This window comes from Chelonus insularis, unplaced genomic scaffold (genome assembly GCF_013357705.1).
Source record: "Chelonus insularis isolate UGA/USDA-ARS -01 unplaced genomic scaffold, ASM1335770v1 contig_139_pilon, whole genome shotgun sequence".
Lineage (NCBI taxonomy): Eukaryota > Metazoa > Arthropoda > Insecta > Hymenoptera > Braconidae > Chelonus > Chelonus insularis.
Window position 1 is genome coordinate 1,328,313 of NW_023276379.1, and position 966,479 is coordinate 2,294,791.

Below are 966,479 nucleotides of genomic sequence, written 5' to 3' on the forward strand. Positions count from 1 at the left end.
ATTTAACCATTTTATTCTTTTTTATAGTATTAAAATAGAAGAAGACCCAAGTTCAATGAGAAGAAGAACGAATTGATAATAGTGATAAAAAAATTATCATAATTATGAAAATGCCTAAAAAATTTTTCAAATTAATTAACTATTGTCATATAAATTAAGCAAAATTGTTTTAAAAGTCTTGATCTTATTATTAAACTCTTATATGAATGTTAATTCTATAAAAATATATAATTCATTGTCTATTTGGAACGACAAAATATGAGTGAACGATTTTTCTTGCGTAAATAGTAAAATATGAATTAGTGATATTGAATTGTTTTATAAAATATTTATCACACAATATAATAATTGACACAATTTTTGTCATATAATTATTAATATCTGTGGATATAAAATATTTTATAAATAACATTTCTTTTTTAATTATTTTCATCTTGTGAAATTTAAAATTTCTTTGCATTGACATATTCTTTGCTATTGAATAATTCTTTAATAACAATTGACTGAAATATAGTAAAAATTTTGCTTAATGAAGAAAAATTAGTTAAATATATAAATCGGGAAACCGCGATGGTAGAGACGTCATGTATACAGTAAAAAAAATTTATGCTTTATTTTCGAAATGACTTTAATTAATGTTAGAAATTATTAAATTGAAAAATTAGATTCAAAAATATTGACAATTAAGAAAGATGAAAATAATAGACACAAGGACAGAAGAAAATAAGACATGAGAGTGATAGAGAACGAAGAGTGCATATGAATATGGAAGAATGGGAATAAAATGCAAGTTTTATTAATTACTAGTTATGAATAATTATTATTATTAAGTGAATTAATGCGATATTACAACTTAAATATATTATGAAAATAGAAATACCAATAGCATTCAGTTATGAATTATGGACGACTTTTCAAATAAATGATAAAAATTTTGCTAATTGATGATAGAAATAATTGATAATCAATAATTCATTATTAATAACCCATACTATTAATAGCAGAAATTAATAAAAATATATATTTTAAGAACAAAACATATCGTTTCAGTCTGTTTTTAAGTCTGAATTCAATTTTTTTTTTTTTAATTTTAATCACGCAATTATTTTTCGTTAATTTTTATAAACTATTTGTAACTACCATCGCGGCTGAGTGCCAATTGTATCCAGAAATATTTTTTACAATTGTACAAGAAAATCTAAACATTAAAAAAATCTTCACATCAAAAACTTCATTGAATGCGATGCCAGCAGCGAAAAATTGTGGTAGGCAAAGAGAGAACTATCGTTTTTAGTTACTATGAAAATAGTATATAACCATTTAGTGTAACATCAGATTATAAATGATCATCAATTGATGAAATTAATCTGAGTTGAATGAAACATTTTTTAATAATTAATTATGAAATTTGTAAATTATTTCATAAAATACTTATAAATTGGAAAAAATGTTGAAATTTAATCGTTAAATTGATGAAAAAAAATTCCAAATGAATTGGGTAAAATTACAAAATGCAATAGGAATAAAATCTGATTAAATATAAACAAATGATGATACATTACATATTACACGTACATGTACACAGAGAGTTATACATTTCTATATAGCTGCATACATTTTAATTAAAGAAAAGGAAAAAATTTACGATTGCTGCTGAATTCGATGGTCTGTAATTTATTATTAAATAGAAAAAATTCGAGATCGGGTAATTTTATTTACCGTCGATGAAATTAGTCATCTGAAAGATTATTTATTGAGCATTGTATATCAATCGTTATTTATAAAAAATTAATTCAAAAATTTCCATTAAATTTGTTAAAATTAACAACAGGCCAACCTTTCTCAGCACTCTCGTATCAGATACGTAACCTTAGAGAACCTTATACATAATTTTTCTTTTTTTTTGTCAAGAATATTATTACTTACGGATACATCATTATGCGTATGCATATATATATATTAGAGACAGAGTGGTATATATATATGAATATATATATATAAATATTAAAGTAAAGAATGAGTGGATAAGAATGCATGTGTGAAAATATGGATGATTAAAAAAAAGTTCTAAGCTGTGAGAGTAAATGATGATAATGTTCTCATAGATTTAATTTTTTGAAGAGAAGCAAATTAATGTGGAGACGATGACGATGATATTGAAGTAATTGTAAAACCTCTCCTATAATTTACTACTAAACATCCAATATATCACAAGAGGCCTCCTTCCTCCTCTTCTTTAAAAAAATGAAACTCTAGTGTTTTCCAAACTTCAGAATGAGTACGAAAGGTTACGAATGAAAACAAAAATCCTAAAATATATTCAGTTTCATTTTATCCCATTTTTTTTTTAAGTTTGATATCAACACTTTATTCGATATGCATGTATATAATGTATGTGAAAAGTTAAGCATGTTTTATATACATGTACACCTATTCTTCTCGATGAATGTGGCGTGAAAAAATTTCTTCAGTGAAAGGGAAAATTTGAGTAAAGAACAAAGAAAAATAAAAAAACTAAGAAATTGAAGAACTCAACAAAATAAAATAAAAAGCAGAACAATTAGAAAAATTATGGTGATCTGAAGATAAAAAAAGATATGATAAAAAAAAAAACAAACTGAGGAAAATATTTAAAAAAATTAACGAGACGATAAAATATGATGAAATCGTGGTGCAAACCGCAACATTAATATTAATTATAATTAATAATAATATCTATTATAATAAATACAATATTTGTACAATAATCAACGGTGCTGTGGTGATCAATGTTGCGGGCTTCTGGAACCATTCTTTTCATTTTCATAATAATTCATTCTCCTTTTTCACCTTTTATACAAAACAATTCGTATGATTTTTTTTGTTATTAATTAAATTCGGTAAATGAATAACTCTTATATTTTCTTTGAATTACTCTCATTTGAGATGACAATTGTATACATAATTAAACTTCAATAATTTTAATTTCGAAAAAATTATTTTTATCAAGAATTACTCTATAACAATGTTTTCAATCAAAATGAATATTTTTATTTTTCTTATCAATTGTTCATTTACCGATATTTTTATCCTGTCATTATCATAACAATTTTTTTCATTAGGCATTAATTAATTTACTCTTTTTTTAATTTTTCATTAATTAAAACATTCCTCAATCAATTAAATATCTGCATAATAATATTCATAATATAAATAATTATAAATTAATATTTTAAATACTACAACAATATTATTTTTTTTTTTTTTTCAGATAAAAAAAAATTATTTTATTTAACTAAATTATGATTATGTCAATTTTGTATTTTTGGCACCGACTGATCGATGAAGAAAAAGGCTCAACAAGCGATGTTTTATTTTCATTTGTTATTCATTTATAATTAATTTTACTTTAAGAATTAATTTAATTTCATTCTCTTCGTTGAAAGGTAAATAGTTTAATAATTAAACCTAGAATTTTCGTTGTAAACTCGATCCAAGTCGGATAAATGGAACCCGACTACAGAAATGTAGTGGAAGTGGTGGTGATAAAGATGTAGTTATGCTATTAATTGACCAATCCTTAGAATGTCACGTCAAAGAACCACCATGAACCCTCATGTGCCTGTTGAGATTACCACTCTGACTAAAACGGAGTAAGCATAACTTGCACTGGTATGGTTTCTCTCCAGAGTGAATTCGTAAATGTTTTGTCAAAGTTGAACTATCGGAAAAGGCTTTCTTACAGAATCGACATCTAAAAATAGATTAATTATTCATTCAATTTTCGTTGCTAATTTTTCAATAACCCAATTTTGTAATGAACAATTTTTTATTCACTTTTGTATTGAATAAAGTAACAAGAATTGAAATTTTTAATTCATAATTTAGTTAATAAATAATTAATAGATACCGATAAGGACGTTCTCCAGAGTGAGTTCTCATGTGCGTCGTAACTGAACTACTCTGAGAAAATCTTCTGTCACAAACTGGACATCTAAATGGCTTTTCTCCGGAGTGTGTTCTTGCATGAGCAGTTAAATTTGCTGCTTGACTAAATGCTTTCGAGCAAGCATGACATCTGTAATTTTATTCAAAATAAGTATTATAAATATAATAAATAAAATGAAAGTTTCTTATTAAACAGTGTTTTTAATCATTTAAAGTCATCAAATTCCAAAATCCTTTTACTCCATTTCTTCCAGTCAAATTAGTGATATTAATAATTGAAGTAATAGTCAACTGAAATATATCTTTAATAATGTGCAGATAGATTAAAATAAAATTATAAAACATTTAATTTTTTAGTACCTAAAAGGCTTCTCGCCTGAATGAGTCCTTAAATGCGTCTTTAAAGTGCTCGGTCTTGCATAAGTTTTACCACAGATTCTGCACAGGTTTGGTCTGCCATTGTCTTCTTGAATAACATTAGATGGAGTGGATTCAGTGGAAATGCAGAGCGCATGATCACTCGAGGATTGTAGTCGTGCTTGGGGGTGAGAATGAGGGGTGTGTGTTCCAATAATGCTATTGGCTGGAGCTTGATTTACCCTTGTTTGTGGTTCTGGTACAGGGTTGTATTGAGGGGCGGGACTGAGAAGAGGTTCCACGCCCCACGCGGATGCATAGCTCTGCTCATATCTGGTAATCAATCAAGGAATATTAAATACTTTCAATAATTCAATTACCATTAACATAAATAAATCTATCATTGAAGGCTAAAAAACCTGCGTAATTTATAATCATAAATATTTCATTTTTTACTTTTACTTACCCTGGATGCATATTCATATTCATCGTCATGTTCATGGATACATTGACAGACATGGCAGGTCCACTGGTGTAGTGGCTTGGTGTAACCGGCGTTGGAGCTAAATTTTGTCCATAGTCTTGAGCATAATGATGGTTTGTTGTTGGAGAATTGTAGTATCCTCCAGTAGGGCTTCCTGGATGTACTACTGCATGTTTTAGAGACAAAAGGACATCGGCTACACCTTCTCCATTTGGATTTGTTGTTCTTGGAACACATTCTGATCTGGTGCAGCCCCAGCTTATTTGAAATGTAGATAAAACAAATTAATACTTGTCGTTAATGACTGAAAATAATAAATGGTAAGAATACTGATCAATTGATCCAATAAAATATTATAAATTCATGAGGTAACGTATAGGAACAACATTGGGTCATCAAATTATTTTTACTCCAAAATTAAATATTCTATTTATTACTCAAAACAGTAAACGAAGTATTCAAATAGTAAAATTTTTATTTCAATAACAAACAAATACACATGGTAATTCATTAAATCTTCAATTGTTCCTATATTTATAAGATAAAAATTGTACTGTATTGAATGATAAATTTCTTCGATTTAATATTTGCTTAGCAGAATGCAGAAAAATAATGAAAACTTACTTATATGTTGCTGAACATGGACTAAACAGTCCTGGAGGCAATGGATCCAGGTCAAGAGGTGGAAGAGGAAAGCCAGCCATGTCGTCAACCCAAAAGCTTGCTCCGAATTCTCCTACAACTTGAGCTTGGCCAGAATTCTGAATATGATGAGTCTGATCGTTGATATCGTCACCAGGAGTTTGAAGCTCTTGCAAGCTACCTAGCGCGATTGCAGCCACAGTCGCGTCTTCATTTTGGTGGTGATTTTCAGCTAAAGCTTCTTCACCACCAAGGACACTTAAGGTATTGGTAGAGCAAAGACTAGGAATGCTAGCTTCGATGCTACCAACTGATCCTACTCCAAAGAACAAAATTTAATAAAATTTTTTAGACTTTGAGTCATTTTAAAATCTTCAAGTAATTTTTAGTGATTTAAGAAATGGAATCTTTATCTGTTTACCTGCACTAAGGGTATAACTAGGCTCTGTAGAGCTGTTGGCTGAATGATGGCTCTGCAGAAACTCCATCTCGATAAATTTCTGGGCCGTTTATTACCCCGGAAACACCTCTTGACCCCTCGACCACCTTCTCTTGTACCAAGCTTTTCTGAGTCTCCCTTCCGCTGATGCGGATGCTGCGTGGTCCAACCCCTCGGCGTCGTCCTGGCAACGCCGCGTCAAATCTCGCTGTTCCAAGGGTTGTGTAATTTTAACTTTTAAATAAATTTCATTCTTACATATCTCCATCCCCTCTTAACAAAAAAATATTGTATAAATATTCCAATCAACAAATATTCATAATTATGTGATCAAAAGCAATGATGATTTCGTTTGGAGTAACTGATAGGAATTTTTTTTTTCATCAAAGGTTTCTCTTATAACCGCGAGATCTTTTCGGTTTAAAACCCATGCGTTTTCCACGTGTCCTTGGATATAATTGAAAATAGCAAAAATTACCTGGACTTTTTCAGAGATCATAATTATCCTAAGAGTCACATCTTGAATTGGAGCACTCACTGATAATATTAAATTACACTCAAGTAACAAACTAATGAATTTATTCACTTTATCCTAGATTGATTCTTCCAATGTCCACTTCACTTTTTGATTTCTCACCAAACATCTTCAACAACATCACCAATTAATTCCAAATTAATCAACATTATCTATTATTAGGCTGATGAATTTAATTAAGTACCACCACTTGGAGTCTCTTTCGCACCCCTTGACGAACTGACAAGTTTAACTTGACTACCTATCGTCCAGTCATTACCCCACTACTACTCTCCATCGTCTCCCGCTTCTCCAATGACGCTTCTTCTTTCTTTGTCTTTCACACAAACACATCAGTGACAAATTTTTTTATTTTTTATTTTCTATAGTCTCTCTTCTTCCGCAGGGTCATGCCGAGGATATAACACGCGTCGCAGCTCGCCCTCGAGGACATGGGATATTAATCGTTCATTCAATGATCAACGATCCCAGGGAGATCCATAGGGATAACATTACGACACCCAGCTATCTTGGTGGTCCTGCCTCATCGAGGTCCTGTCAACCATCAGGATCATTCGCTTGTAATGCCTTCCCTTTACCATTAAACTTTCTCCAATTATTACCAACAAATAGTCAACATCATCAACAAATTTGGTTCAAATCAAGAATAAGACTTGCCGTCACTTTATCATTCTTTAAACGACTTTTTTCTAGAGCAATTACTACGTTAATGAGAAGTCACTTTGAATTAGAGTATTTTAGTTGACTAAGTGTAATATAAAGAGACTCTATACAGGTCTTGGATGAAATAAAACAAAAAGAAAAGATGAAAAGCTAAAAAAAAATGATGCTGAAATAAAAAAATAAAAACATTTAATAATGATGATATAAATAGCTAAATGTTAGATAGCATTTTCATCCATCTAAGTTGACAAGGATGGTGTTGAAAAGGACATGTGGATATAAGATTATTATGAGCCGGACACCTGACTGTAGTTCCGATATGAAACAGCTAGGAGACAGGAAGAGGAAGTCGACCACATCAGGCATGAATTTCAGGATCAAGTTGACTAAATGAGATATTGGCCAATAGAACCATTGACGCGACATCATTGAACTCATTTCGTGCCTTACCTGTATATAAATACATGTATACACATCATACATTTACATTATATACATATTATGGTCATATAGATCTTACAGCCCAACGGATAGCTCCCACGATCAAGTATTGGCTTACACTTTCAGTCGATTGGATCTACGGTATTTACGCGAAGCTCCAGACATATAACATTCACCATTTTCTCTTCAACATCATTTTTCTCTTTACTTTAGAAGCTGATTCCACTGCATTTCAAGGTAACATTCTTCATTTAATATAAAATCAACGCCTTTATTATTCAAAATAATTTATATCATCAATTAGATTACCTTAGTCTTTGATAGTTTTGATGATCTTATTTTAGTCATGATTGAATATTTCTTGATTATACTTCAAAGTTATTCTTAAAACAAACTTTAATAGAAACAATTTAATCCTCTGTTGAAGGGTAATACCACCAAGTAACTATATTACAATGTTTGATTACCGGGGTGATTATTTGACCGAGATGCTGAGGGTTGATGAGATGTGTTTCATTTTATAGTTTAGCAACACCTGTGTTTGCTTACACCTGAAATCAAAAGGGATGGTGATTGATATTGATCTGAACATAAAAGGCTACTGGTGGGTGGACTAGGCCAGATAATTGTTCATAGCAGACTTAGGTAAATGAAAAAATGATTCAATGAATGATTGGTTGGGAAAATTGGATGACAGTGGTGGTATTGTATTTGCCACTGAAGATCCCACTAAGTGATTGCGTTCCGGATAATCCAGCCACGTGATAAACGTTGCCGAATCGCGAATAAAAGGAAAGTAATTATATTTGCGGGAGCATCTGATCATCCCTCGTAGAAAAAGAGACATCCTTCATTTCTGTTTGACTCGATTACTGATGTTTGATAGATAATGTTTAAGCGTTAAACGACTGACACGATGATGAAGATCAATCCCCAATGAATTTACACTAGTAATTGTAATGAAAAGATTGGTTAAGATTAGTTTGCTATGGATAAAGTATAGTTTTTGATGGGTAGATTCGTTGATCCGTAACCAGACAGAATGGTCGAACGATGGTTGAGCCGGCTTGGCACGCGCCCCATGTAATTCAATCGGCTATTTTTACTAAGAACATCAAGACACATTGCAACTTAGACTAAATAATCCTATAGAGAGATATATTTTATTTATTTAGTCCTCTGAATTCTTGAGCAGATGTTTTATTAAGCTTCAAGAAATAAAATTTCTTCCACCCTTTCTTTCTCCACTTTAAGATGAAATCCGATCTCCTTGAACTAATTATCTTTGTTTTTTTGTTAATGTTTAAAATGAGTGTTTATTTTATTTTTAAAAACTTCTTCTCACTCTTTAGAGTTGTGAGGAATTCAATAAAATGGGAGGATAAAAGTGCGTATGAAGATAAGTAAAAAAAGTAGAAGGGTAAAATAAATTGAGAATTGCATGAGTTTCAAAGTTCGACGAAGAGCGATACACAACCCCCAAGATGGCTGCTTTCTGCTGCTGCTAGTATCGACGTTTGGTATTTAGAGGGTTTCCCGGAGGTAAGCTCATCGGAAATTGCGGGTCTTCCTTCCCCTAGAGTAGCCCCTCTCGGCCCTCTTGGCCTTTGAAAACAAAGAAATTCATGTAATTAAATTTTTTTTTGAAACTCAAACCAATATTCCAAATAAATCTACCACTTATATACCTACTAAACTCCATTCGTCATTTCTATTTGTCTATTGTAACTATTTTTAATTTTTTCTTTCGAGTTTTCGGTGTCAAACTTTAAAATTTAAAAGAAATAAAACTTTCAAATTCATTTATAAGTTTGGGATAATTATTCAATATTTAATCAATATAAAATTTTAATTAAACTGATTATTATTAAATTATTTGTCATGGAATTATAAATTTTTATTTATTGTTTTTTTTTTTGATTCATTAATTATAATTTAACAGTTGGAATGATAAAAAATTAATTTATCCAGAAAAAACATTACGTAAATAAGTAAATGAGATATGATTTAAATATTTTTCCATTATATATTTGTAACAATTTATAAATTTACATTTTTCTACAATAATAAATTCGTTAACTTGACACAATTTTCGATTCTACAATACTGTCCAGATTCAAGTATCCACATTCAATTTGTTTTCTTTAAACAAATTGAATATCAATTCATCAATATCGATATAGTTTCAATAATATAAAAATATATAATATAACATTTTCCCCTATAAACATAATGTAAAATTAAAATTTTTCGTAAGAATAATAGTTAACAATAAATATTCACGATATATATGTTATTTTTTCGATTATTAAATCACTTTCTAATCACATTTTCTGTTTAATTCAACTGATTCCGTTGTACTGCTGAGTATCTTCACCAACTAGTTCTCGAATTTCCTAAAGTTTTTGAAAGAAATCATTTTTTTAAGGTTCTAAATTAGTTACAACACTTAATACAGGTATTAGCTTACCTGTAACTTATGATTATGAGCTTCTTGTTCTTTCCTAACATTGCCATTCATTGGTTTCAGAAGAGAGTTATCGTTGTGATCAAGTAAACCAAAGGTCCATCCTCCCTCTCCATCAAAACGAAGTACATATCGGTGGTATTTGGATAATGACGAGATCCGGTGAGTTATTGTCAATAATGTAATTCCTTTTTGTTTCGCCGTTTCATACATAGATCCTTCTACTTCTAAACTTACAGCACTTGTACATTCATCTAATAGAGCGTAATGAGGTGCATGATAAAATAATCGAGACATTGCAAGTCTTTGTTTTTCTCCACCAGATAAAGTTGAATCCCAATCTCCCATTGCGTCTAAACCTCCTGTCTCTCGTTCTGCTAAAGAACGCAAGTCTACAAGGTCTAGAAGAGCTAAAAGTTGCTCATCAGTACAGTCAGCACTTTGGCTATCAGCTGGATATGTTATTTGTTCCCTCAAACATCCCACAGTCATGTAAGGTTTTTGGGGAATATAAAACATAGCTGGTCTGCCTGTTTTCTTAGACCAAGCATCTGAAGGTCTTGTAAGAATACCTCCATAAACTGGCCAGAGACCGGAAATTACTCTAAATAAAGAACTTTTTCCACAGCCATTAGGTCCAGTTATTAATAAATGATCTCCTGGTTTTATCTGTTAAAAAATATAAGAGTAATTAACGTTAAAAACTTTTTTAAAATTATATTTCTGGTGATTAGTTACTTACTTGAAGAGTTAAACTGGTAACAATTACTTCACAATTAGGAGTAACAATAGGAACATCATTAAGAGCAATGCTTCCATCAAGACTTTCGCGTACGATACCTTTGATGACTGGTACACCATCTTCGAATTCAAGTATTCTTTCAGGAGACGGTGTGATACTACCGTTAGCTCCACGAGTTTGTTGACTTGTTACTACTGTTCTTTGATATTTACAAAGTGCAGCGTCCTTGAACACATCAAACATTTCACTTACTCTATTGACATATCCTGCAAGTGCGACTAATTCCTGTTAAAAAATAAAACAATAGAATTATTAAAATATTATTTGCATCTGTAGTCAAATTTATATAATAGAATTTGAATATATTTAACCTTGTATGATGACATAAGTCGTTCAACAGCATCAGCACCAGAAACTAGAAGATTCTTTGATGTAGTTATATATCGTGTTCGTTCACTTACAGCACCTATGAATAGAATTATAATGTATGATTAAATGAACTAATAGTGCTTAATTTGAATTGACTGATTAATTTTTCATTGTTCGTATTTTCCGATCTTAACAACTTTTTAATTAGTTTGTACTATTAAAAATCAACGGAAATAATCGATAATTTAATTATTTAGTTATTCATTGAAAAATTATATTCATATTTATTTATGATGAAAATAATAGAGACCAATCATTGACATTGTGAATAAATATTCTAACTACCTTTTTTGCAAAAATTTATTTTCTTCTTGTTATATAATTAGTCAATAAAATTTATTATGCTAATTTTTAGAATTAAAAAACTAGAAACATTTCATGAAATAAATATTACCCCTATGTGATAACATTTGTTGAATGATAGAAAAGATTTACTGGATTTGAAGGTCATAAATGATGTGACAACTATTAGATAATATTAAATATATGAATGAATAATTAGTCATGAATAGTAATTAATTATAATATTTAAAAAATTTAATAAATATATGATAAACATTTCTCAAATGAGTAAATTATTCTTGAATAATTTTAATTAAATCGTTAAAATCTTTGTTACTAAATAAAAAAAAGTGATAATAATTCCTCAATATTTATTCACAAATTAATTATTAATATGCACTAAAACGATATTAGCAATTTTTTGTGGGAATGATGACTTCAAGTCCAATTAATGATACTTTTCCACAATACTTTTCAAGTGATTTTAATATAATAATTATTATAATTATAATAATGAATGAATTTTTAATATTTTGACGTTCTGATTGACATACCATCACTATCTCCGCTTATACTACTTGAGGATGCCTTGGAATTGGAGTAGAGTAAAGGCATTGCAATCATCAGTAATCCGGTTCCAGACCACACATACTTCATTAGAAATTGTTCCAGCATAATGTACCAAAGTTTAAGAGCGAGAACTTTACGTAAATGGACAACCAATGATCTGTATGCTGTATTCAAGTATCGGTGCTCAGTATTGTGACCACCATAAAATGCTATTTCTTCGGCGTGCGCACTAATTCGAGCGTGCGCTTCACGTAGTCTTCCTCGGCGTGAGGCTTCCTCTGTTACAAGTTGGCCAAATCTTGGAGATGCTAAACGAAGTACCTGACCAGTAATAGCAACGACTGCAGCCGCTAACATTGGACCTACATAAATAAACCAGTTATTATTTAGTGAAGTAAATTTTCTATTTTTTATGAAAATAATTAAATTTATATTTTTATTATTGTAACGATTTTTATTTAAAACGATCAGATAAACAAGTTGTCAATCAAGAAAAACCTAATCAATTATTGCATGTATAAGATTGGAAAAAAAACACGTTGAAAGTTATGATAAAAAATTCTCAATGATGAATTTGCGAATTTCATAGATTAACAAAAAATACTTTAATTATTCATTATCAGTTAATTATGAATGAATTGATTATTTTACCTGGAATTGTTTTTGAACCCATTTTCGATGAAAAAGATATAAGTGTAATACCAACTAAGGAACAATCTAAAAGAGGTTTCGTCAGATGTGAATAAAGATGAGCAACAGAGCTTGCTAATTCTGATAAATCATCCGTCAGTCTTTGTTCTGCTCCTCCTAACCGATTGTCTAAAGCTGATACTCTATAGTAAGTTTGTTGACTCAAGTACATTTTATAAGCATACCGAACAAGTCTTTCTCTGTAACAAAGAAATGGATATTTTATTTCAAAGTTAAATATTATATTATACTTAAGTTTATCTTACCTGAAGGCAAGTGCCAATCTTCCTTCCAAGTATCTGATAGCAGAATTAACAAAGGTAGCGGGAAATGCAATAGCAAACCATCTGGCTAGATATAGTAGAAATTGTTTAACATCTTTAAGAACAATTCTCTTGACAATTTGGCCTTCAAGTGTAGCAACGTAAACAGATAAAAATGTTCTTGCAAGTAACGTTATTGTAGCACAATATAATAATCCTGCTTCTTTAGATCTCCATCCAGGTATCATAATTCTCAATAATTGAATAAGTTGTTTTGCAAATTTCTGATCTAATCCAACTTGATTGGGTTTGTTTTGTTTGAACGAATTTGAGTTCCATTGTTTATTATTATTTACTATTTCTACACTTGTGTCATTTTTCAAATTTTTTTCTATCCGCTGTTTAACTTTAATAATACGTGGGTATGTGAGTTTGATTATATATAAAGTTGTGACAACACCGACAACTCCACGGGCTAGAGTTTCGCGATGTATACCACATGTAGCTGACGTTTTGTCTAAAAGTCTTGAGAACACCGACATACTTGCAATTATTCCTAATAATCATCTGGAGAAACAATTGATTATTGTTGATAAGTACTCAGAAAATGATTAAAACGATGAAAATAATAAATAAAATTTTTTTGTAATGGCTTGTAGTACTTCATGCTGTAAAAGTCAGACGCGTGATTATTTCACGTCCGGTGTATGAACGACACGCACGAATTGACGACCAGCTGGCAACTGTACTGGTATCGCTTCTCTGCTTCCCTCTTCTCTCTTTCTACAAGTAAGTCATTCTCCTCTTACTCCGCTTACCTCTCACTCAATCTACTATACTATTCCTACGCGATTCAACGATACGATCCAACACTTACATCCTCCCGATTTGCGCTCCATTCTCTTTACTTGACAAATAAAATGTGATGGCTTGCTTCTGACTGATGCCAACTGGACTTGGACCCAAGTATCATCTTTATTTGCCCTCGTCCTCGCCCTCTCTGCTTTTTTCAAATATTTATATCGATCTTATTAACAGATCATGATCCGTCATGATAACATACACTCACTCTATAATACACAAGTAAGTGTTTATATCAAAATTCAATATAACCCCTCAATGCAACGGTTTATCAAGCATTACACTATTGATGAAAATTATCAGCTCACAAATTTTTAAAATATTTCCAGAGAAAGTTTACTAGCTTTGTTGCAAAATTTTTTTATTTATCAATAAGTAATTACGATTTTTAACTTAATTATTATACTCTAAATTAAATTGTAATTATAATCAAAAAAGGTAAAGTAATTTGATATTTCAAAATATACTTAAAGACAATATTATGTGATTTTCAGAGATTTGTTGAAGATAATTTGAATATGTATTTTCTTTCAAAATGCATTCATGATGAGAAAAACTTTTTTGATTAATATTTAATATATTCCATAATTTTTCTTCAATGTTAATGTCGATTAATTTATTATTTTCCTGTTGTAGATTTTTTATCAGCTTAAATTAAAAAACTGATAATATGAGGAATTTCTACATTATTATTTTTAATATTTTATACAAATTTATAGTATGAATTATTTACACTGACTAAAGCAAATTTTTTCTTTCCCTTTTAATTATTATTATTTTTTATTTTAGACAAAAACTAGAACTAGTTACGTTTAATTCTAGGTTCAAACTAGTACATCTTGTAAAAACGAAAGTAACAATAAAAGGTCCAAGTTTTTTTTATTATAATAGTTCTCTTAACTTTCGATTTAAAGGCAATAATGAATGTAGGGAAAGTAGTGGTCTCCTTTCGGCAATGCACTTCTCTCAAACGTTTCGCATTTTGTACCAAGTCACAAGTGAGAAAGTAAAAGTCGTTTTAGTAAAAAGACCAAATACTTATACCTAATATATAAAAAACATTTAGTTACAAGTAAAATTTATCTTTCTATTGATTAATAATTAAAATACTTTTTTTCTGATATACAATTTACTAAAAATATTTTATTATTAGTATTTTTTATAAAATTTAATATAAATTAAAATCATTCAATTATATAATTTAATCAAAGTTGAGTAGTAAATCAATCTGTCTTTAAATAATATGAGAAATTTGATTAATTAAGTTACACTGATCGCTATAAAATACGATAGAATTGAAAGTAAATACTTTTATAATAATATATATATATATACATATATATTAACTGTAATAATTTATAAATAGGTGTCTTATTGTCAGTGATCCAATGTCAATGTCAAAACAATAAAAGTAAGGTTTACTGATTAATGGTATACTGTGATGGGTTCTCAGAATGCCACAATCTATGTTCATATGCGAATACAAGAAAACTTGTATTTATACTTTTATATGTGTAATGCGGTTTATCGTTTTCTCGAATAATCATGCAGCCATGAACGAGCATAAGACATCAGGAAGTCAGTCGTCATAGAAGCACGCAACTTCTTTCAATCGCGGAATTAAGAAACAAATTATTGCACTTTTTATGCATTTTTTCTTACGAACTTATTAAAAACATTTTTTCCACATTTCTCATTTTATTTAGGATTTTTATTCGCATAATTACAATTATTATAATATTATTTACACGCTTTCTTTAACATTATTATCTTTGTTGCTTCAATTAATTCACTCTGTACAATTATTAAAAAATCAATACTCAATAATGATTTTCAACTGATCTCATTCTCTTAAATTTAACAAACAAAATATATATTTTTATTATATTCTATAATATATTGTTTAATATAGTTTTGACAATTTCTCTTTCAGAAGTTATTTACAAGAAACACGACTGAATAACAATTAGAAGATGGCCATTAGCACTTTTTATGTTAATTATTCTACAACAGACGATAGTAAATTTGATAGTTTTTTACGTAAAAAAAGTGAAGAGCATAAAGGTTTTGCACTTGGTGGCCTTTTGCTTACATCAACAGAGTTGTTAACTGTTAATTAATAAGTATTAAATAATCATAAATTCTTTTATGCGTATAATAATAACAATTGACTCTGCAATACACTCTCTGTTTTATTATCAAATTGTTATGCCAAATCAATATTGCAAAGATCATTAAGAGAGAGAAGAATTAAGATCCAATAAATTTTTCTCCTTGTCAAGAAGGCGTACGAGATTCAGGAGAACCAAGTGGATATGAGGGCAATGCTTCTAAAATTCGTGGAGGAGGGATTTTTTTAACAGAACTCAGAGAAGTAGAATTAAGAGGAGAATGAAGTGGTTTTGTGGCGTCCGGCGTCGTCCAAGCATTGAAAGCTCCAACTGGTCTGCCAGAATTTAACGATTTTAGAGGTATTTTTGTTGAGAGCTCACTAATTGTTGGAGCACTTCCTTGCAAATTAAGTGAGTTTAATTGCTGATATCCACTTGAAGAGTCATCAGAGCCTCCAGATTTACTCAATCGGCCATTTGTTTCTAAATCAAAAAAATATATTTTTATTAATATAATTAATGGTTATTAATAATGAGCAACTGTAAAGATTTTTTAAATTGTTTCAGAACAAAGCCTTGTCATGTTCGTAATATAAAATTAGAATAATTTAAAAAATAAATTAATAAAAAATGATGTAAGTACATGAGTAAATTTAAATTATATACTTAGATTTGCAACGTAATAATTTCAAGAAATGGTATAAAAAAATGTATCTTATGACTGCATTAATAAGATCGTAAAACTTGAACCATCACTTCTATACTTGGATACAGAATATTTATTTGCAGTAAAAATTATCAAAATATCATCCATTTCCTTTATGAAAATTCTCCGTCATAATTAATGACAATCTATTTATGTAATATGCTCGACAAAAAACCTTTTATTCTATTATTAAAAAGTCGAATTATGAATTAGGAAACAACTTAAATGCCATAGATCGACACTCACTCGAATATATTATGGTAATCTTGAACTGAATATTTAAAAAAATTTGAATGAATCAAAAAAATTAGCACATCATAAAAAAAAATAAAAATAAGTTCATTAGTAAAGAAGAAATAATCTAAAACTTTTAATAGTTATTTCATTAATCAGTAATGTGCATAAATGTCGTATTCCCAAAAAAAGCGAATGTACACTCTTCATTATTTTATGACTCATTCAAATTATTGCGATAGTCTACTGCTGCAAAAAATATTACTTAACCGCGATTACGGGGTTAAATAGCTACGGTCGATGAAACAATCATTAATATAAATTTCATTGAGAAATAAATATTATTTAATTAATAACCATCACTGATACTGAAATACGATTAAATGTTAATTATTTCGTACTCATAACACATTGGAAAAAATGATAATTAACTCTAATAATGAACTTACCAAAAGTTTTAGCTTCACGAGCACGAGCAAGTAATTGATCAATTCTATTTCTGCGAAAGTAAGTACCAGCAATATCATATAACTGGGAGCTCTTGGCCTCATTTGCACGAGAATCATCATCACTGCTCCGATCATCATTGTTATTATTATGATCAGGTTTAAGCCTTAAATTATCTCGATTTATTGGCGGAGCTGGTGGAAGGGGTATACGAGATGAAAAATCAGGTAATCTCCATCGATTTAATTCATCACACCAAGTGGCTGCAGATCGAATGGATGTAAGGTCACGGAATGGGCATCCAGGACGTAGATAGGGAACCATTGCTTCACATATCTGCGTCGCCAAGAGCTCACGGCGAAGAAGTTCTCGACGTTCCGCATCCCAGGATGCCTACGAATCAAGGATAACGGTAAAACTTTTAATGCTTTTGTATTGTACATGCTAGTTTAATTCACGTAACGGTTTACTTTCTTAAGTAGAGAATCTTTACCTGAAGATCTAGGGCCTCTGCTTCCAGTTGCTTTGTGCGCTTTGCCATTCTTTTAAGAGCATCTTCAGTTGTTTTTAATTGTCCATAAACTTCAAAAGCACTTTCACTACCATCCTGTGCACTAGCTTCAAGGGCAGCCGCTAAAATTTGCAATCTTCTTCTTCTTCTTTCTCTTCTTCTTTTCAATTCTGTATTCCCTTGAGCTTCACCACCAATAGTCAGTCTTTCTAATCGTCGCATAACTTCTCTTTGTGCCGCTTCGCGTTTTTTCCTTCTTCTTTCGTCAACTTCTCGCGTCATTGACGTCCAAACTAAATTTTTATCCGAAGGCTCATTAATTTCTCGGTTATTTTCATAACGATTTCTTAAGCATTCCAGTTCTTCTCGTAATTTTTGCGAAGACAAATTAGTCTCCTCACACTCTCTCTTTAATTTTTCTACTTGAGAAGACCTTTCTCCATCCTCTCGCTCTTCATCCTCCTCTATGTCGTCATCAGTCTTCGGCGAACTCTCCAAAAGCTTACGTAAACGTTGCAATTCAAGCTGATATTGTCGTAAAAGTGCATCTTTCGGATCTTCATTTACGATAGGTTTATTCTTTATACATCGTGCACGAGCTGCATATCGTAAAGTACTCAAAGTTTCTTCAGCATCCACATCACAAGGACTTATGCAAGCAATCATCAAAGTCCTTGCGTTACCACCTAAACTATCACGTAATAATCGAGTAAGTTTACTATCTCTGTAAGGCACATGTCTTCCATTACCAGCAGCTAAGGCACTGATAACATTTCCTAATGCTGATAAACTTAAATTAATACTAGCTGCTTCCTTCAGTCTTTCACCAGTGGCTCCAGTTCGAGCTTGTCTTTCTGAGCCCGCTAAATCTACTAAATGTAAACGCCCTCTTCTTACAGCACCTCCTTGTTGAGAAGTCCCTTCATTCATAGCTAAAGCTTCAAGGGATATTGTAAGAACCGCATGACTTCTTGAACTTGATGCATTCATTTTGGTAAAAGCTGCTACTCTTCTTTTATCTCCTTGTTTTACTAATGATGAACACTCAACAGCATCTTTTACGGTAACTTCTCTTAACCCTGCTACGTAAGTACCTCGAACTGGATCTTCTTTAAGCTGAAGAGATCCATCATCATCTTGTAAAAGGTCTCTTATACGTTCATTGTAGATTTCTAGATAACTTAAAAGAGCCAAATAACGTGTATCTGAGCTAGCTGTTGATGTAGCTTCAAAAATATGCTCCAATGTTCTTTCAATGAATCCATGCATCGTATGGGATTTTCCACACCCTGTTTGACCATAAGCAAATACTGTTCCATTATATCCTTCAAGAACTGCTTCAACCACCACGGATCCAACATCATCGTAGACTTTTTCTGTGGAACATGTTGATCCAAAAGCTGCATCAAATTGATAGACTTTACCGGTATTTCCATCTCCTTCTAACGTACAGCTTTTTGAATGTGGATCGATGGTGACAACACTCTAAAAATAATAGTGAATAAGGTAAATATAATATTTACTATGTTATTACTATCTTAGAATAATAGATGTGGATTTTATATGACGATTAATATCATAGTTTTTTCAATCGTAATTATTTCTCAGAATTCAACAATCTACATATAAAAACTCTTTACTCGTGATTGATAAAAATATTACTACTATTATTATGTGCCATTCTGAAATTAATTGTATACATTATTTTATTACTATGTGTGCGGTAAAACATTAGTATGTAACATTTTATTTAAATTTTATGCAGTTTCTTCTAGTCCATACTAATCTTGTTTTATCAATGTTTTTTAATTACCTTTCGATAGATTAAATATACATAGATAATTTTATAGCCAATAAATATTTATTCATTACTTTATGAAAATATTTTTTAGAAATTTCTAGAAAATATTATTGCATACTAGTTAAAATATAATAAACATATATAACTACTACAACTATAAACTATAAATATAGTCAGCATTTGGAAAATTACATTTTTGATCTTATCAAAATAAAAGTGACCAAATGGGTAGTCAATTTATTTATTGATTTTCTATACATTTTCTATGTTATTTATTCATAAGACAGATAGTTATGATAATTATCTTTGTGACAATCGATTGAGTTTATTTGTGTGTATGACTGCGGATTCTTCTTTACGTCATATAAAAAATTACTTTAATTAATATTTCCTCTATTTAATACTGGATGCATATGAATTTGAACTTTCTCTAGAGTATGTTTGCAATCAATTGTCATACATGCGTGACCCTGAATAAATTCGCAAACAATAATAATAAATCATCAATAGATGCTAAAATTATGATGGTTTTTTTTTTTGATAGTCATCAAATCTGATCAAACTAGTGAATTGCAAAGTTTAGTAAATAAATTGTGCGCTACTGTAAACAGAGGAACAGAAACGTTAATGTTCATAGATAAAAGTGCAACGTTGCTCATACATAAGCGTGTTTTGATTGTTAGGTCGCTAGGTTACACTCGCTCGATAAAATAATGACGATTTTCTATATAATTGCTTAATAAATTAAATTATGTTGGACTAGACAATTTAACTAAATTAATGTAATTAAACTTATTTATGAAAGCCTAGTTTTCGACAATTAGATCTGTTTCTTTGATTACTTAATCATCAATTTTGTTTTCTCATCAGAATGATTTATTAATTAAATATGGTCTAAACTCTTGAATTTCTCATAATTAATTTAATAAATCATATTTAGTATTATATATAGTGTTTATTTTATTTCAATGCTCTCACCTGACATCCTTCTGCTAATTCTTTCTGAGATATTGGCCTGCATCTTACAGCAACTTTTACCGATTCACTCATCTAAAACATGAAGGAAAATATTTATTTTATCTATTTCAACAATGTAAATAATTTCATCTGACACTTGTCTTTTTTTTTAGCATGTTTATGGATAAATAAATTATTCATTTAATAATTGATTTATGAAAAAATATTTACATTCACAATACTTGTTATTAATGAATGTAATGATTGCCTGTTGGACTATCAACAAAATAATGTTTAATAAATTGAATAAAAGAGAATAACGCTTAGGCAAATGAATTGTTTATTACAATTTAATCATAGACATGGAATAATAGGGGAAAAAGCTACTCTTCACAATGTCATTTTGACCTTGAGGTAGCTGGAGACATTGAAATGTTTATAGTTATGACTATAATGTCTATAAGTATTTATATACTATATACCAAAGCGTCAAAAAGAGCTAAAGGAGTATAAATTTATAAAACTATTATAAGGCAAATCCTAATGTCGCACTCACGCTATTTTATCGCTGTGAAGATAACGAGGGTAGATAGAACGCCGACCGCGTGACCGAGTGTCCCTCTGGAGTTTGACCTAGTACAGCTAGCCATACATCACCATTTCGTCTTTTTTGAGGTAAACTACTTGAAACTTTCTATCAGTCTGTAAGTATTTTTTGAAGTCAGTAAACTATTATCCTGAAAAAATAATGAATAAATTATTCGAGCATGTTAAAGTTAATTGAAATTTACTTGTTGATCATCAATCATGATATCAAAATACATGATTAAAAAAATTGTTTATAACTAGCATTCACATTCTTACCTTTAACCGTGATGCTTCTCTAGTTTCTCGTTGCATTGTATGGAAAAATGTGTCCCACTTGCAGGTTATTGCGAAAAAATTCCCAGGATCAATTATCGTCGTTTACATCAGCGTTCCCACACGAAAGTAGAACACAAACATTATGTTGACTATGCTTCCTTTGAACTACCCTTGTTGAACAATTCCTACCCCTTGTTGAATACCTGCGCGCGGTTTTATTAGCTTCTAACGCATGCGTTCATCAGAATCTCATAGCTCCAAAACATGTAGTGGACTTACAGCTGGTAAAGTAAATGTGATGCAATCAAAATGTGGTTGAATCATGTGTGAGCATACGCGTGATCCAAAAAAGTAGAAAAATATATTTATTGTAAATTAATTTGGAAAGTAAATTGTGACAGTTATGGCATATAATTTCAAAAATCCTGAAGATGTTGAAGCGTATCTTAAAAATATTTACCTCGAGTACAGATTCAGTTGTGAAGGCGAAAAAGATCCAAAAGGTAGGTTATGTTTATCCATTATTTTTGGAAACGATTCTTAGTGAATAATGATTTATATAATCAATGTATTTTTAGCCTGTCATCTATTAGGTGAATATGAAGATGCTATAAAAACAGACCGTGAAAAATCAGTAAATATTTTCAAAGAAAATTGTGACGAAAGAAATTGGGCGCCAAGTTGCTTGAAGTATGCCGGAATGCGAGCTCATGGTAAGTAAACACTTTGCTTTTCCTACAGCTAATCAATCATTATCGACAGAGTTGAATTGTTTTTTAATCGTTAGATAACACAAAAATATAAAAATTTATGCTAATATAAAAGAGATTTAACTTTCTCTTATTTTTTAATTTTCTAATGATTCACCATTTTCATTAACATAAAATTTCTGTAACAATCAACGAGATGTTTTTTTTTGTGCAATTCATTTATAACTCAATTATTTATAATTACATTATTATATTTTTAATTAATAGGAGCAGGTTCAGAGAAAGATTTAACTACTGCATATAATTACATGAAGAAAACTTGCGACTTGGGAAATGGTACAGGTTGTGTACGAGGAGGAATAATACTGTTGATGAAAGAATTTAAATTAATGACTGATAGAGCAGAACAAATTAAACTTGGGATGGAAATGATATCTAAAGCATGCTATAAGCATGATGTAGAAGAAGGATGTTTTCAATTGGCAAGCATTTATCTAGGAGGATTAAAGCAAAATGTACAACCAAACTTTGAAGAAGCTCATAAATTATTTTTAAAAAGTTGCGAGCAAAAGAATCCCTATGCATGTGCTAATTTATCACGTATGTATTTATTGGGTGATGGTATTCCAAAAAATGAAGTCCTAAGTGAGGCATTTAAACGCAAAGCAGAAGTTCTTATGCGTGAAATGAAAGAATATAGCAAACAAGTAGAATTTGGAGTAACCAATTAGCTGTTGATATTGATAGTGAATAGGTAATTTAATTCTTCTTTATAATAAAAACATGTTTTCGGCTGACTAAAATATTGAAATAATTTATAATTTTTTAGTGATGTTTTTTTATTAATCTTGTATATAAATATATATGTTATTAAATATGACCAAAAAGGTGGCATTATTTATCTAGCTTTTTTTACTCATCTAAGTCTATTTTTGTAAAAAACTTCTTCTCTAAAAATAGCATCACAACACTCGATTGGGCATATATCTAATTTGATGCTTTGATAAATTCTATCGAACACATTGATTCTTCAAATCTGATAATAATATTTATTTTTCTAAAGTGTAGTTATTATCTAAATCGATTGACTACCGTAAAAATTTGGTAAAGTGCTTATTATTTAGTAAATATTTAAAAACAAGTCCAAAGTGTACATTTAAACGAAAACCGGTCTCATGGGATTAATTATCAGTATAATAGATTTGTATACTGACAATGTTAGCAAACCTTGGTAAACCAATGCCCAAAGCAACTTGTTTTGCCCCACTCTTTCTGAATCCCACCACATTTTTATATTACCTCTCTCCTCCTGCAATCAACAACTCAGGAGAGATCTGCCCAGGTATTTAATACAGGAGAGAGTGTTGAAGTCAACTTTTGTACACCGTACACTGCTTTGAAAGCACTAGTTTCCAATCAGCTAGACAAGTCATCTACAATAACATAATTATGGGTTCATCAACAGTCCTTGGCACATTTGTGGGTTTTATATTTATTTTTTCTTATAATGCTGTAAGTATAAAATTAAATATTATCAAATTTCATTATTTATTAATAATATGGAAATTAAATAAATCATATAGTATATTTATTAACACAAATTGTTTATGTTTCTTTAGGTGAATGCTTGTAAGGCTTCATCATGCATTGGCGTTACTCTGTATTATGAATCTTTATGCGGAGACAGCATGAATTTTGTAAAGAGACAATTATTACCAAATTATGATAGTCTGAAGGATCACTTAGACATCACTTTCATTCCTTATGGCAAAGCCTCGGTAATATTAATATTAAATAGATATTCTAATATTATAAATAATCCAATTTTAATTAAATCTATTGTATAAATCAGCACCAAGTTGATGAAACTGGTAAATGGAGTTTCGCATGCCAACACGGACCTGATGAATGTGAAGGAAACAAAGCCCAAGCCTGTGGACTTTATGCCATTGACAAGGTAGAAAGTTCAGAAGACCGAGCACATCTTTCTGTTAAGTTCGTTGGTTGCGCCATGGCTCATGAGAATCTAGGAGAGCCCATAGAACAGGTATATAAATATTTATATTTGTTTCTTTCTCGTACCTTTTATCAATAGATAATTTTTTTTTTTTTATTTTTAACGGATAATTATTTAAATTTAACATTTTTTCTCGTCATCGTAAATAATCATATCTAATGCTATAATGCTTCTATGAATAATTTGAAGTTAAATGATGCTAATGATGATGATAGTGACGTAATTATTATTTATAACTGAAAATGATTGTATTTACAGTGTGCTACGACTGCAGGATTGAGCAGCAAAGCAAAGGAGATGCTTAAAGAATGCGCAACATCACAGTTTGGTGATGATCTCTTCGCTGCTCACGGCGACAGAACACATAATTTAACCCCATCATTGTCATTTGTTCCTACAATAGTGATTAATGAACAATATTCTTCTAAAAATCAACAAGCTGCATTGAGTAATTTTAAAGGCCTTATTTGCGGTCTTTTACCTCAGGAAAATAAACCTTCATCTTGCGGTAATTAATTAGTAAATAAGATTTTATATTTCTTTTTCATTTGTTAAATTTATGATATATACACTTTTATGTACAAAAATAAAGGTTTTTATGATTAAAGTAAGTTGTTAAAAATAGCTTACTAGTACAATTTATAAATGTTAGGCTTCGTTGCTTATTTAATTGATAATTTTTTTTATAAATTTTATTTGAGATCATATAATATCGAAAAATTATTTTAGATTATAGATAAATTCTTTCAATCTCAGTTACAATTTATCAATTGTTTCTTGAGCTTTTTATTGTAATATGAATTTAATATTCTCAATTGCTTATCAATTAATTCTTAAAGATAATGTATACCTAAATTTCTTATATTCGGAATATTGTGGATAGTTATTTACAATAAAAAATATTTAAAAACAGATTCATTTAAAACTAATCACATGAATATGTAAAAAAGAATGGATTAAAAATTGATTCCAACACTTAAAGTGTTGTGAAATTTTGGAAATAAAAAGTTTCAACTAATTCTTATCACGTTCATTACCTCATTATTGATAATTGTTATCACTGATCATATGTTTTTTTTTTTGATCGCTTAAAGTATAATAAAAAAAATTTAGACTAAAGAATAAAAAATTTTGTATAACCATTTTATGATAAAAAATTAAAAATGTAAAAAAATTCTCCTTAATAAGAATAAAATTATCCTACGATGAATTCAGATTGATCCAAGTTGCTTAGATCTAGGAATTGATGTTCCATTTCAGTACTAAATTCTTGAAACTCAGCAATACCACTGTCATAAGCTGTAACAAATTGAATAATTACAATGATTAATAAAATAAAATATTATGTTTATATAATTGATAATAATGGAACAAATGACAAAATAAAATGAAAATAAAAAAGTAATTGAATGGAAAGATTAATCAAATGAGCGCGTGCGACACACGTGGTTACAGTCATCATCATTCTACATAATACTGGCGCGTGCTTTTATAACACAAGAGTATGCTAGTACATCAACTCCAAAAAAGTAACGAATATTATTTTAAGACTCGGTGTGTGGTAGAAGCGTAAAGCCGCGGGCAACCTCCTCTGAGATTGAGTAAATGAACGGTCGAATGCCAGAGTAATACATTACTATGAGTATATTAAATGAAGGGAAACGAAACAAAAATAAGTACTAATCGTGTTAACTATTCAAGTTAAAAAAATTATATATAGCTTATGTTTATTTTTAATTCATTCCAAAAAATATGTACTCCAACTAGAAAACCAACTTATTAAAAATCTAGTGTTAAATGAGTACAAATTTGTGGATTTAAAGTACAAAAATTAATAAGGTGAATTTGAATTTTACCTATACTTTCAAGATTTCCACAGCTTTCTTCTTCTCCAAAAAATCGGCCAACTGTTTCAAAGGGTACGAACTCTGGTTGATTCTCATCAAGAATATCAAGTCCAGACCAATTGTTGACATTCATCAATTTTTCTTCTTCATAAATTTCTTCACTTTTGGATTGTTTACAATCTAATGAGTTAGAGTGACTTGGTGGAGTAGTAATGTTTGTTGATATTTTGGCAACCGGTGTTTGTTTTAACAATGATGAGTTGTTGAACGTCGATACTGATGTTGGTGTTTCAACATGATTTTTCACATGTTTACGAAGACTTGATGGATCAGTGTATCGTTTTCCACAACCAGCCACTTGGCAAGCATAAGGCTTCTGTAAAGTGAAAAAAATAATTGAGTTTTGTACTTATGTAGATTCTAAATAAAATTATAAATAGCGAGAGAAAATATTACAGGTAAAAATAGTGTTATTTAATAAAGGTTTAATGAATTAAAACTTACTGTGTCATAATGAGTTCTCTGATGCTTGGCACGATCACTGCTATTGCTGAAAGCTTTGGTACATCCTCGATGTTGACAAGCATAAGGTCTTTCACCTGTATGAGATCGTTGATGAATCTTCAGATTTTCTAAGCGTGAAAATGCTTTTTTACATCCTGCAAACTACATAAAAATGCACACTTTAATAATCATGTTAATTTACCCTATTTTCAGGTGTTATAAATACTTTGTAAACATTCAATGATTTATAAAATTGACCAGTTTTTAGATGAATATGTTGATAACTTACTGGGCATTTGTTTGGCTTTTCTCCACTGTGAACCCGCATATGAATGAGTAATTTATATCTCGCATTAAAGGGCCGAGCTCTCGGACACCCTTGCCAGTGACATGAGAACTCGTCTTGACTTGAATTATTCGAACCAACTGTGTCTTTATCTTTATCCCTGTGGGATCTTTTGCTTCCGCCATGAGTATTATTGGCAGAAGATTCGATGTGGTGTTTTTCTATATGTTTGACTAAACCTTCTTGTTCAGTAAACGCACATCCACAATTAATCCAACGACATTGATAATTTGTACCTGTAAATTGGCCAATAAATATTATTAGAGAGATGTTTAAAAAAATTATACAATCATTACAGAATTATTTATTTGAATTGAAAAACAAGAATAGTTACCATTTGAATTATTACGTTTATCCATATGTAATCCCTCTTTTTGTGATAAAACCACTTGGTTCAATTCATCCTGAGGTTCCGGAATTGTTTTATAATTTGAATTATTATTTGTAGGCTGTTCATACAAAAGATGACCCACAGGGTATTTTTGATAGTCACAATTGTCTTGTCTATTGTTAATAAAAGTTGGAAGAACTTCATTGTTCAGAAGTGTTGTAGGATCTCCACGAATTAAACTAAGATCAAATTCATCAACTGCCTGAAGAGAATTCAAATCAAGTGAATCATCACCTTGAGATTCAAGATTCGAATTCACTGGAAAAGTAAATCGAATTTCTTCTCCATAAGAACAGTCCTGATAGTCATGATAATCATTGGTTAAATCTTGATATCGTAATGGATCCACTTCTGGTTCTTCAGCAAAGCCACTGCAAAAATTGCGTGAAAAAGAAAATGCAGTGCTCATTGATGGTAATCTTCCACTAGTCCAAGTGCTATCAGTTTCATCATTAGATTGTTCACCATAATCATTGCCATGGAAGCTACCAGTCCAAGAAGTTGGAGTCAAAACTTCACTTCCAGTGCTACCTGGTGAATTAATGCCCATAGAAAAGGGTGTTACTCTTGTAGGTGGATATTCAAATACATTTCTTGGTAAATGATCCCAAGTTTCTCCAGTATTTCCTTCTAGTCTTGATGACATATCCCAAAAGCTAGCATCATTTGATACAGTTGGAGTACTTGGATCCATGTCAAAGCTTTGACTGAAGTCTTCAGTATCGTCCATCGGTGGTAATGTCAATAAATCTTTAATCTCTGAAGTCTTTTGATAAAGTTCTTCTAATTGCATATTACAATGTGAACTTTGAAAAAATTTAAATGTACGCTTGAGTTTAAAAAATATTATAAGGTCACATGAAACACTTTGAGTTCACAATCGATGACTGAGAGATGATGATCGACCCGATGTTGCGAGTCTACTGACCCGAGATAAGTCAGTGACTTTGAAAGAAACTAAGAAGACAAATTCTAAGTTGATTTTCGCCCCCTCTATCTTTTCAGGAGCAAGAAGAAGGCCCAAAGGGAAAGCAGGGCTGAAAGAAGCACCGCCCACTCGCGTGGCTGACGCTATGGCACTCAAGCTTTAGATTTTAAGTTTGCTTCTGAACGTTTGAAGTACTTTGGAGTGGAAAGATGGAAGTTATCAGAACCTTGATGCATTTGGCACAACTAGGGGTCCAATGGGGACCAAGGGTAACTCTCGCTACCGCACATCTGTGAGATGCTCAGTCATTCTCTATCTCTTGTCTTCTAGACCCTTCACAATTTATTTGATTTTTTATCATCATTTTCTTGCAATTCATATTTGCTTTCAAGTTAATGACTCAAGTGCGATGTCCTCTTATAAGTAAGTGTACACTTGAGTTAATAATTTTATTAATTCATTAATTATCTTATTTTTCATTCATCTAAATAAATGTTATTGATTTTTGCTTTTTTATCAATATTAATAAAAATTATTTCTTATATTATAAAAATAACACAACATGTTTATGTTTTATCCTGTCAAAAAAAAAAAAACAATAATTATAAGACATTTATTATAAAATAGATTGGTAAGATATCTGATGTTAAGTAGAGATGTGAAAATTATATAATGTAAATGAGTCAACTATCACAGATGATATCTTTTTTATAATATTTTTTAATCGAATTTCTCCTTTAATTTCCTGTTTAATTTTTTGTTTATCATTTTTTAGTAATATCTAATTTTAATTTCTAATTTAGTGATGTAGGATTGTATTATTTTGGTTGACAAAAGTGACAAAGTTATTAACTTTTTCCCACATTCTTTTTAAGGTAGCGGAAAAAATTCATTTTCCATCAGTAATATTACCCTAAAAATTTCGGGATTTTTCAGTTGTCAATCATTTTCACAATTTCTGCCTTCCATTAGGAGCTTTTGAAAAGCATAAATCATATTTAATGAATATAATATGCCTGGGAAAATTTTTAATATTCAAAAAGAGTCCTTTTCTTTCTCTCAAAATATGTTTTGAACCGAAAAATTGCAATTTCAGTAATCAATTTACTGTTAATTCAAGTTTACATTAGTTGAAAAAAGTTTTATTATGAGATTAATGTTACAATTGCTTATGTTATCGTTGAGATTAATGAACCTGTTGAAGATGAAGGCAAGTCTTTTTTTAATCTCACTATAATTATCAATGACCATAAATGGGGTTTATCCTTCATTTTTTGTGACAGTTTGTGGATAAAAAAAATTTTGAAAGTCAACACGAAGCCATAGGGGGCTAGTAAGGCCCTCGACCTGTCGGCCTTTCGTCACTCGAGACCCAGAGAAATTTTTCGATGCACTTGAGACGTGTAAAAAAATGTCAAAGCAGCTGTCGCACACGCGTCACTTATTAACAACAGTTTCTTCTTACATACTTGCATCTAAAATGTTTTTCTTCATTTTATGCATATATTATTTCTTTTTTTCATTTTTATAAGACATTCAATTCTTTAAGTTTTTTTTTTCATCCGCCGTACTTTTTTTTTCATTGACTCATAGCACAATTTAAAATTCATCTGAATAAAATTACAGTTTTTTTTTTTTAAACTTGAAGAATTTTTTATATCTAAAGCCTGCCAGTTTTACAAAAATATTGAAGAGCAACATTTCAATTCAAATTCTGTTCTATAAAACACTTGAAGAAGAAAAAACTCAAAAGAAGATTTCATTTAAATGAGGATTAATTATAAAATATTAAAATAATTTTAAAAGAGTTGAAAATAAAATGTATGTATAATGAAAAAGAAATAAAATATTAAATCTTTTTGGAGTAATGTTATCAGAAAAGATATCAATGTGTATTGATATAGGTAGCAATTATCAATGATACGTCAAGTAGATGAGCCATAAAATTAATTATAGATGTCAATAAGCATAAACATAATGTGTGAAACAATATATCAAGTTGTTCTCCTGACCCTTTAGCAAAAGTTTTATTATGCACTCGTGTTTCTCCCACTCAATCTCTTTGAATATATGCATATGCTCGCACATTAAATAAAATTTCTTTGCACCATCACATACATATTGTGGACCAATGTGAGATATACATATACTGTTCGTAGTTAAGTGATAGAGTAACACATGTGGTCTGCCAGCCCTCTCTGCTTACATTATGCTTACTATGCTCGGGATCGTCCCAACTTTTTGTCAAGGCACCTGTCAACCTCGTTCATACCATAGTCTCCGCATGTGTATCTTCGTCGTTGAAATAATATACTGATTCCGATCGTTTTACACATGCGGGTGAGAATGCAATATAAAAAACGAGGTTTATGGTAAAAAAAATTCATCGCGCATATTACGGTGTTTGGCGAGTTATTAAGCTAAAAAAGTCAATGTTTCTTCGTAGTAGTTTTGTTTCAGACAGTGTAAAAAAATGTGAAAAAAATATATCTAAAAAAATGTGATATACATTAATGTTTGAAAGGGTACAACACGCGCGTCAACGTTTAGCTTACGGTCAAGTGGCGTAAAAATAGAAAGTCCTACGCTCTGCATGTGACTTCGTATAATTAGATACGTAGTCGTCAAGACATATCGTTCCTCATGTATATTATGATAAACTTTTCGAGAGTCAGAACGTCTCATAAATTCAACAAATCTTAAATAAATTCTTCAAAACCATCATCAGGTGTATTTAAATCGATTTCAACTGTGATATGTAATTTAAACATTTTTTATGTTTCGTTATATATACATTCATAATTAATATTATTAATATTTTGATAAATAATAAGTTCATTTAAGCAGTGCTTATTTAAAAATCTATCTTTCAAGTGTTTTCTACAATATTGTAAGAATTTTTTAAAAGTTTATCTATTTTTTGACTTGTATCAAAATTTATTATACAAATTTTTACAAAACTAGAAGTCTTTTATAAAATTATATACTTTTTCAAAGAATAATTTAACACTATAATATAATACAGATATATGTATAGTAGTGATAATAGCTACTTAACGACAAGTTATTGAAGGTGAAACTTTTTCAATAATAGGAAATTGTTGAACACGCCCACTACTCCAAGCAATAGTTAGGCATGCTTTTTGTTGACCTGTTTCTAAATATTGATGAAACTGTAAACAGTTTGGAATTTCACCAGGAACGCCGTTGATTAGACAAGCGGGTACAACTTCTGTCAAACGAGACATAGTGCCAACTTTCGTTTTAAATACAGCCACTGATGGACTGTCTTGAAATAATATTGCAAGATATTTCCCAGAAAGATCCCAGTCCATAGCTATAACTCTTCCACCTAGAGTTATGCCTTCATTATCTCCGAGAGGAAAATAAGCTTTTGAAAGATCAACCAAAGGAATTGCAACTCTAGTATCATTAGTGGAAGATGCTCTTAAATCAAAGATATTGTCTTGAAGAGGCAGAGAGAATAGTGTTGCCGGGTCTTCTGTTGATACAAATAAAAGCGTTTGATGCGGTCCAAAACAAGCAGCAGCAATACGACCATTAGGGACAGTCCATCTTTCAGTTGTCCATGGTTTTCCGGTACCAGTATTCCACACCCTATTTTTGTAAATAAGAGAAAGTAATTCATTTTTTTTTCTTTCAAAATAAATAAAAAAAATTCCCATACCTGAAGACAGTCCGACATGTGGCCGCAAGAAGTTTAGCGCCGCATGGAGACCATCGAAGAATACATTGACCTCCACCCCCAAGTCTTCGGAGGGATACTCCCGTCTCTTTTTCGACATCCCATACGATAATATTCAGATCGTTGGGCGAACATGATACTAATAAATCACCCTGTGGATGCCAAGCTACCCCCGTAACAGGAGCATGATTTCTTTGACGTAGAAGAGTAGCGTGACTAAGAGAATTGCTGGCAGCTCCCAACTCTACAGTCCATACCAAAACTCCTCCACAGCAGGCAGCGGCTAATTGTCTTCCTGCATTCGGTCGCCAGCTCATTGCACACACAGACTTTTGACTTCCATGTCGAAGAACTGCAACACCTTGAATTCCACTTGAAAATATTCTAATCCTATCATCACGAGTAGCTAAAGCTAATCTTATGCAATGAGGATGCCACGCTAGACATCGAATTAAAGCTGTGGGCCAGTCTCTCGTAGCTGCAATGTCTGCTACTGAACCTGACCCTACAGAAGATAATCCCTCAGATGGTGATGATGTTTTTTTTTCAATAAAGTTCAGGACCAACGTAATCCTAAGAAAATAAAAATTATAACTTAATTTATTATTGTTTATTGAAGTATTGAACAGGCGGATGACGGCGTGAGATTGTAAGAGAAATTTGATCATTTTCTGTTTTCACAGACAAACTTGTCACATTTGATAAATGGCTGGATATATTATTAACAGGTGTTAAAAATAAATATAAAACAATTTAAATTCTTATTTGCGTGAGTCATGCCATTTTAACGATGTTAAACTTTCATTACAGTAAAATAAAAATTTAATGAGAGCATTATTAAAGTAATAAAAAAATAAATATACCTTGTAGCTATCCAATGGACAATTTTTGTAATTTTTCTTGGATCTTCAGCAGCAGCACATCTGATAGCTTCTGCAATTCCTTTTTCGCGCCAAACACTAGCAATTTTTTTTAATGCACTATCTTCAACTGGTAAAAATAAATCACCAGCGCAAATAGTGCGAGAAGATTCCCGAGTTGCCAGCATCTCGGGAGTGATATTTACTTCAGGATAATGCCTGATGTATAAAGCAAAAGGTTGAGTTTCTTCATGGAGATGTTTTTTATCACAGTAAATTGGTCGATTGTCAATGAGACCAGCAGTAACTTCATTGACATCATGAATAGAAATTTCAAAATCACTCAACGATGTTAATTTTAACATTGTTATGATATTTTATCAAAATGACAACGCTATTTTACAAGTATTTTTAGGTTAGAAGTGGTTGGATGAATTTCAAGTGGTTTATATTAAATAATAAAATTATTTCAAACACCACAAACTAATGTAACAAGTTATTTTTACACTTTCGTCGTAGGCAATGTTAATAAAAATAGAAAAAGATAAAAAAATAAATACGTAACAGTTGGATTCAACAATAAACTTCCACAGTAGATGCCGCGAGGAATGTAGATAGTACCGGCCGGCACAATTTGCGCGGGTCATCAGTGATTTAAATGAATTCTGTTGTCATGGAAACGGCGCTAGCGTCGATTAGTCATGCGCAAAATGTGAGCAAAATAAATTCAAAATTGAGATATATTAATTAGACCATAAAAATTAACAACAAAATGACAGTTATTTATTTTTGACTCATCGGAATGAATAGACCAAGATTTTGAAATTGAAATATAAAAAAAAAAGAGACTAGAAATAAATTGCAAGAGAAATGAACATGATTACGTCATATCAAGTCTACTCGCGCATTGAAGGTGGGGAAGAGATATCTAGTAAAGGGTGGGGATCGCAGTATGTGATCGCAATTCGCTAGACACGGGTGCATAGCTCTTATCGTCGTCGTGTACTTCGTCAGGGTTTAGAGAAAGAGAGCCACAGAAGAATCTGGAATTTTATAAGAATAAATTAAAAAAGTATCATATAGAAAGAAAAAATATGAAACAAAGTAGGTAGTGAGTGGTTTATCAATGATGATGTACGACATGGGGTTACCGCCCTGGTAAAATTCTGTCCTTGATTACTTGGTCATCGTGCAGGTCCAAGTGACAACGGAGAAAGAGACCATTCCGGTCTTAGGCTCCACGAGATATGGGCAAAGGTTACAAACGTAAAACAAGATGGAGAACTTTGAACATCGCCGGTGAGTTAAATATTCACCCAAAAAAGTTTTGTATGATTTGAAATACAAATGCCCCACTCTCCTGTATATTTAATCTCCCAAGCAATTTACAATTCCATGTTGCGCTCGTTAATATTACGTCAGAGTGGAACAATTATTTAGTGTCCGCTTAATTCATATCAAATCTATATATTCCAATGATTTTATGCTTTTCAAAGCATGCTCAATCATAAAGTTTAGTCGTCTAGGCTTCTAATTCTTTACGGTTGCTATGTCCGCGTGAAATATGGACATTGAAAAAACCAGGAGCGTACGTTGTCCTCACTAGACTAGTGAATATTGTCCTAGTGGCTTCATAATAAAACATACTTCGTCATTTTTTATTCTTCTTTACAATTATATCTTTCTCCTCGTGTTTTCCGCCTCTTTTCTAGAGGCCAAGTCATCGATCCACACAAACACACACATACTTGCGGCCTCCGACTTTTTCACCTGCTTCAGTTGCTGTTTCTCTGTCTTTATCATTTTATAGAAGTGTCAAATAAATTCTTCATTATGTTGTTGACAGAAATCTTGTATGAGATAGTAACAATCTCATTTCATATCATCACGCAATTGTTCAAATAAACATTCAACAAATACACTTGATCAATTAATATTTACTTCTTTTGTCATCCATACTGGATATTAAATCTCCCTACAACTGTAATTAACCATCAACTACGTTGGCATATTTACTCGTCGATTGTATAATAGTAATTTTGTTAAAATATCACCGACCGAAGTAAACTGGAGTCATGGGGCGAATCGATACGCGACTTAGACTCGATAATGTGTACTGGGAAAGTCTTATAAAGGGGTTAATCAAATAGAAAATTATAAGAACCTGAATTCTACTAGATTGCACTTTTCCATAGATTAATAAATATCATATACGTATGGAGATGGATAATGATAGGTAATAAACATTTCTATCACTACGTCTTGAATGTTCACAGCAGCCGTAAAGCAAGAGCGATTGCGTAACCATCGCTAATTTTTCTTGCCTGTTCATGTTCGAGTTCCAGATACAGTTTTTTTTTTCTAACCATTATGTTTTTTTTACAGAAATGTTACTTCTATAATTGCGTTAGAAAAGTCAATAGTGTACGCAATCATTGAAAAATAGCAGAATACTTGGAAGATATGGATTGTAAGTAGGGTGTGCCTTAGTGCGTGTCTGAAGAGTCTCGTGACGCATCCAAATAGTCCGAAAGTTGGATGAAGAGCATGTGACGAGCCTCGTGGTAACGTTCACGTGCTATTCATAACTAGCATAGGTTATGCGTGCGAGCAATAATTTTGTACTCGTTATTTGGCCAATGTACATAGATTACAGCATATGACGAGTATGTATCATGAAGACTAGAGAAGAACGTAATTCATGTCAAGACTTGCACAATCCTATTGTCTTGATAGTTGACGTAGATAATGTCACAGTAATAAAAATAATATCGTAAAGACTCGGTTGGGTCAAGAACCTGAGCTTTAGAAAACTAAAAAAAAGTAGAATCAAGTGTAGGACTCTTCAAGGGCATCAGTGTGTCTATTGAGAGATATTTTATGACCGCATGTTTTCGACAATGTATCTAGAGACTGTTCTAAAATGGTCGAGAGATGTTCCAAATTGGTTTCTGGCTTTAGACATCACCTTTACTTCGCAAGTGGATGATGAAGACGAAGTTGATATTCCTCATGCCTATAAGATACTCTACTTGCGCCTTGATTTATCGGATTATCTCTTTGTCTAATCTGTTCAATTATACAGAATGCAGGTGGATTCAATGATTGATTTGTGACTTTACTTTCTGTTATTGTAGTTTCCAAGCTAAAGAGTTTTGATGATGCGCAGTCGCATGTTCTCCCACTGCTGCTCGATATTCGTATAATAATGTTGCTGGTGAAAAGGAACGAGAAGTAAAGGGTGTGCAAACCCGGTAGTCTAGTCATCCCTAGTTGAAAATCGAAGTGGTTCTCTTAGTTGACGTCGATGTAATATTTGAATTAGTGATGATTAGTGTATAGGTGCTAAATGCCGATGCAGGTTCGGTCTTTAACCTTATTCTTGTAGATTTTTTCAGTATGTAGCTTAAAAATCATATACATAATCGTGTTACATTTTTATTTTTAATTCTGATGTACCACGTTGCCATGAAATTCCAGTTGATACCATCTAGATGGAGACTGAACGTGTATTGATATTCCATGACGGAAAGCTACACCAGAAAATTCATAACTTCAAGACGAAACTAAATTTCTTCTTCTACCGGGAGTGCTATTCTGATTCTAGGACTATTCTAGTCCCGGCACGTCGTGCGCTCCTGCATGAGCAGTCTTATTTCGCGCATTGCCCACAGCAGATTACATTGCTCTCACTTCTAAACTGTTGTCTGTCTCTCTTTTCCCCCTTACGGCTTCCTGTCATTCCACTTAGGACGTTTCATGCTCGACCGTTCAACTCGCTATCCAGTATTTTCTGAGTAGACTTTGCTGGGGAGAAAGAGAAGACACAAAAGAGGTCTGCGACACAGTGAAAATATGCAGTGGCGTCGCCAGAAGAAAGTCAACCACGTGATAGGCTCAGCCCATCATGTTCTTCTAATAGCGAGGTACCAATACGGTACGGCTCAACAACAATATTCAATGTCTATCAATCTGCAACTATTAGCTATGATTTATTTTAGTCGAGCAGCTTCTTCACATTTATCTTAGCATTTAATTACATAATAAACATTCAACTTATATACTACTCAATGAATTTTCATTTTCTCCTTTCTTTTTTATCTTTAGATTGCCCATCAGCTCCACCAGCCGATGAAGATGATGAAGATGGGATACGAAGAACTCGCGAAAATATCACAAAAAATTCATCAACTACTCATAAGTCTCATCGTTCAAGATCAGAACAAAAAAATGAAAATGGCATTAGTGACTCTTCAGGATCGTTACCATCACGATCACAACCAAAAATCCTATTTGATGAAAATGAATATACACGAATTACGGCGCCAAGACAGGATATGCTATTTAAAAAAGGTTACTTAGCAAAAAAAAAAGTTTGGTCTGGTAATAATGCTAGTACTAGTGCAACACCATCTACTACTGAAAGCCAGTCTGCTTCTCACTCGACAGCAGGTACATTAGTAGATAGTAAATTGATTTCTAATAAGTTCAATATGTAATTCAATTTATTAATGTTCTTACCACTAATAGACGGCAGTGAGACAGCTGAAGACCAGCAATTGCTTGATTATCGCGAAAATGGTGTAGAAGAGTATCCTCCAGTTGAATTAGCACCTCATATGAATTATGGAACATACTATGACCATGCTAGTGGATATTATTATGAATACCCGGTAATGGTTGTGGGGCCACCGGTACCGGGACCACCAATGCACAATCTTTTAGCAGCAATGCCATGTGAGGCTGTTCCCTTGAGACCAATTGAATGGGTGAATCCTGCTTTTATGCCAAAATATGAACAACCCTACTGTCTCGTCAATTACCAGGTTTTATAATGATTTACTGTATTAAATTATTTATTGATTACTTTAAGATTGATTTATTAACTAAGTGACTGTTTAATTTTAGAATCCGCCATTAGACCAACAGTTGCCAGTAGGCCTAGATGAAAATGAAATCACTGTGACAGCTACGGAGCATACAAATGGAACTGAGGAACCGTTAGAAAATGGAAATAATAGTAATTGGACTGAAACTAATGATGTAGAAAAACAAAATTATGAAGAACAGTCGAGTCAAGAACCTCAAGAACCAATAAACCTTGTGGATTATGAAGAAGAAGTAGTGGACAATAGCTTTTCAAATGAACCGTGTCTTGAGACCGTCCTGGCACAACAATTGCACGTGTCTCCTCACGTGATACCTCCCGTGCCACAGCCGTACATGTATCCCGGTCACTACATGTTTGGTCCTGCGCTGGTTAATGTAAACGGTTTGTTATTAATTTCATAACGCGATGTATTTTTTTTTTATTTTTAATTTAATTTTTTGATTTCGAGACCTTATTATGATGCACCATTTCGTTTTTAAGAAATTATTTTCCAAGAAAAAAAAAAGAATGAATGAAAACTCACGATGTTAATTGGAAAATAGACATTGAACGAGAGAAGTGTAATATTGTTGGCCAAGCTTTCGCAACATGATTATTGTATCATAATAATTTGTCTGTTGGGTTAGTGAATAGTAATGTAGAATAAAATATACGGGCGACAATCACGACCCCGTTTAAAATGTTTGCATGTTGCTTAAGCAATGGGCAAATGCGTCCAACGGTTACTCCTTCTCTCATTGCAATGTCGAACCGGTCCAATCCGCTTGATTGTACCTCTTTCTAATGTTAAACGAGAGCAGCAACGTGTGGACGCGCTGTAAAGGGGAAAGGGTTTGTCCAGATACACAACTGCTGTCCCGTTCATCGTCGTCCTTGCCGTATTATAGACATCTCACCTCTTCTCCGGTCAAGGTAAAAAAAATAATCGACAAGTCGCTCGTGAGACGTGTCGTTTTTGATACAATTTTGTATCTATGCCTCCACGTGCATTCATGTTTGCACATGTGTAGGTTCATCGAAAACACATCATCACTTTTATTGCAAGAAGACATTGACTGATAAGATAAATGAGAAATTAATCTAAATTAAGGATTCAATTAAGATTTATTTATACGTTTTTGTTTTTAAAATAAATTTTTCCGACTGTTTTCTTTATTTTGAGAATTTATTTTTGGAATAATTGAAGATTTTAGTGGCACCACATTATCATTCACTCACTTTTCGGACTCATTGATTTAGACTATCTGTAAAACATAATGACTCTTGTTGCTCCGACATTTGAATGTTGAAAATATTCCATTGGCCGTTCGAGGCCGAGAACTATGCTTGGCAAGCGACGCGAATTGCTGGGGTCATAAATAGAAATCAGTAAAAATAACTAAAGAGAGTGAGATAGTAACAAAGAAGAAGAGATACTCTTCAGAGGTACACATATAAGTCGCTATCATGATTAGTTTCTTTTTGTTGTCTTCATGTTTTTTCGATTATTTTTCATTCTCATGTATCTAATCAACTCTTCTCTGTCTCTTTCTTAAAGGTATGACAATACAGTGCGGACCGATGATGAGGACAAGCGAAATACCTATCTTAACATCAACGTTTGCTCGACGAAAAAAGAAGAAGAAATTGAGCAAAAGAAAAATGAGACGACCTCTTGGTCAGGTAAAGCTCATTAAAAATAAAAAAAATCAATTAAACACAGTATTTCGAAATGCTAATTATATACGGTTGATAGTTTAAATAAATATTATTATAAAATACAAAAAACAATCATGATTTTTGATAAAATCTTCAGATATATTCAATAAGCTAAAATATTAGATAAGAATAGATTAAAATAATCAGATTCTTTCTTTAGATTTCAATCTATTTTAATTAAAATCTAAAATTAAATCTTCTTTGAAAGGTCAATTTTTTAAAATAATATTAGAATCGCATGATAAAAAAATAGAATTTAGATTTATCAATAACGTATCATGGGAATATTATTATAGAGTAAATAAGCTATAAAAGTGTATAAATATTAAATAATTTATATTACATTTTTTTTTTGTAGGAGAATATTGAAAATGGTGCTCCTGAAGAGGAAGAAGAAGAAGAAGAGGAAGACTATAATTCCGAAACAGAGAATACTATTGCTCAATCTTCTGTAACCTCGAATAATTTGGTTTCCAACAGTCGTCCATTAAATCCTAACTGTAAAGAATTCGAGTTTAGACCTAATAGTCTCACAAGCCAGAGTACCGGAAGCGTCACGTCACTCAACAAATCAGCCTCAATGTCTGCAGTCATTTCTGAAAATCACGTGGTTAAAGATACACATTCTTCCAATTTGAAATTAAGAAATTCCATAGATATATCATGTACAGTAACTCCTAATACTCATGAATCACCAATAGAGTCTTCAGATGTGGTCACAAATGTTGAGTTTGCAATGGAAGCGATTGCAAATGAATCTAACCAAACTAATGGCCATAAGGAAATTTTAGTAACTGAAGTGGGAGTGGACGTCACATGCGAAGAATTTAACAACATTATAGAGAAAATTGAGGACAAGTTTACAGAAATACCTATTCAAAATCCATTAGAGATGACTGTGCCAAATGGGAACGAAGACTGTGATCGATTGTCTAATGGTACTGCAACATCTGGAGGAACAAATGAGTCTCGTGACTCATCTGTGATTCAGAGAATACCAAACCAAGAAATTTTATCAAAGAATTTGCCTAGAAAAAAGTACAAAAATACAAAAGTGATTCGGGAGTCAACGCCAAGACCGGAAAGTGATGAACAATCATTAGATATGTTGGAAACGGAGCTGAAAACACATGTTCAAGGTGTTGTAATGGGTGTTGATGCAATAGAAGCTCAATTAAATGCTGATGCATCCAATGAAGATTCAGGCTTCGAAAGTCAAACACGATATTCTGATCATCCAATTACCAATGCCGTAACCGAATGGCTACGACGCGCTAATTCGCCGGAAATGTTTGTCACATCGACGTTAAATGATGAAGAAGGTGAAACTGAAGATGATGAACTGGACGATAGCGAGCCGCCAAAAAACTTGCAAGGCAACCCCATGCCTGCACTATCTGCTAATAGCTGCGTGAATGACACGACGTCATTACGTCCGGCTAGCTACGACGAATTCGCAAGAGCCAACTGCTTAAAGAACGAAGCAAATCCATCAAAGAAAAAGACGCGCTCAAAAAATAAGAAAAGATCTCAAAAAAATAAAAATACTGCAACGGCTTTAAAAACAGATAAATCGAATCATCAGCGTAAGAAAAATCGTAAGCCTCGTAAAGCAAAAGAGCTTATTCAAAGCACTTGCGAATTCACGGAAAAGGATAGCGATGTGGGTATGAGGGTTGCCGAAAACTCTCGGATAATCTCGAAAACAAATGAGTCAATAACGTGTGTGCTGAAAGGGTCTGATTCTAGTCGAAGGGTGAATACAAATGTTGATGTTAATCAAGTTAAGACTTTTGAAAAAGGCGAAATTGTTGTTTCAATTGATGGTAAATTATTGTCTACAACTATTTATGGGACATTATGTGCTGAAGATGATGGAGAAGATATAAAAGAAGAGAAGTCAGTAAATACAAGTGCAAGAAATTCTTTGGGAAGTATTGAAGAACCAGACATGCTTGAATGTTGGGATGTAGAAACTGTTGAACCATTAGAACGAGGTGTTATAAAGTTAGAAGAAATTAACGACAAGTCTGCTAATAAAACTGATAATGCCAGCTTGGAGATAGTTCGGAAGTATTATACATTAGCACGAGGAAGTGTTCAAAGTATTTCAAGCATTGAAGATGGATTTAGTGAGTCAACAAAACAATCTGATAAACAATATCAATCAAGACTCATCAGCCCAGAACAGTTAAGAACATTTGCAAATGATTGCTCAATAATTTTAAACAATCAAAAAGATGAAGAATTTCTTATAGATGAAGGAATCGAAATATACGAGAGTTGTTATAATGGGAAACCTCCGATCATCTTCAATCCAAATTTATATAAATCCCATTCTCTCTATGGTCATGACGAAGATAGACCTATACCATGTCGAGTAACTTGTTGTATTGTTCAATGATATTTCTGACCGTCCACAACAATATGGGACAATGTTCTAACAAAAAGCACTACCATCATCGTTAATATCATCAACAACGTTATCATTATCATCATCATCATCATCATTGTTATCCTCATTAATTCCTCATCATTGTTCACCCCACCGACACATCATGTAACAAATAAAGTAAGAATTAGCTATAACGAAGAAAAATATCACATATGCGAGCAACAAAAAATAAACGCGAGCTTTCACGTTCCATAAATGTTTTTCCTTGTAAATAGTTATTAAGTTCTTGTTTTAAAAACGTACAAACAATGTACGGCATCAGGCATTGCGTTTGTCAATGGTGAAAATGAGGAAAAAATAATCATTGAATGAATTAATGTAATGTAACGATTAAGTATGAAACAAAGAGTTGATAAGCAAGATAATAGTCATGTATTCATAATGGTTGTTGATATACCATTGATATTATTATTTTTATTATTAACTAATTGATAATAATTATTACTGTTACTATGACATTTATTATTATTTTTTTTTTTTTTTTGAATATTTAATTTACTTGAAAGACATAAAGAGGGCTACGATAAATCGCCCTTGCATTGCATTGTTATTATCATTCTTTTCACCGTCATTATTTGTTACAATTAATTATTAATTATTATACTTATTAATATTGTTATAATAATTGTTATTATTCTTATTATTACTAAAGATATTTTTATCACATTATTATGTAAGATCTACTACGATCAGAGAGAAGATGATGTCATTACATCGATTATTATTGAGGCATATTTTTAAATGGAAAATGGCCGTCGCTCAGGAATAATCTGATGACTGCTCTTACAAATCTTACAAGTAAAAAAAAAAAGCTGTCAACAGCTTATGGATTTATGACTTATTTAGATTATTCTTGCTACTATGGATTCAATAATAGGCATAATGAAAATTGGATGTTGGCGACTAAATTTACCTTTAGCTGTTATATAATTCATTTGGGTTATAGAAATTTGTGTTGGTTGATAGTTTTTTTAATTAATTATGCAAGTAGGGATACGGTAGATCATTTAATTATATCATAATTGAATGAACAAGTTAATTAATAATAATGAAACAAGAAAGATTGTAGAGGAAAAAATAATAACAAATGAGAAGCATAATTCCGCAAGCTAAGTAGATTAAGGGTAGTTATTATATTATAATTATATGAGTATGACAATGTACGATGTTACAATAGACGAAGCCGAAAAGCTTAATAATGATCAGTGAGAAAATTATTATCGAAACAATAATATGTTATAGAAACAAGTTGATAATATTATTGAAAAATATTTAAAAGATTATATTAACGTCATTAGATTCATTAATACTTGGTCTTTTAGGGTCTATATAAACATCACTTGTGTTAATAATGCAAAGATATACACTATGCTATTAGCCAAAAATTGAGTTAATTATAATCGTAGTAATTAACCCATATCTTTTAATTAATTACGCTGGGCAACAAAAAAAAAATATTTCTCACACGGATGTGAAAATATTTTTTATAAAAATAAAATGAATAATTCATTTAAAATGTTGCATTGAATTAATATTTCAACATAAATACATTGTTTTAATTAATTTTTATAATTTCAGTACAATATTGCTCAGAAATAATCAGCTATTATTTCTTTTTCACTATAAATAATTTATTTTTATCACTATTACTCGTAAATTAAGAATTCCTTAACTGCATAATAAATATCTAGCGTTGCCTAGTGTTACAGGTTTTTAACCCATATCGACAGAATAAAAAATTGCAAGACATACCTCATAAGACGATGTAAATAATCCGCCATAAAATTATTCCTAACATTGGGAAAAAAGAATAAGGATTAAAATGTTCAAAGCTGTTTGTTATTTCTACTCAAAGTGCTTCGTATTTATTATTTTCGTATATGAAGATAATTCCAATAAATAATTTGCAATTGTGCCATTACAAATGTTCGATCCGTACTTTAATTAATACAAAAAAAAATGATAATAAAATATATTGGCACAGCGAATTATTGGCTATAAATTATTGATTATATGTTATAAAATATATTGTAAATTATATCGCTATTACGACGTGCGCATTGCATCAATTGTGTGCCTTATTCTGTGGCGGCCATTTTCGTGAAATAGAAAATCCTATCTGGAAAAGAAAATAATAGATCAATGTGACAAAATGATACAAAAAGGACAAAAGAGAAACCAAGGACAGTTTTTGAAGTATTTCATTTTTAATAATGATTCAATTACACAACATTTATAATACTTAAACTTATTTTATTATTTATCTCTGAATACCAAAAATTGTGTATATGAAATACATAAATGATTATTAATAATTTTGTGTATACAAAAAAAAAAACACCTATTATGAAAAGTTACGTTAAATCTAAGATTACACTTTAGATGTATGGGTACAAATATGCATATGTAAAATGTACTTCGATTTAATGGTGTTATTGCTTTTAAAATAAGAATAAATGATAGGTTCAATTACAATTTTAATGAATTAAATTATTTAATCAGAAATAAAAATTAATTTTCATTTATACTGTTGTACATTTGAATTAATCTATTTTCACAAGAAATATATTACAACGCCATCTTTAAAATAATTTGAACTGTTAAGCGGCAAAGTTGATTTCACTTATTGATGATAACGCGCAAAAGAAAGAAAGAAGAAAGTAACAAGTATACCTAGAGCAGATAAAGATAGCACGATTTAGCGAAAGTATGTCGGTTTAGTGTGATTGGCTGGATCATGGATGTAGAATTTGCGGATATGTGAATGTTGCATGACTGGGGGACGTGGGGGAAAATTGGCGAAGGGCGAAGCGCTCACGAGCAATGAGAAGATCGGTGCGGCGAGGAGCAAGACGAAAAGTGGAGTGCTAGCAAACGAGTCGAGCAAGCAAGGAATCGAGAGTCGGAGCAGAACGAGCGTGCGGTAAGAGAGAGCGAGGTAGGAGCGCGGTGGTGAGGGTGACGACTGGTGCCGTGGACGGTCGGCGGGTCGGACGACCGTGGAGTGAAGCGAAAAAAAACGCGAGTCGGTGGTTTGGTTTGGATTTGGGTCTGTCAATCTTGAGAAGGAAAAAACACATCAATTGTGAATAGTCAATGAAAAGACGGTAGCTGTTTTCGAAGAACAAAGACAGAAAGATTGACAGAAGAGCGAGTGAGAGAGTGATACATAGACGAAGAGGGAGAAAAGAGGGAGAGAGAACTGGGTGTCGAGGTTGGTGAGCGCGGAGGACAAGTGCCGGGAGCTCTTTCGGAGCTCCTCTTGTGTTGTGACGTCGGTAACAGACGTGAAAAGCAAAGGTGAACCATAGAAAAGCCGTGGAATCATGTCCGACAGGGAGAGCTTGGACGACCAACCGCAAAGTAAGCGAGACACATAGTGCAATAGATAGCCGTGTCACCAAAATATATACCATGTACAACCGACATCTTTTTCCAAAGTGCTAACTATCCTCCTGGTAGTACAACAGAAGGATTCATTCTATTTGTTTTATTCTTAATCCTAAAAAAATGTTAATTTTTTCAAAATTTAATGTCATTGAATTCGAGTGCTATTTACTTTTATTTAAATCCTCGTGGCGTTCTGTCAGATGCCGAAAAAATTTCTATTTTTCAACGGCTTCAAGATCCAAGATGGCCGTCAACATATCGGCCAAGAGAGCCCTCTCTATCTTTGGCCCATTGTCCATCTCTTTCCTTACTCCTTTATACACATTTTGCCTTTTCATTCTCCATTCCGTTCGTTTACTTACTCCAAAAATTGCAACTCGCCTGAGGTCCATTTATCAAACGTACTTCTACATATTGTTTCTATCCCGTATACATACAAATAAAAACCACCACTCGATATCATTTTATTTTTCCAGGCTTTATTCATATCCTCAAGGTCGAACGCGCGTTTTGCTTCCTTACATTTACGAGTTGTCGTTAGCAATGCGTTTAATGACGTAATCGATTTGATTGTGCTACTATAGACTAAGCATAATAAGTATGATTGAACATAACCTTCATTAATATCTTTACCAGCTTTTCATTAAATACATTATCAAATTCACATTATTTTTATCACTACTTATCGTCGTTTGCAACATAAGAGTTCAATATTCCTGTCTTATCCTATTTTCCGATTATGCTCTTCTGATATTATTAACAGACTTATTCATTAAATTTATTTGTTCAGTCATCTTATTTAATTATTTAAACACCATAATATTTGCTCATTTTAAATAGCTGTTAGAATTGTGTCAACATCAATTTGATCTAAAAGAATTTCAACTAATTTAAATATGTTACTTTACAGAATATGGGAACCCTGGAGGTATGGATGCTGGAGGAGCTGATTTTGATGCTGGTAAATAAAATTATTTCAAACCACTGATTTATTTTAAATATAATTTATAACTGGCTTGAAAATAATCTATCAAATGACTGAAATAATCAGGAATGAAGATAAAGGTAGAATGTCAAAAATGGAGTAAAGTTATAATTTTTAATATCTCAACAATAGTAAGTAAATAGTCATGTGTTTTTTAGTATTTTTACGAAAATTTTTATTAATATAACAGTCTAATGTGTAAATTTTCTATAAATTTATTGTGCCCATGAAATTGGAGCTTGTGAGTTGTAATTGGATCAAAATCATATGTTATTTATTTTTAAATTACTTTATTGATGAATAATGATCAATTACAGAAAAACATAAAATTAATAGATTTATGATGTCCAAATGTAATCTAGTAATTTCACTCTCTTAACATATTGGGTTTAAATACCCCGCCAGACAGACTAGACCACCACCATACAATCAAATGAGCCTACGCTGGAATTGATCTCTCTTTTTTTATTTTTACACGAGAGTTCTAAAAATAAAAATACCAACGGATTGTACAAGTGCCATTTATAATAATTAACTAAGTATTAATAGTTGAAGAATTTTTTAATGTTCTTTTTAAAAATAAATATTATTAAAATAGAATCACAGGATGACACTTTGATTACTCCAATTCAATTGTTTTATCAACTCTTATCATAGAGCACAACAGATTAATTTCAACGAGAAGTTAGAATGAATGTAATACAGAATTAATGATGATAGAAATGAAAGTCATATTGGACGAATGGAGTTTTTGGAGAAAATTTTCTCGATAGTCAGCTGTCTCAGTGACGTCATGAGTTTGCAGAGAAATAAAGTGGGAGACGGTCACATGGCTTGAACGGTTGCGGCGTCACGTGGCGTTCCCGAGAGCAAAACCAAAGAGGAGCTAAAGGCGCATGACGGTTCGCGCGCTTGGTATCGGTGATTCGCACGATGTACGCATTCCACAGGCATGACGATGGACTCCATGAATGACCAGCACGTCACCGGTGCGATTTTGTATTTGACGGCATAGCATTCGAGCAGCTACGGTTACTCGAGTACACGAGAATCGACACACAAGGAAAAGAAGCAGAATATATGTATCACAAACGCGATGTGTCATCGCTGACTACGCGGCCATGCTTCACCACGATATGATTCTGAGTCTCAAGAGTTTAGTATTCTTGTTAACGTCTTTGTGACTGTGTCATTTTACAATGAAGTTACTAAGATACCAACCACTAGGATAGTACATTTATCAAACACCCTTTGATGATTCACATTCAAACCATATGGAATCATCAGAAAATTCTACTTTGTCAAAAATTGAAGGGGTTAATGGATTGATTAGTACTATGGAAAAGATTCAACACTGGGAACCTGAAGGTGATTTTTTTTACAGCTGTTACATTTTTCTTGTTTTATAATAATAAATGATAAAAGTATAAAGATGAAATTTAAATATCCATTTATCAACTTTCTAAAAGACTAAAATTCAAAATTTCATTATTCTAGACTAGATTAGTTTCACTATTTCACATTGGTTGTTACTTAAACTTGGTGAATTTAAATTTCAATCAATCAATTATTCAAACTAATTTGAGTTGTCGATCAAAGTCTGTATTGTAATATGGTTACAAATAAATTGGAAAGAAGGTAAAATGATAAAACCAAGAAGTCTCGTGGTTTTCTAGCCGCGTGGTGGCGTCGGCGCAGCAATGCAATCGAGTGCGGTGGCTCCTCTTAGGAGAATTTTCTTGGGGATGCAGTTATCATTGAGGCAGGTCACGGTGCAGCCAAGTCGCGCAGCACGTAATCAATGCACTCGTACGTCAGTCTGTACGGGTGTCTTTTGTTCATTATTGCGCGTTAAATATTAAAATTAATTATCGTGAAAATTTACAACAATATATTAAATATTAGTGGATGTGAAGTAAGATGAGAAGATGACTGAACTTGGCTGACGCGTTGAGTTAATCTCCTCATGTTGAGGAGAATTAAATTATGTCTTTTCTAGCCCAAATTATTTTAAGATGGTGACCTAAGGAATCCTGTGGAGAGGATGTCTGTAGAACGGTCATGTAAGGATGAGTTTTGGGAGAAATCGTATGAGAGTTGACACACATGATGAACGACTTGGGAAGAGAGATCAACTGTATGAAAAATGAGACTTTTCAAAGCGTAAAGCGATTTATATCGCTAAGAAGTAAACTGATACTATGATATTTGGAAAACTTGAGAAAAGACGAAGAGAAAAGTCTTAAAGAAAATACATGGATTATCACAACATTGAGAAGATGTTTAAGAGCAGGATTTTTCAGGGCGATTTAAGCCCTGTACCCATTCCTGGTAGTCTACACCAGTCAAGTACGTATAGGATGCAATATATTATAAGGTTTATAGATTTGTGGAATTAGCAAGATGGTGGTCTAAGTGTGAAGAAAATGATGAAAAAGGAATATTGGGCTAAGAGGGTGGCGTAGAGATCCCGGAGAGTCATTGACCCCAGGTCGCAGCTGTTATTGATCGCACAACTAGTAACATGACTACGTCCTATTATTGAGATGCCTGTCCTACCTCAAGCAATCATTCGACTCTATTTATTTTCTAGGCCAATTTGAGTCTCGATAAAATTGAATATTTATTACATCAGTTTTTCATCTTTATTGAAATCTTATTTCCTTTCTAGGTCAGCATGGTCAACAGGGTGAACAGGAATTGGCAACTAAAATGCTTCAAATTCAAAGTAAGCGATTCTACCTTGATGTCAAACAAAATCGACGCGGGAGGTTTATTAAAGTTGCAGAGGTTTGTTTATAAAAAATTATCAAAATTTCACTAATGGATAATTTCTTTTGTTGTTTGATTAACACTTTTCTTTGTACATTTTAAAGATTGGAGCGGATGGCAGACGTAGTCAAATATTTCTAGCCTTAAGTACAGCATCAGAATTTCGTGATCATCTTTCAACGTTTAGTGATTTTTATGCATCACTAGGTAAGATGTCGTAAACCATAAAAAACGTATGTTGTTTTTAGAAATGGTTACTAAATTTTATTTAATGAGATAGGTCCACCAAATCCAGAAAATGTCCCGGAAGATGGAAAACTCAAATCTGAAATGATGGTGAAAGACAATAGACGATACTATTTGGATCTCAAAGAAAATACCCGTGGCCGTTTCCTGCGGGTGAGTCACCCTGTATGTACCAACACTTATATGTTTTTTTTTTCATGAAAAATCAGGGGAGACAATTTAAATCTGGTGTGAAATTGTTTACACATAATGTTTTTTTTGTAATATGACTTAATTATAATTTTATAAATTGTAAATTTCCAGGTATCTCAAACAATAACACGAGGTGGTCCAAGAACACAGATTGCAATACCAGCACAGGGAATGATTGAATTTCGCGATGCATTAACGGACTTATTAGAAGAATTTGGTGTTGTTGATGGTGGTTTTAAAGGTGATTTACCTGAAGGTCGTTATATGCGTGTGGATAATAAAAAGTTTTATTTCGATATTGGACAAAACAATCGTGGTATTTACATGAGAATTTCAGAGGTTTGTATATTTTTTATTTTTATTGAATATATAAAAAACAAATTAAGAAACTTTATTTAAAAGCAGTGATAATTTTTTATAATGATTTTAAATAAAAATTATAGGTAAAGACAAACTTTAGAACGGCCATAACTGTGCCAGAAACATCCTGGTCGCGGTTTCGTGATATATTTGCGAATTACTGTGAAAAGATGAAGGAAGGCGCAGGCGCCAACGTTGCTAGTATTGGTGCCGAAGGTTTATCAGAAGTAACTAAGGGTACCGTAGGATCAGGTCCGCAGGTATCATCGCCATCTTCCACTTCTCAACAGCCTAACCCGAATCCGAATTTAGATTCTAACTTGATCAAGTGAAAAAGGCTTTAACTGAAACTCGAACATTGGGATTACAACTCTAACTCGTTTTCACGTCGTTGAACGTACTAATGCAACTTGTCAGTACATATATCATCATCGTCGCGCCGTCGCCGTCATCATCGTCATCATCATTACCATTTGTTATAGGTGCCGTCGTATTATCATAGTCATCAACTATCTCTATAATCAGTCACACTCGTATTTTTAAAAACTCATTGCATAATTAATTCAATTTTTTCGTTAACTATTTTTGTTTTTATTGAATAATAGCATAATATTGACATTTAGATTTATATAAAATTTGAAAGTAATCTTTTTTATTTAATAATCAATTACTTATGAGTCGTTTGACTTAATTTATATTTTCAATGAAATTTTTTCTCCTATTTAGACGCTTATAGACGTCGAAATGTTAATTATTATTCATGTAGAATTAATTCTATCTTAAAATATGTTATGTTATAATTGAATTTGATCGTTCAGATTTTATGGATACATAATTAATTGTTATGTAAGTATATGAAAAAAATTTAGGATTGTTTTTTTATATATATATAACACGCAGCTTAGAACAAAGCATAGAAATTAGAATAATAACAGATGAACATACAACGAGGAAACAATTGATGTCCTCGAAAGTGGTCTTCTACCTCGACATTGCATTCAGTAGAAATAATTATTTTAATTTCTACTTAAAAATAATTATTTCAATTTATTTTTGTCATACTTTCGTTATTTTTATGTCAATGACTATCGTTTTTTCATGTTAAAAATATCAACAAAATAATAATAATAATAGTAATGGTTGTCTTTGCAAACCGCACTTACGTCAAACATTTTTCTTGTTATACACAAAAATGATATATATAAATATATAATCATAATTGTGAAAAAAAAAATTAATAAAGTAATCAAATACATCAAAAAGTAGTCAAAGACATTGATGTAATTGTAAATTATATGATGTTGATTAATGAAAAATTAATTTCTTAACATAATAAATCTATAAATGAAGACATTCAATGATATTTAATCGGAAAATTTAAATGGAACCAAGAGAATTTTAAACTAATTTCAACAATTTATAAAATTGTAGAAATGATAAGTGAAATGGATTAATGCAGTATATCATTATATTTCATCTTAATAATTGACTAATGATAAATCATGTGAAAAGTAATCTTCAAATTATTAAAAAAAAAATTATGCGGTTCGTATTTTTTGTGTAATACTATGATTGCGCGACGGCCGATTTAAAATATATTTGCATCTTAGATATGTAAAGTACATAAAAATGCATATTAGGTATTTATATAGATTCTATATATAATTATAACTGTGTAATTATAATAAAATGCCAGTCTCGGGACCTGATTAATAGCAAAGATTTGACTGTGAGCTAATAAAAAAGACCGAAGTTATTAAGATTGAATGGAAAAATAGATGAAAAGTAAATTTGCTGTCAATTAGGTCCTCAGTCGGCGTAGGAAGCGACGTAGGGAAATATTAAATTAATGGCAAGATTACAAAATACGAGTTATACGTAAAAGAAATGAGTTATTAGGTCAAGAGATTATAAAAGTTCGAGTTGATTGCCCCTACCCCTCAAGCCAGAGAATCTTGATACGCTTTCATTCTGCAACGCTGTGCTAATATCAACAATTCAATCAAGAAAAAATAACTAACTAATAAATATGTATTTACGTTTATCTTATCTATTAAAAATGAAATAGATAACGCGTCATTTCGCACTGGTGCGGAATAAAATCTATTATATTAATTAAACGAGGTGTATTATACATACATGCATAATTAAAAAGTGCTATTTAATTTCATTAAATGACCTAGAGTCATTTTATACCTCGTAGCACGTTGAAACAACGGAGTTATAATGCAAAAAAAAATTATTATTATTATTATCATCACTATTAACTATTAATAATGATAATGAAATATTAATTGAAAAACAGACGATGATAATATGATGGTAAAAAAGATAAAATTATTTATGATTTAGCAATGTTCAATTATTATCTATACCAATTAGATATTCAATTTTTTCAATTCACTTGTTTTAAATTAACAATTTCGGCTGGTCTGAATTTATCTAGAATTATATATAGGAATCCAATAATATTAAATCTCACAATAGAAATTTTTGATGTTTAATGAATACTGATCATGGCTTTAATAGTGAGATTCGATTTTTTGTTCACTTTTTGAAAAAAGAAAATTTACTATTAATTTTTGCTCATTGATTAAATGAGTTGAATTTAAATGAACAACGTGATTCTAAAAATCTAACTATATTTAGAAAATTCTCAATGTTAAAAATTTATACATACTTTAAAAAAAAAGAACATCATCTATCATAATTTTTTTATACATCATAATCAATTTTAAATAACTATTGAAAAATATATATTTTTTTCGTGAAATTACGTTGTTAACTCGAAATCAAACCCATTTTTTTAATCTAACGAATTAGCATAATAATAATATATAAAAAAAAAAAACAAATTAATTTCCAGCCAATAGTTAAGTTAAATTAATACAATCAATGATTTATTTTTCAAACTCGGTATATCGTATTATTAATAAAATGAATAAATGAGAATATTCTTGAATAAATACAAATATGAAATTGGATCAAAAATTATATGACTTATAATAACGTAAAGCCAAGAGACGCTCGAAAGATAACAGAAAGGAAAATTGTCAGGATATCTAATAGGAGATAGAAAAAAAGGTATAGAGATAAAAAAAGAAAAAATTGTTCACTGGCGCAGATGGTATGACACATTGTGATCTATATAAATTACAAAGCATCAACAAGTAGTAAATATTTAAGGTATATGTATATGTTACTAATTTAATTAATTGAAAATAAAAAAAAATTAAAAACACTGAATGGTACACAAGTACGTTACATATACACATGCGGTCTAGGGATCTCGCTGATAACACTATTAATTATAATTAATTCAATAATACACTATAAAATACACTTGATTGCGAGTAGAATAAACGTACACATGCCCTTTAAAAATAATTAAGTACGAGAGTATGCCTGTGGATAGTAAGAAAAAAAATTTTATTTCAAAAAATAAAAATTAAATGAGTTTAAGAAAAAAAAAAAATTGTTTATCAAAAATATATATTATAACAACACTTCAAGGTATTGTTATTTTCATAAAAATCGTTATTCAAAATTATCATTTTGTTACTTATAAAAAATGTCTTAAAATTAAATAAAAATCTTGTTTTAAATGAATATTCGATTATCAATTATTCATGTTTATTTTATATCATTAAAAGAACTCTTATTATGTTATTATGTTACATTAAAATTTAAAGTTAACGAGAATCATTGATGCCAATTAAAACCTTGTTCATTAATATTAAAACGATATCCTATATTAATTGATTATTAAATTAATTTGTTATGAAGAAGATAGATAAAATTTTAAAAACTATCAATAAGGTAGTAATTTTGTTGAGTCAAATTATATTACTTTTTTTTTAAGGAAAAATTATCTCTAACTTAAAAAAAACTTAAAGTTCAATAAATTTTAAACGGGTGAACAACCACACACGTACCTTTGATGAAATTAATAAAGGGCAAAAAGTTAAATTATTGCGTACATTCGACACGTAATTATAAATTCAAAGTAAAAATGATATAAAAAAATGAACTCGTTAAATATACATACTAATGTCAAAAGAAAAAACAAAATTAATATTTAAAAATGAAAATTAAGCAAAAAAATGCGATGCTCCTGCCACGCAGCGAGTTCTTAGACAGCTTTAAGATAATATTAATAAATTATAAATAATAATTATATTAAATAAATTAATAAATAATAACAATAAACTTTCTATATGTTGAATCGTGTCTAGTAAGAAAATCATAAACAAGAAAAAGATGAAATATAATTAATTATAAAAATTAAAATAAAAAAAAAAATAAATTTATGTCGATTTATATAGATGTGTATATTTATATGTATATATTATAAATTATATAAATATATACATATATAATTACATAAATAAATATTAATTAATAATTCTTTCAATGAAAATATTATTTTTATTATTATCGTTTGAATTTTTCTTTTCAAATATATTGTTTTTTCTATTTACTTTAATTATCACCATTAATCAATTAATTTAGTTATTAGTTTTTAAAAATAAGATGCAAAAATATCGAGTTAAATTGTAAGAAAGTCGAGATCAAAATTAGTTGAGCAATTATTAATTTGTATAGGCTGTTTTCCATATCGTTGTATGATTAATAATTCAAGTAATACCATCAATGATTGCAACAAATGTTACATCATACAAATTAAATAACAACAAATTATTGTGTTTATTAATATGTTTCAGTCTTTTATACACGCGTGAAATTCAATTAAGTGATAAAAACAATCGAATATTACAAGTCAAAAAAAAAACAAAACATTCTTTATTCTCTTTACCCAATTATTGTTACTGTTGCCACACTAATAATACTTTTATCTATTTTACATATATGATGTCATAATAAATTAGCTATAAAATTATCCAATTAATAAGTAATAAATGATTTGTGTGATATTTCATTGGAATGAATTGAGTGAACAATATATTTTCAAAAATAAAATTCAAAACCATATTCTTCACATGGAAATGAATTATTGTATTACCACGCGTATTTCAACTGTATAAAAACGAAATTTCATTGTATAAATAGTTAGTTGATTAACGCTAATAAATTAATTATATATTCGTTAGCATCGCATATTCTTTTTGCTCTATGAATTTTACGAATATTACTCCAATTTCTATTGTATCAATTATTATATATCATCATGATTTATGTTTCTTACAAATAATAATACAATTTGTCTAAGATTCAATTCATTTATTACTATTACAGCTATTATTATTAATTCATTTAATTATATTTTTTCGAAAATTAACTCTCTTTGTGCTTGAATTATCATGAATAGCATATTATTTATTTCCTAATTTATATAATTATCTAGTCCTGAATGAATTGACACTTTTTTTGTTATTATTATTTCAATTGAGAATTTTTTATTTGTTTTATTATTTTTGAAAAACAACATTATTTGTATAATTATGATAAAATGATTAAAATTGTAATATAGTTAATAATTTAAATACAGATTTATTAAGATGACTAATATATGAATGAATATGTGTACATGTAAATAAAAGCATTTAAGCTATTATATACATGTACATATACACAATTAATAATATAATAATATAGATATAAATATTTTCTTTTTACAGTTATGCAATGAATTGTACGCAATAGCTGGCATACAAAATGAAAAATTAAAAACATATTGAACACGTTGTCTTAATACTTTAAATCATTATTAGAGTGTTTAAAAAATAGTTGTTAATTAAAGTAAACAAAAAAATAAAAAATAAAAAATAGTTTAATTCATTATTTGAGTATCAGAGTAAAAACATTTTTAGACGTATTGAAGTATTTCTACGTTGTATATTTTGCTTCTTATCTTTGATAAATATCTTGTAGTTCATGTAAGAAAAATTTTTAATAGAACAAAATTTATGAAAATTAAAAAAGATCATTTTTGATTGATTGTCTATTTTTACTATTTACAAAAATCTGAAAAATAATTATTGTAATTGAAAAGATACAAAAAAAATGTATAATGAATTAATTGATAGATAATTGTTAAGACAGAATATTTTCTTCTATTTATGCATTGCCCATGCAACCTTTAATTATATAAAAATTAAAATTTGCTCACAATACTTGTATTATCTCAATGTTATCAAAGAAAACGTGCCCCTTAAAAAATTTGTTCTACATTCGTTTGAGAATTTGATTGTTAAGTAGTGTAGAAGAATAATTTAAGAGTATCCTAAGTTGCTTTGACTCTTTTTGATTAGTTATATACACGGCGGTGCATGATTACAATAATTCAGTATGAATTTTTAGGAAAGAAGATAATTATTAATAAATGAAGTCTCTAATTAACAGACTAGATTCAATATGAAAATAACATGGATGAAGAAATAAGTAAAAAACACATCACTGCCATGTTATTAAAAAAAACTCATTGATAGACATTATTGCCCCATTTTTTCATGCTGAATAAATGGGTCTACGTAGGTACATATGTATATTCATTTATTCATACATACAATGTATTTGAAATTGGGTGGAAATAAAAAAATAAGTTAATGATTCCATGATCTCCAAACATTTTATCCCACACCATTTTACTTTCATTTTGTTTAATTTATTATTATTTACATAAATATCTCAATATAAAATATCTATTCTACTATTTAAATAGACAGATAATTCGTTTACCCATTTTGGAAAGTGTAGCATAAGCATTAACACTTTTTCCTTGTTATTAGTGTATATATCTTCTAAAAAATGTAAAATAAAGTCTTTCGTTTTCGGAGTATGATTGTTGGGATCAATTTTCAATAAAAATATACAAAATTGAAATTTTATAGGATATAAATCAACTAAATATTTTTTTCTGTCTGATTGATTGCACGAAATCGCATTAAGGATAAATTGTACATAACTCGAAACTAAAAATGAATATTTACAATGCTTAAAAATTGCTATCAATATACCACAAGCTCTTTGAAATAATATTGAAGATTGGGATATTTTTGTTATTAAACTATCGAATGTCGAAGTTTTACAAAAAAATTCATTGACTAATTGTTCGTTATGTACATTCTTCAACTTTTCGTCATGATTTAAACTATGATATTTTTTTAAATTTTCACAAAAACAGTCGATCAAAGGTTCTTCTATTAATTTTTCACTTTGAGCAAGATATAATTTTTCTATAGCAGTGAATTCTAATTTCAGTTCTTGTTCATGATGTAATATTAATTCTACAAGATCATAACTATCATGAATAATATCTGATTCAATAATATGTTTAATCATTTTTTTTAAGTGATAATTATATGAAGAGTTGGAAGTTGATAAATTGATTAAACTCCTAAATAATGTAATCAAGTGACTAGGCGAAATATTATTATTTAAAAACTGATGAGGATAGCGTGAATATTTTTTGAGAATATTATTGCATAATTTAGAAACTCTGTTACTTTGGCAGAATGTTGGATAAATAGCTAAGCCCATAGGCGGTCTTACCCATTCTCGAAGCGTATCCTTAAAAAAAACACTTGATCAGAAAGAATATTCAAACCATATATATCATTATTACAAGGACTCACAATTACTCGGATGCGAGCAGCATATTTTTGATGAGCTTCTGAAGATACTTTGAATGCAATTAAATCAGTAAATGATATTGCTAATCCTTCAGTAATAACAGAATCAATTGCTGGTACTCGGTTGACTAACTCTTCGATTTTTCCACCATCTAATAATGATTCCGTGAATTTTTCACTACTACATAAAATAGCTCGAACAATATCTCGATCCATTTTTTATAATAAAATAACAATTAATGACTCTCATCATTTCTGAAAGATCAAATAATTTTTTTAATAAGTGATTTAATAGAAATATATTATATTTAAACGTACATGTTAACGTTAAAAAAGATAATTTGTATTTTCTTTTACCATGTTTCTGTCATGTTTTAAAAATTTTTAAAAAACTTCATTGTTGTTTATTGCCATGTGATATAATAACCTAATTGTCATTCGCAATAATAATGCGTATGTATAAAAGGAATTATTCAATTCAATTGTATATTTATATAAATCAATTTAAATATAAATTAAATATTTTTCGCAATTAAATAATAACTTTTAGCTCTCTGTTTTATTTTTTGTAAAAAATATAAAATATAAAAAAGTAGACATCTTCATTATCGATGCAGATATACTAAAGTTTGAATTTATTTTACGCCCTCGCATTTTGCGGCGAAATAAGAAAGCTCGATGTCATTAAGTAGAATATTGCAAAAATCTCCTAAAACACGTGGAATTATTTTCTATTCAAGTTTTATGTTCACAGACTTTGCTTTTTAATTTTTTAATTTGAGTTTTGAGTGGAGTAAATACAAATAATAAGTTGCAAATATTTTGAGATGTTTCAAATTTATAATAAAGAGACTCTCTCCTCTGTTTAATTTAGACCAATTTTAGTGTGAAGGTTAATCACAGTACATATTTTCAAGTATGGATACTGAACCTCCAATGGTTCATGTTAGTGAACTACAACACAATAGTTTATATGAAGAAAATGTTAACTTAGAAAATAAAAAGAAATTAAAATCTAATATAGAGTATAAATGTTCATATGATGGCTGCAATAAAAGTTTTAACAAAAAATCACTATTAATTCGGCATACTCGAGCACACACTGGAGAAGTATGTATTTTGATTGCTAACTCAAATAATAAATTTTATTAATTTTCAAAAAAATACTATCCTTTTTAATTTTTACAGAAGCCGTATAAATGTACTTTCGAAAATTGTAAGGGAGCTTTTGGAACATCTTTTCTCTTAAAAAGACATCTTCGTTCTCATGATGTAATTGTCTCATATATCCAGGAAATATTAAATATATTATTCTATATAATTATAATTAAAATACATATTTTTATTCGTAGCTTTCAAGTATGGATATCGAACTGTTAATGATTTATATGGATGAAGAAGACAATAAATCAGATGAAGAAAAAGTCAAATTAGAATATAAATGTCCATATGATGGCTGTAATAAAAGTTTTAATAAGCCATCACGATTAACTTGGCATATTCGGACACATACAGGAGAAGTATGTATTTAAACATGTTAGTTAACTCATACAATAAATTTTTACTTTGAAGAGCATACTATAAGTTTTAATTTTTACAGAAGCCATATAAATGTACTTTCCAAAATTGTGATCGAGCTTATGCAACATCATCTCACCTAAAAAGACATCTTCGTTCTCACGATGTGATCGACTCATATGTTCAGTAAATATGAAACATATTACATTATTTGATAAAATTATAAATAATATTATTTGTTATTTAATATTATGATTTGAAAATATTTTTTGCAGATGTAATGATTGTAAATTAATGTTCAAAAGTAGAATGAATTTATTAAGACATCATCGACGAGTTCATGAAAATAAAGACAGATTAAATTGTCAAATATGTGGGATTACGTTTCGTAAAAAAATATTATTTGAAGATCATAAACGATCACATAATAAAGAAATTTTTAATTGCGATAAATGTGACAAGTCATATGAATCTTTGAGAAAGTATAGAAGACATAAAGAAGTTCATAGGATAAAATTTTATTGTAAAATACCCGATTGTGGTGAAAGATTTGCAAACATTACACTTTATAAAAAACACTGTGAGACACATAAAGGTAAGTAGCATGTGAAAAAAATTAGAAACGTATTCAATTGTCAGTACATTATTTTAATATTATTTTTATTGATACAGATCTTAATGAAGAACGTGAAAAAAAATTACGATTAAGACTTTCTGCACACAACCGTGATAATAATACAATATTAATACCTTGCCCTTATGATCAATGTCACAGGGTTTATTATTATCAATCAAATTTAACACATCATATAAAAACTAAACATGAAGGTGAAAAAAAATACGAATGTGACTTGTGTAAAAAGAAGTTTGGAATAAAACGGTCATTAATTTTTCACTTAAAAACTTGTCATCGTGACAACTTTCAAGAGCAAAATGAAGACCCAAAAAATGCAACAGATAATTCGATTAAGTGTAAAAGGAAGAAACAAAAAACTAGATGTGATGCTGGTTTACCAAAAAAAAGTATGGTTTCTAAACTAATAGGTATTTCATTACCTACGAATATGGAAAAAGCATTGTTAAAGCGAGATACAGATAAGACATTGTTTGATAAAAATTTTGTAGATTTATAAAATAAAATACAATATAAAAAAATTTGTTATTGATTAAGACATTGATATTATTAATTATTAATTTACTAAATAGTTGATTAACTTGATATTTACTATATTAACTGATTATTTACAAATCTTAATAACTAGATTCTTTATTGTTTTATTTTTCTGGAATATTTTTATGTTTATAAAAAAATTACTAGTAAATTATTTATGCAAAAACTACACTTATAGACTAAGTAGATTGATTTTGGACTTGAATTTTTATATTTTATGATTATTATCATGACGATGATTATTAGTTTTGTTATTATTATTATCATTACTAATGAGTACTAATGATTTTTTAAATTTTTGATTTTATTTTTTTCTGTTGATGTCTTCAATATAGTAGATTGGCAATGCTCTGAATTCAATCGTCTGATTGCTTTAATTTTTATTTATATTCAGTTGTTTTAACTTCTCTTTAAGAGTATTTATTAAAGGCTATGGATTATTCAATTGTCGTATATATTCAGGAGCATGGTAATGCTGTTGAGTATGAGCAATGGATGGATGAATTGGTGGTGGAAAGCAGCGAACATGTTCTACACTTGTTGAATCAGTATCACCACTTTTTAAATACTTATTTAAAATAGCAAAAATTTGTGAGTTTAAGACTTGAAAACGTCTAATACGATCGACCATTCTTTTCAAATGCTGCAAATAAAATTTTTGTAATGAGTATAAAAAAATCCAACTTATAATAGATAATTTATGTTGACTTACAATGCCTTTAACATTTTCATCTTTTCCATCAACCCTTTGTACTCGTAGAATATGATAACAAAAATCTAAAGCTTCGAATCTTCTTTGCTGTCCTAATAAAACGATCATAGCACATCCAGCCCAATGCAAGCCTTCACCGAACAACTCTCTGAAATAAATTCAAATGTTTATTATAATTAATTTCTTTCTTTTTTTAATTCGATTTATTTTAGTATTTGTTAAATATTTACTCGACTGTAAACTCCGTTTCTCCAACGGGTATGCAATACACAAACTGTAAAGCACTCCATAATCTATGGAATTCTGTACATTCATCAATATTCATTACTCCATTTGCTGGAGGTGGTCCAATCCATATTGGATCATCTAAAAAGCTCTTCAACCGATTCAAAACTACTTCAAATATTGATAAACCGCAGCATAAACGTTCTCTTGTTAATAAATCTCCTTCTCTTGCTATCATCGCTTGCTGATATATGAAAAGTAGATAATGAAATTATTACTTTTAATAAAATTTGTTTTATTTCAAAACATTATGTAGTCAATTAAATTTATTTATACCTTCGCAGTGCCAAGTTTGTCAACATTTGGAACAATTTGCAATGCAGAATATTTAGCTTCTAATCTTTTTTGCTTGGTCTCTGGTTTTTCTCCCTCTGAAATCGAACGCACTTTAATGTGATATAATTTATCCTTACTTATTATTGAACACATTTTTCTTTCAATAATTTTACGTACCTTTACAATGTGGTCTAGGTAAGATATTTTGGAAAGGCGCTGCATGAAGCAAATCACAAACTTCTTCTTGTGATAATGCTTGTTCCATTAATAAACAAAATAGTATGGTATTGCCGAATTCTCGAAAATTATGAAATAATTCTGTTTTAGCATCTGGATATTGTACAATATCGTTTAATTGTGCATGATAATATCCTAAGACTCCAGGAGAGCCGTAATCATATCTTGGTAATTTACAAACTTTTGGCATGGCTTCCATCAAAGTTTTTGTAAATTGCAGCAAACTTCCTTGAATTAGAGATTTCACAATTTTTAGTAATTCTTCCATCACCACTGCAATCCCTTGATATCCGAGTAGTTTACACATTGTTCGAAAATGACAAGGCCCAACGAATCCTGTGTACTGTCCATATTGAGTGCTATATGCTAAATTCAATTGTTTACTTCCCCATAAATAGTGATGAGACATTTGTGGTGGTTTGTCTCGATGTACTGGCTGTACAAATTGCAGTCTACGACATTTTACAAATCGATTCGTTGCTGCATTATAGCAATAATTTGGCAAAAAGTCATAATTTAATTCCCAAAAAACGTGAAGTGTAATTCGACCATATGGTGCTAATACATTGTGATTAGCTTCACGAAACATTGCATCATATTCATCTAAAGCTAACCATTTACTTAATAGTTTATGAGTTAGACGATTTACTTGTAACAATCCTTCTAGCTCTACTATTCCTGTAATATCGCCAGATTCAAATTTACTTATTGCTAATTCTAATGATTTTTGCATATCTGCATTAATTCGTTGTGTTATCAATTTATTTAAATCAATACTGCGGCCTAAAAGCTGTACATGACGTTGCTTCAATAAAGTTTCATAACGATTAGCACGTGGATAAGGCAATAAGTAAGCACCTAATGCCACACATTCAACACGAAATCGTTTATCTAATAAAATGCTGGCTGCTAATTGTTTATAATGAGCGAATATTTGTTCACTCAGTTTATAAACAAATTGATCAAAGCACAAATTAACTTCTGCTTCCACTTCATCATATAAAAATTGTTTTCTAAAAATTGTTAGAGCATAAAGAGCACTATCATTGTACAAGTCCAAAGGATAAAGAACGTATTCCATCATAGAAGGTTCTTTACTTTTCAAAATATGATCAGTTAAAATCCAAGGCATAGACATTTCAATTGGAAATTGGATTCTTTTCTCCATTGTAATTAAATCACTGCATTCTTCATTATGTTGATGTCTAACTTGACATTTTTGTATTTTTCGTCCCATTGTCATTTCTAGATAAAATTCACGATACCATAGTTGAGAAAGATCACAACAATTTTGTAGTGATTCACTAAAATTTAATAAATAGCTCCAATAAAAGCTTGTTTTATGAAATTGATCAATTTGGATTAAATACTGGCCATCGATATCTTTTCTTAAAGTTCTTTTTCCACCACTTTTATCGGCAATCAAAGATTCTAACATTGTACGAACCTGTAATATTATTATATAATTTTTAGATATTGAATTAAAAAAAAAAAAAAAAACATTTTTAAATAATTTTATAAATATTTAAGTAAAAAAATATAATACAAACCATATAAAGTTGTGTTGAAGAAGGTCCTACATTTCTTCGGGGAACTTTAATTCCAAATCCATTATCAGGATCTTTCTTGCCTTTTAGTGCAGGATCACTCGATGGTTCAACACCGAAATGCCAATCTGCACAAGTTTCTCTTACAGATATAATAATACTACGAATTAAATCCTTTTTATTTTTAATAGCTTTTCTTAAAGGTTCTCTAAGAATTAATTGAACAAAATCTTGAAGTTCAGCATAAATATTCCTTCGAATTGCATCAATAAATACAGTTTCCATTCGCGCCATCAATACTTGTAAACCTTTAATCATTGCTATTACTTCAATTAATGCAAACTTCTCTTCTTCTGTATAATTGTAACGTGTTGCTCTTTCATATTCTTCAGCTTCTAGAGGACACTCTTTATTCATATGATGATCAGTTGGATGTAAAAGCTTCCAGCTGTATAACTCTGTAACAACACTTGTCCACTGTGATAATAATTGTAGTCCTCGCAGTGCTAGTTCAGCAGTGTCATGATTTTCAGTATCAGATCCACATTCTTTGTAAGTTGTAGTAACTTCGTTACTATATTTAGCTAATTCACTGATGTATTTTACATGGTCTTCTCTGATTTGCGGCAAATGAACCATTAAATCTGCTTGAGGACTCATAGAGTTTATTGATGATGATAAAGGCCATTTTGAGGCTTCAAAATGCTTGGATCGTTTTATATAATTAAATGGTGCAATTTGCATATCACCAAATAATGGTACAACTTCCAAATTTTTAAATATTCGGTCTATTCTATCTAATTTTAATTTCTTCTTTTGATCTAATTTATTTATATTGCATAATTCACTATCCATTAGAAATAAACCAAATCCCATCACTTTTACTAGCATGTGCTTTTCATTTGGAGTTAAATACATTTTCGTTTCATACATGTGAACACAAATATTAACTACATCTGCTAGTAATTCTTCATAGCCTGGAATTTTTTCTAAATTTTCTTTTACTGTGTCTCTTATTTTATTTTGTGTTGCTAAAAACATTGATAGATTTTGTGATTCTTGAAGAGTCTGAGAATCTGACATGACTTTTAGGAATTGTGCTGCTCTTCTATAAGTTGAATAGTCATTTTTAACACTTGACTTCATATTTTTTAATTCATCTAATACAGCAAACATATTAATGAATTTACCAAGAGTCAATAAATAAGCCTCTGATACAAAGTCTTTTCGTTTTTCATGATGACAAAGTCTTTTAACTTCACCAGAAAATCTTTCAATAGCCTTTCGTTGAAAATACATAAAATTTAACAGTTTATTCACTTCTGGTGCCAAAACTTCGACAGTTTTTTCATAAATTTCGACACGATTTGGTTGTTCATTTGATTTAGGCTGAGGAATTGCTCGAGAACAGCAACGCCATGTATAAAGCATCACTGCATGCTCCAAACCTTCTTCTAACAATTCATTTAAACTTGCATGAACGGTTGCTTCTTCAATATATTTAGCAATTCCGGTTACAAAACCATTACGATCTTCAAAATTAGTATCAAAATTCGCTTGATATACAACAGAACAAGGTTGTGCTTCAATACAAGGTTGCTCATCAGGCAGTGTAAATTCATCTAGAACGTCGACATTGGATAATGCATCACTTAACGTTACCTTGTCGGTCGTCATTTTGAATTTGTTTATAAATTAACACTGTTTAACGAAGCAAAAAAATAAATAAATATCCAATATATAATATTGATATTCGTTTGAATTAAATTATTAAAGTTATATGTGCAAAGTAAAAATTGAAAAGTTATAAAAACATGTACTGAAGCTTATAACTTTGGATTATTATTTAACCTTACGATGTAATCTGATATGGTGAATAACTAACTCAATAATCTCGGATGATAAACTTCAATTAATAAATTATTTCATTTTGACAATTCACACGTCAAAGACGCTAATAAAGTGCCATTAAACTCCACCCCATAAAAGATCTATATTTTTTTTTAATCTATAGTTTGTGAAGTTTGTAGAGCTATATATATTTCAACACATTATATATCTTGAATTTTTGCCGGGAATTTTCAATTTATTTGCATAGATAATATTATAATTAATTATTTTCAATTTATAATTATTACAAAATAATGCTATAATGAGTAATATTTAAAAAATATTAATAAAATAATCAAATTTAGGTCAAAAATATTTAAAACTCTGGATGACGTAATTATGGCGCTTTGTGTACAGTCAATTGAGTACTAAGAATTGTGCGCGTGATAAAATCGTGGAATTGAGACTTCTGTGTTAGGCGGTTATTCTTTGTTAGTGCAATATAACTCAAATGTTAGATATATTTAGGAAAGATTTTTATTTTTGATTATTTATAAGAGCATATCTCTCTTTTATTCAGATTACTTTATTGACATTCATTCAAACAATCATTATGTCGGTGTTTTGGACAATTCGTTTATATTTATAATATGTGTGTTTATTCCATGTATGAAGATAGTTTTTTACAAGACTTATTTGAACTCATAAAAATATGATAATATTTTTGACATCGTTGACAGAAAGATAAAGTAATAGTTTGAAAATCAGAAAAGTTGACGATGTTAAAATGTTCAAATTAGAATCATACATTACACCAGTGTTACTCAATTATGTTGGAAAGTACGTTAAAAATTTCAAACCGGAGCAGTCCCAGGTATATCAATTATTTAACCTGTTTATTAATTATATTTATTATATTATTATTAAAAAAAATTCTATTTTGTATATAACTGATAATTTAATTGTTTGGTTACTATCAATTAATAATTATATTTATTTGTAAAGGTATCATTATGGGACGGAGATGCTACATTTCAAAATTTGGATTTAGAGCTAAATGTTCTAAATGAACAAATTAATTTCCCTTTTACATTCATCAGTGGGCATATTCATGAATTATTAATTCATGTACCATGGGTAAAAATAACATCAGAACCAATAGTAATAACAATTAATACTATTGAATGTATACTAAAAATGAAAGATAATTCTGATGTTGACAATGAAAAATCTTTACAACAAAAACCAAGCTTCGATTCATTACAGTAAATATATTTTATTCATCCACAATATAATTAAAAAGATTTAGTAATATATGTTTGAATAATTTTTGATTATTCTTGTAGAGAAGAAGCACCATCTGGTTATATCAAGAGTATTGTGACAAAAGTCGTTAATAATATAGAAATAAATTGTAACAATTTAATTCTAAAATTTGTTGAAGAAGATATTGTTCTTAGTGTGAATATAAGATTTCTGGGTTTTCAAAATGTTAATAATCTGTGGCAGCCAGCATTTACGGATATAAATATCCGAGACATGATTCTACGCAAATTAATAACAATGAAAGATTTGACATTATGTCTTGATCGTATGGATGCTTCAGGAAAAATTGAAATATATCAAGATCCAGTTGTTTATCGCTGTTCGATGGTGATCCGATGGTTAACAAATTATTTAAAATATGAAAGCAGTCAGAATCAACGAGAATCTGTAAGTAGATTTGACATTCACTTCAATAAAATTGAATTCAGCGTTACAGAACAGCAAATACCAATGATTTTGCGGCTTATAACGTTGTTTATGAACTCTCAATCAAAATTATATTCTGGAGGTGGTAGTTCATCTACACATTCAGAAAAAAATGATGCGATTGCTAAAATTACTGATGATAATTTAATTGGAACTTCGAGTATATCGAAAACAAATATTCCAAATAACAATAGTAATAATAATAACAATAATAATAATTTAAATTGGAGTTCATGGGCTTGGAATACTTTATCATCATTTGTCCCTGATTGGGGTGGTGATTGGTCACCAGAAAAATCTTTAGATGATGTTATTCAAGTAATGGATTTTGGCATATATATTGATGATGCTATTATAACATTTAAGATCACAGAATTTAATCGAGAATTATTAACCCACAAAAATGTAAAGGCTAAATATCGTCCTTTTGTCACTTTACAATTATCTGGAATGACAGGAACAATTATGATTCATGGATCAAATTTCACGGGAATACAAATTGGTTTAGGGTATATTAAAGTTTATCCACAAGGTAATTGTACCTGTGGATTTTACGAAGTTAATTCAAGTACCATGCAGGGATTGGATTTTTATTTATCTGCAGGAGTTTTCAACTCCGAATATTACAAAGGTTCATTATTTGACTTAGAAGCAGTAGAAAATCGTGGATTAACCAAAGATTATCGAAAAATAATGAAGAGTCGAGTGTATTCAGCGGAGATTTTTGATGAACTCGTAAACCGACTTTCAGCATTTGTTTTAGATTATAATCATCTAATAGAAATGCCTGAAGAATTAATAGAAAGTGAATTAGAATCTACAGCATATGAAAATTTAGAATTCAATAATTTAATTGAAAATAAAATTACCAAATATTATATTGGTGATTTAGAAATTAAAATAACATCTGGTTTATTACATAGAGTATCTACAATAATTTCACTAATTGAAAATGACTTTTTGGCATTTTTTAATAATGATACTGACGAAACAGTTTCTGAAAATTTACGTGCAGTTACTATAGAAGAATATGATGCATTGAGTAATTACATTCCAATTAAAAATCTTGATTATAAAATCAAAAAATTAACGATACAATTTATTCTAGCAGATCATTATCAAGACTCACAAAAAATGTTTATAGATAATACTAAAAACATAATGAAAAAAGCTCACAGTCATCCACGATTAAGTATTGAAATCGATAGTATCGAATTACAAATTAAGATGCCAATTTATCCATTTAAATTAGTTTCTTGTGCATCTCAACAAACAGAAATACCCATTACAATGTTAAATAACTGTTACAAGCAGTATAATTTGAAAATGTTGAATGTGACAAGTCGATTAAACATAATGGATAATTGTCAGATGTTATTCATTACACCTTTTGATTGTCAGTTATCTAGTAGGCAATTACTTCATCCACAATATTGGACGAAGTTCAACTTAATCTATAATTCTTATGATTTTCAAATAGATAACATAGTTATCACTACAACTAAAGTTAAATTATTGATTATAAATTACATTTTAAATTCAATATTTTCACCAACAAATCTAAATGCTTCAATAATTTCTACAATCATTAGCGATGCTTGTAATGAAATTAATCCTATTATTTTAGAATTAAATATTGAAAACATTAAATATTTGAGTAATAAATATATAAAGTATACATTAATAAAAGGCAGCATAAGTTCTATAAGAATTTTTGCTTTAGATAATAATAACCAAGCATTTATAATGTCAGGATCGAATAATCAATCAAACAATGATGATCGTCCATTATTAAATTTGATCGCACAGTATCCTAATGATTTTAATGATGAAACTGATAATTTGATTTTCCTCTTACAATTCTCAAAAATAAAAATTATTTTAGATCCGTTATTATTTAATTGGCTACAATATAATTGTAATCCAAATAACATTCAATTATTTAATTCATCAAGATTACGTTCGGAAAATCAAACAATTGATGAAACATCATCTGATAATAGCACAAGGAAAAAATTTCCCAGTTTACATGAAAATGTTCATAGTCCCTCTGATGGAGATAAAAAAGTTCATTTATTTAATTGGAACAGTTCTAGTAAAAATCAAAATTTTATTAAAAAATCAACATGTGAAAAAAGTAATATGACATCATTAAAAATCACGAATTTTATATTAAATCATTATTCGAAATGGAAAAAATCAATTTTTAATTTAACTTTTGATGAATGTGTTATTTATCAGCCAACGATTTCGATAAATAGCGTTGGAGTTGATAGTATTAATGAAGCTATAGAGCATGCATTGAATATACAAAGCTTACTAAAAATTTTCGTCACACAAAATTCAAAATTTCATGTTAAATCAGCTAGTTGGGATAATAAATATTTTTCATTATTAGATTCAGTTGATTTAATTAATATTGATAATTTGAATATTAAAAATTTTCCATGGACATTAGATTTTGATAAATTTTATTGTTATTCTGTGATAAATAGGAATAGAGATAGTTATTTAGATATAAAGTGCTCTAATATTACCGTTGATGTGACATTAAAACCTAATATTTCATCAAACAACGATAATAGTTGTAGTACTTTAGGCTTTTGTATTTATATACATACAGAACCAATTAAAATTTCAGTAACAACAGACCAGCTAGAATTGATAGATTATTTATTAATTAATAATAGGACAATCTTTCATTTGTTTAGTACTAAAGAAAATAATAACCAATCATCATGTACCAAATTATTCCATAATGATAATTTAAAATTTCCTTTTCAACATCCGTTAAGTCCAACTCAATTATTTTTTACTGAAACTCAGACAACATCAACGTCCGCTTCAATATCACGAAAAGAGTCAGAAGTAGAGACTGATAATACTGGAGGAATAACTGCCTGGATACAGTGGACAATAACTAAAATAATCATTGAATTTTCAACGGAAAGTAATTTAGATTGTGATAATAGGAATAAAAATGACATTTTTCAAGATATAGATTACAAAATAGTTGTTGAATTGGAAGATATTATAACATCAATAGATTGGCAGTTAATTTACATGAAGTTTAAAAATAAAATTACAGCAGCTAAAATTACACATTATGAGAAATTAAAATCATACGATAGTTATAATAATGATTGGAAATTAGGAAGTTATACTGGATTGATCATGTCAAGTAAGAATGAGGATTTAAATAGCAAAAATGAAGTAGATTTTTTGAATTTAACCGTAACTAAAGCTAAATCAAATAATGTCTATAATAAATGGATGAAATTTAATAATAATAAATTTTCAAAAACTTATATATTTAATGATAATAATGATTTATCAATGTCAAATTATATAATGGAAATTGTCGTTGAGATGCAAATGATTGAAATAATTTTACCGGTAAATTTAATTAATAAATTTGAAAAGCTTTTAAAATGTTTTTCTAGATATTCAGAAAGTGATGATTCACAAAGAACAGCTCATAAACAGTGTCCTTTAATGTATGTAGATTTTAAAGGATTGAATTTAAAAATTCCAATTGATTCCTCGACAATAAAACGATATGATATGTTAGTTTTAAAAACAGATGGTATTTCAATAGTACCACATGCTGAAAATCCAATATGCCGTACAATTTTACGCTCAGATATTTATGAACTTGCTGCACAATCGAATATTTTATATACTCCTGGTTCGATTTTAGAGGATCGTCAATATCAAATAAAAATAAATAATATTTATATTTCAAGCGCAAACTGGGAAACTTATGATATTAAATTAAGTAAGAGGAAAAGTCAACAACTGCATACGATGAATGAGAATCCTGCTTTAGAATGGAATAAAATTGAAAATGATTCAAGTAATGAGAAACTATTAATATCTTGTTTAATTAATAAATTAAATATTTCTTGTATTTTTGCACCTCCAATGATGTTAACATCTGATGTTATAGTCTGTGGAAGTGCAATTGAAATAACTTTTCTTACTGATATTGAAGTGTATTTAAGTCTAGAACAAATTCAATTATTGACTGAATTTTTTTATCGATTAAAAATATTGAGTTCAACAATTTTTGATGAAAAACAAACTGATAATTTAACTACAGTAATCGGTCCAACTAATATTTCATCAATAAGAAAATCTAGAATTGAATCTATTCAAGAATTTCGTGAAGAAATACCAAAAGATTCAGGAATTGATGTTGATACATCAAGTATTGATGGTGGTATTTGTTTAGATTCAAATATGCCAAATTATAGTACAAAAATGCCCTATGAATATGTTATTAATTGTGGAAAAATTTCTGTTTTTATATATGAATTTAAAAATGAATCTAATGATAAAAATATTTATATATCTAATTCAAAATGTCCTTTATTTTATGTTGAAATAAATCAACCGAATGGTTATATTTCTCAAAAGCATCTCGTTTATACAGTTCGAATAAACTGTTTTGACGTACTTATTAGAATTAATAAGGAAAATAATATAACTACAGATATACCTAATGTTCATGATTATTTAGATGTACTATTAGAAACCAAAAATGGTGATCCTGATTCAAACACAGGCATTCCACCATCTTTTTTTATTATTAAATTAGAAAAAAATCTAGGAAATTATAAACTTTGTTTGGAAATGGGTCGTCCAACAAAAATTAATCTATCAGACTCCATGTTTTACCGCATAAATGTAATTAAAAACAAATTAGTTGAAATTGTAGAAATAATGATGGAAAAAACTGAGGATAAAAATGAATGTTCAGATACCACATCATCTTCACAAAGTATATTTGTTCAGAATAATAAAATTGATACAATGAATATAAATCTTAAAACCAAACAAATTGTCTTAGCCTACAAATTTAATGATCTTACTGAGATTATCAATAGTCTGTCTGAATCATTCATTACTGTTGTTAGTAAACCTAGAAAAATACACGGTGTAGTAGATTTAGTTTCATTCATGATAACTTCAATCATCAATTACAATACAAAAATATTTTTAAATCCATTTACTTGCAAATTTATATCAAGTATTTCTTGGGAATCATGGCAAAATATTAATGCTAATCCTCTGATTCAAATTCAAAGTTATCTTGATTCAATGAATTTTGAACTTGGTCCAGATCAGTTAAAAATTCTTGAGAATATTTTTATTTATGTGCAAAATTATTACAATCAATTTAATGTTGAAGATATTCCAGAGATTGATGTACAAAAATTATTATCTACTGAACAGCATTATCAAGATGATTTAAAAGCAGGTGCATTTCAGTTTGCTGATGGAACCAATGATCAATTTCCATTACCTTATCAAGTTCTTTTTTCCAATTTTCCCAATATAATAATGGCTTGGAAATATCCTCAACCGCGAGTTTTAACACGTTTAAATTTAACTGATGTTTTGTGGGAGATAACAAATCCAGAAATTATTAATCTAGATAAAATAACTTGTGTAATTGAATATTGGAATGATAGTTTAATGTCTTATCAACATTTTATTGACTTTAAAATATCAGAATTTGATAATTTTTTATTGCTACCAAATAAATTACCTACTAGAGCTGTTTCTTGCACATGGCGAGCTATTATTTATTCAATTGATGGAGAACCAACCACATTAACAGCTCGAGATCTTGCTGAATGTTTGAGAATTGATTCTTACTTCAATTCTCTATTAATACCATCCATTGAAATTACATTGAATATTAATTATATAAAATTATCAATATTTAATTATTTTTGTCATGATAACTATAGAAATTTACCTTATCCATTAAATAATTATAAATTAAATAATCTTATCCCATCTAATCAATGTTTCGCGACAATTACTCTCAGTAATAATCTTTTATTTTACAATAAATGGACTAATGGTGCTATTATGACTGATTATAGCAGTACTCTAAGTATTCAAATTTTAGATTATGAATCAATAACGATGCAAAATTTATTAGAGCCATTTACATTTAATTTTCAAATATGTCAATTAAATAGAACAAGAATGCTATTAATGACAAAAGAGTTAACATTTAAGTTCAATGCTGGAATAGTTCATTCACTTACATTATCTTTAAATTCATGGTATGCTATTTTACAAAATAATCACAGTCGTACTATTTACAATGGAATAATAATTGCTAATGATTGTAATATACCAATTCGATTTACTCAAGATAAAACAACAGACGATTTTATTTTACAAAGTCGAGAATGTTATTTTTATTCATGGCGACAAAAATCTCATTCTAAATTACGAATTGCTATTAAAATGGACAATCATTGGATTTGGAGTGATTTATTTACACCTGGTAGTAAGAATAATGTTATTGATATAAATAATAATGGTTGTATTCAAAAAATTTTTTACAAAATCAAATCAATAACATCAACACAAAAAATTATTTTTTTCAGTGGTCAATTAATTATACGTAATGAATTAAATGATAATCTTGAATTAAAATTGATAAAATATGATTCTATATCAAATAATAAAACTATCTTGTCTGAACAAATATTTTTTATATCAAAAAATTCAACTCTTCCATCTTTAGTTATCAATAATACTGATAATATGGCTATTAAACTGAAATATTCACATTCTAAAAGTTCAATTTCATGGACAGGAGATATTCCATTATTATTCAATTCCGGTTTTCATCAACCATGGCTCGTTAAACTTCCTACTGATAAAAATAATCAATTTGTTAGCATTTGGGTACGAATTATAACTGAAAATTTATCATTTGGATGTAAAATTTTAGTCTTATTAACTCCATTATTTTTAATACAGTCTTGGTTACCATCATCATTAACAATTCATATTAATACTTTATCCTTAAATGTCTCGAATATTTTAACAATTAGTGAATATGGTAAAAAATATCAAGTTTATTGTGCTGGAACTACTGAACATAGTCATGAACTAAATATAGAATTTAATAATGGTAAAATGTTAGATTATAGCATTCCTATGTCTTACAATTTCGTTGATCAACACAATTACTTTAAACGTCCTAAGAATGAAAATATTGATGTTATTTTAGATGAATTAGATAACAATAATTATCAAAATAAATCAAATTCAATATGGCCATTTGAATATGATCAGAGTAATTATATATTCGTTGAATCACAGACTGATATAAATGTTAAATATAAGGATAGTGGATTAATATCAAGTACTTTATTAGTTGAACTACGTCCATGGTGTTATATTTTTAATCATTATGGAAAAACGATTAAGTTAATTTCATCAAATACAAATTTTAGTCATTCAATACCAAGTAATGGAGTGATATCACCACCAAAAATAATGGAAATTTTTTATATTGAAATTGAATTATTTAATAATACTTTTATATCATCACCACTACAATTTGTTAATTCAGATTTGAAAAGAGAATTTTCAATGCCACAAATAAGTGGAATGATTCCTCTTGATGGATCTATTAAAATTCCAATCAATTGTCAATCAGTAACGGCCATCTTAATCATTAGTTCACAAATAGTGGATGATATACGAGTTATAAAAATTTCAAGTAGCCATGTTGTATGTAATTTAACAAAATATAATTTAAAAGTATCATCAATTTATCTTAATAATAATTTTTCTGATCATGATTGGTCATTGAAATGTGAAAAATTTCATTTTAATTCAACTTCAAATGAAAATAATAATTCAGGAACTTCTATTGATTATTGGATAAATTTAGATTCTGAAAATAATGATCAAAATTATTCAAATTTATACTTTACTTTACGTTTAAATAACCTTAGTAATAATTTCAATGATTGGTCATGTCCAATTAACGTTAATCAATCATCGGAACGTTATTGTATTACTGTTCAAGATGATAATAATTCAACGCTTCCAATCGTAATTACAGTCCAGAGGGATACTTATATTTTTTACATCACAATTCATTATGATAATCATCCTCAATTTACAATTAAAAATTCTTGCCCATTTCCTTTTGTAATTGGACAGCCAAATTTATCATTTGATTCAATTGAACCAGATTCACCACTATTTGCTTGGATATGCAAAATAAAACCCCATCATACATGTAATTATACTTTAAAAAATTTTGGTAGTCGATTGCCTGATAATATTATCAATAAAGAAATTATTCCACGTTTAATGTTCTGTGTTCCATTGTGCCTAAAACAAACAAACGATGAATTAAATACTATTGATAAATTTAATTTAAAATCATTTGAAAGTAAAAGTAACACCATTTGGAAAACAGTCATTGAATTTCCAACTGTTTTTCCTATCAAGTTCGATCAATATATTAAGATAGATTTTTATGGTGATATTAAAGTGATGGTTGAGAGTTTTGGGCACACTATTTATATTTATTTAGAACCAAAATCTGAAATTGAAGTGTCAATAAGAGATGTTAGAAATCGATTGATGAATGAAAATATTAAATTATATGATCAAAAATCAGCTAATGACAATGTCAAAAGTATGATAACAATAAAATCGAATCAATTATCCATGGAAAATAGCCAAGAAAATAATTTATCTAATTCTTATCAAGATGATAATAACATAATACCTAAAAACTATAGCAATGTTATTTCAAATAATTCAGATAGTATCAATTTCACAATTTACTTTCAGGGAATAAATATAATAATTACTCAGGATGACGAGTATGGTATTAAAAACGAAGTCTCTGCTCTTTATTTAATGAATTCTTTTATAGAAATAACTTGCAGTGCTAAGTATTTTAATATAAAAACTTTCATAGCTGATTTACAATTAGATAACCAGTTATATGAAAAAGGAGGGTATGATTTTTCAGTTGTTTTTAAAAGTCAAAATCCTTTGGTGATTAATAATAACACTATAGCTAATTCATTATTAACATTAAAATCCATCACGACTGAAGTAAGAAGGAATTCTTTATTAATTATTGAATGTTCAGTAGACAAAGTAAATAATATAACTGCATTTAAAAATATATATATTCGAATACTTCCAATAAATATTTATATCGAAGATAAATTTATTACTCAATTATTAGATTATGCCACAACATTAGTTAGACCATTTTCAACTATATGTTTTGATAGCTTTAATTCATTAGAGCTGACAAAAAAATCAATTGATAGAGAAGTGACTAATATTTATGTTCCTGAAAATATATTAATAAATGCAAGAGTTATAAGTTCACCATTGAGGTTGCAAAATTTAAAAATTGATCCAATTTCAATATTGTTAAGTATTCATACATCAGCTAGGCTGTACGTTGCTTTAGACCATTCACCATTACAATTTGGTGCTTTTGAAAGACTAAATGTATTTACAACGCCTTATAAATTAGGTAATGATATTACAATGCATTATTTGTCAGGTGCAATTTTTGGTGCAGGTTGGGTAGTAGGATCTTTAGAAATTCTTGGTTCACCAGGAAGCTTTGCTCAAGCATTGAGTTCAGGTCTTAAAGATTTTATATCATTACCATTTCGAGGCTTACTTCAAGGCCCTTGGGGTTTTATCATTGGAATTACTCACGGATCTGCTAGTTTAATGAAACATATTACTGCGGGTACAGTAAATTCAGTTACGAAATTAGCTTCTAGTGTGGCACGTAATCTTGATCGATTAACTCTAGATGATGAGCATCTCCAACGACAAGAAGAGGCAAGGAGATTAAGACCTCAAAGTATGACCCAAGGTCTTTATAGAGGACTTACAGGTTTTGGTATTAGTCTTTTAGCTGCTGTAGCTGGTCTTGCTCATCATCCTCTTCAAAATTTTTGGTCTCAAGAACCTTCCACTCGTGGTATCGTTACTGGAGTTGGATTGGGTCTTGTAGGAGTTGTCACAAAACCATTAAGTGGTGCAGCTGAATTAGTTGCACTTACTGGACAAGGTTTACTTCAACATACTGGTTGGAATTCAATGCCATTAATTCGACGCAAACCAAATATATCTTTGAATTATATTGATAATTCAAAGTATCGGTATTCATGGAAATTAATGGATTATCTTGATAAAAATTATGACAGAATTGTTTATTCAGTTGATGCTGAAATGATTGTTGGTAATCAAAATTTAAATGAAAAACTTTCTGTTGTTTTAGTTTTAACAAAAAAAAAATTAATTATTATTGATACTTATCGTGATAATGTTGAAAAAATAATGTCACTAAGTGAATTCTCTTGTGTAGATGAGAATACTAATGATCCAAAATTATTGAGATTAGTATTTTTAATGAATAATACTAATAAGCCAAAAAATCATTTTGATACTAGTGAAATACAAGAAATGGATACTGAAATGAGATCAAGAGTTGAGCAATATGTTTTAAACACAGGATTTAATATTCACCCAAATGAATCATCGAGTAATGATGTACTAGCTAAATTGGTATCAAGTAATTACGATGAAAATTCTTTATTATTTTTATTTGAATGTTATACGAAGGTATGCTTTATAAATATTATTAAAATTATCAAAAGACAAATGTTGGGTATAGATTTTACAGTTTTATAAATTTATATTTATGTGTGTGTATGTGAAATATTTGTAAAAATGAAGTAATAAATGATTTAAAAATTTCATGCTCAAGTATTGTATATTATTAAATAATTATTTATATTTATTCAAGAATAAAGAATATTTATATGAACTTTGATGAATATTTTAATTCAATGTCATTAGGGATATATTAATTTTAATATTTTTTGACAGTAAGAAAAATTTATAAAGCCAATGTAATTGTTATGAATAATAACCAAATTATATAATATTTTGATGTATTCAATAGTTTATTATTATTATTATTTTTATTATTATTATCAACTATCAATAACAAAAAAACTTATTTTATCATTATTTTTCATCAGTTATCACTTGTTTTGTTCACAATTTTTTTTATTCACTTATTACAATTTTAAAATGAATGCATAATTTTATTGCTATAGTTAACTTAATAAATAAATTAAGTATTTCTTCCTGTGATTTATTTGTTTATTTTTCATTATTATCAACAACATAATATTAATACATCGGTTTGACCATTTAATGTTACAATTACAATCTATTCGAATTTTAATCGTTGATTTGCATGAAATTTTGATAATACACTATTTAAACTAAAGTGGTTTTTTTCTTCTATCAATTATAGAAATAATTAACTAAGATTTATTAACGGAGACTTTTTAATATTTTATTTATATTCACAAGCTCCGTTGTAAAGGATTTATAATTTATATTTTATAAATTAAATCAATCGATTTTTTTCTATTATTTTTACATTTCTATCTACATCCAGTTTCTTTATATTTATATTTTTCATAAAATATTCCCTAATTATAATAAAGGTTTTGTTTTTGATATGATTTCCTTATACTTTATCTCACTTATGACAATAGAGATACAATTATTATAGATTATTTTGTTTATAACATCCTTAGCCATTCATGCTAGAAAAATCAAGCATTCTGAAATACCACTTATCTCAATATTAATCTTATATTTCCTTTGAATTCATTATTATTACAAATCACTCTGTCATTTTTTTAAAATTATTTTATTTAAAGCTACATTACATAGTGAATATTTTTCCTTTATATTTATATTTACAGAAGTCTTGAAATGTAAATTTTTTAATTTTTGAAATAATAGAAAAACTATCATTCATCACATTTTTCTAAATCACATAATTTTAAATCATTTTTTTTTCTTCATTCAATCAATGATGACATTAAATAATGATAACAACTTAAAAAAAATGGATATTATTCACAAATTGAATTAATTATTCACTAAGTATTAGTGCAAAATCATTATTAGAATTATATAATGAATCTTTTTACTCAAATATTTACGATTTCTTTATTTTTTATTTTTGATCATTTACAAGCTATAGTTTGTAACCGTAAGTCTTTCGATGATTTAATATTGTAAAATTTATATTAATCCCAATTTTATTGAATTATTAATTCTATATACTGTACATTGTTTTGAATTATTTAAGCAATTTATTATTTTACTGGATGACATATTTACATGATTTTTTTTATTACATTAATTCATAAGTATTATCAAATTTGATAAGAAATTTATTTATTTAGTTGATATATTGTTCATTTCTGAACTCACTTTGAAGTTTCTTTGAAAGAAAAAATTTTATTTATAGAAATAACGATAAGTTAATGATTTTTAAAATCATATCACTTGATTTTTAATTTATTTTTGAATCAATTGATCAAAAATTTTAATGAAACAAAAATTATTTTTTATAATAATTATAAAAAGTTATCTTTTTGAATAATTTTGTATATAAAAAAAATATCATTTAGCTTTTTATTTATTAAAAACAAAATTATAAAATATTTTTTAATTATCAGAATGATGTAATCAAATAATTTTTTTTAAATACATTTTTTTAATTAATATAATTTCGGTAGGAACATTAATAACTAATTCATTTATTATCGGAATAATTAAGTTAATTATTAATAAATATATTATATATACAGTTCATAATTGAATTTTTAGTTATAAATAAACTGAAAACTAAAATATTTGAAAATTAGAAAAATTCTTATTATTTTCATTCTTGATGGGTGATTTAAATCTAAAGTTTACTTAAACATTATACATTTATTTACAAAATTAAAAATACGAGTGTCAAGTTTTTTAATAACAACCAATGCAGATTAGAAAGCAAACTATCACAAGTCTGGTTCTAAATCTGCATAGTATATTACTCAATACGGTTACAGGACTGATGGTAATGTACATACCTGACACTCTGTATTTTGACATTAAAAAAATTTATTTCAAGTGTTTGTCACATGTGATTTTTTTTATTATTCTCATATCACTCATCTCATTCTTTTCGAAATATCTATCACATTTGCTTTCAAAAACTGTTTGGAAATTTTTATTTTCAAGATTGTTTATTATTACTTGAATTTTAAATTAAATTTTTCAAGGATATCTATATGTATATATATATAAACATACATATATATATGCATATAAACTTTTGTTGTCTGAACATAATTATTTTTTTAATGAATTTAAAAAATCATTTGTAATAATAAAAATTTTTTTCAACTACCTATATCAATCAATAATAATTAATAATTAAAAAGAGAAGCAATAAAATAACTGTATTATAGTTACAATAATATCAATAAGATAGATTATAATAACAATAATTATTTAATAAAAGTCATAATCAATAATTAATATAGATTAAAAGAAAATAGAATGAAAACAATACTAATAATGTCGATTAAAATCGGTGGAGTAGGGTATATAAATAACATCAACAGGCTTAAATGTAAAATTTATCATAAAGCGATACAAACAATAACATTAAAATCACCATCATCATGTAATTTTCTTACAACACTCATTTGCGCACATTTTCATCTCTATTTTGTCTATTTGGTTTCTATTCATTTACTTTTTTCTTTTTATTTCTACAAATACTTTTTGATACCATAAAAATAAAAATAATAATAATAATAATTAATAAGTCTAACAGATATATTCGTTAAAGGAAAGATTGCACTTAAAATGAGCCCTTAAATTCTTTCAATTTACAAATAAAAAAATTGAGTGTTAAAAAAATGAGTTCATTAATAAAGATTTAAATATTTTAATCATTTTGTTCTCATTCATATTTTATCAATAATTTTAATCATTACCTAAAGTGAACTTATAGTTCTGATTAGGCGGATGATTTTATAATACTATTAATTTTTTTAATTCAATTAATTAATTTATTTATACTTAAATTTAAAATTTTTATTTATGTGGGAAGGGAGTGGGCATTATTTATATTGTTTCAATTTATATACAGTATGGACTATGGTACGTAATATCATTTACTTTGAATTTTTTTAAATTTCATTAACAAAGTAAATGGTTACATTTTTATATATATATATATATATATAATATATATTTATGCAATATATATTTCATTTATGTTTCTAGATTATTCGATTTTTTATTCTTTCATTCTTTTTCTCTTTTGTTTTCTTTTCTTACTACGTATTTTTAAGTCTTTTGATTTAACACTGCATTTCTCTAAATTGATTTTCATCAAATCAAAATACAGAAACGAAAAACATGAAAAAGTTAAATACACTACTCTATCATCAGTCGATAGTTTAATTTTTTATTTTATTTGTTAGTTTTATTTTTATAATGCCCTAGTCGTTAGGCAGGACTCGTTGCGATTATAATTAAATCTTATCCGGCTTCGTGAAAAAATTTTTAACTTATGAATAATGTTCACCATTCTAATTTATCACCTTTTCATTTATTTATTTCACTTTTAAGAGAACAATCTCCTTAAATGTCTTGGAAATTGAATGTTTTATATTTTATAAAAAAAATAGCTGACAGTCACAATTTTTTAAAGATTTACTGTAGCATGATAAATGTTGAAGATCACTAAATTGAGAATTTAAAAAATTTTTTTTAACTCTAATACAGTTGGCTCTCTATAAAAGCGCATGAATTTGGCAAGATAACATTCGAAATTGCATTGATACTTAATTATTACCAGCTTTTTAAATTAAATTATTTAATAGTCCCATGCTTCATCAGGTTCATGTTTAACTTCTTTAGGACTTTCATCAGAATTTCGTAGATTGGTTTGTGAAGATGAAGGACGGGGAGAAACTATTGGACTATTTTGTTCGGATTTAGGACTAGGACTGGGACTATCTCTATCCGGTCCATTGTTTCCAGAAACTGAAGACACATCACTTTGAGCATCTTCATCATATCTGTCTTGAACAGGTGTTGGTTCCACTCTAATAGTTTCTTCAGGTTCTCTTTTAACACCGTAATCATCCGTTTTCATTACACAAACTCCATTAATAATAACTTCATCACCCGTTCTCGCAGGTTCTTGCCATTCTGGATTGACCCATTGTGGTGCTGCGGGTTTCCTTCGATTAGATCTCGCAGCTGTTGGTACAGTAGGTGGTTGATTAAGATCAGACGGTTCACGTTTTAAACTGCTGTTGGATCCATCGGAATCTTCACTACCGAGATTACTCATAGCATCGTCGGCATCTTCATCTTCATACTCTTGATTGGGTTCTCTCTTGAGAGCACCCATCGAAAGGTCTAAACCTGAACACTGTTCTTTCAAGGCATTGCTCATTAAAGTTGCAAGATTCGGATTGAAATAAGGCGAATAAGGTATTGGCATATTCCCAAGACCTAATCGTTCTTTTTGAATCTCTAATAATCTTTGGTTCAAAAGTAATCGGAATTGGACTGGATCAAATGGTTGTCCTGGCTCTCTAGGTGATTGTGGCTCAGGTTGTCCATGTGGAGTTTGTTGTTTTAAGCGCATTCGATGGTTATGGAACCAATTGGTAATTGTGCGCGATGATAACGCCAATTCTCCAGCCAAAAATTCAATTGTAGCAACATTTGGATAAGGATCCAGTGCAAAAGCTAATCTTAAAGCTTCTTTTTGCTCTTCAGAAAATAGAACTCTTTGTTTTTTAGCTGAAGGAGGTCCGGGACCTGGCGATGCTGCGTGATAAAACTCTGCAGTATCATTACTAGAAGTATCTGAGCTATTGTCATGACCTGGGCCACTACTGCGTCGTCTTTTATTAGCTTCACGTCTTTCATTTTTTAATGCTTGTAATCTATCAACGTTATGAGCATCAGAAAGCCACAATTGCATTCTAATAAATGGTTCTCGACCCTTAATACTTAACATATGCCATGGCTTAGGTTTACTCAATAATTCACTCACGGATCCTTGAGATAATCCTAGCACTGCTTCACCAAATATTTTCTGACCAATATTATTAGCTAGGAGAGCTTCTTTGATTTTTGTTGTAATTGTTTGAGTGTCTAAATCTTGAGTTAATGCTGCCATTTCATAAACACTGGGAGAAATGTGAGGATGAAGACTTCGTAAAGGCGATGGAGTCATTTGATGAGGTGAATGAAGACTTATTTGTTGTTGTTGTTGCTGTTGTTGTTTCTTTTGTAACTCTTGTATGTTTAATTGAGTGTGAGGATGATGAGGCGTTGTTGATGCTAAGATCATTGGCGGAGGTGGTTGAGGATGTTGATGTTGTGAACTTGGTTGTGGCGGTCCAAGTTGTAATTGACTTTCTTGTTGATGCGCTGCTGCTTGTGCTGCTGCCTGGGCTTTAGCTGCATTTTGCAATTGTTCTTGCACTAATTTTGTTGGTGGCATTGGTTTCATTGGTGTTCCACAAGCTGTAAAATAAAATAAAATAAGTCTTTTTTCTTTCTTTATGCAATGGAAAAAAAAAAAAAATTAATAGTTGCAATTTATTTAAAGATTGAAAAGTAAAATCTTTTAAATCATCTCAGATTAAATTAATGAAAAATAATAAAATATTTGTATTGACCTGAGTTAAACTTACGAGGCAGGCCGCCGTAGCCTCCAGTCCTCATCAGCTTTTCTGGTGCGATTTTATACTGACTTGCAACCAATTTATGTACCGCTTGTTCATCTTCCAAAAACATTTTCATACGTATAAATGGTTCTCGTCCTTTTTGTGTCAACATGTGCCAAGGTTTAGGTCTTGCTAATAAATCAGAAACTGATCCTTGTGAAAGACCTAATACTGATTCACCGAAAAGCCGTTGAGAAATAGAATATTGAGACAGTTGTTCTTTCACCTGGAATGAAAAACAGATAATTTAAGATAAATCTTTTCTAGTAAAATCATTTTGTTTTAATTATGATTCATGGAATTTTGACTATTCTTTTTTAAAATACTGACATTGGAATTTAATTAACATAAATTTTTTTTCTTAAATATATTGAAGATTTTTAATTAATAAACAATTTTTTGATCATTCATTGGACACAAACATGGAATTATACGTATTACTAGTATTTTATTTTGAAAATAAAATTTTTAAATTGGTCAGTATTTTTTGCAATACAATGTAATAATTGCAATGGACTTACAACTTTTCTTACCCTTTTAACAATATCCTCAGTATTGAGATTATTGTATAGGTCAAATTGTTGTTGTGTTATCGGTGGTAGAACAGCTTTAAGTGGTCGTTGATTAGCTGCATGATGTGTTGGAGTGGACGGTTGGCTAATTAGACTATTAGTGATAGACGCCATTCTTTGTAAAGGACTTGCAGCTGCAGCTCCGGAAAATTCTTCGCTAGGTGTCATAGCAGGTGGAAGTATAGAATTTCCTAAAGGTGAGCTTGCACTTGAACCTCCGGGAGTTGATTGTGTTCCAGTAGGTTCTTGTTTAGGTCTCACAAGAGAGAATGCACTACCTGCATGCCTCATAGCTTCTTCCATTTTTTCTTTATCTTCTTCGGAAACACCATTCATCAGCTTACTTCGAGAATCAGTTTTACCAAGACTGAGATCTTGAACTCCAGCTCCATTAGCAGATAGGTGATTTTGATGTACTGCTTGTTGATGGAGTGCAAGTAAACTTGGTAAATTTGGCAGACCAGGAAGCCCTGTTAGTGCTGATGTTTGACCCGGTACGACATTTAATTTTTGAAGCTCTCTATGATAAGCATCCAGTGCTAATCTTATTTCTTCTTGAGTACGTTCTAGACCTTGGATCCCTTGAGTACTGCTGAAAAAGGGCGAAAAAATCATACTATCGTTAGTTGAGAATACGTGCTGTCCTCAATAAGAATCATTTGGAATTGAGTTATTCATTGTATAATTATTTAATTGATAAAATGATTGATGAATAAATGATTACAAATGCATTCAATAGCTTACCTTGGAGGAAATTCACGCCCACGTAAATCTTCAACTCTTCTTCCCATAAGTTTAGCTAATTCTTCTTGATAAATCCTTACAACTTTTTCTTGAGGAATGTCATCATTCTCGTATTTTTTTAGTCTTTTATTCTGACTATCAAATCTCTCTTTACTAAATGGACTCGGGCATCCCAATCGACTTGGACTTTTACTATCTGCATCATTGGATGTATCGTGCTCGCGACTCATCTGAAGTTGGCTTGATTCCGAAAGCATGTGAACTATTCTCTCATCATTAATGTCTGGTGGACCACCTTCCTGAGAGCCACGTGCGAATGCTGGTATACCTTGCTCCTTGCCTGAAACATATTCTATAGGTAAGGCACAACTTGCGGTGTGTTCTTATTTGATTTTCCTTTCGTTTGTAAATAAATAGTAAAATTAAAACTAATTTATTACTAACAAATTTTCTATTTTATACTCTCAAACATCGCACCACCATTTTGATATAATTCTTAATTTAATTTAAACTGTATTATGTTTTAAAATTATTTAGAAACCATCAAACATAGATGAAGAAGATAAAAGTATAAAGAAATAAAGACAGATCAATAGTTCAGCTATTATATGTAAATATAGAGGAAAAAGTGGAAAAATAATTGTTGAAATTATTCAAGTTGTTTTCTTTTAATTTAATTATTATAATATATCAATTTTTAAAATTACTTCTGATTTTATGTCAAGTAGAATAATAATATCATTACAAATGATATTCTGTTAACTGTTTTTTATCTTTAGTATTGGAATCTTTTAAGAAATTTGTCGGGTCGTTCCCTATATTTAATAAAATATTGAATGTAGGAGAGAATCGTCCTACATGTCTCGCGTTTAATAGATCAATTAATCTTCAGATCTCGATGAATCAGCTATTGATTCTATTTTTAATTATTCCTGGTAGTCATTATCAAATAATTCTCAACTATTCTTCACATGTTGAATTAAAAATTTAATTTTTTTATTTTTGTTTAGTAATTAATTAAAAGGACTTTTTAGGGTAACGATAAAAAGCATAATATTTTATTTGTTTTGTATTTAAAAATACTATCATATCAACTATAGTTAATTCTGGTTTTTTATTTCACCAGTTTGTAGTTCGTTTGCGTGCTAACGAGCCTCTTTATCGTGATTGAACGACTTTCTATTTTTCCAACTTATATAGAATACTCTTTTTCTTCTGTAATATGGTAAAAACTTTTAACTTTCCCATATAATTATTTTATTGGATATTTTTCTATTTAATATTATGCAACACACTTGGATTAATTTTTAGACAAACTTACATTTGAAAAACTAATCTACATTTAAAAATTTTATCTCAATAAAATGAAATAAATTAATTCTACTAACAATGAGAGAATGACTTATGAATAAGATTGAAGAAAAAAAGTAATAAATAATTTATATAATTATTTTATTATAAATATTGTTTGTTATGTGTAAAATTTTCACCAATATTATTTTATTAACCTATAAGTCATCGTATTACTACAATAGATGCATTACAAAACTTGGCAAATCGTTTGAGTGTGAAAAATTCATGAATGTGTGAATTATTTATTACAAAATCACGATTGTTATTAAGTTCAGAAGAGATCATGTAACATGTTCGTGCAAGTCACTTGGCTATGCATTGTTGCACTCATCAGAACATTAAAGCATCAACCAAATTAATTTAAATCTGATAATTTTAGAATAAGGACTAATTTGATGGATAAGTAGTTGCATTAAAGTGAAACTCTCCTTTTTTTTCAATTTAGTAATACAATATAAAGTATAAAAGAAAATATTATTTTTCCATAAGATATGTGAGCAATGTTTTTCCCACGGAAACAATAAACAAGGTCTTCATCTTCGTCTATTGTTTCGAGACTCTTTTGTTACTGATTGGCCAACGCGGTTAATTTCATTGTGGCTATTACGTGGTAGTTATATACGCTTTGAGTATTTTTCATTATTCCTTCTTGCAATTCGAGAGTAATTAATGTGAATCAGACCTCGTCGAATGGACATCTTCTTCCTTTTTAACGACTCTGATGTTTGTTTAATTCGATCCCGACGATCAAGGCCAATCGCTGCGGACCGAAACGACGCATTTATTCTTCATTTCATTTTAGTCCCCTTTTCTCTCTTGCCTCTTAGCTAGATAATTCTCCGAAAGAGAGGTTGACTGATGATAAATGCCTAACAACTTGCTGGACTCTTGGAACACAATGAAGTCTTTAATGACAAGCCATTACTTTAGGGACTTTGTCTATATCGTGGGTAAGTCATTAAGCATTATAAATACCTATTTAGTTAATTCACTTATTATAAAAATCATCTGTTACTAATATTTTACCAATCTTTTATTCTAAATTCAATCATCTTTCTTTCGGATTTTATTTATTCATCCATTTGAAAAAAAATGTTATCATTAGTAACATCATGGAATTACACGTTAGCTGTGAAATAGTTTGGTTTTTTTTTCTTTTTCTTTTATAAACCACGAATAATTAATTGAAGGAAACGGTAAATAATTATTACCGGTCAGTAATCATTAAGATCTGACAGAAATTGACAATTAATGTTTAACAATAAATTAAAAAAAAAAAAATAAATACTTCTTCATTTTATTTGTCATTGTGTAAAATTTCAACCGGATAAATAACAAAGTTAATTGTTATGTGATTTTAATTCTTGGTAAAATAAAAATAATTATAATAATAAAAAGCATGGATTAAAAAGCATGTTTGAAGATGCATTTTCAAATATAATGATTATTTATAAATTAACATTAATGTTTGTAAATGTAATATCAATTTAAAAGCTCAAAAAGATATTGTTGATATTTTAAATAACAAAAAAAAAATGGATGTTGAAAAATATTTTTTTTTTTTTTTTTAATTATTTTAATTTAAAAATGTTTTTCTTTCTATATTAATATATACTGGTAATCAATAATGAATTTAATTTGAAAAATAACTTTATTAATTGAATAAAGTAGAATAAAATGGATATTTATCCCACGTGTTACCCTACAAGTGTCTTAAGTTAAGTAAAAGTTAGTGTATGAATGAAATCATATTAATATGGCAGTGCGAGGCAGAAGTTGTTTTTAGCATAAAAAGTTTAAGTTAAAAAACAGTATGATAAAAAAGTCATTGGCAAAGGTCGGAGAATCAAATTAGAAATGAGTATGTGGAAGCTAGCACCCGAAACCGGATCAATCAGATAAATAAAAAATAATAAAGATAATAATAAGAATAATAAAATAGTCAAGATGTGAATATAATAGAGGAAATAGAATAAATGAAAGGAGAAAATAAATAAAATTCCGACCGCTGCCAAGGACATTGTGAAGGGGTCGGTTAAAAGAGACAACACTCACCTTTCTTGGGTATCAGGGACTTGAGTAGTAACACGGCGTTTTCGTCGCATGCCCAACCGTGCATTTTTCTGTAGCTGTCGCGTCCTTTCTCAGTGAGTTTATCCCAGGGTTTAGGTTTACTTAACAATTCACTGACAGTGCCTTGACTCAAGCCGAGGACGTACTTGGCAAAGAGTCTCTGACCAATGTTATGAATCGACAATAATTCTCGGACCCTTCGCGCGATATGTAACGTGTCGAGATTTTGCGATGCATATTTGTCCATGTTATATCGCAGCATTTCCTGTAGTCGTGCTTCCATAGGGTCACCTTTAGGAATTAACGATTCGCCAAGCCTACTAGTCATGCTTGCGCCAAATTCATCGCCAAATCTAAACGGATGAGTCCTCTCGTCGAATCGAAATGGGTTCTTGAGGCTATCGAGGACGTTGAGACCAATGTTATTGTTGGTTAAATGATGGCTATTATTGTTATTGTTGTGACACGACTCCTCTTGAGGGCTTTTGGACGGATGAACACCGGTAGGCATTCCAGGTACTGATGAGCCATTAACATTACCAGATTCAATGATGGTCGAGGGTGGCTGGAAGCTAGCAGGTGGCGAGGTCAAAGCAACTGTTGAGGATGGCGTCGGCGGCGCAGGTGTTTCGTGTCCTGGAATAGGCGTTGGTGCTTTTTCAGATGGGTCGAATGATCCACTGAGTGGCGTGCTCGATTTGGCTGGTGCATTGGTCGACGAGGCTGGATCTGTTGACGATGGAAGGTGATTTAGGTTCGGTGTCAATGGTGGATGTAAGGCATGGACTGATGATGGCTGTTGTAACAGCCCTTGTTGTACGGGTGATTGGGTTCCCTGTTGGAGTTGGGATAGTTGGGGTAATTGTACAACTGATGATTGCTGTTGTTGACTCATTATCGAACGTTCCAGTGATCGCCTCCAATTGGCGACTATTTCTTCGCCGAGAAACGATCCAAACGTCTCGACATTTTGAAGAGGAGGTGGAAAGAGGAGATTCGAAGCGGCCGTTGAGGTTACTGATGAAGGTGTTGGGGTAGAGCGCGTGGGTGCTGCCGCTTGGGAGGACACGAGGGATGTAAGGGAATTTCCGCCGCCGACACCCGTGTTCCCGTAGGGCGAGGCCGTTGCGGCGCGCTGCAGGGGTGAGACTAATCCACCTGCAACTACGAAAAACAAACAGGGGACCCCGTCATACAAACGACTTTTCTCATATTTTTCATTATTTATTTGGACAAATATACGCATCACGATACCACCTCGAGCTTTTATTTTTTACTTAATTATACATTAAATCACGACATTCCAGACTCTCTTTTCACGCTCCATTCTCAATTCTTTCTTTCTTTCTAATCCACGACTACATTTCATCTTGACTATTATCATTTTATTTCTCTACTTTATCCACGATTCATATACATATATTATTTTTTTTTTCTTTTAGAAATCAATATTATCAATCATAATAACGTTACGTTTTATAAATTAATTTCAACAATACTATTAATTAATTTATTATTATTGAGAGAAAAGAGATTGAAATAATTATATAGATCTAGATATTTAGCACGTGTAAAGTAAAGACTTGTTTTGGATTGGGCTTTTTTGAGAGTCGGTGGCATGCGCGTCTATTTAATGAGTAAGGGTAAGGTATTCAGTATAGAAAAGAGACAAAAGGGTGAGGGGGCTGTTGTGCATAAGGGGTGAGGACTTTTATATTTGAAACGGGTGACGTTGCAGTATCTGAGCCTCTATCTCTTACTCATGTTGACCGAGTACTTGGATCGATTTATAATAAACTCCGTGTACGAGACAATGGCTCAGACAAATATTGCGAATATCGTCCACAAATTTCGCGCTTATAGAATAACGAGGGGGCTCGTGTCCTCGTCGAATCAAGAGGGCTATGGAAAACTGTGGAAAAGGAGAGATGGGTTTTTTTGTTTTTTTTTTTTTTTTGGAACTTATTACAGATATGTACTTGGATTGCGTTAGTGTCTCTCTGAGTAAAAATGCAGAATGCAAATATGTCAACCCAATGGGTATGAGTCGGTATTTTAAGATTAAAAATGCAGCCTAAGCAGAGATATGAGAAAAAAATAGTTTATAGAATGTTAAAAGAGATTGTAATGTATTAAATAAAATGGAGTTGTTTAAAGTTATATAAGCATTTGAAGAAGTGAAAATAAAAACAGAAAAAAATTATAAAAGTAATAGTATCATGAAAATGGGTTATCAATTATTTTAGATTAGTTTTCTTCTATCCTATTGAATTGACGGATTTTTTTTAAAATTAACTACTTGTTTGTTGTTTTAGTGAATAATATTTAATTTGAAATAATGGAGCAGAGCTTTTGAGAAAAAGTCAAAAGATACGATATTTAAAATAATATAATTTTGTGTCTAGAGTATTCAATTTTACATGTAAAAATATAGTGTTGTCAATATGTCTGTCAGTTTTTAATCAATTACATAATACTTTTCTAATACATTGATTTACATGGAGAAAAAAAAAAGAAGAATAATATCCAACGAGAATTAAAAATTCCTTAATTAAAAATAAAAATATGTTCCTAATTATATTTTACTCGATACTTTTAAACAAATAAAAACAAAACAAAAAAGTATCAATTAATTAAACGATAGTTTAATTGATGATAATATTCAAAATATAAAATAAAATATTTAATAACAAAAAAAAATTTCAATATATAATAATGTTTTTTTTTGTTTAATATAATGAATCAAGTTCAATTAAAATCAATCAAATGATTTTTTAATTGAAAAAATTATTTTCTTAGTAACAATTTTTTATAATACAGATTAAAATGAAAATAAAAAAAAAACCTAATCGAGACATTAAATTAATTTTGATTAAAATCAACGGAATTAATCGGTGATACGAGTGTCAACAAGGAACCGTATTCCTGTGTCATTGATTCAATTTTATTCGAATTCACGTGAAAAAATAATTACTATATATTTATTCCTAACTTCTATATTGTGTATATGAGAATTTATATATCACATTTAAAATAAATTAAGGTAGTATGGGTTGTCAAACAGACTATCTATTTTTTTCTAAATTTCAAATACTACACAGAAAATTACAATAATTAAATAAAGCTTTTTTTTTGGATGCATTATTATATTAACTAAAATTTTCTGGAAGAATAACAAACAGTTTCCTAATGGATCAATGTAAAAACTAAGATATTCGATAATTAATTTTTAAAGTCGTTGAAACATTTTTAAATTTTTAAAAAAATTTATTTAGATGTTTATCTTTAACATAATAATAAACTTACTAGTCTGGATTTATTTTAATATTTTCGCCATACTACCTTAACGATGATGATGAAAACTAATTTTGATTTTTTGGTAATAATAGAAAGAAAAATTGTATCCTCAGAGTGTTATATTATTTACTAGCTCTAAATTCAATTATAAAAGTGTGTATGTATAGAGAATTAAACACAAGAACATAATATTAGCTACACGTGCGTGCATGTCACGCAAATCGTAAGTAAAAGAAGATGATGATTGAATAAAGTTCTAATTATCGTGAGTTCAATGAACTGTTGTAGTGTTTAAAGAAAGTTTTTCAACGGAAATAATTTTGATTATTTAAACAAAAAAAAAAAAATAATAATTCTCATCTTGTATTAATTTTTATTTGATCTTCTTGAAATTATTGACACAACGGTATCCAAGGACACTTTAATTATTCGTTACAGTGACTTGGATGAATTTGTTAGCTCGATAGTGAATCGTTTGAGGCGAGTATTAGGATGAGATAATTTTATTTGAAACTTACCAATGGTATCTGGTGTACTTGGTGGTTTTAGACTTTCTGCTTGTTGTAAGGCTTTTGTCCTCTCCATCAAAAGATGTTCGAGACTCTTTCCTGGTTCACTTGTTGGTATTTGTGATAAATCTACAGATCGCAAAACACTTATTTCGCGTTTTAAGTCATCATAGTCCCGTTGTCTTTCTAATTTACTTTCCAATCTACTGATATGTTGTCTTCGGGATTCAAGCTCCTCTTCCAGCCTCGCTGTTGTTGCAGCACTAGTCTCTTGTAATCGTTGTAAATTGCCTTGCAATCTTGACACTTCCTCCAACAAATGGCTGATCTGAAATCATTTTATTACATCTATTTAACTCCTTACTAATTATCAATAATAACTATAAATAATAATTTTAAAAATCGCATTTTATTGCTTTAATTATTGGGGCATAATAAATAAAATATTTATTGTCAATAGACATCAAGTTGTGATAAATAAATACAATTAATTGTGTCAAATAATTGTTTTACTTAATAAAGTTGTCGGTGTGGGAAGTTTCAAGTTTAAATCTATGATGATAAATACATAAAATAAATCGATTTTTCACATAAACAGCTTGATGGCTGATCGAACGTCCTAAGACCCATCGCTACATAAACTAAACGTTGTTATAGATATAGCGTGTTCTTTGATCGACGCGCCACGTTGTATGCGAAGAGTTTATTAATAACTACAACAAATCAATGTTGATGACTCGCCAATAAAATGTAGCCGAACGTTCATCAATAAATCTAGATTTACACTTTTTAGTGAACAATTATTTTTTTAAGCATCTTAACGACTATTATTATTAATCATGTCTATTTATAGTTTGTTATTTTTAATCAACTAAACTATAAATGATACAGTAATTTTAAATATGAAACAAAAATAATTATTTATCATTTTAAAAATAACTTTGATGTTTGTATAATTTTAGCACAAACCAAACAAACAATCAATTAAGTTAGTTGAATTAATTAAGAGATCAATTGCGTTTAAATTCTATCGATAGTTACACATTTGTACAAGTAACCACGAATGCGTTTATCGTCTCGCGCGAGAGGAAAAGGGTTCGAGGTTGCTCGTGGTTGGGCGCAGGGGTAAACAATTGTGCCAATTGTTTTCTCCCATTATTCGCGATTCTCGTTGTGTTCGATGGGTTAATCGTCGATAGACTCCGATTTTCCACTAATGAACATTCATTTTTTTTTTTCATTAAATCCATGTAATAGACTGCATGCCCAACAACTACTTTAACATTTTTTTTTCTTTCTTTTTTTGATGCACTTAAATAAATATTCAACACATTCAATGTGTTATAAATCAATAAACCTTGACGCAAAAGCTGCCTTTAACTATTAGTTTATTTACTAGATCGAATGGATGGTAAAAAAAAAAAAACTTGTAAGAAAGAAGGTTACCTGTCGATTGACTTCTGTTTATTTAGAATCGATATGTCGACATGATAATAGCAATGTGACTTGCATTTAACAACCCTTTCCATTTGACTTTATTTTTGGGTTATTTGATCGTTATAAATTACTTATAGAATTAATTTCAATTTAATTTATTTGTTGCTCAGTGATTGAAATATTTATATTTATCTGAATATAAAAATAAATATTCTCGACGTGAGTCAATTGATTTTGTTATTAATTATTAACAATATTTTTATACGTATTTTTATCAATTTATATTAAAAATTAAATAAATTCTTTTCAATATACTTGTTATTATTATCAATATAAATAAATATTTTATACATTATCGTTATCAAATGTACTAAATCTATGAATAGAATTGCATGCATGTTGAGATGAATATTTTTGGTATTTTATTGAGCTTTTTATAACACAATCATTATCAGTAGTTAGATAATAAATATAATGTAAAGTGGAGAGTAAAAAAGAATAAAGATTCGAAAAGGATTAATCAAGTTTGGGGAACCGTTGATTTTCAACTCTCGAGTGTTCTAGTTTCTGGTGTTAAACCACTTGAAAATGCGGACAAGGGTAGTTCACTGTAAAGAAGAGAAAGAGAGTAAAGGAGAGTGAGTGAGAGAGAGAGAGGTTGAAATAAGTCGGAATAGTTGAAGGGATGAAATGAGTTTGTATTGGATGTATTAAATGCTTTTGGATTGGATTGACTATTGATGATATTAATAAGCCTAAGCTCAAGGTATTTTAGTCTGAGGTCAACAATTTCTAAAATTAATGTTTAGATGCTTCACAAAATTAGATCAATTCAGTGTTCAATAAATCTTTAAGACAATTTGTAAAAAAGAAAAAAAAAATTTTTGATTTATTCCAATTGAAATATTTTTTATTTAAATAACGTTACTTTCAAGAGATTTAAGGATTAATCAGATTCACAGGACAGTCAAAAAATCAAAGATAACATAAAGAGGAATGGAAATAGACAACCGAAGTCGATATGGAAGCGAGTAGAAATGGAATAATGAAATGAGATGTGGAATCTTGCGCTCTCTCTTTCTTTCTCTCTCGCTCTTTCTCTTGGTCCATAATCTCCAAGCGCAAATTTTTCATATCTGCATCGTGACCGGGCTTTTGTTTGCCCGTCCCTATTGATCACATTTTCTCTCCCGTAGTATAATCAATCTCCGTTGCGCGCACACGCGTAACCCGAGAACGGCACCCCCTTACGAGAGTCGTGCACGAACCTACGCAAGTCGATGTTTTATTCATACATGTGTATGTATAGCTCATACATGTATATATCATATACATATGATACTTTTAGTTAGTCGTAAGTGCTTCGCGGAAGGCACAGAGGGATACGAATCACGTTAGATCTTGTTTTTGTATATCCATTAGTTCTTTGCTTGTGGTCGTTTGAATTAATTTCTTTTTCTTATTTAGCTCCTCTTTTTTAAAGTTTTTTTTCATTATCTGATATAGAAAATTTTCAACATCAACTTTGCCATCAATTAAAACAAAATTTTTTTTTTTGATTTAAAAATTAATAATTAATCAAGTTGTTGCATTTAATTATTTATTAAATGTTAACAATGAGTTGATCAATTTTATTAATAATTAATCAATCGATTGGTTAATTAATCAAAAATATTGGAAAAAATTTTATTTAATTATTATTTGAATGGAGAAAAATTATTTATTGTAAAAAAAGAATTTTTATCTTGATGAACATTGATGAAGAATGATTAAAACCAGTAGGTTAATGTCGTAATCGATTTCTTAGATCCCGGATAAAAGGAACTAAGAATATGAATCTTAATGAATTAGTCTCACAGAGTAAATCAGTTTAAGTATTAACATTGTCAACATCATTTGAATTACTCGAATCATTTAATTATAATTAAAATGATGAAATTTGTAAAAAGTATGATGACATTATATTTTAATACTGATAATAAATTCAGATGACATCAGTGATCGGCAAACTTTATAACAACAAATTTTAATAATGAAATAATGCAATATTTAGAGTAATAAATTAGGAATAAATTTATGATGATATATAAAAGTAATGTCCTACAGATTACAGAAAGGAAAAGTTTGAAAGGAGAATAATGAGTGTAAAAGGGAAAAAAAATAGATTGAGGTTGTAAATGAATGTTAGTATCTAAGCAGTTTTTTCGTATCTGTCTTCTCTTGTTACAGGAATATGCCAATTAAAATCCGAGGCTGGAAAGAAAGTCCAATCAATAGGAGGGTAGGTTCTCCGAACTTGCTTGCTCTCACATATACACGCTGCTGTCTTTCTCATTCTCGATTTCCTTCTCGATTCTCCCTCTTCAAGCGTGAGTCGAAGGGTTGCCCAAACTGGAAGTGGGAATTATGGGTAGGATTAATATGCAAGGAATGGATACGTGCAGCGGCAGTTGGAGTAGGAAGAAGGAGGTAGTAAAAGGGTGGGTCGAAGGAGGTGGGGTTGAAGAGAAGCATCAGTGTGGCGACCACGTTGAGAGAAAGAGCACAGTGGAGACGTGGGGACGAAGCAACAAAAGGGGTCGAAGGGGAAATATATGGTTAAGAGGGAAGGAAAAGAGAAAGAGAGAGAGAGAACGAGCGACGGTTTCAGTAGTGGGTAAAGAGAGACTTGGAGATCTCACCCCATTTGCATCTCTCCTCAGAGGATACGGCTATACAGGACACCCCTATCGATTTTACAACTCGATATATGTGAATACCCACTTGTCTAATGACTGATCGGACTTCCGCTAACCCTTTATCTATCCCTTCGGTTTTGAGCTTGACTTCCACCTACTCCTATCCTGTCCGGCTTTCAATATCAAAATGTTGTTTGGCTGTGATAATATTTTTTGATATTACATTTTTGTTCATGCTCTAACTTGGACCAATAATTGAATTTCTTATTCAACATTTCCCTATTTTTATCACTTAAAAATTCTTATTGATACTAAACAAACAAATCAACAATAATATTTTTATATATTTATCTCTCTCTCTCTTGGAAGATAAATATTGACTGAAAATATTTTTTATTCGCTTTATTAGTATTAATTATTTTTATTGTAATGAAAAAAATTTATTCATATTAATGAAATAATTATTTGAAAAATGATTACACATTCTTATTTATAAGTTGAATGTAAAAAAAAGTAGTAAAGAAGGTATTTGAATAGATACAATGTAATTGTTAGTAGAAAAGTATGAAATAGTCAGACAGGACGAAGAAGCCCTGAAAGTCAAGCATTTATTTCACAATCAGCAGCTTTCAAATCGTTGCTGTTATACTCGTCGTTTATTGACAGAAATACTCGATACGAACGCTTAGCCGTTAATCTCTGACATTTATGCGCGCTTCTTGCGCTTACTGTGTGTGAGGGTATGTGGTAACTGTGATGCAAAGGGTGGAGAGAATTTGAGTTGGTGCGGGCGACACCCGTCTGATTGTCTCTAAAGTATACGTTATTATTATTTTATTTTCAATGATATATATATATATATATATACATATATATCTGTATTTATAATACTATATTGATGGTATGAGCATTGTTATTCTGGCTAATGAGAAAGTTGTGGGATTTGTGAGGAATAAATTTTATACTGGAAGATGTATATTCATATTTATAACTTTGGATGCTTTAAAACTCTCCGCAGTTCAATCTATTTATTAATTCAAAAATTTTATTATATTAATATTCATTAATTAGAATGATAATAATTATGGAATAATTAATGGAATTAAATATTTTATAAATCGATACTGATCAATTGAATGACATTTAAAGATCGATATTGTTGTAATATATATAAAAAAAAAAAAATTTTTTTTAGGTATTATCGGCTTTAAAAAAAATGTTAGAAGAAAGAGGAATGAGAATAGGTAGAAAAAAAAAATGACAGACGTGTTCGAAGCACAGAGTATTCACGAAATTTCAACCAATTTATCGTAAAGTTCATTAGTTGATGAAGTAACACCTTTCAATCTCTGAATTAACTTTGCTTCTAAAACTGTCGCTAACTCTTACAATGACGTCGTCAAATATAATCACCATCATTTTTGTTTGCTTGCGGAATTTACCGATCTTTTTTCTTCGAGAAAGGTTCATTTGAGATAAAAAGAAAAAAAAAAAACAATAGATCGACGAGATTATCTTAATATTATAATCAATAATTTATTTGCAAAAAAAAAAAAAAATTAGCATAACTGTTAAATAGTGTATTGAAGAAAAAAATGAAAACTCGTGGATAAAAGAAAGTTTTTAGTGGAGAGAAAGGAGTGGAAAAGTATAAGAAAAGTTTGTGATTCTGAGACATAAAAGTCAGCATCTTAATTGGATGGTGAAACTTGACCTTAGACAACGAGGAAAAAATAATTTTGACCTGATTAAAGAAAGTTTTAGGGTATAATTGTCTGTAGATAAACACAGATTGAAAGTACTTAAGAATTAGTTGAGAAAGAAAGAAGAAAAGTAAGAAAGGAGGATTAAGGACATTGGAAGCAAATAATTACGTGACGGTAGAATGTGAGCGCGAGGGAAGAACTGGTCGATGATGTCGGTCTTGATCAGTGGTTAAATGAAAGCTCAAGCAAGTCAGAAACCCGCATCGAAGCTTCTGTCGGTAGTAACACTAGAATATGGCTGTGAAGGAGGTGGAGTAGGAGGGATGTGGGGGTTAAAGATGCTGTAGAATAGAAGGGAGAGAGTTGATAGGTGGCGATGGGATGATGGAGTGAGGCAAATGATGGGTGGAGGTAATGGTTAGCATCATCTCCCACCGTATCTTTGCATGGTCTCTGTCTAAAGCCTTCAGTAGGGAATTCATGCATCCCCTTTTCTCTTTATTTGAGTATAATTATTGATTATTGGATGCCGGAAGGCCGGCTACTCTAGTAGGAGCCGGAGGTTCAACTAGAGGAGAAGGCGAGAAGGGCGGCAACGTGAGGGTTGAGAGGACTTCGGTACCACGTTTGAGAGGGGTTGCGCGAGCTTGAAGAACGAGTGATGGTGGGGCCGAGCGTAAAGAGGGGTGGCACAGAGGGTGATTAAGCTATACAGCATATCCCACCCTCTTGGTGTCCGCGCACCCTTCGAATACTCCCGTCTCTCTCAGCTTTTCTGTACTGACAATTAGACTGATAGGTATATCTTAGTCTGCTATCGATTTGATTCCACCCTATCGTGTGGGTACACCTCGCATAAGGGTAAAATTTACATCGCAAGCTACAATACCAATGTCGAATATATACTGTTATAACTCCCATCTGAGTTTCGCTGTCTGTCAAAAAGTTGCCGATTATAATCTATATTTATTATTTACTGCTCCCTTTTAATATATTTCAAGAATTTTTTACTACATCCTTCTAGATATACAATCAACATTTTTTCCCAATGACAACTCAACATTTATAAAGTCAATCTTTATCATTCAATAACAATAACATCTGCCAACAAATTAATACTCTCCCATCAATAATCAAGTGTCTATGAGTATATATAATTAGCATTTCTAACATGTTATATTTATTAGACTACCGAATGCCCAAGGCACATTCTATTATCAATTTTTATATAATATATTAATGATTGAGTTACTTTATCCTAGTTATAATTATTAATGTTATCTTTTATAATCAACTGGTAATTGTCAAAGTTTATCTGCACGCAATTCATGACTTCTTTAGTGACATTAAATATTCATGTCATCGATTATTGATCAATCTATCAGTAACCTAAATCTAAACTTTATCGCAATATTGCGTGTGCACTAAGATCGGAAGTGAGAATAAATAATTCATAACCAATTGATGCGATCAGAAATTTAAAAAATAAAATACATCAAGGTTGTCAAGTTTTCTGTATAGTCATTTTAATCTTACTTTTTTCTATTTCATGATCATCGCAAAAGTTGAGGATGAATCTAGAGTCATGTAGGTGTCTTAACGTTGTGGTGACAGTCGTTGTAAACCCATAAAGAAATTTGATAATAAATAAAAGAGACCAGTTACAAGTTTTTATCAGCTACTATGTCGCTTGCGACAAGAGAATACTGCCCGCGGGGTTCTCGAGTGTATTGCTCAGATTTATAATATGGCGGGTCATAAAAAGTCGAAGTAGTTAAGCAAAAAAATAAAATAAAGTACAATGAAAAAGGAGCAAGGGCAAAAACTGAATTGACTATCTTTTAGACTATTCAAAAATAGTTGGCGTGAGCGGGACATTTATGCTTCGTACTGAGACACTAGTTTTTTTTTATCATCTTGAAAGAAAAGCTTATTTGTATAGAATTAGAAAGAAGAATTAATACATCAAAATAATTCCACCAATATCATTGGCTTTTTGGATACTTTTAAATAAAATTCCTTACTATAACTAACCAAGGTAAATAAGACATTTTGATTGTAAAATGATTTTGATTTCTAATTGATGGAGAAAGAAGTATTTTAAGTACATCAAGCAAAGTAAGCTTAAACTTATTGTCAGAGCATAACTGAATAAAAAAAAATCACTCTACTCATTGATATTGATATTCTCGGTCTATTAAATTAATGAATTTAATCAGATCAAATGAAAATGAGGTGAACGAAGAAGAAGAAGATGTCCCTCTTTTTCTTAGACTTGATTTCCAACCCCTATCCATTGGTTCTTTATGAGGAATTTTATTTAAACGCCAGAAGACTTTCCCCCATCCATGGACACTGTAAACGATTATTGGAGATTAGATTTTTAAATTGAAGGTGGTATAAAAGTAATGTGCTTTCTTTTTTTTTTAGTCTCTTGCTATCCTTCGATATACATATAGTTAGACCCAGTTAGTTTTACGCTTTTGGTCTCTGCCTAGAAAATTAGCATATCTCGGAAAGTGATCCCCGAGTCCTAATTGAATTATTCTTAAATTCCCATAAAATTGTGCGAAAATTACCGGCTACGATCCCAATCCCCAGAAGCACTTCATTCGATTTCATTTTTCTCTTGCGTTTTCTATCACCAGCCCTTAGGGCTAAATATTTCTTTCCTATATTGGACTCGATTAATTTTCTGCAAGGTTACACATTAGCTAAATATTCCAATGATTATTGTAATTTATTTCTCAACTTAATGACATTTTTATTAATTTATTCCCCAATCATTTATAATTTTAATTAATCAATGGTTTAATAGAAACAAAAATATTGATTATCATATTAAAAAATATTTAAAATAAATTATTACCGAAATTTTCAAAAAAAAATTAAATTAGAAAATATTTAAATGATAATCTCAGAATAATTTTTTATTTGGCAATATCTTTTTCATTATTTACATGATGAGGAGAGATATTATTTCTGGATACAAGAGTCAATCGCCACAGTTGACCTTATATATACATACATAGTTTTATCGGTTATCGATACTCATCACGTTGAAGAGTAAAAATCTCGTGTTTGTTGGCACTTACTTGCTTTCGAGAGTGGAAGCTCGAGTGTGTGGGGAAGCTGAAGCAAATGTCGGAAAAAAGAATAGAATAATGATAGTGATACAGAGTTATCTGTTTGAGTGAATATCAGTTGGTGTTAAAAAAAAATACGAAGAGTAAAATTATTGGAAAAAAATAGATTCAAATTTTTATCCACTTTTTTGACAAGTTTAAAATCCATTTATTATATTTATTTAACAAAAAAAAAAAAAAGAGGAAACGTTATAACTCTTCAGGAAAATTTAAACAATCAAGCTGATATAAATTTATAATAAAACAATAATAGACTTGAAGTTGATTATTATGTGCCGAAATACTTGATCGAACTATATTCAATATTTTATTCTGTTAGTGACGTGGCTCGATCGCGTTAGCTTATGTTTATTTTAATGCACTTATAGGTAACGCTGTGGACACAGTTACATATTTTGAAAGGCCTAGTGGACTCTAAACGTGTTCGATCAGCTAGACCTCCCCTCTTTTTACCCTGATGATATGTACACGTGTTCGAACGAAAGACGACGCGAGGACGGTTGAACAACGGTGGTATAAGAGACTATTGAAGAGCCATTATACAACATCATCAAGCCTCATAAAATCAAGAAACTTCATCTTAATAACACTAAACTTTTTTCTAACGTTCACTTATTCACCCTATACAATCAGCAAATATTTAAACATAATCACTTCTTAATTTTTAATGTATTTCCACAAAACAATTTATGATAATTAGCTAATTATTTACTTTGAATTGGAAGAAAAAAAAAACTATGACAAGTGTATCTTAAAAAAGTTCAATAATGATGACTATTCAGTTGATCAAAAAACTTACCCAGTTGATGGTAGTCTACTTGTGGCAAAATTAGAAATAACGAAGTAGTTGATGAGCTATCATTCAAGACCTTTTAATCTTTTACGTGAATATATCAAATTATAGGAACTTACTATATATTGATTGAAAGTATCATTTTTGATAATAAATAATCATCATTTTTGTAGCTGTACTATCATCAATGTTCTCTGTCATCAATCGTTATTCGTGTCTGCTAATTATCAACAAGTGGAAGATGAATGAATAGCAATCGAATCTCAAACTGATACTCCAAAGACATGTGGCATGTGTGTGAGATCGATTGAGTTACGAAATAATCAAACTATAGCTCAGAAAAAAAATATCAAGTGATGGAGCATTGAAATAGGCATAGAAATAATCCATTGATTTTGATAACATTGACTTGATTGTATACTACACTTGGACCACATGACAGTAGTTCATAGGTCACTAGTTGGTATCTATTTTATTTTAATTAGTATCAAAATTATTTGTATCATGATGGTCAAGTGATGAATTATTTACCAAATTATCTGATAATTGTTTGATGATAACTTGTGATGAAGTTTAATAACAAAATAATAACTAAATAGTTGGTGAAATACTGAAACCACGTGAAACTAAAGGTAACTAAACGTAGAGAATGTAAGACAAGTGTACGAGGTTTTAGGGGTTAACCACAATCTGTCCACTGATCCTTCCAACATTTCTATACCAAGAATTGGCATAGTCCATTCCTTAGAAATTAGTCAAGTCCATGACACAGTCAATAAGTTTCTTATACTATTGGCTAAAGACTCTGATTGCTTAGAAAGTAAAGCACTACATAAAATTGATTATTTAATTGCGAATATTATCAACATGGAATACTTGAAAATAAACCAAGGAAATATGTTTTTCAAATGTTGATTTTGCAATCTATAATTTTTTTTAATAATAATGAGTTAGTGTTTCTATGAAATAATAAAACATTATTTTTCATTCTATTTTTAATTATTATTATATCGCGTTCATTTGTTGGATTAATTGATTTGCTAGCTTCAATTCAAATATCATGATTATTAGATAACGATTTTTTTCTTGGAATATGATCATGTTGATATGCTACAAAACAATCGAACAGGAACTCAATTATTTATGTGATTTTTATCATTTCTAGAAATATATTTATAGACTATTTATAGTCACATTTATATCCATATGATGAAAAATAATCACTAAAAAATGGCAAATGAATGTTAATATGTAATTAGATAGTTTTAGGATTGGTACTTTTAGTAATCAAAAAAGTTAGCATGATAAAGTTAAAGCAGCAGTAAATTTTCTTTTAGGGGGGTTTGCAATGGAAAACTGTGGAATCAGATATAGAGAGTCAGACTAGGTAGAAATGAGGAGGATGAAAAGTGGGTGGAAGTGACGACAGCGAAGTGAAAAGCAGATATAGAAGCTGAACATAGAAAGTTGCTGAACTAATAGGACGATTTTCAACGCGGAGCGTTTAATTAAATTAATTATATGCGCACCTCGCTGGTAATATAAATTGTGAGGGACCATAGAGGATGAACCAAGCGGTAGCTGTAACGGCATTGAATTTGTCAGAAAGAGAGGGTATAAGGAAAGAAAATGATGGTTGGACAAATGCCATCATGGAAACTCGGTGATCGCCAACTTTGATAGTTACACTTCATCCATCTATATGGAAGCCAGATTCTAAATACATTTAGCTTCTATTCTTGTTGCCAAAACGATACGTTTTATACCCGCAGGGATTAAAGTATAAAATCAAGTGGACAAAGTAAAGAGGTACATAATCTATTGATGTCATGAAGAAAGGTTTATTTCCATTCTAGTCCATTTGTTATCGCACACTTTCTTTTTGGAGAATCTACATATTTATTCATCTTATTGTCATCATTGCTATTTTATCAACTCATCTGCTAGATTATCAGCACATTTTATTTTTTAAAAGAAACAAAATTATTTAGACCTAAAAAAAAACAGTTGGGAGCTTTTTCTGATAGAATATAAACCCAGCAGATGACCTGCCCAAGCAAAGCATTATATTTAAATACCAAAAGTTTTTTGGTCCTCACCGAGTCTCATTGATATCGTTCTCGTATCGAGAAATATCTGTTAGTTTGTGCATTATCTTTCTGGACGCGTGAGGGTAGCTTGAAGCAGTATCAAAAGATGGTATGGAAGCTTGTCGACAGAGAATAGCAAAAGAGAAGGAGAGTGAAAGCTCATTGCCTCGTCTCGTCCATAATCCCAACCACTGTCTGACTTGAGCTAGGGATCGCTACTTAATGCGGAAAACCAAAGGCATTTCTACCAACGCCCCTCACTCTTCCCCACTCTTCATAGCATCTGCTGCATGGAATTTCGCTTTGATAAATTATCCCTTTCACGTTCTGATGATGTTTTATTTTATTTTTTTTCTTTTATAATTTTTGATTTTTTTTTCTCTTCCCTCAATGAAACCAAATTGTTTAAATTATTACATTACATGAATGTTCTTTGAATATTTTATTTGACTAAATGAATAATCTTTATCATCAGCTAATTATTTTTTTACTTTTGAATGATATTTGTTAACAAGAATGAATATATTAACGACAATTAAAAAGAAATGATTAAAGAATGACTGAAAATGTCGATCTTGTATCTTCTTCAACATCTCATATCTCATTAAATTTCCCCCAAGTTCAATTGTGATTGATCACTCGACGGTGATTGAGGATTTAAAATGAAAAGCCACGTACACAGATATATAAGCACATCATACAGTTGAAGCATATTGGCGTATTTCGTAAAGACAATGAGATGTCTCTAGAGTTTCTGTCTCTTTTTCACCCCTTTTTTCGCATTATCTTCTCCCTACGAATAATAGAGTAAAATTTATATGCTGGTATATCGGTATGATAAAAAGACAGACAATCGACGGCATGAGTACAAAGGAAGGATTAATTTTAAATATAATATACTTGCTGGCGACCAAAAGCTCAGCAGTGCAACAAAGTAGAGACGTCCGGAAAATTACGAAAAGGCTTTATAAGCTTCTCTTATTATTATTTTTATTATATTCATCAAAAAAAATTTATCATAAAAATATTATTATTATTTTCATTTTTATTATTACTCTCATTTATAAATAAATAATTTAGTTAAAAAATATAAACAATATTAAATACTATGTTGTTCTCTTTCAAAAAGTTTGAAACATTTGCTGACTTGTGGCCAGATTTCAATGAGATATTTGTATCAAAAGTCATATATATTAAGCAATCAAGACAATATTTGCCAAGTATTTTTGAAATAATGATAAAGACATTATTTTATAATTCAACTCATTTGTTTAACAAACAAGATTATTGTTCATATACAAGACTATAAATAAATTCAAAAGTCATATTTAATGAAATCAAAATAATCCCAATTTTTATTTATAAAATAATTTTGTTGTTTTTTTGTTTTGTCCTCAAGGATCAATCGTAAGTTATAATACAGAAAATTGTGTATAAAAAAAAAAATACATTGTGGCGTGTGGATAAGCCAGGGGTTGCGAACAAAAGTCATGACGATACGCTATTGCAGGGGGTTCCTATAAATCTCTTGTGACCTGATAAGAAAAGATTGCCTTTATCGATGAGTATAAAGTTGGGCTGTACAACCGTCTCGATAGAAACACACAAGACTTGCGATATAAGTTTGCGTGTTCCTTGAACCTATATTTAAATTAGTAATTATGATATAATCAATGGATTGTTATTAGATACGCATCAAAGTGATGAAATGTTGTTGATGAAATACAGTTGATTTTTTAATTTTACTATCATAATTAAAAACAAAACAATTGATTTATTTATTTAGAAGAAAAATTATTATTTCCCTAGTAATGAATATTATTGGAAAAAAATTAATAAAAAAAAAAGAAAGAGTTGAGAACCATTTTGAAACTATTTTTAAATGTTAAATATGAAAAGATTGGAAGAAAATAATGATAATGGTTATTATATAGCATACAGTTCTTAATCTATATTTTATATTACTTATTTCATTTTTATTGTATTAATGCTTGATATTTATATAAGCGATAATAAGAATGTTTACAAAAGAAGTCTCGAGCTACTCAGATATATTCAATCAATATAACTGACTTAATCGGTTTCATAATGCTCCATCAAACACGACATCGGTTTTTGTCTTGTCTTTATGATCGAATAATCATTTTTGTTCTCAAGAAATATGCTAGAGGGATTTATTGCTTCTTTTGTATTGTCGTCAAGCTGTGTTGCGTATTCCCGATAATTTCTTATCATCACCATTATCAGCATATCTTTCTATCAGTATAAATACATTAATTCCTATTCGCTGGCGATGTAATCAACGTTAAGTAATATGGTCGTCGACAAAACCGTCCATTGATGGCAATTATAGTATTTTTTACATTACTATTATTACCAATACAAAAAAAAACAGCCAATCATAAAATGGTCAATATTGTAAAATAAATAGATGTCTCCATCTTTGTATTATTTGACGAAGGACTAATTTTGTTGGCAGCAATGTTCGACCGATTTGTTTATGTTTAGTAAATGTAAGTGTAAAAAATGGCAAGTACATAAAAGTAAAAATATTTTTATCCAACAGTAAATTTTGAGTTTATCATAATTTATTCATCTTAAGGAAGTTGTTGCATTAAACAAAATAAAAGATTAATCTATAAATTATTTAGTTTAGCAATAATAAATGTCGAAAGTTGAGTTAGAAGTTCAGTTAAACACTAAACCCAATAACACAAATAAATTCAGATATCTTGTAAACAAAACGATCAATAATTTTATAATTATATAATAAATCAATTCTAATTGTCAAGTTTGATTTAATATCAAATATTATGATTTATCTTTAAATTAAATTTTAACATAGGTTTTCCCTGTACTATACTATAAGTCGTGCAACTACTTCCTTAAATAAACATTTTAGTTTTAATTTCGTGATATTTTACAATATAATTGGCTGGTTGATGTTAAAAGTACTATTTTGATTGGTGGTAGAGAATTTATTTGGAGTATTTAAAAAGCATGAAATCACAGGTATGACATTAGAAGAAAAAAGAGATAAAAGTGTAGCATTAAAGAGGAAAAAGAGAAAGGGAAAAAAGCAGATTACTAGTGATTATTGCGTTTGAAGCGACAAAAGCAAGTAGAGGTAATGTTGGCCGCAACTGAGCGCGCGCTTGACTACTAGTGTCAGTAGCTCTTGAGGATGGTTATAAGCTATTCACTCTACTCCCTTCTAACATAGTAGGTATAGTAAATTGCACATATGTGTGTGCAATGGAGAATTGCGTTGGCTGCTACACCCTCGTGTGTTTCGGTTTCACCCTCTGACAGAGCTTTCACACCAGCCCTCGTGGCCGATTTGTAGGTGTTAGTACGTGTGTATACCTACTATATACACTTGATTCAAGCTCACGTGGCCTTGTATATATTTCTACTGATTCCCCTCCGCCTGATGTACAACAGTAAAACGTAAAGAGTACCGAGTCATTCACTTGGAAACGAGTCACATCGAGCGTGTGATTTCCACGCGTTGCTTGCGGGACACATCAAAGGCCAACAGACGAGCCATAAATATATCCCATATACACTTCATCTTCGACGTGAGCTTGATGGAAGGTTTGATATTTTTATGTTTGTTAAACGACTCAACTTCCAAGTCACGAGAATTATGAAGCTTATTAATTTCATCTATTTTTCAACATTTCTTTCTTAAAAAATAAACGATCAATTGTTTTAGAATCATTTTAATAATAAATTAATCAAGTATTGTCAACTTACTTCTTTATCTTTGGTCTGAAGTTCTTGTTCCAGGTTATTATTAGGTGATCTTGGGTTACTTTGGTCGTAAGTTTGTTCTGTGTTCTGTACATTCTGTGATGTTTTTTGGTGTCCCTCAGTTTTAGAATTCCCATCGTTTGATGCGGAAAGCTGTTCTTTTAATGCTGATACTTCTTTTTCTGCTAAAGTAGCTCTCTAAAACACATAGAAATCATTTTTTTTTTTGTTAATAAAAATTTTTTTATGAAAATAAAAAAGAAATTGTATGAAATTATTTGGCAGTAATAAATATATTTAACATTTGAAATGTAAAAAAAATAATATGTATTGAGTTTATGACTAATAGGGTGACGATACACGCCTTACAAAATCAATTGTATACGGAAAGTAAGTGTACTCATTCGACACTCTTACACACATATACATTTGTTCTAAGCTTTATTGTTGTTCAATCAAGATAAGATTATAACTCGATGACATTATTTTTTTTTTTTTTAACTTTGTAATATAAATTTAAAATCATTTTTTACATTTACATAATATCGTTGACATTTTAAAAATTATCTTAATTTATGATTAATAAATTAATAAATAATAATGATATAGTTATGAATGAAATTAATGAAAAAAAAAAAAATGTATAGCCTGATAATTCAATTAAATAATTAAATAGAAAAATGGTAAAGTTAATAGAATTCGAGTTCAGATAAAGTTTAATTAACTCCAGATGCCGATTAATGAGTCAAACATGTGCTGACACATAGACCAGATCATTCGACTTGTACTCATGCTTCGAAAAGCGCATATGTTTGTCATTAATAGTTGAACGACAACGTCATCATTTGGTTCACGTGTTTGTTAATTTGAATGTAATAATAAGTATACATCTAATGAGATAAATAAAGTACAGAGTTCAAGAGTTAATAATAATCGATTTAAAGAAAGGAGAAAAGATGAAATGTTAGTGAATAATTGGTTTGTAAGAAATGCAGTTGAGGAATCTTCTTCATTATGTGTCCTACCTCCTATCATTCGCTTTAGAGTCAAGGTTAAGGATTTCCCACCGTGAAGAGGTTTTTTTTGTCTTTTCTCTTCATCTTCTTTTCGTCTTCTTTCTCGTTTGACCAGGGAAAGGCAGGGTGAAGGAGAGGGGGATAATAAGAGCAAGAAACAGCTATTTCTACAGATGCTCATCAACGTCGTTGAGATCCTGGGATGGATCGCACGAATGAGTGCATGTGTCAGCATCCTCCGTTCACACGGACCCCACTTTCAAGAGTATTTAGGTATCAGCCAAATATGCTACCTTCGTTTCCTTTACTATCTAGTCTCTCTACTCTCTCGCACTTGGCATTCGGGTAACAGCTGGTAAAAATCACCAATGAACTTGCCCTGTCAAACTACAAATATTCTAGATCTTTACAAGAAAACTTCAACCACAATAACCCACCAAATACAATTACTCTGATTATTATTACACTTTCCAATCAATTCAATATATTGTCAAATATATATATATGGTCTTTATAGTAATGCATAAATGATTTGTTTATTTTCAATGTCTAAATGAGATTTGAGCTGACCAGACATATTTCCCTGTCATCAAGATTTCTTTAGAAATAAAGATAGGATTATGGATCACTTTTTGTTTTGACTCAATCACATTTTACTCTGTTAAATTATTACCAATCATCACTTCTCGAACTTTCTATTAATTGCCAAGAAGTTAGTTTCCAATATATTTCAGGGTTAGCTAATAAAAGACACAGCATGCTGACGAATTAAAGAAATGGACCGTATAACTATTATATAGTTAATCTCTGATTTTTTATTTATTTTTATTTGACAAAATAATTTAGTTAATGTTAATAGTAGAGAATGATCTTTATCCTTGAAATGATACATCTTTTATCATCAGTAATAATCTTTCTATAAATAATTATTATGATTATTATCATTAATATCAATATTGAATATTTCTCAATAGCTTTTTTGTCATTTGCCGATATCAATGATGGCATAACGAGTAAAACATGACGAAGGCATCCAAGAGGCTCTTGTCATATCCCCACAGAGGGTTGGATTCAAGAGGAAAGTAGAACGAGAGGGTGTAAGGGTGGATTAACCGGTTATGACTACAAGACTGTTATTTTTTCGCCGAGAATAAAGGGAGAGTAGGTGCGATATTTCAAATTTTCTCATTACACCGTGAGGTGCGAATGATCTTCCCTTGTCGTTGCTTTTCTCCTTTTTACGACCATTCCTCTTTTTCTTTTCGTTAGATGTATACACTACTACTATGCGCCGCCATTCTACAACTACCTCAATCTCTACCTCATCTCTGTCTCACTTTCTCACTTACTTCGTTCTCGTTCTTTCTCTCGCCTGCCACCCCTTTTCAATCTCACACCAACCATCAGAATAGGAACCCCTCTTGTATTTATTATCAAGATATCGACCGGCCTCAAAGGCCTCCAGTGGCGGATAACGCACGAATATGCGGTAAATACTTGATTGCTAGGCATCTAAAGTGTAAAAGACTTGTGAGTCTTCTAATTTTTTATGACATTCAGCTTCACTAGACTTTTCCTCGTAAAAACTGATTTTTCTATTCTCCTAAAAATAAATCTTATCTTTTAAAATTGATTATCTGTCCATTTTTATCTATTAAATATTAACAAAACTTTTGATTCAATTAATATTTATATAAGCTTGATTATAATAAAATTGTCAAAAATAAAAAAATTAAGATCAATAAGAAAAATTGATTTTAAAAATATTTAGGGATATAATAATACTCAAATACTGCGGGTGATTTCTTAACAAATAAAGAATATTTAACATAATGATGAGAATAAAATTTAATCATTTTAATACCCGCATAATATTTTTTTGATTATATGAAATAAGGTTAAACATATTTATTTCTGTCACGTTGCTTAATGGTTATGAATTTTATTGTTAAAAATATATAAGAGGTTTATCGTGAACGTATAAGGGCTAGTAAAGCAGCAAACATATTTAAGAAATATTAATAGATGGGGGACGGAGAAAAGTCAAAGTGTATAACAATCCCCAAAGAATCTACCCTCAATTTTAGGCCTCAAGGCATCACGCAAAAAATAAAGATGTGCCTTTGATGTCCTACGTTGTCTTAATGAAAAATTAAAGCTCCTTCTTAAACATCATTAGACACAAGCACCTCTTTCAAGTCCATCTCACTTATTCATTTCCTTTTTCGTCTTTCTCTTCTTTCGCGGTGCATCAACCACCACTGATCCGTTCTACAACTTTTCCGCTTTTATCCTTTAGACTTTAGATATTTTCAGATTGTCGAATCTTTTATTTGTTTATTTCTTTTTTTTTTTCTCGTCATTTCACCGTGCAATATCCGGAATTTTGTGCACGAAATAACAGATTTGTTTTAATAAAAGATTTAAGATGATGAGTTTGTTAATGATCAAAGAAACTGTAAAGGTTTATCGTGCGTTGTATCATTTTTTCTGTCTGGGTGCCAATAAATTACCAGATGAAGATGCACAAAAAATGAATCCGGTTTCTTTTATATATATAAGGAATGAAGGAAAGATGATACTTGATATATAATAAAAGAACAAAAAAGTTTAATTGAAATTATTCTTCTTTCTTTTCAAAATTTGATGTTAAAAATATCTTCTTCTTCTAAAACTATAAATTTTATTTTTTCCCATTGCATATCTATTTTTATTTATTATGATTATTTTTAAATAATATTTTTTTTATTCAGTAAAAAAAAGAACAATAAAATATTTTTAGAAATTTAATAGTGCAGAATAATTCCATATCGTAATGTATAGAATTTGGTTCAACTATTGATGACTTTTTTTTTTATATATCAAAGAATGGTCCGAAAATAGAAAAGTGTATAAAAATTGATAATGCTATAAAACAATAGAAGATTCGATGTGTCGCAAATCGTCGAAGCGGCCCGAGGTAATGGTATTGAGGGATGAGATACAGTATAAAAGCAATGCATTGTCACAATTTGCATGAGTCGATGGCGATTTGAGTGCACTGCTGTGCATCAATGTAACAGTTAAAGGTAATACATGAGAAATACGATTTGGAATACGTAGACAAACTCGAGGCCAATCAAATTATCGTTTACCATTTCGATTTTACTTGGTCCAGTAGATAACAATATTTTTTTTTTTCTCTACTGCTATCTCTAAAACTGTTTAATTGTCAATGTTATGTCAACATTAAATTTCATGCCTTTTATAATTTAATTTAAGCTATTAATGTGATATTATTTGAAATTTAAAGATAATCATAAAAGCTCATTGCATGAAATTATTTCTTCTTTTAATATTAAAATATTTTTTTAATACTAAATTATTGATACATGATTTATTTTTTTTTAAAGAAGCTATTGAATGATATTTTTTATTTGTGACGATAAAAAATTAGTATTAAAAAAGAAAGCTGAAATAATCGAAAACAATAGAATCGCAGGGGCTATTGAAGAAAATGTAAATGAGTTTTCTATGTATGAAATCCTCAAAATGGAAGTTCAGCAAAATATCGCTACCTGAGTAGCGACACAATGCAGAGTATATTTTTTTATGGGTCCACCGCAGAGTTCTAATAGCACCCAACGGAAAAGAATACGATAGAGGATAGAGATTTGGTATAGACATCATTTTATTTGCAGTACCACCCATTTCTACACCCTTCAACTGTAGATTCCAGTACTTCATCTCTTTGCGAGAGAGGCAAACCTCATCCTCTCATCATTTCTCTTCCTGTTTCTCTTCGCTCACATTCTCGAGTACATTGGCATCCACCAAAAACTACCCTTAAAGCGAGGGTAGACTCGCGCGCCATTTGGGTTTACACTTTTTCATTTTTTCCTCTTGTATATTTCTCATCTTGCATTCTTCCATACATAGATTACAATATTACCACCATACTTCTCCCCTTCTTTCCACTTCTTCTCTCCTCATTCGCTTCAGTATAGTGCCAAGCTACTAACTCCAAGGCGAACCCTTGGTATTCTGTGGCCTATGGATCACCTCAGCGACGCTAGCATTCAGCTTGATATATATCCCTTACCTCTGATCGTAACATAAATTTTAATGATGACTATGATGAAAATATAAGAATGTTTAGATATTTATGACGTCTGTTACCAACATCTTGCAATCATTTTTCATGTGTATTAAATTTTACTCTATTCTATTGAATTACTCCAGCGAAACGAAAAACAACACCCTTATTATTATCATGTTCAACTATTTATTAATTTAACATTAACAGAGTCACAGTTGATAACCCTTCTTTTTCAATTAATTTGAAAAATCATATTTCTATAAGTTAAAAGATTTTTTTACCACATTGTTTAGGAGAAGCAATCACTTGAAGTAATAGAAAAATACACGAGCTTTTATGACTATCTTTATTCCATTTTACCGGAAATTGTTTATTTATTAACAATTGACACAGTTGACTTACACTAGAAAACATCTTGATATAAAAAAGAGTACTTGAAGTGGATTTAAATCAAATTCCAACATGATCTACTACACAGTTTTTTTTTAATTTCTGTTGTGACATGGTAACTTGGTATCTATCTTTGTTTCTCCACCATATTTGCTAGGGAAAAATGGCGGTAATGCTAATCAAAACAATTTATATTAATTAAAGTTTTTTTTTTAATTCTCATAAATAGCTACTGTATTCAACTTATAAATTAGCATTATAAATCATATGCAGATATTATGTAGAAAGTTGCTTGATTGATTTTAAAAAAAGGAAAAAAAATAATTTTAACTGCCAATGTGTGAATTCCAAACTACCATAATATACTTCCTCTAGTGTAAATTTAATTATTAGTTTTAAGATGGAATATTTGATCAAAAATTTAAAGTCATGGAAATGTTTTAGGTAGTATAGTGTTACTGACATCTTGAATTGAAAATTTTGTCATTTTCATCTTTTCAAAGGCATGGAAACGTCGTTGTAACTCTTGAAAAGGGTTCTTCAGTACTATCTACTATCCTTTACGCCTAGAGGGATAGACCTTACCCCTGATTGGGACGATAAAGAATACCAGGTGGGGGTAAAACACTAATTAGTTATCAAAGGCCAAAGAAGGGTTCGGTGACAAAATAGTAAAAGTCTCTTTACCTCTCACCCTTTTCGCTCTAAATTCTCCCCCGTTTCATTCCTTCCTTTAGTCCTGCTATATTCTACAGTGTCTTAATACTCTTGGGAGTAACGCCGTATTGATTTTCAAATCATTAATTCTTCGTCTAATCAGAACTCGCGTGATAGTCAGGAGGGTGATGATAGGACTGAGAATGAAGGGAGTAAAGGAATGAAAACTTAAGGAAAATTCCTTGAATATTGTTGACTGATTTATCAAATATTGTATGAAAAATATGTGCTAAATATACAACACTTGAATATATTTTATACTTTCTAATAATAATAATAATTATTATTATTATTATTAAATTATTAACAATATTTTTTTTAACAAAATACTTTTTAAATCCAATTTGATAAGAACATGTAAAGAATGAAATATGTATTTTTCAATTTTTCCTTAGATTGTTTTGAATATTTAACGATTATCGTCAAGATAGCCTACGTAATACAAAATAAAAGGGTGAATGTAAGGGGAAACGAATGAAAAGAGGTGGCGACGACACAGAGAACAGAAGGGTAGTGAGTAGGACTATCGATTTTATCCGTATTTCAAATTATTACCCGCTCATTGTGTACTCTCACGATGTACATACGATAAAAAGAAAGGGTTGGTTTTTGCATATCGATTATATCGGCCAAATAAATACTCCCAAGAAGTACAGCAAAAAAAAACTTTGCATTTTTTAATTCCATTTCTACTGAAATAAATCGAAATATTACTTAGATAAAAAAGACATCAAATAGATAACTGTCAAGCCCCATTTGATTACTTTTTTTTTGATGTTTAATTATTGATTAATAAAATTTGTACCATGCTATAAATTTGACATAATAAAGATATATGTATGATTGAGACACGAATGAGGAACATTAAGTAATAAGGATAGAAAAGAGAGGGGGGGGGGAGGAGGGTGAAAATCATTTCTGCCAGGATTTCAAAGCATCAGGCAGCATCGTATAGGGGTGAAGGTGGTGTGTATTCAAAGGAGTAGTTGCTTTCGAATCAAAGGGTTAGCGCTTTGGCGTCACCACTAGGGAAAAGTTTCCAAAGTAGGGAAAGAAAAAGAGGGAACAAATGAAGTGTAAAATATAGAAAATTAGTCCATTCCTCCCCCCTTATTATCTTTATTATTTCAGTTATCAAATACCGAAAATTCATTTATAAAAATAATTATTATTTTATCTATTAAATAATTCAGATCATCTAATAACAAAAGTCATCTTGAAGATATCAATATTAATTTTATCATAAACATTTAAATGTTAACTTTAATTTTACTCTAGACATTTTAACAAGTAAATAATTTAAATTTAATATCTATTTTAGCAAGATTATTGTTTGTTTGTTACAGAAATGTTACATGAGACCACAAAGGGTTAAATACACTCTAAAAAATTTATAGTCAAGTCCTATAATTGGATTTACAATCCCACGTTAATTTCTTCTTTGACAGAAAATAGTAGAGTCCTTTTCAAACTATTAATAGTAAATGCGACTTCTATTTATTTCTCTCAGTGTGTAATAAAAAAAATGTTTCATAATTTGCCGTCGGATATTGTTCTCGTCATCATCAAGTAAAAGATTCATTTATAGGTATGTCGTAATAGGCATTGAATGTTTACAGTCAATAAATAATGTGCTACAATGAGGTAAACTTGATGATGATTATTATTTTATTGATCCATTGATGTTATTGATCACTTAATGAATAAAGCAGAAAAATAAAGAGTAAAATGAATAAAAGACTTAAATGTATAAACATGAGAAATTGAGATTTTGAAATGAGTCAATATGAAGGAAGTAAATGGCAAAGAGAGAGAGAGAGAGAGGAGGAGGAGGAGGAGGAGGAGGAGAGAAAGTAGGAAAAAGGGGTTTGAAAATGAGTGATAATGCTTGGGCTTTACTTAGCTAATTAGGACTCTCTACCGTTCCAAATGCGTTTCACTTTCTGATCCTCCTCTTCTCTCATACTTGTCTACTTTATTCGTTCTTCTACCCTTGCCCCGTTTCATCATTCCTCTTTCAAAATCTGTTTCTCTTTAAACTGGTCCTTTATTTACTGTATCAAGCTTCGCTCATCCTATCGTATCTCTCTCTCTCATTCTCTCTATACACTTTCTTTACTTTTACCTTTCTATCTACTCCTGCACGTCGCTTATACTTTAACTCAACGCTTGGGATATTAATTCATTCAAATATTATTTTTGCGAGACGGGCATTAACATTCTCAATCAGATTAATTAAATTATTTTCTACTGTGGCTTTGCCAGAATATTATTTCGAATGAATATTATTCGACAGCGTCGAGGTACTTGAGAATAGGGAGAGAATGAATTAGGCAGTTGGAAAGAGAGAATAGATAAAAAAAAGGATAATAAAGTAAAAGAAAATAAAAAAAATTGAAACTCTAGTCCACAGACGAATTATCAAAGGAGGGTTGGAACTTAATATAAAGAATAGGAAGGTATTTGAAAATGAGAAGTTCCTATCATGCTTGTGAGAGAAAGAGTTAATGTAAAGGTCCATGATAATTACCCACATGGTTTATAATATATATTTTACTTTGATCAACTTTTTCATTATTTTTCATTACTTGTCTATCACTTCACCAATAACTTGGTATTCATAATCCATTTTTTTTCTTCATATTTAAATATTCAATTTTATTTAAAAATTTTAGATTTAATATATAGAAAAAGAAATACTTGATTTTCATATATACAATAAAATAACTATTAATACAAACATAATTAATAATGATCCACGTTGATATATTTAAATAATGTTTACATATTGGCTGATGGGATATTTCTCAATAACTACTGATACGCTTTCTCTGAGTTCTCTTGACTTTTTTCACCCTCACTACGAGCTCTTCACCATGTCTGCTTTTTTTATACACATATAATCGTTACTCAAGCGCTGATGGTACATTGAAGACTCTTTGAAAAAGTAAAAAACAAATCGTTAACGACCCGCACAGGATATTTACCACCTTTTAAATCCTCTATCGATTATTCAACAAGCATAGGATGTAGTTTAATCAAAGGGTTGATACTTTTCACAATTCAAGCTCGTTATCTTCTATATATTGATAATAAAATCATTTTTCAAGTAGAAAACACAAGCTTTTATTCTTTTATATTGAATTATTGATATTAATTACGTAGATCACTGAAGTAAATATGTTAATAGAATATTTTTATACAATAATAAATAATAAATTTGTTAATAAGGGTAGTCATTGACGTGGTATTATTTACTGAATGGCCTATTTTGATGAATGAAATATCGTCAAGTGAGAATATTTTTAGGGACCTTACGATTTTGGTAGACGGATGTTAGACTGTCGTTAAAGACAAAAGATAACACGGTGTGAGAATGACCGATCGCTAAAATCTCTATAGAAGTGTCATTCAAGTGTTCTAAAACAATGGCCTATATTCATTGTTCTGATTTGTGCATACGATTAACATGGTTCTGCTGTCAAATGACAGCTCTTACGCATACGCAAAATGTTTGAGAAAAAAAAAAGGGAAATAACTCCCACATTCATAGGGTCTACTAAACACAAAGCTTGTCAACCGGATACAATAGGCGCCATCTGACGCTCAATTAACGAATTAATGCGGTACGCTGATAATTAAACAAATAAGAGATTTTTTCATTCTATTTTATCCTTTTTATTCCATTAATGCAATCATTTTATTCTGCTTTCATTCAACTTCTTTTTTTTTATCTCATTTTGCAATTTTTTTCTCATTACTACAAATTTTAAATTGGTCCTTCCAAATTCTTTAGTTTTTTTTTTACTTACTGTCAAGTTTTCATTGTCTACACTGATTTTAAATATATATATATAGATATATAATATGTATGTCTATATATATATTAACCGTTTTCCAACCGGAAACGGATGCGTGAAACAAATATGTACAGGCAGGATTAATAAGCGGATAGTTACGACTATATCAAAATTTTAAAAAGTAAGATAAAATATTTTTAATGGTTGAATTTTATCTTGTTTATGAGTCAAATTTGTGGAATTTATTGGTTTCCTTATCGTTAAATAAATTTAAAAATATTTTTTTGAGTATCATGTTAGAAATTTAAATAAATTAGTCATTGAAAAAAAATTTATTGTTTTTATTTTTTATTTTAAAGAATTTTTTCAATAATAATTGATTTAAAATAATGAAACAATAAATGTTATTTTAATCAAGAATTCTTTGTCACTCAATTTTTCTCTACTTTGAATTTTTGTTCCAACAGTCTCATTCCCCACAATCAATCGCGCTTGCTTTCCGGTTTCAATATTCTTATCATTCAGAAGCTATCGTCGGAAATTCATAATAATCATTTGATTCAGTAATACAATCGTTTGAAGCAATCTTTTACACTTGTAATCTAATTCAATTGATAATATATCGAGCACTGAAAGCAAAAATTATTTATCATTCCAATTGATTCTCTTCTCTATTTAGTTACTGATATATACATATTAAAACTACTACTGTTAGTGAAATTAAATCTCAAAAGATAACTATTTCACGACTACACATTTATTTATTCTGTTCTTCTCAACGACATCATCAAAATCAAACAACATACAATGTTAGAGAAATCATTTTCCAATTTCACAGCCAAACACATGGAAGAAATGTAATAATTTATCTATCATCTACAAAAGAATCTAGTGTAATCAATTGACTAGAAAATAAACGAATGAATTAAAAGCTAAAAAATGTCAACAATAAGAGCAGATGTTAGTAAGAAGTACATCATTTGATGATATGATCTCAAAACTTGGCGACTTTGAAAAAAAAAATATTTAAAAGATCTTTAATGTAAGACATCTGCTCCAAAAAATCGAAATAAATTTTTTATTATTCAACTCATTGGTTATCATTATTCAGTGTTTAAATGTAATTAAAAAAATTACTACTAAATGACTTGAAGTGAACATAATTGTTATTGTATTTTTTGTAGAGTGTGTGTCGAATTAATTTTATTATGAAATAAATATAAAGATATGTATGTATGTATATATATATATATATATATATATATGTGGGAAGAGAAGAAATAAAGGGACGTTGCAGCTGAGACGTATTGGTTGCACATGGCTAGAATAGTCTTTCGATCGTTCGTCGAAGCCATTTCCTTTCCACTTGCTAGTGCCTGCATCGTTGAGACCTTTTTCTTTCGTTCTCTCTCCAACCGTTTTTTTTCTTATCCTTTTCACGTCCAGTTGAAGAGTTCTCTCGTGTCTAAAAATATTTTTATGGTACTCCCGCTGTGATTTCTTTCCGTTTACCCACGGCGTCGAGTCTTTTTGTTTCCACATATTTGAGAATAATTTTTCTTATTATATTCAAACATGCTCTCAGAAAATAAAAATACACTTCGCTATCAAAAAACCATGGATTCATATCAGAAATCGTAAATTATTTATTTTATCTAAATAATTAATTAAATATTTTCAAAAAAAAATCTACTTCAAACTTTAGTAAAAATGAATCAACTCAATGCATAACACTTTTACGAGTATAAATTTTTATAAGAACACTAGTGTGTTGAATTTTTGCAATATTTAACTACCTAACAACAATAACCCAAGTGAAAGAATTTTTTTTTTTTACTATTTTAGATTGATGTAGCATTGGTTCCATTATTTCACAATTTAACACTATAAATATGAGGCATTGATGGTAGGGCTTTGATAATTGTTGGACAATTATAAATTTGGTGCCTTTTAAAACAAAAGACGCATGAGAACAAAGCCATGCGCAAAAGAATATACACGATGTACTGTGCCTGACTCCGCCTACTTTTTTAAACCACACCTACTATTCTTTATAGCATATCACATCTTTCTTTATAATGTTATTAAGTGCTGGACTTAACGTTTAACTTTTTTTTTTATGTCTTGAAAATCGACCATTTTTTAATAGTAATCATGTAATAATTTTTTTCACACCAGTACATCAATAATTGATATTAGTATTTATTAATAATTAAATCTTTCTCAACATCTAGAAGATAAGAAACAATAATATAAAAGTAATTCTTTTTATTATCTATTGTAATAATTAGTAGCTTATATTTTAGGCCTATGTGCTAATTTATTTCACTCGAATCGAAGTGTAACAAGTATTTAAGTATTATTGTATACATTTTAAAGTATATAAAATGAGACAATTTAGTCAACTACTGTACACACATCCACCACATATCAGTGAACACATTTATCCATGCATGTGCACTTTCCAAAATTAGTGACATTGCATACACTGAATTTTTTTTGCAGATTCCAGATTTTATCTTCAAAGAAGCACTTGAAAATATTTTAGATTTATAAATGCTCCTGACATGTGTATTAATTGTCCAAGTAAACTTGATTTTATTTTTTTTGTTGATGTAAAAATGATGATTGTTAAAAATATCATAGATGTCATTGAATATATCCGTTTACAGTTAACGTGTGATTTTTTGTCTTAGACTCTAAACATAAAATGTATACTATAATGGCGGTAGTGCAGTGAAGCATACATCCTCACCGTGCAATAATCACACATCTGAGTGCATCCAAGTATTCTCCCTACTTTTGTTTCCTTAGTTATAGAGAGCTGAAGTTTAGTTGCTTAATCTATATTCTGACACATTAATTGTATCGAAAAAACAACACTTTTAATATTGAATTAATTGAATAATATCCTTTTTTTGAAATTAATTGATAATAATCATGATTTCTTCGAATCACTGATAATATGATTAGCTTAGAAATGATAAGAGTATTTAAGTATGTTTGTTGAATATGATTTTATCAGGTGTAAGTCAATACCAGTAAATGTATGTTATGTATAATTATTAGTTGTAATAAAAAAAAATATTATCAATAAAATGGACTATTTGATTAGAAAAAGAATAGATTAAATTTTTTATTTTAAATATCAATTTACCAATGACAAAGGCCTAACACGGATTATCGGTTTTACATAGATTCACTATGTTCCCTTTACATAAATAGGCTTGTATAACCTTTATAGACATTCACCATCAGTATTCACCCTCTAACATTCGCGGAAGAAACTAAATCTTTTAACGAATGTATTCATGCAGATGAATCGCACGTTTTACGACAAAGAACACAACTGACAACATTTTTAAGACTTTAGAATATCAAGAAAATTACTTAGACTTTTGTTGCTGAAATAAAATATCATTGACATAAATTATTTTTAAAAATAAAAAGTCAATAATTAAAAGATAGATTTTGGAGTGACTTGAATTGGGAAAGGGGAGCAAATATTAAAATTGGGAAATGATGTAGAAAAAAAGAAAAAGAGATAGATAGAGAGATAGAGAAGATTAAAGTGAGAGAAATTCTGGCAGTTGTTTCAGAAGGCTTAGATAGAGTACTAATGGAGAGTGAGAGTCAGGCGAGGACTCGTGGTGAGGGCGAGAGATCGCGTGCACTCGTCGGGACAGGTGAACGTGTTTGGTGGTCACGGAGATAGAGGACATTTAGGTACTTTGAACAACAGTTGGAATTCGGTTAGAATTAATGTGACTTTTACATCGAATGAGTAAAGGGATTTACTAGTAGTTAGCTCGACATAGAATGCCCATATCAGAGTTATAGGCTAAATGCTCAGAGTATACTACTAATTAAGCTTGTTTAGAAATTTAACACATGACAAGTAAAGACTTAGAATGAGTTGAAACGATTTACTATTGATATAAAAAAGAAGAAAAAAAAAGAGACATTTGATTGAATTTTTCATGCTATTTATAAGCTTATACCTATCGAAAGAACACGTTTGTCTGAATTATAGTCTTAAAGTGATGACGCAACGCAAACGGGACCCCAATAGATTCAGATGAGAGCTATTGTATGGCAATCTTATAATTTAGACAATCACCGATCAATTGAATGGGACTTTACTACTGCTATACACGCAGCGGTCGTATATAAGCAAACGAATGATGAATGAATGAAGGGACAGACGAATGAATGGACAGATAGTGTTGGCTCGAAGCTTAAACGTTCGTAAATAACCGTCCGCTTCATTCAATTACTTTCAATCGCTTCGAGCCAATAGATACAATTTAAAAATCCTTAGTCCACTACACATGATGCATTAATAATCATAACGTTGTTGTTTATTATCAACGCTAAAAATAAAAATTATCTTATTTCACTCTTAGCTGTGTTCTAGTCGAATTATTAACAGCTATCATTGCTTCATTGCTCTCAGATCGGCCTATTTAAATTATTATTTCTTAAACCTACAATGCATTTTTTTTTTAATCTGAAAAAAATGTATGTGATTCTAATTGAGGTCTAGATACCTGAAAAAATAATTTAAAATATCACAACCCAGTAAATAAATAGATATTTTAATTTTTAGAACTGTTTTTAATAATATTTGATGAAATTAACAATTTAATAATAATAAATTGCAAATGGATGCTATGTAGGGTTAACAATAATTATTTCTAAAATGAAGTAATTAATTTTTGTATCTAATTATTAAGTAATTAAAAAATTTCTTAAAACAATTGCATTGAATATTTATTGTCATTCATAGTCCTTTAGAAATTTATTGACTATATAATAGAGATAAACAATTTTTCTTCGACTTTTAATTGATTATTAGTGAAGCAATAAAAAGTAAAATAAATAGCGGAAAATAGAACGGCGCCCTCGGAGTGTCGACTATAATAGGTACAGATGGCTTATGCACTGGTAGTTGTCACGTCATGTCCGGATAAATTTACATGCGTAAAATGATAGGTTGAGAGCAGCGAATAGGGACAGCTGAGTTCTACTTCCGAGTCTCATCGATCTCTTCTGATCGAGATGTGTAGTTGCTCAGTACTTCAATCGAGTCCTTGACTTTATTTTTAAGTATTACATATCAAGAAATTGAATATTAATAATAACAAAAAGTTCTTCACAATTATCATCATCATCCTGTCGATATAATTGTTCTTTTTTTTGAGGTGAAGTTGATTTCTTTTTAATAATATCGAAGGTCAACATAATAAAAAACTACAAAAAAAGACCATAAAACATTATCAGTGATTGTCTATCACTTTAACCGTTCGTTATGTTTAGCCACAGTGGGTTTCCGGTTGCTTATCAATTCACGCCTTTTGTTCAATACAACCTAATAATCATAATATTCAATTTGGAGTTCTTTTTTTTTCTATTATTGACAAAATGTTTAGAGAAAAATGGATAATTTGTTGTCTTAAATTATCTAATTGTTTTATTGCATTAATGTTCACCAAAATATTGTTATTTTAATGATAAAAAAGAAATATTTATCTAATTACAAGCCCAATGATAAGATATAATTTTGTAGTGATTAAATTATCGATAGGTTGTAAGATGTAACTAGGTTATAACAGAACTTGTCAAGTAAAATAAATAAATACAAAAAATTCAATTCACCGAATCGTTAGTGCAGCGTGGCTAAGCAAGCGAAAATGTAATACGTATTACTTTAATACACTACAATGTGGTGATGTTGGATAGTAGAGGTATATAGAGGGAGGCAACGCGCGTTGAGGGCCGGTGAGCAGCCGGTAGGCTGTGCATTCGCGTGACAACACACATAAACTCCACTCGTTCTAAATCTTTCTCTCTTGCTCTTAACGTAGTAGACGCTCTAGTGGTTGCGTGAATATTCATTCATTCGCGGCGCTAATTGGTGATACGATGACTATTCATGATTTAACGATTTTCAATAGCTATTATTTGACACGCTGTCGACATTACAAGTACTTGCTGGCTTTACGTTATTTCTATATATATATATGAATCTATTAACTTGCGGAAAGAGGTTTTATGTAAAAAAGAAAAAAAATGCCACTATGAAATCAATAAAAATAATACAACACAAAGAAAATCTTCAGATATAATGAAATTTATTACTTTGAAAAGAATTTTTAATTTTGCTTTTTCTTAAGATTTTTTTTTTTTTTAATGCATTACAATTGAAGATTATTAGAAATGAAACGTTTGTTTTAATGAACAAAAATTGATTTATCATTTAGAAGTCAAAATTTATACAAATTAATTAACATGTAGAAAGCTAGTGTATATATTTAATAAAAAATAATTTTATTCCAAAAGGCCCTGGATCTTTTTTTTTTTATATGACTCAAATAGATTAAAATATCTCAAATAAATGATTTAAATAAAAATATTATTTATTATTATGACTGTTTGATATAAATAATATAAAGTAGTAGGTTTTCATGAATCAGTTGAATTTTAAATTAATAATATAATGTACTTTCCAAACGGATATAAGTTTATCTAAATTTAGCTCCGATGATCTATCTGACATGTCAGATAGATAGGGTGAGACAGAGAGAGAGAGAGAGCGAAAGGGAGAGGGAATTTGAACTCGAAGAGGTTTTTGGTGATGAGGACAAGTAGCTCAAGTAAGTAAGTAAGTAAGTTCGATGAACTAACGGATTTCCGCAGATTCGAGACGATCGTTGCAGTAAATCAGCGCAAGTGCGTTACGTTTCAAGTCTCTGAACTATACTAGACATATACCCCGGACCGAAGTTTATTTAGCTCTGGTTTACGACTTCACTGTGAATTCACTTGTACCGAATCGCCACGGGAATCGGCTATACATCGTAATGCCTGTAGAGTATTGTTCCTATACCTATTCTATTCGCAATTTTTGGAAACGCTCCAAGTGATCCGTGAATACATCAGGCTTTACTACAACAGTACATATAAAATACATATATATATATTTTTTTTTCATGGACAACTATTTTGGAATCTAAAAATAAATAATGAATGAGACCGATAGCCTACTTTAACACTAATGCTTGAGAAAATCGACAAAGTCAGAATTTTTACTTTAAGATTAATAAAACACTCAAATGATTTCCAAGAAATCTGACAGTTAATAAAACGTCGAATAATTATCTTTATTTAGTTTCATTACTTTTCGAAATTTTTTAATTTATTTTAATTATTATTTAATAATAAATTAAAAATGGTAATATATTAATACAATGTAAGAGCACATTTCAGAAATTAATTTTTCGATAATTGAATAAAGGTATAGATAAATTTATCTTATATATCAACTTATTTTATGATAAAAAAAAATTACAGACAGAATTGATTAATTTGGATGAAAAAAATATCATTACTAAACGAGCTTTTTTAGATGACTCTAATTATATATTATCATGGGGAATAATTAAAAAAAAAAAACAACCATGATAATAAATCCATTCATATGAAAACATTCGAGTCTTTATCCTATTTTTCACTCTGATTCAAAAGTAATAAATCTTGAGATAGAGTAATGATAAAGCAGAGTATATTAACACATTCTTAGAAAGTACATAGCTAAGTACTTGATGATAGATGCTAGTAAATCGTCTTCAAACCTACTTATAATGTAACTCTTCATGAATTGCCAAATATTCGAATGGTAAACAGAGTTTGGACTACGAGTTGGAAGGTTTGGAGTTCACGACCCTGGTTTTGTATAAAGTCGGAGTCTCGCGTGCTTGGCGCATCTGTTGCACACTCGAGACATGCGAGAGCACACACTTCACCTTTAAGACTTATGCATACCAGTCCAAATACAATAGAATGTGTGTGGTCAGTGTCAATTTATTCATTTTATCTGTTAACTTAATATTATGTGTTTACAAAGTAACTCAATTTTCAAGATTACTCAACAATTTTAAAATATTTTCTAAAGAATAAATATTATTTTCGTTCCAAACTTTCTTCTTCTTTTATCTCTCTAATGTTCAATTATTTCTTTCTTTTAAGGATAATTTATACTTTTATTGTTTCCTAAAATCATCGAAATTGGAATGAAATTAGCAAAACTATTTCTACAAAATTGTCTTTTATGTTTAAATATATTCTAAAATACGGAGAATTATTATTATTATATTAAAGTTTAATTAATTTAACTGCTGTCGATATAAAAAATTTTTAAAACGATTTAAAAGTATATATAAAAACCTTAAAAAGTAATTTCGAAACTAATTATGATTTTATCTACTTCGTATTTCTGAAGTTAAAATATAAATCAAAGACATGTGTGGTCATAAATTCTCCTGATTGATCTAAATTTCGTTCCTAAATATATTTCCAAGTATTCTAAAATGTAATACAGATCATCATCATCATCATTGAAGCGTCATTAATAATACTTTGCCGCTAAATAATATTTTTACAAGTAATAAACTAATATATTATTCACTATTAAAAATAATAACTCCAATAACAGAAGCTTTTTATCATTTCACATGAATATATTGCAATTCAACTGATGGATCAGTAAAAGAGTTTTAATTTACAAAGATCTAGAGTAATGTTTGTTTCAATCATGATTGAATGTACTCATCTAGCATAATATTACACATAAATCAATCTTGAAAATTAATTGTTGCAATCAAATATAATAATAGGGTTAAACAAATGATTTCCTGCATAAATTTAGGCAATTTTTTGAACTAAGCTTAAATAAAATATATGTAGATATATATATAAATAAACTTACAAAGGCATTAACACAAAGTATGCGTACAATATGTTGTATAAAAAAAGTTGAATTTTTTTAATTCGGCAATAAAACACAAACTGGTCTCTAAGGCAATAAAACTGACTCGACAAGTAAAAATAGCGCGTCGTTCGATATGTATTGCGTATATAAATGAGGATCACGATCTTTTACTTCTGTCAACTATTCAGAAATTCTTGTTTTAGATATCGTTTATTGTTTTTATACCAATCTGTATTGTTTATTCAAATAAAGCCTCTCTACTTTATTTCATCATTGGAAGAATGATTGAAATATGTAATTTCTTCAAAGAAGAATCGTGATTGTTAAAAGGAACAGTTGATTATCTATATTTATTTAGATAATTTAATTAAATTGTGTTTGAATGAATATTTGATGATTATTTATAGAAATAACGATTCTGTACAATATTATCGATGACTCATCAATGCGACTCACTCATTTTTTTAATCTTTCTTATTCTCACATTCGCAATCTTTTTTCTTTTTCATTTTTCCACTGTATTCAATCTTATTCTCTTTTTCTTTTTATGTCTTTCTTAGCTTTATTTTTCTTTTTTTATTCTTTCACTTGATTCATCAGCTGCAGCTGAACCACATAAGATGTGTGGGTTAAAAATTCTACAGACTTCTTAAAACCAGACAAAACTAGACTAAAAAAAAAATTCAAATAACCCTACTCTTGTCAGAAAATCATATCATTTATTTTCTTTTCAAATGAAAAACTTGTACTCGAATGATTCATTTACTTCTAATTGTATATTTAATTTTCTTTTTCTTTTTCTCTTCAAGTGTTGCAAAATTATTTTTTTTTTCATTCCTTAATATTTAATCAGAATAAATATATTTAAATTTTGCGATGATACTTTAATATTTATATATATATATATTGTTTCTTTGATGCGGTGTATGACTCATGGCATGTGAGTATTATTCAGTAAGTGTCGCCGTCACCCGGGAATTTCGGAAACCTTCGGGATTCTGCTCTCTAACCCGTTGTACACTCAAGTGGGGAAGGAAAATAAGAGAGGGGGAGATGAAGCTGTAGAACTTTTGTCCATTCAACCGACAATCACGATTTTCTAAAGAGTATTTCGAGGACAGACACTTTTCTTATGATGATGATGATGATATAAAATTTTCATCGAATTATTTGAATTGAGTTTATGAATAATTTCATTTTAATAAAATCAAAGTTAATTGATTTGAGAACTAATCTATGTTACTCCAACGAAGAAACCGCAAGGAATGCCGGAAAATTTTATTGCTTTCTCTCCCACCCTGAGTCGACGAGAAAAGAAAGGTCGAAGGCGCAGTGCACTCAAGAACGGGCCAATCAGTGTCGAATCATCTTTGCTTTATTTTCCTTTCTGCACGCTCGCGCACTCGCCGTTTTCTCATTGCACTCCCACTGTAATACTCTTTCGCCCCTTCCCCCGCACTTCTTCTACTCTGTACAATTTTTTACTCTTCCGCTTGTCTCTCTCTCGTCGTTCATTCGCTTGTTCTTTCCTTCCAAGAATTTTTGCTGTCGCAATATTTATAGAAACCGATACGTTTCTTCTGGCAGCTCAATCCATCCTCGTCGACAATTTTCCGTTCGTCCCACGATCACTCTTTCGTTATTTTACGCGTGTATCTCTGTTTTCACAGTCTTTCATAATTGGAGACTTCTTAGTAAAAAAAAAAAAAATAGTCTCAATGATTATTTTATTCGTTTGTCTAAAAAATTAGTGACGTTTACTTTTTTAGAGTTCAATTTTCAAATATTCTCATCATAAAATGTTACTCCGAAAATTTTGATAGCTTTTTTCAACTAATCATTCATATAACAAAAAAATTAAATTTTAATCAACGTTAATTATTATAGAAATAGAAAAATAGTCTTCACAAAAAAAAAATGGATTCAATCAATAGAAAAAAAATAGCAAAGTTTATTCAACAGTTGGATAAATAAATTAATTGTTAGTAAAATGATGATGAGCTTGGAGTTATTTTTTTTTTTATTATTCAATGTAAGTATGTTAAAATTTTAATTTAATTTGAGTACATAAACTTGAACTACTGATGCACTCTAAGACATTCATGAATGGGTTAACTATCCATCAAACCTCAAATACGACACGGGAAAACTTTGGCTTAGAACTTTTGAACCCATATAATAGGTAATTTACTGCAGGAATACTTAGCACACACAACTTGAAATACCGGTGGTCAAGGTTTAACCAACCAAAACAAGTTGTGGAGACGTGCAATTAAATGGAAATTAAGTATCATTTTTTTTTATTAAAAATGTAATTATTATTAGTTAAAAAATTTCTTCCAATTTTAGATAATTTGTTATATAAATATCAAATGATTGTAAAAAAGAAAATAAACAAAACTCTAATTCACATAACTTGAATGAAAAATTAAAAAATATACTTCTATGTATAAAAGACAATGTAGAAAAAATGTAGTCATCTACAAAACAGTCAAATTCCCAAAGTAATATAAACAAAACGTCAAAATAATAATTTCTTAGAAAATATTGTTTACAAAAAAGGCTAAATATGAAGTGAGAAAAGTAACTTTGTGTTTAATTCAAATAAAATGATGACTCTCAATTCGAAACAAATTAAAAGAAAATTGATTATGTATTTTGATAGAAATTGTATGTAGTCTTTACATATTTATATCAGCTTTGATTAGTCTAAGAACAACTACTCCTAATTATTCGAGAATATATACATAATTACATCATATACATAAGATAATTATTAAAGATAATATCATCTGTACATACTTTTACATGGTGTATTTATGTAAGACACCCTGTAACTTATTTCATTTTTACTAAAATTGATTTAAACAAAATTCAATTTTTAACATTAAATAAACTTATCAAATTATTCTTTTAATAAATAAAAATATTTTTTATACTGAAAAATTTCAACTATTTTTCTGTAATATAATATTTCTTATTAAAATAAATAATTAGAGTGAAGAAAACACCTCCTTATGTCACTATTTAACTATTGCAATACCATTATTTATAAAATATAATACAAATAGTAGTATAGTTATGTAAAAAAAATATTTTATTGAGAGTATACATATTGAAATAAACAATCTAATTATTATTATCAACTTGGAATAGAAGATAACAATGATTCGAAATAAACGTTTTGGTATCACTATGCTAAAGATATAAGATTTAGATTGTATTGTTATAAACGAGTACTACTTGTTCATTATACATGTTATTGATTCTAAAATATCCTATATTTGACGAGTCAGCATAAACAACTATAGGTAAGTCGTAACGAAATAACAAGCCATTATTTTCCCTGACGTCGTGGAGTATACCTTTCAACGTTCGCTTGAACATCAATATCAACGTTTACAATGTATTATATATATATACTGATAATCAAATCACGAAACTACCACTTTTATACTAACACGTTCATAGAGATGATTGTCTATCAGGAATGGAGATTCAAAATGTGTTCAAAGTTGATTAAAAATGCATTGATGATGAAAATAAAAAAAAAAAGAAAAATGATTAGGACTTACCTGTTGCCAAAATTGTGCAAGAAGATAAATTCTTTCTTTCTTAAACAACCAATCCATGGATTGCATGGCCTGTAGGTCCAACGAATTGGCCTCTGCAGAGGCCTGCATGCTGGCAAGTGCCGCCGCTGAATTTAATGAAGTAAGAAGTGGCTTGTGTAACGCCGTTGTCACTGAATTGTTGCTTCCGGCTACCAGGTTGGCGTGGTACACGGTAGCGGGTACATCCTCCGAACCGCCAGATACTAACAATTGGGAACCGATCGGCGCAGACGGCCCCTGAAGTCCCAAAGACGAAGCCACTTTGACGGCTTCGAACTTCTTCGACGGATTAAAAACTCCCTTCCCCTTCCGGTCGTCGTCGTCGTTATTTTTCGCCACTTCACTATTTTTATTTCGTCTCAATACTTAAATGTAACACATTCGAACTACTGATAAAATTTCTTGTTCCATTATTAAATTTAATCACTCGTCGCGCTTCAACTTTTCATAGCAAAAAACCATTGTTCGTTATTTATTTATATCTCTTTATCACTTTATTTATCATTAATACTTTTTCTTTCTTTTTTTTCTTTTGATTATTGTTGACAACAGTGTTCACTGATTAATCACTTCACAATCACTGTTATTATAATCACATATTAACTAATAATTAATCAATTAATCAGTTTTTGCATTTTTTATTATTGATTAATAACCATTGGTATTCACTGCACGTTTAATTAAATACACTAGTAATGATTTTCATGATGAAGAATGTCGTGGAATCTGTTGAAATCTCTTGGCTGATAACTCCAATATGACGTATCATAATAATTGTCGACTTGATGACAATTAATCAGCCGAGTTTCACTTGGAGTTTTTTCTTTTTGCACAATGTTCAAAGTGATAGTTGATATTTAAGTGTAATTATTTGAGATAATAATTGTTCAATTAATTGATTATGATAAATAATATTCACACTATGAGTCAATTGATTGTTGTGTTATTATCCTTCACCGTTTTACATTCGATGATTTGTAGTATATCCACTTCGAAAGTTGCGTTTGAACCTCGAGAGAAATCAAGACCCGTCCGAGCAGGCATCTGACCTGAAACTAAGAGCTACTGAAAGGCCGATGCAATGTTTGGAGGAGGTACAGAGCAGGTGGCAGGGGTATAGGTGGAGTCTTATTGTAATGGTGGGAGTAAGACTGTCTATTAATTGACCAATCATTCACTAGATTGTTCTCCCACCATCTACAAGACTCCGCCCAATTTTAAGTTATTATAATAGTGGGGGATAAAATGACTTTAGGAAGGGGAAGACACAGAAGTATCGGAGGCTGGCAAGGTGGATCCTTGTCAACCGATCTCATATATTCAACTCCCCGACTACTTCTATCCGCCCTTTTTTAACCTCACTGTTTCTACCAATCGCTATGTTTTTTTCTTCTGACGAAGACTTGTTAGCCCGCGACGATATCGGACCGCGTCTTACACGGGATGAATTATGATCACGGCTTATAAGATCAATCTTATATGATGAATCAGAATAAACTTAACGATCTTTTCTTAACTTTTCTTTATAGCATTGACAATGTGAATGTAATTATTATTATTTGAATTTCAATGGAGATTGCTTTTTAAGACTAACTGCCATATTAAAAATTCAATACATTACTTTTTCATTTTCTTTATTTCAATATTTCTTTCATTTTCAATCTATATTATAATCATAATCATCTATATATATATATATATATTTTCTCACACCATTCAATTAAAAATTTATATTTTTAACATACATTTTATTCTAAATTTGTTCATCAGGAAATTATTTTTCATTTCTTCAACTTTTTTTTTGCAAATAAATTTTCCAATAATTCACACAATGAATATTTTTGATTCAACTTTCTTTAATAAACAATAAATAGTAAATATTTTATTTATTTTTTCTTTCAAAAATCATGAATTCTTGCTAAAAGTAAATCATGTTGTCAATAAATATTTATATTGATTTCTTTTCCAATACTTCCTGTGTTTACTAAAATATTTATTCTATTGTTTTTTTTTAATCAACACATTCTTGATGTCTTATATACATAAGCAACAATTATGTCTCATAAATATAACACAAAAAGTGACTTTATACATCGAATAATAAAACATGAATAATTATCTTTTATTTTTCAATACAATTTGCCAATTTACGTTGGTTTTAATGTATGTAAAAAAGTATTTTATGGATAAAAAGTCCGAGCACTCTCGAAATTTACTTTGATACGTAAAGCTGTATTTGTAATACATATACAAATAAATATGTATGAAAGTGAATTCTGGGTGTCAATCCGTAATAATTTTTTAACCCTCGAACGTACTTTAATAACTTTCAAGTTCTTATTAAAAATAATATTTCATTTTTAACAAGGTTACATTGTACCCTTTTCATCACACACGAACAATTAACTCTGAAATCTTTCATACATTCATATATATAGATATGTATAGATATATTTATAAATTTTTTTAATGAAATAAACTAAAAATAGAAAATGATGTTGCAATAATGATTGTTTGATCTGATCAGTACCAAGAATTCATTTAATCAAACACCAGTGAAACTTTTGAGAGTCATTTTCTTCATCTGGTCACACGCTACTTAATGACAAGTAAAGGTGATAAACTCGATAGCTGTACCAAGTCTTTATAATATGAGTCGATAACGTGATTGTAATAAAATATCTTTTTGTCTATGATGGATGCATTATTAAGTAAGTCTTTTATATTAAAAGTTCAAGAGCCTTCTTCAGGGACATTTTAAACTAAAACACTGCTTTGTATATCTTATTTTTCGTAAGCAAATTTTTGTAATGGATAAGATAATGTACGGATAAAAAAATATATACAAGAATTGAACGCGACAGAATATTATAAAAAAATCTAAACCATGTATATATATGTATGTGAGGTAACTTTTATTCGTATGATTATATATCATTGTGGAAAAGTAATCAATTTCATAATCATGCACCGCAAGCTACTATAGATAAGATATATTATGACTCTCTGAAATTCTTCAATAATAAGCTCGTTTATGTGTAGAGTTAGTCCACTTTTATGTCTAACTGTTAAAATTATTTTTTCAAAAATGAAAGTTGCCTTAATTTTAATTTTATTTGAAAATCACTTGTTTCAGTACTTTAATTTTTTTTTTCATACATAAGTAAACACCTAATGACCTCAATAAAAATTACCATTGTTAATTAATATTTATTGCTATAAAATTATCTATTCAAATAAATAATTATTTATCGATATTCAAAGATTTTTAAATATTTAATTTTTTACTTTTACTTTGTCAATATACTTTAATTTAGTTTCCAGATGGCAGATCATATTATTACCATTACGATACAATTACCAAAAAGTTTTGCAAAAAAAAAATTTTTTTCTATTGCAGAAAAAAAGTTTACCAAAAATGACATGATTCTAATAGACTCAAACATAGTTATCAAAGTTTGAGAAAGTTTGTTACACTATCTATACACGACATATATATGCACACACACATACAGGTATGTATAAATGTGTGGATTCAGAAGTATGCTTATAGATTATTTCTCGAAAGCAATTGGTTAATTAAAATAATAGAAGTGAATTTAGTATATTTTTCATGTGATCAACTTTCATATATTTATTTTATATATTTTAAAGATTTTAAATGAATGAATGAAGAGCAGTGATAATTTTGTTAACATCTGCAAGTGTTGGAATCTTTGGTGATTTGATCAAGTTGTCACAAAAAGTTCTAAAAATCTTTAACGATGAAATTTAATTGATTTGAAATAAAAAAAAAAATTGTATTCAGATAATTATCATTTTAAAAAAATGAATTATTTTTGAAAATTACTTTTTAAAACATTGACAAAGTAAAATAAAAAATTGAATAATTCCTATCAACACTGAGTCTAAAAAAGGGTTGGATTTTTTATCACAAAAATAATAAGTATCACTGTATTGTAGTTATTGATAGATAAAAAATCAATTTCTATTAACAATCACCTGTTCATTATATTTTCCTTTTTCTTGATACGCCTGTATATAATGTTTCATGTTTATCACACACATTCACTTGAACACATTGATTAATGAATAAAGAAAATTTCAATCATTGTTTAATTGTTATTAACATTTTTTTTTATTAACATCTTAATTATCTATTAAATTGTACATATTGCCAATTACAATGTTTTGTCATATTTAATGATGATTACAATTATTTTATTTCGATAAACGTTTTTTTTTTATTGTTTAGATCAATTAATTAATTAATTATCAATAAACTTGGATTTTGTCTTATTATGAAGATTACTGTAGAACATAAATATGTGTGTACACATATCAGTATATATGTATGTGTGGTGTATATAAGTATTTATTGAAAAAATGATCCAGTGGATATACGAAAAGGAATGATGATTAAATAGTGATAATGTCAGTAGTAAAATTTCGAAAACAAAAAGTGTCACAATAAACAGCGCGACGGGTGATGTGGATGCTCGAGAGATCCTGCTAGGTCTGTGTTCTAGCCAAGACTAACGTGAGCGTTTGGTTCCTGCAGCCCTCGACGTCGGTCATCCCTCGCAGAGCACGCACTTTTCAACCCTGTAAAATTATTGTCATTAACGTGACACATGACGTCAGCATTTTGAAATGACGAGTTGTTGTTATTGAGATGGGTGGATGATGATCTTGACTATCATGATACAGTTAATATAATCGGTAATTTAGTGAAGTTGAGAGGACACGTGTGAATGGGGTGGTAGGGATTTTGTATAGCAGAAAGACCCGGACAATATTTCTGCAAGTCGGCGGAGCCACTGACGACTGTATAGTGGCGCCACATCACGCCGCATTGCGAATACTCTAAACGTCGAATACTTGAGGGTGCTTTACCCCCACTATAATCGCGTGACGACTCGTCTTGAATATTTCGTGTCTCTGTTCAACCAACATTTGTGACCATAACATTGTCTTAGTTTCTTTCTCTTATTCTCTGAATCCTTCAGCACACTTGAAAGAGTTCATGGAATCAACAATACCACAAGTTATCGGAAGTATTGGTGACTTCAACGGCCTGATCGGAAAGAAGGGTGATTTCGTTTCTTAGTGTCTTCCCTTCCACTATAATATTCTCCAGAGATTTTCTAACCCCAGGGAAATTCAAGGCTTTCCGGCCATTCGCTACGCCTAGAATTCGTAAGTAATAGCATTTTTTACTTTTAGCTATACACAATTTAGTGGATGGGAAACAATTTTTTAATTGATGGTTAATCTATTTCTTAATCAGAATAATTATTCATCAAAACTTTTTTGTTTTTATTATTTCATATATTCATGACAATATATTGACTTCATTAATTATTTTATGGACAATTTCGAATTAATCATGATCAATAATTTATTTGCATTTATAAATAGTTGTCTATATGTACTTCAAAATATTACTACATGTTTAATTACGGTGTAAAACGGCTTTTGTTAATTATAGTTTTACAATTATAGATAAATCTAAGCTTGTAAGCTATAAATACAGTGAAAGTCAAGTTTCAGCGAGACATTAAGTACTTTACATTGACTTTAATGGCTTCATTTGTAATTTATAAACAAATGCATTCTCAATTGAAAGATTGCAATTTATAGCTATCTAATTTATGCTCAATATTGATACGTATTTTAGATTTATTACATCATCTAATTTTATCCACAGACATACCTGTCTAGACTTTGAATTTTTATCAACAATAAAAACCAACTATTTATCCTTTCAATATATCAATCATAAAAATGCAATCAACACCAAAAAAAAATGTATACCGAATACTTTTGCACATTTAAGATGTTTAATTATTTATTTGCATTCCAAAAAGGATTAAAAATGAAGTACTATTCGTTATTATTGTTAAAGAAGGATTTGTAATAACAAAAGAGTCGATTTAAAAAGAAAAGGATACAACATGGAATGGAATAGAGCGAGGATCGGACGGAAAATCTTCGTTCTAGAATGGACTAAAGCTACCAAGAGGAAAACTTGAAGTGGAGTGTTAGGTTGGAGTCACATTCCAGCTGAGATTAATTCAGAGCAGAGAGGAATTTAGCACCTATCCAAGAGGCCATAGTTGTATAGTGTAGCTATATATATTATGACGTCGTTCTATATAGCTTTCTTCAGGTTATTCCGAATAAAATGCTATATATTTTTATACGATAATTTAAAAAATAGCGGATAGCTATTGATGCATAGATTTGTCGACAACAATCATTTTACAATTGCTATAGCAGCTATAAATCAGGGTTCAACACAACATTTGAATACATTAAATATGACAATATTAAACAATAATAATAATCTATCAAGACGTTGAAAGGCACAAAAAATTATCTATTGAGTAAATACTTACATAAGTATTTTATTAAACTTAAACAAATAATGATGAATGAATTTTCACAGCTTGACTGATGGTCAGTCATTTTTTTTGTAATGATATGTTGGTTCTAATTTTCTAATAGTTCTAATTTAGTTCTTGATTTCAATTTTACCAATCTAAAATTAATTAACCCTAACAAATAATGATACAAAAAATTATTAAAATGAAAGAGAAGTCTGTTGAAAATGATTTTTTTTATTGTCTATTAAAAATAGAAGGATAGATTTTATAATTGAAAAAAACATCTGATATACACTAGTCTCAATCGTAAACCATCATAAACAAATTGATCAAACGTCATTTTTTTATTTACAATTTTTATGCTGTTCTTATATAATTTTTATAATTTCAATCTAAAATTCATTAATGGCTGATTTTATATATGAATTATATAAGAATCAGTATTATTTTTTTTTACTAGAGATGCTTTAAACAAATTCCATCAGTTGTCTATCAACATACAGATGGAAATAAAAAATTATTTTACGATATTAATTATCATTAATACATTTAATGCTTCATTACCTCAACATCATTATTTATTAATTATTCTTATTGTTCATAATAATAACATGAATAATAAAAAGAGGTAGATTTTATAATATTGATTATTTAATAATAATTATGTAATTAATATACATGAATAGCAGAATCCAGAGGGTTGAAATAAGTATGAATTTTCAAACAATGATTTTGTGACAGTAATTAATGTCTTCGAGTTTCAACAACTGTAATTGTAATGTTCTTAACTGTAGCTCGTTTTAATTTCCATCTTCCGGTAGTACGGCTTCGGTTCCCTCGATGCAGTAGTAACATTAGTAAAGACTCCGGAACAACCGCGAGTCCCGCGGCTCTTGGTCGCGTATAATAAGCTGTTTTATAATCAATGGGAACAGGACAATAATTAGGATATGGACGTAAGGGATGAGGAAGCAGGTATGCTAAGTAGGATGCTGCGAACTGGTTCCAGACAATAACGTCTCTCTGTTCAGTTTTTAGTCGAAGGGTATAAATATAATAAGTGAATTGTTGTTGGTTGGTGAGCTCTGATACGCTCTCGATTATTTTATAATATTGATATGCTAAGATGAAATACTGCTAAAAGAACAATAGAAGCTTACATATAAAGTAGAAAGGGAAACGCGTTTTATTGCACTTTAAATGACTGTATCGGAAACTTGAAGAATTTTCTCACATTCATTATAGCCTATGTTTTTAATATAAATCATTTCATGTAAATTTATTTAATTTCATTTAAATTGTCGTTAGATTTACGTTAGGATGTTTAATGCATTCCATTACACACAAACTTTCTTTAGTTTTTATTCATTTATGATTGTTATGATTTATTAATGAGAACATTTTGGGGATACTTGACATGGTCTGTTGATGAAATGAACTCTAGTAACAGGTATTTTTAATGAAAAAATTATTCCACATAGATAAAGAGAATGACATTAGTGAAAGAATGCAGCAGTAAGCTACATTGTAACTGTCTTGATGCACAGAGGCAGAAAGCATCCAAGATATGCAAATGGGGGCGCGTTCGATCATCTTTGGTTAGAAGCAAGATTGGGCCAGCCGGTCACCATCAGCAATAAGACCTTAAGGTGGGGAAAGCTGCGAGTGTAGAAAGGGTTTAGATACGAACACATGTTCCAACCATTTACATACTTCGTTGGCAATTTACATACGAAGAAAATTTGCATCGGTCTCTTATAACTTTCATTTGTGTTTGTGTAACCTAGAGACAGAAGGAGCACATGAGCACTAAAATACTAGCAATCGTCTGCTTTTTCCGATATCTCTATTGAAAGAATACCCGGGGATGGGGTTCTTACATGGAAGCCCTTGATAGATGATGTAATGTATTCAAAGGTTAGTTCTCATTCTATCACACGAAAAAAATTTTTAGTCATTGCAATAGATCAGATGTCTATTCTTAGGACTGTCTTCAATTCTTTTGGGTTTAAATAAAAAATTTAAACAAATTATTACAAGTGCGAATGATTATTATAAATATTTTGTTAACAAATAAAATATAAAATATTTATTTAAATTATTCGAAATTCTTATAACAGAAATTAAGTTAATAATTGATTAAATTATTTAAATAATAATAAAAAAATATCTTTTTTTATCTTGAAGATTTAAAAGTACGTCCTTATAAGACGAAAGGCTCTGGTGAACGGAAACCAGCAAAACTTAGACTACACAAAAAATAATTAAGTCCAGATCAGTCCTAAATGCTATTAAGTAAACAATATATTTATATTCTTAGAAAATTAATAAAACTAAGCCTCAAACGTATATTAACTATAAACATAAACAATAAAGCATCAGATTGTTTGCAATTAATTGATGAATATTATTTTATTTCATTTTATGTGTGAGTTGTTGATAAACATAATTATTTTTTGCATTAGCTGAATATATTTAACAACTGCAGGTTTTATTTATAGATTTATAGAAACATAATAAAAGGATTAAATAAAATATATTCAAGAGTACATATTTAAGAATATAATAATACACATGTGTTTCTTATATCTACATATTATATAAAACTTTTATATTATTTGATTTTCTCATACTTACCTATGCAGTTGGGGTGCATTGTAATATCCATGACCCAAATATCTTTAGAATAGGTAAGGATGCCATTGAAGACTGATGATCGGATCATGATCTATAGATCATTTATTCGAAAAAATATTTTTACCTGTTACTTTTATAAGACGTATTGCAAGCATCTTATTCTTATGAATCGAGAGTTGCTCCGTGACATCTTTAAATGTCGACCGTATATACATTTATTAGAATAAATGATATCATAAAAGCATACTATTTTTATTGATTCTATTGTATTTTATATTAATAAAGCCTTTTCTTTTTACTAATAATAAATCTCTTTCGTGATCGTCTTTTGTCATTTCATTTCTTTTCGGATGAATACAATGAACTATACTTTGTATAAAAATTATTATATTTATTATTTCATTTTAATTGTTAAATAATTATTTCAGTTGATTACAATATCATATTACTTAGCATCAACCTATAGAATACGCTTTTAAATAAATAAAATAAAATTGTATCAACAGCCATTAATATTTGCCAATAATTTATGTATTATTCTTAGGCCATGTGACACTTCTTGTCATCATTTAGATAAGTCTCACGCTAAGAACGGTCGATTTCTTTAGGGCTATAGAAAACACTCGGCGATATATGCATGCAGATATCAGAAAAACGTGATGCTAATCCGTGCTCATCGATCCGCAACCCTTTGAAGCAATCGTGACGATGTTCAGTCGACCTTGGTCTTGTCCCTTCACCTGGCCTAATAAAAGTTTCCCCTTTTTTTCCCTCTTACTTCCTTGCATGTGTCATACGATCCTTTCTCTCACTGCACAACAACTGTATACAACAACAATCAGGCTGCTCTTATACGTCCACCTTGACGTCCGTGATGCTTCTTTATTTTGCATGCGTTGGCACGTATATCCAATGTTGGGTACTACGGATATGGTAATTCACCGGCATTGCTAGATATGTAAATAAGTTAGATTTGAGTTTTGTTGCGGCCGGGGATTCGATGGGAACGACGTTTAAATATATGCGTGGTTTATAAGCGCCTTAATATCCACTTCATCAAGATCCAGATTTATTGGGTGCTCTAAACTTTTATATCGAACTAAATTCTTGATGTGAACGGAAGTTTAGGATCAAGTTGACATCCGTCTTCGATCAATATATTGCAACAGATAGTGGAATTTTCCAATCATTCTATATCACATACTGTAGAAATTTCTGCTAAATAGAAATATTGTTTTTATGGATTGCATAACAATCGATAACTATCTGAAATAATTAAGTCTATCTAGAAAATAGACATTTTTATCTTTGTGGGTATAATGAAATTAGTGAAATATAGTAAATTATTAAAGAAGGTCTTTTGCGTACATGCTGTATCGACAGTGCTGATACACACGTACACATAAGTCGATTAGCATAAAATTATAAGAGTAAATGACAAGAAAAGTCTAGAGAACTAAAAAAGTGTATCCTTTGAGAAAAAATTAACTGCCAGCAAGTAATATTTTTTTTAATTAATAACATAAAAATTTTGAATAGTGACAGTAAAATATTTTTTCAGCATTGACATGGTATTATTTTTGTAGATTCAGTTCTAATAATTTAAAATAATAAAAAAGAATTCATTGAAAAAATATTTTTTGTTGTGCTCCATTATATTGAATAAAATTATCTGAGTATTAGTTTATTCAAATGTTTTATTTTTATTTAAGATCCAGAGTGTCTCAGAAAGTGAAAATGAATTTAATGGCATTTGTATTTAAACTTATCATAATCTTAAGCCAAATATCAAAATACATTTCATTAAATTCAATAAAAATTTTTATTGCAAATATTTCCAATTCTTTTTATCGAATACTCAGGGCATGTATAAAATAAAAATCAATTAATCTGGAAAAATAAAGAATTATGATGTCTAGATGAATGATGTGTATGCACCAATGCTATAATTCAATAATAATCAATTTTCAATTTAAAAATAATAACGACTCGAAAATAATTATGTATAAGATCGTCTACAACATTGTATAAAATATCTTATTATGGAATTTATTACTTTTTATTATGCTTTTATTCTAGATATTATCATAAATTATTTCAGTCCATTTTCGACGTATCATAATGAAGGAAATTCAAAGCTTTTACACAATAAATTAATAAAAATAAAACATTCATTAACGTGATGGTATAATGAGTTTTGTGACGCTAGACTGCTCTTTCGTACATATATGTATATTCTACACGTCATCACAGATGAATTTCATTGCTTTGCCATTCGATATATAATTGAATTTACTTAATACATACAGTGATGTCACTGAATTTAAATTTCCGATCCAATTATTTAAAAAAATATTATAACTTACATTTTTTTGTTTCATCCCCTACCGAACAAAAAAATATCAATAAACTATCATCAATCTATATTCATTTTTCATTTAATATTTATTCTAGAATAATTTAAATATTTATACCATCAATACGGAAGTCATATCGTCAGCTGCCTTGTAAAGTATCGAGAAAAAAATAAGGGTGTTGGTAAAGATAAAAATCTTGAAGGCATGCAACAGTATTACTTGTAGCTGATGTGCATCGATTTTAACCATCAATTGATGAATTCTCCAACACAATTGTTAAAGTAGCACCTGCCAATGCTACGTCTTCAGCAACAAGCAACCTTTATGTGCGTGCTTTACAGTATTGGGGTTATATATGTAGTGTATACTGGACATATTCTCACTGGTAGATAGGTAGGTAGGTAGACACAGAAACATATACACACATGGTCATCCTCGTCACGCGTCTCTGAACAATGGCATTAATAGACCCTGGCGAGTTATTAATTGCCTGTACCCGCCGGATATGACTGTCTATAGCTAAGCGAGGCTCTCGTTGTCTCGATTCATCGTCGACAACCAATTGTTCCACCTGCCAACTGTTTCAATGTCAAATACTAACCAATAATAACCATTTTTTTCATTATAGTTTTGGATAAGGAAAAGAATAATAATAATTTCCTTATTCTGTTATCATTGTGTTTCCTCTCTCGTGATGGTGACGAATAAAATTATCGTTTCCTGCGATTGACTTGGATTGCAGTTGAAAAAAAAAAAACATTCTTCCAATGAAAAAATAATCGTTTAATCTATTCAATTCATTCTTCCTTGCCTAAATGACTTCCTCGAGTATACAAGAATTCTTTATTAAAAAATTTTTAAAACACTTTTATTTCACTCATGCAAACCTCTCGTATGCTATTGAATATCATTGTTTAATTGTATGAAAAATAAATTTTCAATCATCAATTGATGCTTTGTGTCATTAATAATTCAATAAAATATGTGCATATATACACTATTTGTCATGATGATTATTTTTTGGAGCATTAATTAGAGTTAATTTTAAGGATAATTGTGGTCAATAAAATGTAGCATCATAGCTAATTAAATTTTTTGTTGAATGTGGGAGAAACAATGTTGATAGCATCATCCTTTCATTGACCAATTTTTGTAGCTTTATAGGATAATTTTTACCCGTCTCTGATCAAACATATTTTTTCGTTCTTTGTCACTTGGTTTGCCCTTCCTGCTGGTAAATCCACTACCAAGTCATCTTTATGGTCAATCTACGGAGACGAGGCCCGAGTCTGCGTAATTAAGAGCGAGCGGACTCTTGGGCTGATTAATAGAGGACGGTGTGAGATAATCAAAAGGAAGTTATACAAATGGAATGAAGCCAAGGAAGACGAAACGTCCTGGCGATTCCATCTTCACTGACACGATCGGCTTCCCTTTGTATTCATCGAAATATCTTTTAAACAATAAAAAAAACTAACTCTCTTCATATTCATGCGTGTATTCAAGCCATCATTGTCATTATAATATAACATTTCCTATATGTACATAGTTTAAATATATTTCATATGATTATTCTATTTAATATATGAATTATTTCTCATCATAATTTATACATCAATTGTCAGTATACACATGAGCTATTTTGGTGAATTGTTTGACTCATTTGGAATGTCAACGAGTCCGTAAATGAGCAGTGAATATAAGGGACATCGACCTATGGACTTTATATGATACAGTTTTACAGTATAATACTGTAACCAGTGTTGCCAAATTAGATAAAATCACTTGATTGTTGCAGAAAAATTCTTCTTTTTTTTCCAATTATCTTTTCAATACACATCTTGATAAATACCTTGTCATCGTTGAATTTTTAAAATCATCAATTATTTAAAATGAAACAAAACAAAAATATAACTAGTAAAATTTTATTAGTAAATTAATAAAAATTTATAGAATCTTTCAATTATTTTTAATTATGATATTAATACATGTAATTGTACAACTCGAGTATTAATTAATTTCTCAAAAGCTGATTGCTGCAGAGCTAAACAACAGAAGGGTCACGCGTGGATGATTCTGGTCATCGGTCCGAAACAACCAACGATCGTAATCGCCATTGTCATAAGTTTCTTCGCACTCTTACGGCTTCGCTCGAAGGCTTTTAGTAGCCTCTTTGCCATATACGTACACACACATACACTTATATTTATACATATATATATATTATATACAGTGTAGAAATAAAGCTCTATTTTATTTTTTAACCATCATTCGCTTTTAGTCATTTCTTTTGTTTTATATATTTTATTTACTCCATACATATATAGATATATTTATCATTTTTATGCGTTTTGTGTATAAGCTTTGTGATATTCCGAAGTACTTCGAGAGGGTACCCTGGATGAGGACTCGAGCGAAAGTCGATAACCAAGCCTCGTCGACAAAGGAAACCATTTCGAGTGGTTAAAACGCTCGATGTAACACAAAGCAGAGGATCACCAAACAGTGACTGACATTCCTGTACTCTTCTACCTTCTTTCAAACACATTGCGTCCTAGCCGAAGTATCTCTTCGACTATACGCTTTCCTGTCATTACTGCATTCCTTATGTTTCTCGTCGACGATTCCCTGCGTCCTTATGCCAGTCTTTAACTGAACATGCAACTCTCGATTTTACTTTGAGATAGGCCTAGTTCTACTTATTATATGTTTCGTTGCCACCACCACCTTCGATACTTTATTTATTTTTCATAACACATGGAAAGTCTAACCGATACATGGGCCAGCCATAAAAGGTTTATGCAATTTTTTTTTTTTCAAAGTTAGATAAAATAACTTTTGCATGCTGCATCCAAATATGTAAGTTATTTTTCCCTGAAGTAGTGCATTTAAAAGTTATAAATCATTTTATTGTTTAAATGCATTTTTTAGCTAAACTATGGGAAATGGAGAAAAATTGAGAAGTAGAAAATACGTATTTTTATGGATTATATAAAAATTAAAGTTGATTGATTTCGTGATGATGAAGAGTTAGATGGTTTAAAGTATTATTTATTGGAGTAGAGAAACTTTTGACAATATGTAAAAACTTGTGTGATAATAAAAAAATAATAATAAGAAAAAACAAAATGATGTACAAAAGAAATACAAACTGAGAGTTTCTCATCTTGCTTACAAAGATTCCGGTAATGGCAAGTAAAGAAGCTTCGAAGCTCTTTCCGGTAAAATTACTTTGCGGTGGTTCGTCATTATCTGCGATAGCCCTCGAATCCTTCATCTTGAGTTTGTATATACGTCCTTGAAGAAAATGAGGAGTCGTAGAGTAACATTGACCTCGCAATCACTCATCAGCTTAAAATTATTGTAAACTTACAAATTATCTTTGATGTCGATAATTTCGTAGTTTATACCATCTTTACTTCAAAAGTAAAATCATCCTATATTTATATTTTACACACAAAAAGTGTTACTTCTTAACAATTACTTTTAAATCAATTAAATAAATTGTAACTGAGTGATGAAAAAAATTACAATGAATACAGTGAACTTTGGCGTGGGAATTCTTCAATTTATTGTCAGCACAAGAACTTTAGAAATGTGTTTATCAATTTTACCATTAAAAAAAGGTTCGTGTCTATATAAATAACATTAATATAATTTTTTTGAATAAAGGTGGATTATTTTCAGAGATTTATTGACAAATAATCGATACAGATGAAATATTTTTAGATTTTCTACCGCAAGGCTTAGCATAATATCATATATATTTATTTTCGTTGCATTGTACCTGTGTCCCTTCAACAACAAAAACAGTCATTCATCTGTATACCCAATGTACACCTTTCAAAATTTACTCCAAGATCCTTTTTTCGATAATTTTTTTGGTATCCTAATTTCCTACAGTTTTAGAGTCTTATAAAGATAAAGATAGTTCAATATGTTGTTGTTGATAAAATAAATGATAATATCTTTTTCCTTGCGACAAGAATTTTTATTGCACTGTACATTAATTTTCTTATTTGAAAACACAAGTATCCATGCTATAATATTTATTTTTAATTGATTGGATTTTTAATTAATTTTTTTTTAAAATCAATTTTAAGTAAAACCCTTTAAAAAAAAGATTAAACTTTTGACTTGTATTCGTTCCTGGACTATATTACTAACCAACAGACAATTGAGGTCATGCTATAAAGAATTAAAATAAACATAAAAACAAAATGAAAGTAGAACAAAGACAATATATTAATACAGAAAGAGAGGGAGAAAGAAATCTTGAGTCTCAAGAAGTATTATAAGAAATGATTGTAGATCGCGGAGGAGAGAACGTGAACTAATGAAATCGATGGAACCAATCCGCTTCTCGCAGTTTATTCGCAACAGCCAATCGCATCAAATCACTTCTCCTTTTTGCCAGTAGCCTAAGTAACATCAGAGATTGCCGACAACATAAAAAGTATTACTATAATACAATTTTACTTGAACAGACTTTTTGAAAATTATACAAAAAATAATATAAATGATTTTCCACTAAAATTTCATTATTCTTGAACCATCACGACATGAATGACATGTTGTGTCTATGATAAAAAATAATTAATAATAAAAATGAGAGGTATTTATGATTGATTTCAAATTCAGATATTTTTTTACAATAACTGCAGCTTCCTCGATTGTGCTTCCTGAGACGAACGAGTTGCCAAGGTGGACGGGGTGACGGGGACACCGTCCGTCGACTCTTGAGTGGGAGAATGTTAGAGTCCGAAGTAATGGAAGCTCGAGTTAATATTGTATAGCATTACCCAGCGAACTTTCCGCGGTGAACATTGCTATATTGGTTTCACAAGCCGAGGTCTAACGCCATGAACTCCAACCACTATCATACAAAATTGGCTGTTCTTTTTCGTGGTCTTGTTGTTGACCTGTTATGAAACAACGTCAATGAAAATCTCCAGTAAATACAGTTTTATCATTCCCTATGGAATCATTACTTTGTCTCATTTTATTCTATTTCATGTGTAGATTAAAACCTCTGGTGAGGATATCAATATTAGTTGATATGATTCATGATTTATTTTATTTCATAGTAAAAGGAATTTTTATTAAATTTATTGCAGTTTTATTTAGTTAAATATTTTTTCTAGGATATTAAATGTTTAGTTGAATATTCTTCAATATAGATTTAATTAGGTTCATTTAAAATTTCAATAAAGAGAACGAGTTCATCAACAGCTTCAACAATCATCATTTTAGCCAAAAATGACTTAAATGCAAATGAAATATTGCTAAATTCAGAGCGATTACGTACAAATGTAAAATTTTGTATTTAATTACGTGAATTCTGTGGCTTGAATATATACGGTAAGGTTAGTAATGCAAAATGATTCTGGCAGTAATAAAGTGTGAATGACTTTGCTGGCAAATTAACGTCTCTTAGCTGAGTTTTGCACGTAATGCGGTAGATGTTGCACAATTGAAAGTTGTCATTATTTGTATCAAAGTAAATTTTATTATTTTCAAAACAGTCAAATGTTTATAATTATTTTAGGGAATAATTATAATAAATAGGTCATTTAACAGATAATTGAAATTATTAAATAAAAAAATGACTGAAAATAAATATTTGTGAATATTTAATTTTATTTGGGAATAATTAAAGCAAAATAATTTTTTCACGAATTGATGTACGATGTCGATTAACTTTTTGTTTTCTAAAACAATAATTGTATTGCACATTTTGTACAATTCTATATCCCCGATGACGATGTCTCGACAGATGCAATATGGCAATTACCGTTCCCTAAGCGAATGCTGTGTGACGGCACAATGAAAATTGTCATTACGAGGACTGCACGACAATTATCACGGCGTTTACAATCGCGATTCGCAAGCGTCTAGAAACGGTCTGGGATTACTCAACAAATCGTCTTGTAACTTTTAACTACCAGTTTGGATGACTATGTTAGTCTTTTTTCTTCTTTTATATCCTATCTTTTTTCTATTTTTATGTTCTATTGTCATTTATTTTTCTCCATCCATGGAAACAGTTTAGAGTTAGATTCTATTTTACATTGTTATCTATTGCAAAATTGAGGTAAACTTAGATTAAGAAAAATATTTCGCTAAGCTACGTAAATACGTTCACTGTTTTAATTTAATTCAATTTACAATTATCTTGAAAGAATAGTAAATTAAAAATTATTTTTTTTTAATAACAAATTATTTTGCATTATAAAAAATTAAATTTTATTTTTTTAATTTATTTTGAACGAGTTCAACATTGATACGATTTAAAAGATCACATGAAGTTGAATGGCAATACATTAAACATTGCAATTAATTTATAATGACTATGAATTAAATAATAAACAAAATATTTTAATAAATTTTATTGATTAAGATTTTTTAATAATTAAATATTAATATTGGCACAGAATTTTTATGGGAGCATTATAAAACGTTATTCAAGATAACATAAAAAAGAATTCATGAGATTGTTAAGCAATCAATATTGAAGAAACAAACAAAAGTTAATTTTATGATAAAAATGAAAATAACAGACAAATTGTGTTCAGATTTAAAATGATGCTTAACAGTTTGTGATCCATAATCGTGGGCCAAATGAAATTCACGGCTAATGCTCATGTTGGAATTTAAATCTCTTTACTCGGAAGTTAGTTGAACGGCATTTGAGAGTATAGAGTTGAAAAGAGAGAGGAGAGAATGGAAATGAGAGAATACACGTAGACACTGTGCATCGGTCCATCCGCGCAATAAACTACAATCACAAATTACGGAGTCAAATAGTTTCAGCGTTTTCGCGCGGAATGTCGCAATTTCATGAGGGAGGCAGGTTGGTTGGTTGGTTGAACGTGGGATGAGTCGGTGGAGCGAGAAGGAGAGTTGAGGGAGGGAGGGAGGAAGGGGTAAGAGTATTACAGAGAAACATCTTCCATGCAAGGGAAGAACTAAAGGTGGAATAGGATGCGGGGTTAGAGGGTAAAAAGGGTAGGAGCGCTAATGAACTTACAATAATTGCCAGCCATTGATCTATGAGCTGAAGAGTTGTACTCGCTGCTATACCATTACCAAAGTGTAACCCCTCACACTACCACTGCTAGCCTTCTCCCTTAAGCTTACTCTACATTTCCTGCGACTTCACCAGCAGTCGACCTCGCAGTCTAATGTACCGCGAGTACCGAGGGTTCTACAGGATACATTGCGTCGGCATTAAACTCATTTTATATAGCTCATATAGTTGCTATATCCTCTATCTCTCTCTATTACCCTTATTTGCCATCACACCAATACAAATACCAAGTTATTTCATTGAAAGCAACAAATACATTTTATTGGTGATTACTATCACTTTCATTATTTGTCTCCAAAAATTTATCTATTCAATTCAAGACAACGACAACAATTAATGCAATGACTAATTTTGTTATTTATCAATTACCAGTGACTTATTAGAGGAAAAAAGTTAAAACAAAGAAGTAGACTAAAAAGAGATTATGAATAATAAGTGTCATAATACACAGTTGGGATGGCTATTAGTGGATAATTAGAAACAGATGTTCAACGAATCTTTTAACATAAAGCATCAAGTTTAAATGATAAAATATTGTAATTTAACTTTTTTTTTTAAACAGCTAGTAATCTTTTAACATTAAGTAAACTGATAATTTATGGAAAAATTTATTATTCCATTGAATTGAAATAAGTAAAATATTATTTCTTTCTCAGGATATACCAATTATGATGATGTAAATAATAATTATTGAATAAAAAATAATGTACACTCTATTACGAATATGGAAATCCTATTGAATCTCTTGAAACAGGTAGTTTCCACCTGTTCCATGAGAATTAATCGTTTTAGGATTATGGCAGCTGTTATTATTGGAATTAGAGTGGCTGTATTCTATAATCGAATTAGTAGCTCAGTATCAGCACCCTGTTGCACAGTTGGAATCGTTAAATTGATTACAAAATTATCTTATATTCAAATTGTTGTAGTAATTTAAATTCATTTATCTATAAATATATATATATATATATATATATATGTATATGTAAATGTGTATTTTTAAAATAAAAAAAAACTTGATGTATGATTGATGATTATAAGGAATGAAAATATACTAATAATATATTAAATAAAAAATTTATTGCAAGACGTACAGCTGCAATACATATTTGTCAGTTAAATGCTGTGTAACCAGTCATCCATGACGATAGTTTAGACACTTGAAAATATACGGTATTGTATTGTATGAGAATTTGTAGATGGTGTTTGGAATAAATGCCAATGAAACTTGTAAGAAATGGAAAGGAAAGCACGAAAAGGAAATAAAAAGACGCAGATGTCAGTAAAATTCTGTTTGAGAAATCACTCAAGCGATGAAACATGGGTAGATGAACAAGGTAACTCACTTTAAGTGTCTTCCGTTATTACTACACTTAACTTACAAATTTAAGTCAAACATACTCTTTATACGAAAATGACTCTTCTCTAAGATAGACAATAACAAATATCATCAAATGCTGTATTTAATCATAAATTAATGCCCCAATTGTGTTTCTGTACTTCTTAGTATAATTACTCACCAAGATCTATTTACAGTGAACATTTTTAAACAATTTTTAATTTCATAAAAAAATATTAATTGTTGAGAAATAAGTTTTATTTTCATGAAATAAAAATTCGTAGCTATCAATTAATTGGCTGCTATTTAAATAAATTATTTTTAATAATTAAATTGATTCTTGAATGTCTAGAAACTTTCAATAAAATTATTTTTACGTGAAAATTAACTTACTTTATTCTCATCATGCCTTTTAGATCGCTTTACAAATTTACTTACTAACGAGTAATACTTAGTAACCCATCATTAATTTTCAATTAAGAGATAGTAAAATTTCAATAATGGTTATTAAAATGCGGATGTTACAAAACTTATTTTATAAAAAGGGACCATGTTTGCTATGAAATCATTTTTATATTTCAGCATTCTAGAATTATTAGGGAAAATTAAAAGATTTTCTATTCAATCATCTACGTATTGATAATAATAATAAAGTATATTTAATAATTGATTGAAAATATTTAATCCTTGAAATAATATTTCGATGGAATATTTTTTTTAGTTACGAAAAAAATTCAATTGCTTTTATTTCAGAGGTCGAGAAAAGACGCCTGAGGTGTCGTCGAGAATTTGCAAATGTTCACACGAGAGAACGTATTTCCGTAGTTTGTGTGGTTCTGGCTTTAGCAAACGGACCGGTCAGTCCGTTAGTGTTTATCTTGTGAATACCAAACCTACGCTTGGCATTGTATAATAATTTACTTACCGATGTTATAATTACAACTTCATAGCGCAAGTAGTCCCACTCGTCCTGACTTCATAGCTGCGTGCATACCAGTTACGTTGGTTTCTAACGCTATTTTCTCAACTATATATGAAGATTGCTCTGGCTATACTGACTTTATACGGCACAACGTCGTATGATGTTGATTCAGGCTGGCATAATATTCAATTACAGCTCATTCAATATTAAATCTTGAAGCTAAAACATACAATACAGATTTTATATTATTTTTATTTTTTTAAAAACATTCTTTTTCACCTTAACTATTTTTCAATGATGTTTCAATGGAAATTGTTTCACTGTATTTGATTTGATTACTCCATTTATTGAAATTTGTCATTTTTTTATCTATTATAATTTTCTTTTCATAACGAATTACTATTATTATAAATAATATACAAGTTTTCAATCATATCAAATTATTTATAACAATATTTTATTATTTTTAAACATTCTAACATACTTTTAAATGTCTCTAAAAGTAAAGATACGATAAAAATATGAATTTTAAAAATTAACCCCATTATTACGACTTTCTAACTGGAAGTTAATGATATCAATAAATTTGAAATAATTAAATAAATATTTATCTATTTATCAGAAGCTTTATCATAGTCTGAGTGAATAAATGATGAAGTAATTGAAGGGTTTGAGGATGAGTGTTAAAATATCTAGTTTTTGCTAGCTATGACTAGCCATATTCCATCATTGAATTGTCCCTTCGCTTTTGACGCCTGCCACTACTGGTTGAAATTTATTAGAAGCGAGTCGATAAACAAAGGAACGCTTACGACTATGTAATATTGATTAATGGGAGGTTAAGGAAGCGTACAGGCGTTTAGACAAAGTTCTCCAAAAGCATCCCCTTCCAGTGCTAACATAAGAGAAGAGAAGAGGCTGAAACTGTGTGTGTCAAGCGATTATCGAATTTCCTCCCCATAACAATGAGGTCCTATTAACTCCCTACTTCTCGACGGTTCACCCAATATAGGTCTTACCTTCCATCTCACTTTCCTCAGCTTGCCTCGTTACCTTTTGTATACCATAGATTCAGATTCAACGGTTTATATCAGAAAACAAAATTGCAATAAATTATGTTACCTTAATAATATCAAATTCACTTAGGACCTAATTGTTTACCTCATCAATATTTCATTTAATTATTTTCATTAACTCACATTCATTATGATTGATAAAAATTTCATTACCAAGTAAATTACAAACATCTGATGCTTATTATTATTTAAATATATTTCAAATAAATTAAATTTAATCAACAACTTTAGCTAAAAAAAGATATTTGATGAAAAAAAATCACTCTTTTTTGTCTTACAAGTATACAAACGATTGTTTGCTAGACAAGAGTATACACACTTGGCCAGTATACACTTGACGTGCTATGTAACGTACTTTGATATTGTTGATGTTATAAGATCTTCTCATCCAGCTTCTTCTTCTACATATTTTTTTTTCTTTTCGGCTTCATTGTCTCTTATTCGTAGAATCTACTAGTCTAACTCACTTACACTTTTCATCTTGTTTTCTACAACCTCTGACTATATTCAGACGTTAATTAGTTGCATTTTTCTTCGAGCATTTTGTAGTTTCTTATGCTGTTTATATCATTATTTTGACATCTAAAATATCATATGATGTATTGTTGAGATGGAATATTTTTAAATCATAAAAAATAACTAGGAAACATCATTCGAGCAGATTCTTAGATACTAATTGAAAAATAGATATAAGTTTGAAGATAAAAAATAAACATGGTAAATATTTTGGTATGACCGAGTCTCATTAGTGTGGTTTGTTATCATTTGTATTGTACTCAAGTTGAAACAAAAAAAAAACATAATATAAGAATGCCTCAGGTGTCACGGATTATTCTACTGATTCTTACACCCTTGCCCTTTAGATAAGGCTACTTGTCCTCATTTTTGGTTTCCTTTTAAGCATGTTTCTTAGCAGCATACAGAACATTGTTAAAAATAAGCATACTTCAAATGACATATGTAAGTGGCGGCATACGTCAAGTTGTAGAAATAAAATTCAAATTTGTCTTTTATTCCTCAGTATAATTACTTTCAAATTAATCACAATTGATATATTTTTAGAGTTGAATTTTGGTGAATATTTGAATGAAAGGTTTCTGTAGAAAGAAAAAAGAGTAAGTGATAATTTATTTAAAGATGTATAGTGAAGATGACAAGAGCCATAGATCATAACAATAAGTATTGACAATGACATTTCTCAAAGTTGGACTTGGTTATTTGAATGAAAGATCGGATGAGAGCTTGCGTCGTCTGTCAACGACAGACAGAATTCTACACCCTCAATTGCAAAGACCCACTCTTGAATTCTCCGTGTGTCGAGACTACGTTAAGGCTGCGACTGGTGACTGGGATGGATAGGTGAATTGAAGAAGCAAATGGTAGAAGAGGAGTGAGGGAAAGTCACGTTGTAGAATATGAAACAATCGCTTCATTGGAAAGTCAAGAATCCTCTTGAGCTCGTCGGCGTTTGACTTGCCATTAGGAGCGTCAGTTTTAATTGTGCCTGAGCTCTCATCTTCGTCATCTTCATCGTTGTCTATCTTCTGCAGTCTACACTGAATCTCAGGTGAAGTGTATCGCCTGCCTTTCTCCACACGCGTATGCCTACGCCTACATCAACCTTACCCCTCTGCTGATGCCCTTTAGCGATGTCTCATTAGTTGCAGTACTGCAGCGGATGAGTACACCCCTTTCTGCCTCCCTTTTCAAGCGTCTGACGACGTTGGACTAGAGGAAACTCGCTCTCTACCCCAACACTTGACAGTCACGTCTTTATCCATGGCCACTTATATGCTCCTGTTGTCTCAATGATGTCATCATTGATTTTTTATTGCAAATTATTCATATTCACAACATGGATTGTTATCATATATTGTATAAATCCAACATCCTCTATTATTGTTGTACTTTTTATCCAGGTTTCTATAATGAGCTTTACTTTAAAACAGTAGGCTTCCTCAACATTGTATTGCTTAATCGCACAATTATTATATAATGACCTCTCATGATATCACGAGATGGAATGACTTGTTTTTTTCTTGAAACAGTCACCGATAGACGATCGGCGGGGAGTAAGGACGGGTTGGAATACACATGCTAGATAGTTGCTTCAGGCGGAGCTTGATTATTTTCCGCTAGCTCGTTCATTCATTCAGGTGAAGCGTAGACTGGGACGTTAGAGGGATGGGGGTTCAATTGGAAACAGCAATCACTGCTCGCCTGTATTTTGTTCTCTCCGTAGCAGCGAACTCCAATAATAAGCTTTCTCCTATATTGCCTCTTCAGTCCCCTCTTACCACCCATCCTACTCAGCTTGCCGCTGTCTGAAAACCCTCTGTCCCCTGCCTCCCGAAAGTATCGTACTCGAGCAATGTTTACTTTCTCTCTCTCTCAACCCTTATTAATCCTAGACATCTTTCTCCCTCACTTTTCTTTCGCCTTCTCTCTTCCCTTTTCACTTACTCATCTTTCGTTCCTTCATCTTGCTTATTTTTTTCTCATCCTAAAGTATCATGATCTCTTTTACTTGGAGGCAAAGCACTTGCTGGTAAACATTTGATCATTTAAAATATCAATAAATATATATACTAATTCACATTTGGAGTTGAAATAATTATTATCATTTTTTATATTAGCTTGGATTGGATTTAGAAAAGTCGAATATTTGGACGATACCTTTGGGACTGATAAAATAAAACGTTCCATTATCACTGAAACCAAAGTTCTTACTCCGACACCTTGTTAAATTAATGTCCTTCGTGCCAGCCAACAATAAACGTGTTTTCCGTGCTCTTTGTCTTTAGATTTAAAGCAGTATTTTTTTTTCTGTTAAATATATAGGCTAATTCCGTAGAAGATGGTCATAGTTTTATTGTAGATAATTTTCATTTTAATTAATAATTAATGAATCCGATATACAGTATACAATATTAAGTCACGAAAACTATTCACTTTTAATCTTAAATTTTTTTTTCCATTCCAAACAATTGATTGTGCTGTCAGATAATTTTTATATATTATAACGTCATAAATTAAAAGTATTATTTTAAAAATATTATCTTTAAAATTTCTTCTCCTACATTATTTGTTATTTATGAATATTTTACTACTGAATTCGGTTATATTAAGTTCTGTAATTAAATATATAAACAAATAGTTGAAGTTATAAAGTAAACATGATAATAAACAAATAGGTTTGTTATCTAATTCCATTAATATAAACGGAAAAAATTTATAAAATTCAATGATCGTTGACATCATGGCAAATTGACTGTAGTCATATATATCGTAACATACTACTTCACTACTATTCCAAACCACGGGTAGAATTTTCAGCGAGTCAGTGCACTGCTGTAATTACACGAGTGCCAACTCTCCTCTAACCCTTTCTCTGCAAACGACGCATAAATACATCGATTCAATTCCGTTTCAGCGGTAGAGTCGAGTGGACAAACTCCGATACTCACTTCCCTTCAGCCACACACGTGTATATACGCAAGGGATGAGTAAGCGAAGCCCTTCTATAAAAATTTATCGACTGGTAAATTGTTTCACGTCGCGCGGTTCGGTGCATACACATTTTCCTGTATACAAATAAATGAACAAATGTTAACCTTACGTAGAATGTCTCATACGAATGTTATAAATGAGAAACTGTAAAAGAGAAGTATGATGAAGATGAGTCTACACTTGATCAAATTACTAATATCTCTTTTAATTCGTTTATTACGACTTCTTTAAATCTTCATTTGAACATGACTAATTTATAATTAACTTTAAATAATTATTATTAAAACAAAAATTATGTTACGTTTATTGGAATGATTTAATTTATTTCTGTCATTTTTTGAATAATTATTATTTTAGAGATAACGAAATTTAATGTTTAAATATAGTGAGTCATTAAAAAAAAATTAATTAAGGTAATAGAGTTATGTTCTATAAAAAGTTTTAAATAGTTTGAGTATGACATTTCAAAAAATCGATAATAATTACATTATTTTGGGAACCTCCATCTCATTAACTAATATATTTCGTAATTAAATGTTCCATGCAGTCATGAGTTCCACATCGTAACATTTGAAGAGTCTTTTCTATGTCCCATAGAATCATACATGTGTACTCACATTTTCATTGTTCAATTAAAAATTTTATACTTTATAATCTCTTTCATTTATATATATTCTTTCAAGTATAAATATATTATAATTAAATTTTTTTTTTTAATATTCAAGTTGAATATTTTGTTATTGATTTATCAAGTACACAGTGTAAGTACATTGTATAAATTTATCATTACAGTTATCAATCTAATCTAATTGCTGACGAGAAAATCCTGACTACGTATTCCTAAACCTGAGAGCAATCAACAAGGTCGTAACCATCAGCCCCTTAGGAATGAATCTCGAGGACTTAGCAAGTAGTTCAGTCCGTATAGTGTGGAGAGTTTGCTTGGTACCTGGCGTTGGATATCTTATCTTTCTCCCACTCATGTGATGATTATTGGAAATGCCATAAAATATATCGCATTTTATTTATTTCAAATAAATACTAACACCATATATTCATACATTCTAAATAAATATCTAATAAATGATTAGTAATAAATTGATAAAAATATATTACTTAAAAAAAAAATTATAAAATTTTTCATTCAATTATTAATTTGATAGTTTGGTTGGTTGGAAATCGTTTTAGAGTCTTCTAGAGTTAATGAAGTGCTGAAAATTTCCTAAGATTAGTATTAAGTTTTATTCTACAATTTTAATTTATTAAAATAAATCATTGGAAATGATGGTGATAAAATAAGCAAGTGATTTTGTTTGGTAATGTGATTATCTTTATTCCATGACATGTCATTTATTGGTTCGAACTTCTCAGATGGTGGCTGGAAAACGTGTTACATGTCACATTAACAATCGATAGTATTAATTATTACAAGATAGAGCTGCAATATCAATCATTTTCGACATGCATATTCTTTTTAATCCATTCCTCTTTGAAAATACATGAGCAAATAATCACTGCTTTTAGTTATCAGTGTAGAACTGATTTGATTACTAATTAATTGTTGATTAATTACATATTTTATTGAACAAAAAAATATAATAATTACAAAAATTGACAGAGTTCATTTCATTGGATAAAAAATTTACAAAAAGAATGTCTTTTTCATTATAAAGTAAACAAATCATACTAGGTGGTCTCATAAATTCGGGAAATGTACACATTTTTAGCTAATATAACATCTCAATAAAAATTCCATCGTTCGACCACCATGCCTGTCAATAGGAAGCAATAAAATTTACAATTTACGAGAGCTAGTGTTGGATGTTGTTGTTGCTTCAAAAATTTCAGATACAAAAATTAGAAATCTGTTAATATTGAAATAGCTAATAATAAATTGTCGATAAAATCACATTTATGGATTTCTATTAATTCATTATCAATTAAATTACATTTTAATATAATAATTTATTATTTGTTAAAAAATTTTTATTTTATTTTATCACAACTATTAGTCAAAATAGATTAAATATGTGAATTATTGCAAGGTAATGTGCATGATACATAGTCTGACAAATATGTCTGACCATGACTGAAGTATCTACTGTCTAGGAAATTTAAACAACAGTCATCGCCAAACGATGATTCACTTCTAGTCAATCTAAATAAAATTATTGACCATTGATGTTTTGAATATTAGCAATGTTTTATATTATTTAAACAATATCGTTGACAGTATTATATTAAATAAATGTTTCTTATTATTTTATTATTAAGAATGTAATTTTATTTTACCATAGGTCATAATAAAATTTAGTCTAAAACAAGTAAAGACAAATTTTATGTAAAAACAACATCACTATATGCGTAGGTGAACGAGGCGCGTCGATTATATTTTTGTCTCATAAATACCTTCTATATTTACGATGATATATTTAGTGAAACGTTGTACGACACTTACAATGTGAGGGAAGCACAGACAGTAAATGAAAAAGGATAGATAAAGAGAGTAGGTGGAAGATATGAGGTAGGAGTGTCCACAGAACTCGGACGTTAGGCTGCGATCCCTCATTTTGAAGTTTCAAAGACACAAGTAGTATATTTTTGTACTTCATTGTTAATTATCATCCGCTTTGTATCTTCTACGATAAAGTGTTCTATTTAAATTTAAAAAAATGATCATATCGGAATTTATTTCATCGATTATCCAACTATTTGAAAATTTATCACATCAAAAATATTTATTAATTATTAATACATCTAATAAATATTAATTATAAATATTTTTATTGATTGATGAGACAATTGTATTTTAATTAATTAATAATTGTTAGTTATTATATAATGAATGCATTTATTTTTAACAATCACTGAAATCCAACTAGAGTTATCAAGAAATGTCGATAATAAAATCGTTTATGATTTCTTGACAATTCTATAACTGTTTTTCTTCTTAATTATTAGTAAAAAGCAATCTCTTTAAATTAAAGAGGTTATGAGTGTAGAAAGCTGCCACGTGGCACAATGTCTATTTATTCACCTCTTGGAAGAACGAACTTCTCATTCGAACATCTATGCTTTGAGAGTGCGGAAGTGCACCATTCTTTTCCAATAATTATTTTTTTTTTCTCATTAACATGATTAGCACTAACTTTAATAATAATAATAAAATATTCTAACCAATAACAAATCAATAGTAACACAAATATTCAACAAAACGTTATTTTTAAATGTATTATCGTAAATATCCCATCAACTTCTAGTGATATGTATAAACGAGACACTTTTGACAAGCAACATCTTCAACACGAACTTGATACCATTCGCGAGTCTATATTAAGACGCCGGAATGTCATTAAAATAAGCTTACTGCGACACGAACGCGGGGGAGAAATAAGCGCGAGAGGGAGAGAAAGTTAACAGGACTGGACGTAGACACAAAGCAAGATCGTTTTAGCATAAGTCAAAACTTTAGTTAAGTTTACATACGACACTAACTTTTTTATTTTTTTACTCTCATCTTAGATATCTACTTATGTCTTCCCTCCCCCTATTTCCTCCTACTAATTCAAGTATGTACTTTTGCTGGTTATGACAGTTGAAGTACCTTGCATCTGTAATTATTTTAGAGACAATTGAATTTGTCTATTCATCATCAACAACTTACTTATATCTCTTGCTAATAATTATTTTATCTCCTTCATAAATTCAACTAGGCATCTAATATCAATCAGCCAACATTTTCTATTTATTCTAAATAATATTATAATAATTTACTTATTAATTATAAATAAGATAATTTTTGATGATGATCAAGAGTGTTTTATTTTTCAATGATTCGAATAAGTAGAATAAATCATAGTGAAAATTAAATACTATGATAATAACTGAAACAATGTGCTGTTATTATTTATTACACTATTATTTTCTTCTACTTTGAATACTCGTACGCACTAGAGTCACACTGTCACCGAATCGTGTCGTGTCATTTACAAGACGCCTGAAAAACGTGAACACATCAACTTTCTTGGGATCATTGCCAAAATAATCGGCAACTGTTATTTTTGTTATTTTATGCTGGTTATATACATATATTCGTGAACCATACAAGAAAGAGACCAGTCAAAGGAAATGAGTATCGTGCATTTATCTCAAGCTTACTCATTAATGGTGTGGAAATTCGAATATAAGATTATTTTCATAACATTTAATTACTAAAATGATATCACGTACCTACATTAGAGATGATTGAATTATTATCTTCTTCTGTGCCATACTTTAGTTTCAAATATTAATAACATTTCTCACTACTACTTAACATTTCTATTACACCAATTCTTTGGAAGAAAAAATATCTTTTAATCATTACAACTCTTCTGTCAATTTCATCATCAATTATTTAATGAAGAATTGAAACAGGTCATAATCAGGTTCAAACTATTTCTTAACATTTACATAAATAAACATTTTAATCAAGTTTATTTGAACATTGATACAATAATAGTTGTTTAAATTAAAAATAAATGGGAAAAATCTTAGGAAGAAGATGAAGTGAGATGACGAATGACAGATTCATGCAAGTCTTCAACGTCGTAAACGTTCGCGAGAAAGTTCAATCGTCCAGATCGAATTGCGTGACGTATATTCGTTATGAATTTTCGTAGTAACTGCTTGGCTGCGTAGTTGCTACAGTGAATATTATTGGATCGAATGCATCACCTCAAACGATACGTGAAACAAGTTGTAGGTTAGTGGCTGCATTGGCACTGTTCATGACAGCTTATTCCTGGAATGCTTCATCGTCATTACATTATACCACTTACTCGTAGTGACTACTGAAAGATTCAAGTAGATTAGCACATTTTTTATACCTTCTTTAAATTGTTTTCATTTACATCAACTCCGATCGAAACTAAGGTCTTTCATTCAGCCTCTTTTTCTTCAAAGTATTCCTGTATTTGATTAGTCAATATTTGAGTTGATGTTTTTAAAATTATCTGGTATAGAAAAAATACTGAGATTGTGTCACAAGAATCAATAGAAGTAAGGTTAATGACCTCAAACTTCAAAAAAAAAAAAAAAGTAAAATAAGATTAAATGAATTACGATAGATGGATATTGCCACCACGCCTCTAGTAGTCTTTGCTGCAAACTTAAAGCATCAATAAATCTTTTAAAGCGTTTACCGCATACTGTCAGATCTAAGAGAGCAGCTGGAGTGTTTAATTAAATGATTTGGAATCTGACAAATGCTCGATCTTGAAGTTTTTGTTATTTTTATCTTTATTTTTTTCTCTCCTCCCCCTCCCTCCTTTTTTTTTGTATTTATTGATAATTAATTTCTATATCTCTTTCAAAATTTCAATTAAACAGAAAAATTTCCCTCTATTCAAAAAGATTCCTATTAGTAGCTGTGACTGATTTCCATTTTGTTACAAACTCAAGATTGAATTTGTTGCATTTTCTTATATATTTCTTTTTTGCTGTAGACACTTTAGAAATCAAAACTGTTGACTGTGATAACAGAATATTTTTCCAAGTATTTTTGTTTTTTTTTTTAAATTTAATAAAAATAAATCGAAATAATTTTTAAAAATGAGTTTCAATAGACACTGTAGTTGATTACTAATGCATAGAGTATATTTCTTGAAGTAAACCTATGATCAATTAGAGATATTTATATTCATTTTTCACGCCCCTATCATCTGATGACCAATTACAAGAACAACAATGGGTATATTTTACAATGTGGTTGTTTGTAGAAACGCATTTATAACACGTAAAAGTGAGATTCACAATCAAATTCTCTTTCTCATTCTTTGTTATCTCATACCGTAAATTAATCTCAACCCTCTTCGTCCCCATGTAGAAAATTGTTCCCCTCCGATAATTTCTAAAATATCTCGTGTACACGTCACACAGACGCCATTCATTTATTTAAAATTTTTTCATATTTTTCTTTTATATTGTGTCTCGACGCTTTTACGAATATAGATCATGATCTCGAGTTTTCATTTCTCGAGCTTTGCTAGATACAGAATAATATAAGTAGAAACGCTAAAGGGAGAGACAGCAGAAATAATCGATTCGCCAAACGTCGCACGTCTTGCACCGACGCCACCAGACGGCCCGTGCTTTCAATTAAAGCTTGCTACCGTAATTCCCTAGTATAATCGTCCAACTTCTTCATCTCTTTCCAACTTTCTTCTTTAGCACATTATTGAAGAACTCGTCCAAGATATGTCCAAAGCTACGGCGCAACTTTGTTAACATTTACTTGGTATACATGTTTTACCGACAAATGCACCGTGTTAGCATAAATCTCTGAATCTATTTGGGAGGCGCAAGCCTATTACCGTCATGTCCCGGATAGGCGAGAACCAACATTTCAGTAGTCGTCACCCTAACTTGATGATTAAACAAATGTCTCTCGAGATAAACATATGAATCTTCTTAATATCTTCTTCAACTTGTTTTTTAGACAATCATTTTTATGACATCATGATTAGAAATATGTTGAACAAAATATTTTATCTCTCAGATTGGTTTGATGTTTTAATCAATAAATAAAAGACAAGACTCGGCAAGAGAATAATCTAATCAGTATAAAATTTTAATGTGTATATGTCTATAACATGAAATACAATTTAGGCATTAAAATACGAGAGGGCGAACTATTAGCGAGCAGGAGTTTGCAATGACGTCATCCGATGCAATTATATTTTATGTCTCTACCATCACGTTTCCTCGTATTTTTCTTATTTTCCTTTTCCTCTTCTTACCTTTTATATCTCTCATAGGCGCGTCCTTCTCTTTTACTTTATCCCTGCCTTCTCTCTGCCCTTGGCCCACTCCAACGTTAAGTATAGATTTATAACTACTTAAAGTTTTGCGATTTATTTCGCGCTTATCGCCCGTCCGGATATGTCTACGGGGTTTACTTATCACTTAGCAGATGCAAATGCGACTTGGCTTTAAATTAAAGCCCGTCGCTGATTGGGGTCGATGAAAAGGGCTGGTACTTTGAATTTTTCCCGCTTCTTTCACCTTTACTCACTTGATAGCATTTTCATTTACCAATATCGTCATTGAATTTTTTTTTTTTTAATTACATCATTAATTTAATTTTAATAAATTTATTAATAAATATATAATCGTTGAGTGGGATTTTTTTCTTACTGGAAAATCAGTAAGAGAAAAGATTATTTGGTAATATAGAATTTTATTTGAAAAGATTTAGTAAACGAGAAAAGATAAATCTGTATCTTTATAGATGTACGTCGTACAGTATATAGAGTAGGAGTTGAGCGGGACGTTAGGGGAGACGGCCGAGTAATAGTTACGGAATATTGCAATAATATGCAAAGTATATGAGGAATATATTAATTTCACGAAAACGGTGGAAATGTAGATAGCGTTGGATAGGTATAGAAGGTGTGCAAGCTCTTCCTCATTGCGTGGTTTTCCCGCGTCCAAAAGAGAGGTGGTGTACGAACGACGAGAGTTGCTGAGCCTGCGGGGTGAGGGTGTGCGACGGGGCAAAAGAGAATTCACCGCGAGAGAGCGAAAAGATGAGAGACCAAGAGGGGTTCACAGACAAATAAATACACGATATTTCACTGGATGGGAAATGAGAGTTTGCTGCCTGTTACCTACTACTAGACTCGAAACTGAATTTTAATTTTGCCCTTGCTCGTGCCAGCGAATATTTTCGATCTCAACAAGTCTCGAGAGATAGAAATTTTTTTCAAATTAATACTATCGACAATTTTTTTTTTTTCCATTTTTTTACTTAGTTATTATCATTCAGACTTTTTTTAACATGTCCAGATAATTTGTTTATTTAAAAATATCTCATTTGTAGATAAAAACAGTTATATTAATTAATAATTAATAGGTGTGTTGATGTTAGAGTATGAAAGTAAAATAAAAATAAATGATGAGAGTAATGAAAAATATTTAAATGGATTATAACAATTGACAATATTATTTTTAATAAATAACTTTGAGCAGAATGGTGTTAATGAAAAGTAAAAAAATAGTAGAAAACAGTAAATGAAAGAAATAGCTAGTGAATGACGGAAGAAAGGTAAAACGGTGAGAGGTAGAAGGGCTCGTTAAGCAGCGCGTTTCCACAGTTATTCATAGAATCAAGGTGAAAGACTTGTCTGGAAACACGAAAGAGACGAAGCGAGAAACTGGAATGGGAGTTGGTCATAAGTTCAAGCCAAGTATTCGTACGGGAATGAGAAATTGAAGTTGGTTGCGGGTTTAGTGGTATGTGCTTGATAGTGGTGGTGGTTGTGACCGTTGGTTGGTTGCTTCTGGTTGGATAAAAAGTTGAGAAAAGCAAGAGTTAAGATCAATACCTCCGGCTACCCCATCACCGCTACCCCTTTCTCCCTTCCAGACCACCGTAGAAGCAGAAAGTGGTCCCCAGGCTAGAGAAGATCTCGACTCTCTAAGGCTGCCCTATAATTCATGGTTTTATTTTTCCCAGAATCTAGCCGGAAATCGATATATCTTACCTTCACAAAAAAATCTACCACCATTGCAGTACCATTTCTGATGTACATATCAAAATATTATGAGTGTTTTTATTTTAAATATGCACCTCGAAATCATTTACTTAAGACACACACTTTTTTATCAATTTATTTTTTATCCTCCTTAGAATCTTACTCCAATATTTTATATTAATTATTGATAGTTATCATCATCATCATTAAAAGCTTCCTAGTTTTATATTCCATCAACTCCACCAAGATGATTTTACACACATATTTAAGTCATTCCATGTCGAGTTAAATTGATTAAAGTTGCCATAGATAGAACTGAAATTGGAGTAATTTTCACTAGGTTTTATCAAATTGCCTTTATTTCTATTTTGCAACCATCAAAATGACCGAATATAATTTTTCCTTTCACTTGTGATTTATCTATTATCTTGTTTGTTTTTTTTTGTTTTACTAGAGGTGATAAGTGTATAGTATAAAATACAATAATTACGTATAAGACTTAATGTTAATACTTATATACTCCACAGACGGTATAAGCATGTAAAAAAGAGTGAAAGTCTTAGGAGTCCTTCAATAAAGAAAGTACTGTAAGTATGCCATTTTATGCAAACAAACTTTTTATTAGGAGTATAAATAATAATAAAACTTGAGATATGATTATTTCTAAAAATATAATGATAAAGAAAAAAAAATAATTAAAATGATCGTTATGATTATCTGTAGATTGCAATTTAAAAATCTTTTGTTAATGTTGGAATCGTTGATATTTTGAGACAGAAGAGACGAGAATAGTAGAGAGAATAGAGAAAAATATCTCAAGTATACGATCGATGTCAAGGTCTGACGCCGGTGCTATGGGCTAGGGTAATATGCAAACAATTTTTTTTCTCAAAAGATGATTTTTTGTACCTGAAAGAATACGATTGAATGGAAAAAGACAGAGAGAATGAAAAAAAGTATAATATGAGAGTTGGAGTAGTGGAGGTGAGGAGAGGTGTGCACAGTTTAAGATGTGTAGAGAAAAAGTATCTTGAATTCCAGGGAAGAAATGCTTTTATTTTAGTTCGATTTTTCAAACACCCTCTCTCGGACGACAATTCGCAGGCGCGGTACTCCACCCTTTGACTACCCCTCTTGAATCGTATCTCTCTTTCTTTCTATCGGGTCGCGACTGAACGGGTTACGCCCAGATGCGCATCGAACTCTGGTCAATATCGAGAGAGAGTTGCATCGTCCCTTTCTCCAACCCTGATAGAGCCAGTACCTCAGTAGTCAATCTCGAATAGGGTGTAGACCTGAGACTACATGTAAAGGGGTTACGTATTGGATGTGTGTTATAGTTGATCGGTCCACCAACAGCCAAAGTCCCATCAGTACCACCCTCTCGTGATTGGAAATCTATTCCCATCCCTCGAAGTCGATTCTCGACCTATCGGAGACTTCGGTTCGGCGATATTGAGTCTGCGCCTGGAGCACATTCTCTGAGTTTGCTCTCATTCTCAACCACCTAGCACTTCTCCACTCTCTCGCTCTCGCTGCTCTCATCACCAACCCCTCCATTTACCTTCTCTTCTTTTACCTTTGCGCACGCCTTCTACTCACTATTTCTCTTTATCTCGCACGCCCATCTCCTCTCCTCATGCCCTCAATCCCTGGATTCACTAGGCTGAGAGCAAGAGACGCACTCTTTTCTTCGATAAAAGTTTCATGGACTTCTGTAGATCCCTGTTCACCATAAATGCCGACGGATAAATGAATTCATATTTTTTTTTCTTCTTCTCTACAGCAATTGCGAATAATGTGCACTTTTGCTATATATTCTCAAGAAATACATTCGCATTTGTTGGAACTCAAATTTTCTCAGTATCATGAAAAATTGAAACTACTTTGGATCACAGTCTATCTTTTATTGCATCATTCATCGAGTTATTTTTGGGTAATTTTATCCAGAGTATCCATTGGAAATCATTCTTTAATCGTCAATAAGCTTTAAATGGCTGACTTGTATGGAAATTGTCACTCAAAAAATTTTTTTGTAATAATTAATTCCAATATAACATCATCATCCACAATCAACTGGTTTATTTGGTTCATTATCAAAATAATACTGATAATTTTCATCAGAAAAATAACATGTTACTCTAATACATCATTTTCAATTTTATTTAAATGGTTCTCCAACAGCTTCATCATCTCCTTTGATCCTCTGAATCAGATCAAAGGCTACCACAAAACTAAATAATAATTCATTCAATTGACTTACCATCGAACAAGAATTCCATTAATAAAATTTCTTCTTTCTCGATTTTACTCGGTCAAGTAATATTTTTTCCAAAAGTTACGTAACATTGATGACATGATATGGGAGTGGTGTTGACCTGAAAGCGGGTCCATACTCTGGGGACCAACTATACTTCATTGCGTTGGACAGTGGTCAGATATTTTCACAATAGGTTTCACGTTTGTGCTTTCAAATGGTAGGAAACTTGGTGGTTTGTTCAAGTGTTATAGGTGGTGGAGAACCATTCACAATACCCGACAATAAAGTATACCGTCATATTGCACTATCGCAACGTGCACATTTCCACTTGATTTTCAGTTCTTTCAAAGTACTTACATTTTCTTATTTAGTGGTTTTATAATATCTTGACTTAAGTTGAAAAGCATGTTTTTTTCTATTTATCATTTGTGCATTATCGATTATACTGAAAGTATAACATTCTTACCAACAATTCAAACTGGTCCATTGCTTGCTTGATATTGGAGTACATTAGATACATTGGCCAAGTGTCGAGCTAGAGGTGGACCAACCTAATGATGATCTCCAATGCTATTTTATTGAAGTGCTGGAAGAGGAAAACTTTAGAAAAATATCATTGTCTGGTGATGAGCAGCTGTCGATAGAAATTGATTGATATGAAGATAAAGAAATGGTGAAATTATGAAAGTATGAGGGACTGTTTGATGAAGCAATAAAAGATAAAACGAATTCCAATAGACTAGAATGTAAAAGTGTCTAGTTGCGACGCGCGAAAATGTCCTTTACAAGTCGGCCATTTCTTCGATAAAGCGTTATAACCCGGCGCAGGGGACCGATAAAAAAAAAGAAAAAAAGAGGAATCCTCTTTCCCTCTCTCTAGCAATCGTTTCTGGAGGGCGGCAGTCGAGTTAGTGGTGGTGGTTGTGGGCGCGGACGGGGTGGTATAGAAGCTATCGACGTTTTTACGTAACAAATCAGTCGTAACTGCGCGCGAACTGCGACTGTGCGCGGTAGAACGACCAATGAGAGCATGAGCCGATATTCGATATCCGATCACATCATAGGACAAGCCCAAACTCGACAGTCCAATCGCCAGATAGGAAAAACGCTGAGAGAATAGAGACCAGGAAGCATCAGCGAGTAAGAGCGGGTTAACTGTCAGACTAAAATTCCCCCCATTAAATAGTTGGTAACTTCTCAAAGTCTTGAGTTGAGAAAAAAAAATTATCCTCACATTCTCTCACTCATTTCCTTTTTTCTCTTTAGGTTGAGTCTTTTGCTGAGCTCTTTTCACTATCATTAATAGTCTGTGATCTTTTTTAATAATACCTGATGATAAAAGTGATGCTACCAGCAATCATCAATCTCCAATCAATAAATTGGTGGAATATTTCCCAAGATGACAATTAAATAAATATTTAGATGAAAAAGGGAAGATATTTTTGCGATGAGAAATTTAGTAAATTAAACAAGAGCATGTCTGGTATGTCTGTGAGAGAGTAGACAGGTTTATGTGAAAGAGTGTTGGGTTTAGAAATTCATATTCTGCAGAAGAAACCCGATCCCAATATCACCAAGTAATCCTGAAATGGCCATGAGGAGAACGAAGTTGGATGAGTAGATGGACGGAAAGAGCAGAGCTAAAGGCGCGAGTGTGGAAGGAGTCGTTTTAATCTATAGCCGCGGAGCGCCTAGAGACGAGCCCTCTCTCTCGTCCGGATTATAATCAACCCTTTTATCCTAGGCTTTCCATGTCGCTAATTTCCATAATTACACAGACGCTAAAATCACAATATCCTCTACCGAGCAGAAAGGAGTAACTGACGTGAGCACCCCGCACCCTTTTCGCTGAGCGTCGCCGCCATGAGTCTCCCCCTAAGTTCCGTCATGTGAGGGCAACATCGAGGGAGATATAGAGAAAGGGGGTGAGCCGCGCGATATATTCATGTAGGTGGGGATAAAATGGCTCGCTAGATATAAAGGTGCCTCTTTAACTAGGATGCCGCTCACTCGCATGTTTATGCACTCGTATCCGCGTGGCTGGGCATGGAATTACTTGGATAACCAGCCAAGTGACAAGTCATGGTAGCGTCGTTTGAAAATTTTGAAAGCCAGCCAACTCACGAAAACGGCTGAACAAATCTCTGTATAGACTACTGGTGATTGGAAAAAGACTGTTTGACGGTCATCATTTGTATTATATTCCAACTGGTGTACCTTCATTAGCATGAGGTGTGAATCCAATAGAAAGTCGATTAAGTAATTTGATTAATCGAATCAGATTATTTGACTATAGTAGTGTTTTAATAAACGGATGTACGGCTTATCTACAGTTAAAGGATGCTGAATCGATGAGATTAGAAATACTTTGTCGCAAGTTGGTTTGACTTTTCTCACTTTAACCTCTTGATGCGACGGCTGGCTTCGGGAAAGGTGGATGACGACGACGACGACGACGACGACAAGAGAAAAGGGGGGAAAAGAGGTGGAGGAGGAGGAGGCTTTGCTGGGGCTGTATCGAGCGGCCCTCCTACATACATCTATCTCCTCCAACTCCTTTCCCCCTTTACCCTTCGTACCATCCACCTACCAACGCCATTCTCCTCTCTTTCCCTCTTTTCCCTCCGACACTCACGGCCTTCCGCTCCTTCTACCCCTTTTTCGACCTCCAACTCCCACCCCCGCATCATCCCCTTTCTGCCTCACGTATTACGCGACTCACCTCATTCCTCGTTTTACCCTCTTCTCTCGTCCACCTTCTCCTTTCGCTCCCCGTGCGACTTTTATATAATTTCTCCTTTTGCCTCTGTTTTTTCGATTTTTCATCGTTTCCTTTTTTCCTGGTCTCGCTACTTCTCTTAAATCTTACTATGCATGAAATATCCGTTCTTTAAACTTGACTTACCAATTTGACATTTTTATTTGTATTTGTGGTACTTGTATAATATTTTTTCCGAAAGACCTAAAGATTAAGATAAATTAGACAAATTGTTCTTAGAAATTTTTTCTTTAAATTACATCAAAATAATATCGTTAAAATATTCCCACAAAATTTGAACCATTTAAAATATTTTAACTCTAATTATAATAAACTTTTATAAAATCCTCAAATATCATTTATATCTAATTATTAAACATTGAACTCGACGATATACAGAATGTTGGTTTTTTTTTTTTTAATATCCAAAAAATAATCTTGATATATTGGGCAACCTTGTTAGGTATAAAATGCCCTCAGGGGGACAATTACAGTATTTATTATGGAATAAATGAATTAATTAATTAAGTAGTGTATATAAATTTCTATGAAGGTCTTTGGAATGCAAAAGTCAGAAGAGTTATAGTGTATAGGGACGTCGAACTAACAGTGAAAACACGAGAGGATGATAGGGAGGGCTAGTCAGTTACGTCGCATTGAGGAGGTAGGGGTAGTCGGGAAACAGCAAAGAGAGAGAAAGAGAGGGAGAGAGAGAAAGAGAGAAGTAGGAACAGTATCTTGGAGACTTCGCACTGTATCTTGAAATGAGTTTTGTTGGATCAATAAGTTCTACTATAAGAACACTCTTGCTCTGTGTCCTGGTGTATCGGAGTATTCGTACTCATTCGCGTTTATATCTGTGTTGGCAAATAGATACGTGTGAGCAAGGGGGTGGAGAACGGTAACATTGGGACTGCTCTGTATATCCGGATGATGTAGACGATGTACCCAATAGTATAGTCCTTACAAGCATTTTGAGATGAGTCAAACTCAATCTCAAACGAAATACTGTGCTACCTACACTTTCCATGGATCTTCTCTATCTCCTTCAACCTACACTATTTTATTTAACTGCTCAAAAATCAATACAGACAACTTCTATATTTGCTACACCAATATAATAAATCATTTCAATTAATTTCATCATTATTCTAATGTTAAGAAAAATAACTTTCATTTCTTTTTAATTCTTCAACTATAAATATCAATTCTGTTATTTCTCGTCGTCGTTAGTTATTACTCTTATTTATATTTTTAGTAAATACCAATTTTTTTTTATCCAAGTATCGACAAAAGCAATAGAACGTTTAACCAAGCAAAACTTTTCTCATTATATTACTACAAATGTTTGTAAAAGTGTATATATGCATAAATATATATATATATAAACATAGATATCAGTTTTTTTTTTCTTTCGTTAAAGCTGCAGTTTTGGAAGTTGTACCAATAGAATACAATCTATGGAAGCGTATATAAGGGTCTTTTACGAATGTGCACTAGTAAGTATACCTTATACTACTCACATACAACTCGATGCAACTATAACCAAATGGTGGTTGCAATGTCGCATTGGTACTTTCAGATAGGGGAAACAATCGTTATCAGTCCGTAACAAATACATGCCAGACTGCACTCGTGAATCTCGGCCAGCTCCATTTTCTGTTTATTCTGAGTATATTATACATCTATAACTCAACAACCGAATGTTAGAATTATAACGAAATGTAAGCTAAGTCAAATGTTGAGATGAAGAAGAAGCAATTCTTTGTGATAAATGATTGAATGGCGGAATGATAAAGTTTGAAATTGACTTAGAATAAACATAACATAGTATTTCAATGGAAGTTTTTCGAAACAGTTTCATGATTACAATAATAATTAAATAAACTTAAAGTTTCACAGAATGACGTTAATTATTCAAATTTCAGCCAACAAATATATTTAAAGTTTTTAATTTTTTAGATAAATTTTTATAACTAATAAACAAATAAAAAAAATCATAATAGTAAAAAAAAAAGGTGAATTATATGAAAACTTTAAAAAGTTGTATTTTTTATTATTCCATTTGTCACTATATTTTTCCCCAATTTTCTCAGTTGTTATAAATAGGGTGAGGCATCTAATTAATGAACAGTGTCCATCCGATGACCGAAATTGATGTCTTTTTTTGTTATAAAGAGGATATTCGATCATGTACTCATATTAATCACTATATTATCTAAATTAAATTGACTGTAATCTCGACAGATGTATTAATCTTCAGACATATGAATAAATTAATAAATATTAATACTTAATTATAATTATTATTAATAACATTAAATTTATTTCAATCGAGAGTAATGTAATTTGGTGAAATAATCAATTTAATTAATCCAAAAACATGAAAATAAAAGACCTTGAAAAATTGAAAGGTAATTTGTAAAAAATTCAACGATAGCTAACGAGAGATATTCTTGAGAAAAACACACACATTGAACTTACTAGGTAACAAGACATCTAGATAATGATAATGACAATAGTCATGATTATGTTGATGATAATAAGGACGAGAACGACGAGGATGGTGATGACGATGATGATGAATACGACAACGACGATGATAATGATGATGATTATTTAAGTTTATTGGAAAGTGTTTGTGTAAAAGCGATGGAAGACGATGATTCCGTGATCACGGAAGCAGAAATCCGTCTCTCATCCATCAGGTGTAACCCTTAACATGGCTGATGGCTCCCACCGGTCATTGTCGTCAACATCTCACTCTTCTTTGTCACACTTATACTCGTCTAGGTTTTTCCACGTTTACGAAGTAAAGAAAAGAGTGACAGGAAAAAATGAGAGGGGACCAACTTGTCTGACTCTTTTACTATAGAGACTAGAAAAAGGAAAGACGAAGGAGAAATCATATAGAGGAACGCATGCGTGTTGCCGATTACTTCGTATAGACTTTATCCTCACATAAGAGAATACACGACACTGGTGTCCGTATACGCGAGCATGAGTTAACAAGGTTAAACACCTCAGCTAAGTTAACGGGAACATTAACACTCAACGATGATTATGATTAGAGACGTCTAGAACAAGGTGAACGGATGGGACGCAGACAAAAGTTGTCGAGGCATTTCTACTAATTTAAGGAAAGTGTATTTAAATAGAATAAGTAACTGGGGTATGGAATCAAAAATATTAGAAGATAAAAGTAGGGTCCATTTTATTTATTAAATTTATTGAAGCTGAAAAATGCTTTTTTGAGGGATAATTTATTTATGTAATTTAAATGAATTATAAAGAAGTTAAGATTATCGAAAAATTTATAGCAATAAAAAAATGAATATTGATCAAACTGAAGCATGATCACATTACGGAACTTCTCGGGCAGTTTCAGTCTCTACCTTAATTTAAATTCTATTACGCTCGATCTCTATTCCCTCTTTCCTATGAATATTCAAACTGTGCGACTTACCACCATCTCTTTTCTCTCCTTTCGTGCTTCGTCTGTCGGGTGTCCAAAGAATTAAATTAATATACCACGCAAAACAGCTCCTACTTGCTTAAGAACTAAGACTACCCAGTAAACTCTTCGATATTAAATAGGATTTTTATTTAAATAAAGAATAAATTATTAAGAAAATAAAATGGTGAGTACTTCAACAAACACACTTGTTACAATGTTTTTAAACTCATCTATAATAATTATCATGATAAACAAGAATGAATAAAAAGATGTATAATTATTTAATTGACTATCTTGAAATAAATGTTTTTCAAAGTGAAGAAAAAAAAAATGGATTGATGGAAAGGTAGTTTGCACATGATAATTGGAACAAAAGTTGATTATTATTATGTCAAATTCATATACAATCTCATTACCGGTTGATGAAATAGCATAAAAATAAACGCACGTTAGAAACCAAGTAGACCATGGCCTGTAGTAGGTTCTGAGCAAACTGAAGGTTGTCTAATGATGAGATATAGACATTGCCTTTATGTGATAAATATAGAAACATAATTATTGATAAGCGTTAATGAGCTGGCGTGCACGTATAAAGTTGTGCTGTAAAATCATGCACTCGCAGTTGCTCACGCACGACGGTTTCAGCAGCGATGCAAGACGGCGTCATGTTTAAAGCTGGTAAATCTAAAGTCTATGTGCTCGAGCGTAATTAGTGTAAACCGATTTACCAGGTAAATGTGAACAGATCTGGTGGAGGGATCAGAATATTTTTACTGTTAGTGAGATCGCCGATAAATCTTTTGAATAAGTAACAAGCAAATACACTAGAAATGCGATTCACCCCCGTAACGTGACGGTGGCTTGTATGTATAAGGATTCATTTATACGTAATAGACGTTTAATGAGTGGAAAACCCAAGTTAAAATAAATTGCACGAGGGACGAAGAGCATCAACTCTGTTAAGACATGCACACAAATGGCGTTCAATCGTCAAGTCATTTCACTCTACTTTCAAAATATTTTCAATCTTTATAACTATCTTCTTTCATATTCAATATTTATTTTTATTTCAAGATGGTTGTCTATCAACTATGCAGCCTCAATTATATTTCAGGCCTATTCCTAATATTTATCACCCTCATTTTTAATTAGACTATTTTTTTTTCGTGAACTCAACTCTTTTCTGTAAAATGAGAAATTAACACAGGGTTGTAGATCCAACTATTTATTTTTGAGAGTAGCATATATGTTTATAATAAAATGAAATATTAATCACATCATGTTAATCCAATGACAATACAATCAATTTCACTCCAATAATGACACTTTTTAGGACACGAGTGTTAATCAATGCTGAGATCATAGTACAATAGCAAATGAAGAAAAGTTATCAGAATAAGGAAGTAGAATAAAAAAGTTTATGAAACTATATATGTATATATACGTTGCTGCTAGTTCTCAGCCCACTTCAGTAAGACTGTCAAAGTGATAGAAAGGAGGAAACTGAAGTAAAAAATAAGCAAGAAATATAAAAGGTCATGGCTGAATCTTTTGAAAGACATGACAAGACGAAGAAAAAATAAGAAATAAATTTCTCACAGATCTGGTGGTAATTGTTATTGTAATAATTATTTTTTGATTAAAAATACACTTTTGATGTACATACATGGATGAAAAAAATAATTTTCAAGTAAGTAGATAGTATAAAGTCTCATAAAAAAAAAATAACTTTACTAAGTGGTAGTGATGTGTGTCTACCGATGCGTTCTGCGTCTACCGTTTCTTGGACTGACACGCCGCATAATCGTGACGGACGTTATAATCGTCCAAATGTGTCACACACCGCGTGTGCACAACTATTCAAGTACGTTTGTCTGTTGACGCTACAGAGCACAGTGTAAGGGGCCAGAATACATGGATATAGAGATGGAGAGTACGAAAGAAAGAAAAAAATGATAATAATTACTATTAAAGGATAATGTGTAATAATAGATATAATTTTTTATTTAGCATTCATTGAAGTGATAATGTCGAGACGAATTAAAAATAAAAAACCATACAGTTTCGTCGTATCCATCATGACTATATCATAAGAGTGTAATAAGATATCCGCGGATACTCGAAGTCCTCAATTGGTTAATTTACCGGCAGTTAGCGGCTATCCGACCGCTTAGGTCATCCCAACATATTCGAGAGCGTTCGGCCTGAATAATTTATATCTGCCTGTTTACGAGAATTGAGAATAATGAATTTTAACGGCCGACACTCGGCATTGACGACTCCGGACGCGAGAAGTTAATATACCATTCTCACACTTGATAATATAAAATAAAAGAATTTAATGAAATAAATAAATTAATCAGCAATTTGCAATGGTATTACCTCTGAACCAATGAGGATGTTAAATTGTATAAATCAATCAAATTTTTAAGAGACAGTCAACAATGCGTAGGTGTTCTGCATGAACTTCCGGTGTTCTTAAAGCGAAGGGGGAACGTATGTGGATCTCGTAGTCGAGCAATTGTAGGGGAAATTGAAGTGTTGTAAGTGAACAGTCAGAGAGATGGCGCCTAATAGATTAGTTTGTAGGTGGACATATTATATCTCTTCGAGAGTCTGTGTAGATGCTGAAGAACTTTAAATGACAACTGAGGATCAAGAGTCTTGATTCGAGAGGAGACTATACGCACGACACACGCTTGAGGGCGGAAATTAGTAATGTAGCAATGAGCCCTAAGCGAACTAGATCTGTTAAATAGCTCAGATGGATCAACTCAGACGCCACTAGCACAAATAATATTTTACTTACGGTCTTTTATATTACTGATGAACTTTATTTCATTTATTAGTATTATGATTCGTCACTCTTCTACTATCCACCTACATACATTCATTATTACTTGAACATTGGATTCCTGCTTCAGCAATTTTACACTTTTTTCATCATTTTATAACATTTGTATCTAATATTTGTAAAAATATTTATTTGATTAATAAAAAAAAATTGGAAATATTCGCAATAAAATCTTTTATTGAATTTAACGAAATGTATGTTGATATTTGGTTCAAGATGATGATGAGTTTAAATACAAGTGATATTAGGTTAATTCTTACTTTTGGGACATCATGGAACATTAAAATTAATCAATAGTTAGATAATTCTATTAAAAAAATAACCATCAGAAGTGAATCTCTAGAAATCATCTCATGTTAATTTAAAAAAAAATTATTTTATAGTGGTTATTCAAAGTTTTGATTTTATTAATTGAAATAGATATTCCTTGTTCACTTGGCAATAAATATTGACTATAATAATTGGATTAAATTCCAACAGATTAATTATTATTATAATTTTTATGAGATGTTGAGTATATAGTTTACAAGAAAAAATGGAAAAGAGAGAGTGAATGGTTCTGGAACGACTATGATAATTGTAATGAACGCCTAAAGATTCTTCAAGCCCATCTGCGCCTCTTCCTGTTTTAACCCCCTTTTCACAAAACCAAAGCGCACTCTGTACAAACTCAGAAGCTCTTAAGTACCAAAACTTGTACGAATTGATTTAAGTGCTGAATGCTAAATCAACCGAAGGGCTCGAAAATTTACGGTTCAAGCATAGTCTCACTTTATATATAGTATCTATGATGGTCTCTGCTAATTAATTATCACACCATTATATATTACATTATATTATTATTATACATTTTAAAAAAAATATCAGCCAATAAGAATGAATGGAAATAGTTTTTGATTTATACATAAAATTATAAAAACAATAAAACATCGGTTTTCATAACTGACATATCAACTTTTTGATTGTAACACGTGTTCATTACATTTTCATAGAAACTTTTCAAGGTATAACCTGTCAGCTGTACGTTAAAACTTCAATTTAAACATGAACGACTAAATGTATTTTGTTATATGTAAAACAAAATAAGGAACATGCTGTTGTCTGTCTTGCAAACTTAACAATTTTATTTATTTTTTTTTTTCATCATGATGAATTTAATTATGTATTACTAAAGATCTTCATAATAACAATGATAATTTTTTTCAGACTTTCTATTAATGTTGATCGACATAAAAATATCTGTTAATCTAATTAATTATTCATATGTTAATTATATTAGATATATTTATGAAACTAGCGCCCCATCTAATTCATGGATGACTGAATTTACTCACGAATACATACACACCAAAGTCAATTCTACATCTTGCGGAAAACATCATTAGTTGGTTCTCACAGTCGACCAATGGCGGTAGTTCACTGATAACATCTATATCCATAAAATGAATTTTTTAAAAATAGGAGACAATAAAAAATAAACAACAATATTCATTCGTTCTAGATATTGTGAGTAAATAATTTAATATATATATTATTATGATGAGTACACACTGACATCAAGGAGTAATAAATTAGAAAAAAATTAACATAATTGATACATTAAATAAATAATAGTCGATTTTAGATCTAAATGTTGGTCCACGTTAACTCAACGAATACGTATACGTTTAATGATGAAAATGACCAGCGTCCAAGGATGCATTTTATTGTTCCAATGGCTTTTATAGCCACAGCACCAGACGGATTTTATTTGTTTGGAAGAAGATTGTAGTGATGAGGAATCCTGTGCAATTAAACGCTTATTGCCGACGTATCTCTGAATCGATCCTTACTAAAATAAATATTAGCAGGAGCAATAAAAATGCTATCAGATAGCTTCAAATTTTTCAACTACCATTCGAAAATAATTATTTTATTATGACTTTTCATCTGTTAAACAATCTAAATATTTTTCTAACACGAAATAACTATGAAATTTGATAATTATTAAATAATTTATATTTAATATTATTAGTAACAAACAAAGAGTAAATTTTTTAATTAATTTGATATTTGTGAGTATTACTGTAATATCTGTAGTTCCATTGCAAGGAAAATTCTTGACGATAAGGATCAACGACTTTGAGCATTCGGGGAGGTTCCATTTCCGTAGTGGAAGTATCGAAGCGCTCCAAAAGGGAATGATACTACTAGCTACCAGATGGGGAAAAGGGAGAATATCAACCGTAATAGGAAGATTGAGAGTAAGGGAATAAATACCAAGAGCCGACGAGAGAAACACAAACAGTAATTACGAATATCTCCTAGTAGGATCGAAAAGATATCGCAAATCTTTAACTGGTTTCAGCTGTTTCCTCTTCTTCTATTGCAACCCTCCATATTCTTACTCTTTTCCACTGTGTATTACTTTACCTTCAACCCTTACAGTTTTGCTTTTCCTTTCACTCAACAGATTTAAACCCTTCGGTCGTACTTTTAGATTACCCTGCTCTTTCCTCACCTTATTTTGTGATGAAAACTTATTTGTAATTACCTTATTTAATATCTCAACGACATATCTGATATTTAAAATCGATTTTTCTTCAATATCATCAGCAAAAATATTTTTTTTTATCACCAATCTCTTCATTGTCATGGTAAATATATTCTTATTGGATGTGATAGGATGGAAAATGTTGAATTGTTGTATAAGTTTGATTGAAGAATAACTATTTAAAATTCAATTTAACTGATAGTTATTTTTTCAAGGCTTTTCGAAGACAAATTGTTCATGGAGTATCTAGGAGAAACTAAGGGATTATTTGTGAAAGCCACAAAAAGGGTTGACAAACGATCCACACACCCGGCGACCCTCTTGGCATTGGCTTCTCTTTTGCGCCTTGAATTAGAGTGGGTGGTTGAGGGAAGGACGAAAAGGGCTATTTGGCTAAGAAGGGTACCCGATGTAAAAGGGATACCGCGGAATTAAAGGCAAAAGACTTCGATTATTATTACCGCGGGGGTTTTATTCGCAGTCGAACGCGTATAAACAAACGTTGAGGGTAAGCAGAAGCACAGACTGTCTTTAATTTTTTTTTTTTCCTCGACGCCTTTCTGTTGGCAATAAGTCTGAGTCCTCCATAAAATAATTGTTAGATGTTAATCAGGCATATTATTTAAAAATTTTCTACAGTTAAATTCATAGAAAAAATATCATTCCAGATAGAATAATATTTGTATAATTTAACGACCAAGATAATCATAAAAAAAAAATCGATAATATAGAATTTATCATAGATTATGATAGTATTTACCATCAAATATTTGTTTATAGCCAGAACCTTTATTTCACAACAGACAATAATAAAATTAGTCAAGAAAAAGATCAATAACGGAAAGTTATGTGGCTCTATCTCTCTGGAAGAAGTTTGTTTAACCATTTTATGGTTTAATTTATAAATCAAAAATATTATCGAATAAAGTAGAAAAAAAATCACAGGTAAAACATTAAAGGTGATGCCGTGAGCATTATATTACTGTGCAAACACTGACAGGTTTTTGGTGTTGAGGAAATTCGAACAAAAGGCAATCGAGACGTAGGTTAAAGTCAACGTGGAGTGATGAAAAGAATAGTACAACTGAAAACAAGAATATATTGTTGTTTGTTCATCGTTCTAGCGTTCCATGATGCACGCGGTAAAACGAGTGTCGTAAAGAAATTAGAGACTTATCAATTTCCGGAAACAGCTGTGGCGGAACTTACGGTCAAGCTGGTGATCAGAGTTACAATGATGTCTATTGTCTCGGAGGGTATAGTGTATACCAAACCATGGAAGAAACAGAGAGAATGTAAACGAAAAGTCTGCAAGTGATACGGCAACGGGAGGTGCAGTAAAGTCTCGAAACAACGACCACGCCAAGTGTCATTGAAGGTGTAAGTCTTACTATCCATCTATTCATATTATTTTTATAGCTCATGATGATAACATTTCATTCTCAACTGGTCTCGCTAGATGCACACTTGATACATCACTGCAATATATTTTTATTTCAGTAAAAATACTATCAAATTATTTTTCTAAATCACTAAAAAAATATTTTTATTCCTAAATATTCATACTAAATCATCATTATTATTTGGATCAATACAATTAGTGCTATATGTTGCCAATAAAAATGTATCTGGACGAATTCGTATAATTTATGTATTATATAACACCCACATCGTCATGGTTCTTTTTTTATGACTTATTGATTTTTAATTCTAGTCAATAGAGGCGAAACATGTGTGTTTTACTTTTTTTTGCATGAGTGCGTGGATACACTTGTTGAATGTTTGGGTCTCGCATGGGTCGCTTATGTTTGGTGGCCAGTAAAAACCCCCGAGGGGTGATTTTTTTTTCTCCATTACGATCCATGCATCTGTATATTGAAGGAAAATAGTGGCTTACCGAAGCTTTAGATATCCATCAGGGATTTATATTTTGCAGTTTTTAATACTTGGAGATAATTGTCAATAAAATGTAAAAAAAAAGATGAATGTAAAATATGTTTGAGTATTTTTTGTTTTATGTAATATTGTGGTGAATAAATATTTATGTGTTATATTTAGATGAAATTGATAAATTTGTAGTTTCATTTTATTTAGTTAACGAAACAATCTAGAAAGAAGGAAAATAATGTTGATACACAAGGGAAGAAATGATATTTAAAGTGAACTGATGCATATTTGGTCTCTTGCAAAACAGTTTCCCCAGAGAACACACACGTTGACGAGTCTCATAGCGATCATGATCACAAGCCAAAGAATTACCATATTGAGAGTGAGTGTAAGGATGTTGACGACAAGTATAGTCACCAAGGGGATTTAGTCATTTTACGTCTCATCAAATAGTCAAAAGTCGATATCGGCATTACGTCTCATTGAATGCTCTTTGGTATACACCACAAAAGTCGAAAAAGAATAAAAAATGGGCAAAAGAAAAGCGAAAATAAAAGTATAAAGAATAAGGTGGGGTGAAAAAAATACGACTCTCATTTTTCTATTCAACATCATTTCCCTCTGGGATTTAGCAAGAGCTAAAAAGAGAAAGGAATGGTGGAGTGTTTTCGACGAGTGGAACGTACAGAGAACGACATAAATTTTTCTTAATAATTTTTAGCGAATAGACTGTAAGTCAAAGAGGGAGTGAATGTTGGGGGAGGTTTAGACACAAGGGAATTTGTGTATTACCACGTAGACGCTTGCATAACCTGCGTTATAACATCAAAGGAGTTTGCCGGCATCTTCAAAGTTTTTTACCCTTTATCGAGAAGGTTTGTGACTCACGGGAAAAGGCCTACGGAAGGTGAGCAGGGTGGAGTTGAGTAATAGAGGGAGAGGCAAGATTGGATGCAGGTTCAAGGGCTTTTATGGTCGTCGTATTTAAAACATTCTACCCGCGAAATACCGATATATGGGCTTGCGGCAAACCTCGAGCTCGGTGGATATTTAAGGTTTGCTGCTAGTTGAGAATTTGTAACCTTTTATCCTCTCTTCAACCTTCCACGGTCATCGACAAACGTCTTCTCCTTCCTCACTACCAAGGTATGCCTTTGCCTTTGTCATTTAATATTAGCGAGGCATGCAAAGCTCGAGTATATAAGTAAGACAGCCTCAGGTGATTGCTTTGATGGCTGTATATCACTATCGTCCATTCATACAACTCCTTCTCTTACTCTTCTGCTTCTGTCTTACGACCATCAAACACCATGTTCGTTTTGATACTCGACCTTTAGTCCTCTTATCAAGACAGACTTTCAACAACTAATCACACGTCGTCCAATTTCACTTACCGTTTGAGAAGTTATAGTCTCTCCTCTATAACTTTGTTCAAGAATTTCAAGAATCTTAATAAGCGTTCAATCTATTTACGTCTAATTTCACATAAATGCTTATCATCTAAATCCTTGAGATAAGAATTTTTCATTTCACCACTTATTAAATTAGTTTGTTTATTAAATTTATTTTTCCCTCCCTCCCCTTATCAACATTTAATCTATTTCTAAAATATATTCATTTATTTAATAATCATTACAAAGCATGCTTTTTGTTTTTGTCAAATTTTTAAATATTAATATTTATTAATGACAAATGTTGTGGTTTCAACTCATCACTAAATCCCTTTCTTCTTAATGTAAAAGATTGTAATAGTGGTAAATTATTATTCTGAACAGAAAAAAAAAATTTATATCCTCTTACAGTTACATAGAGACATGTGAGTAGTAAAGTATAATACGATGAAATATACGGGTGAATATATACGTATACATGTACGTATGGAGTAACTTCGTTTACTATAGTCATTACTTTTCTTTGAGTTTCCCACAAAAGTCACGATCTGTGGTCGCGGATCATAGCAGATTCATATGCAGGTGCCTTTGTGTTCAGGTAAACTTGAATAAGATGTATAAATTAACAGTGGCAATGTCTCTCTGCACGTAATATGTCTATTTGACTCTACGTTTCTTACTAATATATTTCTTCAACTTATTTATCATACCAAAATATTTATTTATTCATCCACATAAACATTTGAAATAAATAAAAAAAATATTCCAACATTTTTAAATATTTCCAAAGCAATAAAAAAATTTTTTTCTTTATCATTTATAATAAATATAATGTAATATTATATTTAATTGATTAATTAATGATCTTTATTTGGCAAAGAAATGCAGGAAACGTCATTGTAATCAAAAAAATTTCCCGTTGAATACGTTAAAGAAGCCAAGAGATACATTGCTTGGTAATTTTATGAATAACGACTAAAGAAGTTACTTGAATAAGATAATAAAACATTGAGCGGCAGTTATAATACATAGGATTATCGAGTCTTCCCATGGTCCACATCAGTCATTATAGAATAACAGTAATTATTAATAAGCGTATACTTTTATATCACTATGTATTGTCGAGCACTACTTGGCTTTCTCCTTACTCGAATTGTTCTGATGTATATATCATAAAACGACTGATGAGGGGAGCAAAGAGTAAAGAGATATCTGGTGAGAGCGGATGCACGAGGGACAGTTGCGTGTAACATTGTTAGTCCCCTGTCTACATGGAAAAAGATAAGTACCAAGTGTAGGGGACTTGGTATGTTGGTGTACGTCGTATTATAGATACTATAAGTACAAATGAGGTTAGGACAGGTCAGGTTACTCAATAGTTGGAGTAAAGTCATGACATTTATACCCTTAGAATTAATCTTACATATAAACAATACAATAAACCAAACATGTTTAATGGATTATTGATTTTTAAATCATCGATGGAATAATTTGAATTTAATTATTAGAATAATTGAAGACATTCAAAAGCCATTATTTATTATGTGATTGTGAGAACCTATAGCTAAGACTATCGAGACAATCCAAATCTATGTCTCGGAAAAGGACTAAAAGGGATATCAGTGCGGGTTACTGGACATTTGTCAATCCGCAAAGGGACTAGAAGCTAAACCTGACATTCGACGATATCCCTAAACTCGTTTAGACACTTTGAGAAGGGTTAATCTCGTAGACATGGTCATTCAACTTTGACGTGTTCTTTTTTAATTCATTTCCCAACATATTATTTTGCATCTTAATATTTTTATTCCTCCAATAGTATCAACAAAATTTAAATAACTATTTGTTTATTAATTGATGGAATAATACAAAAAAGATAATGAAATTAATTAATAGAATTTAATAAGTAGATATAGTATGACAAGAAGTATAATTTTAGCAACATCTATATAAATGTTGGGCAGGTAAAGTAATAGTTATGATGGCTGCTATATGATGCACTAAGTGCTGTTGGTTTCCTTGAACGATGATAATCAGTGATTTCGTGACAGACACGGGGCCGTAACCAAGTTAACGAGCAATCCTCGTTCACTGGCCGTACGTTTGCTCAGGCGACATTTTTCTCGCGGACTCTAGTAGTAACGAAGATGCATCAATGTGTATATACCGGACATAATTACAAACTTACTCTACCATTATTACTTGACAATAGCGTTTGAAGTTTTATCACTGCTCACTTGGCTATACTAATTCTCAAAGGCACCTAGCGTATCATGTTATAGTTTTTGTAGAGAAGTAACATGACATTGTAATAATGAAAATATAAAATAAAAATAGGATTTTTAATAGACAACTTTGCTCATTAAATGGTATCTTTATTAAATCAAAATCTAATTATTTATCAACAATTATTTTTCACATTATTATTACATTAGTTTTAAATAAATAAAATAATGATAAAGAAAAAAAAATTAAAATATTCCATTGATACTTGATAGAATTCTTTGATACTCTTTTCATAGAAGTAACTGAGCAGCGGATTGTTGAGAGAATATGATGGGGAGAAATGGTATATATGATAAAGAGTCTCGACTGGTACGGACGATCGTGCATCTGAAAACGGACTGATCATTCTACCGTCGCTCTTATAATTATCATTCGTATTTTAATGGTCGCGGTTCTCTTACGGCCTTTGAAGGTAAAGAGAAGTGACGTCGAGACTACCTCTAACCCCTCGTATATACCATTTCTCTCGTTTCTACGTCCTCTTCATCCTCTTCTCATTCCCCTTCGATCTATTCTCTCCCTTTTTGTTGTGTGAGCGTTCCGCCACAATAATTCCACCCAACCTTGCCTTGTGACTCAAGCGCGCGTGCTTTTAAAAATATTGGGGATTTCAGATACCAAATATCGTGTGCTCTCTCAGCGCACTTCACGAATCAAACTGAGAGATAAAGAGATGGAAAAGGCAAGGGGAAATGGCAAAAGAGGATCGTGCCGCTGGTTCGAGTGCCTACGGCGAAGCCATTCAATCAGAAACCGACCTACAGATGAGTCGCAGATTTCATTTGCCCTTTTGTCAAAGAGAAATATAAATATCGATATCTATATATCTATATATTCTATACTTAATATTTTAGAATTAATGCTTCAAAAACATATTTCCATTTTACATTCTTTCATTTCATTCAAAAGTTATTGATACTCAAGTAAATTATATTTATTTATTGTAAAACAAAATTAATTATCTCATATTTTAATTCAATTTTAATGAAATATTTTTTATTAAAAGCTCCCTGTGTAAGAGAAAAACAAATAAAAAAAAGTAATTTTACTTCATTGACTCAATTAAAAATGAAATAAGATATACAAAGGAATCTATAATTGAGAATGAATAGATAAAGGTAATTGAATAAATGAATGTATCTGAAAATTCTCTCAAATATATATTACACACAGGGGAAAAACATCAATCAATTTACTCCCCTATATCTGATTTGGATTAATCAACCGAAAGCATTTGCTACGGTACCCAGTTGATGTGAATTAATAGATAAATATACAATTAGAGATAATCTATATTAATTAGAATAAGAAACTTGATACAACAGTTTTTAAAGATGTAATCATCTTTTTTTTTAGGTCTGTATTTAATTTTCCATATTTCATATAAACATTTTAAAATCCTATCTTTATATATTTAATTAATTATCAGTATTATTTATTACTATTGAGATATAAAAATTTTAATTAATAAAGGAATGTAGCTTTCTTGTAAAAGTTATTGATTTTTATGTCGAGTCATTGTTAAGCTTTTTCCTTTCTTTTCAACTATTGTATTGATAATTTAAAGAGAATACATAAAATGCTATATAGTGATCGTGTTCGTAATCCTAAGATTTAAAACATAGCCTTATATTCTTGGGGACAGAATAAAACAAAAACAAGAAGGCTTAGGTGCTCGAAGAGAATAGAGGATAGATGTGTAGTAGCTAAAAAGAGAAAACAAGGCAAAACAGGGATGATAGCACTCGTTATTAATACAAAAAGGGCGATGGTTGGCAAATCCCAATCTGAAATATGACGAAAAGTAATCCAGAAAATATAAAATAATAGCAATCATATTTTGCGTTGGATTAAATATTAAATAAATTTATTCAATTATAATCATTTTATATATCTATAAATATTACTTCGAAATATGATGATTATTTTTTTCATATTTATTGGTATAAAAAATTTTAAAAATTTATTTATAGTCCATGTAGATATTAAAATAATATCAGAAATATAATAAAACAGTGTAGTGTACAATTATATTACTCTCTAAGAAGGTAAAGTTACTGGAAACATTAATTAATGTAATAATTATTAGCACGAAAAGATTTTATCGTATCGAGTCTCTTCTTGGTTTAAGTGTGAGTTTTTCCTCAATGCCTACATTGCTCACTCGGCCTTTTATCGAATACAAGTAACGGTGAGAAACATGCTCAAACGATCTAGTATCATGGAAGAAAGACAAGGGGGAAATCAATTTTTATATGCTTTCACTCTAGTATATTTGTATTTATATGTATATTTTTTATATATGATATATTATTGCCCGGAAATCCTGTTCAACAAATCCCTTTTGATTTTTTCTCAAGATGCGTATCTATTGTTACTCGAGTGTGTCGTTCAAAAATATTACACACTCTTCGAATGGAAAATATTTATTATATTGAAGTCATGTTGATGATGAAAGCAATTATGGTTAAACAATTGTTTTTAACAAACACTGTATTGTCTAATTGAATAATTAATTCTCTAGCTGAAGGACAAAATAAATGATGATACACTTTTATAACGAAGCATCTTATAATCTAAACACGACATCGATGAATTTTCTGACGTATAAGAGCACGGTTGCATGAATTCATATGTGATTTGAGCAAGACACGCAGCGGGGTCTAGTAGGCGGTGTGTTCACGCCTTCTAATTATGACTTGAGACGTCGTTATGCTCTTATAGAGACACTGCTTGTGTTTCCTTCACCGGTTAGTAGCATCCACCACACTCATATTAATAAGAAAACCTACACTCAGGACCGATCGAATTAGAAAAAGAAGCAACTATGATTCGTCAAAGTTAGATTAACCAAAGAACAACACTCCGAGGGTCCTTTGGACATAATACTGAGCTGAAAAAGATTATTTCATTGCTTGGGGATAATTATCTTTGGTTGAAGTGATAAAAACCAGAGTCTTAATGCAATTTCAGACCGACTGTAACTCGTTAATTATAGGCCGCTGTTGATTGATCTTTGGCTACGCTTACAGTGGCCAAAAAGCTTTAATACTAACACCCTGTCAATATTTTACACGCAGGGTGCGGTTCTTATTTGTTGTTTTGCCTTAGTAGACTCTTAAAGTGATTGAAAAAATTAATTGGAATGTCTGAAGTATATTAGTGTCTTTTTTATTTTCCACTTTTTTCAAATTTTCAATTAATAAAAATTAAATTTATAACACTTGATCTAAATTATTTACAAATAATTATAATTATTGATTTGGAATTAAAATAAATAATTTCCAATAATCATTTACGTATTATTACCAGTTTACGTTTGAATTAAAAAGGGGAAAAAAATAATTTTTTGTATTTCAAAGAATAAACGTGACCTTCTAAGGATAATGATAGATGGTGGTGACACATGGCCTCGCAATCAATGAAGTCGCATATGAGTAAGGTCCTCGGTCGAGTGGTTTTTAACCTTACACTGTGTTCCATTAGGCGTCACCTTCGTTCTACTTGGCTCGTCTTTGCGACGGTTATACAGATCATTATCGATACAAAATAAAAAAGAAGAAAAAGAAGACGAATCCCTCTTCAGTAACAGTTATATCCTTATAATGTTTGATGTCGTTGATTGTGACAAAAATGATGGGTATCCGCCGGAAATTTCTCTCTCCCTCTGCACTCCTTCGAAACTATTGCGTTTCTTTCGTTATTTTAAACTTAACTCTTCTCTTTTTTTCGTATTGTCTTCCAGTAAATTCATTTACAAAAAAAATTTTTTTCTTTCCAACTTCACAATCAATCTTGATCTTAAAAAAGAAATAATTGCAATTATCTAGTGTGAATTAAATTTTATCAATTGTTTATAATAATAATAAAGTGGTATTAAAAGCAATAAAAATTATTTTATTGATGTATAATTGTAAAAATTATTTATAAGAATGATTAATAAATGTGATATAGGATTCACATCGATGCTTATATCATCATCTAGCTTTTAGCAGAATACTAGCCGGTATATAATTGCTATGCTAACTACTCGCCGGTAGTATCACCTACTCTTATATACTCTGTTTTCGCTTCGACCACCTGTTACTCACAACGTTGCAAGGAAGATTCACCTTTAGCAGTCTAACATATCTATTCAAATGAAGTAATATTCCTCATATAAATAATAATTAAATAATTATTTCTCCTTCAAGTCAATTGATCAATTAATCTTTTATTATTTTTTATTCATTCAACTGTAACAATTATCGGTATTTATAAACAAAAAACGTGACTCTTAAAGGACTTACTTTGAAATTGTAGTAACACCTGTCTCGTGAAAACAACGTAAAATAAGGTTCTCCCTTCGTAATCGGCTTCGCACGAATGTAGTGTTCGATAAAAATGTCCTCGTGTCAGCTGCTTTTCGATTCTCTCTGCTCCTCTGACTCATGTGGATCGAGGTCGATAACACCCTGCGATAATAATTTACATAAGTGAATATTGTATTTAATTAGAATTACCAATGAGTTTTTACAACGAAATAAGAAAAAAAAGAGCCACTAAAAACAATCATAATATTTGTAATAATTATAATGATGATAATAAAGATATACCGTTACTAAACTTGTCCTGAACCTACTTTTCAACAGCCATTGTTTTCATCTTGATTAAGTGATTTTTGTCTCTGTAATAAATTTAAAGGAATGTATTTTTTATTACTTTACTTCCTGAAAAGTCACCGAAATTAAAATTCTATTAATTCCCAGACTTAATTAAATAATTGAATTTTCAACAAAGACTGGTTTATGAGTAATCCTCAATCATTAAAAATTAAACATAAAATAAATAAATAATTATATTGATACTGATAAAATTAAATTTTTAAAATTTATCCATTAATTGATAACAACACCTCAAGATAATGATATTAATTTTAATATTAAATGAATACAAATTATTTAAGTTAAATATTTTTGTAAATATGTAATATTAATAAATATGATTTTTATTGATTAAGAAACCGAAAAAAAATTTTAACCACTTTTGCGTGTCTCAAGTTCAATGACACAGAAAGAAAGAAAAGGAAAACAAAAAAGATAGTGATTGTCGATATTTATCCTTGTTACCTCATGGGAAATCACCGGATGTACTTTCGTGATGGTGTGACAATGAACGATTTTTCTTTCTTACCAAATGTTTCTACGCATGATCTAATTTTGAAATGATAGTCTCGACATTTTATCAAACATATTGCTCGTTCATTTAAAACAATATTATCGAAACAAAATAAAAATGAATCATGAGATATGTAATAATTGAGACATAAAGGAACATAAAGCACGACTTTTAAAGCCTACATTATAATCATCATAGACTTGTGATATTTATTCGATAAACAAAGTTTTAAAGCAAGCGAGTTTCAGTTATACAAGGTATAGGGCTGTATAAGTTGTCGGCGGCTTGTACCAGTAATGGCCACGATATATTAGCAAAGTTTTGTTGGCTCGTACTTTGACGTCTTTATAACAAAACTGAATCTAGTTCTTGTATATTTTTTTTTATTATTTTTGGTTGTTTTCAACGGTTAATTTTTTTTTTCTTCTTACTTGTATCCTGTTATACTTAAATATCTATTATTAATAATATATTTAATCATAGTTTAAAATTAATCTTAAGTGTTATTCAATCGCGTTAGAAAATTGTAAAAAGAGAATAATATTTTTTTGTTCATGTAAACTTACATAATGACTGAGACTTCGAATGCCAGATGTGTTGCGACTCTTGAATGCCTGTCAATTATTAAAATAAGCTAATCATTGTTTTCCCGGCTTCAAGTGTTTCTCGATGAACAGCTGCGCTTTTCTTTTAAACTTAAAAGAAGTACATTTTTCTCCTACTTTATTTTTCTTAAATGGTTATTAATAATTATGGGCATTTTTGTTATTTCAATAATATCAGCATACTTTTGCAGCAGTATAATACAATTTACAATGAAAAGATAATTATAAATACACTATCTTGAGATAGATTAAAAAGATTAATGAACTATATATTTTTATTTCAATGGTATCAAAATATGTTTAAATGCTTGAGTTAGTTACTATTAAAATGGGTAGAGAAAAATGATAATTACTATTTTAAAAGTAAATCTCAATCAGCAACAATGAGTACGTGATATTATACTCGTCCTAGTCAAGGTTGCGCCTGCATTCTACTTGTTCTTGCTGTTACTGAAGACAACACAGGTAATTTTTTGAATTGCAAGGCCAGGATGGGTTAATATAGGATTGAAGACAAAATTTTCTTACTATTTAAGATGAATCAATTACTCTAAAAAATAAATAAAATATTTTCATTATTTTATAACAATTATTATTAACTATTCAAGATGAAGAAATTTCATCTAAAATGATGAATATATAAATATGAAAGGATGAAATAACCAATGTAAATGATAATTGAGCAAAATGTAATACGTTTCATTATCCATTAAGAACTTTGATGGGGAAATATTCGCATGGATGAATCAGAGTCATCAATGTTTCTATACACACGAAAAGTTAGTTGGCACGAAAACAATAGTTCGAAACCAAATGATATATCAAACTAAATTCGTTAAGGTATCTGTCTACATCATTAGAAAAAGATGATGAATAAGGTAGGTACAGATATTGGAATACTGGTAAACAGAGAAGGCCCATATGATAATATAATATTATATGGGCTTTATAATGGTTTTTGGTCACGTCTATGTTGCTGATGCTACTCTATGTCTCAATATTCGACAGACTTCACATATTTGGATGAACGTATCTGTAAATGTGAGTTTGTGGCTTTCATCAATTCTATATCTATCATTTCCACTTCACTCGTTGCTATGTTCTCCGATGCATCAATTGTAAAATTGAAATTTCAACATCAACAATAATTGTCTATTGTCGTTGTTGGAAATCCTACTTCAATGCTTACTAATTTCTCGGTGAGTAGTCAAAGTGAATGAAATTTTACTAATATATATTGTGTTTGTTGTACGATCTGTCGTGTTGTTTGTTCTCGAAAAAGAAATTAAAAAAAAAATAATAATAGAATCAATAACTAAATTCAAAACATGCATATATTGTTTTTGTTAAATATAAAATCACTTTTATTAAATGTCAACTTCCATTAAACCATCATGTTTTCATTCAATAGTTTATTTTTTGTTCAACAAATAATCATTTTATATTGATGTCATGAATTTTAATTAAATGTTGATGTTAAAATATTTTTAAATAAAAAAAAAAAATTTATATACCTTTCAATTAGTATCATTAATAGAATATAAAAAATTAATGTTAAAAAATAAAAATATACTATAAAGATAAAGAAATAAATGTGGCGATTTCCTAACAATCAATAAAGTTGTCAGACGAGATTCTTGCTAAATTGTCAAAATTCTTTGTTTGTTTTATCATCGATTCAACGATCGATTCCCACCGACAGCAACGACCTTGACACACGGATAAATCTTCACACGAGAAGCGTAGTATTCACTTTGTGACAAAAAAAAAATAAAATAAAAAACGTTTAAACAAAGATTGGAAAAATAAAAGGTAAAAAAGAGTAGAGAAAGAACGATTTAGGACTAAATAAATGAGATGAAAGTGTAGAAAAGAGAAACAAATACATTTTGGAAGGGAGATCAGTAAAAACTAACTGGCGACAGACGCATCGAAGAAATTCAAAGGAGAGAGACAAGGGGCACTACGAATTGGCTTTGTCGGCAAACCTGTTAATTAGTTTACTAAATTATTGACTTTCAAACATATTTACAACCATTCTTTGAAAATGGACTCATAAAAAAATTATTGATAGTATTTACGTCATCGTAATTATCATCAGTTTATTTCAGAATATACTTAAAATTGTCATTTAAATAAATATAAATATTATTTAACGAATACTGAAGAATATTAAATTATTAGTGATTAAATAATGTTTAATTAATGTGGAAATAAATGACATTTTATACAAAAAAAAAAGGATTTATAAATTAGATGATAAACTCGACGAAATATTAATGTAGTAAGTAGGGTAAAAATATGATGGGAAAAATTTTTTGCGGATGAAATAAACTTTCAAACGAGATATAATTTTTTTACGTTATTACTATCTCTGCTCACCCTCACACTATTATATCTTTCACGTCTTCTGTAGATTTTCTCTGATTGGCAATTTGAAGTCTTGAATTTTTATTCGACCAACTAGAATATGAGTATGAAGTGGTGGTAGATGAACGAACCCCTTCGTTTTTAAATTATCCCCAAGATTAATCAAGGCGTCATTTTTCACGTCCAATTTGCAATAAAATGCCGTACTTTCAAGGCGTTGTATTCGCACAGAAGAGTAAACTTGATTCTTAATTGATATATTTTGAATTAATTAATCCCTCTAACAGAATGGTCGAATAGGCAAGGGTTGAATTTTTACTTGGTAAAAAATAAGGGAAGTAGAAAGTTAAAAAATTTGATCGTGTACCCTTTTCTTAATTAGAGTCAGCTATAAATTTCTTTCATTAGACTTTTTTTTTTCTTACGTTCGATTATTAGAGCATACATCTTCTTGTATTTCATTATTAACTCGGGAATTTTTTCCTTCCATCAATGGTAGTTATTTTAATTTTTCTTCTCTGTTGAAACAACTGTTACAATGTTCAGTAAAATTATTATTAATTTATTTCATACTTTCTACTGTACTATATAATGTACTTTTGAATTATGATAATGCTAGGTGTATCAAAAAAATAAATTATATAGTTATTTTTATCAAACAAATTGTATATTGAATAAATTAAACATTACATAACAATAAATGTTAACTTAAAATAAATATTTTATTTGGATGATTATACATTTTCATTATTGATAAAATTCTAGAATTGTAGTGTGTTTCCATAAGTTATAGAAATTTACATTTCGTTAACGAGACATAACTAAAGGTTTCGACATTTAGAATAGACGATTCTATCTGGCATTGTACTTACTATACAACCACCACCATCAGTGTACTGAGTTACTCGTTTTCAAGCACAAAAGACCGCAGAAACGTTATGCAAATACAAGTCTCGACGGTTGGTTGGAACTTTATGCCGATATATTCCTCTAGGTAGTCGGCGAATTCCCAGAATGAAATAGTCAGTGGATGTTGTAAAATCAACCGTTGTTCTACCGAAATCATTTTTACGAAATTAAATCGAAAATTAAATTGGCATTAAAATGCGGTACCGATTGAGAATGAGGGAGAAAGTAAAGAAGAGGCTAATGATTCTTGTGAGCGGTTTGCGGCTGGCACCCACAGGACCTCGAGAGGGTTGATAAGGGACAAGAGAGTAAAGAATAACTGAGAGAGAATAAGATCGCTAAGGGGGTTGGAAGCGATGAGGTTAGTGGATGCGAGGTTGGTTTCACTGAACGAATTTCTTGTTCATGCAAATTCGAAGACGTCCAGCAGGAGAATAGAGAGAATAAGAGAAAAGTAATTCAGGAATTAGAGATTGTATGAGTTAATCAGTAGGCGGTCACGTGGAAACAATTGAGAATCTCCTTGGAATAAGAATTTCAAACAAGTAATTCACGTAACTAGTGATGAATGAAATTATTTATCATCATTATTATTTTACCAATTACATATAATACCATTTTCATTATTTATTTTTATAATTGATTAAAAGAGATATTTATAAACGGTAGCCAATCATTTATTTAATGTTATCTTGTTCATTTTACAGAGTGCATTATTGATACTCATATATTAATAACAAAACGTTAATCATTCATTTAATCAGACATTACTGAAGAACAATACTAAGTAATTAGCAGAAAATTAAAAAATAATTTAATTTATTTGCAAAAGCTCCGATAATTGATTTTAAAGCTGAACAAAAGACAGAAAGGGATCGAATGTAGTGCAGCTTGTGCCACAGGCGATTTCGCATCTGGTAAAAAACTCGTTTCTTCATCTGACGATTAAAAATGTATCCGACAATAGAGGGTTTTACGTTAAACGTCCAAGGCAGAGAAACCCATCATCTACCTTCTATTCTCTGTGGCGAAGGAGGTAGATGAGAAGAGACGAAGAAATATGGTATAAAATTCTGAAGGGGTAACAGAATAAGGGCATCCAGGAAATTCGTTATTAAAATTAATTATTCAGATCGGTAAAATGGTGATGTAAGGCACCAGTAGCGGCTTGTTGTGACGAAATGAATCGTAAATTGAAACTGCTGCATTCTCTTCGACGCATCATTTCTTTTTCAAATTTTATCCAATAAATTAAACAAACATTTCACTTTAAAACTATGGAAATTGTTTCATCAACATCCCATTATATATTAATCATCCATTTTTATTTTTCTTCAAAAAATAGAATATTTTCAATTACTGCTATTGAAAAGTATCTATTAAAATCATAATATGTATAATAAATTTTCTAAAGCCAAGTTGATTTGGAGTTTACACTCAAGTATCTTAGGAACTTTGAGAGCTTTAGTAATGAAATGACCCAACTACTACTTCGCTTACTAATACTGAAACAACAAGGGACTATAGAATCTTATACACCAAGCGGATCACCCTACCAATCTTTCCTACGTGGGACAATAATATATGCCTTGCCGTGTGTTCGCGTCCAAGAAACAGAAACTCCAAAAGTGTCACTGAGAGCGAACTCGAGGACACCCTGATCTGGGACCTGAGACTTACACATTGTTGACTCTACTGATATATTACTCTGTTGACTAAGTGGTTCTCAATTCCACCTAAACTCTTCCATTTTTACTCATTGATTATTCAAACAAACTTACCAATTAAAAAATAATCATATTTATATAAATAAATATAAACACAACAAGTTTATTCAGCATTTTACCTCGTATTTTTCAGTAATATCATTTGTAATATCTTAAGCAACAGGATTAAAATCGATAGAGTTGCGTTTGCGTCGACAATGGAATACAAAATGTAGAAGAATAAATGTAAAATGTATCTTATTTGTTGTAAATAAATTGGTTGGAGTTTTATGGAAGACAAAGTGAATTAAAAGGTTTATAATTTACCACCCCTCACAGATCATTAAATTGAGAACCAATATTGGCAAGGTTCTAACATTGCAGCTGCCAGTAACATAAACATGCAGCATATAGCGTCGTCGGAAGGTTTCGATATATATGTCTAGTACACGGTGTAAGAGACCGGGCTACGTAGAACCGGTATGGTGCAAAGCACTAATTTGTAACCAAGTTGTCGCCCTGGTTTGACACTGCAGTAAATACGAGGGTGATAGTGGTGTATATCATTGGCCTACCAACTCTCTCACACTCTTTGTTACTTTACTTTCTCAATACTCATAGAATCCTAGTACTTTGTTATATCAGTTACGTATCGTCAAATTATCATTCCCAATTCATTTGAATATTCAATGCTCGTGTAATCAGTTAGAAATAGCAGATTATTTAAAAATATATTTTAACGATGGATATTGATTATTTTTGTTGCGTTGATGAATAATAGAATAAAATATTAAAATTAATTAGGAAATATTTCGAAAGAAAAAGGAGAAAAAAATAATTTTGTTTCCCCGAAAATGCATGGAGATGCGAAGTAATAAATCTATAATACAACATTCCGCTACCTGCTTCGATTTAAAGTCGATTAGTGTTGATTTCTCATCCTTGTACAAGTTTTATCTTTTGCCTGTTCTTAACGTTGTCGCGAAGCACACACGTTTGACAAATGTCAGCCCACCAAGTCTGGACTACAACCCAACAAATTATCCGTCACACTTAGCGCTAAGTTTAAAATCAAGATTATGACAAAAGATGTCTGGTATAAATTTGAAATTTAAGAGATTTTTATTCATGTCTACAAAAAAACATTCGGTTTACAATTTAAGTGTAAATCACTATGATATGTGGGTTCATTCGAAACATTTCCAGCTAATCTTACAACCAGACAGCAAGTTTACTAACATAAAAATGTTTTATGGTCTTTCATAGACTTAAACAAAATGCATCATCCCAATTGAATAATTAAAATGTTCCAAAATCATTTTTTTTTTTCCAAATAATTGAATTTTAATTTATATTTATTTTTCACATAATAAATTATAAGAAAAATAAAAAAAAATGAAATGAATCTTGGAGTTAACATGGTTTATAAGGATAACGCATTTGAAGAAAAGGAATAAAAATAAAATTGAGAACCGCTGAAGAAATTACACGATGTGTGTAGAAGGGAATGGGAACAAATCGCAATCGGATATTCGGATCCTGAAGAAGGCTCCGAAGGTGTACGGTATCAGGTTATTGACGACACGCCGTAGCAGTGGCAATGCATCGGAGAATCAACATAAATTATACCCATGAGATTACAGCTTTCTCTCCCTCCCCCTTCTTTACCATAGTTATTCCAAGTTCACGATCAAGCTATACTACATATTGGACTAAATGAAAGAAAAATAAAAAGAATGTCAGCGCGAAGCAATAAGAAATAGAAGTTGAATCGCACGCGTAAACACGGACTGTTTAAGAACGCTACACGACACTGTCGTAGCATGATGGTGAATATCCTTTTCTTGCAGGACAACTTATCAGACTGTATTGCCTCGGCTTTACGGCCATGGACATCCATAAATATCTCATTTTATTTTGAATCGGAAAACGAACGAGCCGATCCGAAGCCCCTTCCTCCATGACTCTTTAGTAGTCTGGTCGTTTTAACCTCGTCTCCCTGTGGAACAGTCGAACGACCACCTCCTCGTGTAGACCGCACTAAATCACCGTTACTTTATTAAGTATTACCTTTAGTTAACAGATACTTAATCAAAAGGTGCACGCAGTACGCCACTAATTTGACTTTGGCCCCCATAAATATTCGGTTCCATGCTTTTGAACGTAAAACACTCTAATACAGACAAAAAATATTCGTTGTCTATGTTGAGTATAACACAATGTGGAATGTATCGTTCAAAATGTCAAACGGAAACGTGTTTAGGTCCACTACCACTATTGGCTCGATAAAATACTTCTGTAATTAAAACCAACCAAGGTGCATTCATCTACTGAATCTCATTCTCTCTGTCTATATGAAAATATATTTATAAAATACATCAATTGTAATTATTTCTTTTTCAAATGTAAAATTTTCTAATTAATTGATAAAAACAATTATTGATTCGGTACAGAGCAATTTACTCATTTCTATTCTCATTAATTTTCACGTTATTGTAGGTAGAGTTGCGGAAACAGTAGCAAAGCACTGGTTGAACTCGTGGTTCGGTAAACACTAAACACTCGTTAGCTCATAGATTGAAACGCAATCTGTATTCGGTGTGGCCACCGTCACTAAAGTGAAGGTAGAAGTGAGCAAGGATGTAAAAGGGACTGGAAGTGCTGCTACGAAGGGTAGTTCCGAGAGCTTCTAAGCCCTAAGGCTTCCTACTAATTGATTTGTATTCGTGCTTCAGTGACCTTCTTCTCTCTGTGCCATGAAAACACCATAGGTTGCTCGATGCTGGCTTTTCAAATTCAAATGCCAACTATACATAAAATTTCCTCTTCAACTCTTCCTCTGTTTAATTCTATCTCGCATCCTTATCATTTTGATTTTTTTCTTAATTATTAGCACAACTATTTAATAATAAATATTATAATATCATTTTATAAATATTCTTGGCACTTTAGTGTAGCATACCATTCTCTCTATTACTTATTAAAAGTGATTCTAGTTGATATTAAGTCCAGTCAAAGTTTCAAAGGATTGTCTTTCATAAAGGAAGGTGCCACAGGACAAATCGCTAATTTTAGAATCTGTAATTCTCCAGTGGCGATAATCTTGTTGAATTTGTATAGCGTTATACTTGCTCAAAGATTATTTCCACTCTCTTTGCTTCGTTTAATATTAATTCTAATTAGGGTTATATCTTTGATCCAAGATAAAACAAATCTAAAATGTCTTATAATCTTCAGAAATCAATATTTAATTTACCAACTTATTTCTTTTTCAAATATTATTAAATATCATTGATACTTCATATAAATACATTTGTATGAAGAAAATGACTTTGTAAAATTATATCAAGTTCAAAGATAGAAATTTTTTTTTTCATATAAAACAACTAAAGATGTAAAAGGATTTGAAATAAAGAATATTTACAATGTAAGCGCGTAGTAATAATATAACATATGGTATAAGCTTATTCGAATAAGAGGGTGTAGGAATGTATATACAAGTCGAATCATGGTGCCTTTGCCACCCAGGGGATCTTCTCATTATTTGCTGCTACGATGAGCCTTTATTAGCAGTTATCCCGTTCGGTCTCAAATCTATATGTTCGCATAATCATAAATTTGTGTTTACGATTCTACGTAACTTATGTAAATTAGACGATTTAATCCTTGCTGATATTTTAGAACTTATTTTCAAAATCGTATTTATTGTATCATTATATTTTTGTCACCTTGTTCCATTCAAGTATCCAGACAAGATATCAATTGTAAATAAGCACATGTAAATATAATATTATAATCAAGTAATATTTGTTTTAATAGTTGTTTACTTTTAAATAAAAAACTGAAAATAAATTTATCATTATTTAAATTTAAAATGTAAAATCAATAAAATAAATTATCATGAAGGATATAAATAAATGGTGGTAATAAAAGGAAATAATTTTAATCATGTTATTATCGTCTAAAACTGTGGTTTTATAGTTTATTTATAATATTAGTATAATATTATTCACTGTTTTAGAATGTTTTAATTTAATTATATATTGTAACATAGATTACTTCATTCACACATTAATCCTAGCTTGTAGGTGAGCTTGACCTGGGTTAAGAGGCGTGTCGTTACGTGTATACTAATATACACACAGTAGATAATTTTATAGGGTAATTTTTTTTATGTTTTTTAATATTGAAATTTTTATTTAATTTTAATAATATAATTATTGCTTTTTATTGATTGAATAAAATTAATTAAACTAATCGAATGTTATGTTTGTGATTTTTAATATAAAATAAGTATTTCATTTTCTCTTTGATTAAGTTTCTTTATATTTCCCTTGTTCATTGACATTAGCCAGATCGAGATAATCGACACTCCTTCAAACTATCACACCTAAATGCGCCCCCAAACTCCAAGCAATACAGATGAAGCTACGTAGGATGTTGGACGTTGTATCTTAGTGCTATTAACACGAACAATGCCGGAACTAGATCAGGATATATTTCGTCCTTAGCGTCTGACTATCTCACTCCCTTCTTCCTAAGTCACTGGTCTTGATAGTTATATTTTACTTCAGTCTCTCCCAAAGACTCACTCAAGTGCCTCAAGCTTTTTCATCTAGGCAATTTATCAGGATTCTTCGATGTTTTTGTATCTATTCAACGACTTGAGTGTTTCTCAACTATCAAAATGTGAAATTTAGTAATACTGAATCAAACAATTGAATAAAAATATCAAAAACAATCATATAAATTATCGATTTAATACTCAATTTATTATCATTTCTTTAAGGAACTGTTTCATTCCTAAAAAAGTTTTTATCAAGTTATTTATTTCAATTGTTCGTTATAAAATGTTTAAACAATTTATATTATGATGTAGTATGTTTTGTTTGAAACTAATACTTATCATTGAACAGCGGCCATTGAAGAAATAGCAAAAGTTGAAAAAACGAAACCAGATACCGAGGGAAAATATATCTCAGCATGTGGTATCAGTAGAGGATACTCATCAGCTTTACTAGCTCTATTTTTTTGTCTCTAATGTTTGATCATTTAGAAAGTAAACGATCTAAAAGTTCCAAGTACATAACTCCCTGAAAATATAAATAAAATATCTAAGTAAATAAAATGTTTTTGTCTTTTACTAAATTCTAACAAGTAACTTCCAATTGAATTAATATTTTCTTAAAATCCCTTCAATATTAGGGCTAACTAACTTGTTCGAATGGTCTTAAGTTGTTCCATTCTTAAAACAGTTGTTGAGAATCACTTATACAGTAGTCATACCGACCACCCGTACACGTTGATTATTATTTCTTTTTTGTATTTTTTTTTTTTTTTGATTTCAACATGGGAATGGAAATACTAATTTTGCGGAATACGGTGGCTGGACTGTGGTAAGCGACCCAAGATGTTGAAGTAGGTTGTGATTACCTGAAGATAATTATAGTAGACGTGTGCGTGGACTAGGAGGGTGGCAATATGTACACTGAGATATCTACTTTATTCCTATAACAAAAATAAAAGAGTCTAAAAAATAATTATTTAAGGTATATTACCATTATTAACAATAACAATAATAATAAATCGTGAGAATCGACTCATTTAAAAAAAAATATATAATATCATTGTAGACTAATGAAAAACATACGTAAATTGTATTCAATACTACGACTTATGTAACTTGCAGTTATTGTAAAACAGTGAATGAGATAATCAAAAATAATAATAATAAAAGGGTTGAAAGGATAAAGAAAAAATTGGTTTCTTTGTCGAAAAAGGAAAGTACCGGAATGTTAGGATTGAGAGTCGTGTAATTGCTATATCCTCCCAGTCACGTGCCACTCACGTGGTTTCTAATAATCTGATCAGACATTATTCTACTACAATAACTGCAATATTAAATAAAAATAAACCAAAAATATTTGAAAAAATATTTAAAAATTTTTCATTTATAAAATGATATATATTTTGATGTTTTGTTATAATTTTCATTGGATTCGTTATAAAATATGATAATTTATATATTTTTTAAAAATAATTTAAGAGATAAGCGTATTAAAATGATATTTTATTGAATGAGAGCAATACATTATAAACTTGTACATATAAACCAGACAGAATAAAGAATAATAAAGACTTGATATAATAAACTGTGACCGTTGGACGTCTGACGAATTGTGTTCGTCCTGGGTATTTCGAGGAAGACGTCAACGGTCCAAAAGGGTCCGAATGAAAGGACAAGACGTGCAACAGAAAACTCTTGGAAGAAATAAGTATAAGAAATGAAAAAAAAAAAAAACAAATGGAATAAAGTTAATAGAAAAAATAAAATAGAACAGAAAAGTGAAAAAAGTGGGAAAAAAGTAAAATAAGAAAAAGGTCACAAACTTCTCGTGCACTTTGCGTCCAACTGTTCACTCGTCTTTGTCTCCACAGCGATGAACCTCAGCTTAAAGGGGCAAAGGGAGAATTGACGGGGACTGTTGGGGTCAGGAGGGACGAAAAGAGGGAGATCTCGCGCGTGGTTCGAGGTAGAAGCACTAAATCAAGGCCCCGCATGCTTTAGATGGCATCTAACAAATGAGCCAATGACATTTCGCCCAGTCTCTCTCTTTCTCTCTTGATTCTCTGCGCGTATAGGAACAAAACGGTAATATATGTATCCGAGCACACAAGCGGATACGGACGGATTGAGAAAGAAAGAGTAGAAGAGCTGGCTGAATGTGTAAAATATAAAAAACATCAAAAGTAAAATGATCAAAAAGAAGAAAAAGAAAAGAAAAAAAAAATCAAAAGATACCTTTACACGTCACCGAGGACTAATCTGTGAGCGTTAGTTAATGACGGCCAATAATTTAAAATATGAAATTATATAAATCAACTATAATCGTTAATTTCTCGGAATGTTAGATCGGTCAGTTCATCATCGACGACGAAGGATACAAAGAAGGAATATGAGGCGGCTTTGAAGTCTTTGAAAACAGGACCCCGGGATGTTAGCGCTCAGGTCATTTGTGCCAAGTTAGATTAATTGGATTAATTAGGCATTACCGTGACCTTCAGAACCAAGCCGATGCACTAGATGCCGACGTATCGTTCAATTTTTTCTATTATTATTATCATCATCATTATTTCTCTTATTACTGTTTTATTATTTTCTCTTTTTCGCTTCATCAATTATTCAAATACCTCAACATCGACATTTTTCATCTAATTTTATTTATCCATTTTTTTTTTTTGCCATTCTTATTGTTAATACTATTATATTATGCAATTATTCAATGAACATTTTGATATTATATTGAAGCTATCTTAATTGCTGAAATTACTGGTAAACCATTAACTTGATGACTTTTCTTATGTGGGTAGATATTCTGAGACGTCGTCCAAGTAGAAAGAGAAATGATGATTCATCTCATTTATTCGAAGCTACATACACATCATATGTATGTAGTTGTAGTGTGCAGTAGTGACAGTAGTTATAGTGTGTTTCATTAGCAATAAAGCATACTGCATATCACTTACAAGATTTTAAATGAAACTTGCTACACTGAAACATTTGCTTAAACTTATTTTACTAATAATTTATAAAAACGTTCCTAAATAAGATGAGTTTTCTGTTAATATTTAATTCCATTTTCAGATATTTTTAAACAATAATAAATCATAATAGACAATAAAAAAAAATTGTTCAAGCTTTATTCAATTATTTTAATGTAAAGAAAAATTGTCAAAATTATTTTTTAATGACAATTGGAATAGGAAAAAAACAAAGATGATAAAATAAAAAAATTTTTTTTTTTATTTTAATATTTAAGAAATGGGACTCGGGAATAAATAATAATAAAAAAAAGGAAAGAAAGATAAAAAGAAAATTAAAAGTAGATACATGACCCAGACTATGGGCATTCATCCTAAATTCACATTTATATGTATATATAATACATGTACATATGAAAGTTGAACGCGTGAATATATTGAGACACGCGCCAACGCATTCTAATTATCATGTGCATAATGGTGGCTAGTCGCCAAGCTTCAGAAATACATCAGAGCAAGACTCTATAGATAGTTTTAGGGTATACTAATGTGAATTCCAAGGAAATACAGACGCCGATATATGTAATCTCATGCTTATGCTACTGTTTCTAACTAGTTCGAATTTCGTGAAAATACATTGGTGACTCTTGGAATTTCTTGTAAACAACCGGACATTTCCAACTTAATCAACTTTAATATATATTACATTCTCTATATAACTACTTAGTGCAAAAAGAAAATTTATAATTTGCATGCTACTATCTACCTTTCAGCATAATCTAAATATATGTTCATGTAATGAAGATATATATCTTAACAAGTTGACATTAAACTCAATAACTTTATCATAATAATGTGCTTTCGATAATTATTTATTGACATTATTATTCATTTTAAACAATCACTAAATTATCATCCCTTTAAAATGATTCTTTTAGTGTTCATTAGAAGCCTAAAATTGAACAGTAAAATTTATATTATAAATTCATTTTTATGTAAATATGGAGGGCGCAAAAGTAAAAATTATGATAGTTAATAATTCAATTTCTCCCACAGAACAACGCGGGTGGGTGCAACGTAATAAATAAAAGAAAAAAAAAAACCACGAAGAAGAAGATTATTTAATATCCATCTTAAATATTCCTTCCGTTTTACCACCGACATAGACAATACTTTTTTCTCAGATGAAGGTTTCGAATGTAAGATGAAGTTATAGTATTCTTCAAGATATGAACGAATAATACGATTACGTTCCATTTCCGTTTATTAAAGAAACAAGATATCGCTTGTCTTCTTATACGAACTCTACTCGTTAGTTATAAGGTCTTCTTCCTTCTTTGTTTTTTCTTTTCTTTAGTATCCAATGTACTGAGTAATTTGATATTCAAGTACTCTCTCCCCTTTCTCCTTTTTTATTCTCCTCTCTTCGTTTCACTCCATCACCCTATTCGTTTTAATAGTCCGACTGTGAGTGTCGAAAATCGAATGCCTCTACTTTCATTCCGCTTAAATGATTTTTGTATAAAAATCCATACCTTACAGATGAATATTGTTATTGTATGTAATGAAATGAAAAAGATCCGTAGAAATGTCTGGGTCAGTCCTTGCCGCCTGGGAGAGTAGCGTCAGGTGTCGACTGAGGACGAGTAGGACGAGAGAAACGCATTAACAGGTGCTATGCTCGTGCTAACAGCCGATATATCATTGCTCTCACTCTCAGCACTCGAACAAAAGTCACTTAGAGACCACACCTCTGAGCTTCTTTTCTCTAGGGATGCACTGCAATATCTGTCTTCAATATATATATATATATGAAAGCACTTACATCTTATAAATTATTGGAAAAGAATTCCATATCACCAATCATTAATTATAAACTATTAAATATCTATATTAATTTACACTAGGAATTATTTTATATCTGATAAAATGAGATCAAGGAATCTATTTTTTATTTTAATGAAGAGAATATTAATAGCTGAAAATATTTTTTGCAGTTTTGGTTTTAATGTTTAAAAATGAAAATTAATTAATACATAACGTAAAATAGGAAATTAATATAATAATAAAACGACCAATACTTAAGGGTCATTTGAGATTTCTTGGTAATTATAAACTTAGATCACAGTAAATATTCTGCACTGCGTAGACCCTCTTATGCGAGTGACGACAATTTACGAGATCAAGCGTATAGCAGACATTTATGAGAAACTGCAAGAAAGAGATGAAAAATGATATTAAGTTGCATGCACGTGTGCAGAAGAAAGACCTCGAATTTTGCGTATAACGTGAGCCAAGTCGTATATTGATCATCACGATCCTCCAAACTGCAAAGCACACTATGCATGGGAAAATTTTTATTCCATTTTTTCAAGTATTTTCTAAGCCTAGTTTAGTTGAGAGAAAATCACTCATTTATTCTAGAAAGTTTCATTTAGAAGAAATTAAATAGCAAGAATATTTTTATCAACACAAAGATTATTTTTATTTACTTTTCAGTCTTAATTTAAAAATTTTCATTTTTGTTTAAGCTTTACTCATGGTTCACACTAGATAGTGTGTATTTTAATTGAAAAATTCAAAAAGAAGTAATTAGTGACACTAATCACCAAAACTCAAAGAGTTAAACTCCCCTAGAGTTGGTAAAAAATATTCCAGTAATAGATCTAGATGTTCATTAATAATAATCATCTTATCACAAACCAATTTGATTGATCATAAATCCTTGAAAAATTTATGGTAAACCAAAGTCATTTTTGTATGGGCCTAGTTTTAAAAATGACAGCTTAAGAAAGAGAGAAGAGTGAAATAAGGAGTGGTGGGTGGGATATAATTTAATAAAATATATCAAACTAGAATGATCAATAGTTTGTTCATTATTTTGTCTGTTTTTGTCAACGATCTCTCACAGTGTCGGGGATATTATTCAATTTTTCAACGCAGCGCGAAGCCATTCAGGTAAAGTGAAAGAAAAAAAAAAGAGATTTAGTCAGCTGGTGACCGCTAAGAATGCTATTCAAATGTAGTAGCTGGATATTGATATCATTTATTTATAAGGATTAAAATCTTTTGAAATAGGATAAAAAATAAGTTTTAAGTAGTAAGTCAACATTTTTTATCCTACAAATCATTTATCATAAATACTTCAATATAATATTAAACATTTTTTCTTTATGATTATTGATCCTGTTTGACTAATTTTAATTATTCATGACATCTATTAATAATTATAAAATGTTGAATTCCAACGAAGTATATAGACGATATTTTGGAATAATCCTGGAGCAACATTCGTTAGAAATTCTCTAATTTACTTGATAAGTATATATTGTCTTTACAAGATGACTTGTATTTCCTTGAGAACCTTGTTTGCTTCTCTCTTCTTCATATCATGCTGTTAATACCCAGACAATAGTTCTCTTGTGTTTAAACATCGTCCACCTACGGTTTATCTTCGATTACGAAACGTCTTGGTGGTGTTTCTTGGGCTCATGCAATTTATGGCAAACGATTTGTCGCTTGCTACCAGATTAGAATTAGTTTGCCTAGTCTCTGTAGCTGTTTGGCTTCCCACGAGATTTTACAAGGGCTTGCAATATCCGGTCCAGTTGCTTAACTTCAATGTCCTTTATCTTGGAGTAGACGCGTAAACATTTGCGTTAATTTGCCTTACACAAGACTAAACATCATTGATCTTTAAATAGTATTTTTTTTATCAAGAATGTTTTTACAAGTTTGTGTCATATGTAAGAATCAGTTGTTTGCTAACTTAGTAAATATCACCCTAGTCTTCTCTCCTCATTCTGTCTGTTGGGCAATATTAATATCTCTAATCATTAACCAGCCCTTTCGTACCCTTATCAAGAGTCCGCCATAGGCATCGTAAACTTGATACGTGTGATTCAGATTTATCCTATTCACTAGAGAAACGAGATTAATCCGTAAAGTAAACCAAATACATACTGAGATAAAATGTTTGCTAACACTGTAAAGAAAGGATTAATGCAAATTTGAGATGATTCATAGAAAAAGGTGATTAATTAATGATAATAGATTTGGCAATTTTTTTTCCCTTTAAATTAATACTGATTATTACTCATCAACACTTGGAGTGAACAATACTGGAGCCATAATAACAGTTACTTTAAATATGATTTAATTTATTAATACAAAGTTTAAAGTTTTAATAATAAAAATATTACATTTTCATTGATAAAATATTTGATCAAGTATTTGACTGATAGAAAGCATAATTTAAAGCCATAAGTGAAAATGTACTTGTCAGAGTGTAACAAGGAACTTGTTCCGTGATTTAGTGAAAAATTTTTCCTCGTATAATACCAGCAATTTAGTTTGACATTTTACGATTAGAGGACCCTCTATTACATTTGATTATTAATGAATCTGCTGATAGTAAGTGTCCATTCTTTACGGAAATGAGAAATCATCCTGTCCTGTCACGTACTCACCTTCTATTTCCCCTACTTGATGCTTTCTATATGTAAATCTCTAATCCACATACTTAATATTCATTTTCGAATTCGTTCATGATGACGTGAAACATATTCACATATATTGACCATTCTCACAACCATCCATATATGACACGACTATTTTTATTAAAATTCCTCATATCAACCTCATGTTATGTGAAGTAGTTTATGTCTTAATTAAAATTTTAAAAATACCAATAAAATTTATTGTAAACAATATGGAAGATATTTAGAAATAGATAATAATAATTTCAGGGTATGAAATGCATATTTAAAAATAAAATAAAGAATAACAGATTGAGACTAAAATATAATGATTGAAATTGGCAGCTGGGTGATGATATTTCGTGCACCTGTCATCCTCACTGGCAGTTTGAAATAACAATTTTTTGTATTTTTATTAAAATCAATGCTCTTTAAAATATTTATACTATTTTTTTTATAAATAATATTTAAAAGTAAACTTGAAAATTGTAAAATTCATTTCAACAATTAATAAAAAAACTGAAAAGACTAATTTTGTTTATTATAAATTTTATTCTTATATTTAGAAAAAAATTGATTGGCAACAATTTACCAGCAGTAAACTAAAATTATCATCGTCAATCGAATAACAAGATGGTATATTTATTCTTGCGAAAAAAAGAATCCTCAAGTTGGGCATTTTCGAGAATTCGTAATCATGAATTTGCCTTGACAACAGTGATCTTGTCTATAATATAGCTCCTAACGAGTATCGCAATAAGGAAAAAAAGTATAAATATATATATATACATATGATATAAGAAGGAGAGAGTAGGAAAGATGAAGTATAAAAAGGAAAGAAGGTTAAGGTTTCACGTAATGCGATAATGTCAGACCAACACAGTCTAAACTCATCAGTAACTTTGATTAGAGGCTCCGTTCTCTTGATTTGCTTCTAATAAACCCATAAAGTGATCATCGTTGGAAAAAAGTAGATGAAGATAAATCAGGATTTCATGGCTAAGATACATAGTAAATTGATATATAATTTTGAATTTTATACTAAGCTTATTTATTTATTGAAAATGGAAGAAAATAAATATGAAAAAATATATGTAATATTCAATTATGCAATATTTTAAATAACGTAAATATTAAATAAAGATGATTAAAGTCCGGTAGTAGAGTCCGGAGGTAGCACAGAAGAGCACTCTTGGTTCTTCTGATGGGGTAGAAATCACTCGCGGGACTTAATAAACGCGTAAAGAGCTGGAGAGATAGAAGATTACTAGGTAGATGATGCAAAAACTTTTGGTATATTAGTCTGCTTTGGCAATCTTTACTTCACGACGTTGCCAGATAGGAAATTGTAAAGAACTGATAGTTTTAACATTATTACCAAACTAAATATATATTTACTTGTAATTATAAACACTAAAGAAAAAAGTAAACAATTTTAATAATTCTATTATAAAACGGACAATTAATGATGTTTAGTAGAAATGAATAAGTGCACTATGTTTCGCAAGAATTTCGACAAAATATTTCTTTGAAGACAGAGATAAAGGATATTTGTATATGTATAATGTCATTACGATTAAGAAAACGTCTTAAGACACGTGTGAGAATTACAACTATTTAGATTTCGAGCACGCAGCTGTCTAACATGCGTGCGTGTATTTTGTAATTATGATAGAATAACATATAGATTTAATTTTTAACAGATCATTGTTGTAATTAAAAGAAAAACAATTAAATAAATAAATGAAATATTTTATGAATAGACTGAATAAATTAACATGATAAAATATTTGATGAGCAATTAATAATATTATTATTTTTACAACTAGTTGTATGAGTGATAAATAAATTTTTATTCAATTTAATTTGAATAAATATATAATAGAATTATTTAAAACGTTTTTCCAATAAAATGACAATATTCTTTCGTTATGAAATTACTACGTCATAATGACATCATTCGCATGCAGCTGAGAGCACTGTTAGTAGGATAATAAGTGAAAAAGAGAAAGATAGAAAAAAGAAAGAAAAAGAGAATAGGCGAGACGTTCCAGACAGGATATTGTCGCGGCACTCATTCGCTAATTGATACACTGCTCTGTTTAATTTTACACCGCAATACCGTGGTACTCATACAATAAATAATAAATATTTATTATAATATCATCATATTTTAAATATTATTATAAAAAATATTCAATAAGTTGATGATTAACTTTTATTGAAGTATCAATTACAATACTGAAAGTTAATTAGTGGATAAATTTTTCACTTTTAGCAGAATTCATAGTTGACTTGAAATGTTGATTGAGAACCCGTATTTTAAGCCAAGCAATATTAATTCATAGAGTTCATAATCTATTAGTTAAGTTTAGTGGTCGAGTGTTAACGAGTTATAATAGCAGCCACACGCCATCTACGTGTCATTTAACTCCGACACCCTCGCACCATCGATGATCTCATGCGGCTATAGAGAGCTAGCTCACAAATAACGATGAACTTAATTGTTTGTTATTATTACTGAACCCGTGCTGTTTAAATTAATCCTAATAATGTACACTATGATTTTTACATTCAGATGTGATCGATCAAGTTGAATTATTTTTCCAAGCTCTTACTCTGAACTAATCAATTCTAAATTTTATTTATAGAAATCTAATCAAACTTGATCTAGATTAATGTTTTTATATTAATTATTATCTAAAATGTTGTTTGGACAAATAATAATGCATTATGGTATTTTATTATGGGATTGGTCAAATGCTAATGCCAAAACTAATATGAAACCAATACTGACCAGGTAATACGATTTCACTCCCGGATATTGAACGTCGTTTAACGGCCAATCATAGATTTCACAGAAAGTCTGCACGCAATCTGTAATGACTGACACCTAGAGTAACGATTTGCCGACTAATGTAGACCGCAACAGATATGTAATAATTTGCCATTAAAAGTGATATTGTTGATGCATTTACTAAATAACTGTTGTGAAAATTCATTTTATATATATGTAAATATATAGAAGGATAGTACACACTATTATTGAAGGGAAATCTGTTATTATTTATTATTGTGTAACGTGAACTTGTCAATTCGTAATTGCACCTATTGTTTATTTTTGTATGATTCCATAGGATTATTTATTTACAATTGCATTAATCGATTAAATGCAAAATAAGTTTTTTTTTTAGTTTTAGGAAGAATGAAAAATTAAATTTCAGATCTATGTTTATTACAGAAAATTATTATACCTCGATATGATGACTTCTATCATTAGAACTCATGAAATTCGTCATAGATGATTATTGATTATCAGTCAGCAATCTTTAAGGCCGAAGGATATGAAGAAAATCCTTTTATACTCAATCCTCTGATAATTATAAAAATATCTCAGCTTGAGACGAGAGGATATTTTATTGATAGTCTATTATTTGTTGAAAATGTCTGTATATTCTTTGGAACATAAATAGCATATTGAGGTATGATATAAAAAGTATTTAACCACGTAAGAAAAATTAAATTCTATTGGTTCAATGACAAATAATTAATGATATTACATATGCGTGTTTGATATCATAAAAGACAACGCCCTAATTAATTTAAACACATTAGATAATTGTACTCTATGTTTGTAATTTATTTACTACATTATTCTTCGTTAAATAATAATGGATAATACCAATGATTTATTATTTTAAACTGTCAGTATTTTTTTTTGTTTTGTTTAATCTAGTACTTGCTTTTTTTTTTCAATTTAGCATTGTTAGGTTTTAATTAATTTTACTAGAAAATTCACAAATATAAATTAAGAAACTTACCGTGTGAACATTCCAGAGGATTCAGGAGCCAGGAATGTCGATCGATGAGCCAGAGAATCAATGGAGCTTAAAGAAATCAGTCGTCGGTCTCCACCAAAGTAGTGACGTAACATGATACGATCTTTCGTCTGTAGATGGGACAAAAAGGGTAGTTCTTATGAGAATTTGAAGATTATATGACGAAATATACAAATTGTAATATTAGATTAATTTTTAAAAATAAACTCATCAGATATTAATTTATTTTACATAATTTAAATCTATTGAATTAATTAAATATTTAAAGAAATAAATTGATAATAAATTTTTTTTAAGGATTGAACATTTGGAGATTTGTCACCTAAAAATAATAATAACTTAGTTGTTTATTGCATGCATTAAAATTAATTTTAATTAATTAGAAAATTAAATGGTTGAATAATTAAAAAAAAAAAAAAATAGTGGATAAATTTGAAAATATTATTTATTAAAATCGACAAACAATAAGAAATTATTGGATTGGTTTTTTTTTTTTTAGTAAGAGTATAACACTGAATATAATAGCCCCGTCGGGCATCGCGCCATTCTTTGTTCTTCATCTTTTGCACCCTCTATACATAGTCTGTTGAACGTGGCCTGGTATAGTATTTTATGGCGGCGATCAGGCGTAGAAGTATGAAGTGTCGATAGAGCGCGGTAGAAGCGAAGCGGCAAAGATCAAAGGCTTGACTATAAACCCCACGTTGTAGCTTAAGACACTCTTCCCCTCCAGCTCTTTTCTCTTTCGCATAAATACTTCCTTCGACTCTTCATTCGCCTTCTTTACTCTCTTTTCATAATTTTTTTTTTTTTTTTTCACAATTTTGTTTTTTACTTTTGTTTCGTTATTTTAATTGTTAATTCCGCTTTATTTTTTTTTCCTTTAAATTTAAAGCAGTCGCATCTGTTACAAAAGTATGGCAATTGTCGTATCGTATATTGTGGTAATTGAAGGAATGAATTGAAAAATTAGCCAGGAAAAGGATAGAGAAGATGATACAGACAGCAGAAGCTGTGAGTCATGAGACAGAACGTGCAGCATTTGCCGATGCCAATAATAGCCGGAATGTCAAACGGTTGGTATTCGAGAGAGCCCAGAGAGTCCTTAATTCCTTCGTAAATTGCGAACGGTTTCTCATCGTCGTTCGCATCGTTCTTCGCAAACGAGCGATGCGAATTCTTAACGTGTCAATGCTACGTCCATGAGAACCAAAGACTTATAGCAAATAGGTATCAAGCGCAACCATTGTTTTTTTTTTTTTTTTTATTCATTTGTTAATTAACCGAAGACTTCGGGAATCTAAGTATACCCTATAACAGGAATATTTGTAATCACAAATTAAAAAAAAAAAAAAATGATTTGACAGAAATCATATTGACATAACTTCATTGCAGCGATATACACAACGTGCTTGTGATGACACAGAGGCACACGTGTGTCTTTAGTAGTCAAGCATAAATAATGCAAGACATGGACAAAGATGCCACTCTTGCAACCATTTGTTTAAATTAAAATTATCCTGTGTGACTATGTTGTCCAGTACACAGCATTTCATTATAATTGTGATGTGAACGTTCACGAAGGTCCAAGTATAACGTGCATGTATATATTCTACCATTTATCACTAGTCTATTACAATTATTATTATTATTTTTTGTTAATCATCACATTTTGAATAATTTTTTTATTATTCATTATTAGAGCCAAGAATTATTTTTATTAAATAATAATAAATATTGACGTAAAAACTAAAATAACAGTTATCAAACTGATATAATTGGCAAATTAGAAGCCAAGGGTTTAAAATATCTGTCAATCAATTTTCTCTAATTGACTGACATGTCACTGCTCTGTAAAGTGAGTTATCAGCATAATTGATTACATTACGATTATGTCATTTAAAATGGAGCAAATTGGAGAAAGAGCCAAATAATTGATCAAATTTTATCTGATGAAAAAATATTAAAGACAAATAATAATATATTATCGATAAAAAGATATAAATTTTCAGTTAAATAGAAATTTATGAAATAATTTTATTCATTATTGTGACTTTATTTTAAAGTTTTTTTTAATTCTTCTCGCCTATATTCAATCAGATACTATCAATCATTGCCCTAACTTAGCTTTTTTGGTCTTTCAAATTCAGAGAAAGGTTGTAACGGATGCCAAACTTGTACACATTTATCCCAGGTGATCGTGATCTGACTGATAGTCAAATGTTCCAAACAAATGTTTCACCGAAGACATTAGTATCTTACAAAAACTTGTATCTTGTTTGAAATATTTTTTCTCTTTTTTAAATTTTATTTTTATATATATTCCGTTGACTATAAAAACTATCGAAGTAAAATAGAATTAATTATAGACTATTCATTATTTAATGTTAACGTTCAGGTGAAAATGATTAAAATTCATCAATTATCGATATATCACGAGAATTAATGCTTATTGGTTTTTATTGCTTAAGACGTATTATATTTTTTTCCAGAGTTGAGGTTGACATGTTTTCTTTTTTATGACTTTTAGTTGTTTTTAGCTGATTTTACGGAGAGATATGACTATCAAGGTGTAATAGATTGTCACACGTTGTCTGTTGTTTTTATTGAGAGAAAAAAGTTTCAATGTGTGGTAAAAAATGGGACGAAAAATCAAAGATTAAGATCATCTAACTTGATGCAATATTCGATGAAGCATAATCATATTTGTACAATCATGAAATTTCAATTATGTTCTCCATAAAACTATTTTACACCTCAATGTTTTTCATCAAAAAAAAAAAAAAAAATACAATCCCCTTGAAAATAATACTTTTTAATAACCCTATTTAAAAAAATAATCATGTTTATAATTATTTTATTAGAATATATCCAAAATATTTTATTAAAATTGCAAAAAAAAAAATTTTATTAAAATAATGAAAGATATAATAAAATATTTACTAATAATTTTTCATGATCTAAGTTAAGATAAAAGTGCAGAATATTGAAATGCGTTAGTACACAAAGATGTGAATTCACTTTATATAAAACGTTTTCTCATTCCGCGGTGTATTACCAGCGAGACGAAGAGCGAACTATGATCTGCCAGTGTTGAAATTATAAGAGGACAGGAAGAAAAGAGAAACAAAGGATTATAGAGAAGAACAAATATACAGATCGTAGTTGCATAAAGGAGGATGGAAACAGAAAAACAATAAAACTAAACATTTCGTGAAACAAAGAAAAACGCGACTTGCTAAGGTATAACCGCAGCATTTTTGTCTTTACAAAATTATGTATTCTGCAGGCCTCTACCATATCTCTCAAAGCATAACAAGTTCTCCCTCTATTTCTCTTGCTTTCTTTATCTTTTCCTCCCTCTTTTACTCATCCCTCAAAACCTTTTTCAACATCACACAGCTAAACATTGCACCTTTTACTCAGTGACAGAAATATTTAAACTTAATTTTCAATTTGTATCAATATCATTGATAAGAATATAATTATGATCATCACTGATGCAATTTATTTTCAACAATTCTTTAAAAATTTGTCAATCAGGAAAATTTATTATCATTGTTACTATTGTTTGAACATCTAATGAAATTTATTATCACCTTCATTGTTATGTGACATTAAGACTGTGACAGTTATATTTTATTTCTATGTTAAGAGTCTTTGAGTCTCTACATGCAGTTGAGATCTCTAACTGATTTTATTACATTAGTTTTCTATAGACTTTTTGACATTTTACATGTGCCAACGACCATTGAAATACTTCAAGAAACCACAAGCTTCTCATAACTAACTTCAGCTACCCAGATCTGTTAGAAGTCATCTGTAAGATTAACGAAGATAAGAGAAATAGAAGCATAAAGGGATAGACTAACAAAAATAATTAATTTATGTAAGAAACATTAAATGCAATTTCCTTCTGTTATGCAGCCACTGACAGATTTTACATCTTCATTTGAACATTTTTATGTGATTTTCAATAGCAGAGATTTTTTTAAATTTAATCTTATAAGCATATGTCGAAATGGATAAAATCACTTAACTAAACTCCTCTGGTACACTTAGTTTGGAGTTTTCTTAATCTCACGGTACATTTTTTACATCTGTTTTTTGGTAGTTTGTTGAAACTATTAGGAGATATGAGATAGCTGGAATGTCGATGATGGAAGTGTGTGTATTTAGAGAAAAAAAAATTTGTTTGTAGAATCGGTCATTTAATTAAGTTATTGCACAAAAATTGCAGCAAATGCAACTGATTGAAGTGCAGTAGCCAAGTTGATTTCGCTTTATTTATAAATTGATTCTAAATTCCATTAATTTTCCCTTACTTGGAATTGAAACAATTATTTATTATGACTTGGCATTAATATTATTTGATTCTTCATTGCAAGTATTTAAATGGTGAATTTAAAAAAAAAATATCTATGGGCCAAGATGAAAAAAATATAATAGCAATAAAGATTGAATTTCAAGTCTACGTATTTTATATTTATGGAAAATCTTTTCAACGACTGTACAAATTATGATATGGTTTTCTGTGGATTCTGAGAATCTGACGAGCGATCGGTACCACGGATAAACGAACAGTCGCAACAATTTTTTCTCCTCCTCGCACACGTCCGAATATAAATACACGAGGACAAGTTTGGACACTTTTATTTCTTCATCTACCGTCTTTTATGATCTCTTGACTACTTCATTAATTTCGATGAATTCTTCTTTATTTTATGTATCTCAGTATTTTCTGGCATAAAATATACTTTTATCTGTTAATTATGTGCAATTTAACAAGTGTAAACAATATTTGTTAAAATTCGAATGACGTAAACATTTTTTCTTCCAATTATTTAAAAAAAATTCAATTACTTTAATTCTTACGGCTTTTGGACTGACGATAATTAGGATATTATTGAAAATGAAAATCAGGTAAACAATAAAAAATACTTATGATCTCGTTAAAGAAAAAAAAAATGTAAATAAATATTATTATTCTACACCAGTACCAACCCGGTAACTTATGTTAATATCGTAATTAAATCATCTTAATCTACTGTGTGGTTACATATGTATCCTACGTGTCTTCATCCTATCAAATATCCATCTTAAAAACTGTGATACGTGTCAGAATGCCGCGTGTCGTCTATCTCTACAAGTTGAAAATCACGTTTGTGTGTAACAAGACGATTCTACGAATTCACGCGGGTTCACAGTAGACACTAGGCGGCAGTTGTTTGAAATTACCGAGGACAAGCACATTATTTGTATGTTTTTACGATGTTTAAATTTTTTAAAAAATCATATTTATAATATAAAATGCTTACCGATCTATTACTCCAAATGGTTAACACAAAAAAAATACAATCTGCATCAGGACATTGCGATTTTATCAAACCAGGACGAATGCTCTGAAAAATTATTGAAGAATCAGTTTTGGAGCAGATATTGAGCTGAGATTTTTTTAAAAATATATTTCTAGTGTATTTTGATTATATTTGAACTTCTTAGCATTTCCTGAGCATTTAAACTTTTAGCTTGGTTGTTAGATTGTCAAATTTGCGAAATGGAGTACAGTGGTATTGAAAATTAGCTTGTCTTATTTTAATCTTGAATATAAATGTTTATTGTTGTTTAGTCACTGCACATCAAAATGATTGTTTTATAAGTCAAGAGAAGTATTTTTTATGAATAAATTTATCTAATATACATATCAATATTCATGAATAATTATTTTTAGAAAAGATAATTTAGCTTTCTGTCAATCGTCGATCAAAAATCTTTCTATTCAATTATAAATACACTCCGTATAGTTTTACCGTGAATTCTATTCTATAATGTAAAGTATAATATACCTTGTATGTATATGAGGGTCACTTGGATCATTAAAGATTTGGTTGGAATCGAATGTCTCATTCCTGGGTCAACTCCAAAGTCTAGCAACTAACAGGTTTCTTGATATAGGATACTACCTGCATCAAAAGTGATTCATAGACCAGTATTTCCAGCCTCGAACACGAATAATCGAGTATCGGCGATTAGACATCGAGAAATGATAGTACTGGTAGAAAGATATATTTTATAAATGAAATAAGAGGGCAAGGCGTGTCTAAGTATTTAGTATTGTCCAACGCCAACTATACGTTTATCATTAATAAACAATTTTGTTCACCGACCTCTGCCTTAATTGATTCTATATATTCAAATGTAAATTTATTTTTCTATGATTCTCAATCGACTCTTTTTGTTCAACTGCAATACTCGACATTCTTATCAAAACATTTATAACAAATCCTCAGTCAGTCTTTGATAGACTTTGAATTATCAACAATTATTTTAAAATTACCAGTTTAATTGGTCCATTTATATAATTAAATTATTTCTACAATAAATTTATTAAGATAAATTGTAATAAAAATTATTTATCAATTAATAATAAAGGACTTTGAAAAATTGAATGAAATATTTGTGGATTGAATTCTATGTCACCTTTAAAAATTTCTTTAAATATTATATATGGTCAAGTTAGAAATTAATCTCACTTGTTGTCGAATGAGACCAAGGCCCCCTAGGGTTCAAGCAGCAACTGGTGTTTTTGACAAATGATTTTTGTGATGCATACATTGTTATACATATAACTATCGAAACTCTTGATGTGATGTCTTTATTCGCAACCAGGTAGTTTGTTTTTCTGACTTATTAATTGTTCAAATTACGAAGAAAACAGTTTACGATAAATCAAATATGCCGCTGATTCATAAACCGTTAGTATTAAAACATGATTTTCAATTTATGACATTTAAATATTTTTCAGATGTTAGTCTCGTTTTTTAAAATTTATTACATGTTACCTTAATCTATTTTCTATTCGATATGGATTATTTAAATAATTTTTTTAATATATTAGACCAAATATGACAGTTTTTCCCTTAGTTATTAAGGGCCTTTTTGACTACTGCCGTCACAATGATGTACGTCGAGTAATTCTTCATCGAGAATGAAAGTTGCTTATGCCTTTGAAAATTCTTAGTTCCATGATTTTTAAATATCCATTTTCTACCTGAGTTAACTTTTAAATATATTGAGGTTTGAAATTTGAAGTTAAGGTCAATATGTTACCCAACCAGGTCAAAATTTGAGCAATTGAAGTGAAGAAAAGTTGAAGCATATCTTAGAGTTGAATTTGTAATACTTTTAACAGATTAAGGATCGAATTATCATTTTTTTTTATCCTTTAGATACAAATTATGTCTTAATGATAAAAAAAAGTTACAATAGAATAAGAAAATAATTGCTGTGTGATATTGGTAATTGATAAAAAAAAGCATAGAAAAATTAAAACAACTTTGAAAATTTACTGTCACTTACTTGTTCTGTGTGGTCAGTAAACAAAAAGGAAAGAAAAACAGTTTACAAAAAAAGCGTATAGAGTCAAAGTCACAGATCAGGACCGTAGCCAAGTGAATGGATGACGCGAGGGGCCTGAAACTCAGACAAGCCGCGTAAGTAACGTAATGGACGTCATTAGCTGTGTAGATTATAGGGCGGCAAGCAGTAACGAACACTTCTTATAGAATGAGCACTGCAGTCACAGCAGAAATATCCTACCACGGTAACATATCACGTTATTCCTAGGCGTTCAGTCGTATATACTGTCAATCGGCTTCCGGTTAGGGTGATTCTTTGATTGGGTTCTATCAATCACAATTAAAAATGATTAAATTCAATTGATGTACAATTTGGTCACAAAAAAAATACTTGAATTGAAAAGGAAGTTAATTTATTTTTAATATTTATCGTGACTCATCACAAATTGATAATTGTAAAAAATATCTATATACATACAAAAATTGTAACACATATATATATGTATATATTATTATATTTAAATTTCAATAATATGAGTAAAAAAGTATATTAATATTAAATTGAATTATTTTTTTTTATATAAATATTTTATATGAACGATATTATTTTTCAGAATGTTAGTCAAACTAACAGAGAATAATTGATTATCATGAAAAATTATATATATTTATCTTTAATTTTTCGTTATTATTTTTATTCTTTAATTTGAGAGCTATCTGTATTTTTATTTTGTTGGTTATATTGCCACTAAAGATTTTCAAGCATGGAGGTCGTTCTTCAATGGTAGGGAAAAGAATTGAGAAGCATAAAAATACTTGGGTTATTTTAAAATCATAAAAGCCAATAGCTACAGAATATATCGTGGATACATAGGTATGAGGAAGATGAGGGATGTGTTTAGAGTAATGACGTTTTTGTGAAGATACTATAAATTTATAGCCTATAACTTGCATGTAGATACTTTATATACATTACGTATAAATAATCATGCTCATAAGAAATTATAAATACAAGTTTTTATATAATTTTTTTTTATTCTCTTCTTAATCTTAAATTAAAAGTATGAGTGCATTTATTTAAAAGTTCTTTTATATTTTCTACCTTAATCAAACATGGGTTTCGATTTGATCTACTAGTTTTATTTTCTTATTAACTGTTCATCTTTCTCCTATTTTGTATTTCATGACCTCCTGAATTTGCTTTTAGGCCTGTCCACCGTCAACATGATCAAAGGAACATGTTGAAACACACACTTAAAAATTCTTAAGCTCGATCTCACCTACAGATCATCTCATGCGAACAAAATTAAACCTTGTCGGATAAATAACACGCATATTTTCTCAATCCTTTTGTTCGAATTTGACGTTTCTGATTATTAGTCCTGTCATTTCTTTCTTTGAAATAGAATTCTATCATCTCAACATCCATAATATTATTTTTGCAATTGTTTACATACAAATTAAATTTTATAATCATCAATATCATTTTTATATTTTAATTTTATAATAATTTATTCAAACAATTCTTTTTTTTAACGTGATAATTTAATTATGAACGAGAACAGTTTCAAACATATCAACTAATTGACAAAATTGCGGGTATAAGCTGGTAAAAAATAAAAATTGAGTCTTTATTTATTTCTTACCTTTTTAAATAGATAAAAAGTAATGTTGATCGTTGTTTAATAAATAATAACAAAACTTATGATAGAAATGCATGCACGTCGACGTAGGAAAAGTCATGAGAACTTATTTTGATAAAAGTGAAACTTTGAACCATCAAAATGTATTTAACTTTTGTGATATACATCCTACATATGTCAGGATGAGGGTAAAACGAGCTTACTCAAAGTATCAGTATCGTCAGGAGGTAGATTGTTAAGCAGAGATAAACCGTTTATCCAATATTACATAATTAGTTAAATTCTTCGAGACGTAGAGGTGTCTTTACACGTCAGTACTTTGCTTCTAGGCTTACCTACCTACGCCTCCACCTCAACTTTCTCCATGCTTTTTACTCCCTTACCTGTTAGAAACCACAGTTACCAACCATTAGGAGAGCATATACCCTTGTTCCATCTTCTTCACTCCCTCATCTCGTAAAATACATAAGGTATTAAACTATCTAAAAATTAATTAATACTTGTTTAGGAGTTATAACAGCTTTATAGATTCAGCTCTTAGAGAGAATAATGCTAATAAAAATACTCTAAAATAACTTTCAAACTCGATCAAGTTAATGTTATAAAATAATAATATCAAGACAGTGATTAAAAATCATTTATTCAAATCATTTTAATTTTATCCAGCAAACTACTCTTATTTTTCAATCTATTATTCAAATAGTCTTTTATATTTTCGATTATTTCAAGTGTAGATCCATTTTACTTCAATTTTAATATTTGACAGACAGGCAAATAGGTTCGTATTTCAGCAAAATTAAAAGTCCTCCACTAGATCCCTAAAAATGGGTTCTATATAAGATTATACCTGAACCTAAATGAAAAAAAAAAAAATTATAAGAATAATCTTCGAAATGTTTGTCATCGTGGGATAGAGATTTCATTTTTTTTAAATACATTGTATGTATTTTTTTGTGTATACCATGGTAAAAATCAAACTTTTTTAACTGAAATGAAATACTACGTAACGGATAATCTTGAATAAAGTTTAAGTTGTCACCTGTCTGTATGTTCAACAGGTCACTTTCTATTGTTAACGCTTCTTTAAAGATCAAATATATATATACATAACAGCCATCGTCATTTATTATTAGTATTAGTTACGTATATATTTATCTTACATACAAAAAATATTCTATCACTGCAATTAAATCAAGTTTCCTTCAAAAATATATTTTTATTTTAATTTTAAAAGTTAATTAAATTAAAAATCTTTCTAATAAAGTAAAAAATGCAACAAAGAAAAGAAAAAATTAAATATGTTGTAAATTGAAGGTATGTTAAATATATGTATATATATTATGTTGTAAAGGGTAGAGTCTTGCTTTAGCTAGAACTTGAGAGTTTTGTTTTTCACTGAGTTTGCTACCAGTATAAGCTACTGGAACCCCAAGGCGTAGCCTACAGATCCGATCATTACCGTCATTGTCCGCTAATGGATATTTATGAATGTAACCAATCAACGCAACCACTACTGGGCTTCAATGCAATCAGAATCGATTATGATCGACTTCGTCTAGCGGCACATCAATGCTTTGAGTTAAATTTCTTATTACATCTCTTCGTTCTTCCAATCGCTTATTAAGAACAAATCTTGTGAAAATAACATCTTGAAATGGAATAAAATTTTCTTTCATTATGAACTTGATAGAGAATTATAGCCATTGAATAGATTGGCATTTTTTGTCTTCATGATAAATTACGTCTCAGAAAAATAATATATATTTTGATTTAAAAATATAACATATAATTATTTAATAAATATTTTCATTTTTTAAACTAATTTAATACTCTCTTATACTAATCAATATTTTTACTTTTTATAATATCTCTAAAAAACTACCATGTTTGATTATTGAATGAATTTGTTATAAAAATAATCACTTTGATAGACGACACACCACACTTCTGTGTCATTTATTATCTAGAATATATAGTTTGAAAGTAAAAAAGCAGAGACCACCCGAGATGTTTAGTAGTAAAGATAATGTTGAATTTTTTCCTCAAGTACTTGAACTGCTTAAACGTAGTTGATGTCAGATAGAAAGAAAGTTGAATATTAAAAATTTAAAGATTCATCATTGGCTGTTATACTTGAGTATCGACACTATACTTTTTTATATCTTGATGCTCAGAATCCATAATAATGAATGTGTTGGAGCAGAAATGACGACTCATGCTTTAACTCATTCTCACTATTAGGTCTTTTGTTGATGTCTCTACACCGGAAATCGACATTCTTTATGTCATTTGTTGTATCAAAGATTCATAAAGGCACAAAAATAATCCGTGATCTTAAAAAAAAATTTTGAAAAAATTAATATTCAATTAATAATCTTAATACTAAGGTGATAGTAACGATGATTGATGATTATAAATTGGATTTTTAAGGAAAGAAAAATTTGTTCACAAGATAGACGTAAACAAACAGACTATAGGAATATATATTTCGGACTTAAAATGATTATGCAGATAAAAGTAAGGACAATAAGTTATAAATATTAAAATTTACCAGATGCCTCACCCTCTTTTCGCAGACGGTCCTCCTCCTACTCTTTCGTCCGAGTTGATTTTTTTTTACTCATTTCAATATGGGACTTGAGATGAGGGATACCAAACCCGGACGACGTATTAGAGGACTGAGTCGCCCACGACGTCCTTGTTCGTGTTCCTTTCGTGTAGGCATCATTAGTAGAGGTAAGGATACATCGTACACCAAAATCAAAGTACGGTTGGAAAGTCACTGATGATTGTGGGCGCGAATATTCGTAAACGTAGGGCACTAGAATGCAGAAAAAAAAGTATTATAAGCTTTAGAAAAATTGTTGCATATCCAAATACTTTTTGGGAGGGTCTAACTTCCGGTTTTTTCATAAACTATTATTCCTGGGTGTAGTCATGGGTGTGGCTCACTAACTAACTACTGACTTTTATTTATTTATTTTTCCAAAACATATGTTATATATTAATTGAAATAATCATTTCTATATATATATTTTATGAATTTAAATAAAACAGAAGATTCCAATTATTTAAAAGTAATATTAAGGTGAATTATAAATGAGATGATGCGAAAAACATTTATAGAATTCAGTAGTAAATAGTTGTAAGAAAAGGAACAAAAAAGAAATAAGAATCAATGTTAGTTCTTGATTTCGAATAATTTTTTCGTGGTTGTACTGCCAACGCAAAGCGCATAACTGAGCGCACTAAATTTATGCCAAGCGATTTGATTACCGCGATATAGAGTTGATGTGGACACACGGACTTGGAAGACGAGACAGGGTCATACATCATGAGACTCGTTTTGCTTGACTCCTTCTATCCTTTTCATTCTCTCTTTGGTCCTTGTAGTCCTTCCAAAATTTCCCCACTACGTGTTTGTATAACCAGTGAAACTATGGTCCTTATTCTTCTTTCCTTCATGTCTCTCTTGCTCTACAGTCATGCCCGTAAATGAGATAACGAGATCAAATTTATGGCAGCAGATCCCCAACGAAAATATGATAATCGCAGCTAATGCCGAACTGGCAAGAAAGAAAGCATGAAAAAAGCAAGTTTTGCATGTATAACCTTATCCTCAGTAGGGGACTTGAGATTTCCTCAAGTTGTTTCCTTTAACATTTTTTCTCAGAACATCTTATTTAGCGACATCATAATAATTATTTCTTTTATTTTTTCTTCATCTTATTACATACATACAAGAATTGACATGTGTCAATGTTTCAATTCAATTACATTCAATACCAACATCAAGTGCTGCTATCATTCAAACTTTATTGAATCACCCAATTGTCATTTTTATAAAGTTTAATTATTTTTCACTTACAATTAATCATTATTTATTCACCATGACATTAGCTAGGCTTTTGTTCCACTGATTTAAGAAGAATAAAAATGATGGCCACAATAAAATGTTTATAGTCAAAAGTTATTTTTGATCATCAAAAGCACTTATTGGATTAGCATATTCATTGTAAACAGTGATTGTTCCAGATTTAATAGTATATAGATTATAGACTTTTTGATTAATTTAAACGTATTAAAGATCAAAGAAAGTCAATTCACTGAAACAGCGTTTACTGAAATCAAATAGTGCTTCAAGCATTAGGATTTTATTATTTTAGCTGCTCTGGCGGCTAGTAACGGTGAAATCTTTATTTGGAATCATTCCAAGAACAATAATGCGGCTCTATAGTTACGCCGCCGAATAAAAAGTAAAGGGTAACCCAGATATTTTCTGTTTGCAGGTTTCAAGCGGCGATGATGATCATGATCATACAAGATATGACGGTCGTTGGTAGTACCGGCACGCGTGCATCATCTTGCATATAAATCAGTCTCTCCAAGAATCAGATAGGATTACAGAAATATAAAATACAACGGCAATATTTGTGGAACTAACAAACGACTAGAGGAACCTTAGGTTCATGCAGGTGAAAACAAAATATAATATACTTACTTTTGACATGTGAAACGTGAATCCACGATGATTGGTAGGTGGCGGCTTTTGTAAAACAAAATTCCACCTTTTTCAGCATATATAGTATTTAATTTTTTATATTCTCTTTTTGCGATTGTTTTATGATTTTTATCCATGTTTAAATCATTGCTTGGTCATTTCATTATTAATAATAATAATAATAATAATAATAATAATAAAATCATTAAAAGATGAATTATTTGTTCAACTTTTAGTACTTATTATTATTATGATACTGAAAGTGTTTGGAAGATAATAAAAAATATTGTCATATCGTAGATAAAGTAGAAAAAGTTTCAACGCGGATAAGAAAGACTAGGTATAGAAGCACTCAATTCATCAAGGAGTCGACGGCATGTAATTTAAGACTGCTTTTAACTCTTGGGTGTCGCAATTTATGTGGGCTTCTTACGAAAGAATAGCTTTGCTACTATACACGCCTTACTCGTACTACTTTTTTTCAAGCCAAATTCGCTCAATCTTTAGCCCTACAGTAGATAAATTAGTTAGTGCTTGTATACAAATTTTATATATTCTTCTATTTTCATCTGATTTATGAAATACGTTAGACAAAGTGTAACGGGCTTTTTACTGTAAACGTTTAATAATTCACATGAGATATTTTATACTTGTAAAGAACGTTAGATAATTTTTTTAAAAGCATTAATGAATGAAAAATACTTGGGATAAATTTATTAATATATTTATATAATAAACTATTAAACTTTGAAAATGAAATCATTTGAAATAATAAAATATTTAGGTATTATCAGAATGATATTTTATAATAAATGAATATTTTTTATCATTCAGTACGTGTAAATGAATTTCTCGTCATACAAATATATATACCTTTGATTATCCCATATGTACATTTTAAGTGCGAATTTATCATTAATCATCGTATAGTGAGAAGGTAGCTTTGACGATTTCAATTCATACTAGTCGTTCTATATCTATTCTATAGAGACTGAAGCTGAGATCATTAGTAATGTTAGGTGGACACCGCTGATGTCGTTTCTCATCCTGACGATGCCCAGGCTGTCCTTTAATATATTCATTTCTCGTATCAAAGTGGTTGTGAGAAATAATTTCATTCAAAAATATTATATTGTTTATAATCTTATTATTTATCTTCGTCTGATAAATATAAAATAAATGGCAAAAAATAGAAATATACCTTTTTGAATGGATGAATATGATGATGTTTAGTGTAGCACAATGTGGTTGAAGAAAAGCAATATCTTGAGTTTCAAGAAAAAAAAGATCAAATAAAACAACTGTCATTTAGATTCAATTGATCTCCATTCGTAGACTTCAGTAATGATTGGTCGCTTGACTAAAAGACCACACATATCGATGGCCAAAGGCAATCCTGGTGTATTGCAGACACGTGTTACCGCCAATTCTCTCTCTTCAATCCATACTCTTGGTCTGCCTTCAAGGATCGTAAACATACAATGAACAACGTAGAGCGTGAATCGCGGGTCACGCCACGTTACCGTCTGTAACGTTATTATAATCTTAAAACACGCCGAGTTGATAGGGTGTGACGTACCAAAATGTATTCGTGACTTTTTGGAAATCTTTCGATTATACTGCATTACCAAATGGTAATTGTTCTTTTATCAATGTGCATGCTAACATTTATTAACCTATTGATAAATAATTAATTCATTTTACGAGACAAAAGAAGAGTTAATCATATAAATGAAGAGTAATTTTCTGGTTAAAAAAAATATGAGCTTGAAGTCATTAAAGATTCATTAAATTCATGAATTGAAAACCAAGTTTGAAAGTATCATGATGCTTTTAAATTTATTTTCAATCATTGCCAATTTATTTACAATGTAGAAATTCAACTTCAATATATGTTGATAAAAAATTGTTAGTATCGTGTTTTAAAATCATTTGTTATTATAATAATGATCAAACTTACTGTTGATGATAAAGAGTAATTGGTTTTGAGACCTAAAAAAATTTTGTGTAAATCAAAAACAAGTTATTCCAATCAATCGAATCACTTGAGGTTCATCAGGCAGCATCTCGTCTTTGTCATTTTAAACCACTTGTATTTCTAAAGGACGACCCGTAATCATCGATAATGACCTCGAAATGCTACCGTCGTTATCGAAGCTATAGTCAACACTTTGATTCAACGTCAAGATTACAGTGGCTTTTGCTTTCGACTTGAAATCAACATCAAAACATCAGTTTCTTTTAAACTCTTGTTCACACTACAAGTCATTTAGACCAGTCATCTGGTATACTAGTGCTTCGTCACTATTTTGTTTATTCACTGTCACGAGTGTCTGTCCACAATTCCTTCAAATCCATGTGACTCACGTGGGCGAACATGACTCGTCAGATCGTGCCTTGAAACGAGTTGGGTAGCTCATACAATCAGTCGAAAAATTGATCTTTTTTTAATATTTTGCCTTCTTTTAAGTCTCATGCTGAAATATGTTGATTTAATTGAGAGTAATGATTATAAAAACAAATATTATTATGCATTTTAAATATTTCATTTCTAATTAATTAATTGTATCTTTTAAACATATTAATAATACTTAAGGGTAACATATTTCATTAATATTTAGAGATCACATCATTAATATCATGATTTGTTTAAAGTTGTCTACATTTTCTGAATTATTTCAAGACTTTTTTCCATTCACCTATGATACTTGGTATATATGTATATAAATGAATGTGTATATATATATTAGATAAAAATTTTTTTATCTATTATTCCAGTAGCAGGGCTAATAATACTGGCGTTAAAATATGGTAATCATGACGCAGGATCAACACATCGACGACTTGACAAATGAAGCAGGTATCAAACGACTTGAGGGACCACCAACAGATCTTGATGTGAAGAGTAAACGATTTCTTTCTTTGTCTATCTTAATCTTATTCAATGTATTGCAGTCTCTGTCTCACTCATACATGATGCATGTTTTATACTCTCGGACAGTACGCAATCATTTGTTACATACGTGACTGAAAGCTTACTGGTATCCTGGCATCCTGCCATTCTTACGTCCTGATTATCGTGCTACAGTAGCGCGAGAAACGCTTGGAAGGCTCTTCAACCCTCAGTTAAGATTATAGAAAGAAAGCAAGTCAGATAAAAAAAAAGAGTAAAAAATCACTATTTTATCAATCTAAACACGATAGAGTAATTTTTATTCTAATAGAATGATAGAAATATATATTTTATCTTTCCTAAGCTGAATATTTGTCTTTGCATTGTTTTCTTTGAAGACTTATATTTATTTCTTTTTGAAATTCTTTCTTAAAGTTTTAATATGTTTTAAATCTTATAAACTATTTAAAATTAAAACTGCCTAACAAATCAATTAATTTAATGTTAATCATAGCAATGACATGGAGTTGGTAATTTTAAATTGATAATTAAAGACATTGTTCATTAATAAAATTGATAGGACGTAGTTCTGAATACTTTATACTGTTAAAATTGTTTCTAATTGTAAAGACTGAAGAGTGCATAGACAAAAAGAAATAAGACACAAGAGAAAATAAGATCGACATATAGACGCTGAAGATGCGGCAAAGGTGAGGAGAACGTTTCGCTTAATGACGGGGCATAAATAATTCAGACGTTTATGCTCGCATTGATTAAAGCAAACTAATGATTTTACTTTGGTCTGGACCCCAACAGCCGCCACAGTCTGCTATTATTCTTGTTCTTGCTGTCATATTGACATTAATGTTTGCCAAAAATGATTTACTTATCTTTTTATTTACGTTTTTGTTAATTATAAATAATACAGTGAATAATGGATATTATATTCTAAAAATCTACAAATAGTTATAAATGGTGTTATTAAATATACCTACATGTTCATTTTTTTTTTTAGTTTTATCAAATAATTTTGTTTTAAAAGTAATAATGTAAAACAATTGGAAAATATTGGAGACTGAGGTTTTAATAATTCATTAGTAATTAAGTAATGATATTATGTGATAATAAAAATCGTAAAATATTAATTAGCTGTATTGTAATTGAATATACATCTAACAAATAAGTTAATCTGGGATTCGAGTCTTTAGTCTTCAAGTCAATCAATGTCATTTTCCAACTCTAGCCCTTTCTGACTTATCTCACTGAGCAGCTAACGAAACGACCATTTCCTATTTCATTTTCATCATATCTAACATCCATGGATTTCCATGTCAAGACGGTTTGGCCGTGCACTGAAAGATAAACAGCAGGAAAATACGAACAAACGTAGAAATGTTTATAAAACAAAAAAAAAAAAAAGATAGTTAGTATAAGAATAATATAAGTACGTAAATAATGAATGATCAAAAGAGAACAATAAAAAAGGAAAACAATTGAAAAAAAAAAAAATATTAGGCTTGTACGTTTAGTTAGCTCGCTAAATTTCACATAGAATATCCTGTAGATCATGAATAACACTGTTGGCAGTACAGTAGTAGGGTGAAGTGGCGTGGGTGATATGTCACATGATGAATCGAGAAACAGGTGCAGATGTACTTTAAAGTACCATAACTTCTTAATAGTTTTTTAGTTTTACTTCAATCTCACATGCTTAACATTTAATGTGTAGATAAATATGCATATGTAATGATAAATATTATTCAAATACTACTGGTTCTAATTTTTTCCTTTTTTTTCTCTTTATTAATAAAACAAAAGGCTATATTTATAACCATTTATATATTTTATAAATCACTTTAAAAAAAATTTTTCAACAATTTCCCCATGTTTTAGTTGTTTTAGAAATCTTTGATTTATTTAAAAATTATTTTTCTTAATTCACTCAACATATTTCAAATTGTTGTATTCTCTAAGCGTATCTTGTGAATGCTATTAAAAATATTGTATGCCTCAAAAGCATATCGAACATGCCTTGAGGTGAAATCGACGTTGGTGATCTGATTACAAAAAATGAGCCATAACTTATAATAATAGTTATTATAATTTTGTTATAAAGATAAAAAATATTAAACATATTGAATTGAAATCAAAAGATTCATTTATACCTGAATGTCAAGTAGGAAAATAATCTAGTATTTGTTAAACTGTTCTTTTGTTGAAACGATGATAAATAGCAGTTGGATCCAAGTGAACTAATTGATCGTTGGGATCATTGGGACTTCATCCACATGACAGATTGTGTTTTAAAAATATATATAGATATTAAAAAAAAAGTGTTGATGCCTTTGACGCTCAAATGATGCATTTGATTTGTACTATAAACCTCTACAGTAGATTCAAGCCAGACGACGAATAGTCAAGCGCAGCAATGAGTTAGCAAGCAAGCACTATAACTCGCCAAGTGATTTACAACTGTATCTCGGTACCATTTGGCAGACGTAGATATATTATATGCATTCCCTAGGGGACGTAAATTTATTTATTCTATAATTATCGCAGTACCATCAACGCGATCGGTAACGCTGTTGCATTTGGACTCGCTCTACTGAGTTTCGATACGCCTGTCTAAAGATGTAAATACTCGAAACTCCTAAATTCAATCAAAATTTAAAATATTTTTGTTACTTTTCATCTATAACAATTAATTCTTTTAAATATCCATATGTATACACCTATAGAGATACCGGGAAAGATCAAAGAGTATTCAATGGTAATAATGATTATGTCAAAGTTTTTTATTGATATCTCAATATACGATTCTACCCATTCATTTGTGGCTTAAAGAATGACACACCCATTGTGGGTGGCAAAGAAGACTGGCATAAATAAATATCTGTAGTAAAGGCTAGTAAAAAAAAAGAAATTACAAAAGAGGATTGGTAGTATTGTCAGATGCCAATACCATGTAATCAAGAAGAAAGACAGGGTCTAAGGTCTATGGGAAATACACACATATCATTATCCTTCCGCACAAACCGTCTATACAAATCATTGAGAAAGAAATTTAAAGGTTCTCTACAGTCATTTGTAATTATCATATATTAATTTTTTGTATTAAATTTATTATTAATCACTTCAGAGTATACGCGATATTGAAAAGGTTTTTATCTGTTTATTGAAAAAAAATCCAAGTGGTTGTATTTATTATTTTTGTATTGATAATAATATATTGAATGCACTTTTTAAAATTCTCAATAAATGAGGCATTTCCTGGATAATCATCATTTCCAGTTGTTGATAATACTTCAGTTGAATTGATCAACATGTTTTATTGTATACCAAGTCATTTATCTCATGAGACTTATTCAGTAATTGATGTTATTGTTCAAACAAATTGATGGTAAATAATTGTTATTAAAGAAATGTATTGTAGGCTAATTATCAGTTAATGAATGGTTTGGAGTGAAATGATAATGTATTAGTTAGAAATTATAATCAACTAATAATGTTATCATCAATCAATAGTTGATCATTCATAGGCTTCAAGAAACTTATGATAGACTAATTATTGGTCAATAACTCGTCTGATCATTTTTGTAAAAAAATTATTATGAATTCACTCTGCGATGATATTGATTAATCGATTTTATGACAGATGACAAATTGATTTGGAAACTTGACTAAAATAAAGCTGACCAATCACTGCTGGTAGTCAGTGGCTGAATTTCATCGTGTTATTATTGATATTATAGATATTATTCTGGCATGATAAATATTTTTATCTTCAAAAACAAAATAATTATTGTAATTAGATCAATTTAAGCAAATTCTCAATTAGGCTGTAATTAAATTATTTTTTTAAATATACTTGATAGGAATATTTTTTAAATTGTTTAAATAAATTAGAATATTTTCTGAGGTGTTGAAGTTGATAATTATTTAATAAAATGATTTTAGTTTAATTAACAATTTGGGTTAAATATATTTTTGATTGAAATAATAAAATCTGAATATAATAAGTTTTTCCAAGATGTTCAACAGAATAATTCAGAAATAAAAATATCTTTTTTCTGACCAAAACAAAGTATATTACCACCAGAAAAAAACAGCTTTTTTCAGACATTTGATAATCTACTCGCATCGAGCTCTCCAAGCAAGTAAATCGAAATTGCTAATCACGCGATGGCGCCAACCTCTCGCAGCCCATCAGCAATCTTGCGTTTTGTTAGTCGGCACTTCTTGGAGGTACAATCTTACTGTATTTTTCTTTTTACCTTTCATTTTATCTCTTTCGTTTATACTGAATCAGTCTAGTCGCAGCATCCACTGTACCGTGTGCGGCATTATAAGGTTTGTCTTTGTGATGAGCGATCTTACTGTGAAGAGAGGCTAAGAGCTACTGCGATACGCGATGAATTATCTACCACAATATTATACAATATCTCTTCTATGCGCACATTTATATTTTTTTGTTCTTGTCAATATCTTTTCAGCTAATTACTCTCCTTTTTTTTAACTGTAGTTAGTAATTTTCTTCATTTCATCAATAAACATTACTTTTTTATTATAGATGATTTTTTTTATTTATTTATAAATATAATAATTTATAAATCAACTTGCGAGAAAAGTTCAAATAAAAATGATTATTGTTTATTGAAAGGATTTGCCAATTTTTATAGAAGAGTTGGATCCATTATTGGATGTTAGTGTCTCATCAAACCCACAATTAAAAAAGATTTAACTGTGCAAGATTTGATAGCGTAATTCATGTCGCAGTTAATAATAAAATCGAAGAGAGAAAGCCAAAAGAAAATTATAAATACGCAGTTTGGGGATTCATATTTATTGAAGGCATGGAGGATTTTAATCAAGCACCGATCCGATAGCGATCTCCAATGGAATAACCGGTGTGAGATGGTGGTCAGACTCCGCGGGGTCTCGACACGTACATTCTGAAATCTTGAGTGCCTGCGATGCCATGGATTAGATATACATACCTTTATGTCGAGGTAAGCCACTCAAGTTTCCCGCGGCGTCTTCACAAAATCACCGATTTTATGAGCCACTTTGAAACTTGCTTTGTTTCTTACAAGTGTATATCATACACATATGCAGACATATTTTCTATGTAATAGATAATTTTATGCATTTAATTCGTTTTAATGATTTAAATAATTTAAAAACTCTTTTTACCTGTCTATTCGAAACATAATGCATAATATTATAATATAACTATTATTTCGCATTTATTTTTATGTAATTTTTGCATTAATTTAGCATCGATGTTTAATTAGTCCGATGAAACAATATATTTTTAATTAAATAAATGTTTTTATAAATTATTGCAATCAATATTGTGAAATAATTGTATGTCTTTATCTATGCATTGCATGTCGTATTTTCTTTCAATACACTTGATGTGTTTTAATTTTTGATTAGCATTGTAGTCAATTTTCAAACACTTTCAAGCGCATTAAAATAAAACAATGTAATAAATGTACTTATAAAAAAAAATAATATTGATCGGTTTATTATGTTGTTTAAATGAACACAGCACTAATGAATTTTTTATCCTTAGAATCACAAAATAATAATTAACCTTTATGGATTATCAATTACTCAAATGATTATATATTGTGGTGAATGAAGTGTCAGTACAAGATTTGATATGCAATCAAGAGCAACGCAAAAAGCCAAGGCTCAGAACGATAAGAACGTGACCCATAAAAAAAATCGACGTTCAAATGAAGCAACGTTATACCTATTTCTGTCTTTAACTCTCTCTTTGTCTACTACTTTATTTTCAACCCCTTGTCCTTTCTCTCACCCACTATAGATTTCTTTGCTGATCTAGACGTTGCGTGTTACTCGCGGACTAATCTCGAAGAAAGTTTATATGCCCTGAAACCGTATGTGCTCTGACAGCCTGCAACTATTAATAGCGTCAACTATAAAATAACTACTTTTATTGATTTTTTAAAACCAACTACGAAATAATAAAAATAAATTATACGTTTAATGTGTAAATAATGATAAGGTGGATATGAATATGAATTGTTGGTAAATTATTTAAATCAAATCACTTTTAGTCAATAAAATAATATTTATTAGAATCTTCCGAATAAGTAACTATTTTTTTTTTAATCCATACATTTAATCGTTAAGAGTGAAAAATGCAAAATTTGTGATTAAAAAAAAGCAATTACGTTCGTGATTGAAAGAAAAAGGATAAAGGTTATTAAAGTATACTGTAGGAGCACGAATATACCTGATTACATCAATCATTGTTCCACGACAATGACTGATAGGTCTTATATACAATCTTGAAATTCATTATGATCCCCTATCGATAAAGCACCGATTACTTTGAATCGGAAGTAAACCAACTATAGTTCGGAAATTGAAATACTCTTGTATCCTATCGCATTTTTAAAATTAATCATCACAACAAAATTTCTTTAATTATATCGAAATAAATAATTTAATAATGAAATTAATATTATTTATATCATAAAAAATATCTTTGTGTAATTTTTTTTCAAAACTTTTGTACAATATTGATTGATTATGATGATAAGATCCTAATTTATAAGTGTCTCAAAAAAACGAAAAATATCGAAAATCAAATGCCAAATAAGCCATTTTTAGAGCAAAATACGTGTATGATATCAGAAGGACTATATTACTTGTAAACACGCAAGCTGTTTAGCATGCAAATGCATGAAATGCAATAAACTACTCAATATATTGCAGAGAATTTGCTTCGATCGATTTACCTGCATCGAGCAAAATTATCAATTCAAACGTATCTTGAAAATTGAAATTACATGTATTTATAGATATAAATTGGAGAAAATATAAAAGCAAAAAAAAATAAATTCACTGCTGACAGTGAAATTATTTAAATAATATTATTTAAACAATATTCCAATAATTATTTAACAGCATAATTACAAAAAAAAAGTTATTCAAAGTGAAATAATAATTCTATGATCCTAGATAATATTATTGATAACATAGAAAAATGATCTATAGATGATGCTCCATAAATATTTTTTGTCAAGTTCAAAATATGTTCACAATTAAGATTGAATTATTGTAGATAGGGGTAGTACAAGGTGATAGTCAAGATGGCGGAATAATGCTCACTCCACCGCACACGCCTTGGATATAATAAGTCACGTGACATTAATATTTGAAAGCAGTGGGTACGTGGATTGCATTTGTAGTACCTGCGTTTCTGACTCCGCAATATTCTCTCCTTCCTGCTATTTCTTCCTTCCGCCTTTTTCTCTCGACGCTTGTATTCCCTTATACTTGCTTTTTTCATCATTTCACCTGTTTCTATCTCCTAACTTTCAGATATTCAACTTGTCTAACAACAATAAATTTCCTTGATGTATTGATGTACCTTATTCTTATAAATCTTCGTCCATTATCATTTTTTTTCCTTTTATTCCATATAATATTATTTGAATCCATGAAAAATACATTTATAGCAATTGCTTATTGACAATTAGAATTGTTATATCTACTCAAACATCTTTTATGTGATAAATTAATAAAATAATAATTATTAAGCAATTTATTAGATAAAAAGATTTAGTAATGAAGGAATCATTTGTTGTGAATGTATTTAAATTAAAATATAAAATAAAGTACAAGTATATTATTGGAGCTGAGGAACTTTTAAACAATTAAAAAACAGAATTGTCGCTTACGTCGGATAGTTAAGGGAAAAAATTAAATACCAGTTGGCGGCAAAATCGAAAAAGTAGTGATGAGAGGCGGCAAAATGCCTTCGGTCATTTATCGGTGAAAGATTGCTGCAGCCCCCGTGGTATTCACATGGAACGCGCAGGAAGAGAGAAAGATAATGTTTTGTGGCAACAGGTGAGGCAGGTGTTCGACCTGAATGCCGTGTTGCACGCGTCTAATAACCTAAATCTATGGATCAGGTGTCTCGATTCGTTTGTACTTCTCGCAGATAATAATTACTGGTCTGCAAGGTCTAAGTATCTTGAAATTCCAGCGGTGCAAGTACTTTAATGTTCAGTTTTGCCGTATGTGGCACCACTTGTCGACAATAATATTCTACTTGGATTATAAAATATCAAACCCATTAATCGAGGAAAACTTATGTCATTAAATCTTATCATAATTTACTTTGCATGAAATAAATTATCAAAATAATTATTCATTTAATAAAAATAAACATTAATATTTATTGAACTAATTATTGTAGTAAAGCAATTTTGAAATGTATTTTTTTTAATTTAATGGAATGTTGTAATTAATAAGAAAAATAATTTATTCATCGGAAATTAAAAATAATGGTAGTTTCGATTAAATTATATATTAAAATTATATAAGAACATTACGCGTATCGTAATAAAATTTTCATGTTTTTTAAAGAATTTAAAATATCATGAATAAATAATACTTTTTTACAACACTTCAATTTATTATTCATTTTAAATACAGGGGTTGAATACGTAATTATTGAAATAATAAGCAGAAACGATACGAGCGATAAAATTGAACATGCAAAACCTAAAGTAGTTCAATAATATACCGATCGAGTTCATTGACCTGGCTTTATATTTTTATCAAGCGGTTAGATCGAACTTTAATTGGTCGATTCGTCATCCCTCTACGAAGCTGATTATCAGAATTGCACAAGAAATGACGACATATCGTGGGTGAAGGCTGCTTGTGCACGCAAACGTCTCATGGTTTAAAACACGATGCGATTTTCACATACATATAGAGTTGATATTATGAGTATGTATATATATATACAATAAATTTAAGTTAGATGGATAAAATGTCGAGAATTAAAAATGAGCGGATTCTTTTCTTAACGTTGATTGCAAAATAATTGAAAGGTCTGAAGGAGTCTGCGATGATCGACTTGAATCAGCGTCTTCTATACCTATCAGCCTTCTATTGGACTGTTGGAGAAAAAAAAAATAATAATCATAAAAACAAAATTTCACTTCGTCCAGTAATGCGTTTTTAAAGACCGTCCTCAGCTGACTATTCGACAGTGAGAACGGAATAAGAAAAAAGGTTGAAGGCACGGAAAGGACAGAAGAAGATGAAGAAAAAAAAAACAAGTCGACAGCAGAATGAGTTTGAAACAAAATGCAGAGCTGAGTTTTGATGGATCACCGTGACTGATCAAACCTCCACCAAACTAATCAATACTTGTAAGCCCATTCGACAGCCGTGCTGTTATTAGTCAACCAAAGATCAATTTTTTTTCTATACTGCTGTTTTTTCCTTTTTTTTGTTCTTGGATAATTATTGTCTTCCTTTATAATTAATGTAAAAGACCATTTTCTATCTCGAATGACTAAAAAAAGATGGTCAGATTAATTTTTTCCTCTTTCATCAATGTGTTACCGAACCACGTACTTTGATAGTGCAATGATAAAACAGTGAGATGGAATTCTTAAAGCAATATTTATGTATGTAAATAATTGTTTTCATTAGTTGATTTGACACGGAAACCAATGTTAAATACATGAATAAATCATACTGAATATAAAAGACTAGATTTCATTTTTTCACCCTCTCCGTAGTATTATTTTTCGCGTCGTTATTTTGCACCCACAATATCAATAAAAGCGCTCAGGTGTATTGTAAGCTTATACGGAAACGCACTGACGCCCCCTACGGACCGATCAAGCCGCCCGTGCCCGTTCAAACTAGCGTACAAGCCACATATCACAGGGAGTTTGTCGAGGTATGGGAAAGCCATCAATTTCAATGGGCTTTGAAAACCGAACTACTTGTTGCATGCCACCCTCAACTACGTCTCACCCTCCTCTCGATATGCGAGCCGATAGCTTTAACAGAGGTATGATGGCTTTCAGTTACTCAAGCGGTATTATCTTTTACCTATATTACATTTTTTTTCTATCTATTTCGTACATTCTACTGTTGCATCAACACTTGAATTATCTCCACATAATATCATAGATACAAACATTACATATTTTTAAACAAAAAAAAATTTTTAATAAAAAAATTTATTGCATTTTTATTGAGAATGATTTTCATTATCAATAAATGATGGTTCAATACTCATGATTAATTGTAGATTATTTATATTTTTAATCAGTTAAAAATCAAAATTATGGTATGGAAAATGATTGCAACATGCTCAGGGAAATATGTAATAATATTTATGTATGTATCTATGGATGTGAGTGATTTGGAAAACCAAGGTATTACTCAATAATTCGAGTATGTCGTCAATATTGGAAAGACCCTTCGAGTAACTTTGTGGACTATAGCAACAGGTTGTAAATCCGTTTTAAAAAAGCAAGAAAAGGATCCAACGTTTAAGTCATGATCGTCGAGGGTATAACAAGAACTCCTTCGGGAGAATCTTTAAAATTGCACCCTCTTTTTTTTGACATCGAGTTGCTTTGTGTGGCTAGACATCGAACATCGGCCAACTTGCTCTTTACACCATTATCAATTATAAATTATCCTATCTTAATGCCAGATAATACTTATAAACTCACCTTTGAATTATTTAAAATAACAAAATTCATTAAAAATAATTACTTTTAACTTTGTCATTGGAAATGATAAAAATGAATTTCAAATGACTAAATAATATACAATGGATAACTGTTTAAAAATATTCAGTAGAGTATGTAATAATGATAATACATATATTGGATATTCCATGTTTATATCGTGTCATTTCACTTGTTCAATCGTCAAGTCTCCATAGTAAAATAAATTCACATGGACAATGACTGTGAAATGATATTAAACGAACCGTGGTTGGTTTGACCAATAAATTACATCGTATATTATTATTACAGAAGTAGGAGAAAATAAAACATAAAATTACTGAAGACAAAACGAAGATGTAAAAAAATTTATCCACATTTTTATTATTATATATATACAAAGAAAGAGAGAGAGAGAAAGAACTCAAGAGTCCTTGGTAGGACCGGATGTTGAGCAATCATTTATTTTATATCAATCATGCTGGAGCGAGAAAATACAACCAAAAGAGTGAAAAGGGTCTGAGGGGAACAGAGAAAGAAAGACAAGCATGACGATTAAGAGGGTGGAAAATAAAAGAAATTTATTATATATATATATATATATATATTGGATTGAAAAAGAAGAGCTGATGCATGTCATTAGCTGTGAATAGGTCTCCGGATGGGCTTCCATAAAATAAGAAAAAGGAAATAACCATTATAGATGACATATGTAGATTGACAGATCCTGTATTCGTTGGTATTATTATTACAGTCATGGCCGTTGACTTCAGCCAAATAATTTCTTTATTATTTTTCCTTTAAGAACAAAAAACAATATCAGATCAACCTCGAAGACATTGTTGGAATATTCAAAAGCAATAATTTTTTGTATTTGTTGATAGTTGAATAGAGTAGGTATGATTATTGATTAAGTTGATCTAGTGCATAGAAAATATTTTGTGTAAATAAATGATGTTAAAATGGATGTTAACCCAAGTCATTTACGCCCATCCGATTCTTTAGATTAGCGAACAGTCATTTGCACAAGTGAATTGCGGTCGTTAGACTGCCTTTGGGCGATTGAAAGGCACGTAAGGTTTACTCTTTCCTTTGGTTGAACAAATTCTTGGAGGCATTTGAGAACTTGAGGGCGGAGTTCTCAGAGTAGCCACGTATTCTGATCGCAAATGTTGCTTTCAAGCTAACCAGTCGTTATCTTCGTTATTGATTGACCCTCGTTAACAAACCACTATGAGAATAATATTCATCTTTATTTATTTTATTGTTGAACATTTCAACCCAAAACATGCTGAAAAAAAATAACATTTTTGATGCATTATATTTCTTGAATGTCCTATTACATTTTTCCATAAATGATTTGCAAGTTCCAAACTAAAGACGGATGTAATTTCATACTAAGTAACTAGTAATTTAAAGAAAAATCTGGATTCCCCTTGATACGACCATAGTTATAACAATTTCGCATTGTCTTCAAGTTCACGACCTTGCCAAGGAATAACATATGATACACTATTTATTTTCAGAGCACTTTGACATTATTCTAAGTCTTGCGTGCGTGAAAATTATGCGAGTATTTTACATTCTTGAGTATAAATGCCTTCGAAAAGCCTTTGCTACTTATATATATGTAATTTGTACATGTATGTGTGTATGTAATCGTAGGACGTGGGACAAAATATTGTCACGACGGAAGTAATTTCCGTGAGATGAGCTACAAAAGCTAGGAACAAGAGAAAAATAAAGAAAGAAATAAAGAGAAAAAGAGAGACTGAGACAGAGACAACGAAGAAAAAGAAAGAGAAAACCCTCGTACTAGTGGTTGAACAGTCAAAGTGGTCTAATTTCGGACATGGAACTCAAGTGGATGCGACCTGACGCCGTGGTCATATCCTGTCCACCCTAGAACAACCGTTAATATATTAAGTCTACCACAAAGCCATTTTTAATACATAAAAAAAAAACATTTAATATCTTATTAGTTGAAAATATATCGAAGAATGGCTGTCAATAATTCTATACCAATTTAATATTATTTTTATTTAATATTAAATAAGATAACTAAAGTTTTTTAATTTTTTAATATTCTTCTTCATTATTATTCCATTCAGTGAAAAAGAAATACTCTTTTCATATTAAGAGTAATTTGGCAAATATCTTATTTGATAGATTCACTAGTATCTAGAGTGAACTAGAAATGGCTGAAACGAATATTTTGAGACTGAAGTCCATTAGCACTGTGAGGATGTGTGTGATTACACGCCCCTGACTGTCCACTCAATAATGCATCGAGCTTCGTACTGGCAAGCAGCATTACCAAGCACGTATGACCACTTTTGATGTCTCTCTTGCCTATCTACTCAGTCAACACTAGCACCATCATCAGCATCGGTAACCTAAGGTAGGTTTTCTCCGTCAGTACGCCGTGTAGTGTTTATTAGTGTTGTAGCTTTGATTTGTAAAGGGCGCTGAAAGCTGGACGATGGAATATATGGAGAGTGCTGAAAGCTTAGTGTCTTCTAAAAAGTCGACACTTTTATTAAACATTTATCTGATTCTTTGGCTCTTTTTCAATGACGTTCATATAAATAAAATATTAGTTAAAGTTGCCATTGATGTATAATTATAAATTTATACTTGAAAATGATACTAAATAGCAAGAGCTCAGTCCAGTCTTGTTATATATGTTTTCATTTTTAATCAGTCTTAAAATTCTATTCAGTAAAAGATAAATAAAAAATTTGATTATTTGGATGCAAACTTTTCTTTCAAAAATTTTATAATGATTTTTAATTAAAATATTTGAATATGTCTTGATAATAATTACATTTTTGATGTTAATAATTTACTAGAATTAGTTGGCTTTTTTACTCTTCATTGATTAAAGGAGAAAATCAGTGAAAATAACATAATAGGATTTAAAATAAAAAAAGAAAGTAAATTTAATTATCGTTTATAACGATAAAAGCAAGCTATTTAGTTTTTGTCTTTGATCTTGAGATTTGTTTCATTTGGTTACATCCAATCGATCCCAGTCTGATGTCCAACGACTGATGGGTAACACGTCGTGACTTATAATTGCATTTTCTCACCACTCGGTACAATAGTGTGACATCCACAAGACAAAACCCCTCAGTTAATGGCCACTGGGAAAGCTTTTAGCTTAACTGAGTCTCTCGTTCATTCGCTTCTATAGCTTAGTAAGGGGGTAGAAGTGAGATGAGAGGAGAATAAGGACTTATGCTTCTTCTCTGATCTATTCCTCGGCTAATCTGTTGATTATACGCGACTATCCGGCCATTCGTTATTGGAAACGACGCGTTTCCTCCACCTTTCTCGATTTCACTTGTAGGAAAGACACTTGGAGAAAATGTGCTTCTGGTAGAATGAAAGACGTTAGACCCAATGAGGTGATAAATTTAATTGCCGAGAATAAAAATATTAAGAAATGAACATTAAATGTTTAAATTATATTTAATTAATTAATGAAATAATCAATAAAATTTTCATTAAAATTGTTATCTGCATTTTTTAAAAACATTTAATACACGGAGAAAAAATTCCGTTAATTTTTATTTAAAAATCCATACAAAAATTACCGTGCTGCTCAAGAATGTGAGTTCAAACTTACTGAAAAGTAAAAAGTAATGATCAACATACAAAAATTATAAGTTACATAAGAAAATGTATCATTCAGTTTTTTGAAAATTACTTTGGCAGCACCAGAAAATTTAGTGTTCCACAGCACCTGAAAATTTAGTAACGTTAGCTGTGATAACTACGTAACCGACAAACAATTTTATTTAAGTTTAGTGATAATTTTTTTGGTTATATAAACAAATAAATAAATAAATTAGGTTCATTGATAATTAACTTTCTTAACTAATTAATTCGTTGGAATGAAATACGGCACACGTTTTACAATACTGCTCTATCCCTACGATCGGGATCTTACGCAGAAAACCTGTGTCGTCGATACAACCACCCGGCTCTCCGAAGAGATCTTCCTCTCCCGCTCACGGTGGCCCGAGAAAAATCATATAAATGACTTTTGTCTCGGCCGGGACTCGAACCCGCGACCCATCGTGTGTCAAGCTGACGCTTACCCATGAGTCCACCGCGTCAATCCGTTTAAGCTTATCATAAATTGTTAAGATATAACGTGTTGCCCGCCAATATTGAATCGTAACGAAAAATATGAATGTCATCTTGTTTACAATATGGAAAAAGTAACTATAGCACTGAGGGTGTTCACACAATCAAAAACAAAAGCCGTAAGATGTACGCATGCGTACAAACCATTTTTAACTTATTATGATGTTAGTATGCACGCGTACGTCTTAAATTGTACGTTTTACGGCTTATGTTTTTGATTGTGTGAACGGTCTTACAATACAAAGAAAGATTGTGTTGGACCGATAATTCGAAGATTCCCGACCCAGCACGGAAACTCTCGAGAATAGAAAAAATTATAGGAGAGCACCCGAATTTTTCCTACCACACGGATCATAATAAATTATATACAGATTCTCATTTTTTTCTAGTCACTTACTAATTTTTGTTTAAAGTTTGAATAAAAATTAATATTTATCGAATATTACCGTGCTGCATAAGAATTTTTACTTTTACTCTTCTTAATAAATATTGAATCTATAATAAAAATTTTAAAAGGATTACTAATTTTTCTTTGAAGGTTGTCTTAATTTTTTAGGGAATTGACATTTGCGCGTGGATTGTTGTGCTGAGCACGGTAATTTTTATTGGAATTTTTTCTCCGTGTAATATTTTGTGAATACTAGAAGTAATTTTTTTTTATTTCCTATACTTTATAGTTTCTTTCTATTTATAAATCAACTCAGAGTTTTAATTATCAATAAATATTTGTTTAATAAAAAATATAATCAACTTAAACTATCTCAAGTGTTTTAATTGGTTAACATTATCCGTAGTGTGTAATAATTTCTACGTAAGTAAACTTGATTAATCAACGATAATTAGCATACAATGAGAATGAGTACGATACATCGAGCATGTAAGTGGAAAAGAAGAGAATCCCAACGAACATAGTTAACACCTATTACATTTATACGCAGTATCAATTGTCGAGATCACCAACTGTGAGCTCTAGATTCATCCCTTTCTCTCTTTTCCTCTCTCTCTTTCTCTCTCATAACCCCCTTTTGTGAGATAGAGAACAGTCAGAGCACGTCTAGACATTTGACTTAATCAGTAATCGCTAATTGCCCTACGAACGTATACCAACTAACGGATAAGAAAACGTATGCAAATGCACAAGAAAATTATCTACCGGACAATTAGAAGTTTATTTTTGCCGAATCTTCTTACATATCTTTTCTTTATTTTCCTACTTTCCACTTTGTAACTAAAAGAAAAGCATTTATTTTCAATATACAAATGATTTTCTATCATATTAAAAACAATTTTATATTATATTAAAATAACTAATCTATTATTCATCATCTTAACAGCATTAATTATCTATTTTTAATGATTTTTAGAATAGCAAAAAATTCTCTTAAAAAAAAATATATGGCTTAAGATAATGATGCAATAATCAAGTTGATCTAAAACAGGATAATGTTAAAGATACTAAAGTTGAATTAAAATACAATGGCGTTAAGACAATGCAAGCGCGCTTCACTCGTAAATAAGATTAATCGGTAGGTATACCTAATTACTGATTACATTGATGTTGCTGGTATATGGAAGTTCCTGTTCCGTTGTTCACATTTTTCGTTTAAAACAGACGAGTGGACATGTGTTGTAAATGATAAAATCATGTAAACACCTTAAAATAGTTTCATATGTATTTATATTTATGAAGATAATAATTATAAATAAGTAGACATAGTTTATTTAAATCTAACTGAGAATTTAAGGCGATCAAGAAATTAATTACAATAAATTTAACGGTAACAAGTCTGCTAAACTTGAAACATCTTGAAGAACTTTTCGAATGCTTTAATATTGTATTAATGGAAGTGGTTATAACCCGTCAATCACAGACTTTCCAAAAGTGATTCTTCATTCTAATAATTATTTAATATTAAGTTTTAATTTGATTGCAAGACAAACTATTTATTCAATATCTTATATTTCAACTTTTTGATTGACATTCGATGTGCTAGATTATTTAATGTAATTATTTTTTTCAATACTTTATTCCAATGATTATTTTTACGTTCATTTTCTTACTTTAAATATTGACAAATTTCTATTTTTTCAAATAATTTTAAAGTCGTTCGAATGTAAAATACATTATCTTATTGCTAAGTGTCAAAAAATATCAGTTATATTTAAAGATTAATATTTTTTAAATAATTAAATAATGATTAGAAATGCTGATATCGAAATGAAAAAAATAATAGATTGGACGCAAAATGAGATAATCAATTTGTCAGAAATATTATAAAAAAGCGGATAGATTTTTTAGTTAGAAATATTTTATGTATAAAAATCTGTAGTGTAGTCTTCATGGTTTGATAACGAAGACATGGTTGTAAAAGCCTGAGGCTTTGAGAGATAATGAAAGCGGCATGACGTAAAATAAAATGTAAACACAAGGGCCGAGGCGAGAGAGGATGAAACTAGAAGAAAGGAGTGCGTGAGTGGCAGGAGTACCACGGAGAAGAGACGAAGTTTGAGACGGTTGAGACACACGACGAAACGAAAAGAGAGGAGAATTGTAAAAAAAAGTGATTGGAGAAGGATAGAAAAACGCATCGACCGATAGTGCCTGCAGGCAGGCAACCCAAGAGCCGACCACTTATCTGTAGGAGCAACATCAGAGGATCTCTCGGTTGGTTGGATAGCAGAAGGCAAAAAAGTGGCATGAGGAGGACCTTCCCCTTGGTAGAAGATGGCAAATGATACCTCCTTGGGCTATTTTAATTTTGCAGAAATCACTGGTAGAAGCTAATAAGAATGAAGAGATTGCTGAGCTTTTGATGAGCTTCAACATTTTTTTTATTTCTTTTCTTATTTTATATTAATTGTATAGTAAATGTTTATCATCTTTATATTTTCAAGAATGACAACTGTCTAATGCATTCGATGCATCAAATATTTATCCAATCTCGGGAAAATTACTTTTAATTGTTGATAATTGATTATTAAAAAAAATTTCAACTCCCAAGAATGGTATTGAAGATGAATAAATTTTGACTCAAACTTTTGACTCTTGGAATGATAAAAGCACTAGTATGTTATTAAATGTAAAATGTAAAAGAAACGCGTTATCACTGACTGGGTGGATAAAGACGAATCATAAGCAGAAAGGAAATGGAAGAGTTGGAGAAAAGTAAGTAAGAGGTAGGGAAAGTGAATGAGCAAAAGGCAAAGAGACCAGCTGGGGAGACATATTTATTTGACGTGCGACGCGACTGCATCCGAGTTTCATTAATTCAAGATCGTAGGAATGAACGCAGCAGACAGCGAACGAACGAAGAGACACGATAGTCTATATATACATGCTCGTAGAACCAAGCAAATGAGAATTCACCATTCCTGACATTCAAGGTATTCAAATTCGTCTCGATCTAGGCCATACAAAACCCTCTTCATTCTGTCATATGTAGTTACTTCTTTATATATATATACATATATACATATATATTACTTTTTCTTATATCCTTTGATTCTTATATTAATTCATATTACTCTTTTTCACCATAGAAGACATTTAATTCACACTAAAGACAATTTTATGTTGAAAAAATAAAATACTTGAATTAATTAAATTCTCATATAAAAAAATTTCCCGTGCATTTCTGTTCAAGTGATGATATTAATTATTAATTAAATATATAAAAGCAAAAAACCGGAAGTGTATATGACAATAGGCAGTATTTATCTTTCAAAGAGTTGTCTAAGAGTAATGGAGGGTAATTTTAATGAAACATCCAATAGTAAGAGAAGTTCAACAATTTCGAAAGGTTAAATAGAAAAATAAAATAGAAAGAAAAAACGATGGAAAGTTGAGCTAATAAAATTGAAAATTTTCTTGTAAAAAAAATTGAATCTAATTCTCTGCTATGTATAAGTATATCTAACATGACATTTTAAGTTACTTTAATGTTAAAATCTTGCCTTGTCATTTATTTCATTTTATTTATTTTATTTAAGACACACAATACTCTTATTATTTCAAATTACAAGATACTCTTGACTGAAATATTCAATACAATCTAAGAAATAAATGACAGTTTTTGTTGAATAAGATGAATTTGAATAAAATAAGTGAACTATTAATTTGCAAGTATTGATAAAAATTATGTTGTAGTATATTATTATGAACAAAATCATCATTTTCATCAAACTCACAACTACATGCCAGCACCTTTTAGTCTAATTGAAAAGTCGACATAAATTGAAAATTGCGATCGTAAATTGCAAGCTGCTTTAAGCAACGAAGGTGAAATGTTAAGAGAGAGTGTGTGAGAGAGAAAGAGAAATAGAGAGTTTGTACGACAAGAAAAAGGGTGAGTGTTGAGGCTGAGACGAAAGGAGGAAAGAGTCAGACTGGCGTGTCGGAACACGCTAGAATGAAGATTCAGTGTTTTTGTTTTCTCGCTTCCGTGCTTGCAACAGACATTAGAATGAAGGGAGCAGTGAGTGGGAAATTTCTCGTATGGGTATTCTTGAAATAAAAAAACAAAAATAATGATAAAAAGAATTGTCAATTGTACCTTTCTATAACTGTGAGTGAGGGTTGACGCAGTCGGCGTCTGACTACTGAGAAATGTAGTGTTACTACGTACTTTCGTCTATCGCCATTACATCAGCTTTGTCGACATCTCGAACAAAACTTCATTGCTAAATTCAGCAATGTACTACATATTCTAGCAATAAGAATAACAAAGATAGATAGGCATAAGTATAATATGCATAAATACGAAGTAGGGTGATGTAGATTATGAGTAAAAAAGCAAGCAGAGGGATTGTTAAAAGTTAGCGCGTAATGGAAAGAAGAATGCTTATTCGGGGGAGGATTAATAAAAGAAGGAGGCTATGTCGCACGCGACTTTTATTATCTCTTTTCTCGCGCGAAAGCGTCGCAATGAGATGACAACTCTTGTGCTTTCGAAAGTGTTATTAATTTTTATACATTTTTTACCTCTTTTTGATATTCTTCTCACTCGTGTTACTTATTCCTGCTTATCCTTTTTTCACTCATTTTCATCTTTTATTATTTATTTGTCTATTTTATCCATCCGCGGATTCATTAAATCAACAGAATAAGTTTATCTATAAATTTCAATTAAAATAGTAGTGAATATTGATTGGCGAGTAAATAGAAGTGGCAAATATCGTCTTATTGAAACTGATACGGAGGTTATTTTGCTACAATAGTTGAACAGAACAGACAAGTAATAGATAGGTTTGTAATCCATTGAGGGCTCGAGGCGTTTGGGAATGAGATATTTTGGTAGGAAAAGGGGTTGGTGGAATATTGGCAGTCTGCGAATGAAATGGCGCATCTCACTACGTGGCCCCAGGGAGACCGACTGCCAAATCGAAGCTTCTAACTCTTGTCGTCCTACTCTTAGATTTTAACTTCTCTCTTGGAACTTGTCTTTCAATGTGATAACTTTCTGTTCTTCACTATGTGTCTCACTGTCGCGTCGATCTACAAATTGCTCTCCAAGTAATTGTTTTTAATCGTCGTTTTGACGTTGATCGAACCACAACGTAAAACTAGTGTATGGATACGAGAGTATCTATAGAGGAAAGAAACAATGATGATCAGACTTATGCTCACCATTTCCCCTGACGTACAATGCCTCCAAGCCAAACCACCTCCTGAGTAGAGATGGATTTCACCCTCTTCTATTCTTCGTTGCTTTCACAATCTCAATAACCGTGCCAAGCTTTACCGATCTCGATTAGACTCAACTTGACGGTACATCACTCACAATAAACGTTTGAATTCTATTTTATTCTAAAGCATAAGATAAAGTGTTGAATATTAAATTTTCTTCAGTTTAAATATTTCACATCGACATGAAATTATCAAACAATATATACTGACAATAAAGGTGCATTATGTTGTTATTATTATCATTATTTCTTTTTTTATAATTTAATATTATATCTGAACGATACATTTAGTTATAAGATAAGTTAAAAGGCATGATTGAGATGGAATCGGCAAATAAAACAGTTGTAAATAAGAAATAAAAAGACGGTAGGAAAAGTGACTGGTCGTGTCTCACTAAGATGAAGTGTTTTTTTATTGAGACGTAAAAGGAAAACGACAGACCTATAATTTTGTTCATATAAGTTATAAATGATTCTGACCCTAATAAAAATACATTAGTATTTATTATTTTATATTTATTTTTTCTTTTTTTGAAAATAAAAACAAGATTTTGAACGTAAAAAACAACAGATTCTCACCTTTATTGGTCCAAGTTTATCTTCTTTTATTAAAGTTTAAAGATCGATATTAAATTCTTCTTTAAAATCATGATGATGATGATGATGATGATGTACTGATAAGTTTACAATAGAAAATAAACAAAAAAGCGAATTAACAGTATGCATGAGTAAATATTTCGAGCGTGTTTGCATTCAACAGTATGTAACGACAATACGGGCTAAATGCCCAGCACCCAAAACCGCATAACTGTATACTGAAATGTCGAGAAACTTTGAACGCGATTATCTGGTAGGTTATGTCGTAACAATTATGAGGCTGCCACTCTGTAGAATCAGAAGCCGACTAACTTGTTTGTCCTACGAATAAAACATCCTCTAGTATATGTACTTGCATCTATTGTCTTTGTGTCACAAACTATTTCATGATGCTGAATAATAGTAGACAGTTAATACTGTTAATAGACCGACGTCTTCTATTGATGTATACAAACTTTATAAAGTTAAAATTGGTCGTAATAACGTTAGCAATAATTATTATAATCACTTTAATAATAATCATTTGGCTTATCAAGTATGATCTTAATATTTACTTGAAAAAAAAACCACCAAGAGAACATAAATTAATTTATACAAAATTTGTATATTATGTGTTAGCGACAATTCTTGGAGTGCTGTCTACTGCAGAATCGCATTTTCCCTTCAGTCTCTTGGCCCATCCTGGACCCTCTAGTAGTGGAGCAACCACGTTAAACGTTGGTAATGTTAACGTAAATAGATTATAACACTCTGTTTAACCGGCAGACATGCCTCGACCTCAACTCGACTCGCGCAAATTACTCACGGATCGCGTGACACGTTACCCCTGTCCTGCCAACTGTTCTCATACCCACATTCTCCGTGTATTTTAGACCTAAAATTATTCAATAATTAACTCATTTTTATAATCAAACATGCGTAAATTTCAATGCAAGAACTTTGGTAGATGTTAACTCTGATAATTTATCCTCACCAAGTTGATCGATTTTAACATCAAATATTTTCAACCATCTCCAACCACCTGACTCGAAAATTGTTTCAAGTAAAATGATTACATTTTTAAAAGGTGGTTATATGAATTACTCATTTGTTATTGATTGTGTAGAAGAGTGATTCGTATATACATATTGTAATACTTGAAAAAAGATAGCTTTTACGGTTAATAAGAGTGCATTAGTCTGATTAATAGTTATGGGTTTTATTAAAGGAACGAAAATCAGGAGATATGACGATCGCTGAAACTAGCATCCATCTTTGAGTTTATTATATTTGCTGGACATAATAACATTTTCATCGGCCATTACAATGAAATATTATGATACTACACCCTCCTTAAGATCATCTACACGTGCGTGGTCATTTCTAGCTTTTTCTCAGTTATTTTTATTGTTATTTTTTTTCAAGATGTCACTCCCTAAAAACGCTTTTGTCATTAGCATCAAATCATTATTGAAATACAAATTGCCCGAATAAAAAAAACTTCGTTTCTCAAAGGTTCCATGAATGTAACCTAGGGAAGAAGTTCCCCGACGTATGAGTTCCCGTTTTACCCCGTTTTAGGGGTGAAAAAATTGATTTTTCATATGTTTGTCCCGATTCCGCATTTCTACGCTTCAAGACGAAGAAAATGAGTGGTCAAACTTGGAAATTGGAGAACTTTGATTTTTCACCCCCAAAAAATGGCAAGTGGTACCCCTTTCCATTTTTTTTGGCCAAAAAATAAAAGTTCTCCGATTTTCGAGTTTGACCACTCATTCTCTTCGTCTTGAAGCGTAGAAATGCGGAATCGAGGCACCGTTTAGAAAAATTTACTTTAACACCCTCAAAATGGGGTAAAACTGAATACAAATTAAAAATGATCATCCCCTCGACTTTAAACCCCTATAACTCATGAACAGACGGTCCTATGACTATTTTTAGGGACGTTTTAGAAACCTAAGAATGTAAGCTAAATATAGATATTCATGAAAATTATTTAAAAAATTTTTTTCACCCTTTAAATCGCTGAAATATAAAAAAAAATCACATTTTTTGGGAATTTTGCCACCTATTTTGGCAATTTTAAGTGTGAAATAATGGTTTTAACTATTTTTCATGGATATCAATCTTCAGCTGAGATTCTGAAGTTTCTAGACAACTCTTAAAAATCAACGTTTGAGAATTTTTTCACGAGTTATGGAGATCTAAAGTCGGAAGTAGATGATTTTTCTACCCCTACTTCGACTTTGGACATCTATAACTCGCATACAAGTTAGCGAATGATGATTCTAAGGAAGTATTTTAAAACTTCAGAATCTCAGCTAAAGATTGATATCCATAAAAATAGTTAAAACCATTATTTCACACTTAAAATTGCCAAAATAGGTGGCAAAATTCCCAAAAATGTGATTTTTTTTTATATTTCAGCGATTTAAAGGGTGAAAAAAATTTTTCAAACAATTTTCATGAATATCTATATTTAGCTTACATTCTTAGGTTTCTAAAACGTCCCTAAAAATAGTCATAGGACCGTCTGTTCATGAGTTATAGGGGTTTAAAGTCGAGGGGATGATCATTTTTAATTTGTATTCAGTTTTACCCCATTTTGAGGGTGTTAAAGTAAATTTTTCTAAGCGGGGCCTCGATTCCGCATTTCTACGCTTCAAGACGAAGAGAATGAGTGGTCACTTGCCATTTTTTGGGGGTGAAAAATCAAAGTTCTCCAATTTCCAAGTTTGACCACTCATTTTCTTCGTCTTGAAGCGTAGAAATGCGGAATCGGGTCAAACATATGAAAAATCAATTTTTTCACCCCTAAAACGGGGTAAAACGGTAACTTGGTCTTATATATATCATGTTCTCTAAACGTTACGGGCGATGATTGCAAAAATTTAATTCCATTAATTTTCAATGATTTATAATTCAAAAGTGAACCCCACTGTTCCCCCTCAAGCCTGTTTTTAAAAATTTTTCTACAAAATTATTAATCTCCTCACATTTATAAATATTTAAAATTTTTTTACTTTGAGTAAATGACCGGAGTTATTAATAATGATAATAATTTATCACTTGTATATCATCATCATGAAAGAAGAAGATGAAAGAGAGTTTCTTATCGACTGAAAAATATTTTTTTAAGTAGTTAAAAAAGCTGTATTTAATTTTTATCATATGTATAACTTACCTGCTACTTTATCAGTTTCCGTGTGTTTACGTAATGTAAAAAACGCTAGTGTCGTAAAGTCTTTCCAGTTTTTATTTCGTCTCATCATAAATTTTAGCAGAATACATACACAAAATAAATCTTATCACCAATTTGATAAATTCGTTGAGGATAAAAATATGCATAAATGTTATCAAGCAGAAAAAAGAAATAATTTACAATTGTTTTTCAAAATGAAGTTTAATATTATCTGAGAAATATGTAGCATCTATATTGCAGTTGACTGCAATAGTATTATGGTTGGCATAGAATAGCGTCAAGTGTATGATGCGATCATACGGTGTGTCATGTGTGAAATGGACCACGATCGCCCATCGTAATTATATGTGTCCGCACCCTATCGCTATCTACCGGCCATCATGCAATACGGCCAATACGGTACAACGGCTGAACTGTTACTGGAGAACAACAACAGCTTCACACATCGAATGATTAGCTTCGATGCACCGCGTGCGTGTGCATTTACCATTGCATCATTGTCTCGCATTCGTAACTGTCCTTCTATCGAAACTACCCATATGCCTATTCCCTGCTTTAGCTCCCTTTTCCTAACCACTTCCACGTGCTATTACACTTCTGGTACAGTTGACCACTTCTAAATTGACCTGTGCCAACTGCTTCTCCGATTTTTCTCCCAATATATTTCTTTTTATTATTATTTGATTTTTTAAATGTCATTTTTAATCAAATAACTTTGTTTTCGTCAATAATCATTCTTTTTAATATCATTAAAAATGTTGGATATTAAATACAAAGTTTATTCATTTCTTTTTTAATTATTTTAAAAATCATTATGTATTTATTAAAAAATATTTACTAGTTTGTGCATTAAAAAGAAACTTGACTGTAAACAAGTAATATTTCTTTTGATTAACAAAATATTAATTAATCTTAAGGGAATATTTTCTTGCGATTGACATAGTATTATTTTTGGTGATTCAGTTCTGATTTTTTTAATCGATCAAATGAACATTTTTTTGCATATCAAACATTTTTTTTTCATTGAGTCTAAAAAAATTTTTAATTACCACTATTAAATAAATTATTCTACGTATTAATATACTATTTTTGTTGAAATAATTTTTATTATTAATATTATTATATATTATGTATTGAAATTCCTCCAATCGACGTTGTTAATAGCTAATTAATACAGCATGACCGAAACAATTTACTTAATAAAGTGAGATAATGTAAGCAGTCAATTATGCACATATAACTTGCGCAATTGTTGGACTATTGCACTTGTACCAGCCGGTGCCAAATCGTCGCTATATTCGTCTGGACAAACAACATGCATGTCCACTGATTGTATTGTCAATAACTTTCATTTGATACATAAAATATCTACATATTCATAATGCATAAAACATTTATAAATTTGACAACAAAAAATGAACGTATTATCGGTAATCACTATCTCGACTGTTATGGATTGTCATACGATTGCAATACGAAATCAATTATGTATTTACTTATAGCGACACGTGTGTTCAATTTATTAATATAATGCATAACTTCCCTCCAAAGCGATTTCAATTTATTACTCTACCGGTTGCACAACCCTTTTACCTCTTTTTGTCTCTCATCTATGTTTTCTGTCTCTCTGCTTACCGATTCGTCTCTTTCTTTCCGGCATACGATGATATTTGCAGCATAGCTCATTGGAAATTATATCCATTTAGCAACTGAAATTTTTAATAAAATCATTAACAGTCTAGTAAACTAACAAAACATGTGTGCTTACAGCAGTAATTGATCAATATCTACGTATATATTGGTGGTATATAATTAAAAAAATTTTAATTAATAAAAAATTATAATATTTGTAAAAGCAAACTCAAACTAACACAATTTTAATCAAATAAAAAACAAATGGCAAAGTTAATGTGATTTAAAAAAAATAATTATTATAAATAAATAATTTTATAAAAGTGAATTTATTTTTAAAAAATAGATTTTATATAAATAAATGATTGATAAGAGATATCAGTGTTGATATTTTTTCGACATATTTATAACACAAATGCATGAGATACACATTTCTACAATGCCAAAATGTAATAGTCAATAATTCCATCAAAAGCATCCGTAACAATTCATGTTCATGCCTAACACGTGGTGCTAGTGGCGCAAATATCATGGCGTCAAGTTTCGTGGCTACTTTATGAGAATATTCAGATCGTATTTGACAGGATAACCAACCAGTTGTTGCTATTTATTCACACATTACATTACTACGTTACCAAATGTCCACTAGCTGGAGTGGCTAATTTGCATTATAAGTGTCGCTGATGTTATCATCGTTCGCTTATACGTTATGACGCTGTTGACGGATTGCCCAACAAATTATCAGTACTTTCATTCTATCCTTTTCCCTTTCCCTCCCTACCCTCCACTCATATGTTCATTCACATTTCAACTAAATTAATGATTAACTGGATTTAATTTATTCCATAATAGAGAGTACATACTGGCCATCTACAGCTACTTACCATTGATTTATTTTAGCAATAGAAAATGATTTAAAATTTATCGAAATTCATAAATAATTACTGTTTATCATTTATTGCAATTGTTAGCGAATTTATTCATTATATTAAAAACCCACAAAAAATGTTATTTATTTAATAAATTGTTATTTTTGTATTAAAACTCAGTGTTTATTATATTTTATAAAAATTAATTGGTACAAAAATGTCGATAATAAATAATGGTACAATTTGCAAGTGCCATAAGTGGAATTCCACGGAATTCGGTGGCTTATCAAAATATACCGAGGATGAAAACTTGAACATCGTTAACCTCTCACTCTCCTGACCGTTGCACTCTTCTCGTTGTCATCCACTCTCTTTACCCTACTTTCCCCTATTCCCTGTACTACTTTCTCCATCCTCCAAAAACAGTCGCACTTGTCGTCGCTCCTCTTCAGCCGGTACTTGACGCACTTTTCACCCTTACCCTAGTCCTTTGGCAATTCGTTTGTCCACACTGGCAAGTGACACCAAACAAATTTGTGTGCATTCGCGTGCACGATTAATGGAACAATTATTTTACAAATAAACCAAATAAAATTGTTTATTATTTGATATTACTTATGAAAATATTATTTCAGTTTTCTTTTGTCCATTCTACAATTTATAATTGATTAGTTTTTGTTGTAAAAATACAATTAAGCTGTTCTTGACGGTTGAAAAATGATTTAAAAAAGTAGGATGTCTGAAGTAATAGTGAATTTTCTACTTCCACATACTATTCATTGGAATAGTGTATTTTGATTTGACGCAGGTTAGTTTTCTTGGGTAATTCACATTAACTTTTTTCCTTATAAGTGCAATGCACTCATAATGTAAAAAGCAAGAATGATCTTATGATTGTATAAGTACAAAGAGCCGACGTGCCACTGAAAATGTTCTGTAACATTGCGCTTTCTCTCTTTCAGTTTCTCGCTTCCTTTTCTGTTACTTCACCCTCGTGCCATCGGTTTTGCTGCGGAACGTTTGATGTTTCACGCCGGTATCTGTAAAAAGTATATGTTGAAGACCGCAAATGTTCGTAAGGAGAGGTAGAATAGAACAGATTTTTTTCTCAAAAATCACTAAAAAGTCATTTTGTTTAGTTACAGATAATGTTAAGTTTAAATCTTAATTATTTATTTGATATAGTTATAATCATTATAACACTTTGATTTGGAAAATTTTTGATATTTTTCTTTTTTCTCTAATAATAACAATCATTGAATTCTTATAAATGTTTTTGTGGCCAGCAGTTGACATAGAAGGGGATCATTCAAAAGGGTACTACTGAGTCGTCTTGTTAAAAGTAACTTGCCTCATTGCCTCCAATATTCCAACCAACCTCAATCTCAATAGCTACTCAACCGACAAACCATCTTGTTACAGCCCTCAACTTATTTGTTTATTTTTTACGAAAAGTATTAAGTAAATCTAACAAAATCATGAAGATTTTCATAGATAAAAAATAAGCTTAAAGATTCCATTGATCATGGAATAATTGATCAATAATTACCAGTTATAATACTAATCTTAAACATATCAATTTTAAGAAGATAGAATAAAAATAATTCAAGTTATGTTATGGCTTTTTTACCTACATTTATATTCCACTAGTAGGGAAAATAAATTTTCCATAATTGTATTAAATATTATTACATAAAAAAAAATGATACTTGAAGACACAAATATTTATATAATAAAAAACATTATTGTCCAATTTATTGAAAGAATTGTTTAAACTATTTAGAAAAATATTAATTAAAAATAGTTTATTAGTTTTTAAAATTTTTTATAATAAAATGTAGATAAAAGGAACAATTGTAATTATTATCAAAAAATGTATTCGATAAACTCCATCGATATTTTCTTATCAAAATAATATTATGGTGTTTAGTTTTAGGAGGGGCCGGAAAAAGGTCACGTATCGGGATAGTAGCTTGGAGATAATGAGTCCAAAAGTGTCAGTGGCATCTAATGTTAGAAATTATAGCATATTGCCAATAAAATCCGATGGCCCTGGCACAGGCGTTATAGTCGTATTGGATTTTTCGTAGCAATGAGAAAGTGATATAAACCGAAGGGCGAATCAAACGTTATTACAACAAAGTCTATCATCTTCTCTATACATTAAAGAGATTTTCTGTCTTTATATAAGGATTATCAGAGATTCATAAATAATATTATCTAAGATCAATAAATAATAGCATTTCAGTCATCATTATAAGTATTGGATATTAATTCAATACCAAGATTAATATTTCTATCTAATACCAAGATTTCTAATAAAGAAAAATGGTATGATGATAGCTAAACAATTGAATAGATATTTTTATCACTTTTTATTTTTATCCAATTTTTTTTTGTATTCTGTTCATTTTTTTTTTTATCAATATTAGAATGATATAAACTTCTACTGACTTTATCAACCACTTCAGTAACTTCTCTTTTGCTCTTCTCCAGTTCTTACTTTCTTTTTATCCAAGTACACTTCAATTCCTTCATCATTCTCGTATAAAGAGTCGCCATTTCCCATCCAATCTCAGACTCACAAGTTACTATCCTTCTTCAAGCTTTGCTTTTCTCAACTTCTTTTTTAACCTTTATTTTCTTTTGTTATAAACTTTTTAACTTATGCAATTGGATTTTTTTTCTTCCAATTTTTCCAATCGATCCAAATTATTTTTTCAAAACCCATTGTCTTCATTTTCATTTCACATAAATAATAATAATAATAATAATTATTATTCAATCATTTGTATTATTAAATGACATAAATAGTAAATATTTATTGTTGGAAATTAAAATGTAATGTTTTCTTTTTAATTTTAGAAAGAATATGATAAGAGTAGTGAAAATGCAACAATAAATAATAAGTAGAATAGGAAAAAAAAACTTGGATGAAAATATCTTCAAAGCAAGTAAAAGTAGCAATTTATATGCATGCGCCTTGGCCATTAAATTGAGCCAATCAAAGCTGAAGCTAATAGCTGAGCTGAGCATTTAAGATGGGGTGTACGATGTACGGTATCTTCACATCGAAATCTATTGGGATACAAACAGTCGCTTGTAGTTGAACTTGGTATGATTCCCTGGCGGTCCCTTTTACTTGACAATCAACTCCTTGTATCGACAAACTACGCAACGTCTCTTTTCTCCCCTCTACTACATTTTTCCTTTTAGTCTTTAGCCGCTTGGTATCGCCTCATCGCACGCGTCCTCTTCCCTCTCTTCTTTTTCAATCCCTCACGAGTCTTTCACACTTGCCGACAACGCTCTGGTGGTCTTTCTATGTATTTGTTTACTATTGATTATCAATTTCCTATCATTTAAATAAAATTCATTATTACTATTTAGTTAATTATTTAATTTCCATGCAAGTAGAGAAAGTTTCCGTAAGATTCTCTTCAATTATTTATTAATTCATTATTATAAAATAATACCAATCATTTGTCAATAAAGTTGAATATTTATTTATTCATTAAAAGAATCTATAGTTTATTGAAATATATTAAAGTAAATTTATTTTCATCAAAAAAGTGAGTGAAAGAGCATCATATTGAATTTTTCTGTCGATGCTTTTTTTTATACATTGTATATAAGAGATAAATGAGGGTATAGGGTCATAAGTGAAGGAAAAAACATTGTCTACCGATGACCCTACTTTTATTCTATACTTTATGAATGCTGTGGTGATAGTAGATATATATATATATGTGATATAGAATAGCTATATAAGACAAGAAAATAAGGGATAAATTGAACAGACACACATTCTAGCTATAAAGGTTTATATTACATTTAATACACACATAAGCACGTTAATAGTGATATTAGTTAGTTATTAGACAAGCTAACCCTCAATAACTGTAATTAATAAATGTGCAAAGAATATCACTAAATATAGGAATAAAAAATTATGAATCAGAAAAAAAGAACATGAAATTTATCAGTCAGAAAATAATGAAAATAGTTGATAGCACAAATGAATTTATTTATTTTTTTTCTTTAAAAAAAAAAAAGATCAAATGAGTTAATCATGATTTATTTATCATTTATTTTGAAACTAAGATGAAAGGTAAGTTAAGCTGCAAGCACCAGTTATTCGACCCAATCAACTGATATCGTGAGCTTAAGCTGCCCCAAAGTGCTTTAACTCCTGATTCAACGTTAGTTCGACGTTGGTTAGGCTGCCTGATCACGAGTTAGTGTGACTGTAGATAGCAAGGTTAGTAGCAGAAGACATAGTGGAGCCTCAGTAAGAAAAAGTTAAATAGAAAGAAAGAGAGAAAAGGGATTGGGTCAAGCCAAGTTTATGGTGGAACGTAAGCCGGTTATAGGCGACGCCAATGTTATTTGATGGCCAAGTGCACTTCGTGTGCTTATGATACAACCCAAATGATACTCGGCCTTCTTTTATCCAAACTCCACTTTGTAATCTATTTTATAAATTATTTATTTTTAAACAAAAAAATTACTTTTTTCTTTATTGATGTTACGATTAAATTTTCCAAGGTTTAATAATGTAACTTTGATAAAAGATTAAATGAATAATTTAGAAAAAAGGTGGAAAAATTTACAGTCAAATAGTTGACTAGACGAATATTCATATAGAAAGTAACCACGGAATCTGAATCATCTTCTTGTGTCGTATCGTGCGACAGTTGGAATGTTATATTTCTCAAGGCAGAAACTTTGTTACATTGTTGGTCAAGTCATGCACATATGGAATATATGTTAGATGTGCAGACGGATCAAAGGAATGTGAAATGAATGAGAATAAAGAAGTTAGCCGGAAGCGTCTGGTGTAAATGATTTTCTGTGTTAATAATTTGCTTGAATGATAAAATTTTTTAATTTTAAGTTCTGCTTTATTCTTTTATAAGAAGGATGAATAATAATAATGAAAACTCAGAAACAAATCCTGGTATTTAATGAAAACTCCTATAATTACTTTTTAGAAGAATAAAATCTTTATAAATAATATTTAAATGTTATCAATAAATTGAACAGATATTAATAATTTTAATAACTGAAAAAAAAAGAAGGAAAGAAAGGGAATTTAAATGAACAAGTGCAGAAAAAAATATTTAATTTAATATTTTAAATTTCTTTTATTTAAATATTTTTCTTCAAAAGGAAAATATTTACATAGAGTATGCAATTGACGTATAATATAATTATAGAAAAGAATAAATTAATATTTTAATAATTATTCATTCACATGAAAAATTTCATTATGATTTTTTAGAGTTATTGGCCCTTTGAACGATTTCTGACATATTTCACAACGATAGCGATTCTTATTTTCATGTGATTTAATATGTTTATTAAGTAAATCCTTTCTGGCGAATGTTCTATCACAAAATGAACATCGAAATTTGTTTGGATTTGTGTGGAAAATATTGTGGCGTGTCAAATTGTCCAATCGAGAATATTTCTTCCTGCAAATATCACACGTGAATTTATTCCTGTCGGAGTGGCATCGTTGGTGATATTTTAAATATCGCTTTTGCGAAAATGTTTTTTGACAAGCACAGCAGGACACTTTATTGGTAATAATATTTTTTGTGACATTCGAGTGTTCCATTAATTCCTGTTCAGATGTAAACTGTCGTTTACAATATTGACAACTCAATGAGTTATCATCACTTTCATTTTCATTAGCATTCACATTTTTTTTTAAATCATCCAGCAATTGTTGATTAGTTAATATTTTGTATAAGTACAAATCTTTGAATTCTTTCTTTGGATCTGACGATGATAAAAATTCATTTGGAGTCGATACAGGTATGTTTTTGATTGATAAATCTAGAGCTTCAGATAACTCTGAATTATTAAATTCTTCCACTGATATTGATGCTTTTTTCATTTCTAAATTCAATGCTTCATAAACGTAAGCATGATTCTATAAACAAATACAATTCCAATGATTAAACAACAAAAGTTCGAAATATTTTAGATTAATTATTTAAAAATACATTAATTACCGTGTATGCATTACAAGTATTGTTTTCTTGTAATTGTCCAACATTCATTGGTATATTCCATTGTACATTACAATTAGATATATTTTCACATTTAGTAGAAAAGTTTCTTTGAATTCTCCGTTTCGGATAATTTTTTACTCTCATAATGGTAAAAATACAAAATTAATTTCTCTTTTGCTGAATTATTAATTGAAATAATTCAACTGATGAACGATCACTCGGTTTAAACCAATTTGAAAAACTAATCACCTTGGTTGTCACTATTATACTGTCCGGTTGTTACTAAGTTCCAAACGTCATCTTACTAATTTCTCTTCAATCGAATATATTTCAAAATAATAAATAGGAGGGAATTTCAATTATCGGTGACATTGAAAAATCCTTGAGAATCGTGAAAGCATAAGGTAAAGACATTGAGTTTGCAAACACCATATTAGGACAGATTTGAGTTTATATTAGAGGTAAAATTCCTGGAAATAGAGTGCATGAACCTCGAGACACGTGCGATCTCAATAAACAAAGGTGTTTAATTGACAAGCCGCCACAAAAGTGTTGTCGATTGATTCTACAATCCGCCACTCGAACATACAACTCTATTCAATATTTCTCACAATAATAAATCCACTTTACTCCATAATACACGGATTAAAATGTTATTAATTCAATCTATTCTAATAAATAATTGACATTGAATTTTATTATTACAAATAATAATTGAATTTAATCATTTATAATCGTTCTTTTAATTTTTTTTTTTTATTATAAATAAATTATTTAAATTTATTATTTTAATAGTCTTTATTATTTATAAAGTTGTTCCAAGTTTTTAAATTTTATTTTAAAATTTTTAAATCAAGAATAAACATGATTGTATATTTTAATTGTTGTTGAGGATGATTTAAATAAAAAATATTGAGAAAGTATAAGTATTGTTATAAATGATATTGAATAGTAACAAAGAATATAATTATTGTTGTGACAATGTTTAGAAGAAAATATTTTATTTTGATTTAACCTGATAATGTTATTAATACAAAATGGAAAAAAGACTTAAAATGAATAGAGAAAAGACGAACAGGCGGGTAGGTTAAATGAGGGTGAACAAAATTTTTTTTTTAATTGCAATTCATCCAGTATAACATTATCAAACCCAGTCTCAGTATTGTCATACTTGAACGGCGCTTTTCTTTATTTCCCTAGTGACTGTGCGGATGAGGTTATACATTTCTTTCTCTTCGTCATCTTTGTATTATTTAATTTTTTTTTATTTTATTTATTTTTCTTCGGTCTATGGCAATACTACCCGTCTTATTAGCAAAAGCTAATTGGAAACACAAATGGTCATTCACGTTCTGGGCATACTAGAAAGAAGAAAAGAGAAGCAAATAATGAAAGATCGTACATTGACGTGGTAAGAGATGGGAAAAGTAAAAAGAAAGCGAAGAATGAAATAAAAGAATGGAATGAGAGTCGTGAACGGGAGTAGAAAAAAAACGAGATGAGAGGAGAGAAGGGAAGAAACATTTTTAAGTATTAAGGTTGTATTTGCCCCGGATAATTAGGACTTTTTCCCCTGGCCAATTGGAATGAATAATTGATTTCATTTCCTATCTTCAACATCATTCTTTTTTTATATTTATTTTTCTATCGGTAATAATGGTAGTGTTGACACTTTTTTGGTAATGTCACACTGTCATGTTAAAATTTACATGTTTTTTTCTTCACCAAGAAGACTGAAATATCACTAAGCTTTTAAACTTTCTTTCTTTGAATTTATTGAAAAAAAATTAATATCAATTTATGTTTATAAAATTAATTTATTGAAGCTGCAAAACAAAAAAAAGGATATTTCGATGAATAATTTACTATAGATGTTGCTTTATACATCAAGGCAATCACATCCTGTCGTTTGATATCTGATGAAACGTAGTGCCGTGGTATTAATCAGGGCTTTATGAGTCTTGAAATATCGCGCGCGATGTCGTGCGATATGATGACGAGGGTGACGATAAAGCGAAGAGCAAAGCAGCGAATAGAGTATGAAGGGGATGAAATGAAGTAAGTAAAAAGAGTGAGGGTAAGCGAGATAGAGAAAAGCTTGAGCCATCATAGCACCAAAACATCAATGTCAATAATAATTCATTGATTACTTAATTCACAGTAACCATGGCGACCGTCCTTATTCTGCTCCCTTTATTCTCATTAATACACATTTCTTACGGTTACTCCCGTTTCTTATTTATCCTTATTTATGTCTGTATATATATTAATTTTCATTTTTTATTATTATATTCTCTAAATTACAATATTGACGGATAATCATTTTTTGTCTTGTCAAATGTTTTTATCTTATAATAAATTAGAATTCATATAATGGGATTTATTTGAGGACAAACAAAAAATAGAAACATGATTTGTTTATTAGCAAAAAATAAAATAAGAAATGACGGATGTAGACGTCAGAGTGTAGATTTGATGACACCAACAAAAAAATGACTAGAGCTTGGGGAAGGATATAAGTCTCGGTAACTCGTAACGGTTCGTTCATTATGATTTAATACAAACACGGTGGTAATGTCGTCAGAGAGACTCTCGCGTATAAATAATTCGCGTGGCCGGACGCGTACCCTGAGGACTGTAGTCAGAGGTGAAACTGGGGAAGGAGAGAAATGAGAGGGGTAGGGAAGAGGGTGAAAGGGGCAGAGGAAAATGATGAAGAAGGAAGGGGAAGGTTTTTAATGCAGCATCTCTGGGGGCGACGAGGATTACCAAGGCTAAAAAGGAAGTTTTTAATAATTTTTCATTTTCTCTATATTTATTATCGCACGCTTCCTAACTAGGGGTATGAGGGTGAGAGGGTGTAAAGGGCGTAGAGACAATGGAGGATCACCCGCGGGGTTAGCCAAACTGAGAGCTCTGGGTAAATGCGCGATTGTCAGTTGTCGTTGTAAAATTTTAATTCATTCTCTCCTTCTGTCTTCTTTTTTTTTATATCTTTTCTTCTCTCTTTCTCTTTGCCTGGAACCTCATACTCTATATACTTTCTACACCCTTTTTCCGATCTTCGCATAAAGACCCTGGTTCGAAGCGCGGCTACTAGCTCTCATAATCCGCAAAGAATAACAACATCCACATAGATTTTTTTACATATACTCTAAAAAATTATTTGATCTCAGTCTCTCAGAAGAATAGCTGAATTTATTTTTTTACGTCTCTTTGTCTCTTTTACGATTACTTCAAATCTTAATTTTATTAATAATCATGTATTAAAATTTAATTATTTTATTTATTATTTAATGATGATGATGATGATGATTAAAAAAAAAGAAAAATATAATTTACATGCATGACAATTCTTTTAGTTTCATGTGTTTCTCATGAATTGTACTGGTGATCTTAGCAGTACGTTCCAGCTCATCGTCAAAAATATAGTAACACTGTGTAATATATATAATGTATATGCATATACTCTATCGCCCAAAATTCAGAATTGCAAATTCTTTAATTCCCAGGACGCACGGCATAGCATAGATATACCTTCCGCACCATGTTCCTACCCTCCTTGCCTTCATTCATCCTGTTCATCCAATCCTACGTCCTTTTGGTCCAGACCAGGAAAATACCTTTGCCTGACCTATACAAATATCGTTGGAGACGAGAGAATGTGTATTCAAAAATTTACATAGGTACATTCTGATTAAAGTGTCCTAGAAAGCAAATCTAATACAACATCCGACCACTATGAATCTTCTCATCCTTATTTCCATTCTCATATCTTTCAGTTTCGTGACTTTATCAAGATTACACTAGAATTGATTTTATATATCATTGAAAATTATTTTCTCATTATATTTCATATTAGTGTTGTTAACTTTATGTTTCAATGAAATAAAAAAAAGTCATTTGAAATAGTAAATTATGATAAAAAATATCACAGTAGCTAGAGCATTGGACGAAATAATCTGCAATTAATCCACATTGGAATTGAGTGTTATTAAGGGGATGTAATAAGGATTTTCTGCAGCCCGAGTTAAAATCTCCTTTAATCGTATCTCAGAAATATCTTGGTTACTAACCCTCTATCTGGAAGATTAGTTGCGCCAAATGCACGATACCTACAGTAAATCATTGATTCTAATGATTATCCAAAATCACATGTCTCACTGTAATTGATTAAAGATTTCTACTTTGATATATTAACTTTTATATTAAATACTCCAAAGACTATATCATTTGAGTTAAAAATTTTATCGATTCTTGTCTAACTTTTATATATATGTAGGTATTGTTTAAAGGTATCTAATTACCGCGATCTATCACTGAGTGTCAGCAGTATAGTCCATAATAAATGATCGATCGAGTAAAAGCGTCTGAACCATATGGCTCTGTCTAAGGTTCAATTTATAATCATTTTTCTTTCAAATAGATTTCATTTTATTATGCTACTAGTGTATTATAAAATATCACAGTTCAATCAACAAAATCATTTGGACATAAATAATAATATTAAACAATTCTTTTGCAATTTTTCATTAATAATTGCTGTACAATGATAGTTTTTTTTTATTATCATTTAACCCTTTGTAGCTTTATGTGACATTTTTGAAACAAACAATAATCCTGCAACAATAGTTATACTATAATTAATTCAACAAAAATAATTAATTATTATTAATATTTGTATGCCTAACGTTATTTCATTATCAACATCATTTATTTTTTTAAGATCATGGGCCACAAAGGGTTAATATTTTTAAAAATTGCAATCATTAGATTAAAATAAAGAAAAGGAAAAAAAGATTAGAGATATATTTGAATCGTTTATATATAATGAACAAACGTTTTTAGAATACCGGGTAACTAGGAAGGCGAAAAGGAAAAAAAAAACTTTCCGTATCTCGTCCTTGAAGTACGATATGTAGAAAATACGTATATGGAAAAGAAGGGCAGGGGTTGAATTTTAATTATTTTCCCTTTGCTAAGTGTAATATTTCAATGCTCTGGCACAAGCTCGGCTCACTCGCCGCCATTTCTGTCAAGTAATGTTATTATAATTATACATATATGCCCAGCTCGCAGCTCGGTCATTTCTTGCCTCCATACCCCGTACATTTTCCAACTTCTCCCACCCCTTATACACTCACTCTCCCTCCCCCCATCTCTTTATCCACCCTCTTCTTGTCGTCATCCGCTTGCTCCTTCTCACACAGCATTGCTGCATTGTACAATTAAAATTTCGCAATTATCGCGTACGTAATGAAATTCATCTCATATTTTCATGTTACAAATTCTTTCAATTTTTTTATTTATTTTATTTTAATAATAAACGAATTTACTTTGTGGTGAATCAAATAACCGAAGGAATGAGTATTGTATAAGAAAAATGACAATTATTTTTTGATAACTTATATTATTTTATTTTCTTATTTATCAAAATCGTAAAAAACTCACCAAAAAAAAAAGATTTTTTTTTATTCTGGAAATAATAAAGTAATAAATAATTCTATACTCTGAAAAAGGCAGTTTATTACAATCTACGATTGTACCTGAAAATCTCAAGGAGTAGGTTTAATCAAGAACGAACGGTAGAAAATGTTTTCGTGGTATGAGTTTGTGGAGTTGAACGAATTGTTTTGATAAGTCGCCAGGACAATACGTCGTTAAAGTGCTGAGGGGGATGAAGAATGTTGAGAAAGCCGCTGCGAGATTCTCTGGAACGAAGACACGGAGACTTTCGAAGTTTAGATTAAATCCGCAATGGATAAATACTCGTAATAGAACGCTGGGGTGTCATAAATTAATGTGACGTTAGTAGTCACTGTCAAAATTCACGGTATTATTATACAAACACCTTATTCAAAATAATTCGATATACATATTTGTTAATACATCTTTTATATTTAAACAATCTCCCGACTAATTTTATTATTATGATGATAAAAATTTAAATGATAAAACTTTGATTTTATTTTACTTATAATTCTTCAATAGCTTCAGTTATTTAACTTAATTTCAAGATTGCGTTTTGGAATTTTATGACGCAAAACTTACCCTTCACTGAGATGAGTCGTGAGTTCGATTATACTGTATTTCTTGCGCCACACCATTCCTCGATGCTCCTTTGCATATTAACAATATCATTTGGAGAATAAAAAGGAGAGAGAAACAGTAAAAGGAAAAGGAGATGGCAGAGGCTTGGCGGTTTTACGGATAAAAAATTTCGAAGCTTTCAACTCATCCCTGAAAATTCATCCCCTTTCACTTTTCGTCTTACTTTCTTGTCGTACTTACTTCTTTACCACCCCTTATTCCGCCCCAATGGCCCCGACTCTTTTTTACGATACTGCCAATTATACGCTCGTTTGAATTCACTATTCCCGAGCCAAAAGTATCCCGATATAAATTTTTATCTGAACTAAAAAAACCTCACATTTTACCTCATATTATCCTAGAATTATTTTTGATCATTTCTCTGATATCTATTTTCCCAAAGTTCAACACATTTTTTTCCTTCCATTTACCATGTAAATTTCATGTCATTTAATAAATTAGTCACATGAAAAGCAGGAATTTGAAAATTTTTTTTTCTCGAGCTTTTCACTTCTATTAAATATTATTGAAAGTGGAAATTAACATCTCCAATGGTAATCAACACTTTTTTAAGGGTGATATTGCTTCACAATACATGTTACGCTTACCTGCACTTGTATTAAAATTTAATAAGAAATATATGAAAGTCATAAAAGGAATTTTTTTTTCTTTTTTTTTGTCGATATACATGCACTCGTTCATTTCATAATGTCAATTTATTCCATTATTTAAACTATTGAAACTATTGAAACTATTGAAAAATATTGAACAAAATATTTTTTAACACACTTGTATTCAACATTATAAATACCAAATACCATTATAAATTTAAACAATTCATTTATAAACACTATTTAATAAATATTTAAAACAATTCTATCGTTTACCCTTGAACTATTGTTGTTCAAAAATTTTTTAAGATGAACGAAAGTTAAAAATGTTGATTTTTTATATATGTTATTTGATATAAACTAAATTATTTGCTTGCGTGTCCTTGCAAATGTACAGAAATAAAGCGGTTATGTTACTACGAATATAAGCACACAAGCTGGTTCATTAGAGACATTTGAGTTTGTGACGTAAGGGGGTGAAGGATTGAAGATATAAAGCAAGGCAAAAGGGGGAAGGTAAAGGGTGAAGAGGTGGAAGAGGTTACGCTGTGACCGTGGAATGAAGCTTAAGAGGGGACGCTGTAGACAGACAAAATCAACAACGAGTAACGAGAACTCCGTGATATTAATCCACTCGACGAGTTTTCAAACTTTCTACAAAGCCGTTGCTGCTACTGATGTCGACGTCGTCGTTGTCGTCGTCATCATTACATGCTCGACTTTGACATTTGTTCTGCCTATTTACAATAAAACCATAATCAATATTTTATAACAGACTACTATATTTACCTGTTTCATATTTTGACATTATTATCATTGTCATTACTTATTTATTTGCTTCATCTTTAGTTGCTAAACATTTAATATTAAATTTTGTATTTATTATAATTTTTAATGACATTGTAAATAAATTATGAATTATTATTTTTGAAAGTTAAAAAAGAAAATTTACACTGATACAACTCATTCGTATTGACTTCAGCATTATTGAAACCCATAACTCATCCCCATCTCTTAAAATACAAAAGTGAAAAATAAAAACAATAAATGACAAATAAAGAAGAAGGGTAGAGTTCATTCATCATCATTATTGTCTTATTACAATGGCTTGAAGTAAAAATTTGTTTTTTAATATTTTTGAGATAATTAATAATTAATTAAAAACTTTATAAAATATTTGATTCTATTTTTCACACTTTTCTTTTAATAGAAAGAAAAGTATCTAAATGTACTTTCAATAATTGCATGATTTACTTAAAGGTGCCACATCAATATAAATATATCCAGACATTAGATGAAATGGTTTTAAAGACGTTGCAGATAAAAGCAAAAATAAAGTATAAAAGTAGAAGAAGGCTGATCCCTGGCATTGATTTTGCAATGTAAAACATTTCGAGATAAAAGATAAATTCAAGGGGGTGAAAGTGAGACTTTCAAAAGGATTGAAAATGTTGAAAAAGAAGTATAGTGCATAGCTGGTTTTTTTCCCTTCACAATAAGAATGGAAAATATTAATGGTTACGGGGATTTGACGGCATATTGCTCACGTTCAGTCGATGCCATCTGATCGTTTTATGATGTCTTTGCTTTTTAATATTATCTGAAAATGCTAAGAGAATAAAAGCTTGTACCAGAGGTTGGATAATGTCAAATATATTGTACAATTTATCAATCACGATCAGTTATAATAACTATCATTTTATCAATTCCTATCTTATGAAGACATGTCAATAAATAATAATATAATAATTATCAACGAAATGGATTGACGAGAATAAAAATAGGAAAATATTATCATTATTTACATCTTAGTCTTCTTTTGTTGATAGGATTTAAGAGACACTTAGAGCATAAACTGGAAACAATAACAGAAACGAACTTACTCATTACGCTTCGATTAAGATAAAATCATCTTCGTTTCTCTGTTCAGTACTTAAACATTTATTTCATTTCTCGATTTATTTTATTGCTCTCTTTCTCTATCACAGACGCCTTTATCTTGCTCTTCTTTCCTGGCCATTGTGTCATTTAAACCCTTTCAGGGAATACTTTCCTAGATAATTGACGTATAGTACGAGATAAGATATAAATAAATTAAAGAATTAAAATAGAAGATAGAAAAAAAAAACGATAATTAAAATATTATTGATAAAAAATATAATTCAAAATTATCAACTGAACTAATTAAACAGCTTGAATATAATCTGGTTTTAATTTTTATGCTTCAGTTGTTGATATAAAAGCTTCTTTAGCAGAGGAATATTTTTTGAAAGAAGCAGATGAGGATAGTGAAGTTAACAGAAAGTAAAACAGGATGTAAGAAAAGGAAATGGTGAATAAAAAAATGAAACCGATTCAAACGTTCAAGTCTGGTGACATTTCATTCTCAGCACACCCGTCGAGCGTACGATTACTTTCTTTTTGTTTTCATTTAATTACAGATGTCAGGGGTTGTATATTCTAACCCCCCTACCCCACCTATTTCTCTCGACATCTCTCCATTATTCTTTTATTTATTCCAATTATCTACACGACGTGAATTTGTCATTGCCCTTGATTTTTTTCATCCCCTAGGATGCGTAAAGAAGTTACGAGCTTTTGAGTGTGGGTTACCCGGAAAGACGATGAAATTACTGGAAAATTATTCAAACTTCCTATGGATTTTTTTTTTAATATTCTTTCCAATCTAACATAGTTTTTAATTTCATTTTAAACTTATCATAATCTTCAATCAAATATCAAAATACATTTCATTAAATTCAATAAAATATTTTATTGTGAATATTTTCATTTGTTTTCATTGATTAAATTTACATTTTTTTGTATAAAAAACAAAAATTAATTAAGTAAAATTCAAATAATATTTTAACATTAATGAGTAGACAAATTTATTAATATTTATATTTATGTCAGCGTAAGTAATTAAAAGTATTTTTATATTATAATAAAAGTAAAGATTTTCAAATAATACTAAAAAATTTTAACTTCTAGTTTTATTAAAGTGCATTTAATATGTTAATATTCCTGAAAAAAGACTAGCAAGTCATTATAAAAAATCCATGCTTCAAAGGTTTATCTGTATGTCATTTAAAAAGTGCTTGCAACTTCGATATCAATATTCTAAAAACGCCCTTTGTCGCTGTGGTAAAAAGGTACTCGGAAAACAACCCCTCTTGTTTCTTCACTCGAAACTCCTATATCACCCCCTATTTCTTCATCTCTTTTTTAGTTCTTAAGTCACTGTATCTTACACATAAGAAATACCATGTCAAATATACGTCAAATTCATTTTTTTTTCTCTTCACTATTGTTGAAAATTTGTTATAATAAATTTTACATTTTTAAATTAATAAAAAAATAAATAAATTATTTTAGATCAACAACGCAATAGATAATTGATTGAAAAAAAAAATACAAGAAATGCAATAACAAATACTAAATTAGAGAAATATTTTTCTGTTTGTGTCAGTGATTGAAGAACTGTGATATTTGCAAATTAGAAATAACAATGATGATTGTTGAACAATTCAATATTATTTCAATTTTCTACGGTCCGTTTGCAAGCTCCTTGAATTCTCTATACTCTCTATGACAAAACAAGCCCATGAGTGTCTGTAGTATATGTATACCCCCTTCAGAAGCCTAGCGTTTATTCGCCAAGAGCATTTCATCAGAAGCGCCGACAAACTGTATACAGACCACTTAACTCATAAATGAGGAATTATTTCATCGTGAAATCGTGTATGGGCCAAAAAGCATTGCAATTAACGCTAACCAACTTCACGGAGACGCCGACGAACCGCTCGAGAGACTGGATTATGTACTTTCATGCCTCGAAGCACCTCCTTGTTGACTTTTTTCCTCTTTTCTCTATTATTATTTTATTTCTAAATCAATATTTGAAGTAAATAATAATAAAATTGCTAAATCGAGAAATTCTTAACCGTTTTAACAATAATTTGTCAAATGACATTTCTTTTAAAATGGTAAAATAATTAATGAACATTTAAAAATGATTTAAACAATTATTCGAAATGACGTGAATATTTATTTAATCTATTATTGATGATATGATTTAGTTTGAAAGCTGTAGAAGACATGTATTTGTTGAAGATGGCATAGAATCGTTATCAGTGACTCTGGCAGCCTCTATCTATCTATACTACAATGCAGAGATATTAATTATGGAAGATTATGATAAGACACGAACAATAAGCCCGTATTGAATGAGATGAAACCCAAGTCAAGGAGACCGAGTATGTTAAAGGACGTAGAATTGAAGAGACAGGCAAATCTTACCGCTGGTTCAACAAGATCGTCTTACATTACAAAATTGGTACTCGTTGTTATAGTGCTACTCACATTATGAAGACAATTGGTGTTTAGATTTAACTTTTAATTTTATATCTAATTGAAATCATCAAGTTCAATTTCTAATATCATAAAACTTAGTAAATAATAAACAATTAATAAAATTATTTCAACTAATCTATTTATTAGAGTAAGCATCTCCATGGGTAAAAAATAGGTTTGCTATTGGTTAGCATGATATTTTAATTGTAGTCGTGTGGATAAACTTAATTGAACATAAATATTCCCCAGTCATATTGAAGTTGTTCTATTTTTTAAATACACATATTTTTTATCTGTAAAAATATGATAAAAATCAAAAGTCATGAGAAAATGAGTAACGTGCTTTAAAATTCTACTAAGAGACAAGTACTCTCGTCTTGAAGCCTTTTTACGAGTTCTCAAGCATGGATCTGTAGCCTTATCATACGCAGCAGTCATTTTACGAGGGTTGAAGATAGCAACTACTGCTTTCGCCATAGTGAATTCTCTCAGTAACTCGTTCGAGCTTCTTTGAGAAACGATTGAGCTCTGTGCGACAGGAGAAATGGAAATTTGATTTCACCCACCGTCTGTTATTGCACCGTCGAAACGTCGCGTTGTAGAAACCGCATCTGAGAAAGAGAAAACACTAGAGTGAGAAAGGGTGACGAGAGTTAGAAAAGGAGAGGAGTATTTTAGAGGGTTGTGTAGCAGCAGTTGGATTGAATGTAGAGGATAAGGAGAAAATGGATAAGAGGAGGGGGAGGGAACGATATCAAGAGGTTACCACATCATGATTTTTACCATTAGAAAATTTGCATCTTTCGTAATATACTATTTAGTTGATTATATATAAATCAACTAGACAGCTCTCTTTCATCAGACCAATCTTGTCGACCGTATTGGAAATATGTTCGTTAATATAACGACCTTCTATCTTTTGATAACATTTTAGGCTTGAAATTTCACCAAAGTGAAGACTGTGATGTACAAGGAGAAATTTTAGCTCCTTAGGTCTTACGTTCTTATGTCAACTGTCGCTTGATCCGCAATCAGGAGAAAACGATACTCAAGCATTTCGATGATACTGCTTCAAGGGTTTTAGACTCTTACAGAAATTGCCAAGTTAATTAGATCGTGTTCATCAAGGCGTTGCCTAACTTGAAGATCCAGATCTACCAAGAAAACAAATGGAGTTCAAATTTAATCACTAGATTTAAGTTGTTTTACACACTTATAACATTCCCCGTATAAAAAAATTTCGTTTCCAAAAGTTCCCCGACGATTCCCTCATAAGACTACGGGGAACGTGAGGGGTACAATTTTTTTTTTTTTTCATTTTGATGTAATGGAATTAATGATATATTGGCGAGAAACTATAAGACATGGAAATGTGCATAACTTCTATGCTAATAGTAGTATGGAGTTGATCGAGGGCTCATTTGAAAGATCTCGACAAGAGGAAAAGAGTCGATATGGTTAAAATCATAATTGGAGCATAATTTGTGCTAAAATAAAAGAAAGTTCCCGTTTTACCCCGTTTTAGGGGTGAAATAATTGATTTTTCATATGTTTGACCCGATTCCGCATTTCTACGCTTCAAGACGAAGAGAATGAGTCCTCGATCATCAAAATCGGAGAACTTTGATTTTTCACCCCCAAAAAATGGCAAGTGGTACCCCTTTCCATTTTTTTTGGCCAAAAAATAAAAGTTCTCCGATTTTCGAGTTTGACCACTCATTTTCTTCGTCTTGAAGCGTAGAAATGCGGAATCGAGGCACCGTTTAGAAAAATTTACTTTAACACCCTCAAAATGGGGTAAAACTGAATACAAATTAAAAATGATCATCCCCTCGACTTTAAACCCCTATAACTCATGAACAGACGGTCCTATGACTATTTTTAGGGACGTTTTAGAAACCTAAGAATGTAAGCTAAATATAGATATTCATGAAAATTGTTTAAAAAATTTCTTTCACCCTTAAAATCGCTAAAATATAAAAAAAAATCACATTTTTTGGGGAGTTTGCCACCTATTTTGGCAATTTTAAGGGTGAAATAATGGTTTTAACTATTTTTTATGGATATGAATCTTTAGCTGAGATTCTGAAGTTTTCGAATACCTCCTTAGAATTATTATTCGATAACTTGTATGCGAGTTATAGATGTCCAAAGTCGAAGTAGGGGTAGAAAAATCATCTACTTCCGACTTTAGATCTCCATAACTCGTGAAAAAATTCTCAAACGTTGATTTTTAAGAGTTGTCTAGAAACTTCAGAATCTCAGCTAAAGATTCATATCCATAAAAAATAGTTAAAACCATTATTTCACCCTTAAAATTGCCAAAATAGGTGGCAAACTCCCCAAAAAATGTGATTTTTTTTTATATTTTAGCGATTTTAAGGGTGAAAGAAATTTTTTAAACAATTTTCATGAATATTCATATTCAGCTTACATTCTTAGGTTTCTAAAACGTCCCTAAAAATGGTCATCGGACCGTCCCATTCATGAGTTATAGGGGTTTAAAGTCCAGGGGATGATCATTTTTAATTTGTATTCAGTTTTACCCCATTTTGAGGGTGTTAAAGTAAATTTTTCTAGGCGGTGCCTCGATTCCGCATTTCTACGCTTCAAGACGAAGAGAATGAGTGGTCAAACTCGAAAATCGGAGAACTTTTATTTTTTGGCCAAAAAAAATGGAAAGGGGTACCACTTGCCATTTTTTGGGGGTGAAAAATCAAAGTTCTCCGATTTTGATGATCGAGGACTCATTCTCTTCGTCTTGAAGCGTAGAAATGCGGAATCGGGTCAAACATATGAAAAATCAATTATTTCACCCCTAAAACGGGGTAAAACGGGAACTTTCTTTTATTTTAGCACAAATTATGCTCCAATTATGATTTTAACCATATCGACTCTTTTCCTCTTGTCGAGATCTTTCAAATGAGCCCTCGATCAACTCCATACTACTATTAGCATAGAAGTTATGCACATTTCCATGTCTTATAGTTTCTCGCCAATATATCATTAATTCCATTACATCAAAATGAAAAAAAAAAAAAAATTGTACCCCCCACGTTCCCCGTAGTCTTCTAAGGGAATCGTCGGGGAACTTTTGGAAACGAAATTTTTTATACGGGTTGGTTTATTCTATACTCTATTGATTTAACTGATCACAAAATTCCTGATATCCATTAATTGATAATTTTCCGATTGAAATAAATTATTTTATTGCAATGTTTTGATATAATATCATTATTTATTCAATTATTTTTTTTGATATTTTTTCTTTAAGTCAGTCAAGTGATCTGGTCAATCCTGAAGGAGTTTGAGTGGATTCTCAAGAAGTTGGAATATTCAGTAGAAAGGGCGAATCTGTCTGAAATATATTTGTATTGCTGTGAATACTTGGCATTCCCTTGATTTAGCTCAGCCGATGAGGGGAATCACCCATTTCATGTCTTTCTCAATCGAATTCTCTGTTTTCCCTTCAGAGTACCCTACAACTGTGTCGAAATCTACCGGATTCCAAAGACGCCTCATTTCCTTATGCTTTTGCCTGTTTGCTTACTAATAATATACGAATATCTATCCCGAAGGATATGGAAGATGTCTACTGATGTTTCACAGGAATATATTCAAATTCTTCTGACCACTATCTAAAATTCCAACTTGTTATTGAAAATGTTTATTTGACACATGACTATTGAATATTTAGACATTTAAATGTCTTGAATGAACGAGGGTTTTTATTTTATTATTACTCATGTCAATTAATTTTCACAATGAAAATAATCTTATGACAATAGTCATTAACTTTAAAATTAATTAAAAGATTACTCATAACTTTGTAACAGTAAATATTTTTTCATCTTTTGTTTGGAGAAAAATAATTATAAAAATAATTGGAAATGTAATAGAACAATTAATAACATTACAGTGAATAAATTAATCGTCAATAGAAATGCTACTGTCTTTATAAACTGTCGTTAAAGTTAGTCGTTAATGTATAATTAAACATGAAACGAAAAAAATATTCAAATGCACATAATGCTTTGAGCTCAATTATTTCACTCTTTCATTCTGTAATTATACTGAAAGTGATTTAGGCACATAATTTGTGAATTAAGATAAATTGCAAGAATTGGAAAATTATAATAATTCAAGTGGTATTATTATTAAAAAAAATAACAATCATTAAATTATTCAATATTTTCTCACATGATGATAATGCGGGTGTGTATATTTTTTAAACTGATTTTTTTTTCAACTTTTTTTGTAAATAATAAATTATTTAAATCCAGACATCAAATGATAAAACAATGGATAAAGTGATGAAGAGAAAATGGATGCTATGAATTTGGATTTGGCGGTAGTAAAGCAACATTAAATCTTGTAGAATCAAATGGCTATTGTTTGTGTAGATCTGTCAGTCTAGATTCATACCAATTCAATGCTCACAACACAGTAAAGTACATATGTAATACAATCCGAACACCACAAAAGGGTGAGTGAGTATGAGGAAGGAGGTACGGTAACTACCCCCTTTCTAAATGTCGTTATTTCCATTTCTACACGTACAACAATGGGAAATTTGACTGGTTTTGATTTAACAGGAAACAATGGCGACAGGCGCTGCCTATACTTGCTGTTGATATTATTGCATTGTTAATCTCATTGCTATCACTAATTTCGAGTCGTTTTATAACGTCCTTAAAATCTTAATGGGTATAATCATCATTTTTCTTTTTTCCAGTCTTACTAAAAATATGTTCCAACAATGCACTAGCTCTATTTTTTAATCTCTTTAGTGTTCAATTAAAAAGAGAGGGTTTAAAAAATTTTATGATGATTAATTTGTATGTAAACAAATGATGAAGAAAGTCATATTAATATTATTATGTCGATCAAATCACAATGAATATTTGAATGTTCAAACCTTTTAACTTTGATCATGAGTTTAAGAAGTGAATAATATTAATTAAAATGTTCTTTTGCGGCTCTTTCTTTCTTATCTTACCCTCTTGTCTCACCCTAACGTCATTTATTTATTCGTTCGTATTTATTTATACCTCAAAGTACTCAGACTTGACTTATTTGCACCCGGTTTTCTTTAAATGTTGCCACCCTCAAACCCTTTAACGTCTACTTTTACCTCCCCCTTTACCCTTTTTTTATTATTCTTCTCATCATAAGGGTGACTTTTAGTGAAAGTTCAAGTGGTAAAGATAAAAAAAATAAAATTAACGATAGGATTCAAATGAATTTTTATTAATTGAATCACGCAACGAGTGACACGATCTCTCACTCTCTTCTTACCCCCTTATAATCTACCCTTTTTAACTCCTAGGGGTTGACTTGTTGCGACTCGTCTTATTTTTATATTTTGCCTTTTTTTCCTTCTTTCGTATCCCCTAACTCGTTGACGAGACTAAAACGAGACTGTCGATTGCCGTTTCCCCATCGATGCTCACCTACAAGAGGGTAAGCAACCCCATGCAATAAACCAACCACCTTATATTCTTTCACCAATAATTTTACATCGTATGAAGATGAAAAAACTTTTATTAAATACTCTGATATAGTATTTAATAACAATGAATGAAAGTATATCATCACAATGAAGTGAAGAAAAAAATTATTTCTCTTTTATTATTAAGTTTGAAATAGATTAAAAAATAAAAATATTAATGGCAGTACGAAATGATGATGATTTTTTTTGGTGTTGTTGTTGTTAAAAGATTGAAAAAATTTTCTTAAAATGAAAAAACATTTTAAAAATTTCATTTTAGAGGCAAAAAAGCGAAGATAAAAGGATAGAATGTGAAACATGAGGATAAGTACAAACGTGGCTATCGCAAAAGTCTTGGATGAGAGGATGAGATACACATTTAAAGAACGTTGACGATGACGACGCGTTCCTAAAGGGGATAAGGGTGGTACAGTAGAATGTTGAGGTACAGTCGACTAACAGACATGAGGGTTAGAAAAAGATGCAAAACATAAAAGGAACAGTAGTAGGTATTAATATTTAGCGTCTCTGAAGCCGCCCGCATTCAACCTACTCTACACATTACCCTTCTATTTTTTTCCCTTCCTTCAAGTTTTTCCACTCCCTCAACTCTTTTCTCGACCAACACTCATTTATAAAAAATTTAAATACAACCAATACTTATAAAGATACATTCCAGAGACACGAATGATGCTTTTTTTTCTTATTTTAAATATTATTTTTCTTTTATATTCTTATCAATCTTTTTCATATTTTTTTTTTTACTTTGCACACGTCACACTAAAGATAAAAGGTAGCTGATGTATACATATGTATACAGATATAAAAACTATTTCCAAATGCACGACCGATTTAAAGAGAGATTTCAGCATGTGTTGTGTTCATGGTCAACGTTAGCATCACTGTTGTCACATCCCTCTTGTTTTAGAGTTTCATCCTTTATGAAACCCACATTGCCGTCATAGATGATAGCATACTTTTACTTATAGTCATATAAAAATTACACAGCCATTATACATATGGACATCTATAGACGTATAGCAGTGTATAGTCAATAGATAATAGAAAGCGTCGACACTCGAGTCATGTGAATAGCTCGAAGATCAAACAGCAACCTCAATCGTTGTTTGCTTTTCATCAGAATATATATACCTTATGTTACAACTTGGAGATTTTATTTACAATCTTCTGTTCTCTTTATTTATTAATGCCTGTGAAAAATTAAAAACTCCCAAAAAAAAAAAACGTCATGCCAATCAATAACTTGATTATTTATTCATTTGAATTTCAATTATTTATTACTTTGTTGACAACCCATGCTACCTTAAAGCGAGATGATCATGGTAGAGGTTAATAAACAACTCAGAATAGAGTGTAAAAGGATAAAAAAAAATCTCGATGTTAAAGCAAAAGGCTTGTACATTTAGCCTTAAAGTTTTTTTGATTTTCAAGAATGAGGGCACATGTTTCGCAAACAGTTAGGAAACAGCTAACGCCAAGGATAAAGTGGTATCGGAACGAGACGATCGTCGAACAGATGCCGGGCCATAAAACAACCTCTTCCTTTCTCTTTTCTACCCCTTGTACCTACTCCCAATCGCTTTCCCACCCTCTAATGTTAGGAAAGAGCCGAGCCAACTAACGTTTCTCTTAATGGGCCAAGACAAACTGCGCGCCGTTCAGTGTTTAGTGTTTGGGCTCCATCTCGTCAGGGAATGGAAGCTGAAGAGATAGGTTAGGGGTGACTTTGTATCTCTTATCCCTCAGACAGAAAATTAACCAATATATCGTTTTCTTCAAGCTACTTATCGTACCAAAGATCTACTACTTGTTTTTCCTCCCTCGAAAAAAGACAATAAAAAAATTGATTTCCACATATTAAAAAAAATATATGTCAATAATTAACCATTAGGTTGGTCAATTTATAATAATAAAAATAAAGAAAAAATATTTATGTATAGAAGTAAAAAATAAACTTACGATGTGTAGGTGGTCGTTGGCGATAATACGTGATCCCTTTTTGCGTTTAATACTTAATGCTAAGTACTCAGTTGTATCTGCATACATTGCACGTGTAGAAGGAACACGAGCATACGTAATACGGAAATGGAAAACAGCCAAGCCATACTATTGAGTCGCAACACAATAAAATAACACGAAATACTTTGGAGTATAGGGTGGAGTTTCCCCGAGAATTCCACGTGAGAGATTCCAACGGGGTTTAAGGGGTAAGTGGGAGGAGTGATAAGAGGGTGAGTAAGGAATGAAGCTCCATGCGCCGGGTGTTTGCATTATGCACGAAGATAATGCTCTCAGATACTTTGTCTATATGGGAATAACGCGGAAACCCGTATATGACTCGCAAAAGTAGCGGTTGCCGCAATAAGGGGTAGAAACAGCGTGAACGATCACACCCTTCCTCTCTCATTTCATCTTATTTGTTATTACGATTAAAGATAAAATATACTGATATTTATATTACCCAACAATAATCATATTTAACAGATACTTTTTTTTTTATTTCATTAACATTCATCATTGAATAAAGAAATATTATTGATCAAATTTTTATACTACACAATGTTTTAAATATTTTTTTTTCTTTCAAAATTAATTATAATATAAAATTAAATTATTTGTATTAATTTTATTAATAAAATTACAAATATTATAACTGAAAATTTATGTATAAATAAAAGGAAATAAGTATACTAACGAAAAGTCTCAAAAAATAAAATAAACAACTACTGAATATTAAATTTTCTTCATTATACTACATTTTTTCAAGCATACATTTCATTGAAAAAAAATCCTAACCATCGCATTAACAATGAAAACAAACAAAAAAACAATGAAACAATTCTGTAGAAATTAATAATGGCATTCGCTAATGCTTTGCAGTTGATTTATTCTTTTACAGTTTTTATTTTTATTTTTTTCTCATTAAAAACAAGAGGTTTATCGTTGGGTATTATTATACAACTGGTAGATGCGTCGTAAGAGCGAGATGAAAAGAGTACATGTGTAAACAAGATAACACGTAAACATCGAGTAAAAATATGTATAGTTAGGTACATAAAAAATAATGAAGTTCGACGAATTAGTGACGCGAGGGTGTTTTATAGTGAGTGCAAGTATTATGGAGAGGTGTCACTTCGTGGTATATTCGTTTGTATTTTCCCGCCACTTGTCATTATATCCTATGTAATATACTGAGACTCGTTATTGTTGTGCAAACCACCGAACTCGAGTATACACCAAGTTCATAAAATATAAATAATCATAAGTCTTCACCTTCTTTTATGTTACTAACTGATTTATTCCACCTTGGTATTAATACTTATCCAATCCAATTGACATACAATTAAAAATACAATTAATTTATTATAATAAATCAAGACAAATTATAATTATTTATGATATATAAATATTTATCATTGCATAAACAAATTTAAATATCATCATAGAATGTTTGAAAAATAATTATTTTTGAGAAGAATGAATTTTTAAAGAAACAGATCGAATGCTTGACTCAATGACGATTAATAGCCATTGGCTATACACCTGAACTAAATTTATAGCCGAAAGCTTAAAGCTACAACAACCAGCATCATGACACGAATGGAATGCTCACTATCCTTAACTTATACTATGTAATATACACGTAATTACCTTCACCCTTAATTATCTATTCAATTAGCCCGAAGCTATTATGATTAAACCTATACCACAAGTTTATAATAACAATTAGTAGCGATCTACCGGGTATTCTAGCGTACTCTAAATGATAGAATAATTCACACTTTCCATAACGTTAATTACTTACCTTATAATTATCATTATTGCATCAAAATAAAAAAATTTTTGTTTACATTATGTCTTTTCTCTGTTATATAATATTTATTTTATCAATAAATACCAACTACTTGTACTCAATCCACAATATTTTTAATTGCATCAATTATTGTAAGAAAATTTATTCCAATTACCTCGAGAAAAGTATTTTTAAATTGTTTTACTATCATGATTAAAAAATTTCGAATTTGAGAAATAATATTTTTAAAACTAACTGGTATTAAATTTTTAATCATTTGTTCTATTCCATTACTCCAATTGAATGTTCGTCTTGTTTCTAGTGTTTGGTGTGGTATGCTTCTATCAGTTTCCATGTCAGATATATCCCATTTATTATCAAGATCTTTATAAAAACGACGGTTAATATTTTTTACATTTCTCTGATCAGCTTTAAATACTTTCTTTGACAAAAGTTTTTCATTACTTTCATCGTAATTATTCCATATTGTCTAGAAACATATAAATAATAATTTAAATCATGATTGTACTTACATGAAAAATATTTTAAATGGTAATTTTTCAACTTACACTAAATGATTCGTTGATTGACAATACGAGAATCAAGAAAAATATAAAGTTCATGACGATAAATGTAGAAATGATTATGTATAAATCAAAGTAACATGATTGTAGGCATTGATTCGTATCAGAAGCATGAAATTTTTGTTTGAACCATAAAATATAATTGAAACCATTCGCTATGCGATAAATGTTAATAAAATAGATGATTTAATTTCCATATCAACAATTACAATTTTATAATAATCATTGTTATTATTATTATTACTGCTGAAATAACAGATAAAAAACAAAAAGGAAAAAAAAAAAACGATAACCGATGAATATTTTAGATCAATGAAATAATCATAAGCAATAGCTTCTTTTTTTATACTACTGCAACTGCTGCTTCTTTACAGACTTCTACACACTTGAACAGCTTCTTTTCATATTCAAATAGTCCATTGACGCTCCAATGAATAATACTCAATGATAAATTTGTAGGCGTATTCAGGATGGACTGTGGTAAGACCTTGAAATTCAACCATGGCAAACGTGCAAGCATATGAATGCATGGAAAAAGAGGAAGAAAAAAAATATAAAATGAAAGGGACGTGAAGAAGACGAGTCTGACAAGAAGATGAAGAGTACGAGAAAGAGAAAGAAAGAGTGAGAGATAACGTATAACGAACTCTTCTCATATGATCATGAGTACCTGGAATCTTAAGAGAGAAAGCAAGTCTATATCATGATTTTTTTTCTTTCTCTTTTTTTTTCATTTTCACTGTTGGTCGTTGAACTTTAACCTATTACTATAGATTTACTCCAAAACCTTTGACAATTGTCGTTGAAACAATAACTCTTCTGCTCCAAAAATCCTTATTGTTATTTTTAAAAATATTTAATATATTACACAAGTGTATAGTTCGTCAATAAATCGTGTAATACATTTACAAATTAGCTGAATTGATTGTTCAAAAGATTGTCAGAGTATTGTACAGGTATTAAATCATATTAAATTTTGAACTAATAAATAAACAAATCTGTTCGACGTTGATATAATAAACTACTTGAAGATGATTCCTTATTATAAACTCCAACTATAGTTAGATATTTCGGCATCACTCTTCAACGTAATTGTTACGGTTCGAGTGATACTTGATAGGATTGTTAACTGATGGTGCGGACAATCCGATTTCAGTCCCTTTCCTTCAGTATCAAATCAGTTATTTGATTTTACCCTTTCGTCTTCTCTGATACAAGCGTCGTGAAAGCTGCTCTTATTTTATTTTATGAAATTGATTGGATACGTTAGTTTAATGATACACAATGTAGAGGAACACAATTAAAATCTTATCCTTTTTAATTATAATTGATAGAAAAAATTTTTTTTGAAGCTTAGTTAAAATTGCTTATAATTATTATGTATTTAGATGATTTAATTAAAATAGTTTTGATGTTGGTGTGTGCGAAATATTTTATCTTAACAAAAAACGTGTTCGTTTGGCGGAAAATTCAATAAAGAGGTATAACAAACTTGTACTTATAGGGGATAAAGAAAAAAATCTCACGGGTACTTGCGACACGCCCTCCGGGACTATTCTATTCTTACTTTCATGCTTTTTTTATCCTCTTTCGAATATTGAAGCAACGATTATTTATAAAGTTTGATCAGGTTTTAATTCGCTTTTTGAAGTATAAAATTGTCGAAGAATGTATCAAACTTTTATGAAATTTCCAACAAGTATTATCATGCTGAACCCTCATACTTTTACTCTTTTATATTGAAAGAAAAATTACTCGTTGATCATTTTTGTGGAAATTTACGTTTTTTTTTTTCAGGAATAAATTATTTATAACAAAAATAAAAAAATTCTGAAAATAATGTTAAATACTTTGCACCCTTGGCAAACGAATAATTACTAAAGAAAGAACAAAAAAAAAGAGAACTTGGATGACTACTTCATTTTGTAGACGTCAACCATATAATCGTCGGTGGTGCGTTCTTTTTCTACTAGTATTTCCGACGTCGAAACCGTCGTCGAGGGCTCATTGTGCCATACTTTTAATTTCCACGTGGATTCACCTTTAGTTGAGTTCCACTTACTCTACTATTTTTACGTAAATCGTCTAGCTTTGGCTATAAAGTCACGTGTTATAAAATTCTTAACAAGTATGTATGATTATTTTTATTATTAAAAAAGGTCATTACACTTTGGAAATGTATTTATTCTATACCATCTTCACCAAAACCATCAATGACATCAATAAAAAATTACTAAGCAAAAATAATTTTCTTTAAATAAATAATTATTCATTAAATAAAAATATTGAAATGGGTTGAAATTTTTTCAATATTGCCACAAGATGAACACCTGTAAAAAAGGAGTACAATTGTGTGGTAGGCTAATATTTGAATACTCGAATTATTGTTCGAAAGCATTCAATCAACATTGGAACCATTATGCTCATATTCAAATGACTGATCAGATACCAACTATGTCTAGCGTAACCGCCCTTGAGCAAGAAGGTATTGTCAAATACGTCCGCTTTCTCTATCAAAATTCGGTCCACATTGATCTACATCTCCTTTTCAATTCTTTTATACTCCATTTCTTTCTTCATTCAACAAACAAATAGAGTGAAGTCATTGAAAAAATCTCAACGAATACAGATATGATGAGTTCAGATTTCTTGTGTGAGAACGGTTTAATCATTTCAACGTTAATTAAAATTTATCTGTTTTTCGCTTAGTTAGTTTTAAATTTTCAAAAATTTTGATATCCTACTCTAGTGAGATTGATTATATTTATTTTCTTCTTGTCACTTTAAATAACATACTAAAGATGATTGGGTCAGTCAACAATCATCAAACAGCATCAACCTGTTTAAGTGATAGGCGACAAAGGCTTTGGAGTACTTTGATGGCGACTGAATTAGACTAAGCAATGGAACTGCTTGGTAATTGTCCAAACTAGAAACATGGTAGAAGAGAAGAAGCTTTGGAGCTGAATGTCCGCGTTCTCCTCAAGATGAAACGTTTCTCGAGAACACTGTTTCTTGAGGCAGTAGCCTCAGGTCTTAGGTGCTAGGGATACACTGGGATATTTGTGTAATATTCCGTTTGTCTTGTCTTCAGAGCATCCGTTAATGTACACAACACTATAGTTGCAAACGAAAGCAAAGGAAGACGATGAAGAGACAGATCCAACAGCGAACCAGAGTAAATGTGTGTTGGAGAAAACGAGAGAGAGAGAAAGAGACCGATGACGCGAAGCTACACCATCAACTAGAATGATTGTTATTGTACAATTTACTAAGTCCAAGCTACTTGCCAGTGTAAGAAGCACCTTTGGACATCAACTAGGTATCGTATTTCCTCTTCTCTAACTCCTTACTTCTAAGTCTTGTCCAATCTAACCTTTAATAGAATAACTATTGTCCATATTACCTTGGAAAATTCCATTTTCTCACGTTGAATTTTATGATTTTGAATCCATTGATTGAAATTAAATTCCCAAATTTTATTGTGATATTTATTTTTATCAATAAATACACATGATGATAAAATAAGAATATTTGGTGATGCTTTGGAATCACAAGGAACTCATATTCGGTCTAAATTTCTACTGTTGACCGAGATCAAAGTTAAGGTACTTGGAGATCTTCTGAGATATTTAGAATCATACTAACATTACGCAAATGTTTGTTGCCATCTAATGAAATGTTTGAGGCATATGTTAAAATCTGTTCTGATTTATTCCAATTTTTTTTCACTATCAAATTTCATATAAATAATATTTTTATATATCTTGAGAACTTAATTATTGTCAACAACCTGATGTTAATTAGTTGATCTGGCAAATAATGTGGATGAATAACATTCTTATAAAATTTGCAAGCAATAAGAATAAAATGTTTGATTTTAAATGTCACTGTTTTTTTGTTTTAATTAGTGTATTTATTAAATTAGAAAAAATTAGCTGATAAAAAATTAAAAAAAAAAAATAACTTTCATCAACGATGTAATAATTTTTGACATCAACATGCATTATGGAATCGTTGGTCTGAATCGTTAGTATAAGCACTAAGAATAAGCCTGAAGGCTGAATTCAAACCTCAATATTACCACATCGTGGATTCAACTTGAGACCCACATACGTAAGTTCGTAGGTAACGCGATATGAAATGCACGAGTTCGGACGTTTTAGCATCCCGACAAGCAGACAATCAACTCATCGAGGCGTGCGGATGCATTTTTATTATATATTATAGACTGCCCGATGCTCCCTTCCCCTTTATATCGTACGTCACTCAAAAGTGTCAGTCACTAACGTACCGTCTCGAACGGATTTTACGTACCGGGTGCTCTCTACACAGTCATGATTTTCTTCTACGTGTATCTTATTTCTTTCAAGAAGAAATATATTTTATTCAATCTCACCGTTTTTGCCTTTCCTTTTACTAATTAATACACTTGATGCTAAATAAATTTTCTCATAACTTCACAGCAATAAAAAACATTTTATTATAAATGAAAGGAGTCATTGATTTTTATCAATTACACTAGAATGTTATTAAAAAAAATATTTATCATGTTAATAAGTCTAATAGATATTGATAGTCATGTTAAAATAATTTTGATAAGATAAAAAAAATGATTAGACTCATTTAATTATCGTAATGAAATTTTTTTCAGTGTCTCACCCGGTATAACTTGAAAAATAGTAATATCGAGATTCATCGGGCCTTATCATATCAAGCATATACATAATTACCATTTAATAGAGTCTGTAGTCGGTTGGTAAAGCTGATTCTAGACTTGTTTTTTATTTGTTTTAATCCCGTCAAACATATCTTCGAGGCGGTAGGACGGGCAATCTTGAGTGGGGTCTTGAGACCTCATACAGTTGGTTCCCCCACTCTTATTGACCAATCCGAGGCCTTATATATGCTGTTCAAGCAACCAGAAAAGAATATAGAAGAATCAAATAAAAAGACTATCTAAAATTCTGATCCATCGACCAGTGAATGAACGAGAACTCGTTAAGAATAACCAATCGAATTCTCCTTAACTAGATCATTTTCACACCTTTGTCCATCATATTTTAATCATTACAAAAATAACCATTTAATCATTAATCTCTTTTTTATTTCCAATAGAAAATAATCCATTTAGTTTCAAAATATTTATTTAATTATAATAATTTATTAAAATGATTAAAGATGTAACGATTCTATATCGCATTACAATACATTGTACAACACCTGCCGAAAGTGTAAGGATAATTTATGCCTAAGACCACCTGCTTCCTGATTAAATTCTTAAGATATTTAAATTCTTCGAGCATTCATATGCATTATTTTTCATGAATTACACCATCTTATGTAAAGAAAGTAATCTGATTGAGGAGAGAACAATTTGAAAAATTGTCATTTAGAAATGTCAAGTTTCATCAAAATTTGTCATGAAATAAAAAATTTGAAACAACCAGTTAAACATAAAGGAAAAAAATAATTTTTAATTAGTATACTTTTAAAAATAAGGAGAATGTTTATAAAATGATAACAGTGAAAAGGAAGCTTTTGATTAATTTTTCATATTTATACTATTAATTGATAAAAAGATAAAAATAATAGTCCTTCATTTAGTTTAGTCAATTAAGTTTGGAATATGCATCAATAATTGATAGAAATGGATTAAAATGTACAATACCAAGTTCTTAGTTTCCATTCAAGTTTAATTTTACCTTGAGACTTAAGCTCGCTGAGTAATCAAACAATTACGAACCCTATAGGAAAGGATAAGGAAGCAAGAAATTAACACTCGACGATTTTACTGTAATAATGCTTACCTATCGATATTATCATTTCTGAACTTTAACAGCTAATTGACTGTTAAATTTGTTCGGAAAACTTTATCATAAATTTAGTGTGCAATTGAAATAGCAGGATTTACTAACCATACCATCATTGTCGTACTTATTTTGGAGATTGCAAGTGAAAAAAATAAGCTCTTTTTTCATTTCTTTATTATTTACTTCATCAATGGGTTAAAATCAGTTATTTGAAGTTGACAATTCACCGTTAATCAAACGAAAAATATCATAGTAACAATGAAAAGTTAGATCGCGTGAAAGCAATGTAAAAAAAAAATCTATTATTATTTTTGGATCATACACATTGAGATTATGTTTGAAAGCACACACGTGAATAAATGTCCAATAATATATAAAATTCATCCCCCTTTTTCTTTTTTCTTAAACCTACCGTCCATATCTCCTCCTTCGTCTGTACTAGAAAAGATCCTTCCACTAAGCCATCCATGAAAGAACAGATCAAGAGACTGAAGTCTCTTATATAAAAAATAATCTTACGCCATCAGGACTTGTTCGATACGTGTCCTGCGTGATCTCGTATTTCTTCAAGTCGATTCTTCGTATCAACTGCTAGAAAATCGCCTTTTGTGAGTAGGTTTTTCTATTGTAATCGTGAGAAGACTCTTGTTGTGAGTCACAACCCATACTTCTTTAAGAATCAGATCATAGTTCAACATTTTTTTTAGAGTTTATTGTTTTAAATTTAATAATTCTGAAGGATTGCTTTTGTTAAATATTTCCCCACTCACATTATTTATAATTATAATAATAAAAATTAACATTAACGTATTTAAATGTATTAGATATAAATTTACAACAGAAAATTATTGCCAACAACTGAAAGCTTCCATCAGAAGACAAAAATTAAATAATTCACTATTTTTTAAAAATAAATATTCGTTTTCTACACAAAATATTATTGAGTGATTAATAAATATATTAAATAATATGATATGATTTTAATGTGAATAAAAATCATTCTTACATATTGAATGAATAAACAATTTATTGCTATGCAACCAATAAAAAATATTCAATTGCAACTATTAAAAACTTTTATTTCATTAGTTGAAAAAAAATATTACTTGTTTAAAGTAAATTTTTTCTCAGTACACATTTTATTTAATTGAATTAAATTCTCTATCATTGTTTATTGATATTTAATATTATCAACGTATTTTTAATTAACAAACTACATTAAATTTCATCTGTAAGTAACAATAAATATGCTCTATTGAGAATAAGTAAACTTTATTAAATATCCAAAAACTTATGACGGTATTTTCGACAGCATTATTGATTTAATTTAGACTTTAAATTCTATTATCCATACCAAGTGCATGCTTGTAATAGAAATTCTTAATACTGTTATGGTATGTTAATTGTATTTACCTATAAGCTATTAAAGGATAAGTCTTAACATGCTTAGAAAGTAAATCAGTTTAATTTAACAGTAAAGATAAATGAAGACAAAAAGCATTTAGATGTAGAAAAGATCCTTAAAGGTATCAGAACCAAGTTGTAAAGAGGAGTGTAAAGATTTGAGTGAAGCTCCATAAACGCAACAAGAAATGTCTTGTAGACTTTGGAGGTTTCTACTCCAACGAATCTTATCGTCGCGTCACCTTCGCAAATACCTGTGAAGATTACAGTAATTGTGAGCTCAATAATAATCTAAGCTCAATAAATCTTTTTTTTCTCCAGGCACAAGTAAATATTAATGTGAACAGTGAAATCTATTTATCATCATCACCATTTTGAAATTAAATTAAAATTCATGCTGAATAATTAGTTGATGGAGAAGATGTTATTGATTATCATGAACCATTTGCTGACAATATTAAATAATACTGCAGTCATTTGTAGATATTATTTATTATTGGTGCTGATATATAATAATCTGATAGTTCAACTATTCCCATTGCTAACAGATAAAGAGGAAAGCTAGGAACTGGAGACCAGTCAAATGTATATGGTCTCTCGACAGTATCGTTAGGCTTCCATGGTTATACTCCTAGTATACACTACAAGAAGACAAGAAGTATCGTAAGTTGTCTCATACGAGTCTCTACTAGCCAGTCGTATGTATTCCTAGTACAGTGGAACTCCACCAGCTTATACAGCGCATCCAAGCAAACTAGAGACCAACAAAAGCTTGTAGACATCTGTTCTTGTCATAAAAGAAGATTTAAAACCACTAGAGGTTGTGTAGATGCACATGCTATTTGCTATATGACATCATTTTTTAAGATTTTTTAATTTATCATAAATTATTATAAAAATTGATATCAAATTACTTTGGTTAATCGTGAAAACAAATCTTTTTATCTCCATGATTAATTTATTAATTATCATTTGTATAGTGATGTCAAAAATGATGTAAGAAAAAAAAAACCAGTCAATATGATGATAAAAATAAAGTTTATGTTAAAAATAAATGTAACGAAGAGAAAGATAAAGTTTCTAAGATAAAAATAACTGCGAATCGTTGAAAGTTGTCTATATGATTTGTCATAATTCTTGTGCGATCCTAGTTTTGATAATAAGGTGACAAGTGCGGCTTGTTAGCGTTACCAGTTAAACAAGCACATAATCGACTAGTTGTAAACGTGTGCCACCGTGAGAATCATTACGACTTTCTGTATATATATATGTATAATTTGTATTTTTATATATAGTCGTGATATTTTAAACCAGATTCTTCTCGACTTGTGTTGATGATTGTTGGCTGAGAGTTCCAAGTAAGCAAACTAGTAAAGAGTCAAGGTGAAGGGGCTGAACCTTCATCCGTGAATGTTGATAGTCTGAATCCCATTGCCGTGGGATCGTGAGAGAGCCGTTCGTTGGTTTTGTATATCTGTTACACCGAGAATTATATGTATCTCAAGTTGAGCATCGTAACGAATAGGAGGCATTAGTTAACAGGATATCAAAAGGATATCCGTTTGCTGACCACCAAGTAGCATCCGTAAGAGATTCTACAGACTCCACCCAACACACGAAAAGCATGGGCCAACGGTCGCTCATCAACAACGAGAATACAATGCTTCGAATCTGAGACTACTGAGCGATATCATCCAGTAATAAATGGAAACATAGCATCTTCTTGGCATTATGATGCCTCTAATATGTCTTAGGTATTTTTAATCCAAACTGTAAGAAAAAAAAAAAAATTCAAATAAAGTTCCTATAAATATTATCGAATTATTAGTCATTGTTAATAATGAACAAACAAGAGTCATTATTTAGATGTTCGTTTATTTATAAAAGTATGATTGTTGGATGTTTTTATATTAATAAAGGGAATATTAATTAATGGAAAATTATTTAAAATCCATAGCATTCTGTTGCGACTGTATAAGATAAATTACTTTAGTCATGCAGCGACGTTAGTGCTGCAGCTGACCACCTACACGCAGCCCTAGCCCATATCCCGTGTGAATGAGATACACAGTCAATTCAAATGAGAGTAAGGGAGATGACTAAAAGAGTCGGGATGTTTAACATAACACGGGCAATCATTTATACGTTGCCGACGCGACAGCAAACCCATAATTTAGTCCAGCCAAACAGAATTAGCTCAGTCGTCTTCTTTTTTCCACTCTTTATGACTAATCACAAAAAATGATTTTTTTAAAATAAATATTAATTATCAAATATTTTAATAAACTTACCGGTATATTTTTATGTATTAACATTTCGAGATTGGTCATAAAGTATTTTCTATTTGGAGTATATGCGATCAATAAAAGTACAATGATACATGTGTATGAATAAAAAATTAAAAAGATGTATCGAAAAGGTTCTGCACAAGTGGTTGGACCCCCCATAGTGGAATAAAACGAGACCCCATGACAGTAGCCATGTACCCATAGGTTAGACAATACCCAGTGCATTAATACACTTCATATTAGCTTGCTTTAATGCGTGTTCACTAGCCATTGTGAATGAGCGACACTGTTTATCACCGACCCCCATATTATACGTTGCTCTCCTTTACTTCTTCTCTCTTCAGCCTCGTAATTCAAACCTACCCCTGAGGTATCATCTTAAGTCACAACAATTGTTTACAAAAGTATTACAATTTATTTGATAGTTTTTGAAAATCATCTTTTATGATTTGTTGCTTTCTATTTTATTGTTTCATTTTATTTATTTTTTATGCATTCTATTTCATTATTCTGGGCTACTCCTACGCCAATATCAGAATAGTAACAATGGAAATCTCCAGAGAATCAAGTATATTTATGTTTTACTGTAGACATAAAGTCACAGTGTAATGACCTACTGTGAATATCTTGTCGTTAAGCATTTCATCGTATTCACTGCTTAATTCTTCTTTTTAAAATTATAATATAGACATTCCATCGAAATCAAAAGAATTTACAGTCTATTTGGATTATTTTCACACAAAATATTTTAAAATAACTTTGTTTATTATGCTAATAATTATTATCATAGATTTTAGTTAGACAATTGAGTTTGATATATATATATATAGAATTTTAATCTTGCTTTATTCGATCAGCATTTAAATATTTTTATGAATGGCCACTGAAATTATTGATTTTACATTCAAATAGAATCTTTTGTTCTCCCAGAACAATTTTTCGAACGTTGAATAATCGGTGGCGCCCTTGGTGAGGTAAAACCCGCTTTACAACGTGCTCGTAACTCTTTCCTTTTCATTTGCTTATGCTCTTTCTCATCTTCAGAATTTTATGGTCCAAGCCTTATTGCTAGCTACTGATGTGTGGGCGTACGTATCTGTACATTTTTCCTCTTTACTTTGCTCTCTTTATGTAATTTTCATTGACATTCACTGAAAAATATTTCCTTTTTTTTTCGTCCCATGTCGTTAAATGAATCATTTATTTCAAGTTTAATTATTCAACTTTGAAAGAAAAAAATTCCTTTTATTATTAAATAGTTATTTTATTATTATTCTTTTATTTTATTAAATGAAAGATAAAATTTAAATAATCAATATTTGGTTTTAAAATCAGCAAAGTCGTAAGTATTTATCTCATCCCGAAATTGGAATACAAAAAAATACAGATATGCAATCTATGATGTATCCATACCAAATGAATCGTACAAAGGCTACCGCTATTGCACTGTCATATTAAATATTATTTATGCAGTTCTATATAAACATACTCACATGTCTTATACTTATGCCGGCATGTATTGTCCACTGGCCGTACGCCCATCGCAAATACCATGCATCTCATAATGTAATACGTGTATCGGCCAATCAGAAACAATATCGATCCATTGTTTTCTTCTGGTAATAAATATTATAAATATCAGCTTGAATCTGTTTATTGTCAATTGAAAATTAAATGGAAAAAAACCAGCGAGAATTTTTATTTACGCACTGAGGTTGATTTAATTATTAGTTTTTTTTTTCTAAACAATTTAAAAAAATTTGCAGATTATTTATTTTAATTTAATTAATCTGCATTTTTTGTAAATTCAATGAATTAACGATGGCTTTTGACTTTTGTACAGATTGCTCCATCTACCAGCGACTTCTTCAAGTAATAAGAAATTACAAAAATCATTTTCGATTGTAAAAAATACTTGAATTAATAATAATTTTAAGAGCGAGTTTAACTTTTTAATTTATTTAATTCTATAATGGTTTTTTTACATACCTGCATAGTTAAATTTTTTTTCATATTTGAAAATTAAATTTAAAAAATGTTTTTTTATGTAAAATGAAAGTGAAATTTTATTTTTTATATATAATATAAGTAAAAAATATTCTGACTTTATAAAAAAATGAAAATTATCTTTACAATAAATTAATGTAGATAACTAAATAAATTAAGTAATTATATTTTTCATTTTGTGCTCTCATTAATTTAGACATCTCATTTCCTGTACTCTTCTATATTAAACTGTATAGGAGTTATTACTTTGTTTGTGTTTTTTCTTCATATAAAGACATTCACGTAATGCATCAATTCATTTAAATTGAGTATATGAAAACTTAATTTTTTTAAAAATATATTTACTCTCTTAAAAGAAAAATGGAATCAACTGTAAGGATATTCTTGAATAGATAAACTCATTAAATTTCCATATAAGATAATTCATGTCTCATGTCATCAAATCTTTCATCGTACTCATTTACAAGTACTTAATGGTAAGTACTCAGTCAATACTTACTTTTTACTTGAATATCTAAGAGATGAATTTCTGGTAAAATAATTATAAATGCTGTTTAAAAAATTTTCTCCCCATCTATAGGTGATATTATTAAGATGATGATTGCAAAAAATTATGTTGCAGATTCAAAAACCCTTTAGAATATAACAAGAAAAGATTCTTATAATAAAAAGCAAAATCTGTAGAGAAAGATATACAACTGCAATAGATTTTTTTTTGTGCTCATGTGCACTCTTAAGAATTTTTAAAAACTGTCAAACATATATAAATGCCCCCACTTATTATGATAATTAATGCTTTCATGCACTTGCACCTTAAAAAAAAAGGATATTTAATTCTAGGAGATATTTTTATAAATAATATTGTTCATTATCTTAAATGGATTTTGGGATTTTGATCTAAGGATTTTTATAAAAAATTATGATTTTTATTTAATCCTTCAGTTTATTTTAAAAAAAAGTCACAAGAATATCGTGATGAGATATGAGTAAAGATTTTACCAAGGATTTTGGCAACCACACGCGGTACATTTCGATGGCATCAAACGATTGAAAGCAAATCGGCTTATACACAGGCAAAAATATACCTACTGATATTTATGAGGGTCGTAACATTAAGCCTAATCTCTCGCAGATAATGATTTATAAAGTACAAAATAATAGAATCGTGAAGTAACCTATTTTTTGTTTTGTTTTTTACTTTGATAAACTGGCTATCTATATATTCACAAAAAATGGCAACGTGTGTGTATTTTTACATTATCACCACTTTTTAACAGCAAAAAAAATTTTCTTTATCCTTTTAAAATTTGAATAAGCTCACTATTATTTTAATTGATCATTTAATTGTATTGCAATAATAATATTATTATACTGTAAAGTTTTATTTTTATAATTAATATTTTTATTAAACAAATACCTACACAATATCGATACATGCCATTATTCAATGGTGGACAAAATTCGCCACAAACATATTTCAGATTATGAACCTAAGCCGTTGCCTACAAGTTGAAGCCCACTACCACTGTAGGTATTTTAACACGTCCTGAAGAACAAGACTAAAAGTCACCACTACTTGTCTTCTTCGGGACCTTAAGACCCAAACGTTCCTTATACATTTTGATAATGTCGAAAGATAAATGGTTAAAATTTATCCGATTCTTTCAACTGATAAATCATCATTCTTTTTACAATTATTCAATTTTTATCACTTGTAATAAACAAAATTTGAAACGATTTATCTATTCTCATTCAATCGTTTGTAAATCATCAATTTTAGCTCTTCATTAAAATTATTTTATAGTTTAAAAATAAATTAATAAATTCATGAGTTCATTGGTTCAATGGCCTTCGTTGATTTTTATCGATTACATTTAATTGTTAGATGGAATTTTACTAAGACAAAAGTTAATAAACAAAATTAAGAAAATATAATATCAAGAAAAAGAGAAGGATAATAGATTCAGCAAAGGGGATATGTCCCAAACGACGTATGCACACCGAGACACGTAAACGATATATCAGAGGGTTAGTCACTGGGGACACTCGACCCAAAGCCATCTTTTTTCTACTCATATCTGTGTGATATTCACATGAGCATCCGTGATATAGTTACGTAGAACGTGTACCTATATCCTATAAGGTATACCACACTACTTTATTTGAAACAGCACTCGCGAGTTGTAAATGTATTAACGTTTGACGACCGTACTAGGACCCAAGAGCCCATCCCTTTATATTTCTTATCCTTCAACATTTTCTTTTTTTTCTTTCGTACGTCTAACGATTTGACAAACCTTTAGCTCACAAGTTTTTATCTATAAAATGGTCTCTCAATGGCATTTGTATACAACTCTAAATACTTTATTCAGAGTTTTTTACTTATATATTATTTTAAAAACAATAATATACAATTGAATAATCAATTAATGATATAAGAATTTGATTTTTTTTTATTCGAATAAACATCTGAGGATAAATTTACAATAATTAAATAAATTATTGTGAAAATAATGAAATAAATTTTTTTATTGTTTGCAAAATATCGTTTTTGTTTCTCGATTCAAGCAAAATAAATTCCTGGCAGTATTTGAGGCATAAAATTGTATAAATCAAAAATTTTCTGCATGCTTTTTGCAATTTTTGTAAATTAAAAATAATATTTATTCAATGCATCTCAATTGTATAATATTGATTATTAATTATTTATTGATCAGTAATAAAAATTATTCCAGTCTATAAATGCTCCTTTTTTATTTAGTAATCCATACATTTTATTTAACCAAAATGTTGTCTCTCAACTTATCCTACTTTTGCGGTAGTGCTTTACAAATTTTACATTTAACAAACAACTTTGCTATCTTCCGTGACACGCGATCTTTTCGCGAAAGGTTTCAAGCTACACAAGTGATAAAGGACCAAGGGTTGGGTTTTTCATTTCGGTATAGGCAAAAGAGGAAATACGAACAAAAAAAATGTAAAAATAAAAAAAAAATTGGTAAGAGGTAAAACCATGTTCTTATTCTAGAAGAGTAACAACAGTACGTCAGATAACCCTGACACGCCTACAATGATTGTTATCATGTATCGATTCCAAGAGGGTATGTGCCAGTACTAGTTGTTTCTAAGAATAAATTGGAACACTGTAGACGGTACATTTATCTTCAAGATAAAAGAGCAACTAATCAAACGTCTGATTTTTATTCACAATTCTTTTTTATATATGCTATTTATAAATTCTTTTTTATTCATCTAATCTCATTTTTAATTGATTGCTTATCAATAATATATTCAACTTTATGCCAATATTATTTTACACAGATTTAAATGTTTAGCTGTGTCGAATAATTAGTTTATGCGTCAGGCCTCAAAAAAGAAGCTTAAAAAATCTTGAAATGCTTTTTTTAATACAGATTCTTAAATTTTCAATGGTGTTTATTTAAAAAATGTTAAAATATAAGAGGATATAACATATAAATATCTATGTGATGAGTAAGCAATGTCACTAAAATATTTCAATCGAAGAAAACGAAAACCGGTATTACGAGACTTTTTTATGAAAAAAATCTCCTCTGATAAAGTATTTAAAAAATTCTATAAATACACTTTTTTATTCGCCTTTAATTAATGGAGTTATTAGCTCAAATCTTAGTATATTTTATTAAAAATTGTTCAATGATCATGTACACTATTGCATATTATTATTAAACATTATAAATATTTTTTACTTTTGCAGTGGATTGGATGTGTAACGATTTATTTATCCTATTAATGATATTGGTATATAAATTAAAGAATTTTTGTCAATGTTTTGCGCATCGGATAAGAAATATATCTTGAGTCTCGTATTTGAAAATTTTTGTATCTCTTTAGACAGCAAACAAGATTCACAGTGATATCAATAGGATATAGATAGTCCAAGTCTTTCAGCCGATTTCTCTCGTATACAGTAATGCACTTATAAATCAGGTTCAGCCATGGACCACCATAAAGCATTGCTATGTTTCGATGTCCGTGGGCATTCCTGGGGCGGGTTCGCGGATTTGATTCACGTGCGTCCGCTTACAGTCTTTCTCTTTTCATCATTCATGATACCAGCAACATTGGAGCAGGATCCAGCAGGTATATGTGGTACAGACATCCCAGGCGTGAGAGAACTTGTCGCAAAGCGATAATGGTTTATTTGTTGTCGGTTTTCGCTCACTTCAGCTATTCCCGAGCCACCCGCGTCGCTCTTGATCTTCATCGCTCCTATGTCATTCCCACAATTATTTTTAAATCTTTATCATACCGACAAATAAAAAGTGCCGAGCACAGACATACATTTGACTCTGGTAACTACGTTGTTATTCACCACTACTACCATCAAAATCACCATTACTATCACTAACACCACTGTAACCAATGGTTAAAGTTAATCCACTGTCGATGACAAACGTTCCAGGTTGGACGGGTCATTTTTTATTCACACTAACCACTAGACACTAGTAACGAGCAGTCCTTAACCCCGCAACATTTTTATCTGCATTTGAACATTCTTTCTTGTCAATTATTTCTTCTAAAGTAAATAATGATAATTATTTATTTTTTTTTCAATGTGATCAACATTTTATTTGTCTTTTTGAATATTTTATTCTAAGTATAATTCTCAATAAAATTATTTCTTCCTAAATTAATGAATGAAAATTGCTGTAAATCAGTGAATATTTACAGTGCAAAATTAGTGGATAATAGTATTTATTAAAACTTTTATGTATTAACCAAAAAATATATGGTGTATTTTATTTTTAACTTCCCAGTTTTTTTTTGTATTTAATTAATGAATAAATTAATTCAACTTTTACAACTGTATAAAAAATATATGAATGTTTAAATTATTTCGATTGGATTCTAAACCAATGAAGATTGTTAATATTTGTAGTTAATAATTTTAAAATAAAAAAGTCTCCTTACCAAATATTTATCGTAAATAAAATGCTTTAGATTTGAGGGTCGTTTCTATCCTTATTTGTGATAAATCGGCGCCATGTTGTGACTCAATCCACCGAGTCTTTCTTATAAATCTTACGATGACAATAAATCAACATGCCTCCAGCAGCGTGATACTGTGGAGAGGTTTCGATACACACGTCTTTCCTTAAGCCAAGTGGTATGGTATGTATATATGGAAGAATGCAAAGTCGAAGAAGTGAGAAAAAAGACGGAAGGAATGAAGAAGGAATGAACGGAAAAACGAATTGAACAAACTGAGAAGGATGCAAAAGCCTTCAATGCTTATATACAGCAGAACTAAAGAAGACACTTTTACTTATAGTATATGCACTATGTATTGCAGCTCAAGCAATATGTCACTTGACCCTTAAGACTAAAACGAAGAAGCTTTACGAGGCAGCGACATCCAATGTCTTTCTTTATCGGATCTTTATCATAAATGTTTATTGTTGGAGTATGTAATATATTTTCGAATCATTTCTGTCTTGAGATTAATTCAATTTAAACAAAAACATTCAACATCTTTTAATTGATTGAAGATTACTTTGAAATGTTGTTCATTAGTTGAATAACAAGTTGGTGTTTCTCACTTGCAGTCCATTGTTTATCACTTTTAGAGAAACAGGAGCAGTAAAGAAATGAAAGAGATGTAATACAAAATTTTTTTTCATGTTCGTTGGAGGACAGACGAATTAAATATACCTAAGGCCATCTTGTCGAGTACATTAGCAGGTCTCGTGAGACATGAATGGAAAGGGCCTGCGGCGTCAGTCGTAGAAACCTTGTCCGCGGTTAAGAACCGCCACAGCCACAGACAGAAAGCTTTACAACCGTTTCAGGACTTGCTTCTATTTTTTTTTTATTTCCTCTAACTCTAACATGTATTTCCACCTTTATATTATTTTCTGTGGTTACTAAATTATTTTAACGTCTTACAATGCTAAAGCTTGAAAACTGATTATCTCATTTCATTATCATTTTTACAAATTAGCCAATAACTATCCTAATATAATTCATATTAAATAGTTTTTCAAATCATTGAACATGAAATTGTTATTTCCTTTCATCTGATAAATCAACAGACGTAAATAATATTAAAAAAGGATTTTTCGCTATTGTTTTTGCCCTCTTCTTTTTACTCCCATAAATATTCTTCTCATTGCACTTTGTCTCTTCACATTGTAGACAAGTCGAGAAATAAAGAGACCAATTGACCAAGAAGGGTCGAATCTTTCACTATATTTCAACCTCCAAGTACAACTTTCGTGACTTTACCAAATACATTTATCAAATTATTGACATTCACTTACTTTATTATTTCTTAAATGTTTATTATTATTTTTTTAACACACTAATCATTTGAACTAAATATTTTTATAGTTTTTATTAATTATAATCATCAGAAAAATATAATAAGAAAGATCAAATGATTTTGGTGTAATGAAAATTTAAATTAAATTAACTTTCTGAATTATAATTGTATTATATAATTATCTTATGTATCACTTATATTTATATACTAGTATTATCATTTCTATATAGTACGTGAAAATCGTGAATAGAAACTTAATTATTCTGAAAACAATTATTCCATTTTCCTTCCTTTACTTCTCATACTCTACTTTAACATCCCTGTTGAATTTTCCACGTGGTCACATAACTCAATCTAATCATTCTTTTTTTCTACATCTTATTCCTTATTATATTTAATACTCGCCAATATTTTTTTTGGTTCAATTTCATTCACAAAATTTTTTAAAACAATTAAAAAAAAAATTATCCTGGTGATTATTAATAATACAAACTGTACAAATAATTAGAAAGATTTAATTTTGAGATCTTGTTATTACAGTATGCTGGGACTATTGAAAGTGAATACGTAAAGTGTTATCAAACAACTTAAATAAAGTTGAGAACAGCTGGCACAAAGTAAACCATAAAACCCCGCGACCAATATCATCCGACGTATTCCAGCGGTCAATTCTGGATATTTCAGTAGGGTCTGGGATTCACCACTAAAACAATCCATTCCTTTCTCAATTTTGCGGCCAGTCCTATTCTATCTCTTTCTTCATCACTTAGCCAGTTACGGTCGTTCTATCGACGATAAGCCGTTTGATCCGAAAATTACGCCGTCTCCTTGACCACAACCCTTACCTCCTCTTTACCGCACCACTTTGTGGAGTATTTTTCACTAAACTAACTTTACTATTCTCTGTCAATCTCCTGCGGATATTCAACAGTTTATTCACAACAATACTATTACTGAGTGATGATGAGTAATTGATTGAAAAAAAAATAATTACTTTGAATTTAATGAAATTTTATGGAAACTTTTTACTCAAATGACGTTTTTTTTTTTATTGATAATAAATTTAATGAATATTAGGAAATGAATCAAAATAAATAAAGAATTATTTATTAACTGAAAAGTGTATTAGAAAGTATGAGCATTTCCCGGCAATAACTTAAGACCCGATGGAAGTTGTTACTTCCCTGCTATATAATATAAAAAAAGTAGATATTATAAATCTCCACAGCATACGATGATCGAAAAATATTACAAGAATATATCAGAAAGCGTCGACATCCTCTTCTAGGGTTTTGCGAGAGGATATCTTTTGATACCTTTAGGTGCTTTTGGAAAAGAGGGAGACACGTCGAAGACTTATATGATTCCAGGAAAGTAAAGAGAAAAAAAGAGAGGATGATGACGTCTATATTCCAAGACAATGATATGTGACCCAAGTAATACTAATAATTTTCGCATTTTTCTACCATCTATTCTTTTTCAACAAAACTTGAAATGAGAAGAAGTAGGCTTGAAAGACTTCTTTTGATTTCATAGCAATATTATTATTTTTTTTTCTTTATCGTCAACAATGAAAATTACTTTTTCTCAGTATCATACATTTTTATTTTAACATCTATTGGCTCAAGTATTTTCTTTTATCGGTAGCTTTAATGAACGGGAATAACAGTTCAATACCAATTAGCAGGAAACTACTAGTAAGGTAATAAAAAGAAACTACGAGGTTGTAAGTAAGATGCTGGACATTAAACTACGACCTTTCTGACCAACAGGACCAAACGTTGCCTACCGTTAATTGAACGCAACGCTCGTAACAATTTCCTCTTATTCTACTACCCTCTTGATACTTCTTCTAAGACTTGGGACATTTTACTACTACATCGTACAAATCTATACTACTTACTTTTAATGCCACTAGTATCGATCCAATCTTCCAACCAAAATTACCCATTATTTTTGTTACTCATTTTCTTTCTGTTAATTACTATTTATTTATTGCTTTATGGTTGATAATATAAAAGAAACAATGTAAGTGATTTGGTGGTATTTACTCTCTGGTGATTGGTGAATAGATTTTATTCGATAGAGTTGGGAAGGGAAATGTTGAAACAGTTTAGTATAAACGGGCAAATGATCCTTGGACGATAGTGTACTACCAAAGACCAGTTAAACTGTTCGGAAATTCTCTGGCTATCCAATTAACCAGTGATCCTTAATCCTAAGGGGTCAAGTTTATGTTGCCTGCTGGTCATGTACGTTTTATTACATATCTTGTATATATATTTGAGAAAATAAGTTCTAATATTTAACAAAAAAATGTTTTTTTACAACAAAAAACCGCCCTTTTGTTGCTATTTCAATAATAATATGAAATAAAAATTAATTTTATCAATTTAGATTAATAGATAAAAATATCTAGATCAAGTACTTCTTATCTAGACAAAATTAATAATTGATAAATGTCATTGAATCACTTCGATCAACTAAATCGCATTGGCTTGGTTGAAAAAGAAATGAAACATCAAAAAGCAATATATCAGTTATGTCAGGTTTGGACAATAATACAATGATATTTCACATTCCAACGCGGGCGTTCATCACAAAAAAGATAAATGAATGTGGTGGATTTGAGTGTTTGCGTAGTCTTTCTCTTCTTCAAAGCTCACCAGTGAAATTCATTTTGACAGATTTCGGTACATTGAATTGATGTTTATATGTAACGTTTGGTAGAAGATAAGCCCATAACCGCAGAAGGCGAGAATACACTAGAATCTCCCTTTTAGGAAATAGCAAAGACAAAACTTTTTCAGATTCTTCTTTTTTTTTTACTTAATATCTATGTATTTATTAGCAACTGAAACAATTTTTGTCCTTTGGATGAACCAAAAGCTGGTGATAATAAAAAAAGATCTTGGATGAATGAATATTAAAAATGATAAAAAGCTGATAATTTGAAAATACAAATGATATCAAAGGAAATTTAGTAAGAAGTGATGAGAGTATTGCTCCAATTCACATCAAAAGGAGATGGTGGATAGGTTGAATGGGAGTAGCAGGCGAAGGTGGAGGAAGAATACGAAGGGAATGATATGCGCCTTATGCTTCGTCTTCTCACAACGTTCAAGATTGGAAATTCGGAATAGAACTTGAAATGATGTAGGGAGCTATTTCGCATGACACCCCTGAATGAGCTTCCGTGTATTAGAATAGCCTAGGGTGTACAAGATTCCTAGACATGAGTGGATACACTCGCGAATTCGTACATTCAACTTGGAAATCACATACAGGGGAAATACGTAAGGAAATTCTAATTCAATGCTTATATTAATACATATTCGAGGTCTTGTATTGTTAGAAAATATGGTGAGGATTACGTCGTTGAATGTTTCAAACTTTCGCTGAAACTTATTAATAAACAATCTTTACAATGATGAATATTAATTATGGAATAATTAATAGAAATTAAATATCTGCTGTGGAAAATAAGAAGAAGATGAAATAAAAAAAGTGACATTATTTAAATCCAATGAACATGAAATATATCTCGTTCAAAGGATAATAAAGTCAATTCGATTGACACTATTTGAAATGATTCACGGTCAAGGTATTATCTTTTTTTATTATCACCCAAAAAGTGTCATAAATAATATCAAATAAAAATTGTCATGACAAAGTTACGTCTGCAGTTGAATTTAAATCAGGTGGTAATCGCTCGTTTGAAGAATTTATCGGCAGTTGAGCTGTAAAGATAGAAAAGGACAAGTAAAGACTGAAGATTTGCTTTTCCGATTGAACTAAACCGCAGACGAAGGGCGATGAGCAACGACTTTCGACGCCCGAGTGATCAAAGGGGGCGAGGGAATGAGGAAAAGTAACGGTGAAGGAGGTGCGGAGTAAAGTACGGTAATCGGCAAAGGATGCTCTTTTATGAATTCCTTATTACGATTCAATTTGTGGTTATCGAAGCGTGTGATTTGCCTTTCTCTGCATTTTAATCTGATATTTTCTGTTATACTCAATCAGTTTTTAATTATAATAAAAAATATCTACAAATTGTCAAACATTTAATACCAATGGAAACCTTTAGGATCTCCAAGCAACTATCATTCATGATTGTTTATATTTTTATCAAAATTTAAAATGAATAAAATAAAATATCCATATATCTATTCCTTAGTCAAACTCTCGTCTCAATTTCTCATCCTATTTCATTTTCTCTTATGTTACTGTGTTCGCTCGATGTCTAGTGGCTCCAAAAGAGAGTATATGAACGAAAAGCAAATGAATCAGTTCACTTTATGAAAGGAACTCGTACAGAATCCGGGAAACCCCATACGGTATGTGGGGTTACCACCCTCGCGACATCGGCCCAGCCACCAACTAATTGGAATTCGTCCGTGACGGTCGAAGCAAGGCTTTCTATAATTGAGACGTGGCCAGACTCGGTTGAAAAAAAAAGATCCAAAAGAAAAAAAAAGCATATTTTGTGAGAGAGGGTATTTCTTTTTTCTACTCATTCCAATCCTCTTCAAAATCCGTATTAATTTTTCCTAGATGCTCGAGGAGTTAAAAGAACCATCTATTTACATGATATTATATCTGTTATTCTTGATAAAAAATATAACATTAATTAGTATATCCTATAAATTCTAAAAACACTTGATTTATTTACAGTAGTAATAGTAAGACAGTTAATGTTGTATAAAAAAAAAAAAGTCATTAATATTCTTTATTAGTTGACATTTAATCCAGTGTTTGTCTCAAACTTATTTTTGTCTTGTCTTTTACTTCATCTTCCAATCTCTTTGATTCTTTTGTCACTGAATTTCTTTGCTAGTTATATAACAGTGAGGTAGTAAAAAAAAGGGGTTGATGAGTGAGGGCAAAAGGAACGGTTGCGTCACTAGTGAAAAGAAAGGCCGTAATTGTAAAATTAATTAAAAGACCGAGAAAAATAATTAATTTTTCTAATAATTCTTGCAGCAGCATTCGTATTTTCCGTAGCTCCGAGGAACAAATGAAGAAGAGAAGTAAAAGTAAAATAGGGGAAGAAATCAGTAGGGGAAGTGAATCTGTAGCATTCTGAGAGTCGAAAAAAATTTTATAAAAGATAGCTTGCCGCTCAAGAACCATACCTACATTTGCGAAAACATACCCCCTGTAAAAAAAACTCAATCCCCTTCACTGCTATTTCTCCTACACACTTTTCTGTCTCTTGCGACCTCGTCTCTGACCACGTCCGACCGCAACAAAGACCAAACCCCTCGTTCTACCTCTTGCGCGTATCCTTTCCACTCTGTCTCGTGCGTCCGGAGCAAATATACACCACTACGAGAATTCCTGCATCGGCAATTTTTGGGAGGAAACCCTTTAACCCTTCTCCACTTTTCTCCATCTATTTAATTTTCAAATATAATTCTACACTCGCCATATAAAATATTCGTATCATTGTCAAAATATATTTCGGTTTTATAAGCTTCAAGATAAATCATTATTTTTATTATTAATTTTTACAAATCATACCGACTAAATGTCCTTTAAAATAAGATCATTTTTATAAAATAAAATTACTCATTTACATTTTATAGCTCTTGACAAGATAATTATTTTTTTTCAAGACTTGGTTGAGGAAAAATTTTTATTCTCTAACGTAGAACTAAATCTGCGAAGAATGGAAAATTAAGCTTTTTTTTTTGTCTTTCATCATTCATAAAAATAAATTTAAAATAGTTGTTCAGTGTTTTTAGTTAACGAAATAATTGTGTAAAGATTTTTAAAATTCGTTATCCAATAGGGAATGGAATTGTAATATTAACAATGATTCTTTTCTTTGACGTATAATACATAGGTAGAAGATATGTATGTATATATAGCTTGATAAATGGTTACCAAGTAAAATTAATTCCTCTTAGTGGCCGGACTGTGCTCGGCCGGAGGTAAATGCATATTTTATTATTGAACAATCTCTTTCCTGTACTACACACATATGAATTAACTCCGACAATTGGTTCATTATAATTTTATCAAGCTTTCATTAGGTAAAATTAATTTTCTTGATGCTTAATTATCTTAAGTAACTTTTTGAATCATTCCAAAATGAAATGTTTGTGAGTTATTATCTTTACTCTTATAAAATAATTTATTTTTTAATGCAATAATAAGCTATATTCACTCTGATAAATAATCGCAATGATAACATTCTACAACACTATTAACGAATACATATATACCTTAAACCACAATTATTCAGCACTGCTATATACTGAAATCTCATCAACGCAAATGGTAGATTAAAAGTATTTATTTACTTGACTTATTTGATTATTAATAATCTAGTTACAAGCTATTCCCAAATATTAATTAGTCTTAATAATTCATCACATTCTTTTTTTTGAAAATATCATGTCTATTAAATAATTGGATATAAATATCGACAAAGGAAATAATAAATGGAATGTACTCTTGAATTTTATTCCATCAAAGCTTAACCAAGTTTCACGATGTTAACATATACCCCAAAAGACCAATTGTATGATACGAACTTACGAAGAAATATGTAAAGTCTTTTGAAAAAATGTAAAATGACCTGAAGGTGTGAGTTTATAGCAGGGGATGAATATAGGCGTGGTAAAAGACACTACTACCGTCGGCGATGTCCATAAATGTGATGTACGTCAGTAGATTTTAACTCGACGTTGAGATTGGATGCCCGGCAATAGTAGATATGGAGAGTCCCGCGAGAGATTCTAAAACGTTTGAATCTCCGGAATATGTGATTTTAAAATAAAATCGAGATCTAGGGGTTGTGTTTCAGTAACTTATAAAGCTAACAAAAAAGACATTTCTTGGATATTTTCTAATAATTCTTGATAACTTGATGATTTCTTTTTTATTATTTACAATCTATTGATTTTTATATAATCTTATTTTTAAATAATATTTATTATCTTTAATTTCAAAAAAAATTTTAATGAATAAAATATTTAATTTTAATTTATGCTCCTTAATGTTAGGGACTCTCCTATCAATAAAAATAAATTTAAGAATGATATTAAAAGATATAAAAAAAAATGATTCTCATCAATAATAATTTAGTAACAAAGTTAAAAATGATATTTGCCCAACTCTTAATAATATGACAGTTAAAAATGGCGCAGTTTTTATTAAATAAATATGACGAAAAATTTAATGTCCTTCGTTGATTTTCAGTGTCCCGTAGTATAGTCGAGTGAGAGCAGCTCGCTCCAAGAATTCAGATTTATACTCCCTTTCCTGATGCCTCAAGAGACCCTCAATTTTTTCCCTTTCTCTATTTTTGTCTCTTTTTATTTTACTCTTTCAACTTACTCCATCTCTTCTTTTGGCTTTATTGACCCTTTATACATCTATTTGTTATGCCACGGCCCTTTGTGCGACGCCAGACGTTCTATAGGCGTACTCGTCGTCGTTTTCTCTCCCCAGGCTATATTTGACCAGTATTATAAAAATCAACCGACCGATTTCCTACGTGAAATATTACCCCCGAGCGCCTCTTGAATATTTTATCACTGTCCACCGTGGCAACAAACCCTCCACAGTCCAACCCTGATACTCATCCCTTCTATTATTATTTTCTCTTCCTTTTTTCTTCAACTTGTTACTTGTACTTTTTCTTTTTAACCCTTTTTCATTTTTTATATCTCTCTTTTTATTATACAACTTTACCTTTATTGATAATCTCCTTTTTATCAACATTTCATCAATATTACCCCTTTGACATATTTGATTGAATTCTTGAGTGCTATTGTGATTGATTCTAAATGAAATATCAAACGTTCAGATAATTGCAATTCAAGTAATGTAATAATGCATACATCTATAGATAGGATGAGATTAGCTATATAACAAAGTCTGAGGTGGTGCACACGTAGGTATCTACTTACGGACAATACATGCTGTAGTCGCAGATAATGACACGATATTATGCATAGGATATTCGGTGCACATCCGCGGGCGTATTCTCCGTGTTGATTTATCGCTGTCTTCATTATTAGGAATGCATGCTCGCGCTGGTTGGCCATTATGCCACCGCCGGACTAGTACCCAAGTCCTAAACGTACGTTCGTCCTTCGAGGCCAAAGTGGTATAACAATACAATGTACACATATACAAGAGAATACAGACTGCTATTGAGATACTCCTACGTTGCAAGCTCACTAAATATACATCAACAATTGTCTCTTATTATTATTATTTATACCTTCACAATAAAGTCGAGTATTATGATAATAAATTGATGAAATAATTTCACCAATTACTGGAATATGTAATCTATTGAATAAAGATAAACATTTTATGAGCAGGTATCTTTTTTTAAAAATCGCTACTTCCATCATCATCATTTATTAAACAAGACTAACGATATATAACTAGATCATTTGTTGTGTCTGATAGCTCATGACGTTTTCCATCGATCGACGACCGACAGACCACAGTATCACTGCTATTCTAGTTGAATTCATCCTCAACACAACCGGAACCAATGCTGATCTGTCATTCTAACGATATGCTACTCAGCCAGATCAATTCTACCACTCTTTCTATACTCCATTTTAAGATAATTTATTACTCAAAATAACACATCAAATCATTTTTTAATTTTATCAATATTTTTTTTCTTCACTTCAACATAAATATAATTGACAAAAAAAAATATCAATGTTTATTTTCTTTATTAATATTTTCACCATTAATTGTAGTAATAAAAAATAAATCATATTGATATTTGTACAACAATTTAACACCTGTAAATCATCTTATTCAGTTGCACATTGATTATCAACCCTCTGTCTTTGCAGGTGGCTATGTCATCATCGACTCTTCGATCCAATAACTTTGCTACGTTCTATGTATGTACGTATGTCCTGGTAATGTATATACATATAGCCTATATATCACGATCCCGCGTGCTACACTAATGTACAAACATCGGAGTCCCGTCGACAATGTATAGTAATGCTCGAAACACCCGTAGGCATCGTTATCATCGATGCTATCAATCTCACTCAATTAGTCTGATTATTGATTATTGCCACATGTTCTCTTGACATATATCTTCATATTATTGAAATATTTTCCGTCAAGATATTTATTAATTAACCATTTTAATTGATTATTTGTTTCTCATATCGATATGTAAAACATTCACTTACTTAATTAAATATTAATACATTTTAAACAATTATATCAAGATGAAGTTTTTTTTTTTTACTTATTTTGAAATATCATTAAAATATTTTCTATTTATTATTGGGAAATAATAGATACATTGTTAGAATAATTAATCGTTATGAAGTCAATGCTATTCTAAAATATCCTAATCGAATAATATTTACTAATACTCCGAATATGATAGAATAAACGAGGTACAATTTTTTTTCGTGTTGTATATGTGATTTATTTAGAGTATAATACGATTTATTAACGAGCATGTCGAGAGTTTGAAAATTAAGCCGTCTAAAAATGAAAAGAGTGAGAGTAAGGTAATAAAAACATATATGTAGAAACGAATAAGTATTACAGTGTGTGCCCGATGGGAGGTGATAAATAAAAATACATCAACTGCATGCTTTTATGCCACAAATTGATACACGTGCTCACGAGAGCTTTCTCGTGGGATTTGTACAGACAACCGGGTGTTCCAATTATTGTTTCCGCGTTAGTACCTACTGTTACAGAATGAAATATGCACTATATATTCTATCACCTATATAAACTTTTTGACGAAATAATTAACAGAATCTTTCGTGTTTAATTTTTAAATACTATCAAATAGCAACGTTTATTATTTTTCATTTTCAACTGCAATGAAAGAATTGATGGATATATGAATTGGAATTGAGTCGATGGATGATGGTAATTGATGAAAAAAATACCAAAGTAATTAATGTATTTATCGACATGAATCTGTAGGCACGTGCACGGAACGATGATTTTGTTCCTGATACTATCTATCTTTATGTATACTATGTACACTCGAATCTGTCAATCGTATTTGCCAACATGGATATATCACTTACCTACATGTTCAATTCGACAGGAGAAATAGAAGGGATTGAATTCCCAGTGGATATCTATCACTACAACGAGATGAAGCGATACCGAGCATACTACACTAGTTTGACAGCTACCCCTTGCGGTACTGATGCTGATGCGAATGGTATGAGAACGGAAGTGTGCAATAGAGGAATTACGGGAGGTTGAGAGAGGCGCGATGTATTAATTACCAGTATTGATGTCCATTTGCAGTGAATTGATGTGTGGTCAGTGTTGCATCACACGCAGGGGTTGACCACCCGAAACCGAGTGCGCTTAAAGGGATGAGTATACGTAGGGTGTGGTGTCCATTGGTATGGTGAATTTCCGCTACATATTCACGCCATCCCTGCACTTTCAATCCCTTCACATCCTCTCACATTCATACATTTCTATCCTTTCTACTCTCTTGACGTGTCGATCACACGTATCATCATAGCATTTTTTAAATACACTCGAGAAAATTTATAAATTACTGTCACAGCAATCTTTATGTCTACTCTAGTTATTTAGATAGTTGTTAAATTATCTAGAAAGTTCGAATTGAAATATAGGAACTTGTTTAAATCTTTTTAGATCATTCTTGCCACTTTCAAAGTCTGTTTTAATACTTCAGATCTTTTCTTTCAGTCACAATTATTTTTTAACCCTTCATATTATTTCTTTTACATTTTTTGTAAAAATTGATATTAAGATTAGAGTTCCTGATAAATATTTTGCAATAATAAATTTAAAGTCAATTATAACATATAAGCAATATAAAAGTTAATAATATTTAATGCATTAAAACTTATTGTCTCTCAAATACTTATTCAGATAACTTTTTTCCATGTTTTTTTCAACTTAGTACCTTCAATAAATGCAAATAAAATTTTTAATTTTAATTATATTATTTATGCAATCACAAAATAATTTATTAATAAAACTAAAAAAATGCGGAACTAGGACTTAAAATCCTGAGTATATAGTACTTATGAAAGACTCTTTGATCTTTTATAAATAATAATTAGGTAATTTTAAATACTTAAAAATTAGGATTTTAAAGTTTTAAAAAAAATACTTGTATACAATTTCAAAGATTAAATAATCAATCTACGAGGTACGATATTATTCTTACTGTTAAACTTTCACCAATTAAGTCATCAACTGATATCGATTTTGATTTTTTTGTAACAATTAACAGTTTATTATCAACAATAATTATTATGTTATTGAATTTAAATATAAATTTAAAATAAAACAATTGTATCTAAACTATTTATCATATAAGCTATTAAACCGATAATTGAATGTAAAATAGGCTTGATTAAATTTCAAAACTAATACCTATTACTTTATCTAATAATACCTGTTTTCCACCTAACATCGAATTCTCATGCTACTCAATCTATGCACCATCCAATCTCAAAGTTATAAATTCAATTTCAAGTTACCATAGATATAAATAATCACTTTTCCACATTATTTTGTGATTTACTTCAAATATCACAACATTATTGCGAGAATTGGCCTTTAAGATTTATTGTTAGAATGGCAAGGTCTCTCGGTCTTTAGTCGCTTATTAGCATGCGGTATATCATGACGACCGTAGCGTCGAGGTCCGCGACAATAATTAGATAGATACGGGATCCATACAGAGATGGTACCTATATGGTGTAGAGGACAGATGGCTTTTGGCTATCTAGAGCATTGAGAGTATTAGAGAAGGAAGCTATTCTCTTGCTTGTGTTCTCATTCTATTCTCGCCACAATGATGTCTTGTATGTAAATGATGACGTCATACAATACCAACCCTCAATGACAAGATACAGACGATGTATCCCAACCTAGATTGCTGTACGTACCGTAGTTACATCTCACTCTCTAAACTCTAAGCTTCTGACACTGTCAAATACCCACATTGGTTTGTCAGTGTTGGATTCTGCACAGCTTTGGAATCGTGGTTACTGCCACAACCACATGCAATACATATTCATTATTTTATATTTAATTCATTGCAATCATCAATTGATTTTTAATCTTACTCATTAATAGAATTCTTATAGAATAATTCATTCATCCTAGCCATCAAATTTTTCCAACTTAAAATCAAACTTATATTATTTTATTCCATTTTTAGATGAAAATGATTTGAATGAACATTTCTCTTCTAGATATATGTATGTATAAATATTTTTTCTTTCTATAAAGTAGAATAATATTTATATGATAGAAAAGATGTGAGATACAATATGCAACTATACGTTCTAACATGTAGGAGGGACAGGCGTTAACTTCAGCTGCACGGACATGGATATGTGTCGAGAATCTATACATGTACGATGGAATACCCGTAGAAAATCAGAAGCAGACAGTAGAATGGACGCGAATATGTAGAGAGTAGAGATCTTACCGCAATGACATGCGGTCGAATCTCGTATTCCGACGAAATGACGGATTCTGCGAATGACATTCGATATTAACGTTGGTGGCTAGTGAAATGCAGGATGATAGGATGTGTGTGAACTGCCAGATTGGTGAGCTAAATTTAACTCTTACTATTGATCGGATTTGCTGACTGAGAAATCGCTATTAGTCGTCGAATTAACCTCTGTCTACAGGTGTCAATCATTCATTTATGTTATTACAGATATTATATATTTAATTTTTATTTTATAATTAATTTCACATCGTTCGATCACTAGACTAAAATACACTGCTATTAATAATCAACTTTTTCATCTTTTAAATTTATTAATTACTATAAAAAATGATGCTTCTTGAACAATAAAAAATTGCAAAGTATTGAAACTTATTTTAAAAATAAATATTTGATTAAAAAAAAATAATAATGGACTTAATTATTTAATCTTTTTTTTTAAATGATATAATTAATGATTTATTTTGTAAGAATTAATTAATTAAATGATATGAATAGAATGGATAAATCAATTGATTGAAATAAATGCATCTAGGTAGTAAATATGTTGACATTTATCCATGTTGAATAAGCAAATGTTGGGTATCACCTTGTTGGTGGTATGTATCTACAATTGGTATGGCAATCCATACACATGAGTAGACCCTTGGACGATTCCTATAGTGGCTATTTCTCCATCTAGAGAGGGTTAAACTGAGACTACTAGAATCCACACACGTGTACACGTTCAACGTAATTTGTCATTGCGACTAATTTGCCAGGTTCTGAGATACGGTGACGCCTATGACATGGTCATTATTAAGATGCGAATTAGTAACAATTTGCGCGGGATTCAGTCTCATATGTGATCTGTTTATGACCAGTCATAAATTATAATCCTTCTAGACCTTAGGCCGTCATGATATGACTAAATGATCGATATGTCTACTAATTATGCATTCAATATTTTCTGTCCTTACTTTTCTATTGAAAATAAAAATTTTCCATTTATTCTAAAAAAAGAAAAAGGGAAAGATGAATATATAAATGTCGATGTCAATTGATTCAAATATGTTTGAAAGTCTCAGTGTACATCTTCATTCTCTAATGTCTACGACAGCATTATATTGTGGCTTGTCTCGCTTGAGGAACTTTGTACTGTGGTAGCCTTCAGGAAAAGTGGGGTAGTTGAATGGGGTAGTCGTAGCTCTAACCATTCTTTATGTAGTACACCCCATGCAAAGATCGTCCACACGACATCTCTTATTTACCCCGGCGTCAGTAGCGTTCTCTGATAGTGTCCGGATTTTATGGAGAAGGAGAAAAGGGGGAGTTTTGAGATTCCAAGTTGGCGAAGGAAAGTCGTGAAAGGGGGTGGACAAGTTCGAGTTCACGTTTCTCGCACCCCCGGACGTAGGACAATACGCTCGACTACCCTCTGACTCTTTGCACCACCTCGACTACCCCCAAGTATACTAGCCATTGCCATGGACTGGACGTTTGCTATTGTCTACTGAATCGTAGGACCTTGCAAGATTTATTTCGTATATTTCACTTGCTATTTCAATGGACGATAACACAAACGTCGACCTGAGTGTCGACATTGGAATGGGGTTTAAGTGGACAACTCCCTCTTTTACCTCTCACACACCAACTTACCCCTTTTGGATACTCTAACAAGACTGTTGAGTTGATGGGGAACTCAAGTAGATGCTGAGCATATAGGAGAAAGGTACAAGACCGTAAAAAGGATATTCAACCCCATTTGGATTTCTCACTCTCTAACCCTCGGTCATTTCGTACTTTTATCCTCTTTTTTTTTTCGTTCCCTTACTCCACCAAAAATTGAAAAATGAAAGTTTGATTTTATTGGACATTTATTATTATTACAATTTATTTCATATTTTTACGTAAATCATCTTACATTGTTTAAATATTTTTAAATAATAAAATAAAACAAATAAAAAATCTGTAACACTAGTGTGATTATGATCAAGAATGAAATTATTCTTGATCGAGGAATATTTTTTTATTAGGGATACGAGTACTTTTAATTTCCTTAAAAAAAAAGAATGAAATTTATCAACCCCGAATTAAAAATAATTATTTTTTCAAGTGTATTTCTCATCTAGATACATTCAAGTCTCACAAGAGAATTTCAGTGGTAGTTGTAGTAACAAAAAAAGGGTGAAATAAAATGGAAAATGATGAAAAATGTCAAGATTGTTGTCGATGAAATATTGAGATTCTTCCCTTACGAGACATGATCATTTTTATAATGTTCACTAATTCTGTCGCAGTTATTTTTTTTTTTTTTTTTATCCCTTCTAATCTCTGAAAGTGTGTCCTATAAGATGAGTTTTTTTATAGACCTTGTTAATCGTAAAATTTAAATTACTGTTGAAAAATATCTTTAATGGAGCAACTCTTTATCCCCATTTGTGTTACATTTACAACTTATTTCGATCGAAGGTAAGTCTTTTCTAAAAAAGAAAGAAGTTATGAGTTAAAAATTCTTATCTCAGGGTACATTTAAATGTGTAACCATGACTAGATTTCAATGTTAAGGGTTTTCAGAAAACTCTTAGAGGATACTTAAACCTCCTTGTTGTTCGTTAGAGTGTGAGGGAATGAATCAACGAAGGGATTGAGAATTTTAAAGATTGCTCGATAGCCCAATATTCTCAACGTAATTTTTTTTTTTTTTTACCCTTTACATTCTTTTTCTACTTCTTTACTGTTTTTACCCCCTTAAGCCATCTCCTTCCGTAGCATTAGGCTTCTTATTTATGGACTTTCATTAAGATAAAAAGAAAAGGGTTTGAGTGTCGTCAAACACCGTGGAATTATTTTCACGCGGGAGTCTCCTTTTTCCGCATCTTAAAGTCGAGAGGGTTGAATATTTACAACCTTTACTTCATTCTCAAACTGTTCTTTACGCTAACGAATAAATTTTGATACCGATCTGCTCATAATTTATTCTGAAATATCAACCTTTTTGTCTTTTAAGTAAAATCATTAAGTGATTTGATGGTTGCCAAAGGACTTTTCTCCTGAAAGATCGTGCCATAATTTTAAGATAAAAATAAAATAAAAAAATACACACATCAATACATTCAATTATTTTTTGTTTAATATCAATCATTAATTAAATTTAAAAAAAATTTTTCAAGTAAACAAAATGAAATATCAAATAAAAACGTTTAGAAGAATAAATGAAATGGACTGATAAATGAAATTATAAATGTAGTAGTGGAGTAAGAAAGTTTTATAAGTTAGTTTCTGAATAATCGATGGTAATGTTTGGGAGAATACTCGGAATGTGAGTTTAAGGTCTTGGCTAGTACTCGAGTTACACGAGGGCAGAAGGTAGTGGACGACAGTTTTAGGGGTGTAAGATGGTCTAACCTCGGAGTGTGACCCCCATTTATACTCTATTACCACTACATTAGTCTTCAACGAAGGGATTTATGATTTGAACTAAAGTCTGAAAGCGTTAACTAAATAGTGATACAGTTGAAGATCACAAGAAATAATTTAATAATAAATACATAAACAGTTATTGTATCAATATTTTTCATCATCATCTCCATTCTTTTCTATAACTTTTATAATTTCATCAATAATCCTGTCTCTGAGTGATTTATCTAATTTTTAATTATAGTTATCACGCAAGTGTCTGCAGAAATAAAGAACAAAAAATTCCATATATTTCTTTTTAGCTATAGTAGCTCATTCCGGAATCACACGCCAAAGTAAATCATACTAACACCCACCAAGAGCGAAACTCGTGCCTTTATCATCTTTATCTCCGAGTATTTTAGCGGTTATTTTTTCCGGTACTCATCCCTGCTACCTAGGAGACTACGTTTGCTATCCCCTTTTTTTAGCTTACCCTTACTCTTCATCCCCTATAAACTTGCGACCGCTGTAACCAACCCCCATTTTACCCTTCGGGCATTGCAGAAATGAAATTAGCTACTTTTAAACGAGAAAATTTTTAATTATTCCTTATCGAAAAGTAATCTTCCACGTCTAGTTATGACTCTCATCTTCTATCAAATAAGAAAATTTAACTCAAAATTCAATTTACTTTTGAAAAAAAAATATTTATACCCTAAATAAGTACTATGGATTGTGTTTATCTGAAGCCAATGAATGATAAGAGAAAGGAAGAAAAATCAGATCAGAATTAGAAAGCGAAAACAAAGTCCAAAAAAGAGAGAAGTGAATGTACAGAAGAAGATGGTACCCTTGGGTGCCAAGTTCGAATCCCATTACCGGACTCGCGTCCGTTAAATAGGTCCCGCATCGTCGACCGGAAAATATACCTACACACGTTTTCCCCTTTACCAGATTTACCAAGCACTTCCTTTTCCATCTCAACTAGTTTTACCCCTTAACAGCCCATAGGTTGTCTTCATTTTCTCGGTGCGATGGAAATCGATGCGTTCCATTAAGAATCTGGGAATCGCATTAACTTACTAGAATTGGATTTTCTTATGGTATTACATTGGTTAAATCGAACACGTATACAATAAGACATGATATAAATTAAAATTGAATTGATGACATTGGAAAATACGTTCTTATCTTAACATTTAGATATCTCTTTTATTTATACGTAATTATCATTTAATTTGTCTATAAATAGTTACATTATTAACCTCTTTTAGATGTTATATAATACTTAAAAATAAGAGTTTATATATAGTATAAAGTACAAAGTATATAGAAAGCTTTATGTATTTGTGGATGTCCACAGTCTGAGATTAAGGATGACAATGGTGGTTTTTGAGAGAATGTAATACCCATCTTGCGGTTTTGTAAGACATACAAAGCTCGATTTGACATTATATTATACCTTATATTACATGACAAATACATGAAAACCCGAAACAATTCAAAGAGAAAGATTAGATGATTAAAACATTGAGTCAAGAGGTTTGCCACTACTTTAAAAATCCTAGATAATTGTGACAACGAATATTTAAAATCTTTTTAATAAATATCAATTATCTAGTACTTTGATTTATTCAAATATAAATTAAATGTTGCAGAAAAATTAAAATCCTTTATTTTGAAAAAAAAAGTTGAAATAAAAAATAACGAGAAAATAAACGGTGGGTTCATGAAAAGAGGGTTCATGGGTTACGAACATGAATCGAACGATAAGCTTCGTAAGGGGAATCAACACGCCAATTGCACAAGTCTCGGCTTTTGATTTATTCTAATTGCTATTTCGATAATGGCGACCAGTGTGAATACCTTTAGTAACATACCGTACTTGTATTCTCATTAACAAACTTCTCAAGTTAATACTTGTAAAGGATAATAACAACATTATTTAAATGTAGAAATAATTTCATTGAGTATTATTAATTATTAAATGATTCCCAAGTAAATTTTCTTGTAGAAATATTTACCTTGAACACTTGGTAATATTATTATAATTTCTATTAATAACACTCAAACAATATATAAATTTTGTCGACGACTGGGTCAATAATTAACCCAATGACTTTATAATTGTTATGATTTTTTTTTTACAGTTAAATATGTACTTTATCAAGAAAAAAAAACCACTTAGATATGTATTTTAAATTTAATTATTAATTCGAATTAATTGTATTAATCTTTAATACATTAAACTACATACATATGGCCTTAAAGAATAAAGAGAAAAATTAATTTTGTCGTTGATAAGAATCGAGGTAAAAGTGTCATTAAATGAATAAATATTTGTAAATTAAATGAACATATAAATGGTAGTAATGTGATTTAAAGAAAAGTAATAATAGGATAGTAGTGATAGATAGTTACTTCAATTAGTAACCTACATTCTTTTTTTAATTTTTTTTATCATCAATTAAGTATCAATTAAAAAATTCTAATCAGTTGAATGAATGGATTTTCATCGATATGAGGCTCATTTTAAAATTACTCATCAGTTGGTTGGTATATAAATACCTACAAAATGAAAAAAAAAACACTTCTGAACTGTTCTTCTTTCTATCCATGACAATTTTTTTTTTGAACTTGAAAAAAAAAATAATTGCTTGAAAACATGAGTAAGTGTTGAAATATATTATTGTGTGTAATATTTCATTAGTGTTGTTTTTTATTTTATTATTTAATTTTTTCTTAGATAAATTTGTCATAACAATTTCGATTCTTTTGCCAATTGTATGTGCAACTTTTTCCGATGGATTCAAGAGTAACTATTTTGTAACTATATTTTTTAAGAATTTTTTATTCAAATATCTGTAAAAATGTATTCTATAATATAATTACAGCTTCAAATTACGAAATTGTTCCAATTAAATGGCCTACCATACAGAAACGATCGACTCGTTCAACAGTTCCTATTTCGTTAAAGGTTTTTAACAACCAAATTAATCTAAATCTGAAACCAGTTGATAATATTATAGTTAATTCTAACACTCCTATTTATGATATAATGCGAAAAAATGCTCGATTGCATGTGAACACCAAAAAAGTAAGTTTCAAAATCAACACTAAATCATTTAATGATTTAAATAAAATATTCGCATTGCTATAAACATATTTATTAATGATAGAAAATTTTTATTATAGCTGTTTGATGACATAAAAATGGAAGTATATGAAGATGAAAAAAATTTTGCTTCAGTAGTTGTAAATATATATCCAAATGGTGTTAAAGCAATTGAGGTGAAAATTTTCTTCCCTAATTGTTCACATTTACTATAACTGATACTCAATAATAATTGTCATTCAATATTCAATCTTTTTTTTTATAGAATGCAATTATTGGAATTAATAATTTAATTATACATCCAGCAACTAATATTGTTCTGTCAAAATTAGACAAAAATAATACTAATCATGGTATGAATAATCTCTATGTTGTCTATTCACGTCAACGAACAATTGGACGTTTCTTAAATCGTAAGTAAATCAATTTGATTGTAAAAGAATTATCAGTGTCTACATATATTTCTTTCCATCTACAGCTCTTGAAAGAACAGCTAATATGATTGACGAAAAATTTTCAAAGTATCCATTGAATATACCAGATGTTATTTATCCAGAAGTATTAGTTATTGTTGATTACTATTTAGCAAAAAATTTAGGTGAAAAGAATATCATTCCTTATATGTTAGCTTTTTGGAACCAAGTGGATCTGATGTATCGTTCTCTAGATAGTCCTAAGTATAGAATAAATATTGCTGGAATTGTCATACCAAAGGTAGTATTGTTTGATTATTTATTGATAGAAAAAAATTATTTTCTATTTAATTTTATTTCTGCCAATTATAGAATCTTGAAGCAGTTGATTATATATCAAGTGTTCGTGCACAATATAAATCAAATCATTTAGACTTCCAAAAGGTTCTTAAGCAATTCTTCAAGTGGCTGTATATCCATCAAAAGAGTATTCCAATAAATAATTATGATGTTGCAATAACAATGACATCGTAAGTCTCCCAGTCAAAATATGTGTGTATATATTTATGATACTTTGAAAATTCAATAAAAATTAATGTAAATTGGTCTCATCATCAAGGTCGGAATCAACGAATATTGAAAGTTTGGCTGGACTTATCATAACACAAGAAATTGGATTAGCAATGATTTCAGGTGCTTGTCAAGTTGATCATGGTAGTAAAAATGTTTTCAAAGCTGGCATGATTTTGGATAATGGAGATTTCAGTGGTGTTGGAACTGCTGCTCATGAATTAGGTCATACGTACGTGAAATTTATTATATAATATTGATGATGATGATGATTATCAATATCATAGCATTACAAAGTTTTAAATAAAATTGCAACTTATATAAATGATTAATTAATAAAAAAATTCTGTTAAAGATTGGGAGCTTACCATGATTGGGGTTCATCATGTCCAGAAAGAAAAGGATATCTGATGGCACCTATGACAAGCAGTACAATTCATCGATTTGAATGGTCTAAATGCTCATTGAGTCACTTCAAAAATTTCCTCAAGTAAGATTTTCAAAACTCTTTATTAATCATCTGAGATTGTTTGAATAATTTGCTGTTATATTTTCTTACAGGACCAGTCCTAAATGTCTGTATAACAAACCAATATGGTAACTTCTTGAAGAATCTCTTGGAAATATTTCCAAATCACTATGTGAAATATATTTTAGTGTTTATACTTAGTGATATGATGGAATTTAATAATAATTGACGTGATATATATGTAAATAAATAGAAGTAGAATAAAATGTCTCATATTAATGAATTTAAACTTTTAGAGTTTGTGTATAGTGTGATGACGTAGTCGAGGGTTTATTAGGTGGATTGGCTTTCATTAATCCACCGTCCGTGTATAGTATCCTTTCTCTACTCCTTACTTACTCCTCAAATTCTCCAGTTATCTTTTTCCCCTCCCCTATATTCACTCGACTAACCCCCGTATATATTATAAATCGTAATATACGCAATGCCGTGGCTGAATATCTACTGGGCCGGAGATTCTCTGCATCCAACAAGCCTAGACTTGAATATTTTAGTACGGCCGAACATTAAAGCTACCCTTCTTACGGTACCTATTAACCTCACAACTCTACCTACTGTAATATTTTCTATTCCTTTAACATTCACAATCTTATTTAAAATTTGTGAGTTATCCACAAAATATCTTCTCCAATGATTTAATGAATTTTACATATTTATTCATTAACTATTCATCATTTTATCAACTTTCTTATCAGAAAAACATTTTTAAAATGATTTTACTGTGAACATAATCAAATCATATGCATTATACTGCATTCCGACTTTTTTTTTTTAGACAAAAATAATTTAAAATGTTTAATTAATGAAGTTTGCATGAAGAGGAATCGTATTTGAAAATAATAATCTGTTGAAGCCTTCAAAACATACAACGTTTACAAATGTTCTCTCTCCAATGAGATTAACTATCCTAATACAAACATACTCTTTTTATTTTACTATCAAGACTTTTTCAGAGACTTTCTAAATATATGCATGATTTATTATCATGTTTATTAAAAATTAATTGCACATAAAAATAAATTTTTAGCGAAAAGAAAGATGACTTTCAAAATGTTTCATAAAAAATAACAAAATTATTATCCCATAATAACAACATCATCCATTTAAAATCTAACGTTGTTAGACGTATGTTTCAATTAGCAAAAAAATATGTTCTTTTATTTTATACAATACTTTTTCATTAAAGTACAGTTCTTCTTTTCATTTAAATAATAAATTTTTTTCAATGTGATCCATCAAAAATTTTTCCCAATCATAATAAGCTTATAATTTTTGTTTAGACAAACACATTGCAACCAAAAGTTTTGTCATTATTAATTTTATTTATTTTGTCAGATGGACGTTAAATCAAATTATCAAAAAGTTTAAAAACTAATATTTATTAACAATACACACATAGATATCTATATGTGTATCAACATTTGGTTTTATTGCTAATTAAAGGCATCCACTAGAACGATTGTTAATAAATGAAATAACAATAATCTTGCTTATTGAGTAAGGGTTGAAAATACATTGTAGAAAATATGGCATCCGACGGGATTCACCATAGGGCAACTTTACAACCTTCCTCCGTTCTCTCTTCATCACTCTTTGCCTGCCCGCTTCTTCATCTCTCGCTTCCCTGGTCCCGCGACTCATCAGCATGAATATTCATTATTCGATGATATTTCTCGGATGCCCTTCTTCCTTCCTTCCATTCTATCCCCATCTACGTTTTGCTCTCAACCCCCATCCTCCCCCCCCCCTACTCTAATGCTCGATTCATCCCCTTATCCCTCATACTGCTTCGTACTCTTCAATCAACATTCCCCTGTCCATTCCTGCCGGATCGTTAATTTATTTAACTGCGATCGACACTCGCAAACGACATACATTAATTCAATTCCGTATAAAAGAACTTGACAAAAATAATCTCGAAAAATATAAGTATTTATTTAAAATAACTATGTGCTTGTTTTTGGAGATATGATAAAAATGAAATAATATGTCATTGTTACAGTATTACAGAGATTAATAAATTATGGATATATAATAAGGGTGTTACTTAATTCCACAAGATATTTGAGAATTTCTTGAGCTAAAGTAGAGTAGGACAGAGTATTAAAGTTATATTAGACAAGAGCTAAAAGTCAAGCTCCAGTAACAACTGCCATCCTTCACTTTACTGTTGAAATCTTACGTCTATGAAGTCTGCTGTTAATTAGTCGTATGTTCAAGTTAAGTATAACTGTTGGGTCCATATTTTTACAAATATTCATATTATTTATTAAATAAACTTTATTTTAATAAAAACTTATCAACAAGATTAAAATTATTGCTTTAAAAAGTACAATATTATTAATAGAATGAAAGTAATCCTGAATAGGAATGAAATATGACCATCTATGAGCCTGATTAGATTTTTTTACTACCATAGAACTACTTTTTAAATAAATAATTAATAAATGGTTCTGTTATTATTGTCTCTTCTGGGCCTGACTTCTTTCATTGCAAATCTAAGACTTTCAGAGTGTGTTAAATTAACTCACATAAAGTCTATTCAATATTTTATTTCCATAAACAAGTGATAGAATTTAACACACCCTGAAGTGAGTAAAAAGTAACAACAAAATGCAAATGTTTATATGGGGAGTTTTAATAGTGAACACACTTAATGTGCATTGTTTTAATTCACAGAGATTTGGAGTGTTACAAATGCCACATCAGATTAGGCTTCTCAATAATCAAGTAGTCCATGTTCATAACTCCAGACTAGAACTTCATTTAAATTACCACCCGGAATCATGTAATATTCAAAATTGTGTGATTAATGTGAATTTCCATATCATTACTTAAAAATTAAGAGTACAAAAAATTTTTATAGATACTCATATTTCTTTACTCTATATTCAATGACCATTAAAAAGATTATGAATACTATCCGACTACCCGTGGAAAATTTCTTTTTATGCTTATAAATTTGCATTTCCACTAAATTACACTCACATTTTTCTTTCTAAGATTCGTAAACTTTTTTAACTTTAACACATACAAATTTTGTTAAATACAATTGTTAAGGTAAGAACGAGAAAACTCAAACTAAAACGAGTACTAATCCTCCCTTTCCTGACAGACTCTCCAAGTCACAACTACAATCTCTCGATTGGTGTTCGCTCAATTTCATTCGTTAAAACTCTTAATGAAGGGTATATTTTTTTGGCTATCAAGCGTCATGTACTTGAATGTTGTCTTGTACGTGTTGAGGGATAAAGAAATTGAGGGTAGCACAAAAATAAACAGGAGGGTGGAAATTTTGAATGTATTACACTTATATTCATTGCTACATACACAATGCTCAATATAGCGTGAAAAAATAAATTTTGAAAAAATTACAATCTATTACATTTCATTAAAATTGAAATGAATTATTTTAACTCATTAAATTGGTTTAGAATTCAGTTTGAATATAATTTAGAATTAAAAACATTTTTATGAACAAGTAATGTTTTTTCTGACTAATAAAATCAAAATTTTGAATAATTGTAATAAAATATATTTTTTTTTCTAAATTAACATAGGAACATTTTTATAGATTTAGTTCTGATGATTACTTAACAATAATCAAAAAATAATTATTAAAAAAAATACATTTTTATTATACTTGTTTATTTTGAATAGAATTAACTGAGTATTTGTTTATGCTAATCTTTTATTTTTTTTAAGATTTATGATGTCTTAGGAAATAAGAATTATTCTTATGTCACCTGCATTTAAATTTATCATAATCTCGAACCAAACATTAAAATATATTTCGTTAAATTCAATAAAAAATTTTATCGCGAATATTCCCAATTCTTTATATTGATTAAATAAACATTTTTGTACAACAAAAATTTTTTTCTCAGTGTACATACACAATGCTCAAATTTTGAGAGAAGAAGAATCTATTACATTTTATTAAAAGAGAAATGAATAATTTTAACTCATTAAATTGGTTTAGAATTCACTTTGAGTGTGATTTAGAATAAAAGACATTTTTCATAAACATATCAGTTTATCTTTCCAAATTAAAATAAATAATTAAAACGTCAAAATAAAAGAATGATTTGCATGTTGTGCGAAATAACAACAGAGGCAATGATGTTAGGTTGTGAGGTAATGCAATGCCTTGTGAATATGTCACAAATTAAGTAAGAGAAACTCCAAAGTGCTATCCGTAGTTGTTGTTGTCTTTGTCGCTTTTATTAGAATTATCTTTGTCACTTTACCAAGTTTATATTTACTTCTAGAAACCTCTTAAAGCTAGCGAACCTCAGTGGAGATTCTACCCTCTTTTCCATCCTGTTGCCACCCACTAACGTCCACCCCTACTTGTTTTACTCACTCAGCCCAGCTTGAATGCCCCGTGCGCGGCAAAATATCTTCAACGGTGAATGTATTGTGAAAGGCAAATCTGCCACCTCGCTTATTATCTTTACGACTAGCAAGATGGAATTAAACGTGGGCATACCCAAAATATAATAATATTCATTACTATGCTAATGTCACAGTTGTTTCATAAAATAGTCAGTTATTGCGAAAAGTTCATAAGTATTTTTGTTATCTGGTACACCCGAGCCTATTTAACATCGTCTACGACCCATTTCTGATATCCGAACTCATATACTCTGCTTAATATCAAATCGACAAAAATAAGTTTAAAAGTAACCATTTTTTTTACAAATTATTTAATCAATATTTATTTATTTAACTATTTCACAATAATAAAAAAATAAATTAAAATAAAAACATTCAAAGAAAAAAAGAATAAATAAAATGTGACAGTGGAAAAAAGATTTTAAGAAGAGAGAGAAAAAGAATTGACTAGTTGAGTGGAAGAAAGGATGAATTCCCACCTTACCAATCCTATTATTAACAATTAGCTGTAAACTACTCTTTGCATATAAAATGATAACGAACGTAGATTGTAACGACGGAATGAAAATATACATACTGCATGCCAGTTTGTCTGCATATAATATGGATGCCATGGAAATATGACAATAGGATATGATGGTATATTTCGCATTATAACAGTTACACACGTTTGTCCCGTGTGACCCATTGCAGGCAATTGTAATCGGATATGATGTATAAGGTTATAACAGACGTTATGCAAATTTTATTTTTAGTGATATGAACATTGCTCATTGGCAATCATTAAATATTAATTAGTTATAGAATTTTTCCAAAAATCTATCTTTAGAAGAATAAATTCTTTTATTTGTCATTTTCAGCTGAACTTAAAAATATTTAGTTATTTATAAAAATAGTAATTATTTATTGTTTGTATTGAATTGAATAGTAGATAAAATTGACAATAGAAAAAGTCTCATCAATTAACTCTATGAGGATGTACTCATTAATTGGTTTTTGTTACATCATACACCTGTTCATAGAAGTGTAGGTACTCATGTATTATTACGCATAAAATGCGTAATTTTGAGTTATACCCGAGGTCTTGTTAATAATAATTAAAATGACTAGCATACCTTGTACTTTTTCTCTACTATATAGTTTTAATATTGCTCTTTACAATGAATACAATTTCTGTGGTGAATTTTTTCACTAAAATATATATTACACGAAGAGAGATAAAAATTATTTATACTCAAGACTTTTTTTCATTATTTTTCTTCTTTACATATTCGAATTTTCTAGTCATTTTTCAAAATTATTAATATAGATTGAAGCAATATATCATTATTATTATTGAGATGTGAAAACGAATAATACAGAAATAGGAAATAAAGAAAAAAATTGTTACAGAAGAAAAAAATATATAAAAGGGGTAGATAAAAGATAGAATGAAGAGAATGAGAATGTGGAAGAGGAGAAGGTGGTGGAGAAGAGCGAGAGGAGAAAAAGACTAGAACGAAGCCTGCAGGCTGTGCATTTTTAATTCGACTAAAATAATTATACTTTGAGAAGGACGAAATGCTTTGACACGTTGGCAAAGGCACTGAGGAGAAAATGGCAGAAAATAATAAAAAAAAAAACATTGAAAAAACTTTAAAGTCAAAAAATAACATAATGTATCCTCTCGTTCACAAGCTCATCCAAGCTATACAGTACATACCATAGAAAATGTAATTCCATGTTCACATCTTTTACTACGTTGCGCAAAAGAGGACTTTAATATTATAATAATAATGATGATAATAATTGTAATAAGCTGAGACAAGTAGGTAGACTTAGTATCTTCTCTTGCAATTCTCATTTTTGTTCAATTTCATATAGACATAAATATATAATACATAATTAAATAGATTATCGTTAAGGTATGAACTGTTGAAAAAAAAATTTCATATTTTTAAGAATTACAAGTCGAAAAAAAAAAAAATTACCATGAACATTAAATAATAATAATAATAATAATAAGGATGTCTAAAAGCATAATGTTAGTTTCAAAATGATAGTGTTGGTTTTAAGACTCCTCAGTTTCTTAAAGACGTAAATCTTGAGTTACCGGTCTACACCTATAAGAGGACGAAGCAAAGATAGTACGATACAGAGGGCAGGTGTCGCTGTAAACTCAGTTAATTAGACAAGAGGCAACTATCAGGCTTGCAACCCTTGAGGCTTGTTAATAACGCGTAATTACTATTATACATGGCGATACACTCTTCCAAGGCTCTTGGCAACCCTATTAGATACCACGACACCTTATTATATATAAACCAACGTCAACCATCTTCTTCATCTTCCTCTTCTTCTCACCCCCAAAAAAATTCAAACTATTTTTCAATGAATTTTTTTTTTTTTTTTTTTTTTTTTCAAATTTAAATTCAAACTAATTTATTTCTTATTTCCTAGAGTAAAAAAAAGACATACGAAATAATAATTGATATAAATATACGAGGACATATACTCGACGACAAGTTGAGTCAGTAACCCTCTAATCTCGTTGCATTCCACGACCTATAAATTAATAAAGTATTTCTGAACTTTATTACAACTTTAATGATAATAATTATTAAATATTATCCACAGGTACTGTCAACAGTGCTAACTGGTTACGGAGAAGCCACGAAGAAACGTTGGTGGGTGTAAAAGTCTCGTTAAAGGGACTGTAGAGGGTAAAAGGGGTAAATGGAAATAGAGAAAGAGAAACTAGGCTGTCTGAAGAATTAAAATATTGCAGCTCGTGCGTTTTCATTGCGATTTAACTGTGACACCGGTGACTTTTACTCTCTTTACATCCCCACTTTTCACCTCCTCCTTTTCACTCTTCACTTTCCCACATTTAATACCCCTCTTCCTCCACCTATTCCTAGAAAACTTTTTAATTGAAATAAATGTCAAAAACAAGAATGTTGACAAAAAAAGACGCTAAAAATGTGTTTTATGACAGCAGCTAATTAAAAATATTTGATCTTCTACTCTTTTTAAATTACTAACCTTTTTCTGCGTTATGTTTTCTCAAATAAAAAATATTTATATTAATATTGGTGAAGAAAAATTATATTCCATTAGTAATATGCTATTGCATTTTTATCATAACAAAAAATATTTATCCTATGTGAGTGTAAGATTTGGTTCAATTTCAACTATAATAAAATAATTCATCATTTAATTGGAATAGCCTATCATATTTAAGTATCAAAACATTTCAATAGATACATTTGATAATCTTTTTTCTTTCTTTCTCTCCAATTTCCATGTTTCAACACAACTCATTCAAACCAATAGACAGATTCAAATAATATTTTTATTCCTTCAATAGACTTCTCAATAAAGAGATAGCAATTTTATTTCATTAAAAGAGTGAATATCTTTAGGATAAGTTGAAATTTAGATTGACAAATAGCTGACAATATAATGGATTAGTAAATGAAAGTCGAATTAATAAAAAAAAGGATAAATATAAAAAAAATAGTTGAGGAATAAATAGGAGGAGAGAAGAGTAGTGAGATAGTTGACAAAAAGTTCAAGTGAAAATTCATGTTTTTGAGTTTAAGCAAAAGGAACTCGACATTATCTGATGTCCGATGTGTATGGTGTAGTAAAGACACAAAGCTGATGAGTCATACAGAAGCTTCTAAATGTCGACAATATATACTCAGAATGTAGGTGGAAAATCTGCACTTGCTGTACTAGTATGCTCATCTAACAGACGAATATACTCCTTTGTTGTTTTTTTGAACCTTACTCGAATGCCTCAGGGCAATTGAAATTTTCCGGTTTTCTCATGCAGGAAGAGATGATGTAGTACATACAGGATGATTATTAATCTCTTTTTCGAATATTTCCTTTGTGCGATTATGATGAAAATTTACTACTTTCAAATGTATCATTTTATATTATGATCTCTTAAGAATGCAATTTCAATGTGAATTTTTACATTTAATTAGTCTTGAAAAAAATAATAGCTCAATTATTTCGATGTTTTTTTTTTTTTTATAATTATTTATCAATAAAATAAATTATTATTTATTTTTTTAATCCTAAAAGATTGTACTTAAGTAAATTTTTGATGTGAAAAATAAATGGATACTATGTATGTATTATTAAATAATAATAATAATGATAATTATAATTTCTACATTAAAAAAATTATTTATCATAATTAAATCCATCATTTCAACGAAAAATTGAAAAACAAAGTTCACTTACTATAATTTAATTACAAATCAAATCTCATCATAATCTCTCTTTGTCCTGTTGATGTTTTCACTGAATATTTTACTCCCTATGAGTCGATGTCGTAGTGATCGATCGGTCATAAGAGTTTGGTGAATCATTCCCTGGTATGAAAAGTGAGGAAAGAGAATTTATCTCAGGGGATAAAATCCGTCGGCCATTGTACGGACAAAGTAACGCGATATTCATTCTCCCTCATGTTACTAAAGAACCATCGTGGGGGGTTGCAAAGAAAGAGAGGGAAGAAAAAGAATTAGTTATATACAATACAGAATCGATATTTTAAAATACACAACTCTGTATCATAAAATTGACAACTCTATAAAAAGAATACTGACAGTTAATGAATCGAATATTGCATAGTAAGAAACGTTTCATTCGAAAAATTCATTCTAAAGTGCATTTTTTAACCATTTTTTTTTGCATGTTAGAAAATTAAAAAAAAAAAATATTTTGACCAGTGATTTCTTTATAATTTTTTTCGTAGTATCAGACAAAATAAATAAATTTTGCATAAAACAATGAATAATCTGAAAACAATTAAAACTAAATTACTAAATATATCAACCTTATTTTTTAGCCATGCTATGATTTCAATAATTAGTTTATCGCTATCTATGCCTTAATGGGTTAATAACAAAATAATTTTATTTTGAAAATAAAATAAATATTTGATAAATAAACTAAAGAGATACAATTGAAAGAAAAAATGTCTATAAAGTTATGAGTGATATATTTTCATATTTTATGTAGAGTCCAATTAATAAATAAAAGCAGATGACTTTCCATAAAAGAACTATAATCTGTTGTTAAATTGCATTCTTTTCCATACAATTGATTTTTAAGTATCGCTGTCAACTGATAACTCACGTTAATTTCACACAATTTAATAACCGCTACTTGAATCTCAAGATCAGCAAAAGGGCAGAAAGAGGCGAGGAGCAAGGGAACAAAGTTTAAATTGAATTGGTTCTCCTAGGAGTTCTCCTAGAAACTATACAAATATACATAAAGCTGTATCTAAAGACTATCGACTGGAGAATGTTCGTGTTTACGAAACAAGTATTTCTAACGACGATACAGTTCAATGAATGCACAACCCCTAGATCGTTGTCTGCCAAATAGTTGAGAGAAAATGTCTATGTACCAAACCTACATACATCATTAATCATTATCTATTTAAGTTCCATTTTAATCGTTTATTTTATACTTAATTAATTATTACATAAATTAATTAAAAAAGTAGATATTTATTAAATATTAAGCAACTTGTTTTTAAATATCATCATGAATATTTTTATTTAAAAAATTAAATTTTTATTTTTTATTCATTTATTTTAAGGTTCTTTAAAGTGCTAAACTATAATTTAAAGATAAATTTAAGAATAATATCCTTGGTTAGTTGCTTCTTGTTTATTAGAATTACCAATAAGATTTAGTATGTTGGTCCAGTCGTTAACGAGTTGTCTGGATTAAATGCCTCGAGCAAATTACAAGGCACTAGTGTGATTAACCAATGTTGAGAGTTTGGAATACATCGAAATTGGCGACATCGATCCACCAAATACGTGAACTGAACTAACGATAGTGTCTAAACTATGAGGGGACAAAAAGACGTCTGTGAAATCTTCACTTATCTAAAACAATTCAACTATTTTTTAATTTATCTATTTTTCACTATCTTGATAAGCTGTATTTCAATTTAAAAAAAAGACTTGATCAAATATAAATTGAGAATAGCGAAGTGAAAAATGTATTTTTAAGAATTTTCTTTATAAAAAAAAGAATGACAAATTGAAATCTGTATAAATTTCCAGAATACCAAAATAAAGATATAGGAATAGGTAGTTTTGGACTATCAGTCTTAAGGGGACAAAATGCGTGTGGTTTAGCCAATTGGGCCTTCGACCGAGAAAAATGAGTATCAGTCTTGGGAATAGGTTTACGAGCGTTCCGAGCCAGTTATTCTATTACTCTGGGATTTTTTTCGCTTTATATCCATATCCTCATGGGTTCTCTTTCTTTTCTTGTCAGTCAGTCTAAAGGATGGGCAGTAAGAATGTATTTGATTCATTAAACTCAAGATTTTTGAGATTTTTTCTTCAATCAAATCGAGTTAAATAATTTCCTCTTATCATATCAAACATGATTAAATAAAAAATATAACAAGAAACGGAATTTGCGAAGAAAAAAGATAAAACAGCCGTAAATCTTAAATTCAATCGTCGAAGTTGACATTCAAGAATATTTGTGAATACATTTGGCACTGTTAGATGTTTTTAAGAATATCAATCTACTTCTACGATGTGTTTTAGCATCTCTAAAGGATGAAGACACTCGATATCAGCACATTTGCATGTTTTTTATGAAAATTCTATAGTTTATGGAAGCATTTGTATGTATTATATAATATTAGCATATTCAAAGAGACAGCAATCTCAATATTGGATAGAGGATTGGTTATATCACTCAATTGCTTCTTTTCTAAGTTATGGAGACAAAATTTCATCTCATAAATACGTGTAGAGTCAAGTTGTTAATATTCTCCTTAACTTTCAATACGAAAATTTCTTACTGCCAAAATCATTTTAAGGTAATAAAATATTTTTCATCCATAATCAATAATTATTAATTACCATTTTTCCAATTATTTTAATTCTTCAATTTGAGAATAGTAATAATCTTTAACAATGCAATTATTCTTCTACATATTCAGCCTTATAAATGATATATAACTGATAAATTTTTTTTTAACTTATACTGTAAATTTGTTAGTTTAAATTATAAATAATATAATATTGCTAAAAATGTTATTTAAGATCATAAGAATATGCATTGAAAAAAAAATGGATACGATTATTGGGTGATACAGAAAATGTCTATACTGCTTGTGAACTTTAGTAAATTTTGAATAAATTTGATGAACATTATATTCAAAGATATCTTTTTAATTACCTCGCAAATGTATTTAATTTCCGCATACTAGACCTTTGGCGCCATCTCTCGTACACTGATTTCACGTGAAAGCTATGAACTTTCAAATATAGTTTGACCTATATTTCTCTTCTTATTTTCTTCTCATCTTCGATACTAAATAAATTTATCCACCTAATTACAATCTGATACTAATAATAATAATATTTATTTATATTGAATATCTATGGTGAGTGAGTGTAAGGTTTGGAAAATATGTATTCTTTTAAATAAAATAGAAATATTGATGCCAGCGAGAAAAAAATGAGGCATTACTTCGTTCATCTTGTACGAGTTTCACTAATGGCGTCGTTATTTTAAAATACCGCGATCATATTTTTCTACAAAGGTAGTTTGGGGGGATGAGAAAGTAGAAAAGAGGTGGGTTAAGAATATGGCGAGCAAATCGAACTTAATCTAAGCGATGCTTTGTTCTACCAATTTTACCCTCTTATTTTTTTTTTTCTTCATTCCTTTTTACCCCCACCCCAACGTTTCTTATACCCGTGTTCCTGAAAAACTACCCCTTGATTCTAAATCATGCAGGGGATTATGGCGGTAAGGCTTTCTCTACCGTATTTTGAGGACATTTAAATTCTTATACGCGGATAAATGGCAAAAATTTTACGCGCAATAAAGTATAGATTTCCGGGTATGGGCGGAAAAGGACACAAGAGAATCACCCCACTTCACCCCCTCTCCTCATACCAAAGCATCTCCGGAAGGCAAAAGACGTGGTCATAAAATCATTGATATGAAAATATAATCCCACTTTTTACTTTATTATTTTTACTTTTATTTTTCAATCCTATAAAAAGTATTTTTATCGCATTTATTTGTAAGTCTTAACATTAAAATTATTAATAAAAAAAGAAAATACCACAATATGTTGTGAATAAAAAAAAATCATTTAACAAATTTTTATAAAAGAAAATAATATTTATTTTTAATGTAATAGTGAATGTGTAAATTTTACAATAAACGTTGTATTGTCAGCAGACATTGACATTTGAAATCACAAAGGAGTTAAGAGGGGATGAATGTTGGAAATGGGTAAGTTGTCGGAAATCGAAGATGGAATGCTAAATAGCCAAAGGGGTTAAATGCTACCGTCTTAGTCGGTTCACCGGTCGAACCAAACTCCGCGTACGAGTTTCAACACCCCCTTACTTACCCTCATTCTATCCTTCTACCCTTACCGCGAGCACTGTGCGCATTTAGATAAGTTAAACTATAAATTAGACGGATCACTGGTAGCTACTTGTGGAAACGTTGTCGACGCCTGAATATGTATGATTTATACAAGGCAAACTAACTATTTCTGTAGAGGAGTTGTTGTTAAGACAGCCAATAAAATAAATACGTTTAATAAAAAAATATTATTTCTTTAACGACTCTATTTTTAATTATTCTCAACAAATATTTATTTATTATTCTCCTGATAAATTATAATAAAATTAATTAAAAAATAAACTATGTTAAATAATGTCATTTAATCTTATTTATTATTGTGTTTCTTTTTTGAATCACACGAAATCAAATCACAACATATAAAATAGAAATATTGATTGAAGTAATTAAATTTTTTTATTTTCTTAAATTTGAATGTGGTGTGTAGAAATGGCATTGTAGACGCTAGTGTTTCAGAGATCAATAATTTATGTAAATGTGTACGCGGTAAGGGTGCTACGTGTGGCGGTGAGTTACAGCCTGTGGCACGAGGTTGTAAGAAGGGTAACGGGGTAGTTTTGTGGGGTGAATATATACACACGTTTCTATATTAAGGAGAAGGATAGAGAAGGCAAGTTAAAAACAACAGAAAAGAAAATGAAGTAATGATTTTAACTCTTTCATTGATTGTTATTATCTTTTTGTTTAACAATAATTATTATTATCATTAATAAAAATAATTCAACAATTACAATGGATGTTTAAGATCAAAGAAAAGTAAAAATATTATTTTATGATTAAATAGCTGTATTAATTATTGAAGAAAAGTTAAAAGAAAATATTTAAAAATAAAAATGTTATTACATATTGAGACAAAAGTTATTTCAACGATATAATTGGAAAAGAAACGATTGATAACAGCTTGGAAGAACACACCCTTGATATTTATTTCGCAGAGCTAATAAATCAATTCCTCCAACGAGATGGCAAGTATGGGATGAGTTTGGTTTTTGGTTGCGAGTGCATTCGATCTGAAAATAAGGATTTACATATTCATGCAAGGCTCTCGTTCGGTGGATACAGGAGAGGTAAAGTCGGATGGAGATGATGGTAGAGTGAGAGTTTAAGTAGAGGATGAGAGAATGATAAGGGGGTTGAGGGAGTAAAAGAGAAACGTCAACCTATTGGCATTTCCGTTGGCGCAATACTCTCACGCGAGAGGATAGTTTGTAATGGGATTTTCGGGGAAAGCCCGTTGGGAAAAGTGTCGAGTCGTTGCTCGTAACGTATCGGCGTTAAAGCATACAGTAGAGTGGATTGGAAATGATATTGCATTAAAGGAAGACACAAAGAGCAACGTCATTATCAACTCAAAACTCGTACCACTTATTTAAACTTTGCGTTTGTTATTTTATTTGATCGTAAACTTTTTTAAAGTCACTCACAGTCATAAAAGTCATAAGAAAAATCTTTCAAAGAAGTTCTTTTACACACTAAAATTATTTTAACGGTGTGACATTATTTTTAAATCAAATACAAATAGTATCGCTGTTAATAATAAATAATATTTTTAACTTCCTTTTAAGAAGTTATTTTAATGGGGTTAATTTTCTAAACTCGTCATTTTCTCATTTCTTTTCGTTTTAAGACATTTAAAAGCTTATTGGAAAATTAAAAAATAGATGTATGTACGTACACTGTTAAAAATTTCTATTGTAATTTTTATGACTTACTTCCGCTATAGCAGATTTATTTTTAGTAAAATTACAATACACTATGAAACTCTAAAATCATAAGAATAAGAAAAAGATTTTTAAACTTTCATTGACTTCATTGTAATTTCGATTACAATTTTTTTTGTAATTTTACATACAATAGAAATAAATCAAATTACAAACAATGTTTGTAAATTCGAAATGCTTTATATTGCAAGCTGATAAACGGTTCAGTAAAATTACAATGCGTGTAGGATTTATACATAAAGACTGTAAAATTACAACTGATATTAGTAAATTTCCTCACATATTTTAGAAAATTACTTAAATGGTATTTTAATTTTGTATTACTATCCACTGATTTGTAATTTTACTTATCTTTTGTTTTATAAAACAATTGTAATTTTACAAAAAATTTTAACAGTGTACATATGTTACATTTTTTTTTGTAAAATCAATGAAGTAAAAAGCAATGAGGAATTAACTTTAGTTATTTTATCAGAGGAGAATTTTAATAAATACATAAAATATAAATAAGGTTTTCATAAAATGTTATAAAAAAAAAATATTAATTATAAATAGTCAATGAGAATGGGAAGTTGGTTGTGTGGGCACAAAGTGCACTTAGATCCATTTTTATTTAAAAAATTTTTAAAATATGAAAAAAATGTAAACTTGTCAATGTCGTTTTTTTTTCAGTTATGACAAATATAAGTACGAACAAATAATATCTACAACTTTATTTTTCAAATCCATCCTATAAATATCACGCTCTTTTGGATTTTCAGGAGTGGTTTTCCAAAAGATTGGCTCGCAGTCATAGTATCCGCCGTGGGAATCGCTAGTCGGTTTCTCTATGGTCGATGTATATATCAGAGGATAAGAAGAGAAAAGTAACTCACTCCATTTTAAAGCCACCCCCGATATAACCTTGGACCGAAAACCATCCAACTATTCGTCATTCCCCGAGGCTTCTTGTAAAACAGGCTAAACAGTTTCGCAGTTGTAAATGTTGTGTTCGATTCTAAAGATTGTCAGATTGAATCTCTAATAAATTTACTTACATAATATTACCCTATTTTGAAGAAATATTTTTTTTACTCATTTTATTTCCAACATTTTAATATGCCACCAAAAAATTTGTTATGAAAATTAGAAAAATGCACTATTTAAAAATGGAACCACGAAAATGGCAGAACGTCATTAAGTTTCGTATTATTCATCGAGGGATGATTGTCTTAGTCGCTCATTTCACCCGTTACCAGAAGACAATTGTTCAATATTCCCATTGATCTGTGAGAGACGCCCCGAAGCGTTTCATCCTGTCGCGTATACTCAACCCAACAATCTCATCCCCTCACTCTGTGTCATTGTCCAATATCTCTATTTTAATGATATGAGCTTTTTTCTGCAATAGAGGAAAGAAGAGATTAAAAAAAAAATTATGATCCAAGTGAAAAAGGCAAACAATAAAAAATGAGAAGGGTATAAGTAAAGGGTAGAAAGAGAAAAAATAATATGATGGTTGTAAATAAAGACAAGAGAATTTTTTGCTATTCATTGCAAGCAATAAATGTTTATGTTTAAATACATTTATTTCAATTTTTAATTATTATACACTCTTGAATATCGTATGTATAATGAACATGTCTCGCTCTAATGATTAGAAAAGATGTACACATCATTAAACAGCCGGAATTTGAAGACAATAAACTGTACTTTCTTTACACGTGATCTAATATTTATTGTGTAAAAATAATTTGTGCGTTTCTTTTTTCCAAGTGAAAACATACAATCTAGAGAGATGTTAGGGTTTGATAGAAAATGGTATAGAATATTATTCTTAGTACATAAGATTACCATTGATATCCATAAATTATCAATTCAAATATGAGTTAATAGCAATAGTGACTCTTCGAGTGATAAGAGGAAGAAGAGGTGATATAGAAGACAGTGAATTCACAGTGTGCGAATTGTCAAACTAGCAGGAGTCGGCCACGGTCCTGAACTCACAGCACTCGACACTACGACGTCGAACGTGTTTCGAGGGGAATGTCAGAGAGATGTGGCCGCGTGAAAACGGGTCGAGCTAGGTGATTCAGGGGATTGGAAAGGGTTTGAAAAGGGGGACGAGGAGGATATGAAATGAACAGAGTATGAGGTTGAAGTGATTGATATACAGACATGCCACAGAGTGCCAACTGGTATATTGCTGACTCTGTCACGTAGATATGTCACTGCGATTTCAAATTGACAATGACGAATTTTGTAATTGTGATTTTGATGATAATTTTCATTCACGAAAATGAACTTTAATGATTCTATCGAACTTATTTCTTTGATCATCAGAACAAATTTTTTTTTTAATCATCTCCAAGTTCTAGACATTCAACATCTCGAACTTAAACAGGTAATATCATAATAATAATCCTAAATGATGCAAAAGTATGATTAAATGTGATATCTATCCAGTATTACTTTGAACAGTGATTTGTCTGTAACAATACTTTAGATAACTCCTCCAACGATAAATTTTTTTTTTCAGTGTCTAAATAATGAGATATGAAAAAGTGATATGTATCTATATGTGATGTAAAATGAGATCTTTGGTTAGCATCTGACTTTGCGAAAGCGGATGACCACAAGAGAAATACGTAGAATGAAGTAAAAAGACTAAAGGTAGTATTAAGGGAAAGGGGTTAGATCCGATCCTCGATATTTGTGTGGTGGTAGAGAGGAACGAAGAGAAAAGTGTGGACGAGTCGGGAGCTCAGAGATATCCGCGCCCACGGTTTTATGCTTTAATTCCTTCGACGGCTTTAATTCTCATATTCGTATTCGTGAGCATCCCATCCTCTCACTTCATCCCCGACAGTCCAGAACTGCTAGTCACCCTCTTGCCGCCCCTTTGTCTGTCGTACGCGGTCGAACCTCAGCCGCTACGTCTCATCCTATCCTCTGTGTGTCTAACGCGCGCTTTCAACCGATTCTCTCCCACTCCTTTCTCCTCTTTCTTTCTTCTTGGTTTTTGTGGTATTCATCTTTCTCCTTTATTCTCAACAGCATCCTCATCTATGCATCTCAGACTCACTGTGGACACACGTAATGCTCTCCTTCTTTCTCTCTATCATACAAGTACACTAATACACTTTTTTCCTTCTTCTCTTTGACTTACCTCTCGCACAAGTGCTTTCTTTCTGTTAATAATTAGTACGATGCTTATTGACGGTCATTTTTGATTTGTGATTAATGAAAATTTAAATACTGCCTTATTTACGATTAATCATAATTCAATACATTGAATGAATAGAGAGAAGAAGAAATTTAACTAAAACATGATGAAGCTGCAGACCAACATTTGAGTTTATTCCGGAAATATATTTCCAACACACAGACGGATCAAGATATTCCGGTTTTTGCATGGATTAGTAATGGAAGCTCTTTCTAGGGTGGAAGCTCTTACAGAGAACGCATTGGTGCCGGGCTAAGGGGAAAGAAGAGTGGGAGACTGAGAGGTAAAAAAATTCCCTTCACTATCCTCAACAACCCCCTACATACCTTTCCCTCCAGCAGTCTTTTTTCATCTCTTCTATTTCATACGTAACAGTTCCCCTTCCTATCCTGTCACTACTGTGGTTACGTTCAAATATCAACAATGTTAATGATACTATTTCTATTGACAATTTGTGATACATTTATCATTGAGTTGGCAAAGAAAAAAAATCATTCACTCCAATGTTCCATCAATTGATATCATATTTTTTTTTTCTTCTTCAAAAGTATCCATATGGTGATTGAATGTAAGATTTATTTTATTTTATGAACTTGGGATGGAATCCGATGATCTAATAATTGAGATTTGATAATATTGAGAGTTTAATTGATTGGAGGAAATATAAATGACAAATATAAATAAATAAAAAGATATAATTGTAAACATAAACTGAATGGATTGGTATTTCTTTTTTCTTATTCCTTATCGGTCGTGAACAAACATAAAATAAAATTTCTACAGTAAAAAATAGCAATAAAAAAAATTGACAGTGAAGAATAACGAAACGGATAAACGTCGACGTCCGGAGAATTGAGCACGTAGAATCCGCGACTGGGTGTGGCCGTCGTTGTGAGAAGAACCGAGCATGCTTATATGTACGAAAAGAAGGGGATGAGTTAAGGGAGTTGAAAGAGGTGGAAGGGGGAGGGTTAGAAAGAGGGTAAAACACACACTCTCAGGTACACAGACGCAAATGATATAAGTTCACACACGTGGAGGCTTCGTATCGCAAGAGACATGAGAGATAGAAGGGGTTGAAGGCCAGAGGGAGGTGGAGGTGGAAGAAGGGTCGAAAGGATAACGAATATGACATCAATTTTAAGGCAGGGGAAAGAGAAGCAATCAACGACGGCTGGGATAGAACCCGGACAACGGTACCAACCCCCTCAAAACCACCCGCGCGTACCCCCTTCCTCTGTATGTAGTGCGTCGGACTTTGAACTTTGACGAGAGCCGGGGAAAATTTACATCCGAAGGAACCAGCCCGACGGATGAGTATACCGTCGTTACGTCACGCCGCAATGCACCCCCTCAGATACGTACAAACCACCCCTAGCACTTTTATACACTATACCCTCCAGCGATTTCACGCTCTACGTTGGATACTACAAAAAAGTAACAATTATAACACTCATTTTAATACAAAAGAATATTTCTTTTCCGGTGTATTAAAAATTTTGTTTTAGAAAATTTCATATTTCTGCAATAATATTCAATGATTATCTTCAAATAACTATTATAACCATCATCATCATCATCATCATCATTCAACTTTCAAAAAAATTCTTTATTTTCGCATATTTAAAATAATATAATTTATCCATTTTCTATTTTTCAGTTCACATTGTGTTAAAGTATTCACATATACTTTTCCCCCCGCCCCTCATCTTTTATCCATTTAATCGATAATACACCCCCTTCCCCCCCTCCTTTCCTATATATATATATATATATGGTGAGTACTTGTTCACGAATAACGAAAAAACGCATTACAAGAAATAAAATGGTATAATCTGTGCGCGATAAAAGCCTGCGTGTTGGATACACTAGACCTAAAGAGTTAGAGAAAGGGGGCGAGATGTTGGGGAGATGAAAATCATGTATAGACACTCAGTAAAACGGATATAGAAAGGCTTGAGTGGTGCATTGGCGTTTTCTCCGACCCGGATGCCAATTCCGACGACAGTCCATTGTTTCAACGTATTAGTCATTCGACGTTCGTATCGTAAAGCGATTCTTTCCCCTCTCATCATTCCCCAACAACCAAAGCATCCCCTACTCATCTACTCTATGCTTATCGCCACCTTCTCCCACTTACTACTTACTACCTTAGGCGACGCCTCTGTGTGCTTTCAATTTCCCCGTGCGAAATTCACCGAGCTTTTCATTTTTATCACTAGACGGCGACAGCTTACAGCCTGTTTTCCTTCAAAAAATTTTACGATTCAATTAAATTATTTTTTTCTCACAGTTATTCTTTATTATATTAAAAAATTCCATTCTAAAATATATGTGGATGTGTATGCTAATATTTCAGAGAGAAATAATTTATTATAAAACATGCACAATAAATTCGCACTTTCTGCAATATTTATTGCTCAATGACAATGATTTTTAATCATCATCATCATCATTAGACAAAAAAATTTGATTAAACGTTTGAGATAAATATTGAATAAAATTAATCATGTTGGTGATATTTTTATTTATTCAATAAAAAAATATGCAAATGATGATGATTATAATTGTGTCAAATTTTTATTCATATATCCGTAATGAACCTCAAACGTATTTAGTCGAATTTCATTTCATTTAATTCATTTTTTGTTCTTTGTTTCGTTTTTTCATCTTTTATAACGTTCCAGAATTCATGTCGATAATAACTGTATCGTGACGGGAATATTGCGATACCTTTGTCTGGAGAATTTCTTTGAGTAACATGTAATTATCGGCCGGATATAAACGCGATCTCAACCCTTATTTCACTCTCTATTCGACCTCCATATATATTTTTCTAAATAACAAAAAATAATGAGTACACGCGAAATCTTTAACAATCACTTCCTATTCTCCCAACAAACACGATCAGTATAATTTCATTGATTCTATTTTATTTCTTTTTCTCTCCAATCTGCACACTTCCGTCGGCAAAAATCAATTTTACGATTGTTTTCACACATGTGTTGTTGATAGACAGGAGATAAATGGAAAAGCATCTTGTCATGCTATTCAATAATTATCGATACTCTCTCAAGTATTTGATATCATTTCTTGTCTAATCATTGCTTGATGACTTAATAAGTATACTATTGAACCTAAAGATGCAGAGAGAATATTTTTTAGCAACAAAAAAATTTTTTTTTACGTCAGAAAAAAGCAAGTGAATGAATGATCACAAGTGTGGTAAAATGATTTGACTAGGTATCGACAAAGTGGTCTTTTCCAGTCTACAATAGGATGCATTCAACCTCAATTTTTACAATTTCGCTTACTTAACTGCGGACACAAAATGAAAAAGTCAAAATAAAATCAGTTGCAAAGCAATTATCAATGTCGGCGAACATGCAACGTAATGCAAGAACTTTTCGGTTGCACGCAAATAAGCCATATTCCTATATTTTTTTTCTCTCCACCCCTTACTACCTTTATAACAAAACCTCCGCATCGTTTATATCAGTAGCTAAGTTTGATTCGCGGTGGGCCACTGTAGTCTTGTTTGTGCTTGGTAATTTATTCGTCGGTGCGATATAAAATCGCATCTTCAAGAGGTAGGGGATAAAAGGATAAAAATTCTAAGGACTACAATTTGAACAAGTTGATCAGAGTATTTAACCTTTACCATTTTTTACAAAAGTGGAAATAAGAAGTAAATCTGTTTTTACCAATTCCCTGATTTTTTGCACAAGGGGGTGAAAAAGGGACGAAAAATAGGGAGTGAATTATTTGTTCAACATGGACGAGGGGTGAAATCTGTTTCTTTGCACAGTGAAGAATATCAATTGTTAGAAATACAAAAGCTGAATCTGAGACGTTAAAGAAAAAGAAGAAGAAGAAGAAGAAGTAGCAGTAGTAGGGATAGTAACGGGTGAAAAGCATCCCCTTGTGCAAACGAAATTCTTAAGAGAATTTAACCGTTTGAATAGCTCGCAAATCCATTGCAAATGTTTACACGGTATTTTCACCATAGCCGCTACCCAATGACTTCTGTTCGCAAGGGATGAGGCATGATTTTTCTACTTGACTTCTTATTCCTCTGAGACTCGCATTTTTTCGTCATTACAAACTTTATATTCCAAAGTTTTAAGAAATTGACTATTGAAGCTTATAAAAAAAAAATAACACTTTTCTTTTTCAAATAAAATATTCCTAGAAGAATATTTTATAATTTTGCCCTATAAAGGTGTCAATATGTGCATCATATGCTTATCTTTAGAAACTTTTACTGTTTACTATTAGCTCTTGTTTATTATCCTGCACAGTCATGACACAATAGTAGTATGTCACAGGATAGTAACAGGTATATATTCACTTTTAACTTTGATTAAAATATATTTGATAATTATTTAGAAAAATTAAGATACACACAGAGATTAAAGAATAATTAAATAAATAACTAACATTTAATTTTATCAAGATAATCATGTAAACATAATAAAAATAATAATAATAGTTGAGTATAATCAAGATGTTAAAATTAGTTTGATATGAATGCGATGGCAGCAACCACAATGATCACTAGTATCTGGCCAGGCAGTTCGTCTCGGGTTTACAGATGTATGTAAAGTAACCCCCGGAAACAACCTTAGCGACCACTTCGTGCCCAAGCACCCCCTTAGCTTGTTTCTCAAGACAAACAGTGGTGGTGTCTTAACAAGTGGACCAAGCTGTGCTCAAGACAAAGGGTAATTGAGGATAGGGATTAATACCCCTATATACTAGGAATTTAGTTCACTCCTTAAACTTGGGCCCGGATGTATCTTCACTCGTAAAAAGGGTAGTCTCCCTTACAAAGACTCCTTGTCTGATGCTTCCGTCTATAGATACGATAACCCAGTCTCAAGGGAATTCGAAGGTCATCTTACTAATTAAACAATCAAATACGGGTACATCCACCAGACGCTTCACCCCCAACATAATTCTCACGGGTCCAGCGCTTCGAGCGATTGATTAACTTCTCGGAAACTTCGATTATCTGTGGAGAAACGCTCCAAGAAGGCCGAAGAGACTTTACCACAACATCTGTGATGTCTTCTAGGTATTTTAGGAGACAACTTGAATGCCAAAACTCTTATCAAGATAAAAAATAAATTTTAAATTCATTTCATCGCATCATAATATTTAATTTTACTTTGTAAAAAATCCATTGTTATGAAGTTAATGAAATTATTATGTAACAGTGGTTATTGTTGTCTTTCTGAAAAAGGAAAAAACCAATCGACAAAAAAATAGTCACTGTTAATTTGATAACTACACAAGTTAGGAAAGAATTATCAGCATTTGTGGTTAACGCATTAAAGCAACGTATGCTAGTATAATATAGAGAGGGTTATGACATCGTTGGGGGGATGATCATAAGGGGCGAGGGGGTTAAATGAAGGGTGGATAAAGAACGTGCGTGCGTGACTTGGGACACGCGATTACCTGGCGCGAAACTCGCTTCAATTTGAAATACGAGTGAGTCGTTATTAATAAAATTTGCATTTACAAGGGTGAAAAGGTTAAAAGCAGTGGGGATAGTAACTAGTCCTTTAAACTACAAAGATATAATAAATAACTAAAATTTATACCCATTTATTTATACAAAAGACCATCCGAATTAAGTTGAGCTGCGTCTTGCTATTTATTTAATATTTCAATTATTAGCAAGTTATTCTCGGAAATCATTCTAAATGATGATCCGCCATTTTGAGTTGACTGTGTGGTCTAACATCTGATAAAAGCCTTCCAGTAATTATTAATCATAGACTGGTCATGTCTAACGATCCGCCCTAGTCTTATCTTGAGTGATATGTGTGTGCAAATCACCCCTTCTCCGACTATCTTCAAAACTTGACATTAAAAAATTCCCTATGCAGATAAATTAATTAATTAATATAATTGTTTTTTTTCATGCTGACATTTATTCACGTTTATTATGTACATTTTGACTGGCGTTAAAGTTGAAAATTATAATATTTCTCACATGCATGTATACAAATGATTATAATTAAAAAAAAAAATATATTTATTGATGTAACACAAAAATAAAATAAAATTGTTCTAATTTATGCAGTGAAGAGTAAACAAATCCTTCATTGAAGAGATATAAAAATGTATATGATTTCAGATATAAACAATACAAATCAACTTTTATCAGTAATATTACTGCCGGAAAAAAATTAAAAAATTTACAGAGTGCAATTATCTTATTCCATGGATCTACAATATTGCTTGGACATTTACACAACTTTCCCTTCAACCATTCACCCCGCACCATCATGATACTTCCTCGTTTAAAGTGAGTCGATTCAATAATTAATTTGTATCGACTATTATTTTATCGTTGCTAAGCAATTATCATAACTAAAAAAATTACATTCTATATATTTTATTCATTCACTTTACTGTCACTTGAAATTTCACTTAAAGTTTATTTTCATATTAACATCAACTTCTATTCGTTTCTTTTGACATATGTATTTTTGTACTATAAAGATGCTGTCAAGCGATTTACATTTCGATGACAGTGAACCTAAAATACCAATAATACAAAGATTGGCAGAGAGTAGCAGAGAAAAAAAAACACAGACGCGGAATAAAAAATGCGGAATTCGATATTACAATACGATTCAATCTGGCATTTATATCCTGCTACGCAAGTATGCCGACATATGTCGTCTTGTCAAGTCGTCTAACTCTTAAACTACCTTCTGAAAGCCCTTCCTCATATCTTTGTATAAAGTTTTTTATTTTGAGTAACTTTTGCTTCTTAATCTTACCTTATTCTTTGTAAAATTAAAGAGAATATATTCTTTCATTCCATTTATTTATTTGAAAGAAAAAACATCAATTATAAGAACTGTTATTGACTAATAAAATTATTTAACAACTAACAGTAGCTTCAATGAATTTAATTGCTTTAATAAAATAATAAGGACACAATGAATATTTTTTTCAACTAAGAAAATTAAAATGTTTAAAAGTCACAATAGAATATATATTTTTTTAAAATTAACATAGTAATATATTTATCGATTGAGAATGTATTTTATAAAATTTATTTTATTTTATAAATATATAAAAATAACATTCAGTCAAATTTCGTGTAATTGAATATAAAAAAATTTATAATTATATAATTGACTATAAAGATATATTTTTATATATTTTTAAAATAATTTATATTCAAAAAAGAATGTTTTTTTCCATATGGGTTCTGATGGTTACTAAAAATAATGAAAAAATAATTATTCGAAAAAATTCATTTTTACTATGCAAATATCAAAATATATTTTATGAAATTCAATAAAATATTTTATTGCAAGCATTTTAAGTTCTCTTTATTGATTAAATAAACATTTTTTTGCACAGCGAAAATTTTTTGTCAGTGTACTAATAATTGAAAAGTTTAATTATTTAGTTATAATTAATAAATGATAAAAAATAAATATAACCAAATGATTGAAAAATAATCGAATGGCTAATGAAAGAAAAATAGTACGAAAACTGAAATAATTTTTGTCTTAAGCACTAAAGAAAGTGTAAGAAAGGTACATCAGTAAATCAAAAGAAGCACGTTAAATTATTGAATAGCATCAAATTAAAAAACTTGCGAGTCAAAAGCAGTTCTTACCCATCTTCTTTACCCTCTCATTCCTCCATTCTATCGTTGTCTTTATTTTATTCTTACACAATCTCACCCTCCTACTTCTACCTCATATATCCCTATCAATTCCTTCTCCATGATAAAGATGAAGGAAGAAGAAGAAGTCATATTATAAATTATTGACGTGTTTCGATGTTCTCTGCATAGACTTCAGGTGACACAACCACCCCCCTTTTAGTAGACGCCACGGGGTGGTTTTTTAATAATGCAACCCTCGATTTTCAAGTTTTCTTCCAGTGTTCAAATTCCTCTTTTACCCTTAGGGAATCAAATATCAAGACTAATCGATTAAAAAAATGAGGTTTTCTACAGTAAAATGGAAATAAAATTTCCAAAAATATTTATGGTCTTTTTTATATTCAATATAAACAACTTTCTTTGTTAATAAATATTCATATCGATTAAATAAAATATTTTATTTATTAAAAGTAGTTTAGAGGGATGAAAATAAAAATCTATAAAAGTGGGTTAAAATGTTTTTTAAATAGAACGAAAAAATTTTGCAGTTGAGACGAAACGTATCTCGAGGATACCAGAAAAAAGTACAAAAAAGTATAAGAGGGGAAATAAACGTACAGTATCGGTGCCTCAATACCCTCGATACAAAATTCTTTTCACTCGGCTGGCTTGAATGCCTATAGGAAATAGGCATGTGAAAGGCCTGCCAGATTCACTGGATTCTCTCTCTACTCTCATGTATACTCAGGCTTTTCTAAATATACAGAACAGCGTTTGCAAGGCGCTTATAAGCCCGAGCACCCCCGTAATGAAACATAAATTATTCAATCGAAATCAGCCGTGGACCGGGCGCTCAATCCCCTACATTGCCGCATAGCGGTCGAGTGTTTTTGGCCGTGGCTTTAATCTCTGTCTATCCGTTTGCTTCAAAGTCGATGGTTTTGAGAACAAAAAAATGTTCTTAAAAAACATCTTTTTATACTGATTTTATTTTTTGCGAATTATTATTATCTTTTTTTTTATTTCTATTCATCAAATACTTTACACAAAATACACTATATCCAATCATTTTTATCAATACATTTCATTTAATCAATCTTTTTTTTTTACATTACACTAAAATTTCACTCAACCATTTTAAATATTTTCCAGTAACTGTAATCAAAGTATTGAAATTAATAAATAATCCATACATACATCCTTTAGATTCTTTCTAGGTATATATGTATTTATATATATTTCTTCGTTCACCCCTAGCTCTGATGACGAATGTAGCAATAGCGTGCAAAGAGAATTGTCTACATTTTGATATATAAAGCATAGGGTTCTTAGACGATGATAAACGAGTAGAAGGGCTTCAATTGAGTATTGGCATACCGTGTATTCTGATCCCTTCTGAATTCTCTTTATAAATAAATACAGAGTGACATTCAAGGATCGTATCTTGCAAGAATATAAAAACATTAATAGTCAAATTGGTTGAGTGTTGTTGTGGACAGAAACAAATGATATGTTGCGCTTGATCGATTTATCTCACACTAGACATACTACCCCTCAATTTGATAGCTCTTGAGGTAAACAAAAATGTATGTTTAAAATTTATCCACTTTATTTTAATGAATCGTTGCTATTAAAATAATCGTAAATTCATTTAAATTCAAATCAGAATCATTTGAATCATGTCTCACGCTTGCTATGTTTGAAAAAATTATTATACTCTTGAATTAATTACAAAATTATCTCAAGTACTAGCATGAGTGTGTGAAAAAAATGGTAAAATAAGTATCACTATTACGAGGTCGAGATATACATAGCTGAAGGTAGTTGAAGGGGTGTAAAAAAGTGAACGTTGGACATACGGGGTTGTCCATATGAAAATCGCGACGCGTGTAGGCGTGCAAGAAGATTAAAGCGCGCGTGACGTTTAGAAATAGCGCCCGCCGGGGGATAAAACTGTAAGGGGGTGAACAGACTAGGTAAAAGAGCCAGGGGATGGAGGTTGGAGGCGTGACATGCTACCGTAGCTCTCGGTATCGTTATCGTGTATCGTGCGCGGGCCAAGAGCACTCGTTGTCCCAGTAGTATACTATCCCAACCCCCTTTGTTCGTTCGCGAAGAAAGATGAGCTCGGGTTACTGCTGCATACTGTCCTTGTAATATATGTATAATATTTTTAATTGTTGACATTAAAATGTGTTCCCAGGCGTCGCTTTTTTTTTTAACCACCAAAAAAATATCTAACCCTTAAGGCTAGTGAGAAAACAAAACGGCTCGAAATTATTATTTATTATTATTTATTTATATTTTATTAATCGTCTATAATTCCAAACTTTTCATTAGGAAGTTATTTTAATGGGGATGATTTTCGAAATTTGTAATTTTGGCAATAAAATAAGTTTAGGAAGATAAAAAACCAACTATTTTTCGAAATTTAAAAATATTTAAATCATTCAATGTTAGTAATAATTAATTATTATATTGTTGTTAAAATTGACTGACTTATTTTAGGTAAATGTTATAATTTTTATTGATAAAAAATAAAGTAGAATGATTGATTAAAATATTAAAGAGAGTTAAAAATAGGGAATGAAGTAAATAAGACATTCATTCACCCTTATTAGGGATAAGACGTCATCAACGATTTCTTTCGCGTTTTTATAATTGCATGCTGTTTTTCTTATAAGAATGACGACAATGTCGACATCCCCCTTACCTCTTATATTTTTACCTCCTACTCCTTCGTCGTCGTCGTTGGCTCTTATCTTGATATTTTTAGGAGAATATTTTTCCGTACTCAGTTTATATCTTTCTTCTTTTTTTATTTCATTTAAACGTTCAACTAAGAAACGCACAAGAGGGTGAAAAGGTGAAAAAGACGTGGGAATGAAGGAAGAATATCGGATGAAAGTCACTGGTTCGTTCGTCCCGCGGAACCACATTTTCATTAAGACTTCTGATTTATCGAGTCAGTTAGCCTTGTCGTCGACCTCGTTCCGCTTTTCTGCTTGTAAAAATCTTGAATCACGTGATACTCATCCAAAGTAGCTAGTGTAGAATTATTTATTTTATTCTGATGAATTTATATTTTATTATCAAATTATTATCCGTGAATGTTGGTAATGACTGATTTTGTTTTAGTAATCCAATGATTTATTAAAAAAAAAAAGATAACTTCAATAAATCGTCAAGAGTACACAATAAAATAAATAGAGATGTCGTTAATTTAACGGCAGATCTAACGTATCAAGACGTGAGTCATTTATAAACGACAAGAAAAGATCGACGAAAGGTGTTAGCTGACAGAAGACGAATCGACGACAAGACATATGCTATTTTTCATTGATCAAATACAGTCATTACTTAGAGAAACATTAATTAAATATATTAACCAACAAAGAGTCGAATTATTCTACCTTTGTCTTTATTTATAATATACTTTGATAAACAATGATACTAATAATCATCATCATTAACTTACAGAATAATAGAAATAAGAAAAGCTGAGAAGAAATGTAATAAAAAGGATTTTGTTTGGTATGGATCAAGAAACTAGTCTCAAGACTGTGCTAGCCTTAGGGAATTTAATGTGTTGTGCTGAATTAACAGATACTCCGTTAGATCTCAACCCTCTATGTTATCTTCCCTAATAATAAACAGACAATTCCCAGCGTAACCATAAGTTACATCCTTTCAACAGTCAAGTAATCGAGGTGTACTTCAAATTCATGGCATTTTCGATTGGTGTAATTGCAGGAAGCTTTTTGTTAAACAATTTATTTTTTAGATCCTTTTTAAATATTAAATTTACGGAACAAAAAGATTTGCTATTCTAATTTCAATCAATTTATTAATAGTATTATGAGAAATAAAATGATTATATTAGAATTCATTCAAATTGTAAATACTAAGTCTCTCAATTTCTTTATTTTCGAGTTTTTTGAATTTTCTGAATGTTAAAAATTTTATGAGATAGATTTTTTTTTACCCCAATGTACAGGCGCCGTGGCTTAGTTGGTTAAAGCGCCTGTCTAGTAAACAGGAGATCGAGGGTTCGAATCCCTCCGGGGCCTAGTCGACTTTTTTTTTTATATTTAATCATCATTAAATCATAAAAATGATAATTTTTTTTTCAATTATCCATTTTATGTTCAAAATTATTTAATATTCATACAAAAAATAATTAGAACACCGTTTTTAAACTGTTTTATCATCAGCACTGTTCGTTTTCAGTCAGACCGTTAGTTATGTGGAAATATTATTTTTATAGAAAATATTTATAATTAATTATAATTCCGGAATTAATTATAAAAATTTTCATTACTGTATTGCACTTTGGTACACATTTCGTATAGGGTTGGTAATTAAAGCAGCTCAATTTATTCAAATTGAAATGCTACATATCATGTCCGACAGATGGCAGTTGTGCATGAAAACTGATTGTATAATGGAGATTGACATTCACCTAACTTCATTGTTGTAGCTTTGTGAAAAACGTGGACAGTTTGTTGATTTTCAGTGATTTATATGTTTTATTATTAAATATTTACTTAATAATTTATAATCATGACTTCATGCACTGATCCATTAAAGCTTAATGATTGCAAATTATTTAAAGAATTAAAAAATTGCTTACCCAAAAGTGAGAAAGAAACTCAAAATATTTTGGAAATACGTGATGATATTTTATATATTTGGAATGCTTATAAATGTTGTATTCATACATTAAATCTTGCATTGATAGATGAAAATACTGATGTATCTACGATCTCCTATCAGGTAAGAATTATTTACTTGTTTATTAATCAAACAACTGAATGACATATCATGAATTTCTAAACTCCAAAACAGAAATTTAACACCAATTTGTTACTGAATATAATTCACATTTATATCTTTTTAAACGGTGTAATGATAAATGATTTATTGAATAACTACTTTAAACATTCGTTTATAGAAACATAAACAATGTTAGCTTAAATACAAAATGATGCGCATGCGCATTAGAGTTGAGAATAAGGCGGGAATTTTATTCAATATTATTGATTATGACAATATTATTTTGCCATTATTGCAATTAAAATTCCTAAATAAATAAACTATTAATTATTATAAGCAAAATGAACTTAAGAAATAATAATAATTAATAATTATAAAATAGTTAAATAAATACAAAAATTAAATTAGGGATGATAAATGATTATTTTTCAAATTAAATTTCATACGTAATGTAATATTGTTAGATTAATTATCGTGAAATTATGTAAGTGATTTTAGAGTCATAAATTTTGACAGATACATTAATAGTAGTATTTTATTTCAAAGATATAGTATAATTGTAAATTTAAAAAAATACAAATAAAGTAAAGTCGAAGGGTCAACGAATTACACTAATGCTTTGGTGGACGCAAAAGTGCGGTAAAGGGATAATTTATAGGAAATGGGTTGTTCGACGCTCCACAGTAATTTAATTAAAATAAATGTCCTTGCATTGGGCGAATGGAGAAACAAAACTGCGTGGACCACACGAATAAAATGCAAATTCAGACCCTGTACGAACGATCATAAGGGATAAAGAGAAAAAGAAGAAAGCGAAAAAGTAAATAGTGTGAGAAGCTAGGTGGTTGAAAAGACAAAAAGATTAAAAAAAAAACTTATAAAAATAATAAAATAAAATAAAAACATCATACTAATATTTATGAATTATTATGAAATGATTGTTATTTTGTCAATTTTTCGATTTATCTGACGAATTAATTCATAAAAATATAATAAAAAGGCATTTTTAAGAGTTGAATTTAACATGATAATATGACTTCCGTTATGATAGTATAGGTGAATTAAAATACTCTTGACTCAAGTGAAATATCAGTCGTAAATAATAAAAGTTTGCGTGGGTTTCTCGCGCGACGATGGCGTCGGGACTTTAAACCGGAAGATAGGTGTCGCGATGAAGGGGGAGAGGTCCAACGAGGTAGCGCTTGAAACGTTCAAAGAGACGGCAGAAAAGGGCATGGAGACAAAGACATGCCATTGTCAACTGCTCTACCATCGGAACCGGCATCCGCCGCGGGAAACTTTGAATCATTTTTATTGCATAGAGTTATCTTTGTTAGTAGCGGAATGTCTAAACGTAGAGCTTCCCTTCTCCTCTCAGCCTCACCTAGCCTCTCTAAAGGACGACCTTAACTCATCCTCCGTCGAGATAATGCAAACGCGAAAGCGTTCACACCCCTTTAGGTGCCCAAATGGAATAACTTCTTTAATTTGGAAATTTAGTGGACGAATCTTTTACAGTTATCGCCAACTAGTAAAAATTAAGAATTTTTATTGTAAAAAGAAAAAGAAACAAATAAGATTTATCTTGTGTTAAAAAAACGAAATGTCATTTTTTTTTTTAAATAAAATCAGTAGTTTGATTATTTTATAAAAATTTTCAAATGACTAAAACACATTTTATAATTATCCATCTAATAAGAAGCTAATTTGCTGTCTTGAACTGGAGTAATCAACCTTTCCGTTGAGAATAGTAGTCAGAGATGAAAGTTTAAAGATGCTAAAGCCATCGTAAAATAGCTTCACCGCGAAAATTAAAATAATAAACGACATCGTTAAGAATTCATCATTTTGATTTTCATTCCCATTACGCAATGATGGTACACTATCTCAGTCAATTTTATTAAGACTCCGATTTTAATTTAATGCTCATAAATAAATATATCTCAAATTATTAACCCAATTTTAAACTAAATTAAAATAAAAAAAAAAAAATAAATATCAATTAGCTGTTTGGTAATATCAATTTTTAATCAGACTATTTCTTAATCTTAACAAGTTAAATAGCATTGGTATAACGAAAACAATAGTCACCAGGTCTTAGTGATTATAAATCGTAGGTTATAGGAAAAGCAACCGCCATGTTGACACATTTAAACTAATAAATAATATGAAGACAATGGACAGTGTCCAAAACACAAGATCTTATGCCTTTAACTTGACTACCAAGTCTCAAGCATAGTTATATCGTATGCGCCCCTTACGTCTTTCCTTTCTGTACTTCCTAACATTCAAAAGCGTCTAACCAACCCCCTTATAAGTCCAACACGACAAGCGTAGAATTATATAATGTTTGTTTCTAACAAATTATCATGATAATACAGAGAAAAGCATCTTCAAGTTATTATTATCATTATCACCGACCATCTTAGTATCCATAACAATCGTATCCGAAGTTAAGGTAAAATATTTTACGACTAGTTATCATGTTAATAAGCTGCTTATCGCCTCTATGAAATATATTATTATTTTCATTATCGTCAAAATAATGATTCATATTAATAAATTAATATTATTTAAAAGTTTGATTTAAACAAAAAATAAAAAATACCTAGCAATTTGAGATAATAAAAATTATTAATTAAGAAAGTACTATAGTCGTTAATGTTATAATTTAAAATATATATGTGAATATAATTTAATATGGAAATGATAATTTTTAAATGAAAAATGAGTGTAAATATAAAGAATATTCATAATTAATCCAATTAAAAAATACAACAATTCTTTTCATATATTTATAGAAAGAGATGAATCCGTCTGAAATATAACCAACTCCCTAAAAAACCTTCCCTTGGAATACTGCAACCATGTTAATTAGATAGCTAGTATTATTTTTATCCGCAGACTCGGAGATAATTAAAAGCTCGAGTAGGTAAATATCTGAGTATACTTTTGGCCAGTCCCCTTTTTACCTTATACGTAGATGTTTTATATGTTACGTAAGACCTTACATTATGAAAAGAAGGGGTTGAAAATAAAGAAAAGATGTGAGATCCTTAAAAATATCCAACGCCTGGTCTTTTTTTCAAGTTAATTTGAATTTCGTAATTACCCTAGACTCTATTTTAAACTACATGTATATACCAGCTACAGAAAAAAGATACCAAATTAAATTTACATCTTTAACTTAACCCTATTATTACTCTCTTATTTTTTCATACCATGATCGTAAAATTATAATTTTTATATCATTCTTACTTTTTAATTTAACAATTAATAATCAATTTATTAATTTAGTGGGTAATTATTAATTTATTAAATAAACATTTTTGCCAAGTGAATGGAATTTTGAGAATACTTGAATGAATTACGTTCATGTATTTTTAAGTGATTTAACTGTTAATATAATTGGAGATTGATGATAGTAGGGAGTAAAAAGCAAGATTCATCCTTATTTAAACTCTTCAAGTTCATCTTTAATTTCCAACATTTTTTTCTCTCGTTGACACTTCTTTAAATGCCACCACTGTCTGTCGTTCTTCATTTTGATCCTCTCTTTCTCTTCATCATCGTCTCACCCTGTTTTATTCTTACCCAAACCTTGTACTTTTAGAGAGCCTTTTTCTCACGTCGAGTCTTGCTCATTTCTCCGGTTGTCTTACGGTGATTAACCCGAAGTTTAAGAAGTAAGGAGTAAGGATCTCTCATTCCCTATTGGACAAACGAATCCAGGCTTTTTTCATCTCCCCCTCAACAGCATTTTATAAACCAAGAGCACTTGAAAGTACTCTCGGTATTCCTTCCGTCGTAGTCACATCCTTAATATTGTCGTTTTGAGATTTTTTTTTCTTTTAAGCGCCATTAGGGAAACAATATTACCACTCTACCAAAGAGTCTCTATATTATTTAACAGATCTTTAGGGGTAAAGGTGCTAAGGATCTTAAGAAGTAAAAAATGGTCGACACGCGCAATGAAATGATTACAGAATACCGAATTTCTAATATCTTTGAGTATTATATCTCCTTTCTTATAAGATAATCGAATGTGTCAAAGTATTATTAATCCTATTATACCATAAAAAATTAATTTTTTCATAAAATTAATAAACAATAAAGGTTTCTTTTTCAATTATTTTCAAATTAATTAAATTGCTCAATTTTAAATGAAATAAAAAATTGTGTTTTATTAATTTATTTATCACATTAAAATCAATATTACTAAATAAAAATGTAAGAATTAATAATTTAAAATAGCACATAATTGTTATTAATTATTTATTCAGTAATTTTTATTAATAAAAATTGAAAAAACATTATTGTATGGCTTTTAGAAATGTCATTTTGTTGAAGTTTATTTTCTTTCGATGTAAATCATTGAACAAAATAATATTTTTTTCGATTAAAAAAAAAAAGCCTAATTGTAAGTTTATATAAATATGATATAAATAGTTGAAAAAAAAAGAGTATAAAAAATATTCTTAAAGTCTCAAGCAAATTATACTTTTTAATTTTTATTAGCAACCGTATTTTCTCGTAAACGTAAATACATAATGCTATGAATATTTTCGTCATAACTCTGCCAACTTGTCTCCGAAGGAATTAACCCCCTTAAATTAGCAGTTAGCTTACAGTCTCAGTGAGTAGAATCCTTGCATCTCGTTAAATTACTGTCTCTTATATATACCATTGCTACCTTCTTCTTTCTTTCCTCTTTCCTTTATGATTATTCTTAAGACTTTTCCACACCTTTAACTTATAATGTTTGCTCAATATATTTTTCCATTCTTCTAATGAATTTCACTGAGATCATTACAACCCTTTTGACTGTTATATTACCCCAATTTAAATTGACGGTTAAGTTACCGTTACATACAAGACACTGTGCTGGATGAAATTCATTTCATCTACACATCTAAAAAAAATTTTAAACATGTAAAATATTATTTTAAACTCAATTGAGTATTAAAAAAAAAATTATTAACAATAAATAATAAAAGTATAGCAAATATTTGTATCAAATATTTAACTATATTTTTCTAAAATTCTTAGCAATAAAATAATGATATAAAAATGAATGTTATATTTAGTTATCTTATATCATAATTATCAAAGTTATATATTAAAACTTATGTAACTTTTCTGTAAGATTAGGATGAGGGGTGAAGTGGAGACTTGGAAAATGGGATGAAGCTTATTTAAGCTTGCGAGCTAAGTGTGCATACTAAATATCACAATATTGCAACGTTAAAAAATGTCCGTGGTATTTAGCTCACTTTAATTAGTAAATCGTGACTTGTTTATTTATATTTTACATTGAACATAATAAAATCTATTTATGTATTCTGAAAAAAAATATATACATAGCAAGTGGAAAATACAAATTGTAACTATTTAAATTATAAACTGTTTGACAAATAATTGTATTAAAATTGACAATAGTATGTATTTAGGAGTCTCATTTTTTATGTATAAAATTTTTTTTTATTTTTAAAAATTGTGTTCTATCAAATTGGTAACAATAATTTTAATCGATCCATTTATCACTGATCATAAGAGAGAACTTGACATGGTGCATAGTCCATTTTTGTACCTTTACCCCCCGAAAACGATGTTAAGAAAATCGCATAGGTTGGCGTTGGCGCATCTGGACAGGCGCTGTGAACTCAGTGGGTGGTTCTCCATTCCAATTCTATGATGCCCAACCCTATTCGCGTCTATATTTAACACCCACTGTTCTTTAAAAAATTCTTTAATAAACAATTCTCAGCTTTAATTATTTTATAAAAAATTCCATCAAACACAATAAAATAATAATCAATAAAAACATTTAATTATGTTAATTAATTAATTAATATTTTTATCTAATTTGTCCAATGGTCAATTGTTTCTGAATAATAATTGTAAATAATTAATTGGTAAAAATATTGAAATGGAGGAAAAAATAATGAGAAATGATGAATTTTGGTATCGAGGTATTGTGATGACTTAAAATTATTATATTTCAATATCACCTAGTGTTTAGTTGTCATGATTTTGATTCAAGGGCGTGTTTAATTATAAATCTACATCTAGTTGAAGCTCCTCCCAGTGTGGAGGCGCGGTCTCTTCTCACATACATCCTAGGTAGATTGGTAGAGGGTGTAAGGGGTGATTAAAAGGTGACTAAGAGGCAGAAGAATATTTTTTACTTTAATTACTACGTTTATTATCCATATAAATTATGTTTTAATTAATTTTATTCTCATCTAAATTTACTTTAGATTGACAGAAGATTCTGAACAGACATTGTAGGTATAAGAGAGGGTAAAAGTAGGAAATAGAAAGAAAAATGAAGAATGAAAGAAGAAAAAGCTTTTTAAATCTTGCCAAGTCGAAAATCAGCCGCTTTTTTAAGCTTCGAAGAAAAAACTACTAAATGGAACTTGTCACTCTTAGTTAAATTGAGACAAGAGTAAAACATTCGTGTCTTATTTCAATACTTTTATCTTTATTCCTTTTAAAAAAATGGTACAGTTACTTAAAGAGTGAAATTTACTACCTTAAAAAGTAATACGCGTCTCTAACTCTGTTGTAAAAAGATATAATGTGTAAACGTTTTACACTTTTGAGGTTTATCGTTGGATAAAAAGCAAACATTTTTTTACTGCATTCAAATTTATTTATCTGACATCTTTTGCAGTGTTCTTCAGCCTTTTTGATGTTTTTTTCTCTGCTTTCTTGTAGTTACTGTCAACATACATTGATCAAAGGAAATAATAAAAAGGGCTATATGAGCTTTTATTAATGTCAGACAAAACACATACCTTTATTCTTCTCTACAATCCATGAAAATTTTTTAATAAATAAATATTAATATTAGAAATTATTTCACAAGTAATTATCCTATAATAACTATAAAATCTATTATCATTTATCAAATTAAAAATTTTTCAATTTAAATATAATATTCAATTTGTATTGAGTTATTCAGGATAATTGTTTATTAAAATAATAATTGAATAAAAAAAAAATAATTCTACAGATAACAAGGCATTAATTCCAGTAGGACTAGCTATCCCACTAGCGAGACAATTAAAATTGCTGTGCTTACCACATTCTCTGCACTGTCTACCTTGGTAGACATAGTCAACGGGTTGACCGAACGGGCAACAACCCCCTCGAGGTACCGCGAGGCTACTGGTAAGTTTCTTTCCGCTTGGTTGCATCCAGAAAGGGAATTATTTTAATTGCGGACAGCCTCGCTTGGCTACCTCGTGCTCTTCGTCGTACATGCCCATCCCCGACCACCAACCACCCTCTTATCCAACATTCACATGAATGTGCGGTTGTTTCTACCTCAGTTAAACGACACATCTCGATTCTCATTGTAAAATTATTTTTAAATTTCATTTTGATATTTCATACATCTAATTTGGAATGAATTTTTACACAGTATAATTAATTATTTGAATAATAATAAATGTTATAGGTATTTTTATTTTTATTAGTTAGTTTATATGAATGGTATAAAGAAATTGATAGATGGTCATATAAAAAAAAATAAAACAAAGTAATTGTCGACAGCACTAGGGAACCATTATCGCATAAAATTTTATATCAAGTACAACACATAATATGGTTAAACATTATTGTGAATTTATTTCTGGCTCTAACAATTGACCAGAGTCATTGAAGACACAAAGAAAATCTAAGTAATGCACCCATGATACTCTTAAATTCACCTACTGTCGTCAAACCCTGGTGAAAAAGTACATAGCACCCTCAAGACCAACTACTTTATTTCAGTAAGAATGTGAAGAAAAAAAATTTTGAATCCTAATAGCTGTTATTTGTTGCCATTTTCAACGAATTTAATGAATAAATTTATTTTATCAAAGAATTTTTTTCTTAAACAACGGACAAATTATAAATAATAATTGGATGATAATTTTGATAAAATCTAGGTAAAATGACAATTTTATTCTAGTACTTTTCAAGTATCCACTTCCGATTGTATAAAATGTAGAATAGGCACCAGTGTTAAATGACAAAATTACGACGGAAAATAATTAATAACAATTAATCTCTTGTAAGAAAAAGTGAAAGATGAATTACGAGTTTCTCGTGATGGTAGCCCTACTAGTGCTAATGGTCGTGGTCTTGCTTAGTAATTATACCATAAGGGATTATAAAGGTCGACAAGTGGTACATGAGAGTTGTTCACTCGAACTTGGCATTCACGCCATTTTCAAGATCCCCCTTTCCCCTTATAATCCATCGTACTGAATACACGTATGCATTCACTTCCTCTTCTTTATTTCCAACTAAGATACAATAAGAATATAAAAAATTGTTTCAACTATTTAAATGTCCATAGTTACTAAATGTCTTTTTATTCATTCAGAAAGACAACAGAACTTAAACAATTAAATATTAAATAGAATCAATTTTATACAGTAAAAAAAAATATTCTATAAAATAATTTTAAAATAATTTCAAGAGTGAAAATAATAAAAAATGTATTTATTCAATCGCAGCATAGAATATAGTAAGAATAAAAAAATGATGATAACATTAATATACAAAAGAAGTTGACTTATTTATCTAGATAAATAATAGGAAATAAAAAGGTAAATGGATATAAGGGTAAGTTTTGGGGTAACAAATGTCCGCCACTCGATCTAAATTGAGTTAGAGTCTACCCTTGGACCCTCTCCAGTCCTCTGGATCACTTCATTCCCTTCAAAAAGATCCTTGGATATATCCCAAAACAACATCCATATTGCCACTTTTTTTTCATCTTCTATTCTTTCTTATTCTACGTTCTCCTTTTGTCTTCTGCAAGTGTACTACTCTAGACTCCATCGTAGACTAGATAGATTTTTCTTTGGACTTAATCTAAGCTCTAAATAAAACGCCAAGTTCATCGTTTTCGTCCTACAAATAATGACTTTTTTTTTGTAGAAAAAGAGATGACATAAAGAGAAAGAGAAAGAAAGGAAAAAAAGAAAACGAACCAGTCGTGAATTTTATGGATTAAGTGCGAAAAACTTGGGTTGTTTTTTTTCCTGTCAATTCAGTAGTAAATCCAGTCTCTATTCATTTTTAATAGTATATTCAATCAGATATTATTATTTATTGATCAATTTTTTATCTGATGTGCAATTAACACTGAAAGTTTTAATTATTGCAAAAACAAACTCCTGTAATGATGATATATATTTTTTTTTGTATAGAAGTGTGTAACGAATTGTAGACTTTAATGAATCTTGTAGAATAGAAGACCTCAGGTTTAATAGAATAAGCTAATTGTGGGATATTGGCTAAGAGGCAGAGAACTTGGTACAAAAGAGGAGAGTGTTAGACAAAATGGCGTAGGTTTCTAGAAATAAAATAAAGTCACTGCCGTTGGCGGTGTCTCTTACGATGGGATCATTAGTAGTTGGTAGACGACTAGAATCTTAATGTTATTTCTTACATCCACTATTTAACCTGCTTAAACATGCATTTTTTATTGGCCTCATTACAGTTTTCATTATTTTCCTTTAGTCATTTCCTTTTCCTTACAATCTAGTGTTAAACATTTTTCGTATTGTCAAATAATCAGTTCATTAATTTCGCAAAACTCTTATACATACTATATTTTACACAATATTTCATCTATTAACATGAATAATTTCTACTTGCTTTTATTTATAAGAAATATATAATACTTGATAAATGTTTCTTTTAATAAAAAATATCTTTTAAATATTGATAAGACAAAAGTAGTTTTATCTTGTATGAGTTTTCACGTATGGATTTGGTCTTGTATGTCAATCTATATCTATATATAAAAGAGGGATCGACGACTAGCAGAGAAACTCTCAAGGGATTTGATCTATCGTGAGTATTTTGAGATAATAGATCCAAGACTACGTGACAATTTCCAAAATAGTATAACAAAAAGTACCGAAAATAACGAGAGACAGAAAAAAAAAAACTATCCATTTTGATAATAAAAATAAACAATTTTTTTGCAAATGTAAATTTAATTTTTACCCACTAAGTAATATTTCTTTGTAGTTTATAGTGTTCTGAGGTCAATTAGAATAAAGTAAATTCGACTCTATTTTACAAGTTAATTTTTACACTTTTATTTTATTCTCGTGTAATTAACTGAAGTAATAATAAATCATTAAGTGCGAAGTAGGTCAGTGGTCAGTATTCGCATTTCTATCTTTCTTATAGAATATAATGCATTCCAGTCTCTCATTCTTGCTTATCCCACTGGAATTCTCATAGTCCACCCGATGGATTATCCTGTTACTCCAACTCCAGTTACACTTGGTCTAATTTCCAAGTTTAGTATCACCATTTTGCTTTCACACTCTATTATATTCACCTATAGTCTTGTTTCTATAGAGACATCATCCAAAAAATTATTTAATTAAAATAAATTAATTATAAAGTGTTCTTTTTTTTTTAATTCTAATATAAAATATTTATTATATACTTATAGCTTTACTTTTAATATTTAAAAATATTTGAGTCTATTAAATATACATTGAAAAATTTACTAAAACATTAACGATAACTAAGTCTTATTTTTAACAGAAAAAAAATAATATGCTGAATAAATTTGATCTGACATAAAACTTTTCGCAATCTATATAAATATCAATAATAGTTTACAGAAAAAGAAAAATTAAATGCTACCCACTGACAATTGTAGGGAAAAATAAATTTAATACTTATTTTATTCCCCTTTGGAATCCATTGACTGACCCCTAGCTGCTATGAAACATGAAATTCCTGAATGGCCGACAATCTCACCCCTTGCTCAACCCCATCAGAACGCAACAGGTGATGATCCGTTCCCGATATCGGACCGTCCGGTACTGTAATACCATTCAGTTTTTAGATTTTTTTTATATTGTTTCCTAAATTTAACATATCACAACAATGAATTCTTTTATTCTTTCTTCCATTCTATTCTTCCATACCACAAAAACTTATTTCAACAGTTGACTTTGTACCAATGTTGAAAAATATTTTTTAAATTTATTACACCTATCTTGCCACGAAATTGTTCACGTACATCAAAGTAAATTGATGAATAGTAGTTGGGGTGGACACATAGCATCAATATACCACGCACGAAATTCCACAGACTTCAGGACGTGCTCTATGGCTGTAACAACTGGTTTGGACTACAAAAGATAGAAAAAAGCTAAGGGATGAAAGAGCAGTAGTAAAAAAGGGATAGAATACGCGTAAATCGTGTCATTTTACTAGAAGACTAGAGGGTGACAACTGAGTACTTCTCATATATCATTGAGTAATACTTGAACCGATTTATGCATTTTGAATTTATATGTTTTGAAAATATAAAATTTTTGCCTTTGAATAAAAATAAATAAAATTAACGAAACAGTTAATGTTAAAATAAATATTATAAAATATGACAATACATAAATGGAGACGTATATTTATTTTATAATATTAATAATAATATAAATGATTAAAATAATAATTATAATATATTTGAAGTATTCATATTATTGTTGGAATATTTCGTCAGTGTATATGACGTTAAAAGTTACAGTTATAGAGTAAAAAACATTCATCGTAAACACCCTTTACCTCTTCTACTTTCATTCAGACACACTGAAGATACAAGGCCGTTGTTAAGGAAGAGAAAGAGAGTTGCCGAGAGATCCGGTAGTTTCATAACTATACGGATATAACCAAGAGTTAAAACCGCAGCCCGAATGTCGTATCTTACAGCTCTTACTCTGCTTTCTACCTTGGTCGTCCTTACTACAAGGCGGATCTTATTATCAGACTAAATCCCATTTCTCCGAAACAACGAATGTACCTACCTCGTGTTACATGAGCTAACCTATATCAACTCAGACAAAATCTTCTAAAACTTGAGCAATTTTAATTTTTTTATCCCTATAATACTTTTTTTTATATTCTTAAAACTTTACTAACATTTTTGAACAATTTATTTGTACACATCCCTTGAAATTATGCTTTTGATATTAAAACAGTCGTAAAATTAATAATTATAAGAATTTATTTACTTTATCAACAAGATAAAGATTACAAACATGCATCCTTTATACTATTTAATTTAATTAGAATCCTTTAATTATTATTTTGCATCAGATGCAGTCATAATCAAACTTGTATTTTATTTCTTTTGTTTTATATTTGTTATCTCTTAACAATAATAGTACTATCATTTAAATGTTCACCAAATATACATCTTTCAAATTTGTCATACCATTTTTTTTTCCATCTTTCATCTGATGATTTTTTATAAAATAAAAAATTACATCTATAGATACATGAATATTTTTTTTTTTATAAATAATATGTTTTTTCGATATCGTAAATACATGATTTAATGAAGAAAAAAAATATTCGATAACAGATACAAATATAAGAACTAAGAATAAAAAAAAATTTGGTAAAACCCTTGTGATACGTTTGAGACATATTTGATAAATGGTCGAGACATATTGAAGACGTGATAATAATCGAAAACCTCAAATGCACTCACTCAAACTTACTTGCAAACAATAAGAAATATCATGATAGATAATTTATAACCCTGTAGAAAAACTACCAACAACGATTGGGAGGGTTCTATTGATCTGACAATTATTAATAGTATCTATTTATTATCTATCAACATTTTCTACAATGAAAAACCGATAATCCTATATCAGGAAGAAATTTATCCATAATCCTAATATCTTTTAATACAGAATAATTATCCTTGATTTAGGTTTGATTTATTATTTGAAAAAAAGAATCAGAAATAAATTTTTTTTGACCTTAATTTTATTTAAGAATAATTTAATTAATTATTTCTGCGTAGTTAACAATTTTGATTGATAAAAAAATCTCTTTAATTCGTGTTTTTAAACCTAATTGGAATATTTTATAAGTAAGAATTCACAAATCGATCAATCATCCACAAAATATTCCTTATCTAGGTTCTTTTAGTGCACTGCAGAATAAATGAAAAGAAAATGTGGAAAAAATTAATTACAAATAAATTTTATAAGATGATGTAAATTATTTATATCGCATAAAATGTTACTGGCCGTGCAGTAAAGAAACTACAAAATAAAAAGTAAATACGCAAAAGGAAAAGGTCCAATTTGTTCTCGTCGGGTGGTGCTTTCGTGGGGTATAATTAATATTCATAAGCGTCCATAGACCATCCTGAGGGCGGGGTCAACTTACATGTATCTTTTACCGTTGACCCCAAACTCACCCTCTCCTTTACCTTTTTAGACTCGCCCTTGTCGCAACCCTACCGAGTCGCATATAAGCTTGTGATAACGGTTGGAAATTAAAATAGTGACCGTAACCTCCAACAAAAACTCATTCTTCCACAAGTTACCATGGGAATTTAACCTTTAAACTCTCTTATTCTATCGTCTTTCTCTTTTGGATTTACTGTACCAAAAAGTACAATAAAAATTTCTTTCATTTCTTGGTGTTTATATGTTATAGTACTTTTATTTTAAATAATACCAAAACTAATTAAACACATTACATTCAAAGAATTCAAAAGTCTTTTTTTAAATCTACATTGAATTTAATTCTTAATCGAAATGAGTTCTTCAATTGAAAAGTTTATTATAAAACTGACAAAAAAATTTTAATAATTTCCCACAGTGTAAATATTTCCATAAATAATTATTTTCTATCTTAAAAATATTCTATATCTTACGACTTTACTTTGGCGGGTTAGCAATAATAAAATGATATAGTAAGGCTAAAATATGCATTTAAATTATCGTACGGCGATAATAATTTGCATGCCGGCATTGCGGCACCTACGCTTGAATACTCTTGTACCATCACTACGAGCACCGGCACCACTCCAACCACTAGCATCATCCATCCCTTATAACTACAACCCTCTTATTCACATTCCCACTTCGATGCTCTTCGTTCGCTTAGTTTAGTCCCGTTTAATTTAAATAATATTTCTCGTTGGACGATAGTACTAACACTAACGTTGGTGGGGGTGGTGGTAGTGGTGAGAATAAAATAACCCGATATACATAAAATCGCCATAACATTGTAAATTATAACTGATACGCCTTTGAAACCCCCTCTCAGAAAGAAGAATTAAGGAAGAATATTATATCGTTAAATTGATCATATTTAACTTCATGAGAAATAGACGGATAATGATAACTAAATAAGCTTCATTGTAAATAAGGAAATTTTTTATTACCAAGTCGTGCAAATAAAACCATCTTTTTAAAATATAGAAAAAAACAATTTACTATTTATAATATTTATTAAATGCTATTATGATTTTCTATAATTAAATTTATTTGCTTAAGTAGAACATGTCAATGATACATTTGACAGTGAATATATTGTTTAAATAAAATCATGTATTTCATTTATAATGAAAAATGAAATTTTATTTACCATTAGTATTCAAACAATTGATAATAATTATGATAGTATATTAGTTGTGTATGAGAATAATAGACTATAGAGAGTCAAATGAATGTAAAAGAGGGTTAGCTTTACGTTTGTCTTTTCTCTCTTATATTATACGTGGCATCGCAATTGCGCCAAGTATTTGAGATCTAAGAATTTCAATGGCTGTGCGATGGAAATGGAAGAAAGTAATAGAATTTTATAAAATGCTGGACAATTGAACTCATAAAATACTATATTAAAATTCTAATAGTACAATTTAGAAAACACTTAATTTAATTAAATTGAAAATATTAATTTATCATAATATTCATTTGATTAATTTTTTTTTTCGTAATTTATGAATTTTGCCGATAGTTTTTTAAATTATCTAGAGTTTAATAAAGGGGAGTAGTAAAGGGTTGGATCGAAATTTAGTAGAGGATAGTTGGCTCGACCGAAGGTAGTAGTTAAATGTCGTATACGTGGGCTATAATGCGTTTATTAATGAACACCAAGAATTTCATTAAAGATTGTTTGTATATCAAACTGTCCACTAAATTATTCGGTATAACACCCTCCGACGCGACATCTCCGTGAGCAGTAGAAACTATTGGTTAATCTCTTTCAACCCTTATCCTTATTCTCACTTTTAGACTTCCCTTGTACTTTATTATATCTTCGAAACATTGTTTTATTTCATCCTCACATTCCGTAATCATTACTCCATCACTAGTGGATAATTATTGTTGAATGAAGAAAACATAAATGTTAATATGAAAATTTTATTTTTCTAATAAATACATTTGATAAAGCTGTTTTTTATCATCTGAATCAAATTTTGGTACAAAATTTACTTTTACAATATCGATAAATCCCTCATCAAGTGTCGGCTCTACGTAATTTTTACTGAAAATGAAAGTTATTAGTATTAAAATAATGGATATATTTTATAAGAAAACTTGAGATACTTACTAATAAGAATTAATGACTATATCACTAACGACGGAATGATTTGAGTTAGATAATTCTCGGAACTATAAACAATATACATTATTTTATATTAAGAAAATTTAAATTAATATAGATTTATCGTTGTTTGAATATACAGTACAATTGTATTTACCTTATTATTATGTTTAGCATGTTCAACTTGCGTTGTCATGAGGAAACATCTTACTGGAATGTTTTTTGCTTGAGCAACATCGATAAATCGTTTTCTTGATGTCACATCTGGATTGGTATTGTCAATTACGACGCTTCTACCTTTGGATAAAATATTTTCCATGGCAGATACACATTTTTGCCAGCTACCAAGAGTATCTCGATTAATGTGGCTATAATTTTTTAAATATTTTGATACTACAAATGTTTTCCCTGAACCAGGACCTCCAACCATAATAATGACCTACAAAAATTAATTAATAAAACGAAAATACTTTATTAATTTTTTTATATCAACGAAACACATTTTTATTGATCACTTACTTCCTGATTATTTGAATTTTCAAGAGCATTTGCTGGTATGAAAATTGGTATATCATCAGTTAATTTATTCGGATCAAATATAGGATTATTAAATTTAGCCAATTTATGTCCGAGAAAATATTCCTCTGGTGTATAGAATTTTATTCCAATATTTTTTGCAAATAAACGATCAACAGATGAATGATCTTTTTTCGCCTTTGGGATCCAATCTTTGGGTCGTCCAGCTGCATCACCAACATAGAAACTTTCATCCTTATTAATGTTTATATTATCGTTATTATATTTTACTAATCTTTCCCACATTCCAGTAATTGGTTTTCGATAATGATCTTTTGATGTTGCTATAAAAACCTGAATAAGAATGTATTTTTTTTTTTAGTTATTTAAAAAAAAATTGTAGCTCTGTTTGTATCAATTATTTTTCATTCAACAAAGCCAAAAATATAAAGTAAATAAAATAATAATAATACATACTTGAATAGGAACTCCTAATTTTTTAACAACCGCTTCAATTTTAGATTTGAAATCATTTAAATTTATTTTTCCTGTGCCTACTCCATTTTGGTTGGTAAAAATGACAATTTTGAAATCACTATCATACAATTCTTTCAATTTCTTTGGAATTTGTGGATATAATAACTTCCAATCATCGGTATTCTTTGGAAAAACTGCACCTGATTTAGTTGTAATTAATGTACCATCCATATCAAAACTCGCGATTTTTTGTTGTGATTTACAATCATTAGCTGTATAAATCAGTAAATGATTTTTATCTATTGTATCCCATTTCTCAGTCATTTTATTAGCAACTGATAATTCTTCTGTCACTTTAATATTTGTTGGACTAGCTAACTTTTCTTCTATTTTACATTTTTTACTTGTACCAGCTTCATTGCAGTCTTCATTTGCATCGTCAATATCACAATGCGAACGTTTTTTGAAAATTGCATGATCTTTATCTTGAAGACATTTTTTCAAAGATTTATCTGGAGATGACGAGTTAAATTCGAATTTGTATGAATATTTACCATGAATTATTTCTAACTGATCTCCATTTTTAGCAATATATTTTTTATGTCTTATAGTTTTATTGCCATTTAATCCACAAGGTTGTTTACCCAATTGTTCAATTGTGACATTTTTTTCATGATAGTTAGCACATAAACGAACTAATAAATTTAAAAAAATAAAATGATACATTAACATTATTTCAAACAATATTCTTAACTTGAATCACAACATTTTATTATTTATTATGATTAAAAAGTATTAATGATTATTTTAATTTTACTAGAAGTACATTGCATAAATTGTCAAAATTGTATTGACACCATGACGTAATTATTTCAATTTGTTATCACAACAATTCGACAATAAACAAAGAATAAAATGCATTTTAAATAGGTTAGAAATTTGTTATCAATCTTCACTTACCTTGTTCACGAGAGCATTTAACATCTGTTATTTTAGTATCAACATTTCGACCGACTACAACTGGTTTATTATTTGGTAAATAAATTGATGGGTATGAAACGTTATCAGTACATAAATAACAGCTTATAATATCACAATTATCTTCATTCATATTAATAACTCACGTGATATTGATACACTGAGAAATGTTTAGTACATAGATAGAGGCGACATCAATAAATGTTTGAGAAAGCGGGAAATTCAAATTAATCGTAATATTTATTTTTACTATGTAAAATATGAAAATAATGAAATTACTATTATCATTATCATAATCATTTATTTATAATATATGTTAAATAAAATATTCTCTCTTTTCTTTTACAGACACTACAACCGACCGATCCGCCAATTTTTGAAATTACAAATTTATTAATTAATGAAACAGCAACACAGTTAGTTTTGTGGGGCAATCTTGGGATAGGAATAGTTGAATTACCACGACGTTGGGGCCGAGATAATTTATTCCAAGGTGGCAAAAGCAGTATTTCGTGCTTGTGAGTATGCTTACAATCATAATAATATTAAAAAAAAAGTAGTGTGAATTATGACGACAATTATAATTAATAAATATAATTTAATTAATAAATTAAAAAAAAAAAAAACGTTTCTACCAAACTAAAGAGACAAATTTACGCGTCACCTGTGCTTTATGACGTTATACTTAGACCTTTTACTTTACTTATACTTTACTTGACTTAAACTTTGTGCCACGCAAGAGAAATGACAGTTACTAAACTACCTTCTTCTTTGTCTCTCAAGTAAACGTTAGATCACCAGCATCATGGTTATTACAATATTTTGAATACATTACACATTTTTTCAGACTTACAATACATATAAATGAATTATATTATGGTAATTCATTCTTTTCAAGTTTCAAGAAGCTTTTAAAATCACAGCTATTTTTATATTCAATAAACAACAAATAAGATTTACCAAGTAAATAAATTATTATTTTAATTATCAATTATAAATAGTTGAATAAATTAATTAACGCATCATTATGGATACATGAAAAAATCTAACTTATTTATCTTAGTAACTAGTCAGTAATAGTTAATGTAAAACAAAATGTCAAATGAGTATGGAAGATGTTACGTTAATTTAGCGAATCTCCTTGTCTCTTCGAAATATCTTTGGCCCTCTCGCCGTATCTCACACAGCTAAGAATTAACGGTCTTAGTTGCCGACACAAGTTGTCCCAACATACAGGCTCAAGCAATGAGGTGAAGAGGGTAAAGAAGCTAGTATGCTGGAAGCTCGTGCGCGCATCCCATGAATTACGACTGAAGCATCCGGGGATATCAACAGAACCACCATAGCTCGTCGTTATATATATTTTGCGCAACATCCCGATTTTATGGGTAACACAGTCGCGTGAGATTTCCGTTCCGAAATTCTATTCAACTACTTACCTGAAAAATTAAATTAAAAAAATACCATTTGATTTATCAATTGCAAGCTTATTCAATTTGATAATTACCATAGCTGCTTCAGCATCTTGATTAATAGCACTAGAAAATGATCTTGATAAATAAAATGTTTATCGTAATAAATATAAGATAAAAATTTTCATCCTCACATTTTCTCGATGCATTCATTAAAAAAAATGATTTAACCTAATGGTTCAACATGTGTAATCCCAATATAACCCCGCGGCTAATCTCCAACAACCACACGCAGTTGACTCATGATACCACCTTCTCTCTCAGCCTCCACTACTCCCCCATGGATATATGTATATATATATAAATAAATATATAAAAGAAAATTTATTAAACTTGAAATAAAATTCCAAAAAGTATAGAAAAAAAATAACAAACAAAATTTTTCTTTTATTCTTATTCAGTAGCAACCTTTTTTTTATCATCTTTTTTGTCACTTCTCAATTCCGTTTACGTTCTGACATAATGCGGAATGCCTTTCACGACGCGAGAAACGTGTAATCAAAGAATTCCGTCGTCTCACAACTCACTAATGGACAAGAGGGTTGAAAATTTAAATACACGACACGCGTCCCATTCTCGTAACGAAATAAAACCCGCTGGCAAAAGAGACATCTGTCTGTTCTTTTAATTACCGCAGTACGTGTGTCATCTTCACTACCAGGATCCTCTTGTGTTTTATTTGTCATTTTAGTCTCTCGATATGAGACCAATTCAAGACTTTGCCACGGAGCTCACTGGAAGTTAATAGTTTTATATGAAAAAATCCAACATCAATCAATAAAAATATCAATTTTATTCCTCTTAAAAAAAAAACAATGTGTGTTTTCCGGTCTGATAGATGGAGAAATATTGATAAAGTAATCTGACAAAACAGAAAATATAAATGAAGATTGAAATCACGTAATTTTTTTTCATCCTCGGTATTTTCTGGTTCATTTTTTTCACTTTGAAAATAATAAATCTTACCGATAGGGTGTGTACACTGACATATCGTTCATTAAACACTATGGCCACAGTCTCGAATAGCTTTGGGTTTAATGAATGCAAGGAAAAAGAACGAAAATACTAACAGAAAATAAAACAGTGAAAGCATAAAGAAAAAAAAAGAAGAATTGAAATTCACGAGTTACGTGAAAAAGCAAGAGGTAGAGAATGATTTCGATGGGGATATACTGGTTGAATTCTGCAGTTAACATAGAGTATTATAAAATAGTGTTTGATCGTGTCCACGCGTGTCTTGTCTTTTTTTACGTACGCGCGTGACATTGCGAGGCTATCGTAAATTTTTTCCCATTTTCTACCCCCTTTCATACACTGCATACGGTGCATTATCGAATTTGTCGTCGTTATTTTTATGATCCCACAACCCCTTTATTTATTGCTCTTTGTGTTCTGATACCGGGATGCTCGGTTTACCAAAAATAAAACTCACTAGTATGTTTTTTTTATTACAAATAAATTGTCGTATTTACTCAATAATATAAATTATAACATTAGATTTTTATAAAAAAAAAAAAAAGAATTACTCTTTAATATTCGTAGATTTACTTACAATTAGACATGAAGAAAAAAAAAAAGTCTAGAATTAAAGTAAAAATTATATTTTTATTCAAGCATTTAAAGGATTGTTTAGTCGTCCTTGTTGAAAAATAATTCAAAAAATATAAATATTCAATGTTATAAAAAAAGCAAGTTTTTAAGTGAAACAGTTGACAGTGTTTATAGGATATGAAAAGCAAGTAAGAGTTGAGAATTATTCATAACCTTAGGCTGGCTTGAAGTGGATTTTGGTACTCTGGTCGCAAAGCTAAAATCTAGCAAATATTACGCGAATGCCGAGAGATAGAAACTGCGAGGAAACAGTCGCATAATAAACACATAAACGGTAATCCTTAAAACAATAATTAGCTTGGAGTTTCATCCCCCGTCATCTCTAGGCGTGAGACGCGTGATCTTGCTGACTGCGTTGCTTTGCAATTTGTTGTCGAATTAATACTCTCTCATAGTGGAAGTAGGAAATCCCAGACTTGGAAATACAAACTTGTGCCCACCGATGAACCTCGGGAAAATCACTCTTCTATGAATTTCATTGAGAAAATGTTGGTTTTTGAGTGGATTATGGATTAATTAAATATAATTCCATCTACAATAAGTAGTGGAAGTTAATTTATCATACAACCAAATATGTTGATTCAAAAAATGTCACTGAAAAATTTAAGATAATAATTTTAATCCAATGTCTTGGAGTATTAAGGATTTGATACAGCATTGCCGTAGTTACTGACTCAAGTAGTAAATGCCAAGCGAAGCTACTTCTCGTTTTGATATCATAATCCGAATAATCACCATTATTGCCACCATTTACGTAATCCAGAAAATCTTCATATCGTGACCTCACAATGCCATTATAGTAGAATAAATTAACATGTTCCAATGAAAGCTCTCAACATATTTAAACCATTTTCTTTTTTATTTTAGTATATTAAATTTAAATTAATTCATTAATTGAAACAAAAATAATTTTTTTATTCAAAGGTTCTATTCCATAATAAAAAAATATTAACTTCAGTTTGTACTACAACAACATAAAGTTAATTATTTTATAAAATATCTATATGTATTGTAAAATTAAACAATAAGGATTATAAGCTGTTAGCGAAAATAAGATAAGATAGATTAGACAGGATAATGGCATGAGTGTGGCATGTGTTGTTGATGAGACAATTAGTATTCACACTAGTACGTTTGGAAACTTGAAACTTTTCTAAAAGTGCAAATGACTTGTAAGGCACCCTTTATTTTATAACACGGTAAATGTCATAATAATATGCGTTTTGATTACACGATATTATAAAAGATATGATAATTATAAGAAATGTTAATTTTGTATCTTTTTGGTTAATTAGAAATCACATTCTCAATGGTATTAATGCTCAATTATCATCATCATTTGGTGTAAAACGTGCACGATGGCATCCAGGATCTCCAAATGATTCTCATTTACTTGTTTTAACATCAGATAATTCATTTCAGTAAGTAATAATAAGAAAAAGTAAGATGATAGAAGAAATTATAATTCAATTATTTGTAGGATGATTAAACATATAAAATTTTTTATAGATTGTATGAATGTTCAATCGGTCATGTTCCAAAGTTGATGAAACACTGGAAAGTGGGAGTAACTCCAGTGTTTTCACCGACCAAAAAAATTTCAACAATCGAATCGTTGGGTGAAACTGCAGTTGATTTTGATTTTGTTACACCAACAATAAAAAACACTAGTCTAAATGATACTAAAGATTCCCACAATTGGAATGAAATTGAATGGCCCATATTGGTACTTAGAGGTGATGGAAACGTGCTTCTTGTACATGGAAATATTTTATCCAACTTGTAAGAAAAATTAATTTTATGAATAATATTTTATGCCTGATGAAATGATTCATAAATAATGTAAAAAACAATTTTTAGATGTCCAAAACCAGTAGTATTTGGTTCACTATCAATTTTTCCAGCAATGTTTGATAATTATGGAATAGATGCCTGTTCGATAATGTGTCTACAAACAATTCCACCAGTTGTTGTCATTGCTACATGTACGGGAAAAATTTATCATGCCATTCTATTACGAGAAAATTTTATTAATGATGATACTCAAGACGCTATAGATAGATACTTTGATAATTATGATAATAAAAAAATGGTAAAAGAAAGAACGTGGTCAGAATATGGATCAAATTATAGTCTTCATACTCCTGACGATGGCTTATTTGTTTTTGAACAATTAGAAATGGAATTAGGATTATTATTCGATGATGAAGATAAAAAATATAATTGCATAATAAATTTGCACAGAGATCGTAGCAATAAATCACGTTATTTTTGTTCACATAATGCTGGAATTCATATGATAACACTTCCAGTTTTATCACAATTACAAGAATATTTGAATTGCAGCGAAGGTAAAGTATTATTACAAGACTTCATTTTCAATTATAATTATAATTCATTATCTTGAATAAAAAAAAACCTATTAAATTAATTATTTATAGTTATAATAAAAGTTTCTATTAATAAATTATCATTTGAAGTTTGAAAGTTTAACTTATTTTTAGCATAAAAATTTTTATCTTTATTCCAGATAATATTGACTTGTATTTACCAGAAACCTTTCACACATCCAAATCTCAATATTTATTATGTACTCGTACAAAACACACAACAATGGATGAAGCAACTTCAATTTTTGGTTTTGGATTATTTCAACAAACATGGCCTATTTTAATAGCACTATTACATACTGGAGTAGTTGTAGACATTTCAGTAATTGATTTAGATTATTTACCTCAAGTAGAAACTCCTGAACCGATGATGAATCTTCATAAAAATGTAAAGTAGTTTATTTTTGAATTTATTTATTTTAAAGAATATATTTTACAATGAATTAACTTTTGTTCTATGCAGGTTACACGAGAATCCTTTGAAACTTATATAAAAAATATCCTGAAACATGAATCAACGTCTTTGCCAATAACAAAATTGAGTGTCGAATCGAACTTATCTGGAAAAGAGTGCACCGAAGTAAATTGAAAATTTATATAAAATTGGTTAATTAAATTTTTATCACAATCATAATTATAAAAATATTTTATCTTATAGTTACTTGATCGAGCAACAAATATTTTCCGGAAACATCATTTTACTAAGCATGATAAAATTCGTAGTGAAATTGGCAGAAAAGTACGTGCTCTGAAAGCTTTAAAAAATCATCAACTAAAAGAATTGGATTCATTGATTCAAACTAAAAAAGAATTACATGATAAAGCCCAACATTTAGCTGAACGCTATGAAGATATCAAAGAAATTCAAGAACATTTAGCCAAACGGTAATTTCATTTTAATTATTTATTTATTTATTTATGATAATATTTGAATGTTCTTTTTATTAATGATTAAACAGTGCTCGAGATCTATTAAGACTTGTCAATCACAAAGAACTGACTTCTTCAGAACGAGCTGATGCTGTAGAACTAAGAGACTTAAATAACAAAGTTGACGAATTCAAAATGAAGTTTGACAGATTGAAAATTAAAATTGAAAATCCAAGTGTCAAAAAAGAATTATTCAAAGATTCAAATAAAAAAGAAAATATTTTAAATAGCAAACAAGAGGAAGCTATAAAAATGAACATTGCACAAATGTAAGTATTAATTTAATATTGAGACAGAAATATCAATAATTGACTCAATAGTAATAGTTGACATGACTATATAATAATGTGATAAATACAAAAAAAGTCTAAACACGTACATACATTGGCTACCCTCATTATCAGCTCGGGTAGCAAATTCACACGTAAAACAAAATATCACATTTCATTCTCTACGTGAGCAATGTATTATTTTCTAGTCAAGTAAATTATATGTCAACTATTACTCTCAAAATGTTGACTATTGATAAATGTATCTTGAATAACATAAATATGTAATATTATTTGTTTTTTAGGGGTAAAAATATTGCTAATATGGTTACTGATATTAAAACGTTTGAAGAAGAATTTGGAATATAGAAAATTAAAACATTCCTCGGCTTTCTACAATAATCATTTTTTTAATACAAATAAAACAAAATTTTTTTTTAAAAATATCTTGTAATATGTGTAATTTTCAAAGAACACAAAACATAGGAATGAATAAAATTCATGAATTATATTTTATGTGATATTGGAAGTTAAATAAAACAAATGTTTTTTACAAGAGTGCTAAAAAAATTATTTTATTTCATAAACTTTTCTTTGTGATCAGTTATGTATGAAATCGTAATTTACTTTGATTTTTTTTATCAAAATGTATATTAAATATTAATGCCAGCCCTTTGAAGATAGTTTTTCAAGAGTAGAGCATTCGGCTCAGGAAGTTGTTGAAATATTCCAGCTAATTGTCCTGACGGTAATTTACCGAGTCCCTGAGCTAAATGTAATCGTACATCACCTATACCTGTAAATTATTAGTGTTGATAAAAACATAGTTTTATATGCTATCATAAATTATTGAGTTAATAAAATTAAATTTTAAAAACAATAATTTGAATTATGTACCTTCCAGAGGGTCTTTTTTTGGATTCTTAGCACAAATCAATTGGCTATAAGCTGCTTGATATCCTGGGTTTTCATCAATTTCGTTTAAAAATTGATCCTCATTATTGATGGCATGATCTTGAGGTAATTCAAAAAATTCAATTAAACATGCTAAAATCTTAGGATAATAAACATTATAGGGACTTTCAACCATCGTATGGCCATCAATCAAAAGATTCGATATTCCAACTGCTGCAACTTTACGTTCAATTTCACCAGATACTTTCTGTAAATCTGTTAAAATGACTCTTTCTAGTACCATTCCAAACATTTGAGGTTGAATCCCATCAATAATGGCTATAATATTTTTCGAACCATATCTTATAATATAGTATGAAAAAAATACTATTAAGCTTTTTACGAACTTTGTCGTTTTACTTAATGATAATCGTTGAAATAATAAAACAAATATTTGTTTCATATATGGTTCTAAAACTTCCCTGTAAATAATAAATTACTCAAATAATATATCAGAGCATTAGATTAATAAAATAATACATTACAATTGATGAGAACTTACGGTGGAAAATTTTGTATTATTGTTTGCATTAGCAAAAAACCTTCATGATCGTTCGCTTTTGAAGCAATTAATTTTTGAAACACTCCTAAAAGAGCACTGGTTTTATCTTGTGCTATAATTTGGTGTGATCCAAGTGTAACAACAGCTTGGAGTAATCTATTTAAAGGATGAATATTTCCTTGACGTTCGAATAAAACTGGAGAAAGTAGACAGGGAAAAAGGGCCATATAGCTTTCCGGTACTTCTGTTCCAGTTCTCAATTCTAACAATAAAGCCAATATTTGAAATACATAAGGCATGAATTCTTGAACATCTTGCTGGAGAATTCCTTGGAATATTGGAAACAAAACTTGCTCAAAAGATCCAATTGCCATTATGTTTGATTTACAAACAATTCTGAAGACAAACAAAAGAACTTACTTGATGAATCTTTTCTAATTTTAGTTGATTAAAAAAAAAAATTACACTTACCTGATTGATAAACTTAACGTTTCAAACAAGTAATGATTAAAATTAGGTCGACTTGGATTGCGAGCAACAACTTCTAATTTTTCTGTTAATTTTGGTAATAATTCGCCAAGATAGGGCATAATATTGTTTTTTAAGATACCAAAACTTCTCATAATTGCTCTCATTGCATATTCATTTTCATCGGAATTGGGCATTTCAAGTATACTAAATAAACCATTCAATAAATTGGAAGACATTGGTACTATTTCTTCTGGTTTAACTCTAAAAAATGAAACAATAATTTTGTATTGTTAAATTTGACAAAGCTACAAAACAAATGAAAATAATATCAAGCGGTATTCTTACAATGAAGTATCATCTGGTCCTCTCAATGAAAATATTTTATCAATGGCACAAGCAGCATAGCTATGCACCACAATACTTGATGCTTGTAAATGCCTAATAATATCAGGTAAACTTCCAACAACTATTTCACGAGGTAATATTGATCTAAATGTCATGATAAACTTGATCGAATCTGCTTTTATCACTGGAAACTCATTTACTGCAAATGTTTTGAAAAATTTTGAATTTCTAATTAGCAACATACAAAATAAGGTGAGTTTAAAATCATTTATATACGCTCAATACCATTAGCCTTAGCAAGCTCCGGTTGAATATGTTGTGTAGCAAATTGTGGAATTGGTACAAATTCATTGCTTTGAGTAACACCATGTTTCTGTGTTTGCCCTTTACTTGCTGAACTTGTTACTAAATAAATGACAGCATCTTTTTTACGCCAATTCTCTGCTGGTTTAACAGCATACTCTTCCAATTTTTGCTACAAAATAATCATAAATATTATGTCGATTATGATTAATAGTACATTATTGTCTTGGCAATTTGCATGTATTTTTTATTTACAACTTACCATAACATATACTCCAAAAATATCCATCACTTTAGCACCAAAATATTTGGCCAGTACTTTAACTAAATCACAAGCAGCACGTCGTCTAGTATCAACATCACTTCCTTCTATATCACGCCTGATATATTCATCTGGATTATCTTCAAATAATTCATTATCTGATTCGCGGAATTCAATGTTTGGAGTTATTAAATTTGTACATATATTTCGTAAAGTATCTGGTGCTTCAAATAATGAACGATATTGTTCACGATCAGCAACTGTTACCAAGAATTGCAACGAGTTTGAGACTAACTAAAATAATATCAAGAAATATTATTTGTATTTTTTTACGTATTGTCGATGATTTGATGGATTAAACCTCAATACCGTATCATATTTAGCTTGTTGTCCCACTGTATTTAATAATTTCCAAATGGCATCTAGAAATTGTGGCACATATTTTTGAAATTCTTCATCATACTTTTGTGCATAAAGTACAATATTATCACAAACTTGAGATTTAAGTTGCTCTATAATACCAGCTTCATCATCATCCTGCAGTTTTAAAATAATTGTAAAAATATACACATCTGAATCAATTCTTTTATATAAAAAATTACCGTTGTCTGTAGAGCAGGAACATCAGTTGTAAGTAAACGATGAAAATTAACCATCCATATCTCCATATTGTCTTCAAAAAATTCAGGTAAATCTTGAAAATTCAATGAATAAAATACTTTTGATAATATTGTTAATGAATTGTATATTACTTTTAATGCTTCAACATTATCTGCATGAACTTGAGTGAGATTCATCGTTGCCTAATGATAGTAAAAAAATTGTTAGGAAATAAATTTAATGATTAATGTAAAAAATAAATTAAAGGTATGTTTTAATTTATTTACCAAAAACAAATCCGTCAATGGTTTGGCAAATTTATCTAATACGAATTTAATTTCCGTCCAAAGAATCTGACTTTTAAATTCATAGCGATATCTTTTAAAAAGAGAATGAGCCGTATGTAAAACACCATTTATTACATGAAAATCGCCTGTATTAAATTTTTCAACCATTTGATCAATAAGATCTGGCCATTTATTCGGAAAATCATGCTTCCCAATAATCGAAACAGCGTCTGACAATTGTTTTTGTATTGAATCAGGTGAATGAAGCATTAAATTAACAATTAACTTTTTAATTGCTTCTCGATCTTGGGCATGAATACGATCGACTGCATCTTCTTCCTTAAATAAGAATATTTTTTATGAGTTACATTAAAGTTGAATTAAAATAGCATGCATATTTATAAGAATGTGAATCATGATTCTCCTACAACATTTTAAAATTAAATACAAAAATAAATTAATAAGATTATATACTTACTACTTTCCAGTTACGTTTTATGTAGTTTTTAAAAGCTACTGCACCAGCAACGCGAATTGTTAGATCAACATCCTGCTTTTCTACCAAGTGTAACAGTAGTGCAGGATAATTCTGATTTACTTCGATTGATTCTAAAAATTTCTCAGCTAAAATGATAAAAAAAAAATAGAACTATGAATTTCTTAAAAAAATAATCCATTACAATAATTTTTTACATCCAACATCTATTGATAAAGATTAATTAGATCATATCAAAATTTTTAGAGGTTAAAATTATTTCAACTACAGCTTACCGGGTCGTCGTACATTTACATCAGGACTTAATGTATGCTTTAAATATTCACTTAATGTTAATAAATTAGCTTCTTCTAGTTCCATAATTTTATAATTTTGATATTTAATTAAAACTTTACAATAATATATGAACAATAATTAATTTCAAAAGTTTACTTTGCGCGTAATGCATGCAAGATATTATATTTTAACCGGTATCGTCGAATTTAATTGTTTAACTGATCCAAACGGTGTATACATATACACTATACATTGACCTATGGTCAATAATGACTAAGATTGCCCGTTTCATAGAATTCCTTTATTTACATGTGGCGCCCTCTCAACGCAATGTTTCCTAGAATAAACTATTATCAACACAAACCAGATAACTTGTTGATAATACAGATAGCAAATCTATTTGAATAGCCGCCACTAATTTAAAATTTAATTTAATTAAAAAAAATTTAAAATAAAATATTTAAAATATATATGACTTTTTGAATATCATTCATCTGTGGATTATTAATAAAATTTTTTTGTAATTTTATAATTAATAAGGACTTCGCTTAGTAAATAATAATATCCAAAGATTGATTGTAATACAAAATTATTTATTTTTAAGTAATGATCAATATCGTTAATTTAACAGCAAATGTACATATTATTAATAAGACAGACGACTATTAACACTTTTGTTGAGAAGTGAATACTTTCATTTACATCGGTGTAATCTTTGGTTAATATTTTTTAATTGAAACATTATCGAATTTAAAACTTAGTCATCATTAATTGCATTAGGTTGAAATAGTGTAAATTAATGGTCGATTAAAATTAATTATATTATGCAGCAATATTTTTTAGAGTATGACTTTTTCAAGACTGCTCTTATGGCATCGGTAAATACTTCTTCTAACTTGTCCTGAAATTTCGCAGAACACTCTACATACTTAAAAGCTTTTATTTTTTCTTTCATCCTTCTACACTCCTTTAATGATACTATATCTTTATTTTCATCATTTCTTAAATCGCCTTTTGTTCCTAAATAGAAAGTAAATATATCATTCAAGACATTAGATAAATTAATTTATTAAATATTAAATATAGAATTATTACTAAAAAAATTTTTTACCAACAAGAACAATAGGTACATTTGGGCAGTGATGTTTAATTTCTGGATACCATTTACTTAAAATATTCTCAAATGAACTTCGTGCACTTATGGAGAAGCACAAAAGAAAACAATCTGTCTAAAAAGTAACATTTTTTTAAAAATATAATTGAATCAGTTTCAATTAAATGAATGCAAAAAAGAAATTGCATGATTACTTACATTTGGATATGATAACGGTCTCAATCTTTCGTAGTCTTCCTGTCCAGCAGTATCCCATAAAACTATATCATATTCTTGTCCATCAACATTAATTGTGTCTGAGTAATTATCAAACCTATAAAGTTTAATGCACTTCATTACTTTCTGTATGACTATAATAATATACTATTTACATTTTATTTTTAACTTTAAACGGCTTTCATTACTACTTACACTGTAGGCACATATTCTGTTGGAAATTTTTTAGTTGTATAAGTAATTAACAAACATGTTTTTCCAACCATACCATCTCCTACGGCTGTTATTTTTATTCCTCTTGTCTTTGTAGTAGCCATATTTAATTATTTTTTACTGCAAAAAAACTAATGCACACTTCATTATTATTATTGTCATTATTATTCTAATCATTACAATGCATGAATAAAATGAAGATAGTTACAGAGAATTTATTTAAGTTTTTCTTATTAAAAAATAAAAGTGTACAATATTTGCGTGTTTAGAGTCATTGAATCAAGGACAAGGACAATGACCAAGGCCACTATCCTAAGTTACTGTCGTACATCATCAGTTGCATATTGATAAACTTTCAATCTCATGAATAATTGCATTTCTGTTCGAAAAATCATTATCATAATTTGTATAATTTAACAATCATGAAGCTTATTTTATCTTTAATGTATTTATGTATTGGTATAATCCTTGGATAAAATTTTGTCACTTATCATAGTTAATTATCACAAGATTAAAGATATGTACACTTATCAGTTTTATCAATATTACTATCATCATTTCTTCTTGCAACTGGTCATGCTGTCATTCTAAGAGTGTAAAAATCCATTTTTGACAATAATTTCACTTTGCAAATGATTATTGTTAATATTACAGTAGATAAGAAGTAGGAATTTTCAAGAACCATGTCAATATGAACATTTAATTTTTGTCGTTTTATTTTATTTTTATGACTCATTATTCACTTATTTCATCTACTTCCGCACATTGTGGATCATCCACAAACTTACTCATTTACAGTGTTAAAAGGAAAGAAAACAAGGAAAAGTGTGCTCTAAATTAAATATTATGAATTTCAACTTTGTTAAATTTAAGTTTCTAATTTTTTTTAATTTACTAATAAATTAAGTAACCATTTATTTTTTTTATCATTAGTGATCTTCATATATGCAAAATTCTATGTAGTCATTATTTCTCAAAAGTATTTTTAACATGACAATCATATCTACTAACTAATTTTACTCAACTCCATCAAATTATAGTTATTGTATATAAAGATATGATAATACAACTAAATATTAAAAAAAAATTATTCTTATGTATAAGTTGATTAATCTAATACTAAAAATAAACTCAAGTTTACGTTTGAATGAAGTAAATAATAAGTTAGTGACTTGTTTGAAGCCGTGTAGGCTGTTCATATGGGTGTGTCTTCCTATTGTATTTTTTACAAATGATTATAGATTATTCAATATTATAATAATACAAAAAAAGTTGATATTTTTATACTTTTTGAGTTAAGAAACAAATAGAATATCCACAAAGAAAACGAGACTTCTTTTATAAACTTGCAATAATTGTCTCTTGCAATCATTGAAATATATTATCAGCATTTATGATTGACAATGATACAATGTTTTATTATAATCTCCCAGTGTAATAATTGTCATTTTATCTAAGATACATTTTTTAATTCAATCCAATTCGTTTATTGATTTTTAAACAATTTTATAAAACATTAGTTTTGATATATCGATGATAGTTGAAAGTATGACAAGAGATTGTTTTGAATTGTAATTTGATTGATATTTAACACTTAGAAATCATTTGATTCTTACCACCATTCAGTCATCATAACTTAGAAAAATATTATAAATTCTTTCGTTTTACTTTTTTTTTTTTCTAAACATTGTGATAGTTTTAAAACTGTTATTTACTGTAATCAAAAAAAGATGTTATAGTTATTTTCAGTAGAAGTAAAGTTGTTGAACAGTAAATCGTAATAGCAAAAATTAATGATTACATAGAGATATTAACGATATGACTTTTACTGAATTACTTGAGTTGAACCGCGAAGGATGACGACACACTATTAACTGAATGTGATAAACATGCCTCAACACGTACGATTAAGTGATTGTTAGTAGTAGTATTGGAGAGGGTAAATGGTAGAGATAGACTGAGTATGTTAATAATTTTTTTTAAACTGATTAAAAAACAAAAAATGGATTATTTAAATATGAATTGTTAATGGACTTGGCATGTAAAAGTCTCTTATATCATGAATTCTTTTTTTTTCTTTGTGAAATAAGAATGACTTGAATATGAAATCACTCTGTTTGCCATTCTGAGAAAGAATTATTTTTGAAATCAACAAATAACCACTGAAAGCCCTGAAAGACTGTTTGATGACAACAACGATGTGTAAGATTGTTCCTATCTTATTGACATTGAGTAATTCAGTGGTTTCCTAAAAAAGTTCCAATTTCTAACAAAAGAGGTCAGGTCGGATGCGAAAATATAGTGGCGTGAATTCAAATTTTTATTGAGTCAATTTGAATTTTGTAGTTTATGCAATACACGATATATCTATATATGTATATATATATGATATGCTAAACATGTAGTATATAATACGATGATATGAAAAAGAAGTTGAAGAATAAAAAGAAGAATAGATGAATAATTTCTTTACTAACTGTGAAAGTGAAAAAATAAGTTGGAGCATAAATTTAAAGAATAGCTTTATATAGAACAGATTATTTGTTATCATCATTACAAACAGTAAAAAAAGAATACTTACAATTTGAAATTAAGTAAATGTTACTGTCAAATGATGGGTGATGTGTAAAATAAATAATAAATATGGTTTAATGTCTACATTGAATTTTGATACACAGATGTACATGTTCACTCGAGACTGTATAATGTGAAAAAATATTTGATAAAATATTAATAAAAATAATATTTTCATTACGGAAAAAAGGGAATGGTCATTGATTTCAACATCACAAGTTAGTGTTGCAATCTTTTGGAAATTTATTGTATTTCGTATAAAATAATAATAAAAAATTAATTGTAGATAAAAAAGTTTTGAAATGTTCAAAGAAACTGAATCATCACTCGGTGTAAATTGCAATAGTGGTCCATCTCGACCTAGAAGACATTTTCCGAGATTTTCATTAAGGACTTTATTATATTCTAGTCCACTTTTGGGACGAAGATTTATTAGAACAGCACCTCCTAGTTCTTTAAGTAATAGTAGAAATCCGAAAAGTAAGTAATAAAGTGAATTGAAATAGATATAATTAATTGATAATAAACGTACGTTTGTATTTTAGCAAAAAATGTATCAGCTCACAAACAATCACAACAAAATAGTGACGTGGAAAAAGGTGAAGCTAAAGTCTTGAATAACCCAAATCAACGCCAAGTAGAGCGAAATTTAGAATTCGATCGCAATGGAAGCAAAAATGAATCAACCGTAATATTTAATGTAGCTGGAAAGGTAAGTGTATAAAAAATTTAAACATATATATGAAAAGAAAGTCATGAAATGTAAATTATATTTCAGAGTAGCGAAACTAATAGTGACGTGATGGAATGTCCCTTGTGTTTAGCAGAACTGCCATCAGAAGTGTTTCCAGTTGTACAATCTTGCCACCATCGTAGTTGTTTCGATTGTTTTCAACAGTATTTACGTGTTGAAATATCAGAATCAAGAGTTAATATTGCTTGCCCTGAATGTGCAGAACCTTTACATCCCAATGGTAATTTAAAAAAACTCATTTATTATCATAAATTTTATAATGAAAAAATGAATCAGTAAATTACGTGTATTTTATATTTATAGATATACGAATGATTTTGAATGATCAAATTCAATTGGAAAAATATGAAGACTTTATGGTTCGTCGAGTGCTAGCAGTTGAACCCGATGCAAGATGGTGTCCTGTTCCAGATTGTAGTTATGCTGTTATTGCAAGTGGATGTGCATCATGTCCTAAATTACATTGTGAACGGCCTGGATGTGATTCATATTTCTGTTACCATTGTAAAGCTCGTTGGCATCCTAATCAAACTTGTGATGCTGCAAGAGCCCAAAGATTTCATCGTGATCAAAGTTTATCAACAAGTTTTAGCCAAATTGAAGCAGCAACACGGCAAAATTGTAATGATATCAAACCATGTCCAAGATGTCAAGTTTTGATTGTAAAAATGGAAGATGGTAGTTGTAATCACATGACGTGTGCTGTATGTGGTGCAGAATTTTGCTGGCTATGTATGAAACAAATCAGTGACTTACATTATTTAAGGTATTATTAAATTTTCTATACATTATATATTTTATATGACGTATATATTTATATATGTTGGCTGTTTTATTTATAGTCCATCAGGGTGTACCTTTTGGGGTAAGAAACCCTGGTCACGAAAAAAGAAAATTTTATGGCAACTAGGAACATTGGTAGGTGCACCTGTTGGAATTGGGCTTATTGCAGGAATATCTATTCCAGCTATGATTATAGGTAATAATTGTTAAAAGTTGTAATCAAAGTATCATTGTTACTAATAGTGATGGAAATGTTTTTTTTATTTGTTACAGGTATTCCAGTGTGGGTAGGAAGAAGGCTTTATTCTAAATATCAACGAACAAATAAACATAAAAGGAATGCATTGATTGTTGGTGGAGTAACAGCATCAGTAAGTATAATAAATTTTTATGTTACGTTGATATTTTTATTAATACACTATTATCAATATTTACTTAATAGTGGAATTTTTTTTTCATTTATTATTAAAGACGAAAGAATAAAAAAGCACAATAAAAACACTCGACAAGTAAGATAGTTTGAATCGTAATAATAATGACAATGATTATAATGATTAAAAATAATTGTACTAAATAATTATTGCTGTTCAAAAGCAGTTTCAAATGTTAATATTCCATCATTATATAAATCTTGTAAAAGATCAATTAGTCTTTGTTCGGTAAGTGGATCACCGAGTGCAACATCAACTGATCCAATACAAAGTAAAAGAGCTAATAATTGTGATTTACGGTAATCTTTATCTAAATCTTGGCGCGAATAATTTAATTCTTCATAAATATCAAGGCCAAGCTTTTGACATGTTTTAGTTAAAGTTGACCAATATTTATCTAATAAAATGTATGTATAATGTCTTCGTAGTTTAGTTGGCACTGAACTTATAATTAACAATGCGATATCATTTGTTGGTCTAGAATGAGTAATCATTTGCCAATCAAGAATAGCACATTCACATGTGTTATTATCATTATCATTGTCGTTATTATCATCGTCATCGCCATTATCTTGATCATTGTTATCATCGTTATCATCCGTATTAGTAAATTTTTCTTTGAAAAGCAAATTATTGCACCAAAAATCTGTGTGGGTTATAAGTGATACAGGACAATCTTTAGGAGCTAGAAGGGAAGATATTATTTCTTTCGTTTTTTTTCGTAAAGCTAATAAAGCTTTTAAAATATCCTCTAATCCTTGACGCCTTTCGAGAAATCGAGCCAGTTGAGGTAGTCCTCGTTCTACTAATTGTTGATATGAATCTGTAGCACGAGCTGTTTGAAACAGAAATGGGTATCTCTCAGATAACGGTTTTGAATCTTTGACTCTAAAAGCCAATGATAATGCATGGATGTATCCGATAGCTCTAATTGCTGCTTTTGTTTGACGTAAAGTTAAACCACGAGAAAATGGAGCTCCTTTGAAACCTTGAGTGCAAAGATTTTCAAGAACAAGAAATGATTCTGGAGGTTCTGGAGTTGTTGTAGTAGTAGAATCCTCAGTATCTCCTGCCGGTTTATAATGTGCATGTATTAATTTTGGAATTGGTAAATCTGTACTAGTTCCTAATTGAGTAACTTGGAAATTTTTTAAATCTGCAACAACCTGAAGTGGAATTTTTATAGTAATATAGAATCATATATTCGTAAATTATATGTTACGTACCTGTGTGTAAAATTTTATTTCTCGTAAATGAAATTGAGCTTCAGTCACAAAAAATCGACTAAAAGGATCATGAGGAAGGAGTTTGACGATGACATTCAGCTGATTTTTCTCTTGGTTAAGCGTATAATTTATTTTAACAGCTAGAATATCACTTAGAACACTTTCTCCTGCTATACATCCAGGATTTATTTCAAAATCATCAATTGTAGCAGTAGAAGAGTGAGAAGAAGACGGATCCTGACAATGAAGGTGTATTATGATGAGATTTTCGAGCCATTCTTTAGTTACAATTGTTGGATATCTAGTTGTCGTTTCAGATATATCAGTATCTTCACTGTCTGACATGTTATAATATTTATAACTCACAAACACATTTACAAATAAATATAAAATAATACAATTTTATATTCTAAATATTTGACAAAACGATAGTTCAGCTTTTATTCTATGACACGCGACGAAGACTTTTCCGAATTGGATAGAACAGAGAATTTTATGCAAAGAGATAGAGGGGAGAAGATATTCGATGGAAAGTGTGTGTGCGCGCACTCGTCGTGTGAATCAATATCTTTCATGGGCAACCCCCTAGTCCTATATATGTACATTCTATATATATATACATTTACAGAATGGTGAAATATTAAGGAAATTAATGATTATTGTTTCTTTTTCAGATCATTGTATCACCAGTGTTAGCAGGTTTAGCCGTGGGAATAGGCGTTCCCATTTTACTTTTCTATGTTTATGGAGTAGTGCCGGTATCACTCTGTCGTAGCGGTGGGTGTGGAGTATCAACAAATGGTTCTGGGGTCAGATTCGAATTTGATGATGAAAATGAATTAATGATTATGAGTGTATTGGGTAATGGAAATGGAGGTAGCGGAAGGAGAAATATTGGAGGTTGGATTAATAATTTTCTGCATAATAAATTGAATATCCCAGTTGATAAAGAATGAACAAAAAATAAATAAATAAATTGATTATTTTTATAGATACTATATCGTTTGCTGGTGGTACTAGTACTAATGGAGCTGATGGAGTAAGTCATCAAAGCGTTGGAAATAATCCATCAATTGGAGAAGCTTCATTGGGTGGAAGTGGAAGCTTATTGGAAAAATTAGGAAGAGAAAACGATTGTGAAAGCGCAAGCAACATTGCAGTAGCTAGTCTTGCAGGAAGTATAACATCGAGCGTTTTGTTACCAAACAGTAATATTAGTGGAGGACAAAAATTAAAAGTGGAGGCTGATGTCACAGTATCCGGTCAACGATTTAGTGTTGTAAGTGAAACTACATCAGATACGACCAAAAGTCTTTCGGGAAAATCAGTAAACGCATCAATAACAGGGGATGATGGAGCTGCATCTACACGAGCATTGGCTGGTTCAGTACTAAATTTTAAAGTAATTATAAATAAATAAATATAAAAATTAAAATTATTGATAATTTAATGACGTAATTAATATTTAATACAGGTTGAAGGTGGAAATGGTTTGATCTCGGAAAATTGCAAAGGTAATGCAGAAAACGAACCAGTGATGATGGTTACTTCATCTACTTCAAACGAATCAACAGAAGAAATAAAAAAAAATATAATTGAAGCTGAAAATGAGCAAACAGAAAATCGAGTAAAACATGAGGACAATTTAAGTGTAATTAGAGTATAATACTGAGGCAAAGTAATTAAAGTTGACGCTGCAACGACATGTTATAATTTAAAATAAAACGTAGATGAAAAACAATTTGTGCTTAAAAATACAGTATTGGATAATTGTAATGCATGAATCAATAATTAATATTGATGAAAAGAACTGAAAAGATTGATAAAAAGGTAAAAATAAAATAATGTAATCCAAGCAGTAATGTAATGTGTATGTAAGGCGGAAAAACAGGATGAAAGATTCAATTCGCAGAGTAAAACAACGTGATTCATATAACGATAATAAAAACTATATACTTGTATATACATGAAGGCGAATAGTAAAATGTATATTAATAACAAAAGAATAAACAATTTGATAAATTTTAATGATGTAATTGATGTAAATTTTATTTATTAATATTCCTGAATTAAATAGCTTGATATTTGGCAATACTAAGGTTATAATTCATTAAAAACAGAAAGCTAATTTTAAAAGATTTTAGTATATTGAGCTCATTTGAGATTTTATATTTTCGCAAATTTACTCAATTTAATTGTTAAATAGAAAAATCCATCTGTAAATTCGAAAAATTCCGCTTTAGTTCTTTTGAACGCCATGTCAAGTTCGAAGAAATATTTCTATTTTGTAACGTAAGAGGCCGTATAAATGACTTTCTATAAAGTTGCGCAAATGTAAAATGGGCAGCTCAGACGGCTTGATACATATATGGCATAAAAATAAGCTTGCCAATTAATGCAAGAATGACAACGATATTATTTTTTTAAAGTAAAACAATCAATTTTGAGGTTAACGCAATATTGTAATTAACAAAATTTAGTCGTTTGTTTAAGTAGTGTATGTATAAATAATTGAAAAATCAAAATTTTGTTTTTATTTGTAAAAAAATACATTTTAAATCGTTTCATATTTACAGATAATATTTTTTGTAAGGATGGCTGATGCTGCTGCACGTAGAGAAGCCCGGAGGAGAAGAATTCTTGAAAATTCTGAATATCGGTTGCAAAAAATTAGTGGAGTATCTAGTCTTGAAAAACCATTAGGTAAAGATGAAATTAATTTATTGTTATCATTACAATCATTATCTAACCATCAATGGTTTACGATTTTTATTTATTGTTTTTTTTTTTTTTTAAATTAGAAAAGAAGGAAATTGTGTTACCAAAGCAAAATACACATTCTGTACTATCAAATCAAAGTATAAATGGAATTGTCCCAAGAGAATCACTAGTTAATTCCGAATGGGACGAAGACCCTTTACAATTGGAGAATCAAATTGACACAGATCTGTTATTATCAGAATCAGAAAATTTGAACTCCTTGTCTAGCAAATCAAATTCCATCCATGACAATGTTGTTAATGAAAATGGAAATATTCAAGGACATAGACATCGAAATTTGCCAACAGCCACACATGACTACACCGAAAATTCATTTTTTTCTACTGAGGAAAATACTCAGAAATTAAATAAAACTGAAGAACCAAAACAATCAAAAATCCATACATTTTTTACTAATCAATTAGTATACACTATTTTAGCAATAATTATAAACCTTATGATGATTTTTCAACTTGATAATATATATGGGAAAGTGAGTAAAATATCATTTCATTTTATTGAAAAAAAATTTATCAAAATCACAGTACATAGTTTAATATTAACATTATTTTTTAGAGTATAATTACACCATTCTTTATGGTCTTTTTCACTCGTCTTTATTTTATTGGAGTCGTACCTCAGTCATCAAAAGGAAATATGTTATTTGCAGCCTTAGTTCTTTGTAACATTCAACCAAGTATTCTTCATACATTTCAAAAAGTTTTTAATACAATTAATCTTTTCATTCGAGATTTGTCATTGTACATCTTCAGTTTTGTGATTATATTTAACATAATAACAAGACACTTCATCGATTTGGATGATTCTCTTCCTGAGACAATGGATGCACCGGATTCTCAAGTCTCAACTTAGAAGCAATCTGATGCCTTTTTCAAACTGTAGACTGTAATCATTATATTGTAATACTACAATTTTTTCTATAATCAAATGTAAATATAATATATTTTGCTCTTTCATTGAATCATTATAAATATATTAATGACTTTAAAATATTTAATATAGAAATTTAGAATACAGTAATTATTAAAATTAAACTTCAAATCTTTGTTTACATATTTTTGACTTCTTTATTACGAATGGTTTCATGAAAATTTGACTTGTTAGCATTTATTACAAGCACACTTATTTTGGAACCTCTTTATCTTTTAAATCTAACAAAATTTTTTTTCTCACAAATCCAGTATGTCCCAATTTTACCATCTTTTCTTCCCACTCTATTATATTATGACGATATTGGTCCATTAATTTTTTATGTTCTTCTGCATACTTTTCCTTAATATCTGGTGATAAATTGGCCCATTCTTCAGATACTTCTTTTACCCATTCCTTTAACATAATAAATCAACCATTCAAGTAATGTTTATATTTTTTTTTCTCGTCTAATATTAACAGTTGTACTTACAGTATATGGAACTTTATCTTTTTTTAGGTTCTTTTTAGAAATTAAGTATGAGATGAATATTGATGGCGGTTTCTTAGGCTTTCCTAGCTCTTCTAATTTCTGAAAAATTATTGAAAGAAGTATTGTTTATTTTGATCTGTAACATTAGATTATATAGTTTCTTCCGACATGAAAGTTAAATATTTTTTCTGTATTTTAAAAAATTATAATTGATAAGAACCATTAGTATTAGATTTTATTTAATACAGTTCTGATGGATTCATAAAAATAAATGTAACCAAAAAAATACATACTGATTTCATGGCATTTTTTTTCTTCATCAATAATTTTTTCTCCCGTGCTTCTTTTATCATTTTTTTTTGTTCATCAGTTAATAGACTTTCATATTCTATGATTTCTTTGACATAAAGATCCATTTCCTGTCTATAAGCTTGTTGTAAACTTTGTTTCTGCTCAGTATTATATTCAGCCCATCTTTGAGAAAGTAAATTCAAAACTTTGTTGTTCGGTATACCAGGATTTTCTGCAATTATTTTTGGTCTTTCTTCTATAGAAAATCGAATAAATGGGTTTAAGGGACGTTTAGGCCTTGGTGGAATACCATTTATATTTTCACTTAACCTCGTGCAGAAGGTAACCTGTGATTGATAGCACCCTGATAAGGTGGATCTATTAAATAATAAATATATTAATTAAAATGATTAAATTGGAAATATGGTTTAAGTTATAAAGTAAACGAAACAATTACCTGTTAAACAAAAAATTAGCATTATTTATCAGAGGAGTACACAATTTAAAAAATTTCTTGCCGGTCGCCATGTTTATTTTTGAACGTATCACAATCATGGAGGACGCGTATTTTTAAACTTTTATATAAACAGACCTTGAATAAATTCTATTGGTTGTTAATGATATTATTATATTTATTTGACTTACAAAAAATTAATAAATTAGCAACTGTAAATATTGATTGAAGTTAATTATAAAAAATCGATGAATACCATAATTGAATTGTTTACAATATTAAATTTATTAACAGAAGCTTTGTACACAGGTAATCATACTTAAAATTCAGTCATTTCTAAATTTTCATAATTATGAGTGAACTGGCGAATGTATTCTTGGTGATGCGGAATTTGCCATTGACCGATTCGCACGAGATGATTGCTCTCGTCGACATTCCTCTACTTGCTTTTCTAATTGTTCTTTTTGGACTAGAAGTTCTCTTGCACGTTGAGTAACAGGATCCTATAAAACACGTCAATAATTATTTTTTTATTGACTCAAAAAATAATAAGATTAAACATGAATTTCATTACCTGTTGTCTCATACTAGGATTCCATCGGCAATAAAGTCCTTTCCATGGTTTTATGTACCTCATACTAGCAATGGGGATGAGTACAAGTTGATAATGAGGTGCCCAATATAAGGGATTTTGATATAAGGATAACTGACTATTTATATAAGACCATAATGAAACAGTTCTTTGTTTAACTTGCTCTTGAACTCTTTCTCTTTCACTGCTAAATAAAAATGTACCAAATCTACATGAGTACAAATGATCCAAAATTGTAATTAAAAAGTGGTCATTAAATTGAAAAGCATTAGGGAATTGTTGAGTAATTTGCCATACACAGTCAATAAATTGTAAAAATACCGGTGATCTATCAGCGTCACTGTGATGTTCATCACCGTGGCCAATCCTTTGTTGAAACTTATGACCAAAACTCAACCATTCTTTTTCAATAAGAACTTCAAAACCTTTGATTGTTCGATAGTATGGATCTAGCAATAACATTGCTAGAGCTGTTAGTTGAACTGTTCGATCCCATCCGTCAGAGCAATGAACTAGTACAGAAGTTTTATGATTTTCTACTTTGTCTACTATTTTAACAGCTCCAGCAAGAATATATTTAAGATGTTTGAGCCACATAGATGATTCAATACCAGATAACCATCTAGCATCATCAATTGTTGGAAAACAAAGTTCTTTTAACTTTCTCAAACTCTCACGCATCACATGAATATTGTGAATATCTAAAAATACTAATTCAGCATTTTGGTAAGCATCTTCACTCTCATATCCGCCACCTTTCGCTTTATTAGCAATGGCATTAGCCATTGGTCGAGCATCCATGATAAAAAGCTTATGACTTTGAGCATTAGCGTCCATTATAAGTTGGACATATCTTTCATCTTCACGACTTCTCTTGCCTCCAACGCCAACGAGAGGTTGAGCACAACGAGTTATCGTTGCTTGGCTTTCTGGATGAATCCAAGACAATACTGGAAGCCTACCACGACTTCGAAACTGTGCAGACGCTTGAAGATCTTCATCAGTCGCTGCTGCTGGTACTGCCCAAATTGCTGGATAGCTATCACAAATGCTATAGGTATCATTTATTTTCGTTATTTTCCACATATCATTGTTAACTCCCATTCTTTTGAGCTCAGCAATGGGTTCATAAACATTCCATCCATTCTCAGGAAAAGTTTCTGAGTATTCAAATGCAAAAAGAGGAAGCTTATGGGACAAGGGAAATGAATACTGTTGTAGTTTTTCAAATACATCACGGCGAGAATGATTTTCTTGTTTATGTGCAAAACGGAGATTCCTCATATCTTTACAAAATACTTCAATACCATACGAATTTTCTCCTCTACTAGTCGCTCCACCGACTTTTTCAATTCTACTCACAACTCCCAGTGGTACTTCAACAATGGAAGGCGTTTCTCTGTCTATACTACGAAAATGAAGCTTGTAATTGGTTACACTCAAAACTCCTCTTGCTGGCCCTGAATAAGGACATAAATATGTAACATCTCTAGATACACCTTGTTTCCTTTCACCGTTCAGTAAAGATGGACCCGAATCTCCAGTGGATAAATTCTGTATCAATAAAAAGAAAATATTTTAAGTTATTCATCTTTAATATTAAATTCAAAAATAACTGATAATGTATTTATCGATAATAAATGAGTTCAATTCATTACACGAAAATAACAAAGTGTTGTTTAATGTGGCTGACGAGTCGGGTTAAAGGTCTATGTTTATTAAGACTGTCAACTAAAAATTAGATTGTGATAAAAAGCAATCTTTGTCGTGATTGAAAAATTTAATCGCTAAAAATACCATTTAATTTTGTTATAATAAAGATTTGTTTGCAATATCAGCTGACCTTACAGCTGTAGACACAGATAGATTTGGAAAAAATAAAATATTTATACAAGCCTAAAAATATTTACTGAGTATTTTGACTCATCGGCAAATGATTTTCCTCCATTAATGTTATAACAATAATGACAGTCATAACAAATATACTTTTTGTTTATATTATACAATATAATTAAACTCAAATTGCAACTTCTTGTCTAGATAATGTTTCAAGATAAAGATGAGGTAATAAACAATGTTGAAAAGCTAAAATAAAATGGAAAAATAATGATTAGATCATTTTCAGGCTTTACCGGACTAGCTTTTCCATCAATTTTATTTGCCTCTAAAGCAGAAATTATATTATTATCTGTAGATGTAGAGCTCGTAGAAAAGCTTTTTGAATTAGATGCTTTATCCCAATTCTCCTGAGTATGCATGAATGGAAAGAGAAGAAATTGAAGCAATATTATTTTGAAAAAATTAATAAATAAACATTTTTGAACAATGTTATTCTATTGTTTTGCATAAATCTATCATTAATACTGACCTCAGCAAAAAATTCACATTATGCTATAGCTTTTAATGAATACTTAGTTCTTGAAAAGATTTGTGATAAGATTTTTATTAATAACATGTGCTTAACATTGCTCAAATAGTTATGACTATAATATATTATATCAATAAACTCTAATCTCCTTCAATTGATTACTTATTAATTAAAAGATGATAATGTAGTAAATTTACCGATTCTTGGCCCATTTTGGAATTAAGTGAGCTGCTTTTACTGTCAGAGTTAAGAGAATCTGTGCTAGCATTTTTAGAGTTATGGTCAACTGTCAAAAGTTCTGCACTTCCTCGCTTATCCATGATGAATTATGATATCAAAACATTTATCACATGTTAATAGACATTCTGATTTTCCTTCTAGATTCACCTACAATCATTTTAAATAGTTAGTAAATATTATTATTTATCATACATTTCTAGCGTATCATAACCTCACTATTGAACTCATTTTCAATAATAAACAGCGCTTTGACTTACTGCCACGCCCTGGTTACTTACGAAAATATATAGTATTTTTTATCTAATGATTAATTGCATAAAAATCATTTATTGCTTGATAATATTGTAGATTAAATAAAAAATTGTTGATAAATTATAATATAAACTATTGAACTATTCTGTCAGTATACAAAATATTTGACAGTCTTCGCCATTTTGTTTCATACATTTTCACATTTAGTTCTATTTTTAATCAACCACAGCAGCACATGCAGTGAGTTTATTTACTTTTAAAACTGTGCATTTCATTCTGATTATTTTGAAGGTGTGTTCAATAAATAACTGTTATTTTGATAGAATAAATATTAAAACATTATTTAAATAATCAATAAAAGTATTAGTTCCTAATCTGAGCTTTTTAATAATTTAGATATCACATTGACGCTTACTAAAAAAACATGCAATTGTTTGAGGGTTTTACAGTAAAATATATCATATTCATTTTATTAATTAAAAAATGATATATTGTTTATTGAGATTTCAAAGAAAAAAGCTCATAAAGTGAGGGAGAAAGTTTCGATTTATTTATCAAAAATGAGGAAAAATAATAATACATGTGAGGAAAATAATTTTTAAAAAAATGGTGACAATTGCTGCATTGTGATGCAATGTGACAATATTGAATTATATTTGAATTTATGATACAGCAAGAAATCGTAACATTTAATATAAAATTTTTCAATTATCAACTCTATTTATATTGACAAGCATTAAAATTTTCAATTTTATAGTATGTTTGTTTCGTTTTTTTTTGTATTTTTAAATTCTTTTTCATGATTTAAAACATTAATATATAAATGTACAGTTATCACGTCGATCTAAATTGTAACCATTATATGAATAAATTACACCAAAAAATTTTTTATACATTGTATTACAGTTAAAAAGATCTAGATTAAATATTTTTATCTCAATTGTACATATATATATTATATATAATTTTTCTTCAAATAATTTACTATCATTGCATCTTCTTCTAATACATTTATACAAAATTTATACCGTTAACAATATATAAAAGTATTGATGTACCGAATTTCATTGATATGAGCCGCTAAAAAATGGATTTAATTAATCTTAACATAAATAATAAACAAGAACACATGAGTTTGTTGTTTTGTTTCAAAAAAGAAATGTCCTCTGGCAATTGATGCATAATTGATTGGAATTGTTGATCAAAACTCAATAACCTCTGCAAATTTGGCACTTAAAAAAAGTAAAATTAAATTGCTTTCACTGGACCATGATCTAGGCCTCGAAGTCTATTAGCGAAGGGACTCCGGAATGAATGATAAGCCGATGATCAAAAGAAACATGTCAGTATAGGATGAAATGAGACGTTCAGTCTCAATTCTCTTAAATACCCCTTTTAGTATTGTAATGATTTTTCAGTCTCTTAATCTCGTGGTCCAAGATGGATCTGGTCACGTCATTTGGGCAGCATTAAATCCACGTTTTCTCGGAGTCATTTGAAATTGTTGAACATAAGAATTAGTTCGGAGGACATTTCCAGACTGATACTGCGGTTGCATCGCTATTATGCCTGTTTGTTGAAGATATTGCTCTCTATAAAGAGCTTGTTGAGTAACATATTCGCCATTGACTTGGCCTGAAATCTGATGATGCGGTTGGTAGTCTGCCCGCGTCATTCTTGACGTATTCATCAAATTGGCATTGTCTTCTCTGTACTCCTGGAAACGGAGGCTCGTTGGTGACGATCCGGGTGGTGTGGAATTTTTCACGCTCTGTGTCGGACTTTGACTTATTGATTCTAAAACATGCCGGGGCATATTTGGTGAAGGACAATGAATCTCTTGTAGACCATCCACACGGTTGGCGTTCCTAGTAAACACGGGTGCACTTTCCGGTCTACCACCGATTATATTCCTCATACCCTCACGATCCTTGGCGCTGAGAGTGTGACGTGAATCTTCGAGTACATTTGTACCCATCAAGGCCGTGCCAGAAGCAGCGTTCAGGTCGGTCACACTTGACCACGTCATGCTTGCCAATTCCCACCGACGTAAAAGATCGGAGATTCGTTCTGCTCGTACTGTCGCGTCTAGGCTTTCATCATAGTCTGGTCCCTAAAATAATTTTTTTCGTTTATTTTTACAACTCTAATTCTATTCATTAACAAATTTATTTTATTTATTTTTACGTACATTTTCTATTTTTTCATCAAGCATTCGGAAAAAGTCTAACTGACTAGATGACACCTCTCTGAAATTGAAAAAAAATCAATTACAAATTACTGGTTAATGATAGAAAAAAAAAATAAAAATAACAAATAGTCTATTGTAGAATATAATTTTTCAACAAATGTTTTTTAACTTTATGAGAAAAAAACCTCATTTACACGCAGGAACATTTAATTATATTAATTCATATGTCAATATAAAGAACCACGTAAATTAAATAAAAATGTGTTAAAGTTTATTCAGAGAAGAAAAAAAAAAAATAATAGAATTTTATTTATTTTAAACTTTTCGATGATTAATCATAATTCTCAGAATTAGAGGAGTTTTCTGAGAGGAAAATTGTTTTCTAACTTATCGTAAACTTTTCTTGAAAACTAGTAAAGACAGAAATATGGTTCCATGTTTAACCGATAGCAAACTTAATCACTAATAAAACAGAAAAGCATTTTTTTTTATTTGACTCAGCATAAAAAAAGTGTGTAACAATATATAGCAATTTTGAAACTATTGTTCAAGTTTATATTTGACATACAAATGCTATTTATAGTCATAAAGACTAAAGTACCAATGCATTTATCATTATCATATCATGTTTTCATTTTAAACATACAAACAGAACATTAATAATTGAAATTCTAATCAGAATCGATCTCAACGGTGTGTATGACCTAATAACATTATTTAAATAAGTATAACAATGTTGGAAATGTTGGTATTTCAATATCTAAATGATTAAAAATAAATACTAACGCTTGTTGAAGGAGAGGTCCACTGCCAGGTCCACCAGTTTTCTTTTTAGCTTGATTTTTAATGTCATTATTGCCGTTTTCCTCATTTCTATTCAACTCAGCATTATTATTATTAGTTTTATTGTTTTTGGTATTCCCATTTTTCTGATCAATAGACGTCGAGCCTGTAATCAAGCAAATTAGATCAAATTAACACAATATAACATGTAGATCTCCTGACAAATACTTTAATAAAAACAACTCATTAAACGTTGATGAATTTAAATCAAGGTAAATATACTACGTATTACCAAGTATCAGCTATTGGTGTGATCTAAAAAAAGAAAAACGAGAGGGAAAAGAGAAGAGCTTTAAAAAGGTCGAGACCTAGACCTCGAAACACAAATGCACGTTGAAACAAACGCGGAAGAGAAAACATGTTGCACTTCCTTTCTATTTGTAATATATCCTTCAACGCATGTTTTCATCAATTACAACGACGTAAAATGTTTGCCTGGAGGCAAAGGTCGGTAAATTAATGCCTATTTCAGCTTGGTAAACATGGGATAATCTTATCATTGACTACGGGTGACGTTCAACAAAAATAAATTGTTTTATATCTGCATATCATTAGCTATTATTATCGTTACTTACTCTTATTACGTATTCCTAAAGAATTATTCTTATTGTTATGTATCTAATTATTTAACTATTACATTAGATTCATGCTTTTTTTAAAATATCACTAATGCAATAGCAAATTTATTTCTGTCTGATTTCAGATATCATAATAGAATTTATTAATTTGGCGAAACTAATTACCAGTTACGCTATCGAGACAGAGGATAATGAACCCTGGATTACAATGAGAACGCCAAGAATGTTTCAAGCCAGAAATATACAATCGAGTCACGCGAGAAAACTCAACGTTAACTGCTGACAATCACGAGATTTAAATTTATTGCTCTATTTTATTTCTTCAAAAGATTGTTATAAATGTTTTTTGAATCGTTTAGACTTGAGATAGACAATAGAATTAAATTTAGAATACAGTTCAACAAAGAATTCAGGTCAGTATACGAGATTATTTTTAATCAAATTAAATAAATCCATTCATATATATGGTCATTGTAAATAGTATCAATGCATAGAAATTAATACTGAAAGGTTGATAAAAATTATATGAAGCTTTAAAAATAATTATAGTCTTTTTTATGGGTTTGCTATCATTGATGAGTTAGTTGTTTTTCCTTTTTATTTACTGCATTGATCTATCCCAAGGATCTATTATATTTTCTATCATCGTGTTATATTTATATCAAGTCATTCAAGTAATAATTATTACAGCTGGATTAACTTAATGCTTTCTAAGTTTATCATTCTTATTCTAGTTAATCAATAGTTCTATTAAGGAATACTTGTGTCGAAAAATTACTTTTTGATTTAATTTATCTTGTTAGAAGGGAGTGCAAAAGAATCCTTTGATTTGTAGTGCTATTTAGGTATAGCCAATCTTTTAATCTCAAACTAATTAATTAAAAATAATCTCTCCTCTATGGACCCTTTAACAAAATTGTTCATAATTTAATTCACTACTTTTACTAACTCATCTGAAAAATGGAATATTTTTTCTTCAATAACTTTTAAAAAACTTTGTAAAAATAAAATCAATCATTTTAATTATTTTTCAAGATCACAAATACTGACCTCAAAGTTTTATTATTTGACATAAATTTATCAACAGCATAATAATTATAACAACTGATATTCAAAGATAAATGTATGATAATAAGCATACAATTTATTTATTGATTTTTGATGTACTTTAAAGATTAGTCTTGAGCACGTGTATAAATCAATAATACAATAGTTAAAATATACTTTCAATTATAATAGTAAACTGCGAGTTAATTAATCATGAATCAACTGAAATTATATAAAGAATTCAGGTTAACGGTAATTATTAATATTTATAGAACGTCAATTACTATGAAGATCGATATATCAATATATTTACTTGAATTGAATGTTAATTGACATCACAAGACATCAAGTTGAGACATATAACAAAAAATGTAAACAAGAAATGGCGTTTACCTTGAGTTTTCTAGTGCGATGCCACTGCATCTAATAAAGTTAAATGACATTGCATAGTATGGCAAATAATACCTCTGTATGCTGTTTTGTGTATTTTAAAAGCCCATGAACGATTAGGAGTAAGGGACTAGAAGCAGCTGTGGCGACAGCTGAATCTCAACCAGTTCGAGCCCCTTCTATCTGTTTTTATGACGCGTAAATGTTTATTTACGCGGGCTTTAGTGTTGCATGCGCAGACGTAGGCTGTGTAAAGGCCTTGAATAAAACCACAACCGTAATTCAACTTCCAACTGACGCCGGATGTTCTAGATTGCTAATTAAAAATTCCCGGTGAAAGAGGAAAGCGTTAAATACATCAGGAAAAATATGTATTAGCCAATTTATTCTAATCGTTGATTATAAATAAAAATATTACCTGATTACAGAGTTATAAGATAATGGTAAAATATAAACAATACGTTGTTTATCAATGTGATTGACCTGAATTTCATTGCGACTATTAAATGAACGTCATGGACGATCGATCATGTATCTAATATCAGTTGTAGTCTGTCTAGAATAAATTAACCGGTCGTTTGTTTCAAGGAAAAAAAAAAAAAACTTTCGGCGCCATTCAAACAATACCTGGCAAATAATAGACAAGATATAATACATATTTATTAGAAGCCGAAGAATGTAATACAAAAAATGTCACACTGACATGATTCTATTTTAAAACGAGCCTTCATTCTCAATAACTTTTTGGTATTCGCTTGAAAATTCGTACACACACTCATGTCTATTAATAGATAACCTGTCTCATGATTAATTTTGCGATTTACTCATGTGACGAGTGAATGGAACGTTTACATGATGACTCATAATCATGTTTTTTTTTTTTTTCGTATATACCTATATGTGTCTACGTAGTTGCATTTTTTGTGAGTCAATGACGTAGCAATGAGGAACGCGGATTTATGTATTTGTTTACCTCTAGCACGACGGGCGAGATGTGAAATGTTTTGTCGTAAAATTTTTAGCCACATTATGGCATCCGCCTTCTTCTGCCTCCGAATTTTTATTCCCGTGTTCGACCCCAGGATCACTAATAGTAATTAACTTTAACTTAAAACATTCACCAGACGCTTGATTATTTCGTGTCTTCACGTAACACAAATCACTGACGCAATTATTTACTTGAAATAATAGCACTTAGTATAGAAAAAAAATCTGAAGAAGTATAGAGTTGAATATCGTTCTGAACAAGTAGAAACACAACGTGTTACTGTGGTCTCTCGAGAATTACTATAACACGAAACAAGTGGGACGTGCGCATTTATACGAGTCAACGATCACGTAGCACACTCGGCACTCTCTTCTTTTCGGTACTACCGCGCTCGATAATATCAGTCTGCAATCCTTGGAAGTCTCACTTCCATTCGAGATCAAGCAGGACGAATAATAATTCGGATTTGAGCGCGTTCAGAAACTCACGCAAGCTCATTGGTGGACAAATTTGGCGCCACTGCGTGCGCATTCACTCTCACAATACAAACTACGCATTACATACGAAAAGTATTTTTTTTTTCTTATCTTGTTACGAAACTGTTATAAAGAGTGTATTTTTTTGTTCGGTAGAACAAGATAATCGTATACTATCAGAGTGAGGTTTATTTTAGACTTCCGAATCGAATAAACAGACCTTCTACACAATCAAAAAACATAAGACACACTTTGTCATGATATGAAAGTGTCCTCTAAATATCAATAAAAATAGTCAGCTTCCAGAGAACATATGTTAATCATCACGGAAATAAAAATGTGCATTATTAGTGAGTTTTTTTTTCATCTTATCATTTTGTTTATTAGTACGAAATGTGTGTGACGTAAATTCAAATTGAAGGGATTAAGTGTCAGACGCAGGATTGAGATAAATAACTGAAGTATAATAAATGAAAAGAGGACAATAAGTGAGAAGGAGATAAATGGATAGAAGAAGAAAATAATCGAGGGCATCAACCGGCTTTTCTTATGTCATTGAACAACAATAGTTACTTTATAAAGTCAATCAAATTATTTTCATTATTTTAATTGGATTTAGAGATTTGAAATCTTACGTGTTTTTTATACTTGCTAATTCTTATGACAATATTGTGGCTTATCGTCGTTGAAATAAATAAAATAAATATTTGCACTATGCAATTATGTTATTTCGCTAAAAATTTGCGGAGCCATTAATCCATACGAGTAGTTATAAAAACAACTAGACTAGTCAGCTTTTGAACAAAATTGTAATAATAATAAATTATTTTTTATCTTACAGGAAAAGTTGGATATTTATTCAGTAAAAAAATTTTGCATTAAATCGTTGGTGAGGAGAAATTAGTTGAGGATAAAGAAAAGTTTAGTAATAAAGAGACGAAGAAAGCATTTTTAAGAGTTTTTTCTTTTTTGAAAAAAAATTTAAAAAAAATTAATGGTTTCAGGGAATTTAATTATAAATTCCTCGATATCTATTGTTGTACACGACAATAAAAATTCTAGATAAATGGGGGGGGGGTAGAAATTGTTGCAAATAACAGACTATTAAATTATCCCTCACGGCCATCATACTCGGTTACGATCTCTTTGACAAAGTTATTGGTTGTCAATACGAAAATTAAGTTTATAATATGAAATATGCAAATAAATAATTGTTTCACTTTACTAGAGGTATAAATAGAAAACTAATTATGCATTTATCTATTTTCTACTCAGTTCGTGGTGAATAAAAAATAATTATCTATAGGAAAATTTAATTTATAATTTCCTGTTTTTTCATCTAAATCTTAATAATTTATTGATTTTCATAATCATGTATTTGCATATGTATTTAGTGTCTTTAAACATTTTCTTACTGATACAAATTGATGTAAATATGTAAATATTAAAAATTCTAATTTTAAATGACAAAATTATGAATGTAAAAACTTAGTTTCAATGCAATTTAATATTTTTAAATGTCATGAATAACAACATTCCCCGAGCAGTAATATTTTTTTAAATGTTTATAACTAATAGATTAATTAAATAAAATTTTTTAATATAATAAATGATGTCTAATGAATAAGCAAGTTCTTTTAAAAGATATCATTCAACAAATTTGTTTGACAATAATTTAAACTACTCCAGCTTCTAATTAATTTTTATCTACAAAAGATATTCAAAAACGTATAGATAAAATTTTATATGATATAAATGTAACATTGTGATTTAAGTCACGTAAATATACAAATAATGATAAAAAACACGTAGGCGTCAACTTATAATGGTAAAAAAAAAAACTCATCAAGCGAAAAAATTCATAGATTGATTGGCTAGTAATCAGATTTTTTATTGCAATACTACAATTCTTTCACTTTGTCAATATCGCACACTCTTTTATGAAAAAAGTTCTTTAATAAATATGACATGAATAACCTGTCGCACAAGTGCAAATAAAAATTGTGTTAATTGCAATTAAAATCATACGTAAAAAAAATTATTAAATTATTAATTTCCTAGTTTTTTTTTTTTTTTTATATTTTTTATGTATTATTTTAATCTTCTAATATGATTTTCTTGAATAATTTAATTACCATCATAGTATAATTGACTCAAATTCTATAATTTAACAAAAGACTTTCTTCATATTTATTAAGTATATAAACTATTTTATATTTTCTTTTGATAATTTTATTCACTGAGCATTTTAATTACTCCAATGGAGATTAAATTTTTCTTTCTCGTAAAAGAATTTTCTTAAAAACTTCTTAAAGTCATGTTGAGTTTTACTTAAAGTCCACATGCATGTTTTTCATGAATCCACTCCGAAACATAAATAACGAGAATAATAGCTTCAACTATGATAATAATAATAATGGTGATGACATATATTTAATAATAGCAAGTTTAATTTAAAAAGAAACATATACTTACGTAAAGAATCATTATTCTTCTTGTTATTGTTGGTCTTATTTTTCTTATTTTTGGAGTAAATATTACCAATCTTACTTTGTCCACAACCCATCCTGTCTCCTAACGGCCTCCTTTTCAATCTTTTATTTTATTTATCCTCTGTTTAATCGTTAAACTGATGGTAATTAAAACGTTGACTCACATTTTCGACTAGTTCGTATTATTTTCACTTTTCCTAAGAAGAAAATCTAGATTCGCGGAAATAATTAACGATATGAACGCATTGGGATATGTTACATCGACTATTTTCCAAAACAATCGACCAAAATAGAATCAGTCTTTGGTAATAATGTTTATAAGTTTTTCTGTACTTATAATTATTATTGTTGTAATTAGTCCATAAAATTTCACTGGAATATATTTTGAACTAATATATGTATATATATATTTTTCCTTATTTGTTAGTTAAAGATATGTTTTTAATATAATTTGCGTTAAGTTTAGGCTACCTAAATCGCGGTAGCCAATCCATTTTCGTAGTTCAGTCTCAATTTCTCACTGACATTGGAGGCTAATCATCTACCCCATGTCGAGTTGTTTTGCATCCTTCCCCATTGATCGAGCCATTCGTAAAAGTGTCTTCTCCTTGAGAGTAACAATTTCACTTTTTTACTTTTACTTTATTAAATCTCCAATTTTTGAAAGCCTTTTAAACGAAAGGCAGATAAATGTTGAGGAATTTAGTCTCGAGTTGAGCCGGCGTCTGGAGCCGTCGCAAGTCGTTCCAAATTCTCGAAATAAACCTCGTAGCAATGGAGAGGGTAAGTGAATGTATTCGAGAAGCCAAGAAATAAATGAAGATAGATCTTGACTTCGATCAATTGGCAGGGCCAAGAGTTCGTTATATTTTGTCTAAGAATATTATTTTTTCTTATCAAAAACTACACATCAAAATGGATTATCAATATATTGATCATTACTATCTGATTTTAAAATTCTCCGATGAGAGAAACAACACGTTCTTAGCAATTTTTTATCATTACTAGCAATCCCTTGTCTTTATCGATGAGTCTTATCATTCATTAGATAAACGCCACCACTCTGTATGTTCGAGAACAAATAAATCACGATAGATAACACCAGTAAATGTTTATTAAAAATAATAAAATATTTTTAATTCTTCTCAAAAATATTTTCAGATTAATTGACACTCGATTCAAGTAATTTATTAATCCATGAAAATATCTGAATTTTCACTCACGAACACTATTAAAATACCAATTAATCATTCTTGTATGAAATTAGATCAACTTGTGGTTGTTGTAAATCATTTACGTCGACAATCGACGTCATTGTCCTCAAGAATAGGCACGTTGATATTAAATTCCTTGATTATTGTTTTTAACGATTGTCATGGCTTGTGTAACCAGCACAAGCTGTATGAATGTTATTGTTACTTTAGATAAATTAATTATTGTTTTTGCTTTCTAATGTTGATAATATTAATTGAGGAACACCAAAAAAATTTTCTTTACATTGAGAGACTGATGAGAAAGTAACACATAACTTCATCAACGTTTCAACATTGACTGATTCAATAGATGAACACTAGCTCAATCTACCGCAACAATCTTTTACTTTCATCCTTCCCCCACTATTGACTAACTTAGCCCTCTAATGGTTAATGTAAAAATTAAAAAAACCCCGCGATATTTAAGAATATATTACACCTATTTGTATGTCATTGATGAAACCTTTTTTTTACAAATCTACTCGTTATAAAGTAAAATAGGATTCTGTGGGTATTGGGAATTATGTTTACATGGATAATATACTTATCCTAACACTCGATACTTCGTCGTTGAACTTGAGGAGACTTTTTCTAGTTGCATGCATCCATAGAAGTGATAAAAGCACGTGAAAGGTGTCATTATTATTTAAGAATTCTCAACAATGTCGTCAGAGAATGTTAATAAAATATCACTAGGTAGGAATATAATACACTTTCTTTTTGTGATGAACTTTTCATGAGGAATAATACATAAAATCAATTTAATGAGAAGATCAAGTTAATTTTATTTATAATTTTTTTGATGTTAGATACAATTATTTTTTTAAATTTATCGACCAATTTATTAAATTACGTATTAGAATTTAATTTAAGTATCTTTGATGTTGGCGGTATAATCCTGCTTATTAAAGCATCTCATTTAATGTCAATTGAATTATATTGATCGCATAAATAAATAAATAAATCAATTCAAGTAAAATTACATTTGTTTTTTTTTTTTAATTAATTTCCTGTCGAGTACTTAATTAATTTCTATATTGTCATAAATTAATAACTATTTTATTTCTAGAACCGCCATACAATCGTCTTAGGCCCTATTTAATCGTTCAACCGAGCGTTTAAGACGAATGAAATTGGTATAATTATTAATCAATTAATTCATTTAATCAATCAATTATTTCTGTTACTTTTTCATGAGAGTGAAATATCTCGTGAAAAAAAATACCCTTGACTTTCTCGTCGTCGATGGCCGTCGATGTTATTCGAAGATCCTTTTTCTTCGAGCAGACGAAAAAATTCAAGAAAAGTTAATTTTTTTTATTAATTTTAAAAATCGACCATCTTATGATATAACTAACAGTCGAATGAATTTGTCAGATATTAAAACATTTGACATATCTAATTCAGTCATTATTATTTTTAAAAATCCTTAAAGTGTGCAAATTTTGTATTTTTGTCACTATAATTGGCAAAACAGTTTAGCTATTAATGTAATTGTAATATATACTTATTTGAGACATATTTTCTTCTAATCTCCTCCATTTCTATGCCAGTATACAATTGCAAGTCTATTAATCATACGATCAATCGTTTTCTGTGACATTACGTGCTTATTGAAAAAATGTTTTTCTATGTGTTTTCAACTATTTACGTTCAGTGATAATTAAAACTGCAGTTCTATAGAAAACAAAAAAAGGAGATTATTTATTAAAATAAATAAGCGAAGAAACCACACTGTAAATATCACAGATTAACGACAATCCACGTGATTTAAATGCTGGTTTAACTACTAAAGTGATTACATCATTTTTTACATCCTTTTTAAGGATTCGACAAAATCAACGGCCGTCCACGCTCACGCGCATTTTTTCAGATAATAATTATATACATTGATACTGAGACAGTTATCTAACACGAGAATCATCAAATCATATGATTCACTGATCTTTTCGTGCGTACTAATTGATATAACTCCATCACCAATGTTTATTTCATCACTTTTAACTTTTAGATATTTCCACCAATTGGATAAAAAGGAAAGCTTCCAAACTGGAAATTATTTGGAGTCTTCGGTGAAGCGCAAGCATATAGAAAGTCATCAGATTGTAGCTGAGTTCTGTTTAAGTTTGGTTCAGATGCTGAAGTCGTTATCTTGGGTAAACATCGTAGTAAACCTTGTAGATTTGCTAAAATTTGGCGAAAAATCGGTCGATCATCTCTTGAAAATTTAATACAATCTTCAGTAAGTCTTTTCAAAGCTTTAGGAGTATCAGAACGTAATTTATTTAGATCAGGACGAAGATATCCTCGACCAACCATGAACAATATTTGATCTTTATTATTAATATTAGAATAAGGTAATTGTCCAGCAAGTAACTCGAAGAGTACAACTCCAAAAGCATAAACGTCAGACTGAAAACTGTAAGGATTCTCTTCTTGCATTCTTATAACTTCAGGTGCCATCCATAAAATAGATCCAGTAGGCTGATGAAATTGTTGAGATCCTGACCAACGAGTCTTAGCTGTTGCTAGACCAAAATCTCCTATTTTAACTGTTAAGTCATCATGGAGAAAAATATTATTACTCTTCAAGTCTCTATGAATAATATTTTTTGCATGTAGATAGTCCATTCCTTGTGCTGTTTGTTGTCCAATCTCAATCAGTGTTAAAAGTGCGAACTTAGTCTCAAAAACATGTAGGTGTTTATATAAAGATGATCCTTCGCACCACTGAGTAACAATAGCAAGTTTTGGTTTATTTACACAACCCATAAACAATAATATATTGACGTGACGAGTTTTTCGTAGCACAGCTACTTCGTTTTTGAATGCTTGAAGCTGTGCTGATGTTGGTATTCCAACATTCAACGTCTTTACAGCTACTGGCCCATGCCAATGAGCTTTGTAAACTGTTCCAAATGACCCAGAACCAATGCGCATTCCTACAAGGATTTCATCAGCAGGAATTTCCCAATCTTCAATTGACTCACGAGGTGCTAGAAGATTTTTTGAAGATTCATCAGCTGATTTAGCTCTCGGTCTCTTGGGCCTCAGTGTATTTGTAGGACTTGCTTGAGTTGACTGACTATATTTTGTAGGACTACTACCAGGTGAAACTGGACTTTGTGTAGTTTCAATTGTTCTACTTGGACTTTGAGATCTTGCATATTCCACCATACTCATTGAGTCATTACTATGTTTTACTGTATTAAAGCAAACATTTGGTGCTGAACTAGATCTGTCATTGTGTTCTAATGGTTTAGGATGTCTTCGATTTCTTGTCGATGCTAATGAAGGTGATGTACTTCTACTCAATGCATAGACTGCTGGCAGTTGTAGAATTGCTGCACTAGCATCTGAATTGTGAGCTAAAAGAGCTTGATAATAAGCATCTTGCATTCGCACTTGATGACAAAGAGCAGGAACTTGTACAGCACAACGTTGATGAAAACGATAATTGCATGTCCTGCAATAAAAACCTTGGAAAAGAAGCTTGCGACAACATTCGCAGAATGCAATAGAAAAGAATGTTTTCCTTGCAAAATTGTGTGATATGGATGTAGTAATTGGAAATTTGTCCAGAATTTCTACTGATATTTCATTACATTCCAATGATGATATATCTGTATCCCAAGAAATTGGGAATTTGGAGTCATTGGAGCCAACTGTGTATACGATACACATTTCAGTTGTTAAATTTCGAAGCTTCATTGCTTTTGCTAGAGCATCTCGTATTGATAATCCTTCACGTACCTATTGAAAAAAAAAATTTTAATAAAAAAGTGATAATAAATATATAAATATTTCCAAGCAGTCAATAAATACCTGAACGCTTGTTCTCTGTTGGTTTGGTAAATAAGCTCTCAATAGAGATTTGTGAGGTGTCCTAGGACATTTATAACGCCTTGACCCATGTGATTCATCTTGTCCAGATCCACTAGACGTTGCAGATTGAAGTATTTCATTAAGTTTCTGCTCCTTAGTTTCAAGTTCATGAAGTTTGCTAGTGAGTTCTTGATATTCAGTCAAGTAAATCGAAGGAGGATGTTGAAATCCGGCAAATTTGCTGTTTAAAGCGTCGATATTTTGTCGTGTCACGTGGATGACACTATGGATGTTTCGGAGTTCAGACCTGAGCGGATCAGTGTCGAGGTAAGCGTCCTCCGGATCACTGATATCGCCTGAATCGAGTGTGGCGCGTTTGCACGACATGACGCGAACAACGTCCCAGGAATCGTTGTACGAACTCGCACGATGATGGTTGGACGTAAACCCGCCTGTCCCAACGCACCTGGGACCACCCGATGTTGACACAATTTGGCTATCATGGACCGGGTTTAATTTTGGTTCGCCGATCACGGCCATATTATAACGTCGGGTAACATTGTGGGCGGCTGCGACAACTGCGTCGCTTAAATCGTTCACTACTGTTCACTACTATTCGACACTGCCTACACTACACATTTCCCGTAAACGTGTTCTTGCACCTTCTCCTTCTCTTTAGAGGGCTGCGTTTAATCAGTGCGTGGCGCTGTGTTCGTTTTCAATGGTACCAAATTTGAAGTGTGAAAAAATTATTAAAGAGATAATAGTGTATAGTATAGCGAAAACTTATGTTAGAATTCAATTTAAAAAATCAATGAATTAATCTAAACTTATATTAAGGCTCATTTTTGGAGTAATTTCATGTTTTCTTACTTAAGAAAACACTTTAAATATTAACTTTTAATATAATTTGGACAAAAAACAACATATCGTATGATGAAAATTAATTTATTAATCATACAAATTAGATAATTTAATCCTATAAAATACATTATTTCTTTTTCTTTAGTTTTCTAGAATGTTGATGTGCTTTTGAATGCGTCTTTCTATTGGAATTAATGATTTCCTTGTATTTTTTCTTATTATACTTGGCGAATTCTGCATCAGCTATCAATTCATCAACTAAAGTCTTCTTACGTTCTTTATTAGTTAAACGTCCACTGTAATACTCAGTTGGAGTATCCATAACTTTACCAACTTGGAAGTATTTAGGTAAAGCTTTAATATCATTCTTCTTATAGAAGTGTTTTGGATCAAGAACAGACCTCATTTGAATAATCTGAAGATCATGTTTAATTTCTGGAGTCATTTCAGTTGCTGGCAAGTTGAACCATTTCTTTCCTTTTGTTTTTTCTCTTTCCTTCCTCGCTATTTTCTGATGTATTCTTCTACTCACGTCATAACGTGGTACAGATTCGAGTTGTTCGAAACCTGGTTTTATGGCAGACTTACTAAGAAGTTCATCTAATGGATTTACTTCTTTAGATATTTGATCTACATTGAGTATATCTTGATCAAATTTTTTAGATTTTTTACTATTATTATCTTCATTCCACCCCATAGCAGCTTCAAATTCATCTAAATCAATATCATTTTCTTTTACTTTTCTCTTCTTCTCGTTTCCATTACTTCTTTTATAATAAGAAATTCCAGTGACGTTGAGAGCTAGAAAATATTATGTTTTATTTTTAAGATAATAACCTTAATTGAACAGTACAATATTAAGAATATATTGAAAAACTTACTGGTTTCATCAAAATCAACGTCATCATCACTATCAATTAATCTATCTCTCGAAAGGAGACTTGATTCTCCACGAGTATCGATTATTATATCCATTATGATGAAAAAATAATATTACTAACACTTTTTACAACAAACACATGGTGTTCGACATATTGTTTTATGACGTTGGTGTGTATTCATAGGAATGAACTAGTAGTGACATCTTTATAAAAAATTTTCTGCCAAAGTAGAGGGACTAATCAACCAAAAACAGCCAGCCGATATGTTAGAAATAGTCTTATATCAATAATCTACAGAAAATGTTGTAAAATGACATAACTGATAAATTATTTTTGCCATAGTCTATAAAATTAGCAATCATGCGTTACATTGCCAGTGTCAACACAACATTAAATTAATGTTAATTTCGCTCCATACGTGTATTTAATACGTATTTATCATAAAATTGATAAGAATTTTTTTCGAAGAATCCAATATGTAATATAACATTTTATCTACATTGAATTAGTAGTGTGGTTATTATTTTATTAGTTAAATTTGCTTATTTTAATATTTATAACACATAAAAATGCCTCCAAGTCGTTTGGATACTGTTTACAGAAGGATTTTATTAACAAAATTTTTTACTAAAGGATGGGGAAATCCTGACAGTTTGAGAAGGTAACATAAACTTGAAGAGTAAAAATAATATTGATCCTCGAACTTTCTACAACATGTTTTTGTTATTTAAAGCTATCAATAAAAATAGAAATACAACGTCTACATAGCTTTTATTGAAGTTATATATTTTATTTCCAGAATATTCGAGTTTAGAAAAATTATTGCAAATCGAGAAGCTTGTTATAATCTTATATCTCGTGATCATCCAATCACTATTACAAAGGTAGTCAATGAATAAATTTATGCTCTATTAAAACATTTAACTCATAAAATTTAATAAATCTGTAACAATCAGGATGAAGAGTGGTCTGATTGCCATATTATTGAAGGATGTTTTTTAACTCCATTCGAGCAACATCTGCCTGGTATCATGCCTGAAGAGACCAAAACTTCATATTTCCAACTTATCTTACCACTCAAATGGACTTCGCACGCCGTTAAACCAGTCTGTTTGAATTTAGCTGGTACCGGAGATCATGTTAGCATTGAACTTTTCATTTATATACATCTATTATTAAAGTATTCGATAAAAATGTCTTGGTGTTTTTATGTAGTATTTCTGGAGAAGACGTAATTTAATAGCTAAACCATTATTGAAAGAGGCAGGGATAGGATCGTTGTTGCTTGAAAATCCATTTTATGGTGAAAGAAAACCAAAAGATCAAATGTAAGGATATTTTGTGAGGTTTGTACTCTTCTGAAGATTCTTATTTGTTTATCAATCTTATTTATAATTAAGTGGTATTTGTTTTAGTCGGTCCAACTTACTCAATGTCTCAGATATTTTTATCATGGGCGGTTGTTTAATTATGGAATGTATTGTCTTACTCAATTGGTGTGAACAACAAGGATTTGGACCACTTGGCTTAACAGGTCTTTCGATGGGTGGGCATGTGAGTGAATTTTTTAAAATAACAGTTTGACTAAAAGAATTATGAATGACAATAGAATTTTTTTTTAATTTTCATTGTAGATGGCTTCATTAGCAGCAACTAATTGGCCGAAACCAATCCCCTTAATTCCTTGTTTATCCTGGTCAACGGCTTCTCCTGTTTTTACTCAAGGTGTTATGTCTGAATCAATAAATTGGCCACTTTTGCAGTCTCAATATTCATCTGATACAGCTTATCAGAATGACCTTGCCAAAATGGTGAAAATTATTGATCAAGATGTATGTTGTTTTGGTGTTTGCTTTTATGTTATCTTCACAATCGTTCCTACTCTTCAAGTCAATTCATTTTTTTTTTGTTTTAGGATGCTTTTTTGGCTGGTCAGCACTTTGCTCAACATTTTCCTGCAAGTATCAGTCGAATGCGTAAACTCAGGAACGATCTAAATGATATATCTACTACAAACAAGGACACGAATATTTTGAACCGTGCTAACTTTGATATCTCAGAACAATCAGATGCAGCTGAAAAAGCTGCTGCTAAAATGTTCCCTTTAAATCTTATCTCAAATCGATTCAAACCAGCTGAACCAGAGACTCTAGAAGGTATTCATGCCAGTGGTAATGATTAATTTATTTTTTTATTCTCAAAATAATATTTTTTAATTGCTATCTATTTTCATTAATTAATCAGCAAAAATTTGATTTCCAAGTAGATGTATGTCTCCTTCCTGTTGAAAAGAAAAATAATGATGTTAAACACCGAGAACATGAAGCACTACAGTTTATGCGTGGAATAATGGACGAGTGTACTCATCTGCGTAATTTTGAAGTTCCGGTTGATACTGAATTAATAATCGCTATTTGCGCCAAGGACGATGCTTACGTTCCTCGAGATAATTGCATGAGTCTGGAAAAAATTTGGCCTGGTGCCGAAATTCGTTATATTGATGCGGGCCATGTAAGTGCCTATTTACTCCATCAGAAATTATTCAGGTATGTTATTTAATAATTCCTTATGCTTTTGATCTACTTTATCTATACATATTCGATATTTATGAATATAAAGTCATTAATTAAAAATAGCAAGTCAGAGCAGTATACTCGACCATTGACCGCAAAATATTATTGTGTATTTATTTATTATTGAAATATTCACTGTTGTAGATCAACAATCGCTGAAGCATTTGAGAGATACACGAAAAAATATTCAAAGAGTTGACCTCCGGGATCATCTATTGATAATTAAACTGTGGAAAAAAATTATTTGATGAATTACACTATACTACACGATACACTATGTGATAATTGTTATGTATATCTTGAAAGTTTTTAATTCACACACTGATTTATTCCTAGTTGAGAGAAAGCATGAAGAATTATTGTAATGACAATAGTTCAAACGCAATAGGGTTTTAACTCTAGTACAAACAACAAATGACAAGTTATTGATAAAAGTTGATATATATATATAAATAAGATTATTATTTATATATAATATTAGTATATGTACATACAGCAAGCAATTTATTTTATAAATGCTCTATTTTTGACAAATTTAAATGTGAATCACTGAAAATCACTGTTAAAAATTTTATTCCAAACTGCTTATTGGGATAATTTTTATTATAAATTAAATTAAATAAATGAAAAATAAAAAATGATTCTATTTTCATTGATAGTACATATAAATTTAAAATAAAAAAAATTCGCGCTTTATATAATCGGGAAGATTAGTAGCGCTATCTAGGCAAAATGGCGATGAAAAATATCCGGCAAACCGGAAATTCAGCGAATCAGCTCACGCAGAGGCGAAGAGCCTGGCGTTGACCACATGCGTTCTTAGTGTGCTTTTTTGTTAAAAAAATCCTTGGAAATGCTCAATGTTTACGTAATACATGACTACGAGATAACTATCGAATAATAGTAAAAGGTGTCCAGTGAAAAGTTTGGTTAATAAATTGAGTTGACGTACTGTTTGTAATTTTATTGAACAACTTGAAAAATTTCTTGAAGATACTCAGACTATCTATCTGCTGTCTCTTCACATACTTTGTGATAATTATTAGAACGTATGTATTACAAAATTATTTAATTAACTTAAGAATGTCATTAAATATTAATTAAATTAATTATTAAGCATTTGTCATCGTGAATTTACGAAAAATTTATCAAAATACGCCGAGTCAGCATACACGTTGTAGATTCCAACCTCGTGTTCATCATATTGCAACTTTTCTAATTAACTCTGTTAAATTATTTATCAAATAAATTAATTTTTAATTGTTAAAAGTCGTTGAAAAAAAAATTCAAGGATTTATTGTCATATAAAATGTTGAAAAATCATTTGGCTAAATAATGAAAATCATTTATAAAAGGCAAATCATCGCGCAAGCGGTGTAATGCATGCTTTCTATTCTGAAAAGAGCCATTACTCTTTCATTACAGTTAAATTGGCCACCGCAAGGAGCAGCACTGAAGCACCGCACGACCGGGGACTTTTGCACGTTTGCCTGTAAAGTGAGTAATTATTGTGAAAAATCGTGTTAAAAAAACCTACAAACAGTCAAAACTTTTTACAGTTGTGAAGAGTGAAAATTACTGAACATTATAAGCTAAGAATAATCATACGTCGAATTATACAAAGTGAATATTCGTTAAAGAATAATTATCAAGTGTGACCATGCGTCCGGCCAGTAAAAGCATGGATTCTGGATTTTGAAGTGATGGAAAAGTAAAATAAAGACGCCGAATTGATGGTCAACATCGTGAATTCGAGGAGGCCAGGCGTCTTTGGTCGTGAAACAAACGTGGCCTTATTCCTCGATTAACAGAAAAACAAGCCGACAAATCCGAGTTCGAATACCTCGTGTTTTTGTCTCGGCAAGTGATCCAATATGGCTGCTAAGGTGGCTACCAGTACTCAGGGCAGTAGTGAAACACACGAGAGCCCTGGAGTTTCTTACGCCAGCGTGCTCAACCCAAAGAGTGCCGGCGAATCTCTTCAACGTGCTGCGAGTAAAGAGAATAATAAGGAAAATATTGGTCAAGTAGCACCAGTACCAATGAAAGAAAGATCAACATCGCAAAATCAGCAAAATACACCGCCAAGGGGTGGTAAATCTTATCAGAAAAGTGGTAGAAGATTCAACTCTTTTCCTCCGCCTAAAACCGAACGACGACCTTATCATGCTAATTCCAGTAATCATCAAGAACGAGATATTAAAGCTAGTCTAGAAGTTGCTCAGGAAAAAAATTCAGTTGATAATCGAGTAAATCAAGAAGAAAGATTGAATAACGGAGATATTGGAAGTGATGGTGAATTCCAGACAGTTGCTCCGAAATCTGCTAGAAGAAAAGAAAAACTTCAAGAAAAATACAGAGATCATCATTTACACAGAGAAAGGCACAAGCATCATGATAGACATCATCATCATCATCCACGAGGACAAAGCGCCGGAAGTAAAGAAAGACCACATAAAGATAGGCCTGACAGACACTCTGGAGAGCATCCACCAAGCAGAGAAGTTAGAGAAGAAAAGGATGATATCACTATGGAAGGTGATTCAGAACCAGCACCGCCAGTTAAATATGTTGAAGCTCCATTACCAGCAGTTAATCCGTGGACCAAAAGTAAAGTTTCTGCACCACCTGTGCCTAGTCCAGCTCCACCTGTATCTGCTCCAGCTCCAACTCCAGCTCCAGCTCCTGTTCCTATTGCTGTTCCTGCTCCACCACCAGCAGCTCCAGCGACACAAAACACTGAGAAAGAGAAACGAGTCTTACAGCCACAGCAACAAGGAAAGATTATTGGTAAGTTTTTATTAATTTAATTATTGATACTTACAATTATTGAATATTTGTCTGCAAAGTTGAATACTTTGGAGTTAATTTAATTCATCAGTTGGTTTAGCTGCAATAATCAGTACTGATAAGAAATAATCTTTGACGAATAACGAAATTCATGGATATCAATTAAAAGTTCAAGACTTATAAACTTATAACAAGATTGCCATTGGGAAAAATAATTTATTGCTAAGTTCTATCAGCTTCATTCAACTTTATTTAATAGTTAAAGTTAAATTTAAGCTCATACTGTTATGATGATTTTTTGATTACATTTTTTTTATTATCAGCCATTTATTTCATCAACGTTGTTGGATTTAAAAACAAGTAGATATGAGAATTATATAAAGCCAATTATCATTTTGTCTAGGATAATAATTATGAGAACAATTATTTGAAATTGAGAATAATGTTTGCTGTAAAAGGAAATGTAGTTGGCTGAGCAGAGTAATTTCGTCGTTCAAAATAAAACGATTTTTTCTACTACTTAAATACAACTGTCTCTCAACTGTGGTGATGAAATTATTCGATCAAAGGGCTCCTGTTGGTTCCAGTCATTTATATAGTGAATGCCTGAGTGGCATTTTTAGTTCGTCAATTCGACCCAAGGCGCCGCTTTCATTCGTCTCGTGTACAAAACCTACGTGGATATTTCTTTTTTCTTTGATCTTATTTTCTACTCCTTTCTTTAAATTATCATTTAACTGATAACAAGTAGCATTTTGGTTGGTTTTGTTATCTTACCTACAAGACTTATGTCAGAGAGATTATAAAAATAATAGAGGCGTTGAGTATGAATAGGATCCGGTTTGACCGGAAACAAAACCAACAGCCACGTGCGTTACTAAAATTTATGTCTGTAAATGTCCTAGTAAAGAATAAAAAAATTAAAAAAATTGGAAATTATACGACATTGGATAAAATTTATGTAATATCAACGAGCTGACACTTGGTTGTCATTTAGCAATAGAAAAAAAAAGATTTTTTCTGATGGCCTTTACCAAGCCCAAGCTCACGTGTCTGGTCAATCTTGTACCTAAAACTGGTTTTACACTCTCGTAACTGTTCTTTTTTTTTGCATTAAGCAAATATATAACTGTCAAGAATTAATAATTAATGCATTATTCTAATAAAAGATATTTACCCTTTAGATATGAGTAAGTATACTGAAAACAACTAGAATTTTATCGTAGCGGTAGACACGAATTTTCATCTATTTTAACAATAATAAACATGAACTGTTAGTCAAGTTCGACGTCATCACATTATTATTGGTAAAAAAAAAATGATAAGATAAGCCAAGTAAGAATTGAACATGATTCTATTGTGTTTCAATATATTCTTTAAATTTTTTCGTGCAGCAAGAGTTGAGTATTTTTATTTCTAAAATTGAATACAGAAAAATTATTTTTAAACTGAAATTCAATTCTTGAATGAAGGGATATTTCATTTATCTATGAAAAAAGTTTCAAGAAAATATAGAAAATAGAAAATTAACCAACAATGATTTTCATAAAAAAAATAAATAAACAAATATTTTTTGTTAAATTATAATGTATTTAATTTAATTGAGTTTTAATTGAGGAAGAAAAAAAACTTTTATTTTCGAGTTAAATTTAAATGAGTTATTTAAAAGTAAAGAGACTTTTCGGAATAAATTATTTATTTATAATAGAGTCAATTACCTCTGAAGAATTCGGTCTAAAACATCTGAACCAAATTTATTTAGTCAACATATTTACATAAGATGATATTTAACTCTACACTTACAATAAAGTATCGAGGTAGTTTTTTACTAAATTTAAGCTGTTTCTAAGCTATCCCAGAAAGATGAAGACACATGTTCTTCACGTTTACTTAACTCGTTAGCTTCCTATTTACTCGTCTCTAACTCACATTGCGTGTGAGGGTGTTTTTGCTGGTGTGCAATTTTCGGTCTACATCTGATCCCACTTCATTGAAGTTACGTAATATGTCGTGTATGTCATATAAACTGGAAACTTGATCATGTCGAGTCAATAACTACAATCTCTTTTAAGATATGAATTTTCTACATTTTCTAAATTCAACTCCTGCTGTACTTAATGATACAATTTTCTATAGTAATTCTTTCTGATGAAAAAAAATCAATAAATAGTAATCTTTTTTCTACGAACAAAACAATTTTTTATCAGCAAATTTAATCATAAAATTGAGATATTCAAAAATCTTTGGCATTTAATGAGTTGTTAAGTAAGATACTATTGTTTTTGACTTTTGGCACGTGACAAGGTTTATACAACGTCTTTTTAATGATATAAGTGTTGGAGAAAATACTAGAACGTGATGATGAAGGGTCGGAGCAGCTGTTTTCTTCCGTTAAATCTTGATCACTAAAACATACTTATGATTCGCAAAAGGGACTCTCTACATCCATCCTTATTCTCTTTTCTTTCTTTTTTTTTTCTCTCACTTTCTCGCAATCTCACTCTAGACTTTTCAAGCTCTCCGTGTGTCGAGGTCATCAGGGCAGCTGCTATGCTGCTAAACTGTTGTATGCTTCAATATACTGCCACTGCATCCACCTCCCTTTTCCGTTTACAATCAGCCTTCTAAATTCACCGCTCCTTCTACTTTCGAACATTCAGTTTACCTCGGAGTTTCTTTCGTCGTCATTCTATGACTATCTCTTAGACAATATTTATTTTGTTATTTTTCATCAATTCATTCTGTTACAGGGTGAAAAAAGTCAATTAAACTGTCAAGACAATTTAATTATTGTTGTCATAGAAGTTGAAAGGTTTCTAGCTTATTGCTAGAAGCAAGTGACATTTTAATAAAAAGTGCAGGTGAATAATTGGAGATTACAAATGTTTTAAATAAAATAAATAAATAATCTCTTCGTATTCAAGATGAAATTAAATGAACAAGAAGCCAGTGGGCACGAGAGTGAGTTACGATATTTAATATTATTTGGAAAAAAAAAATACAATTCAAGTGTAAATAGTCAGACGTACTGTTGCTATCTTGGCAATGAATATAGAGCACGTTTAAAATAAATCCCAGTTGTTCACACTCTATTATCCGACTATTACGTCGAATAAGAGAAACGTGGTTGTTTTCTATTATAAAAATAACAAGAAATGTCTTCATTACTCATTTAATTCATTTACCTGCCAAAAGTATTTGATAATTTCGAAATTTTCAATTTATCATTAAAACAAATGGAGTAAAATTGGAGATAAATCTACGGAAAGTTTGATTTTTAATCTACTATTTATTGATTGATTTCATGGGAAATTTTATTGACATAATTCCAGCACAATATTCTTGTATTGATAAGCCGATTGAATTAAACTCAAGCGTTCAAGGCCGCGTGTTTCAATCGTTTAAAAAAAAACAGAGAAGGTTAAAATTTCATTTCAATTAATTAAAAGAAAGTTAAATAAATTACTGTCCGTTTATTGACACTATTTAATCATAAATTATTGTTATTCACATAATCAATTTCTATTGTTATCTAAATTGAGAAAAGAATTTGTTGATGTTTTTATTTTTATCACATATGTTTTAATTTTTTGAAAAACAATAAATAATAAAAATTTTTATTTTTACTTAAATCAATTGACAATAATGAAAAGTTACTTTATACATAATTTTTCTGGATTTTATACTCAAATTTCGGAGAAAATTGAATTTTTCGATTTGTTTGTTAAGTCACATATGTTTGCTTATTGTCAGAATTAATTTTAAAACAAGAGTTAAATAATAACCAAAAAAGTTTTATAATCTATTTTATATTTAATATAATTGAATCAAATAATTAGTTGACAACATAATAATAATGTAAAATATTACTTTTGACTAAATAATAATAGTTTAAATTATTCTAATTGATAGTTAACTATATAACAATTTTTTAATTTTAGTTCGTTATCATCTTTAGAGTATTTCAATGATATTTATCCAAAAACTATATTCGTTTTACTTGGAAATCAATTGTTGGTATCATATTATACTTTGTTTGATCAATGATTAATCTATTCAAATTTTATGCTACGATAAAGCAGGTGTATTGTTTGCTTTATTATCATGAATATTATTTAGTATGTATAAACTTTAATTTCCATGTGTTAAGATATCAATGTTCATGAAACTATAATTTATAATAATAATAAAATGAAATATTTTCAACGTTTTTGACTTAATTACGTCAATTAAATAATTTTTCTTATAATTAGTACCGGTTTTAGATTTTAAGAACGTTTAAAAAAATAATTACTCGATAAGAATAGTAGCTATTTTTTTTTTTCCTGTTTCAAAATATTAAAAAAAAAGTTTTTTTACTTTTTTATCGTTCATCGTTATTTATTGTTACGTTCAGTACTTTGTAACAGTTCGTGCCACAACTATTAAATTTATTGAAGAAAGCATTTGTTTTTATTTAAACAACTTTCATGTTAATTTGTATGAAGCCTTGGAGTCAACAGCTTGCTCGAGAAAAATTAGTTATAAACAAAAGTATTGTTTAGCTCGTTAGTGAAATGCTTGGCAACTGTTCAATCAACGTTGGTGAGTCTCCGGGAGGGCCTTCGTCCTCGAATATTGGGACATGGATCACATGTTGAATATTAATAGATTGTTATGTCTTAGGGTTTTGATTATAAACTGATATAGATAATGATTTATTATTTCAGAAAATGGTCCGACAAATGGTGTTCAGCCAACTATTGTAAAGGCACCACGAGATAGAAGAAAATTCAATCAAAAGGTATTTTTTATTTCATTGTAATATGTCACTTTTACTAGATGACCTTTGTAAAAAAATTTTTAAGTTCAATCAGTTCTCTTAAAAATAACTTGCAACATATTTTTAATAGTCTTCATTAATATATTACTATGTAATCGATGAAGAAATTTATAAATATTTCAAAATGTACAGTTAAAAGCACTGTCAAAAAAATATTTGATTGTCATAAATAACAAATAATTTATTTGTTTTTAAGGTCATTGAAAGAGAATAATTAGAAATAGAGAGAAACTTGAGAATGATTTACATGTTCAAAGTGTCAATGAAGTGGAATATTTTAAAATTGAACTTTTAAAGATGTCGTAAGATACTTTAAATAATATGTGAAGTATTTAGAATGTTTTATTTGTTTAAAGAAAAAAATTATAATTTCAAAAATATATTTAAAATTTATTTTTTACCATAAAATATTATAATAAGTAATCAAAAACCAGTTGATAAGATAGATATTGAATTAATTTAATGCTTCTGACTTTTGTAATCATGTGAATCACTCAAATAAACTGGTTATTTTTTTAGGCGAGCGACTTTACGGATATTGGAGACTGGCCGTCTTTAGGAGCTCAAGGCGAGGTGAGTCCCTTTCGCTGTTACACCTTTCCCGCCACACATTTTTTTCTTTCTCTTTTTGTTCTTCCTCTCACTCTCTACATAACAGAAAAGAAAAAATCCTATTTCATCGCACTTTAACTGCTTCTTTGATATATGCAAAAACCTAGAGCCTGCATATTTGCAACAAACAACATGAATCTGCAGGTGTAGAATTTTTGCGACATAGATTGCAAGCGCAGCAATCTGTGGACGATAGTCGAATATCTGGCATCGTTCTTGGATTAAAAAGTGCGTTCGAACAATATGATCTATCATATAATATGCATTCCTCTACAGTGGCGTGTAATTTCCGCGGTTGCGGTAATGCCGATGTCTTTTGATTCAGAAGAAAACACCTGTTCCAACTGCAAAACAAAACGGCGTGGTGGAGCAGACGAGTTCAAAGGATGGCAGTTCCAGCAGTGTCGAGAGCAAGGGAAAAGAAAACAAGGAGCAGAATCATTGTCAGGAAGACAGTGATGAACACAATGATGGCAGTGACCGAAAGAAGAAAGGTAAACTATCAATTATTTTATTACATTATTCCTATTAATTTTGTGTTTGTGAAAAATTTATGGCAATGAGTTTGACATCGCATGATTTTTTTTTCTTCAATAGTAAATAAGCAAAAATGGGTGCCACTAGAAATCGACCTTGCCAAAAGCAGAGGAAAACGTGAACGTTCACCAAAGCATCATAATCATCGAGAGAGAAATGGTGAAGGTAAAAATCATTTCGTTGGTTAATAAGATTACATATTAAAAACGGTCGTTGAGAAATAACTGTTGAATGGAGATATGTATCCTTTTGCAAAAAAAAAATAATTAAATTTTTTTTAATTTGTTTGAAACTACTCAATCATATTATTTGACTTTTGATAAAAAGTAAATAATCTTTTGTCAAGCCTTGTGTTCCGCGTGCTTGTTTTTATTTATTATTTTATAATACCTTTATTTAAATTAATTTAGCTCAATGTATGCATTCCTATCGCAGTGATCTTCAGCAACGAAATATAAAATGCATATATTTTATTACGAAACCTTTGAAATGTTATTTGATTAATCGTAAAAGACTGTGTCCGGTGATTGTGTTGAAAAATTAATCCATTTGTTGTTCGATTAATTAGTTAAGGCTCATAAAATGGTTTGATATGCTTCGATTATTTCAGCTAAGTTCAAAAATAATTTCTACACCTTTTATTGGGTGGCATTTAACTACCTTAAGCTATTGGTTCGTTAATATATATTTATTATTTTTACTAAAATAATTATTTAATCATGAAGTTTAAAACAATGGAAAAATATTTGAATTAAAAATCTGATTGTTGATTTATCTCTTGCTGATCCCGGATGTATGGTATATAAAAGTGTTGAAAAGCATTTAAATTACGTTATAGAAAGGCAAGCCCTTTTTTTATGATTGATTTATTTTGACATGTAAATGTCAGTAAATAATGTTACGTATATTTAAAGTAGACTTGAAGTTGACTGTGTTTCAAAGTCAAGTTGCTTGAAATTATTTAAATAACTAATTTATTTAGAGTTCAAGTAGCAGTCTGAATTAATGCTACTTCAATGTCTTGTTAATTAGCACATGAGGAGACTGGGAAGGAGAAAGAGTATGAGAGGTCTGGATATGGCTACAGGAATAACCGTGGGTCCAGAAATTACAGAGGTCGGGGTGGCAGGGGGCGTAATTCCGGGCGAGGTGGTTATCGACATAGGCATGATGTTGAATACACTGAATACCCTGCGGATTACACACAGGTATTCTATGTTTCTAATTAACTTAACGTGTTTAGAGTAACATGAGAAAATATATACATATATAAATGATGACTAATGAGGAATCTCTCTGAAAATTTCCCATGAAGAATCAAAAATAGAACTGAAATAAAAAATATAATCTATATTTGGAAACTTTCCTTCTTTCACAAAAGTTTCATAAGGATATTGATTTTTATTTCAGATGAATAAGTTTGGTCATGCTGATCCTTCATATATGATGCCTTATATGGGAACTTTTTACTTCAATAATGCAAGTTATATTAACTTAGATACTACTACGCTCAAGGAATATATTAGGAAACAAATGTAAGTTATAATTATGTCAGATAATAAAACAATATAAAATTGAAAAGAAATATTAATAGAAGACTTTCTATGTTTGTTTTTTAGTGAGTACTATTTCAGTGAAGAAAATCTTTTAAGAGATTTTTTTATGCGACGTAAAATGGATGCGCAAGGTTTCCTTCCTATTTCATTAATTGCTTCATTTCATCGAGTTCAAGCTTTAACGACAGACGTTACGCTGGTGATTGAGTCGATTATAGAATCAGACAAGCTTGAAATGGTTGACTTGTTTAAGGTAAGCCTTTAATAGTTGAGAATTGATTAATTATCTGCACATTACTTACATTGAAGAAGTTCTATTGTGTTTAATACAATTGAACATTAAAAATGTGCTATAACATTGCGGGAATTCGCTAACGCCGATAGAGTTTCAAAGAAGCTCGAGGATTGGAGTTTGAAAGTAGATTCCGCTACAAAACTTTTAAAAAGTCACACAAATATTCCATTATATTAAAAATACGAAATTGTTTTGGTTATGAATTTATTTTTATTATCTACTTTTAGGTAAGGACTGTAAATGATCCATTAAAATGGCCAATTCCAGTCGATTCAGTGAGTCCTGTGTATTCCGATGCATCCGAAACTCCACACATGATTCAAGCTCCACTTGAATTGTGTACTCCAGTCATTGCTGCGACAGAATTTTGTCCAGCAGCAAGACCTTTAGCTACAATTCCAACTCCTCCTCTTCCTCGTGTCATACAATCTGTTATAAATCCTCCAGCTAGAGTCAGTGAGTCTGAAAGTATCTCATTATCAGTTGGTGAGACTTTGAATCCTGACGTACCCGAGTTTATTCCAGTTGTAATGGCTGGAACCAATGGAACTTTGGTTAATCATAATTCAAGTAGTATAGATGAAGTAGTAACTACTGAATTGAAGACTGAATCTGAACCAGAAAATAAAAGTGCTCCATTATCTACTGGTGCAGACACTAATTTGTCTGATACACCTACAGTACAAGTGAATGGGACAGTTGATTCGTCAGATAATGACGTCTGGAAAGAAGTTAAACGAAGAGTAAAACAACCACTAAGAGACAAAGCTGAAGATAAAATGAAAAGTGATCATCACAAGAAAGAAGAACGAGAGGAGTTGGATTTTCAGTTTGATGAGGAATTAGACACTCCGCCGCCGACAGGTCGTCATAATGCATTTTCTGAACTGTAAGTGATTATGATTAATTTTATTTTTTTTAGAAAACGTTACAGTGAATATAAACATAATTGATTAAAATTATCAAATGTTTTTGAAGGTCTGAAGATGATGATGATTATGAGCTTTCTGATCGAGATATTAATAAATTGCTCATTGTGACACAAAGTGCCAATATTCCGTCCAGAATTCCAAAACATGAAGGTCACGATCGCACTGGTGAATGGACGACAAGAGTTAAAATGACTCAAGCATTAGAACAAGCTATCAATGATGGGTTGTATTATTATGAAGAAGATTTATGGACTGAAGACGGCCAAAGAGTAAGATAATATTTTAAAAATTTCTTTTACATCATATTCTGTACTTAACTAAAGTAAATTTTCTATTTAGTATGGATCTTCATCATCTATCGGGAGTTATAAAACCGTAAATGTGATAAGTCAAGCAGCCTTCGAAAAAATGGCTCCTAAAGCTCCTCGAAAAGCAAATCCTGAGGTTCCGCCTCCACCACCTGCCACAGAAGAGTTGGAAATTTCACATTCGTTGCCAACGCAGGTCAATATAGTAAATTAAATTATTTAGTATCTTTTTTAATCAACGAGAATTTTTTTCAATAAATGATATTTTTGTGACATGTAGATTTCTAATGCTGATGACAGAAAAAGTCGTAGGAATGATAAACGATCTCATGAGAGATCTCGTACTGGACGTCGAAGAGGTGCAGTGCCACGATTTTTCGCAGTTGTTAAAGACAAACCTTCTGTGGATCCTAAGACACCACGTAAACGCAAGACTCGTCACAGTAATAATCCACCAGTTGAACACCATGTTGGTTGGATAATGGATGTCAGAGAACATAGACCTCGAACATATTCCACAGGGTAAGAAGTAACTTAAGTAAATTATTATTATTATTAAACAAGTTTATAAAACTTGATAATTTATTCAAACATTAATATTTTTCTTTTTAAATTTGAAAAAAACTTAAAAGAGACTTAACGTTTTTGAAGAAAACTTTTCTGAGATCTATTTATATTAAATTTGATAATGAAATCAATGTTTTAAAAATTTTTGTAACTTTACAGAAGTAGTACAGGCACAAGCCCTAATGAAGGATTACCTGCAAGTTATGGAAGTCAGCCCCAGTCACTGCCAACCTTCCAACATCCCAGTCATGCAATGCTTAAAGAGAATGGCTTTACACAACAAGTCTATCATAAATACCATTCAAGATGCTTGAAAGGTAAAATTGGTTAAAATTTACTTCAATACTAAAATATAATTTTAATATGATGAATCTATTTTTTTTGTCTTCTTTTCCCGACTGAAGCTAATGCTGAGAAAATAAGATCTGAAGTTTTTCTAAAAATAATTTTTATTTTTAAAGTTTTTAAGAATAGTCTTTTTAAAATGAACTTCTTCTTTTTTCAGAACGAGCAAGATTAGGAATTGGACAATCTCAAGAAATGAATACACTCTTCCGTTTTTGGTCATTTTTCTTACGTGAAAACTTTAATCGTAAAATGTATGAGGAGTTCAAAACTATTGCGAAGGAAGATGCTGCGGAAGGATATCGTTATGGACTTGAGTGTTTATTCCGATACTATAGTTATGGTCTGGAAAAGAAATTCAGGCCAAGTCTCTATAAAGACTTTCAAATGGAAACAATTACCGATTATGAGAGTGGTAATTTCTTATTTTTAAAAAAAAAAAAAACTTTAATAATACTTTTACTAAATACTAATAACTTATTTTAATTTTTATTTACAGGTCAATTATATGGACTGGAAAAGTTCTGGGCCTTCTTAAAGTATTACGAACATTCGGACAAATTGTGTGTTGATCCAAAGCTGCAGGAGTATCTGTCGAATTTTAAGAGCATCGAAGACTTTCGAGTCGTCGAGGTAGGCATGGATGGACCTTAAAAAAATCTTCTGGATGAAGCGTCGAGAAAGCATCTTCTCGTCATAATTTTTTAATATTCATCATGCAACGGTTTTTTTTTTTTTCTGCGCTTAAACAGCCCCAGATAAATGAGACGTCCCAGGGTGGTGGTAATTTCCGTACAGCAACGAAACATAACAATCATCGTAATCGGAGTGTATCTGAAAGTGGCAGAGATGCTAACGCATCACCTAGAAGTCGAGTTAGAAGATTGTCAGGAGGTTCCAGCACAGTTACACTGCCATCTTCTAATGCCGGAAAGACAGCTCCATTGCAAAAAAAGATGTCGGGTTCTGTTAATTTAAGTCAATATAGTAATCGTTCTGGTTCTTTTGGGTCTGGCAGATTGGGACATTACAACTCCAAACGTCGAAATGATTCATCATCTAGTAGTCAGCCAAATCTCAACAAGCAACAGTCAGAAATAAGAAATAATTTTATCGGTTTTTCAAAAAAGATTCCTCCCCAGAAGTGATAATGAGGCGACTGAGTGAGTATGTGTTCTGTAAAATTGTTATAAAAGATAATAAGATTCTGATCATATACAGTAGTTTTCATAACAATAATATCGGAAATTTTGTCGCAGCTTCCTCAAGTCAAGATATATTTATATTTTTATTATAACTTGAGGACTATTTATGGCACAAATAAATAGGAAGAAGAAAGATAAAATCTTAAGAGTGTGCCTAGCTGTCGCTTACAATGAATTTATTGCGTTTATATACTAAACATAGCTTTGAATAGGTTGTTTTAGGATTCAAAAATCATATAAAGTAAAATGATTTTTGAAAGTGCGACAGTAAATTTTTTTATTCGTAATGTTAACAGACGTACTCGAAGAAAAAGATAGGAAATGAGGGAAATTTTTAGAATTTTAACAATTATTTTGCATAAAAGAGGTGGTACAGAAACAGGTGTTATAAATTGAATCATTTCAATTGTAAATTTTGTTTATTCAATTGTGCATTAAGACAATACATTATTTTTAATGAAAATTTAAAAGAAAAAAATACCAAATCAATTTCTAGCAGGTCTATGGGGAGTTTTACTGGTTAAATTTTCATTATTTCCAAGTCTTCCATCTTTAACAATTTCTACGGTGTCATAAATGTTTTCATTTTAATCTATTTATCCAGTGAAATTTCGTAAAGAAAAACAAAAAGAAATTTGATTATATAATTATTTTATTGCATATTTAAAAATAATTTTCAACAAAATGAAATGATCAGAGGTAAGAGAAATGAGTAGTAATATCAAAATTAATGTGAAACCTCTATACACATTGTCCGATAATACGATTATCAATGAATTATAATCGCTTGATGGAAAAGTAGCGCAACTGTCATTGCCCGGTGCACAATAATTATTATTTCTAATTATATTATATTTACTATTACGCAGTAGTTTATAATCTAATTACTTCCTATGAAGAGTAGAATTAGATTGATAAAATGAAAAAGAAAAAAAATACAAAATATTAAAAGAATATTATCATCACTACCATTTATATAAGAACTAAATACACGGAATAATGATTAAATTTTATTAATTAAAAATTAAGGAATAATGCTGAATTATTATAAACTGCTAATATTAAAAAAAAAATATTTTAGCTTTTATAATAAATATACATAGAGCACTTAATCTAAACTCAATGGTATAAAAGTGATAAGCAATAAATACAAATCGCCTTATGGCTGTAGTATATTTTTTAAGCAAAAATAACATCACGAAAAATAAAATGGGAGACGAAGAAGACGGTAGTAATAACAATAAAAATGTTGAATAACGATAAATAACCATAATAAGCTTAATAATGATGAGAGTGATGACGTTGACGATGATAATAATATTTATAACAAAAATATTATAATATTAATAATGATAGTAATAGTAACATTGAATACGTCAAGTAAGTGTATCATTGATGATAAAATTCGATTTAATTTTTGTCACTCATCCATTGAATTGTTTTTTTATTGACAGACTAGTCATGCACTGGGCCACCTGCGGTTTCTGCTTATTCTTTTAGCAAATATATATTCGATATCGTAAAAATGCCTACATTGGTCATAAGATAATTGGTAACTATTTGTGACTAACAGTTTTTTAATCGTCTCCCACGGAATTTAAAAAATGAGAGCTCATTATTCTCTTCCTCGATTATTATTATTATTCTAAATTTGAGGATATTCCATAACTGAGTAAAAAGTAAATATATATTTAGGATATCAATTTGGAGCTAAATGAGTATTTGCTTTTGTCACCTCCCAAGCGAGTTCTCGTGAATATAAAAACGACATATATATTATGATGATAAGTAAATGAGTTAGAAACAATATTAATAGTTGATAATGATAGTAGTTATAATTAATAAGTAATAATCATGATTGAATATAGGTATTAAGAATCTTAAAAAAATAATAATATGATAATAAGAATGAAAATAATAACGATATTAATATCGATAATAATATTTACCATACATCATTGATTTTGTACATTACAAAATGCGTATTATAAATGCGAATGCTAAACAAAATAGTACTATCGAATAATAATTTGTTGGCTTTTTAAATTAAATAAATATATGCAATTATAGATAGCTCAATCACTGCGTGTCCATTGACTCAGACTGCAATTCTGTTTACCTATTGAAAATAACAGTAATATTCACGTTTATTCGTTCTAATTAAAAAGATAAAATTTTTAATTATACATTCATGTCAGCTCAAAATATACAATCAAATTTTTGAAAGCAGTGATTTTTTTCAATATTTGTATTATTTTTTCGAATTTTAAATTCAATATAGTAGCGATTATTATCGGTTAAATTCTTAACTAATTTTGTGTTCATATTGTAGAAAAAAAAAAAAAAACAAAACTTGAAGTGGTGAAAACAATATTCGGAAAAAAAAACTTATTAGAAACGAAAAAAAAAATAATGGAAACAATCGCTCCTCAACCATCACTGGCTGTGTGTCATTTTTCTTCAATACTTTATACTACATTTATCGTTTTTAAAATATTTCGATAATAATCATAACGATGAAATAAGCACGAATATTATTCTGAAAAATGTGAAAAAAATACAATATAAATATTTTTTAAGTTCGATAAATCTTAAAGGGTAGTTTATTAAATTTTTAAGGAGTTCGTTTTATTATGGTTTACGTCTATTGTGATGAAGTATGTCTATATAACTGACATAAATATGCCTCGTATCGTTAACAATTAATAACCAAGTAATTTTAATAATTGAAAAAAAAAAAAAAATTTCCATATCGATTGAAGAATTTGTGAAAGTGATTGGAAACGATCTCCAAAAAACAAAAAAAAATAATAATAATAATAATATGCCTTACGGCAAAAATTCTGACCTTGTAAAAATATAAATAATAGATTATGCGTATACTTACTATTGTTACTTATACTTTATACATTTATAATTATTTAATTGTAAGGCTTACTATAGATATAATGGGTGGGGTTAAGTGTCGATGACAACGACAAATATGTGTAAAAAAAAAAAAAAATGAGAATTACATATACATATATATACTCATAATAAATGTAATAATACGCACGAATTATTGAGGGGAAGAAAAGTTATCTCAAATTTGAGAATTTAATTTCGCACAACCTGTAGAAATGTACAATTATTTAATTTTCGACAAACTTTTTTTGTTTTATGTATAAAAAATTGTTTTCTTTATTTCTTTTATGTTGAAAGACTAATCTAGTGCATATATGAGTTTTTTTATTTACAATCCAATAATGAACTCTTCGAACTGACTTCCGATAATATCGATGAGTTGGTTTAAATTAAAAAATGAATGAAAAGTCGTAACGATTTAAAAAAACAAATCGAATCAATTACAAAGTAATTTAGAAGACAAAATCGAGTCAACTGTAAGTCTACAATGAAAGATTTATTCAACGAAATTATTCTTCATTTATATAAAATTGTATTTCCGTCTTGAAATGAATGTGAGTAACTAATTTTATTGTTCGTACTAAATATTACAGTGCCTTTGATAAAAATACATTTAGCCTATTTTATACGACTCGATTTGTCTTTCTTATGGAATATATTTTATTAAATTCCCTTCATATTAATTGTATAATCATTCATAATCCACATGTCTTTAATTCTTCCTAACAATAGCTTTTTCAATAAAAAAAAACAATTAAAAATAATAAAACTGACAAATAGAAAAAAAAGTACTAGCATAATCGCATTATATAATTATTGTTACAGTGCGTTAATAACTAAAGACTCTCATGTCTGCCATGTAAATATTAAAGAAAAAAAATACTATATATAATCAGATATATCTTTAAAGTAGACTATTAAGTTAAAAATGGATTTAAAAAAAAAAATTGGCATAATTACAGTGATTGCGGACAACGTAGATATTGTATAGACATTAAAAAGTGAAAATGTATCGCACGTGTGTCTGATTTTTGAGTCGTGTATGCATACTTTGGAGTATTGTAATGTTTGTGAATATATAAAATAAAAAAACCAAAAAAACCAGTAAACTTTGGAGAAAGATTTATTTTTCTTAGATATATCCTTCAGACCAACAAATCCCTTTATTGACTATTTCTCAAAGTTGCAGCTTTTCGCAGTACCAATAAATTTTGCTGTAACCGAGTTAAGTCGTAACATAGCTGTCGAGCTCTGAGGAAAAGAAAATTAAATAAATATTGTAGCAAAAATGATTGAGTGTAATATAAAAGAAAAAAATTTAAACAGAGAAAATGCTATGAGGGTAAGAGAAGAAGAGGTGTGTAGATATGTAGTATATTCAACATCTAGGTTGCTTCTGTTGCGTCTTTAGTGTTTCTATGTTTTATGATTATGACTGCCGTTATATTGCCACATGGCCCACGTTAGTTCCGGCCTCTACGAATTACGTTATGTTGCGAATTTTCTAGTTCTCTGTCATTAACTTTATTAACATTACATTTGAAAGCTTTGAATTTTTTCTTCAGGGTTGATAACCTTTTAACTCTATCTAATGATTCATATCGAATCCTAAAAAAATTTTATTAGCATATAATTATCTTAAGTTGTCAGAAAGATTGATTTTAATTATTAAAAAAAAAATTACTCTTAAATTTCTTTCATTAGAATATTTAGATCAGTAGATCATAAGAATTAATTTTTATTTACTGTGAATTTAATAAGTTATTTTATTTTAAGAATAATAAGAGGTTTAAGTAGTTCATCCAAATATGTAAAATTGGGTTACGATAAATATCAGGTACTCATTGAGTCAACAAAAATTAGATAACAAATTGAAACTTAATTTTTAATATTTTTAGACCAAGTAAATAAAATACTACTTGAATGTATACATTTTTTTATCAATTATCAGTTGTATTTGTAGAACATGAGAAGATTTAGTTAATGTTGATACTATGAACAATATAATAATTTAACATTTTTCATTCATACAAATATAAATATGCATTTTTATTTCTTCTCATCAATAAATGATCTAATCTATGTCTTAAAATTACAGATAATACATATATCCATAATTAATACACAAGAAGTGATAAATGAAAGGCTAATAGTTTTTTACAAGCCGAAATCGATGTCCAAGGGGTGATGAAGGATTGAGAGTTAAATACCGACCAAGACGAGGTGCGAATGGTGATGGAAATGGAGGTTGTGAGGAATGACGATGTTGTTCAGCATCAAGAAAACTGTCAACCAAATGAGGTAGATTATCACGATCGAGCTTGTAATTTTTTTGCTGTAAGTTGTCTCCTAATTCACGACCAAGTCGTGGTGTAAATTGCGTTGAATGTCTTTTATCTCCTGAGCCTTCAAATAAATCCAATTTATTATTAAATTATTAGTAATATTATTGATTAAAAAAATTTTTTACCCTGATAAGCAATCAAAGCCCATGGTCCAGAGTTAATAGCATTAGCTATGGCATTTATTTCTTCTTCATCAGTCTCAAAAGCTGGACCAGATCTTCGACGACGTCCAAGCCTTGGTCCAAACCACATGGATCCAGTTATGCCATTTCCAGAACGGTCTTGACAATTGGACCCAATACATAGTTCGTTATCTAAGCCGTGAGCTAATAATAAAAAGGTATCCACTTAAGTAATATGTTTGATGTTAAAGTGTTGTCTATTGATGGCTCAGATATGATAATATGCATACCGTAATCACCGGATGCTAAGCCAATTAAAACTGCCAGAAAAAGACTTGCCAAGACACCAGCACAGAGATTCAACTCTTTTAACTGAAACATTCTTGTCTCTTCTCACAGTTGTTTCCCAACAAGTGGTACAGACTCGAGAGAGACTCTCAGGTTTTATAGTAGCTCACAGGGATGAGGGGTAAAGGGCAACGTTATAAAACACGTGCGAAATCCCCGAGGTTATCTACGTTCTTTCACTATGGTGAATTTTACATTTGTGTTTGTTGGACAATTCTATAGAAAAAAGTAGAACAGGTACATGTACAATCCAACATTGTATTAGAATCACCACCCGTGTGCAACAATCTCGACAAGCTGGTGATTTGTCTCCATTTTATTGAGACTTCCAGTCGCCCATACTCGATGAGTCCCGGAGGTGTTTGATAAATTAAATGTACTGGAAAAGTCGGAAATTTCTCCCACGCTTGAGAAAGAAAAACCGAGAGAGTATTTCATGAAAAAAATTGAATTAAATGTTGAATAAGTTTTTTTGGCAATGAATCCTATTCAATCTATCATAGCAAATAATGCTTAGATGATTTTAAAAAATTCTCTAACGTTTCTAAGCGTTTTAATTGCGTAGTAAGTAACATCTGGAGTTGATGTAAATTGAATAGAATAGAATTATCAAATTAATTTGATTGAATACAGTAAATAGAAATTCAAATGAGTCATTTTTATTTTTTTATGATTTATAATTTTTATTAAACTGTTAATATTTTTATTGATGAAAATTTATTACAGAATTTTGATGTATTAATAAATAAGCAAGACCTTAAAATGATCAAGAATTTAAAAATTCTATTTTTGCCACGGTAATTTCTTGAGTATTACAAAAGTCAAGCAAGTACGTGAGTTTTTTCTTCCTTGCCAAGCTCTACCCCATACCGTGTAATAGATGGAGATAGGGATGTCGCGCCCCCGTGAACTCGCCTTCGACAATCAGTCGAGAGTTAAACCTGTCAATCGTGGGATTTAATTTGAGGATCAACTCTAAGAATCTTCTGAACATCAATGAAGCGTGTTTGACACCATAAAATACCTTACACAGTATTGGTGTTATATTTGATAAGGTAATAAAAAAAATTATCTCTGTAATTTATTCACATTCTTGATGATTAAGAATATGTATCATTATATTTTTCAATGAAATTCTGTTGAAAGAGATGAGTATTTAATTCAAAATAACATCCACCTCACCATTAGTGCGAATGAAATGATCCAATAATAACTCTCTATAAAGATAAAAATGATGATATATGTACATTCCCTAGGATTTTATTTATGTCGACTACTTGAAATTCCAATTAGTCATCTAACTGATATCCTAGTGTATCTGGAAGAAACGCCTCCTCTCGGATTAATCGATTTAATTCATTTTTTAATGAGACCCAAAAGCCAATGTAAACGTTCAATGCCCAACTACAAAAATAAACTACGTCTTTTATTTTTATCTGTTGGGTTTACATTGAGTACGTGCTGAGACAATAAATATATAATTAAATATATTATATGACTAATACGTGACAATTTATGATAAAAACAAATGCTTCATCTTGATGATTTTTTAAACATCAGCCTTCTAAATGTCTTACTCAGAATCAATTTTAGTTTTACAAGTTTTTTGTTTGAGAGCTAAGTGATTTCTTGGTGGTCTTACTGAAAGGAACAGTCCTAATTTTCTGGTTTGGAATGACGGCTTAATCGACAACAGATTGCAGACCATGACCATCATTTAGATACATCAAGAGACATCAATAAATTTGCACCAAGATTGAGCAATTGTCATGTAGAGTTGAAGGGTGATGGTGATATTGATTCATTTATTCAGTACTTGTCTAACCGCAATAGAATAATTCCTTCCCTAAGGACTTGACACTGGGCGAGTTTATGTCATCAGGGGTAACTTTCATAATTGAATTATATTTTTGATCTTTGTTATTCAAGCATCTTTTGATTATTATACTCCATTATTGAGTATTATTGAGCAATGCTTTCAGCTAATTTAATCATGAATTCTAGTCGAACATAAATATTGATAAATGATTCAATTTATGAACTGAGATGATAAAATAATGTTGGATGAAGCTTTTAAGTAATAAACAAAGTAAAATATGTTGGTAATTAATTTTTTAAAAGACTTGATTGATAAATTATTTATTTGAATAATATAGGAATTTTTGGAGTTAATTAAATCAATTTGTTTTCAATTGAAAACTAAATCTTACAACTCATCAGATCATAGTTTCTTCACTTCCTTCAGTAGCAACTAAGAATAACGCAAGGCTCTGACAATGTTTACCCGGATTTAAAGCCTTGGTGGAAGGTGTTCTGGGCTGCATCAAGACGAGAGTTTATTGAGTAGTTACGCAGCTATACTAATACATCTTCACTTTCTTTTCCACTATTTTCAGTAGATAAAAGTGAAGAATCTATATCCTTTTTTTCATTCTTTTCTTAATTTAAAATTTTCATTCCGTTTCAAATGTATTTATTTTATTTCTTTACCAATAATTAATTAGCTGGTGTTTATTTATGCACGATTACATGTGATGGTCAATTAGTCATTGACGGAAATGACTTTTAGAGTACTTACACCATATCCTTATCTATGTAGAAATTTGATCCAACTCCAACGTGCAGTCTCGACAGACTTTTGAGTTATGTGGCTCCTGGTGCCACTCTGGGGCCACTGACCAAAGAATCGTCTGCTCTTCAAACTCTGTTTTAATCTAGACTTGATCCCTTTGGACTTGACTATCTTATGAGATTATTAATAAAAAAAATTTTATTACTTCTTATAAGAAATTAATTAGCACATATTTATGATAACATAAAAAATTGAAACACTTATCGAATTAGTTATTAATTGGTTAGTTTGAATTTAAAAAAAAAGCACTTCTAAAAAAAATAGAGAAAATCTGGAGTAATAATCAATTTCTTTGTTTTTTTTAAATACCAAAAATATTTAATATTATTTTTTAAAAGATAAATAACCCTCGTGGGAATGAAAACAAATGTGGAATTTATAAAGTCGGGTCCTTGAACTATTATCAAAGAGTTTTTTTATCAGGTGAAAAGTTTTTTAAATAAAGAAGAGATTCCTTAATGAGTATATTTATATAAAAACAAGGGATCTTTTGTTTTAAGATCAAGTTTTTACTGAGAAACCCACTAAAGTATCATTTACACTTCTCACTTTGAATTAGACTGAGAAAATGATCTTTAAGTGTTTAAAAAAATAATTTTTTTCTCACAAGATTAAGTGATTTTTCCATTTTATTTTTTGTCTTCAACTTTGACTGATCTTTATACAAAACTTTACAAACTTATTCATTAAAGTTTAAGCCTGAAATTGCAACGATAAAAAATTAGTAATAAACTCCAAATGTTTTTTAAATAAAAATAGCTAATTATTGATTGCAATTGCAGGTAATATTTGCAGTCTAAAATACTCTTTGGTGAATGCTTAAAATAATTAGTAACAATTTTTTAAGTTTCAAACAAAAATAATTAATGAGTTATCAGAATTGCTTTAACATTAATATTAATTATAATAAGACACTCTATTTACACATATAAATCTTTTAACTACTAGTACACCGAATAAAAACTATTTTATAATAATATCAATTATTTACAGACGATTGGGCTTATATATTTTTTACATCAGAGTTTTTTAGCGGATAATCTGTGGATTAAAGCTTCAGCTCTCTTGAAAATTACATTTTTTTTATCTCTAATGAAAAGATTCTATTATGACTGACCAACTGATAGAGACGCCGACGTTGTGGTTGATGAAGATTCTTGTTTTAATTCTTGTGCCCACATGTGCTGTGGCCATCCAGTTCTTCCCTTGCTCTTTGCAGTCTCCTCGTGGAAATTACTGAGACTCTGACATGCTTCATTCTGCAATCCAAACATTAAAAAACTTACTAATCTAAACATTGTTAAGATCAAAAACAACCTGGGATTAAATCAAAAAAAATATTCATATTATGTTCTTCAATAACTCTAATAAAGTTTGTTATAACAATGAACGGTTACAGTAAATTATAAAATAAATACTATATTTTAATTGTCATAAAATAACTTATAAGTTTTATTTATGACAATTAATTTTATATTAATGAAAATCAAGATAATTTACTTACAGTGTTTGATTGAGTTTTAGATCTTCTCCCATGAGATAAAATTTCTGCCCGGAACATTTGTGGTTCTTCCCCTTCTTCACTTTCCAAAACTGCCATGAGGTAACCAATGTATGAAGCAGCCAATCTGAGGGTTTTAATTTTCGATAATTTCGTATCCGCCGGAACATTGGGAATGCAATCTCTAAGATCAGCAAAAGCATTGTTGATGCTCTGAGTACGTCTTCGTTCTTTTTTATTAGCAGTATTCCTTCTCTTTGGCCTGACAACTAAGGAAGAACCATCACGATTGACAGAGTTCAAATGGTGGTGAAGATTCAATTGAAGATGAGCAGGAGAATTGTTAGTCGTCATAATATTGACTTGATGTCGAGAAGCAGACATGGAGTAGTCATTTTGGAGCCTGAGATCTGTTTCCTGATTGGGACTTTGGTGAGTGGTTGGAGGTTGTTGTTGATACTGTTGAGGATAGTGAAGACCAGAAGAATATTGCTGCTGAGGTATAGAGTGAGTGTAGTGCTGAATAGACGATCCATAAATTGAATCCTGGACTCCAAGTTCTTCGATTACTAATGGTGGTGTTGATGCTGCTGGACTTCCTGCTCCAGAACTTCCTCCGGAGATTCCTGAGTCTGCTCCACAATAAGTTGACTGGCTGTCAGCATCAGGAATGCCCAAGGTACCTAAATCAAAAGCAAACACCATTGATCAAGTTCCGCCTAATTTTAACAAATTCTCAAAACAATTTGCCTTGTTCATGATAAAAATGTTTTATACATTATTAACAATTATTGATAAAAAATATTTACCATAAGGAAGTTGTGTGACGTAGTCATAGGGTTGATGCCATTGTGGATAATAATCCGCTTGAGCTTCATATCCCCCCAACATTGTTTATAAAAAAAAAGAAAAGTTTGAATTTAAATGAACAAATATCACTAATAATTAAACCAATTGTCACTAGCACTTATTTATTCACTAAAAAGCTCACTGCAAAATGATAATAAGCAAGAGAAATGGTTGAAAAAAATAAGAACTGGCGAACTGACAATCTTTTAGACGCGTGCGCGATTGAAGATGCTGTCGAAGTAACACTGATCCAGCACGCATTGGCATCACCATACTAACGATCAGAGGGAGAAAACTATGGGTATGAATTCGTAGTCTTGGGGATGCTGTCTAGGCTAAGTTGCAAGTGGGAAGAGCCTAATGTTGAACGCAAGCTCCGCCTGTAGGCGGAGTTTCATGCACCTACGCGCTTCAAGAACTTCTGAATGTTGGTACAATTCAATTAGCAAATTGATCCAAACTTGGAGTGGGAAATGATTTAAGGTTTCAGGAGAACATTCGATTTGTGGGTATGTATCAGCGATTTGATCTCTTGGATTTTTGAAGTTGTTAATTTACTTTATTTTTATTCATTTTGAATGTTTGTGATAATGTAAATCATTTCCAAGTGATTCAATATAAATTGAAAGTGTTCTTAATAATTATATTATAATTTAACTATTAAGTTGTTCAAGAAAACTTAGTTTTTATCTTGATAAATTGAATTTTGAATAATAGGAAAGGAAACTTCCGGCGCTAAAATCTTTTGGTAAAAAAATCTACACTTCCGTGGCTGGCGCCGACCTCCCTTGAGGATGAATGGGACGTAAAAAGGGCGAAAACACGCATCTTGACCGTAATAAAATGTAACCCGAATCCCTTTAAAATAATACTGAGGATATATTAGCTGAGAAAATGCCTTTGAAATTACATACGTTTCGGTGATTTAGGACAATGATATGTTGGTTGTAAAACTGCATCTTCAAGAATTTCCTCAACTTTGTCTAGTACTTATCAAGTCTGTCGCACATGTGACAGCTATTTGATTGTGCTTGGAATCTTCTGTTGGGCCTGAAAAGTTATAAAAAAATTGAACAAGTAAACTCAACGATATTTTAAAAATAAATACATCAGATGTATGTTTGAACTTGACTATCGAGGATAAATTTCCTGGTCAAGTGGATGCGTGAGAATTTTTCTTAAATACAGACAGTATTAACAGTTTAATTTTTCAAGTACTTACTCTTTAAAATCCGTGTGAAAATTTATTTAACATTGTAATAAATTTTGTTGAAAGAATAAGTGGTTAAAGTATGATAACGTTGTCATCAAGAGTCCTCCAATGGTTTCTTTTTTTTCAAGGATGTCCTGAAACACTTGGAGCTGAAAAAGTATATTTGAAAAGTAGTTTTAGATGGATCAATAATTCACTCTTATCATTCTGATTGATTAAAGTGTAATTAAATGCTAAAGATATATTAATCACTTCACAATTGATAATAAATAAAATATTGGAAAAAAATATCTACAACTTATTGGATCAAATTTCATGTAAAGAATCTTCTGTCAGTATGTAATAAACGCCCACCATGACGTCGACAACTGTGACGAAAGGAAGAGTAAGTATTTTAGAAATATGACACATGTTAAGGATTCAACAATAATAAAATAGTATCCAACAAAACCATATTTTTTACTCCAAATATTTTTACCTCTTTGCATAAAATAATATGTTTTTTTGATCATAAATCAAACTTTTCTTGACTTTCAATAACTTTTTGTTGAACAGTCAAGTAGAGACTTAGAAAGACATTGTCACACGTTTCTAGTGAGTTATTTTACTGACAGTAATATGTCGCGACATGTAGAAGCGTTGTTTTTGCTATGGTCATCCACTCAAGCGAGTCTTGGGGGGCGCAAGCCTGGGAAAGAGGCAGATAAAACCACTCCAGCAACCAAGAAGTTCATTTAAAAAACTCTCAAATAAATATACAAGAACTCTATATAGTGACGTTGGATATAACATTCAATTTAACTTTCTTTCTTGATTTATTACGCGAATTAAGAAAACTTTGAATTGTTTGTTCTAGATATGTATCCATCAACTTCAACAGTATTAATAATTATTATTAACATGTCACAGGTTTCCAACAACTGGATCAAGTGATAGAAATGAATGAAAAAAACTTGCTTCAATTACAAATATTTGAATATCTAGATAAAATGGTGAAGTGTTGGATAATAAAGTAGAAGAAAAAAAAATAGAAAATACGGAAATGATAATTTTTCCTGTTTGCCAAATTAAGGGTCAATTGAATGGTTAAAAAAAATTTTGACAGTCTCCAGACTATTTATGGACTGGTAGAAGACGATTCAACGTGTGATTTTTAAATAGACAACGAAATTTATATCTTATTTACACACTAAAATTTTCGGCGAGATGTTATGTCAAAGCACTTCCCTCAATGTTTCTCAGTAAATCAATAAATATGTGAAAAAAATTTTTTACAATCTTTCCACGTTTGTAGGGATTCATTGATGACTTCATAGTCAAAGTTTAATGAATGAAGGAACGTAGGAAAAGAGTAATATACAGAAAGTAACACGTGCACGAGTGATATGTTTAGGTTTTTTAGGTTGACAAAGTCCACAGGATTTTTAAGGCTAAAGATGAAGGAGTAGAACTTAAAAGATTATCTACAGTGAATAAAGAGACGTGTGCCACCCACACTCATTCTAAGCATCACCTGCTATAACAACTTCCTTCCTGGGCTTCTGCTATGACAAACTATCTAATAACACGTTCTAGAGCTTCAAGTGGAGGAAGTCAACTCTTTAGTAACCACGCCAAATAAGTTTTCAGTTAATGGATAGAAATTATTAAATGACAAAAACATCTATTGGAGTTTTTGATGTGGCCTGACATGATTTTTTGCAAAAAATCCAGATAAATTCATGTTATGACTTTGACGTTCGCTTTGACGTTCAATATATGTTGTATATTGCTACTCGGTAACGCAATAAACTATATTTAGGTGGCGGTATACGATGTACGAAGCATGATTTGATATCGTTTAAAACACCACATGGCCCCGAAGAAGAAGATACTCCTTCCTCAAATCATTTTCTTTTTCATTTCAATAATAAGTAAATTTATCATTGAATTGTAAGTATAATTTTTTCCAATAACTCTCCTTCAAACAAATACCTAACCTAACAAATTAATTGATTATTTTAGTAATCACACACTATAGCTTGGTAATTTTTTCATTAAAACTTTTCTAATACTGAATAATTTTTTTAATTAAGTAGGCCAATTCCTTCATCCTCACTCGCATGAGAGTCATTGCAGACGTAAACAGAAGGTATAGAGACCTCGATGGTGATGTTCTGCGATATATCGGCAACAGCTACTGAGATTTATTTATTTTTTCATCGTCGATGACACGTGTGGTCTCTTTTTTCATCATCCTTCATCCTTTCTACACTACAATTTACAAATTTTCATTCACATAATTCAAGAATTGATCATACAAGAGCACAAGCAGAGGACATTAAAACAAGTGAGCTAAAATGAATAAATATCTTTTAAAAATATTAATTATTGTGTTGAATAAAAAAATTATTTTTTATAGCACGACCAAGTGGTGGATGAAAAATTGGTTGGAAATCAAAAAGAGGTGTCTGGTTTAGATCGTTGAGAGTGATTACGGGAGTTACCCTTCTTCGTATTAGCTCGAGTATCCACCCTCAAATTATAGACCAGCCCCTTTCTCTTCCTCCAATGCTAGCAGGCGCACTTTGGTACTTCCTCTTTTTCCCTTTCATCTTTATCGTCTTATTCCCCTGTGCACTTTGCTATCATAATTATTAGTTCATAACTTTCACGAGGGAAACTTCACCACAGAGAAATAATAATCATAATAGCATTATATCCAACACCAGAACACTCTCATCCTCTGCTTCTGTAGTATCTAAAGTCAAGGTAATATTTCCTCTATATACTTTTGATAAAAGATTGTTGAGCTTCTGTTACGATCACTAAGTAAAAATAGTCATTTTTATAATTTCTATATTCATCTAATATATGTGTAGCATTTATTAATATGATGCCTGATAGATAAGATTAACTAGTGATAATAAAATAGTAAATTTGGGAAACATTCTCAACCACTTGTAATCTCTGATAGGTCGGTGAATTTCAAAGAATCGAATTAGTTGCCATAGAAGCTTCTTCACTTCAAAAAAAAGTATTGGTATCATTTTACTGATATAGAGCATTTCCTAATTTTTAATCTTTTTAGATATATTTCATTTACTCTAATATTTAAAAAACATCTAAGGAGTGAGATATTGAAGATGTGGAAAAAAGGAAGCAACCATGACAACCACTTGAAAAGATCGCCACTTTTCCATATCTCTTTGTTACTTCCTTCGTCAAAAAGCAGACAAGAGAAATTATGACATCAATAAAACAAAAAAACCATCACGCTCGTGCAAATGTAAAAACAAATTTTTTTATTGCGATTGATGGACATATTGATAAACAGAAGAGTAATTAATATTGGAGACGTCTGGTCTTTTATGTAAACAAATTCGTTATCTTTATTGTCAATTAATATGAAGAAATTCGAAATGAGGTATCAACAATTCTTTAATTATTATCATCATCAATCATTAAACGTCATACAAATAACTTAAAAGTTTCAATATTGATACATTCAATGACTTTAAATTATTAAGAATATCTTCTTAAAATAATTGAATCTATAATAGTCAAAACTAATGAAGATGTTGAAACTTTAATTGTAGCAAAAACTGAAAATTTATGTAGGCGAATGATCAGATGATTAATTTATACTGAAAAAAATTTGCCTCAAAGGATAGGAAAAACTTCAAAAAATGTCAGTATTAAAAAAGGCACGATGTGTGATCTTTGTCGGCATCGTGTTCGTATTTTAGAATTTTTTACGTTCATTTGATGAATCACAACATTCTACGGAGCTGGAGTAGAGTTAGGAAATTGGTAACGATTAATACAGTCGTTTCCGGAAATATATCATTTGTAAGAATGATTATACTAATTTAGTTCTATCCTCAAAGTTTATTTTTAGATGAAAATATTCAAATAAAAATTAAAACTGTACTAAGTTCTTATGTATACTTGTTCACAAACTCTCAAAATGATGTTTCAGACCAAAAGTGTATGAGGAAGCTTTGGTTTTCCGCAATAGGGTGTTAGAGAAACAATCAGAAGCATGCAGATGTCTATAACCAGGAACATCAGGGTACATGTGAGAATCCAATGACAATAAGGAAATGTATTCTACTGTTTAATATCCTAGGGTACAAATCTGCAGGGGGCCAGGGTGTGATGCAGACGTTACTCAACCAAAGCCAATAAGTCATTCACGAAAATGTGTTAATCTACTTAATGAGCATATAGAATACACATTCATAAAGTGGTTTGATAATCTTTGACATCCATTTTTTAAATATCAGTTTATCATTTTAACTCAAATATTTAAATAATTAATAACATTTTATTTACAATTTATTTTACAACTTAATTTAGATCATCGATGATTCATAAATAAACACAGAATTGAATAATTATCATCATTAATTTATTTTTCTTTTTAAATGGGTTGATAAATTACAAAATGTTTTATTCCAAGTATCTCTTTGGTATTACGTTCATATTTTAGTTCTAAAATAACATGATCCTTACACTTTGCATTGTTTATCTAAATTGGGTTATAGTAAAAAGTTATAATTTATTTAATATTTACTCATGTTTTACAATCAAAACAAGAATCTGGTTTATTTATGATAAAAATAATCTAATGACTAACCCAACAATCATTAACTTATTCTTTAATGAGTTAATTTGACTAAAAACAAGATTTTTAAACTCACAAGAACAATTTATGTACGTATTTTTTTGAACTTTAATGCTTTTATTACAGCTCTTTTTGATTAATTTAAACGATTAATAACTTTAAAAAAATGTAATAAGTAAATTCACATATTCAATTAGAAAAAGTACAGTAATGAAACGCTAGAATTTTTCAACAATCTAATTTTATTAACTTATTAATAATGTTGCTATGAATAAAATGTTTTGGGTATGATCAATGAATATTTAAGTACTTATGTTTACAATAATTCTCTAAAAGTAAAAACTACATTAATAATAAAAATAATTATAAAATTATTCACCTAATAACAATAATTCTTCTAAATAAATATTGTACTTCGGCTAACAATGCCATTCGATGCTCTTTTTGTCATGAAATATTACAATCACTCAAGAATATTCATGAACGATATGTATCTCTTTTTTTGGAACTTTAAGATTAGACAAATTATTTGGTGATGTGTCAATAACATCTGTAACTACCGCTGAATCATAAATTCTTTCGACTTTGAGTTTAGGATATCGATCAAATATTTCATCATAAGACCTAGATACGGTGGATGAGACGTCATCGAACGACCTGTAGATTTCGTTGGTAGATTCACCTGAGCCAAATCCACTGATATTTGGTTTATATGATGCACTTGCAAAGGATCGACGTCTGTTGCTTTGCATGAGAAGTCGGTCAAGACGAATAAATGGTATCTCAAAGCAAAGTGACAGAATGACTGATATTAACATGGTGAGTCCAAGATTTCCCAGGAAAATATGTATCTGTAAATGAAAATTCAAAAATTTTAAACTGATTAAAAACGTATTTTCAATGAATATTAAAATTACAGAATTTCTCAATACAATTATGATGCAAATGAAACAGGACTTTCCGACAAACTTGACAGTATTTAATAACTATAATTATTACCAGCATTTTTTCTAAATCGAGCATGGTTTTTCCGCATAATTAACTATACTGGTTAATGATAGACATTATGAATTAATGTTTGATTAGTAGAGTTTATGACATATAATTGTTCTAATTACAGTTCCGAATGTGGTCAAATTTCCTGGAGTCCTAACACTGCCAGCATTGTAGAGTAGAATGAGGTAATGAGTAAGATAAGCGGAATACGTGAGCTTTCCTAAAGGCATCCATCCAGACCAGGATAATAAGGCACCAATTGGACCTGTAATGAAGGATAAGTATGAAATTTGCGTCATTATAAGTGTCTCAATTAAATGATAATAATTACCTGCGTAGCCAAGAACTGTGGCAATCACCACCCAGCTTATTGAGAGTGCAAAAACAGTTCTGTGGAATCCTGCATAAAATGCTGCTTCAAGGCTATCATATTTGTGTTCAGGAAAGTACATTCCTCTAGGTCCAAATACTGCAGCACAACCAACCAGAGTAGCAAATATCCATCCACAAAAAACTAGCGTCTATAAATAAAAATTTAATTGGATAAATTAAATAATTAATGTTTTTTCAAATTATTTGAAAATATTAAAATGGGAAGAAATTCTTACTCCAGACATTTTCATATTTCTATTGCGAATATGTCGAAGATAACAACCAACAATTAATCCAATAATGTAAGGCCCTGACCTGGCATACACTCTAGTGTAAATTTGAAGATAGACGTTGGCTACGGCGGTCTGCCTAACGGAAATCGATAATAAGTAATAAAAAAATAAATTAATGAGACATAAAATAATTATCAGGTTTTATTAAAATTATCATATGGAGTCTCACTCTTGATAATAAATCATGGTGCCAGTTAATTGTTCAAAGTAGGTAATTAGTAATGGAGTAAGCACAGAAATGATGAGTCCAATCGATAAAATTGTGATAGAAACCACATGTTTGATCCCTAAGACAACCAGAGGATAGAGAAAAATTGGTGACATCCAGACGAGCTGCATGTCCACTGAGAGATACCAGGATTGTGACATACACTGCATAGATAAAAATTGATGAATTCATTTTCATCTCCTTTTTTAATAAACTCTACTTACCATATTAGCAACTTCAACATAGTTATTTATGTACAGTAAATTAGTCCACCAGTTGTCCACACAAAAATCTCTATTAGCTCCAACCCAGGTATTCCAATGTGGTCCACTTCCCACTTTGTAAAAAAGAGTTGCATAAAATCCAATGACAATAGCATAAGCTGGCGTTAATCTGCAATCCCATTGACGTATTTTAAACACTTGAAAGGCTTGCGGAAATCAGTCATAGACAATAGATTTGTTTACCGAAGATAACGATGAAGATAAAGCATTCCAACATTTAAACTATAACCATGAGGCTCTTTTTCTTTTCTACCCAGTTCAGAATACATCAGGAGTATACCTCCCAGAAGGAAAAATGTATCGGTGACAATATTCCCATTAAGAATAAGAAGATTAGTCCAAATTTCATGCATCTGTTTATAAAAACATAATAAGATGAATACATTAACATCATGGCAGCCAATATTTTTAATGCTTTATATTTTTTAAAGAATGAAAACTCACTTTAGACACGTTACTGACATCCAATTGAACTCCGACAACCTGGAGATAATAAGTATGTCCATAAATAATCCAACAGATACTCAAATAACGTAAACCATCAAGACAATTAATTGTTTCTTCATTTCTTCTAGTACTCATAAGACTTTTACCATTAGTATAAAGGGAAAATGAAGTTAATATCAAGTGTCGTTTATCTATAAAAAAATCTCATCATTAATGTGACATTTCAGCTTGAAGATATTCTATCAATCTTAATATCTCAATTAACATTTACCTTTGGAATCCGGTTTTTCAGAGACTGAGTGTTTAACCAGGTCATAAGTTGTGCTGGCCATGACGATCCCACCAAACAGGATCAATAAAGATCTGCCATAGATAAGAGAACAAAATTTCAATCGGTCATAGATCATTTAATGTCTGCTTTTTTTATACCATCAAACTTTGATTTGATTTTTTCGTGTACATGTAAAGCCAATCGGCGAGAAAGAAGACTGGATGATCCGAATCTAATGTATGACATGCGTCTTCAGTGATATTGATGATGAGATCAACTTTACCCTCATGTTTTAACAGACTTAATGACGATTCTAATGCTTCTCTAATTGACTCTGGTCCACAAGAGGATGGAACACACCAAAGCCATTCATACGGAACAGTAATACCTGAGGTCCAGTTGGTCAAACCCTAGAATAAATGATTATTGGGTAAGAACTACTGTCATGTAGGTTGTCAATTCAATGAACTCTTATCAGTTTAAGCAGTATTTTTGATAAACTTACCGCAGCTAATCCTGTATTGATCAATAAATCACTGATATCTGCTTCTGTATGATCATTTCCGTCATGATCTCGTGTGAGTTTGAATGAAACAGTAGCACTACAGGCTTTACCAACAAATCCATGAAGGTTCTTGACTCTTAGACATTCATCATAGTTTCCCAATTGTTTATAATTACCAGTGATAATTCCAGCAGGAATCTTAGCCGATGCATCGTACACTAAAAATTTAAGTGATAAGTAAGTGTATATTATTATATGCGTAGTATGAGTTGATAATGTTTATTATATTAATAAGATGATTTGAAATTTATATAAAAGTTGTGATAACGTTCAAGTCATAATTGCAATAAGATATTAAAAGCATATCTTCTTGAATGCGGAAAATGTCAATTATGCATGAGGAAAATGAATGATTGAATGATTTCCCATGAGCCGATGAACGAGAGAAGCCTTCTTGCGTAATAGCGACTGATAATTAATCGATTATAACTTACAATAAAGATAAAGTTCATACAATATATTCTTAATCGTAAGCTCATAATACGCAATTTAATTATCTTTGAGAAACAGTTTGTTTTATTTTAATACTTATGCAATTTTTTTTTTTTTTAATGATGAATTGTATAATTTAATTATCAACGCGTGAGTGTGGTTTATTCTTGATGCAGAAATAAATTATTGTTCAAGGTAAATGATTCTAAATACGTGTTGCAATATTGAGCTCATGATCATTTATCAAGATCAACGTGAAATTCATCAATGTTTATATATCAATATCATCGATGATGAGTTGTTTGTATGTTTAATGACGGTCATATGATAATCTGCTAAAGTCAACCCCTGGACAAGGACGTTTATACATCTCTTTGACCTACTTTATTAGCTCATCGACGTAATATCATTGAAATTCATTGATTCTTATTTAAAAAAAAAGTTCTCGATAAAATAAACGTTAATTTTACGAATAATTCTAAGTAAATAATGTATCATCAAGCAGAAATAACAGATTACAATAGAATGCACATCAAGAACATACCACGAACTTGATACTAAATCAATGAAGAAGTTAATTTACTTACTTTGCAAAGCCCAGGGTTCATAACTCCGAAGAGCATCACGATAGATCTCACTATCCTTGCGACAATCATCTGAAGACACAGCGGCATCAAATATTAATGGTCTTGTCAGGACATTAAGAAGAATTTCTTCAGGTCTTTTAACTTCTTCACGACTAATGGTTGTAGAAAACACAGGGAGCAGGATCGTAGAAAAGAAGAAGAAGTGAAATAATAACCGATGCTCCATTCTGAATGAAAGCTCTTGAATGATTGTGTAGAATAACTGTACGGACAGTTCCAAATGACTTTCGGTGAAGAGAACAATCACTGAGTGTTTGAGGTGCACTCGTAATGCCGATGGTATCAATTGGGAAGACCGAACGTTAACTGTCTGGATGAAGAATGTCCGATTGCCTTATATATTGCGCGAAGCGATGATGATGGGGGTAGCGACGCGGATTGGATTTGTATGCATCCCGATGCTTTGGATCCTTATCGCGATATCGTTGTAAATGCAACTAATATCTTGTCTGTTTTCGTCTATCTATTGTTAAAGAGCCAGAGAACACTAGCAAGTTTGCAAATACCTGGGCAACACTCTCTGTTTTTAGCGGAATATATTTTAAGATTGCGCTGCAGTAAAATCAATGAGGATCACCCAATTATAGGTCTTTCACCGTGTAAGAATAGTCCAAGTTGAGGTAATTTTGTATGTAATCAAACTGTCCGGGTTAACTACCTTGTGTGCTCCCAGGTTTTATACTTGGCCGTGGAGTTTTCAAAGATTGGGACATGCCATAACAAACCAGTCGTCAACAACGAATCCAACTCTCTCCACATGCAGTGTATGTATTAGCATTGAGCAACGATTAAATTACCATCACTTCTTCGTTAATGTCCGGCCAATGACTCCACTTTTTTTTTCAATAAGCACTCCAATTCAATTTATTTTCGAGAGTTGTGAAAGGATCGTACGACCTACCTCGTTACAGCCATTCGAATTTTCTGCGAACCCTCTAGTGACCATAGAAGGTTCGCCAATTCACACCTCTTTCATATAATCATAAGCTGGAGGAGTTTCTTTTTTAAGTTAAAAAAAAAAAAAAAATTCAAAGTTTTTTCGTTAATTACAAGTAAATTATATTCCATCAGTTAACAGCGTATTTAAAATCAAAGAAAAAACTTGGTGAAATTTTTTGAAAATTTTTTTTTATTTATTTTTTATATGAATTAACAATCCAAATTATATTGGGTATCATTTCGGAGTCATGGTATGAATTTCTTTGTAGAATAGCTCGTATTTTTTTTTCCTATTAAAGTGTTACACAATTGTGGTTTCACAACAAGACAATATAGTAACATTACATGATTAATTCAATATTCATTCTGAATCTCTATAAAGACATATTAAAAAGTTTGTTTACAACATCTCCAAAAAATACATTGCCCTTTTACTGATTTGAATAATGAAAAATGGATATTATTTTTCTCAGAAGGAATGTTTCGCAATACTTATTACCTTGTTCGGGTCATTCATCTTAAATTTATTTAAAAGAAACTATGATATAAATTATCACTAGGTAATATAAAGGTGAATGACCGTACATTTGTCAACTCAATTAATTCTATCTTAATATAAAAATTTTATAGCGTACACCAAAATTAACCACTTCTTAAGAATTACGGTCATTTACCTTCATAGATAATAGTTAACATGATTCATACATTATATGTACTTGAAATTCTGCAAAGTAATCATTGACTTCCAGATTACGTAAATTAGTTAATAGTTTTTATATCATAAATAAAGAATCAAATTACATTTTATCTTCATCAATCAATCCAATTTCTTCAAGTTTCTTACAAACATCTGCAACTACAGCTTTAGGTGGTTTCATGGAGTTGAATTTATAAAGCAATCCACGCTCTTCATAATACTTTATTATTGGCATAGTCTGATTAATAAAAGTCTCATGCCTTTTGATCAATGATTCCGGATTGTCGTCACTCCTGCCACTGCCCTTGAGTCCTCGATTAATGCATCGTTGTGTACAAACTTCTTGACTGCATTCGAGAAATATAACACCTTTAACGATTGCTTTATCTGTCATTGTCTAAAAAAAAAAAAGAAACATTTAAATCATCAAACTCTATCTAAACAAATAATTCTCCTTGACCTTTACCTTGGTCCAGCCATCTAGGTTATCCTGGTTTCTTGGGAAACCATCGATAAGAAATCGTTTTTGAGGATTTGATGACATTTGCATCGCACGATCCAATAAGCTACATGTTACTTCTACTGGGACAATGTGGCCATTACGAATATGAGTTTCAATCATCTCACCAAATTCAGAGCCGGGTCTTGCACGTTCTTCACGAAGGAGGTCCCCAGCTGACAGGTGAACATAGCCTGTTTTTTTGACGAGATGGTAACACAATGTACCTTTCCCAGAACCAGGTCCACCAAGTATAAATAATACTTCAGGTTTTTGCATAATTGTCACTGATAAACGTCGCAAACCTATAACAATTATATTGAGCATAAAATGCAAGTCTGACGTGGCTTGATAATGGTACAATAGTGCAAACAATTTTCCTTTTTATTATGAGACGTAGTATGGAGGTTATACCACTTGAAAACGCGGCAATCTTAAAAGCTAGATCATTCACACAGTAAATAGATTAGAGGTTATTTACATAGAAATTTATTTATATAACAATTTATTTTTAAACAAGTAATAGAATTTTCATTAACAAAAGTAATAAATTACCATCAAATTTTTTGTAAACTGATGAAAGTAAAAAAATCCAATTAGTAAGAAATTTATTATTCTGCATTAAATGCCCATGGTTATTAGAAAGAGAATGTGATTGTTGATTAATTCTTATTGAAATGAATGATTGGGAAAAGTAAAATGTGTACTGTCCGACATTCCTCATTTCCAAAAAAAACTTTCATTATTTCTATTAATGTTTTTTTTTATCAATCTTGAATTTATTAACTTTTTTATGGGTACTATTTACATAGCGGAAATGAATTTTTAACTATAGAATATATTCTTCAGTTAAGTATTTAATTAAAATAATTAACATATAAAGATATTAATTGAAATAAATATTTTATCGAAAAAATGTTTTTTGGCCACTCAAAAATTTAATCTAATATTTACAATCAATAAACCTCATTACTTATAATTCAACAATTGGGTTAAATTGATAATTTGATAGATTGAAGTTGTCTGCATTGAATTTAAAATCAATTTGCTATGACAACTTCAAGTTGTGCTGTTCTTAGAAACGTGCATGGTTTCATGCTAAGTATTGAGCATTTAGTTTGTTGTTTTTAGTGAATTTCAATTATGTAACGAGTGTTAATTTCCTCAGTTTGTGTAACTAAATAATGACTGAAAAATTCAAGGTGAAAAATATTTATTGATATTAAAAAGAATTACGTAAATGTTATTGTTAATTGTCACGTGAATAATTGATAACAAGTTATCAATAGATTTAATTATTTATTACTCTGTTAATATCAAACAATCAAATATAATGATAATTTATTTATGCAATAAATTTCAATTAGATAAATTGTTGAAATATTTCATTGTCTATCTTTTGTTACAGATTAAAACCTGTTTAAATAATCCAATATGATTGAAACATGTCAGAGGTTATCAGAGTTAACGAAACTCTTGAGAATAAGTCCTTGGAGGCATGGTCGATATAAACAATTAAAAATTTATGGTATAAAAGTTTGTGATTGTTCAGATATCTATACTCGTTGTCTTGTATATAATAACAACAATAATAATAAACATTTAAATACTTTTACAAATGATGCATTGAAAAGAACGAAAGATATTTGTATCAACTCAAGTGGAGTTGGATGGCATTCAAAATGTCTTTCACCTCAGGAAGTAATAATTGTCAAGCAGATAAGACACTTGAATATTGCTGCAAAAATTGTCAACAATTTTCCATCACGTGTACAGCCATATATGAAGCTTATGAGAATAGATAGACCAATAGGATCTTGGTTATTGTTTTGGCCATGTAGCTGGAGTATAGCTATGGCAGCTACTCCAGGGGCATTACCAGATATTCATATGTTGGCTCTTTTTGGACTAGGTGCATTTGTGATGAGAGGGGCTGGATGTACAATCAATGATATGTGGGATCAAGACATTGACAAGAAGGTAAATGAGAGAATTGATGATGGATGATGGATTATTATCGAAGATTTAAAATTCATAACTGTCAGGTAGCGAGAACAAGAGATAGGCCTTTAGTGGCTGGTCAAGTGACAAATTTTCAAGCACTGATGTTCCTTGGAGGACAATTAAGTGTTGGACTTGCTATTTTGCTTCAACTTAATTGGTATAGTGTTTTTCTTGGTGCTAGTTCACTAGGTATGTTAACAATAAATGGTTTGATGATACAATTAATACTGCCATTTTAAGACAAATTATTTTTATTCTAATTGAAATTTAATTGATTTACTGATTTGTGTTTTCTAGGATTAGTAATTCTTTACCCATTAATGAAGCGAATAACATACTGGCCTCAATTAGTTTTGGGAATGACTTTTAATTGGGGAGCTTTGCTTGGATGGTCAGCAATACATGGTTCATGTGATTGGTCTATTTGCTTGCCATTATATACTGCTGGAATATGTTGGACTATTTTATATGATACCATTTACGCACATCAGGTATAAGTAAAAAAATATTATATTTGTTCTCTTCCAATAATAAATTCCTCAGTTGATTATCTAAGTAATTATTACAGGACAAAGTTGATGACTTAAGATTAGGGATAAAGTCAACAGCATTAAAATTTGGTGATAGAACTAATTTATATTTATCAGGATTTGGAACTTCTATGATAACTAGTTTAATAATAGCTGGTGTACAATCTGGTCAAACTTGGCCGTATTATACGGCTGTAACTCTCGTTGCTGGTCATCTTGCTGAGCAAGTTAGTATTAATATTATTGATTAAATTAAAAAGGAATTATTGGATGTGAATAATAATGTAAAAAAATTATTTTCAGATTAGTACATTAAAGATTAATGATCCAACTGATTGCGCTGAAAAATTTATATCTAATAGTATAGTAGGGTTTATTTTATTTACCGGTATAGTATTAGGAAATTTGTTAAAGAGTTCAAACCAGAGTTCTCAGGAGGAGTGTGCCATTGAAGGACAACCAATAATGCCGTTATGATAATAAATTAAAGTTGGAGTTGCTTTTCATTATTGATAAGTAAACCAAAGAATATACCATTACCGATAAATAAATAATTACTATCATAATGATAAATTTTAAAACGACCTATGTTTTACCTCAATGGAAAATATATTTTACAGTGTGTTGTATTTAAATTAAATAATCATTAAAGTAAATAAACTACTACATATGCTTACTACTCTGTTTTTATTATTTTTTCATCTCTATTTAAATCCCCATTATCTTCATCTCTCGTTCTCTTCACAGTAATTGTACCATGTAAATTATTATCTCTCTCTGCAATTGTACGTTCTTCTATAGCTGCTTGGTATTGATCTTCATTCAAAAGAATATCTTTCATTTTTTCATGGGCCTTGATATTTGGTAAAGCAATTGCTATGTACCCACCTCTATGTGGAGATTGTTTAATTAATAGAGGATTCTCTTGCAGAGCTTCATTAACTTCAATTAATTTTCCAGTCATACAACATTTTATTGGCCAATTTTCACCATCGGAGCTAGTGATGATACAAATGTTTGAATTTTCTTGAAGCGGTTGTGCTCCATGTTTAGCTTTCCCCGATAGTTTATTGTTAGTCCTATCTAATTTATCTGTGACTTTAAAACTGATTTTTTCTATTTCTTTTCCTTTCTGGAGTAATGCATGACTAGGAGCTAAAGTCAACATACAAATACGATTGCTATGGATTCTAATACAAATATCATTGTGTGGTTTTTGTGCATCAATTTTGTAAAAGGGAGTAAAGTACCGATCAGTAACACTGGGTAATTTTTGATCCAATGGCACTTCATCTAACATTTCATCTACATTGTAGTCTTCTGGAAACTTAAAACCATCATCTTCATCATCTAAATTCTTTATTTCACATGGTTGTTTCATAATGTTTAGATATTGTTTAAACTTTATCGAAGATGTTCAGGTCAGGAAGTTCATGTGTAGCTAAATACTCTTTTAATTTTTCTTGCCTTTCTCTTGATTTTTTAATGTTTTCTGTCTGTTGAATACGTCTCTAAATAAAATAGTACATAATAATTTATATAGTTAAGAGAATAATTTTACATACAATTAAATATATAGGTTGAATAAATTGAAAAAAATTATACCTGTTCTTGCATACACTTTTTTAAATTGATATGGGCCTGGGTACACTTTCCAAATATTCGTCGCCAGAAAAACTAAAATTAAAGTATTAACTGTAAGGTAGTTTTTAAGAAAATATTTACCTTCATTAATGATGAAAGTATCAACGTACTTCTCTTTCACACTTCTGACATTCATAATAGTACTTATTACATTCTGAATAATGAAGAGCTAATTTATTATAGTATTCTGTTTCCATAATAAATGATTCAAGATAATATTCAAAATATCATTCTTAAGGAACCTTAATTTAAGTTATATATATATTAGAAATCAGTTTTCTTTATAAATATTTTAAATATCTGAGTAAAATAAAAATTTCTAACCTCTCATCCAAAGAGTAATGGTTTATTTTTTTGAAAAATCGTAATATTCAATAAAAAATAGAAACAACTACAATTAATGTAATGACAATCTTTTTTTCTTATAAAAATAATGCTTTATACAATATTTATAAGTATAATGAATATAAATTGAGGATTCAAGAAATTTTATCCTTTTTTCTTAAGTGTTAATAACCGGAAATCAAACTCTATGAAATGAATGAAATTGGCGCGAAGTTTAAATGATTTAATTATTTTTGAAGATGTAAAATTCTCAAAATGTATTATTTAAACTTTGAGTAACAAATTATTTTACTTGAAAAAATTACATTTTGGATATTGTATTCAATAAAGCTATTCATAAAACTTAGGACCAGGTTTCTGTTTGATAACGCCCAGTAGCTTCAAGTTTTTTCACAAATTCTACAGCATTATTATCATCTAGATTTCCAAACGTTTTGGCTATTTCAATAAATTCTTCTTTCACAGCCTTCGGCATGTTTTTCGAGCTACCAGATAAATAAATTTTTCCACCTTTAGTCAATAAATCCCAACATAATTCCTGTTGTTGGTGAATAATGTTCTGAACATATCTATAAAACAGAAAAAAATTAGATTATTCTATTTTAACAAGAAATATTCATTTTCAAAAAAGATTCCGTTAATTACATTTTATTTGTTTGATCCCTTGAGAAAGCACAAAAAAGCTTCAAATTGTTTTCTTTAACCAGATTTTCAAGGTTTTTTCTACAGTGAAAATCTTTTTCTTTATTTCTACAGCCAAAAAAGAGAACGGTGTCATGAAGATCATGCTTTAAAGCTGCTCTTTCTAATAGCATTGATCGAAAAGCTGCTAAGCCGGTTCCAGGACCAATTAAAATCATTGGTTTAGTATAATCAAACCTAAATGTTCCTTTCTGAATGGTAAACAATATTTCATCATTGATTTCTAGAGATTTTAACCAATTCGAGCATAGACCAATCCTTGGTTTCACAATAATTGTTTTATATTCAACAATTGCTACTAATAAATGCACTTCGTTCGGGGAATATTTATTACTTGAAGCAATACTAAATGCTCTTGGTTTGATGGGCATCATTAGCTCAAATAAAATTTTTTCATTCAATTTTTTCGTAGTATGAGGAAAGTCATGTAATAATTCTAAAATATTTCTTCGTGGTCTATTGATATAATTGTAAAGATCTTCTTGACCTTCAGTAGTTGTGAATTCAATAAATTTTTCTCTTTCTATATTGTTGTCACTAATAGATGCTAAAATTTTCATAGTTGATCTTCTGGGTTTATAACTCAAATCCCAATATTGTTCAGCCAGTTGCTCCAAAGTTATTGGTTTTTTTAATACATGTGGCAGTATTATTTCTTTCTCATTTATTTTTAAAATTGTGTCTGGATACAAAGGAATCTCATGCTCTGTTAGTATATTAAAAAAATCTTTTACTTGCTCTGGCGAATTTTTAGGTCTTATGTAAATAACATCACCAGGTTCATAATCAACATTTTGCACTCCCAACTTTATTAACCTGACATCTTGAAAATGATCCTCTGATGTAATTCTAGAATTATCAATTAGCTTCGCTACTTTTAATTGATCATTTATTTCAAGTTCTTCTCTGTAAATATCTCGAGGAAATTTCAACGTTTCCTGAATTTCATTATCTCCTACATTTCTTAAAATACTGACATCAAAACGTTCTATAAGTTCGCTGTCATTATTTGAATTTCTCTTTAATAAAAGATCAAATTCAATACTTATTTTACTCCAAAGGTCTTTTGTCCATGGATCAATTGTTTCATCAATTCCTAGAGCATCTTGGTCATCAGCTAATCCTAATGGTATTAATTCTGTTCCACCTAATTGAAGTATTCTTTTTTGCAATTTTCTAGCAGCGTAGTTGTATTTATCATACGAGCTATCACCAAGTCCAAGAACTGCGAATGTTAATCCTCCTAATATATAATTTGGCAAACTTTTTCGTAATAACATTCGCCAAAATTTGCGCATATTTGTTGGAACTTCTCCTTGACCTGTTGTTGCGACTACAAAAACAATCAGCCGCTCAGAAATTAAATTCTCAATGTTGTAATCATCCATAGCCATAACGGAGCATTTTAGCCCAAATCTGTAATAAAAAACTGAGTGAAAATATTTATAACAATTTGCAATTTTTTTACATTCATATTTGTATTTATGATGAAATCGATAAGGTATATAAGATTAAAAACTGCTCTATTATCAAGCTGATTATTATGATTGTTATTATTTTTAAATAAAAAATAGTTGAGTAATGACAGTGAAGAAGAAAACCTTTTGGCACTTTTCCAAATTCCTTCAGCAGTGTCTTGAGCAGTTCCGGTTTCGCTTCCATAAAGGATAGTTAGATAAAAATCTTTGGTGGACATTGTCATTTTCTAATTATTTGCTTCAAAATTGTTCACTTAGATGCTGATTGAAAAACGTGAGTATAACCTCAGCTGATGATACATGACGTCACTACCCACCATTCGACTTAAATATGAATTTGAATAACTTTTACCGCACTTTTCGTACTCAGAAAATTAATTATAATTATTTTGTATTTTTTTTTCATTAATGATTAGAGATACTAGATAACTCTAATGCAGATTCTCCCTATCAAATGTCAAGGATAAATGTCTAGGTTAAGTTCCATTTGGCTTTGGGCCCAAGTATAAATAATAATCATCTTGCCCAGTGTCTCTGACGCGTGATATTCTTGTTGAAAACGAATTTTTATTGATTTAAAAGTGATTATATACTAAATGTCAATTTTTAGATAAATCATCTATAGAATATTATGACTATTTTTTTTATTGAGCAAACGATTCACCCAAGGACGTTGTCAAGTGCAAATATATTGTTGAATTTTCATTCAAATACAGGAAATAAAGGTATTAGAGGTTAGTTAGCTTTAGATCGTTGCCGCGCATTGTTGTTCATCCATACATGAAAAAAAGGTCGAATATTTATTTCCAAGGTGAAATCAACATTTATATACATTGTTATATAATTATTCATCAAAAATTATTGTGTCTAAAACAATAGCTACTGAAATTTTCAGTAGAAACTCTAATAAAAGCCTAGCACATTAAAATTCGATGATAAAAGTTGGCAACCCTGCTGTCTGTTTGTGGATGACTGTCAAAACCTACTTTCCAGCTATCGAAGCATCAGCTTTTGATACAATGCAAAAAATATCATGCTGAGTGTGTAGAAACGTGTTGAGACGTGTGGTGAGAGTGGACAGGAGGAAAAGTGTGTGTCTCTTTATAATTAGTGAGTGCATTTCTGATGGTTAATCAACAGATATATCAGCTCATCACTGCATGCCATTCATTTCTAATTTGTGACTTGGATCATGAAAAGAGAAACATGAATTATTAACATTTGATACTTTGTTATTGCATCAGTAATTTATTAAATTTACTGAAACGTGATTGATATTGTTTTGATGCAGCATAACCAAGGTGCTGTAGAAACTGGTGCATCACTTCAGTCTTACTCGTTTTTTCTTCCATTCAGGATACTTTTATTCAGCTAATTATTTCTCAATGGAGCTAACTTATATATGATAATAGTCTGTGAATCTCAGGCTAAAAATTCACCTTACTAGACAGTCCAATAATAATGTATAAGAGTTCATCTTGATTCAACTCAAAGATTTTCATCTCTTTTGGACAAATTCAGTTTTTTCAAGTAAGTTAAATGTTTAATAAATATGGAATATAAATAACTTTAATATTTCCTAGGTGTATTATCTCATTATCTTTATCAATGAATTGCAATTGAAAAATTATTGTAAATATTTATTTTTCATAGGTGTCAATTACATTTTATCGGGTGTTTCTCGGCAGTATTGTTGTTGGTGATAGTTAGAAAAATGTTTACAATGTGATTTAAGATCATCGTCTTCATAACAATAATTTTAGAACGATAAATTTAAAATTTATTGTCACCAGAAAGGTTCGTATACATTTCTAGTAAAGTCCTCTGTTTCAATAACATTTGTTGTAAATATTCCAATAAGTAAACGTCAACATTAAAGATACTGAACTCGCATTCTTCATATTATATTGAATTTCAGTGTAATCATATATCGTTTGATTTCTACTAGTAGTTTTTCAAAAAATTCCCAGAAATATAACATTAAAGAAAAAAATATGCATTTATGTTTAAGGTGATATTGAAAATGAAAAGTAATACTTAAAACTTCGGAAAAAAATTTTTTTTTCTAAGATAATGACATATTATTCAAACAATTATATTTAATTTTGTGCTAGGAAAATTGTTGTTATTGTTACCATTATTAAAGCTCATCGACATTGCATCTATTGCTCATTCTTGAATGACTTTAATATTTTATTGATTGATTAATAAACTGGAAACTGTTCTTTAACGTTAGGTATGTTAATCGGAATCTATAAAAAAATATCATGAGCAATAATAATATGAAATCACAAAACAATCTAGTAATAAGACAAGAAAATATTTTACGAAGACAATTGTTATAGATGTTTTAATAAATCAATTTAATAACGTTTGAACATGAAGTTTTATCATCAGTAATAATGTTCTGATCCAAGTATTCTTAAAATAAAATGTTAATAATGTTATGAGCATTATTTATGATACTATAAAAATGTCATTATGTTTCATACGAACTACATTGTTTTGATGATTAAATTTTGTCGAATTCGGTTTTTAGTAAACATAAAAAGAATTGGTTCAAACATCAATTAGTAAATATTATATAAAAATAAGCATGATGAATTTTTTAATTATAGAAAAGGAAATTGGAGTATTATATAGCAGAAACAGTATCTATAGAGCTCAGTATTAAATTGCTAATGATAATAATTATTTGTGAAATATAATGATAGAAAAAAAATTAAAAACAGGTCGTATATTTATTATTTTTAATAAAAACAATATTTTGTACATAAATTGTTAAAAAAAATTACACCAATAATACTTCTCGAAGCCTGTTTTTTATTTTTTTCATTTAAAAATTAATAATAGAATTATAATAATATAAGAATATAATTTTGAAGTGTTTTTTTTTATCTGTAGACTGCTTCAGTAACGATGAGTGGTAAATTTAAAGAATCCCAGTCAAAATGGACTTGTGAATATTGTACCTATGAAAATTGGCCATCATCATTAAAATGTACAATGTGTAGAGGAGCAAAACCATTATTAGGAGAAGATATTTATAGATTACGAGATCCAAGTCCACAAAGATCAGGATCAAATGTTGCCTCAGGTCCAGTATCGTTTAGTCCCTCCACTGAATCTTATAATTTAAGTCCACAAAACTACAGCCAAAATGTACCATCCGGTGGAAAATGGTCATGTGAAACATGCACTTATCTCAATTATCAAAATACAACGCGGTGTGTCCAGTGTAGCAGCAGAAAGCCAGCTAATCATACTCAGTTGATACATTCGGCTTCTAATCTACATGAGCACCTAGCACCATTGAGATTAGGCGATCCGCCGCCTAATTCTGGACAAAATATTTCAACAATTACTAATTTTATTGATAAGTGGTCTTGTTCTGTGTGTACTTATGAAAATTGGCCAAAAGCTGTTAAATGTGTTATGTGTGGACATATTAAAGAACGAGATAAAAAAGAAAAATCAAGTAATTCAAGTTTAATATTGCCAAGTCCTGAAAGAGATCACAGTCAAAAAGGTTTACCATCTCCTCCTCAGCAGTATATTCAAACTCAACGAGATGAGAATACAGCTGTAGCTAGGCGGTGGGTATTTAAAAGTATTAATAAATTTAATAAACATATATATAAAATTTAAACAATTTTCGGGCATTAATTAATTTAAGATTATATTTATTTTAGCAGTTCACATCGTTTTGATACTAGAAATGATACTTTACCTTTATCTCAGAATCCAAATGATTGTGATTACGAAACTAGACTCAAACAATTGAGACGTCATGGTGATTGTTGTTGGTTGAATGCTTGTCTTGGTATTGTTGAAGGTGATAATACACCTGTAGAGGCTTATTTAGCAAGTGGAGGAGACCCTACACGGCAGTTAACGCATTCTGAAGTCTTACTTCTTAATAGAAATAGTGCCTTTGATGTCGGACATACACTTGTTCACTTGGCCATTAGGTAAATATTTATTTTTTTATCTTTATACAATTGTTAAGATCATTAATTTTTCACAATGTAAAGTACTCTATAAAAGAAATAGCGCAAAAAATTTTGTAATGATGAAGTAAGCTTCTATTTGTTAATAGAAAAGAGTTATGAAATAGAAGACTTTAAGTATAATTACATTTTCTAATTATAGAACCAATAAAAAAATAATTATTTTATTGAAAATATACATAGCTTTAATATTAGTTATTACTGGTTTATTCTTCAACCGGTTTCGAATTTACTATTAATTATTTCTTGATTGTTTCATATTAGATTTCAACGCGAAGACATTCTAGCCACACTTTTATCACAAATTGAAGGCTCTGGATCGGGTATCAAACGAGTACCTAGCTATGTTGCTCCTGATTTAGCAGCTCAAATACGTAGACATGTCACCAATAGTATTCGTATGCGTAAGGGTTCCTTTTCATGTTATTTTGTAACTGATATGGCGACATTTGCGCTACCTGCTGAGGTAATTAATTTTTTTTAAGAATCATTAAATATTTTTAATTACATGTCATAAAGTCAGATTAAATTACAACCTTTAAAATCAGAGATGAACAATTGAATTATACTGAGATATTTCCGAAAAGTCAAAGATAGTCCATCTCTGTTTTCAAAATGAGTTAAATGATAATAAAAAGATTATTACTGCTACAATTTCAATTAAATTCTTCAATTAGTGAAAGGAAATGGTTAATGAGAATTATACTTAATTTTTTCAGATCGAAGATCTTCCAAGTGCAGTGCAAGAACAAATGCTAGAAGAATTACTAGATCGTGAGGCACAGCAACAATTAGAAGGAGGTGATGGTGAACCACCAGCCCTGAACTGGTCATTAGAAATAACTGAACGCTTAGGAAGTCGTTTACACGCTTTATGGAATAGATCTGCAGGAGATTGTCTTCTGGATTCAGTAATGCAGGCAACTTGGGGTGTTTTTGATCGAGATAATGCTCTCAGACGTGCACTTGCGGATTCTCTACAACAAGCTGGTCAATTGTACGTATGCATATTAAACTTAATCTCATAAATTATTCAAATTTGATTTATATCAAACCATAGTGAAGCTTAACCCTCTTTCTGTGACTTTATCAAATCTTTTAAGTCAATACTTTAGTTGAATTACTGTATTAATTACCATTTGTAATTTCAGAACATAAATTTCCTAGGATTTATGTATACAGTTAATTATTTCAGTATAAAGTAACAATAGAAACTCATGTCTCTGTTGAATAATTGTGAAAATACATTTCTGAGAGTTTGTACAATTAATTTTTTTTATTAAAAAAAATATCTATGAGTTGTAAAATTTTTATTAACTCAAGTAATGGGTGGAAAGATGTTTATCATTTATAATTTATGTAATATTTTAATATTCATCAATTTGCATTGCTTAAAAGTGTTTTTCTAAAATTTACAGTTCAACAAGAAGTTGATATGTTTATTAATTTTCATAAATTCTATTATAATACAGTTTTTATCCAAGATGGAGAGAATACGAAGCATCACAAGCTTCAAGGATGTTAGACTTTACGCTAGAAGAAGCTCAATGGCAAGATGATTGGGACAATTTATTAACGACAGCAGCACAGCCTGGAAGTGCTTTAGAACAATTACATGTTTTTACTCTCGCCCACATTCTCAGGAGGCCTATTATAGTTTACGGAGTTAAATACGTAAAAAGTTTTCGCGGTGAAGACATTGGTATGTTATAATAATTTTCTAATCAAATATTTTTTCATTGAAAAATTTATTATTCTTTAATTACTTCCACAGGATATGCACGATTTGAAGGAGTTTATTTACCGCTATTATGGGAACCTTCATTCTGTATTCGTTCACCGATTGCTTTGGGTTATACTCGAGGTCACTTCACAGCTCTTGTACCTATTGAACCGTATGCTTCATCTAGATTGCCCACGCTCTCAACTCACGGCGGTGTTGGCGTTGGTGGTGGAAATAGTCCTATGCAACAACTGCAAATTCAAATGCAAACTACTTTCATGCCATTGATGGATAGAGAACGAAAATTACTCCCGATTCATTTTCTAAGCCCTGAAGAAATTGGTAGAGAAGAAGCAATACTGAAACAATGGCTTGATGTCTGCACCACTGAAGGTGGCATTCTTGTAGCTCAACAAAAACTTCATAAAAGACCACTTCTTGTTGCTCAGATGCTGGAAGAATGGCTTAATCACTATCGCCGCCTAGTGTAAGTTTTAAAGTATTCTTAAAAGGACTTCTTCACTTTTATCTCTCTTTTAAACGCCTTTTTCATTTATTATTTTTCTTTTGAGGCTTTTGAGAGACAAATTATGTAGAATACTTAATATTTTCATTATTTTCATGATAATTTATGATAAATTATTTTTTTCAGTCAAATGAACAATGCCCCTTTTGTGAGACCAGTCGTCCAACAGGAATATAGTAGTGATGGTGATACTGAGGACGAATAACATTTGGCTGGTGCAATTTGTTAAAGTATTGGTAAGCATCCACAATCATCTCATAGTCCCCTTCATCTGCAGGTCCTCAAACAAATACGGTGTATAGGTAGTAATGATCTCCAATAATCACAAGAATGATTAGTACTTCGAGTACTAGTACTGTTTCGTACTCAAATGACGATTTATTATAGATGCATAATCCACTGTTGTTTGATGTAATGAAGGATTAATCCATCATTGGTTTATTTGCAACTATTTTAATTTGCAATATTAGGTACATTAAATCCTAAATATGTATAAAAAATGAATCATTTTTTTTTTTTTATTTATTAACTTATTCATTAGCATATGTAAAAGGTTTATAATCGTTTTTTTTCTACATCGTACTTTGATAATATTTTTTTTTTTTTGCATTAGAAATAATAATTGGGTCACTTTTTTTGTGCTATACAATATTATACCATTGTTCATTAATATATTGACCATTACAAAAAGGTACTGTTGACAACAGTAATAAAAGAATAAAATGAAGCTCGTAATATATAATATACGTTTTTATGTATACTTTACATTTGGTGTGAAAATTTTTTTTTTTTTATCAAATAAATAATATTGATGGAATTAATAACACATGTAGTCTTTCAGACATAAAGACGAATCATAAACAAAAAGTGTCAATCGCCAATTAGTGGTGTTTATAATTGTCTCTGTTAAATGGAAAAATGGAATTATAATTATATAAGATGTAAAATAGATTTTTTATGAAAATACTATCTTTCTCTTGTAAGAATATTATTATTATAGATTAGGATTTGATTCATTTCAATGGATTCTAGCTTGTTGTGGGCTATAGATGGTAAAAACGTGGATACAACGATTTTTCGAATAGATAAAATTAACAATTCATTATGCTGTGTTAGATGGTTTCAAACATAGAATGCCAATTAAAACATTAAAGTGAATAAAGTTAAGTTCGTGATTAATTGATGAAATAAAATAATAAATAAAATAGAAGGTATGATTATGGCAATGAACGAAGTGATGTGAAAAAATTGATAAAAGCAGCTGTGAAGTAATAGAGCTTTTACAATAATAAAAAAAAATAAGTAAAAGCGATTTAAGAATAAAATTAAATAATTTCTTAAACAATAATGTCCATTTCATGTGACTTGTGAGAGCGTGAAATATGTGAATGGCTCCTAAATAGCATGGCCAAAATTATAAATCCGAATCAAAAAAGTACAAAAAATTTACGGAGATTTTGTTTGTTTTACAAAGTTTATCCGCTTTATTAAATCTCTGTTTTGATGATTTCCAATCTAGCGTCTAGTCTCTTAGCACTGTTGTACTTTTTCAATTATTCACAACGTGATCTAGGTGTAATTAAAACAAAAAAAAATTTAATGCATAAAACCAACAAATTATATATTGTATATTTAAATTTAAATTAAAGAAAAAAAAAGGCTCGGCATGTTCAAAATAATTAATCTTTCAAGCCATAAAAGCTTGGCTGCTATATAACGTCGTGTCTAGGATTGTCAATTTGATCGTTATCTTAAAAATAAAATATCTTACGTAGTTATTAACTCATTTTAATTGTGAACAAATCAGTACTTCGATCCTTGCCACGACGTTTTTGCTCCGCGGTAGGATAAATTTAATTAAAGCACTAAGTTAAATGAATAAAATAATAAAGATGATAAAAATAATTAAAAAAACTCCGGAAGTTATGTCCGATTAAATATTTATTCGGATGTTGCCACACTTTCCTTGGCACGTGATAATGATAAGTTTTAAATAAAAATTAACTGAAGCAAAATAAATAGAAATATATATTAATATAGAATATGTTGAATGAATTATATTAATATATGGATGTAAAATAATGCTGTTTAATATAAAAAAAAAAATACTAATTTTCTTCTTCTGTCATATCTTTCAACGGTCTCTGCTGAATCACGTAACAAAATAAAAATTAAAAACTATCGATAGTTTTTAAAACTCATCTATGTGATGCTCTCGAATAAAATTTTTAGTGCGTCGTTTTAAAATCATTATTCTTCTTATTTCAATTGATTTTATAACTTATTTTCAACCTCAATTGATCTCTAGATGTATCATAACAGGCGCCGAACTTCTTAAATCACATTTTCCTCAATCCTTGTAGACTAGGTATAGGTCGTTTTCCTTAATCTACCTCAAATTCCCTCTCAGATTTGTTCTTAACCTACATAAACTATATTTATCACTCTTGATAGTATTATTGCTGTTCTCTATGAGTGTAATTTACCACTTATAGTCCCTTTTATTGGGTCGACACCCAGATTCTCAATGTTTTATCTATTCTCTTAATTTTTTTTTTTCCTCTTGTTAGAATTCCTATGTATTTTCCTCCCTTTGTATTTTATTGTTTGTATAGTCGTAACGTGATCGTCAAAGCCAAAATTTCTTCATCAAATAGTTACTTGTGGGTTGAAAATGCCAGCTAGTATTACATGCTATAATATAAATCGGCTAGTACATTGGACGTGTTCGTCCAGAGGGAAAAATCGATGGTCTTTTTTTGCATTGCGGTAACCCTATGGGATAAAACCTTCAGACGAAAGACCAGAAGGTACTACCTACGTCGGCATTCCTTTGTCTTCCTTTGCTTTCCCTAAAACAATTGACTTGTTACTTTGATAAAAAATAAAAAAAGGGAAATGTGCTAAGATAAAAATACTTTTTTTATCAAAAGAATTATCAATGATTACTATCTAATACATCTGATACTTTAACATTTATTGTATAAAACGAAGTACAAATGTTATATTTTATTTTTAAAATTCAATTTTTATTTTAAAATTTCTTTTTTAATTCATTTATTGTTACAAAAACTATAAACAACTTAGCTTTATAGATGATGACATTTTTGAAAGTGATCTTTTGTAAATAACAGAGTATTCATTAGGTTTGTGGAACAAAGCAGTAATGAAGTGAAGGTTGATCATTTAAAATTAAATAAACTTGATGAAATGATTTAAATCTATTATCTCCTAATATTAATTTATAAATTAATATTAAGTTTGAATATATAATAAATTACCAAGGCTTATTATCACCTTCATACCCTTTGGAAATACATCATACATAATTATTGACTAATCCTGTTATAATTTCAACATTGATTTTTGAACACCATCTTATAATAATAAATTATCAAGCATTATTCTCTCTATTTCATATGCAAAAAGGGAAGTTATTAATTTTTTTCTTTCTTAATTAAACACCCAACTTGCAATTAAAATATGATTCTTGGAAAAAAAACATCATAATCAAATTTTAGCCACATTTTTTTTTGTAATTTTTTTAAAACGAACTTCAACGACAGCAAGCTACAAAAGTTAAATTTAATTTAATTTTTTGTCACTTTGTCTTTTTAACGTCTAACAAGGTAATCGTCCTATTACTTGGACACTCGTTCATAGTTGAGTAATTGACAAAGGACGAAGAGATAAGTGGAAATACTCCAACATGAAAATCATAACCACTAGGAAATTGAGTTAACATTGAGTTCAAGGTTGCACCCAAGATTTCTCAGTCCTTAAAATTACCAATTCCTCAACCGATCTTCGTTAGTACTCCGTACGTTAATTTACCATTCCCAACACGAGTTTTCGAATTTCCTTAGCTTCGTGTATGGAGTGTATACAAAATCCAGTTATACAGTGTGCTTGTTTCAAAATGTTCAACTTTAAATCTATTATTGTAAGACTTGAATTCAAAAGAAATCATTCATTTCTTTATTACTATGCACATCAGCTTCTTCATAAATAGAAAAGTGCAATTTTCCAAAACCCATTTTGTCGTTCTTTCCATTAACACTTAACGATCGCACTCAAGTCGACCTTAAGACATTTATTTTCTTTTAAAATTACAAGCAAAGAGGCTAAAATTGGAGTTTATATCCCTCCAGTTTTCAAACTTTTACCTGGATCGATATATTTTTAACTCGATTATCTTCATCTTTCCTTTAGGGACCTTTGATTCCTATTTTCTCTTTCCAAATCGTTCACAAAAGTGTACAGAAAGGATCAAGAGAGCTTTTCGATCCATTTATATAAATACACATTCAGAAAAAAATTAAGAGGCTATTTTTCTTAGCCTAAAAAAACGCTAGCCATATCATTATTCTTTAAAGTACATTTTAAGCTTAAGTTTCTCTTACATTTAAGTCACTTGAAGCTTTTTGATTAAATAAATTTAAAATAAAACTCTTCAGAAAGAGTATAAAATATCTTCACCTTCTCACTATTTCGGGAAAAATAGACTAATTTTTTTAGTAGAGCTTAAAAGCTCATACTTTTAGCTTTAATTCCAATTTTTAGAAAATGTTCTGCGATTTTTCTTTACCAAGTTATCCGTGCTTAAAGTTCAAACCATTTTTTCACCTTGATGATTCGATAATTTCAGAAGAGACTTCAATTTTTTTCTCTGAAGACAAAGGCTTGATTTTAGATTTTTTAAAACTATTTCTAAAAGAATTGATTAGTTAGTAAAGGATATGAACTTTTATTTTTTCGTTTGTAAAGTGAATTATCGTTGGATTTTTTTTTTCCACCACTAGAGATAGAAATTTCAAACAATCGCTATTGTAGATATCAAGTGTAAAATAATGAAAAAATCATACTTGAAATTTTTTTTACATTTCAATAGACATCAATTGCTGAGGCATATTGAAATAGTATACAGATGCAGCTTACGGTGTCGTAAGTGACTGAGAATCAATTAGAAACCCGAGTGGTACCCGCACAAGTCACTAATTAACGGTGTTGGGGTTGAGGGAGCATTTGCACGTCTATTGTGTGAGTGAATTGAGTGAATTGAATGTACGAATACGTAGATCATTTATGTAGTTCACACAGTGAAAATTCTATGAACGGATATCCTCTATTTAATGATTTAATCAATGCATTCACGGAAATTTCAATTTCCGATTTTAACCTTTTTTTTTACAACTTGCTTTTCACCATTAAATTTAATTGAATTAAATCATAAGCAGGTATTTGTTTGTTGTCCGAATATAAATTATAATCATCCGTCAATTTAATTGCAAATGTATTTCGATGAATGCACAATTTACCAGTCACTGGTCAATTTTGAGTTCAATGAAATTGGTGTTATTAGCGTTTTTTTACTCAGTAATATTTTATTTATTGATTTTTAACCTTTTAAGAAATAAAATAGACTATTTTTGTCGTACCTGACATGATTCCTGGAATAAAATACATTTTATTTGCATCATATTAAAGTTGTCGAAGTTATTATTTAATAAAAAAACTATCCGACAAATACTAGAATTTGATTTTACATGATGTAAATAAAAAATGTTAGATATTTTAATACTGAATAGTGAATTATTGATTTTATTATCAAATTTTCTTGACTTTCTCTTTTGCCAATTCAATTCTAGAATTTAATTTGATTACGATTTGCCACAATGACTAACCAGTCTTGATGCATTCGAATCCTTAAGGAGTTTAAATTGAAGGATCATACTGAAACAAGTAATTTTACTTGGATTTGAATAATTATATTAATACATTGTATAGATAAATCAATTTAATTGAAGTGAATTATAGTTTTTAATGAAGTACTTTTGACATTAATGTTAAATTTAATGTAGAACCTATCATGATGTAAAAATAAATTTGTGATGATTTGACAAAAAAAGCAAAAATGAGAGAAAGATTAACGAGATACTTGAAGTGTTATGATGGAAATTAATTTATGAGGGTGCAAACTAGGTCATTATAATAACAACAATAGTGGTGGTTTGCATAAAAGAATTGCAGAGAATCGAATGTGATTCAATGTGAATTTTTAATTTAAAAATAAAAGATTCATTGCACCGTGCAATTGTGTCTACTATATTTTTCGACGCAGGCAATTCAATTTCCGCTTGCAGAATATATTTAATTTAACTGAAAAATGACTTTTGGTTAGTTACATCATCTACCAGAACTCCTCTTTCACTCTTATTTCCAAAGAATATCATCAGATTATAAAGACAAATAAATAATCTAAACACAAAATTCATTTTTTCTTAAAATACTTTTATTAATATCTTCGATTTTGACCACACAAAGTCCAATCGATATTTGATATTAATTTATAATATTGCTACATGACATTTATGATTTTGGCATACATTTAAGTAATTACTTCTCTCACATTCTTAACAATCACCATTTGAGTCACATGATAGTTAATGCTGAATAATTTACAATAGATTTCCCATTTTCTCTCTTTCATTTAAATATTAATAATTTATTCAAATCAATTGTGTAAAATAAAATATCTATCTTTCATTGTACAGAGTATACATATTATCTTTGGTTCATTCTGCTTTGTACAGATGACTTATGCTTATGAAACATCAACCACGAGGTTCAATAATGTTTCAGAAAAATCATTAGTAATAAAAATGAAATATTTACTAAACATGTCATGGAAAATATTTGAATTATAAATAGGTGATAAAAATCTAATTTGTTCATTTAAAAAAATAATACTAGAAAATTAAAAAATAATTTCCAAGTATTTTAATAAATATTTTAAATTTATTACAAACATTTTTCAAAGTTTTTAATTCTAATGACTTAGTTAATATAATAATGGAATACTTCTTTTTAGGGGATAGAGATCTTTGTAGTCACTTGATTGTTTTGTTGATAATATCACTTTAAATGAATATTTAAATACTTCTATTTCATTTAAATAATTATCTCTTAATATTAATGATTGCTCTCCACTGATCTTATTTTATCAACACTATGTTAATAATGTGCGCATATTTGTTTACTTTTCTGATTTGTTCAGTAAATGTTTAATCAATATATCTTATCTTTTATTACATTGATTATTTACAATAGAATTTGTTCATTTACACAATTAATCAATATGTGATCTTCAACACCATCATTGTTATCATTAATATGAATACTTGAATTTTTTATGTTCATTAGGTAATTATGTACAAAATATATAATCTAAAAAAAATCAAATGAAGTTTTGATATCAAATTAGCACATTCACAACTAGGACAAAACATTTAGCGTTTAACTTGCATGTGCACGTAAACTAACTAGAAAAACTTGTATGCTGGGATGTTGTTACTTGGTCATTTGGTTGACATTTAATTCCTCTTGCTTAAGAGATAGATTGTTCTAATCGTCTAACGTTGAAGAGCAACCATAGTTGCTCTCTTGTGGGACATACTTAATGACCTCGATTTTTTTTCATCAACCTGTTTACCATCATGTTGAGAATGTTCACCTTTTAGCTGCTGTTTTCAAGTATCACCCAAGTGAAAACCTCTTTCAGTATTTTCATCCCCCATTCTTTAATGTCTATTGCCTAAAACTTCATCAAAACTAGCAATAACTAAATTTAAATCACAGGTTTAAAGTATATTTATATTTGTTTAATATACAGATATTGCATTTTCTTTGATGAATCATTTTACAATTATAGATATTTTTGAAGAATCTTCAAGAATTATATTGATAAAATAATATTTAAACTTTATTCATTGAATTGGAAAATTAATAATCAGTTGAAGAACCAATATAAAATTATTTTTAAGTTTCAAAGATAATAATTTCAAATAAATATTAAATTTAATTTGAATGAAATATGATAGAATTTCAATTGGAAAATATCTTTAAATGATTTAATGTAAGATTTTTCGAAGAATAAATTAAATGTCGTGTCATGTCTGTAATAAAATATATTATTTAGCATGATGTCTAAAATATTCTTCAAAAATATCTATTTTAGTAGAATCATTTACACAAAAACTCCTCAATAGTCATTATTTTTTCTTCTTGTTGTGATATATTCTTGATTTTATCCGGATATTTCTTTCTATTGGGTCTTCATCTCTCTCACTTTTTTTACATTCATCTACATATTTATGTATATACATACATATACATATATATATGTATATTTCTTTCAAACAAGTAGATAGCATAGAGAGTCACGTCGACCTGCTTTGACACAAGCTTCATTGATTTTTTCTAATTATACACGTTTGACGAACTCATCGTTCCAAGCTTTGAGGATATTTTCGTGTGAATTTTCTCAGCTCTTATCAATTATTAAGTCTCAGCTGAATTGACTTTCTTCTGTGTAACTTACATTAATTGAGAAAAATAATTTTAAAAACAACTTAAATATAAAAATGATATTTAAATGAATGACTTAACTTGATTCATTTATTCATTGCAAAACTGACATTCAAATAAGTTTGTTTATCGATAAACAAATAGTTGGCACAAGTATCTGAGTATTTACAGGAAGTTTGTTTTCATTGTGAGGTTCAATAATTATTTGAGAAGTTCATATAGCTAATTGTTTAGTTTCTCTCACCATTATCAACATATGCCTCCTTGTCTGACTTAATTTACGTGTGCTTCACTGCCGAGAATAATAGCCTTCCTCAGTCTATAGTAGCAGTAAATAGACTCTAAATACAAGCCTCGATGTGAACATTGGTCATTTCACTTCTCAGCTGATTGTTCACATGCAGTTCTGACGATGCATTGCTATGTACAAGGTCTTGTTTTCTGTGGACTTGCCTGAGGTCTCGTACTGGAGCCAAAGCAGCACAACAGCTTTCAAGGGTTTTACGAAAAGCTGCACGAAACTCACGATTAAAGTACGCATAGATGAGAGGATTGAGAGCACTGTTGAAGTAACCAACCCAGAACACTGCGGCCACTACGATGCTACTGCTTTCACATGTGTCACACAGAGACGTGATCAAGTACCTGTGGACAAACAACCAACAATCAACACTCGTCATTAGTAACCTCATTAAAAAATATTTTTTATCTGACTTATTATTTTACTTGGTAAGTCATTTATTTTTGTTTTCATTTTTATGGCTTTGAATTCATTATTGGGTATTTTGAACCAACCCTATTTTAGTTATGACTTGTGGAAAAACAAAAAAATACTAAAGTAGGTCAGATTCCTTTTTTTCTCTTGCATTTTTTCAAACTGTTTTTCTCTCATTTCGAGGTAGTTGTCCAGCCAAGTATCTGCCTATTGTTGTACTTATGCACTCGTAAGATTTCATCGATGCATTTATTCTGTGTGAGGAAAATACATAGAAAAAAGTGAAACGTTGGATTTTTTTTATATGGAAAAAGAGAAAATCCTTAAAATAAAAGCTACTCTTGACTTTTTTTTTGTATGGCATATGCAATTCATTGGAATGTCAATTTTTTATGTTTTTGTCTTTTTGATATTAAATTTTCTAAAAACACTACTCTCGTTTTTGTGATAAATTTTTTTCGGTGAATAGAGAGGGTAGATAAAAAGATGTGTTAGTAAGAGTTTTAGGCTGAGTAATGGGGACAAAGAAGAAGATAAAGAAAGCACCTGTGTTCTTAAATTTGATGACTTGCAAAAATATCCTGTATGAAGCAGTATTGTGTAATTGATGAATAAGAATTTTTCAATTTCATCTAGTTTATCAACAAAACAATCCATCCCCAATTACTTGGTTTTATTTGTAACAAATGAATTCCTGAGAAAAAGTTTTCACTCAACTTTTACCAATTATCGACCCAGTTGTTCTTTTAACAAACTTTTTAGATTATATAATTTATCGGTAATTACGTGAATTTAAGTATAGTTTTGGGTTAAAACTTTTTCTTCAAGATCACGTACAATCGATCGAGATAAACGAGTAGATAGTGGGGTTTCGTTTGATAAAACCCTGTCTGTCTTAATTAAGAGGATGTCAGTAGAGTATCCAGTATAAAGCAAAGATGATGATAATCTTTTTTTCTACTAATCAACTTCATACTTCCAGGAAGAAAAAAAAAACGAAATTCATTGCTAAGAAAATTATCATTTTTTCTAAGAATAGAGAGAAATTTGAGCTTGTGGAATATTCATTAGCAACATTATTGAGGATCACTGAAAAAATACAGTTATTCTGTATTCAAGAATATTATGATCATGTATGAATTTCTTCTTGATTTAGAAATACCTATTTTTTAGTGGCGTTGAAAGAAGTAGGAATGTAAATTGAAGAAAAAATTTTATAAGAAGATGAAAGATTTAGTTTAGAATAAATTCTATTTTCTTATCATATTTAATTTTATTAATTTTACTGATGTAATAAAAAGTGAGAAATTGAAAAAACGTCCTTTTTTACTGTAATATAAAAGAACCGACGCAAAAAAATTCCTCCTCAAGATTTATGAATATTTATGGAAAATAGATATTCATAAAAAGTTCATTTTGCTTGAGCTGATATATTTTTATAAAAACTCGAGCTAAAATCATGATTTAAGTAATGAATTTTCTGATTTTTTTATAAAAAAAAATAAATATATTTAATTAATTAAAATAATTTAAATGATAATAATTAATAATGTACTAACATATTCCCAAGGTGTGGAAATGTTGAAAAAATAGAACGATTTTCTTCCTGACTGAGAAAATGGATGGTTAATGAAAAGCAGTGGACAAGTATTTGGGTCGTAGTCTCAAAAATGGTGTCCTTTTATTCTCAGCTAGAAAATAAGGAAGGTCAAGGGTTGCAAAAAAAGAAAGAAACAAGAAGAAAAGAGAAATAGAAGAGAACGAAGGTGCAAGTATTGGCTCTTATAATGCCAGAAGAAATAAAAAACATAAAAGAAAAATGGAAAGAAAACTAAACTTGATAAAACCGCATACAAGTAGTTGAACTTGGGATTCTTTTTATATACTTATACACTCTCATTCCAATATCATATAATATCTCTTCCGTAACAAACTTTCTGCAAATTTCTCTGTCAAGACTCTAAATAATTTCATTGCTTATAACTTTGATACTCGTTCGCGTTTTTCTGTGCACTTTCCAACCACTCAGTGTCATACATAACTCTCCTGTCATATCAAAACTTTGTTGAGAACAAATAATCTGTAGTCTAGTGTTTGTCTTTAAAAAATCATATTTTGGGATAAATAGAGTTGAGGAAAAGACAAAAATGTGAGAATAGAATAGAAAAAAAGTTTTGAAGAAAACCAATATTATACCGAAGCCTTAGGATTAAACTCATCTCCAAGAACCGATGAATTGAAGTAACCTCGGAGTGACGAGCCAGATGTTGGATTTTACACCTCTAACTTTTTATGTGTTTAGAAAGCTTAGCTGCCGAAAAGGTGGTTGGAAGATAAAGGATCAACTAAGGCAAAGTGGTCATTCGCAAAAAAAGATAAAACATCTGAAGAAAAAGAATCAACATAAATACAACGTGTGCTTGAAATAAATAAAAACTTTCGATCAATCTGTATAGAATGGAGTTTTCAGAATTTTTTTATCATTAGTTTGGATCATAAATCATCTTGAGTGGATTTTAAAACTTCCAAAAAGTATTTAAGCTTATAAATCTGGCATGTCTGAACAAAAATGGACACTACTACTTCTTTCGCAACATTTTTGTTCCAAAGACTACAACGGTTGTTGTGTCATGTTTGGAGTTAAACTATTACTGTTAGCAGTAAGAAGACTGTCTGGCGTTTTTTAAACACTATTATTTTAACTTTTTGTGATAATTAATTTAAAAGTTAAAAGCATTTTAAGTTAAGTACTTTGAATGGCTGTTTTTTTTATAACATTTCCTATTAAACAAGAAATGGGTTTTAAATAAAACTGTTTATTTTATTACTAATTATACTAATATTGAAAAGAAACATTATTATTAAATATTTAAATGTGAATTTTAGTAGAACTGTAAAAGAAAAATAGATTAAATTTAGCAGATAATGAAAAAGTATGAAGTAAATTCAGTTCTAAAATTTTTTTTTTTAAGAAGTAAGTATAGAAGTTAAAATTAGCATGAAGTAAATATTAAAACTGTATTAATGAAAAAACTCTCGACATAATAATTATAAAAAATGAATAAATTTCTCCAGTTGAATATTTCAATTAAAAAGGACTTTTTACAATTCAATTTTATTATATTTAAAATAAGTATTTATTATATAATACGTTTTTAATTATTAAATTGAATATAATACAGATATTAGAGAAATAAATTCAGATAATTATAAATCATATCCACAAACGTTTTTTAAAATTAATTTTTTATGAATGAATTGTTTTGTTGTACAAACAATATAAATTTTTTATAACTAAAATATCAAACAACAACATTTATATAGAATACACCCACTTGTATTTTCCTTTGTGACATTTAATCGTTTAAAAATAAATTTTAGTATATATATTTTTTATATTGAACGTACTAAATATAAATAAAAGATATTTTAATGAATAAAATGTGATCAAAGTAACAAGAAAAGTTGTTTATAGTCTACAACAGTAATTTTGTCATTAAAAAATCTCATTACATTTTTTTAAACTTTTTTTTTAGATAATCTTCTTAGAATTTTTTGTTTTATAACAACACAAGTTTTTTTCAGGCTTGTATTACTAGAAAAAATGTAGATATATCAATGAATGAAATAGAAGACACCATTAATATTGTCTGTAACTTTTCAAATGACTTGTCTAGCACACAACTTTCATCTGAAAATTTAAAGAAAATACTGATAAATGAGTTTTTTTAGTTTATAAAATCTAGATATAATCAAGCAGTTCATTTATTCTTCCAACACCGTCATTTTCTATTAAATAATTTTTCCCCAACACTTTACTGTTGATAAAATAAAATGAGTTTTGTTGGAAAAAATTATTCTATTCTATTTCTCAGACAATTCTCATAAAGATAAATGTAACGTAGCAATGATTATCAAGAAGAGTTGGGTTAAAAAAAAATATATTCAATTGTTGATCCCTCCTAAGAAAGCTCATGTAACGTATCTAACGTAGCGTCAACAACAAATGCTACAAAACGTTTCGAATTTCCTGACATTTGACAGTAGTCCAATTGCACCCATCTGTTATCGAAAGATATTCCATTCTTTGGTATTGACAGGAGTCTTTATGGCTAGCATCGACTTTCCTGAAGAAAAAAATATCCAGTTCTTAACTCTGGTGAGATCAAGTACAGTACATTCAACTGATATATGAAAAAGTTGGACAAGTGAGGGGATTCAATTGATGATTGCCATTAATTTCATAGCTGATTCAAGAAGTTGATTATTTGGAGCAGAAGAAAATGATTGAAATAGGCATATTTTTTTTTTTTCTTTGGACCAGTTGTGCATGGATGAATCTAGGTCTGCATACTTGACGATCGTACTTGACACACAGCGAATGGTGTATCAAGTCCCAAGCGAACTCTACCACGTCCTTAAGATAGTTCTAGTAGCACTTGAATGTGCCAACTATCGACCGAAGTAAGTACAGAAGCTGTCCTTCCTTCACATATTCTCTTAGTGTATACATCAAATGAGAATTGACACCCTCAGGAATCTCGATATACCGTCAACCAGAATATCTTGTATCATACAATGTTTTCCAAGTGCTCATCATCAATATACGTCTAATATTATTTTTCCTCTTCAAACTTTCAAGCATTTTACTTAGGCGTTGCCAAATATTCTTTAAACTTGTGAATCATTATTGGGATAAAAATTATTTTAAATACTCTAGGAAATAGAAAAGGTATCGATAAGCTAAAAAAATCAGTTTCTCATCAAGAAAGTTCTCTAATGTTTTCGATAACAGATGACCTATATTTCTAGACCTGGTGAATCTTGACCTTTTTCTTGAGGTTAAGATTAAGATTTGATTCTTTATGATTTTTTCTCATTAAATGATCTGTAATAACGAGAAGAAGTGGTATGTTTTTAATTTGATTAAACTTAAATTGACTTGGGAGTTCATTAGAACTCATCGATTGCACTTTGGAAAACTCCGATTGCATCATCCGTTTGTGGAATACTACTGATTGAAATTTCATAAGAAAGATAAGGTGGAATGAATCACCAACCAATCCAAAACATGAGTCATCTTTGGAACCAAGTCATGATAACCTGATTATTTATAACAGAAAATATTCCTTTTTATTTTAACCTCAATGAATTATTTATGCTCATTGCAGTTGTTTATGATTTTAAAGGTGACTTTGGAAGATATATCATTTCAGATTTGCTGTAAATGTTGATTGTAAAACAGGATCTGGCCTCTTTATGTCTTTAGGTGATTTAATACGTAGGTTTTTTTTAGTTTGCATGAAGGAATAAAATTTCAGCAAGTAAAGTAATCCCTTTTTTTCATTACAACAATTTTTTTTTTTAGCATATTGATACCCTTTCTGTTCATGAAGAGTATTATATACAGAAAATGACAGGGGAATTGAAAGAGATGATTACCAAAGAAAGAATGGAAGCCAACATGCTAGAAAAGCCGACATGATGATCCCCAGAGTCCTCGCTGCTTTTCTTTCTCGTTTCATTTTGCTGCTACTGGTGATCGGTGGTTCTTCAGGTTGTGGATCTGGTGGAGATTGATCTACTGGTGGTAATGATGCCAAACCCGCTGAGATCCCGTTTATTTGTAGATGTTTGTTTAGAAGTGCTGCTGCAACTTTACTCCTGAAATGAAAAATATTTTTTCATTTAATAAAAATTTCACTCATTTATTTAGTAATAAAAATAAATGTGATTCTCTCTTTTACACTATTTTTTTAAACGTTATACCGTGATGATAAATAATTGTTCATGTCAGCATAGAAATTTCGCTTCCATGAATTGTTATTTTTTTTTTTTTATTAAAATGATTAACTGTTTGTCACAATTTTTTCTTTTATTAATGTGCAATTAGTAATGTCTTTTATAGTAGCTTTAATATCGGTTGAAGAAAATACTTGAAAGACTGTAAATTGAAAAATAAATAGTGTCAAGTACACAATCTTGTGGATTGGCTTAATAAATAAAATAATTTCATGTCTATCGACTCTCGTGACAAGTTTATTTTCCAAGACTTTAGATAAAAAATTATGCATGTTGTATTTGAGCACATCTTTTTCATATCAAGTATTAGTTTGTTTTAATTTTTCAATATTCTCTATTTTTATTCACTTTGTTCCAACAGGCAAAATAATCATTTTGATATGAAAGACAACTATTTATTAATTTTAAGTCTGAAACTGCTGTCACTGACTCAAAATCTAATCTTCTTATATTAAACCTGAAAGAGATAAATCGTCGCAAAAATAAATATGAATTATTCAGCATCCAGTATTTTATAATCACAATGACTAAATAAAACTTTCTGTGGAATATATCTTGGAAAACTTTATTTATAAGTTGAAATACGATTGACAATTGTGAATTTTATGAATCCTGAATTTATTGATCATAAAAATTTCACGGGAGCATTTTAAATAATGCATTCAATATCAAAGATTAACGATTCTGATGTAATATAACACTACTCATTGATCAGTAAATGTCCAACATCCTGAAAATCTCATAAAAATATCAATAATTCAATTAGAATGACCTTTTTCTCAACTAAGTATTTGTTTAATTACATAAAAAAATTTTTTATTCAAGCAGAAGACTAATCAAACAATTAAAAGGTATTAAGCTAGGTGACATAGCATTTCTCATGGAGCATTGAAGAGCTTAAAAAATCTTGGCAAGTCCAATTACTCGTAACAGTCTGAATGATTATCCTACTTTATATATACACTCAAGACTAGAGTAAGCGACATCAATCGATCGAAATCTACTGCCGCAATGCCAAGGGATTGCAGAATAAGAATCGATGCCACTGCTGTCCATGACTTTCAAGTTGGCAAAGAAGGCTTTCCATAATTGAAGAGACGTTAGGAATGCCAGCAGCAGTGCAGTGGGTCGACGATGCGTAAAGTAAGTAGTAGTTGCAGTAATACCAGTTATCTTTTGTCTCTTAGAATTCCCTACAACACATATGGGCATTCGATGACTGAATTCCTGAAGGCTCAATAATACTCTATCGATTTAATCCAATAATATCTACACTATTCTAGTCTCTATACCAGTAAAAAATATATATAAAAAAGTACAATGTAGAGGAAAGAGAAATGGTAGAGGAAGAAGAAGCACATTTATGTACAGCAATTGACAATAAAAATATCATCAAGTTTGAAATTTAAGATTTTTAACGAAATTCAATCGTATTTCATGGTGGAATTTTAACTGGTATTATTATTCGATTTGTGATATTACAGATTATCGGATTCTATTCAACACTGAAGGAGGATTTTTCAAGTGAAGCTCTAATTAAAGTACGATATATTCAAACTTGCTATTACTCTTTTCGTATTGTTCTTACTCTTGAATTCAAATGAGCATTTGGTATATATTACATTGATCGAAAATACTGGTAGAGAATCAGCAAACATGAGAAATATGATAAATTAACTCATAGATAAGAGATAAATGATTTTAGTGATAAAATGTTTATAGCTGTAAATAAAATATTATTTCTAAAGTATTGATATAACTTATAAGTTTATGATGAATGTTATCATCAAAGATATGATGATAAATATGTTTTTTTAAAAGCATTTTAATGTTGTATTGAATTATTTAGCTATTTATTTATTGCACTAATTTTTGTTGAAACAAAATGAAGAAAGAGTGTGAAAAAGAATCTTTTATTACAATGGATTTATTTTTTATCCCTTTATGTCATTAAATAAAGCGACAAAGTGGAGTAAAATTAATGCCAAATGTACTTCATTGATAAAAGTCCCACGGCCTCAACCTCGTGAACGGCATAGAATCAGAAATATATTTCAAGGACTTATTTATTGAGCATTTAAATGACTTTAGTAACATTACTATGGACATAAAATAACTCCTTTAAATTTTTTACAATCTCATATTGCTTTAATACTTATTCTTTCCTCCGGTGCAATATGAAGCTTTCATTCCTAGACTTCTGCACTATGCTCAGAGAGTGAATTTCTAGACAGTGATAAGTTTTTAACGCAATCACAGCTTTGAGTCCTCAAGCATTACTGAATTGTCGGTGTCAGATATTAAACGGAGATATTGCGAAAGGGAATATGAAACGTTTGCATCAGTGTGTAGGAGTTATTGATCATTTTGATTACACGAAAATCAAGTTCTAGTATTATTTTAATCACAGGTAAAGACTATTTTTCATTGATGTCAATTAGGTTGACATTGGAATCAAATGATTTGAATTAAATATCTAGTTGCTCTGTGTACGAATAAACAAATTAAAATGCAGTCGATTGATCATGAACGATTACTTGTCAGCTTATCGAATTATGTACTCTTTCTGGCAGTAAACACAAGTTCGATGTGTCGATATGATAAAATACTCAACACAAAACGCTGTATCATCACATGTTCAAACAATTGGATGATTTTGGAGTTAACGATAAAACAGAGTTGAATCTTTTTTCATTTTTTTTGTCAATTAAATGAACAAACGTGTCAGCTAATCGATCTATTATTTTATTCAATCTCCATTGTTTTTATTAAATATTTTTATACTACTCAATAAATAAGCTTTGCATATAAAAAAATTTCGTTCCCAAACATTCCCGTTTTACTCCATTTTGAGAGTGAAATAATGAATTTTTCCAGGCGGTGCCCCGATTCCGTATTTCTACACTTCAAGACGAAGAGAATGAGTGGTCGATCATCAAAATCGGATAACTTCGATTTTTCACCCCCAAAAAATGGCAAGTGGTACCCCTTTCCATTTTTTTAGGCCAAAAAATAAAAGTTCTCCGATTTTCAAGTTCGACCACTCATTCTCTTCGTCTTGATACCTAGAAATGCGGAATCGGGGCACCATCCAGAAAAATTTACTTTAACACCCTCAAAATGGGGTAAAACTGGATATACACTAAAAACCATCATCCTCTTGACTTTAAACCCCTATAACTCATGAACGGACAGTCCAATAATCGTTTTTAGGGACGTTTCAGAAACCTTAAAATCTGAGCTTTCTAACAATGTTCATAGATTTATGAAAAAAAATTTCATTCACCCTTAAAATTGCTAAAATATAGAAAAAAATCACATTTTTTGGGAAGTTTGCCGACTATTTTGGCAATTTTGAGGGTGAAATAAATTTTTTGAACGTTTTTCATGGATATGTATCTTTAGCTTAGATTCTGAAGTTTCTAAATTCCTTCTAAAAATCATTATTGAGAGATTTGTACAGAAGTTATGGAGGTCCAAAGTCGAAGAGTAGATAATTTTTTACCCTTCGATCAACTTTGGACCTCCATAACTCTCATACAAATGATGTAATGATGATTTTTGAGAAATGTTTAGAAATTTCAGAATCTAAGCTAAAGATACGTATCCATGAGAGACGTTCAAAAAATTTATTTCACCCTCAAAATTGCCAAAATAGTCGGCAAACTTCCCAAAAATTTGATTTTTTTCTATATTTTAGCAATTTTAAGGGTGAAAGGAATTTTTTTTCATAAATCTATGAACATTGTTAGAAAGCTCAGATTTTAAGGTTTCTGAAACGTCCCTAAAAATGGTTATTGGGCCGTTCTTTCATGAGTTATAAGGGTTTAAAGTTGAGGGGATGATTATTCGTAATTTGTATTTAGTGTAACCCGTTTTTAAGGGTGTTAAAGTGAATTTTTCCGGGCGGTGCCCCGATTCCGCATTTCTAGGTATAGAGACGAAGAGAATGAGTGGTCGAACTTGAAAATCGGAGTACTTTTATTTTTTGACCCAAAAAAATGGAAAGGGGTACCACTTGCCATTTTTTGGGTCGCAAAATCAAAGTTGTCCGATTTCCAAGTTTGACCACTCATTCTCTTCGTCTTGATGCATAGAAATACGAAATCGGGTCAAACTTATAAAAAATTATTTTTTTCACTCCTAAAACGGGGTAAAACGGGATACACACTTAAAATTATCATCCCCTTGACTTTAGACCCCTATAACTAATGAACGGACGGTCTAATAACCATTTTTAGGGACGTTGTAGAAACCTCAGAATCTAAGCTAAATATGAATATTTATAAAAAGGGTTTAAAAAATTTCTTTCACCCTTAAAATCGCTATAGTATACAAAAATCACATTTTTCGGGAGTTCACCAAGTATTTTAGCCATTTTAAGGGTGGAATAAATTTTTTAAACATTTTTTATGGATATGTATCTTTAGCTTAGATTCTGAAGTTTATAAATACCTCCCTACGACGAAACCCATGCTGAAGGATCATCTTAACAGTGTTGCTGAAGCTTCTGAAGCTCTTATTTTATAGTTCTCGAGTAGAAGAAGAGATTAAAAATCCTTAAAAAAATCTCTTTAAAATTCCTGAAGCTCATTTTATACAGATACATAAGTATATTCAACTTGATCTTTGGCCTCTTTTTTCATACAGCAAGCAATAAGAGTTCTTTTCTATTTTCAATGATCGCTTAAGGGTATACCTCGACGTAGCCTATTTTGAGAATCTCCGTTCGACATTAAAAATCACACAATAGCATCTTTCAACTCTACGATTTATTCGATTTCCTTACTGTACTCTTACTTATCAATATCTCCATAAATTTAGTACTTGGAGACGTAGCATTTTGAATTGATTGCTTACAGAGATGGATTCCGATGTCGTTATATATTTTTCAAGACTTCCTGGAGTTAACAAAGAAGAGGTTAACAAGGTGTCTTTCATCGAGTATTTGATGTGCACGATTAAATCTAACTCGTGTTTCCTATACGTACCGAGACGTGATTATAAGCTACGTTCAAAGCTGGACATCCTGTTTAGTATGCTCTTTGTCTATTAAACCTGGTTTCCGTGCTCGCCGGATACAGAGTTCCATTTCCGAAATTCAATTCGATTTTTTTAATTTTCCGCCTTGGTCGGAATTCCGTATTTCTCAATAAAAACAGAATTCTTTTACTCTTTTTATTTATTTTTATGTGTCTACTTTGAGTTTATCACTTTCGAATGATTGATCTTTTGAAATTTGAGCCAAAAGACAAAATACTGAGAAATAAAAATAGAAAATCTGTTAAATTTTTATTTTAGTTGTTTTCAGAACTGTATGGTTGATTGAATTTTTTAGGGAAATTATTGGAAAACGATCATAAATGGTGGTAGTTTCTCTGCGAGTAGAAAATAAAAATCAGGAAATATTTTAAAACGAGAAACCGTAGTATGCAACTTCGATTTGCACTTGATTGGAGTTCTTTAAGAGAAAAATAAGTTTTTCAAGTTGAGATTGGAATGTTTGTCAAATTTTTATGCTTTTAAAACTTTAGAATTCTCTAGAGCAATTTCCAATTCATGAAAAAATGTTATATAGCTTCATTTTATTTATGAACAGCAATGAAATATTATTATATATATGCTTGATCACTTCTTACATCAATAATTAATAAAAGGGCCTGGTTTTTTTGGGCCTGAATGGACTCTTTCATAAATGTCATATCAATAATTAAGTGGTCCATATTTAGAACTCCAGAATAGAACTGGATTTAGATTTCTAAATAGGTTCTTTCTTACATAAAAACACTAAACTAAAAGACATCTCATGTTAGAAATGATTTCTATAAATGTTTAAGACATTTTCGTATTTTTTTATGAGTCATAAATGACACGATAAAAAAGTCAACATCAATAAATCATCGTAATGCGACTTGAAAATATCTAATTTCCCTAAGTACCTAATCTCGACTTCTTATTACGTACGTACGTGAGAAAAATTTTTGCTAACAATTTTTTTGAAAACAGTCCGATCAATTTAGTTTGCTACTCAGTCAGTGGATACAACTTAATGGATCCTGCATAATATGTATGTTAGTTCTCAAGTCTAAGTTCAAGAAAGACTCGAGATTTCGTCTGACCTTCAGAAGTTAGAAGTCTAACATTTTCGTTCATCGTATCATAAAAATGTAATATGTTATCTTTTTGTGGCAGTAGGGAATATCATTGCTCAGGTGTACAACACAACACTGTGGAAAACATTTCTCAAGTTTTAGAGTTGAAAGCTGTGTAACTTTTTTAATGCAAGTCAAAAAATCTTACTTAGATTTTCAATTTTGACCAAAAAAAAATTGAAAAAAAATTTTAAATCAATTCCACAAATATTTATTTACTTCTGTTGATTATAAATAAATTATCGAGTACTTAGAAATAATAAATTAATAACTATTTTTATAATTAAAACGATTAAGAACCATTGATCATAAATAAAAATAGTAGTGAATAAGTTTACTTTTATATTCAAAATACAAAATAGTATTTTATTTGATTTTTGAAGCAGCTTTTTTGTAACATTTTGACAGTGACAGATATAACAAGTGGATGTGTGTGTTTAACATGAAGTAAATTACGGGGGCGGACGATAAACACGCACCGAATCGCATATTACATTGGTGGCAAGCCACGTTGCCACGAGACAACCTACTATAAACCTCTTGCATACCCCGAGGCTTTAGAAGGTATTGAGCCATGTGCACATCTAGTAAGAGATGATGAGAGTGAGACAGTGAAGAGAAGCTTTTAGCAATTCAAATATAACATTCACCAACTCTTACCTTTTTCTCTTTTCGTGCCTGTTCTCCCTCTCTACTTCTTCCCTCGTACCAAAATGTCACATGTTGTAAGTAAACTATACTAAGGCATTTTTCCAGCAAATTATTCATGTCATATGAAGCATTCAATAGTACAAATCTTTTGATCTACTTTCAAATTGATTTCATGCAGCTTATTTTTGCTATAATGTGAACATAGTGGAAATGGGGTGCATTGTTAGTTTCAAAAGATGCAGCAATGTTGAATATTTTTTTATCTGATTGATTTTCTTTGTGAGAAATATTTTTATCTTGTTATTTTAAATATCTTCTAGTAATACTAACTGTCAGTATATCTTCTTATCCATATTAAGAAAAAATTTTTTTCTGTACAAAAACATGTTGATTTTATCGATGATAAGAATTTAAAATATTCGCAATAAAATATTTTATTGAATTTAATTAATAATTTTAATTTCGCTTGAAAAATTTATTGTGATATTTGGTTCAAGATTAAGATAAGTTTAAATACAAATGATATTAGATTCCTGGATGAGAACAAATATATTGCGAAAATTTAAATTGCAATATATTTTAATATGAACCAATATATTGCAATTAAATATTATATATTTTATAACATATTCTTCAATATATCTTTGAAATATATTGCTGTGTGGATAGAAAGTTTTTTATTTCGAAAATTAAAATATAATAAGACGATTCAAAAAATATATTTAAATATATTTGACTGGTTTATTTAATAATATATTTAGAGTGGCCATATTGATTGCGACTATTCATACTTTGACTTTACTATTTAAAATGAATATTACCATTTCACAGTCAATTTTTTTCACTGCAGAAATATTTTCATGAAAATTTATACTTCGCTTGATTTAGAATAAGAGAATGTTTATGAAGAAATTTTTTAAATGCATTCATTCATTTTTTTTCATTGAAGAGTATGAATGTTTCTTCATATGGCTCATGAATTTAATATATATAAATAGATCCTGACCTTCTGAAAAGAATTTTAATCCATTAACGACCATCTTATTTGGAGACGACTTTGAGAAAGTCTAATATCTACAAGACAAAATTTCATGTAATTACATTGGATTCATAAACAATTATTTATAGGCATTATTTATTCATGTCAATAATCCATTAAAAATATTGATTTCCAAGGTAATTGTTTGATAGGTATTTCAGGAAGTTACAATAAATATTGCTTATTAGTAATTTATAAAAACCAATTATTCCCTTTGATCAATAATTCGTAGGTCAACCAATTACTTTGGAATTTTTTTTTCAATATTACTGAACTCACTATTTTTTACCTGAACAAATTCTAAAAACATATTTCTGTGCAATTATAAAACAGTAGCATAAATTATGCTTCAATGATCAATAATAAATGAAAAAAATTCACGTTTAATTTTGATATCGAGAAGTAAAATAATATTTTGATAGAATTAACAAACCATTATATTTTTACGAAAAACTAAACTTACAACGATATGCAATATTATTATTTATAATTAAATTAATTACTCAAAAAAAGCATCACTTTATTAGCATGGACATTGAGCAAGTTTTAATATTAGTAATAGTAATCAAGGATAGTGAATAGAAATAATGAAGTGAACAAATTCAAATCATAATGAATATTAAACTATCGAGAATTTTATTATACCAGGCTATTCAAAATTATATTTTAATTTTTAATTTCTTACATTCTGTTTTATTCCAGTGGTATCACTGTATAGGTGCTGAGCCAAAGAAAGGCACTCGAGATTTCTATTGCAATTAATTAAGATAATTGTTCCTTCAGATGAGGAACTAGGATAGTCATAATTTCAAGACATTCGTGCTTTCTATAGGGCCAAAAATATTCGTGTCATTTTATTCGAGACATATACACACATCACAATCTCTTTCACTTATCCGAAATACACAAAAAGCTCTAATGAATGAGGAAATATATACGTGAGAATATTATCATGAATCCAAAGTGATTTCAAGTCATGCATAAAATTTTTTAGAGTGTTCCCCCCCGTTTATTTGCAAGGGTAGCATTCCCGCAAGCGTGGAAATAATGAGGTGTGAGCTGATGATGACGCTGACACATCGATCGGAGAGTTAATTAACCATGTAACGTTCTTTTTATTCTCCAGTTTGTGATAATTAAAAAAAAATATATATATTTCTCACTGTAAAATATAACACAAAAAGTATTTACGTGTGATAAACTCCACTTTTTTGAACGTTAATTGGTGATTTATTTGGATTTAATTGAATCATGTCTTTCATTCAGATAGAAAGATTTATCAAAACTAAATAATATTGATTAAAAAAATTTAATTTGTTATCACTTGTAATAAAATTTTTTCAGCATCAAAATCAATTATCCAGCAGCACGAGAAAAATATTTATTCCTATGAAATAAAGTGTAGTAAAATTCTCCAATAAATTTTAGTATTATTACTAAATAAATTTGTTGTAGAGGTGTAGATAAAATATAGCTTCTGTATCACTCTATTTTATTTTATTGCTATCTATATCACTTTCGTAGCATTAAGTTGAGTGCCTGTCGCTAATAATCTTTGAAAAGAGCCCAGAAAATCCGTATTAGATTCGCTCGAAATTGAATGTCATGGACCGTCTGACGGGTGTCCTTTTTTTTTTTATTTTAATCTGAAAGATTACAACTTATATACCTCATCCTTTTTGTATTACTGTATTCTTTTAACTTTTTTTCTACCCATATATATATATATCAGCTTATTTCTTTACTTTCTTCAGAGATCCATTGACCAAGATATGGAAGTTCAAGAAATGCAATGAACTGTCCAAGAAGAAAATTACTTTAAACTGAGTGAGATATTTTTCAATCGTAATAGAGATTTTAATCGGCCTGACTATCAGTTGCAATAACATTTCGGTAGTGAAAAAATTTAATTTAATTCAGACATGGCATTATGTATTAAGAATTGAAGAAGTAATGTAAGTCGAAGAAAAAAGTGTTTATCACAGTAATCGAGAACCGATGAAGCTGAAGGATAAAGAAGGACATGTAGCTAGGTGAAATTAAATTGCCTAGATTCATCTTCTTATATTACGAAATAAAGAGTCTTGCGATTTCTTTGTTCTTTTTTTAAAGCACATTCTCCCTTTGTCTTTTGTCACTGTCTCGCTGTTGTCCCGTAAGATGCTTTCGAGAAACATCTTAGGAAATCTTGGTAAACAGCTAATACTTACCAGCAAGAGAGCAAATAACATACATCAGTCTATGTACTTTTTGGTAACAATTAAAACTTTATTTCATCAGCACAACAAATACCAGAAAAATAAATACGAGAAAGGACAGACAAAAGGGACACTTTTAAAAGAGATGAGTCAAGTTGGAGATGCTGCTGAGGACTTTTCAAACCGCAATAAAACAGTGCTATTATTTTTTTAGAACTCCAAAAGCTATTAATTTATCATTTGTACAAATTACTATTTTATTATTTTTACTTCTATCGCTTGAATTTAAGAGAATAAAGAAATAAATTTTTTAACAAATAAATTTTATTCGAACTTTCCAAGAATAAATATAATAATAAATTTATTTTTAAAATTATTCCGAGTCATCCACGTGCAATATTTATTGAGATTTTACATCTGCCACACCTTGTTACCCATGCACTCAAATCATTTCTAGCAATGTACGTGATTGAAGCTGATACAAAAAGAATGCATTCAATTTTATTTCTATTCTTTCTTGATAAAATAAATCGAATAACGAAAAGACAATGCCAAGAAGAAAAAAGTCTTCTTAATTTCCTTTTCTGTCTCAATATTTATATTAGAAAATGTATTGGTCGGAAATTGAAAACATACAAACGTATCTAGCGATCAGAAGTATTCCCATGAGAAAGTGCAACAGTTTGCAATGGATTTGCATAATCACCAAACGATCCTGTTGGCTATTTTCCAAACTCTGACCTAAAAGGACGACTAAATGTTTAGATTATCCAACTCACGTATTTTTTAAATCGATAAGTTGCTTATTTCCAGAATAATCTAGCATTGAATGCGGTTTAATTGAGGTTTTAAATTTTTCCAATGAATTGAATTCCTTTTTATCTGCATAAATAATCATAACAGGCATTGTGATGCCTCACTAGGTCGAGGATAATTAAATTTCCTCAGACACAAGAAGGCCAATGTCATTTATGTTATATTGAATTCCATCTTATGACCGTGTCTGTCTAGACATTGAGCACTTCTACTTGAAAGATAAATAAAATGTCATATTCTATTGTTGCCATATATTACATATATTTCCTCTGTACACACTTCGACTTATTATTTATTTCCACTACCTAAGAAATCTCCTTACTTTATTTTCATTTGTTCCATTTTTTCGCTTCATTGAATCTCTATTCTATCTCTGAGTAATGTCAACTATTTTTTGTTCGTTTTATTTCTTCACATTTCCGTTAGACTAGCATGTAGTGAGTTTCTCGCGTTGCTGTAATGAAAGTAAACTTATAGGAAGTGACTTGTAGGAGCACAGGTGGGTCGTAAAGTTTCCCCCTTTCCCTCCCTCACAACTTGTTCGTTCAATGTAAGAACACTTGGTGTGGCTTAGACCAAGTTTCTATTCATAAACAATTATTATCTCTATAATGAATGGTTCAATTATTATTTTTGAAAGATCATTCGATAGAATACTAGTGAGAAATTAATTTCAACGTGTTCTATTTCAATTTTGAACTGGAAGGAATTAATTACATATGATGAAATCAATTAAAATGAATATTAGAATATTAAAAAAGAAATGTCTTCGACAAAATAATTTATAAATAATGATAAAATTATTTCCAGCAATGAATCAGAGTTAATTAATTAAAACTATTCAACATGTTTCCTCTATACGTAATTATTGATATCCTGATATAAAAACTTTGCAATAAATTTTAATGAATTTCGAAAAAAGTGGAATAATTTTATTTTAGTTCAACATTTAATGAGTAAATATAATTTCCGTAATCATTTGAAATACTGTAATTGGTATTTAGATTAATTTTATTATGAGAAATTATTTCATCTAATTTATTACTCACAATTATGATTATAATCTTAAATGAAAAAAATTAACTTTATTTTTATTTTAATTGTTGTGCAAGTCGTTGGCTTAATTGAAGCAATGCCGAAGCTATTTTATATTTATTTATTCGTATCATTATCACAATATTGTTTTGTATAAAATATTATCAACATTTTCAATATTACACGAGTATTACACTTCGAAATTTCAGGTAAAATATATTGATAGTATCTGGTTTACGTGAAGTTTAATGTGAGTATCTAAATTACTGTGGAATTTAATGGAAGTTTACAGGAACCTTAGTTTATGCTTATGTGGAAAATTATATTTTCAAACACACGGTTAACTACGTAAAGTTTCAGTTACAAGAATGATTTAAAATATAAGATCGATTATTAATAAAACAGGGTTACAAAAAATGTCCACCTTTTAGATAAACACTTAAATTTTATTGGAATGTTCTGCTAATTATTATGATGTTGATACCAAAAGTTCTTTGATAAAATTTATTATTTATTATTTTGGTAGACTGATAATCTAGCAATTGACTAGGAGCAAATCAATTGAAATTAATATCAACCGAGTCAGAATATAAGGGGTTCTGGATCGGGTATCTTGCTCATCTCATGAGCCTGGGGCTTCTCGTAATGATGTTGTGGATTAATCATAATTGGAACAGTTAGAAATGTTTATCAATAGTAAAAAGTAGACTTTATCAAGCAAATAAAAACACTCCTTAATATTTTATTATCGTTTGAATGAATTATTTATGAACAATTAAAAGAAAAATTCTAAAAGGAAATGTATTAAATAAATTTACATTTAATTTAAACATTTTGATAAAAGTAAATTCACAGATTAGAGGATAAATTAGAGAGTTAAAATATTTTAAGATAAATCACGCTATTCGTGACAACAACAAATAATTTTACTAATTTTATTTTAATTTTAGATGTCAATAATTATATTTAAGAAATGTACTTGAGCACAGTATTGATTATATAAAAATAAAACGACTAATCAATTCATTAAAAATTAAATATATAACAATTATAGTTCGTATTAAAAATAACAGGAAATAAAGTTATATGATATTGATCATTTACACAAATATATCCTTGAAAGTTAGACGCCTCTTTCATGACGTTTTTTTTATTTAGTCTTTCCACATCAACTTTATCCTATATTCTCCATCGTTACATTGAAAATTAACATTTCAAAAAACTAAATTAATCTGCACGTGTCCGATATGTTATTATTATATACCGAGTACTAAAGCCAAATACACTAGTCATTGCCAACAGTATGATTATCTCCATCAAACGATATGTTTCTGGTTTTTTTTTTTACAAAGGTTATATCAATATTTTAGTTCCACATGACATTTTTCAAGCTTCGTATATTTAATTTACCCAAAACATGTCATAATTTGAAGAGAATTATTTTTTTTATTTACAATAAAATTTAAAATGATTATCATCAAAAGTATTATACAATTTTTTTATCCTAACAAAATCACTTCTGTGAATTAAAACTTTATATTAAAAAATTAAATATATTTTTTTTTATTATATATTTAAATATATCGATCTAATGTGAAGGTCAATTTGTCACTTTGTATTCATAACTACAATAATTACACATTTTAGAAAAAGGAAATTCATGTAAAAAATCACTCCTGCTTTTTGTTCAACAGAAATTATAATATTCACTGCAGTTTTTTTCAACCAAAAGTAAATTATGTAAACATTAATTATAAAAAGAGGCTTTGAATTAATTTATTAATTAATTGATTGAATGTTTAATAAAAAAGAAAAATCAATCAACAATGAATGAAATTAATTAAAAAATCTTGACAGAGATTATCTAGGAGCCAAGGTCATAATGCACATCAATGATTTCTCTTCATCTTCCTGATTTTTGATTGACGCCAGGACATATTAATCATATGAGGGTTAAGAACCTGTGACTCACCTTCAATCTTTTGTTGTCATTGAAGCCTCATCGTGTGCTCGATCCTTCGACTGATTGCTCATTGCTTTTTTTACGTCACTTCTCTATTTTTAAACCCTCGTCTATTCTTATCCTATTCATTGTACGAGTAATAAAAAATAGAATGAAAATAACGTACTTCACTCATTTTTTTTTCTTTCAAGTGAGCGTTTGCGTTTTTTTTTATCTCTTATAGTTTATATTCATCAAAAAATAAACTGCAGGGGTGGTAGCGTTATAAAAGCCCCCACAAATATGTCTGTCCGTTACACTCATGAATGATAAATTTAGTGACAATCGAACGATTTTATACATCCATTTATCGTGACTGTTTATTGTTTGCTGTAGTAATAAAAAAAAAATTAAAATATGACTAAGTCAATATTTATAAATAGTGAAAATTGATCTGGAAATTGTCAAAGGTTTGTTCATTTAATGTTTTTGACATTTTTAATAATATTTATTAGATATAGAAACCTTTTTGTGCTATTGAAATAATTTTAACTATACTGAACAAGAGTTTTTTTTTTACAACAATTATTCAGTAATTTTGTTATATTGAAAATTATGAGAAAAATAATTAATTCATTGATGAAAAAAAAAATTAAATTTTAAAAAGAACTTTCACAATTTATTTCAACAAAGCTGAAAAAAAATCACTAACACCAGAAAATTTACATAATAGTGAAATAAAAATAAATTGCTGCATATATCAATTTCTCGTTCCATTATAATTGTTTATTTTATCATTACAAAATTGTTGAAACAATTGTAACAAGGTTTATCTCTTGCGTGAATTTATTCGATCTACACATCGATATACCCTCACGTTTGTTTTATGTATATTAAATGGAATTGACTTAAGCATTACTTGCTCTAGGCAAAGGTGAAAAATGCTAGCAAATTCCAAATGGCAAAGTGCTTCTAGGTCACGTACATACAAAAATTCAAGTGTTGTAATCTATGGTATAGTGGTAGATACTGAAAAACGACAGAGCAGCACGGATTCAAAGAATACAAGCAATGTTTTCTACTTCATTTTTGTTATTTTTCTATTTTCCAACATCATGTTTCCAATATATGAAGTAAACAAAAAATATGCACAATAGCAAGCTGTCAGGATATTGTTGGTGTTTAGTTATGCTATTTTATACCGTTGAAATTCTGAAGAAAAGTAAAATACACTAGCAGTTGCAAATAGAAAGGAATGTAGATATAAAATCCAATGGAATGACTTTTCTGTCAGATTGTCTCCAGTATTTTAGAACAGATGAGAAATTATCGATCATGTATCGAAAGTAAGGGGGTAATGGAGTCATAAAAAAGCAAAACCACCCATCTATTATTCATCGAGCCTGATCCTATAAATTTTGTTTGAGAGACTCTGAAAGACTATCTTAAGTGTCCCAGAGGAATTTAAAGTGTGTCCTTGCAGACAAAAAAGAGATGAAAAGAGACGAGAGTTATTTGATGAAAAAAAAAGAATTCTCTGGTAATGATTTCATTAATCACAAATAGGTTTTGGTAAGTCCTATCGATAAAAGATCATAATCTTGCTGATATTATCTTTATCACTAGTTAGAATAATCCGTAGAAAATGATTGGAATAGTTTCAATTATCATGATAAACTTGAATAATCAATTGTTATGAATTATAAAGTCGACATTGTTAGAATTATTGAGACATAAATGGTTCATAAATAGGTGGAATATAAAAAACTATAACTGTCAGTTGTTCGTGATTAGATGAAATGAGTTAAGAGGACATTTATGACATTGCATAAGGCTTTGGAAGCTGGAAATGGTTCAAACCCACTTAAACTTAGGTCTTGAGCATGTGTCATATTATTTTTAGTAATATCTCAATTTTATGCATCTTTATTTTTATATTAGGTAAGTTTTACAATTAAATTCTGTTGAGAAACTAATAATAAAAGATTTACATAGTTTACCAGAGTCAGAATAAAATTGGAATATTCTTTTTCATTTTTCTTACTTCTTTCTTGATAGTGAAATTATTTAATAAAGTTTGTTTTTATTTATTTATAGGCAATAATGTTATTCTTTTTAAAAATGATTTAGAATTGATCATAAATTTATGAGAGTGTCACAAACTTTTTCTTATGAATCAATTATTTTTATTCCATGATTGAGATTGATGGGGAGAAAAGTGTTGCACATAAACAGAAAGTGGAGTTTAAGTCTTCTCTTAAGTAGTAGTCGTTATTAATAGTGATTTTATAGAGTTGGAAAAATATTAAATAATCTCTTGTCAATAAATAATATACTTGACAATATTTTTTAGCACAAAAAATGGTTACATTACTTCATGCATATTTTTTTGTGCAAATAAGTCTGGAAATTATTTTAAAACTTTTGATACGTTCAACATTATTTGATCAAAATTTTCAGAGAACTTAAGAAACTAAAGCTCTTTAAAGCACAAACGTGTTACCTCATAATATTTATGCAAAGTTTAGCTTTTTATCTAAATATTTCATTGTGTGTATTTTATCGAAAGGAGAATCAATGGATGTGATGAAAGGATCCAAAAAATTGGCAACTTCCAGTGAGGAACAAAGAGAAATAGCTCCATCGATGTGGTATGCCCCAGAGCAAAGTAAACGAATTCACACAAAGTCGATCTCTCCCAGGATAGACGACCAGCCAAACTCAAGTAGAATCGATGCTTCAGGCAACGTTTCGGTACACCAATGTAGCCATTCTAAGTATGTGAATGTTGAAGGACCAAATGCAACTTTTATTATTACCTTGAGAAGTTTCCTGAGAGACGTAACAATTTTTCTTATAACTTTTATATTTTTATTGCCACTATTTGATGGATTATTCTAGAAAGTTTAATTTTTTTCATTACAGAAACGTTCAAGTAATGATGATCATCAATTGAATAACAGCAGTGACAATAAATTAGATAGAAATGTAAAACTTTATTCATCATTGATTTTATTTCGTGATGTAGTATTATACAAATTGAATGCACTATTTCACTTCTTCACAGAATCATTTACGTGATGTGAATAATGGACTTCATTCGGAATTGCAATTTCATGATAACAGAAGAAACGAATTATCTGAAAGTGGAGGTAAATTTGTTTGTATTTTTATTTAGCTTAGATTAGTCTAAACCTGAAAAGCTGTTTAATGTGAAAGTAGCAGAGAAGGTAGGAAATAAGGTAAGAAGGAAAGTCAGAGTGGAACATACTAATGAGGGATCCTCCTTTCGTAGGTAGAAAAGAAAAGAGGGTGATGGATGAAGAGGTACAGCAGGAGGTCAACAAGAAAGTCACCAAGAAAGCTGAGAACAGCAAAGAAGTCTCTGTTTCTAGTTATGAAAACATGGCTTCTTTAAATTCTCAAGCTGTTTTGAGGCAGGATCTTGCTGGCAGTTTGAATAGAGATATTCCAAGTCATATAGAAGGTGTAGAAAATAATTACAATGATATTAACAATCATGTTTAAGTTAGTAACAAGATGAAATATGTTTTGAATGATATAGAAACATCGACAGTTGTTGCAGCTGTTGAAACTGAAGCTGGAAAAGCTAATTCAATTCCAAAAGATCTTTCATTGCTACATAAACTTGAAGAAGTTTTTATCAGAACTGGAGATTACATTGTGCTAGTGTTATTGAAGACTCTTAAAGAACGATTCCATCGATTAAAAGTGGCGAAGAAATTTTGGTTGAAAGTGAATGAAACATCCAACAGCAATGGTCAACCTCAAATGACAGTTAAAGAAATACTAGCTAATCATATAAAAGACAAGTTTGATAACGGTTTTAAAAATAAATTAGCAGAGTTATTGGGAGTTTTAGCTAATGAAATTTCCACTGGCTCAAGATAAATAATAATTAATCATTCTGAAAAGTTTTCAATTGAATCGTTAGCAGATTGATAATATTGATCAAGTAATTTATTCTTGCTTGTTAAGCAGTTTTAAGAAACTTGCAAACTCGAGTTTCATCAGATAATTATCACACATCACAGGGTTGGTTAAAGTAGACTGTGACGACACGGTGACCTGTAGACCTACAAGTTTTACCTTCGACCCTTTCAGTTTAATTGGACTCTCGCGAAAGACATGAGCACATACCACCAACACCAAGATACGAGAATTACCTTGGATAATGATGAGACTTTTCGACTCTCCACTCTTCCATTTTTTACCTTTTCTTTCGCTTTGTAAACTTCACAAATGAGTTTTTGCTTTCCATAAACTTTTTTTTTCTTCATAATCTCAGAAAAGAGAAGTCATAATTTTTCAAGTTAGATCAAGTGTTCTTGATGATCAAATCAAATCTACTTATTGATTCTAAATTCTTAGTTTCAAGTATTGAACTGATTAAACAGTTTTTTTCTGTGTTTGCTCTCATTTTAATTAATCACCCGATGAAAAAATAAAAGTTAGTATTTTTAACTTTTATCTGAGAACAAGTGTTATAAATCAAAACTTTCACATGCAGATAAGGTTTAATTACGAAAGAGTAGTAAGGAAATTAGTGTAATATTAATTCCAATTGTTACAAATAGTAGGATAAATTTATATAATATATTTTTGTGACTTGTTAAACATTTAAAAATATTAAAAAAAACTTTTACGTTTTATTGTTAAGTAATTATATTAGTTGATAATTTATCTAGACATTTACAAATAATTATTTATTGCTAAAAAAAAATCTATTATTTTCTCAGAAAAAAAAATTATCTTCAATTTAATTTAAGAAAGTCCATGTTATTTTATTTTTAACTTTTATTATAAATTTTAATTAAAGAATATATAAATAATATTGAACACAAAATTAGATTATTAATTAATTTTAAATTTATTAATTTCATTGGTAATTTGAAACAACAAATTTTGTTAAGCAAGTCCTCAATAATTAAAAGATCATCCATCAGAAATGAATACAATTATTTTCATTTAAATATTCATTGTAATAAGCTTAATACTGTGATAGAATAATAATATCAAATGATTAAATTTTTCTTTTTTAATATTTCAGTGAATAAAAAATTGTAATAATGTCATTCTATCAAAGTATCAAATATTAATAAAAGTTATGGCTAATTTGTTTTAAGAATTCTATTGAAATACTTTAAGAAGCTTAAGTACTTTATTAAATTAACAAAAAACAATTTCAAGTATTTTTAAAATAAATTATTTATAATTTACGTATTTTCTGTCAACCGATAAAGTTTACTGAAATGTATACATAATTCATAAACATTCTATTAATAATTAATGTAGGCTCCATATTAATTCAATGCCAGGTAAATAATTATTGAATTTAATTACTTCGTATTCTGAATAAATATTTGTTTTGTTTTTTTTAATTAATTCAGCTAAAAAATTATAATTATTATAACAATATTTATAAACACGCTGATATTAAAGGTAGTAATAAGGTAGCTAAAGGGTAGTAATGAAGTATTAATAACCATAAGGGTGTAATGTACTCTCAGAGGATAATTAGCACTTTAGGTACAAATTTGTAACTGACTACCATTGTCAACCGCATGTGACCTCATCACTAGTCTGTCAATGGACGATCAGGATGACACTGATAGACGATGGGAAGGCTACTGTGAATATGGAGTGAATTTGAATTGTCTTAATCTAAGTTGAATTAATGATAGTACAAATTATCCACTTATCTTCATGTCAATGAGAAGGTTAAATTCAAAAAATTCCATAATCAAGTGACCCTGATTTTATCAATAATTTGACAACTGTCTAAGGTTTTTATACATTTTTAAAAATCAAATAAAATTTTATCGAAAAGCCGTCAAAAGTTGCAGCTATCTTTGCAATAATTTTTATGACATGTCTTTTTAAAAGTTTCTGAGAGTTCGTAACTTTCATTGTGCACTTAAGAAAAGATTGTAACAAATGGCAAATCCAGATAATCAACTGGTCTGAATGATGTCAACGAAATAGCACAAGTTGTAAAATAAGGAGTAAGTTTACAATTAGAAGTTGTTTGAAATTGTTTATTACGACAATAATGTTGAGAATATTATGTTCTCATTTTCTATACTGTTTAAAGGGAAATCTTTTACTCTTCATATTCAAGTGGAACTTTATAAAGGAACATCGTGTTTTATTTATACTAATTAAAATTTTTTAATGCAGTTGACAAACTTTATATTATATTAAAAATGACTGTTTGTTCAGTAAATAAATCTGTTGTGATATATTGTCAAGTAAAAAATTATAAATAAAAATAAAATTTTTCAAAGGAAGGGTAGAGAAAAGAATTATTCGTTAGTTGATATTTAGTTAGACATAGATGGTTATTCTAATAAATAGTTAATAATATTTTGAGGCCAGCAGAATCGATAAAGTATAACTCAATCGACAAGTTCCTTTGTAATTAATATTAGAATCTATTAGATTTGGAATTTAATTGATTGGCGAGTTTTCGTCCAAAAGTGGATGAGAAAAAACTCATTTTCGAAACTAAAAGCGTTTCAATCTTCTGAATTATTATCTAAAAAATAGCTGCTGATTCCATTCAATACATATTTAAATAAAAAACCTTCTTTCATTTAAATTGTTATGAAAGGAAACAGTTGATTTAATAATTATTTTTATATTTGCAATGAAACTTAAATAGATTTTAGTATTTAATTGAGAAAATATTAGCACTTTACTTTCAAGCTTGAATAACAAGTAATTACTGAATGTCTAAAGTGACTTACCGGTACAGCAGTCTCTCTTGACGATCAGCTTCTCTGTAGATTTTGTAGTACATCGCAATCATAATAATTCCTGGGACCCAGAAACTTACGCTCGAACTGACGACAGCATAAAGTTTGTTGACTTGGAACATGCAAACGTCTGGATACTTCTTACGATACTCCAGATGTTCGGCAGTCGTATACCACCCAGCAAATATTGGTAGAAAGCTCATGATTGTTGGTGAACACCAGACGACACTTAACATGGTACCGAGTCGTAAGTTGGTCATGATCAGAGGATAATCCAGGGGTTGAACAATAGCATAATATCTGTCGACACTTATACAACATAAATGAAGGATGGACACTGTGCTAAAAAAGACATCAAGTGAGTTCCACACGTCGCACATGAAATAACCAAAAAGCCATCGTCCAGAGAGCTCAACACTTGCGTTGAAAGTCATGGCAAAAATAGCTACCAGCATATCAGCCAATGCCAGTGAGACAACAAAGTAATTGGTGATGATACGAAGCTTACGGTGTCTCATGACTGACACAATCACCAAGAGATTACCAAATAGAGCTGCGAGGATTATGAAACTCATAACGATGGCTTTGGTGATGAGCAGAATAACTTTCTCAAGGTCTTGCGAATCGTCTAGAGATGATGTCACATTATTTTGGCCTGTATCAATGAACATGTTTATTAAATCATCTCTCGTCTCTGTGGCATTGCCTCTTAGCAAGTCATTACGTGCCATATTGGTCGACGTCAACCCCAATTGATGTTACTTGAACGACCAGTCCTAGGACTTGTGCTCGCACGTTGACACACTAACACTCTATCTTGCGTTTTCATCCTCGTATGTTTCTTGTGATAAGTTGCATCTTCAAGATATGAGTTGATGCACTAGAGACTTCACCTCATATATTGGTGACAGTTTGCAGCTGCAGACAAATACATGGTGTCCTTCGGTGCACTGCGAACAGAAAACAATTGTGTTAAAATGATGTAGGTACACATTGTGTCATCTCGAGGGAAAAATGTCATGGTATATAACTTTCCAGGCGTCGTGGAATTGTCAGTGTACGATACATAAACTTGTGATCGATTTTATTACGATGTTACTTCTAAGGAGGTCGAGAGATGTGAAGAATAGTCAAGAAGATGGAGATAAAAAAAATAAATAAAAATCATGAAATATTACTTGAGTCTTCTGCACATGCTTCCTGCTACATATTAGAGCTTTTTTTATGAACGACTGTGAGCTGTAGAGAATAAAGCAAATAATTCTAAAACAAATAGCTTATAATAAAAAATCATTTATTAACTATTTTTTTATGTTTTTATATCCAACATCTTCAAGGTGGAAGAGTAGATTGTAAAAATGGGGTTTAAATTTTTGGAGAATTCTGATGATTGGAATTTCCTGGTAAAAGTATCATTATTAATTAAAACAAATAGTAGATGTAATAAATTGATTTGAGATTAAATTGATACGGAAATTAAAATTTTTTTAAAGTATATCAACGTTAAGAAAATAAGAAATGAAACTGATGCGATAAAATAGTGATATTTTTTTCAACTTATCACTTTTTTTTTCATTCAGTAAAGACATTTAGGGATGAATAGAAATTTTTTGGAGTGATTTAATGACTTTTATCGTAAGATAAGAATAATCATTATCAGCATTAAAAGTTCCCTGAGATGGCCTTCATTTTGATGTAAATGAAATATATATTTATTGAAAAAAAAATTAATGTTCCACTTATTGATTTTCTTCAAGGTAAAATAAGCTTACATAAATAGAACAATCCATCATTACGTATTTACAATCAGACAATCTCTGTATCCTTAGTAGGAACGTAGATTGGCCCATTTCTGACTCAATATTGAGTCAATATATTTAATGTTGGCTCTATGTTGAGCCAGATATGAACAGAAACAAATTGTCTCTATGCAAGAAAAATTTACAATTGATTTCTGATAAATTTAATATAATTTCCTAAACTTCATCTATTATTCAACTTTCAAAAATTTACGAAATTTATAATAACAAAAAAATGTATCTTGTTTTTCTTTAATTCAGCTAATTTTCAAACACATCGTTTACTATTGTTTTAGAATTCATCAATTGTCAACATCACAGGATAAAAAAATTTAGAAAAAAGAGTCTTTTTTAATAACTAAAAACAATTTCCTTGTATAACTTTGACTCTTGGAGATGACTGTAAAAAGTTGATTAATTCGTTCGTCCCCTAGATTACTAATAGAATAAAAGGACAAAAAAGAGAATAATACCAGAGGATTTTCAGCAAATTAAATATTCCAGTTAATCCTCAAATATAAAAGATTTTTTCAGTGAAGTTATAGAGAATGGTAGAAGAATTTTTCTTAAATTGAAAATTATGATTTTAACATCACTATTTCTCTAAATATAAAAAAACATAATATTATGGTAAATTTATTTAGTTTATTTTGTATTATATAAAATAAGAGGTAGTATTCATGTATGTTTTGCATTTAAATGAATTCAAGTAAATATTTAAAACTTTTGTCTAAAGTTAGTAATGCGATTTGTAAAGTTATGGTTAAAGTAGAAGCTTGTTAATGTTCCAGATACTTGGGATGTGTACGTGTTATCACTCTCTGCAAATAAAACAGAAAAAATCACTGTGAAACTGTGTATATTCACTGCTTTAAAAGCACGATTTCATTTGCTATGGACACGGATGAAAAGAAAATATGAATAGGAAATAGAATTTAACACGAAATTCATGTTAATATTGAATTAATTTCAATGAATACTGTTTTGTCTTTTCAACATTGACATTTGAGAGCATCTTCAGGTTTTATTGTTTTTTTAATATACTATTCATAGCTGGTACTGAAGTGAGATACAAAGTCGCTAGGAGTTTCTTAAAAATCTCAAGAAAATATTCCTTTTTACCTTAACTCTTTATTTAAACTCTAGAACTTGTTAACAAGTATTTTTATAGAGTAATATAATTTTGTACTTCAGCATTTTATATTTTTTCAACTGAACAAATATAGCAGGATACATTTTTCAAAATTGTTATTTGATTTATTATTAATATTAGCTGCGTAGGAAGTTATGAGATCAGATATGGAGGTGTATAATACTTCGTTCATAAACTAAAGCTTGTAACAGAAGCATAAATATTATCCTTTATTTAATCACTCAGGCTTTAGTGTAGTAAACATCAAAAGGGTAGGAATGTAATATTTTTTATTTATCAAACAATTTATAAATTCAAAGTTTATTCTGGTAAATAACACTAGAACTGTTTTTTTTAATAAAAGTCCTGGGAATTGACTTATTTTTCTTTCTGCCATAAAACACTTTTTAAATTTATGTCCATTCAGACCTTTCACTCAAAATCTAAAATTCAAAAATTCTGCTCTAGAAAAAGTGGAACCTTCTTCTTAAAACAATTGAACCGATGATATTTTGTTCGCAAGATTTGTTATTGTAATAGGAATGATCGATCGTCCTGGAGCAACTATTCCACGATGACCTTACTACAATTCGAATGAGTGAAAAATTTTTAATATATTCTTGTGTTGGTGTATAGAATAGATTTCTCGGTTATTCCGATTTGACTAGTCTACATTCGTGACAGCTTGCAAGTTGCACAATTCAATCTTTCATCTCTGGATCTACTTGTGCTGTTGATATTCAAATATCCCCCCAACAAAATGAAAGTCTCGTTCAACGTATCGTTCCTAGTTGGAAAGATCGTATGACAGACACGTGTGGTGTTATATCTACGTGTACCTCTCTCTAACTTATTATAGGAAATGCGTGGGAGATCAAAAGCTTATGCCACATTTCAATTTGTTCGATCAAGATTAAAACAAATAACATTTCTGTTAGCTTTAGAAATTAAAGGATCAGTTTATTTCTCTCGTTGAATTATTTATGCAGTAATAAGTAATTCTTAAACTTTTTCTTTTCAAGTGAATATTATACATTTTATTACATCCTTTTTTTTAACAATGCTGAAGTTAATCATAAATAATATTTTTTTTATTTATTATCATTTGTTTTTGCGAGAGAACAATCTTTTTAAAATATTTTAGATGATTGTAATTTTCTTCTGAATTTTATCCGATTTTGAATCCTTTGAACAGGATTGATCAATAACAAATGAATAAGTGACTTTTTATAAAAAGCTAGTCGTATTGAATTTTTTTATTCATTTTTAAAAATTTCCATTCGTTTAAAAAACAGTCCAATATTAACTGAAAAACATGTGTTCAAGGTTTAAGTCATATTTCATTATTTTTATTTACTCCTTTATTTTTTATTCCTTCACTTTTTTCATTATTATTGTAAATAACATTGAAATTTAGTTTTTGTAAAAATACATACAGTTTTATATCTTTATTTCATGCTATTTCATACTTAATCATTGCAGAAATATTTTATATTTTGAATTTTTTTTATTTTTAAACTTTAAAAACAACTTGAAATTATTTTTAAAACATCATTCAATCAGATGCCCGAGGGATATTCTTGAATTTGTTTTAAATTTTAGACGAATAAATAAAATGAAAAAAAAAAATTCTAGAAATAGTTTGAGGAGTTTTAATTTATTGGTAAATAAACCTTTCAACTACATCGAATTTACTTGGAAAAAATTTCTGATTACGAGTAAGAATTTTTCATTACAAAACTCTGTCCTACTTTTGTTCACTTGTATGGCGATTTTCAAAAATTTATGTTCCCAAAAATGATTTCTTATTGAGCATTATTTATTTTGAATTATCCTCTCCATTTTTCAAAAGACCCAGTTATTCACAAAAAACTTTAGTATCAAACAGGAAGCATGTGCACAAGATTTCAGCAATATTTCATCATTTTTATTTATTTTTTTAGTTTGTTTTTCTCAACAAAAAACCCAAAATTGTCAACGTCTAAAAAATTCACTAAAATAAACATTACAAGTATTCCATAATAATATATTAACCTTTTATTATGATTGCATGCTATTTTTAAAAATGAAAAAAAGCTTCTTAAGAACAAAATAAAAGTAATTTTTTTGTGTAATATGCGTGTATATTGGTATAATAACAATGAATGAATATAGAAGTAGAGTGTGCTATTGCCATTATATGCATTAAGTTATTATTGTAACAATTTCATTTTTACTGGATACAGACAGGAATAGGCAAACTGCACAGGAGAGTGCGAGAGAAGCGAAAAAAAAAAGGAGGATAAGGGTGAAAAACGAGGCGATAAAGCTTGTGGTATTGTTGGAAAATGACTGCAAACGCCAAGCAGTCTGCTAGATGACATCATGTGGAATATTTTATTGCACATGAATAGTTTACTCTGGTTATCTCAACAGATACAAAACAAAAAAAATCAAACAATCAACAATTTACTGAATAGATTTACTATACGGTTTCAGGTCATGGAATCAAAAAAGTTCAATTAATAAAATCCTATCAAGCGACAATGATATGCTAAGTCGATATTGATTTTTTTTAGATTCTCAAAGACTGACGTATTATATTTTTTATACAAGTCTGTATGTATATTGATTGAAATTTATTCATAAATTCTATTGAGTTCTAGTCTGTCTATATACAGAGACTAAGTTAGATGTGAGTACAGACTATGGAGTAAAAATGTTCAGCATCTCATATGGAGAACAGAAGAACGAGCTTGAACCTTTGGAATTACACATTTCCATTTTATTCAGCCTTGTTCTGTTCTTGGCATTGACATATGATAATATAGCTCTCAGCTGCTTGCTGAAGACATCTAATAATGCCTCGATGTTTTGATAGACAAATCAGCAGGAAACCATCACTAGTCCATTTTATTCAATAAAATACATATGAAAAGAATAGTTGGTATACTAGGAACATTGACTAAAAAAGTCGAATCATGTTCAACATTTTTGAAAAGTGTCGGAGCAAACTTCGATTATTCTACTGTTATTTTTTTCTACAAGTCATTGTTTATAGTTATGTAACAATTGTTTTTAATCAGTATAATATTTATTTATTATAAAAATATTTGGAAAAAATGATGAGAAAAAATTTGGCAATTTTTTTTCAAGGTTTTTCCATTCGTACAAATGTTACAAAAAAAGTAGTTTTGATAGATTTTGGTCAGACGTTAAGTGGAAATATTTTTTTTCAATTTCCTGTTAAATTGTATTACATTACAAACTAAATATTTAAACAATTTCCTTACAGAAATAGGGTGAACAGATCAATAGACTGTGAGAACCGAATAGTAGACTCAGGAAAAGGACAAAGTCATAAATTGGAGCACCTTTTTTCAGGTTATAATTATAATAATGAATTGTATATTGTACGAGACATTTTAATGTAGTTTGTATATTTTATTTGAAACATTCAATATTAAATTCTTTCATTAAACTGATAGGTCAGATAAAATAGAGGTCATATTTATTGATATCAGTTTGAAGTGTTGTCAATTGAATATCTTTAATATTTTGTGAAAGCAAATACTGATAGAGAGAATAATTCATGTCAATTTTATTTTTATAATGAAAATATTTCATTAAAGAGTTAATGTGTTTAATAAAAACTAAGATCCATTTAATTTTATTGACATCAATACCGAGACCACTAAACCACTAAGGGGAAAAAATTAAATTTTAAAACTAATAAATAAATTCTTCATTGATTAATTGATAAACTTTTGATTACCAATTCATTATTTTTTCATCAATGATGGTTTTAAAAATGAGGGACAGAGTCAAATGTCCTTTTCATGCCACTTCTCCTCTCAATGAAAAATGGAAGAAGATTAGTCTGAGTAAGGTGTGTATCTGACATGGAGTAAAATCGAAGCATTGTTTTAAAAAGGAAAAAATGTTCATAATAGCTCGAGAGAGAGAGAGAGCGAGCTTTTTTAACGGCTGCTGTGCAGTGCTGTGTCATGATCACTGATGGCTAAAGCATTCCACTAAAGTCATTGAGGGGACAAAAAGATTTTTTTCAAGTATAGGTAGAAGGGTAGGTTGAGCTAAAAAGAAGAATAGAATTGTAAAAGCCCCACAGGCATTTAGTCTCATGCTTCGTTCGTCTATCAAGTCAACTTGATTCGATTTTCTCTCTTGGTGTCTACTGTAGTATTTTTACTCTTCCTTTACTGCTAGAGGCTCTCCATATATGACAACAATCTTCAAGGTGTCTATTCAAACGATCTTAATACTTTCTGGCATTTGATTAAAATTTCACTGATATTTTATAAAAACCAAAGAAATGGAAAAAAAAAAAAAAACGATCGTACTCTTCAATAATCATCTCTACCTCAGCTTTAGATTCCTTTCGCAGATTAAAGAAGGGGATTTCTTCTCAATGATGAGGTACTGTTCAGACTTAATGAGAAATTCTCGTTTTGAATTTTTCTTCTAGACGGATTGATAATTTATTACTAAGCAAATTTCAAATGAGAAGTAAATAGTGGTTGTCTTTGAGAGATTTATTTTATGTCAGAAGAGGTTTTTAATCTTCAGATAAAATTACAAAATAATTATTATGATTATTAAAAAATTTTATTCTTTATAATTTTTAATAATACTACTGATTATAAACCGATTTACGTGACATTTATTATTAAAATGAATTATTTATTTATCTGATATAAAGACCCAACAGCTTTTAAGCTAATAATAGGGCTTGAAAAATATAAGTAGTGATCAAAACTAGAAACAAGTGTTTGGAATAATAAATAGCAGTCATATAACTGAGAGATTAAATAAAAAAAGTGTCGTTTTTTACAGGAGATAATTACAAAGCAGTGATTAGAATTTCGTCTTAGGATTTAGGATTAAAAATAATAGTCGCTACTTTTCATGTAATTATTTTTTTCTTTTTAATAAATGAAAAGCTTTTTCTCTTATTTAATCTAATTAATTATCATTAGAGTTTTTTTTCTCATTTTTTGATTATTTTAATGCAATATTTATCATTATTACTATTATTATTCGTGAAAGTGAATATTAATATTCTATGGTTTTCATAAATTCCTTGATATTTCATTTGGAAATGTCGATATTAAAAATATATTCATTTTTCAAATGGAATTATTTCAATATCTGCAATAATATTTCCGGTAACTTAATACTACTTGTTGGTTTTTTTCCAAAGCTGGATTAAATATTTATTATTTCAAGTACGTTCATGATAGACAAATATCATATATGAACAATTCATTTTTAATTATTTCGCTTCATATTCACTCTTTATATCGAATTATTAATCATTTTTAATTTATTTTCTTCAACTTTATACTCATTTAATAACATTCATGTCATTCATCTATACGTTTTTGATGTTATCTTGATAAATAGTTATTTTAACTGAAAGCTATCTATTTATTTTTTCCAAAAAAAAAATATTAAAAATAATTAAATAGCTTTTTATTGCAATTTTCACTGAAAAAATGACTTTTTGATATTTTATTTTTGATTGTTTTAAATAATTGATGAAGAATTTATTGTTAGGGAGATTAAGAAAATTGATAAAAAAATAATAAAGAAAGGAATAAATTTTACAAAAGTTAATTTTCTAGTAATCTTTAAAACTCCTGGTAATTATAAAGTAGTTTTCATGGTAGTTGCAATCATTAAAACAGTCATGCAAACTCTGTGCCACACTGTTTTTATTTATCGAACATCTGCTTTTATCATTTTTTTAATTTTTCATTAGTATTAAATATTATTTTCTCCATTTTAGTTTTCTACTTTTTAATTATTAATAACATCGAAAATAAATTTCCACGACTTCTGTTACGAATATTAAAGTCATTCAAAAGTATGTTTTTAACTTTAACCCAGTACGAAAAGTTGAAAAAAAAGAACATTGTCTTGAATAAAATTGAACATTCATGCTTGTTCTATTTTTATAATTCAGGACATCTGCGCCTCGTTAATTTTTTTAAATATATCATGTCTGCGGAATGAAAATATATATTTTATTCCACGTGTTATCTAATATGAAGATGTTTAATAGACTGAGCGTATTGTTAAAAATAGAAGTTTATTTAAATCGATATGATGAATTAAATATAAATAATTCCCAGGATATATTTAAGTAGCATTTAATGATTACATTATAGTCAATATATGCGGAAACTTACCAATACCATATGTTGTCCTGATTGAACCAATTATCCTTGGCATTTTAGTTGCCAACACACCGATTGATTGTTCACCCGACTCGACAGATAATATCAATTCTCCCAAAGGAATTCACTTGCTACGAAAATCACGTAGGTCAGTTATTTCATTATTTACTCGTTGATTTTACTGTCCCACCTGCACATTTCCAAATATTTTTATCACTCACTTTATTTAATTCATAAACTGCCTTCGATGTTGTTACATTGTTATTCAATTGTGCAATAATCACCCACATTTTTCACGTTTTTTTTTTTATTTAAAAAATTCCTTCAAATATTTTCACTCACATACTGAATTCATTTCATATTTTTTATTTTTATTTCTATCAAAAAATAACAATTTATAATAATTAAAATGTCAAAAACAACTCACTGCAATAAAAGAACATTTTTATTAAAAAATTTTTTTTAAAAACAATTTTTTTTTTTTCATTTAAGAAAAGAAAGAAAATTTTAATATTTTTTCTTCAAAAAAATTTTGTGTCATGAATTTTTTTTTTTTCTTGTTTTAGATTTTCCGCTCGTGTCAAATTACAGCTTATTACAAATTGCGGTGTAGCTCACACGGCAGTCGGGGCCGGAGTGAACAGCGGGTGGTTATGGCTACGAAAGCTTTCCCGCTTTCCAGTAGTAGCGCTACCCTCTTCTACGCCACCTTGTCTACTACAGTAAGTAATATAACCCCCTTTCCCTCCACCACTCTGCCATTATTCCGTCTTCTTCATCCATTCGTCTCAGCCTCTAAATTACCCTTATCCTTAGCAAAGTCTGTCCAACTAATAATCCTTTAATTTTCACCCCTAAAACATTACCCATTTTCTGTCTTCTATTTCAATCAACAGAATTATTTTTTTATCACTGACTTCATTTTCGAGTTTATACGTTTAAATTTAATCGCAACTTTGAATAAGTATGTGTTACAAATAATCTTTAATATTATAACATTTTTTAGAGTATAAATTTCAAGAAAATTACTAGTGTATTTTTCAGATTTAATCATGTACTTCAATTGCTACTTCTTAAAAAATCTGTGCCATGCGTTCTCTTATTTTTGACGTATTTTCTATAACTTCCCACCTTGGTTTCTACTACCACTGAGCAGTTAGTTACCGAATATTTCAATTTACGTGAATGCCACTAATAACATTTTTATCTGAATTGTCTTTCCAAGTATCTGGTTTCTTTCTTATTTTTTATTATTATATACTACCATACAGCACATTTATTTCTCTATTAAATGTTATGCTAATGATTGGCAGATGAAGGTTCAAACGATGGAAGGAGACTGATGTCGATACAAAAAAATATCCTGCACATTTTTTTTTTTGTGTTGATGTGGTTGCAGTATATCAAAATCTGTTCCAGTAGTTATATATACTCTTTTAATTATACCTTTTCAGGTGAATTTTCTTTTTCATCATTATTCCGTGCTATAGATTGTACTTTCTATATGGAAGTAATCAATAACGAAAAAGCTTGACAGTTGAACCGATATGAATAGAGTCACGATAATAGCCAGTTTATTGACCAGTTTGGTTTTATTAATATTTATGAAGATTGTTATTTTTTGGGGGTTGAAATTAATTTAAGGTATTTTCGGTTATTGCGTAGGTTATGAAGTTAAATGGTATCAATGGTAAAATTATTTTATCATGAAAACAGTTATAAATATTAATACGTGAAAAATAATTCTATTAGAAATAAAAATGTTATTTTTAGCTGCTAAATAAATCCTTAAATTACATTTATTATTTTATCTAAAAATATTTTTTTTTCTTCAAAAATAAATACACATTTTAATGATTGTTATCAGCTTATTATAACTTAATAAAAATTAATTCAATTACCAATATAAAATTTTAAAAAATTTGAGTGATAAAAAATACTAAATTATATTCTTTTTTTTTTAAGCTTGAAATTCTTCTAATTAACAATTTGCAAAATTAATCCAATTTTCAGAAGTATGTATCAAAGTGAATTTTATTCATAATTGTACAAAGTTCTAGATTTATCTCTAAAAATTCTGATCTCATATAATTCGACGTTAATTAACTGTACATCGTAATGCAGTGACTTTAAGTAGAGTGGGTGTACCATTTGTGGTGGCATATTTCAGTGATACAAATTGAAATAAAATTTAATTGAAAGTTAAACAATCCATAAGAAAAAATGAAAAGCTCCATGTAATTCTGTCAGTTAATAGACTTTTAAATTATCCTCTAACAAAAGATTACACTAAATGCATTAAATTATACTTAAAAAAAAACAATAATTACTAATGAATAGTACTTCGCATCATTTGTTATCATTTATCAATTAATTATTATTAATAATAATAATTATTATTAGCAATATTCTCGTATGTATTATCCATTATTATTAATCAATATCGACAATAAAGACCATTTAAATTCTTTCAACTGCATTCACAATAATAACTTTATTAAACTTTATTAAAATTATTATTATAAATTATTAACAATAAAGGACAAAAAAATATCTATGACCCTTATAAAAAACATATCAGTGTTATTACTCATATGTAATGACCCCCTTTTTCATCATAAAATAAAAATAATAAAGGTGAACGATAAAATTTATCGCTCGAAAAACTCGAGGAAACAAAGCATGGGAATTTGAATAGTGTTGGAAGATTTATCGACATAAAAGCATCCCGGTTGCAAATAAGCATAGCTCATTAATAATTTTCTGGCTGGTGAAGTTAGTCTTAACTTGCATGTTATGAGATTGTATAAGGACCACTTACGGTGGTGTGCATGAAGCGAGTGGAAAGTTTTCATGTTATTAGTGAAGTTATAGGCTCCTACTTCAAGGCTCGAGGGTTTCATATGACACCAATAGAAGTTCAAAAAGATCCGTGCGATATTATTTGACTCACGAAAGTAGGCCGTTGGAGATTTGTTGGTCATGTAAAACCAATGTATTTTGAATGCTTAATTACTTATTGTTATCAGATAAATTCCTTCTCTTTTATTATTGTTCATTTCTACCTACATATATATATATTAAACCCTATCATCAGGATTTTCTATTCATTCCTGATATTCCTTCGGCATTTCAAATATTTTTCTATTGAACTCACCACCTCAGTTGTGCAATATAGTACTTTACTTTGGCTATACATTTAAATGTAAACAATGAGCATAAAAATAATCTCCATTTCTGTATACGATAACCGGAGGTATTTTAAGAAACTTTTGTACATTGTAAATGTATTTTGAGGAAGGAATTTTTTTTAATCCTTCGGGAAATTATTATTATTATTCAGCTTTGTGGATTTTTTCTGGTGACAGACAGCAAGAGAAAAAGTCACTTTGCATTGCTGGAGTTGAGTGCTTATCTAATAGTAGAAAGGCAAACACGTAAGAGACTAGAGTAGGATGCATGTGCATATGATACTCTTTGCATAACTGTCAACCTGTTTATTGTTTATTATTTTAAAGAACTGAGTTTTAATTAATATGTAGAAAATTTCAATTTGTATTTACTCAAAGAAAAAAATAAATAACTTTAATTTTTTATTATAAAAAATATATTTTTTTTTTTCTGTTTAAGTAAAAAATGTTTTGATATTAAAAGAGAATTGAAATAATTTAAGAATATTTATTTAGTACAGTTTAAATAGCGATGTTTGTTTGAAAAAAATTGATTGCTTTTTAATAATCGAAAAAAACATTTTAAGAGTTTTAAAATCATTTATGTATTTTTTGATCAATCATCAACTTGTGCTATGACAAATAAAAGGAAAGTAAAGAAAAATCCATCATATTTTTTATTACCTTTCAAAGTCTCTGTAAAGATAAAAAAAAATATCAAAAAAAAAAAAAATTGAATCAAAAAAGTTTATTGAATTTTTTTTATATTCAGAAGAAATAAATAAGCTAAATGATCTTCACTATTTCAAATGTCAAAAATTTATTCAACTTTTTATACCTTAGGATTTTGAGTTGACTTTAATTTGTTAATTTGCATAAATCCCTCATATGATGATATCAAATGTGATAATCAATTTTCCGATTGAATAAGAATTAATGTAGTATGAAAAAATCTTCAATCAACTGTCTCTAATCAAATAAAAAAATTACTTTTTAATTTTCATAAATTTTTAAAGTGGTTCTCAAGTCTCAAGTAGAAGAGATTAATAATTAAAACAATAAATAAATCTAAATATGCCATAAAATACTTTATATTCATTGTTTTAATAATTAAAAATGATTTAAGTATCCAAAGCTCTTTAGAAGCCACCGCAATGTTATTGTATCATAATGATAAGAGAAATGAACATCGATGGACTAAATTCTGGTAGGTAAATTCTAGCATAAATTAGAATTTCATGGAAACATTCTCGACCAAGTTAGCGAGAGAGATACCTCCTATTAAACTACAAGGCCCACATATAAATTTATCGGATTATTGTGTACACAGGATTACACCGACTACTGAGTGACCAGACGCTTCCTCTCAACCGCTTAGAGAGGATCCAGAAAACCTGGTTATCCGGACGAATCCGTAGAAATGTAGTATAGTTAAAGATGTCCTTTATTAAAGTCACGATATATCACAACAGCTCGAGGTAACTGTAAGCGAAGGATGGATTGTCAATAGTATATGGGTCTCATTGCCATTAAATCACCGCCTCACGAATCGTTATCGGTTATGCTTGTGTCGGGCCATTACAACCCTGCCAATCGTGTGTCTCGTTAGTCGTGACCTGGTGGGAATATTATACGCAAACGCCAAGGTAACCTGAGGGGAGAGAAACGACACAAAGGAATCGATGATGAGACCATGATTTTGTTTTTTTTCTTCTTCACTCTTTTACAACATTTTTATCTCTTTTATCTACATGAAATTTATCCCTCCTCTCGATTTAGGCATCGAAGAAATACATGATGATTCGAAGTCGTTCTCATTCCGATAAGATATTTAGGTCAATAAATCTAAGCACATTATTTTCAGTGAAATCAGTCTAGTGAAGAATGTACGAAACATGCAGTTGTGATTTATGAGAAAGTTTTATCGTTGAATTCGCTGAAAAAAAGTGCGAATCACTTGAGTAATCCGCTCAGAATCAAAATATAATCTGGGATTTTATTTGAAATAGGAAAATCTTCAATGATGTCTGTATATATGTATGTACATAGAAAAGGAATAAATCTTTTCTTTGATACGTTTTATACAGGTGGATAAAAGAATCTCATATGTTTAAAGGATATTTCAAGGCAGTCTTCATTCCAGTAGAAAATATCTTCATGCAAAACCTATTCCAGTCTACGTGATGAGTTTATTTAAATTCAAATAAATTGAATCCCCGCGAGAATAATTGATTTAACTGTTTTTGTTAAAATAAATTTCTTTTTTATCTTCATTGTAAGATAAATTTATAATTGATCTCAACTTACTTATTGTCGATAACAATGATATTTGTCTCTACAGTCGATAACAAATCTTTTTATTTATGAAAGCGGCCTCTAGAGTGCGCTGTAGCATTATTGTCGCTTCAGATCAGCGTCTGTGTGCGGCGTTTTAGATGTTTTCACACGTAATTAATTAGTTATTTACAGAATTAAATAGAGTTTAATAAACTTTATGTCATTTAATAAATTTCTTTTTATAGAATAACTTAATTCTGTATGAATCATTGTAAATCAATTTATAATTATTTTGTAATGATGAAAAAGAAAATTCAGACAATTGACAAACGAAAATCTAATGCAAAACACGGAAGTTGGCGCTGTATAATCCCGAAAGTGACGCTCAAAAAAACGCGAAATTTGTTTATTGAAATGAATCTTTGTTGATTCGTCTATTCTTTAGAAATATTCCATTCTAAAAGGATTTAACTTGGCATTTAAGTAGTGAATATTGTGTATAATATTTTTATTAGAGAATGGAGTAATCTTATCGATTGACATTTGAAAAAATGAATGTTTTATAACGGTGGACACGGAATAAAGTGTTGAAGAGATGTTTAATACATACCATCAAATCTCTTGGGAAACGTTTGATCAGAAAAAACTGTCGAGTTTTATTATCAGTCTATTGTGAACGATGTCAGAATGAAATTTAGTTTATAGAATAAGTTATATCTTGACAACCTGTTGCCGGATGCTGGAAGCGCCAGGAGCTAAACATGGCGGAGAATGTACCTGGGGCAACTGGCCAGTATTCCTGCACCCCTCTCCCTGAATTTATATCTCTCTCATCATTGGCGAAGCATCAAGAGGGGAGAGAAAACGAAACGCGTCGAACCTGTTGCCCATTCCAGTAACATCGTCACACTTCTCGCGTGAGTATCCTTAAAACACCTGCTCTTAAGTTTACCTTTGATCCCTTCACCATTCCCACATGAGTTCACACCAAGTTAAAAAATTATCTTAATGTGTATGTGTCATTCTTATTATATTATTTTTGTGTATGTGTTTTCAGAGTTGATCCAGCTGAGAAAATTATACGATTATTTGAGAAGAGACGCCGACTTTATTGTTTCGTGTCCTTCACTCTCCCGGTTATATACATATACATTTTATTTTGGTTGATACTCTGTACAGTGTATTCTACAACCAACGGTCATGCAAACCTCTTCGTGCATAATATTCTCCATTCTGTGATAATTTGCAAAGTGCTTGAGGATCTTTGTTTATTTATTACCATGTGTACGTGATTTTATTGTCGTTTACAAGCAAATCGTAAATAATTTGTGTTTTGATAGACAAAGTTTTTCTATTTGGAGCGTGGAATGTAAAGAAGTTGATAATTCACAGAAATGGATTAAAATTTAACCGAAAAGTGAGTACTTACATTATATTTCTCTAAGGATTTATGAAAACTGGTTTTTGACAAAATTTCAATTCAAGTTTGTAATACAATACATTCTGAAATAAAAAAAAAAAGTAAGAAGCCTTTCTTCAGTCTCGAGAAGGAAGTAGAGGATAAATTGTAATGGCTGGAATACAAATTAAGGTTTTTAAATAATAAACAAAAGAATTTTCTCAAATAATATATTATTGTCCTCCGTTTTCATGAAATGAACAATCAGAAAAATAGATTTGCAAAAGATTACTTTGTTTATATTTTAACAATCTGAGTAAAAACTTATTGTTTATCATTTAAAGTATATATTTAACTTTCTTTTGGAACAATATAAAGTATCATTTTTAAGAATTGAAATTTTGCAAAAGCCAATAGCTTAACATCTTTCCTGATAAGCCAGTTGTTTCACTAATGTATCGCATTAGTGATACATCAGTGAAGAAAGAGAAGTCATGTTCTGCATAATAGGATTTAGAAAAGTCAATGACCAAAATAATTCGCGAAATAATTCTTAGATACAGTTAGCCAGTTTGAATGATAAAATTAGAATAAAACGTAATGATGTAGAGATATATTCTTCGGTCACACCTTAAACATTCTATGGTAGAGCGTGACTAGAGACTAGATATGATTAAGAGAAAAAAAATGTGGACCCAAGGTATACACAAGCGAGTCTAGCTAACGAATCATTGAACGCCTGGGGGTCTAGGGAAGCTATGAATCCGTGTATATAACATAGCCATATGTATTCGACTTTATAATCAGGTTCTTTTTTTTCTGTATAACTGAATATTTATATACATTTAGATATAAGACAGAGTCATTCTCACCATCAATATACCCAGACCTGCTAATTACATAACATTATTGAAATGAAGTTTTTTTGATGAATTCCAAAAAAAGAGTATCAAGATGAGTTCTTCGAAGTGAAGTAGCGTGTAGGAAGAAGACGATTCCAAGGTAGAGAGTTGGACTTGTATAAGATGCTGCGTTCCATCGACATTGCAAACCTGTGGTTGAGGTGAATGTTCTCTTGTTCCTTCTCGTCGACTGTTGAGATGAAAATATTCTATAATATCTCCACAGCCTTTTAACTTCTCACTATTTGATAGACTTTAATGAACTGTTGATTCATTATTAATTAGTCAAATTTATAAACTAAAAAGAATATTCCTTTTTTTTTTTCAACATAGTTTTTAGTCTGAATATTCAAGCAGCAGAGGCAGCTCTTTTGAGCGAGTCATGATAGGAATCCTATTATCTCCAATTGCTGAGAAGCCTTCGAGGAAGTCTTACAAGTTCATGTTTCACATCTCTAGCAAATCTTCTGTCTGATAATTAAATTTTTCGTTATTTAAAACTGGAAATAATTTTCATAGCTTTATTTTACATCACGTAATAAAATCTAAACGCTCATACTGCTGAAATTTTAGTATTTCTCATGACAGATAAAAATGAAAATAAGAGTTTTTTTTCACTCGGTCTACTCCCTAGATGTTGGAGTTTTTCAGCGTAACGAAAAGTAAGTACACTCTCTCGACGAGCTCTGGGATTTTAGTCGTCAGTTCTCTCTATTCTCGAGATCGTGGAGGCTTTTATTCTCGTGGGTAATACACCACAAGCTGTTTCCAGTAGTTCGTTCATTCATACTTGCATCCATAAATAATTCCCGAAAAAATATATAAATGTTTTTTTTTTTCTTCTCTTTTTTTATATTGCATAAATGAATGAAAAAAAAACTCGGTCATTTTTCTTCTCATCTCGAAAATACTAGGAAAAAGTTTAGACTCTAAAATTGCTATGGGTTTTTGTGGAGATTTCACATGCGATCCAAGGGAGACCATAATCAACTAGCATTCGCAACATCTGGTATAAAACACGCAGTGAGAAGTTGCAGTAAGAAGAAGAAGAAGAGATAAAATGAGGGAACGATCACCCGTGGTTCTCATTTCACGAGTCATGTACGTAACATCTTGAAAAGTAGATTTTCTCATAGATGTATAGGTAGAGATAGAAACATTGGCAAGTTTACATCATAATTTGAGTTTCGTGCTTTCAAAGTAGTGTTTAGTATTGAAGAAAAAAAGGGAAATAAGTTAGAGTGAGCTGCGTTGACGCGTGTCCCCCTGGCTGAAAGTAATGCCTGGTTTCTTCTCATTTCGTTCCAGTTGGACGTATACCTTACATATACTACAACATTAAGCCCACGCTGCATTCCTGTTTGACCATCGTATTTTCACGTTTCACTTTATAGTTTATACCTCCCTTGCTTACTCACTACCTTTCCTATCTTTGCTTGATACTCTTGAGCCTGCTTATGCGCCTCTCACTTTTCCATCTTCTTATCTCTCTCCTTTATCTCCTCCGGATGTTCAAGTCATCCAGCGAACGTTGCCATCAACATGACTATCCCTCTATCAGGTCTTTTTCTCATACGGAGCTTGACCTGCATCTTCTTGGAATTAACCTAGATAGTAAACATTCACGTTACTTATTGCTAAATTATTTGAAATATACCGAGTTTTTGTTTGGCTGCTAGAAAAACTGGTAATAGGAAATGGCGTACTTTATGTTACTTGTTGTAGAAGGAAATTATTGGAATAATTAAAATTACAGAATGTTTCATTTCTGCTCGCAATGAGGTGTATTATGAGAGTTGGAATATTATTGTGTTAAATTTTCCGTGATAATTTAAATTACTTGTTTTTTTTTTTTTATTTAAAATTAATTGTTTTTAGTAATAACTTATAATGGGCAATTAGATAGAAAAAAATGATACAACAGATAAGGACACTTTTAAAAATTTTATATTTTATTGATGCTTGATTATGAGATAGAAGTCAAATAAAATTAACTAGACTGATAAAATAATATTCTTGAATCAAAAGTAATTTTATTCTTGATCATAATATTAATTATCATTTTTTAATGCTCCACCTAATTAATTATTATAATTATATGAATTATATTTTAATATAAATAGTTTGTTGAGCATCACTTTCATTGTCGCAGTTACACAAATAAATTAATAAAAAGCACAAAAGTTCTCTTATAATTCAAAATTATTCCCCAACAAAATTACAAAGACATTTATTCTACTCATAGGAACAAATTAAAAGTGACAAATATTCCAGAAATGTTTATTCAGGTAAAAATATAAACTCAGCATTCTTGGGATGTTGAATAAAAAAAAAATAGCAAAAAATGTTGAATTAATATGCATCTGTGTCAGAATATAACCCTCAAGAGTTAAAATTGGCATAGGGCGTGTTAGGCTTATTATTCTTATACTTTTTGTTTATTCTCTCCCAGAATAAGTGTCGACTTATGTACACTCACAGAAGTTAACTTTAAACTAAAATTATGTGCCATTTTCACATTCCTCAGTAGGTTTCAAGGTTTTTACACAAAGACATGTTCCTTCAAACAATTAAATCGTGTTCTAAATAATTCAAATACTAGAATGCTGTAAAATAATGTGGCCTATTAATTATAAATGATTTAATAAAATATAAAACAAGGGAATGATATAAATGAATTATAATATTTAACACAGTAAAACCTTTTTGTGTTGGTAATAGAATTATCGTCTTAGAAGTTAGGTACTTATTTAGTTTTAAAGAGCCTTTTTTTCCCTTTTTGTCTCTTTGAATTTAAGTTTGAAGCTATTTCGTACCTCTACTTAGTCTACTTTCGATTAGCAAGGTTTTAGCAAACTTCTCGTAGACACTCTTAACTCTGATTAAGTCAGCGAGGTGCATCACAAAGTGCATTTCAACGTTTAAACACCGACTATAGCAGCCACTGCTATGTGGTAGTCTGGGATTTGGTGAAGCAAAGCCGTTATTCCAGTTGTAGACGACGTTGTACCAACCTCCCTATTTTCTTCTATTTTTAAGAAGTATTTATATGGTCGAGGATTTAATCGTTCTAGTATGAGAAGATTAAAGAAACCTCAGGACCTAGATGAAGGAAAAAATCCTTCAATACTTGTTTTAAGAATAAAAGAAAAAAGTCAATGGAGCTTTATACTTTGTTACGGTTATTGTACTTTACATACATAGCAGATCTATCTTTTGTTGTATCATCAGTGTAAATGTTGTAATCGGAATACACTTGATGTCTTCACGAGGAATAAAAATTCATGGACACAAACATTAGGGGAGAAAGGTGTAGAGAAAATGGGAATGAGACAAGTAAGGAAGGAATAGAAATAGAAGATAAAGCTGTGAAGGAAAATTGAGATTTTTTGTTTGTTCTTTTTTTTGTCGATACAACTGTGCTCGTAAAAGTCATGAGATATTGACAAAGCGTCGATTTCGAATGAGAGTTTTTTCGATCAAGTATATTTTGTCTTATTTACGAAGAGAGAAATCAAGACAAACTTGAGATTTTTTTTATTACAAAAATTTTTTTAATATTTTTTCAATCAAAAAGCTTTTATACACAATCTTTGAAATGTTAAATTGAATCTAACAGCAAGTTTTTCTTTTTCATTGATGAAAAATAAATGATTAAAGACTGTTGATTGATGATTTTATAAGAAAGACAGTAATAATAGAATAAAAAATACTCATGATCAATAAAGAATAAAAATTGCTGAAACACGCTGTCTCAAGTGTTCTTTTAAAGAAATATTTTTTTCATCGCAGAAAAATTTAAGAGGTAATACAGCATGTGAGAAAAAAATAGAGTGCTTTGATAAAGCTTTTTACTGATCACAAAAAGCTCTATTGTTTTTGCTCAATTAGTTATTGAAACTGAATTTTTTATCAATTTTTTTCACTGTTGCAATTCACTGTAATAACAGTTTGGAAATTGGAGAGTCATGTTGAGTAGCAAAATCATACTATTTATCAATGTTTATCTTGATTCATATTGATCCCTCTGATAACTACATCTGACTTGTTGTCAATAAGATTAATTTATTGACAAATAAAAACAAACAAAAAAATCTGGACTAATTTAAAAGCAAGTGATGGTTGAAATAGAGTGTATAAAATTTAATCATGTTTATAAAAGTAAACTCTACTTTATGAATAAAAAATCCCTGCTTTATTAACTTTTTAATGATGGAAAGGTAAATATTTTAGGAAAAAAAATTAATTGCAATCAATTTCTAGTGATACAGATAAATAAAATACTTGGATAAAACGTACTTTCATCAATTATTTATCAAGCAAAAATCTTATTTAATTATTTATGATGAGAAAAACATTGCCTTCGATTTTCATTGAAGATATTTTCACTCCAACTCACTAGAGATTTCATTCAGAATTTAAATGTATGCATTAATAAACGATTACATTTTCACATTCTTTAACAATTCAACAAATTCAATTATTTTTTAATGTGATTATAATTAATTAATTATTAATACTGTTGATTAATACTGATGTCTTTCTAATTATTATAAGCAATATGAATTTCATAAACAAAAATTAATAATTAATCTTTACTGTTATGATCATGATTTGGACGTACGAATTTATCATTTTTAGCTCATTGCATTGAATGTAAGGAACAGTATTTTGGCTGTTGGCCATAGCTGCCGGCAATTTGAGCTTTGATTAATTACACGTAAAAATAAACCACAGAATATTCTTTTAACATAAAAATATCATTTACAACTGAAAAAAGTACTCAAGTATTTATAGAGGATAAAACAATTTATCTTTTTCACAGTAATTGCTTCTATAAAATATCGATTTCCAGGAAAAAAAAAATTTCTGCCAACTTTGATCATTTCATAATTTATGATCAACGAAGAATAAAGTTTAATCCTCCGATCAAAAAAATATGTGGCCAACTCGCAACAGCTTCTTCCATTGACGGTCAGGAAAACAGTGCGTAGTTCCGGTCAGACCCTTCAGCTATAATTTTATTATGCTTCCCTTTTTTTATTTGTTTTTTGTACTCACTTATACAAGTTGGAATGATGCTCGCAAAGTAGTAATGCTGGTATAAACGATAAAAGCAAGTTTGCAACCAGCACATAAGATAGACAAGGAGATCAACAAACACCAAAGAAAGTAAGATTACAAAAGTTTTTATAAAAAAAAAAATTATTTACAAGGCGTAGGTTTTTTTAATCCACCAATAAAAGACGATTTAGTTTTTTTAAGTGTTGGTACAAGATAAAACCGCTAAAAATCTTATCAACTTGTGTAATGAGTTTTTTTTTTCTCATCAGTCAAGTAAACAATCTTAGTTCTATGCTGTTCAGGAAATTGAAGTCAGAACTTGTAATTTACTTATTGCCTTATTTAGATTATTCATGTAATTATCAAGACAGATTTAGATATGGTGGCTATATATAACACATCATGTTGGAAATTCTCTTTCTAAGTAGAGAATATCTGGCAGTTCTGTGTATGCAAAACAAACCATCAAATTATTCCAAGTTAATCGACAACATGTGAGCAGGATCTAACGCTGCATATTACCTATGTATATTACCATAGATCCCATTTCCCTCTCATATTCTAGATTCACTGTGAACTTGATGTGGAGAAATGAGCTGTACGATCATAATAGCATCCACTTAAAAAGCCCAATTACTTGACTTCTACACTTTCAGTTTGGAGAATATTTAAACGATGAATAAATTTCTGATGTTCAGTAATATTCAATGAATTTTCGTAGAGCTCATTAAAATATCTATTGAGGTAGTTTGATCGAAAATATTATGGAATGGAGACCGTAGCACGTTTCTTTTGGCATAGATTATTCTATTCTTCAAAATCAACTGTTAAATTATAGAGTTTGAATATAATTAAAGAAGAGAAATGTTCTAATAATATATATAAAAAAGAAGTTTTCCATGAAATTTCAAAAGAACGTATTACTTTTCTTACAAAAGAGATAAATTCCTGAAAAAAATTAATCTAAAAGTGATAGTCCACAGATGATGATTCTCACGAAGTGTAAGAAAGTGTCTCAGTGATAAAAATGCTTTTAAAACTTTTTCTTTATGCTGTCATGTAGACACTGAGCATAATCAAGAGTTTGGAGGTAGTTGAGCCGCTCAGCAAGAAGCTATGTAGCAAGAATCTCTTGGTGGTCGACAAGCAGACGTTATCTCACGATGTCTGGAAATCCAGGGGGAGATGTGTAGAAGTTGTTGAACGCGTCATATCCCGCAAACTGGATCCGGGAGATCAGAGACATGTGTGTTTCTCTCATTGGCACTTTGCTTCTTTGATGATGTTGGTAGTCAAGTCTCTTCATTCATCTTTTCTGAAAGCAGTCAGTCATATTGAAGATAGTGAGACATGTAGGATCAGTCAGTAACTCATCATTATCGTCAATTCCATGAATATTTGTTTAAAATAATTGTTAGAATAAAACTTGAATTACCAATAAAATTGGTTGTTCAGTTCAATAAACTAGTGATCAATTTTCCATGGATCAAGCAGGATGACTAAGTGTAATTGCATTGAATTTTGTTTTTCGAGTTCAAAGACATATCAAAGATTGAAGACTTCACAGAGAAAAGAATCTTTTGGGGTCTGTATAAGACATCACCGAGAGGGAAATAAAACACCCAGAGGTCAAACTAGAAAGCTTAGTGTACGATACGATGTTGTTAGACCTACGGGAAATCTAGAAAGGTAAGATAGAACTTTAAAATATGCGGACTTATCACGTTTGCTGCAAAGTAATCGAATTTTTCATGAATTTCCGCAGATTTAGGACCAAAGTCTGTGACTTTTTACGTTTGTTCAAGAATAGAAATAGTCCAATTTACATTTAAAATCCATCAAATGAAGCCAAAATTACAATAACGGGTTTTCTCTTACTTCCGCTTTATGAATACAACAACACTATATCGATAAAATAGAAACATTCCATTTCTATTGGTCATTTGTTATCTTGATTATTTCACGCTGTCTGATGCTCTCCATTCATATCTCAAACTGTATGTAGTGAATAATAGGTACAAGACAGAATTCCAATAGAAGGCACGAATATTCCAAACTTCCTCAGATCAAGTGGCAACCAATCCAATTCAGATTCGATTAATTAGTTAGGAACGTGATACGGATGACAAATCATTGATATCTATGGTGCAATATAGAAGTAGTTTATCATGAATAATATTAATATACTAAAGTATCTGTCATTATTTCAAGCAGAGTTGTAGGTAGATAAATTGTTTCATGCTGATTTTATCCAATGTTAGGGGAAGTGTGCTAATTAGCAGCTAAAGAGTCACTGATCTATTTCAAGTACTGTTGGAACTATTATCGAAAGCTACTAGCTATCTATAGTCAAGGAGTTTGTGACAGTTAACAAAGTTTACTGTTAATTAATTTTCCTTAATTTGTTTCCTTAGCTTAAACATGTCCATGTGGATCCCCAGATCTTGGGATTTAGGATTCATTTGCTTGTAATCACCTTAATGTACTTTGGAGAATTCTCTGAATGGTAAAAAAAAAATGCATTTACATGAAAAAAAAAGTGTGGCAAAAAATTCTGGAATATTTCAAAAGGTGGATTTTTCTTTTAAAAAAAATTAACATTCTAAAAAATGGTTTAATTATTGATATTAAATTTTTAAAAGTCTAATAATATTTAACAATAAATATCTAGGTATTATCTTCTGGCATAAAATCACTAGTTTTAGTTATTTAAACAGTCGGAAAAATTAAATAAATATTAAATTAAAAGTTTTGTCTGATCCAACTTTATTCAGAGCAAAACCAACATCAAATGTTTCTATATGATATTTACTCTGCTTGGCTTTCGAATGCTGCTGTAAGATACGGGAAGAATGCTTTTATAACTGTTCCTAACAAAAAATGATACTGTTAAATCCATAGAATATAACAAATTGAATATCACCATTATGATAGAGAATAATTTATTAATGTAGGCGGTTTTCACGTCAAATTCACATTAGTATAATTAATAAATTCTCTTGTATTACAATCGATTCATCATATGAATATGAAGTGAAATTGAATTAAATCGAACTTGAATATTTCTCAAGTACATTAACAAACCATGTTTTAGTATTCAATCAATTTGTTTTCCTCAAGTAAAATTAATCGTGATGTTGAAGAAAAAGTGTTGTGAATTATAATCAATGACATTATAATTGATCAAGATTTATTATTCAAGTCATTCATATTTGTTATGAATGTAAAGTTGATACTGAAGGTTTTATTCACAACAATTAATTCCCTTATTTTTATTTTTAAAGCTTAACATCAGCTATTTATTCAATGTCAATAATTTTTTATATTTAAATAAGATTGTGATGTCGAGATGGAGAGATCCTCTTCTTGAAAGAGTCAAGAATAGAGATATTACAATTTATCCTTTCAATAATCACTAATAGAAATAGAATAGCTAATTGGTATTTATTTATTTACGATACTTAATATATTCAATTAATTGACTCTTAATTATCAATAAGTAACTAATTGAATGTCAGCAAAATATTTCCAACATGTAAATATACGTTTAATATGTGCTACCAATAGTCTGGGTTCGATGCACGCGCGCAGGATTTTCTGCATCTTGCACTCGTCCTTTTCCTCTCACCTCCTTCCTTAGCTCTACAAATCCAACTCTTTGGCTCGGCAGTCGCGCCTGGATCGTTGCGTCGTGAGTGTCTAGTGTTTTCTTATTTAAAGGAAATATTTAAATAATGTCTTTTACATTTTAATACATTTTTGAATGATATTTAAATTTTTCCAACAAATTATCTGCTCGAGTTATTTTAGATTGAAGCTTTTTAATGTCAAATAAATCAAGCTGTTCATTTTTGTAGTGTACTTCAGTGTGTTAATCAGATGTGTATGCTTATAATGGTTGCATAATTAAATTGCGTAAATAGGAGATTAAGTTGCTGTGAGTCGACCTTTCTCGCGTGTGCATTGTGAATCGCGTGCGACGATCCATCTGATTTTTGCGGCGTGTCTTGCTTAATATAAATCCTGGGAAAATTTACCTATGTATGTAGACATACAATATATACATCTTCCGCTTGAGTGCTACTTGTAAAGTAATAACGTGCTCCGGTGAATGTGTTTTATAAGGCTGTTATTATTATTTATCATTTCCATTGGAAGTATCTTGAAAGCTTTGAGCCGACAATTGTAATAGCCGGCACATAGTGAAAGTTTCATTTTCATGACGGAAATTAATTTATATATTGTTGAGTACATGTGATTCACACCACGTGGGTCGGATTCAATTATATCAGGTCTAGTTATTTTTGTAAAGTTAAGCTGGATAATTTCAAGATCGATTGGAAGGGAAATCGGTCGGACGATCGATATAATAATATCCTGGAAGAACTCGTGTTTAGGTGAGGAATTTAATTAAATTTGTTCTCTATTAATAATCCTGCTACAGAAATGAGTACTTTATTTTTTCTTATTAAAAAAAATTTTGTTGAGTTGCAGCTTAAAATTAATCTCATGACTCTATTAAATATTTTTTTTATTCAGTAAACAAAATATTTATTAATCTATTGCTCACAAGCTGTAGATGTAATAGATTTTTTTGCAAAAAAATAATTCTGCAATGTTGAGAAGCTGAGTGAATGGATGTGAATTAATTTGCAATCTTTTTTAATTGCAAAATCTTATTATTGAAATTTATTTATTATTTATTAGAATTTTTTTTTGATATTTAAAAAAAATTTTAATTAAATAAATTAACATAAGACATCTAAGGCAACTAATTTCATGGCAATATAATGAAAAAAATTTTTTATTAACAACCTAGTGTCAAAATGAAATTATTTTGATAGAATTTTATGATGGTGTTAATTTAATTAAAAGAATTTTCTGTTAACTAAATTTAAAATTATTTTATGCAAACTATGGAGTATTTGAGAATGGAAGATAAATGGAATATTTCCTGCAAAAAGATTATTATTGAATGAAGTCATTCATAAAATATATTTCTCTTATCAATGTCATGAATTAAATGAACGATCAGAAAGTCGTTTTACAACATTACTAATCTTTTTAAAATTATTAATAGACCGATTTACATTCTGAATGAATTTTGTACTACTGACACTTGCTATAAGAACCGCCATCTTAATTGAAATGTGCTTCGTACCAAAGCTAAGCACGAACGCGACATAATTCACATAGACACATGAGAGAATTCACATTTACATTCACAAACTACTTCTATTTATTAGACCCTGAAAAATTGATAAAAATTTGCATAAAAAAAATTGGCAGCAATACAGATACATATTTGTCTCTCAAAAAAAGTTATTAAACTCTCGAGATAAGCTAGTTGACGTGTATTCGGTTTTGATGACGAATTTTATGGGAATAATCGTTGATCCCTGACCTAGATCTTCATGCATGATTACACCTGAAATTGCATCAAGCTAAAATAAATAGAAAAAAAGGACACAATTAAATAAAATCCATCAATATGGCAATATGTGAATTTTCGGGGCTACAAGAACCAACTGCTTTCACTCTCATCTACTCTATTCCTTTTTGAGCAGTTTACATTGCCATGACCCAAAAACATCACGACTGACCGAAAGCTGTTCGTGTACAAAAATAAACTCAGCTACTTGAAAATTGACAACTCCTAAGTACATAGGTAGAAATGATGAGTGTACCTTTTTTTTTATCAAGAAATCTTGCTATATCTGAAGACAAACATCAACAAATCCCATTAAAATTTCATCCTTCAAACTATTTTTTAGTTTCTGTCAATTTCATCAGTGATTGCAGTTGCTAAGAGACAATGTCAATAATCTTGGGTATCATTGCAATAATTTCCTTCAGTTTTATTTCACTCAGCAGATGGATGAGTGTTTTTGTATTCTGCTAAAAATTCCAGTCGATTAATTGGAATGTTTTCTGCTGAAAAAATGAACAAAACTCATGTTTCTCCTCGAATTAAGAAGTTTTTGCCATAGAAGTTTAGAGTTTAAAATTCATGACTGTGTTAAGCAGACGTTGCTATTTTTCTTCTTCGTTTACTTTTACAATTTAGCCATTGCAAAAGCTGATGCTTTTTTTATGCAATATATATACTGGTATATATATAGACATCTTCGAGTATGAGAAAGGTACTAGCAAAAAGGCAAAGTCTAGCTGGATACTACCTACTTCCAGCGTTCCATGATGCAGCCTCGTAAATTACTATTAACCCTCAAACTTTCTACGGAAGTAAGAGACGATGGTAGAGAGGCACAAGAAGTTCCTTAGTGTGTCGTGCATGTGATGCTGGTTGAGGTTTTGGTACACCTGAATGTACTTGTCTCTTTTTGTTGTTAGCATTATTGTGTCTTGTTGAGAGTCAGCTGAAAGTAGGTTCGATCTGAAAGCGAGGGATGACGTGTATCAAATGAAAATACTGTTGTATTAATGAGCCTGTAAACTCCAATTACAAGTTCAGTAAGTCTGATAATTATACGTCTACGGTGTTCACTCGAAAAATGTCTCAAGTTAACAGTGAAGATTTTTAATCAAGTAACTATAAAATAATTGACGAGAAAATGTTTTATTGTTGTACCGACAATCAATCAGGTCATTTACATAAATTTACATCACTTACTTATAAGAACTTATTTTAAATATTTTCCTACCAGACTTACTGAAACCATCTAATGAAAACCTTTCTGTTTTTATTAAGTTTTTTGTAATTAATTTTGAAGTAACTTCATTTTATATATTTATTTTTAAAAAAAAACCATGCTGTGAAGATGGATTGCATGGTGTTTCTAGTAGACATTAAGAAAAAGATAATTAATATGAATTAGTAGATGTTAAAATCAATTGGAAAGACTACAAGATAACAATAATTATCCTATAACCTTTTTAAAAATAAACAATTTGTTTTTTTATGAAAGTTTTTTTGATATTCATCTGAATAATAAATTCTTGATTAAATTTAATGAAATAGTTGAATTATTTTATTACAATTGTCTAAACATCGATAAAATATTTAATTAAAAAAAATTGATGTCAATGTAAATTTTCAAGAAGATTAATTTCACGTCTGACTAAAAGTACTCTGAATAGACTAATAATTTTAAAAATGATTAAATTTAGTATGAAATACCATTAGATAAATTCTGAAATATAGTTGTTTGTTTAATAATGATGTTTACTCGACATTCATTCGGCTGATCTTAAAATAAATTGGCTATTAATTGTAGTATTATACATAAATCTTTCATAACGAAATATTTCTTCAAGAGGTACTTTGGAATATATATTTTTACTTACACATACGCATTTATTCATGTGTACTCTCTAAAATCAAATAAGCCTCTTTCATGTTCAGCGACATGAACGCGAGCATGGAAAATTGATAGACGAGATATTGAATCAGTCTGGCGCACAGCCCACATATACTTCTACAATTAACGTCAATTACACCGTTCGTTAAGGGTTGCATCCTCACGTTTTTAGTGACCACTTCTCTAGCATCTAAATGCCTCATGCTTGTTATAATTTCCTTTTGGAAAAAAAATACTTTTGATTTATCATCATTTTTCTATTCTTTTCTACCAACACTTTTGGTATAAAGCTTTTTAGAGTTCACTTCCACTAGCTGTTTTTATCTCCAAGATCACTTGGCCATTGAATTCGAAACAATTGGTTTCGTTCTAACGAGAACTAGAGTATTCCCGAGAGATCGAGATTCCAGTTTGTGAAATTGAATGCGATATGCTGAAGAGGCCTTCATGCTAATTCGTGGCTTGACCTAGTGCGTTGAAACCACCTGGAATAATCATGACAATTATTGCTCTTAGAGGCATGTAGGTAGATGTTAATCAACGATTGAGTTATAGAGATAATCCATAAGGAGAACACTTCAGGCAGAATGAGGAATGTGTGAAAATACTTAGATCGTTAATGACATTCACTTTTTTGCTTTGCGTTTTAAATTTATAGCACGTGTTATTTTAACATACTTCGCCGCTTTATGTTCCCTTTTAAGAACTTAAATAAATTTGAATTAGCTTTAAAATAAATTATCAACAAAACAAAACATCTATTTAAAAGTTTTAAATGGATCTGTTTGTCAAAATTAATTGATGATCGTTTTTTTTGTTTACAAATGAAAGATCATATCAGTTTGTTCGTGACAATAGAATTGTGATAAAATTTTTCATTTTATTTTTTTTTTGTAGAGTTTTCATTTTTTTTTATCTTACATCGCTAATATTTTATACATTTTTTTATAGAATTTTTATAACAGTGAAATAATTTTTCAGGGCAATCAATAAATTACATTTTTTCCACACTTTATCATGGTACGAGCTTTTCTAAGTTCCAAAAAGGCTTTTTGACAGTTAATATATTTATTGGAATCATTGTAAATTTAATTCAATGCACCAATATTTTCTTTAATTCATTTTTACCTCATGATTCAAATAATAAAAAAATGATGAACATTTTTTTTTAATTTGTTCAATAAAATTATGGTCAGAATATCATTATTTTTCTTTATTATCGAAGTTTTGTTCTTCAAAAAAAAAATATTTACTGCATTTTATGACTGTATTTTTTTTTAATGAAGTTATTCAGTACTTCAAGACTAATAAATTTATCCTCAAGACGAAAAAAAATGTATTAATTATCATCAAACTTTCCTCTGAGTAAAAGCCATAAAAAAAAAAGTAATCCAGAAGTCAATATACATAACTGGATCATACATATTTATTACACATTTATTTAGAATTTATTGAATAAATTTATGGATTTATATATTCAAACATCTTTATACAATGCAGATTCACATGATCACATTTCACACTACATAAATTGTCAAGTCTCCATTCAGTCAAATGATAATTATAGTTTAATTAATGTCTAATATAATGCCAAGCCATTTATGCCAAGAGAGCAACGTATGATTATGTGATCTTCAGAGAATATTATATATAATAGCTTCAAAAGCTGAAATAAACACATTTATTACCCTAAATAAAATCATTCACATCAGTAATTACCTCAATAATCATACACATTGATTAAAGAAAATGATTTATTAATTGGAAGATTATTAATTAATAAAATTCCCATAAAATCATTTTCTATAAACAATACTCGACATGATTATTTTTTAGAAAATTATTAATTAAGCCCAGTAGCAATAAAAGATGGCACTTTCAAGTGCATTAAAAGTCACTAGAATGTTCATCAAATGTAATACTAAAACACTTTGAATGCATTGAAATAAAATACTACGATTTTCAGGAATGAATAATCACTTAATGGCCTAGGTTTTATTTTCTTTTCTGGGCCTGAACTTGTATGTCATGTTCAGAACCCCATATTAAAACCAGATTTAAATTTTTATCGAGGAATTTAAAAATGAATCATTCATGGTGAATTTTCCTATTAAAGTGATATTGAGGAAATAAAATTTCATTGATAGTTCAATAAAATATGCAGTTAAATAAATGGTACTTTGTAGAATGATTTGAGAAATAAGAACCAATCAGGGGTGAAATGATCGAAAAAAATAATAAAGGAAGAAGAGTAAACCAGTAACAGTAAGAAATTTGATTTAGTAAATCTACGACAACTCAGCATTTCTCAGTAGCACTTCTCGGCAAATCAAATATCTCCAGGGATAAATTCTTGGTCTCCATGGAATCGGGTACACACCTATATATTATGAGTCTTCACTATCACTTTTCTCCTTTGCTTTTCTGTGAAAAATCTGCTTCACGACGATCGAGATGGATTGGTGAATCACAACGGGCGTTCATGGGGAGTCGAGTTTACGAGTCGCTGACTTCTTCGGACGTGGAAATATTAGAGAGAAGCGGCGGCTGCTGCGACGTTCACTTGGCTGATCTATAGAGAGATATATGTGGATATAAATTCAGATCAAGTATTTATACTTTCATGAGTTAGCACTTTTACCTCTTTTAGTCATTCCAAGTCATTTTGGTGTATTTGGAGAAGGTCTTTTTAGATCAAGACTTCAAAGTTTTGCAATCAGTTGAAATAAAAATAATAATTAAACCTTTTAAAGCTAGAAAAAGAATCATTTCCCCTGAGGGAAACAATATCTCTAGCTAATGCATCTTTTGGATTGCTTAGTCCACACTTTCTTCTCTTGTAGCACAGCAGAGCATTTTTAAGCACTCAAAAAAGTGTAAAATTGGCGACAATTGTTGAATCCAAGATTTTTCTAATACTTGGCATGGTTCCTGCATACGTAATATAATACTAGAACGTGTATAAGCTCCTTTTCCTTTGGCTTCTTGTTATCGACCAACCACTTTAAAGTTGCACCCTCGTGCTCTCTAAATCCTCACCAAGGAGTGCAAAGACCTCGTTGGGATGCACAAATCTCCCATGGCGAAAGTTTATGTCGCTAATAAATTCTCACCGTTTGAACTTGCCTTCTAACACCAAGAGTCTACTTTTGGATCAAGTATTATATCAAACAAAATATGTCTGCTTCTTTGGTCTTTGATAGTGACATAAGTAGATTTTAGAATAACTATATACTAAAATTCATTTTAGAATACATTCCACATGGAAATTCGAATCCCATGATAGAGTGAAAGATGGTTAACCGCTTGTCGAAAAGTTACTTTCGAACTCATGATAATGCTTCTGGAACTCGGACGTTCATCCTTTATTGTCCCTTATATTCTCGAGCATTCAGCAGTTGGGATTAATTATTTGTGAGACAGTTACCAAATTTATCATTTGAGTAATCTAGTTAGAAACTTGCTTCTGATTGTTCTCCAGATAACATTTAATTACCTGAGTGTCATTATTTTTTTTTGTTTAATATTCTAAGTGCAAATATGAAAGAACTTTTGGCATCAAGTCATACAGGAAAACATGTAGAGGATTTTTTTTTGTTGTCTGCTATTTTTTTTTAAATTTCAATCTTTATTAAGACTGGAAACCAAATCTGGTCTTGGACATCGTGCTTCAATCACTCATACTAGTGGTCGATTTCATATTTCATTCAAAACTCCTTCCATGATAGATCTTGGGTAACATGAGACTGATTGAATTTTTTTGCCACAGGTTTATCATTTTATTTTTAAGACAATGTCTTAATTATTAACTTGAATAATAAGATAATATTTTGTTTAATATAACTTTACAACAAAATATTTTAATTAAACAAAAAATTTATTATTATTTATTAATTTAAAAAAAAAAAATTAGAAAGCTAATTTAAACAATATATGAAACATTTATCTAATTATTTCGATTGTGAACAAAAACAATTTGGTGGATGTACTAGATGCAAAAAGGGACGAAATATATTGCCAAGCAATTTCAATTTGAACTCAAGCGCGTAAGGCAATTTCATCTTTGTATACTTAATAGAATAATGTGTCATGTGCATTTCTATCGTCTTTCCTTCGTTACTCGATAGATAATTAACTTTACACCAATTCCATATATTTTACTCACGCTTTACAAATGTAACATCATTAGCAACTCGTTAATAACATTATTTAATAAGATGATCTAGATATTTATTAGAGATAAAACAATTTATGGATTTAAATAATACGAAAGTTTGCTTGGAATACTCTTTAAGTGGCTATAAAAAAACAGTGTCTTCTTCCCAACATTGTCATTTTTCAGAGTAATCAGAGTGATCATAAATCACTGCTTAATGGCGTCGTTGGCGCGAAATTGCCGGAAGCCAATGGATCTCCCTGAACGAGAGAAAGTGTCCAAAAAAAGAAAATGAAAAGGAAAAAATATCAAGAATTAAGAATAATTCTATAGGGCTTTAATAACATGGAAATGACAGTTATTGTAAATTTAGATGTAACACGTGTGAACTCGAGTATACAAAAGATAGTCAATTGGTTGTCATTGGATATGAGGGTTGGAAATTCTTATAAAAAGGCTCTAAAATGACCACACAATTCTTTGAGGGACAATATGTATATATACAAATGGAAATAACAAAAAAGAAAAATGTTGTCTCATTTTCATTTCCAGACTACTCGTCGACCATGTACTTTTAGGGTAATGTAGCAACCCCTCTGATAAAAATGCCTGTAAAAAAACAACCCTCAAGGATGTGTAATGCAGGTTCTCATTAAAAACCTCAAGCTAAAATATTCGTCAAAGAGTAACTTATGTCATTCTTAATTTCTATATTAATATGGTTTTTTAAAGTATATTACTATTTTAATAACTTGATTTTTACAGAGGAAAATTTATTAAAAATGTTGTAGTAATAGTGAATTATTTATTTTAATTGTATGCCGAGTGTTCCTCGGCGTTTTGCAATACCTCCTTTTTGCTTTATTACGAATATATTTACACTATATTATTTTTTTCATGGAAATTTAAAGAACCGTTTTTGAATTAATGTTATAAAACCTAGTCTTGTAATCAATCATCATTAGTTCAAATAGAGACAGCAGTAGATTTGATTTTGAATAACTCGAGTTCTAAATGATTAATCGAATTTTTTTTTTGTTGTAACAAACGTTTTATTTTTTTAATAATCTTTGACTCTAATGTAGTAAAATTAATCTTAAGAAATAATTAATCTCAATTGAAATACTGTAAATCGAAAACGTCTAGCCAGCTCAAGTCTTAGTCAGAAACTGAAAATATAATCAAATCAGTCATGTTTCGCTATAAATAAATTAAAATACCTAGTAATAATTCTTTTAATCAACAAGAAATAATTTTATCTTGTTATTCAGCATTCAAACATAAAAGCTGAAATAATATGCTAATAAATTGAGTCACAAAGTTGATATTTGTCCTTTAAGATTATGAATGTTATCACTTGGACTATGTCAATACGTACTCCATACAAGTTTTTTATTAATGAATTTTCCAACCTTATGCTGATTATCCACTTTGTATTAGCTATTCTACTATTTCGTCATGGACTTTGACGATTACGTAAATGTACATAGAACTATTGAACATGCTTACGAGACGTACTGACTCTTTTGCATAATTTCACCCAGTTAGCTTATCTTTTTTGCTGGCAATGCCATAAATTATACTCGCAGTATTACATGCATTTATCTGCCAAGCGACTACACTAAGCTATTCAACCATAGACCCACATTCCACAAAGAAAGTTGGATACCAACCACAATCTTCCTGACGTTCTTTGTACACACTTAGACCCTGTCTTACATTTGAATTCGTAGGAAATGGAACCACAGAAAAAAAATTCGCGTTATATACTTGAGAAATTCAGCATCTCAACCCTACTCTGTATGCCATATAAGCTATGTTAAATCGACTCCATTTTTCTTTATAAAAGAGCATTGGTCACTATAATAATCATTCCACAGCCATTAAATTTATTTATATAACACCGCAAAAAAATAGATAATGCTTTTTGTTAATTTCTACAAATGGAATAAAATAGTAAAGCATTTTATTTTATAATAAAATTCATCGTTGTGGTATCAGTGAAATTTCATTATTTAAAATTCCATTTCAATTTTATTTTAGAAAACAAAAATTAATTTTTGTAAATTTTAAATAATTATTTAAAAAATAAAAAAAATATTTACCACCAGTTTTTCACAACACTTCTTGATATTTTTCATTTTTCTCATTCACTTTTAGCATTTATTAAAACTCATTATTCAAGCCAAAGAGACGCTTGTGTACTAACAATTACTGAATTAAACAGTAAATAAATTTTTTCAACTTAACTTACTTCCCCAACAGTGATTTACAATAGCTGTATAATTGAATAGATTAATTAAAATAATGTATAAAACTTGAATGAATTTTTTTCATAAAATTATCTCGGTCGGTAATTATTATTACATACTTTGGCTCTCAAAGGAAAGATATTGCGAGAGAAAAAAGTTGTATCAAAGTTTTTAAAAAACTTTAAATATTGGAATAAGTGTTCACGATCGTATACAAACTTTAACTTATTCTGTATCCATCTTAGATACTCGAGCACAACTTTTTATATTTTATTTATCAAAAAAGGAAACATGTAAACTTGACCAATTTAAAGCTTTTATATTTCAAACATGGCTATCTATGGCCTGATATTATTTTATTCACAAGAGCACGTACTGTAGTCATTTTCTGAACTCGAATGACTCGATTTATAAAATTAGAAAAATCATAATTCAGAGATGACTTCATCATGCAAACATTGCAAAATGTTAAACCAATATGTGGAATGTAAATGTCGATATTATCGCATACATTTTAAAAATCATTCCTCTTCATACAGCATTCATTCATCTGTTCTCAATTTCATGCCATCAATTTCCCCATTCCGAAAGATTAAATTCTTCAGAGAAGTTCCTTCCAAGACTGTAATCTCTTATTACTTTGATAATTTTTTTTTATGATCACATTCAAATAATTTTATCAGCGAAATTATGATTATGGAATGACTTTTCTCATTTAGCTATTGTTAATATCCATTACAAGTAGTTAATAACCATTATTATTCTACATTCCTACCATTTTTTGTCGTTTTATCTCAATATTCTTAATTGATAAAGCTGCAAAAAGTCGTACGTAATAGTTCAACTAACTTTACCAATGAAACTTTAATGAGAAAAGGATTATTGATATAACATAAAAGTTAAGAGCTCGACGACTATAATCGGTTGCCTAATATAAAAAGTTTTCGGTGAAAAATTAAAAGTTTATTATTGTTATCAAGTTAGGAAAGATGAGATTGATTATTAAATTGTCGTGGAAAATTATCAACAACTTCTGGAATGGAATATTTTTTATCAAGAAATTTTTAAAGTTTTATTCAAATTTCGATTGCTGGGAAAATTAATTTGTGTTGGTTGGTGTTGCATGGTTCTTTTTTTTTCTTTTTAATTCTTCATTTTTCCATTTACTTCGTAGATAGATGTTGGAATCTCTTTTGAATCTGTGAAAAATTTTACAATGTGCAATTTCTAGAGTCAATTGGTGAATCATTTTTTTTGTGATGACAATCTTTTTTTAATTAAAAAAGAAACAGAGTTTTTTTAAGGAGTTATTTTGTTGGATATTCCGACATTTAATTCAAAAATAAAAAGGGATTGAAGCAGTGATTGACTTAAATTTAGATCCAGAAAATTTATTTGAATGAATTTTTGGTAAGGAAATAATGAAAAAATTATTTTTAGGAGATTATTTGAAATAAAATACTTAAACAACGATTTTTTTTTAAACAATTTATTGCTGTTCCAAAAGATTAATTATCGTTAAATAAATAATTAAGAATTGTTAGTAGTATCATTAATAACAGAATAATTATCGTACCCTTCATTCTTTCAAACTAGAGAAATTTTTCCGACAAAACAAATGCTTTACCGACGTCTAAATTAACTTCTCATCCAACTAAACGACCCTCGAAATTTAAAATTAGTTTTAAAAAATGTCGAAAACTTCTGCTATATCTGTTCTTTATATATTTTATTAAAACAGATTCTATTCATTAATATTTCTAACACTCATTTAAAAATTTCATTAAAATAACTGCAGTTTTTCCATTTCAATTTAATCTTACATACAGAATAATAATAAAAGAAGATTCATAAATAAGTATAATAATTATGTTGAACATACCTCACACATTAATGTCATAGTAATTACTTTTATTTAAAATCAGTTATATATTCACATTTTTTTTCTTGCTACATATACAGATTTTTAATGAACGTAAAAACGTGATCCTCAATGGTATATCAGTAAGAGAAAAGTTGGGAAGTAGAGTTGAATATATATACACAAGCATAGTCTCGGTCTTCATTTTGAAATGATCATCAAAAGATGAATGAGACGAAGCAATATATGAAAAAAGAGTACAATAGCTTTGAAAAGGTTTTCCACGCATTTTGGTTGTCTGTTTTTCTGTTCAGTTGATCTAAAGAAGCTTACTCAAAAACTTATATCAAAGCAAAGGCAAAAGGAATACATATATGGATTTCTATATTCATCCCCACTTTATATAACACACATGCACAAGTATTGATGTTCATTGTTATTATTTCTCCATGTTTCCAAGAATAATATCGAATCGAACCTTATATAATAACAAAAGTATACATTTTGTGGATTGAAGAAAAAATACTCGGTTATTTTAATTTACAATGCAAAGGAGCCAATTGACCTGCAGTGACTCGTAAAATTAATTCCTCCCTATTATGATAATAACGATCATATGGATGAAATCTAAATGACATTGAAGCAATTGAAATTCTCACAAGTTTATTTTCTCCATCGTTATCATACAAAGTCTACGCTTATGAACTATGGCTCTCTGCCTTTCGAACCATGGACCGTGTTCTCTTGTGGTACATTTACCTGCCAACCAACACGCCTACCTTGTACCTTCATTCAGCCAGGTATCGCATTTCCCGTTTCGTAGGTTCCCTGGAGTATACAAAAGGGCAAGCGACAGGTAAGCCATGAACAAAGGTACTTGAACGTCAAAAAATAATAAACCTGTGCGTTGAATATCAAGTCTTCAGGTCAAGTGCAATATTCTATCTATGGCTATGTGCTTTCAACTGCTTCACCACTAATAGAAAATGTCTCTGCGAAAAATCGGTTGGAAACATTCGAGAATGTTAGCTTGAGTTTGGTTGTTTATGACTGAAAGGTTGTTTTATAAAATTTAGATGGTTGAAAATTTTAGTTTAACTTTTTGTTTTTTGGAGTTTTTAAGTTTAATCATGTACTGAGAGATGAATTTATTTGGATTAGAGTTTTTAAACTTTGTTGACGACTAATTAATTTTATTAATAACTCTAGAAAATATTTATTTAGAGATTAATAAATGCACGTTTCAAAATAGTTCTGATTGGGTTGATTTTTTTTTTTAATTTGATATTCACTTTTTACCAATAAAAAATTGAATTTAATTAAATGATAAAAAAATAAAAGAAAATAGTAAATTCAATATGCTTTAATATACCAACATATTAATAAAATATTTAATTTCAGATAAATTAGCTTGTGAACAAATATATTTTATTTAATTCAATTCACTTTAATACTATTTATTTCAAGTGAATAATTATTTAATACACTAATTTACTCTTAAAAGCTCATTCATTAAAGTTTATCAAAATATATTAGAGTCAGTTAAATAAATATACGAAATAATTTAAATTACATCGTTATTAGTAATTGATCTATCTCAATTACTCTACAAGATTATTACACTACTATACAAATCTATGTGAATTAAAATCATACGCATTTAGTGTTTAATATTAAAAATATATATATAAACAATTGCAATATTAAACACAATTCATATGAGTTTTTTTAACACACCTTGAAAATATTTAATTTGCAAATTATAATTAAAACAATCCATAATTAAAAATCTAACATTTTTTTAACATAACCATTAATCAATGAATTTCTTTATAATTAAAAGACCCTTATCCTTTGCAATTATATGAAAAATGCAGAGATATTATTTACAAAAAAAAGTTAATTGTTTATTAGCAACTCAGATCAAACGTTTACTTCAAAGCTTATCACTTTTATTTTCATTTCCTTATTGCTCGGAAATAATTATCCACTCGACTAAGTTCACAAAATAACAAAATAGAAATAAGAATGTAATTTTACAACAATAAAAATCAGTAATGTTGAATATATAAACACGCGAAGACTATTGAAGTATGTGACATCGAACACGGATGAACGGAGGAGAAAGGGTTTTTCAGGTGTGTGAGCAGTTAGATCGGGAGGGATGAAAAAGCGTTGCAAAGAGCAGGAGGGTGGGAGTGACGAGTACATGAAGCATGCTTGCTCGTCAGTCGCTCCGGAAACGCGCAGCTGGCTAGACATAGTCACTACCTCATCGTTCATTCTTGTATGTATTCTTTCATTAAACAAGTTTCCCATTCATATCACGCGAAAGCATGTTTTTTTACTCATTCAATTACTGTTTGTGTGCTCCAATAAATATATATATTAGTTACTGCTAATTTTATTTTTTATCTTAATAATATGTGAAAGTGAAAGTTACCAATAAGTAATTATCTATTGTTAGTGTTTGATGTGAAGTGATTTAAGTGCCTTCGAGTTATTATTTTTATAAATAATTAATTATTATTTCCTTACATAACATAAAATGGTCAGCTTTAAAACAAACAATTGTTCGAGGTAAAATCAAATTTTTTCTTCCCCAAGTCTGAACAAAAGAAGGCTTTTTCTCGCCTTCATTTCACTCCTACATTATCTAAGATATATAAAATGTCGACGGTTATGAATGAGCAAATATTTCTCACAGTATAAGACCTCACTTTAAGTCTTGGCCGTATCTTATCACCCGTCCGGTTGCCGGCTCTTCGAAGCAACCCGTGATTCTGCGACTATGACATCTGTTTTCTAATGCCAATAGCCTTAAGCTTGTTGACTTTATGCTTGATAGCTTAATGTTAAATTACATATCATTTTTTATGTGTTGGAAAAAAATCAACATTTACTTGGGGTTATATAAAAACACATGAAGAAACTCAGTGCAGAATTACGACATGTAAATAAAAGTAAGATGAAGAAAGAGAGAGAGAGAAAGAAAACGATGATACAAATGATGATGACGCTATTATCATATGTGTAATTTGACTCATCCAAGTTTATTTAAATTATCGTCACGCACTACAGACTCTTGTGATGACCCTGACTATCCTCGAAAGCTATTGTAACTCGTCTCGTGTTTTTCTGAGGAATTTTTATTTTTATATCACTATACGAATCAAGATTTCATAAATAGCAATTTTTGACACACAATAGTCTTTGTTGATTTTCCAATTTTGTTTGATTTACTTTTGAAATCATTACTGTTCTCAAATATAGAAAAGCTGATTGTGAAATTTAATCCAGCTTTCTCATCAATAATCTCTCCATCGTCGAAAGATAAATTATTGTGTGGTATTTAATCTGAAGGTTTTAATAACAATATATAAAGTGATTTTCGATATTTTAAATGAAGCTGATTTCCCTCATAATAAATGATTAACAAGCTTAAATTTCCAATGGATTAATTTTCTATGTCGATTTTATATTAAATTCAATGACACGATATTCGTAGAAAAATTAATTTTTTACTATAATTTATATTTTTGGCAGTAAAGAATTATTAAATCTTCAATTATTAAGACAAAATATTTTTGAATTACTACTGAACATTGTTTTCCTTTTTTCAACGTAATGGTATTAAATATAAATTAAAATACTCATTTCAACTTTAATAAATACTTCATTAATTAATAAACAGGTCAATTTAGCAAGTGAATTAGTACAGGATTATAGAAAACAGCATAGTCCTGTAATAATTCATTTTCAGATACATATTTTTTCGCAGTTATTATTTGTATCATAATAGAAATAACGAGAAAAATAATTGAAAGCAAAACACATCCTAAATAAATTGAAAAATTGATTGTTATTATTTCCAATTAAATTTCTTCAATTGTACTGCAATTTTTATTTCAAAAAACCAACAAGAATTTATTCATTCACAACATTGTTAATTTGCTTGAACACAATTTTCGTGTATTTCTGAAACAATCTTTGTCTACAAGTGTAATATAACGGAAAACAGAGAATTGTTGAAAACGTCTGAAAATCACACTTTGTTTCGGGAAGGTCATGAGACCGGAAACTCCTAGTTCGTATATACAAATCTATGTACGCCTCGTTTATCTCCAGTTTGGAACAATGCTTTTGGTGTACGAAATATTATTTATGCACAACCAAAACATCTCGTTAAGATTATTTCTAGGTTATTCTTATTAATGCAGTTTTTAAATATTCCCTCATTTTTGTGTATGTCAAATGTACAAAGAAACACAGCTGTTACTTTTTATACCGGAAGTCAAATAAGTTCTTCCTTGCTATCGTGGAATATATAATTATAAGCAGGTGAGGCGTCACAGGAACGCCCTGAATCACAAATTACTTTAAAATAAAAGTTAGAGTGTAATAACATCCGATTGTGGACAAAGAAAAAATTCGTATTTATTAATATATTCATGTGTCTCTAATGTTTGATTTATTTTTTTCTCGTCACCGTTAAATACATGGAGAAAGATTTCCGCAGGAAATGAAAATTTTATAAACTAATATTGGGTAATGATTATAGTTTTTTTTTTTTCAATATTTTAATGTTCAATATTATTAAATATTTAACATTATTAATGACAATCTATAAAATTTATGTACTAATTATTTATTGACAATTGAACTGGACTCATGACTTTGGCAGACTCATTAAATCATTCATTGTAATGATAAATTTAGCATTCTAATGAATCCAATACTCTAGTCTACAGTTATCATGATCATAAGATTTTTTTTGGTGACATAATATCTGTAATCACTTGTTCTCAAGGGCGGAATGAAAAGAAAATTTACGGGAAAATCCTTTTAGGAATGAACGAAGAAATAATTGCATCTTATAATTAGTGATCTGAAGAAGTAATAATTCACAGAAGACTGTCTTTGACATCTAATTTATTTTTTATACTTACAGACATTGATAGGAAGAGAAAATGAATACTCCATTAAGGACAAAAAAAAGTAGTTCACTTTAAAAAGAATTTGATTGAAGGGTTATGTATAAAAATAAAGTGTGCATCAATAGAGTTAATTATTATCATAGTGAAGAAGTCATGAAAATAAAAGAATATATAGTGGAAGTGACATCATTCTCAAAAATAGATATCGAATGGCGAATAGTTAATAACATCCGATAATTATAAATCCAAGGGAAAACATGATGGGAAAATGCTTGATATCTGATTTATTTCTTTTATTATTCTATTTTCAAGCAAGTATAAACTGAATACTACAAAAAGTCAACGTTAAGAGATAATATTTACCGGATGAGGACGACATAAGAGGGACGATTTATCTACTTGTTTAAAGGTGTAATCTCGCTCACTATAATTGTGATTACTCTACTCTGATAAGACCGTACTTCGTAGAGCACCTGACATACATATTTTACATACAAACACACACACACACACACATACAATACTTATGTACATATCCATCCATCCGTCTATTTATCCATTTATTCATTTATCCGTTTGTCCATTCGTTGATACAATGTATATGTACATACATATACATAAATAATATATCTGCAGAGGGAAAGATTTTCAAATCATTATGTACGTCGTGAATATTTTCCCAGGACATCGTTTAGTGATAAAATCATGATATGGAGTAATTAGTTTGATACTTTTAAAAGCATCATTATTATTATTATAACAATTAATTGATACAATTAAGCAACAATAATTAATTGAAACAAAAATTCTTTTTTTTTCAATGCATTAAAAAAATATAAAACATGAATGAATTTAAATGAGAACTATTCAGGGATTAATTAGGATGATAATTGGGCTTAAAGTGATAATAAATGCTTCTTTAAATAACTTTTTGTGCAATTAGTAATAAAGTTATAAAACAAAATATTTGTATGGTTTTTAGACATTTATTATAAATCGATATGAGCAATATTACTTGTAATGTATTTATTACAAGCTCATTTCAAAAAGACATTGCAGTAATCAAATTTTACGAATTTAATTTTTTTTTATATTACCTGGCAAAAATATTGCGCCTGTGTACAACCACTTACTTCACTTTCCCACGTTCCACCGGCTATGTTGATGACATAGGCCTTGTTATGAGAAACAGATTAAGTGTAAATTGGAAACAAAATATTCAAAACCTGCTGAGTAATGAAGCTGTTACTACTAGCCCCCTGTTCCCCTAATAGGATTGTTTGAAATCAGTCTCAATCCTACTGTTATCTATGTCGGTTTATAACGGCTTTTCACCCCTATTTACCAAGGGTAGAGAGTTCTGTTTTACCATCGGAGGTATTCGCAAGAAATAGCTAAAATAGACATCTGCAACTGGCGAGAAATTTTATCGAATGTATCTGATGATGTTGTTTCAGTGAGCATTCACCGGCACATTGCCATCATCTGGGGACATTGTGTAGTCCACTGAGGCATTGCAGCAACAGCTACCCTTTGAGTCAAGGCCATAGTCATGATCGAACACTGCCCTCACGTTGTACACCACCTAGGACTACTTACCCTCTATCACATGGCTGTGCTTTGCATTCGAGGTAAGATTACCTTTCTATTATACAGATCTCTGCATTTACTAGCATCGAGTATGAGGCATTAACATTTATTTATAATAAATTAACCGCAAATGCCATGAATTATTTATTTATATCAATACAAAATATTCCACTTGTTTGTCATGTCGTTTTTAATTTATGAAAGATCAACTGGAAGATATTTATTAGGTCGTTGATGAATTTTAATTAATTTTAATATTGATGTGACTTGTGGTTTCCCACAAATTTGATATTCTTGTTTGGACACTAGACTTGGTAAAAACGATGGAATTCATGTTACCACAAAGAAACCGTACGAAAGAGATGGGATTTCTCGAGCCATAAACACTTTGGTTACTAGCAACTAGTCTGAGGAGAACCCGGTCGTACATTCTTGTTGATTTATACTTGAGTCACCATGAGTAAAAGAAAGGATAAACTAGGTGGTAAAACGTACTCGCGTACATTGTGTACGTACCATAACTTCATTCGACGACCTATCGTACCATCAAGTTTCCTCATTCCATTACTTCCCATCCCTTATCCATAGAACGGCGCCACGTTAACTTTACTTACGTTGTGCGCTCCGCCCCTTGAACTCTCCCTCTCTCTATTTCCTTCGGCAAAATTTGAAACCCTCGTGTAAATTGCATTCTCACGTCAGAGATTTTGAATGACTTATTAAGTGAATATATTTGCACAATTAGATCAAAATTTACCCTGTCAATTTCATCGCCAATGATTTTTTAAACAACGGACATGACGGTGGATATTAAATAACTGGGGATGGTTTTAAGATTTTATCTGCATCTGAAATATTGTGAATCGATTTCCTTACGGATTATAGACATAGTAGTTTCTGATAGAACTTTATATTTTTAAAGACTTGGTAAAAATATTCGATAAACTTATATTATTTTTTTTATGAATAATTAATTGTTATTTTAAATTTATTTATGATTCATCTTTTATTTTTCGAGACACTAGTCTTTCTACGAATCCTAGAATAATGAGAATTTAAAAAATTTTAAGATCTGAAAAGAAATGTCATCTTGTTGTAAAAGGACAAAGAAATCAGCATTTTTAAGTATGACTCATAAAATACTTTTAACTTTAAAAATATTCAACATAATTCTTTGGAATAAATGAAAATTAGAATTTATTTTGAATGATCAGTTTTTTATTGAGAAAATATCAGGGAAATTTTCTAGATAATTAAAAAATTTTTTTCACCTCTATTACAGAATAGTATTGATTCTAACTACAAAACAACTTAAATTCTCTCATTAAAAATAATGAAAGGAGTCTATTGATTGAACTGTCGTGTTTCCTATTATCACAAATCAATCATTAAACTTGGAACCTACTTTTTGCTACTTAAGCAAATCCCTAGTGGGTTAACTTTACGTCGACCTATCATAACTCTCGTGAAGACTAAGTCTACTGCAAGATATTTTTTGCTGAAAAGCACCTCGAGGTGAAAAGCAAAGTTTTAGACGAAAGAGTGCAGTAAATCGAAAAACAAAGAAAAAATAAAAACCCTTATAACGAAACAAAAAAAAAATAGGAGAGTGTGAAGAGAAAGCACCTTCTATTTTTCCTTTCAGAGTTTGCGACGGTTTCAAGGAATCCTAGAGATGGTTCTAGATGGCTGGCACTCTAGACAAGAAGGGAAAAACGTGGAGGAAGAAAGACTGTCTTGGGACTATAAATAACTTAAGCCATGGCCATACATCGTATTCGTAGAGCGTTACTTCCGCAAGGGTGGATCTCCTCACCCATCCTGGTCTACCCTATCACCTTTTCCTCCATTTCTAGATCTGTTCTACGTCCTTTGTATCGCTCTCGAATTATCCTCGATGCTCTTAACCCTGAAAAAGTATCATTGATCGGCCACGTATCCCTGGTCAAGGATTTTATCTCTATTTTTTGACATCAAAGTGAAAAAGAAAATATCCCTCTGTCCACATTACTCTCTGGAATCTCATTTGATCGTGTAATCTATGTAAAACATGATTTATGCAGATGATGTATTATTTTCTTTGTGGATAAAATATGTGATATTTTTCTGAGTGTATTTTTAGAGCTATATATATTCTAATTAAATTACGAATCCAATAAGCTCAGATTGGACAAAAGTAATAGATTAATTTTTGAATTGTTACACCGAAAGAATTTTATAGTATTTTTAACCAGTCAATTTACGAGGAAATTTACTAGCAATAAAAATTAAAAATTACTAGGTTTTTTTTAAAATAACTAAAAACCTTAGTAATTATCGATATTATTTACCAATAAAAATACGACTTCTGAATATTTTTTTGGCAATTTTTACTTGAAAAATACCTAGTAACTTTTAATTTTTTTACTAGTAAATTTTACTATAAATTGACTAGCAAAAATTCCTATAAAATTTCCTCCCTATATAAATATCAATTTTAAAAATAAAGCTTGCAGAAAAATTGAGTTGAAGTTTTAAAGTAAAACGTGATATAAACTATTGCATTTACATGGAATCTTTATTGCCATAAAATTCGTCAATACTTCAAAGAAAGTCTTTCATGTGAATACTCTGAAAAAATCAGAGGGAAATGAATGAAACTGATTTTCTTATGTAAAAATATTTCATAACTATTGTTATTAAAAAATACAATTTACTTCTAAAAAATGCCAAAAAAATTTTCACGTTAAAATATTTATTTAAATTTCAACAAATTAACACAGTTTTTGGATCATTTAATTCACTAAAATCTTCTCCAAGTAGAAATACCTAATTTTGTTCCGACACAAAAAAATACCTCGTCTCACATACGGTTCTTTTGTTCCAACAGTAAATTTATTAAATATGAAGTTTAATTTTTCATTTTAATTCGAAGCTACATTTTAGAAATTTTTTTTCAAAACTGTGAGTAAGTAGCCTCGAGGTTATGATAAATTAAAAACGTGAAGATATTTTCAATTGAAAAATACAAACAATAATACATCCATTTAATCGGATTATTTTCTAAAAAAAATAATTATTCTTCATCAAATGATTTTGTGGAAAATAATTTATCCATGAGAATACATTAGATAAATATTATTATTAAAGACGATAATAATCAATAGACAAATGAGGGTTTACGTGGGCTAACCATCGACCACCAACCACTCCTTCGAATCCGCAAATGCAATTATCCAACACATTCTCTCTTAGAGTGCAGGTGTAGGAGTTGGTATCCTCATAATTAAGCCATTATCGATATCTGTGGAGCAGGAATAATTTTGAAACAGATAAAGAGGGTTGGAGGAGAGGAGTGAAGTCATCCAAGTGGAAGAGGATAGTTCCGGACTATAGGAACCGCTTTTGGTTGCATCTATCTTACCCGATATCTAATAACTGATAACCAAAGTGCTCCTATAAAACTTGCGAAATTGAGCAATGCGACCATTGACCATGAACTAGATTATTCTGCAGAGATTTTTAAATATTTTATGGACGAAAAAACAGCCCTGGGGAAACTAAAACGATCAAGTGTTACTTTGAAAATTATTATAGCATCGTACATCAACTTTTAGGTCAGAAAAATGCAAGGACTCTGTTACCCACTTGGAAGCTTACCAATTTGTAAGGGGTTATCTTCATATTTCATCGTTTTTTTTTTTTGGCGGTTTTAGATATTTTTCTATTAGAAGAAAAGTGATGTAGAAAAAGGAAGAGTTATGTTGAAGATATTTAGAGCTTAATGATAAATATGTTGAACAATTTTTTAAACATTCAATAAATTTTTTAATATTTATTAGAGGTTAAAAAAAATTTATTATTCAAAAGACAATTAGTCTTTTATTGGAAATATAATTAAAAAGAATGTCTTTTAAAGGCGTGCCTTACTTAATCGATATTTATTGCAATTAATTTGCATTCTGGTATTTTTATTTATAAAAAAAAAGGAGATTGGAATTTTTCTTGTCAACGATTAACCTTTGGAATAATTTCATGCATAAGAAAATAAAGTGTTGATACAATTTTTTAAAGTACAGCTTAGTAATATTGATTTAAATGGTATTTTAATTAACCTTTGTAATTTATTTTATAATAAAAAATATTTTATTTTTTTCATGGTCAATTACAAATAATTGTGAGATTATAATTGATCTATTTTGCATCTGATAGATCTTCGAAATAATTAAAATATTTAATTCGAAAAATTATTCCTGTTTTTTTAAATTTAAATTTTAAGTCATGAATTTTTTTTAGTCTTTGCTGAATTTTTTACATCATAAATTTTTTAAAAATATCCTTTTTTAATCTTCCAATACGCTACTTTAAAATAGGAATTATGTGACTCTATGTATTTTATGATTATTCACTTCAAAATTCCAGATAGAGATGTTTTCAAAAAAAAAGTTCATTTTTTTCAACAATGTAAGAATTAAATAACAATAAGAGAAAAATGTAAACTTTGTTAAGAGAGGATATTAAATAAGTCTTGTCGAAAATTTTAATACCAGAAAAAAAGTTTTCATGTCTCACAGTCTGAGAGAAAAGTGTACCGGAAGCTTAAATATCCTTTTTAAAAACGAAATTGCACAGCTAACTTTGAATGGCTCGTAAAATGAGAACAAAATATCAGAGAAAAATGTGTCACTATTCAAAATTTACAGAAATACACATTCTTTTCAATGTAAAATTTTATTAATTTTAAAAAAAATTACAAATTGAAAGCAAAAATCAACAAAATAAATGTAATTCCTTCAAATTTTTTCAAAATTCCTTTGTCATGAGTTCAAAAATTCATGTGAACTCAAATTTATTAAATTTATTCCAAAAAAAAAAGCCTTTCTTAAAACCTGTTTCGTCATTTTTACAAAAAAAATCTTCACATCACTTTGAAAGCAAAACGAAATTTGATTCAGAAACGTAAGAGCCATTTAAGTTCAAAGAAAAAGAAGAGACCTCTTAAGAGATCTCGTGATGAAGTAAAAAATCAACGAAATATGGATAAAAAATTTGAAAGAGAAATCAGGAAGTATCGAGAAGAAGAGAAATAAAGTTGGTTTGATGTGGTGGGGAGTACACAAGGGGATGATGCGCGGTAGGCGCTCGTACTTTTGCCAGTAGAAGGGGTAGATTCTATCCCTCTTGCTCTGCAGACATCGCTAGAGAGGGAGGCGAGACAATTTTACTAGTAAAAGCAAGAGAGAGTTGGTGAATTAGACAGAGAGATCGTCGACGCGCAAGAGGGTGCATGAGGGGGTTTGCGAACCGCGAGACAGTCGTGCCTTCGTCGTGCTCCGGGCTAGCCAAACTACTGGCTTACAACGACCCTCTAGCATGCGAATGTGGTGCTTTTTTTAGATATTTTATTTTTAAAAATCCTATGGAAATCCTACAATCATTCAGTGCGTGATATTTTCATGAAAACACCCACTATTTTATCATTATAAAATTGGCTCCATTTTTTTGCTAAAATTTTTAACAAACTTCTTGAAGCAGTGCTAATTATTATATTAAAGATAAATAAACAAGTGGATTGACTGATTAACAGTTAAATTTTTAATTGAAAAGTGTTGTATAAAGTTTACCATAAATTTAAATGTTAAAAAGAAATACAACGATTAAAAAGTTCTTTTTTATGAATTTTACAAATTAACTAATTCAGACTTTTTTCGATATGTGATTTTTAGTCCGGGGTTTCTTGCACCTGTGGTTCTGTCGATGAATCGACTTTCAATACCGCCACGTGTATAATATATCCTCTTCAAAAATTCCAACTGGGGTCGAGGTCGTTCGCACTATTCACAAACTCACCCTCGAAAAGTTTAAATTTCCCTGATATTTTTGCTGTTCGTTACGCGAACATTGTTGTGTTTATTTTTTTATTGTGTTCAAATAATTTAACAACTGTCATACACGTCTGTATTGATGAAAGATAACATAACTTTATAATAATGACATAAATGTGTGATAATAAATTATTCAAATATTTTTTTTACTTATTAAATAAATAAAATTAACATTCGCAGTAATTTATTTAAACACTATCAATTTTTATGACTATTTTTCTGAACCAATTGATATTGACATCGAGTAGACATATTTAATAGTTGATGTGTGAAACTGTTTAGTGATACAGACTGGATCATTTCTGTCTTCAACTGTAATAAAATTTAATAAATTAATTACTCACATAAATATTACTTAAATTAAAAATGAAGAAGATTAAAATTAAAGGGAATAATAAACAAATAAATAGTATAAATATGAGAAAAATTTCTCTAAAAAAATTACATCACCTTAATAAGTTGAAAAATAAAGGAGAAAAGTTTTATTTGAAATGTAAACTGGATTTTTAAAAGTTAAACGAAGATTGACAACACTCAGCATGTTTGCTTGCTTGTGGAATTTCTTAGAATGGTAAGACAAAGTTTAAAACAAACTTGATTACGTTAGATAAATATATATTATTTTTTTTGCAAGTAATAAATAAAGAATGAAGGAAGTAATATCCCTGCTTTATCGATTTTCAATTAAATACTGAGTTATTAATGGAAACCCCATCTCCTTTACATTCAATCTCAGCAGAAAAATCAATGAGATAAAAATATTCATGTCTATTATCCTCTAGAATCCATCAATTAATATTACAATTGTATTCTTTTAATTAATAATCAAAAGTTTAAATCAAGATATTATCAAAATATTTTTAAAAAAAATGTTTTAATGGTATTCAAATGGTTGTAATTCTATTTAAAAAATTGTTGGATTTTTAATGAATCAAAAGCACTTGAAAGCTCTCTATTCTCAATTTTAAAGCTTCATTATCGAATTTTTTTTATCACTTTTCATAGAGCTGTAAAAAATGGAGTAAAAAATCCAAGAAATGACTGAACAAAAATTCATCAAAGTAAGGAGTTTTCAAATGGTTGAATTTTCGTCAAAAGTGATTAGATTTTAATGAACCAGTGCTCATTTAGAAGCTTATTCTTTCTTACTTCAAATCATATCACTCATTACCTTCCGATAAATCGACAAAAATAAGAAAAAAATTATCGCCATTTGATTAATTAATAACTTTTTTTTTAGTAAACATTCATTATTTCATTAACTTTTTCCTGTTTTATTTCACAAACTTTAAAGTAATATACATAGACTCTCAATCATCCTAAAAAATAGCGGTTTTATATTTTTCTATATGGAGAAATTTCTAACCTCTAATAACTTCCATTACTGACATATTCAACGTCTACTGGGACCAATAAATAATAATATTCAACAGACAACTTGTGGTGGAGGGTAGGGCATATACCATCCATCGAGCTATAACATTAATTTGGTAGAATGAGAGGAATCGGCGGAAGAGAATGAGAGAGAAAGATATTCCCGCGTGTATTTCGAACCGCAGCAGCATCTGCAACATACAAGCATCAACACTAACGTTGAGTGATACAACTCTGTGTCACTATCGTGCTACGTCCAATGAATAATAAGCAACAGAAAGTGCTTACCTCGCGTTCATACTGTTACAATATCGATCTCTCATGGTATCATTTATTTTCTTATTTTTTTTCACTTATGGAGTAAAAAATTCAGTATCTGTAACTGACATCTATGAACTTTTCATGTTGGACAACATTCCATAGAACTTTGTTCATTAAATGAAAACAAGATGCAACGAAGAAAATATTGACAATTTGGAAATGAATTAATTTTGGTGATGATAAAGAAAAATAATTAGACAAAGATAAATCTGTAAATTAATTTAGATCTGATAGAAGTACAAAATACTTATTGATTCTCAGAGAGAATGAAAGATGAGTTGAAATTTTCGATTGAAGCTTTTGAATATTACAGAATACATACATTGTTGCTTTTTTATTGAGATACAAAAGCAAAAATGTAATAATAGAAGTCATGTAGAATGAAAATCTTTTTATTTTATGGTAGAAAAAATTTCTTTTTTATCTCAAATATTTGTTTATTAAATTCATGATATGCTTTCGAACAATTCAATTAAAGAAGAAATACATCGAGAAATTTTTGTTACAGTTTTTCAACTGATTGATGATGTATTCTTTATTGAAGATAAGATCAGTTATTGAATCAAAATTAGCTTTTATTTTTAAACTCAGAGGATAAAAAGCAAATAAACAAGGTTTAAATTTTCGATAGTTCAAAATAAAATTTTTGTTCTGCTTTAAAGTTATTTCAAATTATCCATGCATGATATTTGTTGCAGTTTGTAACTGCAATAATTCGTCATTCGTCAAATTTTATCGATGATTTTTTAATGGCATTTTTAAATTGATTATAAATGTTGAATTGTATAATACTTCGAACAGAAGTATTCCATTAGTTCACTACAGCAATTTCAATGTTATTTTCTCTGCTGATTCAACGTGGAAAAGGAGATTTGGTAGCTTTAGGTGCTCTAATCCACCGGAATCTGTTGATGCATCGCTACCATAGTAGTATTCATCTGTGATGCAGCATAAATTTGTTAGCATTCTGCATACATACTTAACCGAACGTGCACCTTAATCACCGAATTATAATTGGTATATATCGCTCATCATATACTATATGAGGATAAATCCTAATTCCAAATTAATTACTTTGTTATATTTGATTGAATTGAGATTTGAAAGATAAATAAGCAGCTATCGAAAGATATCACCACTAGCATCAAATATATCTTTCTTGTATTTTTCCAAAACATGAGATTACTACTGATACCTGTTATTTATTGAACTGTCTAAAATCATGCAACAGACCACAGAAAAATTTAGGTAAAAGTGATATATGTTTCTATCAAGGTAGAAAAGCTAAAATTCTTCTGAAGGCTTTGTTTGCTATCGATTCTTTCATATCGCAGTTGGAAAAAATATACTGTCATTGAAGACTATTTTTAAGAAAATTTAGATAAGATTAGAAGAAGGCTTGATTGCTTTAAACTCCAAAAGTCGCTAGAAAGATAATTATTAACGGTGTTTTTAATATTTCATAGATACTTGATGCTTGAAAATGTCTTGAGGCTATTTCAAAGCTTTATTAAATTACAAAAAAAAAACTAGTAATAAGGATTATAAATAATTATGTTTAATATTAATGCATTTAATATATTTTTTGACTCAAAGGAGTTATAGTATGCCTGAATTACCATGATGTTGTTAACTCGTATTAATTCATGTCTTGAAGACACCCAAGATTAATCAATTGTTATCATTATATTTTTAATTTAAATACTCTAAAATAATAAAATAAATAAATAATAAATCAGTACTAACTGCCATGAAACATAGAAGGGTAAAGAGATGCTTTTATAATTAATTTATAATTGAAAAGATTTTTTTTAATAATTAGTAAATTAAAGAACATCGTTGTGATGTAAAATTTAATAAAATTAATAAATTTAATTGGTCATATCAATAAAATACTGTAATATTATAATAATGAACCTACATTACACAATTGAATGTCCAGTTAATTTATTATTTATAGAAAGAGGGACTTTATTTTATTTACAGATATAAATGTTTTATTTTTACCATCAACATTAAATTCAAATTTAATAATTACCTAGCTCACCAAATAATTGAATAAATTTTAATATTCATTATATTTAATAATACATTTATTAAATAATTTCCAATCACAAAAAATTGGATGGAAATAAATTTTTTTTCTTCGCCAATTAATTTAAAATAAATAAATCAACAAAGTTCAAACAATTTTGCGGTTCAATATCGTTATTGAGGTCAAAAGATAAAATAAAAATAATTTTTTATATTTTTCTCATGTAAAGCAGTGCACCTTACATACCAATATCTTTTGTAAAAATGATTATTACTTATGCTTAAACCAAAATATCAATTCCTTTCATCACATGCTTTCGAATCTTATATGAATTTCCCATGCCTGATCCAAGAAAATATGTAACCAAGAATTTTTCGTAAATTCAATCCAATATTGTTCGAACATATTTTTCTTTTCCTTTTATAATATTTCTGTTGGCTGAAATGCACCTGAAAGACATAACGTCGTTCGCGTAGTGTTGGTGGTAAAAGCTACATTGTGCAAAATACAGGGTGTATAGACGCATAAATAAAAATATAGTATATCCACAATGCTTTCATAATACAGGTATATAACAATAGATTTACAAGTTTTTTTTCTTCAGTTTTATACTAACGTCCTTATATTGCCTCAAAAGTGCTTTCAGAAACTCTTGCCCTGTGGTTATCGTGGAAAAAATAAAGGCTTACGTAATATTTCTGCTGGGAGAACAAAAACGTGTCACTGACACGTTCTGAGCTGTCGAAGTTACCCCAGCTGTGTTTGATCGAACAAAATGAAGGAAAAAAATAAAGCTAGAATTTTAAAAGAAAATATTAAGTAAGGTTTTTAATGTTTAACCACAGTAATCATGTACTTGAAGTTACTTTTCCTTACTTTGGAGAAACAAAGATCAGAACTAAAGCAATAAGTCTTGAGTCTAAAATTAATAGCACAAAGTGGTGATCCCATCAATCATAGCATTGGGATCTAGCATTTACAGCATTTTCCATTTAATTCTAATGGCAAGAGAAAGTTATCATGTTCATGATAATTATTTATGCACACATGAACTAACTTTATTTCATAGAATCAAATGAAAAACTTCTAGAAAAAAAGTCTAGAATTTTTCACCAACATTTGTGAGTGATTAACTAATTAATTAACTATAAAATCTTTCGACAACGTTTACATTTAGTCATGATTGAACTCTGAAACCTTTCTTGCTTTGTTTGATATTCCAGACATCACAGCCTTTCATCTTTCGTCTGGCTTTTATATCAATATGATTAACTTTTCACTTTAATGTTATTCATGATAATCAAAAAGTGTAATTGTTGAACCATCAGTGTATGTATTGACAGATTCGGGTGATGTTGAAAATGGAATGAAACCCAATATAAAATTGATGAGGCTTTAAATTAAATAATAGAATCTATACGTGGGTTTGCACCAGCTTCTTCTGCATTGATTTAATATCCTCAAGTTTCTCAATCACTTGAACTGAGCCCGTTAATTAAAGCTAATTGTGAATAATAGCTTGCGCACGTGTAGAAGCAAATACGCATTCCAGAGAAACATTTCCAAGCGCTGCTAAGCTTTAATGACGAGTCGATTTGTGTGACCGCCATTAGGATTCCTCTTCGATAATACGTCTAGTCGGACGTTGCTCCTTCATTACACGACCTAACCTCTTCGCTCTTTGTATTCATTCGAGCGCAATAATTAATGGCTTTCCGTGCAACTGAATTGCATTCAGCCGTACTATCACTTTGATTAAGATATCTCATGTTCTGAAAATTCAATTGGTCTACTCATAAATGTTCTATATGTTTGTAAGTCATTTTTTATAATAATATTATTCATCAATGAACCCCTTTGATTAATACTACTACTAAGGATTTATCTCCATTGTTTGCTCAATCAACTTTTATTATTTGCTTACAAACACAAAGACCATTTTATTCCAAGTTGAAATAGAAGATGTGATTTAGACTTCTGTTCTTTGATGTTGAATAACACCGACAAATTAAAGCTTAGTTTTGATGTTCCTAGTAGGATGTAAGATTGGCACATTACTGACTTAATATTAGACCAAATTATTTAACCTTGATCCAATTAATATTGGGTCAACAATGGAACTTTCTTTCCTCTAAAAATTCTAAAATAAAATTTTAAATTCATCTTTACATAACCAAGTAGAGATCATAGCGAAAATTTGTTTGATTTCGACTCAGCTTCAACTTCATATTTAGGTCAAAATTGAGTCTCATACTTGGAGTAAGAGAAGCAAATAAAATGATAAGCAGGTTAAAATTTGACACAAGTTTTTTTTTGTTGTGAAATTGCCTTTATCATATCTTCAGCTACTCTTATACTTATCTTCTACAGTTAATATTGAAGTAATATTTTTAAACTGATTTTTGGACTAATTGAAAGTATTCACAAAATTCCTTAATAATATCTTCATTGAGAATTTTAATAATTGGATCTCCAGGTCGTCAGTCTGTCTATTATGTCTCTTATTATAAATTAAATTGACAATACGTTGATATTTTATATTACAGGTATAATAAAATGGGGTAACTCGTGATCGTGCAACTTTTTTATGCCATAAATTTATATAGCTCGTAAGCTGGATTCGGTGGTTATATTGCTTTAGAACGAATAAATTAGTCATTTGAATGAAGAACAAATTTACAAGCAGTATAAAATTTTTCGAGTTCAATCTCAAAGGGTTATTGAAAATAATGTTATAGTAAAGTGGAGCAATATTATAAATAATAAAAAATATAAATTCTTAATAAATTATTTCAAATGTTCAATTTTGATTTTTAATCTTAAAATAATATTTATTTGTAGATTAAAAACAAAAAATTCTTATCTGGTTATAAAAATTTTTCTCCATTACAGAAATGTAATGTATTATTTTGCTGATGGATCAGACGAAATTCGTTATCATTTAATAGACAGCACAAGCTAATTTATCAAGAGCTGTCTGTCAATGGATATTTAGACTGAGTTCCATCATGCTCTAGCTTCAACTGGTCTAGGTCTATTTTAAAAAAAAAAAAGAAATATTTATCATCCTCTACCATTTCCATAATATTTATAGACAAATAAAATAGACAATAGTTTATCATAAATGAAAATTTGATCATGAAATTGTTTATTAATACCTTTATGATCAAAGCAATGTTGAATATTAATTATTTAATTATTTGTGTTATTCAACAATGTTGCTACAATGATCCTCTTGCATTCAATGATATCCCCTAATTAAAATAACAATTAATCCTGGTTTATTTCATAACAACTTGATCACATCCTTAATTAATCTTTGCGTTACAACTAAATCGTAGAGTTGATCATGTTAATGAGATAAAAATAAATAATAAAATAGAATTAACGGAGAGGTTTATCAAAACTGAAATTTATTTTACAAATTTATATTGAAGTAAAAGTGCAGTACAAATACAAATCATCAAAGAACTCGTTTCTCGAATAAACCTACGACTATTCATTCCAAATAAGATCGCAATTACGTGAGCTAACTCTGTGACAGCTACGTACGACAAGCAGTTTGCTCTTAAGAGACGAGGAAAAGTCGTTTGTATGAACAAGATCGTGTTCACTAATTTGATATCTTTATGCACTTCTGACTTGATGTAGATAGTCATTTTTTTTACACACAAGTATATGTCACTAATTATATTTTGTAAATAAATCTACAATTACAGACTTCATTAATTAATTATCAATTCCATCTCCAACTTCATTTTTCATTTATTTCCTCATAAAAAAGTGCAAAGTATTGAAAGTTACTTTTTTTTTAAATCTAAATATAACTTGAATATCAGTAAAAACTTTTTCAATAATTACTCAAGTAATTTATTAAAAGGTCATATTTATAAAGTTTCTATTATCTAAATTTTAATTGTTCACAAAATTTTTTATTAAATTATTGATAATTTAAAAATAAAAAAGATGGTTATAAATATCAACAAAAAAATTTAATAAAAAAAAACCTTCAGTTATTTTTAAACAAAAAAATCAATGTTAAGTCTATGCTATGACTTTGTTTTTTAATTTTAGCTATAAAAATGAAAAAATTTAATTAATTCACTTATAATTTGATTGATAGACCTAAAGTAATGAAGATAACAATAAAAGTACCATCAAAAGGTACGTGTGATGTTAAAAACACTTGATTAAACAATATTCCAAAACTCTTCAGTAAATGTAATAGAGTGATAATTAAATCAACCTTTTCTGAGAGTTAAAATTCAACAGTGATAAATTTTTTTCGTACAATTAATTGTAAAATAAAACAATAGTGAAATGGTTAAAGTTAAATTCAACAGAAGCTAGTCATTTGCAATCTCACAATCAGAAGCAGTAGTTTCTGGGTACAAAATGTCTATCTATGTACTCGAATTCTATAGCTTCACTTGCAAATACTCTATAGGTAGACATAGTATGTCAGTTTGCATAAAATCTGAACAGATGACAAAGGGGTAGGTTCATTTCCACGCTCCCGGAAGTGCATTGCTATTTTACCCTATCGTTCGTGAATGATACGGGTTGAAGTAAGCCCGAGGAGTGGCGGAAGTTGGCATTTCAGTGATCGTTGTCAGTCCCTGCAGGCGTATGCTATGGTCTATAGCTCTCAGTGAAACCTTATCGGATATTTTCACGGTACGGTCCCCATTGTTGAATCCGTTCCTTTAGAGCAGCATTAACCGATGTTAAAACGGAACTGTGTAATGTGTTCAAAATGTCCAACTGTGGACTTGGACATATAGCATGAGTCAGTCGACAACCCTTTAGAGATGGTGGGGGCCAAGCTAAGTCTCACCACAAACGCTTGTATCTACTTACTTACCCACACATGATCGTTCGAAAATTCCAACCTTCCACTTGCTCATTCAAAAAGGGTTATAACAACCAACTTGACTCGTTGTTATCTGACCTTTTTGGTAAATTAAATGGCTTCACATAAATTTACAACTTGTTATGGGTTTTGGATGTGTTTGAATGTTCAGAGCTTTCAAAGACCAGTGAGGAGAAAGTTATAATTTACAACTTTTGATCCAACTTTTCTATACCCGTGAAATTTTAGAATCATATTTAGTTGCAATGGATGAAGAAAATTATTTCATATTTTATTCAGAAATGAAATTTGATTTAATATTAGATGAATGTTATTCTTGATGTTGAAAATAATAAAATAGATCATCTGTTTGAATTTAGTGGAAAATAATGTAATATTCAACAACATTATATGGAATTGTAACAAAAGGTCATTCTTTGTAAGCTATTTAAAACAGCCAAAATTAGTGATCTAGATTGGTAATTTAAGAAGCACTGAAGATTTATTTTTAATAGTTTTATGAATAAATTAATCTCTTGCACTTTTAAAAGGATGTAAAAAAATTTCTTTATCATTCAATAATTAACGTCTAATATTTAAATCTCATTATTAATATAAAAAATATTTTACCAATAGCTTAAAAAGTTTAATTAAAATTTTAATTAATAAATCATTTCTCTCTTTTATCTTCAAAGACTAATTCAACTTATTTTTATCATTCAGCAGAAAAAATAAAACTACTCCAAGTCCTGAATATTAGTACATAATTATTATTTAAATAATAATTATTATCTCCGCAAATTCTATATTTTATTTATTTTTTTTTACTGCATTTTTTACTTCTCTTTTCGAACAAAGTGAAAATTTCTCCTAGAACAAACGTGTTTAAATTCACGTTCAGGAAATTACTACACTTTCAAATGAGTTTACGATGAGAGTGCGTCCTCGGAACATACAATCAACTGGAGCTTTCGACGAAATTTAAACTCTTTCAAAGTACACCCACAATTTGTTATTTCGTGTTTGTAAATGTATTGGTTTCCTATGTATACAAGAGTTCAAGAATTTATATTTCCGGAAACTCATATGCAATGTTTTTTTATTAAAATACTCCAATCTCGTGTGAATATTAGCACACTCAAAAACAATCAGTGATAAAACTTGTCATTTTATTAAGTTATTTTAAAATTTAAAAGTCACTCTATATTTACATGGTTATGAAATTTAATACACTGTTTAATCTGGCTTTAATTACTGACTTATATTTACATTTATTCTCATTTTTCCTGAAGATATAAATGTTTAATTATTCTGAAAGTAACACAATGCAGTTTAAATAATAAAAATACTGTTAAATATTTTAATAAAATGATACTCCTAAATCGAAAATAATTCTTGGTGATAATATAAAGTTCATCAGAGTTTATTTCAATTAAAAAATAATTAATACATAGAATATACTAATAATAAATAGTACTACATAATATAAAATTATTTTAAAAAGATTTTTATGAAAATATAAGCGAGTTTCTGTCAGAGAATACAAAAACATTTGCAACATGTAATGAATAAAAACAAAATGAAAGCAAAAATAAGAGCAAAACAGTGTTACAATGCTTTTACTCTGATATCACAGTACACTCAATGATTTTATAGTTACCTATCTAATGCATCTAGGATATTTTTATTTCATAAACATTGATATTGTTTTATTATTTAGTAATTTACTGTTTGATTGTGTGTTGCAGGCTCGACCAGCCGGTGACCAGTTCAACATCTGCCATGGACGACAAAAAAGTAAGATAAATAATGTACAATAATTTATTTAAAGTTGCTTATAAGTAATATAATAAACTTCTAGTTTAATCTAGACTTTTAGGCAGGAAATCTAATTATCAATTTCTCATCAATCATGCAAAAAATGCAACTAATGAATTTGTGTAAACATGCAAATAGTCTAGATGATGTTCAAAACTAATATAAATCACGCAAACTGACTACACTTTCCTACCAAAATTATTTAAAATAAATTATTTAAAAAATCTTAAAAATATTTATCCTTTAGTTTACTTTCAATTTGAATTATTTATTCTTACAAAAAAGTAAACTAAAAATATTTTTATAAAAATAAATCAAAAAGTTTTTCAAATAATATTTATGTTTCCATTAAGATCTGATTTATTGAAGATTTATATTTAAAATGGCAATTCGCCAATATTTTTATCATCAAGAAAATTGAAATCAGCTTTGAAAGACAGATAAATCCAGCAATTGTTCATGTGACGAAGGAGTTTAGAATAGGCTTTAACATAAGAGAAATAAAATACGAAAAGTAGACGAAACAATTTCATTCTTCGAGAATGTATTCTTTTATATGCTCACCTATTGCTCCCTGCGATACAATAAGATTTCCTAGAGGACTTTCTGTCAGTCCAGATTGCTAGGTCATGAGTGGCTTCTCTTGTAATTCCATATAACAAACCCGTCACGTCGTAACGTTCTGGGGTTGACGAACAAGATAGACTCTATATATATATTTATATACGAATGGCTATTTCTCGAGTGCAAATTAACTGTCAAATTACCGGAGGGACCCCAGTTACATCATAGTGTGCAAAAAGTATAAAAAAATAATTTGATTCCATCTTTCTTTTTTATTATGACCGCATTGAGAATTTTTTTTTTCCTTCATTTCCTTTTCATTCTTGAAATACACATTTTACTGAGTAAACGAAGCACCAGTGAATAGAATTGTGAAGATAATGAAATTAAATATAATAAAATTATTAATTTTTTCTTTTTATTTAGAATGAAAAATTTGTTTGATGTTCATGAGGATAATTTTTTTATTCTATCTTATAACTATATAGATACATTGTCGAGTTGATTACTCAATTTAAACCCGCCAATCAATTTCACTCCTAAGCACAAACTTTGATAACACGCTAACATTGCTTCATCTGGATCCACTGCTATGATATGACGCTCATAAATTCCAACATTTTCTCTTGTACACTACGATCTACTATTTAGTGCATTTTAATTATACCTGGAATGGCCGATTAATGTTCTATCAGATTAATGTATCAATCCATTTCAATCTACCTTGCAGATGCAACAATAAGTTATTAAAAGTGAATTATTTTTATCCATCCAAGTAGTAGAGGTCAATGAAAAAAAATTCTAAGTTTTATTTTTCTATTCGCAAGATAAATTGTTAAATTATACCTTTGAATACCTTTAATATGACTTATCAATACTTCAGATCTAATGGTTTGAAAATTACATTTTATTGTCGTTGATAAGGCTGGAAATATTGCAGCTAAAACTAGGGAATATTCGGTGGTGAGTTTTTGCTGAGGTAATTTTTTTATTGAGTGGTAATTTAAGTTTATTGAAGTTTTTATTTATAAATCAGGTTTAATCTAAGTCTAATAAGATTAAAATTAAAACTCAATGATACAAAAATATTTTATTTTTAATTTAATTAATCAACAAAAATTCATAATGATTTCTACTGTTAAATAAGTTAGGGAAATTTCAGCATTAATTTAGCATTTGCTGTTAGGAAAAGCTTCCTTCCTAAATTACAATTTAATTAAGACATCGTAACGATAATGAAGTATCTATTTAACAAAGTTTATTAAAAATTTCAAATAATGTGGAACTAATGGAAAAATGAGTGTCAGCTGAAGCATTGAGTTATCTTGTAACAGTAGATTTAATAAGACATTTTTTAGAATTTCATATAAACGTTCGTCTGTCAGAGGATTAAATTTAAAAGTAGTACTCTTTTGATTATTAACTTTAGCCACAAACTTCCGGTTAAAAAGCAGAAGACAAAAAACGTTGGGAACAATAATTCAGCTTGACCGAGACGCATAAAATTTAAAAAAATGTGGAGAAAAAAATAGAGCTCATCCACGTCGCTATTAGTGGCCATTCTCGTGTATCACCCTTAATTACAACGTAGTAATTCCTTCTCCCTCGCCTGTAGAAAATTGCTTCTGCTTATCTCATACGCTTTTACTCTAGTTTTTTATATTTTCCCTTTTTCTTTCACCTTCCTTTCACTGGAATTTTCTTTCATTTGTACAAAAAATAAAAGATTATTTCAATGCAACGAGTTGATTCGTTTGAAAATTTTATGTGTTAGAAAAGTTATATATATATATATATATGTATATAGATATAAAACATAGCATTTACACTCTAATATGGTGAAGAAAAAAAAAGAAAAAAAAAAACGAAATCTTAGATGCAAAGCTTGGAATTAAAAGTAATGAAGCCAATTTAGTTTCTCAATTTTTTTCATCCCTCGTCAGAATGCTCTTAACTTTTTATTGTGTACCTTTGTATTCCCAACGTGGTTTCTTTTGTTACTTTTCTCAAGTATCTCTTGGAGAATGGGTATATTTCCTACTTTTCTAGTAACCTCTTCGGGAATTGAATGAAACATCAAGGGAAAGTATTACTGTAATATCAACTTAAGAAGCTTTGCAGCAGGTATATCATTTTCAACCATATCATGTTTACTAAAAGTTTTAATACAGACTGATTTTTTGACTACAAAATTCACTACTAAATTCCCCCTTTTTTTTTTTTTGATAAAACAGAGTTTTATAACTTACAACTTTATTGTTGGAATAAATTTTTCTTTCGAGTTTTATGCATTTTTTACAGCTATAATTATTCAATGTCACACACAGTCAAGTCCAGGTGATATGTATAAAAAAATTTATTAGAGGAAAAGCTATAGTAACTTTTTAGCAACTTTAAACAACGTAACAGGTGCCATTTTAATTTCTGATTAATTCTTGACGGGTTAAATAAAGTAAAGAGATGAAAAAAAATTTAATTTGTGATGATAAATTTTTTGTTAGCAAACAATTTTAAAAAATATAAAAAATGATATGCACTTGTTGGTAAATTTAAAAAAAAAAATCAAAAACAAAGGAGATTAATAAATGATAATGAATATTTATTTTAACACCATTAATCGTGATAAAAAATTTATAATTAAATTATTTGATAGTATTTTATGCATTTATATATTTTTTAACCAGAAAATACAACTAAAATTATGGAAATATGTTATCCAATTTTTATCGAGATAAAAATTTTGATCAAATTTAATAACCGCGAAGTTCATCTCTGATTATTATTTTAACCATCGATAAAATTCTTTCAGGCATTTATTGAATATTTAAAAGCTATCCATTTAATAATTTGTTTTATTCTGCATTCTACTGCTTTATTATTATTTTTTTAGCCTTTAACAAAAATCACAAATTAATTTTTATCAGCAACAAAATGGTTAAAATATATACATTCCTTTCAAAATGAAATAATTAAACCAATCGCTAAAAAATACTTTTAAAAAATTATTTTTTACATCATAATAAATTCATGGAGTAGTGCATTTACCACTTTAATATATATCATCCCAATTTTAAACCAGAAACAAGTAAATCTATTTTTGTCTAAAAGTAATAAAGTTTTTTGTTGCCGAATTTTTAATAAAGTTCTAAGTTGCATAGTAGTTTACTTAAAAATTGATCTAAAAATTACAAAAATCCATCAAAATTTTATATTTTTTATAACAAATACATTTTTATCTACTGCAAATGCATTCCTTTCAAAGATCTTAGGTTCAAATGGACTATAAAAAATTTTTACCCACTAAAAATATGTCCAAAGCACCTATCAGACTTTAAAAACCGACACCATATATTAAGTTAGCAAGAAAATAATGAAATGTCTAGAACAGTTTTTAATTTTATTTTTTATTTAACAGTCTGCAAACTCTAATCTCCAATACAGTCATGGATACTTTGTATTCTAAAATGCTTAAATTGTAACAGTGCTTCACTATTGTCTTGCCAACCTAACATTACTGAATAAACATTGAGATAGGATCTTAAAAAAAATGTAACCCCAAGGAAGATTGATGATGAATTAAATAATTAGAAATGTATAAAAACAATATTAAAAAAAAAAGTTAAACACATACTTCATAATTGATTATTTTTCATGTCATAGTTTTTAATTACACTGCGACCATCGTTATATATTGTCATGCATATTTTTCTCGTTTTTTTCTTCTTATCGTTTGCGACAATCTCTTGAAAATGCTTTAATATTTCTCAAGAGTCTCATAAAGCTGAGTTTCACAAGATGCTTCATTTCGCCTTTATGAATAATAATGAGTATGATTAATTAACGTCTCAGTTGCATCACTTAAGAATAGCATATGATCCATCTTAAGGATTAGAAAACAGACGAAATCGGTAAAGTACAAAGGAGCAATACGTGTGTACACGATGAAGATTACACGCGTGAGAGAGTGATTAAAATGATGCATGAGAGTGTAAAATCACTGGGTATTCCTTTGAAGGTTGATCGTGTGGTCGATTAAAAGGAATTTTTCTCAACTGGACGCATCACGATACTGTCACTATCGTAGTCTCTAGTATCCCATCCTCCAGCTGCGCAGAATGACGTCGGTATTTGCCAGATCGATTCGTCTGACGCAAAAAAGAAAATATGAGAGTAGATCGTGCCCTTTTACATCAACTGTACAACTGTACTCTAAAGCTCTTTCTCGGATTTTGTTCAACGAATTTTTAACCTTTCTAGGTTAATTCGTAAATCTAAAAAATTACAATGTAAATTTTTAATATAATTGTTAACGATGTAGATGTTGAATATATATATGCTCATGCATATTGAATAGTTTAACTTAATTACAATTGTTAATCAAGTAGGTGAAAACAGAAAAAATTTTGTTCAACTAAGAATTGAGTTCAGAAAAAAAAAAAATTGATAACTTTGATGAGTTTAATTAAACCAATTAAACTGATCAATGGAAGTTAATAGGGAATACTATACAGAGATTACTTGAATTTTAATACGATTCCGGCAGTAATGGTTTGAATTATCGGTAAACAAGTTGATTCGAAGATGAAACGTGAATTTGGCGTTGGCAATTGAACTGAAATTTACAATTTTAGTAGAACTGATTGACTTATCAGCTTATTGATTCCACATAACATTTCTGGTTCTGTTAATTAATCAGATTCTTGTTGTAGATTTTAGTTCAACAGAATTAGTTGATAATTAAAACAATTCATTTTTGAAATTAATGTATAAATGTCAGCAGTAATTACATAATAAATTCCATTGTGAATCTCATCAAGACCTACCTCAAGATATGTAACATTTTCATGGGCAAATAATCATATGTGGAATTTCATTGTGGTCAGAGTTCTAAGTTGGTAGGAATTACACTTGGATTCCATGCCAAGTCTTAATGAGACTTACTTCTAAATTACGACTTTAAATGTAAACTGATTATTAGATTTGAGAAATCATCATATGTAAGTTCATCTAGAGCTTAATTGACTTAGTGCTGACACCAATCTAAATATGAAGCTTTGAAACTATCCTTTATTCACCCAAGAACGTGGTATTGACTCAACAAATAAATATATTGACTTAAATAAATTTGAAAAATATTTATGAGATTCTGTTTTATCAATTTTTTATTTTTATTTTTTTAAACAAGCACCAACCAATAAAGCAACCAATCAAAAACAAGTAAAAAATAATTGCCTTTAGCATCTTTCCAAGCTTTTTAGAAAAAAATTGAAATTTATATATTGATCAGTTCAACTAATGGTTAAATATTTTATCAACACCGGAAGATGATCCTCGAGCCAAATTTCAAAGCTCTAAGTGCACCGGAAGCGAGTGGAAAATAAGCTACAGAGTTTGACCTGAATAAACATGAAAAAAAGAATAAATAAAAATTTATGCCAGAAATGATTATAATTTAATTTCTTTCAAACTAGGTCTGCTTATTAATGATTCATTCAGTTAATATTTCATCAATGTTAAAATTAATCACAGCTTATTAAGTGGAGATTTATTCTCAATAAATTTTATTTCTATCTGAATTCTAATTCCTAACAATTGTGAAAGATTTGGTAGCTTAAACTTTGATGAGTTCTTCAACTTTGAGACTTATCGAAGAATCAATCCCGTTTCAATATCGTTTAAAGCTTACTGATTTTTTATTCCTCTATTTCTGCGTTCCTCTCTGCTATTCTGGTCTACAGAAAAACGGAAACACGAAAGCTTTCGATCTTCCGGAGTCGTCCCGGACGTCTGTCCAATATCCGGTCTCGTACCTCATTTTCTCTTGTTCTATTTTCTTCACTAGACTTTCTCATCATTTTTATTATTTTTTTTTGTTCTTCAATAATGCACATTCTGCATAAAATTTTGATGCAAACTCTCGGCACAAATCGTTCAGTAGCAGCTGCGATCAATGGTAAAATGTCAATTCAATCTCCAAAATTTTTTATTTTCCTGTATTTAGATAGATGGCTTTCATAAAAATATTAATGCTTCCTTGTTCAAAGTGTGAAATAATAGAAACAAATGCATCAATCATCAAGATGAATAATCGATTCAGTTTCAATTATTTCGCAACTCATCTTCTCTACAATATTCAACAAATATAAATTGCTTTAGTCAAGTTTGTTATTTGAAATATATTTGTGTTGGAATAAAAAACAAAACTAGATTTAAGACAAAGTTTAAATGATTTGAGTAGTTAAACACATCTTCAGGAACTATCATAAAAACATTAATCCAAAGTTGATAATTAAATTCTAAAAATGATTTAATTTATGTTTGACATTTACTAATGATTTAAGTGAAGAAGTCTTGTCAGTTAGGAAGAAATTTAATTTTTATATAGAAAATAATTAGATTAAATTAATAAAATGACCTATTTACTCCACGAACAAGATTTCTGAAGCTTTTGAAAGGTTCTTGCGGTGAATATATTAAATTACTAAAAAAAGAGACTAGAAAGTATAAATATGCTAGCAAAACCAATAACTGAAGCTTTCAATAATCAATGGTTTAAGTAAAAAAGTTGTTTCACGAAAGAACTAGAGAAACCTCATTCTTAGAAATAAAAAAAATTCATATTAAACTTCAAGATATTAAAAGTAAAACTATTACAAAGAAATTTTCAATATATATTAATTTGAATTTAATTTCTCCTAGGTTGTCCAGGCTGCACCAGCAGCAAACTCTGGCCAGCAAGCACGAGTTAAGAATAGCTTGGATGGTTCAGGAGTTGTTGCATCGATTTCAGGAGCAAGGAGACGAAGTGGACCCCAAGGTTTACGTTCACCAGCAGCTAAGAGGCCACTGTCAGCTCCGGTAGCACTGCAAGGATGGCTACACAAACAAGGTTCAGAGGGGCTCATGCTTTGGAAGAAACGATGGTTCGTTTTGTCGGAGTATTGTCTTTTCTATTATAAAGGTATGTTTTAAAAGGAATGAAATTAAGTTTGTTAGGAAGATAAAATAGTGGGATGAACCTATACTCTATCACTTCTTTTGTAAAATTGACTTTAAAATACTTTATTCGTTCTATACCTTTGTCATTCGCACTCGAATCTAACCTCTTTGAAGCTTCAAAATATCGTATAAGTGAAAGACCTTTCGGAAGAATGTTCTTTTTAGAGTTGAGGGAATGCTTGAAATGAAAAAGAAAGTTCGACACCTTTAATAATGTAGATCGTTGACGGGCACCAGTACCTCAGTCTTTCAACTTACTTCTCTTTACTATCATCATAACCCATCCTCTTCTTTAGTTTTTCTTCTCTTTTTCTTCACTTATAGCTTCTAGTTCTTTAATGCGTGGCAAGAGCATTTCTTGGCACTCGAATTATTCCAATGAGTTTGCTCTGGAGGTAAAAATATCTTTCAAAAAATTACTTCTTTAGTATCCCAAGAACCTTCTCATCATTGAAATTATCATAACATTCTTTTCATCTTCTGGTGGTATTTTTTTATTTCTATTCTACACTGCACTTGGCGCCATGTGTCCAACCTTGATGAAATCACGAATTTACATTTTTAAATTCACGAGTCTCTTATTTATACTAATCCAATAACTCTTCTGAAGTTAAAAAATTTTCTTCCATTTCAAATGTTAATCTATCTTCTTTAGCATCTGCAAAAAAATTTAACTTTTTAGACGTACACCTCTTATGAATGCTTTTGGAATTAAAAATATAAAATTATTTGTACATCTGAGAGGATTATAAAAAAACTTATCTACAAAGTTGAAAATTTTTTTTCTTTTTTTTGTAATTTACAAAGAAAAGAAAAAACGGTTTCAAGTTACAGTTTAAATATTTCTTTCAATTTAACTGTTCACTTTTTGAAAAATATCTTTGAAGAATAAATGCTATTTTTAAGTTTACTTTAAGATTTACTGAGTAAATACGTAAACTGATCGTCGTTTTTGAGTTATACGTTTGTTCTGTCGGTCTTTATCTTCTACTCTTGAGTACTCAGAACAGTCCAACCAACCATAGTTACTTGTATCTATAGGTCCAGAAGAAGAAAAGCTACTGGGTTCCATTTTACTACCTTCCTATCGGATAACTGTATGTAAACCTGAGGATAAGGTCAATAAGAAGTTCGCTTTCAAAGCAGAACATGCAAACATGAGGACTTACCACTTTGCTGCTGACACTAGAGAGAGTATGAATCAGTGGGTAAATGCTCTTACACTGGCGTCACTCTTACAGGATCCCAATCCGTAAGTCAATAGACATTTTTAATTTGATTGAATGCTTGATACTCGAGACTGTAAATAATACAAGAGTGTGTTAGATGCACATACAGAACTAGAATTTCATTAAACTATTTGTCAAACAAGAGTAATGTTTTTGTTTTTATAATTTAATCAAATTTAATTACTTACGAAAACTAAAGTCAAATTGTGGTTTTAGCTTGACTGGAATCTTTTTATTTAAGTAAGATTATCTAGTATTCAATTATCATAAAGAATAAAGAGAAGCTTTTCTCAAGTGCCTTCACTATCCTTTTTCAGTCTTTGAATAATTTAAAATTTACAGAATAAAATTTTGCAGAAGCAGAGAAGAGCCTCCTGTAGCATTGGAAATCGCAGGACCAGCTGATGAAGTTGGAAGTGCCAGGCCAAGTGTTTCTTCAATATCGTCTATTCTTAATCAAAGTGCAGATGATAGTGATTCTGGATTTCACGGACTACAATCAAGAGACGATCCAAGTCAATCGAATAATAATTCCAGTCCTAACAGCATCAATACTGCTTCATTTCCCAATCTCAGTGCTAGTAACAGCAATCATGGTATTGCTAATAGTATAAACAATAATAATAATCATCATAGTCCAGAAAAAATAGAAGACAATCAGCCACGACCGATGGTTAACGGTTGGATGCAACCTCCTCCACAATTTAATCAACCAAGTACCTCATCTCAACAATATGGACACATGATGCCAAATTCTGCTCAATTACAACTCCAACAGCAAGCACAAATGCATCCACAGCATCAAGCGTTGATGCATCAACGAATGGTTCGACAGCAGCATCAAAATGCTATGCAACACCAACATCAGCATATGGTTCAGCAGCAACAACAAATGCAGCAGCAAAGTGCAAGCAATGTTCAAACCGTCCAACCGATGCCTAGAAATTTTGGACAACACGTTTATGCAAATGCCCCACCAAAACCTAGAAGACTGACTGATGGATCAACAGAGTATTCTACGCCTTCTCCAGATCCAGACTTCCGTAAATCTCCAGTTCAACCAAACGTCAGAATGTCCACCAAGTCGCCTATCCCTGATTATGAGAGAGTTAATTCTCTCTATGCATCAAGATTAGCAACGCAATCAACGCCTCCTATAAGAACAGATAAATCAGGGTTAAATTATGGTTACAGTCAAAGCCAGCCATCTGAAAGGCGGACTCCTGATGCATATGGAAGGAGTGCAAAGCCAAGAAATTCACGAGGTAATGGAGATTATGAAGATATTTATTCAGGTCCTCAATTGTATCAAAGACCACCTGGACCAGTTGGTTACAGTAAGGGCTCAGCCCCTATTCCTATTTCTGTTCCTATGTATGTACAACAACATCAATCAAATCAAATTTTTACATCTATTGCATCAAATCCACCAGTTATGAGACAGCAAAGAGTTCAACCACCTCCACGACCGCATAGTGCAGACTTTCTTGAGTACGAGGCTACGAGAAAGCCAAGTCCACAACCTGTCAATCAGAATGGAGGTATTCCAAGCCAACAAAGGCGACCACAAAGACCCAAGTCTAGTTTAGATGTTGTTGGCCCTTCTGAAATTACTTCTAATGGCGACGGATATTATTACTCGGAAGAGAGGTAAAGAAAATATAGTTATTTCAATCAATTAATTTCCGTTGTAATTTGATCGCGGTTTTTAGTTGTATTAAACGTCAATAAAAGACTCATTTTTGAAGAAAGGTCTAATTACATAAATAAATGAGAAATGAAAACAAACCATTAACGATTTTGAATTATTATAAAATGTTTCACTCTCTAACAGCTGATAGGTAATAGCTTTGATCATTAATTTGAAAGTTTTGAATAAAGAGAGACAAGCCTTGAACAATTAACGGAGATTATGACTATCATTAACATCGTTACATGTTATAAACATTATCCTTTGAAATATCTTCAATTACTTTAAACACATTAGGGTTCAATGTTGACAAGATAACTATTTACTCAAAAAAAATTATATTTTTATCATTTCTATTACTAATCAAACTTTATATTTGTAGTAAAAACAAATTTTAATTTATTAAATTCAATGAACAAAAATACTTTCATCAGTTTGGCTTAAAACATTTCGATGAACGATCTTGAAACAACAATAAAATTAAATTAATCGTGTGCGTCTTTTTATTGACTATAAATATCCAACAGAATTTATTTTATTACACTAGAACGCAAAGAATCTTGCACAGATGATATAAATATTGGCAATGTAAGTACTAGCAATAAATATTATTAACATTTTCAGGAAATTTATAACGAAAATCTGTGCATTTATGATATTTGTCGATAAATAAAAAAAAATTAAATGCTTTTTATAAATTATTACTCTGAATAATGATTGAAAAGATAGTTAAATTAATGTACATCATAAATTTAAATAGTTTTGTCATTGTAATTATAATTAAAATTATTACGCTAAACAATATTCGTGTAATTACTCATCTTAAAAAACGTTATTGTCAATATTTTTTTCAATCAATAGAACATAATTAATAATCTTAAGAGTACATTTAACCGATAATTAAATTTTATGTTTAGATATGCAGCTCAAATGCGCCAATCGGCGGTGTACCTCCATCAGAACCCGCAACATCATCAACAGCAGAGAAATCAATCTCTTTCCCGAGCGACAACACCATCAAAATCAAGTTCTCGAGTTGAAGATCATAATGAATCGATAACGCTTAATGAAATTTCATGTTCAGCTGCACGGAGGTCACCGAGAGAATCTCAAATATATAGACAACATCCCGTAGCAACTCAATCTCTCCAGAGATATCCTGAAACAAATGATGCGATGGTACGAAGGTCTTTGCGAGAGCGAAATTATGACCCTTCATTCCACGATTCTTTGATCCACGGTGAAGGAGGAACAGTTCCACGGAGAATACAACGTGACTATGAATCTTCTCCGTTGGTTAACGGTAGATTAGTAGACCCTCTTGAGTCGCATATGTCGCAGAGCTACCATTCTGGTCATTCGGGATCTCGACGTTGGAATGACCAGCAATTCTCTAGGTCAGCGTCGGCTCGATTACCGAGAACACGACATCCAAATGCATCAGATGCAACAGAGAATGATTATGAAAGAGGTTTAGGTCAACCCTCTCGAGATGGAGAGCGAAGAATTCAACAGGTAAATAAAAGAAACTGAAACTCATTAAATTTAGTTCTTTGATGTAACATTTAAACAAGTGTCTCTTTCCCTAGTACAACTGCATTATTTAGCATTTTGGTATTTGTTATTAAAAGTTTTTTAAAATGATTCACTCCATTGAACATAGGTCATCGACACTGACTCACGAGTCGTCTTCAAACCTTCTGATTCATAAAATCCTTCAGGTAAATGCATTCCCGCTCCCACCACTCGCCCTGTTAGCTTTCACCTCATGTCCAACGTGATACACACGTATATATCATAGACTCCCTCTCTACCACTTTTATATCTTAACGACTAAGTCGTTTAGTTATAGTCAACTCACTCTCGAGTCTTTAATCGTCAGTCCTTGGATACTCTTTTACTCAGTAAAGGAGATATAAGTGATGAGTAAAGACGTAATAATATTTGTTTAAATATTACAGAGGGAAGAATCAATGAAACGGCTGTTGGAGTGGAAGCAGCGTATGCTGCAGTCACCTTTGACAAGAAAACCTTCGGGATCTGCAAATGGGAATACAAGGGCTCAGAGTGAGCTGTCAAGTTACTACAAACGTCAAGTACTGTTGGATCTTGCAGCTCATGAAGCTTCAGTTGAGGCACGTCACTCACGAAGACGAGAAGACTCTCATCGACCTCATGTGAGAAGCAAAAGTTCTGACGGACGTCGATCAGTTGCTAATGTGTCGAGGTACAACAGCTACTCCAGTGACGACGAAGGTAGGGACACTTCTTCGCCCGAGCTTATTATATAAGTTTCTGCTTTATTCATATTTATAATTAGATTAGATTCTGAGTATCCAGACTATCGCGTACTATTTAACACTTTTCTAACATACCAGTATAATAATATCCGTGTGTGTGTAAGAATTGAAAAAATGTCAGGACATGATGATGACAAATGCCTGTACATCGTCATGTCTTTAGCGCGTCGACTAATTGTAATGCGTAACGTGGGCTCTGACTAACACACAAAGAGACACATTGTACAGAGAAAAATTTTAAAAACAAGTATACAATTAATAACAAGGACAGAGTTTCAAAGTATAAAAAGTCATAATTGATAGCTTGATCTCTGCTCCTCTAATAACCAACACGAAATTGCAAATACGTGAACACTGTAGCTGTAGTAGACTAAGACAACAAACTGACATTGTGGTCAAATTAAATTCGTAGCGGTAATGTCTCGGGGCGCCTTCTCTCTGCTGTGCTGTTAGGGGGTCTTGGCTCGCTGGTGAATGGAGAGATTAACACTTAGTTAAAAGCAACTTAATGTATAGTGTAACAATTGTCGATGTATACTCCGACTTATATAGGCTCTGGCGATGAGCATGGCATGGCCAAGGTGCATCCACTAACTCTTTATCAGACATTCATTAAATTTAATATCCCATTCAAATAATTTATCATCAAACTAATCACGAGGATTTTGTCCTCTCTTTCTAACTAACTTCCTCACCTTTGCTTGAATTCAGTGACTCATTGGTTATCCTGGTATGCTTATTAAAAAAAAATTTTTTTCACTATTTTTTATTGAACTTACGAGTAATGGAAGCACCTCGTGTCTGTTTTTCTCACGATCTATCAGAGCCTGGCGATGTCCGGAGGAAGCGAACGCGTAGACCCTCGCACGCAGGGCGGAGCCCCCGACAGACCGGCGACGAGAATGCTGACACTAATCCTGGAGATCAAGACAGTGCCAAAGGAAGATCTAATTCAACTCTATCATCAGTTTCATTTACTTCTGCTCTATTTGGTGGAATTCCGCCGGATGCCGGATATGAAGAGGTCAGTTTTCCGCCCCTTCAGGACTGTACCACAGAAACAATGAAATCAATTAAGGACAATGATCTCATTGTTAAAATACCGAAGAAGCCCGGAATACTCAAGACTCCCTCGTCGTTTCCTAATAGACAAAGCAATAAAAACGATGGAGCAAGACTGAATACTCTCGCTGGATATATTCCGGGAGAAACTTGGCAAACTACTAAAAATGTTCAATGGGATTCAACGGAAGATAAAGAAAATTGGGACTCGAAAATTGATGAAAGTAAAGTTATCAAAGAGTTTTCTTATCAGTATATTAAAGCTGAAGAAGTTGATGAAAAAAATCAGATTAAAGAATCCGTAAATCTAGTTCAAAATAGAATTAAATCATTTGAGTCGAGTATTGATGAAAAGGCATCAGTTAAAGAAATCATATCAATGCAAGATCCTTTGAAACTATCACCTCCACAAGCTACTGAAGCTCATGTAGCTAAAGTTGAATTATCACGACAAGGTAATTTAAATATTCGTGAATTCGCACTTGGTAATGGTAATCATGGAAATATTAATAAAGTTAATGAAATGAAAAATGAAGAAAAACCAAATGATACAAGTAAATCAGTCAAGGATTTGCTTGCAGACTTTGAAAGAAAATCTCAACAGGTTAGACATCAAGAAAATAGTCGACGTGAAGAAATAAAACATCGAGGAGTTTTTAGTGATACAGAAACATTGTTATATGATACTGGAAGTGATCTTGATCAATTGGATAAAAGTGAAGAAGAAGTTGATGAAAGAAAAAACGTAGAACAGAAACAACTTCATGAGAATAGTGTTGAAAAAAGTCTTTGTGATAAAAAAGAAATTAAAGGAGCTTTTAAAGAAACTTTTCATTCTCAAGAAACAATTGCTGGACTAAGTATAGATGAGACTCCTGATGCTTTTGCACGATTAAGCATGACTGAATCTATGGTGACTCACGGAGATGAATTATCGACAAAAGGAGATGATAGTCCCGAACCGAAAATTGAAGATATTAATCCAGAGGACCATTATCTTCCAATGTCACCACGAAAAGCTATTTTAGATCCAAATGATGATGACAGACCTGATCCCAAAATGATGAAGAGTCTCTTTGCTAATTTACGTCATGAGGAAAGCTCTTATGTTGAAATGACGCAGAATGGAATTAGTCATTCACTTTTAGCACCAAATGAAAACGATAATAAACTCGATTCTGGTGATTATTCTACCTTAGATGCATCACACTATGAATTTGTTTGTGTCGCTGATAATAAAATGGAGCCTGTTTATATGGAATTGAATCAACTTGCTGAAAAAGAAGAAAAAGAAAGTGTTGAAAAGCCTGCGAAGAAAAAAGATTCAAGTGAAAATAATCAACGACCAGCTCGTACAGATCTTCCAGATATTCTTACAACATTAAAATCAGATAGCTCTGATGCTGATGATGAATCTTCTAGAGATTTAGATTCTATCGATGCACCAAGACATCCTCGATTTAGTTTATCTGATACCTTCAGGCCTGCTTCGTATTATCTGGGAGCAAGTAGAACTCTTATAGCAGAATTACACGATTCCTCCGACAGCGAATTAGTTTCTCCACCTCCGATACCAACTTCTCCGCCTCCAATGGATGATTTAGATTCCTTAGACATGCAAGAGACTTTGGAGGTAAAAAAATGCTCACCTCAAGTTCCAGTTAATCGAGATTCTACAAGATCTTCTCCTAAATCATGGAATAAAGCAACTGGCCAAGTTGAAACTCCACGACCACCTTCAAGATTCTCAGAAGCTACAATAAGTTCTACATTTAGAGATAGTCGTATTTCGCTTGAAAGTGCATCTGGAAGCGATTCTTTAGAACTACGAAACCCCGATGAAGAAGCTCGTCACAGGCGAATGAAGAGACGACCAGTAAGCGATGAAGTCTGCGAAGTTTTAGATAGTCTTGATGAATTGGAATCACTTGGAAGTCGATTTGACGGTGCAAGTATTGACCTTGATCAATATCTTGAAGAACTTCAAGCACGAGATGCCTTCAACTTAGTAGATCTATACGCTAAAGATTTAAGTTACAATAGGATCTACGGACTTAACGAGAATATGTTGGTCACTGATAAAATCCAAAAGACAACGTCCCAAGAGATGTCAAAGATAAGTCTTAACCCTAGTACTTTAGACCAACCATTTCACTACAATTCTCGAACAAAAACAAGCTCAGTTTCTTCTTTACCATCGATAAGAGTCAGCGATAAACCCAGTCCCAGTCATCAACACTCACAATCATTTACGGGGGATGCTCATTACGAGAATGTAGCAAGATTCTCACCAGTTAGAAGCTCGCCAGCAGTTCGATCGGAAGGTGAACTAATGAAGGAAGACTTCAGGTGCCAAAAAAACCAAGCTCAGCCACATATATCTCACACTAGAGACTCTAGTTATCCCATGACAACTCCTGGAGGATCTAACGCAATTTCTGCTAGTTATCAGAGGCCTAATAGTGCTTTATCAATGCCAATGGCTTCTCAAGTGAATTCAATAATTTCAGGAAGTCATACAAACTCGTATTGTCCACGTGGTCAATCACCTTATAACGATCAAAGGACTCGTAATCATTCTAGATCAGCTAGCCAAGATTCTGCTAGGTATTCTTTATCACCTAATCATCAATCATCATCAAGCCAAGACTCTAATCATATTTCATCGTCGTCTGTTGCTAAAACTACTACTCAAAATACAAGAAATTCTCCGAGAGCGTATTTGAATCAAAGTAATAATCAACAAAATGAAGAAAATGATCAATCGGGGGCACCATATTATTATTCAGATCTACAAGTAGCTGTAAGTGGAGCTGAGAAGCCGCCATCAAGACCAGCACAAACTTTAATTGCTCATACATCTCGACTACCTCAATTAAATAACCAACGAGATGATTCTTCGGGATTAAACAAAAGAAATGATATTAGTAGACTTGTGAATCCCATTAACAGACAAATGCCTCGGAGAATTGAAGTAGAAGACATTGATGAAGCTAGAAGAATTGCAGCAGAATTAAGAAAGACATCAAGTCAATTTTTGGCCGACACTAAATCAAGATTAGTAGATAAGAGAAATTTTTATGAATCAGATACTTTAAGACGAGTCAAATCTACAGATCCACTATCTGATGTACCTCTACCTGATGTAAGTACAATAAACTTGTATCCTCATGGACTCAGAGATAAATCCGGAAGTCAAACACAATTAGCAACTGGTGAATCTATTCAAGAAGTATCGCAAGCAATAGTCCAGCCCTCTCACAGAAGATCTAGGTCATTAGAAGGACTTTTAGATGATGTTGGTTTACAAAATCTAGTAGAACAACGTAACAGAGCTAACAGAGTGTCCTCAGTACCTCCTACAAACACCCAAGTAGAGAATAATAGCTCTCGACAATCAACATTCTCTCGAATTAATTCAGAGGAACCCTTTGAAGGTGAAGAAACGTGGGAGCAGGATACTTTATGGAGAGAGAGTCTTAGAAGAGTAAGTCTTCGCCATGCCAGGTCTTTAGATAATTTAGACAGCCCAGGAAGATCTGGTGAAGTTCCAAATGATACTAAAGCTCGTCCAAAAATTACTCGAGGTGCTACTTACGTTAATGAAGCTATTCTGCAACGTTTAACTTCACCGGAAGACAGTCAAGAACGACCAAGAGTTAAAAGACGAGTAGAAGTAAACGAAAGTGAAGTAAATCAAGAAGACGATGGAGCTTATGAATCTCTTGCTATGGATAGAAGTGCTGGAGGGTACATTTGGAATCCAACTGAAAATGAATCATTCAGACAATCAAGTCAAACAAATTCAAGTAATTTTTTAGACCAAGGCAACCTTCCCCAGACTCATCAGCAAACAGAATCACGCTCATTCGAGTTCGATCGCGAGAAGTTACGTCAATGGGATCTTCTGTCGAGTGCTTGTTTACTCCAAGAACAACAACGCACTTCGATGGCAGAGTCAGGGAGAGGGTTGCCAGAGCGTCGCATCTTACATGATGGTCAAGATGATGTGTCAACAATGATAATGATGATGGAGGAGGAGAGAAGGATACGAAAAATAAGGACAGAGTGTAGTGGTAACAAGGTTGAGATGATTGATGGAGAAAAGTCAACTGAGGAGAAGGAGAATGGCAGAGGTGAGTGGCACTTTGGGACTGGTGCTGGGTTCAGGAAGTAAACATGACGTTCACCCAAGCCGGGTTCCAACATAGTCCCTTGCCTCAGCCTTCTCACTGATTTTGTAGAAAACTGCCAGGACATTCGTCAACATAACGAGACTTTAGTTTTTAAATATATAACGGACCGAGTTCCAACTCGTTTTTTTTGGACAGTTTTTGTTTTATTATTTTTCATTCACAGGAAAGTCTCGTTTTTACAGTACATTTAACAGTTGATCTTAACGGATTCGAGTTGGAACGCGGCCTGGGTAATTTGCCAGTCGATGTGTCTCTAAAATAGATTTTCTATACATAATACATTATATACATACATATATAATAATTGCGAATTTTTCATGAACTGCAACTGACTTATAAGCGTCATGACCGTATCAAAAAATTGAACTAAAAACGAATGCGAAGGCAAGTTGCCAGCTAAAGCGTTTATAAAAGTTTTAAAAGCTGAATAATTTCAGCTTCAGAAAATAGTTGACTGACAACGACTCCAGATGTATTTTTCTCTTTTAATTTTTGTATCTGAATATTACACTCATTGTCTTGGATACTTAGACTGAAGAGTGGACTGAAATTTTGTTAAAATTAAGCTTGGTCAGCGTTAATTAATTTTTTTTTTTTTGTACATAATAGTTGTTATTATATTATCATTAGTCTGATTTTAACTAGATCAATCTTATGTTTTTTTTTTTACAATGCATATTATTTTTAAAATATTTTATTATTATCAGTTACTCTATTTTTAGTGAGAGAAAAAATATATAGATATAAATATAAACTAGTTCTCATTAAAATTTTGTAAATAATTACTTCTAATAAGCACATAATTAATTATAATTGATATATCAATCGACTATATCTTGTCTTGTAAATAAGATTGAAAAATTATTTTTGGCAATACAAGCAATATTTACAAAATTTTATTCGATTTATTTGTTTATTTATTCATCTAATAATTCATTCTTAGTCCTAAAAAATTCAATCATATCTTCAAGATATTCGAAAGAATCAATTATCATTTTCAAGCCGACCTAATCTTTTTTACTCCATTATTCTATTTTCATGCTCATTAATTCCCCCCCAAAAGGTCCAATATCCGATCCTATTTCATTAATAAAAAACAAAAATAGAGAATACTATTTGTAGCTTTAGACTTGTACTAATTCCATTAACTCCAATACAATGAATAAAGATCAGTCAATTTAAATAAGATGAGACTTGAACGACATTAATGAACATTATTGACTATAATCTCTATAGTCTTTGATGTTCAATAAGACATAACATGAAGCTTTGGTCAACAGTAACTCAATAAGCTCTCAAGCTTCCGCAACATTGCTTTCTTCCCTGTACATTGCACTTTATCCAAGGTTCAATAACACTGATGACCAAGTGTGTGATGTTCCCTAACCACAACAAAGATCTATACAAGGTATATAAAGTATACATGTGTACCAGCAGTCATGTATTGACAAAGTATAACATACAATAAGAATCGATCCCTTGTAGATTTCAATTTACAGACGTATTGTATGTACAAATCCACAAGTGTAAAGCTATAGTTATCTAGCAGTAGGTCACCAATACTTGCTTCAAATTTTCTCTCTTGGAAAACCATCAAATATCCAACACCTCTTTTATTTTCGTCAGCACTTATTTAAGCTTAAAACTCCATCTAATAAATGATTATTTAATTACTCTCATCATCAATGTTTTTAAATAGAACATAACCTCGTTTTTAATTAAAATAACTACTAATAATAATGATTTATAGAAGATAATTAGATGCTCTCGTACCTTATTAATGTTTTTATTGTTGGTCCAGTCTGAAATTAGCTACGGAAGTTGATTTTAATTTACGTTTCATTGACGATCAAGTAGGAAAAAAAAACGTTTGATGGTACAGCAGACAGTGAAGAAAAAGAGCGGGTCCCCCGGTAGTTCATAACAGCCACCGGTTGACAAACGTTGAAGCATGAGGAGAGTAGGGCGAGCTTGGTTCGGTGAGAGTAACGTGCGAGTCAAACAGGTCGAAAGAACCAAGTCAGTCAGCCGATGGCGCTCCATGCGATATCATGTGCGCGTCTTTGAAATATTATTTTATTTATTGAACACGATGTGTCTCGACTGTCTATCAATGTCATTGGTTTTTGAGAGTTTATCATGTACGGAATTTAAATAAGAAACGTATTTTTATACTAAATAAACTTTAACCAAACTTTTTAGTACTGTCATCACGATCCAAAGTGAAACAATGTGACAATTGACAATCAGAGCATGATAGGTTAGAATTTTAGAATACTATTATATGCATGATTGAACATCAATTTGATTGAATATAACAATCAAACTTATTCTAAAATAACAAGTAAAAGTGTTGATTACTGATGATATAAAAATGATAATTAATGAAGAAGTTAGGTGACATATGGAAGTAGTATAGTTTGAAAGTTATGAGAAATAAAAGCAAACGAGACAGACAGAGAGAAACTCAAAGCTGATTGCAAGTGCAGTTGGACTAATTAAATTATAGCTGATTGACTCGGCAAACTCGGAGAGAGTACAGTATTGATTCTATACCTTCAACGTCCGATTCAGCAGAGGAAGCTTCATGGATACAGATTGCAAGGAAGCTAAAGTTATCACGACTCTGTGAAAAAATCGATCGTTCTCTTTCAGTTACCATGCTCACGTGAGGATATTCATGGCCTTATATCTTTCAAAAATATATTTCACAAGATGATGTATTTTCCATGAAAGCAAGATGTATATTTTTAAAATAATAGAAATTTCAAATTGATTCATTTTTTATCTGAAAGGCATTTTGGAAATGTTTTAAAGTGTTATAGAAAGAAAAAATATCAAGTTTATTTTCTGACTTAAAACAAAAAAATTAAATAAAAAAATACATTTCCTACTGGAGCAATTCATGTCAATGAAACAAACATTTGACGAATCGACTGCTCGTATGCTTTTGTTTGTGAATACCGGAAGCGTCGACGTCGCGGAAAGTCCGCATTGAGGTGTCACCCACCAACAATGTAATACATACACCAACAGTGAATGAACGTGAGATTCACGGAAAGTTACATTTACGTTTACCAGCCTCTGAATTTTTTATTCAAGAAATGGGTGCAGGCAAGGTTGGACTTATTTGTGGAAGCTGTTGGACTGGAAAATACAGTATGTATTTAATAATTATGTATATAAATACGAAAATACTGGTGTACAACGTTTCTAAATTATTTTTCAGGGTATTACTTTGAATAATATTTTAATGCTTTAAGAAAAAAACATGTTGAATGATGAGAGAAGCTATAAGTTGGAGTTTCAATTCAAGTTTTGAAATGATTAAACGAAATAAATTTTCATCAAAGAAGGAAGAAAGTGAAAAAGAGTAGTGGAATGGTTTTGGTTTTGATTAGAGTGAATTCAATATGAGATTAGTCATGAATTCTTGTATGTCTAAGAGAAAAATCTAGAGTAAAAGTGATAAAAGTAATCTATCTTTTGGTGGCCTTTTAAATTCCTGAGGCTGAATTTCATAAGATAACCTTTCATTGGCCCTTCATGTTGGTATGCAGTGAATGAAATAACTTGAGTAGTACTATTCTAGATTCTGAAGTCAATGAAAAGCAAGTTTTTATTAAACTTCTTACACAATTTTAATTATTTCTTCCAACCATAATTCAAATTGTTTTTTTTTATCAAGTATAATTAATTTTAATTAAAGCTTTTTTAATCTTAATAATAATCATTATAATTTCTTCTTTTCGTTTGGATTTTATAAAATGATTAGAGTCACTTGATGCTAGAGTATAAATTCATGACAGTTATATCAACAAAGACTGAGATAAATTTATGATAAATTATTTTGCTGAATATTGGAAAACATGAATTGAAACTCCATCATATGAGCAATGTTTCATTTCTCTTTCAAAATAAAACATACATAATATTTGCTTTTCAAAGACAGTATAAAAAAGTATACGACAAATCACACAGAATTCCCGTTGGAAGATGCGTCTTGCCCTTTTCATCTTACTCATCTCCAACTCTCTCTCGTGTCCTGCATTTAAACGTCATGTGTACACATCCAACTCTAATACGTCTGTGAGCAGTTGCTACTCACATGTACTATAACTCGACATGTATGTATGAATGGTCGATTCGACCGGTACTATTGGTTCTGCAAAAACATCAATACATAACTATACAATACTCATATATTTATGTAATCTATGATTGCTTAGAGAAAAATAGTAGGATATTACCGCAATATTTTCTTAAAAAATATTGAAAAAGAAAAAATATAAATGATTGTAATTTTTCACCGTCAACACATAAATAATCTTCATCTTTTCTGTCATTGTTTTTACCAGTAAATGACTAAAGAATAGATCGTAAAATAGATCTCATGCAGTTTTAAGTTAGGTACTAGAAACTTTCAAGGTTTAGGTTTAAAAAATTTCTTACAGGTATAGAAAAGGTATTATAAATGGTTAGTAAAGCGTAGCTCAATATCTCAGGTGATTTCAACCTTCTAAATCGATACTAAGAATCCCGTTAGAAGCTAAAAAACTTGAATTTAATACTTATTTCCTATTTTACACTTCATTGATATAGTTTTATAAACATTTAGTTATTAATATTAGCTAGTTGTTCGAAATAAATTAAACGTGATATCAAAGTAAAGGAATTTTTTATTGGTCATTCACTTCTTTATCGATGACTGCGAGCTATTCAAAGTGCAAGAGAGGGAAAGAAAAGTGAGGGGAATAATTAAAGAAAAAAATCTTAGGTGTGGTTATCTAGTAGAGAAATATATTTTATTTTGCGTGTGAGAAATGTCCTACTTTTTCTGTTATATTTTGCAACAAATCATTAAATTTTATTCATCACAAAATTAGTTGAAGTTAAAAAAGTTTTTATTGTTATTAAATCTGTGTGGGTTTTGAATTTTAATTTTTTTGATTATTTATGGAATGTTAATAAGCTAAAGTAGATGATTTACTATCCAATGTTGCAACACATACCGTTATTATCGTACAGCTTATTGCTAAATACTTGAGGAAAAATTTGCAAAATAAAGCAAAATAAAATTATAGTTTTTATTATAATGCAAATATTTCAGTAAAAAAATATTATGCATATTTATAAGGGTTTTTTTTACTGTAAAATAATTTACTAGTAGAGAATTCGTTGAAGAATAAATCGGTTTAAGCGATTAGTTTGTGAATTTTTCTAATAAAATTTATCAACACTTGAATATACTTAAAAAATAGGAAAAAATATCGAGAAAATAGCAATGAAATATTATATAAAATAATGAGAAAAAGAAGACTATAATACTGTCACATGCAGCAACAGGTTTGATACAAATAAGCTAGAAAAAGGGCTTCTCGATTCTCCCCTTTTTCTTGACTCGTGGAAGTGGCACTCTATCAATTGGTCGTTTGTTGTGGGAGATAATGTGATAAACAAAGCCATTAAAATACCATCAACACATGTTTTTCCCCATCATCAAAGCAATCAAAATAAAGCTAAATTATTTCGACATCACATATTTTATATTATTTTTGAATGAGAAACATGAAGTTTTCTCAACAAATTTTTAAGAATAAAATAAAAAGAAAGATAAACTGGCAGACAAAAAAGCTCAAGTCGACAGTTAGATTGCTTTCCACGCCCATTTCCTAAGGCAAAGCCGATCGACCGAGAAAGCTTGTGGTGGAAAGATCGGCTTTTTGGTAGGTTCTCTTGAAATTGTGGATTTTCGTCTGCCAACCCCAACTCCTCCTGACTTCCGACATCTCAGAGAAAGCTATTAACCTATGAAAGATCTTCTCCAACCCTTTTTTCGCACAATCCCTTGCTTTTTTATTCCATCTATCATTTTTCCTCATGCTCATTGTTGTTATCGATACTTGGGAATTCTTACGATTGGAGCCTTTTTTAAAGCTTCTTCTTAGCATCGTTGAATGGATGATTGTTCAGATTATTAAGGATTTACATGACCAGCAAAATTGAAAGATCATTTTGAATTAAAAAAGATCAGCTTCCTTTTTGGAGTAATAAATAATTTTCTGCTCCAAAATAATAATTACTTGGTAAGTGATGACAATGTTTCTTTCAATTGATCCATTTGTTGTAACAATTGTCTGCTTTGTGCATGACTATCATCACTAATTCTATTTTCTTCGAAAAGCTATGAATGGTGGTCCAATAGACATCATCAGAATAGCAACAAAGTACTTAAACTTGCTATGACCTTGGTAAGTGAAACATTTCTTGTGACATCAAAGAATCTCTAGTCTCGGCTAGACATTCTGTGTCGCCAGACACAGTTGGATAGTTTGCAAAATTCTAAACTTAGCTTCTAGCACATTGACCTCTATTTTCTTCAACATTCGGTAACTCATTTATCAAAGTATAAATTGCTTTAGTTGACAAGATCAATTCAAATTTCTCTTCGATCTTCAACTACCCCCAGATTGATCATCAATAAATGATTTAGTTTACTAATTTCTTAGTCACCCAACACAAAGCAAATTTTCAACACTAAAAGACTTTTCATGTTTCTAGTTTTCCAGAACTTTTGCCAATTGGGTCGTTTATATTTACTATCCAAGTGTGTCTTATTCATCTGTAAAGTGATATAATAGAAAACGGATAAGTTTTCTCGAGTAGGATCCTTATTACCAGAATCAAATTGGGTCAATCGAGTTGACAAAATAGAATTCCCTCAATCCTCTTCATTCGTTATCTATTTCAAGCTAAAACAATTTCTCTTCACTTTCGTCCTGTATTCGTGCAGTTGAAGGGAAAAAGTTTCCCAGGGTTTAATTTAATCATTAAGCAAAAAAAATAGGATAGAGGAAATGTATGCGACGAGTAACTTGACACAAGAGCGTGGAAACATAGAAGCAGTTTTCGTGTTGTGTGTTGGACTTGTGCAACTAGATTGGCCCGTAATATAGCGGCCTCGTTTTGTTGGTTAATTGCACGCGATAAATTGTCCTTTCCGGTCCTCACTGGACGGTCTACGACTTATACATAAGCGAGAACTGTGTTTCTATGGTAGTCAACGCTCTTAGCACAAAACCCCTTTTTCCTTTCATATGTTGTTCCATTTTCATTAGCTCTACATATCCTACTACACATCATAAATGTGCTTTTTCTCATGCTGATGATGATAATAATATCGTGAAAACAAAATCATTTAGTCTTGTTTAACGAATTTAACTTGTCTACATGAAATTAAACTGGGCAAAAAATTATCATCATCAGTAATATATCTCATCAATTAATTATTGAATTAAGCAGAGTATTATGAAAATGTTCAACAGATCAACATTAGCTTTGAAAGCAAAAACTTAAACAAAATTGGCGAGAGGATATTTTGATAGTTTATGTTATCATTGTTGATCCTCTCAATGACATTGTCTTGCAGAAATTAGTTGATGTGACAAATTAAACCAGGAAACAGTAATCAATTAATTTAATTGTTGACCTCACCGAGAGAGTAAATTTCAAATTAAACTGATGTCACTGTTATTTGCCTGAAACAATTGCAAACTCTTGAATGCAAATTCATTCCAATGCTGAAAAGGTTGGAATTATTTGAATTAACGATTCCATTGTGTTATTACAAGAGCTTCTCGACCTTGTAGTAATCGATTATTTATTATTAACGTAATAGTACACTACACTATACGTGATATTACCATTGATTGTTTATCACTGACACTATTAAAAACTCATCCAATAAGTGCTTGACGCTCCACCACGACCTAGAATCTCAAACCTTGAAGCGTTTCAATCTTCTTCACTTCAATTGATTTCGACATACTTAGTAACACCACCACTAGTCTTGGTCTTTTTCGTTTTCTTTATGTATTAGCCGTCCATTGTTGGATATAAATATCTTAACCAAAGATTTTTTTGTGTTAAATGAGAATAGATATCTTGAGCTCAACCAGAGAAACATCATATACATTGGATTTTTTTTTTAAGCTTGCGGTTGAGCTGTGTTTTAGCTTATCCGTAGAATATTTATGACATGACTCAGGTAACTTCAGAATATGCGGCTGCATCTTTATACTTAAACTTCTGCTATATGTTGCCAGAACAGCATACAGCTAGTAACACAATCTTCAGTCTCATTTTTAAAAATACATGGAAAAAATGCGAATAAAAAATTATATTTATTTTTCAATTTAATACTTTTATTTTTAACTTGACAGAATTTATCTTTCTCTATCAACACCATTGCCGCGACAAGTTTATATTTAAAATTAACTCAATGTTTTCTATGAGAAGATATTTTTTTATAAATTTCAACTTCTTGCTTTTTTTTATGATATGTGTGCTGTTAATATTGATAAGAAGATTAAAAATTTGAACAAATTTAATGGAATTTAATTAAAAGTAATGAAGTTATACCTGTGTGTTTTAAATAAACGTATAAAAATCATCAAAATATACAACGTATAAATGGATATTAAATATGCTTGTTTATTGAAGAGTAAAATTATTTCTTAATTAAGGAAAAATTTATCAGATTATCTGTAAATAGTTATTACGAAATATTTTATACATCAGACTTGGATTGCATAAAAATTCAGTTTAAATGTAGTCTGGATTCCAATAGACATGAATTCTCCATTAAATATAAAAATTGTTAATTAATTTTAATTAAAAAATATTTGCATCGAATTGTCAGGAAAAAATTATTTTTTTTTATTTAATAGAAAAACTTTTGTTTAAATATTAAAGATTATTTATACGATTATTTTCAGTGAATTATTTTTCAAGTGTTATTTTTATTAACAAAATTCATATTAAAAGTCAAGTATTTAATAGTAGAATTGATAATAAATTAACTTTGCTCAGATAAATCGTAAATTGATTCAATTATTTTCAAAATAGAATATTTATTTAAAATTCTCCATTCTCATTGAATGTAACTCATGAATATAAAATAAGGTACCCTTTTATCGTCATGTTATTTACAGTACAACATACACATCTATTTAAACAATACTAATGAAATTTAATTAAAATTAATAATGTGATGTTTCAATATTGCATCAAAAGATGAAGAGCATTGGAGTACGTATTCATTAGAATCAATAAAATATATTTTTATTACTATCTAGATTCTTTTTTTTTTTTTTAGTAAAATATAAACAAATCATCAAATTATTTGTAAAATAATTTTTCAATTTTCCTTACAAATAAAGTCATCGTTCAAAAAAAAAACAAAAAAAAGATTGAAAGGATAAATGGAATAGAATTGAGTTAGGAGTAAATCTGCATTGAATGTATGGATGTATTTTGAAATCTTATATGTCCTCCAATAAGGAAGAGTATTGTTCTTGTCATTCAGTAAACTTGGTAGACAAAAAAGAAGTCAAGTTGAGGGTAGAAAATTGAGAGAAAAAATACCTTGGATCAGTTAATTCATTTTCTGTAGAAGCAAATTCCCATTCAGCTTTCTTTTTTATAGCACTATACAATTCTCGTTTACTCGGACCACCCCCGGATCCATATGTTAGCGTAATGGGGCGCCTCATTGTCCTGTAGTTTGTTATATAGGACTTGACAGACTCACCGGGGGATATAAACTCATGGCCAGTGTCAAATCGTCGTGGTATTCAAAGGACAATGAGGTCATGTTGTGTCATTATTGACGTGGTGTAATATGCTAGTGTGAAGCTAGGTACTTTTTTATATATTTGTTTTAGCTTAGGAAGAAAAATGAGTAGAATCATTCCTTGAACCTATTAAAGCTGACTTGCAAAGTGTAAACAATTTTTTAAACCTTTGAAAAAATACTTAACCCTTTGTAGCTTCATGTGAAATTTTTGTAAAAAATAAAATATAATAATAGCAATAATTAACAACAATAATGACAATAATTAATTAATAATTAATATTTAACAATTTTAAATGTTTTTAAGTTTCGAAAAATATGTGACTAAATTTATCTCATTATCAACATAAAATATTTTTCTAAGATCTTGGGTTACAAAAGGTTAAAAAATTGCATGCTGTGTAAAGAATTTAAAAGAAAATAATACGAGTATAAATTAGAAAATTCTGGACATGATATATAAGAAAAAGGAATGATTCAAGTCGTTGGAGTGATAAGTAAAAAATATAAGTAGAAAAGTAGACGTCTACTCGACATGGTCTAGAGTACAATAAAGCACTTGCAATATAGTCATAGATAAGAACGCAACGGCAACGAGGTCGCACACGCCGTCGACGTTTTTTTTCATCTCTATACTAACGGGCTCTTAATTGCTGTCTCAACGAACGAGCTGCGTTTTCTTCTATCCTCCATATACTCTTTGGCTTCATCACCGGACCGTTCTTACCTTCAGGCAGTTGGTCAACGTTTTCGTGAGCAAGTCAGTTGCTGCTTGGTGTGTATGTTTGCCTGGAAAATAAAAGAATAAAATAACTCAATGAAAAAGAAGCAATGAGGGAAAACAAAAATATCTGGAACCAGTTCGAGATATACTTCAGGAGAGGAATCATCACTATAAACTGGTTCGACCACTGGACTTTTGGCTTTTCGGTGGTCAAATTTATATTTTCAACATTTTTCAGAAGGTGATTCTGCCACTCGAAAATAGAATATCCAAGCTTATGCTTGCAGTATTGTTAAGGAGCTTATAACAAAGTCAAAAAAAAAAAAATCATTCAGAAAATGAGATTCTTTCTTACACAAAGAATCAGTCGAGAAAGACGAGTCATAAATAATATTGAATTTAAAGAATAAAAAAAAAATGTCTCAAGATTTTTTTAAACAGAAAAATTTTTTTTTTTTTAATTTTAAAATCAATTTTTAAAATCTCATGGAATTTAAAATCACAAGAACAGATAAGTTGTGTTGTTTATTGTTTGATGATTATTTTCATTATTCTAAGACAAAGAAAAAACTCGTTAAAAAAATATCCCTCAATTTATATTTCTCCTTCGTCTAGTTTTTATACCTCATGGATAATTTAATTGCCGATAGCTCTAGTATTTTATTTTACGTCTATTTCTTCTAATGCACAGGAGTGCTTCTGTGCTCGTAAAACAATCGTTGCCAACTGAAAAGCATTTACTTTTATATTCGCAACAATTTTCTGACAACGTCCCGGGCCACAGCTGAGCCTCAAGCAAGAACGCTCTCACAGTGTTAAAAATAAATTGCCACTATGTTCACGCCTTTATATGTATCAAAGTGGGATATAGAATCCATACCAAATACCATAAAGGCACCACAACTTTTGAGAAAAAGAACAAAAAAAAATAGACATTTTCCCCTCGTTTGCTTTTATTCTTATATTTTTTTTTTTCATTCATATGAGGACCAGCACAACATCAATGCATTCACTAGTCGACTACAGAAACATAAATAAATTGAAATGCATTCTAATTAAATTCAGTATTCATTCATGATTCTATTCTCTTCTTTAGTCGAAGCTTTGCATTATTTTGTTGATCCACATTCATTTCTATTACTGAAAAAAGTAGTATTAATCATTTAAAGAAGTTCAAATATATATATGACTTCTATCAATACCGTTACAATGTTCCACCCATGTCTCCTCATCGTCGTTGTATGACAATAAAATTACATCATGTACGTTTTGAATACATTACAGTACTGCGTTGATGCACGAAATAACAATGGAGTATCACAGATGTGACCGTTGGTGTGAAAAAAAATTTAATTAAATGACTTTGACAAGAGGACGACAAATAAAAGTAATTCAACTTGCTGTCTGATGGACTTGAAAAATTAAAAATATAGAATAGAAATAATGACTTAAATGAGTAATTTATTATCACATTTATCAGTTAAATTGTAATTAAATTCTAATGAGGACAATAATTTATGTTGCCAGAAATTCCTCAGCAATTATTTAATATTTTCGGTACTAATTTATGGCCATTTTTAATACGAATACTAAATGATTTATCATTGAAGCATAATTATTTCCATATATATGTATATTTGTCTACTTGTTTACGTATATTGGATGCATATGATAAATCGAAAATTCATTTAAAAATATTATCAGCTACCAAAGATAAATTTATGCATGAATATTATCATTGTTATCATCATCAATACTGATGGATTTCGATTTGAATTCAAATCGAATATAAAAATAGTCTTGTTTTTTTTCGAAATGTTCTATGAGATTTCACAATTCTCAATAATAATAGATAATGTGAAGGATATTATCATCAGTTTTTCAAGAAAAGTTTATTACTTCTGATGCTAAATTATTAGACGAAAGAAAATAATAGCTTTAGAGAAAACGTCTATTATATTCTGACTCTCAATTTATCTACCTACCTTCTGTATATAGTTTCCATAAAATAAAACTTTCTCTTCATTTAATATCGTTATTAAATCACTCGCAATTCCGATAAACCTGTCAATCAATTTCGAAACAATTCACACATTTTTGTTATTGAATTAAGTTGATAAAAAGATCAACTAAATAAAATGTTTCAATTGTTTCTCAGGTGTTGTTATTTATTATGGCCATAGAAATGAAAAAAACTGACTGTGAACAAGTAATTTTTTTTTCAATTAATACAATAAAAATTTTAAATAGTCGTAATAAAATATTTTTCTTTTGAATTGACATCAACAAAATATTTAAATAATATTTTAATCTTTAACGAAATATTAATAAATATTTTTTAAGAACAATTTTGTTAAATTTAATAAAAAATATTTAATCGTGAATAACAATTAGGAATAAAGATGAATAAATATTTTTTCTACAATAATATCAAAGATGAATTTATTGATGGGATTTATTTTGAAAAATGATTAAAAGAAGAATTATTGAGTAATGACGATAATGATAAGGATATCATAACAATGTATTAATTTAATAGATCCAGCGAATGTTTGTAAAGTAATGCATATATAATGACTGACATTAATAATCTCCCTTTTGAGTACATAACATGAAAAACAAGTGTGACTATATTATTCATGTGCATATTCTCTTATCTCGCTCGTGGCTGCTGAAGAATTTACTTCGTGGTCTAACGATCTAACGGCTCTCCCATAGTAAATGCCTATGAATCCAGGCAAGGTAAGAGAAGGAACTCAGTGAGTTTTCATTACGCAACTGCCATTATATACCCAGCTATACGAGAAGAAAGGAGAATCGCGACTGAACGACCTACAATTTTGCCTTTCTACCGATTATAATTAACCCTTATTCTCTAATCTCTTGATTATAATACACACACACATTTTCGCTTTTTTAGCATGTCTATGAGAAAATAAAAGCAAACTTTCTTTTTATTGTCAAATATCTTATTAACTTCATAAATTGATTTTTATTTTTTTTTAACCATTATCGAGATTGTTAGTGATAATGAGGTGGCATTTATCAGACCATTTTTCAACCTCTTTTCCAACTACTGATACCATTTTCAGCTGATATTCTTCTATTATTTACTGCAATCCATTTTTCGCAATTTTATCTCCATTTGTAATGAATTATTAATCTTTTAATCATAACCTAAAAAATAATAAAAATACATATTAAATGTATCTGTAAAATTAAATTGAGCTTTTGAAAATTTTAACATCAAAATTGATCATTAAAAAATACAATAATTACCCAAGTCGCAATGAACTATGGTCACATGTGGTCTTAATTAGGTTCTTTTTAGTGGACTGTAATGTAGCCATCTTTTTACTACCCTCCAACTACCACCATACAGCTAATTATCAAAACATTTATGCAAAAATTGAATAAAACTCACTGCAAATCCTGTTTACAATATTAAATGTTTCTTGTCTTTCAACAAAATGCTGTAGTTTATTTATGTTGTTCAACATTGTAAATATTGACTAAACATAGCTATTTAATTATTAAATATTTTATTATTTTATTTGTATCGCTAAACACTTGAATTATCCTGGATTTGCACTGTTATTATAAACAAATGAATAGCTTTCTTCTGGATGTATTTCACGTTCCGAGTTACATTGGAAATTAAATCTATCTGTTTGGATATGAAATTTGAATAAACTACTCAGATTACTGGAATAAATTGAAAGATAAAATAGTTAATAATATCAATAACACTGTTTAAAGTAATTAAAAAATTTCTATACACTCATTAAAATAATTTTACAATTATCAAATATAAAAAAAATACACATATCAATAATTACAATAAACTCAATTAATACTTATATAGATTTTAATTAGATACCAATGTTGATTGACATTTATCAATAATTTATGAAATAAAAGTACAATTTAATGCATTTAAATTGCCATTAAATCTGCAAGTTGTTATCACAGTGTTTCTTACTATTATTATTATACCATTAAAAATATTTTTTATCACCTTCCAGCTTTTCTTTTAGACATTTGAAAGAAAAAGACTTTAATCGTTAACTGTAACTAAATCTTTTTCTCAATACATCATTTGAAAAAAAAAATTATTGCTTATTACTTTCTTCCATGATTATAATCGTATCGGCCTTGATTTCATGCATGAGGAATTACAGGAATCAGGTTAACATTAGACAAGTCAGACCGGTTAAAAGTTATTTTTTAAAAAATCACAACTTGCTTCTCGCATAAGATGTATCATCACAATAACGGGATGTCGAGTGTTCAAGCGAGTATGTATACGTACATAGTCAAAGAATAAGAAAAGGAAATAAAAAAAGATTGATGGTGAAGTACAAAGTGCTTCCATTTAACTAACATTTTGCTTACTGTATTTTATAGTACAGGTTGTTTTTCCTCCGTTAGCAGAAACTTGTGTTGAAATCACTGGAAAAATTCCAGCAATTTTGATCATCACTACCAGACTCACACATTAGCAAAGGTAAAAATATTTTGTGAAATAATTCGATTCCATTTTAGCTTGACAGTGCTGAAAAAAAATTAAAAAATGCGGAATTAAAGTCCATCTACGCGAATATTGGAAATAAAAGAGATGTGTGAACACTAGAGAATTCGTGATCGATTATAGTCCATCGATTTGGGAGCTCAGCCGAAGAGAACATCGACCTAACAGCCGGAAAAACGTATCAACTGCGTCCATGCAGGATTAATAGCAATGAATTTATTGTTATTGGTGTACAAAAAATGATAAATATCTTTTAAATGTTTTTCAATGGTAAAATTCCAGTTTTTTTTTTAACTGTATCACGAAACCAGTAGATTCAATTACTTCCATTGACAATTATCTATTATTATCAATGGTATCATAATTTTGATGAAAGCTTCACAAAAAGTCACTCTTTTTCATTCAATTGTTATCTTCTTCTTTACTTGATTCACCATTTTTTTCGTTTAATAAACAAATTATCTGCTCGAGCATGAATCACATAGTCATATCACATGGCTTCAGGTATTTGTTGGAAAAAATTTTTTTTTTATCATCAATTGAGAGATCTTCATCAGTTATTTTGTAATAAACAATGAAGAATAATGATTGTTATGTAAAGATAATGAATGCTATTTATATCTTGAACATTTTAATAACTTCCTGGAATATATAAAAATTAAATCTTGGTAATTATATTTTAATTTTTTAAAAATATTTTTATGTCTTCATTTGTCAATAATTTTATTTATAATTTTAGTAATTAAATTATCAACGAATACAAATGATTATCTATCTATTTTGAGCAATAAAAATGAAATCAATTGATAGCAATATTCTTTCAATATTAAATTACATAAAATTCCACTCTGCTTGGAAATCTCTAAGTAGCAAAGCTTGATAAAAAATTATTTTTTTCACAAAATTGTATTATTAGACTTGCTGGATTTAATCCAAAATAACGAGAATAAAGTAAATTGATTTTGATCATGAATTAAGGCTAGAGCTTTTCTTGCAGATTGAGTTAAAATGTGAGTAGATTCAATTCCATTCAAACCCAACAATTGGATTATGTATTTCTATTTTATCTGAAACGTCAAAATTAAATGAATAAACCAACCAATTAAATATTAATAATGAATTAATAATAAAATAATGGAAATAAATAAATAAATAAAATTTATTTATGACTAGACACAAGACTCTGTGAATTCATCAGCTATAAAATTGGATATTCAGTCAATAAGAAACGTTAATAAAGCAATGATAGGAAATCGAAAATTGTTAAGCTAATTTCCAATGGGAATTTAAATTATTAGGGGAAATGTTGAGTGACCACACGTTGATTGTATTATTTGAATTATTTGAGGGATTCACAGACATTAATTGTTATTAAATTATTTGCTTCATTAAGCTCAATAATGAGTAGTTGGTATTTGAACTTTTAAGTACTCTTTGATCATTTTTTTTATGACGATTAGATAAGATCCATTTCATTAAAGTCAGCAGTAGTTAAAGAAAAGAGGAATTTTTAATGAATTTATGGTAAATCTCTCCTGAGAATCGAGTCATTTCCGAAAAGATTATAAAAGTAGTTACTGAAATGCATCACGTAGAATAAAAGATATTCCATGAACATCTAGACTATGTTCAATTGGGTTTTCTGGAACTTTTCATTCATTCATTCAATTCTTCTGTGAGTTGGATCTTGTTGGGGCAATTTCCCATGAGGTTTGGAAATACCTCCAGCCAGAAAGAATCGTTTAGCAAACGATATCGAGATTCCTACTCGTCATCAATAAAAGTTTAAATCAATTCTCATACTTGAAATATTTATTTAGTGCATTTGAATATTTTTAGATGCTCTTCTATAAGACCTCTCTTAATTGGCACACGAATTTGATCAATGTTATCACTCCTGAGGCATCAAAAAATTCAACCTCAGAATTATTTTTAAATTAAAATTGATTTGAAAATTTTTATTATTCTTTTAATCTATTTTAGGAAGTCCAATTTACACATAGGAACACCCAGTTGAATCCAAAAGGACTTTGAGTATGAAAAAGTTACTGAAACAAAAATTAAAAAGTGTAAAATTTAGAAAATTGTAGAATGGAGATAAAAGTTTCTATCTGAAATTTGAATGACTTTATATGAGTTGATTTTATTCATTAAAAATTTTTTTTTTTTCTTTAAATTGAATTAGATAATATTTAATTAGTAGATGATAAATCCAAACGAACTTCATTGCATACGAATGAGATATGATTCAAAGAATCTGCTTTGATACTGAAATTTAAATCAACTCCTAAAGATATTAAATTTAATAATATCCTAGATAAACTCAATATTTCATCAATTTGAAAATTTCTCGAACTCTAACAAATTTATTATACACAATTTTAAGTGGAAAAAAGGCGAAAAAAAATGGAGAAACGAAATGTACGTGATAAAATGAAAAAGGATTTTCAGGTAAAAAACATGAATTGGTTCTTTTTTGTATACTTTGTTCGTTTATTCTTCTTTTTTTCTTGAATTGTCTCTTGCATTGAACTTTTTTCTCTTCCGATGAATTCTACTACAATAAACCAATCTATACTTCACTTAGAAAATCCTCGAGAATTTTTATTATACCCTCTTGGATATTCACGTGAAATCCTCAGAGATATACGACTGTAAAAGGAATAGCCAAGTAATGTTGCGATGAATGATACAAGTTCTAGAGATTTAACTTTTGTTAACATTTATATAAAATCCAATAATTACTATTCAAGTTATTTGAGTGATTCTTAAGAGAATAATTATGACATCAATAAATATTTATATAATCACATCTAATTATAAAAAATATATTCAAATTAATTTTCCAATGTATGTCTAACGAATATGTCATGAAACTCAAACTCAAATAGATTGAGTTACTCATCAAAAACTTTCTCAACTAACTTGATTGGAATTATTAACTGGAGAAATTAATATTTAAAAGTCAACTTGGAAGAGTAGACTACGACAGCAGTATTCTAATATCTGTTTATCGAAATCAAATTAACCCTAGCTAACAGGCTATAAACATTAACCAAGTCAGGTTTATATTTGAATTCACATTGAATATTCACCAAAACTCATCTCTGTGAATCTATTTATAGAAATCTATCATGGTGATGATAAAATACAAGACTATTATATCAGATTTATTAGCATTGATTGCTTGTCAATCTGCTTTATTATGACACTATTTTAGGCCGAATCACCACAATGTCATACTGCTTTCTGGATACGTGCACCATGAAAAATATTTTTTATAATACACTGTCTTGTTTTAATAAAAAAAAAACAAAAAATCAATATCATAAAATAGAAACAAATATTGTCTTTGTTATTTTTGACTTTAAAAAATTTTTTTGTCTTTAGTAATGCAAAATAGTGAGTCTGTCGATAAATGTTTATGATATTATGTCGTTTATAAAATGTACCATGGATGTTTCACTATCTCAGGTGCTAAAGTTTTACAACTCCACATGAGGATAATCAAATTAGATACGTACTTCATTACAACTGATTAGTAACATTTGATTAAATGAAACACTCTAATTACATTTAATGTATTTAATGATTTATTATTGGAATAAAAATTACCATAGAGATTTGAATAATATTTTCAATTATTATTCAATTTAATTTCTAATAGTATTCCTAATGAGAAAATTATTCAAAACAGAAATTTATCATGATTGTAATGAAGTTAATTCAACGTGTAATAGTTGATTGAAAATTAATCTTCATCATTGAAAGCCAATAATGTAATAAATTTCATAGCTTATATACTCTTGGCATCTGTTGCAATGTATAGAAACAAAATCGATAGTTGGAAAGATGATTGTTATGATTGAAAAATTATATTGAAATTTCTCTTGAAAAAAAGTATCTATTGGTCGGTTGGAATGAATAACCCAACAATTTTTTCACCATGTTTTTAAAAGAAAATTGAATTTCTATATTCTTTCCATATTTTTACTTGGCAATTTTAGAAACGAAAATAAGAACAATATTGTTAAAGAAGATGATAAATTTTTTATGCATATTTTGATGGGAAAAATTTTCTCCACATATCTAGAGAGATTAAATGAAAGCATCCTCGGTTCATATATGTACTTTTGAATGAAAATAAAGCTTGAGGCAATTGAAAGGAGTCAAAAGAGCACAGACTTACTGAGCTCAAGCAATCGAGAAGAACATAAAAGAAAAAGAAAACAAAGAGAAGAAAAAACTACTAATACAAACTCATAGCTTTTCCTGGAGCCAATATCCAGGTCACCTCTTTTCTTTTCTATGTTTGCTTACGACCACCTATTTTTCAAATATTACATTTATTTCTGCTAAAATATCTCATATTGTTACAACTTGAAATAACTAAATAAGTCTATTGAAAAATTGACAACCTAATATTACCTATTTTTATGTTTGTTTTCTTTGGCGTTTATTGTGTTCTCTGTTCCATTTAATCAGACTTATCACGTCCACGAATATTCCGTTACACGATCAAAACGTTTCGATATAAACGTGTTTAGTATACATAACAAGATTTATTTCACTATAGCCAACCTACAGTCTCTAGTTAAACTTCTGTTCTGCTCACATATTGATGCAGAAATCATTCAATAAGTTTCATAATTACATATTATTTGTTAGAACAGTGTTCCTATCAATAGTTTGTTATTTAAATATCATATAAATTTATAATTCTTCATATTGAAAGAGAAAAAAAAGAAGTAATCCAAGGTATTTATCAATAGAAACCTACCAAAGTTATTTACTGAATTAAATTCATTCTAAATAACTTTTCCTTATCAGATTAACTGGATTGTAATCATAATAGATAAGGTAAACCACATTTTACTCAACTTGTCACAGTGAAAGTCAAATATTTCTAATTGATGTTAGGATAAAATAATTTTCATCAATGTTTATTTATTAAGCAGTGCACTTTAAATGGGTTAAGGTGCATTTTAAATGATTTGGAGTAAGCAAAGGAATGTTCGAAAGTCAAATATTATTGATTCAGAATAATTTTTGCAATCAACTGACATAAAATGTCAGTGTAAAAATAAATTCCGTTAGTTTGAAATGATGAAATTACCATCTCACCAAGCCATCAGCTTTCTTGCATAACAATCCATAAAACTATCATAACTGAAATGAATTCAGAGCAATACGTCACGTAGTTATTTACACAAATGGTTCGATTATTTATGGAAATTCAAAGTTGGAGGTTTCAATGTGTAATGCACAAACAAGAGAAGTTGGAATGACTTTAGAAAAGACGAGAGAGAAGAGTTTGAATGTACGCAGCACATTTCGTGCTTACTTTTTTTTTTATTATTTTTTTTTATTTCATTTCAAAGACTTATCTCCTTTTAGTTTCCACACACAACTTTTCAAACTCTACTCAAACTTGACGGATTTTATACTGAGAAATTCCGTAAGTAACTTGAAATTTTTCCACTATAAAATTTTCAACAATTTTATCAATTTTACTTTATTTAAATTCTTGAAAAAAAAAATGAATAAAAATAATATTCCATTTTCTTTGAATAAATTCCTTTGATTAGATTTATTCATTTAAATACAAATCCCATTATCGTTAGTAAGAATTTGTACTCACGACACTATCGATGCCGTTATATCAAGTACTACTTTGACCGGTGCCAACACGTGTGTTATTTGCCTCTCCACTGCTTTCAACTTACCAACGACAGTTCGTGTAGTAAAAGTATGCGTGACTTGTATGAATAATTACTTTAATTACGCATTTAAAACATTATGTCAAATTAAAACATCAAAGAATGTATGTATAAATAATATCAGCTTAATAAGAATTTGCTTATTAAATTTCAGAGAGAAAATGTATTAACTTAATATTCAGATAAAAATCTGTGATGGAAGAAAAATTCCGGTGTTTCATCATTGTCAAAAGATAGAGAAGGAAATGTAGAAAAATCATACACTGGGATCTCTTTTCAAGCTCTCGAGTTATTGCACGACATTAGTGTGTTACTTGATGTAGTAGTGGATGTCACCGACCTCAGCACCTGTTGTGCATTCATCCAATTCACCAAGAAGAAAAAAATTCGACATTAGTAATGGATGATATCATCCCTATCAGCCCTGCAACTCTTCTTGACATCAATGCACTCTAAATGCAGTTAACTGGAGGTCAATACCTCTAATTGTTTGCAAATTATCACATATTAAAATTATTTTACTCAATAATATTCATCTATTATATTTACTGATAACAGTGAAAAAACCACGTGGGAAATTTTATTCACAAATTAATTAAATTAATTTCCCTGGAAACTCGAAAAGTTAATGATGTTGGTGAATATTAAATTAATTTCCACCTTTAGCTGATTTATTTAAATTTAGCATCAATAGCAAAAACAATTTGATGTGAAATTACTTAAATTATTGTATGGTGTGTAAACCAATTATTTTGATAATTATAATGTAGGGGTTAATTATGACAATTATTGTTTTCAAAAGTTCAGAAAACTGTGATTAACAAGGAAAAGGTGTACTTTCTCCATAAATTTTATGGTTTACATGGTAGAAATGTTGTTGTTCTACACTATTCACGTGATTTAGCGTGTCAGAAATGTCGATCAATGTAATCGACTAATTTTCATATACTCGTGTTGCACGATTGCAAATTACAGAGTGCTAGACTAAATTACAAACTCTCTAATAAAAAAAAAACACAAGTTTTAGGAAAAACTATGTGTTACTGAGCATTTTTATCAGGTTTCACATCACTTAATAAATTAATACACTCCATCAATCTTCTCATCAGATCTTGTTTGCAAATCTTTCACAAAGAGCTTATTTTAAAAGTTTTATTGGCAATAGAGAAAATGTTTGAGCTGATAATTGAAGTGATGATGATAGAAAAATAATTATTATAATTATAAAACAGATAACCGTGAATAAAATGACTGCTCTTGATGTAATTGTTGGAGTTTCATCAGGTAGAAATGTCATTCAGTGATAAATAATGGAGAAAGAATTTTATTCAATCCCGGAAGTTTTTATGAGAATTCTTGAGGAATGTTGGCCGTGAAAAATACATGGTGAAACAGAAAGACAAGCTGTGTCGAATGCAATGACAAATATTCTGCTTCAGAAGCAACTTTGCAAACTCATGCATTGCATTTTGCAAGTGCATTCCGTGGAAAGTGGTCTTAACACAATTTAACACTTTTTAAGTTTTCACCTTCTCTTGAATAAAAAAAATAACTAAAGCAGTTATCTCGTTAATTGAAATTTTTTATCAACACTCTAGTCTTTTCTATCACCACTAGTGAAAAATTATTTTATCCACATATTTTTTATTCTTTTTTTCCAATCGATATGGATGTTCAATTTTTAAAATATAAATCATTCTCTTTTGAAGTCAGTAAACGTTGAGACATATCAAATAAATACTTGAGTTTAATTAGTACATAAACGTTAATTGTATGACTGATATTAATTGGTTCAAATATAGCATGAAATAACATTATGAAGAAATTATATAGGGCAGTTAAATATATATTTCATCAAATTCACATTAATTGGTGACCTTGCTCTTATTAGTGGCTATTAAAAAATTAAATGGATGATTCTATTAATGGCCCCTGCACCAATTATTTTCTACTAGATAGAACAATAAAAAAAAAATATAGATGCTTCAATTACCCGTATGAAAAAATATCGTTCACCGACTTTCCTCTTGTTCCGTTTTACCCCATTTTAAGAGTGAAATAATTGTCTTTTTATATGTTTGACCTGATTCCGCATTTCTACGCTTCAAGACAAAAAGAATGAGTGGTCAAACTTGGAAATCGGAGAACTTTGATTTTTCACCCCCAAAAAATGGCAAGTGGTACCCCTTTCCATTTTTTTTGGCCAAAAAATAAAAGTTCTCCGATTTTCAAGTTTGACCACTCATTCTCTTCGTCTTGATGTGTAGAAATGCGGAATCGGGGCACCGCTCGGAAAAACTCACTTTAACACCCTCAAACAGGGGGTAAAACTGGATACACACTGAAAACCATCATCCCCTTGACTTTAAACCCTTATAACTCATGAACGGACGGTCCAATAACCGTTTTTGAGGACGTTTTGAAAACCTGAAAATCTGAGCTATCTGACAATATCCATAGATTTATTTAAAAAAATTTCTTTCACCCTTAAAATCGCTAAAACATTAAAAAAAATCACATTTTTTTGGGAGTTTGCCAACTATTTTGGCCATTTTAAGGGTAAAATAAATTTTTTATACAATTCACATGGATGTGTATCTTTAGCTTAGATTCTGAAGTTTCTAAAAACCTCCTAAAAATCATTATTACATGAATTTTATGAGAGTTATAGAGGTCCAAAGTTCGGAAATAGATGATTTTTTGACCTTCATTCGACTTTGGACCTCTATAACTCTCATAAAATTCATGTAATAATGATTTTTAGGAGGTTTTTAGAAACTTCAGAATCTAAGCTAAAGATACACATCCATGTGAATTGTATAAAAAATTTATTTTACCCTTAAAATGGCCAAAATAGTTGGCAAACTCCCAAAAAAATGTGATTTTTTTTAATGTTTTAGCGATTTTAAGGGTGAAAGAAATTTTTTTAAATAAATCTATGGATATTGTCAGATAGCTCAGATTTTCAGGTTTTCAAAACGTCCTCAAAAACGGTTATTGGACCGTCCGTTCATGAGTTATAAGGGTTTAAAGTCAAGGGGATGATGGTTTTCAGTGTGTATCCAGTTTTACCCCCTGTTTGAGGGTGTTAAAGTGAGTTTTTCCGAGCGGTGCCCCGATTCCGCATTTCTACACATCAAGACGAAGAGAATGAGTGGTCAAACTTGAAAATCGGAGAACTTTTATTTTTTGGCCAAAAAAAATGGAAAGGGGTACCACTTGCCATTTTTTGGGGGTGAAAAATCAAAGTTCTCCGATTTCCAAGTTTGACCACTCATTCTTTTTGTCTTGAAGCGTAGAAATGCGGAATCAGGTCAAACATATAAAAAATTAATTCTTTTACTCCTAAAATGGGGTAAAACCGGAACTTGCTTCAATTTTTGCATGAATTATGCTACCATTATGATTTTAACTATATCGACTTTTTTCCTCTCGTCGAGATCTTCCAAATGAGCCCTCGATCAACCCCCTAGCATTATTAGCATGGAAGTTATGGGACCATTCAGAATGAAAAGAAAAATCATACAGGCTATTCTTTTTTAATTCATTACAATTAAATTAAATATTTTTCAATCATCAAAAACAATTGACAAGATATTTATCAATATTTCCTGGTCATTTATTTTTATTAGACTCCACTTTTATTGTCATATTAATTCTAATTTAATTATTTTCTCAAACAAAAATTTACAGATAATCTATTCTTTTAATGAATTCGATAAATTTTATATCCAAACTTCATGACAGTTCTAGAAGTAGTATGAAAAATGTGAAAAGAATAAAACTTTAAAGATAGTAAGTGAATAAAATAATGTTGATTGACGGTCTCAGAACGATTCAGCAAACTTTGGTAAATCAAATTTTGAAGTTTGACAACCCTCCTATAGAGATTTCTGTCACTTTGTTACCACCACCATCCTCTGTTTAATTTCCAATGAAAAACCTGTGATAGATAGAAGAATACATTCTTCTTCCAAGTTTGTGTTAAGATTGAATTCCCTCATCTCTAGTAAATTTTCCATTTCTCGTTCCTTCTCTAATATAATACCATGGCACTTTCGCCTACGTCGTGTCACTTCCTTTCTGCAGACGCTAAAACGAATGGCACTTATGGGATTCTTCATGGAACAAAAATGCATAACACTTGTTTCAGAAATACTTAAGAATGCCTTTTGTAAGGAATGATAAATTGTTTCGAGTGATGTGGATATATAACAAAATGGCATTCGTATGCACAAGTGTCACATGCTCTTTTAAAAGGAATTTTTTTCTTTAATGGAAAAATACATGTGATGATGAAAAATCTTTTTAAAGAATTATTATAATGCTTACGATGTTTTGCACAATTGTTTTTATCATGAAAAGATTTCTGATTATTTTTAAAAATTATCAGAGCTGAAAATTTAGCATATGATAAAGTTGGATAAAAAGATGAGCTTTATTATTTATAGTAAAAATTTCAAAAGTGTCTTTAGATTATTATAATTCACAGGAAACATTTTAAATTCATTTTAATTACCTGCAGGCTTTACAAAGATATCACTTGCCTTTATCTCCATCATGATAAAAAATGTGTGCTATACATCGTAGACAGAAACATGAGGTAATTATATGCCTTCACAATCACAGGTTCTACTTTCTTTCAAAGTAAACTTTTTACTAAGTTGTACAAAGCCCAACAGTACAACAGAAAGGGTATGTCTTAATTCTTAAACATTGCAATATAAGCTCTACAGCTATAGAAAGTGTTGAAAGAATATTTCCCTGGAGAAAAATATTTTAATCATCTTACATAAGCAATGTAAATACTTTTCTTTCATAAATGCAAAATATTTCTTTTCAAATAATCATTTAATATTGATTTCAAAATAATTATTAGCTTCATTCAAGTATGAGGTAAAATTTATGGTAGTAAACTTTAAAATCAGTCATTTTATTTTATTATAAAAAAAATTTAATTGTATTTTTATGAATCATAATAATTCATTTTTGTTTAAAGATACAGTTACTATCACTATTTTATTACTCTAATGTAGCTTATAAAAAAGAGTAATTATTAATTTGAAGTACTTTTATTAATAGTTTTTATTTGATTTACAGGAATCGTATTTTATGTATCATAACGATGAAATAAAATTGTTAATAAAAGTTGTGATATATTTTTTATGAATTATTTGTTAATGCTACGTCATATTTTTTTATTTATTCTTTTACTCATATTTTAAAACTTCAAAACTTTTATTTTTTTATTCATATTTAAATGCTCACTTTTAGAATACTAGAACTTTTTCCTATCAAATAATTGAAAAGTTTTTTTACGATGAAATGGAAATAAATTAGTGTAAAATTTTTCTGGAAAAATTTTCAGTATTGAATGAATTTAATTTTACATTGAATTTCAAATATCCAAAAAAATATCTCAGCTGTCAGTTTTGTTTGATTTTATAATAACTTTATCAATCATTCAATTAATAGAAAAAACCAAAAATTTCTCATAAAATCAATCAATTTTTAAACTGAGAATATTATTGCAATAATAAATTCAATATCTTGCTAATAATAAAATAGTAATCTGTTGACTAAAAATCTGAACCTACATTGAACACTTTTTCCAGTTTTTTCTATCTACGATATTTTTTCCAGAATAATTGAAAACTGTTATTACTATTTGCAGCCTCCGGTTCGGGTTCGATAATCGGTCGAGATCCTCTTCCACCTCGAGCAGTAAGCACGTCTCAGTTAGCAGCTCAAAATCCGCTCACTCAGCCACCAGTCACCGTTTCAACTCTTCCACACTCACGTGTCAATGGACGTGAACGTCAGCAAATCACTAGTGGACTTCCGGTCCATCAGTCGACACCACAGTCCACCGCCTCAAGGCTTACAGTTTCTGGAAATGAGAGCAATTCATCTATTTGTCGAGCTGCTAGCATTGGTGATGTTCGAACACCATCAACTCTGTAAGTATATTAATTTATTGATTGAAAAATATTACAATTATGAAGTAATACTTTCCTAGACTTTATTTCATTTGTAATCAAAAATATTATTCATTTTATTTCAGAGTAAATAACAGTACCAGTGATAGTAATCAACGTTTGATCAGCCCATCAAGAAACTTGCGGGTGATTTCTCCAGTAGATCATCGGCTTTCTAGTCCCAGTGATTGTGAGAAACATATACCAAGCCAGAGTAAGCATTTCCACGTAACTGTGGAATGGAAATTTTTCAAAGTCCCATCCATTTTCCTCAGCTTCTTAACCAATGTCTTCAACTATTCATCTCTCTATTGTCATAACTACTCTCTTCCGGCTTTCTCAAGAACTCTTAACTACATTCTATTTTACTGTGCTTAAATGGGGAGAAAAAATTTAATGGATGTTGAAAGCTTCTCAAATAACTTGACGTTTGTATATTATTAAAATAAAATTGGTCTGATAAAATTCACAGTTAAAGAATTACATGTTTGATTTTTTTTTCTTTCGTAAAAATTGTCATTTTATTAATAAACCATGAATTGAAGCTGACAATTAATCAATATTGTAAGTTTATATTCACAGAAGTGAACAATTACCAAAAAGTTAATTCAATATTCATCAATAATGAGAAGAATACAATGCCAATAGACCAGAAATAAAATACTCCATCACTATTATGAAATAAAAAAAAAATTCTGATGAATTTTAATCATCTATATGATGCATACTAATCACCAATAAAATAACTATCGAGTTATTTTTATTTTTTAAGTATATTCTTAGCAATAAAAGCTCGATTGCTTTTAAAAGATTAATACGTAAATATATGGTTATAGTCCATATCAAGTATTAACATATTTTTTCTATTTCATATACTAAAACACTCAACTTAGATTAAACTTTATTATTTATTATTAATAGATATTTCTTCTTGGCTTCCACGAACGATCGAAACTAAGAGCACATTTATAAAATATTCAGAGACAAAGAAAAACTTAATCACAATGAAATACAAATGTATTATGTACTGTCATACAATAAAACAGTGAAACTCGAAGTAAAACTCAAATGAAACATTATCAGAAAAATAGATTTGATGTTATTTTGAATTGCCAGTAAATGACAATTGACCTGAAAACTATACGAGAGAGTTATGAAAATTGATTTAACGTGATTCTCTGTACTTCTCAAGGTAATTTTACATCCAGTTTACATATTGTACATGAATTTCTAAAGCCCTGAGGTTTCTATTCATTTCTAGGCGTTGAATTTGAATTGAATTCAATTTAATCAAACATAAAGACTTAACTTGGGAGGAATATATTCAATCAAATTAAAGTTACTTCCCTTGTGTATTTCAATCCTTCTTTAGTTTTACATGATTGATATTATCATTAGCATGATGTGTGATAATTCGTTGCTTCTCAATCACGTTCTCACTAAGCTATGTAAGCCCAGATTCCGTATTTTGTACTGTTGAACACAAGCGTCGATGTGTAAAGCAGCAGTAGTTGGATCGTCAGACCTAGAATAGAGATTAATGTCGACATGAACAAGAAAAGCCTTTAGAAGCTCGAGTCTAGAATAAACGACTCGACAAACTAGATCCCCAAAGTTGGAAGATACCAATATAAATTTTCCATGTCATACTCTTCATCACACTAGTAATTATTCCATCATTTTTATGCATATACATGCTTTGACCTTCTTGATCCATTTGCTTTGATAATATTCGTTTTAATGCTACCCACAAGTGTTGTTAAAAATATTAGAGTGTACAACAAACATACAACGAGAAGAAATATTGTTATTATGGCTGAAAAAAAAAACTTTTTAAGTGAATTGTATGAGTTAAAAATTGAAATAACCGAGTTCTTTTGTTATGTAAAACCTCCTCCTGCTAAAAGGAATTTATTAAGAAATATTCTTTTTTATTATGGATAACGAAACCATTGCTTTATTGTTGGAATAAAAATAATGAAGTGATATTTTAGAAGTATTTTTTTTTAACTTTTTTAAAAAAAAATTTCGTTAAAAAAATACATTTAATTTTTAATTACTTAAACTTTATACTTTTTCAGCTCAAACTTATTTCCATTCTCAGGGATGCAATAGACATTTTCTCATGGAAAAGAAAATAATTTGAACTTTGTAAATACTTTTAACATTGATATGGACTAAATGAATTCTTCAATTAACATTTAATCATTTTATGTTGTAATAAACTTAAAACTTTTAATTAGGAATGAAACTCATATATATAAAAATAGATTAAAACTTTTTCCTTCCAACTTTACCTTCATCTTCATCAATAATTCCTTATTTTTTTCTTCAAACTAATTACAGTTCCATTTTTTTTTTTAAGTTTATACACGGTGGATTATTATCTGAGGCACAAAGTTACTTTGAATCATTTTTATATTCTGAATCCATAAGCATAGATATCACAAGATGGTTGAATATTTGAATAATTCATCGTTTGTCGTAGAACATCTCGCGATGTTGTAGACATCAAAAACATGCAAAGCTCTCAAATACAACTGCATCGTTTCATTTCCAGCTGCTTTATCCTTGTGAAATTCACTTTCATCGAATTTCGCTCACAAAACAGAGGGTGCGCGACGAACCATAGACCATTGACGCTTTTGGGATTTCCTATGTACTATAATCATACATTATCCGATCCTACATACATGCACTAAAATTACGAGTATTACAAACTATTAATTAATCCGCATTACCTTAGAATCCTTATTGCTAGTATAATAATAATTATTATGATTATTTACTCTATAGTTATTTCATATATTTAATTGTATATGTAAATTAGAAATTAATAAAATATGATGATTTTCAGATGAGAGGAAATTAATGAGTCCAATCAGTCCGAGAGAAATGAATGGTGATAGTGCAAGTGTCCAACACATGCAGAGAATTGTGCAGGGTTGTGAGAGCACTAACGATCTGCACAAGAGGGTAAGTGCTGTGTAAACAGATGTAAAAGAAAAAGAAGAAGAAGAAGAAGTTTTATGATTTTTTTATCCGGTGAAATTTAAAATAAACAATCGACTTGAAGTCAAAGTGAAGAAACAAGTGATAAAATGAAGTAAATATACAGAAGATTATCAATATTTTCTACACTAAAAATAGTTCATGGAGTTGTTTTTAATACTGAAAATTTGCATTCATTTAAAAATAAGTTAATAAACTAATTAAAAATGAAGTAGTAAAAAATATATCTCGGTAATTTGTCGAATAAAAAATTAATATTGCAGAAATGATTATTAAAAATAAATAGAGGATAAAAAAATTTAAGAAAACATAAATATAAAAAATCATATAAGAGTGAATGTAGCAAAAAAAACTTGAGATGGAGATTTTCTTTTTATAAATGGAAACATTTATAATTTAAAAAATAAATATTCTAAATTACTTGGAATAAAATTAAACAAAATTATGATAAAATAAATATTCCAACTAGAATTAAAGCATTTTAAAATAACCAAGAAAAGAGAATTTTTGTTACGAATGATGAAAACTCTGAGTAATTTGTCAAAAATTACTAGAATTATTTGTAAGGTCATTGACCGTAGTTAACAGGAAAGATGTTAGTATTTAATTATCCAGTCTTTTAATGAACTCTTTTTTTTTTTTAACCAAGAAGAATGGTTTTACAGTAGCATATTTTTGGAGAAATATATTAAATATCATCAGCATAGTCGTTATAATACTTTTGATTATTTTAATGGTGGCACCAAGGTGTTATTCACTCTTAAGACAGTAAATTAATGTCTCAGTAGAGAAGTGATTAACGTAATTAGAACTTTTCCGCAAGTTGTTTTACACTTAGGTCGTATACAAGTATCTTATACACAGAAGTCTAGTATTTTAATATATTCAAGATAATCTCGATTGTTATAAATTAAACTAATTACATAATTTGTCTCTGTTTAATTAAAATAGATGTAAGTGAGTTAGATACAATTTTTATAAGTCAATTTTATAAGTGATCATCGTTAGATTGAGACAAACGATTTTGCTGCAAAAGATTGAGGAACCAGTTTCCGCAACCAAGTTACTCAGATCTTAGATGAAACGGGTTTGATAAATCCGGCGGGCTTTATCCGGACAAAGCCCCGCAATTGTTCGTAAGGCGGTTGTGCGAGAGTACGGGATGCCAGATATCCGCGTTGAGATGAACAAGAGTAGGATAAAGAGGAAAGAGGTAGAGAGGTTTCTCGGCCAATTGGCAAGCAGCCTTGATCCTGGCTGGCCAAAGGGCTCCGACCCTGAGACTGGTTTTACCATCTCAGTGCCGTAAATTCAATTCACATTATTTTAACCTGAAAATAAAATAATCTTTTCAATCAATGGGATTTGAAATACTCGAAAAATTCAATCAATAAAATGAAAAAACACTTCGTTTCCTACATTTTCATATTCCCTCATAGGTCTATTGCTATTCAAGTAATTTTCAATATTTTTGAAAGCCTTTCGGAACTTTCAAAATTCATTCGTGTTTGATTAATAGGGAATATTGGCTAAAAAAAGACGAGTATTAAAACTCTACTCTATTTTCACAAGATCCTCTATTAATTTTGAATAAATAATTTTGAATGATTGGATTAATAAAACCTTTGGAAACCAACTAGTCAATTGTGATGGAATAAAACAAAAAATATTCTAATAGAAAATTATAAAATAAAAGTATTCTTCCTTTTATTACATGATTTTATAATTATTTTTGCTTCAAGAATTTATATAAGAACAATGACATTTCTATACTTGAAGAAGGTTTTTACGGTTTTTCTTGTCAGTAATGTATATGTGAAAAAAGTTGAGGAAAAAAAATAGTTGTATGAAAATTTTCTCCACATTTGACTACGTTACTGAATACTGAGAGAAAAACAGACAAAACAATGGAGCAGAGGAAGAAGCAAGAGGAAAGTTACAAACGAAGAAGAGAGAGAGAAAGTTTGCCGAAGCATGGAAGGAGCTTAAAGAACGCATTGCAGAAGAATCTTCAAAAGCAAGCAAGACGCCAGTCTCACGTTAGTCTTTATAGAGCAGACTTCAATTGTGATATGTATCTGATAAATTCATTGAATATTTGTAATTTCAAATATTATTCAGTAAAGTGTATAAGTATAGATGAAAGAGAGAAATGTTGTTCAATCTCTTCTACATAATTCTATTTTAACATCTAAATATTTCACTTGAAAGCAACTCTCAACATTTTACAAGTAATGCTCTAATCTTCTCTTTCGAGTCGGAGTTTATCAAAACTCGATGCTGTGTGCAAAACATCAAGATAGACAAAACTTGAGGAAGTAAATGAGGAAGGTGTATTATGTCATATCTCAAGAATTCTTGATAAAGTTTGAACTACTATACCTTGCTAGGAAATTTCTGGGATTAGTAAAAGCCTGCACTAAAAGATGTTGAATTTATCCAGGTGACATTTCTTCTTGCCTTAAAATAATTTGAAGATAAACTAAAGTGGATTGTAAATGTATAATATCATTGAAAAAATATACCAAGATCTCCAAGTGAATTTAAAAATACTTCATATCAAAAAAATCAGCTATTGTTTTTTTTGGTAAGAGTTAGGTAATTCAAAGATGAAAAAAAAATGATTTGAAAATCAATTCAAAAAAATTTGTGAGCTTCGAATTATTAAAATTATGTGTGTGTGTGTGTTTCATAGTCATTGGATTAAATAATGTAATGCAATAAAAAATTCTGGTTTGTATGATATAAATGGCGTGGATATTCAATAGATCTATTCAAAGCTACATCAGTTCATCAGTTTGATTATGTTCGTGTACAATTTGATAATTTATAAAGATTAATTCTTTAACAGAGAGTCAAAAAATTCCATCAGTTCAATATATAAACATAAAAATAGTCGAGTAATCAATTAAATAGAACATAATACTAAAAAATATCCTCTAATAAAATTTATATTGATAATAAATATTTGAAGAATCACTAAATGTAGTATTGGGATCAATGACTTCAAGATTTACTTTCAAACACTTCAAGTCGATTGAAAATATTATTTATCTCGTCTTCTTCTTTTCGTGCAAGTAGAAACGATATTATCTAAATTAACATAACTTGTGTTATAACAATAACCTTGCATGGAACCTAATCGTATGCACCTATTACGTTTTCGTTGTCACCATTTTTGTGTTTTTATAATTATATCGCGCACATGTGTTGCATGCCATCCTTCTACGACAGACGAGTACGATTTCCAAGCAGAAAACAGTAACGAATGAACTGGGATCACGAGTTGGATCGTCTGGGAGCACCCAACGTCTGGTACAAGTGTCGGCTGGAGAATTGTTGGGAAGGACCCATGAAGAGCTGGTACTCCTACTCATCCAGTTAAGACGACAAAGTGCAGCTATCTGCAAGGCCATGGAAACGTGCCATATGGAGATTGAGGCACAGGTCTTGATTTTAGAGTCATAATTATTTATTTTTTTTTTCAACCTTTTATCACTTTTTTTTCAAATACAGGGACTGCTATTCTGGTGGAATCTTCATTGAAGCTGGCTTGACACTGGGACGCTAATTTTAAAATATTTCATTCATTTTGTTTCGGTGCTTTTTATATTTATTCACAAATTAAGCATTTTCTGTTTGATCAACTGCTTCAGTAACACTTTTTTTAACAAGTTTATCATAGATTTATTAAAGAGAAGTCGAACATTCTATAAGAAAAGATTTTTGTAATTTGCTGGTTGTTTTTGTGTTATACTATCTTAAGAAAGAAGTTTACATTGCTAAATGATTCCAGTTGGTGGAGTTGGATGATAAAGTTTCCTACACTCAAATAACAATAAAAAAAAAATCGTGATGTATATTCTAAGAAAGTTGACGAGTTTCTTATAGTGGAAATGAGAACGATAAGGCTTCGAAGCCTGAAAAGTTTTTATAATGAAGAATTTTATAAAGTTTGCATTGACCGAATGGCCTCAATTTAATACTGCAATTGTACAAGTTTTCTAACACTGAGTTATTGAATCAGATAAATAGTATTTATCACTTATATTTTCATGAATAAAAACAAAAATTTATCTGATATTTTTTTCTTAACTTTCTTAATTATATTAAGAATAAAAGATGTTACCTTGACTCAAGTATACGATGGCAGATCATTCTCAAGACCCGTTTAGCTTTCTATCAAGACCTAGAGAATGCTTAGATATCCTTTCAAACACATCGAGATTCTATCCAGACGTTAGTCGGGTGTGACGCTGTGCGTATCGACTTCTCTTACTCTCTGAAACACACATATATGTATTTTTAAAAGTTTTTACACCCTATTTTCACATCCTTTTGTTTACGAGAGGCGGATTTTTTTTTATCAAAACTGACGCCTCAACAAAAATGCATGAGTGCTTCCTGGCCTGGTTTTCTATTCTGTAAATGTCTGTAGGAATAAAAATGTATGAATAGAAAATAGGATGATGAATTGATGATAATTTAAACTGTTATTCCACAGGCAAGACTAGCAGAATTGGATGCTCCACGTCGTCTAGAGAACCTTCAGAAGTTGGAAGAACTGAAAAAACATTTAATGAATTTAGAAAAACAGGTAATTATTTTAATAATATAATTACATTTAATAAAGTTATATGAGCTATTATCTTCATAATAAAAGTAATCCAACAGAAGAAGATTAACGAGTAAAGTTAACTGTATAAAATAAAATGAAAATTAGAAAGGAAAAACGTATTAAACTAAATCGATTTTTTGAGAATTTAAAATATATAAAATTAATTAATTAACATAAGATTTTTAATAAAAACTGGTTATAAAATGGAATAATTTTATGATTGCAGTATGAGAAAGGAAAGCCACTGGTAAATCTAGTTGACAATATGGTAAAGTTGGGATCACTTTATAATCGTAATGGAGTCAACGGGAGTGTCTCTGGATCTCGTCATGATTTGCTTCAAGAGAGTATGAGAGAGCAGAGAGACCGTCTTGAATTTAATCAGAGAGTTCAAGAGCAAAGGCTACTAGCAGAAGAAAGACGAGATTGGGAAAGACTTAGTCCTGATCACGGACAGCTTCAGGTATTAATAAATCACTAAAATACTAAATAATTAATTAATCCGTTAGTCAATTCATATATAAATGACCTCAGAGTCTTTAAAGAGAATTTCTGTAACGATCTTCAGTGGTAATGGGTATATTAAAGCTGAGCTTACCTATGTTGTATAACTATTATCTCGCTTTTCCACACGATAAGATCTCACAGCTGCTGCAGAGGAACAAACACTCAATTGTTCCTTGCTAATTATTGCCTCATCTCTGCATCCCTGTCCTGTACACCATTCGGAGTTCTCCGATAGTTAACGGAATATATTAAGCACTGTTGTGAACAGAAGAGACACCAGATATGCGGCAAACATAGACAGTGTTGTCACCAAGTCTTGCTAACTAGAACTGCAGTTATAATGTGATCCCTTATGCTTGTGGTTGTTTTAGAGTTACATTAAATAAAGATAATGAGATGATTTTTATTTCTATTTTATTTTTTTTTCTGCCCATAGGCCAAAGTACAGCAACTCTATAAACTTGACCGACTACTACAGGAAGAGTCTGGTACTCTTCATAGCCTTCAACAAGATAAGGTAATTTGATATTTTATATTTATAGATGCAAAATAATCTATTGATTCATTTACGAGTGATCAACTAAAAAAATTATTTATTTATATGTTATCCAGGAGATACTGGAAAAGGCTTTAAGTGGTTTACGACATAAACTTCAAGGCAGCAGAAGCAATCCCATGGAAACTGAGAGGTATAGGAAACAACAAATGTTGTTAGAAAGAGAGCTCAGCAGAATTCGAATGCTTCTTGCTCATAACTCCAAGGTAAATTTATGAATTATTTTTTACTTTTTATATCCATTCTGAAAATGTCCATTTTTTTTTATAAAGGAAGTTAATTTTTAAAAAAAGTTACAAAACATCGGCTTCAATAATTTCAATAATAAAGTTATTATGAGTTGTTTTAAAGGGTTTTCTTTCAAAGTCAAAAAATATTTTTTCATATAGTTGAAGTGTGTAAAATATACGATATAATATAAATCAAATTCACGCGATGTAGTCAACGTAGGACGTAGATCATTCGTGGATTGAGAGGAAGACTCGGATAAAAGTAGATAAACTATAGAAACTTCCTCTTAACCGTGAATTAAATCTATCCTTCGTTGTTTCCAGGTAAAACCAGTTTTCTTCCAGGTAAATTCAAGTATTAATGCAGAAGATATTATAATTATTTTCTAGATTTTTATTTTTCTTAGTCTTCAATTAATGTAATTGATATAAAAATAATCAGTTCATTTCTAAGTTATCTTCTTTGATACTTTGTAGAAATTGGAAGAGACAGTCGCTGAAAATGCAAGACTTGAGCAGGATTTGGTAGTTTTAAGACAGAAACTTCAAGCATCACGAACTTACGCTGGAAACATGACGCGAGATCCATCCGGAACAACTGCAGCTCTCGAAACTGAGTTAAGACGTGTTCAACAGTTAGTCGGCGATCTTCAACGACAGCGGCAAGAGTTGAGCATTCAAGTTCGACAATTGACCGAGAAGTCTCAAAGTTTAGTTCAGCAAATCAAACCGAATGATTCCTCAACCTGTGAGTACAATTATTTAAGTGCCAATAATCAAGGTAGAGAGATATAATAATCTTTAATGATTTTTTTTTAACAGTAACTGGTCCTCAACTTCATAATCCAAAGAAAAGAGCTCCAAGTTCTTGGCTTGAGACCGATTTGGATTCCGGAATGACGTTTGATCATGGCTTAGACTCTCCATCAAGCTCTAGTTCGTCCATGTCACCACGTAATCGTCAGGCCGGAAGTCCTCATCAGCACATTCCCTCACCGCAGGACAAAGAACCACCGACACATCGTTTCTCTCCGACTCAATCCAACCGACAGATGCAATCAAATCATCAACCAATTTATGTTCAATCCTATCCTCGCTTAGGAGACTCAATGCTCTCACACAATCACATCTCCACATTATCACCTCAGCTCAGAGAGCAAATCCATCAACATCAATTGAAGCAGCAACTTCTCAAAGACCAAATGCAAGGGAAAGCGAGTCCAGTTCAAGCAAACGTTGCACCGCTTTATGTCACTACTGATATGAGAAGAATTAACTGCAATGATGGATATAAACGAATTGATCCTTCGACAAATGGCATGCCTCTACCTCCACCTGAATACATTCCTCCTCCACCGCCTCCTCCAAGTGAAGAGGCTGTTCTAATGAATGGAGTGTACGGACAAAACGAGGATAATAAATTTCCTGGATTACACAATCGTGAGAAACAGGAGATTAAAACAGTAAGGATTGTCAAGAGAGAGTCTGAAAGACGTCATAGAGACCGTGGGGATAGAAACGGAAATATTGGAATCCCATTGACAAATGGACTCCAAGCACCAGGTGGAGCTAAGAGATTAAACGAAGAAGAGTTTGGTTCCCAACAATTTGAGGTAGTTATTAAACTTAATCCGTTCAACTCAAATAACTTTATTTGTCACAAAAAGTATATTTTTCAACATGACATTTATTTGACTGTTGAAATGTTTATTTTATAAATTGATATTGATCGAGACTCTGGGTTTATTGGAAAAATGGTTGAAATGAAATAGATATCCATTACTATTTATTTTAGTAAATGAATGATTTATAAATGGTTTGGATATCATTAATGGTTATTAAGAAAATTAATTAAATATTCAAACGTTTAAATAATTTTTCAGAATTATATCATCTCATATAGTATATAAATTATTTAAACAGGTAAAAATTCATTTGATAGTAAATGAATTGGAAATATACTGATGTAAATTACTTGAAGATTGTAAATTTTTTAGTTTCTAAGAGATTGATTGATCGTTCATTTACTTGGTCCGTTACTCCTGCTAAATTAATAAAGCTGCAATTTAGTTGGTCCAAACTTGGTTATTAAGATATTAATTAAAGATTAAATGACACTATTTCACAGAAGACACAACTTGGGAGAGTTATTGAAGAAACTCCAATGATCCATGCCCAAAGTACTGTTCAACTATCCGAATTAGATGATATGCAATTTCAAAGGAGTATGTCATTACCACGAGGCTTCGGAGGTCAAAAGCCGCAGCCAGAAATTCACAATGGACCTGTACCTCCACCTCCACGCAGCGACAGCATGAATGCCCTGAGAAGTATAATGGCACGTCGCCATCGAGTGCGGGTAAACAATAGTTTATTTATGACTTCAATAATGAATTTATGTTCATTCAGCACATCATCCTGCACTTTAGTGCATGTTTTTATTTTAATTGCTAATTTATTTATTTATATTTTATTATTAAAACCATCATGCAGTTTGAGAATCATGAAGGAAGTTCAGACAGCATGCTATCACTATATACGGAGAGTCCTACATCAAGTTCGCACGTTCCTATGAGTTCACCAAACTACTCAACAAGTCCATCATATAGTCCAAGCAATCAAAATTACATTTCACCATATTCAAGATCAATAAGTCAGCCAAACTCATCTCAATATCATGTTCACGGTAATTACTCGCAACCACGAACAGGTTCTGTGTCATCTGGAAGAACTGAGAGTTTAGCAAGTCCCATGAGTCCTACTCATACAACTTCCATGTCCGTTCCATCATCTCAGGATAAACTCTCAGGCTCTGCGGCGAGTATAAATAGCCTTGGAGAATCTCCACAGTTATCTCCCGTATTCAAAAGTGAAGCGGCCAAGCAGATCATCAAAGAAATGACTAAGAAGAAACCTGACAATCCCAGACGACGACCTGTACCCAAAGAGAAGAGGAGACATTACACAGTGTCGAGTAGCAAGCCAATGCTTGATTTGGAAGACACCTTTTCCAAGATGGTACCCTTTTATTTTGATAGCTTTTTAACTCCTAAGCCATTTCATTACTTTTTCACCTGCTGCTTTGCTATTGACTAACGTCTATTTATTTATTTATATTAGTTCAATCAGTTAGATAAAAATTATTCTATTACTAATGTAGGGAATGGGAAGAGCACGAGATGATTTGGACATGGAAAGAGCTCTCAGACCGAGAATTAATGCTCCGGATGTTGTAAGATCTACACTCAGCCACAAAGAGCTGAAGTATAATGAAAGTACCATTGATCAACTGCTGGGAACACCAAATAAAATAGTAATTCCAGAACGGTACATTCCTGAACAGACGCCTGAGTTGTCTCCTGAGGAGAAAAAACAACGTCTTAAAAAGGCTGATGCGATTAGGAAAATGTTGTCAGAAACAACTGTTACTGCACCTGAAGGCGATGGTACATTTATTTTTTATTATAATAGCTTTTAGATGTCTTCTACAAATTAAATTTTCTATTTTTAATGATAACAAACCTTTAATTATCTATTATTTATGAAATCAGACGGATTTTTTTAGAGCTTCGAAAATGTTCATGCTTTTACATTTTATTTATAGAAGAATACTTTTTATGCATAAATAAATATATTAGAGAAGCTTCTCTGATCCTGTAGAATTGGAATGAAACCTATAAAAAATTTCTCATAGATACTGTAATTTTATTGCGATACTTTGAAATTTTAGTAGTGAAAAAGACATTTGAAAAGTTGAGAAAATAAAGAAAAATGATCTTTATGGCCTTATAACAAAATAAAATACCTTACAATTCTATCTCTATTGTAGCAAAAGGCAATTATGATTGTAGAATTATTAAAAACGAGAAATTTTTATTTGATTTACAGAAGACAATGTCAATGTGGAAAAATCGAATTCATTGAAGAAAAAAGTTGCTGAAGAAAAGAGGCAAAGGGACCACATTCTTCAGCTCAATCAAATCCTGGCGAAGCAAGTGATGGAAAAGAGTAAAATGGTGGCTGGTATGCGACACCAAGATAATCAATCCATCAATTGAAATAGTCTTGCATGATCCAAGTGTGTTGATAATTTTAGAGCAGATTGCTCGCACGAGTTGTTTTGTCAATTATCTTGAATTATTTATTTTATCGCATACTCGCATTATTGCCATTATTATATTACATTTATCGGTTGAAGATGAATCATGTATCATAAAAAATTGTAGTCAAAAGTTATTAGTTGTTAATATAAAAATTAAAAAAAATGACAATTATAAAATTAATTTTTTCGCGAATCGATACGGCATGGCTTTTCTTGTTAAATTAATAGATAATCGATAACTAGTAGAGTGTTGTTTGGACCGTTTGTGCTGTGTGTAGGTAACCCGGCACACTGATCGACATGCTTCTTCCATTCTCTTCCATAAATAGGACATGTCCATCACATCACCTCAGGTTTGTTTTGTTCATTTTTCTTTTTATTAGTTTTTCTTGTGACTTATCACTATCATTTAATCATTATTCAAATTTTCTTGCGTGTTCTCTCTCTCTCTCTCTCTTTCTTTCTATTCTTATCTTTTCAATTTTTATAGTTTCATAAATGATATGAAAAATAATAAATATAAAAATTTGTTTCACAGTGAAAGCACTTGCAACGCTACCCCTGAATTCAGAGATGAGCTTCGAAGATGACGATTTATCACCTGTGACTCCATTACCCCTTTATCAGCAACGAGAAAATTTCTACTCTTAAATAATAGACCATTTATTCAAAAGACCATTAAATAAATCGTACAAAAAAAAAGAATAGATATAATCAATTACTGCCATATTGTACGAGAAAAAAATGTTTCTTACATCTTTTTCTAACGAATCATAGCTCATAGAGTAATTCGTTGGTACAGATAAAAAGGCACAAATCTAGGTAGTGAGTATACTGTTATTGCCTTCTATAAATTGAACTATAATTACATGATTTTGAATTGCGTTTTATTGAAGCGTAATTTAATGGTTTATGATTTAGATATAATTTATTATGACTGAAGGACTGAAAATTTCTATTCCAGGAGTAATTCCTGTTGTAAATGCAAATGTGCTATAAAATCATTTATAATATATATACATATATATAGGCATAAATTGAATAATGTAATGTTATTAAGAGCGCACAATTATTAACTCTCCTCTGTACATTTATTTTACAATTTACATTGAATTGTATGTAAACTTTGTGTAAAGTAGCCACTACTCCTGTAATATTAATAAGATCAGGTTAGAGGGCAAAAGCTCTGTGTTTTGAATTAATATAATTATATAGCAATTTTGTAAAAAAGAAATTTCTTAACTTAAATTTAGGAAAGTAAATTGAATAATTTTTTTTATACATTATTATGGAACATAATAAAAGCTATCTTGTGATTCTGTTATGTAAGTTAGATAGATTCAAAGCTATAAGCTTATATCTTCCGACCTGATGATAGTTTTTTTTATACCTCAAGATATTTGCGATCACACTTTTTAACTATCATATTATTAGCAAATATTCTTATACTTCTACATATATTAAATAATTTAATATTTAATTATTAATAAAATAAAATAATAATTAAGTACTTGCAACTAATTATAAGAATAAAACAGTGCCAAATTCATTGTGCAATTCGATCACTATGGTCGTTGTCAATAATATTTACTATATTGTATGAAAATAAAATATTAAAAGAGTGCAGGAGATGGATGTGAAGAAAACATTGGTTGTAAGATTTTTTTTTTTTAATTTTCTTTTAATCGTATTTACTTAGTAAATTTTTTTTGCTTTTATATTTTATATTCATTGGCCATTAAATTGTCAATGACTTCGGTACAGCTTTAAGAATATAATCGAGAGAAAAAAATATACATACACCCACAAAAAATTTCGTAACTCCTATTAGCGATAAAATTACATTTAAGATGAAATGGAGCGCAAGAAATAAGTGTGAAGTGATGAGTGAACTAATCAAATTCAAGTGTGATCGCAAATTTCCATTAAAATTCCTCGAGAGTAGATATGAAAAAGAAAGTAAAAGATTACACTGCCCTTTTAATTATCTTCATATCCTAACTGCATATCTTTTAGCCTTATTCCGTTCACGTTCCCCTTGGGTATGCACGATTTTTTTAAATAAAATTTTACTCTCTTTAGACAATAATTATTAATATTTATACCTATCGCAAAATAAAATAAAATAAATAAATAAAAAATAGGAAATAAATAAAAGAGAAAAAGAAACGAAATTTGAACAATAAATTCTGATAAAAGCGATAAATATTTGTCAATTTATAACACAAAATTGTTTTATTTAATTAACTTGTTACTTGTTTGTCAACTCTTTAAGTCTAATTTGATTAATTTAAATTTTAAAATAAATTATAAATTAATTTTGTAAAGCGTAGAGCTTGTTAAACCAGGATTAAACAAAAAAATATCGCACACGAGAAGACTCGTAGATTCTAAAAATGTGACTGCGTAAATTTAGTGAATATAAAAGGAAACTATGCTTAAGATTAAACTGTTATATACATGTAGACCGTTTTAGATATACTAAATGTAATTCACTCGCATATAAATTAACGTAGATGATAGATAGTCAAGTTAATAATTAACAAGGATAATCAATTATACACACACAATTCTTGCGTGAGGTACAACTATTAGTCGTTGAACCACATTCTTGGATTTGTGTTTTAGAAACTCGAGGACGATATAATTGATACTGAAACACTAAGTACTCAATTATCGTCTAATTTTTTGTCGCTCAATTAAATTGTTTTCATTATACATAATATATACTAATCCGTTGATTATTGCATAGTTATTATATTAAATAAAATTCTACATTTGGAGTATAAATATATTTTGTAGTTAGGCAATGATTGTGTATATTATTATAATTATTGTAACGATTATCATTTTTATTATTAGTTAATAATTAGTTGATATAATTATTATTGTTTTATTTTTAAATATATACTATATAAATATATATACCTAAGTAACTAAATATAAGCACTTTAGAAAATTTGTAAAAAAACATTTTACAATGGAATTTATGACTCCAAATAAATTGATCAATACTAATAAAACATAGAGTTACGGTTTCTTTCATTATTCAGCTTGAAAGCAATTTAAACTAATTTTAGCAAAGTATGAAAAAAAATCAACAACATAAACTGGTTTTTATATCACCAAATTTTCTGGTACCACTAGTTTCATTTTTTTTCTCTCATGGTATTTGCATCAAAACTGCATTTTTGCACTCTTCTTTGATTATTCAGGATTCATTGAACTTTGAGTTCACTAAACTTTGAACCCTTCGACACTTTGGAGTATCAGTAAATATTTTGCTTTTAATAGCGCTATTAACTGCTGAGGAAAGCTTTGAGTTAATGTAGTAATATTTCGCTTGAAAAAAAAAGCTTATCTGAGAATATCTGTGAAATTTACATCTTGTCTTCATTCAGCTTGTAATAAGCTTTAATATCATAATACATAATCCAATTAAGATTGATAATATAATTAATACTATGTCATAATATTAAACTCAAACAAAAAGTGATTCATCAAAATTATTAGTCCGAAAAATTCACTGATAGGTAACATTTGAACATACAATATGAATCAGATAAAGTAAATAGAAAATGAAATTAAATAAAACATGTCATTGCAGAATGGAATTGAGAAATGAATGCATTTAAATTCTAATAAAAATCAAATGTAAAGATCTGGTAGCAATTTATTTTAATGTTTTAATCTCTAGGATCATAAATCAAGCATACGAGTCCTCGAGAGCAGATCATGATGCTGCTAATCCGATTGCTCTTCAAAAAGAAGTATCATCTTCTTTGAAATTCTCTCCTCCCCTTCAATCGATGTCCCTCGACTCGATCAGCAATCATATGCAGCTGGTTCAGTTTTGTTGGCGGGAGAACTAACAGGTCGACGAACCAGCCAATCGCGTGTGGTCCGTGTACCTGAATTCTAATGAGACCCGCGAGTCTTCCTCTGCCTATATATGCTCCATCATCGCAACTCCTACAATGATTTTTCCAACGACCGGTCTGTCGACTAGGTAAGTTTTAATTTTACTTCTCTCTTTCATCTTATTTCTTCTCCCCAGTGTTTACAATCATTTAAATACTTATACTTGGTTCAGAGATCAAAATATCCCATTTTACTTCTAAATTCAAGTCTAACTTTTTAAACATATCAACAATTGACACATCTCTTTTGACGTGAGCTTATTGGAATTTTCCATCTTTTCTTAGAGACTTGTATGAAATTTAATATTTTATTTAGTTATTTTTGATATGTAAAATTGACTTAAAGTGTTGTGAAATTTTTATAGACAAGTTTGACTTGTTTGGAGCTGAATAGATATTTTTTTTACTATGTAAAAAATTCATATTCGAGTGAATCAACTCAAAACAATGTAGATACTCATCAATATTTAGTATTGAACTTGAAGTCCAATGAAATTAAACAAAATAAATATTTTCTTTCAACAATACATTTAACTACCTTGAGAACATGAACATCTAGCTTTGTCTTCTGTCAACAGAGAAAATTGTGTATTCAAAGAACATTGGGTTGAATGAATATCTACTGTTCATTCGATGCATTACGAATTTTAAACACTACTAGGACATAAAATTATTAACACTCTTCAAACCCTTTAGTAATTAATAAATTATAATTCTTTCAGTCAAGCTTTTCCTCTTTTCCTATTCAGTAAATCAACATTAGAATAACATTTTCACTCCAATAGTTCAACAAATAGCTTTGTATACTAATAATGTACTTGAAATATTGCTATCATTATCAACAATAAAACAAAGAATTAATTGTAATTCTCCAGATTTTCTTCCTATTATTCCTCTCAATGACGTTGTTATGCTACTAATTGCTAGGATATACTTGTTTCTGAAGTACCAATTGTTATTGACGTTTCATGCAATCTTAATTTAACTTCCTCCTAACATCTTTGCTCTTAAAGGTATTAAAACAATTATCGAATCAATTGTTGACTGTTATAAAAATAAACATAATTTACTTCAAAATCATCATCATTCAAATAATACTATGTAAATGTACTCACCTCCCACGCATCTACTTTGGACTCTTCATCGTTTAATGACCTCTAAGAGTCTTTAACCTGGTGATTTCGATCGCTGAAACTGGTTAGTGAATGAACTACGACAATACAGCACTTCGAATCAGCGAAACACTTATTACATTGTGCAAAATAATTTAAAGTTATTTTCTACTTAGGTTAATTAATATTTTTTTTTCATGAAACATATTTACACTACGCTGGTAAAAAATCTATTGACATTTTTAAAAAAGTTTATTGGTTAGCGTCATCGAAAAAAACGATATATCGATTGTTAGTAGATCAATTATTCCAATATAAAATTCGACAATCGATTATTGTAATCCGATTATCGGTTAATTTGTAAAAACAAAAAAAAAAATTTATACTGGGAAATTAAAAACCGTCTCGAAATATAATTAATTATCTTTCCCAATTGATTAAAGGGAAAATGAGGTGAAGGATTAGAAACCGGACGTTGCGAGTTTATATTATTAATATAATTTAAAAAAATTACATATTAAAACCGGTTGTAAAATATCTTTTACGTGAAGATGATAAAAGTTAGCGTTTCTTCCTCATACTTTTTATTTTTCATTCAGTATTACTATGGGCGGGTCTAGTTTTTACGTGCAATTAACTGGACTCTTTCAAGAAATACTCCCTTTTTAAATGTTTATTTCTAGGATTAATCATGTCTCTGGCAAGCAAAATTTTCCTGATAATTCCTGTACTTGCAGCTTTAATAGCTGGTATTTACGGTAAGTAATTGGAGTTTTCCTTTTTTTTTATGTATTGAAAGAACGTTTCTAGGTCAGTTCTTGAATTTTTAAAATAAAATTTCAGGAAAAGAACAACCTGCCAGAGTCGTATGTTACTTCAGTAACTGGGCAGTTTACAGACCTGGTATTGGAAGCTATGCCATCAAGGATGTCCGTGGAGATTTGTGTACCCATGTCATTTATTCCTTTATCGGAGTCAGCAATGTTACCTGGGAGTACCTCGTTATAGATCCTGAGCTCGATATCGAAAAAGGTGGTTTTAAAGAATTTGTTAACTTGAAAAATAAATTCCCTGGTCTGAAGACCCAAGTTGCTGTTGGAGGATGGGCTGAAGGTGGAAGGAAATATAGCACTCTTGTAAGCAGTAAACAACGTCGAGATACTTTCATCAAAAGCATCGTTTGTAAGTATTTAATGGGCAACTAATTACTTTAAGAACAAAATTTAATATTTCATCTTTGATATAAAGTTCTAAAAAAGGAAAAATAGCCATTTCAAACAAAGGATACTATCTACCAGTACTGACTGTAATTTTCCATCAAATTTAATAAGATTGTTTTACTTAAGTAGAAGATTTTAACCAATTATTTTATAAAAAAACTAGAAGATTATTTTTCTAATACATATCAATGGCTTCAAGTACTCACTATGAGAATACTTTACAATAAGAATTATTTAGCATTAATCTAAAAAATTTTTTTGTCGGAAAGTTTGTTAATCAAGGATATTTCTAAAATTAATTAAAGACTTTAAAATATTTCATTAGCTGAAATTAACTACGAATTTTGATTCGGTAAGTTGTTGAAATTGCTTTGTTTCAACTCTAAATTGAATTTAATTCAAAGTGTCAGTATCAGCTTTAGCAAGTACTTATAACGTTCTCATTTACGAAGAAGATTGAAAATCGATAACTCTATTAATAATAATGATAACAAAATTAACAGTATCGATTAGTTATTACATTGCGGAGATGACAATTATTTGTAAATTATAATGACGATGTATTTATCAGTTATCAATTCAAATTATCCAATAAGAAGCCTAGGAGTTCGTACAAGCTGACCTCATTAGCACTTTGATTGATTTAAATGAATTTGGTATTGATTAAAAAAAAAAGATGCACAATATATATTTGATAAGATTATCTTCATATAAAGTAATTGTTTTTTTACCTTTTACATATAATTATATTTAATATCCATCTCAATAACATAACATATTCTGTTGATGTTATGATTACTATTTTCGTATTGCTTTTCTATGTGTATCGATTATCCATTGTTAAACACCTGTAGCTTTATATCTTATTAATTGAATCAATTGTTTCTATATAATTAGAAAATAGCATTCATTCTATTCTTATCAGTAGTATTCTCAAGGTTAATAAAATCAAAAATAATCGTGACCTAATAAAAGCTAGTCTGATATATTACTGATAGTGATTTATAATTCATGACAGTTAATAGACCCTATTAATAGCTTCATAGATGTGGCATAACATCAAAATATCAATTAATCAATAGATGAGCACTAAATATGTACCTCAAAGATTTAAATTGAATTTGATTAGAATTTTCCGTCAAACTATTCTCAAGCAAATCATTGTAAGAATTATTGAGAACAATCACCACTTTTTCATGCAAAATGTTTTTTTCCTTTATCAATTTTCAATTACTCAATGAATGAATGAATAAATTTCAGCGTTCATGCATGAATATGGATTCGATGGATTTGATTTGGACTGGGAATACCCTGGAGCAACAGACAGAGGTGGTAAATACTCAGACAGAAACAACTTCTATTACTTTGTTGAAGAACTCAGAAGAGCTTTTGATAAGGAAAATAAAGGATGGGAAATTACTATGGCTGTACCTATGGCCAAATTTAGATTAGCTGAAGGATATCATGTTCCAGAGCTTTGCGAGTAAGAACATAGTATATAAAATGAAATTAATAACTTTGAACTATTGAAGAGTAAATATTCATATTTGATTTTTGCATATTAATTATAGAAACTTGGATGCTATTCATGTAATGTCTTATGATCTCCGTGGCAACTGGGTTGGTTTTGCTGATGTTCACAGCCCTCTCTATAAAAGGCCTCATGATCAATATGCTTATGAGAAACTCAATGTCGTGAGTATTTTGTATTTCAATTATTTAGTTAATCTATTAGAAATTTTATTTCTTATAATAATTCATCTTCAAGTAGCTTATTTAGCTTTGAATCAATATTTCTCAATATGTAAAAATTATCCACATTTCTGAACAATTTATTTCGCTTGAGGTACTTTTGCAGTCTAACTGAAAAAGTTGAAACCGTGTAAAAAACTCGCCAACTGGTATAAACTGTAGTTTTGAACAAACTCTACGATCTTTTCGATGTACTTTTTCCATTTGAAACAAACTTATTGGTCTTTTAAAATTATTTTTCTGCTTGTGGTAAACTCACTGAACTTTTTAACAATCATGTTTTTGTTTCTAAAAGACTAATTGTACTTATCAACTTCTTTTTTTTCTAAAAAAAGTATTTTTCAATTCATGGTTGATTAGAGATGATGTTCCCTACAATTAAAGTTTTTTACTGAAAATATTCTGAATAAAAAATTGTATTCAAATTAAACTAGAATGATGGTCTTCAACTCTGGGTCGATTTCGGATGTCCTGCCAACAAACTAGTCGTTGGAATACCATTTTATGGACGTAGTTTCACCCTGAGTACCAGCAACAATAATTACAACATGGGGACTTACATCAATAAAGAAGCCGGAGGCGGTACGCCTGGAGAATATACAGGAGCTAAAGGTTTCCTAGCTTACTACGAGGTAAAATAAAACTTTGATTATGCTAAAAATGAACTCACTAATCCTCCTATTAAGACAACTTAACAGAATAAAAATTTAATCGTTTACTTAATTACATCGTGAATGAAGAATAAAATTGGCATTATTTCATTATAATTATACATTTTGAAGAAAAGATAAAATTATGCTTATGAAATGAAGATGATGAAAAAAAGGTTTTAAATTTTTAGCTATAAAAAATAATATTACTCAATCATATACAGTAAAGTAGACATGAAGAAAAATGTTTTTAAATAAAAATAAAAAACACCATTAATCCAAATCATTTTTCTTCAGATTTGCGCTGCAGTACAAGATCCAGAAGGCGGTTGGACCAAGAAATGGGATGATGTTGGAAAAGTTCCTTACGCCTATAAAGGAACTCAGTGGGTGGGATACGAAGATCCTGAAAGTGTTAAAATAAAGGTAGATTGGATCAAGTCCAAGGGATATGCCGGTGCAATGAACTGGGCTATTGATATGGATGACTTCCATGGAATTTGTGGCGAGAAAGATGTTCTTACCAAGATTCTTCATGACGGTTTGAAAGATTACAAAGTGCCTGAGCCAGCACCAAACACTAAGCCAAGAGTAAGTATATTCTATTTTGCTGAAAGTCGCAGTCTAAAGATTTATTTGTTTTACTTACGAGTAATTTATTTAACAGCCGGAATGGGACAGACCGCCGAGTACTACTCCAAGTGCTCATGAATCAAAGCCAACTCTTCCTCACAGAGAAACTGAAGAAACCACAGGACCTAGTCAAGACCATAAACCTACCAAACCTCAAGTCCCAGAAGTCGATACTGATGAGAATGAAATCCAATGTGATGGTCAAGACTTTATGCCTGCTAAAAATTGCAAAGCGGTAATTATTACTAATCTTATTATAATTAATTTTACCACAAAGCAATAAATAATATCCAATAATTTCTTCCAGTACTACCGATGTATTTATGGCAAACCACTGAAATTCGAATGCCCTGGTGAATTAGTTTACAATCGACAAAACTTCATTTGTGATTGGCCAGCAAATGTCGACTGTCCTGCGGAAAACTTTAATTAAATTGTGAATGACAATTATAAATAATGTTTGACAATAATTTTTTAATAATAACTTTATTGAAAATTATTTTTCAAAAAACTGTGAATTACGTAGTGCCAGATGTTTTAGTAATATAAAAGAAAATACTGGAATATCCTTAGTAAGATAATGTTTATCATTATTTTTAAATTTAAATGTTTACCGTGGATCAGTAGAAGAGTTAAAGATCGTGATATAATTTAATAAACACTTTATTATTCCTATTGTGTACGATTATTGAAAATAAAATATTTACGTGAATAAGTAATGAAGTAATCATCATTCGATTATTTGTTATCTCATAGCTCACTGAGTTATTACTCAATATATAAATGATAAGATTAAATAAATATCAAATACTTGTTAATTGCTAATTCTTTTTTTGAAGAAAAATTTAATTTTTACTTTTATATTTAATAACTAATGTTGATTGATGTATTGTGTCATTTAGGGATAAAATGTTTACATATATCTATATTTAACTCTACAAAAGCAATAACGGAAATGGTTACCATAAATAGAGATACAGAATTCTCTACTTGATCAAGGTGACGTAAATGTAATATTAAAAATGGATTGGAGTCATTAACGTTAATCAAATTAGAAATAGAACAATTTATTAAAATTTAAATTGTTTCTGTGACATTTCAAATCGATTTCTGAGAACCATAACAGGTGTACGATCATTATCATTGGTAATTGTTGCATAAATGATGAGATTGGGGGAATTTAGTGGCGTCTTGAAATTTCAGTAATGCTTTAGTTTCGCTGTTAAGAGTACAGAGATTACTTACAGTGGCTTGTAATGCTTGTGAATAATTTATGAATATATAATTTTAAATAATAATTTATGTAACTTTTCTTTAAAATAAATTAAATAATATTACCTGACAGTTTCAACTCTTTAAGCATTCGGACACAGGTAAATAATTAATATTTACAAAATAATAATAATAATTAGAACTATCGAAATATAATGATTATTTCGTATTGTTTTGAAGCACGATAAATGTTATTTGTTAGATAAAAAGTATTATTCAAGTTATTTCAACGTTATCTTTGAGTATGAAAAATTATTGAAACTATACAAGTAAAGAATTACTCAGACTTAAAAATATTACTGTCGTTAAAAGCTTCAATGGCATTAATGATTGTGGAAAAATGAAAGCTTATTACTTGAAAACGATAAGATATTTTTCATCGAAAAACAAAAATTAGAACAGATACAATTATTGATGAGGTCGACGATAATATTAAAAATAATTTTAAACTGCTAGAAAAATTTTTGATTAAAAAAAATTAATCTTTATATTTAAAAAAATAATGTATATTGTAAAAATAGTATTCGTATCCCTAAAAATAATTGCATTACTTCAAAAAATAAGAGTAATTATAAAGTTGAAATTTATTATATTTATTTTTTCAACATTAAACAATCATTTTGCAAATTAAATTAATTCTTGGAATAATCTTGATAATATTTTATTTGTATAAATTAAGAATAATAAAACAACAATTTACATCAATAATTCTACAGAAATTTGAAAAAAAAATATTTGTTCAGATGTTGCATTTGTTTTGAAATTAAAAAACCCGCCTATTCTGACGTCATAGACTGTTAGTACATTTTTATTTCACCAGGCGGCTGTGACATTTTGCATTTCGGAGAGTTCTTGCAGAATGTAAAATTGTAAAAAAAGTTATTCTTTTAATAAAATTAAATTATAAGTCATGAATTGAATATTTTTTGAAAACTTTTTTGATCTATTTCATCATTTTCTATGGAACTGTGTTAAATTAACTTACCGGTGTGTGCATTTTATGTGTGAACTCAATACACAAGTGTCAGTGTTTAAATTTTATTGTAAATAAACAAATAAAACATCATGTACAACTATTTTAATGAATATTCACAAACGTTTTTATGCAAATTAAATTTCAAAAATATGATGTACAATTTAATAAGTGTTAATACAATGCTATAAAGTAATTAAATTAACACGTACGACAGGTGAGCTTACAAGTACAAGTATATATCTCTGGACCTTTGACAGATTATTGAAATGGAACAAGTGATTATACTTTCGTAATCAGACATCCGGGGTATGCTTTGTATGCCAATCAAGTAGTAAAGGCAGACATTCGCAGTATGCTTGTGATTTTATGTTTATAATAAATATTTAGAATATTTAAGTGAAAATACCATCAAAATTAGCTTATTTTATTGCAAAACTTATGACAAAGAATTTTATTTTCAGATATCCAATGCCTAAATGCTAATTCTACTTCTGGAAAATTGAATTGAATTTTAAATTCTCGAATATGGCTCGAAGTCAAAAGTATGGAAATGAAACGCTTGATGCGTTAAACAAAGGATGTCTGGATCTTTACGACTCCATTGCCTGTGGACGAATTAGCATGCTAGTTCTTGTTAGTGCAATCACATGTTTTTTTATTATGATGAAAATAGTGAAGTATCATGCATACCGGCACGCTCAGATCCATCATTATGTGATTCTTTACGTATCAGTGATCCAATGTTTTGCTTGGTAAAGAATAATTATTTTTATCAAGGTTTTCTATCATAATGGCATTCATAAGAATACATCGATATTTGAATAATTCTTTTTCCATTTTATAGTGCCACAAGTTCCATATTTGGTATGAAGTATCCTCAGCTGGATTTTACCAATAGCTTCCTCAAACTACTTCAATTCATTTTAATATGCCACCTTCACTGGGCGGCAGCAGCTAGATCTCGACACCGAGATGACATTGTTCAACATGTTGTTAATCCTGTTCTTTGTCTCTACATGCTATATTGTACTACTGTCGTTCTCATGGGCATGGTAGATATTAGTGGGACATGGACAGAATGTTTACGTAAGTTCAAATATTGATTATTTTATTTTACAAATTGATGTTCAAGTACATTTTTTTCTATAAATAGCAGTAACTAATTAGAGTAGTAAAATTGAAGATGACATTTTGCTATGTTGAAATACTGGTTACTTTTATTTTTCGAGTTTGAAAGATAAGGTTAATCGATTTTTTTCTATCTCTTTTTCGTGTTTGTTTCGTCTACCAATTTATTGGCTTAGCTACTTGGATAACATCGAAATCTACTTATATATCTCGTGTTATAAAACAAGGCTTTCATTTAACGATAACAAACTACGACTTTTCGAAAAATATATTTCCAGCTACTTCGATTTAAAGTACCTGGTTCTACATGACATTAATGTAATCTAAAGTTGTTCAAAGAATCACAGTATCACTAGTTTATAAAAATAGAATGATTATTGAAGGTTAAAACATCACGTTGAATTTAAAAATTTATTTTTTTCTATTTATGCTGCTTAGACAATTTTATTATCCAAGTGGAATAATTTCATTATCTTTGCACCATTAATTATAATTAAATCTTTTCATTCATAAATAACTCCATTTGTACAATAATGCGTAAAAAATACGTCAGTATTATAGTTATCTGATTCTTTTATTTACTGACATAAAAATTTGCGTAATCTAGATTAAAGCTAAAACAGCGAATCAGTTTGTAAGTTTACGCGTAACTTTTTTATATCTTCAAAGAATTTATGTACATTAAATGATGCAATATTTTCAATCGTACGAATCATACGCAATTTCGATAAAAATATTAATTTCCAAAGATATAATTTTAATATCTCATAAATATTTATGACAGATCATCCGATAATATTGTCGTTGATATAATTAGAAGAAATTCTCAATTATTTTAAATTAATATAAAATTATGGAAATAGTTATCAATTTAATTTTTTCCAGGTCCTTATTGGCTAATGCTTTCAAGTGCTGATTTTATTGCTGTCCAAGTTTTTGCAATAGTTGCTCTTTATTTAACTCACAATAACAAACACTCGGCCATTTCAACTTTGATGTTGCCAACGATGAATTCACAAACAAGAGATTTATGGCTTGTTACAGCTGTCTACGAAGTGTCAGCTGTAGTTTCAGTTGTTTTTGATGCAGTCATGTCTTTTAGTGAGTATCTGACATGAATGATATGCATCTTAACAAAATGAATTTGATTATCATGAAACTTTGAATTTATCACAGTGGGTAGAGAAGTAACTGGATGTAGTGGAATTTATAATCACGTGCAAATCTACTACAGCTCTATCATTTTCTTAGTCATGGTTGTTAAGTATTTTCTCCCAACTTGGACATTACTTTGCGTCTTCCAACCTTCTAGAGTTAAATCACGTCCTTCAGAAGTTGCTTTAACTTCCCATTATAGCATGGTATGAAATCAATTTATTATTATAAAAAATCAATCCAAGAAATATTCGTCTCGTTAACAATTTTTCTCGTCTTCAGGATGGGGCTTGTTATAATCAATACAGAAGAATGTTCTTTGCTCGGAATCCAGATGGTCATACACCTGTTCCTTACCCGAGTATTCCATATCCAACAGAGTCCCCTCTGTATGGAAGCCTCGGTGATTTTTCATACACAGACAGTTCGCCTGATATCTCACCAACGGTTGCTCGTCTTTGGCCAGGAATAGATGATGAAACTTGCAGTGGTTTTGAGAAACATTTCATCAATGGTGACAGAATTAATATTGAAACTCAGCATAGAATGGATCAAAGTTGTCAAAACTTGGAACGTAGTTTGCAAATGAATATCAATGGTGATTTAGACAAGAAATCAATTATAAAGCATAAAAATTTAACACCGATCAACGAAGAAACTAGTAATGTACTCGATAGTCCTAGGGATTAAACTAAAATAATTGCAAAGTTACTCTTAAAATCAACACGATTTTTTTAATCTTAAAGAAAGTTTATCTTATTTTGGATGATATGAAGATTTCTTCATTGGCAGCTAATAAGCAATAAACTTTTTAAAACTTTCTCGAAATTGAGATAGTTGATTTAAAAGCATAGATCTTTTCTTATCATCCATGACACTGTTGTGATACACGAGATCATATAAGCACATTTTAATCTTTTAAATGAAAAAATAGATACATTAAGAAATCATTCATTAAGATAAACATTTTTTACGACGCAATGTCGTGTTGATGATGCGATTTAATAAAACGACAACATTTTTAACTTTACTGTAATAAGCAGAACACCGCAAAATATTTGTAGTTGACAAAATTGTCGTTATACGTACTCTTGATAATCATAAACTTATAAAAAAAATTCTGCCATCGATTGTCTTGCTCATAAATACGAATGGTGAAGAAACATTTAGTGATTTTTAAATCTAATCAATTAGTTATCGCTCATATTTTATAAAGTGATTAAGAAGAAATTATTAACATTTAATATCAGAATAATTAAGACAACTGAAAGCAGCTCAGTTGGCACGCGACTGTTTTAGACATCGCGTTATTTATAAGACTGTATTTATGAATGTTTTTGCTATACATACATAAAAAAACCAACTCATTAAGATTAAATTTTCCATCATAACAACTACAATCATAATCAAAATTTAATCTAATCAGTTTAGGTTGATTTTTTCGAACAGCTAATTAAAAATTAACATTGTCGATAAATGAGTTAGAAAACTCATAAATTAATTATAATTATAGTTTTAAAGACGTTTGTAGAATCGTACTAACATCATTTTAATTGCTGTGATGCAAATTATTTATCTAATTATTGAATTTTTATATTTCAAAAATCATTAATGGTTAAGTTATTGTTTAAATTTAAGTAGATACTCATAATTTTTAGAAATGATCTAAGAGACTCATATAGACATTAAATAACAATGGCTTGAATAGATTAACATAGATTAAATACTTATTTTAATGCAATAGAACAGTAGTTAACCATTAATAATTTTTTATTTTAATTATAATATTTATCATTGACATGGATCGAAAAAAAAATTGATAAAAATTATTCATTACACATTAATCGGTTGTGTGTGCCAAATTATCGAATTTCATATTCACATAAAATTGTCAATTTCGCATCAATCAATTTTCATATTTTCGAGAAACCAACGAATAAGTCATGGGATGATATTTAAATAATATAAGTATGCATTTATTATTACTAAAAATTTTAGATTTATTGTAAATGTTAAAATGCACTATAAATTGTTAAAAATATTTTAAATAATTAATATTCACTGATTTAAAATAATTTAAAATAGAATTATTATTGAATACTTATAAGTAAATTGTTAGTTTAAATGGAGAAGAAAATTTAATTATAACTTACTTTTTGTTTAAATACACTTGAGAAATAAGCGTAAATGGAACTAAAATAAATGTTTACGATGTGATAGTCTATATTGAGAGTTCGAAAAATCATAAGGAAAATTTGACAATCTTACAGACACTTTAGTAATTGAAAGAAATAATTATTAATATTTAAAATATTTTACAGAATTATCTGAGAAGTATCTTTTTGATGAAAAATGAAGCTAAAGTATAATATATTTTATTTCAATCGATTAGCTTAATTTAGTTCTTAAACTAATGCTATTGATATGAAGTTTAATAACAGTAAATAGCAGTCTTCTACTAGATATATTTTAAAATTAATGAAAAAGCAGCTTTTTAGAATTTCCTTGATTAATCAATTGCTGTGAACGTTAAGAAAAATTAGTTTTAATTCTCTGATTTCCTATTTCTTTTGACCTAAGACACTTTTCAAGTTGATATAACGAAAGGTCTTCCTTAAAGTTATTTTTCCTCATTCAACTTTATGCTTATTTTTTAAACATTGCCTTCTATCAATATTGATCATAAGTTATGATTGTTAATTGTTAATGAATCTCACATGTACTTTACCTTATTGTTAAGCAGAATGATTGAAGAAAATAATATAAACAATTAGAGAACAAAAAATTTATAACAAAAGTATAAAATAAATAAAAATTGGTTTTCGTGCCAAAAATAATAAATGGATTGTACAATTATGTATTAGCGATCTCAAAAATATTGTAATTGTAAAAAAAAATAACAAATGTAAAAAATTTTTACTTTTCGATAAGACAAGAAATGTCCAAAAATATTCAAACAAATATGATAAAGGTACATAAATACCAATATGCATTTAATATTATTATTACAAACTGTACTTGCAGAATTATTGTACATGTTTAATTGCACTTATAATTTGTAAATATTTATGTCATAAACCATAAGTTCAATAAATATTGCACTACCTTAGAAATTTTCTATTTTTAAATTTTGTATAAAGTAACAATATTTATCATCAAAATTTCCAGAATTTTGGTATCATCATACTGACAACCTCGATGACCTTAAATTTAACAAAAAAAAAAATTATCTCGAGTAAATGATTTCGTATTTAGATAGTTCAACTCGTTTTTTTTTCTTAAATATTTGTATAAATTCACATTCATATCTTGCTACATCCACGTGCCAATGTAATAAATGTAAACACTATCTAAATTAATTAAAACGATTATTAAAGGATAAAAATAATTGATAAAAAAATATTGCAGTAACATTAAAAAACATAAAATAAGAAACTTCAATATCAATAATAAACGTTTTAATCAAGATATATGTTTTTCATGATGAAATGATTCAATGTTATTTATTATTATAATTTTCATTTATTATTGTCAAATTTCTGATTAGTTATCATAAAAAAAAAAATTACACTGTGAAAGAAAAGAAAAATATTTAATTATTGAGACAAGTAGAATAATAACAACGAAAATGCATCAAGTTGATGGGATTGTTCTCGGTGTTGCTTGCATAAATATAATTATTCAGGGCAAAAGAATATAAAAAAAAAAAAAGAACAGAACAACATCTTTAGATGATTGTATAGTTATCAAAATCAACACACCATATTATCATGTATATATGTATATTTTTTCTTTTATGTAAATCAACTATTTCATCCCCACTAGCCTCACATATTTCTACTCTTTCCCTTCGTCTTCATTTTCCTATCTGTTATTTATACAATATATATTATTTATACAACTTATCTCTCATACGTCAAAATGACGATAAAAACAAATGTAAGAGAGAGGGAATCACCCAGGTCCTTCACTATCTTTTTCTTTTTCCTCACCGCACCCTCTTCTCCCAATCTCTGTTTATCTTCCATCCCCCTTCAATTAATAAAGTAAAGTATCAGAGAACACTTGATTTAAATTCATTATTCAACCGCAAGTGACAAGAAATTGACATACGAATTTGCTTTTCAATACTCTTCTGCTTACAATTTATAACGCTGTGACTACTTTTATTGTGTCCTTTCTTATTATATTTCTTACTTATTTTATTTTCTATTATTAAAATAAATTTTTACCTGTGTTGAATTATTGAACTTTTATTCAACATTGCAAGATTAATTTGCATTTATTTCAACAAACTTTTTGTTATATAATGAGCAAAGGATTGTTACAAGTTACTGAATTAATAATATTGAATCTTATTATTATTATTATTATTTAATCAAGGATTTTTTACTCTTCATCTTTTCATAACAATGGTTCAGTTAAAACGCAAGGTATGCACAATTACATTTTTCTCACATTTAATTATGAAAATGAATTTAAATTAGCGGCAAAATACGCGGGCTCAAACCCAACCCAACCTTGGTATATTTTTATAACCTAAATTTTTGGCTCACGTGTTGCGAAATGTCAACTTATTTTTGTGTGATTTGTATGAAAAAATTTTTTTTCATATCCTGAAAGCCAATGAACGTCTAGGAAAATGTTTAATTGAATATTATATTGGTGAACACAAATATATTTATTATAAAGTTTAAAATAGAATAATGTTAGAATCGTTATAAATACGTACTCTTTATTAGTTACATAATGAATCTGCAATTATAGTTTATGTTAGTTAAAATTATGATTAATTCAAATCAAAAGGTTCGTACATACATCAAAATTATATATAAAACTTGAAATAATTTAATTATATGCAGATTCTATCACGAGGAGGTTTGTTGAATCAACTAAAAAATGTGAGATTCAGTTCTTCTTTAAAAGTTCAAGATCAAGAACGTATCCAGCCAGAGCCAGAAAATTCTTTTAAGGTATTTATTTATGAGGAATATATTATTTATGTTAATTAAAGTATCTGACCTCTTTAATGAACTCATTATTTTTTTGAAAGTATGCAGATTTATCGGTTAGATTGGCCCCTCCGCATTTACTTCAACCCAAGCCTGATGTCAGGGATCTTGTGTTTGGTAAACATTTCACTGATCACATGTTTAAAGTTTTCTATCATGAAGATTTAGGAGGATGGCAATTGCCAGAAATTACTCCTTTGGAGAGTCTTGTTCTCCATCCTGCTACAAAAGCTCTTCATTATGCCGTTCAAGTAAGCAATTCATTGGAATTTATTTATCCACTTATTATTTAATCATTTTAAATTCGAGTTTAGACAATAAAGAACCGAGCTTGAAACTTAAACATTGTGTGTTTAGGTATTCGAAGGCATGAAAGCCTACCGTGGTAAGGATGGAAAAATTCGGTTGTTCCGTCCTGAATTAAATATGGAAAGGTTGAACCGATCATCCCATAGGTTGGGTCTACCAATGTTTAATGGAACAGAATTCATTAAATGTTTGAGGAGGCTAGTTGGTATAGATCAAGAGTGGGTACCACATTGTGAAACTGCCAGTCTCTACATAAGACCTACAATCATCGGTGTAGATGTAAGTATTATTAATAAGGATTTTGCAATCGAAGAACAATAAGAGAAACGAGCAAAGGTTAATAAAGATATATCTCAAGTAATATAAACTATTTGCCATAAGTAAAAAACATTAAAGGATAGTGATAATATCAGATGATGCATATAAATTAAAATACAAGAAGATATCTAGAAGACAAAGAATATTATTGTAAATTTATTTTCACACTGATTTTAATGGATTTATATAATGTTAAATAACTCAGTTTTTCAGAATGAAAATGATTATTTTAATTTTCATAATATTATCGCTATCATTCAAAAATATCTGCCAATGTCTTAAAAATTTTCATCATATTAACTGACGCAATGAGACTTGTAATGTCACTTGATTATGCCGGTTCTCGCGGAAGACCTGAGGTCACATGAGATAGTTACGGGCCAAGTGATTAAAAAAAAAAAAATAATAAATAAATTGATGAATAAAAAGTTTATAAAGGATGCATAGATTGAACTTTTAATATATATTTAATATTATTACAGCCTACATTAGGAGTTGCATCATCCCAATCAGCACTCTTCTACACGATCCTGTGTCCGGTTGGATCCTACTTCCACAATGCATCTACGCAAGAGGGTATATCGTTGCTAGCAGATCCGAATTATACCAGAGCATGGCCTGGAGGTTGCGGAGATCGTAAAGTTGGTAGTAATTATGGGCCAACGATTCACGTTCAAGAAAAGGCTTCAGAAAAAGGTCTTCAACAAGTTCTATGGCTATACGGTCAAGATATGCAAGTTACAGAAGCTGGTACCATGAATATCTTTATGGTTATCATGAATGAAGATGGAGGTAATTGAAAATATTAAATAATTTGATTCTTTTGCGAGAATAGTTCATAATAAAATTTAAAAATATTTGGTAATTAATTAAATTATTAAAAATATAAATATAAATTTTTAATTACAGAAAAAGAATTAATTACTCCACCGTTAAATGGACTCATTCTTCCTGGAATTACTAGAATGTCAATTCTAGAACTCGCTCGGGAGTGGAACCAGTTCAAAGTAACTGAAAGAATCATCACTATGGAAGAAGTGTGTCGTTTAATATCAGAAAAGAGGGTGAGCAATGCAACATCATTATTATAATGATTATTTTCGTGATTAGAAATAGAGTAAACGAGAATAATGAAGATGAAAAGCTTAGTATTATTTAATTAATAAATCTTCGTCCACGCCCCTGAACAATGGATCACTGTCGCTGACATTTATGCAAAAATCTTGACACGTCTGATAACATTATTGACTTCATAACATCCATGTTATTCACACAATATATACAAGCTTATTTGTTTTATCGAATTTGCGAGAAGAAAAGAGAATACATAAAAAAAATTCACTACATCATGAGTATTTAATTTTTTGTGCAGTTGCTGGAAATGTTTGGAGCTGGAACAGCATGTGTAATTGGTCCTATCTCACATATCGACTTCATGGATCGACCTCTTCATATACCAACGTTGGAACAATCAAATCCAATATATGAAACGCTTTTAAAAACTTTTATGGATATCCAATATGGATACATACCTAATCATCCTTGGGCGTTGGAGATCGATTAACATTGGAAAGAGTCGCTGTCAACATTTAGATAATATTGTTTTTTTATTAAGTTGTTGATCCGGCATATTCTGGATTAGCCATATATTTATGAATTTAGCATAAGTAAAATGAAGATGTATAGATATATATTTTCACCGTTATTTGTTACTATTGTTTTTGTTATTGTTATTTTTTTAAGTGAAGAGAATGATGAGTTTTACAAGTAGAAAAAATTGTAAATATTATTGATTATAATAGATGATATACTTAATCAAAATTGTAAATAAGGCTACTTATCGTTTAACAAAATGTTTATACATTTTCTTAAATTTTACAAATATTTGTTGTTGTCATTCTCTATTTTTTTGCATTGAACTTGACTGAATATTTCCAAATACTCAAGTTTTTACTATTACCTCTGAATTTTTTTTTTTTACTTGCTATGTGTATTTTAGATAAATAAATTGACGAGATTTTGCAAAAAAATTTATTTTTTGATATTGCAACAGTAAATGTGAATTTCGACAATCAATTTCCAAATATCACTTCACTATTTACTGTTTACTATAATTATTAATTATTTTACGAATTTTTTGCATTATTTATCTCGGTTTTTAAATCCTGGAGGAATTAAAAAATTCATTAGTGGGCTGATCAACGTCCTCGAATTAGAGGACACCAAGGAGGTCGATGATTGGTTTGATCTGTATAGTAAATTGAACGCGCAAACATGGCGCAGATGATGAGGTGTAGAGTTAATCTCTCTACTCTCAAAAACTCTTATAATTTAGTGTCACGAATAGTTTTACCAGTTAAATATCAAAGATCATGTTTCCATACAAGTTGGCTTTTAAATGGTATGAATTCAATTAAAAAATCGTTTATTTTTGTTGATTGACAATTATTTTGAGGTTAGACATTTTATTTAGCGTTAAAAGTCTATTTTTAACTTAAATATTTAATTAAATTGGTAAAAAATAAAATAATAAACTTCTTTTATGATTAAATTTTTGATTTATAGAATAAAACCTTCCTATACTAACTTTTAATTAGACCATTAGAATTTTGATTTGGTTATGCAATCGAATTTACTATTGAATCCGTCAAAATGTTACAACGTTATTGAAGATATCTCGTATATAAAATATCTCCTATAGTTGTTTACTTATTTTATAGTCAAAGGAAAAGAAATTCTTATGCCTTCTTTATCACCAACGATGGAAACTGGCACCATAGTAAAATGGATAAAAAAAGAAGGAGATCCTATACAACCAGGTGATGCATTGGCAGATATTCAAACTGATAAAGCTGTTATGACTTTTGAAATAGAAGAGGAGAGTATTCTGGCTAAAATTATTGTAAGTTACTTTATTCACAATTTAAAATTTTCTTCTTCATCTACAAAATAGACTTTAAAATTTAAATGTCAAGGTGCCTGAAGGAACTAAAGATATCAAAGTTGGAACACTCATTGCTCTTTCTGTAGAACCTGATGAAGACTGGAAATCAGTCGAAATGCCTGATGGAGCTGGCGCATCAACATCTCCAGCATCATCATCTGCAGCACCAGCTGAAAGTGCTGGTGTTAGTGCTGAAGCTGCTGAGCCTCCTCCTGGCCAGTAAGTAATAATAAAGAAAGTCTTATCTAAATTCGTTGGGTATATAATTGATTATTCATTTTTTAGGGTAAATGTAGCAATGCCAGCTCTTTCACCTACTATGACATCAGGAACAATTGTGAAATGGCTGAAAAAAGAAGGAGATGAAATTAATCCAGGAGATGCAGTTGCAGAAATCCAAACTGATAAAGCTGTGATGACATTTGAAATGGATGAAGAGGCTATTCTAGCTAAACTTCTCGTGAGTAAATAAAAATACTTGATAAAAAAAACCAGCTACATACTTATATGCATAAACATTTCAGGTTGAGGAAGGAGCTCAAGTAGAAGTTGGTCAGTTAATAGCTGTGACCGTAGAAAAAGGAATGGATTGGAAATCTGCAGTCATTCCAACAGCAACCAAACCTGCAGCCAAAGCTTCATCAAGTGCTGCAGCGCCTGCACCAGCAGCCAAGTCTTCATCAGCTGCTCCTAGAGGAGGTCAACCTCCACCAAGTGGACAGTAAATATTCGAAATTTGAATAATCATTTAGTCATATAACAAATTGTTCAATATAAATTTTTTTAGAGTGTATGGTTTAGCTGTAAAACGACTTTTAGAAGAATATGGGCTTAGCTCCGGCTCTATTAAAGGAACTGGACGTCCAAACCGATTATTAAAAAGTGATGTTTTAAATTATATTCAAACTAATAATATTCAGCGAGTACCTCCAAAATCAGGTATACTAAAATCATTGCAATTCTAACTTTCCAAACGGCTGCTCTCTAATCTAAATATTATTCTATAGCTGATGAACCTTCGAAAACAGCTGTTGGTGCTCCATCCCCAGCTTCAAAGGCTACAACACAAGCTAGAGCACCACCAAAATCTGGTCCTTCAACATATAAAGATCTTGAAGTATCAAATATTCGAGCGGTTATAGCCAAACGTCTAGGAGAATCAAAAGTATGTTAAAAATTATCATAACAATCTGAAGAATCTAAGAATAAATTATTTATTTTTCTGACGTATCATTGCAGAGCGTAATACCTCATTCTTACGCGACTGTTGACATAAATATTGACAAACTTAACGAATTACGTGGTAATCTCAAAGCGGAAAACGTTAAAGTGTCTGTGAATGACTTCGTTACCAAAGCAGTAGCTCATGCACTTCTTCAGTGCCCTGACGTCAATACTCTATACCAAAATGGCCAAGTAAATAATAACTACTTTTTATGTTTAACATGACATAATTTAAATTAAATATACTATTATTCACTGATGTTATATACTTTTAGATTGTACGAATGCAAAATATTGATGTATCTGTCGCAGTTTCAACTCCTTCAGGTCTTATTACTCCAATTGTTTTTAATACGACAGCAAAAAGTATAACAGAAATATCAAATGACGTGAAAACACTAGCTGGTAAAGCACGTGAGGGTACTCTTAAACCAAATGAATTTCAGGGTGGAACCTTTACGTGAGTGATAAATTAATTGAATAATTGTATATTAATATTAACTTTTATTAGATGATTTATTAGTTCACTGATCTTCCTCAAGGGTCAATGAAACATTGTAAAACCTCGAGGGGTCAACATATTTTTTCTCTATGAGTATTTTTTATTTAATCAATTTAATATATTTCAGAATTTCGAATCTTGGAATGTTTGGAATAAAAGAATTTTCTGCTATCATAAACCCTCCTCAAACGGCTATTCTCGCTGTTGGAACTGGTCGTGATGTTTTAGGTAAATAATTTTATAGTTGATTAACTCGATTAACTCTTCCAATTAATCAATTACGTATATCTTTATCAGATACTACTCTCAGGAAGAAATCGATGATGACGGCTACCTTATCTTACGATAGTAGAGCTATTGATGAAGACCAAGCAGCAAATTTCTTATCAATCTTGAGATCAATGCTGGAAGATCCATCATTTCTGGTGATCAATAAAGGCCAGCAGGCAATGCGACATAAACGTGAATGATCAGTGAGTTGAATAGAATGATTGTAATGGTATTGAACGGGCTTTCTCAATTATGATTCTAGAATCGTTTACCGCTTCCAGTAATCTCTGAAATGACGTCAAGACATGTCTCATACTGCCAAGCTCACAAAGAAACTGTACAAATATAATTTAATAAGAAAAACTATAAAAAGCTAGGAATGCTTTTGATGTTATTGGATGAAGTTGCTGAGGTGCTGGAGTTGAATTCTCTAATAAAAAAATGAGTAGACTGGATAATTAATTGTAATAAATTATTAAATGCGTAAATTAATTGATTAGTACAATTAATTACGCTACTTGCAAATTTATAAATAAATAAATACAATTGTTGCTATTAAATAAACCAAAAATAAGTTATTTGGGGATAATTAATACTTCCTCAAACTATTGAATCATCATACTGACGTAGTAGTCAGGGCTAATTAGAATGTAAACCACGGCTGCGTCTTGTAAATAAAATATTTATTGACCACAACTACCTTGAGTGATTTTTAATTTGACCAACGACATTTGCTGTTCAATTAGATGTGACCTTAAATATTATAGCCCAGCAAACGTATTATATTACTTTAACAGATGTTATACTTTTTTCCTTTTAATCACGCAGGATTTTAGAATATTGATAAGATATTAAAAGTGAAATTTCCTTGATAAAATTAAATGAGTTCATGCAATATGAATGATAAGCAAATAGAAATATAGAACGATTGTATTGATTAATTTATGATAAAAAAACGTTGATGGTGAAAAATTGATTATTTAATTCAATACAAATTTATAAATATAATATATATATACAATTTACTACATTAATTATTAAATGTGTATTTGATTGAGCAATATAAAATGCTCTTAGGCACAAGTTAAAACATACAAATTGATTGTATAAATGTTTATAAAACTAGTGATGTATATTTTGCTTAACTTTATTAAAAACGCTTGGTCCTCTCACTTAATACTTTTGCTTAATGCAAAATTTTTTGGTTTAATTGATATATTTTATCTATCGAAAAATATATGTCAAAATTGCAACAATTTTTTATAAAAATCTTAACTACTATTATCGGTTTATATTATTAAAATAGACTGGATTGATTTTGAAAAGATTTATATAAATAGAAAAAAAATTTCCCATTTTTATATTTTATCGCAATTGGCACTTCGATGAATTCTCGTATAAGTACGATTTTTTTTTTTTAATAATCACATGACAATTAATTGACAATTAAACAAAATTGGTTTACAAATTCCACTTGTCATCCGGATAGTCATTATAATAATTGCCTTACAGGAATAATCAATTGATCAAAATGTTTTTTGAAGAAGTCGCTGAGCGGTTCGAATAAGTGGTGTAAGTGTTGATAGTTTAGCACAATTTTCTAAAAAAGGATGTGCAAGTAATTCATCAGCATCAGCTCGTTCATCAACTTCAACTGTGAGACATCTTTCCAAAAAATTTTGTAATGTAGGACTAAGCGTATCCCATCGAGGAATCGATGGTCGTCCAATAGCAGCAATTAAATACAACGCTCGAAGATGTGATTCTTTTAAGTAAGGTGGTTCACCTTCAATCATTTCGATTGCCATAATGCCTAAAGACCAGATGTCAACTTTTTTTCCATACTGTTTTCTTGTGACAACTTCAGGAGCCATCCAATAGGGAGTCCCTACCATCGTTTGTCGTTTTTCATCTCCTTCAATATTAGCACAAAATCCAAAGTCAGTTACTTTCACAGTACCATTCATTCCCAAAAGAACATTGTCAGACTTAATATCTCGATGAATAATTCCTTTAGAATGCAAAAAGCTAATTGCTTTCAATACTTCTCGGCATACTGCTGCAATCTGAGCTTCTTTCATCACAGTTTCAGTCACCACATCGGTAAGAGCACCACCTTCTAAGAGTTCCATTACAACCCAGAGATGTTCATCAAGTAAATAAGCATCCAGAAAATTGACAAGGTTTGGATGATGAAACTCCTTCAATACTTTTATCTCTGTAAGGATTAATCCTTTCTTTTGCTGCTTAGCTAAATCAATATCTTTTATTGCTACCCTTTGGTTTTCAATTAAATCAGTAGCAATAAATACTTTTCCAGAAGCACCAGCTCCAACTTCTCTTGTTAGTTCAAAGCGTCTATTCGGATCACCAGGTTGGCAAATCTTTCTCAACTCTTCATAGACTTCTTCATCATTCATGCGTCCTACAGAACATGAAGTTTTCCTACGTAAAACAGGACTCTCTTCTTCATTAATTTCCTTGTCTTCTCCAAAATTATTGTCATCTATTTGGTATGAGTTGAGATCTTCTAAAATTTCTGTGAGAGTCTTCTCTACTCGTTCTATACGCTTTCTAGGTGCTGGTTTTGGTGGTTTCTTCAATTGTGGAGGTAACTCAGGTAATCTTTGAACTTGACTATCAGTTGAACTAGCAGAGTTGGAGCAGTCTGAGTCACCGGACTGATATTTCTTCGCTAAGATCTTATCAATTTCTTGTGACTCCTCTTTGATTAAATCTTCTGTAACAAGAGGCTTAAATACTTCTTCTTGAGGTTTCCTCTTAATTGAATAATTGTAGAATTTGATTGCTTGAAGGGCTGCGTCTGGATGAGAATCTTGCTCTGATTTAGATATTTGAGTGTTGAGTAAACGTATCCAAGGATCAGGTAATCCTTCTAGTTGTCCAGTTTCGGCATTTTTAATGACGTGAAATTTATGTGAAACATTGGTTGGAGGTCCAATCTCCCCAACAACGTTGTCTATTGGAGGAGTTTTCTTCTTAGAGAAGAACTTGGTTATGCTAAGACTCATTTTAGCATGAATTTTTGTTATTTTATGGCGCTCCGTTTTGGGAGAATTATTTCCTTCCGGTGAATAATGACAGAGACAGCGCGTTAGCAACAATATCTTGCGTTCGAAGCCTTGGAGTAAGAAAGATAAAACACCCTTCCTATATAAATGACTACAAAAGACACGTTCCACTGATGATCACACCCATTCTTTGTACTTAGAATATAACTAAACAACGCCCTTGCGAACTTAACCACAAAAATGATTTATGTATTTGGCGAACTTGATTTCTTTTCACGCCCATGTGTTATTTAAAAGCCGTCAACGTGTTCACGTTTTCTACTGCTTTATTCTATGATGATTCTTCCAAATGATTTATCCATCAAGGTGTTATTTACAACTTTGCTATGTATATCCAATTGACACTCGAATAAATACGACATAGAATTGTCGTTATTGTATACATATACACATTCACTTACAATACTTGTTGCGCACTCTTCCTTATCTCAGCTCGTAATACACGTATGGAAATGAGCACAAGATGATCCCCTGCTGTTCTTCACAATAAATTGCACTACCACACACAAAAAAATTATCAACAATTCTATTCGGAGGTGCTGCTCTCTTGCGGACATATTGGGAATCATATTGGTACATTTTTATTACCAACTTGAATTGGCGGTTATTGTTGGTATAATAAATTTATGAAAAAAGAATGTTTTTATTCTATGTGTAATTTTGTAATTTGAAACGCTCTATTGAATACATAAATAGTCAATTGATAGTTCTTTGTGCATTTTTATCGAAAACATTGATTTTTCGAATACATGTATTTTATACAATCATCCAATCAAATTATGTTACCTTGAAAAAACGTTTGATATAAACAAACAAAAAATTTCAATTACACAAAAGACAACAATGATGATAAAGAAATAGTTTTATGTTTTCGTTTATTAATATAATTATCAGCATTTTACATAATTACAATTTTATGCTAAATTTATTTTCGTTGATAATCTGGACAACTTTCTTGCTGAAGATTTAATCAAAGCTCAATTTTAAGAGGACGATTTTTATTTCTTCATTTTTGACGATGTTATGTTCACCATTTATATTCTGATTCTAAAGTGATAAATTTTTTAGCTAGAAGAGTCGGCATGATTTAAAAATTGAAGAATAATTCTTCTATTAGACTTTTATTTTATGGCATTTTTATTATAACCACAGAACAAGTTTGTGCTAATTATTTTTTGAAAGAAGTTAAATTAAATGTTTTATCTGGTAAGTACAGTCAAAAATATTGCAAAAAATATTCTCTACATTTTTGTAATTTATGACATTTTTATCACGATAGGCTAACATAGAGAAAATAATGACCACTTATTCTGAAGTCAGAATTATCAATAATGTTGTAAATTATCGAGTTTTTTACTATCATAAACATGCCGACAACAGTTAAAAGAAGAATTTTTCCTGAATGCAACTTTATGATTGAGATTTAAATTTATTTTATTACCATAAGGAAAAATATTTATAAAAATCTAATCAAAGGGTTGCTAATAAGATGTACGAATTGTCGGATGAAAGAGACATCAGTAAAATAGTCACGAAGATGAAAACAAAACTAACATTTTGTTTAACGGTAATGAAGATTCATGAGTAATTTATTAATGTATCTCTTTGGTTTGATCATGCTTGGTGGTACTGAATTGTAAATGGTAAAAAACAACAAGTACAAAGAGGAATTCCGGTGATATCAAGGTAAAGAAGAGCATTAAGCACACTGCCAGTGAATATTATTAGTATTGTCAAGAACCGAGTTCTTATATAAACAGACTCCTGCGATCAACTCTTTTACTTGTGAATTTGCTCTCGTCTAGAGATCCTTTGGAGTATTTTTGAAATCATCTCCAACCAAATTACTGAGGAGTTCCAATACCTTGGAAGCCTAACAACGTAGTTTGCCTTTAAAACAGCGATAATTATCATTTACTGTTTTCTTGTTTACTTTATAATTTTCGTTAATAACATACTGCACTTATTAGCTATAACTTCAAAGTTCTTATCGTGCTATGTTACAATAAAAACATTAACCATTGTGGTTAACTTAGTTTAATATCCACATAAAAATCAATTGAGTAATAAAGTTCAGTAAAAGTGATTGTGCCGTCAAAAAATTTTTAAGTGCATTATTTTGCCAGACTGCATCGAAGGAATATATGAAGGACTTTATGATCTCATGTGAGGTCATAGAGGGATCGATCTGCAGATGAATAAAAAAGATCCATGAAAGTGGGGAAGATCCATGAAGGTGTTTCTAAAAGATCGGCACGAATCTGTTCGAAAAAAGCTTAAAGCAAATCGCAGTCTTTATCAACGATTCACTGTTGCAGGCTGGAAAATTAATCTCTCTGCAATTTTTATTACCCATCATTATCATAATTTTCCCGAATAATTAAGTGCTAATTATTTTAAAGAATGAAACATATTTCATTGTTTATTTTAGTATGTATTTTTCCGGTAAATGTTCTGTGCCTAGGCTTTTTACGTGAATTATTATTCCCACGAAATCCAGTTCTTCATCGATCAAGCCATTATGATCGAACTAGAACAACTGATGATGATACAGTATTGGATTTTGTGAGTATTAGTTTTATTCATAAATAATTTTATGTAAATAATTATCATTTCAAATTAATCCGATAAAGCTTGATCACGTATTATATTTTTTATTATTCTATTTATTCTGCTATGACAATGCTCGAATTGTAATAATAGGAAGTAATCAATTGATAATGGTAAAGCAATACATTAAATTGGTTATCTAAGCAACGATTAATTTAAGTAGAAAAATACAGTTCAAGGAATCGATGACTAATCTGATAGATATTTTATAAGTTTAAAGAGTTTTTTGTACCGTAAAAACAATGCTTCCAAATATCTTAATTAATTATACTATAATTTTCTTGTCAATACGGTAAATTAATTTTGAGTATTTATTTTTATCATATGACCTTATTATAATATAATAGATTAATTTTTATCCAATTAGGACGTTTAATAATAAAACGATGATTCTCTGCTCTTTTATCCTTTTATTGATAATAAATAATTTAATTTACGATCGTATAATACAATCATGACAATATAGTCAAACAACTATACTAGATTTTACCTCATAGCTGAGAATTATTTATTCAATTTTTTAGATAGGACTAGTTGAAAAGCATGGATATCCTGCTGAAGAACATCATTTGACAACTGAAGACGGATACAAACTGACCTTTCACAGGATACCCGGTAGTCCGAAATCACCACCGAGGAGTGGGAAGCCAATCGTTTTTTGTCAACATGGATTATTGGGCTCATCTGATTATTGGGTTCTTTTAGGACCTAACAAAGACCTTGGTAATATTTCATTTTTTCATTTTAGTTTCAAAAAAATATTTGCATACATTTTGAATATTTACAAATTATGATGAAATGTCATGATAAGTTTATAAGTTATGATTTTATTTCCTACTTTAAATAATAAATGCTTTTTGACACTTTTGATTGTGAAGTTTTATCCAAATAAAATTCACAACTTTCATGAGTTCAAGGTAATCAAGTGGTATGACTTTGAACGGAAAAAAATCTATCAGTAGTACTGTGCCCAACAAGCCACAACTTTTAATGAGAACATGAGCCTTGACTTAACATTTTTTCTTTATTTACTAGCATTTATCTTAGCTGATGAAGGATACGATATCTGGCTTAGCAATGTCAGGGGCAATACTTACTGTCGATCTCATGAAGAGCTCTCACCAACAAGTTCGCAATTTTGGAGTTTCAGGTATGATAAAAAATAGTCAACAAAAGAATTGAGTTCTTGACCTATTCAATCAATGCATCAAGATCTCCCTTCAACTATTGCATGTTTAAAGATAGCTTGACGAAGGTATCGTGTCTTGTAATTATTTATTTATATTATTTTTTACAGCTATCATGAGATCGCACTATATGATTTACCTGCAATGATTGACTATGCACTAAATGTGACTAATGAAAAAATGCTTTACTATATTGGTCATTCAATGGGGACGACCATGAGTTATGTTCTACTCTCGACTAAATTGGATTATAATGATAAAATAAGGTTGGCCATAAATTTAGCTCCAGTTGCATTTTGGAAATCTCTTCCTAAAGATAATCCTTATTATGCTCTTATCGAAAATTATTCTGAAATTAAGGTACATATTTTAAATATTAAACTATAGTTGTATAAAAATCATTCAAAAAATTCAAAAATATTTCAGAGATTTTTCGAAAATAATCAAATTTATGACCTATTTGCTCTAACAACTAATAGCGCTAGAATAGGAAAAGGTCTTTGCAGTGATAATATGATTACTCAACAAGCATGTATTGCACTAATTTTCCATTTCTCAGGCGCAAGTCCAAAACAACTTAATTCTGTATGTATAAAAACTTGTTACAATAACATAGGAATAAGTTTCAAGCAAAATTTTCATTCATTTATTTTACAGACACTTTTACCTCACATATTATCTTATGTTCCTGCTGGTGCATCGGTTCAAACTGTTGAACATTATGGACAGAATATGAAATTTAGTAAGCTTCATTCAACTCAGATTGGAACTTGAGTTATTAATAAATAATTTTGTTAATAAATGATTGATGTCAATTATAGAATCGTTCACACAATATGATTATGGTTATCCATTAAACTTCAAAATTTACGGCAAAAAAAAACCTCCAATATATGATGTCAAGAAGATAACTGCTAAAATAGCAATTTTATATTCAGAAAATGATCCTCTAGTAATCGAAGAGGTAAGTTCTTTGCTTAAAATATTTTGAAAAAGATTTTATTGATAAAAATAAAAATAATAATATATTTAATTATTTTTAGAACGTTCAAGAATTGGTAAAAAAATTGCAAAATCTTGTATTCAAGAGAAAAGTTCCATTTAAAAGTTTTAATCATTTAGATTTTATTTGGGCTAAAGATGCCAAATACTTAGTATATGATACAATAATAGACCTCTTGTCTCAGTATTAATAATTTAAAAAACATTCAAACTTAGTAAATAAAATAGTTCTTTATTGAAAGTACTTGTTATAAATCAATCAATTTTTAGCTCTATATAAATCATAAAAAATTAATTACGCTGCCTGATGTTTTATTAATATTACCAATAATGTAACACAATTTATTCATTCTTAGCATATTTCACGATAATTATATTTTTATTTATCAATAATAAGCTACGGCGTACTCATTGCATCCATAAGATAGATATTACAAGGATAATTAATTTATATATATATAAATAAATATCTATCGATCTAAACCTTCAGTCTACCAACGGACTGCAGCAGAATCAACTTCAGTGATCTTGTGAAACGTAGTATTAGAATTGTGAACTTACTAAATTTAAAAAAAAAAAATGAATTGGCAGGTGATTATTATAGTTTTAGGTTGTGTGGTAAATTTTGTTTATCCTACATACTTATATGATAATGAAAAATTAATTAGAGTGAGGAAGCCTGAAGAAGCAAAAGGAAGAAAATATTTTATTGACTTTGTGAGTTACAAAATAATATTTATTACACTTCGTGTTAGAATTGACAAAAAGATACTGATACTAATTTAAATTATTTAATTATTAGATTGGATTGGCTCAAAAATTTAATTATACTGCGGAACAGCATAAAGTGATTACGGAAGATGGCTATATTCTAGAAATATTTAGAATTCCTCCAAGTCCAACATTCTCTCAACAAAGTGATAAGAAAGTGGTACTTATTCAAAATGGTTTTGTAGCATCATCTGATACATGGGCATTGATGAAAAGATCTATGGGTAATCACTTAGATCTTGTATGCAAATTTATTACACTTTTATTTATGATTGCTTCTTATTGACAGCTTATGTGTTAGCTGATGCTGGATATGATGTTTGGGTTGGGAATTATAGAGGAAATGTTTATGGTCGTTCACACCAGACATTGTCTCCAAAAGAATCATTATTTTGGAATTATACGTAAGTGATATTAAAAATTAATTTATTAGCTGAATGATAATTTAGGATTATTTCAAATAATTATACTTTGAAATTAATGATAATTTTGCGTAAAATCACAATTTAATTAACAGTTGGCATGAAATTGGTGCATTAGATTATGCAGCTACAATTGATTATATTCTCGAAAAAACCAATAAATCTAATCTTACATTGGTTGGCCATTCGATGGGAGGAACTGCCAGTTTAGTATTATTATCTGATCGACCTAAATATAATAAAAAAATTAATTTGTTAATAGCGTTAGCACCAGGGTTTTTTTGGAAAAAAACGTATCTGCTTAGAATTCTTTTTCAAAAAGTAGTATGCACTTTAAAGGTATGTATACTAAATCAGGATATTTTAAAAAAATATGGAATTACAATTTAAAATGGTAATGTTTAATTGTTTTCATGAATGATATTTCAGGACATAGTAGACCCAGAAGGATATTCCGAATTATTGCCACTGAGCTCACTTCCTCTAGACTTTCTTAATAATTTCTGCAAGAAGAATAATATCTTACAACTATGCATTGATGCTCTAAGTTTATTTATACGTGCTGAATATAATGCAATCAATAAGGTAAATAATTTAATCATTAAATATTTTTTTCAGTAATGAAGAACAAAAAAAATTTAATTAAGTATTGTGTTACAGTCTGATCTATTCACATTCTTCAATTACTATCCAGCAGGAATTTCAACTAAAACGATCGCACACTTTTGTCAGTTATCAAAGAGAAGTAATAATTCATACTCTGATTTACCCAATAATTTGTGAATTCTTTTCAATAAAAATTTCTTTCAGGAAGATTCGCTCTATATGATTATGGATCTAAAAATCCAGAGCACTACGGTCAAGTTGATTCACCTGAATATAACTGGAATAACATCGTAACAAAAACGTATATATTTTATTCTGATAGAGATTTAATTTTCGATGGAGTTGATGCTGAATTATTAGCCAGTTTTATGTCTAACAATCCTATGATTAAAAGAGTCGCATCTTCTTCATTTACGCATTTAGATTTCATAATAGGCATTGATGTTAAAGCTTTACTCTATGATAAAATTTCTGAAATAATTGCTAATAATTGAAACTGAAATTTTATTAGTTAATCCAATGATTGAACATTTTGTGTAAACCACAGAAGATTTCATGTCATCGATATATTCAATTCCATTATAAATACTTCTGACCATTCATTATTTAAAATTTCATAAATCAGTCAATGCCGTTTCCTAGCTATCATTAACTATATCGAAGTCACTCTACTAAAAAATAGAAAAGTGTAAAAACGGTAGTTGATAATCATTATTAACAGAAAAAAATATTGTCATGACCTTTATTCTGTTAACAGTTTTATTACATAAATTTCTTTTTATATTTGAGATGAGAAGTATGTGAATATTTATGAGTCCTTGAAGATTTACAGAATACTTGTTATAGTTTGCCAAACAGATTCGTATTAAAGCATCTTCTCTATAAATAGATTATATTGATGAATTTTTTAAGAAAATCTATGTCTTTAACTACGATGTAACTACTGTTCTACAAATACGCTATTTTTGTATAAATAATTAATTTTTAAGAAGAAGAACTTTATAAGAAACTACTCTTATTAGTTTCTACATACAAAAATTATTATTTTCCATTATAATAACATCGTTATCAATTTTTTTATATTAAAACATTTTTACCAAAAAAATAATTCAGCACAAGTATGTTATAATGACGCGAGTTAAAAAACATTCGATTATAAAAAAGAATTTTTTTAATGATAATTTTTGAATGTAAATATATTCAATTGATTTCGTATCAATAGAATAAGAACATATACAGTATGTAAATATTCAATAACGAAGAGTATTAATAGTTATGACTGTTGAAATTCATATCAGGTGTTCTTACTTTTCACTTGAATTGAATATATATTAATCATTTTATTATCTAGAATAACAAAATAAATAAGAAAATACAAAACTATAATTAAATTTAAACATTTGGAGATAATATCGACAACATGTAAAAAAACAATTTTATTAATTTGAGATATATTAAAGGAGAATTAAACCCTAAAAATTTTCAGTCGTGTCAATGACTGAGGCATTAGGTCTTTATAACATTGAACAATTTCGTTGCATTCATAGCACATTTATTTATTTTTAATAAAATGACTTTATACATAACAAAATGTATTCAAATATTTTTGTTAACGTATTTAATTGTAATAACAGTTGTAAGGTCAAAGCAAATAGTTATTCGCTATCAATATCCAGACAGAATTAGTAATCGATCATACGGAAATTTTGTGAGTATTAAATGTAAAATATTGATAAATATCTTACTGAAATAATTTATTTATTCTAGAGTGTTTTTTTAAAATAGGTAAATTTAGCTCATCAATATGGATATGAAGCAGAAGAGCACATAGTAGTTACCAAAGATTATTATTTATTGGAAATATTTAGAATTGATTCAAGTCCTAAAAGTCCAGCTGCTAAAGGGAAACCAGTTGTGTTATTGCAACATGGATTGATGGCATCTTCTGATGTTTGGGGTTTATTTGATAGATCACTAGGTAGCTATTATATAATCAATTTTCTCTTGATTGTTCCGTCATAATTTTTATTATAATAAAAAAATGAATTATCTTTTTGTAGCATATCGTTTAGCTGATGAAGGATATGATGTATGGATTGGAAACTGTCGAGGAAATTATTACAGTCAATCAAATGTATTGCTAACTCCTGATGATCCTAGTTTTTGGAATTTCACGTGAGTTGTATTTTGAAAATTACTTTTTAATTTCTAAAACATTTCATCATTGGAGATTTCTCGTTATTTAGATGGCACGAGACTGGTACATTAGATCTCGCTGGAACAATAGATTATATTCGAGGAGTTACTCGGCAACACACTTTGACAGTAATTGGTCATTCGACAGGTGGAACGGCTCTTCTGATCCTATTATCCGAAAAACCTGAGTATAATAAAATAGTAAACTTAGCTATCACTGTTGGTTCACCTGTCATTTTCACAAAAAAACCAATCTTCAGAAGCATACTTTCCAACCAACTAAAATATGCAAATGTAATTATCGTTAATTTTTTTTTTGAGCACTATACTTATATAAAATTTTACATGTTTTCAATAATTTTTATTATTAGAACATACATCATCCCACAGGATCGTCAGTCAAACAAATTCATCTACCTTCAGTATTTTTTAGTAATTTATGTCAAAATTACAATCTTCAGGAATATTGTAAAGAGTTTTTCGATATACCACTTAATTACGGTTTCCCAGGAATGCCCTTGGTAATAACTTATTGATTAGCAAATCTTAAATTTCATTATAAATTAAATAAATAAATTGTTTATTTCAGGAAAAAACTCAAACTGTTTATAATGATCCGAATGAAACTTCTAGGAAATTTATAATGCACTTTTTTCAAACGTTAAAGCAACCAGGTAATAATTTAAAATTGCAATAATCATTCATTTTTATGATCTATTATTCGAATAAAATAAATATACATAATTTATAGGAGAATTTCGAAAATATGATTATAAAGGTCTCAATGTTCGACATCATGGCCAACCTGATGCTCCTGCGTATAAACTTAATAATATCGTTACAAAACTGGTCATATTTTATGCAAAAAGGGATTTATTGTGCACTCGAACAGATGTTGAAGAACTAGCAAGGCATGTTTCAACTAATGCAGTAATTGTACCTATATCAGACAATAACTTCTCACACAACGATTTTTTTTTACACGAAAAAGTTCATCACTTATTTCATAATAAATTATTGCAAATCATTAATGATGAATTAATTAAAAGATAATGCAATACATGTCATTATTGTATGATACTGAAAAAAGTTATTTAAGATTAGAATTCTGAATATTTTAATGTAATGTTTTCAAAATTATTTGTATGTTATTAAAATTATCTTTACAGAAAATAGTCTTTTTTAGTTAAAACAGAAATTATAGTCATGAACTTTAACGATAGCTGCATATTTGTATTACTAAAAACTCGTAATTATTTAATCAATAATTGTAGATTACAAAAAAACATACGTTAAGGATAATTGTCAGAATATAAAAAATGTAAATTATTTATTACATGCATTGTATTAAAGTATTTATATCTAACTTGTTCATACATTTTACGAGATTCATCTTCAAACGTGTAGTATTCTTCTTGTGTTCAATATCAACATCATTTATAAACCGGTTAAATGTACACTATCATGAAGTTTTTATGTATATTATTTGTTGGAAATTTAATAACAATATCAAACACTTCATATGTACGTCCTGATGAACAAGTGTTAAGAGTAACTACTCCAGAGGAAGCCCATGGAAAGCCATATTTTCTAGATACTGTGAGTCAGAGATCATAACAACTGTCAGATAAAAAATTATCAAAGTCCAAAACTGATATTAAATTTAATGTAAAACAGATTGGGTTAGCGCAGAAATATGGATATTATGCCGAGAAACATTTTGTTACAACTGAAGATGGATATATTTTGGAAATATTTAGAATCCCTGGAAGTCCAGTATCTCCAAAGGCTCAAGGAAAACCTGTCGTACTAGTGCAGCATGGACTCTTTGCTGTATCTGATGTTTGGGCATTCTATAACAGATCTATATGTAAATATTTCTCACCTTGAAGTTTTTATTCTTATTAATAATAAATATTTATTTTTTTAGCATATTTTTTAGCTGATGCTGGGTATGATGTCTGGTTGGGCAACTTTAGAGGAAACACCTATTCTCGTTCGCATGTAAAACTATCCCCAGAAGGATCATCATTTTGGAATTTCACGTAAGTTTTATGCTCATTCAGAAAAAAATAAAATAGGATATTAATATTAATTTATTTACAGATTCCATGAATTAGGAAAATATGATTATCCTGCGATGATAGATTATATTTTAAATTTAACGAATAAACCAACCTTGACATTGATTGGTCATTCAATGGGTGGAACTACACTAGTTATATTGTTATCTGAAAGACCTGAGTACAATAAAAAAGTCCATTTAGCCGTGGCATTGGCTCCTTCTGTTTATTGGAAGAAAAACGATCCCGTGAGATCATTTTTATTAGGATTGATTTATTCTTTCAAGGTATTTGTTTTATACAATTTTCCACTCTATGTTCTCTGAATTTTTATTGAATTAATTCTTTAATTTATTTACATAATAAAAGGATGCTCTAGATCCAACAGGAATGTCGGAGTTTTTGCCTCAAAGTACTCTTGGATTTAAGCTTTTTGATGTTTGCAAAAAATACAGTATTATAGATCTTTGTCTTGAACTCATTGGATTATTATCTGGCTATGATCCTGTGCAAATGAATCAAGTATTTTTTGCTTAAAAAAAATTATTTATTCATAATTAAAATCAATTAATTTGTATAATTAGAATACATGTTTTTTTTTCAGGAAGATGTTTTTGAAGTTATATATTACTTTCCATCAGGGTCTTCTACAAAATGTGTATGGCATTATTGCCAACATGCGCTAAATGGAGGTAAGATTGATTTCCAATTTTATTTTAGACCATTTTTTTTTATTTCAACAATTCTTTGTAGGTAAATTTCGACTATATGATTATGAAAGAGATAATTATTTACATTATGGACAATCAAATCCCCCTAATTACAAAGTTAAAAATATTGTAACTAATATGGCCATCATTTACGGAGAAAATGATCCTTTTTCGACGAGAGAAGACAATGAAGAATTAGCTAAACGTGTCTCTACCAAAGCTCTACTTGAATCTGTTGATTATCCTCGTTTTTCTCATTTAGATTTTGTACTAGCTAAAGATATTCGAGAATTATTACACAACAGAGTTTTAGAAATTATTTCTGAATATAAATATTAATTTTTCATTTATAAATTCGTGAGTATTACACATTGTTTTGAGTGAAAATAATTTAAATAATTTTAATTTTTATATTCTTTCAGAATTTCTTAAGTGTAACTACTCAAATGGATTTAGATATATTTTTCTAGATGTGAGCTTTTTTTGTCAAAATAAAATCACTACATACAAATAAAGATATATAATTAGAAGAGTTAAACGAAAAAATTTCCTCAATCTTTTTAACAATAAGTATCTTGTCTCATCTCATTAATGTTCGTTTTCGAAGAAATAGTGAAAAAAGTTTGACTTTGAATCCGAATAGTTGTGTTTATAATCGACAAAAAACATTTTATGACGAATATATAGTAGAAGTAAAAAAATTTAAATAAGACTTTTTGATAAATCAATAACTAATTGTTTTGATTAGATATAAATTTATTGTCATATTGTAGTTAAACCAAATTTACTACTGGACATCAATTCAAAGTTAGTAATTTTTCAATATCATTTTAATGATTACTATTTATTCTCGACAATCATCGTGATTTCTGATATATATTTACGTTTTACCTATTACGTATTATTATGGATGATTTATTTCTTATAAATAATTATGAATTAATGAATATGAATTTTGCAATTTATTTTTTATAGTAATGATAGTGTATATCACTCTGTGCATAATGCTTGTATCTATTTAAACGTCAGCATCATCAATAAGACCAACAGAAATTTTCCATCACAGCTCAAACGAAGTTCAATAATTTGTGCAGTATAGAAAAATTGTTTTCAAGTTCATGTAAATAAATTGTGTGAGCTATGAAGCTTTTAGATACCATTTTTTTGCTAGGTTTAGTTACAATAGCATTTGGTGTACGTTTACCTTCTCATAAAAAATTATTTGAAATACATGATTTGAAGGATAAAGCAGATTTTCATTTCCGAGAATTTGTAAGTGACATATTATAAACGTCTTATGACTTTTAAAAGAATAATAAGTGTAATAAATTAATAATTCAATATGCAAAAGTGATATATTGTTGTTTTTTTTAAAATGTCAACTCGTTTAGCCTGAGCTTACTCAGCAATTTGGTTATCAATCAGAGGAACATAGTTTGACGACAGAAGATGGATACACTCTAAAAATATTTAGAATCCAAGAAAGTCCTTCAAGTCCTAAAAAGGAAGGGAAACCAGTAGTATTGCTTCAACATGGCATGGGAGTGTCTTCAAACATTTGGGGATTATTCAATCGATCTCTCGGTAAAAAAAAGACTAAAAATCTAAAAATTTTTAAATCTATACATGATAATTTTTTTTTTTCTAAAGCATACACTCTGGCTGATGCTGGTTTTGATGTCTGGCTTGGTAACTACCGAGGAAATACTTATGGACGTTCACATAATACACTTACTCCTGGAGAACCAAGCTTTTGGAATTTCTCGTATGCTTTAAATCCTAAAAAGAAAATTTTAATTATATGATACAATATTTTCAAGCTAATTTTTATTTAGCTGGAATGAAATTGGGAGAATGGACTTTGCTGCAACCATTGATTACATCCTCAAGACAACTAACAAAGAAACTCTGACACTTATTGGACACTCTATGGGTGGAACTGGAATATTTGTCTTACTATCAGAACGACCTGAATACAATAAGAAAGTCAATGTTGCAGTTGCAATGGCACCTAGTGTATTTTGGACACAAAAAACTCCAGTCAAGTCTGTAATAGAAGCATTATATTCTCGCAAGGTACATTCACTATTTTATCTGTTCAATAAAGCTATTGAAAAATAAATTTCTATTTAAAGTTTGTTTTTTCTTTTGTAGCAATCAATTGATCCAAATGGAATGTCTGAAATTATGGCTAAAGGAACCAGTTCAATGGATTTGATGAACCTTTGTATGAAACATAATATCATGAACTTGTGCTTAGCAGCACTTGAAATTGAACTTACTAATGGATCGGAGCAGACAGATATGGTAATTATTATTATATATTGATTTATTGATTGATAAAAAATTTTTATGGAAATGTTTTTAATTAAATATTGAATTTTAGCCTGAATTATTATCTGTCATGGACCAATTACCTGCTGGAACATCAACGAAGTGTATGTGGCATTATGCTCAACTGGCTGAAAATGGTAAGCTACTTCCTAATAATAATTATTGTCTGAAAAACTGTTACTCAAGTTGGTAATTTATAGGTAAATTCCGTAAATATGATTATGGTGAAAGTAATCAACAGTACTATGGACAAAGTGAACCTCCAGACTATCAACTCAACAACATTCAAACCAACATGATCATTATTTATTCAAACAATGATCCATTTTGTTCTAAAGACGATCTCGAAGAAGTGGTCAAACGCGTATCAACTAAACCTGTGCTTTATGAAGTCGAATACCCCAAATTCTCTCATACTGATTTTATAGCTGCTAGAGATCTTAAAACATTACTTAATGATAAAGTTGTCTCATTAATATCCAAATATCAAGAATGATCTCTTGAATATTAGAAAAAATTTTACTTGCATAACTATACAGTTGGCATTCAACAAAAATATGTTGAAATAAATTACATTAATTGTGTGTTAAAAAAAAGTTTATTTGTTTTGAAAATAAAAAAAGCTGATGAATAAAAAAAAGTCATATTCAATTTAGACCAATTATTGTATTTTTTTTAGTACAAAAAAATTATTTAAGATATTAAAACTCATGAATCACATTGTCATTAAATTATCACCACCAGCAAACTTAGTATTAAATGCACAGTCTGTTTGATGGATTTTTTGCGTTAACTATTTTCTTGTCACCAATTTGATGTCATAATTGTAAAGATTAGAATCAAATAATGGATGAAGCAAGTCACCAACTGCTAATAGTAAAAACAATTCTAATTTTGTAATAAAAAATTAACTCCATGTAATCGTGTTTTCTTTAGAAAAACATTTTTTTTTTTTAATTTAAAAAAAAAAAACAAAATCTTTCAAATTGTTGACATTCTTTTAATACTGAATATTGTGTACAATTATATTTAATTTATTTAATCTCTAATATCTCTAAACTAATACCATTCATGCATATTACTTTCCAGTACTGAGAAATTATTTACTTCCATTATGTTATAAGCAGTAAGTGACTAAGATCATTACGATCAAGTAGCTGTTACGTATTATATGTTTTGATTTTCACGTAATAGTAACTGATACTATTTTAATGAAGTGCTCTTCTCAATGAAGTGCAAATGTTTTTTATTATTAATACTTCATAGAGTCAAGAGCTATTTAACATACCAAAAAAAAAATGATGAAAAAAGTGAAAAAAAAAAATAAATGAGATATTGTTCTCCTTTAATAGCACTATGTCCCGAGCACAATCATTTACATTTGATTCATGACACTCTATTTAATGCATTTCCTTGACATAATTATAAAGGATCAAACGTGAATAAAAAGTGATTACATATTTTTTTGTAACCAAGTAATATATTCTAAATATGTTATGAAATGAATATATAACACCATGCCTTGAGTTCATTCAGTAGAACTTTTTAACTAGTCTTCGAAACACTTGACTAGATTTCTATATCTATCTACAATCTAGATGCATGATTTGATATAGTTTGATAGTGATTTTTAAACATTATGAAAAATTTCATACCAATATTACTTTTTGGTTTGTTTTTCGTAACTACTTCGTCTTACATAAATTTTAATGATCAGTTTTCAATGCAAGATGTGGAAAAGTGTGATGATAAAGTAACGAACCAAGATTTTGTATGTAAATAGTTGAATTAATCTATTTGCTTTTTACTAGAAAATGAAAGTTGAATCGATTGAAAAAGAAATAAATATTTTTATAGATGAATCTAGCTCGACGATATGGATACAAACCAGAAGAACATACTATAATCACCGAGGATGGATATATTTTTAATATATTTAGAATTCGAGCAACTTTTTTATCACCTGAAGCGGAAGGAAAACCACCAGTTCTAGTTGGACATGGAATTATGTCATCAGCAGATATTTGGGGACTTTATAATCGATCATTAGGTAACTTGAATGATTGAATTTTCACATCTTCATATAGTAATTAACATAATATAATTTTAAAAGTACTATTTGAATTAATTTAACTTTCAGGATATGCATTGGCTGATGCTGGATTTGATGTCTGGTTAGGCAATAGTAGAGGAAATAGCTATGGGCGTTTGCACAAACGTCTATCACCAGAAGAGCCTCGTTTTTGGAATTTTTCGTAAATTGAATTTTCTAAACCGTGATGAAACAGATTAGTTTAGCTTCTTATATAATTATTAATAATAATAATTTTAAGCGTCCTAATAATTAATCATTGCATAAACAATAATAAAAATTTTTTCCTAGGTGGCATGAAATAGGAAAATTAGATTACGCTTCAACAATCGACTACATATTAAATAAAACCAATAAACCTAATTTAACGCTAATTGGATATTCAATGGGAGGAACTGCATCACTGGTTTTATTATCCGAACGACCTGAGTACAATCAAAAAATAAATGTGTTAATAAATTTAGCACCATCTGTCTTTTTAAGAAATCAAGATGCAATGAGAGCAATTTTTTTTAATATTCTCTATCAACTCAAGGTATTTTTAAAGAACAATAATTAGGTAAAGAACTTAAAATATTGAAGTAATTCACTTTTACTTAGGATATTATTGATCCAAATGAAATGATAGAATTTTTACCTCAAGGTAATGCTTTGATACGATTGGCTCAAGACATATGTAAAGATCTTTTAGACTTTTGTGGATTTATATTTCAATTAATTACTGGCCATGATAGAAGACTACATGACAAGGTAAAGTAGCTATATATTTTAAAGCCAACTAGTTTTATTAGAAAAATGTTAATAAAAAGATGTATAAAAATAACCTCATAAAGTTATAATAACCATTTGAGAATTAATTATTTCTGAAGTAAAGAAAGTAGAGTAATTATGCACCTCAGGCAAAAACTTTTTTACTACTTACATTATTTTTAGAAATTACTCTAATTAGCAATCTTATTTTATATTCTTACATTTGAAAAATCATGTTTTTGTTTCGTACAGAAAGAAATCATGTTTGCATCTTATTTTTATCCTTCTGGATCATCAGCAAGATGTTTATGGCATTACTGTCAAATGGCTCTTAGTGGTAATTTAATTGTGTTCAATCATTTAACAGTTTAATATTTTTGTATAAAAAAAATAACTGATGATTTGTAGGTAAATTTCAGCAATATGATTTTGGTAGAACCAGGAATCTTTTGCACTATGGTCAAAATAATCCTCCTGCCTACAATCTCAGTAATGTTAAAGTTGATATGGTTATTTTCAAGGCAACAAGGGATTATTTTAGTACTAAAAATGATATAGAAGAAATAAACAATGATGTTTCTTCAAATGTAACAGTTGAAACAGTAAATCATCCAACGTTTTCACACTTAGATTTCGTGATTGCTTATAATGTTAAAAATCTCGTCTATGATCGTATAGCAGAGATTATAAATGAATATAATAAATAGAATTAATAAAAAGTATAAATAAATAATGAAATATCGAAGATTTAAAATAAGATATATGTATGATTAACACTTCAATATTTTTTTGATTGTATTATTAATAATGAAGTATTCGAAAGAAAATATATCTTTTAATAATTATTTTGTATATATTCAATAAATTCATGCTACAGAACTGTAATAAGATTATGAATTAATTCTATAATTTAGCTCTTAACTTATTAATCATCTTCGGTGAAATGTTTCTGTGCATTAGGATACTGCTTATTATAAAATTTGATATATTCTCTCTTACGTTTTTCTCTCGTAGCAAAATATTTTGGATACATAGCTTTTTCAGTAGGATGCCAATAGTCAACTACCCAGTCTGGAGGAGGAGTGTATCTCTGAAAAGCTGCACCGCCTGGAGAATCCACGAAACACAATGGTTGAGGATGTCTCCATTTCATTAATTCTGCTTCACCTTCAAGCAATAATTTTTTTGCAACTCTGAGATCTTTGATGTCTTTATTTTTATCAAACTCATGTCTAAGTAGAACTGCTTCATATCTGAAGTTTAAATAAAGAACTGTTGATGAAAATGGTATTTTTTTTAATCAAAGTAACTAACTAAAAATTCATTTCTAAGAGTCATGATGTAATATAAATGATTGAACAATAGCAATATTATAAACTAATTAAATTGAAGCAAGGGTTATTGAAAAATGTACCTGTACTCAAGAAAATCAGTTTCAAATGCTTCAATATTTCTACATGCTCGTTTATAAAGACTACAAACTCTTTGGGCATGGGTACGAAGCCCAGTTGGCAATTTATGTGCCATTTTTACTATTTCTTGATTATTTTATCACAATTTGATCAGCTGTGATAAACAATTATATTATGTAAATAAAATAGTCACGAATTATACATCACTGAGACAGAACTGCGCACTAAAATACTCCATATTCATCTTTCGGAAGAAATTGGAATTAAAGAGTTCAAATAAATTGACTTAAATTCTTTATTATATAAAAATAAACAATTAAAATAACAGATTAAATTATTTTAGCTAATTTTGAAGATTAAAATTCTTCAAATTTATTAGAAATATTGTTTTACAGCTGGACAAACAAAAAATTAGATCGAGATTTAAAAAAACCGCGTGATAGCGACAACTGCGTTTTGATCTGCCGCGCATGATATGATGCGTGGACTTCTTCTGGCTCCTTACACATATGTACATGAGAATTTTTGTGGACCGGTCTACCAGCAGCTCGTATTCTTCAGTATAGAAATGCTAAGCTGCAAAAATGGCGGATGAGCAGGTGAGTTCTGATGAAAATAATAAATGAACATCGAAACTGTATAAAGACATAAATAATGATGAGTGATTGTTAATAGTGTGATCAATAGAGTAATGTTGAAGTTGTCAAAATAGTGTAACAACGCGAACAAAACTAAACAATTCAACGCGCGAAATCCTCAGCGGCGTAACCTTTGGATTTATCTGCCGGATACAGTTGCCGTTCAGAGTTACTCTATATCTTCTAATGACAATCAAAACATACCGAATTTTTTTTTATTGTTTCTATACTAAACTCATACGATAAGGAGGAATAAATAATCAAAAATGTGTCTTTCCCGTAGTTTACTATCGATGCATTATTTTAGAGCAGAAACAATTTTATTTGATAGTAAATATGATAATAAGAATAATTGTTTTAGTTGATGTATGTATTCAATAATATTTTTTTGATATAATTTGTTAACTTGTAATCTTTTTTTGGTAAACAGAGAACTTTTTAAAAATCCACTACATATTTTTGCAATTGCAATTGATAATAAGAATAATTGTTTTACTTAATTTTTATGGTAATCTAACTATTAAAAATTTTAATTAACACCTTGATTAATGCAAAGAATTTATTCATATTTTGATGGTTCTGATCGTAGAAATTTATATTTGATAAATAAATAGATGTTTTTCACTGACAATAGCTGATGATACTATTTATCATGCTTGTGTGTCTCTGTTGTCACAACAAATATCTCAGAGTATTTAAATCTTTTTCTTGAAAATGGAAATAACAAAATTTTATAATTGTGACAGTTTCATTTAATACATAATGACTTGAGCTTTATTTATATTTGTTTGCATTATCTTACCGTTATTGAATTTTTTCTTGAATCGTTGTTTATACGGCCGTGTGCTACCGCCCTTGAATATATCGTTATAACCTTTCAACATTGATTGACGTAATTTCAATTTCATTAAATAATTGATAAAATGATTCTATCGATGATAGTAATAAATTAAAATCATACTATTAATTATAATCAATCTACAAATTCCAGGAAATACAAACAATGTTACTACAACGTTGATTAACACCAATATTTATGATACATTTATTGTATTTGAAAAATAAATATCATTATTTATGTCATTGACTTCATCTAAATATGTCATTCAGCACATTAATTGTATCTTAAAATCCATAAAATGCAGGAAGTGCAGCAGCTTGAGTTGCTGTGTAAACAGCTGTATGAGTCCCAAGATTCAGCGCATAGAGCAGAAGCAGAAAAAGCTCTTGTTGGATTCCAAAATGCTCCTGATACCCTTGCGAAATGTCAGTTACTCTTGGAAAGAGGAGATTCAGCTTATGCCCAACTGTTGGCTGCAACTACTTTGACCAAATTAGTTTCGAGGTCTGCGCAAGGGTTAAGTCTCCAGCAAAGACTTGATATTAGTAAGTATAAAATTTTCATATTCACAAATATTTTATTCAAATTATTTCAGTATTAATTGACTAATTTATTTATTCATTCTAGGAAACTACGTACTCAATTATTTGGCTACAAGACCGAAATTACCAAATTTTGTAATTCAAGCTCTAGTTACACTTTTTGCAAGAATATCAAAACTTGGATGGTTTGACTCCGATAAAGAAGAATACGTTTTCAGAAATGTCGTTGGAGATGTTTCAAAATTTCTTCAGGTATTTGGGGTAAATGTATAACTAAGTAGTAGAGCTTATTAGATTAGGAAGAATAGTAAGCTGTCTTTTTAGAGTTATTAATAATTTATTAATTTTATTTATAATTATTGTAATGGTGAATTAATTATTTGTAGGGATCTGTGGAGCACTGCATGATAGGAGTTCAATTGCTTTCTCAATTAACATGTGAAATGAATCAAATCTCCGAAGCAGATGCAAATAGATCATTAACAAAGCATAGGAAAATTGCTAGCAGTTTTAGAGATACACAGCTTTTTGAAATATTCCGGTTATCATGTTCATTACTTGGTACTGCACGAGAAAATTGTAAAAATTTAAATTTCAATGATGAAGCTCAGGTAAAGCTCAAAGATGTGTAATAGTTTTTCATTGTTATTTTATGATAGATCACTCTTACATTAAATTTTATATTTTTTTATTATGTAGCATGGGTTAATGACTCAACTTTTACGACTTGCTCGTAACTGTTTAACTTTTGATTTCATTGGAACATCAACGGACGAAAGCTCTGACGACTTATGTACGGTACAAATCCCAACAAGTTGGCGACCGGCCTTCCTTGATTTTTCAACATTAAAATTGTACTTTGACCTGTATCATAGCCTCCCTAATACTTTGTCATCATTGGCGTTATCGTGTATAGTTCAATTAGCTTCAGTACGACGCAGCTTGTTTTGTAATACTGAGAGAGCTAAGTTTTTAACTCATTTGGTAAATGGTGTAAAGCACATTCTTCAAAACCCTCAAGGATTAAGTGATCCTGAAAACTACCACGAGTTTTGTCGTTTATTAGCACGACTAAAAAGCAATTATCAACTCGGAGAATTAGTTATGGTGGAAAACTATCCAGAAACCATTCAATTAATCGCTAAATTTACTGTTCAAAGTTTACAGATGTGGCAATTTGCTCCCAACAGCGTACATTATCTTTTGAGTTTATGGCAACGTATGGTTGCTTCAGTTCCTTATGTCAAAGCTACTGAACCTCATCTTTTGGAAACTTATACCCCAGAAGTTACCAATGCATACATCACTTCACGTCTTGAGTCTGTAGCTGTTGTTGTTAGAGAAGGTTTAGAAGATCCTCTTGATGATCTTGGTATGGTACAACAACAACTGGAACAATTATCTGTGATTGGAAGATGCGAGTACCAAAAAACCTGTACGTTACTGGTTCAATTATTTGACCAAGCAGCACGAGCATATCAAGAACTGTTAGCACAAACTGCAAGCCCTACACAACAAATTGAAATCACTATTCAGGAGGGTCAATTGACGTGGCTGGTCTATATTATTGGAAGTGCGATTGGTGGTCGACTATCATTCAATAGTACTGAAGAACATGATGCTATGGATGGCGAGCTTGTCTGTAGGGTACTTCAGCTCATGAATCTTACTGATTCTGGACTCTCTCAAGGTGGCTGTGAAAAACTGGAATTAGCGATGCTCAGTTTCTTTGAGCAATTTCGAAAAATCTATGTTGGAGATCAAATTCAGAAAAATTCAAAAGTCTATAGACGATTATCAGAGGTTTTAGGGTTGAATGATGAAGCTATGGTGCTTAGTGTTTTTATCCGAAAAATGTAATTATTTTTTTCTTACTTTAAAAGAATTAATTATTATTTAAATTCATATTATAAACGAATTCTTTTCAGTATAACAAACTTAAAATATTGGGGACGTCGAGAACAAATTATTTCAAAGACTCTCCAGCTACTTACTGACTTGTCAGTAGGATACAGTTGTGTTCGTAAGCTTATAAAATTGGAAGAAGTACAATTTATGTTAAATAACCATACAGTACGTATGAATGAAACACAAATAACAAATAGTATGATATTAACATTTTGCTTCATCTCATGATTTTTTGTAGAGTGAACATTTTCCATTCCTTGGTAATAACGTTGCTGTAACAGAGATGCGTTGCAGATCAATGTTTTACACATCATTGGGAAGATTGTTGATGGTAGACTTGGGAGAAGACGAAGAGAGATTTCACACATTCATGTTACCCCTCACAGGTATATTAATCGACGGCACTATGATTGAATACTCAACGATAAGTGATCATGATTAATGGCAATTTTTATAGCGGCTCTAGAGAGTCTGGGTCAGTTGATGGGAGCAGCAGATACGCCATTATTTGCTGCGGAGGAAGCTAAAAAAGCATTAATAGGCATTGCTCGAGATCTACGAGGTTTAGCATTTGCTTTTAATACGAAACCATCATATATGATGCTTTTTGATTGGATGTATCCTTTTTTTTAGACCATTTTAATTTAGTAATTAATGGAGATAAATTTTTACATGGATATTATACTTAACATTATAATTAGATATCCTAACTATACACCAATTTTATTACATGCTATCGAATTATGGCATCATGACCCTCAGGTTACTACTCCGGTTCTCAAATTATTTGCTGAATTAGTTCAAAATCGAAGTCAACGGCTTCAGTTTGAAGTCTCATCTCCCAATGGAATTTTACTATTTCGTGAAGCTAGTAAAGTCATTTGTAGCTATGGAAATCACATTTTAAACGTCGAAGTACCCAAGGATCAAATTTATCCCCTTAAACTGAAAGGAATCAGCATTTGCTTCAGCATGTTAAAAGCTGCTTTATGCGGAAGTTATGTAAATTTTGGAGTATTCCGATTGTATGGCGATGAAGCTCTAGACAATGCCCTTAATACATTTGTAAAGTTACTTCTAAGTATACCTCAAAGTGACTTATTGGTAAGTATTTAAATCTATTTCATTTATATTGTAAATGATCTGTAAATTAATTTGCATTTTTAGGATTATCCTAAACTATCAGCGACGTATTACGTATTATTGGAGTGTTTAGCTCAAGATCATATGGCTTTTCTGTCTACATTAGAGCCCAGAGTTTTTCTGTACATCTTATCGAGTATCAGCGAAGGTCTCACAGCTTTAGGTGCGCTAAAAGACTCCTACACAGGTCTGTGCGGCTGATTCTATCTATAAGTACTCTATATCCTCTGTACCAAATATAAATCACATGACGATGCCTCGAAATTCGTACAGAGCTCGAGTTATTTGAAAATATTAGCTAATAAAAAATATGATCATTCATAGTAGTAAAAAAGCAATTTATAACTCCATATGCTTAATTACATTTTTTGCTTGGAATGTTGAAATCGCTCGGTCATCATGAAATCAATAGAATGTAATTATGGGTTTTAATAAGTACATGATCATTACATCGGTTATTATTTTTTAAAGCAGAAGATTATTAGAGTAAATATAGGCGCTAAGAGGATTGGAGTGATGTGAATCTAGTTTTCGTACATAACAAAATCTGCAACGTTCAGCTATTAATGTCCTGGTATTACGAAAGCTTGTCGTTATTCCCATATTTGCCCACAAGCTTCCGGATTATGCCATAGCTCAAGTATTACTTTCAATTGTCTCAAATTACGGGTTTAGCACTTGCAATCAGCCGCACAGCTGAAACGTTATTAAATTATTAACATTGTTAAATTACCACATTAGTGTAAGTTGTGGTTTTACACTAATCTACTAATGAAACGCATGTTTTTTATATAGTAATGATTGTTAATGAGCTAGAGAATCATCAGTTCATTTAGTCTGATCTATTACTACTGCTTTGTAGTTTATTAGATTTTTTTAATATTTGCAATTTATTTGCCTGCCAAAATAGCAATTAATCTTCTTTCAGACACAATGGTTTGTACCGGATGTTGTGCAACACTAGATCACATCGTAACATATTTGTTTAAACAACTATCACAAAAAGGTAAATTATGGCTTAACAAACAATTTTTTTTTTTTTTTTTACATTTATATTGATTGTTTTATTTTATATTAGCTGGAGTCTATCCAGGAAAAAAGAACACATCGGTTCCTGCTGGTGGAGAATTATTTTTACAAGTTCTGAAGCAGCATCCAGAAATTTTACAACAAATATTAAGCACTGTTCTGAATGTAATTATGTTTGAAGATTGTAGAAATCAATGGAGTATGTCCAGACCACTCTTAGGACTTATTTTGCTTAATGAAGAGGTAATTAAAACTACTGATTAATTAATTAAATTATTTTGTTGAATATTTATTAATTGATAAAAAATTGAATGCAGTACTTTGGACAATTAAGAGAAAATATAATCAGAAGTCAGCCAGTTGATAAACAAGCAACAATGGCACAATGGTTTGAAAATTTGATGGATGGAATTGAGCCAAACCTATTAACAAAAAATAGAGACAGGTAAATTATAAATTTGATTGTTTTTTTTTTTTTAAAAGGAAAGAGACTTATTGAATTAATAAAAAAAAACAATTTACTTTTTAGGTTTACTCAAAACTTATCAATGTTCAGGAGAGATATAAATGATTCCCTTAAGGGTCCGAATATATCTGCCAATTTAGCCAATGATATGATGACTTCGTAGTGTTTTTACTATGAAATCATTGCAGCTTGGTTCAAAAAAATATTACAATGACTTTGCCGGCCGATGAAAGATTAAATGCACGAATGTGTGCATGTGAATGAACGACTGAAAAAAAAAAAACAGAAATAGAGAGAACGTTTTTGATTTTAGATTATGAGTGATTAATCAATGATATAAATTACATTAAATTTAGCCACAAAGAGTGTAGCATAAATGTGGACTGCGGCCTTAAAACTGTTTGTGGTAGCAAGAGTGGTGTGAGTTGAGCGTGTGAATGCATTGAAGATTTAACGAAGTAAAATAAACTTGCAATTACCATCAAATTCACACGTGAATTTTGTGAATGATGTACATGAAGATATCATTAAAAAATATCTCTTAAGAGTGCTCAGTTCTTACCGTAATAAAAAACAAAGCAAATTTGATAATTATTAATAATGCCAAGATGAATGTTTTGATTACTGCATTGCCGCCTGATTGAGTGCCAAGTGCATACATTGACGCTGTGATTACCTTGCATTGTTAATCGCTCATTTTTTTTAATTTTCTTCCTATTTACTTTTGATTATCTTTTAAAATTAATTTGAATTCAAGATGTCAATAAACGAACAATGTTTCATAATTATTGACAAATACAATTTTTATACGTGATTTTTATTTAAATTTTGCGACAAAAAACTTGGCTTTGAATAAAAAAAAAAGAAATACAATAAATAAAATCATTAATATGTTGTTAAAATTATCTGATATCATTAGTACCAGTTTTAAATTCGTATTTAGTACTTGGGGGTGTAACTCAGTGGTAGAGTGTCTGCTTCGCATGCTGAAAGTCCTGGGTTCAAATCCCAGCTCCTCCAGCCGTTTTTTTTATATTTGTTGTCCCCACATTAGCATAACATAGAAAATATTTGTACATTACTTATAAATATTCCTTTGTATAAATCCACATAAACAGTTATAATATTGTTTACCCAAATTATTGAACATTTTAGTTTAAAAGAATAATAACTCAATAAAGACAAAAATTTTTGCTGAATAAATCAGTTGGCAAATTTCTTTTAATAAACTTAGACTCTATCAATTGCCTCAATAATTCAATCAACTTTATTAAATATAATTTTTAAATTATGTTCAAATGATAAAATAGAATTATTTTTAAATAACGACAAGAATGCGCAAAAAACTATTGCGCATGCGACAGTTGATTGTTTTCTTTAATACAAATGCAATGGCGATGTAATTATGCCGGGTATTTTTGCCATTAATTATTCAGTTAGTACTGATTTTATACTACTATATTACAAAGTGTCTTCTCTATCAATGCTAATATTGACACTAATAAACTAATCAATATATTTGAGTGTCCATGTAAAAATACACGTCATTTTATACTGATTAACTTATACGTTAAAAAATGAGACAAGTTTGTTCGTTGTAAATATTTTATTTTAACAGTGTTGATTCAACAACATAACGATAATTACTACAAACAAAAAAGGTAAAGAAAAACATTCATTATTACTATGTAATTAACTAAAATCTTAAGTACTGTCATTTTGATTTCTTAACCTACAGATTTCAGAGTGACACCAGAAAAACGAATTCAGTTTTCCGTAAGCGGTAAGTAGCTATTCCAATATTTATGTAGTTTGATGGTTATTTAGATTTGCGTCCCGACCCATTGATAAGCACTTGAGCAGCAGGAGACATGGAAATTTCTAGCCCAGTCTAGTCACTCCTGCGGCACTAGTACTTAGGAACAGGACAGGATTGTTATCAAACGATTAGCAACTTATTTTCACTTTCATTAATAAATCGTCTAAGATTGAGAAGGTAAACTTGTTAAGATAAACGGTAGTCAATGGTGAACGTATGAAGCCGGAAGCACAAACTAGCGTGTGGACAGTGCAAGCCCTCATTGAACCGACCTCGGTTAGTCATTGAAGCCGCCTACTTCTCATTCATTCCACTCAGTGCCTCTTTATTTCATCTTCACTTTGATTATTTTCTTTCTCTTTTGACAATAAAAAAAACAGCTATTAGTATATAAAAGATGTGATTAAATTATTTAATTACTTATTGACAATTGTTTTCTCTTCTATTTTAATTTCATCAAGTCTTTTAGGCTAATAATGTTTTTTTTTGTTCTTCGACTCATGAATGCACTCAGTCTCATCTTCCACGTAGTCTGCAACTCGCGACAAATGTCAGCATGTGGGATAACTGAATGAGTCCCTCTGTTGTCGCTGCTGCTGTCATCATCGTTAGCTACACGCTCAGCCAGTTTGACCTTCTCTCCATGTTTTTCCCATGATCTAAAGTCACAAAAAAATTTTTCAAATATTTTCTCCAAAAAAATCATACTCACTCGATAAATTATTTTTCAAAATTATTCCACAATATGAAGTAACTAATAAGTAGTATGTATTGATTACAATCAAATGCAGTTGTGATGATGTTGAATCCATTGCTGTTGGTATTAATGAAATTAAAAAAAGGGATTACGAAGAGAAATCTTGGTGTACAAGTGTCGTGCAGTTTAGAGACATGTTTGACATAGGGAAACAAGACAAAAAGAGAGAGAGTAAAGAAGAGACAGAACTCCAATTAACACTAATTCCTACTAATGCGACTTCCCTCCCCAGCTGCAGAACAGACCGTCACTTCAATTCTTAAACGTTTCAGAATTTTTCTGAAGACTTTTTAGCTGAATTAATAATAATTATTTTGTCTGATAAATATTAAATAAAAATAAATAAATAGAATAACTGTACGTTACTGATGTGAATATATACAAGAGTCTCCCTTTTCTTGAAATGTACTGTGCTATCGTAAGCACGAGGTCAGGAAGTCATTGAGATAACAAATCATTGGATGAAAATAGTTATAAGAAAAAAATATACATTTTTGGATAACCAAAAAATCGTGGATATTATTAACATACAGATTGAGTATCTGCTTTTGGTGCTTTTTTTTGCATTCGTTGATGACGATGACGACCACAGATGTGGTGAAAAACAAGCGATAAAAAAGATTTTTAAAAAAACACCGAATACTGTACACTTCAAGTGTTGACTATGCAAATGATATAACATTCTCAATAATATCTAAAATAACTAATTGATAACTACTATGATTATTATTTCACTTGATACAAACTATGAATAAATGTTAAATTAACATGCTCACTGATGCTCTTGATTTAAAAAATAAAATACTGCTTTAACAATCGCAGGAAATCTCATGACCTATTGAACTGTAAACGTGTTACCTCGATCTTGTCCACTTGTTGATTATAAGGTTGGATATTTCGCCGGTTTAAATGGACTTTATTTAGATAAAATAAAAGTTTCATTGAACTAGATATTGAAACCATAACACGTGTTTACTTGAATAAAAATGAAACCATCATCAATATTAAAAGCAATCAAGAAAGACCACAATGTCAATCGACGACGATACAGCAACTGACTAGACGTTAAACGATGTGAGAATTGCGGGTGGAGATCTTGAGGCGGGAAGAGAAATAATGAAGAAGTAGACGATCAAGAAGAAGAAGAGAAGAAGAAGATGGAATATGGGAAAAAGAAGATGAAGAATGTTGGTATGTCACTATGCCGGCGCAGTAAAGAGATCCGGTCATGGTCGTAAATATTTCCCGGAGACGAATGCGGGAACGAGTGAGGTAAGACTTCACTAACCACTACCCTCTTCTTATTCATTTAATCTGCTACTTTTTATATTTATTATTTTTTATTTGTTCGACAGCTTAATGTGCAACGCACACTACGGCCTGAAGTTGAAGACAAAAAGCTCCGAAAGTATAAAATAATGCTCACGACCCGGCGACAGATCCTCGACTGAATGATAAACTAGTCTTGATTGGCTTAATATAGTCCGGCGGGTACTCTAATTGGTCGCTTTTAGCCGCGGGGGAAATGATTGGTCAATTTAATCCTAGAACTGCGATGCATTAAGCATTCAACAGGCGTTCATTCTCTATTAACGGCCAGCTTTTGCCACTCTGATCCTGTACACGCAGCCTGTATGTCTTCCGTGACTTACCACAACGACGAAGAAGAAAATGATGATGGTCATGATGACTGTAGTGATTATTATTATTATTATTGTCATCATCGTGATAGTAATAGTAATAATGATGATGAGGAAACTAGAATCTGCTACCATTTAATACTTACCCCATGTACTCTTTCTTCATTTTTTCCACCACAACGCTTCAAATCAATTTATCAATTGAAATCAGTGTCGGTTATAACTCTCTGACTGTTGAATGGTGAACGAACATCACCCATTTGTTATGTAGTCATTCATATACACTATATATAACTATACCCACTTGAATTTATTTTATTTGTACAGTCAGTTAAGTTCACTTATATAATTTTATTATTTATTTACATGAAAAAAAATACTATGATTTATGTTATATGGTAATTGTTGATTGAATATTATCAGTGCGTAAAGTAATTGTGCGTAGGTGAATTATTGAATTTATCACCTACAGCACTACTACTTAGCACACGGACCAATTTTAAAATGACCAGAATTATAGAAAAACCTTCAAACTTATAATGACTTTCCAAAGAGAAAATGGATATTTACTGACGCATTAAGAAGAGTGATAAGATTAAATATCTTGAAAATTCTGAATATTGAACTCTGACATAAGTGTGTTTAAGGGAGAATGAATCATAAATATATGTATAATCATCGGCTGAAAAGGTGCAGGTTCAACTTGTGAACGCATCAACGAGCGTTAAGTTACATCGCCCATTATTGCGGTCACAAACCGAAACAACTCCAAAGTCTCATCTTCATTTTTAAAAATGTATTCTTAACAAAATATCTACTATCTTACTTCGATTGAATCAGCATTCAAAAAGCAAACAATGCATTAGTTGGAGATTGTTTATGGATGAATAGTCTTGGCTGCTCTGCAAATTGGTCAACAATGGTCACTTTATTGAACATAAGACACAACGATTAGTCTTGCAAACAGCATAAAAGTCTTATCGAGAATACTTTTGTTATTCTCATTGATTACCATCATGATATGCATCAGGAAAGTTTACTATTGCTGCAGGCAATTTTATGCGGGTCCATTCTTACTTTAATTTTTTCTTCTCTATATGAAGTGTCAGCTGTGAAGTATTTAATACATTAGATTCCTATTTATTTTTGATAATTAAGTATACATATTAAATAATAATAGTACAACGTAGACGTATCAGTATTACGAAAAAAGAACAATTCGAAGAAAAAAAAGTTATGATAACGAATTATCTATGACTAAGTGAGTACAATAGAATAGTCGAAAAATAGATTTTTCTATTATACGTCATCACTTTTTGAAATTTATGAATATTTAGTAAATTATTTATTTTACAATAAATAATTCAACTTACGCAAATACTTGATGTAGTAAAATTGACCATTTATCCATTAAATAATATTATTAGTTCAATTGAGCACTCTTTCACTACTTTTAGACCATTTTTTTTTATTAATTTACTATCTATATTTCGTGAGTATGAGCATGTGGCAGCTCATGAAATGAAATAGATAATATCAGCTCGCTAGTGACAAGCTCTCTTCTTGAGCAATACAAAGCAGCTACACATGCACAGGTGTTTTCTGGGGATCACGTGCTTCATCACAGATGCCAAATAAGACATAACATACATCTATGATAATATGTATATATATATATATTATTCTACCATCGAAGCAGGTCTTGATAGAAAAATTAAAAAAAGAAAATAATGTATTCATTATCTAAAAAAAAAAAAAAATTGTCTCAATGACGGTATTGGTGTTTATTGATTTTTTATAGTTGCTCATTAATGTCCATCTAGGAAAATCTGCGGTGCGTAAATGATGCAGGGTCGAGACCGCGAACCATGTTCTATAACTGAGGGGACTGGTTCCAGAGAGTTTATTAAATTGGATAGAATGCGATGCGTAGGTCTATACGGCCGGATACACGGAGAATGAATCTCATCCAGTGGGAGGAAGTTCGAATTAACTCAAGCTTGTACGCTCCTCTCGATACCTAAAGACTCGATTCATTGTGCTGATCCATTTTATCATTTCTGGAATTATAAAGGAGGAAGTGTAGTGTTAAAGTAAAGTATCAATTAAAAGAACATTAAAGAAGAAAAGGGAAAATGAAAAATTATTAATTACAGTTAGATAAAGACCATCCATGTCGAAGATGACATGACCCAAAGCTCTCAGGGACCGGCATGTATGTAAGGAGTTGAGAGTCGTTAAAATCGTTTGACCCAACGATTTATACTACGCGACGAAGGGTCACGAGATGCTTTCAATACCAGCAGCAAATGACTCGACATTAAATTGTTATATTCAAGTATGAGAATGTGTGTGAAGCAAGCAAGAAAACGCCAGACTGCTTCCTCTGGGTATGATAGAGATAAATACGTGACACGAGGACGAGATGATAGTTGTACTCTGACACTGTACATAACCCCAAGGTTTTGCGAATGAGAATTTGCAAAAAGAAAAGAAAGAAAAGTACTTAATAAGACAGAAAAAAAAAACAACAATTAATTCATTGAAATTTATTCAATTTTCTTTACAAAAATGATCAAGTGGTAATTAATTAATTATTATACATTGAATTTAATTCAAGAGCTATAAATAGATTAGAGATCTCTTGAGTCTATTTCATTGATATTAATCTTTAATAATTTAATAATATTTTATTTTAGTACATATAATAAATATTTGATCTTAAATTAATTAATTTATCCTCTTTCACAAATAATGTCCACAACACTAGGCTCCATTAGAACAGGTTCAATACATCGATGAACTGCGCTCCCCAGAATTTCATCCAGTAAAAAATGTACAAGGCTGTAAAGAATATTGATAATTTATTTTAACGGTAAAATATGTAAAGTTCATGTTAGATTTTTGAGTACGTGTAAAAATATTTACTTTTCATCAGCAACAAATCTCCAGAGATAGAGTTGAAGGTAGTGTGTGTCCACTTGAATTTGTTGGAGACCGTATTTGCTAAAAGTTCGAAGTCTCACACACTCGAGGAAAGTCTGAAATAAATGTCAATGTTAGTAATGTACGCTGTGAAAAATTGAAACGTCAAAGATAATCATTAGATATCATGTATATACTACTATTACGCTTGGCAAAGTGAATAATAGCAACATTATTTTATCATCGCGATAGACAATATATATCCACCTGTATTTACTACAGTACATCATCTATCAAAAATTTTTTTTTAATTCACAAAATAATACTAATTTACCTTCAGACTTATTTTGATGATGCCCGTTAGAATAGAAGCCTTATTAAATTCTACTGGAGCAAATATTTCAATCCTTTCGGAGAAAAGCTTATTAATATTACTGACAAGTGATGAATCAAGCTGGCTGGGAGTGTACGAAGACCAGTTAGAACGGTATTGGTGTCTTGATACGCTGATGCTGAAATCACATTCAATTTTCCTTTATAATACTTTAACATTATTATTATTTTTTCAATAATAGAGATTTTATTCATTGAAATTTTTTTATAATCAATGAATGAATATCTCAATATACAATATTCTCTTTCATTTTAATTTACGACAAACCTTTATCAAATTAATTTTTTAAAATTATTTTATGTATTGATTTTTCTTCATTATTTCTCTTGAAATAATCTAACAAAAAGTCTCTTTGATTTTGATTGTTATTGTTATATTTCAATAATATGAGAAGGATTTAATTTTACCTATGAGTTCTTCGACTACTATCACTGCTTCTATCAACTTGCCCATCCGAATCAACATAAAGTACAGAAACTTGAGCATCAATTGCTGTAATATCTTCAACTACTCGCTTCATAACAGCTCTGACAGTCCTAGGTTCAATGGTATGCAACCAATCTCTAGTTTCAACAGACTTTCTTAACATCTGTGATATAGACAATCCTTGCAAACGAACATAATGATTCAAAAGATCTTGGCCAGCTCTTTGAAATTCATTGCAAATGTCTTGCTCAGATGTAAGAGCATTAACCGAACTCGCATATTCATGAACATTAAATGTATCGTCAGTGGTAGAAAGTAAATAGTGAATACTAGTATCTTTGAATTCAATGCACATTTTGCTTAATAATAATAGTAAAGTTGGAGGATATTTCGGAACATCAGAACGTGTACAAAATCCAGCTGCAACTGCTGTTAAGTGATGTAAGAATCCAATAATTAAACCTTCTCGCACTTCATCAACACAAAATGTCTCCAAAAATTGTGGTTTTAAACTGAATGATAAATCTGGCTCTAAAAATACAGATAAGTCTTGAAGAATGCCTTTGACTTTTTCAATTGTAGGCATTATTAAAAGAGCTTGAAGTTCTGGCAATCCTCCATCACTCTCTGATGATACTTTAGTAGCTAATGTTTGTCTTACTTTTGCTAGAGTTTCATTTAGATGTTGTTTTAAGGAATTTAAATGATTACGACACTGTTTCCTTCCAGCATTTATAACTATCTCAGTTCCAACACTCGCAAAGTCGGCTCCATTACACAGAATATTCATAGCTTGAAGTCTGCGATAAAATTTATCCAGTGCCCGAACGAGAATAGCAGTATCAGATACGTCTTCCATTCGCTTTTTTGTTAATTCGAAGTATTTATTCATATTATTTAGGATAAATTTATCAAGTCGTGTCATAACATTTGCATCAACATCTTCAATTAAATCTTCATCATCCGAGCGAGGTCTGTTGATAAACATATCGCTGTAAGATGCGACAATTAAACATAAATCTCCCAAAAACCCTGAGCTTCCTGCATCTACAAATTCTATAACATCATTCTCACACATATCCTTTAAGGTATCTAGTTCTTCAGAAAGACGATTATCAGCATGATTTAAAAATTCTTCACACAATGACGCTGCCGGTTCCTTGAGTCTTAATAATAGATCAACACTTTCTGTTAATGATTTGGTAGTAGCATCTCTTCGATGAAATTGTTTTCTTAATTGTGATTTCAATTCTTCAACTATTTCTTCACAATCTTTTTGTATACCGTGGAAAGAAGGCATGTTACCATACTGATTCAGTACTCTTTGAGCTCTAATATAGTCTTGAACAGCCTAAACAAATAGATAAGTTGATATTATTTTTTCTATTGAATTTATAAATGGATTTTAATGAATAAAAGTCACTATAATAAGTCTATCGTGTTAATATTGATTCTTTGTTATCAATAACTGATTTTATTCGATTTTCAAATGATCGTTCAATTTGTAAAATAAATTTTTAATTTCCTTTGTCAATGAAAAGACATAAAGAATTAATTAATTTCTGAATAATTAAAATGTTTTTTTTTTTAGTCTAATAAAATATTTTCGACTGTGAAAACTTTTATCCAGAAAATCAATTACTGAATTAATTATCACGATTGTTTTAAAGCTTTTCAAAACTCTAACGTGATTAAAATGACCCCATTATATTGATGAGAGGTTTGAAAACTAAAGTAGACGTACTTGAGAATAATTTCCTTCATTCATCTTGTCTTTTAAATTACTAGGAAGCTTAAAAAGAAACTGTAGCCGTTTCAAGAGAGCATGAACTGAAGATAGTCTTGATATCTGTTGTCTTGTCCCTTGTAAGGTTGATGAAATTTGATCAGAAAAAGAAGTAATACTATCCATATTTTTTTCTAGTAAATCCATGCTGTCTTCCATTCCTTTAAAATCACTTTTCATCTAGATTTCAACCAAAATATATTAATTTGATAATTCAATTTTAATTATATCATAAATAAGCAACTTCTCTCAAGGGAATCTTCATTATTAAAATACCTTTCTAATCGTATCAGTGGCAGCTATAAATTTATTATAATTTTCATAGACTAGAGTTTGCATTTCTGAATGTAATACTTGTGTATTTCGTCTTATCTCCTCTTCATGGTCCATAATTTGTTTTAATCGACATTCCTATAATAATTGAAGGTTATCAGTAACAATTAAAACGAAATTCAAGATGTGTCATGAATTATTCCAAGAATACCTTTGTCAATTTTTGTAAATACAAATCTGCATCAAAGTGTGGTCCGTTTATATCAAATGGATTGCCTGTATTTTCAGTCATTTTTATATTTGTATATTCTCGGAAAATCTTTATGAAATCTCAAGTCTATTATGACACTTTGGAATGATGATAGAATTGCCAGCTGGATTTTCAGTAAAGTAGCGCCACCAAGCGACTGATTTTGCCAAAACTTACCGACATGAGGTTAGACAGTTTTACAAACTATCGAGCACGTGGACGAGGAATCATAACCTAAGTGAACATGAAATAAATAAAGCGTTGTGATTAATAGTTAGAAAGTTTGGATCAATAATTTTCGAGCTTACTTATCATTGAAAACACGGAGGTAAATATTTTGTTTTCTATTTATATATAAATATTCATGAGTAGTAGAGTGCAACGTACGTAGTTAAAAAAATAGTTTATATTGATTTATAGACAACATGGCCAAGTCATCAGCAATGACGAAGAAACCTCGGAAAGAGGGATTCAATCGCTCTGGCCACAGCATGAATCCTGAAAGGTCAACAGAAGGACTCAAGGGAGTGGCAAAAGTACGATCAAAAGCAACAATAAAACGTCTGCAGATGTATCGATGTCAAAAACCAAAACGCAATAGGTCTGGGAAAATATTAACGCCTGCTCCATTCCAAGGATGGCAACCATCAGGGACAGTATCAAGAATTGAACCATCTCAACGTTGGTTCGGAAATACTAGAGTAATTTCTCAGAATGCATTACAAAAATTTCAAAATGAGCTTGGAGCAGCAATAAAAAATCCGTATCAAGTTGTTATGAAGCCAACTCAACTTCCAGTAACGCTACTTGAACAAAAAGCAGCCCAAGCGCGCGTTCATTTGTTAGATACAGAGAGTTTCGATTCGGTATTCGGACCAAAAAAACAGAGGAAGCGTCCAAATCTACCTGTTACATCTTATGACGAGATGCAGAAGCAAGTGGAAGAAAGAGAGGTGGAATACGATAAAGAAAAAAATATAAAGGACTTTGACCTCATAAAACCTGATGATGGAATACGGGATGCACAGCGTGATTGGATTATGGGTGCAGGTCAAAGCAAAAGAATTTGGAATGAACTATACAAAGTAATCGACTCTTCTGATGTTATTTTACAAATTCTAGATGCCCGTGACCCATTGGGTACGCGCTCACCGCCTGTGGAGAAATATTTAAAGACGGAAAAACCTCACAAACACTTGATTTTTATATTAAACAAAGTAGACCTGGTACCTACGTGGGTTACGCAAAGGTGGGTTAGTATTTTAAGCAAAGAATACCCAACCGTTGCATTCCATGCCTCTTTAACGCATCCGTTTGGGAAAGGTTCTTTGATTAATTTATTACGACAATTCTCGAAGCTTCATGTTGATAAAAAACAGATAAGCGTTGGTTTCATTGGCTATCCAAATACTGGAAAGAGCTCAATAATAAATACATTGAGGTCAAAAAATGTGTGTAAAGTAGCACCGATTGCTGGTGAAACGAAAGTATGGCAGTATATTACTTTAATGAAAAGAATTTACCTTATTGACTGCCCAGGAGTTGTTTATCCGTCAGCTGAAACTGATACGGAAAAAGTTTTGAAAGGCGTTGTTCGAGTGGAACTTGTAAAGAACCCTGAGGATTACGTGGAAGCTGTATTAGAACGTGTGAAACCTGAGTACATAAGTAAAACATATAGAATTGATGACTGGACAGATCATCTTGACTTTTTAGAAAAGCTGGCACGGAGATCAGGAAAATTATTGAAAAAGGGAGAGCCAGATATTGGAGTCGTCGCCCGCATGGTGTTGAACGATTGGCAGCGTGGAAAGTTGCCTTTCTTTGTAGCTCCAAAAGATTTTTCAGTGCCGTTATCTCAACAAACAGGCTCATCTGAGGGCCTAGTCGTGGAAAATAATGAAGAAACTAAAGAAGAGGGTCGGCCTGATGCGGATACTGAACACCAGTCAACCATTTCTGAAAGCAAAAATTCATCTCAACCGCCTTTAAATGTTATTCAAGACTTTCGAAAGATTCGTGTAACTTTAAATTACTTAGGAGATGATGTTAAAATGCTTGACGTCACCGGAATAAATAGAGATGCGTCAGTTGTTAGTGAAATTAATTCTCAAGACTCTAGCACTTATTCGCGAACTCCTCCGGAATCTGAAGATGAAGCAGACGATGGTGAGGTTGAAGATGCAGTAGATGAGATTGTAGAAAAAAAAGATAAAGACCTAGTGTCAGAGATTGATGAAGGAAAACAACTTATAGAGGCGGAGCAACAAGAGGTCAAAGACAATCTGATGCAAAGTGTTTTTGATGCACTCCCACAGGAATACGATTCTAGTGACAGTGAAAATCAACCAACTAAAACAATAAAAAGTACCAGTGGTACCTTTCAAGTTCTTTCCACGGCTGAAGAAGATAAGGCGAAGAGGAGACTTTTAACCAGTAAACAAAGACGAAGAATAGAACGTGAAAGTAAAAGAAAGAAAATAGGTAGTAACTTTTATGAAGTTACTAATGTGAAAAACAGGAATCGTAATAGAAGCGTTCCAAAAATAAAAAGACTGTAGGGTTTATTTTATTGATTACATGTTGGAAATTAATAAATTAATAAATATGTATATCATTTTATTTGTTTATTTTGTTTCTTATATTTATTTAGTTGTGGAAGGGAAATTGATTGTATACATTCATAACCCAGAAAATGCTCATCGATTTCAGCAACGACAAAATTTATCTTAAAATGGCGCAGTAACTTCCGCCACTTGGCCGTTAACGATATCCCCCCTTTTCATTTCCGCTATTAGAACCCTCAACTAGCCTGCCCCAATCGTGCTTCGATCATTCAACTTAGGAATTAGGTAACGAGGGGGTTGTTGGAAAAACTCATGGCCTCGCGAACATATATAAAATTGGCCTCATGTGCCAAGAGCTACCCCAATACATGTGTGCGGGAAAACCATCTGGTCGGACGTCGTATCCGGTTTGGCAAAGAAAGAAAAATTTTAGGGGAACCCAAGCAATTTTCCAACTGCGTCAAGAACCAGCCGCTTTATTATATATAGCAACTGCCTATACACACAACAACTTTAGTAACATTAGAGAGGCTTCTTTGACCAAATGCTGCACTTCTTCTAACTGGGCAGAAAAAAAAACTCACAAAGGAAATAAAATAAAAAACTCAAATCGAAGTCGTAAAAAAGAGTCTCTTAAGAAAATTTGAAGGTTGAGAATAAAAAAAAAAAAAAACGTTAAAAGTTTTCGCAAGAAAACTTTTGCTTGCCTAGAATAGCTGTAATCCTTTTTTTTTCATCAAGAACTCTATGGAAACTGCATTCTGAAAGGCGAGGGCTGAGGCATAAAAAAAAATGGACAGTGACCCGTTACGCAGGTATACGACGAAGTAACATAACAAGAGAGGAGGGCTTTTTCGCCGGCGCCGAGTGTGGGAACACCAATTCCCCTTGCATCTTTCTTTCCCTTTGCAACCTCAATAACATTACAACTGGTGGATATATTTATAAGGGTGAGACTTACCCTCTTGCTCAAGGACTTCACCAACACACGCAACTCATATATGTTCACGCACATGGTTTTTGGCTTTTTATCCAATAGCAGGTATATGCGACGATGGCATTTAGAGAAAAAGTGATTGTCGACCTGCTCACGCATGATTTTTGTTGGAAAGACTTGGAAAACAAAAAGGGCGTCAATCTAGGCCATGCTTTTATGGATTATTAATCCATACTATTGCTAGACGCCATCACCAGTAGTCATAATAAACGTAAATTTATTAATAAAACAACATTACTTATGTATACCATCGTGGAATAGGTAAATATCATTTTCTTTATACATAATAACCACGTATGCAACGCACGTTTATATACTGTAGGAGTAGAGAAGAAGTCAAAAAGCATTTTCTTTGAATAAAAAATAAAAAATAATCCTCAGGATTGCTGTTGCATCAGGCTCACGCAGAGATCGGATATCGTCAGAGTATTTACAAGTGGATGTAAGCAGCAAGCCAAGAAAAATAAAAAGAGATGGATGATTATAAAGAGGAAAGAGTCCTCTCAGCTGCACAAGTTGCTTGGTATGCTGGAAACAGAGGGTGACCGCCTCTCCTTTTTTTCACGTCATTCTATCTTGCTCATCGTCTGCCAACTCGGCGCGCTCTACCGCCTTTAGAATAGTCGAGTCAACTTGGCTATAAAAAAAAATCATCTCAGTGTATACATAGTTAGAAGATCGCTGTGTGTACTATTGCGACGCACTGCGCTTTTCCGTTCCCCCTTTTCTTTTCCTTTGTGCTGCTTCATGTCTAGTCACTAAAATGTATAATAAGTTAAGCCAAGGTTAATTTCCTTTCTTCATTTTCCTGTCGTTTTTTTTTCTTTTCCTCGATTTTCGTTTTTTTCTAAACTCCTTATCGTTTTGCCTCTTTTTTTTCATGTACTTTTGTGCATGAGGATTTTTTTTTGGTTCTTCATCAGCCAACCGTAGCAGTGGCTACCGACAGTCACAATGCAAGAACTTTGAAATTCTATTGAATAATACTAGCCTAGCACCTGTTACCCGCGTTCTTTATTCTCTTACTCTTTTTTTGCTATTCTTTTCTCATCACCGCAAAACTGCTTTCACCAATTTCGTCGTAGTTACACCCTCTTTAGTCATTGATCCTCTTAAATAGAACAAAAAAGATTTGTGAAAAAAATACTCAAGGGTAAAATTTAATTCGCATAACGGTACTCTTTTAATATTTATTTTTTCTTTTTTTTCTTTCAATTTATTTTCGATATTTTTTTCTTTCAGATCGATTATTTCATTTATTAAATGTTTTTGCTAGGGGTATTATAGCTAGTAGTAGAATAAATAGAAAATATGTTGTGAAGGTCTGCGTGACTAAGTTTACTTTACTATTAGGGTATAGGGCAAGGAATTCTATCTAATGAATTTCCACGGCATGGGCGCGGTTCACTGCGTGTGGAAAAATCCAACGATGCAGTTTTGGAGAAACATATGTTGTGCATGCGTGTGGCAACATCGCGGTCCTACATTCCATGCGACCGAGGGAGAGAGACCGGTTTGCCTAGCCGAACTAATGCTGTTCTAACGCAGATAAGCCCACGCCCTTCTTTCGTCCCCACTTGCCGTTCCTTCCTCATCTATTCCTTGGCCTTTTTTTCTTTGGCTTTTTCTTTCATTCCTAGATACTGTTCCCTTTTTTTATTGCAACCGGTCCACTCTAATATATAAATGTGTGCGTGGGGCGCAACGATAAAGAAAACAACTTTTAGGGTCTGACTATAATTCTTATTTATTTATTTATTAAACCAGGTCATATCAGTTAAGGTTTTACTGCAATGATGCACATAAGTTTTCCCTTTGAGAAACTCAACATAGAAACTATTTTATTTTGGTCAAAAAAATATATTTTAGGAATTCGAGAAAATGACTTTTTTCTTCCACGTATTTAACGAAAGAATTTTTGTACAAGTAATAAAACTATTGATTTTTTATTGATAATAAATTAAAATTTAACTTAATTAAGGATAGAAAAAAATTCTTTTTAGTATTGATTACTCCAAAATTATTGATTATTAACAAAACGAAATAATACACTTTAATTATTATTTATTTATTTTTTTTTATGCAAAAAAATTATTGTTGATAATAAATTTTATTTTTGAATTATTTAAATAATAAATTTTAATAAATAAATATTTATATATTTTCTTATTTGTTAACCCAATAATTTTTTTAAATAAATAATAAATTTTATTTAATTATTAAAACTTTAATTTTTTTATATTTTGTAGCCATAAAAGTTTTATTAATTAAATAAAACATAATTAAATGAAATTTATCATTTATTTAAAAAATAAATCATTACTCCAAAAAATTGCTGGATTAATAAATAAAATAATATATAAATATTTATTTATTAGCATTGTTGTGAATATTTTTATTTGAAAAATTTGAAAATATAATTTATTTCAACCATTAATTTTTTTTTTGCATAAAAAATAAATAAATAAATTATAGTTTGAGGGATATATTTTTTTTGGCTCGAAAGAGCTTTAACGAAGTAGTAATGGCCATTTTCCATCAAGATATACATCCATAATGCATCTGTTTGCAATCAGGTAACTTCTAAAACAGATTTGAGTGACAGGTATAATACATCACTTAAATAGCAAAGTTTTTCAGGAAAATTTGTCATTACTCTAATTCATGAATCCCAAGATAGGAATAAAGGAAAAAAAATTTCGTAAAGCAAATATTAGTGTAACGTAAATATAACAATTGTGTCATGTTATGTTGAAAATATTCTTGCTTTTATAATAATTCCACTAGGAACACATTCTTAGTTGCATATCAATACATTTTAAATATAAACACAAGAAAAACCTCGAGGCAAAATAAGATACGTGTAAACTTTCGAAAAATTATGTGCATTATTTTTTGTATTATTTTAAGTTAATTATATACTCTTTTGTTTAAATATAATGATGCATTAAACTCGGTTTGAGTTAAGACAATACATTTTAATTTTTCTAGATTACCATTTCTGCATATTAATTACTTAAGGAATGAATTTACATATAAATAGTAATGTTAAATAGGCTCAAGGAAATTTTGTTTTATTTTATTTTAATTATCTTTTTCCTTTGAATGGGAAAATATTTTAGCATTCACATCAACATGGTTGATTTTTATCTCAATATTCTAATCAGGATTTTAAATAATAAATTATTGAAAAAATATTCATTTTATTCAAACTTTAGTAATATTTTCACCATTTTATATTTGATAGTTTTTGGTGCATCTACGTAGAACTTATTTCATCACATTTAGAAAGTAGCATTTTTACAGTTAATTTTCACTGTGCTATATTGAGCACAATGTCAAGCATTAGAATTATTTGGTAAAATGAAAATTTATACTTTTTTTTTTCCTGTTCTAATGTTTCTTAATTTTTTTTTTTTAATTCTTTCGTGTCTAATAAAAAATGTTCAATATTTTAACGTTAATGTTTTTTATAGATAAAGAGAGAGAAAAAAAAAACAAAACAAAATGGACGATAAGTAAATGGCGATCTAATGAATAAAGTATTGCAGTAAATTTTTTAAAACGATGACAAAAACTTCTCAAAACTGTACCACCCATTTTTTCTGAAAAACGCTTCATCTTTTTCCGCAGTGTTTGTGTATTTATTACTTTAGGTGACTAGAGTCTAAGTTACATCGGGAAATAAGTACAATAGGACCATAATGTGCTATGAAAAGGTATATATGCATCTGCATGCAGTCAGGTAAGTTACTTCAGGGAAAAACTTGGGGTACTTAAGAAAATGAGATATTTACAAAGCGCATTGAAATGTCTTTTCACTATTAATTCTTCGAAAATGACATATATATTAAATAGTGTAGGTAAAAAATTGCGTATTCAAAAAATGGCGTTTCAAATATATTTCATTGTGGTGTCATAGATAAAATCATTCGATTTAATATACGCAGATCTTTATCCATTAAAATTCATGGCATTGTAAATAAAAATTAATTTTTATCAAAATTTTATTTAACTTATTTCTTATGGAGGTTTTTCTTTTTATTTACATTGATCGAGATAATTTTTTATCTCAAGTTATTTATATGAATTTTTTTTCAATTTTTATTTAACCAATTTAAAAGTTAATAGCAATTTTATTTTAAATAGACTATAAATTAAATAATTAATTAGCCTTTAATAACTTAAAATAAAAAAATTTGTGGGTCTAACGATATTTTAAATCCAAGCATATTAAACCAGAAATCCAATATGCACTTTTTATAATACATGAAAAAAAATAAACCAACATACATTATTGTGTATCAAAATCAATATTTAATTAAACTAAAAGAATCATTTTGAATATTCTGATTTTTTTATATCTCGATAAAAATTGAAGCATCAAATAAATATTGCAATCAACTAAAGTAATAAAAAAAATAAAAAAAAATCATTACTCTTATTAATGAGTAATTTTAATTAAAAAAAAATTTTAAATCATTACCTTAAGTGAATACGATGTTTTGAAAAATATCGTGTTTTTATAACAATTTCGACGTAGATTAATGCGATAAAAATAATTTTTCCAAGCATTGAGCTATCATGAAATCGTGAAAAACATTAGTAGGTCAACGCGCTCTTGGGACATAAACTTATAATCGGTGCTGTTATTTCGGGTATTTTATCAGCGGGCATCAGTTGAAATGCAGTAATTTGTTGAATCGATATAGAAAAGTAAAAAAGCCTTAGGCTAACCCCTAAAAGGCAGGTAGAACATCGATCGCAAGAGAACCTGTCGAATGGTCAATGGCCTTCGAATGCAGTCAACTTGAAGAGTATTTAAATGAAAAGAGACGTCGCAGCCTCCCTGGATTCTCTATTTCCCATTTAACTTGGAACCTGTTCCATCTTTATCACATACATCCATGTATCTAGATAGTTATATGTATATATAGACATAGAGTATATATCGTTCCTCCCCCAACATCGTTCTCAGCGTTCATCGACTTTTCCTGCTGACGTAGTTCCTTTTTTCGGCTATACTCTTTGTGTATATTTACTATTATACAAGCCTTGCGACCTACATTAAAGAAATAGAAACGCAGTCGCTTTGTATACAATATTACTATAGTTGCGGTTGCTTGATACCTTCACTTATCATTTATTTCCACTGTGGAAATAATATAGATAAATGCGATAGGGGAACCAACATCTTTCCATTAACATTGTTATCCTACTTTTCTTGTTAGATAGTGCAGAATAATCTTTTGAAATTTTCCCTCAATATCTTCCAGATATATTTCTGTTGACTCGGAAAAATTTGTGGTATTAATATTCTTTTGTTAGGTCAAAAGGGCCACCTTTTAGTAGGCTATAAGTCAAGACGATTTTTGGGATTGGAAGAAAGGAAAAAATATTTTCGAATCCTACGGGAAAAAAAAGGCTCAGGTGTTGTCTGGAGGGTGAGAAAAAAATTCACCTGACCATTCTCGTATTTCGTAATTCTTTTATACTCTTCTATCCACTTATATGGAATGTATTTTTATTTTTTTTTCTCTTCCTCTCTATCGCCTTTTTCTCATTTTCGTGCTTTTGTTGCACACCGTAATTTTCATCATATTTATTTGTGTATATGTTGATGGATTTAAATTTAGGCCATTGAAGATATGTTGATGTAATGAAAGGACATAAGTTGGGGAGAGTAACAGCTGAAAATGTGTTTTGCCAGGTGAGCAGATTTTTATTTGTTCATTTTGCACGGGGCCGACTACAGAGTCAGTCCGCTACTGGTGGCCATGCATTTTCGTGCTAGAGTTTTGAGAACACGCATCAGGCGAAAAGAATGCTAGAGTACGCCATCAACGTGGCGATTCTCTAACAAGATAAGGAAAATGTTTTGAAGAGTACGGATACATGTTTATGATGAGTTCATAATTTTATTTAGAATTAGAATGAATGAAACAGAGCGAAAAAAAAGTCATTTTCCCTTTACATCAATTATTTACTCTATTGTCTTATTGCATTTATTTTAAATTAAAAATTGACCAGTTTTTGAAATAATTTTGAATGGAACGTTATTCAGTCTAACTGTTTGTACAGAATTATCTAACACAACAGATGAATCATGTTGAACTTGAAAATTCAGCGAAAAAAATATAAATATAGCTATGTAGGATTGGAGCACGTGGAGGATGTCGACGTGTGGGTAGCCGTAATGATTCACACTGTGAAGCCAAGTAAATATTGCAAATGTATTAAACATACACAAAGTAGTAATCATATATACATATATATATATACGTAGATTGGTGAATAAAAAAAATGCCTTCCGCCTAATTCTTTCTATTTCATCTTCAACGATTTTTTTTCTTTTTTTTCGTAGTCGCTTGACGAGTTTTTACCAGACTACCTCTCCCTCTCCACCAGTATTTCCCAAAGTCGCATCATATCAGAGACTAAGGCAGAGAAAGGAAACAACAGAGATGGAGATAATGTGAAGAAAAAAGCAGGCCGTAGGTGTAGGGCTAAGCGAACATACAAGCGGTTGGGAAGTTGGAAGATTTATTAGATGATTCCAAAGTACATAAACGCAAGGCACACATGTATACGTATACGCGTATGGATTTTCCTAACGTGCATGAGAGTTGGGTAGAGTAAGAGGCGAATAAAGCTGGTGCCGCGTGCGAAGGAGGAAGAGGTGGAGGCTGTGGGGGAGTCAAGAGAAGGGGGGAATCAGTGACGTAGGTCTAGCGGACGTGCATTTACGCGGGTTTTGAAGGGCGATAGGGACCGAGGGACGGAATATTGGCCAAGAGGGACTAGGATTGGCCGATCAAAACGTGTCACTTGGTAGATGGGAGATGGTAATGGTGAAGAAGCCATTAACGCTAGTAGTAGTAGGTACAGCAGCATAACAGAAGAAAAAAAAAAAGGAGGAGAATAGTGTTGGCGGCGGTGGTGGTGGTAGTAGGAAAGTTTTGAATTGGATAAAAAAGAGTAAGAGATAGTTATTATCTGAGCGAGTGAGAGAGAAGAGTTTGCCACCCCTACGGAAAAGCGCCGGTTCGTCGCACTCGTTTAGTTGGATGCACAACGGCTAGCAGTCACGCGAGTAACTACACCCTAGATCAAGCATAGACCTAGCCTCCTAGAGCCCTATGAACTAACGAAAAGTGGGGATAGACTTTCCGTTCAACCTTCTTTCAGAATTCGTGCGGGTGTTTTGTCGAAGCACTGCGTGTTGTTGCGTGCGTGAAAAAAAAACGCGTGTGTTGTGCGTTTCCTCCCCCTCTTCCTCAGGCTTTTCCAGTGTTCTCTCTCACTCAGCTGCACTTTAAAAACAACTTCCGTCTCCCTCTCCGCTGCCATCCCCAAAATCCTCGCAACAAGCCAGCCCTCTTCTTCCAGCAGTCTTCTAAATGTGGCATTTAAGCATTCGTCGTTATTCGCGCTCCTCTCACTCTTGTCTTATGTACTAAAATCGCCTCAGTTCAATTTAGTGCACTGCACTGGAATGACCGTCGAATTGCCAAGCTAGTGTTTTTTAAACAAAGTGCGCGTGTATTTGAAATCAGTTATCCCCGTTCTAAATTAATTATATTTCAAATTAAGCTGTTATTTACGACATATCGAAATTTATTCGCGCGCACTTGTTTGCTTGTTTTTAATCGCGAGTGACGTCACTCTTATTTGGACCTTGAAATTTTTTGGCTCGTGGAATTACGCATCGGGGACTTGCGGTTGGCATTGACTTATCACGTGAGTATATAGTGCTTCTGCGCACTATCTTAAATTTTGCGGCATGTTTATTTAACGAATTATTCAATCAATATTATATTACTTCAAAATTAGATTATTATTCATTTTATTTATTCTCGCTTGGGAAGTCATTCAAGTCTTTTCGAATATTTGAACAGAAACATTCAAGCCGATAATCACTTGGTATAAACAACTCCATTAAAACTTATGAAATAACCAGATCATTATCGCAAAATAGCGACCTTGAAACATAATTACATTTGAAATTTTTGGGAAATAGCTTCGGGTGCACCGTAATCATTATCTTCCGCTCAAAGTTCATTTAGCTAATAGTTCGCTATTTAGAGTCGTTAAATTCCACTTTAATCACTAGATATTTCATTATTTTTCTAGCGATTCGACGTCATATCATTAAATACATTGCTTAATGATGGGTACGGCATCAGATCAACATTACTGCTTACGATGGAACAATCATCAAGTCAACATGTTGAACGTCTTCGACGAATTACTACAAAACGAGGCGTTCACCGATGTCGCTATCGGAGTTGATGATGGCGTTTTTGTCAAGTGCCATAGAATGATTCTAGCTGCTTGTTCGCCATATTTTCAAAAATTATTCATCGAAATACCTTGCAAAAATCCTATCATTATCCTTAAGGATGTTAAATATCATCAAATAAAAGCAATACTTGAATATATGTATAGAGGTGAAGTGAGCATTGCTCAAGATCAATTAGCAACATTATTAGATGTTGCTGAATGTTTAAAAATAAAGGGTCTGGTTGAAGACAATGGTTCATCACCTTCTAATACATCAAATACTCATTCACCCCGGGCGTCTCGACGTCGGGAACGAAGAGAAACTGAAGAATCATTGTCTCCACCACCAAGCATTACCACCAGTAATAAAAATAATATCGCACACAACTCCGAAAGTGGCAACGGTCAACCCTCTCCACCACACTCAACCAGTTCCACCTTCTACGGATATGGAAAATCATCATCAACCCGTGCACACAGCGAATCTCGTTTCACAACAACACCTCTGTGGAGTCATCCGTATGTTGGACAGAATCTGGCGGCATCTGTAGCACATCAAGCAGCATCACTCTCGGCTCATCATGCATCGCTTCTAGCAGCTGCTCACTTCGACAACGACCTACATAACCGTAAGCCTTTTACCCCAAATTTCCCGCTGCCTCAAGACACTCCTATACTACGAACTGTTCTTGGACAAGGTCACGCTGATAGCTCCCAAGGGATTCCACTGCTCCATCCGGACACTCAGGGATACCGTAGCCCAAGCAATGGTTCTGCCCATGACAACGCAGATGCGCGCCGCAACAGCATGGATGTCTCCCGAGTTCACAGCCCCTATGACTCCTACACCACCGAGGACAACGATAAGAAGCACTCTCCTAAATCATTTGACGACAACAAACCACGTAATATAACTTTTCTTTTTTCTTTTATATTTTTTAATTAATAACAGGTCAAATTCATTAAAAAAAAAACGATCAATTATTGAAATTTAAAAGATGGAAAATAATTTTGAGCCCTCTAAAGATCATATATAATTCATTAAAAATTAATTTAATCTTGTTATAAAGCAATGTGGAAAATATTTTTTCATTCCAAACTCTTTTAAAACTTTAGCAATTTTTCCATCTTCAAGATTGCGTCAATCTATTGATCTGTTTGCCCTCCTACATTTAAGAAATCATTTAAATTTTTTCAACGTTATTCATTGATAGGTATCATGAATTATGGTTCAGGTCAGAAGCCTGAATGGAAACGATACAAACAGTACACGAAAGATGACATAAAAGCAGCTATTGATGCCGTTAAATCAGGAATGAGCGCACTTCAAGCATCTCGTAAATATCGAGTACCATCACGTACACTTTATGATAAGGTAAAAAAACTTGGTATCACCCATTCACGTGGCGGTGGCGTAAGGCGTAGTACAAATCATAGTGGAGCAAGTTTTCCATATGGCATTGGTGGTAATGTTAATGGCAGTATTTACGCACCTATAACTGATAACGATAATGAAAACCGAAGTGGATTAACTGAAAGTCCAGCGTCCATTATTGAAGCTGTTTTTGCTAAGAGTCGGGAAAACCTTATTGATCATGATACTTCAATGGATGCATCAAAAAGAACACCAAGTCCAAGTCAACCTCATCCGAATTATGATACGCAACAACAAAAAGAAGAACAACCACAACAACAATCACAAATTCCTGCGTCTGAAGATAATGATAATCAGGTAGAAGATTTATCTGTTAATCGTAAGTCAGATGTACGAGTTATTGTTCCGCCCATTATTAAAGAAGAAAAAATTGACAATCCTGAAAATCAAAATTCCAAATGATTGTAAATGAAACATATAACATTTTTATTTATAATATCATCTGACGCGCGTTTAATTTAAAGAGAATATCAGTTTTTAGTTTATTATTGAGATAAATAATATATCACCGATCGATGGCCAATTCCGTGATAAGACTGACCGCGCGAATATTTATAACTTAAAGAGACTGAGAAAAAAAAAAGCCTATGGTACCGTGTATCCTGTACATTTTTAAGCTCGTATATTAAATACATTATTCTCAGGTCTAATTACTTCCGTAGCATAACTACGGTAATGGAGCTTTAAAAATGTTCGGGTTAATTCGAGCATACAAATAATAATATACATATATTTATAAATTAAATATTATAAATATATATATGTATACTTTAGATTAAACAATTGTGATTAATTACAATCGGTCGTACTTTTCAAGGATGGTACACGAGTTTTAAAAAAAAAGAAGTTTAAAAATAAGATTATTAAAAAGAGCTAATTTTTTGATTAAAAAAATGGTTAATTAAAAATTGAATGTTTTACTGTTGAAAGAAAACAAGAAATGTACGCAGAATCATTTATATGTTTGGATTTTAGAAAGCATCTGAATATTGATTACTTGCTATTGATTCGGAAAAAATAGGGTGAACGATAAAAAAAAAAATAATAATAACGAAAGGGAGAAAGAGATAAAAATGAGTGGAGAAAATTTTTTTGAGAGAGTTAAAGATTTATTTTAGACAGTAAATACGTACTCACGATTACGGAAAAATTTAATTAATAAAAAGATTATTATTATTATTATTGGTGCATAGATATAAAGAAAATGAAAGTTCAATAATGATGGTGGAAAAAGAAAAAAATTATTCTCATTATTGATATATGACTATGGCATTCAATGTTATAATGAAAAAAAGAAAAACAAAAAAAAAAAAGGTAATGCAAAAGACAAGATATAAAATTTTTAATGAAAGTAATCATAAAATAATATAATAACATAATCATATGAATTATCAGAGAATGGAAAAAAAATCGAAAAAAATTATTGTTAATGACTGAATATAGCTGTTAATTTTGTTGTTAAGATGTAAGTTACAATTTAATCGTTACCAGAAATAAACGAAATTCGCGGCCCTGGGATACAGTTGCAATATTTTGCTCAATGCATATCCATCGTGGATATCTATGGGACCAAGCTACCTCATTGTACAACGAACATATGTTCACTTTCTGAGACATATAAGACTGATAGATTCCGCCTCACGTATTTTTATTAAATACGCAATCCTGAACAAATCTCACTACATAAACTAATAATAGTAATTAATAATGATAATGATTATTGTTTCTTACCCGTTCAAATATTTTACTGTGTCCTAAATGATATCGCATAGTATATTACCTTTTATGACGTATATAATATGGAGTTTTATTATAATTATTACACTTTTATGTGGGATATATATAAATATATATATATATAAATATATATATAAAAAGTTTAATTAAAAGATTAAATAAAGAATTGGAATCGTGAACGTTTAACGAACACGTTGACAAATATACAATTTATATATGACGTTGCACTATTCTCATTAGACGTTACTATTATATTTACAATACACCATTTTTCGATTAAGAATGAATATAAATAATATAACTCGTTGTAATTACGATGATAGCGATAAAAAAGAAAAATTGTATTGTTTTTGCACATTATGATGATTTTTTTTCTTTTCTTTTTATTGCAAAGAAAAATTATTTGTTTCATCTTATAAATAAATACCTCAGAATTATTGTTAATTTTAGAATAAGTTTAAACTCATAGCGACAAGTACAAAAAGAGTGCCTTGATGCATTATATTATGTAGCAGTTACCATAAATCTACCTCAACAGTGTATTAAACAGGAGAACTTGTTATACAAACAATAGTTACCTGAACCAATAAAGATTTTTCTTTCTTTTTTGTTATATAAAGTATCATGCGATGCCCTGTACCTCTCGGCGGTTATTCAAATTCATTTGACAATTTATCGTTGGATAATTATAATTGTTTTACATTAGTTTACCACAGCAATGTGCTTGGCATTGTATTTCATATTAAAATATATGTAAGACTAATGCCTTAACAACAATCGTTGTATTACCAAGTAAGACTGATTTTTCTTTTTACGAATGTTGCATGTAGATTATTACAACCGAGATGTACGTTTGTATTCGTATGTTAAAGCACGCATACTCGTGCAAGCACTTGAGTTATAAAAAATCATTGAATGAATATAAGCGTAAATAAATAAAGATTGTCCATGTATATTATAAGATTATATTTGTCATATTCATTTATATTTTAAAGAAAAAAATTCCTTTATATTTATATTGTTATTCAATACATCTTACGCTATGATCTAAATTTTATTTTGATTTCTTTTTTCTCTCTCTCGTTTATTTCAAACTAACCAACTAACTGAATTTTGTGTGTAAAATCTAGTTCAATTTATATGGGAATAAATGTTATATCAGTACCTCAGGATTAAGTAAATCTTTCGTTAATTTGATGGAAAATCCAATTAAGTAAAATCTCAGTAAACAAGTAAAAGTAAGCGTTGAAGCGTACTGCAAAGAGCCACCAGAATTGGCCGACTTTACTCGAGATTCGATACAGCAAATGATCAAACTCAACTTGCTCATCCTTCCCCAGTTTTGTTCCTATGAAGCATCCTCCCATCGGCACGCGAATAGGGAGAATAATTATGAGCTTGCGCACAACGTATAAGTAAGGGGGTAATAGAGCTTTGCCCGGTTGTATAGTCGAATGAAAGCTCAGTTGGAATCGCTACTTGTAAAATCTTAGTTCACTTAAAACACTAGCCAGCATCACTTGCATCATCTTGGATCAACTTTTCTCTGATTTATGAGGAAAAATTTCTAACAAATATTATTTTATTCGTACCAGTGTGTGATATAATTTTAAGTGAATTTACAATTTTTCTCAGTATTTATATTCTTGGGTAGAAGGAATATCTTTTTCTAGTGTCAAAGAGATTTATCTTAAAGTACATAGCAGACGTGTGCTACTGCACTCGACACCGCCTATCTGGATGCCAAGGCATGCGCCCTAAAAATTCCAAGATTGATGTATCACGGAGCGCAGGTACAAATTTCATATAAACATCACAACAATCTTGTTTTCTTAATCCTGCAACTAGTTGATCTTTAGATTTCAGCCAGACTGCTCTTATGGCTGATTGGGCTGAGGGTAGCTTGGTGGGCCGTATCAGCAGAAGATGCTTTCAACATCACATCATCCGCAGAAACTCTTCAATGCCTTCATCAATGTATATGCCTCTCTTCCAAGCAGGTAATTATCATTTATTTATTTTCAGATGCTAATTACTGCCCATATTCTACCATTTAGCAGAAATAGAAAAAAAAATTTCTCCTTCATAATTAATTCATTCCATTCAAGAAAAAATAATTAAATTGGGCTATTATTGATATTGATGACTACTTTATGGGGAAAAACTTCTACTTCAATTAAATTTAGTTTTTACAACGCCGATTAAAAACTTGTATCAATATTTTAATTAATTGTAGAGTAAATGGAAATTGATATAACGTTTTGAAATAAATGCCCCGATTTTACTGTAAATTTGCTATGAAAATATAACCAGTGAAAATTCACTTTAAAATTTTACGGTGAATAAATCGTGGAAAAAATCTATCCTAGAGAAAGATTACATAGCTTACTTTAAGAGCACTTATAAATCCTTCATACAATCTTTTTATCCTCTTTCATAGACTTTCGAATAGAAAAAAATTAAATATATCGATTTGTAGTTTTTTTTATTTTTATTGTAAATATGAAATTTTAGTAGCTGACGTAGATTCATAAATTAATTTACTATATGACATCAAATAGTATTTTATATCAGCATCAATATTTCTCTATTTTAACAGGTGCTTTGCAATACTGGAGGACTGAAAGAAATTCCTACAACATTAAACGCCGGAGTAGAAGATCTATCGTTGTCTAAAAATGATTTCTCCGTGATCGAATCAGATGCCTTTAAGAGTTTACGGTCTCTACGTAAACTGAGCTTGGACTATAACAATATCTCTGTGATCAAACCGTTTGCTTTTCGCGGCTTGACAATGTTGACAGATCTCTCAATTCAATACACACCACTGAGTTACATTGGCCAATATTCCTTTGCAATGTTACACAATGTGACACTTATTCTCTTGGCACACAACAAGATCGAATATATTGAAGAGTATTCCTTTGCTGGGACAAGTTATATTAAATGGATACTTTTGTCAGATAACCCTCTAGTGACTATTCACAGCAGAGCTTTCTCAGGATTGAACAATGTCGAACGTCTTATTTTTCCATCAGGAATCAGGAAAATTGAACCGGATGCTTTTAATAGTCTCTCCAATGTTGGTTTTCTCAAGTTCACATTTATGGACTTGAGCAATCTATTACCATTCACGTTTCGAGGCTTAAGCCACGTTCAGGTACTCAACATTCAGGAAAGTGATCTTGGAGTAATAAAACCTGATGCTTTTAATGGCTCAGAACACATAGATAATTTGAATTTACTCAATAACAAGATTGATGCTATTCAAGAACTTAAATTTACACCTGAAAATGCCATTGGAGTCGTGAGGTTTCATGGTAATCATGTTTTAAGATCACCCAGAGCCAAAGATACTTCGTTACGAATACATTCAATCTCTGCCGAGAATAATTTTTTTCCGTGCGACTGTCAGATTCATGAACTCTTTGACAGTGATTTCACGAACGGATCCGTCCATGAGTTTCGGCGTAAAAATTATTGTATTTCACCTCTAGAGTACAACGGTCATGTTATGAGTAGTATTGACTTTGATCTTATTGCAAAATGCCATGACAAAGTTGTCCAAGACAATCTGGGCTCAAGTGCTGCATCTTCAATGCGAAATTTCCTCATCCTTGTCTTATCCATCTTCTACATCATTCAATAAAGCTTTCAGCTTATGCATTTATGTTATAGAAGGAAGATCTCGGTAAGCTTTGATTAATGTTTCGGTCCAATTTAAATTAATTAATTGATGCCTTCTTTTGTTGTTGATATCTCTCTGAAATTAGATAATCCACAGAGTACTATAACAACAAAAATTGTTATATCTTAGAAGTAAAAAATAAAAGACTGGTGAATTTTTAACTTTTAATTATCAAAAAAAAATATATATTAAAAAATTCTGGTGTGTAGTAGCATTCAGAACTCCTTTAAGTAAACTGATATTCTCAGTTAAATGTGTTGCTATATAATAACTATATATTTACAGCTGAATCATAATGATTAAATAAATAACGCTACTTTTATGTATTAATTAATTTCATTGTGACTAATTGAACAAATATTTTCAATTCCAGTTACGAATTTATTCGTAATAATAATGAAAATAAATTTATTGATAAAAAAATTTATTCAATAAAGGAATTAGTATGAAAAATTTAATAACAAGTATTCTAGCAAATGTTGTTTTTTTTCAAGGTTTCAATGTATCAATATTATTTTCAGTAAATAGAATAAGGTAAAATTCAAGTGATATATCGAATACATATTTAGACCATGGCTTATCGACACCATTCCTTCATGAGTATTTCTATAAATGAATCAATGATAATCTGCATTATAGCTGGCTTTTACTTTGTATCAGTAGAATAATATGCAACAAAAAAATGGCAACGATGATTAATCATCATCTCAATTGCTTACTTACTATCTCGTTGTATCATAATTATCAGAAGGATGATTGTAAGAGTACATATCAACATGCTGTGTCGCTTCGCATAAATCTGTCAATCTCTGTATTCCAGAGAGAATAATAATTATTCCATCATGTAATTGTAATTTATCATTGGGAGTAATTTTAAGCACCTAGTATGAGAAAAAAAAGCAAAAATTGAGGACCATATAAACTTTTTACAATTATCTAGCGCTTATTTTTCTTCGTTGTGGATCGAGGAAAAATAATTTTACGCTAGACAAACGCTCACGAGCAAAAATTTTGTTATAAGTAGTTTATATTATAAAATATTTATATTATGAAGGATTTGTTGTCATTATGTATTAAAGAATTTGGATGTAATTAGATTTCTTTATGTCAATTATGAGAATCTATTGAAAGTATTATGCTTACATATCATATTTATTATCACAAAAGAAGTAGTTTGTAATAAATAAAGGCCTTTAAAATTATACCAAATTATATTAGAATAATTTGTTGAATCTAATTTGTTCATTTTATTGCTGATATTGAATTATTATCTATAAAAAAAATTGTATTTAATAAAAACCTACATTTTGAAATTGTAAAATTAATAACCTTCATTAAAATAAAAATAGTGTGAATGAAAATTTTAAAATTAAGACGTTTTCATGTCAAACTTTTAATTAAATTTTTTTTTAATTTTATATTCTGAGAAGACTATAAATTCTAGACAGCTTATTTTAATACTAATTAATCTTAAATATTATCAAGTAGAGTGTATTTCTTTTTGTTTAAACTTAGTGAAATTTATTCCTTAAAGTTTTCTTCATAAAATTACTTGTTTCTACTAATAGTGTTTCGAGAATGTTCAAAGATAATATATTCGATGTTGTTACAGCCTTATATTATGACTATAAAAATTTTTATCATTCGGTAAATAGCAGGGAAATAATAGTGTTTTCAATTTAAAACTCACCTTGAACTCATGTTAATTCTTTTATTTGACAAATTAATGATAGCTAAAAAACCAATCATCAATTGAATTTTAATTTAAAGCGGAACAAAATGTACTTATTAATCAATTTTATTGATTGTCCATCGATTTTATTGTCGCTGTTAGTGCGCGGGACGTATTGATGCGCCATCTTTTTTAAATACTGTACATATTTCTAGACGTCAGTAACAGCTGACATTACAACCTCACTTTTATGCTTTTTATTCGTATTTTGTATTCTTGCAGAATGTTTTTAACTTCATTCAAAGTCAATATTTTCTTTTAACATTTGTAGTATAACGTTTTAAATATTGAATAAAAAAGAATAAAATGGGCAATCAGCTAGTGGGAATTGCTCCTAGTCAGATATATCCAGTTGAGCATTATCTGACAGATCATAGTGATCTACTTTTTGACATCAAGTAAGCATTTTTTCCGTATTTAATTTATAAAATGACATATAAATGAATTATTTTCATTCATATTTATATTTTTTTAATATTCAGTCTAGGTAGCACAAGATTTTTCAAAGTTGCTAGAGCAAGGAGTCTAGAAGGTTTAATTGTAGTGAAAGTATTTGTAATTCATGATCCAACACTTCCTTTATCAACATACAAAGATAAATTAGAAGAAATTAGATCAAAATTAGCCTCAGCTGTCAACTGTTTACCTTTTCAAAAAACCATAGTTGGTACTATTACATTAAAATTTATAATTATTTGTTATCAATTTTATTAATTCTTTTTTCTAAATTATTTTGTAGCTTACAGAAAAAGCTGGATTTATTATGAGAGAATACGTCAAATATTCGTTATATGATCGAATTAGTACACGACCTTTTTTGTCTAATATTGAGAAAAAATGGATCACTTTTCAAGTCCTCTATGCACTTCATCAGGCTCACAAGGTAATTTTTGTAAAATATAATAAAAAAACTAAATTGTCATAGTAACTTACCAAATTTTATCTATTAATTATAAATTATTATGATCTTGAAAATGTTGGCTTTTTCAACTTTAAATGTTCTCTTGGATTTCAAGTTTCCTTATTTTTTCTACACTTAAGAACTTTTTAAGTTTTACTAGAAGCAGCCATTACTTATGATGTGTCATATTTTCCTATTTTCAATCCAATTGAAACATTTATTCCCTTATGAATGATAAAGCTGAATTAATATTTACAATTGAATAAACTGACTTTATGAATTTAAGATTCTTTCATAGACAATAACATTATTCTAGGGTTTTTTTTTCGATTATATTATTTATTATTGTATAATTTATTTTCAGTTTGGAGTTTGTCATGGTGATTTAAAACTTGAAAACATCATGATAACTAGTTGGAATTGGGTATTACTGACTGACTTTGCTAGCTTTAAACCAACATATTTACCAGAAGACAATCCAGCAGACTTTTCTTATTTCTTTGATACTTCAAGACGAAGGTAATATTATTTAATTAATGATGATTAATGAAACTTATGATTCATACTAAATCAACTTATTATTAAATTTTTTTAATACTTTTAGGACGTGCTATATTGCACCTGAACGATTTGTGAAGACTCTATCAGAATTAAGTAGTACTCAGTTGTTACCAGAATTAAAAACTGGTGATTTACATCCAACTATGGACATTTTCTCGGCGGGTTGTGCTTTGACTGAACTCTACAATGAAGGGCATCCACCTTTCGATTTTTCCCAATTATTGGCATACAGAAATAGTGAATATTCAGCCAGTAAACATCTGGATAAAATTGATGATCCTGGAATTCGTGAACTACTAACTTCAATGTTGGAAAAAAATCCCAGTAATAGAAAAAGTGCAGAAGATTATTTAGCTCAAGCAAGAGGAAAGATTTTTCCAGAATATTTTTATTCATTTCTACAGTCATACATGTTAATATTCTCAACCGCACCTATTTTATCACCTGATGAAAAAATTAACAGATTAAAAAAAGATATAAGAAATATAATAAATAAAGAATTAAGTCGCGGAGATTCAACGGAACCAAGTGAAGAAAATACAATAATTGAAGGAGACAGTGATCAAAGTTTTGATAAAAGTGAGACAAACAATGATGTTAAACTTTCCAAGTCAACAAAAGACGAAGAAACTTTGCAAAACAAAGATAAAGATGATAATGGAATTAGAACAATCAAAGGAGATGAAGAAAGACAAGTAAAATCATGTGATAATCTCGAAGGATTAATAATAATAACTCAGTTAGTCACGTCTTGTATTAGAGGATTACATCATTCACAGTCAAAACTCCAGAGTTTAGAGATATTATTAGAATTAGCTGAAAACACATCAGATGAAACAATATTAGATAGAATATTACCCTACATTTTTCATCTTGTTCATGATCCAGCCCCTCGAGTACGAGTTTCAGCAATTCATACTTTAACAAAATGCCTGTATCTGGTCAAGTCAATTCCTCCAACTGATGTAAATATATTTCCTGAGTATATTCTTCCTGGTCTAGCTCATATAACGCAAGATGAAGCAGTAATAGTACGTGCAGCTTATGCAGAAAATATTGCCCATTTAGCTCACATTGCTCTCCGATACTTGGAAAATGCTCATTTAACAAATTTAACTAATAAAGAAGGGCCTAAACCTAGCTATGATAGTGAACTTCAAACTTTACATGAAATGGTACAACAGTCAGTATCCATGTTGCTAACAGATTCATCAAATCTCGTAAAGCAGACTCTAATGGAAAATGGAATCAATAAGCTTTGTGTATTTTTTGGAAAACAAAAAGCTAATGATGTTCTTTTCAGTCATGTAATTACATTTTTAAATGATAAAGAAGACAAACAATTACGTGGATCGTTTTTTGAATGTATTGTAGGTGTAGCTGCATATGTCGGATGGCATAGTAGTCCTATTCTTATGCCTCTTCTTCAACAAGGTCTTACTGATCCTGAGGAATTTGTTACAAGAAAAGCTATCAATGCTATGGCAACTCTCACTGAACTTGGCCTACTTCATAAATCTGCGCTCTATCAACTTTTATCAGAAACTGTTGTTTTTCTAGTCCATCCTAATTTATGGATTAGACATGCAGTTGTAGGTGTAATCTCAGCTGCAGCACGAACATTAAATTTAGTAGATGTTCAATGCAAAGTCCAAGCTATGATTCAACCTTACTTAAAACACTCTCTTATTCAAATTGAGAAAGAGGTTTTATTACTTGAAGCTTTAATCCAGCCAGTTCCTAGAGTTGTTTACGACTCAGTGATAAAGTATCATGACGTGGAAGAATTATTTCGTGCATTAGAAGAACGAAAAGCAGCAAGATCCAAAGCAATAACCGGTAGTGTACCTCAATACAGTGAAACCAGTACATCCTTACGAAATCTTTTTCGTAGATTAAGCTCTGAGTCAATGACTGAACTCGTTGAGGATCATTTAATTGCTATGAAGTCTCATTTAATAAAAATTAATAAATACAGAATTTCTGCGGATAATAAACAGAATGCGATTAAATCTGCTAATGATGGTAAGCTAGAATTAAACACAATGAAAGATACAATACGTCATCATATTGTAGTCCTCTATTCAGATACAAAAAATGATATGACTATAACTGGGTATAAAAAATATGATAGAAGAACTTCAGACAGTACGAATTGTACAACAATGAATCCGGAATGGCGGACAATGTTTGCTGCTCAAGATAATGCTCAATCAGTTGTCAAAATGAGCGATATGTCAAATAGTGGAGGCACTGTAAGTCCATCAATTCATGGAGGTGATATTCACCTTTCACCACAACACAGTCTAACTGATATTAATAGCATGAATGATCACTCTTTACATGAAAGATCGTATATTCAATATCGATGTGCACCCTGTAGACTAGAGTTAAGACAGTTGACGTGTCGAAAACAAGAACAACATGCAGCAGCTCTAAGAGCTCAGCATTGGGCTGATAATATGGCTTGGCATGCCGAGAACAGATTACTTCCAAGTAGTTGGAGACCACGAGGAGTTCCAGTAGCATATCTTCATGAACATAGGGCAGCTGTAAATAGACTTGTATCTATACCAGATTCAGGATTATTTGCTAGTAGTGCTGCAGATGGATGTATTCGAATTTGGGATGCTAGCAGAATGGAAGGAAAAAATAATACAAATAGATCTCGTCAAATATACGTTCATAGAGGAGGTCCATTAGTAGGTCTCGCTGTTTGTGAACAAGGTCAATCTCTTGCTAGCTCAGCTAGTCAGAGTGGTACAGTTTTTGTTTTAAGACTGGATCCTGCTTCTAGTAAAATGAGCATGATGTGCTCTAGGATGTTGGATCTCCAAGACGAAGGTTGTGCTGTAGATCTTCAGTATTTAGATTCCGGATCTCAATCAGTTTTAGTTTATGCCACTTTGTATGGTTCATTGATTGGTTGGGATCTACGATGTTCATCTATTGCATGGAAGCTCGAAAATGATCTGAAACATGGAGTTATCACTTCATTTTGTGTAAATAATTATCAACAATGGTTAGCACTTGGTACAAGTTCTGGAGTTCATATATGTTGGGATTTAAGGTTTCAACTGCCAATAAGTAGCATAAAACATCCAACAGGAGCAAGAGTAAGAAAAGTTATTATTCATCCGACTGAACCATCATGGATTATCTCTGCAGTTCAAGGCAACAATGAGATTTCTATGTGGAATTTAGAGACTGGTTTTAGGCAAATGGTGTTATGGGCTTCTAGTGCGCCACCCTTAAGTCATACTCAAGAAGGACATAGTATTTGTGCCATGTACGCAGGCTCTATTGATCGATCTGGATTTTTGTTAGCTGGCGGTACAGATATGAGATTGCGTTTTTGGAATTTAAATACTCCCAATGAATCGTACGTTGCTCTACCAGCAGCTAATGACACTACACCACCTAATTCACTTGCTTACGAACAGCGATTAATTGATGGAACGAATGTTGTACAAGAAGTTTTAGCTGCTGGTGGACCAATATCTTCTGGTAATAGTGGACGAATAAGATCAACGGAAGATGGTGCAGCACCACCTCTTGAAGCTCCGAATCCTGGTCATCATGACACTATCTCAGCAGTAGCAATGTCGAACACAAGTATACTCACTGGTAGTACAGATGGACTGATACAAGTCTGGAAGTGACTTTTAATTTATTTGATTACACGTAAAAATATTTTTTACCATTTACGTCATTCTTACAAGATACTGACTCTAAAATCTATCAATTTAGCTGTGACCTATAAATATTATGGTAAAATCCAGATAATTTAGATAAATTATTTTTGTACATAAAAAGCGAGTGAAAGGATTGAATGAATGGACCGAAAAGAGTACGAAAGAGAGAGAAAGAAAAAAGAAAGACAAATAGAAATAAAATAAAAATACTATATATAAAATTATAAAATAAAAGATCGTGTTTATTTATTAATGCGATGATTATCACGATGAGAACCTATATATACATAATATAAGTATACAAAAAAACATCGCAAATGTACATCAAAATGCTTTATATACATCAACATTCATCTCGTAGATTCTGTAATCCGAGTCATTTATAATCGTGAATTTATTCACGGGTTTGTTTGTATAATAAAAAATAATATTTTAAGATTTTAATTAGTATCACAATATTGTTCAAAAATAAACCCGATGATTTTTCACCAGGGACAAGGAGCATAAGGCACTTGCCCGGGAATCGAATAGCCATGTGGATTTATCGTTCTGCATATTTCTTTCCAGCGCTCTTTTCCACCACTTTTACTCTCACGGTGTCGTCTTGTTTCATGTCCAATATTGCTTTGTTTTTGATTGTATCCAAAAAATATTTCACTAAGCCATGGTGCCGATGACACCGATACCACCAATAACATAACAATCAGGATCAGCTTCATTGTATTTAACTTCTTCTAGATCTGCAATTTGAAAAAAACTTAATAAACCACTGTTCAATTAATTAATGATACAGTAAAATAAAAAAGTGTTAGTCATGTTAAACAAAACGTAGATGTTCTTTGGTATATTAAAAATATTCATACAATGAAGAAAATGAACTTATAACTAACAATAATTACAAACAACTTAATCACTTGCTCAATTACTTTGACATTAATTATAAGATGATGATGACCGCCGTAGACGGTGATTGATGTAGTGCTATGATTTTGTCGAATACAGAACGTTTTATAGATGAGATTGAGTTGCCCTACCCCTCAGAAAATTTACGACAATCTCGCGGATGGAATCAAACTATCACATAAGTCTTACAATGGCCTTCACAAGTGTAAGATTCTTAGGTTGAAAAGTTCCTCTTAAGATTCCTCAAATAATTCATGAATTTTCAGAACTATTCATGAGTCTGAACCGGACAATAATGTCCCGGAAAGACGTATTTAATCTTTCTTAGTAATCAAACCACGAATTTAGTGACGATTGCATTTTTTATTTTTTTCGTTATCCCAAAAGTACATTGTCGTTTTGATTAAATAATGACGTCAAAATATTCTTCGATGTCCTTCAAGTCTTGGAAAGCCCGTAATTCAGTGAAAATTGTTGATAAATTATACATTTATTTCTACCTTCCGTTAGGAATTATTTAGATAACTGAGTATGTTTGACTTATTTTCCTTCAAGGCTAACAAGTTACGATGAAATCAAGACCCTTACATTTGCCCTTCAACAATAAAATTACTGATCTACATTGGAGCTGATAATGTCAAGTTCATTTCTTTCACTTAAAGTCTAATATTAATGTAATGTCTTATTATAACTCTATTAACGAACCATAAATATCAAACTGTTTTGATATCAAATTTGGTCAGGGTCATTGTAAAACATGCAACATCTCCAATGTAAATATCTATTACCAAAGGCTCTAGTTATTTATTCATTTTTATCAATGTTTACCTTTACCAAAGTCTCTTCTGCAAGATGTAAAAAACACAAGCTAGAAAAAACATAAAAGCCAAGGCTAATAGCACTTTATCCGTCACTTCTCTTCTTCCATATTTTCCTAAAAGTTTCCCCGATTGAACTATTGCTTGTTGTTGATGATCTAGTTCTTCTTTGGTTCCATTTACTTTTTCCGATGATGTTACTGGAAAAAGAATAATAATTAATAACAAAGATGTTTTGTATTCATTCAACTTATCAATATAAAAAGAAAGATACTGATTTATAGTAAATATTTTTATATAAAGAAATCAATTCTGCATATTATTAATAAAATCAATGACTCAGTTATTTCTTTGTATTTCTGCAAATGATTTTTTAAAAAATTAAAATTCTTGTTTCGTTTATAATAAAATCTTTAACAATTTGCAATGCTAAAGGAAATATTTTATATTCAGAATTTTTTTATTTAATAAATTATTACTCTTTATAACAATTTTTCACATACAAAATAAAACTTAATATCTTTCACATATGCCGGTAATAAGTCACTCGAACATTAGATAATTTTTTAACTGATAATAAAGTTGAAATAAATTTAAAAATCATTCACAATAATGATTTTACGAATTATTCGTAATATTTGGTTTTCTACGACACGTTTATTATATAAAATTGTACAAAAATAGGAGTAATTATCGAATCAAATTATTAAAAACAACCGCTTTTACGCTCTAATTGACACCAATAATTTCCCCTCTATTCATGTATGACACTTATGCAACTGGACTACTGATAATCATTTTGGTAAGTAAAATGTCAATCCACTAATTGCTAAAAGAATTCGTCTATATGTGAGTTACATTGACCCTTAAAATGACCTCTTTATATTTATCTCACATTTGTCAATAAATTAATTTCTATTAATCAGCTTTTAATTTCTAGAAAAAAAATAATATGCTGAGTTAACCTCCAGATAGGATATTTAACAATTTTTTAAAATTATATACACCTAAATAGTAAGATGGTTGTAGAGGAATTTAAACATGAATATGATGTAGAATAAATATACCATATTCTGCAGTAGAATATTGAGCAACTATGCTTAAAACTATAAAAGACAAAAATGCAAAGTAATTTGTAGAAATTATATTTAAAGCTATAAATTATATTGCCTATAAATTTTAAGAAACAGAACTAAACGTTCATAATTTTATTTTACGATATTAACTGTATTGTTACATTGCACATTCTATTCATCTAGAATTTGATTCATCAGCAAAAAAATATATACACGTGAATTAAAATAAAAATAGTAATATTATGAAATATTGATAAAGATAAGAGTTTACTGATTTTGATCTGATTAAAATTTATTTTACGAATATCAGTCATCAGTTAAGACTATAAGTAGACCTATCAGGTTCTAAAGATAACTTTTTGAGAAATAATATTAAAATTGTGTAAGAAAGGTAGCATAGTATGTTCTTAAATATTATTCTTATCAATAGAATAATTATAAATCTATTAGCATAAGATATCATACTAATGTACTTACTTAAAGTATCAAGAGTAACAGCACTTCTTTGATTTGTTTCGGCCAGCGTTCTAGAAATGCTTAATAATCTATCAGTTGCAAGGCTTGCAGTATCAGCTAAACCTTTTCTATCACGTCTTCTTTTTATTAATTTTTGCTTTTCTTCAGAAGTAGATAATAATTCGTCCTTTGCCATTTTATCAATAACACAGGCACCGACAATGTTTGCTTTTTTAAAAGCTGCTAATGCGAATGATAACTGGCCTTTTTTATTTTCAACTTCTTCTAATAATTCAGCCTTCTTTTTAGAATTAATTTCAATCTCAGCTAGATGTGCTAGATTGTCAATACTTTTTCTTAATTCAGCTATTCTACATCTTCCTTCAGCATTCAATTCATTCAAAAGTTCTAGTGGACCTGTACATTGTTTGATATCCTGAATAGATGAAAAAAATGGCATTCATTAGATAAATATTAAAAATCGTAGAATATTTTCTCAAATCTCCCATTAATACCTGAATAATCGCCGTTACTTGGAGATGGTTTTTTATAATTTCTTGACGTATTATTTCTAATGAGAGGTCTTCAGGATCCATTGTTTGTAATTTATTAACTCCTAACTTATTTATTACGGAACAAATACCTTGATGATTTCTCTAAAGTTTAAAATCTTGACACAAATATAATATTTGTTCTAAGTATTGTTAACTTCAATTAAAAAAAAAAATTAACATATTTGACATTTTTGGTGTCAATTTTATATGTTTTTTTGACAGAGACACCTAAAACGCCACGCGGTGAAATTTGCAAACAAAAAAATGGCGCTATAAGCAGGCGGGAATTTTAAAAAATAATTATTGTAATGAATAATTATAATGTTTAAATAATGAAATGTAATACTGAAAAGTTGATTTTTCTCAGAGATTTTAATTTAATAGTGCATGGGAATTACCACATGAAATAATAAATAAAATAATAAATTATGTAATGAGACTTTCTTACACAAATGAAATTTACGATACTTAATGTTTACAATTATTTCTAAGAAAGCTACAATTGATGCAACATTATTTATTTTAAATTACACTGTTCAATTTTCTCTATATACTCCTAAACTTCTCTTTCAAACGAATATAATATTTGTTTGTACAATTACACGATTAAATTCATTAACGAAGACAGTAGATCACAGCTTGAGTGAACTCTGTAGTGGAACTCTGACCACCAAGATCTTTGGTACGAACTTTACCATCATTCAAAACTCGGTTCAATGCTTCACGAATTTGTGTAGCATAACGTTTCAAATTTATATGATTTAAAAGCTTAACACCGCATAAAAGCATGGCAGTTGGATTAGCTACATTCTTACCAACAGCTTCAGAATAGGTGTGACGTGCGCCCTGAAATAGAATTAATTGTATTAATTTTTCATTATAGATATTCAATAAATAATTATTCAATTCTTCGTTATATATATTACCGGTTCAAAAACGACACATTCAGCACTATAACTTGCACCAGCAACAACTCCAGCACCTCCAACCAGCCCTGAAGCAATATTGTCAACGATATTACCATACAAATTAGGAGTCACCATTACATCAAATTGATGGGGATTAGAGACCATTTGCATTGTACAGTTATCAACAATCATAGTCTCGAAATTGATTCTGTAATGAATGATGAATTCGTAAGTTAATTAATAAGTAAATTTGTTTTATTTAGTATTGAAAAAATGACTTTCTTACCTAGGATATAATTTAGCAATTTCTTGACAAGATTTCAAAAATAATCCATCACCTAGCTTCATGATGTTTGCCTTATGAACACATGTAACCTTTTTACGATTATTCTTGACAGCATAATCAAAGGCAAATTTGGCAATTCTTTGGGATTTTTCGGCAGTAACGATCTTCAAACATTCAACGACCCCTGTTACTGATTCATGCTCGAGAGCAGAATATTCTCCTTCAGTTTGTTCTCTGATGATAACACAATCAACATTTTGATGTCGAGATTTAACTCCTGGCAGTGACTTTACGTGTACAACATTGGAGTATAAGTCCAGATTTTTTCTGAGCTTCATGTTCAATGTTTGAAGCTCTCCTGTGTGCGAATGATCAGGTGTAGCAAGAATCCCCTGTTTGCAAATTTATTTTATTGATCAGATGAAATTTGTAAATGACGATTATATAAATACCATGTTTACCTTCAAACAGACTCTGTTTCTTGCAATACTATTAGAAACTTGCTCTAATGGAGCACTGAGAGTAGGATTAACTTCTGACAAAAAGTATGGTTCGAATTCTACAGGAACATTGGCAGCTTCAAATACTTGCTGAACAGATACCACTAATTCGGGTCCTACACCATCTCCAGGAATTAGAGTACATTTAGCTTTACCTTCTTGTTCAATGAGCTAAACGATATAGATATCAAATTAAATAATTTTCAATTAATCAATGACATAATTCATAACAAGAATAAAAATATCAAACATACAGTCTCTTGATGATGCACTCGACTCGTACTTATACTCCTCACAGCACCAGTTTGGGTAGCCTAAAAAATTTCATAACAGCAATATTATATATTAAAAATTATCTCTTAGTCGATTACAAGATTGCATAAACAATTTGAGTAAGTTAAATGAAAAATTAACATGATATTCTTAACATATACATATAGTGACAGTAAAAATTCGACTACCCAATTTTTCTAACGTATTCTACTCTAAAAAACTTGATTTATTTATCTTTTTACCTTTGGGAGAACTTTGCAGATGTTTCTCATTAGCAAAGCCATTTTTGAGTGTGCAATTACGACAGAGAAAAAATTCACTAACAACTGGTGTATCTTTTGCAAATAGAATCCCCAAAAGTGTCCGTAATCTGAAGTCACATAACTATTCTCGTGTCAGTAGGAGGTGAAGCATCGATATTTAATTTACCACATGTAGATAATTACTTTTTTGACAGAAATTTTGAAGAGGGCGCGACATGTTTTTTTTTTAAAATGCGGGAATTTATAAAATTAAAATTCAAATAGTCAAGAATTTTATTTCATTGGTTGATGATCAAAAAAAATATTAAACATTAACAAGTCAGTACGAAAAGTTTATATTATCTAATTTTTATTTTTATTATATAATTATTTGTTATCTAATGCATTTTCAACAAATTAAGTTAAATTGAATTACTTATTCACAAATGAAAGGATTTTTTTTTTTGAAACATAGTTTCATTTCTTTTTACTACTTAATTGAGTCAGTGTACTCTTTGATTTAATATTAAACAATCAAAAAATAAATAAATAAATAAAGTACACTTATCAGATAGGATCTAATAAGTATTTTTTAATCACCATTAGTATCAAACATCAGCCTCATGATAGAAAAATATGAAAACATAGTTTTAACAAGATCTTTAAAACTGGAAATATTCATATTAATAATTTTACCAGCTGTCAGATGAAAGGGGTAATTATTTCTCATCATTATAAATGCTAAATCTCGTGATAATCGTGGTGACATTTCATACCATTTACAATTATAAATAGCTACTTGTAATTTTTCAGACTGATGTGATAAAGATTCACCAATGTAGCTGTACATGTATAGTTGACAATACAAGAGATATATCCGAACCAGAGAACCTATAATAATTTCACTATCACCAGCATTAAGGGCCCAAAGTAATAGAATACCTAACAATAAGAATGTATTAATCAGCAACATTTTATAGCACAACAGCCATCACTTACTCGATATTCCAAGCAGAAAGGTATTTGCTGCCACTTGCACCAGGAAAATCAGACTGAAACTTTCTTCAAACTTGTTAGAAAAGTCAAGAAGAATACTATGTCTGTAAGAATTTTGATTTATTTTTGCTCGAAGAGTTAGATAATCATCACTTCCATCAAGCTTTTCCATGTTGTGATAGAGAATTTCAAATTGTCCACACACATGCATTGCAATACCAAATATATAAACATCACCACCAATAGTTGCAGTACTCAAGATAATCAGATGAATTGTTATGAGACCGTACAATAAAAGATAGAGTTGTGGAGGCATCGTCGGTGATATCCAACAATTCGGTCCAATAGGAATTTTTCTATAAGAAATTTCACTGATGTTGATAGAATCAGTATAAACCGTAGATAAATTCGGAAGATTACTGAAGATAAGGATTGTTATTGGTATATAAGCTCCTATCATTTGAACCATGAAAACTACTCGTCCAATCATGGCATATTTTAACATAATTTTTCTGGACTTGCTATCACGAATGTCAGCCCAATCTTCAACTGCTGAATTGACAATTAGGAATAATTTCTCTCTATGAATATGTGGTAACACCATTTTCATGATTGATAGAATACTGGTTCCAACTAGACTCAATGCATCCACTATGTCTGTAATGATACTACAATTTCCTATGGTGAATAATTTGTAAATAAATATTATTATTATTATGAGCTGCAAAGAGAAAATTGATGCAGGTTTAAAAGAAGATATGGATTAAAAATTAAAACAAACTGATAATTTACTTGTAATGTGGAATTGGTTGCTACTTGAACTAGGGAAAAAATATTTTTTTGATCCAAAGGCCATATTCCAAGAGTTCGAGTTAAAGTTCTATAGAATCCCAAAGCATAGACTGTTTCAGTGTTCCAAGGTATTATTTTGTAATCCTTTGTTTTGTTGCTCATGTTCATGATTACAATAATAATCCAGCTTTTTTGCGTGATAGAACTATCTTCCCTAGGTACGTTAGAGACAGCTACATTGTAATAATTCATGAATAAATGAGTCTATGAATTTCTTAGCCTTCTCGATCTAAGATAATGTGAGCTTGTATATGTTGTTTCTGGAAATATTACATAATATATATGATAATGGAGGAAAATTATCGAAGAAGAATAAAAATAAAGAAAATTATACTGTTCTTGAACATAAAAAACTTTGAAGAGAAGATATTGTCCACCTTCACGCATACGTTAAGATCACATGAGCATCATTATTATTTTAAGAGTATTTATAGTCACGAAAGGAATATTATCTTACTTCTATAAATTCATGATATTTAATATGAACCATTGGTTTAATTATTCATCTTATGGAGGGTGAAAAAAATATTTGAAAGCTAGTGAAAATAAACTTGCGCATTTTAACAGTAATAGCTGCCTCAAGATGTACAATGATGGATCAAAGAAGTAATACAAAAGATCTTAAACACACTCTTTGTGCTTTATTTGTTTTTATACTTTACATAATTATGAATAGCTAGTGAATTTTTTATTTAACATATAAAATATAGTATTATTAAAGGTAAATTGTGCATTTTTGTATATTATTTTTCATCTTCTCAAGTATCAATATAAGGAAGCATACACTTTAGGTTTTGATTTTTGTAAGTAAAGATAAAATCCTCCAATAAGTTCTTAATAAGAACTCTGTATATATTTAGAATATGTAGAATAATAACAAGTTAGCAAAAGGTGTTAAGAGGTAGACACTTCTGGGCTGGCATCAATAAAATCAATATCTGAAGATGTAGCTCCAGATAGTCTTCTTGGTTGTAATGAAATATTTTCAAAATGAGAATGATTATTAGTTGATGACAAAATTGTTTGGTGTTTATTTGTTATTTGTTGATTTGATTTGAAATAGACTTACTTTAACTTGCTCTCAGCTTCTGCCATAGCAAGTTTAAGTTCTTCCTCCCACTGTTTCTCTTTTTCTTCTTTTTGTCGCTGCTCTAGTTCACGTGCTCTATTATAAACAGGATATTCTGGAATAAAAGCAAGACTAGTAGGATCAGTCAATACATTAATTCCTAAACCATTGGCTGGAAATTGTTCTATCTGATTCTCAGGATCTTGACTTTTAAGCGATCGTTGTTTTGCCAGCCTCTTTTTTTTCTTGTGAAGTGGTCTCTCTTCAATAATCATCTCCTCTAACTCAAAGGTAGGATCACAATTTAGATGGCTTTTGGACGGTGTGAATTTAGGTTTAATTTTTTTGCAAAGTACTTTATCAAAGTCTAAATGATTCATAGCTTTTGCTTGTTGTAGTTGCTGAAGAGATGCTGTACGTTTTTTAGATTCATATGTGAGTAAGCTATCAAGGAGTTGTGACATTGGTACACTCCATTTGGAAGAGAAAACCGGTCTGTAATCCTAAAAATAAATAGATTCATTAAAAATGACCATTAAGATATAAAGACTTACTCACACTCGCCTGCATTATTCGAAGAGCTTCTCTGGAACTAGTACCGGAGTGGATAGGAAATGGTCGGACACCTTCAAGAGCCTCCCACGCCAAAACACCCAGACTCCACCAATCAACTGAGTATCCGTATCCATGGACTCCATAGGCCTCACAGGAACACATATAAATCTCTGGAGCTGACCGAGGGAACTTGATTCAGTGTAAACGATACAGTACATGTTCTATCATCAGCTACTGGCTTACGCTTAATTCACCTATGTATGGTTTGGTCCCAGACATCGACGTCGCCAATTCATTATCCTCCAGCATTGTTGCAACATTGAAGTCAGCTACATGGGCATGTCCTGCAAACAACATCATTACTTTATATATCAATATTTACGTTTAATATGCTGATAGAAAATTAAGTAAATAATACTGAATATGAATGCTAAATACTGTTTGTATTTGTAATGTGGAAATTAATTCACTATGCAAATTATAAAGTGATTACCCATGTATCATTGCTTATCTATAGGATTATGATACAAATCCACAGATTACAATTCTATTATTTTTCTTTTTCAATATTTCATTTCTGTCTTACATTTTAATAAATATTAAAACTTTATTTTCAATTTCAAATAATTGATATTTATTGATACTGGATTCATGTTATTTTTTGAAATCAACTCAAATGGTTTAGTTTTCATTGGAAATTTAAAATACAATTTTTTTATATTATATTTGATTGATATTGTATAAGACCTATTCATCATGGATTATTGTAAATTTACCTTCTTCATCCAGTAAAATGTTATCGGGTTTTATATCCCTATGAATAATCTTCTTACTCTTCAAATAATCCAAAGCCAAAGCGATCTCTGCTATGAATAAGATAACGCTTTCTTCAGAAAATCGTACTTGTTGCTGAATATGATATCTCAAATCTCCACCAAGAAGTAGATCAGTCACCATAAAAAAATCCTCTTCATCTATAGTTGAAAAAGATTAAGTATCAGTAATATACTTGTTGTTTGTTTAGCATTGATAAATCAATTGCTCATGAAGTTGTAGTTTCATGCGAAAATTTATTGCAGAATTACCTTGAAAACTAAACCAGAGATTTACGAGAAAAGGATGCTCCAATTTCGACATGATTTCCACCTCTCGAGCTACATTTTTTAATGCACCCCTCATTGCACACTCGGTTTTATGCATGTACTTCATTGCATACATTTCGCCACTGTGTTCTCCTTTTTTTACGATGCATACTTTGCCAAAACTCCCTTTTCCTATTGCTCGAAGCACTTGAAAATGGTTGAAATTGACTGAAAATATAATAAAATATTGAATTAAAATACGTCAAACCAACATCAATGAATTCTACTTTTTTCCAATTTACTGATATGTTTTCAGGCAATGAATTTCGTGATCTCTATATAGAAAGAGAGAAATAAAAAATTGCAAGATAATCTTCAGCATAACAGGATATTGTACCAAAAAAAAAAACCGATACAAATCTATTGTACTCCAAAAATAGATTTTCCATAAAAACTCGAAAGAATCAAAAGCTTCTTGATAACTGTAACGAAAGAATAAAGTGGTTCCAGTTGTTTGATACCCAAGAAGAAGAACGGTAGCTAATCGGATCACTATATTCAAGCTGTAATGTAAACTGCATATTATGAATATTATAAGAGTAAGTCATTTCTAGCATTAAGTTTTTTTAACTAAGTACTTAAAGAAAGTGGGATGGGATACCTTTGTAGGTAGAGCTACTTATAAATCATATTTCAATGCTTTTTAAACAACTTAACAATATTATCCCTTCCTACAATGACTTTGTGAAAATAGATTTATATTTTTGTTCAATTAACGAGTGAATTTTTTTTTAATACAATGTGACTAAAAACGACATAAAAGAGAATTGTGTGCAAAGATCTGAACTGATAAATTTCAATATTTTCTATGTTATTGATTACAAAGCTCTTTTAACAAAGAGTCATGTATTCGTAAAAGCTCTAGTTTCTATTCATAATCCATCAGCTTTTTTTTTATTTTTCCTATTGATTGTGTTGACATTTTTTTTTTAATATTGTTTGAAATGTTCACACGGGATGTGCAAATTATTTTATAATTTCAAAACTACTCCAAGGAATTTTTTTTTTCAAATATTCTATTGGTATGTAGTACAATTACTGAATTATTAAATAATCACCAATGCACTAGAATAAATAGCAAATAGAAAAGTGTGAATATTTACTCAATGAAACACTGTATTGATCCAATGGCCATTGCAATTAAGGCATATAACTTGAGTATTTCCTATTTTATTGAAACTAATTAGAGTTAATTTATGGCGTAAAAACTGTTTTTAAAAACTCACCAAGTTAATTGCAATAAAAGTAAATCAAGTTATCATTAATTAATTAATGCAAGAGGTGGTAAATTTTCTGAATGTCATAAAAATATTTCAAGAAATGTTTAATTAAGAAATTATAAAGTCAAGTATTGAATTACCTTCTTCTCCAGGTAAGGATACACTTCGTGATTGATGACCTCCCATTTTCATGAGAACTATATTTATCAGAATAGTAAACACGGTAAAATTGACAATAGGACGCCGGCATTCCAACATTAATTTATTTCAGAAAGATCTCAGAGATCTTGTGAAAGATGTCGAATTTATAAATAGTCGATCTCAAACAAAATCCGCTTAGTGGAATCATAGAAGTGCCAGGGTTATTGCGCATTAGATAATTTAGGAATTACAATGCACAATAGGAACTCTGAAATATAAATCAAACAAACAATTCATCAACAGTTTAAATAGATCTCTTATTATAAATTGTTTAACATCTTAATAATAGATATGAATAATCAATGAATGCATCACCTTAATTTTGAACAATAATTGACTTGTTTAAGGCAAAATATTTAGTTGGCTCCAGCGCTCTCTACTTAACGACTCTAACGAGCATCTAATACTGAGAAATTAAAGCTGTATTGAAAACCAACGGAGTGCGATATATCCTTACACACCATCCACGCATAAAAAGCTGCGCATCCTCCTACATCTTCATCCAATTGCCAACATGACCTATATAATACATGTTTTTTTTTTCATTATCAATCATTGTAGAGATGCCTGTGAACACAAATGTCTTGTTCTATGAGAACCACTGATTCCTACCTGCAATACCTTTTTCTCTCTATCTCTTCATTTAACTTAGGAATTTAAATGCTGCAATCCTGACACGTGTGATTGAAATCAACTGTTAAAAAACATACACTATGAAAACTAGATCAAGTGATATTAAATGAATATTCGGAATCCGTAATAGAGAATTGAAAGGAAAACTTGGAGAGGAGAAGGAGGGATTTGAGCAGATGTGAATGTGATTCTCTGAGTTTGAAGAAAATAAAATTAATATAAGAAGAATAAAAAGAGCACCAGCAAGAGAATGGGAAGGGAGAGAAGCGGGTGTGACTCATGGTGGCTTGAATTTTAAGTGTGAGAGTAACAGAGAGGATTCAAGATATTTCTACTATACCTGACAAAGAGAGAAGATTAAAAGCATTGTACTCTACGACCGTCATGCCGCATGCGTTCCAGGTGCTGTGGTTATAAACCGTCAGTTGGGTTTCATACGACTCTTAGACTCATATTGGGTCTTTATTTAGTTTATTTCAATAATTTAGCATCTAAATTAAAATTTTATTAACTATTTTATTGTAAAAAATAGTCAAACATTGATGTAAATAGCTGTGAAATGAAAAAAATATTATAAGCGATCTCAATTAAATAAATTATCAGAGCCTAAATAATTCTAAGTCTTCAAAGTGTCTTGTGATATTTCTTAAATTAAATTTTATTAATTAAATTACCTTGTGTACATTCGGAAAGTTACTGATTCATCAACGAGGGACAGTTGTAATTATACTGGCGTCTGTTTCAATTACTTGATCATTTAGGTACGTTCAATTCTCCAACAAGATTCTACTCAACCATCTCTGAATGTTTAATTGATGATCCGATTTCAGTATTCATTATTTAAGTGGTTATATACATTTATGTCACTATATTTGTATAAGTTACGTTCGCATATACATGTTATTCCAGAACGGATGTACATGGTAAACAATGAGTTCACGAGTTTTTGTTGAGTGAAAATTGGAAGTAACAATACATAAAATCGAATGGTAAAGAGGAAGAGAGAAAAATGATTAAGAGTGCGAGAGAGAAAGTAGAATGGATGGAGAGAGAGAGAGGGAGAATGAACATGCGGTGCAGACATTCACTAACGTTCTCGTCTGACTGTAAACCGACGCTACTTATGTTTCTGTTAATTCTATCGTTTTCGGACATATAATATGCATATCTGTGTATATTTTAATTTTATATTCAATGTTAAACACGTGTTGTGTTACAGAATATTGGAGCTGCTAAAATAGTTGATTGGTTGTGTGTAAAGATTGTACAGAACAGCCCTATGGCCAGCGAAAGCCTAACAATTCACACCTTGTCTAACGTTTGATAATAATATTTCAAACGACTGTGAGAGTGGAAAATCAGGATTTTGTTTATTCTTTCAAAATAACAAACAAAAAAAACATGTAAGTTGAAACAATATTTTTTAGAATAAATTGAATTTTATTTAATCATTGATTCTGTTGAATTGTTAATCATATTGACATTATTAATGTTATTCAGCAATTTTATATGAACTAGAAAGCTTTGATTGTGACATCAATTTACTTCTCTGTAGTATTTGAATTATTTATTGAAAATTACTCTTGAAGTGATAAATGATAGATTATTTTACGCTTCCGCTGTCAAAAATTTATAGGAGTTCAGTAATTGAATTATTTATCGAATAAGAGTGATTAATTTCATCATGTTTTGTCAATTTATAATGATAAATTACTACATAAATCTTGACTTTAATTACATCTATATTTTTTATAGCTTTACATTCATTTCACAAGTAAAAAAATATATTAAAAAAATATTTTAACAATAACTTCTATTGATTCTTAAGAATTTTACTTAGAAAAAATTATTTCAATTTACAGAATGGCTGGAATGGGTATCCCACAGATTCCTTCAGTTGCTGGAACAACAGCACCTTTACCAGTGACATCAATTTCTCTTGGAAGTAGTCATAAAAAAAGTTGGTGGCGCAGAGTGGCTCCTTGTCTAGCATTTTTAGCAGCATTTTCAACAGCAATGGCTTTACTGCTGATCTGGAGTGAAGCAGCAGCACTTCGGTATTTATTTTGTCTCGTCAACCTTATTATTTGGCTCATTGAATAAATGTTAAATATGTAGGACAGAAATAAATCGTCTGTTTTATTTGCAGGAGGCAAGCATTTGATGCTAACATGACAAGAGATTACATACTTACAAGTGTATCTATGGATAATCCTCAACTAGTGGCTTACATTCGTGAAGTACAATTCAAAAAAACAACTCATCAAGATACTCATAATGTATCAGAAACGCCTGATGAAAAGACTCTTGTTACTCTTCTACAGGGTAAACGTAACGGTGTTTACCTTGAATATATTAATCGACCTGGTGCTGTATTAACTACGTCATGGTTAGAAGCCAAGTATGGTTGGAGAGGAGTATTAGTGCTTACAGATTTCAGATCGTTCTTTGAAGTCCGCAGAAGCAATAGAAATCCATTAACGAGAGTTTTACATGCTTGCTTAAGTACTGATAAAGATACTAAAGAGGTAAGGTTTTTTAAAGTTTTATTTTCGTTCCCGTTACTTTTATTGCTGTTTATCAGAAGTATAAAATAAATTATTATTTTATTTTGTAGATAACTTATCACCAGGAGTCAGAAGTTCGGGTGACAAAATTAGGTGAAGGCCCAAACAGTTTGATTTTCTCTGATGAGGGACCTCCTACTGCAAGACTCAAGTGCTTCCCTTTATATAGTGTTCTTCTTGCGTATAATCAAACAACTATCGACTATCTAAACTTGGATAGTACTGATGTATCTGATATACAAGTATGTTAATATTTGTTTCTAATTGATAAAAGAATTTCTTTTATCAAATTATAACTTTTTTTTATTAAACTGTTTTGCTCATTCATTCCAGGTGCTTGATACAATTCCTTGGGAAAATGTACAAATAAACTTCATTACTATTCGTTGGAGTAATCATCATACTGAAGCAGATTTCAAAGCTCTTTTGGAAAAATTAAGTGCAAGAAAATACAGGTTTATTCAACCAATGGAACCTGGAAAATTGATATTTATGTACTCGAGAGTGAAAAAGTAAACGTTGATCTGAAGATAAAAGAAAGGATCTTCATGCCAGTTTATTTTGTAGATATTTTACTACGATAATCCTCTGAGGATAAAAGAAAATGAATTAATTGGTACATAATTTTTTTCTTTTTTTTTATGAGTAAATCTTAGTTGATTTATTTTTAGCAGTAAAAATGGTGATATAGAAAAATTTTTGGTGCCCTGGCTGTAATTATCAACATTACATTGTATTTTAGTAATCATTTGTATTTTATTTTAATGCTACTTATTCAACATTTATAGCTTTCTGTTCTTCTATCTATTTAGTATGAAAATATTTCATAATCATTTTCACAGTTAAAAAGCTGTGAGTTACCAGTAAACTATGAAATGAAACTTAAGGGCCTTATTAATGTTTAAGTAAATATTGAAGCACTAAACGACCTGTGAAATATTGTTTTTTAATCTTTATTAAATGATAATTTTTTTTATCAATTAAAGCTTTATAAAAACCATATTCATTAATTACATAAAATTTTTTTATAGAAATATTAAAGAACGATAGTTCTTCAAATTTACATAGTAAGATTAAATAAAAAAATATTTCATAGGTTGATGAATATTTTCATAGATAAATTGTAAAATAAATTACAGGCTAGAACAGAATTGATACATCTGTCTAGAAGAGTATAATGTGATCTTTATAAATTACTAAAAAAAGAAAAATTACTTGTAAAGGTAGATTTTTGTTTACAATTTTTTATAGAATAAATTTATAAAATATAATTTTGTTGTTAAAGTCCACATTACTGACCTCTCGTTGGAGTAACATTCTTATCATTTCGATGATTATTTTCATAGGAAGTAGTTTGATGAATACATTCGAAGAAAAATTAAAAGAATAAATATTACTTTAGACCGATTAAGTAACTTCACTTAGTACACCTTATTCGCGGTGTTAATTTTATCAGATTCCCCGTGTAAATAGACTAGATAAAAAGCCTAACTAATGGTTCAATATCATAATTTTTCATCGTTTTTTCAAGCATTTGAGGGACGTACAAATTAGTTCTATGACGAAGTACTTAAGAAAACTTATCACTAATGTAAAGTGTGGATTGACTTTCTGAAGAAAATTTTTCTTTTCTTCGTCGAATCTGATAACTTAGATTGATGATAGTGATGAATTGATAGTATCAATCTGAGATTCGTGATATGCGGATGATTGAATTAGTGTCTTGATACCATTAAGTTTTTCCACAAGTCCTGCATCATCTTTTAAATATAACAAGAGAACTGCAGGATCATTGTGAGCGATGGAGACTACAGGTATGATGAGTGATGCTAATCAATCTCCAACTATTAATCAAGAGAGTAAGAAATTGTGGCAATATCTTGCTGCGTGCTCAGGTAAATTAAATTGTAATCGTCATCGTTCATCAATCATGTCTTCATTAGAACTTTTTTAAATATGAATTGAAAAATATCTTGATCATTATGAAATAATATCAAATTATTTGATTGTAATATGATGAAAAATATCGGTAGATAATACTGAAAATTATCTTAAAAGATACCAAAAAATATCACATATCCGATAAAGTCATAGTTCTGTGAACTCATTAACATTTTTTCATTTAAAATGATGAAGATTAAATTTTGTAAAAGATTCTTTTAATGATAATAAAATTTATATCATGATTTCTTTTCTAGCAAGTTTATTAGCCGTAGGAGTAGGTAATGCTCTAGCATGGACTTCCCCGGTATTACCGAAACTCGGAGCCACAGATTCTTGGTTACCAATAACTCCTGAGCAAGGCTCTTGGGTGAGCTCACTATGTGCTATTGGAGCAATGGTTGGAGCACTTCCAGCTGGAGCTATGGCAGATAAATTAGGCCGAAAGAAAGCTCTTTTATTTTTATCAGGGCCATTTCTTCTCTCTTGGTTGTTAATACTCATCGCAAAATCTGTCTGGATGTTATATGCAGCAAGATTTATTGTTGGTATTTCAGTTGGAGCATCTTGTGTTCTCGTGCCAGCATATATTGCTGAAATTGCATCTCCATCGGCACGAGGAACTCTAGGTGCTATGTTTCAGCTTTTCTTAGCATCTGGAATAGTGGCAACTTTCATATTTGGATCGTATACATCTTATACAGTTCTTGCAATCCTATGTGCTATTGTTGAAATTCTTTTTATAGCCACGTTTGTTTGGATGCATGAATCACCAATGTGGCTTGTGGTAGGTGGTGAAACCTAGCATTGTCATTTTTTTTATTAGAACATTCAAATTATCGTGAATGTTTTAAGCATCGTAACAAATATCTTTTATTCTAGGGCCAAGGAAGAAAGACGGAAGCTTCAAAAGCTCTGCAAATATTTCGAGGCAGCGATTACGACCTCAGTGAAGAACTATCAGTAATGCAACGAGAAGTTGAAGAAAATGCTTCCAAAAAGAGCTCCATATTTGATTTAATAAAAACCCCTGGATCTAGAAAAGCGGTTTTAGGCTCTTTTGGTATGATGGCATTCCAACAATTGTCTGGAATTAATGCAGTCATTTTCTATACAGTAACAATCTTTGAAGCTGCTGGAAGTGATTTAAATGCTGATCTTGCTGCTATTATTGTTGCTCTTGTTCAAGTAAATTATTTCACTTTATTTTTTAAATTGAATATTTAAATAACTAAAACTAATTAATATTCTTTATTACAGGCAGTGATGGCAGGAGTTGCTGCTCTGATTGTAGACAGAGCTGGACGAAAACCACTTTTATTATTTTCTTCAGCATTTATGTCTCTTAGTTTAATAGCCCTTGGATTATATTTCAAGCTTAAAGATGGTGATCAGGATGTCTCTAATCTCGGCTGGCTTCCTCTTTTATCACTAACGTTATTTATGATTGCATTTTCTATAGGGTAATTGATCGCAGTTAGATATTTATCCATTTATTTGAAGAATATTTTATTAATAAAAAATATTTATTTAATTAAAGATTGGGACCAATTCCTTGGATGTTGATGGGAGAGTTATTCACAGCGGAAACGAAAGCTTTAGCATCAGGTTTAGCTGTCATGCTCAATTGGTTTCTAGTGTTTCTTGTAACAAAAACATTTCCTTCCATGAAAGAACAACTTGGAGCTGGAGTTACTTTCTGGGTTTTTGCTGGCATAATGGCATTTGCTACTGTCTTTGAATATTTCTTCCTAATTGAAACTAAAGGAAAGACACTTCAAGAGATACAGAATGAATTAAATGGTGTCGTAAGACCAGTCTCAGGCAGGCCTTAAGATTTCGCTAGTCGATAAACTTATTTATTTTACAATGCATTTTTTTCTTTCATTCATATTTGCTCTACACTTGACAATATTTTGTGGCAAATAATTATCGAGAAAATTTATATGAGCAACAATAGTAATCATAACAAATAGTGATGATATTTTGATAAATGTCTATAAGACTACTGCAATATGGGCTTATCAGTAATACTCATGAAGAAAACTTCATACTAATAGAAAAAAAAAACTGTAAGTTTACATGAGATTTTTCATCGATAATCTTTATCGCCGTAAAAAATAGACTTTATCAAGAAATCACGGTCAATATATCCAAGCGATCGATTTATATCTATAGACTATAAGCTAGACTTTCCTATGATTGAAACGAAACGTTGAACATCGTATTTTTTCACTTCATTACGCTTATAGATTTGAACAAATATTTAAATTGTAATATTTAATAATCATATAAAATCTACATCATACACAAGTCAACCTGTGCCAAACTATATTTTATTGTCGGATTAAAAGATAATGAATATTGTCACAAAATTAGAAGTTAAAGATATTTAATTGACAATTCATTGCTAATAATCAATTAATTACCAATTTCTTATTAAATAAATTTACAAAAGCTTTCGAATTTTCTATGAAACTTTTTGCTGTTGATAATAAATTATTTAATTATTATAATTAAATAATTCATTGAAATTACAAAGAGTAAAAATCGTCTATGATAAAAAATGATAAAGAAATTGATAAAATATTGTCATATGTCTCAGTAATGCTAAATTATCAGGTGGTTTTTTGTCACCTAGCTAAAAAGACATTCATTCAGTAACCAGTTGTTACTTCTGGTGTAGTGTCTGGTTCCTTTTCTTGGCATTACAACCTTTTATTGTTTTTATTGATTGTAAAAATACCAGAATATATCAGATGTGAGATGATCTTAGACTCTTAGCTTGAACTTCCTTAAAGTGTTAATCTGTTAGATCATTTGGAAAAATAAAGATAATTATATTTTAACTAATTGATAGATATTAGTGTGATATTATATCTGAAGTGTATCATCAAATTTACCGTTAATCGGAGGGTTAAAAATACAATTGATTATTATAAGAACGTATAAAAGATCAAATCGCCCCACCATGAATAAGTCAGAGAATTCCAGTATGATAGAGGGGCGGTATAAAGAGTATCAATACGAGCTGGTGGACAAGAGTTTTTCCAAATCTTCAGCTGGCTTTTGTACTATTTCCACTAGTCATCAAAATCACTCTACAGTGTCACACGTTGTTGAAGACGATAACATTCGGTCAGTGAAAAAAAATCCGGGTAAAAACATAATGGCCCATGAGAAGGGCTCCCAGCTTCTTCAATTTGTAGCAGCTATAGCTGGTAATAATGATTAATAATTAAAATTAAAATTAAATTATTTTTATTAATTTTAAAAATTTTAAATGTTAAATAATAAATTTTTTATTACCATATTTCACGAAATTTCAAGGCTTCCACGTGTTTTATTGTAATCTTCTCAGTCGAATGTGGTCATACCAAATGCAAAGTGTTAAACTACATTTTCCTTTACTTTAAAGTCATTACGTGAATTTTATGCATCCGGAAATATTAAGTAGTCAACTACTACTAATGTACGAACGTTTAATAGACTGAAGAGGAAATGATTTTAGTGAGATTATAGTTTTTTTCTGTCATTAAAATGACAGACACTTAAACGATGTATAACTTAGCTGTGGTCTTGAAAGTAATATTAAATTTAAATATTGATTTTTAATCAAATTAATTTTTTTGACAGCGTACATGATCGACATGTATTACAATTGCCATTAAAGAATTTTATTAATTTAATGTACTCAAGTGTTAGAGTTGACATAGGATCTATAAACATCTCTACCGAACAAACACTGAATCGTAGCAATCGTCAGATGACTTATCACACTTTCAATACGAAAAATTAGTTTTTAATGACAGTAGAAAAAAATCTACAGCTCCACTACTACAAGATATAACAGTTGTGACGATAATGAAAATTACTCAAGAGTCAAGTGAAGCAATCACTCGTCGACAGAATAAACAATCATCCATATTCCTTTCGACTAATTTTAGAATAATATTAGTAACTTTTATTGACAGCGAATCTAAGTATTGTTGCTGGAGGATCAATGCTTGGCTGGACTAGTCCAACTCTTTTCAAGCTTGAAAAAAGCCCTGTAGTGGAAGACAACCCTCTAGGTGTTTCAATTAGCAAAGATGAATCGTCTTGGGTTGGATCTCTCGTTTCTGTTGGTGCACTTATCGGCAGTTTTCTTGCAGCATATTTAGCTGAAAAGTATTACATATTTTCTATTGATATTTTATTTCTTTATTTACATATCATTATTTTTGCAATAAATAATTACTTAATTAGTATATTTTTAGATAATGAAATAAATGGTAAATCACGATTGGACATTTGCTTATTTGATCTATAAAATCATTAAACACAATTCTAAAATATGAAGAATAGATGAATCATTTTAAAAAGAATAGAATCGATGTTTGTTGATTTAATGATAAATTGATTATTAATAACAATGAAAGCAAATATATCCTCTGATTTTAATTCTATATATTACAGATTTGGAAGAAGGGTAACACTTCTTTCCTCCGTTATACCTTTTCTGATATCTTGGATTCTCATTGCTTCAGCCACAGTCATAGAAGTTCTATATGCAGCTCGATTGATTGCTGGTCTTTCCATTGCATTTCCCTTCACAGTCTTGCCAATGTATTGTGGAGAAATTGCTGAACCTTCGATTCGAGGAATACTTGGATCATTTCTTCAATTATTCATCACTGTTGGATTGCTCTATGCATATGCTATTGGACCATATGTTTCTTATACAGTATTTTGGATTACTTGTGCTGCACTGCCCATTGCCTTTTTTGTCTGTTTCTTTAAAATGCCAGAATCTCCATATTTTTTGGCTGCTCAGGGTCGCAAAAGTGAGGTGATTGATGTATTAGCAAAGCTTAGAGGAAAAAGCACATCTGCAGTGAAAGATGAAGCTGATGAAATTCAGGTTAGATTAATCGATAATTCTATCGAATTTCTTTTCTTATACCTTAATAGATAATTTTATTTATAAATTCAAACATCATCAACTTTAGTTTTGATAAAGTTTTGAGGACCAAGCGAATGTTGAAATGACAGCTTTAAGGTTAAAATGTTTAAGAAATTATTTCTCACGTATCACCATAGATAATTTTTGGTTAATAGAAATATCCGATGTTCAGATAATTTGAACAAAAGAAGATATTTTGTCAGCCAAAAAAAAGAACAAGTGTAATGATAAAATAATAATTATCTGCTATCTTAATCTAAGTTCTAGTTTCTGATTAAAAATTATAAGGAAAAGAAATATGTCTTTGAATAATTGTTAATTTGTATTTAAAAAAATTCAAATTTCCAATTGCTATCGTAAAAATATTGTCTGCTATTTATTTTGTGACTTTAACATTGACATTGCTAACACTAAATATTATTCTGTATGTGTATACATATTATTTAAGAATATGATGTAATGGTTTGAATACTAATATGACATTATGTTAAGGAAAGTATACAAAGTTGTTTAGAACAATGAACTTGAAAATATGTCTCGAGGATATGAGAGAATAATTAATTCTATTCAATTTTATTCATGACAGGCGGTGGTTGAAGAAGCTTTTAGCAAAGAAGCCAGTTTTACAGATCTATTCACAGTGAAAACAAACTTCAAGGCTCTTGTCTTCACCTGCGCATTGGTAACATTTCAACAAACAACTGGAATAAACGTTGTTCTCTTTTATTCTGAAACTATTTTTGCTAGTGCCGGAAACAGTGGGATTAATTCTTCTTTAGAAACAATTATAGTTGGATTAGTTCAACTTGGTGCATCATGTATTACTCCGCTGGTAGTAGATCGATTGGGACGGAGATTATTATTGATAGCATCAGGTGTAGGAACTACATTGAGCCTGGTCAGTGATTTAAATGCAATTAAATAATTTTTAATACTCATTGAAGACTTATTTTTTAATTAATGTGACATTTCAGGGAACTTTGGGACTCTTTTTTTATCTTAAGGATGAGGCAAAAACTGATGTAAGCAGTATTGGCTGGTTGCCAATAGTTTCCTTGATGGTATTCATTGCTACTTATAGTATTGGATGGGGTCCATTGCCTTGGACAGTGATGGGAGAAATGTTTGCTTCAGAAGTTAAAACCAAAGCATCTGGAATTACTGTATTTGTGTGTTGGACATTGGCATTTTTGATTACTAAATATTTCAGTGCTGTAACATCCACCTTTGGTGATTTTGCTGCATACTGGCTTTTCGCAGTATTATGTATTTTGAGTGTTCTATTCACACTCTTCATACTTCCAGAAACAAAGGGTAAAACTTTACAAGAAATTCAAAGTGAATTAAGCGGAGATTACAAGTAATTTAATAATTATTGTATTATATGATGAACAAATAAATAATATAATTTTCATTATTTTTTAACGACTATTCATCTAAATTTAAAATATTATTATTGATAGAATTATTTAATGACATTAATCTTACATGAGTTCTACAACATTTTTATAAAAATTTATCAATTATATCGTAACGCTTTTTATCATGTTATACACTGATGTGATTTAAAGCATAAACAATGATGATGAGCCATTTTACATCAGTAGAAAAGATAATTGACTGAGAATTGATCTTATCTGTAAATTACGAAGAAGATTAGAATGTAAGAAGATGTAATTTTACAGAATTCATCAAGTTTTGTCTTTTTTTCTTTTTTTCAATCTAGATAAGAATGAATAAAAAATAATTTTATCATAATCGATTAACACAGGTCAAGAATTACATTCTAATGTAACAGTTTAAGAATATTTTATAATTCAACTTATAAATGTGTATAAAAAATTATTTATTTAATTGGGAAACCCAAGTCTTAAGAAGAATTATCTTGTTACTAATGATTATATAATATATCCATCAATTATTATTTATTATATAATTATATGTATTTCTTATTTCCTTATTTAGCAGAAAATTGAAAAAATACAACGCATACAAGTATTAGTTTGTGGTTTTCAGTGTATATAAAAAACCAGCTAGGAGTTATCGTCATTTCATCATTGAAGCTTGAAAGTTCAGTCTCGATAATGTATTTCTTTAACACATTATCTATTTGTTCTGTTCTTAGTTTAACTGTTTTTCAAGTTATATTTGCAGATGAACTATGTGATAAATCAAAATGTAAAGGTCCTTTGAAATATTACCAAAGTGTAGGATGTAAACCAATATTTAAATCTGAAAATGATTGTTGTGCCTCCAGCTATGATTGTAGTCATTTGAAAAATAGATCGCCTCGAAAATGTTATGCTGATGGTCATGAATATGATATAAATCAGTTTATTGATAATAAATATACTGGAGGAAGATGTGATTATCGTTGTATATGTTCAGAAAATAATGAGGGATTGTAAGTATTGAATATTAATAAAAAAAATTTCCTCCATCACAGTAAAAAATAGTAATTATTCAATTGTTGATGATATTAATTAATATAATAAATATTTTAGAGCTAGTGCGGCGTGTGTTATCAGTGATTTTGCTGCTCCAGCTTTAGAAAGACCTGGTTGCTATCACCGACGAGATGCAGTCTGTGGACCGATTGAAGCGATTTGTCGTTCGTATCATTTTATTTTTTAATATATCCTATAATTATATATGCAAAAATTAATTTAATGAATAAAATCATAGCTGAAAAGCCAGAAGATCGACCAACATGTCTTGTCGATGGAAAAACTTATCTTGACGGCCAAGAATTCATACCAGCTTCAGAACCACATAAAATATGTTTTTGTCGTCCTGAATACAAAGGTAATTTTCGTTGTCTTTTTTTCTTAATTCATTGAATTTTATATTTAATATTTTAATTTAGGCGAGAACATTGAACCATTTTGTACTGGAGAAAAACCTCCTGAAAACTATTGTGCAACTGAACTGTACCATGGAGCTGACATTTATAAAAAATGTGCACCATTTGAATTTACTTCAAATCCAACAACAGCCCCTAATACAAACTGTATTTCGGATTTCAGATGTCGTATGTTACATAATTTATTCTATTTCTATACAAGAATATTTATATAATAATAATTCTAAACTTTTATCGAAATGTATTTTAGCAAGCCCTGAAGATTTAGTAATACCAGCTGATTTAATTGACAGTGAGTATTTAGTTGTTAAAATTATATTCGTAATGTAATCTAATTTAATTATGTTTATTATTCTACTAGCTACATCTAATGAAACTTGTGAATATGGAAATTTAATATTAAAAAAGGGAGACAAACTCAATACATTAAGTTATCTTTTTGGTTGCACAAGTTGTGTCTGTGAAGTTGGACCAGCTGTCACTTGTAAATATTCACCTCCAGGTCAATGTAATTAATGAGGATCATAATTCAGAAAATAAACATAAATTGTTTGTTTGAATTATCCTTTTTTATTTAATACTCAATGAATAAGCAAAAAGCTATTGTTTATAAAAAATAAGCTTATTTATTGTAATAAAATTGAAAATTCTGGTTAAATCGTTGGATATGTTTTTGCAAAGGAATTACTTTAAAAAATAAATAACATAGCAATAATTATTTGTAGTTCGTGTATTTATTAAACTTTATGCTAGTGGACTAGCGGAAGCAATGTGTGCTTCATACAACGGCAAATATAATCATTTGAACCGATTCTCTCAAGTTTTTCTCAGAAAATTGAATCAGAAAAATCGTTAGATAATTTAATTCAATTTCAAATTGTCTTGTTAATCGAACGTAATTGCACAAAAATAATAATATTAATAATAATATTCTGCAAATGTATGATATGCAAGATCTCAATGCAACTACAAATGTGACAACATTTTTTCTTAATTTTTAAAAGAGTGAGTTAAATGTCAATCGACATTTGTAAATAGGCACATGACTTAAGGTAAAATGCGGTGTCTTTCTTTTTTTCTTAGTCATATACATTAAGTCGTCCTACGATGCCTTAAGAATATACGTGTACATAAAATTATATTTTATATTAAACGAGTTTGAATTATGTACGCACTTTATAACAATTGGCAGTATCGTTATTTAGATGCCAAAAACGACAATTAATGTCAATGAAAAATGATAACCGGCTTATAAACGAAGATTAATTAACAATATTTTTTTTAATCTACCTTATAAAAACTATTTTATAATAATGAAAGATGAAACAAAAGCTAAAACACTAATTAAATTTGTGTAAAATAATACATGACGGCAGCTTTCATGTAACTAAGTCTCAGGCAATTGTATAACGACTGATGAAAAATGATGAACGTTTGGTTTTATTTTCGTTCATGTTTTACTTATTTATCATCTAAATGAAAGTGATTTGTTCTGTGTGACTTATGAATTTAACATATATGTATAATTCAGATGACAACTAACTTATTCTTAAAAGAAAAGTAAATATTATAAAAGTGATTTTATCAATATTATAAACGATGTGATAACTTATTAAAAACTGCACCAGTGACAAAAAACTATCGTATGCACTGCACATTACTGAAGTGCATTGTTGGACCATAAAATTTTTTTTTTTTGTTTTCATTCATAAAATTTTTAATGCAGCAGGAATGTGCACGCAGCACTAATCATTGTAATAATACAGTAGACAGTCAATTTAAAAGAGTCGGGCACGTCGTTTAATTTCATTCCGACGCCATTGGGGTAATCTATAAAATTCTGCACGACTAAACTGAAGAACAGCTTCGAATTCAGCATCAGACAAATGTCGCTGAAAATAATTATTAGATTAAAAATCATGGCTTACAAGAAATAAAAATGATCTTTTAATAGAATACTATCGTTAGTTTCTTACCTCAAGGTTGCAGCGATCAACATCGGCAGGTAATCTATAATTGGTGATAACAAGCAAGTGATAAGGATAAAGCTTTGGTGGTTCTGAGGGTGCAGATCCCATATCTGGCAATGATCGTCTCATATGATGACCGTGGCTGCCTGCACCAACGGTTCCTAATCCTCCAGTGTAAGTTGTCGACGATGGGATAATACCACCATCATTCTAAATTGCAAAAATTCAATATAAATTTAATTTAGTTGTAATATTATTATTTATTAACAAATGAGCCCGATACACTGCTCATGCATATGTATACACACAATATTTACTACAGTAAGATTTTATTTCCATCCATTATTGATATCAATTATTTGAGTTACCGTGCAATCCTAAATGTTACTTTTCATTGTTACTGATTATGATTTATTTCATTTAATTTCACACATAATTCAAGATGTTATATATTTAAATATTCAACATTTAACAGACCTTTTTTGATTGATGTAGTTTCTGATATTTACTCATACTCTAACGTACTTGATTAATTGGTAGAATTGAAATTCAACACATTACGAAGACTCAGTGGAAAAAAAATTCGTAAAATAAGCAGATTAATATGGTGATGATAAAAACCAGAATACAATAATCAGGACATTGTAGAACTATTAGTAAAAAAAAATCAATTGAGATAAACCCTGTTATACTTAGTGGGTTTCATCAACTAATTAATCTGCTTACTCTTTGAGATAGATAATATACAATTGACGAATACAAATGCAGAGGCATACGGGCACTAAGTGATGCAACAGTGTTACAAACCATGCTTATTCGACGTGAGTAGTATGGGGCTGAGGTACATACCAATGCCCTTCTGTCCACATCTGTGATGCTGCCTGTTGAAACTAGATTTCAAGGAAAACGAAAATGAAAATTGTAAGATACTTGTTTAACACAATTTCATATGAGTCAATTAGTTATTAATTTAATTTTGAAGGAATGAAAATATTAAAGACATTATACATGCCAGAAAGATATACCTTTTAGAATAAACCTATTTATCATTATTTAGACTCGAACATAAAATAATTACTTACATAGAAAAAAATTAAATTAATTAATTAATTGGTGTAAGACAAACTTAAAAATACTTACTATCAGATTTACCAGATGAAAAGTCTGTGCTGTGTGTTTTATCGCCCATTCCACTGAAGGAATAATCACCCTAGTTAAGAAAAAAACTTTAATCTACTTGAAATCAATCTCAAAAATTTTGTTAAATAAATAAAACAGCTCAGTTAATTATTTTTTTTTTTTTTTTGTAATAACTTTAAAATCAAATCAAATAAAAACTTGACACATTAGTGTATATTTAATTGGTTTAAAAAAACGCGGACACAGTAAAACTTACAGGGAGCGCTGATACAGAACCACCAGTAGACGAGAATGTGTGACTTCGCGGTGCCAAACCGTATCCCGGCTTTGGTATGTGCCGAAGGGAGCTCACAACTGATTTCAAATATCAATCGAACAAAAATTAATGACATTAGTTTTTGCGTTAACTCACGCCGCCATTCCCATACGAATGCCCAACGTTCGCAGTATATATTTAACCAATTTCCCACAGGATTTTTTAACGATTAATTTAATTAACATAAAATAGATAAAAGCTTTCTTCACTTTGACAATACCTTGTGTTTAATTTTTTTTTTTTTTTTTAATAATTACTCTTTCATTAGCGTAATTTTTATAATTTATTTAATGATAAAGCTACCGGCACACTTATGCATTAATATAAATGCTATCCTTGGAATGAATACAAACTTAGCTTGTGATTTAAATTAGTTTTTTTTTCTTAAAAAAATTAATTTTTTGTACCTGGAAAACTGTGTCATGATGAATGATTTTTTATTAATATAATTTAATAAATTTATTTGAATTATTTTTATGAATTTCCTTATAAACCATAAATAAAACTTACTTTTAATTGCAAAAATAAATTATTTATTTCAAGTAATTTAATAATTTTAAATTAAATTGATTATTGAAGTGAATTAGATTCAAAAATTTTTAATAAGTATTTACAAAAGCTATTGTTAATAAATATTTATAACAAAATGTTAATTTTATAATTTTAAAAACCCAAGAAAAGAAGTAAGAATAGTTTATAAAATAATATTTATAAATTTTTATAATGTCTATTTACAATTAAATGATTTATTTCTTTTCCAACCCAGAGAATATTGCTTTATCATGACATCAACTTTCCAACGTCGTGTCGACAACATAAAAACGTACAGTAGAAAAAAGTATAAGATCATTTAAGAGCACAGTTTGAATTGCATTCCATGGAAGCGTGCAAGCGTGATGGCTGAAAAACTCACCAACTGATAGTGTCTAGCAGCATTTGGAAGTGTGGAGGCGCGTTGATTACCGAGAGGTGGATAGTTTCTGGGTGCCGGGGAACGAGCTGATGATCTTCCGACTGGTCAGCCACGTATAAACACACGACACATACGCAAAACACACAATAGAAATACCATAGGTACAGGGATGCAAAAAAGTGATAAAAATCTAACAGTGATTACTATATTATGCAAGTGCATAATACTCTTTAAAAATATATATATATATCAGTTAATCATCACTGTGAAATAGAATTAAATCAAATGGCGTAATGAGATGAGTGAGAAAGAGAAAAGCATGTAAGTGTAAAGTGATTTCTGCAGTAGAATTCGCTTACGTTTCATGCGTTACAAAAAAAAAAAAATAAATAAATGAATGAAGTTAATAGTTTACAGTATTACCAGGCAGTTAAAAGTAATGTCAAGCGACGTTGAAAGACTCTGCGACTTGTATATGATGTAGCAGAACCTTTTTTGATGAAGATCGAGAGGTGTCCATTGCTCTGGCTTTTCTTTTCATACTCTTCCAGTAGAGAGTATATTGAAACCAAGAGTTTCCAAGTATAGAATAAATATAACATAAAAAAAATAACTTACTGCATGCGAATTGAGGCTGACGACATCACCCTGCTCAAAAACTATCACCCCGCGGTAGTTTTATAGCGTGCAATATTGACATAATGTTTTAATGTTCTCTTTTTATGACTAATAAAAAAATTCATAATGGGATTAGTTTGTTATAATGAATTTTTTTTTTCTTGGTTTTGTCAGAAATCCAATCGATTTTTTAGTTATATAGAGAAGACATCTCTCGTTGTCATTATAATATTCGTTTAGTTCTATTATTTGATAGTGAAAAAAGCTCAACCGCTGAGTGGAAAATGTTAGTGTAATGTGCGAACGTGTGGACATGTATGAGATGACGAATTCTCAATTGATGAAATAATTCTTATCTAACAATACTGCATGATTAAATAATGAAAACTTACCATTATAGCTCGGACCTGTACTTGATCTATAACTAACACCATCATCATCATCCCATGGCCGAGCGTGATCTATATTTCTTGAGGGAGCTGAAAATAATTATAAGAAATATCTTATATATATCTCAAGTAATTAAAACTTTGAAAATTTAAAAAATGTCGTTTCTAGACTTACAAGCACCAACGGGACTTTCATAACGAAGTCTATAAGTTGGCTCTCGAGCTGCCGATGGAGTTCTTGATGCATTTCGTGGATCAACATTAGCTGCACGATGTCGTAAATTTTCACGATCCTTTTCTATGTCTTGAAGAAATACTTTTGCAATTCCGGTATCTATTTTACTCAATTCGTCTTGCTCCTTTTTCAATTTTTGTTCTACTTCTTTGATATATTTTTTACTTGCTCCATCCAGTCGATCCAAACGATTCGTACCATCTGTTACTGCATCATCATCTTCATCATCTGATACACCCTGAGAAATCATTAATTATATTATCTTTCAACTACCATTCATAAATTCGTTTCCAATATAAAATAAAATCTCCTTTTAACTTAATTGTTTTCCAATTATCCAAATAAAATTAAAAAATAAACTCAATTAGAAATTTTCTATTTTATTAGCTCTTAAGTGATTAAAAGCATATTTTTCTCTCTAATTGAGTAATACTTGTTTTAATTATCAAAGTATCTTTTATGTTAAAATACCGATTTCCTATTTTCTCTAGCGTTATTAATGAATAAATAATCAATGAAGTACCTTGTATGTATCAGACCACCGTCGACGTCTTTCAGGATCAGTGTAAGGATACGGAGGAGCGGGAAAATCATCACGTTCAATTGGAGGTTTAGCACCTGGTGGAGGTTTCATAGCATCGGGATAATGGGCAAGCTCAATGGGTTCATCGTTGTCTACTTGACTTCCAGCTGCTGGAGATTTAGGTCTTGTCTCACTTAGTGCATCTACCAATGCCCTCATTCCTGAACGACTGCTTCTACCACCACTACTTCTTATCGACCGTGAAGCTATAAAAGAGAAATAAAAAAAAAACTTCAGTCTCACTGTACTTGTTTCAAACATTAAGAAAAAAAAAAAAGTTTCTTACAGCTTGGTCGATGGAAATGAGGACTTGTGGGTGGTTTGTCATAAGGTTGAATAGGGCGTCTTAAATATCCTTGACTTGGTGTTTCAGTTAGATAAGAATACGTACAAATCCTTGAAATATCTTCCGAGTTGCCGCGTCCATATTCTCGTAGAATTAAACCAGGACTTCCCGTTCGTGGTGGAAAATACTGTGGAAAAAAATTAATAATTTAAATGTTTCATTAATTTATTATTATATCAAATGAATGAACTAGAAATAAAGAATTGATATGAATAATTTAGGTAAAACTAAATGGAGTAAATGATGGTTTATGTGATGATGAACAAAAAATGGATTATGGTAAGCATACCTTGCGACTTAGGCTGCTGTAAGGGCTGCATATGGATCCGTTGAGACTTGGTGTGCGAGATCTCAATAAAAACTAGAGGTGTGTGAAAAAATTATAAATAAAAAAAATAAAATAAATAATAACAAAAATGAAATAAAACAAAACCAGGAAGGATTAGGACCAACTTATGATTAAACCTGGTAAAAAAATTCACCTGCATCTCTGATGCACTGCTAGAAACACGTTCGGATTCTCTGTGTTGTGGAGTGTGTACATCTCTAGTTCCATGTCCATTAACAATTCCATTCGATCCAGTGGGTCCAGGTCCACAACGTGGATGCCAGATTGCAGCACCTTGTAAATACATTTCTTCTCCATCACCAAAAGGATCACCGCACTTAGTACATCTAGCACACGTTGGATGAAAGTGATGATTTTCGCCAGCTTGCAAAACTTTGCCACTTATATACCGACTGCAGTAAGCGCATTTTACTCCAAATTGTTTTTGATAATCTTTTTCACAATACGGTACTCCATCTCTAGATAAATCAATTAATAAAAGAATTCTTTAATTTAAGTCACAGTATTAAAGTACATTAAAAGTCTTTCTTGTCATAATTAATTGATTGTATCATGTAGTCATAAATTATTTAAAATTAACTTTATCTGTTATATAATTTTCTTGGTCTTTAATTTATACTTTAGTCTCTAGTATATTGATTAAAAAAGACTATTAATTAAACTTCAATTCCTAATTACTACAATTCCACTTCAATCAATTAACCAATAATGTTTGACATCCAATAACCGTTAGAATAAACTATTCATTAAAATTATAAAGCTTCTATTAGCATAAAAAACATACTTTCCCATGTATTCTCCATGAAGTACATTGTCACAGCTGTGGCATTTGAAGCACCAAACATGCCATTGGCGGTCTAGTGCAACGAGTGCTTGTCCCTCCTGCAATTTCTCATTGCATCCTGCACAAACGCCAGGATCGTTACTGCTATCCCGGCCGCTGGCACTTTTGGAACGTCCATCGGGTTTACTTCCAACTGGTGTCGACGTTTCCCTAACTGGTATCCCAACGCAACGATGACATAAGGCTTGGCCTGATAGAGATAAAAGATAAAAATCAGTAAGACTAGACCGGTTTAAAGAGTCATAACCATTTGTATTCTTAAGTTCAAGTACCTTGAACTAGAGTGACTTTAGTTCCTTGACCCAAGAGCGGCTGTCTACACCTCTGGCAGTGAAAACAGTTCGGATGAAAGGCGAGTTTTTCTCCAGCAGTCACGACATCTCCCTCAACATATTCTCCACACCCGGCACACCTTGTACCCCATCGTTCTCGGTAATCCTACGTAACAAAGTAAGACAATATAGCATTATGCATCAGTAAGTTAATTGTTATTCAAGATTTAAACACCTCAATGATAATGCAAAAATATATTAAATAAACTCTTTAATTATTATTTAATTTAATCTAATAGCTGTTGATTGAACGTTATTTAATAGGTGCATTAAATAACAGCAATTAAGAATAAAATTGGCTGATGAATAATTTATAAGTTATTAATGAGAGAAATTTGCAATGTATAAGTATAAAATCGTAATCAAATGTTACAATGAAAATAATTAATTATTTTCCATATTTAACTTTAATTGTGAATGAATATTCATTATATATATCACTAAGGTGGAACATAAAAACAAATATTTTTCTTGATATTTATGGGAATAAAAAGTGCCCTGTAAATGATGGAAAAATTATGTGATATCGATTAGTAGGTCTAGAACACCGTCACGAACTAGGACAATTATTTTACATAAGTATTTGCATAACGGAAATGCAACTAAAAAATCGATAATCCAGAATGTAAGTGAAATTTTTCAAATTCTTTATAATTAAAAAATCAACAAATTTCCTTAAAAAGCAACAACTTTCAATCCTTCGAATGGAATTATATTAAAAATAACAACAAACATCTAAGAATAGATGTAAGAGAGTTGAAGATATAAATAGAAACATAATATTTGAAAAAGATATAATAGAATTCAACATGATGAGGACATTTACCTCAACTAGAAATAAGACTTTCATGTCTTTAAGTTTACAGATTATTTAATAGTTCAATTGACTTAATTCTTACCTTCGTACAATAATACGAGCCTTCACGAGCAAAAAATCCCCCTTGAGCAAGACTCGTGCTACATTGAGCACATTTAAAACATCCAATATGAAAATACTTGTCTTGAACTCGCAACACTTCTCCACTGCATTTCTTCTTGCATGACAAGCAATACGTTTTCCCTGAAAGGATAAAAACAGTTAGCATGAATGAAAATTATAATACTTTTTACATCAATGATCATAATATTCATAGTTCGACCTCATGTTACAATTCCTACTCTAATATCGTCGCGTTAATGTCATTCATAAGTGGACTAAATAGGATGTCACAAAGTGGGGTCAAACGTTAAACGTCAAACTCTGGACTAATGTAACAAGATGACATTCTGGGTAGAATTTTATTCAATTTTATTCATTACTATTATTACAACCAATCCTTCGATTGTTCTGAAAGATAAACGATTACATCTTCATTTTACCATACTCATGCTAATCTTATTAGCCTATTGTCTATATTAGAATAACAATTTGAAGAATCATTCTCTTGTTATCACAAGAATGTCGGCCGGCTAATTTAAGAAGAGGTGTGGAATAGAAAGTACTAAGGCTTAAAGCCAACATTGCGATAAGATAGTATACTCTATAATATCCTATTAACCATTGTAACTATTACAGACGTATTATTCCTAAAATTAAGAAAAATAATTCAACAATAAGTCTTCGTAATCATTTTTAAACCTGCTACACAAGTGTTTTAAAAATGGTTTATTATTCAATATATGAGGATAAATAAACAAAAAGTAACCTTCTATATTTTTTTTAGGAACTCATGTATGTTTAAATTATAGAATATTCACGATAAAAAATTACTTTGATAAGATAATATACTGAAGAAGTTCAATAATCATATAATACAAACATTAAAATTTATTTTTCCAAAGAATATATATCCATAAAAAATACTTCAATATTTTTGAAACAGTCTACATTTGTAGATGATAAAGGTTAGTTGGCCTTCAAAACAACGTCTTGAGACTCAAAAATAAATCCTAAAAAAGGATTCTTGATGAATTCTTGACTACCGGTATAAAGTTCTTTCCAAGATGTACACCAAACAAAAATGAATGCAGTATGTTTTTATTTTCGTCTATGCTGTAATTACGATTATATTTATGCTATGAGGCAGGATAAAAATATTCTGATGATAAATGCAAGCATATATACCGTTTATATTAATATAGAAAAATGCTAAATAAGATAATTAAGTATAAATAAATACTAAAATAATGATGTTAAAACTATGTCATCATCTACATTATATCCAACTGTTTTATTCGTCATTTTCGGGTAATACATTCTCGACAATAACACTCATCAGTCCCTCCTTTTCCATTCAAGAACCTCTCAACAGATATGACGTCATGTCTAATAAAAATTCCTGCGATAAATAAATCTGTAAACCTGGCCTCGATTACATTACATTACTTTTTGTTTCAACAATGTACATTCAGTTACTATTATTCCCATAACTTTCTTTTCTTTTAAATACTCCAAAAACTCTTGAGTGTATTTTTTATCTTCCATCAATGACTTTCCTTAACTCGATCTCAATCTTCATTGATCGAGTCAATTAGATTCTGACTCATTATCCAATATAATTAAACTCATTGTACAGGATATATCACATGTAGGTATAGCTAGACATCTCGCGAGTTGACTTACGTAATTTGCGATTATTCCAGCAGTAAGGTGCAATTTTTATTTTTAGTCCATTAAACTCTTTACGACTGTAATTTACTGCTTTATAAAGTGATTGAGGATGTGAATAAAACTAATTATTGCTTCATAGTGATACAACAGTTTGATTCTCTAAAGAGAACGATTTCGCGGAAAATCGATATAACATGAGAGAACATTTTAATTGATGAAGCTTTTAATATCTCGAGAGAGCTCAAATGTTTATCTTTCTCTCGACTATAATACAAATCTTCGGATGCAACGATTGTATTTCAATTGAATTTAAAAGGTGTGGCATCGATAAGCATAACAGAGGAGTAAAGCAAAAAGAGAGAGAGTTGGAAAGGACGGAAATGCTGGACTATTTGTCCCAGAAAATGTCAAACTAATTTTAGCGCGAGTAACATAAGCATAAATGTCTATATGAGACTCCAAACATTCCGAAAACATCGTCCCACTGTGGTAAAGATTATTAGTAGAAATAGAAAAATATGTAAAAAATACATTTAAAAATATTTATGCCATAAGCGTACAGGGCGTGTATCTCTTTCACTCTTGCCTTCTTCACTTGCTTAAACTACTCGTATTTGTATATGGGAAGTTGCATGCTTTAAATTATTTTCTCACATTGTATTCTAAGTGCAATAAAAAAAATATTCTTCACTTTCCTCCGTAGTAATTTAACGTCCACATTTTCACTCATAATCATAGAAATTTAACAGAAGATTATCAGAAAAAACAGAAAGCCGGTGCCATTAAAGGAAAATAAAGCCGACTTACCCATTGTTACGTAGTTTGATTGTTGCTTTGCAGTACACGAGCACTTTAATCTCTCAGAAACACTCGGAGTATGTTAGTTGAGTGTTGGAGATCGAACTCCAACTCCAAGGTGTCCCGTATCTTCCCCAATACCGCGTTGAAATTGTTGAAAGTCTACTGAAACTAAAGAGCAACTTGTCAGAACGTTTTTTATTCTCAACCTTGAGCCTTGTACCGCATCAACGAAATAATTAGCAACACTAACAAGAGATTGTCCTCTTTACGCTGCCACGAAGCGTTACTTGGGACATCACCACTCGAGCACCGATTGAGAGACATAGAGACATAGAGTTTAAGTTACAACTACCGCCACTGCGCATAAATTGGCGCTGATGTATGAACGTTACAGTAGCGTATGATGTATCTTTTGCGCCTCAAGAATTCAGAAAATTTATCATTTCTGTAGAATTTCGTGATCTGTATATATTTGCACATGGATTAGAAAGCCAACACTTGCTTTAATACATTTCCTACGGGAGGACGTGACTCGTAGATTGACAATCATGGCTGGTAAGTCAAAATTATTTAATTGTTTATCTGTTATATCTGTCAAAAATACGGGACTACGTCATTTAACAATAAATTATTTTTTTATAACATACTTAAATATGATTTCTTTATTATTTTTTTTCTCTCTTCAAACCATATTTTGTTGATTGTCATCATTATCTATCTATCTCTTATCATCAAAACCTGCAGGTATTTGTATTAATTTATTTGTTTTATAGTAATTAATAAAATATTTGTTTCAGTGTCAAATCCATATAATGGGTTACTTAAGTCCATTGAAATTAATGGCAAAGAACGGAAATATTATGATATTTCAACATTTGGAGAAAAATATGGTAATATATGTGACCTTTTGACTTACTTTGATGCATTTTTTATCATATCATTACAAATGAAGGTTTAATTTTATTTATTTACGACATCATCAGATCGTTTGCCATTCTCAATACGAGTTCTTTTGGAGAGTGCTGTAAGAAATTGTGATGGATTTCAAGTAAAGGATACAGATGTCACAAGGATTTTAGAATGGGAGACAAATCAAATTAATGAAGGTGTTGAAGTGGCATTTAAACCAGCCAGAGTCATTCTTCAAGATTTGACTGGTGTCCCTGCTGTTGTAGATTTTGCAGCAATGAGAGACTGTGTAAAAAAACTTGGTGGAAATCCAGAAAAAATTAATCCTATATGTCCCTCTGACCTTGTTATTGATCATTCGATTCAAGTTGATTTCGCAAGAAGGTAAATAAATATTTTAAAAAACAATTTTTATTATATATTGTTATTTTTATCTAATGAACATTTATTTATAGTGGTGATGCGCTGAGGAAAAATGAAGATTTAGAATTTGATCGTAATAAAGAACGATTTTTATTCCTGAAATGGGGTGCTAAAGCATTGAAAAATATGTTGATTGTTCCACCAGGAAGTGGAATTGTTCATCAAGTAAATCTTGAATACTTAGCACGAGTAGTTTTCGATCAAGATAATTTACTCTATCCTGATAGTGTGGTAGGAACAGATTCACATACTACAATGATTAATGGACTTGGAATCCTTGGATGGGGTGTTGGTGGGATTGAAGCAGAAGCTGTTATGCTTGGTCAAGCAGTTTCTATGCTCTTACCTAAAGTTATTGGATACAAACTTGTAGGAAAACTTAATCAATATGTGACATCAACTGATCTTGTACTGACAATCACCAAAGTAAGTTTACAAGTACTTATAAATAAACATGGAAGTTGTTAATAATTGTAAAATAAATATTATCATTTAATTATCAATACAATATGAATATATAAATATAAATTGATATTTTTCTATTATTATATGAATAGTTTATCAACATTATTTATTTCAGTATTTTATGTTTTTGTAGAATCTTCGACAATTAGGAGTTGTAGGAAAATTTGTAGAATTTTATGGCCCTGGAGTAGCAGAGTTGAGCATCGCTGATCGTGCAACCATTTCTAACATGTGTCCAGAGTATGGAGCGACTGTTGGATTTTTCCCAGTCGATCAACAAAGTTTGAATTATTTACGACAAACGGGTACTTATTTTTCTATTAAGAATTCTATTTTTGGATCTGATTGTATGTATAATACAATTATGATCTCTTTCAACGCACATTATTCTTGATTGGTTCTTGCTGCTACATATAAATTTGTTTTGACTCATGTCTCTTTTAAATACTTAGCATTATTAGAAAAAAATATTTCGAAAATTGGAAAAATGTAGACATAATTCAACTACTTCAATAATTTTCTGATTATTTTATACGTTATATGCATTTAAAAAATAATTATTAATTATAATTATTTTTTTAGGTCGGTCAGAAGAACATATCGAACGTATTACGAAGTATTTGCAAGCTGTGAAAATGCTTCGAGATTACAGTAATGTATCCCAAGATCCGATATTCTCTGAAACAGTAACGTTAGACTTGGGAACCGTCGTGTCGAGCGTCAGTGGACCTAAAAGACCTCATGATCGTGTCTCTGTAACTGATATGAAAGTTGATTTCAACGAGTGCCTTACTAACAAGGTGAGCATAAATAATCATCCATTGTTTTTCAGTTAAAACTCTTCATTATTTTAAAATTTGACGGCTTTTCGTACTTTCACGGGACAAAAGTAACCCAGTGACGGTAAGGCGATAAACGTCTACCGATGTTACATTTGCCACATGTCGTACTTAATAAGTCCTGTAAAGAATATTTCTGAAAAGTGGAATTAACAATAAATATAAATATCGATGAATAACGTCTAAAGATTCTAAGGTAACTATGGCTGTGATATGTTTTCAATACGACAAATCACCGCTATAGTACCTTGGAACCTTCTCAACTGCGTGCTAAATTTGAGAAACAAATATACAAAATATTGAAGTTGGAGAAAAATGATTTATCCCTCGATGCATTGTCATCACCAACTTGACCTTGCTAATCTAGCTTTATGGATCTAAAAACCATACAGTTAGATCACCAAAGAGAATTTAGTGAGACGAGATAAGTCACAAAAAGTTGAAAAGTGTTGGATGATGAATAAATCTCATATCCGGGGACGAGTATTTCGATCTAGTCACATTTCAAATCACACGTGTCACTAGATCGATACTACGCCAACGGAATGAGTTTGTAAGTCCAATGAAGATATTCTTAAGTCAATGTCGGTTGAATCAGCCCGGTAAGGTTCAAAATTAAACCTTGCCAAAGCAGATTCTACTGGCAGTGACTTCTATACACAGAAACTATCAATACTGATGACGATGTTCACTTGGAAAAATTTGGCTGATGACTGATGTTACTAAGGAATGGGGTCCTTATTTATACGGTCAGTGCTTGACCTCTCCCACCGTTTGAACCTTACAGGACTCGTCCTTGATTGGCTGAACCCTGAAAAAGCTTGTACTTAAGGAACTAAAATTGTCATAGACAATAAATTCCGAAAACTTCTATCCCCTCTCATGCAAAAGAGAAATTGAATTTTTGAACTGAATTGAAATGAGTTTCTAAATATCAAATAAATAAAAACATTACCAATATGATATTATTTGACACTATATAATACAAATATTACCAAGTCTCTTAGAAATTTAAATACAAGAATATTTGTTGGTATCCATTTGAAGGTTTATTTTGATAAATTAATGACAATTAAAATCTATAAGATAAATTGGATAATTTGGACATGGAAAAATTTCATTGCAACTATCTTTTGAAGTATTTTTACAAAATTCTAGAGAAATGATTTTGAAAATTTTAGACAAAGTATCGTTAGTGTTCAGGTAATTTTACTGACTTAACATAATTTTTCACATTTACATGAAAAAAATTATGATTGATGTAGAAAAATAGAGTAAAGTATAATAATAAGTTTCTCTTTATACAATATAATTGACTAATTCTAAAAATAGTAATAATCATTAAATTTTCTGATAAATTTTACGAAATTATCATATTTTAAACGATTTCACTTATTATATTAGCGGTAAATGACGGAATAGATTGTATTTTTCATAAACTTACAATCAACCACTTAACAAAGTAAGGAATACTATAATATTCATTTTGAAAAATAATTAAAATATCATTTGAAAATTAACGATGGCAATCTAGAACATTCTTAAGTTATCATAAAACTGTAAGAAAGCTGTAGGACTGTTCGAAATGTGTAAATTAACTATATTTTTGAATTTTGTTATTATTGAGTTTCGAAATTGCCGTAGCCTTTGCAGTACTATCTGTAACGGTCTGTCAAGGTCACGCATTAGAATAATTTATTACAAAAGATGAGAAAATTTTAGTAATGGTCTTCAGAGTTTAACTAGTTTGCTTTTGTTGATGTTATCGAAGGTATTACTACCCTCATAGCTTGCTTGCACAAGTTTTAACTTACCTGAGAATGGATGAAATTCTTTCCAGATGTTAGAAAATATTTTTTTTACTCCTCCATTATTCAATTCATGAACTTAAAAAAATTTTTTTTTTAAATTCTACCTTCTTTAAACTATTGCAGGAAAAAAATTTTTTGCTATGCACCAGACAATTCATTTAGACGCGATGAATAACTCCAAATGACTGACAAGACAGTTGTAGAAAAATAAACTGCTTAGATAGTAATAGCTGATTCGGCATATTGTCGATTTACGCCATCATTTAATAAAATATTTTTAAATTAAAATATGTGGTTGATGTTTTTTAATTATTCATAGTTATATTTCAAGCGTAAATTATTTCTATAATATTGTTTTATTAATTTCTAAGGAAAATATAATAATTGTTTATAAGAATCAAGCTAAAAATGGTTTAATTTTCTTGGCTAATAATTGATAATTTTTTTGTTAACAGATAGGATTTAAAGGCTATGGTTTACCCATCACAAATACAAAAGCAGAAGGAACATTTCTATTTGAAGGAAAAGAATATAAGTTGAGACATGGATCAGTTGTCATTGCTGCTATCACAAGTTGTACCAACACAAGTAACCCTAGTGTTATGCTTGGAGCTGGTAAATGAAAAACTTTAGCAAAAATAAAATGTCTTCAATTCTAACTTCCAATTATTCATTCATTAACATTAAAATAAAAATTTCAGGATTACTAGCAAAAAAAGCAGTAGAAGCAGGATTATCCGTAGCTCCGTACATCAAAACATCGCTATCCCCTGGTTCCGGAGTTGTCACGTATTATTTAAGAGAAAGTGGAGTCGTACCTGCTTTAACACAGCTTGGATTTGATATTGTCGGTTATGGATGCATGACGTGCATTGGAAATAGTGGACCTCTTGAAGATTCAATAGCTGAAACGATAGATAAAAATGAACTCATTTGTTGTGGTGTCCTTTCTGGTAATCGTAATTTCGAAGGACGAATTCATCCTAGTACAAGAGCCAATTATTTAGCATCACCTTTGCTAGTTATTGCTTATGCTATTGCTGGAACTGTTGACATAGACTTTGAAAAAGAACCACTGGGTCGTAGAATAGATGGAACGGAAATATATTTACGAGACATTTGGCCAACACGTGCAGAAATCCAAGCCATCGAACAGCAATATGTTATACCAGCAATGTTCAAGAGTGTGTATGAGAAAATAGAAAGGGGAAGTAATCGTTGGGCCAGTCTTGTCGCACCGGAAAGCCAACTTTATCCATGGAATGAAGACTCAACTTACATCAAACACCCTCCATATTTTGAAAATTTACAAAGGGTACTATCTACATTCTATTTCAGTATTCTATTATTATACAAAAGGTCACAAAAATGTGAATACATTTTATTTTATCTTAAAATTTAGTATTAGACGTTAAGAATTTTTCAATGACTTAAATTTTAACTTAAAATTTAGGAATTACCCGAGATAAAACCGATTTGCAAAGCCAGAGTTCTTCTGAACCTTGGAGATTCAGTAACAACCGATCACATAAGCCCAGCGGGGAGTATTGCACGAAATTCTCCGGCAGCCAGATACCTGGCTAAGAGAGGGTGGGTATAAACAGCAGTAACTCAGGTAGTTTTCTTTTTCATTTAAAAGAAGACATTTTAGAAAATTTTCCTTTTAGGCTCACACCGAGAGAATTTAATTCCTATGGAGCTCGACGAGGTAATGACGCCGTCATGGTGAGAGGCACTTTTGCCAATATTCGATTAGTTAATAAATTTATCGGAAAACCAGGCCCAAAAACTTTGTACATACCAACTTCAGAAGAGGTAAATGAAACATGAATAATTAGTTATAAGTTAATTTAATTTTATCTTTTATTTTATTTGATTTACTAAGAAACTTATTTTGATAGCATTGTCAGCATTTTCTTTATAAACTATTTTATTGAATGATAAACCGAACAATAGAATCTTTTATTCGACTGTAAATAATTATAACAACTGTGAATGACCTCGAGAAATGTCTTTATGAATAAAATAAAGCGCAAACTCTAATAAAAATTAATTATAATTACAGATGGACATTTTTGATGCCGCAGAAAAATATGCAAAAGACAAAACTCCATTGATAGCGTTAGTCGGGAAAGAGTATGGATCAGGATCATCGAGAGACTGGGCTGCTAAGGGACCTTATCTTTTAGGAATACGCGCAATAATTGCTGAATCTTATGAAAGAATACATAGATCGAATTTAGTAGGAATGGGAATCGTACCACTTCAATATCTTCCTGGTCAAACTGCTGAAACTTTAGGTCTTACCGGTTTCGAATTATTTGACATAGACATTCCAGCTGACTGCCAGCCACATCAGCAAATAACTGTGCGTACTGATACTGGAAAACAATTCGATGTTATCGTACGATTTGACACTGAAGTTGATTTAACTTACTTCAAGCATGGTGGAATTCTTAATTATATGATTCGATCAATGATATGAACTATTGTCTACTGAAAAAGTGAAAAAAACATTCTTCAGTAATTATACACTCCATAGCAATTAGAATCATATCATATGAATATGGAATATCGTTTCATATATTGTCGAAGAGGATTGTGTAAGCAATATTATTCAAAAGTAAAGAAGCTATTGCTTGCATTAGTTTATTCGGGGGTAGGTGCATCGAACTTTAGGTCATTATACTGCTTCAAGGTGTTCACAATTGCTTTTTGTTGTTAGATTTTAATAAAGGTAATTTTGTTATGAATTTTTTTTTGAAGATAGACTTGTACTTTTTTATTTATCTTACCAAATATTTTTTGATGTTATTAGTTTTTATTTTATAGTTAGAAAAATTTATCTAAGAAGAAAAAAACTTTTTTTATTATCTATTTTTTTAATATCAACAAAGGTTTGTGATATTAAAAGTATTATGTCGAAGTATTGAAAGTATTTATGTACAAATTCCAACGTTAGTAAAAAATATGAAAAGTCTGATTATTAAAAATTTTAATTAAAGTACGTAAATTATTATCATAAAAAAATATCTATGAATTTTCTTCAAAGCATGGCAGTTTCAGCAGTATCACAATTTTCGATGGCATCCTTTGGTCTCTTCCATGCAATATTTTCATTATTCTTCTTATCCACTTTTGTTTTTGGCATTTCATTTTTTAAAATCGTCATGTAAAGAAGAAAATAAGATATTGCTGCTATGGCACCTATGAAAGAGAATATACGCAGTGTGAATGGCCCACCTAATCTCTTATACAGAACTCCTCCTAATAAACTCCCCAGTGCGAAACCTAAATTAATACACATGACGTTAATAATATTGATATAAATTTTTTATATAAAAGAGTAAATAAATTCCATACCAAATCCATCATCCATGCCTGCAACAATGCCTTGAACCGTTGCAGAAGTCCCAGGAGGAGCAACTACACTCGCAAATCCAACGATAATTGTGTAACATAAACCATATGTTGGACCTTGCATAAATAGTTCTACAAGAATTGCCCACCAAGGATTTGGCACAATTGATATCAATGCAAGACGGAGAGAGTAACAGATAAAACAAAATGTTAAACTATATCCATATCCGAATTTTTTTAAAATTTTTCCTAACAAAAAATGTTATAATTTAATGTAGTATACAAACTCCAAATCAAAATGATCATTTATTGAATTTATTTTTACCAGATAACGAGAAGAAAATTACTTCTCCACCAAGTGTTTCTGCAGCAACAATAAGTCCTTCAATTAATTTTATTTGATGCAGATGATTTGTCTTATAAGCAAGATCTTCCAAATACCAAAACATGAAATAAATAATGAAACTATCCATTAAACCAGCTATTGTTGCGAAGACTAGAAATATAGCAATAGTTTTGACTTTTAAAAGCTTTTTTACATCTTTAAAAATATTTTCCGATTGAGACATCACTGGTAACTGTAAATAATAATATTATATTATTATTAACTTTCAAATAGAGATATACTTAATAATTTATTAAATCATTTATGACAGACCTCAAGCTTGGTGCAGCAGAAAATATCAAGAAGTGTAAAAACAATGACCAGAATAAACGCTGGAGTATAAGATTTGATAACATCATCGCCAGATACAAAATCAATCGCATAACCCGCCGTTAAAGCTGTTATACCAAATCCAATAGTACCCCAAACTCTTTGACGTCCATATCCCATATGACCTCCTTCACCTATTTTCATGAGAATCACTACAATGAACTCGTAGCTCATCTTATGATGTCTGTACATATATAATACTCATATTTTTATCTTAAAGTAAATGGTAAATTTCAATATGATTGCATTGAAATATAGAATACCTAAAATATCAAAACAAATAGCATCAGTGACGGAGTTGGTGACGTTGAAACTAATACTTCCGATCGACATTAGAAGAATAAATCCCCAAAACCTTAGACTTTGATAGAGACATTGATTAGACTCGTTAACTTCAATTTCCTTCACTTGGCATGCTATATTATTATCATGGTCTATTTGAGGAATAATATCACATAAAGTAAAATTTTTGTGGTCAGTATAATTGTTCTGACTATCAAAATTCCAGCAGAGAAGTATTGGGTTTCTATTCAAGTCATCTTTCATTATCACCGAGGCCAAAATCATTTGCTCTAGAGTATTATTATGCCATAAACATTTAACTTGTGCTAGATAGCTTATCTCTTGACAACTTTCAGTCATATATTTTTTTTGATTGTCACATAAATGTTGTATATCACAGAAATGTAATGATGAATAATTGAGAATCATATTCAAGTATTTTTCTGGCTCTCCCGGCTGCTTGGGCAAGAAATAAAATAACACAAATGCCAAAGAGCCACTCACTAGAATTCCTATAAAGATTGTTTTTCTTTTGGTATGAAAATAATCAACCAAGAATCCAAATATTGGCTTGGATAGAAAATAAAGTATCGGAAGCACTGCTGTTACTGTTCCCATTGCCATCGCTGATATTCCTAGCTGCTTTCCATAAACAGGCAGAAAAGGCAAAATTGGTCCCATAGCTAGAAAAAGATGTATTTGAATATATTATGATAATTTTTATGCTTCAGAGAAAAAAAATTCTCAATAATTTATTTTAAATCAATCATACCAGCCATGAAAAAGAAAAAGTGTGCCTTTATGGGCAACTGTTGGAAGTTGATCTTGAACTTGAGAGCCATGATGTATCAAAACTGGTTTGTTGTTACCAATATAGTTGAATTGAATCATTCAAATGGTAATGAGCAATTGAAAATAACACTTCTTCGTGGCTTCACACGTCTGGACCACAACCAGTAACTCTTCTGACTCATAGTGATGTTACAATCTTAATTGAATATACTTTAAAAGATTAATATTTATGTGTGTAATTGTCATTCTTCTATGAACATTTACGTATCATATTTGATATACTTACACAGTTTATGATAAACATTATCAAAAAATTAAACTCAACTTATACTTATCAGCTGATCACGTAAAACTTTACAAATTACCTACAAATAATGCACGTTATCAGTATCGTTACTTTATTCATCTGTCTGTCAAGATATCCTCTTCCCACATATTATGCTTTAAATAGTAAGAGTTTATTAATAATCATCCTTAGTATTCAATCAACGAACAATTGATCAACACATTTTTAATTGAAGAAATAAAAATGCTGGTTTTAAAGAGCTTCAAGTTTTTATTTAAATAAAAAATGTGTTTATCATTTGTAGTACGTTATTATTAGATTGTTTTAGCATAAATAATTTACATACTGGCTCCAATCCAATATTTACAAAATATTTTCTCAGAAAATTCCTCTTTATTGTTCAAGAACAGAACTCTGATTGGCTTTGGGAGTGAATTCGTCCTCATAAGCGCCAAGTGAGTTGACATTCAAAATAATTTCCAGCAATGAAAATCGGACGTTCAATCAATGACAATTATTTTTTTGATAACAATTGTTATGAAACATTGTTTACATTATTACTTAGGTATAAAAAACAGTTTAAATACTGAACAGTGATAAGATTTAATTGTACTGATTGAATTAGTTCTAATTTTTTTTGTTCTTAATATAATATTATCACTACAAAGTCCGTACATACAAATGTATATGTCTAATTGATGCCAAGGTGAAGCATTTATGAAATAAATATTAATTTGAATAATTTCAAAATGTTTATGACTGTATAAGTAAATTTAATAAAAACAAACACATTGATAAATTTGATCATTATTGATTTGTATCAGTTTCTTGATAAATAATATTTTTCAATTTAATATTGTTATAGTTTTCAATTTAAATGTTTACAAATTTCAAGCAAAATTTACCAATTGGTTAATTGATTTCCTAGAAGACCCATAAGATGACGCATGAGATCATTGGAGAATTCTAACCTCTAACGGTTGACGTTTACTTCACAACAAATAATATTTATCAAAAATTGTTTAATTAAAACTGAAAATTAGTTAATTGTTCATATGTAAGAAGAGGTTATTAATATTTGAGCATCACTTATAAAATTTTTATAGTTCATTTATTATAACTTTTATTATAACATTTCTTACAAGGTATGTACAAGTAGTATTTTTCGAGATAAAAGCTCTAACTTTTAACAATAAATATAATTTGATCAGGTAGATAAAATTACAAAATGCTAGAAATAACGTGTAACGATCGACTTGGCAAAAAAGTACGTGTAAAATGTAATCCAGATGATACGATACAAGATTTAAAAAAACTGATAGCTGCTCAAACTGGTACTCATTGGGAAAAAATAGTATTGAAAAAGTGGTATACAATTTACAAAGATCATATTAAACTTCAAGATTGTATCCTTTTTTTTCATAAATCTAAAGCAAAGAATTTATTTATTATAATTCATTCATTAATGTTTCCTTACATTAAATATTTAGATGAAATTCACGATGGAATGAATTTGGAGCTGTACTATCAATAAATTTATAATTAATGATATGGTGATTTTATAAGAACGTTGTTTATTAAAACATAGACACTGTATTTCATAAATAATTTGATTTGTCAAAAATATTAAATAATAATAATAATAATTTATAATTATAAATTTTAGCTTTATAGATATTTTTATATATATTAATTTTTTTAGCTTTAAAAGTGATCCCTCATAAAATAGAGATAAAATTAGATTTTGATATTAAATTAGTACGGAGTCAAATTGACTTAGCTTAAGAACATAAAAAAAAAATTAATGGGGCCTTTTAAATAGACCTTCAGCATGATTAACAGGACATTCAGATTCCACCATGACTCTACCCCGATTACCCAGTATATCCCTTATATGCTGCACTATCAAGTCTATCGCCACTGTAACAAATGCAATAAAAAACAAAAATTCCATATATCAATTTTTCCAATATTTAAATATATATTTGAATAAATTCAAAATACACATCATATGAAAAATCAATAAAATATACAAAATTCTACGTAAATATTGTCAATTAGTTATAAAAGTAACATTGATTGTGAATTTTTTTTTCTACGATGTCTATATAAAGTTATATAAAGTAAATATTTGAATAGAAAAGGGAATAGGAAATGGTTTTGTTTGTTTGAATTTGTTTATAAACATTGCTCTTGAGCTAACTTGTTGATGTGATTATTAGAAATGAGCAAATATTAAATGCAGTGCGATTTTTATAACTACAAAAGGCAATTAACTGAATGATTCATGCATGATACTATTATTTATTTGTTTAAATTTTAATGAATCATCTGCTGAGGGTGTCTGATGAAGCTGAAGTGCGTCTACGTTGGATGTATGGATGCTGCCCGGATGCACTTTCAGCCTTTTTCGAATGTAAAATGTCCCAGATGTGGTGCACGATAAGGTCTATCGCCACTGGAAAGACACAATACTATATTCTATGAATGTTTGTATATTTTAGAGCATTCACTTTCGTTAAAATTAAAAATCAAATCAACGGACAGCACCCATCACTTGCCGTTAAAAAAAGCAATAATGTTTAAATAAAATTTTATTTACCTGTATTGTCTGCTCCTCGTGGTATTATAACGTCTGCGAATTTTTTTGTTGGTAAACAGAATTCTTCAAATGCTGGTTTTACAAAATTCATGTATTGATTTAAAACATAATCTAGATCTCTTCCTCGTTCATTTATATCTCTTGGAACTAAATAAAAATCAAATACATCATAAATATTTTTTTTTAACTTAGAATTAATTTATTTATATCATCTAATTATTCTTTACCTCTCCTTGCAAGTCTTGTATCTGAATCTGTGTCTACAAATAATTTCATGTGAAATAAATCACGAATCTTTGGAAAATAAAAGACTAGTATTCCTTCAAAGAGAACCACATCTGCTGGGTAGATTGTAGTTATTTGGTCTTTCATCCTAAAAAATTATCATAATTGTTATTATGGAAATACAGTTGTTGCTAATAAAGTTTTTCGAATGACTTGTATCACTGGTTTACTTACAGACTATTTGTTCTATAATCATAAGCGGGAATTTCGCATTTGACTCCAGCAAGAATATCTTGAAGAGTTTGAAGAATCAAATCATTGTCAAAAGCATCAGGATGGTCAAAATTATATTGACCTTTTTCAGCTCTAATTTTTTCAGCAGGTGTTAAATCTCGATAAAAACTATCTTGTGAAATGCAAACAACTTGACGTTCCATGTGATCCACGTCCACTTGGCCAAGTTTCTCCATTATTCGTTTGCATACTGTTGACTAATTCAAGGAATAATAATAAAATTAAAACAAACACGTAGATTCCAATGCAAAGTATAGGTTAAGTATAAAAATACAACACTACTCGATCATTTAACAATACAAATAGCTATAGGTTTGATAAAAAACTCAATAAATTTATCAGAATAAATTCATTTGTTACCTTTCCACTGGCTGTACCTCCAGAAACTCCAATAAGAAAAGGTGTTTTTCCTTCAACACCATTCATTTTATTGTTAAACCCGAACGAAATTTTACGGGACATACCGTCTATCGGGACGTCTGCCATTATTAATTTTTTATTGATTTATTTTTTAAAGAAATGTGAAAAATTATTTTCACTTGTTCGAGACTAGAATATTATAATATCGAATGATTATAATACTAATGACACTTAAGAAACTTTACTGCAAGTAATTACTGCAGTAGACTCACATGTTAAATGGTTAGTCATCAGACTTTTCAATCGTAGTGGACTAGTCGAACATCCCAATCAGTCTTCAAAGTCCCTGCAGTTTGCACATTTGAAGATTGCAACTGTATAGCAAACTGATTTTCAGACTGATGTAACGTCCCCAAAAATGCACTATAAATGGGTGCATTTAAAAAATCTTTTCTCTTACTTTGATAAGTAAGTTTTCTAGCGTACCATCATAAGTCAACTCTTGCAAGTTGGCAGTCAATAACTTTTAATCCTAGGGATCAGTTGTAACGACTGATTGTATTATTTTCATTATAGGTTATGTTCTCTCAAACAATGTCTCATTTCTTTTCCTGCTCATAAATAAAAACATGTGTTTTCTTCAATCTTGTAAGTGCTCCAATTACTACTAGTGCATCGAAATGTAATTGAAAAAAATTGACTTTAATTAATTTGAGTTATTCAAAAATTTGTTTATTATAAATATTCAATTTTTATGTGAAAAATTCATTTGACTTTATAATCTCTAGTTCGTGGAAGTTCATCAACAAAAAATAAATAAAAAGAAGGTTTAATTAAACTAAATTTGTAATTGATATAAATAATACAATGAGTGATTCGGAAGAAGATAATCCAACCTCAAAGACTGGTCCAGTCGATGATGCTTGGAACATGAAAATTCCTGAGTTCAAACCAGAAGATAACCCTCATCGGCTACTGATAGAGAGCTCTTTTGCTACACTTTTCCCTAAATACCGGGAGCAATATATCAAAGAATGTTGGCCTCTGGTTCAGAAAGCATTAGAAAAATATGGAATTAAAGCAGAATTGGATCTAGTTGAAGGAAGTATGACTGTAAAGACCACAAGAAAAACATGGGATCCTTATATAATTATTAAAGCGAGGGATATGATCAAACTAATATCACGTTCAGTCCCTTTTGAGCAAGCAGTGAGAGTTCTTCAAGATGATATAGGCTCTGACATTATCAAAATATCATCGTTAGTTAGAAATAAAGAAAAATTTGTTAAAAGAAGACAAAGATTGATTGGGCCAAATGGATGTACTCTCAAATCTATTGAATTATTAACTAATTGTTATGTGCTTGTTCAAGGACAAACCGTAGCTGCTTTAGGACCCTATAAAGGATTACAACAAGTTCGAAAAATTGCAGAAGATACTATGAAAAATATCCATCCAATTTATAATATAAAGGCATTGATGATAAAAAGAGAGTTGGCAAAAGATCCAAAATTAAAGGATGAAAATTGGGAACGATTTTTACCTAAATTCAAGAGTAAAAATATATCGAAGAGGAAAGAACCTAAAGTTAAACGAGAAAAGAAACCTTACACTCCATTCCCACCACCACAGCCAGAAAGTAAGATTGATAAACTCATAGCTAGCGGAGAATACTTCTTATCAGACGCTCAAAAGAATGCCAAAAAGAAGAAGGAACAGGATGCCAGACATGCAGAAGCTATGAAGAAGAGAGAAGAGCGTAGAGCGCAAGCATTTGTTCCACCTGAAGAAACGGAAGTACCTAAAACTAAAAAGAGGAAAAATGATATAAATATTGAGGAAATCAAAGAAAAAGTGAAAAAAAGTATCAAAAAGAAACAGAAGATGAAGTAAATAATGTAGGTGATTGTATAATAAATTTTATGTAAATTTCTATATTGTTTTTTATTAAAAATCCTATTTTTATTTTCATGTATGTTATTTATTTAATACATTATGTATGCCATAATCTATCTTCATAAAGTAGAGAAAAATTTCAGCTTTTTAAATTCAACTTCTATTTATTTTATTAAGGGTCTACTTTAAATTGATTGTGAATTAACAGCTGTTTTACAATTCATAATCATTTTTAAAAAATTTACAATTTAAATCATTAGCTCTTTTAAGTATTTGTGATTTGTAATTTTTATTTTTTACCTACATTGCTATTTTTTATAAATATAACTGTAGGACTTGTGTATTTTTAAGATACTACATATGAGCATTCTTCATTTTTTTTTTTTTAATTTTCTCTCTTCACAAATAATGTCTTTCATTTTTATTTTACTTAATGATTAATTTTAATTATCAATTTTGTTTTAGTATGTTGATTGGTATTGTTTGATTAACAATTATGATTATTTGCTAGTAAAAAATGAATTTATAATATTCTTTAATTGATAACATAACTATAAGTCTTAATTGTTTCTCCATATTGGAATTTAAATTTCAATTTATTTTCTAAGATACAAAAGGAGGCATAGCTAATGGAATAAAAATAATAATATTTTATTAAAATGATAAATTATTCTTAAATTCCAGTTTTTTTCAAATATACAAGTCCTTATTATGCTATCAGCATCTAATTTTTTAATAAAAATTCATATTTACAAACATTTAAATTTTATACTAAAGCCTGTATTGACATCATTCAATATGTATCAAAAGCCAGCTACTACACACTTTGAAGACATCCATTTTTAACGGGAAATAATATTTTGCCAAAATTAAATTCAAAACAGAAAAAATTTTTTTTTTAAATTTTATTAATTATGTTGACTTTTTTTGATTTTATTTATTTTATCATAAAAAATTCCTTCACTATCAATATCATTGACAAGAAATGTACTAGTAGTGAAATAACAGTACAGTTTGACTAACAATTAAATTTAAATACAATAAAACGCAATATTTTTTTTTTGGTTTTTTTTTCTTATCAGCACCATTAAAAGTAAGTACTTGAATTTATATTATAAAAATAAATTGTAATACGATAGAAATTGAAGACATTTTTGCGAGTGTTGACACATCATCTAATTATAAGTTTGATGATTAATGAATTTGATATTTGTCGAGATATAAAACAATTGGCATAAATTATTGAGTATTTTGTTTTAAATATAAAAAAATGATTTAATCATGATCCTAGTATGGTGAGTCTCAACAATTAAAGTTAATTTATCATTAGATGATTGTTCAATTATGGAAGAAAATTCGTATTAAATTACATATACATGTAAACAAAACGACTAGTAAACACGCTAGAAATCTGCGTTCTCAATGAAACCACGCTTTTAAAAAATAAGTAAAAAAAATTTGTATAACATTATATTAGTATATCTTCTGAGCAATAGAAAGATTTTTTATATACAAAATTATTATTTGTAAAAGTATTCTTTCCTACTGCTCTAGGGTTCCATCATAGCTGCCCAAAAACATTTTTACCCTCATATGGATGTAATCTCAGATCCATATTTCACTTATATTGTGGTTTGCTATTCGTACGAGGGTAACATTTTTCAATAATAATATATAATATGGAACCCTAATTTATCAACATGTATATAAATAAAAGATGCAGAATCCTTCGTAATCTTGCATTAATAAAATTTGCAACTGGATTATATGATAACTAATCATTAGTTAAACTAATAATTGTCCTCATCATATTTTAGGCCTTTATAAAACCACACACACACACAATTTTCTAACTTTTCGAGTTTTCATTTTCAATTTATCTTAATTCTCACTCCTAAAAGCAATCACATAAAATCTTAAAAAATAAATTTAAAGCTAATGACCATGATTATATAAATGCCACCGCTGTGATTCAGCAGTAGAATCACATTTTTCCGCAGTGATTCCTCTTTCAACATGATATCTCGAGTCCATGCAAGCAGGAATTCTCGAATGTCGTATTAAACCGCCCTCAAGACGTTTCCATTTCTGGTTTTCACTTCCGTCGCAAATTTGCATCACCAAACTCGTTCCCTTTGCATACATTGGCAGTGTTAAACAAAGTTCATGATGTTTTATTAGCCCATCTTTCGTCATACTCCATTCCTACAAGCAAGTTTGTTAATTTAAATTCCAATTTAATTGACTTTAATCGAATAACTCTGTTTACCTGGTTACCACCGGTATCATGACACGGATATAGCCCAACATTTCCATCTAGTAAATGACCCATGCTATCTAGACATGCATTGCCTTGTTTTAATGCACCACCCGGTCCTCCTTCACTTGTAGGAATTACAAGCTCTGGGTATACATTCTTGAGATACCAACTAAAGGGTTTGCAATGCAATTTCCTTTTCAACTCAAGTCTATCTCGAATACTGTAATGTTAAATATAACATTTTATAGAATATATATCATTGAAAGTGTAGGAAATATGCAAAAAAATTTGTTCATACCTTCCGTATGGTATGTTTCTAGCTAAGGGTACAGCATTATAGTAAAATTGTTTATAATCATCCATCCAAACTTCAGCAGCACGTCGAGTGTTTCGAGCGAATACATTACCACTACCCCCAGGAAACGAATATGGATGACGCTTACGAAATACGTGGCCTACACGAGAACATGGAATTATCTCTAAACTTCCACCACACTGCCATACTCGGAAGGAAATTTCTACAGTTTAAACATGATTAATGAACATTAAATTTTTTTTTATATTACTAAGTTATTTGCTTTGAATATTTTACCTAAATTCTCTCCACCCCAAACGTCCATCTGAGTGTCATACTTTCCAAGCTTTTCAAAGTAATATTTATTGATAACAAATAAACCTCCAGCAATCATTGGAGTTTTTATAGCTTGAGTTGGATCCTTCTGACGTGATTGCCTCTCTGCTTGGCTCAAATATTCCCATTTGAAGACTAAGCTCCAGTCAAAACCACCCCTTAAATCAGCTGAAGCTCCTGCAAGTAAAAATCTATAGTCTCATATTCCTTTATTGTTTTAAGATAGTGAAATTGATGATGTTTGCTTTCAATGAATAACTTTGAATTAAATAACCCATAAAAATAATCTTATAAAAAACAGTAGTAAATGTCAAATATATTTTGTCAACTAGAATAACTGATGCTTGAATAAATCCTTTGATTAAATCCAGTTTCATTGATTGATATTCAATAATCATAATTGCTAATAAATTTAAAATCATATTACATTTTAAATCAAAATTTGTTCATAAGATTTAATCTTTTATTTATTTATGTTCTAAATAATTTAATCAGGAAATTATAGGTTTATTAACATTGAATTTACATTCATATTATTTATCTAAGATTTCATGTTTACTTTATCATTATTTAGCAAGTAAATAAATAAATTATTTCCATTTATTAAAGTAGATATATTCAAATACAATAGTTAATAAAAGAATTTTTTACTTTATCAGAAATATTCTTATAATTTTTTAAGAATCACTATTTTTCTTTAGATATTTATAATAGAGTTAGAGACTGTAAAAAGTATCTTGACGATGCATTACTCAACTTTTGAAAAATTCCTATTTTACAATACAAGACATAATTCACTCTAGTACGAAAGTAAAGTATCTAATGTCTTTTCGAAAAAATAACAAAAAGACACATCAGTATAGCAAGATCAACGTTGAAAGCTGCAGAGATAACTTAATGTTGCAAAAACTAGAAGTGACAAGATAGTTTTTGTCGTCTTTTGACATTAAGAACATCCAGTTACATAAAAATCATGATGTAGCTTTTCATGTGATAAAAATGATGTTGACTTAAGAAGTTAGTTGATTAAGATCAATAATTGGCTCCATTAGTTAACCAAAGACCGACAATCCTTTACAAGGTTTTCTCGGTTGTTCAACTATAGGTATCTTGTTCTGGTTAACCACTGTGTTACATTTATCCTATCTAGACTCACCGATATATTGGAATGTGTCCATACTGATAACATCAATAACTGGACATACAACTCTCGTTGGATCTTCAGCAACTCTTTCCAACAGAGGCTCAAGCCAATCAGCATTGCATTCACAGTGGGAGTCGAGAAAAGTTAAAACACTTGCTGTAGCAGCGTCAGCACCTCTTACTCTAGACCTCATAAGTCCTTCGCGTTTTTCGTTTCTTATCACCCTTACTTTGTGAATTCTTGACAGTTCTTCGCCATCCTCAGCTATAAAAATATCAAAAGAATGTTTTATAAAAACAAACTTTATATTGAAATAAAAAAAAATACTCTTTTTTATTCATTCTTTGAATACTTACGGTGATCACTGAAGTCGTCTACAAGAATGATCTCCTTAATGAGATGTTCTGGACTCCTATTTAGTACACTATGAAGCAACAATTCAAGTAAATTAGTTCATCTCGATGTTATGAAGCATTGAAGAAGAATAAATTAAAAGTACAAGCAATTTGAATATGAATAATGACCTGGTAAATTAGTAATTAAAATTCACTTTTTAAGTATGATAATAGAAATTAGCCTACTATGATTGCATTGAAAAATATTGAAGCTAGATCATCTTTTTTTTTTCTAAAATCATTATATTATTTTTTGTATATATTAATTCTAGGAAATAAAATGGTTGGAAAAGATATATTTTTAAGCTTCTAGAGCTTAATAAATAATTAAGTGGACTCTCTACTTTAATTACTCATAAATGAAGGATTTTAATTATTCTCATTGTTCACAAAGTAATTAAGGTGATAAGTGGAGTCCTTAAATTTTAAATCTTTCTTCTTTTGGTGAATTTTAATTACATAAATCTTTTTGAGACCACTTAGTTATTTAAAATTTTTTATGAACTGCTAATTGACATTTGGCGATGAATTTTGTAAATATGTCAATTTGTTGAGCTATAATTTATCTTATATTAATAAACTCTCATGTAAATTGTAGTACTATTGATTTTAAATTCATTTAATTGCTGTAAATATGCAACACTTTAATTAAAATAAAATAATTATAAAGTTTTCTTTTAATTTTTTTTTATGAAAAAATAGTTACATTATATTTCTAATGATATTTTATTGCAAGAATTGCACTACAATTTGCAATTTATCTCAATTAAGTTACTCAATTTTCTTTTCTCTTCTGTTTTTTATTGTTATTTTGTTCTTGCCTTCAGTCATTTTAATTCTCTTTTAAACAAAGTATTGTTTCATTTAATGTAATTTCCTTTATTTTATTTATTCAATTGAATAAATTGCGTTTCTCTTTACACAATAAATAAAATGACCTCAGGAAAATTCACTGCAAGCAAATAAATCATAAAGGTTTCCATCATTGATTTATTTTTAATTATACTTTGAACATTTACTAAATTCTTGTTTGAATAAAAAAATGTTTTTATCATTTATAATGCATAAAAGGATTTAGAGTTTATTAATATTCATGAAATAAAATGATATTAAAAAAAATCACTTAAGATTTTATGATCACTATTGTTCTTACCTAACGACAGTACGTAGAAGTGTTGATCTCGCTTCATTATGGAAAGTTATAATCACGGAAGTAGGTGGAAGATCTCGTCTCCATTCTTTTAAACGACACCTAGAGAAAAAGAAGAACATAAATTTTTTTTTTAACAAGTATTTTCTCATTTTTTCTTTCAACTTTCTTCAATGAATGAATGATTAATAAAAAAAAAAGTCTAAGCGATAAAATTTATTATAAATTCACAGGAAAAAAGTAAAAAGCTGAGAATAACGTAAAGAAAATCAAGTAAACAAGTTTACAATTTTTTTTTTTTAAAACAAGTTCACTTGAGTTAACTTTTTATTATATTTTTTAAAAATATATATCTGAATTATTCATTTTTTACTAAAATAACTAAAAAGTATTTTTTCCATTGTGTAGTGTTATTTAAATGATGATTATTATCATGATGAGCATCCACCATAATTTTTGAACTAATTTAAAATAAATAATTCTGTTAGATTGTACATGTTGATAATAATAATTATGATAACAATAATAACATACATGACATAGACCTTTCTATACTCATAAACGTATAAATTCACTCATACGTGAATTTGAATGCATAAAGGAAGATGAAATAATTGTGAATATGGAGTAAATCCGACCATTGCTATTTTGATATGTTAAGAGAAAGCTTTCTGTCTCTCTGCAATAACTCAACTCACTTTATCATTGGAGTTCAACTCTTCATAGAAAATTGAACAATTGTTTTTTTTTTGGACTATTTTTACTAAATATAAATTATGTGAGAATTTTCTCACATACGTGGTTGTGTTGCATAATTAGTGCACATATGGTGAGAGGACATTAATATTGAGTTAAGTATATATTAGCATGTAATTTAATAGAACCTTTGTTATAATTTACTTGTTTTTATTTTTTTAAAAATTTCAATTAAAGGTTTACCATCATTAAATAAAATAAATCTATAAATTGGAATGTATTTATTTATAATTATGTTTTGCTAATAATTTCTCTTGGATGAGATTTATTGATATGTGCATATGTGAGAATTATGATATCATGAATGTGTTTATGGTTTAAGAATAATTTAGTCAAGTTTGATTAAATATCATCGAAATTAGTTGAGAGATCAGAGTTGAATAATCGTTAATAAGAATTATATTTCCAAATGAATAACGTACTTGGTTACAATTATTGACATTTATGATTGCTGGAATAAATTATTATAACGTGAAATTAATGAAGGAATTAATCATTACTATTCAGTGATCTAGAAGCAAATAACTTATTTGATAATGATAAATATTCATCTGATAAATTATTGATAATGTATTTAATTAATCGAATTTAAATGAACAAATAAATCATGCTAAGTAATCCAGGCTATTTTCCCCAAGTTCTTGAGCTATTTTTCATTGTCATTATGTAAATAAATACATCATATTATTGAGAGAGTATTTATCAGCATGATGGCAAGAGAGTGGAGAATGAGAGAAAGAAAAAAAATATCTGAATGAGTTTTTTTTCTGGGGACTGAGTGGTAAGTAGTGAGATAGGTCAGTTTTAAATGAGATGTGATTGATGTCCAATTCGATGCTTTCAAGTTTATCTGACTCTTTTTTATATATATTTCCTTGATAGAATCAAAGACTAGCTCATTCTTGGACCATGCTTTGTTCAACATTGAACAGAAAGCTTGATGTACTGAAAATCTTTCCATTATTGAAAATAGAAAAAGCTTTTTCATCATAATATTTATATTCTACTCTTCTAGGGAGACTGATAAAATGTCAATTTTTTAGACTTGAACTGTTTCCAAATAATTACCTACTATTTTGATTATACAGTCACCTAGAACAAATAAAAACATCAATCAAACTTAACACATTCAATAGATGATCTTTTTTGGTGCTTTAGAAAACACTTTTGATTAATTATACACATATGGATTTTGTAAACTTTTAGTAATTGAACATCAAAATGCTAACAAAAATTTACTAAAAATATCTTTCAATACAGAGTAGCTTGTTTTAATCCTTTACTTTATACTCATTTATTTTGTAAATAAAAATTTTGGTATCTCTGTGTCAGTTCGTAGGAACTCCTTTGATGTTAAGCAAAAGTGCTAAAGAGCAAAGTACTGAAAAATTGGCTTTGCCTGACGATTTGAGTCAATATCATCTACATGAGTTATTTTAGTTAAAACTGATGGTTAATATGCTTCAATGTGATTCATTTTTTATTTCTCTTAAATTCAGTAAATTATTTAATTATTCTTTAAAACAAATTAATTTTAATCATTGGAATAAACTAGAACAGCTAAGAAAACATGTCATTTATTCATTCGTGATTTATTAATGGATACTTGTGGTAGATAAATTTGTAAATTTTCTATCTGGACACTGTCTATATGCTGAAGAGTTAGAATTATCAGTGTTTCAATTGATGATCTCAAGACCTAAGACACTGTTGAATTAAATGTGAAATTTAAATTAGAGATTATTTTGAATATTTTTAGTAAAAGAAAACTTTGGTAAGAAGAAATTTAAACATTGTTTAAATTGTAAATTTTTATTAAAGGATTGTTAATTGAAAGAAAAATTCTCAAAAGTCTTGTATCGAAAAGTTACAGAGATGCATTTCTCAGGAATTTAAATATTTCTTTTTATTACAATAAATTATCATATGAAATATTTCACATGTTTTATAGGGAAAAAATTTAAATACATTTGTATGTTTTTCAAAGCAATGTAATCTCCAATTCAATAAAAGCATTATCCACTGTCCAAATGAAAAACTTGTGGATACCACCTATTGAATCAATTTATAGTGTGTATTAAGCAACATCGCTTTTCGATATTCACCATCCCATTAATTACACTAAATCCTCTCGATATAACACGCATAGAAATTTACCAAATTGTCTTCTAAAATCTAGTTTCCAATTTACACTTAACATTCTAGGGTAACAAAAAAGGATAATATTAGGTCAGTTTTTTTTCTTTGGAAACCAATACTCTAGAGCATTTTGAACAAACTGGAGAATGAAAAGATCTGGGTTGCTTTTAACAACTCCAACTAAAATTAGCAACCAGTTTTTTCTTTTTTTTCAATAAAGACTCGTCTTTTGATAGTAGCTCTATTCAACAAAACTGGTTAATAATTTATTCAACACATTTGTTTTTTGGAAGCAATGATTTTGATATTTTTTGGCTTTTTGATGAATGGATAGACAACTGGGAAAGAAGGCTACTGAACCAATAATCCATCAATTAGCTCTTTTTTTTTGTTATTGAAGTTCCATTAAAACCTTTTTGGAATATACTTAAAACTTCCAAAAGTTTACGATTAGTTATAAAAACTATTAAAGAGGTATTTTTTTAATCTTTATATGCACGTCATGTGCTTATAAATTGTCACGGTCTCCTGAGTTTGTAATAAGAATTTTCTCTAGTTGGATGAGTTTCTGAGCATGGTATTTCTTTTCTTTTGTGATAAAGTTTCAGCGATTAATTAGGTTATATAGCCTAAGTCAATAGTTATCCATTTATAGATAAAAATACTAGGTAAAAGCAGTAAAAATAATAGTTCAGATTGTGATGATGGTAAAATCTCTTTGAACTTTTTTTTTTTGTTCCTATTACAAGTTAACAAAGCCATCAACAAGAACGACTTTTGCCTTCATATTGTATAACTAAATTTTTTATTTAAAAATAATTTCATTTCTGAAAATAACTATGTTCTTTGAAAGTTACTTTGTTGCTATAATTTATATTATTCAACTTCCCAAAATATATATATATATCAAATTGGAGAGAACTTTCTAGATGTGACCTCTTTCTAGGGGTTCATTCTGCTTTTAATCTACGTTTTTAATTATCAAATTCAGTTCTAGGTAGTATAAAACCTTTCGTTCTCCTGGGTACGGTAATTCACAAGTCTAGTATTATACACCTGCATACGTAAATAAAATAACAATAGTTGAAGATACGATTTTTCATGAAGAAAAACTCATGCTGGGCAGAGTGGTAATCAAAATTAATGTATTAATAATAAAATTTGTAATTGAAATCTGTTTTTATGACCAACATTAAGTAAAAATGTACCAACAAAAAATAAAGTTACATCATTGATTCATTGCACCACTGAACACAATAATAATGTGTAATTGAATTTACAAAATCATCAATTTATTAATTCCAAAACCAACTCATTGACTCTCTAGAGTACTAAAATATTTTTTTAATTTACAGAATGAATTGTTTCCATGACTGAAATATGTTTGCAAAGCTGTCAATTGATTTATCAATTGAAAAATGTAAGAGACTTTGATTTATTTAAAGTAATGCATAGTTAACATACCTTACTAAGATTTATTCTAAAAATGAAATTTTATGAGCATTAAATGGATTATATAAATGGAAGAAAAATGTAAAGATGTAAATTTAAACAAATTCCTAGATTTAAACAAGATTAGACAATTAAACAAGATAAAGCCCAAAATTAGCAGAAGATGATAATGAATGACCCTGTTGTTGATTAATTAATGAAACAAATCATCCCTGACTGAATAATAATCTTGTTGCAAATTTGATAAGTTGCAATCATTTATTTCTTCGAATTTAATTATAATCTTGCAGCTTAAGTTATTGAATCACTATTAGAACACAAGATAGACATTGTGTACCCTTTGTACAACATTTATGTTGAACGCTTCGGTGTTATGCTAAACATATTGACATAATTTCGTCGTGGTTGTTAACCAGATTTATTATATTCATGTTCATGTGTGTTGCTGTAATATGACAGTGTCAGGAAGCAGAGTAAATTTACAGGAGTGGAATGATTTTAGTAAACTTGGAAGAGAAAAATATAATATAGATAAATTTATTATTCTTTGGTAAAGAAAAAGTAACCATGTTGAGTAGAAAGCAAATAAGATGTTGCTTCAAAGAAGATGTTTGAATTAATTAAATAAAAAAGTCGTTGTGTCATGAAAGACAATGAGAATGACATAAGACTACCTAAAACAAGATTAATTAGAAAGTGATGCCTCGTAACGAAGAGAAATGTTTTAACAGAGGAATGATGTGTCAAGTAATAGATATGTACGTGTTCAAGATACTCTAAATCCGGAAATATTTGATCAACATACACCAAACCAACATTCGAGTACATTAGGAGCTAAATTTGAATACTGAGGATAAACTCAGCATCAAGTTTTCACTATTATATTACTCAGAAGCTTGGAATTCAACAACTAAGCATCTTCCAGACTTATTTACAAAGTAACTGCTCTGGTATTTAATCACTGTCAATTATAAACAACTTTCCAATGAAGTTCTAGATTTATGAACTTTAATCATTTGTTCACTGGTTTGGAAAAAGTTTGCTGACAGTAAAGAATTATTTTGCTGATGTTTGCTGATAGAATAAGGAAATTTTTGGCTGTTAAAAACTTATAAACAATCAGAGAATCTAATTTGTTATCAAAATATTTCCAGTAATTCATTTATTATTCTAAGAATCTGTCTTTTGTTATTAATAACATCATGAATCAATAACAATTCATGGATCCAACGTATGGAGCTGGTTGATAGAGTCAGATTTATAATGATGATTGCATTGTGTGTCCAAAATAGTCATTTGACCCTATCAGCTCTAGTGTTTGGTTTGATTGATACATCATTATACATCACTACATATGAATATTTCTCAGATAATAATTCATTTATTCTTTTCAATTTCTTTCCTGTTTTCTGTCTACGTTTAACTTGTGTCTCTATGAGGTGCTTGGACTTTATTTATTTGATTCTTATAGGATTGTATTTAAAAATTCCCAAAGTTATATTACATTCAACGAATTTACTAACAAAATTCAAATAAAGATTATTTATTTTATGAAAAATTTATCTCAAGTACGATTAACTTAAAAGAAATGTACATGTAATTTATAACGTGGAATAATTTATTACACGAATAGTTTTATTTTGTGCACAAAGCAGCAATAGTGTATAAAGAATGGCTGAATGAACTCTTATGCAAGAAAGAAAGAGATAAATTTATTCAAGCTTATCAACAGTGAAGTAGCCAAGCTTCACTTCTCTCACATTGAAGATTCTGCATTTCTATCCATTTGATAATCGGAAATCGGAGCAGTTGAAAAATTGATCACTAGACAACCCAAGACAGCTATACCCTAGTCTATCTTCCTACTTTACCTGCCTACTCTCCAACTTACTACCAAAGATAGAAATTCACTTTGAAGAAAACTTTCATTCAATTTTTCATTATTAAATCAGTAGCCTTTCTAGAGTTGCAAATAAGATGTATTGATTCAATTGTAATAATAATAATAAATAAATAATGATCAAAAAAATCTACTCAACTATAAATTATTTTTTTCTACATCAGACTTGCTCTAAACTTTATTTTTTATGGTGATTTAAAAGTTTAATCAGCATCATTTTTTTTTACAAAGAGATTCAGAGAGGAATAAATATGAAGAATTACCTTGTTATTCAGTAAAGAGAGAAAGATAGGAAGAGAAGCTAATAGCTATAATTTTACGTAAAAAGGGAACAATTTTGAATTTGCAAGGTTAATGTCCTAGTTAGTGACTTTGTAATAAATGAGGTAATTATTATGAATTATTTAATATGTGTTCTATACTCTTTCTAATCAAATAATCAAAGCTTATCTCTCTCCATTCCAGATATCAAATTCATTACTTTGACTACGATTCTCTCTAATTTAATCTCAATTAAAAAAAAAAATAATTCACAAATTCATTAATTAGTCAAACTATGAATCAATTAATTCCAGATATAATTTTCCTTTGATATATTTAAACTTTTATTAAAGAATTCTAAAATGTTGATGGAAGAATTTATTGATCAGCAGAAATAGAAGGAGTTTATTGTTAATAAGAGTTTGTTAATGAAAAGTTGGAAAAAATGATTGCACTTAATAATGAAAGCAATTAATAGAGGGAGTGTTATATTAAAAATTGTGTGCAAAGAAACTTGATATGCTATTTTAGTATAATAAATGAAAGTTCGATGAAGCTTATTTTCCAATATTTTCTTGACAGAAGCTTTATAAGCAGAATATATTATTTTTTTACAATCTTCCAAGTTCTTCGTAACATCAATGCAATATCCATTATATCTCATCCATAATTTCTCATCACGATTTTATGTTAAATTATAAACAGTTACTTGACATTGATGTTATTTACTTTCTTGTTCATGTTCGTATTGAGAATAGAAATACATTTGGTATCTTGAATATCTACATTGGATATAACTGAGTCTGTGTGTGACTTGGTTGGGTCTCAGCTGCTTCTGATAGATTGCTTATTGGAAAACTAGAAGCTACGTACTTTCGTCAGTGTCATTTATTATATTACACTATGCTTATTAGTTTTAGTTTTTGACATTCAATTAATCAGCTAAATCACAAATGTCTTGATGCAAAATAGCCATTCATGAAATACTGATAGAAATAATGCAACAAGCTATTCACCTTTCTCAATTCCTAACTGATGTAGTGCATTCTTTATCTAAAAGAACCTTCACACAATGACATGGAAATTCTTTCTACATTGGAAACGTCAATGTACTTTTTCTATTACTGAAAGTCTATACACTATACAATGCTTGACATTTTGGTTTGATAACCTTGCACACCACAAATGTAAAAGACTATTGAAGAATTTAAGTGACATTTCGATATTAATGTGATTGTTGTGGTGCTCTGAACCACACATGTGCACATTTGCTTGATGAATGAATGATTAAAAATTTTTATTAAACCGGTTGTGAATGAAAAAACAATTTCAACTACTGTCATGAATGTTTAGATCGAAATTCTTAGCAAAAAAAATGATAAAAAATGACATTTAATTTGAAAAAAAAAGATAGCTGACCATTTTTGAATCAGTTTTTAAATAAATTATTATTTGAAAACTATTGTGTAGTTTGTTTTATCAATTGTCAAGATTAATTTAATTTATTTAATACTTATTAGAAGCTTAATATTGTTTAGATCCATAAAATAGATTAAATTATAGCTCTTTAAGAGTTTAAATTTGAAAATAAAGCCTTTCTAAGAGATATTTTCTGCAAAAATCGTTGTTTGTATGGTAAAAAAACTATGAATTCTATTTATATTTTTTTCTCTATCTATATAAATTTCGTTATTCTGTTTTTCAGTGAAATGTAATCCAAAAGTACGCTTAAAATGCAATAATACCGGGGAAGTTTCCGTAACATTAAAAACCTTTGTTCCCAAGTGATCAGCAGCATTGTCGAGAATTTGTGTGAAGCAAACTATAGTTGTGCTACGTTTTTTTTTTGTATGTAGCTACAGAGTATTTAGCGAGTAAAAAGAGAGAACTGTAAAGCAGCTGCTGGAGTATTTGTTTCATCAAGTAAAAAGCAGCAGATACTTAGGATAGACAGAAGACTCAGAAGACTTAGGTGGTCTTTAAGAAAGATATTGAAAGGTGTAAAGCATCCAACAATGATAAATTTTGTTATTATTTTTTTAAAAAAAAGAGCTACATCTTTTTTTCATTTTTATCAATTTGAAATATTCAGAAAAAACTTTGAAGAAAAGTAATGATCAAATATTCAAGAGTTCTTCTTGAAGCAAAAAAAAAACCATTGAAATTCTACGCCACTGTTTGGAACTGTCACTGTCCAAGGATTCTTTTACTTTCCTAGCAAAAAATGGTATATGTATGACATTTGAATTGTAGCTTCAAAAATTTAAGTTTCATGTGGTATCCTTGATAGTCTCTATGAAATTATGCAATATCATTTTAACTAGAAAGGCAGTCTATTAATTATAATTTCATTTCTGACTTTACTTCTTGGTAATAAAAGTTATAAAAAAATAATGAACATTAAATACTATTACTCTTTCTTGATAATTTATTATTTATAGTATTAAATATTGAATTAATTTAAAATAAAAGATTCTACAAGAGAAATAATAATTTTTTTCTTCAATCAACCTTAACAATTACTTGATGTTGCTATTAAATTATTGGACAGTTTTTTTATTCCTCGTATTTAACTATTTCATTTAAAATAAGAACGACAGTCTCTATTTTTATTAATTCAAGTGTACAGAATCCATTAACTTTAAAAGAGAGTTTTCATCAATATTATATCGAAAGTCTTTTACATTTATATTTTCTATTTCTGAGTATCATCTAGAATTTTAATCATCCTTTCTTGATGGATCCACCTATACAATTATTCCATTGACTATGAGGAATAAAAAAATTTTAAATATCCATTCGACTTAAAAATATCATTCAATTTGTCTTTACTACTGCATTCTAATTATTTTTAGGTGATTAAATATTTAAATTAGATAGTTTATTTAGCTTCAATTAAGAAATAATTATAACTTTCTATTACTAATTAAAATATTTCTCATACAAATAATAATATTAAGAAAGTATAAATAATTATTTAGTCTCATTGATGGTTGGTTGTAAAAAAAAACAAAATGGTCTCAATTTAATAGAAGAACTAGAACATACTATTTTCTTCCATGAGATTATTTCTTACTTGACTGATTTATTTTAGGAATAAGTCTTTACTCTATTTTGAATATATTTGATATTATTTCTAATGCATTGCGTATATTCACCTTGATGCATTGCATGTATATTTGGATGTTAGATGAGTGAAGCTGGGAAACTATAAAACATATTCTCATAGCTATAATTTGCATTTTTATTGGACCTATCTAGGTTGGAATAAAATACACAACTCGTTTAAATTGCAATAAACAAAATCCGTGTCATGCCAATTAATCTCCATACTATCCGTTTTTGTCATTTACGTACTAGGAATTAACAGGATTTTTAACGTTCTCTTGAAGCTTTTAAATTGTTGTCAGCATGCCAGATTGTCTGCACATATAAAGTGTTGGATTTCCTAACTCTAGTATTATTAGAGAGATTTGAATAAATATTACAGATTTAGAATTTTTTTTTGAAACAATCATGGAAAAATAAAAATGAATTTTTTTTTTTCTTTTTCGAATGGATGGCTTCATACAGACGTGAATTTTTTTGGAATAAAATGTTGTTACGCTTCGTCAATTGCAAGATACCTCGTATAATTTTATTTTCGTCATGTGAAAGAAAGAAATGACCATGCAGTTGGCTGTGAGAGGTACAGGTTGAAATCTCTATTCAACGAATTTTGCTGACTAAAAGGCAAATAAAAAATGAAATTGTCAAATAACAATAGAACTTGAATATTAAAATGATGGACTTTGACGTAATTTCATAGAAATTTAGTATTCATAGCTTATCATGAAATGAATTATTTTAGAACATGATGGAATGAATGTTGGATTGTTTTCAACAGTTGAGTAGTTGATTGAAGATTTATTGTGAATAATATTACTGAATTATTTTTGTTGAATATATTAAACAAAATCAAACTTGTCAAGATTTTTAGATAAAGTATTTATTGTTAATGCATTTTAATAAATTGTTATTTGTATTGCTTTATAAAATATTCCCTTGGTAAAATTATTTACTTTTCAATTTTTACGACTATGTTAAAAAATTCAGTTCAGAAAAGAAGTTCTCTCCTTTTTTCGATGCACTCTCATTCTTTTTTATGTATGTACTTCATTGAAATACTTTCTAAACTATCGAGATCTATACTGCCTTGTGAGCCTCTAGGAGAGTCTTTGCAAAAATGAAGAACCTTATATCACTATTTCATCGTTAATAATTTACATATTATTTATTTTCAATAAGTTGTTTCATCTTCTACATATAGCACTTAAAATCAAATGATGTTATATATTGTTTATTTAAAATTACCTCAAAAAATAAAAATTTTTTTATCAACAAGACACTTGATAGCTTGATTCCTCTTTTCCAAAGATTCCTTTCAATTTATATCAAAATAATATTCTATTTTTTTGTTCATACTTTTACTGTAATCTCCACATTGACAAAATTTAATACATCATGACATTTTAAACTTTTTAAATAATACAATTTACAAAAAAATCAAGGTATACCTATCAGTCTAGTTGTCCATTAAATCTTCTCACACTCTTAAAATCCAACTGAAAAATTTTTCTCTAGCAGATTTAGAAAGTAACATTGAAACGAAACACTCCAATTTCAGTTTTTCAATCATTTTTTTTATAAATCAATAAAAGTTCGTTGAATAAAAGATTTTTATTGTTTCTCGATATCAATAAATTTATCATAAAATCGATAAAAAGTTTTAGACAAATTTATTCCCTCAACTTGTCGACTACGTTCATGCACGAATTGACAAAGATAAATTCTTTGATATAAGTGACAAATATTTCCACCTATTTGCAAACTCGAAACAATTTTCCAAATCGAAAATTTTATAGGAGATACATAAAAAGAGAAAGACTATCAAAAACTCTAGTAAATAGACTATAATACGATAATTCATTGGGCGTTTCGAGTCAATTGACAGTGTTATCATCTATTTATCGACTATCAAACGTCACAGATCTATTTCAATATTGTGTTTCTGAAATAAACAGCATCAAATTTACTAATACAATAAAATTTCTTATAACTTTTTTCTTTCATTGATAAAAAAGTAACAAAATTATTTACTAATAAAGATGAATGTATGAAAAGGTAAGTATTTTTCTGATATATAATATCAAGTGCTTTCATAAAAACTCAATCAATACTTGTAGCTAGATTTTAAAAGTATATTCATTACTGTATCGTATAATTTCATCCCCTATAGCAGTATTAAATTCTATCATAAAAGAGTGACAGGAATTTTTATTCTTGCATAAATCATCACCACCTGAGCTTTTTCACACTAATATTTTCTACACATTTTTTCTCGAGATTTTTTCCTCCAGATATCGTATTCACGACGTGTCTTTATCTCGAAAATTTATACGTTAACAAGTGTTGAAGATAAACAACCATTAATGGCAGCAGCACCATTGGAAAGATGAAAAAGATCATTAAGAAGTATTTGATGAGTTACTTAGGAACAGAAAACAACTTTAAGAGAATCTGTTTTTAGGTAAATAATACACAATCGATAACAGTCATTTTTGCTGCTATTTTTTTTTCTATTGCTGTATACGTCGTAGAATAGAAAGATATTGAAAAGTCAAGAATTTTCTTGAAGTATTGATGCATCGTGAGTAACAACTTGCTTATGCATATTCACTTTACCAATCAATTGGAAAATATTCAGAATATCTCTGTTTCTATGATGCCATGATAGAGAGGAAAAAGTACTGCATTTTTCATGTCATTTATATCAACTTGGTGAATTAATTGATTGATTGAAATATTTCAGGTGCATCAATTGGAAACATTTTTAACTTTCAATAACTTTGTATAAAAAAAATATACATCAAATTACTTTAAATAATAAATAGTCTCTAATATGAAAGCACCATTAGTTCATTCTTGGTTCAACTTGAACCAGCCCAGTCTAACTTGCTCCAATGTTGGAGTAGTTTTGCTTCTTACCAGGAAGCTCTTGTTGATTATGTTAGAATATTATTGATGGTTACAGTTAGGCAATATATTTATAATAATAAATTCATTACTTTTTATCTGATTCTCCTAATAAATCTCAAAGTTCTCTAAATACAACCTCAACTAATTTTCCAAAATAAATCATAACAACTTCCAAACCATTCTAACAGTAATTGAATAAAAACAAACTAAACCACAAATGTACTGGCTGGTTTCGCATCCATTAGTAAAAGTTTTTGTAATTACAGTACAGATAGTGATAAAATGTACTCATTCATGTAATTATCGTGTGCAACGGTGAAAAGCGATACTCTAATGAGAAACAAAGTAATAGAGTAGGTTTTCTGAGGAAGACTTGTAGCAGCAGAATCGTTGAAGATTTTACTAAAGGTTTCAGAGAAGATTCAAAGTTATGGAAAGTTACGGAGCAGTCATGTTTCTACTCCAAAATTTTACTATGAACTTTATGATACCACAGAACTGTTGTATTCTATTGTAGCAGCTGTATGAAAGAACATGACTTTTAGTAAAAAATAAAATTTGGCAAAGTAATGTTTGAGTTTAATTAATTTGTAATAATTATATCATTGTTTTCTAATTTTATATACTTTTATTATCATTATACATAATATTTATAATATAGATAATGATATGAAGAAGAGATAAATTTTATTACAAAAGTACAATGTTCAAATCATTACTGAAAAATGTTTTTCCTTGATAATTACTTTGAAAAAAAAAGTAAGCATGGTTTATCATTATATTCTATGTTTAATATTAATCTCATTCTTTTGATAAAAATAATAGATAAAAAATCTTTTAAATAAAATAAATAAAAAAGATAAAGTTTTAAATGAATACACTTTTTGTGCATACTTCAAAAAGACTTTTTTGTAAAAGAAAAAAAAAATTGCTCATCTTTAAGAGTATTTTTATCTTTGTCACAAAATCTAGCCAAAAGATTTCTTTTATCATATTTTTCCCTTATGTTTGATATTTGAAGCATATTCTCTGCTTCCTTTGACTTAGATTTTACACCTCAAATCAATAATTCCTGTAGTTTCAAAATTCAAACAGTCTGGTTAGCATAAATGTGTGTGTGTGCGAGGGTGTGTGTAAATGTATACTGATGTTGAGATAAATATTCTGACGTAACAGGGAAATCCATTAGAATGTTAAAAAATCAAATGATATAACTGTTCTAGATGTCATCACTGTATTTAAAAACATATAATTCCAACATGACATGAATTCTGATTTTGTTTTTCATGAAAATAATATTTATTGCAATTCTAGATAAACTCATGTATTTTATAATGAGAGTAAAAATCTTCTTGTAAATTTTTAAATATTGTATTTTTCTGCTATTCACAATTTTATGTCATTTATAGATAAAAATATTTATATTTATTTAAATCTAACTGCTATGAATACCATAAGTTATGAGCTTTAGGTTTAAATATTGAATTTAAACTAGTACTTGCAAGTATTCTTGATGATAAAAATTTCTATTCCATGTTCAACTATTTACATATTACATACACCCAAGTCCAATGTATATATGAACATTTGAAAAAAAAATATGTCAATCAATACAAAGTCATGAATTGAAAAGTTCTGAAACAATGAATGAATGTATTTTTAGACTTGATGTGTATTATTATTCTCTAAAAGTTTCTTAGATTTATATTATTTTAAGAAATGTGAGTATAAGGATAGACGAAGATTAATAGCATGATCAACTTTGCTTTCATTTTTCACTTATTTAATCCGAACATTCATTTTCTGACGAAAAATCAAGATTGTAATGCCCTAAGCGAGGGTGAATTCTACTAACTACGATTAACTTAATTAAAGATTAAACTTTATCTGGGATTAACGATCAAACATAAAATATGTTAGCTGTGCTATCAAATAAGTTTAATGGGATAGTGATCATGCTTGTTCGAAATTTTAAGGGCTTTAAAAAAGCACATTTTATTTTTAGAAAATATTACTTTTTTTAATGAGGGTTTTTTATGTTATTAAAAATTATCTAAATTGCAAAATGATTGGTTTAAATCCATAGTAAAATGATAAAGTTAATTTTATGAATGATATAACTCAATCAAATGTTCATATTCACTATTTATCTCATTTAATCACTAATTTATTGATTATCTATTCAAACTTTACTTTGAAAAATTTTTTTTCTGAATAATTACTCAAGCTTTTATTCATTCTCATTCTAAAAAACCATTTTATAATAATTAAATACATTTTTACATCAGTTATGAGCTAATCAAAAAATTATTTGCCCAGAAGTTTAAATTTTAATTTTCCTTTCATCAATATTAATTGACACTTTTTCAATACAAGTATTGATTATTAATATTGTCTAAAAAATTTATTTATTCTTTAACAATAAAAAAAAATGCTTGAATTAATTTATAGGAGTTAGAAAGATGTATCTAAAGTTTTACAACATCTAATTTTATAGTCCCATTGTTGAAGTATAATAAATGATAATATCAACTGTAATTGCGATGTGGTGAAGTGAATGGTAAATTTAAAAACTTGAACTGGACCTTTCAGGTCATCAGTGACAATAATCAAGGACTGAGGAGGAATACCCAGTGGTCGAGCAATTTCAGGAATCTCGTGATAGTCACCAAGTCATATACGAAAATGAAACTCACCCAGATACCTCGACATTCACAAGAGAATGGAATAGAATGAAAATAGTAAAACTATTATTAATCATGTAAAGTTACTTTTCATTTTTACTCTAAAGTTCTTTAATATAAAAATAGAAATATTTTAAATATAATTCAAGCTACTTTGCAACCTCTTTGAACCAATAACTTATCATCAATAGCTACAATATGGATTTATTTTTTGTTAGCACCAACTTTATTGGTATTTTTAAATTAAAAAACATTACTAGACAATTTATTTCAATTATATAATAACAAATAATATCATTTAGTATTTATCGAGGTAATAATCTAAGTAATAATGTTATTTGATATCAGTTCAGTTAATTTTATATCATGTGTGATATGAAAATATTATTCTGCAGTTATTACATAGTATCCACCATCAAAGCATCCATCACAATGTTTTATTTCTATAATTTTTCAGGTGGATTATGTCAGGTAATCTTTACAGATAACAACTTTTAAAAACTACCATTTTCACAATAATAACTTTTGATATCAGATAAAAGAATATTATTTTACTCACAACATTTACATTTTATTCTGCATGAGCTTTTTTTTTTGCTACATGTTCTAATGACCAATCTAGGTCATCTAAAAACTTGAGCTTAAATTTTTACATTATAAATCTTCGATTGCCATTAACAATCATGTACATATGACTAGGAAGATTAAACTAATTAGAAGCTTGAAAAAAAATCTACTAAGAAGTAATGTAAAGATGAATAAATGATAATTATTTTTCTGAAGAATATGAACTCTATCAAGTAGTCATGATGATCCTCATTAGTGGCTAAGGATTAATAGAGGTTAATCTGTTTTCACTGTAATATTATCTAGAGCAGAGTATATCGAATTTTGCTTCAAAGTTCAACGCATTTATCAGGTTTGAGTATTTGAATAGGAAATTTTCTATTGAAATTCGAATTTTTATGGATATAAGGTGATTCTTCTACTGACTAAAATGCTGAGAATTTAAATAATATTTCAAAAATTGAATTCAAATTTTTTTGAGATGTGAATAGGTAATGTGAATTGTGAATAAAAAATTTTTTTAACCTAGATTTTTTTTTTTTAAAAATAATAAATTAATTAACCTCTAGAAATAATATAACTTATGCCCTCGCAGGCTATGTTGAAAGAGAGAATTTATTATTCATAGAAATAAAAAATAACTTAAAAAAAATATTTTTTAATCCTGAAGAACTTAATTAAAAACAAGCATTTAGCTTTTGTGATAGTCTATGAGAAAGAATTCTGGTAGAAATCAAATTCTGATGATTAAAATACATTCTGATCTAAAAATAGTTATCTTTTTATCAATGACTAATTCGTTATTCGTCTATATGAGTAATTAATAATTATAAAACAGTTATATAATTACGAATTCTTCACCATAATAATTGAAAACAATTTCATTGACATTCACAAATGAATAATAATTATACAATAACCATTTAAATGATAGTAATAAATATCTTGATCACCAAAACCTCTAGATTAAAATGCTATAAAACAACTTGTATTTCATCATAATCAAAATTCATTAAGATTCACAATCCAATAGCTGTATTCCAGTAGTTAAAAATGAAAAATTCCATTTTCAATCAAAATTTTAATTTTTTTAAACTTGATTGTGCAAGCTTTGATATTACTACAAATTGTTATAAATTGGGAAGGTATTCATACCAGCATACTTTAGCCAAGTAATAACCAGATTGTTGGATGAGTTAGGTATATTCATAAAAACTGCAATCGATTAATTATAATTAAATCACAAAACCTTGTGCAATTAGACTATGTCATCAAAGCTGTGTAATTCACTTCAGTTTTGGTATTCAAAACTGTTTCAATATCACTATCGATCCATGTTACACTTGTCATTGATTAAAAGATAACAATCTTGAAGATTTATTTTATCTGTAGCACAGCAAAAAAATATTCATTGAAGAATAGAAAATTATTATAAATTCTGTTGAAAAGTACTTACATTGCACTGCGGGTATCAGGAATCTCTCTATTACTTGGCAATCCATCAGAAGCTTCTTGGTTGAATTTATTTCGAGTGTAAGGATCTTCACCAACTTTTAAGCCACCTCGTGACACGTAGCTGTAAAAAAACCATCAATTTTGACTCTGACAGTAATTTATTGACACTTAGAAGGTTGAGTTTTTAATCTATTAAGGCAGTCCGGCATTTAACTATCAGGTTTATAAGTGAGCACTTATCTGAAGAGATCTCTTATTCTCCATAAATTATATCTCATCCTATAATCAATGATAATAGAAATACATATTAATTTAATATGATGATAATGATGATGATCAATAATGGCTTTATTTGAGCACCATATTAATTAATATCCCAATATTGCTCCTGGTGTTGATAATCTTTTTCTTATTGTTTTTAGTTTCAACATGGACATGGTAGCACAGCAATTGGGTGGATGATTGAGGATAGATGATGGTAAGATATTGAAGATCAACTTGCTATTGAGAAGAATTTTTCAAAAGTGTTTGAAACATGTCTTGTGGTGACATATGGCAAGCATTATTTTTCCAACTTTTGGGTTTACTGTAGAATGTTTTTTTCAACTTCTAACTGAAACTAAGTCATTCTTTACCAGAAATCAACCTGTCAATGTAGATAATCTATCTAGAGCAATAATGGTATCTTTATTTACTTCTGCCATTTTTGTTGTCAATGTTTTTATTTAGTATTCAACGTTCAATAGTGAGAGTATTATCTTTTCAGCATTGACTTTTTACAATTGGTAATAAATCTATCAATTGGATTCTTTTATAGAAAATCGTCCCATTAATATTAAAAGCTCAATTTATTCATGATTATTTGACAAAAAACGTTCTAAATTGAAAGGAACTAGATAAAATGTACAAATGTATTTTATAAAGAAATAAATTAAAAGATTGTTATTTTTTAATTAAGTATATTTATTTTCAAACTTGTTGGGGATAATCTTCATTGTTAAGGAATCTAGAGCAAGATTCTCATTAATTCCAAGTCTTTCATTTCCCTTAAAGGATTAAATACTTGATACATTTGTTGTTCATGCATTAATCCGATTAAAAATATCCCTTCCTCTCTTTTAGCGTCAATCGTTGAGCCGGAAATGGCTTCTCTATAAATTCTAACGGAATTATACTGTCAGGTTAGCAATAAGGAATCATCAAACAGTCTTAAGTTAAAGGAGTTATATATATATATATATGCATATAAAAGAAGATTTGTGACATTTTATCTCTGACAGCAAGTCAATAAATTTATTCATTAGAATTAAATTACTAAAACTATTTTAATGAATAATAAAAAAAATTTAGTCGTTCATAAAAAAATCAAGCTTTTACAATAATTATCTAGTCTCCGTAAAATTTTTTGACATTCAGTTAATTAATCTGCCAAGGAAACTTGATAAACTACATAATTAAATGAAATTAAGGAAAAATTCATTTTCAACGTCATTCAAAGTTTGTTTAATTTTCAATTCAGTATTTAGACAGTGGATTTAATGTCTAAATTATTTTCTTAAAATTACTACATTTTATGTCAATCATATTAAGTTTTTTTAGTTGAAATAAAAATTCATAAAATTTAAAAATAAATTCCTTTTCCTGTTTCAACAGGACGTGATGTTCATGTTTTAAATTTTAGTTTTATTTTTCCTATTTATTTACCTATTTCAGAGAAAATTATCTGATGAAAGAATCATGATAAAACAATGTATCCGGTTTTATTGTTAATAAGCTTATTTCCTCGACATTTAGTTGAATCAACGTCAAATTTAATTGTTTTGTTCTAATTATAATACTTTAATTCATTATAAAGAATAATAAAAAGTTTACTATTCATTATTTCTGTTACTTTAATCATTGTTTCGTAGTTTCACTAACAAAACATTTGATAATAAATGTTGAACAATTTTTTGCAACATGGAAAATAATACTTTTGATCAAGAAAATTATTTCATGTCAGTGTTATCATGATTTAAAAACTAGAAATGTAATTGGTTAATTAACTACAGATAATTTTTACTCTAATGATGAAATATAATATTTAAAAAAAAATTAATAAAGATATATATTTACTCAGATAATTGATTGGAATCATGACAGCTGATAATAAATATTCCTCTCATTATCACTGCAGTTATAAAATGTTTAAGAATCATTTTTGGAGCAAACTAACTATTAAAATGTATCAAGAAGCTATATTTTTTCATCTTAAAGTTACAGATCTATATTTATAGCAGTAATAATAGTAATAAAATATAAATACACTTAATTGCTGTTCATTGGAGATAGAAGATTATTACAATAAAAAACTGACTTTATGATATTAATAATCATTATTATTATTTTTAATGTGAAATAGGTTTAAATTGGATCATTATTCAATAACTAGTAAATTTGATTAAACAGAACTGTATTGTTTAATTAAATTATTCATGTATAAAAAAAATATTTTTTTTTATTCTTCAATAAAACAAACATTGAATAAAAATAATTGAGAAAATGTGATAGGTGAGTTTTAAATGACAAAATTCTGACGAATTTAATAATTTTCTAGTAAAAAAATATTTAACTTTTCCACTGGCAGTTTAAAAAAACATACATGGAAATATTTTTGTTGTAAAACATATTACTATAATTCTTTGTAATGGATGTATCTTAACTTTTTGTTAAAATGTATATTCACTATTTAACTTCCTTTTATTTGAATGCATTTAATTGCTCTAGAGAGAGAGAGAATAAAATATTTAATAAATGTAATTAATTTGCATCATTTATATTATAACAATATAAATAAATAGAATTATTAACTTTATTCAAATAAAGTATTAACAATATTTGCTAATTATTTAATCATCATTATTGAGATTAATTCAGGTAATTATTTTCAATGAATTATCTTTGATAATCTCAACAACAATGAGAAAATAAAAATAAGTATTAATTAGTAATTGACATGATGTCCAGTGAAAATTCCTGAAATACACTCAAAATGTCAATACCATCACTACTACATTATGTTTATTCAGTTTGAGAAAATGTACGAAGTATCAATCAATTAATTAATTAGTCTATCAGTCAATTGGATTAATCAACATTTCAATCCTTATTATATTTTAATAATATAAAACAAAGTACATAAAGTGACATTATGTTGATAGAATATTTTATTAATGTAATTAAAAAAGTTACTAAAACGATAAATATGATAATGTAATTTTCATTAATATAATAAAGTGAAGACAAGTATAAAAAAAAAATAATACTACGATGTTATAAAAAGCATTGAAGAATAAACATTACTGGTTTTACTAGTAGTGAAAGAGAATTTAAACACGTATTGATGACATATTGGTGAACCATTGAGAAAACTGTGAAACGAGTCTACCATGAAAATGGTCGTTATGGTTTATTGAACTTTCATATAGAAGGATGTAGTTAATCATCATTTCTGCCGAACTACCTTCACTTACCCTCGCTCATCAAAATAATTCCATGTCACTCTGGGGTCAGGCGTTGGAGGTTGCAGAAGCTCGGATGACATGATCATCATAGTGCTATCAGAATCTACATATCCGTTGGATACCCCAGTAGAAAGAGCTAGAGATATGGACTCTTTCAGTCTTAATGCTCGATTTTCACTCTGAAACAAAATATTGCTGTTATTATTCAATTGATACTTTTTTTTTAAAATAACTTTTACATTAAAAAAACAACTAAGTAAATTGAATAATTGTGTAATTCTAGCTATTTTGTGAGTAATAGTTTATGATTTGATATAAAATAAAATTTTTTACAATGAAATCAGGATGCAATATGAGATTTAATCTTTTAAAATGAAGTCATGGAATTTTTACTAATTCTTTTAGCCAATGTAATTATATTTCAATAATATCAGGAATTAATAAAGAACTTGGTATTTATTTACTAACATTCTTTATTAATACTCATGATCCTACTCAATAAAATTTTGATTGAATATTGATTTAGTGATGATACCAAACATTTGAATCTTCAACATGAGCTTTCTGAATGATTAACATGATTGCATACATTCTACAATATATTTGAAATATAAATTTTATTTATTATTGTAATAGATTAAATAAAACTTGCGAAGAAAATCGACCACTAATTTTAAACTTTGAACACAAAAATAGAAAATATCTTGATCAGCTCCAAGAAGTGTGAAAATCTAATCTCCAAGCTCAACTAAAAATAATTCAATATATTTTTCCATACTCTTTGATATGACACATGGGAAACATGTTCATATATTATTTGATTGCTGATGTCTGCAAGTAATAACACATAAGAAAAAGTTCTTCTCTTTTTCCGATAATAACGTCTTAGTCAGCCTGAAAGCTGTACATATACACATCCAAGAATGAAGCAACTTTATACAGACAAAAGACAAAGATTATAATCTCTTACTTGTGGAGGCAGAAGTAAGGAACGCAAGCATGAGATTTATGTAAAAGATAAAATGACAGAAGTTGTTGAAGAATTTAACTACTCGAGTTGCTGGTTTTGCGAGAATCTCGCCAAGAGGGAATCTGTAAACAATATTGAAGGAATTACTGGTAAGATAGTTTGAACAACATGGGATTTTCTTTATAGGACGATTTAAAGTGTCTTCTAAATAAAATACTATTCTTTTATTATATATTTCTTCTAACTCATACCAATTTTTCATCATTTCAAATAAAAACAACAAAAATTATACGACAATTTTTCATAAACTTCTTTCATTATTAAAAATGACTATTACTATGAAGAATATTGAAACATTCAAGACATTTTCACGATAAATTGGAAATCTGAATTAATTCTTGACTTGAAGGAAATGGATTCAAAGATTTGTTCACTGACGTTTTCAATATAAGTACATGAAATAATGGAAGCAACGATTGGAGGTAGTTCTTACATAGACTTTGTTGAAGTAAGGAAATTGAACCATTTTAAAAAGTTTATTCAGCTTCTTTTAATCCTACTTACTCACAAAACACTCATCTCTACACAGATCATCATACTCTCCAGTAAAAAGCAATAACATTTAATTTATTTTTTCTAGAAATCAATTTTTCATCAATATCTATCAGATATTCCATCAACCACTTCATGATATAAACAAAAAGATACTGAATTTTTTTTAAGGATAAATAATGACCAAGTTGTAATCTATTAGCTTCAGTTTAATAGATTCGATCCAATAAAATAGGTAGGAATGCACTGATACCAACAAAACAAAGCATTCAATAATGCATTAGCCATAGACTACCATGAACAAAAGCTAGCCATTTAAATCTTTTTCTCTTAAGATCAGTGATTTAAATCTTCTTAATCTTCTTAAAACTAAACGTTCACTAACAAATTTCATTCCATTTTGCTGATGATGTCAGAGTTACTCGATAATACCTCTGCTGGATTTCATCATGATATTTTCCATTATTTTAAGCTCAAGTTCACTTCTATGTCAATACTAGAACCAACAGAGTACAAAGTATCAGTTGTTATTAGTAGATTCGTAGTATTGGGATTTAAAATTGGAATTTTTTTGTTAAATTTCACGATCTGAACTGCTGAAAGAGCTAGAAACTTTGTGAAAAATATGAGAATGAGAGTTTGCTGAAGAAATTGTTGTAATGTTAGTGTTGTTGGAAAAGGATTATTTGAAGTGTATTTTTAATAAGATTAGAAACTATGCTCCATAATGACTTTTAAAATAAAAATACTTTTGAAGACAGTTTCTAACCCTTTGTAACAATATTATACAGAGGGTATAACATCTTGTTCTATAACAGGATTAAAAGTTACGATCCGATTTAATAGGAATTTGTATGTACATGATAATTTAGGTGAAATTATTAATCATTTTATTATAAAAAAAACTTATAATTAAATATAAAAAGGTCTTCTATTTAAATTTTTTTTATATTATACTTTATTATTTAAAATATCGAACGTATTATTATTAAAATAATTTTTATTAATAATAATTATTATTTATTATTTAAAATAGAACATTATCATTGTTGTTTTACTTTTTTTTAATTTAAAAATGGGTTTAAATGATTTATTAGCTGAATAAAAATCAATATCTCTGTTTTTGTTTTTAAATTAAATAGAAATTTATAAATCATCGAATTCGATTTTTCTCTACCTATGTTCATATTGTTATTTACCAGCAATGTTTACAAATTTACTGAATCGAATATAATCGAGAATTACTTTTGATTATACGCTTATTTTATTTATTTTTTTCTATCCAAATGACATACTTTTGTTAATCTCAACAAAAACCTTATTCCATTAAAAAATAAATTATTTCCACAATATTGTATTAACTTTCCTCTTTTTAAATATAAATAAACGTACACGAGAGAATAGAAATGAAGATTGAAAGCCGTTTCTAAGACGTAGTCTCGTAGAGTAAGTAAATTGCACAATTTTGGAAAAAGTTTATCAAACCTCTCCAACCCTATCTCACTTGCTAGCAAAGTACAAAACTATCTTAAAAAGTATATATATATATATATAAGATAGTAAATTCCTATAAGAACTTAAAAAATCTACAAAGTACAAATTGAAACCAACAAAGTTGGGATTACTAAAATCAAAGATATTTTCACTTGAGAGATATTTAATCAAGCATGTCTAGAAGCAAAACGTTGACATGACATGTTTAAAAAACGGTAATGTAATTGGGCTTGTAGATTGTGTAGTAGTGAGTAGAAGAGGTTGGAGCATAGCAAACGTTGGGAAACATATCAAGTGCTGGAACACATCAGATGCAGGGAAATTAGGAGCAAGTAACAAGATGAGACCAACAGAGAAATCGAAGCATCACCAGATGGGGAAATTGAGGTCGACTTGAGGGTGGCTTTCAAGTCTCGTCTCAAAGTAAGGTGATTTATATTGGATGTTATTTACGTGAATAAGATAGCATTTGTCATTTCTCAACTTATTTTAAATTTTATTCCTGTGCTAAATCCTCTAGAATAAAATTTAAAATAAAATTACTGCTGAAACATGTTGCAATATAAAAGATACAATATTACATTGACATTTTTTTTTTATTTGCTGAAGAAAAATGAAATCATATTTTATTGATAAATTAATGTTTAGTCTTTCCACACTTATATAAATACCTAGAAATAAAGAAAAAAATTTAATCAAATATTTTTCTTCATGTTAAATTGGTACAGTGTCTTCTCCCAACAGGATTACTTCATCTTCTTTACTCTAATAAACCATTTATGATGATCACCAAAGACATCTAGGCTAAGTGAGAGGTAGAAAGTACTAGATGACTATGTTTTAAAAGATGATTCCAAAGCTAATAATTTATTTTAAACTATTGCAGTATTTTATATATATATATTTTTTTAATCAACATTTTAATTAACCAAATTGATAAATTTAAATCTGTTTATTTTCATAAAATATACTATTGTATATAATTCTAATCAGGTATTAATTTCACAGAATAGTTATACAATAAAATCATGGATATTACTCTGTGATTCTCCAACTGCCTCGTGGCTATTATATTTATACAACGATATCTACAAATAAATACCCCAAATAAACAAACACGTTACCACATATTCGTTAGAATAGATTATTTAACAATCGAAATTAAAAACTAGAATACGTGAAATTCACAAAATAATTAATCCTCTTTTATCTTTTACAGATCAACTTGTGGTTTTATTCAGATATATATTATGATTTATATCTGTCTCTGAGGTATTTTATCTTTTGTGTTGAATGATAGACTCGATGGAGTAATCAAAATGGTATTGGAATCAGTTCAATAGTCTTCACGTTGTGAGTGAATAATTCTGAAAGATATAACTTGGTATAATACTTCTTATCCATGTCTAAAGATAACTTGAGGAAACTATACAGTACAATTATCTCAAATAAGCAGTATAGTTCTCTCTATGACTATTATTATAATTACTAACTATAATAATTATACCTTCATATAAACACTCAATAACAAATAGATGAAAAGTAGAATTAATTATTAACAAAAATATTTGCTGGTCTCTTTTTTCATGCTTCACAAGTTTTATTTATTTATTTATTTACTTATGAAATAGCTTGGACTGAGTTAATAAAATTTCTTTTTTCTTTTTTATAACAAAACTTTGTTTGCCTATGCTTTGAAAATGGTTTCAACCAATTTCATTTACTGAGAATCAATAAATGCAATTGAAAATCATTTTACGTTGATTCTATCGAATTTAATTAAATTGTTTTGGAATTATTTTCTAAATTGAAACAAAAAATTGACAGTAAAAAAATCTATGTCTGATTTATTTACTTTATTTTGTTCAATGTTTTGCTATGCTTCAAGAATCAATCTATGCTTCATTATTAATCTTGATAGATATTTATCATAAAGAAGCTTGAAAGTAAAGTAGACTAATAATGTAATAAAAATTTTTGCTTTCAGATGACCAACTATCCTATATTGATTTTGAATCATTCAACCAATGAAGATGATAAAAATGAGCATAATGTAATTCTGCTAATAAGAAAGCTTGAAGGCTCATCACCTTATTCACCATTTGTTATGACTTTGACACTTTTATATGTCAGTTATATAAAAACTTACTGTAATGCAAAAAATCAATATATGCATGATAAATTTAACTTCAAGTGGTTACGATAATTGTCAAGTACCTGAACTAATTGAATGTGAAAAAAAAAAAAGAAAGTTAACTTATGATTCGCACTATGACTTTCAATTCCATACGTACTGTGAATCGAAACCACTGATATTCTCTTAATATAAACCGGTTTCATCGAATTTAGAGCAGTCAAGCAGAGTGATGAAAACATATATTATCAAGATCCGTTATAAGGCTGTAAGGTAAGCACGTTACTCCACTTTATTGCTAACTATTTCATTCATTTTTCAATCCGCAAATATTTTAGAGTACCTTTTGAATTCAAAAAGAATATTACTTCCATTATTTTATTTAATGGATTTGAGCAGTGGCTTTTTTAGACGAAAAAAACTTCATTGGCAAAAAAGTGTACCCAATGAAACATGCGGTAAAAAGTAGATGGAAAATTGGAGAATAAAATTCCAGTCATCAATGGTGCATGTTGACTGAGGTCAAAAAAATGATTGAGAATTGAATGAAGGGTACGTAGAGAAATTAATGAAGGGGAAAAATTATTGGGAAGTTTATTTATTAAAAATTAAACTCAAGTTCTGATCACTTTCTTAGGTTGCTATTTGAATCTTATTCTAGAGTCCTGAACATGGTTCTTTTAATTTTTAAGGATTCTGGTCTAATCTTCTATTATGGTCATCCATCAACTGACCCACAAATATAATGACAAATAATTTCTTGATATTAAAACTCCTGATATTAAAAACAGAATAATAATAATTAATTATTAATTTAAATAATAATTTAAAAATTTTTTTTAAAATTATTATCAAGAAATAAATTCAAGACTCACTTCTATTGCTTTCTATTTTATTATAATATTGCAAAATAAAATAATAATTTTTTTAAAGATTATTTATGCTTTGCATAGCTAGTGATATTCAGCAAAATAATATTACAAATTAATTCAACGATTATACAGCTTGGAAACAAATGAACTAGTATTAAAGGAAATAGAAATAAATATCGCTTTTAGTATTGTATTATATTTCATTCATCATCCAGATCATCTAACAACTTCAGTTACTACTAGCTATGAGCTTTGTAGTGTAAAAGAGCCTGAGGTGATGATGGTGATGATGAGAGAGAGAGAGAGTTTAGAGAAGTTTTATCTGTAATAAATGTGTGTTTGATGGTTTGAAAAATTTTTAAATGAATTCGTTGGATGTAGTGAGAATTATTAACATTGAAGTATCAAACTTCCAAGCTATTGATTAACTTCATGGTGACTAAAATCGGTCAAAGTGTTCTTGAGACATTGTGCCGTGCAAAGTTTTGTTTCATACAAGAATTTTGTTGAAAATATTACATTTTTCCTAGTAGTTATAAGAGTTTCAAAAACGATATATTTTTTATTTTTATTCATAAACTTTATATTGTTGTTCTGAAAAAGAAAATTAAATTTTTTAATAAGTTTTTCTTGATATTTTTTTAAAAAATTTGTTTATTTTTTCTCGTTAGAAAAATGTTATGTTTCAAAGTTTTTAAATTACTTGTTAACGTCTGCTATTATTTTAGTTTGTAAAGTACACATGAGGTGAATATCTATCCTAGTGAATTCCCAAGCAAACATTTCAACTACACACATTTTTGGTAGGATTAAACATTTTTTTTTTTTTTGATAAACAATAAAAAAAAACTTAAAATCTTTTGTTGAAAGAATTGTACGATAAAAAATTTCCTTTTATTCATAAATAAAAAAGAGAAAAAAAATTCCAAGTTATTGCCATTTGAAAAGCTGGAGTTAACTCCATTGCATATGTGCTACTTGACATTCTACGAAAGTATATTCTCTGAGAACTAGATCAATGGATTGCATCTATTCAGAATAAATAAGTGAACAATGTATTCATTATTAGCAATAATTAGCTGATGAATAAAATATTAGCTAAAAAATTAAATTAGGGTAAAGTCGGGATACTTGCCACCCCCTAAAGATTAAGTTGAATAAAAGTATTTTCTTTTACTTTAATTAAATAAAAATTCATACTTTAGTGTAACATTTTATAATACCTAATGGAGTTAAACAATTACCATTTATTGTATCTAAGCAATTAGGTGAGTATCCTGGTATGGCAAGTATCCCAACTCTACCCTATTACTACATACCAAAATATATTTGTAGACTAATTTAACTTTAAAATATAGTTTTTTAAAACAAAAAATATTATTTTGTTTATCTTTTTAATTTGATATTAAATAAATTCCATCAATCATTTGCAAAATATCAACTATGATTGATTATTTTTTTATTTAAATAAAAACAATAATTTAAAAAAGTTTTATTAAAATATTTTTTCCATCTAAACTTTCTCTATTACTTTTAATTTAATCTGTCATCAATGTTGTTTACTCTCATATATATTTATCAAATGTTTAACTAAAAAATATTATGACTTATTTTTTTAGCAATGCATTATTCACTCCATCTTGCTCTAGAGCTGTTTACTATGTAATCAAAAATGTTATAACATACATTGCTAATTATAGGTATTTGTCACAATCAATACCACAGTATTATAATTCCTGATAACTTATAGGCCAATCCATACCTATGTTTTAAAATTTGAATCAAATATTAAAATATAGAACATAATATAGTAATATTCACTTCGACAGTTTTACGATTATTTATGATTTACTTATAACTCACTATTACTTGATGGCTACTACATTATTACCTCACTTATACTTTTATAGACAAGGCTGTCTTCGATCGATTCTAATGTTAAATTTTCTGCTGGCAAGGTGAGGAAAACTACCACTTTAGGCATTGAATCATTTACAAAAATTTTTATTTATTTTTTTTTCTACTGCATCACTGTTTTGTGTTTAATAAAAGTTCAGAGTCTAAGCAAATAAAGTTTCTTTGACAATCATATTTTTCAGATGAAAATGAGAGACTGTTGGTGCATAAAATTTAATCCTGCAATTTTTTTCCACTAACGACAAATAAAATAAAACGATATTTCATTCCAACTGAAGAGTTTTAATTTTCAATTTAATTAATTTTTGTCAGTGAATTAAAATGTATTACACACAGTTCAATGAAAAAAAAAATGAATTAATAAATTACGTCATTATTATGCAAGAAAATAGTTGATAAAACTTTGAAATATATTTTTTATTGACACATGAAGGGTTATAAGAGGGCGGTTTGTTATTAAATTTGCATAGATGTACTCGTTACTTCATATTGGTTATAAATCTATTGGATTGATTGTGACATGAACAATTGTAATGTCTATGTCTATTTGAATTTCTTTAAATAATTATTAAATATATTTTAAACAAAGTTATCAATAAATGGTAATAAAATTCAAGGATTAAGATTAATAATTATTGATAATCAACTTTTAGTAATTACTAAAACTTATTTTTTTCAATTTAAAAAATATATTTACATCATAATAAATTAATGATGATTAAATATTTATTTATAATTATTGTTACTAAACAATAAAATATTTATATAGCTATATAATCCATTGTCTCAAGTATAATTGTAAATAATAATTATCAAAACTGTATAGGAAGGTCATATTGAACGTTATCAGTAGCAGCTACCCATTATTTATAAATTCCAAGCGAATAAAAATGAATATTAACATACAGCCATTATCTCAATTGACTTGTAGAATAATAATTAAATCTGAACTACATGCAAGATAAATTGACATAGAAGGTATTTTAAAATTTACTGAACCTCCTAGGGATATTCTTCAAAAATGAAAGTAAATGTAAAATATGCATTACGACTGGTACATTTTATTCAGGAAATGTTCAAGATATATACCTCATTTAAATTCTGATTTTAAATAGACAAAGACACTTTTATCATCTATTTTATGTTTTCGTCGTTACACAGAAGGGTACATTCTCTGCTACACATGTTCGACATATTAGCATTTGTTATCACAAACATGCTTCAGTGCATTAATACGTTGAATAGACCATTAGCATATCAGCCAATATTTTCTCAGACATGATTCCACTTGGGGAGAAATATGTTGCTTTTATCAACAGTAAACTCGTTGTTATTGTGATACAATCAATTAATATATTCTTAAACTATGAATTGTAAATTATTTATTTTTATTATCAAAAAGATGAAGAAAGAGGCATTTTTTGGAAATGAGTTAAAAACAATTGATAGAAAACTAGTATAACTTCACAAGTATTAGAAGTAAGTTAGATTTCTAGATCAGAGAAATGAAAACTAGGAAAAAAAGAATGGAAATTTTTCCAATTATTTTTAAGTTTCCTGATTTATGTTGAAGATGAGTTATTTTTTGTTGGAGATGGTTGAACTAATTCGATTCAAAATCTAATCAGTTTCAAGTTACCTGGAGATATATTAGAAAAAAGGTTTTGCATGAAAATCAATTGAATCTTTTTTGGATTATAATTAAAACATTCCAACGGATTGTATTGTTTTAGGAAAAGATAAATAATTAAATGGCAACTGAATATTTATCATGCACTGGAGAATCAGATCTCTTGTATATTTATCGTCTAGATGAATTAATAATTTTGATTTCTTTAAGTAAGATTGATTTAATCTACTATAGAATCATTGATTATTCATTGTTACATCAACAATCATTCTTAAACTTTATTTAACTATAATATGAATTGGAAATTTATTATTAACCAACGCTATAAGATTGCATTACTCATGACTTATTTTTAAAATAAATATTATTTTTAATGAATTATTGGTAAAGATTAGAGATAGTCAGTTTCAACAAAACAACCAACTAATTTATTTAACTGATAATATATAGAGAATGCAGGCTTTTATTCTTGCTATCCTGGAGCTAAGCTAAGACTGACTGAAATTTATATAGCCTACCCTGTCCCTTCTTTTTAATTATTTAAATAGTTCCACTTATTTATTACAGTTATTAAAATTATATTATTGCAATTGATTTTAATAATAAGAAACTTCTTTAAACAAAAAAATGTCTTCTTTCATTAAAAATGATTCTTTATAATTTTTAAATCTAAAGCCACATGTTACAATAACATTACTGTAAATTATACTAAATTCATTCGCACCATGCGATCATCATCCACGTTATCATTTCAAATTTACTGCTAAATAAACATGACATGATAAACCTCAACTATCATCAGGAAAACTGATAGACAGAAGCTCATATAATTTTCAGAACCATAAAAAGTACATTATTCTGTAAAAGTAATTTTTAGGTGATAGTTTTATGAATGATAAAAAAAATTTCAATAAAGAATATAAATAAAATACAAAAGTAAAAAATTTATATCATTTGAATGAATCGTTAAACTACTATCACGTCTTTACGTGTGTAACAAATCGAATAATCCAAATTCAAACGAGAAATCTTATTTCTTCGTTTATGCATCCATAAATTATTATTGTGACTGTATGGATATAGATACAGAGTACCATATCGTATTTTATTGCTCACCTATGTGTGTACATGTACGTTAACGTTTACTGAAACAAATTGAGCATGTTAACACTTCAGTACGACCATGTGCACTTCTAATCTGATTAATGATGACAATGCACGAGTGGAATAGTGATAAAAAATCGTTAACATTGATTGCTTCTAATTTTTTATTGATCAAAAAATGTACTTTTTCTTTTATCTATCATTGAATTATACAGATTATTGATCGAAATATGAAGTTATAAATATTTCTTTATATTTAATTTGATGAGATGACTACACATGAACATGAGAACAAACATATGATGAATATTACTACCATACACAATTGCCTAAAATTGAAAATAGATTGGCATTATCGAACGCACTTGATCAAATATTTTCCACTGGTCAATAGTGCTTACCGAAATATGTATACATTGCGTTGTTGGCGATTAAATGCGTTGTAATTACTAAAGTAGCATAGTTGTAATCTATGTGCAAGCCTAGAGGCAAATAGAACAATGATTTTGAATTTTAAATTACAATATTCAAGGCTCATTATAATCATTATTATAATTACAATTTTAATACTACTAATTGTCCATTTAAATTCAAATTTTATTGTTAATTTTAAGGATTGTTTATTTTCTTCCAAAGCTGCTCATTTTTAAAAATTACAATCAATTTAATGAGTCTTTTTGTTTTTAATGTTCAGCATAGATGGTTTTGATACAAAATAAGTTTTTATTACAAGCTTTTATAGCAAGAAGATGAAAAGCTAAAATTTTTATAGCACTCATTTCTCTTCTAACATTTCTAGCTTCTGGTGAAAAATTAAATTCAATTAAATATAAATACACTTTGCTATAAAAATAGTGGTTATTACCCATAACTTCAATCTTGGGCACTGGTTGAGAGTTTTCATTGATACTTTTTCGATAAAATATATATCAAATTATCCCTTTCATTAATAAGTTTATCATTTAAAGACATTAATATTTTTAATTCTTTATTATAAAATAAATACCATCGTTATTGGTATAAACTAAAAAAATATAGTTTCTCAAGATGATTGTATTTCCAACTTATTAGTGATATTATATTTGTTAGAAAATATATAAAATCAAAGTTTGAACTTCATTGACCTGAGGCTTCTATTTTTAAACTTCCTTTACTAAAAGAGAAAACTTACATGAGCTACAAAAATTTTTTTTTTATCTAAAAAACATTACTTATACATTGATTTCTACTGATAAATAATTTATCGCATCTTCTGCTTAATTTAACCTTCCGATTTCTAAACTAATCTAATAAGGAAATGAAATCCTTTTAGACTTTTATTTAAATAGGAAAGAGAATTTTACACATAAATATTATCAAGTATTTACTTGTTTTATGTAATAATAATAAATGAATGAAATTAATGAAATGATGATTAGGTAATAAATATGTTAATAGTTTTACTTGGCTCGTAATTTATTTTATTTAATGACTTGTCACAAAGCAAAATGTAAAAGAGTGTTCCTTTGAATGAAGAGTAAAATTAGATTAACATATAAATTTGAAAATGTGTAGTACAGTGATCTTATTCCTGTCCTTTCTTTGTGAACAAAAACAGCATAGAAGAGCCAAGTTTCCTTTTATAAGGGAAGCTTTATTGGGTTGAGGACATAAGGTAGTGGCAGCTTGGATAATCGCTATAAAGTTCTTCATTTTAATTAAAAAGAACATAGTGTTATCCTGTAGAAAATATTAGTCACGTTATTATGAGCTATGTAACATGCAAAATGTGGTTAATACTGGGGCTTTAACACCATGCATCAAGGGACAGCTTTTCTCTCTGACCGCAATATTCTTACTTTATCTTGATAATGTTGGAATAATAATAATGATGATGAAAAATAATGTTACACGTGATATTTTCTTTGAAAATTCACTTGTTAAATTACTGAGGGATAGGGATTTATTTATTGCTGAGATTCTATGATAATTATTAATAGTTGGCTGAGAAGAGTGGGTTTAATAATGATATAGAGGTAATAGAAGTCAATTGTTCTTGAATTTAAACTTTATAAAAGGTCTTCAGGAGGATTATATTAATAGGAAACTGGTATTGTAAATACTGATAAGATTGATTGAATAGTTAAGAATTAAATTTAAATTTTTTTAAAAAAAAAAAAAGATATTTATAATTATAAATATAAATAAATATTTAAATTAAAAAATATAATGAGGTAATAATTAAATAATTATTATTACAAACAGTTAAAATAATTTTTATTTGAAAAATAAAAGAATTATTTAATTCTTAAAGTTAAAATTAAATAAATGTACATAAATTGAACATTAAATATTTCAAACTGTTTTTAATAAAAAAAATTAGCTTGAAAATTTTTAATAAAATGTTTTTTATTAACAAGAAAAGAGTTTAAAAAATTATAGAAAAATTTTATCAAATATCTGAACCATATTTGTGTGTTTAATTAAATTATTTGAGTAATTAAAAAATTTAAATACAATTCTATTTGAATTTTATTTCATTTCCAATAAATAATAATTTATTGTAATTACAAATATAAATTTAATTGGTTGTTAATATTGATTCTTATAAACAAAAAATAAATTTTATTTTAATTTTTATCATCATCATCATTATTATTATTATTATTATCTACAAGATCCAATTAAAATTATCTGCAAGTTAATTGCAAAATACTTCATTAACAACAGGTTTATTTGCAAAAAAAACCTAAAAATCATCATAATTGACGTAAAGTAAGATTCGTTAAATCGAAAAGATTGGTATCCCGATACAATAATAACGCAATAAAGCAATGGCGGATATAAATGCTAATTATTTTCGGATTAAACTTGATGAAACATCCCAAAACGATTTTATTCGATAAGCTGTTTACATTAGGAAATAAGATTGATAGAGGTCGTACAAAATAAAATAAAAATGAAATATGTATCGAAGTAAGAATTTGAAAAAGTGTATGGGATATTGATTGAACATATTTTCAAGATATTATGTGATGTACTGACTTTGGCTTTTAGTTAGATTGTGTGGAAAAATCACCAACAAATACAATGACCAAGTGTTCGAAATGTATGTAGTCAACGTTAGTACATAGAACTCAACGGTAATGGCGTGCAAATAACGAGTGCAACAATGCGTGCATCAATGCACAGCTATAAATATTAAAAATTTATCATCTGATTATTCTGCTAAATAATTCTCAATTTTCAATCACTCTGAATCTCGAGGCTTTGAATTATGTTGTGGTCTTAATTGCATTAATTCTGGTGGATTAATTGGCGCGGAAATGTAAGAGCGAAAGAATAAAAATTCATTTCATTGTGTAGATAGAGAATTGAGTTGGATGTATATAATAGTAATAGCGAAAGCACATTGCTGAAAACGCTCCAGTTTCACCATTAAAGTTCAAAGGGAAGAAGAAAAAAAGAGTAACACTCTTTGTTTTTATTATCTATTCTGTAATTGTAGAACGTAGATAATAAGATTTTGTTATTTAACTTAAAAATTTAACGATAATTACTTCATTTTAGTATCATGGAATATCCTAATATGAGTTTAGATACATTTAAATTTAAAGACATTTAAAAGAATTTAAATTTTAACAATTAGTCACATTAAAATAATTTCTAAATTAAATTTAAAAATAATTAAAAATTATTTATGCTAATCTACATTATTTTAAATAGAAATAATTATTTTTACAATTTAATTATTTATAATTAAGATAACTTTTAATTACAAATAATAACGATAATATCTACTAGAATATTTTGAATAAAATATTAAAGGTGAATTTTAATTAAATTTATCCTTCCATGAAAATAGAAATAATGTTTTGATAAACAAATAAAAGATTTTGAAGATGATATGAATTAGATAAAATTTTTTAGAGTAAAAAAATATTTAATAATTATTGTAAATAGATTTAAATTATTCAATGAAATTTTAATTAATGTATGTAAAAAGTAAGTCATAAAACAAACAATTGCCATCAAAGTACGTCATAATAATAAGAATAAAAAAAAAGATAAAATTTATTTTTGAAAAATGATTATAAAAACAAATATAAACAAGTAATCAAACAATCAGCTGCATCGGCAAACGCGGGAAAAATAAACTAACGACATACCTTATTTTCTTTCGATGTGTGGTAGTAGTAAACAAAGATAAACATCCATGTACATGACAATAAAAGCACAATCTTCACATTTCGCCTCATATTTGTCCAGTTCTCATACACTGCAAATTTTCGTGGATCTCAATCACAAACTCCTGACTCCAAAGCTGCTCTCGTTTATCGACCGTAGCTGAAAAACTGTCTTCTTAACCTCTCACGCCAGTAATTCATGAATGTATTAAAAAGTCACGGCATTTCTTTATACAAGAGAAAAATAACAAAAGGTTCTTGAGGTACATAGCATATAATTTTTAGTGTGTACCCGCGATAGCGAGATTACACCGCACTGAATTGAATTAATACAGAACACCTCGCATCCGATACGTTCTCATCCGCAGTAGAAGCCCAACTGATTTGAAATGATGACTTATGAAGGATACACATATATGCGCGTCGCGTGTTGCGCAGTAGAATCATATCTCGATACACGCGAAAATGTGTTACTAAAAGAATTTTAATTTCATTTACATCATTATTGAAAAATTATGTTATCTTCAACCGTATTAAGTACGTTTAAAGGTAATTTACACTCCCAAGATTAACATTTGTTCGTTAAAAAAAAAAACTAGATAAAATTGGGTTAACTTTTATTCAAAGCATCGCTTTGAATGTGTGTGCATTGTTATTATTCGATTTCTCGATTGTTAGGTGATTGATTTATGACAGAAAAGATCGACTATAAAATCAAATAATCGAATAATGCTTTCATATCGAATGTCAATAACATAAAAATGGCGAAAATATCTGTTTGTCTATAGAATAGTTGTTTCAATGTAAATAATGTTTTTAGTTTTATTTTTCATTATCTTGAAATAATTTTATTTAATAATTTAATTATTTATTCATCATGTCATTTAAATATAATAAAATTTTTGATATTTGGAAATACTCGAAGATTATTGGGATTTGTAGATATTTTATAAACACACGACTTTAATGATAAATGAACGTTCAGGTAAAATAATTGATTCAGATATTAAACAAAATAAAAAAATTTGACTACAGTCCAATTTCAGCTTTATCAACGGACATAATTAATGGGTGTTATGCATATGAATCAGAATATATGATCTCCAAATTTTATTTGAAATAAATGAATTTGCATAAATTTTTGTGTACAAAATTTGGACTTTTATCTGGTACGTAATATATTATAGAAACGATGAGTGTCATGCATAAATCTATTTATGCAAAAAGCAAATGTAAATGGATTATAAAAGTTTGTTAATTTTTATTGTAAATGACAGATAAATAGTTGAATGAATTAAACATGGAATAAAATGCCTAGTGTTAACTAAACAACAGACACATGAATGTCATTAACTAATTTAGTTTGTAACATTTTAAATTTATTTCCAAGTGAAAATGCATAACAATGCGATTTTCACCGCATTTTTGATCTCATTTGTGCTTGAATTTCTTAGTAAAATAAACAAGTAGACTATTTTAACATGTGTTGACTTACCCAGAACGCCGGAGTCACACTTATTCTTATATCTTCTGCTACCTTTTCCATGTAATTAACAACCCATAAAATAACATTTTAAAATTCTAAAAAAATTATAAAAATAATTTCCAGAGCACAGTTTTTACTGCTAAAAAAATCTGCAGAACTAAAGTTTACCATCATGATAATTATTGACATAATACATACTTTTTTATAATTTTTTTACACTATCTTAATTAATAAAATTTTATATCAACAATTAATGATTATCTTAATTGAATAATAATAAAACAAGGCGTTAATTAAAAAAGCCCGTATCAAGTTAATCAAATTAAACTTTTATCACAGGATGTAAGCGGGTCAATTTTCTATTTCCTATACGAAAGTAAGTTGCAAATATTCTCACTAGCGATGTGATATAAAATTTAATTTTGTTAGTAAGAGATTTGGAGTATAAATAAATTATAGAACATTTTTTAAGTTCCCTCCTTTCCGCTACATGTTTTGACTTGACTCTCTACTCACGAATTACCTACTTCCATAGTAAATAACTTTAGCATATCACTTACTAATTTTACATTATTTATATATGGACGTGTCTTGAAAATCTAGCAATAAAAGTCAATAAAATCATGGTTTTCCAAATAAAAATCATTAAAATATGCATTAGATTTACATAAATTCAGAAGAAACATTACGTGATTCAAATGAAAGATACTCTAATAAATGTTACAGCATCAGCCATTATGAAATCATGAGTTAAAAAATAGTTTCTATAGAGTTTTTAATTTTAATTATGAAAATTATGGTAATAACAACCTACTGCAATGAATAAATTATTGTGCAAGGTTAACTAAATCTGAAGAAGAAATTCATTGAACAGGAATGGATTATCAGTTATATTAATAATACACGAAGCATGAAAATAGTAAAGAAATATATATTTATTGATTCGCTTGTGGTGACATTAAATGTATAAATTATTTCCAGCAAAAATGATCATCATTGTTGATGAAATTAACAATTCGATGAAGACCTCGAGATTCTTTTGGTTTTCTTTTCTAACAAATTACCCCAAGAGAAAGACCGCAATTTCAATTAGCCAAACACTAAGTGAATACTTTCTCTGTGATGCCGGAAAAATACATAAAAAATAATTGGACCATGTAATTACTTTCCTAGACAAGATGTTATTTCAAAATAAATTTGAAATTACTTTTTTCACAATAAAGAAGACTGTGAATGTAAAAGGTTTTGATCTTCGATTACATGGAAAAAATTGAATGAATAATGGATGTTTCACAGAAATCATAGCGCCAATAATTTATCATTTTTTTGTTGAATTCATCTTCATTAAAATAAATAGCTGTGTATAAACATAGTGGTTATCTTGAAGCAGAAAATTGCATATGGATTTTCTATATGTATATACTTGAAGGTGACTGAAGAAAGTCTCAACTTCGAGTGCACTCATGTCCACGATCTCATTTACTTTCAAGACTTTCACATTCAGATCGATTCTTTCCTATCCATGTAGGCTTCCTATTTTTCTCATGATATAGTAAAAACTCATCGATACAATCTTCAAGAAGTTAGCCTCTCCTTGAGCTGTAACTATATGTTACCAAGAGTCATGTAACGATTAAATCGCCAGTGAAGGGACATCCGATGAAACATTTCTGAATAAATGATGCTCTAAGGAATCTCAATTTCTTCAGACTTGAACGCTTTCCCCCTCATACGAATTTGTCTGATGGTAATACACTTTCTAAAATCATATTAAAATCATCTTTACGATGAATATTTACATTTTATTTAGAACAAAAAAAATTACCTCTTTATTGTATATATCATGTATAAAAAGAAAGTAGCAACATTGTTATTAAGTTCAGCCTAATGACCGCAAAATTCATTTCCGCATCTTCTTTGTAAAAGACTTAAAAACAACAGGTAATTTGGAAACTTTTATGAAGGCTGTAATTTCATTAAAATAAAAAAGATTTCGTGAGTATGTTCATTATCGTCTCATATGAAATTATCTTGGAATAATTGAGTCTTATGATGAATTGATGAGACTGTAAAATTCAACAGCTTAGTTGACTAATTTGAAATAATATATGATAAAGTTTCTTTATTTATTTTATTCATTTAAATATGAATAAATACTTGATTATGATCTTGACATTTTTCTTCTTTTAATAAAAAATTAATTTAAGCCTTCAAGATTTGATGTAATACTTTTAAATGATAGACTTCATAAGAGTTCATAAAAGATATCAATAATTCTAAAGAAGCTGTTATTCACATAATTGATTTCTAAAAAATTCTTTGATAAAAGCTTCAAAACCTTGACAAGAGTTCATTTCACAATGGAATAAATAGCATTCTAAGCAATTCCAAATTAAATGTCAGCTGTTGTACTACGTTGATGTTGCTTCATGTTTATTTGCTCAACTCCTCTGTAAGATTTATTTGTATTAATATAAGGACATATTTTCAGTAATGAAATTAAGAAAAACAGAAGCTAGACTTTTGTAAGAATTATTTATTAGAGGCAATAATTTATATCACTTCACCACTGAAGCAAATATTACTAATAATTGCATAATGAAATAAAATAAGTATTTATTTTTATTTATCAGTACATACAAATCTTGATATTATTTTCCAAAAACTTTCTCATGGGAGTAATTTAAATGAGTAAATTATAATTTTTTCAAAGTAAAAGTTGACATTAATTAAATCAATTAAAAAAGAAAAACACTTTTTCTTTAATCAGTTATATTTTATTCATAGATAAAATTAATTACTATGAAGATTAACAACTAAACTCATTTTGAAGTTGTCAATGCAGATATAGAATGAGATTCAATTTATTCATAAAATGTATTATAACCAGTATGAAAATCGTATTTTTAATTAATTACTGATAATTTTACTTGTCATTTTATTGAAAATATTATCATTACATGTATTCTGCCTGTATAACTTGTTATTTTTGACTCCGATTTTTTTTCTAGGTTAAGTTAAATAAAATGAAAAAATAGCAACTCACACAATAAATTTAATAATCAGTCTATAATAATTATTCAAAATTATTATTACGTTTTTTTTCTTAATTTTTAGTTAATGTGAACATTTGTTTAAAAGTTTTATCAAACAGTGATAAAGTTATGGAAAATTACCTTAAACTTGGTTACTTATCACCAACAGCTGTTTTTTTTTTCGTCGACGTATAATACACCAGATGGCCTTACAGTAAAATTCCCTGTTCTGCTATTTTTAAAACAATTATATGGCCCATACAACAATGTTTAATATTTAAAATGATTAAAAATTAAAGTCATACGACACACTACTTATTTATTAAGGAGGTTAAGACAAAGAAATTTTTTTACATAACAAGAAATACTAAAAAATTAAACCTTGCTATTTTATAATTTTTAATATATCAATTAAAGGATATAAAATTAGATAGTTTTATAAATATATTACAATTATGTTCAAAATTAATCACTCTGTTGATTCGAGCACTTTAATAAAATGTTCCAGCTCTTCTTCATTCATTTCAAGTTTCTCTATCCTTTCTAAATTTTGATCTTTGATTTTTAAGTCTAATTGGAGCAATGGTTGTCTTATTGAAGCAACACTGCTAGATCCCATTACCACGTGCACTCTCCAATCGAAATCAGTTAATATTGGCATATATTTTTGCGAATAATTAATTATAAGAGTATCAGTAATATGACTTAATCTAGTTTTTACACAATTCAACAATTCTTCTGGAATATCGATGGCATAATTCGTTGATTGTGGTGATATCTGTAATGCATAAATACAAATCATTCTAATTATGTATTTAATTTGAAACATCAATCATCCTCACCTTCTCTCGGTCTAAACAACAAATTGTTGGCTCCTTAAGAAGAGAAATAGTTAACTGGTGAAAAAATTCATATTCATCTTCAGTCCAACCTATGTTTGCAAACTGTTGAAAAGTTGGTGACGAATAATTACTCACTTCATTGATACATGAGTGGAAGAACTGAAAAATTCATTAATTGAATTAAATTAAAATAATAAAATATGTGTAATTAAATTATTACCTCAGTCAAGAGATTACTGTTTACTGGATTGCACAGAAAACCATTTATTCGTTGCATATCCATGATTTTGTCTATTACAGCATTGTTGATGTTCAAGTGGTTAGCTGTCAACGATTGTTAGCTTGAATATTATCGAAAGAGTTGAATGAAATGAATTAACATATTTCAATACAAATTTAACAGATGTCTTTACTTCAATCTTTCGCACTGTTGAGTTTTAAATTTATTTATTTTCTTTTATAATAAATATGAATTGAATGATGAAACTAAAATATTATCCATAATTCGAAATTTATTTTTATATTACTTTTTGTGTGGATTCAGAATTATTAACTATTTCTTTATGTAACTTTATAGGAATTTATTTAATTTAAGCAATAAACAACCACCTCTTTTACTAATCAAAAAATTAAAGTTTGTTGAAAACGCACATTTACATTCACCTGACACAAATATCCATGTGTCGGTAATTATGAAACCTTTATTAGCGTATCGATAGTTCATGTTGTTCACACTGAGCGTGACAGTATTATTTTTCCGCGGGAAAATTTAAAACTCTATAAATGTGTAAATAAGCATAATGATTAATACCTATTGTGTTATTTTCTATTATTATAATTGTTCATGAATAATTGATAAAAAATAACTCTTAAAGAATATTAACAAAGATGACAGTTGTTGATATTAAATGTAAACTAAAACGGATGATTGTTAACTAATAATGCTATATCTTATTATTAAATTAAATAATAAAAATTCAATTGCTTAAAACAAACAACAAATATTTAATACTAATATCATAAAAATAGTAGTTTATTTTATCAGTTAAAAAAATAATCTTAATTAGTTAAATAAACTGCAAAAGATTTTAACTGAAAACAAAAATTATCGTCTACATTTTTCCTTATTATAAAAATAAACAAATTAATTACAAATTATTTAATTTACGCACTTTTTTTTTATCAACATTTTTCTGAACACAGTTAGTAATTCCTGTTTTATCCCCACTTGAATGTAAATAGTTTCACAGAATTGTCTTATCTGCAAGGTAAAAAAAAAGGAATAGAGTATGTAAAAGAAGACATAAAATTTGATCTTTACTCGTTGATTTCTTCTTGCGCTAAGAATACATAAAATTCCATTATTCTTTACCTTTCATTGTTAATTTTTTTTCTTGGTGACATTACACGTCAAGATTTATTCACTCCATTACTTGCATCAAATATCTAGAAGCGTATAAGTTAATAAATATAATGAAAGACTAAGATAAAATAGATACGGAAGTAAGAGGGACAGTTGAATTGGCAGCAATTTAGTTAGTGGTTAGCCTAAGTTGGCTTACCTTCTGCGTAATACACTCATAACTAGCTACGAATCTTGGCGCTATGAATTTTTTGGAAAATATCGTATACAATACCTTTAATTGTATTAGTAAGCCCATATACGCATATGTATTATACCGTATAAGAATGTTAGATACTATCGGATACAATCAGGATTTGTATTCGGTTTCTTTCGGTTTTCGTCGGGATGTTTCGTGACATCTCACACTACATGCGAGAAACCAAGTTATCGTCAGCACAGAACAGCACGGACAGTATGTGCCGCGCTGCTTTGCCGGCAGGTTTATGTAATAAATTTAATTTTCTTTTATTATTCTACACTTTTACATCTATATATAAATATATGTGTGTATATGTATATATGTATGTTTATATATCTATAATACATAAATGGTTATTGATGTTATATCAATGATTGGCTGGTGATAAATTAATTCATTTTATTGGATTTATTTCGTTTTCATCGAACAGTTAATGAAAAAATTCGGTGTAACGAAAATTTACTGACTGTCGTGCAGTACTGTTGAAACGACGTTCCTGGGTGGATCGGTTATTTATACCCAAAATCTACGCTTCTTTATTCAAAAATAACGCTACAGTTCCAATATTAAAGTGAGCTCGAGTAATTATCCTATTTTATTATATTTATAAATTTATTATGTTTCAAAAAACTCACTTTATTTACTTGAATATCCGCAGTGGTTTTTAAGCTCCAGAGTAGAAGAAAAAAACGAAGCAAGAGTTTAAGTGTAATAACGGAAAAGAAGAAGTGCGTGTAAGTGAGAAAGAAAGGAGAAAGTCAAGAGAACGAGAGAAAAAAAAAAAGAATAAAAGAAAAGAAGAAAAATAATCGAAAGAAATATTCATAGTGTCTCTTCATCGTGGCGTAAAAGCCAAGCTTAATAACGTAAACTTAAGTGATAGCACGTGATCAATGGCAAAGACATCGAAAAAGGCGTAAGCGATTTTGGCCTTGAGATTCTTTGGGAAATCTGAGCGTCATCAAGTAAGAAAGACTGCTTATCTTTTACTGAAGATCGAAAAGTTTGGATAGTTTCGATACTAAAGTTTCCAATTTAGATAATCTTAACAAGAACAAAAAACTAATATAGTTGAAATTATTTTAAAAAGATGAAATTTCATGCTTAAAAATAGATGAAAGCAGCATAGAGAAATAAAGGAAAATTCTAATTTGATTGAGAAATATATACAAGTTTATTCAAGTAAGTGTTGTTCAATAATATATGAGAAAGAAGGAAACAAAAAAAAATCAGGAATGCTACTTGATTGAAGATAGAGCCACGTGACTGTTGCTTCGTAAACACTGTTAGACCACGTGCTCATCCCCTTTATCCCCTCTTCGCGTTTACCAGCCTTACAGTCTTGTACTACGCATTCAAACGTCTCTTCCTTCTCTTTATTGTCAACCCCTTCATCATAAAATATTTCGAAATTATCATTTCGACTGGATATCAATCATCTAAAATGCAAATCAATAGATGAAAAATATCAAGAAGAAATTATTCTCACAATGATTTATACTGTCATTTATCTAGGCTAATATTGACCACGTGTAGTATAAAAAAAAAATAAACAAAATATTAGAGAAAATTCATTAATAATACTGCTGCTGATTAGTGAAAAGTTGTTTATGAAATTCAATCAGTTTATCGAAGTGGATTTCGAAGAAAAATTTAGTATAATGGAGTCGATGGTGGGTAATAACATACCCCCATCACTTTCTACGTCTTCTCAAGCACACTCACCATCGCAATCCCAACAACAAAAACAGCAAGGATTATCATTTGAATTAGAAAGTGGGTTTGAACCACAGACACGAGCTAGATCAAACACGTGGCCTTTACCAAGACCTGAAGGTTATGTAGACGGAAGTGTTGTTGGTAGTGATAACAATGGTGGGATTTCGATTGGAAAAGACATCATTGATGGTAATGTTACCTTGCAACAAAATACTCTTGGTCAAGGTGCAGCTGCCCTTATTCCTCTTAAGAAAAATTCATCACGTCGTAATGCATGGGGAAACCTTAGCTATGCTGATTTGATTACTCAAGCTATCACGAGTGCATCAGATAAACGATTAACACTTTCTCAAATTTATGAGTGGATGGTACAAAACGTTCCTTATTTCAAGGACAAGGGCGACAGCAACAGCAGTGCTGGATGGAAGGTCAGTATTTTAATTATATTTTATAATCATCATGACTCATGATTAAATTTAAAGAATTCATATATTTAATGATATCTATGCATCGTTTGATTTAAAGTAGGTATTAGTTACTTTGGATTAATTTTATTTGTACATACATAATTTTATTTAAAAATATAAAAATATTTTAATGCATCTTCAATGACTTTTGGATAATTATATTTAATTATATTAAGTAACATTCAAATATCAAAATTCAAATGTAAAATTAATTATTGCTAGATAAAAGTGTGAGCTATGAATAAAATAAAAAATGCGTAGTATAATTTATTTTTATAATTATTCATAGAAATATGTATATGATTCATTTTAATCGAAAGTTCTTAATTTCTTAAATGTCTATAAACGTTTTATCGAGTGTATAAATGCAGAAAAAGTGGCTGTTTCGGGAAATTTTTATCAATCAGGAAGATATAAAAAATTTATAAATATAATTGAATGCTTTAAAAGCTATTCCTAACAACGAACGATCAGATAATATTATTAAAAGTATATATCACATATAATAAAAGAGATTTCTATTTATAAAATGAGTATTAGATTGTAAAAGAGTTGTATTATATCATAATTAATTATAATTATAATCCATGATAAAAATAGTAACATGAAATACTCTAAAGACAAAAAATTATTTCAAGTAACATCAGACTTTATATTGACTTCATTTCGATAATATTTACACAAAAATTTCCAACATATTTTTTATGATTACATAGATATTTGTATAATTTTCTGTAATTTCATTATAATATAAACGATTGTACTTAAATATTTAAAACGACTCATAAAAAAAAATTCTTCATAGTTTAAAAAATGTAAGAAATCATAGAAAAATATCAGCTTCAATAGTCTTGTATTATTATTAAATTAATTAATTACAGTATAATTATAAATTGTAATTATTAATATGATAAAACCATATCGATAATTTTTTACAATGTAAGAGTAAAATTAATTCTATAATTAGATAGATACTTTATGTAAAAAAAAAAGCGTATCTATTACACGTGTATCCTTCATAATCAGTAAACTCAAGAATTGTCTTCATAACATAAATTAATTATAATTTATTAAATTTTTAATTAAAACGATATTAAAATGTGAAACTATATATTGTAGATAAATGGACATTTTTAGTTCAAAAATATAAGTATATATCTACAAAAATTGAAAAGAATAGATAGAGATTAACATAGTGATTGGAAACTTTACTATTTATTTATTTTGTAACATGTATGTCGTACGTAATAATTATGTGGCGCATTTGCTTGCCACGTCACGCTTATTCCGTTTGTGTTTAATTGAATATATCATTCACTATCATCGTTACATAATTATACAACAATGATTATATATGCAAATATCGATAATTTATTGTCAAGAAATTGTAGATTATAATATTTAAAAAAAAGAAAAAAAATAGTACATCACGTGTATATATTTATATATTTACTTTTATATACGATGTTGGCATTGAACGAAAAAGTCAAGTAATATGGGCAAGATGCCGCGCAAGCGAATAGGACAAGGAAAATATCTTGGTCTTTCATAAGTCATGCCAATAGCTGTGTTTTTTTGTGACACATGTGACACACAGGAGTACATTTATTGTATATAATACGTGGGTTAGGTATATATATATCTCATTTATCCATATAATAATGCGAGATGTTTGCAATATTTTCTATTACTCAGTGGTCTTCCATGCTTTCTTTGTATATAAATTTTTACTTAGCCTCTACTTATAAAAATAAAAAAATTCTTATCTCATACATCTATTTTGGTATCAAACCAAAGTTATCTAAATAAAGTTTACATTTATAACAACTGTTTAAAACAAATGCCAAGATCGTTTATTAAAAAAAGAAAATGTGTAATGATACGAAAAATGATAATGATATTACCTATGTTGACATTGTTAAGTGAGCAAATATTTAAATTTAAATCAATAAATTTTTAATTGATATTGATTTATTATATCAATTATTCTTCACTTAACATTGTATTCCGTTTTCTCTATTTCTTGATGAATAGTTATATTTCAATTGAATATTAATTATTTTAAATTTGAAGAAAATGTAATAAAATAGATAATTATGTCTTAGATTTAATCCTGTATATATTTAATAAATTAATAAGGATTATGTATAAATCGTTACAATTTATAATCGATTTTTCTTAACAATATGATAGCAATGATTATTAAATCAACAAGAAAAGTTAAGTGCTACTGCGCACCCACTGATCCGTACATTGGTCAAGGCTATCACAATCTCATGCTTAACATATTTCTATCTATGTTGCAAACTCACTATCTTTCGATACTTGATATACTACTATCAGATTTTTTTATTTCTTCAAAAATTATTGATATAGCAATTGTGACACGATCAGTTTATATTTATTTTATCTATCCGCATATAAGATAAATAATAATATTTTTTAATTTTTATCTTTATCATGAAGCGCTACGATTTCTGTATATCTTTAAGAAGAATAATCATTTTTCTTAAATAAGAAAAAATTCACTTGTGATAAGAGAAACGAATACATATTTATCGATTATTAAAATATTATATTAATATATTATTCGTAAATTATACGTACTAAGACTAAGATAATATGTAATTGTATATTATTTTTATTTACAAAAGAAAGAACGACAATAATTAAGCGTTTTCTAAACATCTACTCTAAAGCTACATTAAATGATAATTCTAGATAAAACAATTATTTATTAATTAATGTATGATTATAAATATGTATGTCTTCATCAATTAACAACTAGTGTTATATTTTCGAGCAAACAAAAAAATGTAAATTAATTATCAGTACAAAAATGAGATATTTGATCAGTTGAAATAAGTCGTTAGGATCCCTACGTGAATATTGATGATAATAATAATAATACAACAATAGTGCAAAATAATAATAATAATTTAACATTGTTAGAAGAAAATGAACCTATATAGTTATTGTCGATAAGTTACACAGTTTAAAAGATAATCGTTACTGTTATCGTGCATTGTGGGACTTGACGGAGGTTATCGCTCTGACAACGACTGTCACGTCCTTCAAGCTTTTATGCTTATACTTATATCAGTCATTTATTAAAAATCATTCGATATATCATTTTAATAATATGTATATCAATTTATTCTAAAATTCCAGTATATATTTGTGTAAGATATAAACAATATTGAATCTACTGAACCTATTATAACTACCAACTAAACACATAAAATCAACTTGTTGCTATCAATATTATATACTACTTTCGTGTGCTACTAAACATATCATTTTAGTTTATACTGTTGAGTGTTTGACTGATATTTTCTTGCGTTTATCCCGTTAAATATAAACTTAATAATATATATAGATATACGTATATTTTGTATGCGATAAACTTAATAATTTCAAAAGATGACGATGAGCTGACGTCATATCTATAGCCACTGGTTATTTATGTCAGAGAATATACATAATTTGAGAATTTTTGGGTATACTTTTCTTTATGAGTAATTAAAAAATCTAAATTAATTATTATTCTAAGTGTTTTTCGTCAAAATGACAATAAAAAAGCATTTGTCATTTTATCATTTTTATATATGTATATATGTTTAAAATAATATAAGCTAAGTATTTTTAATAAAAATAAAAATTCTGTATATACAAGACAAACAATTCAGCCAAAAATTTAAAATAACAATGCACATAATAATTCAAAAAAATTTTATAAAGCATTTTTATGATACGTATAATTTTTTCAGCTTTCAACTTTTGAATATTATAAAAAAGTTTTTATAACCTTCTCTAAATAAAAAAAAAAAAAAAAATTTCACATTGTAATATAAATGTCAGTGAATATCAAAATAGTTGATTCAAGTGTTTAATGTGTTTAATGATTATTAATTAATTAATTTTGGGACAAAACATATATAAACGGTTGTTTTCTTAGATATCAATGTACGCACCTTTCTACAGTGAATCCCTGTTTCATGTTATCACTGTATGATATATAAAATCACTTGTCTTAATATCATATATAATATGACTCTCAGATATTCAAGGTTTCAGTATGTAAAGTCACTTTTTATTTATTTTTTTTAAATAACATTAGCACTTGTGATCAAGCAGTAATTTGATTACGTCTTGATTCTTTCCTCTTTCAGAAACATGATGAAAATTCATGATATTAATTACCTGATATAAGATTATTTTTCTTTATTTATTCAATAAAATAACATTATTTATTAATATTCAATATTTGAAATGCTGTTAATTAAACTGCTATTAATTTAAAAGCGATCAGTGTAGATTTTTCCCACTCTAGTCTAGTATATTATATGTGTGTTGAACCTACGTACAGCAAGTATTACATCGGTATAGTGATATGAACTTTGAAACGACGAGTTAACTATTCGATTCAAAGTCCACAACACTATCGGAGGATTGCGGTAACAAAATAATGTATTAAAAGTGCGTAATTTGTGACGAATGATCAATTGCAATAGTTTTAGAGAATAATGTAAATCTATTAAAGATGCGTAGGGAATGAAATGATATTATACAGGATGTAGGTATTATTAATGATAATACGAAGTAAACGCATCTATTGTATTATACTGTCAGCAATTATCATCGTCATCATCATTATCACACACACAACTTTAAAAATACATATAACTACGCATTGCACGCAGTAAACGCGTTATGTATATTACTCGAGGTCTTTACTCAAGGTTGGACTTGACGTCAGCGAACCTCCTCCGCTCGTGAGTTTGTTAAGATGGCGAGGAGTTTGAGCGAGTGAAAATGCTTAAGCGTATGGATAAACCAGTACCGTATAATGTGTCTATCCATCTATACATATGGAACTGTTGACCTGAGTTAGAACTTTATCGAATCTATGTATTTATATGTATATATACATTATTTTGTATATTTATTAAGTCAACTAAACTATGAAAAAATATTATTTAAATCATTGAAATATATTTTTTGAGAAAAAAATATATTTTATATATTATACTAAACTTATACAATGTTTTACCGGAAATTTATTAAAAATGTTTTATTGATTTTATTATTAACAGGTAAACGATTTATTTCAAACTTGTAAAATATAAAAAAAATGTAGATGACTTTTAATTGATTTTTTTTTTTCTTGTTAAAAATGAGTACATATTGTTATGATTAATGTGAAATTAATTCATTCAAATGGATACATCTAGTTTATGTATAATAATTATTATTTAACATTTTTTTTGTTATATATTAAGGTTAAAGAAAAAATAATACATTTGAAAATATGTAATTTTTTAGAGATGTTATATTTTAATTTTTTATTATTATTTATATTTTTTATTTATTTATTGCGAATATAACAATACTATTGTTGAAGAAATTTGAATTTAATAATAGTATGGGTTAATTATTTTACCATTTAAGATTTTTATTTGTATGTTCTTGAAAAATCAACATTCTCTAATAATATAGCACGTTAAATATTAAATTCTATAGTGATAATGATATTTTTCATGTATAATAGCAAACCGGAAAATTAGTATAAAAATTATTCATGCTTTATAGAATTTATTATGATGCAATTAATCATTTAAATAAATTACAATGCATTAAGATAAATAATTTTATGCCAGTTGAATCTCATTCATTGGATATTTTTTACTGAATATTACTCAAAGAAAAAAAATATTACGGAATACTCGAAAAATTTTGAAACATAATATACAATTGTCATTGTCGAATAAATATCAAATTGTTAAAATATAAATTTTTATTTCCAAAAAAAAAAAAGGTTTACTTAATGTTTATATTTTTTATTCTTGATAATTAACTGATACTTGATACTTTATTAATAGTAGTATTGTCGACACACTGAATATTACCAATAGCTTCTAAGAAATTATTTTTAAGGTGATTCTCATTATTTTATTTATCTTATAGCATTAAATCAATATTACATCCGTATTAAATTTTTTTAAATTAATTTCCTTTATAAATAAATAATTTTTCTAATTAAATAACAACATTTTACTTATTTGCGATATCATTCTTAAGTAATAAATTAATTATTTAAATAATTTATCATTTATTTATATTAAGTTATTTAGCTAGTGTTAATAAAAAGTAATATTTGTTTAATAATTGTTATAATTTAAAATACAGATGAAATATGTAACATCGTACTTGTGTATATTATGATAAAATGAATAATGAGAGAATGACCACTAAATATAGTAACTTGAGAGAGACTTTCAGTTTGGTAGTAAAGTACAGAGACGAAGATAGTGAAAGACAGTTTAATTGAGATCAATTGCGAACTCAGCTGAACCTAACTTATACATCATATCACTCGATCTATGATTGTTCTACGTAATGTCTTCCACGTTACTTTTCTTATTTTCTCTCTTTCTGATGTATTAAATATAAAGGAAGTATGTAATATATTATAAATATATTTTATCAAGTCATATTTCAAGCATTCAAATGTATTCTGAAAGTTTAAGAATTTTTAAGAATAAAAAAAAAAATATTGTGTTGCAACAGATCAAGAGTCTGTTTCTGCAACTGTCTGAATTTTAGAACGTAAATACAACGAATTCAATTTGAATAAAAATCTGTAACATTTAAAATCGAAATTTTTAAATAAATACTCAAAATATTTTTTATTAAATTTTTTGTTAATTATATAACGGTTTATTATTTATAGAAGTTTAAATAATAATAATAATAATTTAATATTAATGATAGTAATAATTAAAAAGATGATAGTATTTATAATAAAAAAAACAATTAAGATGAAATTACAAATCTATAAAATCCTATTTAATTCGTATTTGAAAGTGGACTTGACTTGAGTGAAAATATTTTCACCGTATAAAGTTAACGCGACCTATATCAATAAATAAAAAATGTAATTTCACTCTCACCGACTCAGATATCACGTTGATATTATTTTTATAAAAATGGACCGGTCGATTTTTCTCTTCGTGACAATAGATTCATCAATAATTTATTGAAACGCACAGAAAATGTGTTACAACTTATTATCATCTAGATTTATCATTGTAGTTATCAGTCTATCATTATTTAGATCATTCTTTTAAAATAAAATTTTTATCTATGACATTTACTATGTAACTTACTATTACAATTATTATAAGTCTATAATTTTCAACTATACTATGTTTCAGAATTCAATAAGACACAACCTTTCATTACATAATAGATTTATGCGTGTTCAGAATGAAGGCACTGGCAAAAGTTCCTGGTGGATGATTAATCCAGATGCAAAGCCTGGAAAGTCCGCTCGTCGCAGGTAAATATGGATATAAAGAATTTTTTTTGTAAGATAGAAACCCATATTTTGAGGTGGAAAATTATCTTAGAAATATAAAATGTAAAGTGAAAGATAATAAGTTAAAAAGAGTACATATTCAGTTGATATTCGGTCATTTTTTATGTAATAGAGCAACATCAATGGAAACAAGTAAATTTGAGAAACGAAGAGGTAGAGTGAAGAAGAAGGTAGAAGCTTTAAGAAATGGTGGACTACAAGCAGATGCAACATCAAGTCCAAGTAGTAGCATTAGTGAAGGTCTTGATCTCTTTCCAGATAGCCCTCTTCACGCAACTAGTAGTTTTCAGTTATCCCCTGATTTCCGGTACAGTATAATTGCTCTTCTATTTTTATTTTTTCCTCTACTATTTTTATTTTTCACCTCTGAAATGTCATTTAGAAACATCACATAAAAATTGGTCATTTTAGGAGATAAATTCTTAATATTACTTTGAATTTTTCATACACTAGACCTCGAGCATCAAGTAATGCATCTTCAGTTGGGAGACTCAGTCCAATTCCAGCAATTCTTGGCGAGCCAGATTGGACACCAAGTTATGTATCATCATACAGTCCTGAACAATTAGCGGGAAATCTTGCTGAGACGATGAAGTTAGAATCGTATCAGATGTATCAAACACCATCATCAAGTCATCAACAACAAAACGTACCTCCTCCATCTTACTTTGAAGCTCAATATCAAAGAAATAATTCTCTACGTTCATCAACATCGCCGTATAGCTTACGACCAGCTTCACAATCCTCGAATCATCAAAGATGTTCTATTCATCGTTTGCAACCGTGTTCATGTCAAATGGTATGTTTTATGAAATTTATTAATATCACTGCCGTTTTTATAATCTGCAGTTAATCTTTCCAGCAGCTGTCTTCATACATAACATTACGAGTATAACAAAATTTGTAATAAAATAATTAGTTACAATAATTACCGGCATATATGTTATTTTATCTATTAAAAGTATCTGTGTTAATTTACTTATTTAATATACACTTCATAAATTATAAAAATATAGTAACACCAAGTAAAAATGATTTTACTCAAATAATTAATTGAGCAATTATTGGATTGGCTTTTAAAAAAGTTGGACAAAGTCATTTTGAATGATTTAAAATTAATCTAATTTATTTTTAATGAATTAATTTATTTTTAATCGTTGATTCTATTATTGATAGCCCTAACAAAGAAGTTATTAGTCATTCTAGCTTGAAATGGAAATCATCTCATAACTTGCACTTCATAAATTTTATAATAAAAATGACTTGAGTACAATGTAATTATGATTATTTTTTGTGATTAGTTATATTTTATTTCATACAGGATTCCAATTCCGTCTCTGATTTAGCATCGACATACCAACAAAATGATTCTTGTGTCTCATCTTTGGGTGGAAATGCTCAACAACAATTATCTACTCAACAACAACAGCAACAACGAAAGGCAGATCAACAACAATCTCATTCACAAAATCATCGAAAACAAGAACAACAAAATCAATCTCAGAATCAATCTTTTGAGTATCTCTTACAGTGTCAGCAACGACTACAACAACCAACTCAAAATCAAACAATATCTACAATTAATAATAGTTCGTCGGATATACAAACATCTTGTATTAATACTGCTAGTGCAATGATGGGTGAATTAATGGGTGCATTAAACAATACTGCCTTACTGGATGATCTCAATATCAATATTGAAGGTCTTCATGGTGGCTTTGATTGTAATGTAGATGAGGTAAGGTTTCTAATTTATCGGGTATTAAAGTTTATTTTTTATTTCTAATTTATTCATTTGATACATAAAAAATAATAATTAATCGATTCATTAACATTTTGATGAAAATTTTTTTGAATAAATATATAATTTAATCAAATTCGTATGAAAAAATATTTTATCAGACACGAAATGGTTTTCTATTTGTTATATTATTATATACAAGTGTTGAAAGGTTTTTAATCAGAAATATTTACTGATAAAATAAAATAAAAAAATGTTTCAATTGCAGGTTATCAAACATGAACTCTCGTTAGATGGGACTCTTGATTTCAATTTTCAACAAGGTATCATTGATTCATCATCTATTCAAGTAAGCAATACCGACATTATTCAGGGAAATGTTGTGGCAACTACCAATACTTCTTCACCGATGTCTACTAATTCTGCATCTACTGGAGTTTATGTAAACACTAATCCAACAGCACCTACTGCACCACCCTCGTGGGTACACTAGCAGTATAAAATAGCTTCTACAACATACTCATTTTCTTGTCAGCAATCATATATTCTACATTGTTCAACCAACACGTGGTTTCTTTATATTCATCAATACAAATTAAGGATTTTCTTATATATGGTAAGCAAAAATTTATATTCTTTTATCATTAATGAACAAATTGTTTCTATAAAATGATTAAATCAAATTTAATTTACAATTTCATTCAATGAATAATTTTTTTTTTTTCAAATAGAATCGAAGAATTTTTAATTAAAATTCAATCCTATTGAAAATTTTTTTTTCAAGTGAATAAATATACGTCACGTTCTACCTAAAATAATTATCAAAGTCTTTTTCATGGAAAAATGAGCTAGTACCGGTTTTTTTTTCTCTCACATCGAAAAACTCTATCAGATTTTCAATGACTAAAATTGTCTGGCGCCATACCCAAGTTTTCTCCATGTGAATTCTTGACGAAATTGATCTGCATGATGTCATCATTCGAAATAAAAGTGACCTTCATGGAAACTCATAGCCACTTCATGGTGAATTTATAAAAACCATTGATGATTATCACTTGGATTTATTCACCTCTAAAATGATTATCTGCGTTCTTTATAACTTCATCATGAATTCACCATAAGTTCTTACGAAAGTCATCCTTGTATCAAATAATGACATCATGCAGGAAAGTTTTTTCAATATATATATACATATATAATAAAACAAACTCTTATATTTTAGCTCTAAAAGTATACCTTCAACTATATAATCACAATTATATTTTTTATATTTATCAAACATCAACAAAAAATTATTTTAAAATTTATTACTCATACAATAAAGTAATAATAATAATTTTAAATCATATTTATCACAATGTCTATGACACGTTAATATCAGTTGCACAGTTATTCTTTAACGCGTAATAAAATATAAAATAAATAGGTAATTATAAATGTTACGTTAAGAAATTTTGAACAAGTACTTGACGTTAGAGTACTTGTATAACAACTTAATAATTCCTAAGACGTTTTTCAAGAATGAGATAAACAGGGTTGGTAAGTGGTAAGAATGGTAAGGGTGGTAAAGGAGGTGAACAAGCAGTCGGAACTGATAACATTAAGGTAGTACACTGGCGCCAGCCATGTCTACCGAATAGCCACTAACTCTTGAACTCATATAGTTATTGTTACACATCTTTCTTTAAATATAATATTAAATATACAAAATTATCTGGATTATTTACTTCAATTTTTCTTATTCTATTTATTGAAGATAAATTTTTTTTTCAAAATCAATCTGTTGGTAATTCAAAATTTATTTGAGTTTGAAATATTTATTTGTATAAAAGTAAAAAAAAAATATTTATGATCAGCCAGGAGAATATTTTACTCGTTAACTAATTCGTCTAAAATAAACTAGGGAAATAAAACTATGCAAGTCATTGTATTGATTGAATATTTAAGTAACTCAAGTTTTTATGATTCTTGAAATTCATATTTTGTTAATAAAAATATATTACTATCAGTTGAATATAAAAATTTAATGATAAATGATTAATTTTTATTTAATATTGATTAGATAAAAAATATTATAAAATAATTTTTAATATAAAAATATTTTTTTTTCTGTCATTTTTCTATCAATGCAGTGATTTATTTTGAAAAATTTACTTGTATTGAAGTTAAAGTTAAAAATTTTGAAACTATCAAAGACTAGAGTTGATACTTTTTAGATTGTAACTGTAAGATTTTCACGTATCAGTAAAATGGTATCATGAGTATGTACTAGTACTATATTGCAATATACATGCAGACACTTGTTGCTCAGCCGTTCAATGTATTATAAAGAGAATCACATTTACTTATATGTATTTGAAAAGTAATGCCTATGGCCAAGTATCCACACAATAGAATTCAGTAATTCTATAGCTAAATTTGAAGATGTTGGCCAACAACCCACTCTGAATATATACTGTTTATAGATGTTGAATAGAATAAAAAGCATGTAAGCAAATGTCCACAGTTGCTATTATCAATATATAATCGCTACATAGCATCGGATACTATTTTTGTGTAGTTTTTTTTTAGTACAAACACTGAATGAATGGAAAAGCAACAAGCTATCTTCCGAATGAGCCAAATAGTCAACACAAATGTTGGCTCGGTGCACTTATAAGTCTTTTTACTCTTCTATTTCTCATTTCTTATCTTTATCAATTCATTTGCCTACTCATCATCTTTCACATTCAACATAACTCAATATCCAAATGAATGCCATTTATTACATCTAATAATTGTATTCAATTTTTCATCTATTCAATAATGGTAATAAATTTACAACACATTTCGTTGGATATATAAATTTTATCGGGAAATTTCATTTTTTTTTTAATATTTTATTTCTCAATTTTTTTTCTTCTTCTTTTTTTTTCACCATTCCTCCTCGAACGTTGATTTGAAGTTGGCGCCCGATGTCTGGTGCAACTAGACGACAGAAACGACACGAGTCACTTGAGATATTTTATCGAAAATTCGATGTGGGAGAAGCGTAGGTGGAAATTTATCCTATCGTTCGACTATGTAATAATTGACATAGAATTTTTCTAGGTCGGAAAACTAAATTTTCAATAGAGAATAATTGAAGTATAGCACTGTTAATAGTCATTTCTATATAAATCTTGTTAGCACAGATATATATATATATATATATATTTATATCTATATAAAATGAAGTATATATTTACCAAAAAGTTTGTAAAGAAGTAGAGAAAATCAGTAAAGAAAGAGTCCATACTAAAGTTGGCGTCGATTAAACAAATTACATTAAGTACATGAAGTAGTTTCTCCTTACTGAAGACTTCAGTACCAAACTTTACCGGCAACTTACTTTATATTAAGACGTACGTACTGTGCTGAGTTGATCTATGAACATCCATAAATTTTCAAGGTGGCTTCTCTCCAACTAATAATTATTTAATTGATTCTATTTCCTGAATCTTTCTCCTCGTATATACAATTATATCATTATTAGTTATACTCAACGAAAAAGCTATCAACTGAAATGCTTCTTTCATTTTAGTCTATTTTATTAAATTATATATTCAAGTTCTACCAATTACTATGGATTATCCATTTTCATCATCCAGCAGTTAGATATATTTATTCTGTCGAATTATTTTCATATTTAAATAATTCTATCTAATTTATATGATTATGTTCATTCTTATCAAGACTATAAGTCAAAATTTTCCACATTGTTTTTAACGATAACTTGTATTTACTCAAAATTACATCTAGTGTAAATAGAAAGAAATTAATCTGGAATCAGATATATTTTGGTCATATTTGATACCACTCCTATACACAGAGAAACATTTATAGTAATTTTTACTAGTCAATTTATCGTTAAATTTACTAGCAAAGAAAATTAAAAATTACTAGGTTTATTTTGTAGTAAAAATAACTAAAAAACTTGATAAAAAATACTATTTTGGTAATTGTTACGAATTAGAAAAGCACTTTTTACTAAGTTTCTAGCTATTTTTACTTCAAGGAAAAAATCTAGTAATTTTTAATTTTCTTTGCTAGTAAATTTAACGATAAATTGACTAGTAAAAATTACTATAAATATTTCTTCGTGTATATCAATGATTAAACATGGTAAAATAGAATTTTTTGATATTCTCTGGTGAAAAAGAATAATTGATGAGTGCATAGTACTTTATGCTTTTATTAAAGAAAAGACAAGTAGAAAAATGGATAGAGGACAAAGTCGTAGTATAACTCATTCATGGATAGTTAACACGAGATTGAAATGTTCAGTGGTTTGAAATTACGAAATATATATATAGAATATATATATATATATATATATATATATATATGATTGTGCAAGCGGATCATAAGTTGTAAAGTTTTTGTGAGAAAATGCTTGTGTTACTTGCTATCTACTGGTACTTATGGTACGTAGAGAAATAGAGTCAAAGATAGATAAAATTGAAAAGTGCAGAGAAAAGAATGGGAATATATAAAGAGGAAATAAAAAAGCAAAAGAAGAGGGGGGAAAAAAGTCGAGGAGAAGAGCGAAAAGAAGAAGACTTGGAAGGGTGGAAAAGTCAGGAAAGCGCGACGCGAATACGAGTGGGTGAAAGGAGATGATACCTAGAGAACAACCGGAAGGAGAGGGAATAAGCCAAGTGGAAGAATATGCGGCTGCAAGAAAGACCGCCCGTCCAATATTTCAACGAAGAGACGATCGAGACTGTGAGCGACCACTTGAAATATCTTGTCGCCAGTGCAAAACTTTTAGACTCGGGCAAACTGAAACATGCTGACGTAACTATAAAGATGGCCGGGAACTACGAAAACTCGGCAACGATGGCGAGCTAGCTCATTCGTTTTTATTCTCTTCCTGGCATTACACTTTTATCTTTACGTTGACTTTTGCGGCAATTCCCTCCATTTCTTTTATCCTTCTTAAATGCGCTTTATGCACGATTCGTCATCGATTAAGTTTCTTTCTCTTCTGATTTTCATCTTGGAGTTTTTATTATTTATTTCATCATATTAATGTTGGTGATTAAGGAAAGGTTTGAATTAGCACCTGTTAGGTCATGATAGATATGATAATTTTGTGAACGAAGGTAAAGTTATTCTTGTTAGAATACTCCAACTCTTGATCGTATATCCAGTGTTCGCTTCGTAAGCGTTGAAAATCATCAGATGAACAGGCGACTGAAGGGATGAGGAGGCTCGTTGGCGCCGGAAAGACGCGCCACGGCGCCACGTGTAGACCATCCCCTTCTCGTTGCCTCTCGGACACCATTCACTACCCTTACTCTTCTTTTTCTCTTTCCCCTGTTCTCACTTACAAATTAGTCGCTATTTTTTTTTACAATATGATATTGTTCAAAAGAGTTTATAACCTGATACATAAATTTCAAAGTCGACATTGTTGATGATAAATTGATTGTTGATTTTTGATTTTTCTAGATGATGAAAGAGAGATATGTACATTTATTGGAAATTTTTTGTTTAAGTTTCATTTTTGTGGATTTGTTTGAGTTTTATTTTTATCAACTTTATGAAACGCACTATTTCAAATAATTCTTATGCATTAAATTTCGATGGAAGACTATTTCGACTGCAAATCAATTTTTTACGATATATTCTATCGAATATCAAGTAGTAAATTCCGACTTTACTCAGACAATAAAAATAGGTCACATAATCTAACATTTTCAAAAATAATTTACGTAAAATTTATGACATTTTTCCTTTTTTTTTTTTTAATGATAAACTGATAGAGTTTTTTGAGAATATAGAATTGATATTATTAATGATTTATAATTATTTGTAATTATTAATTAATGTTATGATTTTTTTTTTTATTACAGGCACAGGAAACAATGCCATGGAGGAAACATTTGTGATAAGATTTAGAATTACCAATAAAATTATTATGATATTGATAATAATATTGAACTACGACAATGAAAAATTGTAGGTAATAGAGGCTTAAGATGTAGAAAAATTTATAATATCATTAAATCGCTAGATATGAATAATAAATCTCTAATCAAATAGATGGAGTACAACTTTATAAGAATAGCAAATGATAAATAATTTTTGTTCAAAATAATTCATATTGTCAAAATACCATTTAATTGGTAATGTATTGGTTATTAGAAATCGAATAAGTTATGAAAAAAAATTATTCATTATTTGATTAGTTTTTCAAAAATCAATGTTAATTATTAAAGTATAATTTTCTTATTATATAACATTAATTAGCTATAGTACTCCATGAAGAAAATTTTTTCATTGTTTTTATTAAAAATAATAAGTCCCATTGAAAATAGTACTATATAGACTAATTATACATATTACAAAAAAAAAGTCTCAGATTATATAGCAATATTAATAAGATAAAATATGAGCATGATGAAATCCTGCTCATTTAGTTTTGTAGTTATATATACGAATATATATATATAGTGTAACCATTTAAATACAAAGTTACTGGGGCATTTGATGCCTATGTTATAAAAAAAATAAATTATATAGATTAAAAGATGTATAGATATCGCAAGTTATATAAACTATAATTTTTATTATTATTATTATTATTATAATATTAGTAAATCTATATGTATGCGTAAATAATAAGTAAATGTTTCAACTAAAAAATTCATTAGACACATTAGATAGCATAAATGATAGAAGAAAATGTGAAATAGACTATTCTGTTAATTTGTATTAAAAGTCAATTAGATAAATAATGGCTTATTTAATATAAAAGAATAGAATCATGATGATAATTAACGAGTAAAATGTAACTTTTATCTAGTTTAAAAAAAAAAATAATTTGAATTAAACGAATTTTTTTTATAAAAATATATTTATAAAATGTTCGTAATATTTGAAACTAAATTGATAAATTTTAATAATTCTATTATGAATGAATTGATTATTGATACTATAATATTTTGTTGATTTAAATGAATTTTTTTGTTTTCAAAATAATAATTATATAAATTTATTGATTAATTTTAATATAAAAATTTGAATTTGATGTATTGTGCACAAATAACAATAACAAATAGGCAACTTATATTATTAATAAGTATCAATAACTTATACATAACATTAATAAATATATAATAAAATTAAAAATAATGCCAATAACTTTAAAACAGTTACGAAGTGTGGTTCATTAGTTTTTGAAAAATTGTAAATATTATTTTCATTAACGACACATAAACTTTGGATTTTTCTATAATTGATCAATGATGAATAATGTACAGTATATGATAATTATTTCTTATTAGTGGTTATTTGATGTAATATGGCCGCTTTTTTTAAATTGTGGTAATACATGCTTTACTTGAATCATTGGCGTTCTCTCTAAATGCCTCATACTTTGAGTTTATTCGAAAAATATTACATATAATATATATAGTGAATCAAAAGTACAATAAAACAGGTTGTATAAAATATTAAGTATTTATAATGCATGAAAAGTTAACATTTGTGATAATGAACTTAAGTGAAATGGAAAATTCGTGCTCATGTTCCATTGAGCCTAATAATACATATAAGAATGTATTATAAATAAGAGTGCTATTTCTACACACGATGAGTTCATAGTTTGTAACGCTTTTAAATCGTTACAAATAATAAAAATGATTTTAAAAAATGAAAAATTGTAAAGTAATAAAGCTATTTAGAGTTGGATGAATTTAAAGAATGGCATTTTAGTCGATAAATTATTAGCTAAATAGATGAAAATAAAGAAGTTTTTGATGAAAATATAAATGAAAAGGTTTGATGGTGCCGCCTAATCATACTAGTACTGCTACTACTGGCTCAGTAGGTGTTTTACCATGTTAAAATTAACTCGTAGCTCGACGGTAGAAATCTAAATAGTACCATGATCAAAAATGCTAGGCAATAGATACATGAGCACAATGTTCTCTATATCTACAGCTAGTTCAAGCCTGATTTTAGGTATAGTCTGTTTGGTGATAACCTTGTATCCGTTGTATATATATATATGTATATAATCGGATCCTCCCTGATCCAGATGCGACGGCGTCGAAAACATCTAGCGAGGCATTGCGAGTGATCACGAATAGTCACGAAAATGTCAGGATGAGGTATCTGAATGTTTTCCGTAGCTTGCGAATCACCAAAGGAGTAATACATAAGAGGAGCTTCGTCGAGTAAATTTGTCCGCGAGATAGGAGTTACTTGTAATTTATTTACGCGTTAACTAATTATTTTTCACACGATGATTACAATACCTCGATATTCATTACATACATAATAAACCAAAATTTTCATATTGAAATTTAATTTTTTTAATCTTTCTTTTTAATTTACATCACTTGCTATTCTCTAATTGACTACTTGTTATTTAACTTTTAACATTTATAGTCATTTATTTTCTTATTTATTTTTTTATTGTAAGATTTAATAACTTCTATGTCTTTGTAATTTGTAATGAATTAAAAATTCTTTTTATTTAACATTCATGAAAATTCACACAATATATATATATATCTAATTTCTAAAATCAAAGCCACTAATAAAAAATCACAAAAAATAAACTAATCAAACTTTATTCAAATACTCATCACATGATTTAATATATTTAATCTGTGATTTTTTAAACAAATTAAATTTTTATCAAATATTCTGGTGACAAAGATGGTTTAATTTCTATTGAAAATAGCATATATAACAATAAATATTATAATTCTAACACAAGGTGAGTGCGAGTATTTATATTGATTTTATTTTTTATCTAATCAAACAATTCTATTTCATATAATAAAAAAATAAAATAAGCATTAATTTGAATAACCATGTATTCAATATTTTATTCATTGACATATAGTCGTTTATTATTGTGTTTTGTAATTGAAAAAAAAAAATTTATTCTCGAAATATAATTGCAGATAATAAATAATATGTATGAGCAGAAACCACTGACCATTAGCAGTAGTTTAAAAGTTTAAGGTGATAAACAATATAAGTGTAAATTAATTATAATGGGAAAAGGTGACAAGCGAAGTGGTGTAAGTCAACAGCGTACCGACGGTAAGCTTTTTATTATTAGTTTCTTTTTATATATGACTGTTCAAGTATTTGCAATAAGCTTAAAATTTAATTACATTCATTATTAAAATCTCATATAGATATTTATCACTTTATCAATGATTTATTTTACATTGTATTATGTTTCTAATAATTTAACATGACTATAAACTAGATGTATTGTTAAATTATTAATTACTCACAATATTGTTTATTTATTTAATTATTTTTTAATTAAAAAAAATATTTTTTTATTTCAAGTGCCACTAATGGCATTCTTTTTGATTATAAAAAAAATCATAGTATATTGTAATGTTTTAAAAATACTTTATGGATTGATGTATTTTGTTTAAAATATTTTTTTTAAAAATAACATTGTGTAGATACTAAAAAAATATATATACAAATTTCACATTAGTAATAAATATACGAATGAATGAAATAAAGAAATCTATTTTTGCTTGAGGAAATCAACAAGTAAAATATGCTTGACTAGAAGCTGAAGTAAACAAGATTTACTATTCAGTATTCGCATAATACTTGAGGATCTCAGCTCTTGCAGCATCTGCAACAGCTCTTCGACATGGATCAGAATCCCAATTGACACCAGGGCAACCCATATGTTCAAAACACCTAGTTAATCGATCAACACTCGAAGTGCAACATTGAACAATGGCCCATATACAAGCGCCTGGAGGTTCTCTTCGTGGTTTTGGTGTTGTTCGAGCACTTGACGGAAAATGAGTAGCCTCCAGGCCTTCACGATTTGGATTTATTCCCTAAAATTAACGAAATTAATTTAATAAAATAGTCAGATCACATTATTACAAGTTTGATCATCAAACTTACTGGGAAATCAATTTCTCCCTCAAAATTGCTTCTTGGCTCGAAACCCTCAAATTCTAATCCTCTAGATGAATTTTTTAAAATAATTATTTGTGCTGAAACTGGAGCTTTATTAAGCATTCTTTCATGTTCTGATTTTAAATGAATCTGTAATTTATTTGATACATTATTCATATCATGTTTATTTTTTCTTCTTATCATAATAGGCTGATTATGAGCAATATAGTCCTTCAATTTTTTCTCTAATTCCATTTCCATTTGAGAATTAGATGAATCTAAAAAATTTCGTTGCTCATAATTCCTTTTATATTCAGCAACATTGTCATTATTATTTCTTGGTAAATAATTATTGGGTAATGTCCGATTATCCTTATTGACTTCATCATCAATCTTAACACCTTCATCTTCACCGTAACCCCAGTATTCATCATAATCATCTGATGATCGTTTGTTACGTCTAACAAGATCACCTCTAACAGGAATTTTATCATCACCTGATTCAATATTATCATAATACTCCATCAGTATTGGATTAATATCACCTCTTTTATTCTGATTATTTAATATGTGTAATTTTTTTTGTAATTTTAACAATTCATCCATGTCTTCTTCATAAAAAACTTCTCTCTCATCTGGATAATACCCCAACTCCACAAGAGAAATTGGCGTGACCCGTAGAACCGGAAACAAACTATCATCTTTCAATTTTTCAATTGAAGCATCTCTCTTAATTATTTCTTTTATTCTAGGTCTTAGTAATTGATCTAATTGCCGTTGATTTTTAATATTTATTGATTTTTTTGATAAATTAATATCCTTAAATTGATTACAAAAATAAATTAATTAATTTATATTATATTTAATTCAATTGTACTCGATTATTTGATCAAAATGAACATAACTTCTTTTTTTTTTGTTTATAATCAGAGTAGTGTGGTTTAAAAAATAAAATTAAAGAAAACTTGACTCAAGTGAATAAAGGTTTTGTATATAAACAACTCAATACATTAATATTTATTTCACAAATATGATGATTTAAAGAAAAAAAAAAATTATCATACCTGTGGTAAATATTTGTTTGACTTCATAACATTTGTTGATTGAACTATTACTGTAGGCTTAGACATAGATTCAGAAATATTCATCATAATTATCATTAATATTACTAAATAATTTCCAAGACAGAACATTGTATCCTTTGTGTTCTTAAATGCTGGCATTTTTCTGTGAAAATTTATTCTATGTTGCAATAATTGAATACAAAAAAAAATTGATGATTGATTTACTACTAAAAAAAAAATTATAAAAAATAATACACTGATTTTATTTTATTAATTTTTTTTTAACACAGTAAGTTTTAATTAACGATTATCAATTTATGTTACTTTTGTTTTAAATATTACCTTTAATTAAAATATAATTATATAAATAAAAAACATTTAGTTTTATTTATTTTAAACATTTAATTTATAATATTAAAATACTCAGCTGTTATAACAATAAAATTTTCCCGTTATTTCAGTTGTTAATTTTCACATGCACAATATCACTCATAAAATAAATAATTTGATAACGTTTTCATGATTATTGATTTTAATAAAATAAATCATGAAAATGTTTTAAAAAATAATAATCTTAAAGTATTAAGCTTTATAAAAAAAAATATATATATATAATAACAACAACACAACCACTTTTAATAATACATAATCAATTAAATTTCATAAATATTTATAAGAATTGTAAGAAAAAAAAATGGACATTTAATATTTGATGAATATTATAAAATATTAGTGTCCCCTCTAAAAACTGATGTGTTTCCAAGTACTGATTCTTTCGAATAAACTAGTCAATTATGACTTTTCTCATTATTTTATTTTAGATCAGCAGTTTGATGATATTAAAATAATAGCAGTAAAATCAAATACGCACACAATAAGGTATCAAAAGGACAGAAAATAGAAGGTGTTCAGATGTAGAAGAATGATCTTGACATACTATACTGTTGGTGCCAGGGACCTGGTACACAATTAAATAGTCGTTTCTCCTTCTCTTCACTTCCACTCGGCCCCTGTAATAAATGTGGCACGTCTTTTTTCTTAATCAACAAAGCATCATACACCGTTTAACACAAGTAAACTACAAATTGTCTGTAATACCTACACATATTAAGTCTAATAGTTACCATGCATCTTTATACTTTGAAAAAAGTAGTCTCAGCGTCTTTTTATTGCTTAATAAAAATAAATAATAATAATGATAATAATAAAAATAGTAATATATCAATTGAATCTATTGACATTTTGATGTATTCATATTAAATAAGTATTCAATATATATTTATCTTTTGCAAAACTTCATTACTTTCATGGTTTTTTTCCACAATTCTTCTAAAAGATTCATTAAAATTTAGCCTTTCTTTCATGTTTTTTATTATTATTTATTATTATTATTATTATTATTATTATTATTATGTATGTGAATAAGAGAAAAAGGTTATTTGTAGCTGACACATAAATAAAAAATCGAATACATGATATGAAATTTAAAAACTTTAATAATTTTATCAATTGTGATAAGTGAAAATAACCAAAGAAAAATAAATTATTGCTATTCTGATTGAAAAAAACTATTGAGCATGATAGGAATACATGAAAAAAAAGGTGTAATAATGAAATAAGAAATTTATAAAACAATAAAATTGTTTGCTATAAATAAACTGGAATGATAAAAGAGAGAACAAGTGATAGGACTAGCAAAAATTTTTTTAGAGAGAAACTAGTAATATAAGGTCAATTCACACTTGATTGATGTATAGACTTGAACGTAATCATGCATATCATATAACTGGCTGTATAGAGTATAGGTGAAAATGTTATTCAGATGTGAAACGTTCAAAAGCTTCTGTCAAAGTTACCATAAAAATCGATCTACACCATTTGATATGTACAAGTATCAAAGGAAAATAATTTTATTTATTTTTTGCCTTATTTCGTTTTACTTTATCTATTGACATCATGCTTAATTACTCAACAATTATTCATCAACATTAATTTTGAAAAGGATAATTCAACAAAGAACTTGATAAGTTTTCTTTAGTTATCATATTTTTTTTTGGGAATTACACATGAATCACAATATCCTCAAAAATTCCCAGAAAACAAATTAAAAATTTTTTAATAGAAAAATTTAAATACTGCATTAATTATTCTTTTTTAAGTAGAAGTTTTTATAAAAACATTATGGTATGACAATTTTATTTACATTTTTTGATAAATGAAATGAATATTATAATAATTCTTATAATTAATTTTATTGTTTATCTAATTTTCTAGCTGGCACCAATTTTGTAGGCAAGTTTACCCAAAGTGTTCGAAGAATCGTCCAAGATGTGAAAGACGAAGGAGCATCGAGTAGGTACAATAGAGTGTTGATTTACACCATTTTATTTTTTTTTCTCTCTTTTTCTCTCTAACAAATCTACACACACGTATTATTTTTTGTGTGTTTGTGAAAATAATTTAAAAAAAGATAATTTATTTTTCCAAGACATTAGTCATACATACATTTATGATTTAATAACAATACAAAACAATAGGAATATGTATATTAAAATGGATACCCTGTCTTTTGGCAGTTGGCCAAATCTCAGCTGTTGCGCCTTTATAGAGTAGCTTGATGACTATTATTTATGGACATAAGCTGCTTACAATTGACGAAACATCGTTATTTTATTTATGTTATACCAATCGTTCTCATTTTACATAGATTTGATCCAATAAACTGGACTACTGATTCTCTATAAATAGATGATACATAAGATTGTTATCTTTATTATATTTATGCAATAATGTTGATAAAAATCATGTGTTAACAATTGTTTACCAGACGGACAAACAAAGGAAGATTTAATCGAAATAAATGAACGTCTTAGAACAGTTAGAATACGATTGGACTCAAGTTATGAAACAGCAAAATGTGCTCTAACCAATCTTATGGCAAAATATACAGACAGCAAACAAGTACGCAACGTATTCCAACGGTATAATACTCTCAAAATAATCATCAAGGTATCCAATATATTTATTAATTATTAGTAAAAAATTATGCAAGTACCAATTAAAGTTATTGGAGTAAATTGTTTTATTTTTGAATGATAAATTGAGTGTTTGTTGAGAACCACTTGTTGATAATTATTCTTCTAATAAGAGTACTTGTTATTAAAAGTCATTTTGATTTAAACTTTATGGAAAGAATATAGACACCTTAGTTATATAAAAAACAAAAATCTATGTAAAAAAAAAAATAGTATGTCTATTTGTATATTTATGATATGTTTTAAAAAGTTTTATGTTATAGGACGTTATTAAGTTGGAAACTCAATATTGGACTCTTGTTGACATCCCTCGACAAGAGAAACAGGAAACAGTACCATCTTTTGTATTACGTGCATGTGCTATTATAGAAAAAGCACAGAAAAGCGGCGAGAGCACCAAAACTTCAGCTAGGCTTATCGAGGAAGCTGAAAATAAAAGAGAACGCATTGATCGTTTAGAAAGTATGTTGGAACAAAGAATTTGATAAAAAAATTCGTAGTTTTACTATCTATAAAAATTTAAATGCTCAATATATTCGTTTTTTTTTTTTTTTGTAAATATTCATACTTACTTTTAGATATGAACACATCTCAAATTGAAGCTGAAAATACACAAATTATAAATGATCTATATCGACTTTTGAAAAAATATACTGGACTACGAAATCTTATTCGAGATTTAAAAGTAAGAAAAATATAAAAAATATCCAATATTGAATAATTTATGAAATGTTTGAAAATATTTCGAAAAGTATCTTGATATAAAATGATTTTTAAATTTGTTTCCGCAGGAAGAATACAATAATTCAAAAATTTATCCTATGTTTCCTCGTTATAAAATTTTGAAGGATATGATAAAAGATATAATGCATAACCCACATTACATGGAAGTTTGCCATGAAATACATGACCAAGTATAATATGTGAAATTTATCATCGATAGTATAAATTATGATCAACATCAAAAATTGAGTAAGTACTTTTAATATGTTTACATTCCAAATTGTACAATAATAAACGTGTACATTGCCATTGATTCACTATTAAGAAAATTTTGATTTAATTAGTTATTTTCATCAAGATTATCCAAAGTAGAAAAAAATTGATCTTTTACATCGTCATCATAATGAAAAAATTTCAACAATAAGTCCTAATTTTTCGTTTAAAGTTTTTGCACTTCTATTGAATTACATCTGACATGACTGAATAATTCGGTAAGCTAAAGAAAAAGTGTGATAAATTCTTCAATTCTCTTTAATTAGTCAGCTCGTATTTTCTACAACAGCTAATAATTTACTATTTTTTATTTTTTATATTTGCTTCAAAATTAACGTAGAAGTTTATTGAAGAAACAAGAATAATACTAAAAATAATTATTTATTAATCAATGTATTTATTGTTAGTATTATTATAAGAGAAGAAGGCATTATAAGAATATTTAATTTAATAATATTAGAGAAAGCAATAAATTCATAGTTTATAATATATTGCTTATAAAGCAATTTTTTTATTTATAATAATATAAGTTAAACTAATAAAAAAAAAACTACACAATGACCTTCTTCTGTAGAACTATAAAACAATTGCTAAAAATATTATTAAGCTTGATGAATAATTGATATTGGTATGGGTTTTTATACATACAATGCATGAAAACATTAAAAATTATTGAGTATTTATCATTCGACAATGAAATAATTTCTTATTTACCATAATTACTTATCATTTGCTTTAATTTCATAGATACTCAAAAATAAGATAGACAATGATTAGCATCTAAAGTGTTCATAAAACCTTAATGTTTAATTTAATTTAATAATTCATTACCATAATGAATTTTTTAAATCTCTGACATAAGACATGATTGTTTTAAAAATGTATGCTTGCATTTTATAACAATAGTAAATTAGCACTAAAGTTCTTATTACTATGTCTTGTAATCAACTAGTATATCCATTTACTATAAATGAAATATAATTGATCATTTATGAATCATAGTCTGTTAGTATTTCATGAATCAAATCATAAAAAGAATCAAACAATTTTGAGCAATATTAGAATCATATGTTTTTAGAATGTTTAAAATGTTTTACATTTTATCGCTATGATGCAATTATTAACAATGTAGTTTAGAATATTTAAACCTAAATAATTATTATTATAATTGTTAAAATCAAATTTATCAGTATTATATATTACTATAATTAACCCATACAAATTTTTTTTTCAATGATTAATTTAAATAAAAAGTATTTTCTTAAACAGATTTACAGCATCATAAATGACTATCATTATTTTTATATTGAAAAATTTTAGATATAATATTTTTCAATTGTATTACAAATTATTCATTTTTTTTTATATAAATATGATTTACTTTTTTCTTTCAAGTAAAGTACAAAATTTTTATGAATAAATATTTTCACATATAATCGAGAAAATTCCAAGTCGAAAATAATTACGCTTAGCAATGTTATATTAAACTTAAATCGATTTTAATTATATCATAGTATATTTCTTAAATAGATAAATATGCCAATATCTTATGTGATTGTATCATTTTCGCAATAAATGTTTAAATAAAATCTGTGTATTTAATTAGACCGAAATTCTTTCCAAATATTAATTGTATTTTATTGCATGACATTGTAATACAGTAAAATTAAACAGGTGAGAAATTTATTTTCAATAAATAAAATCAGTAATACATAAAAACAAAAAAAAAAAAATATTTTTACAAATTACATGATGTAGTCCATATTTCACGTTTGTTACTTGTTATATTTAAAATAATAATCATTTAAAAATTGTTATTTAAATTTTAATTTGTTCACTTTAATTTTCTAGAATTTTTCTGTTGAAAATTAAATTTTTTAAACCATTTTTATAAACATAATATTGACGCGACATTTTTATTTCATTCTGATCAGTTACTAGATAGTTATGTAATCATTCTTTGTGATTAAAACTATTATACAATGAATACACACAGTAATTGTTTCCATATTTGAACACATACGTCACTGTTGATTAAGTTATATAATAATGTACTGTGCTTAATTGTTTTAATTTCCGAATTATATGTATTTAAATTGTGGACCATAGTTAATTGACTTTTGAGCGCAATAAAAAGAAGTTTGAAAGAGAATATTGTAAAAGGTAATAATTATATTGATATTAATCACGCATTGAACGTACTACATTGACGTGGGAGACCAAAAATTCATTTCCCGTAATTCAGATGGTTCGGCTTGAAATTTTATTTTTTCCGGAGTTTTTTCAACACCAATATAGGTAAGATCTTGAGTTGAGATAGATTTTTTTCTACTGAGGGGTTTAACAGGCGCAATTTGAATTACTTCTTCTTCTTCTTCATTTATTTTATCTCCAATAATTTCTCGTGATCGACTTAATATACTTGATAAAATCCATCCATGTTGTTTGTCACGCTCAGGTATGAATGCACCCGTAAAAAATCTATTTTGTGGTAATCTCCTTCGAGATTTAGGGGAGCTGTCAGGTGTAGAAATTGGTGTACTTATTGGACTTACTGGTAATGATTTACTACCTTTACTGAATTCATTTGAATTTTCTGACTTGGTTTCAGCTTTTGAATCAACTTTTTTACCCATGGCATGTGACATTATACGAGTAGCAACATTTACAATTGATTTACCACAAAGTCCTGCTTCACTGTGTAATTCATTGTCTACACCTTGCGATTTTACAACAGTTTTATTACCAGTTATAAATTTCGATGATTTCAATTCATTATCTGTAATATAAATAAAATAGATATCATTGAAGATGATATTAAATAAATAAATTAAACAACAATTAAAGAAACTTTATTTTTATACATGCCTTTTCCGTTAACAAGAGGAACAAAAGATTGACATGATGGTGGATGTTTGCTCAAATCAACATTAATCTGTTTATCAATAGCAGAAAAACTTGAATCAGCAATTGATACCGGAGTTATAGATTCAACCAAGTTGTGATGAGGTTCATTTGATTTTTGATCATTTAAAACTGAAGTGATTGGTTGAAAGCCTTCTCGTTGAGGGTTTGGAGTTTGCTTGCCAAATTTCGTGTAAGGAATATAAAAGAAACTATCATCATGAGACGGTGGACTAAAAGCACCTTGGTCGAAGTCAAATCTACACAGAGTAATACTAATCTTAAAAAACATATTGGCCTCATTAAATTAGATTGGCAACATACTTAACTGTTAACTATCAAATAATTTAAACTTAGAACTAATTCACGTATTACATTAGGTTGGCGTTAATGAATTATTGACACAATATATACATAAGATGTTCATATATTCATACGCATACGTATGAATAACTTATCTATATAAACACTCTTAATGTTGCAGTAATAACATTTCTGTTGAAATTAATATTTATCTTTATTACTCTAAACACTATATCCATATTTATGTTGAACCTTAAAGTTATTGTGGTTTAAAAATAAATTTCGAAGAAAATTCTAGCAAATTAAACTTAGTTTAAATAGACAAGCACGTATGATAATATAGTTTGGCTTTAAATAGAATACATAGTGATATAATTAATGATTTTCTATTCAAACTCACCTAGTATCTACTTTTCCTTTCATCCATTGTGGAAAAGATATGCCACTTGATAAAGATCTGTCAGGAGGTCGAGAAGAACCCATTGTTGCTATTGTTTATATTGAACTAAGTACTTTAATCAGTAAAAATTAATGTAATAAAATGTTGTAGAACCAGTTTAATTTGATGTTGAATTCATTTTGACTATTTTTCAAAGTTGTGGAAACTATTTTATAATTGTATAATTATTTATGACAACTCCGTTCTTAACATATAAATTTAAGTTCAAACTCATCAGAATCCATTACTGTTGAAGTCAACTCTGAACTATTGTTATTACTCAAATAATTAACTCTCATTATTTACAGAACTTTGATAGTTGATCGTTGTTAGTTAAACTATTTAGTTTCTGTACTTAACTGCGGAATTTAAGTGATTTTACGTCGAAGGAATAATCATATTATAGACTTCTCTATCAACAATTATCTAGGAATACAAAAATATGTCTATAAAACATTCCTTATTCTGATCTAAACCACATAATGCGTTGTAAATACACGTTAATGGAGCAATAAATTATTATGTATATTTCTGTATATTTTTACTGTTTACAAAAACCAGTAGATGGCATTGTTATGAAATTCTCTGAATTCAGGGACATCTTACGATAATATTTTTGAACTAAAACAGAAGCTTCGACTGAAACGATACCTATTTGCCATCATGGACACGTTTTCGGGTTCTTTATAGCCGATCGTACAAGATTGTTGTTTCGGTATGTAATAACTTAAATTCAATATCTATTTGAATCTTCAATTACAAATTGTTATTACAAAAATTTTTAATAACAATTGTTTTATTTTCATGTTCAACATCTAATTTTATTAATATTTGTCTTTCAACATCCATTATATTGAATTATTATGTTAAATCATTAACTTAACCTAACTTTTAGGAAAACAAACATGGAATATTTGAAGCATGATAATAGAGCTTTGGTTTTATGAAATAAAAATTAGAAATAATATTAATGCGTTTGAACTATTAATTATTGGAAATTGTTTTACAGATACAACTGGCACAAAATGAAATTTAACAGTTTAGTTTCCTCTTCGAGGAGGAAAAATCGGAAAAGGCATTTTACCGCACCTTCTCACATCAGACGAAGGCTTATGTCAGCACCCTTGTCTAAAGAGTTGAGACAAAAATATAATGTTCGTTCAATGCCTATCAGAAAAGACGACGAAGTGCAGGTAATAATTTAGATGCTTAAATAAAAAGACAACTCAAAACATATTAAATCAAAGCATTTCTAAATTCATATTTTTATTAATCTAAGGTCGTTCGTGGTCATTACAAAGGACAACAAGTAGGAAAGGTGATTCAAGTTTATCGAAAGAAATATGTAATATATATTGAACGAATACAGCGTGAAAAAGCAAATAGTGCCAGCGTTTATGTCGGCATTGATCCGTCAAAGGTACTTATTCTTATTACTCCTTTTTGTTAAATTGATTACTTAATATTTATTGTCACCGAAAATCATTTCATTAATTATAGTTTTTAATTAAATCAAAAATTACAAGTGATGAGCTAAACCATTCTCGAAAAATTAAAATTGCAGCTTGAATAGTGAATGGTTTGTAGGGTTTTCCTATAAACTGATGAACTATTCATTACTGTGTTTAATTAATGTAGAATAAATGGCACTGAATATCTAATTATAATCTTACTTCAATTATAATTAATATGTTTTATGATTCCAAAAATGTTGACTAACATTTGCTGAATTGTTTTAGACTGTTATCGTAAAGTTAAAAATGGATAAAGATCGCAAGAAGATAATTGATAGACGAAGCAAAGGTAGGGCTGCTGCTCTTGGTAAGGACAAAGGAAAATATACGGAAGAAACAACATCGGCAATGGAAACATCATAAATATATTGTTTTCTTATAAAATACGAAGTTCCATGAATAAATGTATTAAATTAATTAATTTTGGCTTCATTTTTTATATTTATTTATAAAAATCACTTGAACGTATAATTATCATTGATATTTTAAACTTTATAAAAAAAATTAATAAAATCTTAATTTTTGACAACAACATTTTTATAAAATAGAAAAAATATAATACAAAGAATATTCATATTTGAGAAAATAGGTCTAAAATTTTATTAAGATTTCACATTTCATTTAATTTTCTTTTTTTTATTTGACGCATTTTTCTTTTATATTTTTTCAATCGTTTGTTATTATTCTCTAATGGATTCCGTATTTTTAAATTTTGTGGAAACGGACATGGACCATGAGTAATTTCAAAACCTTGATGAAAATAATTATCATCATTAGTTGGTGCAAGTATTTCCGTAACTACAAACGTTGCTTTGGGCTTAATATTGACTGGAAAAAAAATTTTATCTCATTATCGTGACATTAATTTTACTTTTTATTTTAATTACCTGCTTTAAATGACATTCTTTCATTATTTTCTTTTAGAATACACGTAAAAGTGTCATTTTTTAGTCGACGTAATTTATAATTTGTACTACCAATTGTCATGTCGAAATTTCGTACTACCATTTTTTGTCCTAAAAGTTCTTGATTAATCATCTGTTCAAAGAAAAAAAATATTCAATTAATATAAGAAAACATTACAAATTATGAAGTACAAAAATAAAAAAAATATACCGATTTTGGTATTTCCATCAAGAAAAGATCGTCATCTTCAGATAGATCATTAAGTGTAAAGGCTGACGCTTTATCATCTAAAGGAACTAAATCATTTTCTTGAACGTATTCATCAAGCTGAATATAATATTTATTATTAATACATTATTAAATCCATATACACTTTTTATTGACCATAACTATTCTTACCGTCATGGGCCTTTTAGTTAAAACGTTTGATTGTAATAGATTATTTTCTTGCTCCATAGAGTCTTCTCTTGATTCATTTTCTATGTTAATATAACTATCATTTAAAAATTGTGATTCATTATTCAATCTTTCTTGCCGATGTTTAACATGAGCCATATGTTCTAAGGTATATGTCAATGCTGCCTTTTCAATTGATAACAGATTTTGAGATTTACTATTTTCGATATTACTCATTTTACCAGTCTCTACATTAGTATCAGAATCATTTATATGATCTGGAATTTTATTACACTGAGATTGTGAATTTTCATTATCATTTTTAATTATTATATTTTTTCTTTTAATTCTCGGGGTTTTATTCTTTTTCACTCGTTGTTTTATCATCATTGAATCTCCACTATTCATTAAATTATTTAAATTTTCATTATTTATGTTATTTTCAATACTTCCTTGAATAGGAGAATTATTTCTTTGACTAGATTCTAGTTCAATACTTTTATTATCACTTAATAACTGATCAGATGAACTCTGATTGTGTGTAAGCTTTTCTGTTGGATTGAGAATTGTTTGAGGATTTGGAATAACTGTGTATTTCGGTTTAATAATTTCAGTCATGATAATTTTGAGAGCAGGTCTTTCTTTTTGGCAAAATGTATCATTGTGATTTTCCGTGATGTTATCATTTTTAGGGCTCGTTATTGAATCTTTTGTTGAATTGTCATGAGTTTCCAATTCATTTTCTTCATCTTCGTTCATCTTATTACTATGATTCTCAACAACATCATCATTATCATAGCTGTTTACTAACTCTTGTGTTGAATCATCATCAATCACCAATTTATTAATCTCATCATCGCTTATCATATCACTGTGATTGTCTCGAATACTGTCATTATCGTAATTACTTATGGAATCTTTTATTGAATTGTCATCAATTCCTGATTCATTTTTCTCTTCATTGTTTGTTAATTGTGGGACATCGTTCTCAGATATTAAATTATTAGATTTATCCTTTGGTAACGTATCATGTTCATCTCTATTTTGACTACTTTGTTCATTTTTTTCTTTATTTTCTTCTACATCTTGGGCATCATCTGAATTCATCTCATCAGAAGAAGATTCAGTATTTGAACTTTCATATTCATTGGTGCCATTACTCAATTTTTCTTTAATTTTTGTTTTTATTTTTATGTATTGATCATAATTTTTTAGCCTTTGGAGCTTTTTTAATTTTTGGTTAAAAATAATAGTTTTTTTTGACATTTTCTTCTGAACTCTATCCAAGAGGTGTATCAAAGAATTATCAATCATACGTTTCGACAGTGTATTATCGATATTTTGCCAATTGAAATCAAAGCATTCACCCATTTTTGCTCTAATTTTCAGGAATGATCCTCCAAAACAAATTGAAAAAATATTTATTTAGTTTAAATTCCTATTTTGAAACAACAGAAATTCGAATTAGTGATGTAGACAATTATATAAACATTGTTTTACAGTTATATGTTAATTATAATATTTCAATCTTTAAAATTATTCATTTTAACTATATATTTATAATTTGTATATTATGGAAAAGTATAAAAGATTCTAGAGGCCTAATAATTAACATACAATATAACCACATAATGAAAAATACACACTATCTCAAATCCATGTGCTTTCTAATCTCCATCAGATTATTACAAACTGTTTCCTGTCCATTTAAATTCTGAAGGATAGAATATGGCGCAATGATGACAAAATTCACGCTGAAACATGGCTGCCATGTCAAATTCATACGAATTTATAAATTTTTGCTGAAACGTGGATTACTCTGCCAAGTTTATTGATCATACGCCATCTTGCGTTGATATTTGAGATGGTGACTTTTCACATGCACCTGTAAACACCTCTCTATTTACTGATTCTTGCTTGATTTTCATTTTCTCAGACCTTAAGGTCTAATAATTATGTGTACTTATGGTGTAAATACGTATTGGTGTCATTCAGTAATTTGACCTATGAAGAGTTTAATATCATCGAAACATTTTGTTTATTTACATAATCAATTTTATTACGATATTGTTCATATTAAATACGTTTGACAGTGACAAAAATGTGTTCAATTCACACTGTATAGATTAAGTTACTTTGTTTAAACATTTTCTTTAACGTGTTAACCTATCGTTATATATTTGCTCTCTAATCGTCTAGATTATTAGACATAAAAAATATATTTTTACAAAGTAAAAAATAACTTTCAAATAAATTTTATATGTATCTTTAATCCAATGACTTAAATCGATACATAATGCATTTTAAAAATCAAAAGAATGAGACAAATGATTGATACTATTTTATTAAATAATAATATTTATTTTATGCACAAAAATTTTAATATACAATTGATATAAAATTAATATATACATTTAAATGTATATATATGCAATTAAAAATGATCAATGAATGATTTGGAGATGATTTTGATTAAAATTTGTATGACTATTGTTGATCATATTGTTTATTAATACCATTGATGATCGTAAGTCTGAAGATTTTATTAAAATTTTATCATTGGAGGAGATATTGTTGTATTAAATGAAGTGCAATGTTTGTGAAATGGATAACTGTCATAGTAGCAACGATTTTTTGTACCACATCTCGTAAGTTGATTAATTGAATTTTATTTAAATTTTATAAAAATTTGCATAACATTAAATATCAAAGAGGTAAACAAGTTTTTTGCATTGAAAATACTTAAACGATTTAAGATAACATGCGAAAACGAGTTTATAAATATACATATATCTACAATTATCATCTTAAAAAATTTATCTGTTTCTGATAGTAACAATTTTACTAGTACGACAGTATTGCATTTTAGAAATTGATCCAATTGACTGGAGACTGAAAAGAAAGTGGTTTTTTATCCGAAAAATAGGTGGAGAATAAGAATAAAACACTAAACAATCGTTTGATGCAACAAGTAGTATAATTACCAATATAATATTAAATTATTGATAACATTAAAGATTTCCCATTTTACTTTTTAGAATTTTTTATTACATTAATTTTATTATTATATTAATACTTTCGAATCGATAAGTAAAAGTATCAAATGATTTCTTCGAAATCATAATACTCACAAAATTTTTTTGAAATATCTCAAGATGTATATATTAGTTACTTTTATCTTTGTCCTTTGGTGAAACTTTCATTGCCCTACTTTCTTTAATACTCGACGGTCAGATCATGACGTCAATGGGTCGAACGGAGAAAATACAATATCTATATACATATATTCACATATAATAAAAAATAAAAATGCAAGTAATTATAATTACCAGCAACCAATATTAAATTAAATATATAATAAAGATAAAATTCATCCACTTCAACAATCTGTTATCATAAATTATGAAAATACTCCATCGATTCTAAAGTAAATTTTTTTTTATTGTACTTCCGCCAAAAATTCATTTTTTTTTATTTACATTTCGATCTTTCAGAACAGACACAAAAAAAAATTTATAAGCCTAGGGAAGAAAATTAGGTCATCTCAAACCATGGGTTCATCACTCTCACCTTCAGTTCAGATGACATCCGTGGTGTGAGCTGACCTACTTTTCTACTTCCGATATATAATATACTAAATCTTCAGTCAATTTTAAGAACTTTATAACTAATTAACTAACAATAAAATTATTCTACAGGTGGCCAAATGAGCGACAATACACCACCTGTTATGAGACTCGATCGAAATTGGATTCTGTCTGATTCTGAATCAGTTGGAACCATTGTTACCCGAGTTCATGCACGAGATAATGAACAGAGTAAATTAATTTATGGCCTTGAGCCCATTGATCATAGTTATGGTGTTGATACTTCATCTCAATTTCCACTACCATTTTCTATAAATAATGAAACTGGTGTTGTTTACATCAATGAAACGTTGAAAGGAAGAGTATGTCTAATATTCAATAAAATATTTCATCTATAATTTGTATTATAAAATTACGTTTGAAATTTATTATTTAATCATCTTTTATAGGGTGGTCAAAATTTATATCTATACGTCACTGTTTCTGATGGTCAATTAACAGCAAAAACTGAAGTATTTGTAAATATTAAAAATGGTTCGGCGATTAATTCTGAGAATGCTGGGTAATTAATTTTTTATTTCGATTTTTTCAACTTGAATATAAGTATATATATCCTTTTTTATTTATTTTTTTCATACAGCCCATCATTATCTCATCAACATGGCTCTGACGGTCGTGTTCATCCACCTTTTTTGGTTCTCGCTAATTCACCATACACTCGACAACCACCATCGCAAATTTCAACAACAAATTTAACCAGTGGAAAAAAAATTACTACTCTACTTTTTCCAGAAAAAAATGATACTAATGAAAATGCAACTATCAAGTTGTCTACAACTTCAATATCATCAATTGATAGGAAGTCAAATAATTTTAATGAACCAGTTTTAGTTAATGAAGTAAAACCCAATATAGGAAAAAATGAAAATACGGAGACAACAATAGGGACAACATCTTATCAAGAAATTACAATGAAAATTATACCAATAGCGGCAATTTGTGCATTATTTTTGGGATTAGGAATGGGTATTTGGTCTGTGAGGGCAAGATTCTGTAATAATCATCGAAAATCACAAGATATATCGGTAAAAATAATTGAATAGTATCTATTTCTTGAATAATTTAATTATTATGTTAATTTCTTTTATTATTATTATTTTAGAAAGAGCAAAGTGTAGTTGGATTATCGACTATGTCAAATGGACCATCATTAATTCTTAAAAATTGGGATAAATCAAAATCTTCTAATAATAAATATCAAGAATGGAGCAAAGAATCTAAAATACATGGTAATCAAAGTACAAAACAAATCAACGATAAATGGGAATTCCCACGACACAGACTCAAGGTTAATAAATATTCTTCACTGTTAATTTATTCATGGAGCATTAATTATTTCTATTATACTGATAATTCTAATTTCAGGTATTTAACATATTAGGAGAAGGTTGTTTTGGACAAGTTTGGAAATGTGAAGCTCTTGATATTGATGGCAAACAAGGGCCAACTGTTGTAGCAGTGAAGACTTTAAAAAAGAATGCTACAGAACGAGAAAGATTGGATCTTGCTCAAGAGCTCAACGTTATGAAAACTTTAGAGCCACATCCTAACGTTGTGAGATTACTTGGCTGTTGTACTGAACAAGAACCATTATTTGTTATTTTGGAGTATGTTTGTGGCGGAAAACTTCAAAGTTTTTTGAGAACTTCACGTGAAGAAAGAAATCGAGGTGGTCCTGGTTTAACATCTAGTGATTTAACCGGTTTCGTCTATCAGGTAATATCATAAAATTATATTATTGTTGACATATTCAATTTTACAAAAATATTTTGATTTACTCTATTGAAAAATATTAATGAATTTAGGTGGCAAAAGGAATGGAATTTCTAGCATCAAAAGGAATAATACATAGAGATTTAGCAGCTCGAAATATTCTTATAGATAATAATAGAGTATGCAAAGTAGCAGATTTTGGATTTGCAAGAGATATTGCTGCTAACAAAATTTATGAAAGAAAATCAGAAGGGCGTTTACCTATTAGATGGATGGCACCGGAGAGTTTATATGATAATATATTTTCTGTTAAATCTGACATATGGAGTTTTGGAGTGTTAATTTGGGAAATAGTGACACTTGGATCAACGCCATATCCGGGTATGGCTGCGGCTGATGTGATGCGAAAAATAAAAGATGGTTATCGGTTGGAAAGACCAGAACATTGTAAACGAGAACTGTATAATATTATGTACTATTGTTGGGATAAGGATCCTAATTGCCGACCAACATTTTCTGAACTTGTGATAATGGCAGAGGGACTTTTACTCGATGAAACAGATTATATTGAATTAGATAGATTTCCAGATCATTCTTATTATAACGTACTTAACTTAAGTGGTGAAAAACTTTGATAGTAATCTGATTTATATTTTTCTAAATACTACTGTCAATACTCTTTCAATCCGTCCAGTTTTTTAAATATTTAATATTATACATTTATACATTATTATACTTATAGTATTTAAGTATTTTTTTAATATATACATATTTCAATATTTTTATAAATACATATGATATCCTTATTGGGTGAAACCACAATGATTAAAATACTACAATGTATGTATCATTATGATATTAATAAAAAAAGTTATTCTATTAAGTTGATATATTGTGCCGTAGACATAAGTGAGTAATGGAAAAAAATGATCTTATTTTAGATATGGCATTTAATCAGAGAGTGCGTAATACAAAAAATGCTACATTTGTAATTGATGAACATTTTACTATCGATGACGATTTGAAATGGGCATTTATCGATTTAGCTTATTTTTCTGACAAGATCAGTAAAGACATTAATAATATAAGTATGCAATTACAATTTGATTACGATATTCATACTTTAAATATAATGTTATTAAAAAAATATGAATTTCTTGATGATGACGACGAAAATGAAAAGACTGTCAAAGAGAAATTAAAAAAATTAAATAATATACTGAATGAATATCAAGATTACATTCTTACAAAATTTGCTAGTTTAACTCAGTTATTAGAAGAAATAAATACAATACGTAATGAGTATAGAATTGAACTAAATAATATCGAATCTAGATTAAGTACATCTCCAAATAGTGGAGCTGATATGAAAAAATTCCAAAAGAAACAATTTAGTTTGTCTAATAAGCATAATTTATTGATAAGTCAGTATAATTCAAGGCTTAAAAAGCTAGAATATATATATGAAGACTTGGAGAGTCGTGAGAAAATTACTTATAAATCAGAATCTGGTCATAGGAAACAAATTTCGCTGATGCGAAAAATGAATAAATTTAGAGAACTTCTAGAAATTGGCTTGGAGTTTCCTAAAATAGTTACAACACTACCAAGTGAATAATGGTACCATATAAACTTAATAATACAATTGTATAACTTATTATAAATTGTCATTTTTTATTCTGATATTGTTTATTTTAGATAGCTTAGAAAAATGCATCAGTCAGATTTGAAAGAGTATGTACCAATAAGAAGCATTGAAGATTCTTATGATTATAATGGAGATATTAACCAATGCATTACTGTGTTAATTAATTTTACAGATTCTTTAAATGAAAATATCAACGATTTATACCAAACTATTCAAAACAAAATACATCCCCAGTTGGAAAAATTTTATGATAATTCACCAAAAACATTGCTACAACGTCAAAAATCACGAGCTACTTGGAAAAAATTAAAAATATCATTTGACGAATTCTTTACAACTGTTTCAATGATTTTAGTTGAGGTAACCCAAAAGTTGCCACTAATAAGCCAATTACTTCATCATTTTGATTATTTACGACAAGAGAGATTAAATACATCATTGTCGAAGAGTGATGGTTATCAAAAAATATTAAAATTAAATAAACAAATGGTAGATCTATCAAAATTATATAATATTGAAGCGATGCAGTACAATAAAGTGATCAAGAATTTCCAAAATGCTATTGAATTCATAGAAAACAATAAAAAGTTTGATAAAAATGTTCCACCTGGAAAAATAGTGTCTTTGTTGGAAGATATTTTTGAGAAATTGGATGATTGGATATTATCATACGAAAATATTCCATCACAGACTCTTCAAGAAGCTTCAAATGATATTGAAAAACAATTTCAGTATGTTCGAACAGCTTTAAAAAATTATACTTTGTTTGAATTACTAGAATTAAATGATTACACTTTTAAATATATTGAATATTAATCAACACTGTTCAAAAAAAAAAATAGATTGAATCTAGTGAATAGTAAAAAAAATAGTTATGTAAATTTGCTCTAATTTATATCAAAAATAATTTTTTCAATATTTTATCAGCCACTTTTGACGGACGGGATCTGAACTACTTTAATAATTACAATATTCCGGAACGTTAGAGGTTAATCTAAATCCACTTAATTCGTGTATCTATCAATTTATCAAATCACTGTAATAACCAAGTAAAGTTGACGGAATTTTTAGATATTACATTCGAAAAAATAATTATATATGGCTTACAATAATCAATATCAAGACATTTCGTAAAATGATTCGATATTTTATGGGCTATGTGTAATGTCTTCTCTCATTCTCGTTTCACTTTGCGTTATTCGCATTGAAATTGTAGATCCTGAAGAAGAAGAAACCGCAGGTAAATAAATAAACAATTCAATCATGGCATTTACTTCGATGATAACTTTGAAGGCTTTATTTTTTTGATATCAATGTATATCTATTTTTAGGAACGATGGCTACAAAAAAAATTAGAGGTCGTAGAGAACCTAAAAATATTACAGTTGAAAGTTATGCTAATGTTTCAGAAAGTTCTGTTTCATTACTACCTTCTCAAAAAACAACAAAAACTCATTCTATACCACGACCTAATTCTGAAGAATCGTCATCTTCTAATAATCCAGCTGTTGCATCTGAAGGTGTTCAATTAAATTCCTCTCCATCAACTGAACAAATAACATTTATTTCTGGAAATCCATTTGTAGAAGTTACTAAAGGAATTCTTCATTTATTTAAAGAAGAGTAATGATGTATTCTATTTTAGTTTATTTAAAATAAGCTATTGCATTAAATTAACTGTAAAATCATTTTCAATCTAGTGAACGAACAGAATTACATCATGCAGCTGATCGCAGTCATACACTCTGTATTTTGGCGGTTCCAGCTACAATGACTTGTCATGATCTTCTAACATTTACTGCTGCTTGTCATCAAGATATCCAGCATTTTCGAATTTTACGTGATAATAATCCTAATCAATACATGGCTCTCATAACAATGCGTTCATCTGTAAGTATTATCATGTTGACATTGAAAAGAATAAATAATGTCAACGACTGATATTCCTTTATTTATATTTTCTTGGACATAATATTTCAGGCAGCCGCCTTACAATTTTATGAGACTTTTAATGGAGCACCCTATAATTCTTTGGAGCCCGATGTTATTTGCCACATGTTTTTTGTCTCAAGAGTAGAAGTTGCTGATAATGGAATGTCTTTAGCTGGTCACACAGAACTACCATCATGTCCAGTTTGTTTAGAGCGGATGGATGAGAGTGTTGATGGAATATTAACAATTCTATGTAATCATACATTTCACTCTAGTTGCTTAGTTAAATGGGGTGACATTTCTTGTCCTGTCTGTCGTTACGCACAAACTCCAGAGCCTCTCGAAGACAGTCACTGTATGGAATGTGGTAAGTCAGCAACTCAAGTAGAAATTAAAGACAATTAATTTAATTAAATTTAATTTATCTAGTTGCAGACACAAGCAATGATGCCTTGTGGATATGTTTAATTTGCGGTCATATTGGTTGTTCTCGTTATCATCAAGGACATGCATTTGAACATTACAGAGAAACACATCATTGTTATGCAATGCAATTAGGTAATAATAGAGTTTGGGATTATGTGGGAGATAATTTTGTACATCGTCTACTACAAGACAAAGATGGTAAAATGGTAGAAGGCCATGAACCTTCAAAAGGTGAAGGAGCAGCAGTAGATGAAAAAGTTGATGCCGTTCAGTTAGAATTCACTTATTTGCTTACTTCTCAATTAGAAACACAACGAGAATACTTTGAAGATCGTTTAAATAGAATTGAACAAAGATCAGCTTCAGAAATATCTGAACTTAGAGAAAAGTTAAATTTAATTTCAGAAGAAAATTCCATGATTAAGGATAAACTGATTGTTCTTAATCGAGAAAAACAAACATTAGAAAAAAAATTTCAAAGTGTCAATAGTAAATTATCTCAAGCTCAGAATGAACTTACTGAAGAAAAAGAATTGAGACGAGCTCTTGAACAAAATCAACTTTCTTGGCAATCAAAGTATAAACAATTACAAGACGAGTTTACACAGTATAAAAATAATAAAGAGGGAGAGGTAAAAGATATGAAAGAACAAATAAGAGATTTAATGTTCTTCTTAGAGGCACAAAAACAAATAGAAAATTCAGCTGAAAAAGATGAGATTGCTGCAGGGACAATCATCGTACCCGAAACATCAAAACCTAAAACAGGGCGCTCACGTAAAAATCGAAAACATTGATGAATATTTAATGATTAATTTAAAAAAAAAAAAAATTTTAGCTAATACGGATTTTTCTTTTTATATGATTCTTTTAATTGTACAGTATTGCTTTCTGCTAGTGAAATTAAAATAAAACAATTTATATAACTAAGAATCCATCCATTATTTTTAAGAATGTTATCGATAAATTATGTCTTCAATCAGGGCTTTTAATAATTAATACCTTTCACCAGGTAAGCAACCAAGGTGACAGAGTAAATGATATTTTATAATTATTTTAACTTAAAAGATAGTATCCATTTGAAAAACATTATGATAAAAATTTTTTTATTCAGAAATACGACTGGTTACATATCAAATACTTCGTACACAATTTAAAAAAAAAAAGAAAATCTTAATAATTAGTAGATTACAATGAAAAAATTTTTGTCAAATTGAATTCAGTTATAAATATACTTTATTACAGTATATATTAAATATAGAGATAATTGTGAATATTTATATATAAATAATTATCCCAATGTGATTTTTTAAATTATTACAATGTATAGTTTTTATTTAATACAGGGAATGTGCGTGAACCGTTGATAAATAGTTTTATTATTTCTCATACTAGTAATAGTTATGTTAATCTTTGTCTACTACTCTATAATTTAATATTACACATTTTATTACATATTATTGCATGGAAGGCACGCCCGTGATATTAATTTTTACTTTGTTGTCTTTTTTATTGTTTAATAATAGAGCATCGATCTTTATTCAATTCCATTAGGAATAGTATTGGAAGATTGATCTTTTTGTTGTTTCATCTTTCTTCTCATAACTTGCCTTTGATGTTCATATTCAAAGTCTTCTTCGCTCAAATTCAGTCTCATAATCTTGAAAAGGAAATAAAATATTTATTTTTACATATCTAAATATTTAATTAAAATTAGTTTGAAAAATTTACCTGATAAACTAGTGCTTCTTCTTCCATAATTTCTTGAGGGGGGTTCCTCAATACTTGAAGGGTTTCATACATTGTAGGGCATCGTTTAACAAGTGATGTCCTTCCCAAACATCCTTTTAGTAATACTAGTCCAACTTTAAAGATAATTTTCACTCCTTCACATAGGAACATATCCCAAATTCGTAAAATGCTTTCCCACGGTAATGTTCTTGTGTAAACGCATAAAAACCATTCTGTCATGTAGAGACATGGTTCCATCTTTTGTTTTTTCTGTAAAATGATGAGTCATAAGTTGAATTATAATTAATATATAGGTGTGTAGATTGCATAATTTGAATAGAAATATTGTTTACGAGATGTTTGTAGGCAACCGGAGAAACTTTTTTCAAAAGAGCAAAAAGAATATCACCATCTCTCTGGAGTGTTTCCATTCCTTGACTGTAATATCCAACTAAATATTTGTCGCATACAGCTACAAGACACCAAAAAGCTTGGACCGCTGGCATATGCATTAGAAGAAAGGCTGCAATAGGCGCTTGGGCTTGACAGTATCCTACTTTACTATTTAAAATAGAATACGCTTTCAACACTTGAAATAGTTCTTGTTGGCCTGGGCCATTGTCAACAAACATCTCATGCTGAGGGAACTGTCGATGTAGGTCTTTTTTAATGTCTTCAATGTATTTAGGATCTCCTGGTCTTTTTATCAGTTCTTCATATAAATGTGGATTTTCATTTAACAATAATTGCCCTCCACATAAATTTAACCACGCTCTAAGTCGCACTGAGGGCGGAATTCCTTTTCTACATCTTTCTCTTACTTTTCGATAATGATGTGACATAAAATTATTCCAATTATTTAGCATCCGAATCCATTTTCTCTCTCTTCTTAGAATTACTTCAGGTGGAATTGCTTGCTTTCTAAAAAAAAAAATTATCCATATTAAGTAATTTTTTAGTTGAATCATTTCTTAATTAATACATTACATCGTTAGAAGAAAATTTGCATTGTAAATTCATCTTGTAGATTTATTTGATGCATATTAAAGGAAAATAAATTGATTGTAACCTTTCAGGGCTATATTGTGATCCTCCCAAAAATCCATGTCTATCAGGTACGGTTGAAATAACCGATCCACATTGATAAAGACTACTGGCTTCTGATTCAGTCTCAGGATTTCCATCATCTTCATTATTATGTGGCTCTAAGGCTGCCATAGCATTTTTTTATTTACCTAAAGTTACAATAAGATTATTGTATGTTAATTATTTTCACCATTCACTATGAATTAACATAAAATTTTAGAAAATATTAAATTAATGTTTCAAGTGAAGTAGGACAATTTTAATTAAAACTCATGCTCATATAGGGCATTAAAATTCGGATGTATAGAACTTGTCAATTGACACAAATGGACTAATTACTCATATAGTTATAAGATAAATCTCAAAATAAATTGTATGATCAATCATATGAGTTGAATATTTAAACAATTGAATCTACAGTAATTCATTTTTCGAACTCCAAAATATAAAATTTATGTATTTAGATTATCGAAAATATTACTTACATTCGGTTGTTGTAAAATAGATATGCTAATTTTCTGCTGGATAAAAACCCTAATATTTAATTAACATATTTTTCAATATACTTTTTAACTCATTTTTCACACATACGACACATTTTTTAACTAGTATTTCGTACGTTGTAATTTTCAAAGGAAAGTACCGTTCGTTGACATTCAATCGTATTAAGCACCAAATTCACGTTTTGCTGAGCACTTAAGTAATGTGACACTGTAATTTCATCAAGTTAACTCTTTCTAACAGACACGTACATTATACACCTCCTCGATTGTCTATTTACTTAGTTATCACAAGTATTTTTATTTTTTACTCTCAACTTAACCTCTTAATATTTTTTTAAATAACATCAAACTATTCAATAATGTATGTTATTAATTAATATTATTAAATAATATTATAATTATTCAACAAGTCCTATAATAAATAATAAAAGTAAATTATGCACTGAAATGTTTGTATCAATTGACCTTCGGGTATCAAAGTAAATACGACTTGTTTTCATGCAACGCGCACCATTTATTAGTATTTTAATGAAAATAGTCATTAATGTGATGATTAGTATATAGAATGTCCGAGTTGGCATTTTCTGATAAAACTTTTCATTTCGATTTTTGTTCATGTGATATTATGAATAAGTAACAATGCAAAATATTGTCAATAATTTAAATAACATTTATGTTTAAATTTTAATTTAAAGTGTTCACATATTTTAAAGTTAAATTTTATAAAGCATTTAGTAAAATGGATATTAATTTAAAAGTATTAACTCTCAATTGTTGGTGAGTTATTTTCATAAATTATCTATATTGTAAAATAAAGCATACATTTGTAATTAATTCTATGTAATATAAATTGATAATAAAAATATTTAATTTATTTTCTATACTCTAGGGGTATACCATATGTATCACGAAATAGAGTCCAAAGAATGCGAGCTATTGCTGATCAGTTATTATCAGGGGATTACGATATTGTCTGTTTTCAAGAAGTATGGTCTGCTAAGGATTATGAATTAATTAAAAACCAAATTCTAAACATTTTGCCTTATTCTCATTATTTTTATAGGTAAATATGGTAAATAAAATCTTACATAAAATAATAGATATTTATAATAACTCTTTATCAGTGGTGTCCTTGGCTCCGGAATTTGTCTCTTTACAAAGTTTCCAATTCAAGATGTGATTTTCCATAAGTGGTCTTTGAATGGATATGCTCATAAAATACATCATGGAGATTGGTTTGGAGGAAAAGGAGTTGGCCTTTGTAGACTGAAAGTCAATGATGCCAATATAAATGTTTATGTAGCTCATGTAAGTCATTAATTATAATAATCAACCCATTAACTTTTGATTATGTTTATAATATATTTGTTATTTATTTCTACCTTAGTTACATGCAGAGTATAATCCTCAACATGATGAGTATTCAGCTCACAGAGTGCTTCAAGCATTCGATATGGCTCAATTTATTAGAATGACAGAACGTGGAGCAGATGCTGTAATCTTAGGTGGTGATCTTAATACAAGTCCTAATGATTTAGCTTATAGAATTATTTGTGGGGTTGCTGGCCTGGCTGATGCTTGCTCAACAATTAATAATGATATTGGAACCAATGAATGTGCCAATAATAGTTATACACCACAACGAGTTGCTAGAAAATTCCCTCAAGGAAAAAGAATTGATCATATTCTTTATCTTGGTTCACAGAACTATAAGGTAATTGCGTTCTTCTAAAATTTAATATCAAGCTTCATTGTTGTTGACAATAAAGCTCACAAGATAAGATAAAGAAGAAAATTTTTTTATACAGGTAGAAGTAATTAGTTGTCAACAACCTTTTCCAAAGCGAATTCCTAATAAAAACTTTAGTTATTCTGATCATGAAGCAGTCGTAGCTGAATTAAAAATTACTAAAGGTATAATTATTACTATTGAAATAAATTTAAAAAAATTAGAAGTTTGTTTATAATTATTTTTAATCAAAATATATCAATTGTTTTCAGGATTTTATCAAACAATAGAATGTGATGTAAGAACAGAAATAAAAGAAGCTTTAAGTATTTGCGAAGCATCATTAAAAAATGTTAGAAGACAACGTATTTGGTATGTAATAGCTAATATTATATTAATAGTACCATTAATGTACTCTATGGGTATAGATTCATCATTTACAACATTGGGATATTTAATTGGGTTAAATATTTTACGACTAGTAATAACTGCTGTACTTTGTTATTCAATATTTATGAGTACAATTTGGAGTAGTGTAGAACAAAATGCTCTTAAAGCTGGAAATTTAGCAATGGAAGTTCATTTATTACAGTTAAATAATAATATCAATAACAAAAATTCAAAACCTGAAGATTCATAGAATTAATTTTATATATTTTAATGTGCTCATGAAGATTTCGAATACAAAACCATACAAGATACAAATGTAAAAAAATTTAAATATCAAATCAGACCAATTTTTTATCGAACATATATATTGTATAAGTGAGATTATATTTTAGATAGGGGAAGATAATTATTAAAGTAATTGCCATAATCGGTCATTATAACTAGTAAAATAATAAGATTAGCATTTTTTTTAATGACTTGATTTGACTATTAAAAAAAATTTATTTTATCAAAGTGCTCACAATAGACACAATTTTAACATTATTTACAAGCTTTTAATTTAAATTGATATGTATAATGTAATAAATTAAGCGAAACTTTTCAACAAAATTCAGACAAATCATCAATGCTGGCATTTAGTGTGTACATTGAGCAATTATAAATATAAAATGTGCATTAAGTTAAGCTATTTCAATTTAATATTATTCTAAATTATTTTATAATTAAATATTTCCGAAATCAGATTTAAACGCTTTAACTAGTAATAACTACTTAAAATGAATAATAATAATCATGAATCTTAATCATGTCAGTGGTATGTATTGATTTGTGATATATCTATCATAAATTAATTCTATATTTTCTTAATTTTATAGCAAATAATAATAATAATGAACATAATAATAATAATTGAATATGATATAAAACATAGATCATATGTTGTTCATATATTTATCTTAAAATGCCTATTGAATTTATTATTTAATGAAATATGTCGTATGTATATACACAACATATTTACATATTAAAAGTCATTCGAAATATATTAATAATTGTATTAATATATAAATTATTAAAAATTAATCATTTATAAAATATCAAACTATCAGTATGAACTTAATAATTATATACAGTCAACGTATATATTCTTTGGGCTCATTGTGCTCCCATCAATTAAATACATGTTATGTAATTAATTATCAAAATTCTTAACAATCATCACACGATAATTTTAAACTTATATTTACCTTATAAATAAATACTTGTAGGAATGTTTTTTTTTTTCTTAAAATATATCAAAAACGCTTGTATAATAATAATTATGTCTTTGGTATACTCGCTATTAGGGTAGTTGTTCCACATAATTTTTTGGTACAAGTCCTGTTTTTCCATTCAAAGTACCCTCTAGCCAACCAGGCTCAAGTGATGGTTTAACTATTACGTAAAATGAAATTAATAAAATATATGAAAAAATTATTAAAACAGTTTATATTTTTATTTATATCAATAATTACCATTTGTTATAATCTGATTAGGCTCAAATGAAAGCTCTCCATCATTTTCTGCCATACAAGCATAAAGAGTTCGGACTCTCCATATCCCTGATGTCTGTCCTGGACTCGATCGACCGCTTGTTGGAGAAGTATTAGACCTAAAATTATAATTACAATAATTATAATAATATATTATTTTTTTCTTATTAGTACAATAAACTTACATAGATATTGAAGGATTACTACGTTGTGCGTATCCAGATGGATAATGCATACCCATCATAGGTCCTCGTTTATGTTTTAATGGTAAGTCTGACGTAAAAAGATGAGAGTCTGATGATACTGATTCACTTGAACTACTTGTATTACCACTACCAAGTACTGAAAATAAATTATATTTTTATATTATTTAATTGCTAATATTATCTAATATTTTTTATTTTTTTAATAATAAGTTATGTAAGAAATAGGAAATGGTTTATATTTAATTTCACTGATAGTGTAATTGAACAAAAAAACATACCTTTATCAGTTGAATGATATATATAACTTGAATTAGTTAATTTTCCTCGACCTATTCTAGTGTCAGAATACAGAGGTAGACGTTGAATTCCATGCTCAAGATCTTCTAAATCACCATTGCGATCATCAGGTATTGGTTTTGTTACAACAGATGGACCATCATAAAAAGACCTGGTTACGAGCTAAAATAAAAAATAAAATTCATAATTAATATTTATCAATGATTCTTTGATTAAAAAGGATTATTGATAATTCTTACATGAGAGTGGGAAACTGGAATAGCAGTATGTATACTATATCGATTAATAGCATTCCCATTGCCAGTTGCACCTTGAATTTCTTCTTGATCAAGTCTTGTTGTTGATGCGCTTATTGAATTTTGAGATGAAACTTGGGAAGATCGTGTAAATTCATGTGGTGGCCCGGATGCTATTCTTTCATAATTTTCGATTAATATTTCAACTACGATATTATAAAATTTAATATCCATAATTGATGCTACAGTTTCTTCCTCAGGACGTAATAGAGTAGGTCCAAAACATACTGCTAAATTTCCAATTGTCATCAAATTTTTTTCACATTTATTTGCAACACTAGAAATAAAATTATAATTTAAAAAACATTGGAATAAATAAATGAAATTATTTTTAAAACATGATACGAATAAAAATTCGTACTTACTTTCGGAGGTGTTTGATGAGTAACATCAAAATATTAAAGTTAGCTTTTGGTAATCGATAAACAAGAGTGTGTATATCAAGTATACGTGATTCTCTTGATTCAGATTCTAAAAAATTAAACATAAAAAAGTATGAGTAATTATTCTTAGTAGGTATTTCATTTCAAATAGTAATTATTGAAAATATTTACTGGCAGCTATTATAAAACTATTGTAATAGCGAAATGTCATTATTGGCTCGGATAATGTTCTTAGATAAGTTTTAAGTGCGCTAGTGATTGTTTTACTCTCCCACTCAAATTTATCTTCAAGATTAAGTTTATCTAATTTCCTTTTATCCAATCCCATGGATAATAATTTATTTACTTTCGATGCCACTCCTACTACACGATACAGTCCTTGTTCTTCCAAGCCTAAAATTAATTTTACGTTAATATTAAAGTTTTTATAAACTAACTTATTGTTATTTATCTTTAAACAGTTATTAACCTTGTTATTAATTTAATTTTAATAATGATTAGAAAAATTTTTTTAATTCTACCGAAAGAATACTTATCAGCAATTCAATCGTTTTAATAGTTGAATATCATTACAAGTATTTTTATGTATGCGTGTTTTATAATAAATTTAAAAGATTATACAAATACCAACCTCTATCTTCAAGAGCAGTAATACATTTAGCTACAAAAGCATAACCATTTTCATCTAAAATATTTTCTTCAGATTTTATGGATGAACCTTGTAAACAATATGCCTGTAAATTGAAAAACTAACGATTTTTATTTTATATTTTTATTATGTGAATAACTATTTTTTATTATCATATGAACTTACTGGTTCTTTTCCATCCATTGCATCCATCCAAAGTCGTCTATCTTCTTCAGATAGCGCTTGAAAAGTGTACGTAACACCTGGTCTTAAATATTAAATAATAAATAAATTATTATTTGTTAAATATTATTGATAAATCTATAAGCGTATGTATGAAGGGTAATAACTTACTTATCAACAGCAGTAATATCAAAACAAAACCGTTTTTCAATCGTATCAGACATACGACGAATGCAACTTGCTAATATTAGTGTTTCTTTATTACTCTGAAAAAATATAAATTTATTAATCATATGTAGTTTTACTCAGAAAAAAAATTCTAATGAAAATATTTTCTTACAAATTTCCCAGTTAATTGATTATATGGTATCATTGTAAATTCTTTTTTGTCTTTTTGATATGTGCAATATTGCTTTGTCCATGTTGCACCAAAAGCCTCTATCAAATAAGAAATATATTTGATATACTTGAGCATTAATATGTTAATATCATAATTCAAAATGAATTCAATACTTACTCTTTTCCATAAGGAATAAATATCCTTCACGGGAATTCAATTTACTTATACCAGTTTCAACTGCAGACTGTAAAACAATTCAACAATATTAATATTTTATCTATCTACATGAAATAATGTTAATAACAATTAAAATGATTGATGATTAAAAATGAAAACTGTTAATGTTAATAAAAAAAATTACCTTTTTCATGTCCTTCATTTTATTCATAAGTGATTCAGTTTTATCCCGGGTGGCAAGAAAATTCTCTCTAGTCTTGTACAAAAAGGCACACACAAATATAAAAACGATTAATAAGCTTTTTTACATGCTGTTATTGAATTAAGTAATATAAATCATAAAAGATTAAATTTATTGCATAAATACTTATTTTAATGGCAAATTAGCTTTGAATACTAATTGATTAATTCAATTATTATTGAATTTATTAATTCGTTATTAAAAATTTAATTAATAATAATAATAATATGTATACAATCTACCTTTTGTATTTTCAATTGTAATTCTGTCATATAAGGTTTGAAGTCCTTTGCAACTTCGTGTCCTTGGTGATAAAAAGTCAACCATCCAAACATGAAACTCAACAGCTACATTGATAAATTGATTTGATTATTTGTATGTAACAATCAGTTGCTGTTATTAATCGTGGAAAATTTATGTAATTACCGTTTCAACAAATTCGAATTTTTTTCTTTCTTGAACTTCTTGCAACAAAAAAACATACTCTAAACTAGCTTGACAAAAGTGTCGCTCTGCCATATCAAGTGTAGCATCAGCCTAAGAAAATTAGATACAAAATCTTAAGTATTTATAATAAATAAATTTTAATATAAATAATTATAAAAAAATTTTATCAATAAAATGATGTTAATCTGAAATATTTAAGAATTACCTCTTGAAGCACATTGTCTTGTTTTTTAGTTGATAAGTTTAAATAGCGTTCTTGACTTTGACAGAATTTAACAGTTTGCTTTTCAAATTTTTTCTTTCCTTCTTTAACTCCTCCAATATGTTCCTTTCTAAAATTCTCCAAAGGTAAGATGATTTGATCGTAAGCACGTTCAAGCTGAAAATAAATCCAAATAAATAACTACTATCTCTACAATTTATTATAATTTGAGATTAAGCATAAATTAATTATAATGTAAATTTTTTTGTATTTGACTAAATATGTGTGTGAAAATAGTGTGAATTAATGAGAGTACGAAATTGCACCGAAATTTTAAAATATTAAATCTAACAACTCAATAGTTGTGCAAAAACATAAACAAGAAAACAGTGTATAATAAAAGCACATTCAGTAGAATGGAATACTTGCAATTTCTACTTGCAGATCACTACGAAAGAAACTTGTAAAAAATAATATTATATATATAAATGATTGTCAGAGAAAAATATTCTATCTTATGAACAATTATATAGATAATAATAAATATCAAACTTAATTTTAATGATAAAAATAATAATTATAACAGTGGTTATAAATATGCACAATTATTTGACTAATAATATCATTTGATAATTGAATGATATTCTTCAATTGATTGTATTATTTGTACTAACATATTTACATAGTAACCAAGATGATTGAAACCCAAAAATGGCTTGTATTATGTTGGTATTAAATTTATTATGCTGTTAAACATAAGATATTGTTCCTTAATTGCTTACCATGTTATCTCTTTCATCTTCAATTGATGCTATAAGTTTACCAAATTCCTTAAGGCTCTGAGATATATGTATTTCGTCCTCAGTCTGTGTTTCTCCAATACATTCAAAACTAAAGTTTTGAAGTGTTTTTGAAAATGCTCTCTGGGCTCTAGACAAATCTTGGAAAATTATACAAATTTTTTACTTATCTCTAACTCATACACCATCTGAGACTGTTACATTATCCTATTTTTATTGCCGGATACAACTTCTTACAAATGCATATCATTTAATGAAGGGTTATACTTACTAATTGAATCAAAATGAATAATATATTATTAAAAATAATAATACTAATAAATTAATAAAATCATGCATATATACAAAACGAGCAATCAAGTGGTAGGGAAGCAATATATACTGGATAACTAGTTTATTTAACACACCAAAATTGAAATAATTAGAAAATTAAAAGAATCTTTTTTTTGTGTTCTAGTTTTTATAGCAATAAATAAGTATATAATTAAAAGTGTATTGAAGTGCAAATGTGCAAGTAAATAATCATGAATGAAACATGATGAATAAACTTACTTTTAGCAGCAATTAACAAATCCTTGACCTCTTTAACAAGTCGTTTTATTTGTTGGCTTGTTTTGTCTAATTCACGCTCATGATAATGTAAATTTTCACGAAAATACGGACTGTCTGTTAGACAATCAGTAAATTCTAATGGTTTTAAGCCAATACCCATTGTAATTAATATCATAAACAATATATATTTTATAAATCACAATTGGCACATTGAGGAAAATAATACACTACAAAAAAATTGACCTTGACTTAATATAATAATGTACGATATGAACAATAAGTTGTACAATCACTTTGTTTGGTGCATGTCTAAATCGATTTCACTGAATGAACAATTTTTATCACTTTCTTCGTTATATTATTTTACTGCATCTATAAAAATAGATTAAGTTATCGATTTCATTAAAAAATGTTTCTCTTAACGACAATAATCACTGATAATAATATTAAACGTATCACAAAATTGACGTAATTAAAAGATTATGCTCAATCGTATATACTGGTGACTAACCATACAACGAATGCTGCAGCCACATTTGTGCATGCGCAGACGCTCATTATTTTAGGTTATAATAAAAACAATAGAGAGCGTTGTGTGACGTTTCTATTAACTGACTGATGCTAACAATATTTAAGTCGATAACGAAGGAAACTGATACAATCAATGTTGACGTTATTTATTATTTTTATTCTTATCATCATTACTATAATTATTAAAAAACAGTATCAATTATCTCGACGATTGTTATCCATATGTACTTAATTTGCGGGAAAACAGATTAATTTTAAACAATTAAAATGCAGTAAAAAACATATTTTTATATTTTTTCTCATTCTATTTACTTATCGTATAGATAAGAGAATATTTCTCATTCGTATGCGTACGTATACATAGTGTTAATATAACGTTCTCAGTCAGCGTAACATTTCGATTTGCTGACACATGAGAATTGGATGTTTTGCGCTTGACATGTGTGTGGTGTTCGATTAGAATTTGCTCGTGTTCTAGCTGACGTCAGGGGCGGCAGTGTGCCGGTCAAGTGGGGAAGGTAAAACGTCGCGAAAGGGTCGCTTAACTTGTGCGTCATAACACGGCAGAAAAGAGAGAAATTAAGGGAAAGAGTGAGACACAAACTAGGAGAGTCGTACAACGTTTTATCGGCCAGGGTTTTCACGGCAAAGTCGAGATTACCTCAGAAAGAAAGAGAGAGAAAGGCAGCCTGGCCGTTCTTTTCATTGGCAGGTGTGTCGCTTTCGATTTTCACAAAATCTTAGGTAGTTTATCTGGGGACGTGCATTGATTTGCGAATGAAGGGAGTGATAAGAAGAATAGTGAGACATTTGATACAAATCAAATACACGAATGAACTACATTAGAAATGAAAATAATATAAATAACGATTTAAGTGAAAAATAAGTGTGCATTTAACAGTTGGATATTTATTCAAGTGGAAAATAATGGCGAGTGGTACTGCAGAAAATAATAGCAATATTCCCCAATGGAAAAGAGATTTAATCCAAAGAAGGCGCCAACAGAATAAAGCTCTCACAGGTAATGGCGTAAAAGTAGGTTCACCTACAACAGGATTTCAAGCAGATTCAAGTAATACTAATAATTTAAATCAAAATCAGTGCACTGATGCATCGAAAACAAGAATATTGGAAGCTCGGGGCGACAACAACGCTGGTGGCCAGGTCACAGCGATGTCAGGATTAATAACACGAACAACCGCCAGTGGCGTTACAGTCACAACTAATCGAAAATCTCATGAAAGCTTGGATACCGGTGCCACACTAGTCGCGTGCAACATGCGTCTCGAAGCAGATGCTTCACTTTGTCCAGCCTTGGAGGATACTCCAAAGTTTACTACTACAAGAAGCCATATTCATACTGAACATTCTACATTAATTGATCATTTTGAAAATGAAGATTGTCATACCTTTACAAAAAAAAAAGTTATAAAACACGGTGAAAGAGATGTGGTAAATAAAGAGTCAAGTGTTTGTGTGTATACAGAATTGAGAAAGACAAGAATGGATAAATTTGATAATAATATTATGCCAGAAAATGGCAAAACTAGTAATGAATGTGATAGTGATAGCTCCGAAGAGCTCCAATATGGCCCAGGCATTGTTAATAGGCTTAAAAGTAAATACCTTAACCTTACACTTCGTGAAATGAATAAAAATCGAGCATCTGTGCAACGATTTAGACGAGCCGCTAGTTTAGAAGACCTTTTAGATTGTAATGATGAACCTGAAAAAGTTGCAACTAAGTTTACAAAGAAAAGTATTCCGACCGGAGTTGCTGCAAAAACTGAAAGGTACAGGAATGCAACGCGCGGAAATGATTCTATGAAACGTGCTCGGAGTGTTGAGGCTTTGATGAGATATCAAGTATCTGAAGATACTGGAAACAAATTAGCACCTGTAAGACAAGAACCAGTTAATGATCATATTGTCTTGATTGATAGAACTGCCGTGAAAATCGAAAGTAGACTGATGGATAGTGAGAGGCCAAAAGCACTTAATAAACCTAAGAGATTGAAGCCATTATTAGCAGAAACCGAGAGACCACCACCAGATCTAGTCAAGACAACAATGAGAATATTTGAAGGTTCTGTCAAAAAATTAAAACCTAAAGGCGAAGTAGCAGCTAAAGTTGCCACATTCAAAACTATTAATGATACATTTAAAGCTCAATCTATGAAAAAAGTTATTACAAAGCCTTTAATTCAACCAAAACCATTCATCAATGGTACCAGTAAAATACCAGGATCCTCAAAAAAAATTGTTTTACCAACAAAACCACCTACCGCTGAATTAATTGAAAAAGCTGATGCATCTGAAGAATATAAAAATGATGGTGTTGTTACTGATCCAATAGTTCAGTCGGTTTCTTCTGTGGTTAGTAAATTTCAGCAAATTGAAAAGTCTCATTCACCATCTCCATCGCCAGAACCAACCCATAAATTTAAGTTTTCTCCTTCTCCTAGCCCTGAACCGCCATTATTAAAATTTAAAGTTGCTACAGAAACTGGTGCCAAATCTCCGCCAATAACTCCACAAATTTCTTCACCAATTATTACATCACCAGTCTCACCAAAAAAGGATTCAATTTTCATTTCTGAATCACCTAAGTCTCCGCTTTTAGACAAAGATCCAGAAACTGATCATTCAAAACAATTAGTGACAAATTCAACAATCGAAGAGCCAAAAGTTGAAGAATATAAGTGCGTGATCTCCGATGATTCTATTGTAGATACGAATGAAGAAACAGTTGATGGAGCTAGAACAATATCCAAGTCTGCTTTAGAAAATATCAGCAAAGCTGGAAGTACAATGCAATTTCATTTTGAACATGATTCACCTTCGAAAAAAAGTTATTTGCCAAGAATTATTTCGAATGGTCAGAGCTTGGAAACAAATGAAATACCTAATAGGAGATTAGTTGAATCAAACCTGACAGATAATTCAGATAATCAAAAATTTGAACAAACTGCTTCAGCATCTAATAAAATTCAAGAAAGACTAGAATCCAGTGCTGAAATAGAAGCAAAGGATGATGGACAAACATCTTTAGGATCAGAACAAAAACCAATTGGAGCAATTTCAAGTCTTGGATTGGCTAAAACCAACACTTCTCCAGCTATTAGCAATGAATCTAAAATTGTCAAAAATTCAAAAGTGGAATCAACACCTCCACAAAAACAGATAGGAATAATTCGTCCATTAGTATCAACCAAAACACAAATGCCTCAGCAAAATTTAAGTAATCGTGAATTAGAAAAAAATTTGATAAATCGTGTAAAAAGTATAGAGCAACCAACTAAGGTTGTAGTTAGCCTAAAAAGTGCTGATGAGATACAACCAGTGAAAAAAAGTAGCTCAGGAAGTGGTGGATTGTGGGACATTAAGCCGTGGAATCAACAGAATAACACGATGGTATTTAACTTTAGTAACAGGAAGGACGTACCAGATTATATTGAGAACGATGGCCTTATAATCCGGCGAAAGAGAGAAAAGCCAAAGGTAAGTTAACACTTTGAATTAGCGAAAAAATGAAGATAATGTCACTTACTGAAACAAAAGAGATAGTATTATAATCAAATCTCCAAATATTTCATTCTTTTTTTATAGATTTTAGGTTTTTGGTGTTTACATGTTATTATTTACCATATTCTCTATGGTAACAACAATGGTTCCCACCATGACTTGTATCATTTCAACTTTCATTACAAGTTGTAAACATGAGTGTTGATAAATGCATCCAATTATTTAATATTGCTCTGGCTTTCTGATTGATTTAATAGATCAAAATATTTAATGTTTTAACTGATCAATTGGTATCTTCCTCTGTTTAATTCAAACCGGATATTAATTGGAATTTTTAAATATTGTATCAATCAAATATAAACGCTTCATTAAAATTATTTTGAACTTGTGAACGGACATTAACGTCCTGCTGTAAAACCACTGATATTTTATCTTCAGAAACCTATATTAAGTCATATTTCCTGTCATTTATTCGCAGGAAAAAAATATTTTATCTTTAAAAAATAACATTTGTTATTTTAAAATAATAAAATACTTTGGAAAATAATAATTGAAAGAATGTATGGTAATAGATAGCTACAGAGAGACGTCATTTTGAAATATCTCTCTGTGTTTTGCGTTGTGGTTGTTAATTATTATTATTATCATCATCATCATTGTTATTATAACTATGAGCTTCAGATGTTAAAATACTGGTTACGCATTATTATATGGATGTCTGGCGCAATGTTCCAGCTCTAATATAAAGTGTCTTCGTTACAATGCATTTTATATTCATTTTAACATCTTTTTTTTTAATGTGGTAATAATAAATTATTTAAAAATTTTGATCCCTATCACGATGAGATGTATATTTTTTGTTTTTTAATTGAATGAATCAGTATAAGTTCAATGATTCATATAGTTATTGATTGTCTATCAGACAAACACATTACATTACCACAATATGCCAGACAGACTAAAATTAATTCTGAACTTTGTAACTAACTTCTTTTTTAATCAAGAAAAATTACAGGAAACATAGACAAATATGTTGGCGGTAAAAAGAATAAAAAAAGTTTCAGGCGAACAACATTCCAAATGATTACATAGAATCCTCGTATATGGTTATCCTGGAGCATGACAAGACATACTTAGACTTCTTGAGATCCGTTATCACCTTTTACAAGTGTACGTAGGCCATCACGAGAACATCATTCCTTTTTTAACGTCAAGTGACTATTTTTTTTTCTTTTCTATCATTCAAAAATTTTTTCCATCTTCTATAGATTTCTATATGATTGATTATTCATTTATTTTTCATTCTCAAGACATGAATGATTTTTTTTATAAATTCATTAGTTTTAATAAGCTACTTATTTTAGAATAAAATTGATTCCAAAGATAATATTGAATTGACTGTTTAACATAATGCAGCTGGTGTCGCTGTGATCGTGCTCTTTGTCTGGTTTTTTTCAAGTTGTCCAACAACCAGCTCTTCAAGTTCCATCTACGAAAAATAATTTTACAAAAGACTACTCTGTATACTGAGAATATTTAAAAAACATCACTTTAGTTAAACAATTAAATGAATCTAATTAAATCTAATTGTTAGATAAACATGATATCTAATCAACTGCCAGTTGGATATCTTTTTATTTTAATCTTATAATCTATTTTTTTTTACGCTTATATAGTAGTCTGACGTTAAGGCCAGCCATTGAGAAATTGTCCAAACCGGTTACATACCGGATCCCTGTAGAGAAGAGAAAAAAATGAGGGAGATAAAAAAACTAGCTGAATAAAAAAAAAATATAGAATTCAAGGGCTAAGAATTGTTGGAGATCCGGCCACGCGTATGTACTTATTCCTCCTTATTGTTCCAAAGTCGTTTCATTCACAAGAGAATAAACGAAAGGAAGAAGAAACGACTGAAGGGAAATTTTAAAATATTTTTATATGAACATGACTGTTTCAATATTAATCATTTGTTTTAAAATTAAATGGAATGTTGAAATAAGTAATAGTCACATGCTGTTTACATTGACAATATAAATACATAGAAAAGTATGCCATCGTGAATAAATTGAAAAAATTAAGTGACTTTCCATGCAGAAAAGTCTCTTAGCGATTTCTCAACACTCATTTTTACACACAACTTTTCCATCACTGAATCATAAATAAATAATATAACGTGCACTTGACTTTCATACGTTTCTCTGAATGTTAATATCAACTAGTAAATGACAAATTTATTTAAAGAATAATTTTGATGGATCCAATGTTTAATTGATATGATGAAAAGAGAAACAAGTTGAGAGCCAGTTCGTTAGCTTCGTACTACATATATGTGCCTCAACAAAACCAGTTCCGGGTGATATCAGGGTTTGTCAACCTCTGGTTTCATCTTTTGCCAAAAAAGAAAACGCAAAATATTTTATTATATGATAATTTATTTATTATTACATATATATTGAAAATTATTCTTGATAGTAATAATAGTAATTATGATAATAATAAATAATTTTCTTTATCTTCCAGGTTGGTGATGGAGGAATTATTGTTCTGGATGCGACTTTGGATGCTTCAACGACTGATGATAGTGATTGTGAATTGTCTCGTAGTCCACCTTCACCTTGTGATGTTTCATTTCTAAATGATAATATTCTTATTAATGGACGTAGTAATTTATCAAAAAATCCAAGAAATCATAAGGTAATGTATAATTATTTTTAGCTTACTTTTTTTTTTATCATCATTGTTACTTTCTATTATTTATTTTATACTAGTCATAACAATAATTGCGCAATTTCTAGAATAAACGTTTGATAATAGTGTGAAATAAAAAAATTAATTGATATGTTGCCATTTTACTTTGATTATTTTCTATAATTTCCACTCGGTTATCTTATCGGTTATGAAATCTTCATCATGACTTTATTGTTATTATTATTATTAATATTGTGAAGCGTTTCGTTGTTCATGGACAAAGGATATGTTTTTTCTCAAGGTCTCGGTAGAGTTTGTGGGAAAACATACAGCTTTCCAATGTTCTGGAGTGAGAAAAAGTCTTGAGATTTTTTAAAAATAATTTATTAATTACACTTAGTCATTTTAGGAGTGAAAAAATAACATTACATGTTGAGAAAATACAATTAACTTGATTTCTATCATTCTGTAAAAATGAAGAAACCTTTTTTTCCAGATAAATGTTTTTAAAAATAATATATAGAAAAAATTAATTTGATTTATTACTAATTATTCTATTGTATTAATAAATTAATCATATTAATAAACGAAAGGGAGAAATTTTTTTATTTATAACGTCACTTTTTCATCTAAGAAATCGTTTAAATTAACGGTAATTCGAAACGGTGATTAAAAGTGATTGATGAATGAATGATATCTGTAAAGCTCATTTATCTGTCACTTTTACTGGTGGCTTGGTAAATCTTATATACTAATTTAACAACAATAAAAATTGATTTTATCTGTAAATAATTTTTTTATTATTTTATTGAAGATTATAACTGGTTATATTGTTAATAGAATTATAAAAACAAGGACTACATATGAATCATGATAATAACAATTTGGGAAAATTTATCATTCTCTTATTGCTGGATAAGATAGCACTAAATTATATCTGACTGTTATTTGATTTCAAAAGCGGAACAAATGCTACTCAATTGTAGCCAATTTTCAATATTTGCAATGTTCTATATACTCTGCTAAAATTTACAAAAAAAAAAATTGTTTATTGAGAAGAATTGAATTTTTATATTAAATAATATTAGAATATTGATAATAAAATTTGTAATATTCTCACAATATTTTTATAACTATTTTAAAATGTTTTATTATTTTTTAGGAATACTTTCTCACGATTATTGTTGCGTACTATAATCAACAAAATTTCCTGATAAACAATAGTCATCAGTAGTCATAGATGAGCGCGTTGTCTTCATTCAAGCATGGTTGATTTGTGTTCGAGTTTTGCTCAGACAATTTCTACTTTGTAACATCAATACAAATTTACAAGTAAAAGTTGTATGGTTCGTCGACTTCTCTTCAGTTCTCAGACTTAGAAATTCCTTATTTAAGGATCAATTACCGTTTCCTAATCAAATTGATAATATTTTCTCACATTCAGTTAAATTCTTTAGCCGTTGAAATAAATGTAAAAGCTATTATTAAAATAGATTTTATGCTTGAACAATAGAATCAGTAGAAAAAGCGTTTAATTTGATAAATTTGTATCTGAACTTCTGTAGCTTTAGTATTTGTGTTATTTATTATCTGAATATGTTATTATAGAAATTTATGAAGCACAACGGAATGCCATGAAGAATTTTCTAGGCACGTCTTTCAAGTTTAACTTTCAAATTGTTTTAATCTACAATTTGTAAATTCATCATTTATTTATTGGTATTTTAATTTCGATTTACTTTTGATTTTTATATTTAACAAATGAAACGATCGAATCTAGTTGTAATATTTAACAGGATTTTTGCTTCCTTGTTGTTAAATATAAGGTTAATAAGGAGAACATGTTGATCGAGCACATAATCGTGACTTCTACGAAGAAATTGTATACCATTTTGCAGCTCTTTCTATGTTCTATTTCGATTCATTGCATAATCTGCATTCAAATAGCGAATTGTTAGTATTTTTTAGACACGCTTATCAGTTTCACATTGTTGACTTCATTATTATTCATATCCAAGTATCACTTATAAAAAATGATCATTAAATATAGAAGTGATAACGAGAAGAAAAAAACTCGAATAATAACTTTGTAACATATCTTTTATAATTGGCTAACATGAGTTGCTAATTTTGTAATGACTCTTCATTCTTTTTTAATTTCGTTACATCTCAATTATACTTTGTTACTGAATATTTTCACGTAGAAAATTACCAGAAAATTAGATTGTTGCTTTATTACCATAATAATATAAAAAACAAAAAGTAATTGAAGTTAAAAATGCCAGTATATTTCTCAAATCCAGGTTAATTTCTATAACTTGATGTCTTTGATACTTAAAACTTTTTATTGAAAAAGATAACACTGAAAATACTGATAAATTTTAAATAATTATGTTAATTACTACTTTAATAATAGATAGCTTACTTTTGAATTATTATCAAATGAATGTTACTTCTCATAAAAAAAAAAATTATATAATATTTTATAATTTTATATTTAAAGTCATGGTGTATTGATTTTCATTTATTCAATGAAAATATGAAATTTCCGGTGGTTTATAATTAAAACAATAATCAAAATGATAGTTATTCTACAATGATCTGTTATTAACATTGTTAAATATACCATAAACGTCAGTTTATTGTTCTTCATGGAATTCCTATGTCACTTTTTCTGTGAATATTAAAGGACATAAAATAATAAGCAGTAGCAGTAAAAGCATAGAACTACTTAATGTACACCTTCGAGTACAGATAGAAGCTTAAGAAAACGGTACTTGGCGGTGTTTGCGGCCAGTACGTACTTGGAATTACTTGTTTTGTTGTTAATCTCTGATCTTCTCTAGCAGATTGGCATTTAACCGTTTGTTAAAGTTCATACTATTTTCATATTTACATTTCGTTAGGAAAATGAATAAGACCTTGAAACCCTACATAATCAAAGTCGTGACCAATTTTAAGGTCATCAAACATAAGGTCTCGGTACATTAAATTTAATGAAAAAAAAAAAAAGGTCAACAGAAGTAGAGAGTCTTCATTAAGCTGAAAAATGACATATATTCCAATAATTACATCTCATGGTCATAATCTCTTGATAATAACGTAGCAATATTTTGATGATAACATATTTATATATAAATAAGTTTATCTTTTTCCTCGCAGTATTTTTTTGTATTTATTATCTTTTCTGGGTTTTTACTCTCATGAAACTCCGCTAAATTAATTTGGGAAACCGTAAGATAATTACAAATCTCAAGCCACTAATCGTATCTGCTTGAAATAATCACAAGTACTGTTTCTATAAGTATTGGCAAGCTGATTAGAAATCTATTAAATTATAATATTATTCCAAAACAAATACGTAGTTTATTTTTAAAATAATTGATAAGTATAAGAAGATATTATAATTGAAATATATAAATAAATTATTTAATTGATAAGTGATATACAATCTTTAACACTCTAGCAACAGACTATCACCTTGAAGCTCTATCTCACGTTCATCAAATAATTTCATTGATTTTATTTAATTGGCTTGCCATTAAAATACTTTTACTATTCAGAATCAATAAAAATGATGATAGATGTTATTTATTTTAAAAATATTTCATCTACGACAAAGCACAAAATGATGTTGCGTAGCCTAAAAGTCAACAAGTGTAACCAGTTACTGTTATGCGAAGTTACATACCGTGATGTTTGATATCCTCTTTTTTCCGGCTGCTTCGGAACGTTGTTTCTCTTTCTTTTTTCTTTCTTTACATACTCTATTATTCATTCACTAAGCTATATAATGATGATAAAATAAAAAATTATTTCAAATAAATTAAAAATTTTCCTAACTGTTTATTCTTTTTCTGATTTTAGCACCGGATACAGTTTGATGATACAGCGACTCGTACATTCGAATATCCCAGTGAAGCATCAATACTCGAGGACGAGAGTAGTTGTGTTGATGGCGAAACTTCCGCTTCTAGTAAGCAATTGTCTACAATTGATAAATCTACATCATCCACTTCAAATTCAGGGGCAAATCCTATTCTCGGTAAATTTGACGGTCTACTTTCTAATTTTATTGAACAATCTTTTATTACATTTTTTTTATCGTTTCTAACGATACAATTATTCTCACTTGAGTTGAAACATTTTATTATGTTTGACATTTCTAGATGTGGATAATTGACCATTTATTTATTTTTTTTAGGTGGAGGTAGTCTAGCTACTTTTACACCAAGTAAAGTGGATTTGACTTCTGAAAGCTTTGAACTTGGTGTCACAAGAACTTCCACTGTGAATCCATCATCGAGTACTGATCAACAACCGAAGCAAGATGAAAATCATGAAGAAAGTGAGGACTACCTCAAATCAGATGTCGCAGCCTGGGGCGCTGAAGCAACAGCTGATCTTTTGTATTAAAAAGATTCCTTTGACATTATTAATCTATTCCGCAGGATAACGGGATTTTATTTTACACTTTTGATGCTTAATGAAACAGTATCATTCCAAGTATTTGCATTTATTTTGTATTATTTCGAAAGTAACTAAACATTATTTGAAAATTATTAATGGTAATAATGATAATAATTATTATTATAACAATAATTAATATACATAAATTTAATGAATTAATGAAACTGCCAAGAGTACTGAGACTTGATGTTTGTTGGAAAAAAAAACAACTTTTTTCAAATCAATGAGCATTATTGCATATCGTTTATATAAATGCATCAATGCTAAGCATCTTTGCATATTCATCAAATTTTCGAATAATTTTTGATAGGAAGTAAAACTATATAAATTAATGTTTTAACGCCAATACATCAATTAAAAAAATTTTGAAGCCTTTTTAAGATTACTCATGAGTGAGAGGGAGAATTAAGAATGATTGTAATCACGTAGATATATATTATAAAATTTAATAAATTATAAATTTATAAGACATTTTTTGCCAAAGTAGAATAAGTCTACTTTAGGTTTGATCATGAAATACTTTAATGATAATAGCAAAAAATAATGAAACAAAATCGAAAAGAAAAATTATTTGTAAGAATCATTCCATTTTTTTTTTGGCAGTTATAAGTAAATTGAAATGAATTTAAATATTGACATATTTATTTTAAACTTAAAATAATTGCTCAGCAATATTAATTATTATATAAATCTACAGTTATTATTGATAGCAATATTATTCATTTTTTTAAATCATGAATTTAAAGAAGAAAATTACTTTCAAATTATACTGAAAATCTTCGAAAAAAAATGTCAAAAATACAATTGTGTAATGTTATATTTAAGAAAATTGTATATACAACAAATTCATCATGTGGTCTAAGAAATTAACATTAAGTTCAATCTTATAAACAAAAACGAGACACTTTAATTTATGAGATCAAATTGTCCTCGATTATATTTAATTTCTACGTATTTAACTAACTTTTTAAAGTTAGTTAATATAGTGGAGTCTTAAAATTTTTGTATATGATTTGTACTAATTATCGTAAATGAAAAGAAAAATTCAAGTACTTTGTAAAAAAAATTATTTCAATATGTTTGGCGTTAAGTTTTTATGATGTGATATCATTGTTAAATATTGTATTAATGATTTGTATTATTTTTACTTGTAATATTCATTAAGTTCAGTCTAAAATTTTATTTTGGATTATTTTAAACATTGCCTATCTTTAGTTAAGTTATTATGGATGTATAAAACGAGGACAGATGGGATAATTAAAATATGTGTCGAACAAAAAAACAATTATCATTAAAGTAATTTAAACAAAAAAACAGTATCCTTAAGATTTATGTTTATTCTTCAAGCTTTTTAATTCATACAACTATTTGAATATTTACGAATTAGAATATATTGAGTGATGTATTCTCTGTGTGTTAAAAATACTGAATAAAAAACGTAAGTCCTTATTAATATTAAGTATCACTTATTTACAATTCACTTCCTAAATCTTTATTTATATATTGATGTATAGTATTCTTCTTCGAGATCATATAAATCAGCAGCCATATCGTCACGTAAAGAAGCTAGTTTTTGATCACACTCCATTTGTTTCTGTCTAAATAATTTACTATTTGTTGCTATTGCTTCATTCACAGATGGAAAATCATTTAGTATGAGATATTGCTTGATATCTGACACTAGTTTCATTAATGATTCTCCAGCACGAACAATATTAGCTGCTCTGACGTGCATTTCATAAGTATCTTGCTCACACTGAGTCATCCGGGATAGTTGAGAATCATTTTCTCCTTTCGCTAGTTTTATTATTTCTGTAGAAAATAAAATTATCTTTCATGAATAGATACTTTCAGAAAATGGATCATTAGTATGAAATAAAAAATAAATGAATACCTTCAAAGTTTTCTAACATTGACTTTACATCATCTTTTAGTCTAGTTGTATAAGATTTTAAAAGAGCTTCTTTACTTTGCGGTAAAGTTCTAGGAGTAGACATTTTTTGTAACTATTTTTGTAAATATATAAAAATAAATAAATTTATTATTTATTTTGGTTAATAAATAATTGTTTTAACTCTCATTGTTTTGATATATCATTGATATCCTCAACAACATATCAAGAGGTTATGTTATGGCTAGTTTTTTTTTTGCAAAAATAAACCAAAATAAATAGTTGTCAGGATTGAAAAAAAAATAGATGGAGCCGCAGTCGCTGTTGTTTATTGTTTATTCATAGAGGTGGCGCTGACAGTAAATTCGATGTAAAGCTCCTGAAAAGCTCCGATTCGATGTTTTTTAGAAAGAAAAAAGCTTCATTTTAGAGTTCAAATTAGTTAATTATTTTGTCAAGCAAATTTACAGCTGAATGAATTACTGAGTATATCAATAATAAACTCATACTTCATAATTGAATAAATTTGTTTTATTCAAGTCTTGGTTATTTGTCATATTTCAATTGATCCAATCGTATTTATTTTTCAGATTATACATTCCTGGATATCATTTAATCTTTTTATGCGCATGAATGTTGACACGAATTTTATTATTTAATAAATAAAATTAAGCTTGACTACAGTTGTCCACTACTCGAGTGGTTCGAAAATTTAAAAAATTATTGAAGCGCAGTTTAAGAAATTACTGAAAAATTGTCTTACAAATTGTTGATGTGTGATAATAATTAGCATCATCATTATTATTTCCACATTTAATTATGACAGAAATTGAATGATTGTTGTTTAAATGATGAAATATAAGAAAATCTCTCTACAAGTAGTTTATCGATTTGTCAGAGGGAAAAAGGGATGTAGGTACACACCCTCCCAAACTGCGTGTATAAAGTATTGAGCCTCCAGTCACTGGGTTGAATCAATATGATCTGTACGCCAGTTTTATTCTTATTAAATTCTTCTACCAGTTTTTTTCAGTTTTTTTACTGCACAATACCTAAGTGTTATAATTAAACTATTGCAAATAAATGTTTAATAACAACTAAAAAAATTTACAAATAATACGTATTTATTTAGTTGTAAAAAACTGGCAAAAACAACATTCAATGACCTAAATAATCTTGGAAATTGGGGGATAAATTTTATTTACTCACTAAGATGTATATAAAATCTTCAAAATGGTTGTGAGTGTCACAAGTGTTGAAGAGTTCAGTGCAATTTTATAAAAGTCCAATAATTATAAGTGATAATAACAAAAATATTCATATAAAATAATGTTGTTATTAATAATGATTAAATTCAAATTTTATTCATCATGAAACTATGAATTTTCAATTTTAATTGAGATAGAAAAAATCCTATAGTACAAATTATTCAACAAAACAATGGAAAGAAAAAATATATTGGTGATAATTTTTTCAATTATTTCAATGATTTATGGATCATTACCACCTTCTGATGATAATATACTTCATATTGGTGGGATTTTTCCTATTGGTGGTGAAGGAGGATGGCAAGGAGGCCAGGTAAATATTGATTTTTTATTTTTCAATAAACCTTAGTAAATCGTAAATAATTATAAATAATCGTGTATAATTGATTCTTTTATTAATTGTTTTCTATATTTTTACTTTCAAGGCTTGCATGCCAGCAGCCAATTTAGCTCTGGATGATGTCAATCGTGAAAAAAATTTATTACCTGGATTTACATTGAAACTACATGCAAACGATAGCGAAGTTAATATTTTTTACATTAATCATAGCTCATTGTTATTTTATGTCATTAAAAAATGATTATTTTTATAGTGTGAACCAGGTTTAGGAGCTGCTGTTATGTATAATTTACTGTATAATGCTCCACAAAAGTTAATGTTACTTGCTGGATGTAGCACAGTTTGCACAACAGTAGCAGAAGCTTCTAAAATGTGGAATCTAGTCGTTGTAAGTTTTTCAAAATTATCTATTAAATTATATTTATTAGATTTGAATATTTATAACAACTAGAAAATTAAGATTATTTTTTCATCCATTAGAATTGGGTTCACAATGGATTATTGATTTGCTATTAGCTCAATTATGATGTGGATATGAACTATTTGTAAATTAAATTTATCAAACTTTTTTTAGCTTTGTTATGGAGCATCATCTCCAGCATTGTCAGATAGAAATCGATTTCCCACTTTATTTAGAACTCATCCATCAGCAACTGTTCACAATCCAACAAGAATAAAATTACTCCAAAAATTTGGATGGTCTAAAATAGCTATACTCCAACAAGCTGAGGAAGTTTTTATATCGGTAAATGAATGAACTCTATAATAAATATTTTTTTCTCAAGTATTATGAATGATTTATGAATTTCCAGACCGTTGAAGATTTAGAATCTCGCTGTAAAGAAGCGGGAATAGAAATAGTAACTCGTCAGAGTTTTTTATCCGATCCATCCGATGCTGTTAGAAATCTACGACGATCAGACGCTCGAATTATAGTTGGATTATTTTATGTTGTGGCAGCAAGACGTGTTCTTTGTGAAGTTTATCATCAAAATCTTTTTGGGAAAAGTTATGTATGGTTTTTCATTGGATGGTATGAAGATAATTGGTTCGAAATAAATCTTGACAAAGAAGGAATAAGTTGTACAAAAGAAGAAATGAGACTAGCTGCTGAGGGTCATTTAACAACTGAAGCATTAATGTGGAATCAGAACAATGATACAACAATTAGTGGAATGACATCTGAAGATTTTCGTCAAAGATTAAACAAAATGCTAAAAGAAGATGGATATGATATTGATAATAATCGATATCCTGAAGGATATCAGGAGGCACCACTAGCTTATGATGCTGTGTGGTCAGTTGCTTTAGGTAAATTATATTTGTACAATTAATTTACCATTTTTATTATTATTACTTTATATTGTCATCAGTATTATTAACATTGTCATTAATTATTGATTTAGCATTCAACAAATCGATGGAAAAATTATTAAAAATGGGAAAGAGTCTAAAAAATTTCACCTACACTGACAAGGAAATAGCTGATGAAATATATTCAGCAATTAATTCAACACAATTTTTAGGTGTTTCTGTAAGTGATTGATTTTTTTTAATATACAACTTTTAATATAATTTACACACAACTTGTTAATTTGATTATTGAAGGAAAAAATTGGGTTATTATTCTAGGGATACGTAGCTTTCAGTTCACAAGGAGATCGAATAGCGCTTACACAAATAGAACAAGTGATTGATGGAAAATACGTTAAACTCGGATATTATGATACTCAAAGTGACAATTTAACGTGGAAAAATCGAGAAAGATGGATTGGAGGAAAAGTACCGCAAGATCGTACGATTGTGAAAAAAGTTTTAAGAACAGTTTCTCTTCCTTTATTTATTAGTATGGGATCAATATCAGCACTTGGAATTGTCACTGCTATTATTCTAATAATTTTCAACATCTGGAACAGACATCGACGAGTTATTTTATCATCTCATCCAGTTTGCAATACTATTATGCTCGTTGGTACAATTGCCTGTTTTATTTCGGTATTTTTACTTGGAGCAGATGGACGATTTGTTGAACCTTGGGAGTATGCAGGTATTTGCCAAGCGAGAGCTTGGATGTTATCAATTGGATTTACATTAGCATTTGGAGCTATGTTCAGCAAAGTTTGGAGAGTTCATAGATTAACAACTAAAGCAAAGGCAGATCAAGCTAAATTATTTATGTCAAAAAAAATATCATCTGTCCAAAAGAAAGTTCAACCATGGAAATTATATACAATGGTGAGTGGTCTTTTGGCCATTGATGTCATCATTTTGGGAGCTTGGCAAGGGTTAGATCCACTTCAAAGAACTATTGAAGTATTTCCAATGGAACTGCCATTGTACGGCGATGATGATGCAAAAATTAGTCCAGAACTTGAACATTGTGAAAGTGAAAATAATAATGTTTGGCTAGGAATAATATATGGATATAAAGGTCTTGTCCTAGTATTTGGACTTTTTTTAGCATATGAAACAAGAAGTATCAAAGTCAAACAAATAAATGATTCAAGATATGTTGGAATGTCTATTTATAATGTTGTTGTACTCTGTTTAATCACAGCACCTGTGACAATGGTGATTGCTAGTCAACAGGATGCTAGCTTTGCGTTTGTTGCACTTGCTATTATTTTTTGTTGTTTCTTAAGTATGGCACTTATTTTTGTGCCAAAAGTAATTGAAGTAATTCAACATCCTCGTGATAAAGCTGAATCTAAATACAATCCAGATGTGGGATTTTCTAAAGAGGAAGAAGAAAGGTATCAGAAATTAATAAATGAGAATGAAGAATTACAAAAACTTATTGCTGCGGTTAGTAAACATTTAATATAAATATTATTAGATAAATACGATTTTTTTTTATTAATAATAATAATTAGAATTATTTGTGAGAAACTGAATTTTATTTTATGAATTACAGAAGGACGAAAAGATAAAAATTTTGAAGCAGAAAATAGCTGAACGGGATAATCTGAAAAGTGGTGGTACTGGTAATGTACCAAAAGATTCGCTCATCATTGCTGATTTTGTTACGGGTGAAGGAACGTCAGACAGCGCGATTGGTGGGGGTATATCAGTTTACACGCGATCCTCCCGTGCATCTGCATCTGATTTTGAGTTTTCTGAATCTTATCTTTGAATAATTAATTTTCTAAAATTATTCAAATCATCCCTAACTTCAAATCTTATGCACAAATGATAAATTCACTTTTTCTACTTATGTACTACTTTCACCACATTGATGATTTTTTTACATTTTACATTTAAATATTTCTTTATAACCTTCCGTGCCATTAAAATGTTTCTCGACTGATTATATATCAAAAAAAAAAAAATGAGTTAATTCGAATATTTATTGAAATCAGTGTTGGAAGTATATAAATGTGATAGGTGTTTAATATTTATACCAGAGTTAATTGATAAACGTCAAGAAGTTATAAATGTATGACCATAGACACAGAGATACATATATTAAAGATTTGAGTAATCTTTATATAAAGTAAAGTTAAAATTGGCCTATATTTTTTGGTCTTTACTAATCAGATCAATAACATTATTTTCTATATTTTTAATATTAAACTACAATTATTTGGGTCCAAATAAAAACAATCAGAGATTATTACTTAGTAATCCTATTGAATTGTATATTCATTATTTCAACTGCCATACAAGTAAAATTAACAATGTTCCATGAATAATCTTCATCAAACGTACTGTCTTCCGTGATAAAACATTGCATGATAGCAGCTACGGCCTTTTCTTTTACTTTTAGACTAGATTTTAAATTACAATATTAGTGGCATGCTCTTCCATATATTCAATATTGCAGTTAAATCTCGTTAGATTGTAATCAGGGTACTTTTATTTCCGCTGCTAATTTGAATTATTTAAATAAAAGTTCAACAATGTATTATGTAAAACCTCATTAAGTCTCCCAAAATAAATATAATGTTTATGAAATAAATTATTTATTTGACATTAATTCTAACGAGATTTAAACGCTTATTTCAATTAGAACCATTCATAAGTAATTTGGGAGTCTTAATTTGGCAAATTTAATTACTTTTATAATATTATTATTTATTAATATAAATATTTATTAGATGCTGAATTATTGAATTGTATATACAAAGTTTTATTTATGGATGGAGGGTATTTTGTAAAGATTGGATGTTTTTTAATTTTTAAACTTTTCAAAAAAGCCCTTTTTCTCATTTCTGTTTCTAGACACTGACCAGAATGGCTAACCAGATGGACAACATATATCTTGAGAACAGAAACATTTTCTCTAATGTTCAACGTACGGGCTAAATAATTAAATAAGGAAACAAATTGTTGAATAAAATTCATTTAATTCAACAAGTACATAGTCAATTAATGCTCGATAAAATAATCATCTTTTTTATTGCCACATTATAAAATAATTCATTTGACAATCTAATCTAAACAAAAAAGCAACAAAACTCTAAATCATCTAGCAATATAACATGTAGTTTAGTTATTGAATAATATTAACGTGATTTGACTGCAATTTTTAAATAAGAAATTATCGAACGTAATATTTATTGGTGTGATTTAGATCGTGAAATTATGTCTGAGCTTCGGATAGTTATATTATTTATAAGCATCAAATGTTTTACAATGAATTTATCTGTACAAAATATATCAAGATAGGCAGTTTCGTACAAATGTCAAAATACATAAAAAATGAGTTTAAAAATATTGAAGAAAGTATTACTATTATATATATATATGTATGTATATATTATAATAATTATGTCCAATTAAGTTTTTGAATTATAAAATTTGTTAATACTCACTTTGAGAACTTTATCATTTATAAAATTAATAAAAATTGTTTACATCAAACATTATTTATTGTTGTAAAAGAAAATAATGAAAATAAAAAATAAAATATGTCACTATTTTTGCATTATTATTGTTCTTATTGTGTGTTTGTTTATTTGTTCCAACTGACAAACATTTTAATTATCCGATATTATCATCTGAGCATATGATAGAAAAATGATTTACCATCAATCAATGACTTTTAAAGTTATTCAATTCAGAGGGCGTTGTTTAAAAAATGCAACAATCAAGGATTCAAATGTGTGCTTGATCAGTGATATTTGAGATATACATCGTGATAAAGCTAGTTTTTATATGTAAAAATAGATAAATTGAATATTAATTTGCTAAAATGTCTTTTGGTACGGGTTTTGGAGCAACACCCGCTACACAATCAAGTAGTTTTAGTTTTGGAACTCCAAGTTCAACAGCAGCAGCTTCAGTAAGACCTAGTAAGAATTTTTGTTTCAACTTTCGACAAACAAAAATATTTTTATAATTATTTCTCAATTCTTTCATTATTTATATCTAAATTACGATTGTTTTAATTAATAAGCACTTAATTTATTTATTTAGTTAATTGTATCTACGATAAATAATTAAAATTCATCTTTCAAACTTATTGGTTAGTTCTAACCTCTAATATACAATTTTCTTTTAGCTGGATTTGGAACATCATCATTTAACTTTAATGCACCAGCATCAACTGGTCCATCGTTATTTGGAACTCCTGCGACTCAATCGACAGGATTCGGTACATCAACAGGTTTCGGTGCACCAGCAGCTACAGGATTCGGTGCTCCAACAACTTCTACAAATACTTTTACTAATACTGGCACATCATTTGGATTTGGAACAGCATCTGCACCATCATCAAGCTTTGGAACAACGTCAACACCTTCGACAGGATTTGGAACACTGGGAGCACCAACAACAAGTTCAATTGGATTTGGAAGTTTTGGTGGATTTGGAGCGACGACTACTTCAGCTCCCGGTTTATTTGGAAGTTTCAATACTCCAAGCACAGCATCTACAGGTTTTGGTAATACTACTTTTGGAGGTTTTGGTGCTAAACCAGCTACAACAACTACTACTGGTTTTGGAGGTTTTGGTACTGGACTTGGTACAAGTACTGGTTTTGGAGGATTTGGTGGAGGATTATCTCAACCTCAGCAACAGCAGCAACAACAACAGCAGCAGCAACAATCTGCTAGTACAATATCAGAAGCATTATATAATGCTGTATTCAACTGTCAATTATTTAATGATGAAAGAGATAACACTATAGCACGATGGAATTTAATTCAAGCTTTATGGGGAACGGGAAAAGCTTATTATTCTGCTAATGCTCCACCAATTGAACTTACTCAAGAAAATCCTTTGTGTAGATTCAAAGCTATTGGCTACAGTTGTATGCCGAGTACAGAAAACAATGATGGTTTAGTTGTATTGTGTTTTAATAAAAAAGATCAAGAACTTAAAGATGGAAAACAACAACTAATCACATCTTTAAATACTATTCTTGGTAATAAACCCAACTTGACCATTACCATTGATAATATAAAATCAACTAGTGAAGCAAAAAGTCAAGCAACAATATATGTATCAGAAAAAGGAGTTACAGGTTCTGTAAGAAAAATTCCTGCTAATGAACTTGTTGCTTATTTTTCACAAGCAATGCAAAAACAACAACTTACACAAATGGGTGTTGAAAATCTTTTTTCATTAGTAAAATTAGATCCAGCACAACTCAAAGAATATCTTGATAATCCACCATGTTCTATTGATCCAAGATTATGGAAACAAGCACAATTAGACAATCCTAATCCTGAAACCTATATTCCAGTGCCAATGATAGGTTTTCAACAGGTTAAATATCGATTGAAATGTCAAGAAGAAGAAACTGCCAAACATCGTGCGTTTTTAGATATAGCTGCAGAAAAGATTCAAGGATTACAAAGACAACACACTGCAACACAAGCTAAACTTAAAGAACACAGAAGAACATTATTAGAATTACAGCATCGAGTACTTCAGGTAATTAATTAAATTTTTTTTTTTTTTTGACATCGTTTATTAAAAAAAAATACATTTTTTTAGGTATTAGTTCGTCAAGAAATTACTAGAAAAGTAGGACTGTCACTTCAACCAGAAGAAGAAGTATTAACAAACAGATTTGAAGCGATGCATTCACAAATCAGTGCGCCTACGCAATTTAAAGGTAGAATTAGTGAAATGTTATCGCAATTAAGAATGAGAAGGCATGTAGATGTGCAAAATCAGGAAAGGTATTCCATGGATCCTATTGCTCAAGACGATATAAAAACAGTAAGTGAACGATACCATTTACATATTTATTAGTCTAATTGATATAATGCTTACATTCATTTTTTTTTTTTTCAAGTATTTGAGTCTTGAACAACAAGGAATGACACAACTTATCGAAACAATAAATTCAGACATGGAAAGTTTACAGATAATTAAAGATGGCATGGCAGATCTTTTAAGTGGACATGTGGCATCTTGACAATCTGCTAAGGAAGTGTTTAATATAAGTATTTTGTATAAGATCATTGATTAATTATTATGTTAAACACAAGTTTATAATATTTATAAGAAAATTTTGAAAAGATAAAGAAAGAAGGGTAATTAATAAATAAATAATTCTTTTTTGTATAAATATTTAATATTTATTAAGATGATTTCACTCCAAGTGAACAGTTTTTAGCATCAATTAAGGCACTTCATTTTGATCATTTTTATCATTTTATTCTGCAATTATTTACATCAACTTTAAAAGTCAGCTTGAAGTTTATCATAAAAATTTTTATTTATAATAATCTTCAATTGATGAAATCCAATTCAACCATTTCAATCATTAAATATATTTACATGAATAAGAAAATAAAGATTTAAAATCTTTAAACGGGCTTTTGTTAATTTAAAGACTCAAATTACTCAGAAAGGTTTAATTTAATGATACAATGATACATTGGTATTGTTTAACACTGAGCAAGTGATTGATTAGAAATTTTTTCCTAATTATTAAAAAGTAATTATTTGGCTCAACAGTTCGAGTAAAAGATTTGAAACATTAATAGAGCAAAATATAAACTGAGCTTCTGGTGATCATTGTTTAGATTATCGTTCGAATCCAAACAATGAAGACCTAGACCAGCTAGACCCTCGAATTATACAGCAAAAACACGCGATAATAAAGAAAAATAACAATATTTGGCTCTGATAATTATAAAACAATTATTTATGTATTGTCAAATCGAGTGGAAGATCCTGCTCCATTTCGGTAACACTTTCACTACTTTTAACCCTCAAATCTTGTCCAATACAATCGTTGGTATTTCTAATATTACTCCACATACTTTGAAATTCATACCGGAGATCAACAGACCCTAATAGTTGACGGAATATTGGATTTTGAGTTTTCATTATTAAATCTGAGAGAATTTTTGTTTTTTCCAACAAATTTTCATTATTAATACGACACTTGTGACGGCAACAGCAAGATTCTTTGATGTCTTCTGGTTTTGAATTCTCAGAAATATCCATCTTAATATTTTCCGCACGCTTTATAACAGAATTTCTAATGATAGGATTGTTTTCTTTCTTACAGGGTGTGCTGTTAACAATAGACTCAATGTTTCTATAGTCTACAGTGGCTTTGGCTGGACATTCGGACATTTCTTCAATTTTTATTGGTGTTGATTGCATGCCAATTCGTGGTAAACTATCAGGAGTATGGTGAGGGCTACTATGAGGAGAATTAGAACGATCCTTGATTGAGTGTCCAGAAAAAATAGTACCAGAGTGTAATCTTTCAGGTGTCCTAAAACTTTCATCAAAAATTCTTGGATACATTTTCGTGTCATCATAATTCTTTGGAGGTGTTATTTGATCTTGTTCTTTACGTTCTTGGAGATTGTACATGTTATTCCACTCAACGAATTTTCTCTGTTCTTCAAAGCTATAACTAGTTTTAGGACTACCAGATGATATCGTACTTTCAAGACTAGAATCTTTCTTATCTGACCCAGTGCTGCAACTTTTGTCTGGTGTGATGTCATACCTTGACTTTTCTTGGTTACTATTTTCTTCAAAACTTTTCTCTTGTAATTTATCATTATTATTAATATAATGACGATAAGTTTTGACATGTTTTCTGAGTGATGATGGATCAGTATATCTTTTTGGACAACCAGGAACTTTACAACAATAAGGTTTATCTACTGCGTGCGTCCTTGTATGTTTAAAACGATCTGATGAGTTAGAATATGCTTTGTTACAGCCTTCCACTGGACAAACATATGGTCGTTCTCCGGTATGTGAACGTGCGTGAATTTTTAAATTCTCCGCCCGGCTAAAACTTTTGTCACATTGAAAGCAATGATGTGGTTTCTCGTTCGTATGGGTCCTAACATGTACCAACATTTTGTACCTATGAATTAAAAATAAATTATTAGAAATAAAATATTTATTGTTAAAACAAATTAAAATTCTATTCTACATAAAACATCTTTTTCAGATACTTTTTTTCTAAATCAATAATTATTTCAATGTTTACCTAGCATTAAAACCACGTTCTCCACGTGCACAACCTTCCCATCCACAGTAAAATAAATTACGTGGCCCAGGTGCTGCATGAAGTCTTGAAACGTGTCCTGCTAATTGTTCTAACGACGCAAACCATCTTCCACAATTGAGCCATCTAGAAAAAAAAAAAAAATTCTCTTATTAATCAGAGTATTGGAAGTTTTTAAATTTTTTTCTTCTTTATCAATCAATTAATCATCGATATCTCAATTGTGATAAATATACTATTGACTGCTGACTGGCATCACTTCCCTTAATTGATGTCAATCATCATCATTATAAAGAAAATAACCGTTTATTGATCCCAGTTTACTTTTATTATGCAGAATAAATTATTACTTCTATATTAGTCATATTTTCTATTGATATATTATAATTTCAAATACAATTTATACTTTTCTTCATTAATCAGTCATGATCATCAACCTTTAGCCTTGATATCTTTCAGTAGCGACGTAGATTAACTTATAAATAATCTTTTCCCAACAATTTATATATTAAATGAATTTGAATTTATGTAATTTTTTTTTTTTTATCAATTGTTGTCAATGAATCATCATAGCATCATTTTCATACAATTTATAGACTAGTAATCTATTTATAAAATACATTTATTATTATTAATTTTGAGTAAATATTTTAAATATATCAATTACTATAAAATTCATTCACACTTAATTAAAAAATAAAGTTAGTTATTGATAAAAGTATATTACGTTTAAAGCTAATGCAACTTAATTTCTAATTATCACAACATGTAACATTATTTTTATATATCTTATCAATTTTAATATGAATTGCAATCATTGACAAGTTATTACATGATAATTGGAACGATAAATAATAATATTTTTAAAGTTAAATGTACAATCATACCTGCATTTAAGTTGTGCATTTTCACCTCTCCGAACTGATCCAAGTTCAAGACTGGAATTGGAGGCATCAGAATCACTATGAGCAGGACTAGGAGGACCACCACTAGTTAAAGCACTTGGCGAAGCTCCAATGCTGATTCTTCCAGATGGTGAGGTGGCGAGTTCCTCCTCGGCTGGCATCTTGTGTGGCCAAACCGGAAGGTCTACTGGTTGATGAAGGATGTTCAGATTGGAGAAGACGTTAGATGTTGGATAATTTTGATAATAATGTAAGTTTGGAAGATACGTTGATACTGGACGATAATAGCCCGGTGTTGATGTTAGCAGACCCGGGTAACGAGCTGCACCGTACGGGCCAACGTGGTTTGGCATTCTTCCCGGAACATAAAGGATCATTTTGAGATTGATATTTTAATAATATATTCAATGACCAAAAATGTGTAGCTAATGAACTACGAATTTTTAAAAGATATTAATTATTTTTTTTTTTGAAATAAAAATATTATTAAGCTTCCTTGATTAGCACAAGACTTTCCAGGTCTTGAATTTAATTTATTGGCATAAAATTAATGATATCGTTAGACTCTTATTGGTAGCTTTCGGGTATTTAATTAATTCCTGATTAGTTATGGCGGGCACTAAAAACACACACTTGAACTAGCTTTTCTAAAACACTTAGTCCGAGTTCGTATCGTCAGATGTACTTGAACCGGTTGGATTTGAGGATACGATAGCTCAGGAATTGCTTGCTGTACTCGATGGAAAACATAACTAGGCCGGAATTCACTTATTTTTTGATTAAACAGATTTTTATTACTGAAAATGATTGGGAATGTTTTTCTAAATATCACTCTTTAAAAAAAAAACTGTTTTATTTATTTATATTATATTATTTATTTGACAAGCTGAAATGATTTTCACTACTGCTAGGAAGTTGCTGCCATTTTACTAATCGACTAGTTAGAAAGTTGATGGACTTAGCACTTTGGCTCAAGGCTTGAGCAATTTTTCTAATGAAGATAAACAAAAAGACAATTATCCAATGAGTGTATAGAATATAAATGAAGAAACTCTTTTAACAATCCAACTATATTTTGTGAAAATAATACTAGTAACTACAGTTTTATGATCATCAACTCCTTTTATACTTTCTGCTATCATTAGCGAGCTTCCCTCTCTACTATGCTCCCACTTCTTCCATTTATTTCTCTCACAAATACCGTCATGATAACAACATGTAAGCTATCAGAGGATTCAATGGATGTCTACACAGTTTTATCGACATGTATTTATGTCTCTTGATGAAAAAGACACTTAAAGAAGCGTCATCGTCCGATGAAAAGCATGGGTCATTGCAAGTGATAGCATTATTCAAATGATCCCAATGATTTTTTCTATTTATTATTTATTATTGATCGAAATAAAAAAAATTCGAAAAATGTATTTAGTAAGAAAGTTTTCTTTTTAAATAAAAAAATATTTCTAATCTTTGAACTCTGGATCATTATCAATAGGTATATTAAAGCATATATATACAACATATCTGGTTAATTCGCAGTTGAATTACTGTTGATACGTTTAAATAAACTTCAGGAAATGATTGGATACCAGACAAGTTTAATCAACAGGGTCCAAAGTCTTATCGTTTTATAGCTATATTGACGCAGAGCTTTTAGGTAAGCATTATTATTAAACGAGTTATTATTACGAGAAAATTCTTAAACTGTAACAACGCATATACATTATTGCAATTGACATCTATTAATCGTGAATGCATTTCAAAATCATTTCAATTTTATTGGGTAGGAAAATTTTCAAGATCATATCAGAATGAATCAATTTTCAAGTAACAAAACAAATTGACAGTTTGTTTAAGAATTACTTCAAGTATTTCATCTTATCATGTGCTGACTTAATGATAACATTTATGTGGGGGGTTCTGTTGCCTGCTTTCAGGTCTAATGACTCGTGTATAAACATTCAGTATAAAAATTGTTTTGACTGATTAATTTTAGGGAAACTTGTTAACATTGTATTGCTCTTATCTTCATAGTAAATATATTTTTCAAGTTTCTTATACTCCAGATATTTATCATGTATGTATAATAATGTAAGAATGATATTATCTATAAAGTTTTTTTTTTCTTATGTAACTTGGATATTAAAACGTGGTTTTTTCCAATACCTTTAATGTGATTATTTTTTAATCATCCAAATTAAATGCAATATTTTGTTTACATGTTATTTTTATTTAAAATTGCATTCTCATAATGTCAGAGATAATTAGCAAATTGATGTAATGAATATCTCTCGTGGAAAAATTATATAATTTCAACAAAATTTATTGAACTCTTTGTAAGGATAGAGTTTAAGAAACTGAATTTTTAGCTCCAGTTTACTGTGTGATGATGAGGTTCTAAAAATCAGCAATTCTGGAGAAGAAGAAAAATTGAAAGGATGATATATCAGACGGGAAGCGGTGAAAAATCTCAGGCGACGCGTCAGATGCCAGACGAGAGATAGTCGTGAAGAAAAAAAAATGGTCTCGACCCCATGGTCAGAAATCACTATTGTCCTGAATTCTTTTTAAATGTTTCCAATGGACACTGAAATATAATATATCAAGAATCAAATATAAATGTCGACAAGTAGGTATCAACTTTAAACGACAACAATCATAATGATTAATCGAAATGAAAATTAATTCTCACAAGATATTAATAATTTAGAATAAAATTTCACCTTTAATGGTTTACCTTTAGGTTATGTTTCTCCATAGACAAATGCATCATTATTAGTGATAAAAAAAAAATAGAGAATCCATTATCTCTGATGAAAGAATACACTGATGGTGAAAACAAGTCAGAGCAAGTATTCATCCATTAAAGAATACCCCCAGCGTCCTTCATTGGACGTATTAATGAATATGGTACGACCTTCTTGTTCCCCTTGTGTGCCGCCTTACAGCTTCTCTCCCCATTCTACATGACACCCCATGGACCGCGAAGCTGCCGGCGTCGGCATTCTTTGATCTCAGCAACAGGTAGGATAGAGGCAACCAGCAAAGAGGTAAGGGAGACGTGAAGAAGAGAAAAGAATAAAAATAAAACCGAAAAAAAAGAGATGCACGGTCAGATGATGGTCCAATGGGACGCGGCCAACTGACTCTAAACTTGAGAAAATACGTCTGATACTTTTTTTCTGTTGTTTGTTTTTTGGATCAAGATCTTGAAGGAGATAGCTAGAGTCGCTTCAGTGACCGCAGGAACGCCAAAAGTCTTCTTTTACCAATTCTTACACTTTGGCTCCTTATTCTCTCTCCCACGACGCTCAAGTCTTCGATTAGACTTTAATTCGTTTGCACTTCCGTCCAGTTCGCGGTACTTTGCGTGACGTTTTTTGCTCCAAAAAATCTCCTGAGAATAGAGGTCGCAGCAGGGGAATCCCAGTCAGTGTTATTTTACTCGCGCTCTTGGGGGCTCTTTATTCGTTCTTGCTTCCTTTTCTTTCTTTATTTTTTATACTTTTCTCTTCATCTTTTCATGCAGAACGCGAGAATGAGAGAGATTTCGAAGGAAGTGGCTACAAGTGCCGTGGGAGAGGGAATTTTATTCTTCAAGAGGAATCCCTGCGGTGTAGCGTTCGAGATATTCGCAGAAAGAATCGTAAATCGAAATTTAAACGAACAAAAAATCTCGGCATTTTTACTAAGTCAATTTTTAAAGCCACAAAGTACCCTTTTTACATTAACAACATTCACAATCAAATATCACACATACTTCTAACCTAATAAACTATTTTTTCATCAAAATTATTTATTAAATAAAAATCTTGCCTTTTAAACTTCACTTCATAGACCACATACACCACTAAACCTTTCACTTTAAATTACAGATAAACGTCAAGGGCATTTATTTAATTATAACAACAGATGTGGACATTTGATGAATGTTACAAATTGATACATAACCACAAAAATGAAAGATTCAACAGTTTTTTGGTAAGTGCATTAAATTAATCAAAATTTACAGTTGAAAAATTATTGATAAAATGGTGCTGAGGATGTTAGGTATAAATACATGACGATAGAGAAAAGGAAGAAGCTCATGGTCTCGTGTATGCGTATAATACGTATTACAAACGGGACAGAGGATGGCTACCGGTCGCAGCAGGAGTCCACTCCAGGGGTCCTTCCGAAGTAGAGTCAGAGTTTGTGCTACCGAGACTATCTTTTTCTTACTTCCCATTAACTCAACAATCACAAGATTATATTTGCTAACAGACAAAACTAAAGACTAACTACATTCCATTTTGATTAATACCAAGGTACGTTTTTGTCAACTTATTTTGAGGTTATATTTTCGAAAAGGTTGATTAACACTTTTGCAAATATTCTAATGTATGAATAAAAATTTTCAAAACATAATTATACAGAAAATGAATGTCTATTAATCATTAAGCAAGTTGAATATATATATATTGCACCGATTTGTTAGTGAGAGAAATCGAGAAAAGAAAGGCGGACTTTTAAGTCTTCAATTTTCGAAATGAATCTGATGTATTTGATGCCGTAGGCAACCTCTTCTTAAGTTTAAGAATAAAGGAAAAAAAGAAAGAATGACGATTAAGTATATATATATACATATATGTATATACACATATATAAAGCAGGATAAACCTGTAATTTCAACGCGAACTAACTAAACTTGGTCACTAGTAATATGGGAACTTGGCGTGGGTTTGCTCTCATTTACATAATTCGTTCTTAAAGAATGATTTTTAATAGACCTCTGGCGCCGGTTACTTCTTCCTTAATTCCCCTAGAGGTAGAATCTACTATGGAATTCCCTCGTTTACTGACATTATTTTAGAGGCTCCAGGGTCAAAAATAAATATTCGATTTTCCGTAAAACCTTTTTCTTTTCTAAACATCATGCTCTTTATACCGAATATATAAGGTGGAGTTTAGTCTATTTTGTCTTTTTAGGATAGAAAAAATATTTGCCAAATTTACGTTGGAATTTTAAAAATACTGTGAAAAATAACTCTCCAAGTTGAAATGATTTCCTGACATTTCTTATAATTTATTAAATTCACACGTCTGTGTAAAAAATCAATAGACTTTATGCTTGGTCTATCGGTGATTTCAGTACCTGCGTAACGAATGGCTAAACTGGATTCACATTGACAAATGATTCAAAGTAAGAGAGCGAGAGAGAGAGAGAGAGAGAAGCAGAAAGGACCTCCCACGTTGTTTAAAAAGGGCCACCGCCATTCAAAAGTCACTATGTTCTTTTTTCTACTGACCAAGAGCTCCATTTCCGTCTGGATTCGACAGAGAAGTTGGTGTTCAAGTATTTAGATATGCTTAATAGAAAAGATAACAGAAGAATTTGATTTGTTACTATCAACAAGGTATGTATCAACATTTGCTATCAACATTAAATAATTGATTATTTCATTTAAATAAAAAAATAACATCTAAAAATTTTTCAGACCAGATGGAATAAATATTCAAAAGGTTTAGAAATGTTGAAGCTTGCAATAGGAATCTAAATAGTTCCCATAGGATTCAGGACCTTGACATGCAACATGTATGTGCACTAAACCACACACAACGCGACACCTTCCCAAGTGACCAAGGACCACATCAGACCACCCACGAAGATTCTTTGAAGATCTTATTGGTGTTTTCTAAGAACAGATCAGTTAGATCGTGTTAACTGAATTTTCGACTTTTTTTTACTCATCATTCTCAAGTACAAATCATTATCACACATTTTACATGACATGTGCTTCAATATACACATAATAATGTCCATTGATATTATCTTCTAATCAAGATGATAAACTGCTCTATGTCTATCAAAGATGATTTAAGTTACTTCTATCTGTATTTTTAGAAGAATGTTCCTTTAAATTTACGAGATCCAGACAAATGTTGACTTCTTGGCGGGGGTTATCCCCTGCATTTTGCTAACTGTAAACCGACTTTTAGAAACTCCAACTGAGTTGCTTCATTGTCCTCTAAGACTGATTAAAATCTATTATAGTGACTGTGAAGAAAACTTGGGATACCTCCTACAAGTATTATGTGAATTTTTAAATAAAAGTTAAGGAAAGAATGACAGAATTTAAAATTGCTAAGAGTCATGCCAAAACATTCTTTGTTATATTTTCATGGTATTTAAAGTGTCAAAAATGTGCTATTTCAACAATGAAGATATGTATTTTAGAAAATGGATTGAGTTTCCTAGTAAACAAAGTTCAGTATTACATCTCCAACCGTGTACTACATTGGTGATACATCAAATTCTAGAATTAATGCTTTTTTTTTCTTTCTCAAGATTTAGAATACTAAACATATGCTCAATATCTGTTGGAGTGTTGAAGATGTTACGCCGTGCAATTGTATTGAATTCCCACGTAGGACTGCATAGTTATAGAGGAGCGATCCGGGCCGAAAATATGCTAATGTTTAAGGTAATTCTTCACCCCGCGGCTTTATCCACTTGCGGGCTTGGTTAACAATGAATTGTCATTAGCATATATGCAGCATAAATGAAACCTGTCTTACGAACCCCCTATATTACAATATGCGATCACACCCTATATGTATTTCTTGTTTAGGATGGAGTTCTAGACTCCTAGTTCATGTTTGATTTCTTCTCAACGGTCCTGCCTCAGGATACCGGTTTTTCGTAACTTCCTCATACGGGACGTTTTGTCCCACTAGAACTTCCTAGCTCGTCACATTGTCTTCCTTTAGATTAAAAACCGTTTAAATAATCCAACGGACTTATTGAGGTTCATAGGTGATCACCTCTAAGTCCACTAACGGATCAACATCTTGAAGACCGTTGTAAAAATTTTTTCTCTCCATCCAGTTAACTGATCTATCAAGTTTTTAACATTCACACCAATTATTATTATGATAATAATAATTATTATTATTACCATGTGGTGATTTGAGTCAGTTTAAAATTATTTAAAAAACCTAGATGATTATAAGAATAGCAAGCATGGATCTTTTTAAATTGTGACTAAAAATCTGCCTACCATCTATTAATTTTGTTATTCATTCTTTCAGGATAAATCAGTGAAAGTTATTATAAATCAGTCAGTCTTCATAGGTTGCCAGTATCTGGTCAATCACTAAATGAATCAGGACTTCGATTGATGCTGATAATCCGCAAATATTTCATCATCTTCAGTAATTTTTATTGATTTATTTAAAAAGAGCAGACAAATGTGGATAATTCTAGTTCATGTGAATAAGAAAGAAATGTTAATATTCTTTTTGAAGACGAATGTAATAAGATGCATCAGAGACTCCTACATGAGGGTAATGCTGTATTTTTACGTAATTCTATTGAATAATTCTTTTAAAAGACCTATACATTGTTACATGTCTTCCGTCAGGGAAATAGCATCACTGGATTCAATTCGATTCACTGGAGATTCAGGTACCTGACCCACGATAATCCCATCCTCAGGGCCCATATGAGCATTATACTATCGCTCCCCCATGAACTCACATCCAGATCCAATAGAAATTGGAATGGGACCCCGGTCACCATCAACTCACGTTGTCACGATCTGTAGCGAATCCTGCAGTACGTTTCATCTTTTCTATTCCTATTATTCCAGAGATCTACGTCAAAAATTCAGGGGGAAGAATTGGAAAAAAAAATCACTTGGTTTTCTCTCAGATTTTTGGAGAAATCTATTGCAGGATGTGTATGTAAGAGAGTACAATATAGACTAAGGAGCAAAGATTCTTCCCTTGCTTTTCAATAATAAAATCACCCTCGGATCTTCACACATCTATCAATGGATAACGAATACGACTTCTCACGATTATTCAACGACTTGAAAAATATTTATGACTTTTTTTCGTTAACGATCACCTTTAGTATATTTTTTATTCATCTTTTTTGTTTGATATTACTATTAATTAAATCAATCGCAAATGTCAATCAATTATCTAAATGAAATTTTGTTTTGTCTACACATTTTTGGTCTTTTATTATCATAATATTAAATAAATAATTCATTTCTTGTCATCAAGAAATTGAACTGATAATAAAATAAACACAAACAAATTTCTATACTCACCAATTCAACGTAAACAATGTGAAAATATTGATGTCTTTGCAATTTGTTGAAAATCCTTTAACACTTGTTGATCAACAGAATTCACTTCACAAATATCGAAAAATAAAATTATTTATGTGATGAATAAATAATATTAACCGTTATATTGATGTCTTAGGTTTGTAAAAATAAAAGAACTTATTTATAATATAATTATCACAATAAAGTTGGCGAATTGATTGCGAAGTAGAAAGTGTCAAGACAATAAAAGTAAAAAAAAGTTCTTTGTTCATAAAGATTTAAGCATTTGATGAACACGTGTCTGTTAAAAGAGAGCGAGAGTATCGTTCTCGACCCGCGGGTAACCAACGATGAGTCTGGACTGAGACAAGGGAGAGGACCCTAGTGAGTCTTGGGTACTCTCGGGTGTGGGTTTTCGGTTCGTTTTTCCTCTTTTTTCTCTCTCAGTTGGCTGGCTTGAGTAGCGGCCGTGGGCCTCTACCGGGCCCCGGGAGGTGGTTTTGTTAGAGTGGGGGGCCCCTAACCTTAGTTAACCCCCCCACTACACGATCACTCACCCTTAAAGTACTGCCATGCATCCTCCCCACTTTCGGTTATTGGGCACCCAGCAAAGGAAATATCTCCTTTGATGATAGCTTTCTGTCTTTTATCTCGATAGTGATATTATTCCAATACAAATAAAAAAGACTATCAGAAGCAATATTACTCATATTTATGAGAAGCCTTAAGGCTTTTCCTTTGAGAAACATATCAACCTACACGAACTCCTGAGTAATTCGTGTTGCCGGTAGCAACTAAGAGATTCTGTGCCACGTGGGTAAACGACGAAAGACAGAAAGAATCAGATAGAAAAAAGAAGATTGGAGAAAGAGAGAAAGAAGAAGAGTGAAAAAGAGAAAATAATAAAAAAATTAAAAAAAGACATGGTGAAGCTGCAAGAGGTGCAGGACCCTAATATACCTCGCAATGCAGGTAGGCCCTTCTTTGCCCTCTACTTTAAGCGCGTTTTGCCTCAGGACAAACGTAACTCATCCTTCGTCTTCTCCTCCGCCTCCTCACCATCATCAGAACCCACACAGAAGGATACAAGGGGACAGAGACGCCTTCATGCACGCTCGACGGCGGATCGAGTTCCACTGAAGGTCGGGAGCTTCAGGAATCTCAACGAAAAAACTGTCGATGCATATATTACGCATCTGTCATTATTTATTTTCGCCTTTTGCATAAATTATATTTAGACATATTGCTTTTCAGTCACGCGTTACTGTTTTTAGCTGTGCATTTATCACTTGAAAATTTATTTTTCATCATTTTCATCCCAATCATCAGTCATGTTATTGATATTCTTCATTTTTTTTTTTTATAAAAAATTAATGATTTATTTATTTTTAAATACGAACGGAAGTGGTTGTTGATGCGTAAGAATCTTTGCAACAATCGCACAAGAGACACGTTTCCGTGGTTTTTTCCTCTGATAAAAATCCGGTTTACAAAACCTTGGCCTCTCTACCGTGATCCCTCGCCAAGATCTTCATATCTTCGTGGGAGACGATCACGTCAGTTTATCTATACATTAACTAAATATAGTCAATTTTGAATTTCACGTATATTATTATATAGCCAAATAATCAAAAATCATCATTTGATTGATTTAAATAATCTTCTCAAGATATTATTAGAAGAAATTGCAATGAAGATGATAGATCCAAGATATTGGTGACACGCACATGTGTGTATATTGGATGTAATTTTTTTTTCTTGATATTTAAAGTATGTAATGAAGAGAACTTTAGATGAGTGAGAAATAGTAAAGCGTGGGACAAAACGACAGCGTTGCTGCTCTGCTGGGGGCGTCTTGTACTTATCTTCTTTTTATTTTTTATTTCTTTTCCCCTATCTTCCGCTGCTTCTCTTCAACAACCGGCTTCAGCTCTCATAATAATCTCTGAAGAAGGGACACGCGTGTGCGTGAAATCATTTCCCCAAGTGTATGATCCAACCAAGTATGGGGGCAGCCAACAGGTGGATGTACGTACATGTACGTGCTTTGAATAACGCATATTCATAATTTTTTTATGAAGCCAAGTACTCCAGACATGCACTAAAAATGTAAAATATTACTTTAAAAATGGCATTAAATAATAAACATTTATTATAAGACTTATCTGATAGATCTTAAAAAATTTGTTGATGATGTAATGAAAAACCCTTTCCATTTCTTTTGTCAATAGAATCTATAGGATTCTGTGCACGTTTGCACACGCGACTTACCTTTCCTTGATCCTCTAAAATATCTACTCGCATTAAACTCAAAAATAACCTGAAGGACAAATGTGGGTTGCTGATGTACGAAATATATATGTACGTACGTTAAAAACGTAAAGAGCGCGTGCACATTATCCTTTCCAAGATTCTATTCATCATTCTCCCCTTTTTTATTGAATGGGGAGGCCCCAAGGGCGCCTACGTAATCCCGCCTGGCATTGTTAGACCAAGTTTCCACCTCCGGCCTTTTTTCACGCTCTTTTTCCAAGTCCCCACGATGCGCCGTAAGTTCAATCACTAACAGACCGTACGTTTATGCATCTTCAGACACATATGATTCCATAGGCTCCATAATATCCTTTGTCCTCACATGTGAAGTAACGTCTATAAAATATATTATTAGTTTAGAATTCTTATTTCATTTAAAAATTTTTTATGTTAAAAATTACAATGTTTTTTTTATTTTACCTTAAATGGATTAATATTTTTATAATCACTTGGAATAGTAATGAAAAAGATAATATTTTTTCTGGTAAATGTAGTTCTTGGCGTCGGCAATTACCAAAGAAGCCCCGCGGGTTTGCCAGTCACACTATAAAGACGGGAGCCATTTCAGATGCTATCTTATCCTTTCTCTTTCTCATCAGTGCGTTCTTGAGAGTCCTTTCCTTGTGCTACTACACATTGGTGGCCCCTTTATTTCATTCCAAAGATTCGTCTCGGCCTTGTTTACTTGTTTCATGATTTCAGTATCGTTGAAATTAATTATGTATAGTTTATAATGTAAGATTTATTAAAAGTGGTAAATTTCAAATAAGTATTATTAAGATCATTATCAAGAATATTATATGTACGTTATGAAGGGGAAGTATAACGGAAAAATAGCGAAGAAATCATCGGAATCTTTTAAGTCGAATTAATAGACCATCTGTTATGTGTGGCGAGTCACCTTAAGGAAATTAATGTTTAGGAAGTCTATGGGAAGCGACGACAACGGAAAGACCCATAAGAGGACATGGGAACTGCCCGCAAGTCTTACTTTTAAATCGTCTTATGCCCCTCTTCCCTTCTTCTTCTTCTTCTTCGTCTTCGTATTTGAAAATTTTTATGTTTGCTGTCCATGACATTTGTTTTAAACTTCAGCCAATAATTTAGAAACATCTAGAGGCCATTTTTTCTGATCATCCAAGTTTAGAAGTATTGCATTTTTGGTGAATTCTTTTTTTCCAAAAAATGCTTCATGTAGAAAATCAATAAATTGACAGAAAGGTAGTCTCGCGCTTGGTAACAATAACGAAACACCTTTTATATGTGGTAAATTCCTCTGTGTTTCTCGTCCGCATTCACCTGCTGCTATTCGAAGATCAGCTGCTCCAACCGCCACCTTGGCAGCACCTTGCTACCCGTCGTTCTTCGTCCTCCGCCTCATCTTCCTCCTTAACTTGGTCGTCTTCTTGTAACCAACGTACGCACTACCTTCTATTCCTAGAGTCATAAAGACATTAAGAGTCAAAAAACCCTCATCAAACACTTAGATTCAAGAAGTTTAGTAGACTTACCAAAAATTGAGATTATTACAGAAGCAGATTCATAAATTGGTGAAATAACTTAACATTTATTTTCACCTGTGAATGATGAATTTTTTTCTTTTCAATATTTTTTCTCAATACTTTCTTTTTATTCTTCACATATCAAAATATTTTTACCAACCACTAATCTTTTTCTTTCATGGTCTGACTAATTTTCATTGAAGCAAACAAAAAATAAACAGTAAAGGCTCAACGGATTCTTCATCAATATCATTGAAATAATATTTTTGTTTTAAAAAACTTTAAAGCTGAACAATAAATTTGAAAGTAAAAATATAAATAAATATTCAAAAGAATCTCTCATTATATTATAAGTGTCATATGATTATAGTCATAATTATTTTTCATAAAAATATTTGCAAACCGTTGATAATTTGTTCTAATTGTAAATTTGATTATTAGGTTCGATGAAGACGAGAGATAAAAAAAAAACCGATGAGGGGAAACATGGATTGACTTTGAAAGATCGAAGAGGACGAGGTGGAATCACCTGCGGTGCACCTGCTGTGCAGGGGGCTTTTTCGCGTTCTGTATTAAAAATTGTATCTAGTCAAGTTTTTACATCTTCTTATTTTTCCGTTTCCATTATTAGCATATAAAGGATCACCATACCACTTGAATCTGAAAAATTTCAAAAAAATGAATGTATTGGATATTTTTGATCATATTACTATACAGATAAGTATAAAAGACAAAGAGAGACAGAGCAAAAGAGAGAGAACATAATTGTATTACATGTTTGCTAATTTTTTCTTTCTGCCACAGGGAACCCTCTGCGGTCATGGGAGCGGGAGAATATACAGACAGTTGCTGGAGTCGTCCACGGGATAGTCTTGAGACTTGCAACGGCCCCAACAGGTGTATAGCAGGTGTACCCTTAACGTCTTGAGTCTCTTCTAAGTTGAAAAGTTTCACCTGAAGGTCCCACGCGACTCTGTAACCGTCATTTTTAAACGCCCGACTGCTTGGTGCTTACCCTCATCACTAATCTTAAATCAGAGGGTTGAATCTTTCGTTTTTCCGCCCTGTCTTTAAATATCTTTTTTTTTAAACAAACCGTATTTAAAGATCCCTTAAAAAGGTACAGTGTTTCAGACAATTTTACATTTTCGTTGGCCGTTGAGCAAAGAAACCACCCCGGTGTATGTCAGGTGCTTCTTCCTGGATGGCAAGTGCAGGCGGCACAAGTGCTTTCGATTTAATGACACACCAGTCCCAGTCATCAACGACTTATACAGGAAATTCTCCCACAAAGTTCAGCCAAATTTCCGTTGAAAAGACGGTGTATTTATCTTCTTTTTTTTCCTTCCTTGTACTCTATACCAATATCACTCATACAAATACTTCTTGAAAATGATGAGCACCTTGACTCTCTCGTTGCTATCCAAAGTCATTTCTTTTGCCATTTCGGCAGCTGGAGATATGCCGACAACCACACATGTAGAAGCATATTCTGCTGACTGCACGCACAGGTGAAAAGTCTACATACATGTTGCATCTTTGTTTTTAATATATTAAAATTTTAAAAAAACGTATACATACCTTTTAAAGTATTAAGATAAATTGTTCACTAGACTGGAGTAAAACAGAGTTTCCAATAATACAATTTATTTGAAGTGAAATATACGTTGGTTGGTTTGTAATCTTGATGTTTTTTTTATCTTTTAGGTTATTATAGACAGCCAATAGTTTTTACGTCCATCTGTTATACATCATGAAAGATCAAAGGTATGACTGATGTAGAGAAAGAAATAGGCAACTCGCGAAACAACAGTCGTACTCGCTACCCGTCTGTTGAGTCACCTGTTGATTATCCAAAATAATCAAAATAATATCACGGCCAACGGCTTTTCCATGATGTCTTCAAGTATGGATCCCGCATCCGGTTACTAATTTGAATTATCTGCATATTAAGATATTTTTATTTTAAATCTAATTAATAAAAAGATAATTTTTACAATGTTTTAATTTATAAGGTATTCATAACACTTCAAGAATATTCTTTTATCAAAAAAATGTTAATTGACGGAAGTTTATTCCATAGTATATCATCGTATGTAACCTTTAGATTTCCGTTTCCGGTGTAATGATTATCGAAATAAGTTTATTGATACGATCAATGAATTAAATGAGTGATTAAATGTAAAGTTACCCTCAAAAGCATTGATTTACGCATAAAATCTCTCGAGTAAACGCTCGTTTCCGCGCTTCGTCACGCGTGAAATGACTTGTTTATGGCCTCCCTTCTGACCGACACCCTTGACTATTTTTTGGTGATACTATGTACTTAGTAATCAGGAGTTCCGGTCTTTTAAATTTTATAAAAAAAAAAAATAATTCGTTGCAGACGAACTATTGTCATTTACTCACTTGATACTGCATGTAATTAGGTGAATTGTGTGACACGTTAGATTCCATAGTACTGACTGATAGATTCGCACCATTTAATGCAATCAAGTGTCAAAGGCCATATTATAAATTATTAACTTTGTATAAAAATAATCACTCCACTCGAAGTCTGAAGGTTTAACAGTAATGATAAATGACCCGGTTATGAATTAAAACATCGGCTGCTTTGTGTTAATTTCGACTTACGTAATTTTTTAAAACTTAATTTTATACAGTCTAAAACACTTATTGTAAACAATCTAGAAGACAGTAATTATATTTTTCACATTACACAAATGAAAACAAAACACTCTCATAATTCAATTATTAATTGTTACCGACGATCGATAAAACTAATAAACCGGATTTAGAGAGACATCTAGTGGCGTATTTAGGGCAGACTGTTTTTTCTGTTGAAAACTTATTGATTAAGTATTAAATAGTTTTCTTTCTTATCTGCAAAAGAACTGTCAGTTCTGTTTTATCGGAGTTCAAAACTAGATAAATTTCGAATCCAGAGGCGCTAGTGTCGGAAATTTTTTCTAACAGTATGGACACTCTCGATATTCTTTGACCTTTGTATTCATTTTAATCAAAAAAATTTTAATTAGCAGGTACCATAAAATAGCCTGTATATTTCAAGTAAAATATGTGATTTAAATAAATTATTAACATTTTAATTTAACAATGGCTGACGATCGTGAAGTATTAAAAGAAATATGGAAAGGCAAAGTTCCAGTGTGTTTTCAGTTAAACCCGGAAGAAGTGTGTGATTTACAAGCACCTGATCCATTTTATTTAATGGTACCTAGATTAAGTTATTTTCCACTATGCACTGACAAGGTAATAGAAATTAAATCTACTAAAATATATCATTAGTTTATAGAAGCTTTATATTATTTATAATTTATAAATTCTTACAGGTTAGAAAACATTATATCAAGCATATTCAAGAAGATAAACACGATAATGAAATGTGGCTAGAATTTAATGGTATACCTTTAAAATGGCACTTCCCAATCGGAGTCTTACTCGATATTTATTTCAATGATATCGAATTTCCTTGGAACATTGTTGTACATTTCGATAAATTCCCTGAAAATGACATTATGCATTGCCCTAATAAGTAAGTCGATAAAAGACATACATTCAATTATATTGTGATATTGATGAAATATTTGTTTCTAGAGAGGTGGTGGAAGCATATTTCCTATCATGTATAAAAGAAGCAGATGTTTTAAAGCATCGAGGGACAGTGGTGTCGAGCATGCAAAAAAAAGACCACAATCAACTGTGGCTTGGCTTATTAAATGACAAATTCGATCAATTTTGGGCAGTTAATCGAAAGTTAATGGAAACTACTAATACTGATGGAGGATTCAAGTACATTCCTTTTCGTTGTTATACAAGTGATGAAAAGTATATACAAAAGTTAATCAAACCAGTCAATGAAGAAGGATTACGAAAAACATTAAAAAATTTAGTAGAGGAAGTTTTTCCAGATCAAAGTGATGTTAAATTAAGAACTCATGGTATTATTCTACCACTAGAAACTCCACTTCAATGGCTTTCTGAACATCTCAGTTATCCAGATAATTTTTTACACTTTTCCCTTGTGTCATAACTTTCAGATTTTTAATTAATATTTAAATTTTATATTGACTTCGCATTTTCATTTAGCGTCTCTTATGAAATAGAAGCTAATTTTATTTTTATACAAGATCTTATTTTTTATTTATATTTATTTATACATTAAATAATGCTAAATTACGTACAAGATTATTTGTAATTACATTTGAAGTCTTTAATTTTATTGCCGAACTTTAAAGGAAGATCTTTTAATGAATCAATAACAATAAAAAATAGATATTAAATTTATAATAATGAATGAATATTTATGTATATAGTATATATAAATACACAAATGATTATAATTAATAATTAACAAGTGGAAGCTATTGAAGAATAATTTTTATATTATTTATTTCATTATTTATTAACTGATAGTACAATTTTTACTTGATCTATAATATATTGTCAGTAGTTGTGATTTTAAATTTCTGTTACTTCTTTCATTAACTTCGAAAGGTCGTCGAAGAATTATAGGTTGATTACCATTATTACTATATACTAATGTTTTCCGACTATTCCCAAAGGTAAGAAAATTCGTTATATTTTGAACGTTTCGGTGTTCCTAGAAATTCATTATCATTTATGGTTTTTCCCAAGAATAAAAATTACGCTCTCTTTCTTATGCAAATATTATTACTTTAAATATCACTAAAGCTGTATCTTGATATCTAAGATAAATTTGATCGTTTGTTAGCTCACAATTGTCCTCAGGAGATACATAATTTCCAGTCATTTATTATAATTCTCATGCTGTTGTTTATTTGAAGCTGTATTGCCTGCAATAATTAAAACACATATGATTTTTATAAATAACATGAGTTAAATGGTTTGATTAAAGAATGAATAAAATTTCTATTGACTTCTATTTATTTCAATATCCTACATGTTTTAAATAGTCGATAATAGTGTCACTTTTAATGATAGAAGTTGATATTGTAAAGAAAGGAATGATTGGAAAGATATTGATTATGATTGAATAAAAACAACTGGGATTTATTCAAAAAAATTTATATATTTTTATCTTTTGAAATTAGGTAAGCTAAATAATTTTTTATATAAATATAATACAATGATCGATTACATTAATTTTGTAAATTTATTTCATCGTATATAAATTATAATTTTATCATCCTGTTGATGATATCCTTTTGCTTCGATAAAATACATATTTATTTATCATTCTTATTAATAACTTTATCATTAACAAATTTATTTATAAATTACAATATTTTAAATTTATCACTTATTTACAAAATACTTTCTTTTAAGGCACAAAAATTGTCACAATTATTTTTTTAATTAATCGCAAACTCAATTGGTATTGTGTGCAATTGAAATAATGTATCTATTTTATTTTTGTTATATCATTTATACCAATCAACTGTCGGTCAATAATTTTACTTTAATTGCAATTGAAATTATTTTAATCATTTTTATATCAAGTTTATGGCGTTATATAATTTATTATGGCTTTATAGCATCAATTATTGTTGTTATTGTACATTAAAATAAATTACAATGTTTCATTTAAATTCATATTCTTTCATTATGACAGAAAATTCGTGAAATCATGATAAAGTTTGTATAAATGTGTTTTAATTTAGAAAAAATAAATAATTTACTTCATAATTGAGTCTTTTTTTCGTAGCTTCCCAATTTACGTCATTATCTAGTAATGTAATAAATGTCCCTGTTATCTTGAGTCTACATGAGGACCATGATATGAGCTCAAGGAAAATATTCATATTTATGAAAGGCACACATAATTTTTTTTCTTTTTTAAAAAGCAAAGATAATGACATGGTTGCATATAATAAACATCTTCAATATCTAATTCATTTTAATTATTAAAATTTTTATTTAGTAAGAAATAATTTTCATGAATAAAGTATTGTTAGTTATTTTTATCCTGAGTTGATTTAACAAGATAAAGGCACAATAAAATGATAGTTTACGTTGATTTATAGTTAGCAATAGATTCCAAAAATACTATTACTTATTTTTCCTATCTCTACTTGATATTTTTTACACATTTCTAATATATATATATATATATTTATATATTTATGTATATACTTATTCATTTTATGTTTTTAACAATTATTATTAAGATCTCATGAAAAATATTTTTGAATATTTACATATTTACAATTAATAATAATAATATATTGATTACTTCGATTTGTAAACCCAACATTAAAAATTAAGATAATTGAAATAAAAATAATTATATAGTAAAAGAGAAAAAAATATTAAGATTTTTTTTTTATTTTCTAAAATAATACTTATTAACAAACATTATTTCTTTCAAATGGAAGCTATCAATTGAGCAATTAAATAATTCAATTTTTTTTATAGTTTCATACCATAAAAATATAAGCAAATTCATCACTAAACTTCATCGTTATTAGCCGTCGCTTAATACCTCTCAGTTAAAAACATGTACATTCGACCTCAAAATGGCCTAGAAAATGATAAGATTTACTCTAATCTTTGATAAATTTCGAGCTACGAGAAAATAGTATAAAAACAAGTGTGAAATAAGTTTTTTTTTAGTCATAATAATAATTATAATAAAATGATAGTAATAAATAAATTTAAAAAAAAATGAAACTCTGATACAATTTGCTTTTTTGACACTCACTTGTGACCTGATTATAAATATTTTACACATTATCAATTGATAGGCAGAGATAACGATTCTTAGTAACGTACATGGTATCATATAGAAGCATCTTCAGTAAATTATGAATCATCTATCGAATTAATAATAATCAAGAATATAGAAACAATCATTTAATTTATTGGCTAATAAGTATTGCAGACGCTAATTTTATCCAGAATATACAATTTTTTTCATTGTTATCTCTCCTCATATAAAAAAAAAAACGAAATTGTCTAAATTCACCAAAGAAACTTTGAGCAAGAATTTTAACTCTTTGAGAATTTATTTAAATTGAGGAATTATTGAATTATTTATCAATAAATTTAGATATGATGTGAACTCGTTGGATACCTAACGAATGCACTCCGAATCCCTTCTGGAAATTCAGAGTATGGTTGATATCTCCAAGAGACAGGAACCCTGAGACTTAATTCCAACGCATAATCATGACCTCGTTCTTCATTGAGATTACAAATGCTGGTACAATTGTTATTATTAGCAATTATACTGTGATTACTAATAGGTGAGTTTTCTCGATGATGCGAAGAATCATCAACAGGCTTGCTGATGGGATTGTCAAGATATGGCTTAAATAGTATAACATCTTTTTTTGATGCAGGCACTGATGGTGGTGTTGGTACTGTACTAGTAACAGGTTCAGTTTGAACTGGCAAATTTGGCAATTTTTCAATATGTTTTGGTTTCACTAAGCATAAAGGAGTATCTTGAGGTTCTTCAGGCTCCAAACAAATACGTTTGGATGGTGGTAGAGCTTCATAACAGCAATTTAATGTACAAAAATTCCTTTTAAGTGAAGATGAATCTAAATTATCAACTGGTTCAATAGATTCTTTTGGTGAGTAACAATAATATGTATGAGACTCTGGATAACAATTTTGAGAAATATTTGATAAATTTGTTAAACTTTCAGCACAACATGATAATGTACATGTTCGTTGCAGAGCATCAGAGTCATTTGGCGTTGATGGATAATAATTTAATTGCTGTGATGATGATTCGCAGCAGTATAAAGGTGATGATGATTGATCTAAATCTCCAGAGGCTGTTGTTAAATCAACAGGAGATTCTCCAGGGGTTTCTTGGAGTGCGCCCAGTCGTTGTCTCATGTCTCCACCACGTAAAGCGATTTCTCCTCGCAACTCAGACTCTTGGCCAAGCCATTTTTGTACCTGACGACGGTTAATACCAAATTTTCTTGCAGTAGCACGTTGATTGCCTGCTACACCAACGTCTGAGTGAAAGGCATCTAAGACATTGAGTTTAAACCTCAAAGAGAATGATCTTCTACGTGAAAAATCATTGATTGCTTGTTGTGGTCCAGATGAATAATCTAAAGGATCCATTTCACTATCTGAACAACTACTTGTAGATCTACTTGAAATACTAGTACCTCCTCTTGGACTTGATGGACCTGATCTTTCACTTCCTTCAGATGCTTCTCTCTCAGTGACCTCTTCTTGATCATCTAGTATTTCCTCCTTTGGTTCACAGTATTCTAGTCCATCTTCTTTCATACCTAACTTCTGCTTCTTGCTCTCGAGTTCTCTCTCATGATTCGACTTCTCAGAATTCGACGTGAACGCGTGTGCGTCAACATTTATGTGCACGTGCGGTTCTGGACTTGGTTGTACTGCTTCAAAGTGAACGGCAACGTTTCCATTGGTCACATGTTGACTTGACTGATATATCAACCTTACATTAGTGTTGATGTCAGGGGAGTTAGGAATATCATTGCACGGCCCTGATGTCGCCGAAGAGTCTGGACTTGCTCGTTCGGCTTTTATCGCCGGCAACTCGTTTCCGGGCAAATCGCGACGCAAGATAACGTGACCAGTTTGATGTACACTAGCTCCTAATAATTGATGATCACTCACTGTGCCATTATATACCGCTGAAGACTGATAGCTAAGCGACGGATGCTGATAGAGTCTTCCGTCATTTCCTACACGATAACCGGAAACTTGCTCATAATTTGAATGATTTAAAACGTAGTATTTGTGGTCTGTTGAGTCTTCTGTTGGATGATGTTGATCAGAATATCCTAATAAAAGTGTATGAACAGGCATAGGATTTGTTTGATGATACTGGGCCGGTGTGGGTGAATTACTTGGAAGATGAGGTGGGGGTCGGGCCACCAGCTCGTCGCCGTGCAGTCTGGCGAGACTGAGGTTCAAGGCCGGTGCTGGAGCCACGCCGGGCGACGTTGTCGATGTGCCGGAGATACTTGATTCAGACTTGGTAGACAAACTGCCGCCAGATGTTGTCGTTGGAGTAGTTATATTATTATTTGCACTTTCTGCACAGCTATTTCGCAAATGATCTTCACACTGAAGCCACTTTTGTATTTGCCTTCTATGAATTCCATATTTTCTCGCAGTAGCTCGTTGATTTCCACGACAGTCAATATCATTTCGATAAGAATCAAGAACTTTAAGTTTAAAAGCTGCAGGAAAAATTCGTCGGCTACCCATTACTCCAACTGCTTTTTTTTGTTGCTGATTGCTGTTGATATTATTATTATTATTGCTAATGTTATTATTATTGTTGTTATTTGGAGTTTTTTGATGCTGATTAACCATTTTCACCGCACTAGCGCTCTCACTCAACACTTCTCCAACACTGTGAGCCATAATTGATATTTTCACAATTTAATTATTCGTTTCAGACAAAGTTAAAACACAAAATCAAATAACGTGCCGAAATCATACGATGTATCACGGGTTTTACAACCTGGCACTGCCAACGACTAGGACGACAACACACGAGGATAACTTAGCGCGTAACATTGCACGAAGTGGCCTGGCCGCACAGCGTACAGAGTTCCTTTTAGGTCTTGGTGGATGCCGTAACTAATTTTCATCCCCTCTCAGAGTTGAGAGTCAAGCTACTTCCCACTGAAGCGGTTTCCCCCCTCTTCTTTGTTCGTAACTCTCTCTTGTCCCTTCAATCTCCTCGCTCGTCCATCTATCGGCTTCTCAGACCCCCACTACTTCCTGACTTCCCCTCTCACCTCTCACAGCGTGCGAAACAGGCGCTAAGCTTGAACATCACCAACCACCAGTCATTCTTTGCGCCACCAAGCTTCACCTCTTATCCCCTCTTCACCTTTGTGTCTCATCATTTCTTGTCCTCGTCTTTATCTTCACATTCTTTTTTTTTCTTCTTATTTAACTTAGTCTTACCAATTGTAACTTCTTAAAGCGTGGGTGTTAAGTATCCTCCCCTCTTTCACACTTCGACAGTGTAAAAATGCCGCCATCTTGTGGCCTCACTTCCTTTAATGACGCGCGCACAGAAAACGTCATGCTAGCGTGACGATGCTTGGCGTCATGTTGTCTGCTCTGACTGTCTACATACCACCAAGGCAGCCAGCTTGGAGCCACAATTTTTGCTTCAATTTTTTATCTCATTATTTTACTGTATGAATTCTTTCTTTCACTTCAATATCTTAAGCTTCAGTGTAGATTAGCAAACTTCATTTATCAGTCAAATAATTTAATTACAAGATGCGAATGTACAAGATAAAAATTGAAACTTTCATTTACAATTCTACCAAATTTAGTACCAGCATGACGGGACATGCTAATTAAAAATTGAAGGGTCGGAATCCACCTTCATGGTGCAGAGGTTAAGGACGTTTTGGTATATTTATATTTACAACATTTATACAATGACTATTTCTAAAACTCTAAAACTTTCAGGTAAATTTATGAATGGCATCAATAAATTATGTGCTGGTAAGGGATGCTAGTTTACTATACTGGTCAGTTTGTAATCCTTTCAAGTGGCCTACCACCGCTGGTACCTGATTTTCAGTATAATTATCCGCATACCATCAGTTAAGTTCCAGGTATACGAATTTTACATTCATGCTAAAACATTTACTGAAAGCTAAACAACTTCAAAGTGAATGAAATTTTACATACAGATTATGTACTAGTGAAGTTTCTCGCATATGCGTTGCGGAATGAGATCATGTTGTTTTTGTGGTATGAGCCGACAGTTAATATGTTTAGCTTAGAGCACAGTTGCCAAGTCTACGCACGTAGGCCACCAGAGACATGACGCAAGCGACAACGTAGGAGAATACAAGGGAAAGAGGAGGTGCGACAATCTCCGCAGCAGCTGTATCATTATATTTCCCACTAATTATTTTTATTTTCTGTAAGTACAACGTTTATAGATGCATTGAGAGTACATACTTTTCGTTTCAATAAATAATATAATCCAAACACCTGTTAGATACATATAAAAAATGGTTTCTATTTTTTTTTAGTCATTGTGACATGTTCGACTCATCGTTGAGGAATCCCGTAGTATTATATCTGCGTCATACATCTAGTGAGGTGGGAAAGGATGGCGCTTTTGATCACGCCACTGAGGTGTGTGTAACCCTATTCTCCATTCGCCTCTTCCAAGAAATGACTTGGGGGGAATGGCATTCCATCGTTTGAGAGTGCCTCCAACATAACAATCTCCCAGATCTTTATACTCTTATCTTATGATTTTTTTCTAGAAAAAATTATCTCAAGGTAAAAGAAATTCTAATTATGATTGTTTTAATAAACTCTGTTGTGATATAATCGGTGCATAACAATTACATAATAATTCAATTACAGAATTTGTAAATATAAATATGTACGTGGATAAAGAGATGGTAGCTACATAAAGTAGAGTCACGTAGGTCGGCTCTGTCGCCACGATGGCTGGCGTGGACAGATTTGTCCTTGGACCGAAGGTAGGCGCAGTCGAGTAAGTATGGAGAGGACATGGCAACGTAGCGTTGTTCCCCTTCTTTGTTCGCCGGCCGGTTTTGCCAGACAGGGTGTCGCCAGCTCGGTCGTAGTCAGCCTGGTCGTTCAAGTAGTACGGGTTGTTGAAGGGGGAAAACGTGTAAGGGGAAGACACTACGAAGGCAAGTGAGACCGTGGGGCACCGTCGAAGAGTAAAGGGGGTCGAACTCTCCGCGTGGATCGGTCGAGGACCTACATTCACGCGGGTAGCCATGTTTGAAAACTCCCGTCCCTGTGGAATGTGGTCCGCGAGAGCCCCTTGGGTGTACCACCACCTACGGACACTCCCTAGCATATCGTCTTCTAGTTCCAGTTTTTTAGTTTTGTCTCACCTATTCGGTAGAGCCGAGGCGCCTCAAATGTGCTCTGGTAATTGGAGATGCATCTTTACCTTCATCTTACCTGACTTCGAGGCGCCAATCATAATTAATGCATCTTTATACAGATTTATAATACCATTCTCACTCTTATTTTTTTTAATTCTTATAGCCATTTTATTTACTCATGCTATAATGCTATATATAACTTTCATTTCTTTATTGATATTAATTGTTGAATATGTTGAAATTTATTACTGTTATACTGTTGTAATTTTATTTATTTAAAATATTTCAGGATATCGTTAGTAAAAGTAAGACATGAACAACTGCGTTCAAATTAAAAATAATGAGATCCAAACGATCACGAATTTTATTTCTACCCTGGACGTGGGCCAACAGGTCTCAGAACCAGAGGATGCCGTTTTTTTTCTTTTAATTTAACTGGTGGGGCATTTCAACCTTCTCTGTTGGATTCTAATAATTTTACGGCTTAAGGAGGAGCAAAGAAACTTGGCACATTTTCTACACACACTGAAGGTATGTGAATTATTCTTACGAGGAGATAAATAATTATATGTTGGAATTAACTCCAAAGTAGTCACGAACCACACTCTTTGTGTTGTCTTATCTTTGTATTAATTAGTCATGTATGTGTATTAAACTAATGATAATTTACTTGACGTAGTATCAATATCATATTTATACAAGCCACATATTATCTACTTGATGATTTTATTGCAGAAGAAATATAAATCATTTTTAGAATTCTCTATTTTATGAACTCTCCTTACGAAAGATTTTAAAGTCACAAAGTGCTTCTGTTCATGCAACTTGTGTTACGCGCCTGTGCACTTGTAAAACATACACACACATTCATGAAACAGATCTTTGAACATTCTATACTTGGCATCTGGTGGTGGTGGTGGTGTAGGCATTATAATTTCTTGCTGTTTTACACTAGCTCTAGCCTACACATTTTACAGATCGAAAATACTCGAACTGGTGTAGGTGTTACAAGGCGGCGCCTACTTGCATAAGTATATATACATATTTACTTGATATTTGACAGCAGGTTTTAAACTTTATGTGCATTACTTTCAATCAAAAAAAAAAAATGCCACAAGTGCTTGCACAAGAGTGTAAAGCAATATGATAGAGAAAAAATAGACATTGAACATACCTTTATCTTATCATTGATAAGTTTATAACGTTTCAAAGACGCGTGTTATTGATCTTTAACCTAGACTATAAAATATCTATATTCTCACTGTACAATAATATCAAAGATAAAAGTAAGAAATTGAAATTTTTATATTTATTTTCAGGTCAAAATTTGGAGTTTTGTTACCTGTTCATTAAACGCCACGCTGTCTGGAATATAATCCATGACAACAACGACGACAACAGTCCAGCAGTAGCACGGAAATCATGAGAATAAATCGATGAAAAACAATGTAAGTAATGTTGAATTCTGTATTAGTGACTTTATAAGAGTTCTTAATCGTTGCTGTAAAATAGAAAAGCTGAATCAAAAAATTTAAACTTCATTTTAATTCTGAGAATGAGATAAATGATTATGTTCAAGATGAAAAATATCATCTAATATTTTAGCCATTGTTTTATATAGTTTGATTTATAATTCATCTATTCTTGGTTATTATTCCGAAATAAAAAATTCTAAATCAATACATTTTTCTTTCAACAATCTTTCTTCAAGAAGTTTAAATGTGACATCATCAGAAAATTTTTGAGTTACCTCCTATTCCTATATGTTTTTCTTATCCAAAAGTCAACCTTTGATAAAAAAAAAAAGAATGGAACAATAATTAATCTTACGAAATTGAAAGAACTTGTTCATAATCTTCTTATTTAAACAATGTTAATACTGTATTATGTACGGTATTTTTTTTTTATTAAGATAAAAGATTAATAGCCATTTCGATTAATATTAGAGTTCAAAGTCTCATGAATTACCTCGAGTACCAAAAATTTAAAAACACTGTTACATTAAATTATATTGATCATAATGTGGAAAAAAATGATGAAGAATGTGGTAGTTTTCAAAAGTTGATGCCACTTCCTTCTTGGTATGTTTTCCGATTCGTTAAACCAACTTTAACAAGAAAACAATTGGTAAATTCACGGTCCCCAAAACGACAAGGGGTCTCGGCAGGTAATTTCTTGAATACAGTATTCCACTGCCAGCTTGCCATCTCTTCAGTCTAGATATTTTCTTGGTAGAATGCTCGATTTATGGTAATAACCCTATGAAATATTTTTGATATTAAAATTATATTAAACCTCAGTGATTGATAAAACGGCTTATTATTAAAGTTTTCAGTCCAAAAGCCAACATTTTCAATTTCATTATCGAAAGTATATAAATGCAAGGAGGTGGCAGGTCAAAATCCGAAAGCTAAGTCTGTTAACTGAAGTCTGTCAAAGCTATTAAGTGGCTACAACAAGGAGGTAGCACAGAAACTTCTCTGAAGGGAAACTTTTCAAATAGTTTTCTTTGGAGGAAATACAATTACTTTTGATCGGCACACAAGTTTAAGGAATTTATGAGGATATCAGTTTTATCCTTATTCCACTTGTATGATTAATTTTATCAATCATTTCTTGATTGCAAGATGACTATGAAATGACCAATTACTTCATACTTGCAAATTATTTATTTAAAACTTCAATTGAAAAATAGAATCCAATCGTTCACTTATTTGATACATGAAAAATTCTTTCGAACCTTGAAATAATGTTTACAATTAATAATAGTCTTGATTTATTAATTTTAATCTGTTTTTATTGACATGATAATATAATATTGTTTACAAATATTATTCTCTCAATGTTATATACAGAAAAAAGTTAATTTTCATCTCTCATCTGACATAATTGGTTTTTTTTTTTTTCGTCTTCAGTGATTTAATTCTAGTCAGGCTTCAAGTTTTTTGACCATGTTTTTCACCCAGAAATTTCATGCCGTCTATTTTAAATCTCTAATTTTCATCATCAATTAAAAAACAAGCTACTGATTATATTTTTAACGGAGATTAATCAAAATATTTATAATTTAAAGTTTAATGAGACTATTAATTGTATGTAATTTACTGGAATAATTAAGTTGAAAAATTTCTCATTTATTTTGAATAATTTTCCAACTTGTAATTAAGTAACTGAGCTTAAAAAATCGAAATATTTATTTATTCATTAAACTCAATAATAAATATCGAGCTCGTTTTTGTCCAGCTATTTGTTTGTATTTTTCTGAATGTAGAAGGCAAAACATTAATAAAATTAAAAAAAAAAAAATGTTGGCTTTTCTATACAAAATAATAATGAATATATTTTGTAATAAAAGTAAAGTTTTTATTTTGATCGACTTTATTTTGATGGTAAATATAAAAACAATAAGTTAACACAAGATATGTATCATATAAATTTTTTCCTAAAAATGCAATTTACAATAATTTAAAATATACTATCTGTAAATTCTTGTTATTTGAATTTAATTCTATCAAATATTCATTTAGTGTACTTTCTTTTCTAAAAATTTATTATAATAAAAAGTATCGTTCAAAAAAGTACAAAAATATTCCTGCATAATTTGTAATTAAAACAAAATAATTTTCGTCTATAAAATTGATCATAAAAAGTGACATTGATAAAATCAGTTTTACCTTCTATTTCATCATTAAATTCAATTCTTTCTCTGTAAAAATTGATGTTACAAATAATATAGAGAATGAAAATTGGCACGAGCACGATACAAAATCCCTGGGTTACATTTTTACCACCACTTTAAGTATTAAATGCCATAATTTTATTTCTTAATTACTGTCTATATTATTCCTTAACAACTTAAAACTAATATGAATGAAAGTCTTTATGATATAAGATACGTTAGTAAAGCATGAATGTTTAAATATCGCTAGTCTTGATATGGGTTACAAGTAGCACAAATGAATTATTATTACTATTTATGAATTATTCATTCCAAGATTCATTATGAGTCTTGAAATAACCAAACAGCCGATTGCAACCCAATCAAAAGTAGCTTAGAGTTAAGGTCAGTTAGAAATATCTAGTGATGCTGCGACAATGTCGCTCTCATGAATTTTAACATTCAGTCGTATATTTTTGTTGTTCTGTTTTGCCGTCCTTAAGGCATCATCTTACGTGGTGACAGCCACTTTTTCATGTAATAGCAGAAAATGGTTGAGATATAGAGTAACACGAGGAGAGCACAAGTTACTCCTAATGCAAGTACTGACGTTTTTGTTGGACAAGGTTCAACAATTGTCACAGTTTTATCTGAAAAAATAGTTTAATTGCATCATTCTTAGATCTTAATTTAAAATACAATGACATTATTCAACTTCATTAATGTATCTTAAAATATCTTTATTATAAAATAAAATAATTACCTGCTTCATTAAAATCTATACTAGCATCACTTCGTAAAAATTCTGATTGTTTTTCATCACCGAAATCCAGGACTAAAATTTCTTGTGACAACGTCATGTCTTCGCCCTTTTCTTCTGTGCTATTTTTAACGCTTCTTCGTTTTCTTTTGCCCCAAGACTCAATTGATTCATGGCCCCATTCACAAATTGCCTAAAAGTATCTTTAGATTAGTAAGTTTTCAAATATTTCTTCTATCATAAAATAATCATTAGTGATTTGACTATTACAATAATTATTTAATTGAAATTAATTGCGCAATTTTTCATTGCTAATGACAGTTATATAATTTTATTATTTAATAGAAAATGATGAAGAATCATTACCGGTTCACAAGGTCCAAGGCAATACTTGACATTACACTGGAATATAACACCATAAGATTCTGTAAACCTAAATGCTTCATAAACTGATTGTAAAGCATTACGGTCTGATGTGAAAGGTGGGAAAATAGATGTATCAACTGGGCAACTGTAAAGAAAATAATTATTTTTTATGATACTCGAACAGATGGTAATTAGTTGTCTTATTCATTTTATCTTACCCTTCATCATCAATTATTTGGAAAGTACTTTTAGAATCTTTAGCCATGGCAACGCAGCTACGTGCAAAAATACCGTACGGTGCTAAAAATAAAATAAAATAATTCGAGATAAATATAAATAATTTTTTGCAGTTTTATTTTCATACTCACTGTCTTCAGGAATTTCAATTCTAAAGGTCAGTTTGTCTCCAATGCGAACAGTTTCGACTTCTCTCGCCCGATTGTCAAGGATTCGGATCTTTGGAGGTGGTGCTTCAGGTGCACTAGTGATGCTAATCATATCAGGATCCTTAATTGGCATCATCCCAAAAGTTATATTCTTTGATGACATGTCATAAGTACATTTGACACGGTAAACTTTGTCTGCTTTAGTCATGACTATCGAGTGATGTTGGAGAACAACAGTATTAGAATAAACGCCAGTCTGAAAACCATCACGCTACAAGTAAACAATCACTGCTACAACGGGAATAAATAAAATAACTCATTAACATTCAATGCATTTTCATACCACACTTTGAGTATTGCAATCTTGACCGCTCATCGTTAAATCCAATCTAAAGAAATTGCTATCAGCTACATCATTGTTACAAGTTTCTGAACGCCCCAAGGCATAAATACGACCATTGAACGGTTTATTTGTACGTACGTGCACTGCTATTCTAGTGTCTTTGCAATCAACAGAAACTAAGAGAGAAAAAAACATGCATTTTTTTATTTATATAATAAATAACAATATTGATAAATTATCTTATATAAATAATTATTATTATCTATAATTACCATCGTAACATGTTCCAGTTTTGTCACAATTAACATCAGCACTTTTTATATTTGTGACATTCTGATTTGGGTCTTCAGTTATATCAACATTAAGTGGATGATCTGTGCTTTCTGAAATTACTATAATGATTAGTAAATGAATAATATAAAAATTTATTTATTTATCATATTAGTGCAGTGACGTTGAAACTTATTTAACTTTGTACTTTATTTTATGATTATTCCTGGTAAAAATAAAGATTGGTTCATTCTAGTTCAACATTGAGCTAATGTACTCAACCTTGGTTCAATATTGGACAAGAAATAGACTATTCTTTTGTTTGTTCCTACCAGGAATTTATAGATAATAGAAAAATTATAAATAATTATACTTACTTTCACACATATTTTCATAATAAGTACCAATCCTCTCTCCGTTATCAATAAGTGGTCTTTCAAAGTTTAAGTAAGTAGATGGTCCATCAGGAAGAGTCCAATGATCCAAGTGGAATAGTTGACAGTTGTATGGATTAGTTGGTAAAGGTTGTCCTCGGTACAGATAAGACCGGCAAAGAAATTCATTTTCAGATTCACAAGCTAATCTACAATTAAGTTCTGCTGCAACTTGAAGTTCTTTGTCAACGTAATATTGAAGCCCAACATATTGAGCAACTTTGTCATTAGCCACTCCAATTCTCGGAAGCATGAAGTTACGATTAGCTTTACATGCACTGTCTTTACTCAAGCATAAATTCTCAAAGTAATCTACTCCTTGAGAATCAATAAATTGGACATACTGCCCGCTAGATCTTCTGTCAGAATCACTGAGGTAGCAACGCAGTGTGATATAATTGTATTCAAGTGATCGACAAGTAAATCGACGTTCATTGAGACATGCAGCTAAACAAGCGTCTTTAGTTGATGCATAAATTTGGGCGTTGTCTAGGCCTCGAATCATCTTGTTCGGTACACGTTCAAAAGACCATGGGCGTCGGCAAACATTCTCTTTAATCAATAAGAAAATAAAAGTATCCATTAAAAATATTTTCTTTTATAAATATATATATTTATACATAATAAGTAATAAATTACTTATCATTATCTTATTCAAATATTTAAGTTATCTATTACACTTTTTCAATAAATAATAATCCATCAGATACCTAAGAATTATGTAGTCAAGGCTACTATTACATGATCCTTCTGTATCATCAAACAATCATTACTATTCTTACATTTTGTTGTTAGATTATTATCTCATGATGAAATCTAAAATAATAAAACTGATGTTACTGATGAATAAATATTTTAGAAAGAAACAGAAAGAAGTCCATAGCCTAATGAATTCTCGGATTTTCAAGGATAAGAAGATAAGATACTGGTGGTTGAGCCTTCTACGAACTGGTGGATCAATCGATCGGTTCAATCCCGTTACGGAGATCTTCAGTGTTGCTTGGGGTCTTTCAACAATCACGTCTTGGGGTGCATGGGGGACTTGAAAGTTAGTTTTACGATGTATTTCTGGTACCAGGTATAGACATCAGAAGTGAGAAAATGTTTGGAAAGGAGAAGGACAAGGGATCGCACCAGCAAATGCTGTCAAAACCGATATTAAGTGTTTCTTTAGTAAGGCCACCTAACCTTCTGGATAACTATTTCAACCTGCTGGTCGGTCAGCTTGGAACTTAACGCCTCTATTTAGTTTCCTGTCTATTACACGGACTAAAGTACCAGCCGTTTTTCTATTGTCCTCTGATTTAAAATATTTTACTAAGAAAGTACACACCCGATCTCTTCGCAAAATTTCACCTTTTGTAAATCCGTACCTGTTCAGCTTAAACTTAGCTTTTAAACTGAAATGTAATCTACCCTTTTTTGAGTGTTTCTAACATTTACAAATGATTTTTTAATATTCTTCTTCTATTCATGAATAACCTAATGATAGATTTATGTAAATTAGATGATTCTTTTTATTATTTGTCTTATAATTGTATTAAAAAATAATAAATTTTTTTTTATTTTACCTGATCGAAGCTGTAGTTTGACCATGTAGTATTTGTTGACTGCTCTTTGTGGTATTGCTTCAGGATTTGTTGCTGATGTTTCATTGAATAATTCACATACTGTATTCTGTATAGGTGCTAATGGATTCACAACAAATGAAAAGGCTGCCGCTAAACAGTCTGGCTTGCTCTGACACCAATCCTGACACTCGTAGAGGGATAAATTACGTGCATTATAGATCATTGTGCCACGGTAATCCAAATTTGTTAATTTTTCAAAAGTGTTCATCATTGCTACATAAAAAAAAATGAACAAACAATTGGTTAGACAAAGTTTATGCTAAATATTGTCTTGTTTTAATTTGATTTCCAGTAAAATAGCAAGTAATTACCTATTCCAGCCCAACATTCTGCTATTACAGCTAAAAATACTGTTTTTATGACGAGCCGTTTAATTGTATTCGAGCCCATCTGTAAGGAAGAAGAATAATGATATTAAAAATATGCAGCAAAAAGAATAAATAAATTTTGTAGATGTAGTTTGGAGATAAATCTTTTAAATGTAAACTAATTTTCATTTTTGACCGTAAAATGGTCAAGATGAATTCTATATTATTGACAGTAGTTGATTACCATCAGTTGAATAGAGTCAAAATAATTATCTGAGTTGATCGATTGTGTTACGTGGGAATTTGAGAGACTTTTGTAATCAGAAAATCCATCTAATAGTTTCTCATAGTTAAAATATTTTCAGCTTTTTTATTGTATTGACATAATGACTAATAATACCACTACAATGAAGAATAAAACGATTATTTATCTTCTCTTTTTAATGAACATCAGTCGTGATACTTGGCTCATGAGAAAAGTTAATCTATCGTAAATACTGTGTACTAATTCTAAGACTACAATTAATAAGTTTTTTAGCATTACTTATAATTACGATACCGTTTGTTTCTTTCATCTATCCTCGTTGGTAAAATGCAATAAAAACATTAAAGAATTAACGGTTCTTGTTAAAGATTTTTTTTATTTTTAGTAATATAATCACATGTGGAATAAATAATTGTGCTAGAGGGAGCTTATAGAGATAAAAAAATGTATATTTTATTAAAAGCACTTCTTCCGGTATTAACAAGTCATGTGTTAAAGTAGCGTAATTTTATATGAGAATCTCATGTCTCAAATAAACTAGAAAAATGTCGACATTGATGACTTGCCAGTCTGCAGGAAGTCAATCTCTTACGTTGGTTGCACATTTAAGATCAGCAACTGGATAGGTAGCTTGAGGAATATCTTTAAGCTTCATGTAATTTTTTTTTTTTCTATCCAATGAAAACCAGTTTTGTCTCATTATCCATAGAAGCATACCTGATGTAGTGTATACAAGTGATAAATGACTAAAGAAGACAATTAAGATTTTTTTTATAACTTCTTTGATCATATTGATGACAAGGTACGTAAAATAAATGCTAGATGATAGAGAGTGATCTTCATAAATCTTAGAAGTAATTAACGACTCTGGTTGCAAGGGGAAATCGCAATAGTGAGAGGGCAACTTAAGATGAGCTAAGAGGAAACCAAGAAAGAAATATGATAATGGTTGTATGCTTGGTGGTAGGAGTCCTAGTGCATTGACCTCATACCCGCAATCCCTTCGCTCGTCTAGGGAAGAACTTGAAGACTTCTATACATGCAAATAGAGCATTTGAAAGACATGCTTCAACAACACTCAAGGACACTATCTGCCTTAACACGACAAGGACACCGTTGATGTTACAGTCAGGATCAAGATCAAGATAAACGTTAGATTGATTTTAAGATAGATTATTTTCTCATCATTCTTTAACTTGGCAACGGCATATTAGTCTCAGTATATACATATACAATTATCAACACTACCAGCATACATTTGTTGCAATACACCAACTATACTTGATATCAAAATACATTTTTTTTCTGCTTTCTCTTTCATTACTCTATTCGTACGATCTATATTCTACATGTATCATAGCAATGAGCAGTCTTCAAGGTTGAAAGGTAAGTGGCCTGATCCTAAAAATACTTTGATAACACTTGGAAATAATTGAAGATCGTCAACATCATCCAGAGAACTCGTAAAGCTTGAAACTATTTTCCTTTTTAGTACTTTTATTGTACCTACAAAGAATTGAGTAAATACAATATTTATCAAGGTTTTTTTTCCCTCTTTTCTTAAAACTCATTTTATCGATGCTGAAGAGTTTTAGATACTTGAGAAGAAACTATAAGTTTTTAATCCTGGACTGCGTAACGGTGTCGCGTGGTAGAAATAACTCTTTTCTCGTTGAAACCAGAACCCACACTCTGACTTGAGTTTAACCGCTAAACCGTTGGTTCAAGTTAAAACATATACGTTGAATATCAACTAGGACAATCACCTGTTTAAATATTAACTGATTATATCAATGGATAAATAATACTAGAAAAAAATATTGATTGTTATTATTTGGAAAAAAATTAATTAATTAATTAATTGAAAATAAGAAGATAAGTTACTCCAATCAGATACTTAAAATAGAACTGAATTTTGCTAATAATTAAAATTATATGGCAAATGATAGGTTTAAAATTATGATATCATGTTTCTTTTAGTTATAACGGTCTGAGGTGTAGAACTAAAAAACTATTTAAGTACAAGTATCCTTCCGCATTTCAGAAATACTTTAGTGATTTTACACAGTATTTAATAACACCTATTTGTGTTTGAAAAAAAAGGAATAAGTGCATTAAAAAGATTTTATTATTAGTTGTTTGTCAGAAATATCAATAAAGTATTGAGAAAAGAGGATCTATGAAGTTTTATAGGCAATAAGCTGATGACTAGGTCCAAACAGATTTTATGCACATCGTGGTCTTTTAAGAAAAAGACGAAGAAGACCATAAGTGTAACGGTGTTGGAACGCAATGCCGAGCCAGTTACCGTTGTGCGGTCCACAAACTCTTTTCTTCCTACTTTATCTCACTTGAAACTTGTCTGACTCGCTCGGGCTTATGTTACAAAATGTTCTGATGAACCAAATACCTGGTTTGATACTTAAATATTAAGATAAATATCAGCATCATCTGATAAAGTGGTTAAGTATTTTTCTGATGGAATAAAAATTATATAAGAAAAGTTGTACGATGTTAACTAGATAAAATAATGTAATTTATTATATCTTATAGAGATATTTATCCTCAGATATCTATCCAACGGTAGTTGAAATTATTATTAGATAACTGTTCATCTCGTTCATATTATTTACATTCAACAGAAAGTTTTGCTCAATGTGAACTTCACATCATTTATGGCGATTTTACTGAATGGCAGGCAACACAGTTGATGAGTTTTTTTTTCTCTTTAAATATATATTGCGTGACATAACTTTTTTTATAACAGGAGTTTATTGTTGAATGATGTCCTTACATGCTTTCATTAGTGACTTTAAATGTTTCTATTCAATTGCGGTAGGAAATGGAGTAAAAAATGGTGTCAACGTGTTTAAACGTGAAACAATGACATCTTTACACCCACGCCTTACCTCAAATTCTTTCTCGGCAACGTGTTCTACCGTTATTTCACAAGTCACGTATGAGAGTGAATCTCAAACCAATCAAGTTCATTATTCTGTCTTGTTTTTATATGCTTTACTCTCATCAGGCAAAATTTTTTTTTAATCTTCTTTTATTGTTTGCGACACATTTATGATAATAGAATACGGGTTCCAGAACCCCATTTGATAATTTACTGATAATAATATGTAGAAAATAAAAATAAAAAAAGTCTGTGAAGATAAGTTGAAGAGAATACGATTTAACATCTACGTCTGTCTGATGCATTTTTACTGTTCACCGGAGACAAGAAGTAATGGTTGAGGAAATTAACTTCCTGGTGAAGAAGATACCAAGGTCCACCCTCGAGAAATTTCCTACGACCTCTTGTAACATTAAGACTTAGCAGGTTATATTGTAGGCATGTGAGAAGTCACGTTCGTGGGACGATTAAAGGCGAGAACGGAAGCGCGTGTGAGTGAGTTTCTTAGTTGAGTGCGCTAGTATTTGTTAAAACGTCGTGGCTTCTCGATCAGGGTCTAGTGAGGGGGTAGAAGAAGAGCGAGGGACTAGGGTCAACGGCCAACCGGCGCCTAAGATCCTTCTCTTGCAATAGATACTGTGAGGCAGGTCGCGTTGATTTGAATTACGCAAAAAAACCATTTTCCAACACATAATTACTATCACAATGGTGGAAAATAATTTTTTAAAATTATTTATAATATATGACTATTTTGCGATACTTGATAGTTTTGTTAGTTCCACCATATAGCCACACATACCTTGATAATAGTCACAATGATCACGTAGAATAAAATCACAAGTCACTCAGTATATTATTTAAATATTTAATAATAATATTATTATTATCAATAATCACTCCGATATCCGAACACTAGCCGGTACCTTGAAGGAACCTCCTGATGGCTCGACAGTTGGTACGGCTCTGTCTTGGTCACGGCTACGAGGCTTGTCTTTATAAACCAAGGTGGTCTCAGTAGGCAGGACGAGTTGGATCCAAAGACTACGAGGGATTCGTTGGTTCTTGTGGAGGAGCACGAGGGATTGGACGGCCAAGTAGCGGTACTACACTTCTTCCTCTCCTTCTTTACTCTTTTCTTTAGCTAGTTTATCTATTTTTCCCTCCTTTTATCCATTCCAATCCAGATTCTTACTCCTTTATAATTAGGAAATCATTTTCCATGGCATTTCCCTTTTTTTTTCTCAACTTTCAATTCCAATGATGATAATGCAAAAAGGATCCATAGAATCTTGAAGATGTTCCTGAAAAGTAAAGAAAAATTACCTTAATGAAACATAGCTCTTGAGATGAGGAAGCAAATGACGCTATTAAAAATCATCTAACAACTGTTATTGCAAGGTTGTATGCTGTAACATTTCATGGACATCAAGTTCAATGCTACCAAAGGCTAATAACGTTTGGGAAATCATTGAACTGTGAAACTACCATATATATCATGTTAAGATTGTTCAAGTGGAATGTGATTGGTAGAAATGTTGGAAACACCAGTTAAACTTACCTCACTTTATCAGGTATTTTGTTTATTTTACAGTCGTGAGTTGGATAAATTGATTTGACAATAGTGTAAGGTTGAGGGTAACAACCCTGATGCTATCGTTGCCTTCTGCGTGATGACTATTGTTATTACTTGCGCTTCATCATTAGTGGCTGCATTTTCTCTGCTAGCCTCTAGGTTAAACGCCCCTAGAAATATACACTCTTCGTGTTTTTTTTCATTCTTTTTCTAATAAATAATAGTTACCTTAATGATCATCGCCTGTGGCAGTGTGGCTAAACACTTTTAGTCTCTTTCAACTGTGTACAGCTCTTTGTCTTTCGTCATGTCTTGTACTTGAAATGACCTTGGAAGGTTGTCCTGGAAGAGCTACGCATCTTGATAACTATCTATTTCTCCCTTATTATTGCGAATCATCACAGTAGCGTCACGCCACTTACATAAATTGCATCATGCTCACTCTTCTTCATCATCTCCCTTTCTTATTTCTTTTTTCTAAAGTCAAATAACCTTTTTTTCTTCATTCTTTTTCTGTAAATTTAATATCATCATTTAGTATTTACAGTATCAACATTCATTTGCTATATGCATATAAAGCGGTACATTCTAAATAACATGAGATTTATTAATACATCTATTTCAAGATATTTGACATGTATTCCTTGCTATAAAGTTACAGTTATATTTAATTGAAATCGAGATAAAATTAAAATAAAGCAAAAAAAAAAATAACGCAATGGCCGCGAAGATTAAAGATTTTTATTGAGTCTGAAAAGATAGTTCCATTCACTTGATTTGGGTTATAATTACTTTTTTTTTTTAGTTCAGTTGAATAATATATCAAGTAAGTATTCCATGTTTTTGACATACCTGTTATCCTCTTGACTGGAGCATATTTTTATTGAATATGAGTAATATAAACTTTGTCTTGATGTAGAATTTGCATAAACATTTATTACTATCAGCATAAAATATCGATAAAAATCGATCGAAACGGAGTAAAATTGGTTTTTGAACTAAATCCCAATACTTTTCCTATCAGCAAAGTAATGAAAATGTAACGAAAAAGAACATTTTCCCAGAAAATTACAAAGTTGTTGATCTACTTTGTTAAGAAAAAGAATTTTTGTTTACGGTTAGAGAGTTATCCTTCAAGCACGATTTTCGGATTCTAGGTTATGGGTAATCTTGGAGTTGGTGTCTAAGAATCTTATTGAGAGTGCTCCGGAGAATCACGCTCTAAAGAAATTGGTTGATCTTGCTTGCAAGGAGTCGGCAACGATGGATGATCAGAGAGAGGATACTGGTTAAAGGAGAAGCACCAACTTGAAGCCGGCTCCTCTGTCTTCTGAAACGTGTCTCACGGTCTATTATATGGCACCAGCCAATCACGTACTACCAACCATGATGATTAGTTGTCAACGTCCAAGACTGCCAATGTAATAAGTCTCCAGTGATTTGTACTTTAGAAAGTGGTTTCCGGCCTTAACAAATATTTTTTTCATTTATTTCAAAGAGTTTATCATCTTTCTTATCGACACAACAATTGGTTTTGGATGCTATAATCCGTAACGATACTTACTACTAGTAAAAATGGTCCAGTAAAAACCCCACGAGATGGCTTCCTTCAACTCAATTGTTTTTCTCTGTCGTTCACTTAATTGTTATAGGTTCTAACCATGTATTATTTTGATACGCTTCAAGTGTCCTTTGCCTCTGAAACTATAATCATTTTTACTTCTCATCAATGCTTATTTTTATTTTTTAATATCATTTAAATTACAGTCAATATTCAGTGTGTGTGTTTTCTTTATCAATCTTCAAAATAATAGGTATATATTGTATACATTCAATTTACTACGTTCATTAAAGCAAACTTATCAAGATTATGAAAATAAAAATATTAGTAATCATTTGGCGGTGTTGCGTGTTTACACCCATCAAGATGAAGAACTCTTGGAAGTTCAGGGTCGGTCAAGGACTTATTACTCTCGCCACCTAGAACATCATTTCTGTAGTCAAGAACGAAGTAAACTACTAACAAATATTATTTTGTTTTTATTGTTGAAGTATTTTCGAGATACAAAAGGTTATATAGAAAGAAGGTAAGTTACTTTGTTATAATATTTTTCAACAAACACATTGTAATAAAAAAATTTTTTTTATTACTAATAACTTTATGAACTGTAAATAAAATTTTTCTTGATAAAAGTTTTATAATAACTGTTGATGTTTATTAACTAAACAAAGAAAGAAATTGATGTTTTTTTTTGTTGAAGTATTAATTTCATCGACAAATTATAATGACAATTGTATAATGAGATTTAAAATTGTTCTTTTTAATTAAAAATGACTGATGTTTCCCATAACCGCAAAATATGTAGTATTTATGTATTCTGAAATCACGAGAATTAACATGTAAATAGCTTTTAGGCAATATTAGTCATTTTATAATTCTGAAATCATACGAAAAAAAAAATTTAACGAGTCCCTAATTATACATTAAGATAGTCGTTATGTGGTTCTATAAATAACTTTGTAAGTACAGGTTAGCACATACTCGATAATCGGTTCGTTTTCTCGGCAATTTAGCTTCTGCATCAAGTTGATACAGAGTGTAACTTTGGTGATTCAGCATCAAGGTCATAGGGAGACAAAGTGGTTGAACAAGTCTATTTATAGGGCGGTATTGCCATGAATTGTAGATTTATTTTTTATTGAAAAAATAAACAATCTAATCAAAGTGATATGTGAATTGCAGCAATTGGGTTGACAAGTGCCATTGAAAGATGATAATGTTTTAAGTTGTTCCCAAGAATGAGGAAATGACGATCAAGTGTAGTAGTAGGAGGAGAAGGAAGAAATAAAAGATGTAACCGGTCCAGGACAAGGCGGTTCACCAACGGGATGGCGACACGCTCCGGAGACATTGGCTTAGGTTAGGTATGGCTACTCCGACTATTTCGTTCATGTGTTTATGGTCTCAAACGCTTACTGTTGTGTATGAGATTATCTCTCACGTGTACAGGAGACTTATAAATGTATCCATTTGTGTTTTAGCTGGTTAGAAAGGGAAGAAAACGGTAAGTTGACTGTGACCTCGACCCGGTGAGGGTGAAGATAATTTATTAAGTGGACAAGACACTGCTTTGAAAGAAGAATATGTTAAAGGATATGAGTAAATGCATGGAAACAATGGCTTGAGTACTGTTATAATAGCATAGGCATTTAAATTTAATTATGCAAAAGCAGTTAGAAGGTGTAAAATCAGTGAAATCATTAAAATGTCTTGTTTGTTCATTTTTTAACGTTTCTGACTATTATAATGGACATTACATCTAACTTCATTGCTTGAATTTATTTTTCTTTTATCTGTCATTATACTACTACTAGACATTAGAATACTCCTGTAATAAATATCCCACAGGGACTAGAATAAATACTGATAATCTAAGATAAATTAAGGAAAGATAGACATTTTTTAACAAAAATTTTAAGGTTATAATAAACATTTTTTTAAATGTGAAAAAAACGGTTAGGTTAAAAAGTAAATATTAGAATCATAAAAATGCACTCAACTTAAGGGTTTAGTTAGATGATCAAAGTGAAAAATTATTCAACTGGTTTATTAGTGTTAAAATCATTTTCAGGATTATAAATAAAAGATTAACCTTTAGATGAAGTAATCTCGATAAAGAAAAAAGTGCTTTAACACGAGAAGATATATTTTCGAGATTGTATTCAGCACGAGTAGATATTCTGATACAGAAACACTTCCTTGTCTGACCTTCTACCCTTTTTTAAATTGTTAATGTTTTTAATAGCAGAATTATATATCAGCTTGATGATTTAGCGGAACTAAAAATTTTATTATGAGAATGTTATAACCTTTGGTAATAATTCAATCATTATAATTAATAAGCCTTACTTTAATTGACCATCTCAATTATTATATCCACTATACTGCACTAGTATAATTTACGATCTTCATGATTAATTCTTGAAGCTTCATCAGGATGAAATGAACTTGAAATCCTTATAAAGTAATAATAATATAGAAAATTCATAATGATGACGTTTTAGTTATAGTTGAGTGTCAAATTAATTGAATTATTCAAAGCTTATAATCTCAAGGTCGTTCAAGGTTGACTTTTAAGTGCAACGACCTTGATAAATGAAAAAAAATCTGCTGAAGAAACGTAATAAACTGGTCGTTCAAGAGAGAAACGAGGCTTCAAGTACCTGATACACTTCTCTCTTTCTCCCTCTCTCTCTTTTTCTTTCCTTCTTTCTTATCTCATGTCGTCTTCATTCTTCGACATGCTCTCAAGTTAGCTAATAATAAAACGATTCGAGTTCACCGTTCACGCATGGTCGAGCTTTCTGAGGGCTCTCTCGAGCATAAAAGAGACGAAGACATGAGTGCTGCAATCCAGTCTCGGTACATCGGACTTCAAGCCTCGATAAACAAAATGGCGTGTTCAACTTCTCTAAGACTACCTACTATACTATTTTACAAAATTTAAATTGTTTAAAAAACATTTGTTATTACGTCAAAAAAATTTATATTATCAACTGCTCTTTTATATATCCGGGTTCACTTGGATTCACTCAGTGACTTTTGTCATTTTTTTTTTTCCTTCTCGTCACAGTAGGGTCCTGATGTACCTAACTTATCCAAGTCATTACCTTGTACTTCATTTATGCATCCTTTTTATGAAAAGAATTATTATAAAACCGTGCGAATTTTCTCCATAAAATTAATGCTATTATTTCTTTATTCAACGACTATACATTTGAATAAGATTTTTTTCTGTCGTGAACTTTGTCGTTGATGGAAAAAGACATTGCTCCAAAGTTGGCCGCGCGTATACACGAGTTAAATTGGCATGAAGCGTGACCAGTGTCCTCTGTGCTTCCGTATTGTGCTTTAATTAAAATTATACCGTTTTTTTAGTATTTTTCTTATATTAATTATTTACAAACAATGTACCATTTTTTTCCTCAAAATTTTTGATTCATTCTAGCTTGAAAACCAACATTTCCTATCAACATGTATCAATCAACAACATTCCTCATCATTATCATGACTAATTCACTTAACAATTGAATTATTAACTTAATTAAATATACAAAAATTCCTTACAATAGATAAATAATTAAATACTAAAAACTTTTAAAATCATTTTACCAAGGAATTTTTATGAGATGATATTTTTCTTAATCTTTTAAGTGTAATAAACTAAAATTCTTCCAATAAAGTTCAAACATCAAAGTAAATACAATAAAGCTTTTTTTAATAGTTATATTATCAGATAATTTTTCGGTTTAGAATCTCAAAAGTTGCCGACCTATCAATGTACAACAGTAAATGTACACAAGGGTCTGAAGATGAAATGATAACAATAGGAATACATTGGCATCCAAGTGTCAGAATGTGATCAAAGAAAATGTTGGAAAGACAAAATTGAAAACGATATAAATAAAAAAAAAAAAAAAGTAAAAAGATAATAAACGTTGGTCAGTTGTTTTTAGATCATAAGAGATATTTTCTCTCTCTGTTAATGACGATGATGATGATGATGATGATGTTGATGATGATGATAGAACCTGTACTGGAGAAGTTCATTGGCCTGGAGGTGATAAAGTCTTATAAAAAAATTGCACCGAGTATCAGGAATAAGTTTAAGTGGTGGGACATCAAGAGCATTTATGTTAGGTAAGTATAACTTGTCTCTTGGCTTGGATCTTTACCTCGTCATCGCTTTACCTTAGTCAATGCTCACTGAGCGTAACCACACAAGTACACAGCAGACAATCCCGTTGACAAACTAGAAACCCATAATCAAATGCACATCTTTATTATTTTTATCTTATAATAGATAAAAATTAAACTATTCCGTTTTGATTGAGTCATTGAAATAATAAAATATATAGATTTAGTTATGCAATGAAATCCGATCTTCCGTAAAATAATACAGTCAAACTTTTTTTACATTCACAAAATCGAAAGATCATTATTTTTAACTGATTCAAGATCCGGTTGATAATTTTAATTTATTATTGATCCGGAAATATATATATATATTTCAATAGCACGTGTTATTTATGATAAATTGAAAATAATATTTCATTTTTCATTTCAGAAATCGTATTCTGATGACTGAAGATAGATTATATTGTGTATTATTGTGGTTTACATTGAAGAAGAATCCTGAAAGGTAACGAAGAAAAAGAGAAGAATATAACAAGAAGAAGAAGTATCAAGACGTGGCTTTTCACGGTGAATTTATTCCGATTATTCTTCTATCTCCATTCCAGATCCGTTGCGCTTCACCATACAATTTTTTGTTGTCATCTCATGGTCAAATTACTAAATTAAAATACATCTATAAAAAAGAAACAAACATATAAAAAATGTATATCAATATAATTCGAATCAAGAGGAATAGAAAAATGATACTGTACTTTTTAGATTAGTTAAACACATATGTTGTCATGATAGCTTTGGTTAGGAATACATATCAACGTGATAAAACTGTAAATAATTTGATGTATGTTTGCTTTCTATCATCATGAACGACAGCATGTGACATTATTGAAATATTTTTAACAAGTCACATTCCCACGAAATTTTATTTCATTACACACGAGACCCATAATTTGGTCTTGATTCGTGACTATAGTATAAGTGCATTTACAGAGTTCGTGCGCGACTTGAATCACTTGTAATGGCGCCGTGTGGTCATTACATGAACGTCGAACCCGTACATTGAACTATTCCCTCTAAATTAACAATCAACTACTAAGTTATTTTTTCATTTTATCACTAATTTGAGGAATTTTTTCCAAACCTTTTAAGATATTTATCTGCTCTAAGTCGTGTTTTACAGCCCTTTTAAGATACCGAGGCAACAATTTGTGTAGGTATCGAAGCGAAGAAAATAGTCAAACATGATGCTAAAGCGGCAACAAGTCCAAGTAAAGAAGATTCTTGTGCTGCAGAAGCCAGAAGAGACTTTATAGCGATCATAGTTATATAGTTCGTGCTAAGCTAGTCTTTCAACTCTCCAGGTTACTACCATCAACCACTATACCATCACATTCTCTCCAATAAGTTATTCTACCAACTTTATTATCATTCATAACTACAATATTTTATAAATATTAAATAAACAATTGTCAATTTTTTTTTTTTCTTTTAGGCAACAAAATATCATTGATGAAATTAAGCTGAATGCTCCAGTAGCTAAGGCTATAGATTGATAAAAATAAATTGAATATTTTAAATAGCTCTAAAATGAGATATAATAAGGTTATCTTATTAATTTTCTCTGGAACATAAAGTATAAAAAAATTGTATTTGAGTTCATGGCGCCGGTGAATGGAGAAAAGGATTAATGTTAATGTTGAAGATGCACGAATGCAGATAAAAATTAAGAAAGAAAATATAAAATGAGAGGGAACGTTGGTATTAATTAGAATTATGTGCGAGGGTGAGAGTTTATTATATGCAGTATAAGCATCAGCAAAAGGAGGGTATATGCACGCACGTATAATGCAAATTATTTGTTCATAAAGTGAATAGAAAAATAATATATATTTTTAATAAAATCACGTGTTCGGGCACTAGGTAAAGTAATAATAACAAAATAAAACTTTCATACTTGCTATTATCTCAATACCTCATACTCATTCATATTCATTTTTAGGTTAGTTAATTATTGTTATGTTAACAATTAATTCTCTATTAACTATAATTAACTTTCCTACTTGTTTAAAATTTTTATTTTATTCCATAAACATTGTTTTTAATTCAAAAAAAGCTTTTTTTGTAATTATTCATTATATTGTAATTAATTTTTGAATTAAATATCCAACAATTATTTGTAAAAAAATTTTAATTTAATTTCATAGGCTCTAGATGATTTTTGAAATTATTATTTAGATGGAAATGATGAATATTTTGATCATTTAAATGATAATAATTTTCTAGAAGCTGTATAAATAGTAGAACAGTTATCAGAAAGTTATCTCATTATAATCAGATCCGTGTCATTTAATTTAAGAAAAAGATCATTCGAATTACATGATTGTATATATTTTAATACAATTGACGGTACGTTTATTCGCTGATTGACGATTATATCAATTCTTTAGCGGTAAATTTATAATATTATTTTATGGATTTAGAACAGACATTGCATTTACTTGTATTACTGATTATATATTCCACCTTCATAATCATATAATTTTAACAATTTTAATCATTATAAATAATTTATATTTTCAATTTTTGCAGTTACTTGAAAATAAAAAAATTTCAACTCGTTAAATGTTATATTATGTCTTAGATTATTACAGTTATTTAGTTGCATAGAACTGACAATTTAGTCATCATACTTCTATATGATTTGTGTCAGATACTTTTCAAGAAGAAATACTGATTGTTGAAGTAAATGAAAAAAAAGTAATTATCGTTCATGTATTGAGCCCCTAAATATAATTATTAAAATGATTTATTTTGAATTTATAAATGAACTCAACATGTAGTGATGCTATTTTTGAACATAATCATAAATTGTCTGATAGAATATATATCTTATTTCGAAAAGTTGTCTTCTTAAATTAGATATTTAATTATTCAGAATAATGTGACAGTTACATACTGGAATATTAAAGATATACACTAAAATTACCATTCGTAAATGCAATCTTAGTGCGTTGATGACATGTTCTCAGCGTGAGAAGAGAGAAGGAAGAAGTTGGAGGAATAATGATAATGAAATAAAATAAAAAAGATTGAAGTATGCATATACGCACTAGTCGGGTGAGTCGTTATACGCAGTATCGTAGATGTAGAAGTTGTTTGAAAGGAAGACGAATAATAAGGATAAAAAGAAATAAGTGAAGAGTGGAGATGCCAAGAAAGTCCAAGTTGAATTTGCATACGCAGATAAACTGCGTCTAGGAAACGTTAACTGGAGCTGATTGCTCCCTTGGTTGCTTTTACCTCTTCCCCTCTAACATTGGACGTGACCAACGAGCTATGCAGAAGAATCTTCCTGCTTTGGTACTCCTCCTCTCAACCGCAAAGTCCCAAGAATTCACTCGTGTCGCTTGACTTCAATTGAAAAAAATCATGGAATGCATAGGCATTGTCCTGAATGACACACTTGATTCATTTGTTCTTGATTAACTGATAACTATTTCTCCTGGTTTTATCTTTAAGTTCAATGTTTCAACTGAGAAACATTTGTAAAAGCAATCCCTTGGAGCATTTACACGAGATTTATTAGACTACGCCGTGGTTAGAAAACATCGACAACCAACTGTAGAACTGCCCCTTAGGGTTATATAACTTATAAGAAAGCATTTTATTTAGCATATATGTACCAGTACTCTGTAACATTTTGTATTTACTTATACATACAACAATTCTTGTTTCAATTTATAATTAACATTGTAAACTATCGATAATAAAATATTCCATGTGATTTCATCCAACGACAACATATACTTTACATAGTAAACGTTTGTGGTCTATTTACATATTTCTGATATATACAAGCTGAAATATTATTAAAGACAACTTTACACACTAATCTCAGAGAATTTACATAAAATATATTCTCTTGAAGTGAATCAGAAAATATTCACTGACTCTCAGTACCATTTTTGCTATTCCAGAAGAAATTTACTGATATTTCAATAACTTCTGTAGTCTATTCCATTATTTAACATGATGCATTCTTATTCAACATTCCAAAAGATTATAATACATTGGAATTTTTATAATAAAAATACAATTGGAGTAAATTTTACTACACTCTTCTTATTTTCATTTTAGAGCTATTAAAAATTACCGGATTTCTTTCTTCAGAGTTTTATCGTTGATCATCAACCAGTAATTATAATAAAATACGTACACACTGAAAAAACAAAATATATAATTAATTTTATGATTTCTTTTATAAGAATTACTTGATAATAAACAAATACTTACTTGCAGGATGATGTTCATTATAATTATCTAAAAATATTATAAGATGAAACTGTCAATTAGTTGAAAAATGAATAAAATGTAAATTTTTTTCAACATTGTTGGTCTTATAGTTAGACATGAAGATTGAATGAATTTTTTATTACTGTACATGTATATAAGAATAAATACTTGATGTAATAATACAGATTTTTTTTTGATGAGTCATTAATTCATTGGATGTTTTAAATGAGAGCAAAAAAAGTGACGTGAGACTATTTAACAGTGCTAAGAAGTAACTGTTTTTACTCGTTGTATATTACATACAACAGTAAGTGAGATAATCTTCGGACATTTTACTCAGACTATTCAGTTAAAAAGAAGTACATTTTTTTTATGGTTGAAAAAAAAATTTTGCATGGGTTATTAATAACCGATTTTATAATATTATTAATAATTATCCCAAATAGCGAAAAGCATAATAAATTAATTAGATAATTAATTAAATTACGTAATTACATTTGACAATGAGAGACTAAAAGTTAAGTATTATTCAAAGAATAATTCATTAGCGTGTGTGTGAAGTAATTAAATGAATTAATAGACAAACGGCTTCTATTCTAAAAGTTAACTATTCATACGTGGATACATAAATAGATATATCTATGGGAAAGTTTCTTGTTAATTTTACTGTTATGTCAAGTATATTATAATGAAATAAATATGTTTTTTTGCAACCAACAGATGCTACAATTAATTAATTATTGTAAAAAAATTATGAGAAAAATGATTTCGTTAAATTGTGACAAGATTAAAAAAATGTTTGATTTACTAATTATTACGGGACTTGCGTTCCGGAGGCTAATCAAAAAAGTATATAACTTGGATTTGGTAATTCATAGTCCAAGAAATAAGGTCGTTATGGTCCTTGAAACGTACTAGTACCGTACATTTTTTTTCCACCAAAAATATTCACATTTTTAAAATTATACCGTTACTTAAAACCGATTATTTCGTTGAGATGAGACTATTATTATGTGTGTTGTACATTACGAAAATTAATTATACAATTTTTGATTATTTTTGCCAAAGCACTTCATAACCTATTATCGCTTATAGACATGGCGTTCATATTTCTAGAAGGTATGTATGTGTCAATAGCTTATTAAACCGGAAATGACAATGAAAAATACAGGTTAGTAATGCTCACTGTTATAATTGCGTTACTTGACTTGAATGACGATTTTATTTAGAGATGAAACGAACGATCGGATAGCAAGTAGTGGTAAGGTGGAACGGTTCCACAGAATGACTCAGATAAGTTGATCTATGAGTCCGGAAGTTTCGCTTTGTAACCTACATAGAATAGACTCACTCGATCAGTTGAACAGTAAATTCCATGATTTATAACTCTTCAATCTTTTTCAAATGCCATGAAAAGTATCAGAACTTCGGGTTTGATTTACATGACTTGATGAAAATGTAATGGAACAAAAAAAGACCAAGAATGTTTCTCAGTCACAGTGCGGGAGAGTTGGTGTTTACCTTTGACATTGTATATTAAAAGTAACGGTTAAGTCAATGTCGGTGCAATTACGATACACAAAGAGACGTTTAAAGTACATTTTATTTCAATATTCGAGAAGCTTCTGCCATATTTTGTGGTAACTCTGGAACAGACAGATATAAAAATAAAAAATGCATCTGGATGCACTTTGTGGCTACATGACCGTATATTTTCATCTGGGTTTTTTTTTGTGACAATTTCATCAAAATCTTATCCATCTATATTTTATATAATTGGTCATAACAAATTAAAATTGCTATAATCAATAGGCAATTTTTATAGGTTATATGAAATTATTAATAACAATATTTTATTAATATTGACCAAATCTTTCAACAATTTTGATCATAGTAAGTAAAGGTTAATTCTTAATTGTCTTTTACTTCATTTGTTTGACAATTGTTTTTTTGTTCCAGAAAAAAGACTGCACTGAATTTGTTGAAAACATCTTTTAAACCTTGATCTTTCAAATGAAGTTCTTACAGAGTTGATATCTCTGGTGGTTCTCAAAATATTGAAAACGAAAAAAAACCTGACATACGTACGTACAAATTTATATTCATTTTTAAATCTTCTTATATGCTTCAAAATGTTTAAAAATTGATCCCATTACAATAACTTCCTAATAAAAAGTTGAAAACAAAAGTTAGATTATGTTAAGTATAGTAACTAATAATCATTTTGCTTAAATAAAATTAAGTGTTTCTGTTATGTATCATACCTCATATTAATCTTCATTTTGTGAGCTTCTGTCTGTTTATATATACTCAGTAAAGATGAATTCATGCAATGAAAATGGTGGATATTTATTAATTTTTTAGTTATGATGAAAGTTACACTGAAGGCGTTTGAGCTAAGTAATCTGTTTTATAATAAAGCATGATAAATATTTTTCCCACTATTATATTCCATGATTTGTATTAATTAATTGTAGAGAATAGTTGAATGTTTGTTTTCACGACTGAAAATAGATGAACGTTTAGGAACAAAAGAGGGCATTTTGTTGTTGTTTAGTCATTTTATGGTTATTGAAATCGTGATGACACGTAGTATTGACGTGAATAGATAGTATACCTGAGAATCTAAGGAAGACAATTGACGAGCATGAAGCCACGTGTAGTTCTTAGTCCTGACCTCATTTCGATTCAATTGATCAACGGTATATTGTATTAAAAGAGAAAAAAAGAATCCATAATTTTTAACAGCAGCAAAAACGTCAAGATTTAAGAGCTTAGATGATAAAGTGTGATTTCACCAATCAAAATAAATTATTACAGACACGGAAGTATAAGGCTTGTGCCATCAATGTGCTTTATTGCAAGAGTAGAGTCTGATATTCTAATTTTCCGCGCACGCCTGGTGTGCAGATCATATCCGTAGTTTGTAACATCGAGTCAACGTGTCATTAATGTTAATCAAGAAATTGTTAGATAAATTGATATATAAGACGAGATTTAGCTCGCGTGCTCAGTTATCCGGATTATGTAGGTCTCCGGTTGTTAATAGAATATATAGAGACAGCGTGTTAAGTTGGATTATAACATGCAAGACCGCTACACACCGTATGGCAGATGGTGCGGGCTTTTAGCAATATTACATTCATATGTAGAACACAAAAGTATATCCATTCAACTTTTATGTTGAGCAATGGAATGGAAATTGATTTGCTCGGTGTTCAGCCTACTTTTTTACACATCAACTGGTTGGTTTGGTTATAATTGGACAATATTTAATTATTTGCACATCTTTAAGCAAAAGAATGGCCACTGAATTCAAAAGATTGTCAGAAGTGGGATTCGAACCCACGCCCACAGAAGTGGACTGCGACCTGAACGCAGCGCCTTAGACCGCTCGGCCATCCTGACTCCGTTCGGGGAACGTTAAATAAACTAGAAGAGCTTACAGGTATATCAAAATGACAACTATGACACTTTAAATTTGAATTCAGCTATCAGACTACAATTTAAACATACTAAAATACATAAACTGATGGAAAATATATTTAAAGTGTTAAAATACATCAAATTAGTTGAATTTTATCAATTTGATTAATTTTTTTTAATTTTATAAATTATCTTCTGTCGATAATGAAAATTGTGCATTACCGATTGTTGATAATTTTTACCGACAGTAAGTAAGATAGTATAATTCAAAATAAATTAATAAAAATTAAAAATAATGAAAAAAATTAAATAAAAAAAAACTTTTAATGAATGGTTTTATCGATTCAGTTAGATGCACATTTCTATGTGTGTATGTGGTTTTTTACATTATAAAAAGCAGAACTTGTAAATCGATATCAACAACTTTCCCTTCCGTGATCAAATGCCACCTAACATTCCCCAAGAGAATCATGCATTAATTCATTATTATTATATCATAGAATTTGAAAAAAAAACACATACATGGAAAAAGTGCTAATTTATAAAATACAATCTACTTACGTTATTAAATAATTATGAAACAATCCATAATCATAATTAAAAAAAGAAAAATTCCATCATACGAATAAAAAAAAAAAAGATTTCTTCTTATTTAAATATTATTTTGAACTTCCGCAAATTAATACAAATTAAATGCACTCTTATTATGATCACAATATCCTGTTTCCTCAACATTCAGGACCGGTTGTATCTAATGTGCACGTGTTAATATTGCAATGTATAGAAAGCTTTATGTTACATAAGATGGATAAGGCGCTTGAAAAGTTTTTTTTATTACTTTTTGATTCAAGAATAATCGACATAATTTTCCGAACAGACATATATATCGTGATAGAATAAACACGGATATTTTCTCCAAACAATTAACCATGTGAAAATGATTAATATGATCTCCAAAAAACTGTCAAAGTGACAAATGTTATCGGACGACACAAGAGAGTATCCACATGAACCATTTGTGATATTTCCATTATTTATTTTATTTTGGAAATTGCCTATACAATAAAATAAAATTTTTTGCCGCATCGAATCGTTCATGAAATTCCATAACAGTCTTATTATTTGTTGGTCTGACAAAAAAATCAATAGATGCAATAAATAATGTATATCTGCATCATAATTTATCTAGAAGATCTGATGACTAAGAGTTCTATACACCCTTATTCTCAACAACTCTTGAAATATCACTCACCTTTGATATGTAATAGTCATGGAGTTTATTTGATATATTTATCAACAAGACAGTCTAATTAAAAATATAGGTTATGAAATATAAACCGTTGAACTCAACAAAATGTTTTTTAATTGAAATGCTTGAACTGAGTTAAGATTGGTAGCACAGATTTAACCAATTCTGTATACCTGGTATATCACTTGTAGCAGTTCTCATTCGATTTCAGAAGAAAATGTACATTGCAAGGAGAAAGGGATTTACCGATACGAAATACAGACCCGCCGTTTTGCCTCATTCAGTGCGTGAATAAACGTGCACTTGTGTGTTCGTTCAAATATTTGAGTTGGATCAATTGAATCGACCAATTTTTGTTTATCTACAAAAAAAAAAACAGTTGTATAATATTTTTGATTGTTTATTTTCAAATAAAATGTCCGAAAAAAGTGTTTATATTTTACAATTATTTCAAGCAATATTTGGCTAGTGAAAAGCAATTCAAAAGAGTCATTTAGAAAATATTAATTTTTTTTTTAATAAGAGTAATTATGTCAATAAAAAAGTCTCTTGTATGGATTATCTTTGTTACAAGTGTTGTTGGTTTATCTGCTACAAAAAATGAATCGAATATCCTACGATTAAGTATTAAACCAAAATCAACCACTCCTCCATCATCTTCAAAAGTGACTAATAGTTCAAGTGATGAATTAAATGAGAACATACCTAAAGAACGATTAATAGCTTTTAGTAAGAATAATCCTGAACTTGATTGGAGGAATTATCTGAAGAGTGTAGCAAAACAAGAAGAAGCTCCTAGAGATTTAGATGTTGACTTTATGAAAGATAAATTGGAAAAAAATGCTAACAGTATTCAGTGGTTGTCTGACCTCTATGATCCTCTCAGGTGGACGCGAGTTCCAGGAAAGTTGAACAAAAACTGTCAACATGACATGGAATTATTTTTAAATGGATTAAAAAATGGTGACTTATGGGCAGCACAAAGTAAGTTTATTACTTTTTGATTTTTCATTTAAAAATAAAATTTATTAAAACTTTCTCTTTTTTAATCTAGGCTATATAATAATGGAAATAAGCACAATATGATTTTGGCAATAATCGATGTTAAGACCCAAGAGAAATAAAAGAAAGTCAATCGATAATTCCTTGATGATTTGCACATAGACTGTGTTAAAATAACATTAGAATAAAGTAATTACTGTGAAAGATTTTTTGCAAGTAATTACGAAAGTCTATTCGATTATTGCTTACCAATATTTGAAAGTATGATTGAATGTATACCTAGTGCTTGATGATATGTCATCATTGCACCATTTGTTAATTACTGTGGACATTGGACTTAACCATTTTGCAATTTATTTGTGTGCTATATGATTTTTAGTATGCAATAAGATTAAGTACTCTTACAGCAATGATTTTCATTCCAACGTAATTTTTAACACGCTTTTTTTACAGTAATGGCAGTAGTTTTTTCTATGTAATAATAATAATAATAATAGAAGTACATTATGTACTATTTTGCAACACTTAGATACGTTTCAATTATAGATAAAAAAATAAATACAAGAATAATATTTTAAATTGATATCTGAGAATATTCATGTAGTTACAATACTACCCTGCCCACATGCAATCGGTAACCGTTAATAAACTTTCGTAATAATGTAAGAGAAAATTCAGTTTCGTTAAAACCAACGTTGGCCAATGTATCTCGACCACCGTGCCAGTTGGTGCATACTGCCTATGTGCACTTTCTACTTTAATGTGATTACACTTTACATAACTGGCAATGAACCTCCGATGAACATGTTAATATCACTAACAATTTCCCTAAAGTCTCGTCATTTGAAATGTCCTTGACAATAATTGGAAACTACATTAGTATTATTATTATTCTTTCTTTTAGAAAGAATTTCACTGACCTACTCAAGACAAAAAGACTTCAAGTAATCAACGAGAATAGCAAATAATTTAAATGTATATTTTTAAAATAGACTTTAACTAGATGAAATAAATTAATTTTGTGCTTTTCTTTTGATTTCAGTGTCCGATGCAAGTGGACGATACAGTTCTCAGTTTCACTTTGGCAATGGATTTTGGCTAGGCTCAAGTAGCCTTTGCAAAGAGCTCAACAGTACTCATGACAGTGAAACGAATAGAATGGCATCAAGTGTTAGTTCTCTCCCTTATCCAGTCAACTTTCATGTCGCAAGGATGGGATTAACCTTTCCAGCTGACATTGAACCTTCGGTAAGATTTAGATAAAGAAAGTCAATACTTGTACATTACAAAAACAGTTTGAGTGTGATTGAAAAATTTTTGTGTCCAATAATAACAATCATTCTAATCTATTCACTTAATTTTTTTGCTGCAAACAGACTAGCATCTTAATGCTATACAAATCGGTTTTCTATTGATTGGGTATGCTTATTCTTATCTTCTCAATACATATTAATGTAGAATAGAGTACTGGATTCAGACTCAAACTGTTTCTTTAATGCATCTATGTTGATTTCTTCATTAAAATAATCGGATGAAATTTTTTTAATGCTATTCAATTTTACTTTGTGTAGACACGCCAAGTATTTTTAGGTCTTTGTCTACCGAGTACATGTGATCGATTGTCGTTGACATCAATGTTGAGAGCTAGTGCTGATCGAGTTGAAAAAGAAGGTAATGTAACTCACGGGTCAAATAGTCCAGAAATTACAATTGTGACTGTTAAGCCAGTACCTTCAAGTGACTATTCTGTATGGAATGATCCCAAACTTTATGTTCTTGGGTAAGTTTCATAAAATTATTAACTAATAATTACATTTTTATTATTAACTATTTTTAATATCAATGTAATTTATTACATTACCTGTTATAATTTTTTTTTTGTTCAATGTTTCAATCAATAATTATTACTTTTCTAAAACATTTAAGTGTCGTGAGAAAATACTATACAGGTTTATACGTTATCGAAGATTGTCAAGTGATCAATAATTGCATAAGATAATTATTTCATACTCGAGAAAAATGAGTTTTCGTAATGAATATAAATGCTAATTACATTCTTAAAACAAAAAAAGAATTAACTCAAACAACTGGAATTTTTATTTATGCAGGTAGATACCGTGATGAAATTGGCTTTTTGTTTCACAAAAAAATCTTCTCTATCATTCGAGAGTGAAATTAAAGTACTTGGATGAATTTTACTCATATATTGATGTTATGTAACACATAGAAAGCATTAAACTGGGTACTCTCGTGAAAGTCGTACCGTTATCGCGTACATTCCATAGATACATACTCGTCCATCACTCAAGTAATGGCGACAAAATAAAGTCTGTTAATATCTATTTATGGCGAATGCATAGACTAAAATGAAATTAAAATAAAATATTCTAGGGGAAGTAACTTTTTATATATACATTTCTCAGCAGAATATTTGTTTTTTTTTTTTTAAATATTAAATTAGTTGAATAAAATAGCGAATTTATGATATGATTTGTCAATGTTTCCAATAATCAATATTCAATAAAACAAGAAAAAAAGATATGTTTGAAAAACGTATTGAGAGGTGGTTATTGTGAATGGACAAGTTTTCAGTTATGTGGAGAAGCAAATCCACATATAACAGATTCAAATCGATTTACAATATAACAGCATATCTGGAGGATTATTATTGTTAGACGACGTAAACTATGCGATCCACAACACGTTTCGAGATACTTGTAGAATTGAAAGTTAAATCAGTATTCTAGGACTATTATCGTTCTCGTTAAACTAACACATTTATTCAATTGAATACGTAATTGCATGTTTTTTTTTTATTCTGTGATTTATGCATTCATGTAAATAAATTTATTTTCTGACTTTAAATTTATACTTTTAATAAATTGATTGTGAGATTGAGTAAAGAAGTTAAACTCTAACTCTTTTTATTAGATTTGTAGAATATAGATTAAGAGATAAATTTAATGTGATGATGTAATAGCGAAAACATTTCACATTAATATTTTATAGAAATGAAATTTTCAAATATAGTAATAATGCATTTTAAAAATATTCCAGAGGCATAGGAAGTATTATCATATTATTGATGGTAATAGCAAGTATTTATGACTATCGACAACTGACTATTGATCCAGATGTAGAGTCGACATCACATGGAATTAATAACAATGAAAAAAGTAGCACATATGTGAATAGAAATTTTCCAGAAGATAAAGGTATAACGATAATTCAAGATAATGATAAGGATTTGATTGAAAAAGCTGGAAAGAATAAGAGGCATTTAGAAGATCAGTCGATTCACGAGAAGCCTCGAGAGAAAGGTTATCATTTCTCATCATCATCAATAATCAAAATTTATTTTAATCTTCTATCATAATCAAGTAAAATTCTTATGAAAAATAATTTATGTGCTTTAGGGTTTTGGATAAAGTGTCTTTTATCTTTTAGTCCGATTACAAATGGATCTAAAATAATTAGCACTGAGCCAGCAGCTCGTGACAGTTTGACATGTCTTCATGGTCTTCGAGTATTATCTCTAGGTTGGGTGGTAATGGTTCACACTTATCTTCAAGTATTCTCTATTGCAGGTAATTAATGACTCTTATCGAGTATTTTTTTTTTCTTTTGATTTTTTCCATTGAAAACATCTTCCTGACATCAAGTGTAGTCTGCAAAAAATCTTTAAACTAACTTTCACTTGACATTCCACCTTTCTCTTTCTGTGTCCCAGAGAACAAGACCCTACGCACGGTCACTGAGAGGAATTTCATGTTCCAAACTATTAGCAATGCCACCTTTTCTGTTGATACTTTTTTCTTCATTAGGTAATGTTTATTTTTTTACATAACCATTTATATTTTTTTATTTTTTAACTATTAGCTACTCATGCATTTATTTTAAAATCACTTCAAAAATTCTTTTCAAAAAAAAAAATTTAACTTGATTTTTTTTTTCTAGCAAAAAGCTTTTATCACAATATAATTTTTTTTTAAAATGTAATATGAATTTTTCAGTGGACTTCTAGTTACAATTTTATTTTATCGCTCAATGGGATTAATACCGAGTGACAAGAAGAATTTTTTCCAATCTAGTGCATCAAAATTTATTATCATGATTCTTTATAGATTCATCCGGTAAAGTAATTGTTTTTAATCTAATAATTATTTCTATAAATAATTCATAAAAAAAAAATATTGAAACCAAAATGTAAATAATAATATGGATTTAATTTCATGTTAAATACAATCAAGATTGACACCAGCTTATTTATTCGTGTTGGGAATAAATGAAATATCAATAAAACAAGCACAAGCAACAACAGTGTTTTCACCTGTAATTATTGATCACATTACATGTGAGAAATTTTGGTGGCGAAATGCTTTATATTTGAATTCATTGTATCCTCGTACAGAAATGGTAAGAGCTTCCTTCTTTGATTTAATCATTCTATTAAGTAACAATTTCATCAAAATTAGATTATAAACCGCATGAATTTTCTTCAATTAAATACGAGATGAATATAGAGCACACATCACATGTGTCATCAATGCGCCAAAACTGAGAGGTGACCGCGTTTCAATTGATTTCCAATAATTAATTCTATCGTACGCGGTGCAACCTCAGCTGATTGCAAGAGAAGAGAAATTACTTTAGCGATTGGTTATTTCAAATGATTTGAAGGACGACTAGTGTCTTAGATTGATGTTGAAATTGCAATCAACAGCATAGAAAAAAAAAAATATTTATAACACTTAAGAAAATATTTTTTAATCTACTTTGCTAAATGTCCACTTCTTTGATGTAAAACTTGACGATAAAGCAACTTTTCAGTGCATGCTGTGGAGCTGGTACATGGCAAACGACACTCAATTCTATGTTCTTGGAATCCTACTACTTTTGCTCTCTGTCAAGTACTTCAAGGCCGTTGCTATAGCTGTTTTTTTGCTAATTGTTTCCTCTTGGTTGACAACCTTTTCTATAGCATACAGTAACGACTATATAGCAAGGTAAGTTTTATTTTTAGAGAAAAAATGGATCATCTTTCTTATTATGTATATGTTCATGAAGGAAAAATTTATAGAACCGCATGTTTCCCCTTCATTGTACTTATTGTTTTATTTAAAAAATTGAAAATATTTTCCTTCTACATGAGAAAAATAACAATAAATACCATCCTCTTGACAAAGTTTATTTATTACAGTAAATATTGAATAACAACATATGAAACATTGTAGTAACTTGTAAAAATTTTTCATTTTAATTTGTCTGATGTGTATGAACAAAACAAATGTATGTGACATAAAATTTTTATCTAAAAAAAATATAATCCATCTAACTGCTAGATACTGAAATAAAATTTATGACAGTATTAGTAGAGTAGAATTTTTGCTTCTTCATGTTATTTTTGGTAAAATTAACACGTGCAAGAAGAAATGAACCATAAAACTACTTCTCGTATGAGTTTTTATGGAGCATTTCATCACCCTATTTTATGATTATTACAATAGAACAAACGTAAAAATAAAAAAGAAAATTTTTATTCTTTCTTTATTCCATTTAAATACAACTAGTTACACTTAATCTACTTTTTTTTCCTACTGAATTGACGGAAATAATGATAACCAAACAGAAAAAAATATTGTTTAAAATAATTTATTATTCCGTGTGCTATGAAAACTTTATGCAGAGAAGAATAAATAGGTTTTTGATCGTAAAACATTTCCATTTATTATTTGATCGAGAGAATAAATTTATTCTGTCAGCACTTTAGTAGCTTGTATATTATATTATATGGATAGATAGATATAAGTATAATATAAATATTCTTGAAGATTGACGTCATCAACAATTGAAATAAATTTTCACAGAATTCAAGAACCATTTGCATTATTCGATGAATTATATGACAAACCATGGCTGAGAGCAGGTCCTTACTTTGTTGGAACCATAACTGGATGGATGCTATTTAAAACTAATTCTGAACTTCATACACCAGCAGTAAGTAACAATTAATTCATTATATCAATTAAACTTGATTGCATATCTCATGTCTTATTGATAATTAACTTGATGATAATTGTTTACAGTGGTTTAAATTGATAGGCTGGATTGTTTCCAGTGGAATAATGCTAGTAGTAGTTTACGGCTTATATCCCGCTAACTTGACAGTGACAATGAGCTCATTTTACGCGGCACTTGGTCACACAGCTTGGACTATAGCCGTAGCATTTATTGTTGTACAATGTTGTACCGGAGCTGCTCCCATAATCAATAGCCTCTTGTCTCTCAGGATACTCTACCCACTCTCTAGACTTACATATTGTGCTTACCTAGTTCATCCAGTTATTATGATGATTACAGTTACCCAGATGGATGGTCCACTGCATCTTCACCAAGGGGTTGTTGTAAGCACAGACACATTGTTTAAATTAATTAAATACTTTTCTTACATCATGCCAATAATTATAATTAAATTCATCTTTCACAGCTGATTGTTTATTTTGGAAACTTGGTTGCGTCATACCTAATGTCATTCTGCATTTCAATAGCTTTTGAAGCACCAGTTGTGAACCTTTTAAAAATTGCATTTGCTTCGAATAAAAGAACACCGAGGTGAAAAGAAAATAGAAATGGTTAAAAATCAAAATAAGGATGAAGTGAAAGGAAAAAAATTGTTGATTGATATAAAGTGTATTTTTTTTAAACACATGTAATATAAATGTTTGTACCTGTATTACTAATAAATAAAAAAGAAACATAAATATAAACGAATCATTTTGATTCGTGAGATCACTACGGAAATTTTATTGTGCATTAACTTCCGTAAATAAATTATTGAGAACCTCTTGACCTTTATATGCAGTCAACTTCATCAATAAAGAATTTTTTTTCTTCAAAATCGATCAAAAATCTTATTTACTATTTTATAAATAATTTCGTAAAAATTTGTTTTAAAATTCTATTGTAATTGATATTGTATTATTGCTTATTATCTTTGTTAAATATTAACAATATTATCAAGTTTGATAGACAAGTTTGTAATACATGTGTAGTTATGGAAGTGTCTGTTCGGCAAGCCTGTTAACACGTTTATCTGAATATTTGTACATTATGTATGATTATAATAGATTTCAATCAAACTCCTTCGAGGACAATTAAATTTTACTTAGCTTATCGTTAATGAAAAATTTAAGCGTATTAAAAAATAGTGATCACCAGTTAAGTGAAAATTATCACAGTCAATTAGTCTTTTCATCTAGGATTATTAATGAAAGGTATTCTTTCTAGATGACTTGGTTTAATTGAATTGAACAAGTTCAAATTTTCCATCTTCGACTTTCAAGTGATCGTATGCGGTAAATCCTGGAAAGAACCACAAACTGTAGGGAAAAGCTTTTTCATCGATCGTTCCTCTTCTGTGCCGATAACGCTGGTCACAAGGGACAAAATAAAAGTAAAAAAAAAAAAAATAATGGAGTGAGAAGAAAAAATGTCAAATGCTTGTGTTCTTTACGAGTGAAAATGGGGTCGAATCGAAAGTCAATCTCGATAAAAAGGTCACTCAATAACATCTCAAATGTATCAAACTAAAGTCATTTCTATTTACTATTATGACAGCAAGGAAAAAAACCATTTATAAATCAATGATGGAATTATTTAATAAATTATTGAGCTGCCTGAAAGGCTTTAATTAACTGGAAAATTTAATAACGAAAGTGTCTATTAAAATTCTAGAAGATAAAGTGGTAGGAAAATTTTTTTTTGTAATCAACTCTTATATATATATATAAAAAAATGATATAAGATTATGTATAAATTAGCACGTTCAATTTTCATTATGTATATTCAAATGAATAAACGATAGAAAATGGAATAACGTTTTATTAATGGTTAATTGAATTGAAAAATAGTTTATTTTTTTTTAATATAAAAAGTTAACTTTACCATCATTTTTTAATTTGAAAATTTAAAGAATTTTATTAAATGAGTGATTGACTGGCTAGTTATTTGCTTTAAAAGAATTTGTTTCATTTTAATAAGGATGAAAGTTCTGAACTAAATAAAACAAAAAAATCAGAATACGTGTATGAATACGCACACGTTTTTTATATACATGTGCAATATGTGTACTGAATGTGTATGACCGATGAAATGCTGAAAGAGTTTGCGCAGTATCTGTACTCGAAAATTTACCCCTCTCTTATTCCCGAAAGGTGCAATCACAGTTCACGTCAGTCGGCCGAGTGCCGTCAAGGCAATAACAGCAATTTGTCTTATTTATATTTATTCACTTGCTACACGAGGTTACGATTAAAGACCTTTTATATAAATTACTCCAATTATTTTCTGCAGTGTAAAATCAAAAATTAATGATGATAAATCATCAGTTAATTGTCAATTTTTCTATTAATGATAAAAAAAAGAAATAATTTAATAACTCCGGAAGGAATTTCTATCTGAGAAAACTAGTCGTCAGTGATAAGGTATCTGAGGTAATTCAGGACATAGGAAAATTTATAGGCTAAAGTCAACGGGAAACTGAAAGCTTCCAGTGATATTTCTTGGCTTCTTGCCAGATTTTATGTGCTAGTGTCGAAATCCGGATCCTATGATAATCTTAACTTCAACTGAATGCAAATTGGACAAGTTCTCTAATTCAAAATTGCACATAATACAAATAAACATGAACAACTGCAACGGATATGAATTAATTTATGAAGTAACTAAATAAAAATCTTCTTTGGTTTAGTTGTTTTTAATTTAATTCAAGTAATTAGAGAAAATTAATACTATTATGTATTTAAACTGTTAGAAGAATTTTAATGTAAGACAATTAATTTAAGTGAAAAAGTATTGTGTCAACTTGATAAACAAATAGCGACGTATTTTATTTGTTGAAAATAGTTACTTGGTGGAATTATCTATCTCCTGGTAAGTAATATGTTAAGAAGAAAACTTTTTTCTTGAATGTTGAAAATGTGTAGGAAAATTCTTTCAAGTATTTGAGAAATTGATGAAATAGTGTAGGAAAATAAGAGGTAAAAAGTAGTAAAAAATATGTTGTGTCAGCCATGAATATTGAAATGTTACTAACATACACCAATTTAAATTCTCCATCGTACTTCAATGTAATCTTCAAATCATTAACTAGATATCCACTTAAAAGTTGTATTTAATCTGCAAAATGTATAAAAATAATTTTAACAAATCTGTAATTAAATTCTGTTATGCATGCAAAAGAAAAAGAAATATTTGAAAAATAAAAATATGTCGGAAACTTACATGAATCGTTTCATATTTTCTGTCTCTCTATAGACAAATAAATTAATTTCACGTGGCTTGAGCTTTCATGTGGCTCAAGTACAAACAAAAAAAGAAACATATCAAAAGATAAACATTCCTGTATCAGTCGTATACATATCTTCAGATCAAAACTCTTTGATGGAACTTTGTAAGTAGTTTTTATGGAATAAAAAACCAAATATAAAGTAAAAGTTTTTCTATTTGAAAGCTAAAGACACATAAATTTATTTTCAAGGATAATATAATAAATGATCACGACGTAAGAAGGTGGGAAAAGATACTACGTCCCTTAGGACATCATATATTGTTCTCTTTCATTTCTTAGGACGTATTTGAGTCTCGATTCCACGTTAATAGGACTTTTAAAACCCTGAAACATGAAGATAATTTTTAATTTTTAATTCCAATGTTTGAACGCACAACAAAAAAAAACTAACCTATAATTAATTTATTATTAATACGTTTATATGCATAACCATGATGATGTGGAAGCATGCCAATTTTTCAGACTTTCATAAACATCCTGTTATTTTTCTTCCTCTGATATTAAAACAAACATAATATAAAAAAAAATCAAACTGACAAACATCGAAAACAAAGAGGTAAAATGGTTAACGTGAACATATTGAAAAGAGTGTGCAAGGAATTGTGGAAGGTTCAAGTTTCCGGTTGCAATTTAGAGGGAATATCCGATTACTTTAGAATATCTATAGGAAGAGGTATCTATAGGAACAGGATGACATTTAAAATGACACGATTGAGTTTTATCTTGTATTCGAAACCTTTTTCATTTCATACTTTTTGATTCACTGAAAAATGAAATATTTTTTTTTTAGATAAAAAGTTCCAGTCGAATGATACTTACAATTGATTATTGATGTAAATTATTGACATTGATAATGTTGACTTACTTGTTGTATCTAATTGTATAATTTTTTTAAATGAGTATTTTTGTGTCGACAAGTGGAAATTTATCGCGTGGAGATTTTATTTGATAATAAAGATGGGAAAACGAAAGTTTGTAGCGTCGTTATCGAGTCGAAGAAATGGAACAGTGTGGAAATAGTGGATGGGTTGGTAGTATAGTATAGTTAGTGGTGGTTACGGTTAGTACTTGGCGGTGTGTAAAAGCCGCTGATAGTCACGGAACTTTTCTGCTTCTAGTCATAACGTGTATCAAACAACTATTGTCATGCTTCTATAGATCTTAATGCAGTTGATGCGATTCAATTGTTTGTTATTCAGCACACTTTTATACCAGGTAATTATTTTAACGGAAAATGTGAACAAAATTAAATATTAATTTTTTATTTAAATGAATCCTTTAAGTATCTTCATTTGCATATTTCAGCATCATGCTTGAGATTTCTTGTTGATGTGTTTTTTAAACTCCACTTCAAGTTAATGTTTGAACAATTTCAAGTAAAAAATTCTTGATCTAGGAGAGTGTTCAACACTAAGAAACTCAAAATTCAAGTATCAATATGATTAAACTTGTATTTAGGTCATTGGAAAATATTTTTTAGCCAAAACTGTGCTTACTAAACATCTCCTTGAAATAGTCACGCAAGGAATAATTAACTGGGAGTGACGGTGTGAGTCCGTGAACTCGACCTTTGCAACAATAACAGCCAAAACATATAATCTTGGTCTACAAATGGGATACTTCCTATTAATCTGTAATACATACAAGGATACTACATATAACAAACTTTATCTCATTTCATTCATTTATTTATTGAAGATAATTCTTATAACTTTCTTGAAATAGTGCTAGATAGCACACAAAATATCCCTAGTTGAATGACAGTTGGATTGATTATTGATTGATGATTTTATATTGGGAAAATCATTATTAAAGGATGATTCAAAAGTCTTTGATGAATTGTTCCAATTTATTATCTTTTCATTTTTTATTATATTCAATCGTGTTTGTATGAATTTTATTGTTATTTATTATAAATCACTATACAATTGTTCGTGATCACAACTAATACTTTTTTTTTCAGAACATCAAAGATGTCGGTAGAAGTTCGTGCAGCACGTCCTACTAGTCCTACAGTTCCACAATCAAAAAGGCCTATTGTTATCTATCCTACTGGTAAATTAATTAATTTTATCGACTTGATATCATTATAGTGATTTATTAAGTTGAACACTTAATTGTTGGATACTCTTAAGAGCAGTATAAAAAATAATAAAAAGCATAATCATCTTGGAGTGTGAGAAAAAGAAAGAGTTATGATGACAATTACGGTTAATTAATGAAGTGCAAAAATTCAAGAAGTGAAGTGTTGAAATGACCGTGAGCTTCGTATTCATATTTTTCTAGTATCTTTGAGTAAGGACGTCTTTGAAAGACTTGTCGAGGAAAAAAGGAATTTTGAGAGAATAAAAAATAGAAGACGAGAGGAGTAAAAAGCAAAGATGATGAGAGAAGTACGAGTGTGAGAGAGCTTTCAAGCTTCGCATGAATAGAGGGTCTAGTTAGAAATAGAGAGATACTATAATGTACGAAACTCTACCACTTAATCTGCAAGTGGCGAATGTAGCTAAATAAATGGATAACAAACTTTCTATTTACAACTTTGTTTTAAAAATAATAAAATTAATCAAACAGAAACATGATACTCGGAATTATATACATAATTAATTTTCTTGTTGTTTAAATAGCTTAGTTATTTGCTGAAAATTCTATTGTAAATTATCTCATGAAATCGAGAATCAAATAGTTAAAAATGTACAATGTTGAGGACAAATATTTGTTAATAATGATTATAATTAATCTAACTATATTCAATCAACAAAGCATTTCTGTTTTATGTAATTAAACAATGTATAAAAAGATTCGGAAACATATTTAATAATTAAAGTAATTAAAAACTTTAAAGTATGAAATTATCTTAAATGAACCGGGTACACTGTTAGAGATGTATTTTTTTAAATACTGATAATTATGCGTTGATTCAGTTGCACAAAGTGTAAATGTTTTCTATCTAGAATATAAACTGAAAGATTCATCTGACGATTATTGCTTACTTTTATGAATTGAAATGAATATAAAAGCAAGGAAGAGTTCACAAACAAAGCATTTACAGCATGAGTTACTTTTATTAAAATTAGCAAGTCTCTCTGTCCTTGATATCGATATTCAACATCGCTAACTTTTTTCATTCACCGAAAAAATTATGAAAAAGAATAAAGTTAAATTTATGAGTTTTAATAAAAAGTTGTTTTCTGTAAAATATTATCAATAATAGTTTGTTGATTGAAAAAAAAAAATTTTCTTTTACAGTCGCACCTGAAAGTATCATCATTCCCATCGTATCCTGTATCTTAGGCTTTCCATTATTAGCACTTTTGGTTATTTGTTGTTTGCGGAGAAGAGCGAAACTTGCTAGAGAACGTGCAAGGAGGAGAAATTGTGATTTAGATCATGGAGCTCTCAACCTTGTACGTTTCAGCCCCGTGCATCGATTAGGTGAGTTAATTATTCTTATCAAATAAATGATAAAAACGATATGTCATTGTGATAAATGTTAAATCAAAAATGTTTTATGGCTTGACTGTAATTCAATCGAGCTTTAGCATATAATGATTACATAAATCCATGGATTTTTTTCACCACCTATTACATCTTATTCGGATCTTTTTAAAAAATTTTTCATCCACGTATATTTTTTACAACTGATCTATTTTAATTCTCTGTACATGCTAAAAACGAAACTCTTTTTAAATAAAGCGGATCAAAAAAAATATGCTTGAATATTCCCCAGGCTGTTTCATATACTAGAATTATTGAAAAAAAAATCATTCTTAGCGTAGTTTCCATGAAAATAGAGCTCAAATCCTAGACATTCAATATACACTGTTATAAATAGAATTGTATTCAATGTGATTAATGAGTATTTCCTTATAGTTGGAGTTGAAAAAACACCCAGAGCAGTTTCATTTAAGAGTGATCGTAATTTACGAAATTTACCATCATTGGAGTTAGATACAGTTGTTGAAGAGCGTTCGGATCCAGAACAAAGTACTGGTCTGGAATTGAGTAGTCCCGACTAGCAATTAGCCCCGGTACCATCCAGGTATTTCATTATTTAAAAACTAACAACTATCAACCATTTTTTTATATCTATGATATCTGCAAAATTGTCAGTAAATAACATATATTTTGCTCTTCAAAAGTATGTGTCTTTAGGGCTCTTAATAATTTAGAATTTAAGTTAAATAATAATCATGAACCTTTCATCAACTTTAACATGCAGATATAATATAAGATAAAATGCAATATTTACCAGTTAATAGTACAGCAGGTGTACAATAATCCTGTATAATCCTATTTCCGACAGCTTGTGGCTCATAGGAGAATGAATAAAAGTCGAGCAGTTTAAAGCCCATGGATCAATATAATAATACAGAAATAATTGAAAATGAGATTTAAGAAAATAGAGTATTATTTTAAATGATGAATAAATTATGTTAATTATGATTATTTAATATTTATAACGATAATTGTGGAAATCATGATAATAATTTAATTATATTATCATGTCATTATTTAGATTAATACTGATTTTCAATTATTAAATAATAAATAGTAGGTTGTTAATTCATGAATGAACTTTGAACTTCCATAGGTCTCCAAGAGGATCACAGACTTTGACGGCACCACCAAACTTAGATCAAAGTCCTTTATGGACGGCGTTGACTACTGCTAATTCAATGACCAGTCTACCAGGAGATACCTAGCAAGAGGCTAACGAGAGCAATAGTTTCATTAGTGCTCTCGTTTTGGAATTGCCTATAATTTACTGACCCATAAACGATGTAGATCATCAAATAAATCCACCGACGCCTTAAAAATACTTTTTAATTGCTCATGGGTCTTCATTATGATATCAATTAAATGAAGAAACGTTCTTAAATTAATAAGATTATTATTAAATACTTAGTGTTAATAAGAGTAAATTTAAGATAAAATTAATTTATTTAAATTAAATTAATCAATTTCAAGAATTTATTAAATCATTAATATATGAATTAAAAAATAAGTATTATTATTATTATAAAAGTAATATTTCAAATGGCTTGAAAATATTTTATACACAATTGAAAAGCACAAGTAGATATAAGAGCTTCAAAGCTGCCTAATTATGTAACCAGTGTAAATAATTATTATATTTAAGTGAAATGTATAGTAAGAATATATTAGACATTTTGTTCATGATTGGAATTATTTAATAATTGATACTATTGTATTTATTCAATATTTTTATTAGAGATTAAATTGATTAAAAAATAATATAGAAATATAAACAATCTCCTCTGACATATTCACAACTAAAAGATCGAAATCTTATAATTAAAACTTAATACTAAAATCCGGGAATTATTCGACCTTTTTTCGATGCTTTTTTTAGTTTATTTAATTTCTTCTCCTTTTTTCTTTTCATTATGTTCTCTTGACGTTTTTTCTGTCTTTCTTCTTTAGCTTTCTCTGTAGCTGCTATCCTTGCTTCCCATTTTTTTGAACTTTTCTTTTTTTTCTGTTCATCAAGCTTTATTGTACGTTTCAACAATTCCGGATCATCTTTAACCTAATGAAATAAACAAAAAAATATATATAGAACATATAGGAATAGAAAATCAATATTTAAATGAACATACTTTTACTCCATTTGCTTTTGCAATAACATTTGTCCATGATTCTTTTTCTTTTAATGTTTTTACATGTTCATTATCTCCAGATTCTTCTAATTCTTTAAATTTTCGTTTCTTTTGATTTAATTGTTCTAAAATTTTCGTTGGTTTTTTATTTTTATACTTTTTGGGCTTGTGTTTAGTACCGATTTCTGAAAAATCGAATTTACTAAACACCATGTGACCTTCAGAATTAAATACTGGTTTAGTCCTTGGTAATGTTGAAATCTTTTGGACTCCTGATTCTGTTTTTATTTTAGGATCTAAAATCAAAAACAAATATTAAATAAGTAATTCATTATTAATAAATATAGGTTAAGTTTTATTTTCTTACCTTGCTTCACAACTGGTAGAGGCATTTTTGAAAATATATCTTGAATAAAATTATTTTCTTTTTTTAATATTTCTTTCACTTTCTTAACATCAAATGTATTAAACATTGTTAAAATTATATACTTAACATATTCTCTCAGAGATTTACATTCAACAACATTAAATCCACGTGAGTTGTTATTGATGATTATTCTTGACCCCCACTCTCTTTGCGGTTACCGCAAGAACTAAATGCATACATATACTATAGTATGTAAAGGAATTTACTATAGCTTAGCGTTATTTTGTTATCAAAAAAAAATTTTTTTTGGAGTCTGGTGGGTGATTACGATTGTAGTTTTTATGTATTCACTTGAAGGCCAACTAATCATCAAAGTTATTCTGATATAAAAATATATTCATTGGTTAATAAAAAAAATTCATTAATTAAAAATCAAATTTATATTGTATGTACATTTTCTTCGTCACAAATAATTAATTTCTTTTCTAGTATTTAACTTTTATAATTCAGTTTTTTAGATGAAAAATTGTGGTGATTGACTGAATAAATAAGAGTTACTGAATATTTTCAGCTAATAATCATAATTGACTCATGGCAAAAAGAATATCATCAAACAGATGCGGCTGAAAACCAGACCAGTGTCACGTTGTGTCAGATGTTATTCAATATAAAATTATAAACATTACTATTGATGCAATGATAGTTAAAAAATCAGTGAATTAATATTTACTAAAATATATGTACCACATATTGACTTTAAATTGGGACTAATTAATCTTATTGGAACAGAATATTGAGAGAGACGTTTTTAATTGATAAAAATATATTTGTAATATTTTAAATTGACAATATGTCTCGTTCTGGTGCTCGTCTTGATGCTAAGAAGATAGTAAGTTCTTAATATTAATTAGTTATCATAATAAATATAATTGATGCTCAATTGCCAATTGATTTTACAGAACTCTGAATTGTTTACTCTTACCTATGGAGCTCTTGTAGCCCAACTTCTCAAGGATTATGAAAATGTGGAAGATGTAAATAAACAATTGGAAAGAATGGGTTACAATATGGGTGTTCGTTTAATTGAAGATTTTTTAGCAAGAACTGGATCAGGACGATGTTATGATTTTCGTGATACTGCTGAAAAAATTCAAGCTGGATTTAAATTATTTCTTGGAATTACTCCAACGATAACAAACTGGAGCACTGCTGGAGACGAATTTTCGTTATGTTTTGAAACAAACCCATTAACAGAGTTTGTTGAACTACCAGACCACTGTCTTAATTTAAAATATTGTAATATACTTACTGGAGTATTACGAGGAGCCTGTGAGATGGTACAAATGGAAATTTCTAGCTGGTTCGTTCAGGATCAACTAAAAAATGATAATATAACAGAATTACGGGTAAAATTTATAAAAAGGCTGGAAGATGCTATACCTGCTGGAGAAGATTGATTATATCGTTATGTTCATGAGATTTCTGTATTATGAATTTACATGATATGATTTTTTACATTATTGTTTCATCTCATAATATAATAAATGAATATTTTACTAGTTAACGTGATTATATAAATATATGCAAGTATCATTATAGTGATAGCATTTAAAATAATCTTGAAACAATTATATAATAATTAGTGAATACTGAACAATATCATAATTAAATATGAATAGATAATATTAATATATTAATAGAATAATAAATTGATTGTTTAAATACGAGAAATTTGATAACTGCCGAAATGGAGTTTTATGAGTTATGATCATGTTATTATATCATACATAAGCTGATATGTAGAAATAATATAATTTTACCTACCTCGTATTTTCAGTGGTTCTCAAGATTTAATTTGTTATACTTACTTGGTCGTAAACATTTAATTTTTCATCTTCATAAATAAAATTAAAAAAATTTACTTTTGTATATTTATTGGAATGAATCGATACAACTTTAACCACTTTTTAAAATAGTTGGTATTTTCTTTTTCTGATTTTGCCATTTATTTACAAACATTTAATGAAGTTTACGCAACGAAAGTATTCACGATTATTTAGTCAATAGTAAATACTACACTAAAAGTAAATATAAATCATATAATTTTTCATTCAACATTATGCTTCAAACTATTTTATCTAACAATTGTTTTTTTTTTTTATTAATTAATTCAATATTAAAAAGTCAAATCAATTATAACTTCTTCATTAATATGTGTATATTTAAGAATATAAATATTTGATGTAGTTTTAATAGCTAATTTAATTTAATAAATATAAAAAGTGCGCAAAAATTTTTGTTTTTAAATGGTTAAAAATAATGAATATGAAAATGGTTTTTTTTTTGAAGCATACTCAAAAAAGTTCTGAATGAACAACGAAAATATTGTAATGTAATTTGACACATTCTTTTTTCGTAATAACCAATACAAAAATTAATTTATTAATGTGTCAAGTCACGTTTTTTTAAATTTTATTTTCTAATTTTTTTAATTGTTGATTTTATGGTTCATTGTACATTGTGACAAATGTGAAAAATAATTTTTTCTTTCTCACTGATTATTTCGAAAAGTTTGTTTCTATTATGTATTCAGACATAATCGATTACTGAATTATCAAAAACATTTGTTGACTTATATAAGTCAATTAATTCGACGTTGAAGGCAATCAAATTAAATGCCAAAGTGGCTAATCGGTATAATGGATAAAAATATTCATCAATACCATTACATTGTTGTTTCCTTACTCATTATTACCTTTTTATCGAACTTATCTAGGCCTAAAAGCAGTTAGAATCCTTCCTGATATTGTTTAGATTCTAATCTTGCTTGAATTACTTCCAATTGTCTCTTTGCTTCACATTGGGGGAAATTTTGTAGATCATAGTATTGTGGTGCAATTTTTAAAAGCCATTCAGCTGTAATTGAATAATAAAAATTATTTCAAGAAATAAACACATCAGATGTTACCATTACAGAAAAGAAAATTAACTTACGTTTTATGTCTGTTACTGTTCTGATATAATTTTTAGTTGTAAGTACAAACTCGTTATAAATGACCCATTCTGGTTTATGATCTAAACAACTACTAGGATGTAATTGTACCATTTGATTATCTTTAATCGTTAAATATTGTCCTGTTCTCTCTAAATGTGCGACCTAAATCCAAAGATTAATTATAATTAATAGATATTATGCACTATACTAATTGGCACTTCAACTGTAGTATTACCAAAAGATTAAGTATTACATATTCTATTAGATAATAAAATAATCATAATTACCTGCATGAAAAATCCATCGACTAAAGCTTTTCTTATATTTATATAATAATCTTTTGATGTAAATTCTGTTGATGTCCGTTTTAATGAAAATCGATCCATAATTCTACTTAATTGTTGTCGAACGTTATCACCACTTTTTAGAGATCGATAATTTACAAAATGATCGTAACACCACTGTGGGTCTTCCGAACCTATAAAGAGGTATAAATTAAATTTTTACATTGATTATTGAATGAAGCATAGATGAAAAAGTATTTATAATTAACTTACTTTGTCTGAAGGCGTGATAAACATTAAGTAAGGTCAAATGATCACCATCGATGTGAGCAAATTTCATTTTTGCATCATCTGCAGCCTTCTTTGCTTCATTTGGTCTTACAAAACACTGCGGGACTAATAGCATGTCAATGATCAATAATCAAGAGATTTTACTAGTTAAACTTCCGTATGTTTTCTTTTATAATAATAATTATTATTGATAAAAATATATAAATGATTTTTCACTTTACCTGACAGCATGGCAGTGATACTAAGGATTTCATTACTGCAATTATGGTTGCAAGAAGCAATTAACATCTTGGCAAGTTGAGGATCCAAAGGAAATTCAGCCATAATAGCTCCTAAGTCTGTTAGATTTCCATCATCATCTAATGCAGCTAAATAATTCAACAATTCCAATGCCCTCATTAACGTTTCTGGAGCTGGTGGATCCATGAAATCAAAATGAACTAAATCATCAATTCCAAGCTTTTTCAACTGCAATACAACACTTCCAAGATTGGATCTTAAAATTTCAGGATATGTATTCTCTTGCATCTCATTTTTGTACGCTTTTTCTGTATAGAGTCTAAAACATTTTCCAGGTCTCGTTCTTCCAGCTCGTCCAGCTCTCTGTTGGGCTGAAGCTTTGCTGATTGGTGATACTAAAAGACTTTCAACACGAATTCTTGGATTGTATACTTTTTGTTTAGCAAATCCAGGATCAATCACAAAGACAACACCGTCAATAGTTAAAGAAGTTTCTGCAATATTAGTGGAAACAACAACTTTTCGTCCAATAGCTCCATTTGGTTTATTTGGAGGTGCAGCTTCGAAAATTCTCTGTTGCAAATTGGGAGGTAAAGTTGAATATAGTGGGATACACTTAAGTTCTCCAACTTCTGGTCCCAAATTATCCATCTCTCTTTTAATTCTTTTACAAGCCTCTTCAATTTCCTCTTGACCAGTTAAAAATAGCAGCAGATCTCCAGGCACGTCTTCACACATATGTATTTGAATAACAGTTCTAATAGCCGCCTCGAGGTAATCTCGCTCCGGTTCTGGAGTATAAAAAATTTCTACCGGATGAGTTCGACCTGGTACATTCATTAATGGTGCGTTGTCAAAATATTGTTGAAATTTTCCAGCATCTAAAGTCGCACTCATGATAACCAATTTTAGATCAGTTCTTTGTTTTGTTACTTCTTTCAATACACCCATAAGTAAGTCCGTTGCTAAAGTTCTCTCGTGAGCTTCGTCCAATAAAATGACCTGGTAAGCTTCAAGCATTGGGTCAGACATGCCTTCTCTCAACAACATACCGTCAGTCATGTATTTTAACACAGTATAAGGCGAGCTACAGTCTTCAAAACGTATACTGTAACCCACATGTTCGCCAAGCTGAACATCCATCTCTTCAGATACTCTTTGTGCTACTGACATTGCGGCTACCCTTCTTGGCTGGGTACAAGCTACGTTTTTTGAACCAACTTGAGTCGAATATTCGACACACCATTGTGGTATCTGTGTAGTCTTTCCAGATCCCGTTTCACCGACTAATACTATGCATTGATATTCATTCAGAAGGCGCATAAAATCTGCTCGGTATTCAAAGACCGGCAGTGTTATCCGTTTTTTGTACAATTCATAATATCTTGCAGTAAATGGTAATTTTGTGTATGGATTAATTTGTCCTGGAGTCTTTGCTGTAGTTGTCACTGGTGTTACCGGCGTTGCTGTTGATGATGATGATGGAATTTCAGGCTTGGCATCTTCTCTGCAAAAATATACAATAAGTTATTTACAAACTCTATTTACTGTCATTCAAACACTGCACATATTTCAAAGTTGAGAGCCACTGGTGCGAATGAACGCACAAAAAATACCGATTTTCATGTTATCATCATTTATACCAAGTGACAAATGATGATTAGTTGATTTCTAAAAGTAAAAATCATTGAGGAACCATAAAATAAATGAGCTGGTAAGAAATGATTGATAAAGAGGGAAAAATATTTGAGTTTACAAAAGAACTAGAGAAACGTGTTGATATGATGATATTATTATTAATCAAGTATTCAATAACCTTTTTCGTTTAATATATGGATCTGCGACTTCAATTCTTCGTTTTGACATCGTTTTAAGTTGTTTAACGAACTAATAAACCTCGAAATTGTTTACAAAACTTCACCACGAGGCGTCACAAAATGGCAAAACGACACAAATTCTCAACTTCTCTTTTGTGAAGAGGATCTCCAAGAGTCAGCAATTGAATACTGATTATTATTATTTTTGTTGTCTAATACACTAGCGCCTCTTATCAAATCAAATTTATTTCAACTACTACATTCTGATTTAATTGTATCTGTGGGTAAAAAAATAAATTCCACGTTTTTTAGGTTATAGAGGGAACTACTAAAGCGATCAATAAAGGGCGGGAATTTTTAATCATACCTTTTTTCTCATAAAATACATTTACTGATCATATAAATAATCTCTAGGTTAAAAATAAAATGTATGTATTAAATTATTTATTTGATAAAAAAATCAGTCAGTTACCCAACTTTATTCCTAACTTATATTAGTTAATGATGCATTGATTGCTTAAATTATCAGACTAACAAATTTTTTATAATGTATAAGGCTTCGTTATCACAACCGAATAACAAAGTTGATTTGTCAATATCAATACTATTAATTGGTTTGTGCATTGGTGTACATAATTCATTGATATTCACTTTCGCATCAATTCCTCGAGTTGCTAACCAATGACCATCTACATCTGCATTAAAAAATTTTTCTATATAATTATTATTATCAAGCTATTTATCTAATTTATATGGCTAATGAATTACTGATTCAAAAGAATAAAAAGAATTAAATAAAACATTTACCAGGTTTAAGTTTAGATCCTTGAACATTATTCCAATGCCATAATTCACCATTTATTGAACAGGTAAACAAATTATCAGGTCTATCAGGATGAAACATTACTTCACTAATAGCATGGGAGTGAGCTAATAATTGCGATATTGGTAGAGTATTTTGTCGCAAGTCCCAAATGGAAAGACTGCCATCACCACCACCAGCTGCTACGATATGCCTTTGAGTTGGATGATGTGTGATATCAGTCGCTTCTGTCTAAGAATAAATAAATTTATTGATTAAACTTAAGATACATAAAACAGTTATTGAAGTGATGTATAATATAATAGAAGTAAAACAAAAGTACTTTTAATTCATCTGGATGTTTGAACGTTGTTGCTGGAGTATTTGAATCATCTCTTAAATCCCAGAGTTTCATATGTCCTCTGATATTGCTCGTAAGAATTTCATTATGACGAAGAAAGTCAATACAAACCAATGAGCAGCTGTCAGCATCATTTATGACTCTTACAGGTTTTTTTTGTTGGGCTGTTAACAAGTTTATTCTTCCATCTTCACCTACAGTTGCAATATCTTGATTGAAAGTTGCCAGAGCAGTGCAAGAAGCGTTCTCTGCAGTACTGTAATGGAAAATAATTTTTTATTATTTTATCAATACATATATTATCTTGTTTAATCATCAATGTGTATGGAAATAATATGAATTCATTACTCGAATTGATGGATATTGTTCCAACTCATAAGTTCTTTAAATTCATTAAATGGACTCTCTTCAATTTGTAATAAAACGACTGATCCTATTGACGATGAAGCCACCACACAATCTCTATTAATAAACTGGAATGAAAAATTTATTTTATTAATTTATTAAATAAAGTAAAAATAGAAATATTAAATGTTTATGTATGTTTTCTTACTTGAAGCTCAGTAACATCGCCAAGCAGAGGATATGACATAACTACGGCAGGATATGTTTCTTCTTCATCAGTTAAAAAAGTCCAATAAGAAACTCGGTTATGCTGTCAATATAAACAAATAATATTATTTAATTTAATTGTTTTAATTAATTAATAATACTATTAACAGTGTACTTACCGGATTATCCCAACTGCCGGTTAGAAAAGATTTAGCTTCTGTAAAATCTTCACGTTTCCATCTTATTTTCGAGATTTTTTCTGAAGTAAAGGTTCCTTGAATATTCTCAGCCATTATTTACGTTAATTAAATTTATTGTGATCACTTAAAATAAAGGAATTATTTTATTTACAATTGGAACTTATTGCATGCTGCCAGAGAACAAAAACGCGGGTAGAGAAGTTCTGGAGTCAGCCAACATGTCGGTAATTTTGAGAGCTTTTCATGACTCACCGAAAGATGTCGCTTTTTAAAATTTTTATCGGCCGTTGGATAATCGATTCAAATGGGAGCGTGACATCCGTCCCCGAATAACTGCAACTCCGAAGCAAATCTGAAAACCGCTAAATTCAAATCAATTAATGTTTACTCCAAATTCTTTACTTTTAAATTTTATATTACTCTACTTACTAAATTTCAATTATAGTTCTATTCATTAAAAATTCATTCCTTTATTTGCTTCTATATGACATGAATATCCCTTATTGTATAAAAATTTTATCTCTTTCAACTATAAGTTATAGCAATAAAAATACTTTCCGTACTCACTATAAAACTCGAATACACTCACATATAAAAATTACAGATAGATAAATAATCTAGAGTCGGTAATATGGAAAAGCGATCAAAATAATATGGACAATATCTGATAGATGGTAGTGTAAGTACCGTTTCGAATTTTTAAAGTTCAATTTAATTGTTTAATATTTATTTTAGCGAATATATACAGAAAAGGGATTCTAATATTAACATTAATTTATTATATGCAAAGGTATAAATGACGAAACAACGAAACAAATTATGATGAAGACAATTTAAAGGCATCTTCAATTCCAGACAAAATATTTATCTTGAAAAAAATAAAAATACTATAAAAATGAAACTCTCATTATATTTTGTATTAAAACCTTTTTATTAAACACACTTTTATTAAATTCACAAACAAGAAAAACGCATTACAGAATTTGACAGTATCTAAAATATTTAACATATTATTTATTTGAATATTTTTTTAACGTTTTTAATTAATAAAACACTTATAAACTTGAACTCTTATACAAACTTTGTATTATCACATCTTCATATCTCATTTGCAATCAAAAAGCGCATGACGAAGTTTATAAGCATTTTTAATTTTTGATAAATTATTTTTATAATCATATTTTGTTAGTTTTACAAAATAGAGTACTCATAAACTTAAACTCCTACCATAAAATTTTGTATTTGAAAGCTCTTGGGAATTTTTTTTCCATCTAATTGAATATAAAAAATTTGCAACATCAAATTTATAAGCATTGTAAATTTATTATAATTTTTTAATACTTTTATCAAATGGAATATTGATGAACTTGAACCCTGATTGTTCCATACTGTATTAATACGCTCCAATAGAATATCTTTATATCTAATTACATTTTTATATCTAAAGTTTCTAAAGCAACTGGAATTCCCGAAAAATAATTATTAATAAATTTTCGAAATTTGTTTAAAAAAAAATTTTTTCATAAAAATTATTTTATACAAGTTTAAGATGTTCATGAACTTCATGTTGCAAGATTTTTATAATAAATTAGATATTAAAATGTTTTTTAAGATCGTTTTAAATCAAAGTTAATGATAGACGGTTTAAGTTTTATAAGTATTTGATTTGTTAAAGCATACAAATAAAACATTACTTTTATGAGAAATCTAAGATGATCACAATCAGTTGTATACGTGATTTTATAATTTTAAATTCTTCTTTCTAACAAACATCAGAATCTGATTTTCAAACATTTCTTTTTTTATTTCTTTCATATTTTACCACATAAAGTTAAACTTTGATTTTCAACTATAAACCAAAACAAGCGCAGTAAAAAATTTATTAAAATCTTTTTTTCCTCATTTTTTCTTTTCATTTTCTAACATATAATTATCATCTCAAGCTTTCATTCCTATATCATGTATTGTAACGTTTGTATAGAACTTCTTTTTAAATTTATAATCGAAAGAACGCATTGTAAAAATTATGAAAATCTTTGATTGTTTTTGAAAGTAAGAAATAATTTTTTGCTTCAGCACATGGGGCATCTACAAAGTAAAACTTCTCTACATATTTTCTATTAAAATGATCTGAATTAACATACATTTGTCTATCTTACAAACGAATAAACGCATTGGAAACTGATAAATAGCTTGAAATTATAGAAAATTATTTTAATTTTTTTTTAATGTTGTATTCAAACTGTATACTTCTTAGGAAAATGCTTTTTTTAAACATTTTTTCTTATATACTATATAAAAACATCAAATAACATTTTTTATTATGTTAGAATATGGAGCATTCACAGAGTAAAACTTTTCTCTATATTTTCTATTAGAATAATCTTAATGAATACTTTCATCAACCTTACTAACGAATAAACGCATTTGGAACTCTTGAATAGCTTCAATTTTTGGTAAGTTGTTTTGAAATCATAGTAATTCAAATTTAAAAAAAATTTTTTTTTAATTTTTTAAACGTATTAAAAAATACGTGCAAAACTCTTGTAATAAAGCTTGTTCTAAAGCTTAAAATTATTAAAAGAAATTTTATAACTAACTCGATATTTTACTCGTCCTTCAGCTGCTCTTTAGCTCATATTATCGGCTTCTCGATTGCACTGAGTGCATTTTATTCCTCTGTTATCTCTCCTCTGTCTCCGTACCCGATCTTTTAAATCCATCATGAATGAACATGTGAAACAAATGCATTGATGTCCACATGGATGAATGTCACTTTCGGTTTATTTCTTAAGCATGTAAACACATCACATCTGTATCTTGATCATCTTCTGAAATCTCTGAGTCATTAAAATACACTCCTCTTGTAGCTTTATATACCCATGAATCATTGGACCCATCCTCAAACAATTCTAAATTTATTTTATCAATTAATTGAATTAACATTATAGTTGAATAAACATATATTTTTATGTATTACATTTTATTACCTGTGTCTGGTAGAGACTCTACTTCCATGTTTACTTCTTCAATTACCTCTTCGTTCTCAAGTAATGGGGATTACGTTATCTGAAAGATCCCATCCGTCATCATGACATGTTTCTGAAGAATCGTTAGTATCTGTAACAGGATAAAAGTGGAATAAATTTCAAGAACAATCTTTTATCATCGGATATGTTTATAATAGCTACTTACATAGTTTTCTTGCTAATGTCATGTTAATTACTTGTTGGACTCCGACGTGATTATATATTGAACTCATAATTCAATGATGTCTATTCTGAAAATATATACATATCAATAAGACAAAAGTTTTCTTTGTTCCAATAATCAAAGTTCTTTAAAATAATTATTTACTTTTTTCCGTCTAACAATCTCTTTCGATCACCCAAACATATTTCAAAATCGCTTCTCTTGAGCTTCTTTTTTTTTCCTTCTTTTCTCTATCGTCCATTTCTTTCCATTTTTCCTCAAAATTCTTGATTATAGTTCGAAATTGGCTGCAATAGAAAATATTATATCTGTTCTAATTGAGGAAAGTGAAAATTGAATTGATAATCGATTAAAAATCAACGTTATTAAAATTTTACTTACAACAGAATTTGAAAAAATCGGGATTTTTATTTTGAAACTTATTTAACAGTAGCTCATTGTATTCTTCAGCTAGATTTAAAATTGTGTATGGCATTGTCCATAATTGAATACTATGGGCAATAGAATGTATAAAATTCCTTAAAAATTGATTAAATTCTGCCAAATTGTCTATTCCATCTTCCACCCGAGTTATTTCACTGTTGATCATGAACATTAAAATTTTTGCATTTTCCGTGGAAACTATTGGTAGCGTATAAATCATCTGAAGTAGTTTTTCGTAAAAAACTTGATCCTGTGGAAGTTCGAAGCTCCTCCATTTTCGGGTGATGTACTAATATAATTAATAAGCTTATAACTATCTATATGCATATATCTTGATGATCTCAAAAACATTTCAAAATTATTTTAAAAATAATTTATTTTTACCCGAATGAATTGCATCCATGAAAATCTTATTTTCACCCATGAATATATCTCCTTTATCGATGCAATAATTGATTCATCAAGATCAACAATTATAATCTTTAAATCCTCTCGTATTGATGGTATTTTATTTAACATCCATTTGAAAATTTCGCTGTGAAGCTCTTTGCTTCGATTCGTGCATAAAGCATGAATAACTGGAAATACCTTGTTTTGTCGACGTATATTTATTGTCAACAGCTGAGTGCAGGTTACGAATAGTTCAGGTACACCCTATAATCAGAAAATTTGTTTAAAAGTATATTTACAACAAGCGCAGCATCTTAGTTCTCACTTAAAACAATTCTCACCAAATTTGTTGTATCGATGTGCAGTTCATCAATATTATCTGCAGAGTTCATTAATTCATTGCTACCAAATAGCCATGCGATGGATGATCCGTAGCAATTATTTTTTCTTGAAAATATTTCCCTAATCCGTGGTATGCTTGGAACGCTTCATCCAGTTGCTCGATGTTGTCAGTAATTTTCGGTCTTTGTCTATATCTTCTGCCATTGATTCTGATCGTAGTTGTCCAGGTGTCATCAATGTATTAACTTTTGGTACCCTGTCAAAAGTCAAAATTTGCGTTAAAGCCAATCAGAACAAAAAGTTACTTTGACTAAAACTTGTTACTTTTATTTTCGCTTACCTTTGCATCACAGTTTGACAAATGCTTTTGGATGATTCATTAGAACTTAAGTGTTGATCAATTTCGTTGTTGATTACTAGAGACTGTTGTCCAAGATTCGATGAATGTTCATGTTGTCCATGAACTTCAATTTTACCTCTCTCTCTTTGCCACAATACCACTGAACATTTGTTTTCACGAGAATGATAATTTCGACACACATATCGTTTTTCTTCTTTATCAATGTAGCGTGAGTCCAAACAAAATTCAAAGTTTTCATACGTGATTCGAGGAAGTTTACGTTTTGGAGCCATTCCGACCACACTTAATTATCACTAAGCGGTGCTACATTAAACTGAAAATTTAAAACGTAATTGTTTACTTCAAATATTACAACGAAAACAGTACACTCACTGACAAAAAATAAGCACCAAATACGATTTTATTATTTAAATATTTAGATATACACTCAAAGTAAAAAGCGCATAAACTTCACCGATCAACAAAGAAATACAGAGAACACTTATAATTAACAATTCGAAATAGGTTCTCTCACCGCAACTTTCAACTGTACTGGTGTGTTTGAACTAAGAAGGGAATTCATCAGGAACCATGAGGCTCAGCTTCCCCTTCTATCGTATTTTTCAGTTCTGCGCAAGCGCACACCAGTCCACGCGGACTTGTAACATGTGCCACCAGAGAAGTAGTCTCTCTTCTCTGTGTGCCACGCGGACTTCTCTTCTTCAAAAACATTATGTACATAGTAAAGAATTCCAAGAAAATAACTCGAAATCTTTATCTGAAAGAAATGTAACATTAAATTCTGCAAATAAAGTTACAAATCAAGCGCAATTCTAATTAGTCCAAAAGTCAAAGGAGATTTATAATTCTATATTCACAGAAGTGTCATGTTCTTGAAATTTTCTATGCGCGTAGTATTTTTTTGTTTTTTATTGCTTGAATCTGAAAAATAAGAATAAATGTTATATTTTAATTATTTTTTTAACAAACTCGTAAATTTTCTCGAAATAGACATTAAAAAAATAGTCAATAAAACGCAACTGTGATTATAATAAAACTGTGATTTTATATATAAAATTATTAGTATTAGAAGAATCTTCACATTGTAACTAACATCATTATTACGAGCTCTTTACAGAAAAAAAATGAGTACAACTAATCGTACATGCAATGAGTATATAAGTCCACGATAATTGGTTTCAATATAGAGACTCATACTCGTTTACAGTAGAAATACCAAGTGCGTGAAATATTTAAGAGCGAGAGAGCAAGAAGAGACGGTCAACAATGTGCTTATAGTTTCAATTCAACTGTTACAGTTTTTCATTCGTTGCGTAAAGATCTTCAGATCAACAGAATAAAGTCCAGCTTATAAGTTTTTGATGTAAAATATTGACCATTTCCATTAATTTTTTTTCCTTTGTCATCAAACGATCTTTGTGTCACAGAAGCATAGAAAATATCATCAGTCATTACAATTTTACATTTATACTCATTGTCAAAGGTATGTTTATTATGATTATTATTACTATATGTTAAAAATTTATTCATTACTTTTTCAATTAATATACCGTAGAAAATAAAAAACGAATGTATAGTCATAAATATGGATACATCTACATTAATTATGAGAATTATGTGTATAACTTTGACAAAAGATACGAAAATAAAAATCCAAAGCGTTTTACATGCAACGCAAAATCAACGAAATATCAATGTCCAGTAACAGCTTGGTGTTCAAATGATGGTACTGTAAGAGTAGAAGGTACACATTACCATCCATTACCTACTGGACACCATCGAGCACCAGCTATCGCTGAGATTAAAGGACAGGCTAATGGAACTGATGCATCACCCAATGAAATAGTCAATAATGTTTTTATGGGGTACGTATTTTTTATGGTTTTATTTCAATATCAGTGCAGTAAAACGTTTATATAGATAAACATAGTCAGAGTTTATATACAATTAATACAACCAGATAATTACAACTTTTTGCAGTCATCGTGATATTGCACTTTATATGCGAATAGAAACAGCGCGGAACCATGTTCATCGCGAAAGACGGAGGTATCGACCACCATTGCCGCAGTCATTCGATCAGCTGGATTTAGTTTTGTCCAATTATAGACAAGTGCAAAATATTTATCAAGGCTTTGTTACTGGAGCTGATGGTTCAATTGCGTACATCTTTGGTAGTAACGTAATGATTAATAATTTAGTTCACGCATCAGAAATCCATATTGATGGCACTTTCCAGGTAAAACACTTCAATAATGATGAATAATATAATTTTAATTGAGATTTTTATTCCGTGAATAATGTTTATTTCTTGTTTATTTCAGTCAATACCTGACAGACCACGGGCAGAACAATTAATAATCATATTAATGAGGCATATTGGTATTGTAAGTATTGACATGATATATTTTGGTACATTTTATATGTATACATACAGACAAAACAGGGATAATATGAGGTATTGGAAGTAAAATACAATATTCCAAAAACTAATAAAATGATAGAAAACTTAGAGATATCCTCAACAAAAATATTTCTTTGTGAATCCTCAATTTTTTGATAATGTGATTTCTTTATCAGTTGGAAGAGTTTAAACAGTTAGAATTACAAACGTTGAAATCGATATAATTTGTTAGTGTCCTCATATTATCCTCGTCTTTTTTATACGTATTATCATGGGAGTTTTATTATTTATAGGGCATTCCTGTATTATTTGCTTTGACGAATCACAGAACCCAGGTAATCTACACGGAAATATGGAGATGGTTACTCAGAAAATTACCAGGATTGACAACAAATTTAAAATACGTAATATCTGATTACGAGGCTGCGCTAATGTCATCAGTAAGAGCAGCAATGCCTTGGATAGAACATAGAGGATGCTGGTTTCATTTTGCGAGAGTTAGATTTTGATCGTAACATTTTTTTAAGTAGTCATAAATACTATTTCATTCTTAAGTACATTTGTTCCTTTCTTAATATGCAGGCAGTAACAAGAAAATGGACTCAGTTACAATTGCCTCGAAATGGGGAAAATTGTTATTTGCTTCATTTAGCATGGGTGTTACCCCTACTTCCAGCAATTTTTTTTGAGGATGCCATCGATTATATGGATAATCTATCAACGGATTTACAAAATGAGAATCAAAAATACACTGATTTTCTTTTATATTTACATACATATTGGGAACCTAAAGCTCATGTCGTGTCTGTATTGACACAGCTTGGCGAACTAATAATGTTGCGGAAGGTTTTAACCGTCATTTGATAAATAAAATGGGCGGTAAACATCCTTCATTACATAAATTTTAGGTAACTATTTACAGTTATATTTCACATCTACAATATTTAATAAAAAACATTTTTGATCCTAGGTCGATTGAATAATATAATACAAAATAGTGAAATCCAATACCAAAAAATTAGTAACGGATCTTATAAAGCTATATGCTCTCGATGGATTGAACAGATAATTAATTTGTATATTAACAATATACAAGAAGCTTTACGAATGGGAAGGTAATCATTTTAGTTCATTATTTATTCAACTAAAGTGATTTACATAATATTAAATTAATTCGCAGGATATCAGTGTCACAGTTTTTGTGGGCAGCAGTTCGACGGAGAAGATTAAATATGAATTAAGAAATGCAGTGCGTTGACGTTTAGAAATAAGTTTTGAAGGCGTTTATTCGTTTGTAAGATAGACAAATGTATGTTAATTCAGATCATTTTAATAGAAAATATGTAGAGAAGTTTTACTTTGTAGATGCCCCATGTGCTGAAGCAAAAAATTATTTCTTACTTTCAAAAACAATCAAAGATTTTCATAATTTTACAATGCGTTCTTTCGATTATAAATTTAAAAAGAAGTTCTATACAAACGTTACAATACATGATATAGGAATGAAAGCTTGAGATGATAATTATATGTTAGAAAATGAAAAGAAAAAATGAGGAAAAAAAAGATTTTAATAAATTTTTTACTGCGCTTGTTTTGGTTTATAGTTGAAAATCAAAGTTTAACTTTATGTGGTAAAATAATGAAAGAAATAAAAAAAGAAATGTTTGAAAATCAGATTCTGATGTTTGTTAGAAAGAAGAATTTAAAATTATAAAATCACGTATACAACTGATTGTGATCATCTTAGATTTCTCATAAAAGTAATGTTTTATTTGTATGATTTTAACAAATCAAATACTTATAAACTTAAACGTCTATCATTAACTTTGATTTAAAACGATCTTATAAAAACATTTTAATATCTAATTTATTATAAAAATCTTGCAACATGAGTTCATGAACATCTTAAACTTGTATAAAATAATTTTTATGAAAAAAATTTTTTTTAAACAAATTTCGAAAATTTATTAATAATTATTTTTCGGGAATTCCAGTTGCTTTAGAACTTTAGATATAAAAATGTAATTAGATATAAAGATATTCTATTGGAGCGTATTAATACAGTATGGAACAATCAGGGTTCAAGTTCATCAATATTCCATTTGATAAAGTATTAAAAAATTATAATAAATTTACAATGCTTATAAATTGATGTTGCAAATTTTTTATATTCAATTAGATGGAAAAAAAAATTCCCAAGAGCTTTCAAATACAAAATTTTATGGTAGGAGTTTAAGTTTATGAGTACTCTATTTTGTAAAACTAACAAAAATATGATTATAAAAATAATTTATCAAAAATTAAAAATGCTTATAACTTCGTCATGCGCTTTTTGATTGCAAATGAGATATGAAGATGTGATAATACAAAGTTTGTATAAGAGTTCAAGTTTATAAGTGTTTTATTAATTAAAAACGTTAAAAAAATATTCAAATAAATAATATGTTAAATATTTAGATACTGTCAAATTCTGTAATGCGTTTTTCTTGTTTGTGAATTTAATAAAAGTGTGTTTAATAAAAAGGTTTTAATACAAAATATAATGAGAGTTTCATTTTTATAGTCTTTTTATTTTTTTCAAGATAAATATTTTGTCTGGAATTGAAGATGCCTTTAAATTGTCTTCATCATAATTTGTTTCGTTGTTTCGTCATTTATACCTTTGCATATAATAAATTAATGTTAATATTAGAATCCCTTTTTCTGTATATATTCGCTAAAATAAATATTAAACAATTAAATTGAACTTTAAAAATTCGAAACGGTACTTACACTACCATCTATCAGATATTGTCCATATTATTTTGATCGCTTTTCCATATTACCGACTCTAGATTATTTATCTATCTGTAATTTTTATATGTGAGTGTATTCGAGTTTTATAGTGAGTACGGAAAGTATTTTATTGCTATAACTTATAGTTGAAAGAGATAAAATTTTTATACAATAAGGGATATTCATGTCCATATAGAAGCAAATAAAGGAATGAATTTTTAATGAATAGAACTATAATTGAAATTTAGTAAGTAGAGTAATATAAAATTTAAAGTAAGAATTTGGAGTAAACATTAATTGATTTGAATTAGCGGTTTTCAGATTTGCTTCGGAGTTGCAGTTATTC

The 966,479-nt window shown here is 29.6% G+C and overlaps 99 protein-coding genes, 13 long non-coding RNA genes, 3 other non-coding genes and 1 pseudogene across 203 annotated transcripts; 59 read left to right on the forward strand and 57 right to left on the reverse strand.

Annotated features, from left to right (window-relative positions):
• Positions 1 to 3,271: 3,271 nt before the first annotated feature.
• On the reverse strand, positions 3,272 to 6,755 carry LOC118074732 (protein glass-like). 2 transcript variants are annotated; one of them, XM_035096177.1, is made up of 7 exons: positions 6,328 to 6,755; positions 5,832 to 6,057; positions 5,393 to 5,726; positions 4,751 to 5,026; positions 4,288 to 4,617; positions 3,890 to 4,057; positions 3,272 to 3,733 (listed from the first exon to the last, which is right to left on the reverse strand). In XM_035096177.1, the coding sequence occupies exons 2-7, from the start codon at positions 5,896 to 5,898 to the stop codon at positions 3,568 to 3,570; spliced, it is 1,341 nt and encodes a 446-aa protein (XP_034952068.1). In that variant the 5' UTR covers positions 5,899 to 6,057; positions 6,328 to 6,755; the 3' UTR covers positions 3,272 to 3,567. The 2 variants fall into 2 exon arrangements, with proteins under 2 accessions (XP_034952068.1, XP_034952067.1); XM_035096176.1 differs by having other exon boundaries at positions 5,832 to 6,122.
• A 2,734-nt stretch (positions 6,756 to 9,489) lies between these two features.
• ABCD (ATP binding cassette subfamily D) lies at positions 9,490 to 13,875 on the reverse strand. The gene is made up of 7 exons (XM_035096170.1): positions 12,935 to 13,875; positions 12,630 to 12,868; positions 11,963 to 12,340; positions 11,069 to 11,163; positions 10,698 to 10,982; positions 9,959 to 10,624; positions 9,490 to 9,884 (listed from the first exon to the last, which is right to left on the reverse strand). Exons 1-7 carry the CDS (start codon positions 13,471 to 13,473, stop codon positions 9,831 to 9,833), a joined length of 2,256 nt encoding a protein of 751 aa, XP_034952061.1. The 5' UTR covers positions 13,474 to 13,875; the 3' UTR covers positions 9,490 to 9,830.
• On the forward strand, positions 12,705 to 16,419 carry LOC118074736 (uncharacterized). The gene is made up of 3 exons (XR_004691230.1): positions 12,705 to 12,816; positions 13,591 to 13,720; positions 15,726 to 16,419. It is a non-coding gene; the product is annotated as an uncharacterized lncRNA (long non-coding RNA).
• On the reverse strand, positions 16,034 to 21,672 carry LOC118074727 (osmotic avoidance abnormal protein 3-like). Of its 2 annotated transcripts, XM_035096168.1 has the most exons (6): positions 21,424 to 21,672; positions 21,116 to 21,296; positions 20,581 to 20,652; positions 17,784 to 19,286; positions 17,293 to 17,683; positions 16,034 to 16,386 (listed from the first exon to the last, which is right to left on the reverse strand). In XM_035096168.1, the coding sequence occupies exons 3-6, from the start codon at positions 20,650 to 20,652 to the stop codon at positions 16,070 to 16,072; spliced, it is 2,283 nt and encodes a 760-aa protein (XP_034952059.1). In that variant the 5' UTR covers positions 21,116 to 21,296; positions 21,424 to 21,672; the 3' UTR covers positions 16,034 to 16,069. The 2 variants fall into 2 exon arrangements, with proteins under 2 accessions (XP_034952059.1, XP_034952060.1); XM_035096169.1 differs by lacking the exons at positions 21,116 to 21,296; positions 21,424 to 21,672 and adding an exon at positions 20,791 to 20,827.
• On the forward strand, positions 21,669 to 22,936 carry Coa7 (Cytochrome c oxidase assembly factor 7). Its single transcript, XM_035096180.1, has 3 exons — positions 21,669 to 21,926; positions 22,002 to 22,136; positions 22,401 to 22,936. Exons 1-3 carry the CDS (start codon positions 21,827 to 21,829, stop codon positions 22,862 to 22,864), a joined length of 699 nt encoding a protein of 232 aa, XP_034952071.1. The 5' UTR covers positions 21,669 to 21,826; the 3' UTR covers positions 22,865 to 22,936.
• A 511-nt stretch (positions 22,937 to 23,447) lies between these two features.
• On the forward strand, positions 23,448 to 24,752 carry LOC118074735 (GILT-like protein 1). Its single transcript, XM_035096181.1, has 4 exons — positions 23,448 to 23,645; positions 23,753 to 23,911; positions 23,986 to 24,180; positions 24,409 to 24,752. Exons 1-4 carry the CDS (start codon positions 23,583 to 23,585, stop codon positions 24,664 to 24,666), a joined length of 675 nt encoding a protein of 224 aa, XP_034952072.1. The 5' UTR covers positions 23,448 to 23,582; the 3' UTR covers positions 24,667 to 24,752.
• Positions 24,753 to 25,239: 487 nt separating this feature from the next.
• Positions 25,240 to 28,011, reverse strand: LOC118074729 (zinc finger protein GLI4-like). The gene is made up of 5 exons (XM_035096171.1): positions 27,182 to 28,011; positions 26,791 to 27,083; positions 26,502 to 26,663; positions 26,007 to 26,373; positions 25,240 to 25,449 (listed from the first exon to the last, which is right to left on the reverse strand). The coding sequence occupies exons 1-5, from the start codon at positions 27,966 to 27,968 to the stop codon at positions 25,346 to 25,348; spliced, it is 1,713 nt and encodes a 570-aa protein (XP_034952062.1). The 5' UTR covers positions 27,969 to 28,011; the 3' UTR covers positions 25,240 to 25,345.
• Positions 28,012 to 31,104: 3,093 nt separating this feature from the next.
• Positions 31,105 to 33,697, reverse strand: LOC118074917 (aladin). Its single transcript, XM_035096477.1, has 3 exons — positions 32,736 to 33,697; positions 31,855 to 32,445; positions 31,105 to 31,784 (listed from the first exon to the last, which is right to left on the reverse strand). Exons 1-3 carry the CDS (start codon positions 33,095 to 33,097, stop codon positions 31,220 to 31,222), a joined length of 1,518 nt encoding a protein of 505 aa, XP_034952368.1. The 5' UTR covers positions 33,098 to 33,697; the 3' UTR covers positions 31,105 to 31,219.
• Positions 33,664 to 43,231, forward strand: LOC118074916 (uncharacterized). 3 transcript variants are annotated; one of them, XM_035096473.1, is made up of 7 exons: positions 35,913 to 36,129; positions 36,213 to 36,669; positions 36,840 to 37,184; positions 37,263 to 37,558; positions 37,641 to 38,004; positions 39,161 to 39,285; positions 39,680 to 43,231. In XM_035096473.1, exons 2-7 carry the CDS (start codon positions 36,588 to 36,590, stop codon positions 41,723 to 41,725), a joined length of 3,258 nt encoding a protein of 1,085 aa, XP_034952364.1. In that variant the 5' UTR covers positions 35,913 to 36,129; positions 36,213 to 36,587; the 3' UTR covers positions 41,726 to 43,231. The 3 variants fall into 3 exon arrangements, with proteins under 3 accessions (XP_034952367.1, XP_034952364.1, XP_034952366.1); XM_035096475.1 differs by having other exon boundaries at positions 35,913 to 36,093; XM_035096476.1 differs by lacking the exons at positions 35,913 to 36,129; positions 36,213 to 36,669 and adding an exon at positions 33,664 to 34,031.
• A 1,313-nt stretch (positions 43,232 to 44,544) lies between these two features.
• On the forward strand, positions 44,545 to 53,163 carry Pur-alpha (Purine-rich binding protein-alpha). 3 transcript variants are annotated; one of them, XM_035096045.1, is made up of 7 exons: positions 44,545 to 45,139; positions 46,077 to 46,127; positions 48,823 to 48,941; positions 49,028 to 49,130; positions 49,204 to 49,334; positions 49,473 to 49,700; positions 49,805 to 53,163. In XM_035096045.1, the coding sequence occupies exons 1-7, from the start codon at positions 45,103 to 45,105 to the stop codon at positions 50,051 to 50,053; spliced, it is 918 nt and encodes a 305-aa protein (XP_034951936.1). In that variant the 5' UTR covers positions 44,545 to 45,102; the 3' UTR covers positions 50,054 to 53,163. The 3 variants fall into 3 exon arrangements, with proteins under 3 accessions (XP_034951936.1, XP_034951935.1, XP_034951937.1); XM_035096044.1 differs by lacking the exons at positions 44,545 to 45,139; positions 46,077 to 46,127 and adding an exon at positions 47,133 to 47,519; XM_035096046.1 differs by lacking the exons at positions 44,545 to 45,139; positions 46,077 to 46,127 and adding an exon at positions 47,299 to 47,519 and having other exon boundaries at positions 49,204 to 49,322.
• A 2,830-nt stretch (positions 53,164 to 55,993) lies between these two features.
• On the reverse strand, positions 55,994 to 57,833 carry LOC118074718 (uncharacterized). 2 transcript variants are annotated; one of them, XM_035096157.1, is made up of 3 exons: positions 57,671 to 57,833; positions 57,317 to 57,568; positions 55,994 to 57,251 (listed from the first exon to the last, which is right to left on the reverse strand). In XM_035096157.1, exons 2-3 carry the CDS (start codon positions 57,527 to 57,529, stop codon positions 56,370 to 56,372), a joined length of 1,095 nt encoding a protein of 364 aa, XP_034952048.1. In that variant the 5' UTR covers positions 57,530 to 57,568; positions 57,671 to 57,833; the 3' UTR covers positions 55,994 to 56,369. The 2 variants fall into 2 exon arrangements, with proteins under 2 accessions (XP_034952048.1, XP_034952049.1); XM_035096158.1 differs by lacking the exon at positions 57,671 to 57,833 and adding an exon at positions 57,632 to 57,666.
• Positions 57,834 to 58,060: 227 nt separating this feature from the next.
• On the forward strand, positions 58,061 to 59,996 carry LOC118074755 (zinc finger protein 845-like). Its single transcript, XM_035096204.1, has 6 exons — positions 58,061 to 58,423; positions 58,502 to 58,585; positions 58,666 to 58,833; positions 58,914 to 59,017; positions 59,107 to 59,426; positions 59,504 to 59,996. Exons 1-6 carry the CDS (start codon positions 58,232 to 58,234, stop codon positions 59,962 to 59,964), a joined length of 1,329 nt encoding a protein of 442 aa, XP_034952095.1. The 5' UTR covers positions 58,061 to 58,231; the 3' UTR covers positions 59,965 to 59,996.
• On the reverse strand, positions 59,459 to 65,055 carry Sra-1 (Cytoplasmic FMR1-interacting protein Sra-1). Its single transcript, XM_035096203.1, has 6 exons — positions 63,063 to 65,055; positions 61,453 to 62,959; positions 61,276 to 61,370; positions 60,945 to 61,183; positions 60,715 to 60,862; positions 59,459 to 60,645 (listed from the first exon to the last, which is right to left on the reverse strand). Exons 1-6 carry the CDS (start codon positions 64,734 to 64,736, stop codon positions 60,433 to 60,435), a joined length of 3,876 nt encoding a protein of 1,291 aa, XP_034952094.1. The 5' UTR covers positions 64,737 to 65,055; the 3' UTR covers positions 59,459 to 60,432.
• Positions 65,056 to 65,327: 272 nt separating this feature from the next.
• Vps13B (vacuolar protein sorting 13B) lies at positions 65,328 to 77,228 on the forward strand. Its single transcript, XM_035096363.1, has 3 exons — positions 65,328 to 65,763; positions 65,895 to 66,154; positions 66,236 to 77,228. Exons 1-3 carry the CDS (start codon positions 65,677 to 65,679, stop codon positions 77,151 to 77,153), a joined length of 11,265 nt encoding a protein of 3,754 aa, XP_034952254.1. The 5' UTR covers positions 65,328 to 65,676; the 3' UTR covers positions 77,154 to 77,228.
• Positions 77,229 to 79,950: 2,722 nt separating this feature from the next.
• Positions 79,951 to 134,151, reverse strand: cut (homeobox protein, cut). Of its 13 annotated transcripts, none has more exons than XM_035096375.1 (9): positions 133,631 to 134,151; positions 129,590 to 130,677; positions 107,247 to 107,441; positions 91,647 to 91,965; positions 87,814 to 88,560; positions 84,406 to 84,757; positions 83,611 to 84,277; positions 83,042 to 83,315; positions 79,951 to 82,886 (listed from the first exon to the last, which is right to left on the reverse strand). In XM_035096375.1, the coding sequence occupies exons 2-9, from the start codon at positions 129,695 to 129,697 to the stop codon at positions 81,214 to 81,216; spliced, it is 4,335 nt and encodes a 1,444-aa protein (XP_034952266.1). In that variant the 5' UTR covers positions 129,698 to 130,677; positions 133,631 to 134,151; the 3' UTR covers positions 79,951 to 81,213. The 13 variants fall into 13 exon arrangements, with proteins under 13 accessions (XP_034952266.1, XP_034952259.1, XP_034952263.1 ...); XM_035096368.1 differs by having other exon boundaries at positions 84,406 to 84,745; positions 87,814 to 88,995; XM_035096372.1 differs by having other exon boundaries at positions 83,611 to 84,250; positions 87,814 to 88,995.
• Positions 134,152 to 149,338: 15,187 nt separating this feature from the next.
• LOC118074838 (probable DNA-directed RNA polymerase subunit delta) lies at positions 149,339 to 171,203 on the forward strand. The gene is made up of 3 exons (XM_035096328.1): positions 149,339 to 149,438; positions 150,194 to 150,297; positions 170,970 to 171,203. Exons 1-3 carry the CDS (start codon positions 149,339 to 149,341, stop codon positions 171,201 to 171,203), a joined length of 438 nt encoding a protein of 145 aa, XP_034952219.1.
• An 86,539-nt stretch (positions 171,204 to 257,742) lies between these two features.
• Positions 257,743 to 258,855, reverse strand: LOC118074756 (PR domain zinc finger protein 5-like). The gene is made up of 2 exons (XM_035096205.1): positions 258,569 to 258,855; positions 257,743 to 258,486 (listed from the first exon to the last, which is right to left on the reverse strand). The coding sequence occupies exons 1-2, from the start codon at positions 258,710 to 258,712 to the stop codon at positions 257,791 to 257,793; spliced, it is 840 nt and encodes a 279-aa protein (XP_034952096.1). The 5' UTR covers positions 258,713 to 258,855; the 3' UTR covers positions 257,743 to 257,790.
• A 48,513-nt stretch (positions 258,856 to 307,368) lies between these two features.
• LOC118074839 (A disintegrin and metalloproteinase with thrombospondin motifs 14-like) lies at positions 307,369 to 317,900 on the forward strand (annotated as a pseudogene).
• A 29,323-nt stretch (positions 317,901 to 347,223) lies between these two features.
• On the forward strand, positions 347,224 to 347,297 carry TRNAT-AGU (transfer RNA threonine (anticodon AGU)). Its single transcript has one exon. It is a non-coding gene; the product is annotated as a tRNA-Thr (tRNA).
• A 417-nt stretch (positions 347,298 to 347,714) lies between these two features.
• On the forward strand, positions 347,715 to 372,462 carry mbo (Nuclear pore complex protein Nup88). Its single transcript, XM_035096258.1, has 10 exons — positions 347,715 to 348,003; positions 365,719 to 365,888; positions 369,749 to 369,874; positions 369,963 to 370,235; positions 370,314 to 370,804; positions 370,984 to 371,231; positions 371,307 to 371,423; positions 371,502 to 371,728; positions 371,803 to 372,042; positions 372,348 to 372,462. The coding sequence occupies exons 1-10, from the start codon at positions 347,791 to 347,793 to the stop codon at positions 372,409 to 372,411; spliced, it is 2,169 nt and encodes a 722-aa protein (XP_034952149.1). The 5' UTR covers positions 347,715 to 347,790; the 3' UTR covers positions 372,412 to 372,462.
• PNKP (Polynucleotide kinase 3'-phosphatase) lies at positions 363,200 to 365,511 on the reverse strand. The gene is made up of 6 exons (XM_035096259.1): positions 365,353 to 365,511; positions 364,393 to 365,087; positions 363,919 to 364,269; positions 363,557 to 363,838; positions 363,406 to 363,467; positions 363,200 to 363,339 (listed from the first exon to the last, which is right to left on the reverse strand). Exons 1-6 carry the CDS (start codon positions 365,501 to 365,503, stop codon positions 363,216 to 363,218), a joined length of 1,665 nt encoding a protein of 554 aa, XP_034952150.1. The 5' UTR covers positions 365,504 to 365,511; the 3' UTR covers positions 363,200 to 363,215.
• A 126-nt stretch (positions 372,463 to 372,588) lies between the features above and the next one.
• Positions 372,589 to 376,765, reverse strand: Cse1 (chromosome segregation 1). Its single transcript, XM_035096303.1, has 12 exons — positions 376,538 to 376,765; positions 376,245 to 376,390; positions 375,767 to 376,105; positions 375,482 to 375,682; positions 375,249 to 375,416; positions 374,880 to 375,173; positions 374,600 to 374,789; positions 374,315 to 374,513; positions 373,970 to 374,230; positions 373,499 to 373,894; positions 372,940 to 373,418; positions 372,589 to 372,838 (listed from the first exon to the last, which is right to left on the reverse strand). Exons 1-12 carry the CDS (start codon positions 376,620 to 376,622, stop codon positions 372,696 to 372,698), a joined length of 2,901 nt encoding a protein of 966 aa, XP_034952194.1. The 5' UTR covers positions 376,623 to 376,765; the 3' UTR covers positions 372,589 to 372,695.
• A 345-nt stretch (positions 376,766 to 377,110) lies between these two features.
• On the reverse strand, positions 377,111 to 380,059 carry LOC118074840 (ras-like GTP-binding protein RhoL). 2 transcript variants are annotated; one of them, XM_035096330.1, is made up of 6 exons: positions 379,883 to 380,059; positions 379,698 to 379,795; positions 378,064 to 378,212; positions 377,851 to 377,965; positions 377,650 to 377,767; positions 377,111 to 377,558 (listed from the first exon to the last, which is right to left on the reverse strand). In XM_035096330.1, the coding sequence occupies exons 3-6, from the start codon at positions 378,183 to 378,185 to the stop codon at positions 377,356 to 377,358; spliced, it is 558 nt and encodes a 185-aa protein (XP_034952221.1). In that variant the 5' UTR covers positions 378,186 to 378,212; positions 379,698 to 379,795; positions 379,883 to 380,059; the 3' UTR covers positions 377,111 to 377,355. The 2 variants fall into 2 exon arrangements, with proteins under 2 accessions (XP_034952221.1, XP_034952220.1); XM_035096329.1 differs by having other exon boundaries at positions 379,698 to 380,059.
• A 439-nt stretch (positions 380,060 to 380,498) lies between these two features.
• LOC118074769 (E3 ubiquitin-protein ligase RNF19A-like) lies at positions 380,499 to 385,885 on the forward strand. Its single transcript, XM_035096216.1, has 10 exons — positions 380,499 to 380,873; positions 380,942 to 381,135; positions 381,201 to 381,367; positions 381,434 to 381,629; positions 381,713 to 382,175; positions 382,252 to 382,388; positions 382,466 to 382,563; positions 384,524 to 384,749; positions 384,842 to 385,251; positions 385,324 to 385,885. The coding sequence occupies exons 2-10, from the start codon at positions 380,958 to 380,960 to the stop codon at positions 385,513 to 385,515; spliced, it is 2,067 nt and encodes a 688-aa protein (XP_034952107.1). The 5' UTR covers positions 380,499 to 380,873; positions 380,942 to 380,957; the 3' UTR covers positions 385,516 to 385,885.
• On the reverse strand, positions 382,691 to 384,327 carry LOC118074770 (uncharacterized). The gene is made up of 2 exons (XM_035096217.1): positions 383,850 to 384,327; positions 382,691 to 383,789 (listed from the first exon to the last, which is right to left on the reverse strand). Exons 1-2 carry the CDS (start codon positions 384,192 to 384,194, stop codon positions 382,770 to 382,772), a joined length of 1,365 nt encoding a protein of 454 aa, XP_034952108.1. The 5' UTR covers positions 384,195 to 384,327; the 3' UTR covers positions 382,691 to 382,769.
• Positions 385,886 to 386,189: 304 nt separating the features above from the next.
• LOC118074851 (uncharacterized) lies at positions 386,190 to 387,597 on the forward strand. The gene is made up of 4 exons (XM_035096349.1): positions 386,190 to 386,346; positions 386,426 to 386,552; positions 386,651 to 387,102; positions 387,186 to 387,597. The coding sequence occupies exons 2-4, from the start codon at positions 386,444 to 386,446 to the stop codon at positions 387,480 to 387,482; spliced, it is 858 nt and encodes a 285-aa protein (XP_034952240.1). The 5' UTR covers positions 386,190 to 386,346; positions 386,426 to 386,443; the 3' UTR covers positions 387,483 to 387,597.
• Positions 387,317 to 388,868, reverse strand: TFAM (mitochondrial transcription factor A). Its single transcript, XM_035096350.1, has 4 exons — positions 388,781 to 388,868; positions 388,326 to 388,701; positions 388,033 to 388,131; positions 387,317 to 387,956 (listed from the first exon to the last, which is right to left on the reverse strand). Exons 1-4 carry the CDS (start codon positions 388,849 to 388,851, stop codon positions 387,753 to 387,755), a joined length of 750 nt encoding a protein of 249 aa, XP_034952241.1. The 5' UTR covers positions 388,852 to 388,868; the 3' UTR covers positions 387,317 to 387,752.
• Positions 388,869 to 389,021: 153 nt separating this feature from the next.
• Positions 389,022 to 392,432, reverse strand: mtm (myotubularin). Of its 2 annotated transcripts, XM_035096039.1 has the most exons (5): positions 392,256 to 392,432; positions 391,935 to 392,124; positions 391,502 to 391,615; positions 389,352 to 390,923; positions 389,022 to 389,280 (listed from the first exon to the last, which is right to left on the reverse strand). In XM_035096039.1, the coding sequence occupies exons 2-5, from the start codon at positions 392,055 to 392,057 to the stop codon at positions 389,128 to 389,130; spliced, it is 1,962 nt and encodes a 653-aa protein (XP_034951930.1). In that variant the 5' UTR covers positions 392,058 to 392,124; positions 392,256 to 392,432; the 3' UTR covers positions 389,022 to 389,127. The 2 variants fall into 2 exon arrangements, with proteins under 2 accessions (XP_034951930.1, XP_034951929.1); XM_035096038.1 differs by lacking the exon at positions 391,502 to 391,615 and having other exon boundaries at positions 389,024 to 389,280; positions 392,256 to 392,429.
• Positions 392,433 to 393,000: 568 nt separating this feature from the next.
• Positions 393,001 to 402,275, reverse strand: LOC118074654 (target of wingless). 2 transcript variants are annotated; one of them, XM_035096040.1, is made up of 4 exons: positions 401,218 to 402,275; positions 395,207 to 395,369; positions 394,421 to 394,478; positions 393,001 to 394,342 (listed from the first exon to the last, which is right to left on the reverse strand). In XM_035096040.1, the coding sequence occupies exons 1-4, from the start codon at positions 401,306 to 401,308 to the stop codon at positions 393,680 to 393,682; spliced, it is 975 nt and encodes a 324-aa protein (XP_034951931.1). In that variant the 5' UTR covers positions 401,309 to 402,275; the 3' UTR covers positions 393,001 to 393,679. The 2 variants fall into 2 exon arrangements, with proteins under 2 accessions (XP_034951931.1, XP_034951932.1); XM_035096041.1 differs by lacking the exon at positions 401,218 to 402,275 and adding an exon at positions 398,252 to 398,658 and having other exon boundaries at positions 393,003 to 394,342.
• Positions 402,276 to 403,279: 1,004 nt separating this feature from the next.
• Raf (Raf oncogene) lies at positions 403,280 to 406,975 on the reverse strand. The gene is made up of 2 exons (XM_035096212.1): positions 406,313 to 406,975; positions 403,280 to 406,240 (listed from the first exon to the last, which is right to left on the reverse strand). The coding sequence occupies exons 1-2, from the start codon at positions 406,850 to 406,852 to the stop codon at positions 404,495 to 404,497; spliced, it is 2,286 nt and encodes a 761-aa protein (XP_034952103.1). The 5' UTR covers positions 406,853 to 406,975; the 3' UTR covers positions 403,280 to 404,494.
• A 269-nt stretch (positions 406,976 to 407,244) lies between these two features.
• On the reverse strand, positions 407,245 to 408,223 carry LOC118074849 (deoxynucleotidyltransferase terminal-interacting protein 2). The gene is made up of 2 exons (XM_035096346.1): positions 408,058 to 408,223; positions 407,245 to 407,977 (listed from the first exon to the last, which is right to left on the reverse strand). The coding sequence occupies exons 1-2, from the start codon at positions 408,149 to 408,151 to the stop codon at positions 407,304 to 407,306; spliced, it is 768 nt and encodes a 255-aa protein (XP_034952237.1). The 5' UTR covers positions 408,152 to 408,223; the 3' UTR covers positions 407,245 to 407,303.
• Positions 408,224 to 408,290: 67 nt separating this feature from the next.
• On the forward strand, positions 408,291 to 411,170 carry LOC118074848 (protein ABHD18). 5 transcript variants are annotated; one of them, XM_035096343.1, is made up of 9 exons: positions 408,292 to 408,718; positions 408,857 to 408,941; positions 409,014 to 409,196; positions 409,273 to 409,385; positions 409,473 to 409,611; positions 409,692 to 409,889; positions 409,973 to 410,213; positions 410,321 to 410,603; positions 410,775 to 411,170. In XM_035096343.1, exons 1-9 carry the CDS (start codon positions 408,627 to 408,629, stop codon positions 410,827 to 410,829), a joined length of 1,389 nt encoding a protein of 462 aa, XP_034952234.1. In that variant the 5' UTR covers positions 408,292 to 408,626; the 3' UTR covers positions 410,830 to 411,170. The 5 variants fall into 5 exon arrangements, with proteins under 5 accessions (XP_034952236.1, XP_034952234.1, XP_034952232.1 ...); XM_035096341.1 differs by having other exon boundaries at positions 408,293 to 408,718; positions 409,973 to 410,228; XM_035096344.1 differs by having other exon boundaries at positions 408,293 to 408,718; positions 410,324 to 410,603.
• A 230-nt stretch (positions 411,171 to 411,400) lies between these two features.
• larp (La related protein) lies at positions 411,401 to 428,607 on the forward strand. Of its 4 annotated transcripts, none has more exons than XM_035096427.1 (18): positions 411,401 to 411,679; positions 412,056 to 412,127; positions 412,174 to 413,420; positions 418,130 to 418,203; positions 418,762 to 418,815; positions 419,180 to 419,348; positions 419,452 to 419,556; positions 420,424 to 420,599; positions 420,802 to 420,926; positions 421,011 to 421,200; positions 421,470 to 422,131; positions 422,221 to 422,443; positions 422,514 to 422,678; positions 422,763 to 423,004; positions 423,209 to 423,366; positions 423,555 to 423,809; positions 423,894 to 424,027; positions 424,147 to 428,607. In XM_035096427.1, the coding sequence occupies exons 3-18, from the start codon at positions 412,505 to 412,507 to the stop codon at positions 424,540 to 424,542; spliced, it is 4,044 nt and encodes a 1,347-aa protein (XP_034952318.1). In that variant the 5' UTR covers positions 411,401 to 411,679; positions 412,056 to 412,127; positions 412,174 to 412,504; the 3' UTR covers positions 424,543 to 428,607. The 4 variants fall into 4 exon arrangements, with proteins under 4 accessions (XP_034952318.1, XP_034952319.1, XP_034952320.1 ...); XM_035096428.1 differs by having other exon boundaries at positions 412,190 to 413,420; XM_035096429.1 differs by having other exon boundaries at positions 412,056 to 413,420; positions 419,183 to 419,348.
• A 965-nt stretch (positions 428,608 to 429,572) lies between these two features.
• On the reverse strand, positions 429,573 to 430,376 carry LOC118074779 (PBAN-type neuropeptides-like). 2 transcript variants are annotated; one of them, XM_035096235.1, is made up of 3 exons: positions 430,261 to 430,376; positions 429,974 to 430,174; positions 429,573 to 429,903 (listed from the first exon to the last, which is right to left on the reverse strand). In XM_035096235.1, exons 1-3 carry the CDS (start codon positions 430,349 to 430,351, stop codon positions 429,650 to 429,652), a joined length of 546 nt encoding a protein of 181 aa, XP_034952126.1. In that variant the 5' UTR covers positions 430,352 to 430,376; the 3' UTR covers positions 429,573 to 429,649. The 2 variants fall into 2 exon arrangements, with proteins under 2 accessions (XP_034952126.1, XP_034952125.1); XM_035096234.1 differs by having other exon boundaries at positions 429,573 to 429,909.
• A 3,371-nt stretch (positions 430,377 to 433,747) lies between these two features.
• On the reverse strand, positions 433,748 to 435,606 carry Hand (heart- and neural crest derivatives-expressed protein). Its single transcript, XM_035096200.1, has 3 exons — positions 435,261 to 435,606; positions 434,455 to 435,134; positions 433,748 to 434,209 (listed from the first exon to the last, which is right to left on the reverse strand). Exons 1-3 carry the CDS (start codon positions 435,340 to 435,342, stop codon positions 434,057 to 434,059), a joined length of 915 nt encoding a protein of 304 aa, XP_034952091.1. The 5' UTR covers positions 435,343 to 435,606; the 3' UTR covers positions 433,748 to 434,056.
• A 5,810-nt stretch (positions 435,607 to 441,416) lies between these two features.
• Positions 441,417 to 445,932, reverse strand: LOC118074870 (nose resistant to fluoxetine protein 6-like). The gene is made up of 12 exons (XM_035096385.1): positions 445,578 to 445,932; positions 444,499 to 444,716; positions 444,183 to 444,403; positions 443,994 to 444,085; positions 443,720 to 443,913; positions 443,459 to 443,628; positions 443,216 to 443,384; positions 442,953 to 443,155; positions 442,727 to 442,859; positions 442,450 to 442,639; positions 442,241 to 442,383; positions 441,417 to 441,973 (listed from the first exon to the last, which is right to left on the reverse strand). The coding sequence occupies exons 1-12, from the start codon at positions 445,801 to 445,803 to the stop codon at positions 441,590 to 441,592; spliced, it is 2,343 nt and encodes a 780-aa protein (XP_034952276.1). The 5' UTR covers positions 445,804 to 445,932; the 3' UTR covers positions 441,417 to 441,589.
• An 816-nt stretch (positions 445,933 to 446,748) lies between these two features.
• Dak1 (cytidine/uridine monophosphate kinase Dak1) lies at positions 446,749 to 448,593 on the reverse strand. The gene is made up of 3 exons (XM_035096424.1): positions 448,328 to 448,593; positions 447,740 to 448,077; positions 446,749 to 447,670 (listed from the first exon to the last, which is right to left on the reverse strand). The coding sequence occupies exons 1-3, from the start codon at positions 448,494 to 448,496 to the stop codon at positions 447,374 to 447,376; spliced, it is 804 nt and encodes a 267-aa protein (XP_034952315.1). The 5' UTR covers positions 448,497 to 448,593; the 3' UTR covers positions 446,749 to 447,373.
• A 236-nt stretch (positions 448,594 to 448,829) lies between these two features.
• On the forward strand, positions 448,830 to 450,860 carry Coq2 (ubiquinone biosynthesis protein COQ2, mitochondrial). The gene is made up of 6 exons (XM_035096423.1): positions 448,830 to 448,974; positions 449,181 to 449,752; positions 449,818 to 449,965; positions 450,074 to 450,267; positions 450,345 to 450,533; positions 450,610 to 450,860. Exons 2-6 carry the CDS (start codon positions 449,207 to 449,209, stop codon positions 450,781 to 450,783), a joined length of 1,251 nt encoding a protein of 416 aa, XP_034952314.1. The 5' UTR covers positions 448,830 to 448,974; positions 449,181 to 449,206; the 3' UTR covers positions 450,784 to 450,860.
• A 36-nt stretch (positions 450,861 to 450,896) lies between these two features.
• LOC118074893 (protein Abitram) lies at positions 450,897 to 452,422 on the reverse strand. The gene is made up of 4 exons (XM_035096426.1): positions 452,275 to 452,422; positions 452,061 to 452,192; positions 451,912 to 451,983; positions 450,897 to 451,817 (listed from the first exon to the last, which is right to left on the reverse strand). The coding sequence occupies exon 4, from the start codon at positions 451,685 to 451,687 to the stop codon at positions 450,983 to 450,985; it is 705 nt and encodes a 234-aa protein (XP_034952317.1). The 5' UTR covers positions 451,688 to 451,817; positions 451,912 to 451,983; positions 452,061 to 452,192; positions 452,275 to 452,422; the 3' UTR covers positions 450,897 to 450,982.
• Positions 452,423 to 452,525: 103 nt separating this feature from the next.
• On the reverse strand, positions 452,526 to 454,738 carry LOC118074890 (NADPH-dependent diflavin oxidoreductase 1). Its single transcript, XM_035096422.1, has 3 exons — positions 454,599 to 454,738; positions 452,941 to 454,413; positions 452,526 to 452,864 (listed from the first exon to the last, which is right to left on the reverse strand). Exons 1-3 carry the CDS (start codon positions 454,697 to 454,699, stop codon positions 452,639 to 452,641), a joined length of 1,800 nt encoding a protein of 599 aa, XP_034952313.1. The 5' UTR covers positions 454,700 to 454,738; the 3' UTR covers positions 452,526 to 452,638.
• Positions 454,636 to 462,082, forward strand: trbd (trabid). 5 transcript variants are annotated; one of them, XM_035096418.1, is made up of 10 exons: positions 454,636 to 454,749; positions 455,767 to 456,005; positions 456,129 to 456,272; positions 457,380 to 458,071; positions 458,168 to 458,446; positions 458,750 to 458,951; positions 459,205 to 459,482; positions 459,958 to 460,187; positions 460,260 to 460,695; positions 460,861 to 462,082. In XM_035096418.1, the coding sequence occupies exons 4-10, from the start codon at positions 457,395 to 457,397 to the stop codon at positions 460,937 to 460,939; spliced, it is 2,181 nt and encodes a 726-aa protein (XP_034952309.1). In that variant the 5' UTR covers positions 454,636 to 454,749; positions 455,767 to 456,005; positions 456,129 to 456,272; positions 457,380 to 457,394; the 3' UTR covers positions 460,940 to 462,082. The 5 variants fall into 5 exon arrangements, with proteins under 5 accessions (XP_034952309.1, XP_034952311.1, XP_034952308.1 ...); XM_035096420.1 differs by having other exon boundaries at positions 455,832 to 456,005; XM_035096417.1 differs by lacking the exon at positions 454,636 to 454,749 and adding an exon at positions 455,225 to 455,585.
• A 6,601-nt stretch (positions 462,083 to 468,683) lies between these two features.
• On the reverse strand, positions 468,684 to 511,542 carry LOC118074664 (octopamine receptor beta-1R-like). Of its 2 annotated transcripts, none has more exons than XM_035096075.1 (4): positions 505,353 to 505,711; positions 496,222 to 497,180; positions 475,259 to 475,480; positions 468,684 to 469,746 (listed from the first exon to the last, which is right to left on the reverse strand). In XM_035096075.1, exons 2-4 carry the CDS (start codon positions 496,959 to 496,961, stop codon positions 469,443 to 469,445), a joined length of 1,266 nt encoding a protein of 421 aa, XP_034951966.1. In that variant the 5' UTR covers positions 496,962 to 497,180; positions 505,353 to 505,711; the 3' UTR covers positions 468,684 to 469,442. The 2 variants fall into 2 exon arrangements, with proteins under 2 accessions (XP_034951966.1, XP_034951965.1); XM_035096074.1 differs by lacking the exon at positions 505,353 to 505,711 and adding an exon at positions 511,398 to 511,542 and having other exon boundaries at positions 469,443 to 469,746.
• On the forward strand, positions 491,327 to 494,036 carry LOC118074665 (uncharacterized). The gene is made up of 6 exons (XM_035096076.1): positions 491,327 to 491,392; positions 492,021 to 492,292; positions 492,377 to 492,439; positions 492,519 to 492,603; positions 492,747 to 492,938; positions 493,017 to 494,036. The coding sequence occupies exons 1-6, from the start codon at positions 491,335 to 491,337 to the stop codon at positions 493,361 to 493,363; spliced, it is 1,017 nt and encodes a 338-aa protein (XP_034951967.1). The 5' UTR covers positions 491,327 to 491,334; the 3' UTR covers positions 493,364 to 494,036.
• A 33-nt stretch (positions 511,543 to 511,575) lies between the features above and the next one.
• On the forward strand, positions 511,576 to 615,824 carry kmr (kramer). Of its 11 annotated transcripts, XR_004691223.1 has the most exons (24): positions 535,986 to 536,320; positions 540,135 to 540,308; positions 556,462 to 556,510; positions 563,795 to 564,056; positions 565,136 to 565,346; positions 565,666 to 566,973; positions 567,931 to 568,528; positions 568,975 to 569,269; positions 600,855 to 601,140; positions 601,245 to 601,372; positions 604,016 to 604,134; positions 607,405 to 607,617; positions 608,675 to 608,767; positions 609,015 to 609,251; positions 609,732 to 609,812; positions 609,908 to 610,057; positions 610,559 to 610,829; positions 610,904 to 611,694; positions 612,210 to 612,440; positions 612,575 to 613,099; positions 613,242 to 613,527; positions 613,970 to 614,104; positions 614,462 to 614,536; positions 614,722 to 615,824. XR_004691223.1 is itself a non-coding variant. In XM_035096063.1 (23 exons), the coding sequence occupies exons 1-23, from the start codon at positions 536,289 to 536,291 to the stop codon at positions 614,832 to 614,834; spliced, it is 6,588 nt and encodes a 2,195-aa protein (XP_034951954.1). In that variant the 5' UTR covers positions 535,986 to 536,288; the 3' UTR covers positions 614,835 to 615,824. The 11 variants fall into 11 exon arrangements, 10 of the variants coding, with proteins under 10 accessions (XP_034951950.1, XP_034951952.1, XP_034951951.1 ...); XM_035096063.1 differs by lacking the exon at positions 614,462 to 614,536; XM_035096065.1 differs by lacking the exons at positions 612,575 to 613,099; positions 614,462 to 614,536.
• LOC118074666 (uncharacterized) lies at positions 602,345 to 619,474 on the reverse strand. 2 transcript variants are annotated; one of them, XR_004691225.1, is made up of 3 exons: positions 619,219 to 619,474; positions 608,300 to 608,452; positions 602,345 to 602,683 (listed from the first exon to the last, which is right to left on the reverse strand). It is a non-coding gene; the product is annotated as an uncharacterized lncRNA (long non-coding RNA). The 2 variants fall into 2 exon arrangements; XR_004691224.1 differs by lacking the exon at positions 619,219 to 619,474 and adding an exon at positions 609,387 to 609,527.
• On the forward strand, positions 618,118 to 624,189 carry Cht5 (Chitinase 5). 2 transcript variants are annotated; one of them, XM_035096066.1, is made up of 9 exons: positions 618,118 to 618,192; positions 619,899 to 619,973; positions 620,059 to 620,397; positions 621,696 to 621,918; positions 622,007 to 622,130; positions 622,622 to 622,819; positions 623,135 to 623,428; positions 623,505 to 623,705; positions 623,778 to 624,189. In XM_035096066.1, exons 2-9 carry the CDS (start codon positions 619,907 to 619,909, stop codon positions 623,901 to 623,903), a joined length of 1,572 nt encoding a protein of 523 aa, XP_034951957.1. In that variant the 5' UTR covers positions 618,118 to 618,192; positions 619,899 to 619,906; the 3' UTR covers positions 623,904 to 624,189. The 2 variants fall into 2 exon arrangements, with proteins under 2 accessions (XP_034951957.1, XP_034951958.1); XM_035096067.1 differs by lacking the exon at positions 618,118 to 618,192 and having other exon boundaries at positions 619,470 to 619,973.
• Positions 624,190 to 624,782: 593 nt separating this feature from the next.
• Positions 624,783 to 631,041, forward strand: LOC118074663 (uncharacterized). Of its 3 annotated transcripts, none has more exons than XM_035096070.1 (6): positions 624,783 to 624,843; positions 626,180 to 626,470; positions 626,563 to 626,804; positions 627,732 to 627,947; positions 628,023 to 628,207; positions 628,284 to 631,041. In XM_035096070.1, the coding sequence occupies exons 2-6, from the start codon at positions 626,244 to 626,246 to the stop codon at positions 628,689 to 628,691; spliced, it is 1,278 nt and encodes a 425-aa protein (XP_034951961.1). In that variant the 5' UTR covers positions 624,783 to 624,843; positions 626,180 to 626,243; the 3' UTR covers positions 628,692 to 631,041. The 3 variants fall into 3 exon arrangements, with proteins under 3 accessions (XP_034951961.1, XP_034951959.1, XP_034951960.1); XM_035096068.1 differs by lacking the exon at positions 624,783 to 624,843 and adding an exon at positions 625,563 to 625,932; XM_035096069.1 differs by lacking the exon at positions 624,783 to 624,843 and adding an exon at positions 625,933 to 626,068.
• A 1,035-nt stretch (positions 631,042 to 632,076) lies between these two features.
• On the forward strand, positions 632,077 to 635,621 carry Bcat (Branched chain amino acid transaminase). 3 transcript variants are annotated; one of them, XM_035096082.1, is made up of 7 exons: positions 632,077 to 632,434; positions 632,864 to 632,974; positions 633,055 to 633,264; positions 633,371 to 633,601; positions 634,123 to 634,432; positions 634,550 to 634,704; positions 635,013 to 635,620. In XM_035096082.1, exons 1-7 carry the CDS (start codon positions 632,414 to 632,416, stop codon positions 635,202 to 635,204), a joined length of 1,230 nt encoding a protein of 409 aa, XP_034951973.1. In that variant the 5' UTR covers positions 632,077 to 632,413; the 3' UTR covers positions 635,205 to 635,620. The 3 variants fall into 3 exon arrangements, with proteins under 3 accessions (XP_034951973.1, XP_034951974.1, XP_034951972.1); XM_035096083.1 differs by lacking the exon at positions 632,077 to 632,434 and adding an exon at positions 632,648 to 632,666 and having other exon boundaries at positions 635,013 to 635,617; XM_035096081.1 differs by lacking the exon at positions 632,077 to 632,434 and adding an exon at positions 632,671 to 632,807 and having other exon boundaries at positions 635,013 to 635,621.
• Positions 635,622 to 635,754: 133 nt separating this feature from the next.
• On the forward strand, positions 635,755 to 639,276 carry LOC118074667 (dihydrolipoyllysine-residue acetyltransferase component of pyruvate dehydrogenase complex, mitochondrial-like). Of its 2 annotated transcripts, none has more exons than XM_035096078.1 (12): positions 635,755 to 636,041; positions 636,361 to 636,542; positions 636,616 to 636,803; positions 636,870 to 637,044; positions 637,109 to 637,305; positions 637,372 to 637,523; positions 637,592 to 637,749; positions 637,824 to 638,000; positions 638,084 to 638,268; positions 638,438 to 638,538; positions 638,608 to 638,783; positions 638,843 to 639,276. In XM_035096078.1, the coding sequence occupies exons 1-11, from the start codon at positions 635,915 to 635,917 to the stop codon at positions 638,778 to 638,780; spliced, it is 1,815 nt and encodes a 604-aa protein (XP_034951969.1). In that variant the 5' UTR covers positions 635,755 to 635,914; the 3' UTR covers positions 638,781 to 638,783; positions 638,843 to 639,276. The 2 variants fall into 2 exon arrangements, with proteins under 2 accessions (XP_034951969.1, XP_034951968.1); XM_035096077.1 differs by having other exon boundaries at positions 635,757 to 636,041; positions 638,862 to 639,276.
• A 343-nt stretch (positions 639,277 to 639,619) lies between these two features.
• Pak3 (p21 (RAC1) activated kinase 3) lies at positions 639,620 to 642,161 on the reverse strand. Its single transcript, XM_035096079.1, has one exon. The coding sequence runs from the start codon at positions 641,610 to 641,612 to the stop codon at positions 640,107 to 640,109; it is 1,506 nt and encodes a 501-aa protein (XP_034951970.1). The 5' UTR covers positions 641,613 to 642,161; the 3' UTR covers positions 639,620 to 640,106.
• Positions 642,162 to 643,323: 1,162 nt separating this feature from the next.
• On the forward strand, positions 643,324 to 646,681 carry LOC118074901 (lipase 3-like). Its single transcript, XM_035096445.1, has 8 exons — positions 643,324 to 644,237; positions 644,807 to 645,005; positions 645,318 to 645,432; positions 645,580 to 645,829; positions 645,896 to 646,054; positions 646,127 to 646,211; positions 646,291 to 646,433; positions 646,513 to 646,681. Exons 1-8 carry the CDS (start codon positions 644,076 to 644,078, stop codon positions 646,660 to 646,662), a joined length of 1,263 nt encoding a protein of 420 aa, XP_034952336.1. The 5' UTR covers positions 643,324 to 644,075; the 3' UTR covers positions 646,663 to 646,681.
• Positions 646,682 to 646,880: 199 nt separating this feature from the next.
• Positions 646,881 to 649,324, forward strand: LOC118074903 (lipase member J-like). The gene is made up of 7 exons (XM_035096447.1): positions 646,881 to 647,188; positions 647,274 to 647,466; positions 647,532 to 647,646; positions 647,760 to 648,003; positions 648,094 to 648,249; positions 648,325 to 648,409; positions 648,475 to 649,324. Exons 1-7 carry the CDS (start codon positions 647,051 to 647,053, stop codon positions 648,762 to 648,764), a joined length of 1,221 nt encoding a protein of 406 aa, XP_034952338.1. The 5' UTR covers positions 646,881 to 647,050; the 3' UTR covers positions 648,765 to 649,324.
• Positions 649,325 to 649,650: 326 nt separating this feature from the next.
• On the forward strand, positions 649,651 to 651,525 carry LOC118074902 (lipase 3-like). Its single transcript, XM_035096446.1, has 7 exons — positions 649,651 to 649,978; positions 650,056 to 650,248; positions 650,331 to 650,445; positions 650,517 to 650,760; positions 650,838 to 650,987; positions 651,056 to 651,140; positions 651,218 to 651,525. Exons 1-7 carry the CDS (start codon positions 649,841 to 649,843, stop codon positions 651,517 to 651,519), a joined length of 1,227 nt encoding a protein of 408 aa, XP_034952337.1. The 5' UTR covers positions 649,651 to 649,840; the 3' UTR covers positions 651,520 to 651,525.
• Positions 651,526 to 651,869: 344 nt separating this feature from the next.
• On the forward strand, positions 651,870 to 656,489 carry LOC118074841 (uncharacterized). The gene is made up of 13 exons (XM_035096332.1): positions 651,870 to 652,065; positions 652,144 to 652,336; positions 652,397 to 652,511; positions 652,573 to 652,816; positions 652,899 to 653,051; positions 653,134 to 653,221; positions 653,283 to 653,569; positions 654,631 to 654,823; positions 654,890 to 655,004; positions 655,075 to 655,315; positions 655,394 to 655,546; positions 655,626 to 655,710; positions 655,774 to 656,489. Exons 1-13 carry the CDS (start codon positions 651,919 to 651,921, stop codon positions 656,067 to 656,069), a joined length of 2,310 nt encoding a protein of 769 aa, XP_034952223.1. The 5' UTR covers positions 651,870 to 651,918; the 3' UTR covers positions 656,070 to 656,489.
• A 597-nt stretch (positions 656,490 to 657,086) lies between these two features.
• On the forward strand, positions 657,087 to 659,178 carry LOC118074904 (lipase 3-like). Its single transcript, XM_035096448.1, has 7 exons — positions 657,087 to 657,344; positions 657,431 to 657,623; positions 657,714 to 657,828; positions 657,957 to 658,200; positions 658,266 to 658,415; positions 658,668 to 658,752; positions 658,824 to 659,178. Exons 1-7 carry the CDS (start codon positions 657,213 to 657,215, stop codon positions 659,120 to 659,122), a joined length of 1,218 nt encoding a protein of 405 aa, XP_034952339.1. The 5' UTR covers positions 657,087 to 657,212; the 3' UTR covers positions 659,123 to 659,178.
• A 122-nt stretch (positions 659,179 to 659,300) lies between these two features.
• Positions 659,301 to 660,033, reverse strand: ND-B22 (NADH dehydrogenase (ubiquinone) B22 subunit). Its single transcript, XM_035096449.1, has 2 exons — positions 659,830 to 660,033; positions 659,301 to 659,668 (listed from the first exon to the last, which is right to left on the reverse strand). Exons 1-2 carry the CDS (start codon positions 659,940 to 659,942, stop codon positions 659,341 to 659,343), a joined length of 441 nt encoding a protein of 146 aa, XP_034952340.1. The 5' UTR covers positions 659,943 to 660,033; the 3' UTR covers positions 659,301 to 659,340.
• Positions 660,034 to 660,331: 298 nt separating this feature from the next.
• Ranbp16 (Ran-binding protein 16) lies at positions 660,332 to 667,593 on the forward strand. 3 transcript variants are annotated; one of them, XM_035096441.1, is made up of 14 exons: positions 660,332 to 660,426; positions 661,611 to 661,851; positions 661,934 to 662,109; positions 662,235 to 662,459; positions 662,548 to 663,704; positions 663,777 to 663,921; positions 663,995 to 664,142; positions 664,214 to 664,373; positions 664,458 to 664,860; positions 664,924 to 665,086; positions 665,828 to 665,905; positions 665,978 to 666,171; positions 666,246 to 666,373; positions 666,458 to 667,593. In XM_035096441.1, exons 1-14 carry the CDS (start codon positions 660,412 to 660,414, stop codon positions 666,555 to 666,557), a joined length of 3,333 nt encoding a protein of 1,110 aa, XP_034952332.1. In that variant the 5' UTR covers positions 660,332 to 660,411; the 3' UTR covers positions 666,558 to 667,593. The 3 variants fall into 3 exon arrangements, with proteins under 3 accessions (XP_034952332.1, XP_034952333.1, XP_034952335.1); XM_035096442.1 differs by having other exon boundaries at positions 661,934 to 662,100; XM_035096444.1 differs by having other exon boundaries at positions 661,934 to 662,100; positions 664,924 to 665,062.
• TRNAA-CGC (transfer RNA alanine (anticodon CGC)) lies at positions 667,343 to 667,414 on the forward strand. Its single transcript has one exon. It is a non-coding gene; the product is annotated as a tRNA-Ala (tRNA).
• A 178-nt stretch (positions 667,594 to 667,771) lies between the features above and the next one.
• Positions 667,772 to 690,883, forward strand: LOC118074813 (broad-complex core protein isoforms 1/2/3/4/5-like). Of its 3 annotated transcripts, XM_035096299.1 has the most exons (5): positions 667,772 to 668,055; positions 668,133 to 668,177; positions 688,362 to 689,140; positions 689,210 to 689,416; positions 689,726 to 690,883. In XM_035096299.1, exons 3-5 carry the CDS (start codon positions 688,396 to 688,398, stop codon positions 690,346 to 690,348), a joined length of 1,575 nt encoding a protein of 524 aa, XP_034952190.1. In that variant the 5' UTR covers positions 667,772 to 668,055; positions 668,133 to 668,177; positions 688,362 to 688,395; the 3' UTR covers positions 690,349 to 690,883. The 3 variants fall into 3 exon arrangements, with proteins under 3 accessions (XP_034952190.1, XP_034952188.1, XP_034952189.1); XM_035096297.1 differs by having other exon boundaries at positions 688,362 to 689,416; positions 689,747 to 690,883; XM_035096298.1 differs by lacking the exons at positions 667,772 to 668,055; positions 668,133 to 668,177 and adding an exon at positions 687,245 to 687,968 and having other exon boundaries at positions 688,362 to 689,416; positions 689,747 to 690,883.
• Positions 673,144 to 676,794, reverse strand: Vps51 (vacuolar protein sorting 51). The gene is made up of 7 exons (XM_035096294.1): positions 676,626 to 676,794; positions 676,418 to 676,552; positions 676,100 to 676,321; positions 674,337 to 675,706; positions 673,870 to 674,047; positions 673,539 to 673,651; positions 673,144 to 673,454 (listed from the first exon to the last, which is right to left on the reverse strand). The coding sequence occupies exons 1-7, from the start codon at positions 676,704 to 676,706 to the stop codon at positions 673,346 to 673,348; spliced, it is 2,208 nt and encodes a 735-aa protein (XP_034952185.1). The 5' UTR covers positions 676,707 to 676,794; the 3' UTR covers positions 673,144 to 673,345.
• Positions 676,852 to 679,286, forward strand: Ns2 (nucleostemin 2). Of its 2 annotated transcripts, none has more exons than XM_035096296.1 (2): positions 676,852 to 676,992; positions 677,068 to 679,286. In XM_035096296.1, exon 2 carries the CDS (start codon positions 677,090 to 677,092, stop codon positions 679,223 to 679,225), a length of 2,136 nt encoding a protein of 711 aa, XP_034952187.1. In that variant the 5' UTR covers positions 676,852 to 676,992; positions 677,068 to 677,089; the 3' UTR covers positions 679,226 to 679,286. The 2 variants fall into 2 exon arrangements, with proteins under 2 accessions (XP_034952187.1, XP_034952186.1); XM_035096295.1 differs by having other exon boundaries at positions 676,853 to 676,992; positions 677,085 to 679,286.
• A 1,844-nt stretch (positions 690,884 to 692,727) lies between the features above and the next one.
• On the forward strand, positions 692,728 to 695,693 carry LOC118074814 (leucine-rich repeat-containing protein 4-like). Its single transcript, XM_035096300.1, has 3 exons — positions 692,728 to 693,476; positions 693,543 to 693,683; positions 694,283 to 695,693. The coding sequence occupies exons 1-3, from the start codon at positions 693,459 to 693,461 to the stop codon at positions 695,330 to 695,332; spliced, it is 1,209 nt and encodes a 402-aa protein (XP_034952191.1). The 5' UTR covers positions 692,728 to 693,458; the 3' UTR covers positions 695,333 to 695,693.
• A 1,582-nt stretch (positions 695,694 to 697,275) lies between these two features.
• Vps15 (vacuolar protein sorting 15) lies at positions 697,276 to 702,415 on the forward strand. Its single transcript, XM_035096293.1, has 5 exons — positions 697,276 to 697,501; positions 697,586 to 697,766; positions 697,843 to 697,986; positions 698,369 to 698,523; positions 698,609 to 702,415. Exons 1-5 carry the CDS (start codon positions 697,410 to 697,412, stop codon positions 702,225 to 702,227), a joined length of 4,191 nt encoding a protein of 1,396 aa, XP_034952184.1. The 5' UTR covers positions 697,276 to 697,409; the 3' UTR covers positions 702,228 to 702,415.
• A 61-nt stretch (positions 702,416 to 702,476) lies between these two features.
• On the reverse strand, positions 702,477 to 706,277 carry Sec20 (vesicle transport protein Sec20). Of its 2 annotated transcripts, none has more exons than XM_035096302.1 (4): positions 706,029 to 706,277; positions 705,535 to 705,949; positions 703,998 to 704,181; positions 702,477 to 703,000 (listed from the first exon to the last, which is right to left on the reverse strand). In XM_035096302.1, coding segments are annotated over exons 1-4 (681 nt in total). In that variant the 5' UTR covers positions 706,110 to 706,277; the 3' UTR covers positions 702,477 to 702,999. The 2 variants fall into 2 exon arrangements, with proteins under 2 accessions (XP_034952193.1, XP_034952192.1); XM_035096301.1 differs by having other exon boundaries at positions 703,992 to 704,181.
• Positions 706,278 to 706,551: 274 nt separating this feature from the next.
• Positions 706,552 to 708,433, reverse strand: Idh3b (isocitrate dehydrogenase [NAD] subunit beta, mitochondrial). The gene is made up of 6 exons (XM_035096351.1): positions 708,277 to 708,433; positions 708,016 to 708,075; positions 707,723 to 707,932; positions 707,262 to 707,653; positions 706,994 to 707,183; positions 706,552 to 706,913 (listed from the first exon to the last, which is right to left on the reverse strand). The coding sequence occupies exons 1-6, from the start codon at positions 708,316 to 708,318 to the stop codon at positions 706,683 to 706,685; spliced, it is 1,125 nt and encodes a 374-aa protein (XP_034952242.1). The 5' UTR covers positions 708,319 to 708,433; the 3' UTR covers positions 706,552 to 706,682.
• Positions 708,434 to 708,868: 435 nt separating this feature from the next.
• LOC118074842 (uncharacterized) lies at positions 708,869 to 710,232 on the reverse strand. Its single transcript, XM_035096333.1, has 3 exons — positions 710,065 to 710,232; positions 709,276 to 709,993; positions 708,869 to 709,218 (listed from the first exon to the last, which is right to left on the reverse strand). The coding sequence occupies exons 1-3, from the start codon at positions 710,230 to 710,232 to the stop codon at positions 708,869 to 708,871; spliced, it is 1,236 nt and encodes a 411-aa protein (XP_034952224.1).
• A 548-nt stretch (positions 710,233 to 710,780) lies between these two features.
• On the reverse strand, positions 710,781 to 715,185 carry LOC118074650 (serine/threonine-protein kinase 32A). 4 transcript variants are annotated; one of them, XM_035096031.1, is made up of 9 exons: positions 714,924 to 715,185; positions 714,627 to 714,830; positions 714,251 to 714,519; positions 712,834 to 713,058; positions 712,525 to 712,722; positions 711,992 to 712,092; positions 711,752 to 711,937; positions 711,194 to 711,696; positions 710,781 to 711,085 (listed from the first exon to the last, which is right to left on the reverse strand). In XM_035096031.1, exons 3-9 carry the CDS (start codon positions 714,366 to 714,368, stop codon positions 711,019 to 711,021), a joined length of 1,398 nt encoding a protein of 465 aa, XP_034951922.1. In that variant the 5' UTR covers positions 714,369 to 714,519; positions 714,627 to 714,830; positions 714,924 to 715,185; the 3' UTR covers positions 710,781 to 711,018. The 4 variants fall into 4 exon arrangements, with proteins under 4 accessions (XP_034951922.1, XP_034951921.1, XP_034951923.1 ...); XM_035096030.1 differs by having other exon boundaries at positions 710,781 to 711,088; XM_035096032.1 differs by having other exon boundaries at positions 710,781 to 711,088; positions 711,752 to 711,924; positions 712,003 to 712,092; positions 714,924 to 715,183.
• A 15-nt stretch (positions 715,186 to 715,200) lies between these two features.
• S (EGF receptor activation regulator Star) lies at positions 715,201 to 718,707 on the forward strand. Its single transcript, XM_035096035.1, has 6 exons — positions 715,201 to 715,705; positions 716,164 to 716,347; positions 716,807 to 717,001; positions 717,094 to 717,472; positions 717,562 to 717,753; positions 717,845 to 718,707. The coding sequence occupies exons 3-6, from the start codon at positions 716,808 to 716,810 to the stop codon at positions 718,025 to 718,027; spliced, it is 948 nt and encodes a 315-aa protein (XP_034951926.1). The 5' UTR covers positions 715,201 to 715,705; positions 716,164 to 716,347; position 716,807; the 3' UTR covers positions 718,028 to 718,707.
• Positions 718,708 to 719,165: 458 nt separating this feature from the next.
• LOC118074843 (uncharacterized) lies at positions 719,166 to 725,819 on the forward strand. Its single transcript, XM_035096334.1, has 10 exons — positions 719,166 to 719,406; positions 719,710 to 720,239; positions 720,335 to 720,640; positions 720,713 to 720,915; positions 720,993 to 721,280; positions 722,339 to 722,673; positions 723,427 to 723,622; positions 723,911 to 724,355; positions 724,984 to 725,295; positions 725,372 to 725,819. Exons 1-10 carry the CDS (start codon positions 719,313 to 719,315, stop codon positions 725,759 to 725,761), a joined length of 3,099 nt encoding a protein of 1,032 aa, XP_034952225.1. The 5' UTR covers positions 719,166 to 719,312; the 3' UTR covers positions 725,762 to 725,819.
• A 616-nt stretch (positions 725,820 to 726,435) lies between these two features.
• On the forward strand, positions 726,436 to 728,533 carry LOC118074805 (uncharacterized). Its single transcript, XM_035096284.1, has 6 exons — positions 726,436 to 726,801; positions 726,902 to 727,008; positions 727,083 to 727,202; positions 727,264 to 727,428; positions 727,511 to 727,552; positions 727,622 to 728,533. The coding sequence occupies exons 1-6, from the start codon at positions 726,482 to 726,484 to the stop codon at positions 727,774 to 727,776; spliced, it is 909 nt and encodes a 302-aa protein (XP_034952175.1). The 5' UTR covers positions 726,436 to 726,481; the 3' UTR covers positions 727,777 to 728,533.
• Unc-115a (Uncoordinated 115a) lies at positions 727,976 to 739,025 on the reverse strand. 8 transcript variants are annotated; one of them, XM_035096272.1, is made up of 16 exons: positions 738,937 to 739,025; positions 738,693 to 738,854; positions 736,195 to 736,355; positions 735,236 to 735,401; positions 734,904 to 735,153; positions 734,253 to 734,577; positions 734,060 to 734,131; positions 733,711 to 733,897; positions 733,365 to 733,630; positions 732,782 to 733,079; positions 732,610 to 732,696; positions 731,600 to 731,700; positions 730,371 to 730,440; positions 730,038 to 730,120; positions 729,237 to 729,440; positions 727,976 to 729,152 (listed from the first exon to the last, which is right to left on the reverse strand). In XM_035096272.1, the coding sequence occupies exons 2-16, from the start codon at positions 738,694 to 738,696 to the stop codon at positions 729,039 to 729,041; spliced, it is 2,388 nt and encodes a 795-aa protein (XP_034952163.1). In that variant the 5' UTR covers positions 738,697 to 738,854; positions 738,937 to 739,025; the 3' UTR covers positions 727,976 to 729,038. The 8 variants fall into 8 exon arrangements, with proteins under 8 accessions (XP_034952163.1, XP_034952171.1, XP_034952166.1 ...); XM_035096275.1 differs by lacking the exon at positions 731,600 to 731,700 and adding an exon at positions 730,627 to 730,724 and having other exon boundaries at positions 729,014 to 729,152; positions 730,080 to 730,120; XM_035096273.1 differs by lacking the exon at positions 731,600 to 731,700 and adding an exon at positions 730,627 to 730,724 and having other exon boundaries at positions 729,014 to 729,152.
• Positions 739,026 to 739,122: 97 nt separating this feature from the next.
• LOC118074801 (cytoplasmic aconitate hydratase-like) lies at positions 739,123 to 745,898 on the forward strand. Its single transcript, XM_035096271.1, has 11 exons — positions 739,123 to 739,241; positions 739,484 to 739,576; positions 739,670 to 739,979; positions 740,051 to 740,444; positions 740,617 to 740,788; positions 741,066 to 741,283; positions 743,589 to 743,748; positions 743,835 to 744,448; positions 744,587 to 744,723; positions 744,801 to 744,948; positions 745,199 to 745,898. Exons 1-11 carry the CDS (start codon positions 739,235 to 739,237, stop codon positions 745,616 to 745,618), a joined length of 2,673 nt encoding a protein of 890 aa, XP_034952162.1. The 5' UTR covers positions 739,123 to 739,234; the 3' UTR covers positions 745,619 to 745,898.
• Positions 745,899 to 746,054: 156 nt separating this feature from the next.
• On the reverse strand, positions 746,055 to 749,256 carry LOC118074804 (major facilitator superfamily domain-containing protein 6-A). 3 transcript variants are annotated; one of them, XM_035096282.1, is made up of 8 exons: positions 748,915 to 749,256; positions 748,569 to 748,723; positions 748,263 to 748,478; positions 747,472 to 748,173; positions 747,152 to 747,342; positions 746,819 to 747,071; positions 746,497 to 746,742; positions 746,055 to 746,424 (listed from the first exon to the last, which is right to left on the reverse strand). In XM_035096282.1, the coding sequence occupies exons 3-8, from the start codon at positions 748,330 to 748,332 to the stop codon at positions 746,180 to 746,182; spliced, it is 1,707 nt and encodes a 568-aa protein (XP_034952173.1). In that variant the 5' UTR covers positions 748,333 to 748,478; positions 748,569 to 748,723; positions 748,915 to 749,256; the 3' UTR covers positions 746,055 to 746,179. The 3 variants fall into 3 exon arrangements, with proteins under 3 accessions (XP_034952173.1, XP_034952174.1, XP_034952172.1); XM_035096283.1 differs by having other exon boundaries at positions 748,263 to 748,492; XM_035096281.1 differs by having other exon boundaries at positions 748,263 to 748,723.
• Positions 748,717 to 750,199, forward strand: ubl (Ubiquitin-like protein 5). 4 transcript variants are annotated; one of them, XM_035096288.1, is made up of 5 exons: positions 748,717 to 748,732; positions 748,974 to 749,023; positions 749,497 to 749,713; positions 749,780 to 749,974; positions 750,059 to 750,199. In XM_035096288.1, the coding sequence occupies exons 4-5, from the start codon at positions 749,797 to 749,799 to the stop codon at positions 750,100 to 750,102; spliced, it is 222 nt and encodes a 73-aa protein (XP_034952179.1). In that variant the 5' UTR covers positions 748,717 to 748,732; positions 748,974 to 749,023; positions 749,497 to 749,713; positions 749,780 to 749,796; the 3' UTR covers positions 750,103 to 750,199. The 4 variants fall into 4 exon arrangements, with proteins under 4 accessions (XP_034952179.1, XP_034952181.1, XP_034952178.1 ...); XM_035096287.1 differs by lacking the exon at positions 748,717 to 748,732 and having other exon boundaries at positions 748,768 to 749,023; XM_035096289.1 differs by lacking the exons at positions 748,717 to 748,732; positions 748,974 to 749,023 and adding an exon at positions 749,146 to 749,274.
• Positions 750,200 to 750,209: 10 nt separating this feature from the next.
• Uck (Uridine-cytidine kinase) lies at positions 750,210 to 752,467 on the reverse strand. Of its 2 annotated transcripts, none has more exons than XM_035096286.1 (6): positions 752,322 to 752,467; positions 752,050 to 752,238; positions 751,630 to 751,886; positions 751,398 to 751,543; positions 751,171 to 751,317; positions 750,210 to 750,488 (listed from the first exon to the last, which is right to left on the reverse strand). In XM_035096286.1, the coding sequence occupies exons 2-6, from the start codon at positions 752,173 to 752,175 to the stop codon at positions 750,370 to 750,372; spliced, it is 795 nt and encodes a 264-aa protein (XP_034952177.1). In that variant the 5' UTR covers positions 752,176 to 752,238; positions 752,322 to 752,467; the 3' UTR covers positions 750,210 to 750,369. The 2 variants fall into 2 exon arrangements, with proteins under 2 accessions (XP_034952177.1, XP_034952176.1); XM_035096285.1 differs by lacking the exon at positions 750,210 to 750,488 and adding an exon at positions 750,600 to 751,026.
• A 213-nt stretch (positions 752,468 to 752,680) lies between these two features.
• dbe (KRR1 small subunit processome component homolog dbe) lies at positions 752,681 to 753,948 on the forward strand. Its single transcript, XM_035096137.1, has 2 exons — positions 752,681 to 752,697; positions 752,838 to 753,948. Exon 2 carries the CDS (start codon positions 752,917 to 752,919, stop codon positions 753,940 to 753,942), a length of 1,026 nt encoding a protein of 341 aa, XP_034952028.1. The 5' UTR covers positions 752,681 to 752,697; positions 752,838 to 752,916; the 3' UTR covers positions 753,943 to 753,948.
• Positions 753,949 to 754,117: 169 nt separating this feature from the next.
• Positions 754,118 to 795,465, reverse strand: Pgant2 (polypeptide N-acetylgalactosaminyltransferase 2). Its single transcript, XM_035096260.1, has 10 exons — positions 795,082 to 795,465; positions 780,270 to 780,439; positions 776,759 to 776,878; positions 759,529 to 759,627; positions 758,337 to 758,404; positions 757,993 to 758,244; positions 756,798 to 757,013; positions 756,504 to 756,723; positions 756,215 to 756,425; positions 754,118 to 756,150 (listed from the first exon to the last, which is right to left on the reverse strand). Exons 1-10 carry the CDS (start codon positions 795,169 to 795,171, stop codon positions 755,881 to 755,883), a joined length of 1,716 nt encoding a protein of 571 aa, XP_034952151.1. The 5' UTR covers positions 795,172 to 795,465; the 3' UTR covers positions 754,118 to 755,880.
• Positions 795,466 to 795,870: 405 nt separating this feature from the next.
• LOC118074724 (uncharacterized) lies at positions 795,871 to 796,435 on the forward strand. The gene is made up of 2 exons (XR_004691229.1): positions 795,871 to 796,084; positions 796,146 to 796,435. It is a non-coding gene; the product is annotated as an uncharacterized lncRNA (long non-coding RNA).
• Positions 796,436 to 797,500: 1,065 nt separating this feature from the next.
• LOC118074723 (uncharacterized) lies at positions 797,501 to 799,800 on the reverse strand. 2 transcript variants are annotated; one of them, XR_004691228.1, is made up of 3 exons: positions 799,762 to 799,800; positions 798,411 to 799,035; positions 797,501 to 798,344 (listed from the first exon to the last, which is right to left on the reverse strand). It is a non-coding gene; the product is annotated as an uncharacterized lncRNA (long non-coding RNA). The 2 variants fall into 2 exon arrangements; XR_004691227.1 differs by having other exon boundaries at positions 799,632 to 799,777.
• A 195-nt stretch (positions 799,801 to 799,995) lies between these two features.
• LOC118074939 (uncharacterized) lies at positions 799,996 to 800,786 on the reverse strand. The gene is made up of 3 exons (XM_035096515.1): positions 800,683 to 800,786; positions 800,463 to 800,621; positions 799,996 to 800,398 (listed from the first exon to the last, which is right to left on the reverse strand). Exons 1-3 carry the CDS (start codon positions 800,743 to 800,745, stop codon positions 800,090 to 800,092), a joined length of 531 nt encoding a protein of 176 aa, XP_034952406.1. The 5' UTR covers positions 800,746 to 800,786; the 3' UTR covers positions 799,996 to 800,089.
• Positions 800,787 to 801,578: 792 nt separating this feature from the next.
• LOC118074940 (uncharacterized) lies at positions 801,579 to 802,185 on the reverse strand. The gene is made up of 3 exons (XR_004691245.1): positions 802,025 to 802,185; positions 801,835 to 801,908; positions 801,579 to 801,723 (listed from the first exon to the last, which is right to left on the reverse strand). It is a non-coding gene; the product is annotated as an uncharacterized lncRNA (long non-coding RNA).
• Positions 802,186 to 802,262: 77 nt separating this feature from the next.
• Positions 802,263 to 819,932, forward strand: LOC118074938 (forkhead box, sub-group O). 3 transcript variants are annotated; one of them, XM_035096512.1, is made up of 7 exons: positions 802,263 to 804,213; positions 811,470 to 811,594; positions 811,746 to 811,940; positions 812,087 to 812,432; positions 812,955 to 813,371; positions 813,643 to 813,990; positions 819,254 to 819,932. In XM_035096512.1, exons 1-6 carry the CDS (start codon positions 803,677 to 803,679, stop codon positions 813,865 to 813,867), a joined length of 1,845 nt encoding a protein of 614 aa, XP_034952403.1. In that variant the 5' UTR covers positions 802,263 to 803,676; the 3' UTR covers positions 813,868 to 813,990; positions 819,254 to 819,932. The 3 variants fall into 3 exon arrangements, with proteins under 3 accessions (XP_034952403.1, XP_034952405.1, XP_034952404.1); XM_035096514.1 differs by lacking the exon at positions 819,254 to 819,932 and having other exon boundaries at positions 802,263 to 802,647; positions 802,725 to 804,213; positions 813,643 to 813,867; XM_035096513.1 differs by lacking the exon at positions 819,254 to 819,932 and having other exon boundaries at positions 802,263 to 802,637; positions 802,725 to 804,213; positions 813,643 to 813,867.
• A 1,042-nt stretch (positions 819,933 to 820,974) lies between these two features.
• Positions 820,975 to 828,859, forward strand: LOC118074781 (uncharacterized). The gene is made up of 8 exons (XM_035096237.1): positions 820,975 to 822,129; positions 822,320 to 822,461; positions 826,640 to 826,717; positions 827,193 to 827,374; positions 827,664 to 827,862; positions 827,979 to 828,085; positions 828,192 to 828,372; positions 828,468 to 828,859. The coding sequence occupies exons 2-7, from the start codon at positions 822,413 to 822,415 to the stop codon at positions 828,318 to 828,320; spliced, it is 744 nt and encodes a 247-aa protein (XP_034952128.1). The 5' UTR covers positions 820,975 to 822,129; positions 822,320 to 822,412; the 3' UTR covers positions 828,321 to 828,372; positions 828,468 to 828,859.
• hdly (hadley) lies at positions 822,799 to 825,380 on the reverse strand. The gene is made up of 4 exons (XM_035096236.1): positions 825,237 to 825,380; positions 824,366 to 824,528; positions 823,308 to 824,120; positions 822,799 to 823,237 (listed from the first exon to the last, which is right to left on the reverse strand). The coding sequence occupies exons 2-4, from the start codon at positions 824,522 to 824,524 to the stop codon at positions 822,977 to 822,979; spliced, it is 1,233 nt and encodes a 410-aa protein (XP_034952127.1). The 5' UTR covers positions 824,525 to 824,528; positions 825,237 to 825,380; the 3' UTR covers positions 822,799 to 822,976.
• Positions 828,860 to 829,980: 1,121 nt separating the features above from the next.
• LOC118074680 (uncharacterized) lies at positions 829,981 to 832,558 on the reverse strand. The gene is made up of 3 exons (XM_035096101.1): positions 832,004 to 832,558; positions 831,265 to 831,560; positions 829,981 to 831,175 (listed from the first exon to the last, which is right to left on the reverse strand). The coding sequence occupies exons 1-3, from the start codon at positions 832,084 to 832,086 to the stop codon at positions 830,598 to 830,600; spliced, it is 957 nt and encodes a 318-aa protein (XP_034951992.1). The 5' UTR covers positions 832,087 to 832,558; the 3' UTR covers positions 829,981 to 830,597.
• A 43-nt stretch (positions 832,559 to 832,601) lies between these two features.
• Positions 832,602 to 833,977, forward strand: RpL26 (ribosomal protein L26). 2 transcript variants are annotated; one of them, XM_035096103.1, is made up of 4 exons: positions 832,602 to 832,757; positions 833,052 to 833,235; positions 833,322 to 833,462; positions 833,782 to 833,977. In XM_035096103.1, the coding sequence occupies exons 2-4, from the start codon at positions 833,068 to 833,070 to the stop codon at positions 833,917 to 833,919; spliced, it is 447 nt and encodes a 148-aa protein (XP_034951994.1). In that variant the 5' UTR covers positions 832,602 to 832,757; positions 833,052 to 833,067; the 3' UTR covers positions 833,920 to 833,977. The 2 variants fall into 2 exon arrangements, with proteins under 2 accessions (XP_034951994.1, XP_034951993.1); XM_035096102.1 differs by lacking the exon at positions 832,602 to 832,757 and having other exon boundaries at positions 833,016 to 833,235.
• A 47-nt stretch (positions 833,978 to 834,024) lies between these two features.
• On the reverse strand, positions 834,025 to 836,588 carry LOC118074679 (protein PFC0760c-like). 2 transcript variants are annotated; one of them, XM_035096100.1, is made up of 5 exons: positions 836,503 to 836,588; positions 834,862 to 836,296; positions 834,673 to 834,789; positions 834,444 to 834,594; positions 834,025 to 834,384 (listed from the first exon to the last, which is right to left on the reverse strand). In XM_035096100.1, exons 2-5 carry the CDS (start codon positions 836,227 to 836,229, stop codon positions 834,167 to 834,169), a joined length of 1,854 nt encoding a protein of 617 aa, XP_034951991.1. In that variant the 5' UTR covers positions 836,230 to 836,296; positions 836,503 to 836,588; the 3' UTR covers positions 834,025 to 834,166. The 2 variants fall into 2 exon arrangements, with proteins under 2 accessions (XP_034951991.1, XP_034951990.1); XM_035096099.1 differs by lacking the exon at positions 836,503 to 836,588 and having other exon boundaries at positions 834,862 to 836,486.
• Positions 836,589 to 836,746: 158 nt separating this feature from the next.
• Positions 836,747 to 840,938, forward strand: Cad96Ca (tyrosine kinase receptor Cad96Ca). Its single transcript, XM_035096507.1, has 7 exons — positions 836,747 to 837,506; positions 838,557 to 838,807; positions 838,895 to 839,007; positions 839,086 to 839,530; positions 839,608 to 839,793; positions 839,871 to 840,221; positions 840,311 to 840,938. The coding sequence occupies exons 1-7, from the start codon at positions 837,452 to 837,454 to the stop codon at positions 840,851 to 840,853; spliced, it is 1,944 nt and encodes a 647-aa protein (XP_034952398.1). The 5' UTR covers positions 836,747 to 837,451; the 3' UTR covers positions 840,854 to 840,938.
• Positions 840,939 to 842,822: 1,884 nt separating this feature from the next.
• Positions 842,823 to 845,154, forward strand: LOC118074935 (BRCA1-associated protein). Its single transcript, XM_035096509.1, has 5 exons — positions 842,823 to 843,106; positions 843,198 to 843,489; positions 843,567 to 843,756; positions 843,847 to 844,165; positions 844,228 to 845,154. Exons 1-5 carry the CDS (start codon positions 843,031 to 843,033, stop codon positions 845,019 to 845,021), a joined length of 1,671 nt encoding a protein of 556 aa, XP_034952400.1. The 5' UTR covers positions 842,823 to 843,030; the 3' UTR covers positions 845,022 to 845,154.
• Positions 845,155 to 845,352: 198 nt separating this feature from the next.
• Positions 845,353 to 847,935, reverse strand: wkd (whacked). Its single transcript, XM_035096511.1, has 5 exons — positions 847,527 to 847,935; positions 847,025 to 847,190; positions 846,309 to 846,876; positions 845,956 to 846,225; positions 845,353 to 845,884 (listed from the first exon to the last, which is right to left on the reverse strand). Exons 2-5 carry the CDS (start codon positions 847,171 to 847,173, stop codon positions 845,762 to 845,764), a joined length of 1,110 nt encoding a protein of 369 aa, XP_034952402.1. The 5' UTR covers positions 847,174 to 847,190; positions 847,527 to 847,935; the 3' UTR covers positions 845,353 to 845,761.
• A 58-nt stretch (positions 847,936 to 847,993) lies between these two features.
• On the forward strand, positions 847,994 to 850,360 carry nSMase (neutral sphingomyelinase). The gene is made up of 6 exons (XM_035096510.1): positions 847,994 to 848,321; positions 848,434 to 848,607; positions 848,669 to 848,852; positions 848,932 to 849,258; positions 849,353 to 849,458; positions 849,546 to 850,360. Exons 1-6 carry the CDS (start codon positions 848,284 to 848,286, stop codon positions 849,911 to 849,913), a joined length of 1,197 nt encoding a protein of 398 aa, XP_034952401.1. The 5' UTR covers positions 847,994 to 848,283; the 3' UTR covers positions 849,914 to 850,360.
• Positions 850,361 to 850,613: 253 nt separating this feature from the next.
• Graf (GTPase regulator associated with FAK) lies at positions 850,614 to 856,469 on the reverse strand. 3 transcript variants are annotated; one of them, XM_035096505.1, is made up of 18 exons: positions 855,948 to 856,469; positions 855,378 to 855,535; positions 854,599 to 854,772; positions 854,373 to 854,483; positions 854,189 to 854,293; positions 853,890 to 853,961; positions 853,706 to 853,772; positions 853,529 to 853,626; positions 853,360 to 853,454; positions 853,192 to 853,273; positions 853,009 to 853,111; positions 852,549 to 852,770; positions 852,360 to 852,465; positions 851,938 to 852,271; positions 851,680 to 851,860; positions 851,381 to 851,537; positions 851,178 to 851,314; positions 850,614 to 851,097 (listed from the first exon to the last, which is right to left on the reverse strand). In XM_035096505.1, the coding sequence occupies exons 1-18, from the start codon at positions 856,120 to 856,122 to the stop codon at positions 851,006 to 851,008; spliced, it is 2,469 nt and encodes an 822-aa protein (XP_034952396.1). In that variant the 5' UTR covers positions 856,123 to 856,469; the 3' UTR covers positions 850,614 to 851,005. The 3 variants fall into 3 exon arrangements, with proteins under 3 accessions (XP_034952396.1, XP_034952395.1, XP_034952397.1); XM_035096504.1 differs by having other exon boundaries at positions 853,009 to 853,126; XM_035096506.1 differs by lacking the exon at positions 853,890 to 853,961 and having other exon boundaries at positions 853,009 to 853,126.
• Positions 856,470 to 856,861: 392 nt separating this feature from the next.
• bif (bifocal) lies at positions 856,862 to 867,757 on the forward strand. Its single transcript, XM_035096120.1, has 4 exons — positions 856,862 to 859,979; positions 862,524 to 862,697; positions 866,559 to 866,736; positions 866,896 to 867,757. Exons 1-4 carry the CDS (start codon positions 857,406 to 857,408, stop codon positions 867,105 to 867,107), a joined length of 3,138 nt encoding a protein of 1,045 aa, XP_034952011.1. The 5' UTR covers positions 856,862 to 857,405; the 3' UTR covers positions 867,108 to 867,757.
• Positions 867,758 to 868,486: 729 nt separating this feature from the next.
• On the reverse strand, positions 868,487 to 869,297 carry LOC118074725 (mediator of RNA polymerase II transcription subunit 22-like). The gene is made up of 2 exons (XM_035096165.1): positions 869,056 to 869,297; positions 868,487 to 868,973 (listed from the first exon to the last, which is right to left on the reverse strand). The coding sequence occupies exons 1-2, from the start codon at positions 869,156 to 869,158 to the stop codon at positions 868,654 to 868,656; spliced, it is 423 nt and encodes a 140-aa protein (XP_034952056.1). The 5' UTR covers positions 869,159 to 869,297; the 3' UTR covers positions 868,487 to 868,653.
• A 667-nt stretch (positions 869,298 to 869,964) lies between these two features.
• Positions 869,965 to 875,376, forward strand: GABA-B-R1 (gamma-aminobutyric acid type B receptor subunit 1). 4 transcript variants are annotated; one of them, XM_035096381.1, is made up of 9 exons: positions 869,965 to 870,633; positions 870,746 to 870,844; positions 870,914 to 871,048; positions 871,235 to 871,405; positions 871,473 to 871,971; positions 872,067 to 872,194; positions 872,293 to 873,465; positions 873,575 to 873,722; positions 874,882 to 875,376. In XM_035096381.1, exons 1-9 carry the CDS (start codon positions 870,493 to 870,495, stop codon positions 874,899 to 874,901), a joined length of 2,514 nt encoding a protein of 837 aa, XP_034952272.1. In that variant the 5' UTR covers positions 869,965 to 870,492; the 3' UTR covers positions 874,902 to 875,376. The 4 variants fall into 4 exon arrangements, with proteins under 4 accessions (XP_034952272.1, XP_034952273.1, XP_034952274.1 ...); XM_035096382.1 differs by having other exon boundaries at positions 873,575 to 873,716; XM_035096383.1 differs by having other exon boundaries at positions 873,575 to 873,644.
• Positions 875,377 to 875,749: 373 nt separating this feature from the next.
• LOC118074640 (nuclear pore complex protein Nup54) lies at positions 875,750 to 878,118 on the forward strand. The gene is made up of 4 exons (XM_035096019.1): positions 875,750 to 875,954; positions 876,164 to 877,539; positions 877,603 to 877,830; positions 877,907 to 878,118. Exons 1-4 carry the CDS (start codon positions 875,855 to 875,857, stop codon positions 878,027 to 878,029), a joined length of 1,827 nt encoding a protein of 608 aa, XP_034951910.1. The 5' UTR covers positions 875,750 to 875,854; the 3' UTR covers positions 878,030 to 878,118.
• Positions 878,119 to 878,169: 51 nt separating this feature from the next.
• Positions 878,170 to 889,507, reverse strand: LOC118074641 (zinc finger protein GLI2-like). Of its 2 annotated transcripts, XM_035096021.1 has the most exons (4): positions 889,104 to 889,507; positions 880,987 to 881,358; positions 880,082 to 880,225; positions 878,170 to 879,955 (listed from the first exon to the last, which is right to left on the reverse strand). In XM_035096021.1, the coding sequence occupies exons 2-4, from the start codon at positions 881,355 to 881,357 to the stop codon at positions 878,761 to 878,763; spliced, it is 1,710 nt and encodes a 569-aa protein (XP_034951912.1). In that variant the 5' UTR covers position 881,358; positions 889,104 to 889,507; the 3' UTR covers positions 878,170 to 878,760. The 2 variants fall into 2 exon arrangements, with proteins under 2 accessions (XP_034951912.1, XP_034951911.1); XM_035096020.1 differs by lacking the exon at positions 889,104 to 889,507 and having other exon boundaries at positions 880,987 to 882,105.
• On the forward strand, positions 884,478 to 887,439 carry LOC118074642 (uncharacterized). Its single transcript, XR_004691222.1, has 4 exons — positions 884,478 to 884,985; positions 885,055 to 885,311; positions 886,136 to 886,400; positions 886,482 to 887,439. It is a non-coding gene; the product is annotated as an uncharacterized lncRNA (long non-coding RNA).
• Positions 889,508 to 891,338: 1,831 nt separating the features above from the next.
• On the reverse strand, positions 891,339 to 893,058 carry LOC118074776 (uncharacterized). Its single transcript, XR_004691237.1, has 3 exons — positions 892,928 to 893,058; positions 891,837 to 892,853; positions 891,339 to 891,752 (listed from the first exon to the last, which is right to left on the reverse strand). It is a non-coding gene; the product is annotated as an uncharacterized lncRNA (long non-coding RNA).
• Positions 893,059 to 895,901: 2,843 nt separating this feature from the next.
• Atg5 (autophagy protein 5) lies at positions 895,902 to 897,830 on the forward strand. The gene is made up of 3 exons (XM_035096378.1): positions 895,902 to 896,188; positions 896,269 to 896,471; positions 896,534 to 897,830. The coding sequence occupies exons 1-3, from the start codon at positions 896,033 to 896,035 to the stop codon at positions 896,967 to 896,969; spliced, it is 795 nt and encodes a 264-aa protein (XP_034952269.1). The 5' UTR covers positions 895,902 to 896,032; the 3' UTR covers positions 896,970 to 897,830.
• On the reverse strand, positions 897,297 to 897,710 carry LOC118074866 (uncharacterized). Its single transcript, XM_035096379.1, has 2 exons — positions 897,615 to 897,710; positions 897,297 to 897,539 (listed from the first exon to the last, which is right to left on the reverse strand). Exons 1-2 carry the CDS (start codon positions 897,708 to 897,710, stop codon positions 897,342 to 897,344), a joined length of 294 nt encoding a protein of 97 aa, XP_034952270.1. The 3' UTR covers positions 897,297 to 897,341.
• Positions 897,831 to 899,275: 1,445 nt separating the features above from the next.
• brk (brinker) lies at positions 899,276 to 902,904 on the reverse strand. The gene has a single exon (XM_035096310.1). The coding sequence runs from the start codon at positions 902,291 to 902,293 to the stop codon at positions 899,966 to 899,968; it is 2,328 nt and encodes a 775-aa protein (XP_034952201.1). The 5' UTR covers positions 902,294 to 902,904; the 3' UTR covers positions 899,276 to 899,965.
• A 690-nt stretch (positions 902,905 to 903,594) lies between these two features.
• LOC118074860 (uncharacterized) lies at positions 903,595 to 909,747 on the forward strand. Its single transcript, XR_004691240.1, has 6 exons — positions 903,595 to 903,827; positions 903,940 to 904,195; positions 904,283 to 904,825; positions 905,072 to 905,313; positions 906,102 to 906,230; positions 909,546 to 909,747. It is a non-coding gene; the product is annotated as an uncharacterized lncRNA (long non-coding RNA).
• Positions 908,499 to 919,038, reverse strand: tyn (trynity). 2 transcript variants are annotated; one of them, XM_035096362.1, is made up of 15 exons: positions 918,795 to 919,038; positions 918,531 to 918,695; positions 917,907 to 918,191; positions 917,664 to 917,848; positions 916,905 to 917,406; positions 912,942 to 913,020; positions 912,571 to 912,843; positions 910,943 to 911,551; positions 910,568 to 910,678; positions 910,296 to 910,471; positions 909,935 to 910,208; positions 909,785 to 909,866; positions 909,567 to 909,711; positions 909,204 to 909,393; positions 908,499 to 909,090 (listed from the first exon to the last, which is right to left on the reverse strand). In XM_035096362.1, the coding sequence occupies exons 6-15, from the start codon at positions 913,018 to 913,020 to the stop codon at positions 908,939 to 908,941; spliced, it is 2,091 nt and encodes a 696-aa protein (XP_034952253.1). In that variant the 5' UTR covers positions 916,905 to 917,406; positions 917,664 to 917,848; positions 917,907 to 918,191; positions 918,531 to 918,695; positions 918,795 to 919,038; the 3' UTR covers positions 908,499 to 908,938. The 2 variants fall into 2 exon arrangements, with proteins under 2 accessions (XP_034952253.1, XP_034952252.1); XM_035096361.1 differs by having other exon boundaries at positions 918,531 to 919,038.
• A 546-nt stretch (positions 919,039 to 919,584) lies between these two features.
• LOC118074861 (uncharacterized) lies at positions 919,585 to 920,996 on the forward strand. The gene is made up of 3 exons (XR_004691241.1): positions 919,585 to 919,765; positions 920,422 to 920,603; positions 920,721 to 920,996. It is a non-coding gene; the product is annotated as an uncharacterized lncRNA (long non-coding RNA).
• A 2,827-nt stretch (positions 920,997 to 923,823) lies between these two features.
• Positions 923,824 to 924,651, reverse strand: LOC118074764 (uncharacterized). Its single transcript, XR_004691234.1, has 3 exons — positions 924,515 to 924,651; positions 924,129 to 924,446; positions 923,824 to 924,049 (listed from the first exon to the last, which is right to left on the reverse strand). It is a non-coding gene; the product is annotated as an uncharacterized lncRNA (long non-coding RNA).
• Positions 924,244 to 925,090, forward strand: LOC118074765 (uncharacterized). The gene is made up of 2 exons (XR_004691235.1): positions 924,244 to 924,734; positions 924,866 to 925,090. It is a non-coding gene; the product is annotated as an uncharacterized lncRNA (long non-coding RNA).
• Positions 925,091 to 928,879: 3,789 nt separating this feature from the next.
• On the forward strand, positions 928,880 to 940,484 carry LOC118074809 (nose resistant to fluoxetine protein 6-like). Its single transcript, XM_035096291.1, has 14 exons — positions 928,880 to 929,559; positions 929,626 to 929,750; positions 932,553 to 933,325; positions 934,386 to 934,591; positions 934,915 to 935,123; positions 936,401 to 936,663; positions 936,760 to 936,930; positions 937,074 to 937,167; positions 937,357 to 937,476; positions 937,594 to 937,759; positions 938,174 to 938,349; positions 939,211 to 939,340; positions 939,430 to 939,747; positions 939,831 to 940,484. Exons 3-14 carry the CDS (start codon positions 932,872 to 932,874, stop codon positions 939,957 to 939,959), a joined length of 2,436 nt encoding a protein of 811 aa, XP_034952182.1. The 5' UTR covers positions 928,880 to 929,559; positions 929,626 to 929,750; positions 932,553 to 932,871; the 3' UTR covers positions 939,960 to 940,484.
• On the reverse strand, positions 930,991 to 931,074 carry TRNAL-CAG (transfer RNA leucine (anticodon CAG)). The gene has a single exon. It is a non-coding gene; the product is annotated as a tRNA-Leu (tRNA).
• Positions 940,485 to 941,592: 1,108 nt separating the features above from the next.
• Positions 941,593 to 947,806, forward strand: LOC118074750 (uncharacterized). Its single transcript, XM_035096199.1, has 5 exons — positions 941,593 to 942,274; positions 944,656 to 944,747; positions 945,942 to 946,127; positions 946,566 to 946,734; positions 947,287 to 947,806. The coding sequence occupies exons 2-4, from the start codon at positions 944,666 to 944,668 to the stop codon at positions 946,709 to 946,711; spliced, it is 414 nt and encodes a 137-aa protein (XP_034952090.1). The 5' UTR covers positions 941,593 to 942,274; positions 944,656 to 944,665; the 3' UTR covers positions 946,712 to 946,734; positions 947,287 to 947,806.
• Positions 942,212 to 943,879, reverse strand: LOC118074751 (uncharacterized). The gene is made up of 4 exons (XR_004691231.1): positions 943,558 to 943,879; positions 943,084 to 943,455; positions 942,626 to 943,016; positions 942,212 to 942,520 (listed from the first exon to the last, which is right to left on the reverse strand). It is a non-coding gene; the product is annotated as an uncharacterized lncRNA (long non-coding RNA).
• A 107-nt stretch (positions 947,807 to 947,913) lies between the features above and the next one.
• LOC118074688 (Surfeit locus protein 6) lies at positions 947,914 to 948,912 on the reverse strand. The gene is made up of 3 exons (XM_035096112.1): positions 948,684 to 948,912; positions 948,317 to 948,612; positions 947,914 to 948,246 (listed from the first exon to the last, which is right to left on the reverse strand). Exons 1-3 carry the CDS (start codon positions 948,787 to 948,789, stop codon positions 948,025 to 948,027), a joined length of 624 nt encoding a protein of 207 aa, XP_034952003.1. The 5' UTR covers positions 948,790 to 948,912; the 3' UTR covers positions 947,914 to 948,024.
• A 34-nt stretch (positions 948,913 to 948,946) lies between these two features.
• On the forward strand, positions 948,947 to 950,247 carry Bet3 (blocked early in transport 3). 2 transcript variants are annotated; one of them, XM_035096113.1, is made up of 3 exons: positions 948,947 to 949,128; positions 949,194 to 949,572; positions 949,643 to 950,247. In XM_035096113.1, the coding sequence occupies exons 2-3, from the start codon at positions 949,534 to 949,536 to the stop codon at positions 950,138 to 950,140; spliced, it is 537 nt and encodes a 178-aa protein (XP_034952004.1). In that variant the 5' UTR covers positions 948,947 to 949,128; positions 949,194 to 949,533; the 3' UTR covers positions 950,141 to 950,247. The 2 variants fall into 2 exon arrangements, with proteins under 2 accessions (XP_034952004.1, XP_034952005.1); XM_035096114.1 differs by having other exon boundaries at positions 949,255 to 949,572.
• A 391-nt stretch (positions 950,248 to 950,638) lies between these two features.
• Dhx15 (DEAH-box helicase 15) lies at positions 950,639 to 956,410 on the reverse strand. Of its 2 annotated transcripts, XM_035096111.1 has the most exons (11): positions 956,205 to 956,410; positions 956,027 to 956,128; positions 955,822 to 955,946; positions 955,456 to 955,729; positions 955,118 to 955,364; positions 954,862 to 955,005; positions 952,475 to 953,977; positions 952,236 to 952,358; positions 951,966 to 952,156; positions 951,678 to 951,840; positions 950,639 to 951,599 (listed from the first exon to the last, which is right to left on the reverse strand). In XM_035096111.1, exons 1-11 carry the CDS (start codon positions 956,316 to 956,318, stop codon positions 951,472 to 951,474), a joined length of 3,114 nt encoding a protein of 1,037 aa, XP_034952002.1. In that variant the 5' UTR covers positions 956,319 to 956,410; the 3' UTR covers positions 950,639 to 951,471. The 2 variants fall into 2 exon arrangements, with proteins under 2 accessions (XP_034952002.1, XP_034952001.1); XM_035096110.1 differs by lacking the exons at positions 954,862 to 955,005; positions 955,118 to 955,364; positions 955,456 to 955,729; ... (1 more) ...; positions 956,027 to 956,128; positions 956,205 to 956,410 and adding an exon at positions 954,310 to 954,495 and having other exon boundaries at positions 950,649 to 951,599; positions 952,475 to 954,000.
• A 2,349-nt stretch (positions 956,411 to 958,759) lies between these two features.
• On the reverse strand, positions 958,760 to 961,475 carry LOC118074761 (uncharacterized). The gene is made up of 8 exons (XR_004691233.1): positions 960,934 to 961,475; positions 960,593 to 960,849; positions 960,246 to 960,515; positions 959,820 to 960,150; positions 959,583 to 959,725; positions 959,421 to 959,505; positions 959,216 to 959,345; positions 958,760 to 959,137 (listed from the first exon to the last, which is right to left on the reverse strand). It is a non-coding gene; the product is annotated as an uncharacterized lncRNA (long non-coding RNA).
• Positions 961,476 to 961,639: 164 nt separating this feature from the next.
• Positions 961,640 to 965,071, forward strand: LOC118074753 (uncharacterized). Its single transcript, XM_035096201.1, has 9 exons — positions 961,640 to 962,173; positions 962,253 to 962,437; positions 962,510 to 962,819; positions 962,935 to 963,193; positions 963,279 to 963,341; positions 963,652 to 963,855; positions 963,941 to 964,264; positions 964,326 to 964,473; positions 964,539 to 965,071. The coding sequence occupies exons 3-7, from the start codon at positions 962,524 to 962,526 to the stop codon at positions 964,220 to 964,222; spliced, it is 1,104 nt and encodes a 367-aa protein (XP_034952092.1). The 5' UTR covers positions 961,640 to 962,173; positions 962,253 to 962,437; positions 962,510 to 962,523; the 3' UTR covers positions 964,223 to 964,264; positions 964,326 to 964,473; positions 964,539 to 965,071.
• The last annotated feature ends 1,408 nt before the right edge of the window (positions 965,072 to 966,479 follow it).

Coding starts and splice junctions, on each gene's coding strand:
- LOC118074732 (XM_035096177.1), bottom strand. CDS start 5,898: ATGGAGTTTCTGCAGAGCCATCATTCAGCCAACAGCTCTACAGAGCCT. Junction 5,027..5,392: donor CCATGTTCAGCAACATATAA/GTAAGTTTTCAT, acceptor ATTTCAAATAAG/CTGGGGCTGCACCAGATCAG. Junction 3,734..3,889: donor TCTGGAGAACGTCCTTATCG/GTATCTATTAAT, acceptor ATCTATTTTTAG/ATGTCGATTCTGTAAGAAAG.
- ABCD (XM_035096170.1), bottom strand. CDS start 13,473: ATGTCGGTGTTCTCAAGACTTTTAGACAAAACGTCAGCTACATGTGGT. Junction 12,341..12,629: donor GGGTTCAAAAACAATTCCAG/GTAAAATAATCA, acceptor TTATTTATGTAG/GTCCAATGTTAGCGGCTGCA. Junction 10,625..10,697: donor TTACCAGTTTAACTCTTCAA/GTAAGTAACTAA, acceptor ATTTTTTAACAG/ATAAAACCAGGAGATCATTT.
- LOC118074727 (XM_035096168.1), bottom strand. CDS start 20,652: ATGAGTGAATCGGTAAAAGTTGCTGTAAGATGCAGGCCAATATCTCAG. Junction 19,287..20,580: donor AATTAGCAGAAGGATGTCAG/GTGAGAGCATTG, acceptor TATTATTTTTAG/AGTGTTGTCACCATCGATCC. Junction 17,684..17,783: donor CAGAGGCCCTAGATCTTCAG/GTAAAGATTCTC, acceptor CTTGATTCGTAG/GCATCCTGGGATGCGGAACG.
- Coa7 (XM_035096180.1), top strand. CDS start 21,827: ATGGCATATAATTTCAAAAATCCTGAAGATGTTGAAGCGTATCTTAAA. Junction 21,927..22,001: donor AGGCGAAAAAGATCCAAAAG/GTAGGTTATGTT, acceptor ATGTATTTTTAG/CCTGTCATCTATTAGGTGAA. Junction 22,137..22,400: donor TGCCGGAATGCGAGCTCATG/GTAAGTAAACAC, acceptor TTTAATTAATAG/GAGCAGGTTCAGAGAAAGAT.
- LOC118074735 (XM_035096181.1), top strand. CDS start 23,583: ATGGGTTCATCAACAGTCCTTGGCACATTTGTGGGTTTTATATTTATT. Junction 23,912..23,985: donor TTCCTTATGGCAAAGCCTCG/GTAATATTAATA, acceptor TGTATAAATCAG/CACCAAGTTGATGAAACTGG. Junction 24,181..24,408: donor TAGGAGAGCCCATAGAACAG/GTATATAAATAT, acceptor TTGTATTTACAG/TGTGCTACGACTGCAGGATT.
- LOC118074729 (XM_035096171.1), bottom strand. CDS start 27,968: ATGGACGATACTGAAGACTTCAGTCAAAGCTTTGACATGGATCCAAGT. Junction 26,664..26,790: donor AAAAGCCAAACAAATGCCCA/GTAAGTTATCAA, acceptor ATTTTTATGTAG/TTTGCAGGATGTAAAAAAGC. Junction 25,450..26,006: donor TGGAAATCTTGAAAGTATAG/GTAAAATTCAAA, acceptor AATTTGTTACAG/CTTATGACAGTGGTATTGCT.
- LOC118074917 (XM_035096477.1), bottom strand. CDS start 33,097: ATGTTAAAATTAACATCGTTGAGTGATTTTGAAATTTCTATTCATGAT. Junction 32,446..32,735: donor GTCCATTGGATAGCTACAAG/GTATATTTATTT, acceptor TTATTTTCTTAG/GATTACGTTGGTCCTGAACT. Junction 31,785..31,854: donor ACATGTCGGACTGTCTTCAG/GTATGGGAATTT, acceptor TTACAAAAATAG/GGTGTGGAATACTGGTACCG.
- LOC118074916 (XM_035096473.1), top strand. CDS start 36,588: ATGCAGTGGCGTCGCCAGAAGAAAGTCAACCACGTGATAGGCTCAGCC. Junction 36,670..36,839: donor AATAGCGAGGTACCAATACG/GTACGGCTCAAC, acceptor TTTTATCTTTAG/ATTGCCCATCAGCTCCACCA. Junction 37,559..37,640: donor ACTGTCTCGTCAATTACCAG/GTTTTATAATGA, acceptor GTTTAATTTTAG/AATCCGCCATTAGACCAACA.
- Pur-alpha (XM_035096044.1), top strand. CDS start 47,426: ATGGAATCATCAGAAAATTCTACTTTGTCAAAAATTGAAGGGGTTAAT. Junction 47,520..48,822: donor TCAACACTGGGAACCTGAAG/GTGATTTTTTTT, acceptor TTTCCTTTCTAG/GTCAGCATGGTCAACAGGGT. Junction 49,335..49,472: donor TCCTGCGGGTGAGTCACCCT/GTATGTACCAAC, acceptor GTAAATTTCCAG/GTATCTCAAACAATAACACG.
- LOC118074718 (XM_035096157.1), bottom strand. CDS start 57,529: ATGGATCGAGATATTGTTCGAGCTATTTTATGTAGTAGTGAAAAATTC. Junction 57,252..57,316: donor CTGCTCGCATCCGAGTAATT/GTGAGTCCTTGT, acceptor GTTTTTTTTAAG/GATACGCTTCGAGAATGGGT.
- LOC118074755 (XM_035096204.1), top strand. CDS start 58,232: ATGGATACTGAACCTCCAATGGTTCATGTTAGTGAACTACAACACAAT. Junction 58,834..58,913: donor TTCGGACACATACAGGAGAA/GTATGTATTTAA, acceptor TAATTTTTACAG/AAGCCATATAAATGTACTTT. Junction 59,018..59,106: donor GTGATCGACTCATATGTTCA/GTAAATATGAAA, acceptor TATTTTTTGCAG/ATGTAATGATTGTAAATTAA.
- Sra-1 (XM_035096203.1), bottom strand. CDS start 64,736: ATGACGACCGACAAGGTAACGTTAAGTGATGCATTATCCAATGTCGAC. Junction 61,184..61,275: donor ACAAACTTGGCACTGCGAAG/GTATAAATAAAT, acceptor TTCATATATCAG/CAAGCGATGATAGCAAGAGA. Junction 60,646..60,714: donor ATGAAAATGTTAAAGGCATT/GTAAGTCAACAT, acceptor TTTTATTTGCAG/CATTTGAAAAGAATGGTCGA.
- Vps13B (XM_035096363.1), top strand. CDS start 65,677: ATGTTCAAATTAGAATCATACATTACACCAGTGTTACTCAATTATGTT. Junction 65,764..65,894: donor TCAAACCGGAGCAGTCCCAG/GTATATCAATTA, acceptor TTATTTGTAAAG/GTATCATTATGGGACGGAGA. Junction 66,155..66,235: donor CCAAGCTTCGATTCATTACA/GTAAATATATTT, acceptor TTATTCTTGTAG/AGAAGAAGCACCATCTGGTT.
- cut (XM_035096366.1), bottom strand. CDS start 129,697: ATGCAGGCCTCTGCAGAGGCCAATTCGTTGGACCTACAGGCCATGCAA. Junction 107,442..129,589: donor TTGCACAATTTTGGCAACAG/GTAAGTCCTAAT, acceptor TATGTGTTTTAG/AGAGCTACTTTAGCAGAAAA. Junction 82,887..83,041: donor GCCTCGTAAGTTTAACTCAG/GTCAATACAAAT, acceptor TTTATTTTACAG/CTTGTGGAACACCAATGAAA.
- LOC118074838 (XM_035096328.1), top strand. CDS start 149,339: ATGGAAAGGAAAGCACGAAAAGGAAATAAAAAGACGCAGATGTCAGTA. Junction 149,439..150,193: donor AACATGGGTAGATGAACAAG/GTAACTCACTTT, acceptor CTTTTATTTCAG/AGGTCGAGAAAAGACGCCTG. Junction 150,298..170,969: donor TGGCTTTAGCAAACGGACCG/GTCAGTCCGTTA, acceptor TGAACTTACTAG/GTAACAAGACATCTAGATAA.
- LOC118074756 (XM_035096205.1), bottom strand. CDS start 258,712: ATGAGAGTAAAAAATTATCCGAAACGGAGAATTCAAAGAAACTTTTCT. Junction 258,487..258,568: donor ATACTTGTAATGCATACACG/GTAATTAATGTA, acceptor ATTTGTTTATAG/AATCATGCTTACGTTTATGA.
- mbo (XM_035096258.1), top strand. CDS start 347,791: ATGACTTCATGCACTGATCCATTAAAGCTTAATGATTGCAAATTATTT. Junction 370,805..370,983: donor ATATTTGAATTGCAGCGAAG/GTAAAGTATTAT, acceptor TCTTTATTCCAG/ATAATATTGACTTGTATTTA. Junction 371,424..371,501: donor CTGGAAAAGAGTGCACCGAA/GTAAATTGAAAA, acceptor TTTATCTTATAG/TTACTTGATCGAGCAACAAA.
- PNKP (XM_035096259.1), bottom strand. CDS start 365,503: ATGAATGAAGATAATTGTGATATTATAAGCTGTTATTTATGTACTGAT. Junction 363,468..363,556: donor ATGCTAAACATAATAATAAG/GTAAATACAATT, acceptor TATTGTTTATAG/TTCCGAGAATTATCTAACTC. Junction 363,340..363,405: donor ATAGTCATTAATTCTTATTA/GTAAGTATCTCA, acceptor TTTCATTTTCAG/TAAAAATTACGTAGAGCCGA.
- Cse1 (XM_035096303.1), bottom strand. CDS start 376,622: ATGGAACTAGAAGAAGCTAATTTATTAACATTAAGTGAATATTTAAAG. Junction 373,419..373,498: donor ATAATACAAAATTTTCCACC/GTAAGTTCTCAT, acceptor TATTATTTACAG/GGAAGTTTTAGAACCATATA. Junction 372,839..372,939: donor AAAAAAAGACCCTCTGGAAG/GTACATAATTCA, acceptor AATAATTTACAG/GTATAGGTGATGTACGATTA.
- LOC118074840 (XM_035096330.1), bottom strand. CDS start 378,185: ATGGCTACTACAAAGACAAGAGGAATAAAAATAACAGCCGTAGGAGAT. Junction 377,966..378,063: donor ACAGAATATGTGCCTACAGT/GTAAGTAGTAAT, acceptor TAAACTTTATAG/GTTTGATAATTACTCAGACA. Junction 377,559..377,649: donor TGTACCTATTGTTCTTGTTG/GTAAAAAATTTT, acceptor CTTTCTATTTAG/GAACAAAAGGCGATTTAAGA.
- LOC118074769 (XM_035096216.1), top strand. CDS start 380,958: ATGTTCAAAGAAACTGAATCATCACTCGGTGTAAATTGCAATAGTGGT. Junction 382,176..382,251: donor AGTGACTTACATTATTTAAG/GTATTATTAAAT, acceptor TTTTATTTATAG/TCCATCAGGGTGTACCTTTT. Junction 382,389..382,465: donor TATTCCAGCTATGATTATAG/GTAATAATTGTT, acceptor TATTTGTTACAG/GTATTCCAGTGTGGGTAGGA.
- LOC118074770 (XM_035096217.1), bottom strand. CDS start 384,194: ATGTCAGACAGTGAAGATACTGATATATCTGAAACGACAACTAGATAT. Junction 383,790..383,849: donor AAATAAAATTTTACACACAG/GTACGTAACATA, acceptor ATTCCACTTCAG/GTTGTTGCAGATTTAAAAAA.
- LOC118074851 (XM_035096349.1), top strand. CDS start 386,444: ATGGCTGATGCTGCTGCACGTAGAGAAGCCCGGAGGAGAAGAATTCTT. Junction 386,553..386,650: donor TAGTCTTGAAAAACCATTAG/GTAAAGATGAAA, acceptor TTTTTAAATTAG/AAAAGAAGGAAATTGTGTTA. Junction 387,103..387,185: donor TTGATAATATATATGGGAAA/GTGAGTAAAATA, acceptor ATTATTTTTTAG/AGTATAATTACACCATTCTT.
- TFAM (XM_035096350.1), bottom strand. CDS start 388,851: ATGGCGACCGGCAAGAAATTTTTTAAATTGTGTACTCCTCTGATAAAT. Junction 388,132..388,325: donor AAAAAAATGCCATGAAATCA/GTATGTATTTTT, acceptor ATAATTTTTCAG/AAATTAGAAGAGCTAGGAAA. Junction 387,957..388,032: donor AAGATAAAGTTCCATATACT/GTAAGTACAACT, acceptor ATTATGTTAAAG/GAATGGGTAAAAGAAGTATC.
- mtm (XM_035096039.1), bottom strand. CDS start 392,057: ATGGATAAGCGAGGAAGTGCAGAACTTTTGACAGTTGACCATAACTCT. Junction 391,616..391,934: donor CCAAAATGGGCCAAGAATCG/GTAAATTTACTA, acceptor ATGCATACTCAG/GAGAATTGGGATAAAGCATC. Junction 389,281..389,351: donor ATCCTAGTATGAGACAACAG/GTAATGAAATTC, acceptor CGTGTTTTATAG/GATCCTGTTACTCAACGTGC.
- LOC118074654 (XM_035096040.1), bottom strand. CDS start 401,308: ATGGGTTGTGGACAAAGTAAGATTGGTAATATTTACTCCAAAAATAAG. Junction 395,370..401,217: donor GAAGAATAATGATTCTTTAC/GTAAGTATATGT, acceptor GCTTGATTACAG/GCTCGACGTCTATTGATCAG. Junction 394,343..394,420: donor TTGATGAAAAAATAGAAAAT/GTACGTAAAAAT, acceptor AAATTATTTTAG/GGACCAGACTATGATGAAAG.
- Raf (XM_035096212.1), bottom strand. CDS start 406,852: ATGGCCGTGATCGGCGAACCAAAATTAAACCCGGTCCATGATAGCCAA. Junction 406,241..406,312: donor AACAGAGAACAAGCGTTCAG/GTATTTATTGAC, acceptor TTTTTTCAATAG/GTACGTGAAGGATTATCAAT.
- LOC118074849 (XM_035096346.1), bottom strand. CDS start 408,151: ATGGATATAATAATCGATACTCGTGGAGAATCAAGTCTCCTTTCGAGA. Junction 407,978..408,057: donor CGTTGATTTTGATGAAACCA/GTAAGTTTTTCA, acceptor AATATTTTCTAG/CTCTCAACGTCACTGGAATT.
- LOC118074848 (XM_035096341.1), top strand. CDS start 408,627: ATGCCTCCAAGTCGTTTGGATACTGTTTACAGAAGGATTTTATTAACA. Junction 408,719..408,856: donor AATCCTGACAGTTTGAGAAG/GTAACATAAACT, acceptor TTTTATTTCCAG/AATATTCGAGTTTAGAAAAA. Junction 410,604..410,774: donor CTCCATCAGAAATTATTCAG/GTATGTTATTTA, acceptor TCACTGTTGTAG/ATCAACAATCGCTGAAGCAT.
- larp (XM_035096427.1), top strand. CDS start 412,505: ATGGCTGCTAAGGTGGCTACCAGTACTCAGGGCAGTAGTGAAACACAC. Junction 419,349..419,451: donor CAGTGACCGAAAGAAGAAAG/GTAAACTATCAA, acceptor TTTCTTCAATAG/TAAATAAGCAAAAATGGGTG. Junction 423,810..423,893: donor AATTACCGATTATGAGAGTG/GTAATTTCTTAT, acceptor TTTTATTTACAG/GTCAATTATATGGACTGGAA.
- LOC118074779 (XM_035096234.1), bottom strand. CDS start 430,351: ATGTTTCAGTTAAAAGAGTTGAATCTCTGTGCTGGTGTCTTGGCAAGT. Junction 430,175..430,260: donor CTTAGCATCCGGTGATTACG/GTATGCATATTA, acceptor TTTTATTATTAG/CTCACGGCTTAGATAACGAA. Junction 429,910..429,973: donor GGCTTTGATTGCTTATCAGG/GTAAAAAATTTT, acceptor ATTTATTTGAAG/GCTCAGGAGATAAAAGACAT.
- Hand (XM_035096200.1), bottom strand. CDS start 435,342: ATGTTGGGGGGATATGAAGCTCAAGCGGATTATTATCCACAATGGCAT. Junction 435,135..435,260: donor CGTCACACAACTTCCTTATG/GTAAATATTTTT, acceptor CTTTTGATTTAG/GTACCTTGGGCATTCCTGAT. Junction 434,210..434,454: donor CTAAAACTCAATCAAACACT/GTAAGTAAATTA, acceptor TTTGGATTGCAG/AATGAAGCATGTCAGAGTCT.
- LOC118074870 (XM_035096385.1), bottom strand. CDS start 445,803: ATGGAGCATCGGTTATTATTTCACTTCTTCTTCTTTTCTACGATCCTG. Junction 444,717..445,577: donor TGAACCCTGGGCTTTGCAAA/GTAAGTAAATTA, acceptor TTAAATTTTTAG/TGTACGATGCATCGGCTAAG. Junction 443,385..443,458: donor TATCTTCATCGTTATCTTCG/GTAAACAAATCT, acceptor ATGGGATTGCAG/ATTAACGCCAGCTTATGCTA.
- Dak1 (XM_035096424.1), bottom strand. CDS start 448,496: ATGAGGAATGTCGGACAGTACACATTTTACTTTTCCCAATCATTCATT. Junction 448,078..448,327: donor AGTTTACAAAAAATTTGATG/GTAATTTATTAC, acceptor TAATTGTTATAG/GTTTGCGACGTTTATCAGTG. Junction 447,671..447,739: donor ACCTAGATGGCTGGACCAAG/GTAAAGGTCAAG, acceptor TTTTTTTTTTAG/ACAATGACAGATAAAGCAAT.
- Coq2 (XM_035096423.1), top strand. CDS start 449,207: ATGATTGAAACATGTCAGAGGTTATCAGAGTTAACGAAACTCTTGAGA. Junction 449,966..450,073: donor TCTTGGTGCTAGTTCACTAG/GTATGTTAACAA, acceptor TGTGTTTTCTAG/GATTAGTAATTCTTTACCCA. Junction 450,268..450,344: donor ATACCATTTACGCACATCAG/GTATAAGTAAAA, acceptor TAATTATTACAG/GACAAAGTTGATGACTTAAG.
- LOC118074893 (XM_035096426.1), bottom strand. CDS start 451,687: ATGAAACAACCATGTGAAATAAAGAATTTAGATGATGAAGATGATGGT.
- LOC118074890 (XM_035096422.1), bottom strand. CDS start 454,699: ATGACAATGTCCACCAAAGATTTTTATCTAACTATCCTTTATGGAAGC. Junction 454,414..454,598: donor ATTTGGAAAAGTGCCAAAAG/GTTTTCTTCTTC, acceptor TTTTTATTACAG/ATTTGGGCTAAAATGCTCCG. Junction 452,865..452,940: donor AGGGATCAAACAAATAAAAT/GTAATTAACGGA, acceptor TCTGTTTTATAG/ATATGTTCAGAACATTATTC.
- trbd (XM_035096418.1), top strand. CDS start 457,395: ATGAGTGGTAAATTTAAAGAATCCCAGTCAAAATGGACTTGTGAATAT. Junction 458,952..459,204: donor CATTTGCGCTACCTGCTGAG/GTAATTAATTTT, acceptor TAATTTTTTCAG/ATCGAAGATCTTCCAAGTGC. Junction 460,188..460,259: donor TTTTCGCGGTGAAGACATTG/GTATGTTATAAT, acceptor TTACTTCCACAG/GATATGCACGATTTGAAGGA.
- LOC118074665 (XM_035096076.1), top strand. CDS start 491,335: ATGTGTCATATTATTTTTAGTAATATCTCAATTTTATGCATCTTTATT. Junction 491,393..492,020: donor CATCTTTATTTTTATATTAG/GTAAGTTTTACA, acceptor TTTTATCGAAAG/GAGAATCAATGGATGTGATG. Junction 492,293..492,376: donor TGAGAAGTTTCCTGAGAGAC/GTAACAATTTTT, acceptor TTTTCATTACAG/AAACGTTCAAGTAATGATGA.
- LOC118074664 (XM_035096075.1), bottom strand. CDS start 496,961: ATGGCACGTAATGACTTGCTAAGAGGCAATGCCACAGAGACGAGAGAT. Junction 475,481..496,221: donor CAAGAGAGACTGCTGTACCG/GTAAGTCACTTT, acceptor TTTTCATTTCAG/GAGTAAAGTTGCAGCAGCAC. Junction 469,747..475,258: donor TGGCTTCCATTCTTTCTTTG/GTAATCATCTCT, acceptor GTTTGTCCACAG/GTACTTGATCACGTCTCTGT.
- kmr (XM_035096055.1), top strand. CDS start 536,289: ATGGTCAGCTTTAAAACAAACAATTGTTCGAG. Junction 556,511..563,794: donor CTGCCATGGACGACAAAAAA/GTAAGATAAATA, acceptor AATTTCTCCTAG/GTTGTCCAGGCTGCACCAGC. Junction 564,057..565,135: donor TTGTCTTTTCTATTATAAAG/GTATGTTTTAAA, acceptor TTGTATCTATAG/GTCCAGAAGAAGAAAAGCTA.
- Cht5 (XM_035096066.1), top strand. CDS start 619,907: ATGTCTCTGGCAAGCAAAATTTTCCTGATAATTCCTGTACTTGCAGCT. Junction 621,919..622,006: donor CATGTTCCAGAGCTTTGCGA/GTAAGAACATAG, acceptor TATTAATTATAG/AAACTTGGATGCTATTCATG. Junction 623,706..623,777: donor CTGCTAAAAATTGCAAAGCG/GTAATTATTACT, acceptor AATTTCTTCCAG/TACTACCGATGTATTTATGG.
- LOC118074663 (XM_035096070.1), top strand. CDS start 626,244: ATGGCTCGAAGTCAAAAGTATGGAAATGAAACGCTTGATGCGTTAAAC. Junction 626,805..627,731: donor GACATGGACAGAATGTTTAC/GTAAGTTCAAAT, acceptor AATTTTTTCCAG/GTCCTTATTGGCTAATGCTT. Junction 627,948..628,022: donor TGATGCAGTCATGTCTTTTA/GTGAGTATCTGA, acceptor AATTTATCACAG/TGGGTAGAGAAGTAACTGGA.
- Bcat (XM_035096081.1), top strand. CDS start 632,772: ATGTTAGTTAAAATTATGATTAATTCAAATCAAAAG. Junction 632,975..633,054: donor AGCCAGAAAATTCTTTTAAG/GTATTTATTTAT, acceptor TTTTTTTGAAAG/TATGCAGATTTATCGGTTAG. Junction 633,265..633,370: donor CTCTTCATTATGCCGTTCAA/GTAAGCAATTCA, acceptor TTGTGTGTTTAG/GTATTCGAAGGCATGAAAGC.
- LOC118074667 (XM_035096078.1), top strand. CDS start 635,915: ATGGCGCAGATGATGAGGTGTAGAGTTAATCTCTCTACTCTCAAAAAC. Junction 636,042..636,360: donor TACAAGTTGGCTTTTAAATG/GTATGAATTCAA, acceptor CTTATTTTATAG/TCAAAGGAAAAGAAATTCTT. Junction 638,539..638,607: donor AACTGGTCGTGATGTTTTAG/GTAAATAATTTT, acceptor TATCTTTATCAG/ATACTACTCTCAGGAAGAAA.
- Pak3 (XM_035096079.1), bottom strand. CDS start 641,612: ATGAGTCTTAGCATAACCAAGTTCTTCTCTAAGAAGAAAACTCCTCCA.
- LOC118074901 (XM_035096445.1), top strand. CDS start 644,076: ATGAAACATATTTCATTGTTTATTTTAGTATGTATTTTTCCGGTAAAT. Junction 645,830..645,895: donor AAAATTATTCTGAAATTAAG/GTACATATTTTA, acceptor AAAATATTTCAG/AGATTTTTCGAAAATAATCA. Junction 646,212..646,290: donor TGGACAGAATATGAAATTTA/GTAAGCTTCATT, acceptor TGTCAATTATAG/AATCGTTCACACAATATGAT.
- LOC118074903 (XM_035096447.1), top strand. CDS start 647,051: ATGAATTGGCAGGTGATTATTATAGTTTTAGGTTGTGTGGTAAATTTT. Junction 647,189..647,273: donor GAAAATATTTTATTGACTTT/GTGAGTTACAAA, acceptor TTTAATTATTAG/ATTGGATTGGCTCAAAAATT. Junction 648,004..648,093: donor AAGTAGTATGCACTTTAAAG/GTATGTATACTA, acceptor ATGATATTTCAG/GACATAGTAGACCCAGAAGG.
- LOC118074902 (XM_035096446.1), top strand. CDS start 649,841: ATGACTTTATACATAACAAAATGTATTCAAATATTTTTGTTAACGTAT. Junction 650,761..650,837: donor ACCAACTAAAATATGCAAAT/GTAATTATCGTT, acceptor TTTTATTATTAG/AACATACATCATCCCACAGG. Junction 651,141..651,217: donor TCAAACGTTAAAGCAACCAG/GTAATAATTTAA, acceptor CATAATTTATAG/GAGAATTTCGAAAATATGAT.
- LOC118074841 (XM_035096332.1), top strand. CDS start 651,919: ATGTACACTATCATGAAGTTTTTATGTATATTATTTGTTGGAAATTTA. Junction 653,052..653,133: donor ATCCTGTGCAAATGAATCAA/GTATTTTTTGCT, acceptor TTTTTTTTTCAG/GAAGATGTTTTTGAAGTTAT. Junction 655,316..655,393: donor AAGCATTATATTCTCGCAAG/GTACATTCACTA, acceptor TTTCTTTTGTAG/CAATCAATTGATCCAAATGG.
- LOC118074904 (XM_035096448.1), top strand. CDS start 657,213: ATGAAAAATTTCATACCAATATTACTTTTTGGTTTGTTTTTCGTAACT. Junction 657,345..657,430: donor AAGTAACGAACCAAGATTTT/GTATGTAAATAG, acceptor ATATTTTTATAG/ATGAATCTAGCTCGACGATA. Junction 658,753..658,823: donor CTGTCAAATGGCTCTTAGTG/GTAATTTAATTG, acceptor GATGATTTGTAG/GTAAATTTCAGCAATATGAT.
- ND-B22 (XM_035096449.1), bottom strand. CDS start 659,942: ATGGCACATAAATTGCCAACTGGGCTTCGTACCCATGCCCAAAGAGTT. Junction 659,669..659,829: donor ACTGATTTTCTTGAGTACAG/GTACATTTTTCA, acceptor TTTAAACTTCAG/ATATGAAGCAGTTCTACTTA.
- Ranbp16 (XM_035096441.1), top strand. Junction 663,705..663,776: donor AGTGTTTTTATCCGAAAAAT/GTAATTATTTTT, acceptor AATTCTTTTCAG/TATAACAAACTTAAAATATT. Junction 666,374..666,457: donor TTAACAAAAAATAGAGACAG/GTAAATTATAAA, acceptor TTTACTTTTTAG/GTTTACTCAAAACTTATCAA.
- Vps51 (XM_035096294.1), bottom strand. CDS start 676,706: ATGACTGAAAATACAGGCAATCCATTTGATATAAACGGACCACACTTT. Junction 676,553..676,625: donor ATTTACAAAAATTGACAAAG/GTATTCTTGGAA, acceptor CAATTATTATAG/GAATGTCGATTAAAACAAAT. Junction 673,652..673,869: donor TCATCAAAATAAGTCTGAAG/GTAAATTAGTAT, acceptor CATTTATTTCAG/ACTTTCCTCGAGTGTGTGAG.
- Ns2 (XM_035096296.1), top strand. CDS start 677,090: ATGGCCAAGTCATCAGCAATGACGAAGAAACCTCGGAAAGAGGGATTC.
- LOC118074813 (XM_035096297.1), top strand. CDS start 688,396: ATGATGGGTACGGCATCAGATCAACATTACTGCTTACGATGGAACAAT. Junction 689,417..689,746: donor ATTTGACGACAACAAACCAC/GTAATATAACTT, acceptor ATTATGGTTCAG/GTCAGAAGCCTGAATGGAAA.
- LOC118074814 (XM_035096300.1), top strand. Junction 693,684..694,282: donor TATGCCTCTCTTCCAAGCAG/GTAATTATCATT, acceptor CTATTTTAACAG/GTGCTTTGCAATACTGGAGG.
- Vps15 (XM_035096293.1), top strand. CDS start 697,410: ATGGGCAATCAGCTAGTGGGAATTGCTCCTAGTCAGATATATCCAGTT. Junction 697,767..697,842: donor TACCTTTTCAAAAAACCATA/GTTGGTACTATT, acceptor ATTATTTTGTAG/CTTACAGAAAAAGCTGGATT. Junction 698,524..698,608: donor TTTGATACTTCAAGACGAAG/GTAATATTATTT, acceptor TAATACTTTTAG/GACGTGCTATATTGCACCTG.
- Sec20 (XM_035096301.1), bottom strand. CDS start 706,109: ATGGATCCTGAAGACCTCTCATTAGAAATAATACGTCAAGAAATTATA. Junction 705,950..706,028: donor AAGTAACGGCGATTATTCAG/GTATTAATGGGA, acceptor TCATCTATTCAG/GATATCAAACAATGTACAGG. Junction 704,182..705,534: donor TGTTACTCTTGATACTTTAA/GTAAGTACATTA, acceptor TTCTTTTTCCAG/TAACATCATCGGAAAAAGTA.
- Idh3b (XM_035096351.1), bottom strand. CDS start 708,318: ATGGCTTTGCTAATGAGAAACATCTGCAAAGTTCTCCCAAAG. Junction 707,184..707,261: donor ATTGCTAAATTATATCCTAG/GTAAGAAAGTCA, acceptor CATTCATTACAG/AATCAATTTCGAGACTATGA. Junction 706,914..706,993: donor AATGTGTCGTTTTTGAACCG/GTAATATATATA, acceptor ATTCTATTTCAG/GGCGCACGTCACACCTATTC.
- LOC118074842 (XM_035096333.1), bottom strand. CDS start 710,232: ATGAACATGAGCAACAAAACAAAGGATTACAAAATAATACCTTGGAAC. Junction 709,994..710,064: donor CAACCAATTCCACATTACAA/GTAAATTATCAG, acceptor TTCTCTTTGCAG/CTCATAATAATAATAATATT. Junction 709,219..709,275: donor CTTTCTGCTTGGAATATCGA/GTAAGTGATGGC, acceptor TCTTATTGTTAG/GTATTCTATTACTTTGGGCC.
- LOC118074650 (XM_035096030.1), bottom strand. CDS start 714,368: ATGTTGGAATGCCGGCGTCCTATTGTCAATTTTACCGTGTTTACTATT. Junction 713,059..714,250: donor ATCCTTACCTGGAGAAGAAG/GTAATTCAATAC, acceptor TTATATTTTCAG/TCAATTTCAACCATTTTCAA. Junction 711,089..711,193: donor GAAGCTGAGAGCAAGTTAAA/GTAAGTCTATTT, acceptor ATTACAACCAAG/AAGACTATCTGGAGCTACAT.
- S (XM_035096035.1), top strand. CDS start 716,808: ATGGCTGGAATGGGTATCCCACAGATTCCTTCAGTTGCTGGAACAACA. Junction 717,002..717,093: donor AGTGAAGCAGCAGCACTTCG/GTATTTATTTTG, acceptor TTTTATTTGCAG/GAGGCAAGCATTTGATGCTA. Junction 717,473..717,561: donor CTGATAAAGATACTAAAGAG/GTAAGGTTTTTT, acceptor TTTATTTTGTAG/ATAACTTATCACCAGGAGTC.
- LOC118074843 (XM_035096334.1), top strand. CDS start 719,313: ATGGAGACTACAGGTATGATGAGTGATGCTAATCAATCTCCAACTATT. Junction 720,916..720,992: donor ATGATTGCATTTTCTATAGG/GTAATTGATCGC, acceptor ATTTAATTAAAG/ATTGGGACCAATTCCTTGGA. Junction 724,356..724,983: donor ATGAAGCTGATGAAATTCAG/GTTAGATTAATC, acceptor TATTCATGACAG/GCGGTGGTTGAAGAAGCTTT.
- LOC118074805 (XM_035096284.1), top strand. CDS start 726,482: ATGTATTTCTTTAACACATTATCTATTTGTTCTGTTCTTAGTTTAACT. Junction 726,802..726,901: donor TCAGAAAATAATGAGGGATT/GTAAGTATTGAA, acceptor TAAATATTTTAG/AGCTAGTGCGGCGTGTGTTA. Junction 727,429..727,510: donor TATTTCGGATTTCAGATGTC/GTATGTTACATA, acceptor AATGTATTTTAG/CAAGCCCTGAAGATTTAGTA.
- Unc-115a (XM_035096272.1), bottom strand. Junction 733,898..734,059: donor ACAGCAGCCTAAGTCGCAAG/GTATGCTTACCA, acceptor TTTTTTCCACAG/TATTTTCCACCACGAACGGG. Junction 730,121..730,370: donor TTCATCTGGTAAATCTGATA/GTAAGTATTTTT, acceptor CTTGAAATCTAG/TTTCAACAGGCAGCATCACA.
- LOC118074801 (XM_035096271.1), top strand. Junction 743,749..743,834: donor TAGTGTTATGCTTGGAGCTG/GTAAATGAAAAA, acceptor TAAAAATTTCAG/GATTACTAGCAAAAAAAGCA. Junction 744,449..744,586: donor ATTTTGAAAATTTACAAAGG/GTACTATCTACA, acceptor CTTAAAATTTAG/GAATTACCCGAGATAAAACC.
- LOC118074804 (XM_035096282.1), bottom strand. CDS start 748,332: ATGGCTCTCAAGTTCAAGATCAACTTCCAACAGTTGCCCATAAAGGCA. Junction 748,174..748,262: donor CTTTTTCTTTTTCATGGCTG/GTATGATTGATT, acceptor ATCTTTTTCTAG/CTATGGGACCAATTTTGCCT. Junction 747,072..747,151: donor TCTGCTGCACCAAGCTTGAG/GTCTGTCATAAA, acceptor TATTATTTACAG/TTACCAGTGATGTCTCAATC.
- ubl (XM_035096288.1), top strand. CDS start 749,797: ATGCTAGAAATAACGTGTAACGATCGACTTGGCAAAAAAGTACGTGTA. Junction 749,975..750,058: donor TCATATTAAACTTCAAGATT/GTATCCTTTTTT, acceptor TTAAATATTTAG/ATGAAATTCACGATGGAATG.
- Uck (XM_035096285.1), bottom strand. CDS start 752,175: ATGGCAGACGTCCCGATAGACGGTATGTCCCGTAAAATTTCGTTCGGG. Junction 751,544..751,629: donor GATTATAGAACAAATAGTCT/GTAAGTAAACCA, acceptor ATAATTTTTTAG/GATGAAAGACCAAATAACTA. Junction 751,318..751,397: donor TACAAGACTTGCAAGGAGAG/GTAAAGAATAAT, acceptor ATTTTTATTTAG/TTCCAAGAGATATAAATGAA.
- dbe (XM_035096137.1), top strand. CDS start 752,917: ATGAGTGATTCGGAAGAAGATAATCCAACCTCAAAGACTGGTCCAGTC.
- Pgant2 (XM_035096260.1), bottom strand. CDS start 795,171: ATGAGGCGAAATGTGAAGATTGTGCTTTTATTGTCATGTACATGGATG. Junction 780,440..795,081: donor ACACATCGAAAGAAAATAAG/GTATGTCGTTAG, acceptor ATTTTGTTTCAG/AGTGAAAATCGAGCATTAAG. Junction 776,879..780,269: donor AATTATTTTGATGAGCGAGG/GTAAGTGAAGGT, acceptor GTTTTTTTACAG/CTACGTGTCACGAGGTGGCT.
- LOC118074939 (XM_035096515.1), bottom strand. CDS start 800,745: ATGGATATGCAACGAATAAATGGTTTTCTGTGCAATCCAGTAAACAGT. Junction 800,622..800,682: donor ACAGTAATCTCTTGACTGAG/GTAATAATTTAA, acceptor TGAATTTTTCAG/TTCTTCCACTCATGTATCAA. Junction 800,399..800,462: donor GTTGTTTAGACCGAGAGAAG/GTGAGGATGATT, acceptor TATGCATTACAG/ATATCACCACAATCAACGAA.
- LOC118074938 (XM_035096512.1), top strand. CDS start 803,677: ATGAAATTCAATCAGTTTATCGAAGTGGATTTCGAAGAAAAATTTAGT. Junction 811,595..811,745: donor GGAAAGTCCGCTCGTCGCAG/GTAAATATGGAT, acceptor TTTATGTAATAG/AGCAACATCAATGGAAACAA. Junction 811,941..812,086: donor CAGTTATCCCCTGATTTCCG/GTACAGTATAAT, acceptor TTCATACACTAG/ACCTCGAGCATCAAGTAATG.
- LOC118074781 (XM_035096237.1), top strand. CDS start 822,413: ATGGGAAAAGGTGACAAGCGAAGTGGTGTAAGTCAACAGCGTACCGAC. Junction 826,718..827,192: donor GAAAGACGAAGGAGCATCGA/GTAGGTACAATA, acceptor ATTGTTTACCAG/ACGGACAAACAAAGGAAGAT. Junction 828,086..828,191: donor ATCTTATTCGAGATTTAAAA/GTAAGAAAAATA, acceptor TTGTTTCCGCAG/GAAGAATACAATAATTCAAA.
- hdly (XM_035096236.1), bottom strand. CDS start 824,524: ATGCCAGCATTTAAGAACACAAAGGATACAATGTTCTGTCTTGGAAAT. Junction 824,121..824,365: donor CAAACAAATATTTACCACAG/GTATGATAATTT, acceptor AATCAATTTAAG/GATATTAATTTATCAAAAAA. Junction 823,238..823,307: donor AGGGAGAAATTGATTTCCCA/GTAAGTTTGATG, acceptor CGTTAATTTTAG/GGAATAAATCCAAATCGTGA.
- LOC118074680 (XM_035096101.1), bottom strand. CDS start 832,086: ATGGGTTCTTCTCGACCTCCTGACAGATCTTTATCAAGTGGCATATCT. Junction 831,561..832,003: donor AAAGGAAAAGTAGATACTAG/GTGAGTTTGAAT, acceptor TACTCTGTGTAG/ATTTGACTTCGACCAAGGTG. Junction 831,176..831,264: donor TCCTCTTGTTAACGGAAAAG/GCATGTATAAAA, acceptor TTTATATTACAG/ATAATGAATTGAAATCATCG.
- RpL26 (XM_035096103.1), top strand. CDS start 833,068: ATGAAATTTAACAGTTTAGTTTCCTCTTCGAGGAGGAAAAATCGGAAA. Junction 833,236..833,321: donor GAAAAGACGACGAAGTGCAG/GTAATAATTTAG, acceptor TATTAATCTAAG/GTCGTTCGTGGTCATTACAA. Junction 833,463..833,781: donor TCGGCATTGATCCGTCAAAG/GTACTTATTCTT, acceptor GAATTGTTTTAG/ACTGTTATCGTAAAGTTAAA.
- LOC118074679 (XM_035096100.1), bottom strand. CDS start 836,229: ATGGGTGAATGCTTTGATTTCAATTGGCAAAATATCGATAATACACTG. Junction 834,595..834,672: donor TGATGGAAATACCAAAATCG/GTATATTTTTTT, acceptor TTCTTTGAACAG/ATGATTAATCAAGAACTTTT. Junction 834,385..834,443: donor AAGAATGTCATTTAAAGCAG/GTAATTAAAATA, acceptor TTTTTTTTCCAG/TCAATATTAAGCCCAAAGCA.
- Cad96Ca (XM_035096507.1), top strand. CDS start 837,452: ATGTTTGTGAAATGGATAACTGTCATAGTAGCAACGATTTTTTGTACC. Junction 838,808..838,894: donor ATGAAACGTTGAAAGGAAGA/GTATGTCTAATA, acceptor CATCTTTTATAG/GGTGGTCAAAATTTATATCT. Junction 839,794..839,870: donor TCCCACGACACAGACTCAAG/GTTAATAAATAT, acceptor TTCTAATTTCAG/GTATTTAACATATTAGGAGA.
- LOC118074935 (XM_035096509.1), top strand. CDS start 843,031: ATGTCTTCTCTCATTCTCGTTTCACTTTGCGTTATTCGCATTGAAATT. Junction 843,107..843,197: donor TGAAGAAGAAGAAACCGCAG/GTAAATAAATAA, acceptor ATCTATTTTTAG/GAACGATGGCTACAAAAAAA. Junction 843,757..843,846: donor TCATAACAATGCGTTCATCT/GTAAGTATTATC, acceptor ATAATATTTCAG/GCAGCCGCCTTACAATTTTA.
- wkd (XM_035096511.1), bottom strand. CDS start 847,173: ATGGCAGCCTTAGAGCCACATAATAATGAAGATGATGGAAATCCTGAG. Junction 846,877..847,024: donor TCACAATATAGCCCTGAAAG/GTTACAATCAAT, acceptor TTTTTTTTTTAG/AAAGCAAGCAATTCCACCTG. Junction 845,885..845,955: donor AAGAAGCACTAGTTTATCAG/GTAAATTTTTCA, acceptor TTCCTTTTCAAG/ATTATGAGACTGAATTTGAG.
- nSMase (XM_035096510.1), top strand. CDS start 848,284: ATGGATATTAATTTAAAAGTATTAACTCTCAATTGTTG. Junction 848,322..848,433: donor GTATTAACTCTCAATTGTTG/GTGAGTTATTTT, acceptor TCTATACTCTAG/GGGTATACCATATGTATCAC. Junction 849,259..849,352: donor TTGGTTCACAGAACTATAAG/GTAATTGCGTTC, acceptor TTTTTTATACAG/GTAGAAGTAATTAGTTGTCA.
- Graf (XM_035096504.1), bottom strand. CDS start 856,122: ATGATATTAATTACAATGGGTATTGGCTTAAAACCATTAGAATTTACT. Junction 853,773..853,889: donor AAATGAAGGACATGAAAAAG/GTAATTTTTTTT, acceptor ATTGTTTTACAG/TCTGCAGTTGAAACTGGTAT. Junction 851,538..851,679: donor ATATCATTCAACTGATAAAG/GTATGTTTTTTT, acceptor ATTTATTTTCAG/TACTTGGTAGTGGTAATACA.
- bif (XM_035096120.1), top strand. CDS start 857,406: ATGGCGAGTGGTACTGCAGAAAATAATAGCAATATTCCCCAATGGAAA. Junction 859,980..862,523: donor GAAAGAGAGAAAAGCCAAAG/GTAAGTTAACAC, acceptor TTTATCTTCCAG/GTTGGTGATGGAGGAATTAT. Junction 862,698..866,558: donor AAAATCCAAGAAATCATAAG/GTAATGTATAAT, acceptor TTCTGATTTTAG/CACCGGATACAGTTTGATGA.
- LOC118074725 (XM_035096165.1), bottom strand. CDS start 869,158: ATGTCTACTCCTAGAACTTTACCGCAAAGTAAAGAAGCTCTTTTAAAA. Junction 868,974..869,055: donor AATGTTAGAAAACTTTGAAG/GTATTCATTTAT, acceptor TATTTTCTACAG/AAATAATAAAACTAGCGAAA.
- GABA-B-R1 (XM_035096380.1), top strand. CDS start 870,493: ATGGAAAGAAAAAATATATTGGTGATAATTTTTTCAATTATTTCAATG. Junction 871,049..871,234: donor AAATGTGGAATCTAGTCGTT/GTAAGTTTTTCA, acceptor AACTTTTTTTAG/CTTTGTTATGGAGCATCATC. Junction 871,406..871,472: donor CTGAGGAAGTTTTTATATCG/GTAAATGAATGA, acceptor ATGAATTTCCAG/ACCGTTGAAGATTTAGAATC.
- LOC118074640 (XM_035096019.1), top strand. CDS start 875,855: ATGTCTTTTGGTACGGGTTTTGGAGCAACACCCGCTACACAATCAAGT. Junction 875,955..876,163: donor AGCAGCTTCAGTAAGACCTA/GTAAGAATTTTT, acceptor ATTTTCTTTTAG/CTGGATTTGGAACATCATCA. Junction 877,831..877,906: donor CTCAAGACGATATAAAAACA/GTAAGTGAACGA, acceptor TTTTTTTTCAAG/TATTTGAGTCTTGAACAACA.
- LOC118074641 (XM_035096020.1), bottom strand. CDS start 881,381: ATGATCCTTTATGTTCCGGGAAGAATGCCAAACCACGTTGGCCCGTAC. Junction 880,226..880,986: donor AATGCACAACTTAAATGCAG/GTATGATTGTAC, acceptor TTTTTTTTCTAG/ATGGCTCAATTGTGGAAGAT. Junction 879,956..880,081: donor GAACGTGGTTTTAATGCTAG/GTAAACATTGAA, acceptor TTTAATTCATAG/GTACAAAATGTTGGTACATG.
- Atg5 (XM_035096378.1), top strand. CDS start 896,033: ATGGCTGACGATCGTGAAGTATTAAAAGAAATATGGAAAGGCAAAGTT. Junction 896,189..896,268: donor TTCCACTATGCACTGACAAG/GTAATAGAAATT, acceptor AAATTCTTACAG/GTTAGAAAACATTATATCAA. Junction 896,472..896,533: donor ATTATGCATTGCCCTAATAA/GTAAGTCGATAA, acceptor ATTTGTTTCTAG/AGAGGTGGTGGAAGCATATT.
- LOC118074866 (XM_035096379.1), bottom strand. CDS start 897,710: ATGACTGGAAATTATGTATCTCCTGAGGACAATTGTGAGCTAACAAAC. Junction 897,540..897,614: donor CAGCTTTAGTGATATTTAAA/GTAATAATATTT, acceptor ATGAATTTCTAG/GAACACCGAAACGTTCAAAA.
- brk (XM_035096310.1), bottom strand. CDS start 902,293: ATGGCTCACAGTGTTGGAGAAGTGTTGAGTGAGAGCGCTAGTGCGGTG.
- tyn (XM_035096362.1), bottom strand. CDS start 913,020: ATGGGCTCGAATACAATTAAACGGCTCGTCATAAAAACAGTATTTTTA. Junction 910,209..910,295: donor ATTGCAATACTCAAAGTGTG/GTATGAAAATGC, acceptor GATGGTTTTCAG/ACTGGCGTTTATTCTAATAC. Junction 909,712..909,784: donor CAAATAATTGATGATGAAGG/GTAAGATAAAAT, acceptor TTTTCTTTACAG/TTGCCCAGTTGATACATCTA.
- LOC118074809 (XM_035096291.1), top strand. CDS start 932,872: ATGTCAATAAAAAAGTCTCTTGTATGGATTATCTTTGTTACAAGTGTT. Junction 934,592..934,914: donor CAGCTGACATTGAACCTTCG/GTAAGATTTAGA, acceptor TACTTTGTGTAG/ACACGCCAAGTATTTTTAGG. Junction 935,124..936,400: donor CCCAAACTTTATGTTCTTGG/GTAAGTTTCATA, acceptor AAAATATTCCAG/AGGCATAGGAAGTATTATCA.
- LOC118074750 (XM_035096199.1), top strand. CDS start 944,666: ATGTCGGTAGAAGTTCGTGCAGCACGTCCTACTAGTCCTACAGTTCCA. Junction 944,748..945,941: donor TATTGTTATCTATCCTACTG/GTAAATTAATTA, acceptor TTTCTTTTACAG/TCGCACCTGAAAGTATCATC. Junction 946,128..946,565: donor CAGCCCCGTGCATCGATTAG/GTGAGTTAATTA, acceptor ATTTCCTTATAG/TTGGAGTTGAAAAAACACCC.
- LOC118074688 (XM_035096112.1), bottom strand. CDS start 948,789: ATGTTTAATACATTTGATGTTAAGAAAGTGAAAGAAATATTAAAAAAA. Junction 948,613..948,683: donor TCTACCAGTTGTGAAGCAAG/GTAAGAAAATAA, acceptor TTTTGATTTTAG/ATCCTAAAATAAAAACAGAA. Junction 948,247..948,316: donor CAAAAGCAAATGGAGTAAAA/GTATGTTCATTT, acceptor TTATTTCATTAG/GTTAAAGATGATCCGGAATT.
- Bet3 (XM_035096113.1), top strand. CDS start 949,534: ATGTCTCGTTCTGGTGCTCGTCTTGATGCTAAGAAGATA. Junction 949,573..949,642: donor GTCTTGATGCTAAGAAGATA/GTAAGTTCTTAA, acceptor TTGATTTTACAG/AACTCTGAATTGTTTACTCT.
- Dhx15 (XM_035096111.1), bottom strand. CDS start 956,318: ATGGCTGAGAATATTCAAGGAACCTTTACTTCAGAAAAAATCTCGAAA. Junction 951,841..951,965: donor TCGATGGATTTTTCATGCAG/GTAATTATGATT, acceptor CTTTGGATTTAG/GTCGCACATTTAGAGAGAAC. Junction 951,600..951,677: donor AACAGTAACAGACATAAAAC/GTAAGTTAATTT, acceptor ATTCAATTACAG/CTGAATGGCTTTTAAAAATT.
- LOC118074753 (XM_035096201.1), top strand. CDS start 962,524: ATGTATAGTCATAAATATGGATACATCTACATTAATTATGAGAATTAT. Junction 963,342..963,651: donor TAATGAGGCATATTGGTATT/GTAAGTATTGAC, acceptor TATTATTTATAG/GGCATTCCTGTATTATTTGC. Junction 963,856..963,940: donor GCTGGTTTCATTTTGCGAGA/GTTAGATTTTGA, acceptor CTTAATATGCAG/GCAGTAACAAGAAAATGGAC.